Consider the following 1,153,433-nt stretch of genomic DNA (forward strand, 5'->3'; position numbering starts at 1 on the left):
TTTGCCAGGCACTCTAGACATGGTATCATTACAGAGAGAACCACAAAAATGCTTTAGATTCTTTGGAAAACTGAAGAGGAGAAAAAAACCTCAAGAGATCCAAGAAGGGGGGAAAAAGAGATCAAGAAAGAATAGGAGGTTTGTTATCCATCCTGTTCTTGGAAACTGAACCAATGGGGATAAGACAACAAGAGCGCATATTTACAAAGCACAATAAAAGGCCTCTGTGCAGCCATGTCTGTGCAGAGCAGATGAGCACTGGAGTTCTGGGAAGAATTACATAAGGCGTCTTGTGTACACGTGCCCGTGAACACAGAAACCCTCATTTGCACACATACCCACAGTGCATGCCCAGATGATGCCCCTCTTCACATAAAAAAACCTCTCAGTCTCAGTCAAGAAATTCCACAAACACTTCAGATGTAGCACATGAGAAGGCCTGCTTCCTATAGTGCCAAACCGCCCGAGTCATAAGCAGCGTAAGAGCAGGACTGTGAGCAACTTTTCTCAGAAACAAGGCTATTTAGCCTGGCTTCAGCTCAAGAAAACTAAGAGTAATTATACATAGACATTTATGTGGATGTTGTGGACTTGACAGACTGGAAGAAAGGCAGCTTACATGCCCATCTATTCAAGAGTACTGTAAAATATAGAATCTGCTAGCAAGATGCTTTCAGATGGGTTTGTTGTTTGTGCCCGTAGCAGCTTGCCATGTGTCCCATCTGCAGTTCACACAGCTTCCAAAATCTCAGTGCAGGTTTTGTGTCCAAGTATTAACTAGACTGCAGCTTCTCTGAGAGCTAAATTTCAACAGTTAGAGCTATCTAGACACCCCAAAGCTCTTGCACTCTCATGCTCTCTCATATTCCTTCTGTCCAGCCTTTAATTGTTCTGTTGTGCTGACTACCTAGCACAATAATTCCTTCATCTCAACCTTTAACCTTGCCTCTGGTATATGAACATTGTCTGGATATGCCATTCCAAAGGTGCCCTGTTACACATCCATTTTCTTCTTCCTTTCTTGTACGAGCTTCCACATCTTTAACTGCCTTCTTGACAGATGCAATGATCTGTCCTAAAACAGTTCTTGGTTTTCCTTACAGCTTTTACAAAATTACCCTCTTCTCCCCCCCCCCAATTTTTCAGAAATAGATAATCAGTGATGTGTGATGAGATGACGCTAAAGAATCTTGATTCTTCCCTCTCTCTGTGTGACCCATAAGTTTTCTACTCTGTCCTCTTGTCTTTAGATGTCTTTAGCAACAGAACTCCTCTGCCATATTGCATTCAGCTCCAGCTCCTATCTCTGCAAACATCTACAGAGGGACAAAGACCGAGTCTCCGTCCACACCAAACTCCTTCCACATGCATAACACCCGTCCATGTTGCAGAAGCTAATGAGAAAGACGTGAGCTGTTTCTGTTGGCACCCCCAAGATCACTGACATCTGTGCTGCCTAATGATATCTGAGTCTCAGCTCCCTCCGACTATCAGCATTTCCCAGTATGATACCCTGTTCATCCAAGAGTTAATAGGTTTGTGTACTCATTAGTTAGGCTTAGAGTTAGACATTTGTTTACATTGCCAGTTGGCTACCCCCTCTTATCTGTATAATACCACTGTACAGTCTTCCAGGCCCTACAAGTGCTTCTGTGTTGTAGCCCTTGGCCCCTTTCACAGCCTAGAAATGTACCTCTAGTCCAGAAGTGTGAAGGTGTTTTTAAAGTGCCTCGTCTGAGCAACCAGGGCTGATTGTAACAGGCCAGCATCAGATTCTTGGAAAATAAGAATGAACTTTTAAAGCACCGCCAGACCATAGTTGGAGATTTGAGTTAAAGTGTTTAGCTTTTGGATATAAATGGGGATCTTTGTCTTACAGTGAGAGTTTTCCATAAGAACTGCAAATTTTCACCTCAGTGTCTTAGCAACCTCCCAAAGCGTAGCCTAACCAGTAAAAACACCATTCACAGAGGAAATCGGTAACCTAACCAGGTAGAACTCACCTGGCCAGTTGTAGGTATCTAAACCAAAATCTGTTTTCTTCATCATCAGTAGAGGACAATATGCACTTATAGGGTGCAAAATATGTGGCATTCATTAGCATGAGACAAATTTTGTCTTGCAATAATCTATTTCTCTTAGAGACCCACAGGAAGAATGACAAAATGACCAACTCAGACTAGAAGGAGGAGGAAAACAAGATGCTGGTGTGGCACAGGAGAGTGCTGGGAAGTAGAGTGTGACACTTGCTATAAAGGAGTTGCAAGGCCCTCCACATACTTAGCTATTATACAGGCAATGAGTAACTGTCCTGGATACTTTCCCAGGCTCTTGCTGTGGGTGGTCTTGCCCCACAGCGTGGATGGCAGATCACAGAGTCCCCCAGCCCAGCTGTGCCGGGAGCATGGGGCCACAGGGCAGGAGGAAACGCCCAGTGCAGCACTATGAAAGGGTGCTGGATTGCATCCTCCTTGCCTGGGTGCTGGGGCAGGAGCCATCAGAGCTGACATCCCCTCCACTGAGGGCAATTCACACAGATCCTTACTTTGTATATGAAGCAAAAAAAACAGACTCCCTGTGCTGCAAACTGCTTCAGGCACTTTCTGTCTTTCGTTGTTACCTTCTCTGAAGGATATTCTAAGATAAGGAAGAGAAGTATCACTAGCCAGACCATTTCTGCACACTGAGTGCAGTGTGGACCTGACACACAGATGCCCAGGTCCCGTACACTTACTGACAGCTAGCTGCAGCCAACACAAACCCCACGTGCTATTTGGACTTTGTTTTTTAACACACAGCCTGGAGAGAGGATTTCAGTCACTTGCCTGGAGCTTGACTTTAAGGAGCAGCTGCAGGAAAAATGAAGCGACTGTACCATAAAAAATCAGCCAAAGCCAACAGCACAAAACCAAACCACAGGATATGGGTACTGCACTTGAGAATGCTAAACCAGGGGAATCAACTCATTGAAAAATCAAACAGCAATATACCTTTAAAAATAGTAGCTTTTACTTTGATCACTTCACTAATATACATCACAGGTGCTTCCACCAATTGATTTCTCTGCTATATGTCCTGAACTCCAACAGGTCAAGCAGAGTGGGTAGCATTTGGCCAGTCAGGAATGATTAACCAGGTGACTTCAGCTGCAAGGGCTGACATCTGACAGTAGGAAAAACAGATGTGGAAGAAAGAGCCTAGTGTTCTCAATCTAAAATACTGGCTCTGTTCTTCCTGGGGCGAGCAGTTAAAAAAATCAGAAGCAAAAGTACACATGCTGAAGCTAATTTCACGGCTGAGAAGGGTCAGATAGCAGGACCTCAATCCTAGGCAAAGGTCTTCCCCTGGAGATTTTTGATAGGCAGAGGTTTGTCATTCTGTTTCCAGCTCCACTGGCTTCCTTTCTCCATCAATTTCCCTGACACCGTAAGTGTCAGAGGACTGTGCTCATTGTCTGAGTGCACCAAAGGACTACAAGGCTGGTGGTGAAGCAAGCAGCTGCAAACATACAAATTCCTTCCTTGAAGGAATACGGGATAGAGATCAGGATAAAATTTTGACTTTCTGAAAGCAAGTAGCCCTATGTTCCTTAATCCAGCTGCCCAGCTCAGAGCCTTGCAAAAAATGCCACAGATTTTTTTTATTTTCTATTACACTGGTAATTAGGATTTGACAACTGGAGCCATTTCTCTGCAATAAAACATTTGTCAACAGGCCATAATGGGTGTTCTTTGTCTCTAAGTGATTAAGATTTAGACAGTATTGGCTTCAAAATGAAAATAGATGTGGCAACTTCACCAATTTCATGTAGACACTCACTGCAGAGAATTTTTAAGTGTGCTTTCAGATTACAACTGAAATCAGGTTTTAGTGTTACATACGTGTTCTGGGACTAGCTGAATATCAGTATTTTCAGTAAACAAGGGAATTAGTCTCCACATTACAGGAAGTACCATTCAGTATTCATTCCCATGCTGTAAATCTTACCCAACCAGGAAAGAGAAATTATTTCAAGTTATGCAAACAGCAGGTTAACATTAACAGTCAGATATTAAACTTGCTCAGATCTAACAGGTTTAATGAATGTTTACTAGTATTTTCTTAGTTAAACCTACTTCTTACTTATTTTCATTGTATTCCCTACCATGTTTGATTCTTGCTCCTGGTGAATCTACTTGGTCATTCATACCTCTGCCATCCTGTACTTGTTGTTTTGCACTTGACTACAACTAGGACAAAAAAATCTGAAGTTTTTCAAAACAGCAAGGATAAGATATTGAAAAACAACAGTGTGCATGAACTCTAATTCTGAGACTGGTTCAAGCCACTAGATCATTTATTACCTGAAAGTGGGAACAAAAATACTTCTCTTCCTCACATATTCCTTGATTCAAAGAGCACTAGGAATTGTAGCATCAGATGTACTTCTAAAGCGTATTCTAACCTGTGGTGGAGTTTTATATTAGACAAAAAAACTGACAAGATGAATGGTATATTTTATACAGAAGAAGAACGTAAATCATATTGTTTTTATTTAAAGGTCACACTGCTTCTCTTTCACCTTCAAAAGTGAAGGCTTTTTTATTTTTGCATGCTTAGTCCTCAATATAAATGGAGAATATATAACACATCAACATTTTTTGAGACTGATGACTGGAACATGGACTCAGCATCTTGGCCAGTGTTTAGCAGGACGTGAGCTTTTCATACAATGTGGTACATAAAGGACCTAGTTTTGTATTTGAGTGTATAAGCTAGGGGAAGTGATGCAGAAGTGGGGAAGCAGTATTAACAGGTTTTTATACTGCTAGAGAGATTTACAAATTCTATTCAGCTTTGGTACACAAAAAACAAAAGATGGTGAAAGTAGAGAAAGGAACACTCAAGAGCTAATGTTCTGCATAACAGTGATGGTGAGAGTCATCTCATCTAATTTCAGCCACCAAAGAGCTAGGTACCTAGTTCAAAATAGAAGTGCAATCCATGGAGGCAGATAGGTGTCTCCAGAGAATGATTCATCCCACTCTAAGAGAGGTGTCTAAAACAAGTTGGATGAGTCTTCTGAATGAGTCATCTTTCTTCATTGACTGCCGGAGGACTGTAGGAAACTACCTTAGGCTAGATGTTTCTCATGTTTAGGTAGCAGAAGATACATCTCATCCTGAGTGACTACACTTTCCTCCCATGCATTTAATTTAACCAAAAAGAGTCTGTAGTTGATTTGATTATACATAGCACCTTGAGGAGATAGGAGGGTTTGGAAAAATCTTAATGAAGGGCACAGTGGGTTCTCCCTCGTGTGAAAGCCCAGACTAAGGGATGTGCTGTAACTCTACAGCAAAATCTGAAGGTGGTACAGGATACATCAGCATAATCACAAACCCCAGATTATGGAGATAAGATCAAGAAGTCTGAAGTAGTCCATCCCAGCTTTTAGCTCAGTCTCATGTCTAGTCGTATTCTGTGTATAAGATGATACTCCTCAGAGCAATGGATAGAGGCAAAGCATAAAATAAATGAGGGGACAATTTTTCGAAAGAAAAATCCATATATCTCTAATGAAACTTAATTTTGGGTGGTTTCCTGGACACAAAAATAGGTGTTTGCAGCTCTGTGATGGTTATTTTAAAATACCCTTGTTTTATTGCACAATTCTAGTCCTATGTCTTAGGAGGAAAGGAGACTCACCTGGACTTACGGGTGGTTTTAGATTAGCTTGTCTGGTCTGAACGTCAACGCCAACTGGTGCCTTTAAGGATAACCAGTCACTGCTGAAGCAAGTTAATTGTATGAGGGCAGCTAATCATTATTCACAAATAATTTTGGGGTTGTAAATCCACAGATGTCATGTCCCTCAGTGAAAGTGTATTTTTAGCTGTGGAGCACATTGGCCCTTCCTGTCTCTGTTTGCTCTGAAATTAACATTAATCAACTTTTGGCTCTATGCATGCAGTATCACCCCAACCAGGTAATTACAGCAAATTTCTAGAATAAAGACCAAAAAAAAAAAAAAAAAAAAGCCAGGTTTAGAACTCCTTGCTTTCAACCTTCAGTGTTTGGTCACTCATTTCTTTTGGTATTGTGTCTAGTACTCATTAGTCACATTGAAAGTGAAGGATGTGTGTGCCTGGAAATGTGTCATTTTCCCTAGCACATCAATCACTTAATACAAGCCATTAGCTCTCCCTACGCACCTGGCCTGTCATAAAAATAATAAAACATAGGCTGCATATAAAATGCTCTGTGAGGCAGGAAAATCATCCCAGAACTCTTCCATGGACTGACAACTTTTGCAGTAGCAACCTTTCCATTACGTTGTTGAGAATGGATATGGTTAGGTGCTATATTACAGGCAAGTCTCATGGAGAAAAGCAATAATATTTCAAATTATTACTACATAGAAACCACCAAAATAGTTACAAACAGATGCAAACAAACTTACATATCTTGTTGTGTTCTCCAAGTTTAGAGAAGGAGATGAAGCCTCAGTGGTAGAAGACTTAGTTTAGCCAAAAGATGCCACATGCTGTGACTCTGAAGATCTCAGTGGAGCTACAAAATGTGGCTGGTAAGTTTGATATAAATTAAAAATGTTTATTTTAGCAAAACCGACAAACAGCACTACACTCACCCCATCCCCCCACCCACCCCCCGCAAAAAACCCAAGCCCAGAAAAAACCCAACAAAAAAGAAATTTGTTGCATCTTCATGGAAAATCTCACTTCCCCTCCCAGACAACTACTTCAGGTGAAGGAGGCTGTTGGGCCATTTTTCATTATATGTGCTGCAGTTTTTGGGTTTTCCCCATTTTTAATCAGTGACTACAGTGCAAATTGATGTTCAGCAAAGTTTCCAGCTCTGGTTCCTCTGCAGCACGTATTTGCAGGAGTTAATACCTGGAACAGTGTTGCTCTTTCTGACATTTATAGGAAGTGCATTTCCTATTCCAGAAAGGAGTTCTTGACCACTGATGGGTGATAGCTTTGGCTCAGCCCAAATGTGAGCAGGAGGACAGCATACACAGCAAAGCCTGCTGTTCCTCCAGAATTTCTAACATAGTATTAACATGTCTACCTCACCTCCCTGACTATTGCACCATTCCTGGACTCCACAGGCTGTTCAGCAAGCTTTTCCTCCACTCTGACATATGTCTAATGGCACAGGTCAAGAACCTGAGCACTGCAGGCCAGTTTTGATAATAATTACTTCCGTATCTCTGCCATTGGGCTAATAGCTGCTGTTCCTTATATTCAATTTTATGTCTCAGAAGTCCTCCTGTGGCCCACACGTTATATCCCAAAAGGCTCCCCCATTTTCAGGATAAACAGAGGCAGCACAACCTCCTTTTTTGAGAATAAAACTTGATTTTATTGTGTTTAGCTGCAAGAAGCTCTCCATCAGGTGTTCTCAGAGTCACACCTCTATCAGGCTGCTCACTGCCACCACCACAGCCAAGTGTGCCAGAGGCACTGAGCCTTGCAGGCAAATGGCCAGTCAGCTCCAACAAAGCAGAAATTCCCCTCCAGGTCTCTGTCTTTAAACCATTGACCATCCCTGATGGACTTTGTTCCTCAGACCTTCTGCCACATCCCTTCCTCACACGGATTTGTGACAACTCTGGGTGCCACGCAGTAAATTTTTGTCGTGGCAAATCAGCATGTCAGAAGACAAAGAAGTTCATAGCCTCACCCACTCAGTGGGATGCGTGACTCAGATAGTGATAACTGGTGAATCATCTAATAGTCACCCGGAGTGCTTTTTGCATGAGCACTTGCAGGGAAAACCTTCTGATAGTAGATAGGTGGTTCTTCACTTTCTGTGTCAGTACTGAAAGTCAGCTAATGACACCACCCGGCACAGAAGGAAGGGGGAGGTTGACTGCTCAGTTTTCAGCTTTGTTACTCAACTGAGACAGCAGTCATTGCAGAAGTTCTCAAATTATTACTTCTCTGAAGAATGACATTTTTGACATGATCTTTTATCTCAGATTTATTAATAATTGCCTCCATACTATTTGAAAATTCATCTGGTAGGGGACAATGTAGATTCTTGACCAGATTAGTAATGTCACACAATATGATACATGCATAATGCCCATAACACTAAGCTAAAAGAATATAAATTTATGAGTATTAAGACAATTGACCATTATACCAAACACAGGTAGGAAAAATAAGTGAATATGAAAGCTATTTCTAAAAATTATTAAAATTTAGGACTTTTTTCTTCACTTTCTTCATCACTCAAGAACACAACAAGTATCTTGTGATCAAAACTGACTTGTCCTTCTCTTAGGAGCACCAGCCATTTGATTTTTAACAGTCATTTTTTGTTTGGGGCCCAGAGAAAACATAACAAAATTTTTAAATAATTCATCCTATCTGGAAGCATATTTGCATGGTTCTTCTATTAAACTGTTCTTACAGATCTGCAAAGCAAATATCTTTCTTTGCCATGTCTTCCTTCAACATGGAGCTGCCAGGTTCCTTAATCCCACATGTTTAGCTCTGCCATATCCTTTCCACTTACACAATGATCTTTTGAGAATGGCTAACCAGCCGTTTTCAGTATTATCTGGAATAGAACACCTGTTTGAGATTTCCTAAAGTGATGGGAATATCTATCCTCAAACACACTGTTTTGCCTCATCTTTCCTGGATAAACTTCAGTTCATCTTCATCTAAATAACTCATTGCTGATGATCCCTTACCTTGCCTGCACCTCATTACAATGTATGTCATTCATTCCAGATCTAAATTTATCCCTCCTGCTCACAGACATCATATTATCTGACTGCAAACTACTGAAATCAGAAATGCTGAGTCCTAAGTCTGAGGTTATGGAAAATTTAGTACATGTTAAGAATAATCCCGTATAATTAAAGCTTTCTCTGTTATTTTTGTCATGTTCCTCATTTAAAGTGTCAGCTAAACATTTCAGAGGTCAGTGTCAAAAACTATTAGATTTTGGCAGTTTCTGAAAGCAGGATGGGCCACAAATTGTCCCACTAAGTAAATCATACTGGATGGCTCACAGTAATGAGATACCAAGCTTGTTTCTAGGTCACTCACCTCAAATACACTCTGGTTGCCAGTTCCTGAAATTCATTGTAGTCCAATTGTGCTCTATGTGCATTCAAAGGTAAGCAATTTGGTCACCTTACTCTGTGACCAGGGTTTGAATGATCATGTAAGTGGAAACTCAGCGTCATTTCTATAAGAGATAAAGATATTTTGACAGAGGTCAAAGTTTTTAGAAACTCTGTAGGGTAGACGGTGATTGCACAGAGACTGAACAGTATTGCAATAGATGGCCTATTGATACTTTCACTTATGGTCTGTTATTCCTTTCTTTTGTGGACCTGGACTGAAAGAGAAATTATCATAACCTTAGTCTCGTTTCCCCAATCTTTTGTCCTTCCTGTCTTTTTCTGTTGGGCAAACTATCGCTGGGTTTGCACAAACTCCAAGTAGTTGCCTGAGATGAGCTTTGGGCCCATGCCTTAACAAGTGTAGTAAGGCAGATCTGTAATTTTTCTACTGGCATAAAAGCATTTGAACAGACAAAACTGCACATGCTGGGAAGCGAAACTTTGCAAATGCAAGTACAATTTAATTAAAGCTGTAAAGGGGCCTGAAGGAGAAAAATAATATATTATTAGCAGCTTGACTCTGTAGCTGGCCTTAGGTCTGTACGACAAGCCAGCTGCACTTTTGGTGTGAAAAGGAAGCTGGCCAGTGGCCCTTACCCAGCTCAGCTACAGTCTTCCAAAACACACCCTTTCTCATGCCTCACATCCTTGTGGCACATCTAGCATTATAAAAGCTTCCAGTAATACTGTGCCTCTGGCCTATATAAAATGAAAGAAATTCAAGTCTAAACTTGCTTGCTCTTCTTTCGGAGGTAACGAACAGTGCTGTGCTAATAGAAATTCTGCTATACAACCACAAGGAGAAAGCCTACCATTTCTGAGCAACAAGCATTGTTTTCCCTTTAGCTGTATAATTATTCTTTTTTCTGATCATTACCAGGCACAGAATCTACCAGCTACTTTCATTGGTGTACCATGATGACAAGCTTTTTTCTTTACCATGGATGTTCAAAAGACCGTAAGAACATTTTGGACCCTGTTGCCAAGTTAAAGACATAAGATGGAGCCTAACTACTCTCTACTGACACTGTTGGAAAGTTTTGGGATGTTAAACAAGTTGCTTAATGGCAGAAGTGACAGCTGATGAGAATCTACTCAATCTTTTCTGTATTCCCTGAATCAAGTGAATAGCACAGTTTAGACCTAGCACTTAAACACCGCCCCCCAAAATTTGCAACAATGATTGGAAAGAAAGTTGGAACTGCAATGGTCATCAAAGAACAGCTCCAGCTTTTCTTCTTCTTGGCATCTGCTCCAAACTCATCTACCTCCATGCTTTTCTCTGAGTACTCTTAATGTAATTTAAGAATATTATGGAAGAGAATTATATTTACAATTGCCTAACTTGAAAGTTGGGCAATTATCTATTTTTTTTTCCTCACTGATCATCTGGAATGAAAGAACATGGGGAGGATTTCAAAAGGAAGTAGCCTTTTAGAAAAGAGTGAGTGGAAAGGAATCAGTCTGCTTTATTGAAGACTAGAAACAGAACAGGAAAGGGCAAAATAAGCCTTTTATAAGATGTGTAGGTTCCATGTGTACTTGTATAAATTAAGCCACTTATACATTCATGGGTCCTTCATACACATTCCATAAAGGACATTCTCCTAAGTGAAGATTTCTGAAGAACTAGACAGCCACAGAAGTTCACACCTCAGATCACAAATCTGTGGGATGGAAAGCACGGCTACCAGGTGGCATTTCCAGCTCCAAAGGCAGAGGGTAAAGACCATAAGGATCAGGGTAACCTTGTGTCTCCTTAGCCACTAAGGGGGACCACACAATGCTTGCTAATTAATATTTTATTCAGACAGAAATGTAGGATTAGGGAACTGCTTCTGTGCCCACCAGGCAGTAGTGACAAGACCAGACTGTTCCCAGATGAAAAGAAGGGAATTGAAGAGAGGTGAGCCATGCGGTGCCACTTGGTCTGGCCAGAGAACAGGCCCTAGTCCCATGGAATTTGTTAGCACAGGCATAGCCAAAGATTTCAGGCAGTCTCCTTGTGGAGTTGTGGGTCCCTCTTACCCCTCTGATGCCTTTTCTTCCACTCTGTGGTACCTTGCTCATTGTAACTATTTTAAGTCAGATAATACAGGCTGTTTCTAGATGAAGGACCATGTATTGAGTTTTTGCACAGGTGTAGCTCTGCGGGGCTCCCTCTCATGTATTTCTGCCCTTTCGGAGTCTCTTTCGCTGTGAGTCACAACAGTAGTAGTCAACTGATCTGTTAAACTAAAGTTCAGTTTACACACATTCAGGAAAAAACTGAGGTCTGTAAACAGTGTTTGTGGGATGGAGCACAAAAATTAATACACCCAGATGTATGGAGCAAAATTTTCATCAGCACATCTCAGTTTGTGACATTGCTTGGACTCTGATCATTAATATGATTCTGCACTGGTTAGCCCCCAAAACTAAGTGTAATTTCTCAAAAACAGCAAGTGAAGTATACACCAGTGTGTGTTATATGGATCTAGTTAAAATGCCAGTGGCTGGACTGTGCATTGTGAGCATCAGTCAGTTTATGTAAGCTCACTCCTGAGATCTCTAAAGAGAGTACTGATGAAATACAAAGGCTAAGAAGTTTAAGAGTTACAAGGGGAAAGAAATGCTGAGAAAATAATAGAAAAATCACAAATATCATGGAAAAGGGAGGGAAACAAGAGAAGAGTGATGCAGAGCAAAAAACTCCTTTGTTTCTAAATGAGTGCAAATTTTCCCACCAAATAGCTTCCTGTTTACTTGTTGCTATGAGGTTCAGTTAATGGGAAATACAATAAATGTCAGTCCACTAGATGATGGAGAATAGGTTTCGCCAAACAAGTTTCAGGTCATTAGAAACACAGAAAAATAGGTATAGAAGGAAATTCAGAGTTCATATCCTCATTGAAGCATTGTTTGGTTGGTGAAGGTAAAATAGAGTAGACCATAATCTGTTTGACTTAGCACAACACACTCTTTAAAGAGCAGCACTGCACAACAGCTGGCTCTAACTTTAAAGCTGGCCTTGTTTTGAGTGCGGGTTAGATTAGATGATCTCCAGAGATCTCTTCCAAGCTAAATTATTCTATGGTAATACGAACAAAGTGGCGATAAATGGATAAAGGATTAGTGGAGGGAAAATCTGAAGCAATCTTGAATGGAGATGAATGCTGGTCATTGAATAAATGTTCCTATACAGGTGGATGACAGATAAAATGTTCTGCAGCATTCTGACAATAATCTAAGGTCTAATACAGAACTGCTCCTGGCAAAATTTGTAGATGACATTGATGGGAGAGCTACAAAAATTATTCAAGGACTGGAGAAAGTGCCTTACAGTATGAGTCTCAGCAAGATCTACTTGTTTAGCTTCTCTACAAGTAGACTGAGAGGTGATTTTATTGGTGTGTAAGCACATTCACAAGAAGATAATACCAGATAGAGGACTTGTAAACAGAGAAAGGCAGAATGAGAACAAGGGGCTGCAAACTGAAACCAGGCCGATCATACCTATGAGACACAACTTACCTTCTACAGTTCTTCCTTTTTTTGCAGGAAAGATAGAGGCAAAAAAAGATATAACAAATAGCAAAGGCAATGATTGCTTCTCTCTTCTGCATGATAATAATAGAAGATAACAGGTTCAAAAAAGAGATGGGTAAACTGTAATGGCCCATGACTTTTCACCAAGACTACTGGCCCTGCAAATGAATTTACATTTACCCCTATGCTCTGCTTTTTGCTTATTTCTGGTCTTTAATTTAAGAGCTGTTTGTTTCCATCAAACAGCTTACTTGTCAAGTCCTTCATCATGCTGGGACTGAACTCCCAAGAGTGGACATGGTCTTGTTACTGAACAAGAGGGTGAGTGCTACTTAGAGCACAAAACAGTGATGTTGGAGGCCCTCGCTTCGCCTTTGCTTTCCTTTGTGACTTTGGATAGGTCGGTTGGGTGTAAATTCTCAGAGGTACTCAGGTGGCTTAATGACCTCTGAAACCAAGGATTGTTTTAATGGAAACTGGGTGTCTCTCTAGATTTAAAGATTTGGGTTTGAAATTTCTCTGTAGAGCAGCATAGCTCCACTTCAGACTTGCCAAGGAAGCAGCATTGCAATACTATTTTAGTATCTCCAGTAAGCAGAGTATCTATAACATGCTTTGTTTGTTGTGTTGGTCACTTGATCATACTAAGGAACCAATATATATGCCCTACATGATTAAAATCATAATCTGCCTCTCACAATTTCCTCTATCTGAATTTTTTTTAATGAAATAATAATATAAAAACTCTCTCAAAGTAAAACGGCAGCATTTAATTAGGACTGTAATATTGTCCTGGCACTGCTTACAGGGTGTCACCGGTTGTTCAGGTCAAAAGTCATGGAAACATCAACATATGAACCATAGTTTTATCTCCATTGTTTTGAATCTCAAATAATCTCTATTTTTTCACCGTAGTGTGGATTGGCGGGCTTGATAATGTTCTTTCAACATCAAGCATCAGATGGGATAATTTTCATACCAGAGCCAGATTTTTAAAACCAGCTTTATTCCAAACTAAAGGGAAATATCAGTGAGATACTTGTGTTGGAGAGTCAGAGCACTGTTGTCAGGTGTACCTGGTGCCTGACTTCCGTGTCAGGTATACAGCATCACTGACATCCCTGTGGTTCAGCTGGGAAAAAACCCCACTCCTTCAAATATGTTTAAAAACACATTGTGAAATTTGGTAGAATTCAATGTCTTATATGTTTTGCCTTGACAACATTTCAGCAAGGATTTAACCTACTTTGCTCATATGTTTTTTAATCAATATGGATCAGAAATCCACTCAAACAGCACTAAAATAATTAAATATGTGGCAAGTTAGCAAAAATGCTAGAGTTTGTTGTTTGGGGTTATTTTGTAGCTCAGTATGCCTCTGTTATGTATTTTAAACAGCTATCTTAAACACATGTTGAATTTGATCATACATATATATATATATATATATATATATATATATATGTGATACCTGAATTACAAATCGTTGACATAACAATCAAGTGGGGGGGGGGGGGAGTCACAGTATTCATGAGTGGTAAAACCAGCAATGACTCATAAAAATGATCCTAGACAAGTATAAAGATACAGGGAAGTAGATGCAAATTTCAAAATCTCTTCTTGTGCTAGCAACCTGTTACTTCTCCAAGTATTCTGAGTGGTTTCAGCATGAGTCAGAGCTTGTCAAACTAATCATTCACACACAAAGGCAGCTTCCTACACCAGCTGCCACAGTATATTGTACTGGCTTAAAACTCTTGCATTACAAGTCCTTTCAGGACAAATGAGTCCTGAGAGGACTCAGTGTAGGCCTGTAATGTAAGCCAAAGAAGATTTGGGTCATGAGGTGCTGCATACAGCGTGTAAGACATCAGGTGCATTTCTCCAGCTTGCCTTAGACTGCTTTGTATTTCCTCCCACTGGCCTGTAAAAGCTGTCTGAGTCTTGGGTTTGGACTCTGTACAAGGGTTTCCACATTCCCATCTTGCAAGCTCCACTACCAAAATGTAATCCTGCTGTTTGGGACTGATAAGCAGTGCAACTCATGGCTGAGCTGACTTTCTGCAGATGCTGAAAATGCTCCTTCTAGGAGACATTATCACTCCTCGCACAGACCAAGTCTGCAGACATCCATGCTCAAGGAATTTTGGGAATGCAGTACCAGAACAGCTGCACTTGGCCAGGCAAAGAGTGAATTTGGCAAACATCTTCTGAAAATAGCTAGTAGTGGACATTAGGAAAAAGAGTAAACAAACAACTTCAAAATAGAAAGCCTCTCCACATCATTCTGTATATAGAATTTCTCAGCCAAAGATTGCATCTGGATCATCTCTTAAGTGTTGAAATGAGATTGAAGAAATACATAATCCAAATAGGAAAATAGTCTGCTGATACCTTTCCTCTTGTGTTTTATCTGCTCACACAGTTTTGAATGTCATATATTGCACAGCCTTTTCATCCTCACAACAAAGAAAGATGCAATGATCTCTAACACAACTCCAGGATGAAACAGATTCAGCTTTCCCAGACCACCCATTCATTTACCTTAACAAAAGCCTGTACACATGTTCTTCTAAGAAAAGAATCATACTGTGTTACTGTTTGAAGATGCTGAGTTTGACCATCTCAGTTCTTACAGAATTTCTATCAGTTTCTCTGGAACTTGGTTATGTCATTGACATATAAGAGTGAGATCTTTTAAATCAAGGTATATATTGATATTGATTATATATAATTTTTTCCTGAATTCAGCACGAGAATAGATATATTTTCTTTAGCGTTTTTGTCATCATTATTTCTCTTCTGATGAAGTGGATTGTCTCATTCAAGAAGCAGGCTCACCCTCCTTCCATGCACTCGACCAATTCATTCATGCAACTCTGTGTCCTCTGATATTTCCTGAATTGTGAGGGTTATTTAAGGTTCTCTTCAGTGTCACAGAGTATTCACAAGTCAGGTTTGCCCTGAGGGTTTCCTTTCAGACATGGTTACCAAATATGTTCATGGTCTAGCACTTCTGTAGGATTTCCTACAGGCCTTGCTGCAAAGCCAGATATAACTTCCTGGAAATAGTAACTTGAATAATGTTTGTTGTTGCATTGCAAATTCGTGTATTCTACACTTTTCATTTCTTCTGTATTTCCAAACCTCCTTCAAGTTTCCCTTTCCTAAAATGGTGACTTCTATTAATTTTCCAACAGGCACCTCTATGTAAAGATGAGGGGAGCATTCTAGTAAAGGAGTTAAAGTTTAATCCAGGTGATGATGCCCATATTCCAAGAAAGGAAATCAACTTTTGGGAGAGGTTTAGATGCCTAAACTGGTGAATACTTTCCTCTGCAACATATAAGGAAAAGGCTGCAGGGAAAAAAAAAGAAAAATTATCAATTAGCAGAGCAAGTTCTCAGCAGACAGAGTGTAGGGAAAGGACAGGAACTGCCACGTCTTGCGATGGGCTAAGCCAGCAGAAAAATTAAAACAGTGCAAAAACCAAAGAAGTCAGCTGGTCCTCGGTATAGGAGAAGGCAGCCCAGATGTCACTATAGAACTACGTGAGTCTCTTCCATTGCTATCAGGAAGACCAGCGCTACTGTAGATTGGGCAATTAGAATTAAAGCAAAAGTGGACTAGGAGGAGCATTGCTTTCTGCAAAAAGTGTAGGAAACATCGTAAGGGAAAACATATTCTTGCATTTGCTGCAGGGAAAGAATAACTGGTTTCTAAATGGAGAGAATCTGGCTATGCGTACATTGAAAATGTCACTTGGGAATAAAGTCCCTAACCATCAAAAAAGTAAGACTGCAGAACATCTCCTCTTTCAAAATACTAGGGTAAAGAAACTCACTATTTTTAAGACAAAGGTGGAAGGAGTCATATCTTTGGTATGACTGATTAGGCCATTGAACAAAACAGGCTAGAAAATTCCTTTAAATTTTATACTGTGAAATAAAAGCAAAAGTGAGGGACAAATACATCCAAAGCCTCAGTGGAGACGCACACCATAGCTCATTCATAACTTTCAAAAGCAGCAATTTGCAGCATCTCCAGCGCAGACTATGTACTCAGAAGAGCGTACACTCACGTTGCAGAGCTTAATCCAAAAATTATTTCCTCTTTACTTGAAGAGGAAATTGCTCTGATTGCTATTGTAACTCTAGCTCTCCAGGCACCAGTATGTGCCAATACTTACCTTCCCAATGCTTCTGGTGTGATACAACTCAGTCAACCATTTCCTACTTTTGGTTTCACCAACCCCAAACAGCAGTTCAGCAGCGTCTGTGAACTTGTTCACATTGCACTGTGGCAGCTTTAGTGCCCAGCTGAGCTTGTACTGTGCTTAGCTCTATGTCATAAATTTTATATGGCAGCTGCTATGGAATTGCATCAGGTGGGAACAGAAGAACTGAAATGTGTGTATAACATACTTTGCAGAAAAGGCCTCCATCAAAGACTTGAATTAATCATTGAATATTATTACTTGCTTGAAAAAAAATCCACCAGACTTGATATACTGCAAACTCCAGGATTTCATCATAAATTCAAATATATTTCTAGCTCTGCAGTCAACAACACAGGCTGTACAGAATCCTAAGTTGCTTAATAGAAAAATCAGAGACAGGCATCACAATTTGCATTGCATTAGTTCCACCTCAAGGAAAAAAACAGGAGGAAAGTAATGAAATGGAACAACTCTCATATTAAGCAGATAGCTATTAAAGCTAGAAGAGGAGTAGAAAATAAGCTGAGAGAAATAAAATCTAGTCATTCAACAGCTTAATAACCGAGCAGATTAATGTTATTGAAATGGTGGTGATTTTTGGTCATGGAGATGAAGATGGCAAAAGGCTTTTAATTTTTTTTTTTTTTAATTCCAGCATTATGTTAACAAATTAAAATTATGTGTTGATATAGCCTTACCATGGAGCTGTTTGGTTTGAACACTGCCACCTCCGTGGTCCCAGGAGGGGACCATGCTTCTCCACTTCCAAAGACAGCTGTGTGTCCCTCTGCTTGGTTCTACACAACCTCTGGACTCCCCATAATCTTCAGTGAAAGACTGAAATAAAGTAGGGTAACATGACATGAAATAAATTAACATAACATGCAGAGTCAGATCATGGATAGAAGTGGCCCCATATCCTGTCTCTTAAGATACCTTTAAAGATACTTTTTAATGCAGTGCATAAATGAAGCGTGTAGTGTTATTCCTACCACACAATGACCTGTTGTAAGTGTTCTGCTCAGCTAAGAAGGAATCTTATAGATTGTATTGGACGTTTTTGGCAAGATTTTGGTAGCGGGGGGGAGGAGGAAGGCAGTGCTGCAGGGGCGACCCCTATGGGAGGAGGTAAAAGGCTGCCCTGTGCCAGCCCCAGTCAGCCCTAGCTGACCCCACAACAGTCACCCGAAGGGACTGAAGCCCCTGGAGGACTCGTGCCACAGCAGGAACTCCATGAGCAGGCTGTAGCCCATGGAGGACCCACACCAGAACACAGGAAAAGAGTAAGAAGGAAGGAAGAACAGAAGAAAAGAGTAAGGAACAAGGAGTGGCACAAAGAAACCACTACACCCTGACCCTAATGTCCTGTGCTGCCTGTTGCTTGCCAAAGGGACTGACTGTTGTCTGTGGTGATATCAACAGAAAATTCTAGGAAGGGGAGTGGGAAGGTGCTTTCCTTAAGTGTTTGAATGTTTGTCATCTTTGTTTTTCAATACCTGAATCAGAGTCTTTATTTAGATCCATGAGTTTTCTTGCTTTTCTTCCTATTTTCTTCCCCCTATCCTGCTTGGGGAGACTGAGGGAGCAGCTGGGTGGATATTTAGCTGCCAGCCAGGGTCACCCACCACACATTCAACAGCAGTAAGTTTTAGTGAGGAAACACATTATTTCAAAAATCAAAGTGTTATTTTATTGATTATTCTAAAGCAGTTGAGTCTTTTGTCTTTTCTGCTCTTTCAGAGTTTTGTTTCAAGTGCCAGTGTTGTGCTGGGTCCCAGTTTTATCATAGAGGAGTCTGGCATTTGTGGCCTGAATACCATTGTCTTGATAACAGATCTCTGCAACATAACCAGTGTCTGAAGTTAAGTACAATAATAGATTATATGATGAAGTAAAAATTGCTGTGATGGCTGGATGAGTTTCTAAAGCAAATTTATTGGATGGGCCATATCCACATAAGGACTGAGTGGCATAACTCCACTGGTAACTTCCAATTTACGTGCCAGTGGGAGCACAGTTCACAATCCCTGTACTCTCAGGCTCACCATACAGAGCCCTGCTATTACAATAAAACTTATCACGTTGACCTCCAAGGCTAAGGTGAAGCACACCTTTAGATATAACATCACTAGTAATGAAAGGTAGATGGGAAAAAAGGGCATTTTTTCTGTTCTGAGTAGATTGTGCATGTGCTCACCCAGCTCCGTGATGATCTCTGATAAAGAATATTTCATTTTGGTAAAGTTAAAAATGTTTGGTCATCACCCCGGGGGCTGAATCCTTCGATCTTTCTAGCTCTGAACCAAAGTCATGGGACTAAAAGTGACTTACTGGACAAGATTCTCAGCTGCTGGAAATTGGCACAGATCCACTGAAATTAAATGGATCTATGCCAATTTATACCATCTGGAGGCCCAGCCCTGCATGAATAAATGTTAAACAAGCTGTTTTTAAACTAGGAAAATAATTTCACTTCTAACTTGCCTTCCAACACATCCTTAATAAATTGTCTAAACAAATTACATGATAGTTAAAAGGAAAATACCTGCCCAAGGAAAACGTACTGTTTCTGTCCTTTCAAAGGTTTTGAGGACTTCATTCTTGTAGAAGAATGATCTTAATTTCTTTTGGCAGGCCATTTTGAATATCCTCAGAAAATTCACAAGTTCAGGAATGCATCGTCCTTTCCTTCATTGGGAAGGCAACTAATCAACCTAGGTCTGACATAGCTTAACCTGGAATGAATACCAAGAGCGTGTGGGTTACAGTGACTCCTTGGGCCCCGTTTCACTGAACTCATCATTCAGATGCATATCATTGTCACACCCCACAAGCAAATGTGCTAGGACATGCTCCTTCATGGGTAACATTAAGTTATCTCAAGGGAACTAGAGGGAACAGAAGACTATAAAAGGAGATAAATCACAAGGGTACACAAATATACAGTATAGTCACACCGTTTCACTCTCTCCAGGGAAAGCATCTAGGTTTAAGTTGCTTACCAGTGGAATATTACAGATGTTGTAAATGTAAATTTTCTCCAGTTCCAGTGACAAAGAAATAGTGGAAAAAAGGTATCCTTCACTGTTCTGGTTTGGCCCTTCACGAAGATAAAAATGAAGTAGAAGCTGTGAAGTACACAAAATATAGATAGGCTTATTCAAAGGATATGTCCTCCATCATGAATGCTGACTGAAAATTATCTATGTTCTGAAGAACAGAAGGAGAAAAAAAATCCTGAGGCTACCAGTCTCAACCAAATATAATTTTAGATAATCACAGAATCACAGAAACATTCTGAAAATTGTCAGAAGGAGAAACCAAGATGATGACTAGTTGACTAATCTGTTTCAAACCTTGTCATTTGTCATATCAGGTAACTAACTAGTCATGAGTAATATTTTATCCTAGCAGCTGACTTACTCCTTTTATTATATGGTAATGCCAGGACTCAGCACAGCTTACAACAAAATATTTCTGAATACTTTGAAGGGTTTTCTCTACTGAATGTCAGTACCAAAGGCAAAGGACCACTAACCACACTAAGACACTGGTCTGGCAAACTGTCTAGGATGTCCAGAAACAGAGCAGCCTGACACTTGTCCTTTGAAGTGAACAGAAACAGGTTTGTTTGGGGTTTTTTTTTAATTAATACTTGGAAATGTGGAAAAATATGCAATGGGTTCTGCAGTGTGGTGAATTATTAATACTATTCTTATTTACGCTTACAGAGACTGTTTTCTTGGTATTGTTATATAATAAATGACAAACCTTATGAGTGATATGACCTTGAGTGATAACCAAATGGTGATAACCCTGGGCAACACTATAAAATGTGCTTACAACTTGACCTTGCCATCCCATGATAAGTGAACAGAGCTGTGGGTAGCACAGGTAAAAACTAGGAACCTAGTAAGGGCACTCACTTCCCTGAATTTGCCTTCTTTGCAGAAATGTAAAGAAATGTAGAGAAATCAAGTAATGTAATCATATTTGCAAAAACCTCTGAATACAGTGAAATCAGAAATGTCAAAATCTACATCTTGCTGACTCTTGTGGTCATTTCAGAATAATATTAATGTTTAAAGCAATGTCAAAATAGAGGACAGTATTTGTTTTCAAATGTCTGACATACACTTCCCTCCATTTCTTCCAAGTTCCATTGTTGAGTGGAAACAGCACAGATTTCCAGTGATGTAAAAGCAACTCACAGCTTCAGGCACAGCTGCACAACCAAAGACAACCAAATTACTGGGACTTAACTGCAGTATCACCTGCTAGATAAACAGAAGCAATGCTGTCATTGTCCAAGTTTTGCATCTTTTCTGTGGTTTTATGAAATCAAATGGAGGCACTAAATATTTACTGGTCTTCTCAAAGAAGTGCTTAAATTTTCCCAGTTCCAAAATGCAGACAGTACTAAACCAGATTCCTTTTAAAATGCTCTGAAACATAAAAAACTATATCAAGGTTCGTGACTAATGACTTGCAATGAATTAGCCTCTCCCTCCTCACTAACTAGTGTTTAGTACAGGACATAGGATGAGGTCGAAACATTTGAAGGTTTAAAGGGAACAGATTCATAGAGATATCACTTAAATGCCATTTCCTCAGTGCTACGAAGTGATAAAGACATGATGAACATGGTGCATACCAAGGTGGATGTTTTATGACTGTTCATTCAGATGTTTAAAAATAACCCAGCATTATTGCAAAATCCATGTGCCATTTTTTATACCAGCAAGCTGCAGAACTATTTGTTTCAGCAAACACCACCCGAGGGAACTTTCAGTGAAGAGATGAAAAATGTTATAGGCTTGTTTTTTTTTTTTTATCTTTGCCTAATTGTGTCTCCATTTTACACTACGCTCTTTATTCTCTGCCCTTTTGACATAGCCAGCTGCCTTTTGGAGCTCTGTGAAGAAGCAGGCTGGCTTCACGCTGTAACAGGCACCAGCTCCCAAAGCCTGGTCTATTGATGAGTCACATTGCTGCTGTGTGCCCACAAGCACATCGCACAAGTTCCTACGCCGCTTCCTTTCAAACTGCTGGGGAGCAGAGGGGAAAAGCGTGTGTGGAGCATAAACTACAAAAACAACCTTGGTAGTAAAACCTCCTGCCCTGTCATAGAGCACAATAACCAGTGACACAGTGGAACGTCTGCTTCAGTCAGTGCAGGTTCATCCTGTTATCCTTTGGGCAGCCAGGGGAAGTGACGTCAGGCACACACAGCTCTTGTTTGAAGGCAGGGAAATGCACCAAGACATTTCAACTCAGGCAGGAAGTCTCTTTGTTAAAGACTGGGTTGTGCTCACGTCAGGCCTTGATCCACCCCTTTCCCTGGCTGGCCATCCCCAGCTCAGCCTGGGCCAGGGCTACCACCCTCAGCTCAGAGAATGCACTGCCTTTGGAGAGGCTCAGTGCCACCACGGCCAGGCTTGCTCTGAAGAACACAGCCAAGCTGTCAGGAAGAAATTTTCTCACACAGCCCCTGCTCTGCAAGCTCTTCTTTAAGAAGAAACTCTCCTGAGCTGACAAAGGCTTAGTCGAGAACATGCGTGCAGATCAGCGTCCCTATTACCACACTTCAAAGCTGCAGCTACCCAAAGCACCAAGCCTGAAAACCAAAAACTGCCCTACTGCCACACTCTCCTGAACCCACATACACCCTGAGAATTTCCATTTTCTCTATCATTTGGCAGTATCCAAATATCAAAACAGCATTATAAAATGGTCACTTACTGGACATTCCCTTTCAGACTGTCATTGTGTGGGGAAACACATGCTGGAGCACTCTTGGCGTTCACCAAATTTTCCTCTGTGTGCTTAATGAGGTTTTCTCTCTCCTGTTTTCAAATGCCACTCCACCATTCTTCCAAGGGTCATTTCATCCCCAATACATGTAAATCCTCACTGATACCCACAGCCCCATAGCTGTTCAGGCAAGGCATGGAACAACCTCTCAGGAGACCAAGCCCTCTTCTGCTCTTTTGGGTGTTCCAATTTGTCTCTAAATAGTACTGAACCTTCTGCCCTTTTCAGAGCACGTGTCTTTGCTCACCTAAAACAGAGCTGAACTTTATAGCTTAGGTTAGGACAATGTGAACTCCTAGTGACTAGTCATGGCACTCCCTATACCTGCTCTGGACAGCCTGCTTCAGCTAAGCCCTCTGTGAAATCTCAGTTATAGATGCCACTAGTGAGAAAATACACTTCATATAATCCATCTCTCTGGACTGCTTGAAAACAGGCAACCTGGCAAACACTAGTTTAAGGGATGTCAGCCTGCTGGCCAAAATTAGATTTTAATGAAGTGTCCCTTTTCACCATGAGATCAGTAGAGGGTCCAAGGTATTTCTGGGGGCCTAAAAGTGGTTTCTTCTCTTACTACACACTCCAAATGGTAAAAGCCTAAAGTACCTTCATTCTCCTCACCCTTTAACATTGATGCCAGCAGCTAGGTACTTATCTGAGCTACAGTGAGGGGTCAAACTACAACCTTGAGCTAAGAGCAGCAAGGGCTCTTGAAAGCACAGGGTTGTTTTTGGTGCAAAATTCAAAGACTGGTCAAAATCCCAATAGGAGAAATTTACCTTTAAAATTTCTACCCAGCAAGAAACTGCAAGATGTAAGTCAGGAGATAAGTAACATCTTGAAAGCCTCAGGTTCCTCTCTGAGGCACCAGAACAGGTGAGGCATAAAGTGTCCCTGGTGGAATGCATGACAGGGATGGTCCTGGAGCAGCCCCACATTGGACTCGGCAAAACCCTCGCCACCAAAAGGCGTGGAAATGCCTACACATCTTTTGGTCTGATAACTCTAGGGAAGCAGTGGTAGGTACTTCACTGTGCTCACAAGGAGTGTGCAGAGTAGTGACATGAATTTCCCCTGGGGTCAGAGCAGGTAAACTGAAGACCTGTAACCCATCCAAAGAGGAGGTCATGGTGACATCAGCTAGTACATAACTACATCAGTGCTTTCCAGTTTGCTGTTTCTTGGAATGAAAGCATCCTGCAAAATACCCACTGCGCTCTCTGTGCTTGGTCCACCAGCAGCCCTGTTCATTGAACTATAGAATAAAGTTGTTGTGGCATTTAAAAGAGGCTTTTTCCTCCCATATAACCCAAAAGCTGGAGTTTAAAATTCCTATTGTATGAACATTAATATGAAAAGAATGCTGTCTCCTATTATGGAATTGTGTTATAAAACTGGAATGCTGTCCCCGCCCCGCCTGGCTCACAATCGTCTGGACTTTGCCAAAAATCATCCTGTACTACAGAACGTGTGTCTCACGATGGGAACTGCCTCCTGACTCACAAAGACAAGAGGCCTCAAATGTGTAAAGCTGGCAGAGGGGTTTTTTTAATCTGTCCATAACAATCAGGCGACGTGCTTAATTGCTCTGAATTCTGATCTCTCCTCTGTGTGCAGCCTCCCGACCAGCAAGCTGCAGCTGTGTGCCTCTGCTTGTGAACTGCACCCATTGTCCCTCCCAGGAGACTGAGAAGAGGTCCAGCTAATACGCCTTTGTCTGCCCTTCTTGGTGCTCTTGGCTTGTAAGCAGTGACCTAAAAACATTATGTCCAAAGTTCAGAGCTTTGGAAAGCTGTCAGGAGCCTTCCTCTTCAGTGCTTTGAGCTTTAGCAGTGCACCTTGAAAAGGCAGTGTGTGTGAAGGGACTTTCAAGCATTCTTTGCATGCAGCAGGGCTTGTTTCTAAAATCCCTCTTTTAGAGCAGCAACTGCAAAACAAAATTTCCAAGGCCAAATTCTGACTGCAGAAGTGCCCATGTTTGGAACTGAGTTCCTCTGGACATTGTCTGCTGGTAACCCACTGGAGCTTGTTTACTGAATTAGGGATTGATTTCGTCTAGCCACATTCTAAAAAATCTAGATGTATCATTTATTATATGTCTGTGCATGTCTTTGCTTTAACAACTTGTTTCTTGCTTCAGATTTTTCTTTCCCCACTATTTCAAACACCAAAGTTATCAAGTCAGCTCAGGAGCAGCCTCTTGGGAGGGCTTTTTCTTCTCCTGCCCACAGGGCTACATCACATACCTCATAACCCCAGACAAGAACTGGTAAATTTGCCGGGGTATTTTTGAGGGAGTTTGTTCAATTACACAGAGCACATTCTAAGCCATACAGCCAAGTCCTCCTCCGCACAGGGATGATGTAAGCACATCCAGGAAACTTGGGATGCCAAAAATCTCAAACTGGAGGAAATATTTGCAGGTCGACATGGCTGCAAATTGGGCAGAATTTAGGACCCTGGGGAATGTTCCACTCACAGCTTCAACCCAAGCCTAGAGAAGACCAACACAAACAAAGACAGCACTGGTCAGGTCCCAGAGCAGTCTCACTGGGATGGGCTGAAAAGCAGCTTTTCAGACCGGCGCTGAAGAAAGAAACATTTTTACCAGCTTATGTGTCAGGAGGGTGCACAAGGAAAACCCAAAAGGTTAAGAAGATGAAAATTGCTAGGATTTTGCACTGACAAAGCTGGATAAAGTATTTGAATAGAGGAACACTGGATGTAAATAAAAATAGGATTGTACTACTCTGACAGCACTGGGACGTGTGCCAGTGGCAGATACCGAGGCAATAGATGGTCAGGAAATATGACACATGGACCCACTTGATTACTTGATAGATGCTTTTTAAAGCCTCTTGTCTGCCTTCATTCAAAGTTATTTCCTATGTGGTTCCCAAAACAAAGGAATCTCTGGCAAAGATAAACAAGACCGATCTGCCTTCCTCTGCAGGCTAAAGCAAAGATCAGAAAATACAGCCCAAGCAGAGAAAATTAAAACACAGAAGAGGAAATGCCAATCATTTTCCTGACTAATAAATGCTAGGAGGAGAAATCCAAGGTTCACAGAAGGACCCGTGTCTCTATGGAGTCTGTATATTTCTTCTCTCTGCAAATCTCTGAACTCCAAAACACTGACAGTTCAGTTTTGCCAATTATGCAACTTTTTAATGCTTCTGTTGCTTTTACGACATGTGTCAGCTGACCATGCAATCAAACCAAATAAGACTACAATAATAAAATAACCCGCATTAACTAATTATCTTAATAACAACTCTGCTAAGAGTGAGACATCTGATAGGAGAGATAAAAGCAATAATAAAAGGGCACTGTCAACTGCATGAACAGACTTGCGCTGCTTCCCAGCATGATGCTCCGAGGGTATTAACCCTTGGACTTCTGGGTGAGAAGTCTTGGGAGGCACCAAAGGGTGAGGTTTTCTTGAGACTTTTAAGGAATTCAAACCACAGGGATTAAAACTAGGGAAAAATTTGAGGGTGGAAATGAGATAGGAAAGACATGCTAACAGAGCTATTTCCTCTGTTGTCTGTGAGCTGCCTTCTGCAGCAGTATGTAAACAGGCACGTGGGCTGCTGGGAATGAGCCATACCAGAAAATAAACACAAGATGTATGGAGCAGGCTACGTAGTGAAATCAGACTTAATACACATAAGGCATGAAGGATCACCCAACAAAATCTTCCCCATCCTTCATCAGACCCCGCTGATCTCAGGACACAGGAATACTACTGTCCCCACAGCTTGCAAGAGCACCAGCCTCCCAGTTCTGGGGGAAAAGCACACAGATATAACACCAAGCACCATGTCCTTCAGACCCAGAATGTGAGCTGAATCAAGACAGAGACAGTGTCTCATTTCCTCCTGGAAATCCTTCAGAAGTCTTCCAAGACTATCCCCAAGGGTGAGACTAAGTTTGTGCTACGCACACAGCCAGCACAATCTGTTCCACGCTTTGGAGCCTGAAATCATCCCTCAGTGACTGAAAACTGACCTGATTGATGAAAAAAACCGAGTTGTGCTTGTCAGGATGACAAATAGAGAATCTTGAACATCTCTGATTTTTCTTCCAGAAGATCTGATCCAAAAGTTTGCTTCTGCACTGAAAGCTAAAATAATAACACATCCAGGCAAAGTCTGCTTTCTATAGCCACTCTTCCTCATGGTGGTATCTGTGATGCTCTACTGGCCTGAAACCATCAGAAGGTCCACTGAGACAAAAAGCTCTGTTAGTCATTTTAATTAATCTCAGGATGATCTACAGAATGAAACAGATCCAAAGACACCACAACAGATCTTAGAGAGGATTCACAACACCAACTTAGAGGATCCTGCTTAGTTGCCTTCACTGAGCATTCCCCTCTATACTCAACCCAAAGACATGAAGTCTCCAAAGGTCATGCAAGAGCACCTCATGGGTGGGTTGTTGTCTTTCTTCAATGACTGCTGAGGGAGCTTATGGCAACAGTTACAAAGGCTAACATTAGCCTGGGAAGGCTAGTGTCCACAAGTTTTCCTTGTAGTCAATGAAGGGTGAGAGGCAGCTTTGGCAGGAATTTCATAGTACCTTACAGCTCTGCACAGCTACTGCTCAGAGTCATCCTTCTCCCCAGACTCTTCAAACAGGGGGGTGAGGGAAAGTGACATCCCTGGATCAAATACACTCTTCATGTATGGCAGGCTGAGCTCTCTACATCTGCCATGTTAGTCTCTGGGAATACCTCTGGCCCCAAACCTGGCCCACTGTGGGCCGTGCTAGGGATGGCCAGTTTAGATGACATCAGCAGGAACAGCTGCCGTGTGTGGCTCTGTGTACACTAGTTTCCTCCAGATGGGTAAGTAACAGATTGTGTATCCTGTGTCATGTTGCTACACAGCCCAGTGCAATGCAGCATCTAGGTGTTCAAATTACATCTTTGTTTCTCCAGCTCCTGCCTCTCCCCAGCTGCCCTGTTGGCTCACACTGGTACATGTGGTCAGTGTGTGCTGTATGTCAGAGGCAGACTCACTGCCATGGGTGGGCAGAGGGGAGGAAGGTAAAGGGCCTGCATGGCACGGCACTGCCACTGTCACTGTGACTGCACCCAGCCCAAACCACCCCCATTTCCCACCTGGTTTTGGCATGTTTCTCCGGAAACAATACCCAGGATCTCCTCTTAGTCAAGACCATTTTCAGGTAACAGGTGGGGTAGTGGTTAGAGAGACCTGAGTCACCCTTTGTAGTCATCACATATCTGAATGCTGTAGATACAAGCCTTCAAGTGAAATTAGATTTGAATCCAACTGAGGTCTACCCAAGAGTTAGACAGGACTTTTGTAAAATCACCTGCACCGTCCCTTCACCCCAACCCACGTTCTGGGGCTTTCCCACCACCAGAAACATGAGTGCACCACGCTTGTGAAACTCCTGAATAGGCAAGAGGCTTCCTTCTCTTCCTACAGAGCAATCTTCATTATGGTAAACGAAACAGGCTGGAGGAGCATTGATCTGCCTGCTCAGGACTTTCACAAGTGCACTCAGCCCCAGGGCACAGCCCAGCAGTCCTTGGGACATTTCAGGGGCTGGCAGAGCTGCAAGGTCAGGTGTAGCCATGGCCACAGTGCAGGGGCTGCAAGGAGACTCCTTCCCAGGTCATGCAGAGCTAGCACTGACACCAGCCAAGATGTCATCCAGTAGCCATAAGGCTGTCTCTACTCTCCTGGACACATCCATGCCCACCAGGCCATCAGATAGAATGAAAATACCACGTTTCCGCCTCCAATGGCTAAGCAAATGCGGACTTTCATCCCACAGAACCTCAGTTTAAATTAGGAGAGAGCAAAAGTTAGCTGGGGTCTTGTCCTTAAGAGCACCTACGTGGAAGTGGATATGTGAAGGGGAAAAGGACATCTGAAAGACAGTGTGAATTGAGTGGGTGAGAGGACTGGGAGTTTGCTTGCCCAATCTGTATTTCTCAATCTTTTCTAGGTTCAGCTGTCACTTCCACCTGAGGGTTATTTACCATGTTCAGAAAGCACTAGGAAATGGAGGTGTCTAGTACAGAAAAAATGGCAAACACTAAGCAATGGAGTTCCAGAAATTCCTGTCTCACTCCAAACTCTCTATTTCAAGACACTTTGGGGATAGTCTGTGACCAAAGACTGTAAAAATATGTATGTGCATAGAAGTTATCTTACAGCCTTAGCCATGTGGTCATTCCCTCTCCTCTCCAAACAGACTTCTCATCTTTAACGGGGTACAGCAAAGACTTCACCCCTTGGTGACTGCGCAAAAATAGGTCAGGCAACACAGATCACCTTCTTCCCAGAAGGGCATCCCCCCAAAACTTGCCCCACTCACATGAGGTATGATTAGCTGGTGGAGCAGACCCAACACCATCTTCTTCAAGCTCCTTGCAGTATTCTGCAAGCTGGCATTGGGAAAGAGGACATCCTGGGTCTCAGAGGCTACACCTGTGTTGGAAAGCTGACCTGGGACAGTTTAAAGGCTCCCCTGCTCCCTAGTACAGTTTGCTTGCTTGCCAGCTAGCATTTTCTCAGGCAGTGCCTGGGCATGATTCAGGCACAGAATAGGCACCCTTCCTGACAGGGAACATGGGTGAGACCACCCAGCTTCTGGCAGCAAAGAAGTTTAGCCATATACACAGACACATGCAAGCCATGTGGTACCACTTACCCTCTGAGTCTGAGTGGATCTGGCCTAATAGCCAAGAGATTCATCTCATGGAGAGGCAAATGCTGCTGACCCAGGCTGCACACAGATTCTGGCAGCCATGCATTGGTGAGAAATAGCCCTCATATCTACATTTTCTTTCACAGACATCAGGTGTCAAAATATCTTTTTAAGAATACAACATCTCATGGATATTTCTCTTCCACTATGCCAGCTTCTTCCAGCCACCATCCCTCCAGGGAAGGGATAACATCCCAGTTATGACAACAACCCCAGACTACATGCAGCATTGAACAAGGAAAGTATTTGCACTGTTGACAGTTGTCTTTTCATGTTGTTTAATAGTTGGAAATGGAAAGCAGACATATGAACAACCAGAATGTCTTTGGCAAACTAGCCTTGCTTCCTAGGCTGGCAGCTAAAGGTCCTTCTTCTGTATCAACCAGTGATGTGATGGGCAGCCTTTAAACCAGTCACATGTCTCCTTTCATAGAAGCATACAATCTCTTGAGTTGGAAGGGACACACAAGGAGTCAAACTCTGGCCCTGCACAACCCCAAGAATCACACCACTTGCCTCAGTGTTGTGCAAACTTTATCTTTCTTCTCTTCTAAGACCTGAAGTCAACAGGAGATTTTTACACTCTAGTGACTAATTTGGAGTGTGTTGGACTGCACCACAAATCATTCAGCACAGGGGCAAGCACACCTTTTTTCTAGAGCCTTTCACAGAAAAGGTCAGTCATGGAGAGAGTAAATATGGTAAGTACAACTTATTCCCACCAGAATCAGATTTATACATACCTAGTAATTAGCCTTAATTATACAAAATGCAACTGATAGACTAGGATAAAGGAGTCACTTATAACACTACTTGTGGCAAAAACAATGGCATAAAAGTAGAAATCTGCCCCCCACCCGCCACAGATTATGCATGGACCTTCTCAACATGCATTCTGGCAATCCAGGTCCTTCCAATTAAATTACATCAGGGAGTCATTACAAATAGTGTGGGTCCTTTTTCATTGCTGCTTCTGACTAACTGATGTAATGCTGAAGTGTTTCTCGCCATAATCCCAGCCTACATATCCTAACCACTGAGTCAGTATTTGACTGAATCTCTCAAATCAAAACAGTTTTGTAGCAAATACTGCATGTGGTTTTCATCCCGTGGGTTCACCAACTTCAGATAATTATTACTTATATTACTCTCCCTACATGGGTCAGTGAGTGTGTGCTGGCCTTGGGCAGGGTCGTTGCATTGCACAGGGAACAAAGATGCCTTGCATTCCAAATAATGTATGTTACAGCAGCTTCTCATGCAAAGGGTAACAGAGGGACAGCAGGACTTTCAGAGACAGTTTGAGCCACCGTCCACTCCCACCATCACTGTGTTTGTCAGAAGTCCGAAATACAGGATTGCTCCAGGAAGGCAGCCTGAAGGACAGAGGAATTTCTTGCCTTAATTCTGTGATGTATAAAACAAACTGCTTAGAGAATAAGTCATATGGGGAGTGGCTGAAAGAACCTGCATTGTTTAGGCTGGAGAAAAGGAAGTTCAGGGGAGACCTTATGGCTCTCAACTGCCTGAAAGGAGGTTGTAGCAAGGTGGGGGTTAGCCTCTTCTCCAAGGCAACAAGCAACAGGACAAGAAGAAATGGACATAAGCTGCACCAGGAGAGGTTCAGGTTGGACATCAGGAGGAATTTCTCCATGGAATGGGTGGACAAGGATTGGAACAGGCTGCCCAAGGAAGTGTGGAGTCACCATCCCAGGAAGTGTTCAAGAAATGACTGGACATGGCACTTAGTGCTATGATTTAGTTGACACGGTGATGTTCAGTGGATGATTCTTTGCTGTTGGACTGCAGCACACGCTACTCAGCACATCTCTGCTACCTTATGCACGGCAGGTCTGAAGTTAACTTTCTCTCTGAAAGATGATCCTCCTACACCAGGGACTGTACCTTTGGTATGAAGAACCATGATCAGCTGGTTCAGACCACTGATCAGATCTCTGGTGCAGACCACTGTGGAAACTCAGGCTACATCCACCAAGCATTTCTTCAAGGCTGGACCTGTACCAACTACCAGGGAGCCAGCAAGGGCAGCTGGAAGATCTGCAATAACTGTTTGAACCAGGTATTCCTCCTGAAGCATCACGGGTACATTCAGAAGAGGGTGATTGAGGTTTCTGGCCAAGAGGATTCAGAGGTAAGAGGGCAGGCAAGATTCAAACTGATCAGAGCAGGCAGATGTTTACAGCCAAGCCCACATGGTCAAGCAGTTCCACAAAACCCAAAGGTCCTCGTCCAAGCCTGCTCTGAGGACCAGCCCCACACAGTGCTCATGGGAGGTGGGGAACCAAAGCATGTCCACTCCACATGTGGATCCATGCTTTGCCATGCAGTCAGCCTGCAGGGGTCAAACACAGACTCATGGCCCACATGACCATTTTCATGATGGCCTCATATCCTCTGTGGCAAAGCAGAGTTCAGTTTATCCCAGCACAGAGAGGAATGCTACACAATTAAACCACGAAGGCAGACAAGTTGTGGCCAACCCAATGCCAGCTGTGCAGGCAGAAAACACAAGGACAATACCTTTAAATACATCTAAGCCTGCCCTCAGGCCCTGTACCCCACAAAGTGGTAGATAGGTGTGAAAGGTGGGCTGCAAGGATGCCCAGGACCTCATGGGGCGTGGGAGGCAGGGACAAAATCTGGGGCGTGCAGATGACTAGTGTCAAGTGTGTGCCCTGGGTTAAACAGGTTTCAGCTCTTCCTCAAGTCAATGGGTGTGACCCCAGCTCTCATCAGAACCCACAGATGCCCCAGGCAGCACAGCCCAGAGAGGATGACAATGAATGTGAGTAATTCTTGAAATTTGTGGGAAGACTATTCAGACGTCTGACTTCCTGCTTCTGCATGTACAGAGGAGATGTTTTTGTCTAAAGGAGTGGTAACAGTTTACACTGAGATAAAGCCTCATACACCAGGGCAGAGGAGCACAGAGCCCAGGAGAAGGGGAAGAGGGGGAAAACACAGCAAACTCTGCAAGGGAGCAGCGCTGACCCCGTGAGAAGAGGGAAGTAACCTATGTCTGGGAAAGAGTTCATACATAGGAATTCCCCTTGGACCGAAGGGGAACCAGCCACTGAAGTGAGACTCTGAGTCAGAGCTCTTTTCCCAAGGTGCTGCTGGCCAAGACAATCACTGGGTTACCTCTGTCTCAAGGGCAGATTGCATGATTTAAGTCCTGCCTAAAAGCCTTTTAATAAAGGTTAATATGGATGGGAATGTCAGCTTTATAAAACAGTTCATCATTTAAACATCATCAGAAGATTTTGATGGAGTTTGAAAGACTGCAGTGAAGGAAAACATTTTGCTTTGAATGCAGCCAAAGGATGAAATAGGATTTCTCTCTGCAGAAGCTATTTGGCCTGTTCTCCAGGGCACCATAGGTAAGAAGAGAGAGAACACCCGAGGTTAACGACAGTAATGCTTCTTACAATATGAGCATGCAGAATCTCTTCCCAGCAACTGGAGCCCCTTTAATATGAAATGCATCATTAGAGCGATAGGACTCTGATGATGGACGACACTGAGAGGTCTCCAGAGTAACCCTGATGGGAGCTGGTCCTCAGGGAACGCACCACATTAATTTACAAGCCTGTCACGATTGCTCTGGGTTTATTTTTAACTAAAATAACCTGGCCTTCAGCAATCTATTCCAGGGATACCCTGACTTTGCAGAACGTGCAGAGCAAGAGTTGCAGCATATGCTTATGTTTTCATCAGACAAAGGCTTCAAGTTAGGGATACTGAATATTAAAGTAATAGCTGGTTTTTTCCATCTCTGCTCTATTTTTAGCAATTAGTGACCATCAATAAATCTGGATCACATATAACACGGTCATTAGCATGGTACTGAACCACAGAGTGCATAAGGAGGTAGAGAAAGATGATCTGGTCCAACACCCTCAGCCCAGTACAGGATCTTGTGTATATATAGCAGCCCTTCCAAGCAGATTTCTCTCTAACTGAAGAACATATTAATTCAACAGGGGTGGACACCCAGGAGTATTTCACTTCTGCCTTACAGAATTTCCTCTTGCCTACAGCAGGAGGTACTCTCCAGCCTGCAAACCACTCATGGCAGCCCAGCCACCAGAACCCGGGAGAGCTACCACATTGTGACAATGAAGAAATTCATACAGTTGTAGTGCAAGTAGCATGACAACTGGACAGCTAGGGTACAAATGCAAGCTAGGGGAGAAACCAGGAAAAACAAACAACTGCTTCTCAGTTCATGGCATAGGGCAAACACCGAAAACAGTAAACACTTGTTGATTTAAAGGCCCCGCTGATTTCAAAGTGACCAGCTGGTAGCAAGTGTTGATATTTGGGCCATTTAAGCAATCTTCAGATGATGACACAAACATCAATTCCCTTGAGGACCTACTGGCAATTTTCCAGTATTGTAAGGAATCACTTACTCAGACAAGAGATACTGCAAGTGACAACCAGAGGAAAGTCTTTGCAGAGTACAGTCAGATTGCAAAAGGGATAGATCTATGACAAGGATGATGGGACACAAGAAATGCCAGTTCACCATGTTCACACACACTGTGGCACTCATGAGAGGAAAGAAAGCCTGAGAAGGCCAAGGCTGTATGCAAGAACTTCTACCTATGACTTACACCCAGAGCTAAACAATCAGTGACTGCATTATTTTACAGATAACTGGACTGCCACAACTGGCCATCAGGTCCCTGGAAGAGGAAGTCCAATGCCATTTAGAGCAGGGCCCACTGCAAAATAGAGCCACCTTGAGACAAAACACACCTTGAAGCAAATTTGCAGATGACATCAAGTTGGGTCAGAGTGTCAGTCTGCTGGAGGGCAGGAAGGCTCTGCAAAGGGATCTGGACAGGTCAGATTCATGGGTCAAGACCAAAGGCATGAGGTTCAACAAGACCAAGTGCTGTGTTCTACACTTTGGCCACAACAACCCCACACACTGCTACAGGCTGGGGGAGGAGTGGCTGGAAAGCTGCCTGATGGACAAGGACCTGGGAATGCTGGTCGACAGCAGCTGAACATGAGCCAGAGTGTGCCCAAGTGGCCAAGAAGGCTGATGGCATCCTGGCCTGTATCAGCAATAGTGTGGCCAGCAGGACCAGGGCAGTGATTGTGCAACTGTACTCGTCACTGGAAAGGCTGTACCTTGAATCCTGGGTTCAGTTTTGTGCCCCTTACTACAAGAAGGACATGGAGGTGCTGGAGCAAGTCCAGAGAAGGGCAACAGAGCTGGGGAAGGGTCTGGAGCACATTTCCTGTGACGAGTGGCTGAGGGACCCAGGGGTGTTCAGCCTGAAGGTGGGTCAGGGGAGACCTTGTTGCCCTTTACAGCTAGCAGAAAGAAGGGTGTAGCCAGGTAGCAGTCAGTCTCTTCTCCCAGGCAACCAGCGATAGGACAAGGGGACACAGTCTTAAGCTGCACCACTGGAGGTTTAGGTTGGATATTAGGAATAATTTCTTCACTGAGAGGATTAGGTATTGGAATGGGCTACCAAGGAAAGTGGCCGAGTCACCATCCCTGAAGGTGTTTAAGGAAAGACTGGAAGTGCAACTTAGTGCCATGGTCTTGTTGACATGGTGGAGCTCAATCAAAGCTTGGACTCCATGTTCTCAGAGGTCTTTTCCAACCTGATTGATTCTGTGTGAAAGCTTGGTTAGGAGAAGTTCGGAAGGACAGCTGTCTAGTTTGCTTTCAGCAAAACCTCTACAGGGTAGTTTGGAGTCACCACAGTGTAGATTGCCTCAGTCACTAACATGAAATTACCTTCTTTCCATGCTCCTGGCCTCATGGTGCAACCCTTGCTCTTCATCAATTGCTATGAGTCAGACTGTGAACTCCAGAGGCTCCATGATCCTGCAGAACAGGGGGCACCCAGGAGTTTGCCAGCAGTACTATAAAGAATAAACAGGCACTTGTAGTCTACTCGGCTGGGATGCTTGGGTTGGATTTGTCTCACCTGCTTAACACATCAGCACCAAAGACACCTAAATATGAGGCAATGACCTAAAATCACTTTATGCAGGGAAATAGATATTTTTTTAGCAAGCAAGTCATCTGGGTGACTTCGGACATCTTTGTGAGGATATGATAAATTGAATCCAAGAGCTGTTATTTCTCTTTGTGGACAGCAGCAGAGAAGGCAGTGGTACTTATGGGGATAGAAGAGGAGGAGCACTACCTATCCATCTCCCGGTGCTGGACAGAGAGGGTGAGGAAGGCAGCCACTCTGTAAAACCTCTTTGGTCACCCCAGTGTGAATGAGCAGGATCTGTGAAGCTGTAGCAAAATTTGTGGGCAGTATTTCTTCATGTCTACAAATACAGCTCTCATTAGATCGGTAAAGCAGCTGGATATTTTTGGATCCATGAGCTACCAAGGTTACATGTACTGAAGGCGTTTCATATACAGGTGGGTGTGAAATAGATAGAGACTGCAAGAAAATCTCTGTGTCTATAGGTGATTTTTAATTTGTGGTGATAAAAACTGTGAAAACAGGTGTTATCTAAGCTAAATCTTTTTAGCAGATGGTAAGAAAAAGGAATGCATGAGAGTAAAATAAAAGGCAGCTATTTGACAAACATACACACAAGGACCTTAAGGAAGGAAAATGTTCTTGCTTCTGCCCTGTGAATGAAGAAATAGGCTTTGATAACCACATAAATGAAAAACATGTGTCACTGGATTGAGTTTGTGGACCTGAATAGAGAAAAAACCCAAAACCACAAATAAAACAGATGCTCTCATCATGACTGGTTTCTGATTCAAAGACAGTTCCCCAGCAGCGTATAACTCACAGAAAGTGAAGCTAAGAAGAAGTCCAAGTTTCCATGAAGCAACAGGGAATACGGCATTGTGCAACAGCTTTTCCAAACTGAATGTACATTTAGGCATTGCCCGATCAAATGATAGCCAACAATGTAAGCAATGAAAAACTGATTGAATCTTGCTGTAAGACAACTCAAATGACGCTATTAAATATCTTAATCTTGGAGCTGACAGAATTGTGGCATGGCATTCTGTCAGTAGAAGCTATAATGAGGCAGTGGTATTACACACACACACTACCTCTTTGAACTTCTAACACAAAACTGGAGGCTGGAGGAATGGCATGTGGCATCATCACCCAATATTTTTCAGGCATAGGAATTTTCTCACACATCCAACTGTAGGTTAGGAAACTGTCTTATTAATTATAGCAGATGGAGAAGCACTTCTCCTCATACTCCAAACATTTTCAATGAGTATTTTCAACAACACAGGACAATCTTCATGATTGGGATTGACCTGGTGATTTTATGAAAAAGCAGAGCAGCCCAAACCCCACAAAAATGATTGAAAGTCCATGCAGAAGACTGGAGAGCAACAAGCCAGCTGCTCTCCATTAGAAGTTATCCTCACAGACATCAGGGCGGACTGATTCTCCTCCCATTTTCATGAACAAGTCTGAAGAGGATTTTCATTAAAGTAAATGAGAATAGACTGAGTGAAAATAATTAACATGAAATTATGTAACGTATTCTCAGAAGAAGGGCTGATGCATTTTGGGAAAGTATGAACTACTGTATCACAAGTTACTGGAATGCAGGTGGAGATACATGGAAGTGCACAGCATCTATGTAAAATCACACTAAGATGATCTGATAGTCCTTTGACTATCTATATGTATAGATATATAGATATATATATCCTTTGACAATCTGTATTAATTGTTTCAGGAGAGTAGAGCAAAATGGTCTATTAAAAGATCAGCTGCTCCATGAGCACACTGACTCTCTCAAGAAGCCAGACCAAAACCAGATGAGTAGCACATAGCCTGACAGGAGGGTGTGTGCTGTGTACTCTCATGGGAGGCAGCTCTGCTGGCCCCCAGATCCCAGGGCTCCTGGGAGCAGACCTGTCTTTTGTAATTCCCATTATACCATCACTTACCTGATGCCAAGCCTCTTAACATTGTCTTGATCCATTTAAAATATGCCTTACAAAAACTGTGTTTGAAGAAAATTGTTTAAAAACAATCCATACAGGACAGACAAATAATGTTGGATTTCAGGCAGTTTTCTCTGCAAATAGGAGTTTAAATTCCTTTTGGTAATAACCTCTTTTGACTTGCCCACGTGTAGACAGTAATTATTACTGCTTTTTACAGTTAGGGTATTTTAATCCCAACACATCTCATTCCCTCTCCCACATAGACAGTCTTTGAAGCAACAATAACAAGTACCAGCTTCCCTAGGCCAGTTTGCAAATTTGCCTCAAGGCTAAAACAGTCAGAGCAGGCTTAGTAGGTCAGAATTGGATTTCCCAAATATGAACTATTCCAGAAGAAAAGTATTTTGCTTATTGTTAACTTATTAATCATTAGAGAAAAAGAGAAGTATTGGGAGGGTAAATTTCACCCCCCTACCTCTCCCCACCCTGTGTGAATTATGTATGGAAAATAACTGCACAAAATGCCCTGGCTCTACTGAAGTCAACAGTTTTGCCACTGGCTTCCAGCAGAGCCACATTTTCACCCACTGTCTCCAGAGTGACATCTCACGTGTCACCATTTACTAGTAGCAGCAGAGAGTTCACCACCAGGCCTGCCATTACCATATAAAACATAAAGGAAAACTGAGGTATCTCTGTGGGATCTGGCAGCCCCACAGAACTCATCTAGATTTGTTTGTTTTTAATTACCGTTACAGTCAAGGGCACCAAAAGCTCTGTGGAGTCTGGGAACAAACTGTTTCAGCTGCCCTCAGACACACATTATCCCAGCACAGCTCTGGAAGCAGCATGGTAGCGGTACCTAGCCAGAGGAGCTGCAGAGGGACCAGAGACAGGGGACTTCAGCCAGGGGGACCTCATCCATTTCCTACCTACCAGAGGGGAGACTGGCACCTCAGTTTCTTCACATATCCCTGGGCACTCTCTTAGGACCCACACAGGGATTGATGTATCTCCCTGAAGATCCAGCGTTGCATGTTGTGGCCTCTTTCTAAGTTCAGGCTGAGCGCTATTGCTGTCTGCCCCTAGACAGATGTGAGAGCTGTGACTCACCTTGGGCACAGCAGGCTCAGGGAATATGAGCCTTTGGATAAGCTGAAGGAAAGACAGACAGAACAGGCAAGCAGCGTGATCACTGGCAAATTTGTTAAAGACTAGTCCACAATGGGGACAACTTTGTCATCACACCTGGAGATGTAGCCATTCAGTCCCTTGCTGCCTGACCCAAGTTAAAGCCCTCATTCACATTCAGCTGAAGCATTTTGCTCCTCCATCTTCTAATGCAGTCAGTCCTTCGTGACGAAAAGCACCCCCAGCAGATGTATTGCCATGAAAATTTTGCTCTGATGAACTGGAAGGAAAGACAGTTTCACAGAAAGAAGATCTCTGAGCAGCCTGATTCACAATTACTCTTCACATTCACAGCCTCTCTATGCTAATTAGGAGTGACACCTTTAATTACCAGTATTGAAACCCTCGAGAGCCAACAGATCACAGCCTAAATCCATGATATTGTCAACCCAGAAGGCAGCTCAGCAGTTGGGTTTGGGAGGGTTTTTTTGAGTCAGTGGCTTGTTTCCCTATGACAGCTTGAGAAAAGGTTTATTTGTGTAATGTCTACAAACCTAAAATAACAGGGACTATTTAAATTGAGGTAGAGGGCAATTTAAGGCCCAACTAAAACTCCTCTGCTGAAATCACTAATGGTACGAGAAATGTGTATTTCCAACACATAATTAGGAAGAGACAAATAGAGGGTGTGGAGTCTTACTATGGAATGTTAATTACAAGCAGATCCTGAATCCCCGGGTTGAGTTCCAGCCAGCTGAGGACACATATTGAAATGTACTTAGTGATATACTCATTTCTACTTAATTACTTGTGAAACAAAGTGCTCACAGCCAAAGGATATTTCTTTAGGATGCAGAGGATAGCTCTGAGAAGGATTGATAAATGTAAAAGATACACAAAGCAATATCAGTCCACCTACTTGCCAATGAAAGGAATTTCACAACAACATTTTTTGTAGTGCTCTGTGTTGCCTATTTTAATGTCCAAACTGATAAGATTTCCACCATTTCCCTTGGAAGATTAGGTACGTTTCGTGGCCAGGATTTTTTCTCCCTGTAATAATCAACCTGCTTTGTCTTCTCTTTTTTAGAGTTCAACTGTGTTTTTCCGAAAAATAAAACTTACCATAATAATTTCTCTCTCTCCTCACTAACTGCACCCAAGGGATCATCTGAAAAGGGTGTCTAAAAAGACATTTTGGTTGAATTAAACTCACTTTTTTCCAGGGATGGGTGCTGGAGGAGGAACCAAGCAGAGCAAAATACCTGAGTGGGAAGAAGAAGGTTCCCTAAAGTCTGTTGCATTCCATGTAGCTCCTCCTGAGAAGCAATGTGTACTGGCTGAGAATGCTCCCTTTCACTTGTGACCATCCAGGTGAGGAGAAGCCTCTCTCATGGCAAGCAGATTTGCATTGCTGCCTGTTTGTCACTGGGTGATAAAAGACACACAGATGTCACACGTGTCTGTTGGTAAGTGACTGCTTGGCTTTGGGGTAAATGCAAGATCAGACATCACCAGGGAAAAAGCAAAATGACAAAAACCACTGAAAAATAAGAAAGGGAGAGAAAGTAGAAAAAGTGTAGTGTAGATAAAAACTGTTCCCAGTTCTTTCTCTAAATCTGCCACCTCTTTATTCTCTAAAACCCTTAAACGAGAGGATACTCACCCTGCTGTCTGAGTCATATGCCTCAATCATCTCTGAAGTAAGTACCAAAGAAACAACAGAAGACGTCTAAACAAAACCAGGGAGAACACTGGTTTCCTTGACCACTAAGGCAAATCCAAAATCCCACTGTCAAGTCTTTTGTTGACAGAAAAGGAGCATCTGCACTGGAAGTGGTGAATCTGGGGCAGCACACAAAAATGGAACTGGGATCTGAATGCTGGGACTGAATCTCAATCCAGATAGATACTACAAACTGAATAAATGAGAAAAAGAAGATGTGAAAAACCATTCAGACCTCACCCACAAAGGGACTAGCTATTCTTCTTCACTGGAACAGCCCCTTGGTTGTAGGTGAGTTTTTCAGCGCTGTCCTTGTCTTTTACTTCCACAGTATTTTCTATGTTGTGCCCAGTCTGGGTTTATCTCTCCCAGCAGTCAAGACCTTTCAGACCACCTTTGCATCTCTGTTGTTCCACACCCTAGACATGTGGGACAATGGAGGCCCAAAGAGGAATCACAGGGATGAAATGGAGACAGGAGAGAGGGCATAAAAAGAGGTGCAAGACAGATCCACCCTCATTGCAGTGGGTTATGAAAAGATCTGAAAGGATAATGGAAAAAACAAGTACAGGCAAGCTTAGCAGAAAATCTGGAGAGATTGATTTAGTCCTCTTCCCTTTGAAGAGGCCTGCATAAAGTTAACAGTAGTTTAGAAACCAGGAGGGATCTGTCTTCTTGATCTGGAGAAGTGGGCCCATAGGAAAGAATATCATGTGGTTTAACAAGAACAAGTGCAAAGTGCTGCACCTGGGTCAGGATAACATCCGGTATCAACACAGGCTGTGGATGAACAGATCCAGAGCAGTCCTGCTGGGAAGAACTTGGGGGTGCTGGTGGGTGAGAGGCTGGACATGACCCAGCCATGGGCACTCACAGCCCAGAAAGCCAAACGTGTCCTGGGCTGCATCCAAAGCAGCGTGGGCAGCAGGGCCAGGGAGGGGATTCTGCCCCTCTGCTCTGCTCTGCTCTGGTGAGACCCCACCTGCAGTGCTGCATCCAGCTCTGGGGTCCTCAGCACAGGAAGGACAGGGACCTGTTGGAGTGAGTCCATAGGAGGATCACTGGGATTATTAGAGTTCTGGAACATCTCTCCTATGAGGAAAGAGTAGAGAATTGAGATTCTTTACCCTGGAGAAGAGAAGGCTTTGCAGTGACCTAATTGTGGCCTCCCTGAAGGTAGCCTACAAGAAAGATGGAGAGAGACTTTTTACAACAGCATATAGTGACAGGACAAGGGACAATGTTTTAGACAGAGAGTAGGTTTAGGTGAGTTATTAGAAAGAAACTCTTTACTGTGTGGGTGTGAAGCACTGGAACAGGTTGTATTTACCTACATGACATGGAGGAACAGCTGAAGAGCAGGGAACACAACAATGGACTGTCTGTCAGGTGAAAATATGGAAGCATTGGACATCTTTTCAATACTTAAAAGGGGCTTATAAGAAAGATGGGGACAAAGCTTTTAGCAGGACATGTTGCTATAGAACAATGGGTAATGGTTTTAAAATAAAAGAGGGTGGATTCAGACTAGATATAAAAAAGAAATTTTTTATAATGAGGATTGTGAAACACTGGAACATGTTTCCCAGAGAGGCTGTAGATACCCCATCCCTGGAATAATTCAAGGTCAGGATGGATGGGGTTCTGAGGTACCTCATTTGACTGAAGATGTCCTGCTCATTGCAGGGAAGGTTGGATTAGATGACCTTTAGAGGTCCCCTCCAACCTGAACTAATCTATGATTCTTTGATATTTCAGGGTTTTTTTCACTTGCTGGCATCTGAGACACAAGTATTTCCTTCAGAGTTTCCTATCCTCCTGCCTCATATCAGAGCACCTCCAGCAGATCCCCTCTGAGGAAGACCAACCAAGAAACTGTTGCTCCAGGAAAGGGGATTTTTCAGGCCTAACAAAAATTTGCACAGAAGACATCTACATTCCCAACGAAAAACTGAAGGTTTCAAAAACAGAAAAACTGCAACCCCAAAAGTGCCAAAACCTAAGCGTCCTTGGTCCAAACCCAGAACTTCTTTACCAAAAAACACTGTAAATGTTGCTTTTTTGTCATAACTCATAAAACTAAATTACCTTACTTCCATTTGTTCTCTTTAAACAAATAATCTTCTGCACAAATCAGTTCTAAGCAGCACTTCCATTACTCACAGAAATTGCAACATCTTCTGGCAAGTCGTTCAGGGTAACACAAAGTGGTCTAAACACACTGAAGGGGTGACATCGAGAAAAGGAAATGTTGCACACTCTTCAGTGTTTTAACGTTTGTCCTTGACCTTTTAACAAAACAGTAAAGGAAGGAAGCAGAAAGCACAGATTGCTATTAGTGTTGTTTTCACACTAAAGCAAATTTTCCCAAGTTTGTGACCAGCACTGACAATAAACTTGTCTAAGGAAGGTTGGGTTTTGCTGTAGCACAGCTACAGACTCAGCAAAAACAAGTTTGCTGTTCTTCCTGCTTCCTCCTATCACACCAGATGTGTCTCTCCACAGTACCTAGACTCAAACATATACTCCAGCTACATCCTAGCACTCTACTGGGGCAAGAGTGGAGTGTGCAGAAAGCCTCTTCTGCCTTCCCACACTTTGGTTTCCAAGGAGAGAGGGGGCACTTCGATGTTATTTGGGCCCCAAATCCCCAAGTAAGCTGCAGCAGGCATGAAAGGTACATTTCTAGAAAAGGGTATCTAAAGCCACCTGCCCAAGAGCACAGACTGTGGGAACCCAGCAGTGACTCATACCCCTTATTTGCATCCTCCCTCACGATTTCTCTCTTGCTTTCTTTGTCTGTTTCAGAATGACTCAAGCAACAGCACTTGCTCGTCAAAGACAAAGCATTTCCTGGTCAAGCTGTAGGGTATGACCTGGTCTCAGCACTTGCTTGGGAACGCACTTGTGACAATAATGCTTATACCAAAAGAACAGTGTTTTGCTCCTAAAATTCAGAAATGCCAGATTTATCTTTGCTTAAGCAACTTTAATCCTTTCCTTTCTGATTCAACTCTCTGATGCATGGAACCAGGTTTGCCCTTGCCTATGCAGCAGATGACAGATAACTTCATCTTGTAGGAGAGAAGACATGCCAGGGAGCTCAAATGAGACACAAGAATGACAGGTGAAAGCTACCACAGAGGAGAAAGTTTATACCTATACCACTAAATTTGTGCGGGACATCTATGCCTCCTGCCAGGCCAAGGGGCACAGTCTGGCTCACACAGAGGCTGCTAACAGCCACTGCCCCCTAAACAGCCTGCCTGTGACCATCCCACCAAGTGCTTGGCCATGAGCTTCTCCTGGGCCCTACCTGGTGCCCCACTGTCCCTAAGATAAAACTTTTAATTCTAGACAAGCCAAGGGTTGTCCTGAATCCCACCATGCACCCAGAGTGGTGCTTCTATAGCGCAGACCTGGTGGATGAAGGATATTGCATGCCCAGAGGGGAGGAAGGTTCTGCAGGTGCTGAAGGCATGGTGTTGGCTGGGATGGATAGTATGGGAGGCAGGGGGGAATCTTACCCAACACTGGTTCACTTGTGGGTCTGGCTGGGAGCAGTCCTAGGGAGAGCTGTCCTCAGATTGTTCTCTGCAGTGTGGGAGGCCAGGCCGGATCCTTGGTTTGTTTCCTGGCCCTCTTTTATTTAGGGATGCAGGAGCACCCTCACAGGGACTGTATGCCACCTCAAAGGTCACTAAACAGCATGATCCAGAAGCAAAGGGAACCCTATAAACAGTAATAATCTTCCCAACACCCAAAGATAAGAACCCCTGAGATCTGAAGCGCTGAGATTTTCTCAAGCCAGGATTTGGTTTACTTTTCCCTCTCTCAGTAGTTTGTAAGTAACTTAATTTATAAACAGGTATAAACCTAAGTAGCTTTTGTTCTACACCAGGCTCATCAGACCCCTGCTTAGTCTTAGACTAATGTTCTTCATTTCCCATTTTTCCTTTTTGATAGGCTTCTGTCTTTCAGCAGGCAGAAAGAGTCTTCAGTCTGTCCTACTCACAAAGACTTTATTCAACCAAGAACCTTTCTCTGAGTACAGTTCTTGTGACAGCACCCTGTTGTCACTGAACACAGGCTGTAGCAAAGGTGTGAAGCCATTTACCACTTATTAACAGATCCCAGGAGAAGTGATTTTCCTGTTTGCATAAAATGTGTGTATTGCCCTCTGACTCCTTCTGTTGCATCAGAGCTGTCACAGAAATGTGGAGCAAACTATGTGTTGTAAGGTTCATGGTCCAGCCACGTAATGACACAAATGACATTCCCATGCAGGCTCATCCCCTTCAGAATGCAAAACTGAAAATAGCAATCTGGTTTAAATCTCAAAAACCAAAAGTGCTACAGACCTAATGAGAGATCTTAAAATCTAATTTTCAGCACCACAAGCAGTGTTTCCTACCTAATGTATATAAGCAGTTTAAATGGAGCTGGGAGTTGCTTAGAGGTTATTCAACAAAGGAGTATTTACAAAGGTATCTTTACTTAGCCTACACCACTTAGGAACACTTTCAGTTGAGTAAAACTACCTTTTGTTTTGGACAGAAGTGTAGCATTAAGTTAATTAAAAGCACCACCCATTCCAGCTGACTTTACAAATTTGGCATATCCAGCATGTGTGACAAACGAGTGTTTTCCAATGTGACCCAGCACTTACGTCACATTCCAAACTGGCCCTCATTGAAGAGGGCTGCAAGTATTTTTTCTGCTTTTGTGATACTCTGCAGCCTGATTATTCTACTGATAAAACTAATGTTCTACCAGCCAGTAATATTAATAAAACACCTTTAGATTGAATGAAAATTCTTCCTACTGAGCTAACAAGATGTCTGTGTCATACATGATCCCAGGTAAGTTCCAGCATTGCCTCTTTGCCAGTATCTGGCTATACTCTAAATTTATGATTTATTAAGAGCAGGGAATGAAAAGTGTTCTCATGGGACCCACACATTGCCTGACTGGGCTGGATTTCTGGGTAATCCTGAAGCACAGCTAAGAAACAAGGAAAACTGCAAATCCTTATGGGAATCCCTCCAAAGCTGCCACAGGTGTCTGCAGAGGTACCTGCTCTGTGAAATGTGGGGGATAGACAGAAGTCAGGGTAGACACCAGCTAGAAAGAGTAAGTCAGAAAGTGGAAATAGTCAGATTCCCCATTCTCTAGAGGGCCTGGTCTGGTGCAGCACATAGCTGCTCCATGTGCTCTCTTGTCGAGGAAAGCCCTTCTCAGCCACTTCACAAGGATCCTCATACACAGGCTTTCCTTGAAGCTCAGCTGACCTGCATTTCTAAGGGAGGGTTACTTTGCATGTCAGATGACAATGAATATTATTTTCGTTTTTTTCTTGAAGCTGTGAACTCCCGTTTTCCTGACCCCCACAGCTGTCTCAGTCCTGAGTCTGGGATTAAACTGCCTTGCTGCTCCTAGGCCAGTCTGATTTATTCCAGTAGGTTTGCACCTATCTTGCACATGGGAGGGTAGACTGGTGACTGTAGCATTTGCCTGGCAACAGGAACTCCTTTTCTGTAGCTAAAACAACTCACAGGAAGGAAAAATGCCATGTCTGTACACCAGGCTTGCCAACAGCTGTTTCACTACTGCTTTCTGCACAGTCAAACCAAGGGCCATGGGACGCTGCTCTGTACCTGAGGCTGAGAGCACATTTACAGATCACTTGGAGCAGCTGCTCAGCCAGAAGAAGTTCTTTCCTACTACACAATAAAGACATATTTTTAGCAGCAACAAAAATAGATTTCAACAAGTGTCTTGAAAACAGATACAATTTCACATTCCTCTTTGATACAGGGATAAAAAGTACTGGGCTTGCACACCTCTGAGTGTGGAGACCCTAAATGCTCTGATCATGTCTGACAACGGACGGTTGCACAAAAAACATACAAAATAAACATCATGCAAAAATACAATTAATTGAGAGAGCCCTTTTTGACACAGGAACTTTCCACACCATAACAGCACTGCAAACCAGTCTGTGCATGGAGGCCATTTATGCTAGGGGTACATTCATAGAATCAGAGAACAGCTTGAGTTGGAGGGGACCTTTAAAGTCATCTAGTCCATCCCCTATCAAACCAGATGTACCTGTAAAGGGACTTGTGGCCTCTGGAATTGAACATGTTTGCGGATAGATCATTCACCTCTCCGCTTCCTTTTGAGCCATCAGAGGCCAGGCACATTCAGATCACACTGCAAAGTCCATCTCCCCTTTTGCTGGGTGCTAAGGGAGGATCCAGACATAAAGGCTGCTATGTGAGAGACCAGCACGGCCAATCTGTTGTTATCTGCAGGGCTTGTGTTAGTCAGAGATGATGGCAGTGTGGAAAGGAGGTCATCTATCACAGCCCCAAGCTGAAAACCAAGGGAACTGCATCAAAGTTGGGAGTAGTATGGAAGACTGAAGACTGAAATCATACTATTTGAGGGCAGACTCTGCCAGTGTCTCATAGTCTTCTCTTGATCCTTGAGCTAGCTCTTTGAAACCCACATGGGAAGGCATTACCCTAGACATCCCTGCAGTGATAAAAGGAGATGCAGCTGCAGTTTTAAGAGCAGTGGGTTTGGGATTACAATTAGCCAGAGTTTAAACAGTGGCTGCAAAGAAGCAGGATGAGCTTGAAGATGGTGCAAGGCAGAGCAGACATCCCAGGACTAACTGCCATCAAATCTGCACTGGAACTGGGGCAGTGTAAACACACCAGTACCAAAGAGAAAGAGCCCTGCCAAGAGACCCATGAGCCTAGAGTCATGCTGGGAGGACACACAGGGTCACTCAGTGTTCAGGGGAGGATTTCCACGCCATGTTTTCCATGGCTGTCCCATGGAGGAATTAGGAAAATGGGGATGATGAGAGAGATGTGGCATTTACAGTCGGCACAGCCGTCAGGCAGAGGGGCAGGGAAACTTGCTCTTCAGAACACTTCTCATGTATGGGAGCTGCAGGCTGAAGAAACCCCCCTGTCCATTTGACAAGGAGTTACCTGCCTGCAACAAAGCCCATAGAGACTTTTCATAAAATGCGGAGCTTTTACTAGCATGTGGTAGCATCCAGAGCACATCTGGGAGGTGAGGAGCTGAGACATGTACAACATAGAGAGGAGCTGATGAGGAGGGCAGGGGCCAGCACCTGAGCCCTCCCTCTGCCTTGAGCCATGTGAGAAAGGTGTCTGAATTAGTGCTGAACTACTGCTCTGGTACTAGGGGCAGTGTGAGACTTAGATGTTTTTTTCAAGACTTTGTATGGGCACTAGTTAACTGCTAGAACAGCCAAAACATAAACCTGGACAATCCAACTCACTTAAACTTATTTTACCACTAAATAAAGAGTCCCTCTTTACTGTCTCTGCTCGGCTGCTGTATAACATTGCACAGAACACTGCTCCAACTTTTGTGGCATTTCTCAATGGGAGGAACTTGCTACTTACATATTCTCCTTCCTCTGTCTGGTCTCCTGATGAAATGTACTGGCAGGTGTGAAAGGTTTCCACTCTTACCTGAAAGAGTGACTTCTAAGGACTGAGGTTTTGTATCACAACCCAAGTGTGATTTCTAGGCTATATTGCCACACTCTTATGAAACAGGCAAAGCTTTCAAGATTTCCTCACACAGGTAACAAATATGCTAAACAGATGGTGGAAATGCAGGTTCACAGTGCTGCTGGGTAGATTTTATTCTGGTCAAAACATCTTTACAGGGCCAGTAAAAACAGAGGGAACCAGAGGTAAACATTGCATGGAAACGTATCTCCCCAACAGACAAAGGAGACCTTCCTGAAGCAGAACCTCTCTGTGACTTCCTTGGCTTGCAAGCACAGACACATCTACTTTATATCTGTGCACACACGCACAAAGACGTGCACATGCAGAGATATATTTATACACATTCATACGCACACAGATGACTATATATACACACATGAATGCGTGTGTATGTATGACGGACTGCACTTGTGTCTCTGCATATATAATTTAGTATGTTCTGCTGTATTTTTGACATTTGTTATGACATCTATAATTTGTGGTCTGAGAAGGCTGGGCCATGAAATGTGGTGAGCCAAACTGGTTTGCATGTCTTCACTGAAAAACAGACGGTTGGTTTAAAAGACATTTCCCCCCAAAAAAATGTAATTTTTAAAATCAGAATAAAAACCCCAACTATTCTTTTTCAGTTTCTGAGTTTTCACATTGCAAGGGGAAAACATGCTCCCTTGCACACTCTCTTCATCTTTCTTGTTTTACAAGCACTGGCCAAAGGCAGAAAAAGAAGCAAAAGCTAAGAAGTAGACATAGGGTTTGGTCTTGGCTATTTAATTTCTTCACTTTCTTCTTTTATATTACTAAATGAAAAATAAGAGGTGATATTTTGGGAGTTACAGAAAGCTGGCCTGCCAGTTTGTTTTCTTACCATCAGAATGATATCATGTTTTCCTAAATAAAAATAATTGATGAAAAATTTCCAACAAAAGAAAAAGTCACTCAGTTTTTTTCCATGAAATGTGTGTTTACTGAGAAGCATTGCTGTGAACACTCTCTGCTCTGGCTACTAGGGAGGATGTCACAAGAAGACCTTGGATGAGTGGGACAAATCCGGGTGTCCAGCATTCACAGAGGCCTCTAAGGGACATGCAGCCGAGGAAAGTGGTCATTGTGCCTTTTCCCATCATCTGCTCAGGTCCTCATGCCCTATATGAGCACCTTCTAAAGGAGAAAAATGGAGAACTGATGAACACTGGTCAGATCAAGTCCAGCCTTTGGGAAGAAAAAAACACAAACCTCTGTAGATCCTGGAGGATGGGAGGGCGAAGTCTTATCATTTGTACATGCTGAAAAGCAGTGAGGTTTGTGGTCATTCTGTGCTGAGTTCCACATTCTTTGGGGTACCCTTGAGAATAGCCAGACTCCTTCACAAAGATGATCTCTGCCACAACAAACAATGGTACCATCCCCAGAAAGCACTCATCATGATTCAGGGAAGTGAAGAATTACTAAGAAATTACATGATCCTTTAGCAGTCCGAACACCAGTCCTTTGGCCAAGGTGACTACACCTGCCTGGTAGCGTAGAAGGCCAGTGAAGGAGCAGGTGACAGATCAGCAGTGCAGAGGGAGGTGTGTGTCCCACTCCCATGCCACTGGTAGCATTCAGCACTGGTCCTTTTAACCTCAGAACTGCTCAACCATCATTGAGCAGGAGGTAGAAACAAAATACACCGACAAAACTTGGATGAGACAGAACCCCCTGTGCCATCAGGTATAGTAGAATACAAATAAACCTTTAAGAGGAAAAAGCCCCAGCTATCCAAGAAAATAAATGTTAGCAATGTATGAGTTCCCTCCTTCATCAAGAAGAGAATTTTTTTTTTTCAAACTGTGTATTTGAAAGCAGAGGTAGACAAGCTCATCTTATCTAAGACCCCTTCATCTAGATACCAAACATTGCCTTTGTAACTTAATATTTGTGTATCAACAACATGTTAAACATCAAGGCACTGCTGTGTTAGCCATAATAAAATAGTTATTTATCCACCAAAACCACAAACCCTAGATTAATAACTTGAGAAGTAAAGCCAGAATGCTGGGATAGTATGTGGGAGAGCAGAAAATACACAGGAATAGTAAGTGCACCAAAACTTTGAATTAATCTTTCAAATAAATTTCTTCCCCCAAATAAAGTTTTTGAAGGATAAAAACATTTTATTAATTAAAATTGATTTATAAAGTCCTTTATTCTGTTTTGCTTAGATACAAAAGTTTTTCTCTTTGAAAGAAAAAGTTCTGTAGGAGAAGAGAGTCATATTCATATCCTCTTGTTTCAATACCTAATGCATCTTCTGTTCCCGTTTTCACATCTAGGAAATTAAAGTACAAGAGCCCAGAGAGAAAATGACATTCACAGAAAAGGATACCCTTGAATTCCTGGTCAAAAGAAGAAGACATACTAATTAATGAATAGACTTTTTACCACCCTCTGAATCTCCAGGAGGAATAAAAATATACCCCAAATTAGAGCTGAGATATCGAGTAATCAGCTACCTTTGTTCAGACACAAGGGCAGATGAAAGTAAAATATCAGAATCCTTTCAAGTGAGGAAAAACACAACTCTTTCCCCTAGGGGGGAAAATCAAATTGTTATGTTTTTGTTTTTAATTTGGCTCCTTCGATGAGCAAATTTATTTATGTGTAGATTATCACTGTTCCTACAGACATTTCAGCCCACGCTCTTCGGAGCCCACGCTGTTCGTACGGGGGCTTGGCTCACAGTTGCTTTGCCATGGGACCTCTGCCAGCCACTGAGGCTCAGAGTGGATAACTCTTCCTCCTTCTGTCCCACCAGGACAATACCATCACAGCACACACCCTTCCTTGTGCCATCCGCCTCGCGGTGCATCACGGCTCCCAGGGCAGAGGTGCGTGTTCCCAACTCTCACGGGCACCATCAGGCAGCCAAGGCTGCACAACAAACTCTTTGAAATGTTCCCACACAGATGGGCTGGATCCTGAGACCAGTGTGATCCCTGGGAGCCGGTGGATTCCAGGATGCCAGGTGGCTTTAGGTGGGTCACAGAAGCAATGACCCACCAGAGCCACTGAAAATGCAACACCTGGTGCAGATATCTCTCAGAGATGGATTTAAAAGCTGATTTATTGTGGGTTCTGGAGAGTTGTAGGTTCCTTCTCTCTTTCCATAAATCTCTTATCCTACAGGACTTATCCAAGAAAATACTTCCTACCTAAAACTGGGATTTTGCAGCTCTGAAAGGAATCTGAGACTTTTGCTCCTGAGGACTGTGTCGTGACAGACTCCATAATGGAAAAGTAATGACTTTGGAACCGGCTTCTTTGGAAAAAAAAAAAAAAAAAATTAAATTAAATCTGGGCCCTTATCCAGGTAGAGATCTTAGCCTGGCATTCCATCTACATTCTTTCTGTTATTAAAATAATTTAGGAAACCAGGAAGCCTGCTCTACATTCAATCATGTTAGCCCACGCTGTGTCAATTTGAATTCTGCCTGTGGTGATAACAGTTGAAAATCTGATGGGCCAGATACTGAACTGACAAAAATCGGCATTGCTCCATCACAATCAGTGGGGTTTTGCCAATTTACCCTTGTTAAAGATCTGGACCTCTACTTCTAGGCAGGCATTTTTCCAGACAGAAAAAGTCTCCTACCTCTTTGGCAAAGGAAAAAATAAGGGAACAGTTTAGCAATACTTTGGAGAGTGACATGACCATGATAATGCAACTTGAAAATTAAGCCCTTGGCTTATTTTCAGCATGCTTGAAGTTAACTAGAACCACGTCCAGGTTCTTCAAATGTGGTCAACAGGTAATATCTGGTACCATTTTTCAGCATAGATGCTACCAGATTCCAAGCTGAAGATTATTATTTTCCCATTTTAGTTCATTAGGATGACTTAACAACTCTGTTAAAAAATTCCTCTGATGAAGAAAATGACATTTGCATGTGTAAGAAGACACATAAAAATATTTTATGTTCCATCCAACTGCTTTTTCAAGTCTAAAAATATTTCTGAAGTTCATCTTTGCTGTAGAAAGTCCATAAGCCTGTGGAAATTATGCTTTTGGTATTTGACTGTCAGCTGATCAGGGCAGCTTAGCCTGATTCTGTGCACCATCCTGCCATAGCTCATGTGACGAGAGAACAGGGACAGGCAGTCCCTTCCCTCCCCACGTTATCCTTCTGTGCCTGAGAAATGTTGCTCCTGATCTTCCTCAAGGTGACTCTGTGACTCTGCAACACGGTCCTACAATAGTCACTACTTGGAGAACTAGTTAAAAATGTTAGAAAACTGCAGTGTGGGTCACACTGCTTTGACCTAGAGGAAGAACCTGAAAAGCCTTCGTGGTTACACCTCCCCTCATCCTGTTGCCACCTGCCATTGCAGAAATGAAAGGGAAAAAGAGTGGGGGAAAAGGGACTTTGAACTTCAGAGAGAGTTATTTTCATCTGAAACATGACAGGTACTTTTTACTTGGGAAAAGAGAAAGAAAAATATATTTCCTACAAGACTAGTTTTATCAAAAGATTTGAGTTGGTTATGGCTGTTACACGGGAGCAGAGACTCAACAGTGATCACAGATGTCTAAATGCATCTTTGAAACTATCCTGAAGGTCTTGGATTCTATTTGCAAAGAAAAGGGCCCAGGATTCATTTGTGGCTCCAAAAGCAAATGACAGAGAAGATCTTGCTTTTATCAAGCTAAACACCCTTCCCCAAGGGCTTCATGCATAGCAGTCTCTGCTGTCCCATGAGTCATACTCTGGAATTTGTGGGGACCCCATTTGTGAGAGCCAGCCAAACCCATGACAGGGAAAATGCCCACAGTTCAGCTGTATGGACAGTCACCAGACCATGCTAAATCCTGTGCCTTCAGCCTGTAGCACAGGCCTGCCAGGCCTGGCATCAGGAGCCTGCTCAGTTTGCAGGTATGTCTGTGCACTTACGTATCGACTTTGCAAGCAACAGGCCTGGCCAACACCTGTGGGTGCTGCCACAGCCAATAACAACACTGAGTGTGCACCAAAAGGGGTATTCAGATTGTTGTGTCCAACCATCTCCCTAACAGGCGGGACAACATTACTTAAGGCAAGCCAAATCTTCTGAGCTTTTGAACATCATGAATAATATGTGGATAGGAAATCCTCCAACAGTTTCCCAGAAAGGCTAAATTTGAGCCAGTCACAACAGGACTCAAACAGAGATACGGATGAGTAGAGAAAAGGCATTGAAAATTGAATAATAGCACTCCGTTTCTTTAATTGGCCTTCATTTCCATATCCTCAGAGTACTAGCATGGCTTCAGCAATGCAAAGGCTTCAGTTCTGCCTGCTGGGGAACTTCCCTTGGGAAGGATCACCTCCAGTGACAGCTCCCATACCAACCCCTCTGCAGAGAGCAGGGCTGCAAGGAAGGCAGTGCAGCAGGACCACCCACCAGCCCCAGCTAATGGCATAAGGCTTGCTCTGAGTTAACAGCTGACAGAGATGTAAGCAGCAAACCAGCTGATCAATTTATTCAAGTAAGCTGGAGAATATCCAGCAAACCTTGCTTTTTCATGGAACAGAATGGAGCTTTACACCTGTCTTTTTCTTATCCATCCTATCTTCAGCTTCTGCAGTGAACTGCAGAGCCTGCTCTGACAATTCAGATCTGAACTGAGATAATAATGTGTAGTGGGTTAGTCTTCATGCTTTGGCAGAGACCATAAATCCTTTAGTTTCTTTACTTGCTTTGAGGGACTTTCTGTTTTGTTTAGTTTTCAGAGCAGATAGAATCCCACTGATGGCATTTAAATGCATCCATCACAATGAACTCTAAGATGCAGGAAATAACATTTTCTTGTACTTAAGCATCTCAGGAGACTGCAATGAACATATTAAAATTTTAATCACAAACTCCTTGCATTTAAATCACAAAGGATTCACTGTGCTAGAGAATTTCACAATATGAAACTCCTTTATAAATTTGTGGCAGATAGCAATTTTCTGTCTGGGAAATGTAAATCAGTTATTAATGAGCCAAATTGCTAACATCAAAACTGGTATCTATATGCAGGAAAGAGAAAAAAATCTTTCATAGGCTTATAAAGTTCTACATGTACTATCTGGAACAATTTTAATCCCTGTTTCCTGTACTGAGAGACATCAAACTGCATCTCATTCTACAACAATATATCTGCCTGATCCATGCATGGTGTCGTAGGGCTTTGGAAGTGATGATGTGAAAATTAATAGCTGAAAAACTATTCTGAAAGACATATACATTTCAGACTTTATAACAAGAGACTAGTTTTTGGTTCAGGTGAATGTAGTTCTTGTACAGGCTTAAAACAAGGCAAGAAGACAGTGAGGTTCAAAGCAAGTAGCAAGGCAAAGTCTACAGCATCCTCTAGAACCATGCAGGCTCCTCAACAGCTACAAGCACAGACCAGAACTCAAGACCTACCCCAGCAATCCTGCCTTGACCTGAGCCTGTGTTCTGAATTTCAGACCTGTCCTTGAATATACTGTTGAACAAAACAAAAATATTGGGTTTTAGCAGTTTCCATATGTTAGGATCCTAGCTGAGCTCAAGCACATTGCTACAAGTACTTGAAATTTAATTATTTTGCTATTTTTTAAAGTGCATTTAAAAATCCATTGCCATTGTCAAAGGGTGCAAAAGGTGGTAAGTAATACAAAGTGGATTCTGGGGATGAATTTGCTATGTAGCTAGAAACTGAGTACTGAGATTTTAAATCCCAGCTCAAAATTGGAATTAATTCTGAATCCTTGCAACTCTTTGCTAATGCCTTCATAGAAAACTACATAGTTTGCATCACTATGAGATTACCCAATTCCTTCACTTGCACAATTGTTCCAATAATCAAGAGTGGACTTAGTCTCTGCAGGTGCAAGAGCATCTCCAAATAACACAAATAGTTCAATAACCGAAATGGACCTTATTGTATGAGTAGCAGTTTACAGGCTACCGGTTCTTCTGCTTGCTGATTTTTTCAGCAGAGCTTAAGAGATTTGGATGGAATTGCCACAAAGATTTAAATTTAAATGTAGGGCAGAGGCAGATAAACTGATTAATTAACTGATCAATTCCATAAGGAGCTTAAAGCCTATCTTGTAATTTACAAAGGAAGGCGTGGGATGCAGTGCTGTCTTCACAAGGGTATCTCCCCGTGTTGGAGTGTGTCCCATGAATAAAACAGTTTCATTTCTCTCCTAGCACTGACACAGCTTCAGAGGCATGCGGGTGGAGAATTTGCCTCCTGCAGCACCATGTGTCCTCCATGCTCCAGTTTGCCTTAAACCAGATGGAAAGACAAAGATTTGTTGTTTGAGGCTCGCAAAGGGCAGCTTCAAACCACGGCTCCTTCCAGTTGTCAGGGTGCTGGAGCGTGAACTCCAGCCAGGATACGTTCCGTGCAGCTGTCTCACTTGCATACAAGCTGTGGTGTGTATTTGCAAGTCAGTCGGGACCACTTTCAGACCATCTCCTCTAGGTGCCTGCCTGCGTTACCATAACAACTAGTAAGAGAGTGATGGGCAATTCGGGCTCCCCACGCTCCATGGTTGCCAGACTCTATTCCTTATATAGGCAGTGGAAAGGAGTAGGCATCTAAGTTAGGCACCTAAAATCAACAGGCTGACTACACCCCACACACACCCACCCCCAGCCAGCTGCTAGATTCCTGGCTGGTCCCTGCAAGCAAGAGGGACCCACGACACCCTCACCACTCCTGAACTCACTTCCTCGTTTGACTTCCTCTTCCAGTGTGTCAATCGAAGTGACAATACGACATCTGGGAAATGCTCCAAATCTATCCATTTTTAAAGTGAAGTGCTCAGTGGCAGTGAAACAGCCAGAGCTTTTTGCTCATCATAGTATTAGAAACGTTCGGATTTCTTTGCAGTTGGGTAGAGAATGGTAAATTCTACCATTGCACCCAAAAGGTTTTTACATGCATTTCCAAATCTTTCATCCTGCAAGTGTATTCCACAGATACAGAATCAGACAGACATCCTTTAAGCTTCAGAATAAAGAACAAATATTTAAGAAAAAAACACAAACACCAACAAAAAACCCCAAACTTGCTGTAAGTATAAGACCTTGAGACAGCTGCTTGTCCTGAAAGTTGAGAAGAACATTCTCTGCAACTATTTGTGCAAATTCCAGGTCAGTTCACATTTTTTGGAAAGATGTCAAGCCTCTTCTCATCTTCAGTATCTCTTCCATTTTTACTGGTTTTTCTCTTGCACATATGTAAGTCCCCATCAGGCTTTAGCAGTGTCACTAATACCTGTCCGGAGGTATCTTCCTCTTTCATCCCCTCTGCAGGTGAAATAAGTGGAGTATCTCACATTGGTAATCTGTGATTTTTTTTGTTGGGCTTGGAGGTTTCTGTCTTGTTCTTGTTTGGTTGTTCTTGCACAGGCGCTTTTACAAGCTGTTTATTTTTTTTAATAGACACAGTGCCGTGTATTTATGATAGGGATGTCCAAAGAAATGACCTAGCAAAGAATTGGACCATACACTTGGAGCAGAAGGTGGTGTGATTCATGACTTGCCTTAATTCCTGGAGGAATTCATTCCAGATGTTCAGATAAAAAGCTGAAGCTTTTTTCAATGACCAGGAATTACATTATTCCAGCAGAGTGAAATCTGTGACAAGGGTGACCACTCAGGAACTTCAGCAATTCAAACAACCTTCAAGAACATCCAGAAAGGGCGAGTTTATGCACTTCATTCACACTGACTTCTGTTGGGATTCAATCCTCTCTTCTCCCTTGATCCATCTAAAAGCTTGGTACCTTGGCTGAGCTCTTTCATCTGCCCTTAGAGAGAGGCAGATTTCTTCAGGGAACAAAGAGTTGCCTTACTCCAGATGCCTGGTTGTTAGGCAGCTAAAGAGAGGAACAATAAATCTCATGCTTGGAGTCAGTGGGCAGTAGGCACTCTGTAGGAGTCAATGATCTCAGTACTCTTGGGCCTCAGCAGGAGATTTTGAGTTTGATTTGATGATCCATGCAATGATAATATGGAGAATGTGAAGAGGGGGTCTGACGGGCTCTGCACAGCCTGTGCTGCTGCAGAGGCTCTGTTCTGTAAAGGGCTAGAGGCCTCCATTCCCAGGCCCTCTGAATTACCACAGTCTATCCAAGGCATGGTGAAAGCATGGATAACTGAACTAAGTTTATTCTTAAGAGTAGGATCTGGACTCTGGAGCCACCTGAAGCTCATGGGGAGTGTTTTTCATAGAATCATAGAATAGTTTGAGTTGCGAACAACCTTTAAAGGTAATCTAGTCCAACTCCCCCTGCAATGAGCAGAGACAACTTTAACTAGATCAGGTTGCTTAAAAGCCTGAACTGGAATGTTTCCAGGGATGAAGCATCCACCACCTCTTTGGGCAGCCTGTTCCAGTGTTTCTGCAGTTATCCACTGATGCTGCTTTGAGTAGACAGGAATTCAAGAGATTTCTTTAGCTACAGGAATATAGTCTCTCTGCTCACCAATCCTCCTGTCTGCTCAAACTCATCTTCAGCCAACTTGTGGCTGTGCCCTTCCAAGACACAAGGTTACCAGGGCAACAGGAAATGCACTTGTATCAATCCCCTGCTGCTCGCACCTGGATTAAAGTTAATGTAGCCACTCACACTCTGAATATTAAAAAAAGGTAAGAAAAGGAATGGTTCTCGTGGGAGTCCGCCAAAAAAGGTCTAGTGATAGAGATATAATTTCCATCACGGCAGCATTCTCTTTACTCAAGGATACCCAGATACTCTGATTGTTTTAAACTGTGTGAGCTAAACCAATCATTTCAAATTATATTTTCAAGGTCATTTGTTGAACATCTGTGGGACATTTTTTAATATTGGTTATGTTCAAGAATTGCAGAATAAATGGAAGGGTAATTTGAAGACTGAGAAAAGAAAGTTTTCAATTTTCTGTGAATGTGTCAGTCACACTTACCCACTTTCTCAGTGTGCAGGGGTCACTTTGGCACACCTGGACTGAAATCAGTGACATCCGTGGCATGAGTCAATATTCTCTGAAAAGAACGGTGGCTGCCAGCTCAGGCTCTTTGATGTTACCGTTTGGTTTTTGTCTTGCTGAAATGCCATTCCCTTTGATATTTGAGGCAGATACGCAAATAAATTAAAGGAAGAGCTTATTTACGCTGAGTGCATGAAAATGGCACTTGTGCATTCAAATGGATGTGGAAACTGCATTTACACGAGCATTTTATCTGCAACAGACAGGGCTCCATGACTAGATGCCTGCCATGACACAGGAACGAGCAGCTAAGGCAAGAGTTGTATTTATCTATTCTAATGTGTAATTCCAAAATATGACCTTTCCCTTCAGTTATTATTTATGTAATTGCACAGCCAAATTTAGTCGGTGCATTTGAAAGCATAATTAATTGCAATGCACTTGGTAATGTTCCATTCTGCACCACCTGTAAGTGAAACTGCTGTAATACAAAATTGATTTTTGGAAGGGTTTTCATCACACTGTGTGGACTGAAAATAATTCGTGATCCAGGAGGGCAGTTACTTTTATCCTCCTAATTGGATATGCTGGCAGTTCTTATGCCCTTGTGGTCAGATGTTAGCCTCATTTGCACAGTTCCAACCAGTGGAATTACCTCACTTGGGTGGTCATGTGTGTTTTTAAGAATATAATTCACACTTTTCAGTTTTGCAGCTGTTGAACCGGTTTGTGTGAGACATGACTTTGCTCTGAAAGGATCAGAATCTCTATTGTCTCAGTACAGCACTGAAAGACTACCTATGGCATAGGCTTAGGGGTGGTTCTCACAAGCCTTTGCAGCTACTGTCAAGCCTTCAAAAGCATTCTGGTCTGGAGGTGCCTTCTCCACTGATTTTCACCATTTGTTAATGCTTGGAAGAAAGTGTTTACAGAAAGACAGTGTGACAGTTTCCCAATACTTTGGTTTTGGCAGCAGAATCAGCTTAAGAAACTCTTCTTTCTCCTTTCTCCTGCCTTTGCTATGCAGGTCACTGACCTCTCGGTTGTGCCAACACAACTATTTGTAAAGCAGTGTGACGCCCTGGATAAATTACATAATTCAGGTTAAAATGCCTTCTTTTCTTTTTCCCAGCTTTTGGCTTTTAGGGATGAAAATGGCCAAAGGGGAGGAAAGCTTTCGTGAAAGAAGGAGTGGCTATAGAGGGAACTGTCTACAGAGATTGCCACTAAAACCCTCAATATTGTGAAGCTCCTATTCTGAATCTCTCTTGTTGGTGTTTGGGGTTTTGTGATGGTTTTGGGTTTTTTTCTAAAGCATGCTAAGTAGAAAGAGGAAGCTGGCAAAACCTAAAAACATGAGACTCATGTATTTTTATCTGCCTCAAGTGCAGATTAGTTGTTGGAATACTAAAATGCCCTTTGTGAAAAATTCTCAGACATGTTTGGGGCTTTTCTTAATTCATGGGATACCCTCAGCCAGTAGTTTCCCCACCCATGTTTAGAGAATTGCTGCTGTGGCAGTTCAAACACTGAGCACACGGATCCACAGAATGAGCCTTTGGTGCACACCACATGGATGAAGCCTCTGAGAGCAGAAGCAGGACTGCAAAGGAGGAGGAGGACAGGGCAAGGATTGGGACAGAGGGAAAGAACACCAAAAAAGCTTCATCTCAAAAGACAAGGACCACTGGGCTGCTGGGACCTGTCAGGGCATGAACCTCCTCACAACTGGAGGTCCTGGAAAGGAGTGCAACCTTGGGATGGCCGGGATGGTTGGCAGATGACTCTGAAGGTGATGAGATCCAGGAGCTTCACGTGCTATAGGGCTTACTGCTAGAAGACTGATAAACCTGAGATTTTTCACTGCTTTTGTGAACTTCTTTTGAATGAACAGGGTTACGCTGGTTATCTGAAATAGCCAAGAGGCAAGATAACCAGGAGGGAAAAAGAAGAAGAATTAGAAGAATATGGAAGAAATATGTGACTGAGGAAGTTAACACAGTTTCAATTTGCTAGAAAATAGCTTTCAGTGTGGACAGCTTAAGAAAAATGGGAAGCAAGATCAGCACCTCTTATAAAATAGTAGTACTTATTTTCAAGTACTCACACTAAGATTGTTTTACATCATATTTCACTGGAATAAAACTGGACAAGTCCAAGAAACATATCTGAGAAGATTTTCCTCAAGGCCTACCAGATCTTACATGGAAAGTGTCTATAAATCCCAAAAAGAAAGCAGTGTTGATTGCAAAAAGGAAGGAGAAAGAAGTTTCAACAACTCAGAACAAGAATATGCTGGTATTTGGTTTTTGGGTTTTCAACAGCAGTTAAAAATTTTTCAGAAGTTGAGAGACTCAATTTTTTCTTTTCTTTTTTTTTTTTTTCCCACAGGGGAAATGAAATCTCTTTTCCAAACTGATTCTAATACTGGTGATTTTAATGTCATTTACAAGCTGAGCTCTCTGTGCATGAGCTATCTCTATCAATGTAATAAGAACATAACGAAAACCCAGACAGATATTCAGGTGAGCTAGTTCCAGCAAAGCACATTAACAGTGGTGGTGGTTGTAGCAGTGGAAACAGCCAAGTTTCCTAGGTTGTCTCAGCACTAACATCCATTCAGAAATCATAAAAATTTTATTAATTAATCCTAAGTATAAAAGGTTCTTTAAATTCCAGATTGTTTGGGTGATAGAGACAATAAATTTTCAAAATGTAATAATCCATTTTAGAGAACAATCTCTTTGACAGATTTTGACTCACTTGCTTTGAAATGCAATAAAATAGATTAAAATAAAAAGTGTTAATAAAAACACTAGCTGGGGGATTAAGGACAGATGGCTTACAAATCAAGGAAATAGTAATCTTCTTCCAGTAACTAGTTTAGACAGAATCGAGGTTATCAAGAACAAGAGTGAGGTGAGCCATTTGCATACTATCTAAGCTATCCTCTTCTTCTGCTTGAATTGCAATCACTAAAAGGGCATAGATTTTTGGAAAATATCATGTTGTCTGTAACATCCCAGCAAATATTTTCCATAAACAGATGTCAGCCTGCTCTCTGTGGGTAGGGATGTAAGAATTCAGCATGGGCAAGTTGCAGAGAATGACTGGTTTTCAGAGACATAACATGGCTTTTCCTCTCCCTGACCCGGATGATAACAATTCTAGTGTTCTTCAGGGGGTAGGACTGAAACCAATTTCTTAGAGCCAGCACCAGGGCTTGCAGACTTCACCAGCTGCCAAGCTTTCACCTGCAGTTTGGCAGGCATCACACAAGTACATGCACCACAACAATGCATTTGCTTGTAAAATAGTCTCATATAAAACATTACGTGAAATAGTGCTTCTGAAAACCAGATAAAAGGTGTTTTGAAAGCCAAAGCAAGTTTGCAAGTCTCTGTTTGCAAATATTTTCTTTGGTATACATCCAGCTCTACTGGGAGAGATCAGTTTCACTTTAATGCTAGCACCCTTAAAGTTAAGTAGCTAGTTTCAGCATGCAATTGAAGAAAACTTTCTGCAGATGATGGAGAGAAATAGACACTGTGAGAGAGTAGCTCGTTCTGGCTCTATTAGACACCCTTTAGGGGATGATGAACTGCCCCCTGGAGATACACATATCTCCTGATTGCGAAGGAAGTACAGATGGTTAGTTTGGAGAAGACACTGATGAGTCACATTACTGTTGTTAATGACTTATCTTTTTGCCAACTGACACACCTTAGACAGGACTTCCTGGAAGAAATCAGAGACTGTGGTCCCTTTTCTTGGGGCCAGCCATCATTCTCTTCCATTTGCACTCACACTCATGGGCTAGGTGGGCCCAGTTTAATTGACTTACAAGGCACAGCTTGAGAAAGGTTCAGCTGCGGCAACCACCTGCTGACAGGAATGATTATTACATAGGCCACAGCTAAGAGTGGTCCCACGACTGCCTTCTGCACACCTACAACAGCCATTTTCACAACAGGGCTGAGACAATCCAATATCCACCTGCTGGAAGGACAGCTACCAAGATGATGGAGCAAAACTATAGGAGTGGCAGATTGTAGCAAGGGTTATGATTGTAGCAAGACTGTGTTTCTTCCACAAAGAAGAAGCACAGATTGGGAGGTTCAAGGAGGAAGGCTTTATCAACTAGGCAGGGCATGCAGTGCTGGAACAGGTTATTGAGACAAGTTTTGGGGTCTGCATCTCAGACAGACTTCAAGACTTGACTGAAGAAAGCCACAACCAAGCTAACAAAGCACCAGTGACAGTCCTGCTTTAAGCAGGCAGCTGGACTGGATGAGATGAAGAGGTCCCTTCCAACCGCATTTCTGTGGGAGGCTGAAAGTGTCTCAGAAAAATTCTCCACTTGAGAGTGCTGTGTATGCTCCCTTCCTGTTCTCTCCTTCTTCTGTGCTCCACATACGTCAAGCAGCAGCTCCCAGAGGTCGTACAGGAAAGATTATTTCCTCGGTATGCCTTCCTCTTCCTCATACTCTTTCTTATGACCTCAGCAGAGCTGCACACATTTGCCTACAGAAATAATGTGACCTTTTGACAATAGAGTCATCCAGCAATTTGTTCTCGTTTGAAGCTATTTTCCCCAATTACCTCTTAGGTTTTTCCTCAGCCTCTTTGCCACCAATGGAAAGATTTGTTGTGCCTGGAATGAGAAGGTTTGGTTACCGTTCACCACAGTGTAGTGCCCAGTTCAACAACATGTACCAGAAACTTGGTTTCAGCCAGGAATTCTTCTCTTCAACAGAACTTCCCAAACATTTCTTGAGGGTTTTTAAAGCAGAAATGGTAGAGAAAGGTAAGCTTATTAAAAATTATGCACTGCATCATGGAAAAGCAAGTAAGCTGGGCTGAAGCAATAGTGATGGCATACGTAAACACATTACCAGTTATGAAGTTCGTAATTCAGTTCATATAGATATGAGTTGTGTACATTTATAAGTACATATGCATACATCTCCAATTGTAGGGAGATATGTGTTTACATGGTGATATATACATATATAAAAATTAAACACAAATAATTGTGCAGATTAATTGGTTTCTAAGTATATGCTTTGTGGTTACGGAGGAAAAAGGCAGATACTACATAATAATGCAACACATAGTGAGCCACTTAATTTTGACTGCCTCACCTGCTCTTTCTACAATAATTGCCTTACAGCATTAGTACTAAAATTTAATGCAGACAGTTTCATATCACTGATATTTGGTACAAATATAGAGCAAAATGACTACCTGCAAGATTTTTTTTTTTCCATTTCAGTGTCTCACTGTACCACAGAAGTCAGGCAATACACGATATCCAGTAATCCACTATGCACAAGCTGCAAATTGGCACTAGGATGAATTCTTAGAACTTATGACTGAGATCAGACAACAGTGAAAGATGCAAATTATTTACTTTACAGTCCATTTCCCTCCTAGAAATTCCCAAAATACAATGGACATTCTTTAAATGAATTACGAGTCTATTTTAATCAGAAGCAACTTCTCACAAACCAGAAATGCCTTTAAGAATGGAAGACACTTTTCCAGGTAACAGATCTAGTGACTTTAAAACCATAATCTTATTATATACATGTAAAGTTTTGATGGATATTTTGAGCTAACATTTTTACTAGCCATAAACTATTATTCCCTGCCAGACTGAGATAGCTAGCCTGAGGGGAAAAAGTATTTCACTCTTAGAAAGCAAGGCACATAAAAAAAAATAGTGGGGAAATGCTATTTTTAAACAGACTCTGAACATTTTTCTAATAGGTTTTGTGTAAAATATGAAATATGTTGCAGATACTGAGCACATGGTGTGTCAGAAAGCTTGGATCGGTGTTCTTTTGGGATGTCTTGCACAATTTGCTCTTGTTTTTTTTTCCAGTACTGATCACCAAGGTTTCCCAGAAAAGCAAAATACCTCTGTTAAAAAAATGATAGGGGATTTTACTGTTAAGTTTTCCTTTTTTCCTACAGCAAACATTAATGGAGTAAGTGGTCATAATGGATGGTCAATTCCACTGAGTGTCATTCACCAGAAAACCCAGAGCACACAGTATCACAGAATCACAAAATAAGCTAAGCTGGAAGGGACCCTCACACCAGGTGTTGTTGCTAACACCTTTTCTGGTTTTTAGCTGTAGGCCTTCCTTGCACTTGACCTGGCACCAAGGACCTGCCCGCTGTCAGAAGTCACTGTCCCGCCCCACTAGGCATGAAGTGCAGATATCAGAACATCCAGCACTACGTGGGTTGGGATCCCTTCCTAGCCCTCCCTCACCTCCCTTAACACATAACGTGGGTATTGGAGTGTTGCTGCATAGTTGCACCATTCTTCATGTTCAGCTTGTAGTGTCCTTCCCTGAAAGGAGACAGGGAGAAGGTGATCCACCAGCCCCAGTGCAGCCCTGTGCCACTGGTCACTGTCCCTCTGTAGCAGCCCTAGGTCTGTGGAAACCTCTTATGCTCTTTCAGCATAGGCTAATCAGAAGCACCAAAATCCACATTTTGGTCTCCAGTGCTTTGTCTTCTCACTACACTGCACCCTTCTACAGCATTTTTATGAGAATAAAACAGCACATGGCTTCACCAGCCTTTGAAGACAGAAGAAGGATGAAACCGGTACACGACGTATCACACATCTTCTAGGACCTAGATGCTAAGGTTCCTCCCCCTCTATGCTACCTGCAGAGATAAAGGGTAGCCTGTGAGAGACCATGCTGGGGCCTCATCAGGAACAGCTGTGTGCTGTTCTCAAGATTGTCACTACTTTGCCTGGTTAAGACATACCCTGGAGTGAGTTTGCTGTGGCACAAAAATGACTCAGGACAGAAACAGACACAAAAACCACCCACCTTCAAAGTCAGAGCCCTAACTAATTTAGAAAACAACTCCAGAGTCCTGTCGTCATCAGCTGCTTATAATTAAGCTGCATTTTCAAAACATTGCCTTTCCCACCCACAGAATGTCCTGAAACACACAAGCCATCACATGAAGAGCATGAAGGAAGAGAGAGGAATTGGATGGTCAGTTGTCTCTTAAGAAATCCATGGTACAGAAAATGGAAAAAAACCCTCCAGAAATATCAACTAGGGCTGGATTATGATCCACAGGCATCCCAAAATCAAATACTTTGTTGACTACTGTTAATTGTGGGAGGGATTTTCCTACACAGAAGTATGATATGAAAAGGAAACGCTTCCAGGGGAGAGGACCTTCCCTTATTTGAGAGCGTGCGAGTTTCTGCAGGCCAGTGACTTTGATGATATTCATTGGTGAAAACAGTTGTAAGACAGCAGTGTTTTAGGAACCTTTCAGGAGACAGTTTGATCCCCTACAGTGTCTGAGCTTCCTCAACAGTGTTTTGATGCTTTAGCTGAACATCAGTGCTCTGTGCAAAAAGTGAAACACACAACCCAGGCCTTAGCTTTACTAGAGGCACCAACGAGACTGAAAGGAGGAATATGTAATCAGCTGGCTGGTTACTGACGTTGCCTCTTTATGCATAATCTCCACCCACTTCTTCACTTCATCGGCATGGAACAATGCCCTATTGTATTAGTTAAAAACAGGCAGCTCCTCCAAGACAGACATCTCTCTCTTGAAGCACAGGCATCTGCAGTTCTGTCTACAAGCACAGGCAGTTGGTCAAGTTTCCATCTTATCCCATTCCAGTTTCCTTCAGCGCATTTGGCAACAGATCAGCAAGTGAATCCAAACAGTGGTATTTAAAGCTCTCAGAACCTCTCTTGTTTCCTAATCTTCTAGATAATTAAATTCTGTGCACATATTCGGTATTAACATTGAAACAGATATTTCCCCCTTCTTGTGCGTTTTTTAAACAGGTGTTCCAATATCCTGAAGAAAGCTGAACTATAAGCCTCAAGTATGTGTATATTATGATATACTCGAAACAGATTAGAAACAAAATGTTTTCCGTGTAGCAGCTTCTGCTTGTCACAGAGGCAAAGGCACTTGTATGAAAATCTTGTTACAGCACCCACCATCTTTTTCCACCCTAATGCCACAGTACCCCAAGGCAAGGCATGTCTTTTACCACTTGCAGGGAAGTGCTGGGGCCTCTGTCCTCCACCATACCTTGCAAACCAGGCAGGCTGGCAGAGCCTCTGCCAGCCAGCTGCGACAAAGGATGTGTCCCATTAGGACCTGCAGCCAAAAGGTGCCTACCGGAGTGTCGCAGCCCACTGCCATGGGCTGCTAAGGGTCTTCTGTACCACAACACACAGTGTGCCAGGCATGCCATGGCAGCATCAAAGCTCAGGACACAGGTTTCTGGCTTTGCTCATCCTCTTTCAGGTGTCATTTGACCATTTTGCAGAAGTTTAGTCATTGTCCCAAATGGTTTTAGGCTGGGTTTGGCTCCTAATTAATGTCTGTCATCTAAGAAGTGAATTTGCTGGGTCAGAGTATGAACAGTGTTGCTCCTGTCTGCTCCAGAGAAGACGACCCCGAGAGATCTTCCAAACCCCTCAGACACTAGCATAGCAACTTCTCCGCCCTTCCTTGCATAAATATAATCCAAGCCAGATGTTGGTTGAGGATCCTGCCAGGGGTAGGGACTGTGGGAACACCTTATTCTTTGGACTTAATGAATAAAACAAGACCAGAGATGACTGCAGAGTATAAAATATTGAGTTTAGCCTTGGGTAATACGACAGGGTGTCCTGGGTTTCCAACAAAGTACTTAGATAACCTAAATAACCTAATCTCCTTATGCAGTAAGTATTGGGAATTTGTTAGAGGCAAGAGCATACAACAAAGAGAAAAAAATCACCTTGCATCTTACATCACAGCCAGAGGAATTTTTGCACAAATTGCACCAATATTCTTATACCTTGTTGTGCAGATGACTCAGAGACATACCTTACAAAATAGAACCTTTTTTCTCTCTTTCAACTGATCATTATAGAGGCGGGCCATACTGGATTTTCATAGGTGGATTACCTTGCTTAGGGACTAACAAGGCTGGGGGTACTTGGAGGCAGCAGCACAGGTCTGAAACCAGAGCAGCTGCCTTCACTCTGGGGGTCCCTGTGTGAGTGCCACAGTTATGTCCCCAGCCTCCATTTCCTTTACAAACACTCACTGCATCTTGAAACAGGCAGACTTGATCAGTTCTGTCAGATTTCAGGCTTTGCTTTTTTGAGGTTAATTTCTCCTTTTCCCACTGAATCACAGAACCATAGAATATTCTGAATTATAAGAGACCCACAAGGATCATTGAGTCCATCTCCTGGCCCTGCACAGGACACCCCAAGAGTCACACCATGTGCCTGACAGAATTGTCCAAACACTTCTTGAACCCTGTCAGACTTGGTGCTGTGACCACTTCCCTGGGGAGCTTGTTCCAGTGCCCAGCCACCCTCTGGGTGAAGAACCTTTTTCTAGTATCCAACCTAAACCTCCCCTGACACAGCCTCAGGCCATTCCCTCGGGTCCTGTCACTGGTCACCACAGAGAAGAGATCAGTGCCTGCCCCTCCTCTTCCCCTCACAGACTGCAATGAGGTCTCCCCTCAGTCTCCTTTTCTCCAGGCTGAACAGACCAAGTGACCTCAGCCACTCCTTGTGTGGCTTCTCCTCAAGGCCTGTCACCATTTTGTAGCCCGCAAGCGAGACGCGTGGTAGGCAGAGCAGCACCCTGGGCAGGGTGTGCTCTGCAGCAACCTGCCAGCTGCCTAGCAGAGACATGAGGGCAGCAAACTGCTGATAACCAGGTGCCACTGGGGAAGGTACAGGGAGCCTGGCGATCACCCATCAGGTGTTTATTAGACAGGTACTATTCTGGCCAAGTGGAGGAAGATTATATTCAAGCTCAAGACAAGCTTATCCAAGCATGACAAGCTGCATATAGTTCAATGCAAAAATTTGCAGGAAGAAATTTCAATCACAGAATAGCTTCCAAGTAAAAATTGCTTCTTTTCTTATTTTTGTAGCTTTTCTTCTCACAGGCATTCGGCTGTTGGCCTCCTCTAGAACTAGCCACTGTTAGCTTCATTCTGGATCATGAAACTGTGAGGGAAATCATTTAAATGTACCTGTAATTAGGAAAACAACCAGAATCATCTCTAGCAGAAAATCTGCAGGCTTACCCAAGAGCTGTATTCTGTCCAGGATTGTGATTTACCTGTACCCATAATTTCCCAGGGAAGACTTCTAAAGAGCATGTCAGAAGAACATGATGCTCTTTGGCCTAAAATGTAGTGTCCAAACTTTCTCCACATACTTTCTGGCAACAGGTAGCCCTCTCTGGTAAACCTTTTTATGCCCCAACATACAGCCTGCCTTTTCTTCCTTTCCAAGTGCCAAGACTCCAGATGAACTCCCAGCACGTAAGCCAAGAAGACACTGCCACATTCATGGGGGACAAAGAGACTTCACTGGCCCTCCACTTTAGCAACACTTCCAGAGAAAGGGACAAGACCAAGTTACAGCATTCCAGGTGCTGGTGAGGAGACCACAGCCTGACTACAGCCGCTGGAAAGCCAGATGAGTGTCTTCTCCCCTTCTGAGAAGAAGCCAGAGCTCAAGAACATGAAAATTTCTGGGCCTGGTCATGCCCATCGTGTTCCATGTACTGAAGCAAGGTACCATCAGCGACCATTTTGGTCATTTGGGGAGGTTTAGGTTAGATAAAAGCAAAAATTTTTTAACTGAAAGGGTGGCCAGGCATTGGAATAGGCTGCCCAAGGAAGTGACAGAATCACCATCTTGGAAGTGTTCAAAAGGTGCGTAGATGTGGCATTTAGTGCTACGCTTTACTGGTGAACACAGCAGTGCTGTGTTAAAGGTTGGACCTGATGATCTTAGAGGTCTTTTCCAACCTTAATAACTCCATGATTTGCAAAGCAAAGCCCAGCCTTGATCACAACCACGAGCATTGTCCGTCTGTCCCCTGTCATTGGAATAGCTGGTCTGCTCCAGACAGGTAAAGGAAATGGCAGAGGCATTGGCAGATACAGAGGGTGCCCTCTTGTTGAGCTTCAAACTGTGCTTCAGGTAAGATCCAAACTAAATTTTTTATATTTTGCTCTTTTCCTGGTGGAGAGCAAGGTAAGACCTGCATTTTCTAGGTCTAGTTTCAAAGCAGCAATCTAGTATCCTTTGTGGGACCTATCCTGAACTAAATCCTTCCACATGTTTGATCCCCAAGTGCCACTCTAAGTCTTGATAAAATCTAAAATTTGATGACATGACCATGCTCCTGCTCTCATCCAAATTAGGTATGGAACTTGCTGGAATGTCTTGTGCCATCTGGTCCTGTAAACACAGCACCAGCACTGGCCATCTTCATTTGCATGGACACAACCACTAGAAGGAGGGACTTGTGTTGTGATACAAAGGTAGCAGCTTCTACCCCAGCCCAGAGAAGTATCTGGTGATTCCCCAACACCTCCAGGAAAAGGGTGGGGAACTGGGCTTGTACAAGTTCAAGACTTTCAGGTGTATCACAGTGTGGGAATCCTTTTTTTCATGGCACTAGGTGAGTCAGCTCCCTTTTGCAAGCTTATCAGGTTAAATCACTATTTTCCTGCATCTCAGCAGGGTTTGCTCAATATGAAAACAGACTACACAGGGCATTAGCTCGCTGTCCTGGACCTGCTCCAACAAAATACAGAATTGCCAGCATGTGAGAAAAATTCCCACCAGGAACATTGCTCTTTGAGAATACTCTATATTGAGTGTTGGTCTCTCGAGGTTTTTATAGTGAATGTATTTGAATTCAATAACAAGTTGTTGGCAGTGCATTTTTGCGAAGATCAGACCCTTTGAGAAAACATTTCAGGATACATTGAATTTTACAACTCATTCTGCAGCTTCCATGAGGGAACATTTCTTGGTCCATCCTTACTAACTCAAAACTCAGAAGCAAGTTTTCTCTTGGGCACGTTTGCACAAAAATAGAAGAAGCACTGAATTTTCCACATAATATTAGAGACTGAAATCTGTGAGCAGAGGCCCAAGTTCAAGTCACCTCCAGTGTGTTATCAGTTAAATTTGCAGCTTTGGCCAATGGCACATGCAAAGTCATCTGACTGAATTCTATTTCATAGTGAGTTAAGGTTAGATAATAAAAACATGGTGTATTTGTCAAAGGCTGAAAGTGCACTCATGGAGCTTCAATGGTTTGCACTAACTTGTTATGGCACTGTTGAATGGTTTTGCATCTGAGCCTTGAGATTTCTTTGTGATTTTCAAATCTTTCAGCTGCTTGCAATGTAACAATTCACATGCCACAAAAAGAGAAAACCAATTAGACATTTAACCAATAAAGAGGCCCATATGGGCCCATATACTCATCAGTGCATTGGAATCCATGCTGTTTTACAGAGTAACGAAAATTATTTAACATTTCAGCACTTTGTATTTGAAGTTTCAATGCATTATTGTTGATTGCATTAACCAAGGAAAACTGTTTTGGTTAATAATTGCATTTTCTGGTTGTAGATCCACTGGGAGTCCTTTGCAGTCCCTGACCAGGAAGTGACACCCTGCTGTACCAGAACTGCTCCAAGCGACACACAACACTCCGTGTGGCTGCAGATGAGCAGTCGTGTTTCCACCCTGATGGCAGCAGGGCTGTCTCCAGCCTCATGCACAGCCCTGCTCCCAGCAACCAGACAGGAACCCCAAGTCCCATGCCTCACCTCAACCTTTGCAACACAGCCTGTATATTAGGACATGTTTCGTTCTTCAGTCTGCTTTTGCACTGAGGTATGGTCACACCCACAAGCACTGATCTGCTCCTGGTTGTGTGACCACATTGCCATTAAGGTTTTCTCCTCCCAGGCCGCAGCACTGGGCCAGCTGAAGTAGGGATGTGGGCAGTCTTAACAGCATAGGGACCATCTGAGGAGGGAAACATGTACACTGGCAGCATTGGCAGCTACTGTGTGGTGAGCTAGCCCTGCCCAACTCTACCCTCACAGCCAGTCAGGGACAATGCACCTTGGCCCATGGGGTCTCACTGACATCAGATCTTGGGCTCATCTGTGCATCTTTCATCTCTCACACACATTTTTTCCCCTCCAACTTCCAAAACAAATGAGGACAAATGTGCCCTGGGCAGCAAGTTTCTGGGAGCTTTCTTCCCTATTTAGATGGTGGAAAGCATGCAAGTTTTGGCACCTTGCCCCATTTTCCCCAAAACAGCCAGACCACTTGTCTCTTATTGCCTTTCTTTTTCCCCCCAAGGCACTTCAAAATAAATAAAGACAGGTGCCAGAGTCTATTTCCTCTTGCTTCTTAATCTTTTTGCATTTATCATAACACAGACCAGTGCTTTATTACATGGGTTGCCTATTTCCTCACATAGGCATCCCATATCTGAATCTCAGACTCTCTGCCTAGAAAAACAACTCCAGGGCAAAAGCAGAAAAGGCTTCCCTTCGCTACTTCAAATTCATTGAAAAACACCAATAGCTTCACTTGTCTCAAAGGGACCAGATTAATTTAATATTTCCTATTATAAAAGGCCTTTGTTCAAGGGGTTCTCCCTCCTGCTAGCCCTGAGCCAGTAAAACCTAAACTGGCCCAAGTACTCTCTAAAGCAGCCTAAATAAAGGTCTTTGGGCAACTAGGAGCAGAAAGAGCCCAGAAAAGGCCATCGTCTCCCCTTCAAGTGGAAGACTCAGGCTGAAGATCCTTTCAAAACACATGGGAGTCTCCCAAAGACCGAGGTTCACTTCCCAAAAATATACAGCTGTTCTTCAGGCTGGCTCTGCACAGCAGAAGGTGTGCCTTATTCTGGGCTATTCTTGTTCTAGCTTCTGTTGCTATTGCACTGGTCAGAAGAGCATCTCCCAGACCCTGTCATTCATTGCTTGACCATTCAACAAGGCCACCTGAACCTGCTGGTGTCTGCTGGTGATGGCACTCTTTTGCAGGTATCCCAGCACTGTGCAAGGAGTGCAGCCTCATCTGTGGCCGCTGCCACTGCCTTGGCAAATCAGGAGTCCCATGAACCCCACAGGGATGTTCTTGCCCTGGAATTCCCCTGCCCTTTCTCAGGCTACTTCCACTTCATTATCTGCAAGTAGTCTCTCTGGTTCTTTCCATGCTGGAGAGAGAGATTTTCCATGGAAGAGAGAGAGATTTCCCCACATTTCAATCTGCTTGATCCAAGACCACACCTAGGGGCATCTTACTAGGACATGTGATGAAAGTATTTCCAAGAAAGGAGGTATGTCCAGGCAGAGATAGTAGCTCTGCTGTGTTGTGACTACCAGCATCAGAATTTTACGTGTGATATAGAAAAACTCACACTGTTATGTAAGGGATTAATCCTGCCTCTTCAATGGCCTCTTCTATTTCTTTCACAGAATCATAGAATCGTTTGGGGTTAAGTAATTCCAAACCCCTGCCATGGGCAGAGACACAGTTTCCACCTTAACAGGTTGCTCAAAACCTTTGCACTGAAGGCCTTCAGTACAAAACACTTGTGGACCATCAATTCACTGGACCATTTGTCTGATGAGCTTCAGCCTCTCCACTAGCACAACTTGCTGTTTCAAGGCTGAGAGCTTGATTCATTTGCCTAAGCACAGGTGAATATGCCATTTCCAGCTGCCAACAGTATCTGAGGCATTGGTACAGGGACAACCTTTACTGTAGCCTACTGAAGAGACAGCCAGAGGCCATACCAAGGACCCAAGCATGTCTCAGATGGCACGAGATGTTTGGGTTTAGGCAACTGAATTAGGTCCACAGCATGTACACAGCACACTTCTTGCCTTGGGCAAAAGTGCCAGCCTTGTACTCAATCAACTACAACCTCAGTTCAGTAAACCAAACCAGAGATGTCCACATGGTTGGGAAGGAGCATTTTGGGGTGTCAAAGCCATGGCAGTGTGGCAGAAAGAGCTGCATGCCCCAAAGCCTTCATTTGAGGGGACACAGCCTGAAATCTTGTCATGCATGGAGCACCAAAAACTACGGGACAAGGTGCTGGGCCTGGAGCTGTAGGCTGATGCAGCAGCCTCCACTTTGAGTCCTCTCAGTAGTAAGTTTGCTTCAATGGTTGATGCCATTTTAGAATGTTGCCTTATATTTATTTCTTTTTTATCTGTGCAATGAGTTAAAAAATTCCATATGCCTGTTTTTATATTTCTTGGGCTTCATCCCCACACACACACCATACACACACGGTTTCCAGTTGACTAAGGAATGCGAAGCATTTGTCTGTGGCTCAGCACAGACACTGGTATACAAATGCATACATCCAGTGTGGGTGTATGAGAGATATAGATGCCATATGGAAATCACATCTGACACATACAGCTTGGGACAAATGGGAGAAAAATCTGTGCCACTCACGTGCACCATGGAAAGAACTTTTTCTGAAAATTGTTGTTTGCTTTGGCTTTATAACTCTCTGATACACCAAAGCACAGATGCCAGCTTGTTATCAGAAAGGATTCGGAGGCAGAGATGGGACTTGACGGTGGCACAGACGGAGAATTGGTCACCCTCAGCTTCCTCCCCTCACCCAGATTTGCAAACAGGCTGGACCCAGCCTAAGGAGGCAGCTGCGCTACGCCCACCCACCGACTGGCAGCTCCACATCGGCATTCCCATGACTGCCAGGAAAGAGCTGGCTGCCATCCTGCCTCCCAGAGCTCCCTCCCTTCAGGGGACAATAAACATTTCACCTTCTAAAAACTGGATTGCCCGATACTTTATACAGCCAAATGATAGCTGATAGGCAAAGAGAAATCAAGCACAGCAAGGAGTTTAAGGTGGGTTGAGAAAAAGATAAGTTAGAAATAGGATTTAATTATACAGATGTTATGATGATTAGGGTCATCCAAGTAGGTAGATGGATTTGCAAATCCAGGAAGTTTTGCTCCAGTGACAACAATTTCTTCCCCCTCCATCTTGCCTCCTAGACAGCACAGCCCTCAGAGCACCTAGAGGGAGACGACCTTAGAAGTCCCTGTGCTCCTCCTAATGATAAGAGGGGTTGTACCAGCACTGATGCAACTTGTTTGGATGCTCAGGGCAGGCTCAGCCCCCAGCAGCACTCAGGCAGTCTGAAGGGAGGCTGCTTTTCCAGGGGTGGGGAGTGGGGAGGAGGAGAGATGTTATTTATGGAGGGGGCTGGCACCGATCCACCGATCCAGAGGTTTGCAAGTAGAAGTTTCTATCACCCACTCTCTATGCAAAGAGACTTGTACCACCATCAGTGGCAGTCTGGCTGAACAAAGGCCCAAGGGCTGGGCTGGTGGAGGGAACATGTTCTGTAGTGTGAAATGAATGTGGAGTTGAAAAAGTTGGTTTTGGGTGGAGCTGGGGTGGTCACGCTTCCAGCGGCTGTGGGTGATGCAGGCAGAGCCCTTCCCTCAAGCCCCACAAAACCAAAACTGCAACACCGGGAGCTGAACTGGGAAAAGTCATTTGTTTAACCCTTAAAATGCAGCTTCTAACTGGCTGCAGTTGCTCATAATCATCTCAGCTGAAGTGAATAATGACAAAATGTCCCAGTTTTTTATCTCCCCAGGACCAAACCTGTTTTCAGTACTTACAAAGTGCTTTGGGGGATTGTGGTGTCAGGTGTTGGCATTTCCCATACAAACATTTACCTCAGCAACCATTACTCTCAGTCAACCCAATACAACCTGAAATCCTAACACGAACACAGTCCTAGAGAGGAGACTAGTTCACATCCATCCAACAGTGGTGGAGGAGAAGGAGGAAAAGGTCAGAAGACAGAGGCAGGCCAGGTTACTAAAACAGAAGGGAACTGAAAGAGTCTCACAAAACAAGGGCCAAGGAACGTGCCTGCTCTCCTCCTTCAAGCAACTGCACAGCAAGGTACTGACTGTAAAAACAAATACAGCATTACAATGCAGAGGCAGGAAAAACCAAATCCCAATCACACAGAGGCAGAGAAGAAAAAAATTAATCAAGTAATGCCAAACCTAATAATAACATAGTCCTCACCATTAGCCTCCCCAAAAGAGAGGAAAGGAAAACAAAGGCGCTGACATATTAAACACAGGAATTAATGGAAAATATCAAGCAAATGTAAGAATAACAAGGAGTGCAAGACTGCACACTGGCCTCCATTTCCCTTTCCTCCATTATGCACACAGAGACAGAAAGGGAAAGCAAGCACCATTCCCAGCCATGGTAACCCTGAAGTTTGCAGTTAAGAAAATTATTTGTAAGCCAATTGAACTAATATAGCTGAATTTTCTTCTGAATGCTCTTGACTTGGTAGAGTCATTCTACTGAATTAGGTAGGAAGTCAATGTGATTGTACTTGAATCCTGCTCTGAACTCTTGCAGAGAAGGACCTGCACTGCTGGAGCTCAGGAGCTCTCAGGAAAAAGCCTGAAGTGGAGCGTGTTCGTCCCTGAATGGCATCCTCCAGCCAGGCATGGGGACAGCCTTCTGCAAAGCCAGAATATGTTTCATTCCACCCAGCAGAGTGCCCAGGCTCAGGGCAACATTTTGCCATGTCTTTGGCACCAGTCCTGACTGAGAGATGGAATTCATTTCACCCAGCTGTGAATCTCTACAGGGGAGACATTTCCAGATGAAATTGTCACCCGAGAGATGCTCTTGGCATACAACGCAGAGAAACAAGCCTTTATAAGGTGAGATTCACCTCACCTTAAACAAGGTGTCTAAAATAAATCAGGTGAATCAGTCCCAACAAGTTCCAATTGCCCTCCACTGCCTATTAAGGGACCATAGGTGTCTAGTTCAGGTGAAGGTATATAGCTGTACGAGACTAATTCCATCTCTAGTTTATTTCCTATGCACATATTCAGGGAATGTATTTATTTATATTTAATTATATTTTCTTGCATAAGAGCTAGAGAACGGGAGTAAGCACATTCTCCTCAAGCAATGTGAACCACAACCCATGTTTGCTTTCCCTTCTAGCTCCCAAGCCTCTTTCTGTGATATTTTTTCCAACCTCAGCCACCCCACAACCCCATCATCCTTTTAGTCATGCAGTGATTCCTCCTAAATGGTCATTTTCCTCTTCAGTCCCTTCCCACTGGCTGTCCAGCCCACCCAGCCCAAGTTTCCCCAACCAGACCTCTCACTCAGCAATTCCAAAGCTTGTCTTTGTTCCCCTTTGCAAGAGCATTGAGACTACAAGAGAAGTCCTATCCCAATGTCTGTGTTTGGACATGGACATGATAGAGGAGACAGTGGTCAGGCTGGGGGAAAACCCCTGTTCACTCAGTCACTTCCCTCAGTTGCTCCTGCCATGCAGGAAGGAGCAAAGCTTTTATGGATGTAAGTCACAAAGCCAGTTATTTATAAAGGAATGAGAGTTTTGAAAGGACTGGCAGATTTCCACACCGATACCAAGGTACATCCCTGATGCAAGACCACCATCCTGCCAAATTTTGAATCAGTGTCACAGTGTGGGGGACACAAAAATTCTCAGAGAAAAGGCCAACAGAGCTTTTTAATACTAATATTTATTTCCCCGCTGTTCCTCTTGGAAATGGATGAGTCTGGCTGGGTTTTTTTTTCCCTTTCTCACATTCCTCCACATCAATGTAAAACACTTGACAAAGGTGAGGAAATTCTGACATGGTTATGAAGCCTGTCTCCAGCAACTTCTGTAACAGTGGGGCTGTTCCCACTGGCTGTTCCCAACTAATAAAACACAGCATAGCATCATTTACTCACAAACTTCATTCAGCTCTTAAGCTCATATGACTGCTTCTAAAACTTTCCATGCCTGCTTTCCAATAGAAAAATTCTGCTCTCACAAAGAGATGGACTTTATAGACAACCATGCCAAATCTTACATAAACAAGGTAAAAAATTTACCCACACTGGATCTTCATCTGGTTTATTCCTGGCCCTGATTGAGTAGATGTGAGTAAGCTGAAACACTGAGTCTCTACAATCCATACCTTAAGGAAGTTCAGCTCAGTACTCACACACAGTGGTTTGTAACATGCCTTTCTCAAAGAAACCACAGCAATGTTCCTAAAACTTGTTCAGAGTACAAGGATGGCATGTAGAAAAAGGCTTTGAAAAGCTGGGGGGATATCCTCATATACTTCTATGTTCTTCTTGTATGTGAGCATGTGAATGGGCTCCCTGTGTTCTGGTCCTCCACTATGGTCCAGATTCTGTTCACTTCCTATGCCTATAACCCTACACTCAGTGTCACATCAGCTATTTTTCTCACACAGAATCATTAAGCCAGTCATTAAGTTTCTCCAAAGCAAGCTCATCCCTATCTGCATACTTCTCTGTGTCCAACCTATACCAGAAGCTGGGGATTCAGCTTTCCCCACACAATTTTCTCACTCTCCCCACCACGGATCTCACCGTGAATTTCCTTGCTTCTCTTTCAACCAAACCTTTCCCCACCATGGATGTGGAAAGCAGATGGTTTCCTTCCATTATACAACAGTCTTACAAACATCTGAAGGCCATTATCATAGTCCCTAATTCCCAACCCACTTTCCTTTCCATTAAATCAGGCCTCTCTTTCAGATTTTCTTCATAGCACAGGATTTCCCGATCATTGACCACTGGCATGGATCTCTTCTGAACTACCTTCCACAGGTTTACTCTTGCCATGAAGCCCAATTCCCACAACCAGATATGTCATAGCTGAGGATCCACAAACAGTGGGCAGGATGGACAACTGATGGTGTGTGTCAGGCAAGACTTCTCCATGCACATAGAATCATAGAATGGCTTGGGATGGAAGGGATCTTAAGGATCATCTAGTTCTAACTCCCCTGCCACAGGGACACCTTCCACTACACCAGGTTGCTCAGAGCTCCATCTTACCTGGCCTTGAACACCTTCTGGGATGAGGCACCCACAACTCTTCTGGACAATTTGTTCTGGTGACTCACCACCCTCACAGTAAAGAATTTCTTCCTAATATCTAATGTAAACCTACCCTCTTTCAGTTTGAACCCATTCCCCTTGTTGTGTCACTACGTGCCCTTATAAATCATCTCTCCAGCCTTTCTTACAGGCTCCCTTCAGGTACTGGAAGGCCACAGATGGGTCACAGAGCATAGTTCATAGCAGGGGCCTTGCCATGAAATTTGTGTTGTTACCATGGTCCTTACAGCTCTGTCAAGGCTGTATGGCAGAAATAGTTAGAATATTTACTGAGGCACTAAAATTAGCCTGCCCAGGTGGAAAAAGAAACAAGACATGCCATTCAGGAGGGGATGAATAGGATAGGCAGAGTGCACCCTGGAACAATGTTGGAAAGAGCTGACAAAGAGGCCCAAGGGTAGGACTTTTGATTAAATAGTTGGAGGACATTACTTTTGGCATGTAGAATGAGTGCCCAGCAGACAGGACACCCCCTAGACCTCTCCTGGGAGCTGGTAATCCCCACCCAATGGCACCAGTCAGGCTCCTGCATCAGTACCACAAACCATAGAAGGGCACCTTGCCAAGTGTTTTTTTCAGGGTATCCATACACTTGGCATGGCTACACTCACCAGTTTTCAGCAGGCTTCGAGCCTTTCCTCGCATCTTCCTCTCAAACCACAGAGCCTGGAATATCTCTACTTCTGCTTATATAATACTCCCAAATTGGCTTTCACATTCTCTGTGAACTGCACACAAAACCTTTGCCTTAAAGTAAAACACCCTTCTGAAACAACAAGGAACCAGAACAGGCACTGGGGTTACAGGACTGGATTCCCACTGCTCAGCGAAGGGCAGCCCCATGCCACATCATCCCCTGTGTGCAGGCCTTGGAGAGGTGTGTGAGACGAAGCAGCTTTTCCCAAAACACCTGCTGGTCCCCAAAACTCCCCCGCCTCAACCTCAGCATGCATATAAATTGTTGCAACTATGTCGGAAGACCAGGAATGCATCACAGAAACCCTTCCCCTGTAACCATAGCTGGATTTAACGCTTGCAAGTGTAAAGCACTTATGTTTGTGCAACAGCGTTTCCGTACACTGTGTTCCACCTGGACCACGGGAAGAGGAGCTCACCGTGACCCCGTCACAGCATCATATTTAGGCACGATCACACTCTGCTGCCATGAAGGAGGTGAGGGAGGGAGCGGGGAGCTGAAAACTCTCATTTAGTGCCAGCTGAAGCAGTAAGTGTAAGTGACAAAATTCAGGTTTCCACCCACTTTCTTCTAAATTTGACATTTTGCAGCTATCATTTTCCACAAATCTGAGGAAAACGTACTTTTAGGAATAGCAGCATGACTCCAGTCCATAAAACTCTTAGAATTCAAGTCACTTTACTGATAAATGTGCCAAACAGCAATGCATGCAGTTAAGAGAGGACATCAGTAAGAGTACCGTAGAGGTCAGTGCAACAGGACTGCAGGAGGGACCACACGGCGACTGCCAGGTTGTCAACAAAAATACTCAGATGCACCTCAAAGTCTTTGTTCGAGGGTGAATTGGTTATCATTACAAAAAATATGTGATAAACTCCATTTCAGTAAGGGATATATATACCTCTATTTAATCTCCCCTTAAGCAGAGAGAAAGAATGCTTTTATTAGCTTGACTGTCTCTTTAGTGTAGCTACTACCTGGCACATGGCAAAGCAAATAGAGAAGAGACCAAGCAGCAAACAAGGCTGAGAACTTACCTGCCATTTGTCAATTTTGTAACACTCATGGAGGGTTTTTGAATAGATAAAATGCAGTGGCAGAAAGGCAGGGAGTTAATGAAACTAATGAAAAAGCTGCACAGATGGAGTGACCTGCAGTCAGGTGTTGTGTGGGGTTTGAGGCCAAGACATGCTCCACAGCCCTGGGGTCCTGGAAGAGCTATGAGGAGGTGTCCCGCAGTCTCCCACAGAACTGTGAAACAGCTTGGTGCTCCATGGAAGGAAACAGGGCCTAGGGACTGACCGTACAGCAGATCATTTAAGCTGGGGTAGAGGGATAAAGACAACATTTCACTGTTCCAGTTAATCACTCTGTGCAAAGGGCATCAGCCTAATCATAAGAAAAAGGGAAGAAACCATCTCAAAATGTTCAACAACCTGGCGACTGAAGGAACATTCAGATCTCATAAGAAACCAAAGGAAGGTGTATCTAAATCTACTAGATGAAGAGTTGCATATTGCTTCCCCATCATTTTGTGTAACTTTCAAGGGAAAGTTTTCCATCACATCTGTTCCGCTAATTTAAGTTAAATTTAAAGAATATTGGAGTCAACTCAAAACTACATTTCTCAATTATATATATTTTTTTTTTTCACAAAAAAAATAATGCAAACAAGAAGGCGAAGGGAGAGGAAATGTGCAATCCCAACCTGCAGCTGCTGGAAACAGATGGAGCTGAAGATGACTTCAAGGAGCAGAATCAGACCCTTCTGCTCTTGGGGAGCTCAGCAAAGTAGAGGCATTGTGGTAGTGTTCTACAATTGTTGCTTCACGTGGCAGCAAGAGCTCATGGTCCCCCTGCTCTGCTGCAGCCCCAGCTGAAAAGGTGGGTGATACGGGACACATCTGCCAGGGCTCCATCAATGCTACCACAACTAACGATTGAGTGAAACACTTGCCATCCTTGCCAGAAGCAATTTTGGAAAGGTGTAGTTTGGAGTTTTGTCCTCCACTTGGCATTTATCCTGCCTCAAATGCAGTAAGATGTTTTTTAAATGTAAATATGTTTCCTCAGTTGAAAAAAAAAAAATAGAGGTTTTTACAAGCTTGAAGATGTTGCCAAACAAAGCCTTATAAAGATCACAAGATTTGTGTAGAATCTGCTCTTTGACTGCCCTATGCTGTGGCCCCAATATATCTGGGGCCTCCAGATGCTCTGAAAATAAAATAATATACTTAAAATAGCAATATGTTTCAATAAAGCTACCAGTGTTACTAATTATATTGCTATTCTATCAATACTCCAACTAAATATCAGTACCATTAATTATGAAAGTAAAGTAATAATAAGCCCAACTTAAATAAAACTGGGGATTCCTGAAATCTCTTGCATTTTAAGCAGTTTGCTGAACAAATTAATGTTAGTCTGTGAAGAAGCAGCTCATTTGCTAACAAGTCATCAGAAAGGCTGACAAAAGTCAGTACACCGAGCATTATTATATTTGTAATCATTCCAAAGGACAGTATCTGGATAAATATCTTTAAGCCTATCCTTGTAGTACCTGTTTACTGAAAAACAGATCGAAACTGTCTCCTTCAGTAGCTAAAAGTAGGTGCTTTCTAGGGTTTAAAAATCGTAGTATTGACATAGACAGTCCGAATGTGAGTTAAAGTCAACACTGAGAGGGGCCCAAAGCAAAACCTCGGACCTAAATAACTCCAGTTTTAAGGAAGTTGTAAGTCTGATTCATATAGATGCTTCACATAAGAGGGAGGTGCTCTCTGAGCTTCCTTTGTCCTGAGGACTTCCACAGTCCTGCCAATAGTGATATGCAGGTTGCACCTATATATCAGGGAACTCTCCCCATCGCCTACACAAGGATGGTTCCTGGCTTGCTTTTGGCTCTCAGCCACCAGCGCTCAGGGCTGGCTCAAGAGCTGTCTGTGTCTGTGTTGCGCCTCGCATGGCAGGCACCTGTGTGTGTCCCCTGTGTCCCCCACCCGTCTGTCACTGCAGAAATGAGCTCCATGATGTGAAGAGCTGCTCAGACCTTCCCATCACTTGCAGCCCCAATGCTCACTTCAGCCTCCATCAGTCTTTTGTTTCTGTTGTTGTTGCTTCTTTGGAGGAGTGTGGGAGAAGTCAACACTCATGTATGAAAACAGAACTCACTTTATGTTACATCAGTAGCCTATTGACATGGAACAGCACAGTAAGCTTTCTTGCTGATAAATAAAAATGATTAGTTTAACTGACGGTTGTATATTCATCATTCTTGATACCTGGCAAACATTCTGGTTGTCAAGCAGGTAATATCTGACACATCTGCCCCGATGTTTGTCTCCCAGGCTACATTAACTCAAGCACCTCATTCTTGTCTTCATTCTTTGTGCACCCCCTCAAAAGGTCTGATGGATAGTACAGCTATATTTTCATATTTGTAATGTATTTTTTTTAATTCCGACAGTACTAGTCTAAGAGTGGATTTCTGAAAACTTATAAAATCTGCAGCTTACACTTAGTACCATTGTTAATTCCAACCATTTGCTACCTGCTAATATGATAAACACGCGCTTAGGGTTATATTCAGACTACCTAAAATAGCCTTAATGCTCCAGCTTTGGAGCCAAAGTTCAGGGAGACAGGAGCAGTTTGGCTTGGCTCCCCACAGAGCCTTTGGAGACAAATGGTCACAGTGTCCACATTAGGCACTTTATAAGTACTGGTTAGAAAACACAGCCCCTATATCTCTGTTGGCTGGACAAAAAGCCAGCTTTGTAGCCCTGCAGAGCCAGTGGCTTTTTCAGCTCCCCATTCCCTTGAATTTACGATTTGTAACTGGCATGTAAGCACAACTCTAAGTTGAGGCTCTCTAAAAGGCTTAAAGAGTCCCATTCAGAGGGAGTAGAATTTTAGCTAAGTTCGTATCTAGAATTATTAAAGCCTGTCAGGCACTAATAAAACCTTTTCAGAGCAATTTAGAGAACTTACTCAAGGTACTAAGTGCCATCTTGCTATGTTATTGGCGTAGATTCAGAAGCCAAACAGTTCTTATGTGATCATGACAATTTCTGATTAATTAAACTATGTTCTTTACATCCAAAGATGTCATTTTTTTTTGTCACTTTTACATGAAATCTGACTCTAGTCCCAGCTTTCAGCTTTCACAATCAACAAGTAAAAAATGGTGTTTCTTGACTCTTCCACCAAGATTTAATGAACTTCCTTTTGGAACTGTTAGAAACAAGAGCAGCAACTGAAATATCAACCTTATAATAAGATTGGTTTACACACTCATTACTTTAGCAAAAACTGGAAGGAACACATGCAAAAATAAAGAAGATTTTCTCTGCTGGGTCTCACTTGCAACTAGATCTCAGATTCCCAAAATTGATGCAATGCCATACACTTTGTGGTGGAATCATTATTTTTCTCAATTCTCCCCTCAAAATTGCCACAAGGTTATAACATTGCCCCAACCTAAACATGGAAAACAAGACAGAGGAGAACACTGGCACTTTTGGGTGATGAGTGGACAACCAGTTGCACCAGTTCACAAGCAGCAAGGCTGCAGGGTAGACAGGAATAGACAAGGTTGTAGAGCCTAGAGGAGATAGATGGTCCCCACTGCTCCCCACAGAGGGGAGGCTTTGGGTAGCAGTGCAGGAGGAAGAGCACCATAATTGGCTGAGCTTTTTCATTTCATGAGTAGCAACTCTCATGTTATGTGATGCTTCACTGACCACACAGCCCCTGCCTCTGACATGGGTGATTTCTGCAAGTAGAAAATATGCAGATATGCACCCCTGTGGCTGAGCTCATGTCAGGCAGCTGCTCTGCACAAACCCCATGCTAGACCAGGACCCTGGGCCCTTGCTTACAGCTTGCCCACATGGGTTCAGATCTCAAAGAAGCCAGGGAGTCTGAGTAGCATTGGAACCCATGTGTGGTGGGAAATCTTGCCCCCTCAAGCAAAGGGATGGATGGATTTTTCTTTAACTCACTTATTGTTTTCTCGCTGTAAAAAGTCCTGCCATTTCCTTTCCAAGGTTCTACCAAAAGTTCCCATGTCTTGATAACTGGACAGGATCAAGAGACAGTAATTGAAATGTGTAGAAAAATAAGAAGGACAACTGGGAATGAGAGAATTACAAAAAAGCCTGAGACTGGAGAAAGAGATGAGGAAAGTCCCTCACATCCCATGATTGACTGTGAGATAGACAGCTGAGGGAAAGGGAATGGACAACCTGACAAAGGGCCATGTTGTACATGAGAACTGGGCAGATTCATCCTGTGCAAAACTTTGACATGAGACAAGCTGCCCCAGAAGGAGTTTGGCCCATGGAGCTAATCTGGAGAGATGACCAGGAGCACGAGTGAAGATGGGGAATAGCAAAAGGGAAGAACCCCTCAGCAAAGAGAAACGGATGACAAAATCAAAGTGATGCAGTGCCAAGTGGGAATCATAGAATGGTTTGGGTTGGAAGGGACCTTAAAAACAATTTAGTTCCAACCCCTCTGCCATGAACAGGGATATCTTCCACTAAACCAGGTTAGTTACAGTCAACTAGGGAATTTGCATTGGGAGGTCATTAGAGCACCTGCTGAATGAGGAAGAGGGAATTTAACACAGGAGAGCTTACAATGAGGAAAGGAAGTTGGCTGGTCATGGAGAAAAAGATTGGAACAAGCAGCCAGATTTGGCACAGGATGAGGCAGAAGGATGTGTTTATCCTGTACACTGAAGTAAGCAGTGCTTCTGAGCCCTTCATCAGACAGTTGAAGACTGTGCCAGGAAATAGACATAGAAAATTATTATTAAAGTAAAAATCCAAAAGGAGCCTTCACACTTGGCCTAATTTGGAAGAGCTGAATTTTGCAGCCTTGGAGTTCTTGTAACATGCTTGGTGCACGTATATGTTTGTACTTAGAGCACCGGAGGGGTTCAGTCTATTCCATGCTAGAAGCCAAGAGTGCAAAACCAGGGCTTTCCTTCTTTGTGATTTACGGCTTCTGACTCTTCAGCTGGAAAAGTTCATTGGACTGTCTTGTTTGTGCTCCACATTACAGTACCTAATCTCACATCTGATCAGTTGTCAGACAAGGTTCATCAGAGCTGTCTCATCTCCATTACCTGCCCCCCATCCCAGTTTTTCAAGCTTACTAATCCACCAGTCTCTTGTTTCTGTGGGAGGAGACCTTGCATCACCTCTAAAGGACTGGCTTATTTTTACCTACATTGAATTTCATTGTGGTGTGTTTTCTACATATTTTAAACATTGATATATCTCTTACTTATTGTTTTTCTTTACCCAGTGGGACTCAGATAATCAGTTTGATTTCCTTGGGACATTTCACCGTCATTCATGAGTCACCATTCAGCAGAGTCCTTAGCAGGCCACTCCTTGGGGGTGCAGCTCTGGGAGGCCACCAGATAGCAAGGTGTTACTGAAGTGGCAGGAGAACAGACCTGAGAGGAGTAGCAGTACTGAGAGGAGAGCAACAGTACGTACAGCCCCAGCTTTCAGTCCTGCTTCACAAGCAACACCAAGCTTCTTGTACAGCAAGAAGTGGTGTGCAGACACATCCCAGCCTGAGCAGAGCACTTTCCCTAGGGCTCCAGGAAATTCCACATATATTAGGGGTAGACAAGAAGGCTCATTGTTAACATCAAAACGTTCATGGCATAACAACCTTTTCCTCTCTCTTGCCTGATCTGGTGGAAGCCCTCTTCTTACCCTTCTTCAAAACCCACCTCCCCAAGACAAGACCCCCAGCCCATATGTAATAGGATTTCTGATTCCCCTGTTTCCCAAACCCCATACAGCTTCACACACAACCTCAGTGCCTAAATTTCTTCTTCCCAGCTCTTCCTACAATTACTTCATAGATGAAGCACTCACTGCTGACCTCTTTCACAGCCCCTTTTCCTTACTTTCTGAGCCCATCCCTCTCCATATCTTCATCTGAAAACATTGACTCCAACATTTTCTAAATTCTTCACCAATGTGCTTCAGAGATGGCCATAGAACAGATATCAGAGCCAAACTCGCCCTGTTACACAAGACCAAGTTACCATGTGTGAGTTGGTCCTTGCTCAGCTGTAACAGCTCCTTTGCTCACCCACATCATTGCTGCACAAGAATTTCTTCTCTATCACTATCTTCGTGTTCCTTAAGTCCATGCAGTCCTAAGAGACTAGGCAGGAGTAGCTGATATCTCCCAGCCACCTCAAAACTAAGACATATGGAGAGAATTGCTGATGAATTTTGAGAGGTATTATGTGACAGGTGCTTTTGGCTCTGGTTATCTGAAATGAGGGGGAAGAGGTGGAAAGGGTCTCAGATGGAGAGTTTTCTGGTGGAGGTTTAAATATGCCTAGCCATGAATCATTCTTGTCTATGCTGACCACAGAGCATCACATCTGTTGTTTTTATGGTCAAGAAAAATAAAAAAAGAAAATGACTAATACATCCTTATATAGACAAGCCACTTGAGTCAAGCCTAAAGCAGAGTCTGCTAATTGGACAAAACCATGGCTCATGATAGCATTTTAACATTTCTCCAGCTTACTGTTTGTCTTTTGGTTAGTTACTGAAGGGTGTTAACCTAGAAGTGGTCACCATGAGGGTTTGAAGTTAAGTAACACCCCATTAAGCAGTACGTGGCAAATTTACTTCACACCTGGCTTGTCAGTGGTAGCATTTCACACTCCAAAGGCTGCCAGCCAAGCCAAACAGCAGCACAGGCATCCATGCAGTGACTGGCAGTTTTATGGCCAGGAAAGCAGGCAGCATTGTTCCATCTCTTGAAAAAAGCATAGGGGGTTTCAGGCACAGACTGTGGAGCAACCACATCCGTATCTACAGCTCAGATAGGTCTTCTCTGTCAGCACCCCTTGTACAGAAATATGTACACATGTGCTCCATCGTGGGCAAAGCTACCCACTGCATGTGACAAGAACAACATCCTCATACACTGTCTGAAGTTCAGCACACAGAGTCATATCCCAGCAGGGATAAAAACACATAATAAAAGCACACAAAACACTGGAGCTGTGGAAATAGATCAAGTATTGGCTTGTAGAACTCAACCTCACCTTCCTTTGCTGTCACTAAGTTAGAGCCTATGAGGTTTCAATCGTGCTCTGGGTAATATTTCTGTGCACTCCAGAGCAATCTTCATGGTTGGGTCTGTAGCTTTCGGTCCTCTTTGCCCTTATTCCCTACTGATACACTTAACAGATTACACCACTGTGGCCTCAAATCTCCTCTGCCACCGTTAGACCAGTGAACATACAGTAAAGGGAAAAAATATTTCTGTATTCCTGTAGTTCCCCAGTCTCAGTTCCCAAACTTCTTATGAAATTATGCCAGCTGCTTTACATAGGTGCTATTCATATTTTTATTTATGTATGAAAATGTATTTAACCTACAGGGTGGGGTTTGCTTCTTGTCCACCAAACAGTGCCATCTTCAAACATGCAAATTTGATCTGTTTGCAGCATCTAAAATAGAAGCATTGCGCTAACAGTAATTAGATCAGAGTTTAAAAGGATCAGATCCTCATTAAGGCTTTTCCTCAAAGATTTTACAAGGTTAGAGCTTGAATCTAATCTTCAGTGTCAGCTGAAAGGGAAGCCAGGGGGGTTGATAGAGGGGAAAAACAACCGTAGCTGGCATTGGTTGCTGTCAGTGAAAAGAAACAAGGGGTTAGTGCTGCAAATAGTTAAATCCATAAGATCTTTGAGGGACAGCCACATCCTGGAGGCTCTCTTAAGAATCCCTGCTTTCAACAAGACTTTGGTGTATTGTAAAGAAAAAAGCTGAAGTGCTGAGTGCCCTGATTTTCCCACCCTTCCTCTCCCTCCAAAGCAGATGTCACTGCAGGCAGCCACATTGAGTATGTGGAACATCTTTGGAGAAAAAATTAAAAATGAGAGTGCTGAACTAGCCAGATTTCCTCTGGCCTGCCATAATTCAGTCTTCATGGAGCTTCATCTTCTCTTTTTTTTCCTCTCTGTTTAATCTTGGTTGTTTCCTCCCTTCTTCCTGCCATACTGGTGCTCCTTCTTCCACACCCCGCTTCTAAATAGCACAAATGAGTCACAATAAAAACCTGGTGAGTTTGAAATGGTTTTATCATCCATGTTTTATAGAGAGAAAAGTGAGGGACAGAAATATTAGGTACCTGACCGAATCTGTTCTAAGAACTGTGTGTGTCAGGGTACAGGCCCAAGCTACAAAACCATCTTTCCTGTCTCTATCCATTCATTCACACACAATACTTGCACAATGTGTTTCTTGTTTACTGTCCTTGCAACCAGCTTTCTTTTCTTGCTTCCTGCTGAAATCTTCAGTTTCATTACTCCCCTGCTCCTTAATGTTTTTATTTACTTCTTGATCTTTTGCTACTGTCCTCACTTCCATAGGTCTCTATTTGTGGCCCAAAACATCCCCTTAGCAGGGTTCAGTAGATTGTATCAAAGCTTTCCACACCCCAGGAAAGCTTTACATGTAAAAAGTATGAAGGGCAGCGAAAAACTTAATAGACAACGGCAGATTTATTTCAAACATAGGGATGGGTTTAAGATACAACTGATTCTTAGGACCTGGGGTTTAATATGGAAGACGAGACGGAAGAAATAATCCAATTGACCTAAGTCTTAAATGTGGCCCAGGTCTAATTGTAAATTAAAAGTAATAATTATGCATAACCTGTAAAAGAGTTTGATTTAATTTTAACGGCCTTTGCAAATTGCATTACTAGATCATTTGTTTACAAGAGCAACAGACTAAAAAAATCTATTACCTCTTATCCTTCTTATCATATTGATTACAACAAGTTGTATAGGATATAAAACTGAGTGGAAATACATCCACACATTTGACAATGATGAACTTCAAATTTCTGTCGTATAAAAAGAATACATTTCCTCTTTTAAAACCCAAGATCCTTCTGGTCTAAATCTTACAGTTTTAAGAATTGTATTTGATGAATGATGTCAAAATGCTGGTACACAAATGAACACATTATAAAGATTCATGAGACAAACTGCAGTCTATAGCCAGAGGATGCTGATCTACTATGAAGCCAGGATCAGAGCACTGTGCTCATGAGCTACTATGTGTGATATTACCCATTGTCTTATCTCTTGACACTCCTCAAATAAGAAGGAAGAATCTAAAATATTTTTTCAGTGTTGCAACAGTGCTTCTACTGCATTGCATTTCACTTCCGTTTATTAAGATGGATTACCCACTTCATGCTAAACCCTGACATCTTTTTAGTCACTAATTAGCTAAATTCCCATCAGACCTGCTGCTACACAGTTCTGAGATTTGTGTAGTCAGTTAGGCCTAGCCTAATCAGAGTGGTTTCATTGTACAATTAGACCTCAGAGGTATAAAAGTAAATCAAAAGGATAAGAAAGAAAAAACAGAGTGTTACCTCATATTGATTTCAGTGAGCCAATGGGAGCTCTGAATAAAGACTGGGTAAGAGCCAAGGAAAGAACCTGAGATATAAGCACAATACAGATGACACTGTCACTTTATAGAAATGCTATTCCAGTAAATAAAAAGAGGGTCACCAACACTTTGGAGAAATATTTTAAGTGCCTCCAACTTGAAGAGAAGCAACAAATAAAAAGATTAAGTATTCTGTACAGAAGACCAAGGATGTAAGTTGTCAAAGCAAAATAACCACAGTGAAGAATTCTCTTGTTCAGTGGTCCTCATAATGGAGAAGGAGGGACTATCAAGACTTCACCCCTCACCCCTTTTACCCTCTCTCTAACAGCTCTCTGAGGAGCAATCACAGAATCACAGAATATCATGAGCTGGAAGGCACCCACAAGGATTATTGAAGTCCATCTCCTGGCCCCGCACAGGACCATCCCCAAGAGTCACACCCTGTGCCTGAGAGCAGTGTCCAAACACTTCCTGAACTCTGTCAGGATGGTGCTGTGACTTCCCTGGGGAGCCTGTTCCAGTGCTTGACAACTTGACAACTCTCTGGGTGAAGAACCTTTTCCTAATATCAAACCTAAACCTCCCCTGACACAACTTTAGGCCATTCCTGAAGGTCCTGTCACTGGTCACCACAGAGAAGAGATCAATGCCTGCCCCTCCTCTTCACCCCATGAGGAAGTTGCAGACTGCAACGAGGTCTCCCCTCAGTCTCCTTTTCTCCAGGCTGAACAGACCAAGTGACCTCAGCCACACCTCATACAGCTTTCACTCAAGGACCTTCACCATTTTGGTTGCCCTCCTTTGGACACTCTCTAGTAGCTTCATATCTTTCTTATATCTTGGTGCACAAAACTGCACTCAAGGTGAGGCTGCCCCAGTGCAGAGCAGAGCAGGACAATCCCCTCCTGTCTTGGTTTGAAAGACAGGTGTCTGCCAAGGAAGGCAGGAACCTCCCTTGAAATGGAAAATGCAACCCCCTTCCCTCCAAATTATTATAATTTTGAAATTAAGGGACTTTCAGGCAAAGATGTGGGAAATAGGAATAACAGTTCTTTACTATTATATATCTATGTGTGTATAACAAGGCAAACAAACAGCAATAACTATGGCAGTAACAGCAAACAATCACAAACCCAGTCCCAGCCTTCTCTGCTGCAGGCCCTTTCCCCTCAGGTGCAGTTCCGCTTGCAGCCGGCAGGGGCGCTGGCGGCTCCCGGTGAGCAGGGCAGGTGCGATGGTTCCCCCGCGGCTGCAGGGGGCGCTCCGGAGCGAGCTCGGGGAGCGCGCGGCACTGGTGGCCTGGGATCCTGGGAAGGGATGGGACAAAGGCTTCACAAACCGCTGGGCAGCCGATCCCAGTGTCCGGCCGGACCCTCGGGAACAGCAGACTGGAATGGCAGGGACGAGCACAAATCCTGGGTGGCAAATGAGATGTATCGAACTCCGGAGCTGCAGCGGGAACCCTTGGAGGTCTGGGCAGGCAGGGCATGCAGGGCTACAGAGTAGCGAAGGCCCGAAGCAACAGCAGGGGCAGGGCGGCCGCAGCCCTGCTCCCAGTGGGCAGGGAAAGGCGGGCTTGGGAATCCCGGGGTTTCTCCCTGAGGCACCTGAGCAGATGGTGAACAGGAGCCTCTTTCAGTAAGGTGGGGTGTTAGGGCCCTGGTGCAACAGCCGCTCCAGCGAGCAGGCTCCACTCACGATAGAAGGAAGGCAGCCGAAAGCAGAAGCCTGAAGCGCTGACAAATTCCCTCCACAACAATGGGAGCCCTCCTCTCCCTCCAAATGCCAAGAACACCAGCCAGCCAGGGGATGTACCCAACCTCCCTTTTTCCCAGTTCAAATCTCGCGGAATCCCCTGCCCTGCACAAGAAAACCTCAGGTGAAAGAGTGGGCCACAAGCAGCCAGGAGCAGGGCATCGGCATGGCAGGCTGCTCTGAGCACACGGCCCGGAGAGCCCTGCGGAGGGAGAAGCGGTGGTTTCCACAGCGACACGAGAAGCCGTGCAGCGCAGCGCCGAGCCGAAACAGGGCCGCTCTCAAAGCAGCGTGGAGTTTGCGGAGCAGAACCGCTCACAGGGCACGGAGCCAGCAGCGATGGCAACGTGGGGCCGCACAGAGCCCAGACACGCGCCGGAGCAGCGCCGCTCGGAGAGTGCAGAGCAGCCGCAACGCGGGGGCCTGGCCAAGACGTCGGAGTCGGCGAGGCGGCGGCCACACGGGACCAGCAGCCACGACAAACACGCAAGCACATGATAGGAGCAGTTGTAGCCACGAAAGTCACAGGAACTGTGAAATGGTACAATGTCAAAAACAACTATTGGTTTATAACACGAGATGATACAGGGGAAGATCTATTCATCCATAAAACTGCCATTAAAAGGAATAACCCTAAAAATCACCTGCAAAGTGTAGGAGATGGAGAAGTTGTACAATTTGATATAGTGCAAGGAAAGAAGGGTTTACAAGCAGCAAATGTTACTGCGCCTGGGGGTATTCCAGTCAAAGGCAGCCATTATGCACAAAATTATAAACAATATCCATCCCAGCAACTTCCCTACCCACAGCCTACTTTCCCCTTTTACCCTATACCCGATATGAACCCTTTCCTAAGTTTACCCTATCCCCAGTTTATTCCTAATCCGTTTTTCACCCCATGGCTTCCCTATACAATTCCATTTCCCTACAATTCCTCTCCGATGCCAAGGGGGAGATGAAAAGGGGGAGGGAAGAAATTAAACCCTCTCCTGCCTCAGTTTCCCCACAAAACATGCCCGGAGAGTTCTGTCTCCCTTCTGTCAGCCCTAAGATGTTCCACAGAATCTGTTTAGACATTTAAAAACTCAGGAGGGTGGCTTGTTTTGTCTTGAAACTGTTCTTGTTATGTTTATCCAGTTGTTTTCATTCTCCTTTTATTAAAATAAAACGGGTGAGATGTTGGGGTCCCTTCCCCCTGCCATGGAGCCCTGGGAGAGGGGCCGTGGGGGGGGGAGACACGGGGTTTCCCTGCCCCTGCTCAGCTTCATTCCCCCATTGGTTGGTTTGGGTTCCCTGATAACGCCAAGGACCCTCGGGTCCCGTGACTGCGGAGTTCCTGAGCTGAGCCCCGGCCATGCAGCTGGAGAAATAAACATCTCTGAAACATCTACCACGAATCTGTCCATATATACTTCGTTTCCACGGGACTCCTGGTTTGAAATATGCTTGTCGCAGTAATCCCCGCTGCGACAAACTGGTGGAGGAATGCGAGCAAGATACCAATCCCTGAGGAAAATTCGTGAGTAAAATAACCACTCTAGACCTCTCTCTTCTCATCTTGGTTTGGATATTCTCTCTGGACTATGGAAGAATCGTGGGAAATGGGGCTCTCTGAGCCACAGAAAGAAATGTACCTAGAAGTTAAAGGAATCCTTGAACAACAAAACAAAAAAGTAATGGAACCGGGAGATCTAGAACTTTTTTTCAACTGGCTTTTCAAAAATTTCTCCTATATTTCTCGAGACTTACTTTTTGATATTGAACCTCCTGGATCTTGTCAGGGGTGTTTTTGGGACAAGATCTTGTGGGAGATGAAAGAGCAAACAGAACATGTATTAGTGATTGAACCCTTGCGTGGATCCATGGTAGTCAGTGGAGCTATTCAAGAGCATTTATATGGTCCTATTAAAGAAAGGATGGCCATAGTCCCGCAGCCGAGGCCGCGCGGCCGCCATCCCTGTGGCACATGCCGGTGGAGGTGCCTGCACTGGATGCGCCCGGCCCCCTCGGGAGTGCGTGCCTTATCGCGGACCCCATCCCTGTCTTGGGGTCCCCGGCCACGCGACCGTGAGTGAGGGGAATGAAGCTGAGCAGGGGCAGGGAAACCCCGTGTCTCCCCCCCAGGGCGCCTCTCCCAGGGCTCCATGGCAAGGGGAAGGGACCCCAACAAAAGAGAGTAGCCAGTTGGAACCCTCCCTCTGTGGCCAGGTCTTTTGTTTTTCTTAAGCATCCAGTAATTTGTCCCCCTGGCAACATATATGGGAAAAATTAAGAGAAAAAGAAAATAGGAGAACTCCTAAAACCCCAACACCTCCCTTGCCCAGCTGGCGATGCTGTGCCTGATGCACCCCAGGACAGGGTTGGCCCTACTGGCTGCCAGGGCACTGCTGACTCATGTTCAACTTGCCATCAACCAGCACCTCCAGGTCCCTTTCCACAGCACTGCTCTCCAGCCCCTCATTCCCCAGTCTGTCCATACATCCAGGGCTGCCCCATCCCAGGTGCAGAATACAGCACTTTTCCTTGTTAAACTTGATATGATTGGTGATTGCCCAGCCCTCTAATTTGTCAGGGTTTCTCTGCAGGGCCTTTCTGTCTTTGAGGGAGTCAGCAGCTCCTCCCAGTTTATTGCCATTGGGATTAGCTGAGCCTTGGGGAGCCAGAGGCAAGCACAGTGTGGATGCTGCACCCAGACCTACAAGTCCAGTCTCCCACCTTTCTGTGGGATCTGGGGCCAGGCCCACATAAGGATCTACCAGGATCACTGCAGCAGGAGAAGGCAGTGTGTATGACACTACTGATTGCTGCACTCAGAGAAAGGTAGAAAGTTTGGAGGAGGGGTTAGTGAGGCAGAGTAGAGGTTATGTCTCTGGGAACATGGGATCTGGAGGTGGGTAAGAGAAAGGAAGACAAATTATTGAAATGGAAATTGTTATCCAATTAAACTATTACTGAATTTAAATAAATTCAGGTTTGTTTCTTTTTTATAATTGAAAGCTATGGAGAGGTAAAAAGAAAACCTGACTGAGAATTGCTGTACTGCTTTACAGATGTGCCATTATACCTGCTGAGTGGAACCAAAAGGAATAGGACCATCACCTTATTCAAGATAAAAAATTCACCTGCTAAGTGAAACAGATGTCCTGTTCACACAGGCCAGCAAGGGCTCTGGGCCCAGATCCAACACATAACAGAAATAATAATGTCTTTTTGCTTCTTCTTCTTATTTCACTTTTAAATTATGAACAAAAGTTTATACCTTTAGTTTGTTCATTAATCTGGCCCCTTCAAATTAGGCCTTTCAGATTTAAAAAATCTGATATTTATACCCAAAAAAAGAAAGCAGTGATATGAAAAAGAATAAAGAATCTGTGCAGTGAGACATTATAATCTCAGAAATGCTAAAGGAGAGATTTTTTTTCCCTGCTAATGAAACCATGCCCCTATCTGAACTACAAGCAGGTACTTTGTTCAAATCCTTTCTGCTTGTCAAAAAAAAAAAAAAAATCCAATAGCAGTAAGGATGAGAGAGGTAGAGAAATCTCATAGTCCAATATCTGCTTTCTAAAACAAGCAATGGCTCATCTGGACTTCTATCTGACTCGTAAGGAATGTCTTAGCTCAGGCTGTGGTTGCAAGTGAGCAGACACTGTAGCCAACATAAATATATCATCCAGTCGGAATGAGAAAGAAACCTTTCTGCATGTCAAAAACTATTTAGTAACTGAACAGAAACATACAGGTATCATGGACTACCTTGCATTAACCATGGAGATCCCCTCAGTGAGCATGTGAACATATTTGAAAGGAGTCAGATTTTGCCTTTCTCTCCTCATGAAGTTTTGCCACCTTCCTCCCCCAGCCACAGACATTGAATTTCATCCCTATTCCGGTTTGCTTGGGTGCAGCCACCCTGTCACCCATACATCTCTTCAGCATTCTGTGGCCTTCACACAAAACAAGCAACAGCAGCAACTACATAAAATTAAAAAATGAAGAAAATCTCCTCCTGAGCTGTGAAGACACATGTATTACACACATAGCACAAACTGTGGTGTTTACTAAATGTCTGTCCTTCACTTTGTCTTGTCTTTACATTATTTACACCCATATGTCCCAAACCTGATGCCAGATTACTTCAAATGCCACATAAACAGTCTCTGCTCTATTGTTTCAAGATCACACTTTGGTGCCCTTTAGTTGTCAGAACCTGCTGGGATGCCATATAATGTTTTCTTTCTTTCACGTATTTTGAATAAGGGGCTCCTATATAGGAAGGTGTGAAATAAATTTCTGTCTCCATCATGCTGTATCTTAAATCATGGGTCTAAGCCTCTGGAACACAAAGTGCTCTATATCTGTAAGGTCTGGGTAAGAGGTGAAGGGCAGGTACCCCTGTGTAACTTAGATATACTTCAACAGACTATCTCAAAACACATTCTCCAATGAATACCTCTCCCTTAAGCACTATAAATGAAATCTCTAGACAGTAATTAGGCTTTCTCTTGTTGGTTTTTTTGGTTGCTTTTTCTGGAATGAGGATCCTCCACATTCACACCTAACTTCCTAGGTCTGTATCTTTGTAGATGTCTCTCTAATGATTCAGATTTTTTTTTAATAAAGCATCATATATAAAGAGTGCATTTTATTCTACTTGTTCTTTTAATGTTACACAAACAAACTATTGTTTGCAATTCCCTGGTTGTAATTTCTTGTTGATTGATTAATTGTTCAGCTATAAGCTCAGTGATCAAAATATTTAGAAGGTTTTCAGGAGGTCATCTAGTAGTGCCCAAAGGCAGAATTGACTATACATCAACTGTTCTTGGCAGCTGCTTGTCTAACCGGTTCTTAAAAACCTCCAGTGATGGAGATTTCATCATTTCCCTAGGCAACCTGTGCCAGAGCATAACTATCCTTATCATTAGAAAGTTTTTCTTCCCAGAAAGTAGGATCATCTACTGGAAGACATATCAGTCACTGAGAAATGCTTTGAGATAACTCTGTGCTGTCATCCAAATCCACCAGGTGCTTACTCAGGCTTAACATTTGGTAAGGAATATGCCATCCTTGAAAGATACAGAAATGTTTTTGAGCCACTCCCAAGACAACAACTGATAGCAACAGATTCGATTAGCCATTGGCTCCTTAGTGGCAATAAACATCTCAGTGGCTGCTCCTGGGTATCTTCCACACAATGAATAAGAAAGAAATGGGAACGACACTTCTCCAAAATACTTAATTCTTGAAGAATAGACATTAAGAGGGGAAAAATTGCCTGGATCAAATACTGAAAGCACCCAGCCTGTAATGAGATCCAGATGGCATTGTGAAACAGATCAGATTAGGCTGGATTAGGCCAAATATATATTCCAAGTTGTTTTGCCAATGAGCAAAAAGAAGAAGCTTCCAAGAGGGCCTACTGACTTTGCAATTTAAACTGGCACTCCCTGCAACATAATCAAACCACTTTAGCAACAGGCAGACTCGTGGATGTGTGCTTATTTCATGCATGGCTGTTCTAAAGCAAAAAAAAAAAAAAAAAAAAAGAGAGCAGTTGTTTAATGACACAAGAGAAAGGGCATTTTCAATGGTGTTCTGGCTAGCAGCTCTTATTTGCTCTCTACATTTCAAGAAGGAAAATGGAGTCCAGGAGAAACCAATCCATTTCGGCTAGTCCAATTTTCAGTGCCTGAGATTCTTGACTTTAAAAAGAAAGCGACAGAGATTAATCTTATTTCTTCATTAAATTTTTTAAGAAAAATATTGAAGCTGTTCTCCTGTTCCATTGAAAAGGCTTTCCATGGAAACCAGATAATGAGAGTTAAAAACTAAAAAGAAATGGAAAAAAAGCCAAGCAGAATCTCCAAGTCTCAATCACAAACCCTCCATTAAAATTTTATTCTATTCAGATCCTATCATTCACTTGGTCCCCATCCAAATGATGGCTGAGCCACCTCCTTTTTTACTTCCATTATCTGGCAAGAATATCTGCAAGCTTTGTGCTTGTGTGGAGGCTCAAACACGTGCAGAGGCTATGATGTAGAAGAAAATCCTACAACCCCTAGAATGAACCAGATGGCACATGAAACACTGCAGATGTGAGAGCAGATGAACACTGGAGTGGTTTTCAGTGGTCCCACTCTGGACTTCCAGGGGGCTTGTACATGAATTCACCCCCTCTGGCTCAGGCACATAATTGAAGTGCCTCTTCACCCTTGGTCACCTCATTAGTCAGTGGAAGGCGACAAATGTTTCCAGCCCACTCAGGCCCTGTGTTGCTCTCAGAGATCTCACTCTTCCACCATTGTCGATGGCAGAAATTTGAAGCATTCAGGTTCCTGTATTAGATGCTTCCTTTAAGTGGCAAAAATTAGATAAGAATGTCATCAGAGTTTACAGTTCAGTGGAATGCCAATGGGGCATCTTATCCAGGCAACTTCACGCCTTGTGCAATATGTGCAGGCATCTGAGGGACATGTGAACCTATGAAAGAGCAGGGAGGCCTGTAAGTTTTTCTAAGAAATAACCTCTGAGAAAATTTAGAGCTTGACTCCAGAGTGCAGAAAGGGCTTTTCATCCCTTTGAGATGCTCCATGACATGGACAACATGGCAGTCCTGTCTCCTTGAGACTCAGTTGGAAAAAGGCAGTGCAAGAAACCCGAGTACTCCCCGTGGACACTAGAACCACATAGCAAGCCCTCCTCCAGTCTGAGGGCATTTCAGACCACTTCACCTACAAGACAGCTGTAATCACAAAGGCATGGAGCATCCAGAGGAACTTTGGATGATTTTGGTCATAAAGTCCCCATTTCGGCAGGCCAAGGGATCAGTTCATTTCTGTAGCTGTGATTAGAATACGTCAACAGCGTAGGTCCTAGTGCAAAACTGAATATACCAAGCTGAAGGTCTGCTTTCTGGGTCTCTCTGTGTTTGTGCACATAGGCATGTCTGCATGTGACTTTCCCTGTGGATTCCTCACCAAGAACCAAGGGCCTAAAAAGCTGAAATCAAGATTGTCCAAAAATAATGCATCCGAGGTTTTAAATCAAACATCTCATTTTCTGGCAGTAGGAACTTAGTATATTGTTAGGGTTTGCACATTGCAGACACGATCATTAAAAAAGGCTTAGGGTTTTCTGCAGCCCAGACTCCCTGTAAGACCCCTTCATTTTGCAGCACTGAGGCTGTGTCCTGGAGAGGCTGTGGCAGCATCCCCTAATCCTTTAAATTCAACCCTTCCGGACTACCAACAACAAGCAGGGCTGGTTATGGTTCAGCCTGTGGTTTTTCAGTTGCATATTAGGCTACCCCTTGTTCACTGTGCCCAGCCTGATGCTGGTATTTTCGGCTGCAGCATCCCTGGTGTTTACCTCACAGAAGGGCTGCCAGAAGGGCAGCGCTCCTCCTGCCCTGGAGCACTGTGGCCTGGGAGGAAGCAGGAGATCCACTTGCTCCTGCAGCCCTGAAGGACCTGCCCCTGCCTGGCTGGGGAGCAAGCACCTGACTGAGCCAAAGGGCTTTCCACACTCAGGACCCCTAGGTCTGGGATCACCTTACCTGTCATCTCCATCCTTTATCCCACAACAGTCACCTCTCTGAAGCATAAAAAGGAGCAGAAACTAGATGTGAATGTAGGGAAAGCAGGGTGTCCTCACCTCTCCACAGATAGATTTGCCAAAACTATTAAGTCTGTAAAAAAAAAATATAAGAATTCTTTAATCCTAGTTTGGGCATGACTAGTAATTAAGTGTTTTATTACCTATCTGTACAGTGTCATGAGATTCAGTTTCTCAGTGAAGAACTAGAAATTATGCTTTGACAGAGATATTTAAATTTTATTGATTGAAAAATCTAGCTAAATATAACATAACTAATACATAAGCCTAGAGCTACCAACTGGTCTGTTTTCCATGCAACAGAAAAAATTGCCCTGGTACTAATGGCTGTGAAAAGAAGAAAAATAAATCACTCAAGTCATCTCTCTTTTCCCTTTCCACCATGAGGTCATGAAGAGCCATGCATTATCCTAATATGGGCTAGTTAATAACTCAGTTTAGAAAGAATAAGTATGCACACTTTCATGTTGTGCCATGATTACTTGCTAATGATAAAAATAAATCTGATCAGGCAGGAACTTTGGAGGGTTCAGAGTGGCCGAAAAAAGTCGTAATTTCCCAAAAGGGTATGTTGAACAACTAACATTAAGTTATTTTCCTAAGTTCTTGGTGAAAACTAGCCCAGCTGCTGGTCTGACACTTTGAGGTAGGTCAGAGCTCTATGGTCCCTTATGAATTAAGATATATCCAAATTATAAAATGTACATCCAAAGGGAAGCCCGACAAGTGGGAATTCAAAGATTCATTTATGGGTCTGGTAACTCTCAGCCTCCAGATTCCTCTCCTGCAGATACAAAATCTGTACAAATCAAAAATCCACTTCAGTATTCCATCCTCCCTTTGCTTCTCAATGAACACAGGTCAGATAAGCTTGTTCCATGTCAGACTGCTTTGCTGTTTGATGTAAGGGGCTTATTTTGGTACCCGTGAATCAGGGATTCATATTAAGCATTCATTACCATCACAATCTTGACTCAACCAAAACTGTAGGGGTAGTTTTTCTTTACCATTAAAATTACAAATAGAGATGGTTTTATCCTTCTGAAAAGGACTTATCAGCAATGAAATACAAAAAACCAAACCTTTGATGTGTCAGCATCTTCCACCATTCCCTGCTGTGAAGTTTGAAAGGCCAGTAGGTTCCTGACAAAATGATATTCAAGCTAAGATTGGCTTTCGGGTGCTATAAAAAGTTTTCTTCCTCAGTGATCAAACTGCTGTTGTGATTGGCTGGAATTTGTGTGTTTCCAAAATAAATGACTGACTATAGGGGATGGTCTAATGGTTGGAGGCTGGTATCCAGTCATAAAGGAGCATCCATTTTAAAATAAAATTATATACTTGTAATCGTACTTTGGCTCTTATTCACAATGGACCAAATCACAATAATTCTCAATAAGATATTCAGCCATCAACTACTGAGCCCTAAACAACTTTGGACCTCTGACTGAATTTGCCCTGAAGAATTAAGGTCACAAAATCGCTTCCGTTAAGATGGGATGTTATGAAAATGTTTCGAAATACAAGCACTGGGACATAAGGTCAGCTTTGGGGCAATCTGCCAAGCAGGTTCTGCTTCCAAAGCCTTGCTTCCCACTCACCAAGCCAGGGAGGGTCTGATTTGGTGTAGATGTCACAGTTTATGCAATATCACCCAAAAATGCACGTGTCCCACACTGACTCAGAAGAGCAGGGCTACACGGATGTGGTCTGATGAGGAACGATCATGCACAAGCTCAGGTCACTGGCTCCCCTTTCATGGCCTTTCTCCTCCTAGGCAAACAGTCCACGAGCTGGCAGCTACTCAGCATGTCATGTATGTCATGTAGCCTACAGACAGGGCAGCACAGCAGATTTGGGAGCACCCAGTCACTACTGACCCCAAAGTGCACCTGTGGATATGGGACCAACAGCCCAGACACCAGAGACCTCTTTGTGAGCTCAGGGATGCTGATGCATGTGAATCACATAATCCTCCTTCCCTCTTTCTGCGTTATTCCTTCCCTCCCCCAAACCCACTGTCCCCCTGCCTTCCCCCTGCACCCTGCTCTCACGAGACCCACATCACAAGAGGCATTTCTTAATCCTTTCTCATAGCCCCACTTCCTGCAGCTCCCAGCTATGATCTGTAATGTGTGAGTGCCAATTTTGACATTTCTGGTTTGTTATGAATTCATGCTCCTCTCTTCTTGAACTTGAGCTCAAAACTCAGCTGGTGGGAACAGCTGTCCTCTCTTTTTTCTTTTCAGTTACTTGCTGAGGGACCACCCTTCACATCTGACTCACCACCTCACAGGCAGACCCAGAAGGAGTTAACTTCCTTGTCACCCTGCTTTGAGGTTTCCTGCTTTGATACTGCAAAGAATGAGAAAGAAAAGGCGGAGGGGGGGAAGCCCCTCTTGTTGTAACACCTGGCCACGATCTGCTTGCATGAATAAAAATTACACTCCTCTTTCTCTTGAGTGATCAGGACTATTTCCCTGCAACCAGAACTAAATAAGGATCCAGCCGGGCTGAGTGGGGAAAGGCAAACTGCAGTTCAGTGTCTGACATGCAAGTTGCTATTGGCTTCAGCAGCTCTGCCTGTACACTGCAGGTGTGGCATGTACCGACCAGCCCACAGCCACAAAGTTTTGGGACTAGCCCTCGATGGCAGAGGCACTCTATATTTTATAGCACATGGCCCTGGATCTCTTCCACTGTGGTCCCTCATAACAGTATCAAACCCATAGAATCATAGAATATTTCGACTTGGAGTGGACCCATAAGGATCCAAATCCTTGATCCTCACAGGACTACCTAAAGTATGTGACTAAAAGCATTTTCCAGATGGTCCTTGAACTCTTCACAGGCTTGGTGCCATGATGACTTCCCTGGGGAGCCTGCTCCAGTGACTGAGTATTATTAATTTTCATGCATTTCTTAAATGAAAATTTCTGAAGTAATGGGGATTTGGCTCTAGCCCAAGGTATAGTGTCATGGCACTATGAGAGGGCCCATGTTGCACACTCCTGGGGCGACAAGAGGTGTGTGGGCATGGCTGAGGACACACAGCCCTCTGAGAGCACTGGGTGACTGTGCAGGGTGAAGGCACACACACTTGCTGCCCTCCTGGGGGACAACAGGAGCTGTTCCCAGAGCTCAGCTGGGACTGTGTCTTGGACTCAGCTCACTGAAAGATCTCAAAAGAGAGCCAGGGAATGAGTCAAGCTGAAGAGTCAGTCATGGCTCCAGTGCCCACGATCCTTTCGTGGCCTTTTCTGTTTAACACTACGGACATACCCTGTGTGGCCAAGGGCATGGAGTGCCATGCAGACACACAGCCTGTCTGGGAATATCCACAGTGACCTGCGTGCAAGGCTTTTGTCACTGGGAAACAGGAGCCAGCAAGGATGTAGGATCCACTTAACCCAAATGAGCTGATCCATGGCAGTTATGTATAAGTCTGTTTTCTGTCTGTAACAAATGCAAAGAGACCCTGTCTAAACCACAGTAACGGGGGGCTAAACTGTTCAGATTTCCTCCCATGTGCCAAAGGGCAGGAGCATGCACTCAGTTACTGTGCCCCAGCTGATACTCAATATATTTATTGTGCTACAATATGCTGATCATATGTCTGAGCCTCGAGAAATGATTAACATTTCTGGTTTGATTAAGTGAAGGTCCCTTTTGAAGCTGCAAATGATGCCGCTACAATCTATCAAGCAAATATGTATTTATGAATATTTAAAAATGCTAGTTATGCAAATGTGCACTTAGGGAATTTAAAAATACATGTAATTAATCTCTTTGGGGTTGCTGTGATCTGTTGAGTGAATACATATCCAAGGAGAATAAGCAAGTCAATAAGCCAACAGTGACTGTTGCAGAAGGATACTCAGTTGTATCTCTCTTCTCCACAGATGATGGTAATACACAGTGGTTCCAGAGCAGATGGTCATCTTGTTCTTCAGTCATTTCTCTACTAGGTTGCAATACCTCAGGCTGGCTGATGAAGCAATCAGTGCCACAGCCACACTTAATCAGGGTGTTAAGACTCATAACAAAATCATTGCTGCAAAAAAAGAGAGTGTGCAGCATCTTTTCTAGATTAAATGTTTGTGTTTACATCCTTCATTCCACCATTCACTTCAGACAAAGTCCTCAAAGGTACTTAATTCTTATTTTTGTAATGTCTGACCCTACAGCTCCCCACTCCCTGGTGGAATCCTCATCCCCAAGTGCATGCAATTCCCAGGGAGCATGGATTATCTAAAGAAAGAGATCCTGGAAACCAGCCAGGCTGGGATTCACTTACGCTAGCAAAGACACAAAGGAAAGAGATAGTGCTTAAAGTATATAAGGGTTGTTTTCATTATCTAATAGCTCTGCTTCCATGCTTACTCTGTATCTTGGTCCTCTTGCACCCACACTACATTTATATTTCTTCACACCAAAATCTCTTTTGTAGAATTCAACAAGATAAAACATCAACACAGTGATAGCAGGACAGGCATAGCCAAAACGCTGAATGGATCAGCAGCATGTGTCTCCTGGCCACTTAGCACTCCCACACTCTAGCTACCCAGTTGCTCTCTCATGACTTCCACTAAGCCTGTAAGTCTGCCCTTGCGGAGCAAAAAAGTGGCTCTAGGAGCCACACATGGTATCCAAGGTATACAGTGTAAAGGACCATTGGAGAAATCTGGCATCCTTGAGATCTCTTTCCATTTGCTTAGTTTGATTGAAAATAGATAAAGGATTTAAAATTTATGGGGGGCTTGGGTGGGGAAAAGAGACAGCAAAAACATACATGATGCAGAATATATTCTCATAAGACTTTTGTGTAATTTTCTCAGAAGACAGTATTTTAAAACCTACATTTGCACATAAATCTCCGTGGTTACTTACCTGGTGACTAAGTAGCAATCTAGAAATTGTTCTACCTGATTCATCTCCTCTTAAGCTTTCAGATATTCTGGGGTGGGCTTCTATCTAGAGTTACATCACTTCTTCTTCCCTTATCCATGTCAGCTGGTAATTGGCTTCATAATCTGATCAACAGGGCTTTCATATGATGTACAAGAGATTGAGGCTCAGATCCTCCTCATAACCCATTTGTACAGCATTCAAAAACCAAGATTAAGAAAGCCTCACACCATAATTCTCCACAGATAAAAGTTCACCTTGCTATCAAGGAGAATTTGAACCTAATGGAGGAAGCTTTTGACTGTCAGGGTTCCACTCTTTCTGCCTGTTGGACAAGTAGCCTTCACCAAGACATGGTCTGAGCACACACTTTAGGTTTGACTGGAGCGCATCTGCCCCAATGACTGGAGCCAGTGCAGCACTCATCCTGTGTGCATGCTCACCATTTGATTTTCTGGATTCAGTCGCCATAATTGTCAAGACACCAAGAGAACTTTGTTGAAATACCTTTGGATTCAAGGCCTCATGCATAATTGTGGTAATGGTGGGAAAGGCACACATCAAATACAGTTCTCCGACCTCCACAGCTTTCATGCCATGCCTTGCCTGCTTATTCAGTGACAGAGCTCAGGTCCTTATAGGTCTCTTCCTTGAAATAGTCTCACGTGGAAACGTGCCCTTGCCACAAAGCTTGCAGAGGATTCAGTCTGCAGCAGGCCCATATCCCTGGGGGCCACTGGCATCTACTGCTGGCCTGTCCATGAAGCCATCAGCCTGTACTGCCCACGTGCTCCAGCAAAGACACCCAAGAAACTGTACAACTATTTGGTCCTTACACTCCGACAATAACACTGAGCCCTAAATATTGCACACTGACAGCTCTGTATAAGCAGCATCGCTAATTTTTTATTTATTTCATGTATCAACTAAGACAAGCAGTCAATTTCCATCTGCAGACTTGTCAGATAAAACAGAAAGCATAAAAAATCAGTTAAATTTTCAGTGACAAAATTGAGAATGCAGTACAGGTATTTAAAAGTAATTGCTTCAAAATTACGGGAGCTGGGTCCATTCTTTCTGGAAGTGAAAAGTATATGAGAATCCTCCAAAAGGCATTGAACAGGCTACAGAGCTGGGATAGAGAGAGAGTAAGGGCAAAGTTGACTCTGTGGAGATGTCTACAGTAAATTTGGGCTGCATTGAAGCCCACAGTCCACATAGTTCTGAGTACTGTCCATCACACGTATTGTAACACAAGCACTCTGCACTTATGGCAGCCACCCTACCCAGGAACAGTGCTGGTCCCAGGGCAGGCTCAGGAAATGTAAGGGCAGCTGGGTACCAGTGCAGTGCAGCAGAGGAAAGTGGGGATGGTTACATTAACTCAGCAGTTCTTTTCCAAAAGCATGTAAGCACAGCACAGTCTTTCACAAAACTGATCATGAAATCTAGACCTAGGGCCAGGCTTGTGCAAAGAGGTGAAGCTCAGCCTTTAGGGAGCAGCATTAGCTTCACAGCTACCTTTATTAATTACATCTGAATCCATCACTACCACACTTGTGACTGCAAGAGCAGCACATGTACCTCTAAACCCTGCCTGGAAACCTGATCTGTGTGAACAGGACCAATGAACTGCAGCATAGTTCAGCAGAACTGACTAAAGCTTAGGAAATGGCAGCCTGTTTCTCATTTCAGACATCTGTGAGAAAAGGCAAAATCAGAACCACCATGTTCAGCAATGCACTGACTGATATTTTCATATGCTAAGTTTCAGTAACAAAACCACATCTCTAGTGGAAATATTGACACAAATATGAACAGTGGCACTAAATACTTTTAGAAAAGCATTTTATTTCTGAGCTTAAGACTATTTCAAGTGGCCACAACTAGTAGTTCTCTTAAGCAAATTAGGTCCAATTATCTGATGTCTAAATTAGAATCCTCTCCCTCCTCAGCTCCATTTGCAGCAATTTTTAGCACAAGAGCAATAACAGTTAAACACACTTACCTAATTATAGATAATGATCTTTATAAAGAGCTGCTGGAATATGCTAAGCATCTTAGCATAAACATACTCATTCATTCCTACAGCAAGATTATGGTAAAGCCTAGTGATCGTGGCAAACAGTACCCCTGTGGAAGCAGCCTGCTCAGTACAAGATACCATGCTAGTCAAATGACCTACCGCCTCCCTTTCTTCCATGCCATCAGCTGCAGGTGCTCATTCTGAGCTCAGAGAGGAGATCTCAGCCCGTCCCTCACATCAGCAGTTTTGTGGAAAGCATCCTTTATTGCCTCTGATTTGTGACACTGTCTCTTACTGCTGCCATGAGGCAGGCCAGCTTGAAGACTCATTTTGTCCCAGACCCCACACTGCTCACACTGTTAGATAAAAATTAATGACCAAATTCTTCTGCCAGGGCAGATTAAAGTCACCATTTGTCACAAAAGGGCCAGATTTCCTCAGTATGACTGGGACAGTCAACATAATAGACCTCGAGTTCTGTCCAGACTTCCTCCTTCCCTTCCTGATATTGCATCCTAGGAGCCCAGGAGCAAATGCTGCTGGTTCCCAAGATGGCCTGTGCCACATTTTTCACCCTTCCCTGCTGACAAGACCAGTTTCATCTCACAGAGGGCAGCTACTGGAAAGACAAGCTTTCCTCCTGCCACCATGAACTCCCATTGGCATGTCTCTGACAAACACCTATGCTGCTAATAGAGAACTATTAGGAGCTGAAACCCAGCCCTTGTGTGAGCAGAAGCAGCTGCCGAGGCCCTGGGGTGATCCTTTGGCCAGTTTTGGAGGACCCAGATCCTATCATGCTCTCTGGAGCACACACACTCTTTTTATGTCTGAGGAGCAGGTCTGCAAGGTCCGGAAAAGCAGCAGACAGGGCAGCAAGAGCATTTCCTCCCTTGCTGCCAGCAAACCTGAAAAACCACAAATTGTGGGGCTGGGAGGGACTGTGAGAGCAACCTCTTCACTGATCTAGCACCCACACTTGACACAAGAGCCTCCTGTGAGAGATTGTACTATCCAAAAGGTTTCTGCCAGAGTGCTCTGTACTATCCAAAAGGTTTCTGCCGGAGTGCTCTTCCCTCTTGTAGCTTTGATAGCACTGGGCTCACTCCCCTGAGATTTTATTCCTGCTTTGTATCCCCATGAAATAACAAGAGAGGAAGCCTAGCGCAGCTCCTGGTCTGCAGTTCTGTGCTCCTGCCCATCAAATTGCCAGCAGCTGCCTTAGCACTTCAGGCAATGGGGGCAAGGCAGTGGCCTGCTGTAGCAAATTTTGCTATCCAAGTCAGAGCAGAGACAGAAATTCCTGCACAGGACATTGAGAGAAGCACCATATGGGACACTCAAAAGATGTGTTGCCATGAGATGTTAAGGGTCTGTATCTCTTGAGACTACGAATAAGCCACTTCCGTTAGAAGAAATACACAAGGGAAGCACCTTTGCAGCTGTCAGGAACAAAAGATGCAGCAGTAAGAGAAAATTAGAAAATGGCCCTATTAAGGAATCAGCTGTTTGATGTTGCTAAATTAGAAGGTCTAGTCAGAGAACAGCATGATACTGAAACAAAACTGCTTTGAGAGGCCAAACCCATGCTTGGGAAAAGCAGTAGAGATGAGCTGGTTACAAAAGAAGTGTGTCTGGTGAAGGACCTGCTTCTACGTGTGGTGTACTATCTGTGTGAACATCAGCACATCTGATGCCAGCTCCTGTAATAAGTTACTGTGCAAAACCTTTCGTAACCTAGAGGTGAGGTTGCAAGACTGCTAAGAACACCATCACAAACCTCAATACTGTGGGAAAACTCATCTCATGGCTGCTGCTTGCAGCCTACAGCCAGACCCTCACCATGTCTCCGCACTAAACAACCAAAAAATGTTATTTTAGGAAAGTCATACTAATAGTGTGCAGAGCAGATAAGTGTGTAGCTGGTGTGCCAGGTTCTGAAGACTTCCTGCCTCTTACCCAGGAAGGGCATGGTCAGCAGGTGTCATCTGAGGTGAAAAATAAAGTACAGCTCCCAATGACTTATCCCTAGTTACTGCTTTGGCTTTCAAGGTCTTTGTTAGTGAGAGAAACCGAACTGTATTTAAATGGAAATATAAATGTCTAGAGAACATATGTGATAGTAGAAAAAAGAAGTACCATATTATTTCCGACAGGCAGAGTGCAATTGCAGCTGCATGCACACAAAACCCTACTCTTTGCAGTGATAAAATGGACAGGCCTGTTTCAAACACCTGAGGATGTGTCTGCAGTGCCTTTGCATGACTGACCAGAAAGCAGAGACCCCAGGGCTGAGAGGGAGACTTTCCACCTCAGCCATCTGCGTGCCATAGAAGCTCTGTGAGAATCACCCAAGAACGACCTCAGCTGGGTGGATTTAACTGACAAGAAAACAGGCGCTTCCTGCTGGTATGAGCAACAGCGCTGACTCTTTCTGGCACAAAAATTTATTTGTCCCATTTTACATTTAAGAAACAAAGAAACAGAAAAGGGCTGATTCACCTGACCTGAAGTTGGGCCTAGGACCCATCTGAAACGGCAAAGAGCTTGCACCGTCTGTTCCTGTGATTCAAGACTTTCTGTTCAAGGGAACACACCAGCAGAATCAATATTAATAGCACCAGCCAGGAGCTATTCTCTTTCAGTACCTGAAAGTGCAGATTTTCTACCAAATGAGCTCTGATAAGTGATCTGAAATACTCTGTCAAATACAATTTTGAATAGATTGATTGTTCCATAAAATACTTCCTTTGCATAACTAGGAAATGTGAAGGGCATGTTCTCTTCTGCATACATAGGCCTCTTGCTGCATAGGTCCAGTAGGCATCAACAATCCTAGTGTTGAAAATTACTTGCCATAGACCTAATCTGGAACAATAATTCTTGCAACTTCCTTGAATAGTTCCAACTGATTCATTACAAAGCTCATTCTTGACTTTCAATTGCTAATCTTTTTTTCTCCAGATAATCCTATACTTTGCAGAAAAGATGGCGTGCCTAATTTGTGTTATTACTGCAAGAATTTATTAAAATGGAGCTTTAATAGGATCAAGGCACAGTGGGTCAGGTTCCCGCCTCCAAGGCCAGAGCTGAAGAGCACAGTAATGTCTCTTTTATTAAACAGAATCTAAACTAGCAAGATGCTTTGGCAGCATTGTGAATGGGCATGGGACACTTTCTTTCTCTTATCCTGCCTTTTTCAAAAGAAAAGCAAACACAGCATGCTCTTCTAACTAGCTGAAAGAATAAGGAAGTTGTTCCATAGTGGGACACATCAATCAAATGGGCACCATATTTCACCCAGGGACAGAGAATTTGGCTTTTTTACAACACTATCAGTGGAGAGGATTAAATCCTTTTATCTACTTCTAAGCACAGTTTTCATCTGGTTTAGACAACAGATTAAATGGACGTAAAGAAGCAGAATCCACAGTGTTCTACAGACTGATGATGATATCAAATGTGATCATTCAGAGCAAGAAGGTGTCCCTGGCTGTGTTGTACTCTCCTGTTACAATGCCCTCAGCATCCTTCAGGCCCTCCCAAGCCAAACTATCCTCCGACTGTATGGAAAACAGGGACTGAGGGGAAACATGACATCACATACGTATCAAACACACATGTATACAATGTATACATTTATCAAATACACATGCTTCAAATCTTGAGAGTTATGTAGGAAACAAGGAGCTTTCCTGCATTTGTACCCTCACACGCAAAGAATTAGGGAGCCTTTTATTAAACTAGCAGATGGCAGATTCCAAACAAATGAAAGGACATAATTCACACACAGGGTTTAGCTGTGCTACTCACGACTGACTACTGTGGATATTAAATACTTTAAAAGGTAACTGAACAATTTTACAGCTTGTGAAAACTTTTAGAGCCTGGCAAAAAGAAATGATCTATTGATAGCTATTAAGTACAAGGTGATTCTCCTCTTTATCAGCTGAGGAAGTACCTAGACAGATAACTGTTGGGAGTCAGGAAAATTTTCCCAGTAAAGTGTCGACTTGCCTTTTGTAGCCTTATCCTTAGGTATCCATTCTAAACCTGCTGGGGAGAATTACCTACCTGCTTTCAGTCTTACCCCTGCAGACACTCCTAGGGTGTTTCCCATGACGCACAACTTTCTCTCTAGTGTCACACCCTTAGTGAGCTGCTCTGACCATGCCAAGGCAGCCCACCAAGGGCTGCAACAAATCCCATACCCTCTTCTTCATCTGAAAGAGATATACATGAGAATCACAGTGTTGGGAAAGCCCTTTACAGACACCAGGGTGTTGCAGAGAGAATTTTCTTTGTGTCACAGTGGAGTACAAAGGGAAGAGAAGACTGTGCCAAATAAAGGGAAATGCTAAGGGACATTTATTACACAGCAGACCACTAACAAGCAGGATCTCAGCCCTTCCATTTCAGCAGGCAATAAATAGCAGGAATTGAGGGGAGGGGAGGGGAGGGGCGGGGCAGCCCAGCCCAGCCCAGCCCAGCCCAGCCCAGCCCAGCCCAGCCCAGCCCAGCCCAGCCCAGCCCTTGAGGGCAGTTCATGTGTGGCCATTGTTTCTCTGATTATGGCTCAAGCATGTTGAGAGACTATGTCTGTTCTAAAGTTCTCTATTTATTTCCTAATTGAAATGATCTTGATGTGTAAACCTTATGTATTACCTTACGTGCAAGATTTATTTTTGCGCTGGCTTGCAAAGTTTGTTTCCGTTAGATGTTGCTTCCCTCTGAGGTGCTGAGCTTCATCTCCTTTAATCCATTTAGGAGTTGAGCTGCAATTCACAATGAGATGGAGGTGATGGTAACCGCATAAACATCAGGAAGAGTGTGTCTTCTTTCCAGCACAAATCACTTCACTTGGCTAGGTCTCTGTCAGCCTCATTTACAGAGGTGAAAATATTTAGCCTCTTTGGAAATCTACAAACACAAAAGCATGAGATAAGTGCTAAGTGTTAGCTGAGGGATTGTAACACTTCAAAGAGACGTTGCCACCATGATGGAATTTCCTTAGCCATGAAGAAAAGACATTGCATAGAGTAGAGGAAGAAAATAGAATTCCTTCTTGTTCACTCATTGAATGCATAATTGTAAGTCTGCCTTGACCAGATGACATGAGAAGAAGAAATGCTGTTCCTAAAGTTGCTTAGAAATCAGTGTCGCTAGCACTGACTGCTCCCAACAGTTGTTTTTTAACTGGGGACAGTAAAATTACAGTCCCTGTCATGCACACCAGCAGTGACAGATAATGTAACTAAACAGCTTCTATTCTGCAAATTAAATGCAAAATTAAATGCAAGTACTCTCAAAGGGATGGGTTTATACTCATTCAATGAATAGCCACAGGCAATTGATTACCAAGTGTATACATTAGAAAAATTTCTTTTCTCTGCAAGCAGGTGGTTTCAACCTATAGAGCCTGTACTGCTACTAGAAGGTGCACATCCTAAGACCTGTGGTGTTCTGTCCATTTATGCCAATGGGAAGTCTATCCAATTATAATCAGTGTGCTTATCATTGTTGGAGGCTCTGTAAAACACACACACACACATACCACGGGTTGGAGGAAATTACAAGTGAGCCATTATAACGATTAAGTAACCGAGCAACCTCTTGATAAGTTCCAAGTAATTTAGTTTTCCCTGGAGCCACACCGTTGAGTCCATAGAGAGAGCAGTGCCAGCAAGACAGTGAGGGTCTGGCTGGGAGGGAAGCCATCCTGCAGCTCTGCTCGTGCGTGCAAACAGAGTTTCTGGGACATTCACCTCCTTACTGAGGTCTATTGAGCTCACTTTTTAAAGCTACAATTATGTTACACACTCCTGCCAAAAAAGCAGCTGACACGTGATGAAATTTTAAAGGATTCTATTTCCTCTCTGACTACAGCACCTGTCCTGCCCCACATTATTTTTCTTGACAACTTCATAGAAAGGCATTCAGTTCCCATAAATAAAGATTTGGGGAGTGAGCACCTGGATGGCAAATCCCAGGTCTGCCAACTTTCTTCTTTTAGAGCACTGATTTTCAAGAAACAGGGAACGTTCTGCTGAGACAAAGAGAGACACTGACAGACTTCTTTATATTAAAACTACTTCTTAGCCCAGTCTTGGTGATTAAGAAACAAAGTCTTAAAGGTGGATTGCAATTTAGCTAGGAGGAAGCCTGAAGGAGAGGTACATGGATATAAGCTTCTAGAAAATACTGGCTCAGAATCTGGAAGTGTCTACAGTTCCTCTGACCCAAACCCATAAAACACCAGTGCCCAAGTAGCACTACTCCATACGCACAAAAATAACTGCGTAAGACCTACACACAGACCTCTTAGACAATTTCAAATGTCTCTCACCACACAAAGAAGCACCCAAAACGTTGGAAGGAAGGAAGTGGGTATCAAAGCACAGGAGGGGCTCCCTGCTCAGTGAAATCAGGTCCTTGGAACCATCATCTCCAGTACTCAAGTGCACCTTCAGGCACCAGATACTTCTGCAACTCCGATCCTAAACAAACTTCAGTTGCTGGGGAATGACATCTTCACAAGTGTCATCCTCATCTTCATCTGCAAAATAATCAGAATCTGGTCACTCTTTTTTTGAGGGTTAGATGTCCTAAAGACCTCTTATCTTGCAGGAATATAGCACCATCCCTGTAACTTACTTCACATTATATGGAACCGTAGCAATGAGATAGCAAAACCTTCTGGTTTTAACCAGAGCCCACCAGTCAATATTACATAGGCAAACATAGTTCAGAGGCAAATGAAGTTTTAATCAAAGGTGATGAGTGTCACTGTGTCATTTTTCTAAATGGGAGAGAAGCGAACATCAAAATCCTAAACTAATGCAATTTTCCATGTTTGTTTTTCATGAAAGAAAACAAATATTTGGCTATAAAAGTAGATCTGCTCTTTCAAAAAAAATATATGAGCGGCATTTTTTGTGATATTATTCTGGCCCATCACCATCATCATTGAAGTCAAAGGTATGGGGAGACAGCAGCTGATTTCAGTAGCGCGAGGTTAAACTTGTACTGTCTGCCTTTAAAGACCCAGACCCTGCCCAGACGGTCCTCCACATGCAGAGGCTGGGCAAAATCAGGGCCCAAATAGCAGAACTTCAAGCAGGAAGGAAGTAGGTGAAGAAGAGACTGAAGTGAATTTTGATGAAAGGGGAACTATCAGTCTGTGGAGAAGCTACTAACAGAAATACTCAGGGAGCAGCCCTGGGTCTGTCTTCTTTAATGTTTTTGCAAGTGACCTTGATATGCAAAGCAAGTGTGCTGCTGGTATTTTCTCATAGCATAAAGGAGACAGGCCCCATTTTTCTAGGAGAGGCTTGCAAAGCCAGGAACTGGAGGAGCAAGGTGACAGGAGAAACTAAAACGGGATGAAATTCAAAGCTACTCAACACAAGATCATGTATTTGTGGAGTAATAGTGAGAACTGCTACCATAAGCTGAGAGCTCATTAACTAGAGATGACTGAGGAGAAGAAGCAGGGATCATTAGTTAATTACAGGATGACAAACTACCAGGTGACGCAACTATGAGAAAAAGCAAATGTGATCCTAGGATATGTCAGCCAAGATATTCCCAGAGAAGACAGGTAGTGGTTGTCATGAGATAGAGCAGTGGTGCAACAAGGAATGGTAATAACATAAAAATGGCTGTACTAGCTCAGGCCAAGACTTCTCCTAGCCCATTGCCCTTTCTTCAGCTGTGGCCAGAGTAAGAACAGGAAGAATAAGACCAGTGCATCTAAGACTTCCTTCTAATACTCTCACAGCCTTGAAACATTTTCAGCTAAGGGGATTTCCTTTGTTAATTGTCATTTGACTATTAAGCAATCCACAATGGATTTTTCTGCTAAATGATTCTCAATCTACTCATGAGCCAGTGTAAATTTCTTGAATCCACTTTGTCCTTCTGCAAGGACTTCCTTACATTTACTGCTTATCGAATAATCACTCCCTTTTTTTATGTTTTGAGCCTACTTTCAAATAATTTCATAATGTTTCCCCTAATTCTTCTGCAGGATGTAACACAGAGCAGTCAATCCCCATCAACCTTTTCCCAAATTTTATAATCTTCCTGTCATAAGTTCCCAAGACTCTTCTCTCTTTCAGGCCAAACAGGTCCCATGCATTCAGTCAGCTCATATCCCTGATCATTCCTGCTGCCCTGCTCTCAGACTAAGTAGACCATTTCTAAGCTAAGGAGAGCAGGACAGCTTTCAAGGTTGGTTAAGTCACAGGTTAAGTCATGAAGATATGTCCTCTTTCTGTTCCTATTAGTTCCTGTATTTGATGTGTATGGGTATTTTTATTTTGCTTTCTGATGGCTATAAATCTAGTGTTAATATGCCTAATCCAGTCATCCATGCCCAAGAAATATTAGCTTCACCTTGAAGAGAAACTGAAGTACAAAATCAAACGAAGATAATGAGTGACATGAAGAGTCTGTTGTATGAGTTGAGTTTAAAAGAAAAGTTATGATTCTTCTCTGTACAAAGCACTGAAAACACCAGGAAAGGAGCAGAGTTATTGAAAATGAAAGGCAGTGTTGGGACAAAGATGTAAATTCGGTTTGGATGTAAATGAGGCTTCGATATAATCAGACTGTTGATTAGAACAAAGCCTGGAGACTCTGAAACAGCCTCTCAACAGAAAAGAGGGTAAAAAATAAAATTAGTTTCAGGATGAGGCAGAGTCAGTTTGTGGAAGGTTGGTTACCTGCAGTGCTGGGAGATTCATAACACAGGAAGGCCCCACCTAGGTATGCATTTAATAACATATGAGGTGCTTCACACCAGCTCCCTCTGCGGCTGTATTTAGGCCTTCCCAAGGGTGATGCTGCTTGCTTTCCTTTTAAGACAGAGTACAATTCTTTGCATATAGACATCCAGAGATCTGCCAAAAGCATTCACAGAGAAGTAAAGGCAGAGAAAGCATGGAAGACTGTAAAGCTTGCTGCTGGTTAGCGTTGCAAGCCATTTTGAGATGAAGAATTAGCTTGAGCAGATATATGGGAGTAAGAAACCCACATTAATCCTGCTGCAGAGCAGTGTGGTGGGAGGATCAGGCTACATAATCCCTAACCATTTAAATAATTCAATACTTATTAAATAGTTAAATAATTTAAGCAATTATTTATGGATTGACTAATCCTCTCATTTATTGTTCCTTGTGTAGACAATCTTGGAGTAACCATTACTGCAAATACTGGAGCTTGTAATAGGTCGGATAACAGAAGTGTGTAACTAGGCACCACATAGACAAAAAAAAACTGGTTTGGTTTGGAATAAGGGGCTTTTTTGTTAGTTTTCAGGTGCTTTTTTTTCACTAGTCTCAGTATTTATAAAACCTCAGACTACTAGCACACTAATGAGAAAAAAAAAAAAAAGACAGAGCTGCCAGAACTCTTCAGGATCACTGCCTTATCACTGGATTTATCACTAAAACACTAGAGGATACATGCTGGAAAGCTAACTAGCCAAAGGTATTATTGTATACAGTGGCATAACACAGGCACATTTCAGAGAGGTGTAAAGCAACTTTAAGACATTTCTTTTCTCTTGGGAAGTCAGAAAACTGGGAGGATCATTTCCATATGCTCAAAGACATCCTGTCTCACAGGCAGGGAAAATAAAAGTCTTCTTTACTAAATTGCCACTAAAGGTGGCAACCCTGATTCAAAAGAGTAAGACTAGTGCAGTGAAACTCTCTTTACCTCTGCTGCCAAACAGCCACCAGGCTCTTTAATGCCAAAAGATTCAGCCTAGCGACAAGAAGGACAAAGATTAGAACAGGTAGATCTTGTTAAATAACCTTACAACATGAAAATATGAAATATGAAAAAATAATGTCGGTTTTCTATAAGGTGCATGGAAAAAATGTATGTAAAGGTTGTTCAAAATTATTTTTACTTTTGTGCATATAGGCCATGGACAAATCATCCTTTTCTCAACAAAAATATACTTTTCCTATCACAGAAGCACAAATGTGGGTCTGATAATCACTCTGTAATTTTTCTTTCAAGGCTAAAGGAGGAGTGTATCACAAAGGCAGCTGCAGAGTTGCAGAGGTAAAGATTCACACCACCCACCTATAGACACCTCCCAAATGCACATGGCATGAAGATCAGCAGAGCACAATGCAACCTCTCTAAAACACAGTCCCAGTATATTAAAATTCTTGAACTCTTGTTTGGATAAAAAAACAAACAACAACAACAACAAAAAACCCCTCACAATTTCTGTTCTATTCCCAATGGGGTTGTGTCATCTCATCATCAAGAGTAACAATAAAATCAATTCATTACGTTCCATTGAAGGCAGCCTCAGGAGAGAGATCAAAGAATAAGAGGAAATGAAAGCTGACCGACTTTATCACCTTTGGAGTCAGTCCCAAAGATCTCAAATTAATTTAGATTGGTGGGGCAGTGCATAAAAGCTGGCAAGTTCTTTTGCCAGTGCAGAGCCTCTATACAAACCAGTGAAGTGCTGCTGTCTCTGGAGCTTTTCAGTGAGCCAAACGTTTTTGTGAGCACTAAGTACTTTTTCCTTTGGCCATTTCAAGTTTATTATCATATACGGGAGGAGTAATTTCATGTTTTCCTCTTGAATTCTGCAGGGAGACATCTGTCTCTCCTGAAAGACCCAGTTGTGACATTTCTGCATGAAAACTCTTTCCCCATGGGAGGCTGCTGGCTGGTCAGCCCTTTCTGCTCCCAGCAGCAGCCCTGAGTAGCTGGCCACCCTGGAACACCATCCCAAGCAGACAATGCTGCCCACAGCAAACCTTCCTCCCTGCTCAAGAGAGCAAAGCAATTCCCCAAAGCTGCAAGTTACAGGGAATTCACCAGGGTTGCTGCAGCACAGAAACTCTCTGGAAAGGGCCTGTGACCCAAGGGGGCTGCTCGCATGGGGAGCATGGATCCCCCCCTCCACTGATTACAGTGGGCAGCACAAAACCTGACGCCAACCTCTCTCCCCTCATCCACAACGTGTCCCAGAGATTCCTCACCCTGCCACTTATTTTTGTCTCTTTCCTATGAATTTGATTTCAGATGCCTGAGAATAGCCTTCTGAGTACTAGTTTTCCCTCCAGGCTTTCCTTGCCATGCCTTATTTTATCTCATTTTCAGACCAGATCACTAATTTCTTTTCAGCCTTTGTTTTAACAACCAGGCCCTAGACAACCAGACATGAGACTGGCTCTGTGCAACTTCTGTCTTATCCCAGGCCAAATTTCACAGCATCTGTGGCACCACATGCCACAGAGAGAGAGATTCTTATAGACACCTTCCCTTCCATCACTTCCTTGGCAAATAGCTGCCTCTTGGAAACACCCAGTTAGTCAGTGGATCCCATTAGCCCTGGTGATTCAAAGTTGTGTAATCTGCAGCTGCAGACAGGCACTGCCTGTCCTTTCCACTGTGTGCAACTGTCCGGATGGCATGAAGGTATTTAGCATCTCTGACCTGATTTCTTAGCAGCCAGCAATGTGGAGCCTAAGACTACAAGGCTGCAGCATCCTCTTCAAAAAAAAGATGTGCTTGATGTCTTAACACCTTCTGCATGAGCTGTAGAATGCTTTGAACTGTGTGTTTTAGAGAGGCTTCCAGGTACCTAGCCATTGCTCACTGTGTGATCAAGCCCCACCACGGAAACCAGGGCCCTATGAAAGGACTCTCTTTTCAGCTACTCATGGAATATCCAAAAAAAAAAATTATTTAGCCTCAGTTCTACATTCAGTAGGAAATAAAACCTCATAAAAAATTGTATTTTATGGAATAGTTCCTGATCTTCCAATTTGACTTCTTAACTTAGCACCTGAGGACTCCCACAAGGGAGTCCCACAGTACAAACTTTACATATCTTACTTTATAAGCCAATTTCTAAGGCTCATGAAAGAAAGCTGCTCTAAAGAGCTAAGAAAAGGTGAATTTACTGCTGTCAGAAACCTACACTCTTCACAATCAGTTTGAAAACCAACACTTTCTTTCGCTAGCCCCTCACCATGTTGCCTCACTGGAGAGCAGCTAATATTTGTGGAGGTTCTCCTTGTCTGGTATTTAGCATGGTGGAAATACATCATGAATAAGCTTCAGCATGAACTGTGTGCTCCAAAAAGTGAAACTCTGTCCTAAGTCCATTTTTTGATCCACAGGCATTCAAACTTGTGTGCAAATAAAAAATAAAAACGTTGGGGTTTTTTTTTGACTGTCTGACAGCTGTTCCTGGACTTGAATGCGAGGAGTCATTTGTCCCAGTGTAACTCCTGATGGATAGATCCACATGATCAAAACCTTTCAAAAGCAAAGTATAGTCAGGCTGCTGGCAAGATTAGAGGACAGAAGGAAAGAGAGACAGAAGGACTTTTCAGCTGCTTTTCCTGGTGGTCAGTTCAGCTGAGTGTCAAAGTACAGCAATAGTCTAAAGCAGAGATGCTGTCACAGGCGCAGGCCAGCCTTGCCTGTAAATAAATAAAAGGCATCATTTTCCTCTGCTATGAATCTGGCACTTTGCACCAACACTAAATTGATTTAAAACCTTCCAAAGGAAAAGCCTCAATGTTTAATTTCTTTGGTTAGCCTTAGATTCTTGGCCCTACTTTTATTTTCCATAACATCCAGTTTATTTCTTTTGACATTTGTTATCCTTCAAAAACGCTATTGTAATTAGATCATGACACTCTACAACTATCTCCAAACTTAAATATTCCCTTTCATTTACGAGACTTTATGTGTAAATTTCATGAGGTTTTGAACAATGTTATCTTGAAAGTACACTGTGTTCAGAGCCAGGGTGAAAGGAAAATAAACTCATAGAAAATAAAAAGCAATTCAAACTTCTACCCCAAAACTCAAATTAAAGTCTTTTGATCCTCCAGAATAACATACTTGATTTTATTTATTTTCCCATTCTTCTTTGCTTCCTCTGTTCAGACTGGGAGGGAAATACTGAAATACTGCATGAAAAAAAACCTACTTTTTACTGTATTTTCAGCTCAGCAAGGACTGGAAAATTAATGAGAAAGCAGTGTGGCCTGAAAGTATTCTCTGTTCATTCACCTCAGGGAAGTTGTCTAAGGGCTGTTATGTAATAAATTATCTGAAATATGGATCTGTCCATTTCAAAGTGGTGTGATTCCACAGACTCGCCTAAGGTCACTCAGTGGTACTGCCAAACTTGTTGCTCCCCAAATTACTTTGAGTTCCGCCTCACATAGTCCACCATCAAATAGTTCTCTCTTCTCTTTTTTCCAGAGTGGCTGTGCCCTAAACCAGAAGACTGTTTTCTTTTCCCAGTGAAATTCATCTGCTGAGGAAACCTCTCCAAAAAGCAAGCAAACTAAATAGCAGCTGGCTTTTAAAGATGAGACTTTCATGCTCAGTCTCTGTCTCCAGGTGCACATAACAGCTTGGGAGTTTGGTTGGAACCTCTTTCTAACTGCTGGCTACCAGCCTTGAGGGCCCCTTTCCACACCAGCATCCAGAGATTCATCCATACATTTCCTCCCCATGTCTATGTATGGGCCAGAAGCAGGTGCTGGCCTTGACTTGGTAAAGCTTCATGACTGATCGCATAAACACACCTTCAAGATGCTGAGTACAAGAGCAAATGGATGCCAGGGGAGGAATCTCTGAGTTGCTCTCAAGCAAGGCCGAAGAAAGAAGAGGCAGAAAAATAAAAAAGCATGCAAGAAAAAATACTAGAACCAGCTCCAACAATGTTCACACCACCTTTGTATATTAATGGCACAAAATTTCTGTAAACCAGTGATCCCATCAAAACAGGGTAGTGTTACACAGAGATCCCAAACAGCAAGACAAGCAACTGAGTCCCAGAGGTGGTTCCTTTTACCACAGACACACTATGGGGTCCAACCACAATCACCCACAGGCCATCTGACCTACCTGATCCTGCTGCTCACAATAGCCCACTGTGCTGGATATGACTCAGATTTTATGTTCATGCTATGGTTATAGAATCTCCACCTAACCTGCTCAAACTGGCATCTAAATCACATTTGCCTTGTTGGCTTGGTTTCCTTGAAGTTTCAGACTACAGTCAGGCTCCCAACTCCCTCATCCCCATCTCAACCACTCCATCCCATAACAAGGCATCTAAAGTCAGTATTTCTAGATGCTAAAAGGACATCAAGTACGTTTCTTAACATGCTGAGGAGAGACCTTTTTTTACCATTGATATTCTCAACATTTAGGAGCCCAAACCAAGCTCCTGGGACTTTTAAAACTGCAGAGGGTTTAAGGCACTTGGCTTTAGATCAATTGCCAAAGAAATCTATTAATTTGGTGATTTGTTTTGTATTGATTGGTAGATTTCAAAGCAGATGGAAGTAACACACCTTTTTGGCACCTTTCGTAGGTGAAAAGCCTGCCTGTGAGTTTGTCCTTCCCCTTTCAAACTGACTGCCTTTAACATCCAGTCACTGGGGTGCCTTGCCCAAACCATCAGCTGTCCCCCTGAAGCTGCTTCTTCTCCCTGGTCTCTGCATTCCCCCAGTTCAACAGGCATGTTCTGGAGAGTAGCCCTGCAACAAAGAGTTAATGAAAGCCCTGGAGGGCTCACAGGATCCACATGAACACACTCAATCTCCCCACAGTGAAACACCTACAGTGTCCCAGTGCTCCATACAGTGGTCTCCAGCGGCTCTCACACAATAGCCTTGTTTTTAGACACACTCCCTAGTGCTCATGCTCATGTTTCTTAAACCTGTGGGAAATGTGGCTTCAGCCTGTACTTAATGTAAAATTTCTTAGAATATTAAAAAAAAAATCCTCAACCATGTCATCTAATAATTAAGAAAACTATTTCAGGCAATTTTGGGGTCCTTTTCTTTGAGATTCGGGTTGCCCCACAGGGCCAGTTGGCTTCAGAAATGAAGGCTCAGTTCAGGATCTTTAGGATAAAGCTGTAACTGAAATCCACAGGCATTTTTTCTCAAGGGCCAAAAGGAGTGACCACTGTAAGGCTATTCTGAAGGTCTCCCCTTTAAAACCTCCTTTTCTTAATCCAGTCTAGTCTCCAGAAGCAAACAAATGGTAATATCATTAATACCCTTTTCTGCCAAACAGGTTTGTTTCCTTCCTCTGCTGATATCCAGTACAATTCACAGCACCAATTCACCACTAGAAGGAAAGGCTGTGAATGAGCAGGAGTTCCAGAGGTTTCAGCTCGTTTCACCTTTTAGGGCACTGAGTAATCCTCAAAACATGGTTCCGCACCTCTCAGTTTGAATGCCCATCAGAGGGAATCTGATCTCCTCTTGTACTTCTCTTCTGAAACAAAACAGTTCATACTGGGAGGAAATTCATCCAGGCTTAGTTCCCCCAGTATAAAAGTTGATGACTTTTTGGGTGTTCTATGAGCAGATCAAAGGGACTGACTGTGTGCTTTGTACAATTCAACTAAGTGCAATTCAGGTTTAAAAAATGTGTGAAAACAATAGAAGTGCAAAGTTCCTGGGAATGAAACTGACCTCTTTCATCTACTGTTGAGGGAATTAAAGGGGATGCTCTTTCCAATTAACGACAGTAGTACAGTCAGTATGTCCCAGGGTTAAAATGCTCCTCCAGTTTCCGCACGTACAAGATGGAAAGAATTTCATGAGACATTATCAGAAAGAATTCACAGTGAGATAAACACTTACTTCTTCCATTTGTTTTCATTCAGGCTTGACTTGTCACTAGTAATTATGACAGAGGATGTGATAAATGTCCGTTCAACATTTGTAAGAACAATATACTTCACCTAAACATGAGAACACACAGGAAAAAAAGACTAATCATAAGCTAATTACTTCTTTCGCTAATTGTTACTGCTCTGAGTCACTGTTTCTATGAATTGCCTCACTTTTTTTTTCCTTCAGGAATGAAGCAAAGGGATATTTCAACCTTGTCATGTTTATTACCTTGAATCTTTTTCTTTTAAGGTTATTTATTTTATTTCTCCTTGACAAGAGCTTGTTGATGTTGCAAAACCTACACTTGAATTTTCCAGCTTTCCTAAATCTATTTAATGGATAAGAAGAGGTAAAATACCAAAATGCTGTGTTTTCTTTCATCCAAATGTCCCTCCTGTGGATCTACACTCTTTTCATGGAGTTGGATGGAGCTTGAATTACAATATAGACTTTTAATTTAGATGCTTTACTCCTCTTTCACCTGCTACTTTTCCAGGGGGCGGAAGAGCTCTTCTGACACAGAGATAGAACCTGTTCTGCTTTGCTTTCATACATTAGCAATGGGTGAAACATCTTGAGCAGACCACCTTCTTACCATTCCTGAAGGAAAAATAAATATGATAGTTTCAAAGTCTTGACACTTCCCACTGCCAGGAGAATAAAAATCACACCAACAACCCTGCAGAGCAGGTGCCATAGGTAGGTGGTGAGGAAAATGACACAGGCTCTGTTGGAAGACTACAATTGATGAACCAGATACATTTAGAAAAGCTGACATTTCACTGAGTTGAACATTTCCATCATGAACTGTTGTGGTTCTTTCATCAAAATGTCTGTGTAAAATAACAAAACTGAACAAATATTTTGGAGTCTTGTAATTACCAAGGGAGTTCTACAGACACAGACACTTGTGTTGCTTCTGGGTACATTCTGTAGAGCCACATGGGCTCTCAAACCCACCGTCACACTGTCCAGAAATGGATCCATGTATCATGCTGGACATTTTCAGGGGTTTGTGCTCCTATGTAGGGTTTCTACTTATTATTTCATTTTAAATGGCAAAGTCTAGATTCTTCAGGTAACTGTAACTCCTGTGGTACTGAGTGTTCTCCCATTCTCATGGCTTCCTAAAAAGTGCAGGATTCTCAGTGTTTTACAGTAGATCCTAAGCAACTGGATTTACCCCTTGATAAAAATGGGCTGTTTCTTAAGTAGGAAACTCAGGTCTGGCATTTACTTAACATTTGAGAAATATGAGAAGTATATTCCACAATTTCTGGGGAAAAGAAGAAAAAAACCCACCATCAACAAATGAGCAGGGGCAAAATAAACAAATTGCTCTTTAGAAGCTGCACAGTTACATAGCAATGTGGAGTTATTGTCAACAACCCTATCGCCTTGGAGACTGGCTGACGCTGCAGAGAAATATTAGATGGGAAATTAAGGTTAACAAAGGGTTTCCTACTGTTGTTCCTAGTAATATAAGCACTTTACACATCAGTTCTAATTCTGTTAAATTGGGAAAAAGGAAATGGGAGAAGAAAATTTAAACAGGGACCACCCATTAAAATTAGAGGTACCCCGTTCTCAATTAACTCACTTTCCCACCAGAAAATCACTGCTGCAGCCTTACTTCACCTTGGCTGACTTGTTCGGAGCCAATTTTTTGATTGCAGTTGCTTTAAAGTTCCATGATTTTGCCATTAACCCAAGTTTAGTAGCTGTTTTTCAGCATGGTCGTGCTTCTGTTCAGGTAGAAACATGACACGGCAATGCCCTCAAAGACAGGACAAATTGTTTATCTGAAAGCTGTTTCAGGCCTGATGCCGAGAGGCAACGTGCGAGCCTGACAAGCAGTGCCATTGATGCAATGCTGTCTCAGCACTGCTCACCCCCGTGCACACCAAATGTTCCAACTGAATATGAACTCCAGTCTCTTGATAACAGCTGTGTTGTGTTTTGCTTTCCAGCAAGACTCTGACGTGAATCAAGTGAAAGACAAAAATTCCCAATTCTCTTACACAGATGCATCAGCAGTAATGAAAATATTTCAAGAGGTCTAGAAATTCATTTCCAGTCAAAGACTGCCTTTTCTTTTCTGCTCTTTTCCGCAAGTACTGTAATGCTGCCATCTTGCACTGAGAAACCCTCAGGTGTTCAGAGATCATACAGCAAAATCCACATTAGTATGAGTGGTTATGGTTCTCCATGTTCCCACGTGCTTGGGAAAAACAAGTTGGTTACATTGAAGTAGAAGCAGCACAGTATGCCTGCTTAGGGCATTTTTCATCAGGACCCTGAGAAGGAGCAAACATTTCCCAGGTCAGGATCCTGTCTGAAGAGAAAAGCCTCTCACCCTTCTCATTCACATGGGGAAGAACATACCCAGCCTCAGACACTGGACTTCACTGATTACAGTTTTCCTTGTTCAGTCAGCCCCTCTCCTTCTCTACCGCCACAGAGGTGATGCTAGATGTCTTCCCACCACCTTCCTCTTTGCTAAATCCTTCGTCCACTTACACTGAATTTCTCAGCCTCCCGACACTGTTTCTCTCCCCTCTTGCCACCTTGACCTGCTGAGCTCCATATAAACCTCCCCATATTTCGAAGACAGCTTTCTCCTCCATACTACTGTGGCATCAGGAAAAAGATCATGCACAGCAGAGCTGTTCTCTCCATTCTGTTCTCACTTCCAGCAGCTGTCCATAGCAGTTCAAGACACCATCACAGGAGATGCTTTCCAGCCCACCACCGACACAGATGCTCTGCAGGGATGGAGTCTGCACACAAGGACATTGCCAGGGCTGGAAGTTGGCCAGTCAGGAAGGTGTCTTCAGGAGATTTGAATTCTAAAAAGACCTGCAAGCTTCTACCGTGCAAATTTGTGCAAAATGCATATTTCACATGACTGTAACTTGAATATACATGGAGAGATTTTCAGAGGGATGGAAAAGAGCCATTTTTTATAGAAAAGCAACAATTTCCTACAGTATTTTGAATCTCTCCTACAAAGCAGAGGGAAGAATGAAAATGAGAGCATTAAAAAAAAAAACACTAGAGTGATAATAAATTTCAATTTGTTTTTAATTTTACCTTGAACTCTTCTTTGGGGGAGGGGGGGGGGGGAGGGAAGCCATTCTGGCCTCATTTGCCTGTTACATTTACCTTATGGCAGCACACTGCATTGGAAACTTCAGCCTGCCTGGTTGAGCCTTGAGAACGTGAGTAATAATTAAAAGCATAATATTGAGCTGCCAGGTATCACATGACTTTAATGATAACCAAAGTTACCAGCCCCACCTATAATCACATCTTTGAAAGAACAGAAATGAACCAGCTGTTTCTAAACTCTTTATGCTCATGATTACTATGCCTTTATTTTTTTCCTACCTGCCACTCATCTCCAGCTCCTCCCATCCCAGCCTGAGTACAATGTGAAAAGACCAGTCACAGCCTGAGGGCTATGATTGTTTACTAGGACATGTACACGGAAGGCTTCACTACGTCTGGCTATTTAATGCTACAGCACATTGTACAGTAACATCGTAATAAACTGTGATATGCTCCATTCTTTCTGAATCAGTCAAGGGTTTCATTATCTAAATCCATGTGAGAACACAGGAAGCTGTGTTTCCCCAACTCCTGAAATATCTGCCTCAGGAAGGAAGGTATATTGTCTTTTTGATGCCCCTGTTTTGCTTGTGAGGTGGTTCTGTGTGCCTGTTTTGCAACAGCACTATAAAAGCAAACTAATTCAAATCTTCTATGGAAATGCCATGTTTGCTAGACGCAGTTTGCATCCTTTTAACTCAAGGGTGACTAGATCTTGAGCATATCTCTAAAGTTATCAAAATCTCTATGACCTGAGGAGCTCCAAAGTATGATTGCTGCAGTGTGAGCTGCAGTAGGAAATTAAAAATATGAAAATGATACCCTGCATTTCAATCACCCCATGTTTATGTTTTAAGAAAGGGAAACATACTTCCTGAAAATCTTTGGCTAAGTCCAGGACCAAAAAAAAGAAAAAAAAAAAAGCCAAAGAAGCCCTACTTTAATCTTTTCTTTTAGTGTGTGAAAAGTAATATCTGTGGCAAGGGATGATTTTTATGACCTCTGAAGGCTTGAAAGCAGAGCTGAAATAATAATGATTATCTAGACTTCAATCTTCCTAACTCTTTGGCTACACAAATCCTACTCCAGGCACCAGGATTTTGATCTAACTAATAAAAACTAAAGACACAGAGATTCAGCACAGTTAGGAAAGCAATACGAAGCAAGTGCAAGTTGCTGACATGACAAATCTCAATTCACAAGTGTAAATCATCATATTTCTGTGAAGTTAAATTTCTTGGACTTAAAAGGAGGCTAGCTTTATAAGGCTTCAAAATAGTTTTTGAAAACTATACTCCTTTTTCTACTCTCTGGTCTTCCTTCCCTACCAACAAGAGACACAGTTCAGAGAATCACTTACACATGTACAAGACACTACCGTCCCACTGCCAAGTCCCACTAGTGTCAGCTGGGAACTGCATTGGAATTTTCACCACCCTAAATTACCCCTTTGACTGTTTGGGTTTAGACCTGGGAAGAGCATCGCCAGCCAGGCAAGGGAGGGGATTGTCCCACTCTGCTCTGCACTGGGGTGGCCTCAGCTCAAGTCCTGGGGGCAGTTTTGGGTGACACAATATAAACAAGACATTAAACTATTAGACAGTGTTCAAAGGAGGGCAACAAAGATGGTGATGGGCCTTGAGAGGAAGCCGTGTGAGGAGCAGCCACGGTCACTTGATCTGCTCAGCCTGGAGAAGAGGAGACTGGGGGGATACCTCACCACAGTGTACAACTTCCTTGTGAGGGAAAGAGGAGGGGCAGGCACTGATCTCTTCACTCTGGTGACCAGTGACAGGACCCGAGGGAATGTCCTGAAGTTGTGTCAGGGGAGGTTTAGGTTGGATATTAGGAAAAGGTTCTTCACCCAGAGGGTGGTTGGGCACTGGAACAGGCTCCCCAGGGAAGTGGTCACAGCACCATCCTGACAGGGTTCAAGAGCATTTGGACAATTCTGTCAGGCACATGGTGTGACTCTTGGGGATGGTGTTGTGCAGGGCCGGCAGTTGGATTTGATGATCCTTGTGGGTCCCTTCCTACTCAGAATATTCTGCAATTCTGTGATACTATTAATTACCATGAGTGCAGGCAGAGACAAGCAAGCTTTGAGAGAGCTGTCAGCGACTCCCCTTCTGAGCATCATTTTGGTCACTAGGGAGTAGCAAGAGGGACAGAGATGTGACCAAGAAGCAGCACAAAGCAGGTAACTGTCTCCACCAAGGAGACATCTCCCATGACAAAGAGGGATGTGGTCAGAAAGAAGTCAATAATCAGGAAGAATCTTTATACAAAGAAAAGGAGCTCTGGGGATCCGGAGCCCTGTGCAGCCTGCCACGCAGACTGGCACTTATTCCTGCGGTGAGAACACAAGACATCTGTAAGCAACAGCTTAGCCTAGTGCTCACCAGTAATTCAGGAAATTTCATATTCACCACATCTACTGTTCTCATATTTACTGGTGTGGGAGAGCTGGCATGTTCTAGCAAGGCTAGTGGAAAGGGATAATGCTAGAAAAAGGTGAAAAAGGGGGTTTTCTTCTTGGGCTCATAAATAGATGTTTTTAGAAAGGCAAGATGTTACTTAAGTTTACAGGATAACTTCTCCCCCTACTACACATTAGACTGGATAAACATTTCCCAGCAACAAAATAAAGTCTAGAAATTGCCCCAGTGGGCTCTGGTAGTCCGTATCACATGTTACTCTGTCAGCTTGCAAATACAACTTGATTGTTTTTAAAATTTCACATATCCATCTTTATACATAGTCAGCATTGGTCTACTGGTATAAAATAGGGAACAAAAACCCTGAAATGTTAAATATAGTGCATTTGGTCCATACATATGATCAACTCAGAAATCCCCAACAACAACCTATGGTAAAAAAGGCAGAAGAAAAACACAAAAAGGCTGCTGAATGAGATAGAACAGTCATTCGGGACTCCTTAATATATTCTCCCATGGATATATTTGTACTTTATAATTCAGTTTCTCCACTGTCTAATTATCAACAGACAATTTAGTCTTGGGTAGACTATAATAGGTTCTGCTTCAGCTCAGCCAAGACAGAATCACAGATGGTTGGTACAAGGCTAGCAGCAATGGAGTAGAAGACTGCTGAACTATTTTCAGGGTCACTTCTTATTCTAACCTTCCTACAGTGTGTCCAAGCATAAAGTAATCTTACCTTTTATGTTCAGCACATATTCAGGTCTGAGGCAGAAGTTTTTACTTTCCTGCTTAATTCAAACATCTTTGAGATGTGAATAATTACCAGCTCATTGCTTGTGCAGGGTCCAGATATAGCCTGCCTTCCCACGATCTTTCTAATATCACTGGTTCTGTCCTTTTTTCAAGATCAGATGCTACAGACAATGCTTTCTACTGACCAACTTATCTGGTGAAAAATTAAGCATAAGAGCTTGGTTTTCACTACTTTCATTCAACCTCTTTACTTAGGAGGACCGGAGCTTGGGGAAAAATTCTCTTTAAGTGCTTTTGAAAACGACAAGTCTACACTCCACAGTTCAACCAGTGTGATACTGCTTGTGCCTGGGAATATACTGAAAGAGGGATAAACTGAATGCTAGGAGACCTCCATTATTACAGTGCATTAACACCACAGACTTTAACTTCTCTGTAATTCTTACATGCAGCTTCCTGTAATGTTATAAAGTCCCTATTGTCTTGAACAGAACAGAGTCTGGTACTTTCCTCTTTTTTATAACATACTTGACATTTATACTACCATCAAAAGCTTTGAGGTTTTCTTACAGAAGCTCTCAAAGCCTTGCTTCCTGTTCTGATCTACAGGCAGACATAAAATTTACAGCAGAGCAATATGTGCACCAGCAAGCTCTCCGTTTCAAAAGTGTTTCTGTGCTTTAGAGTTGGCTTTTTTTTCATTTTGCCTCTCCCAATGTGGAACTATTGGCTGATATTCTATTTGAAAATCAGCATCAAGGTGGTCTTAAGCTTTTCTTCGGGCGAAGGTAGACTTTCAAAGTATTACCTGCCAGACACCAACACACACTTCACAGGAGATTCTTGGAGGCCCTGTATGACCTTTCCGTTGCCTGGTTTGCTTTTTCCATCACCTCTTCACCAGAGCTAAAATCTGCTTTGGGATGTTGATGTGGCAATCAATATTCTACATTGTGAGCTGGAAGAGACCCAGACGGTGCAAGTTCTCACCCTAAACCCAAAGGTTCTCCCTGATCCCTCGATCTTTCTGCCAAACCATGGGAAGAGTCCACCTGATTCACGTACACAACACAAGTCCAACTTCAGTGGCTTCACTCCAGACTTGGAGTCCCTGGCTGGCAAGAACATCCTGCTGTGTAGGTGTTCAGGGTGACATGAGCTTTAGCTCCTGCCAGCAGAGACACGCCTGGATCCTCCCACAGAGAGCACCCAAGCTGTTCACAAACAACTATCCTGGAGAGCAAATGTTCCATTCCCTCTACAGGTTTCTCGACATTTTTGAATTTCCTATTGTTCCCAGAGAAGTAACTCCTGGATTATAGCCCTGCTTGGTGGAGCACCTTTCCCTAGAGCTAGGAATATGTTGATTGTGTGAATAATAGAAGGACCTTGGCAATAGCTTCCACCGGATAATATCCATTTCCTCCTACTAAACAACTCCATTTCCATCAAAAAATATCCTTAGAAGGATATTTTTCATTTAGATAGTTGTGCTGTCTCCAAGATCAACCAGTCAGACAGGTCTATAGGTTTATTCCTTTCTCTAAATTTTTTTTTAGCCAAATACATCCTTATAACCCAAAGGCACAACTGAAAGCCAATATCCTCAACATCATTAAATCCTTTGCAAAGGATTTAAATTCAAGACAATAAACTAATGTAGTCAGTGGGCTAACATAAGCTAGGTTAGTTTTCACTATCTAGCTTCTGGCAGAGACTCTGCCAAATTTATTTGGACTGTTTACATTGTAGATGGCCCCTTAATTACCTCTACAAAAATCTAGCAGCACATCTTGGTCCACAACCTTTTTTTACAGCAAAAAGCAATGCCTTTCAATGCCTCTGAGTGACTGCAATAATTAAGCCTGTTTTGCAGGAGTTTCTGGGCTGCAAACAGCTAAGGACACTCAACTTGTTCTAGTTCATCCGTAGGTCCTAAGACAACCATGGAGCAAACCTAGGTCCCTGGATGGTTTTTTTTCCCGCATGGACTATTTCAGAGTCATGAGGAGTGTAGCAGCAGAGTCATATATGGTGGTCTGAGGAGTATTTCAGAAAAGAAATTAGTATGCTGTGATCCTGTTAACAGTGGGAGATTGTGATCAGAGGGGTTGAAGAAGGTGGACTACTCGCAGTTCACAGAAGGGAAGATGCCACATTGCAAGTGGCAAATCTGATGTGCCAGTGAAATACAAAGGATACTTACCATGGCCGCACAGATCATTGAGATCCACAAACTGCAATTTAAGAACTGCTAACTTAGGCTTTAATAATACAGACAGTCCATATATGGCTTAAAAAAATTTGTCTCAACTTTTCATTTATATGGATCTGCAGACAAACACCAACTTTTCTCACAATCACTGCTCACATTCTAAAGCCAGATTTCCAAGCTTCCCACCCAGCATTTTTAGGTTACCAGAGGAAGAAAACCTCTAACACTACAGTGAACCTATTATAGTCTACGCTATTGCTCTTAAGCAATAAACATGTCTTTTGAGTAGGATAATCAAGACAGTCCAAATGCTTATATTTCTGATCCATTTGTACCGTAACTTCTATGTGACTCCACTCAGAATATTAGTGCTGTGCTAGGCAAGCTACTAGGCAAGTAAAGACAGACGTGCATCAGGATTTCAAAAACCCTCAGCACTCAAGGGTGAAAGAAAATTGGTAAAGAGGAAGAGCATGGACAAATTGTAATGTCAAATTAGTACCCCAGGCTAATGGATAAATAAATAAGTCAACCCCATTCTATCAGTCTAATGCTGGTCCTAGTAAAATATCAACCCAATTGACAAAAGGATGAGAACTATGTAGAATTATATATAGATAATGATAAACAACATATATTTATGGAAAATAACTTCTATGAAATAAATGGATGTCCTATCATGACAGTTTTTTTATAGCAGTGATAGGGGTGGTAGAACAGCTTAAATACATATAAAGGATTTTGATGGGCACCAACATTTGCACCGGAAAGACAGAAGATGAAGAGGTCAATAAAATGTGTGGTAAGTTTAATCAAAAAATATTGTCAAAATGTCAATGGCAATAGCCATCAAGCAACAGTCTTAAGGGACGCTCCACAGGCAGAGGATGCCCTCAGGCATCCATGGCTCTGACCCATCATGGGTCACGATTTGATAGCAAACTTGCAGTGCTGCACTTCAGCCAAAACACCAATGCAAACTTTGGATCTATGAATAGATCTGTATTAAATCCATTGGGGGAATCATAGGACTAATGCTGCTTCAGTGCACCTACTTCTGATATTGAGGGGAACACTGGAAATCAGAGAGGACCTCAAAGAATGGCCAAGGGGCTTTAAAGGTGTGCTTTATGAAGATTACAACCAATCACTCCAATTTTTTCCTCAAAAAGATAAAGAAAACTTTACCAAGGAACAGGAATTTATCCACTGTCAGAAAACACAAGGACAAGATTCACAGGCTGAAGGCAGAGGCATGTAATGCAGCACCTTCAGCAGGGGTGGTTACTTTGGACTCCCATTATAGCCCACAGACAAAAATAGGGTCTTGCAGGATGCAGTTTATCTACACCCATTTTAGATATCTAACTTTGGATGAGATTAGTCATGGCCCAAAACTGCCCATGGTTCTTTCCTTACCAGAGAGAGAATCTGGGGTGGAGGGAAACAAGCTTGAATACCTCTCATGCAGAGATCTGAAGCTGGGAGGGAGATAACCCACCCAGCCTAACTGGAGGTCAAGTTCACTTTTGACAGCACTGGGACAACGCACCAAGACTCAGAGTAGATTTCCTCCAGAAAAGGCTTCTAAATTGGGGGCAGAAGGTGCGTTGCTGTTGTCCCATGGCCTGCGTCATGCAGGTGGTCAGGCAGTGCTGCTGCAGTGCTTCCTTCTAGATTTCCATCAATAGATGCTTGGCTAAATTTCTTGCAAGGTGGCTTGAATTCTTCACATGAGCAATCCCATATATTTACACCATCAGTCTGGGTTCACTGACTACTGTCAGGTAACAATGGCTATACTACGCAGGCTTAAATGAGCACTGTACGGTGCTTGGGTACACATATGTAAATATATAACACGTGTATGATATACAAATATAGAGTTTCTACATTTATGACTGGATCTTGATCCAGAAACGAGCAAGCAGGAGATACCTGTTCACTACAGTGTACTTGGATCGAGGCTGTTGGTGTCTTTCTGACGGTTTCTTTGATGACCAGCAGATCAAGGGAGGCGATTCTACCCTGCCGCCCTGCTCTAGTGAGATCCCATCTGGACTGCTACATCCAGCTCTGGGGCCATCAACAAAAGAAGAATATGGGCCTGCTGGAGCAAGTCCAGAGGAGGGCCATGAAGATGATCAATCAGAGTGATGGAGGGAAGAACTACGAACACGAACTAATTAGCTTGAGAAGTGAGGGATATAACTACAAACAGGGGAGTTGAGTAATAATTAATAAAAAAGTTATGTAATCTGTAACCAATGAATGCTGATGCACTTGTTTAAATGTATAAATAGTGTAAAGTTTTGATGACTGGGGAGCCAATGCTTTGTGGGTTACCACCCAGCCCCCTACTTTGCACAAACTAGAATAAAAAGTGAAAATAGCTTGCCTTGGTGTGTGAGTTGGTGCCGTGCACCAGGTAACAGACACCCATGTTTGGGACAACACTTTGGGCTATTCAGCCTTGAAAAAACTCAGGAGAGATCTTATAGAAGGGCTAGAAGAAGGTTGGAGAGGGACTGCTGACAAAGGCATGCAGTGCTAGAACAAGGGAGAATGGCTTTAAACTGAAAGATGATAGGTTTGGATTAGATGTTAGGAAGAAATTCTTGTGAAGGTGGTGAGACACTGGCATGAGTTGCCCAGAGAAGTTGTGCATGCCCCATCCCTGGAAGTTTTCAAGGCCAGATTGGATGGGGCTCTGAGAAACCTGGTCTTGTGGAAGGTGTCCCTGCCCATGGCAGAGGAGTTGGAACCTGGCATCTTTAAGGTCCTTTCCAACCCAAACCATTCCATGACTTTGTGATTCTATGATTCACCAAGTAGATCCTTGCTTTAGCACAGCAGCAGTTTACATCAAGACACTTAAAGTGGTGAAGAGTCACCAGTTTGTTGACATAGTACTAAAAAAATTCGCAAAGTTAGTTGATACTCTTTACTGATCCCCAGTGAAGCAGTTGACCATTTTCCTCAACCTAGAGGGACAGGAGCAACAGCAGAAACACATCAAAAAATACCATTTCAATTGTTTTTCTCAGTAACTAGACATAAGGTCTTGCCAACAGTTCTTCTTGGTTTGTCCATGCTCCTGGCAGAAATGGAGATTTTTTAAGAAGATACATAAAAATGCTGGCCTAGCATCTCTAATGAAAACATTCACACCTGCTGCTTGTTTTTCTGCTCTTCCACCTTGGTGAGAAGCAGAGGCCAAATGAAAGGCAGGAGTTACCTGGGCCGGTTCACATCTTGTGTTGCAACTTTATGGGAGGGAACGCTTGCTCTCGCTACTGTAAATTAGGGAGAATAATTCCCTCATCTCTGTCTGGGGTGGAGTTGCCACCGAATTGCACACCTTTGCTTTCTGAAATCCAGCCAAGGGCTATTACAGTCCCATATGTGACCAAGAAGTAAACAATCAGCTTAACCTGTCCATGCTAGTTTGGGTCTGGGACTCTCACTATCCTGGCAGCCCTAGGAACAAAGATAATAGAGCAATGGGAAAAGAAATAGAAAGTGACATGGCTATTTTCAGACTATCAAGTGAAATCTGTTCTTCAGTCCAGCAGAAAACTCAGATTTGTTGGGTCACTGTTAAACCAAATAAGAACAGCTGCCTAACAAGAATCCCATCCACTGACAAATGGCCAAGCTGACACACGGAGAGAGGATAGTGTTACTAAGAAAAGTTGCTCAGAGGACATCTGGTCACTTTCTGTCGTGCCAGGTGACAAAACAAAACCAAAAAAAAACCATTGCAAGACAAGGAGTTTTTTAGGTACTTTTCTAACCCTGTGTTTGCTCTGATTCCAAAACTCCAAGTTAGCTTAAGCACCTGCTGTGTTTACCAGCCCAGTTCCTCAAAAGTATCAGGGGATGGCCAAAGGGCTCCTCCAGTTTTCCCATGCAAGGCTCTTGTACATACAGACCTCCATTTTATGGTGTGCACAGAGGTGACAGGGAAGCTCTGGCCTAAGTAAACACCCTCTGTTGCTGCCTGTTCCACAACCCTCTGTAGAAACTACATTTAGGCATTCATATGTATCTTCCTCTGAAAAACTCAAAATATTTATAAGCTGTCATTAACTTCCCTCCTAACATCTCCTGTGAAATAGGTAGGCAGCCCCACAGGTTTGGAGACATGGTATAGAAGTTCTGGAGTAATTTTTTTTTTTTTACCAGCCCGTTTCAGTTAAAAGTGAGATGGCTGGAAGCTGAGATCTTAAAACTGGAACACATTTCTGGATTTAGCAGCTTAAATTTTCCAACAAATGCAGTTTTATAGCATTAAGTCTCCAAAGCTGAACATCTCAGCCTCAAAGACATCAGGCTTAACCTATGCTTAAAGGTCCCTCAGCACCCGATAGTCTTCGCAGCTGCTGAGTTTTATTGCTAGAACCAGACAGTTCAAACTGGGGACATCAGCCAGTTTAATAAAAACACAGCAAAATATCTCAACTGTGACCTATTTCAAGTATCATGTGTTATGGGCATGCTCATGCCTTATCACAAAGCCATGAAAGCCAAAGTTTGGACAGGATGTTGGACTGGAAACAGCAGCTTGCTACACCTGGCTGTGAAGCCCTTGTCCATTACAAGGAGAAGCCCCAACTCTCTGCCAGTGAAATCCTCAGTATACCAACCACAGGCTCAAAAAATTCTAACAACACTGCACAGACCAAAACCAAAGGAAAATAATGGGAGAAGGAAAAAGTCTCAACCTTCTCCTCCAAACAGACTTTTTTCTTCAAAAGTATTACGAGGAGCTAAAGAGCATCAGTCTGTGGTACAGACAGCCTTACTTTGCACGGATCCATCCATGTCTAAAAGTAAAGGACCTCCTAGAAATCCTCCTATACTGCAAATTAGGCATATGTTGGTTTCTGCTAGTTTCTGTAGGGGCCTAAACTGAGAAGCAGAGCTACCAGAGGGTGGGAGAGTGGATAGAGAGGATATGTCAATTGTCAAGAACTCTATCAAATAAATGGGAATGTGGTGGCTAGAATCATAAATGGGGCTAGACCTCTCAGACCAGAATTGAAAAAAGAAGCACTGGGGACTTTCCATGCCAGGAGTAAGTTTAGACCCCAAGTCAGACATGCCTTACTGCATTTGTTGGAAATTTTAAGCTGCTAAATCCACAACCATGTTCCAGTTTTAAGGTTTTGTCTTCAGCATTTGTTTAGCTGCAGCCAGGTCACTCTCAAAAGAAATAGGTTGGCAACAGGATAAAAAGATGAAATTATTCCAAAGTTTCTAGTGCAGAAGCATTGTTTGTAGTTCTGTAAATCAAATGGACCTGGCTTTGCAGAGAAAAAATATTGAACTGACATGGAAGAAATAATATTTAAAGCATGATCCTTCAGGGCTTTCACAAAAGTGAAAACTTTCTTGCTTGGCCAGTGCTCTCTATCACTTGTGTTCACAGGCAGTCAATGGTGTAGGTCTCAACATCTGCCTTTTAGGCTGGATAGTAATGCCTGGGTTTCCCTGTGCCTTTCTTTGGAGGGAACTGACCTAGCACAGCTCCGTCTCTTAGCCACAGCTGCTAACTCTGTCATTTCCAAGACCTCTTTTCTGGCATGTTATGTTTTGGCTGAATCAGCTCCCTGGGCTGGTTCCTGAGCAGCTCCCCTGCATGGTCAGCAAAAGGGTCAGGACAAGTAGCCAGAGTCTCTGAGGCTCTGTAGTCACTAACATGTGGAGCCACGGACAGTATTGGGTTTGGCTGGAGCTGAAAGGTGTGTCTCAGCAGTTTGTTTTTGCAGGTGACTGCTGGTTAGCAGACAACTAACAGCCTTCTCCGAAAACTCAGCCCTTGGCTAGATGAATCCCATTTCCAGTTTCCCTAAAGAAAACCAGCCTTGACAACAGGTCTTTGAGGTGTGCATGCACCCACCATTTTCTTGAGACTGTCTACCTAGACACCACAAATTCATCTGCCCCACCCCAACCCTGTGCACAAATAGGTGATAGATTTAGAAGCTGATATAGCAAGCAAAGATGTATTCAGCAGAAACTGAGAACAGATTCGATGTCTTAGAAACAAAGCCCAGGGTATATGCCTGCTTGTAGCCCTAGGGATTCAGGAAACATTTTGTCTTTTGAACACTGCTTTTCGTTCTGAAAAACCTCCATCTCCATTGCCATCCGCCTCGTTTCGATTCCACTGGTTCCAAGCTTGCACAGACAACGTCTCTACCTGATGTCAGACTCTCGCAGTGACTGACAATGTGCTCACGTTTATGGTTCACACCTGATCAGCTACACAAATTCCATTGATGACTCCTCAAGGAGCTGTTTCCCAGCAGCCTGGTGGCCAAATACTCTCCATATGTAGTCCAGACAATTCATTTTATACAAGACCTTAAATACACTCCACAGTATTACACAGTTATTCATTTAGCTATGAATACCTCAATCAAGCTCATTGCTTTGGCTTTATCAGCTTTGGCAGAAAGACCACACACTGTCACATTGCACAAAGGGGCCGGGAAGCTGCTTTGCCTGGACGTGTGACTGAGAACATGCTCTCCCAGCAATTTTTGCTGGCTCTCTGCACTATAGAGACTCTCAGACCAGGTACCTCTTGCCCAGCCACTGGTTCAAATGACTGATAACTCTCCCTGTCTCTCTGTTGTGCACTGACCAGCAACTGAGTCTGTCCTTTGCCATTTCTTTCTCCACCTGGCCCTTACCCCTCCTCTCCCTATCTCCTTTCATTTACTTTCCTTCCTTTCTGCAACTCATGTCCTTTTGGTTTTCCTTCCCCTTAGCTTATTTCTTACTAAACCCATCAAAATCAAATATGAAAGGCTTGGATCATAACACTGATTGCCAGTATGCTATTCCATCCATTTATTTGTTTCCCCTTTTCCCAGCCTGTTTCCCTTTTCACAACAAAGACCATAGAGACTGCAAAGCAGAAATGACTTCCTGGAGAAGCTTTTTCCAACATTCAGTCAGGTGGGACCCCATTCTGCCACATACAATGCTGATAAGCAGGAGTATAAAACTCTTCATAGAGTCAAGGACCATAGGAATGTACTAAAAAACAGGTACCCAGAAGCCCAGCCCTCCTTGGTTTCCATCATCTGTCAAGGAGTATGTTTACATCTATGCTCTACAACATTTGATTTCTTTAGGATTGTGTCGTACTAAAAGCAAGTCGAGTATTTCTCCACACAAACCTAGGGACTAAGATGTGCCTTGTTCAAATGTATAGATAAAATGTGTTTCAGAGTTTTCAATAAGCTAAAAGAGCATGAAGGAATAGAGATTATATTTTTTAAATTTAAATTCACTGATCAGAGCAATATTTTTCTCTTGCCTTGAAAAAAAAAGTCAAAATATGTCATTATGTATGTTCCTATTGATATATCAGAATCCCTTCTCAAGTGAGAAATTAGCAAATAATTTTCAAATATGGTTAATGTATCTTGACCTTAAAAGAAACCACACTTAGGAATTTTTAAAACACTACTGCTGTAAAAAACATGACAGTCCCCTAGAGAACTGGATCATCTTTTCAACAGATAGAGAACACCCCTAGTAAACACAGATGCTGTCTTCCTATGGTTTCCAGTACCACTGGAGTTAGAGGTTGCTCTTGCAGCTGCTGAGCACAATTTATTATGTCTGCACCACTAAAGCCTCTAACAACCTGAACACACAGAATCAGAGATCATCCTCCCTACATCCTCCCTTTTATGAGTATTTTCCAAGTGGGTAAACCAAACCCTTAAAAAACCCCCATAAAACCAGTGCCACTGTGAGCCCCACAGGCAGCTATCAGCAGGGAGGGCTCAGGGCTCTCCGTGGGCAGCTCACGGGTGCTTGTGAAGCAGCAGCAACTTACCTAAAGCACAGCAGCCTTCGGAGCTGGGGGCAGCCATGGGTTTGGCAATGGGATAGGCAAGCCTTGGCTGGCCAGGGTTCGTGCTCTCCCCTTGCGCAGTGGGTAGGAGTCACATTCCAGCAATTAGCACAGCAGCCCCAGGAACGCAGAGCGTGCAGGGCTGACTGAGACCCTGCGCCAGCAGATCTGCCAGCTGGATTTTATCCCTTGGCTGCCAGAAACAGCTTTGTATCATCACTCAGTTAACTAATGCGCAAAAGGCAACTGTGTTGTTGGTATGCAATTACCTCTTAAATTATGGAATTACGAGGCCTTCCTCAAATTATGAGGATGCACAGTAACAGTGAATACAGGAGCTGTCATGGTCAGCTATGTTCTGGGTTCCCTTTACCCCCCCACCAAAGGTGCAAGAAGTCATAACTCCTCCACAAAGCTGCAGTAAGTGACTGAGTAAATACCAGCAGATCATTGCATATGAGGGGGAAAAAAAAATAAGAATAAATTTTAAAAAAAGTAGTTGACACACATCACCTCCTAATTAACTTTATTCGGAGGTAGTAGGCTCACATGTTTCACTTTGCATTTGCAGCCACAGAGTATCTGCGCAGCTTCTGGAGTGGGCGGCAGAGAACTTCCTGAAGTTCTCATAATGACCTCAACATATCTTAACGTTGCCAGTGGCTAATGCAGTCAAAACAGGGCTCAGGACAAACTAGGAAAATTTTAGGAGAGACATAGAAGCCTTCCGAACCAGTCATACAAAACTCTTGCTTACTACAAATTGTCAGTTACAAGCTTCTTCAGAAACAGGATTGTTTTCATCCTGTTTGGAAAGTGCTCCACACCTTGCAAACACTGCTAATCAAAGCACACAAAAGAAGAGCTGCTAAATAAGAGCCGGTGCCAATACAAACAGGAAGGAACTCTGGATGCCCAGATGCTGACATTGCACCCATGATTTGCGTGTCCCTAAACCGTTGCCAAACCTATCACCAAGGAGAAGGTGAGGGAGAAAAGACAGGGAAGAGGGAGAAAAGACAGGGAAGAGGGAATGGATCTGCTTGATAATAAAGCCTAACAGTGCTTTATAAAATGCATGGTTCTATATTATTCAATTTGAAATACATTAAAAAGTCCAGATTTCAGTCGGTTGAGGTACCAAACATTAAGTTAATTTAAACACCTTACAGTTTGCCTTAATGGAGGTTTAGGTATCTCCCTTTTCTTTTAAAAGTGGAAATTTAGAGAAAATAAACACTCAGTCTTGAAGAGGAACATACAGAGGTGACAGCTTTCTTAAAAATTCTTTTTGAATGTTTTGAGAACAGTCAGCATTGATCAGACTTCACATTTCAAAGCTTCACAGAGGAAGCAGCTTTGGACACAGATCTAAGGAAAGAAAGCTACGTTTGCAATGCATATGGTAGTCCATTAGCATTACATTTTCAACACTTGAGTGAAGTCTGTGATTTCCTGCATGTTGACTGGTGAGCTACAGCATAAATTCACCCTCACACAGTATTTATAGCTGCTGGCATTCAAGACTCAGTTGCAATGTCTACTCAGTGTCTCTTCACATGAAGTCATATAATGGGCTGGTTTGGCTCCGGGCAGGGTAAGACTTACCTTCCCTTCATCTTTAGTTCAGCATTTCTTAATCACTCACTGTCAGTTAACAAGTCTGGTGTCATTCTCTTAACATCCAAAAGAAAGAGCTCAAACTATGGATCTGGCAAGAAAATGCTGTTCTGTCCTCCACTGGAATTCCATTCTACATCATTTAGATCTTTAAACAGCAGCAAAACTGCACATTTCACACACATTTCTCTTCTGGCTGACTGGTGCTATCAGCACTGGAGAACCTCCTGACACTGCCACATGACTACTTCTAGACCAGTGCTGCTTGGCTCACTGTCCAGCACCACTGTTGAGTACATTTGAAAGGCTTTCAAATGCCCACATGGATGACTTTAACCCCTTACTGGCCAACAAAGTAAAAAAAGTAGTGCTCTAGTCATGGGTGTGGGAGAGAGGATGGATTTGAAACACACAGTCTTATCCCTGCCCTTAGAACAGCCTCCATAGAGTTGCTAGGGAAGAGCTGCTTGGGATGAACAGAGATTTTGTTTCCCCCTGCTATGTCTTCCTCTGGAAAATATCTGTGCAATTTTTTCTGCCCTAAAAGTTTAAAAATCTAACTAGATATTTTGCATTTATTACATCACAGATTATTATGTTGAGAACATAATCTCAGTTGATGCCTCCCAGTGAGAGGTATCGAGCAAGACACCCAACACAATGTCCATGACCACTGACAGAGAATTGGAAAGGGACTCGCGGATGTTTGAAACCTCCATACAGAAGGGTGTCAGGCATCTGTTTCTGGCTGTACTTATTCCCAGCACAATTAAGACTCTGAAGACGATCCTTGTAAGATCAGATCAAATCTGACCTTACAACAATATCCAGTCACTAATAGTGGCCAGCAGCAGATGCAGAGGAGAAAATAGCATAATGGATGGGCCACAGACTGAGTAGTCCCTTCCCTGGTACATGCTCCAAGCTTCCAGCAACTGGCCATTTAGAGACTTCCTGAGCTAGAGGCCGCATCCGGACCATTGTGTTTAGTAGCCACGCATGGACATATCTTCTATTAATCTGTATAATCTTTTTTTGAATCCATTTATACTTTTGGCCTCCACCACATCCCATAGCAATGAGTTCCAAATTTTAATAATGTACTGTGTGAAGAAGTACTTCCTCTTGTTTGTTTTGAACCTGCTGCCTGATCATTTCATCGGGTGTCTCCAACTGTGTCACAAGAAATACTGATTAATCACTTCCCATTCACCTTCTCCACAGCACTCAGTTTTACAAACCCCTATCACCTCATCTATACCCACCGTCACTCATCCTTTCTGCTATTTAATCTCTGCTATGGACTGTGCAAGTCCTACTATTATTTCTCCTGCAGGTTTTTTTGTCCATAGCTAATTGTGAGCTGACACTTGCAAGAAATCCTTTCAATGACTCTAAGATCCTTCTCACGCCTCATCCACAGTTCACTATGGATCCATATGTGCTAGACTCACTTTCCCCTTCTCCCAGTGCACTATTCCACATTTATCAACACTTAATCATATCTGCTGGCTTGTCAGCTAGTCATAAAATATGCTGAAAACCTCTTGCAAAGACCAGCATCATCATTTTTTTAACTTAATACGTCTGGACCTATTTGAGCAGCAGGACCCCAGCAGCTAGAGTCCAGCATATTCAATATAATTAGTCACTACTAGCCCCATCTGCCTGGCATTCTTCTCAGTCACCAGCAGGCTCTTGCCCTTCTCTACCTACCACACCAGGACCATGGAGATGGAGACAGCTGCTCAAGGAGTCTGTAGGAAAGAGTGCTCTATTTCTTATTCTATACTGAAAATAAACTTCCAGACAGATGTGCTTATACCAGAAGGATTTGGCCATAGCAGAACAAGATGTGGAAACCCTACTCAGAAAGCCCTCTTGTGAAAGCCTTACCTTGCAGACCAACAAGGGTCAGTGACAGGGTTACAGGATGCTGAGGCTGGGTGAGACAGGGCCAGCAGTGAAACAGTGAATGGTTCCAAGACAAGCCACCTTCCTAGGGACTCCCCTGTCATCTCCAGGCTATTTTCAATTCAGAAGCCCCCCAGTAGGAGAGCCACAAGCAGACAAAACTTGCCACCTCAAAGGGCTCCTGGAGTCATCCAGGAATGGATGATGGCTCCTGGGAATGAACTTTGGCTTTGGGGGTCATTTGGGTGTTAAATTGAGAGATCTGTTTAATGGGCTGAGAAAGGAGGAGGAAAAGAACTTCCTTAGCACAGCTCAGCCATCACTGTGGGGAATGAAAGAAGGACAGAGTCTTGCCTAGTCCAACTTCTCTGAGCAGGGTGAATAAAAAAACCCCAACCAAACAGGAACACTCAACTGCTGTAAGTTGGTGGGGGGAAGGAGGACAAAAGGGAGGAGCAGGAAGTGGTAACTTATTTGGACTCCTGAAATGAAACTCCAGTACTCACAGGGTTTCACAGCTCACCACTTGTTTCCACCTGGTCAAAAAAACTGAAGCAACAACTCAGGCCAGGATTTTGTCCTGTCTGTGGTTGCTACTGGACACAACTTCAAAATTCAACAAAAAGAAATCTTCTTTTATTTGCAACATTAGCCCTTTCCCCAGAGAAATCCACTCTTCTTCGTCCTTTAAAGCAACCACTTAACATGCTTCACCATCCCAGAATTTCTCATCTCTCCCCACTCTTTCCAATGCATATACACTTTCAGAATGGGCTTTTCCATGAACTCTGCTGACTTGACTGATGTTGACAGAATATTTCAGAAACAATTTAGACATTCCTGCCCAACACAGTTCCCTGGAAACCCAGCAAGGCTCTTGTGCAAGGTCTGGGCTGCTGCCTGCTCAGGTTGTGTCACTCTAGGGTACTGAGAAAGAAACACAACCATAGAATCATTTAGGTTGGAAGAGAGCTTTAAGATCATCAAGCCCAACCATTAACTCAGCACTGCCAAGTCGACCACTAAACCACGTCCCTAAGTAACTCATCTACACGGCTTTTACATACCTCCAGGGATAGTGACTCAACCACTTCCCTGGACAGCCTGTTCCAATGCTTGACAACCTTTTGGTGAAGAAATTTTTCCTAATATCCAAACTAAATCTCTCCTGGGGCAACATAAGGCCATTTCCTCTTTTTCTCTTGTTACTTAGGAGAAGAGACCAACACTCAACTCATCTTGCTTGGAAAAGCCTCTTCATTTAAGGATGGTATGAGCAACTGCAGATGAGCAGACAGGAAGGATGCAAAATGTTCCAAGTTATGAAAGAGCTCATTGTCTGATTCTTCCCTCCACAGCCCTATTATACCCACCAGTAGCTTCCTGCAATGCTCCTCCAGTTGTACTGCACGAAGCCCTCATCCCTTTTCCCATCATCTCAGTAATAAACACCCCCACAAGAAGTTTACTTGCAAAAAATATATGCAAAATTTCTGCATGCCCCAGGGTCCAACAGCAAGTAGAAGAACATAAAATAAGATGGGCGCTGTCCCTGCCTCCTCATTCTAGCTGTCATTTTGGCACGTGCCAGAACATTACCCCAAGCAAAACATAATCAGGTAATGAACAGGGATTTGCGTGCAATTGCAGCAGTGGGCATGACCACAGGCACTGATCACTGCAAGTTATTCCTTCCAAGGATCTTCACAGATCCCATCTTTGCACACCAGCTGCACAGTAAATGGCTGCAAGACCTAATGTCATTTGTAGTTTTAACTGGATTATCAACTGAGGTGACATAGTAGTTGATGCTTCTGCACAAAAACATGTTTATTACAATGATGTACAACTGACTCAGAGCACAAAGATGCTTTGAGGTTTTCCTTCTTGATCAGCAGATTCAAATCCCTTGTTGCCAGATTGGCATAAATTGCTAGCCAGTCCCTTCTCAAGAGACAAGCTTTGACTATCTCTCCTGACAGCAGTAACTAGTCATGTACCAAGTAGATGTGCATCCTTTCCAAAAAACAGCATCATGAACACCCAAATAGAGTATCTTTGGATCTTACAACCCTCTCATTCCAGAAGTCAGGCTTTTGAAAATGTCAGGAAAGATATCCTCAGCTTCCCCTGACATGCAAAAAACCCTTCCAAAATGTACACTGAAGAAAAAAGGGCAAACCTAAAATAAAGATGGAACTGCAAAGTACAAGCAGAAATTATATTTTAGCTATCTTTAAATATTTCTATTTTTACATGCAATTAGTTCTTTCATGTTCTTTACGTCTACCTCTGCTCACTTTAAGATCAAACTGGATTTTTTTTGCCAGCAATTCATTTAGAGCCTGCTCTCTGCCACCCCTCTCCCTCCCCACCTGCAGGCAAGCAGGGATCTGGGCCTCATAAGACAACTGTGGCGTGGGTGTTATTGGCTGTCTGCTTTGGCAGCCTCCCATCCTTTCTTCCAGCTCTGTTTTGAAACACAATCTAAATTTTAAAAAAAATTAAAAAAAAAAAAAAAATTAGACATTCCTGCTCTCCCTGCTCACATCAGCAGCGCTCCCATTGCCACAGCCTAAAGCATGGCTGCAAAAGGAGCAGTACCAGGCAGGCTGGCAAATGTTCAGCAAGGAAAAAACTTACTCTGAGAAAAGGTACAGACTTCAGGAGGGGCAGAGGCAAAAAACAGAGGAAAGAGGGCCAAGAGGGCTTGGACCCACTCTCTCCCACATTTAATAGCACTAGGTTCTAACAAGTAATTTGGACTAAAAGTCTAATTCTTTCCTGCGGTTTGATGGATGTTAACATCCCCCTTTTTTTTTATTATTCTTTAATAATGTATTACATAACATTCTGATACACTAATTACCATCTCATGTCATAGCAATTTTATTAAGAGCTTATACTTACAAATACCCATTCTGAAATGATTTCATGACTTTTTGTCATTTTCTCTGAACTACGCTTGTTGAAGCACTGGCAACATGGTCTGATGCTGCTTCGTGCAGCTTCCAGTAACAACACATCTCTACACAAAGATGTCTCGTGAGCCCTGGGAGTCAGGCACGGATTCTTCTTGCGTTTAGTCTCAAAGACTTGTAAACAAGTTACTTTTAGCACACTAGGTTGTGATTAAACACTGGTAACACAGCCCTATTAGGTTCCTGTACCTGCTACAGTTCCAAATCCAGAAGCAATGCCAAGAGAGAAAAATTCCTTTATACCAAGTAATCGAAAATTTGTTAACTATTCTGCAGTTAGTGTTTGCTCATTAATATGTTATCATCTCGCCAGGCAAGACTTGGTACCATGAGGTATTTTTCTGTATAAAATTGCTAATGCCATCAGGATTGTCCAAACGGGATCATCACCATTAAAAAGGTTACACGGTGAGGAAAGTGATTACAACAACATCTCAGTAGAAGGATTACTAATCACAAGTAGAATCCTGGTACAAATCTCATTCTCTGTATACAAGAAAGGACACAAAACCTTTTTAACATAATTTATATACATTTATGGCTTTATACAACAAACTGTCAGGGATTGTTCTCATGTGTCTGTAGAAGTACATCAGGCACTTTTTCTGAAAATATCCACGTATGAATTTTAATTTTGCAATGTGACTAAGTCAGAGCAGTGAAGCGTTGAAGAGCTGTCACACCACTCGCAAATAGAACTAGCAGTATGTACATGCCAATCTCTCAGATATTGCTGGTTTGTGGAACACCTTCAAAAAAGAGGCCAGTTTTCATGTCGAATAATTTGCTTTTTTTGCTTGCATAAACCATGCTGCATCTTACATTACGATTACCAAAATAATAATAATAACAATAATAATAATAATAATGAGAATACCTTATTTAAAATCAGTCATAAATTAAGAATCCTAGCAATTTCATAATGAAAATAGGAATTTCAAATCAGTAAAAAAATAAAAAAATACTAACATACATCCAGTGGTTTAACAAGTGCAAATTTTATACTGTTTTATAATTGGTCCAATTTTAACTTCTCAGGGATGCTCTGTTGACTTAAGCCAATAATAAGCAATATCATTTTTGCTTATAAGTATAGGCAAACTGTCAGTTTATCAAAGCAGAGCTTTCCAATTAATGCATCTACTACCTAAACATATATCATATAGCTATATTATGGAAACAATACATCTTTATATTTAAAATATCTGAACAGCTCTATAATACAATAAACTTTTAATAACAGTACAAACCAGAGAAAAGTCAAAAACAAGGCTGCATAGGTAAGTTCATCTGCACAATTCACAAACCAATCATTTACAACAATTCTGACAAACTAAGTTACTCCAAAAACTTGGTACTTTTACTGAAAAAGGATTTATAACTAGAGGTCACATAATGCTTGTTTTCAAGGCAGACAACATGCTCCTTCACCAACTTCACAGTATTCCAGAATTAAAATTGCAAAACATTAGAATGGCACCACAAAAAAACCCCGAACACAAAAAAAAACCCAAACAACTGAAAAAAACCCCAAAAAACCTCAAAACTAAAAAAAACCCCAAACCCCAAAAAATGCCAAATTGACCATGCAGCCCAAATCTCTGATTACTTACAACCGTTTTCTCGTAATAATTAAAAGGGCTTTTTACAGACTGTAGTAATTAAGGAAAGGCTACATTTATGTTATTCATAGTTATAAAAGGAAATGAATAAAATATCTGTTTACAGGAAGTTATACAGTAGCAGTAAATAATAAACAGGAGGTATATTGTTAAATATAGCATGTTCAGCTGCATCCCCATCGAGTGTAACATTGATTACTGCTTTCTTTGCATGCAGAGGTGGATTTTATGACTACTTCGGCCTATGTGTATCAGTGCCTACTTGGGAGCAAACATTTTTGCACATGCAGCAGACAGAATGATCTTCAGAAACCCCTATATGAGCCCTCCACTTGCTCCACTGCCAGGATTTACTATCACGTTTCAGAGACTATGTATTTGATGGTGAAGATGCTACTAGATATATTTGCCTGTAAAAGCAGGTGGCTCCATTGAGGCTTTGGCACTTAAGAACATTTGATTTTGCTCAGAACAAGTTCAAAGACCAATTTCATGCTGGGGAAGATCCTGCATCACATCCGCCTCTGGAACTGCCTGACAACCACAATAGCATATCTAAAAAAGTAGGACCAGCAGTAATTAGTAGTGATTTAAGCCCAACAGGGAGCTAAATGCTAGCACATCAATAAATACATTGCAGAGCCTTAGGAAAGTCATAACAGGATCATTAAATATATGGCTTGTTACTAAACTTCATTTACTTGGCAAATCCCGTTTCCTTCTCCACCACACGCCATCACTACAGGGAAGATGAGTTTCAATTAAGACATTTTGCAGTTGTGAGCTGTTTAGACAAAAGAAAAATCAGTGTAAAAATATTTGTTTCCCCCCTTCCTCACAACAGCCAGCTCTAGCAAAAAAGCTGTTAATTCTGTCAGTGCATAAAAAAGCTCCAAGAATTTCTGTAACACAAATGTTGTGTAGCAACCAGTGAAAAGACAGGTGAGGCCTGTTATTCACACATCCATGAAAACTGCATCATGCAATTACAAAAAAATCAGAAATCATTTATTCCAAGAGCCACTCCTGAAAATGCTCAGGTCGCTGTCAGTATGCCTACTCCAAAAAGAGCAGGTTTTTCCACAGAAACAAGATCTCTGTTATTAATGCTCTCCCCTACCCTAAACCTCATGCATTTGTATAACTTCACCACTTACTTTATCTTTCTTTTGGAAAAAAAAAGTAATATTTTGTCCTGCAATAAGGTCAAAGTTTTAGTCTCCCACTCAAAAGTAGCATTTTTGCCTCTTCGAATCTACTGCTTTACAACAGAAACACTGATGAACCCTAAAACTAGTGCTAATTAAGACAAATGACAATTTTATCATTAATTTTACTACAATTACAAATTTTCCGCAAAAGGTCCTGCTCCTGAGTGCACAAACATTATGAGACCTCCATGAAATAAATATAAATGTGAAGCATTGTACAAGCATCTTAACAATGAATACTTAACACTTCGTGGTAGTCAAAGTTAAAATGATAATAGAAGCAGATGACATTTCTAAAAATGCATATATAAAATTGATTAAATATTTCTAAACATAAAGTTGTCTATATTTATACATCACACAACAAAAAAAGGGACAGAAATGTTTTGTATTCAAGATCCTTATTAAGCTTTTCCTTTATTAGCACTTCCAAGTGCTAGGGAAATTTATAAAAACATGTACTTAATCCAGTTAAAATACTGTACAAAATGAGGAGGTTATGAATGCTGCCAGATCTCAGATTTATTCTTTTTTAAAGTTGCCTATGTAACAAAAGTAGATTTTAATTATAAGAAAAATAGCTTGGAAAGTATTCCAAAAATTATCTTAAGCCCAACAACAAAGTGATTAATTTGACAATGAAATCCAGATATATTCTTGCATAAATTTACACGAATACAGGTAACTTATCAAATGGCATTTAACCTACTGTTTGCTTTGAATAGTCAGTGAGTTTCGTAGGATCATATTTAACAGGCTATTCTATTCTCATATGAAATGTGTGGCAATTTTGAGTAAAATAATGCAGTTCATACTGCTGCAAGGCAAGTCCACAGTTATCTCAATTCATCAAAACACAGGTAACATCAACAAAGGTTAAACTTACTTAGGGCATGAGATCATCACAGTATTCTTACAAAAGTTTATAAACTTTTCTTGGACCAAAACAGATAGTCTTAAAAAACAATTCTTCTTCTAGAGATCATACTGTACAAAACTGAAAGCACAACATGATGTAAGTAAGAGTCTTTGCTGTGATTATATGGTGTAGTGAATTTGGCACTTCAGAGTAATGAAATTTCCAATGGCACAGTTCTTATCTACAGCAGCACATAACCTGCAAACCTTGGGCAAACATCCTGTACAGGAAAATACTCTCTGCTGCCAACTCTGACAAAAGGAAGAAAAAAGAAAAGAAAAAAAAAAAAAAGACCCCAAAAAAAGTTAGTGCATGTGCACAGCTTTGTCAAGAAAATGAAAAAGAAAGGTGAAGGACATCTTTGTACTGCTTTTCTCAGCTCCTGCTGTCAGACAAGTCTGGAGAATTTAACCATAGCCTAGGAAGAAAGAAAAAACAACAAAAAGAACAAATTAACATTCACAACAGATGAATAAATCTATTAAAATATGCTCAAGCTAGCTTTAAGATACCTTAAATGGGGAAAAAAAATGTATTCATTACTGGCTAGTAACCAGCAAGTTTTTTGTTTAAAACATCAATGACAAAACATTAGTGCTCCACATGAAGTAAGAGAAGCCGATACTTGACAGTCCTAATGCACCAGTGCAAACCTGATTCTCAAACTAACAAAGGACTGGAAAGTGACTGACTGTTACTGAGGGAGTTCACATGCCAACACAGAATAACTCCCAGATTTTAAGCATCTTGACATTTCTTTCTTTTCCCTTTAGTTGTTTTGCAGATTTATTATAAAAAGCACAGCTTACCTCCTACTACATCCTAGCCTGACACCCAACTGTGTGTGGTTGTCTTTACGCTGTGCTGAAAACTTTGGTTAGGCAATACACTGTCAAAGTTAAAATCTAACGTTTCTCCATCCATAAGGTCATTACGGATAATCGACTCCATGTCACAGTCCAACCGTTCAATTAACATGTCATCTAAGTCACTGGGAAGCTTCTCCTGGTGGAGGGAAACAATGCCCACCCTCCCGTAGCCATTGCAACTGTTAACAGGGGCGTACGGATTCATGGCATTCATCTGCATTGGGTGACTCATAGGCACTTGTAGCGAAGTCTTCACTGTTGACAGGCGATTTAGCCCTGATGTGTGTGACATGGTGTTCACTGTGTGTGACAAGGCACGGCCATTGACTGCAGGTGCTGGCTGGTTATGTCCCTGGTGAGGGCGGGCATTAGGGTTCATCATTTTGTTGTGGGGTGGCTGGCTGCCGTAATTCGGCATCACCGAGTTGGCGACCATCAGCACACTTTGGCCCAGCGCCCTGCCGCCAGCCTGGGAAACACCAGTGTCCACTGATGCCAAGATATCGTTGTGTGGCGGAGAATCAGAAGTCAGTAACTCCTTCAGAAGTCCCGCAGGACAGTTATATTGGCTCATCGATCCATAGCTTGATTTACTGTCTTGGAGAGTCTGCATAGGAATCTGGGACAAAGAGTTCATGCTAGCTTGAGCATAAGTGAATTTCCTGTAGTCAGGATTTGGTGAACCTATACTTGTGGTCGAGGATGCAAATGAGTAACCTGGTGTTTGCTGCATCAGGGTGGCAGATGAAGACTGGGTTGACACAGTCATTGATGTATTAGGTGACAAGAGATTGAGATTATCCAAAAGATTTTCCATGTTCTCAGAATTACTCATCTCTGAAAGGCTGGGTAGAGTAGAAGTCATTTTGGTGGCTGATGATGGGTATACCATGGAGTGCACATCCCCATCTCCAAGATCATCTTGCTCTGGCAAAATAGGAGAAAGTCTTCCACTAATTGTGCTAGCATTAGAGCTTGTTCTAGGTCGAAATGTACTCCAGTTATCAAAGTCATCATTACTGTGAGAGCTGGGACTTGCAGGCCACTTTGAGAACTGTGATCCCGGGCTGTCACCACTTCCCTCTTGACCAGACTGAAGGGCTGCTTTTTTCTTGGCAGCTCTGCCTCTGCTTTTGGCAAACTTGCTATTGTTATCCATGGATGCTGCTCGCCTCCTAGGAGATTTGCCACTCTTCCCCCCTTCAGGATTGAGCATCCACCAGGAACTCTTCCCCGTTCCCTCGTTCTGCACTCTGATGAACTTGCTGTGCAGAGACAGGTTGTGACGGATTGAGTTCTGAAAAACAGAATAGCATGTAAGAAATGGAGAAGACATGCATCTTTTATGGCATACCTAATACCTGTTTCTGTAAGCATACTCTCATTTTGTTAGAAAACACAGAGGAATCATTAAATAAGAGAACATGCCAGCCTGGAAACATCTTTTATCAGCTCGCTGCCCTGAACTGGCTAACACAAGCTTGAAAAGAGTCTCCAGGCCAATTTGTCTGTCACCTGCCTCGATCACATCTGACATTATAAAAAGTTAAATAAAACTGCAGAGACTGTTCTGAAATAAAAATTCCACATAAAGGAGACAAAATAAGTCAGAAGATCAAGAAGATGCCTGAAGACCTCATTATCAGTTTCACTCTAATGAGCGAACCTGACTGTATTTACGGATTTTTTTTATTATTATTTTATGCAAAGTTCAGGAATGGTAGATGCTGTTCTATGGTCTTCAAAGGATTCTCATCCTGCACATCCCAAAACCCTACAGACATGCGACACACAAACTGTCACTATTGCCACTGAGCATTAGTGAGGTTTATATCACTTGTGTTATATGAGAAAATACATACAGAAAACCAGTTGAGGATTAAGTTCTAATTTTTATAAATAAACACAAAAATTGCCTAAGAAATCATGGAAGACAAAGGAATGTAAACAGCATAGACAAAATTGTAATGAAACCCTCGGTGTTAAAATCATCTTTCTTTCTCTTTCAAAATCAACATTTTAATATGCAAAATTGACTCTTCAGGTACCTGAGGGCACCAGATTCCTTGTGCCAAGACTGATCAGAGGTACTGGAGCTTTTTTTTTTAATTCCTCAGCCATGAGTAATGTTTCATGTTTTGTTCTTAAATACAGACAAAGAATAAAAAAAAATTTAAAATGGAAGACCACAGGCTGACCTGTTAATAAGAGACTAATCTTTGCATTACCAAGCTGTAGATAAACCTATTTTTCTTCATATAATTTTCTGCTGAGCACATGTAAAAAACATTGTATCAACAGAAAAGTTTTCCTGTATCTTGACACAATTGCTAACAAAAGGCCACATGTTCAAACAGCGCTGCAACAGGCAGCCATGGATGTTAATAGAAGGGTGAGACAGTACCACGGTCTATGCTGGGATTCCAATTCATGCAGAACAAGGAGGAGGGAACCACAAAAACAACACATGAAATAAATGTGTAAGCCAGAAATTAAACCTCGGTGGCAGAGAAATCAGTAATTCACTACCTGCCTTCCATTCACAGTAATTTTTAGCAACTTGTCTGAAGAAACTTCTGGGGGAGCCAAAATTAAAAGATTGTTCCTAGAAAGCACTAGAGTAAGGCTGATCTTCACCCAAATGCCAGCAGACCAGTTATTTCAAAACACTAAATGGCAGCCTGACCTACAAAAGCATTGTTCTTTATTTCCTGTCTTCCTATCTTTTAACTCCCATCTATCTTCTCTCAAGTTTTTAACCTGACACCCAACACCCACTACAGCACCAAACCATGAGGATGGTACAGTTCATGGAGCATGCTTTGTGAGGTAAAACAGAGGATGATGGACACAGTCACTGCTCTGGTCTCTGGCTGCTCTTGCTGAATTTCCCAGCCCAGAGTGCTGCCTGTGACAGCAGCAGCTTCAAAAATGTCCTTCTCCACCTTCACTTCTCTACATCTGCTTTCTAAAACGCACGTCTTTCCCCATTCCCTATACATCTGACAGACAGAAGAAAAGGAGCAAAGATCGTAAGTAGGCATGCCAGGCGCAAGCAGTCATCTCATGGCTTAAACCAGAGACAACGGGCTCAAATTCCCTGCAAGAGCCATGATACATTTTGGACCATGGAAAGTCCAAAAGACAAAGCAGCATTGGCCACCTGCAGAGCTCAATACAAATGGCTACTCTGGGATATAAGAGGAGACCTTCAAGAAGGTGAGGGCAGCAAGAGGTGTTACAGTCCTGCAACACCTTACAGGAGCTACTGACTTGAGACTATGCCCCCAGAACGGCAGCTGCACCCCGAACAGGGGCACAAGACACTCCCTAACACCAGAAGATGGCAGAGCATGGCCTCAAGGCACTGGCTGTGCAACCAGCACAGCAATGAGTCAAACCATGAGCCTAAACTCAGAAGCCTTTCCAACCTCTCCTCCAAAGAACCATCTTTACAAGTTATCCCAGTTAAACAAACACCATCAACAATTCCTCATCCCTGGCAGTTTTCAAGGCCAAGCTGGATGGGGCTTGGAGCCACCTGGTCTAGTGGAACGCGTCCCTGCCCACGGCAGGAAGGATTGGAACTAGATGATCTTTAAGGTGTCTTTCAACCCAAAGAATTCTATGATTCTGTGTTGACTCTGTGATTTGAGTATTTCCTTACTCAATTTCAAAAGGAAGCCATTCTCCTAGAAACTGTAAAGCAGGACTGTATCTCTTCACTTTTGATTTCCTACTATCAAAATACCATCTTTGATCTAGCAACAGGGTGCTAAGGAAGGCCTTGGAATTTTATTTGCACCAGGTGCAGCTAACATATAGGGAGGGTAAGCCTGGAAATCCATCTTTGGACTTGCCCACAGCCCCAGGGGCTGGCTGAGAAGCCTCGTGAGGCCAGCCTGGCGCAGCCTGTTGTTTTCACTCAAGGGCCACAGCCGAATCTGTGGCTGACACAAGTCCAGCTCTAGAAATGTCGCAAGAAAGTTGCTCTGCATGGCTGTTGATTAAAAGACCTCCTGCGCCAGTTCGTTTTTTTACTGTATTTTGTAAACATACTCAGTTGGCTCAGGATCACTGTTTACTATCAAAATAGGCATATCAAACATACAAAACATCGGTCAGGGAAAACACCATGATGAGGCTCAGCTCCCTCTTCTCTGCCACACAAGCGTTAAATATTTAAGAATCACTGCTATTCCTTAGTCATCAAAAATGTTATAATCTGGTATTATTGTACCGAGGACATTTGAGGTCGCTCTTTGAGTAACAGAGCTGTCTCCTAACTCTGCCAGCAATGAAAAAAAATTTTCCTAACAGGAAAAGGTTTGCGGCCCAGAGCTTGTTACATAAATTCCTGTTTTTCACGCAGCCAGCAGGACATTAAAGAAGCTATGATTTACTAACTTGGAAAAAGTGTTGAAGAGGTAAATCTTGTGAAAATATGCACTGCTGTTAATGATGTTGTGTCTACAAATCCTTGCCAGATGCAAACATGACCTGATAAAAAAGTATAGTTTCAGCAGTGGATCTTGGCAGCCAGAGGAATGGCGCAGCTGTCCGTGGCTGGGGCACGCAGCGGCACCACCAGCCCCAGCACGCTGCAGAGATGCCTTCAGCCACAGGTTTCACCTGGACTTCGAAGCAAAGCCTCCCAAAACCTGGCCTGAATGACTCCAAAAGCAAGCATCTGCATTTTGAGGCAGGTCTTCACGCAGTGGCAGTTCATGACAGATCGCACTGCGCGTAACTGCACTGGAATTTTATCAAAATCTGGGTCAGGATGGCAGCAGGGCTGCTGCCACCTGCGGAGTGCTTCCTGGGATTGAGTTTTTGCCTCTGAGATAAGTAAACTTACTTCGGCATTCAGACCACGAACTGTGGATATGCTAGTTGCTACTTTCTGATTTAAGACTCAAAATATGCAAAACCAGTATCAGCTACGTGCAATGTGAAGAGCACATCCCGGCTAATAAAATTCATGAAGCCAAGAAAATTATTCCTTTGAATCTACATATTTATATCATTCAGCTGTATTTCTAAGATCTCCAACAGCTCCACTGATACCCAATACTGCATTTAAACCCAAGATATAAATAGCAAAACACACAACTTAAGTTCAACTTGACTAATTGCTGAAAAAAATTATATCCCTATCCCAATTGAAGTTGAGGTATTTAATTATTTTTTTAGTAAAATGGTGTTTTACTGAACAATTGAAGACACAGTTGCTCTGTTCAACTTGACAAAATTGTACTTACTGAAGTGAGACCAGGGACACTGGCTGTCTTTCTTCTAGCCCAGCCCTTGGAGCACCAAAAGCAGAGAGAAGCAGAGCTCTTTAATCCAACTGCAAACCTCTCCAAGAAGGACCTAACTGTGGATCTGTGATTGTCTGGGGAGCTGCAAGACCCCAAATTTGTAAAAGCACCTAGAAGTACTCATGGTCTCTCCTGCCTTAATACATCCATGGGCACAGGCAGCATTTATGCAGCCACAGTGCCATGACAGCCACCAAAAGGGAGAGTGAGGAATGGATGTGACAGTCAATGCACTTTACAAAAACACGTGTATTTGCTATCAAGGTGCATATGCTGACAGGATTGCAATAAAGCATGCCACGGCATCTCAGGGAGATTCACAAGTAACTAGTAACACAGGTAGGAAGGAGTTGGCCTCTGGAAGCAGATACAGTTGTAACAAACTGGGTGGCCACAGGAGCAACAATGCTGCCCTAACACACAGGTCAAGGACTGCCATTAAAATTTACAATCTAATGACTGCCCACTAAGTTTCCATTCAGACATCCCAGGAGTCCACTGCTTTCTACACCTCATCCAAGGGGATGCTCTACACAAGTTGCCGGCTTGTTCTACCATCAGCTGAAATGACTGCAAATACAGATTGAGGCACAATACATTGACTGAAGTTCTCAGATTTCTTCAAACAGTATCTGAAACAGATTTGGAAGTTGGAAAGAAACTTTGAGGGAATACAATACTCAAGACTGCTTTTGCAGAAGAGGGGAAGCTTCTTATTTATTAATTTTATCTGATAGTTGGGAGGACACTGCAACAGGAACATGCTCAGGAAAAGAAAGTCAGGGTTGAGGACTGGTAGGAGAAAAGATCATACAGCTAACATCACTGCTGTTGGGAGATGTCTGCTGTGATCAGTGGTGGCTGGCACATGAGCCAGCTGTGGTAGCATGTCCTGTTACTGACAGCTAACAGCAGCATTCTGAACCAGCACAATCTCCTTGTGGCAACAACACCAAAGCAAAAGTTTTGCAGCAGAGAAGTGAAGACCCCAGGATTTCCATATGCTCTTAGAGAAGACATTCGACCTGTCTCTCCAGGTCTTTGTATAGGGACTCTACAGCAGGTCCAGATGTTCATATCATGCTCCTCTTGGAGCCTCAGTGGCAAGCACCACTCTAAAAAGAAGTCATTAACACTCCTAGGAAAGTGTGCAGAGGCCAGGACGTTCTCCAGCACATTTGCTCACGGCTCATTCAGCATTAACAGCCGGACAGCAGCAGCAGGGGCTATCCAGGGCAAGTGGCACCATCTGGCATCTATCCAAGGCTAAGTTAGATCATGCCTGGCAAAACAGGCAGGTTTGCCTGCAACAGCTACACCGCCTGCACCCGTTTTGCTGTGGTTTCCAACCATGCTGCCAAGTTTGCATGGGCTAGATCAAGAGGCCGAGGAGGAAAGAAAACATTGTTAACTCCAGACCTACCAGAATTTCCTTTGGTACAACAGTCTGGTGTAAGGCAATCCTGTTTGCCTTACCTAATAACTATGAAATACAAAAAATTCAGATGCGAATGCTGCACCTGGAGCTTGGATTTGCGTCAGAGCTAGAGCTGGACAGTCATAAGCATTTGGTCTACAGACAGCACACATTTCTCTCTCAAGAAGATTCCTGACACTACGATATTCACCAACACAACCACACATCAGGCTGCAGTGTCAGAGGCCTCAAACACTAATGAAACAGCTAATTTCGCCACCCAGTTGTGGTATTTTTTTATTACAGCTCAGAAACCTTCTCTGTTGTCCAATAAGAGTATGGACAAAAATCATGTCACTTAGCCTCACGTCAGAGTCATATTTAGAAGATGCTGGAAATTTGCCACCTGCAGCTGCATGAAGGTGGAAGGGCAGGATTTCCTCCCAAACAGGTCATGCTTTTTTGGGTCCTTTGTTCCTGGGGAGGTGCTTTTTTTTTACTTCATTTTTTCTCCTTTACTGTTAAACAGTTAAGTAGTATCAGCTGGAAAAAGTGAAGAAATACTTCTCTCTTCCTAGAGGGACTTTGCACTGTTTCTCTGTGCTTTCCATTACACGGGGTGGCACAGTGAGAGTCTTCTCCAGACCACCACCCATGAAACACCACCTCCAAACACGGAGGAGACACTTCCATAAACTGTTCCATGTGGCAAGATTTCAGCAATACATCCCTTTTTCCATGCATGAATGTACAAGAACAGGATGGACTGCATGTTATTGCTATATGGTTGCTATACACGTCTCCTGAACACAGAGGGGCTTCCTGTGGCCTTATATCAGTGGCATTAATCTAAGTCCTGTACATTCTGCTTTCAGGTTCACAGATTTATACTATCCTGTGCTTCCTTCTCATAGCTGTCAAATGCTAAAAAATTTTGAACACTGAAGGTGCTTGGCCATCCTCCAGGTTGCATCCTGCACACACCTGGATACTGTTCCACATATGATGACCCCAACCAAAACTTTTAACCACTCTTAGGTTTTCTATACCTCCAAGAGCAAGACCACAAGGCCACAGAGGGCCACAGCCAGGTTAACTATCACCTTTATCAGTGCCAATACTGTGTTTTATAACAACATTTATTTCTATGAGCACAATACAGGCATGATTTATATAGATATATATAGACATTTGCTAGGATTTCAAAGCCGAAGAAACTATGTGACACTGGCTAGGAAAAACAAAGAGACAAAAATGTACATGAAAAACATGAGACTTTTAAATGAAGTTTGTTGAATGGATCTTCGTCCCTCTGGTAAAATCATCTGGGAAACCAAGACAGCCAGCAGGTTCGTCTAAAATCTATCCATTTTACCACAATGTTTTCAAAAAAAAAAAAAGGCAAATAGCCATCAGGATAAATGATAGCTTCATTTATCAACTTCATTTATCACAATGTTAAAAGTTGTGAAGTGTAGAAAATAAGGCAAGAAACAAATATCAGATCAAAAAATTCAGAGATAGCTGGGATAGCTATTTTTGGTGATCCAGACAAATTCTAATACTGCTTTACAAAACTGATGCTGCAAGCTTTCTATTCCAACAGATGGAAAACAAGTGTTTGACAAATATAAGGGTTCCATATTTGTAAATAAACATTTCTGTTTTCCACAAATATGAAACATATATATGCATATGCACATATACAGCTCATGATGAACAAGCATTTCCCAAGTTCACCAGGGACACACAGGAGGCCAACAGAGAGGCCTCACTGAAGAGGAATGTTTCAAAGTCAGGATGCCCTTAAAACTAGGGCTTCTTCTCTGCTCTCCTTAAGCACTCTCAGACCTCTGGCCTTCACAAGAAGCCTGTGCAATCACATCAGTAACGCAAAACCAGCAAAGCAGGAGGACTCGTGAAAATCTGAGTAACCTAACTGCAGACCCAGCTGCTATCACAGAAGAGCTGGTAAAGGTTGCAATTAATAAAACAGCAGAGGCCAGGGAAATAATCAGTCTTTCAAACCAGTCCCATAAAATATTGCACGTACAAAAGCCTACGTATTTTGTTCACTGAAGGCGAGGGAACACCTGCATTATGCCACTGCCAGACCGAATGAATGACAGTGCAGCCGAGGTGAGCACCACGTACCACTGCTACGGTGTGCTCATCAAAGGGATGAAAAGCACTGGAATCACCTGTAGTGCAGCAAGCCCTGAGGAAAGCTGCTGTGATTTGTGGCGGGCAGGCAGCCCTTTCACAATTATTCACTGTGGGCTCTAATGCAGTGACCAGGAACGCAACCCTGCAGGGACACAGGCACCACACAGCCATAACAATCTGAGGAAAAGCTGTCCTCAAATGCAGAGCAAGAGCAGGTTATTGCAAGGAAAACATGAATCACAATTATAGGCAAAGTTTATTAAACTGAAAAAGCCCCAAAATTTGGAGTAATAAAGTAGCAGTTCATCCATACAATGCCAGAATGACTAATAGCTCAAAATTTCATTCTGCAGCTATAGTAAAGAGAGACTAAGGGGTGTTTATTTTTTTTTCAGCCAGTGGGAATAATTACGATCAGTAGGACAAAAAATGTTAATCACTCGTTTCCTGTTTAACAGACCGCCTGCTTCACCTCTGCCACTCTCCACTGGTACACCCAATTCATCACAGACTACAGCACTTTATAGAAAGCTTTCCCCCCCAGCTTTGTTTCTTCCTAAAACTAAGCTGCCTTTTATTGACATTTGTTAGCGCTAATGAAGAGGTACAAATGTGCATACATGCTAAATACATCAATGCTAATTAGACCAGCAGATCATCTTAAAAGGAACACTGGAAATATATTCTTACCAATTAGAAGCAATAAGGTCAGAAGTAGGCCAAGTGTTTAAGTGCAAATTGCAGAGGTGAAACACACTGTAGTCTGAAAATAGGGTTGATTTTTTGCATTGGCCTTTGAGTCCACACAAAAAACTTCCAGAAAACTTCCAAAATCAAAAATCCCAGATATGATTACTGAAAAAGCTTTAACTGGTTAAGTGAAACAACTGTAAAGATCCCTGCCTGAGAACCACATAAATTTTGCAGACTAAAATCCCTGCATAATGACCAAAGCAGACCTTTGCCACTTGTCTAGGTAAAGGCGCAAGCAAACGTAGACCTATATGTTTGGTTTCAGCTGGATACTTTACTAGGAAGCCACAGATCTTCATTTTCATGAATTAAGACTACTTGCTTCCACAAAACCACCAATAACTTAAAGGGTTGGAATGATCATCAGCACCTGATGGATGTGCAGCCCACAACAGTTGAAAATGAGTTAAAACTGAGGCAGGTAAAGCAAAGCAGGATGTACTGGAGACAGGGGCTAAGTCCATGACACTTGCCCCATCCACTGTGCTGCCCATGGGCTGGCCATGCCTGGAGAAGCTCGAGGGCTGTCTGTATTTCTTACCTTGGGAAGCAACATACCAAAGGGGATGTACAGATCCAACAGCATAAAAAGTTGTGTTGACTGAGCCTTTGCATAGAATATAAAAAAAAAAAAAAATTAAATACATCTCCTTATTACACTTGTATTAGCATAGCAGAGGCAGTCTTTCCATTTAGCAAGGAAGGACTGAAGAACTCACATTCTGTGGTCATGCATGTCACTGAATACCAGTTTTTCAGAAACAAAGAGTCAATGAAAGCAGCAAGCTTCCTTCACAGCAGGGTTAGCTGTGCCCCACAGGAAATCCCTGACTTGAGGAAACTGCAAGTCTTGTGAAAAGAAGGGTAAAACCTTTTATTTACAAGCTGCAGGATCTCTTAGGCTACATCTCAATATGCATTTGATCTTTATTTTGACTATAGCAAGTTTAAGGATATACTAGCAAAATTTTAGCACAGTCCCCAAAACTACAAAAAGAAAACTAAAACAAGAGTTAAGTGGATTTTTTTTTTGGTTTAGGGCATCTTTAGAAACTATTTAGTGCATCTAGTGGTTAAGATGCTGAATGTTTCATATTTGTAAGGGGACAGTGTCAGCTTAAAAGTAACAACCACCCTATGGATTTCACCTAGTGTTGTAAATATCTAATGTTGATGTGGTAAACAAGAGAAACTGAGGAAAGAAGAAAGGGACATTTCTCTTTCCCTTAGTTTCTTTTGCATCTGAGTACAGTCCAGTACACACAGTCACTGTTTTACTATTTATGTTTCCTCTATCCAATTTACCCTTATCTGTCTCATACATAAAAAGAAAATAAAATACAATTTTCCTGTTAACAAAGCAGTAGCAGAAAAGAATTGTTTTCTTACATTTTTAATAAAAAATAGCTTAAATGGGATCATACTTAAGTTCTCTTTAAACTCCTGCATATCTAAAAATATGTAAAGGTATTGCTTTATACAGTCAATATTTGTTAATTTTTCTTTGTGTTCTGTTTTTATACTCCAAATTCACAAGAAGCAATTATATATTTTCAATTATCCCTCTTTGTACATCCCAAAGAGGCACCACATAAACTAGGTATTATGTTTCTCTCCAGCTTCTTAAACACAGTTTGCCTTGGTACTTACTCTCCTCCACCACAGAAGCAGGTCAGACCACCAGCACACTCTCTTCAGGAGAGCTCTTTCCAATTCAGGTTTGCTCCCACAGCCTAGCAGATTTTGTGTAACACAATTTACTACTCCAAAGCCAGCAAAAAACCCTCATCCAAATTTCAATATAGCCTTTGGCTATATTCGAGTGTGCACTGCCCCTCCCCAACTGCCAGTTGCAGTCACCTTCTTTCAAAAGGTGAGGTTTATACTTAAAAGGGATTTTAGTTGATTTTCTTGGGACTCAGAGAACTCCTGATGAGTGGTTGCACTGTTCATGCCAGCATCTTCCTCTCAGAGTCTGTATTCTGTGATGTTCTTCAGGCTGCAGTTCCAGAAACGTTGGCACTCATCACTGGTTTTTATGACATCTGTTCAATATTATAAAGCCAGAGTAGTCCAATCTTGCAAAACATGTAGCACCAACTCTGAACAGTTACCCCCAGACACGCTCACAATTTTCAGTAGGCTATGGGAGGCAGAGTACCATTTCTCAGAGCAAGATGGGCACCCAGAGGAGGGAAATCTAAAGGGCAATTTCTTCCCTCACACCATTTTGGAAGCATTCCTAGTCCCTCACTACTGTAGGCTGTGCTCTGTACTTAACAGACCCTTATTAAATCAAAGAACTATTTACAATCTACATACTGGCAAGTCCACATTCCCATAGAATGTCATCTGGCAACAGTGACTTAAACCATCAGCTCTGTATTTATTTGCTTTCCTCCTTCACAAACAAGAAAAGTAAAAAGGACAAGAAAAAGCCATGTTTTTAATGACAAGAATTAACAGAGTAAAGCCCAAGAGCTCTGATGCACCAGCACTCATTGCAATACCCAAACATAGGGGTCTTTTTATGCAGTAAAATATTACAATGAGGTCAATGAAAAGAAAAATTAGCAGCACCATTGTGGCTTGAGATCTTTTACATACATACCTGCTGCTAGAGGTGCAGGACCACACTGGGCACAAAATAACACAGCTTCCAGAGTGGGACACCAGTGCAAAAATGAGCTTTGCTAGACATTTTGGGTGCTAGATTTCTCCTGCCAACTAGGTCTAATTAATCACCCCTCATTACTATTTCTTTCCATTTGATATACACAAGGAAACTGGCCTTACCATGGCTGCTCAGAGATCAGACTTCATTCATTCTCCCACTGCCCTGGGCACAAGCTGGCTTTTATCAGGTGGAACAGGAGGTGTCCCAGGAAGGACATCATATCACTCTTATCAGTTCAGAAAAGAAAACACTGTTTTTGAAAAGCCTCCGCTCCTCTGTGCTAATTCCTTAACCCCAAAAAGCTCTTATCAGCTTCCAGATTAGGCTCCCTCCTCCTGGAGGTCACAGTCTTCACATGGTGCAAACCTCACCATCATCACCCCAATCCCCCTCAAGGAGAAGCCCATGTGTAACTGGGCAGCCCGAGCCTGCCAGCCTCAACATTCAGATTTAAGGACTGCAATAGTCAGATTCCCAATCACGAAGCCTGCCACAGGCCTCCCATCCCTCCCACGCTTTTGCCCAAAGATGAGGAAGGATCTTCCCTCAGCTTTCCCTAGATATGCATTAAAGCACATTAAGGCAAAAGCACAGCTGACACTGGGAGATAAAATGCCCTAAATCAAGCCAAAGGGGTGCAACAAGGAAGTCCCTCTACAGGGATTTGCTCAGTATTTGTCTCCTGACAGCTTTTGCTTCTTTCAAGTACTGCAGTTTAGTTCTTCCTCCTGCAGACAGTGAGAGACAGAAGCAACACAGCCCCCTGTGCAGGTCCAAAGATGTGCAAACTCTTTAACTGAGCTGGTCAGAATGGGGCACCCGTTTCAAAAAAATAAACAAAAAAATAAAATGTACAGGATATTAATTTACGTCAGATTAAAAATAGCAGTAGGAGCTGTCATTTGCAACAGCTATCAAGACACAGGAAGTTACTTATTCTGTGGGTCACATAAAGCCCTCTTTAAAACAGGGATGAAACAGAAAAAAGAAAGCATGTTTACTGAAGCATGTTTTCCAATATTATTTATCTAACCAATTTTGTTTATGAAATTTTATAATAATTTGTCATTGCTACATATTTGGGTTTATGTCCACAGATCTGTTAAACTGCTGGGAACTGCAGGAGACACTGAAGCCTTCACAGTTAGTGCTCAATTTTTTGGATTATTTTCAGTTTTGAAGATATTGCAGGGAATTTTCCCACATTTTCGTTTGGTTTTAAAAAGAAATTATAGTCTTCCCCCGGAAATTCAGGTGTTTTCAAGTATTTTGTTTGTTGATTATTCATGTAATCATAAATTACGCAGCGTATTTGGCAGGCCATGCCTTTCTCTGTTAAAACATTTTTTTTTTACTTTTTCAGTTATTGTTTAGATCCTGGTCATAACATGCTCCAGGTTGTTTTGAACAGCAAAGAGGAAATAAGCAATATTTTAACTTATATCACACTGTAACAACATTAAATGCCTACGCAGCAATATGCTGCCTATTCAGTATTTTCCACTTTCTTCCTGTCCGCTGCTGGCTTACACCAGCAAGATAATTCACAATTTTACAGTTTTGCAACCTGTAAAACACAGACTTACAAGCATGCTCAGAACAAAACACAAAAAGGAGCAAGAAATAGGACGTCAAAAAAAAAAAAAAAAGAAAAAAGAGAAAGAGGGGCCAAATATAAAGTAAACATATTTGCTGAAGGCTGGTTTTGAAATCATAGGTAAGCCAACAAAGCTCTTCTGAAGTCGGCTCACATGCACCCAGGCATTGCAGGTGACACAGTTGGATGAGGCAGAGCCCCAGCAAGGTACTGTTTGCCTACATTCACCCTGACACCACAGCAGAGAGTTAGGAAAGAGACTTTGAACTACGTGCCATCACTGCTGCTCAGCAGGATCACAGTCTGCAGTGGATGTGATTACTAAACCCATCATGACCCCTAAGAAAATGCCCTCTGGATTAGAAAAAAGAGAGCAATCATTCCAAACATCACACAATTCATACAAAACGTCCCTGTGACAAAGTAGAAATTACAGAACTACATTTCAAAAGTTTCTCAAAGCTTTTTTTTCTATAGGTTTAACTTAAACATTGTATTTCAAGCATTCAATTATCATGGAGAAGGATTTCCACCTCTCCTCTGTTAGTGAAGTCTTAGGAATTCCTCATTTACCTAGGAAGGAGAGGGAGATGAAGAAAAGAACATTTCTTCCAAGACTGGCTTTGTAAAAAAGGTACTTGCAATTTTAAGGAAGTTAAATAGCTCTTAGACAGTCTTTTTAATGAAATTCTCAAGGCAACAGAGATGTTTAGGACCTACCATGGCTGCTTTGCCAGTTTCCTCAAATAACGGAAACTGGCAAAGCAGCCATGGGCTCAATCCTCCTTTTTCCTCCTCTGTCAATTATTCAAGGACCCCACATTCGCTCATCCACTGCTGTCTACTTCCTTCAATGCCAAGCATTTCTGGGGCATCTGATAAGGAAGTGCAGAGTTATCTTGCTCAAAGTTTTCGTAACAACAGCAACCATCCCACACACACACACGCGCACACACATATATATATTTAACACGTTTGACTGATTTTCCAAGGCGAGTAGTAGCTGAGTAATTTCGACAAGGAAAAAATACAATTCTCTGTGTTCCACATCTCTTTTTAAAAATTAAGTAATATTTTAAACTGAAAAGATTGGGGGTTTTTTCTAATTCTTACCTATTTCTGTCTACTTTTGTGTTAAATTTTTCAAGTGAGAACATTCAAGACTGAGTGTAATCAACCAAAATATTAAGATACATATTCACCTCTAAGGAGAACTGGAGAGAAGCCTGTGATTTGTACAAATCCCCTGGCAGTGATTTCTGTGCAGTGTGGTTGGCTAACAAACACCACAGAAATGCCGTTTAAAGGCCTTTTTACCTTAAGAAAGAACTTGCCAGAGAGCAGCAGTGACAAGGCACTTGCTTCCTGTCACAGCTAAAGGCACACCACAACTTTTGCATCAGCTTGCTTGACTTCTCTACACTGCCTTAGAGGCTGCCTGCTTCTCAAACAGCCCAGACCATGTGGATTTCCAATTTTTTTAATCAAGTCTATTGACAAGCTCACATCCTTTCTGCTGTAGCTGTTCGCAGTTTGTAGCCCACATGTTCCTCAGGGCTCCAAAATACTTTTAAAATCCTTCAGAAGGCAGCCAGGGGAGGTAGTGGCAGTCAAATGTCCTCTGTCTGTTTGCACTGGCTTTCCTGTAATCCGGGCTTAAACACACGTGCACCACAGGAAGAAACTAGACAATTTTAAGTTGCTGACTCTAGAAAAAGAGCAAGAACCATCTACAATTAAACCTGGCCCCCACACTTTGTCAAAAGGCTGACTTAAAGAATAAGGCCAGAGAAGATTAACTCAAGTACGATGCCAAAGTACACTCAAACAGCAATAGCTTCTTGACAAACACTGAGGGGTTCTAAAAACCACAACATTTAAGAGGAGGATTCATAACCCTGCAGTCTGTGCCTGAAGGAAAGCTCTCCCAACCCAGGTTCTGGCACCTGGTAAACGCCAGCAAATAGTTCTGGCTGTAGTGATGCAGCACAACTCACTGAGCCCATAACCAGAAATGCAGACAATCCAGGTGACAGCGGAGTAAAAAAATCCTCCACGAGACACGCTGTCCAAAGCAGAAGGTGGCATTGCCATTCTTCCATGCACTATGGGACCAGCCAGTTTTCCTTTCATCTGACAGCAGTCAGGGAGAGATGCAGTAGCAAAGAAGTGCACAGTTCATCCATCAGCAATGTTAGCAAGGTACAGGGAATGAGATGGATGCTTTGGCTGCCTCCTCTCACTCCTGCTATGAGGAGCAAAAGGCTCTTGGAATTATTCCTATGAAAAATCTATCAGCTCCTCACACTGAGGGACCAAACAAGAACAGATCACAGGTCAAGAAGCTCTACCAGTTTGTGGCTGTCCTCCCAAGAGAGTGAAAAGACATGATGGGAATAGCCCCAACTAACACTGTTAACAGAGCTTTAAAGACCGTGGCTTGTATTCTACAGCAATTTTATCACAACTGCTTGATAAGCCACTGTAGATGCCAGTCACTTAGAGGGAAAGAGTATTGGCTGCCAAACCAGGAAATGCTTCCCTGAACACTCTGGGCTGTCCAGGTCCTCTGAGGCAGGCAGTCATAGGCTTATGGGGTGGTAGAAACACCTGCTTCTGGTAGGGAGTCTGCCAGTCAAGCTGTTTCTGCTCCAGATGAAATGAAGAACTTGCAACCTCAGCAGCAGCTTGAAAATAGGAAAGCTGCAGCTTCAAACAGACAACCAGAGAGCACCCCATGAGAGCTTCAGCCGAACACAGTCCCAATTCCCAAGCACCACCCCCTAAGAAACTTGGCCAATGCAACGACAGTTTCCCCATACAGAAGACACTGCTCCACACCTCAGCTGCCATCCCCTCAATCTGCCCGCTACTGGACTCAAGCCCATCACTGACCAAAATTTTCCTCCTCTTTCTCCTCCTGCCCATACCAAATTTAGCTTATTTCTACTGGAATGAAGACATCCCCAACATCAAGATTGAACATTGGCACTTTCCTCAGTGAAAGAATAAATTCCCCCACACCAAAATGCTGCCAGTAAACAGGTTTCAATGACTCAATATACAGACAAAACTTACCGACTCAAGTCAACAGAAACCTAACATTTATTTCTCTGTGTTCAAAACACATTCTTCTATTGATGGCATTAAAATACTAAAATTAATGCTGCTAGTTAGAAAAGGCTCCAGGGAGGCATCACTGCAGTCTTTCAGTACCTAAAGGGAGCTTTTAAAAAAGGTGGAGAGTGACATTTTACGCAAGCAGATAGTGGTAAAACAAGGGGAACAGTTTTAAACTAAGAGGAGAAATTTAGATTAGATGTCAGGAAGAAATTCTTTACCCAGAGGGTGGTTAGGCTCTAGAACAGGTTGCTCAGGAAAATTGTGGATGCCCCATCCCTGAAGCATTCAAGGCCAGACTGGATGGTGCCCTGGGCAACCTGATCTAGTGGGTAGCATCCATGCTGAGGGCAGGGGTGGTTGGGACTAGAGGAGTACTAAGGTCCTTTCCAACCCTTCTATGATTCTACCATATGAAGATTTGCTCTGCTTCGGTGCAATTTTTCCTTTGCCTACATTATGCTTAAATCTCGTTGTTCCCTTTTTTTTTCTTTTCCTGAAGATTAGTTTATTATTCATTCTACAAGCCCCAAGGTAAGAGAAAAGGCAGTAAAAGCAATATAAAGAGTACCTGTGAAGATTAAAGACCATCATGACAATGGCAAGTCACACACACAGAGGCTGACACCCTCACTGATGTTTTGGTTTCCCTCCCAGATGCAGCTCTCCACAATGAGTTGGGACACAAAACCTGTGACACACAGTAAGCTGCCCTCCCGTATCTACAGCACCATTGGAAACAGGCACTCCCACCAGCCTGGTGCCTGCTTGAGGGTGGAAAGCTGGAAGGAGAAGAGGAGGGAGATGAAGAGGTGCCTGGCACCTTTGTTATACGTTCGGAAAACACCGTTTTCTCTTGGGCACAGAAGGAAGCAAACAGCAAGCGGCATCACTCAGCCATGGCAGCACGCACGCACATGCACACGCATTTCCTCCGGCTTCACAAAAACAATGCAGTGTGGGGAGCCTGGCTCTTATATGAAGCACACACCGGCTATATATAAAATAAGGAAAGCAGCTGCTTCAAAAGCTCAGTCACGGTTTTATCAACAGGGCTTTAATTAGTACCCATCTGCTTCCTGTTTTACACTACAGAACCAACTTTCACCTGTTTCAGCAAAACACCCCTTTCCCCAAATGGAAGTGTGCACACACACACACGAACACACACGAGAAGTTCACAAACACCTTCTGCTTAAGTAATTAACATCTGAAATCCTTGTTCTGAGTGTGTGGGCTACATAATTGCTTTTAAAAAAAAAAAATTAGGCCTTGCCAGAGCTATCAGATTTTACAGCCAACACCTTTAAATCACACACCTTATACGTTTCACCATTTATTTTAACTCATTGGCACTTTGGGACCCAAAGGACACTGAAGCCCTGTTGTACTGGCACTGCACTACAGAGAGGCTGCCCAGAGGGCTCGCAGTGGAAGTGTGGGCTTTTCCTGAGGTCCGTCACACACATGAAAGGATTTAAATAAACAATGGCAAGGCTGATAGTTTGAATCCATTCTTAACTCACCCCATTGTTTGAAGAAAAGAAACAACACGTAGAAGAAAAATATTACTGAGGGAGGAAATAGCTTCACCTTTGAATTTCCTGACATTTTTCCTCCCACGCTTTTCCCCTTCACACGTCAATTATTTATTTATTTTGCAGGGAGAAGACAAGTGAAAGTTAAGTACACCAGCACAGCTACGTGCTGTCAGACCTGCCCACCTCTCCTGCACAAAGGAGCTAGCACTGCTTGAAAGTTTGCCAGGAGCGAGGTATCCAGAGATCAAAACAAGAGGAAGCAGAGCACTAGGAGAATGAATTCCTTGCCAATGAGTGAGCAAGGAGCACCACTTGCGTGCTCCTAGGTCCAGATATAGGAATGGGAAGAGGGGCAAGTGCCGAAAGGAGCAGTATTCATAAGGCCTCTACGCGAATTTTTTGGGTATGCAAAGCCTTCTCAAACTCAAAGTTGCTCATCCCAGAAAAGCAGCTTTTAGCTGATGCTAAAGGTGTGCTTTTCTTAGCGCACCTTTAGCATCAGCCACCACCTACAATGCTTATTTTGCCAAAATAAACCTGGCAACCACACGACTCATGCTCCAGTTTTGGAGTGGGACGAGATCATTCTCTCTTTACGGTTAGAAACCTCATCTGCAACAGCTGTCTCAGATGCACAAAGCTGACCTAACTCAAATTAGAGTTTTCTTCCACAGCATCTTGGAGCTGCTTCCTGAGTGTTTGGCTCTGTCTGTCTTCAGGGTTCATGAGATTCACCAAAGACTGAAAAGTAAGAAAAAAAGTCATTCCAGTAAGCAGAATTACAGCCGTTACCCCTTTGATGTAGCTATTCACGGTGGTAGCATGAGCAACCAGCCTACAGCATCCTCCTGTGCCCCTACATGATCACCCAAGGGGAGACCACAGTGCTGGCAACACCAGAAGGGGCAACATTTACAACAAACACTTGATTGTAAGACTCAGTATTCATGGGAGCCTACAATAAAGATGGAGAAAGATGATTTACAAGGCTATGTAGTGACAGGACAAAGGGGAACAACTTCAAACTCAATAAAAAGATATTAGGAAGAAAATCTTTACTGTGAACGTGGTGGGGCACTGGAACATGTTGCCCAGAGAAGTTGTGGATACCTCATCCATGGCAGTGTTCAAGGCCAGGTTGGATGGGGCTCTGAGCAACCTGATGTAGTGGAAGGTGTCCCTGACCACAGCAGGGGCTTTGGAAATAGATGATCTTTATGGTCCCTTCCAACCCAAACCATTCTAAGATTCTGAATGGGTACCCTAGGAAAGGTATATGTAGTATACATATATGCCATTTGTTACTGAAACAGCACACCAAAGTACCATCTATCTCTGTATACATGAAGAGATTTGTGCAGCATCACACAAATCTGATGAACAATAAAAATTGCCATTCAAAAGTAAAGATCAAACCTTGGTTTTAAATCTCCAACTTCTAAAAGTTCTCAGCAACTCTTCTGCTACCTCACTGCTCAAGCAAAGGCAGGATTTTGTACACACACTAAGGGAGGTACTAGCGAAGGGAATGAGCTCTGTTGCTAGAGGAAAAGAAGTCAAATGAAAACACACAGGCTTCCAAGCACAATGAGTGCTCTGAGCATGTAAAATAGGTGAGAAGGAATGGAGCAAAATGAGCACCAAATGTGAGAACTCCAAATACTTCTCAGAAAAGTAAAGGCAGCTCACTTCTAACTCAATTGCTTCAAGGACAGAAAAAATAGATGCACTGATCTCTTGGGTTGTATTTTGTTTTGTTGTTTAATTTACAGACTTTATTAATTGATAAACCTGAATAATCAATTTTTTCCATAAAAAATGAAAAGAATTCTTAACCTTGTGTTTTCACTCAGAAGATTACACCACCACTTAGATATTTTTCCATGATATCTCAAGCAACATATTACAAAACTTCATCCAGGACTGAAACAACAGATTGTCTCAAGAGCAAATGACAAAATATTTGTACCAGAAATCCTGGCAATGTTGCATGCAGATGGGTTTTCTGAAAAATGGGGTTCCAAGAATAAGTCACCCATGGTTCCAAAAATAAGAGTTAAATTCAAACAAAAACTGGTTGTTCACTTTGCAGGGTACTGCAGGCCCTTCCCAGGGTCCCACCCTTGCCACACACAAGACACTCGCTAACCACAAGCCTCTGAAGTCTGAGCTTCAGCTAAACACACGAGGCTGGGGAAATGCAACCAAGGCCAACGTCCTGGCTGCATAACCCAGAAACGGCATGCTATGGGGAGGTGGTCAGCCATCCCACTACCAATGGACTCACACCTGAGATTCAAGGCAGCCCCAAAATCCATGCCCACCATCTGCAGGGGTCTGAGCTGCGGCAGGAGGGGGATCATTCTATCATGCAGGGCCAGGAACATCTTTGCCTGCAGCTGGAATACGGGCATGCTGGTCAGGTCTCTCAGCCTGCCCAGGCACAGCTCAGATGGTCTCCAAAACACTCTCCCTCCCCGAAGCAGCGGGGCAGGCACCGTGTGCATGGAGCACAGAGACGCGTCACGCTTCGGCGGGGGGCACCAGAGCATGACTGCACCACAGCAGAAACAGATGTCTGAGACTACTCTCATAAACAGGGATGGAGAAACTTAAAACCCGCACATTATTGCTCCACCTCCCCTTTTATACGGGGAATCAAAAGCAAAGTTCATTGGAGGGTAGTGACCTTCCTTTAAGTGATTCCTGGGCATTGGGACACAGTGCTTCCACACTGCTTTTTTTTGGTTTTGAGAACCTTACTCAGCCAGACAACCACGTTTACTCTATTTTTTTGTTGTTTTTATGGTCAATACCTACTGACCTGATACAGAATTCCAGGATATTCTGCAATAGGAGGAAGAAAACAGATCCCTGATTTAAAAGACATATTTGGTCAATATATTTCTGATCCCTGGGATCTAGGGCCTTCAACAAACTTTTCACCATTAGCTTGTCCTCCTTAGCAATGGCCAACTTCATACAGGTAAGTACTGTTCATAAAGGCTATGCAAAGCTAGTGGTGTTTGGCAGGAGACAGGCACACATGAACAGTTCTAGCCTGAGACAAAAAAGCTAATAAAATTTTTTTTTAATTTGGAACCCATCCAAGACCAAACTTTTCCGTTAAGATGACTAAACAACTGGCTTGAACTGATTTGCATAAAAGACTTAAAAAATGTAATATGGATATGGGGGAAGGAGAAGTGAAACAAGAATGGGATAATGACACTTTATGATAACAGAGAGCATTACAGTCTGGTGCACATAAGAAAACAGTGTCCTCCCTTTCCTTTCTTCCTCTCCGCATTTCTCCCTGTATATGAAGTCAACAAAACTTTTTCTAAGCATAGAAATCAGGGCTTAAACTTAAAGCTCAGTCGTACACAACAGTCCAAGGAAATATGATAAGAGGAATAGAAAACCAACTCAGCACCTCATCAGCAGATACAGTACACATCTATATTTTTGGTTATAGTAATTAAAAAGCCACACACTGAAGTTTGTTCATTCTTTAACATAGCATAAATTTCCAATTTACAATCTTGAGTTTTCCAGAAAAATCCAAGCTGTTTGTGTTACCAGAGCAGCCATGCAGAGTATACACAATTCTCAACATATAATTAGTTCAAATGGCAATTACACCAAAACTTACTTTCTGAACCCCAAAAAGCCAACAAGTCATCAAGCTGATGACTTTAGAAATTCAACCACTTTCCAGCATTTAACTGGCTCTCCATCATGTTCATCTTCGACCAAATACATTTAATTGTGTTGGACAGTCGTGTCATTTTTGTTGCTTCAACACATTTAAGACATTTTTAAGCCACAGTGCAAATGTATCTTTAAAAAAAGACACACACAAGAAAGCCTGCATTAATGCTCATCCAATAGAAATTTGTTTTGAGCAGGTCAAATCACGGGGCATCTGGGCATTGCAATAAGAATAAAAAACTAACAAGAACAAATACAGTTATTAGAAATTCCAGCCTTTTAAAAATACTAGGTATATTAAAACTAGAATTTCAGAGCCATCAGTGTAACAGTAATCTCAGGGATGAAACACTATTAATCCTCAATTCAGTTATTCCATAATGGAGAGCACCCTTAAAAACAGGGCTCAGATATTCAAAGCCAGCATTTAACTGTCGCTGTGTCCCAACGACTGCTAACATATCCCAAAGTTTGATTTACCACTAGTAAAACTCTTAAGCACAGTTGTGATGAGAGATCTTTCTGTATCCAGTTATAAAGATATTCTTATTTTTACATGGATTCATTTAACTTCAGTGTCATTTACTTCTGTAGTATCTCAGTTGTGGCAGGAAGATGCTTCTGCTTTAGGCCACAGACAGATGGAGAAGAAGGAAGAAAGAAAAATTAATTTTCTCTATTAATGCAAGAAGACCTTTCATTTTTTTCTATATAGTGATGTTACCTATATTACACCTCTCAAAAGGGGGGAAAAAAGCATGTTCTAGAAACTTTGTAACAGGAATCACTGCACTCACAGCCACCAAATTTTGCCAGCTGATGGTTGCTTTAGATTACAAACACAACCACAGACAAGACAGGGTAACACCAGTGGTGCCCAGATTAGGCTGGTCATGTCACCAAAGCCAACAGGACCACACCAACCCACCAGCAACTACATCACTTCTCCCTGCCTCCAACCCAGCCACCAGCAGCTTCTTGCCACCACAAGCACAAGGATGATTTGGGCAGTGTATTCCCCAAAAGCCAGGGATGGAGTACACTGGAGTAGAGACACAGAGAGTTATGCCAAAATTTGCAGCAACCAAACTTGCTCCAGTTTATTTTCTGTGGGCTTCATCTGCATGATCTTTCTTGATAACCCTGCCTAAACTGATGCAGAGCACCTTTGCAAAAAACAAATCATCCCACAACTGTTACCCCCCACACAAACCAAGCCCAGGCTATGTAAGAGTTCAGGTCTCTTCATCTAACAAAGGTCAGCTTACAAGACTGCATAAGATTTTTCTGCTATCTCCTTTTATATGTTTTCACTTTAGTACTTAAACCTGATTGCACCCTTTGGACCACGGGGCTCCCTGTACAAGGGAGCTGTTCATCCAAGTCCACCTACAGAACAAATCAGATCTCAACATCATAGATCCACCATAATTTTCTTGTGTTGTGGATTATCCTGTCAATTCAGGGACTTCATCCCATTCTAGCAGGCCTTCTGCAGAGGAGGAAAACCAGCAGCCTCTCAGTCAAGATGCTACAATCTGACATAGAAGAATACAGGAACAGACAACCAGTGATATGGGGGCAGTATAATGTTGAACCAATGAGGGAACGTGCATCTGCGGGGCGTAGCTTGAGCACACAAGCAGCCCACCCTGTCACCAAAGTCTTTAAAACACTACAAAGAGCTGAAATAGGCTTTTGAATGAGGAAAATTAAGCAGTTTTGTGGAAGGTTTCTCTCCAACAAGAGACCACGAAATAGGTTTTGTACAGGTGCATCAAGTAGGCAATGGAGACAGATATTGCAGGCACACTAGAGGCTGGTGGGAACATCACAGGAGTGAGTATAGGTGGAAGGGAAAACAACAACAGGTTTAATGAGGCCCTGAAATGAGTATGAGACATTCACATCAGATGTGACAGAGAGGGGAGGGTGGAGGAGGTGGTTAGGAAGGATGCAGCATGGCCCAGTTAGGAACATGGGGTGTTGACTCTGCAACCACACTGTGAATGGATACAAGCATGGCACTTTTCTCATGGCTAGAGGCAGAGTTCAAACACAAAGAAGCTTCTGACTTCTCAACAATGATCTCCAATTTGTTTGAAATGTGCTTCAGATCCTTTAGCAAAATAGAAAGCAGTCATCTGCTTTCGTAACCTGCCTCACCAGGTCTCTGGCACTATCTCCACTTTTCCCTAGGGGATCACCATTTCTGTGTTTTGACAAAAGAAACACCTTTACTGTCATGGTGGTCAAGCAGTGGCAAAAGTTGCTCAGAGAGGCTGTGGAGTCTCTACCCTTGGAGATATTCAGAACCCAGCTGGATCTGGTCCTGAGCACAGCCTCAGCAGATCCAGCTGTGGGCAAGGGGCTGAACCCGACAATCTCCCAGAGGTACTTTCCTGCCTCCATTACCCTTTAATTCTGTGGTGTCTCCCTCAGCCTGTCTCCACTGCTGGTCATCTTATATAGCCTGGAGGCCCTACACGGCCATGGGAGGGATGGCCATTTACCCTGTTTTAAACATCACTTTGATCCACACTGCCTTTCTGCTCTTTTGACAACTTGGCCCACAGCAATGCCAAAGGAACTGCACTGTATTTTATGAAAAGCATAAAATATTTTCAAATATTTAAACAGAAGATTACAGGGGGCCTCATGTTCCCAAACTACCTTGGACACTGACTCATCACTGTCAGAGCTTTCCAAAACCATGTCAGTGCTGCTCCAATGTACTCTATCCACCCCTTGAAACAGAGCTGGCCCAACACAACTTTGGTTTACACCGCTCTGGAGCAGGTTTTGGTGAGACAGTGGAATTTCCCTGCAGAATAGAGTCATCAAACAATGACTTCTCCCTAGAACAGATGGGTTAAGGAGATATTACTGTTTCTCTACTTTGGAAAACAATGTTCAGATGCAGTCACTGCAAGCTGTAGTTCAGCTACTGTATGTTTAAATCACCCTTAACAGGCCCAGAGCATCCCCAGAGCATGCATCTGAGGAGGTCTGCTCAAAACAGCAGGAAGCCTCTCCTCACTCCCTCTGTACCCTCAGGGACATCCATCAGCCATAAGGCTACTCTGAAAGGATCTGTGGTGTCCGACTCTTCCAGCTTCAACGTGCAAGGACACTGTTGGGAGGCATCTGGAGGCAGGATAACAATGTTCATGGTACTCTGGAGCTGTGGGACAGCTTTATGGTCAGGCTCTCAGGCTGGCAAAAGAAAGGCTGCAGAGAAAGGAATACACAGGTCAAAAAGATAATTAAGTCACTGGCAAAGCAACTAGTGCTTTGAGTAAGGGAAGGTTACTTAAAACTGTATCAAAGATTGAAAGTACTAATGTTCTTGATGTCTCTACTTTTAAACTTTTATTGGCCTGTGAAATTCTCTCTCCTGAAGAAATTACACAGGCACAACAAACAGAATTAGTACAAAGTAATACCCATCAATAAAGACAGCTAAGCAGTTTCCTTGAAATTAATTTGCATTAAGCATTCTGAAAGCATTTCTGTTTCTGAAGAAAATGTTCAGTATAAATTCTAATTCATTTTCAGCTCATTACCTCCTGATGCATTCAAACGCCATCGACAAATAAAGACAAGAGAAGAAATATCATCTCCCTCTTCTCTCATTCCTCATTATGGAAGTTTGGTACAAAGTCTGCCCTTACAGAAAAAAAAAAAAAGGAGAGGAGAAGAAAAAAGGAAGGGCAATCAAACACCACAAGCTGTAGCAGTCCCCCAGAAGATAATACAATTCTTAATGAAAAGGAGGCAAACAGCTGTCCTAGTAGACAGCTTTCACAGTGGACTAATTTACTAATTTATTTTTAAAACAAGAGCATAGGAGAGAAAAAAAATTCAACAGTGAAATGCATCTATATATCATTTTGATGACCTGCAACTAAGACTGTGCAGTATTGCTACAGATTTCTGAAAGAAAATTCCAAGCACGTACACAAAAATCAGACTATTTTGATTTTTTGCCAAACAGGCTACCTTCCAAGAATAAAAGTGTGGGAAAAAATGTTAGTACAGTGACAGAACAACATCCTTACTTCTCACTCCTAAAAAAGAGACAATCTGAAGATAAAATGAAAAGGTTGACAACTACTTGGTGGATCTTAAAGCTCAAGTTGTCCAAGAACCAAGGTGCAATAATAAGTGATGTCATCTGGAGAAAGGGGATGAAAAGATGAAAAAGAGTGCCTACGAAAGCACCAGGATCTTCCTGAGTGTTTAGCAACAGCAAACACTAGAGGTAATCAAATTTATTGGTAAAGGCATTTTTCTGTTAATTACTCAGAAAGAAAAAGTACTGATAAACTTTAAACCATTGTTTCATTGCCAAGCATTTATTTTTTCTTGTGGGGAGGGTCTGACAAATTTACTTCTCCCATATTTCCTTTTTCCCATGGACAATGCAGAGACATCTTTAATATGCAAACTATGTAGGTTTCACCAACCTACAATAAACGTTTTTAAGTGTAATCAAATTAACATGGTCTCAAGCATATCAAGTCCATAAATTTTGAATCTGCTATAAAGCAAGAGGCACTTAATGCAAGTTTCTGTTTGTAAGGAACCGGGCAGTGCTCGATGGTGTAAACACGGCCACCTGTCTCTCTCTAGAGCCTTCACGTACTGCGCAAGAGCCAGTGTGAACATTTGTTCGCCTAAAATGCTCGGCATATGGTTGAACTGACAATTTAATAATATCTTGATAAGGATGCTGCCAGATTTTTGGCGGGAGATAAGCATGTTTTATCATTAAATATTTGTACTGCAGTAGCACCCAGAGACCTTGAGCAGAAAGGGCCTCACTGTGCCAGGAGCAGAGGGTAGCCGAGTCAGTGACCCACAGAGCTGACAACCCTGGACAATCGGGCTACAAAAAAAGACTGAGCAGAGTATGTACCACATGTACTACACTGGAAACAAGTCTTCCTCCTAAATTCACCTACACCTATTTCTTAAGGCTTCTCCTACAAGTCACAATTGATCCACAGACAAATTGGGAGGATCTACTCTGCACCAACTTCCCACCACACTGAGAAACCACAGTGACATTCATGGAGGAGAGGATTTGTTCATCTCTGAAAACCAGGATTTTGAGGCAAAATCCAAGTGTGCATTAGTTTTCTGGATATAACAGCTAAAGGCTCCATTAACAGCACCACATGTTGAAGCTCCCCACACAGCTTCCTTTGAAGAGCTGCATGTAAACACTGCTCTCCCATTGCAGATCATTCCATCTGCAAAATTTATAGCTTACTCTTACCTGTGATCCAGCAAAAATCCCTCTTCTTACCTACAATTCCATGAATGCTTTTTTTGTTGTTTTCAGAATATCTTCTATCCTTAACAAACAAACCAAAAGCAAATAGACGAAACGGATTATGCATGAAATCAGGTCTTGGGATACCTTCATCCACACTGCTAAAGCCGAGATAATTTACATAAACATTACCAGAAGTTTCCCCAGGCTACACATTAAATGTAGTGGCAACCCTGTAAAAACAGAAAACAATCCCCTGTATGCCGCAGCTGTCTAAGTCTTATCCTTCAACCAGTATTTCCTACTCAGTTACTTCCTATTAAAAATGGGCTTTATTAAACCATGTGCTGGGAGAATCAAAATAACTATGACCCGTAGTACAGAGAAAATGAGAGAAACAGACGTTTCTATTTAAAAAGAAACTGTATATATGGAAGCTAAGCAGTAAGACTACAACAATGGAAGACTTCATTACAAGTAGAAATGTCTCACGTCTGATTCACCTAAATCTTTGGACAATGGCACAACACTTTTGCTCCAGCTTGAAAACCACAGCATGAAAATAACTGCTGCAGAAATAGGATTTGAGCACATAGGTGCATCTTCCTTTGCAGCAGCACCATTATTTGGGAATTGGCCATTTTACATGGTTCTGGTTTTTTAAACATAGACACATCATACACAAATTAGCAACAGAAACACTATTTTTTAAATATTTACATTTATAGGTGTGTACTATATATATATATGTATTTCCTTATATATGTGTGTGTATATATAATCCTTAGATGTTAAAATGAGGCAGTCTTACACTGCACAACAGCTGGTAACACCTCCTTTTCCATAGCTCCACTCCCAAAGGAATAAGCAGAGGCAGGTTCACATAACATACTTTCATCCAATGCTCATACCAACACACAAATTCTTGAATATTTTTGCCTAGTATGTGTTTTCAATTGCTTTTTGTGTATCACATTTGCCCTGACTTCATATTTAACCAGAGGTTTAACTTAAATAACCCCTAGTATTTTAATGTGCCTTTAAAAGCCCCGTTCAGAGCTGACAGTGAACTCTGTCCTTACTGCTATTTGCAGACATGTCTGCACATGCAAGTTAGCCTCACTCTGTCTTCTTCTAGGACTTGGGGTAGTATGCAAAACACATCATTTCTAAGGTGGCTTGTAATGGTTTTAGTGAAAGTTATTCTAAAAGACCAGAGACCCTTACTGCATTTTTTGAGGTAGTCAACAGGATTCACACTTTTATTTAATAACTTTTTTTTTCTGCCTCTTAGCAAGAAATATGACCAAAAGCTTCAACAGCACCAAGTACCTTCTTGATGAAGATTCTCAGCTTGCAAAACTTAGTAAGTATTTTATGCACACAGATAACAGTAATGCAACATCATATTTTAGGAGCCTGATGTGACAGCAATAGCATTATTTCTTATTAATTTGATTTAACATGACCAATTTAAAAAATAAAAATGTAGTATTTATGAGTATATATGCAGAAATTGAAAATTCAGTGTCCCAGTTAGCCATCTACTTTAAGTCACAGGTACATGCTTTCAACAAAATAAATTCAAAGCCCTTGCTTGAACATGAAGGTGTTTCACTAGATGGATGTATGCCTTCATCTAATTAGAGCAGATCCCAGGCAGAGAAAAGACTGGAGTACAAGGATCTTAGGCCTAATTTCCCAAAGGCCAGTTTTATATTCTGAAATTCACTTTTAAAACATCATTTGACTGCGGTCAGGTAATGAACAGAGCCTGCAGGCAGTGCTAAATGCATTCATATTAATTGGTTTTAATCCTGACAGTAGGCCTGATAGGTCAAATATCCCCTGTTCTTCCAGCTACACCTCATGGATCCCCTGCCATGGGGTACTGCCTGCCTCCTCCCTGTACATCCTCCTTCCCCAGCAGGGGAGAAAGCCAGGCACAGCTTTCCGCGGACAGACAGCAATACCAAGAGGGGAGAAATCCTTTTACAACTGGAGCTCCTTCCCACTCCTTCCTCCCTGCCTTCACTCATTGTGCTGTAAAACAAACTGGAAGGGAGATGTCAGGATAACAATCACAGGAAGAGAGTTTGTGGCAGCCTGGCCGCAGAGTTATGGTGCCCCGAGATGGGAGGGCAAAGGTTCATGCAGGAAACGATGCCGAGACCAGGACCCTGCCCGGGCTGGCAACAGACCTCTCAGGGCTACAAGGTTTGGGAGGAGGAAATGTATTTTGCTCTTTACCATTTTAAAGAGACACTGCACAGTACAGGCTGCAGGATGCTTGTATTTACAGAAGATCTCAAGGATTTGCACTTAGGAAAGCCCACAGTGAGTGGCTCTGCACTGCAGCACAGCTCACAGCATGCTCCGCAGCACTGGAGCATCATGCAAGGAATTCAAGCATCTCTCTCACTTGACTCAGGAAAAATTTCAGCACCTCCTCCCAGAGAAGAAGGACTTCTCTGGCTCCCAAGATGTCTTCTAATAGTGGCAACAAGTTAGTCCGTTACAGAAAAGCATCTGCCAAACCAAAACACAGACTTGTGGCTTCCAAGGGACTTGGGTGCATTTGAGAGCTGCTGCAGCTTCCAACACCATTAAACACTGACTACAACAGAAATCACACACTAAGGAACTAGAAAGTGTCTTTGAAAAATAAATAAGTTTGTTTTAGATGATTCAGAGTACTCTGTGCTCTAAGTTAAAAAACTCCCTGTGAAAGGATTTCAGATTACTCTAAACCAAGTTATACTCCCTTCTTTCTAGTGACTCCCCCCTCACCTTCTGCTGGAGGAGAAACAACAACATCACATGCTGTGCTGCAGGTCTGGGACAGGATAGATGTTCATAAACACTTGGTCATGTGTCTATCCTGTTTTCCATGTTTGTAACTTCATGCCATTTATTTATATGTTTTGAAATTCCAATATAAACATAAGTTTAAGATCCCCTAAAAGCTGCCCTTTCCGGCAATAGCAGAGTTTCTAATTTGTTTACCTAGATATATATACTGAATAAAAATACAACTTTCACTTGTGTTTCTCTACCCCATTTCAGTCAAAATTCCCATTTGGGCATTCACAGCAGAAAGACTGGGCTTTGGCTGTGCATATTCTCATACTTCTGGTAACAGCTTCCCTTATATTTCACAGCCCCACCAGTGTGTTACTGCAGCCAGTGACTCCAAAGCTGTTTTTTGAACTCGGCCTCCCCACATAAATGCCTCTTTTAGAAGCTCTAGCCTGGCACCAATTTCATGCTGATGCATGTGATAGAGGCCAAAGTCTCAAAGCTATAAAACCCGGCAAGTTCAATCACCCACGGGAGCATGAGGCACAGCATTCTGCCCACACACTGCTGTAGAAAAAAGCATACCCAGACGTCCTGATCCGATTAGCAATTCTGGCATCAAATCCTCACCCAGACAAAATACGTGTGACTGATACTTGCCTAGGACCAGCTCAAGGTTTCTCAACAGCGTAGGCAAAACTGAATCTGGTGGCATTACCAGGTTTGTAAGTGGGAAGCTGAGAACAGTCCCAAAAAGGTGCTTTCCACTCCCTGCAGCATGACCTCCTCCATCCTTCTACCTCACACACACTCCCACTGCAGCATGCCCATCCTCTATCTTCTCAAACCCAGACTCAACTAACCAGATCCATCCAAGCCTCATTCCTTCTACAAAAGCTCAATCCTCCACCTTGTTGAGCCGCGATCCTGAATCGTGGTCAGGCAAATTTCAGGCTGCTGCAGAAGGGAAGGAAGCACCAGGCAGGGGGTTTCTTCACCTTGGGGAAAGGAGGCTATGGAATGGGGCAAAACGACATGGACTGAGGCTCGGGCTTTCTTCTTTTCCCACAGTCCTACAAGGCTAGAATGATGACTGATGCTGCTGAAGAGAGCTCCCCTCCCACAAAAATGTGGACTGCTCCTCCCAGTGCAGCAGAGGGCTGTGTGAAGGGGAATTAAAATAAGCCATCTGGGCACCACATCAGTCGTCTCAGCCTCTGGTCCAAGCAGCACTGGCTGCCGTCACCCTGCCAGCTTCACACACACCATAACATTCCCCGGCACCCTCATGTGATCATGCACAAGGGCTGGAGTTCAAGGATGCAGGAAGGTGTTTTCACCCCAGCTCTGCAGAAACCATCATTAGAAGGTCCATTCCCAGTATGTGTAAAGAAAAAGCCACTAGATGCCATGCAGAACCTCTTTCTGGGAGCAGCTATTTTGTAACAGAGGAAAGGTAAAAGGAATACTGTAACAAGGAAGAATAAACCATTCTAAAATTTTAAAAAACAAAAAGGATGGGACCTAGTTGTACAAAGCAATGGAGAGCAAGAAAAGCTCTGTGTGCAGGTAACGCACTTCAAAAAAAGGATTCTTTCCATCTCCCAGAAAGGAAGAAGACTCAAAACCACACCTAATTACTTCCTACAATGCAACAGCTTAAAAATTCTTTGCTGCCTTCTCTGACTTTTCACGGTTAGTACCTTGGGAAGCAGGGGTTTCTTGGCCAGATACGTAGTGGTAGGTTCACAAAGGAGGCAATGACTCAAAGAAATGAGATGAGTGGAGACCAAAAGGCAGTAAGGATCACACCATGGTTTCTGACATGCTAGGGAATGGGTTTTCTCTGCAGTGTGAGTTTACTATAATCTTTTAAATGAAATAGCATGCTTCCTAAAAAGACCCTTGCTATTAAATATTTGGGATAACTACCACAAATAGGCTCTAATACTTCTCACAGAAGTTTTTTAGCGTCTATGTATGTAGAGCAAATTTAGAAGTCGTCCAGTTATAAGTACTTGCTCTTCAAATATTGCTCGTGAAAAATTCAAATTTTTACTAGTGCATGTTCTCAAGTTTTCTTCAGAAATTTAGAATAAAATATACACATATATCCAGTTAGACTTTTTCAACAAAAACTCTTATCATAAAGCAAATGACAAGGGAGACACACATACTTGGGCTTAATACAAATCCAGCTTGATAAAGTGATGAAAATACGGGGTTAGTAGGATTTAATTCATTCTTAGCCTTAAACCAGTTTTTGATATTAAGTGTGAAGCTAATAATACTAAGTAACTGTAGTAGAAAGATGCTTGGCATGTGTAGAGTTAACCATCTGTACATTCCTGGTTTATGATTACTAAGATGCTCATTATTCAGCATTGTGCATCTAAGGGGACATGTAACCACTATATGTTTCTTTACTAACCTGGAGGTAAGTACCTAGACTTTAGTCCTGCAACTCTCATTTTTATTTCATCACTTTTTCTCCCATGTGCAGTAACATCTTTTCTATTTCATAAATAATTATTTGCCTGAGTCTTTTTAAGTTTAAAGGAAAGTATGAAGCAGAAAACTCTCTCAGCTGGAGACCTGGCTTGCCTAGAAAAAGGCCTCTGTTAACTAACACCTAATGCAGTGCTACCGCCAGACCAAGCAACAACAGCACAGAAAATACAAAGTATTTTGTCAACACAAAAATCTCACTAAAAAAAGCCACCTTGTAACTCCCAATGAACAGCTACTTGTACTTTCTCTGTTGATAGACATACAAAGGTAATTCCTTACTTTAAATTATCAGGCAGCTCTTCCTACTTACACAGTCACATGACCCCAATGAAAGCACGGATTGACTACAATCCTATCTCCAAACCTGCTACCTGTCTCTCCACAGGAGCTCCAGGGCCATTCACATGTTAAGCCTGTTCTGGGAGGAGCTCTCTGGTTCTGCAAACAACATAGTCAAAGTCTGTTCAAAACCTGTGCCTTCCAGTTTTCCCTTGAACACAAGTTCAGGCCAGATTGAAACGAAAAACAAAAACAAAACAAAAACCAGTATTAAAGGAACATGGTCTATATGATAAATAAGGGGTTTATAATGCAAATTCTCCCTTACATTGTCTTACAACTTCTGTACTCTGCACAACATCTTTACATACTGTTACTTTTCAGATTAGATATGTTGGTATTTTAGCCTAGAATCTTGTATTTCCTCTGCATCTTGGAAGACCTGTGCAGACCCATGAGAGCTGACAAGCCTACAGGAAACCAGGTAAAATTTTGGAACCTTGGATGATTTAAGGAGGACCACACTGGTTGAGTACTTTACGTTTTTCTACATGCAAATATGCAAAGATTTATGAAGATGCAGCTTAATATATACACAGCAAGTCATGAAGCCTGGCATTAACATTTACTTATCAAGAAAACTGCATGTTCACCATCAGAGTTTTTTCCCAGAAGGTCTATGCCTTCAGCCCTCATACATTCTTTACACACACTGGAGCTTCAGCACAGCTGGTGAAATTCCTGAGCTCCTACAATGAACTGCTTGTAAACCCGATTTTGCCATTTCCAAGGAGCCTGAGGCCATCAGACTCTCGATTCTAAGTTTTAAACTGTGTGCTTTCTTACACCCTGATTGTGACAACACATGAAGTAACACATACTCCCTAAACATGATTTAAAAACAAAACACCAAGCAAAATTTGCTATGCAAACAGTTTTTGGAAGCAGTTTTTGCGATCCCTTGCTCAAATCACTCTGCACAGCTAAATGGGCAACCCGCATTGGTAAAGAAACCAATTATTCCGACTCTCCAAGTATCAGATTTTGAATAGATGTGATATTGCAAGACAGAAATGCTGCAACACCAGTGCACTTTCTGAGCAACCAGGGAGGGAAGAGACAAAAGAGTCATATATGCGTTGAACAGAGGAGTAGGTTTCAAGAAGACAATGATGAGTAGTCCCCTCATCAAGAAGAGGTGGGAATACGCATCGAAAGGGCAGTTCAAGAGTGGATCATGCAAAGCCTAACTTCTTTGGGAGAACAAATGGCAAAAAGTTAGCTCTTATATGTATAGTAAGAGTCATGGAATCTTGACTTAGTATTTGTACTCAAACATGTACTTGGTATCTGGCAACAAAAAGATTATACATATTATACAAAAGATTAACTCAACAGCAAACCTTATCATAAGCTTAACTCTGAGGTTAACTTCTCCATCTTCCTCACAAAAAACCCATTCAACTCTTGTGCACCCCACAGAAAATCGAGACAAGAGGCCAAGATCTTCAGCCATTCTGCCTGCGGTTTGTCTCTTGCAAGTAACTTTTACATATGTTAAATGTGGAAGGGCGTATCTGAATCACACTCCATTTGTCATTCACTGACAAAACTCAAGTCAACACAAGGGTCTATCAGTTAGCAGCTCAGGGAACATGTAGCCACATTTCAGATTAAACCAAATCACCAGCATAAACCAACCTATATAATCACCAGTGACCTCCGCTCTCAGGAGCACAAGACCTCAAGTCTCTGCTGTTAGAGGAAAGAGCAATGAAATACTGGCAGAGCTCCTGGGTGTGGAAGGAGCTGCAGTACTCCCCTGCAAGCAGGACTGGTCCCTCTCACTGAGCAAGCCAGCCTTCCTCCCAGCATGGGGAGAGGAGGCTGTCTGAACACCAATACCCAGAGCAGAGCACTGGCTACGCTCTTATTTTTGAAGACTGTCAAAGTAGACATGATTTTCTGACCTACCTTCCTACTTCTCTGATTTACTCTGTGGGTTTGAGCAGACTAGAGACATCCAGCCACCAGTTGCCTACTGTGCTGCTTATCAAAGAGCAAGAGACCACCTACTGTGCTTAAATAGCTACATGGGAGGAGTCTTAGCTCATCTGCTAAAGAGGATCTCAGTATTCCCTCCCCAGTCATCTTTCAACACCTAGCTATCACATGGCTCTAAACTTCACAGATGCCCTCATTCATCAGTAAATGCAATAAATAGGCTCTTACTGAAAAAGTAGAGTACAAGATGATGTCACACATGTCACAGTAAAAGGAGCATTTTAGGAGCTGGCTTGGCCAATCAAACACCCAAATTCTGGTTATTTTTATTCCCAGGACATACACAAGCATCGAAGATGATGGGATAGATGCCTTTATGAATGCAAAGAACGAAAGCCAGGACTTATCATCCAAAAATGCACCCAAGCATTTCTCAGGCTATGCACAAGTGCAAGGTCAAAGCCACTCACCCAATGGCAAAACAGTTACCTCTGAGGTGCGGTGAAGCAGCGACTTCGCTTCAACACCACAGGATTGTTTACAAGAAGGGAAATGAAGCTCAACTTCTCCAGCTGAAGCTGTAGAGGAATTCAAGGCAGCCAGAAAGTAATTATTCAGCTGGAGTTTGGCCAGGACACTGGAGTTAGCACTGCTGTTCTCAAAGACTGTGTCAGGGGACTGTGCAGTGACCACCAGCACCGTCTGTTATCATCAACGCTGCTTCCCGCAGAACCCAGGCTCTCCTTGGAAATCTTCCATTTCTGGATTGAGCAAGCCCAGCCCCAGTCAGTTTGGGAACAACATAGGACAAGGAGGAAGGGTGAGAAGTATAACTATTAGTGTTACTTTCAAGAGCAGTAAATTTTACATGGATTAAAGGGATGAAATCTTTATATATAGCAAAAAGGATAATTATAATGAAGGCATCTGTCTAGCTGGCACCACCTACAGCCAAGACCTGCAAGCAGTAATTGTACAATAGCAACGTGATGTTTAGTGTGAGGTTTAGGACATTCTGCCAGAAAACCTAAAGTATCCAGGTTGTAAAACAGTGTAATAAGTAGGTAATCCCCAGCCTGGCGTCCAAGTTACTGCCCTAACCTGTTCCTTATGATTATAAAATGTCTCGGTGTCAGCAGGTTCACTGTGAGTCAGAGCTGAAATAATAAATGGCTTATTCTCCATCCTGATGGAGGAAATACATCACGGCTCATTGTGGCTCACTTACTGAGGCTTTTTTTTTAAACAGGAAAATGTAAAAATAACCAACTCATTCTGCCTTATTGCACTTATTTTTGATTAACAAAGCCCTTATTACAATCAAATTAGAAAAGAAAAAACAGCATGTTTTCAACATGGCCTACAAAAACAATACCTTAGGAAAAAATACAGAAGAAAAAATACTGCACAAACAGCTGAAGAACACAAAATTTGTGACAAATAGTCTCTCTGCCAAAGTGATTCCAACACTTGGCTCCTGTAAACAACAAGTTGCCTGAGCTGAGGTAAAGGTCTAGGCTCTAACCTTGAGGCACTTTCGCTCCCAAAAAGCTGTCTTTAGTCAGGTCCCAGTGTTCACAACACGCTGACAACTCAAGTGGCGTGTTTGCACACTCAAGACCTCTAGCTGTGAACTCCAGAGGAAAGATGCCATCTCTTGCTTCGCACATTGTTGGCAAGCAAACAGTGCCCTACTTCTGTCAGGTCTGCCCCAACACTACACACAAACCACACAAAACGTCCCCTTGAAAGCTGTTAAGAGACCCATGAGACACTAGCAACTCAAAAAAACTCATCCTTTACTTAGCACAGAAATATATAACAGCAGGAGTATTGTAAGCAAGGTGCAATCAGGCCTTTAAGCTTTTTGCAAACTGGATGGACAGTAACAAGTGGAAGAAAATAAGCATCTTATTTTACAGACTTAGACAAAAAGTACCGATATACTAAGACAATTATTTCAAGCTCAAATTTGGAGCACATGTATTTTTATACACACAAGAGTGGCCTACATATGTAGAATACTTAAAACAACAGAATAATATATAAAAACCAGAAAAATAAAGGAAAATCTATAAGCAAACTATTAAATTTTTAAGTAACACCCATTCTCAAAAAATAAATAAAAGTACCTAAAATAGTAGAAAATACAAATAGAGAGTATTTGCAGAAATTATTAAGGAAAAAAAAAATGGGAGTGAATATCACAAACACAGCCCTCATTGTTTTCAGAGAAATATCTGTCCAAAAGGATTGCAAGTTCTATGACTCTGCATATTTGAAAGACACAGTAATTGACATTAGACTCACAAAGAATACAAAATTCTTTGAATTAAAATAACATGCTCTAAGAAAATAAAATTTCTCCAACATTTTATTGTAGGGGGAAAAAAAATCCTCCCATCTTTCTGCTTTATATGTAGAACAACGAATTATAAATTAATAATTTAGACTGGAGTAGGAAAAACAAATGTTAATTCCCAGAGTACTACTGCTAATGAACTGGTAATCAATAACTAAGTTATTTATGACCAATACTATACCAAAATTGCAGATTAAAGCATAAAATTACTTTTAGAGTGGTGTCTCTTGAATGAAATTTTTTTAAATGTACAGTTTTAACGTACAAATGAACTATTTTCACTTCTTGCATATCCTTTCTGCAGCTTCTTATGCACGCTTTGGTAGCTCAATTTTATTATGACCTTTAAAACACCAACATCCTGTGGGTAGCAGTGGCCAGGGCACAGAGCTACAACTGCAGCAGGACAGGCATTTTCATCCTAGGCACGTTTTGCCACACCAGAGTTTGCCTGTGAGACACTGCAGTGCTGGTTTCCACCCCATGCTGTTTTCTAGCTGAAAACCCCGCATAATTTGAGTTCTGTTCTGGTGCTATCCATCAGCCCTAATTCTTGGCAGCTACTTAAAAGGGCTAATGATCTTGCAATGGAGTCATGGGACTTTGACTCATGGTCCCAGATTCAGCTCCAGGTTCCACCACCAGTCCCCACACTGCTCCAGGCCTGTGCTCCTCCTCAGCTGCCCCACCACCACCAGCAGGGACACTGAAACCCCTCTCCTCCTGGGCCTGTCCCTAGGCTTCACACCATTCTGTGATGGTTTCTGACACATTCAAGGTGTCCCCCTTGCAATTGCTCCTCTCCATTGCCATTCAACAGAAATGCATGCCAAAATAAGTAAAAATATTGGCATGTGAACCTATGCAAGCACAACAAACCATGTCATGGTCTCCTGCAGATCAACCCACACCATCACCCCCCACAACATGTAACCCACAGCTTCCCATGGGTATAACCTCAATCCCACAATCTGTACCCCATCCCCAACTTCGCTACTTTCACTCCTTTATCTTTAGCAGCCCCCAAATACTGCAAGCCCCAACTGAAAGGCCCCCAAACTCCACAGCATCCTTCAGCCCCTCCTAAACAACGTTCCTTGGGGCATCCGCCAGGTCCATAAAAGAGCTTGGACTGGCCAGCAAGCTGCTACCCACCAGGAAGTAAACAGGCAAACCCAAGCACGGTTACTTAACTCTTGAACCAAACCTTTTCTTTTTTATGATGTTTTATGACATCCATAATAATGAATACTCCAGTGATGAGCACAGAAGCTGGATTCGTTACTGCCTTGTGACTCATTAAGGGTTTTTTCTAAACTGAGCAAAGTTTCCATATTTTTTGGGCCACATCTCACATCAGAGCTACACTTCAAGGAAGTGTTACAAATCAAAACAACTTCGATGACAACACTACAGAGAAGAACAAAATGCTCAGCAATTGGAATGGTAAGAAACTGGGGTTTATAAATATCCCCCAGATACATTTAGAATTTTTAATCCCTTTCACACTTTGGACTTCAACCCTTAAAAATGCAGGAAGAACGGTTCATTTTAAGCTTCTGGACTTTTTAAATTTTATTTCCATTTTGGCTTGTGATGTGAACAGATATGTTCAGTGACATTACACAGCGCTGTTTCTGAAAGCAAAAGTCTGCTCTTTTCTATCCTGTACCAGTAAGAGAAAAAAAATCCTTCCTTCTGACCCGAAGATCACAGAAAAGAATATATTTATCTAAAGACAAGATTTGCAGACAGTTGTCATACCTTGTACTGAACAACAAAGTTGGAAAAAGCACACAAGCTTTGAATTACACAAGCTTTTCCTTTAACTCTTTTTATTAATTTTCTAAATGGGTATATTTACTTCCTGAAATACAACTCATAGCAAGTTATCTTTCTTATTAATCGCAGCTTCTTTTTGACATGCATTTAATTCTGTATCTTTTTCTTTTATTCTTTTTTATTCTTTAACATTTACAATGTTAATGAAGAGTTCATGCTTCCAGGCAATGATTGTTTTTTTGAACTGATAGGAAATCCTATAAGGTCTTACGGTTGCAGATCTTCTCCATAACAAACCCTTCCATTACGTTGCAGATTACATACCTTTAAGATATTCCTTTTCTTTGTGACACATATTGTCTTCTCTTTAGAAAGTAAAACTTTCCTAACTAAGCCTCAATGACAGAAAGCAGGATTTTACAGAGGAAAAAAAACAGAAAAACGTAACAACTCATGGCACTCGTGATTTAACTCATTTCAAAGTCTTTCTCATTTCCTCTCTTGCCTTTTCTTACAAACACCACAATCAGAACACATTTGTTTGCTTTGATTTTCAAAACTCTACTACTCCCAAACACGAGAAAATGTCTCTGCAACCCTCTGAGGTTACCAGCACGTTACAGTTTTTGTTCCTGTATCAAGACCATCCAGCCTTTGCAGACTTTCTAGAAAGCACAGAACTACTTGCAGTTCGGATATGCCCTACATCCGTCCTGGAAGGAGGCAGGCCCAAGACTGATGGATGTCATGGCCATCTCTGGCTCAAAGAACGTAACTCATCATATGCAACTGGGACACATCATACTGCTGTGTACCCCTGGTCTTGCTTTCAAAAGGGAAAAGGGTGACAAACCTCTTGGACCGCATATGCATGGAAGTTACGCCATTTATCTGGAAAAAAAAAAACACCTCTGCTGTGTGTGAATTGTGTGGTTGTGCTCAGTATTTAGGAGACCAGAGTTAAGGCTTCCGTGCTGGCAAGCAGGGAGTTAGGTGTGGGTTAAACCCCATGTATGGCTGTCACCTTTCTACCTCCTTGGAGGAGCATACTGTTACTATCCTAAGTGAAACCTGGGATTTCTCTACAGACTAGAAGATACTTGCTTTTTTAATCCTTCTTACAGAACCTTCTTTCCAGTCCTTTAGTGGCCACTGTGGTATGAGCAAGAAGATACTCAGATCTTGGTTTCCAAATCAGTTTGCCAAACTATAGCCTGTACAGAGAAAAACCCAGAGGTTCCTAAACTCTCAGTGTCTGGACAACATGTCAAATTGGGCCAGTCCCCTCTGGAGTCAAAACGCAAAATCTGCACGTGAGCTGGAAACAACATGGTCCAAGATACCATCTTAGTCCCATGCACTTGGGACTACAGGCCTGAATCTGATGACATTATTTTGTCAACACTTGAAGTTGTCCCTTGGCCTCTTCCCTAAGCTAATGGTGTCTCAAAATTTGAGTCTAAAAAGACCTCTATGTATGGAAGGTCACAAGGGCTGCCTCCTTTCTCAGGAATTACTCTGCCTGATGAAGTTCGTCCTTGTGAACACTTAGAACAGGAACCTATTCCCCTCCACCAACTACCAATCCCACACAGACCAGCCTTCTAAGCTAAAAGCAAGACTACATAACCCTCTTCACACCCAGCTATCTTCTTTCCCTTCTACAGCTACCCAAGGGCTTTCCTTGCAACACCAACAGGTACTTCGAATCACAAAAGTCAACAAACGGATAGGAAGCACTACACTTGACTAAAGGTTCCTTCCTAACTGGAAGGAACCTGCAGGAAGCCTCACACATTGTTCAGAAAGGGACTGTGGTGTCCACACCAACTAATCAGTTGGGGAAGCTTTGCTGCTGCAGAGGAACCTCAGAACCTTACTGTACTCTCCCACAACTGGTTCACATCAGCAGTTACACACGTGACCCCCAGGCTGCCAGTACGAGATGAAGTCAAACCTTAAACAGTAAGCAAAATCTATTTTTCTTATTGGTGTTGCCTATGTGAACATTAACACATGGTTTACACGGCAGAGAGGGAATATTCAGTAGACATATGCTTTATTCCTCACATAATAAAATTTAGTGTAGGTGGTAGTCTAGCAGATCAGCAGCACTACCAATAAACTTGGTCAGAAGTTTCTGACTATAAAAGCATTCCAGCCTCTGGGATTTTTCCTTAAATTTGGAAAGAAGTTTAATAGTTCTGTATAATTCAGTCCACGTTAAAGACATTTCTAGGAAAAGGCACATATCCCACAGCAAAGCTCATTTAACAGTCACTTACTAGGAACAAACTTAAAGCCTTTATTGGCAATTTCAATTTCTGCTGTGCATGATTCATTTATCCCTGGGATAGGCCTGAGCAAGGGATTCTCCCAGCAGAAGACAGACTAATCAAATTATTTCAAGTCAGTCAGGTATTCAAGGCCCCGATGGCAAAATCGCTTGTAATAGCAGATCTCCCAATGTTAAAGGAAAAAATATCTTCACGGGCTAAACACTGGCTTAATCAGAGCCAAGAGACAAAGCTCCTACAGTCAGAAACACATAAATGTTACCACTGTCTCATTCTCACTCCTAACCTTTCACACTGCACTAGGAAGTGGTTTTTATACATATACATAAAGGTCTTTTCCAGCCTGAACAATTCTGTGTTTCTATGACACGCACCCTCATTTCAGACACACACCAGACAGAACACGAAATTACCCTCACACACAAGGCAGCACTGCTACATTGCATGCCAGTGGCTGGCACGGAGAGGACAGATTTTTGCAAGATGCTGAAAGATCCCAGGACTGAGCAACAAACCTGAAAAAGCTTGAGGCTCTCCACCCCTCGTTCTGGGCGCATTGTATTTCGTGCGTCCATCATGTGCTGGTACTTTTACACATCATGCCTAGCTAAAGACGCCTAACCTGGTAAGCGATTTTTGGTGTCAGTTACTTCTTACCTCTGTCTCACCCTGTATGATAACTTGATAATTAAGAGGTTTGGTGCACTTTCACTCCAGCCTGGTTACTGAAGGACAGGCTGCAGCATCAGTTTTTTTGCTGAGCACCTGCACTGCACGGCACGGTAGCTAGTTGGCAATGGAAAGTACAGGAAATACCAGCTCTTGCCCCAGGAGTAGGCAGGAAACAGGGGTAAAAGATAAGCAATGATAGCAATAACTGTGCAGGTTTTTCTTTTCCTCTGCTCCTACCAACCTCTCTAAACTCCAACAGCTTTCATCCCTCTCACTTAGGAAAGCCATTCAGGCTTCTGCCTCCCCTGGTGTCCCTTCTCTACACCTGCCAATGATGTTCTTGCTCTCATCATCTTTGGAAATGGAAGTATTTCTTCTTGGCCATATAGTTTTTGATGTTGACAGCTTTTATTTCACACAGGAAGAACCTCCTGCACACCTGAAAGCTTGCCAGTCTTTCCCCCATGGCACCCTTAGCTCTAAGAGAAGGCACTGCCTCCTCTAAGAGCATCATGATGCCACTGCCACCATTGCTATTTCCTATGTTCTCAAATCCAGTGCAGAGGGCAGTCACGTGCTCCTGTTTAGACATCCCCTAATACAAGGCTGCTATTTATCAATAACTGCCTTGAGGCACAGAGCAAAGCCCAAGCTAATAGAAATCTGCTGGGATTATCTCCTGATTCACATCATGCTGCTGTTTCACATCAGCAACAGCAATGGCCAGGGAAAACTGAAGGGGAATTGAAGATGCAGCAGAGAGCATACAAAGAGTAAAGAGGAAAAAAAGGGGATGATGCAGGTATTTGAAGAGTTGGGGAATAAAGATGGAGGAAAGGCAAGAGAAATAGAGGCCCAACTTTTTTCTTTATCTTTGACTTTTTTATTTTAAACTTGAATCCAAGGCATTAAAGAATGACTTAAAATACACACAGGCAAACAGATATTCACTATGTTTTGCTCAGTAAATAACTAACCATTGGAACCCATGGCTGCAGGATAACTGCTGGAAGAATGACTTGAAGTGATTAAAAAAGGATTAAATGGGTTTTATAAGCAACGGTATCTGTTGTTAAACATGCTAAAATAAAATTACAAGAGTTAATAATCTGTTTGCTTCAGGGCATAAACTAATCCTCATCTAAGGGTAGCAGAGATCTGCTTGCATGTCAGCTCGATATTCGGTGCAACAACTCCTCTCCATTGGCAAGCAGTCCTTGCTTTTGATTCCTGGCATTTAAAAATTGTCCCTCTCGCCTGAAAAAGAGAGCATGCTATTGCTCAAGCCTTCAACTGACCTCACATAATTAAGTGGAGTTTACCAGATGTATCAATCCCTTGAGGAGCAGGGGTGAAACTCATGAATAGAGAAGAAAACAGTTTAATTGCTCCACATTTCAGTATTCTGCTCTCAATTTCTTTAAATACAGTTGTCAGGGCACTAAAACCAAGCACATGAGTTGAAACAGTTGGAAAAAGCTTAAAGACATGAACAAAGCACACAATCTATTAGTACTTTTCAGTGCAAATGGTTCATCAGCCAAATTATTTTATGAAAAAATAAGATCTTTGGGACAGCAGCAAGGGAAGATTTTTTAATGTATTAGAACAGAAGAATTTACTCTGCCTGGTTATAGTTAAAGCATTATCTAATATCACAGCCTGGTTCTCAAAGATGACATAGGGTTGACATACAAACTCCTCAAGATTATGATTCTAGCCCTCTCCAAACCCAAACCCATGAAACTTAATAACAGATTGGCTAGTCTCCCAAATAATTGCCTCTGGACAAAACACAACATGGAATGCGACACATCCAATGTGGTTATGAACTTTCAGTTCCAAGCACCAGTTTGCACTTTCTCTCAGGTAGGATGGCTGCATGCTGGGGACACTCCTCCCCTGGCTCAGGAGAACATGAGCCCCACAGAACTTATTCCACAAGCAAACTTTCCTTCCAAACTCCCAGGCTAAACCCACAAGTTCTACTGCTTTACTAATTTTTTTTATTATTATCTTTTGTTTTTAGCAGGGTGCAAATTCTAGCTGGCTCAATTTGGAAACCCAAATGCTCAACATTTGAACTGTATTTTCAAAAAAGGACTTTGCAATGGTCCTCATTAACTCACTAGCAACTCAGATCAAGCATGTCTAGAGTGCTTCTGCAAAGTTTGGCACTGACCACCCAACAGATCAGTATCAGTGCTGGAACCCCCTGTTAAACTCATAGCCAAAGCAAGAAATATAAAGTGCCTGGTAGGAAAAAAAACAAAAACAAAAACACACACCCAAAAAAAATCCAAACAAGCAAAAAAAAGCACAACAACAACAAAAAAACACCTTTGAAACTTAAATTGGTTTTAGAGAGAATGCAAACATACTGTTTCAAACTACTGTATGTATATCTTCTCTCTCCTCCCCTACTGCTGAAACAGCAAAGCATGCATGGCAGATGGCATGATTCATCTGAAAATTACTCTAGCAGCACTCTATTAGCCTCTAAGGAGTAAACTAGGATAAAAATATTCTGAATGTTAACTAAAAGTAGGCAGTTGTCATGAGGAGTCGTCAGGTCAGTCTACTTGCTTAGTTTGCAGAATTTTCCTTTCAATCAGCAACAAGCACTACACATGAAGATAACATCACTTACTGGTTCTACCTAGCAGGAATTATTGCAGAAGCAAGGGAAGCAACTGGGGCACAAGAAGGATTGTTTTCCCACACATAAGTAAAAATGTATTAGCCACAGTCAGGCCAAGAGTGACAGGACATCATGTTAACAGCCTCAGCCATTTCAGGTGAGATAGGAGAGATTCGGTTTCTAGAGACTGCACATCTTAGCTAGGAGAACAACTTTCCACATGCCCAGTAGCTGAATGCAAATCTGCTCAGTGGAAAACACAGAAGACGGGACCTCAGGAAGTCTGTCCTTGCCCCAAGGTATCAGTAATTATGCCCATCAGCCGACATGGCACACAGAGTAACTTGCCAGGGAAGTGACAAAACAAATGGCTGCATCACATTCAGCGTTAGGGCAGCCTTACTAAGCAGCCTGCCTCAAAAATGCAATAAAAGCACCATGCCATGAGTCCCCCTGCTTCACACAAAAGACAAGAGTCAGCAGTGCTGCATGTCTTCTTCCAGAGAAATTAAAAACTATAGGAAGCAAGGAATTGGGTTCCCAGATGCAAGGAATGCTGAGCACTTGTTCAACGACCTATTGGAGTAGCACAGGATGCCTCCAACTGAAATGCCATCACTCATTTGAAAAAAAGGAAAAAAACCACACTCTTAGGTGGTTCAGATTATGCTGACAGTAAAAAACACTACAGTGCAGCACACTGCCCCAGGACTGAGTAGTCTTGATCGCCTGGGCTCTGGGCCCCAAGCTAAAAAACTCTTTCCCAAATAAACAGTCCACAAGAACTGATTTATTTTTCTGCTCCATCAACAATAATCCTCAGTCAACAGAAGCTGAGTATTTGGTGTGCTTTAATATGCAAGTTAACCAGGTGAAGCCAGTAATGCAGTTGCCCTCATCTTTGGGGAGAAGGTGGTGAAACTGTGCTTAATGTCATCTCTTCAAAAAGGCGTTTTCTACACATGTATATGCTACCACGTCAGCCTCGTTGCATAACCAGGTTGTGCAATCATTGCACATTCATTTACATCTTCTGTTCCAGAGCTCCAGAAGTGGGAAAGAGGGATCACTGTCAAGGGAAAACGTGGATTTTGCAGGAGTGGTCTCCTTGGCCACAGGAGGATGGTCTGAAGAGAGGTCGAAGGCAGCGGGGAGGGCACCAGGACTCCTTCCCTAATGCCTCTATTGCTCACCCAGAGCAGACATTTGGAACAGAGTTTTAGTTAGAAACCTCAAAGCAAAGAATGACTTCATAGCATCAGGGGATGACTAGCGTTGGCTTGGGCTGCAAGCAGAGAAGATTATGGTTTCTCCTCTTAATGCTTATGACTATGTCATTGCCACAGAACTGTAAAGAAGAAATAGGCAAGAGCACAGTATCAGGTTTTCATAGACTGTACAAACTGGATTATTCAAGAGTGACTCAAGTTTCCTAACAAGCATGGAGAAGCCTGCATTAAGATAGCATCTCTTGATTTTTCCCAAAATCAATTGCAACAGGCTGCACTTTAAAATACTGCTCTGAACTCCCATCCTCATTTGTATTTCAAGGCCGCATTTAGTGGATTTATCACACCTGTGCATAAGGAGGACACAAAACACAAACAGTACCAGGGACCAGACCCTAGATCAGCATTAAAACCCCACCAGCCAGAATATACATTCACATAATGCCAGGAGAGATGCTCAGCTCTCACCACAAAGGTAGACCCTCAGCCATAAAAACCTGACACCATAGTTTTACTCAGAGGCTGCACATACTCATCAAGGAAAAAGGAGAAAAAAGCAATAAAATTAATCCCCCAAACTAAGTGAAAAGAGAAAGCTCCTGGTTCAGCCATCTCCATCTATCTCTGAGGTTTCCAAGCATCTAAAACACTGAAGTGGCTTCCAGCTCTGCCTTAACACCATCCCAGTGATGGCAGGACCAAGATACCATAACAACTACAAAAAAGTAAAGCTGCTCTAAGTTAAACATTCAGCCACACTCTGGGTTTTCACATCCAAAAAAAAAAAAAGTAAATAAATTGGGGTTTTTTTGGTATATCTTCCTCCACTATATATTTCTAGATATTAATCAAAATCTAAATATATCTGGATAGATAGAAATGTGTAGTGCATTTTTAATTATGTTTAATTTATGTAACACAATTTGATCAGATCACACATGAGGCTGCATCCTCGTCCTGAATTTCAAATAGCTTCTGGTTAGAGCTGCAGACACATCAGCTCAGCTCAAAGAAGCAGGGCAAGCATAGGAGCAGCTGCAAATATATGAGCCTGACCTGGCTCTGACAATTTAACCTTCCTTAAGACCACATCGTTTTAAAAAATTAGTAGTAATAATAATCAATCTAAAAATAATGAGTAGTAATAATAATGAATTCAATCAATAAACATTATTTACCTTAAAACAACACTTCGTAGAATCATAAAATGGTTTGGGATGGAAGGGACCTTAAAAATAATCATGTTCCAACCCTACCACCACAGGCAGGAACACTTTCCACTAGACCAGGCTGCTCAAAGTCCCTGGCCTTGAATACTCCCAGGGACAGGACATCCACAACTTCTCTGGGCAAACTGTGCCAGTGCTTCACCACCCTAACAGTAAAAAATTTCTTCCTAATATCTAATCTAAATCTACTCTCTTTCAGTTTAAATCTTGCATGTTAGCACAAGCATTGCTGTCCTCACCTAAACCTCCAGAGACATTGAAAGATCTTACTGAGGAGCAAAGGCAGCAGCATGGAATCCTCTGGAGTGGGAAAGGGATGTACCTTAACTGATCTAAGTAGTGAGAAATCTATTCAGTGAATCACTACAAACTTCTCTGGTAACTGCAAAGAGGAAATATAATTACTTTCCCTGACCTCCTCTTCACACCTGAGCAGTAAGCAGAAAAGTACCCACAAACAGGCCTGGGAGACAGAAGCGTTTCAGCAGGACGCAACTGGTGGGCTCTGCTCCTGGCGAGGCAGCTGCCAGGTCACGGCTCAAACACTCCCTGAAATCTGCACAGCAGCACCCTGCCAGCACTGGGGCAGAAGCCAGGCTCCAAGCTTCCCCATGCAGCCTTGTGCTCATACCTCTCTACACCTTCCAAAGCTGGCACCCGTGAGGACGGCGGCCAGGGGCACTTGGGAGCAGCCCTCAGCCCCACAGTGCTCAGACACTGGAGCCTCGTAGGGCAGTCCTGCAGGGGAACGGTGTGAAGGGGCAAGGAAAGAAGAGAAGATCTAACCAAACACTTACGAATTACACCTGCTAATTGCGGCTTCCCAGGCGTACACAACAACAGCACATAGAATCCCTCTTGCCTCAGAGCACCACCATGATGCCTTAAGAGAGCCAGGTTTTCTGGGAGAAGAGGTTGGGGGGTGGCAAATAATTACATTGAACTTGAAGGTTCAGATTTAAAGAGAATATTTTTGGAAAGAGAAATCAACACGTTTAACAGTGAGCAGGAGCACAGCGTACATAATCCTTTCACATCGTGACAGCGTAGAACTGCGGAGGACTGCTATGAAGCATGTCTGAATAACAGCATCTTCATTTTTTGAATATCTAATTAGGAGTTTCTATATATTGCAAAGCATTGCTATAAGATATAATTTAGTTGGCAAACACTAAAGATCTCAGTCTGTAAGTATGCTTTAGGCAATCAAAATTCAAATCTGGATATATACCCAAGATATGTATGGTACCGGTAGTTTTTTTTTTTTAAATTCTAACAATTACAATCAAATTAACAGATTAACTCATATCAGTTTTAAGCAAATGCAAGCTACAGGCAAATGAGCCTACACCACCACCACAACAGTATATTTTTGGATTGTTAGTATCCTTACTCCCATTAGCGACTTCACATATATTTAACACATATTAAAGGGCAGTAAAAATCTAAGGCGGCTACGGATGCCAGAACTTAGCACCGACTTAAAACTCACATATGCCAAAAAACCACTTGCAACTGTGCTAATTCCCACTGTGGGAACTGAAAGGCAGATTCGTGTAACACAATGGGCAACAAATCCATTCCTTTAATTTCAGTCGCCAAATTTTAATTAATTTTCATCCAGGCAAACACCAAGCATTTCTGCTGATCTTGCAGGATGTAAGCTCATTTGCACAATAAATGCGGTTTAACAAGTCACCACATTTATAGCAAGTTGCTTCAGTCTTATCTAACTGCACAGTTTGAAAAGTCACAGTGATGGGTAAGTGAAACCCCACCCACGTCCCAGTTTCAGGAGTTAAGCACAAGAAAACTGAAGGAGTTGCCACCTTGCCACGGCAAGTGAGACCGCCAACAGTATATTGACAGAGTCCCCATTCTGAATTATGTGTACACCCCTTATGCAGGAAGGGAAAAAAGCACGCACTTCACACTTCTGAGTTTCTCCTACAAAATTAATGGCCATACTCCAACGCCCCAGAGCTCCCCTTTAAAAAAAAAAAAAAAAAAAAAAAAAAAAAAAGCAAAAGCAACGACCCTCCTTTGCTGTATAAATTCCAATAGGTCACATATAGACTAAAGGGCCCAATGTCCTGCCTATGCTGGGGGGCACAAAGCAGAGACCATCAGCAGGGGGTTCTGCCAGCAGAATCGGCAAGTGGGGCTGCCCAGGAGCTGCTGCCCATCCACACAGGGCCAGCTCCAGCGTGGAAATTTACAACCACCTCCAGGTGAGCAGGAGTGGTATAGGGCTCTCCCAGATACATCACTTTTGCTCACTTGTCACCCTCTTCTGCAGCATCAACAGAGGAATGAGAGCGGCACCAATACTGCTTGGCTACGGAAGTTGCAGGTCAGCCTCACCAGCAAGCAGCTGCCTCTGCATCTCCTGCCTCATACACTTTCAACTTTCCCCAGAACCACAGTTTCCACGGACAGCACAAAGGCTGCTCACACGTATCACTCCGACATGTATATACACCGCTCATTTCATTAAAAAAAGGTTTTAATTTCCTCATTTCCATGCATGATAAAAACCTCATTCTGGTAGCAACTGAGTTAAAGGAGGGGCATCTGTAACATTTTCTAAGAGAGACACCAGCATGCAAGAAGCAGAGTGCAGCCCACTTCATCATTTCACATCCTGGTGCAGAAGCAGCAAGGAGGCCTGGCACTAAGTGGCCTCTGAGAAAGATACCAAAAAATAATTAAGATGCTAATAAAATAAGAATTCTTGCATATTACAGAGCACAGCTAGAAGATATCACTTAGCCAGCAAATATTATGGTTAAAGGCACCTCTGCTTGCAAGCACTTTTCTAGTAATCAGTCCAAATTTAAATCTGAATATGTACTATTTCAGAGACTATGACCCCAGTACAGTCTCTCAAGTATGCATGTGCCAGGCCCCAGAATCTACACCCTGTAGACCTATGTAGCAACAGCCTTGACAAAACTAACAAGGAGTCCCACATGCTCACACCAACATAAGCCTACATTGCACACACCAGTAAAGCACTTGGAGAAACACGGGCTACTTAGGAATGCAATCACAGCCATCCCTGGCATGCTGTCTTAAAGCAGCAACAGGACTGAATGCACTTCCAGCTGCATGGATTCCTAGCATCCCCATAAACTGGGTTTCTAAGACTAGAGTAAGAGAAGACTTGTACCTTTAACTAACTCTACAGTAAGACATATTTTCAGACAGAACTGTAACATCATTGATACTGTGCAGTGATGCAAGATGCCTTTAACAACGCAGTAAGTTGTCCAAGCAAACCGAGTGCTGCCCTCCACTCCTCCAGCAATTCCTAATCTCTGTCTGATGCAGCAGCTGTAAGAGTCCCAGGAGGTTTTGAGTGACTGTATTTTTAAAGCTAGAGCCACTTCTGGTCCCATGTACCACAAAACAAAGCATTGCTAAGCCTTCACCATTCATTACAAAAGTGCTTCAAAACTCATCACATGTGCCTCCTTAGGTATCATTTTAAGCAATCTAGTAAAGACCGGTACCCACTACTGAAACCCAGAACGAGCATGAGGCTTAATGAAGTTCTTAGAAAATAAAAATCAATCCAGTAAAAGTATCTTAGTTCTTATTCCTTCTCCGTTAGGAAAGGAGACCAACCAAGAAACCTCATGCTGCTGCACTGCTCACTTCAGACATCTGCATATCACAAACTACAGCGCAGGAATGATGCACCTTTGTTTGATGAACACACATGATTAATGTTTACTGAGTAGATTTAGAAATAATACTTAAATGTGAATAGCACTTATCGTCACAGATCAATTCAATTCATGCTGAAGCTCTCTATGGAACAGCAGAGATGCTGTTCTTCAAAATGTGACTCTTTCCAGTGCACTTAATTTCTTAAGTGCAACCTATATCACCCAGAGCAGTGTTTCCCCAATACTTAAGACCCATTTTAGCAACCAGAATGACAAACAAAATGCTACAAAATTCATTAAAATATTAGTATGCACTACCATATGCTTAAATATGACTAGCTGCAGCCAGCATCAGTGATTTGAAGTTCCTTCCTCACAAGAGCTGACAATTAAGTAAATATATCCATCTTTTACATATTTCTGAAAGAGGAAAACAATAAACTATTCATCAGGTTATCTTTACTATGTCTTACTTTATTATTCATTACTCAAGGTTATTAAAAACATTTCCATTAGAAATCCTTGTTTCATATATGAACTTTTTCCCAAAACAGAAGGGGTTGAGGGTTGAATCTCTCTAGCCACAGCCCTACATATTTCACAAATGTGTGGCTGCAAAATCTGCATTTTTATTCCAGAAGCCAAGCACTTATTCTACAAAATGATTCTCCAGTTGGGTAAACAGAGACACACGTATTTAGGCAGCATCATGCTTTGGAAATCGAAAAGATCTCAGCAGACAACTCAATACTACATAATTTCTGGAGCCTTATTGAAAAACCCAAACCACCAAAAGTATTTCCTATATTATTGTTGACCATTGTATTAAAAAGAAAAAAGGAAAAAGAGAAAAAGAAAACAATCTTACATACCTTATCCAAACATCTTTATCTCCTTGCACCATACTGCTTCCCCTTTCCATCACAGGCAGCAAAAAGCTCCAGTTCCCCAAACGACCAACTTCACCAACAACTTGTAAAACCATGTGATATGAAAATAATGATAATAAGGAGGCAGCTGAGCGTGCCATAAAAAATACGGCAGCAGAGAGCAGTTAGCTCGTCTTTGTAGTGAAGTTCTTTAAAGTCAGGCACTTCGGGAAAATTTAGTTCATTATGTCAGTATACAAAGCCACTCACACATTTTGTTTTGTTGTTTAGTCTTACCTATAATCTGTTGGGGTCCCTCCCCTGCCATGGAGCCCTGGGAGAGGGGCCCTGAGGGCACAGACACCGGGTTTCCCTGCCCCTGCTCAGCCTCGTTCCCATTGGTTGGTTTGTGTTCCCTGCGCGGGCAGAAGGACCCTTGGTCCCGTGACTGGAACAGTTCCTCGGCAGAGCTCCGGCCATGAGGCTGGAGAAATAAACATCTCTGAAACAGCTATCAAGACTCTGTCTGTCCGTATATATTTCCTTTCCACGGGACTCCTGGTTTGATATATGCGTGTTGCAGTATCCCCACTGCAACATAATGGTGGAGAATTGTGAGTAGAACGATCCCCGATCCCTAAGCGACTGATTTGTGTGAGTAAACCCTGGAAACTTTGGATTCCTCTTCTTGGTTTTGCTTTGTTATTCCATATCTAAACTATGGAGGAACCGTGGGAAGACTGTTGCCTCTCAGAGCCGCATATGGACATTTATCTTAAAATGATTCTTGAACAACGATTTGTAAATTTTAGCTTGATTCAAGCTCAAAAAGAACTGAAACACTTCCTGGCATGGTTGTTTAAGAACTTTTTCTATGTTTCTTGGGATTTAATTCTTACCAAGGGCTTTTGGAAAACCGTTTGGACACAGTTAATACTGGAGTCAAAATATATGCCGATGGAAGAATATTTTCGTGAATATTATTTAATTACCGAGACTGTTGAGCAATGTCAGCTGTGTCCTGGCAAAGGGAAGCCTGGCGCAGGGACCATGCGGCCCAGGCCACGTGCACCGAGCGCTCTGCGAGCAGCAGCGAGGCAGTTCCCGCGTGCGGGCGGAGCCACGCGAGCCGCAGTGTCGGTGGTGGAGCGAGGCGCAGCGGGACCCGGCGGTGCCCACCCGGCCCCGCGCAGCGCGTGGTGGAGCGAGCCCCGGGAACGCCCGACCGAGAGGGGCGGCGCGCGGGCGGCGGCTGGCGGCGATGGCGGTGGAGCGGAGCCGCACCCAGCCGAGACGCACGCTGGAGCAGGGCGCGGGGGGGTCGTCGCTCAGGGGCGCAGCCAAGATGTGGGTGCAGCGCCCGGCAGCGGCAGCAAAGCTGCGACCAGAGGAGGCGACGCACAGAGAACTGAGCGGCGCAGCCCGGCCCGGCCCGCGCAGCCCCGAACGCGACCCCGGGAAGAGCGCGCAGGCACCAGCAGCTCCGACAATTCCAACACGGGAGCGACTGAAGGAGAGAGCAAAGACGCAGCGAGACAGAAAACAGCAGCCACTCGGAAAAAGGAAAAGATCATAGTAGCTAAGATCTTAGGGATAGTAAAATGGTATAATGTTAAGCAAAATTACGGTTTTATAACAAGGTGTGACAACCAGCAAGACATATTCGTGCATAGAACTGCTATTAAAAAGAATAACCCTGAAAAATGCATCCCAAGCTTGGGAGATGGAGAGGTGGTGGAATTCAAAATTATACAAGGTAGAAAAGGGTTACAAGCATCACAGGTCACTGGGCCTGATGGTGTTCCTGTAAAAGGCAGTATATATGCAAAAAATCATAGTCATGTTAGACAATATCTCCACTGTAAGCCCCCCCTACAGTCTCCCTTTCCTAATCCCACCTTTCCCTTTTACTCTATGTCCTATTACACCCAGTGTATTCCCAATCCGTTTTTTCATCCATGGTTTCCCTCACAAAACCATGCTTTTGCCAATTGTTTCCCCAAAAATCCCTTTCCAATGCCGAGTGGGGGATGAAAAGGGGGAGGGAAGAAGTTAAACCCTCTCCTGCCTCAGTTTCCCCACAAAGCATGCCCGGAGAGTCCTGTCTCCCTTCTGTCAGCCCTAAGATGTTCCACAGAATCTGTTTGGACATTTAAAGACTCAGGAGGGTGGCTTGTTTTGTTTTGAAACTGTTCTTGTTATGTTTATCCAGTTGTTTTCATTCTCCTTTTATTAAAATAAAACGGGTGAGATGTTGGGGTCTCCTCCCCCTGCCGTGTAGCCCTGGGAGAGGGGCCCTGAGGGGAGGCACAGGGTTTCCCTGCCCCTGCTCAGCCTCGTTCCCATTGGTTGGTTTGTGTTCCCTGCGCGGGCAGAAGGACCCTTGGTCCCATGACTGGAACAGTTCCTCGGCAGAGCCCCGGCCATGCGGCTGGAGAAATAAACATCTCTCTGAAACAGCTATCAAGAACCTGTCTGTCCGTATATATTTCCTTTCCACAGGACTCCTGGTTTGATATACGCATGTTGCAGTATCCCCACTGCAACAATAATCATGCGAGTAGCTGAACAGATACCACAGCAAATAGAAAATGGGCAAAGAAAATTAAGATAAAATTAAAACATAATTCAAGGCCCTGATGGGAAGCTCAAAACCACTGACGCAGCTTCGCCATGAGTTATTCAGGCACAGGTGAGGAGAGCACCTTGCACCTGCAAAGATTAAGCTGAACTTTCACACCTGAAACTAAGCAAAATGCAAGGTGACTCACAGACAACGCAGACTGCTACAAGATGCATTTTGGTGGCAGTGAGCAGGTATGCAAGACACTAAATAGTTTTCTCACAACAGAGTGGGTTGAAGCCAGGTGTCACGGCAGAGCAGACTCTACTGCAGCTCTTGAGGCTATCTGCCACATGTAAAAAGGTATGACTGTATAGCATTTACCCTGACAGAATCCACAGACAGAAAGCCAAACACACACACTTCTACCTGCATATGCATGTGTGTGTGCTGTATGAAAGTGTAACATAATGCATGATGCTGGGGGTCCACAAATCACCTGGGGAAGCATCTTAAGGGACAGAGGTAAATGCCCACAGGTATGTAACCAGTACTGAGGGAATACACACTCTGAGTTAAAGGCGATCTTCAATTGAGATCTTTCCATCTAAAAAAAAAGTTAAAAAAACGCATAATAGAAACCTCACAAAGATGATCTTTAAGACCCCTTCCAATCCAAACTGTTTCATGATTCTGTGATTCTATATACTCATTCCGCTTTAAATAAATAATTTAAATTTCCACAACTTAAACTGTTCGCTGATCTAGATTCAAAAGCTTTAAACAACTTCTGTGAAGATTATTCTTGATTTTTCAGTCCTTCTAATATTTTTTACTACCTGTGATTTTCAAACCAAATACAACAGAATCAGAACAACCCAGAATTTCATTTCAGGCATGGAGACCGATTCATTACAAAATAGTGCTGACCACAGAGAACTCCTATGATAAGGCCACCCAAAGCACCTGTCCTATGCCTGTTTTGTCCTCAGGCTTTCAGGCTTACATCCATTCATCCTTCTCCAGCTAGATATCTATTCTCATTCCTTCTACAATGGTAGCAAGTAAATTTAGGTGAACAAGCTTCCTTGGGACTAGAAGTCCAGGAGGTATATGTGCCCATGGGACCTTAACACTTGCCACTAAGAAAAATCAACAACACATCCACCTCCAGATGAGTAACACCAAAACTCCATGTCTCCTGTTCAAGAAAGTTACAGGGTTTTATTTGAACCCATTTTCAAAAGCAGACTGAAAGGATGAGACCATTCAAGGAAGCTTAACTGTGACAGCTCCTTTACAATAAATCTGAACACTTGCCATAATGCAAAGACATCATGAAATATGCACATCACAGAGATGTTTTCTATTTTATATATGATGATTAGCCAAAAAGCAATCATATTTGTGTCAAAAAATTGTTATCTACAGCTGCGGTGGAGTTCTTGTCTCTTCTGTCTTAAGCTTTGTGTCTTCCACTATCACAGGTAAGGAAAAATGTTGCTTTTACTTGACTGCTATACTACGAGAGAAGTTTCATTCTTCCCTGCAACCTTCACAACAATTTGTTATCTCTGAAGCAGATCTTGTTCTTGCTTCGACTTTCTCTGAGCAACACCGGTCACTATCAGCACTCATTCACAACCAACAATGCAGCAAGTCTGGCAGAGCACATCCCAAGGGCTTCTTTCAAGGCAGCCACCCCATGGGGGGTCATGGGGACTTTGCTCCCTTAGAGTTCAACACAGGATTTGTTCATAAAGCAGAGTTTGTGACAAGAAAGTCTGGAATAAACTACTATGTATGTATAACTGAGAACAATTTTATCTACTTAAATAATTTTATGTTACTGATAATTTAATGTTAATACCTTTGGCTTATACCCTTATTTTACAAGCCATTTTTATTTTACTGTTTTTATTCAGAAGAGCTTGCATGCCGTTTTGAGCTCCTAACAGATAATGCTGACACCTCTGAACTTTCTTCAGTGAAAAATGAAAAAGCAGCTCGACATCACATATTAAATCAGGGCAGTACATATTCACAAGCATTAGAGCAGTTAGCCCTCAACTTCTGGCTGAGAAACACAGCCTTGCCACTATGCAGAAAGTGCACGTTCTTTTTCAGTTCTTGTGTGTTTCATACACTTTGTGAAGAATCTGAAAGGTGCTTTATTGCACTTGTAAACCCCAACAAGACCAAGTGTCTCGAAGTTTTACTTAAGGGGAAAAAAAATTACCCCCCGTTTCTCAGCCTGCGTCAGCAGTGCTGAATGTACTCCCAAGCCCTAAGCCAGTGCCAGGCTCTGAGGCGAACCCACACTGCCTCTGTCAGCAGAAAAGTCGGTCGCTAATCTGTGCTCATCTCTGGAGCGATGTTCCTCCTCTGCGGGGCCCTCGGCTGACTCAGGCTTCGCTCCCAGCCCTACGCCTGCACCTACAGCAGGTCCCCAGACCACGGGCAAACCAACAGCTCCCAATCTGGAAAAAAATAAAAGTAATCTTACTCAAGCTGAGCCGCGGAGAATCGGTGATAAACAAGGCAAACGGGCTGCACGCCTCAGCCGGGTCAGCTACAGGGTTGACACCCAGTGGCTGCTGGTAACTAAACTTGAAAGTGTGCTTAAGAAACTCTGCTCTTCCTTGGCTCAAGCCAAGGTAAAACCTGCAAGCCTGCTACTTCCAGAGCAGCGCGGCAGTTATGCAGCCAAAGGGACGGGGGCAACACGTGCCTGATGCACAACACAGTGACTGTTTAATTATGGAAGGAGAGTACATGTGTATTCACCCACCGGCAGTGGCAGGGGATGCACTGCACTCTACCAGAGAGTACTGCAGCCAAAAAATACACCAGTAGCGGTTCTTCCTGTCACAGCAGAGGTATGTGGGCATAGGATGTGCTCAATCTGTTAGAGGGAGGTGTGCGAGACTTCTTCCTTGCTGAAGCACCACAGGACGAGCAGTAATAAAATAGGAAGCACCTAGTAAGTTACACAGTTTTCTTATTTCAGCGTTTCTTATTTGCTCGCTTGAATTTGGGAGCCCTTTAATTTTATTTTGGTTTGTTTGGATTTTAGTTCCCTTCTACTCATTCTGAAAAGGCACTTAAGGAGACTAAAATACCACTGGAAAAAAACCCAGCATTTTCAAGTGACAAGTTACCTTATTTAAAAGTTGTCAGCTATCAGTCACTTACTTCACTCCTATTGAAATTTTTCATGACAGATGGCTTCAGACAATTATCCTTTAAATTTTTTAGTCCAACACATCAATAGAAACTTACAAACTACTTCTAAAAGCCCTAAAAGCTTTCAGCTGAAAATGCGTTACAGATTAATCTGCATTTCCTTAGCAGGATATTGCCTACCTCTAGGAAAACAGAAATTTACAAAAATCCGATGTAACAAACATTCTAAAAATACATAAATACAGGATTTAGGTTTACACTTAAAAAAAAAAAAGAAAAAGACAGATAATACAAATACTAGAAAGCGAAGCAAATACTTTGACTGGCCCTAACTAGAACTAAGTCCCGAACACACCACAGCGCGCCGATGCCGCGCTAGGTGCGCGCACCTCACACATTTATTGCCATCATTTAATCCCTCACAGGGCGGAGGAGGCTCTGCCTGCACGCTGATGGCACAAGTTCTTTCTGACAATGCTCTCACGCAACAGTGTCACGAAACCCGGCGGAGCCTTCGCCGCGCACGGGGACACGGGTGGGTGACACTTTCTGGACAAAGGCCTCGGAGAGAGAGAATTTATTCGCAGCAGCGCTAAGCCTTTATCACCCACGGGGATGCAAAGCTGGAGGGTACCATGGGCCTGGCGCTGCCACCCCGGCCACACAGCCCCAAGCGCAGCTTCGCCTGGCTCGCCCCGCAGCTGTCTGGGAGGCAGCCGTGCCCGCGGGTCCCCCGGGACCAAGCGAGCGGATGCCCCGGGCGCTGGGGTGGCAGCGCCGCAGCCGATCCCACCGCGGGGCTCCGGGCAGCACCGGCTGCGGCTGCCGCAGGCGTGGGGCTGAGCACAAATCCCGGCCGCCAACAGGTTGCTCCCACCGCTCCGGTGAGACGGCAGGGACTGCGCTGCGGGAGGCAGGGAACGAGGGAGCTCCGTCCCACAACGTAACACGAGAAAGACGCTCCCGCAACTCAAGTTTAACAAAGCCATCAGGACAAATACTGCGGCTTACTCATTAAACACACCGTATTTCTGCAACCCTTGTTCTGCCTCCGCTCTTTCCCCACCCCTGTTTGCCTCTGTCCCCGCTCCGCCGCCCGACGGCAAAGCCCCGCCGCGCCGGGGCGGACGGCGGCACGGACCACCCCCGTTCCCAGCCCAGGTCCGGGCAGCGCCGGGGCCGCGTCGGAGCTCCCGCGGCACTCCCGCGGCACTCCCAGCACACGGGTGCTAACCCCGGGGCCCGCCGGACGGCCCGTAGGAGCAAGAGGCCGCGGCGCTCCCGCCGGCTTTGCCCAGGGACGGCGCCGTGACACCGCGTGAACTTTTGCTTTCGGCGGGGCAGGGCTGGGGGGGCGGAGAGCGGGGGGGCGGCCCCGGTTCCTCCAGCGCCCCACCGGCGGGAGGGCTAGAACGCTTTTCTGCCTCAGAGGTTCTCCCTTTGGAAAGGTGAAAAAAAGTAGAAATGTGAGGTTAAACTGCAAGCGCGGAGCCGGAGCACTGCAGGCTGCGCGGCGGGCATCATGCAGCCGGGGAGGGTGGCGTGGCCAGCCGCCTGCAGCGCCGCGGCTCCTGCCCGGGGGCGGCGGAGCCTCCCGGGACCCCGCTCCGACGGGGCGTCCCCGACCACCCGCCTCTTACCTTCCAGCCGGCTGAGCTGTTGCTGTCGCCCTTATCCTTGAAGTAGGGGACGCTCTTGACCATCCACTCGTAGATCTGGGAGAGGGTGAGCCGCTTCTCGGGGGAGCTCTCGATGGCCTTGGTGATGAGGTCCGCGTAGGACAGGTTGCCCCACGCGTTGCGCCGCGACGAGCTGCTCTTGCGGGGCTGCCCGGCCACGGGGCCCGGTGACAGACCGGCCACAGGCGGCGGCACCGGCGGCACCGGCGGCGGTCCCGGCGGGTGGAGGCGGCAGCCGGCCTCGGGCGCCGGGAAGTCCCCGCAGCGGCAGGCGGCAGCCTCCGGGGGGGCGGCGGCGGGGGGCAGCGGCGCGAAGTCCTCGCTCTCCTCTAGCAGGCTGAGGTTGCTGATGAAGTCGGCGCTCAGCGCTCCCGAGGCAGCGGCCCCGGCCCCGGCCGCGGCTCCGGCCGCCCCATCGGGCTGCCCGCCGCACGACGGCGCCGGGCTGGAGGTGGCCGAGCTGGGGGGGTTGAACTCCGGCCGCGGCAGAGGCCAGGTGCAGGAGCGGGGCCGCGGCAGCGGCTCGAAGTCGGGGTCGATGTCCACCAGCTGCGGTGCTTCGGCCATGGCGGGGCCGGGGCGGGAGCGCGGCGGCGGCGGCGGCGGCGGCGGCGGCGGCAGCAGTGGGGCGGCTTGGGCTCAGCGCCGCCGCCCCATGCAGGCTCCGGGCGCGGATCGGCGCGGCCCCGACGGCGCGACCACTACCTCTCCTGGCCCCGCTGCCCTAAACCTCCGGCCTGACCTCCCGGCCCCGCCGCCCTAAACCCTGCCCCTGCCCGGCTCCTGGATCCCTGCCCTCCGCGCGGCAACTGCAACAGCAGCCACCCGGCCGCCCGGCGCGCACCGACTGGAGCGACCGCCCCGCGCGGGCCCGCCTCCAGCCTCCCTCCTCCTCCTCCTCCTCCTCCTCCTCCTCCTCCTCCCGGTGGGGAGGGACGGCCCGCGCCGCGCCAATGGCAGCGCCGCGCCGCCGCCCGCCTCCCGCCGCGGGGCCGGTTTGGCAGGGGGGTGCCGGTGCCCCCGTGCTGCTTCTGGGTGGTTTTTGTTTCCCGGCGGCGCAGCGGGGAGAGAAGCGGCGAGCGGGCAGCCGGCGGTGCCCGCCGCGGCCGCGGCTGCCCAAAGGCAGTAAGTGCTCTCACGGCCATCCGCGGGGGGATGGCCACGGAAAATGCCCCCGCGAGGGTTTCTGCCTCAGTCGCTACCGGCGGGGTCCTGCCGCCCGCATCGACGGACCCGGTGCGTGTCGCCGCCGGGGATGAGCGGGGACCTGGGAGCATCCCTCGGCTGCAGCGGGGCGGCTGGGGGAGTGCGCGGGAGCGGGGGGCGTCTCCCCGTTCCCACCAGCATCCCGGCATCGCTGGCTCCGTGAGGAGCGCTGCTGCCGCCCGGCTGCCCGGCCCGCAGGGCCCTGGCAGCCCCGCACATCGGACCGGGGGCTGCGACAGCTGCCCTTCCTCGCTCCCCCCCTCCCTCCCTCCCTCCTTCCCTGGCCGGCTCCTCGCCAAAAAGTGTCTGCACCTCCCGAAGTGATAAATCTCCCCTTCGGCTGAGCGTGTTTTTATTCCGTGAGCTGGTTTTATTCCGTGAGCCGGCACGAAGCACGGGATAATTTCATTTTAAGTCAACTATTGGACATACTTTATATTTTTCCCGGCAAACCCCAGGGCTGCTCAATTCATTAAGGCTTGTATTCCTCCCTTCCAAAGAGACAGCAGTTACAGGACACATCGCCTCTGCCTCCCCTGCCCATCAATACACAAAGATACATATAGATAAATGTTTGACTTAACACAGAAGTGTTATTCCGTTTAAACTTAAAAAGAAGACATTTGCTTAAGCAAGGGAAATCATCCCAAGGATGAGACACATTTCAACACCTTGTTCAAACTGGCAAACCCTGCATTTTAGAAAATCTGTTTTGTTTTCACCAGGAGGAGAGCTTTTTAAAAACATGCTTCAGACATGGCTTCGTAAGTCACAAAATTCACAACCAGCCATGGCATTTGACATTGCCTATCAAAGAGCCACCAGAGCTGGGTAACTGTCAAAGCTGAGCCAGAAAACCTGTTACTGTTACCCTTCCGTCCTCTCTGCAACAATGTTGTTTAAATGCAGTTCGTTGTTCCTATAAAAGTATTTTGTGAAAATGAGTAACATTAATGAAGGCAAGAGAGTACAAGACTGGATTTAGGCCATGGCATGTAATTTGGTGTCAGATCATACATCTAGATACTCATGCTGACTATTATGAAAACACTTTTTAAGACAGGCGGTGACACCTAACTGTATAGTTTGTGCAAAATATGCATAAGTGCATAGTAACTGATCACATTTTAAAGCACCGGTTTTGTCATGTTTATTTTACCAAATGCCAAAGGTGAATATACTTTATTAAAGGTTGGCTGCTCATCAGATTTCAGAGTTGCTTTGCCTTTAAGTCATTTCTGTGTTTTGTAAATCCTTTAAGGGATTCAACCCACAAATTTGTATTGTTTAGCCCATGGATCTTAGAAAATACCTTTTTTAATCGGGTTTTTTTTCAGTTAAAAAGAAAAAAAAAGAAAAGAAAAGAAAGCAAAGTAGTCCCAGTTCAACCTAATAACTTGCATGCCACGTTTCAGCTTGGAACAGCTTTATGTGGCAGTGTTACACAACTCGGCTGCAGTAGTTGCCCTACAATAAGGGAGAGCACCCTGCCTTGGAGAAGCAGAGGTTATATAATGGTGAGAAGCAGCCAGGGACGCGCAGCGAATGGATGTGTTTAAATGGGAGCCAAAACAAAAGAAGTGCTCGAGAACACAGAAACATTTTCTTTCCTTGGTGTCTGAGAAAAAAAAAAAAAAGAGAGATCTAAGAGACAGACTGGCACCCATTCTGCTAAAGGAAGTGGATTTATTACCCAGGCTTTCTTCTAAGGAGTTTTTTTAAATCTTGCAGTCCTTGCTCTTCTATTTTGTCAGAAGTAGAAATGCTATTCCCTGAACTCTATTGGTATACACAGATGTTGAAAAAAAAAGCTTTCTTTGTCAGATGCCAACTGTGAAAACGGGGAAGAAAGCTACTGTTGGGGGATTTTAGGAAGCCCTGGTGCATTTGTAGTTCAGTCCAGGTCATTCTGCAGGATAGAGGTTGTATTCCCCTTTCTAGGCCCTACTAGACATTGCTGTCGCTCCCCTCACCTTCTTGGCAGGGCTCTGCCACCTTTGTGCCCCATGTCACTAACGTTCTTGCAGCTCAAAAGTTAGCAGTGAATACAGAGAGTGCAGACAGCAGTTTGCAATGAGTTGTGAGGGACATGGAGGTGGAGAGGATAAAACCAGAAGCTTCCAAATGCTGCATTTGCTCAGCAAGTGGGCCCCCGTGACTCACAACGCAACAGGCAGAGCTGAGCTGCAGGGATTTTGACTATTGCATGCCAACAGCTGGGACCACGTCTGCTAAGGGTTGGAGGAAGGATAAAGGCTAGTGAGACAATGCTGTGCACTTTCCTGGGATGAGTAATCTTGGTAGTTCGCTCTGACTTTGGCAGAACCACCCAGGTAAGTGAGTTCTTCTGTAGGGCCCCAGTCCACACATACGCACTCTGCCACTTTTCTTTTTAGAATTTCTTCTCTCCATCAAATACTTAGATTGAATCAACAGATTTTAGAGTCAAAGCAACACATGCCATGCACAATAAAAGTGTCTAACCCTGTCTGCACTGCTGTCCTAGTGCACTCCAACACTGCTGACCACCCTTAGGCGATGCCACGTGAACAAATCCACCCATTCAGCTGCTGAGGGGAGCTCCCTGCTCCTAAAACAGCCCAGCACAGTGATGTTTCAGTACAAGAAATTTTACTGCATCTACAAAATCGACGGCATTAGGTTTATCTCATCTCCCACAATGCTGAAATGCTGATGGATGCACCACAATTCATTTTCTACTCCCGCCCTCCTCCTCCTACACTCCACCTTTTCATTTCTCTACTCCTACTCCTGCTCCCATTTTCTACTCCTCTACAATACAATATCTCCTATCAACCTTAGCATCAACTTGTATTTTTTTTTCAAATTTAAGACCTGAAGATTGCCTATTATCATCACTGAAATAAAGCAGAGCCTTCTATTCATATTCTGGGTTTGAAGCAGCCAAAATAAAGGATCTGTGCTGTCTTTTTACTACTGTCTGTATAATTCACGTTCCGAGGTTTTGATCAAATTCAGCAGGAGATTACATGAAGTTGAAAGCACTCGCACTCTATGTACTGCTCTTTTTTTCTACACATATGTGCGTGGTGAGAGAGTACAAATGTTTTAACAGCATAAAAAGCAGCAATGAAATACCAAGTTGTGTCTGGTATCATCTTATTTTCTGAGGAAGTATAAGGAAGTTCAGCACCCTCAGTTTCCTCCCCTGTCCCTCAGAGGGGACATGATTTGCAGTGCGTGTTTCTGAGCAGCCCAAGTTACCGGAAAGCTGGCATGGCACCTCACTCACATCCCCTCCCAGCCCAGGGCAGCTGAGGGCTGCGCCTCACAGAAGGGTTTGGACACGTCCTGGCTGAACAAGGCATTTACACTGCCCTGACAAGCGAGTTTAAAGGGTCTGATGCTCTCCCAACCATCTGAGGCTTCTTACAGAGCCACTGGAGAAAGGCAGACCTTCTTGCACGGCATTTCAGAGCAGGAGCTTCACTGCTGTGAGTGACTTCCTGGGGCTGCACATCTCTCCCCACCAATAGCACAAACCACAGATGGAATTTAAAGATCTGCCAATCCCTCACCACAACATGGTGAGCCCACTCCCTTTCCACTTGCCCTTTGCCTCCCGCCTCTGACAGGAGCACCCACAGGCAGGTCAGGGTCTGTCTGACCCAGGGAGAGATGGGTGTCACATTTAGGGTCACTCCATGGTCAGTGGAGAGAAACATGTTCTCCCTGTGGGTGATTCACCACCCCTGATGGTGGAGCTGATCAGACTTTGAGATGCCAGGCTCTTACTCCAGGTTGTTCACGCTTTCAGCTAGATGACTTTAGGCCAGCAAATCCCATTCATCCCACTTTACAGTACATGGAAAATACATGGTCTCTGACCCCTCTGCCATTGCATCAACAGTGAGGAAAAGGCTGTGCACACAAAGGCTTTCAGGGTGACAGGGCACTGCGGAGAGATGGCAAAACAAAGGCAAAATGACTCATCTTGCTTTGCAGGGGGGAAAGCTGCCCACTGTGAATTCACATAATGTGCAGAGGACTTCACAGAGGATGAATAGGCAGGGACCAACTTTTGTCCAGGTCCTTAAAATAAAAAACCTCATGTCATCACAGAGTTGTCAGGGTACTTACTGGTGAGGGGTCTGAAGTTGTCTTGGTTTAGGCCCATCTTCTTCTACACACGGGGAAAAATCCTGAATGCTCCCATAGAGGCAGCAAGGCACTTCTGGTTTCACATCCACATGGCTGGAACTGAGGCCACGTGCTGACTGCACTGGCTGCCCACCTCACTGGACATATTTCAGCGTTGAGAACTGACAGATCTTCACATGATGTGGTGCAACTCCAGTCTCCAGAAAGCCTTCAGGCAGCTCACCCCTTCTTCTCAGAGGAGATGAGGAACTGTGGTTGGTGATGGCAGAGCTGCCCAAACAGCCAAACCTTAATCTCCCCATGGACTGCTGCAGGGAGCTGGGCTGGTGTGGCCGGGGTTCACACAGCTGCTGCTGCATCCCCCTCCTCCTCCTCCTTCTTCTCCTCACCCTCCTTCTCCTCCTCCTCCTCTTCCTCTTCTTCACCACCAGCAGTTGACAGTGAGTCTTCAGACCAGACAGCAACAACCCGCAGCCAGCTCCTTCCTCCTCCCCCAGTTTCTCTGTAGCAGCTTTGGTGGCAGAGAGCGGCCAGAGGGCTTGCCAAGAGGAAGGGTGAGAAGGAGTTGTCAAGTGGGACAAAAGTGGGGTTGTGCTTCCCAGGCTAGGAGATGAGGCTGCAGGGTGTTGGGCTACCAAGATCTTGGGGCAGACCTAATGGCTGCTGACGTTGGACCACCCTGGCTTAAAAGAAGTGCTGCTATAATTATTTATTTACATGAATTTTTAAAATAATTTTTTTTCCTAAAAATAGACACCAAAAATATGTACTATGTGTTTTTGAGCCATTTCCTTTGATGTTGTTTATACCTCATTTGTTCTCAATATCTGCAAAAATGTAAACAATTGAGATTTGAGGGCAAGGTTTCATGGAACCATTTCTAAGCGGCAATTTTATAAGGAATCAGAACTTAAATTCTGTCATGCTAGCTCTTATGCCAGAATTGCTTGCATGTTTTTCCAATCAAAGAGAAGAAATAACAAGAAAACTTTACTGGTTGGTGCAATTAAAGCAGCTCAAATTTCTACTAAACATGATTCTTAACATTTGGACAAAAGCATATTCACTGAATGAGCTCAAATGAGGCATAAGTTACTGGGAACCAGAGTCTGCTGTCACAGTTTGTAAACAGAAGCTAAACAGAAGAAAATATTTCACACAAGCTCTTCTCTCAACTCACAATCCAGGCTCAAGACCTCCCATTTAAACATACATCCTCTGGCACCTACATACACACACCCATAAGGGAAAGACTGAAGTACAGCATGACCAAGGAATGATCTGTAGCAGGATCAATACAATAAATACCAAAGGTAGTGTCTGCATAGCGGTACGTCTTCCTAATGTGTCATGTGCAATCACTGGCTGTGATGTAAAAACAGAAGGCAAGAGTTTATCAGGTTTCAGATTCAGCTGAATCACCCGGCCCACCCCTATGCAAAGGCCAATGTGCCTGGAAGTAAACACAGTTCAAGTGTGTTTTCCAAGGTGTTGAGTTTCTGTTTTGTCGTAAATATGATTTATTACAATATTCTCCAACACTCTACTGCAATGTTTCAACATTTTCTGGTGCATTTCTCATACCTTGTTTTCCTCTCTATATTGCTGAAGGAAAAACTGACGGGCTCCATATGATAGCTTTTGTATATTAAATAATTTTATTGTGTTTGAGCAACAAACTAAAAACAGGACGCTTGACAGTTACAATATAATTCAGTGGTTTCTTTTCAGCCCGTAGGAAGGAAAATTCATGGCATGGTACTATGCAATGCTTGACAACTATTTCATCTTCTTTTCCTTTGTTTCCCTGAAAAACTGATAGCTACCTGTTATCAACAAGAAAAATAATTCACAGGTAGAATCAGCATGAAGGCATAATAAAGTCTTCCTTTTAAAAGCAAATATTTTTTCCATTGTTGAAGCAATTCATGCTTGAAAAGCGTATTTACTTATGGATATAACTGTATTTGCATACAATGAGGTGATTATGTACATGCTACACAAATACATACGCATGATAACATTATAAGCATTTTGTGCTAGATTTATATAGATGCAAACTTGCCTAGACAATAATAGTAAGACAGTATTTTGACACACATGCATCTGTTCCTATACTGCTGGTGACTAGCACACCCCAGAAGGCAGTGCTAGGGCAGGACACTCAGTGGGTAAGGTCTGTAGAGAACAAATACTGTCCATAGGGTAAATGCCCATAGCCCATGGACAACAACTCCAGACAGCATCACTCTTCCACCTCGCTGTAAAATGGGTATAAAAAAATGTCTACCCATTGCAACCCTGATGGTTAGCTGTGTAAGTGCTTTGAGATCTGGTGAAGGGGCATCACCCTTGCTCGTGCCTTGCCTGTGAGGGAGGAGAACATACTGATGAAACAGAAAGCAGCACGGTCCCAGTGGCAGGTTCTGCCTAGAGGCAGCGGCACGCCACGAGCCGGCCTGCAAACAGATAAGAAGAGCAACGTAGTTTCAATTTTACAATTACATATGCGAAGCCCCAAAGAGTGAACCTCAACCACCATCAGACAAGTTCCTGCCGCATGATCCGTAATGGGAAGGCACATGCTGGGCAGCAGTTTGGTGGCTTCTCTTTTTATCCCTAAAGGAGATGGGGATCTCCAATGAGATTTAGGAGGGGATTGAGACAGAGAAAGGCATGGGGGGCAAAGGACCAAAAGGTGAGGCTATTCAGATCCATCCACCCACACATTACAGAAATGCTGCTGCAGCTGCATGGAACTCAGCAGTGGCTCCCTGAGAGCCACCCACTTTCACTCTTCACTCCCATTGTGGCTATGAACCTTGCTGGCTGATGAAGCATCTTGCAACAACAAAAAAAAAAAATCCAAAACCTCAAAAAAAAGAAGACACAAGCAAATAAAAACTGACTCTAAGACAGAAACTGGACTCTCTAGTATTTCTTTGCTGGGGTGGGGATCCATTCATTGAGGCATTCACAGGGGATACTCCGTCCTCTCCAATAGGTACCAGAGTCACTGGAGAATGGGAAATATAGTGAAGAGAAAGGGTGAGAACAGAGAAAAAAAGGGAAGAAGGAAAGGGTGGAGGAGAAATAAGGAAGTCACAAAAATAAGTCACAATGAGGGAAAAACCATCAAGAAAAAAAAGGAAAAAAAAAAAAACAGAAAGGAGGAAAATGAGCATGGAACAAGGAGAGAAATGTCCATTGTATGAAGAAAGAAGATGTGTATCAGAGCACCGTGAATTGAAACTTTTGCAAAACAAAAAAACCCAACAAAACTAAAAAAATTAAAATATGCTGAAGGGCTGTAATTCCAGAGCTCCAAGGGACAATAGGCAACCTCCCCAAGGTGTCCAGGGAAGGTCTGCATGGGTGTCTCCCAGAGGGCTCACCCAGGCCACATTCACATGCCCACCACAGGGTGCACTGTGATTTAGTGGGCAAATGGATCCAGCTTCTGCCCTTGGTGCAGTCAGAAGCAATTTTGCTTTTCCAAAGTCTACACTGCAGTGAAGTTCACATGGTTGAGTGTGTGCTGGGAAGCTGGTCCTGCCTCGCTTTCTGCCGTGCATGAGCCGGTCAGCATTTCCTTTCCCTTTAATCCTGGGGCATGGCTGACGTGTCCCTGCGGCACTCACAAGCCGGGAGTAAGCACCCCCAGGCTACAATTCCCTGTGGTGTTCCAGCAAAGTCAGGCAGTGCTGCAAGAAGAGGCAAGATCTGGAGCTGACAAAGGAGCCCTTGCCCAGCGATGCTCCATCCTGGGCACGGGGCACAGCACATCGACTGAGGGGCTCAGGGACTGACAGCTCTTGATGAGGTGTTGTATCAGGCAGCCAGCTGCTCTCCCCTTGATCCACCTGAATAAATGCCAAGGCACCCTCAGCAATTCTTGCGAGCCATATACCCAGGAGGACCCAGCAGAGATGGCCACTGAATGTGGTTTCACACTTGAAGAAGAACTTAAGACTCAAAATAAAATAGACAAGGGATGAAACTGAATTTTAAAGAACTCCTTAATATATATGGGTTTGTTAAAAACTTGAGCCTTTCATGGTTCTGTCGTACAATTGCATTTTTACATTACAGGAAATTGAGTGCAGAAAAACAGGACTCCTCTTTTACTTCCCAGACCTGTCAGATGTGTTTTCCTTTCAGCTGATATATTCCTATAATTTTTTTTAAATGAAACCTTTTCTATTTTTTTACTTGCACACCTCATCTTACTCTCTGTAAAATGTCTATGGTGCAGTCACTTTGCAAACAAGCAAGAAGCACACTTTGCAAACAAGCCTCAAAAAACATTACCCTCTCTACACATCAAACTTCCTGCAAAATAAGACTTCTATAATGAAAAAGAAGAAATGTGATTCTAGATGCTGAAAGTGTTTAGGCTTTAACAGAGCCAGGCAGAGCTGCCTTCTCCATTGTTCCTGAGCAAGCCTTTCCAGCCACTCGTGATGTCAGGAGGCGCCATTCAGACAAATAACTGCAACCCACATCTCTGTGGATTTTCCTCAGCCTCCATAAATAGACACTTTCTTTGCCGCTCCATCATGTGAATCTAATGAGTGGGGGGGTTTTGACATCGGAACTAAATCAGGAATGCAAATACAGGCACCAGTCTGACCCTGTCTAGACTCTTCCTCCCCAAGCCCCTGTTAGCAGAGGGGCACCCAGGACGTGAAGCAGATCTTCAGCCTCCTCCAGAGAAACACCCAAAATCCCGCCCAGCAGTGTATAACCCATTCAAAGTTCTCCAAACCATCCGGACTCCAAGCCTGAGCCTGCTAAAAAGCAGAGAGGAGAGGAAAGGACTTACCCTCTCCAGAGCCCCAAAGCTGTGGAGAAGGAAGCTGCAGAGGTAGAAGCCCAAGGCTGGGAGATGACTTGGATTGCCACCAACAGTCCAGGTTTTTCACCCTGCAAACTGACAGATGGACAGTAACTGAGTTTTACACCTCTTCTAGAATGGTACATCATCCAGACCCCTCCAGGGCACCAACTTCAACCAATACTGAATATCTGGCAGTTTGAAGAGCTGGAGAAAGAGTGAAGAAGATGGTTTTCAGTAATCTTGTAGACGTCTCTGTGAAGGGTGGCAAGGACAAGAAAAGGAGAAGACAAGAAAGAGAGAGGACAAAGAGGGCAAAGAAGCCCAAAACAATGTCATCATGTTTCTAAAAAGCTATCAAAATCTGTCAGCTGAGCAGAGAGATTGTAAAACTCACCACTGAGTACACTGAATTTCTCTGCATCTGACTGGTTATCAAGGGTTGTAGTTTGAAGGCAGTGATGACCAAATATTTCTGACTCACCAGAACATCTCTTGGTTTTATTTGCTTTTCTGACAGGTCTTCAGGAACGTGTCTTTGTCCTCCTGCAGTTTTGTAGCATTACAGATTTGCATTTTAATCTTTCACTTCAATTCTTGTTTCTCCAGGGACAAGACAGTATTCTGTGGCCCAACATAGCCCAGAAGAAAGCCTCTGCAGAAGGAGTCACCCAGATCATTTTCATCCCCTCTTTGTCTTCAGCTTGATCCAGCTGCAGGTGAGAAAGGAGACTCAGTGGTCGCTGGTGGTGTGAAATCAGCAGCCAGAATATCTCAGTAGCCAGATGAGTGGTTTGCAAAACATGAGCTGGGGATCACCAGCACATTGGTTACACAACTCCTCGTCCCACACACCATTGTTACACCATGGGTTGTACTCCTCCTCCATGACCAGGATTTTCTTACAGTGGTCAGAAAAAACCATCTATTTGAGCAACATCTGTGAAGTCATGCAAACGGGTCTACAAAAACACCTACACCACTAGATCCTTTCTTTGATATTTTAATCAAATTCGTGTGCCAATGTCAGATGAAATCAGCACATCTCTCCCTCAGCAGGGTTACGGCCTAGCTGACAGATTGCCATGTGTGCAGCAATGTCTGAGCCAGCCAACAAGATCTGCAGCTGAGCAAGGAAGTGGGTAAGTGCCATGGAGGTAAAGACAAGGTCAAGAAAATGGCTAGAGACAGAGTGCAAAGTGCTAAGCAGAGCAGTGACAGGCATCCAGAAGGGATTTTTCACAAGCATGCTGGCATGCTGTGCTGCACAGCTTGCTCTGCTCCGTAGGTTTCAAGCAAAAGCAGACTGTGACAAATATTTTGAGAGTGCTTCATGGGAATCGAAGCTGCAAGATGTTGAATCTGCACTGGCAGAGCCAAGCAAAAAGTGGCGAGTGAACTTTTTCCTACACAGATTGCACCACAGAATAAGTTCCCTGATTTGCAGAGACTTTTTACACTTCTTGTCATAGGCAGCCCTGCTGTGAGAAAGTTTCTGGAAACCTCTTCTGCAACACCATGGTGGCATATCTTGTTTGAATCAACTGGGATGACAAATAGGTCAAAAATTTTGGATATGATTTCATATTATCGACCCACAAGAGCTGTTGAATGCTCACATTGGGCATCGTCTTGCAGCAGATGAGGAGAGCAGCCTGGCAGCTGCTACGCTCAGCACGGTAGCGGTGCCGTGTCGTTCCCTTGTGGATGATTCACAAGGGTTTGGTGGGGGAAGCAGGAAATTCGTGACGGGGATTTCTTCTAATGCAGTGAGTTTAGCTAGAAACCAAAAGAGCAACCCAGGCCATTGGAAACAATTCAGAAGTATGATTTTCCTTTTGAGAAGACAACAGCTTTTGTTAGCCGTATCACTGTGGGCACAGCAAGAATGTGGGAGGAAAGCCCTGTTTCTCAGTACAGTGCATGTGGCTTACACAAAACCTTTGCTCAGCTAAGTTGGGGGAAAATTGAGTTAATTAACTTGTTATGGCAGTAAAATGGGCCTCTGCTGCCTTCTAACAATATCTCCAGGCAAATGGGAAAGTACCTGCAATCTTCCCAGTCATAAGGTGGAAGAGCAGCTTTCAAGTACTTTTTCTGCTGTCCAAGGCTTCTGGGGAGATGAGCATTTAAGAACCTGTGTGTGGCTTTATTTAGCATTGGGCAAGATTCACCTGCTATGACTCAAGCATCTAAAATTCACTGTTTTGGTCCTTGTCAATCACCTTTAACTCCATTAGTAGTTGAGGAAGAAAAGCAGGCAGAGAAAATTCACTTACCCAAAGCCTGGCCTGAGAGACATGAGGGCTGAGTGGTCCTCTGTTTTGACATCACAGAATCATGGAATGGTCTGGGTTGGTCAGGACATTAGAGGTCATCTAGTTCCAACCCTCCTGCTGTGGGCAGGGACACCTTCCACTACACCAGGTTGCTCTAACCCCCATCCAACCTTGTCTTGAACACTTCCAGGGATGAGGCATCCACAGCTTCTCTGGACAACCTGTTCCAGTGCCTCACTACCTTCATAGTAAAGAATTTCTAAGATCCAAACCAAATCTACCCTATTTCATTTTAAAGCCATTACCTCTTTTCTTACCACCACATGCCCTTGTTCAATGTCCCTGTCCAGCTCCTCTGTAGTCCCCTTTAGGTACTGGAAGGTGCTCTAAGGTCTCCCTGAAGCCTTCTCTTCTCCAGACTGAACAACCCCAACTCTCTTAGCCTGACTTCACAGGAGAGGTGCTCCTCCTCTTATTGCCTTCATGACCGTCCTCTGGACTCACTCCAACAGATCCACATCCTACTAGTGCTGAGAACCCCAGAGCTGGATGCAGCACTCCAGGTAGGATCTCATGAGAGTGAAGTAGAGGGGCAGAATCACCTCCCTTGACCTACAATAAAAGACTAATAGTAGTATTTTATTAATACCATCGTTACTATTATTACACAGTACTATCAAACACACAGATTTATATTTAGCTATGAGTTTGCAGGATCTTCAAGGTCCCCTCCAATCCAAACCATTCTATGATTCAAAACCGTCTTTGGACCTCACTTTGATAAAAGCTACATAAATTAGTAATCTGTTAATGTTGTTCAACCTCTCTGAATTTACTTTAAAATGCCATGCCAGTGTTGCAGTCCTAATAGCAATTTAAAAATGAGTATGTTGACCTGAAAATGGGCTGGGAAAAGGAGAGAAGATTGACAGTGACTTTAAAGTCTGCATGGATTATAGTCAGCATTATCAATGGCCTTTAGAACACCAGAATATTCTTGTTTGGAAGAGCTGCGGACGGAGTAAGCTCGTACTGGCACTACAAGGGGTACGTTTCCCCCATCTCAGATTGCTCCCTTCACCCGCTAACCTGTTATTTTAACAAAGTCTTGTTTCCATCAGCCACTCTTCTGCAGGGCCCACCTCACCTACCAGCAGAGAATGCTGATTTCGTATCAGAAGTGGAGGCAGGGCAAAGAGCAATGGTGAGGCAGGGCAACGAGTAGAGATGGAACCTTGTAGCAGGAACCAGGGATTCCAGCGTGTTGAAGCACCTTGGGAATGTGAGAGGATTTTTTGTCTTTTCATGAAGGTAGGAAGAACTACTTTAAGGTAATGTGTGCAGAAAGGGGATACAAAATGAAAGTCCAGGGAGACATCAGCAGGAAGCACCAAGGATGAACTTACAGAAAACAGCATGGAAGTCTGTCAAAGGCATGGAAAGAAGCACACGCTATCAGTGTCTGGCTCACAAAAGATCTGTTTCACTTAACAGAAACAAAACCTTTTCACAAAAGTCTTCAGACCAGGGCTTCAAGTTCTTAATGAGAAGAGGAGCATGTACAACCTGCACAGTAAGAAAGAGGAATATTACACAGGACCAGGAGAGACTTTTCAGGAGACAGCTGTGACCAGTGCCACAAACATCACCTTGACTAGGAACGTGACTCTCACCATTAGAAGTGAGACACTGATTCAGAAAGCGATGCTGCACTGAGAGGCAGCATGAAAAGTCTGGAAGAGCAGACCTACATTTGCTGAACAGAGCATCTCGTGGTCAGCTGAGACTTAGAGGATCATTCCAGCAGTGAGTTCTTTGATAGAAAAGCAGAACACAGCCTTGAACGTGCAAACCGTGGAAATGGTCACAGGGACAGAGGAGCAGTGCTAGGGTCAGATGCCAGGTTTCTCCTAGGGAAGGTATATGCTGGGACAAGGGCTCATGAAGGTAAGAACAAACCTGAAGGATCTCAGGCAGCCATCAGGTAACCTGGGATGAAAGCCAGGGATAAGTTTCCTCTGCAACTTAATAAGTGCCAGCTGAGGGTAAAAATGGGGAATTCTTACAAAAACGGTGAAAAAAAATGAAGCAGAAGAGGCTCTGTGATACCCCATGAGCTGTAATTCTGGCACATGCAGAACCTTGTGCACATTTGTAGGGATGGACTGTAGGCTCCAGAAGCATTAAGTACATTAAGTGCTTGTGGAGGCACTCCCAAGTGCTTTCAGAGAGTGTTAAATCAAAGTAGATCTACTAGGGAGACATCCCAAGGACTTACAATAGGAGGAAGATGACCAGCCTCCATGGCCAGCTGACCCTTTTGCCCTGTTAAAATCTTCTGGCTTGAATCAGCTGCAGCTTGTATTGGCCTGTCAGCCCAGCACAAGTGTCCTGATACCATGAGAAATGCCTAGCCAAAAATAGGACAGAAATAGAGGGTTTTTTTCTGCCCTCACTGCTTTCTTCCTTCTCAAATGTTTGCTTAGCTATTGTGCTACAGGAGGCATGACGATCAGTCCAGACCATCATCACTTCCTTCATCAGCACCACCAGCAAGGAGAGATTTCAGGTGACTTTCGCCCAGAGCCAGAGGGGTGGTCTTGTAGTGCCTGGGGCCACTGGCTGTGTAGAGGAGCAGGGTGAAGCCACCCACAGTGCTGACCCACAGCAGAGCAATCCTCCCACACTGGGACTCAGGATGAAGCTAAAGCCACTCTTCATTAAAACACACCTCCCTAATTCCTGTCACGAAGGAGCAATTGCATCAAGAAGTGCTGCTCTGCTCTGCAGCAACACCCTTTGGGGAGATATGGTGCACCGGATCTGGGTCACCTCCTCGAGCCTTTGAGGTACATTCCTGCTGTGCTGGGATGCGGGAACATCCTAAAGCAACTGTTGGCACCTCTTCAGGGTCTCCTTCAGCAGCTGCAAACCCCACCCAAGCTGATGGTGCTCTCAGTGCCACAGACACAGCTGGATGCCCTTTATTGAAGCACAGGAGCTGCAGAAGATGACTTCAAAAGGGCATTTAGAAGCAGAACAGCCCGGGGCGGGGGGGGGGAGGGGGGCACTCCTGTGGTGCACAGCTTTCCTTACAATGCCCGTGGTCCTCACCTTCACCTCTGCCACATGGGGAGAGCCACACAAAGCTGTCTCGCTACAGGGGTGCTCACGGGCCGAGATAATCTCCCCTCCAAACAGGAAAGAGGCACACAAAGTGGGTGTAGGAGGGGGAGCGTTCCAGAACACGACAAACACTCAGCAATTACACTGCTGCTCTCCCAGGAGCCCACGCCGATGTCTGTAGGCACATCTTCTCCCTGGGTGGGAGACATTCACATCCATCTCCCAGGGAGCATGGACACGTGGGTGATGGGTCATCTGGGACTTCATTTTCTCTCTTTTGCTGGGGTGGGATGAGGATAAGACATAGGGACATTGTGAAAGGCTTCTATTGTGCAGGCCAAATTCACACCAGCGCCAGTGGGCATGGAAGATGTCCTGTTCTGGTTTTGAAGTGCTCAATTTCTCTTGTATCCCACCAACTACACCAGCCTTTCTGGGCTACTGAGGAGACGGATTAAGGATTACATTTTAGGGGCCTTCCTCAGATGCTGTCAGCATCATTTGTCAGCAACATACCAGGGGACATTCATCACCCTCTGCTCTCAGATAGTGCTGGTGACAGTGGGCTTCTGGCACAGCCACGTCTTGTCACCCCCTCTGCAGTCCCAGGAGAGCCGTCTCCACCCCCTAGCTGGGAAACATCCTCTGGGGTGTAATTGCTTGTTTTCTCCTCAAAGAGAGCAAGTGATCTCTGGAAGTTAAGCATTTCAGTGCCACGGAGTTATGGCCCTTATAATCAGCATGAAGCAAATATTGACTTGAGGAATAAGTAAAATATTGTGGACTAGAAAGAAGAATTATCCTTTGTAAGTATTTTCCGAGAAGGTTATTGAAACACTGAACAAACATAGTCCAAGAGACTTCTTAGACTTCAAAATATTTCTGCAAGGTGTGTAAAAAACCATAAACCTGGAGCTCCCTGTTCACACTGGGGGTGGGAAAATGTGGCTTCTTGACATGTGTAGCAACCATAGCCCCAGCAGTTAAGCACAGGAAGTGAAAAAGAATACCACAGACATTTTTCTTGCGAAAAGTTAGCTAGTCTGAAAATATTTTACCTGAGTAAGGGTGTGGCTAGTCTATAGGAGATAAAATCTTTTTAGGGTGTAACAATCTACAGTGTTCCTTCTTTCTCTGGGATAAAGGTCTTCAGTCCTCCCGTGAAAATATCGTCCAGGATGGGAAAGCCGTTTATCAGGACATTGGTGCAAGGGAAAACCTTCCAACATGCTGCATGAGAGGGGGGATGAGAGGCACAGCGTTGGGCTGGTACTGGGAACTGCAGTTCCATTTGCATGCAATTTCACATCCATTAACGCAACTTCGGGAGAGATTCCAGAGCTTTAATCACTCCGATTGATTGTGATTAATAATGATTTGTTGCAGTGATTTGCCGTGTATTTCCTTATAATCCAGTTTAAGTAGAAATCTGCCTTGGCCCTTTGTGGATAATTCAGATAGCCTGTAAGAATTGTTCCTGTGGGAGTAAAAGCCTGGATATTGTAACACCAATTTCCATCATAAGATGCTTTTTAAATAAATCAAAACAATTGTTTTCACTCAGGTCTTTGCACTGAACTGGCAAATACATCTTGCCCAGCTGCTGCAAACTCTGAACCCATTTTTTAGAAAGCCTACTGTGACAGTAAAATTGATACGTAAGCTTTAAAGGAATGAGTGTCGACCAGCTTGTCATACCACAACATTCATAACACCTTCAGGGAGCAGAAGAAACAGTTAAAAGGAAAGTTAGCTGACTCATTTTGTGAATAGCTGGTGTTACTCGTAGCAGCTTGGAAGTTAACAGATAAAAATGTTATCACAGCCAGCAGCAATAAAGCTCTAACGACAACAGACAGACTGATGTATGAAATAAGTCCAATTAACTGTCTTAAGCATGGGTGCAACTTGGATTTGGCATTAATATTCCAGTAGTACGCTGGAGACCGATTGACTGCTGTAGTATGCTTTAGAAGAAACGTCTTGCATTTCCACGTCTTCTGCTGGAGAATAATTTTATTTAAAGACATACAGAGACTTTAAAGTGCTGCTCCTTTAGGATAACTAGGCCAAATTTTTTGTTCAGTCACACTGGAATAACTTCAGTTTACAGTAATTCCATTGACTTCATCAGCACAATTAAGCACTGCAACAATATACTTAGTTATGCTGTGGACTCTCAATCACTGGAAACCATTAAGTCACAAATTTTTGGTTTGTTTACTCCTTTTTTTCTGAAAGAAGGAAAAAGGGGAAAAAATGCCCTAGTTGAATAATAAACCACCCAGCTTGCACTGCACATGATACCAGATTAGAGGGTTATGTTGCCTCCCTTTGACTTCATGATGCATGAATCATGGGTCTTGTTCACCTGGGAGATTCAGGAGCTCCAGGGTGGCATGGGATGGCACAGATAGCCTTACTCCCCAGCAAGCACCTTGATGCAACACAGCTATCTCTGTGTAGGACCATTTTGATGGGGAGGGACACACATTTATCCCAGAGACAAACCCTTGTCAGGGACCTTTGAACTGACCTAGCCCTGGATGTCCTGGATTCAAATCTTTATCTCCATTCCTGTGAAAAGCTGGAGGATGCACCCTGATAGTCACAGCTCATTTGTCACCACCAAAAACCCAGCATGCAAGTGTCTTCCTGTAAGTGTCTCGGCAATTAATCACCAACGTCACCTGGATTATCAGAGACCATGAGTTATTTGTTGATTTGTTCTGTTTGGCTTCTGTGCAGTAAAATCATGTGTCACTGTCTGTGCAGGTGAGCAGGTCTAGCAAATGGTTCAGAAAAGGGTAATGTCTTTCCATAGCCCAATTAAAATCAGGGACTGCTGCTAAAAAGACTGTCTGAGGGGAGCCACAGAAACTACTCAAATTAGTAGCTGCTCTATCTGACCTAATTATAAGAATCAAAGTGAGGAGAGGTGTGTTAACAGATACATTTAGGTTTTTATTGCGTTTACTTGACAGCCACCACAGTCACCTACTCCTGGGCAGGGTCACGCTGCCAGGGCAGAGGAGTGTGTTCATCCCACACCACAGTTATACCAGACCACAGCAAAGTAAGGAGAGTATGCTCCAAACAGAGCAGGTCTTGAGCCCACAGCCTGAGGTGAACGCTTGTGGAAGGCCCCAAGCCCCTCAACTTCTTCTTTTTAACTACAGAGAGAGCAAAAAAAAGTAGGGGAAACTTGCCAAAGGATTTTGACTCTTCCCATTTTGTGTCTGATTCTGAATCCTTTCACAGCAGTAACGACTCCTCCCAGCTTGGGTACACGGTGGTGACAACCTCAGGCCACAGACAGGACATAGGCATGGTGCTCTTTCAGCACCCCTGACCATTCCCACACACTGCAGAGGCAAGCCATGGCCATAACCCTGGAGCTGCTGCCACAAGTGACCTTCTCCAGCACCAGCATGTCCTGTTTGGTGCCCAGACCCATCCCATCTAGAAGGAAGGGCTGATTTTCCTTCTCCAAAAGGCTCTCACCCCACACCACACACCACACAAAAACAGGCAGGGGCTGCATTCCCTCTGCCAGGTTCTCCCTTGCCCAGCTGCCTGCCTCCTGTGCTCACCACCCTGGCACATGCCCCTGGTGCTTGTTGCCAAGAAATTGTTTTAGTGTTTGGATTTTCATTTGCCAAGCATTAACACAGTCTCACCTCCATATTTCTGTGCTGCTCCACCCTTTCATGTCTTTTTAAATGCCATGCTCAACTCTCATTTGTGTGAGGTGTGTAGGAGTGCTCACCAAAGTGAGAATGGCAAAATCATGAAAAAAATTAAAACAAACAAACAAAAAATAAACCCACGAGAATTTAGCTCTTTTTTACCAGTTTAACACCATCTTCTTTCCTGATCAATGGCTGGAGTGACCTTCTCTGTCTGGAAAGAATTGGGACAAGTGAAAAAAAAAAAATTAAATATTATAAATAACATCCAGCAACACCCCTAACAGAACCACAGGTGGGACAGATTTTTCCCTGGGTCGCCTTCCCAGTTTGCCCTGTACTGTTGCTGTATGACTCAGGAAAAGCTTTCTCTACAAGTGGGGGTGCCATACTGCAGACTGCCCACCTGGTGTGCCCGTTTCAGGTTTCAGCAGACTGCAGTGTGGTCATTGAGGGGGATCTCCGTGTCACAAGGCTCTCCTTTCTCGCTTTCCACATTCTCTTTTCTTCTCCTCCTTTCAGCTACAAGGCAGTGGAAAGTAAATATAGCTTCTCTTTCCCATTGTGTCCAGGAGAGGAGGGATTAAGGTTTTTCCTTCCCCATTTCCACCTAGTGAGAGGGGGAGAAGATCTGATTTACAGGTCTCAGGGCTTTTTCCAGGGCTGGGTGAGAGGGAAAACTGCAGCACTCACCCCTCAGGTCTGGATGATGGCCAGAGGTGATGCTGCTGGGTCTCAAGGCACTGGGTATCCTGGAGAAAAGCAAGGATGTCCCCTTTAGCCTGCTGACCAGGCAATAGCTTCAGCTTTGACCTCCTTGTCCATGCCCAAGTCTGCTCCTGTTACCAACACAGTGCTTTGGCAACTGAAGGAGATGTGGGGATGACTCCCGGAGGGGTAAAGTATCCCCCCCCTGCACTACAGGATGGTGGAAATACTTCAGTGGGGCAATAAAACAGGTGAAACCTGTCTGCTTTCTACCTTGGATTCTGATTAAACACCCATTTGGAGGATGTGCTGCAGAAAAAGAGACAAAGAACAAATTACTGCTAATGTCCATGGAGAATTGGGAATGAGCCTTGCATGGCCTCATTCAAACTCCAAATAGTACTACTGCTAAGACAGAAACCCAAGTTTATTTTAAAATTTGGGGAAATTTGGGGCACAAGGAGCTGCAGGAACTTCAGCCCTGAGCCTGTGGGAGTGCAGCTGGGCACATCATGGCTCAGGGATGAGGGGGCTGTGGGCCAAGCATCAGCCAAACCAAGCCCACCTCCCTTGCTATCTGATGCCAAACTGAAACAAGCCTCTCCAATGTGCAGGGCCTGCTCCCTCCCCTGTTATCCATCACTTTTCTGTGAAGAAAATGACCCACTGTGCAACGCAGCACAGGGCAAGGCTTTGGAAAGCCAGCCATTCCCAGCCCCCTGCTTCACAGAGGCAAAAACATCAGAGCTGGGTGTTTGAGCTACAGTTTTGGTCAGTGCTATTATCATCACGATGCAGAAAAACTGCCTGGGTGTCGGTTAGGCTCACACCAAACCCACATATTTCACGGCACACACGTACCCGGGGCTTCAGTGCAGCCTGAGAAAGCATGTCCCCTCCAGCATCTCTCCTTGTCAGATGCACGGCCACAGAGCCTCCTCCAGTAGGGACCTGACCGCAGTGGGGCCCCAGCCTGGCTTTCCAAACAAGGGTACTGGCCTTGTCTTACATGGGAATTGGGGCTGGAATCAGTAACATTAACCGGGAAGCTCCTGTGGCAGCCAGCACACAGGGTCAGGCCTCCCTGGCTTCTGTGAAGGAGGGATAACCAGCAGCACTGTGCTCCGGGCAAGCAGAAGAGGCACAGCAGGAACCTAGAGGAACAGCCAAGCTTGTTTCACCAAATCTTAAAAATTATTAGGTAGGGAAAGGAGTCTTAGCTTCATTTCTCACATTTGCAAAGACCCATCAGATTAGGGTCCTTTCTCTGTGGAGGGGGAGAATAGAAGCTGGGAAACTCAACAGTGGCTTTTAAAGCACCTGCAGAAGGCACTTACCAAGGAGCAGGAAATGTTTCAGGTCTGGAAGAGAGGGAAGCAGACAGCTGGCCACTGCAGAGCCTTGAGAAGACCCTCTTCTCCCCACTGCATCTCAGCAGGACACGTGGCAGCCCCACCAGCCACGAGGGTGTCTTGAGCGGCTTTAGGCAGCCTCCATCCCTCTCTGCCACTCCGGTGAGTAAGTCCCACGGCTTGCAGTGACAGAGGAACCAGTCTGACCACAGCCCTGAATTGAGGCAAGCAACCTTTCACGCGCCTGGCAGCTGCTCCTAATTTTGAAGCAATCGGAAACTCAGATTTACACCCTCATGACACCAGCACAATCCACGCCTGGATACTGCTGCTCAGTATCACTGCCAATCTGTTATAGCACTGCCACACTGAGGCCTGGATATCTTGTGACTGTCCTAAAACAACCTTTCTCAAAAAATAGCAATATTAAGTTGTTTTCAGGAGAGAGAGGGGGGAAAAGTAACTTCCAATAATTTCATTAGAACAGTGTTTCCCAGGGTATTAAGCTTTATGATAACAGGGCCTTTTGAGCTGGTCACACTGAGAGCAACATTGGAGAAATGTTAATTTTCAACTTAAAATTAGGCTAAGTTTGAAACATGCCTTACATTTTATGTTCCATCTTTTCCTTTTATTTTCCCACTTTTCATCTTATAACTTGTGGGGTTTTAAATCCAGCTTTACAAAATAATTTTGCATTCACTGCTACCATATCTAATATATATATAATGGAATAAGCACTGCTCTGAGAGACTGGGAGGTTTTTAGGAGCAGCTGTTGGTATGTGTCTCCAGTTCCATTCTTCCCACTGGAAAGTGCTAAGCAAATATCTCCCCACCAGACAGGCTTAGGGTGAGTTCAGACTAAAGCCTTGTCAGGTTTAAAATGTCAACTTGCTTGAGCAATCCCATTGATTTCAGGGGGTAATCACCATCCTGAGGAACAAGATCGCAGCTTTGCCCTTAAATCTCAGTGGCTGTTTTGTTCGCACTTTTTACTTTATCCAGTGTGGCTGCTGTGGTGCTGAGCAGCAGGATCCATTCTATTTAAAAATTATCTTCAAAGATAAGATTATCTCATCTTTGAAAACTGCCCAGCTTTGCAGAGCATCCTGGGCAGCCCAGGAGCCCATCCCAGCCAGGGGCAAGGGGTGGGCAGAGTCCAGCCGTTGAACAGGCAAAATCCCTTAGCCAGCAAGAAAATAAGAATAATTCTCCAGTGAAGCCAAGTGGGTCAAGTGGAGCCCCACAGGTGCAGTGGCATAGAGGGCAAGAAATCACGAGTGCCTCCTCGAGAATCTCTTGACCCCAGAAAGTCATCTCAGCTGCCCCAGGGTGAACTGAGAGGACAGGCCAAGGGGAGAGGGAGTTTGCATCCCATCTGTACCTGATCTGCACAATGCAAATGCTAGGAGTGTCTGGGATCCCCCCCAGATTTAGGTGGGCGAAGCTTGCCCACATGGAAGATGAGGCACTGCTTTCCCCACCAGCTGGCTACGAGGCAGCCTGGGAACAGGGCTGAGAACCGCACTGGTCTTGATCTCCCTCCCTGCCTCCCCACTTCCCCAGTGAAATCTGAAACGTGGCTATTTCTGCCACCGCTGACAAACACCGTCACCTTTCGCTCCCTCCCTCGCGGGTGACAGGGTGCAGCGCCCGGGACCACAATGAATCATCGCCCGGCGGCTCCCGAGCTCCGCGGTGGCAGCGGGGCCACCCACGCCAGCCCGGCGCTGTGAGGCGGGGACCGCAGCCCCAGCTGCAAGGAGGGGCGGGGGAGCTGCATTGCATTTGGCTTTTATTGGGAAAACGGGCATAAATACCAGGCACTGCAAGGGAGAAGAGAGGAGAGCTGGCTCTCAAACACCCCCACGGCTGCTGGCCATGCTGCCTCTTGCCGTGGCCGCAGCGGCTGGGAGCTGACATTCCAGGGGAACCTCAGCTGGCCCAGCAGTTCCCAGGGCAGGGCAAGTCTTTTGCCCAGAAAGACTGGGCAGCGTAGGGGCATGGAGAAGCCCAGCCTGGCTGGGGAAGCTCCCTCTCACATGCGGCCATACCCGGGCTTCAGTCACATCTCCACCCAGAACTGCCCACTGCCAGCACTTCAGAGAATCTTCTTGCATGGAAAAACTCCTCTGTTGTTGACATCCATCTGAGTTCACCTCGATGGGCATTAAAAAGTTTCTCTGACAGACAGGGACTGCTATGCAGAAGAGTTAAAAGGTCAAGGGGAACTCCCTTCGGCTGGATGTTATGTCCCAGTTTCTTTGCAGGATCACGGCTCATTGGACATTGCAAGTCCACTTTTGGTGTGTAAAGAAACCAAGTAAGCTTTGGATACCACACAACCTGCAGTTACACTTCTCCAGTACATTACTTGATCCAACCATCCTCACATCCTTCCTGCTACCCAGGATGGCCCTTCTAGTTTTTCTTCAAGCTTCCAGCTCTTCTTCGAGTAAAATATAGAGCACTTAATTGCAGGAGTGCATCTGCAGCTTGTCCCTAAGGGAATAAGGGCACCCTGAAGTGAGCAAAGCATTGCCCATTTCAGCCAAGAGCTCTGCTCCCATTTCAGGGTGACACTCACTCCTTCCTGGACGCCAGCGCTCGCCACCTCGATCTTCCACAGGCAACACACTCCAGAGCACAATCAAACCTATTGTGCAGCTCTAGAACAGTTTTTGCTTTAATCTATTGGAGGGAACAGCACAAGGATTTTTATATCTAATCCAATAAATCTACACTGACATCTTGTGGAGATCCTGAGACCAAAATGCCACAGCCACTGGGCAGGGTGGGATTTACACCTTCACCATGTCCTGCTGGGCACTACCGTAGACGCAGCTGGACTTTCCAAAGCAGCTGCAGCTGTGTCTGCAGTGAAAACCAGGCCCTGCAGCCTCAGAAGTCATTGCTCTTGGCCCACAAACATAATTTTAAGTGATCCTCACAAGCCCAACTAAACCAAGACTATTTACTCTCGAATCCTCGCTGAAAGCAATACTGTGGCCATTCTTAAGTAACTGCCATGATGCTTCAGGCTTCTCAAAGCACAAGCTTCTGATGAGGAGCTATTTTCATGCTGAAATTTTATTACCTCTGTAAGTGCTGAAAAAAATGGACTTAAATAGCACTCAAGGACTCCTTTAATGTTCCTCTTCATCTAAAAATACACAGTTCAAGCAAAAACTGCCTGCAGCTTAGGAACCTGTGCAAGATTTTCATCCATATTCACCCCATTCATTTTGGCCCCTCTGCCAAGTCCAAAGGGTTAAATTAAGCCACTGCCTACTTTCTTCCAGTGCTTGGGTAGGTGTTCAAGGAGTACAAGCTTCCTGTTAGGCACAGACCACAGTAATCCTGCAGTGAAATTGCTTAGCAGGGGTTAACACCTAGAGCTGAAATCCCAGGACAGACAATCTCTCAATCCAACCATACAATTGTTCCTCCAGCTTTTTCTTAATACCATCTAGGGACCAAATGCTCCATCTCCTCCAAGATGGCCAGAGACCCTCTGGAACCACGGTGGTAGCACCAGACAGATGGAAGATGGAGACTACTTAGACATAATAGAAGGTGGGGGAAGAGACTTCTTCACGGTGTAGCAGCCAAGACCATCATTCACAGCGCTAATCACCACCACTGTCTCCAGCAATGAACCTCTTAAATCTTCGCCTGCAACTTCCCAGTAACTCAGCCATCTCCATCAACAAGAAATCCTCCTTCTGCTACGCACACGGTGTAGTTGCCTCAGAGGAAGAACTGTCACCCCAAAGCTGCACATGAACAACGTTCCCCACAATTACGGCTCTGGGCAGTCTGCTCCATCTTCTTGCTCTTCTCAGGGCAGCATCAACCCCAGCCCCCCGCCAAAGCCAGACAACTTTCCTGTGTGGGTGTCAGGGAGGCACAGCATTAGCAGCGCATTACAAGACCTCAGCTTCCTGCATGAAGATGGGAACGGAATAGTGCAGAAAGTAACAAATGCTATTTTACCTCAGACAGACACTAATGCTGAGCCCATTAAGTTACCACGTAGCACCACCTAACCAGTTACAAGAGGGGGGAAAACTGGCCATCCTAAGAAAAGTCCAGATGACTCCAGAGTGGGAATCACTTGCTGCAGCACCGGCTCCACTGTGAACAGCAGACAGCTTTTATCCTTCGGGCTCCAAAAGAAATGGGGGGATTTTTGTGCTTGAAAGTGACTAATCTGTAAGCAATGCTTGAGAAGGTAGCAAAGCCTACTACCAAGCAGTGTACACCCCAAAAAACATCACACATTAAAGTCCTGTCACTTGGGCTCTCGTAATGTGCCTTGAGCAGTCCCAGAAGCATCCATACATATGTGCAGCCAGGTCTGATTATTCAAATCTTGTTGCCTAGTATTAACTCTCAAATCTATATTTAAGCACCTAAGTAGGAATTACTACAGCTTTCCAAAGATCCTAAGCATCAAGAGCTCTTGTTAAGAGCTTACCCAAGTACTGACCTCCTAATGAATCTGTTTAAACGGCAACATTCACCTCGCTCCCAGTGCAGTGAAATTCAGTACTTCCATGCACTCCTGAACCTCTTCCAGCAAGAGCCGAGCTTGTGAGTGTCCTGTCTTTCAAATCAAAACACAGACTACAGGCAAATACACAAGAGGAGCTATTTCTAAAATCCTGCACTGACTTCAGAGTCACTGTACCCTGTTTTAGAAAAGGCTTGAAAACAGCAGAACGCAGGCTGTGCGTTACAGTTTGGTAGAAATTTGGGAAGAATGGTATTTTTTAAGCAAAACATATCTGGGCATTGAACCAAAAATTAAAACTATCGTAGTACCAAATGGAGATATTTTGATATAATTCTCACTCTCTCCATTCCAAAGCAAGGAAGCCTCTAAAAATTCTGCAAAACTTGAATCTTGCTGTTCTTACAGTCAGAAAGTCAAAAAGTTGCTTTTCCTTTCCACAGCCCAAGTCTTTTCCTTTGCCAGAAGGGCAAACTCACGTCCTGGAGACGAGCAGAACACAGCAACAATATTCCAACTCATAGAAAAAGGCCGACTCTTCGTTTTTCATTTGCTTTCATGTAATTCTCATTTAAAATCAATTTGCATACAAGGCCAGTGTTTTATCTTCATTCTATACCAAATTCTGTATTCATCCTCCTTCCTGTTTGAGTTACAAGGAAATGTGAGAAAGAGACATGAGTGTATTTATAGTGCCAATAGTTGCTAATGCGTTTGGGGAGAACAAGGAATAACACGCAGGGCTGGAAATGCTCTGTAAATTTCAGCAGCAAGATGGTCATTCGGAATCTTGGACTACAAGTGAGTAGTTCTGGATGAAAATTTAGCAAAAGGTAACTGAAGTAAAATACACTGCAATAGTTCAGTAGATATAAATGACCATACACATTTAATTGGAATAAAGGATTATCTAGGAAAGATGAAGTTGCTTCAGCAGCATCACAGAACTAGATAGAAAATAGCAGTGGCATCATGTAATCTGCAGGCAACAACTCTCCTTGTCAGGAACGTTCAAATCCTCTTTCTAGCCCTGCAGATGCAGGAAGTAAGGTCCCAGCTCCAAGCTGAGTCATCATAAAACTGCTTGCTCTAGTGAAACAGCACTTATGGCTTATTTGACATTCAGACCCTTTTTAAAATTAAACAATACTGATGGGAAGTTAGTCAAAAGCTTCAGAATGGATGTATGGATGGCAGGAGAGACTTCAGAATCATAGAATGGTTTAGGTTAAAAGGGACCTTAGTCTATTATCTAATTCCAACCCTTCTTCCATAGGTAGGGACATTTTTCACCAGACCAGGCTGCTCCCAGCCCCATCCAATCTGGCCTTGAACACTTCCAGGGATGGAGCATCCACACCTTCTCTGGGCAACTTGTTTCAGTGCCTCACCATCCTCACAGCAAAGAATTTCTCCCTAACATCTAATGACAACCATCCCTCTGAGAGTTTAAAGCCATTATTGGTGGCACCAGTCCCAATAGCGAGCCCTAAGGAACATCACTCCCTTGCTATTTTCTGTAACTCACCAGTGTTATGCTGTGCACAAATCTCAGGAATACAACAGCCTTTAATTAAACACAAGAACCAAAAAGCATATCATTCCAATCATTCTGTCATTACCAAAAACTTTAAAATTAACCAATAAATATAGTTAGTGAAAGGAGGGGAAAAAGGATTAACACCATCCCAACACCAGTGTGGTTCAGGAATTAGCAAAATGAAAGCATTTCAAGTTTTCTAGAGTGGGAAAGATGATCCAACCTGTCAAAATACAGTCCAACTGTGAAGGGTGTAGGAAGTGGAATTTAGACCTAGGATTTTGTATTGTCCAAAGAGTAGTTTCAAATCTAAAAGACAACAGTTCTGATAAATTAAATTTTAAATGCACATTCTACAAAAGCCACGCTTTTCAGTTCCTTCTTTTGCAGTACCTACACACACATGGAAACACACGTAAGAAATGATGACCTTTCCATTTATTGTTTAAAATACAACTTTCAGGCCACATGATCACTATGCACTGACAGTATTTCCATCCATAAGTAATCATCCATTTTGACATAACAATTCTTCATTTCAAGGGTCAGCACTTTCCCAAGTCTCAAATCTCTTGAAGAAGTTCCTTCTTTTCCTCGAAATACTTCTGAAACCACTCAATATGTTCAACCTTCTGCTTAACACTTAGGTATGGGTTTTTTGAAAGCCCACAGATGACTAGTTCCATGAAGTGGCGGATAGGTCCTTCATTGGGAAAGCCTTCGAGGTGTTTCTCCAGAAAGATATGTTCATGAAATTCAGCATCATCCTCCATCCCTAACAGAAAGATGAAGGAAAAAAAGACAAAGTTGTTATCATAATACAGCAGCAAGTTTAACAAAGTAAAAAATAATATAGTTTGCAAATAATCTTAAATAAGTAACATTAATGGTTCTGCTCACATTTCTAAGAATATGTAATATTTAAATCAACTTTCTGGCTGGTAATCTTGATAAAAGCTGATGCTGGGGTGGAAGTAGGAGGAATAATTCTAACGAAAAATCAATCTTCTTGCTAAAATCCAGTTTGTTCAATACTTAAAAATTTTGATTCATCATTGGTACCACCTTTCAGATTGCAGGCACTTTCTTAGTAAATTTTCAAAGAGAACAGTGATTGCCTAAATTCTGCAGAGGATTAAAGAATACAAGCTAGTCTTGAACAAATGAGGCAACCTCATAAAGTATCAAATACTGAACAGCTAACAAACACTTAATGTCCATTCCAAGTCACACTTTTAACATTCTATTGCTATCAAATGGGCACAGATATTTGTTTTTCTGACATTTTCTGAATATGTGAGTGTATGATGATGTGAAAGTGTTGTGTATATCACCAGCTGCTTTACAGTCATAGCCATCACCAAAGATGATGCATTCAAAAGCCTCCACAGGACATGGGACAAGGGATTATTGGAGATAGGGTAAACTTTTGTTTGTTGTCCTGTGGATTTTTTTGCTGTTGTTCATACTATGATGGTAGAGATAGACTCAGAACACAAATTCCTTCACAGAGAAAAAAGGCTGCTTTTGCCATTCCTAATTTTGAGGGGAAAAAACAAAAGGCAATCTGGGATTTGTAATGAAAGATTTTTCTTCAGTTATATATACATGAAAATTTTTATTTGATCCCAAATTGCTTTCACCCTTAAATAAAAATCTGTTATTAGAGAAAAATATTGCACCACTTCCAGATGACAAAAATGAGAAGTCTATCCCATACACATGAGTATACATGTTTTTCTAAGCTGGCTAGTTATGTTTTTCTATATTACTTGATAAAATTAAATCAGGAGTATTAAAGTTGAGGTAATTAAGCCACATAAGTCCTAGGCTTCCTTCTTTATAGTAGAGTTTCTACAGTTTCAGAAGAAACAGTGCACATCTCTGGGATGGAGAAGTCACTCAGATTGTATTTGTTAAGTCTGTATTACTTTTTTCCTGCTTTAAACTTTAGGTACTGCAATATCTGAAGGAGCTGAGAAATACCTATATTTTTCGTAGAAATACATGAGTGCATCAATACCAGTTGCACACCACATTCATCTCCGTCATTCTTGAAGAAAGAATGTTTCCTTCTTCAGAAGCCCTCTCCTTGTCCCTTTATGTTGAAAGTTATGATAAAAAACACCAGGTAATGTCAGCTTCAGAAAGCGTGGGTCTGCTGTACTTGGAAAACTACGTCCACGGACAAGAAGCAGTGATGATCCTTTCACTATGCCACCCATGCTGCCTTTCCCCCACCAAGGGGAGGTAGAATCTTACTGTACCTGGATGCTACTGGTCGCTTTTTCAAACTAACAACCTTTCCAGATTTCCATACTTTCACTAGTCTCAAAAATCCAAGAGAACTAAACCAAACAAACTCACTACTGAAAGAATCTGAATAATGCTGACAGTAAAATTTGGCCTTCTGGATGCTCTTCTTCTGGGGACAGTTACAGGGTATCAGGAGATTGTGTCTAATAAATAATTTCACCAATTTTCATCTTTAACCTCAAATAAGCAACTTTGGGTTAAATAAACAATAAAAAAATAAACAATAAAAAAACTCAAAAAATGCAGGTCAGAAGGAAATATTACATTATGTATTCTGCTCTCCCTTTTGCCAAAGACTGTACATGGTTTGGGGACGAAGTGTTAAGTCCAAATATTTCAGTTAGACCACATATTTTAGTCCTCAAAAAAGTAAAGTGTGCATCACAAAAAAGGACACCACAACTGCCCAAAGCATCAGTGGCTGAAACCTCTGGTGGGAACAGATTAGATGAGATAATGACTCCCCTCACCCCTAGCAAGCCCTGACTCCTGCTGCAAGCCTGTCCCTCAGCCTCTCTTGCACTATCCTCAGAAACTTAATTTGAAAGAACATGCGTGGTAGCAGTCTAAAGTGGAGGATTTTCTTTTTCAACCTCAAAACACGAAGACACCCACTCTCAATATCCTATTTCCAATCCCCCACATACTACAAAACAGAAAGTCTAGGAAATTTCTCTCACTAAAACACTAATCCTTCCAAGACATGACCAACTTCGTCTTAAAGATGTCAATGCAAACACAGATGTGTTTGTCAATCCAAACACAGGGAGTGCTGCTGACATGTTATAAAGATGACTGAGTATTCTGATCTAGTGAAAAAATGTTCCTGTCCATGGTAGAGGGTTTGAACTAAATTATCTTTAAAGGTCCCTTTCAACACAAAGTATTCTATCCTTTTAGGATTTTTAGAATTACATCAATCATACTCTACAGTAGGTCCCTAGAACAGACCCAGAGTTTCTGAAGAAACCCTGACGCAATGGTTGTGTAACTTTAATAGCCTTCTTGGCAAGATGATCCAATATTTCTCTGCTGGGAACAGCAGTTCAGCTAAACAGCAACTAGACAGGACTTGGTGAACTTTTGCCTGCAGAAGCCATCAGAGGCAACTCAGGAATTCATTTTCTGAGACCCTTCTATCACTTGTGCAGTAACAATCTCTGGCCCACCAAAAGCATTTGCTACTCATAATGAGGTGCTAAAGCAAATTAGCACCTACAATCTGCACTGCCCTTTTTAGCTTTTTGAGAAATTACAGCATAAATGCACAGAAATAATAAATGAGGCCAATTTTTTGCCACAGCAATCATAGAGCAGCATTAAAGCTACTTAGAAGCAGGACAGGCAAGCAGAAAGAAGACGGAGTGAGAACAATGTTATGCAAGCCATACTAATGGTTTGCTAATCTGGTAAAAATTAATCAGAGGCTGGAGAGATGGAGAGGAAAAAAAAGGTAATTTTCTGCTTAACAGTGACTTCAACTGCATTGGACAAGGGAAAGGACATGCAGGTAAGAGCAAACAACAGGGCAGTAAGGTGGGGGGAGGGGGGAAGGGGGAAGACTGCTGCTGGCCACGGTAGCAAGCCAGCATGTCTAGCCACATCTTCAGATGTTCACACCAAAATAATTTCAAAAACCATGACCTCGCCCTGGTACCACAAAGCACAGCACAATGCCTCGGTGAAGCACTCTAACGAGAACACCAGAGATGCTCTGGAGCCAAGAAAAAGAGTTATAAGAGGTTGTCTTTCTTTTTTATATTTAGTTTAAAACTTTAAAAGCTTTCATAATGCTAGAAGTTGAGTATACATGCTTCCTCAACAGAAAATTTAATTGCACTTATATTTTTAAAGCCACATACTTGTGGCATAGAAGAATAATCACACATTTCTGGATACAGAACAAGGTGAAGTAACGTCCTCCTATTGAGGGAAATGGCTGCTCCAAAACTGCAAAATTAACAGCAGAAAGGGGCATCTTTCTTTTGCAAAGACACTGAAATTACAGCATGTTGATATACCCGGAGTGAGGTTCTCGAGCTTTTAACTGTGCTTTGACACACCTGACGTGGTTAACAGCCTGTGGCTGGCAGTGTGATAGGACAGCATTTACTGACTTGGTATTTCGCCCTGAGAGGTGACAGGTTTTGGAAGGCTCCACTGGAATTTTCCACATGACTAGTCTTTGTGGACAAATCAATGAAGATTCTTGTTTCAACTATATGTAAAGACTCTTTGTCCATTCCCCGCCCCATCCCAGACAGCGCGGTTCCAGCCGCACGGCTGCAACAGGGAAACCATTGCCCGCCAAAGACACTTTGTCAACTGATGGCCCCAGACAGCAGGGTTCCAGCCACATTACAACAACACAAAAATCATTGGCCACAGTGGTTTTAAGCTTGCAAAAACATGACTAGAGTATACTTGGATTACTACATGATGGAACAGATCAATCCTGGGAGCAGTGATTAAGTTCTGTGAAGAAACTGCCAAATAGGATGAGAATAAACATTAAGAAACAATGAAGCACATTATTCAATTTGCAACTCAGTATAGGACAGATTTTCAAAGACTCTCAGCTTCAGATATTAACCTGTTTTGCTTTCAGTGACTGAATCATTACAAAGCAGTTCTGTTTGATGTCTTTAAAGTCTTAAAAAAAACCCCTAAAACCCACAGCCAAGCTCTCCCTGAAGTTATGAAGTCCCCTTTCCTATACTGCACACTTTGTGTAGTTGTTCTTCACTTCCTTAACATTCACTCTCTCTCTCTGCTGGCATAACTTCACACGGAGCTTTTTTTTTTTAATGGTAATAAAAGAAAATACTGTGCACAAAGATGCCTAATTAACATAGATGCCCAGAGTGAGTGAATATTGTGACTGTTTATCCTTATGAAACAGACAGAACAAAAGGAGCAAACAACTGTTTAACACTTGGCCTGCCCAGATATGGAACTGGCAGATAGCTGGTTGGGATCTGGCTAGACACTTGGCCCAAGAGCCACACCAAAGAACAGAATCAGCATTATAAAACACGCACAGGAGTTTTAAGATTCCCCAACTTCTGCTAGGAGCTTAATTTAAAGAAATTGCAGAGTAAAAGGTATTATGTAAGAGACTTGAACAGCCTTTTGGTGTTAAACATATCAGGGGGGTAGGGTGGGAGGGAGTTGTCCCCTTTTTGGCAGCAGCCAGTCCTCAGATCAGCCAAACCACCTGCAAGACTTCACCTGAAGAGTGCCAGAATGAGTTCATCTGAAGCATCTCTGATCTAGGACAGTCGGGAAGTTATATTTGTTTAGTATCAAAAGCATGACTCATAGCTGAAACACTGGGTTAAAACAGTCAAAGGTCAAACATGCTCTAATTTTCAGAAAAGATAAATTGAGACAGATAATAAAAGCTCACAGCGCACATACCAACTTCATTGTCAATTGGGAACTCCCACAGTATTCCTTCTTTTGTCCACTGGATCATCTCCTCAAAACCATTTCGGGGAGGCTGTGCAGTTACTGCTGCAACCTCCTTTGCAAACTCCAGATCCCAAATTGTTGGTGAAGACACTAAAAAAGAAATTTTATAAAGATCTGTAAGGCACCAAAGACTTTTCACTAGCTAAAATAAAGTCCATTAACATCAATCTTTACAGAGACTAGTACTATCAGCTGTGCAAATTTTTCTACCTTAGATACCACCATCACCTTTCTCAAATGAGAATTCTCTGTTGACAAGAAAGTTCATTAAATTCTGAGGTCCTAGGGGAATATTTATTTTTAAGTCTTTCACATAAAGCAATAATTTAATTTTTCCACAATCATTCTTCAGTTTTGTCTTTTAAAAACTGTGGATACAACAAATTCTGAACTCGACTGGTGCACTGTGCTAAAGGAATCTTACTTCTACAGGAGTTTTCAGGTTCTTCACAACTACTATTCTCCTCCAGGGAAACAAATCTACAAGTGACGGCAATTCCTTCCCCAACTCTCTTAGCATCCCAGTTTTTGTCTCTCGGGCTCGAGAAATCATGATTTCCTATTCTTTTCACAAAGTCAAACAGCTCCTTTAGGGATGCACCTTTCCTAAAGTGTATATATATATTTTTTTTTAAAATCAAAGTGCACTCATATTGCAGCAGTTACTCTTCTTAAGGAGTTCCTGTCCCTCCACCCAGGAGAACTGGTCACGAGCCCAGACTGAACCGCTTCGCTGAACTGAAGGGAACAAGCTGTTACCACAGGACAGGGAGGGACCTCTGGGAGTGCCTTGGGCTGCTGTCGAGTGAGCTGGCCTCAGCTGCACTCCCCTTTGTTTTCCTGTCTCCCTCTGTTATCAACTCACCCTAAGCTCCTTGGAACACAGATCTTCATATGAATTCAGATATTACAGTCTACTTGGACTGGATCATGGCCACCTATTATCATTACTACTAATAATCACCTATTATTTTACTACTCCTGAGTTTAAGTACTTCAGGCCAATATATAATTTCATCTTTGGCTCAGTGGCTTACAACTCAACTGAATTAAAAAATAAAATCTTCCCCCCTCCTTTAAGAGAAAACACAATGAAAGGGCAAATGGTATTTTTACATACAGAAAAAAAGTGTTTTCAGGGGGTTTTTTTATGTTAAATCAGAATATACTTAGACAAATTACCCCTTAAGAGGGAAATTTCCAGAACTGTGTTACCAAGCTGACTACTTTGATTTGAGGGCTGGAGGCAGGAATAAAATACAGCTATAAGACAACATGAGAAACATACCAGAATGAAACTATTGTCCACATCCTAAAGAAACCAATAAATCCTCTAATAGAGGAAAGCAGAAACTAATTTTTCAAGCTTGCAGTAAAGGTGATAAAGATGTGAAACAGAAAATAATAGTGACATTATATGTTAATAGTTATGAAGAGTATTTTCAGGATGCCAATTTCCTTTCTAGTTAACATTCAAGTTTTCAAAATCAATGCTCAATACTTAAAACAAAACTTGCTTTTCTGTCATCTATTAGCAATATTTTAACCCATTATCTCCATTAATGTGAACCAAGACAGTGAAAACAAGTGAATCAAGGTATCAAGTATGACACTGGTATTTCCCAAGATTAACGCCCAAAAAAAATGTTTGTCATCCAGCTTAGTCAGTAAACCAAGTAATCAGCTTCCTGGTCCAGCATACCATGTAGATTTCCTCAAAGCTACCTGGAATTAAACAAGGAAGCACCACACAAAAGGCTGAAAGAAGCTTACCTCTTAACATCTAATTATAAATACAATAAAGTCCATTTGCTCTCTTACACAATTTGTACACATTCCAATTTTGTGTTCCAAAAAAAAAAAAAGTGCATCTCAGCTTTTACCTGGGGTGACTACTATGAGCCATTGTGTCTGCATTCTGCTCATGCAAGAAAGAAATCTTAAATTCTCACCATTTTACCTGAGTTTGATTCAACTCAAAATCCATTTTCTTGAACACTGCTTTTGTTAAGACAGTTAAAAACAAACACTACATCACTCATCATGATTTTTACATGTACAATGGACCAATTTTAAGGATATTGGCAGTCTTAAAAACCAGCAAACTGAATTCTATTCTAATAAACAAATTTCATAGAGGTGGCTGTATTCAGAAAGTTCACAGCTGCCTGAAAATATGCAAATAGCACTATTTGACATTTTAGTAAAAAAATTAAGTAATCAAATTAATGCAGTTTCAAGTGTAAAAAGAAAGGTAAAAAACTACTCAGCTAGAATCTGGCAAAAACTTACAGTTCAACTCTTGAAACAGAAACAAATACTCACCATTTGATAAGCTAGCAGAGAGGAGAACTATTTCTGCCGCTGGCTTTACATAAAGTTCTAAGTCACTACACTGGAATAAAGTCTGTTTTTCAAAAGGGCCTCAGAATAGCTGAGGGAAAACAGCATATTAAAGATCAATGCTAACAAGGCAGTGTCATTATTCACAAAGACACGTGAGGGAGGGAGTTCTTTACATGACTTGCCCATATTCACACACTCTTAGCCAAATCCAGCCTACTAAAGCCAAGTGTTCATGAGTGAAAGCTATCCCTGTTAGGTAGCATTATGACTGCTCCTGCAGAGCTGTGCCATTCAGTGAATATGAAGGTTGGTCACACCTGTTTTGACTTTAGTTTGGTATCTTTTATCTCACGTGAGTTTTGGCATGTATATTTGGTGGATAAGGAATTGGTTGGGTGGTCACATCCAGATGGTCCAAGGCTCTTTCCAGACCATGCACTCAATGGTCAAGAGCTCAATGTCTGGATGGAGACCAGTGACAAAGTGGTGTCACTCAGGAATCCATACTGGGACCCGTATTGTTCAGTGTTTTCATCAACACCACAGCCAGTGGGACTGAGTGCACCCTCACACATTTGCAGGTGACACCAAGCTGACCGGTAAAGCTGACACACTGAAGGACAGGATGCCGTCCAGAGGGATCCGGACAAGCTCAAAAAGTGGCCCCATGGGAACCTCATGAGGTTCAACAAGGCCAAGTGCAAGATGCTGCACCTGGGTTGGGGCAACCTCCAGCATCTACACAGGCTGGGGGATGGACTGAGAGCAGTCCTGTCAAGAAGGGTTTAGTGAGACTGGTGGATAAAAAACTGGACATGAGCCAGCAATGTGCATTCACGGCCCAGAAAGCCAACTGCAATCATAAAATGAAGCCTGGCCAACAGGTTGAGAGAGAACATTCTGCCCCTCTACTCTCATGAGACCCCACCTGCAGTGCTGCATCCAGCTCTGGGGTCCTCAGCACAGGAGGGACATGGACCTGTTGGAGCAGGTCCAGAGGAGGGCCATGAAGATGACTAGAGGGATAGAACATCCCTCCTAAGAGGAAAGGCTGAGAAAAGCTGGGGTTGTTCCTTGTGGAGAACAGAAGGCTCCAGGCTGACTTTATTCAATCTTTTCAATACTTAAGGGGAACTTGTAAGAAAGATGAAGACAGGATTTTTTGTAGGGCTCACTGCAACAGGACAAAGAGCAGTGGTTTTAAACTAGAAGAGGACAGATTCAGACTAGACAAAAGGAATAAACTTTTGCAAATGAGGGTGGCAACATATTGGAACAGGTTGCCCAGAGGGGTGGTAGATGCCCCATCCCTGGGAACATTGGGTGGGGCCCTGATGAACCTGATCTAGTGAAGAGGTACCTGATCATTGCAGGGGGGTTGGAATCAGGTGACCTTTAAAGGTCCTTTCCAACCCAAACTTTCTACAATTCTAAACATACATTAAGGACTTCACAACAGGTGAAGCAAGGAGTCATTCGTCAGTCACAGATGGGATCTTCCCAGCTCCATCTGGAACACTAAACAAAAGGCCCCACAGCAATCCAATGTGTAGTCCTGGATTTCTACTACCCGGCTTATGTGTAGCTGCCTGCAGGGCATGTTTGTTTCCTTGGGATCACAGCCTCGCATTTCCTTGCAACTTGACCAAATAAGCTGGAGCCAACATACCCATCCTCCAGGCTGGCTTTACACACACAGAAATAACACTGACCTTTGTGACAAAAAGCCAGTTATACCCTTTAAGATCATGTACAGAGTGCCCTGATCAGCACAGAAAACCTTCCATTACACTGCATGGAAGTTTCACCTGGTAAAAATAACAGCTACATCAAAGTAGTAATTTCTTTTATCAGTCTGAAAGCAGAAAGTGAACAGGTCATGTCTCCTCACAAAAATCTCTTGATATTCTGAAAATGCAGAATTTAACCTCATTGCATTCTTCATTACTGAATTTCCACTAACCTATTTTCAGTGCGTCCTCCGGCTCTGTAGAAGTCTTGGTGAATATATTAAGCCTCTTTCCTACTTTGAGACTTCTATAAACAAAAAAGAAAACCGATATTTAGTATTTCACAACACCTCACAACACTGCCAGATAGCAAATTAAAAAGCACAAAATATTTTCATGAACTAACAGATCTCTGGAGACACACACACAAAAAAAAAAAAAATAGTGACTCTCACTAAATCTTCAGGCTTTTAATCAGAGAAAGTGTTTATGACTTTATTATTCATCTGTAACAGAGCTTCTCAAAACATTTCCGTGTGAAAGAACAAGCATAAATCAAGCACTGTATTTGCAGTCAATTTTAACTGGAATATTTGGGAATCTGAACAAAGGTAAACAGTATCAAACCACAGTACTTAAGTGATTTTACAAAGTTGTGACTATCGGAAGACTTGGGTTCTTTCCCTGAAAAAAAATATTGCACAATTCAGGAACGGAAAAGGCAACAGCTAAATCAAGTAATTCCTGCTTTATGACATAAATAGCCCCTTTGGAAGATTACACGGCCACCTTCTTTGCCCTACAGCAAAGAGTCAGAGCAGATCCCTATGGTACACTTTCAATAGCATCACCCTGATGCTCTCTCTTCTGAATATAAACATATTTCACTCTGACCATCTATTTTCAATCAATTTATCATTACCATAAGCTTATTCTAAAAAAAAAAAAAAAAGAGTAATTAAAAATGCAATAGTTCAACAAGTAATCAAATTTTTATAAATTAAAACAAAAACCAATGCCTTTAGAATCAATTATGCTTTTAATCATACCAACTTCCAGGTTTCCACTGAAATTCTAACAGTTCCTACATTTTGTTATTACATATCCACTGTTACCCTGGCAAGATTTACCCTTTCTGACCTTAAAAATCTACCCTTCTGAATCTACTGGAGATTTCTAATGGTCTCAACTACTTCTGCAAACCTGCTCTTGTCATATTACTTTTTAGTGATGAAACTACCCTGGATCTATTTCAGTACAGAGCAATTTAGTTACAGAGCCTTAAAAGAATGTTGATTTAGGATTATGTTTTCCTATCTGTGTGTAACTCCCAATGACATTGGCCAAAGATACATGCATGTCTTGGAAGAACATTTATTTTAAAATGACAAGTTTAAGTTACTATAAAGCAACATCACTCATTTCATTGCAATGTACTAACTTGACTTAAACTTAGGTATTCTTCCTAACCCATTCTTTTCCTACTATCAGTTAATAAGTAAATCCATTCAATTTTCAGGTGTGCAGCAGGGAACTTAGGCCTGAAGCTGGAGACAGTTTACTCATTACAGGGATTTAAAAAACTATTTTAAGGTGCTGTTTCTGAAGTTACATACCAAGTACAGTTCCACCACACACAGAATACTGAACACCTGCTCACCCATAAACTCAGGCTTTTCCTTTGTTACCCAATTTCTGTCTTCACCATGATCTACCTAAACGCAAATGCTTCCCTCAATTTCCAGGCCCTAACCCCACAAAAGGGATTCATTTGAAAAGTAAATTAATGACAAGAGAAGTTAATCTAACTAAAAACTTCTAGAGAAACAATATATTGAGAAGGAATGCAGTGATGAGCTGCCACGGGAAAATGGAAAGACTGCAGGCAAGAAAGCACAGCTTACAGGAGTAAACCAAAAATGTAAGAGCACTCCTCAATTCACTAAAAACAGAGTGGCCACATAATGCAGCAGCAAAATAAAGGAATACCCTAAAATCACAGGTAAATTATAAAGTTAATTTCATAGACAATTATAACAACACAGATAATAAAAAAATCAATTACAGAATAAGGTGGTAATAAATAAATAAATAAATAAATAAACCAACTTTAATACCTCTTTAAAATCCCAACAGAATGGATGAAACTTTTCTAAACATGGAACTTTATCAAGTTTTCCACACGAGGAAAGCAAGCTTTCAAAGCCTCCATTTCCCAAGAAGTTAAGAAAGTGACATAAAATTGTATTATGCTTAGGCAAGAATAATTTAAACTAGTTAAGCACAATTACATTTCAGCACCAAATACTTTTAATTATCTAAAATGCAATATTAAAAAAATGCACCTTATTTAATTAGCCGGTCACCATTAAATACCTTGTTCTCACAATTTATTTCAATGCTAACAGTACTTTTCTTGAAAAATACTTAAGCAATTTCTTTAAGCTCTTAAGTATTGCAACATGAATATGTACAAGTAAACTTAAAGTATTATCCACTAGAAACTGCATGCCTTCTATTGGAAGTGAACACAGCAAAAATACCTTCTAGAGTCAATAGACTGAGCTGATGATCTTTCAGGCCTTATTCTTCGACCATCCTCATCCAACTGCAAGGAAATGCGACCGGATATCCTTGCACTCCTCTGAGCTGGGGTCTGCCTTTTAACTGTCATTTCTGAAATAACGTTGCTGAAATTAAAAACATGAAATGTAAAAACTCAACAAATTGAAAAAGCAAGGAAGTTTGTCATATGTATTAACCAGAAACTCTATTCTCAATTGGTTTCATAAGCTTCTATGAGACAGAATTATATATTCCTCACAAAATATATCCATCTTTAATCCATCAAACATTCAAGTCTGATGTTTTAAACTATTTGTTGCATTCTGTATATGAAAGTGGTGCTTTAGCCTATTTAATCTACAATGAATGCCTTCTTTTAAATTATTTAGTTTCTAACTAAAAAAAAAATCATAAAAACGTATACCAATATTCACTGAGTGTACTAGGTATGTTGTGCTCAAGCAAATGGGGAATTTCTCTGGGTACAAGAAACAGGCTGAAATACGGAGGCAAAAATCACCAGCTTTTTGGACAGGAACCAACACTGCCCAGGGACAGAGCTGTGCTGCTGCAGACCAAAAGGAATCTTGCCTTCACACATCAGCTGACATGGGCCAATCATGCCACCCTAATAAGTAGGTCACCTTTCCTGATCCACTGCAATCTGTTGCATTGCATAATCATATTACAGCATTAACAGACCACATCTTCCTTCGTAATTCTGGAGTGAAAATCATACGTGAAGAGCAAATGCTCTGATCTCTTCCAGCACCATACACAGCTCGTTCTGATCGCAAAGGGCAAACCACGGCCCCTTTCTGCCCCTGCCCGTGAGCTCCCTTCACTGGTAACTCTGCTGGCTGGCAAAGGCCAAGCTGGTAACTCTTCCTCACAGCCTTCTCTCCACCCAACCACTTCCACTCACACACAGTCATCCCAAACTGCAGCGTTCAAGTTTTAAGACATAAACATGGTCTCAAAAAATAAAAATAGGCCAAGTCAAAAATGCTGTGTTATCCATTTTATGAAAATGTGAATGAAATTCAAACTATGCTTTTGGCAGCTTAAGTCAAAAGAGATTTTACTGACAAGAAAGAAATACTTCTGGAAAATTGTAAAAGCTAATTGCCACAGAAACACAGCATGATTTCTCTTCAGTCTAAGATGTGGTTTCAAATGGCAGAACAAGAATAGCATAGCTCTTCTTGTACCTACTCTGAAATAAAGGCATCTGGAAACAAGTTTTAAATAGTTTCATTTTAATTTTAAATAAAAAGCAATCTCAGATTAGTTGCATATCTCACATTAGAAATTACTCTATGAAATGGTTACTGGCATTAGTAAGCTGGTGTTGGGCCAGAGGCTTGACACACTTATGAGGGTCAAAGGGACATAATTCCTAAGGTCAGCCACACACAGCCCAGCCCAACAGCTTGACTCAGCTGTGACCTAAAAGGCTGGTGTGTTCCCGTGCTTCGGGGCAGTCGGGATTGCTCAGAGAAGCTCTCTTCCCTGACTTACTTGCAGTTTTGCACTGTTGATGTGGAAAGACGACACTACCAAGCTATCAGAACACAGTCAATGGCATCATGTTCCTCACCAGGAAATCCTAATGTCACCCCTACCGTTGGTAGGTGTATGAATGTTTCTGGCAGCAACATTCATCACTCATTAAAAGTGCACCTGTACTAACAAAAGTAAAACTACAAAGATTTTTTAATGCCTTTTGAAATAAAAAACATCAGTTTAAGAAGTCACACTGCAACTCCAGTGTACCCATAGTGATTAGATATTACATACTACCTCATGTTCCAACATGATGTTAAAAACTGAAGTTCCTAAATATACCTGCCTTCCAGAGATGAGAAGTGGTAGGACTTTTGTAATAACCACAGACTCTCTCTCTTTCATGATTATCAGCCAATAATTATAATATTTAAAACGGAGACCCAAGGAGCTTTGGATATATTCTAGCCAAAGCTCTGAATTACTTTTCTTGTTCACCCAAAACAGGAGCTCAAATTGTAGGGCTGCAGATTTTATTTTGGTGCAGCACTGTTGTGATTTCCATCGAGTCAAACTTCAGCCCACACTGAGAAAAATAAACTCCTGTATCGTTAATATTTTCCCCTCCTAGACAGGAATGCCCTGTCCTCGTGCTTGCTACAGCAATGAGATGACTGCATACAACAGTGACCTCTGGAGGTCTTTCCACAAGCCTGGTAAAAATAATTTGTACAAAAGATCTGGACAACATACAACTCATTACATACTATAAATCACAACAGCAGTATTCAGCTTTTTGTGGTTCAGCATATGTGGCTCTACTGCTTGTGAAAGTATCTAATTTTTAAATATTGTAAATAACTGAGGAATATATATTGGCTTTTAAAATGTGACAGTATATTGAATGCAAAACCTTTCTAGAAAAAGATGCAAAGTTAAATTGCAGGTATTCTTCTACTGTCAAATAAAACTCAAAATAATCATGTATGAACAAAAGTGAATGCTTTCTAATATATTAAAAACACTTTCATGCATTTTGTGGATTGAGGTATCATGGAGCATAAATCATGCAAAATCAAGTCTGAGGGCTGCTAGGCTTTGTAAAAAACATTTTTAAACACTAGTCAGAAACCTGAAAGTACTGTATTTATCTCAAAGAACTAAAAGTCAGTACTAACTCTAAAATGTTACTATAACCAAGTTTTTTATCATGAAAATCAGCACAAATTGCTGATCTTTCTTGAAAATTCACCCACTGATAAGAGTTTCTGGTACCTAACTCTTAAGGAAGAAAACTAACACTTTTCAGCGAATGGCGGCAGGAGGAGGAGTGTATTTGCTAGGGGAAACAAGCTAGGTCACAAAGCTGCCTCAGGGAATAGAACTTGCCAATGTAAGCCAGCCATGACACTCCAAAAAGGCTGGTTCTGGTTAAGGAAAACGCATTTTTTTAACGATAGTGCTTCATCCCCAAGCACATCATAAAATATTGTAACATCATATCTTAACCCATCAAACAAAAATACAGAGGCGCTATATAGCTTTTAAATTTCTGAAGAATTTAAACTCTCTTTCAAGAGAAAAAAACCCTTTTTGCTTTGACTACGACTTCCTTAGTCACCGTCTTTCTTCCACTGCAGCCAGAGCTGGGTCAGTGCTTCAGGGAAAGTGCCATAGGTGACGAGAGAGTGAGCCTGTGATGCCAACAGGCAGACAAACCACACCTAGACAGGAGCATGTGCACCCCAAGGAAGGGAGACAGGCACATTCCAGGTTAGCCACTGCACAGATTAGCTCAGTCAGTATCTCCATGGTCCTCCAACATCTCAGGTACTCAAGTACATTCGAATTACATTTAAGTTGGCCACCCACAGCCCATGCCACTATTAAGATATTTGTGTACTCTGCCCTTCTAAAGAGCCCAGTGACAGAGAGGGAACAAGCTCCCTGGTAATTAACAGTTTAATGAACATACGCTCTATATAAACAGTCCTTATATCTGAAGAGCAGATATTTTACTTAATGAAGTTATTCAGTGAGCATTGGACACCCCAGCAGAGACACTGCAATCATCTAACTCAACCTGTCAGCAAGCATCTGTCTCTTTCTTCCTTAATTTCCACTCAGGCAGACATCACCCACAAACATCATTAGCTCTGTTTGCAGTACATTGATAATCATTCCAGCAGATCCTTTACTGATCCCTACAAGTAATAAATAGTACACATAACCTACATATAATAATAGATGGGTTAAGCTCAAATCCTTGGTTGGGACAAATTCACTTTCACAGAATAAAACTAAGATAAGCAGCTTGCAGTTCGCACTGTAAACAGACATAAAGAAAGGTTTCACATTCGTAGTTTGGTAACAACCCAATTTTCTGTTTGGTTCAGCATTTCACCTGGATTTAATGCCTCATTTTCTGAGTAGTTATTTGAATGCTAGCTGAAAAAAAAACAGAATGAAAAATCTGTCTTTAGCCATCATCCAAAAGAGCCGCACAACTGTTTGAGTTTCCAAACAAATGTTTCTCATCTGTTTGAAAGCCACACTGGAAACACAGTTAAGCCAAGAGATGAGTTTCATGCGTTGACTGGAAAGTTTTGAAAGGAAGGGTGGGGCTATAAACAGAGCTGCTCTAGCTCAGCTCTGCAGAGCTGTCATGAAAATTCACCAGTCCAGACAGAACGTCTGAAACGTCTACAAATCCATCCATTGTGTGAGAATTTTGGAAGCTTGTGGCAAAAAAACCCCAACCAAACTCAAAAAAAGAGCTGTTATTTTGCTAGCCTGTCCAAGAAAGCAATGATCCTGTCCAAGGAAGTAATTCTGTTTCTGCAAAAACATTTTAGAAAGATAATGGCAAAATTTAGAGTTCGGTATAGCCAGATCAATAATGTTACTAATATTCATTAATCCCAAGGATAAACTGTCCAAAGGTATCTTTTAGCGCCATCTTTCAAACACAGAAGGCAAGTCACCTTCAGGATGACATTGCAAAATCAGAATTTCAAACATAATTGAGAAAAACAATCAATACACAGACCGTATGTTAACAGTTCCCCCCTTCTTCTGTTTATCTGTGGTTTCTTCATGTCTTCTTAGTTGTGCAAGGAGTTCTGATTCTGTCTGTTTCTTGTTGCGTGGAAGGGAAGATGCAACCGCAGAAGCAGCCTTCACCAGCTCTGGATTTAAAGGCTTGCCTCTGTAAGAGACACAACAGACAGAGAAACAAAAAAAAAAAAAAAAAAAAAAAAAAGCCTTTAAGAGATTTAAATTGTCATTTCTGTACTGCCATCTTATATCTTAATAACTCAGAAGCTATTCAGATATTTTCCCAAATGGGGGTGGGCAGCAGGACAGGCAGGTTTGCCCCATACTGCCCTAATCATGAAACGCTAAATGACTCAGACAAGCTCTTGTTCCCCAGCCCGGGGAAATGGCAGCTCTGTGCCATTGCACAGCCCCTCAGACACAGCTTGAAGACTACTGGCAGCACAGACCTGTGGGGTGATAAACATGATGTAACACATTGTGGACAGGAGCAGCTCTAAAGACTTAATTCTTAATTTTTTTTTCCTTTTTCCTCCATTTCATTGTATTTTATCTGAACAGCATTTCCCCTGTCCCATTAAAATAACTTTCCACAGCTAATGCTACCTTTCCACAGTCTCACTGCAGAAAAAGGCAGCATGTGGTAGACAGCATGCAGCATCTTTTTCCCAGATTCTCCCCTCTGATTTACTCCAGTCTACAACTGTGCACCACACTCCCTCACAAGATTCTTTTCCACTCTTGGAAATGGCATTTGATGGTTTATTTTGTCCTAAATAATGAAAAAAAGACTGAAATAAGGATAAAGCAGGCTAAGAAAAGTGTGTCACACTGTACCGTTGGGTGTCTTCTGTAGTTCCCTGAGGCACAGAACCTTCACTGTCCGGGCCTTCCAGCTTGTTCAGGGCTTGCTTTTTCCTCTCACTGGCTTTTAATTGTTGGAGTTTCTTCCTGTAGCTCACTTCCACTTTCATATTACTAATAATGTCTAACAGCTGCTGCTTTGGTGTTTCTGCTTCATCCTCCTGTCTCTTTGATGCCCCTCCAGGTGTGCTGTCTTTGGAAGCAGCAGATTTATCTTTGTCAGTAGAAAGCACGCTGCTTGTGCTGAAAAGTTCCTGTTTGCTAGATGATATACAAAGTTAGACAACAGAAGTTACAAATAGAGTCCAAGGCTGAATTTTGTAAACCTACAAAAAAACCCAAAACAACAGTTACAACTGTCTAGGCCCAACTGAGTGCAACCTGAGTATGTTAAGTACATGTCAAACATGTACCTTTTGACTTCTAAGAAGGGCTGGGACACCATTTCCAACTCCTACTTATGGCTTCCTCATCCAAAATATGAAGTAAACAACTTTACACACCATTTATTTGTGGAGGAAATACAAGAACTTAAAACTTTTAAAGTATTTCTGCATTATGTAGCAGAGCAAGTTTAAATTTACTCGTACCTGATACTTAAATTCATTGGTACTATAGAAAACTCACCTAAACTCTTAATATGAGTCAATAAAGAGATCACTCCCAGCCATCTGAAAAAAGACTGTACACACACACTTAACTTCACATGTTTTCACACTTGTGGCACTACTACAGATCACATTCCCCCACTCTGCAACATGGATTCTGCTGCAAGGTAACCCAGCAACAAACAGAAAAGTTATTTGGGTTATAGCTCCTCTGCTCAGTTTAGCACATCATTGCAAAGAAGCTGAAACTGACAGTGCAGCTGAGGATGTGAAGCCAGGGACAGCATGAGCTGCTCAGAAGATTCTGCTACACAGACACAAGTGCATTCTCTAGACAAACTGTCATAAAATTCAAAGAACTGTTCTCTATAACATTCTAAAATGAAGTATTTAAACCTTTACATTCACAATTACTTACTTTGTTTAAAAATCACCCTCAAGTTAGAGAAATAAAGAAAAGAATTAAACATTTATTTTGACTCAAAATAAAAAAACTTCAACAGATCTTAAAACACGTCCACAAATCTGAAGGTATTGTGACATACCTCTCCTCCTCACACACATCTCTCTTTGGCTAAAAGAGGAAAATCTGCCAGCTTCAGCAGGCATTACACTTGGGTCACTCTGCACTTAATAAATTGTCAGCATTAAACCCTAAATTTCAATGCTGAGAAGCAACAGGAAAACTTAAGGATAAGCTTCAGAACCTTGTTACTGGGAAGATGGTAGGAGCCCTGCTGTCTTACACTGCACTGTTCTGCACAGGTCTTTGACAAACTCCTTTGTCGTTAATTCAGGCTGCATGCTCCTTAAAACTATGTAACCATTCAGAAATCATAGAAACATAGAATATTAAGGGGTTGGAAGGGACCTTAAAGATCACCTAGTCCTAACACTCCCTGCCATAGACAGGGACACCTCCCACTAGACTGTGTCACTCAAGGCCTTGAACACTGCCAGGGTTGGGGAATCCACAACCTCCCTGGGCAACCTCTTCCAGCATCTCACAACCCTCAAGCAAAAGCATTTCTTCCTAATACCTAACCTAAATTTCCCCTCTTTCCATTTGTACCCATTACTCCTGATGTAATTTGTACCCATATTCCTGACAAAGAGTCTCTCTCCAGCTTCCCTGTAGGCCCCCTTCAGATACTGGAAGGTTGCTGTGAGGTCTCCATGCAGCCTTCTCTTCTCCACACTGAACAGCTCCAACTTTCTCAGCCTTATCTTATCTTACAGCGTCAGAAAAGCACAGCAAGACAGAAAGCCTCAGGCACTTAAAGCCAGCAGTACATTGCATCCTTGTATTTCACCTACCATCCAGTTTGCCTTCTGCTGGGGAGCTTGGCCTCAGAGAGCAAACACAGCTACCAAAGAACCCGAGCTGCTTTGTACATGAGGCCATCACAGCATCGGTGCATGTTCAAAAAAATCGAGGAGCTTTGAAATTAAAAAAAAAAAAAAAAAAAAAAAAAAAAAAAAAGAACGCACAACCGAGCTGTCATTAAAAGCAGTTTAAAATCTTTTAGTAAAAACGAAAAAGAGCTCCCAAATACTGCTCTCAGCCCGTGCTTCGGGCAGGTACAGCAATGCCCAACAGCAGCGCCGCTCTGCTGATACAGGCTGCAAAACTACAGGTCACACATGCTCCAAGACAGGAAGGCCGGCAAGGAAAGCAGCACGAGAAACACGGCCCACGCCACTCCCCTCTACCCGACTCCGCTCCCCGGTGCCCTCTCCCCACCGGTGTCACCGCCACCCCAACCCCGGCAGGACAGGCAAGCCCCGTCCCTCTGAAGGCCGCGCCTTGGGGCACGGCCCGGCCTCACGGCAATGCCCGGCCAGCGCCGGCACCGTCGGCCAGGCGAGGAAGAGGGGAGGACGGTACCTGTGGGGCCGGCCGTGGGGCCGCACCGCCGCCGCCCCGAGCAGCCGCGCCGCGAGGCCGCCGCAGCCCCGCACGCGGCCCCACATCGCGGCACCGCCACCCGCCGCTGCGTCCCGCGCTCCCGGCGCCGCCGGCCGGGAACAGGGGCCGCGCACGGGCGTTCCGCGCAGCAGCGTTCCGCCCGGCCCCGCCCGGGAGCCGCTCGCTGGCAAACCCGTCCCGGACGCGGACTCTGTCCCTTGCAGCTTTGCCGCTCGGCGGCAGGAGCTCAGGGGTGTTAGGAGAGCACTGCCAGCGGATCGGGGGAATCCTGTTCTGCTCAACCCTGCTGAGGCCACATCTGGAGTGCTGTGTCCAGTTCTGGGCTCCTCTGTGCAAGAGAGACATTAGGGTAGGGCATGCATCCTTCTGAAAAATGGTTCCAAAATGTCCCCAGGTCTTCACTTCATTAGTGCAATCTACTCTGGAAAGGCCAGCACTGTCCCATCTCTTGCAGCTGACCGTAGCACATCAGTACACAAACCATTGTCCCTGCGTAAGGCCTTGCCTGCAAAAGCCATCGCACTTTTTCTCCATGCCCAAGCCCACGTGGTAGTGTCCTGCTTGACCCACCTCTCCAGATGGTCTGAACAACATCCACTGCAAGGTGCTGGGTGAGTTTTGATGTTTCTGCAGCTCTGGCTGCTATTCTGGGACAATACTTGCCACGAACTGACATTAGTCCTCCTGGACAATGAGGATTTCCCTATGAATTAGGAAAGGCAAACTGGCTTACAGGGAGCAAATGTTTCTCTGTGGTTGGCTGGAGATGGTATAGGGCCCAAGAGATAGCCTTGGACTGCTGGTACCCTGCAGAATGGACAGAAACACACCTTGCAAGGGAACCCTTTCCTTTCCTGCATCAGACAAGTTTCCATGGCATCTCCCTGACAGCTTTCCATCTCCCAGAGGTCACCCATCCCTCCACTACTAAAATACTCTGTTGAAGAGGAGTTGTGCCACTCTGTCACACAGAGGACCATCACATCCCAAAGTCAATCACCAGACCCCTTGAGTGCCAGGAAGAACTTCCACATTCCTGCAAAGCACTTACAAGCCAAAGTCTCTGCACACATGTCCCATTTCTGTCATGCCTAAATCCTTTGAGGGGAAGCTCAAAGTTAAGCTCCAAACAAATTGATACCTCGGCTTAGGAGAGTCTCTCAGGAGTTATGGCAGTTCTTCCATGGTCTTCCTACACACACAAAGTGTTGTTACTTCAGGGTATGCAATTCCTAAATAAATTCTTCTTTAAAACAAAAAAGCCCTCCACAACAGCGCAGTGCATGGACAAAAGGTACAGCTCGGCTGAGTAGCCACGGGTGCAGGCAGCAGAAATAGCCACGTGGTGGCGATATGCTCGTTGTAGTGCTGCATTCCAGGGCTGTAAACGCTCCCAGGCAACATTCCAGCTACTGTCACCGTCTCCATCTTTTATACAGGGGCCAGATAAGAGCAGATCGGGCCTGGTGGTCTGCCCGAGGAATGTGGCTATGAAGAAGCACCCTGAAATGCTCAAGGCCTGATGTTTCAGCTGGCAAAATGTTATGGCAGACAGCATGTGGTTTAATGGCATCTTAATCACAAGCTTCATTGCATTAGGAGTTTAGATGGCTTTCACCAACTGGATCTTCCAACAGTGCTGCAGGTCTGCTAAAAAAGAACTCAGCACACAGGTAAAAATTCTTTGCAATGAAACAGTAATTTCTAAGTATTGCAGGTTGAAATGCACAATTAACTCAAAATCACTAATTACAACAGACTCAGGTTTTGGTTTTGGTTTTTTTTTTTTCATTAAAGAAATTAAAATTCAATTTCTAAAATAATTTTTAACCTAGGCTGTTCTTCATTAACAATTGCCACACCTGGAGTACTGCATCCAGCTCTGGGGTGAGGAGAACAGGAAGGACATTGACCTGTTGGAGCAAGTCCAGAGGAGGAACACCAAGTTGATTAAAGGGCTGGAGCATCTCCCCTACAAGGAAAGGCTGAGAGAATTGGGATTGTTCAGCCTGGAAAAGAGAATGCTTCAAGATGATAACCAAAATGCAGCCTTCCAGACCCGAAGGAAACCAACAGGAGAGCAGGAGAGTGGCTTCAAAGTGAAACAGAGTAGGTTTAGATTAGTTATTAGAAAGAAATTCGTCACTGTGAGCGTGGTGAGGCACTGAAACAGGTAGCCCAAAGAAGCTGTGGATGCTCCTGGAAGTGTTCAAGGGCAGGTTGGATGAAACTCTGAGCAACTCAGTCTAATGAACAGTGTCCCTGACCATGGCAGGGGGTTTGGAACTAGATGGTCTTTAAGCTCCCCTCCAACCAGTATGTTACATAAACATTTAAGAAAATAAAATGTGAACCCTGCAGTTAATTAAAAGTGATGGGGGAAAAGGTACATTTAAGTTTATAACTTTATTTACGCTGCTTTTTCCTTGGTTTGCACTTCGAAAGTAGGAGCCATCAGTTTCATGTGGTGGAAAACACCATGGATCTAAGATGAAATATGTAGGTCTGCGTGTCTCAACCCGTGCAAACACATATACAGCTCAACAGGGATTACAGGGCATACAGTGCTTCCCAGAAACACAGCCTGCTCTGGCAGAGTATCTCAGGTATGACTGATCACTGATTATGGCTACTGCTCATTTACCTTGCCACAGACTGTACAGTGTCCTTCTGCTTTCAACCAGACATTGTTCATGATGAACCTTATCACAAGCATTTCAGGTAACTGCAAATCAAAAGGGGAAAAAAAGTTGTGTAGTTTCAGCTGAGAAAAGCAGTATTAGCCCTCGTCATAGTGGTTTAGGTCACTCTATGCCACCTCAGAGATCCGAAAAACCGGGATCATGAAAGCGACAGCTTAGCAGAGTGTCTCGGGAGTCACAGCAGTTCCTCTGTATACACAAATTGTTGTTATTTCAGGGTACGCAATTCCTAAATAAATCCTTCAAAACAAAACAAAAAAAAAACCCCGACAACAACAATAACAACAAAATCACCCAACTGTAAGAAAAATTTAAAAAAAAAACTTTTAAAAAAAGACCAAAACCACCAAGAAATTTAAAAATAATAATAAAAAATAAGTGGTTTTAATTCATAAATTCGGTTGCATCCTGTTCAGTAAGCCGAAACACAGCCCAGCCCCAGCTTAGACAGAACCCAGCGCCGCCGCCCCCCCGCCGCCTGCCCGGCCCGCGCCTTCCCCGGGGCCGCGGCGGGGCCGCGCCGCCTCCATCGCCGCCTATTTCGGGGCAGAGGCGGCTCGGGCGGGCGGCGGCTGCGGTGAGTGGGGGCTGCGGGCCGGGGGCAGCGGGCCGGGGGCAGCGGGCTCGCCCTCTGCTCGGCCGGGCGGGGCTGGTGGCGGGCCGGCCCGGAGGGTTCCCGCGGCTCGGGACCGCGCGGGCACGCCCGGGACGCGCGGCGGCCGCGGGCTCGGCGGTGCGCGGCCCCTCGGTAGCTGCGGCTGCGGGCGCGGCCGCCCGGCAGAGGCGCCGGGCCGGGGTCGGCCGGGCTCTGCCACCGCGGGCCTCCGCCGAACGCAGGCCGGGGCTTCCTGCTCCAAACGGGAGCGTGTTGGCGGGACGGGAGTCCTGAGCCTTCCTCCCTAAGGAAGGCTGGAGCTGGCGGTGTGGCCCGGGAGCGGTCTGTGCGCTCCCGCCGCCAGCACGTGTGACAGCCCGCGGTGAGCCCGGCTGCTGCTGCCGCCGGGGTGCCGGCCTGCTGTGACCTTGGGAAGCGAAGCTACGGCCTGCCCACGCGGGCTGCTGCAAGGAGCAGCGCTGCCTTCTGGGTGCGTCTCGGTCTTCGGAGAGTGCATCAGCAGAGAGAAACACCTGGGGCTGAAATAACATCTGCGGGCAGAGGACTCTGCAAGACCTGTTACACTAACTAATGCTTCTGTGTTTCCAGGTTTGACGCTTGGATTTGCTTTGGAAGTAACAGAGCAGTTGCTGCCTCGTTCTACCTACAAGCAACTTTTAATATAGTAGTATTATTGCAAACAGGAAAAAAAAAGGTATGTACTTATATAATACTAATTTAGTTTTGACTAAGACTTAAATCTTCTGAAAGTGGCACTGTGCTGATATGGATCAGACAACTAAACTTTCCTGTCTCTTAAAAGGTCCATATTTTTATAGGTATATACTTTTTTCCTTCTGCTGCCAAGTTTTCTGTGAGCGATCTGGCATGTGCTCTCTTTGGGGACTGGCACGAGTCGATAAGCACTCAGCGTGATGAAAGCAGTGTACATTTTACTGAGCACAGGCAATTGTTGCTCTCGAGTAATTCCTTTCATTCAAAGTCTGTCTCGATGATTTGGGTTTTTTTCCCCTAAATGAGGAGCAAAACTGTGGAGTGCAGGGTGAAAACTAACGAGACGTATAGGATAACAAAGTGTAATTGGGCCTTGGAGCCTCTGTTTGGAAGTAACATCTAGTGTGCTGTGCTGTCAGTAACAAAACAGTTCAAATCTGAAGCCACAATTTTGAAATTGCATGTGCTAATACCATTTATTGCAAGAACAATGTTTTATTTTATTTTACACTCGTTATGTTTATATTTATGTAACAGATTGGATGGGTAAAGTCACTGAATGACAGTATTTGACCTACCGGTGTATATTTTAATGTTCAAGAATAATAAATCTGTCTAGAGACAGGCTTTCTTAAAGCCTTGGTTGTATTCAAGTGTCTATGTTTCTTTTACAAAGGTTGTGGTTTATACAATGTGTCTTTTTATGATTCTATCAATGTAGCCTACTGGGAATTATGTTTCCCATTCATATTATGCCAAACTATATTTTGGGAGGTAACAGGCTTCAAAAGAAGCATTACAGTAGGTAGAGGAGTGAAAATTGTTCTGTTTACTATGTACTGTGCTTGAAGACAGGCTTAAAAGCCAATGAGGCACTAATTCACATGTTTATTTGTGTGGGTTTTAAGACTCATGCAGCTTTTTGACAGTACCGCCAGCGAAGTGTGTCGCTCAGCAGCATGGTTCTGAAACAGTGGGAGCTCTTTGGCTGAGTTATTTTACCCCAGATAAATAAGCTTGTTTTAACTGCTTGCCCAGTGAAAGTGTCTTGCTGCAAACTTGAGAACTGAATTAATTCGAATGTTTTATTTCAAGGTGTCACATTTGTATTTCTGCTTTCCAGCTGCCTTCCTGAGAGACGAGATGTAATGCTTAGTTATAATATTCTGGTGGGGGGGGAGACTTGCACTAGGAACATGACAGCCAGACACAATTCAAGATGTTCATGTACATTCCCTTTCTATTCCTCTTCTGAAAGCCACCTAATGTGTCTGTATCATCACAGGTAGAGTTTTCTTAGCTGCTATTCACCATGAGGAGAGGACATCCTCTGTTTTGCTTTATAGGTGAGGAGCTGAGACAGGCATGAAATATTCCAGCCTTAGACACCTGAGGGAAGATTGTGCTTTTATAACCAATATAAAAGTAATTCTCAGCACTGTTCCCTGGATGTACTCTTTGCTTTCATTTGAGAGATCCAGGGAGATAAGAAGCTGGAAAGCCCCAGTAAGCTGAAGCTAGGCAGTGATACTTCAGGAGATCTGCCCAATGCAACAAAATTGGTCAAAATACAGATATGCTAAGTCTCATCCCTGAGCACAACCATTTTCTGTCTCTAAATGGAAGAGTGGATCTGAAAGCATTCCTATGATGCTTTTGCCTGTCAGGTTATTGTAAACTGTGTATGTTTCATCTTTCTCTTCCATCAGGAGACAAGTATCTCCATACCTACCACGAAACGGGAGACTTTGCTCTGAAGTAACTGATAGACAAGTGTGAAGCATGAGGGTCAACTCTGCTGTTCAGGCTGCTATTGACCTCACAGCAGGTGCTGCAGGTAATGCTGGAGAGAAATTAACTGCACAACACTTCTGAGAGACAGTTTTAATGCTTTTGAGAAATATAAAAGCAGTTTCCAGTTGCTATAAAAAGCCTCACCTTCTGTGTTTTAAGGATAGGAGGAGAAGCAGTGACCTCAGCCAGTGTTTTAACTGTATCCCTATTGCTCCTCCTTGGTGAAACTCCTGCCACACAGCGAAGAAGACATAACACCTTACTTGGACTAATCATCTGGAAGGAGCTTTAAGTCCTCCTACTTAAACAAGTTTAAGAATCAATCAGAGTATCCATAGAGTTTTGGAAGGAAGTCAGTGTGTGAGTGATTGAGGTGCTGCTTTTGTCACAGGGACCCTCCCTAACTGAAAGGGACAAGAGGCTATCTGAACGGTTTCTGGCTCAGACAACATCCTGGTGTGAATCTCTAAAAGCTGTGAAGCTCAGTAGTAGAACTGAGGATGGATTTGCGTAACTGACTTCTGCTTCAGTCTAGTCTGTGCTATAAAATTTTGCTGGACCAGTTGGGTGGAAATGGTTGCACTGTCTCACTGACATTGCCATGTTGGTAATGTCTGTGGCTGAGGGATGTAGTTTTGAATTCTGCCAGGGAAAAGGGGTCTTTTTGACATTTCTAAGCTGACAGTGTTTATATGGAAAAGGTGCAGGATTTGTCTAATTTACTATTGCAATCAGTTTAGATAATTTTATGGATTTTTTTCCCATACAAAAACTATTACAGTCTTTATGACAGTGTTAATGCTGTGAATATGACAGTATTAATGGTGTTAAGTGCATTCAATGGTAGTTATTTGAGGTCATTTCTCAGAGTGGAGGTTAACAGTGCAGTGAGAAAGCAAGGGATAACAGCACAAGTCCAGTGGGGCAGTCTCTGCACTCCTTAGAAAATGTAATTAAGTAAGCAAACAGCTCGTTCCTCCAGCAAATGCATAACCTGGTTTTACCTTCCTCTCCAGATACAGGGTTGACTACCTGATAAGTAATGACATATTGAGGCAAGCAAATTCTGAACAAGAACAAATAAGTCATTTGGCTGTCTGTGGGTCATAGGCCTTTGCCTAGGATCTAAGCAACCTCCAATCCCTAATCCCAACCTCTAATCCCTTTTCCTCACCATTGCCATTATTAGGACTACACTTGTATGAATGTTCAAACAGATTTGACATTTTTGGGTTTCTGGTTTGTTTTCATTTTGTAGTTGGGTAGGGTTTTTTACGACTCTTTACTGCTGGCTGGAAGAATTATTTTTTTCTTAATGTTTCAGATAATAAATAGGACTCTTGGTCTTTATCTTGATGCTTACAAAGTTCATTGCTGCAGTTTACTACGCTTTTTGAGCCAACTCCAATGACAGCCTTTTTGGAACAGCCATTCTGTCAGCTCCGAATTTTTCAGCTTTACATTTCCAAGACCATTCCCAGTTTCCCTGGACATCTTCCAGCAGCCCTTATTTTATTACAGGGACCTAGCATTTGTCCTGTAGATTAATGTCTACATGACTTCCCTGCAAATAACATCGGCTGAGCCTTCCCAGCTCTGCTTTTCATTTGAAGCTTACATGGGTGTTACTGGTCTGAGCCAACTGCTTTTCTCCTTGGTTATCCTTCCAGAGCAGGCAACTCCTCATGCTTCCTTGCATGGTTTGCTCTGAAGCTTTTAATGATCCGTCTGGTTGGGAATGAGGTTTTATGGCAGCTAGATCCTGAGTTTCTCTCAAAGGCCTGAAGTACCTCTTTGCAGAGAAGCAAGAACAATGTTATACAGATGCGTTTTCAAAGCGTAAAATGGATTGCAAATAACACTAGTTAAACAAATGCTTACTCTTCTCCCCACTTAAAAGTCAAAGAATTAATCCTAATTGGACTCACACATTTGTTTCCATTTCATTTACTTTGTTATCTGCATTTACAGATAATTTAAGGTATCTGCATGTCAATTTAAGGTATGTGCTTTGGTTAAAGATCAGCTTATGTCTTAGTACAGTTCTCTCTTGCTAAAAAACAAAGCCATGAACCCTATATAAGGTACACCTATCATGTGCTTCCTGTCAGGTATCTGTTTTTAATAGATTGCTATCACTGCACACTGCTTCTTACTGAAAAACTGTAACATAGCTCTTCCTGGAAACTACAGAATTGAGTTAGATCTTGCAGAAGAACACTGCACTGTGAGCAAAATGGTTATTGATGATATTGATGGAAATATCGCACAAGTTTTCAGGGTATTGACCTTGCAGTTCAGTTTGGAAAAGATAACATGTTGAGAAACTTTGCCCTTTTGCCCTTTTTCAGCTTATACTTGACACTTTCTTCCAGTCTCTGGAAAGAAACATACTTAAGAGCCATCTGGAGTTTTGAAGTAAAGGGTTTGAGTCTTTGGTTATCAATTTATTATGTATGATCAGTTTAGCACTCTCAGCAATGTTCCTCTTGTCCTGGAGGAATCACTTGATTACTAATCTTTCAGGGTTGGGATTTTTTTATTATTGGAATGTAAAATCAGAGATGGCTTCTAAACCACTGCATTAATGGGCAAAGGAAAATGTTACTTAACTCATTGACACAAGTGACTTGATTGCAGTACAATACCTCTAATTCAGTACAAGTTTATAAAAGGGAGCTGATTCATTTAGATGCTTGCTTTTCATGAGATAAAGTAACGTTTAATGAGAATCGTGCTGTTACTGCTCCTTTGCCTGATTTTTTTTTCCCCCTTAAGGTAACTGAATTCACTAGTGACAATTGATGCCACTGTGCTAAAATCAGTGCATTTGTCTTCTCCTGCAGGGAATCAATTAATCTTTGCTTTTTGTGTGATTTTCCTAATACTGGTGCTCGAGCAGAGGTGTTGCAGTTGTGATAACTTTCAGCCACCCTGTTAACTTCCACTGCTTGCCTAGGTGGGACAGCCTGCGTGGTGACTGGCCAGCCCTTTGACACTGCAAAGGTGAAGATGCAGACATTCCCCAACATGTACAAAGGACTTGTTGACTGCTTTGTCAAAACCTATAAGCAAGTGGGGTTTCGAGGCTTCTACGAGGGAACCACACCAGCACTTGTAGCCAACATTGCAGAGAACTCCGTTCTGTTCATGTGCTATGGGTTTTGCCAACAAATTGTGAGAAGAATTGTTGGAGTAGACAGGAAAACAAAGCTCAGGTTAGTAATAAATATCTGGCTTTTATTTTAAAATAAAGAAATAAATAATCATGCGAGTGCTACTTGCCAATACTGTATTGTCAGAGTGCAAGTGATATCCCAGGCTCTCCTCTGACAGGGTACAGTGTAGTAAATTTTGGAAGATAGGCCTTCGTGTGACAATAGGGTGTCTAATGTAACAGAGCCGTCCACTAACCAGTCACTACAGCTGGCTGGTTTAGATGATCACAGCTTAACTGGAGTATTAAAGACCTGGAACATTTTTACCCGTGGGATTGAGCATTGAAACACCTGAAAGTTAGTATTCCCTTAATATCTAGGTTGTTTTGATTTTGCAGGGGAGGTAGTGGCTCTTCTTACAGGGAGGCATACTAAGGGGAAAGGGCACTTTTCTAATATTGTCTTGCATTTAAAAATGTATTTATTTAAGGTTCAAAAGCTTGCTCAGCCTACAAACCCTTTACTTTTTCCTACCCACTAAAATGTAGGAGGTAGGCCTATCAGCAATATGCTTCACTTCTTCACCTTCTTTTGTGACCATCCTGGGAGGTACACCACAAATGTGCAGAGGTCCTAGGACCATCTTCTCACATGACTGAGGCAGCATGGTCATGCTGGATGTAGGAAAGGTAGTGCAGGAAACTGTGAAACAGTACTACTCTGTCTTTGGAGCTGGATACAGAATGGGAATGTAATTTGAGTATGTAGCAATAGCAACCACCTTTAGCATCTGACCATTCTTTCCTTGGTCGGTAATGGTGCTTATTAGACCCAAGATGGCTCTTTAATGCCTTGTTGATTCAAGGTCAAATAGTGTGACTGCAGAGCTGTGCTAGGACAAAACATTAAAGAATTCAAGTCTACTTGAAAGATTCTCCCTTGGTGCTGTTTTCTTGTTCTCTTCATCTGGATCATTGTGGGGGCACCTTATGATGTACAAGAGAATTGTATTGACATGGTCTTCAGCAGGGCCCTGATGAGAACATGTGGTCTGTCCAGGACATCCCCACCCATTCTTAATGTGGAAGTGTCAAGCAGCCCTTGTAGTGTTCTGCAGGGGAGGGAAGCAGCCCTGACAAGCTGGCTAACTTCCACACATGCCAAGTAAAAAACTACAATTACCTTCATTGCCTCTGCTCTTTTAGAAACTGTCACTGTTATCTTAGCCTGAAGAGGAAAATGCATCAAGTCACAAACTGAGGTGAACCTAATCATTTTTCTTACCCATGTATAAGCAACTGCTTCCCACTTTTTCATTACTTTATAACGTTTCCGTTTTCTCAAAAGCAGCCACAATATTTTGGTTTTAAGTTACCTTTTCAGTTCATACCTTTGAATGGCTTGGAAAAAAGCTTGTCTAGCCCGATTGTGTTTAGGGATACCCTGGTCAGCATATGAAGCCGGGCAAAACAAGGACAAACTATAAAACATTTTTCAGTTAAAGGAATACATGTCACCGAGGCGTAAATCACAAAAAAAAAGAAATGAAGAGAGAAATGCTAAATTCTGTTTATCTTTTAACATATGCTTAGTCCAACCAACAGATTTCATTTCATGCTAAAGTGAAACAACAAAATGGAAAGAGAAGTGCTAAATTCCATTTGCTGCTCTGCAGGCAGTTACTGATTTCTTCCACTTTAAAAGTTCTCATTACTGCCATATCTGAATGTCATAAGCTTTGCTTTATGTCACAACTTGAGTTCTGTGAGGCTTCAAGGTGAAAAGTTGTAGCTTTAATCTCTGATACTATAGATGTATCAAACTGCTGGGCACAGGGCAAACATCTCCCATGGATGGAAAGAATTTCCGCGCTGCTGGAGTGAGATCAGTCTCAGCTGCGCTGACTCCCGGGTTCTGAAAGAATGCTCCACTTCTTTGCCATTATGCAGCTCCTGTCCAACACACCAGCGTCTGTAGGAGCCTCTTTAAAATGCATCATAAAGCAGTATGGCCCTGGAGTACCAGCCTTTTGGGTCCTGGCAGTTTAGCAACCCGGAATTTGTGGTATGTGTAAAATCACCACAAAATAAGTCCATTTTAGAACACTGAGTCACTGCAGATGACAGTGCTGTCTTGTTTGGTGGTGTGGTTTATGTTTGTGCTGTCTCTGATTCACATGGTTGCATTCATAGCAGCACATCCATACAAAGATCACAGTGATCCATTGTGCCTGCTTTCAGTTTTTTAGTATCTTCCACTGAAAGCCTTTATTAATATTGGTAAGGTGAATTTAAAAATACTGACATCTATCTATATGAGGTGAGTATTGCTCCTATTCTCTTTGAGGAAGTAATTAGTAACCAAAAGTTGCCCAGTAAAACAAGTCTATGGAAATCTTCGTAAATGCTATCAAATCCTCCCTTCTTGGCTTTTATTCTGCTGCAATCACTGAAGTATAGCAAAAAGGATAGAGGTTGCAATATATCTCTGGTGTCAAAAGGGTGTCTTTCAGTTGTATAAGAAAATGGGATGAACTAGGTTTTTCCTCCCTCTGGTTCAAGTAACTGCCCTTTGCCCTTGAGAATCTTTCCCCCAAGACTGTCAGTTTTTCCTGATGCTATTTAGAGTACAGATTCGGGAATCTGATTGCTGGTGCAGTGGCTCAACTGCACTAAAGGTCATTGCCCAAATACCTTCTGCAGTTTCTTTCTTGCAGTGATCTACAGAATGCTGCTGCAGGCTCCTTTGCCTCTGCCTTTGCCACCCTTGTTCTCTGTCCCACAGAGCTGGTGAAGTGCCGGCTACAGGCCATGCATGAAATGCAGTTGTCAGGAAAGATAATCCAGGGACACAAGTAAGTATACACCCTGTTCAGTATCTCTGAAACCCTTTCTTGTGTATTATTTCTTCAAATCCTGTATTGCCTCAGTGCCACACTTATAGTACACTGATAACCAGAGAAGATTTGTGGCTGGGAGGGTCACAGCCTGCAGACCTTCTGGGTGCTAGTAAAGCTGGATGCCAGTGAAGGGCTTGCAGCAGGATCTGGCTCTAAGTCTTACCTTAATTCAGTTGTTTGCACCATGGGTCTCACCCTTAACTGTTGCTGCAGTTGCCTGTTGTTCTGTAACTTCTCATTATCTGGCTATTAAGTATCACTAACTGGACCAACCTCTCTCAGTACAGTTTGGTCAGTAGTGAAGGGTGTTATCCAAAAGGATGGTCCCCTTGGATTTTATCGTGGCCTGTCAAGCACTTTGCTGCGGGAAGTCCCAGGCTATTTCTTCTTCTTTGGAGGGTATGAACTGAGCCGGACATTCTTTGCCTCTGGGAGATCAAAAGATGAATTAGGTATGGTGCCTTTTTTTACAGGTGGGCTTTAACATGCTGTCATGGGGAACATAAAGGGGGGCATATCTTCCCTGAAGATACACTAATGATGCACTACAGTTGTAAAATACATGCAAAATGAAGGAAACGAGGCATACTAATTATGGAGGGCTGCATTTTGTGTATACATAGTCATGAATTATTGAAGTGGCCACTTTGCAATGAAACAGGATGTATCATAAACGGAGAATGAATACAGTGAGCTAACACTACAAAACTGCTGAAATATCTGACCCCACAGTGTAACACAACTCTGAACTATTTCATTTCAGCTGCTATTCAGAGTGATTTTGAAGTATTTAGCTGCATTCTCTTGAACAGTGTGTTCAAATGTATGCTGAACTGTATGCTCACCATTAGATGTAGTTACAGTGATAGTAAGAGAACACTGAGGTTGAAAATTAGAAATGAAAAAAACATCATAATGCCAGAATAAAGATTGCCTGTCTCCTGCTGAAAGACTGAACAGTAATACTTTGTCCTGTTTGGAGTCAGGATTTCAGCTGCATGCATTCTGGACTTGTAACAAAATGTTTACAAACATCTGATCTGAAATACAAAATCAGGGTGCATCGTGAAAGAAATGACTGATCACAAAATAACTCTACTGTACCAAATAAATCTCTGTGTATGTGATTAGTAACATCATATACTGTTACTCTAAACCATTTCACAACTAACCTTGGAAAGTGATTACAAGTGTTAAAAAAGTTAATTTAGTTAATACAATCAAAATTGAATCCTGAGTTATACTTTTTTAGCATGGCCACTAATCTAAGAGGCACTCCTTATAACCTTTAAGTTTCTAGTTAAGATTTACAATTTACCTGTGGCTTGAAATTAACTTAAAGGTTAATGGGAGAACAGAAACTGCTCTTTTGTCATAAGCAAGTTCCTCTGTTCCCTTTGAATCCTGTAGATGAAATGATGTTACATATGTGCTGGTGAATCTTGTGGTGTGAATAAAAGCACATTTCTTAACTTTCAGGTCCCATTCCTTTGTTACTAAGTGGAGGTTTTGGAGGCAGCTGTCTGTGGATTGCTGTGTATCCTGTGGACTGTGTCAAATCTAGAATTCAGGTTCTTTCAATGGCTGGAAAACAGGCAGGCTTTATGGGAACATTTGTAACTGTTGTGAGAACTGAAGGTGAGTATGCAAGCAGATCAACTGAATCTACAGGGGTGCAGATTGAAATCTATACCCTCCAATACCCAAAATCACTTAAGAAACCTAGTCCAGTGATAATGCGTTAGAGACAGACAATAACTGCTCCTAGCAAACAAATACCTACTTCATGTAGTGTGGAAAGCTTGGAATCTAGAAACTGAGACCTCCTGCATCGGGGCCTGCCTCTTGTTTCAAGAAATGATTCACTTAAAGCGAACAGAAGCTTGCTATGCATTAAAAGCAGATAAAGAAATGGGCTCTATTACCCGTGACCAAACCTATACATGAAAATTGAAGGAAGTAGGTAAGTTCCATGCAGAAGTTTTCTTCACTTCTAGAAGTTAATATATGGCTGAGGATTGATTTATCAAACAGCCCTATTCAGCCTGGTAACTTGAGGCATCTACCTCAGCATCTCCTCTCTGGAAAAGGCCTGTGGTCAGGCGCTATGGAAGAGGGTCTAAGAATATACATGGCAGCAGATATGAATCCTAGCCCAATTGCTAGGTAAGATACTCATCAGAACTGGAGTCTGACTTGGGGCACAGCTCTAACATAGTCCTGCTGCCCCCATGCCAGCTGTGGTACAGCCACTGTCAAGCATATCTTAGATGACCAAGGCTTGTAATAGCTGAAATAAGCATCTAACATAAGCCCTTACATAGTTAAACTCCTGTTACAACATTAGATACTCCCAAATCAATATCCAGTACCACTGCAGTCAGCAGCTAACACCTCAGCTGAGTTCAGCTCTCTGTGTTCATGCTCCTCTGAGCAGAAGCATTGCTTCAGTACCCTTCACAGGTAAGAGCACAGTGGCTGATGCAGACAGCCACTTTAATAAATTGCTAACTGGCTCTGGTTTCATTTCCAGGTGTACTTGCCTTGTATTCTGGACTAACGCCAACTATGATCCGTGCATTCGTGGCCAATGGGGCACTGTTCCTTGCCTACGAGTACAGCCGGAAACTTATGATGAAACAAATAGATTCTTACTGATACCTTCTAGGCAATGAAGAACAAGAGATTGTTTAAGGGTCATTTAAATAAATGATGAAAAACACATAGATCACATGATGGTCTGAGCAGAACCAAATCAGTGACCTAATTTTAGGAACTCAACTCCAGTCTAAGATTTGTAATCTTTTAAAATCAGGTGATTTTATGGAGGTGTGTACATGTTGCTTGAATTGCACAAGCAGAACTATCTCCCTCTTACAGATTCTGCACTAGGTACACTGCATGTCATAAATGTGTTTCCTGATGTGTAATGGTGCTAAAAATATTTACGTTAACCTGTGGGGTTTAATGTAACATGCAACAGTAAGTTGTGATTTGTCTATGGCAAAGCACTGGTTTTAAAATGGTGCTGCATTTGTGACCTTTTGCAGTTGTTGCTGATGTCTGACTCAAAATAATCCCAGTTCTTGTCTCATCTTGCTGACTATAGATGACTTGGATATACCCCTCACCTAGGGAGACCTTTCCTTCTCCAGCTGGACCCCTGTCCTTCTCCAGCTCCCTGCTGCTCTGGGACTTGCCAAAGTCATGGCAGAGGGTATCTGATATTACATACTCTGTCCTAGTAAATGGGTTATAAGAGTAGGAAACATTCACCCCCTACCTTATATGACTTAGAGCCTGAGATAGAACTGCATTTTTGATAAAAGAAGCACAGTAACAATATTAAGGAGGCTATGCAGCATTTTATTGTTTTCTAAATCCTTTCAAGAAGTGCTGGAGTAGGCTAAGCACCACTTAACATAAGGGATACTGCTGGAAATAGTTACAATGCTGGCCCTGAGCACAGAATTGTAACTTTGTGCAGGTTCCCATTTAGGTCAGCATGGCATGAATGAGGCCACATGCTAGAAGGACAGGAAGCTGAAGAGGAACAGAAAGCCAGAACCGAGTTGTTAAAGACAACTGACACCGTGGTCTCTAGCGCAGCAGTCTTACTGGGGCTGGAGTCTTGCCACTTGCTGTGCCTCTTCAGCTGAGTGGAAAAAGCTCAGATGACTGGATAGCTTGTATCACCTTCAGGCTTGGAGGGCATGCCTGCTTGGTCATGGTCCTTGATTAAATATGCAGTTAGTCAGTATTACCCAAAATGATGCAGTGACACCTCTTTCCAGATTCCACTTTTGTTCTTCAAGTAGAATGCTCTTCATACCAGCATGCTCTGCTTTGTAAGAAGCAGGTACTGCCTTATCCTGGAATAAGTTAAAGCAGGTCTTAGAACAGCACAAAGTTGTCCTGGAGTTGTAGAGAGATGCTGCAAGTGCAGCCCACCAGTGTGGGGGCAGTGGGGGGCACAGACAGAGCCCTTTGACTCGCTGAGATCAACACAGCTACATGGAAAGTAGCAGCTTGTCACAGCAGCCACATTTGTCAGTGACAGACAACAGTCAGAGCGGGAACAACCTAATTTTGTATGTTACAGCTTCCCTTTCAGATCCCAGAAATAGGAAAAAGCTTTAGGCATAGATGAAATCACCTCAATACCTCATGCCTCTTGCAGTGGAGCCAGGGTGCACTTAAATTGGCTCATACCTTGCATTGTTGCAGCCCCTTTGATGGAAGGTGGTTGCTGCAGTTCCACAAAATCATCTTGCTCCTCCAGCCTCCAAGTGCAGAAGGAACAATTCATCTTTCAGGGAGCTTTCATACACCATGAGAAAAGGCAGTTAAAGCAGGGCATGGCTGAAGAATCTTCAGTGTCTACTGCACCAATATACCTTGATTGACGGGCACACTAGGGGCAGCAGTACTCTGCATTGCCAGTACTTTAAAAGGAATTTATACCAAATGTAAATGTAGGAGGATGAGGCTTTAAGAGTTGTTAGACTTCCCTTTCTTTTCAAAGTTGTCTAGTTAAGAGAAATAGTATATTTGTACATGTTTCTAATAGTTACAAGAAGGTGAGGACTGACTCCACCTCAGTGGAATACTTCAATCTATTTCTTAGATTTGTCTTTGCTTTCATTTTTTAAAGCTCATGGTCGCAGTTTTTAATACAAAAGTTGAAGCTTCAAGAGAAGCAGGGTATTTAAAACAACCTACAGCAAAAAGCTGGTGGCATTTGAGAGTTTACCTTCTGAAGTTGATGTAAGCAGTAATTTTTCCATTCAGAGCTGCTTAAGCTGTACACGTGTATCAGTTGTTCAGCTAAAAACTTCATAATGTTGATACAGGAATTAATGGAAATAAAGTTTCATTTGATTAATTGAGTACCTGATGATTATTTATGCCATTTAACAAGCTCATCTAGCTGAGAAACAAAGAGGTTGAATTCAGCATCACCACCTCTCTGGAATTAAAGAAAAAAAACTTTATACAATCAATGAACATATAAAGCCCTCAAAACTGAAGGGAAGGGGGCAGCTAGAATAAGGTGCTGTGAAACAACTGCTGATTTTTTTACATCTATGGAAAATGAAACCCATAGTTCAGCACTTGGCCTGTTGCTTTGTTAGTACCAAAGTCAGTTCTACTATTAAGGTTCACCTGAAATTTGAGGTTTCTAGATTACTGTGATACAGGCTATAAGGTCTTCTGTCATAAGGATGCCAGGAATCCAGCATAGGTCACCTAAATTCCACATATATAAGGGATGAGCATCCACTACCCTGTGAAGGTCAGTGCAACAGGGAGGCAGGGCCTATTGTTACCCTCTTCTGAGCAGTGGTGCCTGGATCTCGCAAGAGGAACAGTATATCCCTTGTACAGCTACTTTGTTATTCTTGCTTACACATTAGTTTTTACTTAACTGCATGTGCTTCAGCTAGAAAAAATGTGTCTTGCTGTTACAGCCTCTGCTGCTGCTGCTATCTGAGAAAACTGGCTTACTCCATAAGCAGGAAGACAGGTCACCTTAAGTGCCCTGCCAACTATAAGGAAGGGCATCAGCTCGTAGAAAGGGCATCCTAGGACAGTGATAGCCAACTGCCTGAGCTAAGCCAAAATGAACTTGGTCATCAGCCAAGTAGCTGCAATAAAAGGGCATCCTCTTTTAGCCCCTAGCCACATTCATATGGTCACTGAGGCCTTATGTGCCTGCTTGCCCTGTTGCCCTCTAGTGTCTAATGACTGTGTAAATGGGCATTTCTTTTCTCAGGCCAGAGATGTGAGGGTTCCATTAACCTTGCCAGCACCACTTAACCTTGAGGGGCAGTTGGCTCCAAAGCAACACTAAAGTTTGGGGAGTGGCATTGCAGAAGTTGAACACAAGCCAGCACACCCTTGCAGCAAAGACTAGGCTGCTAAAGCAGGCTCTGGAGCCAGCAGGTGACAGTTCTGACCCTCTGCTCATACCTCTCACATCTGTTAGAGCAGACATGAAAGACCACATCCAATTTCGTATTCCCCTGTACAAGAAAGGTGGTGACATACTGGAGCAAGCCAAGGAGAGGGCAATGAGAATAGTTTGTTCACACATTACTGAAAGCTGAAGAGTCTACATTTGCCTCATTCATGGGAGGGGATAGAGACAGGCTCTTTGCAGAGGCTTAGAGGGGCAGGACAAGATGCAACAGGTACAACTTGGAATAAGGGAAATTCCAATGAGAAAGTAAAAGCAGGCACAAGATTAAGTATTGAATGAAAAGTCCTATCTGTGGAGATACATAGAACTGAACTAGATTGATTAGCCAGCTCTATCCAGGCTTGTTTTTCACAGGAGCTTGGACTCCATACATTTAAGTAACCCAGGCTCACTCTATCCTGCACCTAGAACTGTAAACAATTGGTGTGACACTATTGGTCATTCAAGACAGGCTTCAGCCTCCACACTTGAAATACGCTGCTGATAGAAGCAACTTTCATGAGCCCATCTCCTAAATATTAGGTAAATACACAGCAATAGCAAAAGTTGAGCCCACACATGGTGTACTTCATAGTAAACCACTACCTTCAAGTAAGCACAGGGAAGGTATGTGACCTCTCTGCTTATTTGATTAACTGGAAAGCTATGTCACTCCCCTTCCACAACACAAAGACTAATGAAGCAGCAGAACCAAGAAGCTGACACCTCAGCACGTTTCTCATAAATGAAGGTACGGTCTCCATAGAAGAGCTGCACTGATAAGAATAGTTGGAAATAGAATAAGCATCCTAGAAATTTGTGCATTACAGGTCTTAGTACAGCTCAAGAGGGGCCAGTGAGCATTTGCACTATTTGCTCAAATGAGCAGGTACACAAATCAAACCCCTCATACGCAGGTATTAAGGCAGCCATGCTAACTGATCCCAGGCAGCTGGAATGCTCAGGAACTGATGAGAGCCAGACTTAAGCCTTAGGGTAAGTGGCCATCACAGCCACTTTTGGTGAGGTACAGCAGTAGAAAAGCAGCTGTGCAGTCTCCAACCTCCACAGGCAGCTCCCAGGCCAGGTGCTGCTCAAAGCCCTATATCACTGATTCCTGATGAAGAGCAGTTCAATACCAAGGCTTCTGCGCTCAAGAAGCAGTAATCCAGCACAGGGAGATTAATATTTCTCCCTCAAAACTCCCATATTCAACTGATCTGTGGAAAACCCCAATGCCAAGAGAGTCGCATCAGATTTTCCAGTCTCATGCACACTGCTGGTCTTCATCCACCATCATGTTAACGCTTGTGCCTAAAGACAGGTAATTGTCTTACATTAACTCAAACAGGAATTACCCATATGCAGAGATATCTAAGCTCCCAAGGATCCAATGATGTGACAGTCAACTGACATTAAATAACTCTTCAGAGTATTATTGCCCTGTACAACAGAACTTCATGTAACTTTATTTGAGAAGTTGTATCTACACAGAAATACATTAAGTACATCCAAATGAGACTGCTTCACTTTATACTGAAATAGCAAAACATTCTCCAGGACAGAGATTAATTTTACATGTTTCCCTTACAGATCAATAAAGTTCACCTCCACAGCAAACGTCTCACTATAGACTTTCCATGTTTTACACTTGTGAGGGTTATCCAGCTCATTCCTGGGAAGGTAGAGTCTGAAAGACAAAATTCAGTAGTATATCTTACAGTCTAAGACATGCTTTTCCTTTCAGCCAGCTGACAGATCTTCTAGCTCAGCCCTACAATATTAAATACAGCCCCAGATCTTGAATTCAAACAGACATCAGCCATACCTGCACAATACTTTGCATCTTATGTAGTCTGAGAAACAAAGTCAACCTGATGGCTTTGTTCCCACCCCCCTCCCAGAACCCCACAGTACAAGACAGAGTGAAATTAATATTACATTCAGCTCAAGGCCTCGTGATATGATGCAAGTGCCAGGAATTTAATAACCAACCTTCCTAAAGGCAAGGATTTGATTCAATACTCAACCTCATCAGGCATGTTCTCCAATTTTAATGTTTACCAAATTCATGTCTAGCTATCACCTAAAAGCACTTGCACATCAGCCATGTCTGAATTAAGAGATACAGAGACAGAAGCACTGCCTTAACAGCTGTTTCACTTCTGCTCACACCTATTCCACTCAGGTCTACCAGAAGGTCTGGGCAGAAAAGGTAGCCTAGTGGGGCATCCTCCATAGTTCTGGAGGAAGCAAAACACTTCAGCAAAACCCTCAAGATGGCAATGTTGCAGGGCTGTCGGACAGCTGGCAGACATTTCTCCTGGCACTGGCTTGGTCTAATTGTTCTGCATTGAGACTGCAAGGTGCATTGCTGGCTCAGCATATTAACAGTTTACAAACAGACTCATGGCTACCTCTTCTCAAGCTGTAACGGGATCAGTTAAGTAAAAACTGTTTTTTATCTATTCCAGTCATTGAGAACACAGTAATTATATCTCATATGCCAAGTTCACTGTTCCTCTACCTAAATCTGTCAAGCAAGGCAGACCAAAGACAGGGCTTTCTTGTTTCTGCATTTCTACATCACTCCCAAAGGAAGGTAGACAAGCCCAACTTTCACCAGGTGGAGCTTCTCTAGGAGTTCCAGTCTCAGCAAGCAAAATCACAGTAATTTCGTGAGAAGCCATAAGAGGGCCTTTCTTTGTGATCCCAAGCATCAGGACCTCTAACTGTGGTCTTAATGTTTGCCTGCTAAGACACTGAATTCCTGCCTCTCAGGCAGCCATACTACAGAGGATGGCAGGTTTGAATAGTTAGCATTACATTTTTTAATTCAAATTCATTAACAATGGTTAGAGAGCACCAAGGAAATAATCCAGTCATTTAAGTAAAGATAGAAAGCTCTGATGTTTAAAATACTTGTCACAGTGCAAGCAACTGCCTGTTCACAAGTTATAGTTGAGGGTCAAAGACCAGTATCCACATGAAAGTTAGCTGGCTGATCCCTGTCTTATCTCAGCTTTCAGTACTATGTTTATGATCTTTCAGCTCTATGCAGACACCAGAAGTTAGGATCTGAAGGCATCCCCTATGATCACTTACCTGTTATCTTCAATAAAGGAAGTGTTGAACCAGAAAAAGAATGGGCAGCCATCATAGCCTTTTGGGAGAGCCTAAACACAAATACCTTGTTTAGGGACTGTGTTACACAACAGAACTTTTTTTTTGTAGAGCAAGGGTACCCACTTTTCTTCACTAATTTGGTTTACAAAGCTACAGTGCCAGAATCAGTACACTTAAAGAGCCCAATATCACACACAAATCGCTATTTGCTCTGCAGTTACTTCAGTACCAAGTCACTCAATACAATGAGGTAAGGCCCCCATGGTTAGGAGCAGCAGGTACCCAACTAAGATGCCTTGGTTATACTGCTGTTTGAGCAGCCACATGCTTCCCCTTCTTACCTAGGCTGACGTTACACCATTCGCTGCATCCCCCACTGCACAGTGAGACACAGCAGGAGTCACTGGGGAGGAACAAATTCGCCCCCCCCGCCCAGCCAGGGAGGACCCACTGCAGTTTGCACTGCAGCCTCTCCCCATACCCAAGTGAAGGTCTTCACACTGGTATACTTACAGAATTTGATTCAAATCTGACTTTCACATCACCACTTAGAACAGGGCAGTCTTCTAAGCCAATGACTACAGAGTCACTTTCAGAATCAAAGAAGAGCTGGATAACAGAATAAAGTATTTGTCTTATTAAAGTTTCTACAGTGAGACAAGGGACCAATTCACGACAACATATAACTACTCATTCACGGTACACAAATACAACAGCAGTGCTAGAACAACAGACAACAAGTTTAGGCTGCTCAGGACAGAGTGAACTATTTGCATGTAAGCGACTCCCAGGGAAATCTTTCTTTATCTTACCACTACTTTTCCTAGGATCTGGCAAAGTTTAGCTTTTTCCTCCTCTTGAAATTTACATCATCCATTTAGTTAGAATGTGTAGAAATTGAATATTGGACATAAAACAAAGACACTTTTCACCTCTAAGTCAGTTTTCAGCTTCTGTGACTCAACTCGTGTCTTCATAGTACTCACCTTGCAGTTTTTTTGATTGGCACATACACATTGTAGTACAACTTGCTTCCTTGTTATTATCTGCACCTTCATATCACTTCCATTGCCTTTCCCGACTCCTAGGAACAAAGTGTTGCATTATACCAGAGGCACACACTTTAGCTGGAAACATAAGTAGTCATGAAAACCAAGTGTGATCCCATTCAAAAGTGCTTTCTTTCTAGAATGCCTTACTCAAGACCCTAGAGACCTTACTGAAGGTAAGTCAGTATTCAGTGGCTGAAAATTGTATTTTGAAGTAACTGAATCCCAGCAGGGGAATAGGCTAATGTAGAATCTAGTTCCATTGATCGAACAATAACAGCAGTCTGAACTCCCCTAGAACAAGCAGCTGTGAACTTCCAGCTTTTGAGCAAGATAACCAGTACATAGGTACAAAAATAGGCGTGTATCTAAAGCTCAGGAACATTAGTGGATCCAGCTCCACATGGGGAGTTAGTCTCACTTGAAAAGTGATTCCCCTTCCAAAAAAAAAGCAGGTTGTATGTGAGCCATCATTTGGTCCCACATCCAGAAAGTGACACAACGCAGAGCAACCGACTACAAAATACTCTTCATTGTGTTCTGTGTCATTTAAATTCTCAGATCCCAGTAAGTCTACATTCCTCAGCTTAGCAAGAGAAACAGCTGCCTGTAATGGGAAACCACTGCCAGATAGAGGAATGCCCAAATACAAGAGTTCTTACCATGTATAGAGTGGATTTTGAAGTTTTTTATTTTGAGTTGTCTCTGTGGTGGGAGCTGCAAGTTATACTTGTTTTTCAGGATCTCATAATACCCAACATACCTACTCTGTAATGCAAAAAAACCAGACACATTATGCAGTTTCTGTACCCAACACAGATTAATTTTAGGCAGAAGTAGGATTTAAATAGATCTTCTACACCAAGTTTTTAGCTCTTCAAAGTCCAAAGCTAAGAAGAAAGACAACTGTTCTCCCTCCCTTCCCCGGTTCAAACAATCTTCTAGACAAATTCAACATCTACATTTCTAATCAGCATTTAAATTTCATGTTTTAAGAGGAATTCTGTACTTTTTAGTTCAGCAAGAAGTGAGGAGCTTTTATATTGTAGCTTTAAGAGGCTGAATGTTTAAACATACAAGATACATTCATTTTACTGAAGGACAGCTGTACTTCTATTTTCTGCCAGCAATTATAAGTACCCCTGTCACCAGATTCACTTCCCAACTCTGCATCACACAGAACAGTAAATCAAGATGAGCAAAGTCCCAAACTGTGGCCTGAGGCAAAAACTTGTGTAGTTTTTCCCAGTGAATGCAGTCTGCAGAAGATGCATTTCTCCATCCAAGCCAAATCAGCACCAGGCCAGGCTGCAGGCTTCCATGCATCCTTGTTAAACAGTCCAGTTGCCTTACAGTGCCATGCTCCTGTGAGGGTGCCCAGACATTCTGTGGAGTCTGCATCTGTGCAGATGTTCTAGACCTGACTGGACACATCTGTCCAGGTCACCCTGCTTGAACAGTGGGGTTGGACCGAAAGCTTTCCTAATCTCAGGAATTCTGTTGTTATCCTAGATACTATACTTCAGATTTAACATTATTATGCAGAGAAAGGCATAAAGGGAAGGGGAAAGATGCAAAGCAACCATGTCAGTTGTTCATCTTCCGACTCTCACAGAAGGATTACAGACAGTTCAGGAGTTAAGCAAGTAATAGGAACCTACATCACTGAAACAAGGCAGGGAAGGTGGGGCAGCATAAGCACTCACAAGGTTAGTATTGGTTTGACTACAGTTCCTGAACCTGCTCAAGCTTACCTGTGAGGGAGTTTCAACTCCTTGAAACTTGGTACTTGTGCTTCTATCAGTTCTTCTCTCCCCAAAGTAGTCCAAACTTTCCTACACAGGAAGATAATTTCAAGGGTTAAGCTACCCATCCCACCACCATTCCCCTCCTTGAGAAGGGGATAGTAAAATAGAAGTACACTACTCAAGTCCAGTAAAGGAATGCAAGTGAAAATATGCAATAGTTGCTTTGGTACCTTCTAAAGGAGACTTTTAATTACAAGAAGAAAGTACTAATTAGGAAGTCAGATACATAAATCTGTCATCCATGAAAGAGTGAAGAAGAGCAATATGACTTTTAAGCAATTGCTTTAGAACCATCTATATTTCTCAAGTGGTCTGTGGCAGACCAAGCTGAACATTAGTTCATATCTTCATGAACCAAACTCAGAGGAAAGCAAGTGATTAAATGGATACACACTCTGCCCAGACTACCTTGAGTGTCCTGGGCCTTCTGCATCCCAAGTCTCCAGCTGATATCAGACCCAGGACACTAAAGCAGCATAAGCACCTGTCCTGGTTGGGACTTGGTCTTTCTCCCCTTCCCTAGAAGGGCTTTCTTTTGTAATGCTGGCTGTCAAGACAAGACAATTCTTGATGGCACACTACTTGGAGGGAGATTAGGCAAAAAAAAAAAAAATTGCTTAAAACCGGTGATACTATCTTTAGGAGACTTTGCTCAGAAGTCACCTACAGTTTAAGTTGTTGCTCAAGACCCTAGACCCATTATTCCTCCTAAAAGACTACTTCAAGTTGGTAACCTGTTAAATGCTATTTTCCCCACTTCTGTCAGATCAAGAATAGTCTCCTCAGAATTTACACTGCAGGAAGACTTGCATGAACTTTTTTAAAACCAGAATCTTCAGAGAATCCTTTTTCTAGTATAGAACTTTCGCAGCACATTAGTGCATTTCACCAATTCAGTAAATCCTAAAAGAACATTTTGAATACTAAACAAATCAAAAAATAAACAGGAGTTTTTACCTTTGCACTCTCAAACTGGTCACTGTCTATGAGCCAGATACAGACCATTGTTCCAGTCCTGCCTGTATTAGACATACAACACAAGTTGAATTACAGCAGTTCAAAGGTATTGGGATTATTTTTGTGAAGGTAAAGTCATCTCCTGTTATCTCATCTATTTCAAGAGTTACAAGTGACAGTCGAGTAGTCAGGTGCCTGTATTTCTGAGAAGAAGAAGTTAAAGACAAGATACTGGAGTTTGTCAATTTGCTCCTTGTCCCCATGTTTTCATTACTAGAGACACTCAGGCAGCTGGTCAGTACCTGCATACCCCATTCAGCAGGGAATAGAGTCAAGCACTCTACTAAATGAGGCTATAAACTGAAATGTCCCAATCCTGTAAGTGTCAAGAGTTGTTTCTCTGCCCCAATCAGTATCCCTGCAACCCTACTAAAAGCCATCAAGTCTGCTAGCATGAAGATGCCTACTATAGTTTCAGCTTTTAATTTAAAATTTCAGAGGTCAAGCCACCCTCCCTATACTTGTTCTTCAAGCTGGTTTTGACTGCAGGTAGTTTCAACACTCAGTTTTGAAAGACTTTAAAACAGAGCTCCACCTGGGGGCAACTCTTTAATGTTAAGTAACCACCTACTTGAAGCCAGGTACTTGCAGTAGTAACAGCAGGTGGCTAAAGATGTGGCAGATGTCTGCAAGGAAATTTGGCCTACTTGCAGTTATTTATGCATTTCAACAGCTCCCACACTACTGCTGATTGCAGCTAGCACCTGCAGGTTAGCTCCTATGTTTGACAGCCTTCACTATTCTTTCCATAAGACTTCATTGTACTCTATCACCTAATATCATGTGTATCTTGATTTAAGATCCAGCAGTACCTGGAAAATTCTAGAGGGGTAAAGTTATGCAGCAGATCATCTTGAGCGGTATCACACAACACATGCAGCACAACCAGGGGATCAGGCCCACCCAGCATGGATTTATGAAGGGCATGTCCTGCTTGATCAACATGAACTCCTTCTATGAGAGGGTGACCCACTTAGTGGATGAGGAAAAGGCTGTGGATGTTGTCTACTTGGACTTAAGTAATGCCTTCGATACCATTTCCCACAGCATTCTCCTGGAGAAACTGGCTGCTCATGGCTTGGACAGGTGCACTCTTCACTGGGTAAAAACCTGTCTGGACAGCCAGGCCCAGAGAATTGCGGTGAATGGAGTTACATCCAGCTGGCAGCTGGTCACTAGTGCTGTCCCCAGGGCACAGTACTCCAGCCAGTCCTGTTTAATATCTTTACCAACAATCTGGACAAGGGGATTGAGTGTATCCTCAGCCAGTTTGAAGAGGACACCAAGTTGGATAGGAGTGTTGATCTGCTAGGAGTGTTGGAGGGCAGGAAGGCTCTGCAGAGGGATCTGGACAGGCTGGACTGATAGGCCAAGGCCAACTGCATGAGGTTCAATAAAGTGAAGGGCTGGGACCTGCACTTGGGTCACAACAACCCCACACAGAGCTACGGGCTCAGGGAAAATTGTTTGAAAAGCAGCCCGCTGGAAAAGGACTTGAGGGTACTGTTCAACAGCAGCTGAACATAAGCCAGCAGTGTGCCCAAGTACACCAATGACATCCTGGCCTGTATCAGCAGTAGTGTGGCCAGCAGGACCAGGGCAGTGATTATCCCTCTCTGCTTGTCACTGCAGAGGCTGTACCTTGAATCCTGCATTAAGTTTTGAGCCCCTCACTGCAAGAAAGACATTGAGATGCTGGAGTGTGTCCAGAGAAGGGCAACAGAGCTGGGGAAGGGTCTGGAGCACAAGTCTTACAAGGAGCAGCTGAGTGTGTTTAGCCTAGAGAAAAGGAGGCTCAGGGGAGACCTTTTTGCTGTAAAGGTCATAGTGAGGTGGGGTTGGTCTGCTCCTTCCAGGTAACAAGCAATAGGAAGAGAAGAAATGGCTTCAGGTTGCTCCAGGGAAGATTTAGATTGGATATTAAGAAAAATTTCATCTCCAACAGGGTTATGAAACACTGGAACAGGTTGCCCTTGGAAGTGATTGAATCACCACTCCTAGAGGTAATTTAGATGTGCAGATGTGGCACTGAGAGACATAGTTTAGTAGTGGACCTGGTAGTACTGGGTTAACGGTTGGACTTGATCTTGAAAGGTCTTTCTCCAACCTAAACAATGGATAGTTTGAGCTATACTACAATGCAAAATATTCAGCATGGGTGACTGGCTACCAGAAGGCAAAGCAGCAGCCTAACACTTTGTCTTGGGGTGACTTTATGATGTTGTATCCCCTATCACTCCTCTATGCCCAGAAATTAATTTTGTGCCTTTCTGTACCTTTAAACTGAGCCTGAGAGGAGGAAGAGGAAAAAATACCCAGAGAACTTTCAAAGCAGTGTTTCAAGGACACACAGACTCCTCTGCATTCAGCTGCAGCAGCAAGCGAGAGCAGAGGGAAGCACCCTGTTTGGTTTTTTTTTTTTCCCAGCCAGTTTTCCAGCTACTTTTTTCACCGGAGGGAGATGGAGAGTTGAACTTTATTTTCCTGGGACTTCGATTTTTCCCTTCTTTTTTTCTGGACTGTTTCAACATCAGAACACCTCGCGAGAGTTCTCCACCGAGGCCCGGAGGTGGGCCCACAACCCAGCTCCAAGGAGGGGGAGAGAGAAGGACTCTGAATTTTTCCCAGGTTTCTCTCCACAGTGAGAGGTTTCATTATTTAGCATTATTATCCTTTTCCTGTGTGTTTATTAAATAAATAGTTTTTTATCTCTTTCACTTTCCTCCGAGGAAAAAATTCTTTTTTTTTTTTCCTGAATCTGGTGGGGGGAGGGCTGGTTGTAACCTGCCTTCTATCAGAGGATATTTTTCCTCCAAATTTGTCCAAACCAGCACACATTTTTAACAGTAGCAGTTTCAGTAGCCCCTATCCCCAGTTTCTCCTGGGGGACTGCTGTCCCAGCTGCCAGAACACCAGAAAGTTATTGAAGAACATTTTAAGAGACACAATGACAGCTTAGACTAAGAACCAATTTAGACTACCTAAAAATGGGGTTGTGTAATACTGAACACAGAGTACAATACTCTTGCTAGTCATCACAGTGTCTGCAGAATTTGTCAAGTTACACTGTAAGCCCATCTCATACTATGGTTTAAGGCCATACTAACATCAAAGAAGCTATAATGACACAGAATTGTGATTTGTAGCATACACAGATTACACATGAGAAATCCTACCTTTGCCTCCTTTACAGTGAATTGCTATGACATTCTTCTCATCTTGACTCATCCATTCACGGACACTGGCAGTGAATTTCAGCATGTCCCTAGGTAAGGGGATAATTAGTGGCTCAAAGCAAATGCCTACATAGAACTATTACAATGTATGTATTTCTTGACAAGACTCACTGTAGTGCTGGGACATTGTGGTCATCAATGAAGATCCTTTCCACCCTGTAGTGAAAGTACTTGGGGTCATAGCCTTTTTCACCTATAGGAAAAGATCTGAAGTTATGCCAGGAAGGGAGAAGGATTGTAACAAAGAAAGTGGCTTGTAACACACAATTGCTGGTCTGAGCATGTACTAGTGTCTAAAATACAGTAGTGTTAATAGATAGATCAAAATGAAAAAAAACTGAGGTAACTTGGCTAAAACCATGTGTGCTTAGCTTCTGGTTTCACACTTTTCACTACATTAAAATTTATCTCCAGTATTTCAATATAGTCAGCAGCTAAACATACTTACTGCAGAGGTTGTAGACTTTATAGTGGTCTGGATGTTTGGTGTCCAAAAATCTTGCAACTTCCTAAACAATAATGAGTTCAGAGTAGTTAATGCTCTGTTCCTTATTTCCACTGCCACCTCAGCCCCCCCAGCCCTCCAGGTGGGATCAGCAACTGCATTCACAAACAGCCCTCAGACAGCAGGCCTTTCCAACTCAACAGCTCAGGTTCTGGTCTAGAATAAAATTACTACTGCAGCTATCTTCCTGTCCCTATAAATGTTTCTACAATATCAGGAAGGGTAGCTCTGAAATGGACATTATGTATGCAGACCTTTTAAACAACTTTATTTAGATTAATAGATCTTATCACTATTACTAGCCTGGGACAGAACTGCCTTGATTCTTCAAAGCATTCCCAAAGAACAGGAGGATCAAAGCACTCATGTGTCCACATTATGAGATACAACCTACTAGGATTAGCTGAGACACTACAACATAAGCAGTGCACCACAGTGGAGATCATCAGTCAGTCATTCCAACCAGCAAAGGCAGCAGAACTAGGACTGACATGATCCAGGTCACATGTAAATTAGTGGGAATCTATAAAAGAAACAGGTTTCAGAAACAGTGAACTTGGTAGATAAGATTTTTACCTTTATGGGGTTCCTGTAGAAAGACTGCTTCCCAGAAGATGGAAATGACATTGCAATAATTCGATCTGTTGAGAGGACAGCAATCACAAGTAACAGCAGGAAGCCTGCCTACACATAAGGACTACATGATTGAGAAACATCCTTATGAAATGTCTTATTCCTACCCTAATTATAAGAACAATCTACCCATTCCTGGGAGGCTTTCCTCTACATTCAGCATAGCTAGAGCAAGACAAATAATGCTTCCCAAAGCATCAACCACCACCAAGTGCCAGTCTCCACAGAATCTGAAGCAAAAATACTGTAAGTCAATACTTCCCCAGCACTGGTTCCCCAGGCCTCAGATAAATTTCTATCATTACATACAGCATGTACAACTCTCCCAAGAAGGCTAATTCTGGAGAATAGTGTCAGACAGGAATCCATATTTCAAAATCCCACAGAAGAGGAATAGGCCTGGTTTGACTTCATACTTAAGTTTCCTGAGTCTAAACATTGTCCGTATTTAACAACAAGCTCTTATTAACTGAAAAACAAGTCTTAACAGGACATAACATGCTGCAAAGTGACATTTGTTTCCACAAACCAGTAATATAGGTGAGATCCAGATCAAAGCCATCTTTCATATAACGTCTTTTGTTTTCAGAGACCTGACCAGAAAAAAAAGTAAGAGTTAATCTTCCACAAGAATTCCAATGATCACTCAGTGTTGTCTGTTACTAGGAAAACTCAACCATCTAGACTCTCAAGTTAAGCTTGAGTAGCAGAGCCTCATTTCACTACACCATTATCCAAGAGCAACATTTCTTGTATTAACTTTTAGGTAGAAGCTCTGTACAGAATTTTTACCCTGAAGTATCAAAGTTTATTCTAGTGAAAAGAACACTGCAGATCTTTTGCATACTGCAGCATGAATCTGTCATTTTTATTTGGGTGTCTGGAGACTGAAGGAAAAAAGAATAAAGTTAAGGGTACCATAACCAAGACTGCTTATTCCCGAGCAATAGGACATACTTGAAGCTTAAAGTACCACTTGAATGCCTCTGATGAAAATAAGAGGCATTTACAGAAGATAGGGCTTCAACAGCTAGATTGCTTTGTTGGCACCCAAAATAAAGCATCAGACATATTAAAACTCCTACCTTCCCCCATGTGAGGGAAAAGAGTCTATGTACCACACAAGCTAGAAATTGTCAGTTGAGACACATGGTGGTGTTGCAATCACTTTACTGTGGTGACCCTCCAGGTGAAGTTGCTGCTTACTTGAGCAAAGCTGAGAACGAAAAGGCGTTCCTGAAGGTGGAGGCAAAGCTCCAGAGCCCTGTCAGGGACACTGAACAGATGTGCTGCTTGGACAATACTATCAATTGCAGACCAATAGGCCATGGTCAGCCTTGCTATTTACCATGGATGCTGCCTGGAGAAAGCATTGGAAACAGCAGTAGTAGCCAAGATATGTTAAGAGGCCAACTTACCATTCTCCTGGTCACCACTTCAAGTTGCTTCTTTTGTGAAGCCAGATGAAATATTCTTACCAAGATGACAATTCTCAGAATTCGGAGGAAAATAACCATTCTAGAGGACAGATTCACCATGAAAGAAAATGGATACAAATAAACTTAGAGGCAAAGATTAAAGCTGTTTAAAAGCTGTTTCAGAGACAGTTTAAAACTTTGTTTCATATATTAAACTAGGACTTCTCAGGCTGATTTTGGAACTACGACTGTACTTGAAGAATATCATAGGTTTGTTGTCAAGAGTTTTTTGTGAGTACATGTTCTGAACAGCTAACAGAACTAGGAAATCCCCTACTTGCTGAAACAGACTTCCACAGATACCTCTGGGTAGAAAGCAACGAATTCCATTAACATTACCCATGTTATTATCACCAAATTCTTGTTCCTTGAAGCTTATTCTCAACTATACATTTAAGTACCTGTAGCCACATTTAAGTGTATGTAGCCACCTGAAAAGTGACTGAAAAAAAGCTAGACAGGCTAAATACATCATGACTTGATTAAGAAACCTGAGAACAGATCAGTATATATATCCTGTGTTTAATCATTCAGCAACCTGAACACTTGGTTCGGTTTGAGGAACTTTGAACTACTGTTGAACTTTGAAGCGGGAAAGAAGCTTAGGTGAGTGGTTCTATTCAAACAACTGAACAGGAGCAGCTGCTTTCCCACACTCCTAGGGACAAGGGCAAACTAAAACTCATTTCATTCCTTAAGGAGGTAAGTGAGCATACATTTTAAGCAGCACATACTCTAGGTTTTGATACATGTGTGTAAAAATGCTGGTGAATACCAAGAGTAAGGGAGACAAAACTCCAGTTGAACACAGTCTGCTCTCCACTGATATGGAGCTTGAAGTCAGCAAGGTAAGGTTGTCTTGGATACCTGGAGGAAAGTTTCAGTTTTTCCCTGAGCTTCTTCAAAATTCAGTATCACCCCCCTGTTTTCAAAACAGAATTTCCTCAGAGCTAGCAGAAAATGAGATGAACCAAAACTGGGGTGAAAACTCCATAACCCCTCTTCCCACAACTCTGAGAAGCAACTCTTCAAGATAAAAGCCATTTGCATTCTGCCCTTAAGGAAGTCAACGAATTAAGCATTACCTCCCAGACTGGTATGCAGCTCTCATTGGTCAATGTCCTTTTATAGGTCAGACTTCGAGGAAGCAGTTAACTACAACCCTACACACACCCGGCTAGACCAGACTAGAAAGAGAAACCATACTCCTCCATCAGGACATATTACCTCTATGGACTGTCACTGAAATTTCACTTGTCATATATAAGCTCTCATCCATATAAAAGCTGCTCAAATTCTAATTATTCTGAGATGTATCAGATACTTTAAGACTATTGTTTGCTTCTTGAGGAAGGACTGAAGAAAGAAAAGTGATAAACCCAGTAAGGCTACTGGGAATTAGTTGGATTTCGTGGACACTACTGGTGTGTTAGGTGGGAAGACCACCGCATCTCAAGATTTGGTCAAATCTGAGGTATCATCTACTGTCAGGTAGTAATATTTTGGTCAGAACACAATTTTAGAGCCTTTAACAAGAGAGGCCTTATAGAGGGCTTCAAAAATTGAATAGATAAGACAGTAGGCCACAGCTGAGTGTCTTCTGAGAGCAGCAGTGTGAAGTCCTCTTTATGTGAGAAAAAAACCTATTCTAGATTCCCATCAACTTCAGCAAGTCAGAATACAAAAAACTTGCACACACAGATCTACAACCAGATGGGTCAATGTAGGATCAGGCCTACTACTAGCATAGCCTAGTAGAGATAAGAGTGCAGATTACCCTGTCACAGTACTCTTTTCCCCTCCCTTTATCTGGATGCTGCTACAATATGAAAGCTGCTTTAGAAAAATGTGGCCATAGAAATGGGAAGTAATTAAAAACTCAGATGAATGTTTAAGACAACCTAGAAGGAAAAAGCCTTTTATTAGTAAGGCTGAAAAAGCTATTCCTTTGACAGTTCTGTTTCTTGAAACCCAAGTTTAGCCAGCACTTTAAGAGAAAACTAGTATTTAAAGATACTTGTCCAACTCTGGATTCTTCAATAACTAAACTTTTTATTCTCTTCTGGAATAATGTTCCCCTCTTATACCCATTAGTCAGCTGAATTTGGGGGAGGGGGTGATTTTTTAATTTTTTTTTTTTTTTTTTTTTAAAAGAGCTCAACTTTTCCCTGGCTGATGCAAGAAAGTTTCTCTAAGTCAAACCTAGTGCACATAAACTCATCTTAAAGTTGTAGTTCTGTCTCCATCAGGAATGGATTCATCTCACAGGTTATCATCTGATCAAGATATAGAAATCAGAAGGAAATAGGACTTGAAGTAGCTTATGTACATAAACAGCATGTTTCCTCTCCCCAGAGCATGGCTGAAAAATCCAACATATATTACCATAAGGCTTTTGAGAAAGCAAAGCAAAGGAAACAAGACAGTTTGGCAACTCTTTCTATTTCAAGATCCATTAGACAGAGATCCTCCCTCAGTTGTCTGTTCCATTTGCTATGATAATCCAACTTTTCTTTCTGACCTTCTTCAGACCCTCCTCTTTATTATGGCTACTGCACACCTTTCCCCAAAGAGTGCTCAAGTCAGAGCATTTGATGGCCTCACTTTTAGTTACCCCTACTAGTATGTTCAGATCACCTCTGCCTTTGAGGCAGAGACAGCCTACAGCATAAACAGAGACCAAAGTTGTGTATCTATCCTTCATTAGTCTGTACCACGACACATTATCACAGTCCTATTTTTGATCTCATATGCACATATCTGGCTTAGAGGTGCCCAAGAAAATTCTTAGAAGATGATCAAAAAGAGAGCTCACACTTACCAGCTGCCATACCACTCTTACCTTGGTATCTCCTCTACTGCATCAAAGTCTAAGAAGCAGTACGTCAAATTAATTAACAGAGTGCCCACCACTATACATGCATCCAAAATATTCAGTTTGGACCGGAAATAGTTCCTGAAGCTGAAACCAAGGAGAGTTTTAGACAGATGCCAATACAGGTAGCAAAGACTGAAATATATCTTCAAAAAGAGAATCACCTATATAGGGCTACTCCTGGAGACAAGCTCTTCTGAAGCAGTTCTTAACACTGAGCACTGAAGTCTCACTAAGAAAGCAATCTTACACCTGATTTACACACAAGTTATGGCAAAGCTAATGTAGTTCCCAAGTGCTCACTTATGCTGAAAACAATTACAGATTGTTCTGTAGAAGGGTAACCACCAACACATACAGCCAAGAAAAGACATGGCTGTTATCTATGACCAGAAAATTAGCATACAGGCCATCATGTTCATAGTTTGAGCTTTAAGTTTTGCTTCCTTCCTAGCTTGAGGACTTGCCACATGGACTTAACTTTTGCCCATGTCTTACCCTTCAACAAACACCCTCAGGAGAACATCAACGAGAAAGAAGAGTGCTATTGCCAGGGCAACACCTTCAGGAACCTCTGTACCCGTCTTTCCCTCACTGACGGCCAGATCCAGAATCACAACTATAATGTCCACAATGACAAGTACAACTCCAAATACTCTGCAAAGAGAAAAATACAAATAAATTTAAGAGGCAGGAATGACTTTTGGACACCTATCAACTGAATAGCACAAGCCCTGATTTCTAAGAAAAGAGTTCCAGAAAGAGTGTGTTCTTTTACATAGATTGAAGCCTGCTTAAATAGAACCTGAAGATTTCCAATTGCATTTTTAAGTGATATGCACAGAGACCTTCATCTATGTGGAACCATATATTTACCTCAGACACAGCTGTAGTTATTAATTTATGATTTCACAGCTAGAAGCAATGCAAACCTGAATGCTTTAAGGCATACCAGTATCATTGTTGCTTTCATCTTACTCAGCTTTCCTCCCTCTCATGACTTAATATAGTCCCTTAAAAATAACTGCCTTTAATGGCTTGCCTTGTTCCAGCACCTAGACTACACACAACTGACCAACTGCTTGTTCAAAGGCTGCCAGCCAAGAATAAGCCATTAAAGAGGTTTTATCCAAGTCAATGACATTTACAGTTCTGACTTCCAGCTCTCCTTGGAGAACGTAGTCACATCTGTTTAAGACTTATTTTTCAATTCTAGTACTTTACTCAAGTTCCCTGTTCTGGGGGTGACATGGGATTCAGTACTTTTCAGACAAAGCAAGCTGGAATTACTGATGTTTAAGGAACTCTCCAAGTTCTTACACCAGAAATGAGGACTATTTTTACCTTGCCCACATCATTTCAAGCACAAGCTTTTACCTGAATCCAAATGACATCACAAAGGGGGCAATTTTTCTCCTAGCTGCACTGCAAGAGAAGAGAACTGACATCAAGACAAGTGACATTTTCCTACAGATATTAGCCACAAGAGCATAGTTATATTCTTTTAGTCACATTTCTTTGGCTTTAGTATTCTGCATAGTAGTGATTTCTCTAAGATGAGATGACTCAGTTGCATTCATGAAGTATATAGGTTAAGGGAGTACTTGAAAACAATGCTTTGATCACTTGTTAGAAGAAGTATTAATCAGCTTCCAGACACTAGAAATACAGCAGTATGTACTTATCCATAACATTATTCAGTGTCACAATTCCAGTGACGCCTGAACTCTGGCTTAGTAAGCTATAAGAAGTAGGTTTATATAATAGTTATTGGTCAAGAGGAAGACTGTAGGATAAATATCTCAATATATTTCATTCAATTTACAAGTTTACTGTATCAAACTATTTTTTTCCCAGGCCTGAAAAGAGTTGCACTTGTTAACAGCTCTCACGCCTTTGGAATAGAGGAATACAAATCCCACTTCTATTTTAAAAAGGAAACATCAGTTCGGCTTTCAGGTTGAAAATCCAAGCATCTTTTAAGAAAAAGTGTTTCTGAAGCCAAATTCTTCCAGTTTTGAGAGTAATCTTCACTCCTGGCAGGGTCACAGCTCTTGTTTCCAGTTACAGGAGATTTTGTTGCCTCTTTGGTATGCTTTAAGCCCTCTGTAACTCTTTCATGTAAGCCTCTTTACATTACACCAAGAGCTAAGGTAGAAGTTCCTGCAACAAGAACCTGCAAACACTCAAGTTCTGACAGTTTGAAAAACAGGCTGCCAGTGTTAAGCAATCCCAAGATTACTTAACTACTGTAAGCATCAAGTCTTTTCTTAGACGCTTGGAAGAAAACACCTTTTTCAAGCATATCACTAACAGCAGGACTTACCATTAGTTGTAACATACTGACAAAAAGTACTGATAGATTTATTTTGCACTATTACAAGAAGTTTTTGTCAGCTCAGTAATGCACATTGCACCCCAGTGATCCTGTCCAAAATACTTGTTTCCTCTAGGACAATTTAAGCATTGCATTTCACTTGGTTCACTTCAATAACTCAGTTTAAGGCAAGGCTAGATACCTTTGAAGTGCTGAGGCAGCATCTTGCTGGGGTTACTGAACTAACCCACGCTTTTCATTATTAGCTTCTCACTCTAAACCAAGGTACAAGGTCTAACCAGCAAACACTTGCATTCTTAAGCTGGAAGGAGATACCTGGGTTGTAGTACATACTTATCCTATGGAAGTCAAGGATGTAATACCATGTCTTGTTCTGAAGGCAGCTTAACATATAGAAGGTTTTGCTGGTATCTATGAATGTCAAGTATCTAACAAAACTCTGCAATAATCACACTAATTGTTTGTTGGTTTATGTCTTTGTCCAGTCAATCCTACAACTGTAGTAGGGATGCCAAGACTTCAGCTTCCACAGTCTATGGACAAGTACCTCTACTAGGTACACTACATAGCAAAATATGTACACACACCACTCCAATTTGGCCTGCAACATCTTAAATCAGTTGAAGGAAACATGACACATTTGATTACATAATTAGCTTAAAGCTTTTGTGAAATACATTTGTAAATTCCAACTTCTGAAATCTAGGAAAACATGTCACAGAATAACTGAGAAAACAGGCTTAGGCTTACTGTTCTTGAGCTGCAGGACTTGCCACTGACTTGACTAAGTTTGCTGTAAAAATAACCTGAGCTAAACACTCAGAAAATAACTACTTCAAGAACAGAGTAAACTACTAGCACGTTTAGACAATTTAGACTTGATGAGGGCCATGATGCTTATTGTTATGCCCAGATACTCATTCACCCCATTTTCTCACCAGCACGTGTTTTTCTGTGCTCTCACAAACTTATTCCTTCAGGAAAATTTAATCAATGCAGTTTGGACTACCCATTCTCCACAATACGACAGACTTGTGTTCCTGGGTTGGGCTTTTATCTCTAGAGGGATAAAGAGGCTTCCTCAACTTACTTGTCTTCACTATGTACTAGAAGAAATGTCAATATCAAGCATTTTACTGGGCTTATCTCTACTTCAACAAGCTACCCGCATGCCTTCTTATTTTGGCTCACTAGATTACACTTCTGCGGGTAAGCAAAGAAATTTAGTATATCATTAACTTACTTGAAACAGCTGTCTGGTCCATTATCCTCATCACGACCATCATCAATCTTTACTGTGGCCTCTTCTGCTGTTGCAGAGCTGGAAAAGGAATAATAAAACTCACACACTGATAGAGATGTCAGCTCTATACATTGCTACACATTGTTCCAAAAAAAAAAAAAGAATTCACTATAAAGCAAGCAGCAGCCTGAGCTAGAGCACAGGCCCAGTACCAGGGGAAGAAAGACGTCCCTCTCATGTGGTCACAGATGAGCCCCTTGGCTTATGCTGATCTATTTCCCATTAGCAACCCATTTCTCAAAAGTTTTCCCTTTTTTCCCCCCAAAAGAGACAGATGTGTTCAGCAGTAGGATAAAGGGCTTTGAAGCAGGGCATCCATGCGTCCGCTAAGGACTCAACAGTCTGGGTTCTAGAAGTGCCGGAAATATACATATGCAAAATGGCTTCAGAGAGTCCAAGTAACATTAAAGCTGTTACAGTGAACTTCTTGTCCAGAGAATTAATGTTTTCACCAGGAAAAGCCCTAGCACAGAGATGTTTTTGTGCAGAGCAGGATACCACACCGGAAACTGGAAGACCAGAGCAGCAGCTGAGCTAGTGCTAGAACAGCAGGTTTTTGGGGTAGTGGCTGCTTGCCATAACTTCCTTAAAATGGTCTCTTTAGATCAAAGTTTTTGTTTTTTTTCAAAGGCCACATGACAATTTCAGATAAAAAGTGTAGGATTCAAATCCAGGAGTTTTTATTTCAGTCTTCTCCACAGAAATACTGTGATGCATAATAGCACGGCCACAGTGCTTGCTCAGGCTCTGCCTCTGGCACCATTGCTTCTGGGGCAGGAACAGCTACATACACATATCCAATATTGGTGTTTCCCTGTTCTGAGGCAGCCTAGTGTGTTTGAAGCGTTAGTGTAGTAATTCTGAGGATTCAAATATTCTTCATTCTCCACAACAGACCCATGCACCAGCACTGCTTCTGCAGTCTGGGCTAATCACCTTTTAAGCAAGAAGTTTAATGATGCTTCTCCTACAGTTTCAGCAACCAGTACTGATGCTTCACCGCTTGCACTCAGTATCAGGCTCAGTAGAAGAATTATTCTGATGCAACAATTTTAGCATTCAAGCCTCATTTCCCAGCTCCAATACTTCCAGACACCACATGTGTCGTCATTTTGCTCCTAGAGCTGAAGCAAAGTTTGAGTGATGGATAGCCATTCAGGTTTGCTTCCCAGCTATTCTTACAGAATATTCACTTGGGTGTTTACACTTACTGAACAGCAGAAGTGTTTCACTTATTAAAGCACGTTGCTGCTGCAGCAATTTTGCTGCAGGTCACTTGCTTATACTTGAAGACACGTGAAGTGCACCAAATGCCACCTCCTTATCCTCTACTGTGATTAAAATATGCCACAAGAAGAATGAGAAACAGAAGTGTTTTGAGCTAGAAAGACAATCTTTAACACAAAGATAAAACAGAAGCCAAGTTTAAATACACTGTTCCCATCATGCTCCCACACAAGAATTCAGTTCTAGATAATGCTTTCCTCAGAGGGAGTTTGTTTTGTTGCTCATTCTACATCTACTTGTTGTCCAAGGCAGAACAAGCTCTCAGCTTCAAACTACTACAATTAGTCTTTGACTACTGGGGTGGAAGGAAGCCATACTAGAAGACATTGTTTCCTTCACACACACACTCCATACAGAATATAAGCTTTTCTGACTGCCCATAGCTAAAGGCAACTTCAGGCTTGAGGCTTTTAAAGTAAACAGAGGAAGAGCATCTAGCTTTACAAGAGACCTTGACACTCTCTTGTAAGTCTCTTGACAGTCTGGATGCTAAAAGAGCACACTTTAATGCCACGGGCTTATTATACCGGGGTGGAGACCCTGTACTCATTTATCACTTATTAAGTACTCACAAGAAGTCAATCAAAACAGCGTATTTTCCTCAAAGATATCCCTCCTCTCAGACAGCAGCACTGGCAGGAGAGGGGAGATAGAAAGACTCTACATAAATTTCAGACACTCCATCATTATTCCCTTTGTTATATTTGAAGCACTAAGAACCTAAAGACAGGGGACTACACACCACATATTCAACCCCAAACCCCCACACTGGTACGGTTCATTTCACTCACCCAGATGCTTCTCTCGGCTCGGTCCCTTGTTCATACCTCACAGCTGTCATTTTGCCTGTTGTTGCCCTGCTGGCCTGAAGAAAAGCACACCTAGTTAAAGTGAGACAGTACAAGAAACAGCGAATACCAGCATCCTACAGTAGCCTCACACTCAGGGTCCCAGCAGATGGACTTCTGCTTCATTTTCAACTATTTCCCCACTATGGTTGACAAAGCTCAATCTTTAACTACAACTGTCAGGGCACTCAGCACTGTGATGAAGGGTTTTTGACTACACCAAACATGCCACAGTGATAACAGCATCTTTACCTCTCAACGAAGCATTTCGCCCTGCTTCAAGCTCTGACACACAGAAGAGCCCCAGCTGGCACCTCTGGGAGAGCTGCAGGCACGGGCTGAACCGCGGGGAGCAGGTCCGGGAGCTCCCTCCCGGCACACACCGGCTTCCCGGACGGGAGGCCCGCACTTGGTCCCGCTGCATCCCCGCTGGCACAGACCCACCCGGAGCCCCCCCCACCACCTCACCTCGGCGCGGCCACCGGGCTCAAAGTCGAGCCTGGGCACCCGCCCCCAGCGCCCCGCGGACTCAGCGGAAAGTTGGGTTAAACTTCCTGAGGGCTGTATCCTGGCCCTCCCTCCCGCCTCCCGGGCGCACCGCCAGCCCCTCTCACCCGCCGAACCGAGGCGCGGAGCACGAGCGCGTCCCAGCACCCCGGGCCGCGGATAAATGTCCCGGCGGCGCCGCACGGCTGCACCTGGGCCGGGCCAGGCGGACCCGTCCGCTGCCATGGCAACGGCCCCGCCGCCCCCGCACCGCCCGCGCAGGCCGCGGCCGTGGGTGGGCGGGCAGCGGTGTTCCCCGTGCCCCCAGGGAGGGTGTTCAGGGACGACACCAAACTGGGTCGGAGTGTCGATCTGCTGGAGGGAAGGAAGGCCCTGCAGAGGGATCTGGACAGGCTGGAACGATGGGCCGAGACCCAACAGCACGAGGTTCAACAAGGCCAAATTCCAGGTCCTGCACTTGGGTCACAACCACCCCATGCAGCGCTACAGGCTGGGGGCAGCATGGCTGGAAAGCTGCCCGGCAGAAAAGGACCTGGGAGTGCTGGTCGATAGCGGCTGTACATGAGCCGGGAGGCCACGTCCCAGGTGGCCGAGAAGGCCAATGGCATCCTGGCCTGTACCAACAATAGTGTGGCCAGCAGGACCAGGGCAGTGAGTTCAGCACTAGGGAGGCCACACCTCAGGTAATGTGTCCAATTCTGGGCCTCTTAATTCAGGAGGGACATTGAGGTGCTGGCTGGAGTGTGTGAAGAGAAGGCAACAGAGCTGCTGAAGGGTCTGGAGCACAAGTCCTACAAGGTGCAGTTGAGTGAACTGGGGTTATTTAGCCTGAAGAGGAGGAGGCTCAGGGGAGACCTTATCACTCTCTACAACTACGTGAAAGGAGGGTGGAGCCGGGGGGGGCTCGGCCTCTTCTCCCAAGTAAATAGTGACAGGACAAGAAGACATAGTCTGAAACTGGGAGGTTTAGGTTGGACATTAGGAAGAATTATCTTCACAGAAGCATTAAGTAGGCATTGGAACAGACTGCCCAGGGTGGTGGTGGAATCATCATCCCCAGAGGTGTTTAAGGAAGGACTGGACAGTCTCATTGACATGGGGGTGTTCAGACATAGGTGGGCTCAATGATTGCTGAGGTCTTTTCCAGTCTAATTGGTATTGTAATTCTGTGTGGAACCACACTGCCCCCAGCCCACCAGACCCCAGCCCACCAGACCCCAGCCCACTAGCCAGGCCCGCCACCTCCTTCTGAGTCCTAGCCTCGCAGTTTTTGTAAACTTTTCTGCTGCTGTGGTTTGGTGCCTCTCAGTGCCTTTTCCATGGCATGACAGCTCTGAGGGGCTGCACTCGAGGCAGGGCCAGTGCAGGTCGGGCAGGGGCTGCAGGCCAGCCAGTCCCCATAGCCTGTGGCAGCTCTTGCCATCATCCAGGGCAGAGCATTGCAGGGAGCACTTGGGTTTTCACACGGCGTCGAGCACTTAGGTTTTTGCAGAATCAGAGCCTCCAGAATATGATGTGTTACCCTGTGCTCTGCAGACGTTTCACGCCTGTCTCATTACTTACCAACAGCCAAGTGACGAGCAGTCCCTGAGCATCCCACGGTACAACAGTGCTGCTGAAGCTGCTGAGGCCAGGGTTGCGCTGGAGAGGCTTTCTGCAGGACGGTCGTCACCAGAGGGAGCTCAAAGCGAGTTTTTAGCGTCTGCTCCCAGGGCTGCTGGGGCTTGGCAGGGGGAGATGCGGTAACTGATGGCAAGAGCCTTTCCGGATGCTCTCTGCCCAAAAGAAATAAAATCCTTAAGGTGAATGCTGAGAATAGGGAACATTTCTGAGCACCAGACTAAACAGAAAGTTTTGCCTTCAAACACGTATATATAAATACATAAATAGCTAGTACAGGCAGTGGTAGCAAGTAACAGGAACATAGAATCATAGAATATCTGGAGTTGGAAGGATCCACAAAGATCATTGAAGTCCAATTCCTGTCCCACTCCTGACACTTCAAGAATCCTGAGAGTATTGTCTACCCATTTCTTGAACTCTGTCCAGCTTGGTGCTGTGACCACTTTACTGGGGAGCCTGTTCCAGTGCCAACCACCCACTGGATGAAGAACCATTTTCCTGACATCCAACCTAGACCTCCTCAGACAGCTTCAGGCCATTCCCTCAGGTCCTGTCACTAGGCACCGCAGAGAAGAGATCAGTGCCTGCCCCTCCACTTCCCCTTGTGAGGAACCTGTAGACAGAATTGTGGTCTCCCCTCAGCCTCCTCTTCTCCAGGCTGAACAGACCAAGTGACCTCAGCCACTCCTCATATGGCTTCTCCTCCGGGACCTTCACCATCTTTGTTGCCCTCCTTTGAACACTGTCTAGTAGTTTAATGTCTTTTTTATACTGTGGCACCCAAAACTGCACATGGGACTTGAGATGAGGCCACCCCAGTGCAGAGCAGAGCGGGACAATCCCCTCCCTTGCCCAGCTGGCGATGCTGTGCCTGATGCCTCCCAGGACAGGGTTGGCCCTCCTGGCTGCCAGGGCACTGCTGACTCAGATTCACCTTGCCATCGACCAGGACCCATTCCATGTATAGACTCTGCCAACTCATCTTTGTAAAACTTCATGAGGTTGGTGTTAAGTATGTTTGGTATATTCAGATAATTATGTATTTGAGAAGCAGCTAAACAAGGACGGAAGCTAAACTTGATGATGAGAAGAAACATCCAATTAATCTTCTCTTAGTTCTAAAAAAAAACATTTACATGTGCAGGTTATTTAGAACAGGCTTGATCCTGTGGACTAGGTGGGGATCCTGTGAATTACTCTCAGCAGGAGTTTACACCTGTGGAACACCTTTACAAGGAAGGCCCACATCAGAGAAGAGTAGAAATACATTGTGTAGAAATACAAAAGTCTAGTTTCCCTTGTCCCGGGCTCTGGAAGCACCAAGGTGTGAAGGAAGTTGAGGTATTGAAGTGGATTTCTCACAGAACAACCCGTAAAAACCAGCCAAAGGAGGGGCTGGAGGTGGGAGGCTTCCAGCTGGGCACCCAGGCTGAATGCCAGGACCAGCCAGCTAAAGGTCACAGGTGCACTTTAAAAGGAAAAACAGCTCTTCCCAGTTTTCATCAAATAGAGAGATGCTGCATTGCCAGTGATACTGATTGTTGCTGACTGCTTCTCTCAATGTTGCTAATCTTACAGCATTGGTGATGCTGTAGAATATTTGCCAGCTCTCATGTGTTGTCGTGAGTTTCCTGGTGGTTGATCTATTTTCTTAAAACCCTAACTTCTGGACTCAGATGACTAAAATAAAAACACCACCATTTTTGCTAATAAAATTAAATTTCTAGCTCTCAGCTGGTGGAGAAAAGCATTGGAACAAGATCCAAGGTTCATAAAGCCAAAAGTAAAAAGGAAGCAATTTTTTTAAATTCAAGACATGCAAATACTTTTCATTATATTTTGCTGGTTAAGTCATGATACTGATATTTAATAACCTTTCAGAATCCAGTTCTGATCCTCTGACAAATTTTCATCAGTATAAAATAGCTGAATTGTCAAAAAAAAAGCAGAAAAATTGAAATATTTGGTAATTAATCCAGTTGCATACTGGCTAAAGAGCAGGATTAAGTATGCATTTCTCAGAGGGGTGATGACATACTTTGCATTCCAAAAATAATGGAGAGGGTGGTAAACAGAATCTCTTAACTTGACAGATTTTAAAATTGGTAGGTATTGCTCTTCTAGATCTGATTCTTTTAAGACAGACAAGAAAAATTGTTACATTTTTATTAAGTCTTGAGATAGCAGAAATATGAAGATAATTGGGTAAAAAATGAATTCTCTGCCAATTTAAAAAACAGGTAGATCAGATGACCTGATGGTGATAGTTTCGCAGCTTGGCTCTGCTCCCTGAGAAATGAGAGCAGATTAGACAGAGGGTTTTGAACAATAAAATATTAAAGAAGCTTAATAGTAGTAGCAATAATAATAATATTAATAATAATTGTAAATTAGCATGCAATTAGGGAAAATAACTATTAGGGAAAATAACTAATAATTGTGTCAAACATATTTCTAGAACAAGATTGCAAATTTTACTGCTAAATTAAAAGTATTTTGTTGCTTCCTTAAGCAACTGGCTTAGAAAATAATTTTGATTTAAAAGGTAGAAAAATATAAACTCAACCCAGTACACATTGATGTAAGCGCAGATCTTAATTTAATAATCTTTAAGATCTTAATCTTAATAAAGATTTAAGACTAGCACACTAGTCTTAAAATAACTAAAAGAGAAACCATCCTTAAGCAATTCTTCTCCTGAGAGGTTCTGCAGGGATTGGGTGTTGTCTTACACCGTTTAATGTTATGTTGTTTTGTTTTAAACCATGGCCTGGATAAAATCCTGAGTGATGAAGTTTGCAGCTGACACAGAGGTTGTAACCATGGTCGGAGAGAATAAGAACCACTGCTTGGCACTGGGTGAATTGTAACTTGCATCCACTGTCAATTTCAAAACAAAAGATCTCAGGATGATGTTTTTCAGCCCTTGGTACCTAAAGGACCATGCAACATCTGTTAAAAACATTACAGGTCTACTTACAGTCCCTCTAACTCCCAGCAAGGCACCTGCCACCTGCATGGCCTGTGTGTGCACATGTTGAGAAGCTGACAGGCATTTCTGGACTAACTTCTCAGGTGTTGTGAATCACAGTCATCCTGCCTGCATGGAGTGACACCATGCAGGTCAGACTTGGGACATCAGTGACTATGATGAAGTCAGGTAACACTGAGAAGTCCTGGAGCAACAGCAGGGATTAGCCAGTGACAGATGGTTGTGCCATGTAGCTCTGTGACAAAAGGAGTAAGATCCTTGGATCCACAATCAGGAAAGATTTTGGAAATATTGCCTGAGCTCTTTACATGGCTCTTAATGTGAGTGACTTAATCACGGTCAGGCAGGTCTGGATCTGGAAAAAGGTCAAGGTGGCCCAGGGGGGGTGTAAGCAGACTTACACCATCAACGTTTAGATCTAGAAAGGTATTTGTTCAGCAATTGCCTAACCTTTGAGGCAATTAAATTGATTTGGCACCTCTATGTTGGGCTACAGAGATCCCTCCAGAACCCGCAGTTCTGCTTCTGTCCTGACTACATGTCTCTGCTGCTTGTCCCTGCCTAGGGCAGATCAGGCTCCCAAATCTAGGCAGAGTAATGCAGTTCTTGGAGTCTCCTCAACATGCTCAGTGAGACCACCTCCACCACACACTGTCATACACTACCCACAGCTCTTCTCACCTCTGTGTACTTGTTCTGCATTAAACTGCCCTGAATGAAATCTCTCCAGGAGCAGAACTTGTTCCTGCCTTCCTCTCCATGCCAGCCAAGCACCCTACTCATGAGTGGTGTGCTTGTGCTGTGTTCCTCAGCCCTGCCTAGGAAAAGCTCCAAGCAGCCCCTCGCTCTGTGACCCTGCTGGGTTTCCTGCCCACACACCTGCAGCCAAAACAGATGATGGAGGTTTGGATTCCCAGCCAGGAGCAAGCACACAGTTTCTGTGTTTGGACCTAGCCTTTTGCAGGGAAAAAGGCATTTGGCAGCAGAGGGCTCTTCCCCTTCTCAGAGTAAGGCATCATGAGATTAAAAGGCTGCAGGATGAGACTTGGAAGATTCAGACTCAGGGCAAAAAAAATAATTAACAATGCAAGTAATTAAAAAGTGGAAGAACATGATAAGGTTTGTGGCTGGTTCTTCAGCATTAAATATTTTACAGCAAAATGTCTTCTTCTCAAAGGGATGTTCCAGTTCAAATGACAGTGAATCAGGTCAGGGAAGCTCCCTGATCTGAGGTAGGTAGAAGATTGTGCAGTCCACATACTCCCTCTGGTCTTGTGATTAATTCCCTTTGGTACAGCTATTCCTGACATGAGATTGCTGGGACCTGTGCTTGCCCTCAGGAACTTACAAATTAATTACATTTGTTGTGTCAACCCATACTCATAGGCTGCAGACTCATTAGTTAAACTGAATTGTGTATTTGCTCTTTGAACGTTATCAGAATATTCAGATCTGGCATGTTTCATGGTTGCCACCATTGCTTTTTCTTCGTACACAGATTTCTGTGGTTACTCCTTGCTTACAAACCACAGACTTTTCATGCGCAAATACCAGTTTCGGTTATTTCATAGGTTGAAACTATCGTGGCTGATGTCATCCTGGTCTTTTAAATTTATCTTACTTTTGATGAAACCCTTTATTGTTGGATTAAAAAACAATAAATATTTGTTTCAGATCTCATAGATTAACTTTGTTTTAAAAAACCTGGCAGCCCAGATTCCTATAGAAGATGTATACTAGTTCAAACATCAAGGGCCTGCAGGCCCGTGGTAGGTACCTGCACACCTGCAGTGCCTGCAAAGGAGCCTGGTCTGCAATCTCTCCCAGTGAGCAGGGTGTTCGTGGAAGGTGGGATGTGGTAGGAAAGTATAAAAATAATGCAAATGCATAGAGCCCCTTGTTTCACTGAAAATAATCTGATTTGCTTTGAGCTGGGTCCAGACTACCCTGTATTTTCCTAGAGCACAGGTAGGCAGTCAGACTCTTGCTGTGAAATCCTCAGGTCTCTCTAACTCCTTTGGAACCTGAAGGAGTCTGCCTCATTTCTTGCCTTTCCCCTTTAAGAACAAAGAATCAACAAGAAACTGGTCTTGGAAGAGTTTTGAGATGCCACTACTGTCTTCCAGCTGCACTGATGTTCCTTTGGGCTCTGGGGGTGTTAATATCCTGTCTTCATCCCAAGCCATTTTTTCCCCATGACTGTAGGAATATCACAACCTACCCCAGACCCGTGCTCTTCAGTCACATTTATTCACCAGTTTGCATGTGCTGGCTGTGCATTTAATTTATAGTTTTTTGTGACTACTATTTGGCACCTACATACTTTTGCTGGAAGGAAGGTGGGGAACAGCAGGATAGGAAGGTTTTTAGTTAATGAGACATTTTTTGCTGACAAGATCACTGAGTATCTTAAGAAAAGGGAATCTGATCTCCTTCCAAGTAACTAAACAGGAATTTGCATTCCAGAATATTTGTGAAGCATATGTATTCCAGGAAAAAAAATGAAACAGCATTTATTGTCACATTGCCTAGGGATTTCAACATCTGTGAGGAAACTTTGGTGATCATGCAGTGTCCACATTCTTTATGATGACTTGATTATTTTAGTTCCAAGCCAGTGGAGCATTACATGAAGACACTCTCCTGCTAGACCCACCTCATGTGAACTCAACCTCATGGCAACCCCTCTCTTGGGCTTCAGATATTCCTAAATCTTCCTCTAGCCTGGGAAATAAGTTAATCATGAAAGAGGTATGCAAGAACCATGCTCCAGCTGAGTGGTATTTTTACATGCAGACATTGCTGAGGCGAACATTGGTGGAGTCCTAGAGGCAGCGTGAGAGTGCTCCAGATGTCTTGGCTCTGAGAGACATTTTGGCATCCACTGAATGAGGGTTGGAGATTGAGTCCTGTTCCTGCAAAGCTGCAGGCACAAAGCACACGTGAGTTTCACTGGCACTGCAGTTTCACTGCTCCCTTCTCCCCTGGGACCAGCAGAACTTAATGCTCTGAGGCCTGATGCCCCCTAATCCTTCAGCCCTGCAGACAGCTGCAGGCACTGACTGTGCTACCCACATTCAAACACTGCCACCATAGCCTCAGCCCTGTCCCTGATCCCACCCGGATCAGGAGATGCTCACAGGCCAGTGGGATTTTTGGCCATCTAGACAAGAGCATAAATTGTTACATAGCATCTTGAGTGCTGTCTGGATGGGTCCAGCTGAGAAAAAGTTGCTGCTGCTGCTGAAAGCCCCAGAGGATGATGTGCAGCCTCCCTGTGCTCCAGTGCATGGTACTTGAGCACCCTGCTGCCAGCTGCAGTTCCTGGCCAAAGAGGCAGAAGAAAGGGCCAAGTACCCACTAGTGAGGAGACGAAACATTTCACTCACTTAATTTCATAGCTGTCAAAACCAGCCTAAAACTGGGGCTAGAAAACAAGTGAGAAGAAAAGCACTGCTTACATAATCCTTTGGCAGTGAAATGAGTCAGGGTTCTTGCGGGATAAGAGGAATGCAGTTTTTAAGAAATAAACAGCATTGCTGTGATTGGTAGTAGTTGGATAGTCCTGCTTTCCTGAAGAGTAGCACAGACATTTACCATGGGTTTATGTGCCTTGTCTTTTGTGCCCATGGTCTCTCCTCTGAACAAAGCTCTGTAAAATTGAACGTTCCTGCTGTTTTCTTTAAAGTAATCTGTAATTCCTTGGCCATAATGCAAAGGGAGGCACCCATCTGTTTGGTTTTGTGTTTTTTTCTCTTTTCCACAAATGTCCTTGTTTTTGTTAACTAGGAAATCTAATCATCCCGCTCACAGGAGAGTTACACAACTCCAAGCCTCCTGAGATTTCAGTCTAATAGCAAATCTTGCTTAATACTGCTGCGTTCGCTTCTTGCTTCAGATTTGCAGCTTCTTTGGCATTACAGCTGTGCTCTTCTAAAACAGATTAAACAGCAAAAGGAATGCTGATTGGAAAAGCTGTGTTATATCCACCTTGCAGGACTTACTGAAATGAGGCTGTGTTAAAACATGAGCCAAAACTCCCACAGGGAGCATTAGTCTGAGTGATTCACATAAACACTCCAAGAAGTCAGCCTTGGTTGAGCTTCCTAGTCAAGGTAGGTAATAGTACGCAAGCAGCAGAGCCCCTCTCCCCTCTCCTTTAGAGAGCACTGTTGATAGAAACCTGCTGTTGTTTATTCTCACTGGGAAGCAGCAAGATGAGTACTTGGGTAACAAGAGAAAACTTGGGGTCTGGGTAACTCTTTCACACAAGGAATTGCAGGTACCTTTACTGTGAAACTGCCTAGTGCTGTGAAACATTCTTCCTCTGTGCGTTTGATGTGGGTCATCTGGAGAGGAAAACTTCATCAACCTCTTGAAATGCAGCCAGGTTTATGATCACTTTCTTTTGCAGTTGACTTTTAAGGGAGATAATCTTTCCAGGAGGAGGTCTGAAGAAAGGCAAGTTACAGGTACGTGCATTTCATGTGTCTTGGTAAAGGTGTAGATGGAGTTGCTTTCTTTCCCTCTGCTCTGCACTGCCTGGTTTCCAGGAGCTGTCACTCAATCCCACCCTTCCTGGTAGCTTTTTGCCATCACCCACAGGCACCGTGTGGGGTCTGACTCTAACCTCATCACCAGTGCTGCAGCCACCAACGCGACTGTGGGGTGGTGTGAACAGCACCAGTGGTCCTGGGCTCACAGGGTTCCCCTGCTCTTCTCTCTGTGAGATGAAAAATGCCACAGACTGGAGCACCTACCTCCACGTCATCTTTTATGGGCAACTTCCGTGGAGAACTTCTTCCCTCGGCCTGCTTTGGTCCCTGCCTGCCCATCCTGGCAGAGAGTTCCTCTCTTGCAGCAGCTTTGGTGGTTTGGGAGCAGCTCTAGCATCAGCCGCTGGGGGGATGCTGCTAGAGCCATAGCTGAAACAAAGTACATCACTCAGAGCACAGAGCTGGGGAGCCAAGTTTCTGCAGTGCTTCCAGATGTGAAGCGGGGGAGTTGGGTTTAGCCTTTTCTTTCTGAATTTTTTTTTTTAAAGCACCATGCAAGCACACTGTGAACAATTTGTACTGTTCACTCACGTTCAGCTGCATGTTCCCAGTGGCACTCACTTAGCATATTTTTTAGCTAAGACTCTCCACTCAAAGCCACATCTGTGTGTTGGAGCAGATTGGCAGCAGACCTCTTTTCCACTGAGATCCAAGGAAAAACTATTCCATATCCACTCTGTCACACATGTGACTTGCCCTCCAAGGTAATCCCATCCTCACAAACCACTCCAAGGACTGAGGAGGGGCAATGTCTACAGACAGTTAACCAGGAGGCAAATTCCTCTTAATTCCACTTTGGGAAGTTTGAACTGAATAAACACTGTGTGATTTTGATGACAAGTCCTCAAGGAGGCATGATTGCTGAGCAACTTCCTATATGTGGACACTTGGGAGGAGGTAGAGGCTAATGGAAAGTCACACAGAGTCTTTATTTCTGCAGGGAGTCAGGAGCAGACCTAAGCCTTTATCCCTGTCAGCATGCTGCACTGGTGCTTTAGCTTCTCCTTAATATACGTCTTTCCCTGATTTTGTCCTGCCTGTAGTTTCAAGCAACCTTCTAAACAAATCCTGCAGCATTTCCTGGGGAATTAAACATAACTGTGAGGGGGTAATAAGTTGTGAGAGGAAGTAAAAAAGCCTCCATTACAGCCTGTCAATGCCTCTTTTCAGGTGATAAGAAATGAGAGTGGGGATGCACTGGTTGCTGCTGCTCCTTCTCCTGGTCAGCTTTGGCTCACCTGCACCCAGGTTTTCAGTGCGTATCTTTTAGCTATGTCTGTACACTCTCTCAAAGGTTCACCATTCCCAGTCATGCAGAGATGGATACTCCCCCACAAGAGGGATGGAGACCTGCAAGAGCAGAGCAAAAAGGCGTCTGCCTGCAGCTAAAGGAATGTTGTCCTAATAATGCAGGATTTTCATAGCTAAGGGCTGTGCAGCCGTCTGGGGGACTGAACTGACATTACTAAGAATTAAAAATAACAACAAAAACTACAACAAAAATCTCTTCTTAAAAAGTGTATTTTTATAGCCAAAATATCAGATATTCTTCATTTTTACACAAAGATGATTCTGGAACCTTGCTGGTTTGGCCTGTCTGCAGTGCAAGAGCCAAGTTTTCCCTCTCTTATCAATCTGAGCACTTTCATAGTTTGCAAGCCTTCCCCTTGAGCTCATCAAGTGGGGGTCAAGAGAAATTAGTTTTGTCCAAAGTAAATTTTTGTGTATCTGATCATATTCTGGAATGCTCTGATCAATGCCAAGGTTGTTGCAGAAACCCCTTTTCCACTGGATTCAACTCAATAGCTCATGCTTTGCAAGATTTGCATATCTTAGGAAGAGATCACCATCAAATCATGTTGATCCACATAGGCAGTTTGACATGCTAGGGTCAAGAGGAGACAGATACTCTTCTCTCTGTGTCTCTCCTTACCACCGACTGAAGTGTGGGGGTTTTATTTTCTCCATAGGATGAAGATATCTGCCTCCTAGACAACAATAAATTAAGACAAAGGTTAAAACAACTTCAAGACTTGCTTTACTTATATGAACTGCAGCTGAAGGACATCCTGGAGAACACTTACCACAGAACGAAAAGTGGACTGTTCTCAGGCAACAGGAGCGTGCAGCATGAGACGCTTTTACCCACAACCAGTGGAAATTTGATAGTGTATGACCAAGGTACAGTTTGCAGTAGTGTGCCACAATGTTTATTTCTCCCTGCAGTGTTCCACGTGTCATATTTTATTTCTGCTAAAAGTTTTAAATTTCTTAAAGTGGATTGTGTTTTAAAATACAGATACATGGGAGGAGAAGAGCTGACTGGTGGCCCTGACACCGTATGATAACCCTTGGGGCTAGAGTCACTTGTCCCAGCTGTAGCCAGCTACTGCCCAGGTACCAACTGGACACCTTCAGCTGGGCTTCTTGCCTAGGACTCTGCTGCAGAGAGGAACAGTCACCTCTCATGTTTTCCACCAGATTTCCTTTAGGCATCTGCTTTAGGAAGAGATGGGTCCTGCTATTGAAGACGCCATATTTCCTGAGTGACTTAGGGGAGCACAGAGTGCCTGGCTCAGCTGTAGGCGCTGAGACCTGTTTGGATGAGCCAAGCCTCCCTGTTTCGCAGTTCCCCCATTACTTCTGTGGCACAGTAACAGACATGCCTACTTTCTTCCTTGGTGCTACTTGAGAACATGTTCATAAATGACATTGTTGCCTGTGACCAAGATCCTTTGGGCATTACATTGAAAGTGTGAAGCACTGAGATCCTGAGGGGCTCTCTCCTGATACAGCCCTAGTAGAGCTGGAGACAGGAGCTTAGCCTATTATTTTAGAAATACTGTTCCCTGATCCTATCAGAACTACAGCTGAGGTTACCTTACCTTCCACATGGAAATAAGCTTCCCTGCAAAAGATCTTGCTGACAGAGATAATTTCAGTCTTGGGCTTTCATGATATAGCCCCAGGCTAAGCTGCAGCTGTCCTGCATCTCACCAAGGATTTGGGAATTATTCCCTCAGAGGGCACGGCTGTAAAGGCTCTCAAGCTTTAAAGCTCTTTGTCAGGCCAGCAGTTTGCAAACCAGTGTAGCTACTACCTTGCTGCACCATTTGCTTTGACTTTACAGGGCTTGCAGAGCTATGCACAGGCTGGCCAAATGTCCTTGTCCCATACAGCCTCTCAGTCACATCTTCTTTTGGTGGCATATAGCCCTTAGCTTTCCGCCCACCCCGTTTGACAAACCAATGCTGTTCTGCCCAGATTGCTCTGCAGTGTATAATCGGAAGAGCACCACAAGTGGCTTCTACCGGATCAGGCCCAGAGCAGACCGAGAGCCATTCCTGGCATTCTGTGACATGTCTGATGGTGGGGGCTGGACTGTCATTCAGCGGCGGAGTAATGGCAAGGAGAACTTCAACAGGTGGGTGCACTGCGGTTGCATCAACAGGGCTTGCAGTCAGGCCGCCAGCTCCCATCCCTGTCCTGCTGCTGGGCAAAACCCCACCCTTGAGACGCAGGATATGCAGGACTATATATTAGTGATGATAATTTAGGATTAGGACAATCTGGGGGTACCAACTGGCAGCAGGAGACCATTTTTAAAATGGATCTATAACTTCTTTTCCATGGGTTCTCTGCGTTTGAATGCATATTTTATCATTATTGAAGACTATCAAAGGCTCCAAATCAGCAGGTATCTGCTACCAGTGTACAGACTGAGACCCGTTGAACAGATCTGTTCTCATATCAGGAATTATGTTCAGTATGTTGCAACATTTATTATCGTATTCAGATAACTCAAAAAGATGCCAAACCAGAGTGTCCTTTCCCTATGCACAATCCCAGAGAGGTGACTTTGACACTGAAATTTACAGGAGGAGAGATGCTCTGGTAACACAGTTAAGATGAAATATCCCCATGAAGGTTAATTCACTATCACAGCACACACAATTTCAGGGCATATCTAATGCCTCTTAAAGTCTATGCAGTGCATTGCAAAGCTACCTCAACTGGCTATAAACCAGCTTGCCCAGAGAGTGGTAGCTATCTAGCCATGGTAGTTCAGGTGAAAGAAAAACATCCTGAAGAGGAGCATTGACTAGCATGTAGGTCAGGCAGAATGAATATCCATAATAATAACGTGAGAGAGGGAATAAACACAGGTTACTAAAACTGGAAATGATGACACACAGGAAGTATAAGTGAATATCAAAGGTAATACATAGATCATGTGAATTATTATTTGCAGAAGAACAATATCAGCTGTTTTGCTGAAGACCAATGTGACAGCTGCTGCTTTCCCTTTCCATTTAACTGGCAACCTCAGTCTGTGAGCACTGCATCTGGCAGTTTGAAGGTTTGAACCCAATATATGTGTGTGCACAGGTTTAGCAGGGGAAAAAGTCAGCTCTGAGTTGTATTTGTTTCTAAGACAGAGTGACAAATCTCAGCTCAGCTTGTGATGAGTCGGATACATTTAGAAAACAGTATATAGAGGTGAAGTTTTACTTGTTACCATACCCAAGTGTCACAAACTGTCTAATCCTCTCTCATGATGAAATTGATATTTATATCTCTCTGCAGGAAATGGGATGATTACAAACTGGGATTTGGGAAATTCCAGGGCAAGAATGATGAATACTGGCTGGGCAACGACCACATCCATGACCTGCTTGCTAGAGGTCCAAGTAATTTTTCTCCATAGATTTCTTTCTAATTTGCATTAGATAGTCATCTAACAAGACACAACTTTATGTTTAGGAGAGAACTCATTAAAGATTGACCTGATGGACTGGCAAGGGGAAAGACGTTATGCAATCTATGAAAATTTCCAGCTTGCAAATGAGCAGGTAAAAAATTGAGAGAGCAGTAATTTGCTTGCTTTTTTCTGTGAGGATGGATGCATATGCAGCATCAGACCAGTATCAGGGTTGTATCTACAGCTCTGCAAAACTTACCTGCTCTGGTTCCCTGGGCTTCCTAGTTTGTCTGACTGACAAACAGCCCTGGGAGCAGGGACATAAACCTGGGAAGTTTTCCTTACAACTGAGTGCCCACCTCAGTGGGTGACAGGATCATGTGTGCATGCCCTCTTGCTAACTCTGCTGCTGAACAAAGGGCAGTTCTCTGCCACAGGGCACAGGGATTCCCACATGTATTTGCCTTTGGCCTCATGATTAGAGTTTTCTGTGTTTCACTCACAAACTGTTTCACTCACAGTTTTCTGTGAGTGAGCAGACCCTTAGGGTTTGAACCTCTGCAACTAAATGGAACCCTCTTCTCCTGCTTCCTAAGAGAGTGTTTCAGAATGTCACATAAAAGAACAAATCCTCTCAACTTCATTTTAAAATAAAACAGTGAACTCTAATCAAAGCTTTGAAAGAGCAGTTGTAAGTTCCTATCTTGAAGAGAAGTACCTGTCACACTACAAACACAGAAAGCCCAGAGACAGACACATCCTGTATTTTCATGTTTGCTGTCTAGCTGTAGACAGTGTCCAGCTCCATACAGGTGCTGTTCTTTGCAGACTTGCCTTCCTGAATGCCACGTGTAAGTAGCCTGAATAACCAAGAATGCTGCATGGACCAGTCCTAATTCCAACTCCATCACCACTCAAGAAATGTGCACATTACGCTCAGTTTGTAATTAGAGGTTTCTTAAGAAAAGTTTGAACAGTTTCATTTTAATACCTTACTGCCATTTTTCATAAAGAAAGGAGGACACTGATGACAGGAGAAAGCCCACAACACGAAAGTGATCATCCACTTAATATCAAATATCTCTTAGACCTGTTAGCTGTGCACAATGGAACTATTAGTATTCTAAGTATTTGTACCAGGACCAGACCATAGAAATCAGATGGCTTCTAGTCTTTGGAAGAGCAAAATGCCTAAGCATTTATTCTAACTGAACAACTGATCAGTTTATGGAGGCAACTACTTGGCACAGTTTTCTGCTAAGCTGTTCTTGATCAGCTAGAAAGAGCTTTCCATCTTGCTGTAAAGTGTATAAAATGGTTGTTGAATGACAATAAACCTGAAGCCCTTCGTAGCAGCAGCAGTAATTACCAATCCCTTCTGGAAGTTTAAGTCCTGCATTGATCTACACTAGGATCATTAAAGCATGGAGACAAAAGTCACCCTTGACTTCAACAGTCATGCCTTTGACAGTGGATAAAATGTCCAGAGCTAATTTGACCTCAAAAATGGGAGGAAAGGCAGAAAGAATGGATATCAAAGACATGTTTCACATATTCTTGCAGGACAATTACAGGTTATGGTTTGGCACCTATTCTGGTAATGCTGGCGACGCTCTGTCTGGTGGGAGCAATTTTGAAGATCAGTGGTCAGCCTCTCACAGAGGGATGCAGTTCACCACATCTGATAAGGATCACGATCGATTCCTGGCAGGGAACTGTGCGTCAGAGAACAAGGGTGGCTGGTGGTTTAACAGGTATGGAAAACACCTAATTCCTCTCAGATGCATAGGGTGTGGGTGGCTGTACAGTTGAGAGGACCTGCCTGCCTTACAGCAGCTGGAGGTTGCTGTGTGCACTTGCCACCTTGCACAGCCAAACCTAAGATGTTCACACCTACAGATCCTCAAAGGAAAACAATTTGCTTCTTTGATTATAGCAAAGCAGGTATGTTGAATTTTAAGAAAATGGGTCAGAACAAATCCATAGGGGACAATAACTTGGAAGGAAAAGAGCCCAGTTAAAATTCCTGAAAGTGCTTTGCATTATTCTCCAGCAACAGAAACAACTGTGGCCATGGTAAGGTGAAGTGTGTACAAAGGACATTTCCCTAGTGTGGAGCATGTCTGAGGGCAGAGCTACCCCATAGCAATTACGATGGTATATTTGCTGATTGGGCATATGCCACACATCAATGGATAGGGACTCATGTTTAACAGCCCTGGAAATAGGGATATACCACTCTCAGATTTTCTCTGCTTTAGTGCAGGATGAGCCTCTTTGACCAAATTCTCATCACATACCAATTGAAATCAGTGGAGCTACAAAAATGTACACCAATAGTAGGATTTACCTCAATGAAAAGATGTCTGCTATTTTAGGTGTCAATATGGAGCTGCCTACACCTGAGCTAGAGCTTACCAAATGGCACTACACCCCTTTGTTCAGACCATGTAGTTACAATGTCTGTAGTTAATACACCTGAAGGAGTCAACAGGCTGAATTATCTGACCAGTGTAGGTGTCTGCTGTAGGATGACCCACGTATTCCTCTGTGTTCCACTAAATGCATTAACCATTTAATCCATCCTGCCCTCGTACCTCTAAATATGTGTTGTGTGAGAACAGTACTTCACTGCAATGATGCAGTATCTTCCCATGCTAAACATAATTCCCTTTTCCTCTTTCCTACATTGTTCCAAGGTGCCATGCTGTAAACCTCAATGGGAGATACTACAAAAGAGGGAGGTACAATGGAGCCCATGATGATGGCTTGGTTTGGTCTACATGGCACGGAATGTGGTACTCACTGAAATATTCAGCCATGAAAATCAGGGCTCCATTCTTTGTTGACAGCGAGAGTGGAGATGGTGAGAACAGTCAGGGCAGCTGAAACCTGCTGCTTTGGAAAGAGAAAAGGCACAGGCTGAAAAGAATGGTGTACATTGATAGCCAGTTCTCTGCTGCTGCCAATCACCAAACCTGTACTTGATAGCTGGAGTTGCGCCTGCTTCTGCTACCTGAAGCTAACAGCACGAGTTGTTTGAGCACAGCCAAACAACAATTTAATAGCAGACATGGATCTCAGTCACAGGATAACCAGAGATTTCTTTTTCAGCAGTTTTCAAGACTTTGTTGGAGACTGTTTATTGAAAGTTCTCTGGACTTTGAAGGATCAAGCATGTCCTTTAATCAATCATACTTTTCAAGGTCTAAACCTTTCTCATTTTGATTTTAACCATCAGTATTTCAGTTACAAGAACATCAGGATAGAAAGAACAAGGGGGTGGGGAATTGGACTTCATCTGGTGTGCCTTTGCTAGTGCTTTGTTGTGCATCAGGAGAATGTTTTTAAGCAACTTTCCCTATGGTTCCCAATTGCCACACTTCAGTTGCAGAGTGCTCCTGGAGTGTGTGAAACCAAACCTGTGGATGGACATGCTCCAAACTTGTGGATGACATGCTCCAACTGCTAATGTGTATCCAGACTAAGGCTGCGTCAAAGTAAACACCCACAATATGGACAGTGTGGGTTCCATTCCAACAGCTTCCCACTGCAGATCCACTGCTGGAGTACACCACAAGACATTAAAGCAGACAAAGACAACCCTGCCGGCCAGATTTAAAACCCAGATTAAGATTAGGCAGATTTTACTAAAATTGAGTGCAGATATTCTTAGGAGTTCCTAAAATGCAGTGACAATTCATTTGTACATTCTCCTGTATTTTACCAGATGACTTTGCGTTAGTGAAGGGGAATCAGAAAGTGGTCGAACCACAAGGCACACTGCTTTCATTGACTCACTGGGGTGAAATGAAAAAGCAACACAAATGACTGAAAGAAATGGAATACTGAAAATTTATTTTCCACAACTGTTAATAACAACAGTTAAAAATGAACAGCATTATCAGCTTGATGCAAATAGTTTAACTACCATGCTGTAGAATAAACCTGTTTCCTTTTTTTCTGATTATTAATCATTTTTTAAACTCTTATTTCTTTTCCATTTACTTGCTTTTATATCCATACATACTGTAATTTGTATACATACCGATAAAGAGTGAAATAAAACCATCTGAGTAGGACTTAGTACTTTTTATCCAGTTTTCAACAATAGGAATGTCTAAAGAAATCCAGATCAAAATCTTGGAAAGCTCATAATATGAGACATGTATTCTTTCAGTGCTGGCTCTGGTGCTTTTTCATCTGTTGTACTGGGTAGTTGAGAGGGTCTGCAAGGTAAGTTTAATTTTCATGGCTCAAGCTATCCTGGAAACAATGCAGAGGCATGCGTAAAGGTTCAGTGTAAAACTTGGTTTGGTCCCTCTGCTTTGTCAAGAGATAAACCCTTGTTCTCACTGCTTCCGACACATCCCAGTGATTGCAAGCATGAACATCCCAGTGTAATGGGCAGCACTCCAGGGAGCTGTGCTCCTGAAGCCTGTGCCCTTGGTGAGACTACACTCCTGTTCTCTTCCCAAGAGTATCCATGTGGAATGAAATTTGCACCTACATGTCTGAAATGAGGTTGCCCTTGTGAAGAAAGGGCTGCAACCAGGCAGCACTTACTATTCCCCTTCTGATCACTAGTTCTGTATTTTGATATGGTAAAATCTTAGTGCAAGGTTGTAACTGCATGTTGGGACATAAGAAATGACTTTGCACACATTATAACTGGGTGGCCACTGATGCAGCGCTGGGGGCAGAAAGGATGATCTTTGTCTAGGTGGAAGACAGAGAAATGTGAGTGAAATAAGTTCATGCCTTCTGGTAGGTGATGCTCAATCCCACTCTTCAGTAGAGAGCTAAGGAAGTAGGGTAAAAATTACAGACTGTGGAAACTACAGCACTTAGGGGACAGCACTTGTGATCTGGCAGTTCATCAAGCAGCTGGTAACCCATCTGATAATGGAGAATCAAGCTGGAGATGAAGTCAGTAGGGCTGAGTCAGACAACCAGCACCCAGTCCAGCTCCCCAGTGAGTGAGCAATGAGCGATGTGAAGCCCAGACTGTGGAGCCTGTTTCCCTGTGGGTCAGTATGGAGGGGCAGGCGTTGTAGTTGGACTGCCTTCAGCCAGCATCAGTGTTACGGTGCTTTTTCCTGTCTCTGAGAGAGAAAGGGGGGCCAAGGTATGACAAGCCGGGAGGGAAGGGGTCTGCCTGCTGTCTTTGATGTAAGATGTACCTAAGTACATCTAATGCATAAGACAGCCCAACACAGGGACAACTTTGCAGGAAGCAGCATCTGATTTAGAGCAATGTCACCCCTTCTCTGCTCTCCTGTGGCAAAGGAAACACCCTCTGGGATGCAAGGGTCACAGAGCTTTCTGCAGAAGACTGCAACTCCCACAGCAACCCCCAGGAAGCATTTCAGAACCACCTTTATCTTAATAAACAGGGTAGAATGCCGCTAGCTGAGTATTTACTGGATCTGAGAGCTACCGCCAAGCTCAAATCACTCCTGCTGAAGGTTAGGGGAATGCTTGCTGCATGTTGCTGCACTGCACATTTGATCTCCCCTTCCTCCAGGGTCTCCCATGCTGAGAGGCTGAACAAAGCTTAAACAAATCCTGTAGCCCTGCAGCTCCAGTGCTGATGGATTGCTGCTTCAGGGCAAAGGCACTTCACACCGCAGGACTTAGTACAGGCAGCGTAAGTAACCTGAGCAGCAATTGCTTCAGATGTCTGATTTCCAGCTCATTTAAGTCAATTTAAAGACTCATTACAGTTGATTGCCTTTGGATAACTCTTCAAGCATGAACATGTTCTTAAACACTTTAAACAGCTTTTCAGCTGACAGTTTATGGGAATGTATCGCTGGTACCAATGCCACACTGGGCCAAGGGCTGAACATCGGCATCTTGGCACGGCTCCCGGGAAAGAGGGGGAGCTCACATCACCCTGTGAGTCAGATCCTTCGCTCCAGCAGCAGCTGCAAAAAGTTACCAAAAAGGCCATTCAAACAGCCAGATTTGACTCTGGTGGCCAAATGCTGAGGCTTGTTCCTCCTATGCTGTCACAGCAGGTAACACTGTGTGCCTGTCAAGCTACATCAGAAACTGGCAGCTAATGCACGGCAATGCTGCTCTTCCTTTAAATTTGCTGTTCATTTTTAGGGGGAAAAAAAAGAAGTGTGGGATTGGGAAATCTCTCTCTCTGCTCAGAAAGCCAGTTTTGAGAAAGATAGCAGCCTACTTCCTGAGAACGGAGCACATGCTAATTCTGCCTTCACACCCACAAGGCAGGTTAAAGGGCATGTAGGGTTGGGCTCCTTATGGGAGAGCTGATTTAAGACTAATAGTCCACTGCCTAAACCTTTCCTCTCTCACACCAACCTCCATAGGCAGCATCTCTTTTCTTGGTTTTGCCCACTAGCATTCCCCTGGTCTTTGCAAGACGGTTATCCTAACAAATGGCAAGAAAAGTCTTAGTCATTCACAAAGGCCTGAGCTCTGCTTCTGCTGTTAACCAGGGCTCCAACCCAACTCTGAATACTTACAGCAGAATCTAATGGCAAATTTGTGATGTCTGGTTTCAAAATACAACAAAAAAGCCATCATGGCTTTTGTAGTTCACTGCAGTAAGAAGATTTTCTGTTCTCTACAGCCCCCTGAAAGGAGGTTGTAGCAAGGTGGGGGTTGGTTGGCCCCTTCTTGTGGGGTATGCCCAGCCCCTGCCCTGGAGGGATCTCTGCTGAGATAAGAGATTTCATAATCGCCCAGCAGGACTCCCTGGAAAGGCAACCACTTTGGTCACAGCGAGAAAAGACAGACCCACAATCCTTTAGGAGACCCTATGCAGATCCTCTGTAACCCATTGGCCTTCACCCATCCCCTGTATCCCTATAGAAGCTAAGCCCTCTGCTCCTGTGGGACTCAGAGGGAGTTCTTGTCCCTGGCTTTCCCCTTCGCCGGAGGGGACCCATAATAAAGCTGCCTCTGTGCGGAACCAGCCACACGAGTCTCTCGTCTCTCTCTCTGGTCTGGCTTTGGCCTGGAGGCTGCCCTGCAGAGCTGAGCTGGAATCACGAGCTGATATCACTAAAGAGCTGACAGCTTCTGCAAGGGCCCTCCTGCCAGCAGCTGAGGAAGACACCGGACCCCGGGAAGGCGATTCCTTTCGGGACCATCTCCCCAGACCGGTCATCTCTTCCTGGGTCACAGCCTCGGACCCCACCACCAGCTGTAATAACTGGAGCCCGAACAGCCTTGGACCCCGGACCTGGCCTGAGCTGCGTCTTGATCGCCAAGACAGAACCAGCCGTTCGTGTGCTGCTCCTCTGAAGATACACCTACGTTTTAGCAGGCCTTTTCAACGGGGACAGTTCGAGACCCTCGCCTCCCACCCAGGACTGAAGTCCCTGAGGATCGAACTGCCAGACCATCCCCCCAGCAGACCATTCTAGGAGCCAGCCTCATCAGAAAACGGGATTTGTAAGTTTAAATATGGGGCTCTCCTCCTCTTTCTTGCGCGCAACTTAAAGTAATTTTGGGTTTTTTCTCTTTTTTCTGCTGAGGGAGAAACTAAGATGGAACATAGGCAAGCTAAACCCAGCCTTTCCCAGTCTGAGAGAGACCTACACCCTTCTCCCAGGTAACAAATGATAGGACCAGAGGAAATGGCCTCAAGTTGTGCCAGGGGAGATTTAGATTGGATACGAGGGAAATTTTCTTCACTGAAAGAGCGGTCAGGCATTGGAACAGGCATCCCAGGGAAGTGGTGGAATCACTGTCCCTGGAAATGTTCAAAAGGTGTGTGCATGTGGCAGTTAAGGGATATGGTTTAGTGGTGAAAACAGTGGTGTTACATGAATGGCTAGACTTAATGAATTTAGAGGTCTTTCCCAATGTAAATGATTCCATAAGATTCTCTGTGAATCACCAGATGTTGTCAAGTCATTTTAATTTTTGTTCCCAGAACAGGTATTAATCAAATAATCTTGCTGTTTGCTGGTTTTGTTCATAATTTATTTTGAGCGCGCTGTAGTAGTATTATTGTCAATATATTTACATCTAAAAATTTTAATAAAGGAAAGGATGACTGTGGAAAGGATGCATAATTCAACAGTTCTCAAACTGCTTTTTACAGGTAACATGCTGTGGTAATATTTCTGGGAGGACTAAAATCTGATCATCTGTATTCTTTGCCCTCCCTGTAGCATGCCTTTTGTACTAATTTCCTGCAAATATTTGTACGTTGGTTTTTTGGTATAAATATTGACAGTAAGAAAATATCAAAGTCTTGAATGATGAAAATGCCTCCTCAATTTTAAATTCACTCAAGTATTCAGCATCAATTGTTTGCACTTTCATGCAACCAGCTAAAAAACCCTCACCATATGCGTTATTCTAGCAACAATGACAAATCAACGCTGTTCAGTGATGACTATCAGAAAAATGATGAAAACTGCCCACAGCTTGAGCTTTGTGCTTTCTAGATGGGAAATGATTCACTAATCAGGGCAGATGGCTGAGGGTGCTGGACAGTGGATACTTCAGTATCTCACTGTCTACCAGTACAAAGTCCACAAGGTAGGAAATGTCAGTGGCGCTCATCATGTATGATGCACAAAACATGACTGTTTTACACAATAAAATCTACTGGCTATTCCTGTGCCACACCTTAAATAACACGTGCTTTCTCAGGGTACTTTGTGCACCTTGTACACACAGACACAAAAAATAATTATATGAAAGCACTTTCCAGTAATTAGAAAGGAATATGTTCCCACAAGCCAGACCTGGGGCATTGTTCCCTCCTGCTGTGTGTAGAGGTAACGTGATTCCTGCTCTTTCTTCCAGAAGCCAACCGATCCTGCAGATCCTCTCCCACGCATGCCACTCCTGCAGGGCTGCAATGACTCACTCAGATCACCAGCTTCTCAATGCTCAGAGTACTTGTTTCATCTTCTTCATTTGAGCCAAAATACCCAGGGAGGTCGATCATCTGCTGCTCTGCCTCCGTTAAGCCAAAAGTAGAATTGTCATAAAAGGCAAACTCGGGGTCCAAGGGGAAGCTCTGGCACTTGTCCCTTCGGTACTGGGCAGGGCTTACACTTGGGCCTCTCTGGGAATTATTTTTGCCATTTGGGCCTGTTTCTTTCCGCCACACGCCTTTGGGGTTAGGCGAAGGGCCCCTCTTACTTCGGCTGGGTTCAGGCTTCTCAGCTGCCTTCTCCTGACCGGCAGGCTGGCGGTCAGTGATCAGGTCCAGCTTCCTCACCGGGGGACCTGCCCTGTGGTGGGGCTTTGTGCCATGGCTCTGTGGTTCACACCCCAGCACAGTGCCGTGGGGCTGATCCAGCTTTTCACAAGCTGGATTAGTGTTTCTTGATTTTGGCCGTGTCCTGTCCTCCAGACCCTGGTCCCACGTCCTGGTCCTGGAGTTGTAGAGAGGAGTCTGTCGGGGTGTGAGAGTGGACATGCTTCTCTCTCTGAAAGGCCTGGCCTTTTTAGTTTCATGGAAACTGGCTGTTCTTCTGAACTGCGAGTTTCTGTGACAGCCCCTCTCAGGCAAGTCCACTCTGTTATCCTGGTGCTTGAAATGACCTCTTCTTACCAAGGTTTGGGTAGGGCTCATTGCAGGATTGGTCTGAGAGAATGGAAAATCCAGCCTAGGGTGAGAGCCTTCCCCCAGGAACTTAGGCTGACTGGCTGGCTGGTCCAGAAATGGAGATTTGATTCGAAATTTGTTTGCTGCTCCCTCCTCTTGGTTTTCCCCACTCAGGGGAAGCATCGTGGTGGCACCAAGAACCGTGTCCGTGAGGGGATTCTGAGAGACATGGTACACCTTAGTGGTCTCTGTCAGGCCTTTCTTCTTCATCTCTTTCAGCTGTTGCTGTGCCAGGCGGTAGCTGAAAATTGGAGGGATTATTTTTTGGGCACTTGGCTGAAAGTTTTCACTTCCAGAGGCATCATCTTCTTGGGCAAATTGGAGGCTTCGCCTGTAGGTTAGGGGGATGTTAACAGGGGCATCCCCTCCTTCAGCAAAGCTCTCCCGTTGCTTGTTGCCTTGGCAAATGTTCTCCTCATCAGAATTTTTCCGGAAGCCAGGGGAATGGACGGAGTTTCGTCGGACAGCGCTGCTGCATTTCTGAGCTCTGCAGAGCTTCCTCCAGAGGGTGATGAGAACAGTGGCAAAAATGATGAACAAGCATAGGGAGATACCTGTGATGGTAACTATATTATTTGCTTTCTGGTCCTCTCCTGGCTGGACAGAAGGTGGGGTGGGAGGCTGGATAGCTGTAAGAAAGAGCACACACATCTGTCAGAGTTGCACCAGCAGCACCTTTTTGGTATGTGAGGACGGGTACTTTACTACAAAAGAAAATAAGCCATCAACAAAGTACAGGAAGTTGTCTGCCATTAAAATTTTGGAGATGACTTACTACTTGATGACTTCAAACTGGCACAAACATCTACTTACTTTAAATCAAGGCTCCCACAGACCTTTTTAATGTAATCATTATTTTTTCTCGCTCTGAGATTTCCATAAGGTATTCCGAAGTACCTGTAAAATGGGGGAGCTCTATTTGCCCTTCTTCATGAAGTAAATTCAGATTCCCTGGTGAAAAGTGACATAAAGGGGGTAAAAATAATTCAATCCAGGCTAGTACTTCAGGTATCACTTTAAAATTATTTTTAGGAGAGCTTAAGTGGGTGTGAGAATTGAAATGAGTTGGAAGACAGAGGCAGTACCAGGAGAGGCAACGTAACTTTTCTAAGCAGTCCTCTGAGGATGCTTCTACCACTGTCTGGTGCCACAGCCCCAGAGGACAAAACCTTCCCATGCCACAACAAGCTTTCAACTGAAAGTGCCACTGCTCTGATGTCCCTAGCATTCTACTACTGACACCCTTCTGTTGTGGACTGGAGATGGGACTTCAAACAGGGAAGAATACTCTGCAAACCCTTCTTCACTCAGAGGATAATTAGCCACTGGGACATGCGCCACAGGGAAATCATGATGGCCAGAATTCATGGACTGTCTGGGAGATGCTCTCAGTCATAGAGTTTAGCTTTAGCAGTCCTGGGGGAGCAGGGAGTTGGACTCATGATCCTTATGGGCCACTTCCAATTTGAGATATTCTATGATTCTAATCTTTAATGTGAACATCTCAGAGCTGTCCTACTTAACCTCTCGCTTGCCCATTCCACCACATTACAGATGGCTGAACTAATGACAGATTGGTAATTCTTTTTTTGAATGAGGTCTCAAGCATTTCAGGGGCAATCTTGAGCAGAATACAGTATGGTTGAAAGTGGACTAATTGGTCCCATAGCTAATTTTAGTATCTGTTAGCACTGCCCAACATCTTTTGATCAGACATCAGCTCCATAAGGCCATGAAAATGTTCTTGGAGGACAAGGCTGGTTAGTTGCAGTTGACAAGAGCTGGCCATGAAGTTGTGAGCTCAGATGAAACCACGAAACAACCCTGCCCTAGTCTCTTGTTTTATCCAGAACCCAAAGCCTTCCATCAGAGTGACAGACAGACAGCTGTAAGACTTGGCAGGTGCTCCTGCCTGCACCACAGTGAGTGTCCAGGAATAGGAAATGTGACTACAGAGTAACAAGAACTGGACACCACATACTTCCCATAATTCAGAAGAACACACACTCAACAGCAAGCTGGTAGTGCAGTTGTTAGGTGGGCAGGATGTACAAATCCACTGATGAACACAGGCCAGAAGGTCTCAGGCTGCTACAAAACAGACGTGCAGCGTGCTGGGTTGGGCAGGAGATCCACTTCCCTGATTCAGGGCTACCTAACAACCCCAAGTTCTCTAAAAAATCCTGCTAGTGGATTAACTTTGGTCTTTGTGTCACTCTGAGAGCTTGAAACCAGCTTAAAGAACAAGATCACTGCCTGGTGAATCTTATAGGAGGTTCTCTAAAACTTGCATTCAGTCCAACGCCCCTGTGCCAGAACCTGGAACACTGTTCTGGACACCTGTGCAGGGCGTGAACAAGCTGACCTCAAGGGAGAAGGCAGGACCAGCATTTGCTCTGTTCAGCACCACTGCAGCAAAGCAATTCATTCATTTCTCATCTTTCTCTCAGCCGTGTTCGCTTATGGATATTTTCCAAATTCTCCATTCTCTATTTTTAATGCACACTGTGCTACATTGTTTGGGGTACACAGCTAACAGCAAGGAACTGCGAGCTTCCAAACAGGACTGAGTCCCTATGGTTCGCTTCTCCCTGCACCTCACTGGCTCCTGCACTGCGTGCCGGCCTTGCTCATTCAGCCATTTGCTCCATCTGCTGGACTAATGACTGCAGAGTTATGCTGGAAACAAAACCTGTCTGCTTCTGAAAGCTGCAGACAGCCGGGGTGGGAAGGGTGAGGGCGACATTCCCAGCTTGAGATCAGCCAGTGAACGAACACCGTAAAGTCACAGTGTCAAATCACTTCTCGAGCAAGCTGAGATTCAGTGGGATGAAATCACGTAGGTGATTCTGTAAAGGAAGCTGCCCCATGTGGGAGCAGGAGGATTAGAAGCCATGTGCAAAACAGAAACGAGGTATTTCCTCCAGATGATCCCACAGCAATGGGTGCAGATGCAGGCTTCCTATGCATCTGTGCTCTCTATGTATTAACCTTCCTTATTAACCCAGAGGTCTCACTGGAATCTGGGGACTGTCCAGACCTGCTGAGTCCAACCAGGCTGCCACAGGTGTGTGCACAGTGTATGCACAGGATGGTTGGAAACCATCATACACCTTTTACAGCTGCACACCTGCACAGGAAGAGTGACCCCTCCAAGAAGCACCAGAGGCCTGTCACCTCCATGCATGTACAGCAAGGTGCACACAAAAATCATGTGTCCAGCACGTGTTCTGCACGAAGGGACCCCCCTCCAGGGAGCTCTCTGCACCAGGACTGCTCTGAGCTCCAGAGGTGGGGAGTGGAACTGGCTGTCAGGGAGACAAACCAAATGATACAGACAAACCTCTCCAGTAGACAAACAGGAGGCACGGGATAGCACAGCTCAACAGTGGCTTTGGGAAAACACTAACAACCCCACTGCGTTTTGGTGGTGGCATTACTGCCCACAGCAGCCTCAGAGAGTCTGGCACAGAGAAGACAACTAGAGCAGGGCTGGTTTAAGCTGGGGGCCAAAGCATAGGAGTTGTTCCTCTCTGCTTTCACTCACAGCTTTACAAAATAAGCAAACCCACATGGCCAGCATTTTCAAGTCATTAAAAACATTAGACTTGTTAAGACATTCCCAGTGTTTCATGAGCACTGACAACATGCAATACCTGGCTTGATGGAATATAATTGTCAGTATTTTCCCTTTACCCAAACTTTTGTTAAATGCAACCCGTTTCCTGCAGTGCTCCACAACACACTTCAGTCCTGCCTACATACTTCTGAGGCCTTCATCCTCAGACACCTTGAAGCTGGTTCAAGTCAACATTTCCATTAAAAACGTAGTCCTCCCCTTTTCTTGCTCGAGCTGCACATTCTCTACCCCTGCTGTCCTTTCCTTTTCAGTGGCACAAGCACTGCAGTAGCCATGTGCTAAACAACTCCCCACATCCCCAAATGTCCATTTTTTAGCTGCCTTCATTCCAGTTCTCCACACTGCACTTCTGCAAGCAGAAAGAAGTGCCTGCAAGCAGCCAAAGCAAGGAATGCAGCTTTGTTCACTTTGTAACAGCTTAAAATATGGTTAGCATATAATATGGTTATATTACAGTCTGAGATCCTAGGAGCCTGCACACTTCCTGGGCATCTTTCCTTCCCCATCCTGCCCCCTGTGGTGCCTGTGGGACACAAAGGCACTGGAGCTTGTAGATCAGCTTTCTGGTCTCTGTGGTCCCTTGGCATCAGCACACTCCTTTTCAGCAGGGAGTTTGCAAGAAGCAAAAGTTATGCACAGACTGAGCACCAGCACTCCACTAAACAGGGCACTTCTCATGCCCCTCAGTGATGGCTGTCAGCACCCAACTATGATGCTGGCACAGCCTCATCCAGCCTCACTGGGGGCCATGTGGCTGCTGCAACCTATCTATCATCTTACAGAAGGCTCAGGTCTCTTGTATCTGCACTCACTTGCCACCTGCAAGCAGTGGCCAGCCTGCCCTGTCACGAGCCAGCAGCAGCAGCAACTGGAGCAGGGGGAGACCTGCCCACTCAAAAACCTCACAAAATGGGAACCTCACACCGCATGTCCCAGCTGGAACCAGCACTCTTTCTTAATAGATTTTAACTTTTTAATAAGTTTCCACTGGAGTATTTGGCTTTCACTACTGAACCTGTTCTGCTAGCCCCAAGATCTCTCTTCAGGACTTCTCCATTCCCTGGCCATGCTGAAGATTTTAAACAGCTTCCATTGCACGCATGGCATTCAGAAATATTATGCATGCCCTGGAGCCCTCTCTCCAGTGTCCCACAAATAAAATGCACAGCGGGTTCTGCCCTAATCCATCAACCAGATCAATATGACTGAAAGAGAGATGGGATGTTTGCACTTTACACTTTGCTTTTGCCAGGGCAGTCACACGACCAGCGGAAGAGGACAGCAGAGCTACATACACACACACTCCTCCAGCGAGCACAGGGAAGTCTCCTTGGGCGATCCAGCGCAGCCTGGTTTTGCTGGCGAGGCGGTGAGGCACTCTCGGAAGCGCTCCCGGATGCCGTCCCCACAGGTGACACTGCACGGGCTCCAGGGCTGCCACCAGCTCCACGTTTCTACAAACACACAACCCACAGCAATGAGGAACGTGTCTGCCTCCTTACCTTTAAAGACACAGCCATTTGTCTTCTCCTTATTAAGAAAAACAGCAATAAATAACCAAACAATGCAAACGGCAAGACCAAAAGTGCAAGCAGCGTCCAGGGAGGAGCCAAAGCTTCCATTTGTTGTTTTCCTTTTTTCACCCCAGTGTCAGCCTGCAACACAGTGGTCAGTCAACTGGCAGGCAAGTTCTGCCTGGAACAACAGCAGAAGGAAATGAATCCACAGATCTTTGAAGTGAGCTGGTAATTTATATATTAATCCAATTCCTGCCTGACAAACAGGGCATTTATGGCAGGATAACTTGACTGACTTAAGTACAGTTACTGCTGATTTATATGACTGTGACAGGATGTTAAGCCTACAAGGCCTAATGAAATGGCAACATTGATTTACTCTTTATTTTCTTCTCAGCACACAAGCATGTTATTCAGTCATTCATTTGACAGCTTACAGGTCTCTATTGTTTTATTGCTTATGGTTAGGCAATTAACTCGAGATGAAATTTTGCATGTTCATTTATTTATCTAAAGTGGAGGCAGACTCAGGTTCTAACACCACATTATAATTTTTTAACGTGTAATAAAATCCCTCTTTTTCTTAGACAACATCCTCATCCAGTGATCTCCACATTCAAGCTTTACAGCAGTGAGGACCCAGAGACAGAAAGACGGGACCATTTCTGCCCACATCTGACCGCTGTGACACTGAAGCAGTGACACAACTTTAAATTCCAAACTAATGCATGAGTTCAGATGCAATCTTAAAGGATAAAACCCCTGGAGACACTCCTATGGGTCAGTTGACTTTGACAGAAAGAAGAACAATAGACTACTTAACTCCATTTCACTGCTCACAGATAAAGAACAACAACAGCTAAATATTTTTTTTTTTTAAGTATGTCAGGTTTGTTAAACATTGCTCTTTAAAATAATTTATGGTGTTGCTAGTGCAAACACAAGCCATGATTTTTAATTTTACTACTGCTGCTAGCATGGCCCGAGCCCTTAACCAAGTTATGATGTCAAAGGACTACACAGTGTTGCATGACTGAAAATGGTTTTATGATTTCATGTTTTATTGGTTGCTGTATTATTCCTAGTGTGTTATTATTTTTAAATGTCTCTAACAAGAATAAATACAGCTGTGTTTCAATAAACATGAAATTGTAACTGCTTTGGGCCTTGTCCTACAAATTTTTTGAGCATGTCAGCATTAATGTGAGCAGCTTAAGAGGACCAGTGGGGCTGCCCTCCCAGTGCAGGTCCTCACCTGCACTGCAGGATGACACCTCAGAGTTTGAGCTTACACTTGTGCTGTCAGCCATAGCTGCAGAGAGTGTGTGGGCACACTCTCACACACATTTGTGTGCCTGCATGTCCCAGGACATCTGCCTGGCCTAACGCAGAGGAGAGATGGGCATGGCAAGACACCCTGGTGCTGCTGCGGTTCTAAGCCCACACAACACCAAGTGACCTCCCCAGCTGTTTGTCACTGACTCCACCACAACACTGCAACATCCAAGATCCCAAGCTGTATTTCACTTTGTGCTCTTCTTTCACCTCTCTGCTTTCACCCCTCTGTCTCCGGAGCTGAGCCCAAAGGCAGGCTGAGCTTTCACACTCCTCCTTCAGTTTTCTCTGTTCCCAGTGAAGTGCAAAATGGAGCAAGTGTATGGTGTCAGGGCAAAAGAGAATCAGAGGAGGATGCCAAGAAGCAGGTAACTGAGGAAGTTTATTGGGGTAAGGAGTCCCACAAAGGTACAGACCATGGACAGTTTGCAAAATCACATCAGCTAGCAAGCAAAGCTGTTACTGAGGGCAGGAGGAAAAAATGTTCATGATCAATAGTCAGTCAAGGGCTCATCTACGCCTCCTCAAACAAACTTCACGGTATCATAGTATTTGGGATCTCACAACACTTTTCTTCTTATCACTATCATGAAGGACTCCAGCAGTGTCCCTCACCGCTGGTAGAGGGGTTAGTTGAGGACCTACCTCCTTGTAGACTACTTTGTGTGAGCAGCTTGGTGAGTTCCTGTCATAATTTCCAGTGTGTGAGCTAACTTGTTTTCCTCTCTTCACATTTCCTGCTCGTTTAAACTTCTGTTAATTAGAGTCAGATGCAGAGCCAGATTCAGAAAGGTTCTGGTTGCCTCCAGTGCTAACACTGGTGAGAGTGGAGGGTGCTCAACAGTCTCCACATTGATGCCTGTGGGTTTCAACATACAAGAACATTTAGGATGAGTAATTTTCTAACACTGACGTCAAACCTAAGATGTGCCCATTGCTCCAGGACACTTTTCACTGACTTGGACTTTGGCTAAAGGCATGGAGTTCCTTAGCAAAAACACTTGGCATCCATAGCTTTGGGGCTAAGAAATGTGCCTTAAGCAGCAGGAGAGCAAGAAATGCTCCAGCTCCCATGAAAGATGGGAAATTTAAACTCCTGCTCCTTGCTCTGCAATCCCCTGCAATTACCAGAATATAAAAGAAAATGAAGCACAATTTATTCTCCCCCAAGGAAACAAAATTATTAACCTCCATTTAAGACAAACAGATTGAAAGTGCCAGGGGAAAAACCAGACGGTATGCACTGCAAACTAGCTTTAATAAGCGTGAGGTTTTTTCACATACAATTGAGGAATCAATTATCAACGTGAAGACATCTAACTGATAAGTTAGTTTGAAATAGCTGACAGTTGGCAGATCTGCCAACATGAAAGATAAATGCAATTAACTGTGTTAATTATTACTCTGCATAAATTTCTCCCCTCAGATTTCTCCGTTCACAAGATTTTGTGCATGTAGTGCTGTCCATCAGCACAGTCAGCAAGGGACACTCAGAACAGTCCTTCCAGCCTGACACATGTGATAGTCCTGAGCACTTCAATCAGGCCAGTGGTATGGGACAAAATCACTAATTACTAACAGGTTCGTGCAACTATCTATGCTAGCCTAGGGGATTGCAGGATATTTTTGGAAGCTGAGATCAGTTTTTAGGTCCTGAGAATGCATTTACACACATCATATTGGTGTTTAGACAAGACCTTGGAAAACAACCTCTCACCCTTCCGTGGAAATGAAGCCTGGGTGCACTTACTAATTTGGACAATGAAAGGACAAGGAACCCTTTAAAGAAAGAAATCCTAGACTCTGCCTGGGAAAATTAATCTTTTCCCCACAAACAGGCATTGTTAAGAAATGGGGAGGGCACAGCCGAAAAAGAATTTTTTCCAGAAGCTAAGAGTCTGTAAGTGAGTCTGTAAAATCTGATTTATTCCTAATGTGTGCAGATGAAGCATTTACTGACACAGGAGAAGTGGATGGGGTACAAACCAGCCCTGGCATACCCAGATCCCCTGCATATGCCTGTTTCTAAACAAACAACCCAGATACAAATTCAGGCAACAGAGCTAATTGGTTCTCAGATTTTCCTACCAACAAGCAGATCTGATTCACACAGTCAGGAAGCAAAAATTTGACAGAAATTGTACACCCCTGCCTGACCTCTAGATGCTCTATTTACTCCTCTCCTCCCTTACTGACCACTTTTCTCTTCAGAAGGTCTTCCCATACCTTCCTCTTTCCCTTTTCAGGCAACACCTGCATTTCTTATGCCCTGCCAACAACCCGATAGCTTTTTTTCACAGCTAGCAAAAGTCAGATGAACAAAATTCATTTGTGCTGCAGGCAAGTGCAAGAGACTTCTCTGTAAATCACACCAAAGTTGAAATTGGTCTCCAGCGTGTAACTAACTGGAAAAGAAAGTTAATTAACACCAGAAATATGAAAAAAATATGCCTTTTTCTATGGTTTAGCAATACTGATTAATATTATCAGTCTTGTCCTGAATGTTTCAAGCAGGATACAGGCTAGGACATGGGACATCCTTCTAAGGAGTGCAGAAGTCTCACTGCTGGGGACACTTAAATCCCAGATGAGCAAAGCACAGGATAAAGCATGGAAAAGAATGAGCCTTTGATGCATCTGTTGCTCGGTAAGATGATCTAACAGAGTTTCCTACCTCAGACATCCCAGTAATCCAGTCAAACACTGGGGAAAAAAATGAGCTGCATGTTCCTGTGTGAAACAGTGAAGAACCCACCAAGATGAATGAAGTGACTCACATCTCACTGTTAATTTTTTTCATGGGTTCTCCAGTTAGGGTCCACAGAAAGCTGCATAAGTGCTGTCTCACAATTAATGGATGTATTCCCCACCTTTCATAGATACATTCACAGTCTCGGATAGCACAAGTTTCTTGCGACACTTACTCTGAAGCTGATGGCCTGGGCTGGAAGAGCTGCTGCCTTAGCCCACTCAGGGCCACCGGGAGCTTCCTCCTTCCTACTCCATGCAAAAGTCAGATTCCTGTTCCAAAGGCTGTACTATACTTGGCCAGGATGAGGAATAAAGAGCAGGACTGACAAAGCATCATGGAATATAACTCACGTCTAATATATGGAAAATAGATGTGGCAAAATCATCTTTTATCTCACTGTCTGTGGTTTGGATGAAGATCATTTTAATGATTTAGGAACTCTGATCTTTTACAAAACAATATCTCTGCTTCATAACAATAGAGCATATGCTAAATGAAGTAAGAACTGGCTGAGTGACAGATTGGATATGCAACTGTCAACAGAAAACCATCACTGAGTGAGAATGCATTTGAAGAGATTCCAAAGGGATTAGTGTAAAGCCCAGTGCTTCCCTAGCTGACATGAAAATAAATATAAAACCATTACTGAGAAAATATGTCACCCTGTAATGACATAAGTAGATAGTGCAGTTATATGGAGCAACATAGGGTACTTGCTAAGTTAGGATAATTCAAGCAAAATAGATCCTAAATCAGCAAAGTAAAAAATATAGGAAGAAGGAATGTAAATTGCACCTGCAGGATGGTAGACTATGTACTGAAACAGCTCAAGAGGAGTTTACAGGGCAAAAGTTATAGAAAATTGCATAATACAATCAGTGGAATGAAAGCAGAGGTAGGGGTAAGGAGAATGCTACTGCTCAAGCAGCATCAGTGAGACAGATGTCTGAACACAGCACACAAAGCTGCTACCCTGGCTGTCAAATAAAAATTAGTGTTTAAAATAACAGAAAGGGAGCCAAACAGAATCAGTAAATTAATCAAATCCTGAAGAAAATACCTTCCAATTAAGGACTCAAATCTCTTCAGTTTATTTAAAAGAACAGAGAGAAAATCTGGTAGAGGTGAGATGACCTGGATGTGCAAATGTCTTCGTGAGGCAAAGACAGTGGATAGGAAACAGCTATCAGAGAGCAGCAGAGTAAAATCCAGTCACCAGAGGATGAAGCTAGATTAGCTTTAGTTATGAAACACAAAGCTTCCCTTTTCAAAAGAATAAATAAATCAGAGCATAGTACTGAGAGAAACTACCAGAAAAGTCTGTTTTGTGGTGCCTTCAGCAGAAGACTGGATAACTTTGTGGAGGGTAAGTGGCAGTCAGATGCAAAGTCTAGCTGTGGGGCTCAACACCAGGGTAACTGAATGAAAAATGATAGCCCATGCTGCACAGGAGCCCAGACCAGAGGATTTATCACCTCTCCTTGCCTTAAACTTCAGGAAGTCCAAAGCAGAAATTAGGAGACTTGAGGAAAGGCGCCTGTTGTGCAGCACTTGCATGTTTTACACAAACAGCTATCGGGGTCTGGACGTAAGCAGGGCACCTCACAGTGCCCTGCAGCAGGTTGAGGAGGCTCAGAGGAGCATCTTCTGAAAGAGCCAGAAGGCTGAAGGCCATCACAGGCAGTGCAGGTTTGCTCTGTCTGTCGTGGCTTCAGGCTGATGTGCCCCTCCCAGAACACCCTGCTCCTTTCAAACGCTGCCTGCAGGCTTTGAAGTCTCACAGATGCAGGCACAAAGTCAGATGTGCTGCAGTCTAATTAATTTCAGGTTGACATTTTATTTACGGCTATATGGTGTGGTTTTGCTTTCATCAGCTTTGTAGATATGATACTCTCAACTTGGCAGCTATTGACTTAACTCTGCTCTTCAAAAGGCATAGCCTGATTCTTTCGAATGCAGTTGTAAGGATGGTTCTCCTGAAGAACCCAGGGAAACAGAGCAGATTGCAGGGAACCACTGTTTAACATAGATCTCATCAATTAAAAGAGTTAAATATTGGGCACAGAATCATATCTATATCTTATGCTAGTATTTATCTGTCAGGGTAATTATCTAGATCATATCAGTGTAACATACCACCCAGGTATAGATGACAAACTAGAATTCTCTCTTCCTTTTTCCTTGAGAATTATCTCCATTAAGAAAATAATATGCTTTCATTTTTAGATAGACTTTCTTATCCCAAAGGAAGAGAGGGAGTGCCAACAGAGAATGCAGATGGGAAGTTAAGATGAAGAGAACTATGCACTGGGTTTGGCATGTGTTGAAAATAGAGGTCATTTTTAGTACAGAGAGTTAATTAAATAGCTAAAAGTTTTAGAATTTGTGAAATAGCGCAAAGTAAGACCACATGATGCTAGGAACCTCATTAAGGTAGGCTGTATCTGGGACTGTGTGCTCTGGAGCATGTCCTACACTCTTGGTCTCCTCATGATCCCTCTCAGATACCTGCTCATGAAGCACAATGACCATTTTTTGGCTAGACTGCCTGCACTTTCTTTTCAAGGGAACCAAGGTGTGGAGGTGAGGAAAATGATGCATATCTTAAACCTTTCAATCCAAACTCTTTGAAGTGTGCAGTTAGAAAAGTTCATTACCTACAGACACAAGCCTTCTCCAAATGAGAACATTTACCTTTCAGGGTGTAGGCAATGCAACCTAACCCAACACAGTCCCAATTCCCTCGTGCACATATGGCCCATTCCTCTCTGTGGCTGCCTTCCACAAATGAGTGATGAGAAGGATATTTGGCTCACCTGCTTCCTCTGCCATGCAACAGAGATTTGTAGACTGTCAAAGCACGGACTGCCATTTCTAACGCTACAGCTGCATAATATATACATGGTTTTGGCTTCTGCCAGCTCATGGTCCAAAGGATTATATGGACCACAGACTGTCCCCAGTTGCCAGTTTGTATGATTCTAATCTTTCCTGTAAGAAAGGTTTGGCTATATGAATGTGAATCATGATCTGCCAGATGGCCTTATGGGTCAGAAAATGCACCCTGGTCTGTTCTAAGCAGCCAAAACAAGTCTTGAAAGGCTGCTTAAAAAAACCGCCACCTGTCCAAGTGACACAGCTGTGCCTTTCACTGTAGCCAAATCCTGACTCATCTCACCAAAGTTTGTGCATCTAACAGGTAGGGCTCTAAACTTCTACTGCAAATGGGTAGAGAAAAAGACACCTGGGTAAGGATTCAGCCCCTGTATGTTCAACACACATGAACCACCCTTCCAAGATGCCTCTTGACTAAAAAGGTAGACAACTACTTAATGTTGGGCCCCCGGCTTTTAGACATTTAGATGTAGGTATGACTAATGCTACCTTTAGAGTTTCCAGGGGGCCAGATCTACTGCAGTGGCTTCTTACCTCACTGAGAGGGAGAAGTTCCATTTTCAGCCAGACTAGACAGATACATCATTCAGAATGCCCAAAGTGGTTTTGGTTGGTACCTAGTGTTAACTTAGTGCAGCCTTAAGCTACCACAGTGGCACTTATTAACAAATGTCCTTGTGGTATTCCTCTACAAACAGTCTATCTTGTTCCTACCTGCATTTGACATTACAACTATTCTGTCTGGTGCAGCAGACCATAGGCTGGGACTGCACCCAGACTACAGGCTGGGAAGGGTGCTGATTTTGGCTAAAAGAGGAGAAACATCAGTACAAACCCATATTCCTTTGGATCATCATACACTCCTTAACTCTTGCTGGAAAATAGCTTCGGTTTGAGAAACTGAGGAGGTCAAAGCAGTATTTGTTCTTCCCCACATCAAACAAAGTGCAGTTAAATTCTGTCCTGTTGTCTCCTGGGTGAAGGGTGTTTTCATACAGCCAAGTTGTTCTTTGACTCGAATGCTTGAGAGGCTCTTTATAAACAACAATTTTTCCACTGATAGAAGTGCACGGTGGAGAGATTACGAAGACCTGAACCAAAGTTTTGCATATGGCTTCTGCTGCCACAACCAGTCTGTATCCAAATTTGTGGAGGAGATCTACAGGTCCTATGGAGGCAATGATGGAATGTGTTTCTAACGATTTCAGTAACACAGTGATGTATACTTCTTGACCAACAGGTGGGCAATCAAACTCTACCCACTGGGACCTAGACAGGGGGATTCCTTTGCTAGTTCTAATGCCCATAGTCTCATCAGAGCTTATTCTTCTGAATTCATAAAGGGCGCTGGTGAATATCACATCCAGTGAAATCACAGTCTTGTTCATGGCACACAACTGCCCATTTGTAAAAAGTCCAACCTGAAGGGAGCTCCCAAGCACCTCTGAACTCCTGTTCAAATCAATGTGAAATACAGGCCATTCCACACGGAGGGTGGACACGCTCCTTCTGCTCCACTGGGCAGCACTGCTGTTGTCACTGGGAGAGACCATTCTGAACAAGAAGTCACCAGCACTCCTGAAATGGAAACACTCAAACACCACCGTCCCGTGGGACTGATTTGCTGGAAGCTGTTTTCTTGCAATTATCTCACTGGTGCTGGCATCCAGTAAAAGGATGGACACATGCTCTGTTGTCACATTACCACCACTGTAGTACTGATATTCCACAGACACTGTGTCATTGCTGAAGGCTACATGATCTGGGTGCTCCAACAGGAGATACTCCACTTCGCCGAGAACTGAAAGGAGAAGTTTCACAACAGTATTAAGAAACAGACAAGTGATTGTTCCTATGGAAGAAAACAAATATTTTAGAACTGGATATTAGAAGTGGCTCTCAATCTTTTTCAAGTGAATCAGTTCACAAAAAAAGAACGGGTCCTAGCAATAGCAGTTAGAGCTCAACAGCTCTGTTCTGTGCAGGGATGTGATATGGAGCAGCTCAAAATCTGCCACAGTAACATGTTCAGGAAGGTAAAAACCAGAATTTTAAAGCAAATCACAAACCACCCAAAAGATTAACAGAAAACTTAATTTATCAGAATAGATTCTCAAACTTTTCAACTTCTTTCACTTACAGATTTTTAAACTCCACAGAGGCCAGCTGTTTTTCAGCTTCAGCTGTAATTTAGCAAAAAAAGGACAGTGGTTTCTTACACAGACAGATGAAAAATGTCCCCCAAGTTAAACAGAATAGGAAGTCTGCATGATGCTTTTTGAAGCCTCTTCTCTTGCTCTGTCTTATGAATCTTTCATTTTGCTCATTTGCATCACAGACACTTGAGTGAAAGAGCTGAAAATAACAGTGATGGTGACTGCAGCACTTTTCTTGTCTCAGATGTGGTGCAACATGTCTAAATGACATCATTTCATTATAAATGGCGCAGTCTTTTCAAATTCACTTCTTGCATGACCATGTTTGTGCAAGTTGCCAAATTATCCTGAGACATGCTATAACTAGTGATGATATCTAAAGCAATAAATTGGGAAAATCACATTTTCATTCTTAGCTCAGCTACCTTCTCTGTGTTGCTTGAACCTTAAGGATTTCAGACACAGGAAGGTTATCTGAAAAGCGGGAACTACATACATCTATTCCAGGTACAGAATGTGCTGTGAGACATCTTTATTTAATTGTCTGGGGAAAGTCTTCTGAATCTTGGATGGAAGGTGCCATGGAAGTGTAAAACTTCAGTTAAAGCAATCCTTTCATAAGTAGTATCAACTAACAATACTTTGACTTGTTAAATCTGTTACACATGTCTTAAGATTACCTCAAAGAAAGCTTTGCTGGAAAAACACTGCAACTGCCAAAGCAAGCACTCAGCAGTCAGGAGTAGCAGGACTCATCTCACATAGTATTAGACGCCTACTACTCTAACTCAAATTGAAGCTTAGTCACCTTGGATTCACTTTTCTCTCAGCAGGGAAAATTTTCAGGAAGAAATTAATCTGACTGGCTATAGACATTTACATCTGGGTGGGGTGCAGTGTGCACTAGAAAAAAAAGAGCCTATTACTTGCCACCAGCTATAACATGTCCTTAAAATAACCAGCTCCAACCACATACATGAAGTCTGAATAAAGGCGGCATGCACAGCCTTACACACATAAATCATGCATATACTCTACATGTATGTACTATAACTCAAGCCTTTCATTTGCATTTCCACAAGGCGCTGCTGCATTTGGCAGATGGACGGTGCTCATTACCAGAGGGTTCTTTTGTTCTCATTCTTCTATGGGTGGTCCTATGTATTATTGACTGCACACCATCCAAAACCCGTCCGGATAACACAGAATTATTCATTTCCCCCATGGACTCTTCTATTGTGCTCTTATTGTAGTGTATTAGTGCATTAGAAATATTAATGAGTTTATCCTTCTAAAATCCCTGAAAAATGAGAGGATGTTACTATTCTTGTTTAGTGTGTTAGGAATCAAGGTGCAGGTGTGAAGGTAAAAACTGTCTAGTATCAACTAATTGTGGCGCCCTGTGAAAGCCAGGACTGGATTTTAAATACAATGGTCCTTCAGACATCCAAAGCAGGATCCTGGTCATTGCAGCTGTGGTGAGCACACGTAACTGCAGCAAACCTGATCTCAACTTGGGCACCCAGAGAGTAAGAAACAGACCTTAAACACCTGTGAAAGATATGTCTCTGAACTGCCCATCAACACATTCTCCTTGCTCTTCATGTTTTGGTTCTGTCACGTGTTCCTGCCCATATTTTACAGCCCCATTTCTACCACCATCTACTTTCAGTATGTCTTGGGTACTAGCCTAACTCCATTACTATTACCACAAACTCCTGCCCCCATCTCTTTACCTTATAGCTCTTTTATCTTCTGCTGTTCCTTGGGCCTGCAATTAAGTCCAGCATTTTCCCACCTTCCTTGCTCAGTGCTAGCATGACATCAGGGAGCACAGGACAATCAACTCTTCTGTCCAAAAATGTGGGGGAATTCTTGCCCTGGGCTGGAGCATGCACAGTGTTGTATGGGGCTGGCAAGAGAGGCCAGCGGGAGTTGGGGCACACTTGACCCTTCAGAGAATCTCATCACTAATTCATCTGCAAGGATTTAGATCTGGACCAGACCTAGGCAACTCTTTATAAGGACAGCAGAAAGCATGTCCCAGGCCACTGTGAGCACTCTAACAAAGATGAAGTTACCACAGCTGTGTTAAGACTTTCCCAGTGAAATGGTTGTGAGTTGCCGGGGTTTTGTTTCTTTGATAGTGGGCAAAACGATGCATTTCCTTACATGGGAATTGGCTAGATTCAACATAGCTGAAACATTAAAGGAAAAGGAAATCAGACCAGGGCAAAAACCCAGCATGAAAAATTTCAATTTTAAGGTTTAAACTTGCAACAAAAACATTCAAGCGATAGTAATGAAAAGCATTTATGTTTGTACCTACTGCTTTATTGTCTGTACTCTCTTTCACTACTGTCTTGATCCTCTTGCACTGTTTTTTATTTGGAATGGCTGAGACAAGGAGTAACACCACTCTGTATGTGGGAGGAAGGACAGGAGAGAGGGCAGGGGACTGCTGTGTAGTTTCCATCAACCCTAAGTGCAGATCACTTAGGAAGTGAGGAAAGTGAGCATTACTGGAGGATGCTGTTACAGCACTGCACAGCTCTGGCTAGTGCACCCCAGTTCACAGCATCCTTTCCCCCAGTTTGGTAAATAAGAACTTTGCACTTTTGAACAGCCCACATAGCAGTTTTTCACAATGCCCTGAAAGACACCAGTCAGAAGGAGCCAGCTTCCACTGCAAGCTCCTTCAGCTGCCCTCCAGCCTACTACACGCCCATGACTCTGCCACGTACCAAAACGTGGTCCCAATTGTTTGGACAGCCAGTCAGGGGGCATCTTTCAATGCATCTGTATTATTTTCATTGTCATTACAATGGCCTCCCATTGAAAGAAGTCTAGCTGTGGTACCAACAACCTGCCAGAGGAGTCTTTGTAAGAATCCCCACTTAAAAAGATCAAAAGAAAAGTCCTTGTTTTCACTGAAGAGCAAGAATTACTTGAAGGTGATATTCAGATGGTTATTTATTTTTAAGTGTTTTTAAGCCAATTGGGGTTGCGCTGTTGGCTTGTCAGCCATTGGTAACACAGAGCTAAGTAGAACAAAAACATCAGTAAAACTGATAACAAATGAGAATACTGTTTAGTTGGACGTTAGGGCTTTTTTTAGAACTTCAGTAATTTTCCAGAGCATACTGTATCACTTAAAAAATAGTCTTGGCCTGAAACAGAGAACTATATGAGTGAAATAGTTATCGAACATCTACGTACATGGTAATATTCAAAGATGCGCATATGCAGAACTGTTTGGAAGCAATTTTCTCGATTATGGACTGCCCTTTAACTGGAAATAAGGCAAAAGTTGATGCACCTAAAGTTTGCAGCAGAGGTTTACCTCATTAACTGCACCTTGTAATTACTTGCTGTACCACGCTCTATAAAGTTCATGAATAATAGCTTTTACCTCTGAGTCAAACAGCTGTGAATGTCTACAGGACTGGCTCACCAAGAACCAGTGGATATTGCAATCCTTCATCTCACTCCTTGGTTCCCATGAATTTAATACTTACCTTCATTGTATTACCCACTCAGTGCAGTGTTTCTATCTGGGCTGATTAACTGTCTTATTAAAAGAAGAAAGGGCACTAAAAGCCATAGACAAGAGTCTTTACTTCTACTGGAACCAAGTTCATCTAAAAGACAGCAATTTTAGGTTCTCTACGTCTTTTAGTGATCCCTTGTTGTGGAGCACACACAGAGGAATGAGTGGCATACTTACTATTCAGTCATTACTTATAATCAGATTTTTCTCACTTATATAAGGACAGCAAACTGCATATGTTTTTGTCCATTTCTCTCTTTTCTATGACATCTTCAGCTGCTTGGTGCATGAACTACATTCCACAGCCCATTCCATATGTGGGGATTAACCACCCCTTTTCCCACGTTTTCCACATTGTACTCACTTCTGCAGTGCACAGCTTAACCCTTCAGCATGGTTTGACAACGTACTGCAGCCATCAGAACAAGGCCTGCTTTTAAACTAGGAATGTAATTTTCTAAAACATATGTATTATGTTTAGGAATTAAGAGTCCCATCTTCAGAATTTCTAATTCACTCTGCAATAAGAAATTAATTTGCAAATCTACTTCCTACTTGGTACATTCTTGGAAAGGAGAAGACACCATGCATATGATGTTCCTCAGCTTGTAGATATCTTGCAGTTTTCTGACTTGAAGTTAGGATGTCTAACTTCCCTCCTTGGCAGCTGATGGTGAGAAGGAGGAGCTTTCTCATTGTACATATCACAGTTGCAGATGGGTAAGAGCTGCTTTCAATATGTAGTGATTTGTGCATGGACTACTCAAACAAGACTGATTGTCTCTGACTACCTGCCTAACAGTCAGAGGAAAGAACACTTCTGTTGTGCTCAAATGTTCTCCAGGTGTCAGCTTAGATCCATCATATGGGGGCTCACTCAGCCATAGGAGGTCGGCTGTAGATACTTGCATCTCAGCCTACCATCCAGGTTCCTTTCCTAGTAATGGAGAGAAACAGGTAGTTTCGTGGCATAGTTCCACCCATCCTGCTATGGATACCTACAATAGGCCCATCTTCCATGATGTTCATTAAATATTACTAAATATAAGTCTTACAGGAGAGCAGAGTTCTAGTTACTACTACACAGCCAGTCCCTTGATGCCCATGGACATTTGTTCATTTATCTTGTTTATTTCTCTGAGCAAATTTACAGCAGGAAAGGGTCCTGCCACTCTGATCTAAAGGGGCAGTTTATGCAAGTTGCATTTTCCACCTAACTATTGCATAAGATCTAGACTAAATTCTGTGCCTATCAGTGGTAGCTTCTGTAGCATTCATTTCCACAGATCATCTGGAAACATCACCATCCAAAAGCACCTTGTGAATGCACATCACTCTTTTCCCTTGACAGCTCTAATACTCACCGTAGTCACAGAGCACTACTAACAATAGATTTGAAAAATCTTTCAACATCTGTTTCATTCTGACCAGTGAGATCCTGGGTCCTTTTACTCCTCATGTCCTTTTTCAGCTCCAAAGTGCCAGCACGTTTTCCAAGAACACCTAAAAGTTAAAAAATTACAGCTGTGTCAACTTTGCTTCATAAAATACAAGAAGAAAGGCATCCCATTAATAAGTTAAAAAAAAATTATTAATCAACTAAAAAGTAACATTTCTTTCCCACTTACTTAACAATTACTAACACTGTATCAATGCATCTGGATAAGCACAACTGCAATTCACTGTACAATAATTTTCTGTCCTGAAATGCAACTCCTGAGCCAGAATAACAAAGACAGGTAACAGCAATTTTATCTCTGCACTGCAGGAACTGCTGCTGTGCGTGTCTTATATTATGACCAAGGCTCACAATAGCAAAACAATGAGCATTTCATACAAAATATAACTCTGAGCTCAGCACATACTGATACTGGAGATTTATTGCTGCTACACAATTCATATAGTTTGTCAGCTTCTTTCAAGTATGAAAGCAGCTCAGTAGCAAATTACTTTTTTGGTCATTGAACTCCTCTGTTATTCAGGTCTAGTAATATACTTAAGTGATCTGATCAGATTTATAAAAGATCTATAACTGTCTTTTATGTCATTCAGACTGATCATATGGAGAAGGTGCTAACTTCCATTTTTTCCTCCATAATTTTTAAAGTTTACATTCACTACAGCCTTGTCTAAGCCAATAGAAACAGACTTCTTTTGGCAAGTTTCCCAGTTTTATGTCCATGTGGTTTAAACTAGTCTTTATGAGTCTCGTAACAATTAGATAAAATAGGTTGGAAGCACAATGATGGCAGCAAAGCCAAAGAGCTTCCTTCAGAAACATAAGTAGGAGGGAATCTAATAAGAGAAATTCTACTCAGATGCCATTTCAAAGTATAAGAATTGCTCTTCCATGTTTCACAGGAGCACCTGTAGGTCAGTGTCACTGTGCTCACCATCACACAAACATGCAAGAAAGGTCTTGATCCCTGAAGTTTACAACCTAATTTTATGACAGAAATCTGGCTCTGGAGCAGGCAGACGTTAGGAACGAGTAAAACTGTGGAGGATAATGGTAAAACATAGGAACCAAGTATGGCAAAGATCATGCATGTCTTTAGGAACCACAAAGGACGTATTTCAACAATTACACTGCTCAGCTTGTTGAAGTAAGAGACAGCAGACTTGTTACTTGAAAGCTTTTTGAACTGCTCTCTGTGCCAAGTGGCTGGAGAGAATAATTTCTAAGAAAAGACTAGCAGCACAGCCTTGCTCAGTAAAAGCCCATTACAATAATAGCTGCACATATCTGAAAGGAATAATCATCATCTGGCCCAGGAACTTGACAGGGCTCCAGAAAACATTAGATAGGGACAGTGATACCGCCACCACCCTCAATTTCACTCGATACGCTGTAAATTACAGGAAGACAAACCTAATGCCTCAGGAGACGGGCGGCTGCAAAGGGAGGGCGGTGGGGAGCCAGCCTGCCTCCAGAGAGAGCCGCTCCCTAACTCCCCCGGCTGCCGGCAGCAAGCGCAGCATCACAGCAGGAACATCGTTCCTTGCCTGTATCGTTATTGATCACTAGTCAGTTAATCGAAACAAAGAATCAAAGCAGTCCAAAGGAGGAAAAGCAGGTTTTGTTTTAAGAACAATAATTGTGATAGATGTCTTGGCCTCTAGCGTTAACTGCTCAGAGAAAACAGATGATAACGTGGCATTGCTGTAAACTGCCCTGAAATAAAGTGAGGGAAAATTGCTTTGTGGGCCACTATCGTGATTGGGCTGGATGACTTTAATGGGTTCTTTCCATTCCTAGCTTTCTTAGCTGCAGAGTCTTCAAATGGCTTTTACAAATACTTCTTTCGGAAAGTCACACACTGATAGATGAAATTCAAATAATCCTAATCTCAGTCTAATGAGCGACACACTGCAGAGAGGAAACAAAGATACACAAGGGAGAATAAACCTCAGGAAAAAAGAAAAAAGCCTGTGTAGGAGAGCACTCCTGAGGTAGTTGTCTTATATCTCAATTTGCACATCAGCCCAACCGAGGAAAAAGCAGCATGGTTTAAGAGACAGGACGCCAGCGGGAGGCACAGGGACCAGACCTGACTTCTGTTCCTATTCCTGCCACTGCCAGACATAATGTCAGCAAACTGCAGCATTAATCTGCTCCCCTCCTTTCCACCCCATCTTTCACACTCTGTATTTACAGTAAAGACTTTTCAGGACAGAGACTCTTTCTAACCAAGCCCGTGAATGGAGCCCAGCACCAGAGCCCTTGGGTGTTTTGGTAACACCAATCATTCATCACACCAAAACCTCCTTCCCTCTCACCTTCCTTCTGTGTTATCTTGGCTCGCTTGGGAAAAGATTCCGGCGTGCAGTGCGGGTAACACCCAGGCTAGAACTGGAGTATTTGAAACTGTACCAAAACTAACTTCCAGTTAGTAAGATCAGGTACCTCTGGAAGCCTAGCCCGGGGCTACTTCACCCTCTGCATGCCTCTGCAGCAACTGGATTGCAGCAGGAGCCCTCCCATCTCACACACATACAGCTACTTCAGGCTATCAGCTGCAGTACAGCCCTACCTTTGAACAAAGCCCCAATTAAAGCGCTCCATGAAGCCTCCCTGAGCTTTTGCACCTTTGCTAGCTGAATTCCAACAGCACCTCTAAATGCAAGAATTGACAGCCCATTTCTGGTGTAGTATTGCCCCCATACCCCCCTTTTCTGCACAGGTTTGTTCCTCTCCCCTCCTTCACTCTTCCTTCCTTTTGCCTCATCTCAGTTTTGGACAGGCCTTACACTGTCCTCTAAGCTCAGTTCAGAATTTTCCCCTCTACTCTCTCTGTCTTCTCTAAGCCAATTTCTTTCCAGATTTCTTCTCACTTTTAGGTCGTCTTCCAAACTCTCCATATATTTGCCCCTTGCTCAGTTATTTCTCCACTTTTCACACTCATATAAAATTTTGCTTTTTGAAGCAGACAGTACATTTAAATGGTTTCTATTCTATTCAGATCTTCTACCTCAAGTTCATTAACTTAATGAGATGAAAAATGATGGAACGGAGATGGCTATCAGACTTCAAATAATTGGCTTTTTTAATTTATTGCTCTCGTGGACAAGCATGAACTGAGGCTCTATTGTGTGAAATGTAGCAGAAGCACAGAAACATAAAAAGATGCTTTCTTCTTCCAAGAGACAGTGTAATGGGCTGATTGGAAGTGGAATACTTCCTCTCCAAAGGGATGGAATGACAAATGAGGAGAGCATAAGCCATAAAGGGCTTTGGAAGTGAAGACCAAGAAGCTTGTGTGCAACGCAAATGACATGGGAAAACTTCGAGTCCCTGCTGTGCAGCAGATTTCCTGTGCAATCTTGGTCACATCTCTTAGTTTTCCTGTGGCATAGCTCTCCTCTGGAGATAGTACCTCACTATCTGGTATGGGGGCTACAAGAATAAATCCTCACCAGCTGTGAGGTTTGCAGGTACCACAGTGTCATGAACCACATAAGAGCCAAACATGAAATCTGAAATTGTACTTACAATATTTTTTGCAAATAAGTAACAGAATAGGCTATAATACTACGAGAATCACATATATTAATCTATTCAAAAAAGGTCCCTATTTCCCTACATCATTAAAACCATGAAGTATATTGGGATCATTTTGGTTTTACAAAAAAAACCCTAAAATAAACCAAAGTAACTAAACCAACAAAAACCTCCAAGCCAACTGGATTTATAACTCCTAGTACATTTTGCAGCAGTATCCAAGGCTGCAGTGCAGACATGACATTTCATACACCAGCCACCTCTTCTGAGAGCTGTCACCTGCTGATTTAGCAGCTACCACCTTCACCAACTGCAACAGCACAGCATTCAGTGCCTACTCCCCCTTCATAAGGGGGATGAGAGGCAAATCAGCCTTGTAGTTAAGAAAGGGCCATCAGGAATTAACCAGACACTCCATGACCAAGCACTGAGTTTAATGAGAACACAAACCCATAGCACTCAAAACCTCTGTGCTCTGGAGCCTCATTCACGCAAAGGGAAGCGCCACTGAGGGATCCTGTATTTCGCCTACCCACAAGTACCCTCAGTCCTCCTCTTTGCAAATCCCCACCAAGAGCGGAGCCCTCCCCTGCCCTAGCTCCATCCTCCTTCAGTAACAGGCCTGTTCTTGCCCATCTCTCCTCTGAGCACAACCCTCCTGTCTCCTCATGCCCCCAAACTCACAGCTCCAGGCGAAGGTGGACCCAGCCATGGCACAGAACCCCCCGTGACTTAGGGCACACGTGAGAGCAAGGTGAGAGAGAAGGGCTTGGGGAAGGAGTAAGTGTGTGTGGGGCTGGTATGGTGTCAGGTTGAGGAGTGATCCTCTTGGAACCAACCTGCCCCTGCCCCAAGCACTGCCTCAGGCAGCAGCACCTACCCCAAGCACTCTGATGGACACAGCAACCAGCCAGGGTCTGGATATTTATCGGAATTTAAAGCAAAATGCTGATAGAATCAGAGAGAGAGAAAAAAATCCCTTATACCTGTTCACTAGTAAACATTTTCCAGTTGTATTTGCAACCCAAAATCTGCACAATTCTGGCTATGAGTGAGAAGCTGATGGCAAAATAGGCTACAGACAGAAAAGCCTGAAAAATCCCTAAATCCTCCCTACATTTCACAAGCAGCACTAACAGCAAAAAGAAATGTGTATCTGCAACATTTCTTCAAATTTAAGGTATTTTATCTGTATGTTGGAAAAGAGATTAATTATTTTCAACCATCATACATTAGGCAGCTATTGCAGTGTTACCACCTGCTGGGAATTTCAGAACTTCCCATATAATCTTTGACATTAAAGAGAGAACACCTCAGGTATGCATCACATTTTATCAAAATCTAATCAATGCTGACCAGCCAGAGTGGTCAGGGCCAAAAATATGTCACTTCTTGGAAGATAACTGAGTTTAGCCAGGAAAGTGTCTGTGTGATGTCTGCCACAGCAGGGGGCCGGAGCTGACATTCTCAAAGGCATATTTCATTCTTATTTACACATCCAACAATTTTACATTGTTATCAGATAATGACTTTATTAAAACTATGCATCTAAATTCACTAGGCTGAAACTGACAGCACCAGATCCTCCGTGTGCAAGAAAAAAACAATAATCAGCTGGTAAAGCCTGTTTTCATTAATATTTGGGGTCAGATCTCAAAAAATCCTGGGATTTCTCAGCTCCTTTTGATATTAACATAGCAATTCAAGAGCAAGCTGGCCAGCAACATCTGTCCTTTGAAACCAAAGGGCTTACAGAAGACTGAATATACAGATGATATTTACTTTGGAAAACGTACAGTGAAAATAAATTTATTAAGCATAGAGAGATTTGGGAAGGTGTTCAAGGAATAATAAATAAAGAATGCAAAGAATTAAATACATTAGATGAGACTTTATGGCATAAGGGAAGGAATGCAGTCATCTATTCTTTCCTTCCCCCTTCAGAGTTTTTTTAAAAAATATATATATGCTATCCACTGTTCCTGGAATTCCCCTTTTGGTGGAGTTTATAATGAAGATCACAATACGGAGAACATATATGGCATAGCTGATACAATCAGAAGTTTGTTAGAGAAGCAGGTCTGAAATACCATGAAGTATTAGTACTAAAAAGAGAATTGGGAGGCTTTCTCCTACGCTTTACCCTGGGTTTGCCGTGTACTCACACGGTTTCGTCTGGTCCAGCGACTGATATAAAGTAGAAATCACCAAACATACTAAAAAACCACTAAAATTATTCCTAGCTATCACGGACTCGGATGACGAACGCGGGCAGTCGCTCCCCGTGCCGATGCTCCCGGCACTTCGGGAGCGCTGGAGCACCGGCGCTCCGGGCGGGACGGCCCCCGTCTCCGAGGCAGAAGCGACCACAGGGAATACCTGGGCAGGGGCAAACCCGAGACCTGCCGTCACACGGGTGTTTCAAATCACCTCCGTCACGGCGATCACGGCGCGGTCCCGCGGCACCGCTCGCTCCGACCGACGGCTCTCCCCGCCCGTGCCCGCCGGCTCCGCGCCGACAGCCGCCACCCGGCCGGCTCCGAGCCCGGAGCTGCCCGGGCTCCTCACCGCCCCACTCCTCGGCATCCAGCGACCCGCCCGCGCCCCGGGACCCCCGGGCTGGGCTCCCCCTCCGCCCGGCCCGCGCTCACCTCCACGCCGCGGGCGCAGCAGCCGGCGGGTCGGGGACAGAGCGCGGTCCTTCCCGTGGAGGAGACGCCGCCGGCGCTGCCCGGGGCTGCGGGCGGGCGCTCACTGCCCGGCGGCGGCGGCGGCAGGAGGGTTAAATGGCGGCTGCGGGCGGCTGTCAGCGGGCGCGGGGCGGCGGCGGGCACCGAGCGAGGGCAGCCCGCGCCCCTGGCGGCGAGGCGCTCCCGGCCCGGCCCAGCCCGGCCCAGCCCTGCCCCGCCGAGGCCGCGCCGCCCTCACACGCCCGCCCGCCGGGCTGCGGCGGCCCTGCGGGAGAGGAGAGCCAGGAGAGACGCGCCCGAGCTGTGCGCCCCTGGGCTGGGCCGGCGGCCGGTCTCGGTGAGGGCCCTCGGGCAGCCCCGCAGCTCCCCTCCCGGTGCGTGCGGTTTGTATGGCAGCCGTATGAGCAGCGGCTGAGGTCACTTGGTGTGTTCAGCCTGGAGAAGAGGAGGCCGAGGGGAGACCTCGTTGCAGTCTACAGCTTACGATGGGAAGCGGAGGGGCAGGCACTGATCTCTGTGGTGATAGGACCCGCGGGAATGGCCTGAGGTTGTGTCAGGGGAGGTTTAGGTTGGATGTCAGGAAAAAGTTCTTCACCCAGAGGGTGGCTGGGCACTGGAACAGGCTCCCCAGGGAAGTGGTCACAGCACCAAGTCTGACAGAGTCCAAGAAGTGTTTGGACAATGCTCTCAAGCACAGGGTGTGACTCTTGGGGTGTCCTGTGCAGGGCCAGGAGATGGACTCAATGATCCTTGTGGATCCCTTCCAAGTCAGCATACTCCGTGAAAATCACTCCCCTCCCGCTGGGCATTGGTAAGGGCAACCTGCCCAGGCACGGACTGGCACGTCGGAGCCAGGCTGGTTGATGACTTGTGAAGAGAGCAGCGGGCAGGCAGGAGGCTGCTCTCCAGAGCGAGTCAGCTTGCAGCAGAGGAGACGGAGCATCAGACAGCAAAGAGCAGCACCAGCTCCTTAATGTGCCCGTCTGCAGCCAAAGGTCACGTGTATCTGGATATTTGTCATGTCCAGTGTTTATGGATAATGTTCAGGAACTGTTGTTACATGATGAAACTATCCTCGTGTGCGGCTTCTTCAAGAAAAACCCTCTCCATCCATTTTTATGCAACAAACACATTTATCTCAAACTGTGGTTAAATTTATTTGCATGACATGAAGTCTGTGATTTAAACACAGACCAATGGATACCTACATGCCCAGAAAGATGGGAAAGGATTTCAAGGAGCATTTACACTAGACAGTGTTACATGTAATGACATAAAGGCCCAAGAGGAAGGAATTGTCAACTTTTGGTGTTCAGAATTAAAGGCTAAAGCTCCCTATAGACTAAAAGGTCCCTCCAAGTTAAATTGTATCATCTATATGACCGAGAAAATACAATTTCCACACAACACTGGTATCTCTGCCCCACGTGAATGCTGAGACTGAACAGCTGCTTAGGGCTGTTGCCCACTGCAATCACTGGACTCTGATCAACCTGCTGCTAAACTCCTTTTCCGTATGCTGGCTGGGGTCTGCGGTGGTTAATGCTTCACAGGCACACTGCCATCTGGAGTACTGACAAAAACCTTCAGGAGAGCAAGATAAACCCTTGCTGAGGAACTCAGACTGTATTCTGGACAGCAAAAAGGGAACTATTCATGTGTCATCAAGATTTTCCGGGCTGTTTTTAAACATTTTGTTTTGAACAATCCAGATTCTAAGTATTGTCCTGGTTTGTTTTAATAGAAGTGTGTACAGTTGGGGTTTTTTAACTTGCCTGTCTTTTATTGTAGGTAAGATTTGTTTGATGTTTCAGAGGATACACACATGTGTGTATCCAGTCTAATAAGTGAAGGATGCATTTTTCCACCAGACACTTGTGGCTACATAATCTGTTACATGTCTTGTGGTGAGATTGGGCAACCCTTCCTTTGAATGCTGAGGAGCTTCCTGTGCCCATGTCTGGTCCTGGTCTGTGTGACTCTGGTAGCAAGAATTCAGCTTCAGGCAGGGCCACTGCAGAGGTGCTAAAGTGCAGAGGTGTGCAGTTCTGCCAGGAGCATCTTTCCCATTGATCATGTAAGGTACCAGCTGGCACAAGTGAATGCACTGTGGCACTGGGTCTGGTTTGAATGAAACAGGAAATCAATCACACACGGTAATAAAGAAAATGATACTGTAAGTAGATTCCAGATGATGGAGAAGCTCAGAGATGAAAAAGAGTGAGGTGAATGGTTCCCTGCTCTGAAATATCTGCTCAAGTCCAAGACTGAAACTCCAGTCTCGCTGCCTGTATTTAACATCTGAAAAATCTTACACTGGTGAATCTATTGCCAGGCTTTTTTCCACTAGGAGCACAATCTTTTGAAGATTTAATCACTAGGAAAAAAAGTCTCTTTCCTCTGTTGTAATGCAGAGGAGAAAGTAAAGAAATCCATGCAGCAGGAAAGAGTCTGGAACACATGGCAAGATGTTTTACTTGTATCACAGTATTTTGCACTTATTATAGTGCCTTTGATCCAATGGCCTTGCAGTATTTTATGAGTTATGAGGGATCTTTGATCTTTTGTTTCCCAATACTGATGAAAAAAGCTTTGTCTTATTTTTTTTCTGCCAGAGTAAACTGATTTGCTGGGATTATGCTCTAACTGTAAAGCCAGAAACAAAGCCAAGACAGCAGCTCAGGTCACTGCACTCCCCCTCAGTGCCTTCTTTCAGACCATATTGCCTTTGTGTCAACACTTCCAAAAGGGGACACAGTCCAAAAAATGGTGATGAGAAATCAGAAGTCACCCCTATGATTATATGGTAGAAATTGTAAAGACCCCAGATAACAGGAGGATGAGCAGAGGATAAATAGACAGGCTACTTTATTAAACCCTTTGAAGCACAGTGGATTATGTTTGCACATAATACACCTGCTGTGATGCTAAGGATGAAGATCTGTCTTTGTTAACATGCCATCCAAATTTCATCAGGAACATATTTTTCATTAAAATACTTCAACGGAGCTGGTCTCTGAGGCATCTGGCTAGCGGTGGATAAAACCTTGCCATTAACGTTGGTCTCCCAGGAGAGCGGGAAACTAATAACAGAAGGAATGGGAGAACGAGGGAGCAGACGAGTACCCATTTAGCCCACAGCCATGATGTTGAGATCTAAATTAAGTTAGACACTGAAGGATACAAAGAGAGAGTAACCTTTAATTGCTGATCTCTAGCACCAGCTGCCGGCATGATAAGCAAGCGGGGAGTGCAGACAGATCCCACCTGCGCACAGATCCCACGGAGCTGCTGGGCTGAGGCAGCCCGTGTGGCTGAAATGTTGAAGACAGGCGTGGCAGGAAGGTCAGACAGGAAAAAGATTCGTGGCCTGTAAAAATGGGATTATGTGCTTTCCAGCTGCTGGCAGTGGTGCAGAAATCACTTGCAGGTGTGGTGATGGGTGGTGTCAGAGGCTGTGGGCAGCTGCCCCTGCTTAGCCAGGCCAGAGCAGCCACCTTGACTCCAGCCAGGAGCTGAAACAGGTCTGCTTGATTTTACCCAAACCAGACTAAGGGTTCTTATATGAAGGGCACAATCAGCAGATTGGCTGTGTTGGTGGTTTTCAGTGGGCATAAGGTGGTGTGTTGGTTTCTGGCTCTGTCCCCACTGCTAGCACAGTTGGGCTGGGAAGAAAATGTCTTTTTCTTATGTTGGCATAAAAACAAGATCGTGTAGTAGCACATATTGTCTGCAGACCACCAGGTGTGAAGGCAGAATGGCTGGCTACTAAATTCCCTCTCTGCTCGGTGTTGTGGGGAGAGATGCGACATTGTATGCGATTTCTATCTGTGCAAAATATGCTAAAAGCTATCTCTTGCTGATATTAAATTGACCTCAAGCTTCCTAAGGGGAGCAGTAATAATAAGCAGGCAAGCCAGAGAAATCTGTTTGCCCTCATCCACACTGGCAAAGGAGAATTAATTGTGAAACCCCCAAAGCAGTGCTGGCTGGGATACAAGAGAGTCATCTGTTATGGATGATCAAGGTAAGGGCCAAAATGGTAATGTAAGTATTTGGTGGTTTAGGGAAAAATTCAAAAAGCTGGAAGGAGTGAGAAACTGAAACATGGCTTTTTGGAAATGATATTTCTGTATTGCTCAAGAAAATGTCTCAAAAAAAAAGAAGAGAGAAAGGCTGTACTGCAGTCTTTGTTGGAGAACTGACAAGAATATGAATAATTTAATGACCAAAGGTATTTAAATTAATAAAAATAAGTAGGAAAAAAGTGCTAGAATTGTCAGAAATTGTTCTAAATCAGAAGCAAAAGCTAGTAAAGAATGTAAAAAAAGATTAGATCTGCAGTCAGCAATGCTGAGTGACAAAGATTTGTCTAATTTTAATATAAATTTGAAACAAATGAATGGTTGCTATTCTACTGCTATGTGAAAAATTTGACTAATCAAGTAAAGTGCAAAAGAAACACTGATGTTCAATAAATATTTCTGTTCTGTTTTGGGGTGAAAAACTGACAATAAGGCCATGTTCTAGGTTGGTAATAAAATACTTCCTGTACCAATGCAAGCCTGAGAATGTAAAATAAGAGCAGCTCTAGTTAAAGAACTTAAAATCAGCAGCTCTGGATAAACTTTCATCCAACAGTTTTTAATATTATTTTCCCAATCAGTTGGTCTGGAGATGCTGTGGAGGTTTCAGACCACTGGATGAATTATCATGTGTGGGTTTTCATTGATTTGGTTGGTTTGTAAAGAGAGAGCAGCCTGGCTGATACAGAGCTGTCAACCTTACCCAGATTCCAGACACAGGGATGGAAAAGCTGATCATAAAAGTGAGAGTAGCATCACCAATGCCACTTGACAGCCATTGGTGGAAAATGTATTTTAGATAAATTTACTAGTTTGGTGAGTAAAGGGAGCAATGTTATAAAGTATAATAATACTTCACATTTCCTTAGAATATTTGGATTGGTAAAACCTGATATTTCCATGGAGGATGCTTATATAGAATAAGCACATTATGCTTTGAAAGGATTAAGTGTTGACTAATTGATCTCAAAATGTCCTTTTAATGTGTAATTTTCACGCAGGACATATTTACCTAAAGATTTAAGGATGGATTTTAGCAATTTAAATGGCTTTAGCAATTTAAAAACTTTTCAGAGACCTAAAAGAGGATGCAACATTACTGCTCAGGTTTTCAGATGACACACAGATTGGGAGAATGGTAAATTCTGAAGACAAGTCACTGTGACTGAACAACCTCTGAGTAAGCTGGGCTTTAGTCAACAATACCTGTTTTAATATAGCTCCCATAAAATGACATATCTAGGAACAAAGACCGTAGAACTACGTAGGATGCACAGCTCCCTCCTGGGGAGTCGTTACTTTACAAAGATCTGGAGATCATACTGAGTTGTTATCTAATCTTGAGCTCCCACTGTCACATCCATGAATTCGTGCTGCTGCCCACAGGTTTGGAGCAGAGAACGATGTCACCTTACTTTGACAAGTCTGAGCTATGTGGGAGTGTGAGCATGAGCACAGGTTCAAGCACATGTTTGGTAACACAGGAATGCCCTCGGTGGGCATAAAAACTGGGGCAACAAATTACCTCTGCAATTAACACTTTTACTGTACCTTTCCTTGGCCCAGTGCTGGTGTTCACAATTTACAGCAGCTATTACGTAACTACAGAAAGCCTTTGAAAGAGCAGAAAAAGGACAACAAGGTGGGCAAAAAGACTCCAAGTGATCAATGTTTAAGAAACTGTTATATTCCAAGAGACTGGGCATGACAGGAACTCATGCTTCATAAAGCACTTACTGAATATTAGGTCTAGTGGCTAGAAGACAAAGCTAAACTCATTCTGATTGTATACACCAAAGCCATTTTTTCAACAGGTAATAGTCACTGGAATAATCTGCCAAGGGCTGCAGTGGGATTTCCCAGAGGATGCAATCTCTTGTTGTCCCTAAAGGGGAGTTCTACTTCAAACACAAATTAAATAAGGGAAGTCCTACAGTTTCTGTTACCTGAGAGGTCAAGCAAGATGGTCGTATTAGTCTCTTCTGGACTTGTAACCTATACATAGATTAGAGTCCTGGTGGAAAACCAGAATTAGCCTAATATTGGACTTTCCCAAAACACTGTGGATAAAGCAATAAGAATGCAGAAAGATCAGAAATAGTCCCTTTGCAACAGTTGTGCCTAGTTTGATCTTTCTACTGAAAAGACCAAAACATTTTGATTTTCACTCCAGAATGTGTTTTAAGATCTTCCTTCTCCCTGCCAAAGCTCAGCCATACCCAATACACCCATTTCCAGAGCTGCTAACGAGTCAACATTTGATAATCACAACAAAGGCTGGGTTTGAAGTCGGTGGGAGTTTTGCCATTCTCATCTAATGGGTGGATCAAACCAGAGTATTTTTGCAATTTAAGGACACACCTCAAATTCTCTGTCCAATGCTAAGTGAAACTCAGGGGAATTATGCCATACACACACCCAACTGCTGAGCCTGGCTGAAACAACAGACGTTTCCCATATACCATGTCCAATACTGTTATATTTAGGCAACATTTAGAAAGAATTCTACCTACATGAAGTGAGTCACTCAATAGCCACAGTAAAAACGCAACAGACACAAATGTATTCTGTGCAACTGTGCTGGCTTTTTTTGCTCTTTGCAAAATTAGAGTTCTTCACACAGAATGTATCCTCCTGCAATTTTTGTTTTAGTTAAAAGAAAGTAACAACTCCTGTCTTTTAGTTTCTGGGAGTGCTCTGCATGTATGAAGCAAGTGACACAGGAGCGCCAATTTGACCACTGGCTTGAAAAATACAGTGAAACAGCATTTTGATTGGATTGTAAAGATCACCTTTACAACTTCCTGAGATAATACTGGTGATAATACAAGTACATAAAATACTTGGAATTGTATTCCAGTGCAAAAAGTCTAAATAGTCTGAGCCTTGTCATCAGAGCAGGACTAGATTCACATCAACTATTCCATCAGTACCAGCCCCTTTTACCTTGAACTTGCTGTCCATCTCTGCTGTGAGCATGGCAGGGCAGGGTTTAATGTGCTCTTTCATCAGTAGAAAACTTGAAGTCACAGCATTCAGAGTGCAGTGGCAAAGCAGGAGATGCCAGATCCTACCTGGTCTTTGGTCCGGAGCAGGGATCTGAAGCAGCGTGGTTTCTGTCAGGTCTGCCTCTCCATGAGCATGTGCTAACTAGCAGACTGTGGGGTTTTCTGAAACTTGTCTCAGTCACTCCTGGAATTTTTGTGGTTTGATGTGTGGTTTTGGTTTGGTTTTTTGGACTTCTTTTTTTTTTTTTTTTTTTTTTAATAGTACCTTAATTCTAAACCACAAACAAAAATTACTCTCAAGCCTGCTGGACAGGACAACTACCTGGGAGGACAGATACTTGGACTTCTGCTCCAATAAAGGTATTTAAATAGATCTTTAAAATACAGACAGATGTTGCCAAGAGACATGTCTAGAATATTCACTCAGCATGAATACTTGTAGCTCATTCTTTGGAGAACAAAATCATAGTTGAAGTCTTCCCAGCAGGTGACCTGGAACTACAGGGTCTTGCATTTCACATGAACGCCTGAAGGGCTGAGAGTTAGGATGAAATGGGAACTGCTAGAATAGGAGAAGGAATGTAATTGTCAGATTTGTCAATTGAGCTCAACAGAAAATACATTGGAGAAGGAGTTCCTCCCAAAGAAAATGACGATTTCTTATCAAATCCACAAATAATTTTAAACTGGCCATTCCTGCCTTTTCAGTGTGTATTTTGAAAGAACTGTGCAGTTGCAAATGAGTGCCTCCCAGGCTTCAGGAAGTAGGAGCCTCTACTGTTGGCAACAGGCTCCTACTGTCTTCCACTACTGTTCTCATGAATTCAGCGACAATACTTGCACTAATTTTAGAAGCACAGTTAGGCTCTTTGGACAAACCATGAAAGTCCTGTTAGAAGAACTGAGCATCAAAGAGTTTAGCTAATCAGTATGCACCCAGTAATGATTATGAAAGATACATTTCTGAGGACTTCCAAATGCACATCCATGTATACTTCTCAGAAGAAAAAAAAAATTTGCACTTCAGAAATATGGTCTAGATTAGATCCACGTTTCCATAGGCTGAATATAATTTTTCTGAAAACAAAGGCAAAGGAGAAACGGAAAAGATGTACAGATTCCTGAGGAGTGTTTTCCTGTCAGAGGAAAAGGCCCATGTTTTCAAATGAAAAACATAATCATCATTTAAGACTGCTCCATAAAAAGACAAGCACTATTTGTGTAGGCAGCCCCGGCAAAATGGTCATATATTGTGATACAAATATCCTAGGAATAATCAAAACAGGAAAGGTTCATATGTGCACCTTCTGCATTAAACTAGTATGATCTGTAAGAATGGCAATTCCTACATTTTCCTCTCTCCTAGAACCCTGCTTCAAGAGTCAATAGATTTCTTGCTGGCAGTACCAGAGGAAATAGGACCAGGCAATGACAGTTTAGGACAGTGTGGTGCCCTACCATGACACCACACACCTGTACACATCACTCCTTGTTCACCCAACAGCTGGCTCTCCCTGTGATTCTGGATACATGACTTCATTTCTATGTCAGCTGGGAAAACACATTTAAATGTGCCAAATGCCTTGCCAGTGCTAGCATATGTATAAAAATGCTTGGCTTGCACTCAGACTGCTTCCCTCATGAAAGCAGTGCTTGTGTGGACACCTACAGTTTGACTGTTCTGGCTGGGGTGGGTCACAGGCTACTCAGCAACAGAAGTAAGGCCTTCCAATTACATTTAATTCTGCCCTTTAAATCAAAACCATATTGTATCCTTTTAGGTACAAAATGAGACAGCAAAAATATGATGTGCTTTAACAACCTGCCCCATGGAACCACATGATTTTAATATGTAAAGATTTTAAAGCATTTAAAACATTTAAAAGGAAAAAAACTCAACAGAACAGTCTATTTAAGAAAATGTTTTAATTTTTCTTGCTTTCTAGTAGCCATTTTCTCATGTGTCTATTTAAATTCTAAACCAGCTATACAATTTACACTATAGACTTCTTCCCTGGAGGAAAAACAAAGGAAAAATCTTGGGAAAGAAAATCTTGAGAAAGTACCATTATTCTAAACAGGCTGTATTATTATTGCTTACTTAAGATAATGAAACACTGGGGGTTGGAGGAACAGAGGCTGGCAGTTTACACCTGGCATTTCCTTTCAGGTTTTGTTCTTCCTGCACACGTGCCCCCTTGTGGGGAGAGGTTTAGGCCCACAAACCACTGGCCTTCCGTGACAGGTTTTTTATTGGGCAAAAGACATAGTTGTCAGAAAACAGCTTTTTGCTTCCAAATTTCTCACTTTTCAGTCCCTCCTTAGATATGTGGTGCTCGGTGCACTTTGCATGGATGTCTCCTGTGGGTTGTGGGGAGGATGAAGGATAGCAGCAAGCTGTAAGGCTCCTGAAGAGATGGTACCAGGTGACTAACACAGTAAGAATAGTGTGGAACTGGTTCCTTCAGCCGTGTCAAAGATGTAAGTTTTAGCACCCTTGTGGAGCAGAGGAAAACTGCCCTAAAGAAAGCACTGCATGGAAGTTTGCTTGTGACAAGAGTAAGAGGACACAATTCACTGGATATAAAGGACATCCTACAGGCCACAGGCATGGTCACTGTAGGAATCTCTGCACTCAACTCCTTATTGGCAGGCTCTTAATTGATGTCTAGAAATAGTTCTGAAAATATTTTCAGGCTCATATTAAAAGCCTTTTTGTCCTTTCTTGTGAAGTTGATCTGGCCATTACAACCACAATGCAGTTACCTGTATGCTGTCCTTGCCCATACCTTGAATTAACTTTATTTATTAAAAATAGTCACTTCAAAATGCCAAAAATTTAGGTAATGTGGATCATAAACATCCACTTAACTGTTATTATCATGACAACAGATCTTCAGTTGTGTAGCAACAGTAGTGTAGCAACTCCACTGGAGTTATGAAAACCGAGGCTATTATATTGCATTCAGTGTGAACACAGGGTGAGGAATACCAAACAATGATACCTGTGATTATTAAACACAGGGTGATAGTCTTCTTCCTCCCTTCAGTATGGAAAGCATATTAATTTTCACATTTGAGAGGTAAGCAAATGAACTGTTTCCCTAAAACAGGTAATAGGCTGATGAAACAAACAAATGATCTTTTGTTAGAAGTACAAGATAAGATACAAGCACATTAAAGCACAGAGTCTGGTAAAGTGACAGGAGGCTGCTCCACTCTGCTACAGACAGGACAGAGAAAGGGCACCCAAAGTGCAACATAAATGGACAGGAAGGAAGATGGCAAGGAAAGAGAAGGGAGGAAGTCTGTGCTAACAATGCTTCTATCTGAGATACTAGTGTAAGATATGACAAAATAAACATGGTCATTTCTAGGTTCACATGACATACAGTAATCTCTCTTGCAGCAGGTTCTGTCTCAAATTACAGAACCCCAAGATCCTCCCTTAGAAAACTGTTCATCACTTCTGGGAGAAGGGGTTACTCTACACTGGTTTGTTCCTTATATCTCAGTACGCACCAAAGTCCTGTTTCTTATCGCTGTGGATACATCTGTCTGCTTTGTTGCTCCAGACATAAACAAACTGGAATTGGAGTATGCAGTAACCTGGCTTCTGGGCACTGCCCTCACAGCACTCTATGGCGATATTCTCTCCACTTTCACTGGTGTGGAGCCTTCTCTTGAAGTGAGAAACTACAGAGCACATCAAATAAAACTTGAAAAATGAGTGAGTTGTCTTGAGACAATTGACATGCTTCTGACTTTGTGATTTCTATTTCCTTTCAGTTCCATGTAAGAGGATTCAGCACTTGAAATACCTGAGAACTGTGAAAGCATTGCAATGTTCATGTCTGTTGCAGTTGACTAACAAAATAAAAATTTTAAAGTCAGTTCTTGGAAGGATTCTGCCCTCTGCTCTCTTGTTCAACTATTACATAACAAATTGTACACAAATGGTATTAGCTTTGTGTCAGAAATAAATTTGGGTAGAATCTCAAGCCTTCCACTGAATCATCTCTGCAAAGATGGCCCATCTTTTCAGCAAGAAGCAGCCTAGAGAAAGCAATAGAAGATGTCCTGTATTAGTTGAGGACAACATGGTAACTAAAGGATTAAACACCACAATTGCTACTTACCTTTCTTTGGCTAAGAGAACAGACATCCCCACCAGCTTAGCAAACTCATCAGCTGTGAGAGAACCCTTTTCAGATACCTGTCAAAGACCAAATACACAAATAAACAAACTATGGCATTAAAAGAACAACAAAGTTCTCTCAGCTACTGAATCAGGTCTAGCCTCGAGAAGTGATGAATTGGTAGCAAATCCCTTGAGAAGAAAATTAGTTTGTTTGCATTTTTAAAAAGTACAACTAATTCTGAGTATTTCCCTTTAAAAGCATCTCTTCTGTGTCCTGGGAAAACTGCCAAGTATAAAAAAGGAAGAGAGAAAAGAGTTAAATCTGTAAAAAAATCATATGGTAACCTTTCCTTTGGATTTTTTTTTAAAGATGCCTTGGAACCAAAATGAACGGAAAAATTAGAATAGCTCAGACAGCAGAATACAGTCTCCATCAGCATTTACACAGCAGAACTATCCTAAGTGATTCTGCAAACACTGAAGCCTAAATGAGGAAATAAAAGACCTGTTCAGGGCAGCTCATCAGTGTAGAAATATAAGTCATCTCAGGTAGAAGTGAAGAATTTGAGTTTTATGGCATCTAAAGTACACCCACTGCCTACAGAAAAATTCCCAAACTTTAGTACTTCACATGACATTATGGCATACTAGAGGGCTAACTAAAAGCCACCATCACATTCAGCTGACACAAAGACAGGTTCACTCTTGGGACTCAAAACTTTGGCCCTTTTGTCTCAACCATGCTCCTTAATACATACTAAAATGAAACCTTCTCACACATGTTGGACATTTGGATGTTTAAAATACTAGATAAATACGACATATGAAGTCTAGACTTATTATTGCATTGAATTTCCCAGATAAACATGTTTTATTACCCTGAAAATTACTAATTCTTCCAATTCTCCATTGCTTTAGATCCAAGCAAAGTCGTAAATCCGGATGTAGTCGCCATTTCCTGCTTCCCACATAACTGGGTGGGGAGGGGTCTATTCTGCATCATTCTCAGCAGTAGTCCTTTTACAGAAACTCAGATTAAATTAGTCCTAACATGAGATTGTCGGAAGCTAAGTGATCAAATCTGAGTAATGGATGTCAGCTATACAATCGGTGATTATTTATCTTTCCTTCCCAAACCACTACTCTCATCAAGGATGACTCTGGATTCCTTTGATGTCCATGTCATTTCCTGTCTTCACCAGCCATTCAGAACCACATCTCTGTCCTGCCTGAAATCCTATGGCTTCCTTTCGTTTCTTCTCAGAACTTAATGTATAATGTGCAGTAACATTAAAGTACAGGGTGCTTTTGGCCACAAGTCTGATCTCATCTTCCCTTTCCCGTATGGGATAGTCTTCCTCAGTTGATGCCTCTCCCTTGCATTTGTCTATGGAGTCAAAGTCTCATATTATGAAAGTAACAGAAAAAAGACACCTTGGTAATAAATCCACTATCTGTTACTTTTTGCAGTTGACCTCCTTTGTTATCCAGAAAGGTTTTTCCTTTATTTTCAAAGACATAAGCACTCTTACTAAAGGCAACAAATTCATTAGAAACCAAAAATAATCAGAAAAAAACCCTAAAATGGTCTAGGTATTTTTCTACAAATAGAAGAAAAAACCCTGAAAATATTAACGTATATTGAAAGACGTGTTTTAGAATGGAATCTTTTAAATGCTGTATACATTTCTCTTATCTAAAAGTCTTTCTGATGAGCAAAAGCTGTATGGTGACAATCATGCAAAATGCACTGAACAGTCTATCTCATGTCAAGTGAGGAGGTGTCTGTGATAGCTCTACTTTTTCTCCACTGCCCCCTCTTTGACTTTGACATTTAACTTTGGATACACTGAATCAGCCTTTTCTCAAACGTATGAAAACCAAAAAATTACATTCCACTGAGAAAGAGACAGAAAAATGCATCAAATAATGGGGTAACAGGACTGTGAAGTGTCCAGAGGCAGCAAGACCACAAAGGTTTATGATACTGAGCAATTCATACTACCTTTTTCGCCGATGAAGCTAGCTTAATTCTATAAACACTACTCTCCAACTGAGTGCTCTTCACAGCAGCAAACTTGGTACAAGATGTTACACATACACTGTACTGTTCTGTGAAATAAACCCAACCTAAACAACTACCTATATCAACATTTAAGAGGTGCTCCTACTGCCTACAAGCACATCATGTACAGTGTCTGAAGTTCACTTCTGTTAAATCAGGCGCTCAATACATGCCATGAATTTCATCCTACAGTGCAAAAGATTTGGAGGAAGGCTGAAGGTTAATAAACTTTGAAAAGAGATAGAAAAGAGAATGTAATGACTAAGATTATTGCCTGCACAGAACTTTGAAGATGAGAAGTGCTATTTAAATATTTCTCTTAGAAGATATGAAGTGGAATGTTTTGTATTTTGAAACCTCAAGAGGAAATCCCATACCTCAAGTTTTTTACCTAATGTGTTTAAATTTCCCTAGCAGGGGCAGAACACTGAAGGAAATGAAGTACACTTACTGTCTCTAAAGCAGCAGCTACCATTTCCTCTTCATTATGAGACTGGAGCTCAATCACCATCACACCACTATCAAATATCCGAAGCCTAAAATCAAAAAAGAGAGGCAAAGTAACTAAAAACCCTGTGCACATCACCTATGGTCACACTTCTAATGCAGCCACACCTATAACCACATTACAAAAGGGGAAAAAAATCTCCCAAGCCCCAAACAAGCTCAGTAAGATGAACTTAAGCTTAACATCATCTTCAAAATCTGAAGAGACAGAAAAGAGCAGGGCATATGTCTGGTCTTGGTTAAACCCTTTTCCAGTCTGAAAAAGTTGTAAGTGAAAAAAATAATGTCCTCCTAGCTAAACATTAATGTTTTAATTTAGAGTGGATGTTGGTGCAGACGCCAGCATCCTTTGAGCAAAGAATGACTTTGTTAAAAATAGCCACAGCAACAACAAAAAAATCTACTGCTAGTAAAACATTAAATCATCATGGTCTGACCTGTGAGTGCCATGCTTTACAAACAAATCTGTAAAGCTCTTACCTTAGTGGCAATTTCAGTGATTCCAGCATTTTACAAGCATTCACTAAATCTTCTGGGGACAGCAACTATTAAAATAGTGAAACATATTCATTCACAGCTTGCATTTCAGGTGTATAACATCAAACAAAGCTTTAGTAGCTGCAGCTATAAAATACACCAGGCTACATTATTGTTAATTCTTTTTCCTTTTTATTGTGCAGTCTATTTTCTTAGCTTCTGTGATCCTTTCTGTTCCCTTCCTATGTGTTCTATAATAATCTTTCTTGCCCTGTTTACAGAAAGAATTGTTGTATTTTGTAAAAAAATAAACCCAGAACATTCACCATTCTTTAGTAGTCTCTTTCCTTTAAGGTTTGTTTCCAGATAAGTATGGATTTTCCCTTTCACATGGTATAATAAAAAGCAGAATACATTATCACAACTTATAAAGGATACATAAGTATTATATGTAAGAATGAGAAAGGAAAAAAGGTAAAACCCCTCTAATTTTAATAAAAAACTGATCACATCTTGCTGTAGACAAGTAGAATGAGCAATTGCTAGGGAACATTTTTACCCTTTTTAATTTCCTTATCACTGAAGTCCTGCTATAAAATATTGACCCAAGGCAGTGTCTCACCTCTAGCCCTCGAGCACGATTCACCAGGCAGTACACTTCTGTAAGAGACATGATCCCCCCTCGCTCCTGTGTGAATAAGCACAAGACTGGTAAGAGAAACAGCATTAACCCAGGAAACACAGCATCTCTATTTGCAGGTGGCTGATTAAATAGCTAAAACAGAGGGGCTGAATGATGGGCCCTAATGGGGAAAACTAAAGAGCTAAGTTACACCTTTCACTAACAATTTTAAAATGCGAAACAGTGACACTACACTGAAGGACTGTGAATTACTTTGATTTTGAAGCAGAGAATAAATCACAGGAACAAAGAATTTCAATATATTAAATCTATCAATCAATTTACCATTTTTACTTTTCAGACAAACTCAGTTTTCCATTCTGATCACAGCAGGTAGCACATACCTTTCACAAAAATACTGTAGTATGTATGCTTTTTAGTAGCAACATAGCCTTCTAAGTTGCAACATAAATTTAACTCTTTGGTGAGAAACCTGTACTCTGTAATAGCTTAAGATAAATTAAAACACAAGATATTACTAAGGGCTGGTAATCTACTTAATAATTCTGTCCTATACTTGGAAAAAATGTATATTTTAAGCACTTTAAGATTCATTACTTGTATTTTCAGTGGGTGCAATTTCATTCTTTCTTAAAAAAAAAGAAATATTCTGCAGCAAGGGATGAATACAGGGCTGTTCAAATAGAAAAAAGACCACTTGAACAATTTTCTAAATCTCATCAACATTTTGCAAATTAGAAGTTTATGCCATTAGTCCAAAGAAAAATTCATACTTAACAAAATTTTTTATTCATAAAGACAATATATATTCCTCCCATAAACTTGAATAGGAGGCTATGCTGCTAAATCTGCTTAAAAAAGAGGCAGAGTACAACAACCAAAACACACGTACAATCAAAATTCAGCAACACACGGAAAATGCTGGTGCAAGGTGTGGTGCTTTACCTCTAAGGGTGTCTGCAGGATTCCAGCCAGTTGCTTCGCCAGCTGCATGTGGTACTGTGTACCAGATCCATACGTTTCCCTCGTAACTGGATTAGCTATACCCATACTCAGTAGATAGGACTTGAACCTAATGGTCTGAACAAGTGAACAAACAAATAAATTTAAAAGTACGTCAGCTAATAAGTGATTCTGGGTTTTAAAAATCTTTAATTTTATTACTATAATGCAGTTTCGGGGAATAAATCCTTCAGTTTGCTACCAAGAAAGTCAATTACTAGGCAAAGAGAAGGCAAGACTTAGTACCATTTATTTTTGACCAGCACAGGTAAAAAAATAGAAAAATTTATATAAAAGCAGTAAAATCATTGCTTTTAAAAATAGTTAAAGAAAAATTAACACTAAGCAAGTAAACTCTACACCAAGTATAAGGGACTAAACACAACAAAACCAACCAGCAAGGGTTTTTATTAACATTACACTATTAAACAGATAGCTTTTTGCTTTTTATAGGAACATTTTTGTAGAATTTACAACAAAATTACCTCATCCTCAGTGATGTCACCTTGTTTTTCTTTAATCTTATTAGCTATTGACTTGGATAACTCCACCATTTCCTTAGCCTATCAAGAAACACACACAGATAAGTCAACTTTCAGCTCAAGAGAGAAAATTGTGTTTAAAACTGAGAAAACAAGCGTAAGTCTACTTGAACAAGTGACACATGCCATCCATCCATACCTTCTCCATTAGTTTGCTAAGGTCCTCAAAAGCCTGAAACAAAAAGCAGACAACACAGATCAGTGTAACTACAGCATTCAGCTTCATGGATACAGGGAGATGCCTTTGTCCACCTACCTAAAGTAGGTATTCATAAGAGCTGCTACCCCTTTAGATTGGTATGTTACAATGTGAGATACCATAACTTATTTGTTGATACAACTGTTTTACAGCATGTCTTATAGTTAAAATAAACATAACAAAGAATGAAGAAGAGAATCAATCACACACTTTTCCAGCATGTGAACAGAAATTCGGTATGATTTATGATGTCCATGATAGGAAGTACAATGAGACACTGAGTCCCAGAAAAGATTAAACTGTCCAAGTTTATTATGCTCTCTGTAAGGTAGGGGAAGGTTTCTGGGTGCTGATGGTAGGTTTTGTCCCAACACTTGACCCTCACTGCAGGAGATCTGTTGTTTCTGGTCAGCTGCAAGACAGCTGTAAAGCTACAGTTGTACTCCTCCTGACAAGACAGCTTTACTTTAATCAGAGGATGTTACTTAGTTAGTAAGAAACACTCATTTCAAATCAGCAAGGAAGACGGTATGTGAGGACAAAACCTCTGGAATGCGGGGTAACATCTCTTCATTTAAGTACTCCAATAAAATGCTATGGTCTCAAATACAACAACTCTGCAACTCACAAACGGTTTTTAGGCTTAAATGAATCATGCATTAAAAATAGCTGAAGGTATACCGAAATTCCAAACTTTTAGTAATGATAAACCAGAATTAAAAAATTCATGTTAAAAAAAAGAGAGCTAGCAACTCCATTAATGCAACTATATTAAAAAGCAACCCTCTTTTCTCCCACCCTCATTAACACACATTCATTCAGCCTCCTCACTTCTCTCAAATACATGACAACATGTCCAAGTCGTCAACCTTTTTCAAACAACCTTTTCTGAGCAACTGGTGTGAGAAAAATTCCTGAACCTTTTCATCTAATGCTTGCCTGACAGCAGCATCCAAGCCCTCCAGCCACAAGTAAAGAAGGTTACAGTGTCAAATGGCCAGAGAGACATCTTGCCTGCAGCTTCCAGTCACTGCCTCTATGTCATTTCTGGCTTACTCTGACTAATCCCCCACTAGAAAGACACATTTTAGCTGTGTTTTTGCAGAAGACCCCAATAGGTCTTTACATATAGGTGCCTTAAGTAGAAGCTTATTGGTCAGAGATTCAACATACAAAGAACAAAAGGAGATGCCTCTAGAAAGAGACAGGCCTTGCTTTTCACCTCCTGATAGCACCAGTGTTTCTCCACTGACTGGACAAGTTTAGTCTCCTAACATTTGGTACCTGAGTTAGGTACCACCAAAATTAAGTGGTCCACATGGAGAAAAGAAAATATACCACTGCATAACAATAATTTACCACTAAGAAAAGAAAAGCTTCTCTTTGGAATACTTCTTCTTACTCCCTAATCTTCCAAACTGAATAATTTACAGTAGGTTTCCCAATCCCTAGTGTAAATCAAAGTCCTGCTACTCTACTTGTATATGATATCAGCAAGAAGTTTTCTAACAGGGCTTTTCCCAGCTTATTTCTAGTCTCTATACCTGCATGAAAACAACATTGATCAAAAGAACCCTTGATTTAGCTAAATAAACAGCATGCTGTGTCTAACTCCTCCTCTGCCTGACTCACCCAGGGCAGGCCTGGAAACAAAGGGGAATGTGCACACACCTAACAGGAACTTCCTCAGATAAACAAAAGGCTAAAGAGCTGGATTCTTATCAGCACTGAACAGCAGATGCAGGAAGCCTTTTCCTGGAAGCCAGGGCACCATTTTTTAAATTAAGTCATTTATAACATTTAAAGCTGGAGGAAGGCAGGATTTTACAAGTCATGGTTTTCCTCTGCTCACACAGCATGTTTAAATGGATTTCTTTTACTCTCTGACAAAGCTACTAAGGAAAAAATAAGCAGACAATGCCTTTTGTACTATATACACATGCATGTAACCACAATACCTTTTGAACTACCCACAAAACTTCATTCATTACGCTCCTCACAGACAGAAAGCAAGTAAGTTTAATGCTCCCAGTATCTGAAATAGCACATGGCCTGCAAAGGCACTATCATTTTCGTAAGTATTAGAGCAGGGAATGCCTTTTTCTCGTGGCACACTGAAGTCCATAAAGCTTTGCCCCAAGAACAAATCTGCCGCATGTAGTTTATGAGTACTTTTGTATTAATCTCTACTACCAAGACAGAATCAGACTATTTTTGAGGGTATTACTCTCAGGTATGTATGAAGAAATTAAATGTCTCTGCTGTTCATCAGTATTGATACCTGGAATTCAACTGTTGTGCTGGTTCTATGGAAAAGGATGATCTCCATCTAGCCCAGGTATTTTACAAAATACTTGTAACATCTTGTCAATGCCTGGACTGCAAATCATTTTACTGTAATTATAAGCCTAAACGTAACATTTAAAAACCTGACTATAGGATGAAAATCTAACTTCACCACAGTTATGTGCAGACACTCGGATCAGCATATTCTGCTTAATATATATTCAATTTTCAATTGAAACAAAAATTAGTTTAATAAATACACACTGTTAGTTTCAAAGAACAATATCCTTGAAAGGAATTGTTTAAATGAAGTACCTTTACATATATTGAAAAGCCAGTTAACAAAATAAATAATTGTAAACTGTACACTCTTAATCAATTCAGACTTCTCAAAAAAAACAATAAATAGTCTCAACTGTCCCTAAAAGAAAGTGTGAATGAATGTAAATAGTTCAGACAGGTGGTCGACCTTGAAATTTCCAAAGTACCTACCTCAGAAATGTTTTTGTCAGTCTCTTTTCTTTTTTCTTCTAATTTCCTTTCAATACCTACAATTCCTACAGCCCTTATTCTTCCTGCCTTAAAAAAAAAAAAAAAAAAGGAAAAAGGGAAAGAATCAAAATAGGAAATGTTAAGTTTTCTCACCTGCCTCACTGTGAAAATTAGAGGACAGGAAATACTCCTTCAAACAGCAGATATCATTCGTACAATATTTCATGCATTTCTTGACAGTAATTTTTAAGCCATTGTAAAAGAAACCAAACAAGAAATGTGAACCATGTATAAACTTGCTGTACTAGACAAATAATGATATTGATAATATACTGAAGCTATTAATATGGCTTAACATCCAGACTGAGTAATCCAGCTCATCTCAATTCTAGCCTCCCAAGACCATGTGAGCATCCATACTAGAGCTATGGAAATGCCTGAGTGTATTACTTCAAGAAATCCAGCCTGAAGAAACAGAAACATAGAAACACAATGCTAAGTGCAGTCTAATTTACCTTCCTCAGAGGTTTTACAATGGGGGTGATGGTGAAACTTTTACCAGATGCCAAATGTGTTCTAGAAAGGCTGGTACCTACGTGGCAGCAGTGTCAGGCCTCTAATCTCTGACTGCAAATCTTAGCAATGGTGTTAATGAGTTACTATGGCTTAAGTACAACAGGGAAGGCATTTTGATTAGATTCTTCATGCATTACTCCAAATGCAATTGTGCTTATAGGTCCTACATTGACCAAAAGGGACATACAGGATTTCATATTGAACAATCTTTAAATCATCCTATTTCATTCACACAATACTACATATTCATATATTCAGCACATTAATATATAGAAACAACACCTACATGTTTATCAGTTTATAATCTAAAAGTATGAAGGCAGATAAAGAAGGTATTTTAACATATGACATTCTTCCAAACAACTGTCCATTCAGAATACACATTCAAATCAAACATACATAGGTTTCAAAGAGTTAAATAAAAGTTATGCTATATATTTGACTTCCAGCCACAAAAAAAATAAACCAGAAATCACAATTAAGACAAAAAAATTTTCCAGCATCATTGGACCTCACATGCTGAATAAAAGTATATGCAAATAAATATTTTATTTGCACAATTATGTGTGTGTGTGTCTAACTGAAACAAACAAAAAAAAGAGCTCATTATTTAAACACACTCAAGAAAGAGAGGATACTTTGTTCTATCAGGTGAAAAATGAAAATGAGAAACTAATTTATGCCAGTGAAAAAACAGGCAAACTAAAGCTGAATTCCTACATGTGTCCATGATGTTGGTTAGAGAGTCACATGCTGGATGCAGTATATGGAGGTGGCAAGAAGTGGCAATAAGAGATTACACACAATAAGAAGTGTGGCAATAAGAGATCCTGCTCAGAAGCTCTGCACATACCTGTGAATCCTTGTTAACTTGCATGGCCTGACCAGTGGGTAAGCTCTCCCATCTCCTTTGTGTGATTTCTTCTGATAATCGTCTATAGAACTGCAAACATTAAAGAGTGACAACAGATGTTTCATAAACTGTGCAGAGTACCTCTGGGTAATTTTAGCATCTTGGTGGTGATGAAAAAAACTTCACCAAGCATGGAGACAAAGCATGGTAACACCTACACATCTATGGTACAGAACTCACTATATGGAAATTCTTAATGTCCAGTCTTCAAAACTATTCACATTAGATAGGACAAGCCATGTAGTCACTAAGTACTTCCATTGTGAAATGTTTCTTCAGATATTCAAAATGTCCCAAACCATGCTAAAGTTAAAAATGTTGAGGTATACTCAAAGGCATGCTTGTAAAGGAAGGGAAGTTGAACAATACAATTGCTATTGATCTGCTAATTCAACAATATAAAAACAACCACACAGATCAATTAAACTGATTTGTTTATTGCTAATAGCAGACGGTGGCACTAGTTAACGCTACGTGTATCCCACTGACCAATATCCAGAAAGAAAATCTATTCCACCCTTTTCATTGTTCAGGTTCACAGGAAAGCATTCAGAAGTCATAAAGAAAGGCTCAGGTGTAATTGATGTGCTAGGCAACCAGAAAGCACAGTAAGTTTAATTTTCAGACACAACATTAACATTAAAATAATTACGATTATGATTGAGAAAAACACATATTTATACTATGCTTAAACCTACAGTCACCATAATCTGAAAACTGCTCACAAAGAAATGAAAGTGAGCCTGATCAAGCACATGCATTTTTAAGACATTTCTAACTAATTTGAGTTGAAAATCTGATTTTCCGCAGTGTACAGGTACAGCTTTTTCCATAGTCCAAAGTTAAAGTTCTCAGTCTCATCAAACGAGGATCTTCCACTGTGAAATTTCTTTACAGAGCGCAATTTGTTTGGTTTTTAGGATAACCCTTCTTTTAAGAATATATTACATTTTTCTTAGAATGTTCAAAGCCTTTGAGATTCGGTGTAGGTTAAAAAAAATATTTATAAAGTGTATAATGAATGCAAGTTCTGAGGCAACAAAAGGTGTTCAGCAATAAAATTAGAGAGATAATTAGGAATAAGTTGTTTGATTCCTCTTCAATAGAGGGTTAGGTACAAAGAAACATCTTTTACTCTGTTAAACATTCAACAGATTTCAGAGATGCCATTTTGGAAAAGCCTGTGTTCAATTTACTAGATTTTTTAAAAAAGGAAGTATAAGATTATACTAAACGCCTTAAAATAAGGACTAGCCTTGTAATGCCTCTTGACATTTTTGGAACTCTATTTGCAGTATTTAATGAAAGTAGACAACATGGGAGGCTCATAGTGTTTGTCTTCCAAAAGGATGTATTGAAAAAGCTCCACCTCAAAAGTAAACACGGAAAGATCATAGAAAATTATCAGAAACACAGCAAGAGGAGAAAAGCATGTCCAAAGACCTGATTTGCTCGGCATCCATGGTGCAAGACTTGTCCATGGTACAAGACTTACCTCAATCTGCCCATGTTCTTTGAAAGAAAGCTTGATGTAGGAATATTTGCTGCTTTGGAATGGACCAGGTTCTTTGTTTGAAGAAGCAGGATGAAGATGAACTACTATTTTGGCACTAAGGAAAAGGTAAAGGAAAGAGAAGATATTTCTGTAACATCTAAATAAACTATTTCTGCCCCAAAGTTAACCTTTCATCAAAACCTCTTTTAACTATCTCACATAAGAGCTACAGATGATTGAATAATGCTTTACATTTATGCACCAACATTTGAATATTTTGAAGTATGTCTTGCAAAAACTACTACAGCCTCTAAAGCAGAAACATTTTACAAATTTAAAATGTACCTACCTTTAATTCTTAAGAAATAAACACAACAAATTTTAAAATTTCAAGCAATAATTTCCAAAAAACCTTTTAGTTGGGATAAAAAGTGAGTGTCATGTTGTTGTGTAGTTTGGCAGTAGTTATTGCAGGTCAAAAGCCAAAATACGCTATTTTTGACACAGGAAAACAAAAGGTTTCAATATTATGTGTAACCTATCCCACTTTTATATGTCACTTGTGGACACTGTATGTGAACTTATCCAAAACCAACATTCAAAGGCAACATGCATGGAAATAACAGTCTAAAATGACATCTACTACCAAAACAGACCTTGGGAGTGCACGATTTTAGGCAAATGAACACACTGCTATCACAATATGACTGCAAGTCCCCCATTCCCATCTCATTTTACTAATACTCTTTTCATTGGTCTTTATCTACTTCTCCAGCATTAGTGAATTAACTGATTTCTTCTGAATACCCCCAGCATATTACTGTACTGATCTGACTGTAGGCTGCTAATGCCATGATGATTTTTTTGCCTTTTCTTTTATACACCTTTTTATAGTTTTTGTATTCTTAGTGTTTTTTAGCCTACATTCTTAGACTTATTTGTTAAGTTAGGAGACTAAACATCTTAGAAGCCCCAGACCCCAAGGAGCTCTCCAGAACACATTTTGTAAACTGTGATAGGACCATCCAGGGGAAGGTTCCTTGGGGAGGGGGCTCACTTGATCCTCTCACTGGGGGATCTTTGATAGATATGCTAATTAGTAAAACCTATAATGTTATACCCAATCTATTGTGGGTGTGCATTGCAGTGTGCATTTCGGGGCATTCCACCTGGACATGGAGCACCTGAGGATCCTTAAAATAAATTTGAGGTAAAATCCCTTTTTCCCTTCTAACCGTGTTTGATTCTTGATTTTAAGACCAGGAAAAGATATCACTGCAAGCAGAGGTTAATTATGTATGTATTTCTCCAGGTAAAATTTTTTCTCTCTTTAGAAACTTAAAATCATAGAATTGTTTATGTTGGAAAAGACCTCTAAAATCATCAACACACACTTGTTTAGTGATTACATGACAGTTACTTAACAAATCACATCAATCATGACTCTCTTACACTTTTGACCTAAATTGTCCTTGTGGCTGTCAGTCTGGAAACTTAAGATTGCAAATGGAACCTACCACGAATTAATCTATAATATCAGGTACCTCACATAACATGCATGTGAAAGGATCCATCTGAAAAAGACAATGAGGATGTCCATACCTTTTTCCTATCCCAGCTGCTTGCTCTTCAATAAACACAATCTGAGACAGAGGTACAGCAATGCAGCACTCCTGGAATAAACACCACAAACACAGGTGAATTAAAGCCATATCCTGTCTATTCACTCTCTAAACCCAAGTGTTCTCTTTCCCCATTTCACAAACAGTATGGATATCTACAGGTGCTGCCTGAGGCACTCTATGTGAAATAGGATTGTAAGAACAGAAACAATGTATTACAGTGAAATATATGTAGAAAAATAGCACAAAATTGAAACTGAGTTCTAGTTAATTAAAAGACCTCAACAAACTTAAGTGTCAATGTGTCAACTTTAAAAACCTCAAGCTAGATTCATAGAAGGGACTACAAGATTTAACAAATCCTTAGATCTAAGTTCAAAACTTAAACACTAAAATTTCCACACTACTGCACCTGATCACTGTAGGTGCATGATACTCATAGGTTCTTGACATTTTTGCATTGATGTTACTTTGGGAGCTAAAAAAATACCCAAACCCACCAGTCTCTTTAAATACTGAATATCTAAAACCTAGACTATTGTCTGAGTGCAATAGGAAATTTTCCATCTATCCTACAGTGAAGGACTTAATCCAGCAATTGGTGCATCTCAACACACATTTACTGGACTGTGCTTTAAACGAAAGAGCAAGAAACAAGACTGTATCCAGTTGTTGGAGACTAACCTACCCGAGGCTAAACTCTTTATACATGCATTTGAGACAGAAATTGCTACAACAATGATACAAAGCATCTAATAAGGTGCCTGGTCTGGTTTTGGTGAACATCCTTTGAGGAACATCACTTCCCATACAACAGCCTGGTGATTGACACAGTCACACAGAATGCAGGAAACATAGGCTGCATTTCCTCTCTGAACCTCTCTCTTCCACCTGCTACTGCCTAACACCAGTTTACAATAGACACTGTTACAGGGCCCTCTAAATCCCTACTACTAAAATTGTTCCTCTTTGTATGGAATAATTAAATACCCATTAAATCTGAGAGCGGGGAAGTATACATGCAGGAGCCCCACCTCCAATAAGTAAATCTCTTACTGAAAAAACATGGGTTGCACTTCCTTTTCTAAAAACTCTTACTGCAAGCTATCTAGACTCTTCTATTACTCTAGTTGCTGAAGCCATTACAAACAATTATTGTTTGTAAAACATCCACAAAGTTCTGGACACTTTAAAAGATAGGCAATATGATACTTCTGTTAAAAAAAGGGTTTGAGAATGACAAAAAGAGTTCAACTATATATAGTATGTACACTGTCAAAGTGACTGATTAATTTCATTCCACGATAGAAAATTATGTGAACTTATTTTAAGTACAAGGACTTAGAATCACCCCTTCCTGGTGAGAGAAGTTACAGGAAGGGATACAAAAATAGAAATGTGTTAAATATGCTGTGTGTTTATTTGGATTTTTTCTTCTAATGTCTCATGCCCACATTTTGCATGATTTTATCATTTAAAATTTTGTACAAATTAGCTATGTAACAAACTTTACAGAATTCCTTTTTTTTTTTTTGGAAACACTGTTCAACTGCAGATGGCATGTAAAAAGCAGCTACAAAGCACAGCTAATGACAAGAGCCCCATTTATTATTACAGATTACTGACACAATAAAAAGGGACTCTCTAGAAATTTATTCGAGGTAAGCTAGCTAAGGTTTCTAAGTCTGATGTTAAATCACACCTGAGCTTAGACAACAACTCACCATGAAAACAAAAGGGCACCATGGTCCCCATGTTTCAGTACTGAGAGCTTGAAAATAAATCAGCTTTATTTACCCCACTAACAAAGCTAATTACATCTCCTAATCAGATGGGTAATTTTTGCCCATCTCTAAGCCATTATTTCTGCCCCTTCTGTTAATCAAGCCTGAGTTTGTCAGAATCTTTGCTGAGTTAAATTAGTTAAAATAAAATAATTTTTCTTCTTCTCCAAGGTTTTCCTCTGCTGATTTAGTGAATTCAATGACCTTGGGAGAGTACAAGAAATCACATGGCCTAGAAGCAGAGGGAGAAGTTGGGGAAAAGAGACAAATGTAATCTTTTTGTTGGAAAGGAGAGAATGGGGCTATGTTCAGTTCTACAGCTTGCTGAAGCCATAAAGCCCAATGTTACTCCAAGCATGCAAAAAGTCCAAGTGAGACGATTAGAAGCAGTAGTTGCTGAAGTACATGCTCAGCTCTCAAAAAGAGATGCTGAGGAAGAAATAAAAGGTTTAGGATTAACAGAGTTTAGTACATTATTTTATGTGATAATATGATGACTGTGCAAAAAAGCCCCATGTTAATTTATACAAAACAGCTCACGGTCTGGACAATCAAGCCCTAACTTGTGTAACAGTAACCCTACCATGGGTAACAGCCCTTCAAACATTTTGAAAAATTTGTACTAAAAATAATTCTCCTGTTTCTGCAAACAATCCCTAAAGAAAAAAACACTGCTTTGCCAAATTAAGAACAACCTTGGTGACATTACCTTCAGACTGCCCTTAGTAGCACCCTGCTTTGGAGCAAGGATGTGGTATTTGCTAGGGAACGGCCTTTGGGTGTGAGAGGTGCTTCAGCTGCCCTTGCACAAAACCAGCCCAGTGGAATACAATTTGCTTTTGAAAAGTTGTCACCTAAACGTGCTCTGTCTAAACTTTGGCTTTCAGGGCTAAATTTCTCAATTACTGTGTCCAAAACAAACATAATCCAACCTGGTCTGAGGAAGACTTCTCCTTCAATTGCATCTGTGGAGCAGTGCCCATTGTCACAGTCTATGCGTAGAGCTTAATGTGTTTGTGGTCTTTCTCTCCCACTTCCAGCCTGCATTCCTGGGCTGTGGTTGATGACACAAAGCATTCAGCAGTATTTTTTTACTTTAGTACAGTTACCACACTGCAGTTCTGACAGTGCCACTTAACCTGTGACCAGCTGTCCACAGTAGTACAGACAAATGTTCTGGCTGATCGAAGGGATGGTTCATAGCAGGAGCAGGCAGCTGGGAGGGCAAGATGTGTGCAAAACAATACTGCCACCAAACACGTCCTATTATCAAATCATGGTCTGGCCTATATGGTGGGAGCAGAAGACTGTGAAACTTGGACTTGAAACCAACAAGGAAAAAAAGGATTTCCTAGACAAGGAGCACAGGAGAGAAGTTCATATTATGATTTGCCTGACACATTCAACTTCAGTCTCAAAATCAATGCTTTTTAGTGCATGACACCAGGCTCTTTTCTCCTTTATTTCTGTGTCGTTAGAAAAGGAAAATTTATAGGATACATTCCTATCCCTTCTCATCTCTGCATGATTATTTTATTAAAGCAAGACTGAGTGAAAGAACACTACATAATCTTCTTTCTGCTGTGAGCCAAAAAGTGGACTATACTTGTACAACAAAACACACACAACGGCAGGAAAAATCCCCTGTCCGTGTGCAGGCTTTTCATTGCAAAAACTTGTTTATTATGGAATTTCCAACTGAATGACATACAGTGTCTTGGGGTGACACCGGAACATACAGGAAACAAAAGTGGGACTTACATGATTCTTCTGATCCCTCCAGATCAGTCGGTGTGTGCTCAGCAGTAAAACTCCACTATCGAATTTCAACTGGACAGGAAAAATAAAACAGATCAACAAAAAACTGAACCAGTAAGTTGCATAAATACTGGTCTTGGAAACATTACACCTTACCACAACACAGCAATCAGATTTAACAGGCCAGTATTTTGAGAACACTCCCTTTTTTTCAGAAAACAAAATACATGAAGTTTAGAAAAATAGTATAAAAGGATTAGATGGATAAACACAAACTTCCTTTTTCAAGCGTATAAACTTTTCCCCCGGAAATCCTGAGGGATCCTCCCTCCATATACTCTGCAAGATGTACAAAAGTTCTTAAACGTATTTTAAACAGAGCTATTGGCTTTGGAACCTTCATTATATTCTGACAAAGAAGGTAAAAATTATGCAAAAAAGCAAAGCAACCTAATAAAAAGATGCTGCACACAGTCTGAAATCTTCCATCCTATCACACAGGAGTATTGCTTCTATCTGTGTTGCTGTTGAAAAGCTCCTTACTTATCAGACAGCAAACAGTACCTGGAAAATCTGCATTAGCAAATTGCTTCCTATTTGTAAAATCTGAGGCATGTTTTCACAGCTTTTTGTGATGGCATGCAATTACCATGGTGTGGAAAAATGGAGAGATCAAGAGTCAGTCCGGCAGTGAAGTGAAACAATAAGCAGGATGGCTCAGAAAAGAGTAGAGAGTATGTCAGCACCCTTGATGACTAGGGCTCAAGAGCATTTTACAGCTACCAGGATGACTCAAGTGTGAATTGTGCATCATGCCCTGTACCACACCAAAGCAAGGGCTCACTCCCATACAGGAGTGACAGCCCAATCAGTGGGCAGTGCTTTGTGACAGTGACATTGCCTATACACACTCTGTGGGGGTCCCAACCCTCATCCCACATCACATACACTGTCCAAGGCCTTTCTCACAGAACCGCAGAATCAATTAAGTTGGAAAAGACCTCTGAGAGCATCGGGTCCAACCTATGACCCAACACCCCTATGCCAACCAGACCGTGGACTTGAGTGTCATGTCTAGTCTTTCCTTAAACACCTCCAGGGACGGTGACTCCACCACCTCCCTGGGCAGCCCATTCCAATGCCTAATCTCCCTTTCTGTCAAGAAATTATTCTTAATGGCCAACCTAAACTTCCCCTAGCACAGTTTAAGGCTACTTCCACTTTTCCATTCACTTGTTTCCGGGGAGAAGAGACCGACCCCGACGTGGCTCCACCCTCCTTTCAGGCAGTTGCAGAGAGCAGTAAGATCCCCCCAGAGCCTGCTCTTCTCCAGGCTAAACAATCGCAGCCCCTTCAGCTGCCCTAAGATTTGTGCTCCAGACCTTTCCCCAGCTCCGTTGCCCTTCTCTGGATCCGCTCCAGCACCTCTGTCTGTTCTGAACTGAGGGGCCCTGAACTGAACACAGGATTCGGGACGCGGCCTCACCAGTGCAGGGGTACAGTCCCTGCCCTGGTCCTGCTGGCCACACTATCTGCTATAGGCCAGGGCGCCACTGGCCTTCCTGGCCACCTGGGCACACGGCTGGGTGACGTTCAGCCGGCTGTCTACCGGCACAACCCCTCAAAGCCTGCGCCCTCATCTCCCCACAGAGACAAACCCTGCCAGACCCTGGCGCAGAACGTCCTCCCACACCCCCAATCGATGCTCCGCCTGCAGCCCAAGCCCTTCACGCCCCTCGTACCGCGCCCCTCGCCCGACACCGCCCGTACTCACCGCCATACCACCCCCCTTGCCTGGGGCCCACGGCCGCGTCCTTTACCCTCCTCCCCCACCCCGGCCGCGCCGCCAGGCCCCGCGCGGGGCCGCTCCAGCTCCCGTCACCTTCTCCTCCCCGTCGCTGAGGCGCACGCCGCGCTGCTGGACCACCAGCGTCTCTCCCAGCTCCAGCAGCCCGGTGGTCCACGAGAACCTGTCCATGGCTGCCCTTCCCGTCCCGCATCGGGCCGCGGCCGCCGGGCGCGCAGGGACCGTGCGCGGTCGGCCCGCGCCCTCTAGCGGCGGCCCGGGGAGCGGCCGCCATGTTCCCCCCCGCCGAGCGGCGGGAGCGCAGCGCCCGCCGCCATTGGCCAGTTCAAGCCCCGCGGCCGGGCCAATCGGGGCGGCGCCGGGCGATTCAAACGCTCGGTGCTCTGTGGCCATGGCGGCGCGTGTGGCTCCGCGGCTCCCGGCTAGTCGCAGGTCCGAGCCCGCCTTCCGCGGTAAGGCCGGGATACCGGGCTGGGACAGGGGTACCGGGACACTCAGGCACCGCAGGACACCGAGGGGCCGAGCCGCCCCCGCTGCGGGCCGCCTGCTCGCGCGGAGCTGAGCGTTACTGGCCGCCGTTGCAGCCTCGCGGGTCGCCACGGCGGGCGGCAGGGGAGCCGGTGGGAGAGAGGAGCTGGGTGCTCTCTCTGGCCAGTGGGAGGGGAGGGCAGGAGCTCCAGGCGAGGTCGGAGACTGGACAGGTCTTGGCAGCAGCGCTCGCTGTCGTGGTCTTACAGCTTCCGAGCGGTGCGAGAGGGCGTACGAGACTTCAAGCTCCCTTGACACGGCTGGGGCCGGTACGGACCCCGCCCCACCCTGTTCCCTACCCCAGATAGGGCTCCTGGGATGGAAGCCTTCCCTCCTGACAAATGGGACGCCCTGACGTTAAGGGCATCCCCTTGAAAGCACCAAGTGCGACGCCGACCTAGACCCGCGCTCTTTTGCTTATTTACTTTCTGACCGGTTCGGCTTCTGCAAGTTAAAGCAAGGAAGCTGCTTTGGTGGAGCTTTGCTGTTCGTGTGAGGGGCGGTGAGAACCGCTTTTTCAGCAGAAGGTGCTGGGAGGTTCTGGGATGCACGTCGAGCTCTGTCTCTTGGCCGGGGCACCGCTGCTGTACGAGCTGTGGTAGCTCCTTCACAAGCCGGTGATGGACGCTGCCTTCTGTACGCTTTTTCCAGAGAAGAGCAAGGAGCTGGGAAAGGGTCTGGAGCACAAGTCCTATAAAGAGCGGCTGAGGAAGCTGGGGGTGCTTAGCGTGGAGAAGAGGCTCAAGGGGGGACCTTATCAGTCTCTGAACTGCCTAAAAGGAGGGTGGAGCCAGGTGGGGATCGGCCTCTTCTCCCAGGCAGCCAGTGACGGGACAAGAGGACACGGTCTCTAGCTGTACCAGGGGAAGTTAGGCTGGGCATTAAGAGGAATTTCTTGACAGAAGAGGTGGTCAGGCATGGGAGTGGACTGTCCAGGGAGATGGTAGAGTCACCATCCCTGGAGGGATAGTGACAGCTGTTCTCAGAGCCTTTTCAGGATCACTTCGTGCTGTTATTAACCCTTCCAGTAGTCTAACATCTGTGACAGTGGAAGAGAAGCAAATGATTTTACCGATGGTCAGTTGGGTTCATGTGCATGATGTTTGTGATGTATGCTATACTTGCTACTGCCACAAGTGAAAAGTGTGCTTGCTGAACCAACAGTAACTATGTGAAATACTGGACAGGCATCCAGAAGATAAGAGCAAGCCGGACTTCTTCACGTCACAAAATTGTGTTTCTTTTAGCTTAATACAGCAAACCAGCCATCGTGTGTAGCTGTGAAATTACATTCAACCATCCCTTGAATTTTGCCTTTCTCAAGAAATGTGAGAACGTGTAAGATACTGAGATGTGAAAACTAAAGATTTCTTAATCCGTAGTGTCTAGATGCTTTTCCAATTGCATTTCCTTCTTGACTAAGAAAGTTCGGCATTAATATTTCAGCTAAAAAAGTAACAAGTCTGTCTTTCTTAAAATCTGCTAGAACAAAGACGACAGAAAGTCGAAGAGTATCTATCAAGAAAGAAGACTTTTTCTGGTGTGCCCATTCAAGAAAACCAGACATCGATCAGGTAGTATTTCTGCTATGGCTTTCATTCTCTTATTTTTATATTCACTAATGTTCCTTCAATTTAATCTCAGCTGGCTTCTGTAAGATCATCTGATGCAAAGATACCACTTGCTATCTAGAACGTTCATTTTCAGGCATATGCAGTAGTACCACATCTTTTATATAACACATCACAAAGAACCTGAGGGAGAATTTGGATTTGTAACCTTGTAAACAGAGATGTTTTTCTTCTGAGTTGTCAATACATTTTCATAGTTGCTAGGAGTCAATACTGGTCTTGGTGGTTTTGTAACTTTCTGGGTAGTCTGATGCCAGCTCTGGTGCCTGACTGAAGGTTTTGGAACCTGTCAGTGTGGTAGGAACTACGTGTCCTTCTTCTGACTTGCCTCAAATGGCCTGGGCTCTCATGATTGCGGTAGCTGAGCTTCAGCTTCTTGTGCTACTCCCCTTTTCCCCTCAACAGCAGCATTTAGAAACTTGACCTTCTGTACCAGATGCATCAGACTAGACAAGTTGGTACTCATTCTTAAACATGAGAAATTACACCAGCAGTAAATTCCAATCTGTTAGACAGCTCTTTATGATGTGAGAAGGGATGTTTTGCAGCCTGGGTTCTGATCAGTGGTTGCTTAACCATTTATTTTTGCTGGAGAAATAGTACAAGCTAAACAGAAATGCTTCAGTATGAGTTCATTCTGCAGATTGCCAACTGAAACATGTGAGCATCCTCTAAAAATACATTCCTTTGTTGCATGATTTAAGATGTCTTTGTTTTTTTTTTTTTTAAGCAGTAGCAGAACTAGGAGAGCGACTACCAGTAAACTGCAAGACAAATTACAGCTCTCAACGTCTCCTAAGCCAGAAATGGTAAGTTTTTGACTAATACTTATACTGATGGCACTCTGTTTCTATGGGTACAACATTCCACTTACTTAAATTTATTTATATTGTATGACTTCCAGAGCATGAGAAGTTTGCAGGTGCAGAGGTGTGGTTTGTTAAAACTTTTAGTCACTGCTTACTATATGCTTTTTGGGAAACTGTCATATTACAGTAGGAAATGGATCATATTGCTATTCAGTTTGTACCCAACAGGAGAGAGAGTTAAAGAGGATACCATTATTGCTGAAATAATGCTTAATTTTTAACAACATTTCTCAGCAATCTCAGAGGGGTTTTTGATACATTTTGAGTCTTTGGGGGAGTTATTTAAAATCTGAGTAAGGTCATCTGTCACAGTAAAAAAGTTTTCTGTTACTTGGAAGAAAGCCAAACCATTAACAAAATAAACTGTTAAGTGTTTAGAGTTTTTCAGTGGTTTGCTGGCAAAACTAATGTAATCGGAAGTAAGTGCCAATACCTAATCAGAGTTTAAGGGAATGTGTTCCCTGTATCATTTCATGTCACTTTCTTGGAATTAAGATGCAAATGGCTGTGCTGCTTAGAAATAGCAAAATAGAGATTCTTCTCCAGACCTGTCCTCAGGGAAAGGTGAGGAAAAAATAGACATAAGACCTGTGTTCATGGTAGACAGTTTTGAGTTTGGCTTTCAAAATATTTGAGACCTGGAGTTACTTGAGGAGAAAAGCAAAAAATTTAGAACTTCAAAACTGAATGTTGAGGAGAAAAATTCCAAAAGAGAGAACAAAAGTGCTTTCTTAGAAATTTCCTGAAGGGACATATTTTGTTCTGTATGAATATCTTGTGTTAAAGTTGAGTTAAGCTACGTAGTTTCCTAAAATAAGGGTCCTCACACTCAAGATCTGGTTATGTAGGCTTTGTCAAATCTAACTACTAAGCCTCAATGACAGACCAGGAAATGAGATGCAGTGTAGTTTTCCTACAGGTCAAGGGCATCTTCCTTAAAGTCTGCTCCTTCAGACTTCCGTGTGTCATTCACATGTTTTTTTCCTGCCTTTGGATATTTCACTCTTCCAAAAGCTGCTGCTTGGACAATGCTGAATTTGTTGCTGTAGAGCATCTTTTTTGGAGGAAAAGACCCCTCTTATGAGGGGTTGTGCTGAGAACATGTGGCTGAGAGTTTCAGTAAAGCCATGTAAAACTGATGTAATTATTCTCAGCTTGCAGCATCCTATATCTCAATTGTAAGATAAATTCTCCCTCTTTTGGTGACATCTCTTAGTGCCTTAATTACTATTTTACTCACTATCTTGTGTTAGTAGGCTATCCACACTAAGTGGAGGAATGGTGCTGCCTTTAAGTGATGAGGTATGCAAACAGATACTGCTTTTGACTATATACAGCCTAAAGCAACTACTTTTAAACTCTTCTAAGAAGGTAATTTGGGCAGTTAAAAGCCAGCAGTTGCTTTAGGAGTTTTATTTCTTACTTCCAAGGCAGCATTTAAGCAATTTTTACTTGATTTTTTGATGTGAATTCTGCAGTAGTAGTTGACAAATAATCTACTCAGTATTTATACGTTGCTTCTGTAGGCACCTGGCATTTACTGTTAAGCACTTTAGTTCTGTAAATCATTGGAAGCCTCTTTGGAAATAAGTAACATGCAGCATGAATGTACTTCTAACATTTCCATGGACTTGCTTTTGATTTCAGGAAAATAAAGAGAATGTTGATAAAGTGTCATGGGACCACTCAGTTGTAAGCTCAGAAACAAAAGTTACTTTAAACTCTTCTGCAATTCCACTGACAAGTTGCCTATCAGGGACAAACTGTAATCTTGAAGATCAAGATCCAAAGAATAAAGTTATTGATATAAAATCTCAGCATGTATCACTTAGCAAGGCCTTCTTGGAAATAAAAAGAATTAAAGAGAAGCATTTGATAGCAGAAAAACAAAAGGCAAGTATCAGTGCACCGAAGAAACCAGCTCTTGGCAGGTATCGTGGCAAAGTTATCCAATCCAAGATAAATTCTTTCCGAAAAGCAGTAAAAACCGAGGGGGAAAATAGTTCTTTGCCAGACAAGAAGCCTTTTCCTTCTGCCACCAAACAAGCAGCAAATTCTTTGTCCACGAAAAGCTGTAATGCAGTTCTGAAGACCATCAAAGTCACAAACAACCCAAAGTCTGTAAAATCAAATGGTGTCCTGCCATTTCAAAGCAAACCATCTGACAAAGCTGCTACTAACTTGCAGTCTGGTCTGAAGAAACAGCTGACATTTGCAGTAGGACCAAAGAAAGTAACAGTCCCAAAAGTGGTTGGTGGAAGGGGACCACAGCCATCAAAGGCTGCTTCTAGCAATCCTGATCGCAGAGTGTGGGGTGCGAAGAAATGTGCAGATTTCTGTGAAGATGCAAGACCAGAAGCTCCAACAAAATCAACTTCTGTTGCTCCTGGTACAAAATCAGGACAGAATTCTAAAATGGATGGCAACAGAAAATCTATTCTGCCAAAAGAGTCAGCAGAAGAGAGAAGGTAACTAAATTACTCTTGGAAGCTATTCAGGCCTTTTTCCCAAGAATAGCTAGACTCTCAAAAACAGAGAACTAAGTGTTTGGACTTGATGCCCAAGGACAACAGACTAAAACTTTAGACCTAAACTGAGAAATCGGGATTTAAATTGATTGCAAGAGCTTTCCAGGCTTACAATTTTTCCTGTGCAGTTGAAAAATAGATGTTGCTGGAGCTGTTTTTTAGTCTAAGTGTTGTGACAGCCTTAAGTATGACAGATAATCCTGTAAATTAATTTCACATGCATGTCACAGTTTAAAAAAAATGACTGAGGCATGATGTATATAGATGGGACCATCTTTACAGACTAAAGGAGAACACTTGTCAATGACATTTTTCAGTTTAGTGAATGCAGCGTAGACAATGGGTGGGGATATGATTCACAGTTTAAAAGTTATTTAATATTCCTCATATAGAGCTCCTTTAAGTACGTCACATTTACTAAAAATTGATGGCCTAGGGGGTGGAGTTGAAATGAAATATTAAAACTGAATTATGCTTCACATCAGTTTCAGATTTTATAAATTGTTTGATAGGATTGTTTTGGGCTGCTCTCCACTCTTTGTGTCTTAAGAGATTAGGGTAATTTGGGGGGTGTAAAGTGGACTTAGTCACCGCAACATTTGTATCTTAAGAGACTAGTTTCTAGTTTTCTGGTTTGAAGTGGGCTTGGGAGGAAAAAAAGTGACACAGATGAATAATTCAGAAGCATTTTTTTACCTTCTTTTGACAACAAGGGTTTGTAACCTAAGTCCCTTGTTCTGGAAGGGAAGAGATTAAAGTGTTTTAACCTGATAGCTACCTAAAGAAGATAGTAACGTGTAGTTTTGGAATTTCCGTGCAGATCTAAAAGGTAGCTTTATGCCTCTTGAGATTAAAAGGAGAAGACTCAGACTACCTGGAAAGTGTATCTTGGCATGATTTACCCTAATTAGCATCAGTCAATGTAAAAAAAAGATAAAACATCTGTTATTTTAGTTGATAATATTCCTAAATGCAGAGCTCGCCTGGATGAATGGAGGGCATCTAGAGGAAAAGCAATGAGACGACCTCCTATATATGCACTTCTGGGACCCCAGTCTAAAAGTGAAGAGCAAGAACTCTCTGCTGCTGATATAGAAAAGGTCAACAAGACTCTGAGTGAATGCCTGCAGTTAACAGAACAGGTACTTGGACCCCTGCCTACTGAGTTCTGATCATATAGGTCCTGACAACATGTAAATCCTATGGGCATGCTAGACCCACGTGAATCAAATAGAGGGGACTAATTGTTCCCCAAGTTAAGCAATATCATAGTTTTTGCCAACAACTGAAGAAATTAAGCTTTACTAACTTACTGAGCTACTGAATAAGTAAGTATAGGCCATAATGGTAATAATAGTAGTAGAACTACAATGTAATGAGAGTAGCTAGAAGGAATTAACCTTTAACAAGTTTGCATTTCCAGAAACTTGTCTGTACTTCTGAAAAAGTCTGTTTCAAGTAGTTCTGAAGATGCTTGTACATCTTACTACCCCTTCTACTTACAAGACTGTATAATTAATTCTAATTTTGAAAAATAGGTGAATCACAATTCTGCCACAGAAAAAACCCTTGCTTTCTAGTTCAAAAGCAACAACACTACAGCACCTCAATGTGTCAACTGCATTTAAATCTCTACTTTTGTGTTGACTTTAGGGGCATCAAGGTGAGGAAGTACGTGCCATGCTGGAAGATCTGATACAGAGCATTCCTGGGGTTAAAAAGCTTGCAAAATATTGGATCTGCTGTATGCATCTTGAACAGAGGGGCCATCTTGAAAAGCTTATTGCTGTCTATGAAGAGGCCATTTTGGCAGGAGCACTGGTGAGCAACTTTTATTAATACCTGAGATTAACAGTTAGAGAGGCATGAAAGTATGGCATGTAAAATACAACTGCTTCTGATTTTATGAAATACCTTTATAGTAGGAGGAGAGCCATATGACCTACCTGACCATTAAATAATGGATTTGGTTTGCTCTGTAACCACTGTAGATACTACTTTGAAGAAGAAAGGTTTAGGATCATCAAAATACCATATGATGTTTCTGCCTAGAATGAATTAAAGACTGAGACTTCTAGTACCGCTAGAAACCCAAAATAGAACTTAATTTTACATTTACTGATGGACTTAATTTCTGTGCTTTAATATCAGCAAGATTTCAGAGCATCAAATACAGCTTTAGCACACTGAATACTGAAAAGACAGGATTTACTTTTGTTCTGACTTAATTCTGAACAGCATTAAATAAAGGATTTGTAATATGAACATCATGTGACCTATTCCACTTTCCCTGTAACTATTATACCAATCAAATAAGCTGAGATGATAATTCATTTTGGAAATGTCTTTCTGAAACAGTACAACTTTTTTTCAGCCCAAAGAGGAATTGCGACACACACTAGTAGATACAATCAAAAATACTGAAAGTCTTTGTAACTCTGAGAATGGTAAGTTTGAGTAATCTGTTCTAGTTACATGTCTGATTTGACAGGCAACACAAACTGTTTAAACTATTTGTACTGATATTAAATTTTATTTCATGGAAAATTTTCTGTGATCATTTTATACTCAATTGTCTTTGAAAACAATCTTGGCTAAGCAAATCCTCTTCAACAGTGGATATGTTAAAATGATTTGGGATGCTCTTGTATTCAAACTTGTTACTTTAACTTTATCAAAGCTGTGTCATCCAGTTATTTCAGCCTGATAATCAAAGAGTAAATAAAAATACTCTTGTGAGCTAAAAGTCAGTGCCTCTGACACAAACCCCTTCACTACCAGAAGCGTGGTGGTTTTATGGCAGAGTGTCAGTTAAAGGTTGTAAATATTCTAATTTTGGAAGTAAAGTAGCCATAAATATTCCCCTTCAGTGTAACATAACCTGACAAGTATCTGAACCCAGAAACCGGCTGAAATACTTGTTGAGAGCTGCTGCACTTGAAAAGGAAGACAATGACTTCTCAGGATGTGTATTTAGCCTGAGCTTTCAGGTTGCAGGTTCTTGAAGGTGGCTAAAATTATTAGTAACTTAAATTGTTGTGGCTCAGACTCAATGCATACTCAACTTTTATTCTCATGTAAAGCTCTAAGATTTCAGGTATCTCTCTAAAACATTCTCTTTAGTTGTAATTAATTGCAGCTGTACTTTCTTCAATGTTTTATTTTTAGGGGCAACTGTGATAGAAGCTCATTTAAGTGAGGTAGTGGAAGTCAGCAAGGAACCAAATTCACCTGTAGAGCCTGTTCAGGAAGCCTTCAAGGATTTCTGCCCTGATGATGACCAAAAAGCAGAGAGTGATAATAAGAGGGCAGAGAAAAGCAGTGAAGTTATCAAAAAAGAAGAAATTGATTTAGACTTAAAACCAAGAGAAGAGATCTTGCCAAAAAAGAATAAAAAGCACAAGGCTAAAGAACGGGCAAAAAAGAAAGGAAAATGCGAAAGAGAACAGAATGAGGATGGGAAAAAAAATATGGCCCAAGCAGTTAATTCTCCTGAGAAGGAGAATGACACATCTTATTCAATGAGATACAATCTTCCTACCACACCATACTTGGAAAGGTAAGATTACTTCAGGTAACCATGGAAAGTCTGTAGTGTCCGGAGTAACAGTACTGTTTGTGTCCTGTTGAAACAGGGAGGCACTGCACTTATGAATACTTAGTTGAAAGCTCTCAAGAACTACATTTTTAGGATTGCTTCCTCTTCCTGTAGAAGGAAGTATTTTTAAGTAAGCTCCTCTATTTACGCAAACTGTTTTGCTTTATGAATGGTTCACTACAGAGTAACCAGACTTCTGTGGCAGAGACCAGATTTAGGATTCCCTCCCACTGCCAACATGGCAGTAGCAGTTCTACACTGAACTAAGTAAAGAGAAAGTAGGTGTCTCCATTCCTCCTCTTTTCAAATGTAGATAAGGTTTTATGTGATATAACACAGAATTAGTGAACAAGCTGTAACTGTCCTGTAAAAATTATTTTAATTGTGTGTTGAGGCAAAACCTGGGTAGTAACCTCAGTACAAACCAACTAACACTTCCTTTTTTTTTTTTTTTTTTTTTTTTTTGCCATAAGTTTTCTTCTAAGATAGCAGACTTAGGAAAGTTGTGCTCAGCTTTGACATCTGATGGAGTTGGAGTCCTGGCAGCTGTCCACTGTCCCTCATAGCCAGAAGAACAGTTTCCCCGTAATGGAATAGGAAAGAATCTTTCTTTGGAAACTCTTTTCAGGAGTTTTTCTGAGTTAAAATATTTTGCCTAAGAAAAGAGTTGTACATCTGGTTTTAACTGGATGAATGAGAAGAGGCTCATTTCCTTTGGCTATGGGAATGGGAAAGAGTTGAACAGGAATTGTGATTTGCTGTTTCTGCTAGTTGCTGCAGAAGTAGCTTGTATGATGGTGTGCCTATCTGTAATTTTTATTTTTTTTTTTTTTTTACTTTTTCCTAAGTGTGAAGATGCATTCTGAGGCAAATGACTGCAGTGCTAAAGATCTGAAAATCGTAACTCCTTTGCGATATTCTCAACGCATTCGGGAGAAGATGTGCAAGCTGCCTGAGGGTGTTAAAGATCAAGATTCGTGTGTCTCTTCACTTGAGCCGCTGGGAGACTTGGAATCAAAAGCCACTGTGTTTATCCACAAACACAGCAATGCTCTGCAAGAAACAAGTGCTGAAATAGAAGAGTAGAAGTAATGCTACTGCTACAGAGGGGTTAAAGATTTCATACTTTTTAAGGGGAGTTGAAGGGTACTTGTTTTATGCAGCTTTGAGAAAGGAGCCTATCTACAGTTTGAGTGGATGGCCTGAGCTGAAATTTGACTGCCTGAGTCACTAAATAAACTTTTAAAGTTTCTGCCTTTTCAAAATTGCAACAAATCCTGTCCTGGTTTAGTACTAGACTAAACACTGTCTTTGTTTCATTAAATTTTCAATTAAGGACTAGGTATAATGCTTCATGTTAGTAGTTGATTGTGGTATATAGCTAATATCTACTGTTTTCTTGTTGCAACTCCTATTAATTGCTTAGAGACCCTCAATCTTTTAGTTTAAGGAAACAAAGTAATGTAGGTGCATGTCTACACTGACAAGATTTAGCTTTGAAAACTGAAGCCAGCTACTATAGTGTGTGCTGAATTTGCTGTTGTATCTAGTTTTAGGGCTGCTTCAGCAAAACAGTTTAATCTCTTTAGTTACTGAGCTTTGTTCATTATCAAGTAATCCTAGATGAGGTCTGATACACTACTTACTGTCTGACATTTTTTATGTTGGTTTGTATTAGTTTGTACTATGGTATACTTATTAAACTCATCAATTTAGTTGTGTTTGTTCTTTATTTAAGGGCTCAAACTATTTATTCTGTTCTTGAAAGCGAGTTGTCCGAACACAACACTCGCACACGTCCCCTTCAGGCCCCGCTGGGTGTTTCCGTTCAGCGGAGCAGCAGCCCAGGCTCTCCCGGGGGCCGGGCCGCTGCCGCGGGGCGGGCGGGGCCAGCGCTCCCGCCCGGCCTCGGAGCCGCCGCCCTGCCCCTTCCTGCGCCTCCGCCCCGGCCGGCCGCGGGCAGCGCGGAGCGGGCGCTCGGGCTGTGCCCGGGTTTGGTGCGGGTCGCGGCCCGGCCCGCTGAGGTGAGTCCCCAGCGGGGCTTGAGGGGCTCGGGGCGGGCTTGGGCTGCTCCTCTTCAGGGTCAAGGAGCCGTAGGAACAAAAGAGCTCGTCAACCCATTAGAACACCCTGTGTGCTCAGGTATATACATAGGAGGATGTTTGAATTATGGCCAACCCACTTACTAGCACCAGCGTTTGGAATAAAGGCTAACAGCCACTGCTCGCCGAGAAATCCTTCAGGAGATGCTTTTTTAGCAGAAAACGGGATCATGTGTGAGTTTCAACTGCTATGGGAGCTCTTAGGAGGGGTGGGGCTAAGCTCAGTAGTGGAGGAGAGGCCACAACCTCGCGCTGTGCCGCGGGACTTGTAGGTTGGACATCAGGAAGATTTCTTCACAGAAGGGGTGATTAGACAGTGGAATGGGCTGCTCAGGGACGTGGTAGTCACCATCCCTGGAGGTATTCACAAAGGGAGTGGATGTGGCATTCGTTGTCATGGTCTAGTCGACGTGGTGCTCTTGGGTTGGACTCAGTGATCGCAGAGGGTTTTTCCAACCTCATTGATTCTTGTGATGTAGTCTAAATGTAGTGATTGTACAACTGGGAACATTTCAAAAGTACGTGAGGGAAGGTTTACACTGGACATTAGGAAGCACTTATTTACTGATAGGGTTGTTGAACACTAGAACAGACTCTTAGAGAGGTGGTCAATGCCCTAAACGTGTCAGTGTTCAAGAGGCATTGTTACAATGCCATTATCAAGGTAATTTAACTTTTGGTCACCCCTGAAGTGGCCATACAGTTGGACCAGTGACCATTGTAGGTCGCTTGCAACTAAAATATTCTGTATCTTCCAGTTGTTGAAGTCTTTGCATAGTAACTTTTACCAGTTTGATCCTGCTTATGCTGTTTTAGGTGAGAATTGTCACTGGAAGCTTTAAGTTTCTTGTTTCTATTACTATGCCTGTGAGTTTTCTTTAGTGTTACGAAACCACCTGCAGGAGTGCAGGTAACAAAAAAGATGTGAAGTTGTAAGTCTACTGACATTTTCGAACAGCTTTAGCATTTTAAATTTAAAAATACAGAAATAACACTATAATGTTTCAAGTTGTACTTCCTGGAGGCCTCATTTTCAGTAGAATCAAGGTAACGGTGCAGGGAAGTGTGTCATAGTAATGCTGGACAGATGTAGGTACCCACATTTATCACCCCTTCTTGTTATTTTGTTTGGATTTTTTCTCATGCAGGTTATATTAAGAGAAAATTTTTAAAAGTGTTAAGGTCATGACAAAGTTAAGAAGATAATCCTGTGAAAGAAGGCACTTGAAGAAAAGTGTTGGAACTGGTTTTATAAAGAATGGAAGGATACAACGTGTTGAAAGTACTAGGAGAGGGATCCTTTGGCAGAGCTCTGCTAGTTCATCACAAAATCAGTGACCAGAAGTATGTAATGAAGGAAATCAGGCTTCCAATGGTAAGTGTAACACAAACCTCACTCACCACTTAAAAAAAAAAAAAAAAATTAAAAACGGTAATTCTGGGTGTATTTTTGAAACACTGAACACTTTTGCTTAGAGTTTTGTGTATTAGACAGTTGTGTAGTATGGTTACTGTGTAACTACATCTTGAGCTGATGTTGTTGGTACTACCTGAAGTACGTGGTTAGATTTTGGGATTTTGGGAAGTGTAGCAGGTATGAAGATGCTTAGAATGAAACCCCTGTTCCCCCTGATGCCCTTGGCGTGATTGCCCTTGATTTCACTAAAATGCAGATTTCATCTGCAATGCCTAATGAGGAAATTAATACCATATTATTGCTGGTAATTAGTTATTTGGGTTACATTCTCTGCACTCAGCTAAGCTGAAAGTCACAAAATGGGAGGCACTGGCTTTCTGGAGGTCAAAGCTCAGCTAACACGTGGGCACTTCGCTTTATATTGAGTTCATGCAGCCTATCAGCTGTTTCAAAGTCTGTGTGTGCTGCTTTGTTATATAGTTCTGCACTTTTAAAATAGAAAAAGTTATTAATTGAAGTAGGAAAATATCTCTCAAATTAAAAAAAAAAACCCTACAAAATACCAAATGCCCAAAAAACCCAAAGAAGTATTCAGCTAGTAATAAACCACAGATTAAAAAGATGGGACTTTAAAAGTTTCTAAATGACTTAAAATAAGTGAAGAACAATTCTTAAAAATATTTTTCTGTGAAAAGTGAGGCACTTTATGTGTATATGTGAAAACTTGCTAGTGTGACATTTATAGTAAGTGTATTTATATTTTCAGTCTTCATCTGGTGTAGAGAATTCTAGGAAGGAAGCTGTTCTTTTGGCTAAAATGAAACATCCAAATGTCGTTGCCTTTAAAGAATCATTTGAAGGTAAGTATAAAAAATTAAATTTCTTCATTTGTTTGAAGCTGCGTAGTCCTCAGGGATTACTTTCTTTTTTTGTTTATAATGTGTTATAAACAAAATACATGTTTATTGTAACATAGAAGACATAGCATGTACTTTCTAGTAAAAAGTATTACGTATAGTAAAAAAACAGTACTTATCCTGCTAATGAAAATATTAATTATTCTTAAATTATCAAAAATTTAGCTGATGGCCATCTGTATATAGTGATGGAATATTGTGACAATGGAGATCTAATGCAAAAGATTAAACACCAAGGAGGAAATTTTTTCCCTGAAGACACGGTAAGAAAAGACATCGTTTTCAACCAAGGGGTAAACTGAAGCATGCTGCATAAACCAAATCAGAGATATGCAAACATCTTGATGAAACAAAGTAATTTACAGATAGGAGCATTATTTCTTTCATAGTTTCCAGCAGATCAAGACAAGAATTGGACTGAAAGGAATAAAAAAAGAAATTGCTACTTGTATCTGAAAATTGTTCAGGTAGTGTGAAAACTGGTCAGGTTTGTATGCAATTAAGTAGGAACTTTACACAACCTTCAGACAGAATTTAAAGCACAGTAAGAGTACTGCAAATGAAAAGTAAACAAACCACTCTGGTAAGATAAATAAAGCTAACCAGGAGAATAAATGTCTGCTTTTTAGGTAGCAGTTAAATGTTTAAACTATTCAGCATGTGCTAACTCCTTTTAGAAGAGAAGTCAGAGAAGCTATAAAATTAGGTAGGAGAAGATTCAAAGTGACATTTTTGTGAATAGAAGCTATTTCCTGCTACAGTTAGGAGTATCACCTGTGTTAAAATGATAGGATCAGAAACCTCAGCTAATTGAATATTTAGGCTTTCTATGCACCTTTAAGAGTTTTCCTCTGTACTTAAAAAGGACCACATTTCCTTTTAGAAACAGTATATTATTTCCATGTGAGTTTTGTTTTTGTTTGATATTTGGTGGTTTGGTTTTTTTTTCTGTTTGCTAATTTACTGTGTAACTGTAGTTAACTTGTTTATAAAATGACCATCAGGTAAAGGCCCGGGTAGTGGTTCCGCAGCTTTATTATTGCTATGTATTATTAGAGCTTTCTGGACACAACCAATCAACATTCCTTCTGCTATGTTAAAATATAATGTGTCTTGAAGAACTCAGTCTTTCATGCTGGTTGGAGGCTGGAGTTACTTTTAACTCCCAAATGTTCTGAACATGCTTTTGTTTTCCTAATTTTTTTAAAATCTATTAGTAAAGTATTCATTATGTTGAGCAGTGAGCTGTTACAACTCTTAGCTACTCTTTTTCAGATCCTTCACTGGTTTGTGCAGATGTGCCTGGCTGTGAAGCACATTCATGATAAACGTGTGCTGCACAGGGACATAAAATCCAAGGTGAACAGAGCAAGTTTTGTTGCCATTAATAAACTCTCCTGCATGCAAAAGTTAAACCCCCTCTTTCATAATTTTCCGTGACTGCTAAGTTCTGTGGGTTTTATTTAGGCCTAAGAATATCATGTAAATGAAATTGTTGAATGCATGGGATGATGTAATACTGTGGGTGTAAACATCATTGAAGTATATCTATATCCCTCATATCCACACAGCTGATAGCACCAATTGCTTGTGACAGACTGCATATAATTTAAGACATTACAGAATTATAAAAAGGTGTATGGATTATGCAGTTTGCAAATATCTTGCCTCACAGTTTTTTCTTTTCTACTCTTCCCTATCAGAAAGAGGGAAATTCAGAAGAAAGTAGGCCCTTGGTTTGAGTACAGCATAGAGATTAAGGCAATTCTAAGCTCTGATTCTTCCTCTGCTAGTGATGCTAGGGCTTTAGGCCCATAAAGCCATTCTGGTTTGGGCTTTTTTGGGGTTTTTTTTTTGGCAGAAGTATTAGGAGAAGCAAGTAAAAGGAAATACAAAGATAAAATACCAGAAGTAGTTATCTCTGTGTTTTCTGTATATCCAAACTGCAGAAGATTTGTAGGAGAATATTTAAGTATGTTAATCTTTGCTCTTGAAATGCAGAATGTCTTCCTCACTCAAAGTGGAAAAGTCAAATTGGGAGATTTTGGATCTGCACGCCTTCTTGCACAGTATGTGGACATCCCAACTGATCTCACTGGCGTCAAGTTTAATTTTACCATTGACGAACAGTACAGAGCTCATAAATCATTGCTTTTCACCTGGCATTTCTTCTCTGTTGTTTCATTAGTCCAATGTCATATGCTTGCACCTATGTGGGAACTCCTTATTACGTACCTCCAGAAATATGGGAAAGCCTGCCATACAACAACAAAAGGTACTCATGTTTTCAGTGGTCACAAATAATGCCTGACTGATGGATGGATTTTTTATTGCTGTCTCAATCTGGCTTTGTGGCTTATCCATATTTGTTTCAGAGAAGATACTGAGCTGAAGAATATTTACAAAGAGGTAATTACATTTTTTTAAGATGGTAGTGCATAAATTCCTCTTTACTTAGGTAGCTGAGAGCACAGTATCTTTAGTCCTCGAAGTTTGAAAACCAGTGTGCAGACCTCTGTTTGTTTGGGAGAGTGAATACACACATACAAACATACACACACAAGGAAGTGTGTATATATCCACAAACATAGGTACGTGTTTGCATCTTTTTGCTGGTCTTATTTTTTGGGGATGGTTGGTGGATGATGGTTGATTTTTTTAAGCTCTTCATGGCAGTCCTGATTATGTAGGGATAATGGCACAGAATGGATTACTTAGATTTATAGAGCTTAGTTATTCTGGTCCTTATGCAAGAACTGTGATTGATTTTCCAGGGGAGGTAAGAAACCTTCTACAGTTCAAGTTGTTTCCTGCTCTTCTTGCAAGAAAGGCTGCAGTTGCTTCTTGTGCAGATGGCAGTACTCACTTTTGGTGAAAAATGATGAGGGTTTTTTTCTCAGTAGGAGAACTCTTTTTGGCAGGGCCAGAATTCTAGCTCTCAGAATTAGGATTGTGTGGCTGCCATCTGATTTAAGGGCCATAGAATACAAAGGCTTTCAAGTGCAGAATAAATATTGTTGGAGCAAATTGCTTAAGAGACATCTTAGGAATAAAAAGCCACCTACAACTGTATGACAGTCATCCTTTTTTACATCAGGGTAGGGTAAAATAAGCAAGAACATTTCCACAGGAGAGGTTAAACACATAATTGTGTTGTCCTTTATGGTTACTTACATTTATTTTTAGCTTATTCAGCTCAGTTATGTACACATATTAAATCTCACACTTCTAAGCAAGATACTACATTGTAATTTTTGTCTCAAAACTTTTTACCTCTTTCTGTATCTACAGTGATATATGGTCTCTGGGGTGTATTCTGTATGAGCTGTGCACTCTAAAACACCCGGTAAGTACAGCTTTATTGCTATAAAAGTTTTGGAATTCCTTGAAACTTAATTAGCAGTTAGCTGTACTATAGAGTTGACTGAAGTGCTTGCTGCTTGCTTCCAAAAGAGGGAGGTATTGCTCCACCCTTTCCATGCCTCCTTCACTATATGTTTCTGTTTCAGCAGTTCTTGGGACCTACTGGACCCTTCTGTAGAAGACTCAATTTTCAAATTTGTTAGAAAACAATTGTTTTTTTAATTGGTTAATTTTCCTCAATATCAGTGAGGTGATCTGGGCATATTGAGTCCAGCAGCCGCCAGGCTAGTTCCAGATATCTGCAGTTGCAAGAGCATTGCATTTTACAGGATCAAGATAATCACAGGACATGGAGACAAAGACACTCAAAATCTCTGCTAATGAAAATACATTGTGTGCAAGTATAGCAAAATGTAGTAAGCAATAAACATTTTCATAGCTTGCATCAGTGATACACCTTTGCTTATTCTTCAAATCAAACAAGTCACTGTCCAAGCACTATTCTCCTGTTGGAACGGTGGGGACCTTGATGAATGGTTGTCTTTCTGTCATTTCTGGGACATTGTCTTTTACAGTGTTGTTGCTACGTTTCTTACATGTTAACTTCCTCTGGCTTCTCTATACAGACACATAGGTGAAATGAGAGCCCTTATCAGGATATGTTTGTTTTGCAGGAAAATGAGATCCTAATTGAGGGTCATTTTGTTTTAGATTTTTATAAGCAGCAGTTTCCTTTCATTGAGCTCATACTGTATCTTGAAATCAGAACCATAGAATATTCTGAGTTGGAAAGGACCCACAGGGATCATCAAAGTCCCAGCTCCTGACCCTGCAAAGGACAGGCCCAAGAATGACATATATGCCTGAGAGCATTGTTCACATCCTGTGTGTCACCAAAAGGTTCTCCACAGCTGCCAGTGCCAGCTGTGCAAGAGTGTAGAAGTTCACATTGATGTGACTGAGTGATAAGGGAGCCTGTGCATGGTGTGTGTTAGCCTAAGTAGGTCTGTGGCAAGTCTTTGATAGTGTCACGGCTCTTGGGGCAGAGCTCAGAGCTGGGATTTCAAGGAGGGGAGTATTCTTCTCTTATTAGCAGTGTTGAAAAGTTACATATCTGCTTTGATGTGATGGTCACATATGTTCTTGCATAAGCTATCAGAGGTGATACAAGAAGATGACACACTCCTTGGGTGCTTGGCACCCTGCAGCCAAGCCAGCAGGGTGTAATCCAAGAAAACTTCCTGCATGGTATCTAGAAGTTCTCAGACACTAGATTTGCAAGAGGATGTTTGTGCTCTTACAGCCTACTTTTGATGATTTTTTTAAATCAGAGTCTCCATATTTCCTAGCTTACTGTTTCACTCTTGTAGTTTGAGTCTGAGCTCAAGTATATGGGTTGATGAACTTGATTTCTATAAAAATAAAATCTGAACAATCATAAATTTATAGTAATAATTCCTATCTGCTTTTCAGTTGTACAGGTTATCTTAAATTATGTCAGCTACTTTTTACCTTCTGCTTAAACTCTGTACTCTAATATTAATTTATTTTTAATGCAGTTTCAAGCCAATAGCTGGAAACATCTCATCCTTAAGATATGCAAAGGGTCCTACGATCCACTTCCATCTCACTATTCCTATGAACTTCATTACTTAATAAAACAGATGTTTAAGAGAAATCCCCAGAATCGTCCATCAGCCAGTACTATTCTTTCAAGAGGTTGCTTAGCCAAACTTGTAAAAAATTGTTTTCCTTCTGAGGTATGGTATATTCTTTGCCTCTAGATTTAAGCAATACTATCTACATTTTAGATACTAAGTCATTTTCATTTGTAGTTTGTTAGTGTGTAACTATAAAATGTAGTGTTATGTAGGTCCTATTCTAAATGCCATACAATTCTAGACTTACCAGAAAACTCGAGTTTTTACAAGTGTTTGTTTTGAAAATTAAGGTTGAATATTAACCCGAGGCTAATAAAATTAGATATTTTTAGCTGGAACAGTGCTTTTGTATAGTGAGTCTATTTTTAACAATAATATATGCAATAATTTGAAGAAGTTTAAAATGACACAGTACTTGCATTTCTTCATACACCTTTCAGATGGCAAATGAGTTTGAGCAGGTATTAAAGGAAACCAAGAAACATGAAGGCAATGCATCAAGACCAAAGGGTAAGTCAGTAACGTTTTTGTTGATGTAAGGAATGACAAAATGAGTAGGAAATGAAAGATCTTAAATACAGCTATAAAACGTTAGTATTATCTGTCCAATCTACTTTTAATTATTTCAAAATCTTATATTATTGAACTTACATGGAAAAATTCTTGAAGGGTGTAAATTATATTCTAAGTAGAGTGCAAAGCTGCAATATGTGTATTGTAAGACTTAAGGCTTGTGCTAGAAATAAGCTTTTCATGTTTAAAATAAATAAAAGTTTTAACAATTGCATGTATTTTGAACATGACAGTTCTTTTTTTCCCAGAAAATGGTGAAGCAGGTTACATTCATTAATTTTTAGAGCGAGAATGTTGGACATTTTTCTTCTGCATAAATTTAGCTACACCAAAATTTGCGCACATTTGGAATGGAATAGTAGAGGGATTCTCTGTTGAAATTGAGCTCAACATTGTCAGAAGTGTGAAGAAGCTATCACACAATTTTTGTTGCTTGGCTCAGTGGCATTGCTGTCATACTCTGGAATACCACTTTGCTACAAATGTTTGCTAAAGGTGTTAACTCTTGAATCTGTTCGTTAATGTATCAGGTAGTGTCATGGTTGGTGGAAGTTCAAACAATAAGACAGAAAATAGAGTAAGTATGCAAATATAAATGTTTGTATTTTACTAATTTAGAATGTTCTATATTATAGAAAAGTTTTTACAGAAAATTATTGCTATGCTAAACCATAAATCGGCCTATTAGTGTTCAAATTGTAGTTTTCCTGTGTGTTTCCCACCATTCTAACTCTTTGATTCTTCCCACGTTTAGTTCTGTTCCAAAGTGGGTTTTTTTCTAACCCTGTTAAAACAAAATCCAAACAAAAAAAACCTCTCTTGTTTTTCTAAGTTTTTTTGATACTGCCAAAGTTTATCCATTTTCTTTACTTTTGAGACACGTTTAGAACTGGCTGCTTTGGAAACAGTCTAGTCTGACGTAATTGTCACCAGGTTTTAGGGCCCAGGTGAGATTTCAAGTGAGGAGAATAAAGTCACAGGTGGCCAAGATGTTCCTATGGGTACATTACAGCATAGCCTGACTCAGCCATATTCAGTATATTTTTAAAAAGCATGTTGCCCTGGGGCTTATGTTTTTTTCTTTTCATAAACCTGTCAATCTGAGAAGTTTAGTATTCAGGTGCATCTTGTTTTCCCTGGGAATGTAAATAATTTATATTGCTTTTGTTCTTAAATGTAAAAAAAAAAAAACCAAACTACTTAAAAAATCCCCCAAATTACATCAAATAACTACATATGTGCTTAGCTTCAGAAACTGAGGTTGTCTGTCATGGGCACACAGTGTGAAATACAGTGTAATAATAGGTAATGTGCAATTGCAGTTGTCTTCATGATGTTAGTGGTTTAGTTTTCAAATCTTCCAATCTTTAGGCCAGGTATTTTATAGCAAAACTAAAATAATTAATGCCATGCTAATACTACTGCTTTGTCTTTCTTGACAACAAGAACATTAATACAGTCTTTACTCTTTTAAAGCGAAGGAAAGATGAAAGTAGCAAGCATAGCCCCTTAGAAAGGAAAAATGCTGAGGGTTTGAGTGAAGGCACAAGGGAACAAAAGAAATCTTGTCAAGAAGGTAAGTTTTACAGTTTTAAGGCTGATGGACTTCCTTCTGTGTACTGGTATCTACATGTCAGTGATATGGCCATTTAAATAGGTAGCTCAAACTAGTCTCAGGTAACTCAAGACAAGAAAACCATGCCACCATCAGTTACTTCTGCAAGTACATTGATTCATAGTGCTCATCTGAGATTTTTAAAAAAAACCTTAAAAATTATCTTGTCAAAGTATTAAAAAATGACTGTTTGAAAACATTTGGAATAGAGTAAATGTATGGGGAACACTTTCCAGTTCAGATTTGTACCCATAGAATCAAACATCACTGCTAGTTAAGTGCTTCTTAGTACTGCTTTGCCTGTATGGGGCAGTCTGGACATGGAATCAAGTTAGATGCTGGTTATCATGGGGTTTTTTTGTTACAATTACAGTATCAGCTTCTGCTGTCCTCCCAGGAAGTACTGATTTGTCACACGCCCACAGGAGGCAATGGGAAAAGAGGATATCCAATACTGTACTGGATGTCCTGGAAAATGCATCCTTGCTTTCTTCCAGTTTTACACCTGAAGAGACTGAAAGTAAGATTTAATTACATGTGCTTTTAATTCAAGTAGTGTCAGTGATTCTTTACAGATTTTAAAAGCCAAAACTTTACACGGCATGTTTAAAATTATGTTAAAATAATTTTAAAATATTTCATTAATGAACACTCAAAAACTTCACTGTGCTGAAGAGAATTTCTTTGTGTTTTTGTGTGACAGGAGGATTGCAAAAAGTCGTGAAAAACACAGCTAATATTAGCAACTCTACAATTACAATCATTGCTAAGAAATTATCCTACAACCCTCCTCTTAATACACCATCTGTGGAGGTAGCAGTGAGGAATTCATTTGGTGCAGAATGCAACCTTTAGATTGGGAGCATAGAACATCTACACCTCTACTTTTGTTGTCATTTAACATACAAAATGACAACAAGGCCAGTAACAACAACTATTAATGATGTACCGCAGATGTGAGGCAGAGACTTTTCATTCTCAACAGCTTTTAATTAAAACACTTAACATGAGGTTTCTTCTGAAAAAGGCTTCAATTTTAAAATGCCCCACACTGATGCAATTGTTATTTAATGTGATTCTGGGTATGTATTCTAGGTAAATGTGAATAAATGCTGCAGAAATAAATAATCACGATACGAGTAGTCAGAAAATTCCTAAGCTGTGGTAGGAATGTTAGATGATAGTTATACACAGGGCAGGGAAAGTGGACAGAGGAATGCATGTATTTAGGTGTTCTGCTATTAAAAAGCACAGAAACAGCCTCAGGCTTCGTTTTGTGAGACTTGCAGAGCCACCACATAAGTTTGCAGGGACTCTGCCTCCTCACACCCCTCAGCCAGTTCCTGCTGGCTCCTTGGCCACAGGTGGTTCCACCGTGGCCTTCTGTAACTTTTCTTCCTTTCTATGCTGACAGTGTCAACCTCAGTTTTTTGAGAGGTCAGTGATGCTACAGATGGAGCACCTTTTCTTCCTGTGTTTCTCTCTTGAGTGTGACCCACACTGCTAATGCAATTTTATCTAAATGGCATTTATGAATGCTTTTATACCCAGGTGGTAGTGTTATAAACTACAGTGAAAATAAGCCACGGAAGCAGTGGAACAAGGAACCTCCTCAGACCCTGATGAACATGCTCAGCAATGCAGATGTCACCTTAGCATTTAAAACATACACAATTTATAAACCAGGTAAATCCCCATTTTCTGGGCAAACATTTTTGCAAACAGGTTTATTAATAAAGGCTTTTTCTTCTTTATTTTTTTCACACATAGCCCCTATGATAGTGCACTTGCATTCGTATCACAACACGCTAGATTTTGGGTTTTTTAAGTTTACCAAATGAAACATAGACTTCAAAAAACCAGGTTTGGCCTTCATGAGTGATTGTACATCTCCACTACAGCTCTTCATGATGGATTTTCATATGCAACTCAACAGCTGAATGAGGTTGTGTCAAAACACAGGTGCCTCCTGTGTCCTCCCTCCTGCTAAGCTGTGTGGTGTGTGTGTGTGTGTGTGTGTTAGGGAGGTGCAGGAAATGCACTGTAGCCCCATTAGGTAGATCCACCTTCACTAAGGCAGTGGTGCCCTGGTTTGAGGGCAGCATGGTCAGATGGCGCAGCTGAAGACGACTGCAGTCTACAGATGTGCACAGCCACAGTCACAAATACATGTTCTGCACTTCAGTTGTCTTACTACTTTATCTTCCCACTTAAAATAGGTAACAACTTATCCTGGAACCTGCTGCAAACCGGGGATGAATTAGAAAGACTCTACTGTATTTATATTATTAATAGTTTTACTTTAAAAAATAAAATATTTTGGTGACATTTTAATTTTTGTATTTTCAAAGCTTCTGAAAATATATTAAGAGGTCCACTTTCTGATGAAAGCAAAGCATCTGATGAAGTAGATGGTGAACATGAAGCTGTTGTCGTAGATTCTGAGAGACTTGAGCCTAGATCTGATGAAGATGACACGTATGTCCAAATGATGTCCTTGCATTTATGTTTTCTTTGGTTCCTCAAAGAGATTCTTGCATAATAACATTCCTCCCCGCCCCCCAAAAAAAGTATTTTTCTCAGCATTTAAATCCATCCCTCTCTTACATAATGAAATTGAAATTTAGTAGCATTTGATACCTTACAATGTATGAACAAAAATGCTGTGATTTATGGATGTTTGTATATTTTGGGGGTAGTTCTCAGACTGTGGCACCTAGAGGTGAACCACATAGGCCTGTATTGCTGCAGTTTGGCTGCAGGCTGTCAGTATCAACACATCTGCAGTCTCTTAGTATATGAATTTGGCTTTGCTTTTGATAAAACTTACTTTTGTAAATTCCAAAGAGAACATCTATTGGTTCATTAATCACAGTGGGGCAGGAAGTAAGTCTCTTGTGCTGATATTTTTAACGTAATTTATCCTAATTACAGGGTAATTTTTTTGGGGGAAAAAAGCAATTAACAATTTATAAAGTTGTATTTTGCTTTTTAAATTATCATGTTTTTGAACCTACTTTTAGGGACTTCGAGGAAGATGACCCGGACTGGGTGTTGGAACTGAAAATGGTATTGAAACAGAATGACTGAAAACTTGAATTTATGTATGATTAGTGAAGTTAGGTGTGCTGGTATCCAAGTTGTTGTTAATCATTGGTTATTCATTAAATAATTTCAGTCCAAAAAATCTGAGTGGGCATATCTTGTGTATTGCAAAACTGAGGATGGAAAATGTACAATAAACTCTTTTAGAAAAGTTTCTTTTTGAGGAAGAACACTTGCAAATAGCTAAACAAGTCCACGTATTAAATGTATTTGAAGTTGGTAATAGCTTTGCAGAAATGTTCAGTCAAATTACAACATTCTCCAAATTGCCCTCTTGTTACGTTTTGAGGAGATGGTGTAGCACTACGAGAAGTGTAATGGTGTTTTTCTGGATTTCATACGGAAATGCAGCGTTGTGGTGAGCTGATGCTGGGTGGATACCAGGTGCTGCCACCAAAGCCTCTCTGTCACTCCCCCCCTCAGCTGGGCAGGGGAGAGAAAATTTAATGAAAGACTTATGGGTCAAGATAAACACAGGGAGAGATCACTCACCAGTTACTGTCACAGGCAAAACAGACTTGACTTGAGGAAATTAATTTAATTTATTACCAACCAAATCAGAGCAGAGTAATGAGACATAAACCCAAATCTTAGAACACTTTTCTCCCACCGTCCCTTCTTCCTGGACTCAATTTCACTTCACTGGTCAAGGCCGAGCCCATCAGCGGTGGTGGTAATGCCTCTGGAATAACAGATTAAAGTAGGGGAGAGAGGGGCAGGGATGGGGACACAGGTGAGTGGATCTGTCTTGGAGCTGGCTGGCAGCCACCCCTGCAGCTCTTCTCTGCTATTGATACCCTGCCGTACAAACCAATGCATACATATGTATAACTGATGTTTGAAGGGCATATTATCGGAAACATTTAGCTATGATAAGTATTTAAGGCTTTTGTTTGCGCAGTTATTAATCCCCTGAGAACTCTTTGAGACTGAACTTTTGCCTTGATTAAATGAAAAGGGTTTTTTATATGCCACTGCGTGTGTGAAAGGAAGCAAATGTGTTCGTAAATAAGGACAAATTTTCCGACTTTGATTGGAGACACACTTGGGCTGCAGAGAGCGCTATATATAGGCAATGTCAAGTTTGGGCTCTGTTCTGGTTACTGGGTAATAAATAGGCACTTTACAAGAGAAATGTGGCAAGGGAGAGCACAAACTCTCTTGGCAGAGCTCTCCTGGGGACGCTCTCCCGGGCTATGTCGATGTAAAAAATAATATTTGAAAGAATACACAAGGAAAGCTTTAGGAAAGCTGTAGGTCTGGTGCGGAGCCAGTTCATACCGCACCTCCCCTACTGCACATAGGCTGGTACGTGAGTTTCCACCAAGGATTCAAGACCTTGAGGCAGTCGAGATTTCCTTTCGGACCGCTCCACTCCCACCACTGACCATCCAAACCTAAGTCTGTGTCCGTGGGAAGGAGGGGCGATTTCTGTGAGGGAAATGAGGCTCCCGCCGCTCCCGCAGGGCGCTGCAAACGCCACACCTCCGTCGGGGCGCGGAGCGGGGCGGCTCCTCCCACGGCCGTGTGGGCTCCGGCGGCGGCTGAGCGCACGCAGGTACCGCGTCCCCCCGGCGCCCCCGGCCGCTGCCGAGGCTCGGGCCGGCTGAACCGGGCCGGGCCGAGCAGGTCCGCAGGGCAGGGAGGCCCCGGCGAGGGCTGCCCGCCGCCGCGTCCCGTCGCCATGGGGACGCAGGGCGGCCGGGCGGCAAGGGCGGCCAGAGCGCGGCATCGCCGCCAGGGGCCCTTCCCCGCGCCCGCGGTGTGTCTGCCCCGGCCCCAGCAGCGCTTCGGCCGCCCCCGGCACTCGGGGCAGGCGCTGCTGCGCGGGAGGCGCTGGCCCCGCCGCCCGCCCCTCCCCAGCGCCCCTCTGCCGTGGCCGGCCCTTCCCGGGCGGCGGGAGGCCGTGTGTCGCCTATGGATGCGGGGCTGAGCCCTGGCGGGGCGCACCCCTCTGCTCTTGCGGACATCTGTCCCGAGTGCCGCTTCTCTCCTGGGACTGCCAGCAGGAGCTGGCTCTGACCTAGACACCGAAATCACAAACGTCCCGAGCTCGCCTTGCTGGCGCTGCCAGTGGCCCTCGGGGACTGCCGGCGATGGAGCCTGTTGCAGAGCTTCCCTGGCAGGGAACGTCTGGTATCGGAGCCAACCTCCCTTGCTAAATTTACCTCAGGACAACTAATAAGAACAGTTTTATGGTGTTTGCTGATATTTAGGTGTGCAGCTTTGCCTACGGAACCACTGCAAGTACCCAGTGAGTTCAGTGTTCCTGACAGAGGTTTTCAGACGACCCCTAATGCCCGACTTCACTTGGCCGTGGGCTCCTGCAAAATGCAGTGGCTTTTCATTTTGCTGCCAACGTTAGGTCACATCAGTATAAACTAAATCAACATGAAACAGGTGATTGTTTTTTCCATTAAAAGAACAATCCTGCAGTATTGTTCACGAAATAATGTCACATTTTACAAAATCATATCATAATCCTACACAGTACTCTGTACTTCTTTCTCATGCATTAACTTTAGGCTGCACTATGCATTTCTTTATGAGACACTCATAAACTTGCTTCTTATTAAAAGTTAAGATCTGCAATAATTTGCATACTTCCAGGACATGATATTTTTAGGAAGAATCAGCAGCAGTAACGTTATAAAAAGTAATAAAAATGACAGTCTGAAAAGGTAGTGTCTATTTCAGTAGCACCAACTCAGATGTTAAAGCACTGACTATGTGCAGTACTAATTTGGGGAACTTTTATTTTAGACGCTCTTCTAAGACGAATACATCATGGATAAATATGAAATCATTAAAAAAATTGGAGAAGGATCTTTTGGCAAAATATTCTTGGCAAAAGGAAAAATGGATAATGAGCCGTGTGTTATCAAAGAGATCAATTTAACAAAGGTAAAACAATAAAACCTGAATTACGTTTACCAGATTGTGCTGCTTGCGTTTATTGTGCTAGTTGAACTTAGCTGGGTATGAACTTGGGTTATATTTGATCTCCTTTGGGATTCCATCTCAATTATGTAGAGCTAAGCTTTCCGAAGACTATGTTCTTTGCTAATTTATTGTTTTAAAAGCATAGATGAAATATGTATTTTAAGTCTTTGCTTTTTACTGAATTTTTGTTCTTTTCAAAACTTCTTTCTGCCTACAGTGTGTGACACTAATTCAGACTTCGTAATAGTTGATTCAACTACAGTGAAAATATTCCCACTAAAATAACAAATCACAATTCTGTGATACGTTTCTCTAAGCTTTTTTATTTCCTTGTTTCCCACACCCATATTTTCAGACATGAGTAATTCACAATGGAGTCTTCCCAATTCTCATTTATGTTTATGCCAGTTCAGTTCATCTCATCTGATTTTAAATTCCCATTCTGTTGCTGTCAGCATCTGAGCTGCATGGCTAGACTCCCTTTCAAGGAGAGTAAGAGAAATATGTCTCTTTAGGAAGCTGTTGATCATGTGTGTTTTAGATTTCTGATTTAGAATGAGCTCAGTCGGGCCATGAAACTTCTCTCTTTCTCCCCATTGACTGCAGAGGCAGCCTGGGGCCACTTGCTTGGGTGTTAGAGGAATACCATGCCTGCATCTGGTTCCATAAAGGCAATTAAAAACTCTGTGATTTCAATACAAGGGTTTTAGCAGTCAATTTCAGCGAGTGCCTACATGCTTTTGACAGGTCTGTTGCTATTCTGGGCCACACTAGTGAATTTCTAATATATTAGAGAATTACAACAGAAGAATGAGTTCTAGAAAGAGCTGTATATCTTCCAGATTGAAACCTGGAAAAACTGATACATGAGTAATGACAGCTAAATGAAAAGGTGAATAGTTTCTCTCTCTGCTCGTGACCAATAAACCCCATGCATATCTAATCTTAGATCTTGATGTACAGCTAGAAGAATGGCTGCTAATGAAATATTACTGTGGATCCCACTTGTTCAAAAATCAGAAGCTGGATACAGAAAATTACTACTTTGAAATCATAAGATTTTTTTATTTGGTAGAGTGTGTTTTATTCAGTTACTGATTTTTGAATCTTTAAGGATTACATTTCAAAAATATTTCTTAAGAATGAGGGTAAGAAACTGTTTATAAATACAAGAGGACATTTTGATGGATAGATACTCAGAGAAATTAATTTTTAAGTAGTATTGAAGAAAATGTGATCATAATAAACTAAATAGAAGTTTTCCATTAATGTAACAGGGCAAAGAGTTTGCCTGAAATGTTACAAGAACAACTAACACCAGTAAAATGAAGGACCTTTTTATTCTTTTTACTTTAATCTTTTGACATCACCCCTATTAGCATTACAGAATCATCTAGATCCATATTCTTCAAATTCTTAAGGGAATTCTTTAACTTTAGAGTTTAAATTCTTTAACTTAAGTTTAAAGGTATACATTTTCTTATTTGTATAATGTCAAAATTGGGTTTGACTTCAGTAATGTTCCAATACATTTTCAAACATACACTGCAAATTTATATTTTATGTTAGATATACATCATATCTTATAATATTCCTACATTGTCTTGGTACACAGTATTTTTGTATTATTGGGAATGGGTTGCTGGTGATGTAACTGTTTTTGAAAAGAGTTAAACATATAATTGCTACCATTTAGTTTTTTAATTCTTTGTAGATGCCTGTGAAAGAAAAAGAAGCCTCTGAGAAAGAAGTCATTCTTCTGGCCAAGATGAAGCATGCAAATATTGTAACCTTCTATGCTTCTTTGCAAGGTTTACTTTTAACATTTCTGTTTTAATTGTGGTGAAAAGAGTGAAAGGCAGAAAACCTACCTTGTTAGTGTTGACCACCCTTGGCCCTGTCCCTAATGCCTTACTTAAAAGTGGGAACAGGTCTCAACTCGTAGAAATGGACACAAGGCATCAAATTCAGGCATCTACATGCATTTTTCATGTGTGTGAGTGGGTACTTTGGCAGGAATCCTAGATCCTGAGGTGTAGGTACTGTACAAGTTGAACTTTAGTCTTGATTTTTTTATAGGAGTCCAGAGTTTAATGGGAATTTTCTAGGAGTGTCAATAGAAGAGAGCTTTTGAGTATAGTAAGGAATAGGCTGATCAGATAGGACAAAAGGCTGATGAAATAGAATGATAATTTCATCTGATCTAACCTCGGGTTCCTCACATTTTGCTTATCCACATCATATACATATGACATTATATGATTATGAGACATCACATATGCATGCACACATAAATACATTCTTATGTATGCATATACATACACACAGACAAAACGGGCAAGCACAAAAAGAGGCCATTAAATGATAATGCAATCTATTAGCAAATCTGAAAATGTCTTTCAGCATCTGAAATGTAAAAACAGTATTGGCATGTCAGTTGTTCAGTTGTTCAATTGGAACAGCACAGTCATTCCAGTGATCCAATATTAATCTCACAATGCTGTGCTTAGCCTTTTTTCTTGAGGTATATTTTTGAAGTATCACTCAAGGATAAAGAATTCTTCAGGACTGAAAGAGATAGAAGGAATCCTAGTCACCATAAAAGCTGATTTCCTGTATTTATTTTTCCTGCCGACATCTGTCATAAGCAGTGCCTTATGTAATAAAAGCTATAGTTGCACCCAAATTGTTCCCTGTGACCAGGACTGTAAATTTTTTAGGGGACATGTAAATCAGATAGTCTTCTGAACCCCAAAGAGGTAAGAACTGGTTGAATTTCCGTATTAAGCAGACCCTGCTGTTTATTTTTGCTGTTTGGAATACTGACTACTTTTAACCTTTTCCCTAAGCCTTACTGCATACTTAGTTGTTGAGCAAAAAACTGAGCTTTGAAGCATTCTGCTAAGTTTCCTGTAAGAACATCTGTCAGTGGGGTCTCTTGAGGATTTCCTCATGTATTTAATATTTTGCTGAATCTTCATTTAAATATATTTTCACATCTTACTTTTGCATCAGGTTTCACTGGAAGTATCCATTTTTTCTCAGTTAGTTTTTGAAATGGAGGAGCAGGTAGAGGTAACTGCTACCTTTTGAAAGAAGGACCATATAAAATAAAAATAAGTTGTTGCTGTGTTAATGACGGAATGAAGGAATAAAGGAAAAATTATGCTTTTCCTTTCAGAAAAGAACAAGCTATATATTGTGATGGAATACTGTGATGGTGGAGATTTAATGAAGCGGATAAATATGCAGCATGGAGTGCTGTTTGATGAGGACCAGGTGAAAGACATTTTCTTAAGAGGGAAGAACATAGTATGTGAAACACGTGGTTTGAATTACCCAGTAATAACTTAACTTTTAAAGAAAACTTTGGTAATTTTAGTTGGAGTGTAGGAGGGTTTTTAAGCACTCTTTAAGATCTGACATGAATTCATTAGCAGTATGATGATTATGCTGTTTTTTATGCCCCCTTCCTCCCATTGCTCTTTGCATCATGGATGTACGTTTTCTTTGCCTTGGTAATGCACCCATTAAACCATGAAGACCTTCTTTTAATAGTGCTTTCCAGTTATGGGGGGGGATGTATTAGATACAAATTCTTAATTTGCATCATGACATAGCCTCCTCTATACTGAAGTCTGTGGTAAATCTCTCATTCATTTCATTTCGGTCAAAACTTCTCTGATGCCATTTAAATTTTTAAACCAGCACAGAGAAACAAGCCCAGATATCTGACTGCTCTTGGGCCATGTTCACATATATTTTATTTTGTAAATAGGTGAGTATGATAAGTATTGCAATTCACAGAAGTAGAATTTCCCACTATTCCTTTCTTATTCCTTTATTTTTTTACTAACTCTTAGCTTTCTGAAGGAAATTATGTAGGAATTAGTGTACTGAACTCTGGGGTTATTTAGTCATAAATAAAATCTACCTTTGCAGGTACAATGAAATTTTGCTTAGAAACAGAGTAGATAGTATCCAACCTGGTAGTGGAAATATACTCTAAGGCATAAAAATGAAAGAAAAAAAAATATTGTGACTTTTCTTTTTACTTTAGTAGTAAAAGAATAACTCCTTGGTGGAGAAGTCAGTTGAAAGTGAATTACTGGTTCAGTAATAATGAATTTTAAGATCCTATTGGGAGTCATACTAGAGGCAGAGAAAACATGAAAATAAAGAGAGGACAAACCCACAGATCATGAAAGCACAAAGGAGAGAACCAACGCACAAACCCCTTGACAACGACACAGAATAATGCATATCAAAAAAAGGCAAAAGAAATACAGACAGAAGAATGAATTATAGGAACTAAAGATATATCTGCTGATAAAAGAAAGGAAGCAAATTGCCCAATTTAACATAATAGTATTAAAATATCTTTATATTTTTAAATGTACTTCTGAGAAAGCCTCATTTGTGGCATCAGCCTTAATCAGGAAATCATCTATTTAATGTGAAGCATGGCTAAATAGAAGGTTATTACTTGAATCAAAGTCTTTCATGTGCATGAATTTTCCTAAATAGAGAAGCATATCAGCAGGTTGTAGTTTTGTTTCTGAATTTAGTCCAAAGGCCCTTATTTAAGAAGACGTGTATATTGGAAGTTAAATATATGTTTAAAAGCTGTATTGGGTCAAGGATAAAGGATAAACACATGTGCTTACTTATTATGCAAGTTCTTCATAGCTCACATCTTTCACCACATTTCAGTCCTTCATCTTTTTTCTCTTTTTTTTTTTGGTTCCTGGATCACATTCAGTGGGACTACAAATAATACAGCTGGGTGGCATGACTTCCATCACTGAGGATTAAGAAGACACTTCCCAATTCTGTCTTAGTTGCACTCCCTCACTTCTTAAAAAATGTCTATTATTCTCCCTCTCCTTTGTCATGATTCTTCAGTCCTTGTTCAAGTGCATGTCCTGGCACAGTCAGGGAAAACTTGATGGGGATAAGGGAAGTAGAGTAGGTATCTACTTCCATTTAGTTTAGTGGTAGCACAAAATGGAAAGGAGAAGTCTGTGGCATTAACTTGGAAAATACTTTTTTTACTGTTTTACGTTGTATATGTTCTATATATTTTAGATTCTGTTACTGTCTGTCCCATTGGAGTCACACAAATCCATAGGTATCTGTTTTCTTTAACTTTCATTGCAGATTCTCAGTTGGTTTGTGCAGATCTCCTTGGGCTTGAAGCATATTCATGACAAGAAGATTTTACACAGAGATGTAAAAGCACAGGTAGTGAAACTGGTACTGGAGAGGGGGTTATTTTGTCCTGTGAAAAATATGCTTAAGAAGTTCTGCCATCTTTCATTTTCACATACCATTTCTGGGTTTATTTGCAGAACGTTTTTCTTAGCAACAATGGGAAGGTAGCAAAGCTTGGGGACTTTGGCATCGCAAGACAGTTGAACAGGTAAGCGTGGTTTTAATTAGTGACCTGCACCAAACAGGACTGTTTGTGAATGTCCAGAATGCAGCCTGAACATGCAAATCGTTTGTGGATTGTGCTTACTCAAGAGGTCTGGGATACAAAGGGTCTGACACTACATTTTCTCTTTTTATCCTAAAACATGCCATCCTGCACGGAACCACAGATATATCTAGCCTAGTAACTGGACTTCTCTGAGGTATAAGACATAGGGTGGAGAAGCTACAGTCTTTGCCTGTTTTCTGTGGAACTGAGAACATAAAGAGATTCTGGAGGCACAGTTCCTGCGTATGCAGCTGTTGGTAATAATTTCTGTTACCTCATAAAAACAAAAGCGAAGAGCATTTAAAACTAAAGAGAGAGTAAAGGAACAGAGTTTGTGCAGATGTTGTGTGTCCTCCAAGACTGAGCCTACGTTAATTTTTTAAAAGGACCCAGAATGACCACCTGGGCCTGAGAGCATGGTATGGCTGGGCTTGCATCTGTGGTGTTCCCCCAAAAAGAGAGGCCTTATCTTTAATGACTTTGGGGACAAGGTTGGCCCTTTGTTGTATCCTTTGTAGTGGCCAGGTGTGCCCAAAACATTCCAGGGGGCATGATAACAACAGGAAAATGCTTAGATTTGATCTCTTTTTGTGCTTTTTTATTATCTTTGACAGAACTCAACTCTCAGCATGTAAACTACTGATGCCCAAAGAGCCTTCCTTCACAAGTGTTCTGGGGATAATTGCTGTAAGGATTGCTCCTATGCAGCAAAACAGTACATAGCAGATAAAAAGTAAACCTCAGAATTTGAATGTCCAAGACACACATTTTTAGAAGTCTGTAATAGGCTTATAGAACAATATAATTGGAGCTTGACAGTACTTTTCCTCCTGTAACTAGTGAATTAAGTTTCTGTGGTGAGTTGACACTGTCTGGACACCAGGTGTCCACAACGGCTCTGTCACTCCCCTCCTCAGCTCTACAGAGGAGAGAAAATACAACGAAAGGCTCATGGGCCAAGATGAAGACAGGGAATTCCTGTGCTTTCTGTTGAAGTGCAAGCACTCTCCACTATTAAAATAGGGGGTCATTTTACACAGAACTGGGACATACTGTAGTTTTTCATGGGGTGTTCCATTATTCAACTACTTGGAGGGCAGAAATAATGTCCCCCGTAGGCTTTTAACCTGGGGCACAGAAGTCTCTGGTTCTGTTGTTTGTGGATGTTTTCAGTGTGTAAGCCTTTCTGTTCATTTTGTTTCGTTAGTACTACAGAGTTTGCCCATACCTGTGTAGGGACCCCCTATTACCTTTCACCTGAGATATGTGAAAATCGACCATACAACAACAAAACGTAAGTCTCAGTCTTTCTTTCATATGTGTGTGAGGATGTGCAGGCATGGAACAACTCATTTTAGTAATATGGTTTAAATCAGTATTTTTGTGCAGTGCACAGGAATTTCTCATGGTCACCCTTTGTGAAGTTTTGTATTATTGTGTACAATAAGTAGGTGCATCATTGTACACAACAACTACCTTATACTATACAACAATGTCAGCAGTATTTTGACTCACAGTATCCAAAATATAGCAATCCTGACTTTGCTGTGATTAATCTACAGGCTTAACATAATTACAGTTTTTGGTTTTATAAAATTACTTATACTTTAAACTCTCTTTTAATATTTCTTGTGGGTAGCAGTGGGAAATGTAAACCAGTATTTTTCCCATTGCTTTATCTGCTTCTCCATCAGTTACTAAGTTTCTCTTGTTTCCAAGATGCAATAAACAATGCATCTTTACAGTTCCAAGTTCATGAATTTTTGATACACTCATTTATTATTTATAAGAATACACTAAAAGGAAAGCTGCTAGTTTGGCTACTTTGGAAATTTGCAGTAGCCACTTGCAGGAAGGACAAATGGGTCTGAGGCTTAACACAAAATACCAGATGAGAAGCCCTGCAAAGTCAGGAGGTGAGTGGGCCTAGACCCACTTATCTGTGTGGGGGATATGATCAACACCAAATGTTCTGGAGCCCAGAGTAGCATCTCAGCTCTGAGGTGCTATTCAGACAAGTTTACTCCCTTATTGTCTCCTCAGCTATCAGGTCAGCTTTGTCCTTCATCCTGCTAGAAATATTAAGCAGACATTCTGTATCATGTCCCTTTTCATATTACAATGATAAAACCTAATTAGATTCCATAGAAACATTGGTGCCACAACTAAAAATAAATTTCTAGTTGTCTTTTTAGTGCATCTTAAGAAAAAATAAAACTTGCACCAGTCTGTGACAGAATAATGGTAATAAATTTGGGAGCTGAGAAGAGGTACTGATTACATGGATGAAAATACTATCGATTTTTCTCTGAAAACTTTAATTACTTCTTATTCACAGAGATATTTGGTCTCTTGGCTGTGTGCTCTATGAGCTGTGCACACTAAAGCATCCTGTAAGTACTGTACAATCAGGTCATTATCTTATTCTTTGAAAATATAGTGCTCACCTTGCAAAGCCTGTAGTAGTAATAGTCAGCTACAAGAGTTATTTTCATCTTACTTATTGGTATTAAAGAATGACTGCTAGTGCCTAACTTTTCATATTGTATCTGTTTTGTACATAATGAAATGTATTATGCAGTATTCCTGTAACTTACATATGTGCATGTGTGTATACACACTTTGAACATATATTTACTCTCTAAAAAGTACTAAACTTAATCAAGACAGATGAGCAATGGAAAGAATTAAAGCCAGACTTCAAGGTTAGCCTTAGGTATATAATTTTAGTAATTTCTATTTGAAAATACCAATCTATACTTATTAAAGAACTTATAGTCCACATTTCCCCAGAAAATGGTTTGAGTCCCCAGAAGCATTTTCCTAAAGCTTTTATTTGGTTTGAAAGCACATTCATGTAAGAAAATAACTGAAACAGCATCTTCAGCAAGTTGTGTTGTCCTCAGCCTGGTCAGGTAATCCTTAGCCTGTGACTATTAGGTGGAGAAGGGAACACAGCAGAAATTAATCTTGACAACAGGAGAAAGATCGGATTCCTGGGACCAGCAGATGTTGACTTTTAGCTGAGCTTGGATGTGGGAGAAGGTAGAGCAGCACTAATAGAACAGTTGTGCTGAGCTAGGAGCAAGGGGGATACTGCTGAAGAAAACTGCTGATTTCACAAAGTAGCAAAACATGAAATATTACTTTGTATGAATATTAGGTGTTTTATTCTGTATTGCTGCCCACTGTTTCAGTGTGAGGGCAGCGACTCAATGCAGATGTAGACAGGAAATGCAAGTGAAGCTAAGGTAAATTCAATTCTACCACCTTCAAAATAGCCACATAAATAAAAGGGTGATTTTAGAAAGCACTTGCTTTTTTTTTTTTTTTTTTTTTGCCTAAGGCCCTAAAAACTATATTGATGCTGGCCTCTTAAGAGATCTGGTGAACTGAGAGGACTGAATTATCTGATTGGCATCACTTGTTAAAAAATCAGGATTGTGTCTTTGCTCCAGAGGGAGCATGGAATGCAGAGGCTGTTGGGTGAAGTGAGGTTTTGAAGGTGAACACTGTGAAGACTGTATGTATGTAGATCTCTGTTGAACAACTTTTGCAAAATACATCATGTTTCATTCTGGAAAGATTGCTTCTATGTTGCTGTCTGACAGCAGAGTGTGAATAAAACTCTTCCAGGTACAGAAGTCATCAGACCTTTTAGTTGTGCAGCTGCAACAAGGAGAACATAGCCAAAAAACACAGAGTGGTTATATTAATTTTCCACAGCATAACATTTCTGGTTAGCAAGAAAGGATTTGTGGAGGGATTCCACAGCACAGGGCTTCTCCCCCTACTCTTCTCTGTGAGACCCCACCTGGAGTGCTGCATCCAGCTCTGCAGCCCTGTTACGATCCAGTTTAAACTCAGAAAAGCAAAGCAAGCTAAGTCTCTGTGCATAAACCGAAAAGAACTTAAAAAGTTCAAAATATTCCGAGAAATGAGATTAAAACCAAACGAGGTTAGATGTTGATGCCAAAAAATTGATGTATTTTATTTAATAGTAAAAGAGGCAAAGAGAAGGGAAGAGAAAAGAAAGAAAGGAAGAAAGGAAGAAAGAAAGAAAGAAAGAGAAAGAAAGAAAGAAAGAAAGAAAGAAAGAAAAAAAAGAAGTGTGCGTGGTGGGTGAGGGGACAGGTAGAGGTGACAGGGGTTAGCTGGAAGCGTATCACCCATCCGAGGGTCCCAATGACATCTCGTTGCTCCCCTCATCTGATCTTCTGGTGGTGAGGGTCCCCCATCACCGCTGTGGCCACACCACCACACACCACTACACCACACGCCCAAGAGTACAGAATCCCATGGATTAATATACACTTCGGGCCAGGTGGGAACACCCACGTGCCTCTCTTGCAGGGGCCAGCTTGACACTGTCCCTTGTAACACTGAGGGTCTGTTGCATCATCTCTGGTGCTCTGGTGCAGGGTCTGGGGACCCCTTTGAGGGGGGTTCTTGTGATGGGCCATGTCACCCCCTCCTGCTGTGGATAAGCTTCTCCCCCCAGTGAGGACCCCTCAGCTGGGCTCCTCTGCACAGTGGAGGATGGGCAGCCACTGCACCTCTGACCAGAGGCTTTTCCCAGATACCCAAAGCCTCTCCTCCCTCCACCAGTTGGTTCGAGGGGTCTGTGTGAGCCTGGCAGCTGATAGCCCCGGGGCTGTGGTCCTCATCTTGGAGGTGTTAAGCCTGTGCTCAGTGAATGTCCCCAGCCCTGAGTTGTTACTTTATCTTATCTTCATCAGCGAGCAGTGTCAGGCCTCAGTCAGGGCCCCATCCAGGGTACAGCAGTCTTCTCTGCAGCTTTTGTAATACAGTTTTAAAAGCCCTTTAAGAAAATGTTTAAGTCATAGACTATAATACTTCAGTCTCTGACAAGCCCCCAACGTAAGAAGAATGTGGACATGTTAGAATGAGTACAGAAGAGGGACACAAAGATCATCTGAGGTCTGGAGCACCTCTCCTGTGAAGACAGGCTGAGAGAGTTGGGGTTGTTCAGCCTGGAGAAGAGAAGGTTCCAGGGAGAATTGGAGCGGTTTTCCTGTGCCTAAAGGGACCTGAAAGAGAGCTGGAGAGGGACTTTTGACAAGGGCATGGAGTGACAGGACAAAGGGAAATGACTTTAAACTGAAAGATGGCAAACTTAGATATTAGGAAGAAATTCTTTACTGTGAGAGTGGTGAGGCACTGGAATAGGTTGCCCAGAGAAGCTGTGGGTGCCCCATCCCTGGAGTGTTCAAGGCCAGGTTGGATGGGGCTTTGAGCAACCCAATCTAGGAGAAGGTGTCCCTGCGCATGGCAGGGAGGTTGGAGTGGGATGATCTTTGAAGTCCCTTCCAACCCAAACCATTCCATGATTGTGTGAACAAGTACCTATTTTCAAGTTGGGATGTCTGAACCAGCAGTACTTACTGTCCTCTTTTTATTGTTTCCCTTAATTGAGTTTCAAGGCAATAGTTTGCATGAACTGGTGCTGAAGATTTGCAGAGGACGTTTTCAACCAGTGTCTCCTAACTATTCCTACGATCTGAGAATATTAATTTCCCAGTTGTTTAAAACATCTCCGAGAGATCGACCATCCATCAATTCTATTCTAAGGAAGCCCTTCTTGCAGAAACTTGTTCTCAGGTATTTGCCCCCTGAGGTAAGTGACTGTACTGCTGCCTGCTGAGAGAAAATAAGTATGAAAGTAGTATAAACAGTTCTAGCAGATATTGTTTTTTCTGATAGGTAGCACAGGAAGAACTCAGTCACACGGTAATACGAAGAAAAAGGCCTTTGGCATTGCAGTCTGGAGCCAAGCAGATACAAGGTAATGATAAGAATATTATGTATCATTAGTTCTACAGTAACATTTGTCAGTTATGATACAACTGTTGGCTATAGCTTTCACCAACAGTCCTTGCTGCATATTTGGATAAAAAGCTTTCACCCAAAGCTAAAAGTAAATAGAGAACTGCAGCTGCAGAACCATTTACCCAGTCAGTGCACTGCTGTCCTGTTCAGGGAAGGACAGCTTTAAAACTAGCTTATTTGCTGCATTCACCTAGAAGAGCTGCCATAGGAAGGTGCTGAAACATTAATCTTAGTTCTTTAAAAAACAGAATTTGCAAAACTGAGAGGTTTTGGTCTAGTTTAGGTCTGTCACATGAAAAACTGTGTGAAAAAAAGCATAAATCTTGCAAAACATGTTCCATAGTATTTTACAAAACAATAAAAATGTATTTTACGAAATCTTATAAATTTTATTAAATCGGGAGACAATGAGCTGTGTTTGGATTTAGTGCCCATTGATAGACCAGATTATGTATGCAGTTTCTCAGAAAGCATGGATGAGACTAAATGTATGTCTGTATGAACTGTTGAACATCTAGCATCTTTCTGGCAGTGTACCCTTTTCCTAATTCTATATTCTTCATTATATTGCAATTAGTCCTCAAATTTATCTTTGGAATATCAAAACAGTTGAAACAGATCTGTAGTTAACTTAATACACTTTGGATTCCCCTCCTCCCCCCTCCACCTTCAAAAATATTCATCAGTAGTGTAGGAACCCATGATATTTTGAAAATGACTTTCAAAGAGGTTTATCTGCCTACACAACCAATGCAATTTGGACAGAAGCCTGAACAACTAAGTAACTTAAGCACTTAAAAAAAAATCTCTGGTCATTTAATCATAGTTTTAATACATTTTATCTCCCAAACATGATAATCTAACAGTCAATACTCATGAAAGATTTAAAACTCACTTAGAAACTACTTAATCCAAGAAAGGACACTGCTTTTCATTTCTGCAGCCAAGATATTTGCAAAATACTGACTGACCAAACTGGAATGGTCTGTACTTGTATTCTCCTACATGGGAAACTGATAAGGTAGATTTTTCACTTTTCAGCCTTTCTTTTCTAATTTCACAAGTACTACAACATTGCCTAATGATTTTTAGAATATGGAGGGCTGGGTTTAGAAAGGGAATGAATGCCTAAGCAGGTAGGCACCTGGAACCTATGAATCAGACCTGTTTTCTGTTCTTGGTAATAGCATGAAATCAACACTAGTTTATAGAGGTCTCCCTCTTCTTCAGTGTGCTTTACAAAACTAATCAATAAGATCCTCTTTACATGAATGTGACAAACCATGTTTTCAAAAGCTTGTAATTCTCAGAATGAAGAGCCCTAGGAGGCTGTGAAGTAGGGTGATGATGGTGAAAGGATGTAAGGAATGTTTATTAACCCAACCTGTCAGTGTTAGGTGTGGGCACCCTACTATAGTTTGCAACCACATGATCATGAATCACATAGAGTACAGAATGTAATTTTTTAATCTGTTATTGTTAAAAAGCATATAAACTTCAGAAAACAAGAGTCCAGGACCCAGTTTCTCTGGAATCTGGAATGGTAGTGCCTGTCAGGAAACAAGAAATATTTCAAAGAAATGAGTGGAAGCCTCCTTCAAGAAGACAACAACCTCAGGTACTGTGTATCCACATTCTTATATATGTATACACACACACACACACACACACACACACATATAATCATCTTCAGAATTATATATTATTACATATATATGTGTATGTGTATATACATATAATATTCAGGAAGCAAATACCTGCACTTAAAACAGATACTTTAAAAGGCTCAAGACATAAGGATGTAAATTTAGCTTAGTGCCCACACTAAGTCAGTAGAGACAGTTAAACATGCCTGAATCCTCAGAAGAAGTGTTTTGAAAGCCTAAGTGGGAAATACTGAAACTAGGCTGCTTTGGTATGGTCCTTTGTAACAAAAGGATTCAGGCATGCTTTGCATTTATGTTTGCACAAAGGCAAATAAGCTCCGCATTTGCATTTTTTGCTATAGAAGCAAATACACTGATCCTGTTACTTCAGCCCTTCTGACAGCTCGTTCATGGGCAAAATCACCAGCACTCACTGCCATTGCCTCAGATACTTGTTACTGACAGCCTTCTCCCAAATGCAAGCCCAGTTTTCCACAACCACTTTGTCTCTCACTTGTTTTCTACCTCCTCCTTTCCTCAGGCAAGGTATCAGCTGTATGCTATGTCCAGCCTCTTACTTAGCATCACTGCACACATTTATGTTTATCTTCAAGAGCATGTAGTAGTACCTTGAATGCTGGTGAACATAAGCAAAGCACATTTAGGATCTCAGAGCCCCCAGATCCGCACGCTGCAGTTATATGAGCTTAACTGCTGATAGGGAACATGGATTTCCCAGAATTGCATCCATCATGCAGTCCTACTGCCTATGACTAATACTGTTCTTGTGCATAGCACAGGATTTTGTCTTCCTCACAGTTACATTTGTGCCAATGCAAATCCAGAGATGGATTAAGTTAGAAAGATCATTTCCTTTCACTGTGCACTGCTATAATCAAAGGCAGAATTTTGCTCACAGTGTTTTGACCGACACTGGGAATGTTTCCACATTCTTTCAACATCCAAATAAAGCAAACAGTGTGCAGGGTTTCAGGGATACTTGCATAGTGCCATACTTTGAAGGTGTTGCTTCAGGATTCACAGAATCACAGAATGGTTGAGATCGGAAAGGACTTCTTGACGTCACCTTGTCCACACCTGCTCAGGCAGGGTCATCTAGATCCATTTGTGCAGGACTATGTCCAGTTGGCTATTGAGTATCTCCAAAGATGGAGACTCTAAATCCTGTTTGGGCAACCTGTGCCCCACCCTCAGGCACCCTCCCCCACAGTGAAAGAAATGTTTTCTGATGTTCAGAGGGAACCTTCTGTGTTTCAATTTGTGCCCATTGCCTCTGGTTCTGTCACTGGGTACCAGTGGAAAAGAGTCTGGCTCCATCCTCTTTGCACCCTCCCTTCAGGTAGCTATAACCATTGATAAGATCCCACCTTCAGGCTAAACAGTCTGAGCTCTTTCAGCCTTTCCTCATAGGAGTAATGCTCCAGGCCTTTCATTGGACTTTTTCGAGCTTGTAACTGCCTCTTTTGTTCTGGACAGCTCAGAATTAGACACAGCAATTCATGTGTGGCCTCACAAGTGCTGAGCAGAGCATAAAGATCACCTCCCTTGACCTGCTGGGAATGCGTTTACTAATGCAGGCCAGGATGTCATTCACCTTTTCAGTGAGGGCACATTGTTGGCTAATGGTCAGCTTGTTGTCCACCAGGCCCCCCCTTCTTCTCTGCCAAGCTGTTTCCCAGATGGATGGCTCCCAGCATATACTGGTGCAGAGTGTAGGATTTTGCACTTCTATTGGTGAACTCCACAAAGTTTCTGTTATCCCATTTCTCCAGCCCTTTGTGGTCCCTCTGGATGGCAGCACAACCCTCTGGTGTATCAGCCACTCATCCCAATTTGTGTTATCAGCAAACTTGCTGAGGGTGCACTCTGCCCTCCTCTCTCCCATGGCCTAAATCTTTAGTGAAGATGTTGAACTCTAGTTACTGGCCTTCAGCTATGCCCTGTGATCACCACACTCTGGGCCACTTTTCAAGCAATTTCACTGCCTGCTCATCCCACCCTCAATTCATCGCTTCTCTATGACGATTTTATGGCAGACAGTGTCAAAATCCTCCATGAAGGCAGTTGCCTGATAAGAAATACCCCCTTGCTCTCCTCTTGTCTATCAAGCCAGTCATTTAATTGTAGAATGTTATTGAGTTGGTCAAGCATGACTTCCTGGTGCCTACCTCATTAGTCACAGTTCTCAGTCCTCTGACATTTATTTAGATAGCCTGATTTGTTCTCCCTACTGCTTGGGGTTGCCATACTTCTGGATACCATACTGGAAAACCTACTCCAGTGAGGAACAACATAAACACTTTTTGATGTTACTTCTTCCTTGGGAACTTTACTGAAAGTTGGAAACTTTCTTCTTATACAGATATGAATTTATATTCTACTGTAATCTGGACTGTACCAAGCACATGAGCCTATTTTCAGTGTATCTAAGAAGGAAAATGGAGAGGAGTAGTTAATGTATTTACCATCTGTGAAAGCAATACTTAGGTGCATTGACATTTATGTAAGAAAGTAAGCAAAGTCAGCATTTTTCTCATGCACCATATAGTCTCCCACAACAGAGAAGTTTGTGGATGTCTGACCACATTTATATCATGCAGTGGCAGCTAGGTGATCATCTTCTCTCCATTGTTCTTAGGAGAAATGGAAACGACGTTCTCGTCACAAAGAAGAAACACGGGGATGTTTCAGCACAGGAAGGGCTTCGAGAAGTGAAGGCCCAACTCCCACATGCACATAATCAAAGAGACATGAAATGAAGCAGCACAGTGCTTCCCTGAAAGCAGCCATCAATGCCTGTACTGTGCAAAACTGTATCCCAGGTTCCCCTTGCTATCACTTGTCAAAATGAGGCTCTCCTTGAAATAATTCAGTGCTTTAGGCTCCAGAACAATGAAGTGACTCTAGGGCAATGGCACTACAGAGTACAAAGCCGCATGCTGATTCAATTGCACAACAATGTGGGCTGCTGATTAATGACAGCAGCTGATGGAACAGGGGAAAAGGAAAAGACAGTGGTGAGATCACGTAAGAAGTGAGAAGTTTGGAAGTTTCTGGGTTATATGTGAAAGGATTTGGAAAACTTACACTGACTATACTATAGACAGTCCATATTACCATGCAACTCAGACTGGGGAGAAGAACAGGTTAATTCAAACTTGTACTGATACAGATGAGTACAGGTAAAATAACATCCTTTATTATACTTTCAGCCACAGACCTCCAGATTTAATATGGCAGAAAGGCCAGAAAGCATTCGAGTACGTGGCCATTATGGTCATTACTATGACAAGCTTGACAACTTGCAGAGGAAAGCTAATGCACATTATGACCTTTCTCATATCAGCCAAAGAGTTGAAGATTACTATAAACTTAAAGGACGAGTTGCACCTCCACCTCCACCACCTGACTGGTAAACTGTTTCACTCTATTTTTTAGTGGTCTATCTTGTGTATTTTGAGCTATCAGCCCTCCTGAGTAGGTAACACTGGGCATAGCTGATTTAGTAGAATGCTTTCTCTGCTTTTTCTTCCATTTTTTTTTTTTTTTTTTACATAAGTTTGTTACACAACAACACAATTCCTGTTCCTGTTCATCCGGAAATTCCACCTGAATTAACCTGGTGCTTGACATTTCATTGTCAAAATGTCTCCCAAGTCTCAGCCCAATCTTGTACTGGGTAAATAGTAAAGCATAAGCTTTCTGTTGAATCTCTGATTATACCAAGGATAAGCCCTGTCTTTCACACCAGGATGAGAATAATAGAGAGATCAGAAGCAGTTCTGCACTGAAGGGAACAGTGAGAGACAGGCCGTGAAAGTGTTTTTTTTTTTTCATGCAGCGCTTATATTTCTGTTTCAGCTATAAAGACCCTTTCTCTACCAGTTTATTTACTTCAAAGCCTTTCTGTTACAAAGTAGAGGTACAACCTTAGGAGATTTCCTGTCCATTATGTGACCGGCCATTTTAGGTGTGGATGAACTTTGAAAATGTTGAGAAATAAATTTTAAATACAGCCTACTTCCAAAGCTTTCCTTTAAGGTTGACAGAATCTTTAATTCTCATTCAACAACAACAGTGTTTAGAATGTTTCAGTTACAGATCTTCAGATTTAGAACATCTTTCCTGATCTGAATTTCTGGTGCCTTGTGTAAGGATAGAGTCAATTCAGTTTGGCTCCCTGCTGCACAAGTGGATTCCCGAGATAGGAAATGAAAGAAATAGGAAACAGGGAGCTTACAAGTGACTGATGGTTATTTTATATCAAAAAGCAAAGTAAAAGTTTAGAAACTACACAAAGTTGGACTGATAGAATTAGGCACAGAGGAGAAAGACAATAAAAAGGTTGCTGAATATACAACCTTCATTCTGACAATTTTCACTCATTTTGAGGGTCAGGGAAATCAATTTTATTTTAATTAACGCTTTTCAATACCATTTAGGAAATAAAAGGTGGGGAAGGGCTTTGCTGTACTCTTTGAAAGGCTTAAGTAACTGATGTAATAGGAAAAGGAATGCCTGAAAAGAATGTGTTCTTATTTTACTGTTGTGCCATATTTATACATATTTTATCCATATTTATATATTCATGTAGTACAAAGAAAGCTCTCTTTGTCATATGTGGTAGAACCTGTAGAGGATTATTTGTGCAAACATAGCTGAGTCTGTGAAATAAAACTTAGAATATGTACATCACTTTCTTCTCTCAGGACTGCAGAATTTCTTCAAAGGCGTTTTGAAGCCCAGCAGTACAAGATCAAAGTGGAAAAACAGATGGTAGGTAAATACTGAACCACAAAATAAATCTGTAAAAGAAGGAGAATGAAAATCCAAAGATGAATGGATGTCTTTGAGTGGCAGTCTGTAACACTGTCAGGTAGAAGGTTTTGCTCTAGCAAATTCCCTGATCTGCTCTTCAGTGTTCATCCTGAGGTTTTATTTTCTCATACAAAACTGTAACAATGTGTAATTCTACTGTGACTTTTTCCTCCAAAAATGTACACTTGCCTTACTGCATTCTTCAGTGGAACAGGGAGAATGAATTGAGTGAGCACTGAAGGAGAGGATTCTAAATGAAAACTCATTTGCTCTGGGATTCATTTGTGCATCCACAGGGACTACGACCATCCTCTGCTGACCCATATCATGACCAAATACAGCAGCAGAAAATAAAGGAAGAGCATCTCAAAACCCATCAGCAAAACATGTCTAGAAAGAATGAAATGAAAGAACAGGTAAATGAAATTTCTTCCTTAATTGCCTAAAACTGTCTTCTTATACTACTTGACAGTAGTATTCCTGGTATAAGAATTCTTTTTCATCAGACTCTCTTTTTGATCATCGATTCTTTTCCATTCTTTCCCATCTTTTTATAGAGAAACAACATACTTTTCTAGTTTTGCTTTTGGGTGACAGAGAAAACAAACTGATACTTCTATCTTATGTGAACATATATAAATACATTTAATCTTTCTATCTTTGGTTTATTAAAAACGTATTCTACTCTACTGTTCTTTTCTAGGAGTATTTGAAACAATTGCAGAAAATTCGGGAAGAATACCACAGTGATATAAAGGAATTCAGATTTAGAGCAGGAGTACTCCAGGTAACAAAGCTCAAACATATGGGTAGTCATATTTACTTTTTTATGCTAGAATACTTTATATTATTTATTTTTTAAAATGTTCCCTAGGAGAATCAGAAAATACAAGATAAAACCTATCTTGTGAGGCAAGGGAAAGCTGAGCACCAGTCTGAAAACAAAGATATATCTGCAACAGGAGAAGAATCACTTCAGGTATCGGTACCATCTCCATCTAAATAGATCTTTCTGAGCAAGTCCCACATGGTCTTTCATTCATTCTCTGTGACAAATCTGTCAATATCAGTAGCATCCTCCTCAGTGATCCTGGATCTGACTTTTACTAAAATGAATTCATACCAATAAAATGGCTTATAGGCAGCCAGAGCCACATTAGGAGAGAATTTAGACTCCCAGTGATTTAATGGGAAAAGCATGATAATGAAAAAGAAACAATAGATTTTGGGCCTGCCTGATGTCACCTTACTTCATGGGCTCTCCATCTTTGGAGAAACTGTATAGATGTTTTAAAAAGTACAATCTATAAATTGTTGTGGTTTCTCCTGAGGCTGAAGACATGCACTGATTGCCACAGATCACTGAAGAAGCTGTATACTATTATTTACTTTGCTTTTCTCTGACAGGTTCTAACAAAGACATAATCATATGAAAAGGAGTAATTAAATATTTTTAGGTGTTTCCAGAAAATAAGATACTGCAAAACATGGCTATACTTTCACAGGCATAGGCTTCCACTAAAATCTTAATTTTAATCACTTCCAAAGTTTTCCAGAATGAAATGAGTCCGAGTCATCTTGTATGTGATCATTTAAAAAAAAAAAAAAAAGTATTATTTATATCTTGACACAGTACTGTATCTTTCAAACTTGGGTTTTTGAAAAATCAGAGGCTTGCACTTTATGCAAGAATTTCTGATTTTCTTTTGGCCAGATAAGCCAGAATTGGCAATGAACAGAATATTCTTACAGATCTATGTACAAGGAAATTCAAGGCTATATTTGCTACTTAAACAAGTCTCTTTCTTTATGAGGTATACACATACTCAGTTATAAAGAGTGTAATTCAAACTGGTTTTTTTTTCTCTCATTCCAGGACATGGAGGAAAACTTTAAACAAGTCAGACTCCAGGATAGGCAAGACCAAACAATATTAGAAAAGAAACATAACACAAAAGTATCCATCTTTACTGTTTTTTGGTTTTTTTTCCATTTTCTTATTATGTCTGTACATTTCAAATTACTGTGTTACTGTGGTAGCTCTGGAAGTGAAGTTATTTGAGAGTCATTTAAGAGTGCTGATTTTCTGTTTGTTTAAAATTTATATCAGAAGAAAATAAATGAGCTTTTCTGATAATTTGAGGAAGGTTCCCTTTAGATAGTCCCACCTAGTAGTTAATCTCTATCTACTCCTCATTATATCAAACTGCATTAGTTGTGAATGGGAACTGACGTTTATTCAAAGTCTAAGTAAAGTCAAGTCAGATTGCTAATTTTAAAATATTTTGTTATAAAACATGATTCTCTATACTGCTTTTTAAATCATAGAAGGGGATGGGAATTGAATTAGAAATGCACATAAGATACCAGGAAGGTTTCTGACCATAAGATCACTGTGAAGTGGACTAAAGGTCTTTTGTGAAATATTGCATGGAAGCAGTACAGTATTTAGTTTTAATTCTGGTTGAGAATCAGCTGCAAGAACCAACTCTGTGTTGCAACTCTGTGTATTGCAATGATTTGAATTAAATGAATATATATATATTCATATAATATATATAAATAAACCACTTGAAATCAAAAGTGGTTGCAGTAACTTAAAAATATCACTAAAGTAAAAGGATTGTATTTAAAGAAGTCTATTTTTGTCCAATGTGTTCAACTTTGATCTTGTTAAATAGAAGAAAATGGTTGTTAAATAGAAGTTATTTTCAACAGAAGAATAATTTTCAAATTTGTAGTTCCATATAATCTGTGTACTTTTAATTAAATCCTTTCATTTATTAAAAAAAATTAATAATGTGAATTTTCTTTAGGGAGGAGTAAAATTTGAAATTAATTTAGATCTATGTTTTCCTGAGGAAGACAGTATTCAAGAAGCAGAGGTATGTTTTGATTATATTCAGAGCATTTACATTAGCAATCAGAAACCATGGCAGCTCCATAATCTAAGACTTGTTTTCATTACCATCATCCTCTGCCTTTGTTACAATGAAGCTTCCTATTGAGGATTTATTGACATGTTGCATATGTCTGCCCTTCTGCAAGAGGATAACTGCTCAGAAGAAATTGGGTGATGCCTGGGTCAGTCTTTCACATGGTAAAATACGAAGGAGTGCAGATATTAAAATTTCCTAAAATGGGCTTGAGAGGAAGAACTTACCTCAAAACTGAGTTAGTCTGCAAATGCCAAATTCAATTTGTAGATTGTTTTAGTACATTTCTGTTTCTTTTCACTAGTATTGTATCACAAAGCAAGAAAAACTACAGACGTGTTTTCATTTAGTAAAATTATATTTGTGGCTAATCAACATGTAATAGCTACCTATTAAGATTTTTATTAATATATTAGAATTTTTAAAAATATTCCTAACAGCAAAAAATAATTATATTTCTAGTATATATATTTTAAATTTCTAAAGCACTATTTTGTAATTCTATTGTTTCACATCTCTGTGGAGCCCCATGCAGCCCTCTGATGCACAAATCACAATGTGGCTTCACTTTTTGTTACCCAATTTTCCTGTGCATACATGAGGTTGGCTGGCAAACAGTAAAATGGGAAGAGATTAGCTATTGTACCATATTTGTTTACTGTTCCCAGAGTAACTTACTGTTTTTTCAGGTACTAGATAAACTCAATGAGACTTTAACTTTTGTGGATGGTGAGAATCTTAAGGAGAAATTGGTGGAAGTTTATGAAAATCATACAGACAGAGCTTTGGAAGAACTGTCTGACTACCCAACAGGTATTTATTGGGGAAATGCAATGCTGAGTATTAATCCTGAAAATTACATAGGAGTTAGGTAAATTCAGTAACTCCAGGCTATAACAAGTTCATCTCATGAGCTCTTTCTTTATATCACATAATGTTATAATCACATGGAAATCTACTTTAGAAAAAAATCCAAAGAGCTTTGCCTCTTCTTTTTCTTCCCCTTAGAGTCCATACATTGTATGAAAAAAACCAGAAAACATTGGCAACCTGGAGCCCCTCAGACACTACTGGACGTTTTAGCTGGTGCTGACGTCCCATCTGCATGTCCTACTATGGCTGGAAACGAACTTGGTGGTGAGAAAGTTTTGGCTTTCAGTGAAAGCAGTGAGCACCTAAAATTCAGCCAGACTGGATTCATCCATACCTGAATGTTCACGTGATCCAGCAGGCTTTTACCTGCAGGGCTTTGTAACATCAGAGGTTACTGTACGTGTTAAGCCATAAAAAATAGTTGTCACTTTCCCCTCTAACACTGCAATCACGTTGTGTTGCTCATATATATTGAGAGTGCTGCATTTTATGTATCACTCTGTGGCCAGGGTAAAAATGCCAATCTATTCAGCTCATCAACGCCACTTTCTCAGGCTTTGAGCTGATGACACACAGAAACTAGGGCAGTGAGTGCCAGTGCTGTCCTGGAATGTGGTGGAGTTGTTTTCCCTCTGCACACAGTGGTGGTGCTACCCAGTCACAAATGCCACCTCACCCAGCTGTGGCTGTGGTGATGCTCCACTTCAGAAGAGAAAAGTCCCTACGGTTCTTACAGTACTACTGCATATATTCCCAGGCAGACAAGTATCTCCAGTGACTGGTTTCTGCAAACAAGGAGCTCTTGCAGCATTCCAGCACGCTCCGAACACCCGAGATAGACAAAAAAATAACCTGAAGAGTTTTCATAGATAGTGAAGACAAAGCAGAATATTATTAATACACCAGCTTTTGTTGATTCTGCCTTAGATGAAAGACCACAGGGCACAAAAGAAACAGGAGCTTTTTTTAAGCTCTGTCAACCCCAAGAAGCCAAGAAGTTTCAGAGCAGGGACTGCTCAATGAAGCTGCACCTGTCTATTCCAGGCTTAATGGAAGTTACTTAAGCATTAAAACCGGTGTTAAACATTTTTAGCGATGAGTAGTCCAGACTAATTTTTCCCTATCCATCAGATCAAGTACTTATAAAAAAATCAGGCATATTCCATAAAGGAAAAAAAAAACCAGATTCCAGAATTACACAAAAAGAAGAAATCAGTATAGAGACTAGAAAGTCTGAATCTGACAAAAGGCAGTGCTGAGCTACAGTCATGCTTTAGTGATCTGAGAACCTTGCTGTTCTTCAGCTGACCATGATCTGTCTGAAGACATCCCAGAAAACAGGAAGCAGTGGAAACAGACACCACCAGAGACACTCCTGAACATCTTAGCAAAAGCAGAGCTGTCTGAGTATTCCTTTATCTTTTTCGAGGAAGACATAGGTAGGATATTTTTTCCTGTAAATTCTGCATGTTTTTCTTTAGTGTAATATTTCTTCTACCATTGGCAGAGGGTGTGTGATGAGAAACAACATTTTGAAGCAGCTGGCAACCTAGAAAAACAGGGACAGAACCTCTGCTCTGTCCTGAAGCACAGAGAGGCCTCTTCAGGATGTTGTTATTTTCAATAGCAGGGAAAAGGCCAAGCCCTACTTACCGGCTATTACCTTCATATGTAATTCTTTCATTTGCTTGGGTAGACAGAGGAAAGCTACTACTGCCAGCATGTTGGCAGGTACCACAAACCTGTTGAGGTTGAAGAACCCTGTAAAAAACATTTACTCAAATACATATATGGTGACTTAAATGAGTAGTGGCTTTACAACATGGTCCATGCTGATACAGCTGACACTGCAATTGATTCAAACTCACCTACACTGCAGCACACTTTCCTACAGTAACAGACTGTTTCAGAAATTACATTTACTTTGCATCAACAGAAGTGTGGTATTTACATTGCTGTAATTTGAACAACAAACACTTCAAGCATTTATTTGCTATTCCTTTACACATACTTTTACAGTTTTCTATTATACAGCTGAAGAAACGTTTCCCTTTCTTTACAGAAGGGAGATTAACTCTGTTGCCTCCAAAAGAAAACAAGGAAGATGATTCAGAAACCTACTCTGCTGTTGCTGTTGATGAAGGTAGACTTGAGCCAAGATCAGATGATGAAGACACGTAAGTCAAGCACATCAGAAGCAAAATCCACACAACTGGACAGTTTTCATGAAATAACAGGCTGCATTGCCTAAAGTTTTTCTGTGTTCTTAAAAATTCATAAATAAAGAAAACTTACAGAATCTGCTAATTTAACTTTTAATTCTGTAATTTGTCACAGCCAATGCTGTCATTAAAAAACACAGCAGAAATATTAACATGGCTTTGCAGCTCTTTTCTCTTGCCTTTTAAATACAGGTAAACAATCTCACAGAGACAGAAGAAACAGTTCACATTAGGTGTGTCGCTTGTATATTTCTTATAAAGTGCTTTAGAAAACCCTAAGAGTCCTTGAACTGAGAAAGGTTTGTAATAAAGTTATATTTATTTAATTAATCGAATTCTCTTGTTTTACTGTGCAGGAATTTTGAAGATTCTGAAGATGAACTCAGACACGAGCTGGAGGAATCTCTGGAAAAGTTGGCAACTTCTCCAGCAGAGAGAACCATAGAGTCCCACATCTTTTCAATAAATAAAGGTCAAACAGATGAAGAAAAGATGAGTTTACCTTACAAACTTGGAAAATCTGATGATGATTTAGAAAATAATCATGGATAATTTGGTGTTGATGCACATAATGAAAAGATTTAAAATTAATAGAAAGCTGTAAGTCTTTTGTTTTAAAGGAAAAACAAATCAAGATACTTTTCAGATGTCTTGAACATTGAATAATCCTCATACAGACTGAAATGCTGTTTCATCTATTATCCTAAACTACTTGGACATACCTGACAAGTCTTGCTTGAGCAAATTTCTGATTTCTGTGTACTCTGTTTTACCATTTTTGTCTTATGTAAGAGAGTGTCCTATTTTGTGTATTTTATTTCCCTAGATAAATCAACTCCTGGTTTTAAGAATCTCTTCCAGCTTTTCATAATCATTGTGTACTGCCAGTACAGCTTTGTAATTTACAGTTTCATTTACACAGTACTCACCATACATAGTAACATCAACTACTCAGGAATTTTAGATAGTAGCAGTAAAATGGTTTATTAGTGCCATGAGAATTGTGCATTCCCCAGTTCCTAATAAAACATGTAAGTATGTAGGTTCTTCCAACCATTATTTTTCCATATAAAAATTTAATACAAGCCAAGTGAATCTTAAATAAAGAGAAAACTACAGTCTATAGTCTGATTTTAGCAGTTTTTTTGAAGAATCGCTGATGTTGGAAAAGATCATTGAATCCAGCTGTTAACCGAACACTGCCAAGTCCACCACTAAACTGTGTCCCTATGTGCCGTGTCTTTTAAAAAAACACCTCCAGGGATGGTGAGTCCATCCCTTCCCAGGGCAGTCTGTTCCAATGCTTGACAACCTTTTCTATGTCAAAATTTTTCTTAATATCCAGTATAAACCTCCCCTGGTACAACTTGAGGCCATTTTCTCCTATCACTTGTCGCCTGGGAGAAGAGGCTGACTCCCCCACCCAGTCACACCCTCCTTTCAGGCACTTGTAGAGAGGGATAAGGTCCCCCCCGAGCCTCCTTTCCTCCAGGCTAAACACCCCCAGCTCCCTCAGATGCTCCTCACAGGACTTGTGCTCCAGACCCTTCCCCAGCTCTGTTGCCCTTCTCTGGACACACTCCAGCACCTCAACATCCTTCCTGAACTGAGAAGCCCGAAACTGACCACAGGATTTGAGGTGCAGCCTCACCAGTGCCAAGTACAGGACTGTAGATTCTGGGGAAAAAAAAAATCTGGTTACAAAGGCTACAAAACGGAAGTGTTGACTTCAAAAAGTGTGACTGTGGGTAGAGAGCCATATAACAGGTGAAGACTGAAAATATTCAATAAATGAGGTTTCTGATAAATAAAAGAACTTCCTGATGTAGTTCTATTACCAAAGCACTATCACGGTTTGTGAATCCAGAGGGTTTTTAAGCGCACCATACTCTCATGTAGTTAACATAGAAGCATTTCTTTCCCAGTAAAAAAAAAGTCTCTGTTAAATAAAGCAGACAGCCTAACAGAAAGAAAAACAACCTTTTTATTGAATGGGACCAAGGGATCTTAGCTTAGTTATATTTACATGTGCCACACAGTCAAAAAAAAAATTAATTTTACCCATATTCATTTTTACTTATATACATTTATTTAAATAATGGCTCCACAGATAGCAGGAATGTGTCTTCAAAATGCTGGTCAGAAAACCTGTGCACAGAGCGCCGAGCGTTTTCTCTGATCTCCAGTCTTTTCTCAGGAGACAAAGAGAAGATATAAGCCATGGTCTCAGCGTAACTCTCCTCGTCTTCTGCCAGGAAGCCTGTGACATGTCCTTCATGAGGTACCACGATGTCCAGTTTGGGGCCTCCAGAATTGTGAGCCAGGATAACTGTGCCAGCTGCCATGCATTCAACCACTCCTGTAAGAGATACAAAAAATGCTGATATGAGGGTGCACATCATGTGCTTTGACCTTCTATAAAACACTGGAAAGTTAAACCAACAGTTAAATTCACTACAGACTGCCATTCCAAATCAGCTGGAAAAATACAGTGAAAATGGTCCTGTAAGAAACACAAATTTGAATTTTTCAGTTCTAAGGACTGAAGTCATAGTTTCTCTTAAACACATAACACTGAAATTAGAAACTGGATATAACGGGTTAATTTGTTGTTCTTGTAACATACTTGATTTTAAATGTTTGGAAGATGCCATGAAAAAAGTTGACTATGCACATTTCAATCAGGTAATACTCAGAAGTTCAGTATTTTGCACATGAACAAATCTTTATAGCTTTTGACAACTCAGCAAGACACTAGTAAAAACTGATATCTCTACATCTTTATTTTTGATGGAAGAAACTTTAATGAAATGGGAATCAGTAAGCTTTCCTCAGCCAATAGCAGGGGGATAGGAACAACATAATGTATACAGCAACTTCAATTCTCCTCCACGGTTCCAGAACAGACCTCAGTAATGCTGATTCTTCTCAGTTCTCATTTGATTTCTATAAATTCCCTCAGCTCAAACATTGCCTACTATAAATAATGCTCCAAAGTTTTGGAATATGTTTTTTTATACATAAAAACCCTGTTAGATGAAGGTGAAATCCTGCTCAAATTCAAAATCACAGTGCAATTGCACCACTTTTAAAAAAAAATTAACAAAACTGTTCTGTGGGAGAAAAAAAAAAAGACAATTTCCAGTACTTTGCAGTTGCTTCTGAGAGACAATTCAGTGTCAATTTTTTTATACCAAGTTCCTATAGACCATAAACTACTACTCCTGACACTTAACCTGAATTCTAATAAAGTCTGAAGACATTAACTGCAGTTTAATTACATTATAGCCAAGTATGGCATCCATCTGCTTGGCTACTAATTTACCCAACTGTTGTAGATTTATAGCAGATGGGCCCATCTAATCCCAACAAACTGAGCCCCATAATTAATTCTGGGTCCCAGCTCCTCTCTAGCATTCTGCTCCATGCTACACCAACTAATTTAAGGGCTTGATACATTTGCCTCAGCAGAGATACCTAATGCAATGAGATGGCCAAAGGCACCTGGGGGCATCTATATGGGGCTTACTTACACCAGACAGGATGTGTGGGAGACTCACACCCCTGAAAGAGCAGCTGGAGCCCCATGACATATACTAGACATTTCAAATGGCATTTGAGGCAGGTGAAACACACAAGCAAAATCTCTGACATGGATGTCTACACATCAACTGTCTCTAAGCTCCCTGCACAGTCAGTGAAGCCAACAGAGCACAATTTAAAGTGCTGAAACAGAAGCACCTGCAGCCTCTTGAAGCTCCAGAAGGCTAGCAAACCTAACCCAAGGACAATAAGGTGACCCATGACCTTGCAGGGCTATAGCTGGAGGTCAGCAGGACATTCTGGGCAGCACAGATGGGACTACCTCTGTGTTTAGGTGACCAGAGGATGTACAGAATTAGGAGTCTATGACTACAGCACTTCAGCCTGCACTACAGTAGCACCTAGTGATGCATCATCTGCACCACACCTGCACTGCTCCTGTAGGCTTTACGGCAGCTCCACTACCTCCAACGGGAACAGGAGCTGGAGACCTGCTTGGCAAGCAGACCTCTGTGCTGAGACACCTAGGGACAAGCAGCTGAACACTCAGGAAATGTACTGACCGATCCCAAAGTGCTCATTCCACATGGTATGCAGGCCAATGGTGGCCTCGGCCAGGTGTCTCTTCAGCTCCTCAAAGGGAATGTTTATCCTGAACACCACATCGTCACTAACTCCCAGCTCTTCACACAGGCGTTTCAGGTTATTTACACGCTCTTCATCTTGCTGGTTACGACAGCCACCAATTAAGATCAGCTTCAGTGACGGCTGCGGCCCCACTCTCTCTTTCAGCAATTTAGCAAAGGCTCTGATTTGCAAAGGATGATCTTTTTCAGGCCTGAACTGGCTGACAGAAACAATGGAATATTCACTGGTGCTCTTTTCCACTTCCAGTGGAATATCCAGGAAAGTCTGAACATCGCATGGTGGATACACAACACTAGTGCAAGCCCCAGCTCTCCAGAGGGAAAGGATGTGATTCAGTGTCCAAGAAGAATTCACCATAACCACATCACTGCAGGAACCAACCAAACCGTACATGAAAGCGAAGAAGTAGTAGTAGACAAGCTTAAATTTGCTGAAGAGAGGACTGCTTGTAATGAAGGCAGCATTGTTAAACCTGGTATCCTGATTCCTCACGACAGAGAGCATATCGGTGCTGATAGTGGGATAATGGACGTAGCATCCAACGCGACAACCTCCTAGGTATTTGAAGAGGGGAATTGTGAAGGCATAACCCATTGAGTCAATATAAATATCAGGAACACACTTCAGAAGAGCTTCCCAGCCAAGGAACACTGATCCTAAACTTTGTCCCAGCAAAGTGAAGTGAGGATAAAGAGAAGCTTCCACAAGGAAGCGTTTTTCTAGAAATACAAACTTCACAGGATGGATTAACTTAATATTGAATCTTCTGAAAGCACCTTCTACTATTTCTTCTCCAGTGGCATCTCTATCCCCAGTGTAAACAACACATGTTACATTTCTGTACCTGTAAAAATAAAGAAAAAGAATTTCAAATATTGTTCTCTTGTATTTTTCAGCAAGAAACTAAAATACAATCCACTTAAAAGTACTCAAGAAGAATGTGAGAAGAAATGTCTGGCCAAAAAATGATTTTAACTAAATTACACTTTTCCTTATACTTCAGGTTTTTTCTGATCTGCAGAAAAACATACGGCTGAGAAACTGGGGAATATTTTCATTTGAGTAAAACATAAAAGGAGCTCAGTATTATTCTACAGACTTCAGAACACCCTGCCCTACATTAGGAGAGATCTGTCTAGCATATAGCCTGAGAAAAATGAAAATTATGGCAAATCAATGGATGTACCCATTTTAAATCCACTTTAGGTATTAACTCGTTTTGCCCCCTGCACCAAGAGGCAAGTGTAAAGATGATCAGTTATCTACTGAGGAGTTATGACTGTACAAAGTTCCATACCAGTAGCGGAAAACTGAAGAGGAAGGAGGGTTTCTCTTAAGGAATGAAAGGAAAAAAGTGAGAGGTGCCACAGCAGGAAATACCAAAATCTAAAGGCATGAAGTAGAATGCAACTACATGAAACTCAAGATGTAAAATAAAATGTAAGACCAGTAGATTAATGACACCCACTTAAATATGTAAAATGCCAACATATGCATAAAGAATGGCATCAGAAGCTAAGAATGAAATATGGTGTTTGATAAACACATATGCTTACTTTTTCTGGAGCGTTCTTATGGCACACCACAGGACTCTCTCCCCTCCACCTCCTGCATTACAATACGGATGAAAAAAGGCCACCAGCAGCGGCCGCTTCCCATCTCCTCCTGCTGAGCTCAACTGTTTCTTCCTTTGTATCCAGAGCCGTATTCCCCACAGCAGTACCACCAAGCAGACGCACAAAATTCCACTTAGAAATAACGCAGGGAGTAACAATGAGCACAGCAATCTGAAACAAGCCAGAAATTTTAAAATATGTAATTGCTTTAAAGAAATACTATGTATGACATCGAGCAAGAAGTGTTTAAAGGTAGAGTTGCAGGGAGTTGAACAATTTCTTGAGTTCTTCTAATCTCAGAAATCACCAGTGTGTATGACTTTTACAACTACAGAAATGAAATCACTATGCTGCGTTATGCGAATATCTCTTTTTGCCCTGCTGCTACCTTGCAATCATTTATTATTGTTTATTCATGCCCTATATGAGTTACCTATATGAGTGTGCTCTACACACTTTGCATCCCCTTAGCAACCTGGCAACACACAACTAGCAGAGTGACTTCTAAATAGATTTTTAGAGGTTTTTTCGGTCCGATCTCCTCTTTGGCTCGCTCTACTGTGAACTGCTTTGGTGCCGAGTTACTGGGGCCAGGCATTTCCCATTCCAGCCTTCAGTTCCCATTCCCCGGAGGCATGAAGAGCTATGCCAGCTGTCCAGAGCAACTCTGTGCGGCTTCCCTGTGCAGAGAGACCCGTTTCCTCCCGTCTCTCAGTCACTGACAGGCATATTCCCTCCGCTCTCCACCGCCTCCCTGACAGCTCTCCTAATCCTGTAGCGGGAGGATTCCTGGCCCAGGAGCCTCGCAGGGAGAGCGCCTGTGCCGCAGTGCCGCTACGCTTTGGGATAAACAGCGTTTACTCGGCCGCTCCTGCTTACGAAAGGAGCGACCCACGTGTCACGACTGACACATAAGGAAGCACTTTCATTTTGGGCCGGGAGCGGCGGAAAAGCACATTAACCCACCCGAGCCCGGCGGCACAGCGCGGAGCCGGGCAGGGGCCACGCCGGGGGGCCGGAGGAGCGCGGCCGGACAGGGGCCGCCGCCCGCCCTCGCTGCCCGCCCGCCGCCAGGACGCGCCGCCCCCGCGCCCCGGTACCTGAGGAGCCCACACAGGCACAGCCCTCCCGCCACCATCTTGGGCAGCGCCGCGTAGCCTTCCCGGCGGAAAGGGCGGCTCCCGGCCGGCGGGGCGGGACCAGCCGGGCCGCGGATCCCGGCTGGCAGCGCCCCGGAGGGGCGGGAGCGGCGCCGCCTCTGCCTCCGCCTCCTCCTTCAGCTCCTTCCCGCCTCCTTCCCCGCCTCCTCCTCGCCCTCGCCCCACCCAGCAAACACGGAACCCGTACTCCCGTGAAAGGAGGCAGTGCAGTAGGTTGTGGAGAGGACTGTGCCGCTGCTGGGAAGCGTTTTTCCTAGAGATGTCAGAGGAGAGTGGACAGCAGCACAGCACTGGCACAGCTTAGTCAGACATAACCCGTGCTGCTCCTTGAATTGCCCTGCATCCTCCTCAAGTGATGTCCTCGGGTTCCGCGGGCAGGATAGAAGGGGGGATACTGTGAGGAGGCGGAGGCCTCCCGGGAACACGGGGTTTCTTCTGCATCCCACACTCCCCCAAGTTTTGCCTATGTAAATGCTGGCCCTTCTCGCTAGCCAGGAGAGGAAGGGGCTCGATATCCTGGCTTGCAGCCTTGCCGTAATCTCGTGCTTGTCAGTGAATTCCTCACTATCGAGAGGGAGCTGCCTGCGACTGTGTGCAGGTTGATGTTGTGAGGCCGAGGGCAGAGTGTCAAACACAGCCTGCGCCTGGCACGGTCTCCAAAAGGATCCCAGGAACATGATCATGGGGTCCATTTCCACTGGAGGTTATCTTTAGCTGATACACTTCTTCCCCTGCTTTATCTTGATCGGAGAGTATAGGCACAGACCAGAGGGTCAGTGTAGCAGTAAGACTGAATGGTGCTGTTTTTTTCAAAATCTTACTAATGATGTGTCAGTCCACGTCAAGACTTCATATACCTAAAATGTCTTCCTTGGAACAACTTAAGGAACTCATCCTGCTCTCCGGGGTCCTGGGAAGCGTTTAGTGAAAGTATCAGACTCTCTAGATCAGGAGAGACTTTGACAGAACAATCCAAAACATTTCTGATCTCCTGTCACATTGCTACATGTTTCTTTTCTCCCCACCACATACTCAATTTTAAAATAATAAAATGCTTTATATGCGAAGTTCGATCCAGATAACTCATTCTTCAGTCTCTTGCAGAATTGAGGCTGTCCAAAATTTGAGGGAATTTCAAACCTTGTTTCTTTAAACAGGACCTTTCCAAAAGGTAAATTGGAAGAGGTCTGTGGGAGGTCCAGCAAACATGGCCTAACATTTCATTTCTGAACCAACAGCTCTCATAAGGAGGGTGCAACAGGCATTGGTTTCTCTCCCTCAGTCTTTTGCCTCTTCCCTGACAGAGCTTAAAAGCATGTGGAATGTTTACAGAATAGATCTCTGCTGGATTTACATCTCTCAACTCAACACACCTTTCTTTTCTCAACATTTGAAGATTATTGCCTGAGTTCAGAGAGGAGGCAAGTTATTCTAGGGAACAGGAAGTCCAGACTATTTTAGATGATGAAATTTATGTTTCTCCCCACTGACTTGAAAAGGAGTCCTTAGTCACTCCCTTGGAAGGTATGAATCTTAGACCAAGTCTTTAAGAAGCTGAAGGACCACAAGTCACAGCTTAATTAAGATGAGACTTAAGTAATAATGGTGGAGAGTTCCTGGAAGCAAGAGGACTAATTAATGAGGGACACACCTACATATCTGGCTTTTGAGTTTCACTTGCTTGTTTAGGGAACAATCTGCATGATGGGGGGAGTATCAAATAGTTTTCTCAGCTCTAATAATTTATAGTTCACAGAATCACAGAATGTCTGAGCTGGGGAGGAATTGGTTGGATGGATGCAGCCAGAGAGTTGTGGTCAATGGCTCAATGTCTAGGTGCTGTAGCTGGCTTGGGGCAATCCCACACACGAGTACAGAGTGGAAGAACTCATTGAGAGAAGCCCTGCAGAGAAGGGCTTATGCAGTTCTCATGGACAAAAAGCTGGGCAGGAGCTGGCAATGTGCAATTGCAGTCCAGAAGGCCAACAGCATCCTGAGCAGCATCAAAAATAGTGTGGCCAGCAGAGCGAGGGAGGGAATTCTGCCACTCTCTCTGGTGAGACCCTACCTGGAGTTCTGCCTCCAGCTCTGGTGTCTTCAACACAGAAGAGACATGGACCTGTTGGAGCAAGTCCAGTGGAGGGCCATGAAGATGGTCAGAGAGCTGGAACATCTCTCCTATGAAGGCAGGCTAAGAGTGTTGAGTCTGAAGAAAAGAAGGCTCTAGGGAAACCTCATTGCAGCCTTCCAGCACTTAAAGAGGGCTTATAAAAAGAGGGAGGGTGGCTTTTTACATGGAGAGGTAGTGATAGGACAAGGGGCAACAGTTTAAAATTAAAAGAGGAGCGATTCAGATTACATGTTAGAGAGGAATTCTTTATGGTGAGGGTGGTGAGGTACTGCAACAGGCTACCTAGAGAAGTTCTGGATTCCTCATCCCTGGCAGTGTTCAAGGCCAGGTTGGATGGGGCCCTGAGCAACCTGATCTAGTGGGTAGCAACCTTGACCACAGTAGAAGGGTTGGAAGTAAATGATCTTTAATGTCCCTTCCAACCAAAACCTTTCTATGATTCTGTGACGTCTGGAGGTCATCTTCTCCAGCCCCCCTGCCCAAAGTGAGTACCTAGAGCAGATTGTCCAGGACTTAGCCCAGATGAGTTCTGAATACCTCCAAGGATGGACGCTGCACAACCTCCCTGTGTAACCTGTGCCGGTGCTTGGTCACCCTCACGGTGAAGAAGTGTTTCCTGATGTTCAGAGGGAACTTTGCATGTTTCAGTTTGTGCCCATTGCCTCTGGTCCTGCCACTGGACCCCAGTGAAAAGAGCCTAGCTCCTCTTTGCACCCTCCCTTCACACATTGATGAGATCCCTCTGAGCCTTTTCAAGGCCTCAACAGTCCCAGTTCCCTCAAGCTTTCCTCACAGAAGAATTGTCCCACGCTCTTAATCATCTTAGTTGTTTTATTTTTTTTTTTTTAGTTCCTCTAGTGGTAATTAAAACCAGATGTATTAATACTTCCAAAGTTCTTCTGTTATCTTTTCATTAATCACAGGCTATTCAGCTGCTGATGTGAGCAGTATGAAAACTGTGCTGCTGACAGACTTGCAGACTGCAAAGCTTACCTTTAATGTGCGAATGGCCAACACAGGCTAATTGAGTCATCGACACTTAGCAACTTACCCACCTTCATGCATATGTAGCAGAGGATATTGCATGCATGCATTTAGGGTACTGACAAGAACTTTAGCAGGACCAGTGATGAGCTCTCTGTGGTGTTCCCACTCCAGCAGTGAGAATGCAATTCATAACCTTGTCTGTAAAAATTCCACAAGGCTGACATGCCAGCAGAAGTAAACTAGGCTTGTTATGAAGTCAATTTTGTTTTCACCTTCCCAGAGATGTACCAAGTTTTTAATCTTCTGTTGCCTCTGTAAGCATTTTTTGTCCTGTTTTAATTGCTTTCCTTATTAAGCTCCTTACTCTAAAGAAAATGGGCTTTCTAAAGTGAACAATATTTAGAATAAATAGAATCCACTCACTGTGTGTTCTCCCCAAGCCTGCAAGGCATTTGAGACAGTTTTAAAGTATATTTTTGTAACTCTCATTCTTGCTGAGTACCCCTCATATGAATAACTTAGTAAGATAAAACCACTGGCAAGTATTAATAGAAAGAAACTGGATTAATATTGTGTAAGGATATTCATATGACAGTCATGTGGTCTGTTATACTTTCTTCTACAGTTAGTTACTTTCTTTCAGAAATATTCACTGTGTAGCACCAAGTCTCTTGTTCAGGGCTGCTGTCTGAGCTACCAGAATGCCTGGGACCGTTTTTAGTGGACGGAATCTCAGATCGTTCATATACACAGTAAGTTTTTTCACTTTTGTATGTGTCTTGTGATAGGCTGTTGAACATTACAGTACATTTACTCTTCATTGCATTGTAACAGGAGGCAGAAATAAAGTTGCACCAGTTCTGTGCTAAATATTTCTGAAGCAAAACCCAAGCATTGGCAATAAATTATGGCATTGATAGGAAAAACACTATAGGGTTATTTTTACTGATATCTTTTAATATTGAAGTTGCTAAATATAAGCAATTCTAGTAATTTCTTTTCCACTGTCATCTTTAATTCTGAGTTACATGTTCTAGGGCATAGGTGTTCACACCACATATCTGTGAGCAAAAGCTGCCCTGCTTTTTTTTGGCAGAAGCAATGAAGAATTAAACAACTTGGATCTACAAATAATTTTTGCAGGAGAGCCTATAAAGCACGTTTATTTATATCACCAGGCAATTTATGAAGGTTGAACCCATCTCTTTCGATTAACAGAAGATTATTTTCACACAAATTGTCTCAGTTGGGCAAGGACCACGAAGGAAAACAAACTGGTTCCTGTAGATTTTGACAGTGTTTTAAACTCCCATGGAATCTAAACATCTGCCATTTTTTAGGGTGGCTGAAGGAAATGTTTTCAAGCAACCTCAAGCACCGGCAGAAATGAGATGGCAAATGATGTACCCCTAATGATAACATCACTGAGCTTGCAAAATAACATGGGGACTCATCTTAAGTCCCAGCTTTTTCAGGTGGAAGTTTGGAATTCTTGAAGAGCTAGGGGCCATTTTGCTATCACAGACCCAAACCCTTTTTGCTTTTTATTTTCCTGTATGCGGATAGTAATATATTTGTGGCCATCTGCACCTAATTAGGACATGAAGGGGATCATGAAGGACCACCTCTTTTACAGTCATACCTTAACACCTGCTTAAATCAACTATGAAACTCCTCAGGGAGATATAAAACTTCACTGTGAATTTTTTACTGAGTGAGCTGCTTCCATTTTCAAACTTTAAAGGATTCACAAAACTTGTTCACTGCACTGACTTGTTAAACGTGCATTTTGCCACATGTGTTTGTGCCCACCTCTCTGCCTGTTTCAGGAAGCAAGGAAGAGTTCTATTCAGATGAAAATCCAAGTTGTTTCACATGGAGCCAGGACAAAGCAGGATTTGCATTCTGTGCTCGTGTCTGGCTCCTTGGCACTGATTAGGAAAGAGAAAGGAGCCAGAAACTGCCTGCAGAGCAGGACAGAAGGGAGTTGGAGGAGACTGTTTGGCTAGTCCAGGCATGAGATGTGGGTACTGTGCCTCATCACCTCCTCTGACTTATTTCTATTCCAAGGATGAAGAAAGCTTGAAAGGTTGGTGATTTTCTCATGAAGTAGATTCAATCAAAGATTCTCTTTCAGGGGTGAACCGGGGCTGCTTAAAAGTAGTTCCCTGCTGCACTACTTTTTCTTTCAATAGGCAGAGGTACCAGGAGGGAATGATAAATGAATTGAGCTTGAATTTCCATGGCTAACATCTATGCTTTCCAGGAACTGAGGGCAGTTAATAAATCTCACAAGGTTGCTCAGCAACTCTCAGGGTTGGTACCTTCTTTTATGCATTGGTTTTGACTAAATGTGTCCTTGGAAGAAACATTCTTTGCCTAGAGAACAGACTGATGTGACCTCTGGAAATGAGAGTATTACTGAGAGCTGAATAAACTCAATTTCAGAATTAGAAAGCTTTTTTGTGTTTTCCTTTTCTCACAACTTCAGGCTCCCAGGAACTGTTTCTTTAGAAGTCAGATGTCTCCAGTTTCCTCTGTGTCCTCATGCAATAAATGAATGCTGTTTTTACAGTGAGTTTGAATCATGATGAGCCAGTGTGCATGGCATAGGAAACAGCCCAAGACAATGTCTGCATTTGAAACCAGGATTTTAACTATATTTCAATCCAGGTGTTAAATATTTCAGATAAAAATACTTGTAAACAGAAAGAGGTTTACTCTGTATTGCCATTTCCCTTAGATGTTTTTCAAAGCAACTGTTTGCATGGAAGAGATTACAAAAAATTTGTAGCAGTTTCCTGTGTTGATACTTTCATCCCTGACTGTTGCTTTAGTTCTGACATTTGTACCTGAATTCTTACCAATTATTGTAGGCTGCCAGTGTTACATTATTCAATAGGGAGTTATTATCAGGTATTCCAGCAGAAAAAACCCAAAGAAACATAAAATAAAAAAAACAATGACAGCAAATATATTTTCATTTTTATTTTTTATTTCTCTTCTTCATTTCTATAAGTCTCTTCAGTGAATCAGTATGGCTCTATACAGGCAAGTTCTACTTATTTTCATGGTCACTTGAAGTATGTTTTTTTGCACTGATAGAAACTGGCAGCTCCATGCCTTTGGCTCTTGCCTGAGAGTTAATGTAAGGTTATGTGAGATAATAGATGTGGACAGGGCACTGTTATATAGTTCTTAGCCCTGGATAGCAAATAATTGACAGGACTTTTGTAGAAATGCAAGTTAGCTGAACAGCAGCTCACATACGTTACAGTTTTGATCTCTGACAACTGGAAACAGAAAAGCCTTTATTCCATGTTCTCATCAGAGGTTCCCCTCCTCACTTCTTGCCTACTGGGGCAGAGTGGGTCAGCCAGAGAGCTGGAAAATCTTCTTCCCTCTCTAAATTGAGAAGAAAAACGCACCTAAGGGCAGCACTGTATTTGGGGAGGCCCCGGCTGCTGCCCCTCATGTCCCTTCAGCCCCACCATGAGTGTGGTGATGCTGAGGTCAGAGGTGTGTGAGCAGTGCTCTGGCTTGTTTGCTCGTGGAAGGACAGTGGTCTTGTCTTGGCAGCACGTGGCACAGTCCAAAAGGGCAAGAGGTGGAAGGCAGGTGAGAAGGGCCCTCATGCCAGCCTGGCGGGGCTGTGCCCGAGCCCTGTGACACAGGGTCACCTGAGAGATTGTGCTCTCTGCAAGAGTGAGGCCACAGAGAGGGCTCTGACACCATCTTGCCTTTTTCTACCCAGTAACTGCAACCATTCCACAGGGAGAGGGAAACAAGAAGTAAAAGACCCAAACAAAAAGTGGAAACCCTTCTTCCCAGGCAGAGTTTTGCCTGGATCGCTGAGAAAGCAGACAGGACTTTGCTCAAGGCACTATGTTGGAGGAGCCCAGCTGTGGTGAGGAGTGCAGCTTTCAAGCTTATTTAGGGATTTGGGAGTTTCTGGAAACTCCTCTCTTTGTGTATGTAGGTGGTTCCTGCCAGTCTGACATAGACAGAAATAACTGTTAAGATAAACTGAATTTGGTCTTGCCTTTACATATCTAGCCTGCCCTAACAAAGGCAGTATGTTTGTATTTTAGATATGGCATCTGTAATGCAAACACAAGATACTGTTTTGTTTTTTTTTCTTGAATTCAGAGGCTGAGAAGTCGACTGGCCATAGAACCTGAAATACAAGCTTAAATGAGAGTTATCAGTTTCTGTCTTGTTTTTGGTGGTTTTTTTTTTTCTTCTTTCCTTTTTCTTTCTTTTTGCTTTTTCTTTTTTTGGTTTTTCTTTTTTTGGTACACTTTACAAGTATGATGTGATTTATGCTATTTACATAGTCTCAGGTGCCTCATCAAAGCGAAATCTTTGTTTCTGTATGTCAAATGTGAGCACAAGAGTATTTTGAAACAAGTACTGGCAAGGAACTAATAGTAAGTGTAAATCGTGTGGACTCTACTGTTGGGGACAGCTTCGAGGGTATCTACTTTATATGGAGGTCACTTAAGACATAGGCTTACATCTGTATAGGGGAAAACTTAATTGCAGATTTGGCAGGGCATCTTGGGGTCTGCTATAAGTTTGCCTGCTACAGCGTGAATGGCTGCTTACTTTGGGGAAAAAAATTTAAAAAATCAGTCCTCTCATTTACTTAAATCACAATTCAAAGACTTATCACTTCATATAATCAAAGCAAGTGTAAGAGATATTTTTAAAATGCTACAACAAATACTGAAAAGTTTACAAAATAAAAGTGGAAGTAACACTTTTACTATTTCTTATTTCTAAATGTGGATATTAAATGTCAGTTCACAAGTAATAGCTCTTTGTTTTTTCAAATTAGCCTTTTAAAATAGTTACTTTTGTAATATTACTTATTCTCAAGTTGTATTTGAAATATTGCTGTTAAAATGGGTAAAATGCAGGTCCCTTTTCTCCACATGGAATTCTAAAAAGCTTTTGCACAAACTTCACAAGACAAAACCAGCTCCGAGCAAGGGTAAATCACGGACAAGATCAGAAAATTAAGTTGGAAACACAGAAGTAAAAATACTGGTTTTGTTGTGGCGCTGCCTGACAAGTTCTGCCAGCCTTTTTAAACTACTTGGTGCATAAGCATTAGTGGAAATCTTGACTCAGATTAATTCATGCAGATTGCAATTGTTCTTTGCACTTAAACCCTGACCCAAAAGGTGTGCCTTTTTGTGAGATAATAAGATCAGCCTGGTAGTTTCCAGGCTCTTGAAAACAAATTTCTGCAGTATGAACAGATAACAGAAATTATCATAATGAAACCAACACTACTAAAAGCAGGCAAAGTACCAAGTCCACACAATTTGCGATCATATCAAAAGCTGTGGAATGAAAAGAATCAGTACACATTTTGGGGCCCTGTTACAAACAAGGTACTTCGTTCAGTTTTGCTGGTTTCGAGCAAACAAACCTTTTTTAAATATTTGGAGAAGATTGAGTCTGCTTCCTGAAAAACTGAAGCCAAAGTCTGAACTGATTTGATTTGAAATGAGGTCATCAACTCTTATGCAATTTTAATCACAGCAGGTAGGAATTTGTTTCCCTGTATTTCAGATTTCCTTTTTTCCTTATAATGTAAGAAATAATGATCATGCTTCTTCATCTGTTAAAAGCAATATCTATACCATTAATGCTATAGAAACACTTGTGTATCTGGTTGCTGACAGTTTTCTTATGACTGTGGCCAAAGAGTTCTTTCTGATTTTGTGGCTCAAAACTATGTGCCAATGTAGGTAAAGAGAGAGTTTTGTTGCTTCTTCAATACAAATGAAGTATGGCCTTTTTCTTTTGTGTTGGGTAACAAGTATGTCAGTTAGGAGAATAAAGGACACAGTTAAGTACCATGAATATGACCATGCTTCCCTTGAACTTTCAGCTGCAATTGATTGATTCATGGGGGAATGTGAGGCTTGAGTTGCTTAGTAGGACTGAAAAATGATTGTGGGGAAAGCGCAGGGATTTGTTTGAAGAAAAAGTGGATACCTTTACTAACTGCTCCTCTTTTAGCTTAAAGAGGGCCCTGACAGAGGCCTGACAGAGGTTTCACACAAGGGCTGGGTGTTTCACACATTCCCTCTCAAGCAATGTTTAAACAATTTGTTGATACCTGTGAGTTGCCAGCACTGTTGTTTGTGATATTACTATGAGTTTTGCAATACTTTACTTCCCCCCCCCAACTTCTTTTTTTTTTTTTTAACTCAATGCTCCATTTCCTGCAGTTGCCTTATATATGTTAAAACCAAATACAATCTAACTTTGCTATGACTGGGGAGCGGAGGAATTCAAACATTTTAGCCGACTGCATCCTGAAGACAAATTAGGAATAACTCAAAATATTGTCAAATATGAAATGACTTGTGGTTTAGCCTTGTATCATTGTTTGCATGCCTCATTGTATTCTTGTGATGATTGTATGACTGTGTTTTGGGATGACTGTATGATTGTATTTTGGTGGCTTAAAATGATGTCTGAAGAGGAGAGTAGGAAAATGATTAACATCCAAAGGCAAGACTGGATTTCTAGAGTGATATATTAACACCAATACATCCCTCTTTGCACTGACATGACGTGCACATATCTGAACTGATTCCTCTTGTCTGTCTGAGAGATTGCTGCCTTAAGAGTAAGGCTAACTTTTCTGATGTGTTAAGAGGAAGGAGATTTGGCACAAATTTTTGTTCCGTCTGGATCTCAGGTATCACAGGGACTTAGGACAGCTGAGTGATAGCCCATTCAGATCTAAGCATCAGAAATGCAGAGCCAATGTGGCACTGCAAGTCCAGGTGTGCTCAGTAAGAAGCACCACGGTTACAGATGCACAAACATTCACTGTAAGTCTGGTTGTGCCCAATGAACTTTCACAGCCACATCTGAAGTCTGGTGGCATTCAGTAACTCTCATGGCCAAGTACAAGGTAGTGTCATTTATGGAGCAACAGAAATGCAGATAGTTACTGGATTGCTGGTGATAAATACACCATCTGAGAAGCATGAGTGAATACACAAAATATGAATAATACAGCTGGTGACAAAGACATTAAATTGCCAGATGGCTCTATAGGGCTAAAGTACAATCACAAATACAAGCTTGATTTCTAAATTTCCCAAAGAAGCACTCAGTATAGCTAAGTGTTCAAGTCCTACTTCATAGGCATTCACAAAGGTGGAGTCTCCTTTAGCCTCCTGCCCCACTTAAGCTATATCTGTATTGTTTTCTTTGAGGGAGGGGAAAAAGGGAAATGTTAAAGTTGATGTCATTTCATGTTTAAGTGTAGTTTGAGAGACTTCGGTCATACATGTAAAGCATGTACAGGTTTTAGTCTGTTAGCATGTGCAGAGGCATGAAAAGTAATATGTATTTTTGAGTTAGTGAAGCAAAGTTCAGCTTTTGCTCACCATTTGGGTCATTCCTGGGGCTTAGTTCCCGTTAGCTGCACTGTTTTAAACAGGGCATGACCACAACACCTCCGTGCTGCTGCACCCTTTGTTTCATGCCTCTCTTCGGGTGATACACCAAGCTCCTCCAGTGTTTCTGCTCCTAAGGTATGCAGTCACTTTGTTCCTGGTGAACTATAGCAAACTCATGTGCTCCTTCTTGCTGAACTTTGTTTTTCATTTTTTCTCCCCACACAGATAAAAGAAATAAGATCCCCTAACCTCCAGATCCACATTTTTTTCCTTCAAGCATCTCATCTTCCAAGGCATTGTTAACAGTATTTAAGATGCTTTCTTTGGGCACAGAACCAGAGGGATTAAACGCAGGCCAGGATATCCTGTAAAGCCAAGGATGAATGCACCTGGGAAACAAAATTTATGTGAGAACACACTGTTCTTGTGTGTTTATCATGTAATCTGATAATGCAGGTAATATAAAGGGGAAAACACATGTTTTATCAGTTCTGAGCCTTTAAATCAAAGGGATTTAATTTTCTTGGAATGTCCTGTGTTTTCTGACATGAAAATGCAAACACCGTTGCTGGACACTAGCAGAAAGCTGTGAAGGCAGCAGGCATGTCTTCTATTTGCCATCTGAATTCCGTGCTACCAAGCCAGAGTGATTCCTCCGGGTGAACATCCTAAGCTGTGCAAAATCCTGCCTTAAACCAGAGTGGTATTGGTATCAGATGAGAAGGGCAACATTGCCTTTCCTATTTCAGCCTTAAGTAAAATGCTTACCCTCAGTTTGCAGCTAACACAATTAGCTTAGTCTCTAAAGGGGCAATTAATTGAGATAGAATGGAGAAAATATTTTGGAAACCAGTAGCAGTCTGTTGGAGTGCAGCAGCAATCACAGAGGTTAATTCCAAGCATTTGCCTTACTTCCCTGGGAGACACTGCCAGCCTTGAGGTGCCAGTATTGGATCCCTTCCTGAAGTGTCTCCTGAACCATAAGAGAGTTGTGCAGTGATTGATGTGGGGCAGGACCTCTGAGCTTTCAGTCTCATGTATTAATGTAAATAGGAATTACTTAGCTTTAAAAGATGCTTAGTGGTTTCTGCTTTGTGAATGGTGTCTCTTCTCCAAGAGCTGCTGGAGACTCTATCAGTGGCACAGGTTTCATTTGCCATCGCTCTGCTCCAGCCCACAGCTAAACTAGGTACTGAAAGTGGTTAAAATATATCTTATGTTCCTTTCATCTGAAGAACTATAGCAAACTTTTTTCTCCCAGCCAAATAATTCTTTTTAATGTGGTTAAATACCTTGAAAGGTGAATGTGTTCAAAGCACAACTTCACGTGTTTTTTCTCTATCTCCAGATCAGTATTCAGGACTCTGCTGAAGGCAAAGGACTGTGGGACACTAAGCAAGAATTTCTCTCCATTGCTGTTAGAAACAAACAGATTTTTACCTTAGGGTTGCTCAGAAGATGGTGGGGGGGGAAAAAAGGAGGGGAATAGGAGAGAAGATACTCAACATCTTGTTATTCTGTCAGTCTAAGTTGAGCTTTTCTGGTGAACCTGAAATGGGGCTTGGGATATTTTTAATAGTAAAGATACTGTCAGAGATGACTGGATCAAATATATGCTTTATTGATGGCCAGAAACTGGAATTCCAGTTCCCCAAGAAAATCTAGAATTTGAAATTGCCATTATTTGGAATTTCTGAATATCTTTGATTTGGGATGAGAGGCCTGTTTTGTTTTAGAAGGACAAATATTAGTTTTTAACTTTATATATGTATTTAGTATGTAGTAGATGTAGCTTGGTATTTAAACACATTGTGCTGAAATTTTTCATGTAAGTCAAATTATATGATTTTCAATTGCTCATTTCAAAATCAGTTAAAATCAGTAATTCCTGAAATTATTTCACCTTTAACACAATTTTCTTTTTCAGTAAAATGTTCGAACTGAAGTCAGATGTTGTTCTAACTGGTTTCACTGATAAATGCAGAATGAACACAGATACGTTACTCTTTGTAGTAATTCTCTTTAGAAGAACCATTTCTCAAAATGTTTTCAAAATAACCCCTTAAAAAAGTTTACTATTATCACTGTTTTTTTATATTACGACAATGATACAAAATAGTGGTGCAGCAGTATTTGGAGTTTCGCTTCTCTGGCAGAAGACCTTCTTTTCCCAAGAACTGAGAATCCATAGTATTGGGGAAGTTATGACAGGGAGACAAGCTAGGATACTAATGTCCTGCATGGTGGCTTTTTGGACCACTTTCTATGTGACACGGGTGTGTGGGGTGTACCTCTGCCGTTGGAAGGAAGAAGAATCTGAATTTGTCCTGTCACTGGTTTTTAGTAAAGCTAGCTGATGGTATAGAGGCACGTTTTAGAAAGTATAAATATTATACTAATTATTTTGTCAGGTGGAGTGTCTGTCATTGATCCCTCAGGTTTTTGTGACGTGACAGAGATATGCTGAGATTTTGATCCTGTGTGCTAACCTCTGCATGGGAGTAAATGTGTTACTTTTTCCTACAAGTCCAAGAGATTCTGATTAAATTTAAACCAATTATTTTAAGGCTTGCATGTGCAGTGATATCACTGCGCAGCCAGGGAGGGTGGAAATTGCTGATACATCTATTATACTTTATAAATTTTATAAATGCATGGCCCTGTTCAGCGGTGCCTTCAGAAGTGGACTGCACTGCTGTGGACTTGGGAACAGGAGATCCCACTTACTGTGTTAGCACAGTGCTGTGAATTTGCTGTGGGCAATCCCAGAGAAATATATTGGCTCAAGGCAGGCAAGTGGTGGTACCTGTTGTGTGTATGGCTGTCTGAAGTAGATGTTCCTGTTGTTGCCCAGAGAATTTAAGGAGAATGTATCTTTCTTCCTTTCTGGCACTAATTGCTCATTTAATTTTGTTTGGTTCATTGGTTTTTAGTAAAGCTTGCTGATGGTAAACAGGCACATTTTAGAAAGTATAAATGTTGTACTCACTCTTTTGTTTTCCCTCTTGAAACCAAGAATGAATGTTCTTGTGCCCTGAATGAGTGAAAGACCTTTGGTCTAGGAGCCTTATCTAATTAGGTAATTGTGGACATGTTGTCAGTGTTAGAAGGGACTTCATTTTATCCAAGAAAACCCCGGTAATTTTATAGAAGGAAACAGAACAGCGTTTTCCCTGTGTAGGAGCTGTGATTGTGCACATGGCCACAAGGAGCTAATGCCTGTCTGTGTGGGCTGGTTACGCGCTGGCTGCTGCACACAGGTCATGTTTGAGTAGCTTGTGAAAGACAGCCTTGGCTGAGCCTGCTGCAACGCCGTGTGCAGAGATCAGCAGTGCCGAACGCAGTTTGGAAAGCACGAGGGATGCCAATTGGTGGGAAACATTTAAACTGGCAGGGAGAGCAGGTAGCTGAGTGCAGCAAGCAGCCTACATAAGGATCACAGGTTCCATCTGGGATTTTGTGATGAATGCCTAATGAGCACATGGATTAGACGGACAGAACTCTTCAAGCTTCTGTAAATGTAGCTGAAAGAAGCGTGGCTTACAGGACACCAAATAACTGTTCCTGTAAAACTTTTGTTTGGTGTTGCAGTATTTAAAGTCCAGAAAAATAATGGAGAGAAAACTGGACAATAAAATGAAAAGGGAACTGTCCTACTTAGCTACTTTAAACGACAGAAACATATCCCTGGTGTCTATTCGTAAGCAGCAGGCAGCTCGTGATGTGCCTGAACTACTGATTATTGGTGAAAAGTCCAAGACAGCATCGCTGGTAAAAACAAGCAGTAACTTGCAGAAAGAAGAGGAACTTCCGCAGAGTTACTCCATGGGAATGACAGAAGTCAATACAGTTGAAAGACAGGTCAGTGAGCTGGTGTGTGGAGGGGTGTGGGGGTGTGTGTGTGCATGTGGGGAGGGAAGTGGTGTTTCTGAACTGGTGAATTTAAAACAAAGCATATTGGACATGGGTTGTATATTAAAGGAGGTTAAACCTCCTTTATCTAAATTGTCTCAATCCCCAGCATGGATGCCAGCCCCATAACAAGCAGTACAAATGCAAAGTCCTCTGGAGATCCTCTGAAAATATTCCTTGAAACGAGATGTTAATGATGACTTGTGCCATAGAACCTAATGAGCATTGTTTCAGCTCCACCTCTAATAATACAGAGTGGTGATTCTTAGGAAGGAAACATAATAGTATTTCTCCTTTTGAACTGCAATTGCTTGAGTAGTTTGACAGAAGCTCATACTAGTTTGTTCTCCGAAATAACAGAAATTGCAGAAACATTAAAAGGTCCTTATTGTAGGTAAGTAGTTTATTTATATCTACTAAGTGGGTGCTAGTGAAGTTCTTGATAAATACATCTGTGGCAACTTTTTTTTAAGTTCAGTGTTGTATATAACTGTGGTATTTTTGGAGATTAACTGCTGTGGTGAAGAGACTTAGATCAATGCTCATAGAAACAGGGTGAGGTTTATTATTTTAAAAGAGTTTTTGCTGTTTAAAATGTATGTACATTGCAGTAATGTAGTTTGGATCAGTGAATATTGTGAATATTTAAGGAAAAGAAACTCTCAGAACAAAACTCAGTTGGTTGGAGCATGGCGCTAATAATGCCAAGGTTGTAGGTTTGATTCCTGCATGAGGTATTTGCTGAAGATTTGGACTTGATCCTTGTGGGTCCCTTCTGACTCAGAATATTCTGTGATTCTGTGTTTTCATGTTCTTTGAAACTATGTATGCTTAGAATGGCTGAAATAGTGTCAAACTGGAATGAAATAACAGCCAGAAGAGACCAAATATACCTCAAGGCTTTTTTTGCCTTGAGTTACTTCTTGTATTATAAATGTTTGCTAGAAAACAATCCTGACATAAATGATTTTGTTCTACCAAAGGATCTCTTCTCTGTATTCAGTTCACTGAGGTATATATGTTGCTATGAAGAACATCACAAAGAGGTTTGCCTTGTTTTAATTCTAAATTATAAAGACATTTCATTTACAGCAAGCCTTTCCCCTTTCCCATAAACCAAATGTGGTTTATACAGTTCCCTTTAATTTAAAAGTGCCTGCTAAGGTCTCTGAGGTTTGTTGACTACAGTGTAGGTGTCATTTCAGTAAGACTGGCTGCAACTGCCTAAACCTTTTCCCATCATCTGTACTATTAGAGAAACCTGATCCCAGATGAGGAATAGCAGTCCCTTGGCAGAAGCATTAGTATAATCAACTTAGTATTTTGGAAACAGAAGCTCCATAAAGGCTGCTTGGTAGTAATATTCTCATTGAATCTTGATATTCAGGTTTAGAAGGTGTTTTTTCCCTCGTTTAAGACTCAGGAACTGTTTGAAAAATAACAAATTGTGTTATAAGTAGGTACTGAATATAGTAGCTACTGACATTTGTTAATTTTAGTTTGGGAGAAGAGGGAGAAACAACAACCAGTTAAGATCTAATACATTTAAACAATATGCTCTAATGAGATGTACTGAAAAATGTTAAGGAGGGAGAGGATTGATTTTCTGTCTACTCAGAAGTGCTGCTGTTACAGGCACAAAATTGAAGACTCGTGACCTTTGATGTTTTTGTGGCTGCTCTGCCCTCATTTTGTTGTTCACTGTCTGACTATAATAAACTGGGAAACATCTGAAGCGTTTAATTATTAGTATGTGGCTTTTCAGTGTGTGCTGCTGCTGCCTCAATCCAAAGCCATGAATCAGGCGGTTGTGAAAGAAGGAAGTAGGGAAGGTAAAACATAGATAAGATAATTCTTCGGCAGTTGTGTGCTCAAAGGTAAGAGGGCAATAACTGATTTCAACCCACAGAGGTGCAGGGAAAAGAGCAGCCCAAAACTTCTGGACATCGTGGATGAGAGGTTAAGTGAGCTCCAGCGTTTGTGGATGAGCAGGCAGGGAGAGGCAGAGGGGAGGTGCTGAGTGGGCTGGCCCCCATCTCCTCTCTGGTTGATGGCGTGGCATCACCCTGAGGAGTCTGGTGCTTGAGTTTCAGGATGTGAAAGTTGCCAGCCCTGCAGGCCAGGCAAAGGAGGGCAGGAGAGCAGTACCAGCCAAGGGGGGAGAGCCTTCTTGGACGAGCAGAGGGGGGCAGTGCTGTGCTGGATCTCGGTGTGCATGATGCTCAGGGAGTTGTGGAGTGCATCTGTCACAACCTCAGCCTTGTGCTTCAGAGGCCAAGAGTGTTATACTGGCATTTGGAGGTGGCTGCACCTCTTGCATTTCCCTTGGGAAAGGGAAATGGGTAGAAGGATGGCTTTCCTGGTGACAAGCCACCCCACAATGTGACCATGAAACACAGCAATGGAGGCAGCATGGGGACTCAGCCAGGGGTGGCTGGTGGCTGGGCCGTGAAGCCAAGGAGGGCACAAACCTTGTTGAGTTCACAGCCATGGTGTTGCATCCATTCTCAAGACATGGGTCACCATGTGTGCGTGTGTGTGTGTCTTACCCAGTGCTGTGGTTTCCTTGTCTTTGGGTTTTTTCTAAGTTCAGTTGTTTTTCTCACATTTATTATGTGTCCCTTCTGTGGGAGCTTTGGTGGGGGTCAGACGGTCAGGACGGACGGAGACGAGAGATCTCTGAAGTCAGATCTTGGAACATGCGTTTTATTGCAAAGGGCGTGGGTACAGGGGCACTGCTTAGAGCTGCCAGCTGCAGCTCGGAGCAGGCCCAGGAGAGCAAGAGAGTAAGCGAGTAAGTAAAGAGAGAGAGAGAGTGAGAGGAATGAGAGTGAAGAAGTAGTAAGAGAGTGTAGTAAGAGTGTGAGTAAGAGTGTCTGAAGTCCTGGTTACAATACAATAAATCATCTTCTGTACTGAATATTCTAATTGTCACTAACCAATCTAATACAAGATACAAATCCTATAGCATTTACATACAGCCTATAAGAGTTCTTATATTACCATAGAGTGTTACATCTTAACTTCTAAAAACTACTCTTTGGACCCCTTCTGCTGAGCTAGTAGGGTCTGCTCTGACCCTTGGACCTGCCTGCAAGCAGAGGGTATTGTTCAATCAAGAGGGGATTACCTTAAGTCGGCCATACCATTGTTTTCCAGTTGTTCAGTAACTAAGACTTGGTAATTCAAAGGTGGCTTTCATTTCGATGTCGCTTATAGTTTTCATATTCCCAAAATCTTTTGTCAGGCAATCATATTTATAAGGCTGTCCTGTTTCATCTTCCCCAACACCTTCACTGCTTGAACTCTCAGCCTTTGCATATCTGAATGGGAGTATCCAAAAGAAGGAGCCTGTTTTGGGGGACCATGGGTCAGCATGATGCTAGGCCTCTGAGGGCAGCCCTCATTGGAGTGGGTTTGCCCCACCAGCCATACAGACCATGGGAGAGGACTGCCTTTCCCAATGGACCTGTCATGAGCTCTGGATACTATGATGCCAAGAGCTGTATGCCAAGGGCTCAAGACTTGGTGCTTCCCATCCAGCAGAATCTCCCTGCCCTGCTCCACCTCCATGCTTTTGCAAACAGTTAGTCCAGCCCCAGGGCATATTCCTGTTGGATGATCTTCGTCCTGCTGGCTGGAGACAGTCAGAAAGTAGAGCATGAGCATCTGCCTCTTCCAGCTGTTCCCAAGCCCTGCTTTGCCCCACGACAGGCATGAGTGCTACAGCTCCTGTCTGGGACATCAAGGGTTGTTCTTCATGCCTTGTTTTTTGCTTTGAAATCCTCATACTGGACATGTGCTTCAGGTTCCATGCTCCTGCACATTTGCTACTCATCTTGGGTCTGGTTCAGAGCTGTGTCCTGTAGATGCAAGTGTTTTCCAGCCAGCTCTGGTGCTTTCTTTAAAGCTCTCTCCATCTACTACGGCTTCTGTGTCAATAATTTTTCAAATTTCTTCTATCTTTTTTTTTTAATTGTTCATATGAGCTTCATAACTACTTTGTGTCAAGATTCTTAGCTTTCAGACTAGAGCCTCGGTCTGCTATGTGCTTTCAGTTCCAACTTTTACTTGCAGAACAAAGGAGGAAAAGAATTGTCATCATTTCATGTGCAATTATTTACATATTCTTTACACAGATACTGTAAAAATATGCATGAGACTGGTAGAGCAAACAGACTTGGTGTACACCTGCCCTTAAATGTCACCCATTCTCCTTTGGTGTGAGAGACAAAAGAGTAACTATGGCCAGTTCTTTCAGACATTCCCTTCTGGATGTAGAGTCAGATGCATTTCCATTATTTCGTTCATATTTCTCTCTAGGCAGAAACAAGCCTGAGACTTCCAAGCACCTTCTTTGGCATTTTTGGTGGTGATTGCTTCTCTGATCCTCTTGCAGATGGTGCCTCTGAATTACTATACAGCCTCATAGATTCCATTTTATATGTGGATGTTGGCTGGTATCAGGAAACCCTTTTCTGAAACCCAGCACATGCCTGAGGAGAACTATGGTCACATTTCTGTATGCCTCATCTGCGTGTCCTTACATGAATCTGCTGTTTTCCTCTAGTCTGGTGTAGAAGCACTCTTCTTGCAAATACACACATAGATGTATTTGTGCCTCTTCTGTTTGTGGGTTTTTTTGAAGCTGTTAAAAACAATACTAAAGGCTTTGTAAATATTTTATTTGTGCCTGTGCATATTTCTTGGTTTTGGGGGAAGATTCGTCAATGTTTTGGCACTTGTGTGTTTTTGGTGGGGTTTTTTTAAAGGAAAGAAGGTTTTTTTAAAGGAAAGAAGCTTTTTAGTTTTCTTATATCCACATCCCCTCTATTTTTTCCTTGTCATTTAAAAATTTGTGTGCAAAGATTTTTCTCCTACAGAGCACAAACATCTGGTTTTGACAAGTAACAAACAAAAAATTTTTGCCAATTCTTCTGAATGTTGGGATAGCTTTTTATGCAAAACATAAAGCAGTGGCCAAGTTTTGAAGTTTCTGTGGCTTACAATGCATTAAAATAGCAGAATCAGTCCTTGCTTTTATGTTTTTCAAAAGACTGGATAATGAGAAATACCCTCTAATCTTTTTACACGATTAATTTGAATTGCTTTTATGTCATGGGGTACCTAGGAAAACTGAGACAGTGAGCATGGGGGTGGAGGGAACACCCTGGAGGACATAAGGCCTGCAATGGTTCCTGAGTTTCATCTGCAAGTGGCGGCCAGACAGGCAGTGAAGCAGAGAGCGGAGGATGCTCATCTTGCCTGCTTCACCAAAGGATGCAGAAGGCAAATGCCTTTGTCCTGTGAGCCTAAGTACACACAGGGTGAGCTTCTGTAACTGTCACACAGATTTCACTGGGTGTTTGTGATAAGAGCAGGCCACTGTGAGCAGTGTCCTTGGGGGACTGGGGACAGGGAAGAGCAGATGAGGGACAATATTCACATAACAGTTCTTGAGGCAGAATTTACAATAAGTTTGAGTTTAGGCCACATTTGAAATGCGGTGGTTGAGAGACTGTTTTCACATGGGTTTTTTCCCACACACAAGGCCAGGATATTATTTCAAATTATGGGAAGTCACAAAAACGAAGACACAAGAATGGGAGTGTCTTGGTTGTCTTTTGCAGGGAAGTCTGATTAACTGTTAATGCTTTGTTTTGAAAGGAGGAGCTTATGGCACATTTCCGTGTATGTTGGGGATTTCACTAACTTCTGGAAAGGGAAGTTCAAGGAGAGCAGTGTCCTGGGTGCTGCCAGGCCTGTGGGAGGAGAAGGCAAAAGAGGATGCTGGAACTAAAATATTCCTGTGACTCTTCTTTCCCAGCATCCCTGGAGTGCAGTCATGAGGCCAAGCAGAAAGGGAGAGAGCAGGAGGGACAGTTTGCTGTCAGGATAGTTGAGGTGCTGCATCATAATCCTGAAGAGTTGAACTTGCTCATTCCTCCTCCTGTCCTAACAATTACAGTATGGAAAAGGCTGAAAGCAAATTTCTTGTCTTAAATTTTTGCTGGTTTGGTTGTGACCCCAGACCTCATTATTCCCAAGCTGTCTAAGCGTGAAACAAAATCAAGTTAATGAATTTTGAATACTGCATCAAATGAACTGGATGCAGTCTAGTGTTACTAAGCAGCCTAAATGCTTCTCATCCATGCTGTGGTATTGAGAAAGGAGTTTTCTTGTGGGTCATAGGAGCAGGATCTGCAGTACTGACCCTGATCCAGTGGCCCCTTCTCCAGGCTCTCCCTGCAGTAATGCCCAGCATCGGACGTTTTACTGAATGCCAGAGAGCCCAAGGCTTTGCAGGCAAGAGAACAGATTTATCCTAGTGGCTTTCATCTAGATCTTTAGTATTCAAAGTTGCCCTTAACCATGGACGTGAATTTTCATGTTCTTTCCATGAAATCTGACAATCTAGAACTTGTACCTGCCCTTTTCAATCTTCCTCATCACATGGCTCCAGCAATTGGAGACGAGTCTGTGCTCTCAATACTTGTGCTTGATAAGCATTGGTGCTTTTTTTTTTTAATATTTCATTTTCAATTGAATTGAGTGCATTCAGCTGTAGAGTTCTGGTATTGCAGAGCCCACGATCTGACAGAGATAGTTTACTTCTGGCTGGCCTATTTCATTACTGGCCATCCTGAAAACCAGTGTTGGATCAAATCACTGAGTTACTGTAGCACAATTTACAGTCCTTCTTAGGTGACTCACAAGTAGGTAAATAAAATTAAACGACAGTGAAAATATCTGTTTGTAGTTCTGTGTCTTCCAAGGCCTTGGTAAGGTACAGATTTCAAGGTGTCCCGATTTTAGACAGATTAAGGGAAATGCTCTGGGAGGAACGTCCGCTCTGATAGAAGGCAGGTTTCAGCTGCCCCTCCCCCACCAGGTTCGGAAAGAAAATTCATCGGAGGAAAGTGAAAAAGGGAAAAAACCCGCTATTTATTTAACAAACACAATGTACGCAGGCAAGTGAAAGAATAATGCTAAATAATAAAACGTCTCGCTGTGGAGAGAACCTGGTAAATTTCAGAGTCCTTTCTGTGAGTGTGGCTTTCTCCTCTTCGGAGCTGGGTCGGCTTGGGCCCCTCCGGGCCGAGGTGTAAGGTCTCCTGGCTGATGTTTTGGTGTTGTTGAACGGTCTAAAAGAGAAGGAGAAGAAACCGAAGTTTCACGAAAACTCCCTGCTTTAGCTAACGAACAAAAAGCTAGCTAGAAAGTGGGAAAATATCACTCCCTTCCCTGCTGCAGAGAGCCGAGCTGAGTTGAGCAGCCGGAGCAGAAGCCAGCAAGCTTATCTCTGTTTTTGAACACAGCGCCGGAGGAATTCCACCGGCTTCCCCCCCCCCTTAAAGGTCTGCCTTAAAGCTACAGAAAAGGCACAGGACTCGTGTCTGGGCATAGAGCAGGCGATAGGGGATACACATCATAAAGTCACCCCAAGACACAAGGTAAAAGGTCTGTATATTAAATGCAGAGAGCCCAGGCCTTTGTGTGCATGCATATAGCTCTTCAAGTGTCATGCAGCTGACCCTCCCTGCACCAACTTGTTTCAGGCTTCTGGAAGAGTAATGATTCTATTTTCTTGGGCTTTTTGGTTTTCTTTGGTTTGGTTTGCACTCCTCCTGAGAAGTAGCATGTTGGCCAAACTGGACCAGTTTATGGTCTTTTGGAGAGGCAGTCAGCACACTCTCTACTGTGACCCATTGTGCCAGTGACAGTGTGCTCTGAAGAGCAGCCCAGGCTGTGTGACGGAAGTGTCCTGTGGCTGCAGAGAACTCAAGTTTTAAATTACTTAGTTGGGGTAGGAATATTGAGTCAATTCTGCTTTTATATCCCTAGTCAGTATTTTCTAAATTGACGCTCAAGAGACCTGTCAGAAGCCTGATTCATCATCATGGGCATAACTCGCTGGTAATACATTCCAAGTGTAAAATAATGTTGTAAAGGGTTAAAAGGGTTGTAACCTCATAAAGGCTTGTAAAGGGTTTTGGCCATATAGACTGACTTGAGAGCACTTCTAAAATGTGCTTGAGAGCATATGCAGACTGTTGTTGCTTTTACAGGGCTGAAGATACATGCATTAATTTTTACTTTTTCTCCTTAGGCTTTGTCCAACACTGATTCTCCTCCTGATTGTGAGCTGAAGCCTACAATGAAACATAATTTTGCTTTTGACAACATGGGCTATGAGGAGAGCTCTGAAACCATGCCCTCTCCACCTTCCCAAGAGCATAGTGTGGTAGTCAACATTGTGGGAATGACTTGCCAATCATGTGTGCAGTCGATAGAAGGCCAAATTTCCAAGGTGAAGGGCATTTTGAGAATTAAAGTCTCCCTTGAACAGAACCATGCTGTTATCAAGTATCTGCAGTCGGAAATAAGTCCTGAACAGATTTGCCAGGAAATTCTGGATATGGGCTTTGATGCCAACATAGCAGAAGATAAGTTGACAACAGCGACTGTAAATTTGCCAAGCTTGAAAGAAGCAGTAGTTAAGCTTCGGGTAGAAGGCATGACATGCCAGTCCTGTGTCACCAGCATTGAAGGAAAGATTAGGAAACTACACGGTGTAGCAAAAATCAAGGTGTCACTTGATAACCAAGAAGCAATTGTTGCTTACCATCCTTACATCATTCAGCCTGATGACCTCAAGAGACACATCAGTGACCTGGGGTATGACTGCACCATTAAAAGCAAATCAGCCCCTTTGAAGCTGGGTGCCCTTGATCTCCAGCGCTTGCAGAATGCAAACCCTAGGGAGACACCTGCAAGTCTCAAGAGTGATGGGCTGGATCCACTGGTTACCGAGGTGGGTAGCACAGCTACAGTGACTTTACAGATAGAAGGCATGCACTGCAAGTCCTGTATCAGAAACATCGAAGGAAATATATCAGATCTTCCTGGCATAAAAAGTATTAAAGTGTCTTTGGAGCATAAATGTGCTGTGGTACAGTATACCCCAGATTTCATCACCCTGTCAGCTTTGCAGCAAGCTATTGAATCCCTTCCACCTGGAAACTTTAAAGTAACCCTCCATAATGGTTCAGAAGCAGGCAAAGCAGCATCTCCCTCAGGTGCTTTCACATACGATCTCATCAGACAGCCACCGCAAGGCACGACACTTACGGCTGTTATTAAGATTGATGGCATGACCTGCAATTCTTGTGTACAGTCCATAGAAGGGGCCATATCACAGAGACAAGGAGTGCAGCATGTAGCAGTTTCTCTAGCTGGCAGTACTGGGACCATACACTATGATCCAGCTGTCACGAGTGGAGAAGAGTTAAGAGCTGCCATAGAAGACATGGGATTTGATGCCTCTGTACTGACAGGTAACTGTTTTTTCTTCTGTGGGTAGCATGCCAAGCTGGGTCATGCAACATCTGCACTGAGACTCCTTTCTGGAGAGAAACTCTTAAAGCATCACATTGACATTGCCTCTTCTGAATGTCTGGCCTGATCTGACCTTGCTTAGCAAGGGAGAGAGGTTTCAGCTGTAGAGCACCTTGTTTTGGCCCTTAATAACTGCAGCAGTGGGTGTAAGAGCTGAGTTACATTATGAAGCTAAAAGGTCTGAGGTGCGAAGTCTTTGAAATAGCTCATCCCCTTACCCCCTGAAGTAGGTTTCTTCCTATGTCTACAGGCTGCTGTAAGTAGATGTATCAAACCAAATGTTCTCATGTATATTCCAGAATAATAAAACCTACAAACTTAATGAAATGTCTTTCATTTAAAACCACTTTTTACTTAGTTAAAACCTCTTTTTAGCATCTTTAGCCTTTGAACTTTATTTCTCAGGTATTTTTACCTGCCTTACTTCACTAAACCTCGCTTTAGGCAAGGTAAGTGGCAAAATGCAGGTACTCTTTGGTGGAAACACCTGCTTTTACATGTCAGCTGCAGCAGTGTGTGCATTTTGCACATGTGCTCAATGTTTAAAAAGTTTTGATGCACAATCTCCTCTCTAGCAAATTTCTAATGTGGCGATTTTTACCTGCTTCAACTAAATATATCAGCTTTGAAAGACTGATGTGGTTTACCTGAAATTAAGCAGTTTGATCACAGAAAACCACATCCTATTCACTTCTCTCATGGTTCCAATCTCTCTGAATCTGTGGTACTACTACAAATGAGGAGGGGCCTGTATGTGGCATTTAATTATGATTTGTTTAGTTTATAATTTGTTGGTAGGAGACCTTCCAATACATCTGTGGAAGAGGGGGGAACCCCCTGTGTTTAACATGTTCAGAAGCAACTCCTGCTCCTTTACACAAACCTCTGCCCAAGGGAGGCAGTTTGGGAACACAGCTTGAGTTGTTGTGTGTCTGTTCAGTATTTGGCACAAGGGTAAAAATGTTTGCAAGAGGCCTGTTTGTGTTCAGGTCTCCTGGGTGCTTCCAATACTCATTTTGCAGTACTTGCACCATGAATACTGTGCCATAAAGACAAACCTGTTGAGAAACTTGTTGTTTTCCTTGTTGAGATGAAGTGATATGAGTTCTGCATAGATGGCAACAATGACAGAATGGATATGACTGGACTACATTCTCTGTGCTGGATAAGGACCTTTTAGATACCAATATATCTTTATCAAGTGGAGGTAGCTGTCAGCTCTAGGCATTGAAATTGCAGGGAATCATTTGCCATCTGAAAGTGGAAAACTAGTTCTGTAGAGTTAAATGGTCATGCAAGTTGTACTGGTGAATGTGTATTTTTATAAGCATAGTAACAACCTATATTACTTCCATGTGGAGACCAAGGTTATCATGTCACTGTCCAAACAACAATGAGGGTTTGTGTGGTTGATAAATATGACTTGTTTGTACTTCTGCATCATCCAATCACACTGTAAATAGTGTTTGTTCAGTGTATTGTGCATTTATTCAAGATACTGCTACTGGAGAACACAGGTGCCAGCCTGATGCCAGCAAAGCTGCCGTGAAACCTGGAGCTCCAGAGCCTCCTCACCAAGGCTGTGCCTCAGATGCTCTTCCAGACAGTCCTCACCTTGATGGGTCAAACAGGCTCAGTGGAGCCACAGAAGAAAAGTGTGTTTTACAAATCACAGGCATGACCTGTGCATCGTGTGTGTCTACCATTGAAAGAAATTTGCAGAAAGAAGATGGTAATAAATTTAAGATTCCTATAATGAGTCTATAGGGGACAATGGGATGGAAAAGGCATTCTATGAGATTAATGGAAGAGGCTGCCATACAGCATCTGGAAGTTAAATAGACTTAATGCTCTTTCTTAGTGCTAATGTAACTATGCCACTGTTCAACTGTCCTATTGCACTGGTGGACAAACTTGATGAACATACTTGCAACAATAATTTGTTGTAATGTGATAAAAAATTCAAATCAGTCTGAAGACAAGAACAGAGAAATGGTTCTCATTTAGTTTTCAGGGCCTTGTTGGTTTACAAAGCCATCCATCTCGTCCAGGGCCGTTGAGACCTCTGGCATGTTTGTGATGTGAAACTTACCCTTCAGGGCATATTTGCACAAGCAGGTACAAACAGATGTATGGCTCCACTACCAGAGTAAGCTTAGGCACAGTGGTGTTTACTAGTCTAGAAGTCTGCAGGCTGGGGCTGCCTTTCCTCTGGCCGTACAGAAGATTAACAGATGAGCCTTAGCAATGTCTGGTTTCATTTGTATCAGCATGCCTTTGGGAGGTTTTGCTTATTGATTTCTGTGTCCCCACTCTCCCAGTGATGGTCTCACTGCCTTGATTTAAAAATTAAAAAATGCATTAGGTCTTCAAAACAATTTTATTTTTTTGTCTTGTGATTTTTATGTTTTGCTTTTCAATTCTAAATGTAGATTTCTGTGGGGTTTTTATTTATTAAAATATAAGGAGGGGTGGAGAGCAGGAAAATAAAAAGGTCTAGCATCGTGCTGTGTGGCTCGTTCCAAACGACAAGAGTCTAGGGTAGATCTTGCAGCTATGGGTGTAAAGATTGCTTCCAAACATCCTTTTTGTTTCATTAGATCATAGCAAAACTCACCTCCTTCCATGTGTAAATCTTGCAATTCCTCTCATTGCTAAAGGAAAACTCAGTGTGGCTGTGTCTCTGTACAAACTTTGCTGTTGTGACTAGGGAACAACACTAGAAGGAGGCAGAGAGAAATCAGTAGGCTTATAATGTCTCTAAGTCGTTACAGTCCTTAGTGAGAGTCACTTGTAATATTTTATTTTTGTTTCCCTCAAGGGAGCTACATTATCTAATATTTTTGTTATTGCCACTGCAGGAATTGTTTCAGTGTTGGTAGCACTGATGGCAGGTAAAGCAGAGATAAAATACAAGCCAGAACTCATACAGCCTCTTGAAATAGCACAGCTGATCCAGAATCTGGGTTTTGAAGCTACTGTCATGGAAGATAATGCAGAAACAGAAGGGCAGGTGGAGCTTCTTGTAAGTCATGTGTATTTGAAATTATATGTTGGTTTTGGAAAAGTCAGGTCTGGAAGACTCATTTTCTTGCAAATACCTTTGCTTGAGCAGTTGTAGCTTCAGCAGCTCAGTTCTGGCTGGTGATGCTGTTTTTTTCATAATTGCTGAAATGACAGAATCAACTTGGCTTAGAAGAACCTATCCAAAAACACTGAAATAAGAAGTGATAGTTCTATGTACAGATTAGACTCTTCTTAGAAAGCAGAAATGAAACAGAAGGGTTTTTTTCTCTTAAGGCACTTGAGTACAGACTCTGGGTAACTGAGAATGTGTCAACAAATATGTACTGCTAATGTTAAGGGCTTTGTATAGAGGTCAAGGATCTTCGGGTAAAATCAGTAAAATTAGTAAATTGTTTATATGAAGGATGGATTCCTCAAATACTAATTTTTATTCTCTGACAAATACTTACTGCAAGACAGATAACAACAGTCTGCTGCTCTGTTAATAGATCACAAAGTGGGAACATGCCTTGTTGAAGCCACAGGAAAATTTACATAAGCGAGATGAAGTTACACATGCAGAGTTAGGCTTTGGCAATGTTGATGTAGGTGTTGATGGAACTCTATTAGTTAGACTTTTACAGTTAATAGCATGTGTGAGTGCTGCCATACAAATACATAGCTGTGACTAGATCTGCTGTCTGCACAGTTTTATAATAAAAGTGGATAGTTATGTAAAACCTTTAGGCTGAGGCCTTGTCTCAAGTACACCTACAAATATTGGGTGAATGTGGGGGATTGCTAATGACTCAAAACTGTGTTTTATTTAGATTACAGGGATGACTTGTGCTTCTTGTGTTCACAATATTGAATCCAAACTCATGAGAACAAATGGCATATTCTCTGCCTCAGTTGCACTTGCGACTAGCAAAGCTCACATCCAGTTTGATCCTGAAATTATTGGCCCTCGAGATATTATAAAAGTAATCAAGGTAGGCTTTGGAAATTTTTTGTGTATGGACAATTACATGGTGAAATTTAGAAGGAAATAAAGCAGCTGATATTTGAGAGGTTTCACTGGTTTTGTAGATGCCATAGTTATTGCCATGTTTTTACACTCTTGTGGTGAGGCTGCTGTGCTCCGCAGGAATGCATAGGCTCCCCAGCTGTTACTCTAAAAACACACATACTAGAAACTACAATAAGAACCTTTTTTCATCTGTATCTGGCAAAAGTGTCCTATATTAATTTTTTTTGCAATTTTGTATGTAGAATGACAGTCATTTCAGTGAAGTGTTGATAATTCAGAAAAAAATACTTCTTTCTCTTGACAGTGAAAAAGGCTGTAAAAGAAGTTTTGCCACCGCTCATGCCACAAGTATTACATATCTCAGTATACACTTGCATCTGTTCCCACATCTTTTTAAATCAAAACAGCTTGTGATACAGCCTGATGCTAAATGAAAAAAATCCTGGCTTACCAGTAATCACGCAGATCATATATTCTACTGTTATCATGGCCCAGATGTGGACAAAACTTCTTTCTTTTTTTTGTCCCACCAGAAGGGAAGAGATCACACTGTATGAGGTGGACGCACTGAGTAGTCAGGAGGACAGCAGAGACTGTTTGCCTGCCATGCTCTAGAATATTTACTCAGAAAAGATCTCCTAGACCACAGAACTGATGCAGAAGCAGTTATTAACATGTTAACTAGTAGACTGTTCAGGCTGGTAGAGTAGTTCTCTAAAGCATATTTTGCCACAGAAGCATTTCATGATGCAGGTATTGTTCTTGCAAGTGTGCTTTCGGTTTTTAGGGTGTTTGGGCGGGAGGCATGGTTCTAACTTCAGTAACTCACCCGAGTGTCAGCCATGCTTATATTTGCTTATATTTGTTTCTGGGATGCTTTGTCCTGCAGTTTGTTGTTCTATGGGTTTAAACTGATTTTAGACACTTTAATTTTTGATTTTAGGTGTATCTATTAAACTGATGAAGTGTTAGGGACTGGCTCACAAGGTTGTCTAGCCCAGTGGCTTATGCATTTTTACTTCCTTTGTCGTGTGTCCCATCTCTCCTAATTATTCCAGTGGAGGTGAAAGGGGCATGTATTTCCCTTTAGGAGGAGTACAGCAGAATTCCACCTGTCAGTGGAAGCTTCCTTTGCCTAAGAACTAGGACACTTACTGCATCTATACACTGTTCATGTATAGGTACCAGAAGTCCTTTGCAGTCTGAATTTTGAGTACTGACTGAAATATCCACTCATTTTGTCAGGATCTAAAAATAAATAAGGGGTTGGAATTTATTAAATATGGAACAGTGTCCTTTTCTGACATATCTTCTAAAAGTAGTGTCATTTAAGTGTGTTATAAGTAATATGGTTAGCTTCATCAAAACAAACTTATCTTTCCTTCTGTTTCAATAAAAAGGAAATTGGCTTTCATGCTTCTGTGGCTAAAAGAGCTCCAAATGCACATAACCTGGATCACAAAAAGGAAATACAGCAGTGAGTATTTCTTTTCTCCCTCACTAATGAACATATCCAGATCATATCTTGTGACTCTACTCCCCCCAGTGCCCCTCCCAGTTAATTAGATTATTCTTGTGTAAAGCATGTTTAATTTTACCGTTCATCAGTTGGTTCAAGTACTTTTATTACTTTCATTAGTTTTAGTTTTTAACTGCCAGAAGTCTATGTAGTTGAATATATAGAAGACACTGAAGCTGTTCCAAAATACTGGATCTTTGAAAATATCCCAAAGCCATGTGTTAGTACAGTGCTAATAACCCCAGCCCTGCTCTACCAGTACAGTTGGGCCTGAGTGCTGTGGGGTGTAGAAAACCCATGGATTTACAGTTTTTCCTTTTCAGGTGGAGGAAATCTTTCTTGTACAGCCTAGTGTTTGGTATTCCTGTTGTAGTCATAATGATTTATATGCAAATACCCAATGGTGGGGACCGTGGGTCTAAGGTGCTGGAACGGAATCTCATTCCTGGATTATCTATTTTGAATCTTCTCTTCTTTATCCTCTGCACTTTTGTTCAGGTATGTCCATACTACTTCCTAGTATGGGGTTTGCTTTCTATCCATCTCCCATTTATGTAATCTGATGTGATAAAGACAGGTTAATGGAAAGATTTAGTGGATTAGGCCTGCCCTCTTGTCTGTACCACCTATGCAGAACAAAGTGGCACTTTTCTGCAAGTTATCCATTCTGTATTTACTCATTGCTCTTACTTCTGCCAAAGTTGCATCAGATAGTATCCAAGTGGAGAAGGTAATATTAAAACAAAGAGATACCTGATTGTCTGCAAACTAATTGGGTAGCTGTAGGTAAATCCTTTCATTTTCTGTGCCTTGTTTCCTTTGCATTGCTGAGGAATAGGATGATATTTTCTGGTTTTGAGAACACGGAAGTGCAAATTAGAGGATGTTAATGGAGTCAGTCTCCTAGTAGACCTGAAGTTATATCAGTATCAAATTTGCATGGGTCAGCAATGCCTTCCCTTATGTACTAAATGGTTTTAGTTCTGCTATGGGCAGTGTTATGTACTCTGCAATCACTGCTGTGGTTACTGTTGTGATCTCAGTACGAGTCTGTCCATGCTTACACCAACAGTTCCTTGGTGGATGGTATTTTTACGTACAAGCTTACAAGTCACTGAGGCACAAGACGACCAATATGGATGTGCTCATTGTACTGGCCACGACGATTGCTTATCTGTATTCCTGTGTGATCCTGATAGTAGCAATCATTGAAAAGGCAGAGAAAAGCCCAGTCACTTTCTTCGACACTCCTCCGATGTTGTTTGTGTTCATTGCACTTGGCAGATGGCTGGAACACATAGCCAAGGTAACTCATCTCCGCACAAATATTGTGTATTTATGATAGGAGTAGAATAAACTCTTCAGAGGAATTTTGAGTCAGCTGTTTCTGATGTAGTCTGTAATATGAAAGGTTGTTTAGAATTCATTGTGTTAAGTACATATCAGGATTTATATATCTCAATGTATCTTAAACATTAATCTCTGTTTTTTAGGGTAAGACCTCAGAAGCTCTTGCTAAACTTATGTCTCTTCAAGCCACAGAAGCCACTGTGGTGACTCTTGGACCTGACCACTCCATTGTCAGGTATGTATTTATGAATCAAAATCCCTTCAGCCTGCCTGAGTCACAGACTAGGCTTGATCCAGTTAACCTGAAAGCTGATAGCATAAGTAACCTGCCTGTTCTACTTATGTCTTTTGCAGGGAGGAGCAAGTACCTGTTGAACTTGTTCAAAGGGGTGATGTTATAAAAGTTGTTCCTGGTGGAAAGTTCCCAGTGGATGGAAAGGTCATTGAAGGCAGTTCTATGGCAGATGAGTCTCTCATTACTGGTAACTTCCCTTATCTTACACAAAGAAGTGAAATCTTCTAGAACTCTTTGTTACAAGAAAAGACAGTAGACCCAACCCAAACACTGCTGTCTGAATAGCCTCCCACCTTAATGGATGCTGTGGCTGTGCCTTCGTGAGCTTGAGTTCAAATCCTGTATCTGCACACACCCTAAAACTGAAGGTTTTCCTCTCAGTTTGGCCACTGATGGGATGGGTACAGTCATAACAGCATTGTCATTATTCCAGCGATCTGGTTGGAGTTTCTCCTGGAATGTATTGTAGAGATGGTACCTCCTCAGAAATAAATTCTAAAGGATGATGTAGAAATATTGATGAGAAGTTTGGGTTTGTATGACAAGGCAATGGGCAAGGAGTGGGAAAGAAAGCCTCAAAATTTGATGTTTATTAGGGGTCATGGGACTTTTTACATCTTCTGAGATTTTCATTTCATTTTGTAAATATAATAAGGATTCGATGCCTTGTGCAATTCTTAAAAATAAAGGATATAAAAAAAATTACATTGGCATTGGATTACTTGTTCTAGTTATGTTCTTACTTTACTTGGGAAGAGGGACACCCTTAGATTCAGAGATCCAATTGTTCTCACTACCACTAAAAATAGAGAAAACAAAGATGTTCTAGAGCTAGTATTCTTGGAGAGGTAGCATGGGAATGGGAGCTTTTCCACAGAAAAAACTTTCTGATCTTTGAAAACTGAGGGTCATGGAGATAAAGACAGATTTCTCAAACTCCCACTGCTATGCAAATTGTTAATGGAGAAATTCCTAGACGTTCCTTTTCCAACAAGTTTGCTTCTGGCCCTTTTGAGGGATGGTGTACCAAAAAGCTAAGACCAAGGAAACAGCACTTGCTTTGAAATTAAACAGAAGAAAAGGTTTGTAAAAGTATGACACTACTTATCCATGTCTTCACCAGACAGAGATACACAGTATGTGATTTCTGGTCATTATTGCTTAGCATACTGATTTTGCTAACATAAAATGAGCTGTGTGCTAATGGATTGTGCTGTTGGGGGTATTGGCTCATTTATTACTACCTTTTCTTTCCAGGGGAACCTATGCCAGTCATTAAAAAGCCTGGGAGCACAGTGATTGCTGGTTCTATAAATGCACATGGCTCACTTCTTGTTAATGCAACTCATGTTGGTAGTGATACCACTCTGGCACAGATTGTGAAATTGGTGGAAGAAGCTCAAATGTCAAAGGTAAAAGTAATAAAGAAGAAAACCTTATTCACAGATTTGGATTGAATAATAAAAAGATTTTATGTTTTGATACTTACACACTTCAGCAAACAGTGTTTTTCCAGACTTCAAAAAAGAATCAGATAAAGGCTATTGTGTATTTTCATGAACTCTGCATATTTATGTGTTTCGACCATGAACATGCAAATAACTGTTTTTCTTTTTTTATAGGCACCCATCCAGCAACTGGCAGATAAATTTAGTGGATACTTTGTTCCATTTATCATCATCATCTCAACTGTGACATTGATAGCATGGACCACAATTGGTTTTGTAAATTTTGATATTATTAAAAAATATTTTCCTGTAAGTAGTTTTATTATTATAATTGGATTTTTGTATTAGGATGTCTTCCAATGTAATTAACATACTTTCTCCAGATAAGGTTTGATGTTATAATGACCCTGAGAGGAGCTCAGTTGGTTAGATTGTGGTCCTAATAACACCAAGGTTGTGGGTTCAATCCTTGTGTGGGCCGTTTACTTAGGAGTTGGACTTGATGATCCTTGGGGGTCCCTTCCAACTCAGAAAATTCTCTAAATTCTTCTGTAAAACATGGTATTTCTATTTAAAATCTCTCTGCAGATACAAATATATACTTGCATGTACCCCTTAGTTCTGCATGGGGTTCTTACAAATGGAAATTATCAACAGCCTTTTTGGACTAAACATGATCTACAGCTGCATTGCAAGGAGCTGAGCCATTGCTGTCATGTCTGAAATTTTTGTGAGCATTCCTGTTTCTGATGGCAGATAGTGGTTTTGGCTTGAGAAACAAGCTGAGCTTCTGTTATCTTTAGGATGTGTATTTGCTATGCTCAGCAACAGGGGGTGGGTCTGGGTGCCTGGAAACAGCATTCTCCTTTGCTAAGCTTTAAGGGAAATTCCAGCAAGTTATGTTTACATCTGGGAGCCTCAGAGCAGAGACAAGCATATGCTTGAGAAGCAAAAAATCCAGAAAATACTGCCATAAACAATTCATAACATTGACCTTTCTTTAGCATTACAGTAACAATAACAGATTGATTTCCTGTACTGGAGTTTTCCAGAAATGACTGATTGATTGTACACCTATGTTATCTGCTGTCAGCAATCTTACATATCTTTCTTTATATTTTTTCCCCTTTTCTTCCCTCTTCTTGCAGAATCAGAGCAAAAACATTTCAAAAGCTGAAATAATACTGAGGTTTGCATTTCAAACCTCGATCACTGTGCTGAGCATTGCATGCCCTTGCTCTTTAGGCCTGGCTACCCCCACAGCTGTAATGGTGGGCACAGGAGTGGCTGCACAGAATGGTATTCTCATCAAGGGTGGAAAACCCCTGGAAATGGCACATCAGGTGAATAGTTCATTCTGTACTTTCGTAGCTTACCCAGCTATTGCTACATGAAATATAATTGCCCAGGAAATCCTGCAGGTCCAAAGGAAGACAGGAAGACTGGAAACTTTTTTTTTTAATTGATTGCTGCTCGTTAAGGTAAAGAAGACAAATCTGACCTTCTTTCTTCAAAGTAGTCACAGCAAAGTGTTGAGAGCCAACAGATCCTACAAGCTCATGACTGTGAGGTTCCTAATCCTCTGCAAGGCCTCAGAGGTTTCTGACTTTTGCACTTTCTTCACCTCTTCTGCAAAAGAGCCCAATAATCTGGTGGGGTTTTTTCTTTCCTCAGAGAGCTGTTGTGAAATGCATACTGTCTCTGATCAGTAGTTTAAGATGTAGAATGTAAGAAAAAAAAAGATTTGAAGCTGTTTTAGTATATAGACAAGAAAGATAGAAGGGAGGCAGAAAAAACCTTCATAGACACAAAAATTATGAGAAGAGAAGGAAGAGGTTGAAGGAGAAGGAGGTTTGACATGTCCACAGCCGCTGAAAAGAATATGAATTGAAGCCATGCTATATTAGACATATGCAGAACATTTTAAGGGAGGAGGATGGTAACAGCAAGTTAATCAGATTGATAATTCTTATTCTTACTGGACCAATAGTTTTTCCAAGGCTCTGTGAAAAAAAAAAACCAAACCAAAAAGACTGCTAACTAATGCTAGGAGTTTTTACCTTTTGGATCCATGCAAGGCTGTGGTCAGGACTTCAAAAATTAGGTGACCTGTTGGATTCTGCAAGGTTGGTGTGTTGGAATAGCTGGATATGGAAGAAGTGCCTACTTTGATAAGTTTTTTGGGTTTTGTGTTTTTTCTCTGCTATGTTTATTTTGAGGATTAGAATTGACTTTATCTTTGGTTTCCAGTATATGTGGGGCTGTGTTTTTTGGTTCATTTCTGATTCCTCAAGACCCATTGGCCTGGCTGACAAGTGATGGCTGAGTTTGGTGACTAGCATGACATCAGTTTTGCTTAGGTTGTTGTTTCTTGAACTTTTTGCACTCTTTGCATCTTCTTTATCACGAAACCACTTCCTCAGTCATCTTTCCTCAGTGTTATTTTTAATTGTTTAGAACTGCAGTCATAAAAGCCCTCTTTGCATCACATACCTAGTGGTAAAAGTGATTAAGGTGCCCATTAAATGAATCCTGTGTGTGAATGCATGTACTGTCCTTTGTGTATGCATCTCAGTCCTACATTACACTGAGATCCTGATATGGGCACAGAATGATCTTGTAGCTTTATTAGAAATGAATAAGAAAGTATAAGGAGACCTACTATACAGGTAGTTCAACGTATATACAGGAATCCCTGCTTCTGTAGGTTTATTCTGTCTTTGTGTGGATAAAAGTCTTGACTGTATTTGTGTGCCATAAACATACAAGCATCCCTGTGCTTGCAGGGCTTAGGCAGTAACTCTGGTTTATTTCTTGCAGATCAAGACTGTGATGTTTGATAAAACTGGGACCATCACCTGTGGAGTTCCTAAAGTCATGAGGGTGCTTTTGATGGGAGACACAGCCATGCTCCCCCTGAAGAAGGTACTGGCAGTTGTTGGTACAGCAGAAGCCAGCAGCGAGCATCCTTTAGGAATGGCTGTCACTAAATACTGCAAAGAGGTACTTAGCCTTCTTATTTCATCCAAGGCCTGAAGCCATCTGTGAAAATGCAGCAATGTTGTATAAAATCATCAGGTCCCAGAGGAAAAGGCCTGCCTAAACAGTAACAGGCAGGAAAGCTGGGAGATTGCATGGTTGTGCATCTTGGTCTGGACATTACCAGAAGGTGTATTACCAGAAGTGGTTTTTTCTGCTAACACTGGAAGCAAGATCTTACTAAGTTTATCTTGATCTAATGAGAAAATAAGGAATATATGCAGGAAGAATACTTAAAATAACATAATGAAGCAAATGTGTGTAGTGACATTTCATATGTTACCTGACTGTAGTCACTTCTATTAGTCACTTGCTCATTTGAATAAATTAGGCAAAAGGCTTTAAAGCTTGAATATTAAACTGTGATATTTGTGAGTTTCACAAATGAATGAATACATTACTCAAGTCTTTGCAAATTTTACATATGCTCAGAGGTCATTTATATATTTCATGTGTTCCTCAAGCTTCAGGAAGAAGGAAAACACAAGTCATAGTGAAAATAGGAAGCCTGTGTAAATAAGCAATTTAAGTCTGCTAAGGAAAGTCATTAATTGGTTCAGGGAAAAAATAATTTTAAAAAAATGTCAAACTTACTAGATCTTTCAGTGATAAAATTTAGAAATAAAAACATAAATTTAGAAGGAAAAAGAGAATATAAGCAATGAACCAGTTGCCTTTCTTGTATTTTACATTTTCTATTTAAATTTGTTTTAGTACCCTGACACTTCTGTAGTCATCCCATGCAGCAGTTATTACTGGATCATGGGCTTCTATGAATTGTAATGCTATACTGTTGGCTGATGTTGTTACCACCTGCCTTATCATCCCTGTGTTTTAAGGTCACTAAAAGGTACATATAGTTCCAACTTCCAGAGACAACCCAGAATAACTTGTTTATAAATTAATATTTTCTCCATTCTTTTTGTAACTCATAGGATCCTGATAATGCCTTTTCTCATCTTGAAGGTACTCACTGCCTTCTCTCCCTAACTCAACAGAAAAACCCAGTTTCCCTAACATCCAGACAGATCCCTCCAGGAATTAGATACAGTTTTTCACTGTACTTTTACATATATATAAAAGGTCTGATCCACCACAGCCAATTGTCTGTGAGGTCAACTAAAGTTGCATCTTTTAGAAACTGCATGGCTTAATGTTATAATACTTCTCTTTAATTCCTAGTCTTGGCCAAGGTCATGAATCCCCAGTCTAATTGTTTCAACCTTGAACTACCAGAAAAAGCTGTTCCTTATGGTTTGCTGGTGCTAGTGCTGAGACCTGGCTGTGATCTGTTTGGCTGCCCTTTTCTAGAAGTCTTAGCCACAGCACACCCAGAGCATTCTTATTTTTAGTTCTGTGCTACTGATACTCCAGGCTAGTTTTCAATTGGTCAGTCATTATCAAGAGGAGGAATGAGGTCTCTTTTTGGCAAGAGTTATCTAATATTTGTGCCCCATGTGGGCAGGACAGACTGATGATGGCCTCTGGTTACATTTGCAGGAGCTTGGCACTGAGAGCCTGGGATACTGCACTGACTTCCAGGCAGTCCCAGGCTGTGGTATCAGCTGCAAGGTCGGAGGAGTTGAGGCCATTCTTGGCAGTGAGCTGAATGTTAACATCAGTGGGGATAGCAGTGCTCCTCTGGGAGATAACGCAGTGATCACGCTCTTGGAATCACAAGGTGAGTCTGCCCCTGCTGCCCCTGTTCCAGCTGCAATGTGAGAGAGAATGAATCAACAGCACCAACCACCTGCCAAACTATGTACAAGAAAAGGTGGATTTGGGACAGAAGGAAGCAAAGAACAGGAGGGACAAAAATGTGCCTTAACAAAAATTAAAGCTCTCTCTGCAACTCTTGATCTCTCTGCAATTCAGAAACTTAAATGAGAATTAGGTACAGTGTTGGGTACTTGAAAATTCCATACCATACATAGACAATAAGGCATACCCAGAAATACTCCTTTTGGACAGAGGAATGGTCCAGCAGATAGCAAAGTTTGCTGTTTAGCATTATCTCCCCATTTAGAGCAGTTACCTTTAACATATATTATCTTACTGCAACTTTTTATATCCTACCCTTTAGTTCCATATTAACTTGGACCTTTTGTTTCCTGTTCATATTTTTGATTAGGCCAATAGGTTTGTTTCAGACTCTCTGGAAGCCACTTTGCTATTTTGTAGTGTAGGAGAGAAAGAAAAGGTATTTAAAGCCTTCCTTAAGAAGCTCATCAGTTCTCTTCAGAAGGCTGTGCTGCTCTTGACCTTTTTGAGAAAGCTATTAGAAGAATTAAATGGAATAAGAACTTCAATCATCAGAACTGTGCCATTTGTGAACGGTGTTAATGTAGTATTTTCTCACCTGCTCATATGGTTCTTGTGAAGTTGGATTGAATTCATAATGAGGGGCACTGTTTGTTAGAACAACACTGCTTTTTTTCTTGTCAGAAATGACCTTTATATTTGAAAGTCATTAGTTGTGAGAACAAAGCAGGATGGCATTTACTAAATGTGCATACTGCACTTATTCAGAGAAACAATGCCAACTGGCAAAGGCAAACACAGGCAAACACTTCCATTAAGTCCATGACGCAGTTCTGTGTGTAAACAGGCACAGATCGAGTCTTGAAAGAGAAAAGTTTTTTGAGGCTGCCTTCAGGCAGTGACTACGCCTAATTTGTCTTCCTCAAACATCTCTGCTTGTGTACACTGCTTTTGAGATGCTAATTTTTCTTTTTGTCTGTGCACAAAGGTCCATCAGCTTCTCAGAAATACTCGGTGTTGATTGGAAATCGTGAGTGGATGCGACGCAATGGCTTGAATATTAGAAATGATGTAAATGATGCAATGACAAACCATGAAATGAAAGGACAGACTGCCATACTAGTGGCTATAGATGGTAACTGCTCTTCCTTAGAGTGTCTTAATAAATACGAGTAAATCCTGCTGTGGAATGGATGAAAACAATCTGGAGCAGTTGATCACTGGCTTAGTGTCAAGAAACCACTAATCTTTTAGTGCAGAACTGCTTTTGAACTGTGAAGTATTAAGGTGTTCTTAAAAGAAGCTTGTACCACAGAACAGTGTTTATAAGATTTTGTTGTGTAGTTTTTAATTTAAGAATTAATTTTTGAACCCCCTGCTGTCTAGGATCATTGTTCAAAAAAGCAGTGCCAATACAGTGCCATGTTCAATCCTTAGTTTACACCAGTTAAGGATCATGGACCAATCTATTGCATCACTGGTTTCAAAACTTGCAATGAATAAACATGGTGAATCATCAGATCAGTCAAGTATAATAGATTAGACTAAATGAGTTTTGCCAGTGGGGTTCTGTTCTGTGCTATGCAGAGAAAGATCCCGGACAATACCTTGATATGAGAAATGATTGCACTGGTGATAGATTGCCTGTGCACCTGTGATCTCCAAATGAGGCCTATGATTCATATATGGAACAAACATTCTTGGTGCTCCTAGAGAGCAATTTTGAAAGGCATTTGCTTGTGAAGGAAGTGTGGATGCACCTTTGAGTCAATGTACTGGAATGCAAGACTTCTCAATTAAAGTAATTAATTCTAGTAGAGATCCAACCCTGAAAGACTAGGGAACATAAAACCGGACTCTATATGCTTCCTCTTGGAGGAGTGGCTTCAATATCTGACCTGGGCACAAAAACTAACACTTTCTCTGCCCCACTATCATATTTGTCCATACCATAAAGCATAGGAGTCAGGCATGTTTAAAAGCTACTCTCCTCTTCTGCTCTTCTTCCTGATCCCTAAATATCAAAGGTGCTTATTTTTTGATCTGAAGCAGGCAAATGATGAAGAGACTGTAAGTGAGAAAACTGCAGACATGAGTGTCAATATTGCCCAGAATGTGTTATTTCACAAGCTGCTACAGTGTGATGGAGGGGGAGCCCTGTTCTCTTGCTGCCACAGCTCTCTCTGACAGAGGATGTTTTTATTTGTGCAGGTATGTTGTGTGGAATGATCGCAATAGCAGACACTGTCAAGCAGGAGGCGGCCCTTGCTGTGCACACACTGCAAAGCATGGGAATAGACGTGGTGCTGATAACAGGAGACAACAGGAAAACTGCAAAAGCCATTGCTACTCAGGTATCTGCTTCTCTGTTTCAAAAAGCTGCATGATGAGGTTCTAAACTCTGGCTTGCCCCAGTGAATTTGAAGCAGGAACTTCAGTTTCCCTGGATACATTAAATGAAGACTTGCTTTTCTTGAACTGGACTGAAAATCAGGTCAAGTCCTAGGGCATAGTAGAGGCCAGTGGCTGCATTAAGATTCCACTGAAGACATGCAGTCTGTACTTCTCCAGTGGAGTAGCTTCTTGCAGTAATTTTGGTTGATGTACTGAACTGTACTGTTCCCTTTGCTGAAAGGCAGACCTGTTTAGTTAGTGATGAGGGAGAGTTTCTTGAAGGTCCAGGTCGGTAACAGTTAGAGAAGTGTGGATTTGTCATATCTTAAAGGGCAACATTAACAATATGTATTATTGTTAAGAAGCATGGCAGTCTAAAGGAGGCTGGGTTCATATGAGATTTCCCTGATCTCAAACTATAAATGAAAAGTCAAATTGTCACTCTACCTTGCTATGTTTCCACCTTCTCAATCTTCCTTTCCCTCTTTCCCTTTGCATTGGTCTACTTCTAATCTCACCGTGTGCCACTTTGCTTTCCTCAGGTATTGCACCACACAGCTGACTCAGCCAGCACTGTGGTATGCACATTCTTCTGCGCTGTGAGGTCTGTTTTGCTTCTCCATGTGATTCTTTAATCCTCCTCCTGTTGTGTTTCACACTTTTCCTTTAGTGTTCAGTTATGGTAAAGTGCTTTCCCACCCAATTTTCTTTGTCAAGGGAAAAAAGTCTTTCAGAAACAAGCTTGAATTTGTGGTTCCAGAAACTAAGATGAATGTTTTAAACAAGCGTAGTCTGTGTCGACCTACATTTTCATTGAATTTTTGGAGCATACTTACTTTCCAATGGAAGGAAATGGACAGCAGTTCTAAAAACGTTATAAAATGTTACTTTTTAAAGGGTTAAAAGAGAGCTTCTGTCTTACATGGTGAAAAGCTGCTTCTGCCTGGTAAGGCAGCCGAACAAAGGGCATTATCCCAGCACTGTTTAATACACTCATCTATTTTTAAACTACAACACTAGATCTGTTGGTAGCAACTCCACATTAGTTGAGATGTGGATAAGTTGAAGCATTTAGCCAGCCGTCTGCTTTATTTTTATAATCTCCCTGAGACTTGCACATACTTGTTGTCTCTGTGTTTCCCCTGCTGTAACTGCTTGATCATACAGGGTTCCTGTGTTGCATTATCTGCTTGAAGTCTCTGCAAAGTGATCTGGATAGGCTGGATTGATCAGCTGAGGCCAGTTGTGTGAGGTTCAAAAAGGCAAAGTGCCAGGTCCTGCACTTGTGTCACAACAACTCCCTGCAGCACTACAGGCTGGGGGCAGAGTGGCTGAAAAGCTGCTCAGCAGAAAAGGACCTGGGGGTGCTGGTCAACAGCAGCTGAACGTGAGCCAGGGTGTGCCCAGGTGGCCAAGAAGGCTGACAGCATCCTGGCCTGTATCAGCAATAGTGTGGCCAGCAGGACCAAGGGAAGTGGTAGAGTCATCACCCCTGAAGGTATTTAAAAGACATGCAGATGTGGCACTCGGGGGCGTGGTTTAGTGGTGGACTTGTTGTTCCTGAGTTAACAGTTGGATTTCATGATTTTCCAACTTAATCTATTCTAGGATTCTTAGATTTCACTGAAACTTTTATTGGTGCATCATGCAGCATGATTAGCTGAAAGCTCCAGAAGCCATGCAGGGCATGATGCTAAGGGCAGAGTATGGTTTGCCAGCATCTCTGCAGTAGGAGGGGGCTGTAATCAGCCCCGTTCTTATGCCAAAGGCACATTGCTCTTCAGTTTTCTGTGTGTCTTGCAAGTGTTGCCTTCACCATGATCAATTTGGTTGATTCTCCTGTTTGCCCTTCACCTAGAACAGCAAAGGGCTCTTCCTTTCAACTTGAAGCATGTCACCAACTGGGTGTCTTTCTTTGTATGTAGGTTGGGATCAAAAAAGTCTTTGCAGAGGTGCTTCCTTCTCACAAGGTTGCAAAGGTCCAGGAACTCCAAAATGGAAAGAAGAAGGTTGCGATGGTTGGTGATGGAGTCAACGATTCCCCTGCACTAGCCAGGGCTGATGTTGGAATTGCAATTGGAACCGGCACCGATGTTGCCATTGAAGCTGCAGATGTTGTTCTTATCCGAGTGAGCATTACAGTTTTGACCTGTCCTCTTTTATCACTGACACTCTTCTTTTTGATTTAGTGTTCTGAAGACTGCATGTGGAAAACTTTCAGTGCTCTTCTGTCTTGCAGAATGATTTACTGGATGTAGTTGCCAGCATTCACTTATCGAAGAGAACAGTTCGAAGGATACGGATAAATCTGATTCTTGCCTTAATTTATAATATGCTTGGAATACCCATAGCAGCAGGTATGTGACTGCCAGAGCTCAGCTTGTCAAAGACAGCAGCACAGCTGATCTCTGTGGTGCCTCTTGTAGGATTGATTCCCTGCTCAAGGAACTGAGGAGAGGTTCCTAGATTACTTAAAACTTCGCAGAAGGCAAAAGAAATACTTTCTTTTTCATATTTTTTATCTTTTTGCTTGCCTCTTGGGAATAAATACTTCTAGATGAAATGAAAACCATGCTCTTACTTCATATAGCAGTACTTGGGGATTAGTTTCTGTATATTCAAACCCATCTTTAATCAGGTGTACCATCTCACTTTTGGGTGTTCCCTCTTTTATTCACCCTGAATGGCACATTTTCTCTCCTACTGCTTGTATTCCCTATGCCTCTGTCAGACATCTTTTCATGCTCCAGATTCCTACTTAAAACTTACTTAAAGTATTCCTTGTTTTGTTTATGAGTAACTTCTCCCTCCTTTTCCCATACTATTGCCTTGTCTTTCTGTTGCCTTTGCTGTGTTTCATATGTGCAGAATATCTGGAAGGGACAAATAGTCTTACCCTGTGGCTGCAGTCTTGTAGCTGTATTGGTGCAAAGGTCATCCCTTGCAATGGAAGGGACATGTTTAGTAGTAAGTGAGTAAATACATATATTGATCTAGTTGTGTTTATGGAGGTCTCAGCAAGCTGTGTTGTAGAACTGCTGATCTGTTCTATGATATGCAGGAATGGAAATGCCTGTGCTGGGATGAGCAGCTCTGGCTCATGTCCATAATTTTTTTTGCTAGGTGTGTTCATGCCTGTTGGCCTCGTGCTTCAGCCTTGGATGGGATCAGCTGCAATGGCAGCTTCTTCTGTGTCTGTCCTGCTGTCTTCCCTGCAGCTGAAATGGCAAGTTGTCTTGTGTTTATCTGCTGGGGAACTGTGGCAGTACTGAGGCTGGGACTCAAGTGAGACACTGCTTTGGGTTTCTACATCTAAAAGTACCTGAAAGTCCATTAGCTTGGGGTTGTTCTGTCTAATCCTTGGCTCCAAAAGAGACAACTGTCACTATTATGAACTTACCTGGACTAAGACAGTATGGAGTATCCTTTACTTAGCAGCTAAAAGTGTGACTGCATGTCACCTGGTCCCATGTGGTGGAGATCTAATTCAATACCAAGTAAAGTAATGATCAGGATGTTTTGCTGTGAATATCAAATGAACAATTAGTTTGAAAGATAATTCTCCATAATGTAACAGTAGATTTTAAAAGAAATATTCGTACCTGTTTGGTTTTTATTTTTGTCTATTTAAATTAGCCAGAGAGAAACAGGGAAGTGGTGTATTTATTCTTTTGCACCTTGCTACAGATAAGGCATCTTTCTTTATTCTTTAGGAAGCAAACCAATTTCTGAACTATAACAAGATTTTTCAAGTTCTATTCATTTTAATGCTACATTTTTTGGGTGCCCTTTTTGGCAGTTACAGTGGACCTGTTCTTAACAGCATAGAAAGCAAACACTTTTCAAGAGTAAGACTTTTTATGGTGTCTGAAATTGGTCCAAACCTTCACATATTTTTACTGTAGCTGGCATCTTCTGTATGTTACAGTACAGTACAGTGCAGTATAGTATAAACTAATATAGGAAATCTGTTATTACATCATGTTTCTAATCCTGCAAATGCTCAATGAGACCACAATGTAAAATTCAAATGACATACATACATGTCTGTTTGCAGAACCAGCCCTACCACTACAGGATTCTCATCCTAAAAGGTTTCTGTGTGTAGTTATCCAAAATATGAGAACTTTCTATAAAGGGATTCCTTAATTCTTCATTTCTTTTGACCTTGTGCTGATTGCATGAATGTCACACATTGTGTGTAGATATTGAGAACCCCCTAAAAAATATTTGGCTTCAGACTTATGGAAGCTGTATTACAGTAACTCTTTAGGATAATAATCTTTCTTGAAGCTTTGGATCAGGTGAATAGAACTTCAAAGAAGACAATAGTACATATATATGTGAAGAAGACCATGCACACTTGCCATTACTGGGATTTGACTTAGTATACATTGAATCAGAAAGTGATTTTTGGGTCATTGAGTCCATTCACCTGCAGTTGTCTTCTCTGAGTCTTCTCATAATTCAGCAAACTCATAATTTTTCTTAAAGAACCTCACTTTGAGAGTCCATCTCTTTTACTATTGAAATGTTTTTATGCCATGTGACGAGTACTCTTAGCCATTAACACTATGCCTGGAGTGCATGGAATCATAGAATCATCCAGGCTGGAAAAGACCTTTAAGATCACTGAGTCCAACCATTAACCTGGCACCACCAAGTTCACCACTAAACCGTGTCCCTCCCTAAACACAATAGAAGAGTGCTCAATCAGTGGTATGTGGTCTTGAATGACTGAAAACTCAGATCAGAGACATCTTGAGCAGTGTTCTGCATTTCTCCATCATCCTCCCTGATCTTTCTGTGCTTGTCTTGGCTTGAGAGAATTAGCAGGTTCAAATTCAAGTAGTAATAAAAATTATTATTTTGTAACTGATTTTTGAGACCATCACATTCTTGACACCACACATTTTAAATTAATTGTTTGTGAGCTATTAAATAAGAAACTTAATTTAAACATATGTAATTCATCTATAAATGTATTTTTTCTATATAAACATTTTCAATACATTTAGGTTATCAGTAGTTTCTGATTTGTTCTAGTGCCAGATGCTTCTACACATTGACCTCTTGTTTTTAACATCTTTTCTCTTTCTCCTCTTAGTTACAAGAAGCCAGACACAGAAAGGTATGAAGCACAAGCTCAAGGCCGCATGAAGCCACTCACTCCTTCTCAAATCAGTGTTCACATTGGAATGGACGATAGGAGGAGGGATTCTTCCAAAGCATCTCCCTGGGATCAGACTAGCCAAGTGTCCCTCTCTTCCTTGGCTTCAGACAGGCTGCCAAGAGGCAATGGTTTTATTGAGGAGGAAGGGGGCAAGTGGTCATTGCTCATAAATGGAGCAGATGAAGAACAGTACATCTGAAGCACTGGACTCTTGGTACAGAGGGAGATGTTCCTCCCCACCACTGAGGGGAAGGACTGATACTTCATCAACAGCTTCAGTGTTGTAAGTGAAGTATTTCTTCAGCTCATAAGACATTTGCAACTCAGCTCAGAGTTGGGTTGTATGGATTGTGGATTTTTTTCAGGTCACCAGTTATTTCTAGTTACGGAAATAATCTGTGGCACTATAATGAACTGGCTTGTTTGCACACAGCATTTTGTGAAATAATGTAAAATTGTAATTTTCGGAGTTTCTGAAAAAGAATTTCTTTCTCTGTGACTCTTTGCTAGGAACCAAATGTCATACTTTTCACTCTTTTAAACTTTATTACTTCAAGACTGCATGAAGCAAAAGTATTTTCAGAGCTGCCAAATATAAATTTCTGTCTAAATGAAATTAGCAATGGCATAAGGAACTCTGTAGTCGGAAGTTGAATTTTTACACAGAATTGTAACTAGACATGTCACTGTGAGAACACTTCGTGTTTAGGATTCATGGCATCTCCTGAGACGAAAAGTGCTTTGTTGTTTCACCTACTATAACTCTCTGAAAGGTCTTTTTCAAAGATTTTCACTTGCTTTGAGGTATTGCATCCTTTTGATGCACATTTCTATTGCTCTCCTAGATTTTCTCTTTTGCTCCTTATGAGGCCTTTTCCCCTTTTTCTTGCACAAGAGGTCTTCTATGAGTTATCATTATGCTTACAGATATTCCTGTCTGGGACAAACTCCTTGAAGTTACCAGGAATCTTTACATTCCTATTGAAGTCCATAAAGGCAGAACAATTCCTGGTCCCAGTTATCCAAGATACCTTGCAGGACCCAGGGAAGCTCCTAAGAGTTGGGCAGTTGTCTGTCTCTTTCCTTTGACAGAGTGAAGAATTTATGCCAGTGTGAGCAAAGGTGGTATTTACCTTGGTATGACTGAGCAGAACTAGCACTGGTGTGACTCCAGCATAGCTGCACAGAGTGAGTTTATTGCATAGCTTAACTCCAACTTGCTGGTTGCTTAAAATGGAGCTAAAAGTTTAAATTATAAAATGGCCTTAAAGGGGGCTTCTATTTGCTATCATATAAATAAATGCCAGGACTTGAACTAAGAAAATTTGTAATTTAAATTTGTATTTATGTTTTGCATTGGTTTTAGTTCCCCTCTTTACTTCGGTGAGAAATCAAAGTGCTGGACGACCCTTTTTTGCTTTAACATCTTTACCAAAGCTTGTAGTAATTTCATCCCTGTGGATGTCAGCTTCACCCCTTAATACTTTTTACAGTCAGGACAGTAGGAATCAACAGCTTTGGTGCACTGGATCCAGGCCCAGAGTGCTGTGTTGTCCAGGTGTGGGACTCTGATGTAAGCAAAGTTTTATAGTCTAATTTAGAAAGAAGAGGAAATACTGTGCTAAACAAAATTCAATAACTACTTCTTTTCATTGACTGAAATATAGAGCTGTTTCCAACACAGGTTCAAATCCTGCTTCTCCTAATGTAAAAATGAAAAACAAGTCAGAGAGGAAAAGAATTGTGCTTAAAGCATTGGACAGGTCTTCCTATTTTCTCAGCAGTGTCTTAAATTACAAACCAGTTTTAAAACTCTATGCAGGTAGAGATTGCTTTCACAGCGCACACACACTTTTCAAACATGCCATAGATGCATGTCCCTATGAGAAAGAAGGTCTGACATTTCACTATTCTGTGTTTTCTTACCAGTTCTTACAGTAAAAATATGTTGGGGGTTTTTTTGTTTGTTTTTTTCTTTTTCAAATCAAACAAATAACTGTGTGTCTTTGTTTTTCTTTTTTCTTGAAGGGTTCAGAATAAAAAGAGCATAAACAGAGGTTGTTGGATTGCAGGATACATATGTATGAGGGTTTGTGACTGCTTTGTGATCTGTTTCAGGGAAGATATTTAGGAGGGACAAAGAGACTGTGTTGTATTATGTTGAGGCAGGTGAGATTGCAGGCATGCTAAAGGGTGGAAATAGAATTCAGAATCCTCTTGGGAAATTGGACAGAACTAGCAAAGTTTGCAAACAGAGCAGAGAGGAATTAAAGGTCAATGCCGCTGGAAAAGGTCAGCTGGTTGTCTGGCATTCATTTTGTGACCCATTCTAACAACAGAGCAATGCTGCAAAATGAAGAGAAACATAGAGACGTATAAAGACTGTATCACCCATATGACATAAAATACCTCGTTGTGCTCTGGAGAGGCATCAGCTGAAATATCAGGTCTAGTTTTATATGTCATACTTGTTAGGAAAAAACAGGCAGTTCTGAGAAGAGCAATGGGATTTAACAGAAATCTAGAAAGTGTCAGAATATATGAGAATGAGAAATACAAGAAGATTGAATGAGTTTGAGTAGGTTTACCTACAGAATACCATAAGGAAGTACAGGTCTCAAGACACAAAGAGAACGATTTGTTCCTCTCATCTTTTCAGTGTCTTTTATGTTCATGGTGACTAGAACAAGAACATAATAGGCTTATTGAATCAAAGAATATTTAGATTAGTCACTAGGGAGGAACTGTATAACAGGAAAGATTGTGGAGCACTGGAAGAGATTGCAGAGGGGGGCTCTTCAGATGCACATGGCAATCAGGCACATATTTGGTGATAATGTGTTAGCCAGAGGTGAATCCTGCCTTGGGGCAGGCAGCTGCCCTACTCCAGCTCCTGAGCTCCCCAGATGGGCTTTCTCTTATTCTGTGAAAGTAATATGAACTGGAAAATTACTGGAGCAGAGGACTGACAGCACTATCCTGCTCTCAAGAGGTGCTGAAGAACCGGAAGAAAGATTGACTTATTTCATAATTTGAAATTAACTGGTAAATATGTTAAGGTTTGCTAATTATATTTGCATAATGTCTTAGACTTCAAACTGCTGTGAAACTTGCATAAATCATAGAATGGTTTGGGTTGAAAGAATCCTTAGAATTCATCTAGTCCAGCACCCCTGCCATGGGCAGGGACACCTTCCACTAGACTGGGTCGCTCAGAGCTCCATCCAACCTGGTCTTGAACACTTCCAGGGATGGGGCATCCACAACTTCTCTGGGCAACCTGTTCCACTGTCTCACCACCCTCATAGTAAATAATTTCTTCCTAATATTTAATGTAAACCTACCCTCTGTCAGTTTAAAGCCATTCCCCCTTGTCTAATCACTCCATGCCCTTGTCAGAAGTCCCTCTCCAGCTCCCTCTGTAGGCACTGGAGGGTGCTCTAAGGTCTCCTTGGAGCCTTCTCGCCTCCAGGCTGAACAGCCCCAACTCTCTCAGCCTGTCTTCATGGGAGAGGTTCTCCAACCCTCTGAGCAGCTTTATCGCCCTCCTTCTGTCGTTGTTCCAGCAGGTCCATGTCCTTCTTATGTTGAGGACCCCAGAGCTGGATGCAGCACTACAGGTGAGGTCTCACAGAGCAGAGCAGAGGGGCAGAATCTCGTCCCTCGCCCTGCTGGCCACACTGCGTTGGATGCAGCCCAGGACACAACTGGCTTCCTGAGCTGCGAGCACACATTGCTGGGTCATGTTAAACTCCTTGTCAAGCAACACCCCCAAGGCACAAATGTCTATGAGAAAGTTAGAATAGTTATACATAGTCAAGAAAAAGAAATATAGGTGATAGTCCTGACACTTGCGATCATGTGCTCTTGTTAAACTTGAGCTGTCTCACGGGAGGGGTGTATGAGGTGGAGCTCAGCATTTGCATTTCTGCATAGCCTAATTATAAACTTTTCCTTGTCTGCACTGGGCTGGCCTGCCTGCAGCCCCCAGCAGAGGGAGATGCTGGCCTGGGACTGCTGCCTGTGCTGCCCCTCCAGTTAAAGAGCTGGAGGAAGGTGCCTGAGAGGATGGACTCGTGGACTCCCTAAGCTCCGTGCCCCAGGTGCTCAGCAGTGTGCCACACTTGTCCTCTTTCCTAGGACTGGGTATTTTGATGGATTAGGCAGTGTGGAGCAACTTTTCAAATCTCAGTTTTGATCTTAGGTGTCTGCATTGTGCATGTTCTCCCAGCATGACTCAGTTGCTGCCTGTCTGACAGTAAGTGTTGATATATCTGATGATTTACAGGGGACATCCAGTCATTTTGCTCTGGGAAAAATTAATAAGTCTTTTGTTGTAACTTTTTAATTATTTTTTAATGAGCACAGAAGACATTAATGAATCAGGTCTTTGACTTTCATGTTATTTTTAGTGCAATAGCTCAGGAGTACTGTTGCCTGGGAAGTTTTTCAACTATTTTTCTTCTCATGTTATAGTTTTGCCATATAATTTTTTGGTGCCCTAAGTTCACAGGAAAGAAATTATTCCATTTCATTTCCTCCTCCTTTCCCCCTTTTTTCAAGCAAATAAGCTGTCTGATTTCTATCCAAGCTGATTACAACCTTTCTCTGCCTAAGTATTTGTTCAAGGATTGTATTTTATCTAAATGCACCTGTGTGTGAAGAAAAATAATGAGTAGGTGGTGAAATTATACAATGGTGTGCAGGGATGTGAAATCAGATAACACTGAAATGTCAGATTTAATTTCCTGTACTAAGATGCCAACAGCAAACGTGTTGGTTTTCAGTGGGAAATTGTTTGAGAGTCACAACAAAAGAAGTGGTGAAGCACAAAACATCCTGCTCACATGTGAGTCTCAGACAGACATAAGCACAGGAGGAGACAGATTAACTCCTCTCCTTGTCTCGAATTAAAAGCACCAAGGCTTTGCAGGCAAGTACAGCCCACCCACAGCCTCTCTGTGCAACGATCTGATTTTCATGATTGGTTTACCTTCATGCTTAAAAGGATGATTTCTGAAGTCTCCCCTGGTGTTGCAGGTGAAGGTGAAGGGATGTGGCAGGGGGAGGTGTGTTGTTTTCCCCCCGGGGTATTCAGCCACTCCAGGTGGAGGTGTGTCCCTGGGGCCTGTGCTGGTCAGTGCTGAGCAGTGCTGTGGTCCAGGGGCATCAGAGTGAGGTTTGGGTTGCAGGGCTATGCCACTTAGCAGCCAGCACCTCACCTCGTGGGGGACCACGAGATGTCACTGCAGGTCCAGCCCAAGCCACAGAAACCCTTTAATCTGTAAAGCATCTGAAGATCCAGTACATTCACTGCTGGTTACCAGCAAGGGGAAAAATGTAAAGGGGATAGTTTAATTCATGTCTAAAATTTTGCTCTGACAACATTATATAGCCCAGGAATAGATTTTAGGCTAGTGTGTGTTTGCCTTGAACTCTGAATTGGTACTTGGTATTATTTGATGCTTAAGTAAATCCTGAGCTGCACAGATGTGTCTGCTGAAATTGCTTTCTTCTTCCTTTGACAAGCTGAGATTCAAGAAGAAAAGCTGTGCTGAAAGAAGTCAAAGCAAGGTGCCTGCATCCTCAGGACAAACCTGCACCTTGTGGTGTGACCTTAAACTCCCCAGGGAGCGGAGGGTGCAAGACTGCTTGTTGAGTGGAGTTCTGTTTCAAGCAGACTCTTACCTTAGGGGAAGTCACAGCAACCCTGAGCTTTCCTAGAGGGCACCGCATGAGATTCTGCAACATCAAGCACTGTGAGCTGAGCCACTTGTACCCCACGAGCAGGTTGCCAGCAGGTTACATTCTGACAATGCTCATGTCCACCACACCCAGCTCACTCAGGCAGCACTGGCAAAATTTTACTTGCCAAGGCAAATCAGACCTTGCTCTGAAGCCTGCCCATGTGTTCAGCAGTGCAGGGAAGGGTGTGCAGTGCCAGGCCCTGCTCTGAGAGACTCGCCTGCATCCTCACAGAACGGGGCCTCCCTTGCAAGGGTTAATTTTATTTTAAGATACCTCTGCATTGCAGTTGCAAATCTGAGTGGCTGGGAGCAACCTGCTGAACGGGAAAGAGCTCATTAAATATGTACTGTCACTGATTTATAAGAGAGTGCAGAGACAATATAATTACAGTAATTATGTCAGAATCTTGCTGGAGAGTTGCCATTTGTGTTGGGAATTTTATCCTCTCGCTGTGGCAGGAGGATTTAAAAACCTGATACATCTGCCAATAATTTGTGCCACAACTAACTTACTCCGAAGCCTTTGTTTGATCATTCTCTTTACAGATGATGGAGCTTTTTAAGTGTATTATCATCTTAGGGATTAACAAGAGGTGGGCAAGGCTTTTGGATAGCATGCTGCTTTCTTCATGTCCATAGGGGAGGCAAATTTGGGCTGTAAAAGGGACCTGGCCAACACTACTCTGGCCAAGGCCATGTTACAGGGAGAAAGTTTGAACCAGTAGCTCAACGAGAAGCTGCTGGAAGGGTGGTTTGGGTGGAAGATGCCTGTACTCATCTGCTTCTGCTGGTGCAGGTACCCACAGGTGGGACAGGTGGGCTGAGAAAGTGTGTGTAAGGTGAGGTGTAAGCTCTTCTCTGGACTCGCTCAGAACCTCGATGTCTTTTTTGTAGTGAGGGGCACGAAACTGAACCCAGGATCTGAGATGTGGCCTCACCAGTGCTGAGTACAGGGGTACAATCACTGCCCTGGTCCTGCTGGCCACACTATTGCTGATACAGGCCAGGATGCCATCGGCCTTCTTGGCCACCTGGGCATACTCTGGCTCATGTTCAGCTGCTGTACCAGGTCCTTTTCTTCTCAGCCACTTTCCAGCTTCTCTTCCCCCAGCCTGTAGCATTGCAAGGCATTGCTGTGACCCAAATGCAGGGCTGAGAGAAACTAGGACATGAAGGTTGCTTTTATAGGGAGAGGGCACTTGGATTTTTGGGCCACTAGGGCAGTTTGCTGGAGGATCCCAGAGAGCGAAAAGCCTCAGTCATTCAGAGGAATGCCAGGGTCTGACCAGCACCCACCCCAGCCTACAGCTGGAGCCAGGAGAACCCTAAAACCTGCAAGTCCAAGGTAGGTTTCACATAGCACCTCTGCGCCAAAAGAGATGTCAGATCAGGACTCCTTTCCCCAAGGGAACCATTAACCAGTTATTAATGGTTACAGTAACAACTTCACAAGCTTAAATAGAAGAGAGGAAATCGGAATTCCGCAGGAAATTCTCCCTTCTGAACACAGTAAGCTGTAGGAAAAGGTCCTCTTGAATAAATAATGAGCAGGTTGGACAAATATAAGCAGAAAAATAGGCTTGCTCTCAAGATGTCTTTAAAGTAACAAGAAAAGCAACTTTGCTTGGAGAGTTTGGTCCAGGATCTAAGGCCAGAGAGGGCAGGACATGGAGGGGGAAAACAAGGCTGAGCCTAAAGCGGCCTCACTATCTTCCTCCTTTGAAAAGTGTTGAATTCTAAGGAAAAGCACGCGTTGATTTGATAATGCTGTCATTGCTGTTGTTAATGTTGTTAAATAACTCCCTGTGCAGTTATTAAATGTAAGCCCTGAGATAAAGTTGCTTTATAGCAATAAAACATCAAGCCACTTCAGTGAGGAAAGCTTTGGTTGCATCTTACACAAAGATGGGCTAAAGCACAGGTGAAGTGACCTGAGCAGTGTCTGACCCCAGCAGGAACAAGGATGTTTTGGATTTCAGCTGTCTCTTCATCACCATCTTGCTTTGTTCTCCTGATTGCCTGACTTGTTTGTAAAAAAAACCCAAAAACCACCAATAAAATAAAAATTGAATTAAAAAAACCTAACTTCTAGCTTCTTAGTAACAAATGAACAAAAACATAACTCGCCAGCAGACAGGTATTGGTCTCTGATTCAGAGATGTATGACTGTTTTTCCATCTTCTTCATCCTCCCCATTCTCATCAGCTCTTCCATCATTTTCAGCATCTCGTATGAGTAAGTCAGGAAAGAAATCTGTTGGAAACCCCTGTAACAAGAGACCTGAAGGGGAATGAGATGAGCAGATTTAGGGTTCTGTTACGGTGAGTGTATTTGTGCATCGTTTACCCATCTGCGCTGATGACAGCACTTCCTCTGCGTGCTCTCCTTCTGCTTACCTCTTTACTAATTAAATTACATGTTTAGGAATGGCAGTGGGTGTGATGAGGATGAGAGCACCTACACCAGCATTAACACGCTCCCTGTTGAATTTGCTGTGCTGTACACACACACATCTGGTGCTGTGAATGGCTGCAGTGTTTTTGCAATGTGCATGCACTGGCTTCAGCAAAAAAGAACTTTTAATACACAAGAACCAAAAAAGCCAGAGACAGAAATGGCTTTTTTAAAAAATTTTCTTTCATCTGGTGAGTTGTTCGGACAGATGCTGGGGCACAGAGCAAGCCACTAGAGTCCATGACTCTTGTCTACCACTCACCCTGCTATCCATTCCCTGGTAGCTCCATGTGATCAAGCAGTTCTCACAGCCTTGGTTCATTGCTGCTCTTGCAGGTGGTTGTAGTGTCAAACCCATTAGACCCTCTCATTTATTTATCCTGTGACCAGCCATGACAGTGCAACTTACAGCCCTGCATGCCCTTGTGTACCTACATCTCTTTTTCTATCTGGGCTTAAAAACTATTAGGCAGTCCTTCTTGCATGGGTTTCTTTCTATTTTGCCTTTTTCCCCATCCTATTTTCCACACTAAACAAGTTCAGACTTTTTTCAAAAACCCGTTTTTAATTTGTTTTATTAATATTTTCAGGTTCTAGTTTGGACTTTCCCACTGTATGGCAGTCTTTAATCTTAGTATTAAAATGCTAGTGCAGGATTTATGTGATACTGCTTGCAGAAGGAATGGAAAACTCCAGTGTGAAAAGTGACTGCAAAGGACTACTGAAAGATGTATCTGTCTGGTTTTGTGAAGAAAATGATACAGCTCCTAAACTGCCGGTAAAGCTTTTTCATTGCTTCAGGAATGGCCCAGCTCTTGTTTCCCTCTGGGTTCATTAGCATTTGGCTGAATCCCAGTTCCTTGTGAAAATAATTAATTGCAGAAAAGCTATCTTTTTTAGTGTTACTCAGCCCCAACTGTATTTACCACAAAAGCAATTACCACAGAGCTGGGAGATGGCTTTCCCACTCAGAAAGACTGGTTTGACTACAGGAAGAGCCAGGAATCAGAATTTCCCATGGCCTCAGAAAGCTGAGGAATGCATTTCAGCCACAAAAGCCCATGTGGACATCCTGTCTTTCTGCCCATGTCAGATCTGCTGTTCCCACCATCAGTGGTCCTGTACCAAGGATCACATGGTACCATGTTGGGAATTTGCATTTCCTGTCACTGTACGGGAATGTGCTGCTTCTCCCTGCCTCCAGAAGTTGAGAATTGGAGAGAGGTCCCCTCTTCTCCATGTCACTTCATTGTTAAGAAAGCTTTAATGTGAAAGAGCAATGAGCTAAGAGCAATTGGGTTCACAGAGTCACAGAATGGTTGAAGTTGAGAGGGACCTCCGGATGTCATCTGGGCCAATCTCCCGTGCTCAAGCAGGGCCACCTAGACCCAATCACCCAGGACCATTTCCAGACGGCTTTTGAAAACTGGCAACCTCTGTCAGTGTTTGGTGACCCCCACAGTGGCAGTTTCCTGATGTTCAGGGGGAAGTTCCCGTTTCAGTTTGTGCCCATAGCCTCTGGTCCTCACACTGGCCACCAATGGAATGAGCCTGGCTGGCTCCTCTTTGCACCCTCCCTTCAGGTATTTATACACATTGATGAGATCCCTCTGAGCCTTCTCTTCTTCTGAACAGTCACAGCTCTCTGAGCATTTCCTCACAGGAGAGATGCACCACTACCTTCATCATCTTCATGGCCCTTCGCTGGAGTCTCTCTTGTACCGGGGAGTCCAAGACTGGATCCAGCACTCCAGGAGTGGCCTCACCAGAGCTGAGCAGATAGGAAGGATCACCTCCTTCAATCTGTTGGCAACACCTCTCCTAATGCAGCCCAGGATACCATTCACTTTCTTTGTCCTAAGTGTACTTTGTTGGCTTATGATCAACTTGGTGTCCAGCAGGACCCCCAGGTGCTTTTCTGCCAAGCTGTTTCCCAGATGGATAGCCCTCAGCATGGACTGGTGCCTCAGATTGTTCTTCACCAAGTGCAGGACTTTGCACTTCCTGTTGAACTTCATGACGTACCTTCCAGCCCATTTCTCCAGCCTGTTGTGGTCTCTCTGGATGGCAGCACAACCCTCTGGCATAGCAGCCACCTCTGCCTGTTTGCCATCAGCAAACTTGCTGTGGGTGCACTCTGCCCCATCACCCAGGTTAACCCTTTGCAGAGTCAGCTCAGTGATACAGACTTGGTGGTCTCAGGTCTTTCCAGCACACTCAGAGGACTCTCTTCCAGCAGAGACACTGCTTCCTGAAAGGCTGTTGATCCTGGAGCTTAGCTATGATTTTCAGGATATTTAGTCAAACTTGGTTAAAAAAAAGAAAAGACAACACTAATTACAGCTTAATAAGAGACATCCTTTTCTCCAGCTCCTTGTAGGCTGTGGCTGATATTTAAAAGCAACAAGAGGCTGATTTTGTCTCTCACTGCTGTTTTCTTCTGGCCATTTCTGGGGAATGAGAGGGCAGCCATACCATGGATGATCTCTACCACTGATTGCAGTTTCAGTGCTGGACATGTAAAGGCCATGATGACAACCATAGCAGAGTTGCTCAGTGAGTTAAACTGGCTGGGTCCATTTCCATTACAAACATTAATTGATAAATGAGGAGGACAGAATTACTGATGACATCTAACACAAGAAATACTGTCACCAAGTAAGTTGTTCAGAACATATAATAAACCAAATGATGAGAATTTACTGGTGTCAGTGTCTGTTTCTTCCAGATTAACCCATAAATTTGGTTTGGTATTGCTGAGAGTGGGAATGCTTTTGCTGAGGCAGTAATAAACCCTAGGCTCCTGCAAGACTCTAATAAAAACTTGTCTAGCAGTGTAGCAGTGAGAAACTGCTGCATACCCAGGGTGCCCAGGAAGGCCCTGGGGCAGCTACCAGCAGGCTGCTGCCAAGAGTTTCTTGTGTTTCTTGTGTTCGCTGTCCTAGTGCAGCCCTGCTTCGTGCCAGCCCTGGGAGTGGTGTGGAAAGGTCAGAAAGGGCCCTTTGGAGCAGGAACACGGCAGTGCACAACAGGAGCATGAGGCTGCACTGATGCCCCCTTCTTCACCTGCTTTGCACTGGCTTTTCTTTTTGTGGACATGCCTTGGAGCTGGTTGTGGTGTTGGTGTCCCTTGCTGAAATCATCCTTTAGCATGGGAGGATTTTCACAGAACAGTGACCTAAAAATCATGCAGGACCTCTTTGATAGATTTGCAGGTACTAAATACTTATAATCCCTTGGAAATGGCTGGCTGACTGGCACTCAGCACAAAACCCTGCAGAATACCTTGGTTAAAGGGGAATTAAGGTTGCCTCTGGTACATTCTGTTTAGGGCTACATACTCCAAACCTCTGAAGACTTGAAAAGGGCTAGCATTTAAAACTAAATTTCTGGAAATCAGGGAATGCTGACCACTTAAAACAGGATACACTATTCATGAAAACACAGCTAGCTTCTTTTGAGGCCTCCTGAATTTTGTAGTAGAGGGGACTGGTGGCTTCATCTGTGCCCCTCAGGACTCTACAGACCTTTTTCATTTGTGTCTCTGCTCACTTCTTTTTCAGGCTGAACTCTACAGGACCTGTCCCACATTTTCTGTTCCCTGGCTGGTTGGATTGACCACTCCTGCTCTGCCCACCCATGACTCCCCCTTTTCCCTGGCTGGGGCTTTCCCCCACCTTCCTGGCCCCACTTTGCATCCTTGCAATGGGCGAGTTGCAAGGAGCCTAGTGCTGCCCTCCAACTCTCCTGTGGCTCCTTGGCCCCAGCTACCTTCAGGGCTCAGCTCAGCCCTTCCAGATTCTTGTGGAAAAATGACATTATTTCTTGAACAACTCAGCACTGATCTCATAGGAATTGTGAACCCACTAAAATCTAATATTCAGAGCTTTTCTCTTATAATGAAACTAAGGCAACTGGGTGCAGTTGTCATTGTCCTAAGGACAGTAGGTCTTCAGGGAGTCCAAGGGAGAAAACCAGCCCTATCCTAAGAACCTGTGAGTGAAATCATCCTGCAACCCCTAAGCAGCATGTCCCTGCTTGGGGACATGGTAAAATGGGCAGAGTAATGAAAAATATTTCTGCTGCCATCACAAAGTCTTTAACATGGAAAGCAAAAGGAATGTCTGTGCAGCTTCAGAATTGCTCTGGACCTGAAATAAAAGCAGAGTCACTTGGCCTTTTTTTTTTTTCCACACTGGTCATTAAATCCAGCTAGCTCAGGAAACCATCTTCATTCCTGCTGGAAAAACATGTGAAAAAATCATCAAGGCACTTTGAAATGACTACAAATGCCTACAAGAGTCTAAAAATACACAGCACTGACAATGTGGGCAGCAGCAGTTATTGTCTCTGTGCTGGAGGCTGCAAACTGATAATTTCACATGCCAGCATTAAACTGAGGAGTCTGACATCTCTACCCCCAATACAAATCATTTTAGCAATGAAGCTTTACCTGTATTTGTCACTGTTATTTGCTGCTCAGTGGGAAACTGGCACATCATGAGGAGGGTTGTGCTGGCCACAGCTGCCACCCACTTGGGTTTTCCGGGCTGTGTCCTCTCTTTCCAGCCAGCCCCTCTGCCTGCTTTATTTTGGCGTATTTTCTCTATGCCTCAAAGTGTCTAGCTGTAGGTTATACCATAATCTGCTGCTTGCCTCTGCATAGGCTGCCGTGAACCAGGAAATCCCAAGTGGAGGAGGAAGGCTTGGGGCTGAGCAGGGCTGGGTTGCTCCAGCACAGGATTCAATGTGAGGGCTGAGATCTTGAAATGGCAATTAAGATCACAAGGAGGACAACCCAGAAGGAGGATAGTACATTCCTTGTGTGCTCTCTAGGGCCAGTTAGGTGTGGGGACCTGAGACAGAGTGCCACAAGCTGCTCCTTGCCAGCCTCAAATATGCCCAGCTAAGGATTTACATGAACTCCATGGTCTTCTCCACAGCTGGGGCTGCAGATCTTTACTCACTCAGGATCAAGAAAGCCATGTTCTGGAAAGCAGGGCTCTCTGGAGGACTCCCCAGGAAAGCCATGGACCATGACTCCGGAGAGTCCTGGAGTCAGCTGTCACCCTTGGACTGGCAAAAGAAAACTTCAGGTGTTAAAAAACTGGTTCAGTCTTGTGAAAAAACTGTATTTTGAATCAGTTGTAGTAAGTGTTCTGTTTAAATGGAAGATAAGGATATACCATAACTAATGGTCCAAACAGTAGACTAAGGAGATGGAACATGATCACCTTTGATTTAACATAGGCTCACAACTGATAAATATCTGCAAGAGAGTGGGTCAAAAGTAAAAAGCATCACATTTTAATCTGTCACAGAGATACATATGCCAGGAGCCATAAGAGACAGTGGCGTGGATTAGGATGACCAGTTGTCGCCACACTTTTTGAAAGCTACTGTTTCTGGGTGTTCTTAGTGCTGTTGGCAGGCTGGTGCCACGGATGGAGTGGAGATCTGCCACAAAATAATCTTTCATCCTTAACCTCTCAGCCCCTCTTTGTGTTCTGTTCCTTAAAATGGCAACAGTTTCCTTTGCACAGCTCTTGGGAGAGCAGCGGGGTACGTGCACCAATGTCTGTGAGACCTTGGAATGGAAAATACCATGTGCCGTATCAGAATACAATGCCTGGGGACAGGGGCTAGTGGTGAAAATGGCAGTTTTAGATTAATGGTTGGACTCAATGATCTTAGAGATCTCTTCTAACCTGTGATTCTGTGTAAGTGTACCATATAAGTACCATGAAAGTGGAAAGCACCCTTCTGCTCTGCTGCTGCTGCTGCTTTCCAGCAGGCTGGAGCAGGGCTGATGGTTCCCTGTGGGGGGATCCTTGCAGATTCTGTTGTTTATGCCTTCATTAGAAGGAAGATCAGTTAACATAAATTGGTGGATGCTTCAAGCGATATCTACCCCGTTAATCAGTTCTACCTCTATCAGCCCTCAGGGTCGCATCTGCTCTCAGGGAAGTGCTGCTCCTGAGTGAACAGGGCAAAAGCTCAGGTCACAGATCATTTCTTCATCTCTCAATTGCACAGTGCTAAAGACTTTCCAGCAGGCTGCTGCTTGGCTGGCTTTTTAAATTAAACATTGCTGTTAATTGCATAGATGTAAATCTGAGTGCCACAGAGAAGAAATACATTGTGTATCTTGGTATGATGTAAAGACAATGTAGGTCACTTCATACACACATTTGGTGCCTATATGACAGGTATGAATTAAGTGGGGGATGTATAGCTTTTTCTTCAGTGGATTTGGTGCATTTGGGCTGCAGCTTGAAAGTGCAAGGGGATGTGCAGGGAGAGCTGGTTTTCTGTTGTTAAGTCAGCAGAGAGACTGTGTGCTCACAAAAGGGGCACTTGCTGAGCTCCCAGGGAGACTTTACCTTGGTTCACACTTCTTTATTCCCTCCTGCAGTACAACAGTCAAGCCGCAAATTTTGAGGAACAGGAAAGAAAATCCATACACAAACTGAAAATTTACTGTCAGGTAGAGCAGCCAAATAACAGCTTTTCAACCCAATTTCCATTTAGGTGTTCTCAGGCTAGCTTAGCAGAGCTCTGGAAAGGTAACATGCACATGAAGATGAAGAGTAATAACAGTAATTCTTCTTGAAAAGCTCCCACGCCAGAACACTCAGAAAGCTGTGCTGCAGGATAACAAAATCATGATGCTGTAACTCACGTTAAAAATGTAGAGGGTGAACAGTCGTGTTGCTATCTGCACCAAAAAAATACCATTCTTAACTAATTTTTTCATGTGTTCTTGAGAAGTCTGGTGAGGCACAGGATGCTGATGAAGGTGGTGATGGCAAGGAAGGTTTGTTGTCACAGACCCATGCTGAGGTTACCTGTTTCCACAGCCTTAAAGCTGAGATTTGGTAAATCCGTAGCTGCACAGCTCCTGCCCTTAGTCATTAACACAGCACTTCTAATAGCAGGGGCAGTGCAGGGAGGTGACAGTGTTTTGCCTGCACTGCACACACTGACTGGTTCCTGGGCACTTTTCCTCTCTATGTGTCTGTGTCTGTGTACACACACACACAGAGCAGTGCACACCCAACAATCACAAAGAAGAAGAGCACAATTTGCACCCCAGGGAAACTGGTTGCTTGCTTGGTGGTTCTGTGTCATGTATTGCAAACCTGAAGAACCAAGGTACAACCTGTGCTTATCTTTACATCTCCAGGGCTGCCACGGTGGTTTTGAAGATCCTGGGTGCAAACCTCTATTGTCTTTTATTTTGACAAAAGCCCACGTCATGAAGGGGAGGTGTACTTGTGCTCAAATTCACCACTTCCTCTGAGTGCTCCCCTTGCTTGCTTCTCATGCCTGCTGTGAACCAGCAATAGCAGAATCCCAGTTTTAATTGTGAATATGGATTTATATGGGACTTCGGATCCTCTGAGGGCCTGCACAGACTGAGTGAATCACTGGATCAGGACAAAAACCTTCCCAAACATCCCCAGATGTCATCTGGAACTCCCTCTCTTTCTGCAGATCATGCTCTTAGTTCAATCAATAAAGTATTTTAAAAAATAGAAAAGAGGGGAGAAATAGAGAGAGGAAAGGGAGAAATAGAGAAATTTGCAGCATTATAGAATTGTTTTAAAAATACAGTTTCTTCGTGGCTCTTCTCTTCTTTAACGCACATTAGATGTTAATTTCTGTAGGATTCAAGTGTGGTTATATTTTCCCATCTGGTATTTTCAGTCACAGTATTTTAATTTTTCCTTTAATTTCCGTGGAAACTCTCTGCATTGGCTTTTCAACAATTCAGTCAGATTTACTGCAAAAACAGCAGCAGAATTTCTATATATGGCTGGATGGTCTGCACACCTCCAATTTCCCATGATGCACAGAACTGCCTTACAGGTTTTTTGCATTCCTCCTACGCAATGGGTGACACATAGAGTCAATAATTACAGCTAAATATACACATATGTATACTGAATAAATTTAATTTTCTTCTGTCACTCTTACTATTCTGGTTTGTGACACATCTAGACGTGTCAGTTGACTTAAATGACTTTTTGCCATTTTGCATGTTCTGTCTCTCCCACGAGTTAGCTCCACAGCTGTGTCAGGAATGCTTTCTGATGACACTGCTGCATTTCAAAATTGTGCAGGTGAGCTCAGGAGCTATTTCTTTCTCTCATCCAAATATTTAAGCTGATTTGTCACTACTGACTCAATCTCTTTATTACTTTGTGTGGAAGTTGTCACCCCTCTGTAAGACACTTTGGGCTTTGGGATGTTCTGTGGTTTTAGAAGAACAAAGCTGCAGCCCATAATTTCCACTTTTGTTGTGGCCTGGAGCAGAAAATGTCCTGCTGTGAATTGCTTAAGCAGAAGCTTTGAAAGAAAAAACAACATTAAGTTAATGTAAATAAAATCCTAGAAGTAAAGTGATGGTGGTGCAACACCAGTGCTGGGATAAATAAGAAAAACAGCTTAGAGAGTTTACACAGAGCACTACAGGTACAGCTGCTTTTGAGGCACAGGTGGGCTTGGCAGCTTCTTTAGATCCTTCCACTCTAGGGGAGTTCTTCTGTCAATCATCTTCACTTCTTCAGACATGTACAATTCTTTTCTGGTCCCTCCAGCCAACCTGCCCCAGATCAGCAGACTTGCTGTTCCAAGAGAGGTGTGTATTTTTTCACTCTGAATGTCACATCTTAACAGCCTCCCTGTGCATGTCGCAGAGGTGATAAATGTAACTGTGCCTTTTTTTTTTTTATATGGGAGTTATTTTATTTGTTTCTCTCATTACTGTACCACTCCAGAGAGTTAGCAGAGATCTCTTTCATGACTGAAATTCATCCTCAGTCCAGAGCTGCTGGACACAGAGCAGGTGCCCTCGACCTTCCCACTTCAAAAACCCAGCCCTGGAAAGCCTCTTGCCTGTGGTCTCTCCCCAGCAATGCCACTCTGAAGCTACCAGGTGGATGGAATGTTTTTGGGGGAGCTACCAGCAGTCTAAAACCATATAGGTATATGCTTTTCTCTGAACTTCTGGCTCCTCTGTGCTGCACTGTGTAGTGCCTTAAACTTCACACCAGTTGTATTGTCACCAACAGCACCAGAGAAACACCGCTCTGCTCTGCTGTGACAGCAGTGACTAGCAGCTCTCCTAAGAGCATTTCATGTGCTTCAAGCTCTTTGCCAGAGAGAGCATACCTAATTTTAGTTTAAATGGATGTTAATTTGACATGTGGATTTGAATAACTGAGATAAATTCTTGGCTTTTTGACATTAAAATTTATTAAGTGACAAGTGCTTTTTGAGTACTGTTATTTTCTGAAAGGTTCTTTTTCTCTGTAGCACCTAATAATAAAGCTCTAACACATAAGAGTCCCAAATTCGTAAAAAGTTGCACTGAATGGTCTAATAGGTCATTTTCATCTCTGCCTTACATGGCAATTATAGAGTAATAATAACCAAGGTTGCAAAATATTCCTACCCTAGCTGAATCAGCTGGCTTTTCTTTATGGACTGGTTATTCATTGAACAATAAATATTCATGGATTTGACAGCAAAGACAGTGCATAATTTAACTTGAGCAAAATTAAACAGGACAGGCAGCCTTATCCTTCAGTAGATCACAAAGGACTGAACTTGAGTGACAGCCTTGACTGACAGACGAAGAATGCTTGACAGTTGCAGAAGTATCAGATTCTTTAACAGCAATTGTAAAGGCTTCTTACATTGTTTTGAGTCTATTCAGTGCTAAAATCCTGTATAGAAGGAGAATGAGCTACTAATGCTACCATTCCAGAGAAAAATTCAATACCTGGTACTTTTCACTGTTGTTTTTGTCCCCCATGTTCTTCTTGGATGTACAGACAGTCAAATGGAGATTTTGTCTCAAGAACAGCCTTTACAGTTCAACCTCTGAAAACATAAAACCTCTGAGTTTGGTTTCTCAAGAGGAAATAAAAGCTGCAGTTGCTGTGCCAAAGCTTGGCAGAAAGCTCTGGTTCTGTACTCACATTACATAAAATCACAGTGGTGGGGCAGTGGAAAAGGTTGCCCAGAGGGGTGGTAGCTGCCTCAACCCCAGAAATATTCAAGGTCGGTTTGGGCAGGGCTCTGACCAACCTGATCTACATGGAGATGTCCCTGGTCATTGCAGAGGGGTTGGACTAGGTGAACTTTCAAGGTTCCTTCCAGCCCAAACTATTCTATGATTCTATGAAATATTGCTAAATGTTGACCACGTGTTGCGTTACAGCTGTTGAAGATTTTCTGTCAGAGGCTCCTGTATCTGCACTGGCAATATGAGCTCAGCAGATGAACAATAATACCAGTCCCTGTGTGCATCCTCTCCTGCTCTCACACACATTATTGTGGTTTGACACTGGCATGACACCAGGCACCCACGAGAGTCACTTGCTCAGCCTCCCCTGCTCGGCAGAGGAGAGACGGAACAAAAAATTAACGAAGGCTTCATTAGTTGAGATAAGGACAGGGAGAAAAAGACTTGAAGGGCAAAACAGGCTTAACTTAAAGCTACAGAGTGAATTTATTGCTAACAGAATCAGAGGAGGATAATGAGAAGTAAAATAAGCCCTTAGAACACCTTCCACCCCCCAGCCTCTCCCTCCTTCCCACCAAGAGCGCAGGGACACAGGGCATGGGCGTTTGGTCAGTCCATCACCGAGATTTCCTTCCCCTGCTCCGGGAGAGGAGTCTTTCCCTGTGACGCTGTGGGGTCCCTCCCACGGGAGACAGTTCTCCATGAACTTCCCTGGCGTGGGTCCACTCTCAGGAGCAGCAGCCGCGCTGCCCCTGCTGCAGCGTGAGCCCCTCCCACGGGCACACAGCCCTCCCAAACCGCTGCAGAGTGGCTCTCTCTTCCACGGGGCGCAGCCCTCCAAGGACAGGCTGCTCCAGCCTGCGAGCAGGGGCCCTCCCCCTCCGCTGGGTCTCCCACTGGATCACAGCCTCCTCCAGGCATCCACCCGCTCCAGCACGGGCACCTCCGGGTGGATCTCTGCATCCCCCGTGGATCCCCACGGGCTGCAGGGGCACAGCTGCTGCACCATGCTCTGCACCACGGCCTGCAGAGGCACCTCGGCTCCAGCACCTGGAGCACCTCCTGCCCCTCCTTCTTCACCGACCTTGGTGTTGGCCGTGTTGTTTTCCCTCACATGTTCTCACCTCCTCCTCTTCTCTGATGAGAAGCAAAACTGTGTGTACTTTGTTTTGATTTTCTTCTTAAATCTGTCATCACAGAGGTACTACCAACCTCTCTCACTGCCCCAGTTTTGGCCCGCAGTATGTCCATCTTTCAGAGCCATCAGAGACTGGCTCTGCTGGACATCGTGGAAGCTTCAGGAGGTTCTCACAGGAGACACCTCTGTGGCTCCCCCGCTACCAAAAACCAGGCCGTGCCAAACCAATACACACACAAATATACACAAACTGATAAATTTATTTCTCTCTTTGAGGGACTTACTGCCAGCTTTCCCTCCGGCTTTCATCTTTTCCCCCATACTGCTGATTTCTGTCATCCTTCCAACTTCTTCCCTGCCCTCTGTTCATGTCAGCAAGGCTGATGCCAAAACTTCTCTCAGACAGACACCGGATGAGGGAGGCTCACCCAAGAGGGTAAATGTTCCCGTCATGCTCCCGAGAGCAGTGGGAAATTAAATGTTCCACCAAACCTGGTGGAACAGCACAAGTCGTCTCATTAAGACTCAAGTGTTAACTCTGACCCTTGAATATTGGCGATCTGACTGCTACCATTTATCAGTGTCTTATTTAGCTGATATATACTGTACTGAGCCAGGTGAGCTGTTCTGAGCTCCAGAAGATGATCGCAGCTGTGAAGTTCCCACCTTGTTGTGGCTTTACCCACCCACACGTCCTGTTAACAGGCCAGGAAACCAGAGGTGTACCCCATTCCTTAGGCTGCAGAACCTCAAAAGAATGAATAATGTCCTGAAAGCATGAGTGCAATGGCTTTAAAGAAAATCACACCAAAACCCCTCGTCTGATTTATACCAAGGATGACAGATGTTATTTTAGAGCTATGGTTGAAATTCAGCACTACTTAAATAAAGTATCCACTTCAGTGTGCATGGCTTTCCACGTATTTCTGAGCCTAGCAGAAAAATTCATGCTTTTTCCCTGTGGAGATATCCTCTCTCAGGACCAAAGGCCTCCACCTGGAGGGACATTTTATAATCCTTAAGGCTGTTTTATATTCCTGGAGGGCCTCTTTATCTTCTCCAGGAGAGCTGTTTTATCTGTCCACAGTTTCTTTTTCTTCCCATAGAATGCTGTCCCCCTCCAGAAGGGAGGTCTTTCTCCCAGAGGAGTTGATCTTCTTTCCAGAAATCCTTGTCCTGGGATTTCTCTAAGTCATTTCCCACCATGCTTCCCAGTGCTGCTGGTTTGGAGAGGGGTGAGGAGCTGTGCCAGGACTAGCCTTTTGCGCTGCAGTGCTCCCCTCATCCCAGATGAGCAGGTTCCCAACTGAGGGACAGACACCTCTGCCCTTTTCCCTCTGGTGCTTGAGGTACTCTCATCTCCCTGACCCTTGGCAGTCTCCTGCCCCTTCACAGACCCCAAAATATTTACAGCCTCCAAAATCACATGGAACTTGAACAATGAAGAGAAAACAAAAATCTAATTTTCCATTCACAATTCTACCTCAATTCTACAGCTAGGATTCAAGGGGCTTACTTATTTATCCTGTTTCATAAGATTTATTATGACTTTTTGCACAGTGCCTCCAGCTCCACAGAGGGAGTAGGTTGTGTTATAAATAAAAATCTACCCTTTGCAGCAATTTCAGCCTGGTTTCTTTGCAAAAAAAGACTTGCTCATGGAACCATGGCAGAGGAGCAGCAACCCAAGGCCGGGAGAGTAATTTCTTCTTCCTTCCTGCCCTTTCAGGGTTCAGCTGGAAAATTTCTTAGGAAAACAAATTTGACTCTGACATGGAGGAAGAGACCCAGGTGCCTAAACAGAAGCATCCAGTGCCATTTTTAACACTGAACCCCTCTGCAGGTGGTCTGTTAAAAGATAACACATAGAGACCTATGTCCTTTGGGAGCTGCAGGTGAAAGCTGAGGGAGATATCCCAACACATACTGGGCATGGGACACCCGGGTGTATGAGTGAGTCCCACCTCGGAGTCTGCCTCTAATTCATGTGGCTGAAGTTTCCTTTGGATCAGAGAAAATCAGGAAATAATTTTGCTTTTATGAGGCTTCCATCTCCTGAACATGCATGAAATGATACAAATAAGACTTTGAGAGCCTTTTCTCATGTGGTACAGTAAAAATATTGCCATTTGTTCTTTTACTGTGCTCCTGAGGCAGGCTTATAAAGATGTAATTAGAGTACATTTTTCAATTAAAATGTCATTATTATCTCACAGAAAATGAGTAAATGATATCATTTTGTTCCACAAGTCTGCCAACACTCTTTTGGTTGCTATCAAAATAATTTTTTGCAGACAAATTTAAGAGTGCAGAACTAATGGCTAACAAGTCTGATGCTAGCTTAAGTCTATTCTCTGACTAGAGAGAGGCCTTATGTGAACTGATGTAAAATGAATTTGAAGAAAATTATGTCTTTACTTGTTATGACTCTTGTTACTCTTCTCTGCTACCATCTCTTACCATCAAAAGAAATAAAGCCCCAAAGAATTGTGTCATGCTGCTGGAAAAAGTAGCATTTTGAAAAGTCTAGAACAGAGACACGCGACACTTAGAGAAGTGCAGTCCTAAAGGCAGCTGGGTCTCTGGTACCCACTGGTGACTGTGATCCATTGTTCACCTACAGTGACAGAATTTCACCAAGTTTGGAACCATTGGTTTAAAGTCTAAGGATGGTGGGTGGAGCTGGAAGGAGTCACTAGGCTCCTGGCAGGCTACAAGCCAAAATGAGTACTTTGCTCCATATTCATGCTGGTTGCTTGTGAAGCATCACTAGCTCCCCTACTTAGGAAAACTGTCTGGAAGACACAAGCATACAGTAAAATGTTAGACACATTCTCAGATTGTGTCGTTATGGTTGTATGACTAAATCTGGCAGCCAAGGGAAGTGCTGCTGTATATTGTGTTACTTGAACTAAAACAAACGATGGAGCTAAAGCTGAGCACGGATACAGCCAAGACCAGATGGTTTTCAAAAGAAAACCTGTGATCCTAAATCTACCTGAAAGCATGCTCTAGGAGAGTAGCCTGACTTTTAAATGGGTTGGTTCCACTAAAGTCATTGGGAAGAAGTGGTGGATGAGTGGATTAGAAAAATCAGGTCTGTCTTTAAGGTAGGTATTTTAACCTGGGTTTATGTTTCTAGTTTTTGAAATTTTGGTCATTTGAACACCTTCTCTGTGGAAATGTACAATATTTTAATTACTAATTATGTACATTTTAAATGCATTTAGTGCAGTTCAGCCTCTGATCCTGCAGGATCCTGCACTTTACTGACAGAAGTTGTCTCTATTTTTCTACTGAAATTGTCTTAAAATTTAGACAAGAGTGTTCAGTTTCTATTTGGCTGTAGAATGTTTCACTGAGTCACAGTGACCTCTTTGTGAGACCTTGAGCCAAATTCACTTCACTAACCCAGATTCTTTGATGTTAAAATCAACATCCAGTGAGTAACTGTGGACAGGCAGGAAGAATGAGATGTTTCAAGAGGACTGTAGTAGAAACCAAGATTAAAAACCATCATGACTGCTAGGAGATAACCCCTGGAAATCTGTTCCAGCTTTTTCTGTTTCAAGGTTTTTTCAAATGTCCCAGTACTTCAGTGAAAAGCAGCTTCTAGTAAAATACTTCCTTGTCTGAACTTCCAAACCCACTTTTTTTACATGGGAATAGACACAATTCTGTTCATTAAGAAAGTCTTTCTCTCTGGGACAGCCTCTCAGTCTTCTTCCCAGGTGAGATATTTTCTTCTTTGTAAATGGTAGTAGAAAAGTTTTTCCTTCTTCTCTCAGTTTGCTTCATCCCTTCCTCCAGGAGCTGTTTGATGGAAAGAATACTCTTTAGTCAAATACTTTCTGAATTTTTAGCAAAACATTGTTTTTCTAGACAAGTGGTTCTGGTGATGCAAGCACAGAAAACAGGACACTAAACACTGTGTGCAGTGGTGACATAGTGAATGAAACCTTTGGGTATAAATTTTTGACATTTGAGCACCTGCCATGAATATGTGAAGTTGCAGCAGCAGGATATAATATTTCTTTCTCTTCTGATTTTCTTCCATCCTCCTCACAAAGTAAATTCTGTTACCAAAGAAGACAAATACCCAACGTATTTCAGCTTTCAACTCCTCATCCTTTGCCATTTCAACACAAATTTCCTGGTAATATACGGAGATGAATTTCTCTCCAAAGTGCTTTCAACATCACTGCTACCAGTAACATCATTCCTGGGAAGGACTAGATGGATAAAACTTTGCTCTCTGGCACAGTAAAAAACTCCATGCTTTTCTTTTCAAGGATGAGGAGTGGGAAACTCTCAACACCTTTTCTTGTGAGGGAAGCGTAACTGGAACTTGGATATTTGGATGGATTCTGTGTATGGAGCATGTCTAGGACCCTTTTCACCTCTTGAATCCCACCACAGACCCCACTGTCTGTGTACAGAGCAGCTCTCCACTGTCCTTAATGTCAGCTGGGACATCCCAACAGCAACATTTCAGTGTTTGAAATTTGGATCTGATTCCCAGAGAGGAGCCCAGTAGCAGTGGACACGAGTGCATGTCATACCTAGATTATTAGATGCCACCCATTAGACGGCAACAGTTAAATTTGTCTTCATTTGCTGCTGTGTCAGAGAGAGCTCTGTGCAGGGAGGAGCTCTTTGGTGACACTGCCACTTCCAGCATGTACCAATGAGCAAGGACCTCAAAGTGGGTGGGTGGCTGCTCTGTCTCAGTGGTCCTTCATCCACCACTAAAACGGCAGCTGTCGCTTTCTGACCAACGTATGGAGCTGTCTGGAAAAACTTCCTCACCTGTCCCAAGGCTTTGATTTCTACCCATGTGGAGGTAGATTGTTCAAGGGAGCATCTGTGTTTCTGGAAAAGTTACTGTGCACAGGAGGGACCTTCTGTTGTTGCTCCAAGTGCTCAGGTATCTTTGGATTTGGGAAGTAGGTATTTTTAGAGAGAAAATGAGATGGCAGGAGTTACAGAATCCCAAAATATCTTCTCTGACTTTAGGCAAAACTCTGTATATGCCATATATGCCATATGTTTTGTGGAAGGAACTTCAGGCAGCTTCCAGTGGTGAATCAAGCCAAGTTTTGGTTACAAATCCATTTTTTAAGACTCAGGTTTAGCAAAAAGACCTCTTGAGTTCTCAGGTTCAGTGTCCTTCTGTCTGGAAAAACTTCCTCACCTGTCCCAAGGCTTTGATTTCTACCCATGTGGAGGTAGATTGTTCAAGGGAGCATCTGTGTTTCTGGAAAAGTTACTGTGCACAGGAGGGACCTTCTGTTGTTGCTCCAAGTGCTCAGGTATCTTTGGATTTGGGAAGTAGGTATTTTTAGAGAGAAAATGAGATGGCAGGAGTTACAGAATCCCAAAATATCTTCTCTGACTTTAGGCAAAACTCTGTATATGCCATATATGCCATATGTTTTGTGGAAGGAACTTCAGGCAGCTTCCAGTGGTGAATCAAGCCAAGTTTTGGTTACAAATCCATTTTTTAAGACTCAGGTTTAGCAAAAAGACCTCTTGAGTTCTCAGGTTCAGTGTCCTTCTTTCACAGTTGCTCCATCACTTCATCGCCTTACAAAAGCAGTAATATGATGCAGAGAGGCCTTTCCATGGCAGCCTTCTGACCCCTGCACACAACCTCTCCACACACACAGCTCCAGAAATAATGAGAAATCATCTAAACAAACCTACCCCAAACACATCAATGCCAGAAAAAAAACCCCAACAACCAAACAACAAAAACAAACCAAAAGACAAGCCCCAAAGTAAGATCTTCAGTTGGTTAATTTAATGAATTTAAAGTTAAAGCAACTGTAGATGATCTGAAGTTTCAGACCACTTTGTTTCAGATCAAATAAAGAGCTTTTGCATCTGGTAGCCCTCTCAGCCTAGTAAAAGACATTTTCTATAGGTAATGAGAAGCTTTTTCCTACCCTTGCTTCTCTGATGGTTTAGAAATCAGATTCTATTTAATGGCAAATTTATACTCACTTGATCGAAATTTTTAAAATTATTATTTTGCATAAGCAATTCTTTATCCTTGGTATATTTACATAGATTAAGTCTATGCCCTTAGCCTTTGTTTTAGTAGCCTAAGTTAGCTGAACACTGTAGATTGAGCTGAAAAATCAGATTCACCATACCACTCTTTTAAAAATTATCTGTCTTTCATTTTCTTTCTTTCTCTTTCTTTCTTTCTTTCTTTCTTTCTTTCTTTCTTTCTTTCTTTCTTTCTTTCTCTTTCTTTCTTTCTTTCTCTTTCTTTCTTTCTTTCTTTCTTTCTTTCTTTCTTTCTTTCTCTTTCTTTCTTTCTTTCTCTTTCTTTCTTTCTTTCTTTCTTTCTTTCTTTTTCTCTTTCTTTCTTTCTCTTTCTCTTTCTCTTTCTTTTCTTTCTCTCTTTCTTTCTTTCTTTCTTTTCTTTCTTTCTTTTTCTCTTTCTTTCTTTCTTTCCTTCTGCTGCTATAATTTTTAACAAAATATGCTAACATTTTTAGCAAATATAAATATTGGCATTTTCCTAATGCTAATTACATTAAAGTCATCAGTGTCAATTAAAATGACTCACCATGTTTTTATTAGTATTATTATTCATGAAATTAATCCACAGTGGTTCCACCAGCCTTGGCACTCAGGCTTCATGTTGCTTGTACAAAACAAGACAGTTATCATGCTGGAGAATTTAGCCAAAACAGAAGTTCAATAGAGGGAAAAAGTGCATCATCACCTCTATTTCACAGTTCAAAACCAAAGATCAGATAAGAAGTGCCTTCACTACTACCAAATTACCAATATGTGCTCATGCAAGGCTGAGCAGCAAAGCCTCAGGTGCATTAAGGAAAAGCTGACTATATATTATAATTCATGTGTATCTGATGTTCTTGAATAGTAGATTTGCCAGGTCAGGTAAAGCATGGGCAAGCTTTCCTGGAAATTAAGTATTAAATCTTAGGCTGTAAGTAACCTGAACTAATCAGTGAACTGAGAGAAGAGATCGCTAAAATTACCTGACCAGAGGGGACTGTCTTTGTGGAAGTCTTCCAAAGCAGTGGTTTGACTCTTAACCCCTCACAGGGGAACACAGAATGGCAAGATTAAAAAAACTAAACACCAAAAAACTAACATAATTTTTTTCTGTGAGGTCATACATACCTGTTACACAGAGGCACGATTTGAGCCAAGCAGACTCTGAAGAGAACACAGAGCAGCCCGTGGGACACAGCTGTGAGGAGAGCTCTGTGGCAGGCTCTGCTCTGGCAGCACTAATCCATTGCTCCTCATGCTACCCCTGTGAGTCTTACAGCTCGTTTCAGTCGAAGAGGACTTAGGGAAGTGCTGCCCCAAGGAGATAGTATGAAAACAAAAGCCACCTTGTGAACGGTGTTGCTGTCCGGTGTGCTCAATGCACGGGACACGGCGCTTCCCTGCTTCCCCCAAGGGCTGTGCCGGAGGCACTCGGAGCCCACCCAACGTGCAAGGGAACATGACTTAGTTTCAACATTGTCCCCACTTTTAAGTGGAGTTGGGGAATGTTAAGATTGTGGACCGGGAGCTGCAGCCCCCCAGTCAGGTCTGGGAACTTGCTTGTGCATCTACACGCCACACGAACACCTCCACACCTCCTGCTTGGACACTTGGCCTCCCGGTTCTGTCCCAGCCTGTGAGCACAGTGCCATCTGGTGAGACATGTCTGCAGCCCAGACAGCCTCGCCTCTCATTCGCAAATCCCTTTGGATGGGGAAACCTAAAACTGAGCTTAAATGCCAGCACACCTCTGAGACATAATTTCATCAGGAGAAGCAACGATATGCCTGAATTTCACCAAAAACGGCTCATTTGCACGAGTCTGCTTGCTCAGGTATCAGCCAGAGGCTGAATTTACTATAGGACCAAGGTGAGTTGGCTCCTAATCCTGCCTTCATCCACTGCGACTAGGTCTAAAATTGAGTCCTTTGGGACCTGAAGCCCAGGATATGAAGAGTCCTTGAACACACCCAAAGGGACCCCAAAACATTGGATGTGCTATGCCGTTGTATTTGTTTTGTTGTATCAGCTGCCTGGAGAACTGCTCCCACAAAGCTCTCCTTTGCAGAGGAAGAGCAAAGGGAATCCCTTTGGCTCTTGCTCAAGTAGAAACTGGCTTGGAGGGAAATGCTGCTGTTGAATAAGGTGACTTCTTCACAAAATGCTTAGGGCCTGCTCCAGATACCCTCTCTTCCAGCCATGAGATGTTCTGCACATGGCAACACATGGCTGTGAGAAGTCATGGACTTGGCTGCCACTAAAAGATCCTTCTCACAAGCATCCCATGAGCACAAACTCCCACCTTGGACCTCTCAGCTGCAGCCTGAGACCAGGCCTTGTGGGCAGGCAATGATGATCAGGAATCAGTGGGGTAATTTCTAGTTTATGGAGCTTGGAGGGGCTGCATAAAGCAATATTTTATCTTTCAAAGCAGAGATTTTAATGCATTACCTAGTTATACACATATATAGAGGGGAGGATTGTTTCTCCCTTGTGTTAGGGGCAGCACACCCCGCCTCCCACCCCCATCACAACCCTACAGAAGAAAGAAACGCAAACTTAACCAACTCTTGTCATTCCTGTCTACACAGATCACAGGGATTACTTTAGGATCCATACTGCAGATAACTAAATGAGGCTGTCAGCAATATGGGCATTTACACGCACTGCAGGTGTCCAGCCCCATATCACAGTGCAGATGGAGCCAGTGCAGGAACAAATAAATAAAGACTTCTAGACCTGTTTGAGGTGCCCTCAATCACCCACCTATCCAGGGCGAGCAGATATGAGACAAGACCTACGTCCTTCTGTGTAGGCCAGGTGGGATGCACTTAGGGAACTAGATTGGACCATCCCTCTCTGCAGACCCTAATGGGAGCTCCTGGGTAGACACCTCTATTTGACTCTCAGCTGATCCATTAGTGAGAGTGAACAAAATCCTGCTTCTCAGTTCAGCTGCACAGCAAGCAGTTTTTGTTTCTCTTCCAGAAATCACATATTCAGGTAACAGCAGTGAAGACTCCTCTCTCCTCACACGTCCATACTGAACTGAGCTCCATCCTACCTCATTTGTGGTCACTTGACTGTTCCGTGGCATTCCCGTTTTTTCTCGTTATCGTTCACCATAATCACTCTACAACAAACACACAGTTCTGTTTCCCATGAGTTAAGGCTACAAGTAGGGGTTGTGCTCCTCCCTTTTGGAAGGATTTTTCAGTTCTGTTGAGCAGATACTGTGTTAGATATGGTTTATTATCCTCCAGCTGAGGAGGACAAACACACTGAAAGGTGGCAAAAGGCGTATTTCACGAGTGAGAAAATGAAATTAAAAAAATGAAAATGCACAATGTTACCTTCTGTTGTCAACGGAACAGCATTTTTTATTATGTCTGTATGCAATGGGAATATTAACTCTGATATGCGGAAGTGCAAATTAAACTGCTGATTTGGATTATCATATTTCAGGAATAGTAACCTTACAGGCTCTTTTTTTTGTTTGTTTGTTTTTCATTCCATGTAAAACCTCTGTGAGTTATAAGCCTTTTTTAACTATATCTTATAAGTGAGAGGTTTATGTTCCTGCTGTTATATTAAAGGAGGCATTTTGCTGCTAGGAGAGTTCAGCATTTTATTCAGCTGTGGTAACTTCCCCTTATACTCTAGCATGAAGCACAATTAAGACAGAAATGTTCAGTAGCTTTATTATGCCCTTGTGTGAGGAGCTAATCTTCTTTTCCCCCACTTCATTTTTCAGGGATTCCCAAAGGGTTTTGCAAACTCTACACATTTGTCTGTCACACTCTGTAGTAGCATAAACAAAGAATACATGGACCTCAATAGGGGCTTTGGCTTTTATATTTTTAGTAATTCCACTTTCTCTTATTGCACGTTTCAAGAGTACTGGAATTTCCCAGTTAATACTCTGGGCTTGTGGGTAAATTTTGCTCACATTAATTTGGGCAATTCTTTACTTTGGTGGATAAGCAAGGGAACAGAGGACTGGAACTTTTAAAGAAACACATTTATTATTTAAAGGAAAATTTTCTTTACACAGAACAACACACAGGTTCACATCCTGAACTACCAGTGGGGACAGTCTCCGATGAATGCCATTCAATAAAAATGAAATAAAGCGCTTTTTTTTTATTTTGCTTTTTTTTTTTCTTTTTAAATTTTCCCTGTAGGAAACCAGCAAACACTCCTAAGGAAGTAATTTCATTACTAACTTTTCAAGCACTGGAGTTTTGGTTTAGCCTGGCTTTCTATGGAAACACACCATGTGCATTCGTTGCCGTGCATTCATTGCCCTGCATTCTGCTGTCTGGTTGTTCCCTCTAAAAACTTGCAAATCTATTTGCCAATTTTGATTGAATTTTATAGAGTAAGTGATGACTCAGTGATAAGTGATACAAGCAAATGAGGTGAGGACAGCTGGCCAATTACCCTGCCTTGGATGGACAATGGCTATGGAGCCAGGGAACGTCTCTTGTTACTTTCCTAGAATTATCCCCCAGCATCTAGGTTCACAGGTATCCCAAGCCACAACTGCTACTTGTGTGTCTTGTAATCTTTCCTCCAAACACAAGGCAAATCTCATCCTATTCTGCTTGTGTGATGCATATTTAAAGTAGAAAAAGAGACCCTCTGAATAACCTGACAGTGAAAGCTGCAACACGAGCAGTTACCCCTTACTAGACTTTATATTAAAGTTACATTCCCTGGAGGTTATCCAGCACACTTTGTCTTTTGCCTCTCTGTTCCTTAGCCCTCAATTACATTGTGATAAATGATTCTGAGTAAGGAAAAGTGTGAAGTAGACAGTCTGATATTTTCTCATTTTCTGCCTTACCTCCTGGGCATTGCCAAGTAAACTGCCATGGAGACCGGCACATAAACATCCCTTCCCCAAGACAGTCTTGTGGGAAGAAGCCAAGGAACTGAAACACCCACAGCAGCAGGCTTCACCTGGTGCTGTAATTTATAGTGACAGCCTCACAAAACATTTTCTCAGTGATGCACGTGAGAGGAAAGTGCCTGGTCTGATCTTGTGTGTGTCAGCAGGCTGAAGCATTTCACAGCTTCTGCTCTGCACCGAGCTCTGCACCGAGCTCTGCACCGAGCTCTGCAGCTTCCAGATCATCCCAGGGGATGGAGATGGTCACCTCCTGGCTCTCAGAGCCCAGGGGACTTTGGGCTGGGCACACAGTGACTCACTGCATTGATAGCACTTCTAGTCTCAGTATCTTCCTAAGGCTGCCTTAAAATTTTCCTTCAAAAACACTGGAATCAAGCAGTTTAATGGTACTACTAAGTGTCACTGTCAACACTGGCTGCACTTGCCATAGGAACTCTTGGTCCCTATTATTTTTTTCTATGATCTTCTTGTGATGATTAATTGTTACAATTCCCAGGATTCCCACAGGTGATCATTAAAATGCTGGTAAATTGGTATTGATGATTGGTTTCCACTGCAAAAGCAGAGTATTTCTCAGCAGATAAGTACACATTTTTGCCTTGAACAGTGAAAGAAATGTACACTGAATTTCTTTCCCATTGGCTGTTTATATTTCAATACACAAGGATAATTTATACAAGAAAATATAGCATTTGTGATTGCATCCAGCATTTATGAAAACAGTCAGACTCTTCCGATTTGAAAAGAAAAAAATATGTAGGAGATGGAGGACTATTTCCATGTTGATTTTGACTTCTGATTCATCAAGTTAGGAGAAGGCCCTGTGGCAAAAGTGCTCACCCTATATGTAGGGTGAAAATAAACTGAACATGGATACAAGCTGGAAAGGAGAGAGCATCTCTACATGGCCCTTTCCCTCTCCATGTTAACCATTAAGTACCCAGGAAAATTCATGGTGAGGTGCAACCACTTCCAAAAAGGCACCTGGTGAAAAAAACCCAAATGTGTATTATGTGGGGATGTAAAAGTGCCTCCTGGTCTGAGAGGGGGCTGTGTTTGAGGAGAGCATGCTCTCTTGTGCCTTCAGTGGCAGCATTACAGAGTCCCTTTGTTCAGCTCAGCCCAGGACCTCAGCAGTCACAAGGAGAGCAGCACACAAGCTGGAAGGCCCTGGGTTAGGATGTGTGACCGTGTGGCATCACCTCAGCAGGCACAGGCAACCCACACTTGCCTCAGAACTTCATGGATGGTGAGAAAAAGCACCCCAAAAGTGGGCAGTGATGTTGGACATGACTGAAATCCTTGCTGATATCTCATGCCAGGTGCTGTCCTAGGAATAATCTCTGCAAGAGCAGCTTTCTCTGCCGGAATAAGAAGCTTTATTTCATTGAAGGAAAGAAGAACCAGGAGCACAGAAAGCCAGGCTGTCCAGTTTGGCCACTTGGACAGTGTGTCTCAGTCTCTTCCTGCTGTGCCTCTTCCAGCACAGGTGGAGAGAACCTGAGTCTTCCAGAACTGTCTCCCTGCTCCCTTCCCTGTCTATACAGAGTGCATGGCTGCCTTGTCTAAGTGCTCCAATAAACCCCTGCTCAGTGCTAAGGATAAAGGCCACAGCCTCACTTTCTGCTTCACTGCCAAACTTCCTCCACCAAAATTTTCACCCTGCAAGGCTATGGCAGTCAGGCAGTCACACCCCCATGAAGTCAGGGCTTTTTCCAACATATTGGACCTTGCTGCAGGGAAAAGCATGGAGAGTCTAAGAACCAGCCTGTGGCTGTGTTTGTGCATGTGCTGACCCAACAGCATGCAAAGTTACCCATCAAACACCATCATTTTCCTTACCTTAGCTGACCCAGTGTGGACATTTTCTTAATGCAAAACATGTAGCAGTGGGAGTTGTGTTGGTGATGAACTATGCAAACCTGGCAGCTGAAGGCAGGATTGTTCCTTCTGAGCTGGAGCAGGCACTTTGGCAGCTCCCTGCTGATGACTAATGCAGCAGGTAACCTTTTCTTTCTTGTGGGGCCTTTCTGAACGGACTCCAAGTACAAATCAATCTTTATTAATGCTGTCAGTCCTCCTGCAGAGGTGCTCTCCCTCAAACCCACTTTTTCTTGTACAGAAACAAGGGCTTTCCAGAAGATTATCCATACCTATAATTACACCTGATATGCCAGATTGTCACCTGCTGATGGGAAGGTGACCTAGCAAGTAACCACCTAACAAATAGACCTCTGCCAGGGTGTCACAAGACATATAAACGAGCCAGCAGCTAAGGTGATATATGTGGCACTTTGCAAAGAGCTCTATCAGCTGCATTGATGGGAGGGGGGAAATTTCCTGAAGAATGAACCAAGTACTTACCACTCTCTACTGATTTCTCAATAATTTTTTTTTCTCTAAAATAAAAGACTTAGTGAAATAAATTTGTCTTTTTTTTTTTTCCTCCTGTACAGTCACAGTTGTGTGGGGTCCTTTGCTTCCCCCTGCTGTCACCCTGAAACGGCACAGGGTGGGCTGTGGCTCCAGCTAGCCGTGGGAGTGGGGGAACTAATGAGGATGGGCTCCGCCGGCAAGCGCTCCCGCATCCCACAGCTCCCACGGTGCTGCCGTCGAGAGCTGTGAGAGCGGGAGGCCAGGAGGAGAAAAAGCCACCAAGCTCCCCCCGCTCCGTGCCTCGCCGCCCACGGGCAGCGTCCCAGGGAGCCGAGCAGAGCTCTGGGGTCCCAGCGGAGAGAGCTCTCCCAGCTGGTTTCCACTGAAGGCTGGATTTTGCCATTCCTCTGCCCCATCTCCCACACGCGCAGGTGAAAGGATTTGGCACGCACAGCACTCTCAGGTAAGAGGGGTTCGCTGGGAAGTGGACAATGTGCTGGCATAAAAGCCAGTGTGGGGCTTTGTGATTTGTTAGGAGCCGGATCTGGAAGAGGACTTTGCTCTGAATATTTCAGAAAAATAAAAAGAAACCATTCCCTCTAGCAGTCCTTAGCGAAGAGCCCTTGCTCCAGAGGGGTTTGCTGGCCCATGTACACCTCCCGTGTCCCAGCAGGGACCCTCTGGCAGTCAGCAGCCATCGAGTGGGAACTGGGGTCTTAGGAAGCCCCAGCAATTCTGCCTGCTGTGTCCACCAGCGCAGAGTGGGGCACCTGCAGCTGGGAGAGAGAAGGGCTCTGTTTGAAAAGTCTGAGCACCACAGCACAAGTGTGGACGTGGCTCTCGTTTGGACTGACACATGGTGGGGCCAGCCTGCCCTGTCTTTTGGCTTTGCTGTAGGTCAGGCAAGCACCAGTCAGTGCTCACCTTCTCTTGACTCCTATTAACCTAAACATTTAGGATGAGAATTAATGACCAGAAAAATAGTATAAAGCTAAAACTAGATGAAATAACCAGGGAAACAGGGTGGAGGGTCTGTGCTATAGAGACTTATCACTGCTGCTTGTGACAAGGAACTGAGTTACAACAGGAGGCAGCAATGTGGGACACAGCTGTGTTCCGGGTGGGCAAACCTGGCTGCCAACCACCAGCAGTGAGGGCACTCACTGAGGAGTATTGGACAGCCTGGAAGAGGCACAGGGGTGCTGTGGCTCTACTGTGGCTCAGTAGCAACCTGCCGCCCTGAAAAGCAGCTGTATGGAGAGGCTCCAGCTTCCTGCAAGGGGCTCAGAGACTTGTCCCTGCTGCTTGCTGGCCCTCCTAACCCAAGGGCAGGTCCCTTTACACTGGGGAAACAAACTCAGGGAAGGACTGACGGGAGGAGGTCCAGAAGTTGGCTTTGGTCTTTACCTTTTTTTCCTAGTTGTGGCTGAGTTTTATGTTTTGCATATGACTTTCCCAACTCACTATCAAACTGGGAGCAGGCACAGTGGGGCAGGACACCTTCCTGCCTTTGTATGCCACCAGTCTTCATGCTGCACCAATTTCAGCTTCCAGTGAGTTTCAGCGACAATTTCCCTGTTTCAGCTGGGAAACAAAACTGTTCTGCAGCTGCCTGGCTGCTGAATTGCACTTTAGCACCCTCATGCATTGGCACAAAAGAAAATAATTCATCCTTAACACCCACAGCGGCTTCTGCAGAATCACCAAAGGTCTGGGGGAAAGGGGAAACACTTCTTTATCTGGCAAATATAATGACTTCTCTGAGGGATTTGTCAATCCTGAAGAAGTCCAAGCCAACGTCTGAGGAAGGACTGAGACCATTACCTGGTAGTTACGCGTGCTGTGTTCTTGTGTGAACACGCTTTGTGCGCAGCCATCATGAAATTGCTTTCTTTATCTCACCTGTTCGGACTGCACACACAGAGCTCTGACTCACGGTCACTTCTGGGCTCCGTCACTAGGTGGTGACACACTTCCAGATACCGAGTCCTCCTTCAGTTTGTCTTCTTCCTTTTAGCGTAAAAGAGCAGTAAATAAAGACAAAACGTCTGTTTCTCCCTCTGCTTATGCAAATACAGCATTCCCAGCCACAATAAATTCTGCTTAAGATAATTTGACATTCAAGTGATTTTTAATATGGCATTGGATTGATTAATGTTGTTTCTGTAAGAATTACTGCTATAAAAGTAATTTTAGTCATAAACATTTACATAAAAACTAATATTCCTGATCTCTGCATAATTTAGAACATCTTTGCCAGCAGCCATTGCCATATTCAAAATGAATGCCTGTTTTTGCACTTTCTAGGAATAAACTGGCACTGAAAGTTTTAAAGTTAATATATCATTTGGTTGCGAAAATGACCACTTTCCTTTCCTCCTTTCTATTTTCCCTGAGCATGCAACGGTGCTTATTTTTTTCCTTAAAATTCTCATCAATAGCTGTAGCCCAAAAGTACAATATTTGCTCTGCTGAAGAAGGTTTGGTGGCTGGTATGAGACACATGCACTCACCAGAGGTCTGACACTTATATGTAATTTCCATTCCAGTCCATCGTTCAGTACTGATGGAGATGTCCTCTGGGATATGAAGATGAGGGCTGGAAAAGGAGAGTTAATTTCATGAGATGTCTGATGTGTGAGGCACACTAGAAACTTGGATGTGTATGTTGGTGGCTGGCTGCTACCTTCAAGGCTTACTGACCTGGTGGGATGTCTGTGAATGCCTCGGTCCCTGACTCTTTCTTGGTCACTCACCCACAGGCAAAATCACACCTGCCTCTCTTACTGCCAGGAGATAGAATCTGCAATGCCATTGTGCAAGGAGAAAACCCCATCCCTTTCCCCATGGCAGCAGAGGGTCCTGTCTGGGCTTGGAGGCAGCCACCTCTGCTCAGCCATGACTAGTAGGGCTCGGACAGGCTTTGGAGGGAGTTATGGCCATGTACCAGCTGGTTGAACAAGTCTGTCTTTATCTTCAACACATGCCTGGGACCCTTTTGTCCCTAGAAGGCTCTGGGCCAAGCTGGACATATTATTGCACAAAAAAGCCCTAGGGTGGATTCCATGTCAACTCAGAACATGATGAGGCTAAGCTTAAAACATTGCTCTTTAACCATTAGGAAATCTAGAGGCTATTTTGAGGTACATGCAGGAATGCAGCTTCCCTTATCCTGGCCTTTTCCACACACACCTTCTTCTGTCACACAGCTGCTGGTGGTGGCACACTTGTAGTGACCCTGGCCAGAAGCTGAGTCTTGGAGCATGTGTGTGTGCGTGTGTGTGTGTGAGAGAGAGAGAGAGAGCTTTCCACACTCCCATTGATGCTGGATGCTACTTAACTGTCTGGTGCTGTCTGAGGCCCGACCTTGGATGCTTGCTCATCACTCACCCCACCTCATAAAAATTCTTCTTTGCAAGGAGCTACTTTCTAATCCAGCTGCTTTGCTGTCAAAGGCATGTGTTTCTGGGCTCCCTGTGGTTTGCAGTTTTTATTCTATATCCTTCTTCAGAATCCTTCTTGATCTTAAAACTATTTTCATCCTCTCTCCTCCTTTTCTTCTTTAATTCATTTTTACTCACTAGTTAATTCTTGCTGAGGTTTGTGTAGCGAACCCCACCTGTTTCACTCGGTTTTCTCATAACAGTTAAATACACCTTGGTCTGCCCCAACCCCAATATAGATAAAGATAGAACATTTCATAGTTTTTTCAGGAAAATGGCATTAATACTTCTCCCCCAGCCTCCCTGTGACCCCAGAGCTCGAGCATCATCACCAGCAGGCAAGCCTGGAGCTGTTGGAAGGCATACCTTCCTCTGGGTATGCCACGCTGCTAGCTGCTGGCTGCGTTTGTGCATGCTTGGAGTTTTTGAGGGTAGTGAAAGGCTGCCAGCATGTGTAAGTACTCTGAGTCAAGATACTTAGTAAGGTAAAGACACTTCTCACAGCCATATGAATTTCTCTGTCTCCACAGACACTCCCCAAAGGCTCATCACAATGGCTGCCGGCCTGGAGAAAGCCTGCCACCGGTGCATATCTAAAATTGCCAGCAATGGTAAGGCAGTTCTGGTAGCAATCACCTTATGTATTTAAGCAGCCTTGTTGCTAAGCCAGGTATATAAAGGAGTCACAATGGTGCCAAGTCCCACCCGAATCTTCCACTGAAGTTTCCTTTCCTAGACAATTTACAGTGCTGATGGAGTGTGCAATAGTAACTCTACCCGAACAGCAGTTGCCTGCTGCAGTATTTGATGTATAGCAACCAGCACAAAACTTCAAACAAATACAAACACCACCGTGTACCTAAATATGGGCTGCAAGACATAGCCTAAGCAAAATAATGTGTTTGCCTCCTCTTTGAAGTGTTACCTTACACATAGTGCAGCAGAAGCATCCACAGGGAAAATCACCTGGTAAAGAGCAGCACAGCCAACCTGGGAACAAACTCTCCTAGGAGAAATTCCTGCCAAGAAAAACTGCTGCCAGCCTGTGTGGTGGCACAGGAACGCAAGTCTGGGGATGGAATATGGTCAGGAATATCCCCCCTTTCATCCAGTGAGATTTGGGACAGGGTATTTTTCCCTCTGCTTCCCTGCTGCCTGGGACAAGGGCCACTGCAGGCAGGGGTATCCCCCATTAAAAGCCCCTTGCTGTGGGTTGGAAGCACCAGTTCTCTGTACGGAGGTTCTTTTGCATGACAGCCTGGGCTAGCTCAGGTTTTAAAGCAACTGGTTCTTCCCACCCAGGGTGGAGGACACAGAGGGCTGTAATGAGCTGACAGCTGGTTGAACAGGCTGGTTCTTGCTCTCTGAGGAGCAACACAGCAGAAAGTTGACCTGGGCTGAGGCTGTGCAAGCTCCACAGAGGCACAGGAGAAATCCACTTCAGAGGTGGGGTTTTGTAAGATCAGGGAAGTAGTGTCCTCGGCAGGAGGTTAAAATCCATGGATTCTAAAGCAGCTTACTCCCACTGACTGCATCTCCTTTTCCCTCTGAGTTGCAAGTGCATTTGCTTTCACTTCTAGGCAGTTGCAATTGCTAATTCCACTCAAACACAAGAAGTGGCAAACCCCTTGACCACTCATCATAATTGATACTTTACCCACACTAATTCCTGCACTTGCCAGTCTAGGGTGTTGCCTTGGGGTCTTCTATATCCCTGATCTTTGCTTTGCTTGAAAGGTTCTCAAAGTTCAGAATGAACTTTTATTAATGATTAAACCCCTCAAGTCCTTGCTCCCTTATAAGCTAGCAGAGAAAATCAGGCCAAAGAGACAGGAAGCTCAGTCCAGGCCTCCCTGCAGAAACTTGGCACAGGTAGAGAAGGAGAGGACATTTTCTGTCCCACTTTTTCATGCTCATCATTGCTCCAGGAGAAAGGAGGGCTGGGGAGTGATGGAAAACAAAGGGTGAAGAGCATGTGGCAGCCTCATTACATCCTGACAAGTGCCTGGGAGTGGAATTGGGACCCAGCTGGTCCCTGTGGGATCCCTCACATCCTGCAGAAAGGACATGCAGGGGCGATCTAGACCCATTGGTGAATATCGCAATTTAAAAAGTGGTATTTTCTCTGATTTTTGTTCCTAGTCGTTACAAGCAAAACGTCACCATTCCCTGGTATTAAATTACCACTGGAACTTCAATGATGACAGAGAAAAAAATTAATCCTTCTGAAATTTTTTTTGAAAGATTGGGATTAGTTCTGATCTCACCTATGCTCTTCTACAACAGAAGCACCCTGTTGGGTACCTGAAAAGTTACCCATGAGTAAGGCAACTCAGAAATACCATTCCAGAAAAGTATCTTCAAGTTTTCATCGTGCTCAAGTTCAAAATCAGCTCAGCTTTAGTTATGGATCAGCTACTGCATCGAAAATTCATTTTCTGTTCATTAAAATGCAAGACCTCATGAAGTGCAGTGATGCTTAATTTCACTTTTTCTCATCATCCTGTATATATTTTTCAAAGAGCTTTTCAGCACAAACCCACACTTGTACCTATGGTCTTCTGGTATTTAAATAACTCCCAAGAGCCAACCCACCTGTGGAGCATGCTTTCATTCTTGGTGTAGCAATTTAAGTTCAGTCTTCAATTAACTGACCAAAATAAAAAAGGCTAATCCCTGGGTCTACTGCAATGAAAACTGAATGGGTTTATATGTAATGCCTAAATATTGTTTTTTAAGTACTTCTGGAAATTATTCACAAGGGGAGAAATCCTGAATCTAGACCATGGCATAACTGTAGTTTAGTATCCAGAGGCATAATATGAAATTCAGAAAAGACCCTCTGCAATATTGCTCAGCCTCCAAAGCACCTACACCTAGGACTTAAATTTTAGGTGATGTGATGCTGATATCTGGTTTCCAAACTTCTATTTCACAGTAATTCAACCTTGCCTAAGCAAAGAGTGATGGAACACAGCAAACAGCTGGTGGCCCTGAGCTTGGATTTGGTCGGTTTTCTCACATTTCCCCTGCCTCGTATGGTGGCTTTGCACTGGAACTAGAGACCTCCATGGGAATGGCAGTTCCTTACCCTGAATCCTGCATCTTCTGAGTATCCACTTTGGTCAAGGGATTAAATCACCCCAGGGATGGGATTCCTGCCATTTACTCCCAGAGATTATTCCATCAATATATTTCCTTGCTATGGAATTTAGCCTCATGAACAGACCAGTTTTTGGTTTTGCTCAAGTTCATCTCATGTCTGTACTCTTTGGATGACTCACAGGTCTGTTTTTGAGTGCTCAAACCTTGCTGTTATTTTCTCTCATTTTGTGATGGCTGGCCAAGCTAAACGGATTTAATTCCTTTCCATCATGTTACTTCCTTCAAGTCTTTTCTGCATATTCCACCAGAGACAGTGACATTTTCCTGTGACTCGAAAGCACAGGACAGCCAGTATCCACAGCTGCCAAAACCATGGGCAGACTCATCCCTGGTCTGTAAAACACATGATCTTACTGGGGCTGGTTGCTCAGAAAGATCCATCGAGACTTTCTTTGCCACCATGACACCCTCACAGGCTGCATTCTTTCTTTTCTCCAAGTGCCTATCAGTACTGCAGGGGATGCCTGCAGATACCATGAAGGAATAAAACATGGGTGAAAACACCTGCTCCCCATCTGCACTCCAGCCTGTTACACCACCCGGGCTGCAATGCAGCACACTGTGACACTGCTTGCTAAGCTACTGCTCTACCATCTGCATCTGCCTCAGGGCATCAGCAGGCCAGAGGCCCTGCCAACTGAATTTGACCCAAATTTCCTAACACCCAGACTGCTGGGAGTTAGTCCTCTTTAGAGCAGCATTCCCACAGGGTGTCCAAAGGGCATACTGTGAGTTTACACACAGAGTTTTGCTCCTCTGCTTGTTCATGCAGATAAATCCTGGGGTAAGTGCAGAATTTGTTTGGAAGTTGGTAGCATCTCATTTAAAAGAAAAAAAATTCCTTTTTTATCCAGAACCTGACAAGCTACAGAACAAATAGCACTTGGGAGTGATGGTAATGTAACCAACACTTCTTTTATTACTCTATTATCAGAGAGCTTGTCACTCTACTAAGAAGCTTGCACTGTAGCTGTATTAGCACACTACTAAGACAAGTAGGTAGGTTGAGAGTTATATTCATAAATCACTTCTGAAAATTTTGTGAAGACTCTTACCAGAAAAGAAAGACACTTTTCTCTCTCTTCAAAGTAAATAGGGACAGCCTGAGCTGATCTGAAACTTCCAAGTGCTTGGAAAACTCGTGGCAGCAAAATAAAGTCTTGGAGGAGCCCACAGGTGAATTGGTGTCCCTCCAATACTGCCTCCAGATCCCAAGGAAATGCCAGAGGACATCAGGCTGTGTGCCCTGAGGCCAGGCACGTTAGTGGGGACAGTCAACAAGGGAGTGGCAGAGGACTGGGAGGAGGAGAGCTGCAGTGCAGGGGCTGGCTGTGGAGGATGCAAAGGCTCAGGCATCAGACAGAAGAGAGACCATGACATACAGCCAAAATGTCAACAGTGATTTCAAGTGCGTTTACTTCTGTGGGGAGACCCTGGAGAGAGGAACTCAGCTAACCAGCAGATTTATATCAGCTGACTGTACTGCTGGGCAGGAGACACAAAACCTGCACCCACTGATCTGATTTTTGTGACCACAGATTTCAAGGAATGTGCAAGATACTCAGCCACTTGTTCTCTTCTTCCTCTGTTGTGATCCCAGACATGAGCTCTTCCCTTCATCCATTTCCCGGCACGTTAGGATTCCCACAGCAGGACTTCACCAGTGCCGCAGCAGGGGCTGCCCTGCTGATACAGAGCAGTGACTTCTCCTGCCTGATGCCCTGGCACCAGCTTGACGGAGCAGATATCCTTTCGAGCCCTGTCTGGAAACACTTCCCTCACTGTGTTGTGTTTTTAGAGACTACCGGCCCTTTTTTGCTACTTGTTCCAGGAATGGGGCCAGGGGCTTCTCTGACCAGCCTGTGAGGCGATATCGCCGACATAAAAATACCACAAGCCCCACATGTGGACCTGCCTACACAGCAGCGTCCTCTCTGCTGAGCTGTGCTACCCTGCGGCAAATACCATTTTCTGGAGCAATTTGTCTTCGGACCAGAACGGGGCAGCACAGCCCAGACAAATCCAGGCAGAGAATGCGTGTATCCCAACTGAGCAGCATTTCTGTGAAACCCCCACACATTTAGGGAAAATCAGTCTTTCGTGCTGCTAGCGACACTGAGAGTGGCTGCAGAGCCCTGCCAGTCGTGTAGGCAATTGTTGAAGAGTCTCACTTTGTTAAACATGGATCTGGAAGTCTTCCCAGACTACGCATCTGCCCCTCCAATTCGAGACCTAAGAGGCTGTAGCTGAATGGGGAGATAATGAGTAAATACATTCCCAGCGACTGCCTTGGGAGCAGAATTAATGAACCATTATCTTTTTCTCTTGAGCTCTGAGTGGTCTCTACCTCCCATTTCTCCCCTCCAAAATCGGGCCATTGGGTAGATGTCAGACACAAGCAAATACGGACACCTGTGTGCCAGATGTGCAGCCTCACATGCACACGAGCCCCCTGAGCCTTTTCTAGAGCTTACTGCAGCGTCCCTCCCCGGGGTCAGGCAGAACACGCGCTGCACAATTAACAAATTACATGATGCCTCCTCCTCCTCCCGGGCTCCTGAGCACTTCCCGTGCAGCAAGGGCAGGGACAAGAGACAGCTACAAACCACAGGCAGAGGGGTGACATCGCTCCGAGGGCTGCGCTGCAATGACAGGACTCGTGGCAACACCAGGCAATGCCCGCAGGCCTGAACTGCACCCCTTTGGGCGCCAGATAAATGTGTTACCCAGTCTGTGGGCACTGTTTGCCCACAAATGATGTTGGAAGCCCAACTCGGCTATAATACCATCACTTCTTACTATGAAAGAATAGCCTAGATAACATAACAGCAAGAGGAGCTAGCACAAAATGTGACGTGTGGTGAAAAGGGAGGCTCTAGGGTGAGTTGTTCTAATGAGAGGCTGTCAGTGGTTGAAAGAGCTTAGTCAAGTGTAGGACACTATTCAAACAGAGGAAGAATTTCTGTACTGTGCAGCATTCAAGAGATAGGAGTCTGAGCAAAAACGACAGAGAGAGAGAGAGAGAGAGAGACCGGCCGACAGGGAAAGGAGGAGGGGGCTACACAAAGGAACAGAAGTGCTTTCTTCAGCTCGAAATAACCTCAGTCTCTCCCAATTCATAGAGATAACAAACATGGTACTTCTGAGAAAGATGTCTCTCAAGCGCTGAAGTGTAAGATCCTGGTCCTTTGCGGAGAAAACACGAGCAGTCTGTGGGGGATGGTGCGTTCCCATGAAAAGTGTCTGCGAGTCAGAAAGCCTGGTGGATCTGCTCTGAATTTTGATGCTGCTGCTATGTCCTCTCTCTGTTTCTCCTTCTGTAAAGTGGAGGCAATGATGCTGCCCTTTTTCTCTCAGGCAGCCTGAGGGTGATATTTTGGCAGTGCTGCAGAATTTCCCGGAGTGGCACTGTCTGCAGGGTGCTGGCTGTGTCCCTGCTCCTGCATGGCCAGGAGGACACCATGTGCCTTGCAGAGGTTGCAGTTCTCTGGCATGGGGAACTGTGTGACACAGTTTGCCCAGCGAAAGGGCAGCTCCCAAACCAACCCCAAATACTTGCTCCAAGATGTTTTTCACAAGCCTCCATGGAGACATCCTACTCCCTTTCATATCCATGCTCTTCTCAGCCCCTCTGCAATCTATGCCCACCTGCCCTTTGGCATCTTTAGGCACCCACTTGCAGCCTGAGCCATTTCTGGAGGGGCTCTGCAGGGACACTTGCCACAGAATGTCCTCATTATATTTTACTCTCATTTGGCAATGCAGCATTTCACTTTAATGTTGCCAAGGGTTCATGATCAAGCACACAGGTGACAGCTCTTGTAAGACAGGCTGCTCACACTGTTCTTGACACTCACCCTCACTCACCTCTTGACACTTGTCCTTCACCTTCCGTGAAGGTAAGCATTCATCCTCTGCAGCACCAGGCTGTGCTGGGAAAATATCTGGGCTCAGATACACCAGCAGCTCTCTAGGGAGTAAGCAAGCACCTCAGGTCCACTCACCTGCAGGGACAGTCTATGTGCATCCCTAAGAGCATCCTTCCATGCAGTTTAAGCTGATTTATCCCAAAGACAAATCCCATTCCTTGCAGCAGGGCTGCCACCTTTGTGCTCATGAGCTAAGCTGGGTCAGGGAGTTAGACCAGCCAGAAGCCATTCACATCTGTAATAAAGACAGTTTATTTAGCTATCAGTGAAAACTAAGTGGAATGGCATTAAAACTGCTATTTGCTTAGCAAACAGATATGGCTCATCAGTTGCCATGGATTAGCTGATGCAAAATTACTTGTTACTGCACAGACGCCTGGCAGTGCCTCTGAAGAGGATGCAGGATAAGGTAGCAGTGACTGACTCCTTGCCCTTGCAATAAGACAAGCTGCAAGTAGTAGCTGCAAAAGCAGTTTGTGTCTCTCACTGCACCCTGGAAGTGATAAAATGTGCTGGTCCCATCACCACAAATATTGCACTACAGATGTGATATTCCCACCCCATCAAATGCACTGCATTTCTTCCTACACAATTGTTTGAAAACAGAGCATCTGTAAAGAACTGGATGGAAATGCTGGTCTCTAAATTTAAAGTAGCCCAAATAACTCTGCCTTTCTTTTCTCCTTCACAGCATGCTTTATATTTGGGCTTCTCGCTTTCCTTGCCTTACCACTGTCCATGACTTTTATAGGTAAGTTGACTACTTAAGCAATTTGAAAACAGGAACTTCCTGGCACTGTGTGGCAGGGTAACACATCTGGTGGAAGAAAGGAGCTGTAAAATTCAGAGTTTCCAACTGTTAAACCTCTGACTTGGTACAGAATCCCAGCCCACACTCTATATGAGGGAGGAAGGAGTACTTGAATTCTGACCCTGTTTATCTCAAGAGCCCCTCCAATGTGTTTTACCTCAAAACTCAGCTTAGTCTGGGGGAGGAAGTTCAGAATCTGACACGTGAGAAGATTTCATTAATCAGGATCCCTCTGTATTAAATACACTGCAAAAAATTGTAGAAGCATAATGCTGGAAAGGAAAAAGAGATGCTGTAGGCTGCTATTTCTCCATCTTTTTGAAAGTCAGACCTGGTTTTTGGCTGATCCGTCTCTGTATAACCCCTTGAAAGCTGGATTTGTGAGTAGCATTTCAAGATCAAATATTTAAGAAAGGAAAATCCTTTGAGCTGCAGAATTTTATACATTTTTAAACTGCATAAGGCCCCTCTTTTCTTAAGCATCACCTTTCCCTTTCCATTAACATAGATTTTTATTTTTTCTTTAACATTTCATTGCTCCCTTTGGGCCTTTCAAATCCTCCATATGGGTTGTGAACCCCACTTGAGAAACATCAGTAGAGACACCAGTCCACCTCTGCTTTCAGACAGGCTTGCATGCTCACAGCATCCCTGACAGATGTCTGACTTGCCCTTGCTCAAGGAAATTCCATGGCTTCCCGAGGAGGCTATTTCAACATTTTATTGCTCTCAAAGACAAAGTATTTTTCCCCATATCCAACCTAAATCTTCCCTATGGCAAATTAAACAGATTACAGCCTGTCCTGCCCACTGTGGTCACAAAACAGATTGGTCACTGTCCTACTCAAGAGATCCTTTGAACTGTTTGAAGGCTGCTATTATAACCCTGCTCCATCTTCTCTTTTTTTTCCTCAGAGGTCTTAAAAACCTAATTCTTTCATCCTGACCTCACAGGTCACTGTTTCTGTAGCTTTTTTTTTTTTCATTTTTCCCTCCCACCTTTGGCCTCTGGCCAATGTAAGTATTTTTCCTTATAAAAAAAAGAAAGATGTAACACAGGCCTCCAGCTGAGACCTGAGGAACGAGCAGTGCAGAGTAATTAGCTCCTCTGTTTAACATGCAGGATTTCTGCAAACACACCTCAAAATGAAACATGGTCTCCCTGCACCAACCCATTTCCTCCAATTTAGTTTGTGGTGCATTGTAAGCCCAGATGGTTTTTGGCAGTGCTGCTCCCTATCAGACATATCTCATTTCTTATTTACATTGAAGTTTCCTCCCCAACATGCAGTGTTCAGCTCTATGAGTTTTCATCTCGTAGGGTTTGAATGTCTTTTTCCAGTGTATCCAGATCACTTTGAATTCAAAGTCCTCAACAGCCCTTGTCTTTGAGAAGCTGCTTATCTTGTGCCTCATTATTCATGAAAGATGGTCCAAATGAACTCTACATGCAGATGCTGTGGGCAAGATTCATCCCACTTTGACTTGGACTGTGTGTATCCACAGCCAGGCTGAGCTCCATGTGTTGTCCTTGCAGGCTGTTAAGGGAAATGGATGTTCCTGACAGTGAAAGTTCCACATCCTCTCTTTGGTGTCTGCCTTGAGATTAGGTGACTTTTAAGGCAGCTGGGACACCTGGCCCGTTGGCATGGATAGTTATCCAAACCCACATAAGTGTTCAGCTAAAGGTTGGTGCTATTCCCTTTATCTGGGGCCTTCAAAGCACCACTGATGACTATGGTGGGATTCCAATTAGGATGTCCTAATTAGGAATTAGGGGGTTCTAATAAGGGATTAAGGAGCAGTTAGGAAGTAGGGAAATGGACCAAACTGTTACATCTCAACACTTCAGCTCTTATAACTATCCATGACTTAAGATTGCTATTTATCCCTTAAGAAGATTCTAGCTTTAGCTTTTCCCCAGGCTGAAGATGCCTGAACTGTGAAATAGGGATGGGAAGGTATAATTCAAAATGTGGCACGGCTTCCATGCATATTGACATCCTGCCTCCTGGAAATGAATCCAGGGCTGGAATCTGACCACTTATAAATATAATTTCCCAGGAATATATCATAATACCTTTAAGATCAGTAGACAGTGGAAAGTATAGGGTAAGATATTAGCCTGGAGCTCTGGATATCTCCTCCATCAGATACAGAGCCCTTTTTTCCCCCACAATTTACTGAAATTAAGAGATAATGTCACTGTAATACAGTGTTGTCAGAGGATATTGGTTTCCTGCAGCTCCATATCAGCAAAGGCATTTTTAGGAAAATGAAATGTCAAGGAAAATGCTGATATTTATTATCCAAGAAAAACCCTATGATTTTCTGATAATATTCTGTTACCATGATTTCAGAAAAAAAACTTGCTGATGTGCCTCCAGTCATTTTGGCTCTTGCTTCCTGCAGAGGAAAACTGTGAGATATAATACTTGTTAAAACTCAGAGATGAGTAACAGGCAGCCCTGGTAATAATTACACGCTAACATTATACACTCTTAAAATTTGATAATGCTGTAAATTACAGTATAATTCAAGATACATGAAAAGGACTCAGCATATTTTCCAAGCTGCAGACTTGTGACATCATTTAAGCCATAGATTGTTTAGCAGCTTTTTCATTTTTACTGGCAGAGATGATCCCTTTTTTCACTTAACACTCCAAAGACATAGAGATTTATTTTAATTTTTTTTTTTTTTTGTTTCCAGGACAGTGAAGGATTGCTCTCAATAATGCATTCTTGTATGTTGTCCAGAGTACCTTTATATACAGAATTCCCCAAGGGCAGCTAAATCACATTTGAAAGCTGATGACATGGTTTTTTCAATAAACAGTCTAAATTGCCCCCTGTTCAAATTTAACCCAGTACTACTTCTTACACTCATAACTACACCAAATATTTCCTCAAATCTCTAATGCTCCTGAGAGTTGTCTGAAGCCTATTCTCCGTGCCTTTACGTAGGAACCAGTCTCGTGCTTTAGCAGTTGTTTAACACAATCTTTCCTTGTATTTCAGTCCTTCAGCCAGTCCTCTGATTTGCTGATAAGCTTTCTGATAAAATGGTGCCGAAAAGCAATTACTTTGAGATAAATTCTCTGCAGCACCTAGATCCAAGTGTAAGGCCTACAGTCAGGGCTTGACTGAGGTCTGTGCTAAGTGATGATAGCTGCAGCCATCCACAAGGAACACCTGAAAATGGCCTGGCATATTGTGTTCTCCACCTCCCATTAGAATAAAAGTCATGGACAGGGCACCAAACACCAGATCAGCCTTGCTGTACAGCAGCCCTCCTTTCCTATGGGGTGCACTTCAGCTGTTTTCAGCTGAGAAGAATAAAGCAGCTAAAAAGAGGCCAATGATGTACTGATTTTCTTTTGTCCTGGCCTCTCATCTCATGGATAATCGTGTCACAAGGACACTTGGTTGGTAGCAATCCGCTGTGGGCCATGCCAGAGAACTGCCCCAAATGGTGCCTGTAGAGATGCTCATGTCCTGTTTGCTCACAAGTGCTCTCTCCACTTGCTGGACTCTGTGTCCTGGATCACGCTGGAGTGTTGTTCTGTGGTAGCCAAAAGGTAAAATGTGCAAGTACTTCTGCTTTCCCAAGCCTCCCACCTCCTTTTTCCCTTTGGACACTGTGCAGGCTGTGTCTGATCTTGCAAAGATCTTTGGTCCATTCATTTGGACTCCTGTGCTGGTCTGTGCTGTGGTCAGGTTCAATTGCTCTTCACTCTGAACCACAGATGGCTCTGGCTTGCAGGCAGTACTACAGTAGAAGCAGAGCTTTGATCTCTCATGGTCCATATATTTCATCTCTAGCAGTGGAAGGAGAACATATCTGTTGCTTATGGGAAAGCAGAGCTAGCACTGATGCTTTCCTACTAGTTTTGGTGTTCCCAGATAAATCAAACACATGCTGTGTGAGAACTGATTGGCACATTCACTGATTTCACTGTAACAAATACCAGTGCCCATCTGTCAACTGTGGGTCCGTATTTTCTATTCACACCTTGGGGTGTATTTTTAAAGTTACTACTGTATCACCCGCTTTGACCTACTCTTTTGCTGTCGTATCTGTCTGCAGTGTTCTTCCAAAACCTACAGAGTGCCACTGTCTGTCATTCAAATCCTTCCCAAGACTGACTGATGTCATGTTATGTATATGAAAGGACTCCATAATAGATTTGTCTGGGAAAGGGAATCATAGCTCCATGAGAAAAAAAGAAAGGCATTTTTTCCTTAATTTTTTTTTATTCCCTCAAATAGAAATCTCAGTAACACATTGGAAATAGAAATTGACTAGGTTCCTAAACTGAAATATATTCCCAGTGATCCCTGGCCAGCTGCTTTTGTGGCAGGCTATTAGATGGCCAAGGACTCTGGAAGCCCTGGCAGCAGTTTTCTGATGAACATGATGTAATTTGTGACAATTTCCCTGCTGCCCACTCCTGTAAAGCTGGGAGTCTGAGCAGGTCTCAGCATTACATAGTGGCAAAATGGACAACAACTTACAGCTTTGTAATAAGAACGAAAGAGGAGAGAGTCGAAATCCGTTTAAGTGCACCTTTTTTCATTTCTATAGAGGTTGGTAATATATACTTCATATAAAAGAGTGCGCTGAACTCCACAGACCTGACACACAGGGGATTACAAAACTGCAATCACAAAACCCTGCCCCATGTCCTATGACTGAAGTTAGACCTGTAGCAAGCAAGCACAATCCAGAACCCCTGTATTATGCTATGCAAAGAGTGCAGGAGAGGTTCAGGCCATCAGCAAAGTTCTGGACCAGCTATAGCAGTGGACTCGGTGGGCAAATTGATGAGCTGAAGAGGATTACAGCTATAGAAAAGGAAAAACAAAACACCACCCAAAAACCCCCGAAACAACAAAAAACCACCAAACCAAAACCACTGGTACTTCTTTCCTAATTCCTCCTATTCAGTGTAGTTTTGAAAACGGAGGCAAGACATTCCACCTGAGATGTTTAGCACTAAGACCAGCACATTCCTTTCAGTATCCTGCAACTAGGTAACCCAAATTTTTCAGAGAAAAGTCAGAATATCTCCTTGAAAACTATTTATACAGCAAGAAGAAAACAGAAAATCCTTTCTACCCTCTGCAACTGATCAGTCAAAGTTCCATATTCTGAAATATGGGATCAATACCAATAAAATTATAGCGTAATGAGCTGTTTAAAATTTCTGAAGATGCCATTGGGTAAGAGCCTTGGGCGGGGGATTCATCCCAGCCAACTTATAGGTACCTACAGCTGGCTGTCTAGATTCCTTGTGTGGCCATGGAGAGACAGAAGCACTTTCAGGGACCAACTCACCCCACCCATTTAAAATGCCTATCTTGGGATAAATGAATTTTACAAGTGCCTATTTCCCCCTATTGACAGAGTCAATACAGAGTCTAGAAAACTAGTTCACATATGGATGCCTGCATTGCAGACATCTATATTTGGACAGATGACTTTCACTGCCACAGACCTGTATCACAAGCTTCAGTCTCTATTACCAGCAACATCCTCACACAGCCATACATTCTCTTCCCTAAAACTTATCCAGCTTTCCCTTTCTTGCAGTAGATTTGAGGGTTGCCAGGATCCCCAGCTCCATAACAACCAATGCTTTTATCCTCCAGCAACCCAAACAGCTTGGAAACTTGAGTTTTGACAGTTCCCTATCAGCTGCCTGGAATGCTAAAATGGTTCCAGGTGCTCCCACGGGTATTGGCTCCCAAGCTTCCAGGCATCTGACTCAGGAACATGCCACATTCATAGGAACTAATGAGCAGGAAAATCCTGGGGAAGCTTACCAGAATTTCTTCTTTTCATAGTTTTGATTTTCAGTGAATTTTCTACCACTGATGAAAATTTCCTGTCCAGCTCAGTCAATGGTTCATTTAACAAAGAGCTGTGGCTGAAGCTAATGACCTCTATATGTGGCTCCAAACACTAATGCCAGAAAATAGTAATGCTGGTTTTGACTTTGCTCTCTCTCTTCCTTCTCCTGCCTTTTGCTTGTTCATGGCCCTCACTCCTGTAGTGGGAGGTGCAAACCCCTTTTAATTCAGCCCCCATTTCAACAGACACCAGATACAAGTCTTGGGTGTAAGCACTACACTTCACTTACAGCATCTATAGTTTTCACTGTACAGCTTGTTGCAAAATCTGATCACTTGAGATAACATTCATTTTTGCCATTCAGGAATGAAGTTTTTGGAAGATTGCCCAGTTCAGCCACTGATTCCCTTATATCTCTTGGTGGGTGGCGTGATTGGCAGCTTAAAGGTAATGTGCCTTCTGTGTGTGAAAAATATTTTGTGTGACTTGACTTTGACTTGCTAGTTAAGACATAGTGATAGCTCCAGACAGCCACATGCACCCAGTACTGGAGAGCTAGCAGGATTGGACTGTGCTTGTTCCAGCACTAAAAGCACCCATCAGTCAAGTGAGATGCTAATGAGCTCAGCATTGTCCCACACACTGTGGTGTGACTTTCTCCTGCATCACAGCATCTGTGCTACCATCCCTACTGAGGGAAATGACTACTTAACATGAATGCTTGTGGTAAATGGGGTCCTTTTTTCCACAAGAAATCCTCCAAGCATGTAAAATCTTTCTCCATTATTTTCATACAGAGAGGACAAAAAATTATTCTCCGTGCTTTGAGAATACTACAAAACTTCTTGTGTTTGTACATAGTCCTTCACAAGTACAATTTACTCCCACTCTGACCTGGCCAGAAGTAAATGACTGCAGCAGAATCACTTCCTTCCAGAGTAAATATATCCCTGCAACACAGAAGGGCTTATTAATCTAGATGCAGCATTTTCTAACCACAACTACCTGTCTTCTAGTGGACTGTGCTCACTTGTATCTTTGCTGAGGCAGAGTCTGGCAGCTTGACAAGTAGACACACCCTCATACCTGTGATAAACCCTGGTCACGATAAAGATATAACTCTACATAACTCTAAAGGATCCCCCTGTTCTGACAGTCCCTTTGCAGATGGTGTTAACTCGCTGCTAGGGAGCATGAAGAGCCTTGCCACAACATTTCTAGCCTCTTTTCTTTGCCAGGACCAAAAGAAAGGGGAAAAAATACTCCTCTAAAGGTCTCTGCATCCACTGCACTCTTTCACAGTGGTAACCCAAGCAAACCACAGTACATCACTGGCCTATGAATCATGCCCTCCGAGGACCTTTGGTCAGTGAATAAGAAAATGGGGAAAAAAAGAAAGTCCTTAATCTTGTTACAAGGAATTTGCCATGTTGTGAGTTCTACTGGCAAGTGCTTAGTCATTCGATCACACCAGTGGACTTATCTGTATAATCAAAGGTTCATTTAATAATAGTTTAGAAAAGATTAGAACAGAACTGAAAGGAAATTTTGAGGCTAGTGGATTGAAGCTTTCATTAAAAATGTTGACTGGTTCTTAGCTATTTCTGGTTTAAAGTCAGTTTTTCTCACTAAAAATAAAATGGCAAATGGATCAGTTAATATTCATGCTGACATCAAATAATAGTTTGAATTTTACTTCAGTTGACAGCAGGACTGCTTATTTTGCAGTTTGGCAATGCATTTAGTTAGAACTTGATTAGCTTCACTCACGGGTCATCTCAGCCCTTGGTCTGTAGCCATTTTTGAGTCTCTCGCCCATCTGAACTCTGCCCTCTGTTATGTTCACTGGGCTGCACTGACTTCATCAAGCAGTGCACTCACTTGAGCTCTGAAAGTTAAAAGGTCAGAGAATGGGTGCAGGATGAAGTCTGAATGGATGCTGTCCTGTGATGGACATTATCTAATGGCAAGTCATTCTAGCCCATATCTGTGCAGTCTGTAGTCTCCTCATCTATTTCTTTACCATCTCCAGTCTTTTAAAAAGCAGTGGTGACTGTTCACCGAGGCAACTGAACCATTCTAGAGCACCCAGAGAGGCCTGTTGAATTCATGCCATGCTGCTCCATAAATGTCTATTCAGCAGCTCATAACAATGTGAGTGACTGCCAGCAATTTCTTCAATCACAGCTTGGCAAGGCAATATCCATAAGAATTAAATGCACTTTCCGTGAACTACTTAGATGCAGTTGAGATTCATAAATCTCCCTGGGAGGTTTCTCTGACTGCCTCAAACCCAATACTCATCTGCCATTTAACCCCATTCCCATTGCTGAGCTTGATGGAACGTGAGTGAGTACAGGCAGCTGCCTGCGTGCTGAGCTGAAAGCTAAATGGGCTGCAGCAGGCTTCAGGTCCAGCAACAGGTACCCCCATGCAGAAACCTCAGACCCACTGGCCAGGTAGGTTTATCCTTCCTGTGTCTCACGAGTCTGTGTAAAATAAATGTTCATTTGAGAAGGTGGTTTGAGCAAGCCTGTCAGTTTGTGTGCTCAGCTGCATGTGAGACATCAGTGGAAACACCATTTTTTTGCCTATGTTGGTGCTGGAACTTTAAACTGTGTTTCTCAAAAACTGGTAACAACATCTGGGCTAGAAAACCAGTTGGTTTTGTGAATAAATATTTAATCATTTATATATAATCAAACAGTTTAAGAGGGAAGAGTTAGAGAAAGCTCTGGATTCTCTTGCTGAGCTTTTCCTATTCAAAATGGGGCACATGGACTAAAATCTGAACCAGGCAAAACATGTACCCAAACAGGTTCTCCTTGGCCAGTGTTCTGGAGAAAGAAGAGTGTAAAATGAGGGGTGGTCTCCTTTTTCACTTCAAGCAGAAAAATGAGCCCAGAATATAACTCTGTGAAAGAGAACATGACTGAGAAGCCCAGTCAATCTACCCGTGTTCTTTGTATTGCCAAGACTAAATGAGAAATCCAAGCACCACTGATGAGTCTTTCTGCATTTGCTTGTATACCAGACCTTCCTAACCACCTGGCATCATGGTATTCCACCTATTTCTCTGCTAGTTTTGACTGAAGGCAGGAATGGAGCTATCTTGGAAAATGACACTTAATTGAAGAAAATTAGACAACAGTACACTGCAGGCATCTAAAGTAATTTCTTTAAGGTGTAAGTCATAGTCTATATGCTTCATAATTTGATATAAGCTGATTCAACTTTATAACCATGGAAAAATAGAGTTAGAAGAGACAAATCTACCCACTACAAGGCAGGAACTACACTACTTAAGTCATTTAGCAGTTACTCTAATCTGTTCTTAAAAGTCTCCAGTGTGGGAGCTGCTGCTATCTCCCTACACAATCTGTTCTCAAGCCTTTCCATCAGCAATTTTTTTCCAGAATATGGCCCCACTGGTGAATAAACTATAAGAAAAAATGCATTATTGTCCAGCAGTACCTGCCTCATTTGTGGCTCCTTAGCTTTCTCTTACACCATTTTCCCACACCAAATTTTATTTGGCCCAAAGACTGGCCGTGGCCAGAAGGTGCTCGGACTCTCTGCAGCCACTTTACTTACTCCCTTTTCTCCCCCAATGCCTCCAGGTGACTCTCCTGCTGTACGACTCAACCAAGATGAGGCAGCTGCTTTCCAAGTCTGTTGTGATTGATGACGATGATGACGACGAGTATCCCTGGAGGCAGAATGCTCACAAGTACTACATCCATCTAACCCTCAGCCTTTTCCTCTTTCTCTGGTTCATTCTTGGGAACTACTGGGTTTTTTCTGTGTATCTGCCAAATTTCATCCCCCCTTTTCATCAGCCTCAGGATTACTGTGACAAAACCCTGTACATTTTTGCTGTTGGTGTTCTCATTATTAGCCACACCGTTCTGTTTCTCCTTATCTTTTGTAGCTGCTGCATATACTGTTTTTCCAGGCAAAGATTCTCTTCTGAGGAAGACTAAATGCTACATAAAGAAATCCCCAGATGTTTGGGAAAGTGTGTACAACAAAGAACAGGCAATAATTCACCCTTGTGTACATCTTTGTTGTATGATATATATGTGTGATAGCAGTCAACTTCAAGAGGAAATTATAAAATACAGTGCTGTCTGGAAATAGCTATGCTGGAATACAGCATAGTCTACATAAAAATGCTGCTGCAGGTGCCAGGGTGTACTCCTGCTAACTTTTACATCCCTTTTTCCACTCTGGATGTTTTATCAGGAGCGAGCTCTTGCAGATGGCAAACTCCTCTAAAACCAGCTCCCCCTTAAGTTGTATATAGCACAGTACATCTTTGCCTATAAAAGTAGCCATGCTGTCCTCTTCACTGGGATCTGAACATCTGCCCATAGTCTTTCTGAGGTTTGTTATTGTCCCTGCATTATAGAGGAGGGAGCTGAGACAAAGGGTTGTATTCAGACCACTTTGCATAGTGCATGGACTCTGACAGTAACTGAGATGCTCACCAGAGAGCTATTCAGGCCACTGTCAGACTGGCCAGTAAGTAGCTATGATAGCAATACAAGCATGTATAAAAGGCAGCCTGAATATGGCCCTTGGGTCTCTTCTGAACTTGGACTAGGAAGCATCTGTATCTAACTTTGTGGCTTAACCAGACAGCATGAATACATCCGTAGATGTCCAATACATCCAAACTGAGCCAAGGCTGCTTTGCAAGTCTTTGGCAGAACAAGGAACTGAGCTACTGAGTGTCAGATCGGTGCTTCAGCCAGGGCTCAGCATTTCCCAGTCAGGGGACACACTTTTTGTATGGCAGTAATTTGTCAGTACCACACTAACACAAAGATGACTATCAAACCATTGCGATCAACCTCATAGAAAAACTGATGGTGGTACTTTGTTATTTTAAATATAAAACACAACTATAAGACATGGGCAGGGATGTGAGGATTTCAGGTGAAGGTGTTCATTACAGCAGTTCTCTTGTTATGGTGTGAGTGTACATTTGATTTGTTCACCTTGGTGCTGTACCTGTGGAAATCTGTACTTAATGGACAGATGTAACGCAAACAGCTTTTCAGTCAGCAGCAGCAGCAGCTTTAAAAGCAGCAGCATGCACAGAGACAATTTTTTTGTGACATGTAATGGAACAAGCCCAGAAGTGATCCTGGTAGATTGTTTTTTCGTGTGTTGATGAATGCAGTGTAAAAGTGCTCTTTCTGCTTTTGCATTATTATTTTGCATTTCTGTTAATGTGGTCAAAATGGAGGGGCTCCCCTCTAGATGAGCATGAGGGTGGCCCAAGGCACAGGAAAAAGATGCGTGTTTTGTGTATTTTGTCTGTTAAAACCCATGCAGCTAAATTCTGTGTTTTAGAGAAACCCAAAAGGGTTATAAAATGCCTGTGAAAGGGTGAGATATGTAAAAGAGTTCAACAATATGCCACAGCTGAACAGGATCTGCTCAACCATCCTTCCTGGGACTGAGGCTGAAAGCAGTGTAACATCTGTGGGAACCACCTGTCTTCAAACACAAACATTTATCTCACCAGCTATTGTATAGACAACTAAGCCTACATTTGGTGCACAAGGATTTTAATTCAGGCTCCAGATTTAAGAACTGTTTATTTCCAGAAAACTAATCTTAGAAAGAAGGATAGGATAAAGGTAGGACAGTATAGGATAGGATAGGATAGGATAGGGGAAAGGTAGGATAAAGGTGAAACAATCTGACGTGATGGCAGCATCAGTGTAGCATTCCCCTGCTCTGCGGCATCCATTCAGGAAAGGTCATAGCTAGGCTGCTCCTGCTCAGAAATCCATGGAATAGGTATTACTAACACTGCTGGCTGACTTAGGCCATGCACAGTTGTATGTAGGGAGATGTGACCAGTGGAAATCTTTCCTTTTATTTGTGGGCCTCAGATTGGATCTGGGAGAAATCACTGGCTCTGTTTCCCAGAGAGCTGCTCCACCACATGCTCTCCACTGCCTCTCTAATGATACCTCACTTTTCTGAAACATAACTGCTGCCAATGGTGAAATACTAGAATTCCTCTTTCCCACCCCAAACACTTCAGTAGCTCAGCCCTTGGGCTCCTGGATTTCAGGGTTCAGTTCTGAACGGATCTATAGGATTTTACATTCAGTGGAGAGCATCTTCCATTTGTTAAGAACCCAAGGTGTTTAAGAAATTGCCTTTCAGAAGGCATAATTCCATCCATCACTCAAATACAACAAAGCAGCTGTTTGTCATTACACAGGAACTTAACCCAGAAGCTTGGAACAGGCATAAAACCAGAAAATTATACTCAGTTGATAATGCAAAAGAAATTTAACAAGAAAGTAGCTCCACCCACAAGACTCCAGTATAAATTTCCCTGTTCTTGCAAAATGCTGCTAAATCATTCTTAATCACCAAGAATTAAGGGCTAATACTCCTGATTTAAGTCTGAATTGATTCCAGTGACCTCACAGCAAGTGATGATGTGCTCCTATCTGAGCACATAGGAGGTGATTTTAGCTCAGAACAGAGGAGAAGAGACATTTCTAAGTGATGTTGCCTTGTGTTTGCTATGTGCTTTCAAGAGTGTGGTTACAGTAGCTCAGCAGATGTGCAATGATTTGCCAAACTTCAGCCACACAACAGTAAACCTGAAGCCTATGCCTCATTCACAGGAGGCTAGGACTGACTGATTCTCTAGTCTGACATGGAGGATTAATTCTTCAAATTTGAGAACCCATTGACATTTTGGGAAAGTGCTGCCCAGTCACTGTGCTAGTATTCAGTACCTGGTTGGTACAAACACAAAATTATAGAGGAGGTATTAACAAGGCAAAAGACATTCGTGAAATATTTTGAAGTTATACAAAGTAAACAAAATACTTTGCTATCACCAAGAAAGAAAAATTCTGCATTGATAGTATTAACCTTTACCTTGTGTACATCAATATGCTATGGCACATGCAAGTGAGAATATCAACACCTCAAAAACTGTTGGAGCCATCCATTCTGTGCCCAGAGGGATCTAAGCATGCCTTCTTTCACTGCTAATGCCTCCTTCAGCAGATGGGACTCTTGCAGGGGTGGAGCAGGGACACCAGGTTTGGGGCATGTGATTAGATACACCAAAGTCACAGTGGCTCTTCTGACCCACCAGCAGCTGCATAGTTCCTCTCAAGTTGCCCCAGTGGCTAAATGAAGCGCTCAAACCTAAATTAAAGCAGTTTAATTGAAGGCACTTTATCTCACTTAGGGGTAAGCTAGGAACATGTGCACGGACCACAGCACCTTAACTTGCAAGCAGCAACTGTTTGAACTGCCACAAACTGATGGTGTCCCCAACATATGCTCAGTCTCTGCACAAGTAGGTGTGCCTCCTCAGCAAACAGCTGTGGGGGAATTAAGTCATTACAGCCCAAAGGTCAAGCGGCTGAAAATACAGTCTACACCTTAAAATGTTTAATTTGAATTTTGCCACCAGGCTAAAATTACAAATTGAAAATGTTCATATTTTTCCCACAGTAATATAAATGTCTTCTGAAAAATTGAACAAAATGCATGCACCTTTAAGCTAATTATTATGAACTCAGAATGTTGACTACAATGCAGGAAACCAGCTCAGTTTCAGTTAAATCATCTCCCCTTCTTGAGAAGGCAAGGTCTAGTTCCAGTATTTAAAGGAAAAAATACACATTATTTCAAAGGATTAGATAGCCTCCTCACTGCTAGTTGTGAGTACTGCAGAAATCTAATAATATGAAGAACCAAAGACAATTCAGTGTGCACACACTGACTCTACACACATACATATACGTGCGCTGACAGCAGCCATGAAATAAGTTACACTTATTACAGCTTATTGTCCATGGTGCATTTGTCCTCTCACTACTCCACCTTCTTCAGCAATGGGCATAAGATTCCAAAGCTCTAGAGAGTAGCTTTCCACAGCTATTTTAGAAGCAGCAGACAGACAAGCAATGTTTTGTTCCTTCACTCTGAATGTTGAACACAGACAGCTCCTACCTGCTGGCCCAAAGAAGAGAGAAAAAAAGAGCATCAGACATATCACAGACCTCATCTTCTCAGGACTGGAAACCGGAACGCTGTGCTGTCAGAGAAGATGATCTCTCTCACAGAGCACTTGCTCTGAGCTTTATGAGGTCCCAAGACATCAGACTTTAAAACTATAAGGTAACTGTGCAGAAAAAAAATAACCTAGAATAGCTTCTGCTTCTTTATGCCAAGAGCTGTTTCAAATGTCCCAGATCCTGAAATAGGAACAGTTGGTGTAAAAGATCCTAAATGCTTTGACTTTACAGGCAAAGGGCTACAAAGATTAAACTGGTGATAACTCATATATTTTACAACATTCTAAACTAGACCAGTTTCTGTAAGTTATCTTGAATTTAATCTCAGATAATTAATTTTCTCCAAATTCTAGTTGATAGGACTTTGCATCACAATGAGGACCCTTGCACGTTCTACATATAATACAGAAAGGATTGTTACGTCAGGACTGCAACTTGAAACTGTTACTTCTTGGCATAGGTTTCTTCAGGTTCCCGTTCACTACTGGATAGATGAAAGTCCCACAGGTATTAGCTGCAGGAGGAAACAGAAAACATTTTTAGAAAGTATAGTATTGAGGGAAAATAAAAAAGGCTGGCAAGTGCCATCTGATGTTGCACAGTACAAGGAAACTGCTGAAAAGAACAATGTCATATTGCAAGGTTTCTGAACAAATTGTATGAAATTCTGAGAAATCATGTATATGTTTGTAACACTGAATTTCTACCAAATGTCTCATTTGAATAAAAATGAGTGTAAGTGCACAAGCCTATGTGACTGCAGTCTAAAAATTAAGGTACTTTACATTTACCAGTCATGCTAATTATAATCAACCCTGCTGCAGTTTCACTGAGATGAATAGTTATATCAGAGACTGATTTCGCCCACATATTTGAATCTCAGCCATACTGACTCTTCTGTATGATTAGTAATACTCAAGCAAAGGAAGAATCCATTATTCCCTTCCCCATGCTACAGTACAGCAGCTCAAATGTGAGACATGCAAACTGTGGGCCTGTAAATCAACACACAAGAAAGCTTTCCTTTTACAAGGTCCTCTTGATGCCCAGGTGAGTTAGGTATCTGCACGTGGAAGGGAGCCTACCAAAAAGATGGAGAGTGACTTTTTACAAGAACATGTAGTGTCAGGACAACGAGGAATGGCTTCAAACTGAAAGAGAGTAGGTTTAGGCTAGAGATTATGAGAAAATTCCTTACTGTAAGGGTAGTGAGGCACTGGAACAGGTTGCCCAGAGAAGTTGTGGGTGCCCCACCCCTGGAAGTGTTAAGGGCAAGTAGCAAAGAATATTGAACAACCTGGTCTAATGAAATGTGTCCCTGCCCACACCCCAGGGGCGCTTGGACTGTATGATCTTTAAGGTCCCTCTCAGTCATATCTTATGGATTTGATTCTCAGTCCTTTGGAAAAAAAATTTAGCCTTTCAGTGCCAATATGAAATAAGTACACAGGATGCAAACAGTAGAGGAAAAAAATCCACTATGTACTCTTATTCACAAGCTACTGTAGACAACACCTTTTTAACACTGTTTACTTTTGCTCTTTGTATTGCTAATGCAGCTTTGCATTAGCCAACAGGTGAAATAAGACTTTAAGTAAACAGGTCTGATGCTTATTTGCATGGGAAGGTTTGGCTCCATAGCTTTGCATGGATAAGTTTCACGTATCTGTGTAGGTTCTGTTACATAGCACAGAGACTGCTTGAAGACACAAAACTTCAGACTATTCCTTTGGCATGTGAACAAAACAGACAGCAACCATGTAGGCAGGTGTGTTTGTTTCTCTGCTTGGAGGATACATTATATTACATAACATCAGCAATTTGGTAACAACTGGGCTGGAATAAAATGCTAATAAGCAGTAAGATTTGCAGAAGAATAAAAAAAGTCAGACAAAAGAATGGAATGTAGCAGGACTCACCTGAGTCAATAAGCCTGTGAGCATTCCTGCCCAACAGCTGGTAGGAAGAACAGTAAGATCCAGTAGAAGAGCAGTAAGAAGAAAAATAGGTAGCTGAAGAAAATGCTAGTATCGATAGCTGCGTTACTGCCACAGCCTAGCAACAAACATGTATGCATTCAAGTATGTCTTTAGGCATCATAAAGACATAAAGAGTTTTTCAGTCATGGGAATCACAGAATTATCTTTTACTGACTAAAAAATTTATTCTCTAGGATGCATATCAACTAAAATGTTTTGGTTTTATTATTTTTAAAGTATCCTAAGCCATCCTATTATTTTAAAAACAATCATAAACACTTAAGCTTACATAAGCTATTTGATATATATGACATTAACTAGGTTAGCAGAAGGTTTAGCTGCTGCTCCCAGCCAATTCTTTTCACTTTGGGAGGGCACTCAGCAGCCTCTCTCCTTGCCAGGACATGCCTGACCCTGGGAAGCCCTGCAGGCTACCAGAGCCCAGGGCCCTCAGCCGTTGATAAAGCAAACCTATACTTCTGATAAGGCACAGCACGAGATTCCTTTTACTGGCCCCTGAGCAATGAGTGATAGAGCTGATGACATACTGCCACACTTGTTCCTCAATAATATAAGGCTATTTGGTCTGGGGAAAGCCTGACTCTTCACTGGAAACAACACTGCTGATGACAGCAGTTGGCCAACTTGGTGATGACTTGGGTACACAACAAAGAAAACACCCTACTGTTCACCAAAACACAACACAGGCCAGAACTTCAACCCCTCCCTGCATTCAGGATGAGCAGCTTTTGCTTCTCTCACCCTGCTACTACCACGAGCACTTCAGACATATCCCTGAGACCTCAGAGACTTGATGTTCCCCTTCAACCACTCACCAAATCCTCTGCTTTGTCCGCACAAGAGGACAAGTATCAACCACCTCTCCCCAGGCTGCTGACAGCTCTTGATTGCTATTACACTGACTGGGGCAGTGCGAGTTTCTAAAGCAGAGTTTTCAAGTGTTCTGCATCCAGAGCTGAGGCCAGCATGGTAAAAACAGGGTTAGGAGCAGCTCCCAGAGTAGTGGCTCGTACACAGTTGCCACTTCCTTTGGAAACCTGGCCCCAATTATAGTTGCTGAGCTTTCCTGCAAACCTGGCCATAAAGCCTGTGCCTGTTCCCACTGCAATCAGTGGCGACTGAATCAGTTCTGATTGATTTAAGTCTCTGAGCAGGCACAGAGACTTAATTAGAAAATTAGTAACTGCAAGGAAAGGAGAGAATGCACAACAGCCTGCCAGATCTCTGGAAGGAAGCAAGCAAAGGAGCCAGTTGTCCTTAAGACTGAGATTTTAGCCTCTCATTAAAAAAAAAAAAAAAAAAGATAATAAAAGAGATTGGCAAAATAGCCTTGAAGCTGTTTTAAACATCTTGTATAATATATAATTGCTTTTCAGCTCTTGAGTACTCTACTTTTAGATCTGTCCCCTGGGAAGAAAATATGAAACATGCTGAAACACACAGCCCTTAACAGCAATCATCATTTTCAACTTTTCTTTGTGCTGGAAGTAATTAAAACTTTGTCTAAAACTCCTTGCTATTTGACAGGTACAAAGACAGATCAAGTCTAAGGTGTGTTTTTCATGTTAGTCCAGCTGAGTGCCAGAGAGATATTTTTCACCAGCTCTTGTGTTTTAAGAAAATTGAGATTCTCAACTCATTACTTCATGAAAAATCCTGATGTCTGGAGGCTCACAGCCACAACATTCCAGAATTTTTATGTGCTTGGAGGATTACCTGCAGTCGTGGAGGGCCTGCATAACAGGCTTGGAGGCTATTTGTACTCTGGTAAATGCATGCACCAGAATGCAAGACCACCAGTGCCAAGCCAAGCTGTGAAGTGTTAACCCTGGTGCAGCCTCATCTGCAGTGTTTGGGAATAAATTACCCTTTGAGCAAACTATTCCCCTAATGATATTTGAGCTTGTTTTGGACAGAAGTATCTGCATAATACCTACTGGGAGCCTGGGCATCAACAATTATTCGCCTAGTATGGGCATTAAGAGGATCAGGGCCTGGGAATATGCAATGGAGTATTTGCTAGCATAGATATAGGGTAAGAATTAACTTGGGTATGTTTTAACAGGGATAAACACTGAGATGTGTTTATTAGCCTGGGTGAAGCCATTTTGTTCTGTGCTCAGATGAGGGAAATACTAGGAGCTCAAGAGACTCTGGCTCTCCCACTTTCAGCTATATATGACACAAATATACCAGTTGCTGGCTGTGATAGGGGTCCGAGATGTAGGATGGCAATCCATGAGAAGAATTCTTTGTCTAAAAAAATCCCTCATGCCTAGAGCAGTGTCCTGTTGGAGTTAATTGCTAAGATACTAGCAGTCAAGAAAGAAACCAGAAGCTATAACTTTCCAAATTTCCAAAGCTCCAGAATGGGTTCTAATTCAGCTAACAAGATGCATCAACCTAGAATTCAGAACAAAAGGCAAGATATGCAGTCAGATCTTTTGAAGTGGGAAGAAATTTTGTGTGTGAGAATACTGAGATGCAGGCCCTTCATCAGCACCACCCAGCTCTTGGCAAAAGTACGTGTTGCCCTTCTCTTGCACACAACCCTTCATCACCATGATGGCTGGGCTACCAGAGAGCACTTACACAATCTCTACAGCCTCCTGCCTCTGGAACAACAGTACAAAAGCAAAACACCACAGGGGATGAAACGAGGCAACACGAACATCCAGGTGGTGTTAGGACAGTGTGCAAGTGTCCTGCTTTTGCTGTGACGGTTGGACTTGATGATCTTGGCGGTCTTTCCCAACCTTAATGATTGATTCTATGAAGCTGCTCAGACAGAGTGCTGTGACAGTTCCTTTCTGAATGCAAGCTTAACCCCTCAGTACAGAAAAAAGCAAGTGTTTCTAAGCGGAAATCTCTCAACTGAATGTGCTCAGGGATTGGTGCACTCTGGCAAGGGCATAATTTCTGGGCATTTACAAAATCTCCTTAAAATGCCATTTGTTAGAAGAGTACAGCTAATATCACAGTAGGGGTGTTGCAGTATTTGCATAATATTCTCTGAGAAAATTGTGTATGTACCAGGATGATACTGGTAGCCAACACTACATTCAGACATCTTCTGTAATCTCAACATGAGTAATATGCTGTAATTGCCCATTACTGCTTAACCCCCAAAATATTATGAGCTGGTCCCATTCTCTGCCTGCCAAAATCTATTTTTGTGTTTGACTCACAGACAGCTTCTGCCAGGCATACTCACACTGGTTAGCACCTCAGGGCTGCACCATGCAGCATCATGCTGATCACAGTCCAAATGGTTGAGCCTGTGAGGAATTCTTTGTCTCTGCATGCACCCCATTTATTTTCAGAGGTTGGCAGACTGCAGGGACAAACTTCCCAATTTATGAGAACACAGGCTGAAACTACAAACAAAACACATCAGACCCATCATCCCATTTTGCCTGTACTAAGCCATAATCTCAGTTTCTAAGAAATAAATAGGGTAAACACAGAAATGACAAGGCAATAAAGCACGATCTGGCTTACTGCATTTACATTTTTTAATAGAGTCTTTCAATTGTTTTAAGAACAAGCATTTTTAAATTTCATGCAAAGGTATAACATGTAGTTGGATGGCCTCTGCATGGAAGAAAATATCACAGTGAAAATGTGTCTCTTTGCCCTCTAAATACTCTTATTTCACACGTAATATACAGTACAAGCAGACAGGGCCGAATTCAGAAGTTGTAACTTCATGGTAGGCAGTGCCTTTTGCATGAGCCTAATACTCACACATCGTGCTGAGAAAGTGGAAGACTTTAGTACAAGGCCTTTGCCAGGGCGAAGAGATTTAGAGATTTAGAAAAGGAAGCATCAGGCTATAATACAGCATCAAAAAAGAGAGAGTATTCCCATTTCTCCCTATCTGTGCTTTTGAAATCAGGTAACTTAAGCTCTTGAAAACTTACATAGGGTTTGCAAAGGAGCTTCTCTGCATGTGGCCTTGCATACCCCATAAAATGCATGAATTTATCCAACTTGCACACTGAACTAAGTGCATAGTCCTTTTGTGTACTTAAAAGTATAATTATGCCTATGATGACAACTTCCTTATGGCTAACATGGGCTGTCCAGATGTGCAAGTCTAAGTGCTTCTCTTGGGCTTCACAGGTTCAAAGAACATACCAGAGGAACTGAAAACCTTTTGAATTTCACTCCTCTTACTGCAACAGCCACTCATGTACCCTTTTCCTTACTGGAATACTTCACTCCATCAGTAGGAGCTAGGTATTTAATGGATTTGCTATGCAAAATGATACTTCATGTGGCACATCGTTGTTTATGTTTCTGTGGGAGCATCCCTTTGGCAGCTTTCCAGGGCACAGGATGCAGCCCCAGGTCCTGTAGCACTGCTCCCTGTTCCCAAAAGACAACACCCCGTTTGCAGCGCCAGCTTAGCTGGCAACCGCATCTGTCCCGAGCTGGTGTTCTGGGAAATTCTCCATCCTTCCTCTGCCACCACCTTCGCCAGGCCCAGCCGTCTGCAGCGAGGTAGGGGCTGGTTGCAGCCGTCCTTCATGGCTAATGAAGAAGGGGAGAAAACAGAAGAGATTAAGAAGAACCAGCCCACGAACTGCTGCTAAGCAGGAAGTCGGCACCACTGCTCCCCCTCTGTCACACTCGCCGCGCTGCCTCGCGCCCTCCCTTAGCGCGGCCAGTCCACGGCGGTGACCGCGGCCGGGCCGAGCGAGGCCGCCTCTCAGCCCTTACCTAACGCGGGCACGGCCGCCTTATGTAAGGGCAGAGGCGGGGCCGGCACCGCTGCGGGGCGGCGGCGGCGGCGGCGGCAGCGCCATGTCCTGGTACCGTAACACCGTGTGGTTCGTGAAGGGGCTGCGGGAGTACACGAGGTACGGGCGGCGGCCGCCCGGGGCCCGGGAGGCGGCGTGGGACGGGCGCAGCGCCCGAGCTGAGGCGCTCCTGTCTGTGCGCGGGTTCACCCGCGGCGAGGCCGTGTCCATCTGGTGTTTTATGGACGGCTGCCCGCCCCCGCCAAGGCGGGCACATTCCCCGCGGCGAGGCCGTGTCCATCTGGTGTTTTATGGACGGCTGCCCGCCCCCGCCAAGGCGGGCAGATTCCCACCCCGCTCGGAGAGGGCTGCCCGGCCCGCCCTGGGGCTCTGGCCGGGCCGGTCCCCGAGGGTCGAGGTGAGGGCTGGGTGGCTTGGGGCGGCCAAACGCCACCGCGAGTTGTGGCTTTCATTGCAAAACGTGGGAACAGCCTGCCCAGGGAAGTGATGCAGACGCCATCCCTGGAAGTGTTCAAAAAAACATCTGGATACGACACTTGAGGACATGGGTGTACGTGGTGGTGGTGCTGAGTTCATGGTTGGACTTGATCTTAAAGGCCTTTTTCCAACCGTAATGATTCTATGATACATCGCTGATTGCAGTGTCACTGGTGTTCATGGCCCGTCCCATGGGTACAGAGAGTAAACAGGGCAATTACTGTATGCTGAGCTGTGAGAGGAAAGTGCTTTTCAACCCACACATGTGTTTATTTTGGAAGGTTTCTCTTCTAGTTTCTCACAGGTGTCTCTTGATTTGTTCAGATCTGGCTACGAGTCTGCTTCCAGGCACTTCAACCCAGCTGATGTGGAGGTGGATGTGGCTGGAAGATCCTTCCTGGTCACTGGTGCAAACAGTGGCATTGGCAAGGCCACAGCCAAGGAGATAGCGAGGAGAGGTGAGCCGGGCTGCCCTGGAGCTCCCAGGAGGCTTACAGAGAAGATGGAAGGAAGCGGGTTGGCCTTCCAGCACACACACACCCCCCTGGGATGTGGGGTCATTTTACAGGGCTCTTAGTATGGGTTAGAGATTTAAGCACAATCAGTGTGGTGAAAACTGGAATAAGGAAACCAAATTAGCAGAGAGGATCTGCAAATCGTTTTTCAAGTGCATGTTTACCAAAACTGTCTGTGTTATAGTGGCATCTAAGGATGTTGGTGACGGATCAGTGTCTGTTTAAGGCTAATTCAGTATCTGTAGCAACTGGGCTGAATTTGAACTAAGGGTTTTGCAAATGTATCATATGACGAAAGAAAACAATTGTCTTTGCAAAAATGAGATGGGAGAGCATAAAAAAAGCAATGTAGGTGCTCTTGATCTTGATGATAATACCCTGGAGTTTGTGCCCTTTGACTGATTGCGTGTAGTTGGTTTTTTTTATGTTGTTGTCTGTATGCAAGGACATGGTATGAACTGGACCTAGCTGCTGCTGAAGGATAAACTTAATCCCTTACAGAGTTGACAAAATAATTCCTGTTGTGCAAGAGTGACAGGAGTTTTGGCACGTAGAGAAAGGGAGGAGCTTGTGGCTCTTTGCTCTCTTTGTGTGCTTAGGTTTCATAACTGTTACGAAGGAAAGTGGCGACTCAGTTAAATTAAACTCGAATTTATTTTATTAAAAATAAAACTGTTAGCATCAAAGACTCTTTGGGTTAAAGATCTACATCAGTGCCAGCACGTGATTGATTTCAGGTTCCCGCTACTGCTAATGTATATAATCACTTTATGTAAGTAGTGCTTTGTCAGGTGACTGGTTTGATCACAAATGGATATCTCTACCAGGTTTTGCAAACTGGACAGCTGGCTGGATCTGTATGGGATTTGGTCACCATGTTTAGCAGAACAACTTTGGGCTCAGACTGCATGTCTGATATGTTGTATGGGCATTGCTGTTCATATGAAGTTAAATGACTTCCTGGTCCCATCCTTGAACATCTCACTTTGAAACTCAGTGTCAGCTGTTGGGGCTCAGACTTCTAGTTGAATCTCTTCAAGGGCACCACAAGAAGAAAATAAGTAATTCAGACTCAGCAGAAGAATAATCAAGCTATGTTGGCTTTACCTCCAAGCACTCAGATCTTTCTAACTAATGATGATCTTTCTGACAATTTCTGTGTTCTGAGTTCAGCTTTTCTCTGAATTGATGTCTTATGGGTATGCAGATTTGGGATTTCCTCTATGTCTTGTGAACTGCACTTCCAGCTTGATAGAGTCTTCTCCCAACTACTCTGACTATTCCCATGTGTTAAGTTCAAATAGTTTCAATCTTTACCATGTAAAATACATTTAAATTCCTTTCCTCGTGTATCTGTCATACCAAAACTTCCCCCCTGTCCTGGTGCTCAGTGGAAAAACCTCTCTTGTAGACAAAAGATTTTATTGTCAGACCCCAGACTGGGCTGTGCAGTGTGGGACTGTATCACCTCAAAGTAGACTTGGTGTTTTCCATTTGGGTTCTGGGCAGTAGAAGTGTGACCCAACAGAACTGTTTATCAGTGATTAATTATGTTTCTATTAGGGGTTAATTCCTTGAGCTTGCTAGTGGTGAACTGATAGCAATCCCTACAACACCTTTAAAAACAGGCAAAGGTAAAGAGTATAGGTATTCCTATGACTGAAATTAACACATGACTTGTAACAATCAGAGAATATGAAGCAAAAAAAAAAAAGTTTGCCTAGCTCTACTTTAGTCTTGTTTTTGAAGACATTCTTTAATATGGCTAAGTGATGAGATTGTGTTATGTATCCAGGTCTCTGAGAAGAGCCTTGCCTTGTGTATTGCTTTCATGGAAAAGTTGGTTGACTCTAGAGGTCACCTTGTCCAGCATCTCATTTGGAGCAGGACTGTTGGCAACAGTAGATCAAACCAGTCACTGCTGTGTCTTGCTGCTTGATACCTACAATGATGCAAATTATGCATCCTCTTGGGACAGCCTGGTCTATTCAGAAGAAAACTACTGAAAATTATTTTTCTTAATAGGTGACCTGAGCCTCCCAAGCTGCAATTTGAGGCTATAGTCCTTGTCATATCTCTACTGCTGAGAATTCTGATATCTGGCACTTCTATTTCCTTTTCACAGAGTGATTCTAGTCACTTGTGTTGTCCAAGCCCTTTACTGAACTTCCTAAGGCATTTATCAAAAAACTATCTATAATACAGATGCCTTAGCTTCAATTTCCAGTGTAGCTCTGGTATGTCACCCACTAAACATGATGTACAGACTTGACAGAAATGGTTTGAGCACAGTACTTAGAGTGCAGTGGCTTTTTCCATACGTGCAGCCTTGCATGATGACCCTGCCTGCCTTCACAGGAACCAGAGCCAAGCAAAAATATTCCATCTTTTTTCTGGTATCTAGTGTCTCATCTAATTAAAATGCTGATGTTTCCCCCTAATGCGGGTAGTAATTAAGTATCAAGTGCTTTTCTTGTCGCAATCCACCAGGTGGCACGGTTCATCTGGTTTGCCGAAATAAGGAACGGGCTGAAGTTGCCAAAGAGGAAATAGTGACAGAAACGGGCAATCAGGTGAGCTGGTTTTCAGTCTTTTGTTTACTCTTAGAAAGGCTGTTAATATTAAAGGCCCCAGGGGCCTTGAGATACTCGTCCAACATCTTGCTGTTGTGTTTTTAATAATATTTTCATACAGACATGGAAACATCTAGTAGTTTATAATTCAAATGGTTTGAAGTGATTTAACTTCATTAGGTGATGTATCTGTGATTAATAACATCATCAGCAGCATGCTGTTTTATTTAATGTTTGTTGTTGATTTGCTTTCTGGTGTTCTACTTACTTACTATTCCTAACTATGTGGCTGAGGCTTTTAAAAGTTAATGCATTGCAACACTTGCAACAACATTTATGAGTCTACAGCATTGGAGCTGAAGGTTTTATGTGTCTGAATAACATGCTCTTGATTTGCTAAGGTTGGCTGCTCTGTGAAGTGCTGTGTGTGGTCCTAATTCTGTGCTCTACACGCCTTTTCATCTCCTTTCCTTATATCTCTTCCTTTCCTCTGTTACACATTCTTTTTGTTTCTGTATATATCACTCTGCAGTACACGCCTGTATCTGTCACTGTTGCTTTTCCTAATTGTTCAGGAGGGTGTGCTTACGGAGAAATTCACTAGTCATTATCTTTCTATCTTGGTGCCCTGGTTTTGGCTGGGATAGAGTTAATTTTCTTCATAGCAGTTCCTCTGGTGCTATGCTTTGGATTTGTGACCAAACCCGTGTTGACAACTCACGTTTTAGTTATTGCTGAATAGTGCTCACACAGCATCAAAGCCTTTTCTCATTCTCACACCGCCCCACCAGTGAGCAGGCTGAGGTGCACAAGAAGATGGGAGGGGTCACACTGGGACAGCTGACCAAAGGGACACCCCAGACCATGTGACATTGTGCTCAGCAGTAAAGGCTGCGAGGAAGAAGGAGTAAAGCGGGACATTCACGGTTATAGTGTTTGGCTTTCCAAATTACTGTTGCATGGGATGAAATCCTGCTTTCCTGGGGATTGCTAGATGCCTGCCTGACAATGGGAACTAGTGAATTAATTCCTTGTTTTACTTTGTTTGCACACACAGTTGTGCTTCACTTATTAATGGCTTTATCTCATCCCACAAGTTGCGCTGGTTTTGTCCTTGTGATTTTCTCCCCATTCCCACTGGAAGTGGAGTGAGTAAATAGGGTTGTATGGGGCTGAACTGCCTACCATGATTAACCCACAGCTTTTGGATGGAGACCTAATCTTCATTTTAAATAATGACTTGACTCTTGTACACAGTATTTTGATTCCAGTAATGGTTTTTAATGTGGCTCAAAAATTTTGAAGACTTTTTTATGGTTAGAGATGTCATATTGACTAAATTTCTGCTCTTTGATTTCAGCTCCCTAGTGTGGCACAACCAGCATTACTCTTCAGTTCTTTAATGAAGGTGATTCAGATCAGTCCTTATGTAGAAATAAATACTTTCCAGCTGTCTATAGCTGTGTAATCCCATGGCTATAGTAAGACTGGTGATTATCTGTGTTACCTCCTTCTCTAACTGCAGTCAGACAGCCTGGGAAGAGAGGTGAGTTTGACCTCTGAAGGTTCCTTCGTGTTCTGTTTTCTGTCACCTGGTGAAAAAAACTTGAGGCAAATAATATTCTTCCTCTAAAGGCAGCATAATTACTGCATTCCCACTTTTTGGTGGGCTGCGAACCCATAGTTTCTGTAGTCATGAGAGAGTGTGAGGGCACTGCAGAACTTGTTTGTGACCCAGGGCACTCATGCAGAGAGCAGCTCTCAGTGAAGTGTTAGATGAGCTGTACAAGAGGCCCTGTGGGACACGTGACTGCACTGGGAAGAGCATTTTAATAAGGAGTCCATAAGAACATCCTTCTTTATAAGTGCTCATTCAGAAGCAATCCAGAGGGATAATAAAATGCTTTATCTTCAACTTGACAAGCTGTATCCAGACTGAACTTGCTCTTCCTGATAATTTGGATGGAGATCCTGTTATAGCATACACCAAAGATTTTTTCCATCTTCCACAGTACATGCTGGAGTTCAGTGCTGAAATGGAATTATTTGGCAGTCACCTGCCCCTAGATCTGGGAACTGGGAAGTTCTCCTAATCTGTTGAAATAGATCCAGTCACGGAGATTAGGTTTCACTTTGAAAATGGCTTTGCTACCTTCGAGGACCTTTATAGGTAACAGGCCTGAATATCCTTTTCTGGAGTCAGTGTGACAGTCTTCAGCAGATAAACGTTGATTTGGATCTTTTTCAGTCTCTGAAATCCCGTGTAATAGTGAACATCTGCCCAAAAAACTTTACCTCTTCTGTGCCAGTAGATAATGGTATTAGCTTTAAAAGCAGAAAGTTTTAAAGAGGTATCCAGCTTGAACCAGTAGAGCAGTGTTAAGTTTTTGGTCAGAAATAATTCACAGAGTGGGTATGGTTGGAAGGGACCACGGTGGGTCATCTGGTCCAATCTCCTTGATCAGGCAGAGTTATCCTAGAGCACGTTATTACAGTGAGAAAATTCTGACCCAAACTCAACTAAGGAGCTGAAATCAAATGGCTAGAGAGAAAGTCATGTGCTTTTTATCTTCAGGGAAGCAGAATTACAGGCAGGCAATAATGCCATATCATTTCTTCAGCTTCTTCACTTATCTCATTTGCTTGTATAATGATTATTTAAAGAAACAACTTGGAAAGAGAGGAGGCTCTTTAATGATTGTTTGTTGTTTTGCAAGAGAACACATCCTCTGCATAATTATTTTAAAACTGTCTTTTCCTGGCATACGTCATAAGACAATCTGTGGAGTGTCTTTGAGACTAAGTGCTATCTAGGAGAAGAGTAGGAGTTGACGTGCCTTTGTATGCTGATAAATGCCACTGTGCTTGTACTATGTAGAACACAAATCTGCAGAAAGCAGAAGAATTGTCTGTAGCAAGCAGCAAAAGGTTTTCGATGTTTTGGAGGGAGGAATTATTTCTAGCTTTAGTGGTTTAGAAAATGATAACTTTGCTCAATGTTAAGCCTTTTTTTTTAAATTCTATTGCATCCACATTGCTGGCCATAGTATTGCAAAACATTGCAAGAGTGTTGTGACATGAAGTGACTGACAAGGATGTAGGAGTTAATGCAGCAGTTAGCATGGAAGGGGGTGCAAAAGGCACCCAGCACTCTGAGACAGCTGGAGTGGGTGCAGTGATGCTCCTGAAAGCATGCTCTCCCACCCTGGCTGGAGCCACGTGGGAGTGGCACATAGGAGACCTGTCCAGACAGAGCTCCAGAGGGATAATGTGGCAGATGTTGGGTTGCAGGGAGTGACTGGTACTTTTCCCTGACCCTGGGGCAGCGGATGATGGTGGCTTCATCTGTTGAGTTCTGCTGTCCTCAGGGTGCTGAGCTGCCAGGTAAAGTGACAGCAGGAGGTGAGCAGGCTGCAGAACCATAGGGAATAGAAACAGGAGATTGGCAAGGTCTCTACAGAGAGTAGAAGAGCACATTGCATGGAAGGAGGGATGGCTGGAAGCTGCATTTGAATAAGTGGTGGATAGAGTCTCCTAAGTTGGGGAGGAATGGAAGCTTGTGAACGCTGGCAACAGAAGGCAGTTCCTTCTCTGCCTGCAGATGTGCATTTATAGGATAGGTATAGTGCCATGGTAACAGATGAGGAAGAGCAAGCTCTGTCAGGGGAGGTGTTGGAGACAGATGATCCTGAACAGTTGTTGACAGTGGGAGGAAGCTGTGGGTGATGATGGCTGAAGACTCCTTCCTGTGGGGGATGGAGACACCCATCTGCAGTCTTGGCTTGATGACTTGAGAGGTTTGTCACTTGCTGGGGACTCAGATGTAAGGTATTGCAGAGAGTCTGCTGAGGCTGGTCTGGACCTTAGACTAGTACCCCTTGTTGCCGAACCACATAGGCACCCATGACGTTGTGAGGGGTGACCTGGAATTCACCAAGAGTGTTTACAGAGAGTCAAGGGCAAGTTGTGGTCTCCTAAATCCACACAGTGAAAGGGAAGGGCTTGGGTAGGAGCTTACATGCCCTGCAGGTCAACACCTGAATGTTCAGCTGGTGTCACTTTTGCCTTTGTCACTTTGACCTTTATGTACTTCTTGTACCTTCTCTGTTAGATGAGCTGAGCAGCAATGACAAATTGGAGCAAGAGTGTCTTTGCCAACAGGTTTGCTAAGCTTAGTGAGGAGGCTTTAAAGTGGTTCATTAGTTGGTAGTGACCAAACCTGGGAGAGTCATGGGAACAGTGAGTATGTGTCATGGGGACTGCAAAATGGAGGAAGCTCTCACAGTTTTCATGAGAAAGCAGCATGTCTGGGAGCCCATTTCAGATGCCTGTTCATGAGTACACATAGCACAGGAAACACGGGAATCCATGCATGACTGCAGAGCTGTGGTCTCACTGGGATTAGAGAGAAATGGTTGGCATGACTCAAGCACTGGAGTGGATCTATACCTTTGCTCGTTGTACTGGTTTTGGCTGGAGTGGGGGTAATTTTCATCACAGTGGTTGGTATGGGACTGTGTTTTGGATTTATGCTGAATACAGGGTTGATAATACAGAGATGCTTTTGTAGTTGCTGAAGAGGGCTTATATAGAGCCAAGGCCTTTTCTACTTTTTGTACTGCCACACTGGAGAAGAAGTTGGGGTTGCATGGGAGGTTGTGAGGAGACACAGCCAGGACAGGTTGACAAACTGACCAGAGGGTTATTTCAGACCATATGACATCACGCTCAGTTTATGAAGCTGGGGGAAAGAAAAAGGAATGGGGAGATGTTTGGGGTGGTGGCTTCCCAAGTAACCATTATGTGTGATGGGGCCTTGCTCTCCAGGAGATGGCTGAACACCTGCCTGTCTGTGGGAAGCAGTCAATTAATTCCTTGTAAAAAGCCTAAAGGACCTGGTATTCCCAGGCAGTTTCCCATCCAAGTACTGACCAGGCCCAACCCTGATTAGTTTCTGAGATCAGACAAGGTTGGGTGTTCTCAGGGGGGTATGGCCATGGGCTTGGGGTTTTTTGCTTTTTTGTGTGGCTTTTGCTTTCCCTATTAATCTGTCTTTATCTCAACCCACATGTTCTCTATCTTTTACCCTTCTGATTCTCTCCCTGATCCCTTTGGTGAAATGACTCTGCCTGTGGACAAGAGGGGAGCAGTTCTCTCCTTAATTTTGACAAGGCCTTTTACGTGGTTTGCCATGATATCCTTGTAGCCAGTTTGAAGAGATGTGGTTTGAACTGGTGGGTGAAAAGGTAGATGGAAAACTCTGGAACATGTGGCTCCAAAAATAACAATCAACAGTACAAAGCTGATCTGTTAATGATTTTTAGTGGCATCCCCCAGGAGTCAATACAGGGGCAAAACCTGATGACATCTTTTTAACAGCACGCGTGACAGAATGAAGTGCAGCCTTTGCCTAGCTGGCTGGAAAGCAGATTGCAGAAAGGGACCTGGGAGTGACAAGTTGTCCCTCTGTGAGCAGTGCCCTGGGGCAGGGAAGGCCAATCATACCCCAGGCTGTATGAACATGAATCTAGCCAGCAGGCTGAAGGAAGTGCATCTTCCTCTCTATTAAGCCTTTGTGAAACCACAGCAGGAGTCCTGTGCCTGGATTTGCACTCCCCAGGAGGAGGAAGTCATCCATGTCCTGGAGTGAGTCCAACAGGGGGTGACTAGGGAGATGGGACATGTGATGTGCAAGGTGACTCTGAGAAGGCTGATTTTGCTCAGCGTTGAGAAGGCTGAGATGGGTCTGGCTGTATTCTACAGCCACATGATGGGAGTGTGTAGGGAAGGCACTGCCATGCCTCTCTTGGAGGTCTGCAGTGGGAGGACAAGAGGCAGCTGACACAGATTGGAACAGGGACAAAATTCTGAGTAGATAGTAGGAAAAATGTTTTCACCATGAGGGTGATCAAACACTGGAGGCTCAGACAGGCTGGTGAATCTCCATGTTTGCCAAACAGCCTCCAGAGGTCTCTTCCAATCTAGATTATTCTCTAATGCTGTGACTTGGAGCATTTCCATGGAAAGTTCAGCCAAAGAGAGAGCTGCTAAATTGTTTAAAGTGAAATTTTGCAAGGTTTGCAGTATTTTTCTAGTTCTCTGCTATGCGTGGTGGTCTGTCACATATATTTATCTAAATAGGACTCTCTCTTAATAACTTTGGCATTAAAAATCTGTGTCTCAGAAGCAGCTGAAGCAATGACTAAGCATGTTTTAAGGACTAGAGTTAAATTTTGCAGTTGTGCATGTTAACCTGTATTAGTTGCGTTCTGGAGACAATATTTTTTTCATACTGCTTAAATACCTTTTCACCTAGACAGGCCTAAACAGGGTCTCTCTTCACTTTCCCTGTTGATTGTGACTTAGCTTCTTTTCCTTTAGAATATCTTCTTGCATATTGTGGATGTATCTAATCCCAAGGAAATATGGAAGTTTGCTGAAAAATTCCAAAATGAACATAAATTAAATGTGTTGGTAAGTTCGTATACTTAAATCATGTGTGTCTGTCTTGGGAGTGGGTAGCCTATGAATTTATCTGACAGGTCATGTAGACCTCACAGTTTGGCCCACAATTCTCCCCTTATTTTTCTCTAGATGTTTTTTTTTCAGGAGTCTCCGTGGTTTGCTTGCTCTTGTCCTTTCTCAGTTCACACAGATGTGCTACAAAAAAAGAGAAAAGCAGTAATTTTATAGCTGCATCTTTGGAGACACCACACATTTTCTCTTTGACTTCCATTACTAATAACATTGTCCTTCTTAAAGCTAGACCTTCTGAAAGACTAAACTTTTGCAAGAAGTCCAAAGACTAAAACTTAGCCAGGGGAGAGGAAACAGTTAATCATCATGGTTGGTAAGGGGCTCAGTACAGTTTCCCCTTTATTTAGCAGTGAAAATTTGCTCGGGGGGCTGTACTACAGCTGGGGCACCTGGAGCAGTTCCTTTGGTGCTTACTAGATGAGGAATGTCTGATAAAAATGGGGAAATAAGTTTTGAGGAGTGGCAGTGAACATGGAGGAAGGTGCGTAGGGGCAGATCTTTTTTTTTTTAAGTGGGAAAGAAAAGCCTGAGCTCCTTCTGGAAGGTAAGGCAGAGAAAGAAATGTGTCAGAGACTATGCTAGCTGCACACAGCTTACAAGCATGTTTTATTGAACAAATAAAAGCTACAGTGTGTAGCTTTGTGTTGCAGTGTCAGGAAACAGCAGATTAACATGGACTGCTCATATGTGTGGATTTCCTTGTAGATATTTGTGTAGATTGTTTTTGTTTAAAGGAGCTGTTTTACAGATCAACAATGCGGGATGTATGGTGAATAGCAGAGAATTAACTGAAGATGGACTTGAAAAAAACTTTGCAACAAACACTTTGGGTGAGTATTGAAGGTTTGGTTCTGGAACATACTTATTTTGCTTACAGAAGTGTGTTTTTATAACTGGGTTTGTGAGGTATGTATTCCTGCTCAAAGAGCGATCATAGCATTGCTATGCTAGGGAAGAAGCTGGAAAGGAAAAGGAGAAATATTACAGCTGTTTGGAGTGCCATTTTTTAATTTCTCTGTTTTTTTCAATTGTTCTGATATCAGCACCTTTATTTATCATAGCAGAAGTGGGCAGTTGCAGGTTGATTCTGAAATCTGCTAGGGAACTTTGTTCCAAGCATTGCTGCTGCTGATGTTCTTTGAAATAATTGTGTTTCTGGAGTTTGGATGGAGCTTGGAGCACATTCAGATGTTTATAGAGATGTTCAAATGTTTGAGTGGGCTTGCACAGCCCTGTTTGATGTGCCAGAGGCACTGTGTAGGAAGCCTGTGCCGGGTATGGTGCCCTGGATGCTCTCAAACATGTAATGTCTAGTCAAGGGATTGAGCAGTAGTGGGCAAGTCTTGGGCACTCCATGTGAAAGGGGCATTTTCTGTGAACTGTGGCAGTGGTGTAAGAGGGACAAATGGTGGGAAACAAGTCAAGAGGGAAAGTGGAGATGTGGGAGGGCAGGAAAAATGGTGAGCAAAGTGGAAGGTTCCCCACAGAAGTCGTGGAAAAGAGGTGGGCAAACAGCCAGCCAGCAGAGAGAAGAGCTGAGACTGCTGATATCTGTAAGGCTGGAAGCTGCACCTCTTGCAAAGAGACACATGGTACTTGCATCCACCCAACAGTCCTGCTACTCTTCCCCCTCTGCCTCCCTGCAGGGTAGGTGGATTTCTCAAGAGACTGTCTTTAATGTATTCAAAAGTGACACATTAAGGAAGAACTGTGGTGCTTTGTTTCTGTATTTTCCTCCTGTTCATCAGTATCTGGAATGAGGAAGGGGAAAACCTAGTCTGTAAAGATAAGGCATTTATAGAACTAGCATAATCTGGAAACAATTGTTGGTTTTTATTCTTAGCCTTTTTCCTGTGTTGATTCCTTAAATGCTATTTATGTTTGAAAACTAACATTTTAGTATAAATGTCTTTTGCTTCACTATTACTGTACATACAGCTCATTTTTTCTGCAAGTCTGAATAGATTAAATTGACAATTAAATCAAGTATAAAGGCACAGATTCATTTGCTTCTGACTAATCTTTTGCTAACATACTTCTATTTCTCATGGCCAAAAAATTCAAAAAGAGTTTTATTTTGCCATGACATTTCCCCTGGCTGCACAAGTACAAGAACTTCTACCTTGAGGAATCTATTCACCATAAATTAGTTTAAATCCTCTTTTGGTCCTTCAGACTAAAACCCAGCAATGTGCAAAGGTACAGTTCTTCCAGGGAGAAGCAGAGTGAAACAAACACAACAATCTGAATGCAAATGCATGTTTTGGTTTAGTTTTAGACATTGAGGATATTAACTGCTGAGGAACTGTACTAGTGCATCACTTGAATTATATTTTATCTCACAAGTAGAAGCAGCAAATTCTGCTTTTCCAGCTGTAAATCAGCCTTACTAGCAGTATACAACTGCACAGAGGAAGCTGAATTATGGTTGTAGCAAACTAGGAAAATGCCTGTATTATCTTTTGTGGATATTACTTATAGATCTCCTTTATTCGTTCGTGTATCACTTGCTACATGATTGCATAAGAAGTTTAGGGAGGTAAATCATCCTCTGTTGTCTGACTTTTTCAGAGTTCAGGCAAGGACTGGGTTGTTTGCTTAGACTGCTTCTCCCTAGATAAAAATAAGGATTAGATTTTGGATCTTTTAGAACAGAGTGGGACTTGGTTGAGCTGGAAGAAGCTGGCAGTGCAACAGGAAGCTTCTGTGCTTGCAGGCCAGACACACATGAAGGACCAAGGCTACAAACCACAGGCTTTTTTCTTCAAAGTCAGGGATAGGGTAATAAATCATAACATCTGGAGTTTTAGTAGGAGAAAGTTGTGTGGAGAAATACCAGTCAGAGTAGATGCTGTGTTATTTCCCTGAGTACTAGGTACCTTTGGGTGTGTTTTACTTGGGAGAAGTTATTTCTGTTTTAGTAACTCTCTCTGGTTATAGAGAGGAAAGCCTGGCTAAATTAGATATGGCTGGTACATAAGTTGGCTATAAACTGGAATGTGGTCTGAAAGAACAAACTAAGTTCTGTTCTTTGCCCCAGTAATGCTAAAGCCTGAAGGGTGACATGGGCTCAAGGCCCTTGTTTGGAAAATGTGCAGTTGTTCCTCGCTTGACTGACAAGATAGAATAATACCAGTATCTTTTGCAGATCTTTACATGTAGGGTGTTCCTTCCATTTTTCTTTCACTATTTTTTTCCTACCCTGGCTCTTAGCTCTGTCTAGTAAAGGAATGTGTAGGTTGTAACTATCTAAGAAAGCAAGACTGAAATATAACATGCTTTAAATGCACGACACAGTTTTTGAATTCTGTACCTGATATCTGATTAACATTTATATAAGCTGTAAAGTTGCTCATTTAGGTGTCTGAAATGCTGTGGAGCTTTTAAATCTAGTCTAGGAATATTTTCCTCTCGACTGATCTCTTACTCCATTTTTGAGCATAATGGATGTCAGTGTTCAGTTCTAATTCATGATCTAACTTGTGGAACGTACTTTATATCCTGAACTTTTCTTGGGCATACATGGGACAGAAATGACTGCATAAGTCCTCTTGTATGATTATGTACAAAAATAACACTGGTTAGAATAGAAAGAAAAATTCTCTTAATGTAAAACACAGCTGACTGGCTAATTGAGGATAGCAACTGAAATAAGAGGTGCATAGTCCTCTCTGTTGCTGTCAGAATATGCAGGTGGATGAAGTTCATGAAAATGTAAAATGCAGGTTGATAGTTAATATTCAAGTTCAAACTGTAAAGTGCTTTGAGCAGGTGGTGGCAGCTGCATCTATGCTGGTGCCTGTAGCACGCTTAAAATGAGTCTGAGGCAAAAACGCTGTATGGCTTGTTGTGGTTCTGTTGTTGCTGTCAAATGAAACACCTTGCCTTTTTTCCCTGCTAGAGCCTCAAGAATTGTTGCCTGATTGCTGGAGCTCAGTGAATGTAGAGAGCAGAATAGCTGTGGAACATTTTATAATGTGGGAGCACTGGCCAGGTACAAGTCTGAAGTAGCACTTTGCTGATTGAAACACACTTTCAGTACCAAATTGAGTGACTCTCTTCGGATAATGTGGGCAGATTGCCTGCAGACCTGCCGATCCTGATGGGCAGATTTTTTTCTCTGTCTTCTAGTTTGTATGATGTTGCCCTTATATTTCTTCCTGTGGGCTGACCATGTACTCAGAGTTGTACCCAGGAGCTGGGCAGCAACAAGCAATCATTTCCTCTGATGAGACTTGCAGACTTCTGAGTCAAAACTTTTTAAATTTAATTTTATTTTACTTGTTTTAGTATAACTCCCAGCAAATACTATTAAAGGTGGTGGTATTCAGTCCTTTTGGAAAAAAACTTCAGCATTGATAAGCAAGTGGAGGCAAAAGCATCCTGTTCTTATTGAAGCACTAGACACTTAGCTGAAGCAATCCTTTTTCCTCTATTTTATCACCTGCCTCACTTTACTTCACTCAGCGTATCTTCCTGCTTAACATGGAAAAATGGCATACATGTTACTTTTTTATTGCTACTTACCAGCCAAGGGGATGCTAAAACACACTGAGAGATAAATAAGTGATGCTCTCAGTATGCATCTTTTCCTCAATCTAATGTGCTCTCATGTTTTAGTAATATATAGACATACGCTTCTACTCTCTGTGCAGAAGGGTTAGAGCCAGAGGAAATAGGATGTTTATCTGTCATAGTAACGCTATAGCCCATCTATGGCAAACTGCCTAACCTGGATAGGTGTTTGTCAATCTCTTCCCTATGTGTGACCTGTATCTAACTGGTGTTTCACAGAAGCCAGTGTAGCCTGGTGTGTTCTGAATTACTTGGAAGTCAAACAGCTTGAATATCAGCTGTCAGTTTGCCATAAGTTCAATGCCTGATCTTTGGCAAGACAACCTCATCTGTGAAAACGAGGCTGTGGTTCCAATTTTCTTTTCTAAAGAGCTTTGAGACTTATGGATGAGAGGTGGTATGTGAAAGGATAAAGCTGAATATAATTGCACATGCAGTAATGGTACTGAAGCCTAGTTCCCAGGAGGCAGAGGAACCCTTATTGAGATGAGCTTTGTCGTTTGAGGGAAATGTAAACCTTTGTTTTGTGTTTCATGTTCATTAACTCTTCCCATACGCTCTCAGTTATTGCTAGTGCAGTGGAATTGGCCCTCAGAGACAGCACACTAAAATCTTCATTCCTGATCTCTTACTGAGGAAAAGAGACTCAGGGATGTCTCTTACTGGGAACTGCATAAACTCCAGGCTTGAAAAGATAATCAGGCCAAGGAAGAATGTCACTTTGTTTGTTGGGTGGTTTTGTTTGTTTGTTTCTGTGGTTTGTTTTTACTTGGACTCAAGAAAAGCAAGCTAGTTTAACCGATTTCTACCAGATGAATGAGCCATTGAAGTCTGCACAATAAAAGGGTGGTGTTTCGTTTTTTGGGGTTTTTTTTTGTTCCCACTTTTTTCACAGTCGAAATAACACTGTTCCTAATAATACTGCAGAGCTCAGACCAATGAAAAACTTCAGTGAGTATGGTGCTGGCTGCCTGCCCTTATCTGAATGTTAACAGGGTAAAAACCTCAGCAGCAATGTGCCACTAATTGCCAGATAGAACATCAAGCAAAAAACTTTCTGGAATCCACCAAGACACTGGGGTCCACAGTAATTGTATCATCAATTAATTTGATGTTATAAGCAGGTAGTGGCTTTACAATGGTACTTCTGCTGAAATCATAATTTTCTTAAAAATTGATTTATAAAATACAGATTTTAGGATCACATTAAATCTTAAAGCAAATCAGAGTATCTGTTTGTGTACTTTTATTTTATATGATACCCTGTTGATTTTCAATCTGAAATATGTGAATCCTAAGGAGTCTTCCAGGTTCTGGCAGACTGATCTATGCCAGTTCGGAAATCTGTGTGCACAGTGTTTCTTTATATTTTCTGTTGGGCTATCCTGTGTTTTGCTCAGTTTCATGTTTTAGTACAGAACGACTTGCAATGTTCTGTGGGAAAGACCGTGTCTAATACGTGGTAGACTGCTGTCCCTTGCACTAGGACAGCTTTCATTTTGTTCATGTCGTGAGACCCACAGTGGAATAACTGTTGCAACAACGTTCAGAGCTACCTTTCCACAAGACCTAGTAATAGTGTCTTCCATGGAGTCCCCTCAGCTTCTGCATCAGGTCATGGGGAAAGGTAGCATAACTTGATTTAGCAGTTTATGAGGCAGACAGGCTGATTTTTGTAGTTTTTGGGCTTTTTTAAAATAAACAACTTACTATATGAATCAAATGTTTATCTCCGCAATGGTGCCTTATTTTCTACACTTGTGTCATTAATATTTCACTCTGTGATTTTGAAACCACTGAATTAGTGTTTATCCAGGTTGACAGAGGAGTTCACTATAGGGAGTCAAAAATTGGAGTTGTTAGTTAGAGCACAATATCAGATTACTCGACTAAATTGAGGAGATCTCAGAGCAAGTGGAGCAATTACCAAACAGGGAATGTGTAGTGATTCAATATTTTTGGTGGGTTTTGTTTTTATATTTATCAAGGAAACACGAAACTTAAATATTAATGTGATCCACACTTGGGAGGGAGTGTGCATGGACAAAGTGTGTTCTCATTAAATGCCACGTTTGTTACTTTCACTGGAATGACCGTGTTTAATGCATAGATTGGCAACCCACCCTGTCTACTTTACCATATGATACAGTTGGTTTAATGGTGTGTAATGGTGGAGTTGCTCTATATGAAACTTTTAACTACTCTCTATTATATGTGATTTCATATTATGTGAGATCACCTTCAAGATATAAAAGCTACAGAAGTTTTTCCAGAGAAAGCTAATGTTAAGAGACTGTTTATTTTAAAATAAATTGTACATCTATCCCGGGAGCCTTTTTAAGTAGAGAAAACATGGCCAGCCAGTACTGTCAAATGTCATTACACAGAACAGGGCTGTAGCTTGTCCAGTAGGTTTTGCAAGTCAACTCTTCACCTTGGCAGAGTTCAGTGAGGGCAAGATGAAATCCTTTGTATGGGTGTGACAGACTGGACTCACCTTTTTCTGCATTCCTGCTGCTTCTGAGCAAACTCCCAAATTCATCTTGCTGGACTCCTTTGTATCACAGCAAATACTTCTCTTCAAACGGAAATGTTGTATACCATTTATTTCACTGGTTTTTTCCCCCGTTACACCGGTGGGAGACAAGCTTTTGGGCCGTGTGGACAATGTACCTTCCAGTGACAGGAAATGGTAATGCACAAATCTGGCCCCTGTCACACAGTCCTAAATGAAGGAAGTACCAGCTGTATATCCAGCAGATACCCAATACTTACTGCTTTCAGTGCAAGGCACAGCACTCTTGAACTTTGCTTTTCATGTACTTTTGTGTTAAACTATTAAATAAAAAAAGAAGCCTCAAAAAATCTGTACAGTTTGAACAGTGATAATTAAGCATTAATCACATTTGGTATTGTCGCGGGTTTGGTTTGTAACCGGGCAGAAACACCAATTTAGTGTAGTGGTTTGGTCCAAAATACTCATTACTGTTTATCTGCTGTGAGATAAGAATTAGGAGAAATGCAAAGCAGGCACCAAACTTGAAAGAATATAAAGAAGTTTATTAACAGACCTAAAAGAGGGAAAAAAAAAATTATACCACCTTCAGAACTCTCCTCCTCCCCCCACCTTCCTCCCTTCTCCCACTGACAATGTAAAAAGACAACCCTTGAGATGTTCAGTCTGTTTATCACTGCCATAATAACCTTGTTCAGTCCATGTAGAAAGAGAAGTCTCTTCTTGCTCATGCTATGAAAACATTATCACAACGAGACAGCCACCCACTTCCAAATATTGTTCAGTCCATTTAGGAAGAGGAGTCTCTGCTCGCATGTGAATCCCTTCCCCCGACTTGCAGCTTTTCCCGCAACTGCTTTCGAGGGTCCACTCTTGAAGTTTTTTGGGGTACAATTTTAAGGTTGAGCCGTTCAGAAACAAAAACAGAGGCCCTTCTCCTTCCCTGGGAGCAAAGGGTCTTCATCATCTTCATCTTTAGGACTATCTCTGGGAGCATCTCTAGGGACTGAGGTTTTCTCCTTTCCCGTTTGGAGCAAAAGTCCTCATCTGGTTCATCTCTCCCTGTCCAAACTTCTCATGAAATTACAGCTGCGTCAGCATCTGCCTATCTCAGCGCAGGTGCTTTTGCTTACGAGTTGAACACTCCACCCCCCATATCTTCATGAAATTACAACAGGATACTCTGATATATCATAGCTTCACAACAGAATTTCAGCTTTAAGCATCTCCTCTCTCTCTTCCCTCAGGTTTTCAGCTCTTCACAGCAGTAAAAGGGTTACTCTCACCTCGGCCTTGCAGCTTTGCAGCTGGAATGTTGAATTTTTCTTATCGCAGTGGAGAGGGGGGAGAGCCGAGCCGCTCCGGCTGCCCACGGCAAGGCAGTGGGGGGGGGGTTCCATGGCTGGAACAGGTCCATGGCTCCAGGATGGCCGTGGCCCAGCCTGGCCTGGCCCGAGCAGGGCCTGGCCGGGCCCGCTGGCCCCCACACGGGGCCCGCAGCCACCTGTCCCAGCGCCGGAAACGAGAGAGAGCTTGGAGGGGGAGTTTGTCTATTCTTAAATGTGGATCACAGAGGTGGTCACAACTTTAAGTGGCTTAGAGAATTGTCCATATTCAAACTGGCCACTGATAGGTTCTATCAGTTCCCAGAGGAAACTGTAAGCACCCCTTAGCAAGGACATCCCTTCCGGGACTATGCTTGCTAACCTATGACAGGTATGTTTTACCTTTTTAAACTAAGCTCCATGGGAGGAAGTTTCTCCTTTAACAGACAAAAATGTTTTTGCGTCAAGTAAACGTGTTAGAATGCTCAAGTACTCGCTTTGGAAAGGCTGATATCCAGTACATTGGTATTAATAATCAAGTATTGGCAAAAGGATATACTCTTTGGATGTAGCCTTGATTTCCTTAAGTAGGGGCAGAGATGAATGTAGTTTCTTCTACCAATTCAGTCTTGGTTTTCCTTGCAAAGTTTTTTTTTTTACAAGAACAATTTCCTTCTTTTTTTTTTTATAAGGACTGTGGCAGGCAATGCCTTTATTTCCAGCTTCCCCCTTTTACTCAGAAGTTAATTTTTGTGTTAGTGCCTGCTGCAATACAGCTGTGCTGGACAAGGTACCTGCTGTGAGGTACACGGCTGTGCCAGGCCCTGCAGTGACCACACTGAGCATTCTCCCAAGCTGTTTGACACCATCAAACCACGGGCCAGCTTTCGCACTGATAAAAATGGGGACGTTTCAATTGATGATGTTGTACACGGGCCAGCTTTCGCACTGATAAAAATGGGGACATTTCAATTGATGATGATGTATTCTAACCAGCAATAAACCTTGTTAACAAAGTGTATCTGTTCTACAATTACCGATCTAAATTTCTTTTCCAGGCTGTTTTGCCTGACAGACCAGCCCAGGCAAATAAGAATGGATAATATCCAAGTATTTTTGTCAAAGGAATGAGGAGTTTGTGTTCAAACACTTATAATGGGGACAGTAGTTGGTGAAATATTTAGCAGTGGGAGAAATTAAATGCTTCAGCCTTACTGCCTGATGTGTCGTGTCTGTGTATGTTTTCAGATACTGTTGCTTACCATAGGAAGCTGTGATCAGAACTGCTCTGTTTGTGCTCTGTCTCAAAGCAAATGAGCAAGTGGTTTTGCAGGGCAAAAAGGTGGAATGCTCTGGCTTTATGGGATTTACTGAATTCTTAATAAACTTGAGGAAGAAAGGAGATGTGGGCTTTGCAGTTAGTCTGTGGTTCTAAATAAGCACATAAACTTCTGACAAGCTGCAATTGCTCTAAGCAGGATTTTTGGCATTGAACATTTATTTCTCTTTTCCAGCTGGAAGACAAAACAAAACTCGGTTGTTAATGAGGCAACATTAGTGCATTCATCTTTGCAGCTCTTTAGAATTAACAAATCAACATGAAGTCCCTTAAAAGTGTAAATTAATCTGCAGGACGGTAAAATGCAGCATCCTCAGAGCTGGTGCATTGCAGCTCTGCCTTTAGGAGATGCAGCTTATTTAACCAAGACATGATGTTACTTTGCATTTTGAAGAATCCACAGCCAAACAGCATTTAAACCAGGCTTTCAGCTTGTACTGAAGTGCTTTTTTTTTTTTTGGATTATTTTTTCCCACATCGCAGCAGTCTCCCCTGACAGTCAGCGGGAGTTCTTGTACCGATGATGTCATCGCTCAGTCTCCCCGCCACTACCAGGGGACACAGCCGGGCTCTCGTTATTCACTGGCAACTGCCTTTGCTCGCATTTTCTGCTGGAGACAGGCTGCTTTTACTCATCTGCTGTGCATTTGCTTTGTTTGATTTGCCAAGGTTTTAAATGTATTGTGTGTGTATGGACATAACCTCTGATTATATAGAGAAAGTGAAGACTGCTGTGACTGACAGGGGAACTGAACAGCTTGTTCACCAAGCATGTAACACGTTTGATTTTGGTACCATATTTATAAACATGCTGTATTAACTGGGTGATCTCATTGCCTGTGTGGAAGAGAGGTTGTAAAGACATGCTGAAGTCTTCATGCCTAGTGAAAAACATGGCCTCGGTGTCTAAAGGAAAAAAATGTGTTTATCACCGGTAGAATTGTTGAACTAGAGACATTTGTGGAGACATGAGAGGGAAGTAGATGCAGAAACACTAGATTAAATGGGGCTAGATTCATTTCAAATTAAATGGAATTTTTTAAAAATACATTTTAAGCAGAAAAAAAATCTCTGAAGAGATAAAACCAAAAAAAAAATCTCTGTGTTGCACTCGAGTGAAACATCACTAGGTGTGTCTGTGTGTCTGAATCAGATGCACTGACAGTTGAGCAGTGTTTGGAATAACAAACTTTGCTGGTCATGGTAACAGCTGTAATGGAACACATTTGTGTGGTGTGTACCAATCCTTGCTAAGCGAACCCGATTAAAGCAGGGAAGGACACGATTAAGTTTCCCCAAGTAATCTTAGCTCAGCCTTGGGCAGGCAACATTAATACTTCTTCCTGCAAGGATTCCTTATCTTCCATAATGATCATGCTGGGGATTTAACGGGTAGGTTTTGTGTGCAACACAAATCAAAAGTGTCAGTGTACTCTGAGTGATTTCATAGTGAGAAGGCAAAAACGGTCAAGTCTTAAGTGCATATGCAGTGCCCTAAGAACTGCAAGTATGAGGCACAGTTTCCTTCTCTTGTTCATGACCTGGCTTCTGTGTGTATATGCCTCACTCGGAGGGAAGCGGATTCCTGTTTCTTCACTGGTATCACCGTCCCCCACCCAAGGAATTCCATACCTGAGCCATTTTGCCTTCAGATTCGTGGCTGAAGGTAGTGAGCTGTTTTCTCTATAAGTACAAGAAACGTAAAAGTCTGTAAAATAACCTATGCCTTTTGCTAAGTATATGGCAATCTGAACCACTACAAGTTGAGTTGGCACATTGTAGATGAAGCAGCAACAAAAAATCATTGTCAAATTCAGATCAGGTTTCAGAGATAAAGGAACTTAGGGTTTTGGGTTGTTATAGAGGGTGAAGAGAAAAAAAAGCTTTTTTTAAAAGGAAAAGTTAATGTTGGTGCCTGTGTTTTAGGTACATATATCATGACAACTGCCCTGCTGCCCCTCCTGGAAAAAGCAGCTGATGCCAGAGTGGTGAGTCTGTGATGCTGTTTAAAAAGGGTGTTTTACTATTTTTACCTTCAGGTTTGTGGCAGCAGTTCTCTGACTGTGTTAGCAATGGAGGATTACTTATAATGCTGTAAGGATCTCTAGAATCCTCTTGGATTTTGCTAACAACAACCTCCTCCTCTAAGGCAAAGCTCCTGCCTGCTGCTCTCAACCCTTCACTGGAAATCAGAGTAAAACACTTCATTTGGGAACTTACTCTCTTAGTTTCCTTAGGGCAAGTTAGCTCCTGCAGCAGAGTGCAAAATACCTACAACAGGAGTATAGTCTTAAAAGAGCTTTACAGATCTTGGTGTGAAATTAGACAGCAGGTACATTTTTAAAAAGGAAATTTCCCAAGTTTTGTATGGCTTCTGACTAGCTTCTGTAAATGCTAAACATACAAACTGCAAACAGTGCTATACTGCTATTTTCTTTCTCTCCATTACTTTTCAAAAGGAGGAAGCACAAAATTCCTGAAATGAATTAACATCACTTTGAATGAAAATCAATTCTTAAAAAAACTTACGTATCTTCCACCTCATCTCCAGGTATGCTCTACTCACGAGCATAGCATAATGCAAAGAGTATGCAGGGGAATCCTGCTCCATAGGGACTTCCATCTATGGCCTGAAGACTACATTGCATGCATGAGTGCATCTGTGGGGAGTTCCTGGTTTTGCTTTTCATTCGTTTTTCTTTCATTTCATTACAGATAACTGTCTCTTCTGGGGGCATGCTAGTTCAAAAATTAAACGTATCTGACTTGCAGTCGGGAAATGGGCCATTTGATGGAACTATGGTGTATGCACAGAACAAGGTACAGTCCATGGGATTGAAAACAAAGCCCGGCTCTTCCTTGCTAGGCAGCTCATACCATCTGCTTTGCAAAAAGCCTGTTGTTCACTGTTGCTTTCTCATTGCATCCAACCCATATGGAGATGCACAGGCAATAATCTTCAGGAGTGTGATGGCATGCCCTTAGGGGTGCATACATCTTGCATGAAGGAGAGCGTGGCTAGACTTTCATTCGATATGAGAGAAGTCCCAAGGGGGAACACTGTCTTTAGCTGATGAACCCTGTCTGTCTCCTTAGTTCTTGCCCACAGTCTGCAGTAAGTAGACGTGGTCAGTAAAAGCACTGCAGCTGCTTTAAAAGTAAACTTGTGGCCAGGGTATGGATGGCAATGACTGTGGAAGTCTCTGCTGAAATTATCCAATAAATCCAGTCAGGATGAGAAGGGTATATTTCTGCTGTACATGAAATACCCTGGTATTTATGGCACATTTGATGTAGTTTATTTCCCTGGGAACTAATTTGGTGGACAGGCTGTTGAACTCGGTGCTAGTGTGGCTCTTACTGCTCTATCCTAGAGACAGCAAGTTGTCCTGACAGAACAGTGGGCAAAGGCTCACAGAAACATCCATTTCTCCGTAATGCACCCTGGCTGGGCAGACACTCCAGGTAACATCTGCCTCACACTCTGACAATATTTTTTTCTTTTCAGGATTAGTTTAAAAGCAAAGAGGAATGAAACTTCCTACTATATTTTTTCAACAGGTGCAGTAATTTCTTTTCTCTAAACTGCTGCTTGAAGTAGTTTTATATCCCCTTGGTGGCTCTATTCTGCGCAGTGTCTGCTAGCTGTGTATATCTAGAGAATAATAATGGGCAGTGAACCCTTCCAGCCCTGCACAAATGCACAGCAGAGACACATAGTTCTTTAAGGTAACCTCCAAGTTACATTTGTAGTGGGACTGTTAAACACACAGATGGAGCTTCTGCCTCTGTAAGTACCAGCATGCAGACATTGGGAATTTGTGAGGGCGTGTAGGAGAATGCACCACTGTGCAAGCCCTGTTCCTGTACTCTCCCCCTAAACGTTTACTGCTGTTGAGCAGCAGTTTGGCCATTCAGCCCTTTGTCAGAGCTGCAGCTGTTCTTCAGTGACTGTGCCTCAGCAGGTGGGCCAGCATCAGTCATGCAGTATGCATGTTGCATTCCCCAGTGTTACCAGCCCCCAGTGCCCAAGCTTAGGATGCAGAATAGCAGTTCCATCTCTAGGTGTCCTGTAGGAATGCAGTTTCCAACATTTGCTTCTGACGACAGAAACATTTACCCTGTCTACTTTATGCTTGAAAATAGCCCTTTCCAACTTAAAATCCTGGTATTTCTTTTTCTTTAAAATACATTTATTTTTGCACTTCCTTTGTGGATTTCAAACCTAATGAACCATAAAGTTATCCCACCTACAAGTTCAAAGACTCTCCAACCCCCAAAAATAAACACTTATAGTAGATGGGCCTACAGTCATCACCTATTGGACAAAATTAAATGAAAACAGAGTTTAGACAGGATGTGTGCAGTTTTTAAATACAGTGCTGAAACTGGTTTCCTAAAACTGGTGAGAAAATAGGAGCTAAATATCCCATTAAATATCTGGTTTTTGGAATTGGTGTTTCCCCTGAGTTTGTCATCTTTACAGTTCAGAATGGAATTGGCACGAGAAGCTCTTACAGATCCTGTCGTCAGTTTTGTCCCTGTAATTTGACCCAAACAAACAAGTGGTGGATCATCTGGCAGCTTAGTGCTATTCTCCCACAAACCATCCTACTCCCAGATAGGGGAAAATACTCATTTTCTTCCATAAGCTCCAGAGATACCTTCTCTCCTTCCTACACACAAAATGGCAATTTGAAGCTGTTCTGTTTTTTGGGGTTTTTTTGTATCAAAAAAGCCTTGCATGGCAGGCCACCATTCCACTGTTATCCTTTCCAGCCGTGAGGTCGTCCATGCCTGATTTCTACGAGAGGATGAGGAACTCGCTGCGCACGGAGGCCCAGGGAGCTGACACCGTCCTGTGGCTGGCAGTGTCAGCTGAAGCAACAAAGCTGCCCAGTGGCTTGTTCTTCCAGGGTAAGGAGGCAGTGTCTCTCACTGGAGATCCCTAGCCTGCCTGAGCTTAGGATCCCTGTCTGGCCTGGAAGGGGATGAAGGCTGCACCAGGCAGCTTGTTCAAAGGATAAAGCATTTCTCAAAGTCGTTTCAAGTCTAAAGGCTCGACTGAACGCTGTGCTTTTGTCCTCTGAAGTGGCTGATAGAGACTTCAAAGCATTTCTTTAGGGAGGGTTGGGGATTTTTGTAATGAAAATGGCTGCATGTGGGACTGTGCCAAGGGAAGGTGAATCACAGCAGTCAAACAGCATCTTTTATGATGCCAGGAAGTGAGCATCTTTCTCACAGAGCGCTGGGAGTTGGCTTTGCTATGACAGGTTCTTCTTCCTACTGTTCCATGCTAGCTAAAACTGCCAATTCCCCCTTTCTCTAACACTGGGCAGACACTTGAGCACAGTGGCACTTTTGGCACTGTTAGCTTAGCGGATGGAAAAGTAGGACAGAGCCTTTCTTTTCTCCCAAGCAAATGACAGGCATCTTTGTAGGAGCAGCTGGAAGCAGGGATGCCTCAGTGGTGATGCAGGTCAGTCCAGAAAGAGAAAACTCAGGGTAATTGCTTACAGAAGCTCAGTACTTCTGTTGGATGTGGCACTCAAATCCTGATCCACTGAATTTCTGTATGCAGAATGCAGGAAGCTCAGACTTTTCCACATTTGGGTTGACTTTGTCCCTTCTGTCCCACAGACAGTCACACAGGGTTGGCTGACAGATACTTAAACGGACATTTTTCATGTCAGCATGTGGTCCATGTGGAAACCCCACATCCCAGCTGGTCAGCCATCTTTGTAGAACCAGGCTTTGCCTTTCTCTTACTCCGATCACTTTCTTCTGGTCCTAAGGCTTCTGCTCAGTCATTCTTTCTGTTTCTTTCATAATTCCACCAGGCTCTTGCCTTTGGCCTTTGTCTACCCCCAGCTTTGGTAAACAGAGAACATGCCCTGGCTCTTTAGCTAAAGCTATTGACTTTTGAGAGCTTTGGTCCTGGCATGACTGCTCTTAAAGCTGCAGGAGAAGTTCTGAGTATGTGTCCTGTGCTTATCAAGTAGTGGTGAGGTAATTTATTTCTTGCTCCTGCTGCCTTTTGGAAGCCACAGCTTAACATGGGCACTCTTCAGGCCCTTTCAGTAAAGGGTTTGGGGTGCAGGAGCACTTCACCACAAACCCCACGTTTCTGGTCCTGGGCAGCCATTCCAAATCAGTCACAGTTTCCCTCCATTTTCTACATTCTCTTTTACTGTTCCTTCTGAGAACAAACCAAAGCCAGCTTTTTTTTTTTCTGAGAAAGAAATAAAGGGAAGTGAGAACATGACTAGTACTACCAGAATTCTCTGCATCTGCTAAAATATGTAAAAAATGTTTAACAGAGACCTGCTTTCCAAAGACTAGAAGCATCTTCTCTACGATGCTGAACTTGGCTTTCACACCTAGTTCCCAAACTTTAGCACAGGCTACTGCAAGCACTATGGCTAGGTGGGAAGCAGTTCATAATCAACAATGGAGAAGGGAATGTTCCTCTGCATGTTTCTCTCTCCTCAGTTTTCCATGAGCAGAAGCTATGTGGTGTGTGCAGTCAATTGAACACTTGCTGTTAAGAGAGCAAGTATCTCTGCTCTCCTGGGAAGCCCTGTGGCAGCCTGATAGGTTTTCAGGGAAATCTGCTGCCCAGGGTTGCAACAACTTGCTCTTTTTGTCTCAGCTGGCTGCTGTGGAAGTTGGGCTCACTGAACAGACTTAACAGTGCTGCACCAGTGCTCTGACTGTTGTTCCACACACCTCTGACAGCATTGTCATAAGGCTCCCGGGCTTTAGATACCATGTTTTTGGAGGGGAAAATCCCTTAGAGTGGATGGTGGTAACAGCTGTATTTACAAAGTGAGTGACAGGCATGAGATTTGGAAAACCAAGCAAAGCATCGAACTGAGCAAACTTGGATATGTGTCACTTATGGCGATTGAGCAATAAGCCCAAATTCCTTTGCATTTAGAATTTAACCATTGTTTCCAAGGATGAAAGTAAGCATTTTAAGATTGAAAATAATCCTAACTACCAAGTCCCAGCTGGGGATCTGCACAGTACTAGAAACATTATCCAGGAGGCAAGAAAAAATGTTGTTTCAAGTGCAAAAGCATCCTCTGGCTGCAGCAACAAACTCCAGCTATTGCTCTTTGCCTGCAGTTGTTGCACTAGTGACAGGCATAACCTCACAAGGAAGCCTTCCTTTTCCTATACTGTCCCTAGCTGCAAATGGGTGCTTGCTCTACAGGTCATGCTGTGCTACAGTAAAATCACTCTAGTTCCAAAATACAAGTTGAATTAGTTTAATTTTTGGTTTAGAAGATATGCTTAACTAGCCTTATTTACAGGTACCTAGCAGGTAAGTTTCCTGGCTTCAAGACCATGAGGTGTGTTTGAGCAGTATAGAACCCATCAGGAAAACCTCTTTTCTGCTAGAAGAGAGTTAGATGTACCCATAAGGGTTGGTGTTTCTTTTCTTTTCTTCCAGACAGGCAACCAGTCCCTACACACTTACCCCTGGCATACACCCACAGTCCCCCAGAGGATGAAGAGAAACTAATGCAGATGCTGGAAGAGTTCTCCCAGAAGTTTAAATCTGTTTCTCCAGGAACTTAGTGTCTCTGCTGACACAATGTCACCACAAATCTTCTAATTACACAGTAACCTGCTGTTGAGGGGAAATAGGATTCCATAGGCCTGCTAAAAATGAATTGGGTTCAGGTGTTTTCATAATGAGGTGGTAGAGTGGCACCTGTGTAATTTTTATTCTGCTGTCGAGTCTCTCCCATTGTGAATATGCAGCTGCTGCCTCAAAACACACTAAGGTTGTATCCTTTGGACTGGAAGAAAAATTGAGAGGCATTAAAATAAACCCCAAGACTTTGTAAAGCTACCTAGAAAAATTTAAAACACTTTGCATAGAGAAATGCAGAGGAGTGTACCTTCAGTAGCCTTTGTGAAGGACTTCAGGAAAGAAGTGGGAATGCTTTAAACAACTTTTAACTGCTGTATTTAACAGGTTGGTGGCTTCTTTCACTGCATGAAGGTGATTTGGCTCACACATGGTAACTGGGAATGCAGAAACTCTCACAGAGCCTGCTTAGTTTAAAGGGAATGATTCCTCACATCCTTCAGTTTCTATAAATTAGTGCTGGTATGCAGAAGTGATCTGCTTCCTCATGTTTAAACAGCAAGAATTTAGGAACACTGCCAAATGCCTTCCACATTACTTTATGGAGCCAGGGCTAAATATTATCCCATTTATGTCAAAATATCATGAAGTAGGAGGTTTCAACACAATACACCCAGATATGGCTGGATCCAGTGGAGAAATGGCTGCATGACTGTAGGCATGAAAAGAAACAACAACATGGTAAGCTGTACCTGCTTGCCATTTCTGTGAGAGATTAAAGGGAATTTCTTTATCATTATGAATGGATTAAGAGGGGAAGGGAACACTGGCAGGGCACAGGTTTTAGAGGAGAATCCACCTCCTGATGAGAGGATTTTGTCTGGATCTGTTTACTTCCAGACACAAAGGACAGGATTCATCTTACCTGATCTGTGGACATTTGAATTACTCACTGAGTTTCTCACTGTAAATTGGTAGAGGAAAAAATGGGCTTTTTCACAGCAATTTACTGGATCTAGTTTAAGAAACACCACCTACAGTGCTGCATCTTTCTAATAGTGCTGAAGACAATCAGCTCAGATTAAGATATTTTGGTGGGATTCATTCATCTTAATTATTTCAGATTTACTGCAAAGCCAAGACTATTGTTAACAAAGGTAACACCTTTTCTCCTGAACTGAGTGTGTTTATTAACCAACTGCCTCCAGATCCCGGCCTCGCTGCTGCACTGTTTCACATGTGGCTCACACCAGTGTGGTAGGACAAAGGACCTAAACACAAATATAACACAGATGTTCTTGAGCTCTGCAGTGACTGGGGGCTAAAGGCTGCTGATGGACAGAGGAGAATTCCTTATGTCTGCTTTATGTAATTTAGTTTCCTCCTGGCTGATGCTATTTCCTCATTATTCAAAGGCCTCCTATTAAATATCAGTTTGAGAAAAAACTGCTTTTTTCAGCCTATTGTCAATCTCCTTGGAAATAAAGACTTTGCTGTCAGAGGGGCCCTGAGAAAAATTTTCCTGTGATAAGCAGTGCTGAGTGAGACAAGTCAAGCTGTCACAGCTCCTCCTGAAGAGGCTGGGTCAGCATTCAAACTATTGCCTCATTTATAAACTTAACTCCTTCTTGCACTCCAGTGAAAGAAAACAACAGCAAGGCTTGTAGAGAGGTTTATTTCCTGCAAGTCTGTGGTTCCAACTGTTAAATACAGTTACCCAAAACAAGAGCATGGCTGGAAGCCTATATAGTAACTACATTTCTTATAGCAATAGCTGCAAGGCTAATAAAAATATATGCATTATTTAATATTTATGTCAATTTGCTTCTCAGCTCTGCAGTACAGAAGAAAAGTTTGATGACTGGTATTTAAATAGTTCATAAAAGTAAAAAAAGTGCACTATCTATATATATTTAACACATTTTAGTCCACATTCTGCAGTAGTGTATTTGAATAGCCTATAATTTTCATTTTGCTTTAAAATCACAGCTTTAAAATGAAGCCAAAGTTAAGAAAACTGCTTTAATCAAAGTTTGGTCACAGTGTCAAAGAGCAACATGCTATGGTTTAAGAGCACTTGTGATTTAAAAAGAATTAAACCACAGGAGAAGCAATTAGAAACAAAGTCCAGAGTCTCACACACTTTGGTATTGTGGTCCTGCTGACGCTTTATTTCAGCCCGATTCCACGACAGCAAACATGGCATGTGGCTGCAAGCCAGTGAGAGGATTTGCGTTAATGCAGTTCAGAATGACTCGTACCTTCATGTAAGGGAATACACTTACAGAATCACAGATTATGCTGAGTCAGAAGGGACCCACAAGGATCACTGAGTCCATCTCCTGGCCCTGCACAGGACACCCCAAGAGTCACACCCTGTGCCTGAGAGCATTGTCCAAACACTTCTTGAACCCTGTCAGACTTGGAGTTGTGACCACTGCCCTGGGGAGCCTGTTCCAGTGCCCAGCCACCCTCTGGGTAAAGAACCTTTTTGTAGTATCCAACCTAAACCTCCCCTGACACAACCTCAGGCCATTCCCTTGGGTCCTGTCACTGGTCACCACAGGCAAGAGATCAGTGCCTGCTCCTCCTCTTCCCCTCACAAGGAAGTTGTAACTGCAGTGAGGTCTCCCCTCAGTCTCCTTCTCCATTTTTAAAACTTAAAAGCAAAATAAAAACGGTATCCAGTCACATATGACCAGAAAATGAAGGTGGCACACGTCCTTGCTAAGCAGTGCATGCTGGAAACTTGAGAGCACACCTGGTTCATGGGAATGGAATGACAAGCATAGCAGCAGCTCTTGCCACCCTTTCCTGTCCATGCCCTGCCCAACACTTCTTGTGGCAGCTTTGAGGCTTCTATGACTCTGACCTCATTCTGATGGCTTCACATTTTTCTTCATTTTGTGAAGTCACCTAGTTGGGAAGGTTTTTTTCTCACGGATTTTGCACAGGAGTGTAGCACCACAGAGCTCATGTGGAGTCGGTCATTCCTCTACATCCTAATGGAAAGGCACAGCCCAACGTCAGTGCAGTGGGACTGACTCATTGATGCAGAGGCCACTGCAACTTCTCATCTTGGATGAAAATTTTAGGAGGTCAATGTAACAAGTATCAAACAATTTTGTAAACTGCATTTCCTCTTTTCTGGGTCATCTTTATTCTTTGTTTAAAAAAACTCCAACAAACTAAATCTACCTGCTATTGATTAAAGGTGTAAAAAATTACTTGTTGTTTGCCTTTGAATGGGGGCTTTCCCATACCTCACTATTACCTCACTATTTTGGAGTAAATTACAAATACCAACTTGGCATTTGCAGTAACACATGCTCCAGCTTCTGTGTTCCACTCACTGGGAATAAGCTGTGAGTAGGGCCACTCCTTCCTGTTAAATAAGGCTCAGGTGGGATGTTGAACATGCACTGCCTGGGCTCAAAGAAGGGAGTTCTGCTATATCCTTCATTGAGCCTGGTAAGTCAGTCCTGCAAACCTCAATGTGAATCAATTTATTTGGTGGGGGACAGTCCCAGCCATTTCAATTGTCAGTACAAGTACTAATTTGTGTTTTCGTAATGACAGAGCCTTTCTAAAAGCCATGGCACTTGGAGCAGTACTAGTTTTCATTAAGTAGGGGTGAACTTGGGGAGTGGAGAGTGAACATGGAGTTATTCTTTCAGGGAACAACCTGATGGAACAAAGGAGGAGGGCAGCTATGAAGCAGTTTAATCTGTAAGTTCCTCTGTATGTTATTTTCTCACCCTCCCTGCAAAAATAAAGCACCCCATCTCGTGACACTGGATCATACTTATCTAAAATTAGTGCTGGTCAACATCCACCCACTGTCATTTTAAACAGGCAGTTTCCACTCCAGCAGCACAAAGGTTCGCATCTTCCCTGGCTCAGCTCACAGTATTTCCCTTTTTCCTCAGGCTTCCATCTCTTGCTTTGTAGGGAGAGGTAGTTCCGGGCACATTCAGGCAGAGCCAGTGACTGATTACAGGAGATAATTTTGAAATGCAACTAAGAGGACTCAAAAACTCTGTATTCCTGCAGTCACCCAAAAAGTGCAGATCTAGACAATGAGAGAAAGAAGCCTTTGAAAAGGCACCGAGTCTGACGGGCAGCAAGTGCAACAAAACCACTTCTGGGACTAAAAGTGATCAAATCCAAGAACTTCAATTTGTGAAGTAGGTCAGTATTTATGTTCCTCTCTCTAGAGGGAGCCATCAGATAAACTTAAGGAAAAATGATGTATTCCTCTGAAGGAAGTTTGTTCTCTCTCAAAACAAAAGCTAATGTTCAGCTTTACGAAGAGACACAGTGTCAGCTTGGCCAAAGGTCTTCAGCAGGACAGGTTTCTACCCTGCTGCCAGGAGAAACAACTCAAACCTTTGCTGTACCAGCACTGCCAGTGCCATTTCACAGATAAAAATATTGTCCAAACAGAGGAAGAGTGGCAAAACCTGCACTTGTGCAAACTTCAGGGAGAGAGATCCCAGGAGCTGCCACTTTCTTAGATGGTTAAAAATCTTGAGCATCTTCTCTTTACTTTTCAGTTCAGAATCCATGATCCACAGGAAGCCTTGGAGTGATGCACAAAATTGTGCAATTCCCCCACTGCTCGGACACCATTTCCTTTGGGCTGCCCACCCATTGCCAAGGCACTCAGGGCAAGAATTTGTCCTGGCAAAGAATGTGTCTATACAATAGTTGTCAGTTTTATGACAATTCACAGAACAGGGAGGTGAATGAGTCCAGTCAAAACTCAATAAACCAAATTCCTCATTACACACATAGAGAAGGAAAAGAAATAGCCAAAAGCTGATAGAAATTAATTTAGTGGGGTTAAGATACCACAATTTATTCAGCTACATCAGAGACACTTACTTACATAATGGAACAGTACTGGGAAGTTTTACAATGAAAGTTAGAAAAGATGGTCAAATTGCTGAGCAGCATTCCTACAAAACACTGACCTGAACAAAAGCCAGTAAGATTACGTTTTTAAATAAAATCCCTCTAATCAAAAAGACAGCAAAGCCAACAAGATACTGGTCAGTATGACGAACTTAACTTACCAAGCAGAGTCAGAAGCAATGCTCAGCCTTTAGAAAGCTAAACCACAGCTAAAACTAGTGCTAATGACAAAGATGTAGCAAGTAAGTTTGGGTACTTGTTTATTTGTGAAAATTTCTTAATTACTTGGCCATGGCAACCCCACAGAATTTTCTTCAGACAGGACAAAATAGGGGTGTTAGCAATGGGTTTTTTGCATCTGAAGAAAGCCCTGACCTGTTATAAAATGCAAGTATAAAGGTGGTAAACCCTTGAATAGATTGAGTATTTAATGTCTAAAGAACCAATAACTGGAGAGAGGCAAAACTATCTTCATAAGGCCTGATAACCTCTTCTGCACCGTCTCAGTAGGGATGCGTCTCTTCCCCATCCTCTTAATGTCAAAGTGCTGATGCATTTAGTGCAGTTCTGAAAAAACTATTTGAGGTAGATAAATATTATTTGGCAATTAAACCAAAGAACAAGAAATGGAAGTCAAATCTTCATAGACTGGAACAATTATATGTTCCTTGTGACTTCTGGATCTGGACCATGGCTGCTGGCTGGCTTACAGTGCTGGGATGGGGGATGGTTTGGCTTTATACAGTTCTGATGAATATTCATTTCTGTACTGTAGGTGCTTTTTTTTTGGGGGGGGGGGTGTTTGGGTGGTTTTTTGTTTGTTTATTTTTGTTTGTATGGTGATAACATTCTTTCTAGGTGTCCCCTCTTTGCAAAGACTTTGTCAGGACTCTGATCTCTTGTTTTTATTTTGGTTTGAGTTCAATGTCCCTACTTGGCAGCAGTTTCAATTGAACTCAATCTTTCTCTTCTGAGCTGTACAATGTGTCCTGCAGCAAACAAAATTTCAGTCATGGCCAAAGACTGGTCACAAGGGAAAATCCCCAGACTGGGAAAATGCAATTCAAAGTCACATTTGATCACACAAAGTTAATCTCAAATCCCAGAACTTCAGGTTATTAGCAAACTACGGACCACTGTTTTTCTTCTGAGGAGCAAAGATTTCCTGCCAACATTCACAAGATGCAATTTTGAATAGAAAAATCTCTGTCTTCCTCAATATTACATAAGAGGTCATCACTGAAGGGACTCAGCACATCAATGCATCCTGAAAAAAGGATCAAGTTTGTTGTTACTGTTGCATACTTTTGCCACACATAGAAAAAAGTCTTCTAAGTCCTAATTGAAAACATCCCATGTGCTCAATGTGGTCTCCTGGAAAGGACACGGCCTGTAAAACCACACATTGTAGCCCTATTTCCTGTGTGCTACAAAACAGAATTTTGGTCGCTGATACACAAATCCTGTTTGAAACAGTGAGGACAGATGTAGGTAATATTTGCCAATTTGTTAGTAACTAATTTGGTAGTAGTTTAGATTTTTCCCTCTCTAAGCAATAGAGTAGACACAGACATTAAGTGGATTTTGAATCACAGAATGGCTGCAGTGGCAAAGAACCTCCAAAGGTCATCTGATCCTGCTGAAGCAGGGTCACCTAGAGCTGGTTGCCTGGGGTCATGTCCAGTTGGGTTTTGAATATCTCCAAGGATGGAGAATGCACAAACTACCTGCCTGGCCCTTCTGTGCCCAGGCTCAGTCACCCTCACAGTAAAAACTGTTTCCTGATGTTCAGAGGAAATCTCCTGTGTTTCAGTTTGTGCCCATTGCCTCTGGCCCTGTCACTGGACACCAGTGCATTCTCTGTGGACCCTTCCTTCAGGCATTTACACACACTGATGAGATCCCTCTGAGCCTTCTTTTCTCCAGGGAGAACAGTCCCAGCTCTCCCAGATATGCTCCAGTACCTTCACCATCTCAGCAGCCCTTTGCTGGACTCCCTCCAGCAGTTTCATTTCTCTCTTGTACTGGGAAGCACAGAACTGGACACAGGAAAAAAAAGTTGAATATTCCTTTTTAACAATGATTTCCTCAGCAGGCATAAGGCAATTTTTTTCCCCATACAACTGTTTTGGATCATCCTTTTTGCACATCCGTCTGTCTACCTTCTTATCAGCAACTAACCCCATTCAAAGGGAACACATCCCTCCCTTCCCAGTACTGGAGATACTCATGGCACCCTCTCAGGCAAAGTGCCATAACCACTCCTGATGTACTAAGAGCCCACGTGCTGACATTCAGGTGATGGCCTCAAGTTCAGGAGGACAGAGTAGGGAGGTCACCTGGGCTTGGATGCAAAAAGCAGCTGCAGACAAGGGTGCTCACAGCTGAGCACACCAATGGCACTGTTCTGGATTATCCTCTGCCAGACTGGCTGACTTTTAGCCCTATCACTACCCTGTTTCAACATTTAACCATGATGTTAGGTCTTCTTGTAGATGGGAGGACCATCAATGCTACATTGCAAGCAGATGCCCACATTCTTTTCCCTTCACTTAAATATTTTCAGCTTTAAAAGACTGAAGTTTGGGGCTCAGATTGCCCCACCCAGGACACAAGTGGCTCTAGCAAGCTGCTCAGGCACTGCGTATGTGACCGGCGCCTGCCCCATCACCTGCCTAAGCTCTGCAGACACTGCTCATTTAAAAGTCAAGAATAGCACCAGATGCTCTGGAGATCACTGCCTCTTCCCACAAGGAAACACCAGCTAAGGGAGAAATGACAGTCACCTTTTCTGATGTAAAGAGCAGAGGGAGGCCAGCACTGTTCGTGTGCCCCTTGTCACAGCAGGAGATATCACTAAAAGCTACTGCCCTTCAGCAGCCCCAGGGAAAGTGGGCTGGGCTTTGAGTGTGTGTGTGTGGCACTGCAGTTTGCACCAGTATCAAAACACACCCTCCTCCCATCCTCCAATAATGCAATTAATGAAAATAGCTCAAATTTGTTATTCAGTAAGTAAAATGGAAACAAAAAGGACCAGGCAACAGGGATCCCTTTTCGTATAGATCTAGTAGACAGAAGAAACTGAGATTGCTGCTCTAACAACAGAAGAGGAAGGCAGGCATTTTAACTCTCCCAGTGTCAAATCTTTCTTGTTTCATTTGGAAGGTAAAAGAATTACTGAATTAGAAACATCTATTTTCCCTTCATATCTCTACATTATGCTCTTAAGGGCATTGAAAAGGGACAAATTTCCCTTCCCCCGCAGCTTCACTTTCAGCTTACATAATTTTCTAAGCCCAGACCACTTTGTCCTGAGACTGCAAGATAAGGAGATGTTTAGCTTAAATCCAGATAATCCTGCAGGTCATTCAGTCAGAAAGAACAGCCAGGAAAATTTTGCAAAATGGTTTTGCATACCCCACATCCACACATAAGCAACATTGAAACCATGACTCCTTGGAAGACAATGGGGGAGTGGCCAAGAGTTTATTGCAGAACAGTCCAAACAAGTCATTCTCAAATTTAGCCTCCTTTGGAATCAGTTCTTCACCTGTTTGCACATTACATGCTCAGGATTAGGCGTTCGCCCAGAGGCAGATACTCAGCTTGCTGACTCCACCACTCCATCAGTGTGAGCAGTCCCAGACTCGGTGCCACTGCTGTCTCCTCAGGAACCAAGCACCTAACAGCAATTTAAATTCATTTTGGCACGCCCGTGTTTCTGTCACCATGAAATGCACTCCCTGCACAGCACAGGTCAGGTCTTTGGCCAAAAGGCCCTGAGCCCAAAAGAACATGGAACACCATAGTCTAGCAAAGCTTTGTACGTATTCTCCAGCTGCAATGAAATACTGGCAGGCCACTTGCTCATCTTGAATAGCTTTGACAGCCAAGAACACTTCAGTCATCAGAAAACATGCACAAGGTGCAATGAAAATCATTCCAAGAGGAAACAAGCATCTAGTTTCCAGGAGAGAAAGTGAGAGGACTGAGAAAACAACTTTCAAGCTGGAAACATAATAGTGCTGTGTGAACTATGTTTGAAAATATGCTTTAAAATTGCTGTCTAGAGGGGAACCAATAACAGGCTGTATGACCAGGAAACCCAATGTGGCATCATTTCAGAGAACATGACTGCAAAATGCTTCATCACAGTTTATAGAATGCTTAAAAAGAGAATTTTCCCTGAAAATACATAGCAGTCCTGTGACTTGCACACAGAAGTCCAATCACCCTTTACTGCAGCAGCTCACTGGACCAAAATTAATGCCATGGATTGAGTTAACATTTTTTTTTTTTTCCCCCCCACTCAAAAGTGAGTTGCTGCCGGGCAAACAAAGGAGAGGCTTTATTTTCTTTTGGCATTCTTACTCAAGAGAGAACACAAGGCTTCTCCAGGTAGCAATGTGTTCTGTAGTGGCAAACATCATGGCCTCCCCACTACAGAGGGAAAAATGTAAGTCCAAAACAGGGCAAGACTGAGCACCACCAGTGTGCTGTGTCACAGCAGCTACAACCACAAGGCCTGCTGAAACAGGAGATACAGGAAAGCCTTTGGTCTGGTCTGCAGTTCGATTCTCTACACCAGTTTCTTTGAAGTGCATGAGTAATACCATGCTAAAATGTAACATGGATTAATGGAATGGAGAGTTGGCTCTTCAGAGAAGGTCCCTTTGGAAAAAAGGGCTTTTTTGTTTATTCACCTTGACAATGTCATTCTAAAAAGGTAATTTTGGTCAATCCAGGTTTTTAAATACTGTTTATTTTTAAGAGAAACTGTGAAATATGACAACAGGACAATGGGCATCATTCAGCAATATCACTTTCGGGTCTATAGCGGAAATTAATAAAAACCATCAGCATTTTAAAAAATAAATATGACTAACGGAAAACAGGAAAAACAAAATTCATCTTCAACAACACAGACAGGTATAAATGCTGAAATGTTGCTGTGCAAGGTAGAGGTAGAGGTAGAGATAAACCAGACTTTTCAGATCTAGGCCAGTTTTAGATCTGCCCCCCTCCATGCACACACTCCCAAAAGTTCCTGTTGCCAATGATTTCATTTGAATCAGCCTGCCAGCCTCATCAAACTCAAACAAGTCTGTGTGCTCCTTGTAATGCTCTGAGCTGGAAAACTATTTCAGTTTTCTGTAGAAATCAGTTGCTGAGTAACCTGACCCCTGGTGCTGTGACTTGTGCAGCAAAGGAAGAGGCAGGAAGATTATACAAACCAATGAATGCTCTCAGGATGATGCCCACTAGGATAAGTAGACGGTAGAGCCCTTTTAGGAATTGCACTAGTCCATCAGCTCCTCAGTGATGCAACCAGAGACCGTGCCTGGAGTTCCTCCTCTGGAGAGAGCATGGTCCACAGAAATATCCCAAACCAACAGGTACTGGCTGCAGGGAGAGCCGATGGCCTTACACAGTCTGTTGACACTGAAAACTCACAGAGGAGGACACAACCCAAGAACCCTCTGTACAAAGCAGCAAGTATCTGGACATAGTGAAATATAAAAACTAAAAATTGCACTGCACACAGATTTTTCCAAACAAACTCAAGACAACCAAAGTCAGATCGTACAAACCATTAGTTAAAAAAATACCTTCTTGTATATTTTGAGAAGAAGTGGAAAGAGTCTTCGTGCAAATGTTCAGCCTGGATCAAGCAGAGGACATAAAGCTGTTGTAAACACATTAGCTCCTTTCTCATCTGCTGTATGCCCCCAGTGTTATCTATCTTCTGCAGTATAATTAGGGTTAGGAAATCCATTTCTTCTGTAAGTATCGCCTTTCAAGTTCCACTGATGTAACATCAAGACACTACTGGTGTCATATCCCACAGCTGTTAAATACAATAAAATATAACAACATAATGAATAATGGTAAAAGACAGTAAGATACAGTAAAAATAGAATCTTCAAATATTTTGCACCTCTTTTCTTCAGTTAAGAGGGGCTGCATGGTTAGAGGTGGATGCAACAAGTCTGAAGAAGTTTGATTTCATTTTCCAGCAGTGTCAGAGTGGTAGAGGTTGACCAAATGACATTCTGTATGTCACTAGGTTTCACCTGTATGAGCCAGGTTCATAGCTGGCCTTAAACCAAAAAAACTCCCACTCCATTACTAACTTCAGTGATCAGCACAGTCATAACACATTGTGAGGGTTTTGGTTTTTTAAGTTACTCAAGCTGTTACAACTTAGTCATTATTTTAGCTATTTCTTTTTCTAGCTACACTGAGATTTGGCATGCTGAAAATCAGTTGGTCTTCCTCAAGGGAAAGCTACAGTGAGCACTTGTCGCAGCCCCTTCAGGCAGTAACTTCATAGACCCAGACCTCCTTGCTCCTTATTGGGCTGAAATCCATCAGTGAGAAGTCTCTGGGTGGAAGAAGCCATGTATGACATCCCTGCAGCCACATGGGAGAGGGAAAGGAAATGAAATACAGGAGCTAGAGCACATTTCTTGCTCTTACCTTAATAACCTTGTCTGTCCCCGAGGTCAGCAGCCACCCCCTGGTGGCATCGAAGTGTACGTGAACAATGTTGTGCTTACTGTCATGGAAAGTAGCTGTAGGCGCCCGCCTGAAGAAAGAAATCCAAAAGTCAGCAAGAATTCTAACTGCAGGATTTTCCCCCAAAATGTTTGCTATTGAGGAAAAAAGTATTTGACTGCTGCTGTAAGCCATTAATTCAGCAACCACTCTGTAAACTGCACTGAGACCTTTCTGGCATGAAAGGAACAGGGATGGGGGGCTCTCTATCCGTCCTGGCTCCATCTCCTCCTTATCTTGCTGAGAAAGCCCAGGGACCACCATGGCAGGCTGCTCCCTCCTAGAGCCTTGCACCCACCCAGGCCCTTCCAGATACAGGAGTTTCTCCCCATTCCAGTGCAAGCTGGCTCAGTGTCCACACTTACTCCTCATCCGTTATGGACTCGTGGCAGCTGTCACAGACCCTCACTTCAAACTCAAACCCCATCAGTGGGATGGAGGAGCGCTTGGAGCTGCATTTCCCGCACACGGCTTTCCCACACTTCCGGCAGTGATGCTGTAGGAGACAACATGCAGAAAGACATCTCAGGCTACAAACCCAGACCAGGTCACTGCTCAGGTCCACTGGCTCTACCATCTCACTCCAGCAAGACACGATGCAGCTCAGCTCTGTCCCAGACACCTCATTTCTCAGGTTCCATGAGCACATGCAGCATTTTTACACCCCTTTAGTAACAGTCTGCAATCTGCAGCCCTCTCCTGATAGGCAGGAAAACACAGCAGCATGTTTCAAGCAGACCAGTAAGCCTTTCCCAGTACAGCCTGAGCAGTTATAGATGTTTATCCAATTTCATTGAAAACAGCTTTGGTTCCAGTACAATCTCCAAAAATCAGCTGTAAATTTCTTTCTGTAACATATTTGACTAACAGTGAGCAAAGTCCCACATGGCTGAAGTCATGAAAGGCCCCAATCTATTCAGCTCAAGGCCTATTCCATGCATTTGCTATTGGGATTGATTGGAAAAAAACCAGTCTGTTCCTTTCAGTCACAAAATCAAGCCTCAGAGGCGAACCCACTGTCGCACCCTGAGCACTTAGTGGAAGAACAAAGTGCAAGTTCTCAAAGCTTTAGGGGGAAAAGGTTGCCAGAATCTGTTATGAGAGAAAAGCCTAATGGCACCATGTTAACACACCAAGGGACATATACAAACCTGCCTGAGGCCTATTTTCTTACTGTCCCACATTTGCTTGAAGTTCCAGAAGAAAGGCTGGTCACATTTTTGACAGGAGTCACTATCCAGCCACTCCGGGGTCTGCAACACACACACATAAACACAAAGTGGAAGTGAGCAACAAGCAGAAAAATTTCCAATGGAGCCTAGAGGCAGGACAAAAAAGATGTGTTGTGGTGTGGCAATATGGCCAGCTAAGTTTGATTTAATATCTCCATTTTCACAAGATGCCCTTTTGACTGTTGTTGATGATGACAAGATGACATTTGTGCCCTGGGATGTCCTTTTTGGCTTAGCTTTGAAGGACATGGGAGGAACAGTTCTCACCCAAATCACGAAGAAGAATTTGATAATAAGACCACAGAAACAACCCAATTCTGGAATGAAACATATAAAAATATTTTGTTCTGTCCTGTCTGGACAGCATTTACCACCTGCTATTGCCTCTGGTGAGAGCTGGGGTCAATTAGTATTTCCAATAGCCAAGCAATTCTTATGAAGGGAAAGGAAAATTATGGGAAATGCTGATGTAGTTGGGGTTTTTCATATTCTTTCTTTCTTTAACACCCTAAGAGGAGTTCCTGCTGTCAGAGGTGCCTGTGCTACAAATCACACACAGGGATGAGAAAGATAGGATTCACCTGAACAACCCAAACCAAACCCAAACTCTTTTCCCTCATCAACCCGTGAGTTTAAATAAACACTAAATATTGTTTAATACTTTGTGAGGAAATGCTATTAGCAAACTGCAGTTGTCTTCTCAGAGCCACTGGTTTCTCACATGCTGCAAATTAAAATGGCAAGAAACACAGCCAAGATTAAGAACTAAAAACAGTAGAAAAGTCAGGCAAAGGTAAGTTAAGGGCAGATGGAGACCCTCAGCTCCCAGGATAGCTTTGACCCCCAGCAATAAAGCAACCACCTGTTTCATATTCTTCTGCCAGTTATTCTGAAGGCAGTTCATTCTGCTGGGAAAAATCCTTGTCTTTTCTACCCAAAACAGTCTTTCTTTTTAATGCCTACAGATTTACATCTCTGTGTGTAACTTTTCATCTCTTGGGCATTTGAACACTATAGACGAAGAAGACATTTTGCTTGTGACAAGTAACCACTTTGTAGTCAAACAGAAACACAGCTTATAGCATCATTTGGATGTCTTCTTACAGCTTTTTAAAAATTGAGTTGAAAATAAAGAATCAAGAGCTAAAATGGCTTAATTGACTCTAACACAATCTCAGTGATGTAGGAAAATCTGATAGCAACAAAATGAGTACTGAGCACACATCACATGGAGAAAATCCTTAAATAAGGGCAAAGATATGAAAGCCAAAATCCAAAAAAAGTAAGCTAGGACCCAAACCCAAGGTTTGATATCTCAAAGATTTGTGTTTTGTGGGTGGTTTAGCACCAAGAACATCCTATTGTGCTGCTGATAACAAGAACAAGCCCACATAGCCATAGTCTGGGAAAGCTGTGCACCATTGGCACCTGCTGCTTGGCCTTTATTTAGCTAATAATATTTCTCCTCTGTTTTTCAAACCAGCCTTCTCACAGCATTGCTGCCTATTTTGTGACAAGCCAATCTTAACCCTTACTGTAGCCTTTTGAAGGCAGCAAATAAATAAAGGTTTTCATTTCTGGATGTTCGAGTTGCAGCAAAAAGGAAACATCTCTTGGGAAGGAGGAAACCACTCTGCTTTCGTTTCACTTTAGGAGCTGGTGACATTCTTGGCCCCTGGATTAGCAGTTAAAGAGAATCAACTGAAATGCTAAATCAGTGACATTCTTGGCCCCTGGATTAGCAGTTAAAGAGAATCAACTGAAATGCTAAATCACATTAAAAGGGGAGCTCAGTTTCTGCCTATTCCTACTTCAGTAATTTTTTAAAATCAAGTTTTCCACTTAGCATTTCTCCTTCCTCAAGGGAGACACACTCAACCCATTCAGGCCACAACTCCTGAGAGCCAGCAAAGCTGGTGAAAGCCCATGCTGCCAAAAGCCTTGCTCTGACCTACCCCCTTCCAGGAAGAGGGCAGAGGTTTGCCGTGACTCATGGCACCAGGATTTGCCAGGCTGCTGAGCAGGGCTGGTGCCTGACTCAGCCAGCACAGAGCTCGCTCCCCCTCTCTGAGTCAGAAATTGCCAAGTGGGGGCTGCTCCCACAGTGCCAAAGACCGGGGGAGCGTTTTTGCAGCCGCTCACATTCGTTGGCCATGAAGCACAAAAGCAATTAGGAACTGTGGGTGAAATCTTACTGTCTGGATCAGCAAAGCCATCATTTACCCCACTTCTACGTGGTTACACCAGAGGGAAGCAAGACTGAGTAGCAAGTGAGATTGAAGCCCTTGTCAAGGGCTTCTTATCAAGGAAGAAAAATGCTAATTGTGTTTTTCCAGAGATGACCAAGAGACTTCTTGTTTTACTTTTTAAAAACCAAAATTAATTAATCAGTCCATCCATTTACATCTGAACTGATATTTCTCATGATATGCTGGAAAATACAGCAGAGCATCTCAATACCCTCCTTACAGGGTATCTTTCAGAGCAGTAATGTAAAGAGCAAGAGCCATTTAGCAGCCTATTTAATACGAATTTTCTGCCAGGCGATTTCCCCTGTACCATATTATCAAAGGCACAGCATAATTGCTGTATAACAACTGGAGCATGTCCAGAAACATTTTTAAAGCTTGGAATGATCTTGTTTAGGTTGAAAGCTGCACAATTTAGACAGGCCCCTTCTTCCCAGGACTGCTTCAGACCAAATTGATAAGAACTAAGCATCTACCTCCTGCCTCTCAACATCCATGTTCCAGACGACGATTCCTCCATCTGCACCACAGGAGATGAGCTGCCGAGTGTGGTGAGCATAGGAGAGAGACTGAACTTTATCACTGAAAAAGAAACAAGACAGTTAGCAATCAACCACCTGTGGCTACTGCACAAGTGAGCACAGAATATCCATACAGCAATACAAACCATTTATTTGCTCATATGTTTCCCTCCCCCACTCATGGCACATGGCATTTATCACATGCAATCAGTCTTTGCTGTCAGGCTGGGACCAGAATGAGAGTGTTGCTCATCTGGGCAGCATCCACAAAAGCAAAGACCTGTTCTGATAACTGGTTTTGCTGCTCCTGGGATAGGAGGTCCCAGCTGCACTGGGAAGCCTCAACAGGGTTGCAGCTTCTGAAGGCACATCTGGATGCATAAATGCAGCCCCTGGTAAGATACCTTCTCGTCAGAATGTCAGCAACAACTTTGTTTTGTAAATCTCTGCAACATCTAGAAGTGAATCACTGAGAAACTACTGAAGACTTTCTTTTGAGACTAACAAGCATAAAGAGTTTCAAAAATAATATAGGAATCACTAAATTGTTCCTAAGCCTTCTCACAGTAAGGTGGAAAGTTTAGGTGCTTCTGTTTCCTCTTTTAATGAAAATCAACATGGGAGAAACAATTCAACTTAAACCCCGAAAGATGGGCTCAGTCCTTCATAAAAGAAAGAAAGTCAGGCCTCATCTCAGGCTATTTACAACCTGGGAAACAAAGACTGTACAACATTGTTACGGAAAAAGCAAGGTTGTGAAGGCACAGTAACCGATCATACTGTGACTGGAAATCATCTACAACATTTGGTTTCCTTTGCTACCACACTGGTCTTGTCTGCCAAAAGGACTTGCATGCTAACACATTTATTTGTGCCTATGGCTGCACCTGCAGAAGGGAAGGCATTCACGGGAGAGTTTGGGACAGCACTGCCACCCTTCACAGTGCCTGCCTGCCAACACCAGAGGCACCATCAGGATTCGCAGGACACTGTGTTGTACAGTTCCAGCTGACAGCTGTCACACAGATTAAGATCCAGAGGCTAGCTTCATAATAGAACTAATTTCCACAGCAGTAAATCAAGCAGTGATGCATTAGCAGGCACCACTGGTAGGGTATGAGGGTGATCTGGGAATTTCAGCTAGAGCTCTGCAGTGCTCTGAAATCCCAGAGGCATCCCAATCACTCAGCAGAGTGCAGCATCACTCAAAAGAAATGCATGAATATGTAAGAAACTGTTAGCCCAAAACCACCACAAGATTTTTTCTCTCCAGGCCTGAGCCTGGCATGCAAGTCCCACATATATGCAGTCCCAGTACTCTGAAACCAACTTGTTGCATTGCCAAAGGTGAGGAGTCACGGCCTCTAGAGCCATTCTGATGTATAATCAGTGCCCAGCACGGGCTTACCCGCCTTCAAAGACGTCTCTGGCTATGCAAATGTACTTGCAAAGACGATGCCTCTTTGCACTGAGGAGATGTGAAGGCTCCTATGGTTAAAGGTTAAAGCACATCACTTAGAATCCAGGCTGTAGTGAAGGAGCATGGAAGAAAAAGGGATTAATTGTCCAAGCCCGATGCTCCCTCTAGGGGAAGGAAAGACCTTGACACCTAAAACCCAAGAATTTCCCTGCGGCTGTTCTCATTTGAGGAGCCTCCTCTTTCCAGCAAAGGCACAGGCTCTGGCATAACACATTCAGGACTACAGACGTTGTGCTTTCCTTCACCACCCTCTGCAGACTCTTAAAACAGCCTGTGGCCCCAGCACTGAAAAACTTACTATAAGCAAATTATTCCTGTTGTATACGGACCACAGGGTGTCACACATACAAGCTTGAGGCTTGTGAAGACTGTAACCTTTGGGCTGTTTGTTTCCAGATGTGGCTTCTGCCTTTAGCTTTTCTCCCATAAAAGCAGGAGGAACGGCTTTGAACATACTTATGTCCTTGCAGCTCGATGGCTGTTCCTTTTCTTCCTCCAATATCCCACATTATAATGGAATGATCAGAACTGCCTGAGAATAAAACTCGCTGTATTGGGTCCCAACAGAGAGCAGTGACACCACCTGCAACAGGAGCACACACAACAGTCATTTTATTACAGAAAGTGGAAGACTGGAATGTAGCTAAATATAAAGATACAACAAAAAATATGGAGTGATTAAAATGCAGATCTCTTTAGCAAAGACTATGCAACCATGTACCTTTCATTGGAAAAATAACAGTCTAGAAAAACTACTGAAGCCCCATCCTGATCTTCTGTGGGCAGAGGGCTCCACTGCTGCTTGCATGGATGAATCCACTGAGCAGTAAAGCATGGTAGAACAATGGTCACAGTGGGAGCTACACAACTTTCCATCTCCATCATTTCCGGAAGATTAAAAGAGAAGCAAGTGTGGAATGCTATGGGAACCTTCTCAGTATCCTAGCTCAAGGATTGAACTACCTTGTGCTACCTTGAGCTATTAGCATTTAGTTAGAGAGGAGGGATATGAATAAAAAATGCTGAGGAACGAGAGCATTTCTTCTGTCAGAAGGTAGCATCATATCCAGGGTTGTTCTTTTCAAAGGGTGATGATGCACAAGTCCCAGCAGTGAAACAAGCATTTAGTGCCTCCAAGTTGTGCCTATTCCACTTGGGATAAAGTGTCTACCAATACAGATCTTACCTTTAGCAGCATTCTTTCTCCCTCCCAGAACTACCACAACTTGTTCAAGTCCCACTCTGCTTTAACTAGCAGCTACTGATTGTGGCATTTTCCGCCATAGATGTGTTCTGCTCAGAGCTCTGATCACTCTTGTTTTTACCAATACAGCTTCCCTGAACTGCTGGGACAGTTTAAGGTCTATGTCCCTTCCATGCTATACACTGACACAAGTCATCCTAGTGTATCACAGGACAGTCAAATCATCATGATGCTGAGCACAGATGAAGACCCTCCTGAGCACCTTCCTGGGTCTCCTCCTGAGGCCTTACCTGTGTGTCCCTTAAATGTGGTAACAAGGCTGCAGGACTCTTGCTCTAGTTTGAGTATGGTCACTTGCCCAGAATGGTCACCAACAAACACATGCCGGGTTTCCACATCAAATCTGAAGGATAAATGCTGAGGAAAACATGTTATTTACACAAGCTTTGCATTCCTTTCATGACTCACTAATTCTTTTAACATGAGTATACTGCAATCTTGTGAATAGTGCTCCAGTCTCAAGGAGGTATTCAGAGTGTACTTTTAGGCACCTGTTCATATCAATAAGGCTCATACCTGTTCATACTAATATGCAGTATGCCTGAGTGAGGAAAAAAGAGACTATTCCCGAGGACGCAATTAATGCTTTTGTTATGAAACACCATTTAAGTAGCTCTTTGCCATGAACATACGAGTTGTCTCCTCAGGCTCTGTAACTTAAGTGTTAGAGTTGGATGGTATCCACTCCCTCCCTTCCCAAAATTACATGAAATATTTATTACTAGTTTTCTGCTTGTACTGGGTTTGTGTGGCAAGGCTTTGGTAGTGGAGGGTATATGGGGTGGCTTCTGTGAGAAGCTGCCAGAAGCTTCCCCTATGTCCAACAGAGCCAATGACAGCTGGCTCCAAAATGGACCTCCCAATAGGCTGAGCCCAGCAGTAACAGTGGCAGTGCCTCTGGGAGAGCAGAATTAATAAGGGGGTGAAAAATGCCCCAGCAACTTCACCTGGCAAAAGAGTGAGACTATGTGAGAGAAATGCAGACACCAAGGTCAGTGAAGGAGGAGTGGGAGAAGGTGCTCCAGGTGCTGGAGCTGAGATTCTCTTGCAGCCATGGTGCAGACCATGGTGAGGCAGGTTGTCCCCCTGCAGCCCTTCAAGATCCACAGTGGATCAGGTATCAACCTGCAGCCCATGGAGGAGCCCCACACTGGAGCAGGTTTGGTGGCAGGACTTGTGACCCTGTGGGTACCCATGCTAGAGCCATCTATTCCTAAAGAGCTGCATGCCATGGAAGGAACCCACACTGGACTAGGGGAAGAGTGTGAGGAGTCCTCCCTCTGAGGAAGAAGGATCAGCAGAGACAACATGCAGTGAAACAGCTGCAACCCCCAGGAGACAGAGCAAATCGGGCACAAAGTTGAGGCCACACAGGAAGAAGAAAGGAGTGGGGGGAAGATGCTTTTAAGATTTGGTTGTATTTCTCCTTACCCCATTGTGATTTCATTGGCCATTCAACCACCTACAGAAATCACCTAACTGGACAGATTCTGACCTCTTCATCCAATTTAATTCCACATTCAGAATCCATACTGGATGTTTAAGGAGTAACTGTTTTTAGTACTTTGTAAGAGCAGTGCTATTTAAGGAGTACTGATCTTAAGCACACAGGACACTGGAGAACAAAAAAACCTGAACCTGTTCCTCGTTATGCCAAATATTTTTGCAGTATTTGCCAGTGATTCTCCTTCCCACTGCTTCCACTGCCCTCCACCATCATAGTCAGATGACCCAAATTAAATTGTCCTCCAAAAATTTTAATCAGTCAAAATTGGCTGTTCTCTAGAGAGATTTAGGGAACACAGGGCAAATTCTTGCATCATGCTTTCAAAAGTATTTATCAATGAATTAAAAAGTAGGTTCAGCCTTTCTGCCATTTAGATTGGCTGAATTACCAGATAATATAAAGCAAGTCCATCTTCAAACAATAATTTTGGGTCAGTATCACTTCTCATGAACTAGCAGAACACGCATCTATACCACATACACTGCAGGGCATTAAAAAGTCTGTTTATGCTAACCCCTGTTTTCAGCCTAAGAGCTCATCCTTTTCCATTTCCTTTTCCATTTCAAGAAACCTGAATTAATTTTTTTTTTATTGTCAGGCAGGTGGGGCAGCTCTAGGTGAATAAGCCACCTGAGTGCCATTTCTGGATCATTTACTCCTTAGTTAACCCAAATTCCCAATACACAGTGAGCAGTTCCAGAGTGAAGGACAAGTGCTTATTATTTTATATTAAAGTAATTTAATTTTTACCATGCTTACACACAGGCACTCTGACCTGATCACTAACCTACTTTTGCTACCATTAATTCTCTGAAGAAAGCATGCACTGCATGTTTAAATGAAGGCCCTATCCATATTTATTACAATAGCAGACCACAATAGGTTGCAGATTGCCCATTGTGGTGCTCAAAAATGCTTAGACCTAAATATGCCACTACACATTAAGGAGACAAAGCAAGGAGAACTGACAGGTTTTTAAATTGGCTTTAAATAACAGTTTCTCTCACAAAGTACTGAATCCATACAGGGCACAAAATTTGGAGGACAACTAGACAAATAAACGAAAAAGGCTGTTTGAGTGCCAAAGAACAGAAATAAAACTGAGAGCTCAGCAAAGGATACTGCAGGCCGCAGGCGCCTGCGCTGGTGCGGTACCCCCCCAGCCGCTGGCCACTCTCTGAACAGTGCCATGTGAAGTGTTTGTCTTGTCCGGTGCTCAACACCCACTCCATCTCCAGAACAAACAGAATCATGATGACCCTGCTTTGATGAGCTGAAAGTTAAGCAGACAGACATGTAAGCACGTTGCAGAGAAGAACATGGGGGCAGACAACCATTGCAAATACCAACTGCACCCAACTCCTCCACTTGTGCTTCCCTACAGAAGCAGCTGGTGTTTAATAATGCTGTTGACATCAGCTTCCATGGAAGCTTCTAAGGTCCCTGCTCTGCATGTTCAGCGTTTGCATGAGAAAGAGTGGAAGCAAGACTTAATTCCTTCCATGCCTATTGCAGTAATTTATCTTCTACAGCAGCACAAGTCTTCCCTCCATCATTGTATTATCACTAACAAAGCTGCCACTGTGGAATGGACTTGGGGTTCCATTTAAACCTCTTTTGAGCTGTTGGTTTTGATAGCAGTGAAGATGCCTACACTGCTGCTCCTCTCACTGTGACGTTTTGGTGGATAAGGGGTGCGGTACCCCAGGAGAATGATGAGTTACAGCACAGGCACAACGCTGCACCAAAGGGAAGTTTCAGCATTAAAAGGTTACTGGAATAAAATTTAAAAAAAAAGAAAAATATCACAGCTGTGGTAGATGAATAAAACAGCTGAAGGAATAAATTTCTACTGTTACCAAAATAAAGCCATCAAAAGCTTTTCATTAAAACAAGGGAACACATGCTTGTACAGACATTTTTTTGTATGAATGACCAGTGGGCTTGGTCATGAAGTGCTGATTGAGCTGATATTCTAATAAAACAAGTGGCTGGAAAGACATACAGAACTATTCCCAGTTGTAACTTAATGGTGAATGCCACACTCCTCAATCTACCACCCTACTGCTTTATTACAGTTCTAAGACCCAGCAACATGTGTCACATAAAACAGACTGCTTTTATTTGTTTGTGTAAAAACTGACACAAAAAAAAAGATTGAATATGTTTAGAAGCTTAAACACCACCCCCAAGGTCCATCTGAAATGCAGAGAAACTCCTCAGAACAGTATGGGAAAATTGCTGTCTGCCCCATACAAATGTACAGCACAGATGAGAGCTGTGTTCAAACTCTACAAGGGGGAATTACGTGCAGGAGAGAAGAGGAGGCTTCCAAGAGCCAACACCGGCCCTGATCCACTTTTTCAGACTGAGATTCCCTGAGCAGAAAAGTCAATAGATGTACTGACACAACTTGCCATAACTGTGACTGGTAGCTAAACCAGTTTACAGTGTCAGGTGTGAACTGTGCTCAGATGCTTTCACTCTTGCCCATAGAAGAGCTCAGATTTTGGCTGTCATTTCCACACACTTTTACATTCCAGATAAAAGGACGGGGACCATCCAGGAGTCACTTGAGCTCTTTCAAGTAGATCCCATTTCCTCTCCACCCTTGCTCTCTCTTTCTGGGAAGAAATTCAGTCACCCCCTGGCTGGCTCATGCTTATCTTTACCAGTCCATTGGTCTCTCTGGGAACATCTCCACTACCTGGTGGAGTGCTGCACTTAGAGTGACACAACTGCTGCCACAAGCATCTCATGGGCTCACATACATGTCCCAGGAGCTTGTGTGAACCATCGAGGCCACAGACACACCCACGCCCTTCCACAGGACGTGTAAAGCTGGCTGAGATCAGACTGCTCAAGGCCTATCCAGGAATGTTTTCTCAGCACATGACAAATGCTGCTGCTAGTGACAGCTTCTTATGGTTTCAGCTGGTTTGAGGATAGCTGGCACGACCCAACTTTCCTAAATTGTCTTCTACCTCCTAAAACTTCTAAAAGACAGGGCTTGTAAATTTTGGTAGAAGTAGTGCCTGTGGATGCTGAGGCAGCTCTTTCTGGCAAGTAAGGAGTAGACATTAAAAAAGGGTACTTGCCAAGAGGAGGATGGGGTGTACATGACAGCTTTGCTTATCCTCTCTCCCCAAAAAGAGCTTTCAATTCAGCACTCTGCTGTCCACCTGCACATATTACCTGGTGCCACCACACACACACTGAGGCAGAAATATCTGAAACAAGTGAAAGTATACAGTGTAGATCATCTAAGTAAAGAAGCAAAGAGAAAACAAATGCAAATAGAAAGTCACCTGCCGTTAAGAGGGAATTTGACTCATGTAAGGCTTAAAGAAGCAAAATATCAGAAGATTGGAAGCTGATAGCAGAGCAAGGAAGTGGTCTGGGCCTTAGGATTAACACAGGTTCAGCATCTTGAAGCCTCAAACAAAAAGCTGGTTCTTCATCTACTGAAGATTTGATCACCATTTGTATGCAGAAAAAACGTGGAGCAAACAATTCCAAAGCTGCTCATTTGCAACAGCAGCAGGATGGAGATGGGGGGAGGGAGTGTGATTGTGGTCTCAGCACAGGAAAACTCTCAACAAGCACCCGGCAAGAGCAGATCTGTGTAAGCCAGAATGAGAAGGGAGCCATTTGTGGGGAAAGATCATGCTGTACAGAAGGGAGAGAAGCAGCAGAGAGGAGAAGGGCACAGGTCCATGTGCAGCTGGAGGACGGGAGGGAGCAGGGTGGCTGCTCTGCTCTATGGGAAAGCAGCAACGAGCACTGTGCAAAGAGCAGGCTGGAGAGAGGATGGAAAGGCTGTGCCCAGAGAAAAGAAGCTGCAGCCAGGAGGTGCACAGCAAGATGTCAGCACAGGAAATGGAGGGTCAGTCCTGTGTGTAAAGGCAAAGATCCAAGAAGCACGGCCAGTGCACGGCCACACAGTGCTGGGCAAGAAGCTGTGCTGAGGGGTCACAACAGTAAAAAGTATCAGCAAACACCAAAACAGAGGTAGAAATTGCCAGGAAGAAAAAAAAGCTTAGCATGAGCAAGAAAAGCACAAGTGAAGAGGCTGTGCTTAAGGGAAAGCAGAAGTAAGGGCATGACGTGAGCTGGCCTGAAAGCAGTGGGCCAGGTTGACACCCTTGAAAAAGGCAGGCTGCACAAAGCATGGGGCAGAAGCAGGTCTACAAATCTGGCTAGGCAGAAAAAGCATGTGTCAAATAAATAAATAAATAAATAAAACAAAACTCAAAACCAGGAGCTGTTATCTCATCCCGAGGGAGCACAGCAAGATGGTCCAGGTACAAGAAGCAGGGTGTGGAGAAGGCCATGCAGAATGGGAAGCAGCAACAGCCATATGGCTGGACTGGGCTGCAGGGGGCTGAAAGCCAAGGCTGCTGAGGGGAGGGGAGGGTTTCTTGCAGGAATGTGGGAGGAACTGCCCAGGGAGAGAGCAGAGGTTGTCTACACCATCAGCTGGTGGTAAGACTGAAGAAGAGGGGATGGTGATATGAAAATTAATTACCCAGAGTGTCCCAAATGGCACTGTCCAAATGTTGCACTACTCCTCCTTATGCAAGGGAATGAGTCAGTGCCCACAGGAGGCCAATGCCACAAGACCCACCCCAGAGTCCTGACTAATCCTGTGTCACATCCCCCATCTCTGTTTTCAGATCCCTTTCAAGAAATAAGATTCCACAACTCCAGACACAGTGTTGCAGCAAAACCTCCACAGAGCACCTCCAGCCATGTACACTGCCAATGCCAGGCTCCATACACCACCAGACCTGGCAGCACACCCCTACCAAGACCACAGCACAGCCTATCCACGTGCTGTCATTCTCTGTCCTCAGAAGATCATTTGACCAACATATTCATGGCCTTTCAAGGCACAATTAATGTTCTTTAATCACTACAGCAGCCTCAGCTATTTGTAATACCTTGTTGTGGGAAATGATCAATAGCCCACCAGTGGGCAAGAGCACTGCTGACCATTTACGAAGCTAGCACACACAAAACCAGCCAGCATGACTCAGCTAAAGCCCCTTAGTAGGCTAAATAAAATTATTTACTCCCCCTAAAATACTTTAGAAGAACATAAAGGTCTTACTTGAAAACTTTAAGCACAACCTTTTAAAAGCAAGACTTTTAACAAATGAACCGCTAGAAGGCCACCATACCCAACAAACCCACCTCTTCCTTTTAAATTATATTTTTATATTATATAATATAATTATATTATATAATTACATATATTATTATTATTATTATTATTATTATATTTTTCCTTGCCCAGGGTTTTACCAAGATCCTTATGCCAACCCCAAAACTCAGTATGGCCACTGTGAGGAAGGTGCACTGCAGGGATGAGACTGTGGAGGGAGTCCTACTGGACCATCCGAGGAAGATTCATCTCTGTTGGATTATGATATACCTACCCAAGAGACTACAATGCCCTTCCCTGCATATTCTCCCAGAAAACATGGTGAAAGCACAGCTCTTTCTTCCTTGCTGTGTCCCAGTTGGACTTCGGACCCTGTGAGGCCACCACTAAGCCCAGATCCAGTGCTCTGCTTGGAGGCAAATGTAGCAAGAGGAGCATGAAAGTGCCTAACACTGTGTGGACTGATGGAACCACAGGACCCTGTGACTGACAGCAGCTCACAGAGCACCTCACTTTTGCAATGTTTCCCCAGCACTCCAGACCTCCAGCATGGGTCCAGCCAAGCCCAGGCACCAGGCAGAGGGGGTGCTACATTCCTTCACCAACACCTGGTGTGAAGAATGGAGAATCCAGGAGGATGTCTCTTTGGAGGGGGTGGTGGGAGGCACTGTGCTGTGGAGCAGCAGGCAGCCCCAGGTCATTGGTGCCCTGAAAACAGTGGGAAATCTCTTTGGTTTTCTTTTTTTCTTTTTCCAGCCTTGCACTGTCAGAAAACTGTTCACTGCAACTGTGCAGGTGTGTGCAGTGAGACACTGGCACAAGCTGTCCAGAGAAGCTGTGGATGCCCCATTTCTGGAAGTGTTCAAGGCCAGGTTGGATGGGGCTTTGAAAACCCGGTCTAGTGGAAGGTGTCCCTGCCCAGGGCAGGGAGGTTGGAAGTTAATGATCTTCACGGCCCCTTTCAACACAATACATTCTATGATCCTATGAAAAACCTTCCCATGGTGAGACAGGTAGTCTAGGAAGAAGGTGACTAGTTAGGAGTGTGGTCAGTTGCACCACCTCTCCATTGATGTTAGTGAACACTCATTAGAATCCTTTGCTCTCTAATATTTGGGGAATCTGAGCTCTTGGGTTTCCCCCCAGGACAACCCATGGAGGTTCTCCATGGCATCTTCCTATCCTAAGGCCTCCTCTAATGTTTGCAGCACATCTGGCACATTGCAGGCCATGAGAACAGCTTTCATTTTCCTTTTTTTCTTTTCTTTTTTAATTTTATGAGAGTTTTTCCCCAGACCTTCAGTGGGCTGTCACAGTCAACTGGCTTTTCTGAAATACTGCCAAGAAATCCATTCCACTCTTCCAAAATTTTCAGCATTTTCCCTGAAGAACTCATCAAGAAAGTTGTTCTCATGCATATGTTGTTCTGCATATACAGAAGAAAAGACCTCAGCTCACCCTCTTTAGTGCCCCAATATTTAAATATGAAACTTGGCTGCATTAAACTTTGGTGACTGCAGAACAATCACAAATTTGGATACTTAACACCTGTACAGTCAGACTTCAGCAATCTTATTTAAGATTCAGATATATATATATATATTATCATCATTGGATATTTTTTATTCCATTTTTACAAGCTAAGAAAAAATGCAGGCATTCTAGCTTAATTTTACAACACACCAGACATTCATGAAACAGCTGAAGTGAAACACTCACGTTAGCCATGCTCTGCAAAAATGAAGATTCTCTTCATACCTTAAAATTTAAATGTTACAAAGTGATCTCCAGAGCCTCCATTTAGAGATTTAAATTACCCTCTCAATCTTTCAAGGTATAAAACTCAAAATATATATATAAATACATATTTTAAACTGTATGTGAGAAATCTCAAGCTAACATGTCAGAGGCTTCTGTACAGAAACATAATGCTTAGTATATAATATGATACTATATAATATCATACCACCTCTTAGTCTAACAGCAAAAAAGCCCCTATAACAATAAATTGTCACATGTATTTGTTACTTTTATAAGAATACCTGTCCAAAACAGTGTCCTTTAGAGGTCTGAAAAGGATAAATAGCTAGGTTTCTGAAAACATCACATTAGTGATGCCCAGACTCTAATTAGAAAAGGTATGGGCTAGCATTTCTTGACCTTTTCCTAGGGGAGATATTCACTGACAATCTTGTGGTTATTGGAACCGACAGTTACTGAAATATAACCAAACTAACCCCAAAAGTTTCAGCCTTAAAAGATGGGTTAGTTTCCTAAGTTGTTTCAGTAGATACACTGGATTACTGAAGACTGAAAACTAAAACTCCTATTGCCCGAATGTGGACAGATTGCTGTCTACTGTGATATTCCAAAGGAACAATTAAAAGGAGAAACAGAACATGAAACAGCTCTTTTAAAACAAAGCACATTATAGATCTATTGATAAACCAGCATTTATATTAGTTAAAAAAAAAAAAGTCTATCATTGCAAGGGAAACTTTTCCACTCACACTCCTTAAGAGAATATAAACAAAAATTAATGACAATACAAGCCAATTAACACATATCGTGGTTCTTACCCTGGTAACTTTTCACTAGTGTCATCTTGTTGTAATCTTCTGATAAAATGAATTCCTGAGGGAGGGAAAGAAAAATCAAAAGAAACATGGCTTAGAGATGTAAAGTGTTTGAGACTGTTTATATTTGAATACTTTACCTAAGTAAGCTCTCCCTTCTTCACAATCACAGCCCTATCTATACTTTTAATAACTTTGAGTACCTAAAAACCTAAATTTTTTCACTTTTTAAAGCTGCCTAAGAAACAATATTATGAGTACTTCTGAATGGAATGGATATAAGAGGAACCATTAAAAAAGAAGTCAAAAAAGCTGACAGAAATGACTAGCTGTGAGCTGAGGTGCCACAAAATGAGGAACCTGAGACCTGGCAAACACCTGCTGCTCAGGACCGCCTGGGCAGAAACCCACATGTGTGCACAGCTATGTGTGCACACGTGTACATTTGTGTATACACACGTATCCATGTGTGTGCATACACTACACCCCAACCTGAACACTCAGAAAACTCAATATAAATATGTACGAGACCCTCCCAGTTACTCAGTCCAGGCTAGGTACCAAAAATACGTGATGGGAATGGAATGCATTTCAGGTTTCTGTTAAACAGCCTCTCAGTGCTTCAGGCAAACAGAAACCCAAACTTTTCTGTGTCCAGGCAAGAGCACACCTATGGGACAGGCTCTGCTGCCTTCGTGCTGCTGTTCAATTTCCAGTATGGCTTTTGCATGACGAAATGATGAGAATGGCAGCTAAGGGTCTGCATGGCAGCCTCAGTTCCTGGAAAAATCCCAGGTGGTTAAACTGACTGACCACCCAGGTGTTCCTGCATATTGTTTTGAAGAGGAGAGTTGCTCAAAACTGGGGAATCAGAATGGCCACAAGCAAACTCCTGCAACATCTCTCTGGAGGAAACACCCAAGCAAAGGTTAGGCTCTGCGGCCGCATCACATGAATTAGCTTTCACAGAGCTGTCAGGTATCTATGTGCATACATCACATACTCAAAGAAACACAAAGTAAAAAATGAAGGAGTGTAAAAACACATCATATTAATAATTTATAGCAAACTACACAGAAACTCCCTGTGCTAATCTGCCTAGAGGACAGAAGAAGTAAAACCTAACTCATTTAACCTGAAATAGGATGGAAAACTAAAATAAACATTACAAATGCAAGATAAGCGAATTTGATAAACATACAATTGTGAAATGTTCTTGCGCACATGCCAAAAGCACTGGAGAAGACTGGACTTCAGGGGCCTACAGACTATGTTTAAGGCAAACCAATGTTTAATGCAAAAGAGCAAAAGACATTCTAACCCCCAACAAGCCAGTATTTCCCCCCAGTTTCCAAACCACAATTAAAAAAGAAGTCACCCTGCATTTTCTGCTGGGTCACTGCAGGTAATCTGCCTGGCCTTCAGCACCATAATTACCCAAACACATCATATCTTCTGCTTGTGGAGAGGTTACAGTACTCATCTGTGGAACATCTACATATCCCAGCTTCCAGAAAAACAACTGTGAGGCAGCTATGTATTCTGCTCTCTCTAGGTTTCTGTTCATAAATTTGTAATAAATATGTTCTCTTAAATTGCTCTACTTCATCTTCCTTTCCTTAATCTGCACCACCTCCCATTAGGTTTCCCTGGCAGCTAAGGACTACAGTGGGGGTGTTACTTAAACAGCAGTAAGAAATAAGTTAAGTCAGCTGGATTTCTATATCAGGGTCACCTTAACTCTACAAACCACAGAAAGTTAAAAATCTGCTATAGCTTTCCAGCTACCTAGAGGGGAACCTGTTTTCATCAACCACTGTCTGAAGAATACTAAATCACCACATGAAATGCTTTACTACAAAGCCTATTGAAGCAGGACCCTTTGCTAGAATGCTTTCTGCTGTTGTTACCCAAAGAGAAATTGCTTTAATTGCTGCAACACATGATGGGAAGATATGTCTGCCTTTCCCACCAATTTGGCTGTCCTTGTCTTTGACTGCAGTGGCACACAGATGCTGGTGACTTCAGGTGGGATGTAGAGAGAGGATTGCATTCTCACTTCTATTTGCATTTTTCTCTTAACAAATTTCATGCGGTCATTCTGTTCTGAGACCCAAAGAGTCCCACAGTTTCAGTGGAAGACTGAAAAGGCTTTTGAATCTCTCCATTATAATACAATAAATCAAACGTGCAGTTTGTAAGATGTATCCAAATATTGATTACCACTGTATGCTTTAATACAAACCACAGCTACGTACTATCAATACTCTGCTCCATCCAAAATAAAAACAAATATATTACAAGATAAACACAGTTTCAGATAACCTGGATATTGGATATAATTTTCTTCCTGAAGACTTCTTGCATATAATTTTCTTCTTTGAAAGTAGCTGATAATTTGTGATGCATTTTCTAATCTTTCTGCAGGTCTCCCCGCTCCCCTTTACACTCTCAGATGTTCTTCCATTGCACTTATTGCCCTCTCCCTCTTCAGGCCGAATGCGTTAGTTGCGTCACTAGACAGGTATGTTAGCACAGGGCACCTTGCTCAAGAAATTCATGCCCTATTGCACATACATTGTGTCATCTGCTCTACAAAAACACCGACTACATCTCTTTAACATTGTTCCAGCAGAAGCTGGCTTTTTGTCCTTGCCTACGTAGATGTTTTGCTCCTCTCAGAGCTGCTGACACTCGATTCACATTAGGCAGTTTCTTGCTCTCCTTAATGAGCTGGAAAAGCTGGCGTCACCTACACAGCTCAGTCAGTGCTTGTTAACAGAACAGAGGAAGATTTCTGAGTCCTCTCTGAGCCCTTTTGCACAGGAAGGACTGGGACATATCAGAGCACTCAAGATGACAAAACCAAACAGCCTCCTTGTAGGGATTAAAAACAACTCTTCTGGCAAGATCACTCTTTATCCTTCAGAGGTTTTGGAGCTACTTTACTACCTTTTTTATCATACTTAAAATGTTAATGCTCAGTCTTGCCTATTTCAGGTAAGCTTATTATTACAACAGTGACTTGGTACCATGAAAGTCTTCACAAGGCACAAAGGAGAATTCTTGAAGACTGTCAAAATCTAGATGTCCACTGACGTACAAAGACTTGCAACTATTTCTTTGTGTAGCACACCTCCCTCACACTGAAACACATACACCCACCTGGAACTTCTCTTGAGCAAAAGACTTCTCTAAAACCTCATCCTAGAAATAGTATCAGCATCTTGTTCAAATAATTCAGAATCCTTGGCCATGGGTCTGGGTGACATGGTCCAGGAACTAAGGAAGATCCATGCCTTCCCAGAGCTTCAGGTATATGTCAATGGCTGTATCACAAAATGGAGAACTCTCCTTAAGCAACTGAATCAATTTCTGAGTTAATAATTTTTATGTATTAGTTACGCATTACCCATTCACAGCCTAGTTCCCACCCCGCGGAATTTACAGTCTGTTCTTTGATAGATGATGCCATTTTAACAACACACTACAAATCTCCTTATAGGCTTGACTTTATCCTGTTAACACAAGTGACCGACTGCGCTCTCAGGTCTTCCAGAGAACTACAAACATGCTTCAGAAATGGAAGAGAATGAAAACTCTTAAATCTTCTGTCAGACATTACATCTATATCTGTCAGGGCGAAAAAAATGTCATAAATAATGACAGCATTTTCACTTTATTTATTATATAATTTCATTTCATTTCTTGAGGGGAAAAAATACTAAACTCCCCATAAAAGCAGAAGGGAAGGTTGTACATCAGCAGGTAGAGCCTGTCTCAGTCCCAGGAATTCAAAGTACTGTTTATGGTCAAACCTGTAGACAGCACTAAGATCAGATGAGGTGGAAGATGAATTTATCTTAGTAAGTACCATCCCCAAGGGAGAATTCTGAAGGGGTTATTCTGGGGCCCTGTTGTCCTCATGGCTCTGCTTAATGTAACAGCTTCATACAGACATAGGCATGGTCAGCAAAAAAAAGATCAATTTAATTCAACTTCAGCTACCTAAAAACTAAATCGCTCATTTCAATCTCCCCAGAAATGAAGAGAGAAATTTATGCCATTTCATAACGGTTTCTAGGAAAAGTAACATGGGCACATCCAAAGGCATCTCTCCTCTACTGGCTGCAGAACCTAATGATTAACTTTATCTAGGCAATGAGTTTTCACATGGCGAAATGAGGTGGAGACTCATCTTGGCAGTGGATGTCTCCTGTTTATTGCAAGTGGAAGACCTTTCTTCTGCTTCCTGTAGTATCTTGAGAGTCTTGCACCCAGAGCATTTTTCTCCACTTCAGAGCAAGGAATTAATGTCCAGGGTAAGGTCTTCTGGCTTCCAAAAGGGACCTCAAGCAGTCCCTAGGATGCCATCTCTTTTCAAAAAAAGGTCTGCAAAGTGTAAAAAAAGCAGATCACAAACTTTTTTTTTTACATTAGGTGCCACCACTCTTCAAGCAAGATGCTTATCCAAGATAATGGTGCTGCACAGATGTTTGTGCAGCCCTCATGTTGAGAAGTGACAAAAGGTTAAAAACAATCTCTTCCTCTCTGTAGAAGCAAAAGTTATCGCCTTGTTTCACAAAGAGAGGTGGCCATACAAGCTCACCTCAGGTGGCTTTGCTGGAACTTCTTTCTGTGCCAGGAGTGTTGCTGCCCATCCTTCTCATAATGCAGCATACACATTCCTGAGGTGCCACACTTATAACCAAAATCCAAACAACTTAAAAAAAATTCACATAGAATTAAAAAAAGGCATTTTCTTATCTCCATTTACACCTGAAAGTACTTCCTTGCACTGCAAAAAAAAAATCATGACTATCAGCTCACAGCCCTTAGCAGGAATCCTTTCTTTTTACCCGAAGTGAAGGTGCAGAATAATTTTCAGGGTTTTATTGGTTTGGTTGGTTTTTTGTTTGGGTTTTTTTTAGCCCTGCACCCAGCATACACAAGTGTGCTGGGCATTACAGAAGTGCTAATGTGGAGCAGCTGACTAATTCCCAAATATTTCAAGCTGCTCAAGCAAATTGCCTGTACTTTCCCTTTGAGGAAATTAAAATAAGGGTACTAAGGTCACCTTGCTGATTAAATTCTGTTATTTTGTGGCCAATGTGCCCTGCTTATGTATTCCTGTGCTAAACTAATCATCATAGCTGGGTCCAGGAACGAAATTTTATCCTGTCCTCTAGAGGGTGGTTGTAACTCACGTTCAAGTACTTGGGGATGTTCTCTACACCCCAGTATTGCTGGGATTTGAAAATGGGGCTCCTGTTGCTCTTCCATTCCCACTTCCACCGCTTCTTGCAGCACATTACAGTAGTGGCTTCTCTTACAAGTAAGTATTAGGTTTGCTACAGACAAAAACATGTCATCCTTTGTACAAGTTTGTGGCGTGCATTTCCCTCCACCACACAAATGCTTGCAGCTACAGAGGACTAAATCAAGTAACACAGACAAGCACTTCCCCCTTACTATATACTTGTATCCAGAAGACTGGGAAACGAAAAACCCAGCTTAGGAACAAATAGAATCTGCCTTAGAAGTGGCAATATATACCTATAAATACCCGAAGTCATATGTAGATTTATCACCTGCATATCTCATTTACCTTTTTAGCTTCAGAATGGAAAACATTTGACCCCATTTACTCTGAAGCATCCTCTGACTCTTCAAAATAAAATGCCCCCAAGACAAAGACACATCTCCCATCATGCCAGAGTATTTAAATACCTTATTTACAGTTGCCTTCACATTCCTCAAAGGCCCAATGAAAACAGTGAAAACAAAAGTGCCTAGTAGAACCGGCAAATTTCAGCTACTTCAGAGTGGGAAGGAGAGAATTTCAGAGGTGCAGAGAATTCTCTGGAATCTGTCCCATCTCGTAGATACAAAAGGAAAAATCTCCTACAGGCACACAAAAAAAATCTCTGCTACTAGCCATTAATAGCTTTATAGGTCAAAACCTTCACATCTTTAATGGAGCTTACAGGCAACAGCTAAAAGGGTCACACCCCCTTTCCCAAACACCATACTGGCTTTAGTGCAGACAGCTGCCCTTATGCCAGCCTGAAAACACTCATTCAGTTATAAGGCCCATAAGGCAGAGACAACAGCAGCAAAATTTGAAGTGAGGTAAAATGATCTTTAACTGGAAGAGGAATCTATTGATGAAGCATAGGTGAAAAATACCTCTGACACATGACTCTTCCACTCTTCCAAAGTGATACAGCTTTTTATTCATCACCCCACAAGAAAAATCCAATTAATAAGGTCATCTGCTACCCTCTGTCACAGATCTAACAGACACACTCTTCTTTTAATATCCTACTTCCTTTCCACACATCTACCTCAGATGTTAATGAACCAAATCTCTCAGCAACTTCACTGCCAATTAGAAGCAACTCCTCTGAAGGGAGAGGAAAACAAAATGTGAACTCTGAAGTGTGGAAAAGCAGATAGATATGGAGCAGAAATCCACCTTCTGCCTCTAAGAAGATGATTTTTCCTCCTCTTAATTGCTGCTTTCAGAAAACTTTGGTATCATGTAATTAACAAGTCACTTAAATTTAATAAAACAACAGCTGTTTCTCTGTGTTGTTTTTTAAGAAATATGCAAATTAAGACAGTTTGTTGACTTGCCTAATAAATACTGTAAACCCCACTCAATCTCTTTGTGGCAGCTGGAATAAAATTTTTAATCATCTAACATTTTCTACACTACAGATTCAGTTCCACTAGCATTAAAAAGTCTGTCTCCCAAACACTAGCAAAAATATTCTCAACACATCATCACACACATACTTCTCAAAAAGGAACCATTTCAACTAGAAATCTTTGGATGTACTTACTGAGATTGTACCATTGTCTAGACCTATGGACAGCCTTCTGGTTTCCGGGTTAAAAGACATGCATGAACATGGAGCTGAAAAAAATGAACATGTTGATGAAGTTAACAAAACTGCGATTCTCGTTTTCTTGAAGTTCTGGAAAGCCTAAAACTAGCTAACATGCTTTGTGATGCTGTGCAGCATTTTGAGCTTTCCAATAGACAAGAATTAAAATAAAACTGTTCTTGCAATTCATTCAACCCTATCCTATTAGGACATGGAACAATAGATATTTCTTCCTCCAGTTCCTTCATTATGTTTCTTACTAGTTATATATAAACAGACTTTTCATATAAGAGCAATAGTGCTGCTTTGATATAAGAGGCACCTGACATTTCAGTGTAAGTCAGAGATTACTTAGCTGAATAATTTAGTTTTTTTACATTTGCCTGAACTGTGCTGACAATAAAATAAAACACTACATTATGTCAGAGGCTTGCATCCTGTACCTACAGTAAGAAAATTCCCCAGTAGGAATCAACATATCAGCTAATATTAAGGACTGAGTTTAACTGCCCCCTACTCCAATTTCATCACAGGCAGCACTATGACAGTATCACATACTATGACTGAAATAAAACTTTGTATCTAAAACTACCCATTGCTTGATTACATTGACATTACTCTAATAAACATCAGGATTTATCCTTAAATTGCACACAAGACGGTCACAGTATGCTCCCTCAAGGATCTGGCAGGGTTTGTATCAAGGCTAAAACCAGATTTCCTTGCAAGAATTCAAGAGCTATGCTTGGTTTAATTGAAAAATTGTGAAATTACATTCAGAAAGCAGGAATTGTTTTTACTGCCCAACACAGCAGCATGCAGCTGGGAATCCTGCTGTCCCAACAGAAACCTTCAGGAATTATTTTTCAGGATCAATTGCCAACTGCAGCTAGGATAACAGTAAGAGTGCTTTATAAACCATATTCTTATGATAAATATAGAGTACAGTCAGATACACTTTTAGTTCAGCTTTTTCCCCCCTCTTGGTTTCTACTCTCCTTTGTGATTGGTCACACGTTTGTGTTACTAACAAGCTTGGAGTCCTCTCTTTTGCAGTACTGTAATCCAGTACATTCTCAATTTGAGTAATGTCTCACTTAGGACTAAACAGCCCATACCTTAGCAAATCTTCCTTGATAGTTTAGTTGGCAGCAAAGGTATATGAAGAAGAAGAGAAGAGTCAATATTGACTGTTTAATAAAACTTGTTCCACCTTCAGTACTGACTCCCTCCTGAAATGTTTCCTGAAGGACAAGTAACCATAAACAGAAAGCCCATCAGATCCACATCGAGGCAGGCACCTCAGTTTATTTCTTTCCTGGCAGGGTTGACTGAATTGAAGTAAAGAAAAGGCTTCTGTTCAAGGAAACTGACAGAAAGGAAACAATTAAATCAGGCCTAGTAACAGTGACAAAATTGCTCCTTCCTGTACCTTTCCCTTAGAAAAGGCAAACTGGAATCATCCCTTTCAAAGGTGGTGCATTACTATTATATTGAGACTTCTATGCCTGCAGCAGAATAAGAGCTGTAGAAACAAATGGACAGAACCTCCCCCCCAGTTCTAAGCAGAATAAACATCAAAGAATTTTAAAGGCACTTAATGCCAGAACAGGCATATTCTACACAGCAGCTTTTAAATGCTGGACACTGTGCATACATTGAAAGAGCTACCAGTATCTCTGAAGGCAATGAGCAGCTCACAGAGAAAAAGTCTCAGTTAAATTAACTATTTGAAGTATGCTTTTCCCAAACACTCCTGAAGCAAATGATGCAAGCAATTGCTTGACACAATCTGATATTGTGTCAATATCAGAAAAATACAAAAGAAGTAACTTCTGAATTCCAGACCTGTGTGTACACAATCATAGCAGTGTAAAGATACTTATTTTGCTATAATCATTTTCCCAAGGGAACTCTTCAGTAACATGTGCACTTAGAAAAATCATTATGTCAGCACTAAAACTATGTCCATACCAGCTACACTGATGTAGTCAGTGGTGCCAGTTGTAACAACACTGTAGCAGCTTACTCTGGTAAAATTAAAACAATATTCAGGTACTTAAGCACTTAGGCTCATTAAAAAGAGGGGAAGAAAAAAAAAAAAGGAAAAATAAAACAAAACAAAAACCTGAAACCTTAAGATTCTAAGATATTTAAGACCCTTTTAAAAACATATCCAGGAAAAATAACAGCACTCTGAAGGCTCTCTACTTCAGTACCTAGCTATAATTTGGATTTCAGACTGGAAAAAGATTGATCTGAACTACTATAGAGGACAAGCAGGATATTCCTGATGCATAAGTCTGGCTGCAGTCTTTGTCTTAAATACAGGGCAAATACACACTGATTTTTGCCTTTAGAAAATGAAATGTGGAGAAAAAAACCCAATTACATACTTCATGCTCTCAAGAGTGTGTTACTTTTATTAGAGGCTGAGAGAATCAGAAGAGAAATACAGACTTTGTACCTGCAGTTTCAGGGACCCCCCCCACTTTGAAGTGCCTACATGTGACACAGTTCAAGACCAAAGGAGCATGTTTTGCTTTGCAGTTTTTTTACCCTCCTGTTCAAAGCAAAGCGCTAGTTATGAAAACCATCATAACACAAGCAGTGTATTATCTGCACCAAAGACTGGATACTCCACTGCTCCCCAGTACAATAAATCCTTTACTCCATTCTACACCTGTAATAGGGGTTTTGGTTGCATTTGGGTCTTTTTGTGTCTTAGTTTTGATGGTTTTTTTAATTGGAAAAGTTTACTTGACTCTTGACCACAATTTCTTTACCTTTCATAAATTTGTGTCTGATAAGTTGTTTTTTTAATTAATTCTGTGCCCAAAGTGACAAATCTAACCATGGTCACACCTGTAATCAAGAGCACACATCTAACCAAGGTTACACATTCACAGAGGTCTGTTCTAATCAGCTGTTGAGACAACACTGGTGTGAAGGAAATGTATTAGCAAGGTTTCAGCTACAGCTCTTTCCATTTTCATGGGCTAGAGATGATGATCAAAAATGTGGCCACTGTGTTGTCCAGAATCTTCTGACCATAGAATCACCCATAAGCAGGATGTAAAACTTCCCCGATTAGGGGAAATCCTACCTCTAAACTCAGAAAAGATTTATAATCTTGACCTTTTTTCCAGATATTTAATGATTTTCACATTCAGAATGCACTGATAACCCTGTTTGGGTGCAGAACTTGACCAAAGTACATCACTGAATCAACCCAACTCCTCATCCTTCTCATTTCCCAGAGGACATAGGCTGCAAACTCAGTTATTAAGGCTACCTGATATCACATCATAAAATAGATTGGGTCACACATCACCACATTTAAAGTCACAAGTCATGTTAATGGGGTATCTATAGGTAGGACTGCCACTCACAGTTTGCTAAGCAGCACAAAGGCACCATTGTGCCTACTATGTTTTTACATAGAGAACCTCTCAGCAGTCATTGCTCTTTAAACAACAAAACCCAGTATGAACCTAAAGCAGAGCACCATCAGAATGGTGATCAACACAGAAACAGACAAAACCATCATTTCCAGTTAAGCACAGACTTGTACAGATTCTGACTCAGAGCCCTTTCTATGATTTCCAAGCTTAAAGGCATGGCTGATAATGTAATTCATTAATTACATGTAATGTCATTGCTTCAGTTGTTAATTATACCTGATCATTCTTTAAATTGTTGAATAACACAGTATAATTTTAGTATCTCATGCCTCAAAAGCTTACCAGCCTTCGAAGCGAAGGAGTACTGTCAAGTGTTCAAATTTATGAAGGAGCTTTGAAACAGACCCCCTTCAGTGGAACTGGATCTACTCCATCATTTCCACTGAAGCTGTTATTACTGGCAATAACACAGCTTTGCTAAGACCAGAGAAGAACCTAATGAGATTCAAAAATGCAAATTTATGCAAAAACACCACATGGTAAAAGAGAAGTATCAATGCCAAATAGCTAGAAAAGCCATTTCATAACAGTTTGGCTGGGGAAAGCAAACCTCTTAGGACAGGTTAAGGGAACTCAGGCCACTGCTAGTGATCATGACAGAGCTCCACATACTGCCACATCATTAGCTAGCTCACAATAACTTCTTGTGCAAAATCTTGAGCAGAAAGTACCTTTGGGGACTGACACGTTCTTATGAGCTAGTCCATCACCAAAGGAAGATGAGTGGTCCTCCTCTCTACCAAATAATTGTTTTCTTAAAGCAGGCAAACACCATGGCTGCCCTAGGGTCCTAAACTGATGTTCTTGTACTAAAACTTGCACTGATTAAATGTTTTACATATCATGGGACAGATGTCTCTTCCAAATCTACCTATCTTAGCTTAAAATAATTCTTTCTCCAGACAGTATGAATACCTCCAGGAGACCTGAAATGTGTTCCCCAATCTGGATTTAAGGTCAGCTTTACAAGATTCCCAAAGACAGGCTAACCTAGCACATCTGATTGAAGCTGACTGAAGAGCATTAGTATATGCTTGCCTTTGACGACCTACAAAGTTATATTCCTGCACTCAATACAGGGGTTACAGCAAACAGCAAGGGCTGTCATTTCTTCAACTCTCTCTTGGAAAAATGAACATTGATCTGCAGTTTCTCAAAGAATGAACACTCTCTTTGGGAGAGGAGACATAATGGAGGGATGCATCAGGGAAATTTGGTTTTCCACATTTAATTGCAGAGGTAAAATGATTCTGCTTCTAAACTGGAAGAGCTGCCCTCCCTGTCTGGTATCCTCTCTATCATATTAGCTGCCATGGAATATTAAGTTCTTACCAAATAAAACCATTTACCATTGCACTCTAATGTACTGAGCACATAGAGTAGGAAGGGCAGAGTGATTTATGCAGGAGATTTACAAAGCTTTATGGACTCCATTAGAGGCAGAATACAAGAATACATATTGAGCTCCCACATTTTAACATCTATGTTTGCATTAAATGCTCATCCCTTACTAACATGTCTGTATCCTTTTACTGCTGTAATCTCTGATGCCTCTCAGAAGCATTAGCATGTAACTTGGTAAAGCTTCACCAATACCAAGAGGATTGTTCAAGAATAACATCTGAAACAAAGATGTAAGCTTGCAAATGGTCATAAGCATGAAGCTTCATCAAAACCAGAAAAGCCATTTTGCAAATCCACAGTAGATATTGAACATCTCCTTATACTTACATGGCATTGCATGGTATATGCTGGGCCAGTACTGCCCACTGTCTCTCTTCAGCCAGACACGAACTGTTCTGTAAAAGAAAGAACCACAACATACATGTGAGGAAGAATTAAAAAAATAACCATGACTGAACAAAAGCAAAGTGGTCATGATGAATGTACTAGATGTTCTTCAAAATTAAATTATTTTGCTAAGAGGGAAAATAAACCTGTGAACTCCTACACCAGCCTGATACATCTACCTCAGTTCAACCCCTGTAAGGTGATGAGAGTAGACCACTCCTTGGTTCCATGTAGTATTCAACACCTTGGCTGAACATATCTCAACAGTATTTGGGAACAGCTATGGCTGTCCTTTGCCTTTACAAAGACTTGAACATGACTGCTCATTCAACACTTCACATGAGGATTTGGGACACCACAGGTAGCCCAGTAGAGCATTCCTGTATCAGCACTTCCAGTCTCTGCAGAAGCCTTCCCCCTGCTCTCAGGGTAAGCCTTGGCCCACCTGCTGCCTGTTGTTTCATTGTTCTGCTTCAGGAAAACCTCTAAGAAAAAGAAGGAGCTTCTGAGATTTTCAGTTGCTAATTACTGAGATTACGTCCATTTGTGCCAACAATGAGCTCCTCAGCTTCAGGACCTTTCCCTCTCCTCAGTGCATGCAGAGTGCTATCAGAAGAAGCCATGAGCATGAAGAAGCCGAACTCTCGTTCTCTGAAAAGGATGACCAAGGTGACAAGCAGCCTTGCAGGTCTCCTCTGCCCCATCAGTTTGGAGTTGTTGTCCTTGAACAGGCACTTAGCACCCCACAGTGCTCCCCACAAACTCATCAGCAGTTTCCTCTCTACTAGAAGATCTTCCCAATGTATCTCAGGATTATTTTTGCTTTCTCATGATCATATCATACTGTCAGATCCCTGTTACTCAATCCATGCCCTTCAGACACTTGAGACATTTGTTGCTTATTTCCAGAGCAGAGGATCTGGACTGATGTACCATCTGGGTCATTAAATATTTATTATGTCACCTTTCATTGCCATTTTCTTGTTTTGGTCCAGTCTGAAGCCTCTTTGTAATTGAAGTTCTCTCTTAACTTCAGTTCATCAGTTAATTTCATCAAAACATGTCTAGTAACAGTGTCAACAGTTAAAGCAGCATTAACGTCTTTCTTGTTCCTGCATAGCCCACTGTCACCTCAATTACGGCCACCTGTTACCTGCCTTATTATTCCTCTAATCCTTATGACACCCAACGTTAACTAGAAAATTCTCCATATAACACTGTATTCCACTCTTTATTGATTTACACTGGATGTTTTCTCTAGAAAACATAGTTATCCAAGACAGCACCATGTTAGCATAGCACAATAGATTTCGACCCATCACCCACTTCTATTTAGCCTTTTCCACCAAAGTTACTATGCAACAGCAGATACAGGAGGGATCTAAAAAAGCATTGTTTCTATAACTTGTGCTTGATACTACTAAGGAAAAAGAAACAAGCAAGAATGGCTCTAGTATATAAAACATGTAGTACATAAAACAGCTTATGGAAAAGACTATATGATCATTTCTACCGTTACCTCATTTTATTAAAAAAGCAGATTGCAGCCCTCTTTAGTTGGTACAAGTTCAGAGCAAAACCATAATATAATAAACATAATATAAATATAATAAATATAATAAATATAATTAATTAATTATTATAATATAATATAAATTGATCTAAGGCATTACATACACAAATATAGTCTGAATTGAGATGCCATGCATAATAAAGCAATTCCAAAACTAGGAATCTGTCCTTCAAACTAAAGGCTGCACCATCATGGCTGCCTGTATTGCATATATCCAAAATCAGGTTCCTGATTATCTTATCCTGCATTCAAACTCCTTTTGCAGCAAGTAATTCAGAGACCTTGGGTATTTGGGCACTACACAAGCTGAATCATTGTAGAAATATCTCAAGCAGACACTTTGACACAGTATGTTGCTCTAAAAACTAACACCTCACTGGGTTAACAAGTCCCAAGGCTAGAAAGCTTTCACAAATTACTGAAAACATGTAACATTCACTATAATTATCTCTTAAGTCTAGTGGCCTTTTTGTGTTGAACACAGCAGCAGCTCTGAAGCAAAGCCACCAAAAATTTTATAAGGCACAATTCAGCAGCCAATAACAATGCTGACGTATCTTTGATCATGAGAGGGACAGACAAATCCTTCTGTCATTTCTCCCCATAGCTGACCACAGCTGTTGACTAGAAGCTCCAGAAGCACATCAACCACTCTGTTTCCCAAATGGATGAGCTCTTACAAATGTGTTTGTCCTTGACAAGTGAGGTTACTGTGGGAATGAATGAGTGTGCACAAAAAAATAATGGGATGAATCACAGGGAGCTGAAATAATTCAATATGAAACTGCCCTGAGGAGGTCCACCTGTGAGAGACCTGTCTTTCTCGACCATCCCAATCTATGTATTTGAGTGCTATCAATTTCAAAATCCTCAGGCTTCAACAATGCCTCTCCTCTCCACTCTGAGGCTCTGGCAAATAATAAATCCAGTATAACATCTTACAGATAATTCAGCTTGCTAGGAAAGGACTATGTAGAAGAACAGGTCTTTCAAAAGCTGGAGGAAATAAAAAATGAATTTTATTTCCAAAAATGGCAATAATTTGGATGCTTTGGGTAGGTTTTTTTATTGTTTATTAAACTGTACCCACTGCAGAACTACTAATTAATTTAACAATTACATCAATGTTAAGACTTTCAGATGAATGATAATGAAACAAAACATATTTTCTATGTTTGTAAAAAGAAAAACAAACTGCTGGAGGTTGTGCTAAGAGTGAAACTACTTTTACTAATATATGCCTTTTCTATAGGTACACAGTATGCTCGTTTCTTAGTGTAGTCAAATATATTTTCATTCAAGGGCTAAATCATGGGACTAAATGAGAACTAAATGAGAAACAAAGCATTCTAAAAATAAAAATACTATGAAAAGATGTCATCTAACTGTAAGGTGTGCAAAAAGGAACATAACCAGCACGTCAGTTCATGTAACTCTTTAGAGAAATAACTATCTCCCCACTAAATGATTTTAAATAAAGGAAAATAAAAGATCTTGTAAACAATTTATTTTATAATTAAGGATGATTACTCTGCATGTCTTTAAAGCAAACATTTAAAATTTATATTAAGCATTATAATGGAATTCCAATATCTATGTATAAGCTCATCTAAAAGCATGAAAATTATTCCTTATGTCAGGAAACGACAATTCAGAGTTTTCTTCTCTTAAGATCACTGAAAGAGTTAAAACATTTTATTGAAAGAAAGAAAACTGACCTCAGTTCAGTAACCTTTTCTAGCTAACTTTTTCTCAAAGTAGATTTGGGCTAAAGAACAAACCACATCAACTACTCAATCTGGGAGAAGCCAAATGTTCTTGGAAGAGCATGTCCTTTTTCAGCTGCAGTTCTACACGTTTCTGTATACTTCTTTACAGAACACTACCCACTAGATGTAAAACTCAGAGCTTTTGGAGCTTCTAAAGAATACAAAGAAAAAAAACCAAGCATGAATGAAAATAAGCTTTTTTATGGATATCCAGCACAAGGACTACTTGCTGCTTGCATGGTTACTGGACTTAAACAGCACCCACCCAGGTCAGCATTCATTCTTCAGCTGCTCTAAAGTGATTCGGTCAGCATCACCATGGAAATTAGTTGTCCTTTCATTTTGTTGCCAGTGAATTGACTTGGAAAGATTTTTAGAAGCTGTCAAATCGATGGATATTCTTCTAGTCTTTTCATAACAGAGATGATTCATTTTTAAATGAGACAGGCCATACAGAAATAATTTTGCCATACAAAAGACAGGCTATGTCTTCATATATTAAGGGGATGTGAAAATTGCATATTTTAAAAGAAAAATTGCTTCTCTCTGTTATGATGAAGAGAATGTGCCTCAAGTCCAGGTGGCTGTGGATGTACCAGCAGGTCTCAAGCACACTGCCAGGCTGTGCAGGTGTGCAGGAGGTGGGCTTCACCTGAGCACCTACTACTCATGGAGGTGCCCATGTCAACAGCAGCACGTCCGCCTCAGCATGGCAGCTCTGTACATCACCATCTACAGAAACTTATTCAGGCACTGGTATCTCATTTATGATAAAAACAATTTGTTCATACAAGCTGAACTTTGTGCATCTAGGCTGCACTGTGCCCCATGAAAATCTGTACAATGCCGCCAGGTTGGATGCGAGATTCTCTATCCCTACTCTGGCCTGAGCAATCACCTCACTGCTGGAAAACTCAGTGTCACTTGGAGTGTTGGAGTTGAGTTTCTGTGAGTGACTCATAGGCAGGGCTCCTTTGTGCCTTGCATGAAATTAAGGCAAAAGACAAACACTGGTGTTGCATACAGTACAGACATATTGATGCATCAAAGCACTGGTCGAAGACGTTTGTATGTTGCAATACTGTGAAATCTGTGGTAGGGAGATTCATTACCTCAAGAACCAAGATCCCTATAACACTCCACTTCTCCAGAATATCCATAAACCCACCAGTTCTAGTTCTACAGTTTGAGTGAGGAAATTGAATATATCTGTTTCCCATAACAGATCCTTCCTCTCCTGTTCATTTTTTTTCTTTTTTCCTTTCTCACTCCTGTCTCTTAAAAAGTTTCTCTTTGCTGAGATGCACTTCTCTAATATTATCACCTTCATGCCCCAGACATACACCAGAGTATAACAGAGCAGAGGTAACCCTCAACACATACAATTTACTATATTATTTTTTAGGTATTCTTGGGCTTCAGGAAATTATTTTAAATGGCATTTTAATGTATTCCTTATTGTTTATACCTTGGACCATATACTGTGGCATTATTTTCTCTCATCTTGCTGAGTGACCAAGACCAGTAAGCATCAAACGAGATGTGAAATTATTTTTAAGTTTTTATTTTATTATTTTATCATTTTATTCTTATTTGTAGTGAGGACAGAAATTACAGAGGTATAGAAACTTTCATCTGTCACTTTCTAAAGTCATCAGGCTTATTCAGAGATCCTTTGCACGTTATATCTCCTTGGGAAAGGAGGGTATGTGAACAGTGCAAATGACATAGTTAAAAATAAACATTTCCTACTGTCCGCTGTTCTAACTACAGAACTGATTTAACACAGTTTCAGAACAATTTTGAAAAAGGAAAAACAACACACCAAACTATTCTGGAAGGCCCTTTAAAACACTCCTCCAGCTATTTATTGACAGAAGAAACAAAAAGATATTAGGATAATATTATATAAGGGTTAGTGCAATCTGTGAGGTTTCAGGCATACCTAATGGAGTATTAGCACATATTCTTACCATCAGTACACTGAAGACTTCTTTAGTGTTGAAAAGAAACTCCACCTATTCCTAAATATCCAATAACAGATACTTCAGAAGTATTCAAAAGACATGTCTCTCTAGAAACTAAACATCTGCATTTGTGACAGCAAAAGCTCTACCTGACGCCAATAAATAAATGTGACAATAGTAGCATTTGAAGACCAAGTACACCACTGACGCTTTATTGCCTTTAGCAGAGACACACTGTCATTAGAAGTAGGATAAAGAAAATTATTTAACAACTGCATTAAACTGAATTATACAATACTAAAAATCCCCCACCATCTCCAGGGACTTTTGCAGGCAAGAGATGTGAAGAGATTCTGACTTCCACCAGTTAGTGACATGGAACCCTACTGTGAATAAAGTATTTTTCATGCTTAGTGGCAGCTCATGAACCACTGCCAGTGTACTGGAACCAGTGATGAGGAGTTTCATCTCTCCAATAACTTTTGAAAGAAAGTATATGAAAGCAAAAGTCAAAACCAGAACCAGTTTCTGGGTCGGCTCGTGTTTCAGGGAAAACAAATAGAAATGCAATAGTAAATGCCAAAGCCTCAGGCAACAAGAGGACTTTATCTAACAGTCCTTATCCTATGTCCACTAAATAAAAAGCAAAAGAAAAATCAAGACAAAACCCCAGTACTTCCACACCACCCCCACCAAACCCAACACCAAAGGCCCAGGGAAGTGAATGACTGTCTCTCACTCAGACTCACCCATATTAATTCCCACAAAACCTATCACACAACTGTGATGGAGGATTCTGCATAGACCCTGAAATTTTGGGGCACATTCCAGGTGCTACCTTGTTTTCACCAGTTTTGATGAACAAATGTGTGATTTAAGCTGAACTAATTAAAGATTAACTCACTGGACCTTTTCTGAGACTGTGTACAGCTATACAGCCACAATATATGACTGATATAAAGCTATTTAGAGAGCATGCAATGGAGGTCCATAAGGATAGTGAAGGGTCTGGAGGGGAAGCCATATAAGGAGTGGCTGAGGTCCTGTTCAGCCTGGAGAAGACTGAGTGGGGACCCCAGAGCAGTCTACAGCTTCCTCTCAAGGGGAAGTGGAAGGGCAGGTACAGATGATCTCTTGTCTCAGGTGGCCAGCAATAGAACCTGAGGGAATGGCATGAAGCTGAGTGAGGGGAAGTTGGATATTAGGAAAAGGTTTTTCACTGGAACAGGCTCCCCAGGGAATTGGTCACAGCACCAAGCCTGCTGAAGTTCAAAAAGCATTTAGACAAAGCTCTCAGGCATGTGGTGTGATTCTTGGAGTAGCCTGTGCAGGTCCAGGAGTTGGACTTGATGATCCTTGTGGGTCCCTTCCAACCCAGGATACCCTATGATTCTATGATCACTGTAGATCTGGTCTAGGTTCTTTTGTATTACAAAAGAGCAGGTTCAGTTTCTAAAATAAAGTGCAAGAGCTACAAGTTCAGGAAAAGGGGAAAATGTGTGGGGAAAAGATTAGAGAGTTCTGAAGAACGGACTTTATTTCAGGGCTGTTTTAGAGAGGTTCTCTCAGCAGCGATTTCACAAAGGCATTTCTAGAGGATACAATAGCCTCACTGTAACCTTGGTCTGTAACTCACCATTGGGCTTCCTATAAAATAAAAGCCTTTTGAATAATAACTGCACTCCTTACTCTGTATCTCTCAAGCCCTGCTATGAAACCATAGGAGCAGTAAGATCTGACTTCAAGAGGAACCTGGGCCAGCTCCCAACAGCCAGCATCTTTGACATCCTGCTGTTGTATCCAAAACACTGCTGCCATTGTCACCAATCCAGCAACCCTCACGCACTAAGCTCAGAAGCACCAGAGAAACAGGATCATGGCAAGGGAGGTGAACCAAGCAAGGCTTGCACACAGTCCTGGATGTGAATAGCACAGGGAGCACACCAAAACACACATGGTGGTTGCTGGATCTGGTAGCAGCACCTCAGGCACCAGCTGTGTGGGAGGGAGGAAGGAGTCTCATGAGCACTTGAACATTCAAGTGCACTGTCAATTCCACCCAGTGATATAAAAAAACATTGCACTAAACAGAGTGCCAAACAAGCAGGCAGATGGACTGAAAGGCAGGATTTTTTCACACAAAGCTTACTAAGCAGTCAAACCACGCTTTATAAGATGCTTCCCCATTTAATTCATGCTGCTAAACTAAATGCAGATGCACATTGCATAATAGGGAAAATGTCAATGTTTTGAAAGGTTTTATGCAGCTAGAGGATTGCATAGGTTTCTCAGGGTGTTATATCCATCAGTTATACTTGGACCTCAGAGAAAGTGACACCAATTTATTTAACACAGTTTTGGTTTACATAGAAGGCTTTTTGAGTATTTCGTGGGAAGTGACTAGAAAACAAAGATTCATAGGAGACAATCTCAGGAGAAATGAATTTTTATGACTCAAAAAAAAAACCATGACAGCTTTACTACGCAGCTGTGAAACAGTTTCCACCCATTTTTCAGTTTTCTGGACAATGAGAAATGCAGTTCAGTGATTTTTCCAGTTACCTGAGTACACATGCCCAGGAGCAGTGCAAGCTCTGCTCTTCAGGCACTGGACGAAAACCGGATTCCGACCAGTTTCCACTTCAGAAACTCTGGTCAAGTAGAGACCCAAAAAATGAACCCTAAGTCACAACCACAGAGAAATACTCCGTTATGTTGAGGTTACTAGAACAAGGTTCAGAGAGCTGGGCTGCCTCAGGTCTTCAGCAGCTCCACAAAAGCAGTTGTCATCATGTGTCATAAGAAGCAGTGCAGTGACTACGTCACATTCCAGCAAAAATGCTGTAGGGAAGCTAACTTATTCTGCAAATGCAGGTAAATGCTGGGCTGGAGTTCCCAGTAAGCATCAACCTTCAGCCTTGGAAAGTATTAAACAACAAGTGCTACATCATGCTGGGACTTCTTTCCAAGCAAAGTTTCAAAATTAAATACGTCATTAAAAACTGTGCATCAGTCTTCCTTACAGATCTTTGGGGTAACAAAATGATCTCCTTCACCCATACCCCACCAAAGGATTTTTCTTCCAGAACAGATGCAGCTTTGGTGCTGCCTGTACTGATCAATTCCTGTTTGCATTCAGGAAGCATAAACACACAACCTTTTGAAGGTAATTGCATTGGTTAATTTAATTATTGCAATCCAATTACTTTCACCTCCTTCCCACATCCAAATGTTTCAGTAATGGAAGTTATTAGAAAGATCCTCATTAGATTAAAATGCAGGCCTGCTATGCAATAAGTGACTCAGTGGAACCATGCTAAAAATACCTAGTGGATCCAGAATTTGAAAGAAAGAAACCCTCCTACGACCCTATAAATTGCCCATATAGCAAAGGTGAAGAACTAGAACCCACCAGGTCACTGTCCTGCTTCCAGCTGCCTGGTAGGAACATCTGTCCAGCAGAACACAACGCTTTTTTTTTTTTCTCCAAAGCTCCAACTTAGTGATAATTAAGTTACACATGCTTCACTCTGCATAAAAATGAATGCATTGTTCAACTGATAAAAAAGTGGCTCTGTGAAGTCAAAGCTGAACATCCTCATTTTCAATATACATACTACTAGTATGGCATTTCTAATAAACTATAGTCACATATAGGGTAATTTACAGGAAAAGATTGATATTTGATCCCAAGCACTAAATTAAGTCATACCCTTAGACCTCAACTTATTTTTCATATAAATGTTTGATTAACTATCCAGTGTAACATCTAGTAAAGTATGCCTTTACTGCAGAGAAAGAAAGCCACATTTCCACACATATAGAATGATGCCCTCTCTCAGCATTTTAATTTCTGGACCTAAGTCATCTACATCACTCATTGCAGGAGACTAAATTAAATCATTAACTACTTCACTGCTTCTTGCAAGGTATTTGAAGTATTAAACAGAGTATAGCCATTCATTGAAGATATTTCAGAATCCTGGTGTAAGGAAAATAGGATCCCAGATGCAAAGAGGGAAGACCATGCACAACCTCTAAAAGCGTTATTTTGCCTTGACAGTTTATTTACCACATTCAGTCAGAAAGTACTCAACATTTAATTCATGTAACATTAAGTTGTAGGGGAAACCCTGTGTTTCGTGGATTTTGAGAAGAGCATCATATGCCAGTGCAAATAGACCCTTTTTGAAGCAAGCAGCTATTAAGGCCCAACACCCATAGATTTCCCATAAAGTCATTAACTCTCAATGCAAACACTTCTTTCTGTTACTATATAAACGATTGCTTTAATAAATTGTTTCTCTGATTTTATTCTTTGTGAAAAAAGCCCAAAACAACTGTGCTGGTTTTTGCTGGATAGTGTTAATTTTCTTCACAGCGGCTGGTATGGGACTGTGATTTGATTTGTGCTGAAAACAGTGTTGATAATATAGAGATGTTTTTGTTATTGCTGAGCAGGGCTTACACAGAGCCAAGGCCTTTTCTGCCTCTCATCCAACCCCATCAACGAGTGAGCTGGGAGTGAACAAGAAGACGGGAGGGGACACAGTTGGGACAGCTGACCCCAACTTACCAAAGGGATATTCCATATTATATGGTGGTGTGCTCAGCATGTAAAGCTGGGGAAGGAGGAAGGAAGTGGGGGATGTTTGGAGTGATGACATTTTGTCTTTCCAAGTAATAGTTACATATGATGGAGCCCTACTTTCCTGGAAACGGCTGAACACCTGCCTGCTGATGGGAAGTAGTGACTGAATTCCTTGTTTATCTTTGCTTGTGTGCCTGTCTTTTGCTTTGCCTATTAAACTGTCTTTATCTCAAGCCCTGAGATAAAGACAGGTTTTTTTTACTCTCCTGATTCCCTCCTCTATCCCACCATGAGGGGACTGAGTGTGCAGCTGTCTGGTGCCTAGTTGCTGCCTGAAGTTTAACCATGACAAAATCCCAAACCAAAATCCAACCCCCGTACCTGTACTGCATAGGTAAATTCCTTAGACAGTAAATAGGACAATCAGCTGGTCACACGCAGCTGAAGGTGCTGAAAGCTTATTGAAACACCCTCTATAAGAAGAGATAGGCTTTTGGTTTTTAAATACTGCTGAACAATTACAGCACTGTTTTTTCAGAGACAACAAACATATCTACTTGGAATGCATTTGTGTGCTCTAGGCCACACCAAAGTGCCTCTGGAAATGCTCTCCTTGAGGCATCATCAAGGACTTTCTGCAGAGGAATCGCATTTCCAGTTCCTCCAGCTGAACTTGAACAATTATTCATGAGTGATAAAATGTTCCCTCAGCTTTTCTGCTCATTGCCATTTTCCTCTCAGGGCAGCCTGACTCAGAGATATTTTCCCTGTCCTCACACAAACACAACTCCTGCAGGCTTTGCTCTTCTAGAGGAGGTAAGAAGCCTCTGACCCAGCAGGACAACTTTGGCTGGGGAGTTTCAGTACTCTGGGAAGGAAACCAGAAAGGCCAACAGAAGTAATGCCAGCAAAAAGGGACAAAGAAAGCAGGGCAAAGGTACACAAACACAACCCTGTCCTGAAAGGTTTGTACAAAAGCTGCAAAGGAACTGCAGCCCTGAAGTGCTTTACGGAAGGCTCTCAGGTTTCTTCTTATCATGCATACTGCAGAGTGTGTTGTGAGGTGCCAGCAAAGCCCAAACCTCTGACTCCGTAATTTAGAGATGATCTGGCATTTCAAGGGCTTAAATGACAGTCAGTTTGTCATCTCTGCATTCCTGTGGGGGTTGCATGGGGAGATGGAAATCAACAGAGTTGAACAGAAACCATCTTCAAACTGGTACTGTGAGACTGAATATTCCATCCTAAACTTTAGGTTTTATTACTTACAAAATTTATTTTTACAAAAATCTATCTCAAACATGCAGTGCCTCTTTATATCCAGCTACTTCTTTCATGTGGCCTAGTTGTAGCTTTTCAATTTTTCAGCATTCAACTTCATACTGTAGTAATTTCATTCTATCATGTTTACAATAGTTAATAGCAAATTTCAGTGAACATCCTCTTGCTCTCCTGTTACAAGACTAGATTTTCTGTTGTCTCTACCTTCTCCACTGGTTAGTTGCTGGGTATACTTGTATCATTTTTTACATGCCTCTTCTTTAAGGTAATCAATCTTTCCAGTCTCTTGGAAGAGCTGTTCTTGTATTTTGTTCCCCTTACCTGCTTTCCAATCCCTCTAATGAGGCAATATCCTGTCTGAACTGGCATCTTCTGTACTAAATGCAGCAATCCAGACACAGACAAACCTGTTAAATTATAAGAGCATTATCTTTCTTTTCTTTATGCATCTTCTTCCCGCATGTACCCTAGCAGCATTTATTTGCAGCAGTTGTATACGGTTTTATTCGTGCTGGCAGGATTTAGAAACTTACAGACTATGGATGAAAGAGAAAAAAATATATTTATCAATATTAGATTCTCTTTGCAATACACTGCTATCCGCTTGGTAAGTTCTCCTGCACTTCACATCTCTCCAGACCCAATCAGCTTATCTGCTAATTTGGGTTAGGCATCTAGTCCAAATCATTAGGGGAGGGAACAAAGGATTTGTCAGCCACAGCCCTCAGGGGCAATCCCAGAACCATGTGTTTCTGGCAAGAGAGGTAGAAAGAAAATTATAAAGGAGAGCAATAGGCAGAGGCTATCAAATACCAGGATAAACCTTGACCATTTGCATCAAACTTTCTCCTTGTGAAGACAGGACAGGAAAGCCATGTCTATTGCAGAAGCATAGGGAGGACAGAAGACCGACTCTCCTCAGGTACAAAAAAATGCATTATTTAAATATGTGAAATGGTGCAACATATTGCAGTGCAGTCCCGATAGGAGACCACTGCTTAGGTGACTGACCAAACCAATAAAGCCTGTAGCAACTTCAGTTCAATTACCTAGTTGTTGTCTCACTGGTAACTTCCTCTTTGCTATAAGGGACAGAGATTCTGGTTCATGGCAAAAGCAGCAAATATTATAAAAACCTCTTTGCTGGCACCTTATTACTACATTACTTTACTGGCATTTTTCTTTAGAGGGTTACAAGAAGAGTCCTTTGCAATTCCTGTCCAGATGCTGTCTCAGCTTGCATCCTCCAGATTTTTACTGCTGCCATTCATAGGGAAAATACCAGTATTATCTTGGAAGAAATAGATTTGAGGTTGTCAGATAAAGTAATCTCTAAAGATCTGCTTCTCTGCTTGGCAGCATCCCACATGTAAATCTTATTTCAAGCTAATAAAAAAGGTAACATCCTCAAGTTCAAAAGTATTAAGTACTTACTAGGTCATGCTACTGAACATGGTGATTACAATAGAGGTAATAAATAGAGTATTTATATATTTACAGGAATCAGGGATTCAAGAGAGAGTATTTTCAAAGCAAGGATTGTCAAAGTCATTGCTGATTTAAATAGTGGGCAACTGTACATGAACACTGGAAAAAGCTTACCAACTTTCCCCATCCTGAATAAAGATGAAGTTCCTTACCAGAGAGCTAAAGACCACCTACTTCCAACCCCCCTGCCAAGGGCAAGGACACTTTTGACTAGATCAGGCTGCTCAGGGCCCCATCCGACCTGGCCTAGAATGCTTTCAGGAATGGGGCATTTGCATCTGTGGATGTTGCCTTCCAACACAAGACTACTAGTTAGCATAGGCATGGGCAGTGCAAAGAAAGGTGCCTGAAGTAATGACTTGGCCTATTCAAGGGCCATTGTAAGCAGAGTGGTAGCAGATTGAAGCAGACCAGATCTATTGCTGACCTTGGCAGAGGACACCAGATTTTAAGTGGTAACACAAGGTAAAAGACAGCTAGAGACAACCCACTGGGCCAGTAAATCCTTGTGCTATTAGTTAAAGCATAAAATCTGCTCACAGCATCTGCTGGGGAAAAAGATGAGCTGAGGTGGGGTAAAGACAGTAAATAAGAGAAGGGTCCTTTTTGATCTTGTGGCCTTGCAGGCTCAGCACTGTCTGAAAAATAAAATCATGTTTGTAATTCTGGCTCAACTTTTTTGCAGGTCAGACAGGATTACTTCTTACACAGAGGGCAGGGAGGGGAGGAATAGCTTTCCTTACAGACAGTTAAATTACCATGCAAAGACAGGACGTGTCCAGTTACCTCAAGCCATGAGATACATGTCCCACAGACTAAAACCCACTCTGTTGCTTTCACAATCCATGTGTGTTCTGCTGTGCTAAGCAGTTCCTCCTCCCACTCTCCTGTCCTGGTATCTGAAACATGCTGAAAACATCCAGGTGGAATGACCTGACAGTCTACTAAGAATCTTCCACATGTCATACCTAATAGAAGTAAATTGTGTCTTTTTGTCAGGTACACACGGTGAACTTTGGAGGGATGTATGCAGTTTGTGAGCAGTTATCAAGAAATGTAAATTATTAAGAGCCTGCAGTAGGTTAAGCAGTTTACTTAATTGAGAGATATCCCAACTACTGAGCATCAGAGGGAGGCAGTGCACGTGAAGGGCATTATTTAGAATCAATTTTTATTCCAGTTGGAGGGGAGGAGGCAGAAAATATTAGACAGAGTTGTTCTGTGGACAGGATCTGACCCTGAAAACAGATCAGATGGACAGTTTGCTCTAAATAACACCAATAAACAGGAACAGCAAGTTTACAAGAAAGACTGAGAACAGCTACAACCTCAAACACTGTAGTGAAAAAATGGGTTGCTTTGGAAGTACACACATTTTCATCATCTGCACTGCTCAGTGTAAATAAATACAAGCTAACAAAGGCTGTTGGAAATGCACAACCATATCATTTCACAAATGCATCCTTTCCCCCTAGCACCGTACCTTTAAAATACTCACTTCACACTCTTAAGTCTGAAAGGTCAAGGCTTGTCTTTGCTTTTCCTACTCACTTTTTCTTTTTTTCAGAGTATTTAATGGTTTTGTTTGATCAATTTTTGGAACGAAAATATTTCTGTAGAAGGAAGCAAAGGTTCATGGTATGGCAGCTGCATGCTAATTAAAAAGCCACTGAATGCTGAGGATCTATGTCGTACCTTTCCTAGTGGTCAACCATTAATTCTATTTAGGACATAGGAACCACAGAAGACAGTCCAGTAGCCTACTTCCAAGCCACGCACTTAAAAGCTTAGAGACATCTTTCTGTACTCCCAACAGTTCTCCCAGTCATCCCACACTGTCTCTTCCTCTGGCACCCTTTATTTTTACACACATTTCAACCACACTATTTCTCTCCCCAGAGTTTTGGCTCCAGCATCTGGTTCAACAAGCGCTGACAGCGATTTACAAGTCCTGCTAGACTTAGCCTTTTAAAATTACTCATGCTATTGGCAAGAATATAAGCTTGAGATATGTATGTGTTTGTGGGAAAGGTGCATCCCTTTGCATCCCTGTACTTCTGTTTTCAGGAACACCCTTTAACCAGCAGGTACCAGGCTACCAAGGTCACCTCTCCTTGTCAGTAGAAAGCCTTCAGCATTTTCACCCTCCACAAGCAACTGCAGAGGTAGCCCACGCTCCTCCTCAAGCAGCTGATGCTCCCTTCCTCACCAAGCCAGCTTTGAAACACCAAGGCAAAGGCAAATATTGCCATTCTCCCCAACCACTGCAAATGAAAGAAACTCCACCCATTTGATTTTCATTTCTCTACTGCTTGTATCTTCCCATCCCACTCCCTCATGCCTAGGAGGCATTACACATTCACTGTCTCTCAATTACTCATAACAATTCAATGCATTTTAATAATATTTCAACAGGTTTAAAAAATCCTAGTAATAAACTGGGAATTATTGTGGACTGCTGCTGGACCACAGAAGGATAGAGTGGGTACTTCAGGTTTTTAAAAGGCAACACCTTGCAGATAAAACCAGCTAAACACAGTAAAGACTTTTTCACATCACCAATGCACAAGGTGATTTTTACCAATTTCTGGTGTCAGTGATTTTCCTGATCCAAGCTGCCTCATTTCACTTTCATATAAGGTGACTTGGATATTGATATTTAACAGTATTAGCAAGGATGTGCAGCTGCTCCAAGTTCATGCAGGAAGGAGACAGCCTGCCTTTTTTGAATTCCAAATTGATAAGAGGAGGGTCACTGAGAGAATTAACAAGCAGAAAGGTGAGGAAATGAGAGACTGAGTTGAGAGGAGTTAGAACACAAATGGGAAGAACAAGCAGTAGGGAACAGGATATAAAGTACAAATGATACAAAGCCTGCAGTAAGGATGGCAATGAATGTCTGGTTCAGTAACGCTCAGACAAGGAAACTGAAAGAACACAGTGTTTTGGTAATAACAGGTCTATCCAAATGGAAGTAACAGGCTGAAGACAAACCATTAAGCCCCAAGACTCTCCCACCACTCCCATTACAGTGGTATCAGGGCAGCTTTGTGCATGTGCATTGTCCCTCACCAGAAGGAAGGGGAGAAGTCTAGCTCCACATTTTGCATTTACGAAGCAGCCTGGTGACAGACAGGGCAATGAAAACCTTACAGCTGCACTCAACAGCTACCCTCCAAATTTGTAAATTGGAAAGTATTTCCCACATTAAGGCTTCTCCCCAAAGTGCAGTTGCACTTACCTTGATACCTCACAATTACAAAGTTCTTGCTCTGTTACTTGGGACACTAAATCCTTTAGGCTCTGTTTTCTTTTAACAGACAGGAACTGGGTTTGGCATTTAAGACAAACAAAGGTTCATTATCTACTGCTGTGAAATAAGCATAGAGAAAAATATGTTTGAAAAAGGAAGTTATGACCATTGCAGGCTATCTGAATTCAATGTCAAGTGATCTTTTCCCAACTGCATACTGCAAAATTTGTACATATTTTAAGGAAGAGAAAAAGCTCCACTTCTGTTGTCTTCCTCTTTGGTGTTTATGGAAAGTTTCAAGTCTCAGCTCTGGCTCTTAAATTCCTACTCTCTTTTCTTCCCCAACTTGAGTCAAGTTATTACTGGGTCTCAAGAATGAAATATTTTTTCGTCAAAAGCAGCTTAGTTTTTGAATAAACAAACACACAGAATCAAACTTGGTCCTGTTTAGGAAATATTTACAAAAATGACTACTAGTCAAAGATAAAAAACATTTGTTTGAGATGCTTCTAAATCAGTCCTGGACATACAGAGAAAGCAGCACCACAATCCAGCTGCACAAGAGAACTTAAGGACAGTGGTACCAAACACCAGCAGGTCTAAGGTAAGAACACAGGACTAGGAGTTCTGCTTCCACTGATGCCTTTTCCTAGTCTTAAAATCAAGAGTCAAACACGGTTAGAAGGGAAAAAGGGATTTGACCTTGATATTTATTTTAAGGATCCTTAGGTGCACATGTCCAGGTCAAATGCACCAAAATGCACCCCGCAATTCCCCCAAAAGATCTGGTATAACATTATAGGTTTTACTAATTAGCATATCTATCAAAAATTCCCCAATGAGAGGCTTGAATGAGCTCCCCTCCCCACGGAGCCTTCCCCTGGATGGTTCTATCTTAGTGTACAGAATGTGTTCTGGAGAGGACCTTGGGGTCTGGGGCACACTGATCCCTACCTACGAAGCTTCTAAAATGTTGAGTCTCTCAGCTTGACAAACAAGTCCAAGAATGTAGGCAAAAAGCACTAAGAATACAGAAGTTGTAAAAAAGGTATAACAGGGGTGTAAAAGAAAAGGCAAAAAATCTTCATGGCGTCACCACTATAGAGGTAGTTACTGAAAAATGGAACTCTCATGAAACACCACAGTGCAAGCCACTCCACACTATACAAGCTAATCAAAAATGTAGCAGCTACATTTTTTCATAGCATCAAGACTGGATATGCACTGACTGAACAAGAACTGAGCTTCTCTGCAAGGCAGGATGGATAATCACACATTCATCCCATTCTTTCTCTCTACAATGAAACCTTTCCATTTCAACTTTCAGCTTTAGCAGATGATTTCTCCTTATTTTTTCAGACAATATGTAACCATATCATCTTGCCAAATAGCAACACCAGTGTCACCCTGATCTGATTTCAGAAAAGAAAATCAATTTAGTTTCATAGGAAGGAGGGAGCTAAGTTAGACATCTTGTTCTGTTTATTTTTGTTACTTCTGCATAATTGATAGCTACTTGTTATTTAATTTTATTTGGCTCAAAATATGCTTCTCTCTCTTAGTCTACGGTTAAAATTGTTGTTTCTACAAGATCTTATGCAATGGAGGCCAAGCAGAATTTCTATTTGTGTCCAAAGTAAGACAGTGCAATCTTGTGGTACAGCAAAAGCAGCAGATTTTGTAGAAAAATACTATAAAGATTGCTGTACAACTCTTACATCCCGGGTATTCCAGGCATACATGATTTAAAGGAAATTTTGTTGCTTTCTTGATCCTCTGATGCTTTGAAAAGGCAATCAATCTTATAACAACTCAGGGCTGGGCCAAAATACTCTGACACCTTTTCCTCAGTATCAGAGGACCTGTACCAGAGGATAATTTCAGATCAACCATCCTGAGAACAGCTAAAGTAATATTAAAAACGAAACAAGAAACTTTTCATAGGAAACACAAAAGGCTCCTACAACAAGACACTCCACACAAGAAACAAACTAGAATATATAAATTACCTCACAATCCAAGAGGGAACAACAACATACTGTAGAAGACAAGGCAAGTCCAACAATCCTTGCCACTGGAAAGCCTGGCTCCAAGACACAAAACCCAGCTTAGCAACCTGGGCCAAGCTCAGGAACAGGAGGAGAACACAACTGCCACAGGGCAGCACCATGCCAAAGAGTCTCAGAACAATGATGCTACATCCAACACATTTTCTGACTCCATCGCTGCCCCATCCCAGTTACTGTGGCAGTGACAGCTAAGGGATATCTATCACCCTTGTGCAGCTGTACATGCACTCCTCCAGCAACGCAAATACCACCTGCCCTTTTGAAATGCTCAGCTGGTCCCACACATGAGGCCAGCAGCAAAACTCTCAAGTGACACTGGAGCAGGATGAAACCAGCCATGACAATTTTGGTGTTTGTTTGCATGTTGAAACAAAAGGAAATTACTATTTCTTCCTGACAGAAGACACATCACTGTCCCCGAAACAATGGGTAAAGTAGCAGAAAAAAGAGAAAGACTGAAATACTGTGTGAATCATCCACCAGATACTCAAATGGAAACATCTCGTACAAAAACTGTAAGATTATGGAAGAGACTCTCTCCACAAGACTTTGCCCAAACAACACCTGTTACATTATCAGTGGCAGGTAAACTGAACAAGGCAGAAAGACCTATTTGACAGTTATAGAACAAGCATCTCTAGCTATAAAGTACTTTCTATTGAAAATGTGCTTTGAAGACTAATTTAATTACTGTACCTGAAGTTTCCTTGCTTTTCTTAGGTAGAGGAGCTCACAACCTGTTGAGGCCACTCACTTCCCCTTCATAGTTCTTTGTGGCATCACCAGTTTTACTAGGAAACGGAAGTTTCTTATTTTCTGTCCTCCTTGAAGTTTTAATACAACCTACAAAACCTATTAGTTTTCTATAATCATTTGGCAGCAACACCAAATGTATGGGCAGAAAACTGCTTGGGGTAAGGTCTGTGACAACTGTATGTCCAGCTTATTTCAAGTATTTTAGGAATGGAAAGGAGCACGAATGTAATTTTTATGACTGAAGGTCTTTTCAAAGATGAAATATTTCAGTAAAACTTCACAGTAGTTTGTGACTGGACTTCCTTGACCTTCTTCAAGCTATGCTCTTGATTCGGATGAAGAATTCTCTCTTCAGCTGTCTGTGTTTCAGATGCAGATGACTGGTGACTGACTTGTATTTCAAAACTGGTCATTACTACAGCTTAGCACTGTTCTATGACTTTAAAAATACAGGACCAAAGCTCTCACATGGCCTGAAACAGTGAAGGGACTGTCACACTTATTAGAACAAACCTGGGTGCTTTTACTGGCAGGCACAGTGCAGCTGCAATGACACCAAGCCCACTGGAAGGATGCCACCCCAGGATGGTGTAAGCAGAGAAGGAGCTGGCATATAAGGAAGCATTCATGTCCCATCTCCCACACCTACAGAACATGCAATGCTCTGCTCAAACTGGCCAAAGATACATCCCTGGGTGTCAGAAATGAAGGCTCATGGAGAAAACATATCTTGACAGCTATTGAGGAATGCCAGAAGATGTATTCACATCAGTTACAGGTCCAGTGTTTGGGCCTCCTGTGGTGCAGGAAGCGAACAAAGAGGTCTGACTAGAGAATTTGGCCACAGAGGCAATGAATGCAACTTCAGTGCTCCAGCTGGGTTCCAGCCCTGGCTGCAGCCCTGCGGGTCATTGGCCAATGTCACACACAGGAATTTGGCAGGCACACGAACTTCTGCTCAGTGCAGGGGCCCTGGGAGATCTGTCCTCCTCTAGACGTCTGGTTGAAGTTATCTTAAGAATCTCAAACTATTTTGGTCTCAAATTCAGGGTTATTAAACTTACTGTTACAGATCTCCAACCAACAGAAGTGCTTAGAGGCGTAACAGTTTCAAGGGCTGTGTCTTGTTTAATCCAGTGGCTTAGTTGGTTTGGGGGTTTTTTTTAAATCTCAGAACCAATGTCCTGTAGGCAATCTGATACCCCACCAGGAGGAACGGCCACATGACCTGGGTGCTTCGGAGATGTGAAACACACCTACCTTAATAAGTGACACAGGCCTGGGACCAGCCTCCGGCAGTGAGGCCACCTGGCATAGAAGCCAGCAGCTGCATCCAAGCTATGTACTGGGAACAGTCCCTGGTAGAAGCCGACTCCCAAACCCTGTATGGGGACTGCCTGTACAAACTGGCTCATGGCAAGAACAGTGCCTGATACCAACAACCAGACACCACAGCCAGCCAGATCCCCGTGCTTGAAATATACTCTCACACTATTTAATTTATTAGAAATGCAGTCCCCATAGCAACTGGCCATGGGTTCAGCTGCCCATATCTCCCAGCTGATTCATGGAGCCATTAAAAAAAGGCTTGATAGTATTGATCCCTGTATACACCAACCATCTTATGCAATACTGGGCTTGTCTAAAAGAACAGGAAAGTGAGAACAAGGGGTTGGCTGTTCACCCTGACAAGAGGTCTTCTTTCTTGTTACACTGTACACAACAATAATATCTCAAGGTGGTCTATATTTTCCCACTTTCCCTCCCTCATTTTTATTAGCCTGAGGTCGGTGTAATGGCATTGGTCAATAACTGAATAAAAACCATTTTTTGGCTTAGAGTTATCATACACAGCAATAAAGGGAAATGAAACTCAAAGCAAAAAGATGACCATTGCCAGGATAATGCTTCAGAATACCACAATAACCAGCTTGCAAGCTAGGACCTTGCCTTCAAACACAGGCAGTACCATTTATTTCTGGAAAAATACCATTGAATCTGAGGTGTCAACACATGCACATGCACCACTTTTTGAAACCACTGTTGGCACTTTTTAATCCACGTGCTAAACATGAACACAGATCACTAAACAATTACCCATGTCATTGCTTTTCCTATCTCCAGAATTTTTGTCAAAGTGGTTATTTATCTACTTCTCCCATATCATTTTGTATACAAAACACTTGCCTACACATTTAATAGTTCAGGTTTTGTGCTTAACAACTGAATAACAGTTACGCTTGTTTCTAAAAGAATTTGACTCTTAAAAATGTCTGTTTGTGTCAAAAAGGGCATGTGAACATAAGTTCAGTTTTAGAGCACAGGAAAGACCACAGGAGACTGACTGAGGCAGACCAAGCTGTGGGTGAGGTTTATCCATGCTTCCTGCTGGTGACCTCAATATTAGCAGTCCTTGGGCCTTCTATTCAGGTGTGTTCACTCCTCATGAAAGCCAGACAACAATGTTCATGCCTGCTTCCTCGAAGACGAGGTTTTAGGTCATCAGGTTTTTAGAGAACGAATATAAGCTGTGATCAAAAGGATGCTGTGGATGAAACCAGTTGGGGACGACAACTTTTTGGCTTGGTTTCCTGGTCACACAAATTTATAAAGGAAATCCTCACCAAGCTTCTCTCTCATCTACTAAAGAATGAAGGAAGGAGGGAAAGTAGGAGTAAAAGCATCTGAAATCACAGAAGAGCTTTCAGAATTCAGATGAAAGTCATGCATTTTTCAGCCACTAGAGCATGTAATTATTTTTTTAAACAATCAGTACATTCATAGCTCCCTTTCCCTACTGCTTTCTCCAGCATAATAATATGGGTTAGCAACAGTATTTGTGGAAAAGCTTACTGCTGGAAACTGAAGGGCTGTGACCAACAGCATTTACAGCATTTCTTGTTTAACAAAAAAACCCCATCTCTTACTTTTAATCCTCCACTCCAAAATCAACACTTGCTACTGTGGGATTTCTTCCCTTCCCCCTAGTCTTGTGCTCCCCAACTGTATCAGGAATCATAAAGAGCATGCAAAGGGGAAGATGAAATGGCAAACAACAGAGATCCCAAATGTTCCCCCCAGAGAAAAGCCTGCAGCTGGGCAGCCTGTAGAAATCCTGCCTGCAGCAAGGCTGAGAGGTCTCTGCAACAGCCCATCCAACAGGGCTGTTCATCTGCTGGCGCTTCACAGCTCAGACTGCCATGGTACTCCAAGCACCATAGCAGGCTCTCCGAAATTTTATGTGTTTTGGCCTTTTAGCTACAAATAAACTTGGCAGCAACAGGGATCAGAGTGTGAAGCTGGATGTTCAGTGTTTGTATGGGTCTGAGCTGATGCCCCTGCTGGAAATCTGGCAGGATCATTTAGCAGTTGATATTTTCAAAGCATGATGATGGATTCATTTATTCCCACTCATTTACTGGCACTTGCAGAAGGTACCAAGAAGAGATTAGTTTATAAAGTCTGATTCATTTCCTGAAGGGAATAGACTGAACTCTTTGGAAATGGATTAGTGCCTATATATTGTGTAACCAACCCCTGTATGTAACATACTGTGCCAAATGCAGTGGTCCACCACCCATTACAGCTGACACTCTTAAACGAGCTGCTTTCCCCTCTTGCTCCTGCCTGAGGAAATCCAGCATACATCCATTCTTTGCATTAGCTGGCACTGGCAGTTGTCTCAAAAAATTAAGATGTAACAGAACTTGGAAAACTTGAGGTAGCACCAGACAGGCTTTTGCTCATCAGACAGCACTAAAAGTCTCAGCCGCTAGGGCAGCCCACAGAGCAGCCCAGGCAAGGCTTTGGTAGACCCAAAGAGCTCTTTTTGGGCTTAATTTTAGTTGTTCTGACTGAATGGGACATAGGACTCAGTGGAACAGAATAAAACACATCACTTGACTGCCACAAAAAATATTAACTTCTTAATTCCAGTAATTACATATCATCAGTCCAGGTCTAGGGGACAATAAAGCCAAAGGTGTCAATTTTGATTTGACAGATACATTATCTTTTCACCCTCTCTCCTCAGCACAATTAATGTTGAGACTGCTTTTGTCCTCTTTTTCCCGTGTTAGTACTACTACACTGCCCTACTTAGATCTCTAGTTTTTATCAGTATTTGTTTCTGCCTATGCTAAAGTAAATTGTTCCCATGGCATAATAAAAGCACAGAGAACATTTATGTCTAGAAGACAAACACAGGACTATTCAGCAAAGACCCTTTCACCTCCCATTAAGCTCCTGGCCAGGAGAAAGCAGACTATGCTGAGGATCTGCCTGATCAAAGAGTCCTGTGCCACAGGAGTCTGAATCAATAGGACCAACAGGACAAGAACGGACACAAGGGCTGTATGCCTGATGTTGGAGAACAGCACAGGCATGACCCTTCCTGCTGGACTTCCAGTAGCTACAGAAGGGCAGTGATCCTTTGACAACTGCTTATTGTTGGTGGAGCTGCTGAAAAAGCCAGTGGAGCCAAGGCATGATTCCTAAATCCAGACAAGACACACATAGAGGACCTCTACTGCCATCAGAATGCTGCAGCTGTCTTTAGCCAACCCTGCATGCAGCAAAAGCTAGGCTGGACCACAGACTATGCCCTTGCCATCAAAGCTGAAAGCATCTCCTTGGAAATCCTGCTTTCTTTCTATCTGATGGAATGCACATGGTGCTGCAAAACATGAAGCCTTTGAAATGTCCATTTGAACCACTCATTGGATGACTCCACAGCCCACATTTGCTCTAGCAAAACACAGATCTGAGAGGAAGGGCAGAGTTTCTCTGTATTGGATGGGAAAAAAAGAACGGACTATGGGAATGAGAAGATAGAGCTTAATAACAGTTAGGATCAAGAAGAAAATATATAAAGTAAGGATAATTCAGCACATAAGCAAAATGAGTGCAAACTAGTTACAAGGAAAATGCAGGCCATCATTTCCAGTTTCACAGCACAGATTCCTAAAGTTTATGTATGTTGGAAATTGGGCAAAATACTTTATGAGGACCTATCTCTTAAAAGGGATTGCATTACAAGTTTTTTTGAGATAAGTGCGATTCTTTAATTGAAAAGGCAATCCCTTCTGTATCTCTGTGTACTAAACTGGCCTAGAAACATACATATAGAGAAATACCTTACAGAAAAGTGAGTTCATCACTTGACCTTGCAGTGCCAGCTGGCACCTGTAAGAAAAGAAACCCCACTGTAAGTGTTCTTGGAAAAGCATCCAAATCGGAGGAGACATCTATAAGATAAGCTTTGCTGTATTGCCACAGAAAGCCTAAACGGTGACAAGAAAAGCAACAGAACAGACTAATTTTCAGTGCTCTCCTACTTCCTCTTATCCTTGCATCACAATAAACCTACTGGACTTCTTTTTTTAGTCCCTATTTATATGGGGTTTTTTTAATTTCAAGCTACAGATAAGTTAACAGTGTGGAAGACAAAGACTGTTGGTACTTAGATATCTAAATCTTGAAACCATTGCACCAGGATACGTACCACTGCTCTTTACCAACACCAAAAGCCTCTGATCTCCCATCTTCTAGCATGCATTAGCTTGCATAAATGTAATTATGTTTTCACTATAACTTACTGTATTTTAAGCTAAAGCAAAAGCTTTAGCACCAACTCATGACTAGCCCTTATCATAGCTTTAAAGGAGAAAAAAAGAAAAACCTGTTTACTTTAAGGCCTCAAAGTATTCCACAAAGCAGATGCACCTCCTGCTTAAGAATACAATTAAGCCTTTATTTGCTATTATAAGTGAATTTGAAGCCAAAGGTAAATTTACTACATTTGCACTCACTGCTGGAGGTGCAAAATCTCATTATTTGTCACATTCTAAACACAGGCATGGATCTTCTCTCCATATCCCTCCAAGACAAAGAACTGTACTTGTTCTATCACCTGAATTCAGAAAATTCAACCTGTGGCAAAATAGGCCACTTCACATTAGGACAGCCTTTTCTCAGATTTCACTCCACAGGACTCAACGCCTAAGGAAACCATGATTACAGACCTGTAAAGGTCAAAAGCATTGCTTTCTGGGGCTGATCGATCACTACTGTTATTGCAAAAACCTGCTAAGTACATTGATCTTTCACCTCACAGTAGGAGGGAATGGTACAGGACTTGGAGAATAAAAGACAACATTAGACAAAATTTTGCAGTAAACTTGGCAGCAGAACAGCCGTGCTTTTCTACCCAGAACTGTGCTTTGGCATCGCCTTTGATTCAGTGCTCAAAACCTTAAGAGTTCCCTGAAAAACTTAATTTAAGTGGTGAATACACATGGTGTGACAAGCAAAGCCCATATGTTCAAAGTCTGGCCAAGGTTAGTTACACAATGCTATTTCCTGCAGCCTGACTAAGAGAAAAATTAAAACACCATGGTTTTTAGCCCAGCCTACACAACTGTTCTCCCTCTCATGAGGATGAAGCCAGTACTGTCCATCTAAAAAAATCCATTTTGTCCATCTAAAATTTTGGCACAGTCTAATTTGTAAAATTCATTAGTTGTTTTCTGATAGACAAATATCCATTTTGGCCATTATTTATGTGCAGTTTCAAGCCATCAGGCATGCAGACTGACATATGAAGACCCCCAAGAGATGCATATGGCTTTGTGATTATGTAAAGGTCCCTCCCTGGAGGGTTGCCTGGTAAACTTGCCCTCCCCTGCTTCTCCTTTCACGAAACTGTCCCTTTCCTTCTCCAGGCTTGCTCCAGCCACTCGCCCAAACTGCTTGCAGGGGTACTTGCCATTCCTGTATGGATGTCTGTTTTATAGTTTTCCCATTTACATAATTTCTTTACCTCACAAAAGTAAAAAAAAAGAAGTTTTGTTGTCTCTTTCCTAAAATGCCCCATGCAGGACAAGGCTCTGCTGAACAGGATGTGTCCCGCTGTGTGTGGCTATTCTCAGAACTCCATGGCTGCTGCTCCTATTCCGTCCCATGGTGCCCCATCCCACCCTGCCACAACCAGCAGTGCATGGCTGTATCCATCACTCCTCACACTGCATGCAGAAGGGAAACAGCTGTGTTTTTTCTTGCTTCTGGCCTTGCATTAGGGACTACTGCAATTCTTATCAAATCCCTGGGCAAATACATGCCGATACCAGAAGTTTTGTACAAACCCACTCATATTTGGCCAGTGTGTGATGAAGGAACAAGGGCAAAGCAGTGTTTTTATGCGAATAGTCTTTCAGTGTCTGAGAGGTTACAGTGCACACAACACAGTGATGCACGGAAGACACTTGTGCAAAAGCCAGTTGCTCTCCTCAGGGCATTGCTCATCATTTAAGAAGCTTTTAGAGCTCCTGACCACAGAAGCACCAACGCAGTGCCTGCATTTTGCCCTCCCGCTCTCTCCTTTCCATTTGATCTCTGAGCTGCCAAGTACTTTCTGACTTCTCTCTGGGCTGTTACAAACACCATTTTACAAAAACTCGTGCCACTTTCGAGCAATTCTCTTCCATGTAGTACCACACAGCTAAAAGATGTTGCTAGGAAACCTGTGCACAGATCACGGTTGGCAGACACCATGCAGGCACCAGAGCAGCTGGAGAGAGAGAAAGAAAAGTCTGTCTCAGTAAACAAAATGCTATAAAGTAGCTCAAACAAGCTACTGACATATTTCTATTGTGTTACAATGGTCACATGCTATTTGAGACCTTCAGTTTGCTAAGTGACCCACAATGAAAGGTCAGCCTTGCTTAAATAGCTCAGTAGCTTCAAAACTGTTGCAATTCCTTTAGTTTTAGGTATTGCAGTGATTTCATGTTGCAGCATCACTGCCTCCTCTAGACATCTTTATCTTGAGGAGGAAAACCAACAAGTTTCCTTCAACAGCACATTTTTAGTTATATGCCATCTCTGTACTGCATGTACTCCATAACCGGCACTTGTTTTTCTTTCAGAGTCCACAGGCCACACACAGAGGTGGCATTGTGCAGTCCCCTCTTGGCGAGAAGCACTGCTCAGCTGCAGAACTGGAGAGACTGCAGGGGAAGGTCACCAAGCCTGACAGACATGAGACACACTGATGAGAGATCCAGTCTCTGTGTAAGCAGATGCCAGGGAAATTAAGATGGGGCCAGGGAAGACAAGAAGAGAAATGAGAACTGGTTAGTATGGGAAGCAGATGCATCATCCCAAAACCTGCTGCAACTCAAGAACACTGTTCAGCAACAGGCAGAGAAAAAGGCTACCAGGGGGCAAACAGAAGGTATATTAAGTAGCTCTTCTTATTCCAGCTAAAGCTTGTAAGTTAAGATATATTCACTCACATCTTTTACAGAAAGAATAATCTCTAAAACAGAGAGGGGAGTAAAAACCATTGCACCTCTAACTCAGAAGGCTCAAGCACCTAAGGTTCCACTCTATTCTGCTGCCCAACTGTGCTGCTGAAGTTGGGTCTGTACAAGCTGTGGTCCAAGTCAGGTCAGAGCACATTTCTGCAGCTCTTGTCTTGCAGTTAAGACATGAACCTAATGCAACTGCAGGAGTTCCACCAATCTGTGCATTGACCTACATGAGCTAGTAGTTTCAGGATAGCTCAAATCAGAGGGATGAGACTAAATGTTTGTGCTTTAAATCTTTAGCTGACACAGAGGGGGAGAGCATCTTAAGGCAAGGGATACACAAGCTCAGACAAACTTCAACAAGTGGTGGCACAAAGCGGCACAGAGGGTTAAAAAAGCACAACATTGGAAGGTCTCCCACAAGTTACTAAGTGGAGTTTATCTCTCCCAACAAGCACCCAGCAAGACATTTTACATGCTAGTCTCAGATTTTGGCATCTCAACAGGATACATGTTAGTCAAATCAGGAACAGTTACTGTTCAACATCTGCAACATGTCTGATTCCAAGAGCTTTTGGACCTCCTATCTTCTCTCTCAAGCCTCTAGCCAGCATCCGCTTCTTCCTCACAAACAGCCAGCACTAACCTCCACCCTGACATTTATTCCAAACACACAGTCATCAAATTACGACATATCCAAAAAATTGAGTTAAAAAAAAATAGCAACCAAATTGCATCTACAGCACTAGGTCTCTTCAATTCCTATCAACAATTTTATTGGTGACTGATGTTTTTATCAAAATTTAAAGAACCTCCAGGCAGGGACAAGTCTTTTTACACCTGTGAAGAGCATCCACACCTTCTGCACTGCTTGAGCTACTGCTCATGCTGCAATCACCTGGATGTGAAACCTCCAGGCTTAGACTGATAAATATACACAAACAGCATCCAAATCAGTTCTCACAGCACCTTCACTTCTGCTGCTAACCAACAGCCACATGCAAGGCAGAGAAGACACTGGTGATGTAACCCTGTGCTTAGACAAGAATTACAGACCTGTACTGCAACCACATTGCTGGGCAAAGCAATCACTTTCTACCACTCCACCACAGGAGAAAGGAAACTCAGAGAGTTTACCAAGGGTCTGTGGTTCCTTGCACCCTGCCTGAACACAGCACTGTGTGAAGAAACCCACTGTTCCATTAGAGCTTTTTCACACACATGAACTATAATGCTACATGCTTAATGTTCTGGATCTGGACAGGAAAACCACAAGGAGAACAAGATTGCTTTTTATGTACTTAAGGGTGGAAAGATCACAGTTCTCTATGTTAGAGGTCATGTCAGCACAAACCCAAAGACAACTCCCACATTTCTTGTCACATATGCATATTCCCACTCCTAGTTCACTGTTAGTTTAGCAAAGAGATTTTCATTTACACAAGATGGACATTAAGTTTTCATGCCCCCTAAAAATCTTGCTAGTTAGCATACCCAGAATACAAGCCTTGGACAACAGCTGAAGTGCATATCTGTATTTAAAATCCTTGAACTGTAAACCAAACCTAGCAATACAAGCTCTGCAGAGTTTTCTCTATGTGAGATGAAGACACTAATAAGATAAGCAGTCTGGGCTCACTGTTTGTACAGTGATCCATAGGAAGAAGCTGAGACATCTGAGTTCAAAAAGAACTTAAGATAATACAAGGTAATGGAGAAGACAAAGGTCTCTACTCCTTTAATAAAAAAAAATTAAATAGAAATTTGAAAGCTGTGGGATAAAGGGATAAGTATTTTCCTCCTAAGTCTTGTGACCTTCTAAGAGACTAGAATGCCCATTTTTTAAAAAGAAAAGATTTTGACAATTTTCCGTTGACTGTGAAAATTTTTACTTCTTGTGAATACTTCCAGGAGGACAGTTCTTGACTGGAATACCTACATTTCCAAGGTCCGTAGCATGGAAGTGAGCACAGAACTCCCACCCACAAGAGGCCATAGACCAGAGGTCACAATTACCAGGAGAGCTGCTTACACCAGCCTCTGTGAAAGTTTTCCTCACTTACAATCCAGCTGGTGGTAAAAAGAGGGCTATTGGCAAAGTGCAGGTTTACCACGATGACACCCAGCCCCCTCCTGCCAGTCTCACACGGTAACACATGATCAGCACATCGAAGGCCCAGCTGAATGAGCACTCACATCGCTGGCAGGCTCTTGAGAAACACACAAGTGTGCCAGCACTGAGCAGAACTGCTTGCACTGAAAGCTGGGTGAGTCAGCGCACTTGTCCCACCATATCCCATGCTCAGGTAAGATTAATGACACTGAATCTTCTCCGGAGCACAGAGTTAGATATGTCTGAACTTGACATGCCAGTGACCTACTTTTCAGACATGCCCAACACCCACGTCTCCCTCCAAAGGCAACAAAAGACAAGGATGTTCAGCAATTTTGAAATGGCAGCACATGCTTTTAATACTGAGGAAGCTGATGACAACTTAGGGTCAGCTGTGCATATTAGGAAAATCCCACTTCAGCTTCACATGAGCATACAATGCTATGGATCACTCAAGACTCTCCATGTTTGGCTATATATGTCTGTTGATTTCACATGTTTGCTGGCGGGGAAGAGCATGGATGAAACCTAGTAACCTCTTAGGGTCATCCTGCATTAGATTTATACATTCCTGGATAACAAATGTTGCCACTACCTTAACTCTCACCTGTCTAAACAGGTGCATCCCTTTCCTTAGAAAAAAACCACAAAATATCTTATCCCTCCCATGCACACCAGCTGTACTGTAGAGATACAGGCACAGTCTGTTTTGCCCAGATAAAGAATCAGAAAACCCGCTAGGATTAGGGCACAATGAACATCACTCAATTAACATGAGTGACCAGGATTCAGAAGAGAAAAATCTGTGTGCATCATCTGTACAAGTGACACACACTAAAAAAGGTACATAAAGTCTTCAGAATCTAGTTAAATACGTAACCCTCCCCCCACCCCCCACCCAAGATTCCTTCTTTCCCCTCCTCTGTCTTTCTTTATGAGGAATAACCACACTCTCTATTATTACATAGTTTTCATTTTATTTCTTAATAAATATGCATGTATGTGCTACAAACATGATTCAGGGCTATATAATGCATGACTATGTCTGCAAGCTATAGCTAAAACCACTTTTGTGTCTTTTAAAACCAGATAACACCATTCGTACCATACTAAATTGAGACCAGTGACCAAGCTAGCTCCTGTTTTTAAAGATTTAGGTGTACAGGGCCACATCATACAGCAAAGAAAACCTCTAAAGTGGTACCTAGCTGTTGCGTTTGCTAAGACTACCAGCAACTTCAATAATGATGTGTTCAGCCATTCACCCACAAAACAATTCCTCCTTCACCTACAGAAGATGTCCCAGCCTGAAGCAAGTGCTGGAGGTGGCAAGTCATTCCAGCTGAAGTTCTCTACAGAAGCTTCAGAACATTTTCCTCATATGAGCAGTGCATATTGCAAGCTGGGAAACATGAACAAAACTCACTTACTTGCTAACAAGTAAAGGGACAGATAACATCTCCATAACCATCCCTAACAGTTTCCAGGAAGCTCTAAAAGCCCTCCACATTCCAAGGCCATTAAACAACCATGTCAACACTAACACGAGAGGGCAGGTCCAAACAGGAAAAGGTGCCATAAGGATCTGCACAAGCCTAATCATAATACACAGGTATTGAAAGTCTGGCAAATTATGCTTTCACCCCAGGTATCCTAAAACCTGCAAGTTAGACTCCCAACCTGCTATTCCTTCCAAGTCAGTTTTAGACTCTTAACCTTTTAACTACAATAAAAATGCTAATGCAAGCACAAAATGAAAGAAAGAGCCATCAAGCAACATCTTCATGCTTAGAGAAGTAAAAGGCAGGATCATAGCTTGTAGCATGTCAAGGACGCTGCAAACAAGCCCCGCAAGCAGGCACATTACCTGGTTAATTCCTTTAAAGAGAAAATAGCCTGGGAACCTCCAGACTTTCCTAGTGTGAAACTCCTGGCTTCTTCTTCACTGCTTGTTTCTTGAAGCTGACATCTCAGTTACTAGTGAAAACAAAGATGTCTTATCAATCCCTTTCTCTACGCAGAAATATCAACCTGGAGCATCAACTTGCTATCAAAAACTAAAGCTACAGGGTTTTTTTCTAAGGTGAGGGAAGATGCAGAGATTGAGAGAGACATCTATATGAGAGGAAATAAATTTCAGGAATACCTTCTTACAGGGAAAAAGAATGGGCTGAGTAAGCCTAACAAGCTACTGTGAACCAAAACAAGCTCAAGCTTTATTCAACACCTCATCAAATACATAAAAAATGTAAAGACGATAAAATTGTGAGCACATAGCAATGTAAAACTCTGCTTAAAGTTCCTTTGACAGAGTACTTGTTCCAAGTAGCTCAGCTCCTCTTGCTACCAGGCATATGAGAGTTCACTTGGAGACCTCAGCCTGGGTGAACTTAAATGATCTTAAATCTGTACATATTTGACAGCAGAAAACTAAGTTACACAAAGGACAAAGATGAAAGAAAATACAGTCAGTTTTTCAGAAAGCTTGCAGAGACATAAAAACAGACACTCAATAGAACAGCAGGTATCCATGAGAAACAGTCCACCCAAATACTCTCGAGCATCAAAACATATTGACACACTGGTCAACATGTGTCTTTCGATCTTAGGACACAGGTTACACCATACACCTGAGCTGCAAAGAAACCCTGCCTAGAATAACTATTTATGGACTGCAAGAAAAATAAGCACTTATTTTAAAATAAAAGATCTTCAAGTTAGAATTTTGAAGCTCCAGCTGCAGGGCTGAATTAAGTTTGAGCTCTTTCAAAAGAGACAGAGTTGCCTCTGGGCAGCCTCAGTCACTTCGAAGCCCTGCTAAAGGGCCTGAAAGCATTCTCCTCCTTGGCAGCTTTTCAACACGGGATTTAACTCCAAGATCTTATCACTGATACATGGTATTTTTAAACAATTACTAAGAAACGTTTGGAGAGGGGAAACGGGAACCAAAACTACTGTTTCAGCCACTGCCACCACAATCTTCAGGCAAGGTCAAAGATCTCCACAGACTCCCCGGCAATCCTTGTGATGAAGAGCATCTCAGAGCCCATTGTACCTACGCTAAGAAAAGTCACCCTGCAAGTTTCAGCGGCGCCCCAAGACCAGTCACTGCCCTGACCCACACAGCAGTGGAGGAGGACGAGGAGGAGGAGGAGGAGTGGGACACTAAGCTGGAGACCCTTGCTCCAGGCTTCTTCTCCTCCAGAACGTGATGTGTCTGCCTAAAGCAATGTCCCCATGCTGGGCCACCGCCACCTTGACGCTTGCCCGAGCTCCGGGTGGTGGAATCTACAGTCCCACAGGGATGCTGGAGGTCTGCCTCCACCATCCCTCGCCGGCGGGACCCGCCACCTCCCGCCGCCGGTCGCCGGTGATGATGGCGATGGGGCACCAGCACCCAGGACACCGCGCTGCGGGCCCACCACCGCCACCATCACCGGCAGCAGTGGTGGGAGATGACAGACCACCGCCACGGCCCCGCTGAACACCCGCTGCCCGGTACCTGTCTTCGGAGACGCTGATGACCCCGTCCTCCTTGGGCACTATCGCTGCCATGTTCACCACCTCCTGCGAGCCCTCCACTTTGTTGAGCAGGAGGGGCTTGCGAGTCAGCGCCTTGGGCTGGGGCTCCGCCGCCATGGGGCCGGCGAGCACCGCCGCTGCCGCCGGAGGAGGCTACGGCCGGGGGAGGGAGGGAGGCGGCCCGCACTACCGAGGCGGAGGAGGGACTTGCCGGAGCCGGGCGCTCCCTGGGAAGCAGGAACAGGGCGGTGGCGGCGGCGGCACCGCCCCCGAGCGGGCAGGGCCGGGCCGGGCCGGGCGGGGCGGGCCGGGGCGCGTTGCTCGGAGGGGTCGGAAATGGCGGCTTCCCGCCGCCATCTCGCTGAGTGGGGTTGTGGTGCTGCGCCTTCGCAAAGGGAAACCTGCGGCCTGGCGGAGGTGTAAGCGCACCTCTCCTGCCAGGGCCGCCCTCCCACGCCGCGGGCTCGCCTCAGGGGCAGCCCGGGGAGTGTGTCCCTCTCCTGACCCGTGCCCAGTTATGGACTGTCGGCATCGTGCGGCTCCGTGCGGTCCGTCCCACGCTGCTGTGGCCGCTGGGCGAAAAAAACCCCCAAAAACAAACGAGTGAAGATTGAACTTTAAGCGGCTGCTTCCCTCTGCTTACATTTCCTTGTCTGAGTTTTTCCTGGGACTGAAGGAAAACATGGGATTGCTGCTGCTGCATTAGACAGGGACGCGGGCAGGCAGGGCTGAAGCGCGGCGCCAGCAGAAATTCTCTTCCAGGAAGTTTCTTCCTAAGAGAAACGCAGCACACTTCCAGCAACTCGTTTTCATCAAGCGGCTTCTTTTCGCTTACTTTTCCTGACAAAGTCATTGAACTCCAAAAAAGTCAGATCACTTGCCCAGAGCTCTGTGCTGAAGCCAGTGAAAAGGCAACTTCCTCCCGAGGCATATGCCAAACTTTCATAATCTGTCTCGAAATATTCTGGAAAATCATGCTCAATGTCTGAAGTGTTGTCCTACATTGCAGAAGTTGTCAGCAGATTGGAAAGCGCTATTTCAGCTGCAACTTTAAATTTACCCACCCTAAGCCAATGAGCAGCAGTTCTCCGTAGAAAAAAATCAGGTATGAAAAAATCCAAGATGAGGAGTTTTAATTTTTCTCCAGGAGTAGCACACAGCAGCGTCTGCAACATAACAAATCCTGATTGCCCACTCACACTTCTGTTGCCTATGTAGTAGATAGAGGCAACAGAGGAAAGGTAAAGTCAATTCCTTGTGACAGAAACTTGAATTTCACCATGTTTAGTAATCTCTTTTCTGCCAAACAAGCAAGCAGTGTCTGCAGGAGCACAGTGAGACATTTAAGCCTTCTCAACTAAACATGACAGGTCCGCAAGTGTACTGTAGCAGGAAAGGTCTGGTCAGCAACAGCTGGATTACAGGAAATGAATCTGCAGTCTCAAACAATTTCCCCAAGGATATGTAACTGGACTAGATAATATCTCTTACTCATAATTCTTAAAAGGGAGCTACTGCTGAAGAGTCAAAGACCCACCTTCTTACCACTATGGATGATCCTGCACTCCTAGGCTAGACCTACAGATAGAAATGCTTGTCTCACTACTTGGTGAGGTCTGAGGTATTCTTTGAAGATTGGTATACTTGATAGTTTTCAGAATATATCTAAAAATGTCTTTTAAACTGAAGTGTGGTAAAGTCTGCCAAGCTTGCAATTGTTTGCACTCAAAATCAGGCACTGTGGATCACTGACAGATAAACAGGTGTTGAGCGTATGCTGGAGATAGCAGGCTGCAGGCTTTTGGGAGACCCAGAATACATTTTCCAAAAAGGCTTTTAAAGAAGAAAGTAGTTGAGAAAATGAGAAATGTCTTGATAGGCAAAGGTGTGGGTCACAGGATTGGAAGGAGGTCCTACATATCTCCCAAATCAGCCGGGGTATCCTCAATTGCCTGTTGAAACATCACTCTCCCTTATTAATCTTCTCTCTCTTATATCCTTAGAGAGTTCCACGTCCAACTACTCCTTCAAGGTTTAAGACACTGTTTGGAGGAAAACATTGAAAGGTGGGCAGACATTTTGGACTGAAGTGAAATAAAAATATTATGAAATCAAATATATGCTTTATATAAACGGTTGATTTTGGAAATAAGCTACCCTTTGTGGAGAAATGAAGGGGAAAAAAAAAAAAAAAGACAACACAATGCAAGAGAGATTCCAGTGGCTATTCAAGATAAAATTCTTAAGGGCATTTTTTTTGAAGCTTATCTGTACTGGAGATTTCCTCTGCAAGACCAGGAAAGTATGTGAATAATAGAAATGTGTCCTGAAGTCTGGTACATCATTTTGTCAGGTGTGCAAACTTGAGGTCAATGCTCTACTCTCCCTGATGAGATGGGGAAATATGGTTGGGAAACTATTGAACACAAAAACAATTTTGCTATGACTGCAGGGAGAAAAATTAATATGTGGAAACCTGAGGAGAGGAGGAAGGGAGACAGCAAAGAAATAGAAATATTTTGAAGTGAGAATCTGGACCTTCCTCTTGCATTCTCCCCTTATAGGCTTAGAGAGTATTGTGGTGATGGAAAAGACATGGAAATTACCAACAGGACCCGAGTGTTCTCTCAGACCTACCACTGTCACACAAAACAATCAAAAACTTTTTATAAACAATTTTCCTACAATGACAGAAGTCAGGAATCATGCCTTGTGTGACAGTTCAGACAAAGTTAGAATCGCTGTAGACATCAAGTTTAATGAGAACTTACAGAAGCAAAATTAGGGTACTTTAGAAAAGTGTTTCCCCATATAACTGAAAAGAAAAATCAAGGAAATAAATCTCATAAATACTTCCTAGAATATATTTTTTCATTTTCTGTCACAGCTTTCAGGTCAGATTGCATGGATTAAAAATATTGCTAGGACTGAAAGCAGGACAACTTAGCATCTGAATCTGATGCCAAGAAAAGCAAGCTTATTCCGTTATTTTTCTGCATTAAAAATTTTTGTAGGTTTAAGAATTATAAGATGCTCCTCTAGTATTTGCTTTTTTCAGAAAATTGCAAAATAATGGCATGATGACATCATTTAAAGGTTCTACTTCTTGTCTACAAGGTACACTTGGATTATGTGAACTTTCTTGGAAGAGTGTATCCACCAGTAATACAGAATGAAAAATGCAGCTTACTTTATATCAAATTAGTATTACCTCATCTTTGGTTTTTAGCGTCATTTCTCTTACTCTGTGTTCTGGGCTGACACCTCGGTAAATGAAACATCCATCCCTCTGTTAGTTTTGGCCTTTATATTCTTGAAGCAGGCTGACTTTCCCTCTTTTGGTTGGGGTAGAGCAGAATTAGGCTGCCTGCCTGAAAGCAGCAGTTGTGGCTCACGCTATTTATGTGCAGGGTGAGGACAGAAGACCCCGGGGAAGGAGCTGTGCTGGTTTGGACTGATGCATTCACACAGAGTGGAGCCTTTTTCCATGCTTTCGTACTGCGCCAGAATCTTGAAGGACTTTCTCCAATTCCTTATCTGCAGTCTTGTTTGGAGTTTAGGAGTTGGAGCAAACAGAATTCCCCATCTTCTCTGGCAAATTGCTTTAAAAGCTGCTCTCTGGCTCCATCTTCTGTTTGGCTGGTTGGGTTTGGGATTGGCTTTTTATGTCTTTAGTTTTAGACATACAGGGGTGAGATTCTTCTAAGTTTTACAGACTAAATTTGTTTTTAAAAGTAGGTAACCACATCTTGTGTGACAGTCGAGACAAGAAGGAGAGAACCCCGACCTGCAGATGGAAAGAGTGGCCCAGAGAGGAGGGAGCTGAAGGACCCAGCTCTGCTGTCAGCCCTGTGTTTATAGATTCTCCTGTTCTGCACAGTTGTTACTTGACCAAAAAGCACAGCAGCATGTTCTGTTTTGGTGTAATTGTAGCTTTCTGCATAATTATGACCATTACATGATCTGGCAGTGTAAGTGACATCTCTCATACATTTCAGCTAAAACTGTCAAGCACTGGGGCCACTGAGTAGCCATAGGGCAATTTAATAAACAGATTGGTCTTTTTGTGGATGCTAGGAAAACCAGACCTTTTACAAAGTGCTCAACAATAGTAAGAATAATAGTAAAAGTCCCCAAAAGAGGCCTCTAATAAAGAAAAACTGGTTTATGGTGATTAATTTTTAGGCCCAAACTCTTCATGCCCTTTTGAGCCATTAAGTAATCTGATTCCAGTTGCTCTCACTCTGCAAGAAGGGAGCTAGTGTGGGAGCAAGACTGCACTTTGACTGATTCAGTGCTTAAATTTAAAACTGCTCTATTGACAGAAAGCCATATTTTGTCTTCTGAGGCCTCCTTCTTAATGACCCATGCAAAATCAAAGAACTTGTATACACAAAAGATAACCACATTAAAAAAAAAGGTAAAAATCACTTGGCAACAAGTAGAGCTGCCTCTCAATAGTCATTGAATATGGTGTTTTACTCTCTCATGCTTTTCTTCTCTGCTTGTTTGTAAACCAAATGTTTTCCAGATTTACAATATATGGGATTTACAATTTCTTCTATACCTGCACTTCTATGCAACTGCAAAAATGCATGTTTAAAATTCTGTCCTTCTCCTATTTTGTCATCAGTGACAGCCTTCATAAGATAGTTACTGAAAAGTATTTTTAATTTCATATGCTACATCATTCTTGGAAGAATGTGGGAAACAAATATAGATGAGCTCTTTATATAGGAAGGCAAACTTCATGAAGTGTCAAAATGTTCTGTGGAAAATTTGCTTGTCCATCTTGCTTAAAATATGAAACCTGTTACAAAAATGCACCCTCAAATTTAATCACTGCTCCTTATTTTGCTCCAGGTATTTATCAGTCACACAATGAATAGTATACCACCTATCATATTTCTATTAATGAGCCCTACATGCTCATTGTGACAGTTTTCTTCTATATTTTATTAGTTTTGATTTATGTGGTCATTAAGAAAATGAGGACCTATCAGAAACAGGGCTTGAATCTGCTCTGGGTCAAAGTTATAGAGAGAAAGATTAGCATTAAAAAATAAACACAGCAGTACCCCTATGTAGTGCCTTATCGAGAAAATATACACTCATTTTTAGCTGCCATGCAAGTGCTGTTGGCTTTGTAACTGACTGAACATGTGAGAACAAAAAAAGTGATGCTGTGTCAGTGTGTGGGCTGCAAATGACAACTCCTGGCTCATACATTTTGCCCCATAAGCAGTTCTGGCATTGTATGCAGTCTTACTGCTGTTTCCTTTGTCCTCATTGATCCTGCTGTAGTATTACTCACATGTTGGGCTCCAACTTTCTGTAAAAAAACCTCTGTAATTTAATGCACTGTCTTTTTTGTAGAACTTTCTGACCACTAATTCATCTAAGCTCATTATTCTCATCTAAGCTCATTATTCTCATATTTTTCTAGGCCTCAGAACTTAAGACCTTCTTCTTCCCTAAATCTTCCCTCTGTGATACTGAAGAATCATAAAATATCATCAGCAAACACAAATTTGTATCTGGAAAATGCATTAACATCACCTATGTAACCTGCATGAAAGGTAAATGAATTTGTGTTATGTAATGCATGAACTATATAAAAGCTTTGAAGTATTGCCTTTTCTTTCATCTAGAGTGTGCAATTAAGAACATATCCAGGGAATATCAAGGAACAAATTATTACAATAACTTTTGTACATTTGGCTTGTTTTTTTTTTTTCTTCACATGTATTACACATGGGCCTACAGTAGATGTTGTTAGATTGACAAAATGCTTTCAACCATCTGAAACCTCACAAATTCAAGAAGGCCAAGTGCAAGGTCCTGCACCTGGGTCAGTGTATTACCAATACAAGCCAGGGGATGACTGGACTGAGAGCAGCCCTGCAGAGGAGGTCTTGGGAATACTGGTGGATGAAAACTTGGATATGACTCAGAAATGTGCACTCACAGCCCAGAAAACCAGTCACACCCCGGGCTACAAGAGCAGTGTGGCCAGCAGTTTCAGGGAGGTGATTCTGCCCCTCTACTCTGCCCTTGTGAGACCCCACCTGGAGTCCTGCATCCAGCTTTGCCATCCCTAGCAGAGGAAGGACATGGACCTCTTAAAGCTGGTCCAGAGGATAACCACAAAAATGGTCAGAGGGCTTGAACACCTCTCCTATGAGGAAAGGCAGAGAGAGTTGGGGGTTATTCAACCTGGAGAAGAGTAGGTGCCAGGGAAACCTTATTGCAGTCTTTCAATATATAAAGGGAGCCTGTAAGAAAGACAGAGAAACTTTTTACCAAGAGTTGTGGTGACAGAACAAGTGGAAAGGGTTTTGAAATGAAGGAAGGTAGGTTTAGATTAGGCATATGAAGACATTTTTTACAAGGAAGGTGGTGAGACACTAACACATTGTTCAGAGAAGTTGGGGATGCTCCATCCCTGAAAGTGTTGAAGGTCAGGTTGGATGGGGCTCTGAGCAATCTAGTGTAGTGGAAGGTGTCCCTGCCCATGGCAGGGGGGTTGGAACTCAATGATCCTTAAGGTCCCTTCAAATCCAAACCATTCTGTGATGATCTGAGTGCACAAAGAGAAAAATCAAACAAGAAAACTACTATTAAAATATAAACAACTATTAAAAATATAAAAATGTTTATTGCTTGTTAATATTGAAAGAGCCTTTGATGAAGGAATGAAGGAATATTTGAAAATACAAAAAGTCTGATACAACTTTTGCCCAAAAGATCTTAGCAGTGCAACTGCTAACAAAGCTCTGGCATCATTTTAATACGCACTTTTCAATAGAAAGTTTTTGGAGCTGGGCAGTTTTCTTGTAGTCAAGCCATTTTTACCCCTTACTGCAATTACATAGAAAGCTCCATATTGTACAAACGAAGCATCTGAGTCCTTAATAGGTGGAACCCTTGCTCACCCTTGCCGGTTTTTGTCAACTCAAACCTGTGACAAAGGATTGCTTGAAAAGCTTGTGGTTCCTGAAGCAGGGCAGCTGAACTCATCCCTCCTGTAGAAAATGATTTCTGCAAAGAAGTCCCAAGAAGCAGCTTGAGAGCAAAATTGCAGAAGTTTCAGTGTATACAGGGACTTATGACTCACTGCCACAGGACCGTTTGGAGTTAAAAAAGAATCCCAGATTGTCTAATCAAACTTTTGAATGTCTTACTCTGTGCGAATGTTATGTACCACCTTCTCTTTAGCAGGCAAGTCACCATTTCTGATCATCACTGTAGTAAGAGGTTCTTCAGCCTGTGGCCACATATATACACCCCATTAATGCCACATTTAGATGGGCATTATCACAGATGGTGTTATAGAGCATTTGGTTCTGATTACCTCAAGGCCACTCCTGATAATTTTTATTCCAGATAGATTGCAGCCAGAATGTCTGATTGCTTTGAACATCTTGCACAGTAGTAGGCCCATATGTTTATTGTCACAACCTACAGAGCACCCTTTGATTTTGAAGAGAGAACCATATCTGAGTCACGTTTAGCTGCTTTAGGAAGACTTCCTTTGGGACAAGAGTGGGTGTGAAAGCACTGGCCCACTGTAGGACATCCACCAAATGTGAAAATTCATGAAAGCGGGAGAAATAATACTCTTTATTGTAAAATAGGAAGTGCTCTAGAGACAAGAGGCCACATGTTTGGAGGGCAAAACCAATTATTCAGTCATGTCCTCATCTGTAACTCAGTGACCTCCTTGTATAAAAATATAATCTGACAAGATAGTAGAAATACCCCTGTGAAGACTGAGGAACTGACGAGTGTACAGCTTGTACCTCTGAAAGTGCACAAGGAATCTCCAAACAGGAAAACAAAGCAAACCTGTGAGTCAGTCCATCTGGGAGAGAGGAGGAAAAAAATTACATTCCCAGTAGTTTTCACCAGCCCCCAAAATTCAAGCTAACTAGCCCCAGAATAGCATCTGTATTGTATGCTTAATATGAGCACAGGACAATTTTCACACAAAGGCTCTAAACCAGGTATCAGTATAAAAAGGCACCTTTAGGTGCTCAAAAGACTCCATAGGAGGCCAAGCGATGCTCTTGAAACCAAAAGAACTTGTCTGGCATGCTAGATCAGCTCCAGTAACAAGACAGGACTAGGGCAATAGTTATTTGCCATTGAACCATGACAGGAAACACTAAGAATTGGCCATGTCTCCCAAAGTGTTCAAGTGAGAAGACACTGGAGAAGGGGATAGGTAGTAATTAAGAACATGTAAAGACCCTCAAATTGTATTGAATGAGTGTTGGAAACAGGTTTCTCCATCTGAAGAAAACCAAAAGTAGATATGCATGCATACTTAAACACATGAAACAAACAAACTAACTAAATCCTCAATCTCCCTCCCCGCAAAAAAAAAACCCCAAACAACCCACCCCTCCATCCCCCCACCTAACAGAAAAAGAAACCTTTTGCCAAAGCTAGAGAGGCCAAGACCAAAATTGTAGCAAGAAATTCAGGTACCTGCTCCAGCTCTGCTAGCTCATAAAACAAACCAGAGATTGTTCTTCGGGTTCTGAGGCAAAACAGTGTGTCCTAGCTTGCATTGCAGAACAACATTTTCTTCTTCACCCAAAAGTGATGATGTAAAATTGCTTTTGAGGAAATGGCTCCTGCTCCATGCTGTCCTCCAAGCCATATCCACATACCATCTGAGAGGTTGCCAGGAGTTTCATGCCAAAATTGCCAAGTAATCTGCCTATACCTCAATTGTAAGAGCTCTGCATAGAATGCCAGAGCATTGGCTTCTGAACCTTACCGGTGTAGATCCAGCTGATGAACATTTCTCCAGTGTTTGGGTACCTTCCTATCCAGCAGTTTGGCCACAATGACCCTTCCTCTGCAGAAGCAGGTACCAATGAGACATCTAGCAAACTTCCTGGCTTTCAGGAGCTATGTGGTGAGAGTTCCAGGCAGCTGCTGGGACCTTGACTGCTAGAGGAGCACTTGTATGCAGGCAGCCTAATTTCTCTCCTTCACAGTGGCACACATTGAAGTACAAGCCATCCTCTCAAGCACTTCACTGTGCAGATTTATGTTCTGGGAACTTCAGCACCTGGCTTGCAGAATATCTCCACAGGGATGTCTGACTGGACCTGTATCAATCCGCATTCAATTCCTTGACTCTCTCCTCTGGCAGATGAGTGCCAGATGTTAGAGACTCTCTTACCTCCTCTTTAATACAATCCTGCCTGACAATTTTCCTCTCACAAGTGCCGATAACTGAACAGAAAAAAAAAAAAAAACCAGAAGAGAAACTAGGACAACTTTCCTATGCAGGGATGGGCTAGAGCTTGATCTGAATAGGGGGGGGGGGGGGGGAGGAAAGAGGGAATGGTTGTGCAGCTGCAGCATGATTTCATACTGAGAACACATCACTCCAGTGCCTTCAAATCCTCTTCAAATGTAAGACTACATTTGCTATATGTGTAAAAGTGACAGTCAAAGAGGCTTTGCTACCATAGACCATTTTTAGGCATCTACCCTTTCCCCAATTTGAAGACATGCAGTGTGAGTTCTGACTTGTGTTTATGGGAGTAATCTTCCTCTGAAACTGTATTTTGATTAATTTCAGGGGTTTTCATTCATGTCCTTTGGTTTGGGCCAAGGAAAAATATGGAGCTATGTGCATGTGTGCATGGTATGTACACATACATGAACGAAGATTCAGAAGAAAATGAGGGAAAAATACCACTTCTGACTAGGCATAACAATTCTGAAAAGAAAATTTATACAGATTTTATGCTTTTGTTTTATAATAAGAGGTAACATGCTGCTCAAGTGCTTACTTGTAGCAGAATAGATTAAAAATTCTTGGACCATCAGTAGCAAGAAATCACAGGGCTGTACTTACAGAGGTCATTAACTGTCCAGACATCTGTTGGGTAACAAATTCTGCCAAACATAGATCATGAAGCGGTTCTTGAATTATGCAGAGGACAATTTCACAATCCAGAAAACAGAGAATTCAAGCAGAGAAAGAGCTGTGTAAGACCTTCTTATTGCCAGTTGGGAAGGAATTCACTACAGTGTCAGAATTACAGGAAAGTGTGATGCTAGTGGCAGTGGTCTGCTGCACTGCTACCAGTGCAATAAGGAACAGATTTAGATGATGGTCACAGTTATATACTCCACTAAGTAATTGACATTATAGTGAAATTGGCTGTATTAATTAGAGGGACACTGTAACAAAAGTAAAAACTCCAAATGTCTCAGTGAAAACTTCTGTAAAGCATGTTAACACAGAAACAATAGATTTCAGTATAATAAAAAGGAATTAGGAAATAATGAGCAGATGCAGAAATGGAAAAATTGGTGCTAAGGTATAAACAGTCTGGAGAATTCTAAACAATGTATAAATTAAAGCATAATAGACTCTAATTCCCCTTGAAAAAAAGAATACTGTCCCATTTCCCATAAATTAACTGTAGTAGCCAGTTGGTAAAGGATCACAAATGAGTCCAATTATGCCACACTGGACTATAATTGGGTTAAAGGGCTGTCATTTACCTCTGAAATGAGAGCTCAAATGGTATCTGTCAACCTTTGGAATCAGGAGTTACTCTGGCATCAGGAGTTACTAATTAGCTGCTGCAGAAGTCCAGCACACAGCACAACCAATCATTGAAAACACAAAGAGTGAAAGCACTTGTCAGAGCAAATTAGTAGTTTTGGCTTTTTTTTTCCTCAGCCAGCTGAGGAGAGCCATATCTAAGTAGATAAGCCATATCTAAGTAGAAATGTCAAGAAAAACATATTGTAACTTCTTCTGAAAGAGGAGATAAAAAGGACATGAAATGGAAGACATGAAGAAAAATAAGAATTGATCAAGGAAAATAAAATTTTAAAAAACCAACCTGCAATACCCTGAGACGTAATGGAATGCATATAATAGTTAAAAGCCTGGTTTTTGCATTGTTAAGTTTCATCATCCTTTGAGACCCCAGTTATATAAATCACTGCTATCTTTATTCACAACTCACACAAACCAGCAAACAGAAATGCATGTATCGGTGTCAAGTTCCTAGGAAAACAGACTAACAGAAAATAGAAATACCTTAAAAGAGGAAAAGGCCAGGAGAAACTCAGAGAAAATGTTACACTCATCACACGACTGGTGTACACACACACTCTGCTAAACCTGGAGAAGCATACACTTACTGTCAATGTGAATTATGGGATGGGCTTTCTTGGACTTTTTATTTTGGCCCCATGTTTGGAAAATAACCATAAATGGTAGGTTGTCTTAAAAATGGCTTACCAACAGGAAAATATTAGAACTGATTCTGAAACATTTAAGGCTTTCCGATTGCAACATCATGAAATTGAAAGCCATCTCCAGCAACAAAGGAACTCATCACTGACAAAAATAGCACTGCTTGGTGAAGTCTTGTTATGAAAAAAGGTTACACTTCTAATTCAGGTTTTGCTGTAAGCTGGTCTCAAGTCAATTTTAAAATTTTCCTAATGAGAAATTTTTTTGTAGTCTTTAAGTCAGTAAGAATTATCCTTTTGTGTTTTCCAAAGCTGTGTTTTAAGTGTCCTTCCTTCTCATTTGAAATATTTAGAAAACAAGACACTATTTTTCTGCAAATTGGTGCAAGAGAGATTTTCCCCCTGTGGCACCCATTTAAGTTTTCTATGACAAATAGGCCTTACATCAGAGCTTCAATGGGTGTGTAAAAATAGAAAAGAAAAAAATCCTCTCACTTCATTTTAATTGCATCTTTTGAATAACATGCTCAGCAAACAGTCCCAAACACCTTGATACAGGTCCTTGAAGGCATGGAATACAGATGACAGATTCCTTCTCTGGATGAGAGGCTTTATCAGGTTAATTGTATTCTGGAAGACCTAAGTCTGTGCTTTATAGATGGCTTTTGTAGAGATTTCCGATTAGCTACTAGTTGAGATTTAAGTTTTCATTAACTGCTAAGTGGAAAAAGATCAACTAGTCCATATTCCATTCAACATCAGTCATCAGCCAGCTGCTTTGTGTAGCAACTGAGTGCATCTTTATTTTAGAGTGTATTTTGATTTTGGGCAAAAGATGACAATGCATAATAATCACACTCAGAGTAAAAGTTGGACAATAAACCTCTACAGTGTGGCAATATTTTAAAGAAAGAACTCCCAGCTCTCAAATATCACATGCAGGTGTGATACCTCAGCGGGAAGCAGCTTAGGGATGGATGAATAATTCTGTCTGTTTACCAAGACTATGCACATTACATATGCCATTAAAAAAACCCAAACAAAACAAACCACAAACAAACCCCCCCCCACCTCATTCTTTTGCCTCCCTGGGAGGTGCTTGTAGGCTACCTTTTAGCTGTAAGTGCTTTATAATCCAAGCTGACTATAGCTGAAATTGGTGTCCCTTAGCTGCTTGATTAGTTAGATAAATTCTGCACGCTTGCATCTGGGATCCATGGTAATGGAGTTACGTTGCTATGCTATGAAATGTGCGGGAGGGTCCAGCACTTCAGGAAGGATATGATTTCCAGGGCTAATGAAACTTGGTAGTGAAGGCAAGAAGGAATGCTTGGAGGAATGAACAAAAGCAATCACTGGAACAGTGACAGGGGATTGCTCAGGTCCGTGGGTACAGGCAAGGCATCCATGCCCCAGGGAGCTTCCCTGGGAGGTCCATAACAACCACCCCAAAGATCATTTAAAAGTGGTGTTGTGGAGGAAGAGTATCATAGTTCTGTTCCTGTCATAGGAAAGCCTGCATGGCAACCCCGAAAACCAGGCAGATTGCTACAAATGATCTTTTTCAAACTTTCAATGGCCCTAACTATTACCTCTGGCCATTCTGGCAAGAGATGATTTTTTCCTCCCCTGAAATAACAAGCAAAAGTCTCCTCAAACCTGTTGTTTTAGTGAATGCAGAAGACTCCTCCTGTGTTCATGACCTGGGGGACTGCTGGTAAACTGAGAAGTCTGTTCTGATATTTTCTTGGGCATTCTGGTGGTATCAGTAATCAAATGGGCTGCTGCTGCCACCAGCATCTCAAGGATGGAAAATGAGGAGAGAGAAGGGAGGAAGGGAGGAAGGGAGGGAGGAAGGAAGGAAGAGAGGGAGGGAGGAAGGGAGGAAGGAAGGAAGGAATTCGGAAGGAATTCGGAAGGAATTCGGAAGGAAGGAAGGAAGGAAGGAAGGAAGGAATTTGGAAGGAAGGAAGGAATTCGGAATTCGGAATTCGGAATTCGGAAGGAAGGAAGGAAGGCCTTATTGTGTGCTAGAGGGTGTTTTCCGTTCCCTTTGGATCTTGATGCACCAGCTTAGACACTCAGGACATGGAATAAATTTAAAGGCCCAGAGATGAGACAGGTTTTTGTTCTTGACCAGAACCCTAACTTAAGTGAAAGGAGCAATATAACACATCAGAAAGGATAAATAAGAACTGTATGTAAATCTATTTGAATTCTTGTGTGTACTACCTTATCACAACTGCAATTTTGAAAAGTTTAAGTAGCTTTTTCCATGTTATATTTAATATTCCCCCACAGTACCAAATAGGAGAGGTCTTGCTCTATTAAACAATGTTAAATACACATGAAGACAGGGCATAGTTTAGAAGACCTTTCAATCTATGACCAGTAAGAGTAAAGGAAAAGCATGTATCACAGTTTACTTAATGACAAAATCCTCCTTATCTTCTATTCAGGTGCCTTGCAACCTCCCCATCATTAAGTGACTGAACTCTGCTGTCACAGCCAGAGGACCTTGAAGAGATCAGGTTTTTTCCTCTGAAAATAATCTCACTGTGCACTTCCATCATAACTTGATTTGGAAGTACCTAAGTACTTCACAAATACTCATGAATTCAGTCTCCCAGTACCCACATTCAGGCTGCACAGTTAGAAAACAAGCTATATCAAACTCCTGTTGTACCCATTTCCTTGCATTTCTACATTAACTGTTCTTTCCCTGGATGGTACACTGCTGTTCACTGCGGTTCCAACTCCCAAGCCAGGAAACAGCAAGGGATTTGGATGACTGGAGGGGTGGTGGGGAATACAAAAATCCCTAGGAAACTTCAAAGGCTATCCTCTGGGTTTCCCAATGGATGGACAATGAAAAAGAGGGTGTCTTTGAAGATGGGCCAAGAGAAGCCAGAATGCCACTTCTTTTAGAGGTCATTGTTCTGCAGAGGGATGTAGTTTTGCTGTGTTCTGGTGCTAGGGAACCCAAAGTACATGCTTCTAAAAGATGCTAGTTTCAAAGGAAGGCAGCTGCCTCTGCAAATCTTGGAAAAATAGGCACCCTCATTCGTGTCCTAGAATATACATTAAAAAAGTTTTCTGTTTACCTAGGCTACCTGAATTATAAGATTTAATCAGTTTCTCTTTGGCAAGAATTTTGGGAAGAGGAAAAAAAAATAGGCTCCAACCCCACTGCATTGAAACTAGTTAAAAAACCCATCAGGACAAGAACAAAACCCCCCAACAATATAAGCTGCCATGTATGCAAGACAAGTTAAAAAAACTATTTATAGAAAAAAGCAAGTGAGTTGAATACACAGAACTTGGCTAAAGGAAGACTAAAAGAAAGAGGACACAAGTATTAAAAGATAAATTGAAACCCAGAATGCTGTATAAAGAAATATATTTTAATGATATAAGAATAAAATTAGGAAATGGAAAACATAACTGTTAAATAGGCGGGGAAACAATAATGATAATCTAAAAGGCTACAGAATTGTACTTTAAAGGAAGCTCTGAAAAATTTCCCTGTGTCATTAGGACCTGGACTGACTAAGACCTGGAAATTTTCTTTGTGAAAACAATTCAATATTGAGGAGAAAGACAATTACGAAAAAAAGTTATTCTGTCAATTTTAGTTCTCAGACCTGCTTGAAGGTCATTAACACAGCATCTTCCATTTAAGCCTGCAGTTTAGGACAAAATAAGGCCAACAACAGAAATTTCACAAACATCAACTTGGAGAAGAAGCTTTTTAAGGAAAACACAGTAACAGCAAATGATAGAAAAATGCTCTTCAGCTTTTTTCATATGATGGGGTTTTCTTAGGTATATTTTCATACTTTTGTTTGATTTTTGGTTTACTGACTTAGCATTCAAATGTAAAGTAAATCTGCATTTTCAATACTACCTTATTTGTCCCCAAATGGACAACACCTATTCTATGAAGATGAGAAAACAAATATTCTTAGACATACATATATATTCATGCTTCCTCATGGATGTACAAGAAATACAAACCTGTATGGAAGTAGGTGGAATCTTTGGACAGCAAGAGTATTCCTCCAGCCAGAAGCTTGCTGAAATAATTCGTCTTGACTCAGGAGAAAAGGTACAACTGGCTCATTTGGACTGTGCATGGGGTGTCACTTTGCCCACCATACAAAAAAAAGCAAAAGAAAGATGCATCTGTTTTCAGTGACAGCCTCACTCTCTCTCCCTGCTCAGCCGTGTCAGCTCTGTCAGTAATGAGCATAACCACTAATATCACTGGGGTTTGTTCCTTTGCAGCCAATCTCCCACACAGATTTATAAATGTGACTCTGATGGCAGTACCAGCCATTATGACTGTCACATCAAGAGGCTGATGCACACTTAAGGCTTGGGTTGATTACCTGTCTTTGAAAGAATCTTTCTCAATATTAATCAAATTGGCCTGCTCCCAGCAGTAAAGTACCAATGCCTACCACAGACAACACACACCCAGCCACGATTCTGCCCTATAGCAGATCTAATACAGATCTAATAGAAGATGCACAGGAGCAGGAAGGACTGAATGCTCCAAATGGCCTCCAAGATAACAGCAAATAGCAAGTGCATACAGAAAAGTACAGTAAATTAGTTTCATTGCATAAATCCCATTGGAACTGTGTACAAGTTTTGTCTGTGGGATGCTTCCATCAGTGTTACCAGGGCTGAGGGAACTAGGGGTAGGGTGGGGCCAGCTGCTTCAGTCTCACCTTCCTCCTGCATTTGCAAGAAAGTTACAGCATGCATACAGCTTGCAACTTTCAAAGTTGATTCAGAATTCATGCTGGTTTATAACTGATTCTATCGCCATGAATTTACATAATTTTTTCCCTGATCTCTCTTCATTTACTGGCAACAAAACATAAACATTCCAAATGACCTTCCAGGATTTATACAAAGTCTTCATGGCCCAGGCTGCCTTTCATCATGACATTTTCTTGGTATAGCAAGGACTCTAAAATGCCTCTTTTCCAGCACTTTGGAGAAGGAACCATTCCAGAAGTTTCCCATTTTTCAGATGTTCCCCAAGAAGATGCATGATGTTTTACACACAAAAGTGATTCTGGTTTTATTAGAATGGTCAATGGAATATCAGCAACATACAAATAGGAGAGAATATGGCATGTCTGAAGAATGTACCTATCTCAGAAATTTAAAAGGAAGCCAATTAAAGGCCATCATCATACACTCAGTCAACATTACTCCCAAATGACGTTACTAATCCCAAGGTGTGATTTGCTACAGCAGCACTGCAGCCTACAACTTGAATCTCACTTTAGGGAGACAATTACTGCTCTTCCAGCAGCCAGTCTTGCTGACCTTAGGAGCTGCAGAAGATACCTGTAACTTTCTGCGGGGACCTGAGGGGAAGAAAGGTGTCCCAAAATACCTCAGTGGAGAGAAAATGACTGTGAATCAAGCCCCTCAGACAGTCCAAATGATTTACTGTGTAACAGGGACTGGCATGCAGCTGGATTCCAGGGTAACCCAGCAACGTGGCCTCTGTGGCCCCTGCTGGTTTTCTCCCTCTGACAGGAGGGATTCAGATTATACAGTAGAACCTGTACCAGAACAGCCTTGCTGCAGGTCATGAGACCCAGCACCATTGTTAGAGCTTTAATACTGAACTGCTGGAAAGATACAAGTAGCTGAAGAGCCACTGAGTGCACTCACACCACCAGCAGCACGATCCACAGTGAGAAATAATCACAGTAAAAGATGTTACTTCCAAAGTTGCTGTACTTCAGTCTGCACCAACTCCAAAGATTCCTTCCCAGCTCTCACAGGGTCCTTATGATTGGAGATACTTTAATGGCCTTGAATGGTAAACTGGGCTGAAAGGAAGTGCCCTTGATTTCACCCCAAAGCCTGAGAAAGGATGGCACAGGTCACAGGTGCAGCACCAACAGGAAAACCAAAATAAGCTCCTCGAAGGCATAAGAATGCATACCAATTTGCAATGGAGATGCGATTCTATCCCTCCCTCTTCCTAGAAATGCTAATTTTCCATTAGTCTGAAAAAAAAATTATAATAAAAAAGCCCAAACAAGCTCTTGCCTAACAAGACAGAAATCTTGCCTGGAACACCAAGATGAATCAAGCCAGAACACTGCTAATTTTATCTTGGGAGAAGGAAGGAGCACAGTGGCTTCAAACCTTCTAGAGCAGTAGCTGTGGGAGCACATCAGCTGGATCGGGAAAAAAACCCAAAAAACAGTCAGATAGGAAGCAGAGCATTCTCCTGAACAGATTATGCTAAGAAATGGCTCTGGAGTTACTGCTCCAAGGCTATGAGCAGAAACAGCAGACTGAATTGCTGGGAAAAAATTACCCCAAACCTTAACAAATCGCCAAAAAACTGACAACAGAGATCTTCGTCGTTAATTGGTTGGGAACACTCCATAATTACATGATTTATAAGAAGTAAATCTGGAGCGCCTTAGCGTGGATGAAAGAAACCTTGGTGTTAATCACTGCCCGTATGGAGGGAAAAAGGTCACAGCTAAGGCTAGCCAGTATTTTTTTTCCTAAGGATCGAGTGAAAGGCCAGACCATGTCTGTAGGAATTCATCATCAAAATGGTACCGGACTGTTTTCTCCATCCTAAACCCAGTGGATACGACAGGCGACCCCTGTGCTGCCTGCCAGGAGCCGAAGTTCCCTTGAAGAGCGATCCCCCCGCTCCCTCGGCACCGCGGCCGGCGGGGCTCCCTGGACGCCCCCCGGGCCTGAGCGGCTACGCTGGCATCTGGCCGCAGCACAGGCCACCCAGAGCCCCATAAGCACTCACTCCCTTCCTCCCGGCGAGGGGGCAGGACCCGCTGCGGGGGCAGGTGGGGACCTTCCCGCAGCCTCAAGGAGAGCGGCAGCACCCGGAGACGGGGCGGGGGGTAGCGCCCGCCCTCTTCCCTCCCTCCTCCCTCCCTCCTCCCTTCCCACCCCCGTGACTCACCCGCCGCTCCCGGCGGCGACAAACCGCCAGCGCCGGAGTCACCGCCCCGGCCCGACCCGACCCGGCCCGGCCCGGCCCGCCCGGCGCTCCCCAGGGGCCACCCTGCCGCCCTCCCCGCGCGGGCGGGTCGGGCAGGGCGCTGCCCCCGAGGGACGCGTCACCCCGCAGCTCTCGAAATAGCTCAGCGAGAGGGGCGGCGGCGACAGATCCCTCTCCCCGTCCGTCCCTCCCGTCCCGCCCGCGCTGCCCCTCCACATCCCTGGCTCCTGGAGCGCGTCCACGGAGCGCATCCCTGCGAGGGCCGGCGCTCCCCGCCCTGCCCCGTGTCCCCCGGCCGGCCGCCCCCCCGCCCGCGGCTGCGCCGGCGCGCCCCCGCCCCCGCCGCCCCGCCCCGCCGATTTGAATATGCTAATGAGGGGTTCCGGGGTCCTATGGCGGAGCCGGGAGACCATCACGTGGGATGGGGACGTGTCCTTGAGGGGTGGGCCCGACCTACCCAGGCTGCCTTAAAAGCGGGCGGCGAGCGAGGAAGCGCCTCAGTCAGAGCGAGAAAGTGCCGGGGCGGCGGGGCCGCGGCTGCTCCGCCTGAAACTTCTGAGTAACATCAACAGGGGGAGGGGCGGGCGGCGGTGGAGGAGGAGGAGGAAGGTGGTGGTGGGGGGAAGGTTAGCCAGCAGCGCAGCCCTATCCGCCTCTCCCTCATAAACCAGCCTGTGTTGGGCTGAGCAGGCCCCTCACACAAAGGAGGGCAGGGCAGGCAGGGCTGCCCCCCCCTTCCCCCCGCCTCGGCAGAGGGGCAGCGGGGAGGCGCCCTTCCCCGTGCACAGCACTCACAGCCACTTACTCCTCTCCCGTCCCCCGTCTTCTCTCTCTCCCCTCCTTCCCCTCACCTCCCCCCCACGGTTCTCCCTTCAGCCCCCCGCCCGCTGTCCATGTAGCCGCCCGGCCGCCGGCCCCTCCGCACTATGCCCATCTTGCTCTTCCTGATAGACACGTCCGCCTCCATGAACCAGCGCACCCATCTGGGCACCACCTATCTGGACATAGCCAAAGGCGCTGTAGAGACTTTCATGAAGGTACCGGGCTCTGCCTTGCGAGAGGAGGCGAGAGAGAGCGAGCGAGAGTGACTGCGCGGGGAGGGGGCGGCAGGGAGCGGGGGGCTGCCTGGGCCGGGGGCGCGGGGCGAGGGCGGGCGGGAGAGAGCGAGAGAGTGCGTGTATGTGCGGGGAGGGAGGGAGGGGAGGGCCGGGCCGAGCCGGGGGGCTCCGGCGGCGGCGCCGCCTCTCGGCTCACCCTTTGCTTTGTCCCCCGCGCCGCAGCTCCGAGCCCGGGACCCGGCCAGCAGGGGAGACAGGTACATGCTGGTCACCTTCGAGGAGCCTCCCTACGCTATCAAGGTAACCCCCGCTCACCCCCCCCTCCTCCCCGGCCTCCTTCCGGCCCGTCCGCCCCCCGCCCGCCTCGCCCCGGCTGCCGGCGGTCCGGGGGAGCGCGGCACACTCGGGCTCCGGCGGCGGCGGCGCTGACATCAACATGGCCGACGCTTTTCCCCTGTGCGGTGTGTGCGAGCAGCAATGAACTGTGGGGGATATTTATTCAAGTTGGGAGAAGTGACAGCAACTCCAAGGAGAGTTCGGCTTGGCAGGGGCGAGCCAGGGGAAGGACCGACTTCAACCCGGAGAGCCCCGGACTCGGAAGGGGACGGCACTTCCCTGGCCCCGTCGTGGCGGGGGCGGGACGCACCGCGCGGGGGAAGGGGGCGGTGGGTCCACATGACACAGGACGGTGAACCTGTTGGAGGTCGCTTCACAAGCGCAGTTGGCTTCCATCTGGGAGGGTGATGTAAATAGTTCTGAGGTTTGGGCACCGGTGTCCTCAAAGAAATTTGTCCTGGGGGACAAAGCAAAAATGCTCGTTTGATAAATGGGGAGTTCTATGGTTTAAGAGAAGTGCATCATTTCAGGCTCTTTGGAGCAACATCAAATACTACTAACTTCTGAGGTGTTTTGTTAGCATTTCTAGTGAGCTGCATGCAGCAGGGAAGGCTCTTTGTAGCCTAACAGGAAAGCAAAACTCGTATCTGCAGAATAAATCTTCTCATGTTTCTCTTTGCAGGCTGGCTGGAAGGAAAATCATGCAACGTTTATGAATGAACTGAAAAACCTTCAAGCTGAAGGACTTACGACTCTTGGCCAGTCCCTAAGGACAGCTTTTGATTTATTAAACTTAAATAGATTAGTAACTGGCATAGACAACTATGGGCAGGTAGGTTGACTATTACTAGGTGGAAAAATCTTAAGACACAAACTTCCCAGAGACGGCAATTAGCTAGTTGTCCAAAAGTGGCATCTTCACGGAATATTCAATATGGGGCCTTCTTCAAAAGTAAGCAGAGCTCAGCTAGCTTGAAGAAATTCAGTCAGTGACTATAGTTTTGTACCCAACTTACTTTTTTTGTTTTCATTTCAGTCATTCCTCAGTTTTTAAGCTGTGATGTAGCCTCCAAGTTGACCTTCTCAGTTCAATTTTTTTATTTTTGTCAAGTCTATGTTCAGTACCTTAGCTGGCAAGCCTGATAGGGTTATGAAAACTTTGCTTTCTCTATACAGTGCTGAACAATTTGGGAGATGAGCCATTTTTCTAACAACACTGCATATCCAAAAGTACTGGAAGGAGCACAACTTTTTCAAAACACTTTCTTTCCAGTGAGTTTACTGCAACATTTCTCTGCATAAGTGTATTTTTATAAACCTGCCTCTTATATCAGAACCTTGAGAAACTGTGCTTTTTTAATCTCTATTGCAACTATCCCTTTAAAACAGGACTTTTTTGGTGTGGGCCAGCCTTCTCATGCTCCTTAGTATGAGCTGCTAAAATATAGAAGTTGTAGGTTAAATGTGTGCATTAGGACTCAGTTCTTTCTGGTGCTGGATCAAAGCCTGGATTTGTTTTACTTGAAGGATGGTACTAGTGTTGGTCAAAGTATATAATGTACTTTTCATGTGGGACATACTAACTTGAATCTCCCCTTTTTGTTTGTTATTCTCATGTAATGCTTTGTCCACTATCTGAGGATTAGTACTTAGTACCACTCTGGTATTTAACATGGGAATATGGTTGTGAACATAAGTCCCTGTTCCTCCCCCCAACTCTTTCCAGTCTGAGTTTGTGATAACATGCCCTATTTGTTTGTGAAGGAAGTTTCATGCTGCATTGTATGGCTTTGCCATGAGATGATCGAGTGAGCCTAAACATTTTTAAAATGCCTGTTTAGTGATGAAACTTAAAAAAAGTGCTAGTTCACACATGGGGTTTTTTTTCTATTACCATCTGCTGTCCTCATACATCTGTGTATAAGTCTCCCATTTTTCTGGTGTTTTACAGGAGCTGTATGAATCTTTCTTGAACACTTAAACCCTGTAGGCACATACACAAACTATTTGCTCTTTCCCATTGCTACTGATAATTATTCTAATTAAACCCATGTCAAATAATTTGCTCTAGGTGAACCAGCTGTGCTCAACTACTCAAGTGGGCAGTTGAGTTGTCATGACTATTTTGACTCACTAGTAGTGTTCATTACTGCAATAGCTGCTCTTTTGTCTGTGAAGCAATGACTTTGTCTGATCCGTTTTGGTTGTAAGTCTCTGGGCTTGAACCCATCCTCATTTATGCAGTTTTTGCTCCATCCCACATGTGGAGCTGGCTGTTGAAGAGGTATTTGCATGGGCAGTCAGGTGACTAAACAGAAATTCTAGCCCTTTTTAGCATCTGCAAAAATACATGGATGTATTGCAAGTGGTAGGTCATCTGCTGCTGAAGTCAAAGATTCCCATTTTGTCTATTTTTAAAAATAATTTTTAATTTTTAAATTAATTTTTAAAAATAAATTTTAAAAATAAATTCCACAACACTTAACTGACCCTTCAGCATTTGCAGGATGAGATCTGGGGCACCTAATTGTCCTCAACTTCACACTGGTCTTTAAAACCATGTCTTGTTATCCTCATCTTCCTGTTGTTCTTGTCTACCACCTAAAATATACTCCAGACAAACAGATATTTAACTGTACATGGCATGAGAAACTTAAAAAATCAGGAAAATGAAAGTGGTCAGAATGCTCAGTTGCATTTGAAATAGTTTTCACTCAGAACATAAATTGCTGATTAACTTTTTTCTAAAGCAACTGCGAATATTAAGACCATAAATTGGTAGTTAACTGAAATTTAAGGGGCAGATACTTGAAGACTGAGTATGTCAGAGTAAGAGAAGATAATTTTACAAAAAAGCAACCATCTTAGGTGTGGTATTATGTAATAAAATCCAAACTGTTATTAATCTTCTTTTGTGGGAAATTTCTCTGGCTAAAAATCTTTTGACTGTTGTGCTTGTATTTTGATGTATTGACAAGCTTCTAAGATACTTGCTAAGATCCACTTGTTACACAAAAATTACTTGTAAAACAGATTTTGCTCACACATGCAAATGACAAGACATGATACAAGCCTGATGGGATTGTCTGGTTGTGTCTCCACCAGCGTGATATCCTGTGCCCCTGCTGAGTATGAGCTGTTTGGTTAAATGGCAGAGTAACTCACTATACTTGATTTCTTTCAAAGTTAACCAGAGTTCTCCATCAGCTGACCTTCTGAACAAGAATGATGGCTGAATGGTCATTCTGGAGTTGGGGAAAATCTCCAACAAAATCTCGTATTTTATTGCAACTTTAATGTTTGGATTTTTCTTATGAGTGTTTATCATATTACTCTTTAAGCAAATAAGTACTGACTTAGTTACTCGTAAAGATTGAGTTACCGTGAGATCAGCTGGCCCCAGGATCTCACATTTAGATCATAAAGGACACTGTCAACATACTTAGATTGTCAAGGGCCTGGAAGATTTCTTCATAAGCTATTTCTGATGTAAATGCTATGGTACGGCTTTGTAAATGCTGTGTCTTACTGAGAGGTTGCTAGATCCAATTGTTTTGAAGGCTTTTGCCAAGAAAAAATGTTTTTGGAAAGTACACGTTTTAAGGTGGCATTTTAAGCAGCACTTTTAGATTGATAAATTCGGTAGTATGCTGCTTGAATCCAATAATAGTTTTTTTCCCCCCTTAGTATGCTTTTTGTGATGATTATGATAGCAGAAGAATAAACCTTCAAATAAGGTGTCAGCTTTTAGCATTCACTAAAAATAGTGATCCTTTTCACCTTCTGCATTTTTATGGAGAGCTTAGGAAAAAATACAAGATTTGGATGTCTCCAGGAACAAAGCAGTTTAAATGCACCAAGTTCAGTAAGGGCTTACTGTCACATCACACAAAATGGTGTACTTCATTAGCCCAGTTTACACTTAGATAATTGACTTTTTATTTTCTCCAGTTCAGCTTCTCCATTGTTTGAGGTAGTCAGAAATACCAAGCCTTTTACTGGCAGGTGTTTTGTCTTCTTGAAATACACTCTTAGGTCTTGTAACTGTGGCTTGTTCAGCAGGATGTGAGTAGTCACAATTTAACCAAATAGTTTAGAGTGTAGCAAGTGTGCAGCTTGTTGTAGTTGATACAGGGGTTAAAAACTGATAGATGTGTTTCTGTGGAAACAGAAAACATTGAAAATGTAGCTGCTGTTACAACAGAGTAAAAATGTAAACTAATGGTTGAAATGAACCATCAACCTCAGTTATTTGAAGTTTGTAGTGAGGTTTCTAAGATTAAGCACTGAATCTGAGATAGGTAAAATAACTATCAGTGGTGTTTTGATAGTCACATACAAAGGACCAACGTAGCACCACCAAAACTGGAATCTGATGGATGCTTGAAATTGCTAAAACTCGGATTTATTGATACCCCATGTGTTCCACGTTGCTTGTTATTTGTGTAATGATGGTCTCTTACTGTTTTTTCAGCACTATTGCATAGAATAACGTTTGAGAGGATAAAATACACTTAACTGAGTGGATTTCAAAGTGGTTGAGTTGATAAAGTATTTTTACAAATTTTTTCAGGGTGAAATTGCTTTAATCCTGCATATAGAAACAGCACTTTTCAATATTATAAGCTTTTTATGAGTTTTTTTAAACTTGCTGGAATATCTTGCACATATTTTTCTGCACCATAATTATTACTGCTATGGTAAAACTGGCTTAGAGATGAGTTTGACTTTTAAACAAATCTGATGTAACAAAAGCACCCTAACTTTGTTGTTTTGAAACAGAAAAGTCAACTATAATTTGTCTAATACGAGCGCACTTAGAATAGGTATTTTTCATTCACAATGATAAGGTGCTGCCTGGATTTAGATTAGTACAAGAAGCATTGTTTGGGTGACTTACCAGGCTGTGTGCAGTCTTGCCGAAAGCCTTTTATTCTGTATTGTTTCACATATGAACAGAAGCATAACTAAGAAATTTCAAGGAAAACTAAAATTCAAATTGAATTCAACTGATAAAGAATATGTTGGGAACTTAAAAATACGCTCAGAGCTGGAATGACCGATTTCTGACCTGGAAGTTGGAGGGTATCCTGCATATGATGGCATTGTTTTTAAATAACTTTTTTCTGAGTGCTTTTTCATGCTGTGTGTGACCATCAAACAATACAATTTTAGGTTAACTGCCAATTTATAGGTCTCTCTGAATATATGTTTAGACCCATTTATAGCTACAGTAGCAGAATTGCTGATGTGTTCCCACAGTAAAACTTGGCATTGGTCTGTAGAGTTCAATGTGCTTTGCCATAATGGCATAAATACTCTGGTATTCCAAATACAAGTAAATAGCATACCTAGGAGATAGTGTCTAATCATACTTGATAGGCACAAGACAGCTTTAAGTCACACATTCTAGGCTGACTACTTGCTTATATGCTTGTCTATGTTCTCCTGAGCTTATAAAAACCACAACGATCACAGATGTGAAGTACTGTTCCCTGACATGGACTACAGTATGCTTTTGCAGTGATATGTTCTGTTTTCTTTAAATCGTTGAGCAGTTTTATTTTCCCAAGAGGCTTTTGAGGATTGTTACTGGATTTTTTTGCTCTCAAAAGTCAAAATCCTTTGAGTATGGCTTTTGTCTTGGCATTGTGAGATCATAACACACTGCACTGAAATGGCCTGTGCTGCATGTGCCTCCAAATTTGGACCAAAGTTTAGGTTAGCATTTCCTGCTTTGTCATGCTGGCACAGCTGCACATGCAGTTTGCTTCTCATGTTGGTAGAGGCAGAGGTTTGTACTTCTAGAGTAGCTCTCCTGGTCTATTTTTTTTTTTTTTTTTTTTTTTTTTTGCCCCCCTTCCCCAAGAAAACCAAATGGGAGAACTTCAGACAGCAGTAAACAACATTACAATTGTAAGCATAATAAAGGCAGAAATATGAGAGGCTTTCTCACAGTCTCCTGTTTTCTGTGAAATAGCAATGGATTTAATATAAACCTATATGCCTGCTAATGTCAAAGATCTGTATGTGAAGTGCTGGTAAAAATGAATCATTCCCATCTGCTGTGTGGTGAAATTAAGCATACTGGTTTGAATTTATACCTTTTAGGCCATAACCTTTAAATGTGCCATCTTTTGAAACTTTTAGTTAGTTTTGTTTTAGAATACCCTCTAGTGAGAGCTACAGCAGGCACTGTTGAAGTGGTTTTTTACATTATGAGGTGGAACTGCTTGCCCTTCAGCCCTCCCAGCACAACAAAGTTCAGCAAAAGTCTTAAATGTTTTAAAAATCACTTGTCTAGTTCCATTCCAGTGTATTTTTAAAGAATTTGAAACAACCTTACATGAAGCACTTTATTTTTTCCAATGAAAACAATCTCAGTAGTCTGTTCCAGTAGCAGAGAAAAGATACTTCATCATGTTCTGAGCTTGCTTTGACCACTTTGAATCTTGAAGTGCTCAGTATTTAAACAAATCTGATTTGGAAGGGGCAGTGCCATAACATGTTCATTCATAAATTGTCTGAATACACTGCATTTTGTCAAGCTACACTGAAGAAATACAGAATGTCATTGGACTCATAGGGCACTGATATTGTTTTCTGATGCTCAGTATACAGAATGAGTGAAAAGTGGCCATCACTTGCAATGATTCTGCCCTCCCAGCTTTGAATCCCAACCTGATTGTATGCATCTGTATGTAAGGTGTAATCAGCCTAGATCCCTGCTCTGGAACTTGTGGCCTCTTGTGTGTTCATAGTTGTGCCAACCTTGCTTCAGGTTGTGTGACTCCATATAGTAAAATAAATCAGTGATTGGTCAGTGAGATTAATAAACTGGCCTGTGACCTGTAGTGGTTCAAAATTGGTTTAAAACAGCTAACTGTTTTATCCTGCTGTTGTGATAAACTCCAGGAGGGAATTGTGGGGGAGTCTTGGGGAAATTACTCTGAGGAATTGCTCTGTGTTCATAGGTCAATCAGCTGATTTTAGTCAGCTTGTCAGTACTCTGGATTATTAACCCCCTAAAATGTGAGGAGATTTTTGTATACAGGCCTGTCTTTTCTTCTTGATGTTGTGTTTTTTGGTTGGGTTTTTTTCCTCTACTTAGTGTGCTGGAAACTGTAGGACGTTACCCTTGTCCAGCATGTGGAGAACAGAGGCCTGGCTTAGAACTGTGAATTGCACTGACTGAGCCAGAATCAGCTATGTAAAGTCCTTGCTGCGAAGCAGAAAGGCTGCTGTAATTAGGGACTTGATCCAGGGCTTGGCAAGGTCAGTTATTTTTGGAATAAAGCATTCAGAAATTTGAGGAAATATAGCCAAAATAATCTTAAACTCAGTCTTTGGACCTCACTTTAAAGTTATGTTTGGTATGGATTGTTACTTTATTTTTCTTAGAAAAAGTTTATAAAGGCTCAAATACAACCTGTTTTTAGCAGCTTGCATGTACTATTGTTCATGCAAATAACTTGGACAACTCCTGTAACTTACTGGCTGATTATACAATTTCAGATTATTCCAATAGTGATTCATTTATTAATCTGCAAGTAACTAATAAGGTGCGTCTTTTTCTATAACTTAAAATTTCCATTAGCTTAAAAACAAGATACAAGTTGCAATCACAGTTGGTTTTGCTGCTTAGGTAGTTAATTTAATTTAAGAAAAAGATTCTTCCCTTTCTGGGATTATAATATATCTCTCACATCAGTACTTAAATGTTTCAAATGTTAGTGGCCTTTTGCTATTCATTTCGATGCAGTTTGTCACTGTTTAGTTACTTGCTGAGTTTTATTATATATAAAATCTCTGTTCTGTGCATGTTTTGCTTTTTTTTTTTAAACTGTCACATAATTGTGAAAGATTGAAGGACTGAATTGTTTTTGAAACTTACCAAGGACCTCACCTAAACTGGAGCACTTACAAGTTAATCAAGAAGTTATCACTTATATAATATGATATTTAAAACTCAATTAAATTTGTTCTTAAGTGAAAGAAACAGGACAAGCCTATATACCAACCTGTGGTTTTTGAAACTGTGACTTACTAATGTTGGGACCTCTCTGATTTAGGCATATGAAGACATGAAAGTATCTTGAGGTTTTAAGTTTGATGTCTTAGTAAATCTGCTATGTATTCATCATTCCTTTAAACTGCTTCCTTGACACATGCCTTCTGTTGTCACATGTGTACTACTCAATATGGAGATTTTGTATTCCAAAATGAACCATTCTTGCATTGAAACTCATTTTCAGGCTGCTTTGAGTTGCCTTTTTTGTTTTCTTGCTGTTAGTTTTGGTTTTGTTCTTGGCACAAACTTTTTGAGAGAATTCCAAAATGACTGAAGTTGCGCAATTAAATAGTCTTTAAGCAGTACATTCAGTGCCAGACTTGGAAACCCAGAATGTGTAAAGTTATGAGCATCTATAAAAATGATACTAAGCACAGTGAATTTTCTTGTGGTATGTTTCAGGATGGATGTGCAATGAAATCACTGCCTATAGAACACAAACTTGCAAGCTTTAGCAAAGCAAGCAGCTGATACGCTTAGATATATCTGTGACTTTGTTTTTGAAAATGGGTTTGATGTCTCTTGTGCAATTCAGATAGCTGTTTTGTCTCTAGCATTTCTAATTATAGAAGTGATATCTAACTGGATCTTTGATTTTTGCTGTACAGGTTTGACTGGACACAGCTAGTTTATATGTTTGGAGGTTCAGTAGTTAATTGAAGTTGTAAATGGCTCTTTTAAAAAAGATTTTTGGGGATAATACTTAGGTCCAAAATACCAAGGAACAAATTACTTGCTTCCATCCTATTTATTTTCCTCAATACCTTAAATTTCCTTTTCTTAAATGGAACTTACGTAGCTCGTGTTATGGACATAATGGTTGTTTCAAGAATTCTCCCTTAGTTCTGTAACTGATGCGCTGAGGAGTTTGATCTCTGGCTCAGCTTTAGGAAAAGTCTGCTGTTACAATTGTGTTCTGCTTTGAAAGCCTTATGCTAAATGTATTTTGTTTAATTTCTTTTTTTATTTAAGTCTACAACTTAATTTGTTCCAGAAAGCTTCATACCACCAAACCAATGTGTGTACAAATACTGTGTGTGCAAAAATTATTTCATCTATTGCTAATCTGTAGTGCCAGTAAGGAATGAAGCAAAAACCATGTAACTGCCTTGTAATCCTACATAGGTGTTCCAAATAAGAAGTTGTGCCTAGCCCGTGTCTTAGGCATTGTAGTAACTCTTAGGTATTTGTTATGTAGCTAACTAAAGAATTGTCTGGAATATGGGAAATTAATTTGCCTACAATAACCTTGCTGTAGTCTATAGAGGAGGACAGCTGAATTTAGGTTTTGTAATCCTGCCTCATGGAGGAAAGATATTTTTTGGTAGCCATCCTTACTGTAAAATCATTGCCATTATGTTGACTTTCAGAGTGTGAATGAGTGCAGGAGAAATCATTACTGCTTGAACAGCATTTTCCATTTTATGGGGAGGGGGAAAGATGGTGAGTTAATGGAAGCATGGATTCTGACCTTGATAAATTCTAGTGGGCCTTCTTAAAACTCTGTTTTTAAGGTCTTCTCCAAAAGACAACATAATTTGAGATAGAATACTGGAGGGGGGAGAGAGAGAAGTTAACTTCAAAAGCAAAGGGAATGTGTCTGTAATACAGTTTAATGTTTGTGGCTGAGCCTCCCAAAGATGGGCAGTCTCCAGCAAAAAAAGGGAGTAGTGGAATGATAGTATGTGCTTCCATGGTGTCTAGAAACCATGAATCAACTGTTGGATTAAACGTGCTTTAAGAGATTAGAGTTCACTGATGGATTACTTCTTATTTGTACTTATACAAGTACATCTAGAGTATTTAGATATATAGTTTTAAAAAGGAGGTATTAACCTGTTCCTGTGTGTTTTCAGGTAGTATGCAACAAAACATGCCTCAGGTTTATCTTGTCACTCAAATCACCTCATATGAGGATAGATTTTATTAACTTTTGCCCCCTCTGCTGGCTGGTGTTCCAATTGCAAAGTAAAGTACAAGTTTACTTAGGTGAGGTACTCTCTGATAGGCTGGTTTGGCCAAATACCGGTTTATAAATGTTGCTTTTATGCAGCTGAAACTACAGCAAAATCCATGGGAGTTGTAATTTGGGAGGATCACTGGTGGTGTTGAGAGTTGGTGTTTTCATAGTACAGTTACTGTCATGGGCTCAGTCAAGACTCATTAAGCATTTGTTAAACTTGTTTCTTTCCCTCATCCCTTGGTTGAAGAGATGTGATGGTTTTACTCACTCTGTTATATATACAGAGGAACTAGATCTTTATAGTTCTTGGGGCCACACTTTGGGCTTCTAAAATGTGCTATTATCATCTGCATTTCTGATAGCAGTTGTTTTCCCCTTAAGACATAGGGTTCTCTTCTTTTGGTTGTAGTAAGGGGATCTCTCAAATTATCTTTAGCAGGTGATTAATTTACCTGTGTTCTTTCTGAAACCTGTCTGTGGGTGAGGTAGTATTCCCAACTGCCTAGTGTGAAGGAAAGACAGAGCACAAGTCCTCCTGGGTACTGGAGGGAGAGCTAAAAGATTATAGTATTATGACACAGGATGCTTGTCCATACTGCAGGTGTGTGTGAACTAGCTCTAATAGTAAGAATCATCCTGCTGTCCTGCAGCCCTTTCAGAAAAACACAGGGCATTTTTCTTGGAGATTAGTGTAATTTCTGGAATGGGGCTTTCATTAGGTTGTTTCATAAGATTTCTCTTTGTGACTGATGTTATCTTTGTCATTAATCAGGCATCAAAGGAGATTTCTGGTTTTTATTAAAATTTCTTTTATGGCTTGAAATCTTGACATATTTCAGAACACATCCTGTCTGAAACTCAAACTGGTTGGTGTAGTTCTCACTGAACTTTCTTCTGTGACTTCTGAAAGTGATCTTGAAATACATCTGCTGTACAAATATCTGATCTTCTCCTATTAAGACAGAATTGCTACCACTGCAAAACTGTATTACGTATTGGATAACCAACAGCATCAAGGGAACATATTGAAATCTTTATGGACAGCAAGACAGACGAGTTAGCAACTTTCCTTGTCTGTGAAGTCCATCTTGTCAAATCTTAAGCCTGTACAGAATTCCAGTATGTTCTTCAGCTCTTGCTTATTCAGGCCAAAACCAGGAGTTTCTCTGACACTGAGGTGCTTCCACTTCAAGGAATCAATTTCACTTCTAAAACAGCTATAGTAAATAAATACAATTTCAAAGTTATTTTTATCATGCAGGTTCAGTCACTTAGATAACACTGTGATGGAGTTTAGAGGTGCTGTATTTTTCAGTCTGGCCACGGAATTATGGTGCTCTTGTGGCATATCCTGTGAGAAGTCAGATTTATCAAAGCACATGTTGTAGTAGAATTGGGCTACCCTTCTTGCTCTCCCCCACCCTCAGCATATTCTTCATTGTGTTCTGATAGATCAAAGTTTCATGGTGTGTTTGTGCTAAATATTAATTAGATGATATGCAGAGTAGCTTCATCTGGGAAAACTTCCATTTAAAGACAGTTTGCTTCTTATCAAGTAATAGGAAAGAATTTACTAATCTACCAAAGTTGAAAGCATGTTAATTCCCTAGTCCTATAGTGCATTACATGTATGTGCAGGATCATGGTGTGTGTCTACATTCATTTGAAAATTCTTAAAGGCAAAGTAATTTTTGTAAAGTTTAATTACTAGGTATAAATTGACTAAAATACTGTTGTGATGCCAGTGTATTCAGCTGTGTTTGTGACTTGGGAAACAATTGTGTGAAAGCATGATACAGTTGGTTCTGTAGCACTTGCCAACTATATTGATTAGTTCTGTGGGGGTAATAGAAAATAGTCAAAGCTGCTGAAAATGTGAGTGGGAGAAGTAAGTTGAACAGCATGCTGTAGTTCTTATGTAACTGATGATCAGAACAGTTGTTAAATACCTCTGTGTACTTGACTGATTGTGTTCTGCCTTGAGCAATGAAGGGGAAAGTCTCTAATAAATGTTAATGTCTTAGACATTTCCTGATTTTACTAAAGCGTAACTGAAGTTTCTAAGAAACAGAAAGTGAAAACCATGATGGATTTGGACCGTCTGTTTTAGTTCGAAATTCAAGCTCAGTATTTCAGTATTTTTTAAAAGCTGTTTATCAGTTTAAAAATAGCTTTAAAGCTAATAATTTTTGTCATTCTTTTAGATTTCATTTTAAGCTGTTGTTTTTGGACAATGGTTGCTCACAGATTCTCACAAGCATTTGTGAGACTCTTGACCTAAATTATAAAAAACAAAGATTGAATTCAAAAATTGATATTGCAGTTTTGTATTTCCTGGTCAGATGTCTAAATTTACTGACAGTTAGGGCTGATACTTCTGAAAATGAAAAGGCTCTGCTGTGATAATGGGAGATAGATGTGCAATACAGCTTGCCAAGTTTTATGATTTACTGAAATGAAAGTGTACCTTTTAGACACTTGTCGTGATCTCAAAATGCTTTTTTTCCAGTTCCTCGTGATATGTTCTGTTAAAAAATATGCACTTCAGTTCATGTCTATTTTCAGCTTCCAGCCTTTCTTGGGCATGAAGTTTCTGTACTACTAAATACTTTTGTAGTAGTTGCTTGTTGTGTCATTTATAGTCTCTGATTTGATGTGTTTTGGTCACATTTCTACCTCATCTATTTCTTCAGTTTTTCAACACTTCTGACTCTGAAATTAATATTTAAATGTGTTCTTTGAGATAACAGTAGTATTAAATTAATCTTTTCTTCCTGCATGTGTAATATTGTATACTTGCATATGTAAAGATCACAATAGCTCTTGAACTGCTTTACCTGTACACTTGGAAGAAGGAGAAAAGTCATGCGTGTATTAATTAGCCATGCTGAAACTTGATGCTAAGCTTGCTTGCTAGTGGAAATGAGCTCTTAGTTGTGAGAGCCTTAACCAGGCAATAATGTGTCTTGATAATTTGATACACTCCTGACTTGATGTGAGGCTCCCTCGGAGAGCACAAGCTGAGCACACAAGCTGGGATGGCATGGGATGCCTCTTACTGTAACCTGTTGTGAGTGGTGTGTAGCTTAGTGGTGCTCTGTATTTATGTGTTATTTGAGCACAGAGCTGCTTCAGCTGGAGACTAAGGAAAAGGCAACCAACACAACTGAGTTGCTTTGTGTTTTGGAACAGTCATGAAGCTGTCAAATTGTTCCAATGGAAGTGTTGTGTAACAAGTTAGTTTAAGGCTTTGAATCTCTTGCTTGTTCGTTTTTAGCCAAGCAAGCTTTCCCTGGTATTGATGCTGAGTTTTAAGTAACTTTGTTTCCAAAAGAAGTCTGTGTGGTTTTTTTTTTTTTTCCCCTTGGTGCATATCTGTCCTTGAAAAGGCAGATTGTAGGTGAATGAAAAAATCTTCCTTGGACCTTGTTACAGGGTGGTCAGCCATTAAAACCTTAGGTGCTTCTTCCTTTTTTTGCCTCTGCTACAAACTTTCAGAAGGAAAAGAAGTGTGTTGAAAAGATTTTGCTTCTGAAATAAATAAAACCTCATGCTGGTTAGCTAGTTATTGGAGTAAGTTGTAAGCAGGCTTATTATTATTTATACCTTGTTATCCTGAGATGCTTTCCAGTGCATTGCAGTGTACCTGTAAGTTGCCAAAGAGCTGGTAGTGTGCTCTGTCACTCATTGTTTCTCTGCATATCCAAAATAATTGGGCTGGACTGAATTAATTACCTATGCATTTACAGTCAATGGTGTTGCTATGTATTTAGGAGAATATCATATTTCTAAGATGTGTAAATATGAAGTGGATTTTTTTAAAGTGTATTTCTAGGGGAAGATAAATAGAAAGTAGTTTGATTACTGTGGAATTAGGTTATTTAGATTGAAATAAAATTCTCAACTGATGTTGACAAAACTGCTGCAGTTTAGTTAAAAGAATTGGTAAGTCTTCTGGAATTTAATTTTGTCACATCTCACTGTTCAGAGCTTACATAAATAAGCGGGGGTTTTCTTAGAGGAATACTTGACTTAATACTGGTTTTGAATGCCTTTGTATAACTAAGGTGAGGAGCAGGGTCAGAAGAGTCAGTGGTGGTCATTAAAAATTAATGACATGGAAATTTTTAGTCAAAACCAGTAAATCTCAGTACTAGGCATTTTTACTGGAATTCTTCCTTGATACATTTTAATTATGTTTCTGAACACAAGTTGATTCTTAGTACATCAGTGACTGTCCTTTGTATAGGTAAAATGCTTGTGATACTATAAAAAGTAGACTGAGGATGAAGACATTTCTCCCTCAGACATGTTTTGTAGGGAGCTCAAGCTCAGCAACTCTTGTTTCCTTCCTTATAATTTCATAATCATTCTGAGACCAAACTGTTTAAGGCTTAAACTTCAGATGGGTAAAATTGAGACAAAGTATAGTTAAGGAATAAAAAAAAGTTTTTCAAGATAATGAGTATATCCAGGTAAAAGGTGTTGCCAGAGATGAAAATTTTAATACTCAAATTGCATCAGAATATTAACTTAGAGCATTGCTTATGACATTCTAAAACTAAAATTTTATTTTTATCAGCTGTCAATTCCTTTCTACAATAATTTCTTAGCAATAGGGTTCAAGTATTTTTATGGTCAGTATTCATGAGAATATCTATTTACAAGCCCTGCTTTCTGTATTATTTCAGTGCAATGTAATTAGCTTTCAGCTGATGTTTTGCAGTTATGGTAAAACTATTAGTTGGCAGAAAAACATACTGTAGCTGTTAAGAATGAAATAAGGCTAAATATTCTTAGGAAATTAGTTTAATTAAAATTGAGTGTTTTGAGAGTCCTTAAATCTTTTGAGTAATTGTTTAAATTAAAATACAAAGTAGCTTGGCTTTTATGGGAGAGATTGATCTTTGTTTTAATGAGTTTTGCTTATTTTTTGTAGTAATAGTATGTAATAGATTGCTATTTGAAAAGAATTTTAAACATTTTTTCACTAAGGTTTGAGAATATATTGACCACTATAAATGTGGTATTGCCACAGTAATCAAACTGGATACCCTTCACCAAATATATTTCAGATTAAGTAATAGTTCTGTTTGAAGCACAAAACCAGTAGATGATCTTTTATATTGAATGGGTTCTAAAAATGGGTTTAAAAGATCTTCTAAAACCTATTAATTCTCTCCCCATATTTTTAGAGTAAATCATAAGCATTCATGAGATAGTTTATCTTTATAAGCAGAATTAGACTCTGGGTTTAGTTACATTTTTCTTAGTTTCCTGAAGAAGAAAAAAAGGCCTTGAGATTAGCAAGAGAAGGAAAATAGGACCTACTAAAAAAAAAAAAAAATCTTTTATTTTGGTGACTTTTATTCAGTCCTTTATTAACCCTAGGTAGAGTTAAATATGGTACTTGAGCTTGGAGTTGACATGTCCATGGAATTCTTTGGAATTCTGTTTCAGGAGGCAGAGAAAGCTCCTGGAATACTGGCAGTAGATAAAGGAAATACCAATAACTGACCTCAAGTTTTTGCTACAGCTAGGCTAGGTGCATGTCTTGGTGGGATCCTAGAATATCTTACCTTGTATATGTTTTTGTCGTAAATGATACATATGGAAAGCTTATTTTTCCGGTATTTGTTTCTGAAGTAGATTTTGCATGTATGTTGAAGCACTTTGATCAGAATGGAACTACTGCTATTTATATCAGTCTTAATACACAGAGTGTTAATTTTTAACCCAGGGGTCATGATCACAAGATACTATGCAAATACTTTACTTGGAGACACAGTAATTAAATCACACAAAACCTTGGAATAGGGGGAATTGGAAGTATCTTTTGAGGAGATGGTTGTTTCTCTAAACAGCTGCTAGTTAGTCAGACTACTTCAGCAAGCATTATTCTTGAAGTCCTGTTAACCATTGTTGCTGTGTTTCTGTATGCATTCATTGAATACAGACATGCTAAATGTCTAGCTTTCCATGTTCTGACTGTAAAAAGGCTCAGAAACCCATTGTGCTGTACTATGTAGTACATGAGAACAAATACCTCAAGCTTTGTTGTTTTGTTGGTGGATATCAGTGGCTATTTAATGACTGAACAGAGTTTGTTACATCATTTTAAGTAAAACTACTTTTTTTCCCTTAGGGACGAAACCCTTTTTTTCTGGAGCCAGCAATAATTATAACAGTTACTGATGGAAGTAAATTAACTACTACCAGTGGGATACAGGAAGAGGTAAGATCTAACCTCTGGTTACAGTGATGTGTACTAAACATTATTTAAACATTGATATTGTTTACAGTACGAGTGTATTCCTCAGAATAATGCTCATCAATAGCTTAAACTTGCTTGTGTTTTGAAGTAATTTTATGCAATAGCATTACAGAAAAACAAATAACTTTTTCCTTACCTCATGCAACAGAAACCTGTGGTACAACTGTTGATCTGTTTAGTAGAATGAGTTTGTTATTTCTGTCTAGGGAATTCATGGCTTTTCAAATGTTAGCAGAAGGAATTGATTTCTGTAAAGTACGTATGTCTTCAATTGGTTTTGATATAAGTTCTTTATGTACAGACCCAAGTTAAAGTAGTGATTTCCCAAAGGATGTGGCCACTAGGGAGTATGTGAAACATGTACTACTCTCACACTGAGTTCTTAAAAAGATTATAATCAAGTCAGTAGTCCTTATAATTCAAGATAAGAACTGAAGAAATATATTCCAAATTGAATCGGTAGAGCAGTTTAAAATTGAGATCTGAATATACTGGAGTACCCACTCAGACATCTGGCTAACTTAGAGGTATAGCAAATGCTGAGGCACTGAACTATTTTAACTCACTGGCCGTTTTGAATTCTTTCCTTAAAAAGATGAAAGTGGTCACAAGGGATAGGATTGGTCTGGCCAGCTCAGTGCCCATAGTAAAAAAAAAAAAAAAAAACCAACCAAAACAAACTACAGCAAATGCCTAAGCTCATTCCCTTTTCAGGGAAAAGGTTAATATCCAAAACTCCATTTTAAAACGTAAGGGGAGAATGTAGACTTGTGCCTGTGCTGCACCACATTTGACTGTACAGATTAACTTGTACTTTGCTGTTCATTAGTGACTCAGATTTCTCCTAATAATGTATTATATTGCATTCTTACAGCACTTACAGAATTTGTCTGTATGAAAAGTGGTATTTGAGTAGTTTTTGTAATATATCTGACTTAAAGGAAGAGAATTGCATAATTCTGTGTGGACTCCCAACAAGCATAGCTAGTAACTGAAAGGGAATTCCTGGATCACAGTAACAAGTAGGTTATCTGTATGAAACCTCACTTCCATCATACTTTTTTTTACCCAATAAGCTATTTTCAGATTAATCTGGTGATTGAATGGGTGCAGTACAAAATACTGAGTAGACTAGAGTAGTGTGACGCTTTTTGAGTCTTTTGCAGCATACATGCAACATCTGTTAGCAGCAGAATACTATTTTGGGTAATCTCTTAGCTGTGTAAGTCCTTCCTTGAGGAGAATAATCTCTGTTGTCAGATGACGAGTAAAATCTGACACTGACATACTGGAGTGAAGGACACCAAGGTGCTCAGAGGGTGAAGCAAATAACTTCTGGGTAGAGGCTGAGAACTGGGTTTGTTCAGTCTTCAGAAGAGAGGACTGGGGAGTCCTTTACCACCCTTTGCAACAGCTTAATGGGGCAGGGAGCCTGTCTTTTCCTGGAGGTACCCAGGGCTGAGATGAGAGGCAACAGCTGCAAGTTCTCCAATGGGAAATTCTGATTGGATATCAAGAAAATCTTTAACTGTGTGGGTGATCAAACACTGGGCATGTTGTCCAGTGGTTGTGGAGATGGGAAAAGCTGCATTGGACAAGGTCCTGAGCAGTCAAAAGCATCTGGACTGTATAACTTATGTCATGTGTCCCTTCTAGTGTATGCAGTGCTATGATTCTATGTTACATTTCCTTTCATCTTCATTATTCAAAATGATTTAGGTAAGTTAAGCTCTTTCTCTAACAAGAGTCAGGTCTTTTTTATAGCCAGCCAGGGTTTTTTTGTTCCTTTTCCTTTTAATGTGGGTACAACTTTTTCATGTTAGTCTTTGCAAGAAGACATTTTCCTAGAGTCAGGCAACCATTTGGTCATATATTCACATCTTTAAACTGTTGTAACTTAGGTTGAGAAAAAGAGCTTTCTGGTGACTGCATTAATCTACTAAATTTAGACTTGGCTCATGAGCAGTCCTGACTGATAAGTGTGTGCTACACCCAGAGTTTGTGTTGTGATCATGTCAAATTGAGCCCCATGTTACAATTTTGTGATTATTAAATTACATTCTAGAAATGCAGAATTTGCTCTAATAATAGTGAATTAATGTGGGGGTTTTTTGTTATAAATAAGCCAATGTAAAGGTGTTCCATTCCTCCAGAAGGCGGAGTAACCACTTTTCTTCCTGCAAGACAAAATGCAAATTTGTTTGTATGCTTTTTCATATGTATGTACTGGGTATGTTTCACACCCAGCAAAGAATGCGAATTTTTTTTCCCCCCCTTTTTTTTGCCTTAGGTGTATTGGTAGGAACATTCTTAACACTATCAAAGAGGAACAAAGCATTTGAAGGGCACTAATGTCTTTCAGGGATGATTTTTTGCTGTTGTCAGTGTGTGTCCTATTGATCAGAAATTTTCTTTGTCTCCATTGAGTGTCCTTTGCAGTTACCTCTCAAGTTGGACATGCAGAAATGAACTAGAATTAGTACAGGAACACCACCCTGGAGATACAGAGGTTCATTGCTCCTCTTTGGTTACTAACAAAGCTTTTTCAGTCACTTTCAAATGTCCTGTTCTTTGGGTTTGACTTTGGGGAGGCTTTTCAGAGTTGGTGTTGGAAGTGATCGTATCCCACTGGCTATCACAACGTTTTTACGTCCTAGCATCGACTGAGGCAGTATATTTTTAGTTCTTTTAAGACATATGTACAAGAGAACCAACAATGTTGGGCTTTGGTGTTTTGTTGGGGTTTTTTTGGAAAGCCTGTGAAGCCAGCATGGAACCTGGAGGCAAGTTTTCTCAAAGCTTTGTCATTCAGATGAACATTTGCATTCTTACAAATGCAATCAGTTTATCACTATGCGAACACTGTCATTTGCCCTAGTGTGAAGCAGTCAAGCTTAAACCCTGTTCCAGAGCTCTTGCTGAATTCTTCAGATGTCCTGTTCCTTTGTGGATTTTAAAATGTTTGTTGCACATAGAGCCTTACCCTTCAGTGAGTGCTTCCTTGTCTCTCACGGGTGTGGTTACTCAGACTGAAGACAGAAATTATATTGTCTATGCAATTTTCTCCACCTGCACAAGTCAGTAACATTTTTGGTTCTGTCCCTTCTGGCACTGCTTTTTAATGCACCAGTGCCAATGAACAGAAAATTACCAGCATCAGTTCTATGTGTTCTGCGTGGCCTGTTGACCAGACCCTTCCCTGGATTCACTAGTTCCAGTCAGAACTTGAGGAGGGGATGGGCTCATACTATTGGCAAACCATCATTAATTAGTAGGTCTCATGTTATGGATTCCTTACGGAGTGGCTTTTGCTTCTGGCCTGATCCTCCAAATTCAGTCTTAGCCCTTTCTTCATCTTTTGTTAAGCAAATGTTTAAATGCTTGAAGGGATTTCTTATTCCTCTTTATATTATGAAATAACATACTTTTCCAGTTTTACAACTGCTGAGCTATGTTCCCTTGTCCTCCCTCTACATACCCTCTAAGTAGCATTTAACTTGTCTGCAAGACTGAAATGGGGTTATTAGCATATTGATATGTTCTGATGATTATACAAGCAAAAAGCATAAGCAATGCTGCTTGGTTTCTGTTTGTTGCTGTTCTTCGGATCTTCCAGTTATGAGAGACTCTAACAGGAGGAATCTGTGATTTTCATGAGACTTCATCCCGCAGCTGTTTGGCATTGGCACATTGATCCTTCCCAGAGCTGATCACCTTGTATTGCAGTTGTAACAACTGTGACAAGTGTCAAGGTTCTGCTTACTTTGAAGAATAATCAGGAGCTCTAAATGCTCCATTATGTTTTTTATTATAGTTCCTCCAGTTAAAAATTTTGATTTCTAAACAAATTCTGCAAGAAATGTGTAAATAGCATTATATTATTATATTATTGCATATTATTAAGAAATATGCAAATATCATTAAATGTATGTTCCCATTCTTTCTCATCCTTATTATTCCTGGTAGCAGGAGTTTTTGGGTTCACAGCACTTGACACTGAGCTCCAGAGCTCTTGATGTGTAACTATATCAGCTCAGTGAGTACTTGGTCATGGTTAATGCTGGCTTTGGAATGGCCAAGTACATCATGACATTGACATGGTGTGTCAGTTGACCTTGATGTCTTTGGGATCTCCTTGAGTTATCTTCCATGGAAGAACAATTTGTGCTTATGTGTTATAACTGCATAGGATTGGATGGAAAAAGATGTGAAAACAATGTTTTTGATAACTAAGTAGAGTTTATCACTGTCAAGAGCTGATGTTCTCAGCTGGGCTTGAATAGTTACCTGTCCTTAGTCCTGTAAGGACGAAAGTCTGCATTTGCTTGGAATGTGGGATGTTTGTCCTTTTTCTGGGTACCAGAAGAGCATGCAAGGAAGGTTACTTGCAGATAGATTTCTTTTTTCTAAGATTTTTCTTTTTTATGGTACAAAAAGAGAAGTTGACTGTAGGCATATTTTTTAGTGCCTAGTCTTCTAACAACCTTTTATGAGATTTCCTGAGATGGAGCTGCCTGCTATTACTTGGGTACTAAAGCTTAAGCAATGCTATTGCTGCCCCTTCTAATGGATGAGCCCATATGTGCAGCCATTGCCAGAAGATCATTACTGTCTTTCTCACACTGCCCTGCTGGTGCAGAGTGCTCTAATGCTTATCTAATTTTTTTCATCCTATGGTCTCTAGGATCCCTTTTTTTTTTCTCTTCAGAATTTTAGACTGTGCTGCTTCTTATGATTGCATTAATGTAGGTAGAAACAAGGACTGAGAATAAACAAACCTGCTCACCAATAGCCTTGTACTGAAGAGATCTTCTAGAACATTCTTATCTTCCACCCCCTCTTAGTTCTGGAATATTTTAGTTGTCTTAAAGGCAGGAAGAGTGGCATAAGGCACACACTGATATCTCATTGTAGCATTGTGGCATTTGGGAATGGTAGGGCTTCTGTGTGCTCCTACAAACGAGTGATGAGACAAAACAGCTGGTTTCTAGTACTAAGCTGGGAGGACACTTGTCTTTCTACAGTCATATGTTGAAGACCATAGCTGATAAATAACCTTCCCTTAATTGGTTCAGTCTACCTTTATCTTTCATACTGGTTGTTGAGAAAGAGGAAAATGTGTGCATGCCTTCTTATTAAAATATGCGTGGGGAAAGAAATGAAATGCAAGATGTAAAATTCTAGGCTCATCTTAGTTTCTGCTAGGTATGCAGTTGCTATGGTAATACAATACCAGTTAAAAAAAAGTAACTGGAGGTGACAAGACCACATTGCTAATATTGGTGAATGAGGTGGTTTGAATCTATAACTTTGCCAGTATAAGTGTAAAAGGATATTAAACTTAACTGGAATTAAATTGTGGGAAGGTGAGGACATTTGATTTGATGATGATTGCTTTGCATTTTGTCCATACAGTTTGAAAACATTTCTGATAGCAATATGTATGTAATGCAACGGCCAGCTTCTGATTACTCTTTGGTTTTGCAGTTCTCTCCATAAATCCAGCTGAGCCAAAGAAATGTTTTGGAGCTTGAGGTAAACTGAACTCGGGATAGTCTTGGTGCAGGATCCAGTGGGATACTTTATATATAAAAATATATATAGTAAAAACCAAGTATATGTGCTGCCCGAAGAAAAATAATGCTGTTACATAGGTGTGTTTTGCAGATCAAATATACTCTTTGGAGATAGTATATCTTCAGTTAGATCTAAGTAGGCAAGCTTGAATGGCATTCCTTAATAGCCCCAAGTGAAGATGGTGGAGTGCTTGCAATTAAGTCTCCTTATAGTCAGGATTCCGGGCTGTTTACTAAGAATGTGGCTATTCTTTTAACTTCTTTTGACTGAGTTTCCATTGTCAGGCAGTCTTTGTGGCTCTTTGTGTAGAGGAGAAAGACATGCATGTCAATCAGTACTAAACTAGCTGAGTTCCCTTTGACCAATTTCGTGTAAAACATGAAACATCTGGGGAAATAGTTCAGTTCTTACTTGTACTACTCTGTGCTTGCATAAGCAAAAAGGAATTCAGGAGGAATCATCGGGTGTGCTGAAAAGTCCAAAATATTCTGATACTTGGCCACATGTTATGAGTAGGCTTGTTGTGCTTGTTCATAGCTTTGAGATTGTATCAATAAATTGATTGCTTTTCAAACATTAAGGCATGTATTTTTCCCAGTATGAGATGCTGTAATTATGTAAATAGAAATAGCTGAGGTATCTGGTTTTGGAAATCAGGTTTTAATACTTTCGATACTTTTAATACTTTATCTCTTCGAAATAAGCAAACAAAAGACCTTTTTTAACAGCTTTCTGTAAATTCTCTAACACTATGAACTAGAAATGAAGGCAATATGTAATGAGCACTTACGTGGATTTGCATCAAGTTTTGGAACAGACTAGTACTTTCTTGCTAGGATTGAGCTGGGCTTGAGAATTTGAATGCTGCATGAGAGAAAATGTTTGAAGATGTGTTGAGTTTGCTTCAGCATGTGGGCTTAACCCCCTTGTATTTGGTGTGGTAATGGAACTGTTTGCACCACTTGAGTCATTGCTTTGGGGATTTTTTTTCCCCCCCTTTTGTTGCTGCAGTGCTCCAGGTGAAATGAGAATTTTGCTTGTGCTGACAATGGTATCATCAGCCAGGGATGTATAAAATTTTCTGAAACTTGCAATTACTTGTTGCAAAGCTGTCTGCTCAGGGCTTCTGTAGCTGAATGTCTGGATAAGCTTTCTTTTTACCACTAGTCTGTGTGAAGTATCTGCATGCAAAAAGCATCTAGGATCTTGTGAATGCCTTCTGCTGTCCTTTAGAAGCTTTTCTCATTGGGGTTAACTAGGTGTAAAACTGCTGCTATCCCAGGACTTCTAGGTGTGTTCTGTTAGTGTGTTGGGCTATTGCTGTTAGTGGTTAATAAATGTCCTGACCATTGCTGTATCTCTACTGTGGCATGTTTGAAGCCTGACACTTGAATCTCTACTGTCTTTTCTGTGAATTAAAGTAAAAAGAGATGCTTCCATGTGTTTGGTATCTTCAATATTCTGAATTAAAACTTTTGAGTAGTTCTTCCCAGAGGCAATACAACAGCACATGGCAAGCAATTCTTCCTTGTATGTGTAGCTGTGGCTACTGTTAACACCTTCTTTTCACTTAAAGCACAGGCATGAGTTAATTCTGGGATATACCCAAATTATCTAAAATCTTTCTGATTCTGTAACATAACTGCTGCATTAGTTCACTTGAAGCTGTTATTTGGAGTAGGTAATCCTGCCTGATATACACTTAATTTTTTTAGCAGCTATACCCAAGCTATATTTCTTCCATGAGAGTCTTGGATTAACATTGCTTTTTTGTTCAGTGGTGCTTATCTTGAAGAATTGAGGAAAAGTACTAAGCTAAGAGTGGGCCTGTTCTGCAGAAAACTGAACAAAAGAACACAACAGTGAAGCTGTTTTTATTGCTGAAATTCTAAAGAAAATACTGATTCTGAGTTTGGATCAGTTTTTAAAAGTGGTTATCACTTGATTTGAGGTTCTCAACATGCATTATGTTGCTCTGAAATGGCCAAGTCTTGATTAAATGATGGATGTCTTGGTGGTAATGTACAGTACCTGAATGAATTATTAAATGTGCGTGGAGAGAGAAGTGTGCTTATATAGAGTGAATTGCCACTGCTATGTAACCTGAATTTTTGTTTCTTTTAAAAGCTGTGTATTCACTGATTTAAATTCCTTTCCAGCTCCATTTACCTCTCAATTCCCCTTTACCTGGAAGTGAGTTGACTAAGGAGCCCTTTCGATGGGATCAGAGGTTATTTGCTTTGGTTCTTCGTTTGCCTGGTATTACAGCCCCAGAATCAGAGCAGATGACAGGCGTACCTGTGGATGACTCTGCAATCACGCCTATGTGTGAAGTCACAGGAGGTGAGTGCCCTTGTTTCCTTTGACAAGTCATTACTTTCCAAAGTGCAAATTAATTCAGTTTAGTTCAATTAATTGTGTGATTCCATGTCATGGGATAAGGATTTCTAAGTTCTTCCAGTACTTGTAAAAAATCTTGAGACTGATATAATGCAGCTAAAGACACTTACAGCATTAAAGCTACAGACAATTTAAATGTAGCCTATCTTGGAAGAGTGAATCTACTTTCTTCAGAAGTTTTTTGTGAGAGAACTTACTTTTTTTTTTTACTACACCTTGGCGTTGCAATTAGAAATTGTAATAGAGTCTGTTCTGCAGTACAGTTTTGGTAAATTCCTGTCACACTCTGGTCTAAAGAAGCCAGAAGTGAAGGAAATGGGTTGTTTCAGGTTTTTTCCCTCCAGAGCATGCAGAATGCCTTTCAGAATGCATAATAATTCTGCAGAATTGATACTTGTCTCAGTTATAGATCATATTGTTAATATCTTAGAACATATTCCAGATCAAACTCAGGCACTGAGTTTATTACGTTTTAAAAATGTGCTTATTCTTCTGGTGCATCAGAGGGGACCTGATAGAGAGGAAACAAAGGGCTTTGAAAAGTATTCCAAAAGGATTTGATTCCACTGCTTTCTGGCTGTATGTAGGCTGTTCTGGCAAGTTCTTTGACTGAAATTTGTGGGCAGTTTAAGTGTTGATGTCTGTCACCAGGGGGAGCCCATTATCCATGAATGCAACCAAGAATTTGAGTTAGTCATTAAGGGTCGAAAATACAAACATTTCCAATGAGGCGTTTGTCAGTGCTTTACTAGGCTGCCTTGCTGCTTAAAGAGGGAGTGTTCAGGAGAAGCATTAAATCAGTGATCCATACATAAATCAATGTGTATGGTGGTTGAACAGTTTTAAATGATCCAAGTTAACGTAAGGGCAGAAGCACTGAAGAGCTTTAACCCTGACTGTTTTGTTCCAGGTCGATCATATTGTGTGTGCTCTCCAAGAATGCTGAATCAATGTCTTGAGTCATTGGTGCAAAAAGTACAAAGTGGAGTGGTAATAAATTTTGAAAAAGCTGGACCAGATCCCTCACCAATTGATGGTACTTGAAATTTTTTACACTGTATACCAAATAATAGGGATGACTGTCAATATAACTCAGTGAACTTAATGTAGTAGTTGTCAAGTCAAAAGGGTAACTATTGCAATTTGAAAGACTTTACTACCAAAAGGACCTGCTAATTCTGAAACTTTGTAGTATTTCAAAATACTGGCTGTAGCTGCTAGACACCTCTGCATTTGGTCATACCACTCAGGTGGCCTTAAATGCATTTGTTCATGTCAAGCATAGTTAAAGGGGTTTATAAGTTTTAAGCAGTTTTCAACCAGCTAGAAATGAAAATAACATGATCTGGAAAGACTTGGTCTTACCCTTTTTTCTTCAATGTAGTAGAGTGGCTGTGTTAAGAGTCAAAATAGCAAATACATGTGTGGCATTAATTTCTCATTCTAAATGGCTTAGCTAGGTCCCTCTCTAGGATGTTACTGAGAAATTTGTGGGATTTTTAAAAAATTTTACTTCACTGCAATAAAAAGTCCAGCAGTATTAGTCGTGTATATCACTTTTTTAATGCTTGGATTTGAAGGTTATCTGTTAATGACAATGGAGGAAAAAGAAACTGATTATTATGAAGGGCTCCAGAAAACTGGCTTTCTGGGCTCTCATCCTGCAAACATTTAATGCTTATTTGGCTTCTCAGTCTGTGTTTTTGCAGAAATGCTTACTGTCAACTATCTGCTATTCTTAGAAATAATATTAACTGCAGGAAGGGCTTCCCTGGGATTATAGTTCCTTAAGTCTTCACGGAAGTTATTTAATCCTCTTCTTGAGTTTTAACATTATTTTGACTCAAAGCCTTTTTCTTCTGTAGATGGGCAGGTGGAGATATCCAGACCCTTTGGACCCCAACCCTGGCACAGCTGTCACAAACTTATCTATGTCAGACCAAACCCTAAAACTGGGGTTCCTATAGGTCATTGGCCTGTTCCTGAATCCTTTTGGCCAGATCAAAATTCTCCAACACTGGTATGTACTGAAGATAAAGTAAAGGGTTTCTGCATGAAGGAATACTCCAGGATTTCCTATTCACAGATTTTTTTAAAGTCTTGAAATATGTATTGCTTTGTAGCAACTGTGGGAGCAGTGTGATCCAAGGAGTCACACATGCAAACCTGTGTTGCAGTTATCCCTATAAATTACTGATGAGCAAATAATATGGGATTTGCTTTTCAGTAACTTCGAGGCATTAAGAAACTGCCTGTAACAGATTTTTGACCCAGTACATGTGATTGAGTGTTTGTTTGAACCCTGTTAAATATCAAATGGTGGCACTTGGTAAAAGTCTATCAGATTCTATTGCCTCATAGAGGGTATTAATAAAAGATAGTATGATCTTGACCATTTGAATCCTTGTGGTAGTTCTGCTTTCATTCGAGCAAGTGAATATAATTTCATCTGCTGTTGTGCAGTGTAGCTACGCCTTCAATTTATCCAAACTGAGAAAACCTCAGCTTTCTAATTACTGCCCACAGAATTAATTTATTTGTTCTTTTTCACAAAAGAATGTATGCCACTGCTGTTTGGTCTGACATCTAATCATTAGTATAGTATAATGCATTTTTGTTTCTGCTAATATTTTAAATAATTAAAGTAGAAATCCTGCAGTAGTGTAATGGTTATCTAGATTTCATTATGATTTTTATTGAATTTTTGTGGCTTTTTTCATATGAAACAGATGTGCTGACTAACTCACTGAACTTCTAGTAAATTTTATCTCTTGGTTAAAAACAGATGAAGTCCTTTGAAATACAGGTTGTTGAGGAGTGATGCAAGTATGAAATTTTAGTCATATTTACAGGTTTGATATTTTTTGGCATCTGTGGCCACATTCATTAAAGGATGTGGATGTCCTTCTGAACTACAAGCAAGCTAGCATATATGAATAAAAGTGAATTTTCTGTAGTCATTAAAAAGAGATGTTATTGTATACTGGATATTTAAAGGTTTTTTCGTAGAAAAGCTGGTCATGTAGAGTCAGTACAGTTTGCTACTCCAGATCTTAATCAAGATTGGTAAAATAGATCTTACTAAGTGAAGAGTTGTTGAATTAAATCTTCTAAAAGCCTGAAGTTGACTTACTCAAATGGCAAAAAGAAGAGATTTTTTTCTCTTGTAGTGTGTATAGCTCTCATAACTATAAAGCACTGTCATGTACAGCTAAATTCTTGTTGGTATCAATTGAAATTTTGCATTGAACCTTCCTCATGCAGTGTTGGGGAGCTAAGTTTGCTGATGGTGTTTCAGGACCTGTATTTCAGTACTGTTAAAACATAGCATATGTTGCAATCAGTGTGTGTGTATGTATGTAGCATATCTTGTCTGCTTAAGAGTTCATAGTTAAATACTTGACTTTTCCTCCCTGTTACCTGATCCACAGTGGAGTTGTCTTAAACAGTTCTGTCCTAAGAACTTAAGTCTGCTGTGGCTAATGACACCATCAAGGCTTTCTTAAATGTATGAAAGTCTGTTGGCAGATCAACATGTAAATGGCTGCTTCAACTGCTCAGAGGTAAAAATAGTCCTTTTATCCAGCAAAGGATTATTGGACTTCTCAAGTCTGAGTAGTCAATTTCTTTTGCAGCCTTTTTATTCCTGGTATAACTTTGCTGGCTTGGTCAAAAACTCCACCACAGCTATTTATTAGTCATATTCTTTGAAGAGAATTGCTCTTCCTCCACTTGGTTGGGCCTCCTATTTGGTGTGCAGTTGGACAGCACACCTTCCTCAGGGTGGAGACACTCAAGGCAAGATCAGTGCTCTTGACAGATAACTTGTTTGGGTGGCTTGTCCTAAAGTGAAGAGCTTAGAGCTTACACATAAAAGAATTGCTTTCAAGGTGAAGTGGTAAGACAGTCCAAGGAACCTTGTGTTTCTCTACTTCATCTTGTGTATTTGTTAGTTACCTTTTTGTAAGGAGAGCAAATGGAAGAAGGCTTCCCAATTAAGCTCTCCCTCAGATCCTAGTGGCCTTGAGGGGAGGCTCAGGGTAAGTATAAGAGCTTGCATTCCTCCCTTCGGTGGAAAGTGTACAGCTCCAATTTTCATCACACTAATAATTGGCTTTCCCTTCTGGCAAAAGAAATTTCAAGTTGTTAACTTTCAGTTGAAACTTGAGACACAAAGGCCTTTTTCCTATGATTAATGAAAAGATTAAAAAATCCAAACACTGAAATCCCTTGAATTGAAATAACTTTTTTCTCAGGCCTAGTTAAAATGTGAGTTTTTAAAGTTTGGGGTTTTTCTGAATTCATGCTGCTTTTGATCTTTATAACTGCTGAATTTGTAACTGTTGAATTTGCCAAGAAGGAAAAGTGCCTGGGGAAGTCAGCAAATGCAAAAGTACAGCACCTCTTTCTGTCGGGAATGAAAATGGACATGTCCCAGAGAAGCATTGAAGGTGTTTTTTGTCCCCACTAGAACTTACTTCCATTTGCACAGCTTTTGTGTAAATGCAAGAAGTCTTAGTTGCATATTGCTCTAGACTTACTATGTAAAGTAATAGGCATTTATTTAGAAAACAAGATTCCTTCAGAATAAAACAAGTGCTAACATCATGCATTGCTTAGGACTCATTAACAATAAATGAATCCTGTATTGAATAGTTTCCTTAAATACATATGTTTTCCAAGAAGCTGTATTACTTTAGTTGTCATAGCACAAATGCCTTTGAATTGTTGTGCGGCTGTATTAACAGTGGAATACTTTGTTTAGCCACCTCGCACATCTCATCCTGTGGTGAAATTTTCCTGTACTGATTGTGAACCGATGGTCATTGACAAACTGCCTTTTGATAAATATGAATTAGAACCTTCACCACTGACCCAGTTTATCCTGGAAAGAAAATCCCCTCAGACCTGCTGGCAGGCAAGTAGAGTGCATGCTGAATTGAAGTTTTTTATGGAATGCTGTTTTTCATATATCTTATTCTATAATCAAAATAGGATGTACAACTTCAGAACACAATACTTGGCATGTGAATCCACTGTAATGTGTTTTATTGCAGGTGTATGTGAGCAATAGTGCAAAATACAGTGAACTTGGTCATCCTTTTGGTTACTTGAAAGCTAGTACAGCGCTGAATTGTGTGAATTTATTTGTGATGCCTTACAATTACCCGGTCCTGCTTCCACTGCTAGGTAAATAACACTTCATACAAATTTTCTTCTGTGGTACATAATTGAAACATTGATGTCATCTAAATAGATTACTGCAATTAATACCAATATTAATACCTGGAGAATGGTAGCATCAGTGATTTGTTCCACTTGTCTCCAGTTGTCTGGCCTTCATGACTCAGACTCAGTGTGTGAGATGATTTACTCGATCATCATTTTCAGATACATTTTGGTCTCACTTTAATTGTTTTAAGAGCCATTTTTCCTAATCTGTTACCTCAATACCAATTCAATTAGATGATTTATCAGGTTCCATTTTTGGCTGCAGAGTTAATCTTGTGTGTGTATGTTTGGTTTAGTTGTATATATGTTGAATTGTAGATGCTAATTTAATCATTGAGAAACTCGTGTTTCTTCAAGAGTTTATTTTATAGAATCTTCTTTTTTAGAAAAAAGGATGTAATGCTGTCTAGACATGCCTTTCATTTTGTCACTTTGCTTTTTTATAACCTTTAGATGACTTGTTTAAAGTGCACAAAGCAAAGCCTACATTGAAATGGCGTCAGTCGTTTGAAAGCTATTTGAAGACAATGCCTCCTTATTATCTTGGGGTAAGATGACTGTGTTAAAATTTCTGGTTTCTAGTTGTCTTTCCACTGGGGATGTAGTCTCTATTTCAAGTAGAATATATATTAATTTGAGAGAATAGTTCAACTTCATACATAATGATAGTGTTTTCACTGGAGTCCTGTGGAAGGCTTGAGACCTGAATGTTATGAAATTTTCTTAATTTCATGATACACTGGGACTTGTTTATAAATGCTATTTTTGTTAACTGGTTCTGTATGAATGGAACTATTTTAAACCAACAGAAAATGCTGCCCTGAGAGTATTTTTTTTTCTTTTCAAACTTTCAGAACCTCAGGTTCTATTTGAAATGGGTACAGTTAGTTGAAGTATGTATAAAGTTAAATATGACCATGCAATATATTCCATGTTTCAGCCTTTGAAGAAAGCTGTGAGAATGATGGGAGCACCAAACCTTATAGCTGACAATGTGGAATATGGACTTAGTTACAGTGTCATTTCATATCTCAAAAAGTTGAGTCAGCAGGTAATGTTGAAGCAAAAGAGCAGTAAAAACTTACTCTGATAGAAGGATAATCTTTAAATACTCAAGTTCAGTGGCTTTGAAGGAAAAAAGAGCAGAAAGATCAAGTTTATACTTTCCCATAATCAATTAGCAAAAAATAATTTTGTTTTTTGAATTGAAGGAAAATATAACATTTAAATACAGACTGTATAAGCTGAACTATAGAGACAGATACAGAAGTACAAATTGAGAGTTTTTTCTATTTAAGGAGCATATTCACTTGTGCAGAGAGTAACATACTTTTATCCAAAAAAACCCATGTTGTCTTTAAAGATGTTTTAGCATTTTTTCAGAAAATAGGGATTTGTGCTTGATGCATCAGAATCAAAGTGTTCTTTCTTTGGCTTGTGACATGAAGTGGAAAGTGTTTAGTAAATGAGATAACTGACATAATTGAGAATCTCAGATAAGGCTATAGATATAGACGTGACAAGTGACCATTTGAACTTGTTGACCGTGTTCAGAATAGCGCCTGAATCTTTGACTAGGCTCAAGCATTTCTGCCCTGCTACCTCCAGTTTTGAACTGTGCATGTTAAGCTTTCTGTTCAAGATTAAAAAAATGTAGGCTTGAAACTTCAAAAAACAGTAGTGCCAAGGACTTGTAACTTAGCAAATGAGTTTTTATGGACCAGCTTTTTCTTAAAACATTAATATAAATTATTATTTGAGGAAGCAAATATCTTTGTCTAGAGCATATCCTGTTAAATCATAATCGTATTGCTCAGTATTCTGTGAGCTGATGTCTCAACCTAGACATCTTGGACTCCTCTAAGATGTAGTGACATGCACTGCAAATTGTACTTACAGGTTTTCTAACTTCTGAAAGGCTCTGCCAGTAAAGAGTCAGCATTCTCAATACATATTCAAATTTTTGAGTAGTCTATAAATTTATGTGAAATTGCAAAACCAAAACTGGCAGTTGTGTTACTAAATTCCTTTTGGCTCTTTTCACTGTATTCTACCAAAAAGCTGGCATTTATGAACATGGTTAATTTGGGTACAAATCTAGCATAATATTGGGGGTTAGGTCTGTCTGGTCAGCCAGTTGGCTATTATCATATATTTCACATTTATTAATGTTATGACTATTTGTATTGAGCTTTAAAAAAGTTGACACCATTGAGTGACTGGTCACAACTACAGTTGTGGGAGAATCAGTCTTGTGAGAGTTTGACTGTTCTCTACAGTAACAGCTGAACATTATGCAAGTACAGATAGATCTGCAGAGAGTTACTAGTCAAATTATGGCATTTTATGAAAATAAAAGCATTGCATGCATATTGGTGCTTAGATACTGTAACGGGCAGCAGAGGAGAAATATGCAGAAGACCTAGGCAGAAAACTGTTCACTATATTTAAAACTGTAGTAGGCATTAAGTAGTTATGTATTAAGCACTCCTTAAGCGCTCAGCCTGGTTATGGTCATCATAGTGTGTTAGGACATTGTTGAATCTTGTAGGTAGGAATTTAAAATGAATAAGTCTGACTAATCCTTTTAAGAGCATATTGTCAATTTTATTTATTTATTTATTTCAAATTAAGGCCAAAATAGAGTCCGATAGAGTCATTGGCTCTGTAGGCAAAAAGGTAGCGCAAGAGACTGGAATTAAGGTCAGAAGCAGATCACACAACCTGTCTATGGCACATAGGAACGATTTTCAACATCTGCTACAGGGGATTACTGGGGAAATTCCTCATAGACCTCTAGACCTCAATATGAAGGAGTATGCTGGGTTCCAAATAGCTTTGCTGAATAAGGTAAGCACCACTGTGTGTAATGTTGTTATTTTCAATATACTTCCATTGAAATGCTAGGTATTGTTTCTTACTTGGCATTAATTGGAATTTCATTTTACTGGAACCATAGGATTTGAAACCTCAGACATTTAGAAATGCTTATGACATACCCAGAAGAAATCTTTTGGATCAGTTAACACGAATGAGATCTAATTTACTGAAGAGTACTCGCAAGTTCCTCAAAGGACAAGATGAAGGTTAGATAACAGTTTATATTTTGTCGGCCTGTGATATGATCATTGCTAAAATATAACAAATAATGTAGTTCTTTAAAATTTGGTGGATGCCTGATACTGCCATTCAACTGAATGATTTTTTTTTTTTAGATGCTTTTTCCTTATCTTATTGGAGGAAAAAATGGTGAGGATAGAGAAGATTGCTAATTCACTGCTCTCTCCTTAACTCCACATGAGGAGACTTGGGCTTTTACACAAGATTCCTTGTTCACTGTTTTTCCTAACTTTCATGGATGTATCTGACAAAAGAACAATCACAGGGCAGTTCTGAACATTATGATCTCTCTCAGTAGAAGTGGACTGTGAGCAGTAGAAAAGTAAGCTAGCTCCCTGGGTGCTGCCACTGTGATTGTTTTGCCTGTTGAGCCAACAGCAAATGGTTCAGTAGTCTGCTAATTTATTCCTTTACCTTTTTTCCCATGTCTTCTGGCACTGCTTTGTGGCATCTAATTGAAGATGTTGAAATAAGAGTGAGAAGGGCAATGCAAGTGAAAGCTTGTGTTACATTAGTGCTGTGAATACTTAGGTCAGATTAGCATCTGTACATTTCACATTACATTATTGCTTTGTCAGAGTAGTTGTTCTTCAGGGAGGAGGACTAACTCATGTTAGGGGTTTTTTTCTGCAGTTTCTTCTAGTGTATATTTTTCTGGATCAAAGGCTTGGCAACTCTAAAACTAGAATAAGTTTAAAATCAGCTCCTATGGGTTTTTAAGAATTTGTTAATTTACAGTGGTCAAAAGTTACCCTTGCTCTGGGAAAATATTAGTCCTGACAATTAAGTTTTGGGTGGCTAAAATTAGGCGGAGTTATGTCAAAGCTGTGTGCAGCATGGCATTACTACTTTTTTTTTTGTAGTAATGTTTTAGTTCTGATTTGTTCCTAGTGTGTTTTTTCATCCATTGCTCTGTTGTAAATTTGGGACACATTGGAAAACTAACATTCATGCATGACAACTATTGCTTATTTCCTGTCATAATGGTAAATCCACAAGACATGTACTGATTCATTTAAGCAAGTCTCCTGAAGTCAAAAGTGTTATGAATACCAATTTAGGCAAGAAAAATGGTGAGCTTTGCACAGCTGTTTTGTTAACGCATATGATAAAAGTCTGAACACTGCAGATATGAAATGGATATAGACTAAATTCTCATAATGTGAGCAGTCCTGGTTATTAATTAACTCCTCTGTTACGATAGATCAAGTTCACAGTGTACCTATAGCACAAATGGGAAACTACCAGGAGTATCTAAAACAAATACCTTCTCCACTCCGAGAACTTGATCCTGATCAACCACGAAGGCTTCATACATTTGGCAATCCATTCAAATTGGACAAAAAGGTGACTTCTGTAAAGCTTTTCTAAAAATGTGTTGTGTGTGCACTACTGCCTACATTGTTCTTTGAGTAGTCTATTGGAGAAACCCTTTCAAATACTTGTAAAAATAATGGTTATAAGAAAGTGTCTCAGCTGTTCTTCTATCAGTAGTATCCTATGGAGGGCAGTCTTTATTGGAAAAGCAGTATTATGTCTCTAAATTGTATTATAAATTAAATACTTGTCTCTAGTATAGCTAATACCTAATTGCCTTTACCTTTAGCTAATACCTAAAAATCCTTTGCCAATCTTCCATCATAAAAAGCTTCCCATAACTTTGAGAATCTTGACTGTCCCTTTTATCCAAATCTGTCTTAGAATTGACCAAACTGTCAATATCATTTAGAGCTCTTGTATTAAATATGAGTCCCTTTGCAATTACTGAAAAGGAAGTTTGATGGCCCCATTCAGTTAACTTACTTGGCAGACTGTTGGATGAGGGCCTTAAGCACATTTATCTGGTCTTGGTTACAATTCAGAATTCCAAACATAATGGCATGTTATATGTAACTCTTATACATGCTAAACATTATCATAATGCAGAGCATTAATTGTAACTTACATTACATGGTGTGAAGCTTAAGAATTCTTCCTGTTAAATTAATTACAGGGAATGATGATAGATGAAGCAGACGAATTTGTATCGGGACCTCAAAATAAACATAAAAGACCTGGAGAACCAAATATGCAAGGGATTCCGAAAAGGCGGCGTTGTATGTCCCCCCTGCTCAGAGGGCGACCACAAACTCCTCTGGTTGTGAATAACCACATTGGAGGAAAAGGGCCACCCACACCAATTGCACAAGCACAGCCTGACCTTGTTAAACCCATTGCTATTCACAAAAGTAAGTGAATCTTCAAAATCTTTAAAGTTTATTTTTTAGTTTATGTGAAAAAACTTTTTTTGTGTAAAAAATACTGCTGGCTTATTTGTCAAATATGGCAATTTTTTCCCTCCTCCTTGAAAATGAAGTATTTAAGTGTGCATCTGGGGTTATTTACTGAGTTCATAGTCCTTCAGATGGAAATTTTCCATATAAATTCCAAGTATAAACGATGTATTTCCTCTCTCCTGAGCAGACAGCGTAGACAGTGAGAAGGGTGTTCTTCCTTTGCCTGGAAATCCACATGCTCTAGAAGTATCACAGCATGAAGTTAATTTGAATTTTGCTCTAGTGCAGTGAAATCACTTCTCTGGGTGTGAAGCTGAGGGGCTGTATAACTCTTGCTCACTGTTTAGTACTAAAGTAAACTTGGTCAGTTTGATTTAAAGGGGGAAAGACACCATGTCACAAAATCACACTTTAGAGGTATTTTTTCTTTTGTTGGTAGTCCATATAGTAACTTCATTTTTCATAGAATATACCTGTGATTTTTTTTTAAAAGTCATTAATTGCCAGGAGATAGTGATGGGCTCAGTGTTACAATCCACAAACAAGTTTTCTTTTGCCTGCCATGTACAGTAGACTGTTTTAAGAGTCTAATACTGATCTGACTCATTGACTTGTATCAGATGATAAAGAATTTGAACCTGGCAAGTGTAATCTCTATTTTTTCAGCATCAGAAACAAATAACGAAGCTGGAGTTGATGATGTCATTGAGAATCACGTTACAGACCCCCTTTCATCAGATGTTTTTCCAAATACTGTGGATTCAGAGTTTTCACTGTCCTCTTCACCATTCAATTCATTGGATCGACCGACAACTCATACAGAGGATGTAGGCCACGAACATTTAGGGAATAATTTGAATGTTGATGGGTTTTTGGAGAATCACGAGGAATCAGGTAGTAAAGAGCAAAGTACTGAAGAGAACATGACAATGTCTTCACCTAGCAAAGGGAAAAAACCAGTGCATTGCAGAAGTTCCAGAGAGATTAATATAGAGCTAAGAGCACAAATTATGAAAGAGATCCGAAAACCAGGAAGGAGTAAGTATGCCAAATTTGTTTCAGAAAACTGGCATTGGAATTAAACAAAGAATTCATGTTAGATCACTATTTTAGAAATGTACTGGACCATGAGACTGAAGCAAAATGAATTTAAAGCTGAAAAGATTTGTTTTGAAACATCTGCTAAGAACATCACTGTAGGAGTGATTAAAACATTTCTATACCTATCAGTGTTCATGAAAGTAATGTTTTTTATATCTGTACTAGAATTAACTTGCTGGGTGCTAGTAATATCCTAAGCTGCAATATCCTGTGTTTTTTTAATGTTCTCATTAAATAAGATGTTATTGCTACAGTTGATAGGAGGTACAAGTTTACAAAAACTGAATGAAGTCAGTTGCATTTCACTCAAAGCTATTATAACAGATATCTGTATAGGCATCTTTTAAATAACTGATGGTTTTTTTCTCTTGACCTTTAAGAATATGAAAGAATCTTCTTTTTACTGAAGCATGTACAAGGAAGCTTACAAACCCGACTGATATTTTTACAGAATGTTATTAAAGAAGCTTCAAGGTAGGTAACAGAATTGTATTATTCTTACAAAACTGCACCATGTAGTGCCACGTATAACTGCTGGACAATCACGCAGTTGTTTGAAAACAATGCTTTGTACTACAAGTAAATAATTCCCTATGAAAGAGCAGAAATGCATAAGCTTCTTGAGGTGTTGTTTGTAAAAGCTTACCTTTTTCCCTCAGATTTTGGCTTAAAGATGTTAGTAACTGTAACTGCCAAGTCCCTGTAAATGTGATGGACAATGGTATAGAAAGAGAAGGTTATTTTAAAAAAATCATTCCAATTAAAAAGTCCATGTGTGAGTGTACTGTTAATTTGAAAATGTATTGGAGCTGCTGATTACTGGGAATTAGGCTTTCAGAAACAGCATCTGCTCAAAATCTTGTCTTAAAAATAGTTTTTAAATTCAGGTATGCTCATAAAGATATGTCTCTACTCTTCAGCATACTTCATTCAGAGATAGTGTAGTCCTGTCTGAGAGTTTGGAAACGGAGGTAGCTTTTCACTGGAGAAGAGTGAGTTGATAAGGATTTAAACCCTGTGGTTTTGATCCTGGTAGAAATTGTTCTTTACAGTATCTGTAGACTGTCCATACTTAGCTTTCTACATGCTTACTGAGAGGTAAAAAAGCAGAAATGTATTAGAACCAGTAGTGTTTGAGTTGCAGGGAACTAGTAATTCCAGGATCTTGCATGGGTTGTAAATATAGCCAGAACTTTGAGGCTTACTTCAGAAACCTCAAAGAATAGTTGCTTCTTATTCTCTAATCTGTTTTGTAGTAGTCAGCTCTTTTCCTGTGGCATTAGGCAAATTTCATTATTAAAAAACCAAGTAATTTTAGGAGAAAACCATGCTGAGAGTTTAAGGTATGCTGGATGTTGGACATTCATACAGATCCTCTAGCTTTCTATTGCCAGCTTGGTGGGGCATGTAAATTTATATAGATCATGCTCTTCCTATAGCCACAATTGCTTTATTGTGCTTTTGCTTGTTACATTGCCTGTAAGAATTGTTCTATAGCCTGTGGATTATATACTTCCTCATTCACATACAAAACCATACTGTTGCTCTTGGAGTTTGTGGCAGCCCTTAGTGGGGCTGGAGTTTTTGTGCCTGTAAAATTAGGCTTTTAAGAGCACCTGTAACTCTCATTCCTCTTGCATAATCTCTTTATTCCAGCTATCTTTAGCTGACATTTCTACAAAATTTGGCAGTGGTTGAGTGTTGGTCTTGGATGCATCAGAATTAAATCCCATCTCCTACCATAACTAATAGTTTTCTGTACCTACTGGTGGAAAAAGCTGGCAACTCTATTTGTTGACTGTTGCTAAACTTCAGTTTTTATTGGTTTGAGTATAGGAACAGCTTAATCTTTATCCTTTTCTTCTCTCCTTTGTTAGATTTTTATAGTGTTAATATTTTATCCACCTGGGTAACACTGCCTACAAACACTATGCAGTTCTCTGCCTCTTTCCTTATCCAGGCAAGCTATCACATTTAATCCAGGCTCCCTGCTCCCTGCAGGAAACATCTCTAGGCCCTCCAGAGTTGTCAACATAGTTTTGTTTTGGTAACTGGTAGCTGACTTTGCAATGCCATGGATTGCAGTTCAAACTTGGAACGCTTTCTTTCCCTGCTGCAAGGAGTGCCATCTCTGAACATGGACTTAGGAAAGCTCTTGATCATTTCAGCAACGAAGTTAATGTTTATAAAGAGTTTCCATTTAAATCTGGGGGTTAATCCACTATAGTTGTAAGAGGAGAGGAAGATTTCTGAAAGATCCACAGCTTTCAGCTTCCTTTGGAAGCTGCCTGGCCTGTAGTTTCTCTTTCAATAGCAGAAAAGCTATCATTTTTGAGAGACAATGAGGAAAAATGGAGGGGAAGCAGTACTTTGAAGTGTGGTGTGTCTGTGGGATACTGTGAACCGGGATATGGGTGTGTAAGGGGCCAGAGCATGGGTATTCAATGACAGAGTGGTTGGGAATGGGACCTTGTTTTCCCAATAGTCAAGCTGGGGTTGTGGGGAGGCTTGTGATCTGGAAGTTAGGGCAGGTACTATGTCTCTAAGTCAAAGACATGGACCAGGATGCTTGACTGGAACTAGAGGCTTCTGCTGGGGTTTAGTGAAGTCATAGGACTGAACTTGATATGTAGTTCAAAATATTTTCATTGCTGCCTATCTTTGAGCACATGTATGGCTACCAAAGCATAGGTCAGAAGGTGCAGAAATGTTGCAAGGGGGAGGGGTTAGCTGGAAATAGCAGGGAGTTGTACTTCCTAAAGTGGGGGGGTAAGCAGAGGTGACATAATGGCCTACTGATCAAATCTATACAATTGATACAGAATAGAACTGCTGAGACTCCAGAGGTATGGAGTATGTATTTTCCTTTAATTTCTGTATTTTCCTTTAATTTCTTTCTTGAAGTTTCAGTTTGTATTGTTTGTCAGGAAATCTGCTTTGCACTGTGTAATGGCTGTTCCTTCACCAGTACGAACTTTGTTAACTTTGGTGAATGCGTCACGAAGGCATGCAAATAATCCCTAAAAGCTGTTTTCCAGCTTCAGGATTGTAGTTCTTTTGATGTATATTTTATTTCTGTACTTCAGAACTTTAGTTCTGGAAGCAACAAACTCTTAATTCTCTTTTTCCTGGATTTCTGAGGGCTGAGTGAAGTTCTGCAATGTGCTATAATAAACTGTAGTAAACATAGTTTTGTATTCAGTAGGTGGAAAGGCAAGTTAGTGGTTTACCAGAATGCTAGGAGACAGTGTATATATACATATGATGTATGTGTAGCCTCATCATGCACTGTTCCTGTAGTAATAACTGAAGTTTCCAGAGTTCAGTAAAAGTTTTGTCAATGATGTTTCATGTATTACTCTGTGCATCCATTATAATGCTTTGTTTTAAACCCAGGTTTAAAAAACGAATGCTGATAGAACAGCTCGAGAGTTTTCTGGAAGAAATCCATCGCAGATCCAATCAGGTCAACCATATCAACAGCAGCTAAGAAACTGCACACAAGAGAGAGCTACAGCAGGGCACTGCTGTTCTAACTTGCATTCATTTTTGACATGCACTCTTATCTCAAGTTCCTGTACCTGAAAGAATGAGAAGCTGCTCAATAAAATGATGAGAAGTATCCATCATCTTTTTTTTTTCTTCGCTTCTGTTATTTTTGTAATGTGAAAAATACTACGAGAACATTTTTATTTAACTAAATTGAGAACTTCTTGCTTGTCATGGACATAAGTGTCACTTTCCCTCAGGTTCTATTTTTCTTAATCTAACCTTCAAAACTATCACCTCTTAAGGTTGAACTTTGCCAAAAAGTTGCTTTGTAATTTTCAAAAAAAAAAAAAGCACATACATTAAACAAGGTAATGTTTTGTATATACAGTTATTTTGGATATATTATTGTAAGTTGTATAAATGTATTTTGAAAAATATTTAAGAAAAGCACTTTTGTTATTCCATCAATAAAATCTCTATTTTAATCTTTGTGTAGGTTTGAGTACAGTTTTTATTGGAATGATTTGTTTTGCCTTCCCTTTCCAGTGCTTCTGTGTTCTGGTATCAATGTTAGAGAATGAAGAGTGGTTTTGTATCACTGGATATTCTGCTCTTAATCAGAGAATGAGTGAAAGAAAGCTAATGCTGAATTGCAGCTGTAGTAGGGTATCTTGTGTACTTTGCACTTTTGGTGACCAGCATAACAAAGTGATGTTCTGTATGCACATCTGCAGCCATGACAAAACCTGCAGTTTTATTGAGGGATTCAGCGCAGTAAAGCAGGGGTCAGCAGCCTTTGAGGAAAGCTGTACAGAGGTTTTCTGTGTCAGAAGATTTTACATGTTTACAAGTGCAGGAACAGCCAGAGGGTGCTGCTGCCTGGACACAAAATATCACTGACTGCTTTACTGGCCATGTCTTTCAGCTGTGCTGGATGGTCTGACTATCTGGAAGGATTTGTTTGATTCAGTGGGAGTTGAATAAAACAGTCCTATTTGATGCTTTTCATAGGAGTCAGTGGTTTGCAGTTGTCACCCAAAATCTTTGTGGGCTTGGGTTTCTGATGCTTGTGTCATGAGTTGCTGAACACTTGCCATTTCCCAACTTTTGTCAGGATGCTGAACAAACTCCCCCATTTTTCTTGATGCCATTAGTTGCATTCAGTGTTCTTCAGGAATGTCCGTGCTATGTTATGTACAATTCAAAGGTAGTAAAGGTAGTACTGCTACCCTTTTTGGCGATAATATTAGTTTGGTTGTTGAGTGGGCATTCCTGCTTCTTACTTTGTCTGGAACAGGCTGCCCTGGGAACTGGTGGAATTGCCATCCCTGGAAGTGTTCAAAAAATGTGTGGATGCAGTGTTTAGAGACTTGGTTTAGTGGTGGACTTGGCAGTGCTGGACTAATGGTTGGACTTGATGATCTGAGAGGTATTTTCCAGCCTTAATGACTATGATTCTGTGTCAGTTTTGAAACAGCCTTTCAACTTCATTTTCTTTTCACAGCATTTTGCTGCTTGCTTGTTACCTTGCTATATCAGCTGGATTATAACTGTCTGAAGTCAGATTGAATTTCAATTTTGTTCTTAAGCTTTTGACTTCAGGACAGGGAAATAAAATCATGTTTGAAAAATAACATATTACAAGGCTTTCTTGTGGGTTGCTTTCATTCAGATGACCTACATACTCAGCAACAGTCAAGCTAACTTTAGCCATGATGAAATTGAAGAGAAGCTGTTGGCTCATATTGTTGAACATTTAGGAGGCTAAACCCGTTCCATTTTTTTGCAAATGTTTATTTGGATACTGTCTTTGCTGTAGTTGTGGTGCTGATGATTCCTAGACAGCTGTAACTTTCCACAGTGTCTACAATGGAATAAGGTAGTGGAGGGCTTAGCGCTTGCTTTTTCTTAGAAAAGTGAGATGCTTAAAACTGTGTTTTAATAAATACATACAATGTAGCCTTTAATTTCATTGGAGGAAAGCTCATTATAAGAGGAACAGAAGTCAGAGTATGTGTTTAATGCTTATTATGAAGGATTTGTAACTCTTCCTATAAAGAGTACTGAACCTGTAAATGAAAACAACATTAACATTATTTCATTTTGGGGCCACATTTTCAAAGTGTAGTATGGTTTAAATACATAAGTTAGGCATGGAATTAGCAGATCATAGAATCATTGCTTATGTGGAAAAACTGACTGCAATTGCATGCTTGTCTTAAAATAACTTAAACATTTCTGTGTTAAAAAACACCTTTGCTAATAATTGGTAGCCCAAACCAGAAACCTGACACAATCTGAAACTTAGCACTGAGCAAAACAGAACCTCAGTTCATTGCTTTGTGTTTATATTTTAGTTACAGAAGAGAATGAAATGACTGCCTCAGATTCATTGGATGTGTGTTTGGTTGTTTGTGTTGCTGTTACCTTGCCTGCCCTCCAAAGGGAATGTGCTCAAACCTGAATTTCAGATTAAAAAACTCTAAACTTTTTCAATTATTTTGAGCAGGACTATGCTATTTTAAGTCTTAGAAAAGATATTTCTGCTATTACTAGAAAATTCATGCAATGAACGCTTTTGGTCTGCATAAAGATTCATTATGAACTTTACAGGCATAGAAGTTTTAAGCACTTTTAGACAGGTGGATGAAAAATAGATCTTGTTCACCCTTTCAAGTTTTCCATACCTCAATAACTTGAGTCACTTAAGTCTGAGCAAACAAAATGATTGAATGTTTTCACTTTTTCCATTAAAAAGCTTGAATTACAGAAATATAGTTGATTTTGGGTTGATTTGAAGGTACATATTTTATGCTTCACATAAAAATCCTATTTTACAATCTGATTTCCTTCCTCTTTATATAAATTATATGTGTATATATATAGTAAACTGACCATTTTATTCACCAAAATAAGTTTGTTCTTAATCCTGAAGAGTCTGTGGCTCAGGTTTCATAGGTGAGATTATTAATGCCTTTTTATTTTAAAATTCTGCATTTGCCAAGTAAAATACTTTTATTCATTGACTGGTAATGATTGCCAAAGCATATTTAAAACAAAGGCCCCACCAAGCTAGTAATTTTCTCTTTAGGTGCTTGCACTGTGGTAAAAATCTAAGATACAGGTTTTTAGAGCAAAATGTTACATATACAGGTATTCACTGACTAAGAGAACAGTGTGTGTTGCTTGGAAGCCGATAAGGAAAATGATTCCTGTCTTTGTGCTAGGCCCCAGTGTTTTACTGAAGCCTATAAATGTCTATATGTTCCCTGAAAATCTAAATGGCTGTGACCCCAGTTATGAGAGAAATTTGGTGGTTTGAACGATTTTTAGGAAAATACTTCAGATGCAAAATTACTGCATTGTTAAGGATGGTAAGAGTTCTTGGAGAGCCTGATGCTTCAGAGTAGCAAGTACCTGCTAAATGGTGCATAATGCAGTTCTTTATTACTGCCAACAAGCTGTGGGGTGTTTTCTTTTGGCAGAGATTCTGCAGTAACTTAATGTGAGTGGACATCTGAAATGAGACATATGATCTGCTACTGAAGCTAAAGGAGCACTGTGATGCTTCACTCTAAGACATGCTCTGCAGTTCTGTTGGGGATTTTTGTGTGGCTTTTGTTTGGGGGCTAGGGAAGGCCATTTGGAAGAAAAGAGTTAACAGTTGCAAAGAAACATGCATATTTTGGCAGAAGTCTGTTTGCTATCAGTATAGGCACAAATAAGTTTCCTTTATAGGGAAATTTCTATTTTAACTACTTCAGATGTTAATCCAGCTGATCCAGCCCATTTGTAATTTGAATTGCCTGTGGAGATCAGTTCCTGATGCTGGAATGTTCAGCATCTCTGAGATCTTTCTATTGCCTATAATTTTGATAGAAATTTTTTGAGCACATACTGCTCGTCCAAAGAAGAGGCTAATCTGGCTTCCTTGACTTCTATGACTGTTACACGTTCTTTTTAAGGAAATTATGCTTTAAAACCCCAAACCCCACTGTTTCCATGGCTGTTGAAGTTTCCTGGACTAAAGAACAGCATGCTGTTTGTATTGATTTCAGTGCTACTTGTGAGGGATTATCTTCCTGAAAGGAAGAGCATGCATACCTGTATTAGCTTGTCTCAGGAAAAACATGAAAGGTCGGTCTGCTTTGAAAATAGGTGTTCGAGATCTTTTTAGTAAGACCATTGCTGTAATGCAACAAAGAAAAAACTCGTTCAAATGCATCTGTTTTCTTTCTGTCTTCTGTACAGTGCCCTCAAGGTCTGATGGTTAGTACCTTGACTATTGAGTTGCTTGCTTTAAGACTGAAAACAACAACTTTATCCAACAGTGAAGTTAGTCTGGCAGAATTAACAAGTCAAGAGTTGTGAGACTACATGCCAGTGATTTGTGCATATTTCAATGCTGAATGGAGTCTGCCTGGAGTTGGATATCAAAAGTAATTTTTGTTGTCATTACATCCCTAACTGCTGAAGTCATACCATGCTATTGCCTCACCTGTTAGCCAATTCCTAGCTATGCTGTTCTGGTGGAAAAGATAAGCAAGGCACAAAGGTAGTTCCTTATCCAAATGGGAGACAAGCAGCAGAGAAATACCTATGTCATCCTGGAATTTCTCTTGTCAGAGCTCTCAAAAAACCCTAAGTATCCTCAACTCAGTTTATGACTGTCTTTCCTCTCTCTGGTTGTGGGTTAATTATTAGACTAAATAAAGAGTTTTTAAGAATTATGATGGTTCAGCTATTATTAAAGTACATCTTGTTTAAATGAATTCTTCTTTGTAGCTATACAGTGTTAAGAATACATTGTCAAACACCCCCCCTCCCCCCCCCCCCCAACGAAATCCACCAGATCTGGATTATTTTTTGAACAGTTAAAACAATGAAATTAGCTTGAATATTCAAGTGAGACAGTAAAACTAGTTTGAGAGGCACTATTTTAGTGCTTGTAAAAAAAAAATATATGCCTAGTTTCAAGTCGTCATGTCATCTGGACTAGATCCAGAACTTTTAAAGTAAACAACAAATGTAATTATGCTTTTAAAAATCTGCTTGTTAACTTGGTCCGACTGCAGTTAAGGGATGCTTTGGCATTGGTTTCAAGGGGCTAAAGATCTATTCCCCTTAGTCTTTGGTACATAATTGAAGTCACCTAAAAGCTTTTATTTTGTATGAGGCTTTCCACAAAGTGATTAAAAATATTAAAATTGTTACAAAAGTTAAAACTGTACAGCTCTGCAGAAAGGTTGACTTAGTTATGTTAGATGTTCTCTGTACACCTACATACGTACATGTGTGTCTTATTCGGAGTTGTTTCTAGAGGAATACTGAATACATCAGTTCAGGTGTGCTCAGGTTCTTTTTGGCATTGCAGCTGTGGGATGTTGGAGTGAGGGGACGTGCAACAGGTTGGGCACCACAGTGAGATGCACTGCTGTGCTCCCTACATGCCTCTTGAATTCCTTCCTGGGAGCAAGGAGAAGTGGTAGAGTGTCCTGGTCCCCAGCCAAGGACCACCAGCATTTGTGATGTGAAGTACATCTATCATTGGTGCAGTGCCAGATTTTCTCTGGACTAGCAAAGTTGGTTTTTCATTTGAGCCATTACACCTTAGTTGGACATAAAAAATTAAAAGTTCTTATGAATAATTAGAAAGGTAAAATGGAAGTATGTTAAATACAAAAGTTTGTTAGGCATACATATAAATGCTACAGTGGTTGGTTCTTTTGTTTTAAATAAAAGACTAGTAGTTGGTTTTGTAGTGATAAACTCCAGAAGTGAGAAGTTTGAATATTTGTTTTACCTGTAGCTCCCGATGCCTTTGTACCATCTTCTGTTACTTCAATCTCTGCTTTGTGAATAGCTTCTGAAATATAAAGGCTATCTTGCTCTGCAAAACGCCAAAAATTAATAAGTTATTTTCTGCATTTCATTGTGAGCATATTTTTTAAAAATAATCAGAATGCTTTTACCTTTTTGTCCCCTGCAGAATCTAAGGATCATATAACTATTAGGTATTTCAGCCATCTTTGACCATTTTCCTACTATGTGCATAACAGTGGATTAGATGCTGAATGGGAGTTACTAGTTTGAGAGGTCTCCAGGTTGTGGTGGAAGGCAAGGTTACATGGTGAGAATAGAAACTTTGATTAACAGTGTGAGGACAATCAGAGAACCGAAGAACCCTTGGAAAGGAAATTGTAGAAAAACTGCTCTTCAGGAAGAAACCATGGAACTGTGACATAAAATGAATCTTGGAAAAGAATTAATTTCAGAAAGATAGTGAGGAGAGTGTTGCAAGTCTGCTTCTCTCCAGCTGAGTGCAGAGGGCAGAAAATGGGAAGGTTGAGAGTTTTTTCTTTCTTGTCTGAACTCAAGGTTCAAGTCCAACGTGTAAGTGAAATCAAAGGAATGCTAAAAGAGCATTTTATCTACTTGCCTTAATTTTGTCCCGTCAGAAAAACTGGGATGGAAGCAAGCAGGACAAAACTACAGAGAGGCAGAATTTAAAAAAGTAGATAAATCTTACACATTTTTGAGAAAAAAAAAATAGATGCTTTCAGGTATAAAAAAGCTATTCCAGGTCTGAAATGAAGTAACACATTTGTTTGCTAAACGTGATCTGAGAGTAAATATTCTGAAGATTATGCTTCTGCTTCATATAGAAGAGGAAATGAAAACTTACCTTTTTTTTTTTTCAACTGTATCTATTGGTTAAGATACATTTTCCTTGTAAACTCTGCCTTACAGAACTCTTAGGCTACCTAGAACTCTACTCCTATGACACAGAAGAATAGAACTGAGAAGGGTCTCAGCATATCCTTTGTTCCATAACCCTGCCAGGGCAGGATCAAATACTTCTACAAGCTTTATCCTGTATGCCAAAAGCCACGGAGTTGTGAACATAGGAAGGAAGCTGCTAAATGTTATTGTTTATGGAATTAATTTCCCAGAAGTATTTATCTTATTTAAATAGATATTAACTTTATAAAATACATCCTTGTGTAGTTTATCAGTATATTAACATTTGTTTGCAATAAGCAAAGCAACAGTGGCCAGTAACAAATTATTTTAATGTGCTTCTATGTGCAGTCTGAGATCTATATTGCAACAGAACGTTGCTATGTTCACTTTTAAAAGCAGCATAAAAAACTCCATGAATAATGCGCTTTCTGAGGTTCATCCCAGGAAAGCAACTTTTCTTTAAAAGCAGGTTTGTCTGAATTGGAGCGATTTCATTTATTCACTCACATGCGCAAGAATGTGAGCTGCTTGCTGGGCAGCTACCACTCCAAGTCTTTACTGTGAGCAGAAATTACTAAGTTGATATATTTTGTTGCTGGAAGGAGTCAAAAGAAAAAGAATAGATAATTTGGGTTCTTTTTTTTGTGTTTAATATTAAATGGGGACAAATTTTCCAAGGAGCAGAAGAATTTCAGTGTACCAAACCCAAGAATTTAATCATAAGAGCAGTATTTTAGCAAAGGGAAAGCATAACTTTGTATACTGATTACTGGATTAGCAAGACAATATAGCCTGGGCATAAACCAGTATTCTTTGCAGTGGCAGGAGTTGGAATATAGACTTGTTGGACCAGCATCCCTCACTGTTAAATAACTATTTAAAAACACAAATAGGAATGCAAGTTTTACTAAAGCATCCTAAATTTCTGAATAAATAGGCATTTTTCCAGGCCTATGCTGTGTTGACAGTTTTAATCTTAAAGAGAAGAAAAAAGTAAGTTCAAGACCAAAATCAAACCTTTTTCAGGTTCCACTTTCCTGCAGAACAGCTCAAAATACAATTGCAGTTGAGCGTGAATTGTGCTTTAGAGTTTCACAGATAACGAAGTACAATCACTTCAGAAGACCCAGGTCTAACAAATCATTCAAATGTAAGAGTTTACAACTATTGTGTCAAGGATCATTTTGTATTCAGTCAAGCCTCTTACCTGAAATGCCTTTAAAATTAGCAGTGATAGGATCAAATGCATCTCTAATTCCCAAGGCAGAAAAAGCTGTCTTTAGGTCAAAAAGGCTTCGGATACTGAACCTGAAATTAATATGATAGACTTTATTTAAATGCAGGATTTGTAGAGTTTTGTAGAATTAAAAGGTGTTAACAGACACAATTTATTTCAAGCCTTTGCATTTCATCCATCTCTTCCTGTTTGAGCCCAGTGCATTGTCTGATTAAGTGTACTTGCAGAAAAGCAGCTCACCTACCCCTGAAGACATTAACAGAAGGAATCCCTCTGTTGCAATCAGATTGCTATTAAGTCTTCTTGACGTGTGAATTCTGCATTTTCCCAAAGTGTTCTCTTTCTAATGTTTTTTTTTGCTGTAGCAAATGGCCCTTGGAAACATTTCCCTAAAATTAGCTTAAAGAAAACAAATACTAATGTACAAACTGTTTTTCAGTCCTTTGTTAATGTGATGAATGCATTGTAGGAGAGGTGTAATGAAGCCCTTCCTTGCTGATCTGTATAGTAGATACAGCCACACAAGGCCTTCTGCACCTCATTCCTCCTACAATGCAATGTCATAGGAGTAGATGGAAAATATCTCCAGCATAGGTGTTTGCTAAAACAACTGACTAAAGTGGAAAATGGATGACTGAAACCTGCTTTGTGCATGGAAAGGTGGTTATGGCTGCTGGAGGGAGGCCAAGCTCTTTGTCCAGTGCTTTTTTAGTATTCTGAAAAGTTTAAAAAGATAGAAATAGCATGTATTTACAAGGTTATATATTTATTCTTCCTTAAGCTAAGAGAAAAATGAGTGTGGGAAAGGCCCACCAGCATTTCTCTGTTTTAGATCCTTAAAGGATTTATACCCCAAACAAATTGTAAGTAAAAGCTGTAGGATCAACAGAAATACTTAGGTTTTTTTAAAACAGTACAGGGTATAACTAGAAAGTCTTGTCATTCCTGGCTCACCTCTTTGTGGTTTAAGAAAGGGTTAGAGCATCTCTGATCATGTGATGAATAATGAAACCAAAAGCATGTAATTTGATTTTGCTCACACGCTGCTCATGTCAGCACTGTTGCATGGAATTCTGACAGCTGAAGTAGTGAATCCGTTCTGCTAACCTTGCTTACCTAGGCAGAAAAATGTCCATCTTTGTTCTCTTCAAGCTGTTGGCCCAGAGGGTTATGGTTTTGGCAGAAAGGTGAGACTCAATCTGGGACAAAGGTGTTCTTTTGTGGCTGGGAAGCACTAGGAACATGCTGAGTTTCTCCCCCAGGTAGGGTAACTCGACCACGCTGAAAGCCTCCAGAGCTGCAGTCTGGAACTGACCTTTGGGTGGGCAAAGAGAGATTTTATTTCATCATTCAAGTGGGAAAAAAAACCCCTGAACCCACAGTCCTTGCTGTGGTCAGCAGACAGTTCAGAACAGCTGTGGTGGGGTGGAAGGAGTGGTCTCCAGTGCCAGGGCTCCTGTAGCCAGCTCAGGTTGCTGTTAACTCACAGCAGTCTCATCTGAACAGAGCTGAGTGTGTCAGAGACAGATATCTTGGCAGAGCAGTTCTAATGCCACTCATGGTACCTGAAGCACCACCTCAACAGAGCTTGGATATTTTATTACTTTTTCATATAACAGCTGTCAACCTTGCTCAGAGTTTGGGGACAAAAACCCCAAAACTACCAAGGCAATGACAGCAACTGTGATGACTCTTCCCACAATGTATGTTCTTTGAATAAACTTAAAATTTTATAATATTTTTCAGTAAAGTTTTACTACAGTAGACAGGAATTACAAAAATAGAAAGCAGAGTGTCCTACTTAATTAATTGAAACCTACTTTGGCTCATGTTTCCATCTTTACTACCTTTAAAAATCAATTTTAACCTTGTTTCAAGAAACAAATAGTTCTATTACACAAGAGCTAGCATATGCTTATTTAAACATGAACTATTTATTTCTTTTTTATTTAAGCACCAAATTTATAACTTTTGAAAATCCAGGTGCAGAGACCTCTCACAATCAGATGAAGGTTGCAAAAAGTAGTCTCAAAAGTAAAAGTTGGAGAGCTTCCAAACTTGCATTTAGTTTTACAGCAATTTGTAACAGCCATTTAAAAGTACCATTTCCATCCCACGTTCCAAAGAGCAGTTAATCCAGGCATTTCTAATGGTCTCTGTTATACAGTAGAACAGATTCAGCTGTCACAATTTTGCTTCCTTATTTTTCCATCTGAGAATCCAATAGGTAGCATTTCAGGAACACTCAGCAATAGCTAGTGGGCCAGGAGTTAAATGCAACTTAACTACAAGGCGCAGATGAAAGCCTTACTGCCTTTACTGCAGGCCATCCAAAATATTAAATCTACTTCTCCTTCACCCAGGTGTAGCAATTGTATCTTCAAGGGTAGATGCTCACACTCTCTGAGTCGGGGGTTGTAAATAACTGTATATAGACAGCTTGTGTTCATAATATCTGAATATTTGGCAGTAAATGCGTAGCTCCAGGTTGTCTCAAATATTTAGTGTACAGTGTTTGTAAGTTTTGTAGATATGGACTAGATAGGATTCATTATGTGTTGATTGTTCTGCTAGATTAAATTTTGGACTCTTAGATGAGCCCTCCTGCCTTGCAACATGGAGAGAGAATTGCTCTGTTAAAACCAACTCCCAGCATGTGGATCATTTGCTGGAAAAAGATGTTCTGGTTTCTAATGGACAAGCAAGGAAGATTTATATTTGCAGTGCACTGGACATGAGTGGTTTAATTTGTAGGCATGCTGATATTTTGAAGTCAGCACATTCTGCACAAAGGTTATACAGTCCTTCTTTATCAATTAGAAAGAAAGCCAAAGACTTTAGATAATTATTGAGTCAGAACATTTAGTGTTCCTTGCTTGAACTGATTTTGAGCATCCCATAAGGATTACACATATGCTAAATTAGAATTCAGACGTTCTTAACAAATTGCTTGGAAAAATGAATATGTAAAATAGTTGTGGTGTTTAAGAAGTGTGTGTGAACAGTAATGTTGACATTTTCTTAGAGCAGTCTTACTTGTCCCCAGGCTGGTTTGTTCTGCATGGCAATTTTAAAAGGATAAACAATGTTGTAAATGGTGCAATTGATAACAGGCCACATCTTATCTTTCTCACTCTGTGTTTTGGATCCTGGTGGGAGACAGCTGCTAGCATTTAATAATGAAGGAAAGTTATCTCAGTCCTCTGTTTAGTTGTACTGAACCAGTCTTTTGCATTAATTTTAAAGTGATTTGTTAGAAATGTTTCTGGATTTTTTAGAGACAGAGATTGAATTGGCCCAATCAAATCTGACAATCAGCAAATTTTAAATAATCCCTCTATTTCGGCTTTCCTCAAAAGTCTCTCCAGCTGCAGAGAGCTCACACATTTCAGGCAGGAGGAAAGGTGATCCAAATATTTTTCTAATTTTCCTCTTCTGTGCAAAAATTTAGTGCTTTAGCTACCTACTTAAGGATGATAGGATGGAGTCTATGTTTAGGCAAGTGGTCAGAAGAGCACAACAAATGATTTCACATCAAGTTTGCAAGGACTCTGGGGCAAATATATGGTCAGACAATGCAGCTCAGCTGTGGAATTCCTGGTCACTGACTTTACCTGAGCTCTCTACTTGCATAAGCACTGGTAGCCCCCTGCCTTCTCTCATTTAATAATCTGGGGCCTGAATGATCACCACCCCAAGAATATGAGAAGAACTTGGATGTGGAATTGCAAATGAGTCAGCAAAGGTTTTTAATAGCCTGAGGTCTCAGTTGTTTCCTGTGACTAGAAAACAGGAGTACATTTGTAAGAGAAAGAAGGCAATCTGGGAAACTTTAGGTCTGTCTTTGAGAAGTTTTAGGGCTTACTCTGGAGAAAAGAATGATCAGGTTGCAGAGGGAAATAGAAAGTGGGATCAATTGAAATATCACATAGACTAGCAAAAAAAACTATAAACTTTTTTGGCTTAATAACTACTTTGATAGAAAGGCATAGATCCAGCCATCTAGTTTTAACTAAAACATTAAACACGGTTTCACTGTGCCACTATTTACAGGTAGAAGTGGTGGCACTTAGAACAAGAAAAGCAAGGCAGCAAGCAGCCACTTGAAGGGAGAACCACAATGAGCAAAGGTAAAAGAGGGGCTCCCAGGTTGAAAAGGGTCACTAGTAGCTTTCCTAAGTGTTGTCAACACTCAAGACTTCTATGAAAGACAAACAGTGAGACTGCCATGAAGATTGGAGTGGTGGACGTCAAGTGGTGATTCAAAAACACACAAAAAAAGTTATATACCTCTGGAGATTTCCCTCCCCTTGATTTACCTAGGAAAAAAGTGCCAAAAGGAAAAAGGTCCAGGTGGGGCCAACCTTGAGTAACTGCCCCGAGCTGGTTCTGCAATACACTATGCAAGGTATTTTTAGCAAGTCATAGAAATGGTGAAAACATTTTATCAAGCATGTGTATGCCCTCATTAGAAGTTTTGTGTACATTTCTGGTCATTTATTTTCTAGAAAGACTAATTTAAATTGGAAAAGTGCAAAAAAGAACTAGTAGAGAATTTGGAGCATTTGGTTTTTGAATAGTTTAGAAGAGCCTGGCATCTTCATCTTAGCTAACAGGAAATTGAGAGAAAGCTTGGTGACTTGCAATTAATTTGGGAGTAAATATCAAAACTGAAGAGAAATTATTTAACTTAAAGGATAAAGCAGGCATGATGTTAAGATACAAATTTGTCTTGAAAAAATTTAGATTTGGAAATGGAAAGATTTTTACCCAAGTGCAGTTCTGAAATTTAGAGCAGGAGGGAAAGGAGCTTTTTATGTTTTGGAAGAGATTGTATAGCTAACTGGCATAACTCCTGGTGGCAGAAAATTAAGCCTGCAACGAGTCCTTCTGTCAGCAACCCACATACACCAAGCCTTTTCAATGTAGCCTACACTGTATTCATATATTACACAAATAAAAGTTTTACCTATATTTATACTGTTTTAAGCCCGTGCTAAGATCATCCACTGATTTAGTACAAGTGACATAAGAATTTCTCCCCTTTTTCTTGCAGAATTTGTCCCTGAAGATCTGCAGTTTTTCCCTATAGCCTTGGAGACAGGCTGTGACCAGTGCTACAGGTCTGCCGTGCTGGTGCTCCTGGTTATACTCTGCTCCCTCTGGTGCTCACACATTCAAGGGACAGTGATTAGGCTGTGGGGCCAGGAAATTTCTTATTCATCCAACAAATCAAATTGGTAGGGGCTTAATATCGTTCTAGTCTTAATTGCCCCTCTGTCATGGGGTCAAATGTGCTTCCTGCAGTACCCCCTTCCTAGCCAGCTTTATTTAACCAGCTCCATGCTATTGTAAAGGACTTTGTATAGTGCAGTACTTTCAGTCTCTCATCTCTCTTTCTCCTGGCACATTACATTGGTGCCGTTTGATATTTTCCTACAGCTTGCAAGTTTGTTATGGAGTACTGGGAGGTGTTGGTCTGTGAGGGATGGGACAAGGACAGTAGCTATTTTAGGAACCATTTTGAACCCAGGATCTGTTTCATGATTGCCCGGGATTATGAGGAGACAATTTGGTCACCTGGATGGTCTCTTCATTTGATGGGACTTCTTCTGTGACTTCTTCAAGTTGGGAAAATAACGCATCTTAGTGTGGTATCTGTGGAAATTAAATAAATCTGTTCCATGTTGTACAGTCGATCAAATATGGATCAAGGACAGTTACCATAGTTAACTTCAGCTGTGTGGTGCATGGTAGGCACTTTCAGGGTCAAGCCTTCTGCTGTGGTAAAAGGCAACATCTGGGTATCCATAAAGGAAAACTTCTTTTGCCATATGCTTCTGAAGTATAGGGTGCTCACCAGGGTGATCTGGCTGAGTGAGGACCCAGCGCTCTCCAATGTCATCCCATGCACATTCCCATCTGCATGGAAAAGAGAAAGGGAGGGGGACACAGGCAGTCCTACGTGCCCAGGCCTAAAGGCCAGGCCCATGTGACTAAGTAAAGCAATAAATACGGTCCAAGGGGAATTTGACTGTTCCTCATTAAAACTGAGAACACTACAAAGGATTGCCTTTTTAAAATAATCAGAACAAGGCCAAGTGGTTTTCCAGCTTGACACTGCTCATGGATTCAGACCTATTCCAGCTCTTTCTTCACTTCACAAATGAGTGTTAAGAATTAGGTTTCCTGGCTTTCAGCCTTAGTTTGGACAACACGGATTGTGGCAAAAAACTGTATGCTTGGTTAAATGGAATTTCTCCCATTACTCTTATTTTACATTTCATTCATGTGCAACCATTTTTGTGGGTCCCTATGTTACCTGCAGGGTCAGTGGTGATCCATTCCTGTATGTGGGTTGTGTTGGAGTCAGTGAGGTTGGTTTGCAGCAGGCTGCTGTTGGCCCAGCGTGCAGTGCGCTCAGCGAAGTCGGGCAAGAGCTGCACACCCACGTCCACGAAGAGGGAGCATCCCAGCTGGACCACTGTGCCTTGGATGGAGTCAGCCACTGCTTCATCCACCGTGTGCAGGAAATCCTGCACGCTTCGATCTGCCAGGCAAGAGAGAGAAACTGCAATAGCTGTGCTGAGGCTAAGGATAGCAGAGATCGCCCCACAGCTCTGCAGCTCTCAGTTCCAGTGCTGACACTGGTGTCCTCTGATTGTTCAAGCCCTGTAACAACTGGAGCACCCTTGACTTTATGGGGTATTACTGTCAAGCGCTGCTGCCAAAGGTGGTGATGCACTGGGCCTTGGCAGCCTCTCTTCATGTGTCTGTAGAAATCACTGCAGTGCAGATGTGTCAAGTAGCTGATCTCACACCAGGCTCACAGCTCTGTGCAGACACAGTTCTTAACAGTGCACAGGTATTTATTCTTTCTTGAGCACTCTCTAAATTCCCGTCAGTGAGGTCTAGTGCCTCTGTCCATGGCTGACTGAGCTGCCAATGCCACAACACCTCTATCTCCTTCTCCTGATGTTATCCACCTATCCCAGGAAAGGCATTTCCCTGATGGCTCCTCTGCCACCCTTGGCCCTTAGATGTTGTTTGATTTCTTGAAGAATGGTGACCCAAACTGGCCCAGGATTGCTGATGAGCCCTGGCAATCCTGAACCGAGCTGAGAGGTTGCTTCATGTCTTACAAGTGACTCTTTTATTTATACAGCCCACAAGAGCGGGCTTTTGTTTTTTGAGTACAATTATATTTTCCATTCAATATTATTATTTTTTTTAATTCTTAAGATTCCTCAGATCCTTTCCTAAAACCTCTACTCTTTGATTCACGGTTCCCCAACTCAAATGACTGGTTATTCCTTCTAAATGTAGAATTTTGCACTTGTCCTTACTGAATTGTATCCTATTCAGTTCACACATTAACCTGATTTTCCAGGATCCTATTAAATACCATTCTGGTCTTCCAAAATTCATGTAGCAGTTACAAGCTTGATGTCATTCCAAAATTCAATAATCTATTCTCTAGTTTGCTGTCTACTAATGAAAAGAATTGGATGGTGCCCTGGTCTCCTGTTTCTGGAAAGCTCATTGTAGTTCAGCAGTGGTGGCTTCTGTGATGGATGTAGGGTTGAGGTGTGGGCCCAGAAGGAACCCAAGTCCTGCAAACTTAGAGAATCTCATGTTTTTAAAATAAAAAAATTTCCCATGGACTCTCTTGAAGGGTAATTTAGCAGCCATTATTCTGCTCATTGCAGTGATTTCTGATGGAATGGCTCATGCCAAAGTGACTTCCTGAGACCTGGGCCTCTCACCCTGTCGGAACAATGTTTATGGACTCTGTGTCAAATATTCTCAAAATTCCTGTGTTTGTGGTTCAGCCCCTTTCACGTCTCTCTTGTTGTGTTTTGGAGGAGTCCTTCTTACATCTGCGTAATAAAAGTCTTGTTGAGATTGCTACTTGCCTTTAAAGCATTTTCAACAGGTTCCTCCTTCTATAGCTAAGTTTTCATGAGGACTGGGGAATGTCTGGAGCACTGCTTTTCTTCAGCAAGACATGTCTGTGGGACCACCAGGACCTTTCTGATTTCCGCACCTGGTGCCCCGGTTTCTGTGTGAAACCTCAGTAGCTCACTGCTATATATGAATTGCTGGCCTCTTTCTCAAAGGGAGGGTCAGTATGGTGACCCTTGCTTCTCTACTTGGCTCAGGTGCTCCTCTGCCTCAGCTGGAAGCCCTGGAGTGCCCTGGGCAGCTCACAGGTGTCTGTTGCCCCATGCTCACAGCTGAGCTCACCATTATGGGCTGGTTGGCAATCTCTGTTTTAAGAGTGGCAATGGGAGTGACCATTCAGTTTCTCTTGTCACCTGTGGGCGTAGGCAGAGATGGAGGGTGGTCAGACAGGACTGTCACCTGGGACAGGGGGGTTTTGGGGCTGAAAATCAGGGAAGTCAATGCCACCTGGACCAACCTGTCCCAGGTTGATCAAGTCAAGAGGCTCAAGTCAAGGGCAGGATTGCCATGAGCTCCCAGCTGCCAGACAGGTCATCAGGAGACTTTCACTGCATTGGTTCATATTCTTCATGGGGTAAATGAGAGTTTCAGTTTATCAATTTCCACCACCTGAGAATCCAGTGTGTGTTTTCTGACCTAATAGTGCTGCTTTAATAAGCTGCAGGAAGACTCATCACCTTTTGGAAGTTTGATATTAAAATTTAGTTTTGTTCCTCTTCAAGGGATAAAATATGGAACTCTTTGAATGGTTGTCTAGAAAAGTGGCGTGGTCTGAGGTGTAAAGTATTATTCTTGTGTGTTTTGCACTAGTATGGGAGCACTTGGCGAGCTCTCTGGAAGATGTGAGAAGTCAAAGATGGCAAATTTGAAGCAGATGTGAATGTGAGGAGTGGTATCCCAAGCTTGTAAATTCACCAAAGTGCTTAGCTCACCAAAGTCCCAAATTCTTACCTGGACAACAGCTCAAAATTTCTCTAAAATACTCTATTGTTAATTAAATAAAACAGCAAGAAGAAAGAATTATAAAGCATGTAATTTTGCCTGGGCTGCCTACAGATACATCCCATTATACATTGTTATACTGTTTTTGTTAGTACTAGAATAAAGGTGAACAAATTTTCCAAACATTGAAAGAAGATTACAAGTGCAAGTAAGAGCAGATTCTCTGTGAACAGTGAATGAGCCATCAATCTTTTCATTGTTTTCAGCCTGCTAAGGTTTTAACCATATCCTTTTTAGGGCAGACCAACAGAAACATTAATGCAAACATCTATTGGAAGAAAGAAAACTTATGACATATGCCTACGTATACAATTTGGGTTTATTCATCTTATAGGAAATTTCATCTAAGTATTTAATGTATTTATTTGATTTAGACTATTTGAGGAAGGAAGTGGTTTCCTTCCCCATTACTGGAAATACACTGTTATAACCAATAACAATAGATCCCATACTACTTTATTATCACATTCATGCATTAATATTACTGAAAGCCAAAGCTCATGTGGTTTGTGCCACAGACAGCTAAAATGGAGAAAATTGTCTTCTTGCCATGATGTGCCACATGAGAAGAGAGCATAAAAGTGCTAGCAGGTCATTAACAAGCCCTGCACTTCTCTTTGTTATATTTTCTGTGGAGATCTGTGCTTGAATTTCACTGTGAAATGTTACTCTGTAAGGTCCTTTCATAACAACTGAACCCCTAATGACCAGAAGTGTCAAGCAAGGTATAATCCTTGCATGAATTAATGTTGTTTACGAACTGAATTTGTAGAAATAGGAGTCCAATAGGCAAGACTTCATTTTATCAGCTGCTCACAATTTAGATGCACTGTCCTTGTGTCAGTACATGCAGCTGTATCTGTATGGATCAGCCAGAGTTAGCTCTTACTGCTGTGGTGGTGTTGAATATCAATGCTGTACAGAACTGTGTGGTGGCTGAGGCAGGTTACACCACAGGACGATGAAATTACTGTGGGTTTCAGTCTTCATACCCTGAACGTAAATTTTGTGCTGAGAAACAGCAGTGTTATCTCTATACGTAAGTATTGAATGTAAGCTGCAAATTCTGAGGATGAGGCAGTCATCTGCTTTTCATAAACATTCTGCCCATAATGTAAAATAGTTTTTGACATGTGATTCGAGATGGTAGGATAATCCAGAGTTAAAATGAAAACAGCATCCTTAAATTCAACTGACTTAATGCTGGCTTTAAAGACATCTGTCTTTCCCATATCCCTTCCAAATTCCCAGTGAGTTTTATATTTTAGCCTGCTTTCAGAGAAAGATGCAATTGCACTATCCATCTGTCAATGTAAATATCTGTCTACCAGTCTCCTTCTGATAACTTTTCATCTTTTTGGCCAGTTGTAATAACATTAGAAAAGTCTTAAAGACAATTCAGCTTCTACAGGTTTCATAAAATTCATTAGTGGGATAGGAGAGAAAACGACTGTTCTTTGCCTGGCACCTCTTTTCAGAACACACGAAGGAGACCAGGACACAGTGGACACGATGGACTTCTGGGAAACCTGGAGCAATTCTGCTATTCATGGAAGTAGCTTTTCTAGATGTAGCTGTATTTTGTGTCATAAGAGAGTAAGTACTGATTCAGAAAAAAAGAGGAATAATAACCTGTGTATCAACTACCCCCTTGAGTTTCCTTTGTCCATCTGATACCTGGCTATCAAAGATGGAGAAAACTACATCTTGCAGTGAGACAGAAAGTAGAAGTTTAGTATGATGTGTACAATTCCTGTCACCTTAGTAAAGCTGTGAATTTGTTGCAAAATGCAAAACAATAAGTATTTTTTTAAGTACATTACCATGAATGCTGTATCCTAGGGCATCTTGCAGCTCCATAAAGGTATTTCCTTGAGCTCCAAACTGCAGCAGCTCCAAAGAAACAGCCACGCTTGCTGGGGAGACTACCAGATTGGTTCTGTTCTCTGCTTCAGACACGTGCTGGTAGAGACTGATGGCAAATTCAGTCTTCAGCTCTTTCAGCTCATCATAGGAGATGCAGTTCCCTTTGGTTAAGCAGCAAGCAGACAGGATAAATGCAGAGAATAAAATCGGCAACATGAAGATGAGCTGGGAACAGTCTCCACCAGTTAATACCTGCAATTAATGACACAGATGTATTTAGAAAAGCAATAGTCTGAGCTGGCAGAGGAACTCTCCATCAGTGTTGAGATATCACTTGCAGTAGTAATGATCACTGTCAAAGTACTTGTCCAGGTCTACTCAGTATCTATTGTCATTAAAAAAAAAAAGAAAGAAAATAAATATGTATGGTCATGCTGATGACTCGTTGACTGAAAAGAATTGGATTTTCCAGAATGCTGTGGTTTATAAGATGGTTTGCCATTACAGAGCATGGAGACACACAGCCCCTTGGTTAAAAACTAGCTACCTGCACACATGATAGGACACCTCAGTGCAGTCTCCATGCTGCTGAGCACCCACAGCTTTCTGTCCCTAGCAGAAAGGGGGTCACACTCAGCACTCCGAGAAGGAAGGCCACCCCTTGTGAGGTACAGAAATCTAATTGGAGTCTCCAAGCTGGGCTTTAGATCCAAGTTTACAAAAGGCTGGCTTCAAATTCCCCCCTCTGCCCCCCACCGATATTCCTTCCATGAAATTTACCCCAGCGAAAGAAAAGGTTGTATTTGCAAAAGGCTCCAGTGCTTGCAGCACAAAATCACGGCATCGGATTTTTATGGGAAATCAAGCATTGGTCAACGTTATATTAAGAGACACTTAGATTCATATTTAAAGGAATAATGCTAAAATGACAGAATAGTTTTCCTTACAGACTTTCACCTTTTGAAGATTGTATGCAAGTGTATTTTAAAAATTACTGCACCTTCTTTCACCTCAGGATTTCCTACAAATCTTTCTCCATGCCCTTTGCTCTAGAGAGCACCTCTAATGCTTTGTATTTACTCACAGTTAGCTCTGTTAAATTGTCTTGCCTTTCTGTTTCCTTCTGGGTGCCTGAATGGAAGCTGCCTATGAGCGTCTTGTCTCCTTCTTTAATAGGTAGTGGAGCAAAGACTAAGTCATGAGACTGCATTTAAAGGGATAGTCAGTGATCAGAGTCTCTGTCGGCGATGTCTGTACCACTCTGTCCAAATTCCTGTAGGCTACAAGCTCTATGGAGAGCCAGGCAAAGCAGCATGCCACTGACCAGCAAATCCAAGGCAAGGAACAAAAAGGTACACATGGAGATAGGGTCAGCAACTTCCTTGCAAGCCCTGCTCGAGACTCATGAGACTTGTGACCTGCTGGTACCGAGCAAGGCATCTCCTATCTCTCTTCCCACCCCCCTCCTCCTTTTATATGAATTCCATTGATTCCTCTGCCACAAAGGGGAAGAGAAAGGGCTCTCTGTGTACCAGGCACACAGCTACTTTTTACCCCCACTTTGAAACCTTATTCAGAAATCCCATGCAATTAAAATGTCTTTATTTCCTTTTTTTTTAATTAATGCCATCCAAAATAGCAAGGTTTTCTCTCACTCTTTAGTTTCCAGAAGGAAAGAAACCAAGTGCTGTGCTTGAAGGAGAGTGAATGAGGAAGGAGCTGCTTTGAATGGACCAGAAGCAGAAGAGCTGTGGTTGTGACTGCTTTAAAAGCAGCTGCAGCTGTTCATGGCTTTCTTCATGTGATGGGATCAAATTCTGCCCATCATATTCACAGGTTCAGCCTCACAGCTTCACAATGCCACCTAACGCAAGGAGGATTGGGCTTAAAAATTGGTGTAAAACTGCAGCTTATTGATTTTCCCAGAGTTTGATGTTATGTATACACTTGGCTATTTCACAACATACATTCTTGTTTCAAGTGGGAAAGAAGACATTGGGGAAAAGGTCATTACAATCAAGCAATAGTTTAGGTGCTACTGTTTTACTCTTAGCAGGGAAGGAACAGCCACACAATGGAATTAGGGCCCGAGTGAGAATGAAGCCATGGGCCTCTTCTTGTGCTGTTTGTCTCTTCCTGCTGTTTGGAGAATATGCCAGAATAGATGCAGATATTGGGGTCTGTTTCAGCATCTTGAGATTTAGACCTCATTCCTGCCAGGACTGACGAAGCGCAAGAGCTTGGTCAGTCACAGTCTGGTACAACAGGCAGAGACGTAGTTTTGACACAGATTTCAATGGCAGTGTTTTCATGCTGAAAATGGCATTTGGGCTTAGGGGTTTGGCTGAATGAGGACCTCTCTGCTGAAGTTATCACTAAAAGTTTCCACTGGAGTGGAGATGTATTCAGAGGGAACGGAACAGAGCCCACCAAGTGATTTCTCGAAGGGCTCAGAGCTGTCAACAGATAAATTAACTCTGGTCGCTGGTGAGGACTGTACAGCTGGATTTAATGTGGTGCTCCCGGAGGCTCTGGACCTGAAAAGACAGTTCCCCTGTGTCCTGCTTGATACTCTCCTGTGGATTTATTAAGATTTAAAAGAAAGATGGGAAGTCCCTGAAGGTTTTAGGCATTACTGTCAAAAAATAACATTCAATTCCCACTTTGCAAAAATGTTGTTATTCAGATTTGGGATATGTATTTACGGAAGACATAATTGAAAATTAGACCTAGTAAAAATGTTGTGGAAGACAGTGTAGTTTCAGCGGGAAAGGGAAAAAAGTGTTCTGGGTGTTGTCTCATAGCAAAGGAGACTTAGAGTGTTTGTTTCAAATCTTCTCTCTCTGCAAATGTTTTAGGAAAGGAAAGCTGTGGAGGAATCTTAGCAGCCAAAACAATGTTTGCAGACAAGCAGAAAGGACTTACGAAAACTAAAACTGGATCAACACTGTTCAAAGCATGGGAAATAAGAAATGCGCTTCACATATAATGAATAGAAAATAAATCCACTGGTGAATGATGATAAAGATAGGAGGCAGTGAAGTAAGAAAGAAGTAAGAATCAGTGAAACTAGCTGTGGCTAAAAAATAAGTGTAGAATCCTGGGGGAAGGTTATGAACATTTATCACAGTCAAGGTCAGAACCAAAATTCTCATGCCTATTCAGTTTAGCAGCCTAAGTTTAAAGTTTTTACATGTCAGACTGGGATCCACAGTTGAGAACTGGGTGCCCAAGAAGCCAGTGCCACATCAGGGTGAGTCTGAAAACTGAGGTTGCTAAGTGAGTCCAGGAAGCCAGGACCTGAGCTGTCCAAGTGAGGGTAGTTGGGGGGGCTGCAAATCAAATAGGCCAATTACAGAAATTCCATGTCAGAAATAGAGGGGTGTTGGACCTACTGAAGTGTTAGAGTTGGGCTGCTGTGAAAAAAAGGAGTTTCCGTCTCCTTTAAGGAGATTTTTTTTAGAGCCTTCATACCTGCCTGTGTCCTAGTTTAGGCATCACAGCCTTCTTTGAGTCTTAATCTGGCTCTGCATCACAAGGTACTGAGGAAAGTACTGATAAACTTCCTGGCAATCATTTTGTTTTTAAGATGCTGAAAATGCATTTTAAAAGGCTTGCAATTGGCTGGTCGCCAAGATAACACTTCAAAGTCAGGAAGGGGCAGAGGTAGCATCTGTATTTTGAGAAGTGCTTCTTCACATTGAGATAACTTAGACTGGCTGTGAGGGAAGTGAGGAAAGACACAAACCGAGGATGTCTGGAGAAAACACAGCACAGGAGTGCGTGGGTAGCATTCTGGAGTGCTGCGTCTCTGTGGAGCTCCTCTGAGCTTCTACAGGAGCAGCTCTGAGAGCTTCACAGGGAGCCCAACCTCTCTGTTCCATCACTGAGCAGAGAAAATCACCACTCTTTGAGAAGGAAGGCAGCAAAGAGCTTCCTGATGTGTGAACACCTCCCCAAACAGGGAGCCAAGCTGGTGGAAAGCACTGGAAAGAAGCCATAAGTGGTGACTGCTTTCCGTGATGGATTAGATCATGTCTGTGCCTGCTGTGTGCCAGTGCTGTTACTGCACAGCCCCTCAGTGCCCCCCTGTGTGACCATGGTGGTGGGCAAGGGGACAGAGTGCTGAAGCATTCCCCGCTGCTCAGCACTGACAGGTGCCATCACAGGTGGCTCTGCAACGTCTGGTGTGAAAAATGTGCAGAAGTGGAAAAGAAAAATGAGGGGAAAATAAACAGAGACAGCTGTCCTCCAGAATTTCATCTTCAAGGTCTTCATGGGCCAGATTCTGCTCTGAGGTATAGGAGTGTTGTTGGGGAAGATGAAATAGGAAAGCCTTATAAATATGATTGCCTGACAAAAGATTTTGGGAATATGAAAACTACAGGCAACATCGAAATGAAAGCCACTTTTGAAATACCAAGTCTTAGTTACTGAACAACTGGAAAACAATGGTATGGCTGACTGAAGGTAATCCCCTCTTGATGGAACAATACCCTCTGCTTGCAAGCAGGTCCAAGGGTCAGAGCAGACCCTACTAGCTCAGCAGAAGGGGTCCAAAGAGTAGTTTTTAGAAGTTAAGATGTAACACTCTATGGTAATATAAGAACTCTTATAGGCTGTATGTAAATGCTATAGGATTTGTATCTTGTATTAGATTGGTTAGTGACAATTAGAATATTCAGTACAGAAGATGATTTATTGTATTGTAACCAGGACTTCAGACATTCCTTACTACTTCTTCCATTCTATTCTCTTGCTCTTACTTCCACTCTCGCTCTTACACTCTCTCTCTCTCTCTCTCTCACCCGTTTACTCCCTTGCTCTCTTGGGCCTGCTCAGAGCTGAGTCTGGCAGCTCTGAGCAGTGCCCCTATACCCACGCCCTTTGCAATAAACCGACTGTGTCCCAAGATCAGACTATAGAGATCTCTCGGCTCCATCCGTCTCCGTCCCACCCGTAACCTACAGAGTGTAAGTGCATGCTCTCAAGGCATCAAAACCATCGACACAAACTTTGGTCCTTGAGCAAATGAAGAGCTGCTGGGGGACTATGGACTGGAAAACTTCTCTGGGGGACAGGGTGCTCCACGACTGTGGAAAGCAGACTCAGGGTCGAGCCTCCGTGGTGGTGGCAATAGTGAGGAAGGTCAGGAACTTTTAGCCCTGGAAGCAGCCAGAAGTCACAGGGCTGAAGTGAGAAACCAGAGGGAAAGGCACAGCCTGCACAGGTACTATGTGCAAAGAAAGATCTCTTTGGAAATCTTACCCCACAACCATTTTTTTCTCACAGGAGACTGGAGTTTTCTCTGATTTTTCAGTGTTCTAAGAAAACGGAGCCCTAGTTTGGTGTGCTGCTGAGAGGAAAGGGAGAGCTTCTCTGCTTTGGTTCTGGCCAGTTGGTACTTCTGCTGCATGCACTTTACACAGTGACCTGGAGCAGAATTTGGCCCAGGGAAAGGCTGGAAGAGAAAAAGATGAGAGAACCAGTAGGAAGCAGGTTTTCCTCTTCAGAATCCTCCTGTTTGCTTTTCTATGTCAGGTCAGTCTCCTGCAGTCTTCCTTCCACTCTAGCACAACCCTGTTATCAGCAGGGCTACTGTACATTTACCCCTTCACAAAAGAGAACAGAATTTAACCTTCTATCTGCATCTGACTTTTGTGTGCTAGCTCTCTTTAACACATAGAATAACCCTGGGGAAATTAAATTGGATCCAAACCAGCTTCCTTCCTGCTTACATCTCTCCTCCAGGAATGAGCCTGTGCTACAAGACTCCAGCACATTTGCTCAGTCAGGAAGGTGGTTCTGCTGAATCTCAGGATAAGAAAAATTGGCATCATCATTTCATACAGAGCTTATTCTGCGGGGAGGCAGATGGCTGTGGAGCCACAAAACACCCAGCTGAGCAAATTCAAGTGAATTTTTTTACTGGTATACACATGCCATGTAAAAACCAACACTGCCTCTGCCTTCCACCGGGGTGTGAAGACAAAATCTGACTCTTCAAAGGGTGACCACTTTAGAGGCTTGCTCCCAAAGAAGAAATGCATATGCTCAGCACAGTGTCGTGGTTTGAGCAGATGAGCTTGGTGCCAACCTGGACCTGCTGGCCCATGCAGAATCCTACAATGGAGCTCCATTCTGCTGGAGCCCCCAGACCGCTTCCCTCACACCTTCCTGGCCAGCTCCAGGTGGAAAGAAGCGCTGCTAGCAGCAATGAAGGCTTTTTGGCAGCTCAGCAGCAGGAAGTAGTCTCCCTGCCCATGGCTGCAGGCTGGGTAGCAGAGGAGCAGTGGCACAGGCTGGCTGTGACCAAACGGTGCAGCATTTGGTTCCCAGTCCTCTTCAGTCCTGTGGATCTAAAACACTAATATAACACTTCGGTGGGTTCGTTTTCCTCTATCTCTAATACTCCAAGTGGAATAACAGAGCAGTGGTTCTACAGTGCCACTGGGAATCAGTGTTTCCCGCCCTGAGAGATGCCCCAAGGGCACCCTTGGAGGATGGGTTGGCAATGGAGGACTGTGTGGGATCCAGGCTTGGGCCAGGCTCTGCCATGGGGGCTTTTGAGTTGTGTCCGGGAATAAACGAGACCTGGACTTTTCCCAGGGGCAGTTTTGAAGACAGCTAGTGATAGCAACCAAAAACTGAGCCAGGCAGTAAGTTAATAAGTGGTGTGAGAAATTGGTGCTGGGGGTTAAGTTCAAGTTTGCAGGGTAGGTGTTTCCCACATGTTATGCGATGTCTTCTGCAGTGGGAAGAATGGTGCTTTCCTCTGGTGTGAAGCAAAGCAAAGCAAACAGGAGTTCCACTTCCACTGGATGAGCTTAATGTCATAACACTGATGAAGTGACAGGTGTTTCCACATGCAGGAGTGTAGGCTGAATAAGAGCCCAAACCAAGTAGTTTTCTAAGTGACAGTGACTGTTCTCACATATTTTTAATGGACAAAATTCAAAAGGGCTGAGAAACTACAAGAATAAGATAATTTCTTTTTTTTTCAGGTTGATGAAATTTATTTCAATTAAAAAAAAACAAAAGAAAGAAAAGAGGAAGAAAAGCTGATTGAGGAAAGACTAAAGATTTTGCACATCCTTGTTGTAATGCAACAGTTGTCCTATGCATGTCTCATAGGGAAGACAGCTTAAGGAACATCAGGAAAATGATGCATGAGGCTCAAAGAGATAATCTCACTGTGTACATATTTTCTGCAGTGTTATATGAAGATCTTAGCAGTAAAGCCTCTTCCCTGTGGACTCCGAATGTATGATAAGAGCTGACCTATGAGGGCTGCTGTCACAGATCAGCTGCTTAGCTGATTGCTGTGGCTCAGAGGTGCTGCATCAGCACACTCAGAGTTGACTTGCCAGTCTGTGAAATCACCCCTGCCCCCAAATGTCACCCTTTTGGTATCTGTGGATTTAAAATGCTTCTGAGACAGAGTCAGTGCCCTGCATGGGGCCTGGTGGAGACTCAGGCTCAGACCAGACACGCCACTGAGCCAAAGCAGGAGTGGGGAGTAGCGCTGCGGAAGCGTATTTTCTTCCCAGACAACTCCATGAACTGACAAATTAAATGCATTTGCTGTTGACATGGAATACAAAGTAAGTTAAAAGCTGATACCCCCAAATGCTTGTCTAACTGTCTATCACAGTCTCTTACAGTGCCAAGTGAATGATGCCAAGTAAATGACATAGGAAGAGGTCCTCATATGAGCACATTGCCAGCTGAAGTTTCTGCTGCTGATCTGACTGAAATGACAGGGAACCAAACAAAAGATGAAAACATAAAGATGTTTATGAAGCTGCAATGCTGACTTCCTATAAGAAGTCCAGTTTTCTAAAAGAGGGGTTTGGTTGACTAGGCAAGACAGTTGAGATCAAATGGGAACTTACAGAGTGAATAACACGGAAGAACATGGTTTTACTTAGGCCACCCCAGCTTGTGACGTGCCCCTGAACTGGGCAGAGAAGCACGGCTGTGTTTGTACATGTTGCACATATTTTCTCCTGCATGCACTTCACTGCACGCAAGTTCACCCAAACTAAGCACACCCTCCTGCCCAGGCAGCCCCAGTCTTGCATTACCAGCCTGTGTGGTGAAATGGCCCCGCTCCACCATGACAGGTGGGGGAGAAAGGGTGGGTGGGTGTTTCCATGTCCCTCTGCTAGCAGGGCAAAACAAAAAACCTTTATTCTTTGGGAGCTGATCTGCTCTCACAGCTTACTCCCCACTTCAGGTTATAATCCCTTTTGGTGACATCACAGGTACTGCTGAGGCCGCCAAGGTGATGTCACAATGAGAAGCTTATGACTGTAAATGGGGAGTAAGTCACAAGAACAGACGACCTCAAAATAAGCTCATATCCTGTTATTACATAAGTGTCCCTAATAATTATATGAATGTGCCAATAACAAAAAATACGAAAGAAAAAAGGCCCAATGGTCTGTCAGGACATGTGAAGGTGTGTGTAAATTTGACATTTCTCACAGACCTGGAGATCCTTTATTACTATGTCTTGCCTTTAAAACTCTTTCTACTATCAGATCAGTTTTTTAAATCAACCTCAGGATCCTTCCTTATTAAAAGAGAAAAGCACAAATGTTCTCCATATTTTGACATGTCCTATAACCACACACACACCTAGGCATAGCAAAGCATCTCAACCAAATACAAATCTACATTTTAGTGTCACTAATGTGTTAAGTAAATTGATCATATAAGAACATGGAAATGTGTCTTTCCTGTGAAGCCCTCTGGGCTCCATGGGAAGTACCATAGATGGGTGTATATATGAAACTATCTAATTATTACTTGCTGTATTCTTATGATAAATAGGAACTAATAAAATTGAAAACTACGTACAACTGTATAACAGAAAACTTTATTGCAGCTATAAAAATGATACTTTATATGCTGAACTAAATTCTTTGAAGTTGGAAATAATATTCAGAATCTCTAGGGCACTTTTTTGTAGATGTCTTGTCTCCACTGTTGTACAGGTTTATTATTTTCCATGGTCAAGTGTTTATTAGATTTTCTCCCGGAAAATTTTTAATGGATTCTTTTGCTTTGATAGGATAAGAAGCACGTTTAAATGGCTCTAGGGGTAAATTATTTCACATCAACACTTTCAAACACAAAGTCTGGATCTTCAGTAGGTTTTTACATTATGCAAGTAGACATTTAAGGTACTTAATACTTTCTAACCTCTAGTGCCCTTTTTACACAGAGACAGGCAGTCAGCAGGGATTAATCTGATCCTAATTAACCACAAACTCTTCTGATATTTGGTCAGTGCACAGTAGCGTGCTGCCAGGTACACAGAGGTAAACTGATCTGGATTATCTGCCGGTGTATGTGCTTCACAGAGGGAGGTCTGTGCTCCCCGTTGCTGGTGAGCTGCAGGCAGATACAGCTTCAAACATGCAGTGGGGAGACTTCTGTGCAAAGCTGCAGCTGCAAGAAAAGGGGAAAGCACTAATTAGAAGGCCTCTTCTCAATGGCTTTCTATCAAGATTCCATTCTCAGAGAAGCCTTTTCTTGGTGTGGCACCCCCCAGACCAGATCCCTGCTCTCCGCCCTCTCCTGATGCAGGTGTCAGAAGCTCCAGATGAAGTTTATTAGAGAAGAGCTCTCCTTGAGCCATGAGGTGCATAAAGGACCCCCTTGCTTTCTAAACTCCTCCTCAGAGAGGAATCTGGGTGCAGATGTATCCAATTTTTGCCCCAGACTTTATGTTTAAAGGATTATATATGTGAAATTGAATCTTTGTGTGACTTTGGACCACAGGATTAAGAAAGGAAAATGAAATATATTTATATGAATAAAACAAATTATTTATTTTATTGATGGTTATAATTATAATGATTAGACTAAAAGACCTTAATCAGAATGATTTTCTACACAGTACAGATAGTTATAACTACTAGTGTAGTGCACTATTTATGGAAGCAATATTGAAACAGCAATATTAAAGCTAGCAAAACAATCATTAAGCAGAGATTGATGTTACTCACCCATACCAACAACTGTGGGCAAATCTCTTCTGCTCAGCCTTGAAGATTAACCTTGAGGGGAGTCCCCAGACAAGGGACTCCTAGAAGGGGCATATTAGAAGTGCCTGCCATTAAAAAGTGGGATTTCGGTCCCATGGGAACAGTTGCACCCTCTGAGTTGCTGGTGTTGGGAGGTGATGATGCTCCACTCTGCCAGGGTTGATCCATACTCTCCTAAGGCAACAGAGAAAACTGGGGACATGAGGTGGCAGGGAAACCTTGCTGCAGAGCCAAAAGAATTCCTACCCAGTGTTAGTGCTGGGGGCTAACAGCTCTGGCTCTCGATCTCTCTAACAGTGGCATGGCCAGTCCAGCACTTGAACACGGATCCAAGACACTAAAATAAATTTTTTCTGGAAGGACAAAACAGGACTTGCTGTCTGCAGGCTCTTCACAGACCCTCAGCTCTACGAGACCACGGCTTTTGAAATGTCACAAATGATTTGTGATGGTCACCTGGGCCTTAAGCATCAGATCAAGGCAGGCTGACAGGATCACCCCGATGGTTCAGGAAACAACTTTAAAAGTGAATTTTTTATTCTGTATTGTTACAAATATCCATACAGATGGAAAAAAGGAGGAAACAGCAGAACAAAAATCAGGGGAGAAGAATGTCCCAAAAATGGGATCCTGAAGTTAACTTGCTGATCTTGAAGTAACTAACACAAGACAAATTCACAAAGTAACTACATAGAATTTCTTTAGATAAAGTGGTGACCAGGGCACCTGGAGTCCTCTGAGCACATTGGGATTCACTGTTTGGGGTTTACCTTTGTTCAGACTGCTCCAAAGAGTGGAGCTGAAAGCCAGCTCAGGCCATGGGAGTAGGCAAGCATGTACTCACATGAGCAAGTGCTGGTTTCCAGTGTAGTTTGTTTGCTTTCCAAGTTCATTCTTCTCTTTTTCCCCTCAACTCTGAAGCACTCCTCTCTGAGCCATTGCAGTTCTTGGAGATCAAGAGAGTTGAAATAATCCCCAGAGAGGCAGTAATTTTGGGAAGCTGCCCTCTCTTGTATCAATGTGCAGGTTGCCTGATATCCAGCCATTAGCTCTTTCTGACGCAGCTGGAGACTGGCAGGAAAAGAGAGCTGACTCCAAGATGAGCTTTCAGGGCTGTAATGCAGAGCCAGTTCCTACAGAAAAAAGCACTGCCTTCTCCTCCTTTAATCAGAAGTATGCTGGAATAGGCATCTAATAAAATAACATAGTTTTGTTTACATTTCTCTGTAGTAAGTGGGACTATATTAGAGCTATGCTTGGTGACACAAGGTTATTCTCAATTTTTCCTTGGGAAGACTGGGACACCACATGGTTGAGGGTCTTGTGTGAAGCCACACAGAAGGCATGTGCCATTTACTACAGGATGGCTGCTGATCTTTCATCTGGAGCTGTTCTCTGTGCACGTTTGTCCTGAGATGCCTTCCAAAGCTGGGACCCCTCGGCACTGTTGTATTCCCAGCCCCTGAGGCTGTGTGTTTGGAAACAGTAAATCTGTTTTCTGGAATAAAACAAAATTAAACTGTTAAACTATCTTGTTTCATCAGACACATTACTAGTAATAGAAAAGAAAAAGTGTTAAAAAGCTAAATGCTCTGGTGAAGGTCGCTTCTTCAAGGGCATGACAACGCACTGATTCTGCCTGAGATGTGGCACAGCACATATGATCTCTGCATGACTGTTGTAATTAAATGTAAAACATTTATTTCTCAATGCTTTTATTTTCCCATGCTTAATGTCTATTTGTTGCTGCTTGGTCTCATAACAACTCTATTAATTAGGAAAAAGTGTCAAGGGACCAGATAATGAATGAATGAATCCTGAATTATGAAGTTTTTCTTTTTCAATGTTTCCTTTCTTTTAGAAATAGAACAGCTACAGCTTTCTTTAAGTGCTCTTGTCAAATATGGGGACATTTAATGTTGCAGTTCCTTGGAAAATAATACTCTTCAGCATTTCAAGAAGAGAAAAAATATTCATAGATTGTTTGAGGGAAAAAAGAAACCGCTAGCAGTTGTCACAGTGTCAAAATTAATTATTTTGGATTGATCCATTTGCCTTGATCTTTATGACCCTCAAGAATTTCAAATACTTCTCAGTCAATCATTTAAATTCCTCAGCTAAACCCCATACCTCATTAAATAAAGAAATAAGGGGGGGTCTTGATATGCTTTTCTTTAGGCCTGTCACTGCACAGTCTGAAAATACAGATCATGGCATCTTAAAGTATTCTCAGGAGTTTTCAAATAGCACAAAAATGTTTCTCTGTACAGTTCATCACATTCTCATCAGTGACACTTTCTTGCTGGAACCTCTTAGGGCTAACTTTAAGTATCACCTTCAGTGGTGGAAAGAGACCCTGAGACACTAAATTTACTGGTGACCATGCTAATGTCACCAAAGGATTGCTTGGTGAAAGGCAAAGGGAAGAAAAGGAAGGATACACTTAGAAGACATACATGGAAAGATTTAAGATGTGTGTGAACTTTTTTGGGTGCATACTGACTTCTTAAAGATATTGAAGTCTAATGGAAATATTGCAGAATGGAAAGAGGACTCAAAATATCAGGCTATGGGAGAGTGTGCAGTATATATAGTGCACAGACACTGTAATTTTTCAATGCCCAAACTATGCAAACAGATGCATTTCATAGGCATCATCTACTTGATCCCATCATATGTCCCCATGGATACATGAAAGTCGACTCTTGCCCTGATCTGTGTTTTCCCATGGTAGATCATTTCTCCTCTGAGAATTCAGCCTCCTTTAGCTCCTGCTTCTTTAAGATGGCATAGCTGGTTAGTTTTCCATTTTCAGTTTTTCACCTTTCATCTGCTTTTCCCATTCTCTCATGATGTGACAAGCAATACAAACCAGTATCTGGACTTTGAATACTGCCACAGAGGAAGCTGAAATCAGAAGCAAATCAGAGCCATTTATAGATCAAACCTGAAAAGTATTTTGCTGCAATTTGTGTTTTGTGCACTGTGATAACTTAAAGGGGAAAGGCATCAAACACCCAGGCTGTAAAAAGGCTCAGAGTGCTGGCATTTAAACTTAGTCCCCAGAGAGAGCCCAGACCTCTCAAGTTTCTCTCCTCGTAGCGGGTTAAGACCTCAGGCAGCATGGTGGCCCTTGCCCAGATCTGATGAGTTTCCCCTGCCAATAGCCCTGGTTCCCCGAGACAGCAGGGCAGCACTAACTCCTCTGGCGTGTGTCACATCATGCACTTCCATGTGGGCCACAGGGATGTCCCTGCCACATGCATGTATAGTTTGTGTGGAGATGTGCTACACCAAAGCTAAAAAATTTGCCAATTTGCTTTCTTGTCATCCTACTCACCTCTCAGGCAGCACTTCCCAAGCTCTGGGATAAAAGTGTCCCCTTGGTGAACATCAGGGGAGACACTTTGCACTACCACAGCAATTCCCAACCTCAGCCAGAGCAGCTGATGCCCTTCAGCAGGACCTGCACTACCTGTGGTTTTTGTCCTGTGTAAAATCCAGATTGCATGTGGCATCTCCAGTGAAGCTTCCCAGAAAAACAATGACTATTTCAGTGGAAAGCTGTTGCTCAATCCCTGAGACTGCTGTTCCCCAGAGCCTAGTTCTGAAAACCAGCAATAAGAAATACAATTGAGTGTTACTCCTATTACCTTTGGGAGAATTCTCTTAAGTAATTTAATTTAATTTGATATAATTTATATTAATTTTTTCTAGGTAAATTTTTTTCATGTACCCAGAATCTTAATTCCTGTATCACAGATTGCAGTCCCCTGTCTGTACTTCTCATCCATCCATATCTTGTCCTCTTTTCTTTTTTTTTTATGCCAGTCCTCACATGATTACACATCATTTTCAGAAGATTTCACACTTCTGAAAGTCCATATGGTTGTCAAAATCTTTTCTGATGCCACTTGTTTATGGCTTCAAAATAATCAACATAGATTCACACGTCCTGGGTTTTTTTCCCCCGTTCCTTCCCCCATTCTCTTTTGTACACAACTCCAATAAGATTAATTCACTTTTTCTCCAAATGATGCTGCCAAAGTTAACACATCAGTGGAGAAGGCTTGGAGCAAAAATCTGTTCCATCTTGCTATGCTCTTCATTCATGTCAGGCTGCAAGCTAGCTGTCATTCCAGAGAGCAGCCAGTTTTTCTTTGGGCCATCTACCAAAAATGGCATCATCAGAAAATGTCCTGGTGACCTGGTATGTCTAAGAGACAACAAGCCTCCATTGCAGAGAACAGAGCACACCAGTAGTTGCATCCCTGTGGTGTCACTGAGTGATGCTGAAAGCAGAGTTTTGTCCCCTACAGTCTGCTAGAGACAAGGTAAGTACCAAATCCAATGGATTTAGTAAGGAGATGCTAAAGAGAGGAGAGGGCAGGAAAAGAGAAGAGCCCTGGGTCCTGTCCTGCTTCATTTCTGGACATGGAGCTGCAAGTGCAGTCTCAGGCTTGAGACCTGTCCAAAGCAGTGAGACGAGGCCTGTATAGGAAGCTGGTGGGGCTGGCAGAGTGGGAGCATCTCCAGCCTCATGTCAAACAAGGAGATAGTGCCATACTGAGTGGGATTTTTATGGGCCTGGAGTTTTGTGATGGAGTGGGATGAGCTGAAGGGGAAGAGAAATAAAAGAAAGGGGAAGATAAAGGGAAGGAAGGAAGGAAGGAAGGAAGGAAGGAAGGAAGGAGCGAGCATCTGTGGGGACAGGCAGCATGAATCCAAAAGAACTCCTCTGCAATGAAAGCGGTTGGAAAAGCAAACCAGCCCATCAGCTCAGAGCAAAGATTATCCTGGAAACCTGGAAAACACTGCACTTGGGCCCTGCTGGCAACCTGACAGCTTCAGGATCTTATCCCCCAGGGCTGATGGCTTCCCTCCACATTCCCTATCTCATCCTAATTCCTCAAGAGCGGGCTATTGCACAGCCCCACATGCCTGAAGCTGGTACACCATCTGGGGCTAGAAAACAGGAGGAGGGTCACAGATGGTTCCCATCTTTCTGCTCCTCTCCTGCCCTCTGGCTTGTCCCAGCACCACCCTGACCTCACGGCCAGCTCTCCTACCCAGGTAGGTGGCAGTGGCAGACCTGGCAGTGGTTGTTTCTGTTGCTGCCTCAGACAGCCCCGAAAGTCCTTTCTTCAAAACTTCTGCAGAGTCTTTACACAAGTGGCAGGATGGCAAAGAGCATCCTCACCCATCCTGTGGGAAAACCACAGGGCCATCAGCTCTTGAAAGAAAGCAAGGCAGCAAAGTGTCAGGGAGAGAAACTTGAAGAGCAGAGGCTGCATTTCTGTGGCTTTACATGGAACAATAGGGGAACACTGGCATCTAGCCAAATTCCATAAGCAGAGGCACAGAGTAATTAGCTGAAGCTTTGCTTTCTTGTGACAAAAAAAACCCCTCCAAAAGTAGGAAAAAGTGGGACACAACCATATCATGGTAAGCTATGTGAAAAAAAACCCCTTACTCCTAATCACAGCCCAGCTTAAATAAAAATATGTCTATGCAACAGTACACGTGAGCTGCAAAAAATGGCTGTTAATTCATAGAAGCAGGAAGAATTATAAAATTGGTCTTATGTGTTGCATTCTTAAAGAGCAATGGGCAGCCCTGTCCCCAGGTACATTACACCTAAGGAGCAGGAGCTCTCCAGTAGCACTGCTAACCTCACAAGAAGCATTATCTTGGCAGGAGTTGGGTCATACTTAGCAGATTATCTTCGTACCAGGAGGGCTAAAATTTTCATCAAAGTAAACAGAGGAATTCGTGACAGGCAGCCGGCTTACCGTGCCGTGCTCGGGGGGCTCGTTCTCAGCGGATGCTCGGCTCCATCCCAAGAGCAGCCCCGTGGGCTGCGGCTGCTTCCTCGCCCTTGGCTCCGGCGCAGGGAAAGGACACGGCAGAGCCCTTCGAGTCACGGAGTCACTGGGTTATCCTGTTCCCCAGCTTCGCGGTGGAAGGGAGGGAGGAGAAGCAGAGCAGGGGGGCGGGAGAGCAGCACGGACACTGCCAGCAGCTTAGGCTGAAATACAGGGCACGGAGGCTGCGAGGGCAGCAGGGCACTGAGCCAGAGCCGGAGGGTCCCCCCCGTGCCCCGTGGGTGTCACCGCCTGGGCTGGCAGCTCCGTGCGCTGCCATTCGTGTGCGCGGGGACCACGAGATGGCACTAGCAACTTGTGCAGGCTGGTGGCTTCCCGACGTGGCACACAAAGCCAGCACGCTGCATCGCTGTGATCCCCTCACACGGCACAGGCACTCCGCAGTCACGCAGCTGGGAACGGGGTAGTTCTCCTACCGACCGGTCAGCTTTGGCTAAATCCATTTTCCATCGCCATTTCAGTATGTGCCATTAAGTCGGCAGTTTTCACTTATGACAGGCAGATTGGATTAATGGCCTCCGCCTACCAAGCTATTTTCCATTTTATGCCCCATATATTCAGGAGGAAAGTGATTAAAAGGGACAACTGATTCAGACGTCAGCCATGCTTTAACGCAGGAGGCTGAGCCACAGCAGGGGCAGGATGCACCTGCACAGCTGTGAAGCCCTCTAAGACTCCCTTTCTGCAGCCAAGTTGAAGCAACACTGCCTATCTGTAAATTGCTAAAAAATGAGCAGCAGTTTGAATACTGTTCTCGATCTCCAAGGCCAGCCCAACACTGTTTGGGTTGTACCCACACCCTTCAGAGATGCCCCACAGGTCACTAGACACACCACAGAGCAGCTGGCCTGGCTTCCCTCCTGCGCTGCTGCAGGATCTGTATGGGTCTTGAACACAACCAGCCCGCGGTGCCCGGGGTTGTTATCTGAACTCAAGTGAGGACTGCACTGCAGCCCAACTGAGAGGTGTTTTTTTACAGCATGAACCTGAGAGGCTGGGTTTCATGCTGTGGGACATCCAAGGAAACATGGGAGGACAGGAAGATGCAAAGTCTGGTGGGAGAGTGTCGGAGACAGAGGGGCTGAAGCTTGATGTAGCCTCTTCCGTAATGGTAACAGTCCTAGGGGTGAAGGGCACCACCAGGAAGTGTCTTGGTGAAAGCCGCTTGAAGTGGTCCAAAACAGAGACAACAAGCAATCAAACAATCCAGTGTCTGAACCTGCTCCCTGTCCTACTTCCATTTACCACTGAAGATACATTCTGCCACAGGATTTATGCCTTGGAAGGCTGCAAGACTTTCCAAAACAAGCACTTGTATTCCTCCCCAGTTATCTCACAACCCGTTGGTTCCTGAGCTCAGGAGGACACAATCCTTCCCAGCTACTGAGGCAACATTGCCCAGAAGTCTGCATTGACTTCTGGAACAGAAAGTGCTCAGTGAAACTATCTGGGTGAAGGCTGCAAATAAATGCGTCTATCTTCTCATGCAGGGAATGAATTCAGTGCTGCTTATTGCCCTGAGCTGCTGTGGAAACCCGAGGAATAAAGAGAGATTCAACAAGAAATCTGACAAATTGAGGGAGGATAAATCCATTGGTAGCACAATGTAGCAGTTGGTCACACAGTGATCTGAGCAGTTTTTGGCTCAGGCTGTCTGGACTCTGTGTAAATTTAGCAATTTGCACTATGCTGAATCCTGGAAGCTGGGAAAGAATGCCACAGGGAGGATTGCTCTGTACTCAAATGACACTTGGGCTCAGATGAGAGACAAGTCATTATCCAAACAGAGGTAAGTTTGAGGATTTTTTTGGGGAGACTCAACATGGTTTTATAAAAGGAAATCACACCTCATAAACCTGTTTGGGGCTTCAGAAGGCATCAACAAATAAGTGTACAGCTAAGAACAGTTTTCCAAAGCCCTTCATCAAAGCCTTTACAGGAAACCCTACTGTAATGGTTTAAGAGGTAAGGTTATGTGAATAAAGGGCTGATTAAAAGGTGGTAAACAGAAGGTAGAAATAAATAGCCAGTTCTGACACTGGAAGGAGGTTGGCAGTGGAGTCATGCAGGGATTTGTACTCAAGCTTACATTGCTCAGCATGACTTAAATCTGGAAAAAGGGGGGCTTCGTGAGATGGGAGTTTGTTGAGGTTATTAAGCATCCAAGATAGTAAAAATGATGAATAACTGGGGAAGCTGAAGAAAAGTCTCCCAATAGACAGCAACTGGGCAATAAAAAGGCAGATAAAATTCAATGTGGCTAATTTTAAAATTAATTACATATGAAAAATATCTAATTTTACATACATGATAGTAGGGTCTCAGCTGAGCTTTTCTGCTTAGGAATTGGACCTTAAGGCTATGTAGATATCTATGAAAAGGGTAGCTCAGTGCTCGGCTTCAGCCAAAGCAGCAACTTCCATTACTAGGAGAGAAACAGAGAATAAAATGCAAAACACATTCAGGCTGTTATGTACATTCATACAGTGCATCTAAATCTCTAAAACTATGCATATTTATGGACCCTCTAGCTCAAAAAGCACACAAAAGAAAGGTAACAAGAACGAACAAAAGCATGGAATGGTTTTCCTATGAAGAATGAGTAACTGGATTAAGACTTCTCAGCTTGATAGGACAAACAATATTCTGATTTCTGCAGTAGTTAACACATGCACAGTTTGAAACTGCTTCCTAAGCCCTTTGTGAGGTGGGACTGTCTTCCCAACACCTGGGTAGCTCCATTCTGGTGGGCAGATGGGATGGCCAGTGCCAAAGCTCAGGCTGTTGAACCTGAAAATCACTCTTGGAAGACCTCAGCACTCTCAGGATGTAAACCCAGATGATTTAGAGGTCTGATGGGGCAGTTGGGTCCAGAGCTGTCATGGCTGGATACAGGCTCTTTAGTGAAGGGTGGAACATGGTGATGAAGTTTGTGCTCTAAGCAACTGAGTGGCACGAATTCATGCATGTTTGTGAGGGAACAGAGGGTGAGAAACTCAAGAGCTCATGAGTCAGGAGAAGCTAACAAAAGGGATATTGTTGTGGGCATCTCCTACAACCCAATCAATCAAGAAGGGAAGACAGATAGAACCTTCTTTAAACAACTTGGGAGTTATTCAAGACAGACTAGAAAAACTCCCGTCTTCCACAACTGGAAAACTCTGCCAATTGGAAAACCCTCTGTCTTCAGTCACAAGACAGTCACTCACAAGATGTCAGGCCTGCCATGTGTCTGTATGCAGCAGCAAAGTTTTGAGGGGAAAATTACTAATCACACTAGAAGACTGAGTCAGGGATGCAGAAAGCTGGACACACCAAGTCCATGGGGCTGGATGGGCTACCACTGACAGTGCAACAGAAACTGGCCAATGTGATGGCCATGACTGATACACTGAAGGCCAGGGCTGCCACTCAGAGACCTCCACTGGCTGGAGAAAGGTGCCAGGGAGAATCCCACCAAGTTCAATACAAGCAAATGTGAGTCTTGCACGTGGCACAGACTAACCTGGTATGACGGCACAGGGGAATGCACCTCCTGGCTAGGGAGCAGCTCTGAAGAAAGAGACCTTGGGGTCCCAAGAACAGCAAGCTGAACATGATTTAGCATCCTTGCAGTGATAAGGCCAAGTGGTATAAACAAGGGAGCTGCCGTCAGGTTGACAGAAATTATTTTTCCTGCCTACTGAGCACTCGTCATCCACATCCACAAATCTGTGCAGTTTTGGGATTGTCAGTACAAGAGCGATATTGACAAGCCTGAGAGGGATCAGATGATCAGGGAATGAGAGTGTATGATGTGGAAGGCCCTGGCTGTAGGAGCAACTGCAGTGTTCCAGCACCTAAAGTGGGATTACAGAGAAGACAGAGCTGGGATTTCTCACAGGTGCTCAGTGAAACAAGAGGGAAAGATCACAGTTTTGGACATGGGAAATTCTGACTGCAGATTAGGGAGCAATTCTTCACCATTACAGTGGGTAAGCACTGGCAAACATTGCCCAGAGACACTGTGAAATTGCTACCTTTAGATACTTTCAAATCTGACCAGACAAGGTCCTGAACAACTTGATTTAACTCCAAAGCTTGAAGCTTGAGCAGCTTTGTGCCTGCTTTCAGCAGATGCTTTGGACTAAACAACCTCCAGAGGCCTCTTCCAACTCCTGATGTTTCTACAGCTCTAAAAGTGCCATAAAATATATATATTAACCCCACAGTGTTAAACCATAAAACCATAAAAATCAAACAAAGCCAAACCTACACAGCTTTGCATATACAATGTAATGCTGACATGCAGACGTGTCCCATGGGGGCATAAAGAAATGCATAATAGGTACCACCACCCACTGATGAAAATAAGAGGAGAGGATGATTATGAAAACCAATGTACATCAAACAAACCAAGATGGGATTTACGCATGCAAGATTACCAATATGTGTCACATATTTTCTCATTCCGCTTTACTAGAGAAAATTATTTACACCACCACAGTGAGAATCTGAAGACCCAGCCTGCAGAGGCAAAACTGAGCCCAACATAAAAATATTTTTGCTGTGATTATTTTGCAATTATCCCACCAACACACACTGGAAAAAGCTGTAGAGTTTGTGGAACTGCAGTCATTTTGGAAGCCTAGTTAAAGTACTCTGTAAGTCTGCAATACTTCATAAATGAATACGCAGAGGGTTAAGTACAACTGACTTTTCATCTCTATTTTATTTCATGGAAGCAGTGCATTCTGGGGTGAGAAGGAGAGAGAGTTCAGGAAAAACCTGCAGTTCTCAAAATACATTGTTCATAATTTAACCAAAACAATAAGTAAATGCCATGGAACTTGTGCATATTCAACTCTCTGAAAAGATAAGCCCCTTCTTAAATAATGGGAAGAGAATTAATGAAGCCTACCTTAGTGAAACACACTTCATAATCTGGCTTTCTTTTTACAGACAAGAAGTTTTCTGTACACCATCACCTCTGTTTTTCCTGACAGTAGGATACTCAGTATTTTACAAGATTTGGTTACAAGCACCATCAATGTAAACAATCAAAACTTCAATCTCTAGTTACGTATCAGTAAATAGAACAGAAATACTTGGGAGACAGAATCAGTGGGGACAGTACAAATTCAGAGTCTGTGGACACTCATTTGGTTCTCTTCCCATTAGGATTAATGTGGCAAAATCTGGAGCTGTTTGTGGAGCTGCTGGTTAATAACACACCTGAACCTCATGATTGACGCTTGAGCTGTCCTGTGCCTCCCTGTGGATCTCCATTACCAGTGCTTCCTGCAGCATCAGGTGACAGCCCCCAGATGTGATGGACTCCTTCTAGAAGCATGCCTTAGGTGGAAAGATGGTTCAGAGCCTCCTCTTCATTAAAAACCCCAATCAGCTTTTGTCAGGAGTTTCACTGTTGGCATGATGCCAGGATGAGACAGCTACATCAGCTCAAACAAGTTTTTTATTTCATGTTCAGATCAAATGTTATCTGTATCACTAAAATATTGTGAAAATACCGTGATTATGGACAGAAAATAAGGAAGCATAAATTTAAACCTGTGGATGCTGACTGTCCTAGGCATCACTGTTGTGTGATGAAATGCAAAAAACAGATGGAAAAAGGGGTAGTCTGACTTCACAGTGCTTTATATATACTTTGGCAGGGTATAAACAGTAACATGGGAGGACAACTTTAGATAAATCAGGTTCACGTGTTCCGGGGGGGGATTTGATCTAAAGGTCATGACAGTCAGAGGAAAGACTGCATGGGATCTGAAGGAGCATAGAGCAGGTAAACACATGCCCACCATGACAAATCCTTCATTAGTGCTATTTTTGGTCCCAGAAAGAGAACAGTTTACCCAAAACTGCAGTAAGCCTAAACAGTTTTAGAGGGCAGGAAAAGGCTGAGAATCTTCTGTGCTCTTTACCTTGAATAGATTTTCCAATTTATTCATTGTGTTTAGCACAAAAGACAAAGTCTACCCCTGATAAATACTATGACAGCATCTCACAGAGAGGAGACTTGGACTTCAGTTTGATGCCTTTTTTCCTGTGTGGAGAAAACAATAGCAAAAGGAAAAAGCCTTGACTATCCCTCTGGCCTCTTCTGGACTTGGGCTGAAGGCTCCTCCCCTATAAACCTGTACTCATTTTCCCCTGGACTTTCTTCCAGAATAGTTTGTAAAAACCATGCACTTACCTAAATGGGCCAGGGGAGCTGTTCCACTTTTTGTAACTATTATTTACAGTATGTGTGTGCTTTTTCACCTTTTTTTTTCCCCTCCAAAGCAGCAGTTCTTTTGATTAAAATTACCTGGTAATACAGCAAATATTTTTCTCCAAAAATGAGTTTTTATTCCATACACCACAATGCCATCATGGTAGGTCTTCAGCATCTACACCTGTATATAGCTTACATTCAGCATTATACATACACCTTTTAACATGGTCATTTCCCCAGTGGCTTGACCAGAGTTGTAATCAGTGACACTTGTCAGCCAAAAATTTTAGAACATGCATTATAAAATCTGTTTATATGACTCCTGGTGAAGGTACTTAGCTGTCATATTAGCAGCTTTTCACTTACTTTTTTTAAAACACCAAATGAATTAGAGCAAAACAGGTTACCAAGAATGCATATTTTAAAAACACCTTCTGAAAGCCAGTAACATTTGACTTGTTTTCCCTTTGGATAGAGGTATTCAAGAAGAAATATGTTTTACCCAGAAAGAAGTATGTTTGCACTGGAAATATGAAGAATAAATTTCTGCATTAATTATTTCTAACAGAAAAATAACAACCCTTTAAAAAACAGGGAGCTGTCTTTTATTTGAATCTTATGGTGTAGCGATACATAAAAATGCTGGGTTATCTTTCTTGGTTTGTATTCCAAAAAGGTAAGCTGTATTGCCTGAGTTAGAAACAGCAAACGTGGTTTACTTGGGTTATCACTGTCTGAACAAGTGGTTCAGACAACAGTCCAGATGGCTCCCTCTAGCTGGAAGGGATGGGCTTTCTGGGTGGGGGGGCTGAAAATGTTCTCTAAGGTTTCCCTTTTGGCACTTTCTGCATCCTGGTCTGTCAAAGTAAAAGATACAGAGGAACTTCCTCTTCCCTGGGGAAGGAGTAAAACTTCTTCCAAAGAAGTTTCTATAAATACATTGGCAGCAAAAAGAGGGCTAAAGAGTCTCCATTCTCTGCTGGATGCAGAGGGCAGCACAGTGTCAAGGGGCGAGGAAAAGGCTGAGGTACTTAATGCCTTTTTTGCCTCAGTTTTTAACACCAAAACCAGTTGCCCCCAGGATACCCAGCAATGACAGCTGGAAGCTAGAGATGGGGAGCTGAGTGAAATCACTATAATCCATGAGGAAAGGGTTAATGACCTTCGGTCCCAATTAGACACAGCCTATGTGCCCTGATGTGATGCACCTGAGAGTATTGAGGGAGCTGGCAAAAGATCTTGCCAAACTGGTTTCAACTCTTTTCCAGCAGTTCTCGTTTACCGGAGAAGTCCTGGTTGACTGTAAATTAGCAAATGTAATGCCCATCTACAAGAAGGGTTGGAAGGACAATCCAGGGAACTACAAGGCCTCTCAGCCTGACCTCGGTACTGGGGAAAGTCATGGAGCAGATCATCCTGAGTGTCATCATGTGGCATGTGCAGGACAACCAAGGGCTCAGGCCCAGCCAGTGATGCCATGAAGATTTTTTGCCTTTTCTTTTATATCCCTGTTATACCTTTTTTACAACTTCTGTATTCCTAGTGCTTTTTGCCTACATTCTTGGACTTGTTTGTCAAGCTGAGAGACTAAACATTGTAGAAGCTCTGTAGGTAGGGATCAGTGTGCCCCAGACCCCAAGGTCCTCTCCAGAACACATTCTGTAAACCAAGATAGAACCGTGCAGGGGAAGGCTCCGTGGGGAGGGGGGCTCATTCAAGCCTCTCATTGGGGAATTTTTGATAGATATGCTAATTAGTAAAACCTATAATGTTATACCAGATCTTTTGGGGGAATTGCGGGATGCATTTTGGTGCATTTGACCTGGACGTGCGCACCTAAGGATCCTTAAAATAAATATCAAGGTAAAATCCCTTTTCCCCTTCTAACCGTGTTTGACTCTTGATTTTAAGACCAGGATAAGGCATCACCAGCATGAGTTTATGAAAAGCAGGTCCTGCTTGACCAACCTGATCTCCTTTTATGACAATGTGATCCACTTAGTAGATGAGGGAAAATCTGGGGATGTTGTCTATCCAGACTTCAGGAGAGCATTTGAAACTGTCTCCTGCATCACTGTCCTGGAGAAACTGGCTGCTCATGGCTTGGATGGGTGGACTCTTCACTGAATAAAACTGGCTGGATGGCCAGGCCCAGAGAGTGTTGGTAAATAGAAATAAATCCAGCTGGTTGCTGGTGACTACTGGTGTTCCCCAGGGCTCAGTACTGGTGCCAGTTCTGTTTCACATCTTCATTGATGATTTGGATGAGCAGATTGAGTGCATCCTCAGTAAGCTCACAGATGACACCAAGCTAGGTGGGAGTGTTGATCTGCTGGAAGGCAGGAAGGCCCTGGATTGATAGGCTGAGAACAGTCTTGTGGGGTCAAGTAAGGTGTACCAAGTGCTGGGTCCTTCACTTGGGTCAAAACAATCCCATGCATTGCTACAGGCTGGGGGAAGAGTGGCTGGAAAAGGATCTGGAGGGGCTGTTCCACAGCCAGCTGAACACGATCCAGCAATGTGCCCAGGTGGCCAAGAAGGCCAATGGCATCCTGGTTTGTATCAGCAGCAGTGTGGCCAGCAGGACCAGGGCAGTGATTGACCCCTGTACTTGGCACTGGTGATAGCTGCACCTTGAGTCCTGTGTCTGGTTCCAGGCCCCACAATTCAGGAAGGACAATGAGGTGCTGGAGCATGTCCAGAGAAGGGCAACAGAGCTGGTGAAGGGTTTGGAGCAAATGTCTGATAAGGAACAGCTGAGGGAACTGGGATTGTTTAGTTTGGAGCAAAGGAGGCTCAAGGGTTACCTCACTGATCTCTACAACTACCAGAAAGGAGGCTGCAGTGAAGAGGGGGGTCGGTCTCTTCTGACATGTCTTGAGTGGTAGGACGAGAGGAAACAGCCTTAACTTGCACCAGGGGAGGGTCAGATTAGATATTAGAAAAAAATTACTCACTGAAAGGGTGGTCAGACCTTAGAATAAATTGTCCAGTGAGGTGGTGGGGTCAGTCTCTGGAAGTGTTCAAGAGGTGTCTGGATGTGGCACTTGGGGATATGGTTTAGGGGTGATTATGGTAGTGCTAGGTTGACACCTGGACTCAGATGATCAGACCTCTTCCAACCTTGACGATTGTGTGATTCTGCCCCACCTCACCACTGCCAGCTCTCAAAGGTTGGAAGGAAAGTGTTTCCTCACAAGAAACTTCTTGCCAGACCCTACTGGAGCTGTGCTGCTGGGCCCTGCTGTGCTTAGAGCTGCCTTTAGAACCTGTGAAAAGGAAGTAAGACCCTTTTCTTCTCCCATCTTTCTTAAAGGAATTTCTCAGAGAAGTTAAAGCAGTTTGGTGTCACAAATTCTTCATTTTCTGCCAAATTAAAATGGAATATTATGTGCCTCTTCCAGCATTTCCTTCACCACCAGTCCAAGGGCTGGTCAGAAAACCAACTTGTGCACTGCTGTGCAAAAGCCTCTGTGCTGATCATATCCTCCAGTACAAAGGTACAGGGTGCAATCTCAGACTGCTTTACTGTCCCCCATTTGAGAATGCCAGTCTCAGAGGGTGCTGAGTATTTTCTTCAAATACTTAACACACTCTTCTGCATCACCTTCTCCTCAAAAAGGAACCTTCTGTAAGCTCAAGGTGGACCCACTGCTGTCATTCACAAGTAGAACATGTTTGCTCTGGAAGGTCTAAGATAGAGAAACCTCAGATGTAAAATTCTTCTTCATTAACTGGTGAAGCTGGGCAAACACTATCATCCAGAGAATATGAAGCTGCTCTCAGCGCCTGTTTGTGCTGCTTGGAGGGAGATGCTGAGATGAAAGAGCTGGAAGACCATTCTGAAAGAGAAGGCAGTGAACCATCAACCGACTCAAGGGTATTGCACATGGCTGATACAGGCCTTCCACTGGTGGCTGCCTGTTTAGCCCTACTGACAGTTTGTTTCTGTGATGGAAGAGAGTCTTCCAACTCACTGCAAAATCCATTAAGGGCAGAGTATGCAGACACCACAGACAGGTCTGAGAAGGACAGCTTCATCCCTGTGTCCACATCAGTCTCTTGGGCACCCTCCAAGTCATCAATGTTCAGCTTGGGGCTGCATTTCCATGTTTTTAACCTGGTTGCAGGTGACCCAGTATTTAAAAACTGAAATGGTTCACTGAAATGAAATGTCTCTGATGCTGAAGAGGAGTTCACTGTGGGCAAGCAGAACAGAGACTTGCTTCGTTGAAATGACCAAGAAATGCTGGAGGCACTCCTGGATCTGCGTGTGAAGTCTCCTTGATCACTGTGTCTCAAGTCCTGCTGGGAGAAACCAAGATAATGACCAAGGCCATTTGTGTGATGTACCTTTTTTTTACCCATTTCTTGCGGCTGTTCAGAGACAGATCGGTGGCTCTGAGGAAGAAAGGCTGGCAGAGTGGTGAAGTGGGAATCTGTTGACATAGATGGATACGGTTGCTTCTTCTGCTTTGCAGACTTCCTACACCAACTGTGTGCTTGCTGCAGCGGGGAGAGGGAGAAAAGAAGATCACATTAATACAGAATTGGCAGTTTTACAACCCTAAGTCTCCATTGCTGAGTTGTTACTGCAAATAATTACGAAGCAGACTTCAGTCAGTATGCCTGCAGCAAATGTTTCACTGCAATAACAAAGACAAACCACCCTGCCAAAATCCCAAATATTTACATAAGGAGCCTTGAAGACAACAAGAATAAATGGTAGAGAAGCCTTGCCTTGTGGGCTGAATTACACTAGCTTGAATTTCTCACTTCCTATTGACTTGTTGAGATTCATTCATATTCTGTCTTCCAACATTACTACCTTAGTGGATAGCTTAAGAACAAAAATAAAGAAATAGAAGAAATATATAATTATAATTTCTCATTTCTTCCTTACTTTTTTTTGTTTTGTCCTCTTTTGAAACATCAGAAAGCCTTCAGCAAGCAAGCTCATTCTGTCTTCTCAATGGGAATTTACTACTTCTTTCAACTCTTTCACACTTTCCTTCTTACCTAGTTAGCTCTATTAACTATCTCACAGTGACACTACAGACGCACATTCAATTTGCTTGTAGACACCTAGACTGAAGACCTAAACTGATGATTATGATCCAAATCTGGACCTGAATCTCAGTCCTAGGGCAGGATTCAGTTGCCTACCCATCAGATACTCAAGTATTTGAACAGGGAAAGCAGCTGCGACAAATGGTGAGCCAACATCCTTCTCAAGAAGGAGCTGGAGCCAGGTGGCTTTCCTATGGAATTAGACACTGATGGCTGGGTAACCAAAACTGTGCTTGAGAAATCGTAAAGTTTTTCACCTTCCCACTTATTTCAGTGAGGCTTTTAGAAATTCCCCTTTCAAAAAGTTTAATTAAAAGTCTTCTTACAGGAGTTTCTCACATAATACAAAGCGCTTGATCTCTGCCCCAAAAGGGACAGGAACTAATGGGGAAAAGTGCAAGACCATAGTCTTGAGAATAAACAATTATCTCAGCTATGGGACTTGTCAGTTAGAAACAAGAGAGGAGAAAGAACTGGATATCCTGATCTCTTTCTGCTATTAAAGCAACAAGGCTGTGACAACATGGTACTGGGCAGTCTAAAGTGAGTTATAAAAGCACTGTGGACAACTCTGCTACAGCCTCATCCAGAATGCTGCACATGATTCCAATCACACCTATGTGAAAAAGAATAATTGTGAAGTGAAAAAGATGGAGCCACAGGAAAAAAAAAAAATAAGATGAACTATCTATTAAAAAAACTCAACCACAAACTAATAAAAGGTTTCTAATAACAACAGAAGAAGAGTCTTCTGGGGCAAGTAATGGATAAAGACAGAGCTTGTTCATTTTACCAAAGAGATTATATGACATGACAGAAAGAGCTGAGACTTGGCAACCAAGGAGGTTCTTTGTATCCAGTCTCATACATTGATGCTTCTAACATCTTGCTAGTGCACATCACATTGTCTTAGTGACCCAGATCTGTCATAGCCATCTTCTGGTTTTTATTGAAGTGATTTTATGGGCAAAAAAAGGATTTTCACATCTGTAAAAAATGCTTTGCTCATCCATGATCTCTTACTAGAGATTATAGGACAGCCAAACCATAGAAGTTCATTTAGATGCTGTAGATGAGTAAATATACATATGTATACTATATATATATAATGAGGTGTGGTAATTCACAACCTATTTCTGTGTAATATAGTAAGCTGTTTCCCTTAATGTCATAAAGAATTATATGAATGAAGAAACTGAGGACAAAAGAGTCAAATGTAATGAGTCAGCTGTCAACAAATCAATATTGCCAGAAATCACACTGGACCTCTACACATAACTTTATTTTATTAGTGCAATATGTGAGCCAGTTTGTTTAAAAATTACTCTGCAAGATAAAAGGCTTGTCCATGAAGAAAATACCAGCTGTTCCTTAACAAAAGACTTTTTTGGATAATGCAGATAAAAGAATTTGACATGCTGAAAGTCCACAAACAGGTCACTGCACTCTTTTGATGTTTTTGACCAAGAAAACACTCCTCATTATATTTTGTCAGCATTAACCAAAGGTACAATATTTTTTCTCAGCAGTAGCTCTGAGATACACTACATGAACTCAACCACCATGCTCAGTGAATCAACCAAAGCACCTTCAGAACATTTCTACTTCTCAGAAAGAAAACAAAGGATTGCCTCACCATATCTTATTTTTATGCTATACTTGTGTTTTTGGAGATTTAAGTTGACAATCTGGCAGATCAAGCATCCACAGAAACCAAGGATCCAAGCAAGTGCGGTCTCCCTGTTTGTGAAAAGGATGGGACCACTGGTAGCAACTTGGACAAAACTGCAGCTGAAAACATAAGGCTTTTGGGAATAGATCTGTCCTTGCACTGCAGAGAGTTCTGGGGCCAGTACAAAAGCCTTGCCTTTACCTCGTGCAGGCCGTACCACCTGTCTACCACACCTTTGTCAGGCAGAGCCCAAAGACATCGTGAATAGGATTTAGCTGTCCAGTTAATACAGCCAGTGGGGTCTGGAGAACAATTCAACTTTCCCTGAAAAAATTCTTGTGTCTGGTTGGTTAGCTGAATAGCTTTCTGTGTCCTTGGGCTGTACTGAGTAGACACCCATCAACTACAGTCAGAACACAGACTGTAGCTGACAATCTACTTTAGGTATGACATTACTTTTAGGGTTTTGCTATTTTAAACTTTTTTTTCCTAGTTCTTTTAATGTTCCTGCAGACAGACAGAGGCATTTCATTTTATACAAGGTATTTGCTGTTAATCTTGCTCCTGGGTCAAAGCTCCTGGTCAAGTCCAGTTGGCCTGGCAGGAGGTAACGGTGGATGGTGAGGAGAAGGGAGCAAGCACAGCCTGCCCCCAGAATGCCTGCCTGCAGGGCAGGTCAAGTGACATCTCTAATACAGCTTATTTCTGAACAGCTCTGTTTATAGGAGGAACTGCTCACTTTGATAATTTTTTTTTAGATGAGCTAAGATTTAGAAGACCTATTTTCCAATGCTGCTCTTCATTATATGGGCAGAAATGGGGAATAATGGGGAGATATTATTTTAATACTTTCATCTTAAAGCAATGTAACCGACGACTTTCCTGGCTGTGAGAACACCAGACAGTACAAGCAGCAGTAGTGTACTACAGGTAGAACACTGTACTACGGGGACCATGTCAGAAGCTCCATCCCATGAAATACTAGTGAATAAAGATTACAGGCTAATCCTGCATTGTAGAGAACTGGATTATGTGGACTAATAAGACTTTTCTATATCTGCATTCTCTAACTTGCCAGAGATCACAGAGAGGATTCAATTATTTAGCCAGGATTAAAAGTCAGGCAAAACTAGCTCCTAGTTCCAGCCAAGGCCATTGACTGTGCTCTCCTGTGCCACCCTGGCACAGCACACCAAGTGCTGCACGCAGCCTGTACGCTCATGTGACCGCTCCTCTTCACTTTTCTGAGGAGGCTTCTCTGCCTCCTTAATCCTGCCATTGCCTTTAAAAACAGTTGCATCTTTTCTGAATTCTTTTCTCCAAGTCCTCATCATCAGCCTTCTCAGAGCTTGCTAACGCTCTCGGCATTGCCTGTTGCCTCCCTGCTGCCTGGCAGAGCCCTGCCTGGTACAGCCATGCTGCCTGTTATAGGCACAAGCACCAGAGAGATGCCAGAGAGGGCGTCAGTCATCTGAGAGGACAAAAACACGATCCAAAGTGACACGTTGATTTTGATCCAAACTCCAAACGCAGGGAGGTAGATTTGTCAGACCTTGCCACAAAGATGCACAGCAAACTCGGCCACTGACTGAACAGATTAGCTCTCTCACAGAACACATTTTTTCATCTGGCGCTAATCTGCTGCTCATTTATAATCTCTGCACAAATCTTTGTGAAGCCTGGAGGGATTTAGAGTCTTTGTGTTTTACAATGGGCTGCAGAAGAATTTCATGATGAATATCCGGGAATGCCATAAACAACTTGGGGCAAACCTTTCAGAAGTGCACTTTCAATTTGGGCTGTTGAGACCAAACAGAAAAAATCCATGAGTGCTGCTGCAGTCTATTTTAAGTTATATGCTTTTTAAGAAAGCAGATAGAGATCTCCTTAAGCATTATCTGCATTAAGAACTGCCAGCAAGGCTTTGCTGAGGTCAGGACCCAGCCAGCACAGCAATGACATCACCATCTCGAGCCCAGATTTTGCCTGCCTTGCTCAACAGGAGTGGGATGGTGTTTGTTTAATTGTATTAAAACCAGAGGAATTGATCCAGGAAAAAAAAAATCAACACAAGAAAAAGTCGCAGTGATTAGTCCTCAGTAGCATCATAATAACTCTTACTTGAAAGGCAAAATGTAGTCAGAAGCACAGCATACCAAAAAGGCAAAATGCACACATTTGATTTAAAATGGAATCTCTTTGAAAAAAGTGGCTTGTAGTGTGTTTACAAAACTAGAAAATTTGAGTGCTTTGTAGCAAAAAACCTATTTATTCTCAAGAATTTTTGCTGGGTGTAAAGAGTCACAGGAGATCCTAGAATGCCATGGAACTTAACTGGACTAACAGAAAAAATAAAGTACCTTAGGTTGAAGAAAAACAAGTTAAAAATCTCTCATATGAGTTAGTGACTGATTCTCTGTGCTCCCCCAAAACCCAGCCATTAGCATTAAGAACAACCAAACACCTATGTCACAAAAAGGAAAGGAAGAATAGACTAAAATACTTTGAAAAAAAGGAGACTAGTATTAGATTTACAGATTAATTATATCAGCTTAAGGTACCTCCCTTGACTGAGCTGATTTTTGCTCCAAAAGTGTGTCCTTTCCACCAATTTCATAGGAAATTAATATAATTTTTGTAAAGGTGCCCTGTACGCATCCGTGCTTGTTGTAAGATATAGAATGGTTTAGATTGGAAGAGGCTTTAAAGATTGTATAGCTCCAAACCCCTGCCATGGGCTGGGACACCTTCTACTAGACCAGGCTGCTCAAAGCCCAATCCAGCCTGGCCTTGCACACTTCCAGGGATGGGACATTCACAATTTCTCTGGGCAACCTGAGCCAGTGGATGCTTTTATTTCCTTTCTTCCTCTTTGTACTCAATTCTGCTCTATCTGCACTATTAATTCAGCAAGCTTAAAGGTTTTTCTTACCTCCGTTTTCCTTCCTGCAGACGAAAGAGTTTTCCACAAAAGTACCCTTTCTTTGCCTGTTTTTGTCCTTTTGCCTTCTCTGACTCTGCTTCAGTTGCCTTTCTTTCTCTTTTCCACTTGTATCTAACTGTAGGTACTCCAGTCTGTGGGAGTGGGACTGCATTTTCTTTCCTTTATCTCCCAGAGTCTGTTCTTTGTGATGCTTTGAGTAACAGGGGTGAGATGATTTCACTGCATTTAAGACTACAGGTGTACATTGTATCACCCAGTCTGACCTTTGTTAAACATTTTACAAATCATTTAAGCCATTTCTTTACAGAGCATGTTGACACTTTGGGCAGACTAAAGCATTTTCGTTTTCAGGATACTAAATAACTCTATGCTTCCATCAGGGACATGACAGAGGTGCCACAAAGTCCAGGCCCCATACCTAAAATGATGGCAGATTGACTAAGGCTTCTAGAATATTTACACACTTGATCAAGGTCATATGAATGCTAGACAGCCATCAAGCATTGATGGCCAACTGGAAAACAGGGGAAGGAGAAGCAACACTGCCTTGTGGTGGACAGGAAAGGCAGAGCTAGGTGAAGTCTGGAATGGTTTGGTGGGTCAGCTGAAGTACGTGCAACCATGACCACACCGATCCATGTCCTAAAGCTCTCAATGGAAAAACAACTAGACCCTGAGACTCCAAGATTTGCCTCTCCTTGGCCAAGATAAATTTGAGGGCAAACCATTCTTCATGCTGCACAGGAGAGTAAAATGTTTCTTTTAGTCTCAGCTGGGGCTGGGGAAGAAAAGCTTTCTCCAATCCTCATATCTTGTATTTATTTTGACCTCATCAGCTCAGTAACATCCACCCATGCCCATATATCTAAGACAAGGTATTTTCTGCATTGTCTAAGTCCTCTTGTGGCAGCTCCTTGCTTCAGCTGTGCCACTACCTCTGCTCCTAAAACACGATACCACTTCTCAACTCAAGATTACAGTTGCCCTGTACAGATAAGAACATTGGCCGATTAATTCAGCAAATCAGCTAAAAAAAGAATCCCTCTACCTCCTCATAAGCTGTGATCTGCTAACATTTACAGTGTTATTTCAAGGATGCCTTATAAAGCAACACTAGGCAGAAAACAGCCACCTCATAAACTGCACAGAACCTCTCTGGCATGTAAAACAGCAGCAGGTCCTATGCTTAAGTGCTGAGTCTCTACCTAGGCAAGATACTAATTTTACTGCTGTCCATCCTCCTCCTGGGTATGTCTGCATGTTCCATCTCAGGCAGAGTGGCTAGGAAATCCTGCCAAAATATTATTTTACTTTTCCTACCCAATCCAGAGATGTTCTCATAATTTAAAGAAGCCATCTGTGCACTTTGTACTCTCTGCTCACTATCCTTGCTTCAAAAACGTGCATGGCCAAGCCAGTCCAATCAGTAATTAACCTTTCCTGCTTCCCACATTGCACTGCCAGGAGTGCAAGTTCATTAGCACTTCATCTGTCTCTGTGTGGATTACGCCCAGAGGCAGCCAAGAATCTGGACAAGACCTACAAATCCGGCAGTATATTCAGTATATCAGTACATGGTAAATTCTTAGCTACATTATTTACATATTCTTCCCACTGCTCTCGTAAGCGCTCCCCAGAGCTCCTGCTTCCGGGCTTAGCTCTGGTGAAGCACTGTGGGTGTCTTCCCACAGGATGCAATCATGTTCCTAAGCCTTGCTCCTGCTCCAGTGAACCCTTTGCCTCAGCTGTTACATAGCTGCACCCTCGGACCAATTTGCCAACGTGTAAAAGCTACTGTGACAAAATAATTCTGAAGGGCTTGCCTGCAAATGAAGGAATAGTTTCTTGGCATTAAACAGATTTATCTTATCCATGAATAACTTTGTTTTCTCTTGAACTGACTTTATCTAAGCCCTTTGATAATTGCATTTGCAAAATGGATTAAGAACATGGATCAATCTGTCTGGCAAGTATCCAAGTCCCTGTCAAGAAAAGCAAGAGGTCACATCTCGTTAGCCTAAACATGGAAGAATACTCAAACCTCAAGCTCTGCCTGCAATTTAATAGGGATATCAATCTACCATTTTTGGTACAAGTATAATTTTTAAAAGGTGCAATATCTGTATAAAGTAAACAAAAACATTCTGATGATTAGTAAGTACCAACTGATATGATATGCAGGCTGAAAAATACTGAGAGGTCATTGTTTAAGCTTATATAACTGGAAAGACATGAAAGTTACTGTCAATGCTGTGGCATGGATAATACTGCTAATAGCAATTCTCTGTGAGAAGTCAAAATGTAGTCCTGTTACTTTCAGGGGTTAGATACTATAATTGTTTTGAAATTAGAATGAATGAAAAGAATACGAGGAGTCTGTGGATCACCAAATCTGGTGTTTCCTATAACCCATGCTCTATCATCTCCTCTCCCTAAGTGACCATCCTGCCTTTAATTAAGGTATTAACCTGCTTGCACCTGCTGGGTGGCTGTTCTGTAATTAGCTATCAATATGTACTAAAATCTATTTATTGGTAAGTTCTTGTTCCTGTGTCAGAACAGTCATTTAGTGAAACAGCCTTCTCCTGTTCCTGCTGTTTACCTTGTGGTCTGTCTTCCAGTCAGAGCCCCCTTCAGACTTACTTTGGTTGGGCTCAGGTGACCCTACTCTACCAGCTTCCCATTGTAAGACAGTCTCTTCATTCCTCTGCACAGGGTGAGAGCCCTCCCCTGTCCTTGCACCTTTCTGAGGTCACCCTTCTGGAGTCCAGAGCTGAAGACAGGTGAGGCCCTTGGGACCCTGTGCAATGGCACAAACACTTCCCATGCTTCCTACAGAATAGTAACTCTGACACACCAGAGATGGCAATTTTTTTTTCATCGTCATGTTGCACTGGTGGCTGCAGGTATCTGAGTAACAAGGTATCTTCCCTGTGATTGAGCTGTACAGCTCCACTTCTGATTGTATAGACTTGCTTAAAACCCATATACCAGGACCTAGTTTTATGACTTTACAATGGCGTAAGTTAGTTCCAAAGTTTCTGTTTCCCTCCACTTTGCACATACTAAACTTCTTTTGCTTCACCACATTTCCAAAGTGATGAATTCCGTTTCTGCAACTTCATTCTCATTTGCCATTTTGTCCTCCTGTTCAGAATCATCGTCCTCACAGAAAACAGAAATGAAGATCAATTGTACTTGCAGGCCATACTTAGGCAGTTTCTGCTCTTCTCTTTTTGTACATATGGCTAAAATCTTATTCTGATTTCCTTTGCTCAGCAAGTCTCACTTTACCTCTGTACTGCCTAGCACTTGTTACTTCTGAAAATTTGCTGGGTTTAAACCAGAAGCCCTATTTAAAAGCCCTATTTTTTGTTTTTACCCTTCCCTTCAATTTACTTGAAAACGGTGTAAGGTCCTATAAACCAAAGTTATACCGCATAGCAGAAACCTTCTGAGAAAGAACAGGGAAAAGAGGACATAAGTGACAGTGGTTGCTGTGTATAAGTTTGGTGATGACTCCCGTCAGCTTCATTTTGTAACTTATCTCAGGCTAACACAGAAATTATTGAAGCGCAATCTGTAACCCTGACAAATTGGTGTCTTGCCAGATGGGCAAGGAAGCTGCCCTTCTCAGCTCTTTACATGTGTTATTTAGCTCTCGCATGTGATTTCTCTGAGGGTGGCATCTGCAAAGCAACATCAAAAGGTTCCATTACCTCCTGGATGTGACTCACCAGAGCACAGATGTCCTGTGTGCCTGGATTTTCAGTCTGAGGAACTACAAACCCAGGGGCACTGTGCTACAGAGGGTTGTACACACCCCTCTGCATGCTGGGAAGTCTGTACAGTGGAAGGATGGCACCCACAATGCTTCTTCCACAGCAACAAGGTCAGACAACTGGACAAGCCACATGAATGAAATCCACTCCAAAAGAAAACCCTTTGAATTCTGAACAATAGCCTCGTAAAGGTGAGGGACTGTGTTCCTTGATTTGAATGTAAGCAGCAATAAACAACTCTGCAGTGCAAAAATGCACATTAACCTGGCTCTGGATTGCCACAGATACCCCTATGCAGGGCAGGCAGCTATTAAGAGCTTGCTGCTTATCCTTTAATCTCCCTTGGATGTGGTGTGGTGGAGCAGAGCATGCTGATATATTGCCCAGATATGGTGCCTACAGATGTCCTAACAAACAAACTCTCAGCATTCGGATATGAGCACTTGAGATTAGTTCAAAAAGAGAGTCTGTGGGAATGTCTCTCAGTCTGCTCTTCAGGGCACATTTCTTTTCCTTCATCACCTCTCTCTTCATCCTGATAATCACTGTGCAAAAGAGAGATGCAGTTTGTCACCCAGTGATGCTAGAAAATAATGAGTACCATCAGGAGTTTAGCTTGTCTTCCATGAAAGCCTCATAACTGAGGGCTATTTTAAAACTCCCTGTCAGTTCTGTGCCCATACTTCTTATAAAACTACACTCACCAGCCATGATTTCTCCACTTGGGCTCATAATTCCTTCTGTCCTCATTTTTTTAAACAGCTATCTCATCTCATCTCATCTCACATCACTCTTAGCATAAACTGAGGTTGAACTGATATCTGCATAACACTGCTTTTGTGATCAGTTACATAACACAGCAAGGGGTTTCAAGTTCTTTCTTCAGCTATATTGTCCTGTCCCTTTCTCCAAGGATAGAACAAAAAAACCAACCAACCAACCAACAAAAAAAAAGGCAACTGTCAATGCAGGTTAAGCTTTCCTGAACAAAACCAAGAAATGTGCTTCCATTTCCCTGTGTACTGAGCTTACCTGCAAAAGGATCCTATTTCCATCGTGGTCTTCTGTCTGCCACCTGCCTTCGCTGATGGGGCTGCAAGGGTTGGGCAAGAGAGGCACAAGCTGCCCCACATCTTTTACTCTGAACTCCAGCACGGCTGACTCTGTCCTCACTGGCACCTGGCCCTTTGGGAGTTTTTTTAAAGAAAACTGAATGTCTATTTCCATGTTAGAATAGACAGGAAAAACACAGAAGTCTGCTTTTTTCTGACACATTGGTCTTTTCAATATTAACTCATACAATTTCAAGATGTCCACAAAATTTTCATTCCTACAGTATATGGTGAAGCGGATCATTTCCTTCCCGTAGTGCACTGGGCGAATGGCCCAGAGAGGAGTCTCTGGAGCCAAAGTGTAGAAGTCTTGGCTGCATGGCATGTAAGGGAGGAATTTCCCATGCATTAGCTCTGTGTGGTGGTAATGCCATGGTGGCCGCTGAAAAGTTTCATGGAGCTGCAAGATCGGTTCTTCTCCATACTCCTCCTGCAGGAACAGAATGACAGCAAGGGCTGGCTGAGAAACACCAGCCTTCACCGGCTTCCTGCGCTTCCTGGGCGCTCGTCTTTCTGAGACCCGAAACAGCTGCAGGTCTGGATGGATCCAGGCTAGAAGCTTATCGATGGCCTGCTGAAGTGTCTTGGATTCACCTGGGTCTGTGATAATATGTACACTAACAAGGAATGGGTCTTGTATGCCTTCCACAGAAAGTTCACCTGAAATATTAAAAAAAGTCCTTTAAGATTTGCAACCAAGTTGACAACACTTAGGTGATCCTTAAAGGAGAAACAGTCCACTCAGCCACAGTGGGCTTTTTTGTTTTCCATCTCTCTGAAGCTCCCTTGTAGTAAACAAACAAAAAGAAAGTACAGCGATATCGCATCCAGGAAAATAATCAGAAGCCAGAGAAAAGTTTCATCAAGCATGCCGTAAGAGCTGCTGTTTCTCTGAGATAGCATCCAAAAGATGCTACTTGACGAGCATTTCTGTGTAAGAAAGAGCTGTTCCATACAGTTGAGAGGTAGGAAAAACAAAAATACTGACCAACAGTGGGGTTATAAGGGACATTAATGATGTGCAGAATGATAAGGGTGGAGAGTCTTCATCCCACCTTGTTTCCATTTTTGCCAGTTGGCTCAGGGCATGGAAATCACACCACTGAACTCCACTCTATCACCCTGACACTGGAGTTTTACACACAGTTAAGTGTTTTGTATCCTGGAGGCAACTGTTCTAATAAGTAAGGCAATGTTTGTAGGGAAAGGAAATATCTTTTATTAGACCAACTGATACAGCAGGTAAAAAAAAAAGCAGACAAGCCTCCAGGCACACAGGTCCTTCTTTAGGAAAATATATTACTTGTCCCTACAAATCCTGCACTGGTTGTATCTTCAGACTATCAAGACTGTAATACTACTGCTTCAAGGTTTTCTTAAGATTAAGGAAGACTTTTAAAGGGAGGAGGCGCAAAAAAATTACACTTACTCAGGGGGAAAAAAGAAACCTTTACTTAGCCTTGGCAATGTTCACAGGGGCTCTATCTGTGTCCCTGAAACTTCTCTGATAGCCCAGCAGAGCAATGGCTGGTTGGAGGTCTGGGGAGAAATTGTTACTTCTGTTCTGCTGGAGTTACATGCCAATAAAGAGGCACGGTGATCCCAGACAGTTTAATAAATTAATCATGTAACCTTGATATTTTTGCTGAAATGGTTCCCCTTGTGCGGTATTCTGAAACCACCTCCATGTCTGAGACCCTGAACTTGGGCACAAAGCCTAAATGTGAGAAGCCTTAGAAAGGCTTCCCAAGCTTTTCATTGTGCAGATCACATTTAATAAGGGGATTGTCTCAAAGGCTATTTCCCCTCCTATTAGCAATCAGTACAAACCTCTCCCTTCTCCCTCCTGGCATTGGAACAACATTCTTGTGATACTTCACCAATTGCTTTAATGGAAAAGCAGCTTTATACGAGTAGTGTGTTTTAGTTGTCTTTCAATATAGAATAACTGCAAGACCCAGAGAAAATTTAGATGCAGCTGCATAGCTCTGCAGACAGAGATGACTGGTAAACATAACATCGGCCTCAATTTAGAAGCTGCAGAAAGACACGGTATGCAGAGCAAATAGCAAGAGTGCATCTTGCCTAGGGGAGATAAAGAAAAATCAAGTAAGTAATCAAAAATACAATTACAGCAGAGTTCTTGTATCTCTGCATGAAATGGGTGATGTGGAGTGACTTTGTCAGATGGCTAATGGAAGGAAAAAAAATTGAAGCAAAAAGAAAAACAGTGCCTCGTGGCAAGAGGCATTGCTGTGGCAATCATTACTGGCAGGTAATTCTTTGAGATACCCCCTGCGGGTAGTCACAGTGTGGGAGAAAGAAAAAGGGGTGTGGGGGGAGGTCCTCTCATGGTCCTCTACATTGGACAGCAGAACAGGAAAGAAAACAAATTGCAGAGGACAGTGACCTAATAAAACCTGAAAGAAAGTAATCACCATAACTACACAGTCATTCTTTTTCTAAGACTGGAATAGAAGATGTTCAGCTTTTTTCTCTCTCTGATTCCTTTGTTACACAAATACTATCAAAGCCTGCAACAAGTGACAGGCTTGATATTTATGCATATAAATGACTGCAGCTCTGAAAGAAGCCTGGGCACAACAATGTGAAGCAGAGAGCCATCGTTGCTGTCGGCTTCTTGCTCTGCATTAAAAAAAGAAAAATCCCCGAGCACGGCTTTTTTACCCTCTTGTTGCTCAGCATGGTGCATGGACACTCAACAGCTAAAGCATTTTTCAGAAGTGGAGCCTTGTGGGAGCCAGTGGCAGCATTAGTATTCTGCAGCCATCGCTGCCTGTGCCCATCAGCACCAGATGCTCGCAGAACCAGCCTCAGAGGCAGAGCACAAAGCCATCCTAGGAGCCAGAGTTATACAGAGCAGAGCAAATTATCTCTTCTTTTTGAGCTAGCAGCAACTGAGTGTAACAGATCAGTACAGAAAGAGCTTCAGTTCTATTTTATGTTAGCAAAGATGCTTTTACTGCACCACTTTTACATATTTTGTTATGTGGCTTCTGTGCTTCTAAAATGGCAGCCCTTTCTGTCTGGGGAAGAAAAAGAGAAACTTAAGCAGAAGTATGAGGCAAGGAGAAACTTTCCCTGAAATGACAATAAGTGGCAAATTGTTTCTATGTTGGTAACAAGTCTTTTTCCTTCATCTGACAAAGAAGGAGGGGAAACAACACCATTTCTCATGACACAGAACAATTTGCCCCAGGGGAAATTGTTACAGAAGCAAATGAAAGCTCTGCATATGTATTAGCCTTCCTGTGTTACTAGTTAATCCCACAGAAAATATCAAAATGCTGAGGCATCTATTTGAAAATAAGCTTCACAGTTCTCACAGCTATTACATTTTTTCTCTTCCTATGACAGAAGAGGATTAGGTCTCTTTGAGTTGGCAAAGCACTAACTTTGCTAAGAGGTAATTACTACCAGGACTGAAAGAGTATTTTACAATTCTAAACTTTTTACTCCTCTGCTAGGTAGTATTAACCACCCATGAGAGGTTAAAGCAGCCAGCCCAAATGCTGCGGAGCTGCTACACTTGACCTCTTAAAGCCGGGAGTGGAAGGTGGCCCTGATATTTTAGGATTGTATGGGTCCTTCTCTACATACTATTTTTATTTTGTTGCTGATGCAGTATTGCTGAGCAGAGATAAAAGAAAGTCCTGCAAAGCAGAATGGCAGTCCAGCCCTGTAGTTCTTCCTGCCCTCCTTTCCCTGCCCAGAAACCAGGACATTTTCATCAGCAAAACAATATGAAAGAAAGCAGTGGGTCCTGTCAAGTCTGCCTGTGCCAGCTACCTCATTTTGGTATGACTTCTCTGAAACTGAAGCTGCCTGGGCCTGGGGACAGACAGGACAGATACCTACCTGTCTATCCCAGTTGTCCACATCCCCTGCTGTGTGCATGGAGAGATGCAGCCACCTCTGAAAAACCTGTGGAGGATGATCTTGCCTTCCTCATTCTTTTCCTCCACTCTCACTCTGTAGGGAACAGCAGCACCTGCACAGGACAACCCTCTTGGCATCCAGAGCTGCCTGGCTGGATGGCTATGAGCTGGTGAAACGTGTAGAGGAGATCTGATGAGGAGCAGCTGATGGAGCTGGTGTTGTTCAGCCTAGAGAAAAGGAGGCTCATGGGAAACCTTATTACTCTCTACAGCTGCCTGAATGAGGGTGTAGCCAGGTGGGGGTCAGTCCCTCCAAAACGGCCTCAAGTTGATCCAGTGGAGGCTTAGACTGGATAGTAGGAACAATCTTTTCACCAAAAGGGTTGTCAAGCTTTGTAACAGGCTGCCCATGGAAGTGGTGGAGTTCCCATCCCAGGAGGTAATTAAAGGACATGTAGATGCGGCACACGGGGACAAGGTTTAGTGGTGGACTTGACAGTGCTGGGTTAATGGCTGGACTCGATGATCTTAAGAGGGCTTTTCCAACCTAAATGACTTCATGATTCTCTGATCTAGTGACACAAATATCCATGGGTGAAGTGAGAAGCAACGGGTTAAGTGGCTGGGGGGGCAGCCACCACCCCTGAGAGGTGCCAAAAGGACTCAGGTATCTGGTAACACCATTCTTGCTGCCTGGGAAGGCAGGGCTCTGGCCCAAGGCAGCTTCCTCTTTTACACCGTGACATACCCAGGCTGCATTCTCTCTGGAGGTGCCTTGAGCAAAGACCTATTCCTTCTCATGGCAGTGTTCCAACCACTTTTTTATTTCAGGAGGTCACCACCTTCAGCAGTCTTGATGAGATCTGATTTTTCAGGCTTCTCCAGTGGACTAAACTCATCCCATAATAAAGCTTAGGAAGGATATACATACCTGTCTCCCTGAAATGTCTCTCCTAAGCCTGTGTTGGTGAAACAAACCTAAAGACCTCTCAGACTTACCAGGAGATACTTAATGAAGAGTTACCTACAGAGTTAAGTAAACCTGGTAAGTATTGTAAGATAGGATTGAATTTGTAACAAAGTGAGATTTTAGGCAGACTGGTTTCTGGTTCCAGTTTGTGCATGTGAAAGAGCATTTCCAAACTGTGGCAGATATTTTCAATTTTCTAGCCACATACATTTGCAATCTTCTATCCAGGAAACTCAGAGGAAATATCAAACCAAAAATACTTGACAATACTTTTTTTTTTTTTTCTGACCAGCAATATTTCATTAAGAATCTGAACACTGGAACACTGGAATCTGAACACTGGAACACCAATTTCCATTTTTACCGCTGCAGCATGCTGCTTCATGGGAACCAACACCTGAACCTGTCTTATGCCATACAGACCAGATTCCTCTATTGCTACATTAGGCAGTAAGACTTCAAATTTCATTTGACCAAATTGCATGATGCAGTACCAGAGATGTAAATTGGGCAATGGGAGAGGTTCAGAGTGAATTTGCCAAGCCTCTGAACTGCAACTCCCATCAAGCAGTACTTCATTATCAAGAAATGACTGCTATTAGGAAGTAATGAAATAATTCAAAACCAAATGCTACAAAGCAGCATATTTTTTCACTGTTAATCAATCAAAATATTTCAACTGTGGGAATGTAAAATAATCCCAAACACTGTATAAATAATGTAAAAAAAAAAAAGGCACTATAATATTTCCAACCAAAATTTCCCAGGATTTCTGTTGCACAGAAAGTATGAGTATTTCCCTACTTCAATCACACTGCAAAACACAATGAAATGTCAAAACAACAGCATTGCTCAGTGAACGAGACCTTCAGATTTTATCTGAGTCCAAGGCCAGAGTGATCCTTTCAGGTGTACTAATTGAAAGGCTCATGGGCCGACATAAAATCAGAGGCTATTTTCATAAACAAGGAGCATCACTTTATGGGCAGCTGCAACAGAAGCAGTAACTGGAGACCTCTGGCAGCAGAACCCACCGGGTCGGTCATGCTTTGATGAATTATGCAGCATCAATAATCTTTTGAACAAGCAGGATGTGACAGATTCACCAGCTCCTCCATTCTCTTTCCCTGCTGTTTAATAGCATCTGACAAATGCAGGGCTGCTGGATAATGTGCTTCTCAGCCTGCCCTGCTTTGCACACCACCTTGAACTCAGAAACGATGCTCAGAAACAAGAAGAAAGGGGATATTCTGCACAGCACAGTGCCAAGAGGAGAAACCTCTTTCATGCTCCCCTCAGAGCAGCATTTTCTTGAGGAGCTGCAGTTGAATGTTCTACAATGCTCACTCCTCCATCCATGCTAAGAAAGTACAGACAATGCACAGAAGACCAGCATACAGACAAGCACAGCAAAATGGTCAATCTGCTCCTCCAGTCGCTGTAGAATAACAACAACAAAAAAAACCTGAGCAAAAATAAAGCTCAAAATTAAGCCCATCATCTGTCTGATGGAGATAAAAAGCCTCCTCTGGTACATTAATATGAACAGTCTTAGGAGGAGTCATTGCTCTTAGTGTACAGCACTGCAGCCAATCCTGAGGGAACCAATCTTGTCAACAACTGACACTTAATGCCCACAGAGGCCCTGCATGATCAAGCAAAGGCAATGGCAGATCTAAACGTGGTACCTTTGCTTCTGCAAATGCTCTGGTCTTCTCCATGAGCTCTTTATTTTGGCTGCCTGGTGTTCTCCTCCCTCAAAATACGCTGCTCGAACATTACATTACGCGGCTAAAAATAATCCAAATTTCAATTAAAAAACCCAATGACCTTATCATCTACTTAACCTCTGGAGAGCACTGAAGTCTTCAATACTCTCTTCAACCACAGATAAAGCCACTAATTTGCTGAAAAGCAAGAACCCCGGAATGCTGGTGTACTCATGCACCTTTATGGATATTCTTCTGGATGTAAACTGCTATAACTTCCCCTCTTCCCTCCCACACAGATCACCACAATTTGAGAGCTGTCTTGGTGTTTAAATCTGCACATGTATACATGCTGCAAAACAGATTCACATGATTTGGCATCTCCAGGCTGCCTTTACTGTTACAGCTGTCTCCTCTCAAAAGCTACAATCTACCTCCTTTTGCCCATGTGGGGCCTAGGTGGCTTCATCACACAGATATTAACTCCCACAGGAGACCCAAAACCAAGCAGAGAAACAGCAAGGTAATTTTATTTTGATATCCTCAGAAGCATTCCTGATCTGGGGCAAACAGCTGGCGATTGCCATTCTGTGCCTTTCACAAGAAGAAACAGCAATCCCTGAGTGGGGAACTGGAGCACGACAATGAGCTGCTGCTCGCAGAGAGTGCCACAGTGAGTTTGGTGGTGTTGGCACCCATGGGCCACCAGGGCAAGATGTGGGACCTCATGTAAACAGCCCATATTGATGCTAAATTCAGCCCAGTGGAGAAATACAGGGAAGGTGCGTTAATTATAAATGCCCAAGTATTACACTGATCTGTTTTATTGCTATTTTATATTGTACATAGAATTTAAAAAAAAAAGGTTGCCTTGCTTTTTAGGAGGGGGAGGGGAAGGAAGAGGGCCTGACATGCAAACAGAGAAAGCAGTATTCAGAATGGCTGCAGATTTGCTCTTCAGAAGAATTAAGTTCTGCGAAGATATACATCCTTCCCAATCATACAATCTTCCTACAGAAAGATAAGGATCGTAGTTCTTGGCAAGAACCCAGACACTGATATTTGGTATAAATACCAGATTCTGTAGAGAGTTGCAATGTGTAATTCAGTTACAAGTTGTGTGTATAATTCAATTACTAGGTAAATAAATTACTACACAATAAAACTCCCATCAGCAACCACTAGTAAATCAAAAGCTGTAAAAACTGCATCCAACACCATACTTTCTGAAGTCCTCTGATTATAGGCATTGTGTTTTCTTAAAATTCAACTCCTGTGAAAAGCTGAGATTCTCAAAAACATGGTTTTTATAAAAGGGCAGAAAGAACATTGCCTTAAGGAAAAAAAACCAACCAAGAAATGCTGCACACTTGAGCAGCTAACAAAATCAGTCCAACAATAAGCTGAATGCCGCACACAATGTACTCTAGTTAACTGAAAGTGTGATTTTATGACGGGCTTAAGACAACTTAAGTCTTTACTGCTGGCACTCTTCCCTCTACTATTCTCAGCTAAGTGTTTCCAGTGCTTCCCATGTGTCAGGTCTAGATGCAAGTTGAAAGAGCTTGCTGAACATACTGAAAAGAAGCTCTCAGACTTCAGGAATAATAAGGACTGTGTCTTCTGGTGGCAGTCAGAATACTAGTTTGGCTAAAAATGTTATTTTTCAGACAGGCCTCTTTTAATCAGTCTGTGCTGTTGCACAAATCCTCCTGGTATCACAAAGATGTGGCAGGGAAAGCCAGCCAGAGAGGAGGCAGAAGTCACACCAAAATATCTACACTCAAGACACAACCAAAGACATTATGGGATCAAACCCTGAGGCATGGCCGAGCATTGCCATGTTTGTGTCTCTGTAGACAATGAACAATATCAGCATTACAGCAAAGGACCCATTTGGACTTGGCAGTAGTGGAAAATTAGTCTGAATCTCATAATCCTTTCAGCTGACAGCAGCCTGTGGCTCAAAAGATCTACCCCTACCAGCTGATGGAAAGGGGAAGCAGGAACAGAAAGCATGCTTTGCTGTCCGTGCTCCATCCTGGTCCCCTACGATGGCAGCCAGGAGTCACCTAGTAAAAACTTCATGAACGTTTTATAAACTATAGATACAATTTTTTTCCTAAACTACTAACCAACAAATGTTGTACCAACAAAAACAAGGCAGGCAGAGGACATCTGCTGCTCTAGAATGTGGCACGCACTATTACCAAATGCCCCAGTTTCCACTGAGCGTGCATAAAAAAATGGTATTTATTTATTTTTAAAAGTTCCGATTAAAGAAAGTACCCCACGATAATGTACTATGGCCATGAGGAAACTAACTGTTGGCACTGGCAACATTTAGTAGAAACTGCCTTAACAGCTTCAGCCTTCACAAGTGTTTTGTTATTTGACTCGGTGACTCAGATGGCTTTTCCTGTTCTACCCCAACTAGTGCCTCTGAGTCAAGAGTTGCCATGGGACAGATTTATTTTTTTAGCTTCCCTCTTTGGGCTTTAACAATTCAGACAGACATAGCAACAATCTACAGATCATTCTCATCACTGTACCAGCTGAACTTACAGGGCCAAGATCTTTCCTGCAACCCATTTCTCAGGGTTAAAACACCCACTAAATGGCTGCCTAGCTCCTTGTGGTTTTCTGGGACAGCAGTAGTAACACTTCCACAGGGGGAGATTTAACCCACATCACCAAATAATCCAATTTAACTTTCTCTGACATATTTCCTGTAAGTTTTTACTAGAACTACATGGCACTCGATAGCTCAGTGTCTAGCAAAGATTTCCTATGCTTCTGAAATATGCTTGGATTATTAAAAATGAGGATGTATTTTGTTACATGGTTTTGGTTATGACTATGTGGGCTTAAAAAAAAGGAGCTAGAAAAACATTTACATTGTCATCCATACACATTACTCTTTCTTAATAACTAGTCCAGTTTTCATCCGCTGTATCTGTATGACAAGAAAAAAAACCCTGGATATGGTCAGAAAAGAGTATAGAAAACAACTACAAACAAGGTTTGGTAACTCTGGTCCAGTAACTGTTGAGGGTACACCTGCTCACCCTCAATACAGAGATCCCAAGCTAGTACTAAGCCAGTAGAAAGTAATTTAGCCATGGGACACACAGCTTGGTGCATGCTAAATGATCCCAAAGAGTGAAACACTGAATCTTACAAAAAACAGAGATACACATGCTACTCCAAGCCAGACAAATTTGAACAGGAACTTCAGTCTTTACAAGGTCAATGCCACTTGGAAAGCAAAAATCAAATCTAGGTTTGATTTCAAGTTACACATCCTTTTGTGCATGTCCTTACACATGACTGTGCCTCATCTCTAGAGCTGCTTTCCAATCTCAACTCCCTGTGGATCAGTACTGTACTTTTCTATTCTGTATGCAAGCATTTGGTCCTTCATCACGGTGGAATCTGACAACAAGCAGCTACAGAAACCTTTTGCACAGCCAAAGGCTTCTAGGTGGCACACAACAGTGACATTTTCCTTCTTCACTCTGCCACAGTAGGAAGTAGCATTGCATTTTATCCCTGGCATCCTAACATGAGCCAGGCAAGATATGTAGAAGATGTATTATATTTTCCACAGCTTTATTTTCCACAGGAGCTGACACTTCAGATTTCTTACTCTATAAAACACCTGAATTTGCAACACTGACAGATGCTGCAGGCTAAGACTCTACATGATTTGGGTCCAATTTCCTCTTGCATTTTTCCTCATACTTTAATTAGTCTGCTTTTTATAATAACACCTTCTGGAAATGCAGTATGATGCTAGCAAGCCTGCTGTAGATTGTTTTTATAATTGTATTTAATACAGCTCATTGCCAGCCATTGTAAAAGCATCTCTGTTCTCTATGGAAATAAGAAACAATATACTACAGTGTATCTTCGTATAGCAATAAAAGAATATAATTATATCCTCACACTCATTAAATTATGTTGTTTGGAGAAACAGAAGATACCCAGTCCAGCAGTGCCTGGGTCAGAATCAGTCAGAACTAACCTAAAGTAGGCAACTGTATTATGAAATTCAAGCTTTTTGTGACAGATGTTTCAAAGCCAAAATCAGACCCACTCCCCTTCCTGCAGCTGGTTAGTTTTCATTGCCTTTAACAGTTCATTGAAGACAGATTTTGAAATGACACAAGTAACAGGAAGTCATTTCCCCATGTGCTTTTGTTACAAGGCATCTTGTGATGGGTTGGCCCTGGCTGGACACCAGGTGCCCACCAAAGCCACTCTGTTGCTCCCCTCCTCAGCTGGGCAGGGGAGAGAAAATTTAATGAAAGGTTCACGAGTTAAAGACAGGGAGAGATCAGTCACCAATTACTGTCATGAGAAAAACAGACTTGATTTTGGGAAATTAGTTGAATTTATTATCAGTTAGAATCAAAGTAGGATAATGAGAAGTAAAACAAATCTTAAAAACACCTTCCCCTCACCTGTCCCTCCTTTCTGGGCTTATGTTTACTCCCAATACTCCAACTCCTTCCCTGCAGTGGCATAGGGATGGGAAATGGGGGTTGCAATCAGTTCATCACATTGTTTCTGCTGCTTCCTCCTCAGGGAGAGGAGTCCTTCCCGGGCTCCAGGGGGGGTCCCTCCCATGGGAGAGAGTCCTCCACGAACTTCTCCAACAGGAGTCCTTCCCACAGGCTGCAGTTCTTCACAAACTGCTCCAGTGTGGGTTCCTTTTCTGGGGTGCAGGCTTTCAGGAATGGGCTCCAGCGTGAGCCCCCCATGGGGTCACAAGTCCTGCCAGCAAACCTGCTCCAGAGTGGGCTCCTCTCTTCAAGGGTCTGCAGGTTCTGGCAGGAGCCTGCTCCAGTGTGGACTTCCCACAAGGTCACAAGCCTGGGGAGCTGATGCAGATGACGCTGACTAAATGTTGACCAAACATTAACTAAATCCCCAAACAAAGATCTGAATTTATACCAGCATAGGAACAGAATATCAAACAGAAAATTTATTAAAAAGAAACATCTGCAGTAACCCACATATTTTGTATCTGCCAAAACAAACTTTCTTGTGTTCAATTTCTAGAACCAGAAAGTGGGTGAAATTCCATGGGCTAGGAACATGGGTATGTGCAACATGGAAATAAAACTTTAATATCCCAGCTCTCAGGTTTACCACAAAAGAATACGAACACCCTACAAGGACTCGATTGTTTCCTAGCTGCTAAAGGAAAGGCAGAGGAGCAGGGGAAGGTGAATTACCAGCTTTCCAACTGCAAAGCAGGTGAGTGACAAGCCCTTTACCTCACTGAGAAGCACAACATGAACTACTGCATGCTACAGGGTCCTACAATTTCAAATGCTCTAAACTCTTCCACGAACTTGCATCTTATCCCATAGGACCATTTTTATGTTTCATTTACCAACTTAGCTGGACCAGTACAAATGTGTATCCAAGTAGTTACCATTTTACCAAGCTAAAAATGGTTAAGGGAAAAAAAAAAAAATCATTCACTTCCACAGTTATTTCTAAGACAACCTAGTTATACTGGCTCCGGGGCAAACTATGTACGGAACATTTCAAATCACAGAATCACTAAGGTTGGAAAATACCCCTAAGGTCATCTAATCCAACTGTTAACCCAGCACTGCCCTGTTCACCACTAAACCACACCCTCAAGTACCACATCCACACAGTTCCAGGGATGATGACCCCACCACTCACCACCACTCCACTGGGCAGCCTGTTCCAATACCTGACCACACTTTCAGTGAAGAAATTTTTCCTAATATCTAATATAAACTTCCCCTGGTGCAATTTAAGGCCAGTTCCTCTCATCCTTTGTGAATTTTACAAATGACAAAAGTCTTGTTTCAATACATCCATTTCTGGTTTGGGTCTTTCTGAAGAGCCATTATCATCAATGCAAAGATTAAGCAGAGGAGGCAATAAGCAGCCCCCATCAGAACTCCTCCTCCCTAGTTGAAAATCATCCCTGAAACACATAGCTCAAAGCAATCTGAAGATAATTAAAATTATGATGTACAGAGACTGTTGCTTATTGTGCCAACCAACACTAATTAATTACTTCTTTGTGATTCCAACTGTCTGGATCCATATGCCACTTATGGTCTTTATATTTTGGCATTATGTACCTTGGGTAAAGGTCTCCTCTGTCGGCATTAAGTGCCTAGCACAATTCTCTCTCATATAGAATTAGGGATCCCTAATGGTAATTAAAAACCATAATTGAAAAGGTAATTGAAAATATGAGGAAAAAGAAGGTTAATACACTTCCTAAATTAATGAAGAGTACACCAACAGGCAAAACATCCCAACAAGACAAAGCACTCTTCCTCCTAAAGAACAAAGGAAGAAGTAACTACACACACCAGCATTCAGGTTAAAAAACAAAACAAAACAAAACATTTCTCTTCACTGAAATCACACTGCTGAACCTTTGAAAGCTGTAATACCTCCAAATGCATCATCCAGCAGACAGGTTTGCATGACCCATTTACTCAATTCAGTAAGACAAGACAAAGTGGCACACAGTCACCCTGACAACAGCCAGAGCCCGCACGGCAGACACCTGCTGCATTTTCTTGCAGAAACACACACACTCTGCAAACTTTGGTACTCTTTCCCACATTACTTGCTGTACAAAACCAGAAACATTAGATGAATGGTGCCAGTAAAAAGCATTTCTGGTTATCTGAACCTGGGACACAAGGGCAAAGAGGAAAAGAAGTGAGAGGCTGCCCAAAACCCAAGGTCCAACCAATCCAGCAGGCAGGGCTTTGAACTGCTGAAGCAGTACACTGACCACAACAGCTGCTGCCATGTGCTCTGGGAAAAAAAGTACTAGAAATAAACACATGCACAGAATGAGCCTGCCACTGCCATTTAACAGCCAGTGAGGTTTTACTCCCGATTTGAGGGCTCTGGAATTCCTGTACAACTTTGCGTTGGGGCAAAGTCCTGCAGTTTGCTCGGTTGCTGCAAGAGAAGAAGCTGTAGCTGATTCACCTGCTAAGTCTTTTTTAACCTTTTCTTGGCGTGTCTGTGCAAAACCGTTGGCCAGTGGAGTTCATCCAGAAAGTGAAAAGATCATTCATTTGTTAAACACTGAAATCGGAGCCTCACTGGTACCACCAAATAGGACCCCTGTAAAACAAATTAGCCTGTAATCCTTCTGATTTAGATAAACTCCATTAGAACAGGAGCTTCAGGTGAAGCAGCTGCAGGTAATGGAGATTCTTTCCTTCTTAATTTACAACAGCTTATTTTGTGTTACACTAGGGCCTAACAGCATCATTACCTACACTGCTTTCTGTACCGTGAAAGATACCACTTATTGAATCTTTTCCCCAAAGAAATTAAAAGGTCCAGATCAATCTGTCTTTTCCAATAACCTTTTTTTTCAAATGCATTATGTACCCACTGACTACCACCCTCTGACACAAAAGTATTTCTATTTTATCAAAACTCTTTTATGTAACTGTTTCTGTTACTATTGCACTGTCTGACCAAACCAGCCACACAAACCTCTCAAAAGGCAAAGTTAAATACTGCTACTTGTGAAGCTGTATCACTATAATTTGCCTTGGAAGCAGAAAAGAGAAAGAAGGAGACTGTTCTGTCTCCTGAACTTGTGTGTCTTTGCTGGAATGATAATACCTCCTTGTACTGACAAATTATTGGTGTTGAAACCCAACTGCAGTTGCCACATACACGGGACAGCAGTGGCCAGCAAGACACTGAGGAGACCACAGTTAACATGACACACTGTAGCTGCCACGTAACAAAAGATTCATTCCCCGTAGAAACCCTCATGTAATAAAAACCAAGACTTACAAATGTAATTTGTTACCTTTATTTGTAACATGTGCAGCAGTCATGCAAAGTTTTTAAGGGATTGAAACCAAATTTTAAAAGGAGAAATACTCTACTTGCACCCTGTCTTTTGAACTATTCTGCCTCCTTTAAGCAAGTAAGTATGAGTCACCATCCAAAAAGTGGAGGAAGTTGGCAGCATATTCCCCAAGCCATCATCCAAAATTGTGAGCTGAGAAGGCGGTGTGCCACACAGCTGGTGTAACCAGGCAAATCCAATATGCTTTCACTATCACAGAGAAGCTGATTGCCTGGGTTTTGCCTCCCAATCATCTCAAAAATTATGCCTGACAGTGAGAATCCAGAAATGTATTTAAACAACGGAATTTAGGAAAAACCTGCACTAAAGTCTCTCTTTCTCAGACACACACACACACACTGAGCAGATGGAGGAAAGACAGCAAGTTCCTTGCTAGTCACATCAGCTCACGAGTCAGACATTACGAATGCTGTCTCATCCAGCTCCTGTTGAAATCAATAAAAGCCCTTCAGTGAAGACCATGGGAGACGGAAAATAACCCTCTCCACACTTCAGCCAGAATGTGTGAATGAGAAAAACTGACAGCTTTCTTCCCCTCTGATTTTCATGGTGCTTAAAGATCCAGATTATAAAACACAACTTGTCATCTAGGAATTTTTGATGTGCTTGCTTGGCATAAATAAAGCTCATGTCAATGTGTGAATGAGGGAGACAGACATCACTTTGCACTTGGACAAGGAGAGATACTAGCAATCATGCATGAATAAGCATTATTGCATTTCAAAGTGCTGCAGATGCAGTGTGTTCTACAAATAAGCAAGTGGTTGGAGTGACGAAGTGTTCCATGTTGCTTAAAAAAATCATCATTTTGCATTGCTGAAAAATAAAGAAAAAAATAATCCAAACATAGGAATCTGTCTGTCGTCAGTTGGATAACCTAAAAATCAACTGGCATTGTAAATATCTAGAATGACTGTGGCACTTACTAGAGCATCTACCATCTCTGAGATAAAAAAAACTTCACCAGAGTTGCTCTGAAGGGCTTTGTTGGCATCAGCTTACAATAAACATTCAATTATTCCTGTACTCCCCAGCTCTAATGACATTCATCACTGCAAACTCCTTTGGCCTGAGGGTCCATTCACACTGGCCCACATAGTGTCTACAGATTTTGTTCTAATTTTGCCTTGCATCCTTGTGAGCGCCAATATTTAGGACTTTACACATGGTTGGTATTTTGGTCATATATATTCAAACAGTTAAATTTTCTATACTGTTTCTAGACATAGATCCAAGAAGAGAAGGAATGGGGGCTTTACTGTGTCAAAGCGAACGCTGTCAATAACACCAGGTTGATGTTAATAAATATTAGCAAGCTGAAAAAAAGAAAATATAAGAATCCATTAAAAAAAAAAATCTCAAAGTTATACTCACTGCTGGTAGAGGACATGCGGCTGTACTCAGACCTGTAAGACAAAGATTTTAATTAGAATGTATTAAATCTAAAAGAGATAATGAAAAAATTACCAAAACTGACACACACTGTTTATTGAAATAGTTTAATGCCCATTTAGCACTATTTTTGTGCTACGAGAATAACTGGAACAGGTTTTGAACACTGCTTCAGAAACACTGGCATCTCACATGAATTTTGAAAATATGTAAGTATAATGAGTAAAGCAACTATGGTTTTATCTAGGAGTTATTCATGCTGCCTAACTCTAGGTGTGAAAACTAAAGCTCAGAAGGCTCTCCATAAGGAAGAAACAATCTGCTTCAGACACAGGTTAGAAGTCTACTAGACTTCAACTCAGCTCCTCTCCTTCCTCGCTTTATGTCCTCTAAATGCAGCTCTGCAGATTTTTTTGGAGTTCTTTTTAAGAGAACTCTATTTGAAGATCAGAATTTTTATAGTTCTATGGTCAAAACTGGCAGTGAAGGAAAAGAAAAAAGAATGCCAAGATGTAAACATTTAGATGACAAAGCTTTTTGCTTTAGTAGACCATTTTCCTCTTGAAGACATCTCAATAAAACTGTACAGACATTGGTTCTAGTTCAGTGCATACTGGATTATCTGTGAGAAAGTCAGAGCAGTTAAGTATTTTGAGCAACAGTGTAATTAATTTTTCAGCTGCATACAACCCCAAACTCCTGAAAACCCCATTCTGAGCTGATTAAAACATAGCCCATTTATGTCCTGAAGACTCAGAAATAATAAGGTAAAAAAAATATGCCATCGCATAATATTTAAGGAAAAAAAAAATCATTTCCATTGCTGAGGCCCTACCTATGATGTTTGAATGTTTGGGTTTGGAGTTCATAGTCACACAGCCTCCTCTACCCTCACACTTGCTGGGTCCCCAAAACAGACCTCATGCACCAGAGCACCCTGCCACCATAAACATATGGCACGTGTGCCCTGCAGTGCCCTGAACACAACAGTTCAAAGTGTTCAGGGAGCCCTGACACAGCTCTTGGATTCAAACCTAAATGCTTGTTTTATATAATAGCTGCAGCAAGTTTGCAACATTGCTTTAAATTAAAGGAACCACATGAGCCTTGACTCCTGAGAGATGTGTGTGGAAGTAGATACCATCTAAGCATGTTCTCAGGATACCCTCATACTCCAGGCTCTCAAGCATCCCAGGGAATAAAGGACATCAACCCCACTTATCTATAGTACCTGCTTTTGATTTTAATATGGACATATCTCTGCAGAAGAAACAAAGCAATTACAGTTGTCCCCACATTTCACAGCCCTGTGCTTTGCACTCACTACTCTGCAGCTCAGATGCTAAAACTACTGGTTTAGGTGAGAAGACCATGAGGAACTACCCCAAACTCTTCTTGCCAATCCCACTGGACCAGTGAAAGATGACACAACCTGAATTTTTCACAAAACTCATGAAAAAAGATCCAACAATGCCATCAAGTGCCATGAGGTTTTCTTTGTTTTTGGAAAATATCTGGGCAATGCTCGGGGAAGAGTTGCTGATGGGGGCTTGCAGCTCTCCCTTGCTTGCTCTCTTTTGCTAACCCTGTACCTCCAGCCATTTTAATAAGGCCAAGGAGCAAGGAAACATCTTTATCCCACTGGCAGAGACCACAGGATTAGGTCATTAGCAGCTGCTCTCAGTCACCCGATACAGAGCTGCTCCACAGCACTTCCTCCATGAATCAAGTGCTACCCCTCAACCAAACTCCCCCAGGACCCTTAGGTAGCTGGGAAGGGCAGCGGCAGCAATGACACTGTTCTCCCGAATGTGGGCTCACTGCCCCGTGTGCAGCACCAATTTACACACCAAGACGAGGTATTCCCATTTCTTTCATCTAGTTTGTGCAAAGCAGGGAGCTGGTGTGGCCCACAACAGGCTGGTTCCCCAATCTTGACACCACTCATATATTTTAGCAAGCAAAGAAGTCAGGGTTCATTGGCTACCAGTCATACAGCTCTCTTATTGATCAATATTCTGCCTTTGACTGGCTACATGATTCTCTCACTTCCCATGCCAATGATCAGTTTGTCTCTTGAGTCAGTGGGTTTCTTTAGTCAGTGGGCTGTGAGCTGATGGTCATGATCTCCCCCGACAAAATTGCTTTCTACCCAGTTAGAGCCAACTTCAGCACAGTTGATGAAATTAGCTGGCTTTGCTAGTTTCTTCCTTATCTTGTCAGTTCTGCCAAATGTCCTTGTGGCCTGTGAATTCTTCGTTCTTTGCGCCCACTATCAGCAGCACATCCCTCTCCCCAAGCTTTGCTAACCTCCCCCTAGGTCTGAGACCACTGAAGCATGTCAAGCCCTAAAATTTAACCAGGCAATTCTACTGACTGATAAATTCTAATTTATCTTTCTAACACCTTGACATCATCACCAGCAGAGAAGGAGACCTTCTTGTTCCTACTGCTGTACACATCACCGGTCTGGCTCTGGGCAGGGACCAAGGGGAAGTGATGCCAGCAGCTGGCTAAGGTGCTATGCAGGCCATAAAACCACATAGTATTTTCAGCAGCAAGTCACATCAGTGTCACTTGGCACCATGTATATTTGAAAGGGTGTGAAAACGGTGTAACATGTCACTCTTCATAAGGCTAGAGGCAAGCAATATACATCCAGCTGCCTCCAAGCACCCCAAGCAAGGATTCATTTAGTCTGCACTTCTGTTTGAAAACAGCCTGGGGCTGTCCTTCAATGTATCTGTGTTCAGCAGTTGGCAGCTAATTCAAAATGAATCTGCACTGCTTGTATTTTGGATGGAAGCGAGACAACATTTTGCCTTTTGCTTACTGCAAGTTGGAACAGCATTCTATTACTTCACACTGTTATTTTATTATCCCAAAGTGCCACAGGCACATTATAGGACATGGAGAATTAATGAGTCCTGAACTGAGGGAGTAGCAGTCTATGTACATGCAGGACTTGAAAAATAAAACAAGAGGAAAAATAAAAAGATGGGGAATGAGAAAGGAGGAGACAAAAGTGTGCTTGGAGACTAATTGCACAGACACATTTTAATAGGCTTTAAAATTGTATTGCAGGAGATCTTTTGTAGTTGTAATATGCTTCAAGCTAATATTTAGTTCATGTTTGTTGCATAACTGACATCCACATAATTAAAAAAAAAGGGTAATTAAGCTCAAAGGCTTATGTCAACCTCAGATACCGAAATGAGGGCTGTACCCTCCCTAAGCTCCCTCTATTGTCAATAAAAAGAGAGGTCTGAAGTATCTCTCCCTAGCTGTTGTGTAGACAAGAAGCCTACAGAAACCACACTTCTAACGTGGAACCCTAGACCACGTGTATAAAACCAAATGGGACGAATACGAGTCTCTCTGTGTGCTCTCAGGGACAACTTGAATCACCTTTTGTCCTCCTTCCAGCTCCTTTCTTTGTCTTGAATCTCATCCTTGAGAACAAAAACCCAGTGCTAGTAAAATCGTTCATATTCTCAAAATATTAGAAGAAACCATTCAGATTCCAAGCAAGCATTGGTAAGTGGCTTATAAATTAATTTTCTTTTTCTTACGGTCAGCTATTTAGGACACTAAATTCTGAAGTTAGTATAACTCTTAAGCTTTTTAGACTAGCACACACAACATACCCTTTGACAAAATCATGCATTAGAAGAACCAAGAACTGAAATAAACATCTCTTGGGGCATATAGGCTCTCTGGACATCAGGTAACTGTGGTCCTTTCTGTTCTTTTGATTCCTATTTTAAACATTCTGAGTATTGGCTTCTATCATTTCCCTTGGAAGAGGATTTTCTCAGTAGGATAACTCAAGAGTAAAACACTCATGTGCTTTAATGGTGACACCTGGGACCACACTGGGGCTCAGAGGTTCCAGGCCTATTACATGGTCTTGCAGCAAGCCATTTCCTCTGACAGATGTTAGATTGTAGATAAAAGGAATAAAACATCCACTAGAGAAAGTGAACAAATAGAAGACTGTTCCCTTTATAGGCACATAATGCGAAAAAAAATTATCAAAAAGTGTATTGAAACAGTGTGAGGTACTGAAAAGGAAGGCTTATAGCTCAGTCAAAAGACACATCAGTCTGCAAAGAATGTGTGCTCAATGGGCAGCATAAAAGCAAAGAGGAGCTGTGAAGATGTCAAGAGACATTAAAATAGGAATGTAGAAGCTTGTGATAAAGATGGGACCTCAGTTCCCACTGAAGGACCAGACTTGTGCATTATCAGAGATGGTAAGAGCATCAGGAGCACAAAAGATACTGAACAATCCTCTGAGATCTGTGTGCACCACCCACTGCTGATTAGTGATACGGAGCCTCAATATATCCGAGATGGAAGTATTCCACTGAACACCAGTAAGCAACTGCTAGTGCAACTTGCACTTGCTGAGTGTGGTACATAAAAACTCTCTAAGCCTGTTTCTTTAGGTAAGAACACGGCTATTTCCCAGCTCTGGCTCACACAAGCAATGCAGCTACTCCAGCACCACAGTGTGCTTGGGTTCCTTGGGCACACTGATCAGCTGTGGCACAGCACCACGTTAACATAGCTACAGCACCAACAGCTACAGCCATAAACAAACACTCCCAAGGGAACTGCCTGGGACTGAGGCCAAGTGCTATGAAACAGTCTGCACCTGTACCAGTAAAACCTCTCACCTTCCAACCCATACTGGCAAGTGGTCTGCTGGGAATGATCCCTGAACCATGGCAACGTGCCAAAACAAGTCTCTGGCTCATGGTAAAACATACCCAGGAAAGACATGGGAGAGAGCTAGATGGCCCCATTCAAACTGATGCCATCAACCATTTTAAGTATTCAACAATATGGGCAACTCTGTCCTGTGCTCAGGGGCACCCCTATGTGCTGTTTAATGCACTGGCATTGCTGGAACCAAGGTCTCTGAGCTGTGCAGCATCTCCAGAGGCAGCCTGCTGCGTAAAACAAACACATCTCAAGTAATTCTAACATAATACTACACCCCAATATGCTCATGGTCTCCATTGACAGGGCTCCTTAATCCCACCCCTCAAAATGAAGTAGGGGAAAGTTTACAATCTCTTCTGCTCTCTGCATCCTTGGCTTGCCTAGGACAGATGGAATGCCACCTGCTGGATTCACGTTGCCCACGCCTTCTCTATCTAGAGTTGTGGCCCATTTTAACTGTTTCATATTAAGAACTGTATTCAACAGCTTCTTTGCCTTCCCTCCCTCAGAAAATGCTCCACAGGGCACACGGGAATATTTTATAGCAGTTAAAGCCCCATGCATGAATGAGAAGATTTGGCTTTATAGCTCTGCCTTGGGTTTCTTCTCACCAAATTCCTGCAGGTCAGATTACAGTCTCCTTCCCTAATACCAGCCCAAATCTGTTACCCTCATTGTAGTTCTACTAGTGCAATCAAGATGACTGAAATGGAATTACTCAGAGCAACTTGTATCTAAACTCCTTGCTCTGGATTTCTAGTAGAGTGACAAAGTCAGATGAGGGATTTCCATTATGCAGCTCTAACCACTACCCTCAGGAGCTTATTACCTACAGCAGTGTTTGAGACCCCACATGAGAGACACCATCCTTGTATAAAGATGAAAGTCGTTTGTCATCTTCCAGAAAGCACCTGATGAGGCAGGACTGCCCTGTGCTTTAGTGAGCACACCTGGCTGCACAGCCTGCTCACCACTCCCTCACAGAGCACTCCCAGAGGGACATACCAGGTGGCATGTATCTACCCATCCAAGGCCAGGGCCTAACTTATCCCCCGAGATCCCAGTTCTCTTAATTAACAACACAAGAAGCCTAAGTCATACCAAACATCAAACCTTCACACAGTCACACTTAGATGAGGTGAACCTCGCTGTGTGCTGGGACCTAAACATTACGGGTATCAGCACAGAGCTCATGGCCTCCAGAATGTGATCTAAAGTCTGTTTCAACCTTGCCTTCTGTGCCTCGCTCCAGCGCCTGGCACTCGCAGGTCTGCCTGCCCCGAGATTCAACCAAACAGCTTCACTTCACTGGGTAAATCTGGTTAGAAATGGTACCTCAACCCCAATTTGTGACAAATAGCTCAACTTTACATTATTCGAATGTCAAATCAGAGATGACTTGAATACCGTGACATATCTGGACTGATGGGTCTATATATGAAGTGAAAGCATCAGCAAAAAACCCACAACAAAACAACCCCCAAAACCCCAAACCGAAACAAAAGAAACCCCAAGGTAAAAATAAGCCTTATGATAGCTTTCAACATCAGTGGTTCATGTTCCCGAGAGTTTCTCATAGATGGATGAAACATGTGAGAGTTTGACAGAGACTGACACATCATTTTGAAGGACCACCATACAAAGTTGTAAGTGTTGAATCCTTTAAAGCCAGAAACATGAGATACGAAAGCAACCTCACCCCAATAAACCATTCAACTATCCATTTGATATTTTAAGTGACCCATTCTGACTGAGGACACACATAGATTACAGTATTCCTTATATTTTACCTCTAAGTGGGGTACAACTTTATATATATATATATATATATATATTTATATTTATAGGCTGCCTTGTCTTCTATTAACAAGTATATTTTCTACTTAGAACTTCACACCTTTCACAGAAAGGCTTTTTTGGTCTGTTTAAGAGAGAAGTTAACAGAAGCTCAAATAATTTGTGATTTGGCCAGAATCACACATGCAGCTAGGGAGAGCCATAAGGAAAACCAACAAACAAGCATAGCACAGTCAAAAAATAACATAATCTCTGCAAAATTAATGTGAGGAATGAGAGACAGGAGAAAATGTAAAGGAGGGAACAAGCACTGTGAAAATTAACTGTAACCAAACAGCAATGGACTTTGCTAAATATAACAAATAGCTGCTGCATGGTACAGTGTCATAAACTTCAAACATCTCATTTCTCTCTTTTGCAGTGGATTTCTCTAGATCTTGTTTCTTTGCTGTTACCTACTACCAAAAAACCAGTAAAACCTTCCTTCCTAAAATTCATCAAATACTCAAGAATTAACTGCTGTTTAATTCAGTTTGCATCATCAATATTTACATTCTAAACTTACTATACAAAAAACCTCCCCACCCGGTACTTCAGCAATGTCTGCCCACTTTCTCTAAAAAGATTAAAAATTTATTTGAAATACAAGTGGATAAATTGCAAATTCAAGTAAATTAAAAGTCATAACTTCTCAAAACTTCAAATGACTTTAAAGTGAGGAAAAAACCTATGTGTTTAGGCAAACTTTGAGACAATCAGTAAGCTAATGATTAAAGTGTGCACCTTTTAAGACGTGGGCTCTTACAGCTGTTGAAGTGAAAAAGTAAACTTCTGCTAGGAACTGTCATGTATTTGAAATCTTCATTAATGCCAGCTATCTCATTGAAATGTTATGCTCAGTTAACGCCTGCATGCTTGATAAACAAGAGAGAGCATTCCTTGAGAATGACTCTAATAACATGACCGAATAAAAGTTCAGGAATAAAAAATTAAGGACTTTACAACTGAGAAACTACCTGTTTTTCCACATTCACTTGGGATATCGGTCCTGGATGCAGTGAATTAATCTGATGCTTTGTCCTTGATACCAGTGGTAGCCAATCTGTCTCATTGCCTCAAAATTAGTCATGCCTAACAACTTCCAAAATTGTCTTAGTTTGTCATTTTTGCTCTGCTATTCAAAGACAGTAAAATAACAGCATTTGCATGGCTTGTAAAATGAAGAAAACTTTAAAATTTATATTCCTAATTAATTTTAAGTAACTTAATATTGGTTTTCCTGCTTTTTTTTCTTTACCATTTAACTACAGTTCTGTAAACTTCTACATTTCTCCTCCCTTCAATATCTTTCTTCCACTTGTTTTTCCTCTCTGTTTACTTTCTAATAAAAGGCCAAAGAAAGACTATTTTATTCTTCCTAAAATTACAGGTTTTAAAGTACAAATCAACTACTAAAACTATTACCAGGGAAAGCTCTGTGTCTCATACTTCTGGGCTAAAAATTTTCAGTAGCACATGAAATCAGGTTTTTATACTAACAACTCCCAAAATATGTTTCCTGAGAAGATACAACTTGTATAGGCAAAGTCTCTCAGATCAAGGATGGTCAAACTATTTCAAATCTCATTAATAAACAGCCAATATAAACTAATTGGCTTATATGTTCTACACCCTTTATTTAGGTTCTTGACAACACCAGCTCAATCCATTCTTATTGGATTCAGGAACTCCAAATATGCTATTTTTCTTCAGCAAACTCTTTGCCAACCCTATTTACCAAGGCAAATGCAGTAAGAGGAACATATTTTCCAAAGGATTAGGAAAATGAAGGCTTTGAATTGTAATTGATCTTGCCTTTAGCACAGAGTTTTGCCTGCTTTTGTAGCTGGCAGCCACAACAAAACCTTAAGGAACATATGCCCTGTGGAGTACTTGATGTGTTCAATTTGTTAGCTGCTCTAAGCAGCTTCAGCAGCTCAGGCTCTGTGTAAGAGCTCACACATCATTACGTACAATCATTGAGATGACAAGGGCGTGCAGCGCCTGGATTTACTACAGTCACTATCCACTATTGTTCCCTGAGTGACAGAAAGGGACCACTCCATGCAAAACTGTTACTGAATTACTCTGACAGTTGTTCCTCCTTATTCTTTCAGAGGATGAGGGCTGAAGCTCAAAATAGTTAATTAATTTTTTCTTTTTTTTTTTTTTTTCCATTGAGTAATTGGAGGAGAAGGAATACAGTTCAATTTAGCAATAGCTGTGATGGGACTGAGACAAAGCAAACAGTGGATCTTCTGGTAACAGGGAAAAGCAAGTGCTGGGAACAGGTGTTTTGGTGAGAAAGCTGAAATGTAAACATTGTGAAAGAGACATACGCAACATGTTTATCAGAATTAAATAGCTGCTAAACAAAACTTTAAATAATAATTGAAATGCAGAGACCCATTGCTTTTCAAAATAAACTTCAGTGCAAAGCACTGCAGTTATTAATTGCCATATGTCATTGTTCAAATTCCTCAGATGGACTCTTCCACCAACCTATACTTTCCATTGCCACTCATGGGACAGAGATGCTTCATAAAATCATCAGCTTTAGCACCTCATCAACACCAGACACAAGCAGCTGTCACGCTGGTCACTGAGGTCTAAAGGCTAATGTCACCAGCTGGGTAAAATCTTTCCAAGTGCCCGTCCCAAGGAAACCCAGGTCTTTCCATTCCAGATAAACACAGCAAATTAAGAGTGACTTGACCAATCAAGGGGTTTTTGAGCTTTGAACCAGTCATGAGTTCACTGATTACTTTGTCTTCCCGTTACTCACATTCCCTAATGGGGACTAACCTATATCTAGAAAAGAGGCCTGGATTTTTTCCTTTGAACTTACGTCATATAAAATATTTTAAAGCTTTCACTGTTGGGGGGATAGGAAAAGTCCTTAACCTCTCAGACTACAGAAAAGATAAAAAATTGTATGAATTACTAGCTGGATGTATGAAAAAGATTACCACATGCCATTTTCACCTTTTAGGTTTTTATTTTGTAATACTGCTACTTGAGTTGTGGTGTTGTGCACCTGACACCACTGTGCAAAGAATTAGCTTTACAATTGTGCAAGTGTCAGACTAGAGGCCAAAGGAGATTCACCAGGCAAGGAGCTTGGAGAGAAACAGCTGGAGGAGCAAGGAGGGAGGAGAAGGAAGTCTCAGGAAAGAACAGCCTTAACAGGAGCATGTAACCTCCTTTTGCCCTTCCAGCGCCAGAGAAGGAGCAAAGGCTCACTGCCATTCCTGACAAGATGCCATGGCAGCAGCATGTAGGACGGGCTGGAAAGCACTTCCCTTTTTCTCCCGCAGAGATGGGCTGAAGGTGTGAGCTGAATGGGAAATCCCATGGATCATCCTTGCAGCTTCATTAGCTTAGGAGAAACCAATCATACAGCTAACAAACACAGCACACCTCTGGCAGTAGGGTCATGAAGTCAGGGGAAAAAAAAAGTTTTTCTCCTTGACTCTGATATAACACTATCAGCAAAGTTTATTGCAGTTCACAGGCTAGCACGATGAATATCATGACAACAGCAACCCAATTTCAGGGTGCCTACAAATCTAACTTGCTTTTGTAGATGGCTCTTAATGGTCCTTCTGAGGAGTCAACTCTCTCTGCCTGATGCTGCCTGGGTGTCACTGCCAGAAGGCGAGGACAGTCCTGCTGGACATGCTTCCGGACTATCCTCGGCCGTACTATCCCTGAGATACGGGGCTGGCGCGGCACCAAGCCCTGACCAGCGCACCTACAGCCCGCGGAGCTGAGCGCGGCCCGCACCGCCGAGCCATCACAACGTGCTTTGGAGCTCAAACTTAAAGCCCACAACCACGATCTCTCCGCGTCTTCCTCCCGTGTGTAGCAGAGGACGGTGGGGACCTTTCCGCTGCTTCACAGAAGGGGATCGCGAACTCCACGGGACAGCCGGAGCAGGGTGGTGCCTCCCGCCTCCCCGGGGGTCACCCCGGACCGAGCCCCAGGACGGCAGGAGGGAAGGCAAGGCAAGGAGACCCGGCGCCGAGCGGGACGCTTGCCGGGACGCCGGCCCCCTCTGTAGGGGAGAGGCTCTGCCCGGGACACGAACCCGCCGCCCCAGCGCAGCCCCAGCCCCAGCGCAGCCCGGACGCGCTCGGCGGCGGCCGCCGGCAACAAGTGCAGCCCGGCGGGAGCTGCGCCGCGCCCCAGCCCGGGAGCCGCCCGCCACTCACCCGCCCGTCTCCGCTCCCGAGTCCACGCACTCGTCCTCGCCGCCGGGCTGCTTCTCCATGGCGGCGGCGGGGACGCTCCGCGCCCGCTCTGCCCCCGCTGGGAGCGGTGCTGCCGCCTCTGCCGCCCGCCGTGTGCGACAGCGAAGGCAGCGAGAGCGGGAGCAGCGCCCGCTCCGCCGGCCCGGCCCGGCCCCCGCCCCGCGCCGGGGGAGGCACCGCCCGCCTCGCCCGCTCCCGCCCGGCCCGCCGGGAAAACCTGCCAGCCGCGCCGGGACACCGTGTGCCAGGGCTGCTGCCTCGGGAACGGCTTCAGCGCCTTCACCGTGGCACTTCGGTGTTTCCAGGGCTAAAGGTGCAGCGCCCCGTGTCCAGTGGAAGTTAAGAGAGACTGTTGGATGTATGGACGTCCTCACAATCCATCTGGTCTTGGAGCATCCGCTGTTAAAGCCTTTTATTTGAAGTCTTTCACTGTGCTGAGCTTTCTCTAGGCTCCCGCAGTACTGCCTGGCACTTGTTCGTTACATCGAATACAATAATTTTAAAATTACACACAGAAACGGGCAAGGGGTGGTTTTCCAACGCGATGAGAATTTCTGTAATGATGTAAAGGGAGCATTAGAGGCTTTTTGAATGCTGCCTGTGAGGAAATCCTGATGTAGGAAAGCTGAGTGGCAGTGTCTATACCGAGAGCGTGAAGGGAAAAGTTGTGAGTGCGCTCCTGTGTCATGTCATGCATGTTTACTTACTTTATATTTGGATGTGAACACCTCTCTCGTTCTCCATCATCTACAGAAATACAAATATCCACCCATGTAGGTGTGAACCAAGATCTCGCTCAACCGAAGAAAAAGGGAAAAAAAAAAAAAAAAAGAAAAGAAGTCTTCCCTTAATCTACTCAGTCATTCAATCTGGGGCAGATTTTACAGGAGGAGAGGGCAGAACTGAGTTGTAATCTTGGCTCTCCAGCCTGGGAGACCAGCTTTTTGTCTCTTCACAAAATTGGGATGGGGTGCTCTGTGTTCCCCAAAATGTAGATATTGTGGGACAATTAAATCTACTCTATAACTGGAGTAGATTTAATTCCTTTAATATTTTGTGGAAAATGCTTGGAGTTGGAATTTTCTCTTCAAAAATCTCTAACAACCACCAAATTTCTATCAGCTGCAGGAAATGGCCACTTGCAGAAAGTGATCAGAAGTAAAAAAAGAGGTTTTTTAATAAAAAAAATATTTTCTTATACCTTTTATTATGTATGTCTTACAAGAAAGAAGAACAATAGTGAAAATGTTGACATTTAAGACATAAAATTGACCAGAATATAAAAACATACCACACAAAACAACCTTCTGTTGGTGTAAGAAATGCTAAACTGGTTTAGATTGCCACCAGTACTTTTATATCCATCTCTACATTGCATGGCACTGTTGTCCCTCATTTCAAGCCTTCCAGTGGTCTCTGAAGTTGTATATGGTAGCACAAATTAATAGTGACACCTAGCATTGTTTGACAGGCTGGGTATAGTTCATGCTACTGTTGCATCCAATAGTGCATGGTCCCGGTTCTCTAAATTAATCTGGATTGGGTAGGACCTCTGTGAAATCAAAGGAAAGGAGAACATCTTGGGAAGAGCTGTGAAGGTGGTGTTGCCATGTTGTAGGAACAAGCAGTCGGTGCCAAACCCCAAAATTCTTATTACGTAACTGGTGAATTCCTGTTGCTCCACCTTGGAGAGATGACACTGAATTCATTTGCTGTCCTGTGGCCTTTCAGCATCACAGAAGGTCAACCCACTGTGTGTCTTCAGAGATCTCTGGAGGAAACTTTCAGCTTCTACTATTCATCAAGAATTAAGGAAAAAAAAATCATAGTATAGGAAAGATGGTATTTGATCTATTTTGATTATCTGGTAAGGTTTGCATACATGTCATTTTGAAAGCAGATAAATGATTTCTCATTTTATGTGGAGGATTTCACATTAACATTCCCATAAATATAAGGATTTAAGTATGGAATAAGCCCCCTTAATAACCTCTCTTCCATCCTCCCCCCAGCAAGTTGTTAAAAGCTAGTTTGGACAAAATGCTGTAAATGGGGCTCATATAGAACAGTCCTGTACAGGCACCTACATAGTAATTCAGAACATATGGAAACAACCTTGTCTATTCTTTGTGACTGGTAAACTGCCATCCAAAACAATTTACTCACAAAATTAAATTCATACCGTTTCTTTTAGGACTGGGACTAAAATGCTGTGCTTGTCTGGTTCCCAGCTTGCTAAAATTTGAATCCCCACATTCAGGTAGGAGGTGTGAATATTTTCAGATACAGCATGTCTTTAAGAGATTCCCTCGAGGCTAGAGAGAGGCAAAGTTGAGACAACAATTCTTGATTCTGAACTTGGGCCTCTGTTTTGGGTAAACAACATCTCCATCACTGCAATGGCCACGGACGACCCTGAGCCCTGCAAAAGTGGTATCAGTAGTCTCTGTTGCCAGGATTGGACAGACCTGCTTGTGTCTCTGATTCTTAGTCTACACACATGCATTTATTTAGCTAGTGCAACTGCGCTTAAAAGCAGGTCACTTTTATTTGCTTTTAAGAGTGGCTTCAAAGCGAAATAAACTGACTCTAGCCACTGTTGAACTGATTTAAGATGTAACCAAACCTCCTTAAATATTTATAAATAGGTTTAGTTAAATTGATACATTTCTGTATATAAAATTTTAGGTGGTCAGCTAATAGATCTTTTCCATTTCTGACTTTTATTATTCTAGTTAGTTTTGTTTAAACACTGGCATATGAGGGGATCTGGAATAGATTTTATGCTGCATTTAAGATTAATTTATTCCATCTGTCTCAGGGAAGGAAAAAAGAAACATTCAAAGGAAATATATAATTAAGATAGTAAGTAAAGCTACCGCAAACTGTAGGTTCTCTTATTTATATATTTGCCCCATTTAACTCTGTTTTATTCTGGTCTTTCACGTAATTATGGTGAAAAGGAGACTTCTCTGCATTAAATTCCAAGCATTTAAAAGATTTTAATGAATGAGGTGTTAACTCCTGGCCCTTACTTAGGTTTTCTCTGTTACCTGTACTTCACATTAGGTCCTCTCTATTTCTTGAAAAAAAGAAGTTTTAATTACTTTATTATACTTTTGAGACTGTGATATCAGTTTAAAGACAAAGATAATAGTGAAAATATTTCTAAGTTAAATTCCCTCAAATTTCAAGCCCTTGATTTAATAGCAGTGATTGCAAGAACTCAGACACAAAAGTGTCAGGAGACTTTGGATCTTCAAAGATGCCAAAAAAGTAAAGCAGTCTGTTGTCAAAACCAAACGCTGAGGATGTGAAATGAATGTCAGTTCTGCAGGAAGATGCCTTGCTCCAACTTGCCTAGATCCAGATCTAAAATAGGACCTAAGGTACCTAAAGAGGATGAAAAGCCAATTTTTATGACTGTGTTCAAATCTGTTATCATGATAAGTTCCTATGCAGTGGCTAATTAGGTGTCTACCTTTCAAAGGAAAATTCCAATGTTTCTGGTGCTGTGTGTGCAAATTGCCCAAGGTTAAATATTTTAGCTTGTATCAGCAAAGTTAAGCACCTCCTAACTGCAACTTCCATCTGGTATAATTTCTGTCCTCACAGAAGCAAATGCAGGCAGCAGAACCTCCTCCTCCTTCATCACACAGTAGTCTTAGTAACTGAGAGCACGGTGCAGGAGAGCGATAGCTGCCACCTCCAGCTGAGGAAAGGCAGATTGGAACGCTGAAAGATGAACCACAAAGGATCATACCTGGACGAAAACAGAAGGGGAGGCAAAAGCATCCATTTCCATGATGAATCCACACTTGGATTCAAATTTCAATATCTTTTCTGCTCCCTGAGTTCTGTCTGCTGGAGTATCATCTTTCCTGAACCAGCCGTGAGGATGGAATATGAGCAAAAGAGTGTAGTAGGGTAGGGAGAGAGGAGAGAAATGCGTCCCTTTTCATGTGACTGAAATTCTGGTGATAGGGGTCTTCTGTTGGGGGGAAAAGCACTCAATTCTTTTCGTGCAGCATTTGGGATCTCTCCCCTTTCTGTGTAATTCCAAAACAAAAGGGGACAGATGCCACTGCAGTTCCTTCTGGCATTACGCTATAGAGAGTCCTCTTAGCTTTTGAGAGACTGACCAAGAACCTGGCTTAGCAGAGGAATCAGTACCATAGACAAAGAAATAACAAAGATGCTAAAGGATGGGATTTTTCATTCCCAAATAAAACTTTTCAAATTGTGCTCTGTCCACCCTCTGCTACCTGACTCTGGAGGCAGAATCTCACCCTCTAATAAGGGGTTCTGGATTCCATTCCTGGCACTTTACACACTACTCTAGGTATTGCAGTGATGAACTTCTCAGTTTACAGAATCTGGCATTTATAGAAAAGTTTTTCTCCTTTAATGGTCCCTGTGGAAATTAGCCCTCTGCAGGTCAAGGCTTTGTTAACATTCACTGCTGGACTTAAAGCACTGGGTTGTGGTTTAGAAAAAAATGAGACAATTGCAGTTTTGGAAGGAGGAGGAGAATTATGGCTTGGCATGTGGTTCACTCTTCATGCTAGGTCAGCCCTAAAAGGCTGACTTTTAGACTGGTAAATGTTGCCAAAATACTTGTGGCAGTTTCTCACATAGACTGTTGGGTTGTTTGGATTTTAAAGGTTATGATAAGGTCAGTTTCATTTGTGGTGGGTCTCAAGCCAGACACCCAACCTCCTAAAATTCTACAATTTTGAGGTAAAATACAACTATGCAATAAAAAGCTGTTTCTTCAAAGCACCGAGGCGAGGGTTTCAGTGAAGTGTAGGGGGGCTTGGTTCCCAGGTCCCACTCTTTTAAGTTTTCAAATGAAACTGTAGCACACACACTCCTACCCAAGCTCATGGTACAGTACAACAAATATTCATTTTATAAGCAAATTGCTCTTTTTAACTCGAATTCTAGTACATTCATGTTTTTATGGAAAATTCTAGCACTCAGTAACAACTGCTATAAAAACTTGACTATTTGGAGTCTTTTTCAGTATCATCCTGAAGCCCAGAACTCTATGGGAGTACAAGGGGAAGCAGAGCTGCACCCCATCAGTGTGCAGGCTTCTGGTTGGAGGCTTGACCAAGCTGCATGACGGAAAGCCCTTGCCAGGGGAAGTAAAGTCAAAGTGACTTTGTGTTATGGACATTAGGAATTAATCTTGCTCTCATTCCAGCGGATGTAGTCAGTGGTTTGCTGCATGTAAGTGCCAGGATCAACACTCAGCTTTGGATGTTAGGGCAGTGGCTCTGTGCCAGGCAGTGCTGAATCAATCGCCCCTACTGACATCGTAGATAAAGCGTGAGAGGTGAGCCTTTGCTCCAAACTTTGACCCAGCCCTTACTGGTGTGAAGGAACCTAGAAGGGCTTAGCACCAGTTTGGGCAGCCCTGGAGGTGGAAAGCCTGGTGAACAAGGGCTATGTGCCACAGCTGTGTGAAGGCATGTGGAGATCATGCAGTTGAGTTCCCCTTTCAGCTGGTAGTGTTACACTGCACCTCTTCTTTGGTGCTCTGCAAGAAGAGAGTACGCCAGCACAATCCAAGGCCATCTCCACCTTCTCTGGGATTAGAGAGGTGCTTTCAAGTTATCAATGGGTGGGTAGGCACCTACAAACTTGCACATTTCCAGGCACTCTTAGCCCACCTGGCCAGAGACTACTCTGATCTGTGCTGGCTGACAGAGTATGGAGTTGTCTTCTGTGGACTTGCTGAGGTAGGGAGGCAGTGCTTGAGCTAGAGTATGAAGTCTGGTGATGCTCAAGTGTTTGCCTTGTTTCTCTGTTGATGGAAGTGTTAAGAGTGTACTGGCACACATCCACTAAAGCACAGTGGAAATGTTTCAGTTGACACATTTAAAGAAGTGCTAGCCAGCATCATGGGGTGCCACATGTGTGAAAAGTATACCAGGAAAGCAGACAATGGACTTGCTGTCACTTTTATGAGGTCAGTGAGACAGTTCTGGCTTCTGGTGAGCATCCTGAACCCTTCACATATACTCAGTGAATGATTATTATATTCAGAAAAGCACTCCTATATTGGAAACCATGGCAACTCCTATTAAATGAAGTTTTTTTCATGAAATAATGTACTTTACAAGGCAGAGAAAACATTTATTTTCAAGGACCTGTCCTGTACCCATTGGTGTTCAAAGAGGAAAGATTAAGCCCCTATGGTAGCAGCAGTAAATATTACAGCAGCTTTTACATGTAGACTCTTCTGAAAGCGAAAATGATCTTCAGGTTTTTTATCCTTTGCAGCTGGTCATGACAGTAAAAAATTTTACTCTGGAAAGCAGCTACATTTAAAACACTGTTGGATCTCCAAGTGAGATTTTATTTCTTAATTGTTCTACCACATTTTTAAAAAATAAGTTTTGAATTACCTGTGATACAATTTTTTTATCGTAAGATTGGCAGTCAGATGGTTCTATTAGGTTTAAATGTTTTTACTAAAACTTTTCATCCAGTAGCTGTGAATTTTAGCAACTGACTTATCAAAGCAACATCAGGAATGCCTGTTTTATGCATAATCTAAAGAGTGGTAAACACAGTGAAGTAGATCAGAGAAATAAAATGTAAGCAATTTTTGCTAGAAAATATTTGATTCTGTTTCCGCTTCCGAGATCTGTAAGCAGGAGTAGCTTTACTGGTGTAGAGGGAGATGTTAAAGTCCCACTTGCTCTGGCTGGTGTAGGAGCTCCTGTGTCCAGTGGCTTTCCCCAGCCTTCCTTTCCCCTCCCTTATTAGACTGAGGCTATGACTGCTGTATCCCTTCTCTCATGTCGAGAGCAGCCTTGAATATGTGATCTCTGTACCTGTGCTGAGAATATTAGAAGGCAATGATTGCTAATGAATCGTGAGACATGAGTGTTTTGTTTCAGGAGCATCACTGCTGATGATCAGCATGGGGAGAGGCAAGTGTGAGAGAGAAATCGTGCTTGATATAAACCTGTGCTTGTGGATGTCCCATCCCTGAAATATTCAGGGCTGGGTTGGATGGGGCTTCGAGCAGCCTGGTGCAGTGGAAGTTGTCCCTGCCCATAGTAGAGGGGTTGGAACTAAATGATCTTTAAGGTCCTTTCCAACCCAAAGGATTCAATGTTTTTGTGATGCTGATTCTATGATTCTACCAAAACCTGGCAAGGAATGAAAGCAGAGTCTTGTACAGGAACCACAGGAATAAAATCACTGGGACTTAATAGAAACACTCTGCCCCAAAATGTGGGCCAGGCAGTTTTTTAATATCTTATCAGAGCCGGTAAATCATTGAAAGAATGTAAAATTTCCCAATTTTCTGGTTCATCCATTTGTACCATCCATTTGGGTGGTCTTTTCTGAGAGTTTATGGATCGTATCAAAGGTCTCAACTAAACCTGCAAGCTGCATCATCCAGTGACCCACAGGGCCAGGAGGTCTCATTCTTTTGCTAGCAGCAGAGCTACTCAGCAGCTAACACTCAGCTAAAGGGAGGATGCACATCTGCTTTTCTCTCCTGTCCCTGAGTGTGCATGTGCACCTCCTTGTCTCCACACTGCTTGGAGAATTTCAGGGAGCTGAGGAGGATCTGACTGAAAACCAACCTAGCAAAAGAAAGAAATGGTTCATCCTCAGACAAATTACTTTCCTGGACAGACTCAACTTCTGCTTGCACCGAGTCCAGTAGCAAGATAACAGAGAGGGACAGAATAGCATGGTTGGCAGTGGATGGCTCCTCCAAGGCAGAGGACAGGACCCCAGCAGCCCAGATTCAATTTCACTTCAGCTGCTGTTCTCAAACTGCACTGAAAGATTTGCAAAATTGTGACGGGGCCAAATAAAAGTATAAAGGGCAGAAACTTGGCCCAAAAATCCATTAGCCAGAAAGGATTATTAGGAAAGAAATTTGGATGCTATTTCTGTGGTCTGCAAGTTTTAACTGAAAATTACATAAGTTTTTTTGGCTTGCATAAATCAACTTTTAAAAATATCTTTGATGTTTAAGAAGCTCAGACATGTAATAGCTGGCTCTGGCATTTTGCAAGAAGTTCATAAAAAAGCTTAAGACCATTAGTATTGGTTGTAAACTCATTCTGTAGCCTGAGAGCCATCTGCTTATCTCCACAGTTTATTGCCTTCCATCTACCTTAGTGTTTTGGGTGGCTGCCCATCACTGAAGCACGAGTGCCTTTCCTTCAAACTGCTCTGCAATCTTCTTTTATTAGAGACTATTAGAATAGTTGTACTAGGTCATACCCAAGATCCATCTAGCCCAGCATCTATTACATTCAGTAGCCAGAAGCAGACGTTTAAGAAAAGCATAAGGACAGGACAAAATTCTAATGATATTTCCCTGATTAGTCTCAGGATGCAACTTTGATATGTCAGAAGGCCAGGGATCATACAAGTGTACAAAGTGGATCAGAACTTATCCCACTTCTTATTGTGCCAACAGTTTGGCTATGAGAAATGTGGCTGATTTTGTGATTACTACACATTCTAGCAGCGTTCTAGGAGAATCACATAGCTAGTAGTGAGGAAAAAAATCTTAACGGAACAAGAAAGCTGTCTTGGTAGCAGTTCCACCCTGATTTCACTCCCTGTGGAATTCTGCACTGTATAGGTGGTGAAGCATCTAATGGTTGTTATCCTCAGCTACGATATGCCTCAGTCAGGGGTTTTGATGTAACAAAGTTTGTTGGTGAATCTGCCAGGACTTCCACACTAGCTGCCAGGAGCTGTCCCCCAGTGATTTTTAGGCATCATCCTGTACACAGATCACTGTAGAAGACACATCAGAGGCAACATCTAACTATCAAAGCTGCCAATTGCACCTCTCAGCTCCAAGCTGTTTGATGCACAAATCAAAGTGAAAAGAAACCCATCTGTATTTAAACATTCTGTCTTTCAGGAAGAAGAAGGTCCTGTTCATGACAGGAAGATTGAAATGCATCCTCTCTCCATCATGCTACAGGATTCGGCCTGGCTCTGCACAGCCCTACTAGTCCCACTGGCCCTCTGCCTTGTTTCCCTTGGGCCACAGCTGCAATAACAGTATCATTCTGGCTCCTCTGTTGTGGCAGAGGGAGGAGGAGGGCTAAACTCTCATTTCTCTGCTCACCCGTTATTTTACTGGTTGCTATAAAATTTCACATGGCCGGTCTGCCGGGTGTCCAGGGGCAGTGTGACCCAGGCTGGGAGGGGTGTGCTGACACGGAAAGCCCCATAACCCATAGGAAGCCTCCATAGCCCAGGAGTATGCAAGCTGCTTTCAAGCTTTTAAAACACACCAACTCTCAAACATGAAAGGGAAAGGTCTGACTGTAATTGTGCCCGCTGCTATACCTACTATAACAGATGTCCTGTGAAAGCAGTCACTGCCAGAGTATTACAGGTAAAATCTTTACAGGTGAACTTAGAAATAATGATGCAAATAAAAGCATTTACTTTACTAGCCGGTATCAGGTTTTGCAATGCAGATGGATGTGAAATAGAAAAGTTTCTTTCTAAACTCACTCCTTTTCTCTGCTGATTGCTGGATTTTCCCCGAGACTGGGGCCCATGAAGCTCACTGGCAAATAGATCCTTTCAGAGAGCCCAGATGGGCAGTAAAGGGATGACTTGAGAAAAGGTTTCCAAAAGCTATTCTCAAGGCACCTAATATGTAGCAGCTAAAAGAAGGACAATAACATGTGCAAGCTACTCTTAATCCAAATCCCAGTAATGGAGTTACACGATAGGCTGCTGCCTCTTGCCTCTTAATTTATGAAGGATCAAGTGGTATTAGAGCCAGTCTGCTATGCATCATAAAGTGCTCATCACAGCATGTCAGCATGTAAAAAAATGCCACTCCACGGAGAATAGGGAATAAATTCATCATCTCTCTTTAACTTGATATTCAAGGAAGCTGATCAGCAGGTACCTGTCTGAGGAATGTTGTTTATGCTCAAAGAAATGGTGTGTGACTTACATGAAATGGTCTAGATATGGATTCTGGACAAAACAGAGTTTCATTAAACCAGTGGAGCAGTTATATTCATTGTGTGAAAATGCATCATTCATCTTAACTCTAAGGCAACACTATTCATTACTTTTATCTCTTCAGAGCACGGTACTGCCATGCACTGTGAACAGCATTCTGTGTTTGCAGGACTGATCTCATAAATAGTTCTTTTCCAGATATTTTCCATGATAATGCCATAGATGTAAAGAACACAACAAGTCTTAAGTTTTTTATAAGAATAAAAAGGTCTAAAAACTTATAAATATTTTATTCCAAGTCTGCCAAAGGAAAAAGTTAAATAGATAATTTTAAGCACTTGCCTTTGCTTAAAGGATGTGAAAATAAGTTTTACAAGTTATCTCAGCTTGTCCAGAAGTTGCTCCCATAAATATTCTTCAGAAACTCTGTTCATGGAGTAGTGACAAAGATGCCAAGTTTACTCATCTGGGATTTATCAAATAAAATCTCATCCTACATTTAGACAATCACTTTCAGTCTCATCCATTTAAAGTTAGGTGTCTACATCTGTGCTTAGGTTCCCACATAAAACTGACTGGATTTTCAGTGCTTACTGTCCACAGACAATGCAGATGCTCAGTAGTCTTCAAAATCTGCAACTCTTTTATTGCTCTTTATATTAGTTCCATTAGAGCCATTAGTTCAAATGTTGGTTGCAGAGGATAAGGAAGCTCTTGAGCATGTGAGAAAGGGTTAGAGTGGTTGATAAAAAAGCAGAGAATGCTCTTATACCATCCAAGGTTACACCATTCCTCTATCTTCCTCCAGTTTTCATATAAATTGCCATCTTCTGTCCTTTATTTTGACTCATGGCCCTAAGGAGATTACTTTTTTTACAAGTATCTTTTTTTTTGGACTGCCACACCTCGACCTCCTTTATCTCATCTTCAGTGTCTCTACCCTATTTGTTCATCTTCCTCAAAACTCCACTGCTTTTCTTGGTGCTCTCAGGAAGGCACAGCAGAAATAGATCTTACTATGAGTTCCAGCATCTGCATATTGTCCTCATAAAGTCAGCCGAAGTTTGGAGAATATTTAGTGTAAGGTAGTGCTGGAGCAGAGGACAAGCTGTACTTCTATAAACAAAGGCTATGTCACCTTCTTCTTCCATTCTCCCTCTACACAAGTCTGTGCTGAGCACGAGAGAGATGGGGGTTTTGTCCAAAGAACTTAATAATGCTAACTTCTAGGTAAAAATGTCAGACGCATGAGTCACCAGCCCAGAGGAAAGCACAAGACAAAAGAGTAGTCTCCATTTGGGGAATCTTTAAAGGAAATTACTTGTCTGAAAGAAGATTTGAAAGAGAAGAAAAGTTGTCTATCTGTGAAAGCAGGGAGCTGTCCTCTGAGTGAAGATGTGCGTGCAGCTCTATTTTGTATTCACGGTAAACAGTGACCTTACTGAACAGGTATTGGACAGAATGATTTTTGCTTAATATTAGACACTCTTCTGAGCACTAATTGAAGGAGCTAAGCTGACCTGGACATCTGCCTGCCTCAGTTAATGGAGAAAGACAGGCACCTTCAAGGTGATTCACATTGCACGGTGTCTCTCTTCATAATTAAGAAAGAGGCCTACATGTGGGTGGTAGGGAAACTGTGTCCAGGCTTATGATAGTATTCTCCACAGATACTTCAGAATTCCATATTCTTGAAGGACCCTTATAATACTATCTATAAACTGCAGTGAGTGGAACTGCCTCAGCACACTGCCTACTTCTGCTAGATAAACATTTCTTGTGGGATAAGATCATTTATCTGAGGAAGAAAAGTTTCATTTAGTAACTATTATAGTTACTGTGGTTGCAGTATCATGAGATCACCCACATGAAGAAAATGTTTATTGGATTGTTTGAGTGATTGCTTCCTTTCCCGTGTTTTTGGCAAAGCTTTTGGGCAGTGGAAGAAGTAAATGGACCAAAAAAGTCTTATTCACCTCCCCACCCACATTGTCAGCCATGATTATATCAGCCATGATATAATAACACTTGTTTAAACATTCTGCAAGTTAGGAAGAATTTTAAGGGGTGATAATAGTGGAAGCTTATAGTGTAGCTTGTGACTAATTTTGCAATGGTTGTGGAAAGTGTAGTAGATGGCTCAGGGAACCAAGCATGGGCTCTGGAATATTTCACCAACCAACAAAAAATAGCAGTGGTTTGCTGTCCAATAACTCTATAGTGGTTTATCTGATGTAGTTTCTCTTCTACTATGAGTGACCAAAGAACCGTATCAATCCACCTTGTAGGGGAGGCAAAAGGCTGGACATAGGGAAGCCAACCTTCCCACAGAGCAAGTGCCTGGTTAAAGTTTGATCTTGCTGGGGCAGTAAGAGAGTTGATGGCTTTGTTGAAGGGGTAGGTAAAACTTATGCGGTACTAAGATATGAAAAGCTGTAAGAATGTTGTGTTTGTTGTTTTGTGTATGCTAGTGAAATCTAAACCACTATGAATCCTGCTGCTAATCTTAAACCTTTATTTGGAAATAAAGCTCAGCTTTCAACAACATCCTCAGTAGTAGAATATTTATTTAGTCTATAACAAGAGACACTGCTATTTGCTTTTCTCACTATTTGTACAGATCTGGTTATAAGAGGAAACCTTTCCATGATATCCATCGTACTGTTATTTGAACTAATTTTAGAACTGCTCCTCAGTTACAACTTGGCTTTCTTTTCTTTTTCCATTCAATTAAGAAATGTCTGAAGTCCAGCCCTCACTCCTCTGCATCGCAGATTGGCAAAAATCCCTTGCACAGAAAGGAGCTCCCCTGATTCTGAGTGCCTTGCCCAGGGAACAAGGGATGGGGTATCACTGTGGCTGTTGCAGCTGGACCCTTGGCTATGGGCTGCCTGTCTGCTGTGCTGAACAGCACTGGAGATGTGGTGCTGGAGGACTGGCTGTGTGTCGGGAGATCTCCCTCTCTCCCGTGTAGCAGAGGTTCTTGGAGAAGATTCATGGGCAAGTGGCCCATCTGATGAAGTTTAGACACCCAGGATGTGTCATGTATCCCTCTGGACTTCCTTCAAAGTCAGGGGGGAGAAATAGGTCTTCTGAGTCATCTGCAAAGGAATTTGTTCTCTTCCAAGTACTAGGCAGCATGCTTCTGGCAAGTAGGTGGTATCTTAAACTACTAATATTCACCCCTTAGAGTTAGTGAAACCAATATCCCATGAATGTGCCTCCAAGCTGGATTTTGTGCCCTGAATCAGAAAATCCAGATAATTCAAGTCTAGATGACAATGACCAAACACGCAGTTTGCTGGAATGCTGCATTGTATGTGTACATGTACATCATGCAATTACATGAGCTTTTATTGATCTTCAGGGGTCAACTGACCAGTTCTGGCAGGGTGGCTGGGGACATGGAAAGCAGCTGCAAAGAAGGCAGATGTTGTGTGACGGGGTGCTTCTTTGACACGGGCTGTTTATCTGAATTTTGGTTTACAACAAAATCTGTAGAAGTCACATGCCTCAGATCTCCTGGTGGCATTCAAGTTCCAGCAGCTCAAGAGTATTCTGTAAGAATATATCTCTTTAAGTGAGAGACCTCTTTTTCTGCTGCTTTGGAGTTACATTTGGGCAAGAGAAGAAGAGGGCTACTTGTGGAGAATTAGAAATCCACTCTAGCTTTTGTCAGTGAGATCCTAAGCCTGTGTACTAAAAAGCTATCTAGTGCTTCCTTTCCCACTTTACTATTAGATGTCCTTGATGTGACCTTCACTCCTGTGGTACTGACAGAAGTCCTTGTCTAACACCTTTCAATCCATGTCCGTGGAAGGAAGATGTTTGAAGGTATGTCTGTCTGAGGGAATGGAGCACAGTTCTGAGATTCCACAGCTGGTGGGGACACTCCCAAGCCATGTGGACTTAGCAGTTCAGGTCCCAAATCATGCTGACTGAAGTCATGCAACAGTGCATCTGAAACAAGGTTTGTGAAACAGGATGCAGTGCCATGTGAACACAGACTGCTTTGAGACCTGAGCCATATAATATCCACCTACCTTCCTTCCACCTTCACAGCACTTCTGTGAAGAAAATTAACTCTCTTCCAGCTGAAACCAGGACAGGTTTACATTAAGGGGTTATCTCTAGTCATCTCTAGCTCCTTTAAGGCTCTGTTTGAAATTTTTTTCATGCTTAAATAGCAGGGAACATCCCTAACAGACTGGATAATCTGGCCTTCAGTGCCAGCGAAAAAGCAGAGTCTGACCCTTGCATGAGTGGTCACACGGTGATCATTCACCTCACTACTGAGAATGAGAACGTCCCCCCTAATCTGCTCTGTGTTTTCCAGTCCCTCCTAGTCACCTCCTTTTCTACATTACACAAGCACACTATCATGACTGAGAGTAATTTTTTTTTTCCTTGTGGAAAAGAGAAAAATCTAGAACCAGTCTATAAATAGCTGAAATCTGACTGCACTCATGAAAATAGGCTTCGTGTGTAAATTATACACACACACCTCAGGCTCTTTCTCAGTAACACTTAGTGATAATTCCCATATAATCCACAGGCAAGTCCTCATGACAAAGGGTATTGTTCAAGGTGGAAATTGCCTGTATCTACACCTCTGTAGAAGAGAAACCTTTATGGGAGGAGCGCACAGGTATCTGTGACATTAAACTTAACATCTTTGATCTTGGTCCCAAACTTGCATGATGAATGAGATAAGCCATAATATAGCCAGAAAAGTGGTTGAGGATGACAATTAGCCAGTCAGTCCAATACTGAGTTTGTTATAGCTGAATTAAAACACAACTTGGAAGCAGGTGGATAGAAACTAAGGAAAAAACTTCACAAAAATGGAGGTGAGGAGCTAGAAGAAAATGGGGGAGAAAACTCCCATACTTGGGAAGCTGCTGCTAGAAGTTTAACAAGGTAGAGACTTTTCTAGGGGTGTGAAAATCGTTTGAGATGAGTTCTCGCTCACATAGAGGCCTCAGTGTGATCCCTCCTAATGTTCTCATGTTATTGCCTACTAAGGAAAGACTCAGACGTGAGGAGCACAGCATTTCCTGTCTTTCATTAGACCAAATTGTTTATTTGGTTTTTGGTTTTTTTTTCTGAAAAGTTCACTGTCCATGCCCAGAAAAACCTGCTGAAATTTCTAGGAAGTGTGAGCACTTTGTAGGACAGCTGCCTACGGGCAGGAGAATACAAGGAGAGCCTGCCAGTTTTTATTTCTAGAAAGATCCTTCTAGCTACTGTTGTCATTGCTGTTCTCCTCTCTTTGACAGCAAGGGCAAATACGACCATGGCTCTGACTCCTGGGCACAGAGCAGTCTGCCTGCATCCCCACACTCCAGTGGCTTCATGCCATTAACCTAATTGTATCAGACATTGGAACCAGTGAAGCCTTTAGCTTATATCCCTGGCTGGTAAAACGACATTAAACTTTGTAAAACTCAGCAATCCAAAAAAGTTTTCTGCAGGCATTTTCATTAGTAATTAGATTAAGGAGCAGATTGTGAATCTACTGAATTTAGTGCATGTCTAGGCAGCAGTTGGCTTATAAATAGATGAAAAAAATTAAGCAATTCAGCCCATTAAATGAATGTTCACATGACTGTGTTATAACTACAGATTAAAATAAAACTGAAATAAATTATGAATTAAAGTTATAGTCATCAGACTGGCATTCCCACCTCTTCATATATAACAGCTTCCACTCTGTCTGTGTGGATTTTCCACTTGCAAAATCTCAGGCATCTGGAAATCACAGAAAGATGAAAATCATTAGTACGACAAAAAGGTGCTGTTTGTAGAAGCTCACTACATATTTATTATTTACAGTTTTCCATTCAATAAACACAATTCCTGCCACAAAAGGCAGTGATGAAATAGTGACATCATCCATCAATCAGTACTGATACTGTTGCAAATGAGCCTTTTGCTTTTTCCTGCAAATGGCTTTCACGGTAAATGACACTTCCTATAGAGATGCTGGCAATCTGAAGGGTATTTAGTTTCAGAAATTAATTCAGAGTGTTTTCTGACAGTGCACCTACTCATGATTCCTATCAGTTGGTGCTTTGTGATTTCTTTTTTTTTTTTTTCCATTCAGCTATAACTTCTTTCTTTTCTTGTTACCATATAAAATATGTATACAAGCTGGATATCATTAGTTCAGACCGTTGTCCTGTAGTGCTCAAGTTGAGGCAAGTTTAACCAGAAGCTTCAGTTGGTGCAGAACCATGCTGTAACCCATGTTATATGCTCCACATATGAATGAATGGGAACACATATGCAAAGACACCATGCCAAAGTCCAAGATTTTTCATCCATTTCAGTTACAATAATCTCCAATGTTATCTGTGGTTACATGAAATGAACAATTTCCCAGGAAAAGCAATGTTTTTGGAGTGTTTTAGATATACTACCTGTAAACTTTAAGTAGTTTATCCCACTGAGAGAGCAACTATATGGCGTGGACTAGCTCATACACGTAAGGTATTCTTGTAATAAGCAACAGTATTGCGTATTAAAATGCAATTGCTTCACAGAGATGGTACTTCTCCCCCCTTCTGCCCCAATCCACAAAAAAGATAACCAATAAAACCAAGCAGGACTATAAAAAAGATTGACTTAAATGAACAGAATGGATTAATGACATCTAGAGTAATGACAGCACAATTCTAATCCCAAGCAGAGCTCTAGAGAAAAGAGCTGCCACCCAAGAGAAAAGAGCTGCTTGTGAGGCCCATGAGAGTGTTGGTTCTGCTCTCTGTGTTACACACAATTCATTTACAAATGGAAATATGAAATTCCTGGGTATTTTATAATGAAAATAAATCCGTAGGTTTTTTCTCCCTAACCTGTAGTGATCTCTGCTACTGCGTACCAAATGCTTGACTCCAGTGAATGGGAGCAAATCCCTTGAGTTAGCTTATCTATACCAGCTCAGGGCCTAGCCTTGAAGAGCTGTGCCTGGGCAGTTGGATGGAACAGGCCCATGTCCCCATGCAATCATGCCCAGCTTGTGATTGTCCACACTGGCTATGTGCTTTTTGGCAGTTTTGGCTTGTATCATCTAGAGCTCCACTAAACAGCACACTTTGCAATTTGAGCAAGAGCACAGTCTTTCCAGCTGGCATAAAAGGCAAATCTAGATATTCTGGGGGAAAAAAGAAAATTTATTTAGGTAGATGTAATGCATGCTCTGTCTGTTGCCCTCAGAGCTGGGGGCCTGACCTTTCCCCATGTGATGTTCCTGCACAGATGTAGCCTCACATGCCACGGGTGGCCATGCATAACATCTGACCTAAACTGTTCCGAGTTTAGCACCGCTTCAGAAACCACAGCTGCGATACTGTGCGTGGGAACTGTCAGAGATATACAGCAAGATTACATCAGATACCTGCACTTTTATTAGAAAAATAATTGAAGAGCAAGAAACATGGATCTTTCTAATGGCTTATGAAAGTAAGGACTAATGATGCATGAGCATGAGAAAGTCTTCCCACAGTCTTCTGACTCTCTAAGCAAATTTCTATAAACTGTGTTTTGTGTTGCTTTGTCTAAGTATTGAAATGAATTTGCTGTCTCCTAAAGCAATGGAGTTCTCAGCTTCTGACTTGGCATTAGTGAGCAGGAATATCTCCCATTGATCTCATTGATGCTGGCTAAGAGCCAACATGAGTTTTCTGCAAAAGCAAATTCTGAGTTCATAATTGTGATTATGCAGCAGTTCATGTCCCATTACTGAGAGCTACTTCCTCAGCCAGAGAATGTTCCCATGAGAGCCATGTGTCCAAAGCACCTTGAATCCCTAACATAAAAACTCACATTTCACTGCTCAGAAATAAGATTAAAAAAAATATTCATTCGTAAGAAACACTTGGTGAGTAATTTCTTATAGCAACAATTGAAAACTCACTCTTCATTAATGCGGTGCTTGCAGCCAGAAATGTTGTGGGAAAATTGGAATATATAGCTCCTGTTTATGTTATGTCCTGGGACCTCGGGGCTGCCCTGGAGACCTCAGTGTAAGCCCAGCTATAAACCACCAAGGATCACCTCCTGTGCTGAGACTGGAGGGAAGCAGTGATTTCGTTCTCTTCCCTTTGTTTACCCACGGCCAATCCTATCTGGCTTTTTATCACCTGTACAGATACAACTGTAGTAATCTCGACAGTTTTGTCTAAGAATACCACCACACCTGGGAGGTCTATACAGTTTTATATATTCCGTGTACCAGCCAATGAGCTACAGAAATGTCTGAGCCCAGCGAATATCGTTATTTCAATAGCGACTTAGTGCAGGTAAAAAACCAGGCTACTAAGAAGCTCGTGCGTGCAATTGTATGGTCCGGAGCCTAACGCGGTAGCTCTGGAGGTCAAGGCTTCCATCTAGTGGTGAAACTAAAAGGTGCAAAAGGAGCAGATCACGGGAATGAGCATGGCTGAGGTCCTTGTGAGCATCCTCCTTCTTGTTCCAAACCATGGCTGACTGAGGAGAAGAGAATGACAATAAAAAAGCCAGGCAACCCCAGCATCTTTGAAGTTTGGGACGAACAGTTTAATTCACGCAAGAAGGGAACACGGTTCTCTGCCGTCTTTTACTGAAAGCCAGGCAGGACATTCTGTTCTGGCAGTAGTAGAGGTACTGCATGAGCTGTGAGCCAACCCACAGGCTCAGGCATGGCAGAAAGCAAAGCCTGGTCTCTGCACAGTGACCTGGATTTTCAGATTTCCTTTTTCAGAAAAAAAAAGTGTCTGTCATGTAGAGTGGAGAGAACAACATAATCACTTCTGCAAGGCTATGCCAGTGAAATGGAACAAATAGAGCTCTTCTTGGAAAATATAATGACATTAAAGGCTCCACAACAGCAGTGAACTTTGCAAAGAAAGAGGTCTGTGACCTTGTGAAGATTGGTTTTGTGAGATTAACCTACCTATTTCCCCCCCGAAACCACTCCAATTTCCCCCCAAAAACCCACCCAGCCACAACAGAACAATTTTTTATATCCACAGGCACACATCCTAGCAAGCTGTGAAGAACTCTAAGTGCATATTTCATAAGCACATCAATAGCCATAACCATATTCACTATGCAAAAAATGAAGAACAGTGACACTTGAGTGATAAAAGATAGTGTTCTGCATACTGCTGAAGTCAATAAGGTGAACTGAAGTGAATTAAATTGAAATATCAGCTCAGTTTCTGCTGCCTCATGTTTTCAGACAACTGGATTTCTTTTTATGCAGGGAGAATTATAGATGGTAGATTGCAGTTCATTTCCACTGCAGCAAATTCTTCTGGATGTTCCTGTTGTATCTGCTTAGCCCCAGTGAATGTGTTGAAGATCCTCCGTGAAGTCCTTGCTGAGTGTGTTTTGACTCTGAGATGCAGTTGTAACATGCAGTGACCTTTGGTTGCTGCCAGCTCTGGCCCGTATTTGATCTGTAACTTTGGCCTGTGCATTTCTGTAACTACCACAGTTTCCTGGAGATGCTTTTTCTGAATAATGGTTTCAGAAAAAAATCACAAGAGGAATGCTGGCTGCCTCAGTCCTTGCCATTCTGACTGTCCCTTTCATTTTGCGCTGATGCTCAGATTACAGGCCTGTAAGACTCAGCTGTTCCAGTTCACCAGAGTTCACATAAATATTTCCTTCTGTTTCAGTTAACCTAGTTTCATTCCCTCCTGCCTGACCTGGAGGTCTCAGAGAAAAATGTAGTTAGCACCTCTGTGTTTTGGCCACCTTGGGTCAAAGGCACGTGTTCTGCCACATTTCAGGGCACAGGCATAAAAAATCTCCATGTTCTTTTGAACACAGACTAAGCTGACTTGCAAGCTTTGTGAATTTAATGTGTAGCTTAGCCTGGAAATTCTCATTTGGCTTTGCAGATTACTGCAAACACCTTGTCAAGCTGCAAACTCATTTCACCATACATGCCCCTCTGTGCCTATATCTCAGTGTTTTTTCTGGCCTGTCTGAAACCTCACCCATGTACCTTTGCTAAGACTTTCCAGGTTGTTTTAAGAATATGAGTAGATAACAGTTTAATTATTTTTGTCTTACTTTCCTCAGTATTATTGATGAGCCGTCTCAAATGTGAACCCACTGCAAACAAAGTCTATACCAGGGACACGTCAAGTGTCCACTTCTGCAAGTTGCCAAAGGGCTTTTTGAATCTAGATACCCAAGAAGCAGTTACTCTGTGCCCAACCAGCTGGCAGTGGGCCTCTCTGCAGCTTCTGTGCAGCCACTGCTTTAGTATGATATTTTTCTGGTCATATTTAGATCCCACATTGTAGGTCAGCTACTATGGAAGATGGTGTTAATTGATTGAAAATTCCTCAGAGGATCTAAATTAACTCTCTTTGCCCCTGCCAATAGTCACACCTGTGTGCATGATTTGACTGTTCACAGTGAGGATAGGGTAAATGCTTTTTGAAGTCTAGCTTGAAAGTGGTAGGCAAGGCTGTGTAGCCACCTCTTCTTGTCTTTCCCCAATCCTTTGAATGTGTCTTACTCAATGTAGACTGGCAGGGCTGTGTTACAAGAGCAGTGGAAGGTTGGGTAGGTGGGAAGTGAGTAGAGGCAGAAGATCAATGATCCAAGGAGAAAGAATTGATGTTTACCAGCAACCACATTTTATGTTAAAGCTGGCAAATGAGAAAGAACAACATGGAATCTGATTTCTCCTGGTTCTTTACTGACCACTCAGAGAGAGGTGACAAAAACTGCTCCTACCAAACCTGCTTAATAATTATCCTGCCTATTTTGGGTTGCTTCTCTTCAGGGAGCTACATATTATCAGTAAAACCTTTTCCATTCTCACAGTGCATGGAGTGATGTCAGCAGTTGTTGGAGCAGATGGCTGGTGATGTACACTCACGGGAGTGATGGTGCTGTAGGATTCAGTTCTTGTAGGGTGTCATTGCAGGTGTAGCTGCTACCTGGTGAAAGGGCCCTGGCTGGCTCCTTGTATTCCTTAGCATGACCAAAGTTGCTTCACTTGGGAAGTGCTTCTGCAGGTGCTGAAGGAGATGCACTAGGAGATGTATTGAAGAAACTTATAGCAAAGATAATAGCCCCATTTTATTAATTATGTTGTGGCAGCAGGGGCAGGGACAGGGCAGGACCCCTGTGCTCCAGGCTATATACAGATATATTTTTCTGCAGAGACATTGTGATGTCAGCAGAAAAAAAGTTAACATGCAAAACCCCCACTATTGGTAAGTGCTCAAGATGTATTTCTTCTGTTGTCCTGTCTTTTCATCCTCCCTAGTGCTCAAATGATACTCACTTGTACTGAGCCTCTCTTTGTCAGATATACCAGCCAAACTGCTCCTTCTTTGCTTCTCCACTTAAATTATCTTTGCCCTGTTTCACTAGGTTAGCAGAGCAGGAAGGAGATAAGAATGGAAAGTAGAAATCCAAGAGGGCCTATGAAAAAGTCTGTAGGTGTTGTGGGTATGCCTTCCCTGGGAGTGACTGATAGAGTCTGGCAGCCCCGTGACTTACCAAAAGATACACTGTCCCCTTTCATAAATCCTCCTATGGACATCCTTTGTGGGAAGGATAATAGTGTATTAGAATTTAACTGGAATGAGAAAGTGATGATCCAGTTAAAGATCAAGACAGATAGGTCATTTAAATGTGTGCTTTCTATAAGCCAGTTTGAAGAACTGCTGCTTACAACCTCCGTTCCTCATTGTGTTATCATGAAGGAATCTTGGTTATTTATCGCATTCGCCTGCCAAAGACTTTATCAATGAGTGATGGATGTGACAGGCAACAAGCTGGACATCACTATAATTCTTCAGCCATCTTGGGAACAAAGGACTCAAGAGGCGAGACAATATCTAATTCAACAAAGACTAACAAAGCTCTGAAAGGTCCTAACAGAGTTTCCACTAAAAGGACATGAATTATTCCAAGGAAACAAACAAGGCCAACTGGTTGTTCCCTTGACCCCGTGTGACAGAAGACAAGACAAAGTTCCCTTGTCAAGCTTGTCACAGAGATGGAGTTTTTAATGATAGCAGGGTTGTTTGAGGAAACAAAAGGAAGATGGAGGCTAGATCCAGCAGGGGATAAGTGTGGTAACCTCTCACCCTCTGAAAAGACTGCCAAATAACAGCTGTAGACATAGGTCTGAAGCAGCGTGTGTTTCACTAGTGTTCATCTTATTGCTTTGTCAGACAATGCACACAAAACTTTTCCCAGCAGTGATGATGATGATGATGATAATAATTTTTTTTAAGTATTGACATCTCATTGGTGTAATCATTTCCCATGCATGTCACTGCGCATGAATTGGCATTTCTTTATTTCCTCATGCTTGGTAGCAGTGCAGTCACTGCTTTTGTTGGTCACAGGCTGTGCTTGTGCTGAAACAAAACCTGTTCAATGGATGAAATTTTTCATGTGGTGAAAATTTATGGAGAGCATACGCGTTCTAAGTCAAATAGTAATATGTGGATTAAAATTTAGGTTACATGGAAAGATGATGTTCCAGCTTTACAAAAAAATATATTTGTCTTCTGATAGGAGAGTCAATGTTCTGACTCGGCTGGTTTGTCAGGTCAATGTTGTCTGACACGGCTCAAGCATGTACACTTAACAATCAAGACAGACACGTGGGCAACGTAGAGAGATTTCACTGCATTTTCATCTGAATCAGCTCAAATGAAAATCTGTATCTTCATTCTTGAGGCACTGATTTCTCCCATTTAATGCCTCAAAGAAGCAGTCACAGATGTTTGAAATGCATGGTATCAGAATTGATCTCTTTTCCCATACTTTGAGAACTTCCCAAAAGAGAAAGAATATCAAGCAGTTCCTGATTGCAGTTTTTGGAAGGCACAACAGACTGTTACCTCTGTGGGCTGAAAGAGGAAAAATAACCATTCTTGAGGATTCTTCTTTGCTTTATAACAAGGTCAGTTCTTCTTCCATCTTCCCTCTTAGGCAGTGAAAGGTGGGAACCTGTAGTATTACACCTCTAATAGTGGATGTTTCTTGCCACCCTCCAAAAACACTGACAATCAGCACCTAATTTTGGATTTGGGAATGCACCACTGACTCATGTTTTCAAGTATGTGTGATCTTTGAAACACTAAGGGTCATAACAACCACCATATGCAGGTAGGGATGCTAATATTTTTAGAACTGAGCTGTGGTCTCAGCATTCGTTCATTTGTTTTCTTTCTCTTAAATATTTAAGAGATTTTGTGCATGTGTGTGTGTGTGTGTGTCTTTGCAGGATTTCAAGGGAATGTATTAAATAGTCAGGGGCTAGGGAGCAAAGTGTTGGTACTTGCTGTGATAAATTGTTTGCTCTGTTTTCCTCTCTGTTGGACTCTCTCAATTAGCTCTGTCCAAACAATCTACTTTTTATGTGGCTATATAGACATGGCAGAGTTCAACGGAGACTGACAACTGTGCTCTGATTTTTGAACTCTCTGAAATAACTCAAGTCTCAATAACTTTGCAAATAATAACTAATAACTCACATATTTTATGCATGGATTTTTTTTCTTTAAAAACAAAGGAAGTGTTTTCGTTTTTATTTTTAAAATAAAATAAAATGTATTATCCTAACTGATCTGATACAACAGGCTGAGAAAACTTTATGATAGAAAAAGAATATGTTGTCATCTACGGGTTGTCAAAGGTTTTCTTGTTTGAAGTCAGAACTTTGTTTCAAGGATGATTTGACATTCCTTTGTATCAGTCATGATGAAATGTAACTATCAAGTGGATAGATTTGTATGCATGTTGTCATGTTATTTGAGAGATAAAAATGAATTTTGACAAATAACTTATTGATAAAAATACTTAAGTATATTTATCTATAAATTTGATTTTATGGGGTTTTGTTCAACTGTGTAGTTAATTGAGTCAAACAAAGCACATATACTGGATTTTCTAACTTGATTTTCCTATCCAGTTATGATGGATCAGGAACTGACAGAATGCCAGGGCTAGATAAAAAAATCAGTTTTGGGAGTTCTTGGGTGTTGTTAAATGGAATTTAGATCACACTCATGTAGCTACAAAGAAAACAGACTTATTGAGAGCAGTAATAGGAAAAAAAGTGACTTTAAACAAAAAACACTGAGTAAATGAAGCCAGATTCAAGTAGCCAAATGAACAAGCAAGGCGTGAGCATTGCCTTGTCAAAGTCAGTAATCTTAGATGCCATTAAATATTTAGTGTGGTCTATTTGATCTGCTTCTCACAAGACCTTTCTTTGAGAGGTCTTTATTTATGATTTAATAGCTGTCCATGAATTTGGAACTTTGAATTAAGAGAATTAAATTTTCTTCTTCAGCCATATTTGGCATTTGATGAGTGTCTGTGCCGAAGGAAATAATTCTTGAATAAGACCCTCACTTTTAATTACCAGCTGTCTTAGATAACAGTAGCATATTCAGTCCACAGCAGTAACTTTGGGGAAGAGACTTGTGATCTGTGGTGGTGGCTGAATTATAATTGTCCTGTTATTTACTTAAAAAGGGACACTTACAGGTACGTGGGGAACAGAGTTTGACTTTAAATAAATGATGAACTACTCCAGAAACATGTTTCAATGCAAATGCCTTCTAGGAAAACATCTTAAAAAGACATTTCTAAGGGCATTTCTCTTCTTAAAAAACAAAGTAGAGTATATCCATTATTTCATCCTTTAAATTTTAAATCCATGGAGCTATTTAAATTACGGTAGATTCTCTGAAGAAAACAAATTAATATTAATTTTTACAATAGGAGAGAAAGATTGTCTCACTGCCCATAACCAAAGCATGGAATAAAATATTCATGTCTGAAATAATTGTAAATGACCCTTTATGATTTCAAATGAAATTCTATTATATAATGCAGTTACTGTATTGTTTCATGCATTTATTAATACTTCCTTATTTTAACAACACCATGAACAATGGGAATGACACATATGTTGGCACAGAATGAATGTGACCCAGCAAGCTTTTAAAAAAATTGGGAATGAATATGTTTGAAATTGAGAACTTGCTTTAGAGCCTGAAAGCTTTTCTTTTAAATTAGTGAGATGTCAGCATATGTTTTCAGTATTTAGTTGAAGCAGGGCAGGAAAAGCTATGGCCCATATGAAATGTTTTCCAAATCCCAGTGCATATCATCAGATTTACTCTTCACAAATGTACCTTTTCCTGTGGTTTCATCAACAGAATCCTGGGGTTGTGATTTTGGTTGATTGGTTGGTTCTGGTTTTTCTTTACCCTGTAGCTATTTATAAGCCCAGGTGAGCTTATAAATCAATCTGCTATTGAAAGGCAATGTCTGATACTGCAAGCAGTTTCTCAGTGGAGTTCCCAATGACCTTATTGATTCAAGCCTTCATCAATATTTTCTTGATTTTCCACTGATTTTCTTGATTTACAGGTTTTCTGACTCAGAGGTCACTTAGAGTGCGTCTCTGAGGCTCACTGGTATTGGATCATGTCTATAAACAAAGACCAGTATCCCACACAACAAATCTAAGGAAATTTTCATTAGGGTTATTCTGGAAAGATCTCATTTTCTTGACTTAGTAAACAAGTTGCCTGGAATGGCTATGACAGATATTTACCTCACCCACTCAGCACAGTACATTAAAACCCCCCTACAGCCTTTTGCTCTGAAAATGAAATCAATATGTAGATGGAATTATTATTATCATTATTATTCTGTGTTAGTATTGATGACCCAAAACTTTATCCATCTCAGACCGGTAATTCTGGGGCGAAAGCTCGTATTTTTTTCATAGTTCTAGTGATCTATGCTAGCATAAAGTCAGCTTTATCTATTACCTAGCTGGGGGATTGAGTAGACCTTTGGAGAGAATCGATAATGGAATACCTCCATACAAGTACTAGATACCAAGCAGCTGAATGCATTTCAGAACAATTTCTAGGCTGCTTTCAGCTGCCATGGGAATTGCTAGTATTAGAAGGCAGAAAAAGTGGCAAAAACTAGTTTGCCTCAATTCTTAGTTGTTATAAGGACATTTCAACTTTAGCTATAAATAAAAAGAACAAAGTGCACATTTTAAGATAGTTGTGGTGTATGTTTAGCATCCAGTTTATCAGAGCTCCTAAAGCAATAGGCACAATTTTACATTACGACCTAACTTTCCTGTTGAGATCCTACAGATCTTAGGATGCTTAAGCCTTCAATTAGCACTTCCAGAGGCTTCAGAAGAAATTTTCTCAGTGGTGTTTGCAGGGTGATATCAATTTGACTTCAAAATAATTGTTTTTCTCAAGCAGTCAATGCTTGGGCAGGGTCACTTACGAAAACTCTTTTGAACATGGCAAATCTGGGCATCTCTGCTTGCTTTTAGATAGTTGTTGATTGCCTCAGGTCACTATGTGCTTGTCTCTGAAGCATACATCATATTGTCACATAGTCACAAATACTAGCCATGCTTGAATATGCCAGTAATAGTCAAGGTTCTCAGTACTTTCAGCCAAAAATCAGTCATCAAACATGCTGCATTAAATGTTCTTGCATCCATCTAAGAGAAGAACTAATGTGTAAAGATACAAATTCTTAGGTTTCTGTCTGCAATATTTTACCAGAGGAGTACTTTGGAAGAGTGTTTTATTTTACAGCATCCCTTACACAGGGCATCTTTGTATTGAGTGTAACAGAGCCTGACACCTGAATCCACTGTGTTCCTGGCAGCGCTGTGGTGTCAGGTAGCTGTAGCGATCTCCTGGTTACTGCCGGGTGAAACCCAGAGCGACTTCTTTCAGCTGCTGAACTCCTCTCGACAGAAACTATTCTTGCCCACCCAGACTTTCGTCCCTGTGGAGGCTGATCCCAGCAAGCTCTTCCCGAGCAGCATCCCGCGACGGGAGCGGATCAGCACCACGGCCAGCGCCCCGCGCCCCCCGGCCGCCCGCACTCGGCGCCCAGGGGAACCCACGAGCACGCAGGAATCGTGGGAGAGGGAATTCCTGCCTCCATGTTGATGCTTTTTATGGGGAGCAGACGCCAAACAAAAGATCAAAGCATGATATTTGACCTCCTTAACTGTATTTTAAACCGAGGAAAGGACAAAGCTCTTTCACTGACACTAATGGAATAGAAAAGACATTTCTGCATTGCCATCATGCTCCTCACAGTGTGCTAGGCTGAAAACAATTAGTGCAGCCATAGGCTTCTTTTTTCTCCTCATTACAGCAGTGGCAGAATTTTTGTCTGCTAAGGGCAAAGGTAACAGCTGCTGATTACCAGATCTAGTGTTAAATTAAGGAGCTGAAAGAGGAAAATCATAAAGGGGAGGAAGTGACACATTATGTTCAAAAAGATCCATTCTATCTTTCACCCCAACTCCCAGCGAAGAAACGTGACAGATGACATCCCTTACTGTGATGGCTCAGGTTCTGCAGTGAGACTGATCCGCAGCACTTCTATGTACGTCCTTGCAGGTGAGCAGGAAAAAGTTAGCGAACCACTAAAAAAATGCAGAAGTACAAGCAGCATTGACTCTTGCTTTCAGCCAAAAGAGGAAGACAGAGACTGGATGTACTCTAAGACTCAAGACTGCTTGAAGTACCTACAGGATCTGCTAGCCTTGAGGAAAAAATATCTTGACAACATCAATAACTTGAAATCCATGCATATGGCTGCAGATTCTCCAGCGTCCACAAAATCATCCAAAACTGGAAAAAAGTCATTTCTTCCACTTCCTTCCAAAGAGTCTTCTAAGGTAATTTCCAAGAATTTTTGCCATGTGCTTAGTCTTAAGAAACAACATCATTGAAGCTGTATGACCTATACTGATTTTCTGCTTTACTGGTTTCAGCCAGCTGTCATTTTACTGTTGCATCCTTTGAAATGTTGTTAAATACCTTATGATTCTTTCTAAGTAGTGTAAAATTAAGAATGAATGACTGGTCATGGAAAGAAATGTATATGCCTATGCTTGGTGGGGGTAAGGTTGTGAGAGAGAAAATAGGAAAAAGAAAAATTATGAGAGTATGGAAAACATGTTATGAAAGAGCAAGCCCTGACAGATTACTTAAGTACCTTGGAGTCCTTCGCTATGATTATTTATAGCTGTTAATGACTGACAAGTGCAGTAATCCCTGGATTTCCTGGCAGTGTTTTTATTGACAAAATCACTTACTCAAAATAATTATAAATTCACTGAAACAAATGGGATTTTTTTTCCAAGTAGACAGTTATCTTGCCAATGCTACATTTAGCATCAGTGCAAGCTCTACTGGTAGGTAGGCTGTGAGGCATGAGGAAATCTTAAGGGTTCCTTTCTCTGTTCATTAATAAGTTGGTGGGTCATTTCTAGACACTGTAATTCTTCACCCTTTGCTCTAATGATACTACAAAAATAAAACTGGAATATCATCTTTGGTGCAGATTATTTACATGTATCCTAGAAATAAAAGCTTTTTAGGTTTGTACGTCACTAGACAGTTCAGTGGTTACTTTGACTCTAGACTTGATTCGGTGAGGGCAAAGCAAAGGACTGCAGCAAGTGGGATGATCTGTTTAGGTAACACGACCACAAAGAAGACTTCGACAGCAGATTCACAGGTTATCCAGTGCAGTCCTTAAACTGGGTAATAATGTGATGGTGGGAAGAAGGGATGTACGGCTGAACTTACTGATTAGGTCAGGTTGACTTTAAAAAATGTTGCTGCCATATTTAGATGTTCTGTCACAGCAGAATATCAGAACGGTTTGTGAACTTCTGAGATTTGCTGCTGAAAACACTGCTTAAGAAAAATACCAAAAGCTTAACTTGTTTTTTGGCAAACAATTGGATTTCCCACAGGCTGAGGCTAAGAGTGCTGTCATCTGACTATGGCCAGCTAGCTCCTATGTATGAACAGTCCTGGTACTGACTGCCATGTTCACTCCGTGAGCCATCCCTTTGGAAACAGACAGGAACATGAGCAGGATATGTCATCCATATGAATCATTCTCGCCAACACAAATGGCAGTCACAGCTGCAAACCTCTGGCTTTGTAAAAATTAGGGAAAGGTCAAGAAGACTTTTACAAGATTCAGACTTTTCTTCTTACGATACATTTTATGTTCACAGATTGCAAGGTTTGTGTTATCACCAGGCTTGAATGGTTTTGTCCCAAGCTACCTGCTCTTGTTAAATTACCTGTCAGTGGAAATTCACTTCTTTCTCTAACCTGCTGCATGATTCATGGGAAGGTAATTTGTCCAGACAAACCTGTCCTCATGGGAGGTTTAATCCAAAGATCCCTGGGTCCTGGACTACAGACTGACCATGGATTCAAAATGTACCACTTGTGTCTAGTGGAAGAAGAGAATAGAGAGGTGGGTAAGATGCTGAGAGCACATAGGCATTTCTTTAAAATGCCTTTTAACCAATAAGGGCTTAGTCATAATAACAGTCACTATTTCCAGTAGATGTGTGGTAGCAGCTATCTTTTAGCACTTCTGAGGATGTCAATCAACCCATAATGTCAGGAGGGGAATCAGCTAGTTCATCTCTCTGCCTCCACAGAACAGGGAACGGGCTGGTCCTTCAGAGGTGTGACATATCCTTTGCTCTCATGTTTGAAACCCAGGGTAGCAATTTTCTGACTTGGTATTGCAGCCTGACAAAACACCTGACTTGGACTGGCAAGGAAAATATATGTCCCTTCATTAGGTAGAGCCTGGCAGGAATTATTCATCCCATATGTACCTTCAGGATCACTAACCAAGGTATTATGACTGCTTCAGCAGTTATAGATAGGCATTGCTTTTTTATCAAGACAGGCTTCTAATTTTAAACTGTGTGGCTTTCCTGTGGGAATTATCACAGTGTTGAATGACTCATATTTTAGTGCACACCATCCTTTTTCATTTCAAAAAGGCTTCAGCAATTTAGATCTGGATTAATTTCACCTAACCTCGGCATTTTAATAAGATGCTTAAATTAGTAACAAAGTTACCCCACAATTCCTTTTCAGCTGAGAGAAAGAGCTGTCTGCAGAGGAGGGTTCAGCCTACTTAAGGCCTGACTCATCTCCTGAAGGTACTGGAGCCCAGCATTAATTACAGCAGGAACCCTGCATGACTACATTGCTCTTGTGTGCCTCATTAGGAGCCTAGTGCTAGGCAGAATAAATTTGGCTGCAAAACCCAGCTGTCACTTAGTGACCCAATTGAGTGGCCTGGTACATGGATTCTGAGGGATTTTGTAACACCTGGCTAGTAGTGCCTGAGTGGAAGATACTTGGTGTTGAACATGTAACAGGATGGATATCTGTTAGACTGCTGTCCTGCTTTCTTTGATTTCTACACTGTGGAGTAGCCTGGACCTGTGTTTCTTTTCTGACAGCCTGAAGTACAGCATCAAATACATCTTTCTTATAGAGTTTGCTCATTAAGAAATCATTGTGCCCAACCCTTGGATAACTTTTTTCTCTTTTATCTGATCAACAGGCATCCATGGAAAGAAAAGGCCCACAGTCCAGTTCAGATGTAAGAGAAGCAATAGCTTTCTTTGACTCAGTCATTGCAGACCTGGACTCAGAGAGGTGGCGGAGAGTTCCTGACATGGATCTGCCAAACGTGGATGTTGATTTTGATGGTGCGGTATAAACCAGCTACATACGATGTTTTTTGGTGTGCAGAGGGTAGAGGGAGGAACAGCATTGTGAGATCATGCTTGTTTAATTAATGGACACAATTGTCCTCTAGTTTTGCCTCCCAAATCTAGGACTGTGAAATTACAGTAATACACCACTTGTTCCCCGTTGACTGGGTGCAACTATTTTATGTGTGGCCATTACATGGCAAAGGTAGCATGTGTAGTATTGAAATAGTGCTTGCCTTCTGCTGAGGGCTGAACTCCACCCTTGCATCTCTACTTCAGGCTGTCTTTGGAGAAGTATAAAAAGTATAAATGTATTTTTTCTTCTTTTTTTTTTTTGAGAAATGTCTGGATGATTCCATTCCAACTATCAAAAGAGAAATCATTTAGTGATTGGCTAAATAACTGGAAGTTTCCATCAGAAAGGATGGGATTGCCCAAAGAAATGAAGATGTGCCTATCTAAGGTCATCATCTCTCCTGTATAACCAGTGGAGGGATACAGATATTTCTCAGCTTTGCTTCAAGCTAAGGTGTATATCTGAAGCAGGTTGTTTTAGCTGTTCCCAAGGAGCATGTCTGAAGGGACTAGCTCTCAACTACATATTTATGCTGCAGGTGTTAAAATTCTAGATAGGATGAATCCCATCCCCAGTGACATCCTGCAGAGAAACCAGGTTTGTTTCTTGACCTTACCTCCAGGAAGGACCCAGCAAACACTCTGTGCAGATAAAAATGTCTCTGATGAACTGTTAATCCCAGATTATCTTCTGTCTTTCAGTTGCTACCAGTACAAGTGAACACAGTTTGCATTCAAACTGGATCCTTCGTGCTCCTCGGAGATACTCACACGATACTGCCCAAGCAGCTAAGGCTGCAAACCAATCTCAAAGAAACAGCCAGCGGAGAACCACTGGCTCTAGGAAGAGGTTGGAAAGGCATCCCATGTACTTGCCCAAAGCTGTGGAAGGGGCATACAGCACTTTAAAATTTAAGCCTAAAACACGCAAGAAAGAATGTTGAAAGAAGAATATTTGCTCTTCACTAGAACATACGAAATAGGGCATGTAAGACCTGCACTTTTATTTTTTTTTTAACACTGATCCATCACTTACACTCTAGAAGTGACCTGTGCAGTCACCGAAGGTTCTTCATGGGGGACGTATTTTAAGCCATGACTATTCCAATGTTAGACTTGTACGAGGGTTTAACTCATCAGGTTTTCTGTGCCTAACAATACTGCTTCGTCATTCAGCTTGGGGGGAACTCCAGCTTGACAAGCCTTTTTTTTCAGTGCTGTTATGGAAAGCAATGATTCAGAGAGTGCCTGGTGCAGTAATTTTTCTTCTGACTCCAGTACTGCAAAGCAGTTCAAGGAATTCAGTGAATATGTTGGAGCTTTTGCAGCAGTGTTTCCAATGTCAGAGCAGTGAAGCAAAAATTTCTCCTTCTGTTGCCTGTGCAAATTTGTACGTGCCATCATTGACTCTATGTTCTGAGAGTATACAGCAGCACTGAGATACACTCAGTGTGTGGTACAAGCAGAAAAGAGCTACAGTGAAGGAATCAGCGTTAGAAACTCATGTTTGGAGGAATAGTGTGCTCCAGTATGTTTTGTACTCTGCTTGGAAATGGCTCTCTTGTTGGATACATCAAAGGATTCACTGCATGCAAAAATGTATGCAACTTTTTTCATATGGTTACACCATGTGCTAATTTTCATCTATTTTAACACCCAGCTGATGAATCTAGACATCCCAGTGTACACTAGAAAAGCTTAATGTCATGGAGAACATTTTATGAATAAATTGGAGCAAAGGTTGTTCTCAGGGGCAGAAGACAACTTGCAGACAAAGCCACCACACCACCTTTGGATAATACCCAATATTTGGAATTCTGCTACTTCATCATTAAAGACAATATATTAGGACAAATGCAGTCTGGAAGTGTTCCTCTTCATCTTAGAGGTGATATGTATTCCATGTGATACTTGGAATTAATAAGACCCATGCTCTTCCTGTTTTACTCAGCTCATACTTTGTCTTAAGTATTTGCTAAAATGTTTGGGATCAAGCTTTTGCTTTCTCTGATTTTTTTTTCATCTGGCATTGTTCACTTGGCACTGGACTATGACAGATGGACCATGGCAGCACTGGTATGACCAGCTGGTCATTTGCTAGTGTTTTCTTGTTTCTATGATCAGTAGGTTTTGTGTCCACAGGCTTGTATGAATTTCCTAAGGCACTGGATCAATATAGCCCATCTGATATACCAAAACGTCCATAAACTTGCGCCCCCACCCAGAACATTTGGCACGTGGCAATTCTTGCTGGTTTGTGTTCCCAGTCTTTGAGACTGAGTTATTCAAACAGCGCTTCTGCCATGGGTTGCAAGTATCTCTCTGAACTTAATGATCTGGGCCACTTTCTGTCATAAGATAGGAAAGTGCCAAAAAAAATATGTTCCTCCATTTAGAGCTGGCATCTCCTGTTTGGTTAAAGCATTTTGATTCTTTTCTAGGGATGTTTGTGATGGGGAGGGAAGAATTGTTTCTGTAGCACTTTAATTCTAGAGGTGCTTTTGCTGCTCTTGGCCTACGTTGCATCCTCTTGAAAATGACTGGTTTAAACAACATAATTGATACGTATTCAAGAAGAGTTTAAATAAGGTCTAGGTTTTGTCTCCCTGCTGTTGGTTCTTCTCACAATAGTCTGTAGTCTTTATATTGTGTTGCTCCCTTTGTACCTTCCCAGTCCTGTACTGACTGCCCTGGGCTGAATGCCTTTAAAATTGTTCTGCCTCTGAATGTGATCATTGAATGCCACAACGCCAGGTGGGATAACCAGAGCACAGCATGTTCCAAACACACCCCTAGGTTCTGGCATGCCTCAAGGCTGCAGTTCTGCGTATGTGTGAGAGAAGGGGGGCAGTGCTCAAAACAGTACATTTTTGGCAACTGTGTCACCCAGAAACTCCTCTCCAAACAGAATTTCATACTGAACTTGCCTAGGAACATTTTTACTGGGTGTGTGGGCATCTTTTTGCTACTAGAACCTGCAACATGGATGGGTGCTGACAGAAAATCTCACCATCTTGTTTGAGGTACTAGAGCAGAATTAGGCATGTGCATAATTAAAATACTGATGAAAAGAAAGAAGAAAAGGATTCCAATGTTTTTCTGCCCTGGGCTGTGTTTCATGTTCATAGTGCCAAGGTTTTATGCATTGGAGTAACCGATCTCTTTGCTATTGTTTTAAGAATGCATTTTGATGTGCAGAACCAGACTGCTTCAGCATGTGTGACCTTCCCTGTGACCTCTTCTCTGTCCTTGTACAACAGAGACATCTCTGCTCATCTGGCTGTGACAGAGGGTGGGGGTCCCCCTGCTGTCCAGTATACAAGCTTCAGTGTGAAATTGGGTTTGCTTTTATGAATAAGGGACAAAGGGGGGAAAATCAGATTCATAATTTCGATTTGGAGTCTGTGATTAATTTTTTCCCCTTTTCTTAAAGGTCACTTCAAGCCAGTCATCATCTTAGGAAATTCTAATTAAGCAAGTAAAATAAACCAGTTTTTCTCTGAGAACATGTTCTGTCATCTGTCCCATAAATGCAGGCACCTTCCTTCTAACGTATTAGCCCATGTATGCTCTCCACTGAACATGGCTCAGCTCCAACAGAGCTATGGAGAACAGTCCCTGCATCTTAGGGTACTCTGGGGAGGTGGGAGCTGAGGGTTCAAGGGTCTTGTGCTACCTGTGCTAGAGCAGGCAGTTAAGCAGAAAGGGAGCAGGAGAGAGGAAAGGGGAGTATCTCCATCCCCAGTGTCAGCTGCCTCCTCAGAGAAGGATTTAGTGTGGATGGCAGCACCCTCTGTATTAGCCCAAGACAGAACCCTGCCCCTGCCTAACACTGGCTCACCATAGGCAGCTTTCCACACAGTTTCCAGGAGAAGCTGGTTGCCCTACAAATGTGCTCCCCATATGCTCTGAATCATTCCCTCGTGGCTTTGTAAGCAGAGATCTCTGCATGGACACTGAAGGGATTCTCTCTGCCATGGGAACGTCCTCTAAACGACCTTGCTGCAACATGTAGTTATTTTCAGGCATTGCAACCTAGAAATTAAGCACCTACTAGAGGTGTTCTGACAAATCCAATCATACTGAAGAGTTGTTCATGACCGGCAGAGCTGGGTATGACCTAGATCTTTTGCAGAGATTGTTAGTGAGCTCTTTCAGCCATGCCCCCAGGCCATGGTAATGAAGTGCATCAACCAGGAGCTGTATCGATCAAAGCCGATGTGTGTGAGTGTTCCCTGCAGCACTGATCCCCAAAAGCTCTTTCCCAGAGTGCATTGAAATAATAGCCAGGAGCTTTAGAAAAGGATCCCTTATTTTGTTGTTTCAAATCAAGCTCAGCTGAAGTATTAGGGTATGTCAAGTCTCTCTAGCTTGTGTCATTGCTGAGTACTAGCTCTGAAGGGCTCCTGGCTACAAATTTCTGTGACACCACAGACCCAGCTGTCTTTGAGAAACTGAAGACACAGTGTACAAGAATTCAGCAACAGAAGAGAGGTGAAGACTGTTGAAGGAATCATGTCCTGGATGATTCAAAATCATTTTGTCCTTTTGTGTTGAGCAACTCAGTGTAATCGCAATGCATGTAAGCGAGGTGAAGTTATGAGGGTCTTCAGCAGAAACAGAAGAAATACAGGCAGCTAATGGAAAGTTGGCAGCTGGACAAGATGTATGCTCTGGTTTGAATCTTGCAGTGCCATAAAGTTACAATGAAGGCAGAAGGTGTCAGCATCGCCTTGAGTAAAGCAGGAAGTCCTCCAAGGTAATGCATAGAAAAATACATGGTTATCTGCTGCTCCAGCTTTGAGGGGGTGTATTAAAAATATTAGATTCACACCTAGTGGGTGTCTTGGAAATTTTCACGGCTGTAGGGTCAGTTTGTTGTTCTGCTTGGGTAAATTTGAGAGAGTGCCTGCTGTGATTTCATGGTGGAGCAGGTCCACAAGGAGATGAAAGCGGCACGAAGCTGACCTGTCACAGCAGGCTGTGTTTAGGAAGCTTTTGCCACCTTTTTGGCCTGTAGCTCTGAATTATGCCCATGGTAAAGAGAAACCAAGCTGCATAAAGTCAGCGGAATGACTCTTTACATATTGTGAGTTTAACAGGTAGAAAAACATGTTCTGGAAGAATTTTGAGGGCAAGTCATAACAAACAAGCCCAGCTGCTTCAGACCAGACTGAGAAGCAGAAGCTAAAGCCTGTTATTTGATTAGCATCAATTTAGTGCATGGTGACAAGTTTTCTGCTAACAGACTTTCCATATTAAAATATTGTCCATCTTTTATAAGGCAAGACCAGGCATCACCACCCGAATGACTCAGTGATTACGATACCCTGACTCCTCACAGAAGATGAGGTAACTTATTAGTGAAAATATAAAAAGAATTGATGGAATTAAAAGTGATGTATTCCACCCTTTTATTAAAGTGAGATTGAGAAGAGAGCAAGACTTTACCAAGAAGCTTATGAGCACTTACAGGGAGACTGCTTGTGACACCAAAGTAAAATGTGTGACTGAGCAAAAAACTTCCACTATTAAGTGCTGGAGACTGTCACTGACAGCATCAGCTCTTGAAGATTTCTGGAAAGGTAGCTCAAACTGTGCCTTGGCCACACGGTGGCAGTTCATTCCCAGCTATTCTGCAGCGCTCCTATTTCTGTGAGCAAGAGAACTGAGAATGAAAGTAAAAGGGAAGTTTTTTCCTACTTCATCAAGAAACAGTCAGTGTGTATCTGTTATTCACTTCTGGGCTCCTTATTTCCCAGGCAGTTGTTTGGCAGTTTCCAATCAACATTAGTTCTTTAAATTAGTTTACTTTTCCAGGGAGATGATTTCCTTAGGATATAAATAGCCATGACATCATAGGGGACACAGAGACCTCAGTAAATCATGTCTGAGATGGTGACCACTTGCCTTTGACTGTGTCTGGAAACAAATGGACAAAGTAACGTCATCACCAGGAATAATACACTCTAAGGTACAGAAAATACAAAGATGAATTGAAAATAATAAGCAGAGGAATTTAAGATTCAGAAGTTCAGTCTTGAGATAGGTCTGAGCTAAGGATTCTGGCCTGATTCTGGAGTTTCTTCCAAGGCCCAGGAGAATCAATATATGAGGTTTTCAGCTTCTTGGGGCCTGTAATGATGTTATTCCAGAATTTGCTAATCCAGGCAGTTTGGTTAGTCAAAAACGAACCTGCTCCTGCTCCTGCATCAGCTGCTGCTGTGTCTTCCAGGTGTATGTTTATATTTAGGGCATGCAAGCTAAACTTCTAGAATTTTTTTGCTCTGTTTTATGCCAAAATACTAATTTACAGGGAAAAAAAAGGAAGATGTCTTTGCACTGCTTATGACTACAAGTCAGCAATGGCGGATTTAGATGGCTCTGTGGTCTCAAAATGTTCTTGCTGATAAGTTTCCCTGCATTAGAAAGGCCCATCAGCGCCAGCCCTGCTCACATGCAGGCTCTCAGTCTGTGCTTGGTTGTGGCTTGATGTGACACTGTGTCCTTTTTAACTGACAAACACTGTCCCATCATCTTCAGGTATTTGCGTGTGGAACAGCAACGGGAAAAGGGGCTTGATCAAGAGCAAACATGCTGTTCCTAAGTTAGAGCTAGCTTTAGTATTACTTCACTGAGAGAACTGATTCATAGCATTCTTACCCTTCAATAGCTTCACTTTTCAGTTTCCAATATGCAGAATTAATTTTGCCACCCTCACATCAGGGATACAGATCATTGCTGCGCCAGGAAAGCAAGGAGTTTGGTGGAAGGACTCTGGTGCAAGCAGAGCTGACCTGTAATTACAGTTGAATAAACCCAAGTGGGTACACTTGGGGCAAGATTTGCAGTCTTAGTGGGATTTTCAAAAGGCACGTAACTAGCATCAGTGGGAGTAAAGTGACTCTGACAAATGCACTGGTGCCTGACTGCTTCTGGAAAAGCTGGTCTGGAGCCAAGCTTGAGCAAACACAGCTCCACTTCTAGGAATTAAATTAGACTCACGAGAAGTCCAGAATTAGCCCAGTCTGTCTGCCTCTAAGCCTACTAACTTTAAGCCCTCAAGTTGTGTAATTCTGAGAGAAAGAGGTGTGTCCCACACCTCCGTCAGATTTCTGCAGCCCTTGCTGTTCTCTTCCTGCAGGGCTGTGGTTGTTACTGATCTTCCCACTTAATTTGCACCCCAAGAATTCATTGACAATGTTCCTCAAAGTTCAGTTACTCACAAAATCAGAATTTCTGTGAATGCTGTGTGAATTTGAGAAATGCTGTTGCTCTTATATTCACACAGGTATGTCCAAGGGGTCTTACAAGAGGCATTCAAAACTGACGTACTATTGAAAAAAAAAAGAGATGAAGAAGAAAGGAAACTCACATCTTCTGTGCCAGAACAGCAACAAGCAGGAGCAACTTGGTTGCTGCAAAGAGGAGAGAGCAGAAGCTGCAAGCAGAAAGTGTAACCCTGGTGAGCTTCTTCTAGAATCACTGTTTAACATGAAAATATGCAGTGAGAGAATAAAAATCTAACAGCAAGCTTTGAATGTCAGATAAAAATGCCAATTGTTGTATGGTTTTCCAAAAAAACACAGTTGCCTTCCACTCAAATTTGGTATGATACCCATTAATTTCCTCTTTTTATTTTGTCAAGAGTTTGGCTATATAGGTTCTAAAAGGAATCAAATTGCCCAGAGATTATTTTCTTGTACATGTCTTTAGTCACACTCTTGCTTCAAAATTTACTTTTCTCTTTATGGAAACTTGAATTTTTGATGTGAAGAATTTAGGACTGGGTGTCAAAATGAGCAGAACTATTAAAAAAACAAGTGTGCACAAAAATGAGGGCACTGTTGTTTTTTTAGGGGCTAGCCATCGCACTTTAACTAGCATTTCATGAGCTCTGCTTCTCCCTTTTTATTCCTTGAGGTACAATATGTTAGTGTTTTCCCTTCCTTTAGTATGGATTTATCAATTCATGTCTGAAATCTCATTATAGAGACCTTTGGCAAAGAGAACTGCAAAAAACTAATGTGTTTTATCCTCCAGAAGAGAAGTACTGGTCCAAATGAGAATTTTTGTAATGGGGTCAAAAGGGGTTAAAATCTGATTACTTGGTGAGAAGAATTATCAATAGAATTGGTGCCCCAACAGCTCTGAAATTCACAATTATAATTAATTCTGAGCAGCTTGTGCCAAAATTCCATGCTGAGTCATATCCCCATAGAAGTTGAGTGACTTGTGCTCCGTGTAAATCAGGAAAGAACTCGGAAGAGGCAAAGACATCTCCCATCAGTGGTGACAGATTCATTTGCCCATGAGATTAATAATGCCTTTACCTATTGCCAGGTTTACCTTGCCTCTCTGGGATTTCGTGTGCCGAGTGTCATAAAACAGACTTGTTCCTTTGGACAGCCTGCGTCAGGAGGCAGCAAACAGCTGACAGAGACCCACTTGGCTCGGTGCTGACCCTCCACCCTCTCCTGGGTGGAGGAAAGCTGTGAGCCAATGCCACACCAAATGTCAACAATCCCTTGAGGGAGATGGCCTTGACTGGAAGAACTTCCTGAGCCAGGGAAGGGGACTCTGTGTGACTCGCCCTGTGCTGTGGCATGGGCTGGGAAATACTCTACTGGGAAACTCATGTGACTCTCCTCTCCACAGCCCTGGTTCATCGACAGGAAGGATGATTTCATTAATAGACCACAGAAAGTACATTTTGAGCTCAAAAAAATACTCAACGAGTTCATAGCATGTCATTAACTGAGTTCATAACTTTTGGGGCATGTTGTTATTCAGCAGAAATCCTAAATAACAGGCCCATGGCAATGGACAGCTTAACAGCAATGATACTTAGGTAAAAATGAGTAGTTAGGTTTCTCACTAGTAATTTTTGAAACAAGAGTTTCTAGGTGGTTGGCACAGCACACAGCTCTGTTCCTCAGGAAGGAATTTCCATCCCAATCTGCATTTCTTGACTTAATTATTAATATGAAGACTAAACACAGACAGATGGCAAAATAAACTCTGTTAGGTTGGTGTGAATCTGAAGTTCCTTCCACCAGCATAACTGGGTGCAGATATTGAGCCAAAATATATAGAAAGCTCTTGATGTGAGTCTGAGATGTCACAGTTTGTACAAAAAAGACCTGAGAGTCAAGTTCTTGGCCTCTGGGGCCCATATATCAAACCAGAGTGGATGGTGACATTTGTAGAGATTTTCTGGCTCTTTTCAGCATGCACACACATGCTTAAGTTGGGCCTCACACTCATTTTTTTCTGGATCTGGCAGCTTGCTTTCTATGCTGAGCTGATAGTAGTTTTGTCTTTCAGATGTTTACTTGTGTTGTGCCTGCAAGCTCGCCAGAAACACTCAGGCTGTTCTGCCTGTGCTCTGATTTTTTGCTCTCAGCCTCTGAAATGGTTTTGCACTCAGTGTGTTTTATTTCTCCTACTCCCACCACACCCCCATAACTACATTTCTCTGGTAGTGCCTTATTGCATCAACATCAGAACAGAAAGAAAAATTTAATGACAGGTGTAACCAAAATACAAGAGCATGCAGAGAAATGGACTGACTGATATAAGAATTTTCTATTGCATATAAAAAATGCAGACTTGCAAACTCTCCTTGACAGGTCACATGGGCTCCTCTTCAATCTGTATAACTCTGTCTGGAATGGCTCTTACCAGCTAAGGACTTAGGCATCCAGTACAAGCCATGGCTCAGCTCCCTGTGCAGTCACCAGAGGCTGATAGTCATTCATGCAGGATATTAATCTCAGGGGTGGGATGGGTAGCATGAGTCACCTTCTCAAAATACCTTTCTCTCACAATCCATAAAGGGCTCTAGGCAATTAGCTCTGACTACATGCATGACTTCTAGCAATCCAAAGGTAGGTGAAATGAATCGCAAATCTTTTCTTTGCAACATGTGTGATATCTCAGAGCAGTTCAGCCTGACTGCTGCCCAGAGCTGCTCAAATCCAGAGCTCTTGATCGTAGGTGGAAAGGAGTCATATATTTAAGCACACTGTAGGTAGCATAAATATACCTCTGTCTCTCCCTCTGCAGCTTTCATGCTGCTTTGTTGATGCTTACAGGGCCATCAGGAAAGAATTGAAAATTAAATCAATGTCAGTAGATGCACTGGGAAGGTGTTTGACTTTACTGCTGGCTGCTTTATGCCGTTGGTATTGAAGATCTAGAAAGCAATCATGACAGGACTTATCCCTCTCAGGAGTTTTACTAGGAAGATAGAGTGACATTTATTTATATATTTTTATTTATTTAATTATTTATTTAATTATTTATTTAAGGCTGGGAATCCAAACCCTACTTTTGGCACCTTGGTGTTAACCACTCCTCTGAACTCATGCTACTTCTCTTTCCTTCTCAGCCTTTCCCTGCTCCCACTGGGCCAGAGACTTTCTTATTCAGGTTTCTGTAGCATCTGACACACCAGGACCAAGGTCTTGTCTGTGCCCTCTGGAAGCTGCTCAGATGCAGAAGATGCAGAGGGACACAGGCTACACACATGCTCTGAGGAATGATTGAAAATTCTGTGTAGTTTTTTATCTATGGCATTGATTGATCTTTATCAACAGGCGAGGAGAAGAGAGCTCTGCACTGAGTTGAAAATACACAGGATAAAAGAGATAAGACTCTCTAAAGAGACAAGGTTAAAGGACTACATTTTCTTTCCTCATATGGCTATTTTTTCCACTTGTGTTTCTGTTTGAAGAATCATACCTTCTGGACAAAGGATGGAGGAACCCTTGCATGCCCACTCTGCTCCCCTCAGCCTACCACTCCAAAGACCTCTTGACAGGGATTGATTCAATTTCTTTATTTTCCTTGGAAATTGCTTTTACAAAATCAAGAAGTTTAAAGAGTGCTGGGCCCTACTTTCTGGCTCCCCTGTATTCAGCCCTATCACTGGCAGGAACATTTTCAGGGGGAACTAGATTGGATGATTTTGCCTGTATCTTACCTGAATCATTGTGCCCTGTATTCTTCAGAACCCAGGAAGGAGTCAAAAATATCTTCATGACTTGTGCTCTGTATGATGATGTTACTGATTCAAGTAACACATTTGAGTAAGTAAAGATATTTTGCTCCTTCTCTATGGCTTGGAGAGCACATGTATCCCAGTGTCTCCTGGCAGACCCTGCTGTCATACTGAGATGTTGAGTTGTTAGGAAGTTCACGCTTCTTTATGTCAGTGCCCACACCTAAATTAGAAGTCTAAGCTCCAGGATGGTGGAGATCTCGTCAATGAATCAAGTGGAGTCCGTGGTTATTCAGCTGACCAGATGTATACAGCTCCTCCAGGAATGGAGTAACTCTACAGACCCTGTCCACTCATTCAGGAGGAGCTCAGTTTCAGGTGCCTTTAAGCCTGTCCTAGAGGCTGTCCCTACAGAGTGATGGAGACAGGGACACAACCACTCAGCACATGGACAGCACAGCACCTCTGCGTGAGGAGGTGACCCTTGTTCCCTGAATTCACACTTGCACAAGACCAACAGCCTTCCCTGTGTCTCTCTGTAGACAACCAAAGCTCATGAGACAGAAGTAGCACTTCTGTGGGGCTTGCCCCAAACTAGCCTTGATTTTCATTAACAATGTCTCAAAATATAAATAGAACTCTCCATGAAGCAAGCAGAACAAAGGGGATGCCCCGTTCCAGTACATTAGTTTATTTTCCTGATCTTTGCTCAAGACTTACCTCCTAAGTCAAACAGGTAGCATGCTGATTCCACTAGAAGCTGGTATGTCCAAGCTATTCTTGGTGTCTATAGGTCTTTGGAAGTTCTTCTCTGAAATGAATACACTACCTTTTCATTTGGAAAGGAGGACAGACAGAGAAATGCTTCTTCACTGTTCCTTTGCCAGGGGAGGCCTTTGTGATGTTATGCCAGGAAAGTGCTGGTCTCACTTGTACTGCACCTGGCCAGGGATGCCCTGACAGTCTTGCTTTGAGGACAACTGAGAAGAGGACACTTGTTTAGGAAGAGTAGTAACATGCAGGAATCCATAACGGAAAATACTTCAGTTTTTCAGCTCCAGGCCCCTCCTACTCCTCCCCAGAATTTAATGGTTACTTCTCTTAGTCCTAAGACTTTCACTTGATTATATCCAAATAGTGGTGGTTATTCAGCTGGTATATGCAGTGACAGACGCTCTGTAAATACCATAGGCAGAAAATAATTTCAGTAACATTTAAAGAGTCAGATGAACATAGTATTTTTTCGTTTATAATTTTTAGTTAGGTGTGTGAGACACAATTTGCTTTCCCAGATTTTATGAATAGAATCATAAAATTGCCTGGTGTTTCCATTTCAGAAAGACACACATCATCTTGAACACATCCCCACCCCACCCCACCCCCCACCCCCTACCCTGCCCCAGCACACACACACAGAAGCTTCACAATTTGAAGTTTTTACTCTGGATGAAATTATGATCCAGATGTTGAATTTGGTTCTTCTGGTGTAAATCTGGAATAATTGTGCCTTGACTAATATTCTTTGAGTTTTACAAATCTATAGGAATATAAATCATTATTAAATCTTGCTATAGATGTTACCTTATGTGGCATATTTTATACTTAATTTTCCTCTTGATGTGCTAGGCAAGAGGTAAAATGTAGGTTGAACCAGAGGGAGAAGAGAAAACACGTTTAATCAATAAACTTGCGTGGGATTTGACACAGAATAATTTACTTTAATCATTAGGACATAATATGAAGCTATGACTGCTTTTAAATGAAGCCATCTAAGAGTCTGTTGCCAGAGTTCTTCAACAGCGAGTGCCAGTGCAAATTTTTAATCAAGAAGAGTGCAAAGAGGGAGAGAAGCATGTAGTATTTCTTGTGCTTCAGAAGCTTAACAGCCCAAAGAGGAAAATAGGAATAGACACAAATTTAGCAAATGGAGGCTTTCATAAAGGTAATGATTCAATGATTTACAGAAATGAGGAAAATTGCTTACAATTTTCTATTCCAGTTTGGCATTTTTTTCATCTACCAGAAATATTTCAGCGATAACACACATTATAGCCTTGAAGCCTAAAGAGGGATGGGCATGAATGAATTGGATTGTCTTTTATCTTGCCATTCACACATGGCAATTGTCTGTGAGCTAAATCAAGTCAAGTGACTGTATTTTATACAGGTGTAAACGACTGACGGCTACTTATCAAGTGTGATTCAGCTGTCATATTTTGGATGTCTATTTTCAGATGAGATGAATTGCACTGCTGAAATGCTTGTTTCTTCTTATTGGCTATAAAGGGAGCCTGGGGTGACCAGCTCAGATAATGGGAAAACATAACAAAAATGTGCAAGAGAGTATTTGAGAATAAGTGTATGAGCATGTAATGAAAGAATGCATCATCACCCTTTTGCAGACTGAAGCAAAATGGATCTTGCATATACCACTGCCATCTCATGTTTAGTAAGTGCTTATCTTTCAGCCTTCATGTTATCTAAGTGCATCATGTTAAAACAGTCTACTAAGATGATTCATGTCATACACAGGAACATGTGCACACTCACATATGCTCTTCTCTATGCTGTTCCCAAGACAGCACAAGCTGAAGCTTCACAGCAGACAAAGGTCTGTTCAACATTGTCATGAAATTGAGAAAAGAAATCCTACTGGGATATCATGCAGAGTGTGTGAAATTAAGGCAAGGTGAGAGAACATCCTCTTTATCTCCTGTACAAGGATCAAAATGAGTTATGGGTCTCAGCAGTACAGACACTTTCCTATGAGGGAGACAGCCTGCTGAATATAAATATTGCAAGCAGTGAGTCACCAAAGGTGATGTCATTGATTTATGCAAGGATTGCAGAGTTTGGATTTGGTGGGAGAAGTTTTTTTGTCTAAATGCAGCCAGACCATGATATGCAGTGAGTTTATTTTCTTCTGGTTGTCGCAGACTTTTTGTTTAGCTTATGTTTGTGGTGTGTTGGGTTATCTTCTCAGGAAAAATAAGTATTCTGGATCCCCCTTTGCTTCTTTCAATTATTTTGTGCACATGTCTCCTGAAAGGCAGTTGGTTTTTTAGCAGTTATATAATTGCTGTGATTGCTTATACAACTAGAGAAGGAGACAAGAATGGTCCCATTAGCTTTCCAGAGAAGTGTCTGAAGTGAAAAAATGCAACACATCTTTGATAGCTGTTGTCAGACGGGGAATTGATGTCTGGAATGAGGATGAAGAGGAAGAAACTGTTTATTCTTTGTCAGAATGGTAATTCCTTAAATTTTAGATATGCACTGTCAATGGCTGTCTACTACCACCACTAGTGCTTATATGCACAGGGACATACATGTACACTGGCTAAAGGAAAGATCCCAGTTTCAAGGACCATTGACCTAGAACGTGCAGGGATTTATGTACAATATGTATACATTCCCAGACGTGCTACAGTTCAGCGTTTTTGGGGGACTGTCTTTGGCTTCTTTTTCTTCTTTTTGAACTCCTCCACTGGTCAGCCACAGAACTTCAGTAGGCTGTGGCAGCCAAAATGCTGCCTTTTCTACCAAACCACATGAACTGCAACTATTGCTTTTCTGTGTTCATGAAGAAAGAGTCATCTCACGAGTCACTGGAGGGAGGCAGTCTCCAGTGTTATATAAAGAAGTTCTGTATAGCAATAAAAACCCCATATTTGTGTTACTATGTTCAGGATCTTTTTCTGTCATCATTTCCACAAAACTTGTTTTCTGGACTTACTACAACCTCCAGAAACCACTGTTTTCTAGTTTCCCATAAAAATCATCCCATGAAAAAAATTGACAAGTTTTTACAAAACAGTTTTGTTAAGATATTCTGTTTCGTGGAAAATAAAAATATGTTTCTATTAATCAGCTGAGACTCCGGTACAAGTTTATTACAGATAAAGAAGGTTTCCGAAGCTACAAAGAACAGAAGGACATTCAACACCTTCAGCAAGGCTTTTTTTTTTTTTTAGCTCCATTTATGCCTCTCGAAATCCTCTCCATGGTCTTCGTGTCCCTATTTTGTCTTATTATGTTCTTTTACAGAGAACTTTTAACTTATTTTTAATCCCATTATTCAGAGAAGCTTGGGGCTAAAGATTAGAGATTCTGCTGTGCATTTGCTTCCCAGTCTGTGTTTGATGGAGCAGCAGGCCAGTATATTTATAGGTTAACATGGAACTAAACCTTTATTTCAGAGACAGAAGTCTATGGGCTGGCTCCTTACCTGCACAAATTGCCCCAGCCTTCTGTAAAATTAATGCACTCTTTCTTACCGGGTGTTGGAAATCAAAGAACACCACATTGTCAATTTGCTGCTTGCATTAATGTACCTGGGAAATGAAAATCAGCTTAGACAGCATTCCTAAAATGAGATGTGTTTCAGGGCTGGGAGACTGGGGCTCTGTCACCTTCATCATTAGTGTTTCCCAAGGGAAGGGGCTGAGTCTGATAGAAGTCTGGTGTCTGTGGAGACACAAATCTGTTAAAGATTGAAGCACAGAAATTAAGGGTTTGGCTGGCCAAGGACCCCTCTACAGTCAGTAGGGAGAGGAAGATCTTCCAGAACATCCTCCTCAGAGGTTCAGAGTTCAGAGCTTTTCAAGCCTGTCTTTATCCCTTGATTACAGAGGGAACTTAGAGGGACCATTCCTTTTATTGTGTGATGAAGTCCTTACATTAAGTGGCTTAAGGTGGCATGAACAGTACTGATATAAACATTGGTCTCCTGAGACCTTTCCTCAGGACAACAGCAGCAGCAGGCCCTTCCAAAGTGGGGATGAGAAACAGGGTTGCAGGTCATTCAGTCTTCCCTTCCCTTCCCTTCCCTTCCCTTCCCTTCCCTTCCCTTCCCTTCCCTTCCCTTCCCTTCCCTTCCCTTCCCTTCCCTTCCCTTCCCTTCCCTTCCCTTCCCTTCCCTTCCCTTCCCTTCCCTTCCCTTCCCTTCCCTTCCCTTCCCTTCCCTTCCCTTCCCTTCCCTTCCCTCCCCTCCCCTCCCCTCCCCTCCCCTCCCCTCCCCTCCCCTCCCCTCCCCTCCCCTCCCCTCCCCTCCCCTCCTCTCCTCCATATTTTGCTGTCATCCATCTACCAATTGCCTTCCCCATTTTCAGCAGGAAAAATGTATTGTCAACTTTTTTTCTCAAAGCAAAGGGAAAAAAATTAGTCTCACACAGGGAGAAACACTGTCCATGCTGAAGCTCAGAAGTATCTTTTTGCTTGTGTGGTTGTGGAAGAAATCAGAGAGAGGAGAAGATTAAAAAAATCCCACGACTAAACAAAAAAACCTCAAATCTAACAAACAAAAAGATTGAGCAACTGAAGAATTTGTGAATATATGTTTTATATAAACTCAAATGTTATGCAAAATATCAGCTTTTCTGGAGACTTTTTGTTAGCACCATCCATTCCCAAGCACCTGAGATCCTAAATGTAATTTTCTGACATGATGTGGGGTTTTTTGTTGTTTCATTACATGGTCATGGCAGCTCCCAGTGAAAACTTTAGTTCTGACGTCAGTGGGAACAAAGAGAAGTTGCCAATGAACACATTAAAAAATCTTTTCATTAATGCATCATTACAAATGAAGTTAGCTCCACCTTTGTTCTTCTTTTGGAACATCCTGGCCATGTCTCCATGAAAATGACAGGTGTTGATTAAAATGCCTGGAAAACCTTCCAGGTGTCTTTGATTGTCCTCCATGAAACAAGTCCTGCATTTATTGTGTCATAGGGCGGGAACTGAAGATAAAGTGTTGCAGCAAGGATAGGATTTGTTTCCTAGAAAGCCTTTTGGGTATACAGAGCTCTTCCTGGATGTGTAGATATGGTCTTCTTCTGTTCTGTGGCCAGGTGCATCAGCCAGATTGATAAGGAAGTTGATTGTCTACTTCTAGGACATGGAAAAAAAGAGAGAGTATAGTGTCTCCAATGAATGAGGTATAGCTCTCTCTGTGGAGGAGTGTGATGAGCTGAAGACACAGCTGTGCCTCAGCCTGTGCAGGAGGCTTTCCTCAGTTATTTATACTAGCTTGTTACTGCAACTTTCCTTCCAAGGAATCTTGGGATAAGTATAAAATAATAATATTAAGCATAGCTAGACTGTGTTGTTTCTATCACACACTAATCCATGGGTTGGAAAGGTGTAAAGGAGCAAAAAAAGTGTGCGCTAATATGTCATTGACCCATGCTTTTATTTAAAGGATAACCTGGGATAATCTGGGTGGAGTCCATGCAATGTATGATGCACTTGTGCTCCCTCAAGATTTGCAGTTTGGTGTAACTAGAGGAGCTGAAGGTGAAACTGCCTGACACTGCACCTCATGATGCGGCAAAAAAAAATCTTCTTGTGATGAACCAGTGGCACCCGGCAGAGATAGAGCTTTCAAACCATCTGGAGAGGAAAAATAGAAGAGGTCCAAGAATTTGGAGGCCGAAAAGACAGAGAACATGCTGTACGCCATTACACATTAGGTTAAGGAAGCTGAAGGAATCAGCTTAAGGAAGGGGAAAAGGTGGATGCAGGTATTGGAGGTTCCTTCCTTGTCCTCTCTTTATGGTTCTCCTAATATATCTGGTCTTAAACTTTGCAGCTCCCTCTGTAACAGCGCATGTACCAGAGCAGTTCCAAGGTATTCTTTTTCTCCACACGATGAATTACAACACCCAGAGCATACAAGCATCATCAGGGACACTTGCAGCTGTGATGATGGGGAACAGATGGCTGCACATGAAGAACAGGCCTTGCCTGGGAACTCCTGCTAGGAGAGTTGCGTTGTAAATTCACGCCTGATACCACTGATACAAAGCTTTTTAAAAGAGAACCCTGTTACGAAGTAGAGGTTGAAGTAGATAATTCGTAGCAGGAAGGGAGGGCATTTCCGGCATAGGAATTGCTTGATCTTCAACCTGGAATATGCCAACTCAGCAAAGTCCCATACAAGACCTGCTAAGCAAGCCCTTTTTAGCCACTCCAGCTAGAGGTGTCTGACTGCTTCTTGCTTAGCGCATAGTAATTTAGTGCCCACTTGTTGCGGGTTGGGTTTGTAACTGGGCAGAAACACCAATTTAGTGTAGTGGTTTGGTCTAAAATACTCATTACTGTTTATCTTCTGTGAGATAAGAATTAGGAGAAATGCAAAGCAGGCACCAAACTTGAAAGAATATAAAGAAGTTTATTAACAGACCTAAAAGAGGGAAAAAAAAAAATTATACCACCTTAAGAACTCTCCTCCTCCCCCCACCTTCCTCCCTTCTCCCACTGACAATGTAAAAAGACAACCCTTGAGATGTTCAGTCTGTTTACCACTTCCATAATAACCTTGTTCAGTCCATTTAGAAAGAGACATCTCTTCTTGCTCATGCTATGAAAACATTATCACAACGAGACAGCTGCCCACTTCCAAATATTGTTCAGTCCATTTAGGAAGAGGAGTCTCTGCTCGCATGTGAATCCCTTCCCCGGACTTGCAGCTTTTCCCGCAACTGCTTTCGAGGGTCCACTCTTGAAGTTTTTTGGGGTACAATTTTAAGGTTGAGCTGTTCAGAAACAAAAACAGAGGCCCTTCTCCTTCCCTGGGAGCAAAGGGTCTTCCTCATCTTCATCGTTAGGACTATCTCTGGGAGCATCTCTAGGAACTGAGGTTTTCTCCTTTCCCATTTGGAGCAAAAGTCCTCATCTGGTCCATCTCTAGGGACTGAGGTTTCTCCTTTCCCATTTGGAGCAAAAGTCCTCATCTGGTCCATCGCTAGGGACTGAGGTTTTCTCCTTTCCCGTTTGGAGCAAAAGTCCTCATCTGGTCCATCTCTCCCTGTCCAAACTTCTCATGAAATTACAGCTGCGTCAGCATCTGCCTATCTCAGCGCAGGTGCTTTTGCTTACGAGTTGAACACTCCACCCCCCATATCTTCATGAAATTACAACGGGATACTCTGATATATCATAGCTTCACAACAGAATTTCAGCTTTAAGCATCTCCTCTCTCTCTTCCCTCAGGTTTTCAGCTCTTCACAGCAATAAAAGGGTTAATCTCACCTCAGCCTTGCAGCTTTGCAGCTGGAATGTTGAATTTTTCTTATCGAAGTGGAGAGGGGGGAGAGCCGAGCCGCTCCGGCTGCCCACGGCAAGGCAGTGGGGGGGGTTCCATGGCTGGAACAGGTCCATGGCTCCAGGATGGCCATGGCCCAGCCTGGCCTGGCCCAAGCAGGGCCTGGCCGGGCCCGCTGGCCCCCACACGGGGCCCGCAGCCACCTGTCCCAGCGCTGGAAACGAGAGAGAGCTTGGGGGGGGAGTTTGCCTATTCTTAAATGTGGATCACAGAGGTGATCACAACTTTAAGTGGCTTAGAGAATTGTCCATATTCAAACTGGCCAGCTGATAGGTTCTATCAGTTCCCAGAGGAAACTGTAAGCACCCCTTAGCAAGGACATCCCTTCCGGGACTATGCTTGCTAACCTATGACACCACTGTGCATGTGTTTATTTGTGTTAGAATTCCGAGCTTCAGTGTGTCTGCATAAAATGGGGAGGGTGGATGTGGAGTTAATGCTGCAAATTTATGCCTCTAGAATAAGGTCCCCTGTGTGGCTCTGGGCACTTGCACTTCTTCAGGCAGCTCCAGTCTATAAACAGATGCAAAATAGATTTGACCCAAATTCTGTCCAACATGGCTGAGGGTATTAGAATACTCAGGCTGGGATGTCAAACTTTGAAGGGAGATGTCCATACTTCAATCAGTATAATTCAGCTACCAAACAGGGAAAGATAGGAATTTTTCCTATCCTTACAGTAAGCTTTTCTTCAGCTATCCAACCAATTAATAGAGTTTTGGCAAGTTACAGAAATCTGTTGTCAGAGTCTATTACTGACTTAGTCAAATAAGAATAGAAGCCTTTATGGAGAAATGTACATCTAAGAGCTGACTTCTTCCTCATGAGAATTTGATTCCTGCACAGTACTCTTCAGTGATTTATGACAATCACAAACATCTATTCTGTCTGGGAGCCCTTATAAACAGTGGCTATGATGAATTCAATGTATTCCAAGTTTGATTGATTTGGCAACGTCCATCGAATTTACAAAGTAAATGTTTCCATTATTGTTTTCTTTGGTGGGTGACCCTTTTTTGTGTGTATTTTGTTTGTTTGGGTTGGGTTTATGACAAGCTTTCTTCTGTCTAACCCAACACAACCTGATGTCATCACAGAAAGTGAAACCGGCTGAAAATGTGGGGTGTACAGAGTTCCTTCAGAACTTCAAATATCAGTTCTTGTAAATACTCTTTCGCTCCTTTCAGTTCTTTGAGATATGAGTTTAGAGATCTCTTGAATGTCCCTTTCACTCATCTATGTAAAAAAAACCAAAACAAATCCAGCTAACTAAAACCTTGGGAAAGTTTTGAAATTATATTTTAAAAATCGCTTGTCCATGTTAAGGATAACTACTTATCCTTTCAATGGCTGATACTCATGCTTTCAATGACAATGGAAGCATTTAGCACATCCTAAGACTGGGACATTGTCAGAGTCCATCTCTCCCCTATGGGAGCTTTACCATTAAATTCAATGGGTCATACGGATTGGGCACTGCTTGACTGTAGATTCCTGCTATTCAGATGAAACAGTAGGAGATGATGGTTGGAGTCCCCAACAGTCCCCAACATCAGCCATGCACGAAGAGCAGCCAATCTTGTATTTGGCATGGGAATTGCCTCCAAGAGATCATGAACCCCATGGCAGAGGAGCCCAGTCAGGGAGGTATGACTGGATTCTTGCTCCTAAACAGATGCTAGATACCAGCAGATATTCAAGCAGGACTTCAAGTTCCAGTGAATGTCAACATACTTGTACTTCAGGTTGATATTCATGTGTAATGCCATGCTGAATTCAGGCTGTGATACTCTAATTTTGCAGCAGGAACACCTTCGCAGTCCAGAATCCAATAATGCACTAAAACATGCTATTAACCATAGCCAAGTAGACAGTTCACTGACAATTTAGGGAAACAAGTACTAAGAAACAAACTCTGTCTTTATTGCTATTTGTGCTCAGGGGTAACCAGAAAGTCATTTAGTAACTCATGCACAGATGCAAAATAATTGATGTAATGATTTATTTTGCATGTGCTTTTTGCTTGCAAGAGCTGCTTATACAAGGACACATTAAATTGCTCATTGAAAATAGGCAATTTTACAACTCTTCATTAGCCAGCTACAAAAGCAAAACATTAATTGTATAAACACAGAAGGCTGACTTTAGCATGTTGGGTTGTGAGGGAGAGAGAATAGTCCAGTGGAGACATGTTCAAAGTGATGTTTTTCATGGGTGCACTGGGGCTGTAATCCCTTCTTCCCTTCTACCAGGATGGCCAGAATTGCTGTCCCCAGTGTGACAGTCACAAGATGCTAGGAAAACAACTAAGGTGCTACAGTCTCAATCATCTTCTCCTTACAAACACTGCCCTCTCTGTCATTAGCCCAAGGCTATAGCTTTGTCTCTCCAAGGAAGTGCACAGGTTCCTACAGAGGAGTAAGTTGTTACTTAGGCCCTAGAATGCCAAGTGGGGACCAGCCTGTTCAAGTTTCTGCAGGGCACGGCTGTCTACTTTAGGACTACTAAATATTCCAGGTAGCGACAATGAGAAGCTGATAGGATATTTCCTTTTTGATTCTTTACAGCTGATCAGAGTTGGGATCTGCTCTGGACCAGTTCTGGCTGGGGCTGGTGATGAGAAAATGCCACAGCACTGCTTGTTAGGAGACACTGTCAACAGAGCTTACTGGAGAAAAAGTCATAGTCTTCCAGGAGCATCCACCTCAGCTCAGCAGGTTTTAGGTACAGAAAAAGAAGTGCAGATGGAGCAAACCTACCTGAGTATCTTCTTCCCTGTCACTTTTGGCTAGAGCAATCATACAGCAAGGGTAATTTTGGAATTATCTATAGCAGGCTACTTTGGAGATTTCATTTTGGGGATGTCCCTAAGGTCAGTCAAATCAACATGAGTCAGTGGAAAAAGGTAGGTGATTCAGGGGATAATCCAGCAAGTCTAAGAGAGACATCAAGGGAAGTTGTAAGTGGAGGTGTGAACACTGCCACCCACACACACATACCATGTGAAGAGAATTATTTTCACATTACTTAATATTTCCACCCACCACCTAAAATCCAGGTGCTTAAATGGAGGAGTAAGATTCTCCTAACCCTCACCTTGTAAAAATCCTAGCAATTGCTTTACTCACACAAGAACAGATTGTTGGCAGACAGATCCAGACCTCTCAGCAGTAGCGTGCTTCCCTGCCTGGACAGGTTTCCCTGGGCTCAAGGCCTCTCAGAATAACAGGGTGTACTGAGTGAGGTAATAACTTGGAAAGGGTGTAACATCCACTGGCTTCCGTGTTTGGACTTTTTTGCTGGCAGGCTCCTCTCTTTCTGCTCAGCTTTCTACCTGGAGAAATTTGAGCAACACCGGATCTAGAGATTCCTTGAGTATCTTAGACTTGTCCTCTCTAGAGCTGCTTGGAAGGAGTTCTGCAAGATTGGTGCAATACAGCAGTGCTAAATGCAGGACAAATGAGTTGGAACCAGACTTTCTGTGGATGTCCAACAAACGGAAAGCACAGAATAGAGTGGTAAAGAAGGCAAAATATATACAGAATGCAGAGGAGTTTTTTGGGCACATAAACATGAGTTCTCAGCAGTTACCTAAAGATTTTGTGGAATAATTGAGGCAACTCCCTTGAAAACAACAGCTTTGGATTTACACTTACCCATACCTGCAGAAGAAAAAGGAACCTATTTCCTAGTAGTCTTATTCTGGTTTCCTATTTTATATTCTCAGGGTCTCCAGCAGGAACGTGTTGTCTTTGATTTATGATTCGCACATTTTTTATTGGTCATGGTCTTTCAGAATAATTCACAGCTAAAGCAATTTTTGGGGCATCCAAAAGAGGAATGCTTAAAAATAAAATTTCCATGACCTGCATTGATTTAGTACCTGGCACAAATCCTAACCAACCCCAAACTCAGCAATAAATAACTTACAAGAACAGTTTTCTTACTGTGGCATTACTTCGTCCCCTAGTGAACAAATAAAGAGTCTTACTCTACATTCCACACCTAAGCAAAATTTCTGTTGATGTTAGTGGGACTTTTTCCCTCAGGAGCCTAAAGTCTGATCTGCAGTTGTCATAGTGGTGACACTGAATTGAAGATGCTCCACTCTGCTCCCTGTGTAAACCGGAAGTTCTCATCTGGCTCTTAAATCCCAGTCACACTCGGCATCACTTCAAATCATGCAACCCAGAACGATTCTGGGTTTATCTGCAGGAGAGACAGTGCCCAGTTTGTGAGATAAAGTCATTTACTCGTTGTTGTAGAAAGGAGGAAAAAAATGCTCTTGTAATGCACTTTCAGAATTGAGCATCATGAAGTCTTCTTGACTTGCTTTGGGCATTACTGACACATGCTCTTGCATGAACAGACAGAAATACTGATGAAATAAAGTCATGAAATGCTGCTTGCTGTGCTTGACATATAACACCTTCACATATTTCACACCATCAATAACTACTGTAAAGTGCAATAACAAACAGGAAAATAAGTGTGCAAATGAAGACTTAAATGTCTAGAGCAGATCCCTTTCTGAGAAGCCTTGCAAAGCTCCCTTCTGCTCAAAAAAATTGCTAGCAACAAATAATTTTTACTAGCACTGCAGAGCTAATGGAGCTGTAGGAGAGAACTCTGGATTCCTTTCTGATTCATGCTTCACAGTGGAATTGTTAAATTCCAGTTGGAGGATTTTTTTTTTTTTCTGGTGATGATGTATGAGCCAGAAAAGAGCAGAGGCCAAATGGTTGCAGAGCTGGCATTCATGATAGAGATTTCCTGGTAGAAACTGAAAAAATCAGACCAGAATCCACAAATATGGACCCTCACACTTTCTTTTTTACCGGCTCATTTTTTCCTGGTTTATGTGTGAAATTTGGATACTTACACGAAATATGAATTACAGAAGGCTTTGCTGAGCCCCAATCCTGCAACATGACATGCCTGGGCAGAGTGCTACATGTACAGGGAGGAAGGCAGAAGAACTCCATGTGGTTTAGCTGTCTACCCATGTGCTGTGCATTAGAAACTACTTATTGAGGGGTTATTGAATTCTACTTACTGAATTCTGCTTGAATTCTTTTGTACAGCTCTTTAGTATCTTGAAATCCTGTCTTCCATCCAGCTTTTTGGTGTCCTCTCTCAAAGTAACTGAGTTTTTTGGTATCTCTTCCAGTGCAGGTAGATCCTTATCAGAAGTAACAAACAGTGGTGTATTGGCTCCTTTGAGGGTTGGGGCTGACACTACCAGGTGCTTTTATGCCATGCTGTATAAAAGATCATAGTACATAGGAAGATATTTGCACCCAGAACCAACTACAGCACAAACTGACCTAGAACAATAAACTATTGCCTTGGGTACCACTGCCCTGGCCATCAAAATGTACACAGCAGTAATGATGGTGCTCTGTCATTTCAGTTAATTTCCTTTCAATAATTTTTCGTTCCCATGCTGGTATAGACTTCCTTATCCTAACTTCCACATTTTCTCTTGTGCAGACATCTGCCAAATGGCAAACGTTAAAATAGATAGAAGAAGAGAAACTAAAGAGGAAGTGAAAGGGAACAGGGCTTTTCAGGGAAGTATCTGCATGCAACTGAGAATGAAATCAAAGCCTCCCTGCAGCCAGGCTGAACGGAAAGGTTCATACAGGAGGCCTGCTGGCCCAATATAAAGCAGCTAAAACAATATTGCTCTGGATTCTGGGAAAAGGTAGCAAGCTCAATTTATTTTGAAGTGTCAAGCAATTCAGCCATTCTCCATTTAAGGCCCAAAGAAAATCTCTCCAGAAATTCAATTTATATTCCAGTGCCCAGTTATACCTTCTTTTCCCCTTTCCTGTTGGCTGTCAGTGAACACACTGGATGATATGAAAATGAGATAGCAGGATGTCTTTTGAAAGTAGGTATAGAGGAAAATTAATGCAGCAGACATAGAATTAGATCTATGCCTCACCATGCTGTGGAAACCATACAAGAAAAAAGGGGGAAACACTGCCCTGGCCCAAAACCAATAGTGACCAAGCACCTTGAATTGGAGGACACAACACAAAACCTGTGTGAATAGGATATGAAATTACATAAGTGCTAAAGTTTCTTTGCTGCAGTTACTTCAATATTTTTTGAGTGTCAGTGGAAGGGGAGAGGAGAGCCAGAAAGCACTCAGAGGCAGGAATAGGGGAATATGTCTTGAAACAATCTGGGTAAACCAGTAGAAAGACATGTAGAAGGACAAAGAAGCAGGCAAAGAGCTTGGCAGTGGGTCAGGAGCACAAATAGAAATTTTCTGCAGGGTATAGGGGAGGGAAGTTTAAGGGATAATTAAGATTTAGAAACATGACTCAAATGGCTGCTTTTGAGTCCTTTTCCAGCCCCAGGACATGGAATATGGACTGCCCCTCACCTTCACAGGCAGCAGCCTATGCTTACACAGACAGGTGTGTCTCACTGGGCCATGTACACCCTACTTTCTGCCAGTGGAAGCCAGACAAAATCTGTCTGTGACTAACACATCTCTGCCCCTGAGAGGAGGGGATTTCACCGCATCACGTGCTTAGTGATTTGTCTTTGAAATACCCATGGGTGAGGCATTGACTCCTCCCCTGCCATAAATGAAACAAATGTCAGCAATGTAAAATGAAGTGTCCCGTGAACCTTGGTCCAGATCCAAACACTTGGCCTGTTTGTTGGCTCATACATCACTGCATGTAGGGATGGGACCTCACCTTAGAGTGAAATTCTGATGGAGCAGGAGCACTCATGGCAGAAAGCAAGTCAGCAGGATCCCACTTCACATCTAGAGAGATGAAAACCTATTGTTTCTGGCAAAGACAGTGTTTTGAACCTCAGGACTGTGAAAACAGTAACATATTTATGAATTCCTCCTCAATGCATGCAGCCACCAGACTTTAGCCAGCACATGTGAGGAACGCATATCCTATACAAGCATTGAGCATGCTGGGGATGTTGCTGGTGTTGAAGAGGACAGCACTCACTCCCCACCTTTTGTGTCCATGTTATCTACGGGAATAACAACATGAAATTGGCAGAACATGATCAGAACAAAGGTTTGTCTAGGTCAGCATTCTAGAAGGAGGCAGTAGAAAATCCTTAGGGAAGATCTTTAAGAATGGGAAATGCAGAGACTCAGGCTCTGGTTGGCATCCTGTCCTGGCTTCCAGCAATCAGCAACTTAAAGGCTTTCTAGGCCTGGGGTTGTGTCCAGACCACCAAGTTTAACAGCCACCACAGACTTACCCTCTCTGAATCTGTCTAATCCCTTTTTGGATACATTACTCCATAGCTATGTGATAGCTGCACACACAAACTCAACTTGGCAACTACACATGCCTTTGTGTGTATGTGAGGATCCAAGCAAGCCTGTACTCATTAAATGAAAAGAAAACGTGAGAAAATTTGGCCCTTAAAAACCTTTCTTCCCTCCTGCTTTGGAGTCTGTGTCTTCCTGGCTTCAGGGCACTGTGTTTTGTCACCCCTGCTTTCTTCCTCCCCTAAGCCCTTCAGGAGGCAGGTGGTGCCAGAAGCCTGGACAGGGAAGTGGTCACTGTTACAGAGCACTCTGATGACGAGCAGCTGCTTACCACAGGCGGCACTGCAAGCAGGGAGTTTGTCAGAGGCTTGTTTTAAAATGGTCCTGATACTTTATTTCACACAAGGGGAGGTGGGCTGAGGATGATGAGATGAGCCTAGTAAAGCCAGGTCATACCTCATCTGGATGCTACAGCAAATAGCTCCCTGAGGGCCAAATTCTTTTTCTACGGCATTTATGCGCTCCACTCCTCCTGATTAACCTGGGAGAGAGGGAACTAAGCCCCCTTAAAATCTGTCCCTTTGGCTTTGCTACTGGAGTCCCCACATCCTTAACGACTTACCTCATCTTGAGAGACTGGAGAAGAGATGGAAACTGTGGGGTTTTTTGCCGACCTGGGTTTGTACCTGGGCCTTGTCTGTTTCTAGGGCAGAGATTCCTGATCACCAATGCCAGTGGAAAGCTCTGCTCCAGGTTGGCAAGCTTGCACAGCAGCAGCGGGATTTGGCAGATGGATTTATGTTAGTGCTGAACCCAACCATAGTTAAAGGGCATCACTACTAAGTTCCCATCACAGAAAGCCATGCTAAACACCAGATTTCCAATTTTGTACCATGTGGGACCCACAGGTGGAAGCAGCTTTATAATCTGATTTGGCCTTTTTCACGCTGAACACTGTGCATAAAATACATTAAATACAGTACTAATCTGGTCTGATCGCTGCAGAGTTCACACCGTTACAGGTTGATGATGGGTGACCATGAGGGCGATTTACATTGCGTAGAACAAGGCATCATCTGCCTCTCCATTAGCCATTTGCCTCGCAGCAGCCTCACGTCAAAGTCACAAGTCACCTTCATCACTGAGTTTTCAAGAGTGTTATTGAAGACTTTGGAGTCTCCTGGAGACATTGTAAAATTGCTACTGGCTACATGGGGAATCGAAGGTAGAACAGTCAGACAGCTCAAAAGAAAAACAATGGCTCTAAGGATGTGGACACCTTGTGCTTCTACAACATGGCTCCCTCAGCTCCGGTCTGCTGGGTGATGGCCACAAAAAAAAAAAAATTTCTAGGGCTTTGCACTCCACTTCTTCATTCTGATATGGTCCTTCAAACCACCTCACATGCATTTGCTGTGCCTGGTTATGGTCCACCTCCACCTGTCTTCCTCCATCTTCCATAAGGAAGTTTCTAGCACAATTTTGCTTTGAGGTTTTTGGGTTTGCTGCTTTTGCTATGTGACCTGTAGTATTGGTGATATTGCAGATGACGAAATCAAAAGCAAAGTAGCAGCTCTGTCAGACAGAGCTGAGTGCAATGCATCAGCCATGCCATGGAGAATGAGCAAATCCCACAGGACAGCACATGCATAGAATCATCACAGAGTCAATGAATGGTATGGTTGGAAGGAATCTTAAAGATCATTAAGTTCCAACTGCCCTGCCACAGGCAGGGACACCTTCCACTAGACCAGGTTGCCCAGAGTCCCATCCAGCCTAGCCTTGAACACTTCCAGGGATGAGGCACCCGCAGCTTCTCTGGGAAACCCGTGACAGCACCTCATCGTCCTCACAGTAAACAATTTCTTCCTAATATTTAACCTAAACAAAACTCCTTTCAGTTTAAAGCCATTCCCCCTTTTCCTATCACTATATATCCTCGCAACAAATCATCCTCCAGTTTCCTTGTAAGCCCTCTTCAGGTACTGGAAGGATGCCAGAAGGTCTTCTCTTCTCCAGGCTGAACAGCCCCAGCTCCCTCCACCTGCCTTCATAGGAGAGGTGCTCCAGCCCTCTGATCATCTTCGTGGCCCTTCTCTGAACTTGCTCCAGAAGGTCCATGTCCTTCTTATGTTGGGGGTCCCAGAGCTGGGCGCAGAGCTCAAGAAAGTGTCTCATCAGTCTTACCAGAGTTTTCTCCTGGGGTGGCAGACATGCTAGATCTGTTCACACTGAGGACTGCTTGGAGATTTTCCTGGCACTTTTTTAACACTTCTTTTTGTTCTCACTTTTTGTCTGCCAGCAACTAAAGCCAGTTGGCTTAATGGAGAATGAAAAAAAAAAGGAACAATGAAGAGTGGCTTTCCAATTAGCAATGGCAACAGACATTCTAGGATTAGTGTTTTGTCATAATACATGGAAAATAAGGAACAATAAATTGAAGAAAGCCTGATATTCGGCACTTTAATGAAAAAAGATGATGAGTTTTCAGTCCAGACTTTAGGAATGCCAATACTGTGCAATAAAGGTAAACAGAAGTGTTCAGTGCTTTTGCTCTCATGTCCCAAAATGAAAAAAAGATGAAGTTTTATTACCTATATTTTAAAAATCAAATAGTCTACAGCCTTTCTCTTTGGCTGCTAACATAAAGCTCAACATGAACTATAATGTCATGACACAGTGACTGCCCTTTAAAAGAGGAAAGGGCCCCCAAATTTCAGTTTGCTAATATGACATTCACTGAGAGATTATTTTAATAAAAAACATACAGCAAGAGGGCAGGTGTCTTCAAGCTGGATCTGGAGCCATAATCCAAGTCCTTTGTGTGAAACAGGAAGTTCAGAGTAACAATGACCATGGACTTTGGCTCGCCATCCTTAACTTCATTCACAAGTGAAGCAGAGCACAAAGTTAAGCATGATGAGCCAGAGGTCCGGTAGTAGGTGACCCATGTAATACCTTGGCTAAGAAACTGAGATTGTGTCGTCCTATAAAGTCTGGAACAAGAAGCACCTAGGAGTCATTACTTACAGCTATATCAGATCTTCTACCTGAATTCTTTGAGACCAGGAATGCCTCTTGTCAGCAGACTTAAATTCTCTATAAAGCACTATGTCTTTCACTCAGAAAAACTATGAGGGATCTGTAAAAAGGGAAGAGAAAAGCTGGAAGTCTTGAATCTACAGAATTGCGTACAGCTATGATTACGGGCCCTGACAGCTGCATCTCACGGTGAAGGGTTCTATCACTCCTTGATGTCTGCACTGACCCATGTGAATATTTTGCCAATGACTTCTTACTTTCCTGCTGCAGGCATTTCCAAGGTCAGACTCTATAAACAGCTCATGGTAGCTTGGTTGCTCCTTGAAGCAATTTAGATCCTGCATTGTAGGAGCTCCAGATAAGTGACAGAAGGAAAATCCTGATGCCATCTCATCTCTTCACACTTCTGGGGGATGCAGAGATGAGTTTAGAGAGGAATGGGGTAATTGTGGTACAGCTTATGGGCTCTGATGGGGTTGGAGAAACAAGAGACCTGTCAATAGCATTATAGTGGACCAGAGAAATTCCCATGTTATGGACCAGCTCAGTGGGACAGGCAAGGAGGGGACCAGGTGTGGTTGGATGGCCACAGCCATATGGTGAATAAGCAGCCAGCAACAGGAAGGAAGAAATGGACTCTCAGGAAGGAGATGTTCACCTCTAGCAGCCCAAGCTTGTGCCATTCTATATATGTGTTAAATGAAGCAGAAACATTTTTGTCTTCTGGCATCTGGAGTTGACTCCAATGCCTCTGAAGGATATTCCAAAGAAGTTTTTCAAGCTCTACCACTATATATGAAAAAAAGAGCTTGGCCTCCTATTCTTGGAGAAATGTTGTCTCTATGACACAAGGGGAAAAGATGAGGATGTCGTAGTCACTAAATCATTAAATTATTCCTAAAGGGAAGAACTTTCACCCCAAGAGTTGAAGAGGGATATTAGTTGTGAACTTTAGGAGTATTTTAGCTTCTTGGATACTCCATTTCTATTTCCTGTTCACTGTCCTATCAGAGGGTGCCACTATAAACAGAGAATAGGTGAAAAAGCGTTTGGATTATTTACGTTAATTACAAGAGTTGGTGGCTAAGCTGCATTTTCTTGCAATGTTAGATCACCTGTGATCATGAGCATGAAGCCTCTCCCATAGGACACCCAAGTACCTTCTCCAGTTATCAAAGACAGCATGCCAGAAAGCCAGGCAGCAGAGCAAAGGCCACAGCCCTAAACTGCAGGAGGACTCATTTGGGAGCAAGGAGTCTGCTGCCAAGGCACCCCTCTGCTGTTTTGTGACCACCAGGTGATGAGCAAGCTGCTGACAAAGGAGGCCAGTCCTTTGAAAGAGGGGCCAGAGAGTACAGCAGAGTGGAACTGCAGATGTATGACTGGAGGGCAACAGGGAGCCCTGAGGGGGAAGCCAGATGTGGGACTTCCCTGCTCAGTCAATGAGAGATGCTGTGTGTGCACCCAGCGCATACACTTTTGGCATTTCTGTGATACAAACCAGGCCGTGGGAGGAAGCAAGGGACTACAAACCTTCTGAGCAGAAAGGAGTTGCTTGAGTCCTTTGAGATGTTCTTTCCTCAGGAGAGCTGAATGACCTCCTTCCTATCTCCCTCCTCCATCTTATGGACTGTATCTGATCTTAGCAACACTGGTAATGAGTGTGCCTAAATTAAGGCCACTGAGAATTACTGATTTTCCACTTGGGTAGGAGACTATCCATTAAACTGAAACAGAAAAAAAAAAAAAAATTCCCAATATTCAGCAGAATGAAACAATTAATTCTGTCTGACTGAAGAATTTGAAGTGACCCCGAACAAATACTTTACTTCCAATGCCTTGGGCTTTAAAAAAGTCAGAGAGGAAAAGACAGACAGCCAAAGAGGGAGGCTAGATATCCTATCCAAAGCTATCAAGACAAATGCTGTCATTCTCCTCACTTTGTGGCTTAAGGACTTCAGCAGTGATGGAGGTGGGGGAGGGGGGGGGGTCTTGCCTGGGATGTGTACAAATGGGCTTCAAATCTTTGATCTGCCCAGTTCAGGCTAATGAACTTACACTGACATCTTATGAGAAGATGAGAGGATGGACACATGCTCTGGGTGTTGATATTTTTCCACTTTCTAAAAGGTAAATGTGTGATGAGGAGGACTTGAGACTGGAGTTGAAGGAAGTGAGATCCAACTGCAGACAGCAAACACCCATCTTCTTTTGCCTGACATTGAGGATGACTAAAAACCATAAATGAGTTAGGACAACTTTGACCAGGATTCTGGGGAGAACATCCTGATGGTGGGAAGATTCATCTTGGGAGTCCCTGCGCAGAACCATGCAGGAGGCAGAAGGGGTGTTTGAACCTCTCTCCTCTGTAGTAGGTAGACAGGGAAAGTTCCAAAAACAGCCCCTCTTTGCAAAAGGGGCCCAAATCCCCCTGAGAAACCAAGTTCAGCAGATGGAAACAGTTTGTACCAGAAATGTCAGCACAGAGGATAAATAATGCTGGTGGCCACTCTCTGCTGTCTTTTGGCAAATCAAAGGCATGCCCAACTCCTCATCTCAGAACACATTCCTTTTATCAGCATTGTCACAGGTACAAAATGCAGGACAAGCACAACATGAGAATTTATGTGTGATGGCACATTTGTTACCTAGACCCACTGGCTGCTAACTGTGTAATTTACTTGGGCTGCTTGTTCTGCCATCAGTAGAAATGCGAACATATTTCCAATTTTTTACAGGCCTTCTTATATTTTGCTTCTATGGAAAATACATTTTTCTGTCATTTTGTACCCGGAAGTTTTCCTCCTACACATCATGCAGACAAATAAACAACCCCACAATCCAGCCAGGGAGGTTGGCAGGCTTGATACTGTGCTATGTCTAACTGAGCCAGTCTTTTACATATGTTATATATTCACCTTTTCTCTGGCATCTGCATTGCACTTGGGAAAATACTCGCACGCAAAGGGATGGGCTCTGGGGAATGGAGAAACATTATCTAGCACGGGAATACTCAATTAATTTTCAGCAAGCAGCTTTTATAATACATAACATACACTTAACATAATACACTTTGGTCTTGTGCCACAGATTCTAAATGATTAGGCTGTATCAATTTACTCTTGAAACACTGATTAAAATCTTAAAACTTTCATAGCAAATGATGCATGAACCAGAATCTGAAATGTGATGATTGAAATATTGCAATGTCACAGATTCATCACACAGTCTTTCCAAATCCACTCTCAGTTTCAGCTGGCCCCTTAAATGTTCTACTCACACGTCCTAGTGATCAGCTTTTTTCTCCTGCTCTGTCTCACCCTCCCCAACCCTCTGCCTCTTGGAAAGATAATAGCCAGGCCTTAATTGAAGCAAACAGGTCATTAAAACAGTAATTTTGTAGACATCCGCAATGACAGACATTCATTCACTGCCAAGGACAAGTAAAGAGTCGAGGACTGGATATTTCACACACATTAATTCTACCATAGACCAAATCAAAGTGAAACATCCTCCTCACTTCTTACTGTGAGAAATTTCCATTGGGAACAGAATTTAAACAAAGAAAAATGAAAAATAGCTATTCAACTCTTGCCCTGTGAATGGTGCCCTAGCCTTGAAGGAGGTCTTAACAAATGGTGTCACAACTTCTCCAAAGAGAAGGAAGATTCTCATCTCCTGTTTTTTGGTGCACAGTCACAACTCATCATTTGTTGCAGATAAGAGAGGTCAAATCACCCCGATTATTTTTACAACCTCTCTGTAGGACAACCCTCATCACAGTGTCACTAAAATGCACTTAGTTCTCACTGGAATCCAGAAACTCCAAGCAAAATTGCCTGCCGCGTGAAGCACATTGTCCAAAGATGATGTCTCTCCTAGGAACCATTGTACCAGAGCTTTTGTGAAATGATACTTTAGCAGCAAGCCAACACTGTAAATCTTGTATCGGGTCTCGAATGCCTGTAAAGATAAGTGCACTTGGACTTCTTCAAACTGTCAGCTACAGGTCTCTTCCTTCACTGTCAAACTGTGGTGTCTCTGGGGAGAAGCCATGTGTGATTCAGATAGTCTGATGGTGAGGATGTCCTGACCTGCTCTGGCAAAGGACAGCACTCATCACCCTGAGGGGAGACATCTGAGCCTGGACTCATCCCATTTCACTTCAGGCCAAGTTGAGAGTCCTATTACACTAGGACTTTTTCCCACAGTTTGTAGAGAGAGGCACCACCGGACTCCTTGTCAACACTCAAATGAAGACATGTTTTTGTCCCCAATGACCCTGGAGGAAACTGCTCCTAACTAAGTGTTCAGTTAAATGCCCAAAATGAGATGAGGTGGCCTGGACCAGGCAGCAACCTGGTGTAGCTGTCTCCACATGAACTGCCAATGTGCTCCAGTGCCAAGTCCAGTCTTGGCAGGCTAGGACCAGGCCATGACTGGCATCACACTAGCATCTGAGGACACTAGGAACTGGGGCCTTGGGGAGATGACCTCTGCTCCAAATATTTTAGGGACCATCTGAAGCAGGGAGAAGTCCAAGGAAGGAGCACATCATCATTTTAAGGTGCAGAGTAGACGCCTGGCTAGACCCAGTGGCTGTCCCCCGAGGGCTCCCCTCCTCTCAACTGGCAGTGCTTTCCACTGTGCTTTTGGCATGCTTGAACCTGTGTCCGGGAGCTTTCCTGGTCCACCACACACCACCATTAGTGGACAACTTCTGTGTTCTTTTCAGAGCTTTTACTCTGCTCCAGCTCAAACTGTAAGCATGCAAGGAGGAAAAAAAGCCCAACTGAATGAGATCATTTTTCTCTTCTCATCTCAGACATTCAGCCTGCTAGCCAGGGTTACTGGAATAAAGCAGAGAAGCTCTTTTTCCATAGCAAGCCATCTGGTTGACATAGACTCACACTGATGCTAATCTGTTGGTTTCTTTCTTTTTATTTTTTTTTTTTTTTCCTGAGGAACACTTCATCTGCAGCTGTAAATTCAGACCTGCTCCCTCTGTGTGCAGAGCATTCATTTTGCACACATATTTATTACCACATTATGCCCCATTGTAGGTGTCAGGAAATCATTGTTATCCTTGGTGTGTCTACGTTGTTCTAATGTCAGGGATGTACTTTCAAATGGAAATTAAGCAATTATGTTTCACATGGGGAAACCTGACAGACGCGTAGATTTTTACACCACTGGCAATGTTGCTGTCACAAAAGCAGACATTGTTCTCAGTGGACTGTCAAAGAAATATAATGTATTTCAAGAGCACAGTGGGAGAGGGAGGGGAGCAAGAAGGGGGAATGTGGGGTAATTAAGTGTGTGATTTGAGTTCATAGATCACGGAGCTGTTTAACTTCAAAATGCAGAAGCGACTTGACAATGAGGCTACTTAACTCATCCTTGAAAAGGAGTCTTCCAGTAGCCATTTAAAACACAAATAAATGCTTTCAACACTATCTTCAACTCCTGGATAAAACAGGATGCTACTGCATGTTTACTATTTGTACCGCTTATTTAAGAATTGGTCTAATTAGCTACCAAGACAAGCACTGTAGGAGCAAAGAGCCATGCTGGTTCCCAGTTTATTGAATATCAGCCCCCTAGCCGAGTTGACCAGGTGGTGTCCTTGGGACAGGGAGCTGGGCAATCCTTCACCTGGCGAGGAACGTATGCTGCAGGTTGGTGCCATACATCCTCTAGGGATGGGAACCTTCCCCTCTCCCCCCGTGGCTCTATCATTGTAATGCGGCACACAGGGCCCATCTGGAGCCTCGTGCAGCACCACCCGCCTTCCCTCCTCCTCCTCCCACCTTCCCCCAGCTATTTTCGGTTTGTTGCAGGCTTTATTCAGCAGCTTTTTGTGTAACTCTCCTCTGCCCTTGGTCATTAGCTTCATACTACTCCCTCGGGTTTAATAGACCAACAGCAGTCCAAAGCCAGAAGCCAGTGAGCTCAGGCAAAGGGCTGTACTCGTGCCCAGTTAAAAGCAATAGAAATCTGGGGCCCAAGGAAGAGACTATCTTAAAAAATGAAGTATTTTAAAAATATTTCAATCAAATCCTCACATTTTAGAAAAAGGTCTGTTAAGAAGCACAGCAGTGTACATCCAAAACCAAGCCTTCAGTTAAATGGATTTCTAGAAAAGATCAAAAAAGCACTTAGGACTCTTCAAGGAGAATTTATTTGTTTCATGGATATTTTAGATGGGCAAATCCTGTAGCCCTGAATAAAACAAAATTATTACAATTGAGATTGAGAGGAATAACTAAAGATCAAGACTTCTGTAAGCCAAGAGCTGCATGAAGATGGCTGAGAAAATGGCTGTTGCCTCAAGGAGTTCATATTAAGATGCAAGGCACCACAAAACCACTGAGATGGGGGAAAAGTAGAAATTTCTATTCTTCCTCCCCTCCATGAGACAAAAAAGATATGTATATCATCGCAGGTCTCAGTGGAGTTTTGGAGCAAGAGAAGAACTGAACCCCCAGTTTTCAGATGCCAGTCTGGGCTCCTCCTCTGGCCATTCAGGTCATCTTTACCTATGCAAGAGGGGAATAAAGCCCACAGCTGTTTGTTTGGGTCCAGCTGGCTGCAGATATCCTGGGCCTGCTGCTCCTAGAGATGCAGGGCAGAAACACTTGTGGGCACCTGGACACTTCTGCTGAACATGAGACCCTGCCCCATCTCCACAGCCCAAGGAGGCTCAGTGGGCAACTGTGCCTACTGCCACCCATAGCTCTCAAGCTGGGAAGCAGTGTTGATATCATCTGCTTTCAGATGTGAACCCTTCTTTTCCTGTCTTCTGCCTCCTCCTGCCTACTCACCAACCCCAGTCACAGGCTTTAGTTTTAATTATTTTCCTGCTCTTGTTCATTAAGACACACCATTCCTCATTCTTCTTCCTGTCTCATTTATTTCTTTCTCTGTCGCCTGCAGAAGATAAACCATATGAGACCTGGAAGTGCTCCTTGAGAGATTGAAGATCACTGGACAAACAAGTGCTGCTCTAACACCAGTAGATTAATACTACATAGCTTCATCAACAAGAGGGAAAACCAGTGTCCCACAGATCAGGTGGGAAAAATGAACCAACAGACACAAATGATAGTGTTCCCTGTAGGTGCAGATTGAGAATCAGTATCAGCATCAGCTGGGCTTCTGTCAAGCAAGGCTGGGATGGAGGGACACAGGACCTTTTTTGGCCCTCTGCAAATACGTATTTTACAACAACTTGGCAAAATGTCCAAAATGTTTCCTAGGAATACTTGCATCTGATAGAGTGCTAAAGGAGGTAAACAAGTTAGTGACAGTGTCAGGACAGTGGGCCACAAGCAATCCATGAAGCGCTGCCAAATCCAGGTGTAAAGAGCACAGGCCATGCCAGGAAGCAATGAATGTGAGAAAAAGGTGTGGTGTGGGCCCAGCATACTACTGATGGACCACCCTCACCATCCACAATACTGTGGCCAGCAGGGAGAATGTGATTCTTGGATATCAAACTGCAAAATCCTGAGTAGGATCCAGATTTTGAATGAAAATCTCCAATCTATTCAACTTTGCCCCAAAAAGCTGAAAAGTGACAACTTGGGATACAGAGGGTGGTTATGTTCTCCACCTCACGAACAAGGAAGAAAGCAAGCCCATCTCTTCCTCAGAAGAGCTCCATACATCCAAAAGGCTGCTACACATAGACAACAATCACTCTCTTCATCTTCCCTGCTTTGTTCCTGAGCTTGTATCAATCCGTCACAATTCTCCACTTGGGCAAACTCTCCCCTTTGTCAGATGGGTCCCACCTATTCCTATCGGGTCTCAGTCTGCAGAGTGGGTTCCATAACTGTCAATGTTGGCAGGTTGATTCCTGTTGGCACCAGATGTGCAGCCAGGTGTTTATCCATTGAAGCTCTGTTCCTTCCCAAGCCCTTCCCTTCACTCATGGAGACCAGATATTGTGAGCATAATGGCTTAGGTTCTGCCAACCTAAAAACAAACTGTTTATACACACTGTTAGTTTAAGCTCAATGTTTCCAAACCCCAGGGCAGAAGTCAGATACACAACTCCCTTTCTGCCCAATAGGATTTGTGTGGTTACACTTTGGCAGAGTTGAAAATACTCACACACACATAGAACAGAACACATGGACACAAGTATGAGGACATCTGAGAATGTCACAGTTTGTAGTTATTCTGTAAGTCCACTGGGACAGATACCTCATCTCTCAGTGGCTTCAAAGCCAAGTAGGACTCATTTGTACACTTTAAAAATAAATACTCTTCTATGAAGAACTGCTGAAAAAAGCCTTGGCAAACTGCACCAAGAATCTTTCTGATCCTTGTAAGTGCTACTGGCAAACTCATTTCTATGGTGGTTTTCTCTTAAAAAGGTCCAGTAACATTTTCTTCTTGTCATGGAGTAGCATGTCCATTCTAATGAGTTACTGCTTTTTAGTAGTTGTCTGCTACCTAGTGGTTTGCACATACCACTGGCACAAGTAAAGAAGAACATTTAAAGCACAACTTCCAGACAAAATGAGAGCACAGAAAAGCGCTGGCCCTCTTTGCTTCCCTGTGCTATCTAAGCTCTCTCTTCTTTCTCCCTGCCCTTCCTACCTCTACTCCTTTATTTCTAATCTTACCAGAGTGACAGAATTGTTGGGGTTGGAAGTGCCCTCTGGAGATCATCTAGTCCAACTTCCCTGCCCAGGCAGGGTCACCTGGAGAAGGTTACACAGCATGCATCCAGGTGGGTTTTGAATATCTCCAGAGAGGGAGACTCCATGACTTTCCTGGGCAGCCTTTGAGCCTTTTTTTTTCAAGCATATCTTCCTGCAAAAAAAACCCCAACAACAAAAACCTCTGATCTCTGTAGATCATTTGGCCCATGCTGCTTGTCACTAACCAATAATTCTGGAACGGAAACGTTCAAGTCAGGCATGTGCACACAGGGACAACTTGCTTTGGAAATAACAACCACAGCAAATAATCCTGTTATTCATGAAAGTATGGAGTTGGTTTTTGCATGGTTGAATGTTTAGATTTTGTAGGTTTAATTAATTAAGATAATTAAAAATAATCATTTAAGTGGTTAAACAGGGTTGATAATTGTTGTTGATCCTTGTTATTCCCTGTTAAAATTGTTTATGTCCCCTAGTTACATGTTTGATGGCGATCACTGTTCACATCCTTTTTGATTACCAAGTTTAGTGGTTATGTTGAAAATTAGTAATGAAGTCGTGTTGGTTGGGTCACTCCTTGTATTAAATCATTTATTGATTACAGTGTTTAACAGTAAAATTAATAGTCCTTTGTAAGTGTCTCCCCCCCCAGAGACTTCAAACCATCCCCACAGGCAGAACCCCCAGAGCTATCCCTGAGGGACTGCAACTTGACTCCATGACAGCCATGCATAGCAAGGGGAAGCCTTTCCCGCCACAGAAGGAGACGACACCGCCCCTTCCAGCTGTCCCCTAGCAGCAGCGAGCCATTGGAGGAAAGACAGTACATCAGAAATCCCCTCACCAATCATCTGAAGCCTTGGAGGCGGGACTGTGGGTGGACTGTGGGCATATCTGGGAGGGCACAGAGGATATAAAAACCCTGACACCGACTAGCCGCTGGAGAAAGCTGATACTCGAACATTCGGTCCTGAATCTCTATCTAGAGACTTTATTAAAGAATTCTGGCCTCAGACTAGCTGAGGCCAACCCAGCATTGCTGGCTCACTGAATTGAGGCATATAGCCTGTTCAGCTTAAAGGCTGTTCAATACCTGCGCCTGGACTTTTTACCTTTTATTTTAACCTTTTCTTCTCCATAATAAACTACTTGTTCTTGGACTACCACACACCAAGAGTTGTTTTTTATAACAATCCTCCCTGAAGGTCTCCTTTCTGCCAAAGCTGCACTCTCTAACCAATGGGCTGGGAAAAAGGTACATACCACTCTTGCTGCAATTCTTTGGTGGCACAGCCATTACAGATTTAACTGAATTATAGAACAGCCCATGATGGAAGGGACTTCAAAACACTGTCAAGTCCAAACTTTTATGGAAAAAGAGCCTAAGTGGGATCATCTAGCACCCTGTCAAACTGCCATCTTGAAAACCTCCAGTGATGGAGTCTCTACCACAACCATGAAAGGTTGTGTCGGTAAATGATTGTTCCAATATAAACAATTTCTTTCTATGTCAAGACAAGCACTCCCAGTGGAACTTACACTTTTTGCCCCTTGTTTTATCCATGCAACACCTCAGGAAGAAAGCCACGATTCTCTTGGTGGAATGTGTCCCTGCAGCACCACTAACTTGATGCAAGTGGTACTCACTAATTAGGAGCCCTAAAGGCACTGGTGGCATCCAGATATTTTGAAATAGGACTGTTCCAGTTTGGCCAAATTTAGAAATATATCCTCTGAGAGAAGGCACAACCACTCCTCCCCCCACCAGGTTCGGGAAAAAATAAAACTTTTTTGTCACCCCAAGACAAGGACAAAGGGCGTGGTCCAGTGGTTGCACCACCAAGAGACAATGTGATGGGACAGGATGCTGGGGGGAGGGAATTGAAGCCAGGAGAAGGGTGAAACACATGTAAGGAGTTGCGGACACCACGCTAGCCACCCGGCGTCATCTGCCGCTGCCTGGAGATGATGTAAGCTCTGCACAGGGCACGGCACTTGGGGATCTACCTCATATGGAAGAAACAGCAGGATTGAGCTCAGTGCTGCTACATCTGCATCTGGAGCAAAGGTGCAGCAGCAAATTAACAGTAGACCGATCTCTGTATCCAGCGTGCCCACTCAGGTGGCACCAGATGCCTGGCGAGGCTGTAGCGTGACTGATGCAATAGAGAAATCCAGCAGAAACTAACCCACCAGCCGAGTTCCAGCTCATCATGTGCAATAAGATGGGCTGGGTGCAAATAGGCTGAATTTCTGATTAGAACCAATTCAGCACTGTAGGTCTGGCAGACTACATAACCACCTGCAGAACCCAGATTTTGGAATAATACGTTTTATTGAAGAAACGGGAAGGCTGCAATACATGCACTAACTATCCCTACTGGGGATAAGTCCACTAACTACATGTTAACTACCTATCTATTGGGGAGCGTTAAGTGCACTATCTACCTATTAAATACTTAAACATGGACTACTCCTTTTATATACAGAGCCTGTCTTCAGGCGTGAGCCCCCAGCAGCTCATCTCTGTCTCTTAGCACTGGCCTTCACGGCTGTAAGAAGCAGTTGTTTGAGCTGATGTCGCAGCCTAATATACTCCTGCACCACCTCTCTGTAGGCGTCTGGATCACACGTCAGGTGCTGGAACAGGTTGGGCGGTTCAACCCTTTGCAGCTCTGGCGGCAAACTGATCTCCCCGGGAAGCCTCTGGTTGCCTATGACAAAGTGGTCAAGGCGTTTCTTGTCCAGGGAGCAGCGCAGGGAGTCCACAATGTCCACCAAGCGCTTCATGAAATCCCTCCTGCTCCACTGTGACAGGGGTCTGGTGTTCAGGAGGTGCATGACGACTGTCTTCAAGGCGTAGGCAGAAAAGCCTTTGCCCATTGCAATGCCGGTGAGCAACTGCAGGCATTTGCAGTGCCAGCTGTCCTGCGGCGCCCGCCTGGCCACGTGCCTGAAGAAGTTGGCCTCAGCCATGGCGTAGGTCTCGTGCCAGGTTGTGCTCGGCATGAAGTGGACTTCCGTGGGCTGACTGCTGACATAGATGTCCGAGTCGCCTTGCCGCACCCCAAACAGCACCTCTACCACCAAGCTTTCCTTGCCCTTGCTCAGCTGCATCTTGCAGGAGCGGCTGGAGGGCAGCAACATTAAATTAAGCCTGTGGGAGGACTGAGGCAAAAGCAACCAGTCTGCTCTCACCAATCGGTACAGCCAGCGGGCAGTTTTCTCCACATCCAGGTAGGGTCCAGTGCAGAGGGTGTCTAGGAGGCTGGGCTCCTGCTTCCTGCTCAGCTCCTCCTTGGAGTGGTGGAGGAAGCACAGCATGGCGTTGTCGCCCAGCTGCTCCCTCACACAGGTGCACTCCAGGTCCACGCGGACACGGAAGTTCTTCCCTGGCATTTTTACTCCAGTGTCCGGTTCCAGGTGGAAGGCGTGCCCCGGGGGTGCACTCAGGGGTACAAGCACGTGGTACAACGCACCTTCTGCGCAGGGCCTCCAGCCTTCAAAGGCATTGCCCACCCCGATGGCTTGTTGCAGAACTGGGTAGAAGTGATTGGACGAGCCATATCCAAAGGCACGTGTGAAGTTGTCCATCAGGAGAGTTACCGTGGCACAACCTCTGTCCAGGTCCACGAGAGGCCATTGCATGTGCTCCTGCACAAGCCTTTCAAGCTTGCCTGCAAAATCCCACTCTTTGTCTTCATTTGTGTCAGATTTCTCTCCTTCGTTGCCAGCAGCATTGTTCTTCTGCACATCCGTGTTGGCATTCACTTCTTCCTCATTTGTGCCCTTACTGAATTTTTTTCCACCATGTCTGGCCTCCTTGTCTTCTTCATTTGTGTCAACATTGCCGCCTTCTTCCTCATTTCTGGCCTCAGTGTTGTCTTTGATGACATTCTCGTCATCCTTTACTTTTCCAGTATCTCCATCCTCATTGCCTTCTTTTTCCTCATTTCCAGCATTGTCTTTTTCATTTGAGACAGCATTGCTGCTTTCTGCCTCCTTTCCGGCCTCCTTGGTGTCTTCCTCCACGTTGACATCATCACCTCCTTCTCCAGCTTTTGCCTCCTCAGTGCCTTCTTCTGCTTCATTTTCAACATTGTCTCTCTCATTTGTGACAGCATTGCTGTCTTCTTCCTCATTTCCGTCATGCTTCTTATCTTCCTCCACATTCACATCATCATTTCCTTTTCCAGCTTTTGCATCCTCGCTACCTTCTATTCCTTCGCTTCCAACATTGTCTCTTCCAGTTGTGCCAGCATTGCTGCCACCTTCTCCGCTGTCATCAGCATTGTTGTCTTTCTCCACATTTGCCAAGGTGATTTCTCCTTCTTTCTTTGCCAGAGCATTGTTTTCTTTATCATTTGCCCTCTTGTCCACATTGCTGCTGGACTTCGTCTCCTGGCCACTGCTCTCTGGCTCACAGCACCTTTTCCGGGGGACAAAGCACAGCACCAAGAGCAGGGCCAGGACTGCAGCAACGGCCCAGAATGGCCATTCCTGCAAGGCAGCCCAGAGCATGGCTCTCCAGGGGCCACCACTCTGCTCCAGGGTTGCCTGCTCCAGCTCCTGCAGCTCCTGCAGCAGCCGAATCCTCTGCAGCTCCTCGTACTTGGCACGCAACTCCATGAGCAGGCGTGTGTCCTCATCCAGTCCATCCCTGACCATCTGCGGGTATTGGAGAAGGCTGTGCACAAGCAACACCAGGAACATGAAGGCTGCCATGGCTTCCAGGGGGAGCAGAGAGAGAGGAGGAGGGGAGCTACTGGCGTGGAGGTGGGGATGGGAGCCTCAGGGATGTGGGGACGGGAAGAGAGAGAGCCAGGCAGCTGGCAGGCACTAAGGCACCAAGGCCCAGCTGCAGCCACAGCCACAGCAGCAGCAGCAGCTGCGCTGTGCTGTGTCCAAGGAGCTCCTGCAAGGGGCTGGGCCCTGAATGCAGGACGGGAAGCACTCTCTCGGATGCCCGAGTTTGTGCTCCGGCTCTCGTCCAGCACAGATTCTGGCTTGCGTGAGCACTCGACGCTCGCCCAGGCTGGACTGGGGCAGCGCTGCCTGCTGGTGTTGTTTCTATGCACCTCCCATTGTGACATGCCTTGTGATGACACAGACACCAGAGACACCACAGCCAGGCCAGCCCCGCCCTTTGTTCCCACCCCAGCTCAGCCCCTCAGAATGGCCCCGGGCAGCCAAAGCCCTGACACCCACAAAATGCAGACCCACGGCTCTGGAATGGGCCCCCAGGGCTTTCTTTTACCAAACAGGACAAAGCCCCCGCAAACCCTTGTCAAATATACAACTGCATGATGAGATCCAGGGCTACTTTGCTCCTGGACATCCCCTGCAAGGAGATGGGATTGGTTCCCTTAGTGCTGAGCCCTATGCTTGTGGGAGTGTTCTTGGGGCCTTTGCTACAAGGCTCCAAGTTTGATACAAGTCTCAAGGAGGACACAGACAACGGCAAAGAGACATCTCTTCCACCTCTTTTGGGAAACTGTCTCCGCAGCACCACTAACTTGATGCAAGTGGTACTCACTAATTAGGAGCCCTAAAGGCACTGGTGGCACCCAGATATTTTGAAATAGGACAAAGGGCGTGGTCCAGTGGTTGCACCACCAAGAGACGATGTGATGGGACAGGATGCTGGGGGGAGGGAATTGAAGCCAGGAGAAGGGCGAAACACATGTAAGGAGTTGCGGACACCACGCAAGCCGCCCGGCGTCATCTGCCGCTGCCTGGAGATGATGTAAGCTCTGCACACGGCACGGCACTTGGGGATCTACCTCATATGGAAGAAACAGCAGGATTGAGCTCAGTGCTGCTGCATCTGCATCTGGAGCAAAGGTGCAGCAGCAAATCCCACTGCAGATAACAGCTGCCCGATCTCTGTATCCAGCGTGCCCACTCAGGTGGCACCAGATGCCTGCCGATGCCTGGCGAGGCCGTAGCGTGACTGATGCAATAGAGAAATTCAGCAGAAATTACACATAGTCTTTTTCATTTGCACCAGCATTGCTGCCCCTTCTTCGTGTCCAGCTCCATTGTGGTCTTCTTCCACATTCACCTCATCAGTTCCTTTTCCACTATTTTCCTCCTCACTGCCTTCTTTTCCTTCATTTTTAACATCAACTTTTTTATGTGAGCCAGCATCGCTGCCGCCTTCTTCATTCCCATCCTCACTGTTGTGTCTCTAACCGTTCTGCTGCGCTTCTCCAGCGTAGGATTGACTACAAGACAAGAAAGTATGTCAGGCTGGGGTTTTTTTTTCACTTTCACCCCTACTGAGTCAAGTCAAGTTTTGGATGAACCTGCAGCAATGCCAGCTTGCACCAGGAATTCAAGAGGAAGTGGTAATGATTCTATTCACAACCAGGGCTGCAGAGAGGTTTGATTTTGGTTGTCTTCATGAATGTGGATTCCTGTTCTCATACAGTTTGCTCGGTTAGCCTGAAGTCAAGGGGATATGGGGCTATAACAAATTAGCACCTTCTGAAAAAGAATCAAGCTCTCAGACTGAAGAGAGACAGGGTGAACAAAACAATGACCATAACCCTAAATCAGAACCCAAATTTTAAAGCAGAAGTTTTCACCTTTCTATTACTTTCCCCTTTTAAAAACTGATGAGCCTCACTGGGGCAGTGTTATACCTGACACAGTATTGCTTGCTTTGCAACTATCTCAGGGTATGCAATGCATTTTAAAAGGGAGCTTTGGAAAAATTAGCGCAATTTGCAGTGCCTAAAAAGACAGACCCTAAAAGATGACAGTTGTGCAGAGAGGGGGTACTAGAGAGCTCAGCTGGAGACACCTGGGCTATAGAAGATCTTTAAGAAAGTAAAGCAATGTGCTCTTTTCCTTAGTCTTTGCAATGCCGCGCGAGATGACTTCATTGAACTAAGAAGTGTAAATGCTACTTCATATTTAAGTAGACACTGCCCTATTGCTTTGTCGTTTGCACTTCTCTTTCTTTGGGTAAGCGCTGGTGAGTGATGGGTATATGAAATGGTACAAACCTTACTTCTTTTCTTGTTTGGTTTTCATTAATACCAATAAACCAACTTGACAGCCAAATAAAATACCCACCACCTTTGCTTTGCCCCTTGTTGTCTTGATTTTATAAATGAAATGGCTGTAACTCTCCTAACAGCCTTGAAGCCTCGTGTCAGCACTTAGAGTATCAGGGTGATACCAGGATAATGTTTTGGCAGAGGAACAGCTTTCCCGCTGTGTTTGATTAACTGTCTGCCATAAAAACCATGGAAAATAATTGTTTATCAGTTCTCTGTAAGTCTGTTACAGAGCACCTATGTATCACATATGTGATGGCGAAGAGTGTGAAATATGTAAAAAGTTACAGAAGTATCACATCATTTTCTTCACCCTCACTCTCCTCATCCCACCATTGCTCAGGGATTCACCACCACATTCACGAAAATGAAAATATCCAGAGTACGTAGGCCAACAACTGAATGTACACAGAGATGGGTTCTCTTTAGAACATCTGTACAGTAAGGTCCTCAGGGATTAGCCTAATTGCATCACTGAATCTGTCTTAATGAACTTTTAGATTCATATTTATATCAGGATTCATTATTTCCTTCAGCTCAGTCCAAGAATTACTGACTACCCTGTGGAGGGTAACAGCATCAGTAGCTGGACTGCACCACATTTTTCTTTGCATTTCTCTGTGATGCTAGTGAAGAAATAATCAACAAATTACTCCAAAGGAATTTATTTCTTTCTTGTACATGAATTAAAAATAAAATCTTACAAAAATATGGAACCACATACTGAAATATATCATCTTAATTCATACATCAAGCATTTTTTAATGTAAGCTAGAAAAATAGAAATTTCGTTTTGGACCCATATAATATTCTTGCAGTATTCCTAACAATTATGTTAAAATAAATACTTTTTTCCTTAAAAAGGGAAAGTACACATTGCTAACCAGACTAACAAAAATAATTCAGTGCAAATTCCTGAAATAGGCATTCAGATTACATTTTCTTTCACATATGATTTCTAAATAGTTAACAGTTCAGGTTTTTCATATTTGGAAACAGTTGAACAGAATCAGTTGAAAAGAAAGTTGAATAGGCTATTGCCTCTTGCCTTAGAATTTAGTTTTCAGAAAGGTCATGATAAAGTCTTCTTCGAGCTTTTCTTTACTCAAAGTTAGGCAAAATTTGCCAGAGTTGATGTAAAATATTTGTTTACTTTTTACCTAGGATGCTTCAAATACATTCAAGCTTTACCGAACATTTTGGTCATTTGCTGTAGGCGTCTGTGAACAGGGGTGACAGTTGGAATTCACAGAAGTAAACATTCATTCTGTTCAAAATCCTATCAATTATTAATTTTAAAAAGTTTTCTAGCAAAGAGTTAGATATTATTAGTAGTTTGATATACAGGTATTTAAGTTAAGAACATCAGACTGCATCTGACAGAAATCACTTCAGGATCTCATTAACATCCACTTACTGCATGTTTTATGTAGACTCAGGCTGACATTTTGGTTGAAGTTCACTCCACAGAAAGTGTCACTTACATTAATAAAAAAAGGATAATTAAATCTTTTTTTTTTTTTAACCTGAAGGATTACATAGGTTTTGGTTTAGTTCTTAACACAAAATGTACATGTTATTTTATACGTTTGTTAAGGTTTCAATTCCCTAGAATAAAAGAAGTAAAATAAAAAATACAGCTTCTCCATCTGCCCTTCTGAACACACAACCTACCCAATGCTTTAGTACTTAAGAGTCAGACTGTCCACACAATCCAGGCTAGGTGACACCTTCTGTATAACAGGTCAGCATTGGACAAAATCATGTAAATGAAACTCAGTGAAATTATTTAAAAAAATGCAAATGTCCTAAAAAGAGTTAACATAGGGTGTTTTTTCATTTTGGCTGATTTTATGTCTTAACATTGGACTCCTAGTCCAAAAAGGCCACTTTTCTGAATTTGGATAGATTTTGAAAAAGAAAGAAGAAAATTACATACAACATATTTTCTATACAAACATATTTTGCTATACACATTCTAAAACGTAATTACGGTCACTAAAAGCGTATATTCTATTAAAAAAATGTGTACCAAAAAAAAAATTCCTAGAAAATCAAGTATTTAAGACTTGCTCAAGGACGTAGTTGGTCTGACCTTGCAAAATACTTAGGCAGGTGCTTAATTTTAAGCATGTGAGTCATAGTGCCAAGAGAGATTTTATGGTGAACACTAATGCACAAATATTAGACTGGCTCTTCCACTTCAAGATAAGCATGGACGTAAGTGCTTTGCTGGATATGGATCAGGATGCTCAGCACCTAACAGGACTTCAGGCGCCGATCCAGCAAAGCACTTACCCACACGAACAACACGGCTGACTTTAGGATCCCTGCTCATGTGCTTAACATTAGGCATGCTCGTAAGTGCTTTCCTGGAAGGACCCGATAGACCAATCGAGTGTAAGCTATAAAATTTGAAGCAGTGTATGTTTAACACACCGCGTATTTAACAATGCTAATCTGCTGAGATTTGCTTTTTCTTGGAACAAGGCATGTCCAATGTCAAACATTTATTTTTCAGAAAGTGTGTAAAAAAAGCCTTCAAAAGCAGCTTTGTGATTATGGCAAGTTAAAATAATATTAGTGAGTCTCCTTATGCTCCTTTCATTTCTTCTTTGCATGTCTTTTCTCAGGCATCTACAAAGGAAAGAGAAAACCCTAGTCAAAAACATTTCTTTATTCAAATAACCATCCATGCATTTAATTTTGCTCCAATAAACATCACGTCAGATGCAACTGAACACCTGAAAACAAGCACACTGAATCCTTCCAGATTTCAGATCTGAATGCAAGTTCTGCCAGCTATGCCACCTTTTCCACTGAAAATATTCAAATCACCAACTGTCACTTCTACAAATAGAACTAGGTTTTATTACTTAAGACTGAAAATTATGCTCCAGTTTGACCCTTACATGTCCCCAAGTCAGTGCTTGTATTTTCATGTTTTCCATGAACACTGATGTCAATCCATTTGTTATGCAAATCTAAAAAAGTGAAAATGTAAGAGTTGTTTAACCCCAAATAAACAACTATGAAAGCATCACATCTCATCAGATATTTACATGAACATGTAGAGAAGTCATGCTAACCCAGAAAAAGAAATAAAGTAAGACCACATTTCTATAATACTGCTGGCATATTGCTCCATATTATGCTAACCAAGGAAGAAATAGCAAAGCAGCACTTCGTAATGACCTACTGCTACTGCTGGCCAGGCAGAGTAACTATATTTAAATCCTTATTGTGGTAGGAAATATTGTTTTATGCACTTGGCACCATATGCTCTTCATAACTTCTCACAGCTACATGTCGAGGAAGTTTCAAAGTTACTAAATGTATTTCATGCTTTCCTAAAGGGAGAAGAGTTTTTGTTTTCACGTGAAAGCTCTAATGGTTTTTGGAAATGGCGTATTTTTTTTGTCACGCACAAATTCCTGCTCAACCAAAAACACAGTCACTAATAAAATTACTATTGTGGTAAGTTACGACATAGCTGACAGCTGAAGTAGAGATGTGGCACTAAAGCACAATGCATCCTTGCACAGAGGAAGAACTCTAGACTTAGTCCTTGAGCACAGCAGCAGATGTGAAAGTCATGTATAGAGCAAGAAAAAACCTGGTAGCCCAGCTCAGAAGTCAGCACAAAGGACTCTCATCTCTACCAGATTTGTTCTGTCTGTCCCAAATTCTGAACAGAATAACTGGGACTTTTTTGTAGAAGGTTCTTGAACAGTTCAGTCAATGGAAAGGTGCATTTGCAAAATGTATTTCACTAAACTTTTGAACTGTTAAAACCCAAACCCCTAAAACTAGCATATTTAAATATCCAGAAGAGCTTCTACCATGTATCTGTTCTGCTTCATAGTTCCTATTTCTAACATAATTCTCTCCCATTCTTGGTTTTCCAACAAACACCCATTCCATGCTTGTCTGTTTTCTCAGCATCTTCAAGTGCTCAGAGCTGGCTTTTCATTAACAGATACAGAACTCCTTTTTTCTATCAAAACACTCCCTCTAACTTGTTGCTTACTGCACAGAGCTTCTCCATTAACATGACAGAATGTGCCTGTTCTTTTTCCTTTTTTTCCCGTAGCATTATCCTGCATTTTTGACAAGTGTTTTTCAAAAGTTGCCATTACTTCTACATCCCTTCTATTCACATGAGTTTGGGAGGTTGAATGTTTTCCAATATTTAACCCTTCCAGTTCATAACCAGAATTGCTCATTCTGGGCTCACCAAACACTACTTATTATCAGAGATAATAATTCTATCAATTTCCAAGTATTTTACTCTATCTGGAATCCCAATCATGCTGACTCTCTGGATTTACAAACTGCATCTGACACTTTGTAAAAACTACCAGTTTGAAAAGCATACAAAGCCCAACAACAACTACAAAAATGCACAGAACACATGGCAAGGCTTCTCTTTCATTTCTGGTTGGAAGAGAGTGCCACAGAGCTTTTTAACCTAACAGACATCACTGTAATCCAAGGGTTGTAAATGGCAGCAAGTAAGTCTGAAGTGCAAAAATGACATAGTAACAACTCAAACAGGGGGATTTCCTAATTTTTCTGAAACTCACATTATCAAGGGATACAAGCAGATTCTCTACTGAGCTGAAGTAGCAAAGAATGACGTGTTTTAAGTCTTCCAAAAACACACATTGTAGTTGATCCATAGTAATGACTCAGTACAACTGGTGATGACACCGAGTATTGTGCAGAACTGGCTAGATATGTACAAATGATCCCAGTGACTCCATCTCTTTTTCAGTTCTGTGATTCAGGGAAGCTGCAACATCAGCAATCCCTCTAAATACACAGGAATACTCTAATGATGAAAGAACACAGGAAAGAGTGGGTAGTGCATTTTAAGTAACAGTCCTACCTTGTGCAAAACTTTATAAAACTAAACCTTATCTGATAAGACACTCATACTTAAGCTTTTGAAGCCAACTCCGAACAGGCTTCTTAAAAAATCCCCCGCCCATTTTTGCCTTTAAATCAAATTTTCCCGATTATTTTCATAAGGACCTCTTGACCTTGGAACTAAACATAAAAATGCCCCTCTATTGCTGTGTGCTAAGAGATTTATCACAAAAGCCAAGGAGATGCCGTAACTCTTTAAGGATTAAAATTTATTAATAGGAAAATACCAAAACCGCTTAAAAATGTGCTGAAACCCAACCTAACTCTTGAAGCATACAGTAAACACAGCAAGCACAAGTTTGTTACACAAAGCACTTTATTGCATTACATGTACGTTGACATTCACTGCCACTGGTTTCCAGCATATTGAAAACAACACAAATCCCAATACAGACTGTATCTTTGCCTCGATAAAATGCCGCCAATGACAACGCTTACATCAGCACTTAATACTTGGGTCAAAATAAAAATGCAATGATGCCATCCTACTCTGGTGTAATACTGGGTAAAAAACTTCAGAAAGTCTAAAAAATAATGTTCCTTATCAATTAAAAAAAAAAAATCACCAAAGGTGGGCACATTTTCAGCCCAGAATAAAGTGTAATGGAGAAAACTCTGGTCAGCTTGACTAGGCTTGCTCTAGAAGGAGCAGCAGCACAGTATGGTACCCCGCTAAGCCTTACTTCTCAGCTCACCACACCATGTTATTGCAGCTGGGCCATCTTCCCAGTCCAGGATGGAATATCTGATATCATGGTGCTGCCTTGTCCCACTAAGGCTCAACAGCTCTGTGCCCTGCCAGCTCACAGACCTCTCCATCACACTCCACACCATGTACCCAGACGTGCCCTGCATACACTATACTAACAAAAAACTCCAGGAGGCATCTTTAGCTTAACATAAAAATAACCACTGTATAAAATTCTTCCAAGAACAAGTTTTTATTTTGATGTTTTAGGTTTGGAGCTGAAGAAAGCAGAAATGGATTTCATTCCACTCTTATCAACTTTGGCCAGAGCCTTCTGTGCTGCAGACATCTTGGTGTTTGCCTGTGAGTGAAATGATAAACAGAAACAGTTAAACAGCATCTCCATAGGGGGGAAACAGATGCTACAACCTCCTAAATACAGAAGTCAAGCACTAAGTTGAATTGAGTTTTTAGTATACAGCCATAAAGATAATGCTATGCAGGCTTTGAATTGTAGGACAAAATCGTTAAAGAACAAATTTGAGATTATTCAAACTGAAGAATACTTGTTGTGAATTACTTCACCTTAGACAAAGACAGAAAACCAACTACAAAGACATGGACGTGAAACATCTTTCCTTTCTGCACAATGAGGTATCCCAAATCAAACGTTTACTTTGGGATAATCCCTGAGTGTACATTAAGAGGAATAATGCATACAACAGAGCAGATGCATTCTGTACCCTCCGACTCAATCTCATGATTATGCTGTCAGCAGGCTGAATTACAGACTTGCATTACAGATGATGAATAATTCACACTGATTTACTATCAAAGACTCTATGCACAGTGAAATCAAGGGAAAAGAGATGGAAGAACAAGGAATGAAGAAGGTAACTAACATTTGCAAAGCACTTTTGAGGCCACTGGGACAACTTCCCAGACTCCTACACCTAAAACACATTTTATGAACCACATTTTATAGAGCCGACCTCTTTTCTTTCTTGTATTTTAAAGTGTTACATTTTAAATCTCTAGCTGGTTTCCCTATTAAGAAGACTTTGCATTGACCTTTCTTTATGATAATCCTCAGTCTGCAGGACTTCACAATAACAGTACTTGGGATCAGCTAGATGGTAATGGATAGGATGGAGATAGACAACAACAGTATGATTGTCTGTGTTACTCTACAAACAAAACCACTGCCAAAGGATTTTAAAAAGAGTAGTATACTGTACAGAGTCCAAGGGCTATCTTTTCTTTCCCATATTCTCTCATCAATGTGCTTCATTATTTCAGAAGTAAATCATATTTAATGTTAAAATGAATTATCTCTCTTCAGTTTATTTCTATCCTTATGCTAAGTTCAAAAGCTATAGTATATAATGTGGAGTGGGGGAAACATGCATATTTTAAACTATTTATCACCTTCACTTAGGGGGCAATCCTCTTACTTCAAAACTAGAATGTGCACTGAGTACAAAAAAATCTGGGGTTTTGTGGGGAGGAAGGAATGCATCTGTCACCAGCTGCTTCTCTTTGCAAAGGGATAACGAGTAGTCAGCATTAGACTGAAGGTCACAAGACCAGCACAGCGGGCCTTTTCGGTTCCCCACGGATTGGAGGAAGATTCATTTTCTTTCAATGTTCAGAGAAATAAGCCAGTACAAGCCTCACAGCTTTGGCACACACAGAGAGGATCTATTTCTTTTCACATCTCTGTTGCTCTCCCAGGAATAGTACAGTGGCAGGCACTGCTGGACTCAGATTTGGACTGGCCTCCAAACATGCGTTGGAGCTGGCAATCAGTAAGTTCTGTGTTGATTTAACTTCATTAAGTTGACATAAGTAAGTGCACAAGCAATATTTCTAGGTAAAAATAAAGCATGTCCTAGCATCCCTTGGAATTTAAGTAAATGCTGCCATCCTCGTTTCTTTTTCAAGTAACTGAAATTTAACAGTTGCTATCACTAAGCCATAGGATTTCTCATTTAAAGATCTCAAAGAGCTTTACAAACATTAGCTGAGCACCTTAACACGTGTGTCTGAGTCTGCGAGGCTCACTGGAATGTTCACTGGTCAAATATAGCCCAGCAGAAATAGCACAAAACAGTTAAGAATAGGAAATTAAAATTGTCAAAGTCATATTAAATCTGAATGAAAAGTTCAAAGAGATATAACTACAGACGTCAGACAATTTTGTATTTAGTTTTGTGATGTGTTTTGAAGGGGAAAGTTAAGCACTCTGTGCTAATAGTTGCTATTAATCTACGCTTTCGCAAAACGTGTATGAATGCAAGACTTGCTTACCTTTTTGGTTTTCAGATTGTCACTGTTAAATTTAGTATAGTCTTCTTCTGGTTCCACAGGGACATCTGACCATTTCCTTTTCTGAAATGTTAGAGTGAGGAAGTTGCTCTGTCAACCACTTTTATGATGTACACACATGGAAGTTCAAAGCTTTGGCTTTAAAACGTAACCATAGCACCAAAACAGGACTGGCAGTCAACTGAAGAATCAGCAGCAAGAGTGGAAGATTTCTGTCTGCAGTCGTCTTCTTTACATGTGAATATTTACCATCTTTACCGCATTCAGAAGAGACCATTCAGTGTCATGGGAAGCATTTTCTTCCCAGCCTTCTGAAGAATGACTGTTAGAAATCAGCCATGATTGGGACTTTGGTATCAGTCTATTTAGAGAACTTTCTGGAGCAGCTGTTGGAAGTTAGTGCCTAACAGTCAAGGAGCTGTGGTGCTCATGATCTCATGGACCTGCGCAGCAACTCCAGTGTTGTAGCTATCTGCCAACACAAGTGGATCATCATCCACTCTGTTGTCTGTTTGTTCACAGCCTTTAGAATTAATTAGCTTCTACAAGCTGGCAACAGTGAAACACTGCCATAGCTCCACTGACTTGATTCATCACTTGAATCCAACAGTATATTAAGAAGTTTGATTCTGCATGTGCTGTGTGCCTTCTAACTTCAGAAATAATACAAGTGAACAGTTCTCGGCACTTCATATGATCAGGCCGTAAAAATGAATATTTCTTTCCATAAACTGTGAGCATGTGTTTAGTTTAAAGGTGAAAACTTTCTGGTATGTTTCCAAAAGTGAAAAAAAAAGTATGTAGTATTTTACAACACTGTATTTTTATTATTATTATATATCTGATATTACTACCCTGTCCTTAATATCCTGTGAAATCTAGACTGTGGCCTTCCCAGCTTTTGTGCCAAGGAGAGTGATTTTGCAAGCAACTTGGATGGTACCACACATTTTAAGATCCTGTTTTATTCATTTTGTTTATGGTGCTTGTGATATCTCTCTCTCTCCCGCTCCCTCTCTCTCTTTGGCACACAAGCCAGGTCTGCAGCTTAGATTTCTCAGCTCTTGGAACCACATCCAACTGCAGCCTTTTCTTTTGATTTCAATGGAATCTGGATCAGCCTCTTTAGGAGGCTGTTTACTGTGCTGTGATTACATTTTCAAATGACAATCTAATGAAAAATTACTTTTCTTCTCTTTTTGGAGTCTGATAAACAAGTTTTTAAAACTTACAACAAAAATGTTTGCATTTCAGCAAAACATTTGCTGTTTAGTTGTAGCAAAGCCTACATACTCTTTGTAAATGTCTCTCATCATCTGCCAATGGCCGGACTCCCTGTGCTGACAAACCGGACAGTGCGATGATTACAACACAAGATCAATGGCTTACAATTAATACAAAGAACATGCAATTTTGATTTAATCATCAAGTCACAAAGTCCAGGCCATACCCAGTTTGCTCTTGTTCAAGAAAAGAATGTGTAGTTGTTTTTCTGCTAATCACTGAAGTTTCTACATCTCTCCTCCCTTCAGAGTTTAACATAATTTCCAAACATGCAATTACTTTTCCGAAATAGGAAATACATGCCAGAACCTTCTTATTTGCAATAACCATATATTATGTCTGTTAATACACCTTGCCCTCATGAAGAGAAATGTCAACACAAGTGATTAAAAATGGCCTGAAGGAGACTAGAAGTTTCCGTGTTTAAGCCTACCTTGCTCCTCTGAGATTGTGAAATAAAGGAATGTTTTAATCTCTGAAGTTGCAAAGACTTAAATACAGAAACATCATACACACCCTGGTCAGTGCTCTAGAAATTAATCAGATCCTCAGCAAGATCTCACTGCCCAACAACTGAACAGTTCTAGGCCTCATTTCCTCTGTAACCAAACTGCTGAAATAAAACTGTTTTTAAAAATAGATTCTCAGAACTATCCCAACTGTATAAAAGCTATTCGTACACAATATGGAATGTACATCACATGCAGTTTAATACAGTTGTTTTAACATGGCTATATAGCTAATGACTATCAGTTGGCTCCTGATGTGTGCTTAATATTTCTTACAATGCATAAAGATAATTCTTAACTGAATCAAAGGGCCAAGTAACTCTGCAGCCAGAACAACTGTCCAGCCACATGGAAATAACATATCTGTGGATATTCATTGGAGAACAAATGCTATTAATAACAGTAGGGCTCAATTATTCCTCTATGTGCTAGCTGACATGCTGCTAAACAGAACAGTCAGTGAATCAGCCAGAAAGGAGGTTATTTTAGACTTTGTTTCGGTAAGTAGCAGGGACATTGCAGGAAAGGCCAGTGTGGTACGTAATCTCCTTTCAGTAGACATACGGTGCCTCAGTTTAATTTAAATGGAAAGGATAATCGAAAGACGGGTTATTGGTTCTAGGGGGGCAAACTTTGCAAACCACATGCCTTACTTGTCTAAGGCAAAGCAAAGGGACTTGATGTGTGAGGAAGATGCTTGGAAGGTAAAAGACAGAAGAAGTGATTTTGGATCCTTTACTTCAAACAGGGTGAAAAATCTTGGAGGAAAAGCTTCTCAGACTAAGCACTATAAATGCGGCTCCTGGCTTACACAGATGCACGCATATTCCACCACCCACCCCCATCCCCCAAAAAATCCAACTGACACTATGTGTAAGCAGAATTCTGCAATGGATGGGGAAAAAAAAAGACTGGGGGAAAAATAGATATTTAAAAAAAAGATCAGTTTAGGAGTCAGGTAATACTGGGATTAAGTAAGAGCTGCCAAAAAGTCAAGCTGAGTTAAGACCTTGGAAAGGAAATTAAAACAAACAGTACAAGGTTGTTTAGCCACAGAGGCAAAAAGGGAATTTAAAAAAGAGAAAGTGAAGCTGCTATACTGTAAGGATTGGATAGATATTAAAGTTAACCTATGTGTGGACCCAAAATGGATGAACTCCTTTGCCTCCGTAAATCATTTTCAATAAAAATGAAGAAGTTAAGCACAGGGGCAGAAGAGAGGACAAAAATCACTCTATTCAAGATAGAAGTAAAACTCAATATGCTGACCCAGCTGGAAGACCTCATCAGAAATCACAAGATGAGAGGCAGAACCTGGCATATGTTCTATCAGGCAGGGACCATATTAGTGCAGAATAGCCAAGGACCCATCTCTAATGTAAGAAGGAAGAAAAAGTCATAGTAGGACTCAGGAGAACAGGGTGGGAAAAAAAGTGAAAGAAGGAAGAATAATTAAAGAGTAAATGAAACACAGAATCATAGCGTGATTCGGGTTCAAAGGGACCTTAAAGATCATGTAGTTCCAACCCTCCTGCCATGGGCAGGAATATCTTCCACTAGACCAGGTGGCTCAGAGCCCCATCCATTCACCCGGCCTTGAATGCTCCCAGCGATGGGAAGTTCACAACATCTCTGGTCAACCTGTTCAGTGCCTCACCACCCTCACATCTAATTTAAACCTACCCTCTCTTTCAGCTTAAGGCCATTGTCCCTTGTCCTGTCACTACATGCCCTCGTAAAAAGCTTCTCGCCAGCTCTCCTGTAGCCCCCTTTAGATACCGGTCTTCCTGGAGCCTTCTCCAGGCTGAACAATCCCAACTCTCTCAGCCTGTCTCAGCCTGAAAACTAAACACAGGTAATGCCCACTAACTTCTCTTTATTTTCTCAAATATAACACATTTTCTGGTGACAGAATGTGAAGGACTGCCAGAGGACTTGACATGGTGCCACTTAAGCAGCTGAAATTACAGAAAACAAATACTGCATAAGTATTTTAAGGTAGGTGAGAAACTGGGAAAAAGGGAAACAAAGGCAAATAATGCAGAAAGGGATTGGATCAGATGGAGTTTACTAGTTAATTGCTAATTGAAGATAATAATAGAATGCTAACATTTGCTGAATGTACACCACTGAGTAGCATTATGAATACCTAAACACTTTTTAACACTGTGAAAAAAAGCCAGGGAACCTTCAAGACTGGAAATATTAAAACCAGATTAAACGTAAAGAAGAAGTAAAAGGTCATGTACACAGCAACTGACTGCATGAATTTCTTGTAAATCTGAGAGCTGATCAACTAAAAACTGCAGTGGGAAAAAAAAAACCCCAACTGTGTGTCTTAACTATTCACAGCATGACAGAGAGCTATCTGGTACATCACACATCAAGAGAGGCAATTGGGATTCTAGTCTGTAATGGGACAAAGTATTTCCAGTTAAGACAAGAAGGGAAGAATGCCATCATATTGTATGAGTAAAGGTTTTATCAGAAATAATTACACACTTTTCTGGTCACCTGCTTTGAAACAATTGAATTCAACTTGGAATAGGTGTAAAGAAATGTTTCTAGAATGAGGGAATGGAGAACCCATCTTACTCAACCAAGTTGGCTTCTCAAAATGAAAACGCAAAGCATATATGTTTTCCCTTTACACATTGAAAGAACTAATGTTAGGGAGAAAAGAGAAAAGAGCCATTTCAATTTGAAAAAACAATGATAAAGTTAGCACAAAAGGGCAGGGGAATAAATTGGCCATGAATAAATTCAAGGTAGAATTTACAGAAAGGTTTCTGAGCATCAGAGGAATGAGGTTATAAAACACTCTTCCAGGAGAAGTAATGGAAATAAAAAAATCCTAATGAGACTTACAGTGAAGAATGGTCAGTGTATGAGAGATTATCCAACATGGTTGTCTGGGAATCCATGACCCAGGAGGTCCCTTTCAGGGTCCTCATAAATTATATATGAAAGAAAACCTATGAGGTCATATTGTCCCATCAACCTCAATAAAACTAAATAAGCAAAACATGTATGAAAAGACTGTTGACCAAACCCATAAAATATGCCTCTCTCTTGCCCTCCCCTTTTTTGAAAAGGAAAACCAACCAAAATATTCCTTATTAAAAAATATGAGTTACCTGCTAAATTTCTTGTGTTGTTTTAGACTGGCTTTTCACAAGGCCACCTTACTTATTGTACCCAGTGCTTGGTCTGGTCCAATTTCAATAATAATTCAGAAAAATTAACTTACAACACAATGTATCTATCAATATCTTAATGTTCTCCTACCTTCAGTGGTGGCTCTGGTGCTGGGCTTCTAAGTTCTGTGAGGCTGCAGAACAAAAGATTTTAAATTATAAATTAAGACAGATTAATTGCATGGTTATCAGCTGTTCACATGTGGCAAGCACTCGCAAAAAAATGCAGCTCATGGACTCTCTATTTCTGATTTATGAATCTGTTCAGCTATGGGGCTTCAACTTTTCCAAAGGCCACTATAACAGAAGCCTTTGAACAGAACTGAACTGATAAGGAGGTGCAGAGTCCCAGTGATGCTCCAAGCCAAGTCTGCTGCTGGCAGGGAACACCAGGATGAGGATGTTGGCTTACCTTCCAGATTTAAATATAAACTAACACAGGTTAGATAAGTAAAGTCAAACCCAAGCAGCACTGAGTGAGTAGGGGAAAAGAAAGAGGACTGGGGATGAGGACTCTACTCCTGGCTCTGCTGTTTGTGCTTGACAATTCTGGACAAACTAGTTTTTCGGATTTTCTTCCCACTTGCTTTAAAAGAGGATATATCACTCAGGGTTTCATCATGCAACAGTGATAACAGACATATCTGACTTTAATATTACATCTCCCCCAGCTCACAGTCCTTAACACCATAGGAAAACCAGAAAGACATAATCTACATTTGAAAAAATCACATTTGAAGTGTCGCAAATATAATCTCATTGCGTCATTCACTGCAACCTTGATGAACAAATCTCAGTATTCAACAGAAATGACTGAATGGACATTAATGCATGACATGTATAGCTATAAGCTAGCTGGAACAATACTTACCCCAAGTATTTTAACAACTCCTTACTCAGATCTTCAGGAATATACTCTGATATTAACCCATGGGCATACCGTACATAGTCTTCAGGAAGAGGTCAGGGAGCGGGAAGAAGAAAAAGAACGTTCATGTTACATAGTCATGTTGCTTTAGCCATGTTGCATGTGCTACCATGAAGCATAAGGTTGAATCAATAGTAACAGACTTCTAATGGATACACTGTGATGCTTCTCTGTGTTGAGTAGTTTATGTTATATGACACTTGTAGGTTTATTTAAAAAGTGAAGACTTACTACACTCACTTTGTCAGCACATGTTATTAATATCTGCTGCATGTACTTTACAAAAGCTGTTCACTTTCTGAGAGTACTAGATATCATGTATTTTTCCAAAGAAATTAAATTTTAAAAACCTGCAAAAGTAAAAAGCTGACTCAACAGAACATGCAATCATTAATTTTAAAGCATCTGGATCTCACAATTATTTGGCAAGGGATTCAGTACTAAAGAACATTTTCTGGCTTCAACTGAAAACAATTAGATGAGACAATGAGTCTATTTCAAAGTCTTGTACTTAATTTTCAGTACTTTATAGAAAATGCCAAGGCCTATCTAAACATCACTGGCAAGACAGGATAATTATCTGTGGAAATATGAACTACTAGAAGCTGTTTTCAGTACAGGGCACTCCTGCTATAAATGTTTTTCTGAGAGACTGAGGAAAAAAAGTGACCCTTTTATAACATGAAGTCCTAAACCAGATCTTTTCCGGTCACGTTCTACACAAGCACTTACTGATCGTGGGCTGGACTTTTTAAACTTGCTCTTGTTGAGGCTGCCAGGGAGTAACTGCACCCATGCACAGGAAGCATTTGCTAGACAGACATTAAGTTAAAATCTCACCTCTGAATTCCAACTCCAATAGGCCAGTTTATCTGCTCATATACCTACAAACACTTAAAGAGAGTTCAGAAGCAAATGGTATACCAACCTTAAGTTGGCAAAGAACTATTTCTTTAGTGCCAGAGATAAATTTCTCCCTTTTTTTCTCCATTTTCTTTTTTTAACCTAAAAAGCTCAATGCGAACTGGCATTGAAGAAGAAAGCATTAAAAACCTGACAGCAGCATATGCATTTCAACTATATTGATAATAAATTCTTGCTATCACCTATCTGCACTTCTCCTTCTTTCATGGCCTAAATTCATCATGGATTTGCACCCTCTAAGCCCACTTTAGGCTCAGGAGAGAACAAGAAATAATTGCAACCCAAGACAATTTCACCTCAGTACTTAGTATGTCCAATTTATTGCTTAAGAAAAATATTCCCATAATTTCACTCTTTTCATTGTGACACTGAATGGTGAGTCTAAGTCAACTGCTATTATTTCATACTAAATACAAAATCCATTCCTTTTGCATTTCTGACTCGAAGCAATCTTCACTGACTTCATTTACGAATTTGAAAATACCACTATTTGCCTCCTAGGGAGTCTGTGTTCTCACCCTAGCCTAGCTTTGTTATTAACCTTTTGTCAAACATCAGGCATACTTGCACACCTCCCTTCTTTGTCTTCTGAATGAAATATTCAAGTCTCATATGATAAACCTCCCCAACTTCCGTATTTGCTCTCATTATATCCTGCCCTAATTTTGCCCTACAACATTTGTAGATGCTAACTACATATACCCACCTATTTTTAAGGTACTGAAATTTCATAATAACCCCTATGAAAGCAATTCTCTACAGAAATAAATTACACTGTCACAGCAATGAAAGGATCAGACAAGAAAATGAGCCTTATTAGAAGTAAGTGTTGAGTAATGTCCATATGACTTCCTGTCATTCACCCTGCCACATACAGTGGGACTACCTCCAAAACTCACCTGCTTTCAACCACAGTATTCCCAATTTCAATGTTGCTCTCTTATATATGAAAACCCAAGGTTTTTAAAAAGACTATTATTACCATGTCACTATAAATAAAGAGAAAGATGGAGAAAAACCACTACAGATGAAACATTTAATTACAAATTTCATAGAAAAAGTATTTAAGCACAGTCAGGATGGTTGCTGCCAGGACACTTTCCCCTTTTTTAAAAAAACGGGTTGGGAAAAAGATTAAAAGCTACTGTGAAGTTAAAGTCACAAGTTTTGCAACTTTGTCTCTTTTTAAAAACCGTATATTACATCTCTTTCTATAAAACTATTTGCCTCTTAAATCTCATTTATGTTGTTTCCTTTGATATCAGTACTTGGTAGCTCATTTTCCACTTTGTCAGCAAGCTGCTTTGTTTCTCCTTAATTTTCAACAGCATGAAGACTTCTGAATGTCTTTGGAACAAGAAACAATTTGCTTTGGTTCATCTCGCTCTAAACTTTTCTTAATTTTCATTAACATTTGAAGATTTTATTCCGAGTCCATTTTCAGGTTTCTCTACAAAATTTCGTACCAGTAACATTCAGGACATTGCCCTCCTCAGCAAAATGGTGAACAGAAGCAAACAGGATCACACCAGACTTTTTGGTAACAGCATTGTTACAATTTAGTATACATATTACTAAAATTTTGCTCTTAACAATTACAGATTTGTGTATTCTATGCATTTGTTGCCTAAAGTAATGTTTGGACCAGGAGCTTTTTCTCTGTGATTATGACTTCCTAAGATCCCTTCACCATTTTGAAGAATTCTATGAATGCTAATATGCTAATATTCCATGAATCCCAGTAAAAATAATAATAACAAGACGCACATTCTAATACAGAGAGACTTACTGGGTGGGAACTTATAAATATGTGTCCTATTATTTAAGACAGTCTCAGTTCAGCAAAGCACTTCAGCATATATTTCACTGAGAAAAACATTTTCTCCTTGAACTGTGGAGAAGTTAAGAGAACCCCAGCTGAGACCTACTGTTAATTACAATGTCATCTGATGAAGATACCAAAGAATATGGAAAAGCCAAAGCACACAGTCACAACTTACATGGAATTTTCTGTACAAGGAATAAATTTACTGCAAAGGCCAATTTCAGTATAGTTTAGTTTCTAATCATGTGTTTTATCTCAACTTATGTGACTTCACAAAAATGGAATTCATTACCATGTTTAGTTTTCTTACCTTCCTGAGTGTCTGTGATCTGTTTACTGTTGATAAATGTACTTGCAAGCACCCTTTCACCTACTGATATACTGTTGCTTTTAAGTGCTTTCACTGTTTGATTAACCTACAGAAAACCAAAGAATGAAATGTCTGTATCAGTATTGTTATGCACATGCTAATGCAGTGACAAAGCTCTTGTAATTTTGTTTCAAGCATATAAAACACTCAAGTTATGGACTGTGGTGAAATTTAATATACATTTGTAATGACTAGCATATGAGCTCAAAACACTTAAACAAACTAGCATGTCTTTGAACATGTTGCCTTGGAAACACAGAACCACTTTTGCAGCACCCTAAGATGAGCTGAGCTACTCAGATCCAACAATCATGATTATACAGGTGAGAAATACACCTGCTCAGAGAACGCCTGAGCTCAGGAAGATGGCAAAGGCAGTCCTGGTGGAAATCAAAGATAAAGGACTTTAAAGGGCACTGCTGTGCTGGATCCGACAGAGAGAGAACTGTCAGAAGCAGGTATTTTCAACAACACAAACAGGTACCTGTTCACATGTATATATTCAGGTAATCATTGCAAAATAGGTATTTCCCATCCCTCATCACTGTGGAAAGTAGACCAGATTTTGTGCTTGTATTGATTAATTTAAATGACAAGGCCTTCTCATCATGTGATGCATACCATCTTTTTCTACAGAGTGCCATCATATTAAGGGCACATGTGCATGAGTAAAATGAAATTCACCTTCTTTATACCAAAACAAAGACCCCATCAAGCTTAGCTTTAACACTAGTTTACTTCTGGCATACTGTACAGACCTCTTGAACAGCATGATTGGATCAGGATAATAGCAACCAAACTAGGACCATTCTGAGTGAACTCTGCCAAACCTTCAGGAAACACATTTGTAGCACAAAACCAAGGCAGTTCCGTCCAGCTTCAAAGCATGGCAGAATTTAAAAGCTCTAACAATCAAAACTCTCCTCTAGCCCATCTAGGAAAGGGACAAAAGCAAAAGGCAAGCCCCTCACCTTATGCAAAGCCTACAGCAATAAGCTGACAGCTTCCTCTTCCTACCCACATCCCTTTCATGGCCAGTCCCATCAAAAAGAGAAATGCAACAAGCTTTTAATATCTCTAACACCTTATCACATTCCCAAGCGCAGCAACTTTACTGTGATGTCTGTCCTTCTTGGACAGGACATGTACCTTGAACCTTCGCACATGGCTGAAATGCAAATATGGACAAGCTAATAAGCATTTCCATTTTAAACATATAGCAATTTTTAAAGCAAAAGAGAAACACAATACCTTTTTCTTTAACCACTTCAGTGTCTTCTCTTGGCTGTATTTGTGGAATTTCTGACTGCCAATCTCTGAGAAAAAACAAGCAAGGGGAAAAAGTCGTGTCTAGTTTGGATTCCATTTTCAATATATTTAAAATCTTTTAACTTGTAGATACAATATAAAAGTTAATTTGCGTTTTGTACATGCTTGATATCAGGGCAGTAAGTCTCAAAAATACTGGAAACAAAAAAATAAACAGACTGAGCTGATATGAACAGGTCTGAACAATTTGACAGTTCTTTAATGAGGACCTAATCCAGCAAAGCACGTATTTTATTTATGTGTAATCTTGGGCTGCCTGAATTCACTAAGACTCTTCTGAAACCCTTGTACTTTCACTTCACCTTCACTGTCCTGTGTCACCAGACTGGTGATTTTAACTACATAGTTCACAACACAAAATGTTGGTTCCACAATTTTCTTTTTTTTTTTTCTTTTAACAACATATTATCTTAAATCTCTGTGTGCTGAATCCCAGCACCTAGTAAGGGGCCAAGACGGGGAGTTGGTTACTGAAGCTAAACTATCCACCTCTTCAATAAACTCTTTCCCTATCAGTTCTTCTCTCTCATGTCAGAGTGACTAAAGCAGAATTTTTACTTCTATCCACCTTTTACATAATTCAATGTAATGTTAAAAGAAAATACGGAATTCAAATAGCAAAACACACTCCTTGTGGGAGGAAGTACATGATTCACTCATGATTTATGGAGCAACACAAATTAACTCAATGATGTAAGAATTTCAGAGAGTGCTTCCCCTGCGATAACGAGGGTATCATGAACACTTGCTATTCACAGGTGATCAGCTATCTGGAGATACGTGGGTTCAAAACACTCAGGCAAAAGAGAGAAAATTACAAAGGCTCGGGGAAATTTCAGTATAAAAATTCAGTATTAACTCGCAGAAAGCTACATTTGGGAGATGGAATGAGATGCCTAATAAGATTTCACAGGAGATTTTGGAGCGTGCTGCTTCAGTCTTTTTCTTTAACAGGTATTTCAGTAAGTTTTAATCTCCTCTATACCATTACCATGAATACCTACATCTGTTTCATGTCATTTACTGATACAGTGTCATATTCCAACAGTCATTTCATGGATTTTCCTTCTCCCTGGCAAACAACAACATATTATTTATGATTCCTTCAGCATTTCCTTCTTTGGAGTTTATCTTGGCTCCTTCAAATTGCACACAAATAGTGAACTATTATGTGCTCTTTCTGTATGCATGGCAGGGGGTATGGAGAGGTTGAGGAAAGCTATCTGCAAGATAAAAGTTTAAATCTGTCTCAACAGTTGGACAACAGCAAAATACAAAAATTCGTCAGAGCAAAAATGAAAAATACACTAATACACATTTTGCTTTATGATGAGTTGCAGGTAAAGTAATTAGCTGTGGCTTTGTTGGCTGCAGCCCTCAGGACTTAGAAGTCTTTAAATGGCTCTGAAAATGAAAGAAAAGAAGCAGAAAATGGAGAAACGGTCTGGATACTTGAACCTGCTTCTCAACGGGCTAACACAGTTTGGGTTCAAGTACAGTGAGTACAATTCATGGATTCCTCTCTTATCTAAGAAAGTTCGAGGAAGAGACATCCTCCGGGCACCATTCCCCAACCCATGCTGAAAAGTAATTCTGGCCTGGATTCCCAGGCAGACTCCCCCACAACAGCATGATTCAGAGTGACTCAGTTAGGGAAAGGAAACATAGAACTGTGAAGCCGTTTTCATTAAAACATGTGAAAAATAATTACACTGAACTCTTCAGAGATCACTTTGTTTGAAAATATTTTGTGTGCTTGACAGTTTTGACTATTAAACTCTAGAAACTGACAATATTTGAGACCTCTGAAGAATTAAACTGAGTTAAGAAAGTCACAAACTGCTGACAAAAGGATTCAATATTGGAACGTGGATTTAACATGTGATGCACATTTGATATTGGTGAGAGTTAGTGACTACGTTTGATAATATGAGTATATATTGGAAAGCCTTTTGTTCCCTAATGTGTCTGGTGCCTATAAAACTGGTCTGAGACATCTGGAAAGATTGGGTTTGAGAAATACAGATGGAATATAAGTGGTTCTACAATTAAATAATATGTTCAGTGATCGGGTAATCGCTATGTAGACTTGGAAGTTTCCCTGATGTATTGTTGAGCAAACTGCCTAAAGCACATTTTAAAATCTATTTCCTCAGTGTTTTCCATAACTCTGAAACTTATATGGCCCCTTTTTTTCCTTCCTTCTGGGAATACAAGCTTGGCAATATTATTTAGTTATTCTAATCAGGTAAGTTTTCTTGGCTCTTCATGTTAATCACATCAGACAAGATCACAGTGCAGCTTTTGCCTTGCAAAATGAAACAAAGAGTAACACTCTAGAACTGGAATGCATAACCCTTTCTTAAACCATCTCTACTGTACTTTCAATCCAATGTCAAAATTTATTAGCAAACAACCTGCCTCACCCAGACTTAGTGAGCTGCAATGCACCCTTTCCACAACTACTAAAGCAAGTAATTCAGAATTTAATTCAGCTAAATGAATTTTCAGTGCCCTTCAAGAATGAGGCCAGGGAAGGTGGATTTTCTGCTAATTCAGTAAGTGTAAACTGTGAGTGCTCTGGGGTAAGAATTTGTTGGACAGATGTTAAATGTCTTAAGACTGAATGAAGAGTGAAATAATTATGTTGTTAGGTTCTGTCAAGCAGAACAGAACTGCAGAAGCTTTAACACAACTGATACTTCTTGCCCTAATGCTCTACTCCTTAAACGAAAAAGGCTACAAAGTGGACAACAGGTCTTAAGAGCGAGAAAAGAGTGAGTACCTTAAGTCATAATGCTGGTATTTTTTACAGGCAATAAAAGACATGAGAATATGAAACACATAGAAGTGGATTAAACAGAAAGGTGATGTGTGCATGACAGGCAAGCAAGTGCCAATGGTTTTGTTGCATAACACTACTCTTGGTGTTCTAAAAAAAGAAAGAAATCCTAAGAACAACCCTCACTGTTACTTTGAACCCAATCCAAACCTGAACAAGAAAAAAGTAGCATGTACATGCAGGTACATGCCTGGGAAAATCCAAGAATATCACATAAAGCTGATGTGCGTGTGTGTGTACAGCTTTTATGACAAAAGCATTGTTCACCTCACATTTCAAAACAAAACCCAGTAAGTGAACACAACTTCCTTAACAGCTAATATAACCTGTTGGCAAAATGACACAAACTTAGAGGTGTACTTAATACATTACTGAAAGTGAAAAAAAAAACAAGCAGTAAAGCATCTTCACTACTGTCTAACAGAATACAGTTTATGGGAGGATGCTCCAACAGGTAACAACAGCAAACACAGTATCAGAATGGATACAGAAGTTAGACAAAGACACAAGCTATTGTCCATAGCAAATACTTTTTTCTAAAGTTTTGTTTCGGGAACATAGATACTGCCCAAAGGCTGAACTGTTGTTTGGAGGAAGTGCCCCTTCAAAAAAATAAACCTAAGTTCCTGTGCAGACTTAGGTTTGACAGCCAAAAGGATGTGGCACCATTTTTCACCTTCTCAGAAGGGTGACCAACCTGGCCTCCATTATGACAATGTGATCCACTTAGTGTATGAGGGAAAGACTGTGGATGTTGTCTATCTGGACTTCTGAAAAGCATCTGACACTGTCTCCCACAGCAGTGTCCTACAGAAACTGGCTGCTCATGGCTTGGACAGGTGCACTCCTCACTGGGTAAAAACCTGTCTGAATGGCCAGGCCCAGAGAGGGGGGATGAAAGCAGTTACATTCAGTTGGCAGCTGGTCACTAGTGGTGACCCCAGGGCCAATTCTTTATCTAGTATCTTTACCAATGATCTGTATGGGGGGGATTGAGTGCACCCTTGGTCAGTTCACAGATGACAGCAAATTGGGCAGGAGTGTTGATCTGCTGCAGGGTAGGAAGGCTCTGCAGAGGGATCTGGACAGCTTGGATTGATGGGCTGAGACCAACGGCATGAGGTTCAACAAGGCCAAATTCCAGGTCCTGCACTTGGGTCAACAAACCTCTGCAGAACTATAGGCTGGGGACAGAATGGCTGGAAAGCTGCTCAGTAGAAAAGGACCTGGGGATGCTGGTTGATGAGGCAGAGTGTGCCCAGATGGCCGAGAAGGCCAATGGCATCCTGGCCTGTACCAGCAATAGAGTGGCCAGCAGGACCAGGGCAGTGATTGTGCCCCTGTACTTGGCACTGGTGAGGCCACACCTCGAATCCTGTGTCCAGTTCTGGACCCCTCACCACAAGAAGGACATTGAGGTGCTGGAGCAAGTCCAGAGAAGGGCAGTGGAGCTGGTGAAGGGTCTAGAGCACAAGTCTGATGAGGAGCAGGTGAAGGAGCTGGGGGTGTTTACTCTCAGTGAGGCTCAGGGGGGGGACCATATTACTCTCCACACCTACCAGAAAGGAGGTTGCAGTGAAGTGAGGGTCGGTCTCTTCTGACAAGTCTCAAGTGAAAGGACAAAAGGAAACGGCCTGAAGTTGCACCAGGGGCTGTTCACATTAAATATTAGAAAAATTTGTTCCACTGAAAGGGTGGTCAGGCCTTGGAATAAAGTGACCAGGTCAATGGTGGAATCAAAGTCTCTGGAAGCGTTCAAGAGGAGTCTGGATGTGGCACTTGGAAATATGGTTTAGGAGTGATTATGGCAGTGCTAGGTTGACACTTGGACTAGATCATCTTGAAGGCTTCTTCTAACCTTGATGATTCTGTGATTCTGTACACAGAAGTTTAATATATCTTCTCTCACCCTGGCTACTTATCCAGTGTTAGACAAGTTGCAGGGCACAGCAATTGCCTGAAAGCTTAAAAATACTTTTTAATGGAAATACTTATCACTTCATGAGAAGGAAAAAGGGGTTTTGCATTTCAGATGCACCTGTCTTTAAAGAAGCCTTCTCCAAGGTCAGAACTCACACAAAGAAAAAGGTTGTTTGGTCCAAATGATACCAAATGTCACTAAATGTTTTCTATAGGTTCTTTCAGAAATCCAGCAGGAACAGTAGTATTACTCCACAATTACGTGCTTATGGAAGCACATAATTCCAACTACCCCACTCCCAAACAGAATTTGACAACAGCCTTGCTACCTAAATTTTCTTCTCTCTTGTTAGTGAGCATTTTCAATGGAAACATGTCCTCCTCTGAAGTTCAAATGCAGCTTCCCTACCTTATTGCATATGCACCATATCAAGTCCGAAATAGTTAAAAACTTGTGCAGCTAAATCAACTTTCAGCTTCCATCCCACACAAATACCTTAATGTTCTATACAGCTAGGAGGAGGTCTGGTCTTTTACTTAGCAGACTTTTTATTCTTCCATCGCCTTTCCTTAGCCACTTCCCAATTATCTGTAGATCATTTAAATATTTCTTCATATATATATATAAATGACAAGGGCCAGCTTGCTTCATGAAAGAAAATTCTTAATGTAGGTAGCTTTCAATCTACCCTTTAACTTTAACCTCAACTCCTTGGAGGAGCTCTAGTGCATAAGAATCAGACAGCTTACTGGTTTTGCACTTGATGGTGCAAAAGATTCCTGTACCTTCTCCTGTAGATCTCCATGTGCATGCAGGGAAATCTCCATTCCCTATCAAGCAGTTAGCAAGCCTAAGCAGAATGCTATTTAAAGGACCAAAAATAAAAACTGAGGTCTTGCACCCTTTCAAACCTGCAAAAATTATGTCATGCTCCTTTTCCCTTCCCTAGAAAGCACATTTTGTCCCCATATAAAATGCAAGCCCCCACACCAAAGGGAATTCTGAGCAAAGGTTGAGGAAACTATGTATAGAATTGATAGCTTGCTAACTTTTTCCATTTGAGTTTTCTCTCTCATATCCTTATGCATCCCAATCAACTTTTGTATTTTAAAACAATTAAGTCTTTAAGCTTAAACCCACCCTAAATTATGCAAAACCAGAAAACTTGTGTTCTCCTTTCTCAGCAGCATATGCACTCTTCTCCAGCTTTTTACTACTTATTGTTTCAATGCTTTGGAAGAAAAGGGTGAAAAAAAGTAAAATGGACCACTTCTTCCATGCCAGACTATCCTACACTAAATAAAGAATGTAGAGACGTAAAATTCTGATCCAAGTCAAAGAGAGTTCACAACATATACAGTAATGTCAAGAAGCCAGCTCTGATCAGTTTATCATTTGTATGACACCTAGCAACAAGACTGCATGAGTTTTGCAGAGTTGCAGCAGATAATTTGAGGTCCACACATTTCTATTCACAAGACTGTGATGACAAGCTTTAAACCTAAGCTTCTGTTTTTAAAGTACAGCTGTGTCCAGCACTTTGGTTGTTTAGTAAAACAAAAAACAATATTTAAATCTTTCTTGTAATGAGGTGACACTAACAAATGGAGTATTTTTTTTTTCTGCCCTCCCCCCCGCCCCTTTTTTTCACCTTTTTCTTCTGTTACGTGCTGTATGTACTGTTTAACATCTGCACACTTCAGCAGCAATGGGCAGTTAGGGTATTCCGAGTCTAGCACAACTTGATCAAGTGGCTGGAACTTTCCTTGCTGCTGAAAATACATCAAAGGGATTACAAAAGCATTACTAAAATGTTAAGACACATATATACACACTACACATATATATATAAATATATATGCATGCAATGGCCATGATTTTAAAATAAAGGATTTAAAGAACATCGTATTTTGAATGGTAACACATGACACATTGCGAAACTGATTACAAAGCAAGCTATAAATATTTATTTCAGACCAGTAAATACCTGCAAAATGCTGAACTCTTCAAACACTGCACTTAAAAGGCCAAATTTAGAACAACATGGGGAGAAACTAATGTGAAGTACAGCAGGATTTTTTGGAAGATGACATAAGACACAGTAGTCAGTGTGTGCCAAGAGTGTTTTAGACCAAAACCTGTTGGATTAAACCCAGTGTCATAGCTTCCATTCAAATTTTGCTTTTCCGTCGACAAAGATAAATCTCAAAGGAGCAGGGCAGCTTCTGGAACACAGTGTTAACCTTTCACCTCTGCAAAGTCAATTCCAGTTTCGCCAGAGTAGGGATATAAAGTGATTTTGGCACAACTTAAATAGCTCCACACATGACAGAACCATCTAACAAATTTTGCCATTGCCAAACAATGCATAATCATTCAGCATGGTTTGGCACAACTGGCAACCTTCCCTTTGGAAAGATCCCTTAGCGCATCAGTACAAAGACTCTGTGAGCTTCTCATGCTTAAGAGAGTGCGTGGTCTCTGGAGCCAAGGCTGAAATCATTATATTGGTCTGCATGAAAAAGCCCACTTGGGGTATACTGCTTTCATTATTAATTAATTCTCTTGCTAGACAGTCAGAGGCTTAATAAAAGCAACCATCTATTGTTAAAAATCACAATAAAAACAAGAAAAAAATCCCAAATACACAAAAAGCAAAACCAGAAAGTATTTAGAGTGTTTTTTCTCCTTAAAAAGGAAAAGGCACAATAACAGTGGCAAAAAGAAGTTAGGAGACACAAAAATAAAACTGCAATAAGCTCTTTCTTATAGATAACTTATCCTGCTTGTGTCCCAAAGCAAGGCAGCTGCATTTACATCATGCATGGGCACAGAGCCTAAGCCAAGCAAGGTGCTGTATAGGAGATGGCTCTGCTCAGAGACATACTAAGCAATCCTGCATCACACTATCAAAATCAAAGGACAGTGCAAAGGATGATCCTAAGATATCCAGTGATATCCATTAGTTCAAGCTAGAAGTGATTGTGCTGCATTCAAGCGAACCTTACAACAAGACTTCCCTTTACTTAGAATACACTAACTTAAGCAAGGTGCTGCAGGAACGCATTTGCCCTTTTTTAGGACCCAGAACACCACTGTGCATTTTTCTGGCATCATGCCTCACCTAGAAACTGGAAAACAATGTACTGAAAAAGTGAAGGGCAGCACAGGACTCTTCCTATGCACAGAAACAGCAGCAGGAGTTGTCCTTTACTCAGGCACCCCTCCACATAAAGAGAGGAGATTTACTGCTTCCCTAATTTAAGTTTGATATAAAGCTTTCAAAGGTATGATGAATTCAAACAGCGCCCAGGGAACAAGCTGAACTACTCCTTGTGGAATGACCTCTTCTGGTGGACCATCCTGACCATAGAAACATAGAATACATCTATATCACACCCTATATCTTAAACCATTAAAAATGATTACAGAACAATAAGTTACTATTACAAAGGTGTAGGAAGACTTTATATCTTCACCATAGAAATTGTTCTCCTGCATTCTCCACTTGCAATCTAAAGTAGAAAATAGCAAGCAACCTTGTAGAAATTCTTTTAGAGCAAAAACCCTTAGGCTGCATAAAGTGAAACTATTGTCTCCACAAGACAAAACAAATAAAAAAAAAAAATCAACATCTCCATTTCATTTTGTGCCCTTTTTTCACATGCTGTTTATAAAAATAAATCAGTAAATTTGCCTATGACTTTTGACATATTTCAGAAATTTAAGTGAGGTTTTGCTACACCCACCATAAAGCAATGAAGCCATTTATTAATTACCCAACTTTTGGATACTCGATCATCCCATTGCTCTTCTATGAGCACCTCTACAAATACTGTTTCTAAAAAGGCAATGTTTCCTTTTAAGTTCAAACTGCCACAGAAATGTTCCTCTTTCCCGCTCCATAGCATCCAAATTTTTCTTTTTCCCTTTTTCCCAAAATAACCAGTCTACTGATGTCTCAGAAAGGGCACTAGTTTGTTTTGATCTGATGACATGTCAGCATTTTAAATTCAATAGTTCTGGGACAGGCTCTCACAAAAAGACAAAAGAGATTCTCTTATTCTCTTGAAAAAGGAGGTGATTAGTGCTTGTTGAGATTGAAAGCTGACTCTTGTAACATAATTTAGCGACGAAAAAACTTGATGCAAATAAAAATACTTCTAGGTATTAAGATAACTCTGCTTTAAATGCAAATCAAATTTCCATTATTATGGAAGCCACTCTTTGTAAAATTAACATAACTTCTCCAGAACTGAAGTCAGAAATAATGTTTTCTCCTGAGAATTAGAGAGAAAAAAAGTAAAGCAGGCTTACCTCCTTGTCTGCCTTTATGAGGTAGTAAAGTATCAGAAATAAGGGGTCCATTGGTGTAACAAACAGCAGGCGCCCATCTAGGTGACAGAAATACAAAAATAAGCTTACACAATATACTGACTTTTTTGAGGGTTTAGGATGCTTTTTAGGAGTGTGAAGAGCCCATTATTTTTTTTTTTTAGGAAGTATCCCATATTTTAATAAAACAAACAGGAAAAGTGTATCTGTAATTTTACATTAAAAATACAGAGATAACTCAATTCTCTACCCTGCCAAACCAAAGCAAAAGCTCCACTTCAGGACTTCTGGCTTCATGTACTCTGAGTTTTCCCTTTTTTCTGGACTGTATTAAAACCAGCAAAATTGGAGCTGCCCTCTATTGGCAGATTTGGGGGCAACAGAGATTTGGTTTGGGATACCGGAGAGATTCAGCAATACTCCACCTCCAACACTGGGCAAGGCAACGCTGTGCTGGTGGAAGAGACCGGCAGGACAAGAAAGAATTTCAAGAGCTAGTTACCTTAGAGCTGCCTCTCATCAGTAAAGGCAGCATCTGATGCAGTCTCCTAATGGAACACCCAGATGAGAAAATATGGCTCAGTGTGTTGCATTCAAGGTTACACACAAAGAAAGAACGTGGTCTCCCATTGAAACAGACACCTCTGCCCATCTGGAGTTCATTGCAGGACAATGGCTTAGTCAGGCTTTTTGTATAATTGCAGATAATTGGAAACAATGTAACATCAAGGAAATTCACTAATGAGACCAAATAATTGATGACAATTTGACAGTAATTAGCAAACCAAAAGCAAATAAATGTAATCTTTTTGTTTCAAGTCACATGACTAAGATCATTAGAGAAAAGGAAATGCTATTATGATGGCCCTAAAACTAACAAAAGATCATGTTGGAAGAATGTGGTTTGGGCAAAGCTGATATCCAACCTAACGTGTATTACTAACATGATGCTCCATGTGAGGCAAAGCAAGCATCAAAACTACTTACAAACATGAAAGCTTTGATATTGAAACCGGAAGGAAAAAACACCCACTGCCACTTTCTCAAAGCTTCTACTCAACTGCTTTCCACTGAACCTCCAGGAAGAGTTATTTTCCTTTGTTCTAAAGATTCAGACTCACTAGAGGTGTATAAAGACCTCTGCCCTTCTCTGCAGATAACCAGGTAATTTGTTTTAACTGCAAACACACAGCATTTTGTGCTGTTCTTCTGACCGTTTCAGAGATACAGCAGCCATAACATTCAGGAAACATTTTCCCACTGTATTTTAAAAAAAAACCTGAGGGCATGATTCCTTAAGGCAATCCAAGTTCCTGTTTTCCAAGGGCCAAAATAAAGGTTAGAAAGGGAGAGAGAGAATACAATGTGGACATGACTGGGAGAAGGGAGCAGACCCAGTCTGTTGGCTCATCCCCAAGACGGAACAAGGAAAAGCTCAGAGACACACTGCTTGCATTGCTTTATGTGCCTGCAGAGGATGTTTAAAAGTTAGCACACACTTTGGGACATTACCATTAAAGAAGGCATATGTCTGGAAGGGCTGCTTTTATTTATTACTATAAATGGACTTTTCTCTAATGAAAAGGAATAAAATAAATATACCTTAATCTCCCGAATTAATACTTATGGACATGCTGGTCTGTGGACATGGTGGCAGAGAAACACTGCTACAATAACATCCTTACTGAAAAGGCATTGTGAAAGCTGTCACAAGCAGTTACACAAGTTTCCTCCTCATTTTCAGAACAGCGAGCAGGATCACAGAATGTCCAAGATGGTACAGACCAGCTCACTTCAGAGAGAACACTGAAATGGCAGCTTCAGACAGCAGGCCTCTCCTGAGAGGCCAGCACTCAGGCTGGGGACTAAAGACATAATTAAAAGAATGCAAGACCATACATTCCAGTGCTTGGAGCTCTAACACACCACTTTGCTCAGCTAGCTAAGGCGTTCTAGCCCTTTTTTTTCTTTCCCATAGGATAATACTTATTAACTTACACAGAGGACTTGCTGGTGTGATTGACAAGGAAAGCTAAGTATTTTATGGCACTTCAGTTTAAATACAATTGAATTACTTACCCCTCCTTTCCCCTTCAAAAAATGACAAATGAACATCTGCCTAATTGAGGCTGCCAAAGGCAACCTTTTAAAGAGAATTGACAAAGCCCCAAGCCCTGGTTAAATCCATATGGCAAATGAGTCTATCAGAAGGTGGGGATATGATGCAGCATGCCTCAAACAACAAGGAAAAACACCTGTAAATTTACTAGAAGAGAGAGGGAAGGTCTGTGTACAAACATTAGTTAAAGATGGGGGAAAGATTCATTATCCAACTCACCTTGTTGAACAGTCTGACCTATAAACCAGGACCGATGTTCCTCGTGAAAAGCTTTTACTTCAAACAGCTGCTGTGCACCACTGCTGAATAAGTAAAGGGTTGCTTCCCCTGTTGAAAAGAAATCTGGTTTGTGTTTGTAAGCTTTCACAAAAATCAAAAGAATACCCAATATGTTTGAAGAATGTGCCTTATATACATACAGACACACAAACATACACACTTTCTACATAAACTCACTACAAAGAGAGCTCAGACAAAAAACACTATTATATACAGATGTTCATTTACCAGCTCTATAAACGAAACTGAATTTGAATCAATAAATAAGATGTGTGAATAGTTCATCTTACAACACAAAGCCTTTGATCCAAACCCAAATCAAAATCACTCAAGAAATCAGCTTTTTTTCTGTAGTGAAGGGGGAAGGTGGAAAACAAGAGAATTCCCTCTCCTTCCATCACATTTGTCTTGAAGATCAGACTCTGGGTTAGGGGAACAAAAGTTTCAAACCTTTCATGGACAATTTGAAATACTTTTTCTTTGTGCACCAAAATGGATTGTGATGACTCAGTATGGGTAGATGCATAAAGTAAACAAGGAAGCTAGAAGAAGTTGGTTTGAAGTGCCCATCTGAACCTTAAAAGTTTGGAAAGGAAAAGACAAGGTTTATTTTAGGTCACCCCATAGCACAGCTCTACCATTTCACATTAGTTTTGGGTTACAATGAAAGGGTGACAAACACATTGCAAACAGGACTGGCATTTTCCATATCTAAAATGGGAAGTTGCCACATCTACAGAAGGGGCCACTGAAATGTGGTCTGCTGAGTCTGTTGGCTGGTCTGCTTCTGTCTTGGTTATCAATCTATCTTCAAGAAACAAGAGCAACTACAGCACGGCTGTCCTGCTCAAAACACATAAATTGCAAAGCTGCACTGGCTTGCAGATCATGGGCTGGCTCAGAGAAGTCTCAGTGTAAGCCCTGAAAGCTGACATCAGCACTGCTCTTCTCAGTCTGCAGACACCCCCAGGTGTGGAGGGAGGTCAGCTAAAATGGGCAGACACATGAATTCCCAAAAATCACTGATAATGCATTTTTTCCCCCTTTATCCAAAAGGCTGGCCAGATGTTTAACCTCACTTAAGGATATAATTTCAGTTCTCTGATAATTTTTCTTTTGGGTAGGGGAGGAAAGGAGCAACGAGTAGTCGTAAGGGGGAACAGAGGTTTCAATCATTACCATGTGCACCCTCAACAAGGGTCTACACCACAGTTTGATCAGCACCACATCAAACTACTCACAGAAGTGCTGACTGAACAACTTAAGACTCCTACAAGTGAGTGTGCTAGCCAAATCCAGTGGTGAGCTACAAAATCTTAGGAAAGGGACCCTTCTTATTACCTAAGTACAGCTTCTCAATTTATGTCATTATGCTAAAAGGACAGTCACCACAGTACTGTTAGACAGAAATTCCAGGGGATGGAGAGAGAACTTGGGCAGCTTTGCTCACAACTTCTCCAACGTTTCTTGTGGTACTTCTGAATTGCAGTCTGATTCTACTTTATAGTCTTTGTAAGGGATAGAAATTTGTCCTTTTTACCTGTCTATATAAAGGACGAAGCATGTTTTTATTTAATAACGTGGTTAGCATGAATTCTATAGTGCTCTGAGCCCTTCAGTGCCTATCTATACAATATCTGGCATCAACAATTCATCTGTTAGACCCAAAGGTAAGGAAAATACATTAATAGTGTGGTCTCAGTTCTTCCATTTTCAGACTTCGTATTTGTAATAGGCAACATAACTGAAAGTTTATGCAGGCCTATAAATAAGGTCCTGTAAATGCTAAAGGAACACACCCAGGCAATCATTGCACTTTAGGTTTTCCCCAGAAAACTTTCCCAAGATCTCTGATTCTACAAGGTAAACAGATCTCTTTTCACACAGAGGAAAAACAAATTAACATCTGTGCTTTTAAAAACATAACAAACTACAAAGTCAATATGCTACAGCAAGAAATAATAACACAGGTAGAAAATAGATGTGGCTTTATATTCCCACTGTAAATCTGAGCAATCAAGAAATAAATAACAGGATGAAGAAGTGATTTTACCTTCTGTATTATTATTTTGGACAATTTTCCTCTTTCAAGAACAAGTACGGTTCCTATATTGTCACACTAAAATGTATCTGAAGACTTCAGTTACACATATATATGTAAATACATAGAAATACAAGCAGTCAATTTCAGACCAACACCATAAAACTTAAATCTACAGAAAATAAACGAGCTTAAGCAAAGATAAAAAACCAGCATGAAACATCTTGCAAGCACAAACATTTTTCAAACAGAATGTTAACCCTAACAAAGGCTTACTGCAAGTTTCTGTTGCAGTATCTTATACTCCAATTATTAATTGATCATAGAATAAAAATCCTTGGCAAAAAGAACAATCTGACTAGAAGAAAGTAACCACGGGATGGTGGTGTCATTTTATTGCCTGCATTTGCTGGTCTTTCCAATGTATTTTGAATTCAAAGTGCCTCGTCCTCTATTAAGGAGAAAAGAGACACCATGATCTGGGCCAGGAAAAGAAAATTAAGACTTAAAAATGAGAAGACCCAAAAAGCTCGGTAAGTACAACTGAATCACTTCTTCTAACTCTATTTATTTTAAAGCATAAAATGAATGCTAAGAAGACTAAATTTGGATTAAAAAAAAAAAGCCTGGACTCAACACCCAACACTGTAAGCTCCCCAAAACTAATGCACTTAAAAACAGAACTTAAATTACACCCCTTTTTTTGTGCTGCCAATATTCCTGATGAATAAACAGTTCGACCAATTAAAATTATAAAAGAAATCCTAAATGTTTGCACAGCATTAACTATCTGGCATAAAGAGCAGTATCTTTGGCACTTAAAACTTGTATCTATCATCATTATTTCAGCTTTGCGAAATATGAATCTTTTGGTGGTGGAGAGTATCAACCAGAATTTTAACAGGCTCACGTCACAATTCCAGAACTTGCCTGTGCTTGGATTGCGCAGTTTTGTAAACAAGGGTTCGCTGTCAGGTGTCTTAGGGGGGTCAATAGCAGCCTCTGTAAGGGGAGAGGAAAAAGTTATGAACTATTAAGTTGTGAAGTATTTCACATCTGCTTCTCCAAGACATTCAGAATTAATTGGATTGACACTTTTTGAAAACACACACACACATCTGCCTAAAAGTTATATGCCTCAACCCAATTCATCCTACCTGATCAAGGCACTTAAATTATGATTCCAGACTTCCTGGCACTCTCTGTCTGTCACAGGAAAGATATGCACCTGGGGATGATTTAGATTTTGAAAACCACTTCCCCGTAGAGAGCCTTCAGGCAAGAGAGCTCCTAAATTTGACATCCCAGTTAAGTAAGATGAACTGATATGCTGCCCTGATTAGTCACAAAGACAATGAGAATGCTTTGGTTAGTTAGGCCAAGCACAATCTGGACATTAAAAAAGTGCAATCGGTAAAATAAACTTGGGAAGAAACTGTGATCCTTTAAAGCTTTCAGGAAGTCAGATTATGCAGGAATTAGCTTATTCTAGTTGTTACATCTGTGAAAAACATGCACACTTATTTATCTGTTATGTACAAACTTGAAAAATAAAGACTGCATTTAATTCCCCCCACAAGTAAAAGATGCTGAGAGAATACAGCACCTCTGGCTTAAGCCCCTTACAGTTATTCTCTTTTCTGTATCTTTGAACAAACAGAAGACAAAAAGCAGAGCCACAAAAGTATAATTTTTTCTGTGAAACTGAAAAAAGAAGGAAACAGCTACCACAAGGACGCTGACTCAAGTACAAAAAAACACATCTATAAGTACTTAATTATATTCTATCCAAGTCCTCTTTGTAGGGAACGTCTAACTTATATTTATGAAAACAACTTCCCACATCTCAGTAAAGAGCACCATGACAGCATCATCCTTCTTAGCCTGCACACTGCCAGTTCAGTCCCAATTCCTTTCATACAGGCATTCATCAGAGCAAGGAAAATTACTAAAACATTTCACATATATAACCAGTATCCAGACCCCAGAGAATGGACTGACAGGGATCAGGCTGATGTTTGCGTTATAGTGCTGCCGAGGAAAGCAGACAGGAGCAATAGCAGCAGACCGCATGACTATTCAAAGGAACACAAGTGCCACACTGTCCTTCCCCTTTCAGTAGCATCCAGCAGGTTTGTGAAGAGGGAGCTGGCAGAGCTCTTTGGCAAACAGGGAAGTAGGAACAACCGAAAGTAGCTGTCCTCCACCCTGGCTGAAAGCCCCAACATACCTGAAAAGGACAAGTGGACTTCTCACACTTGGCTGCTCATTGACACCTCAGGGGCAAAAAAAAAAAAAAACCCCAAATAACTCTCAACCGTCATATTCACTCCTTGTTATTCAGTTGTGTCACTAACAGAAGTTGCCCAGATAAAGACATATGCAGGACACAAAAACCAAATGTATTTAGTGATAAAAGTGCTGGAGAGTAATAGTTCTCAGAGTGGTTCAGAGGATTTAGAGTAATTTTCTTCCCTTCAAAATTTAAATGAGTCTTCAGGTGGCTTGAAAAACTGCTTCAAAAAGTTTCAGTAAAAGTTGAGGGCTTTTAATGGAAAAAGTCCGTATTTGCTAACCAGACTTGCTTCACATGCTGATACATAAACACACGGTTGTCAAGCTACATTTGCCCTGGCAAAGGCGACCTTCCAATTTCTAGAGCTGTGTATATTTCAATTCTTGACCACAGTTTAACATTAGTGTATTTTTTGTTACTTTTTAAAACACTGAAGTGATTAATGACAGTGAAAGAAACATGCTGCATGTGTTTACTTTGATGTGTTTCACATGAACATGTTAAAATATACACAGTAAATGCGAGTTTCAAAATTTAAAACAAAAAGCAAAACAAAAAAAAAACCCAAAGGAACTTTCAGCGCTCACTTGCTCTGCTTTCTTCATGCATAGATTGATGAACACTGGGAATGAGTCCAGCTGAGCCTGAAGTTGCATCTTGTGAACAATTAAGTCGACAATCCTTCCTAATTTGCTGTTTTTAATGACATTCGCATCTTTACTAGGTTGAGATGTTCTCTTCCTGAACACTGAATTCATCCATCTCTGCTAAGCCTGGGAGACTCCTACAGGTAGGGAGCACTCAGTGTAACAAACCCAAGGATACATTGTCCCTTCTATTCCTCACCAATCCTCTACCTTCCCAACCCAGATAACCGCCCTCCATCATCCAGGTCTGCCCCATGCTATCCCCCAGGCTCAGCACCCTCTGCTCTGCCCCTCTGGCCCTGCCAGCTCTTCCCCATGTGAAGAGCACTGCCCATGGAGTTCTTTGGTGCTTCTCAGGCTCCAAGGCGGTCACCACTGCATGAGGACAGCAGGGATCAAACCCTAACAAACAGTCTGAGTTGCAGGCTTCTGTCCCAGTATCTCAAGCCGATGGGATCAGAGTTTATGTCACACTCTCCACACAGCTGCCATGGAAAACAGTTTGCCTGAAGGGACATGCACACACACAAGAAGAAGGGAAGGGCTGGGCAAAGGCAAAAATGGTTGCTTTGAGTTTCTTTAACATTCAATTTCCTCAAAATGTAGGCAACATTCCACTCCATTTCCAGGGGCATCTGAAGAATATTTTTGTTATAGATTGGCTTTACTATATGTCAAGTTGGCAGACAAAAAAAAGAGGCAGCTGGGAGAATGCCTGCTTGGAAAACTGGATGCAATATTAACATGGCCTTAAGGGCAAAGAAGGCCCTATTTATCTGAATTTAAATACTTCATGGCTAGGAAAATGCTGAGCAAGGGATTTTTGATGTTAGGTGTCCAAACCTAACTTACTTGTGCTCTGGACTTTATCCAGGAAAGGTAACTGGATTTCTTTAATGCCATTACATTTATCAGGCCTTGTATTTCAGCAAGGATCTCTCACAGCTAAGTAAACACAGACTTCTTTAAAAGCAGTACTGTAGCCATTTTCTAGCAAAACTGAGAGTTAAACTAGGTTGGGAATTTTTTTTCAATTTTAAAATTCACATCCAGATAAGAAATCACCTTACAGAAAACAAACAAAAAAGTAACATTACAGGAAGTGCTGTTTTGTAAAATTCTAAAGGAAAACATCAGATGACTGCCACTATGGTTATTTTAACAGTTCCCATAGCTCAGCCCTGAGAAACTTGCTCATCTACAAGAATACTTAGGGAGAGAGGCAAGACCTTTCTGAAGAGTACACTCTCTACCAACAGTGACCCACAGTCAGGTCACCTTACTAATGTGTCATTACAGCATGATTTTCTCCTAGGACAACAGACTACAATGATATACAAAACTGATAGAAGGGTACAGAGGGGCTAAATTAATCCTGTCTCAAGGAGGCCAGCAAGCAAGCCACTCTTTAAACTGCCTGGGAAGACAGAAGGCAGACACTTCCAGGAGGCAGCTGAACCCACCTAAAGCTTAATTCCACCTATTACCATCCCCTGCAAGTATATGGCTCTGTCTCCTTGCTTACAGACACCTCTGGCACTGCAGTGCTATCCGGATGCAGCACCACCACAGCTACACCAGCGGAGGGAGTCCCGAGTTAAACACAGTCCAGGACAATTCCAACACTGGGCCAGTAACTATGTCCCCTTTGCTCAAGTTACTGTCTACTGTTTGTGCACTGTTAACCAGATCACACAAAGTCCACCTAAAAATGTACACGATGTATCCAGCAGTTTGGAGTCTACAGACACATCCTCAGAATCCTGAAGCTGAGCAAAAGAGACTAGGGAAGCTTAAATGAAGCTTTCCACTACAGAAAAGGAGAAAAGATTATTGTATTTCATGGAGGTCAGACATACAACCAGGCAAATTCTGTAAGATACATAAACAGAACAAATTGAAAATGAACCAGCTGTCAAAGGATTTCTGGCAATAATTTCTTCCACAATGGATAGATATGAGGCACTAATGAATTTGGTCACTGAAAGAAAAAGTGTTACCTGGTACAGGAACATAAATACATTGAAAAACAACGTAAAACTCCCACTAAGATCTGTGAAACTGTTATGGATGATGCAAAGTCTGTTCACCTTCTTTTTTTAAAAAAAATGCTTATAGAATACTATATATAACAGACTAATATCAAGTTATATGGAATTCCCATGCAAAAAGCTGCCAGCCAAGCAAGCAAAAAGGCTGTAAATATCTGTCAATTGCGTAAGAGGAAAAAACCCTCTGAGAGCACAAATTTCCCAACCACCACCACCCTGCAAAGAAAAAGGACTATTTAAGTCTGGAAATATAAAGTTAAGATTTCATTTAAAAACAGATATTAAACCATACGTCACCTACACAAGTCTTTTCCATTCCCTTCTTAACTTCTAACTGTGCACGAAAGGTGTGTCAGATGGAGACATTATGATGGAGCCCATTAAATAGACATTTTATGGAAGACTTTAAACTATGTAGCCTAAGGATATAGATAGGTTAGATCTAATAAACATTTTGTTTGTGTTCTTTTTAGAATCTCAACCCTGAAGAAAATGGCTTCAATTCAGTGCCCATGTCCTTTGTCGTGCAGTATGCCCTGAAAAAAGCCCAGTGAAAATTAATTAATAAATCCAGTACTTTGTATCACCCAAATTTTTTATAATTTTTGTATGTTACAAGGTAATTAACTGTAAGCATAATACATGAATTCAGGTATGCACAGACTGAGGATACAGTTTCATAAATGGCTTCAAAGGATCAAAGACCACAGGCTGATACAGATCTGGGTTCCTACAACAGGCCATAGAAAAGTGCAGTCCTGGGGTCCCCAACTCTGCTCCCTTTTTGTTTTGCATCTCTGCTGCTTTTTTCCACCAAAACTAGCAAGCTCACGTCCCCACAGCAAATCAGCTCAGTTCACTGATCCAGCTGAGAAATAACCAGCCACAATGAAGAAGTAGTTTTCAATCCTATCAGTAAGCTCAATGGAACAAGAGACAGAACCCACGGCAGGAGCAGATGGTATAGAATATATCCTACTCCGTATGTGACACAGGTGTCTTTGACCAGTGTAAACTAATTAGAGAACCAAATCATACGTGAATTTACAGAGTTGAGAAAGCAGGAGATGAGCCACAGGACTACATTGCTGCTTCCCTGGCTCACGATACTCAGGGAAGCATTGAACAGTACCTCTGCAAATAGCCGGTATTTTGCAGGTGCTTACGTAGAGGGTAGGGGCTTGTACTTGCCCACACTTGATTTTTGGAAATATCTTAATTGTTATTCAGTTATGTAAACCTGATGTTACCTCACCACCTTACTCTTTCTTTGACTGTACATAGCACTCACTTCAGTAAGGGGACTTTTTGCATGCCTATTGTAAGACATAGAATGATTATCAGTTTGGTTATCATGGCATTTATTATTTGGGGCCGTAAGGAAATAATGTTCAATGTGACATAATATAGAACATTCTACAGTAAAAGATAGTATCTAAAAATGGCACTGTTTTCTATCTTAACCACTGCTTCACAAAGAAATGCTACTAGACAGTTTGAATGGTCTTTTGCTCCAGGACACAGCTATGCAATACAGCTAAATTTTAAGACTTATGCCTGAAAGCATCTTTTGGCTTCCCCTTACGCTGGCACAGTTCACTTCTTATGTCAAAAAAAGAAACAAAAACATGTTCGTGGACTCACTAGCAATGGACAGTACTAATTTATCCATTACTGAAGTCTAGATGCTTGGCAGAATGTGTACAGTTTCAGCTGAATAAAGGGGAGGTCAGTCTTGAGAAGTTCAAGAAGTGGTTATCACTCGAAAGGATAAAAACTACAGACTTCCCTTCTCAATATTTATAGGGTCACCACTGGTGCAGCTGTATTACTGGCTGAATCAGCCCTATTCCCATGTGCAGAGAGGCCTAAGTTGGCATAAGCTGGTCTCTTCCAAGCCAGATGGCAGAAAGCAGAAGTGGGAGATGGTGTTACACATTAAAACATCTCTTTTCAGTTATTTTATTTGCTATGCTTCCTTCTGGCTCCTAAGCTTGCCAGTTTTATCTGCTTTATTCACAGCAGAGCTCAGTATGCCTTTTAGGAGATGACATGTAAGAAATAGTGCAAATTACCTGCAGGCAAAAGGCTTTGTTCAGGAGATGCAAATGCCAGTTTAGGGGGAGGTTTAGTAAAATATGCCCACAGAATGCTAACTTCTAAACTAAGCATATCCACATTCAGCTTATTAAAAAGGTATATCAATATGTGCACATATTTTATATAGGCTTTCTGATGTTTTGACTCAGCTGTTAAAACCAATACATATTTGTTTACCATAAACATTATTTCCAAGTTCTTTACCTAAATTATTCTGGAAAGTATTAATGTTCAAGTGTTCTGCCCAATTTTGACAATCATTACAATTTTTGATCCAAGTACCCTAACATCCCAGCAGTGTGATCTACTTCGTAGCAGATAAACTGAATTGTTTTTTAAACACTAAATGAAAGCATGTATCAAAGAGCAAGGATGGAAAAAAAAAATTAATGCAAAACCTACCTACTTCTGTTTTTAAAGCAAACTACTTTCATGAATTAAGTATTCCACAGCTTCTTTTGCTATGATGCTTTCTCTCACTATGACCCAAAATTTTCAAGTCAAATACTTCCTCGGTTACTGCATGGAGACAAAAGTTTCTTAGTCTCAATTGAAAGGATGGAGGATCAATTTAATATGTGCTGATGCCCCATGGTTTGGCATCACAGTCCATTTATTTCTGTCTCCATTTGACTTTCGGCATATATGAGATTTGTTCAAACAATTTGCCAAGTCTAATGTGAAACTGCTCCTTTTATTTTTGAATAAGTAATTCCTAAAAATAATAGGATTGTTAAATTTCCCTCCCCTGTTGCAACCCTTTCAGTTCTATTCATATGGCAGTTCCCATAAAACAATAAAAGAGCTAATCAATTTACTGTTGAAGAAAACAGCAGACTGAAAAAATGTGCTCAGTTAAACTTGTCTAGCTCAGAAAAATAAATGTTGAAAATAATTTTCAGCATGCAGCTAACCCCTACTTATTTTCCTAATACAGACAAAGACAGAATATATTAAATATATCAGTCTTAACTCTAGGTGTAGAGTGGAACACCACACTTAGAAAACTGCCTTCAGTTCCTGACCTCTTTGCTAAAACCAGTGAAGGATATAAATAGTGCCAGTTCTGACGTAACACCTATCCCTGAGGAATACTGAAAAAGAGACTGTCCTTCACACCAATCCTGTTAAGCAGCTAGTGTGATTCTGGTTAAGACTGGTTCGAAGCCATTATGTAAGAATGTTTATTTGTTATACAGAGCCCAGATCAGATCTATGTCATACACAGTGACTTTACCACAGTATTCGAGAGTTTTCCAAAGCCCTGACCTTAGATTTAGATAGCCCTAAAATTAGATGGGGTCTCAGCCGTATTTCTCAGTCTAGAAAATAACTTCTAGCTCTTATGATTTTCAGAGAACACATAAAAAATGGTAGCTCCATGGGCCCAGCTCAAAAGGCAAGTAGAAATTTCCTATATTCACACAAAAAAGTAGCAGGATTTTTTTTTTTTAAAGTACATGGATACTCAGTAAATACAGACAGAATCTGCTCTACTAAAGCACATCATTAGGAACTTTGTAGCCATGAGAGAGCCACGGTTTAATCACCAGGAGCTACTACTTTTCTCTTGTACCTGTTCAGTAGCTAGACCAACAACAGAAAGCCTGTACAGGAATTTCTACATTCTCAAGCAGAATTTGGATACATGGGTAATGTAACAGCCTTGATTACCCAAGTACCACTAGAAATGCAGAAAAGCACTATCTGGAAACTCAGCCGTCCACCGATGAAGCCCGTGTGGGTCCTTCAGGACTCGTTAGCACTTTGGTGTCTCTGTATCATGATTCCTCCAGAACTCCAGATTCGGGAGGTCTTCTTAACCATCGACGTCAACTACTCTGCACAAAGCAAGCTCGGATCCAGATTTCCAGCCAAGCTAATAAAATCTCCTGGAACATGGAGCACAGCACAGAAACACCCAAGTGGGTCTACGCAGAGCCAGCTTGGTCCATCAGGACTTATTAGTTCAGACACTGCCTGAAAGCAGCTGCACAGCAAAGCTGGTTCTGGAAACAGCAGAGATGTGTTAACATGGCACAGCACTTGAACTAATAAACTGCTAGTTCTGAGCCGAGCCTGCCTCAGGCTAAATGTGGTGCCTGTATATCCACTGCACAGTTAATCTGCAACTGCAGAAACAGCCTGAAGAGTTGACTCTATTCCAAGCCCAGCATGCACAGCTCTACCACTACCAACATGCCCAAGTTTTCTTTCCTTTCACCTTCCTCCACAAGACCAATCCCTCCCTCTACCCTCTTCCTGTTTCTTCATTGTTTTCTCTCCTGGCCATTCACATCCATTTCTCAGTCTTTCACTACACATTCCCAATAAGGCCGCACAACGTAGATCAGCAGCTTCCAGCCTCTCTGGAGTGATTAACATGGTTAACCACTCTCTTCTCACCCAACCTTCTCAACCAGACCAGCACTTCCTAACTCCTCTCACACCACTTCTGGCTTTCCTCTTTGTTCTTCCCTTGGTGGTTCAATCCCTAACCAAGGAACCATCATGCTTTGTATAAAAACAAAACAAAAATATGATTTTATTTGCATGTCGAATTGTCCTGCCTTCATGGAAAAAAAGCAAGTATCAGCAGAAACGCTATCACAAGACATCTCAGCAGGCCAAGGGCAAGCTACCACTTCTAATGGTAAAATTTGCTATCTCACCTAGAAGTTGCTTAGCAGTCAGCTCAGATATGACTGTCTGAGACTCTCCTTTTCCGTTCCTACTTGGACTTCCCTTTGTGCGATTCTCCCATGCCAAACAGCCCAAGTCTCTTGGTGTGGCAGAAGGGTTGGCGAAGGCAAGGACTGTCACCAGCCTGCTGATAACAACAGTGGACAAGGAAAGAATGCCATAGGAAAGATTGAAGGCAGGCAAATACTGACTGAAATGGAGCATGGGAAGACTGGCCTGCTGATGGAATATCAGCTCTGTCTCTCAGCTCAGTCAACTCTGCTTCCCCTCCCCACCTTCACCCACCTCTACAAACCATGCAAATTAACTGCTGAGCATATGGTTTGTACCTATGTCTGTGATTTGTAGGCATGAGAGGGTCACTAATTATCAAATTTTTACAGTACTGGAAACATGACAGAATTAATCACTTGCTACAGAAAGTGACAGTCTGTCCCTCTAAAAACAGTTCACAGCATTGGTAAAAAAACCCCACTCTGACTGCATTATTCCTCTAGCCAGAATCATGACTTCAGCAGAGAACATGGGCAGCTCTACCTGACAGAAGAGATTCCTTGTTTCTGAGCTGTTTCCAGAACACTGAAACCAATATAAAAACTACTAAATCAGAAATAGAACTGAAATTTATCTCCTCAGTCATCACACATGCTCTGAATGGCAGAGCAGCAATTTATTGTCCATGCAATATAACAGCAAATAGGTGTGTACCGAAAAAAAAAAAAGTAGTAATTTCATAACCTTCAATACTAAAGCAGACAGCATACTCTGCTCACTTTCTATGGCAATTACGAAATGAAATCTGCGTGCTTTCTAGCTGCCGTGTTTGGTATCACTCTGATGTTGTCAGTCACTGAAAGCCAAGTAAGAAAGGATCTCACCTTTGCTTTACAAGTATTTTTCACAGCTAAGTGTTTCTACATGTCACATCAGCAGTAAAACCACAGTCAAACGGATTCTCAGCACACAGTAACTAAGGAATCAGAGCAACACATGCACCATCACTCAGACCTCCAGCTGTATCTTTGCCTTGTTCTAGGAAGCTACAGTAGAACTTCTAAGTCTGAATGACTGACAAATCCTGACACTTAAGATGGCAAGCTTCAGTTCCCATTGTTTTACTTCTATACTCCTTACAGACCTCATTCTTTTTTAGACTAAGATATCTAGTCTTCTTGCAGAACTAGTCACAATCAAAGCAAGATAAATGACATACATCCAAGTGGAGATGCTACTAGGTTGGGCAGGATGGTGTATGTTATGAACCTTTCAAGGTGTTCTGGGAGACAGGCTACCCAGGTGACTAGTTCAAACTAACTTAAGCACTTGAAACCAAGACCTTAGAAAACGCCTTTACTTCAAGAAAAGTCTTGGAGCTTCTTGCTTAGAATGAAACCACACCTTGCCTCTTCTTCTTGCTATGCACAGGATAATGGCCACAGATACAAGAACATAAACAGGCTGCATACAACCAGAAGGTGCTGGTAGACTCAGTAACAAATGGCATTCAACTCACATCCAGAAACAGATCCTGTACTTATTTGCACCAGTTGTTTTTATGTATGTATGTAGCACAATGCCATACAGGTATGATGAAGATACAGATTGTCATATGAGTAGAATTTTACCATCAAAGGGCATTTTTGTTCTAAATCCAACTGCAGCCATCTTTATTCCTGAAAGTAATCAGGTCTTCCTACTACACATTCTGCTAAACAGTGAATGAAAAATTTCTGAGATTCATTCAACAAAGCAGTTAAGAAATACAAAAGTCTGAAAAGTGATAACATTAACCTAAACTCTTTTCTGAAAATGCTAAAACCAAACTAAAATCATTAAATGTTTCATTTCAGCAGTCTCATTCATATGGCTGGCTAGTCTCATCAGCTGTGGAGTTCTGAATTTATCAGCCACAGACTTTTTTTAAAATCACCATGTGCTTTGAAGTTCAACTAAGGCTTAATAAACTTTCTTACAGGTCTGGAGTACTATATAAATTTTGTCAGAGCTGTGCTGGCATAATTGGTAATACAAACTGTCTGGCTTCATGAAAGTTACAAGCTCTGGCTCCAATCCTGCAAACACTTACTGAAGAATTTAACTTACTGCACAGAACTGACTACTCATGCATAAGCTAAGCATATTTGTAAATATTTGCACAGTATGGACATCTGTTGGCATAACCAGTCATCTGATACAAGATTCAGCTTTAAATCCTAGTCTGCATAGAGTCAGTATTAAAAAAGGAATTCCTCACTTTATTAATTCCTTTCTTAGGCACCAAGCATGTCACATACCAAAGGGTGGAACCAAAAACAAGAGGAAGAGAGGAATCAGTGAAATCATGACAACTGGTTCTGTTTCTCATATAACTAGAGAAGCCTGGTTTCTTATGGGTGTATGTCTCAAGACTGAGCTCCTGCCTTCAACCTTTGCTGAACGAAGCTCTTGCTATACCTTTCCTTCAGTGATGCCATTTACAGCATTTCTCACATCATCACAGGCAAAGCTCATAAAATTACTCCAAAGAACTCCTCCTTTTTATCACGTTTGGTTATTAACACTTTTAAGTTATGGGTGGGGCTAAGAAATAGCCACAGTACAAAGCCAGCCCACAGATAATCATGGAAGTCGCATTTCCTTAAAAAGCAAACTAGAAAAGGCAATTATGTCTCCTTCCTCTTAGTGTCTTGGCATTTGAGCACATCCTGTTCCACTCATCCTCTTTAACAGAAAAGCATTTTGTGATCTCCTTGTTTAAACCTGATATATGGCAGAAATACATGTAAGGGAGCAAAGGCATCCTCGCATTGATTCAGGGCTGAGTGGGAGAGACCAAGCCTCCACTACACAGAGCTTAAGGCCTTGGTGGTTATTGCACCTGAATATGGCAGGTGGATACCTGCAGAGCTGCCATGTGGAGCTCTGCTGCTTCAGAATAAAGACAAGATCTCACTCTGGCTTAGGGCTGAAGCTAGTTTGACAGCCGTGGCTGAGGGCACTAAACCGTTTCCTTCAAAAAATGCAGGAATGGACTGAGGGGATGGAGGCAAGACAGGCCGCCAGCTCCAGGGAGGGGACAGCGAGACCCATCAGGGACATCGGTGGCAAGAGCACGTGGCAAAACCTTAACAACACGTACAAATCAAACGCACTGATCCAGCGAGGGAAACCGGGTCTCTGGAGGGGAAGGGCGGGTACCCTGCGGGGCCTCGTGCAGAGGCCGTGTCTCAAATCGGCCTTACCACACCCGGGCGGGGACCGGCCGCACGCAGCAGCCCCGGCACCTGCCCCAGCTCCCGGGGAAGAGCGCCCGCCTCCGGCCCGAGCCGGCCAGCGGGGCGGGAGAGCTCGGCGCTGCGGCAGAGCCGCCCCTCCGCGGAGCGGACCCGCCGGGTTACCTGGGGCAATGAGCACCCACTGCGCGGGGTGCGCGCCCGCGGGACGCCGCTCCGCGCCCTGCCCGCTCCGTGCGCCCCGCATGCTCCGTGCGCCCGCCAGCCCGCCGCTCCCGCCGCCGCCGCAACATGGCGGGCGGGGCGGGCCGCGCCGGGAAGGGGCCGGGCGGCAGCGGGGCGAGGGGACGGCTCCGGCTGCGCCACCGCTCCGCCTCTTCCCCTTCCCGACACACGCAGGGAGTGGGTGGTACGGCCGTGGAGGGCGGGGCCGCCGGCGGCAAAGCTTCTGCTCTCCTGCCGGCCCGCGGGATTCGGGTGTGTGTGATGTCCCGCCCGAAAGGCGAAGGGAGCACCCAGGGCTCGTAAACGCTCGTGGTCCAAAGGAGCGATAGAAGTCACAGGGTCCGCGAACAGTCAGAAGGTTTCATTAGTGAATTGCTCGCTTGGCGTGGAAATTGTTTTGTTAGTCCCTGACCTGTTATGTAAGCACATGGCTTAGTGGGTTTTGGATATAGGGGTAGGGTGAAAGGGAAGAGAGAAAGGAAAAGATGAGTTAAAGAGGGGGAGAGAGAAAGAGAGAGAGAAAGAAAGAGGAAAAGAGAGGGGAGAAGAGATGGCCAGACCTGATTCCGGCATTGATCCCGCTCATGGTCCTGTGGGCTGCTGCCCAGGCTTGGGAAGGGTACCTTTTTATGGATAGGTTTTCTCCACCCTGAAGACAGGTTTCTCACTTCCCATGTAAATTAGTTACCAAACGCAGTCCGATCTTTCAGACCTTTCTGGAAATGGGTTGGAGGGCTTTGGGGGCCTTGGGTGGTCTTGACGTCTCTCTGCAGTCCGTGCCCACTCCCTGGCTCCATCATTCCCGTGCTTGCACTGTACTCTGTTACGCTCATCTTTAGGAACTAGAACAAGGGTGTTTGTCCAGGAAAAGTGCTGCCCTACCTTCGCATGGCCCCCATCTCCAGCCACACCTTGTTCTTTCTCACGACTTGTCAGTACTGTAGTAGTTCTTTCTCACAGTGTGACAGGGCTTGACACAAAGGGCACAAACTGAAATAAATTCCATTTAAATATAAGAAGTGTCTTTAGTGGAGCAGGTTGTCCTGAACAGCCATGCCATCTCTATCAGTGGCGGTATTAAAATCCAGACTGGGTGTTCCTCTGAGCAGCTGCTGTAGCTGGCCCAGCCCTGAGCAGGGGGCTGGACTAGACCCTCTCCAGAGGTGCCTGCCAGCCTTAGCCATTCAATGGAACCTCAATCCTACAAGGCTGGTTGTGGGCAGAGCCACAGTTCTCTCACAGCAGTCATCCTACCCAGTGTACAACATGATCCTGCTAAATAGGTTCTTTGCCTCCAGATCGCACTGAGGAGCCATAGCCGCAACACAAAATGCATATTTCATGCATGTGTATATATACGTACATAAACTTGGCTTTACCCACATAAGACTGGAGGGATGGCCACCTTCCCAGAGATTTAGGAATAAATATTATGTTATCAAAAGTATTAAAGTATACATATCAATTGTAAATCTCAGAGATATGAAACAAATATTAAAAACATACTAACATCTATTCCCCAAAACAGAGCAGAATTAACCAAGGCCAGCATATGCAAAACAGCTGAGCTGATGTAAGGCTGAAAAAAATAATTTCCTGAAGTTTGAGCATATACCTTCATCACTGAGATTACATTAATCTAAATTTGTTTTATTTTAATTTTTCTGACTTTTTTTCCACTGATTGAAGTAAGGCAAGGTTTAAGTGCCAAAGACCGCATTGCACCATGTGTTTTGAAGTCCCCAGAGAAATCACTTGCTCTTAGAGTGATTGCAATTTGCTGTGGCGTATGCCTGGATTGCAACACTCACTGATGGGTCTTGTAAAACTCTCCTCACTACTTGTGTTAGCAAAGAGAGAAAGATGCTTGCCAGTTCCACTGTAATCTGTACAATACCACAGGATGAGCAGAACAGAGCTGATTGCTGTGTTTGAAACCTTCCTAGAAGGAAAGACTTCCATGCGGAAAAAGGGTTCTCCATAAAATTTGGCTTCTAGTCCTGAAAACAACAGCGATTTTAGCATGTTGTATACCACTGAGCTTAACAAAGCTCTGGAAAAGACAGGAATCCAAGTCTGCAAGCCTCCAGATGCAGTGTGTGTCAGGATCAAGTCTAGAAGCATAAACTGCAGTTGTTCCAGAGCTCCTATTTCCTCCCTGAATGTAGTGGGTGATGGAAATACTGTAGCAAACATTGCTGAATGTTTACAAAAGTGACTTATTAAGCTCACATTTTTCAAAGTACCAATCCATCCTTATTTAGGCATCTGGTAAGTAAGCTAATTTTCAGAGGTGCTGAGTACTCCTACCATTAATTGAGCTGAATGAACATTTCAGCTGTTCATTTCTTTTGATTTATGAGCATCTCCCACAATCTCTAGATGTATATTGGCCTTGGGATCTATAATGTCTTTTTCCAGGAACTTTCAGATAGAAATGTTTTTCTCAGATACTTTGAAATGGCCTAAACAGAAATTCTCAAATAGGCCTGGACAAGGCTCTAGAATGACATCAGTTTTGGAATAAAAATAATGCAGTAATTTATACATGTTAAATATTTAAAACTTTCTGTTGTTACTCCTGCACACTTGATATAAACTGTTCCCCTTTATAAACAGAGGATATACTATATCATTATAAGCAAAAGATAAACTAATTAGGGATTTCTGTCAGGAGCTAATGATACTAAAATCTTATTTGCTTAAGAATTAAATACCTTACCTTCAGGCTTGCCAACATTTTTAAACTGTAGTGGTGTCTCCCTGAAAGAAAATGCTGAAGTTTAAAACACTAGACTGATCTGAACTGATGTGGTGGTATCATTTTAAATACTCAGATCTTAATTTCATGCACATGGGTATTCTCATTTGGGTCCATATGACTCATTAAGTCCAGAAAGTTAAATGCATCCAATATGGGACTGCATCCAATCTGAGGACAATTGTTTTCCACATTTCAGAGCCATTTGATTTGCATTCAGACTTCACCTGCATGCTGTCTGTTCATTCATTTCTCCTAGGGCTCCTTCTTATAATCCAAATATCTGTGCAAATACAAGCATCCCTTTTTGCCAAACAAAAATTACTTACTTTTGCTGCCAAAGAAATGCTACTTCTGTCCACCTTCAGCTGCAGAATTTACCTCTTCCTCCTCCCCACACTAGTTTTAAGTGAAGGCACTTTTAAACTTTGCTCGGAGCTAGAAACAAAAGAATGTATAGAAAGAAGAGTGATTCATTTTTAAGTCAAGGTTGACATTTAAAAGACAAAAATATTTCCACATGATTATGTTTCATTGTACACTGTTTCAACAAATATGGGCCATGTTTATCTATATTATGCTTCAGTGGTTCAAACATTTACATGCATAGCTTTAAATCCATTGCTCTGCACATTTAAGGGTCACCTATATATATGGATGCAAGGGTTACCTTTAATCCCAGTAAAAGGCCTAGTGATACATATAACTTTAGCTGATGTACCAAGATAATTATGATTCATTTTAAGTTATCTAGTATAAAATACTGCTTTAAGTTCATCACGGGCCAAATTATTGCTTTGTTTGGTTTTATTCAAAACAAAGCATGTGCGGCATTGAAACAAATTGAAAATATGGAGGCCAAACACAGAGGTGGCATTGACCTGAAAGAACACATACCGGCATTGCAAACCAATAAAACATCATTTGAATTTCTAACTGAAATTTCAGTTCAATCTGTCAAGCTGAAAAATAGTTATTTTAAATAGTTATTCATAACAGCATTCGTCTAAGCAAGTACTTCTCTTATTGAAAATAGTCCATTTTAAGGAAAATAACAGTATTCATTTAAAAGCACTCAAGCAATGGTGAAAAATATTCTAACCAGCTCTGAGCAGAAATCACTTTGTCCTTTGCAGTAAACAAGGTTATAGCCCAGTCTCCTAAAGAAGTAGGGCTTAGGGGAACATATTGTGTATTTGTATGCATGTCTGAGTCCTCCATCAGTAAGTGGTCACTGACTTCAGACACATTTGATGCAGCTCCATATTTTATCAGAGCACACACCTAGGCTGAGGAAAGAAACATCCTTCAGGTGACATTGATCTCCCCCTAAAACAGACACCCATCTCTGGACAGCCCTTCAGCTCTCTAAAATTCATGGCATTTGTTGACTGCAGGCTCAATTTGGTTGCAGAGTGGGAACACCTGGCCACCCGATTCTGGTCCACTAGGGCACTGCCTCTCATAGGTCTTTTGTCATAATCTCTAGTTACATGTACATGTGTCACATACTTTAGGGTACCTTAGATTACATTAGCGACCCTTCTAGGGAAGAAGAGGGTTGTGAGATAAAGAAATACAAATTCTACATGGCTTAGTAATGGGTTTTTTGATGTTCAAATGCCATAAGGCAGTGGAATATAAGTATCACAGCCAAGATTTCTCCCGTGTAATTATTCTTTCTTGTTGTCATGCCTTCAGCTGCAATAGGGTTCATTTTCTTCTGAGTAGCTGGTACAGTGATGTGTTTTGAAGTTGGTATGAGAATATATGTTAATGTTGACAACACACTGATGTTTTAGTTGTTGCTAAATAGTGCTTACTCTGAATCAGGGACTTTTCAGTTTCTCATGCTCTGCCAGCCAGCAGGTGCACAAGAACCTGGGGGGAAACGTGGTCGGGACAGCTGACTCAAACTGGCCAAAGGGAAATTCCATACAGCAGAACATCATGGCCAGGATTTAAACTGTGGAGAGCTGGCCAGAAGAGGCTGATCACTGCTTGGGGACTGACTGGGCATCAGTCAGCATGTGGTGAGCAAATGTATTGAGCACTGCTTGCTTTTTGGGGGTTTATTTCTCTCCCTTTCCTTTTTCATTACGATTATTGTTTTTATTATAATTATATAACTTTATTATATAATTTTATGTAATTTATAAATATAGAATGTATATATTATATTATATAATTTTATTATAATTAATATTAGTATTATTAATATATTTTCTTTTGTTTGAATTGTTAAACTGTTCCTACCTCAGCCCATGAGGCTGAAGATTTTCCGATCCTCCTCCTGACCGGGGAGGGTGGGAGCGAGTGAGCAGCTGCAATGGTGCTCAGCTGCCAGCTGGGGTTAAACCACAACACGTGGAGGTGTGAATATTCCTGAAGGCTTCCCAGCTTTGAATAATAGCATTTGTAAAATGGCTAACATATGCATGGATTATGTGATGTCTAACAAGAACTTGAGCTTGTGCCATAGTTCAAAGGAAATTTCAATCACCTACAGAACTCAAATTCATTAGAAAATTATCTTCACTGGTGAATTTGGAACTACTGTTTTGTTGTTATTCTAAAACCCAAATAATAGCAGGGGTTATCTGCCTATGCCTGTCTGTGGTTATGCATAGAAATCCCTCCATGGGGCCAGAAGTGTGGGCTGCTTAGTGGTTGTGTGAGAACCGAACTTTGCCTACAGGTGAAAGCAGGGTGAGCTGTAAGCAGAAGGCACAGGCATGAGTGAGTTTAGAAAGAACAGGAAGGTCTATAGCAGTTTGAGACACCTGAGTTTTAAGTCCAAGAAGCTAATTTAACGCAGAATACAAACACTGCCCTCACAGATGAAGAAACATTAAAAACAAATTGTTGGTTCTTCCACTGTTGGAGTGGCCAAGTCCCACAGAACACAGATGGCTTTGCCTGCCTCTTCCATTATTCCTGGTTGTGACTTCTTTACTGTAACTGTGAGTGATATCAGGAGAAGTAAAATAAACAGGGTTAGAGCATGGCCTCAAACACCATCCAGAAACCATCTGTATTGTCTAGTTGGTAGCAACTCCAGGCTTAGTCCTGTGCCAACTAGTAAACTTCCCAGACACTGCACTAGCACAATGCCAGGGACAAGACGACTTTGCCCCAGTAAGTAATATAAGCAGTGTGATTTGAGTTTCCATGGTAAGATTTTGGTACCGGGAGGGGCTACAGGGGTGGCTTTTGTGAGAATCTGCCAGAAGCTTCCCCCATGTCCGAGAGATCCAATGCCAGCCGGCTCCAGGACAGACCCTCCACTGGCCAAGGCTGAGCCCTGCAGTGACAGTGGTAGTGCTTCTGCAATAATAGAGTTAAGAAGGAGCAAAAACCTGCACCATTGCAGCCAGAGAGAGGAGTGAGACTGTGTGAGAGGAACAGCCCTGCAGACACCAAGGCCAGTGGAGAAGGAGGGGCAGGAGGTGCTCCAGGCACCAGAGCAGATTCCCCTACAGCCCCTGGTGCAGCCCATGGAGAGGCAGCTGTGCCCCTGCAGCCCATGGGGATCCATGGGGGAGTAGAGAGCCACCTGCAGCCTGTGAAGGACCCCACCCAGAGCAGGTGGATGTGCCCAAAGGAGGCTGTCACCCCACAGGAAGCCTGTGCTGGAGCAGGCTCCTGGCAGGACCTGTGGCTCCATGGAGACTCACACTGGAGCAGCCTGTTCCTGAAGGACTGCACCTCATGAAAAGGACCCACACAGGAGCAACTCATGAAGAACTGCAGCCTGTGGGAAGGATTCACGTTGGAGAAGTTTGTGAAGGACTGTTTCCTGTTGGAGGGACACTACACTGGAGCAGGGAAAGAGTGAATCATCCTGCTGAGGATGTGTGATGACAATGTGTGATGAACTGACCGCAGCCCCCCTTCACCATCCCCCTTCGCTGCTGGCAGGGAAGAGGTAGAGAAATTGTGAGAGAAGTTGAGCCCTGCCTGGAAGAAGGGAGGGTGAGGGAAGGGTGTTTTAAGAATTGGGTTTATTTCTCGTTTATTTCTCATTACCCTGCTCTGTTTTGATTTGTGATAAATTAATTTCCCCAAGTTGAGTCTGTTTTGCCCATGACAGTAATTGTAGAGTGATCTTTCCCTGCCCTCATCTCTATCCACAAGCCTTTCCTTATATTTTCTTTCCCCTGCCCAGCTGAGGAGGCGAGTGACAAAGTGGCTTTGGTGGACAGCTGGCACCCAGCCAGGGTCAACTCACCACACAGGGCCAACCTGTTTTGTGAAAAAAGTACAGCATCAGCATCATGCTTCTTCCCTTGGGTCCGTGGAAGGCACTCTGGGTTGATTTATTTACTGGTTTAAACACAGCCATGCTTCAGTATGGCTCATAATGTGCCTAGTGAGAATTTTTGCCAAATAGGACTCTACTGCAAGCAGGCATGACAGGTCAGTAGTCAAATAGATCTTGCAAGGCTCACCCATTTCTAGGACTTGTGAGTGAAGATTTCATAGAAATGGCCAGTTAATGCACTGTCAGCTTGACATTTCTGGAAGTGCAAAACTTACTGCATATGAAGAAAACTTACTGTACATCTGCATCTGTAATGTGTGAAATAGACTGTGTAACAGCTGCAGATGAGTGCAGGTACTGATGCATGCACTGTGTCCATTTGCCCAGAACTGCCAGCCCAGGCAAAGTGATTGCCATGGCTCCAAATGGACAGCCAGGCATGCAGGAATCCTTGACCATGTTCTTCTTTTTCTGACTGTAGAAATTTCAAGGAAGAAAAAGGGCTCTTTTCTGTGGAAATATGAAGATATATCTAAGAATTTAAGATTTTCAGTTGTTTCTGAATTAATGGTTTCAGCTCCTATACCATACAAAACTTTTCACTTCAGAACAGTTTTTCATTTATCTTTTGAAAGTCTCCTGAATTCATGTGCAAAATGAATCTTACTGGTAATTAGGTATTTGGTGAATTCTTAGCTTGCTGCATGTGTTAATCATATTGAAACTAGCTATACTCTAATGTTGCTTTTAATTCAGACTGAAAATCAGTATTCTCAGTTGAATTATGTATTGGCTTATGAAGTGTTGTGTCTTCACTACTGCAAGTAAGTCTTATTTTGTGAGCTCTGCAAAAAGATTATATTGTTAATATACATAAAATTTGATTTCAGCCAAGTATGTTCTCAAGGGGAATTCCAGGAGGCAAAGGGTCCTTGTTACTTGGAACATCATTAACAGTATTTTGTGACCTTCAAGGCAGATAATTAGAAGAATAAGTTGTTAAGGTTTATGTACCATCCATAGCGTTATTGAAACAAAGGACCTGTGTGAGATTCTTTTTCAAAGATTCTGCACAGATCAAGAATTGTTGTCTTTGACATAACCCTTATCAAGAACATCATACCAGAAATGAAGAACTGGCAGTAAAACATCCCCTGTACTGGATTTGGGAAGTAACCAAACTGATTACAAAGAAAGATTGTAAATTGATTTAAAATGTGAAAGGGTTGTATTAAACCTAAAGACTGCTGTACTTGTTCCATATCTTTAGAAGTGACTGGCTGAAGACTGACTTGTCCATAGTCTGAAACAGACCTTTTATCATCTGTCTGCTGGATGGAACAATACAGGCATGTTTCATTTATTTAGGATATGGCCAGGGGCCAAAGAAAGATTAAAAATGTAAGCAAGAGTCAGTGCAATGGTTGTTCCTGTAAGAGTTAGGCATTTGGATTGCAATATCAGCAAATCCGCCCACAAAAGATATATTCCTACAACAGAGGATTTTCATTTATGTCCTGGAAAAGCTATTGGTATGGTAAGGACAGGCTTACCCATTACTCCAGCAGCTGAGTTTGGAATGCATTTGGCATTTACGAGAGTAAACAAAAGCAATTGACCTACTTGAATAAGTTGTTTTGTGAGCAGCAGAACTAATGAATGCAAACAAATTCTAAAAGGAACAAATTGTTCCTTATGGAATTCTGTCTTTGTTCTTCAGCCTCCCTCATCATAACCCCAGCTCCCCTGCCCAGGTCCTCTGCACTTTTTGAGCCAGCTGAGACTCATCACATGCTGCAGCTTACTCAGGGCTGGGGTGTGCTGTTGGCCCCCTGGCCCTGCCATAACTGAGCTCACTGTGTCTCTGTCTCACTGAGGGCAAGTTGTCTGAGGACCTCTGTCCTCCAGAGAAACTTCATTGTTTTGTAGATGCTTGAGAGGGGTTCAAGCCTGCCTGAGGGACCTAACTTGAGCTTAAATTCAAGAAAGCCAGCCTTGTTTCAGTGTTTCTGCCCTACCAAAAGCAACAATAGATCATCACTTCTTGTCTGAGACCAGGCATCTAATTTTTGCAGACAAGGTCTGCCTTCAGAGAGATCCAAAGGTATTCAACTGTCTACACTGACTGTAGAGGGAAACCTTCCTTTAGGAGAGCTTATTCTTCAGTTTCCTGAAATGTTTGGTCAAGGTAAAAACCTAAGGTAAGACTCCAGTTTGAGCCTTATTTTTTCTATTTTGATTGAAACTGTCCCTGGAGGTCAGCAGAGGCGGACAGACAGATTGCCACATTGTGGGAATTATGGGAAACTATACTAAAAGTAATAACAATTAGGAAGCACGTGTATTTAATTGTAATGGTTTATCTGCTTGAATATTGCTCTAGATAATGTAGAAAAATACTGCAAAAATAGAATAAATTTTCATTTAGTTTCATTAGAACTTTTTCTTTTTTAATAGTTGAATATAAGTCCAAATCTTGTGTCTATCTGAAACAATTTAATTCAAAAATGTAGAAGAGTTCAGTCCAAGATTTCATTTCAGGTAAGGGAACTGATCCTGCTACATACATTGTTAGTGAGTTGAACAGAAGACTAAAACTTCTTGAATGCAAACTTCTGTAGAAAAGCCATTCACCAGTTGAACTCAGCTTTTCTAATATACCCGTGTCTTCTGAAAGTACCCAGACCAGTGGCTGATGTGATTCCTTAATCTTTCTCCAAAATACATTTTTAATTTTTCCTTGACACTCAGGTGGATCAGAGCTCTACTATTTTATGATTTAATTCTCTTCAGCTCTTTTGGAACATGCACAAAAGAACTGGAGAACTGCTGGTTCAAAGGGATAGTAACAGAGCTGGAAATAAGTCAGTTTGAATAAAAGAAGAAATCAGCTGAGCCTGTAGTCAAAAAATCTGACTGATTTCAAGCTGAAATCTTTGGCACATTTGGATAACAAAGAACACACTATAAAATGAAGGTTTGTGCCTTCTTGTCCTCTTAGGATGAAGCCAGAGCGAGGAGATACTCTGATGGCCATTCCACTGTGCTAGCTCAACCACAAATGTGACTGGGAAGTGGATGAGGTCTCACAGGAAGCCTGTTTTGAGCTCAATTTCACAACAGAAGAAGTGAGCTGTTTAGGAGTAAGAATACCTAATTTTCTTCAGTGAGTGTCTGAAGACTCTGCTATAAGACTTTGACATTCACAGTATGGAATGCCTGTCTATTTGTCCGCCCATGCTCACTTTATTTTTTTTTTAATTAAGTGCTGGTTTGGCCAAGGTATGCATTCATGAAAAGTGCTAATAAATCTCTGATCACCTGGGCTGGCTTTGTTTCACAGACAGCACTCACAGGAGTGCTGAGTCTTCTTCTGTGAGCAGTGACATTGGCACAAGGAAGAGCAGTTCTCCTTGCCACCAAAAACCAACCTGTCTTCAGAAGGCAAGCGGGTGAGTTCCTTCACTTGCAGCGAGGCTTTGCTTCTTCTCTTCTCCACCATGCAAGTACTCTCTAAGCCTTCTATGGTCTGGCTCTAGACCCAACTGCAGTCACATTTTTCTTCACAGAGTTGAAATAAAATTTTACAAGTCAGTTTTGCTTAAGCAGCAGAATGCTTGGGGGACCATCCTGGACTCAAGGAGAGGTATTTCCACTGAGGTATTAAAACTACTGAAGTATTAAACTATTATCTGAATATTTCTGAAAAAGAAGAAGCCTAAGAAATATGTAAAAATCCACTTGCTTTATTTGTGCAATATATAATTTGTGAATTACATAAAACACATCTAGGACAGTATCAGTCCTTGGGGAGGATATCTTAGTTCTGCCTCACAGGACTTCCACATTTAACTTAGGAGTAGAGTGGTAAACCAAAGCTAACACTTTTTTTTTTTTTACTTTTTTTTTTTTCTTTTTTTTTTTTTGTAAACTAAGACTTCTATGCTCAAGTCCTAAGTGGTTTAATGTGGAAATTCTGAGGGACAAAAAGCAGAAAAGGGAAAGAGCAATTGTAAATAAACCCACAAGAAATAAGGAGGATTTTGGCAAAGGAGGATAAAAAGAGAAAGAAACAGAGAAGTGAAATACGTCTAGTGAGAGAGAAAGAAGGAGTAACTGCAGGGAACACCAGACATTTCCTACCCATGGGACCATGTCAGTGGCTCAGACAGAAGCAGCTGTACTCAGCAGAGACCCAGATTTGTCTGAGACCCTGGGGCTGTCTTGACAGAAACTAAACCCAACTTTCAAATGCCAAGCAAAACAGGGTTAGAGATGAAGAAAGCTTTTTACCTTAAATGAAAAGCTTTGCCTTAAATAAAAACTTTCAGAGTTCTCCCTTCTCCTCTACTGCATGAAAAATAGAAAACTTTAGCAATCAATGGCTGTTGGGCTCTGTTGTCAAGGTCTTGGTTATAATGCAGCTTGGACAGTCACGGTGGATGAGGCCAACGGGGGATTCAAATGGAATGACCTTCTTTTGTTGCATTTTAGTTTTCAGTTTTTATTTTAAAAAAGCTCTTTAGCTTAGGTCTCTACCTAGGTTTTTTTTGTAACCGAGATATAAAACAGTTTGGCTCCATCTTAACTGGCCAGCCAAACTGTGTTACAAGGTCAGGCCATAAACAAATTTAACAACTGTTGTTAATTAAATAGTTATTGTAGTATAGATGGGGTCAAACAAAGGGTATGTGTGGGAGGGGAGGGAAAGAGAGGGCCTAAGTGGCAAAAGGTGGGGGAATCTTGGCTCCTGACTCAGAAGGCGTGAACAAGCAAGAACTCTGTGGAAAAGACCTCTGGGACATAACAATAACAGTTAGCGTTTCAAATTTTGGTGCAAATATTAAGAAATTAATAGCAAAAAACCCCAACCCATGTTCTCTCATTTACACTTTCCTATTATGTGAAACCATCTTGGTAAGACTTGGCTTTTCTCCAGCAGAAATCCTGTATCTGCCTCTATCAGTGGTATCACTTCAATGACATATTAATGCCTCCCAATGCCAGGATGTTGTCCAAGTTCCAGCTGTTTGAAAGAGTTGTTACAGAATGGGAATTCCAGTTGGAGATTTATAGAACAGCAACAGGAAAAAAAAAAAAAAGGGTTACATTTAATTTTAATACTCAGAAATGTGCTTTCCTTGTCATGAAAGTGGAACCCTGCCTGCATGTCTGCAGCCTGCCTTGCATACTGATTTTGTGTGTGCCTAGCTAAAACCAGTCCCTGTGATATGATTTGATTTTGACTGTACAGAAGAAGGTAGGAGGAGCAAAATTTATGCTTCAGGTCTGTAAGGCATTTTAAAGTTAATCGGGTCCTTTGGGTCTGATATAATTTGTGTAAGATTGCTGTTGATGATTAGAATAGCTATTTAAGGTTTTTGTTAATAGTCTGTTACATGGACCCGGTGGAAAGATTCCAATAGCAGTCTGTTAGTTTTTCCCTGTCACATTCAGGTTACAGACCCTTCACAGATGTTGTAAATAGACATCAATACTAAAAGGGAATATTACACAAATTAAAATCATAAGTGTGCTCGAAACTGCCAACATAGACATTTTGTTAAAAACATCTGTCACATAAAAGCAAACATTTAAGGCCATTATATTTATAACAATTGTTTTCATTTTTAATATGTACTACATATTTTTCTTTTCTTCTGTTATTATTGATTTGAATATTTTTTCTTAGACTTTAATACTTATTTTTTCCAACATTACTTATGTTCTTGACCATATAAACAATAATGTGGACTTTTAATGAAAAGAAATAAATCTCAGTGTTTGGAAATCTAGTGGATACTTGCACAATGAATGAGTCAACTGAGAATCCAACACCATGTTCTCCAAAAAAAAAAAAATATATAGTTATCAAATGTTACAAACAAAAGTATTAAGCTGGATCTCTGTTCAATTACATCCAGTTATTTAATTCTGTTCTGAAATAATTTCTTAGGTGAAAAGGATAAATGACACATAAATGTCCTCTTCTGGGCCTTTTTGTTGCATTACTGCTGATGCAGCTGTTCCAATTGTACAAGTACTCACCAAAACACTGTGCAACAGAGCCCCCCAAAGTTGGACAGCCTTGAGGTGCTTTCTGACTAACACACCTACTGCACCGGTGTTATCCACCCTTCCTTCCCCCTTTCCACTGCTGCCTGCAGTTTCTGTGTGAATCTGTGAAATCTCTTAGCCCAAGCTGCTCTAGGCTCGTCTCACCAGTGCTTTTTCTACTACAAAATAAAAGAGAGAAACCATCAGTGCCCCCATTTAGCCTGCTTACAACTCCTCTCTCCCTCATGTTTTCTTTGGGGGGAACTATTTTGAGCTAAGGCAGAAAAGGAGCTAACAGTGAAGAAGTGGGGACAACTGCACCTCATGCTCAAGCTCAGCCTTATCTCCTTCCATTTGTAGCAGCACACCTTCACACTTCCTAACAGCTTAAATTTGTCAGAAGATTATATAAATACAATGAATTGTCACAATCAGGAGGAATTTCCTGCTCACGGAACAATAGTCTTGGTCTGGTTAAAATCAATACCTGCTATTTTTTTGATTGCCTGTGTTCTGAAAACCACTTAAATACATGATCAGCTTTAAGGTAATATTTAGCTTTTCCTTAAGCTGGTGATATATTTCTCAATGTAAGGCCTCCATATAATTAGATGCAGTTGAAGAAGGACAGCTGCAGTCTCTAGAAGCATTGTTATTTGTGTGGCACAGAGGGTATGCTGGACCTTTACAAATGTAGAGACAGAGCCCATGGCCAGGGTAGTAGTTGTTGAACCAATTCAGACTCAAAAAAAAGTTACGAAAAATGTAAATACTGACTTCAGGTTCCAATCAAGAATGGAACAGATCTCTTGAAGAGATTATGAAGATGCTCTGTTGTGTAGGACTGAGTAAGCCGGGCCCATAGCATCATAGAAATGTCAGTTGGAAGAGATGCCTAGAGATTTCCTGGTTATCCAATGTAACCTCCCTCTGGAAGCGCGATTACCACCAGTGCTAGAGTAGCCCTTAGTCTGAAAGAACTGTGGGGTTTTTTTTTTTTCATTGCTGTGCATCATAGGGTATCATTGCCCTTTGAAAGTGTCAGGTACAGCTTCTTCAGAATTATCCCGCATGTCAGGATCAGGCCCAGGTCACTCAATAAAGACACGATATGTTGAAAAGTGCAATTATTATGATCACAATAAAGCCAAAACCAGGAGTCACTGGGCTTCACTGAGTTGGTGAAACACAGTCAAGAGTCAGATAGTAAAGGGTATCTTTGCAGCATCCTGCTGCTGCTGCTGCTGCAGCGTTCTGGTTTGCTCTAAGTCCGATCTGAACTCTCTGTCACGTCTGCCAGCCTGTATAGATGCCTCTTTATGGAATCTCAACTAGACACCTATATTTAGGAACTCCATTGACAGTAGCAAATAGATTTCAGCTGACTGCAACAGGAGCTTACACAACATGCTCTCAGATAAATACCTGCATATAGACACCTGTAGGATCCAGGTCCTACCTGCAGTTGAGAAGTAGGAGGCTTCTGGAAGAAAAGTTTTGAGCCCTGTTTTGAAGAACAGTATGTTCATCACCCATCTTTATTGTGGAGGTGCATATCCCATGTCCCTAAATTTCCAAATGAAATATTGAGGAGGCCATGCTGTATAAGTGTATGCAGTAAACCAGCCTCACTTCTTTCACATATTCTACAGGGTTTCTATGCTGTCTAGCTAACACTTGACTGTATAATCATTGTAATTTTTAAAATTTGAGTATTTAGTAATAAGTATTTAATAGTATCTGTTCGATTGTATTATATTATTTTTCATTTAACAGAAGATCCCGGAGAGAAACAATAAGAAAAGATAGTGAACATGCATAAAAAGAATGAGCTATTACAGTTTCACCCTCAAAAAATGACATGATGTATTTTTAGGGGTTTTCAGTGGGAAAATGGAAACACAATGGGTCAGAAATAAAATGTTGCTGTCAGAATAACTGCTTTTATGAACTGCAAACCAGAACCACCACACATTCGGGCACTGTGTAGGTAAGAACCATCAGCATCGAGGCACTAAATGGACAAATTCCTGTAAAGCACACAGCTCCTAGGTATGTGACCTGCATGGGAAAAATACACAATTCCTGAAATATGTCAGTTCCTCTGTTTTCTGCTTGTCTTAATTTTTCTGTGTGTCTTACTTCAAGATGACTAATTTGCTGTGTTCAACATTAGTTTCGGCAATCATTTCTCAGCATGTGTGTGTGCCTTGTCCCTTTATTTCCACATTTTGCTCTGTGGACACAGTTACTGCCATTTGCAACATCAGTTCTGGTAGTATTGTCTATCTCTGTTCTTTATGAGCTTAAAAGTGCATGAAGTCAGGCATTTATCTTACATGTCTTTCTAATTTATTGTCAAATTATGCTGTCCTCTAGACCATACCAGGTATGTCAGTAGAGATTTCAGAGAACAGATTTAGAGTGCTTGTACTTCCAAAATATTTAGTTAGAGCTAAAAGAAAGAAGTTTTTTGGGGGTTTGTTGTTGTTGGTTGGTTAGTTGGTTGTTTTTTTTTTTCCTGGGCAAATGAATGGGAAGGTTTGGCAGGAAACAAAATGTAAGAATCAAACTTCTAGGTTATTTTTTTCAGAAAGAATGAAACAATAGAGTCTGTGTTGAGATGTAGGTGAGGGCCACTGTAACCTGTGCAGGGGTCTGGGGGAGATTTCTCCCCTAAGTGATTTAATTGTAATGCAGCTTTGCTTTGCTACTAGACTGTGCTGGGACAGAAGTAAGCTACCATGGGGGAAAAACAGCATGCAAATATTAGCTGCAAATCCACTGACATCATCTCTCAGTAACTCCACGTGCCCTTTTGTCTTGCAGAAAAGTGGTCCTTTGAAATCTCTTGCCTGTCAGCCAAAACCAGGTTGAAAAGTAACAGTCCCCTGGTACCAGAGGGGAAAGGCTGTGCTGGCCAGCAGACTGGCAAAACATAGCTGCTAACTCTGCTCTGACAGGTTGGGAAAACACAATCTCTGGGGCTTGTTCTAGGTCCTTCCAGACCTCAGTAGGAATGCTCATTGCCTTTTCTGGTGCTGGCTGAGATCAGCTATGCATAGATTTTCCCAGTACTCGGTTCAGATCCTATTTCAGACACTCCCTGGCAAACACAATATTGTAAATGCTTTGTAGCACTCTGCCTTTGTGCCTGAGTGTTGTGTCTGTGGCTGATCTCTTCCTTCGAGCATACAGCTGCACAGGAACCTGTATTTATCCTCATATTCATTCTGCTTTCAACTGTGTTCAGGTCTTACAAGTGTCTTCTATTTGTTATTTTTCTGTTGAAGCCTTTGTTTGCCTAAGTCTTTGATCTCACATATCCAAACATAAATATTCTCTCTAACACTGTACTCAGATGGCCAGAGGAAGGAACAGTCTTTGCAAATATGCATTGTGTCAGTATCTCAAAAATCAGGCAAAGTCACATTCATAAAGCCAAGCATTATCCTCTATTTATAAGACAGTAAAGAGCAGGGAAGCTTCTTATCACTGCACAGGAGGGGGGAGGTTCCAGAGAGGATCAGTCCTGTGCTGGTAAGGTATTGTGGTGACATGGTGGGGATGAACAGATCCGTGGGAGGGCAAGAAAGTCATGAAACCCTTTTCTGTTCCAGTCTCTTCCCCAGCAGAAGGCTGAAGTCCCTTACAGTCCCCATACTGTGGCTTTGGGGTGGCAGTGATTAAGACCAGTCGGGTGTGGCTGGGGAGTGCTGTGTCTTCCAGGTACACTTCATGGTTGCTACGAGGGAGGCTCTTAGAGCCAGCTAGTTCTTTGGTCTCCCCAACAGGACAGCTGCCACGTGGAGTGGGAAGGGGCAGATTTTGCTATTGCGACTTACTTTTGTGCAGTAAATTCGAATAAGAGACAGAGATGCGTCTTGCTTCAAAATACCTGGACACTCTGGGAGTCCTGTAAATGCTATGACTAAGCTGTCATTTCATAGGGGAGAATCAGAGGATGGGCTATTTTGGCATCATGACTTCTGCTGTGGCATATTTATGCTTTCCAGTAGAGGTCTCTTACAAAGATGACCTCCCAGTTTCTTTGGAATAAACAGAATGAATGTGACTAAAAGCCACCCCCACAAAATGTTACCGGATATGATAATAAATTAAATGAATTTTTAAAATTAAATGTATATGTTTTTTCATGCCCAGAAGCATTAACTGAGATCTGTTTTGTTAAGGGTCTCTTTAAAACGGATCAAATTCTAGACCCAGTTCCTCCTCTGGCATGAATTTCCCTAGATGCCTATGCAAGCACATCTGCTTCCATAAATTGTGGATCTGCCCCTGGCAATTTAAAGTGTAAGTTTTAATTTTGGAACAATTAGACTATCTATCTTCTCTGGAGAGAGCCTAAGTCACTGGGGTTTACATGTTTTCAACACCTAGAAACTCTTTACCCATACACTGGTAAAAGAGGAGGGGGCTCAGTGACTGGTCAGAAAGCAGTGTTTGTAATAAGTCAATTCTAGTAATTGCTCTTTAGTTTTAAAAAACCACTAAAATTTGGTTGGCAATGACAGTGCCAAAGAGTGTTAAAGAAAAGGACTCTGGTAGCCTTCAAGACATAGCTGTGGAGTGCATTTGCAAGCCTGCAAGCCTCTCTCCAAGGAGGATAAAGAATCATATAGTCATAGGATGGTTCAGTTGGAAATGATCACCTAGTTCCAGCTCCCCTGCCATGGGCAAGTACACCTTCCACTAGACCAGGTTGCTCAAAGCTCAATCCAGCCTGACCTTGAACACTTCCAGGGATGGAGCATCCACAACTTCTCTGGGCAACCTGTGCCAGTGCCTCACCACCCTCATAGTAAAGACTTCCTTCCTAATATCTAATCTAAACCTACCCTGTTTCAGTTTAAGGCCATTCTCCCTTGTCCTAGCACTACATGCCCTTGTAAAAAGTCCTTTTTCAGGTCTCCTGAGCCCCCTTTTAAGTACTGGAAGGCAGGTATAAGGTCTCCCCAGAGATTTCTCCAGACTGAATATTCCCACCTTTCTCAGCCTGACCTTGTAAGAGACGTGCTCCAACCCTCTGATCATCTTTGCCACCCTCCTGTCACCCTTTCCGACAGGTCCACGTTCTTCCTGCATTGGGGCCATTCTCTCACACAGTGCCTTCCCGATCCATGGCCCAGCATGCATGCCATACTGGGCAGTACCAGTGCACCAGCCATGAGGAAACCAGTTATAATGAGAAGACGAGCTGTGTTTTCTTTGGCAGTGTACAAATTGCCTAAGTATGGTTGCTACAGAAGCAGCTGTCAGCTACCTCATGAGTTTGCCATGCAAAGTGGGTAAGAAGCTCAATCTTTATTTTGTGTCAGTGTCCTGAATAAACCGTCCACCATTGCATATGGGATCCATAGGGAAGTAGGTTCTATGGTGCCTCACCTCCTTTAGAGCATAATTTAATCTCTCTTCTGCCCTTATTCACATGCTGCCATTCAGGCTTTTCCTGAGTACCTCATCAATGGAGAGTAAGTGCAGCACAGGATTTGGTCCTTTCACTTCAATTTTTACGGTTTGTTCTTATATAAACACATTTAAAGGAGTTTTACAAAAGCTGCATAATTCAAGATAGCTTTTGGCATGACGAAAAGAAGTGAAAAGAGAGGAGAAAAGATCCTTTCACTCTGATTTCAAAATGAAGGGGTAAAAAGTGTCCCAGACATCTGAGATGGGAAGGTCCAGAAAAGGCTTCTTAGCAACCCCTATCTACATAAACAGTGAGACAAATGAGCCAGTATGAAATACTGTGAAAAGTCACAGTTGCCCCAGACTGTACTTTTCAGGATCTCAGAGGCTGAAAAAACCCCACCACTTTTTCAACATAGAGCTTGTTGGGAATTTTTTACTTGGGCTGACCTTCCAGACAAGAAACAGTACTCTGCAAAAACCTATACTGGAAGGCACAGCTTTTGTTAAAAAAAAAAAAAAAAAAAAAAAAAAAAAAAAAAAAAAAAAAAAAGACAGGTTTTGTTTGGAAAAGTCTAATTAAATATTTCATTTGAGGTTATTTATTTAGTCACTTAAAAGTTATTCAAAATCACTTGAAAAAATATAAGTACAAGGCACTGTAACAAAACATTAAAGAGTGCACATTGTTGCTTAAATGTAACCATACAGCGGTGACTGAGATGTGTTGCTGTACCTCTCCTGCTTTCCAGCTGCTGCCCTAGACAGGTGCAGGTGGCTGGTCTGCCATAGCCCTGTGCCTCATCTGTCAACCCTTTGGGGATGTCTTCGGACCCTTTACAGCACCCACTCTCCTCAGAGGCTGCAGCTGACCCAGACCATTTCTTCCTTGCCACCCTTTTTCAGGCCCAAAACTGAAACTCGTTCACTGATGCATGTTCTGTGGAAGCCAAAGATGAAGTCGCAGAAATCTGACATCCATCTGGTCGCTCTGTCTGGTCCCCACTCACCTGCTGAGCAAACTGCTAGGTCTGGTTTGGGAGCCCTGTTTAACTGGTTCTAGCTCTGCCATGAGTATGACCTACAGAATTAGCTTTACATGTATTTCACACAGTCTGGGTGGAAAATTCAGAGCAAAAGCAGACAGATACCTGGACAGAGTCCCACATCTTTGGGAGGGGTCAGGGAGAAGATTTCTGCAAGTTTTTTCTACTTGTGAAGAGATAGAATATGTATTGTATCCAGTGCATGTGTTTCTTTTACAAATGTTCTTACATTAAGTAACTATAACCATCCATAATATAAACTCTAAATAACCCACCATATGGTATGCATCTATAGGTAAGCAAAATCAGAAATGGTTCAAATGAAGTCTGCCAGAACCAAAAGTTTCCTTTTTTTTTTTCCCTCCCCCTGCCCCCCCTTTTTGGCCTGTAATGGAAAATAGAAAATTATACCCCTGGACTTTTTGCATCTTCCAATTAACTTTCAGCATGACCATGGGGCATTCAGGTGAGTGAAGATACAGAGGATTCATTGTAAAATGTTCAATAGTGTATTACAATTTCAAAAGTGCATGAACGAAGATCTACACAGGAAAATTAACCACTTCCTCCAACTATTCAAAAAAACTATAGCATCTTGCCTATATGAACAGGACCAAAACATGCATATGTGTTTTACAATCCTGTTAACACATCTAATAGAATCTGATTCCATTTAGGCACATTGCCTTAGTAGAATCATAGAACAAAAAGGAGACATTGTGTTTTGTCTAAATTTCCACTCTGAGGAACTCAGTGCTCTTTGGTCAGGGACATACCTTAGCAGTGGCAATTTAGTTGAATTATGATTTTTAAATGCTTACCTGTCCAAACCATATTGCATTAAATTAACAGAGCAGCAAAAATAAAATTAAATCTGGGTTAATTTTCATATTATAGTGTGGGATGTTAATTTATAATTACATTAAAAAGCAAATCATCTACAGCAAACACCAAGTTGTCAGTAATTGAGGAGGGTTTTTTCCTGTTGCAAGGACTATTTTATGAGGGACTTTCAGGGTCAGATATAGCTCTGATCTGGGAGGCGGCCTGCAGTGGAGCTACACAAAGGCTCCCATGTTATGCTGCTCCTCTGGCTGGTGATAATGTTAACAGCACAGCCGTATCATCCTCACCTTCCCTTGTAAGCCCATCCCTGACTCCTGCCATCAGTTTGACAGTTGTGTTTTGGGTTTTTTTTTTTCCTTTTTTCTTTTCTATTCACTTTCTTCAATTTGTCTATAGAAATTGCACATTTGATTGTCACACATCTGATTGAAAAATACAATGTGAAAACAGGTAATGCTGTATTTGTGGAAGGGCTGGCATGCACTTCCATGGATCTAAGCCCAATCCTGCAAACTGCAGGCTCTTACCTGAGATGCAAAGCCATACTGAACTTAACAGCAGCTCATGACAATGTTTGCAAAATAAGAACATGCACTGCACAGGGCCCTCTTTCTAGAGAAATCAGTTTTGTATTTATAGCCTTTGTAACAGCCTCCATTTTTACCTTTGGAAGAAAAACAAAAACAAAACCCAAAGTTCAGTATTTTAAGCAAATCTCTAAGGAAACTCTCAACTAAATTATGCAAACCATCGAGTTTATGGCTATGGCTGTTAAACTCAGTTGCTGTCTAATTGTATTAGTGCTTCAGCTTTAGGAAAGGGACTGAGCCATAATATAATTGGATTAAAAATATAGTGTGCCCCATGTAGAGACCCTGGTCCTCTCCAAGACTAGATGATAGAGGGATTTGGATGGAAGTGAACGGGCTGTCATCACTTCTTCCTATACTGAAAAGCTAACTGCACGTATAAAATTTTTCTTCCAGACTGACCCTATTTTTGCCTCACCACTTCATAATGGCTTCTTCCAGCTGTTTGTAAAAGGTACAGCCTTCCTTCTTCCCTCATTAGGCAATGGTGAGGCATGGGAGTTTAGGGACTGTCTTTTCTGAAGCTTCAGCAGCATGGGCTGGTTGACCTCCATACCCTATATGTAGTTACCAGCACGGCCCCAGCTGTAGGGTCTGTGATATGTTCCTGGCAGCAACATCCACCACTACTCCAAGAAAAACTAGGGTTCATTTGAAAAGCACCTTAAGCTAAAGGGAAGTCAGGGCATAATCTGAAAGTTGGAACAGATATAATCTCCAGTTTCTATTAATCTGGACCCTGTCAAAAGGTCTAACTAGATTAAGAGTGTCCATTTAGCAGGCAGCAACTGGCTTTAGTCTACACTGCATGGGGCAAGCCTTCTCCCAAGCCATGCCACCTTGGCTCAGGATTTCCTGCAGGCTTCATGTTGTAGATCTTACCCTCAGGTGTCAGCATTATTCTGTGCAACCTTTTCAGCTGAACTTTGCCAAAAAAGTGTAGGCCAAGCCTGCAAGGCCACCAGTGATGTTTTTACAGCAAGACTGTGAGGCTGACATTTCATGCCCTGGACTGTGACATAAAAGTATATGGGGGAGTTTGACAATGAAAAGTCTGCTGGAATAGCATTAAGGAGTGGTATAAGATGGAGAGAAGCAAAGCTTGCACAGGCTTGACTAAAACCTGTGATTGGGCACTATCTTGGACAGAGCTATTTGGGGTCCAAAATAAAGCCAGGGAGAAAATAAACCAGTATTTAATAGAGTGGGTAAATAAAGGATCCAGTACTGGAACTCATTCCTGGTTCTCTGTTCCTTAGCACCCCACAAATACTCGGAAGTGGCATTGCATAGCTGTGTCTGCTGCCTGCAATTAATATCTGCAGGCAAGGACAGTCTGCCTGTAAGTTACACTGGGCCAGATGCTCCACATCACTGCTGGATTTAAGTTGTGCTGCTTGTACACAGGCATGAAGAGAGTTTATCCTACCCACTGAGTGCCCTGTGCTGCCCTCCCAGCTCAGAGAGGTTCTCCAGCAGCAGGAGCAGGGGTGGAGGGACACAGCAATTCAGCATTTAACTCAGCTGAAACTGTGATTGCAAATAGAGGCAGGTAGTTATCCACCGGGGTCCCACTGGACCATATTCCCCAAGGGCAGAAGTTCAGGCTTGCATCCACCTTCTTGCTTCTGGACTGCCTGTGGCAAGTCCAGACCCCCCTTTCTGGCATGAGGGCTTGGCAGCAGGTGTGACACAATCCTCACATACTCACCTGACCAGCTGTTGGTGGGTTGATGATGAGGACAGCACTAAGGTCAGAGGGATGGGCTTGACAGAATTCAGGAACCTGATGTGTACATCCTGAGCTATAATAACCCTTGAACCCATTTCTGTGGGTTGAAGCAACTGAGCATTTGTGCACTCACTGCCAATGGCTTCGCTTTTCTACTGTCTTCCATTTCTTTCACATATGACTTCCTGAAAGGACTGAATAAAATGAACTGTATTACAGTTTCATGAAATAACTTTGGTTTATGTTAGTACACACCTCAGGATTGCCAGCATAAGTCCCATTTCTGGGTATTTTTAGGCTGGAGTGGACAAGGCTCTGAAAAATACACATGTGAAACCATCAGAGTTAGCAGAAGAGATGTCTTCCTGTGAAAAATAGTGACACTGAGTGCTATCAAAACCAGCTTAAAACCCCTCTCAAAAGATCCTTGATTTAATCTCAATGGCTTAGAGAAACCTTTCCCATTTAAATGTTCTCTAATTCTGTAAATGAGCAGTATTATTCATCTTAGGTCTGACAGATAAAAAAAAATGTGCATATGAATTTAATCCCTCGGTTTATAACCTTAGAACTCAGGCAGGAGAGTCACAAATCCATGTAGACATCTGAGTGCTGACTTTTGCATTCGGATTTCTGATTTAGTTGAAAAATATATAAAAAACTTCTGTAGCCAAACAGCTCCCTATTGGCTACACATCTGTACAGGCTCAAGAGCATTGTATATTTCTGCAAAGATCTGGAATAAATTGTGCTCAATGGATTGGCCCCTTGCATGCTTGTTCCAAACAGGAGACTCGGATGAACTCATGTATCATGGGAGCATCAATGGCAAAACAATACCTCTTTGGTCAAATCTAGTGGGGGCTGCCATCATAAATGTGGAAGATGGGTAGACGCAGAAATAAATAATTTTGGGGAGATGGAAATGTACTGCATTAGTGACTGCAAGCTACATTCAGCTTCTCAGGCATTAGTTTTACATTTGAAAACTCCACAATGACTCTGAGGAAAAGTACTTTCTGTGGTTGGGATTCATCTACTTAAACTCAGCCACCAAGGAAAAAGGTACCTACTCTGAGCCACCCATCTATAAACATCCTTTATAGGGAGTTCTGTGACAGTTTGACAACGCAATATGTCCCCATGTGAGATTGCCTCTTTTTCCATTGAAAAAGGGAAAATATACATGACTCCATTTAGAGTGGTACACTAAACTTTTATCCAGCTAAAATCAGGAATCTACTGATGAATGTGTACTCAGTTGGCCCCTTACCCAGCCCACATGCATAAGTGGCAAGTGTACGATACTGACAGCAGATTTATTAATGTTTTTGTTTACGTAACTTCATCCACACCCCACTCTGAAGTCCTGATTCAGCCCCTTTTGTTATATAAACAATGTCTTATCCATTTTATTCACCTGACCTGACCTTGTTTCTTTAACAGTAGGATATTTGTATGCCATTCTTTTCCTGTGAACATAAACAGCTCTCTGTTTGCAGTCACTAACTCTTAACCAAGAGGCAGCCTCTTGTTCAGCTGCTCAGCTGAGCATTCACCCATAGAAACTGCTCACATGTTGTTGTGCAGATGTCAAGCATGAAAGTTTAGTTTTCTTTCATGACTGGGATTTTTCGAGAGCAGGTAAAAACTGTGCACAGATTTATGATTTCTGCTGTTCACCCAGCCTAATTTTTGGCTCTGCTTCAACCTCTTTCTCTTCCTGTTTTCCCAAGAACATTTCCCCTTTGAAAGCCAGCTTCATTATTGCAAAATTCCAAATTTTTCAGAGACTCCCTCCCGCCTTTTTACCCAGCTCATATCCTCACTAGGAGACTTACAGGTCTGTCCCTACTAAGCCAGTCTCCTTTCCAGGCCCCTCTGGTCAGAGTCAGTTCCTCCTCCACCATCTGATATCCTGTGTTCAGCACAAGCTCAAGTCTCTCAGGTCTTTTAAGCTCAGTTTCCTCCCTCTGAACTCTTTGCTGAATTTAGGTGACCCATAATGTTTCCCAGAAGGTCCAATTATGAGTCACTTGCTCTTAACATGTGAAACATCCTTCAGCACATCTGCAAAGTGAACTGTGGCTAACACAGGTGAGACTGAGCCTGTAGCAACTCCCTTCCATGCCAAATAATGTGTATTTAGACTTCCAGAAAAATGTGAACCATTCTCATGGCCCCTCTTCTAAAGACACAGAACTATATTTATGTGTGGTTTTTAAGAAATAAATACCTACTCCCACTATTACTGGCTAATATTAGTATTTCTACTCTTAGGTTAGTTGTGGTGACAGTCTGATGAACACTGTAAATTGGCAAAAGTATTGCTAAGGAAAGAAATCTCTGATATTCCATCACTTGTTCATGCCTCACAGCGTTCTTCCCTATGCTAGCACAGCAGCCTCCATATCTGCAAAATTAGCTTTTCTGGGGAGGGAATCCATCTGAAGTGTTTTTGCTGGGTAGGTTTAAACCTAGATCAGCTTCTCACTCCAGTTCTTTGCACAACTACAGCGGAGGAGGTGATGCACAAGCAGGAATGCGAGGTCAGATTGGGAGAAGGTAAGGCTGTGTCTTTCAGCATCAATGCCCCTTTATACTGACTTTCAGTGACCATTGAATTGCAGCTTCCATTAATATACCTGATGTTGCACATAAGGAAAATTACAGCTCTTTCAGAGACACAGAAAATTTTAAAAAATAATAACCTTCTATGGTGGAAACTGTTCTGAGAACAAAACAGTCACTTCAGGTAATTGCATTTTCTTCAATTCCTGTCAGATTTTACACCCTAGATTTTATGTGGAGCTCTTAATGGTTTCAAAATTTAAAAAAAAAAAAAAGTTTCTGTGACTTATGAACCTTCAGTTAGTAATTTTAAAAAATGTATACAGCATATGAAACAGTTAATGCAGAATGATAAAGTTGTACTTCACTCATCCAGGAACAATAACAATCCTTTCTTTACTCCAACATCAACATGTTTACCACTGGGCTGGAGGGAAGACAACACCCCTAGGTATACTCGAAAGTTATTTTCACTTGCAGGAATTTTCATTACTTTTACCCTCACAAATACAGTACAGATGTGGATATTAGGAGAAAGCATCTGAAAAGCCGTAAAACTGCTACTCATTTTATCATGTACTTATAGTGTCTGTATGATTACACTGTATTTAGCTACAGCAGTGCATTAGTCAGCTGTGCTCAGCACTGACACATCACAGATGAACCACTCTGTGAGCTGCTCCTGTGGTGCTCTAAAGCTGATAAAACTCAGCAGCTGTTATTTTCACTGGCTTATGCAGCACATAGTGGGTGTTCTGGTCACTTTATAAATATCACCTTTACACTTCCAAATGCTTATAAGCACATTTGTTTCTAACAGAGTATCTCCACTTAGGTGCAATGTGTATTTAGTTGATGTTATATAAAAAGGTCAGCTCTGAGGGCAAAATGTCTCCCCAGAATGACACATATGAGACTGAAAATAGTTTTGTGTTTGTATCCTAGAAACATACACCTAAGTCTGGTCAAGTGTTCCCCACAGGAAGAGCCACAGTGGTGGAAGAGGCTGCAGCACCCAGCTGCTGTGCGTGGCCCTTGGCTGCAGAGTCCAGACCCCAGAGCTGAGCCAGCAGAGCCAGCCATGTGGGCTGTCTGCACCACACCAGTGCTAAGCCACCCACGCTAATTCAGTTGTTCATAGTTTTGTGAGTGTACTGGGCTGACTCCATGCTTTCAGGAGAAGGGACAATCCCAGCTGGCCCTCTGTGGGGACACTAACCTGTAGCGGGAGAATGGGAAGAAGCTGGAGAGGAACATTAGGAAAAAGAGGTCTGCAAAATGCTGTCTGCCGAGGAGAAGTATTGACTATTGACTTGTCCCTTTCAGTACAAGACAGATCTGCTATAAGGGCGCCAGGTTAAAAACAAACATAAGGAAGTGATTCCTCAAGTAGCCAGTGGGCATGACTTTGTTGCCAAAAGACATTGTGTCTGCACAGGTTGAAAGGGACAGTGGACAAACACTTGGAAAGGGATCTACTATGGGTTACTAAACAGAAGAAATTGTCACAGGCACAAAAAAATGCCTGTAGTTGAGAAAGGTCAGAGACTGTGGAAACACTTCACAGCTTACTTGCCTCTTCTCGTTCATCAACAAGCATCCCAATGCAGACACTGTTTTTCTTTTTCCCTGGGAGAGACCACAAATGTGGACCCCTATTGCCACAATTCTGGGAGATGAGTTGCCTGTTTTGGGGACAGCCACAAGATGAGTGCTACCAAAATGCTAGGGATGAGCCTCATTCAGGGAAAACACTGAGGGTATCCCCTGTTACTCTGGGAGTTGGAATGTGGGCTTGAGTTACTCAGATCTAAACCATCACAGCTGTCAACATCCAGCCAAAGCAATGGACAAGTAAATGGCAGAAATTATGTCTGTGCTCAAAACCATGTTCCTGAAAACCTCCACTTGTTTTTCCATAAGCATTTTACTGGGTCTCTGAAATTCTCTGGAACATCTGTAATTGTTCAGCACCTGGCTTATGCCTAAGCTCTGTTAATATCCACTGGGCAGGTACTTCTCTGGACAAATACCTAGAGGCTTATCTCCATGAGCAGTTGCACAGCAGCAAAGCAATCCCCAGCACCTCCACGCTGGGCAGCAGTTTCCACCCTCCTTTGTATAATAACAGGGAAGCGAAAGGGAAAGGGAAAGGGAAAGAATTAGGACAACCTAATCAAGTTCAAATTAGAACAGCAGAATTCTGGGAAGACATGTAGCACATTTCCTGGAAACATAGTCTGTCCTGAGCATAAGTACTCCCTAAGGTCCTGCTCCCCAGGGGCCATGCCACCAGCACTGTAATGTGCAAAGATCAAAAGCAGCAACCAAGAGCAGTGCAGAACCCAAATTTCTGATAAATACTACTATCACCAGCTGAGGACAAAGGCTTACTGACTCACAGCCACTTGAGCTTCTTTGAAATTAGTATCAGGTTGGACTGGGCTTTGGAGCCAACTGCTACAAAATCTCAGCCTCCCCTTCCCTCCTCGCAGTCCAGACACTCAAGGGCAGGGAGAGCATCCCAAATCCACACCACCAAACGCTCCAGCATTATGTCTGCAAGGCCTCATAGTCCCGATACCTTCAGTGTGTGCCAACTCAAACAAGAAACAGTGAGCACGGCGCAGGTGGGGGAAATGTGCTCCTCCCCATGCGCCAATGGAAAAGGAGTGGCACACAGCACCAGCCCGGCAGCCCCTCCTTGTCCAAGAGGCACAGAGCAGGGAGGGCAGACTGCTGCAGGTGCAGGAAAGACACGGAGTTTGAGTCTCCCTGCAGATTTCCTATGTTCCTTCCAAAGTCACAGTATTTTAATTGATATTTCTTATGAGAATTCAACAGGTGCAACATAAATCCCATGGATTGTGCTGAATCCCACAAAATCTTGACTTTCATTTTGGAAGGGCGAGGGGGGAAGAGGACTTTTCTTGCTCTTTGGGTTTTCAGCCTTGAGCGACATGAGACAGAAAAAATGCTGTATTTGCTCAAAGTGCTGCCAGATTAAAATAAGCAGCTATTCATCTTATTTTTCTGAAAGGATGGTTAAGTCATTGAGAAAAACTCATTGAGTATAGAAATACTTTCAGTTACAGCACAAGTACACGGGACAAACCTGGCTCTTCCCTTTATGTCCTGGAGTAGGAGGCAAAAGCTCCTACATCCATTTCTGCCGCTTCAGGCATGCTTGGCAATGCAGATGGGACAGCAGCAGTGCCAGGAAGAGAACCTCTGGGCTTGTGGATACCCACTGGAACCATGCTAAAACCAGTTAACTAACCCGTTCTCCCAAGGTTTTCATTGTGAGGTGAGAGGTGCTAGTGGCAACAAAGGTAGTTGTCACAACATATGATTTCTTTAGCATTAAGTCATGATGTATCTCGTCATGGTTTACTCTCTACTTGACCAATGGCTGAGTATCTGCAGGACTCCACATGGCACATAGATAAACAAAGAGCAAATAGGGAGGCAGATGCTGGAAATAAAGACACACTTCCACTTCTCATTTTTGCAATTGGCCTTGTATAGTATTTCTTTAAGAAAATTCCTGATACGGGTTTGTTAGATGGTTTGAACATTTTTAAGTTTCTGTATTAAAAAAAGTATTATAAAAATGTTCATCCAGCCCAAAACTTCAGACCACCTAGGAAGACCATACTTCTAGCACTTAGAAAGTGATCAAGCTGATGAACTGCAAATCTGCATGTTTTTCTCCCCACTCCTGTACCCATTCTCTACTATCTAGCACATTTGCAGTTTGGTTTGAGTGCCTGACATGGGAAAGGACTGAAAGTCCTCAGTAGGAAGGAACAGATATCTATCTGCTGACAGATCTTTATCAACTGATAGATGAGGTTTACCTCTTTAGGAAAACAACTATTTTCTTCTAACATCAACACTAATGCTCAGCACCACAACAACAGCAACAGTAAAACTGCTGGCAGTAGTAATAAAATGCTAACATTGATAATAATAACGACAAGCTTTACTGAGAACATACTGAAGACCCTTAAATCTTATCATACTGAATTCATTTAGTACAATCAAACATGATTTTAAAGCAGAAATAAAAAACTAGGCAGAAAGGAAAATCTCTCATTTCCTTTCATTATATGTAGCAGAGAGGAAGAAATGGTGCTTTTTCATTCACCCCCCCAAAAAAAATCTGAGATTTTTCACTAGAATAAAAAGTTGAAATATCAAAAATTTTTGTAAATGAAAATCTAAAGCAATACAAAACAAAAAATATGGATCAACACAAGAAAAACATTTATCTTACTCCTTCTTGGTGTCTTTTGTCTATACCTTGACTTAAAAGCAATCTAAAAAACTAGCACTAAAATAAAATAAAGCTTTCCAATATATGCTTGGGTGTTTAAATGCATTATTCTGACTTTCTGTGCATTTTTCCTGATTTTTAAACCAAAAAAAAAAAAAAAGAAAATGGCTGTTCTCCAGCATATAGTGCATGTTCATGAATGCAGAATTTTTGACAACAAGACAACTGCTTAATTCTAAGTCAGCTTTGCCCTCCTCTAAAAGCCTGATTAACTCCAATACCTGAAATTTTCACTGTGCAGGTCCTAAAACAGGCCACCATGGGAATTAACATCATTATTCTCATTTGCCACAGCAGAAGACTGAAGGACTTGCCCCAGGACAAGCAACAGACCATGGAGTTGAAATGAGAACTTCCTCCTGCTAGTTGCAGCTCAGTGCTCTTTTGTCTTACCTGTGTAACCAAAAAATGGTCTCTGAACTGATCGCTTGTAATCTAGCCCTGATTTTGGAAGAAACAGTGACAATAAAGCCCTTCTCTAATGAGCAGGAGAAAGACCAGCACTTCTCCAGTGGGAATTATTGTGAGCAATTCTGCTGAGCAAGTGAAGCAATGTAGTGGAGGGGTCTAAAGAGATTGGGACCTGGCTAGCCCCTCTTAATTTCCCCCTAACAAAGCAGATTTATCTAAATTTATAAAAAATTTAGCTGAGAGAAGTTAACCCAAAATTTAAGTAGGAAGCATATGGAAAGCTTAAATAAAAGTATTTTTGAGGAAAAATAATGGGCAGAACTACAGCAGAAACAGTTGCTATATGGATAAGGCAAAATATTTGACAAGGAAAACGTGTCTGAGAAGAAAGCACAAGGGTAGAGCTATTATAGCTCAGAGGCCTTTTCCCTCAGACTTCTTATTTTATAACATATTTCTAAAACACAACACCCACAACTGTTTTTCTTCATCTATCAAAGCATAAAATTGCCAGTCCTTTGACCTAACTTAAATGAAGGAAGTAGCAATGTTAGGTTTAATTAAAAACAGCAAATATTTGTACAGCTGTCCCTGGTTTCACAGCACAGAAATAGGTTTAGCATCAAATCTTACAGTTTTAAGTCCTCTGGGAACTATATACAAAAACATATAGGATCCTTCTGGCTGACTTGCTAAAGCCAAAAATACGTTTTTTTGAGTTATTTCAGGTGGGGCTCATTCAGCCTTCCCGTTTCCAACCCACTGTTTTCCTACTTCAGACTTGGGGTTTTTTTTTTTCCATGCTCCAAACGGGGTACTCTCAGCTTGACAGGCTTGGATGCATTTGATGGGGTTGTGAATAATAATAATAATAGTAATAAAAGTGAGGGTAGTCTGAGAAGTTTTGACTTATCAGCAGCCTTTTGGATGGAAACCCTGATGGCCAGACCATCTGGGCATTTCCAGGGATCTCTGCCTCTCCATGTGGGTGTCACTGGGAGGCACCTGGCATGGGATGCAGCAGTATCAACAAGATCCATCCCCAAAACTGGGAGGGGTCTGGAACGAAGGGGTTTGCTCCTGGTCCTTGCTCTTGTTTTAAATTACACATTCAAATACACTGTAAAATCCTTCTGCACTGAGCTTTATAATGCAGGCTCTGGAGGGCTCACTCCACATGCACCTCACCGCCTTGACTGGGCCAGCCATGGCAAGCCCACTCCCAGCAGGGACCACGGGAGGATTTACACCACCTTGTGCAAGAGGCTTGGCAACCCCAAGCTTTGGACTCACCTGCCTGTTCCTCCCAGGGACCCACAGCTTTCAGCCTTCCAGGGGGTGCTGGAGAAGCAGGTGGGGCAGGTGGCTACCCACCACAGGGCCAGAGATAAGAGGGAAGAAGGAGAGAAAGGGCCAAACTGGGTTTAAAAAGCCTCACCCAGTTCTGGAGTAGGAAGAGAGGTGGGAACGCTGATGGCTGGTTCAGGTGCTCTGCTTTGTCTATCAGGCACCAGGCAGGGACTCTCCTCATCCTGTGGGCTGCTGCAGCCCTTCAACTCCCCCACCACCCCCACAGCACCCAAACCTCCAGCAGCAGCAGGTCTGGCCCAGCTCGGCACAGACCAGAAGAGGAGGGGGAGGTGTCCAAGCATGGTGGAGCTCAGGGGCTGGAAGGAGAGAGAAAAGCTCTGGGGAAAAGCCCCAAGGAAGGAGAAGAGAGTAGAGACCTACCTCTCAACCCTGGTGAGCCCAGGTCAGGTGAGCTGGCCCAGCCAAGGCTGGAGAGATGTGAGACACTTCAAGAGAGGGCTCTGTGCAGCAAGATGTCCCTACTAGTAGCAGCAACTTCTCATCTTCCACATGTAGAACATCTCCTGTTGCCTTGTCTACAGCATCATCCTCTTCCTCTTCACCCAACCCTAAGTAAGAGAGACACAAGAAGTACACTGATCTTGGGTTTCTGACAAAATGGCAGTGGACTGCACCCATAATTGCATACACTGGGTCTTGCCACGTGAACTGGAAGAGTTTCAATTACAGTAATTTTCAGTTAAGTAATGCAAGTCTAAAGCCTGCAAAACAGAAAGCTACTTGACAGTTAAGTGCAGCTGTATCACAGGAGTTCAGGGGATAAAAAAGGTTTTTTGGCAGAATGAAGGCTTACTGACATGCTCAGTAGCCTGGAAAGATTATTTAGAGCTTTCTCAGAAGCCAGTTTCATATGTCTGAATTTCTAGAAATACACATGAAGTCTTAAACTGTGAAGTTTAAGATGCCTATTCATGTTCTTCTGAGCTCCAGTCCTCAAGGAGCCAAAAAGCAACACATGATGCAGAGATGTAACCTGCAAGTAGAATATGACTGACCTCACAGACCAGAGTTCACAGTTGTTCAAAACTGACACACTATATATCCAGCGTCAGAGGCCAAATGAACATATACTTGGAAAAATCCTCAATTTTCCAGAAAATACAACTGTTATGCATATTAGCCCAGGAAGCAGTCTAAGAAAAAGCCTAGGTATGGGCTTGCAATTCATAGGTTTAGTTGTTAGAGTCCAATATCTCTCCAATGTCTTCTCCCCAGTCAGTTTACTTTGGCATTCCAAAAGGTTTTTACCTTATTATGTCTTGGGTATACCATGTAGAACAAGATGGCAGTTCTTATCCAATTTTTAGTACCAAAGGTGCATGCCACAGAAACACCATCAGTAGAAGACAACAATTGCTGGGCCAGGTGAGCTAAAACTAAAATCTGCTCTTTTGCTTCTATGCCAGCCTTCCCAGTACAGACCAGTACAACGTGGGAAACTGGGGCAAACTGAAGCAGCAAAGACGTTACTACTTTAAAGTCTCATCTGGTGGATAAATACTTGTGAATGAAGTTTTGCTTTTTTTTTTTCTCAGTATCTGGGTGATGAACTTGACATATTGCAGGATGCTGTTTTCATGTGTACTGAGTACAGCTTTGTGATTGTTCATAATTTGTTAAAAATTAAATCCAAGCTATCTCAAATCAAGATACGACTCACTCATAAGCTCAAGTCACCAAGAATAAGAAGCAACCTTTAAACATTTAGATCTAAATATTTTCAGTCTCCAGGAAGAGCCACCCAAGATCCCACTAGAAATAAATACATGCTGAGGTGGAAGGGATGATACTGGAAACTAAAAGGAGTGTGTTAAAAAATCAAATTAAATAGTTAGACATTATTCTTAAAAATGAGAGAATAGTAACGGATTGGAATCCTGCAATACCAATTTTCCAGTAAAACTTCTTTGTTGCTCATAATTTAAAATAAACAAGGCTAATGACATTTGGGTTTTGCTAGCTTGATGAAATACAGCCATCTCAATGAAGGTTTTATTTTCTTTCTCTTCTTTCCCAGAAAAGCTTTAATATCTACTTGTATGAAAGCATGTATTTAGATACCACTGGGAATACAGTTTACTTTGGGTTCTGATTTTCATATTCTACTTGAAGCTAAGTTAGGTCCTATTTTTGCTGAAAACCCATCATCATGAACCGTTGAGCTCTGAGACTTTCCATCCCAATCCTTCTTCAGTGAGGGTATTCTACAAGAGGTTTCCTCAAACGCTGTGTCACAGGTAACTAACACCTTTAATTGCAAGTAGTTTCACTGCTGCAGATTTGAATTTGAGGTAAATTGGATTCCAAAGGATCCATTTATATTAGAACCTGTTTGTAAATTCCAGTGAACAAGCCCTTAAAGGTAAGCTCTAAGCTGATGAATTGGCCAAAGTCCCTTCAAAACGGCAGCCCTCGATAACATGTTCCTCCACTCATTGTTTTTGAAGGAAAGCTCCAGGTTTTTGTCTCAGAGACACTCACTCATGCTCATAGTACTACTCATAGTAGTACTACTCATAGTAGTCAGTATTTGATATTTCTCATTTATTGCTACAGTTCCATCTCTTTCAGTTCCTTCTTGGGAACCCTGATTTTCCTGTTAGCCCTTTGCTTTGAGGTTGTTCCTTGTTTTCCCTTAATTATTTGATTTATCAGCTGAACTGGTTCAAAAAAATCACTCTATAAAATAGTCCCAAAACAGACAGACATAGGCTTGAAGAAAATATAGAATCAAGGAATGGGAAGAACACACTGAAAATAGCTCATCCTCTGTAGGTCCTGGGAACATCACTGTGTGCTGCACTCCGGTGCACATGAGACAGTGCTAGCTCTCAACCCTTAAAAGGCAGGTGGTCATTTCTGATGAAAAGTGACACCCTCGCAAGAATTCGGAGCAAACCCTTTGCTATCGACAGCAAGCGTGTTGTTATCGAATTTGCAGTACGACTGTAGAGATGGCTTAGCCAAAGGGAAGATGGGAGATGGGGAAGGGCAAGGGGCCTCTTCCCCCCATCCTGGGACCCAGGTGACCCCTTCACCCCGCTGCCTACCCAGCTGATTACTGGCATTGCACCCACAATCAAACTCCTCGTGCCTTCTGCCTCCACAAAGGCGCCCTGTATTAATGTCCACGCTGTCTCTCTCCTGTAATTACACACTGCCAAGGTGAACAGAACAGACTCTTTTAAAAATAGATTCTGTATTTTAAGCAGCAATATGAGTGCTTTTGAAAAGGAAAAATACAAGGCATAAAAGCTTCCCAAAATAGCAGCGTGCGGCTTGCCCTGGCTGTGCTCAGGTGCAGCTATGCATTACTCCAGCTTTTTGATAACATCCTGTCTCTTGTGCTGAAGTTACCAAGGGGTTGTGAGGGCGGTACTAAATCAGAAATGTGTAGTGGATAGGACTGGTCCAATCTCAACGGCAGCCAGAAGGGAATGGAATATAAATCATGCTAAGTTAAAATAGCCATCCCAATTGCAAAACAGTCATGGTATTTTCTTTAAGGGGGAAAAGAAAACAGTGTCCTTAAAAGGTGCCAGATTGGCAGGGAGGGAAAATAAAAAAACTTCTGACTGTGCAAGTTTCTCCTGCCCCTATGCTATGGTGCCTCTGCTCTGCCAAGCGCAGAGGAAGGTCAGGGCAGAAGGCTCGGCACTCCTAGACAAAAGGAGCAGCATCAGAAGGCTCACATATCCACCTGTAGCTCCCTTGCCCTGGATCTCCCATCCTGGTGAAACAGTGCAGTTGCTGTGAAATCAGCCCTTAATTTGTACTGAAAGTGAGTCACACCACCAAGACTCAAGAGATGGCAGAGGCAGCTCTGTCAGGCTCCTTGCAGGCAGACGGGGGGCAGTGCATTGCCTCTGCTAGGTCTGCCCACAGTGGTGCCAGACACAGGCTTTGTTTTCCTGCTATAGAGAGACCCATCCCTAGGGAACAAAACAGAAACCACAAGTTCACTGAAGGCCAAACAACAGCATGTCATCAATTGCTGGCTTTGGCCACAGGTGAACTGAAGATCTGGAGATGCCCTGCTCCTCCGGAGAGGATCAGTGGGGGCTGGTGCTGCCAGGCAGCTTTGCCAGCTGCTCAGCACAGCATAAGCCCAGGGCTTTCACCCAGGGGATTTGCCCATTTTGGGTGAGGAATATGGAATGCATGGCAGTTGCTAGATGACATTTCTAATGGTAGTTAATAAGCTGGTTTTCTGGTTCCTGATTTCCTGCCACAAATCAGAGATTGGTTCTCAGACCAAACGAACTCATTCTTCTTTATGCAGGAGATCTGATGACTGATTCATAAATAATGGCTTCGGGTCGGCGGAAATGAGATAAATTGCTTTCATTAAAATTCACATAAAACAGCAGCATAGTCCCTGTTTGCCACCAGATTGAACAAATGTGCCAACATGCACGTTTTTCATTTTGCAGCCACTGATATTATGAAGTTGTTCCTGGACCTAATAGTTTTGAATGTTCATTTTTTAAAGTAATTAATATAAAGAGTGATGCTGGAAAAAATTGCCTCACCCTCCATAAAGTTATTTGCAAGCTGTAGGCATCAATACTCGTTTGTGTGGCTATTTTTTTTTAATACTGAGAAATGCACAGTTTGAACTTTTTCAAGTGAGGAAATGCTTCCAACATCTTTCTGGAAGCTCAGAGGAAATACGCTTAGGTGATTCCATTTTATTAATATAATAGTGCTGCACTCTGCATGAATCTGTACCTGCTGTGTTAGAAAAAGGCTTTGCAGTTACAAACTGCAGAACTAACTACATGAGGGGCTTGGGGGATTTATTTTTTCCACAGCAACAGAAACTTTACAAGAAATTATTAAAAACTCCACCATTCTCAGAGGTGTATGTCTCAGGAGATATCTTCAAAATGCAATGTTTTTAGAAAACAGACAGTGAGAGACAACTACAGGCTTGAAGTGGGGCTTATCTGTCCCATGGATGTTTCCCAAAGACTGAGCTGCTCAAACCATGTTTCCCTTTAAGACCATCAGAGAGAAAGAGGCACTCCAGATTCAGTCCATCCTATAGCAGCCATCTAAGCTGGGTCAGATAAACCATTCCTATTGCTCCCCACTGACCCCATGCAGAGCCTTTGGGAAAAAGTTTCAGCTTAGAGTTTCACGTACCCAAATTATGCCACAGGAATCACTTTCTAAAATGGACATTTTATTCCTCCAGAAGTTGAGCTATGCTGAGAATTCATACTGGAATAATATAAAATAGGTCAGTGGGGGTGGTAGTGCTGAATTACCAGAAATGGACATTAGGAGCTCTGGCACTCCAGCCATGACTCCCAGATTTTGGCCCGCCAATCATGGAGCGCCTCCAGCACCTGGACCAAGGCACCACCACTGCCACTCTGCCTTCAGTGGAAATTTTGTCTACCAGAACGCATGGAGACTAAGAAAAAATGTTGAGGGTTGGCAGCAGGCCTGGGTCTAAAATCTGAGTGTGTGGAAGAAAAAGGCAGCTGTCTGTAACAGCCAGCTGTAGGAATCTGTTTGATGGGTCAGGTTGGCATCTCTGAGTAAAACAAAAGATGGAAGAAAGCCGTTTGTATCTTCTCCAAGGAAGCCTTTATAAAAGTGGCTTCTTCATAAATGCAGAGCAAGTTGGTAGATAATATCAATTTTATGTTAAGGTTCAAAAATAAAAGCTGGGCCATCAGAAACATCGTGAAACTTCAGCCTACCACTGAGTGACAACTGCATGAAACAGACCCAGAGCAGTGGAAAATTTTAAGCCATAAATCAGCCTCGAAACTAGTAGGCCATATTGTTTTTATTCTGGGGGAGGTTATTTATTAACTCATCTGTCTAAACATATGGATCTTGACAAATGAAAGCTGCAGGGAGGATCTGCTCCTGTCCTGCAGTTGAAAACAATTAAAATTAAATTACTGCAAATATTCCTGTTACCCTCTCTTAAATGGCAAAGTACCACAGGAGCTGTTGCTCTCTATCAGTTCAGCTCACAAGGGGCCTATTTCCTGAAGCTAAAATGGAAAGAATTTTTAGTCTGAAACTTTTTTTTCAGTTAGTTACTGCTCACTTTTACTGAAAGGAGATAAATAAGTTAAGTTTTTGTTCTCTGTCATGTATCCTAACACTCCCATGTGCTGGACACCTGCAAAAGCTAGCAAAGCCAGCTTGTTTTCTTAGTGCAATTTATTTGACCTTTTAATATATTTGAGTAAGGATTTTATATCTAAGGCAACTTTACAGAACAGATTTGAAAGGTGACCTTCAAAGGAAACATCAAAATCTTTCTGAAAAAGGAAGCTTTGGAAATATATGTGAAAAAGGCTGCTTTTCAGCTAAGCTCCTGACTCAGGACTCCCTGGCTTTTTGGCACAGGGACATACAGAGCAGTGAGTTCACCTTGCCTACAGCAGACCTACAAGGGCTATCATACAATACCAAAGGGCCCAAGAAAGGTTTTGGATGACCAGTTCCAGAGTTTCCCTAACAAATGTCTTCTGTCTGCTGGCTGAGGCAGTCACTCAGCACTGGTTTTGATATTAACCTGCATTTTAATCCTTCACTGCAAATCGTTTTTGCTTTTATAAAGCTGGGATTGTCTAGGTCAAATGGAGCTCTTTTAGGGAGGGATAGGAGCAGACAGAGGCAAAGGGGAATGTTTTCTTTTAGTCATTGCATAAATGTGCACTCCCTTACAGTACTCACAAACCTGTGCTGGCCCAGGTCAGTGGCAGGCAAAAGGCTGCCCCTGCCATAGGCAAGGTCCTACAGCCAGCAGCACAATACATCCTTAGGGAAAAACTGGCTCCACTTGGCTTTTATTTTCAGCAGACAAGGGGTTCCATGAGCTTCAACATACAGTGTTAGTTTGACTGCATTAAGGAATGTGTTTGTCCCATGCAGAGCATTTCCCCATCACAGGGAGATATTGGAGCAGCACTTTCCATGCTGCAGGCCATGCCACCTCTGGGGGATGAGGAAGCCTTCAGAATTTGTTATGGTGTGCAATGGCAGAGCTGTCGAGTTCACCTGCTTCACTGGTGATCTCATTCACATCACAGATGAGGCACACTGCATGGAAGTGATGCTTCAGCAAGGGCTGCTGTCATAAAGTCCCTTCAGGAGCCACTGGGAGCTCTCCAGAGACCTCTGGATATAAAATTTCCCTGAGGTCCTATCCTTGCCTGACAGGGTAGAGGGAGTTAAATTGTTTGAGGACAGATGCAAAAGGTCTGTCTGGCAGAAATAAAATTTTTTAAAAATTAATTGTTGAGGCCTGGGAAAGTAGGTGCCCTTTAATACTGAGCAGGTGCAATTGCTATCTAGGGCTTCTTGCCAAGAAAGCTTGCAGTGGTATTTATTGGTTACACACATTTATCTCAAACCTGAAGATCTTTCACACTAAATCAGAGAACATTCATAATTAGGAAATTTCTGCTTAGAAAATCATGCCTAGAATGCTTGTGGAGCAGTATTTTTCCATCACTTCTTTCTGTTGTTCTTTCAGAATAGCATTGAGTTAGGAACATCTGTAGTCATATGGCTTTACAAAGAGAGGGACAACAATTTGAGAAAGACTTACATGAAGCTCACCAGTGTTTGAAGACCATCATTGAGAAACTCATTTGTTCATTGGAAATTTTTCCCTGCTCTGAGACAAATCCTGCAAAATCCCCTGGCAATGTGAAAGAGCAGGCTGCTTGCCCAAGGAATGAGCAAAGCTTACGAGCTGTAACAGTCCTATAAAAATAACAGATATCTTGAAAGGTGAATCCTGCAGATTTCACTGTAGCGAGAGCTCCTGCTGACTTTACATCAGTGAAGATTTCCCAGAGGAAATGGTGCTCCTGCAAAGTAGTGAATAGCCTTCTCATATCAAATTCATACTGAAATCATATTATTAGGAGCTGGGAATGTCTCCATAAGTTGGTCTAGAGGAGCAAGAATTCATTCTTAAATAATAAGGTCTCAAAATGAAATGTGGAGGCTGAGAAGACAACCATCAGAAATCTCTCTGTTTTCATCAGAGCTCAGGAAAATGTGTTTGCAAGTAATTATTATGGAGTGAACACTTGAGAGAGAGAAGATAGAGTGCTTAAGTTTGGACTCTTTCATGAGAAGGTATACAGCCTGATAATGTTGCAAATAAAGACTACTAGATCTTTACTGAATTTTACCATAATAAGCCAATTAACCAGTGGAAAGGTGTAAGTGCAGTATCTTCTGTTGAGAAAAGGAGAAAAAAAAAAAAAAAGAAGAAAAATTTGTGGGTCCAGTGGGATCAATCACTTTAAAGCAATAAAAGGTCTTGGTAGATGATCCAGTGGAGGTGAATGGAAAGCAAAGCAAAAGAGGCATTAACACGGTGAAGTGAAGGTATTTATAATCCGAGGTGAAACATTTGTGAAGATTGCTTTGCAGAGCTTTCTCAGCCCCATGACTGTGCAGCAGACAGCATAAAACTCTGCTCTTCTACTGCCAAATCAGGATGGTTTATGAAGTCACTTACTTCTGTCAAACAGCTGCAGCTGTAATGCTGAGAAGAGGCATTCCCCCACCCCTTTTTGCAATAAGATTTAATGTCTGTGTGATTGCTAAGCAGGAATAATGTCTTGTTAAACCTTTTTTTTTTTTTCCTAAGGAATAAATTAAGCTCCTTTTAACTGTGACTTGGGTAGTAGGTGAGGGAATTTTGTAGACTATGAGATAGAAAAGTATCTCTTTCCATTGGCCAGAGGAGTAAATTTCCACATGTGACTTTTAATTTTTTTATTTTTTAAAATTTGTTAACGTGTGATCAGGATCATCATCAGCTGAATACTTTCCGAATGTGGTTCCATACTCTGATAGATTTGCCATATTTTATGTTCACACTTTAAATGTTACACTGGTGTCATTCTCACAACTACAATTAAGGCTACCTCAAAAAACTTACTCACTGGTTCTTGGTGTGAATGCAGACAGCTGCCCTGGGTTGAAATTTTGCATGGGATGTCCTACCTTAGGAATTATTTGAAAATAGGGAAAAATGCCATGAAGGTCCAGCCAGCACTAGATACCTGCTTTCTTTTTTTCTTTTAAGCATGACTCCATCCCTCCAGGGAAGAGGGAAAAGAGCTCTGTTGGGAGCACAACATAGTGGTGTTTGCTGAATGTTGTGATCTCCAGGGCAACGCTGAGCATAACAGCAGGCAGCAAATAAACAGAGGGAATGCACACAAAGGTGTTATACACATTCCTACACAGGTCCTAGTGAGTGTGCACCTACTGTTGTTGGCGCAACTCTTCGCAGAGAAGGGACAGAAAGTTGAAGAAGTCCTAGGGAATGAGTCTTTTGGCTATTTTTCTAAGGTTATCCTCTCAGAGGAGAGACACGTGGGCAGCAGAGAGGCCGGGGGAGGAAACCTGTCAGAAGGCAGCTGCAGCTGCAGCCCTGAGATTGCCCTGCTTTGCAGAGCACAAAGTGGTGCCACTATCCCCTCACACTTTGGTGTGACAGCCACCCACCGGAGCCCAGACCTGTTACCTGACTGCAAGGGGCTCTTTTGTTATTTCCCACCATTTAGACTTTTTATAGTTGTTTCGATTAGTTGATTCAAACTGCTCTCATACACAAAAACACCCTATTACAGGGCCAGAGTTCCAGTTTCTTCAGCAATGCATTAGCCTCAAGCACAAATGGTTTTTTCTCCAGTTTCATTAAAAAGTCATTTAAAAGAAAGACCTCCCCAAAGAATCTCTATACTCCTCACTTGTTGGGAGCTCAGTGTGCTGAAATCCTGGTATGAAGATCAATAGCAAGAACCCATCGACATCACCAGGACCAGCATCCGATCTATGCTGTTCAGGTCAAATCTCACCTCATCACTGCTGCTAACAGGGTTGGCATTGAAAAGAAACAAACAAACAAACCAACCGCTGGCGGATTTGAACTCTGTCAGGTCACATGCATGTGTACAGAAAATTAATGACCAAATTGCAGAGAAGTATTTGGCAGATAATTTTCTCCTCAAGCTAATTAGAAACCAGCAAGTCCAGCCACAGTTCCACCAAACTGGACAGGTTCCCTTCTGGATGGCTCAAGGCTTGCAGAGATTCCTAGCTGAAGAAATACGAGGCCCAGAGACCTGGGGGAAATGTAGGTCTTCTGAATATCACTCTTCATGTTTTTTTACAAGAACTAGTGTTTATGCTGAAAATTTCCAGAACTCTTTCTTTCCCAAACATTCCCACTTAAAATGAATGTTTTGATTCATGGTCATTTAAAAAGAAAATATTGTTAAATTCTTTGAAATTCTGGCTAGAAATTCAAGAATCCCTTGGGAGACTTCATCTTGCATCAGAGTATACAGCACAGGTTTTCAATTCCTCTCCTTGTCCTCAAGATGACGGTGCAATGGAATGGGAGGGCAATGGGTTCTCAGGCCCTGAGTCTGCAAACACTTTGGGTACGGTTTCATGACTCAAAGTGCTCACAATACTGTGGTTTAATAAGTTACCACCCATCAGCTGAGCTGTGGAAACTGCTTGTGCACATACAATTAGCTCACCCTAATTGCAACTTGTGCAACTCACCCCCTTTCAGGAGATCTGTGCAGCTGCACATTTTTCTCAAGTTACTCCTTGGCATGTTTGCTGCTCAAGGTCCCGTTTCATCATGCCTTAATTGAGATGAAGTGTGCTAGAAGATGCGAGCATCCGACGTGCCCCTGAGGTGCGGATTCACAGCTCTCCCAGCCTCGTGGCCTCGGCAGGCTGGCAGTCCCCCACCAGGGTGAGCAACCCTCGAGCCAGGGTGTGAGCTACTCTCTGCAGTGCGTTGTGTTTGCCATGCAGCCAGTGAAAATCAGAGCAGCAGAGAGAACAACCTATATTCTGCCTCCCTGCCTTTGACATGTGCAAAGGAACCTGCAGCCCAGAAGCAGCTGCCCTCTCTCAGTGGTGACTGTCACCAGCTCAAGTGCCACACACAGTGCTACCACACCTGAAAAAGCTCAGTTTTTAATGATAGGATATTCCACTTCGGGTTCAGAAAGAGAACAAACACTGCTTGCACCTCTGTGATTTCATATACCCACCCCAACATCCTGCACTGAAGCATCTTTGATTCGGAGCTCTCTGTATGCATCTTTCTGTTGTGCTTTCCAAATAACACCACCCAATTTAGCACAACTGCTGTGCATATGATCCACAAAATCAGCCTGTTTGCTTGGGTTATGTATTTACATCTCTTGCTACCAAGCATTTGATGAAACAGCTTCCTCCTCCTTACCAGTCCTTTTGGGCTTGGATGACTCAAATCCTTACTCATGTGAGCAGTCCTTGCTTGAACATACACTCTGTTGTTTCAGCTGGCTCTTCCTACAGTAGCATCTAAAAGATCAGGATGTTTCCCACCAGCATGCAAGGTTTCAAACACAAGATATGCTTGCTACAGCAGGGAACTAGTGAATAAAAACTGAACCAGCAAGGAAACCCTGCGCACGAATGTATCAACAATTCTATCTGATAAAAGTATTCTCCTATTGTATTCTGCACATGAGGCTCAGGTTAACAAATCGGGCAAAGTAGCCCAGCAAAATAAAAAACTTATGTAGCAATGCAACAAAAATCTACACATACACTCTTTTCATGGCATGTATAGAACTACTTGAATTTTGTTTTCAAAATCTAAGATGAAATTTGAAAATCGAAAAAATAAATTAGAAAAAAAGTTAATGATTTTTCCTTAGGTATTTTTTCTAAATAAATCTCATGCTAACTACTCTACATTTTATTTTAGCTGCTTGGAACAGTTTGAGATTTAGATCAGAAAAGAAGTCTGGAACACTTTTTTCCAGAAGGTGATGGTTTTGCTCTGACCAGTCCTACCATTTAGGTAACGTTTCCACATCCCTGTAGCACATTTTATCTGTCGTTTACCTTTGAGCAGCACACCTGCATTCATGCATCCCTGCTCCGAGATTGCTTTAGCCTTTCAAATTCCTGACCAGCTCCAAAGAAGCACAGCTGCTTGTTTGTCAAACATTAGAGTGTATTTCCTTCACAGCCAACTTAAAATACTCAGTGCCAGGCTAAATGTGCAATATCTGTCGGACCACCACAGCTAGAAATTGAGTATTTTTAACAATTTTAAGATGAATATCCCATGGCTTAGGAGTGACCATCACTTTGAACCTCTCCAGACAATTCAGAGGTTGCTTCATTTGTGTTTAGTTATGTGCAAACGGGCACATGCTAAGAAAATGTCACGCAAAGCATCTAAAACTTCCCTAGAAAAACTGATTTTACAATTGCCACCACGGAATGCTCCGGTTTCTTTCTTAGTTGTGTTTGTGGTCATTACAGAAGGTCAGTGTGCAGTGAGCGCTGTTATGGCAGTGGCATCAAACACACAAAGTAAAGAAATAGTTGTCAGAGTTTGATTTTTTGCCAGTCCATCAATACGCTCCCTTTTGCCCAGGCACAATGTGAAAGTTTTTCATTCCAGACTCTGTCCGAAAGCTCCTGCCCCAGTGTGTACACAGGACTGAGAGCGTTCCCCGAACTAGCATCCATCCCTGTGATCTCCAGTGCCGCGCGTAGCTCCGTGTTTGCCGCCCGCGGTGCCGCACGGCCGCTCTGCGGCGGAGGAGTTGCGGCACACAGAGGTGGCACTGAGGGAAGCTGCCCTCGGTGGGCCCAGCCACAGGGCACCCCAGCTGCCACAGCCCCTCGTCATCCCTGCCACGGGCAAGACGAGGCCAGGCCTGGGCTCAGCCTCCGGATGGGAACGGACAACCCCGGACGGCTTGAGACAGGATTACTCGGGCGTTTACCAACTTTTCACGTTGCTGCCCAGCTCTGCACGTGGTGGTGCGTTACTTCAATGCCTGGTGTAACTTTGTTTCCCCAGAAGAAAACCCGCAGGAACTGGTGAGGAATCCCGGCCACCGTCCTCCAGGAGCCCCGCGGGTGCCTCTGGCGCCGGGCTGCGGAGACAGGCGCAGCCCCCGGGGTGACGGACTGGGGCTGCATCGATGTCTATCAGTCCTCCCCATCGCGGCTCCGCTCCGGAGCGGCACCGGAGCGCCGCGTCCCAACTCGTCCCTGAGTCTCCCGAGTTCCCAGAGCGCTGCGGGCGGGGCGCGGGGGCTGCGCGGAGCCACCCTGCCCGCGGCCGCCCAGAGGGTGGCGCTGGCGAGTCGCCACCGAGCGCGGCGGGGCTGCGCGGGAGCGGAACGGGAACGGGAGGGGGAACGGGAGCGGGAACGGGAATGGGAGCGGGAACGGGAGCGGGAACGGGAACGGGAACGGGAACGGGAACGGGAGCGGGAGCGGGAACGGGAACGGGAGCGGGAACGGGAACGGGAACGGGAACGGGAGCGGGAGCCGGGTCTGGCCCGGCGGCCCCGCCGTGGGTGGCCAGAGGCTGCGGAGAGGGTGAGAAACTGGGCGCGGAGCGGGCGCGGGGAGGGAGGAACGAAAAGGTGGGAGGAATTAAAAGTGGAAAAAGTGATGCTGCCGTGGGGGCTGCGGAGGGCTGGGCCGCGGGGGCATGGGATGGGGCGGGGGAGGAGAGGAGGGGAAGGGAAAGAGGAGGCAGGGAAAGGAGGATAAGAAGGGAAAATAAATAAATAAACAAAAGGAAGAAACTTCTCTGCGCGTTTTCCTCCCCAGCTTTTTCAGAAGGTCAAAATAATTAAGTTAACTATCGCTATTTTTTATCGCTATTAAATTTCCACCCACTTCCACGCTATCTGCAGGGATTGAAAGAGCAGGAATTCAAACGCCACGGGAAGGCTGTTTTCAAATACAACGTTTGCTGCACTCCCCAAAGCGCTGGAAATCTACAGCTGTGGCAAGGCATAGACTTCTTCTTTTGAATCACACGGTTACTTTGGTGATACCACAAGTGCAACTCTGCCTTCACTAGTGGTAACATGTACCAGTATAGCACCTACCTCTCCCGAGGAGTCAAAAATTACAGCAGAGGAGAGGAGCCTTACAGCTGGTGCAAAGCTAGACTTACCTGTCGGACTGTCCCACTTACACTGTGCCATGATGTCCAACAGGTACATTTTGTGTTCAGAGTCACACTAATAGGCTCAATACTTGCCAGCAGCATGAGACTACACAAAATAGAGTATCATTGGGCATTCCTCATTTTAATGGCAGTTCTGGAAATGCTGAAAGCTTTCTGCATAAAACCAGATGAGGGAAAGATGCTTAGTGCTACAATAATAGTCTTTAACCCAACTTTACTAGCTTGGGTTTTGGTTTTTTTTTTTCAGGAAATCATGTTTTCCAGCTTTTGCTTTCCTGTGCATTGTCCCTTGGAAGACTGTTAATATTGCAGTGTCTGAGCCCTGAGTTTTGTTTGGCCCCTGCCATTGCACACCAGTGAGGGTGGCTGCAGTACTGCCAGGAGACACAGCAACATCCACCTGCACGTGAAGGAAAACTACAGTAGACTCTTTCCAAAAGAATCTGCTAATCATTTTTGTGTTACCTTTTCAAATAACTGCTAGTGATTCAGGCTTGACATGGCTCCCATAATCTTCACACATAATTAAGCAATTTATACCTTTTATCTGTGGGTAGACACTGCTGTCAACACTCAGGCCTGTTCTGGAAATTGCTGAATTGCTTTCTTTGGGAAAAAGAACTAACAAACAACAACTACCTCTTGCTTTCTGTAACCTTTGATTAAATAAACTTAAATAACAAGACTGTACTGTAGGGAAATTTGCTTGTGTGGGCCATTGCTTTTGAAGCTGATGTGACAGCTTGTTGCACGACTCTGTACGCATTCTTCCATTTCACTGTGACAAATGCAAGAGATGAGTGGAACTAGAAGTTCTTCATTTTTGTTACTCTAAATTGGTAAAACACAGCGCTGTTGGCTCTGATGTTACACTGACATCAGTGTTTCACACCTCAGCAGTCTTAAAGGGGCCATAGTGTCTTCAGGATGGGCTGAGGAGCCCCAGAGTGGACTCCATACAAACCCAGAGTCTTGCTGGCACCCCTCTTACTGCAGCATCAATGTTAGAGGGAGCAGGGAGAAGTCTTGCTGCCTCCACAGGTTACCATTTGCCTGTGTTAACAGGATATTCTGAGTAATACATGTGTTGTCTTCAGTTTTCTGAACTTTTTTTGCATGGACAGGGTTGTCCCAAATATATGTATCATCAAGGAGCCCTGCAAGGGCCCCAGGACATCTGGACTCTGAGAGAGAAATAGGAAACTTGTGCTGGGGGTGAAACAGGCTGCAGTGTCAAACCAGACATTTAAAAGAGATCCAGACTCTGCAACACATGGACATAAATTAAACTGGGAAAAAAAAATAATGTTAGACTCATGGAATCCTCAGTTAGAGGTGAAAAACACTCTTTGTTCTTCTCTTCCCCACAGTGAAATAGGATGATTTCTTTCATAACTGCACTGTCCAAACCACTTTTTAGGTTCATGGCTTATTTCCATTACTTTAGCAAAGGTGTGTGTCATTCTGCATGTAATATTTGAAATAGGGGGGACTTGGTAGCACATTCCAGGTTAGCTAGTCCATAACCACACAGAATACTATCATGAAAGAACAACTCCTCAGTCTCATGCAAAGGGAGGAGAAATTGAATACAGTTAAGAAAATACAGATGTAACCCAGTTATTGGGAGGATTTTTCCAGTTGTTGGATGTTGCAGATGGTGGAGGAGTCCCTCCAGAAAATATTGGTTCACTCTTCATCCTGGCACATGCTGAACTCATCTGCACAAAGCTAAAGGAGACACTAGAATTAAGGAATCAAACCGTTTTTCATAGAAAATTCATAGACCATTTTTAGGTATTTCTCGCCCTTTTTTTTTTTCTTTTTTTTTTTTCTTTTTAAATGAGAAAAGCAGTTATGTTAAAAACATCATGGGGAGTAATTCTGAACTGGCAGAGAGATGGGATAGATGATTGAATAGATTCTTTCCATCTCCGCATTTTGTGATCTATGAACTCACCTTTGGGAAACTTTTCTCATTTCAGATGGAGTTTCACTCCCCCAGGGTTGTCTGAAGAAGGTGAGATATTTAACCTAAGCAGCATTAACACTACCACTGTGTTTTGGCTTTAAAAGCTAGCAAGATGTCTCAGCCCAAAGAAGCCATCACAGCGTGACTCTTCTCTTGTTTGCTTTCTTCCTGGAGGTCTCTCCACAATACTTTCTGCTGGTGCTTCACACTGTAAGCCAGAGGTACTGACAGCTGGACGTGCTGCAGAGCACATCCATCCTGAGATGTGCTGCACCAAGTCCCCTGTGGCTTCCTTTTGCATCCCGGCTTGTTCCTCACAGGGAGAAAGATCACATGAGGGACACCAATGAAATATGGTGTCCAGCGCAATTTTTAACAAAAACTCATCTTTCTTCCCTGCAGGGGCTGGTCCCCTTGCCAAGGACTGTCGAGGTATGTGTAAGCCCTGAGAAGTCCTGCAGCTCTGTGCTGCTTCCAACACCAGGTTGGTGCTTAGTGAGCATGGCAGTGTCCTCAGCCAGTAATCCCATTTAATGGGGCTCATTATAATGCACAGGAACTGGGTGACAAGAATTCAAGTAATTCTTTTTAACTGAGGAATCTGCAGAGAAGTTCACATGGGATCTAATGACTCACAATACAGTGTTTCTTCAGAGAGCTAACAGCAAATTAGAGGAGAGCCTTCAAAAATGAAATGTGTGGAGGAGAGGACTGGAGTCACCAAAAGCAGTCCAAAGCACTTGATCAAGCACCTGGGAAGAGTGAGAATAGTTTGTAGGAGTGGCAGTCTGTGCACATGTGGTGATGTATTGCCAGGCTTGCAAAAGGATCAGGGACATCTCCAGCTGTAGAGCAACTGATTTTCCTGGCTTCATTCGCATGCAAACTATCTCTGTCACAGTACCCAAGCGTTGCTTCACCTAGGTTGCTTTCTTCTGGGTGGTTGATTTTACTCCAAGAAACTGCGTTTATAGCCAAAAGCCTGGGATCGGGAGTAATGTTTAATTTAGTTTACAGTCCAGGGGATGTAAGGAGGAAGTAGTGTGAGTATCAGTTCAGGAAAAAAACCAATACCCTGGAAAAAGAGACATAAGAGGACATTCACCCATTTCAGCTAGAACATGGTGCTAAGAGGACAGCGTCAGACTGATCTCCAGTGGTCTACAGGTTTTCTTTATATTCTTATTAAACTTTCCAAATTAGAGACAGTGCAAACTTATGTAAATAACAGTATGTAATACATAACTATTTTTGGTGTAAAAATGACTCCTGTGGCCAAGAAACAATTAATATTTGAAAAAGAAAAACCTCAGAAAAGTCTCATTGCATTTATATTTCTTTTCAGACTTGAGCTTTGTGGCTTGGAGAATGGATACACTGGCCTTTTGCTGGTGTGCTCTTCAGCTCTTGCCACAGGCATCTGAGTGCAAGGGAGCTCAGTTGTCCTCCCCAGACCCCGACACATGCAGACTCTTGTGATCAGGAGCCTATGCTGGTCTTGCCACAGATTTCCTGTGCGGTCTTGGATAGGAAGGTGTCTGTGTGCCTCAGTTTTTCCATCTGTAAAATAACAGCGATGTTACATTGCTTCACCAGTGCAGCTAAATTTCTGCTTTAAAAGCACTCTGTGACCTTTGGGTGAATGGTGGTAATGAGCTGTTTGCCTTATTTATAAGTATCATTTGCTGTGATATAAATATTTTTTTGTATTGTTCATACTGTGTTTATTTTGTGCAAGTGAATACAGTCCCAATGAAAGCAGGAGACCGAGTATTTTGCTTTCCCATGTAACTCAACCAGCATTCCCAAATTCTGATCTCTAACACCTCTGCTATTGCAGTCCTGGGCCTCTCTTGAGCAGAAACTGCTGATCGTGCCAAATTCTCTGGTGTTTTGTAATGTGGGCTAACATGTGCCGAGGTGTGGATGAGACCAGTAGACTCATTTTCACTTAGGGCCTGCGGCAGCACTGAAGCTGGAGAGAACAGAAGTGAAAGGTCAGTGTTTCTCTTCCCTGAACCACACAACTCCTGTTTTAAGGCAAATAAAAATATCATGTGACTCTTATGGTTTTTTAAATTTTTTTTGACAGCTGTAGTGCCTTTCTTCCAACTTTACACCAAGAGGACATTTAGATGTTATTACTTTTGTATATTTGCATTGTTCCTTACTTGGAAGGTTTGTTTGAAATAAAAATAACTGTAGACCTACTACTTCTCTAATTTTTCTAATTTTGTGTGTCTCAGTTTATGTGTAGAGTGTTAGCCAATATTTAGCTGGCTTTCTGGAATAAAGTTGGTGAATATGACCATGCACTTTGAGAAAATAAGGTCTGAATAGACATGGACAAACAATTAAGTTACCGCAACCTAAGGAGTGTCTCTAGAGAATAATTGAAGTGAGCACTTAGCTTGGGTGAGCTGGGATCATGTGCACAATAAATTACTATGGCTTGGAAGATGACGAATAAATTGTTAAATCACAATAAATTGAAAATTTACCATGTCCATGTCCTTCAGGACATGGCAGTATCCCCTTTCCACTTCCAAAGGATGGTTTCAGCTGCTTTTCTGGGCTTCCTCTGGAGTCAATCAGAGAGGCACACACAAGCAAAGAGATGACCCCACTTATTTTGTGCATTCTGTTTTGGAATGGTAGAAATCAAACACTTTGATGGCTGAAGTTGGTCAGATGAATCTTACATAAAATACATAAAATAGTATTATTATCAGAACCCTTTCTTTTCTTGAAGGGGTGTAGCCATTGAATGATAGAATCCCAGAATGCTTTGGGTTGGAAGGGAAAAAGAAAAAAAATAGTTTTGTGTTTTCCACTGGGACTTCTGCTACAGGTACTCACATTACCATGAGAAATATGAAGCTGCAGAAGAAAGAAAACTAGCTGTTGTGAAACTTTGAATTTATTTAACTGAAATCAGGAGTGCAAGCTAAGCGTTGTATCAGAAACTAACCTACTACATTATAGTCTGCCTGCCACTGCTCTTATTCTTGGTGGCTAGGGTTTTTCATGGAAACAGAAATACAGAAGTTATTGTTATCCTGGGCATAACAGCTCACCCTACAATAGTTGCATTTTGATTGAAATGAGTTTTTGACCTGGCAGAGTTTATAATGAGCCAAATTTGAGCAGTTACAGTCCCAGGTCCCTTGAGCACCTTACAGGGAGAGAGCAGAAGAACTTGATGGTGACCAAGCAGCTGGCCAGGAAAGCCCTGCTGGTGGAGTCCTCTGCACTTGCTCTTCATCAAACCTCAACAAAAGTTTACAGAGAACAAGCAAATGGAGGGGTTTTCAGCCACTGGGAGCTGGCAGAAGGGGGTTTAACCCCTCGCGTGCCGACACAAGCCCAGAGGTCAACGCTGAAACCCCTCTGGAAGGCAGCACTCGGTGCCCAACACACAATGAAAAAGGGGTACAGCTCCTCACCCAAAAGGGGCTGTATCCTTCTGTCACTGTTAAGCAGGAGCGAAGGCGAAGTAAAGAGAGGGGACTCTCCGTATGTGTTCCATGTGAAATCACAGGGACGAAGAGGCCAATTGCTGGGAGCGTCCAGAGACCTTAAACTGAGTACAGAATAGGTGGGGAAAGGGATCTCAGCTAATGGGATAGAGACAAGAAGGTGGGATTGACAGGAAGGGAACCAATGGGAACAACACATAGGAGGGACTCAGGGAAGGATCCAATGGGGCATCGAGGAACAAGGAACTTTCTAGAACTAATACATATTAAAGAAGGAAAATGAATATACATAACTGCATACATAAAACAGAGAGACAAAATATTAACCAACCAGGGGAAAACATGCAAAAGACAGAATAAGGGACTCATGGGTTCTCACCACGGCTGAAAGTTACATGCTAAACTTGGATTTCTAACCAGCACAGCAGGTTGTCTGAGTTCTCGTCAGGAGAAAGAGTAGTTGTAGCTGCCTGTGCCGCTACAAGCAAACAGTCCCTTCCCTACTCAACATAGTCTATTTGCATGTGATAAAGAATTAGGTGGATTCATTTTCTGCTGTAATTGAGGAAGAAAAGGATATCAGGATATACTGTCTGCTGTATGTGTGATATTCATAATGGCATAATTGGAAAAGGGGCTCCATGTTTCTCCTCCTTTCTGGAAATAAGTTGCTGTAAAAGTATAACCAAAGGCAATAAAAGTGTCAGTTGGGAAAAAAGAAAGAAAGAAAGAAAACGGAAGTTCTTTAGTAAAGACAGTAAAGCAAACAAGCAGGCATGGATTTATCAGTGTGAGAGGAAGAAAAGGAAAGAACAGGAATAAAATAGAGGGGAGAACACAGAAAGAAAATATGGCACTTGTCTGCTAGGAGAAGGATTCTTTTTCCAGAGATTAAGGGAATCACTTTGTCTCCTACCATTTTTTTTCTTAAGAAAAATGAAGTGGCAAAACCAACAGAACTTCTCCAGAAGCAGGCTTAGTGGAAACTGAGGTGAAATCTCTGTGGGCTGCAATGGAAGTGTCCATTGGTGAGGAGGAGGAGGAAGAGTCAGCAATCCAGCATGCTGGAAGGGGAGGCAAGCCTGACAGATGGCACTGTGACAGGCATGGCCATGAGGAAAAGCCCGGAACAAGAAGTCATGAAAGGAGCTCAGATCCACTGACCTCTGTGATCAGGCCGTGTATCAGAAGCTAAAGTGAGTCCACTAACAAAACCTCATTACATGTTTGCTAAAATTTTGCTGAAGGCATTTTAAAATTCAGCTAATGAAAAAGCTACATGCTCTTTTTCAGACTTGCCCAGGAGGAAGTTTCTCTGTCCCAGAGCTCTCTTCAGAGATACTGGGGGTAGCTCAAAGTATCACTACAGAACTGTCATCTATGGGGTGCTTCGATTTTTTTGTCCACTTTGATAGGTTTGTGTGAAATTCAGTGTGGTGCTCTCACTGAAAGTACCCTTTCTTTATTGTTTCCCTACAAGAACTGCTACTTGTGTACCATGTCAGTGAGGGAACATGACAGTTCTCAACTACAACTACAAATCACTTATTAGACATGAACAGTAGTTTGGGTTAAATTTACTTGGAACAAGTTATTTACGAAAATGTTTATCATCAATACAAAAAGAAGGCTGGATAATTCTAATACACATGAACACCTTAATTATTTCAAAGCTTCTAACATACATTTAAATTTGTTATCTCTTCTGGTTTATATCCTCATTTTGGTTGACACACCTATATGTAATATTTAAATCTTCTATCAGTACAGTTTCTCATATTTTATGTTATTTTTATTCTATTCTTCAAAATTACCTTTAATAAACCCCCAAATTTTGGTACCACTGAAATTATCAAAAATATGTTTATGAGCTCTATCTCTTTAAGAACAAATATAAAATCAAACTGGATTTTTTTTTACTGTGAGCCATTTTCAACTTCTAAATGAACAAGGAACAGTTTGAAGAAATTTTTGAAGTATTGTCAGAAATATCTTCTTACTTAAAACAAATCCATATCACATCAGCCTTAAACTTTACAAAAATATTCTCCTTTGCCAAGAGACCACATGTGAAGCTTCAGGTGGGAAAAAATTAGGCTTACAGAAGAAGAAGAAAAAAATATTGGGTCTTCCAATAAAAATCAACATGGAACTGCTACTGTAGTTCCATTATAAAGACTCATAAAAACATTTCCAGTTGCTCTCTAGTAGGTCTCATTTCCATAAGCAAATCCCTCTTTATTTCTTCCACAGTTTCTTATAGGTCTTTAAGGAGCTATGAAAAGTCTGTTGCCAACAGGGAATTTCTTGCAGAAATAAAGTGTCTTAGGAAACATTTTTTTATAGATCTGGAAACATATTAATGATTAAAGGCCTGATCCTTCAGAGCTGAGTGTTTGCACTTTCCATTGGCTTCTGTGTGAATTACAGATGCTGGGCATCTTTTCATATCAGATATAATATCTACATACCTCAAGCGTTAGATGATTGTACCAGGCTTGTCAGAAACCTTAGTGCTTTGCCTTCTGAACCACACAACACAACAGAGGTTCTCATATTGAAACCCAAGAGTTTCAAATTCAGGATTCAGGTCCTTGAGATCATGGGACAGACTTAAAATTTGTGAGCTTTTTCAGTTTTTATGTGAATCATAATTTTGAAATTTTTTTTAAGTATGTTTCTTGCCTTTTAGGTTTTCCCTGCAGAAATCCAGGCTGGAAATGCACTTTTCTTGAGAATAGAATGGTTTACCTGCTATCACCTGTCTCCTGCAGCTGGGGCTAAAGAAAGATGACAAACATTTAGAGTTGCACTACAGGCCTCAATGTGGCTAACTCATTGTCCCTCTTGCAGGTCTGGTGATGTGCTCCTGCCTGTCTGTCCCGGCACAGCCCTGTCCTTTCTCAACACTTAGCTGGGGACACAGAATCAGAGCAGAAAAAAAAAATCTGTGGGAGGCAGAGCTGCAGCTGCTGGAGGAGCTTATTTTATCTGTCAGCAACTGTACATGAACCCTCTCTACTGCAGGATAAAATCTGACAGAGAGGCGTAAGTCCTGACAGAGAAAGTTTTATGTACATTAAAGTCCCCATCAACCTGTCAATGCATAAATGGCCATGTGCAATGTAAGTGATGATTAAAAGTGATCCAAAAGAAAGCATTTAAAAACCAAATGAACCAATCCACTACACCAGATCTACACTGAAGCTTCTTGATAACTTAAACTGTTTTTAAGTCAGAGATCAGCAACAGAAGGCCTGACTGCCAAAAGGCATTTTAGACATTCAGCAGATTTCCTATTAAAATGTAAGATAAGAAACCATCAAAATATAAGTGAAAAAGACCCCAGTCAGCTGTATAAAATTTCTTAAGGAATCAAGGAAAGTGTGTCCCATTTGTGGGACTGCTCCAGGGCCTTCTCCCTCTCCTTCAGCTTTTGGGTTTTTGTGTTTATGGCAAAACCAGTTTGGAGTTGGAATGGCTGCATTCAGCCTACAGTCCAATAGCAGCTCCTCTTGGAAAGATATTTATTATTCCTGCTGCCTTTAATTGCCTGGTTAATCTGTGTAACCAAGGACTGTAATCCATGTAATCCCATGGCCCTTTCACTTGTCCTTTATTGACCAGACAGGTATTTGTTATGCTGCTGCTTGTGTTCTTCCCTCCACACAGCCTGTCAGCTCTTCACACATGAGGATTTCCCACCACACTCAGTGTTTGTACAGAGCTGGCACAACGGGCCTGAAGCTTCCAAGGGCTACCAGCTAAAACAAACAAATACCCCTGAAGCCACCCTAGTAATTTGCTGAGGTTTATTTGCCTGTTTATACCATTGAAGCTGGCAAAGGCCAAGGGGATGAGAAGAAAAATGATACTTTGCTTAAAAAAAGAAAGAAAAAGAATATAGAAGACAAAAGTGTTGTAAGGAGCCAAGCTCCATCCTTTTCATAGTGCTCTCTGACCTCAGGGTAGTCACCTTCTGGGAAGGTACCAGAAAAAACCTCTAATTTTTCAAAGATGAAAAATCAACTTTATGTATTTGGTAAGACAATGGCAATTAAGTCAGTCATATTTCCTTAGAACCTTTCCATCAATATAAGACACTGATTTAACACTCAGATAATATTGCAGTTGTGGGTCAAAAATGTAATTCTTCATTCTCCTGCATTTGCATACCACTGAGGTTAACAGATGTACCTACTCCAGTGATATGTCCATATGATGTCTGTTCTAGGCCTACACACAGAATAAATGACTGAGGATATTTGTCAAGCTGCCCCTGGGAGTGGCCTCATATTTTTTGGATAAGCTTCAGATAAAAGTCTAAACATCTGGATACTTATAAAAATCATCAAGAGCTCCTGGATGTCAAGTCTTTTCTCTCATTCATTTGGACTGAAATTGTCAGTGGGCACGGAAGTGTTGTAATGTGAGGAGTAATCAGCCAGTGGACAGAAATAGGAATCAGATGTCTTTCAAATAAAACTCGCCTCTCCACCAGCAATCCTCCAGCGAATCTCCCACACCTGTGGATGAGGGTTACACTGCTGTAACTGCCATTCAGAACTCTTTTAATGCTGGATGTATTTTTTAAAAGACAGCTCTTGCAGCTTATAAAGCAAGGTTTTGGCTTTGGCTAATGAAAAGCATTAGTGTACTGTGGGAGGTTCAGGGAGAGAAAGATTATAATTAAATCTCTCCACTCCTCTCCCGTCTCTAAGGGCTTGGATAAGAAACAGTTCTGCTGGGCAGCTGAATTTTAGCTAAATAAGATAGCTGGGGGAGGGAGCCTTCTTGGTGGTTTCATATATGCTTGCACATGTGGTAGGGCCAGGGAACATTTCTGATGAAAATAAAATTGTTCTGGGCTCAATCCAGCTGAAAATAGCGGCAGCCTGCCGGGTCCTGCAACTTTCATAAGGTCGCAGATCCTGGCTCCTAGCAGGAAGCTTGGCCCAGCCACCGTAGAAGGCCAGCAAGCAAAACAATAGTTTTGTGCCTGAAAATTGCACATCAAATTGGGAGAGGCAGGAGGACGTGTGCCAACGTGCTCCCTCTCTCCCAACGCTGCCGAGGTTGGGCTCCTTCTTGTACCTTCAATCCCCCTTGCCCCACACCCTATGAGCACAGCCAAGAAGTTACGTAGGAGCCCAAAGCTGGGGGCAGTGGCTCCTCTGCTCACAAAGAAGGGCTGCTGGGCCTTGGTGTCTCGTAGGCTGTTGGTGATGACCAGAAATGGTCTGCTGTAGGATGAACATAGTTCTCCTCTCATCCTCCTGTGTGTTCCTTTTACTGTCAGCCTCTCCTGAGTTTGATTTGGCCTTGAAGAGCAAATTGTTGTTGAAATGATTTACGATTTACGTTAATTTATATAGCACCCTTTAAGTACATCACAAGCGGGTCTTTATAAGAAGTAAGTTTGAAACAATGTAGTTGCAACATGCCAAAACAATACAGCTATTGAAAGCAGAAGACTAAAAGACACCAAACAGCGTTTTAAAACTTCTGAAGGAATTTGATTTAAACCCTTTTTTGGAGTATAGGGGGATGTTGAATTCCATGGCTTTGGATTGCCAGGAGATGTGTTTAATACACTCTTAGGATGAGAATGGAGACTGACCCTATGTTGGGCAAAAAAAATAAGCTCATAAGCTTGGTCAGATATTAGAGACATAGGCAACAAAAATGCTTTGAACTTAATGCTATAGAAGTAATTCCTGCAGCTGTTTGGACCAGACTCAGCTCTGCATCATCTCAGTATTTGCATCTCATCACCCTAAAATCACTGGTGGTCCAGAACTTCTCGCATCATGACAAGATGCCCTCTTCCAGGACCAGAAATAGGGGCAACATGAGTGGGGTCAGTTCACCTTTCTGACATACAATCGAACACAGCTACAAAATTTTGCTCTTAAGTTTCTTTTAAAGCAGAAAAAGACAAGTTTCTACCAAAACACAACTGTGATCCAGGCAACTCTGTACCTTCCTCAGGATTATACTGCTCTGGAGGAATGGAAAGGCCCACAGCCACACTGATTTCCACCCATAGAAAGTTGGTTTTTTTCCAAAGAGGTGGGTTTTTTTTTCAAAAACACTCCTTACAAGGAATGTTCACAAGCACAGAAAACATGGAATATAATGAAAAATAATGTTGAAGTAAAACCAGGCTGTTAGTGCCTCTTATCTCTTTAATCACTGATTAAGCCCTTGCACCCACAGCCATTTCATGTAATTTAAACCAGCAGTAATTAGTCCCCATCCAAACGAATACTTAGAAACATACATCAACCCAGCGTGAGGACTTACACCCTGAGATGCTACACACACTTGCACACTGAACTGAAGCCTGCATTTTCCCTTTCATGTAGGGGAACAGCTCTTTTTCCTGTGACCATGGAGTTAACCTGAAATTTTGCCTGCCACTTTTTTTTTTTCTGCTCTAGCAAAGCTTACTCAAATATTTCAGCTGTGGTTGGAGAGCAGGCCTGATTCTGTACTTGGGAAGCGACCAAAAATTTTGCTCTTGATTGCAGTGTATTCAGGACTAGGCCTTATCAAGCAGCAGAAATCTAGTAAGTATGTGTGTGACCTGTGTTTTCAGAGTTTCTCAGCATCTTGGACTACCAGATCAGTTTCTCTTTAGAAGCATAGATTTGAAGAGAATGTAAATACCATTTATATATGCACATGCATATACACACTCACTCCATGCATGCACATACATATAATGATAGTACTATTTTACCAGAGCTGTGCAAACCTGTTTCCTGATCAAAATACAAGCCAATGTTACTTTAATGGTGGAAATCTTTGCTTTTCACTGCAGTTGTCTTTGTTAGATTAAATGAAGACAACACTTTTGTCAGAAATATACATAGACATATAGTCCAAATGACACAGAGCCCTGTTAAGCACAGAGCGATATTTTACTTTCAGTTATACCAATGTCACTGCTGCTCAAGTTGAAAGCACCCCTCTGATCTTACACCAAGAAGATGTGCTTCTTCTGAACAAAATACATAAAAGACCTCTCAGACTTGTGCTCCTCAGTGGGATTTATATCTCTTTAAGTGGGCCTGTTTGAGTTGAAGATGTGTGTACATTCATTATGGGAGCTTTTCTTCTTCCCCTAAGTGCAACATATGGACACAGACATAATTGCATTACATATGAAAACATAATAAACTGTTTTGCTTGCAAACATGCAATAGAACACTAACATAATTTTATGGGAGAATATTTGTGCATAATCTGATTCTTACATTATAACATGTTTCAAATATAGTATAATGCTCTCTCACTTTGAAGTGATAGTCTGCATAGAAAGATGACTCACGTGATAAGAGCCCTTTGCTCTTACAAATTCACTCTAAAAACAGGCTGGAGCTCTCAGAAGAAATGCACTGAATGAGTTTAGACCAGGGGCTCACTGGTCTGGATAGCACTCCATTGGCTCTTGGTAGCATCGCTTGAGAAAGACCCAGGACCGAGGCCCCAGCAGTCCATAACTCCCTGGAAGAGCCATCTTCCCTTAAGGCCACATTGCAACTTGGCCCATAATGGATAGAAGCTATGTACAATGTGTTCCACTTGTATAAATGGCGCCTCCACACCAGATCTTTGATGTGCTCTCAAAGGAAGTGATAATTAATTTTGAATAAACACTGTGGGAAGGCGCATCTCCCTCCATGTCCCATTCAGCTGCTGGTTTTTGCTGAAGTGCCAGTCTTCATGCATCGCACTGGGAAGCAGTATGTTATCTCCAGATAGTCCTGCGAGGGCTCTGAGAGGGCTCTGCCTTGGGCCAGGGCAGCTGGCAGTATTTCAGACCACATAAAAGCTGCCACATGATGGAGTCAGGACCATTTGCAAAAAGCTGTGAGTGCCGTGCATCAGGACAAGGGTGCACTATGAGCAGGGGGGACAACATGACAAGGGAGGGAGGCAGCGAGACAGCAGGGACACCATGTGCCTGGTGCAAGTCTGAGGTAGAAGGGACACATCTGCACACAGAATGGAAGTCAATAAAGTCACAATGTCTCAGGAAGCCTCTTGGAATAGGCATGGTAGTCCTTGTTGTATGTGTGTCTAAAAATGCATGTTCACAGCATTAGTGACAGACTTCCACAGACAAGCAAAAGGGGTTGCTTCTTCCATCTTAAAAATAATTTCCTTATTGTAATGATGGTACACAATGACACTGTTCTCTCAGTATTTAGGTACTGAATTCCCCTTTTTTGGAAGGGACTTAAACTTGAGTGACCTGTGGACCCACCATCTATGTACTGAGCCCTCTTTGTTATTTGTGCTTTTTGGAGAGATTATGTTCTCATGATTTATATAAAGAGTCTGCCGTCTTAGAGGGGATTTCATATGACCCCATGATCCCATTATTTAAGTACTAAGATCCTTCTTGTTAGAGGCTACTTTAACCACCATTTACACACTCAGCTCCACAGAATAGGGCTTTCCCCACCAGTGTCAATAAAGTTAGCTTTTGTTCAAGTGCTCTTCCTCTGCAATTAAATCACACTTCAATGGCAACAATCCTATTTTTTTATAGCATGGTCTCAGTCTGGCTGCATCCACCCATGCCAGTGGCACATAAGCAAAATCCAAACCCAAGAGTGGATGTTGACTGTGGGTTGTGCAGCCCTGACTGTGGCTGTTAGTCCCGTCAGTCAGCACAAGAGTGCCAGGACTGAGCATGGAATGGTGATGGCATGCTAAATGACTGTGATGAACTCTTTAAATAATACATGCTCAGGAAAACCCCCAAATCATTGCCACAGCAAATTCACATGATGAAAAGAACTAACTTTGAAACTACTACATCCTTGCCTTTTTATCTCAAGCATTTCACATTTGTGAACCATGTGTTTTGTGTGCAGTTATGCTAGTGTTATATGATTAAAAGCTTTGGTTTAGCATGTTCAGGTAAAGAATGCTTAATAGAATTTTACAGAGAATAAATACTAGGACAGTTTTAATTATAAGTGGAGACAGGCTCTTGCAAATCTCAGAGATCAGAAAGAAAAGCCAGGAAAAACATGGTAAGGAATAATGCTTTTTAGAAGACAAGTACTGCATGGACCAGAGCATTTCAATTCCACAAACAAGAGACAGAAGGAGAAAGATAACTAGGTATAAAGGAACTACAGTGATAATATATAAGATGTGGCAGGAAAAAGATGTTGCAGACATGATTATGGCAATGTGGAAAAGTAATACAGAAAGTAAAGGCACAGGGAAATAAATAGGTCTTTCCATTGTAGAACTGTATAGGTGGATCATGAAAGAAAAAGAGGCCTATGAGGAATTCCTACAGGAATTTCATTGTTCAGAGATGGCAAAAATTCTTTTAAAGATGTAGCCAGTGATGTTTGAAATAAATCATTCCATGAGACACTCCACAAACAGTGGAAGGAGCTAGGTGCTGCTCACACGAGTATTACAGAGCAATGTATCTACGAGGCTATTAAAAATCACCTGTTCCAGAGGAAGATATATCTGAGGTAACCTTTGGTGTATTGGTCTTATATTTAGGAGATGCTTAATAGATTTTAGTGTATCAGGATAATTTCAGATAACTGAGATGTTGACTTTGTGCCAGGATTCATGGAGGCAAACAGGTAACTATAAACAAAAGTAATGAGAGGTTCTCTCATCAGACAGAAATTTCAAGAAAAAAGATAGAGTAAACAAAGTGAAAATCATCAATAAAGGAAGCAGAATAGAAGTCTTTTGTAGTCAGTTTGCAAGTCTATTCTTTAAATTGTTCTAGGTTGATGACTTAATAAAACCCCACAATAGATTGAAGAAATTACTTTATTTAACCCCCATAGAAATATTTTATTTGGTATTCAAGTATAAGATGTTGTTAAAATAAAGCTGAAGCAAATTTTGAAATTGAGCATTTCAGACTAAAAAATTCAAAAACTTAGTTTTTAAAATGTCAACCCAATACTTTTCAGCTATTTTTTAGGTTCTCCTTGTACCCATGCATATATGAAAACACATGTTTTCAGCTGTAATAATTTCAGAAATGTAGCATTATTTCAGAAAATGCATCAGTCTGTTTCAATTTTCATTTTTCGGGGGAAAAAGGAAGTTTTAAAGAAACTTTTACACTTAACTGTAACAAGGAAATAATAGATGAGAAAATATGGCCAATCAATATGGTTGGAAATACAGATATAATTTTACACTTGTACGTAACTGCAGGAACACAGATGTTGGAACTTTATGTACAATTCTGGTCATCCCATATTTATAAAAAGATGTTGAAAAACCTGAAGAAGATGTAAAAAAATGAGCCAGGAGAAATATTCCAGTGCTAGGAAAAAACATTCTGCACAATGCAAGACCTAAAAATCTGATCAAAAAGAGGACAAATAAGTAACTTGAATGTGCCACACGTTCCTTCATCACAAGATATTCTGGGACTAAGGTGAAGAAAAGTACAACTAAAGAAAATGTTTTGGAAAGCTGAAGTATTTATTGGCCCAAAAATCTTCACTTGAAGACTAGATGTCTACATGGAAGACAGTGATTCAGAGAAACTCCAGGTAGAAAACGTGATAAGGAACTAACTTAATTTAAAACAAACAAACAAACAAACACACAAAAAACCCCCCAAAACCAAACAAGTCTAAACAAAATCATGGCCTATTTTATCCTGGGAAATCAATCCTGATGATCTAATAGCCTTTCTGAGCACATCTCTGTGACTTGCTGACTCTTGTTTCTATGGATAACACTTTGTGGAGCAGACCCAAGTCTTCTTGCACATCCAATTTACCTTTTTTTGACAGAGCACTGAGAGGAGAGATAATTGTGCAGCTATTGCCAAAGCTAACAAGCTTACATGAGACAAAGTCCTGCTTCCAGAGAGATTTAAGCTGAAGTGATGTATATCTTCATGGAAACAGAAAAAGTCATAAACACTCTGGAGCTCATTCTGCCTTTGGTTCCTTGCTACTCTTGCATGGTATAAAATAATAGTTGAATTCAGGGCTTCTGTTGCTCTCCATATGCACATCTGTGCCTTCTCATTTCTAATGCTTCATGGTATTGAAGAGAGAGAAGTTCTGTAACACTCTTGTCCCCCTTCTATAATAAGGCCATTATCCCTAAGACCTCATTTAAATCTAAATCTCTCAATTGATTCCTAGCGGTTTCAGTCAGTGTCTTTGAAATGTGCCCACAGTGGTTTGCTGTACCGTCCCAGCCCAACTTGAGTTACTGTCTTCACAGAGGCCAGAGCCTTCAAAAGGTTTTATTTCCTACCCCTGTGCTTCCTAACTTGGAGTCTTGAGCTCCATTTATACAAACTGACAGTGCAGAAAAGGATTTGGGGATTATGTCTAAAATGATTTGGAATTTGACCCTCCTAAGTCCTTATCTGTTAGAGGGCTGCATTTTTCCTTTTCCTAAGAAAACAGATCAATCCCATTTCTTTTTGGAAGTCCAAATATCCTGGAAAGCTAATTGCAAAATAATACTGCCCATACAGACACCTGTGCATAGTGCTCCCTCCTGACTGTTGGCTGACATGAAAATGCAGATAATGAACACCATTAAAATCAATAGGAAAACTTGCCGTGAGAGAGTAAAGTTTGCAGGACCCAATCCTCTGCAGTGTTTCTTTGTTCACAGAGATATTTTGTGCTTCACTAAGTAAAAAAGTCATCATATTTCAAAGTGAAATTTTGCAGGCCATTGATCTAGAATGTGAGCTAGTTCCTTTGGGTATTTTGGAAAATCAGAAACAATGTATTTATTTAATTTAGAAAAATTACTTCCGTCCAAGGCTGTTTCTCAAGGAACATTCATGACAGCCTAAAACTTGCAAGCTCTCTACATATACATGCCAGGCATAGCATAAAGATAACTAGCTCAATACTTTGTGAAATCTTGCTGAACAAGAATTGCATATTAGATTGTAACAGATCTTAAAAGAGCTTCCAATGTCCTGGAAAAATAATCATAGTTTTAAAAGGCTAGTAAATCTTTGCATGGTAGTTAGCAAATGTTTCAATAAACTGTGAAGGTTCCTTCTAACAATTTTCATACCTAATCACTGAATGATTAACCACGTTGCTTTTTCTAAAGTTTACATTAAAATAATAAGAAATAGACTTTCCAAACAGTAAAACATTGTGGTTCTTATGCCAATAGGAAAAGCCAAGGGCATTAAAAATTAAAGATGACATCTCCATTCTAGATTTTGACCCCAGCTAAGTAATTTTCATGCTTCTGGAGTCTCTTGGTCCCCTGAGCAAAATGGACAAAACCATTCTCCCCAAAGTACACCTGACCTAAATTCTTTCAGATTACAAACTTAGAGAGCAGAAACCCAGGTCAGCTTGGTTATTGAATTTTTTTGTGTTGTCACATAAGGCATGGTACACTTTGCAGAAATAACTACTGAAATAAATAAGTGAATTATGAGCAAAATAATAGTCTGAAAAGAAAAATAGTCTGCTTGTGTTACTGCCTTGATTGTGTTACTGCCTGGCTTAAAGGAGTTTAAAATTTCTGTCCTGTGGTTCATTATTTTCTCCTTTATGTTTTTTAAGTATATCCCAAACTTGAAATTTAATATAGGTTGGGGGGTTTTGTCTAAAAAAAGGTCAATCTTTTGTAATAAAAGCGTCTGAATGTTGGGGGGGGAAGGAGGGTGGGGGGGAAGTGGTATTTGTTTGGGGTTTTTTTTGTCCCAAAAACCATAAAGATAGAACATGCAGAAGATACTCAGGTGAAAACAAAATTTTGCTGCCAGTCAGACAGCTCACTTCTACTTCCCTGGAAACATAAGATTAAAGGTTCATTTTGCCCTGAACCAGGCATCCTGTACCAAACATCAAAGAGCAAACAAACAGGTATTCTTCACCAGAATACTGCCTAGGAGTCATGGCTCAGAAACTTTCTGTGCTGGGGTTGGTGTCTTTGTATGTAGTAGCACATGTAAGATTTGTCCCCCAAACTTTTCTTGTTGTCTTGTGTGAAGGACATCCTCAGCTTAAACACACGTGAAAGAGCTTCCTTTTGCTTGCTCTCAGCCTGACATCTGCTAGATGTTCTTGTCCTGTGTGAAAGTGAAAGAGAGGGTTTTATTCACCTTCCCACCTCTGTCATTCAGCATTTCAATTCAAAACTCTGAGGTCATCATGGTGTGGACCAGAACAGGATAATTTATGGACAGCTCAATAAAGGTAAAATTAAATGTTATATTTACAATTAAGTGCCAAACTTTCAATGAGATTCTTGTGAAACATTTCCATTTTGTAAAATCAGGGCAACCTTTTCTGACAAAAAAAACCTGTCTTCTGGAAAATTTTCAGGCTTCTCTGAGTGTTATGCTACATTTTTGGCTCAAGAAGCTCAGTAAGGGCTCTTTATTTTTATTTTAATACAAGGTGTCAAAATTAATTATCAGAAATTTCAGTGACATAAAGGAAAATATTTGGGCCAGGGCATTCATTGTTATAAAGACTATTACCAGAATTTTCACGCTGCAGCCATAACCACATATTCATGTAGACTAACTAAATAAAATACAGATTTCAAGCAGGAGTAGAATTTTTGGCTAATACACAAGGCAATATCTTTTGTGAAGTTTGACTTTTATCAATTCATGTTGTTCAGCCTTGACTACAGACACTTTGGACACTTAACAGTCTGCTCCTTTAAAGAAGTTGACTGAGAAATGAGGGAGGCCAGAGGCCTGCCGGAGATTTTGCCATCCCTCTTACGGAGCAGTCTCAAGAAAGAAATGACAAAAAGGCAATTTTGTGTTTGGTATCTGTATCCTGCTTAAGCCCTACTTCAGCTGCCTAGAGCCTCCAGAAGACTCTTGGTTGCTCAGACATATTTTTCCCTTCATAAATCTATGCTGACTTCTCCCAGTCACCGACTTGTCCTTAATATGTTTGGAAATGGTTTTGTTTTATCACGTTCCTAATGATTGGGTTGAGGCTGACTGGCTTATAGTTCCCTGGATCCTCCTTCATGTCTTGAAGGATAAAAGTGAAATTTGCTTTCCTCCAGTCCTAAGGAGTCTCCTGTGATACCCATGAATTTTTCAAGACCATCAGGAGTGGCCTCACAATGACAACCACAGTTCCTCCTAATTCATGGTGGAGCTTGCCAGGTCCCATGGGCATGGGTACATTTGGTTTGTTTAAACATTCCCTAACCTGGTCCTTCTCCACCAAGGGAAGTTCTACCTTGCTCCCACCTTTTCCACCAGTTTCAGGGACCTGGGATTCCTGAAGGTGTATCTTATCAGTAAAGACAAGGAGGAGAGATTTGAGTACCTCGGTCTTTTTCCATGTCCTTTGTCACCAGGTCTCCTGCCCTATTTGGCAGTGGGCCCACATTTTCCCTGGTCTTCCTTTTGCTGCTGATAGGTAGTACCTGTGGAAGCTTTTCCTCATTACCCTTCAGGTAGGCTCTGGCTTTCACAACCCTGGTGCTGCGTGCTTAGGCAGTCTTAGGCAGTATCACCGTGTTCCTTCTAAGTCCTCCCTCTGCTTCTACTTCTTTAATTGAAGTTTAAAACTTCAAGATTCTTTTAAAAAATATCAGAAAACATTCTAGAGAGGGAAGAATGAGCCTGACAAACTTATGGTAACTCACAGTGCTGAAGAGGCACATGGGCCACATTTCCTGAGTGTTGATGGTTCCTGTCATGTACCATGTTGTCCAGATGAGGAGTGACAAAGATATAAGAAACCAAGGCCTGATTTAGCCCAGAAATATCATTCAAAGATGTCTCTGTATGCAGGCTTGGAGACTGCAAAGGCTCCAAGGCTGCACTAAAACAATGGCCTGAGCTGAATGAATACATGTGTGATATGTCAAACACAAGATCACAGAACCTTGGAATATTTTCGAGCGATATGGGCTGGGAAATATGGAATATTCCTGAAAGGTTTGGCATTAAAAGTGACACCCATTATTGTGACTTTTGCTCATGAATATGGCAAGAATTGTTCATAGCACATATTGTTAGGCATGTAAGCTATTTAGCAGGAAAATTGAACTTTTTGTTTTTCTTCTTGGAAGAAGGAAATTCTACATGGGAATACTGAATATTTGTTTGTTCTCCTTGAAGATTCTGGATAAAGAAATGATATAAAGAGGATAAATTGGGAAATTTTTTTCACTTAATTATTAAAAAAAAAAAGTCCTTATTCCAGTGGATTCCAGGATAAATATTTTTCAGAAATATTCAGAGGGAGAGACAGTGTGCTTATCACACACTGAAATAGTTGATGATTTCTTGAAGCAGAAACCTTGGAGGGTGTAGACACTGCTTAAATCTCTTTCTGAGGGTTTAGGACCAGGGCTTGAGCCAAGTGTCTGAACCCCCAACTAAGCAGCTGCACCAAGAGGTGCTTCTGCAGGAGCTGTCCCCTTTCTCTTTGGAGGGAAGCTTGGTCTGGAGCTTCTGAACAGGAGTTTGTCTGGAAAGATCTAGTGATCTAGTTGTAATAAAGATTTTCTTGTTTCAGCAAATAGTCATTTTCCAATTTAAAACATGTGCTGTGGACTAAATTTCCTGCCTTGCTCCAAGGCTGGGTGTCTTCAGAGTCTGGAGATGTTCAGGAAGATGGAGAATGCTTCACACAAGGGGCAGAGGGCCCATCATCTCACATGACTACACAGCAAACACAGGAGAGGAAACAACAGGAATGAGCCCATGCCAGGGCTTTTTTGTAGTCATCCAGAACTGACCTGAGTTTGTTGTTGAATGCAGCAGTTTGTTTTGGGGAAGACAGTTAGTCTCTTCAAGTTATTGTCCTGTCCTGAAGGCTTGTGAAACTAAGGACAGGAATATGGAAGCCTGGTGAAACTTCTCCAGAAAAATGGTTATCTATCCAAAGGATTAAGTGAAAGTTGGCTTTTCTACAAAAGTCCAGGTCTGGACATGTGCATGCTGCTGGAATAGAAAATTCCTGTTTTGCAATTACATCCAGAAAGAGAAATGTTTTCCATTTGCTGCCTCTCCTCCCACTTGCCCAGTGTTGGATAAGGGTGTTACTCAGTTCAGCCTGAGAGATGGGGGGTTGGGGGAGTTTCATGGACAAAAAGAAAGAGACAGGAGTATGAGGAGAAAGGGGGAAAGAGGGAGAGGAGGAGGTGAGAGTCCTGGCACAAATATATATGCATTCGAACTGTTGCAAAACTAGACCTTGTAAGAATATAAAGCTTGTGCAATGGAAATGCAGGTTCTGGTATGATTATTTGATTATTTCTGCAGCCTGTGAAGCTAGGAGGTTAAAACAGGGAGATGATAAGCAGCAAATGCGGAGGCTGTCCAGGCACTGGTACACCCACACACACCGGGTAGCTGGCCTGGGCCCATGGCTGAGCCAGAACCCTCGCCAACTTTCCTTTTATTTTTCCCTCCTTGCAAGAAAAAGCATGAGGTTAAGCTGACCGGAGAAAGCAAAGGCCAAGTACAGACTGTCATTGTCAGGCTGTGTAACACAGTCCACTTTTGTTGTTTACTTGCAGCAGAGGGTGAAAGGAACTGCTCTAAGTTATGTTCGGTGATGAGGAGCCAGGAGAAGGACTGTCGTGGGAGGATGCTCTGCTGTCTTCCTGAACTTTCACTTTTGATTTTCAGCTGGAAACACGATTCTATTTTGTTATTTTCTTTTAGTGCCTGGACCCGAGGTGAGATCCTCAGCTGAGATAAATCAACTCTCCTTCCCTGTGGCCAAGGGATGTAGGAGGATGCACAGTGGTTTTGGATACAACCCGCCTTGTTTAGAGACTGGAGAGCTTCTTTTCCTGGTAAAACTGATACCACCATATTCATGTGCTCAATCATGAAGTACGTGAACATTTTTCAAAAGCACAACTTCCCAATGACCCAGAGTGCCTTTAAATAAAGAAGTGCTATTGGACTTTGGCAGTGTGAAAGGAGCAGTTGAAATCCCTGTCTTGCCCAGCTGTTAAACCTGTGTTTGATTTCTGAAAAACCTATAGAGAAAAAGGGTTAAAGGAGACCATACAAGAAGTAGAAGAAATAAATTGAATGCACATGTGCAATCATTATTCATACTAACGTTCCTTGTATTACTTCATAACACAGCTGTATACACAAAAAAACCAGTCCAGTTTGGTTTCCTCCTATTTGAATCTTATTAATTTCTGTTTAATGGAACACAAATGTTTGTGCTCTTCATTTTTACGAATGCAGCCTCGTGCTGTATTTGTTAAGCATTAGCTAGCACGGTTGTGACCATCTAATATGAATGTCTCTGGGCCTTTCATGGCTCCTGACAGGACATCTTTTGAGCATGACTGTTGCCATGGGGACGGGTGCAATGCCTATTTGGAAGGAAAATTGGGAGCAATGCTCATTACGTCAAAAACTACATCGGGGAGGGAGGGAAGGAGAATGTTTGCTTCTTGTGCTGACACTTAGCTGCTTGTTTTACCCGCCACCCACACACTTCCATCAAACAATATCTCTTTCAAACGCAGAAGTCAAAGTTTGCATCTCCTATCGTTCCAGCTGGAACAGGCAAGGGCTGTGTGAAATGAATATCATCGTGCTCAGGGCCAGGGCACTGCCTGGCTGGCTCTATCTGTCACTTCATAACACAGCAACACTGAGCCCTCTCAGTTTTCCCCTCCTCCCGCCCTTGGCCAAACGCTTTGCAGAGCTCCCTGGGGCACGGTGGGGACACCAGGGTGGTGTGGGGAGAAGGCAGCTGAGGAAGTGTAACCAGTTTACTCAAAACCATTGGATTTATTGTGGGTTTACTCTGGTGAGAGAGGGATCAGTGTGTCTGTATCATAATTTCCATAGATAGGGAAGGTGGCAATAAGCAATACAAAGACCTTCGTATCCTCCCCATCCTCCTAGGACACTGTGAGAAGTCAAGGGAAAAAAAATCCTCATTTTGTACAAAAAGAGTCCAGAGCTTGCTCTTTCCATGTATTCCTTAAGTCTGCACATTTCTTCCATTAGAAATTAGCCATCACTATATTTTTCACTGACTCGTTCTGTTGACTTAGACTTTCAAAGAAACCCTAAAGCCACACTGAGAAAACCCCCAAACCCCACAAAAACTGGATAGCAGCCAAACAGTTGAAGGGAGAGATGAGGCAGACTCGCCACAAGGCCCAGGTTTGAACAGAGGGTGTTTGCAAAGTGCTCAAATGTCTGACTTTGGGTATTGGTGTAATATAAAAAAATCTTCTTGGTGAAATACAGGTGGTGGCTGCAACACCTTGCTGATACCTGTGATGGCCACACTGAATTGTTAGGGTGAGATGGATGCTTAGTCCCTGAGATACCTGCATCCTGAAGGATTTGCCTTAATGTCCTGCTTTGCTTTCTGTGTTTTACAGGGACCGGATATTCATGGCAGCACCCAGGGAGCTGCATTTCCTCTGCCCTCAGGATCACACAGGTGATCCAGAACCTGTTTATTCCATGTGCCAGACTTCTTGGAAGTATAACAATTTCCCTAGCATCTGGCTGAATACAAATTATCTCCTGTATGGAACAGGAGCAGGATGGTGGAGCTGGCCTCTACTTTGTGTGGCAGTGAGAGTGCGTGTGTGTGTGTGTGTGTGTGTGTGTGTTTGTGTGAGGCTTTGGGGTTTTTTTGTGCTGTCAGAGCACTTCTCCATTCTCTTCACTGTAAGATTGCAAACATGAAACGTGATGCAGAGAACGAGGCAGCTTTGACACACTTGCAAGTTTCCTGGCTATCATCAGCCTGTGGGAGTTCTCAATGGGGACTCTGCACCAGAGAGGCTCCTTGACCAACTCCCCAATTGCAGGCAGCAATTAATTTCTAAGGTTCTATTTACATTAAAAAAAAGCCCAAAACAACCAAACCTCAATTCTCTCCTCCTAGAAATAAATATCATTATGTACAGCTGTAACAATTCTCCCTTCTTCCCCCTCCCTGTTCACTCATGCATTGATAGCTGCCTTTAAACTGGAACTTTCTCTACTCCTGCACAGTCTGCTACCACTCGAACATCATCTTGCAACAGCAGCAGCAACAGATGTTATCTTGTCTGGGGAGAGAGGTTTACAGGTCTGAATGCCAGAGTTGCAGAGGGATCTCATGCATTTCCCATGGAGTCACAACCCCCAGGAGTCATAAAGCTGATTTTGTGTGGGGATGACAGTTGGAGTCTCAGGTAGTGCCTGGACCTTGGTACTCTCCTCTCTCCCCTCCGTATCTTTTTGTGGCATTCACTAAAGCGAGGAGGCCATGTCTGAAAGGAGCAGGAGACTGCCTCTCCCTCATCTTCCCCACCATTTGATGACCACTTTTGGAAGGCTTATTTAGCCCCATTAGAGGACTCTTTCTCTTCATTACGGTGACATGTATGAAAGTCCAACTTCCCTTAGCTTTCTTGCACAGCCAGGTGCTACTCTCCAGATTAAGAAATGACAAATTTTTCTGGTAGATAATTTTGTCTAAATACCGATGTGTTTTACATGGGTTCATTGTCTGCTATATCAAAATCTGCAATGAATTCAATATTTATTCTTGTAAAATATCTATATAAATGCATTTTTTCTCTCTAAACCAGTTTTCCTTTCAGTAGATACAGCTAAAAAGAATATAACACATGAAAAACTAGCATTGCAGCAAGTTTCAGAGTTAACCTGTGGTATGTGTTTGCCTATGGCAAACAAGAGGCAATTGAATTAATTTAGCCATCCCTGCCTAGTCACATCTTCCATCACCATAATTTATCTGGCTATCTGATCATTTTGTTTTGTTCAAGCTATAGGCCCAATTCTTTCTCCAGATATATGCATGCAGTGACATGCACATGTCTCTTAGGTTTAGTGGGAACTATGAGTATGTCTCTGAAGGAAGAGCTCTAGATCAAAAGTCTATATGTTTTCACAAAACTTGTATGAAAACTACTCTGCAGAAGAGCATTCTGTAATAGACCAGTGTGAATTTATTCTCAGTCTTGCTTTTTGTACTGTCTGAAGGTGTAATTTTCATAAAAATCTAAACTTAGTTGTAAAAACCTAGATTTTCATAATATCTGATATAAGTTACTAGTTTATCACTTTTACAATGAAAATAATATTTTCAGAGCTTTCAGAATTTTTTTATTCAGTTTTGAAGGAATTTAATGTTGAAGTTTGAATTTTTTTATTTTTGCACTATCTCCTGGCATTTATGCCAGCATCAAAATCAAAGCAGGAGACACTTTGAAATAAGAAAGAAGATAAAAATTTAAACTTGCTGAATGACACTTGCCTCTCATGCCTCTCTGATTTTTAAATATAATTTAAATAAGAGAGCACTTCAGAGAAGTAATTGCATGCTAACATTAATTACATGTTGTATAATTCTGTAAATAAGTAGAATAAAAATTAAAGCCACATTACATTAACTAAAAGAAAATAAATTTTAAATAAAGAAATTTTGAAATGAACTTTTTCAAATCATTAGACATTTCCAGTTTCCACTTCACAGAAAATTTCAGCTGTATTTAATGATGTTCTTAGTCTCTGACTGTCGTCTCAATAGTTGCTAAAAATCTCAGAGCAGGAAAATATATGTCATTTCAAAAGACTACTATTACAATTCATTCTGCTCTCTTACAGTGACTTTATTAAGCAGGGAATAAACACTGGCCTAAGTGTTTACTAGGAAGAAACTCTGCTTTCCAAACACTTGAAGTAACTGCTTTTTGTTCTATGGCAACCAGGTTTTGAAATGAAGATGTTTCATTCTTCCATGGTACAAACCTCCCACACACATTTGCTTTCTCCTGCTTGTAGTGGATCACAGAACTGCACTTTGCAGGCAGGGACCCAAAATCAGCCCCAGGACAAATAGCCCCTGATACCCAGGCTGGCCTACAGCGGTCTTTAGACATGTGCCTGCTTTTCTGCCCAGGGTCCAGCTTCCGTGGAGCTGCTCTGCTTAGGAATAATTTCATTTAACAGAGGAGATGAGTGAACAACTCTCTGGGCCTTCACTGGAAAATGAAAACTATGTCCCCTGCAAAAAACTCTCCTTAGACTTTATATGGTCTTTAATGGTGCTGTGCCATGAGCTGCTCACTCAAGCATCCTCTCTCCTCAGCTGTATTGTATTTTACATATTCATAGGGTGTTCTAAGTGCAGCATTTCCCTTGGCACTCTGAGGACAAGGATATCTCCACAGCCTTACCATAGTACTCTGAGGACAAATTTCTCCCATCTATTGAAAACAGCACTATTTCTACCATTAGAATAAAAAAAAAATATTTGTAGGGAGTTGGATATTCTTTTTCTTTGCAGAAAGTCAGGGAATTCTTCCATATTTGAATCTGCTTAGCAATACTATAATCGTTCAGAGAAACAGCTTCCCTTGAGCCAACAGTATCAAGAAAGCAAACAGGCTTAGTTTGTTCCAGTCCATGTCCATCTTTCCTTCCAAACTCAGTGAGCAGCTGTCATGGCCAGGCAGAGGGATGGAAAATCCCACCGTGGGTCTTGATCTCTCAAGAAGAAAAACGTAATTTAGGGAAAGGTAAGAGAGATTCAGATCCAAGAAATACTAGAAGATGAGAAATGTTTGCTTTCCAAGAGTTTCTTGGTCTTGCTGAAGGCAGCATCCCCATAAAAATCTAGTCAGCTGAAAGGCTTGCTATGTAAGTGCAGGGGTTACCTTTAGATTTCCTCTCCTTGCTCATGCAGGAATAGCCTGCATTACAAAGAACATGAATGTCTGGTACAGCTCAAGTGCATTTGTGCCAGAACTCCTACAATGTACTCCTGCTGTCATGGCCCCTTGCTTTGTCATGCTCATTAAAATAAAACCACTGGCTAGTGATTACGACACACACACACACACACAAAAAAAAAAAAAAAAAAAAAGCAGTTGTGGTTTGATATGTTTTCTGGGCCTGCATCACAGATACATGTATAAGACCATTGTTCTTGCTGGGAAGATTGCCATCAGAAACCAAGAACTAAGGTTGCATCCAGACAACACAGCAGAGGTTGTCCAGTGTTACAGTGCAGATACTGCAACACGCATATCAATCAACAAGGCCCATGGAAAGAAGTAGATATGGACGGATTCTTGGTAGATGTTTCAGAGATGTTTATTTCTCCATCCGCATGGCCGGGGCTCTGCCGAGGAACTGCTCAATCACGGGACCCGAGGGTCCCTGCCCGCGCAGGGGAACACAAACCAACCAATGGGGCACAAGGCTGACCAGGGGCAGGGAAACCCCGTGTCCCCCCCTGGGGCCCCTCTCCCAGGACCACATGGTGGGGGGGAGGGCCCCAACATTTCACCCGTTTATTTTTAACAAAAAGACATTTAAAACTTAACATTGAAAATAACTGGATAAACATAACAAGAACAGTTTCAAAACAAAACAAGCCACCCTCCTGAGTCTTTAAATGTCCAAACAGATTCTGTGGAACATCTTAAGGCTGACAGAAGGGAGACAGGACTCTCTGGGCATGCTTTGTGGAGAAACTGAGGCAGGAGAGGGTTTAACTTCTTCCCTCCCCCTTTTCATCCCCCACTCAGCATCGGAGAGGAATTGTAGGGAAAGGAAATTGTATAGGGAAGCCATGGGGTGAAAAACAGATTAGGAATAAACTGGGGGTAATAGGATATAGGATAAAAGGGAAAGGTGGGATTAGGAAAGGGAGACTGTAGGGGGGGCTTATAATGGAGATATTGTCTAACATGACTACAATTTTTAGCATATATACTGCCTTTTACAGAAACACCATCAGGCCCAGTGACCTCTGCTGCTTGTAACCCTTTTCTACTTTGCACAATTTTGAACTCTACCACTTCCCCATCTCCTAAACTTAGGATGTATTTTTCAGGGTTATTCTTTTTAATAGCAGTTCTATGAACGAATATGTCTTCTTGGTTGTCACATCTTGTTATAAAACCATAATTTTGTTTAACATTATACCATTTTACTATTCCTAAAACCTTAGCTACAGTGATTTTTTTCCTTCTTCCGAGTGGCTGCTGTTTTCTGTCTTGCTGTGTTCCTGGTTTCACTTTCATTTTCGCTCACTCCCGTGTTGGAGCCGTGGGGGCTGCTCGTGCCTGTGCGCTCTTCCCGGGGTCGCATTCAGGGCCGCACAGGCCGGGCCGCGCCGCGCCGCTCAGCTCTCTGCGCGCTGTCTCCTCTGCTCTCAGCTGCGCTGCCACTGCCTGGGGCTGCGCCCACATCTCAGCCAGGCCCCTGAGCAGTGGCCCCCCCCGTGCCGTGCTCCAGTGGGCGTTTCGGCTGGGCGCGGCTCCGCTCTACCGCCACCAGCCACTGCCCGTGCGCTGCCCCTCTCGGTCGGGCGTTCACGGGACTCGCTCCACCACGCGCTGTGCGGGGCCAGGCGGGCACTGCTGGGTCGCCCCGCTCCCACCACACCTCGCTCTGCTGCCGACACTGCAGCTCGTGTGGCTCTGCCCACGCGCGGGAATTGCCTTGCTGCTGTTCAGAGAGGGCTCGGTCCACGTGGCCTGGGTTGCACGGTCCCTGAGCCAGAACACAGCTGACATTGTTCAACAGTCTCAGTAATTAAATAATATTCACAAAAATATTCTTCCATCGGCATATATTTTGACTCAGAAATTAACTGTGTCCAAACAGTCTTCCAAAAGTCTTTGGTAAGAATAAAATCCCAAGAAACATAGAAAAAGTTCTTGAACAACCATGCCAGGAAGTGTTTCAGTTCTTTTTGAGCTTGAATTAAGCTAAAATTTACAAATCATTGTTCAAGAATCTTTTCAAGTTTAAGATAAATGTCCATATGTGGCTCTGAGAGCCAAGAGTCTTTCCACGGTTCCTCCATAGTTTAGAGAGAATATCCAAATCAAGGCGAGAAGAGAGAGATCTAGAGTGGTTTTTACTCACGAATTTTCTGTCCTTAGGGATCAGTGTCTTGCCAGCATTTCTCTACCATTTGTTACAGTGCAGATACTTCAACACGTGTTATCAGACAACAAGGCCCGTGGAAAAGAAATATATATGGACAGATTCTTGATAGATGTTTCAGAGATGTTTATTTCTCCAGCCGCATGGCCAGGATCTGCCGAGGAACTGAGGCAATCACGGGACCCGAGGGTCCTTGCCTGCGCAGGGGAACACAAACCAACCAATGGGGAACGAGGCTGACCAGGAGCTAGGGAAACCCCGTGCCTCGCCCCCGGGGCCCCTCTCCCACGACTACATGGCAGGGGGGAGGGCCCCAACAGTCCAGCTAACCACAAGATACCATTCTCCAGATATCCTTGAGGAAAGAACTAGGAGAAGATGTGTCTGGAGACAATACATCTGTGAAGTTTCCTTTTCCTGAGTCAAATAACTGAATCACTTAAGCAGGATGATGGTCTCAACATGCCCTTGCAATAGTCTCTCCCTGGACTGATGATGTTCCCTTCTCCTTCTGCAGTTGTCTCTTCCAACACCAGCACTATTAAGTGTAATTAGCTTCCTTTTCCATAACGGAAGCCTAGATTTATGCAACTTTGTGTATTCTGCTACTTCAGTCTGTTTTCTGGCCCACATGCCTTTTATACCAAAGTTGGCATTCTCAGTTAAAGCTGTTCAATCCCTTAACGCATTGCAAGCCTAAGGCTTGTGTCCCAATTACCTGCTACTGAGGTAATGCAGTGTAAATCAGCTCCTCTGTCCCATCGAGGAAATGGAAGTTCAAAATCAAATGAGAATAACAATGTTATCATATTTCTTATCATTCCCTTTTTCCTTTTGCACTAGCCAGGTCCTTGCTTTTTTAAACTGCTCTCTTCTCTCCCCCTCCTCCTTTCCACATGTCCTTCATGAATCCAAAGCCCTCTCTCTTGCCCAAGGTGAGGTTCCCATGTATTTTCCTGCAGTCATATAGGGATTCAATTTGTTCCTCTTTGACTAACACCCAAATTCAGGCCCTAAATGCTGAAACCACTCAAAACAACAGAAGACAATTCCTGCTTCATGTTTCCTTAGGGCTACATCCTGGGCTTTGCAACCCCAATACTCCAGCAAACCTCACACTACATCTTCACAGGGTTTCACAGGGTTCATACTTCTTAACAAGGACCATCTGTGTTGCTTCACTCAACATACACACCCTTCCTAGGTTTTCTTCCATCCTCTCTATTGTGACTGAATGTTTCAGGATTTCTCCATAAATAAAGTGGCATGGGATTTCTATCTTCCTGACAAGGAAGGAAGAAAATAAATGAATTTTTATACAATTTCTCCTCCAAAAAGTGATGCTATGTTTTAGGGAAAACTATGAGGATAGAAAGAATAGTTTACTCCTCACCTTAGCCCCACAGGATGAATTCCCTTTGCATTTGTTCTAGTCAGGCACATACATAATTCTTGTACTTATCATTGATTTTGCATCCCTGCTCATGCTCCTCAATCCATGTGGCCCAAAAACCCCCACAAAAGATACAGATACTGGCAGCAGCCTCAAGTTTGATTCCCTTCATGTTCTATAATAAGCAAGTACTTTGCATGGGAAAACATTTCTGTATCAAGCTCTTATTTCTCCATTCTTTGAAGAGGAATGTTCTATGGTTACTGAAGAAGCTTGAGCCATATGGTCCCACCTACATGTTCTTCCTTCCTGTTTTCACAGTATATTTTGCGCTATTTAGCCACTTTTTTTTGTTTTGCTGTTGATGTACCCACAGTGATCCAAAAACAACTCGTTTCTTGCCGTTCAACTGTAGAATTGTGACACCAGCCATTCTGTGCCTGTATGTGATTGAGTATAATAGAGGGATGGTCATTTTGCCATAAATTGTTCCTTCCAGTTACATCCTCTGTCTGATCTCCCATTATTAGTAGGGTTAACAGTGTTCTTGTAACAACAGCCAGAGGCTTTGGCCTCTAGCTACATGAAGCATTGAAATACATTTTTTCCTTTTCTTTTTCACAACCTATTAAGGTCACAGCAAGATCTGCTTTACTTTCTCATCTGGTTTCCCCTTTATTAAATGCAAATATGCTTTTATGTTGCTAAGTGGGAATGTTGTTAAGTGGAAAAGACAAGTCTGTAAAATTAAAAGAGTGCCAAATACCCTGTGCAGAATTAATTTGCCTGTCTCTGCCCCCATCTGCCAGTGCCCACAATAACTCAATGCTTTTTTCCATCATAGTCAGAGAAGGCAGAAACTAAGAAAAAAGGCACAAAGAAATGACAGGAAAATAGGAAAATGGAATTTTAAAAAATCACAAATGGGGAAAAATAATAGAAGTCATCATCAACAACTAGACAAAAAACTCAGTGAGCTACAACTCTGTTATCCAACTGAGGGTCATGTTCTGAAATGTCTATGGAACATCCTGAAAATTTCCTGAGCTATTAGAAACTTAAACTATTTAGTCTTCAGGCCTTATTAAAGAAAAGATTAATCACAGCAGAATGTTTTATATTATACCTGCTGTGCAAGGATCACTCCACAATTTATAAGGTCCAATGTCATGGCACCTCTGAAGCAAACATTATTCCTATTGTATGGAAGAATGCATTTAGATGTGCAGAAAGTCAGGCTACTTTTAAATAACCTTTATACTGTAAGTTATACCATAATTATAAGTGGAAATACATTTAATTAAAATATATAAAGCATTTTCTATAGTTTCCCATGTTAGACCTCAATTTCTCTAAATTTCTGTTCTTTTATTTTGTTTTTTATGTGTTATAAATTAAAAAACATGTAAAAAGTGTCACAGAATCTGTGAATCTGTCACTTACTCCACAACATACAAATTCACCATCTTCAGCTACACATTAAGGAGGTTGACTGTGAAGTTATCTCTTATTTGTTTCCTTATCTAAGGAGATCATCTACTGGGTTCTAGGTTTAGGGAAAAAAACCAATCAATCAACCAACCAATCAACCAGACAAAAAACCTGACCAACAACAAAACTTCATTCCTTTTGCTTTTTAAAGGATAAAGTCTTTAAGATTTATACATCATTAAGATGAGATACAGTGACCATCACACTTTTGCAAGACTATTTCCAAAGTGAAACATATTGTACTGGCATGACTATGATTAAGAAATTAATCAAACCTTGGTCAGAAAAGTAATAGAGGATTCCTTGGCCCTGTTGGGTAATTTTTTTTTTTTTTTTTAATATAAGCAAAAACTCGGTTAAACTGGTCCACTTAAATGATGGGTTCAGTCCTGAAAATACTTGTTGGAAAATCCAGTTTTTCACATCTGAGCAGCCTCCACCAAGTCTAGAGGAAATATTCCCATGTGTAAAATTTACTCAGATTTGTAGCACCAGGACTTAAATTAGGAAACAGTGCTGCAGGCCTGCTTGGGGGAACAAAATAGAACAGCTGCACCTAATATGTGTCATTATTATTACTGGTTTAATCTGTCCCCTGTGTAAATAAAATCATACTAAAATGGCATTTGCCTAAACTGAACTTGAGAAACAATTAACAAATATAGTTCCAAAGCATAACAGAGGCTGGAGGATCCTGTGCCACTGATGATACACATGGCTGTCTGCATGTGGAGATGTGCAGAGCCAGGAGCAGGGGGTGTCCACCTGATGTCTCCTCCTGCATCCCTGACTACGCAGTGAGGCAAGCTCTTGTGCAAGGATGGGCTTTTTTGATGTTGGACTCCTTCTCCCTGTGTGTTCACTCAAAGCCCAGGAGTCTGGCACTGAGCACACGTGGCTTCTTTTAGATGTCTTTCTCCCTAAGCACATAGGATTTAAGGATATTTCCAGGCGATCTGTGTGGATCAGTGGTCACTCAGATCATGGTCTGCATGGAACAGGAGGGAATGAGGGAAAATTGCAGTGTACAGACTGAGTGCAGGAAAAGACAGGCTGTAAAAAAAACATTGAGAGCTATTCCCCAGGAGGCTGCTGAATGAGTGAAGCCTACTCAGGGGCTGCTTTGACTTGCGCTCAGTCCAGCAGAGGTTTTATATGAGCACTTACCACAGAAGCTTCAGCAACCCACACCAATCCAGAGAGACCCCTGAAGATTCAGGGAACCAAAGGTACTCACAGCTGAGCATGTGGGCTCTCAAACATCCTGAAAAGGGGAAGCTCTTAGCCAAAGAATAAATTGGACGTGTGAGCTTGTCAGCATATTCTGTATAGCATCACTTCATTGTGACTCTCACACCATTTAGAAGGTTGCAAAGAAGTATCACTGCATGTGGAGAAAGTCTTCTCTGTGCAGCTGGGCTACCAGGAATGCATTCAGGTCTTGTTGGATATAGTCTATTCACTGGTACTTGGGTTTTGGGAAAAAAAGAGAAAATTAGTCCATGCCAAGTTGGAGATGCAGAGGCAGGAATTCAGAACTCAGAAAGGATCTTCAACAGCAGAATTTCCATTGGAAAGGAGGAAACATGAAATAAGTATCAAAAGACACTATAATCTTTTATTTCCCCATACAACCAATCAGGTCTTCATTAAATTGTTAATAACAATTTCTCAGGAACCACATGTAATTAAGGACACTTTTAAAAAGCAGAGATGAAAGTACAACATGTTGCTTGTATTGAGAAATCCTCTCAGCAAGACAGAAAGGAGCAAATACAAATTAATTCTGGAATAGTTAGAAGTATTGTGGTGGCAGGTGTGAGCCCCTCTTCTCTGCCCCAGCCCTGTCCAGTGCAGTGTTGTACACTTGGGGCTGCACAATCCTCTCTGTCCAGAACTCTGCCTGACCATGTGGAGCATCAGGTTCTTCTGGGGCAGCATCAGTTGTAAGAGATAGGTGTCATTTCCAGCCTTGCTTTTCTTGGACTTTGCACAGGGGTGAGTTGGGGAATGGGGAGTGTTCTGAGGGGTTATGAGAAGGAAATCATCCTGGGCATTTCTGGCTAAACTGAGCGGCATGCTGCCCACAACTGCGGGGGTGTTGACAATCCAGATAGCCCCATCTCATCCCATGTTCTCCAAAACACTTGTGAAAAGATTCAGGTGGGTCTTGAAGAACACAAGAATATGGCACTGGCCATCTGGAGAGCTCTGGATTTTACCCAGAACCTTGGCTTGGACAGCTTTGGTGGTGTAAGGATATCTGCATGGTGGTGTACCATGGTGGAATGTCTACATTCATGATGTAAAAACATCCAGAGAGCTGGTGATAGGATGTCCAGTGCAGTGTCTGGGATGGTCAGCAAAGATTGGATTCATCTTTTCTGTCATCTCTGCTGCTGAGGCTGTTTGTAAGCACAGCAGCTTTGCTCTACAGGTGCTGCCAGAGATGTAGAGAGCCTGGGCAAAGGGCTGCTCCCTCTTCCAGCTGCCTTGCTGGATGCCTTTCTGCTGAATTGAACCAAGCAGGGCCCTTGGACAACTGCTCGGAGTTCTCACCTATTAAGCCAGCTCTGTCTTTATTTTCTTCTTCTGTGCACACCAGGACTATGAAAGACCAGCTCCTACAACCTTGTTTTGTACCAGTAGACCTTGTGATCATATTCAGCCAGCCTTCTACAGACTGTCAGTTGGTGTTATGCAATTCAGTTATTTCATCAGCCACTTTGGTGGGAATGAGGGTCATTTCAACCCTCATTAATTTGGGCTGCTGGGGCATGGCTACCTTTCTAGACAAGGGAGGGCTGCAGCAATGATGGCCAATATTTCTAGGAAGTTTTCATGTAACTGTAATGTAAGCACAGGTTGATTATTCTTTCCAACTTGTTTAATTTATGCATGATATTCACTTCTGTCATCTTTATGGCACAGAGCTTTAAGTCTGTGACTATGAATAGTGTTACACATTGTAGATTTGTTTTGTTTTCCAGAACGACTGGAACTACTTGATGTGTATTTTTATGCAGTTCTCATAGATGCAGATAGGTCTGTGTTGCTCTTCTACGTCTATGCTAGCCAGTGTACTCCACCAGCATTTCAACTGCTGCTAGTCAATAACACTACAGTAGAAGGAAAACCTTGATGATCTTCCTAAGTACTGTGCCAGGTGAATGGCAAACACAAGAAGTGTCTTGACTAGATAGAGGATCTTCACACCTTTTGACAGATGCACTACATACACAGAAAATACAGTGGTGTTTTTCCAGCCATGAGAGTCTCACCCTCTGCATAAACATCAAAGGGAACATAACCGGAATATTCAGCTAGATGAAGAGTGTGAATTCATCACAGATTCCTCCTCAGCATCTGCCTAGATTTAAAATAAGCAGATCCAGAGAGATTACTGCGTCAGAAGCAGGGAGAATCCTGCCAAAGGTGAATTGCCTCTTTCCTGAATTCTGCCAAGAAGTGGGTAAGGCAACTCTACATAACTTCTATGATGCTTCTGCTTGGCCTTTCAGCTAGTCTTAGACTGGGATGACATGGAAAGGCTGATAACTCCCTCACTGGTGACACTATAAGGCATTGGCAGAATGGTACTGACTTTGCTATAGCTGTTCCTCCTTTGTGTACAATTGATGGAAGTGAGCACTCCTAGCACTCAAATCTGGTGCCTGCAGGGCATCTGTTTTTCACTCATGTAAAATCTATATATAACTGTCAGCTGTCATTAACTCTTAGTTATGGTATACGTACAAGTAAAACAAGCTATATTGTAAATAGCATATTTGTGATGCACAGCACTTTTTCAGTACTTTTCAGGAGAAAGTCAGGGCCTGGCTGAAGGTTTAAAGTCAGAGCATGAACAGACCAACCTGAGCTGGGACTGTCAGAAAGGGAAGAATGTTAAAAGGACCAAGCAAATTTTCCTACTCTAGAAAAGCAGAGCGTCTCACAAAACAACACTGGGAAAAGCCTCGAGGCCATACTGTATTCACCTGGCTTGCAAGGAAAGTCCCTGAGTAGCGCTGCCTGTCATTTATTTATATGAGTCTTGACATATTAGTAATGCTATGTAGAGGTGACAGTTCACAATTCTGCATGGGGAAGACAGATGTGCAGAAGTTTTTACAGCTGTTTAACAAGTGCGGTGTGGAGAAGGAGATGTATTGCTCAGGAAGAGCTCTTCAACACAGCTGAGACCTGGGCACAGCCTTCCTACATGCAGGTTTCATCCTCTTGAAAACCTGTGGCTTTTTTTTCACCCCGTCATTATCCCTAGGGGTCCTTGCCTGCAGTTAAAGAGCTGAGCCTTCTGTTTCGTTGTCAGAAATAGGTTATTTTGCTCTGTCCTAATTTCAGCCAAGGATGTGAGGGGACAGAGCCTGGAGCTGTGTGATTGTGTCTAGGTTGTTATTCTGTACCACCCAAATCCTTGTTGGGGTAGAAGTAAGGGATTCTCACCCCTCCTTCCTATGCAGATGCACAGGAGAATGTTTGGTACCCCAAGGTGTTTACACTGAGATTGTGGAAGTCTCATGTGGCAGCAGCACACCCCTCCCTTCCCTTCCCTTCCCTTCCCTTCCCTTCCCTTCCCTTCCCTTCCCTTCCCTTCCCTTCCCTTCCCTTCCCTTCCCTTCCCTTCCCTCCTTGGGGAGCTGTTTCTATTTTGACCCCTAAGGAGATATACTAAATGAAAGCAACTTTAATTTCTACTACAGGCGGAAAGCATCAATTCCAGTAAGCAGTCCTCAGACATGGACCAATACAGAACTAATGAAGAAATTAACAGCAGTGAAGCCTGCTATTAAATTGAGTTTTGACTGCCTCAAGAACTTAAAAACTAGGAGGTCACTGCCTCAAAAGAAACTGGATGAAAACACAAGCTATTTTGTTTTGTAGCACGATTCAGGCTGCTTTATGGAAAGTCAGAGTGTAGTTTCCAGGTCCTGTGTTCACCTGCAACTCTTTTCTTTTGAAATGCAAGCCTCCATGTAATGACATGACCATATAAACTGAGGCATCATTTTAAAAAAAGAGTCATTTCCATAAAAACTCAAAAGCTGACCACATTGTGACCCTGATGAGCAAAGCAAGTTTTCTAAAAGAGAAAAAACATTTGGGTCACTAAGGCTTCTTTTTGCTGGGTTTCATTATTGCCAAGGTAGGCATGCAGAACAATATATCAACCCATCTGAAAAAATAAACAAGAAGCTATGGGAAAAAAATGTATGTTATCTTTTTTTAAAGCTTTCTCACCACTTAGCTCTAGATATCACCAATATAGTAGTAGAAAAAAGCCCTTCTCCTGATAAATAGCATTAGTGATGATTACTGAAAGGAAAGTGGGAACAAAGAAATCTACTAGGGTTCTTTTATTATATATTTACAGACCTTCTATTTTTTGAAAGCAAAGTATTTTTTATTTCTAGTGCCAAGAAATAAAGACACTTCAAATGGAAAATACCTGAGTTTTTTCATGTAAACATATACAGGGCTTTGAGCTTTGGAACTTCTGAGAAACAGTCCTGGTTTACAAATACAGTGAGTTGGAGTAAGTAGCTGTGCAGTGAGTAGCATCATTATGTCATAAAGGAAACTCCTCACATAAAAAAATTAAGGACATACAGAAGTGTTTATAGGGTCAGGACTTCAGAGCAAGTGATGAGTGCAATGGAAATCCCTAAACCAAAGAGACAGGGTCCACATCTTTGATCCGTGAATTACACAGCCCTTTGCATACAGTGACTAATGACCATGCAACAGCCTTGTGTAACAACCATCACAAATATTTTGATAGTCCTTATTTTACAAGCGGTAAAGATCTGGTGGAAAAGGCAGCAATTGTTCTGATTTATGACTGGCTCAGAGATGTGAAGCGGCTGTGTCTGCTCCAAGGTAAGGAAAGGGCTTTGAAACAAAACATAAACCACGGTGACTTCCGTCAGTCTTTGCTTCTCGATTAGCTGGCTGGCGGTGCTCCAGCCTCCAGTGACACTATCTAAGTGTTAGCTAGCTAGCCAAGGCTGTTGTTTGGGTACTCCTTGTAGGGGATGAACAGACATGCACCAACCTTCCCGCTGGTCTGGAATACCTAAGCTTGGGATGAGAGACAGCCTTACAAGTGTATCTCTCTCTGCACTGATTATAAATGGGTGAGTGACTCAGAAAGGACACTAATGTCAGGTTTTTGCGTGCTAGCTCAAAGAGAGCCCGGAGGTCGAGCCACAACCCGACTGCACTGTGGCAGGCACAGACACACAGAAGCGCAGCCAGACGAGGGTGCGCTCCTCACCCGAGGGGGCCGTCCCTAAACAGGGTGTGAAGGCACACAGGCAGAGGCAAAGAAGGGAGAGAGAGGGGACTCTCCGTGTAATTTCTACGCAGAAGGGTTATTGAGGGAGACAATGGGAGGAGGAGATGGGAGAGCCGAGGATCTGACAAGGGTCCAGGGATTTTATAGTGGGGATAGGAAAGGCGGGGATAAGAGATACAGCAAATGGGATACTTGGCAGGAGGCAGGGTTGAGTGCAAGGGAACCAATGGAAATAACACAAAGGAGGTATTTAGGGAAGGAACAAATGGGGCATCGAGGAACAAAGAACTTTCTAGAACTAATGCATATTAAACTTGGGAAATGGATATACACAACCTCATACATAAAGCAATGAGGGAAAAACATTAACTAATCAGGGGAAAACATGCAAACAGCAGAACAAAGGAATCATGGGTTCTCACCATGACTGCAAAGTTACATGCTAAACTTGGGTTGCTGACCGCCACAGCTGGCTGTCTGAGTTCTTCTCAGGAGATGAAGTGGCTAGAGCTACCTACACTGCCACACACTAAATCTAAGGGCACCTCAAACTAAGCCAAAGCAGTTTCCATTCTTACTAAGCAGGTTTTGACTTTGGATGCTCCACAGTTGACAGAAGCCATGGAGCCCTTCAGAGCCTTTAGAGACATCTCCAGATCAATGGGGCACAAGGAGCTCAAAGCTGCTGCCCAAAGGCACCCTGCGTCTTTAAGTGTTCTGTTTTCAGGAGCATCTAGAGCTTGAGCACAACCTCTTTTAATGTCGGTTGTATGTCAAAAATGCAGTCTGATCTTGGACATCTGGCAAGTATATGTATATGCTTAATTGAGAGAATAAACATTCCTCAAAGATTCAGAGTCCTGAGATTGCAACCTTGACTTTAACCTTTTGACTTTCTTCACATCCTAGTAAATGCAATCTATCACGCATACCACATTAGAGTCTACCCCGAGAAAACTGGAACAGATCACAGTTCTATGAAGCTGAAAAAAAAATATTTGTGATAGGATTTAGAAATGTAAGATTACATCGTAATCCTCTCTTCAAAAAGAAAAATGAAAAGAAAAGCTGAGGAAAAAAAAGAAGCAAATTATTCCTGCTGTGGCATATGAAAGCTAGAAGAATTTAATTTTCTGGTCTGTTTGTCCTAGCATGCTTCTCTAGGCTTGTCATCAGTTCCACTGGAACACAGGGAATGTAAAAGATATTTTAATACAAATTACTGAATTTGATTCATTCCATTCTCCTTATAAAATTGTCTGCTGTAAAATTATGTCTAATATGAAACAGTTATAATTTGCTTACTACTCACTGTATTAATACCTATTAAAACTGACCACAGTAGCATGCACCCAGTTGTTGCAACATGCAAAAACCCACAAGATTTATTTCAATGTGTCTGGGGAGTGCCAAAGCATGAAAATATATTGAAATTTAAAAGGTCTAATGTAACTATTATATAGATCCTTGAGAAAACTGCCAGTCAACTCAGAATAGTACAGTCAGCTATTTCAAAGTATTACAGACCTCTTATAAATCCATTTTTGTAATGTTTCCTACATGAGTTACACCTATCACTGGATTTTTTGACCTTGATTTCAAGACTTGCAGTGTCCGTAGACCTTTTTAAGCCCTGGAAGTTTCACAACATGAAACAACTCCGGAAAACACATCTAGAAGGAGCGCTAAAGTCACCTTGCAGAAGGCCCTTATGAACAGTGTGCTTATCATCAGTATTAATTAAAGCCTGGAATCTGACCCCAGAGTTACAGACTATCCCAGTGCTGGCTACAGATCAGCCCATCTAGCAAAACAAACCCTTTAAGCAATACCATGTGGAAGACCAATGGTCTCCAGTAGGATTGGCCTTTGGTGATGAGATCAGTGGGGAGGCAAACATGACTAACAGTATTTCAGTGCTTTGATACTCTGGTGATAGGCTCTATAAAAAACCTCAGACACTTTATACTAACCTACACTTACCAGGCATGGCAAAGTGCCAGCTCAGCCCTTTCTCTTGATGGACAGAAGCAATGCTGAGCATGGTTTTTCTTTCCACAAAATAGCAAGTGGCAGACAGAGGTTCATGACAGGGAGGTGATAAAGTGACATGAGCATTTTCCTCCTGCAGGCGTCACAGCATCTTCTCATAGGAGGATGAAAATGGCAACCACAAAGTGAGCAAACCAGCCAATAAAGATTATTGCAGGCCTGCTAGCGTGCAGAGTGCTAAAAATTTGTAAACTTCAATCCTTCCTTCATCTAACATGTAGATCAAACTACCTCTTACTGCTTCCAGCTGTGGGAGGCTGAACATGTGCAGCAGGCAACCTGCAGCTGCATGTAAAGGGAAGAAGGCACCCAGATGGTATGTGCACAGATGGAGCAAGCCTGTGCTGACAGCACTGCCCCTCATCCAGCATCAGATGACACATAGGAGCTGCTGGGGAGAGAGGGAGCTGTGTGGGGACACTACAGTGCCTCCATGCTGTGTGGGGTTCATTTAGGCCATATTTTGATGAATTTGGAGGTATCCTGACCATGGTCTGGCCCTCTGTGCTGGGGGCCCTATGGAGCACTTGCTCAGGGGAGCTGTGGTGAGGCATGCGGGGCGGATGAGGCTTAGTCAGAAGAAACCATGTAAATCTCAGCAGTGGCTAATTTGTGGCTTCATCCACAAATCATATAGGCAGACAAGGGCAACCTACTTCCACTGCAAGGTTGTAAACACATGTATGTTTCCTAATGCCCCTGCTCCTCCTGAACCCAGAACACATTTACTAGCCTGCCTGGAAAGTCTCCTGTGCACCTAGTGTCTCCTAAAAAAGGGCTGGTTTAAGAACGTGACCCCAGAACACCACAGAATCGTCCATTTGCACTGGAGGAAGCATCTGTAGACACCCAGCTCTGGCTCTGTAAAGGAGGTTCACCCTGCTCTTCTCTAGGACTTTCCCCCTCAGCTCTCTTAGGTACGTCTCAGCTTTCTGGCCTTTGAAGATCCCACTCTTTGCTCAGCAGATGTAGGGCCTGATGGAGTGAAGGGGACCCTAAACATGAGAAAATGCAACACCCAGGACCTTCTGCCAGCACTGCAGCCCAAAATACCTTGCCTGTGGGAGCACATAATGATGGCTTTCCTTGCTGGACTCGTTGGCAGTGTGCTATGTTAAAGTGATAGAGCAGAGTAGAGGACTGATGAGAATAGAAAATGCAGGAATACAGGGAATGACAATAAGAGCATGAGATAGGAGAAATTCTGCCATCAACACTGGTAAATTGTGTCCGTTGTTGTCATATAGAATGAGGACAGCGGGCAAAGGATGGTCTTCACTTCCCTTACACTGTGCAGATCTTCAGAGTAGGGCGACCACACACAAACTGTTTGAAGGGAATGGTCAGTATTCCATGCTAACTCCCAAAATGAGGAGCGTTTGGGATATTGGTGTTTGGGCTGCACTGGAAATCTGCCAGGAAGAGCAGTGACACATTAACAATATACACAACTGAGTCTCAGTGCCCAGATATGTTCCCGGGCATTGTTCAGTTTGTTGCCATGTGCTTTCCCTTTGAGATCTGGTCACCGTGTGGATTAGTTGACATTTGTACCACTGCAATGTGCTAAATGCTACATTTGAAAATACAGTCTTCTGAATATTGTTGCAGGAGGCAAAACAAAAGGAGCAGTAACTTCCTAAACTATGAGTGCATCAAACACAAAAACACTCACATAGTCTCTGGAAGTAAGACATCGTCATTTTTTCACATACAGAACCAGAGAAATCACACTGATTAAGTGAGCATTAAAAGAAGTATTTAATTACCTGGCAAACCTAACAGTGGATAGAAACGTCTTCCCTTTGAGTGACATTTTTGATACATTCTCATAGCAAGGACATAAATACTCCCTGACAGCACTGTGAAAAAAAAAACCCTGAAAGGGGAAGAGAACATAACCTGTAGTGAGATAGAAATTGCCATTCAGATCAGTCAAATGCCTTCTGCAATCTTGTATCCTGCCTGACTGCTGTTAGCACAGGCGCTTTGAAGAAAGGTGTGAACACAATGTACCACTATGCAATGACTTGCCCGTGGAACAATTTCTGCTTAACTTTAAGACTTGCATTATGTCCCAGAGCATGACAGTTTATCACAGCTTGTGTGATTCCTACATTTTTATCCTAGCTTGTGTAAGAGTAGATGGGATGATTCATACACATCATTTGGTGCTGCTTTTAGCATTTGTGGAGGAAATGCTGTTTCTTCTTACTACTTTGACTGATTTTTACCACTGGAGTTACCATGGGGCTAGCGACAAAAGAGGCAGAGGCAGGTGCTCTGGCTTCAGTTTATAACACAACTAGATTTGGGTAATTTCTTCCAGACTTAAAAAAATCAGGAGCTCCAAAGGGAACTACATGGTATTAGCAAGGCCAGCCTTGTTTTTTAAATATATAACTTTCAGGTTGAGCCAGACTTTATTTCTGTTTGTGTTATGGCATGACACCTTGTGATTTTGATTTAAGTGGGGGAGCAGGTGAGGGCTTTGGTGACTTTCCACCGGCTGGAGACTTCCTATCAGGAAGCCAAATTCACCTGCTGGCTTCAGCTGTGAGCCTCCAGGCACCTCCAGGCTGTTACTTACTGACTTTGAGGCCTTTCTTGCCCCATGGGTGGGTTAACTAATGACATTCCTCTGTTACTGCCACCTCCTCTTACCCAGAGAGCCACACAGCTCTCAGGGCCCATTGATGTGGTCCCATCAATCCATCATCATGTAATGTGGTGTGGGCCCTGACACCTCCTCCCACCCCTCATGCCAGCTTCCTCACTGGAATTGCAGACCTTGTTTCCATTTGCAAGCTGGATCTCTGAGGAAGGAAGAAATGCTTTATGAGTCACCACCCTCAAGAGCTTTACACTTTGAGATGTAAATGTTGGAGGATATTGTTCAGAGGTCTCTCAGTTTGCTCTAAAAGCCTGCAAAATCTAGTGTAGAAACCAAAATCATGAATTTCTCTATTTGGCAATATGGAAATGATTATTGCAAAATGATGATACCTGCAGAACTTTCCATGTAATTTTCACAGTTAGGAAACAGCAAACACAAAGCCCCTCAGCTCTAAGCTGACTCAAGAAATGAGTTTCTACTTACCATTGTATGCTTTGTTTTGTTGGTGCCAGTAAACTCTAAGCAAGTTGTCTACAATATCAAATACTTACATAAGTGTAAGTGACATGTTTTTACAAAGGATTCCAGCATATTGGCTACCTCAGAAGGGGAAATAAGTGGAAAAGATCACGAGAATGTAGTTCATAAATGGCTTGTAGCAAAGGGAAAGTCCATCTCCTAATGTACTGTGGAACTATTTGGTAAAAAATATGCTCTTGAGTTCCATTTCATCTACAGATTAGGAGCACTAAAGATGCCACAAGAGAGGCCAAGAGCATTAGCAAACTAGCACAAGTACTCCACCCTTGGAAGATCTGTAGATACAATACTCCAAACCCCTCTGACAGCCCTCCAAAACCACTACAGGAAAGGTAGGTTTTAATAACTGCTACTAACATCCTAGAAAAGAAGAAAGAATAAACTGGAATTTCTTCTGGGTGATTGCTGGTGTCTAAGACCATCTCAACAATTCCTTCTGTGACTGGAGTTGGAAAGAATCGTGAAGAGGAGGGCTAAGAAATGAGGAAAACAAAGCCAATTGCAAACACTGAATTTAATTCCCAAAAATTGGGAGTTTAAACAAAACAGTAGTTGTTTGTCTTTTGATCTGGACTTGGAGATATCACTTGGTTGACATGTTGGACAATTCTACTTCAGCTAAGAATGTCCATTCCCTTTTCTTTTTGGGAATTGTTAGCCACTGAGAATTTGAATGCCAAGGAAAATGCTAAATATTATGTCTATGACTGATGAGAAGAAGTGGAGGAGGGAAATGTCTCTGATTAATCAGCCTCATGAAAACTTTCTTGCTCCGTTTTACCCTCCCCGTTCTGCTTGAGAAAGCAGCTGTTGAGGATGCCAAATAGGTAAGATTAGAAGAGTTCCATATGACCTCTTTCAGTGATGGATGTTTATGGTGGAGGTTTATGGGACTATATCAAAGACTGGCTCAGGGAGCATCTTGGTGAAAGACACACACATGTTTTTGGGATGCTTGCTATGGTCAGACTGAATTAAAGCCAGGTCTCTGACCTTTCTGCACAGAGGTTCTAGTGTTGAAGCCAGCAGTATTTCTGCTAGTTTATCAAGAATCAAAAAGGGAGTGCTCAGATCAGTCTCAGCTAGACAGACTCACAGAAGCGCTGGAGGCCAGCCTGCCCTAAGATAAGAGGGGCCAGTACTGAGGGAGAAGCCCATTGGTGCAGATAATGCTGTCATGGCATCGCCCTTCATCATCAGTTGTGGTAAAAAGGGACTACTGGGGACAGTGGCAAGTTGGCAGAGTCCTTACACGGCTTCGTGCACAGCACATGCTGCAGAGAGATGAATGCTAAATCAACTTCTCAACAAACATGGCATTCAAGCTTTCAACAAAGGGCCTTAAAGTCCCCTTTGACTTAGCATGGCCAGAGATTTTACTGCTGCCTCTGCCAGATAAGACTTAATTTTTGATGGAATTTTGATTTTCAAAATGGCTCGGTCTTTATCATAGATAGAACCATAGAAATTTTTGGATTTGAAGGGACCTTTAAAGGTCATCTAATCCAACCCACCTGCAATGACCAGGGGAACCTTCAACTAGGTGATGTTGCTCAGAGCCCCATCGAGCCTGGCTTTGAATGTCTACATCCACTGCCTCTCTGGGCAGCCTGTTCCAGTGTTTCATCATCCTCATTGTGGAAAAAAAAAAAAAAAAAAAAAAAAAATCTTGCTTGTATCTAGCCCAAATCTAACTTTTCTTGTCTCTGTGAGATACCCTGCCGGCAAACTCTGTCACTGAAGCGTCTGCAAAGTGTGCATTTGGGTGAAACAAATTAAGCATTTTAGGTAAGTCAAGACACTTAGAAAACATGCTGGAAGTATCCATCCAGGCCTAATGAGAAGAAAATTGACATTCTCTCTTTCTTTTTAAACTCCCTCCTTTTCTTTTATGAAACAAAGAAACTTCAGAAGAAGCAGAGAATGAGCCCTACTGACATTAACAGGAATTGCATACTGGAGGCAGATACAGGAGTGCACCTCCTGTATGTGAATGGGAAGTGTCACTGCCTGTCCTGATATTCGCCAGAGTACGACAGCTAAAGGCCTTCCCACGCATCAGGAATCTTGGCATAATGTAAAATTTTCAGAGTCACAAAATTGCAGCAAATTGCACATTACTCTTTGTGAGAAGGTACCTACCCAGAGGTGACTAATGGTGATCTATGTGCCGTAGTGACTTTTTCTGGCTTAGGTTTTCCAGTGGTGCTTCAGAAGTTCAGCTCTCTTTCTTTCCAGCCCTTCACTGTGGCTGGGCACAGAAGCTGCACCACCAGCCATTGAGGCAGCCAGGTGTGATACCTGGATTCACACTGCTTGGTTCTGTGTTTAAAGGCCTCTCTTCACAACCATGACAGGGCACAAAATACCAATGACAGACAGGAAAGTCAAATAACCTGATCAGAAAAGAACAGCATCCTGACCCAGCCCTTCCTAGGGCTGTTGCAGGAGAGCATCACCCCAATAGACATGGAGTAAGGCCCACGGAGATGAGACAGCAGTAGTGGGTCTCTGGAGCACCAGGCAGGCTGAGGAGGTTTATTGTCTGTGGGGGAATGAGATGCTGGGGAAGGGCATTTTGGGATTGCATGGGACTTAGTACTGGACATTTAAGGTGGGGAAAGACATTTAAGGTGGGGAAAGACAGATACTGATGGTGTCTGAGGAGGAACAAGCATGTGACAAGACAGTGATAGTAAAGCTATAAAAGAGGCCAGTCGTGCAAACAGGCAGCTGGTCAGTGCACTTGTCTGACCATGCCCCACACCTCAGCAGTACAATGTGTCCCATCTCCTGATTAAATTACATTCCAGCTCTTCTCCTGGGAGAGGGATCCTGTTCACAGATCTGTGGATGTGTGGGGTCAGAGTGCAGAAGCTGAGCAGGAGCAGGGACATGTGACAGGAGAGCCTGAAGAGTGTGTATGTTGGTGCATATGTCAGTGGTTTTCGCAATTAAATACCAAGCCAGACTAGCTGGCAAATAGGATAAGACACTTTGGAGCCAGATACTGAGGTGCTTGTCGTGGTTTTGGGCCATTTTCTGGAAAGACGCAAGGGTCTGTGAGTCATTAGCTGAAGGGACCAAGGGATATAGGGGATGACTGAGAGATTTGTTTGTGTGCGTGCATGTACATCTGAACAGGTGGGCTTGTACCTAAGGGACCTGGAGTGGGGCCACAGCCACAGGGCTTTGTAAGCCCAGGTGCCAGTGCTTGCAGATACTGGGGTCCAGGGGCAGCTGTTAGGCAGGCTGACAATCCAGCCCCATGGACGGAGGGACCCACATTATATATATGGATATATTTCCTGCTCCTAGAACTTCCTAGAACTGCCAGAGAGCTGGATAGGATTAGCCTATTTGAGCCACCTGTGTATGTGTGTTTCTGCCTGTGCTGATCTGCATGGCCAGCAAGGTGCGTATGTGCATCTTGTGGAAGTGTGGATGAGCTCCTGTGGTGGCTGTGTGCTCAGCCCCTCCGTGGGACAGACCTGGGGACACAGAGATGTAGCCGCCCTGTCTCAATCAGGCTGCTGTGTTTGGCAGCCCCTACAATGGATTACTTTACAGAGGCAAGGCTTGACTTCATTTAATGTCCATTCATCAGTTTTGCCGAGAGTATATGGAATAAAGTACTAGCAAAAAAGGGCATTTGGGCTGATTGGGCTTTCCTGAAAACAAAAGGTGTGTCTGGACGGTAGAGCTAGGTTTAAGATCCCAGATCAGTTCTCTCTTAGTCTTCCTGGTGTAGCTTGGACTTGAGTGTACTTTAAACACCCAGAAATTTACCCAAGCCTCCTGGCCTCTTGGCCTCCTCTGTCAGACACCTGACACAGAGAGGATCACTCAGCATGCAGCATTGCTTTTATTTCTCTTCAGGTCATAGATTTTAAGGACAGGACTCTCCAAGAACGTTCTTAAAATCTGCACTGAGGTTGCCCATGGTCCTAAAAACCTGCAGCCCATTGAGGTCTGGCCTCATCTGCAGTCACATCTCTGCATGACAGATAATGAGAGGGAAGGAAGGGCCACTGACAGAAACCTGTGAAAGAAGAGCCTGAGATGAGAAAGCCACCTCACTTGCCTTCATGCAAGATAGGCTCTGCCCCAAGAGCTCTTTAAGCCTGCTTCCCCACTTGAATCTGCAAAAGAAATTAGATAAAATAACCCAACAATAGGGCTCTGGGTGATTCAAGCCACAATACGATGTCACAAAAGAAAAAAGCTTTTGTTTGTGTTTGGCTGGTATCTATGAATCACAGAGGCCACAAAGATTTTCACCAACCTTTGCACCATCTTTGGTGGTTTGCAAATGTTCCCCATTGCTGCTTAGTTTAAAGTTTGAGCTGCTTTAGCAAAGACACACTGGAAGCAGCAGTTCTGATGGCCTTTCTCTGAATTGGCTTTTACCTTACAAAGCTCTTCTTGCTTTCTAAAGCTTTGATTTTTTTTTTTTATTTTTTTTGTTTTAGGGTTGAGCAAAAATGGGTATAATAGTGCTGTTGGGAATTAGTGATACTGCCAACTTGCTCAGTTGTATTTTCATGGCCAGATACAATGGCTTGAAAGGAAACAAAGGAAAAACACCGTAAGATTTCCTTCTCCACCCCATTTTCCCAAAAGGACCAATCTAATCTCTGCAATAAAGAGTATCTCTTCCAGTCCAAGGAAATATTTGAATGTGATGTGCTAAAGAAGAAATTGAAGACCGTGAATTACCGCTCGTCTCCCACTGTGCGGTTTGCTGATTTTATCATTAGATTACTGCCCTGTGGTTTGTTTAAACGGCCAAGCTGTTACACTCACCCTAAATGACTACACTCTTCTGAATGAAACATGTCCTTGATTCAGAAATCATTTATTTCACGAGGAGTGGGGCCTCCTCTGTCAGACAGCTGATGCAGAGTGGATCACTCAGCATGCAGCATTGCTTTTATTTCTCTGCAGGTCATAGATTTTAAGGACAGGACTCACCAAGGACCCTCAAGCCAAGTTTCTTTTTCCACAGACCACAGGACTTACTGAGATCAGTTCATGCTTCAGATCCAAAGACAATGGTTGGAATAAAACAGATTTTTCTGGAAAAACTTCCAGTATAAACATTTTTTTATCCATTGTGAGTTGTTCTGATGATGAAATACTTTCTTACAGTAAATCACTTTTAATTAAAAATGTGTTTCCAACCCCAGCCACTGGATCTTGTTTTGTATCTTTGTCCGCCAGACTGAAACAGTCTCTCCAGTTGTCTGTTAACATACAGGTTGCTCTTGGTTGTAATCAGACCACCTGCTGGTTTGCTGGTCCCTTTAGACCTCTCCCAGGTACTTTTTTCAGTCTAGCATATTTTTATTCTTTCTTTGTGAAGAGTCTCAAGCACATCAACACCAGTGTAAGATCCCTAACTCCCACCTGCTTCCTTTCTCCCATGATTCTCTCTCCCACAATTCACAGAAACAGATACATAAAAGAAACATCTTTAGATGATGAACATACCCGTGCAGAAGAGTATTTTGAGACCAGAAGTTGACCTTTTTTTGGTGCATCTGGCACATTCCCCATTGATTCTGCATCACCCTTGCTGCCTGATAAAAATTGCAGTATGCAGTTATGCAGTACCAACTCCACTTCCCAGGATCCCCATCAGGCTGACAGGTCTACAAATTATCTGGGTCATGCCATTTATCGTGCTAACTTTCTCCCAGGCATCTGGAACTTCCCCAGTGTGCTAAGATTTATTTGCTTTGGCTTTGGCTTTGGTCTTTTTTTTTAGACTGCTGGATACAGGTTACTCGGATCCTTGCCTTTGTTATCTGCTGTTTAACCTCCTTTTACTTACAACCAGAACAAAATCTATGTGATCACTGCTGGTTGACATGAATAAATGATTAGGGTTTGGGTTTTTTTCCCTGGACATAGAACAAAAATGTAACAGAATAAGCTTCATTTTTACATATTTTCCTGTTGGCAGTTTTACTATTTTCATCTGGTAATGGAGGCATGTCATTTTTAGTGTTCTTTATGTTCTGGAAATACTAAAATAAAATCCCCAAAATACAAGAAAATCTTCCTCAACAGGCAACTTTCCTCAACTCTGCTTGTCATGGTTCTCCTTGTGACCTGTTTTCTCATTTATCAATTTTCTCCAAAACCTACCTCCTAATTTATGTGTATTGACATTAGGAGCTTTTTGCATTTTCTCTTGGGGTCCAAGTACACATATGCTTAAGAAGTTTTACTTCCCTTCTGCAGCAGGCCATTTAATGAATGCAGATTCTTCTGCTGGGTGGGGCTTTTTTGGGCATCTCCTTAAGTATTTTCCAATGATTCTCAATCATCATTCAGATTTTTCTGTTAATAAAGTCTTTCTCCCAGTTGAATTTCTCCCATCATTGTTGTTAGCTAAAATGATTTTTTTTTTCTTTAAAGCATAATTAATATTCTTTATTGGCTTGGACTTCACTCTGTTTGGAGATAACAATAAATATAATCCCTCTGTCATCAGTTACACCCAAGCCATTGCTAATTGTTCATTTTTTATTTAGTCTCTCTGCTGTAGTAAAGACAAGATCTAATGTAGGAGATTTCCTGGTTGAATATAGCACTGAAACTGTTGTCTGTAACATTTGCAATGATAGCCTCTCTTTTATTTGGTACAGAAAATTTGGGCTTTCTCAGAAATTCAAGCTGCACAAAAGACAAAAACCCTGGCAACAAAACAGGTCAAGAAAACAGCCCAGTTTCTTTGCACAGCTGGCTATATTCTGAGGAAACATCCAGCCGGTCTCTCTGGAAACCAGTCCTGCAATATTTTACAGACTCTAATAGAAGCAGCACCTTCAGCAGCTCGTGACATATCACCATCACGCAGTACCTTCCTTCAGCAGGGATTCAGAAGATGCACTGTCTCCTTGTTTGCACAAAGGGATCTCCTCTGATGCCAAAACCAAAACACTCTGGCTGCAGGGACATCACAAAGCTTCTGGGTAAAAGGGAGGTTTAATGCACAGTGCACCCAGTTTGCCCTTTATTGTTATCTATATAACAAAAAGGATTAAAAAGGAAGATGCACTTGAGAAAAAGTTTGCAAATGCAACACCTAAAAAAAATGTCCCCTGTGTTTCTTTATCTGCACAACATAGAGAGATGAGGTAAATACAATTGTTTCATATAAATGTAGGAAGAGCAAGTCCTGAAGCTCACTTTGTTTCAAAAGGATTCACTGTTAGCTTTCTCTGGTCCACCAACATTGCATGGCATTCTCTCAGTTCCATTTTAGAGTTACTCAGTGCTGCAAAAATTGGTACGATTTTGTGCCTCAAATTTTCCAATATTCTTAGTGCTGTGGTGGGGAGTGATACATGATCTAAAAGATTATCCTAATATAAATCTGCATGTGATAGGGAGGAAATATTATTTTGAAAGACTTAGATGAAGAGCTGAGCTTTCAAAGTGCCATTTCTCACACCTACTTTTAGTACACTACCAGCATCTGCAGTGCTCACCTATTCCACAAAGCATAAAAAAAGTACCAAACAGATCTTGCATGATGATTTCATTTTTTAAAACAACAGCATTTTAAAACATCAATCTGATTTCTGCAAACAAAGACATGTGTACACTTAAACAGAGTACCAGATAGTTTTCTAATTTTGAATTTATCTTGCAGCATGCTCGATGTCTACAAGACCTTTTCCTCCTTGGAGGTCTTTTTCAGACAATCCAGGAGAATTCAGATTTTGTTGTAAGAGGATTTTCCCTTTCAACTATTTAATCTTTCTTTCTTTTTCTTTCTTTCTTTCTTTCTTTCTTTCTTTCTTTCTTTCTTTCTTTCTTTCTGTGTGCTGGCACTTGCAGGAGCAGCCTGTGTTTGCACTGTAGGCCACCAGTTGCTGATTCAACAAGGCAGGAGCACAAACACTCAGGCTCACTCACACACACACATGCACACACAGAGCCCCACAGGAAAGTGATTGATGACCAGTTTTCATGTCAGAACTGTGATATTTCTGGCTGAACAGCTTTTTTTTTTTTTTTTTTTGTACAAGAGCCACAGCATAAAGATAAGAGGCAGAGCACTTAAGACATGTTTACAAAGATTAAACCACTGACTTGGCTTTAGTTAAAGTAAATTCTCCTGCTTCCCACTGTGCAATGTAGGTTTACAAAGGGAGGACTGGCAAAGGTTGCTTCATCCTCTTTTCTGGCACTGTCTGTTGGCTCCAAAACAAATGCACAACTTAAACCACATAAAAGGGCAGCAAGGTATTAGCACTTTTGAGGAGTTCAGCATCTGACATATTCCTAATCTGCCTGGGTAGGTTTTTGATCTGAACTGCTGCACTGACTTTATAATGACAGGGCAATTTAACAAGCCCAAAATTCAAGATTCTCTCTGCAGCCGAGGAGGTACCAAGCGCAGCACTCAGTCTCTCTCTGCTGCTGTTGTCACTACCTGCTCCCTGGCTCTCCCCTGGGGCCAGGAGGTGCAGGGAATCCCAAACTCCCCCTGTATTATAGCTCAAAATGCTCTCATTTTCCCCAAGGTTGAGACCACAATAGATCAACCTGAGGAAGGATTTTAGGAGGTTATAAAAAGGTAAAATTGCACAACTGCAAACCTCCAGCGTGGAAGACAAGGTTTCACTGAAGGGAAGGTGCTGTCTGCTCAGACAGTCCCTGAAAGCAGAGGGCAGCAGAACAACCATGGCACAGCAGGGAGGAGGAGGAGGAACTGTAGGAAATAATAGGGGATGGCAGAAACACGAATCTCAAAAGAACAGATTAAAAAAACTAGGCAAGGCTCACAGAAAAATTTATTTAAAGATCTTGAGTACATCTAGAAGTTTGTATTACGTTATTTGCATTAGTGTTAGTGTGACACACTGTTATGCTCCACCTGCAGAAAGGGATTGTCTTGGCTATGGCAGGAGAACAAGAAAGGACAAATGTCATGTCTACCTCCAAACAAATTATGTGCCTGAGAGATTATTTACCTCAGAATTCACTATTGAAGCAAATAATTATTTAATAATAGTAAATATGAGCATGGAGAAAGGAAAGGAATTGAACAACAGACTTTTGCTTTAGTTTTTGTCCCTGGTGAGGAAAACAGTCATTGAAGTCAGCTTTGGTGAGGTGTAGTCCAGAGGAAGACATGGTGGGGCAGGAAGTCTGTACTAAAAGAATATTGTGTTACCAGTCAAAGTGGAAGGACATATGGGATAGGTGCAGCACAGACTCTCCCAGGTTTAGTCATATTCAATATTTTTTATTCATGCCCCAGACGATGGAACAGAGAGGATGTACAGATGGCAGCCAGCAGGGAAGGACTGTCAGGAGTTTGGAAGACAGGATTAGAATTCAAAATGATCTTGGAAAACCAGTATTTTTAAGGTCTAACAGGAAAACATGCTGCTCTGGAAACAAGCTTGCAGATTCTTCCTCACACAGGCACTGGCTGTATCCTGCAGGATGGAACAGCTTCCTGGCCAGCAGCTCTGCAGAAAACCCTCTAGAGGCTGTAGAAGATCACAAGATGAAGAGCTATTTTGTGTTCTTGCTGAAGAGGGTAGCCCCACACTAGCAATGTATAAGCAGAATTACACCCTGTGAGACACATAACCAATTTTCATCCTTGAAAAGTGACTGTATCTGTGTGCAGTCTGGTAAACTGCTCTCCAAGAAAGATGTGATTCAGCTGTACTGAGTTGAAAGAGCAGCAAAAGGTCTAATTAAAGGTGTAGAGACACAGTGCAGCAGAAAATTTAGAGATGCTTGAGTAGAGAGGACTTTCTGCCATGACGCACAGCGCAACAAGAGACAGACGTAGACTAAAGGGAGGCAGACTGAAGTTAGAGATCAGGAAGCACTTTCCTAATGCTAAAGGGAGATCATATGGGAACAACTGAACCATGGCATGTCCACCAGGGTTGGCTTTTGAAATGCTTCCTGGGGTATCTGAGATGTAGCTGAGCCTGGCTGACTGTGGAGAGATGGTCCTACAAGCCTATAAATGAGATCAAATGGCTACATCCCAGCCTGTTTCCTCAGGGTACACTCAAACCACAGTTTCTAGATCACGAAATTGCCTCTCAGCACTTACCCCAGGGCAGGAGAACACTTCAGCGGAAGGACCCAAAAGACAATCATGTCTTAAAGTCTCTCATGATCTACCATATCCTTCATCATACTAGCTTCTGAGACCCATCCTTTAACACCCAGCTTCCCATTTTTGGGATATACGGAGCTGAGGTCAGTGCTAGAGAGTCTGAGGATCTGCACAGGGACACTGCAAGCCTGGGAGGCATATTTAATGGTCTGCTGGGTCCAGCTACTGCCATAATCACTGGGCTAAGTTCATTTCATTAGGAATAGAGGGAAATACGTCTTACTTGGCAGAAAAACCCACATGTACTCCAAATCGACGAGTCAGAACCAGAATAAAAAGAAGATGATTACTAAAATCTCTTGGGTAACCCCATACATTGTGGCCTCTACTACAGTACATATACCAAGCAAACAGTCCCTGGGAACCCCTATTCTTTAGAGACAAATAAATTTTGAGTCAAAAGAAATTAAAAGCAGGCATAGGTTACAAATCTAGCAACAATCTCCAAAGAAACAAACCAAAGAGAAATCTGTAATTTTTGAAGGCATTCTCCCTCTATTTCAAAGTAAAACAATGTTTTAACATCATTTTTCAGCCAACACTGTTAGCGTATACTGGCAACAATAAACATTTATGTCACTCAAAAAAAATAATCCACATTAAAAGAAATTGCAGACAATCAGTGGGTTAGAGTCTTGGGGGCTTTAAAATGCAAGGCATGGAACCCGTTTATCAAAATTCATAAAAGAGTAAGTGTGCTGTAAGACTTTTCAGGGGAGGTACAATACATTCTGCTCACACTCAAGAGTGCGAGTGTGGCACAGCCAGCTGGGTTTTTAAATGCCTACCATTGTGGTTTGCTCCATCCATCAGTCAGTCAGCTCCCAGATAAAGTTTCTTGCAGCATTCATTTCTGGGCCTTAATGCTCTTAAGAACCAATGAACTGTTGATTATGGGGGTGCCTCAGACTGTCAGAGGGTTTCTTTTACCCTCATTACATGGCTTAGATGTTAGTGGGAAATAAGCAGATAGAACAAACAGAGGAAACATCTAAAGACCATGAAAGGGCGTATTTTCAACACAGACTCCTACACAGCCCTTTTGCAGAACTTGCAGGCATGGCTATTTGCATTTGGCAAGTGGTGAATGAACAGAGAGATGACATTCTACACAGGCATTTGCAGTTACTTCTTTGTTGTACACAAAGAGGTTGCACAACCATGCAATTTTCCACACACAAAATGGATGCAACTGTAAATTTTTCAGGTGCACTTTAAAATGCTGTTAAAAACCTCCATATGACTCTTTCAACATGGAATTCACTGTTCTCACTTCCACTTCTTCCTTACCTCACATCTTTAGCCAGAAACATTAAAAATACACAGAGCTCATAGAGAACCAGCAGTCTCAGCTCTCAATCTCCATGTTTTTCTGTGTTTGAATAAAATGTTTAATGTTACTTGAGCTGGCGAGAAAGGTGGGGGTTGTGTGTGTCTTAGTAGAAATTAATGTTTTGGTTGGCTGGACAAGCTCAGGAAATTTCTGTAGTGAACATGATGAGAGAGGATGTTTGGTGAGATGTTTTCCAACAGCTGGTACAGGTGAAGGATTAGGGGGAAAAAAATGCTTAAGAGCCTTATCCCTAAATTTTCTGCTTTGTACCCTTCTTAGATATACAATCAATTTTAAAGTCTCATACAAATCTCCCTGAAATCCAAGGGTCTCTTTCCACTGGCTCAATAAGACTTGAAATAAATGCTCCAAATGCTGTGTTGGTTATTAAATACATTTTGACATTCCTTCCTGCCCTCTTAAACACAGCTATTTTGGGAAGAAGCAGCAGATACTGGCCTCTCTATGCAGCCTGAACTCAGAGAAACCACCCAGGTGACTCTGCCCGTGGCCAGGACTCAATGATCTGTCAGAGTTCCAACATGTTAGGTGATGGGGTGACTTGTCCCACTGCTTCCCCCTTTCTGAATGGATGAGGGGTGGGGAAAGAAAGGCCGTAGAGGGCACAGAACTTCAAACTGCCTGATGGCAAAGGAGATTTAGAGAGGGGAACAGGCTTGGATGTGGTGTGTGGTATGATATGTGCCTTGTGAGACATGGAGGGTACGGATGGTCCTTAGCTGGTGCCTTTGCCTAAGGCTCTTTGCTAAAGAGCGCATGATGCAGAGAAAGAGCAGGATCAGCCTCTAAAATTCAACATAATTTGTATACAGAGAGTTTCCAGCAACTGTCTTCACCCCATTCACTCAGCAATACAGCTCTGCTACACCATAAGTGCATTCATACAGAGTATTTGGTATTTATAATATATAGATACTTCTGCAAAGTGAACATTTACTGACTCCAGGATTGCTTTTGTTAAGTTCATTATGAAGGTCAGAATTATTACAAATATACACAAATTGAAACAGTATTTTGGCATGGCTCTGACATTTGAACAAAGTTAATAAAAACAATGATATATAGTATTCGGGTATCATTTAGTCTTAGGAATCCACAGTGAGCACAAAGACCAAAATAAACTCTTGCGACGCATGTTTATTCACATATTAAGATTCCCTGAGACTGTTCTACATTACTGACTTTCATATGCTTGGAAAATAAGAAGGCTTTTTCATATTCATGCTCAGTGAGTGAAAACACATCACTCAGGAGACCATCTGCTTCTCTCTGGAGTGTGCATCTTGACCTTAACACATTGGGCTGCATGCAGACTCTGAGGGGAAAAGATGTATTTGGATGCTTCAGCACAATCTTAAGAGCATAGATAATTCAGTCAGCATTCAGAGGATTCAATGTTAGTTCAGCTGCTACAGCAGCCAAAATTATGGGAGATGATTCAAGCTTTCATCTATCTGCTGTGGTACGAGTATTCTGCCACAACCTATTTGCCATTTTATCCCAATTCATTTACACAAGGCTGTACCTGGGTTCCCAGGAAACAGATTACAATTTTGCCACTGACTTCCTTGTGATTACGATTTAGCCTGTGGCAAGGAAAAGAAAAATAAAATTAAAAAGAAAAAATTAAAAAGAGAAAGAAAGGAAAAAAAGAAAAGAATAAAAATAGAGGCAGCAAGTCCATCTGGAGAGTGGCAAGCTGCCCACCACCTCGGTGCCCACAGTCAGCACAGCCAGAACAAAGGCAGGAGAGGGGAGAGCTGTGGTTTGGATATGCATTGCTTTCATCCTCCTGAAGGCTCCCCAGGCTCTTGGAGGGATGCAGCACGTCCTTGGACAGCCACTCTGGAGGGAGCTGCTTTCTCTTCCATCAGTACAAATGGAGAGCTGGAAGAGGCAGCCCTGCAACTTCTATGCTCTCAGCTCCAAGTGGCTGCAGGATTAAGATGAAGGTTTGGCTAGGTTGGGGTGGAGGAAGGATTCACCTTTAGCACATCTTGCACCTTGGATAGTCAAGGCGTTTTGGTTGGTGGGACTGTGCAAGGAGGGGGAGCTCAAATGCTTTTAATGTTTTCAAAAGCCATATTACTTCCCAGGTTTGAGTCCTAGAAGGGCTTTTGAAACAGGTTCCTGACAGATGGCTCTCTGCTGAGAGCATGCCCTCTTCTTCCTGAGTTAAGACAATTGCAAAAGAGCATTTTAAGAAGAACTGGATGCAACAGGAAGAAGAAAGTTGTCATGCCGGAGTGCTCCCATGGAGATTTAAGGGTATAGAAACCACAATGTACAACACAAGCCCTGATAACCTGCAGCAAATTAATTCCTAACTCAGAGCTCACAAGCTGAAGCTGAGCCAAAGCAGGGTTTTCCTAGATGAGGTGGCTCCAGCACAGGTACCTACATTGTAGACAGCTCAGGTAATAGCAGCAGGAGGAGAAGTGGTAGCATGATCTGCAGAACCCTCCAGGAACTTGAAGTATTCAGGTAGCAGTTCCCTGCTACCACACCTGCGCTGTCTGGTTACCTAAATCTGGGTAAAATTTACTTGAGCAGCTTGCACTTCGTCAGGGCAAAATTACTGCTCACGGCTGCTGTGTCAGCATTGCTTCAGGTCTAGGCTGTCATTAGACTGTCTCAGGACAAAGACACAATTCATCTGCCTTGAAATCACTTCTTTGAGGTCACAGCAGCTTGATGTGAGCTGTGCACGCAGTGCAATGCAGAAGTAGAAGGGCTTTATGGGCAAAAGAACACAGATGAGAAAACTGGTCATTTTATCCTGACTCAGGATGAGGGTCCAATCTAGTCCCAGGACAAAAATTAGATGAATGCAGCTACCAGTGTCAGTGAGAAAACTGCTTGTAGCAACTACCTGCTTATACTAAGGGAAGAAGAAAGTTAGAGGTAGTAAATCCACCAGGCGGTGGGCTTTGTTCCTTGTATACATGCTCAAATGACCCTTGATTCTTGCCCATGGTGTCATGAAAAGTCCCACAGTCCCACAGGTACTGAGGAGTGTGATCAAATCCCATACATGCATGAAATGACCACACTTTCCAAGTGGCACAAGGAAAGTGATAGCAGGAAAAGGCACCCCTCTCCTAGTCTCAAAAAGGAAGTCATAGATGCAGAGGGTGGATGTCTTCTTGTATGAGCATTCACAATGGCACATGGGGATCTAGAGGAGAGGTAACTTCAGAAAGAGAGCCTTAAAGATATAGATTGAGGACACAAAAATATCTCGCCATCTATGAGAAGCCTGAAGGGACTAAAGCCTTACCTGGTAATAGGGTGAAAGATGGCTTTCTCCTGCTAAGAAAACAAAGGCAAAAGATGAGCTGCAATGACAACACACAGCCTTTGGAAAATAAAAACTATAGATTGAAATATCAACCAACCAAAAAGACTGAGACTTTAGAAAACTCCTGTGTGAATGAGATGGAAGAGGCCAGTGTCCCAGTGGGAGACCACTGGAAATATTGTCACATAAGCTGCAAGGCAGTAAAGCAACACTTGGAAGAAAAGGGATGGTTTGATAAAGTCCCTGAAAAGTCTTGGAAAACAACACATGGCAAGGGTCACATGCTGCTAGGCTGACAAGATGATATTTGTGGGGTGAAGGAGACAGGGCGGGAGATGGTCCTCAAAGCATCTGACCAAGGGGGAGGCATGGATGGTGTCAGCCACAAGGAGCTTGGACATGTGGGAAAAAAAGGAGTTCTTCCACATTTCAAGGCACCTCTTTGACATGGAAAGAGGCTTTGGCTTTCTGAAATACCAGTACACAGCCTGCCACCCCCATGCTCATAGCCCAAGGCCTGAGGTGCTGCAGGAGGAGCCTGTGCAGGTGCTCAGCTACAAGCACAGTAGCAGCTGTAGCAGGATGGAGAACCTTGCTGTCACCCCCCTCAAAGGGACAGTGTCAAAGGAGAAAGATTGATGACAACTTTCCAGCCCACAGAGAAGTTCTGAGCCAATTCCCAAAGCCGTCCCAGTGGTAATCAGAATAAGGTCTCAGGAAGGGTCCAGAGCAAGGTTTTAATAATGTCCTGCCATATTATTAAAAACAGGGTGGGTAAATTCAGTCAAAGACTTTGTGAACTAGTTCTGTTGATTGGGTGGCTTGAATCGATTCCAGGGGAATGGCAGGTCTTTTGCCTGATTGTGCACAGGAGAGACTGAGAAGAGTCAGAATAGGCTGGAATATCTCCTTTCCCAGTGCAGTGTGCAGAGGCAGAGCTTGTCCATCCAGAGACACTCTTTACTGAGCAAACAGTGGCAGAGTATCCACATTAAATCAGAGGGACAAATCTTGGCAGGGTTGGTCTGCTCTCTCTCTGAAGTTATGTGGGCAAATTAAGGCTTTCAGCGCTTAACTTGGGAACAGAACAGAGAATAAATATCCAGGGCCCACAAGGGTGTAGCCATGGGATAGAACTGACCCAAATCTTCTTGTTATTTTTGTAGCTATTGTTTTTCTATTAGTTCCTATTACAGCATGTGAAAGGTCTGTTCTTGACCCAACAGTAAAACTGGCCTCTTTTGAAAACCGAGTCCCCCCTGACTGTCAGGATTGGAAAGCTGTTGTATGGGTTAAAATTTGTGTTTTGACATTACAATTTTGGCAAATTTTAGAGATGGAATGAACCAGAGCTGGCAGCTCTGATGTGGGAAGGAGAGAGGGGAAAGAGTTAAAAAGGTTGCAGAAGTGTAGATATGAAACTGAGGAAAGTTAAATATCACAAATCACTTTTGATAAAATGCAGAAAGTATTCTTGCTTGGTTTCTGGTTTCATTTCCCATTTGAAGTTGAGCTGAACTACTAAATTGTTATTGCAGGAGGTACGTCAGAGTGTGCAAAGGAATGCAAAAAAGAAATACCCTTCAGATTATAAATACTGGAATCATCAGTCATTAGCCATAGTGAGGTCTTCTCACTGCCTAGTGTGCAAATTAATTCAGAATAGATTTTGAACTTGAAAAGCAGGGTGTGCTCTATTCTAAAATGCGACACAGAAACATTAAAGAAAGAGACAAGTTAAAATGATCTGCAGACAGCTCCCTGTGGCCAGACCAATAGGAACATTCAGCATAGAATTAGCTTAAAATTAGCCCTAGTTTTCATTCAGAGCTGGTACAGCTCAGAGTCATTAGCCACCACACTCTGTGTCAGCTGCTGCAGGACCTGCTGAAACCCAGATCAGGCATTTCAGCATTCTGGCCTGCCAAGCTTCTTTCTACAGAACAGGGAAGTTTTGCAAGAAGTCTTTGCAAAATGTTGTAATAATGAAAACTTTAAAAATACACAGCTGTTTTGCAAAACCCTTGTAACAAAGACTCCTTTGAGATCAGCTCCACACAGGCTTCATAGTAGATGCGCTACCATCAGTGCTCTCAACAGAGATATTATGCAGGCTAACGTTTCCTCCATGCCTCTCTCACCCCACAGGTCCCCTGCCTGGACCTTGTTCCTTTCAGACGATGCTGCCTGTTCAAATCCCTGCTTCAGTCCCTTTATTCAGGTGCCAGAAACTGCTTGCAGGGGTTAGGCACATTTGTCCCTTGGGGTGACCTCCTCATAGGGCTATTTGTCCTTCCTTGATGCTGCTGTGGCTTAAACAGGACAAGCTGGTGCGTCATTTCGGCTGAAATTTAGCTGCAGATGAACTGGGTAATACTGAGGAAAAGACGTCCATGAGACCTACAGACACCTGAGCAACCGAGCCCCCACTGTGTTGATTCAGCCTTCCTCCATATGCACCAACATGTTTGCATGCTGTGAGCACTGTACGGGGTGCTGCTGTTCCTGAAACCTACTTATTGGTGGTTAGCATCAAGCTGGATTCCCAGATCATTGTTACTGACAAGTGTTTAGTGGAATCCATTTTCCAACATGAGTAGTTTATTGGGATTTGAATAGTTGAAGGGAATTCATTGTTGTAAATAAGGTAGTGCCTGACTAGGAAATCTATTTATGGTGCTTTTATTACCACAGAGAACATGGGGATTCAGCTTTTCGGTGTTACAAGTATTTCCCTGAAATAATACTGATCATTAGAAGAAATAACTCCTAGATTCTCAAATGCTGCTATCTGTACATAAGCTACATTTCCAGTAAACTTTAATGAAAAAAGAAAGCTGGCCAAGGCAGTACACAATGGCTTTCACTCTCCTGCAGAAGCCAGGAGGAATTTCCCGTCAGTTTGAGCAGGACCTGGCTCCTCACAGCCTATGCTGCTGTATCTCTTTGCCTTAGAATCAAAGATGGGTGAGGTCGGAATCCCAAACCTATCAGGAAGGAGTAGATGGGGAGGAACCAGCCTGTCCCAGACATCCACAAGATGAAACTCTTGTGTTTGTCTTCTGTGGCTCTTCTTCAGGGTCCTGAACACAAACAGGGTAAGAAAAAGGTGCGGTTATACTCAGTGGAATTAAAGCCCTGTCTGGCTTAGTATCCGTGGTCAGATGCACTCCTCAGGAGAGAGAACAGAGGAAGCATGTACCATGCTCCCTCAAAATGCCCTGCCAGACTCAGCATTCTACATCTCAGGGACTCCTGGTGGCCCCCAGCCAGGAGACCAGAAGACATTGTCTCACCAAGCATTGTGGTGGGTGCTGCCTTGAGGACCTGTTGGACCAGGCTTTCAGGGGGGTACACACTCTGTGTGACACTGAGTCATCAGTGCTAACATTTCACTCATGGCTCCTGTTTTTTGCATAGACAAAAGACTGGAAGAGGCTCAGCTTCATCTGATCCACCCCACTGCTGCAGCAGTAAGGAGTATATGACCCCTGACAGATGTTATTCTCACCTGCTCTTGAGGCGAGCAGAGGGGAGAGCCACAGCCTCCCTAAGCAGTCTGTGTTTCATCACTCTCAAAGTTGGGGATTTGCTTTGTAACATGGAACCCGAATATTCCTTGCTGCAAATTAAGCTAAATTCCTGTTGACCTTTTCCTGACAGCTACAGGGGACCATTTTAATCACTGGCCTCTTTGTTGCAGTCTTGCATTCTGGAAAATGTTTCACATCCCCCTTAGTCTCTTCTCCTCCAGAAAAACAAATCCCATTCTCCCAACCTTTCTTTGTAGGTTATGTTTTTTTAAATATCTTCTTGCTGTCTTTTGGGTTCCCATAAGGGTGTTTGCTTGTTAAAATAGAAGCTTAATTTTACAAAGGTTGCTATGTTACTTGGCACAGCAGAAAATAATAACAAAGGCTACACTGCCACTAGGAAATCCAAGACAAGATCACAGAGAGGAGGGATAGGGTGGATCTCAAGAGATCATCCAGTCTGTTTCCTTGCACTAGGGCAAGTTCAAGTGAAACAAGAAAATCCCTTAAGATTTGTCAGGTCAATGATGACAACTTTCAGTGATGGCACATCTCCAGTTTCCTGGCAGTCTACCCCGTGGATTTTACCGTCCTTGTATGAATCTGTTGAATGTTGTTACAACAGTGACGATTAAACTTCTTAAAGATTTTTAAATCACATATGACTATTGACCTCCAAAGCAGAAAACAGTCTCAGGGAACAGAGGTATAAAAAGGGATACATTTACTGACTGTGAAGATGAAAGTTTTTGTATTTTAATTTTTTCCCTATTCCTGAAATTGACTGTTAATTTCTTTTACCTTTAAAGCATTCAACTACAGAAAATGCATAAAATAAAGATGAGATAGGTAACATATTTAAGGACCTGGCCTAGAAATCCTGATACATAGCTTGCACTTGGCACTTTCTTGGCAGAATTTCGGCCACAGAATAATTTTTCATGCTAGAGGTGGCAAAATGACAGAGTTCCCTGGCCAAGGCCAAACTAATTCTGCTTATCCGTTGGTTTTATTGGTTCAAGGCTGATCTCACCCAAAACCAGGTGAAAAAAAATAAGCTCCTATTCCTATCAATGCCCTACCATAGATTCATTGGCAGAATGTCAGCTGTACTGAAGGTTTCCTTGGGTCTGAAGACCATGGTGGGTTTCTGAAGGCTGCAAGTCAGAAGACTTCTTGAAGGTTCCAATAGGAGCTGTCTGGAAGTTTCATATAGGCTCAGAATGTTCCCTTGAAGACGTGATTTTATACTACTGCTCTCTTTTCAAGAAACAACCCTGTTCACGTAAGGGGACCCTCCATCCCAGACAGGGTCCTGTCTAAACCACTACTCCATGCCCTGTATTTATGGCAGGGTCCCAGGCCAGCAGGTGCCACCTGTCCCAACGTGGTCAGAGTGGAAGAGTTATCGTACCAGCATTGGCACTGGAAGGCCTTGTGTAAGCCCTGAAAGCAGCAATGCAGACCATGCATGTACGGCTGCTCTGGCTCTTGCTCAACTATTTTGTTGTTACCACTGCTCATAAACAGAAATGTTTCACTCCACAGGATTTCCTTTCATGAATCCTGATGTCATCTCTCTCCCTTGCACACAGGCAGAAGTTTCTACCGGGACAATCAGTGTGGGAGAATAGAAAAAGAGGAGTGATGTGCTTTTGCTTTAACCAAATGGGTCTTTCAAAAGCTGAAGTTAATGAAGATCCACTTAACAACCTTTCATATAGCTCCGGTAAACAAAATATTTCCAACTGGAACTTAAAAAGCTGAACATAATATTATGAAGAGGGAATAACAGCTTCCCCTTGTCAACTGGCTACTAACAAAAGAAAAATATGAGGAGTGAATACTTAAAAAAAAAGACCAACAGTGCTGTAATATAATTAAAACCATTAAAAATGCTGTACTCTGGTTTTGCTCCCTGAAGCACTATGTTATTTTTCTTTTAAAGCTGTCACCACATTTTGATACCATAAGGAATAAACTAAATCAAGACAAACCTCCATTTCAAAGTTGAAGGATTTGCTAGAAATAGTAACTTAAACTTCAGTCACTAGCAGATGATGGTCAATCAACTGCAGCCATCAACATCTCTCTTTTTATTTGTTGACAGTAGGTATTCCTCAGGTACATAAGCAGCACTGAAGTGAAAGGACAAATGCAAAGACAAGCTCAAGAGAAAGCACCCACAGAAAGCCTGCAATTTTAGAAGCTCAGAAAGGACCCCATTCAGCAAAGCACTGAACTAGAATGATCTGTATTATATGTGTAACTTAAGAGTATGCAAAATTGAGATTTTTTCATTTGGCAGTCCTTCAGACAGAGGTAAGACAACCTTCTTGTCCCTTGCTATCACCTTCCAAAGTTTTCCCGATGCCAATGGAGATGATGTAATTCTGACACATGAGCAGAGATTCCACTTGCCAGCAAACTGCATGGGGCCACTCTTCTGCTAGAGACATAAAAGTATGAAACAAGGGGTTGCAGGACCGAGCCACCTCATGCATTTACCTCTTTTAGTTTTCTTCTTGAGGAAAAATGCAGTCCACTGTCATTGGGAATGGGACTAGAGGGCAATGCACAGAGCAAAGAATGTTCACAAAAATTATTGCAATTAATGTACAATAATAAATTTTTAAGCAATAAACCATGAAGAAAAAAAGGGGAAATGTATTAATTACATTCCTGGCTAGTCAAGCAAATTTGTCAGTTATCATTTTTGAACCTTGTGAAAAAACAGATTATTTAGGTAAGTCAGTCAACCTCTACACCACCAGCTTCTAAAAACTCAAAAAGCAAATCGAGAAAGATGAGTATAGACTAATATCAGATTTCTCACTGAATTTGTGGCACTACACAGTAACCCAGACAAGTAATACTGGACACCCCAGTTGTTATCTTCCCAAGGGTGAACAAACTGTTACTTGCACCACTCTGCAGGGCCTCAAGGCATTGCAAAGCTGGAAACTGGATGCATCAGATCCCGCACAACCTCTTTTTATGATCTGAAGATGCAGACTTCTCCTTTCTCATCCTATACTGTCAGGAAAAAGAAGACGCAAAGAAATACAAGAAATATGCTGTGAACAACTCTTTCAGTGATAGGGGACAGAGGCCGCAGTACTGAGATGGCTGTGCAGTCACAATATATTCAGTGTATGCTTAGGAGATAGAAGAATAGTTGCAAAAAGAATCTTCTCAGTGTGGCCAATTGTACTAGTTTGAAAACAAACCAGTGGGAGGCACCAAGTCAGAAACACAATTTAATAGGGAAATTAAAAAAAAAAAAAAAGGCAGAAAACACTGGGTTAAACTAACAGAGTCAGGATACAACCTGACACCCTGTTAGTCAGGGTGGTGGTGGCAGTCCGATAAAATGGTGGCTGCAGTCCTCCTGAAGCGGTGGATGTGGTTCTGTTGAAGCAGTGGTGCTGTAGAAAGGGTCTGCTCTTCCTCAGAAGGTTCAGTGGTGGCTGTGTAGCTTCTGTCCTCTGGGAAGCCAGTGGAAAGGGTGTTTGTGGTGATCGGAATCTCAGATTATATCCAGGATGGGATGCTTGGTTCCTCCCTCTAGGTGGAGCATCTCACAGTGGGATGATGAGTCATGAGGCCAGGCGCTGATGGGCTCATTAACAGGAGATAGTCCGGAGGGAGTTATCTCTGAGTCATGCGGCAGGACAATGATGGGCCATTAACAGAGAGATAGTCCGGGGGCAGGAGGCAAGGAAACACTGCCCCACCTGGTTTCAACAGCTCATGAGGATGGTAATAGATACACTGCAACCCAGGACACCAATTACCATAAATTGGCTACGTTTCAGTAAACTGTGCTGCAGAGTTGTGTTTTGCAGAGAAGCTTTATAGAGCTGCTGGTAGAGTAGTAGAATAACAAAACAGAAATGAATGTTGTTGTTCAGGTGGAATATAGCTCATAAAATGTTGTCTTCACAATTTCTTTACCCAATAAGTCAAAACCAAATCGTTTACCACAAGCCCTTGGTATACTGTGCCCTAATTTTACTCAGTTTGTTCCAGAAAATCATTGGTAGAAGAGAAGCATTGTTGATCCAAGCTTCCAAGCTGACAATATGAAGACAAGTTTCTAACTAATACAAATGATCCCTGGCACCAGCCTAGCAGTCTAACACAACACACACTCTCAGTTGGAGATTCACAAACCTGCCCACTGAATCCTCAGAGGCCACATTTGTTCTCTGCTATGACATGTTGAACCTTTTAGCTGCATTCAAGTGCATGCACATAAGATCTGCAGAAGAAAACATCTTCTTTTGCTTTTTTTGTTTCCTACCACCCTGTTTTCAGTGACATCTGGACCTTTCAGATGAGGACAAGAATATTCCATCAGTAGGAGAAGATCCCTTGCCTTGACATCACCAATTTAAACAGGAAAAGGCCCAGAAAAGGCACCCAGCAGGATTTGAGATCGAATCCTGAAAATTGGCTTCTCTAGCCCAGTGCTGGAGAGGAACTTCAGCCACTACTTCTTCCACAGGAATCAAACTCCAAACAGTGGTAAGAAAGACAGGCCCAAGGGTTTGTCTCAGGGGAATAAGGTACTAAAAAGAGTTTGTGGTAAAATAGTCTAGCAGAGCACTTTGTGTCTCTTCTGACCACAGATGAAATGATGGGGCCAGATGTGTCTCATGGGCCACCGACTAGAAAAAACTGGTTGTGAACCTTTCTTGGATCAACATGAAAGAAGCTTAAGGTTACAGAGTACCAAAGCTGCCAACAGATGAGACTCTTTGATGTTTTTAATGAACAAAAAAATGGACAGAAACATTTTTAATTTTGCATTAGCATTTTGTGTTGTGTGGGTTTTTTTCCAATTGACTCTGTGATTGTTGATATTAATTAAAGTGAATGGTAGATTATCTTCTAAAGGCTATAATTTAAACCAGTAGTGGAATATAGACTAGAGTGTAACATTCTTCAGCTCAAACCACAAGGTATGCAAGCTGGGAATGAACTCTATTTCTTTCCTGTTGAAGGACAGATTAAATATTTTTTATTAATTCTAATGCTAGCAAAGAAAGTAAGATCCCCATTTTTCCTTCAATTTCTCTCTTCACTTAATTGATGTATTCTACCAAGCTGTCAAGCTGCTTTTAAAACCCATTCTTTTTCATAGAAATATTATCCTCTTTTTATTAGTTTGAGTTGATAAATGAATCAAGAGCCTTTGAGGTATTGTGTACTGTCAACGGAATACATCTTTCAGATGCATCCACTGCAACAGAGCTGAAAAAATACATATCATGAAACACTTAATAAAAAAGATACACAGATTTGTCTTTTACAAGATCATGGGACTTGAGTCTATCTCCAGGGAGGAGTTCCAACATGAGAAAGAAAATACATAGTTCAAAAGCCCATGTTTTCAATTTGCAGCCACATGGTTTAAATTATCCATGTATTTATTAAGGGCGCTAAATGGGCAGCTTGACTTAGGGGAAAGGGTCATTCAAGTTGAGAATAGTCATGTTTAATCCCTCAGCTAGCTGCAGGTTAAATTTACTTTAAGATGCTGAATATTCTTTACATAGTGTGTGTTAAAATACCACATGAGACACAGCTGGAGGGTTTTTGCCATTTATTTTTGGTTTATTTGGGTTTTGAGGTTTTTTTTTTTCTTTTATATAGCTGCATTGTGAACAACAATAGAAAATTGTTAAACACCTAGTGTGGAAGCACAGCATTGTCCTATGTGCTGTACAAAACCTATCATATTTCTACCCCTTGTATTTCAGTTTTACACGAGCGTGCTGTGTTTTGTGGTCAACTCATGATTTTCCTGGTACACAGTGTTGTACATGTTCATGCAATCGGAACCACAAAAAAAGAGTAGTGTAAGACGTCTTTTCCACTTTGTGCTGAGGCCTTGAGATAGTACGGTTTTGGATATTGCATGTACTTGCCTGTGAACTTGCTTGTTCAGCATTTCAGGAAGGAAAAAATGAAAATTAACCAAAATCCAAAAAGGAGAAATTAGAGCTAACAAAAGCGCATTTCCAAATGGACAGGCAATATGAATTTTAAAGATTTTCCCTAAGACAACAATTAAGATGAAAATAAGTAGCTATTGATTATCAAGGCAGTTTATCCTAACATTATTATCCTTTTATATTGCCAGTTTGCCTACAGACATGCCCTGGTGGGAATTTAAAATACATTTCTTGTTCTATCTATCTGTTAATTCACCCACATAATCGCCTGGATTTTGTTCATGAGATGCAAATGGATGGTTGCCAACATCCAAAAGCCCCACTGTTTTTGACACAGACCTGAGATTGTTGCTTTTATTCTTCAGTTGGGCTGAAGCTGAAAGCTGTGGCCTAGGTACTCACATCCAGCTTCAGTGTCTGAATGTTTTCAAGGAGAAAAAAAAAAACAATAACCAGAACACATAGGATTTCTGAGAAAAGTCATGTCTAAAGTCACTTTTAAATTCAAATAAATATTGGTGGGAAAACTGCTTTCCCTATTCTCCTAGCACTCATAATTTAATTATAGTAGCCGCCAGGCATCTTTAACTTTTGTGACCAGAAGATCACTCTGGGTCTCAGTGACCTTGGCTGTTGTAACAGGGTAATATTTTCACAAGGATGAAAACTTCTTGAATACATTTCTCCAATGTACTGGTGTTTACAGGCATTTCTCAGCAGATCTGACCTGAAGTGCAAACACAATTCTTTTGTTTCACCTAGAGGTTTATTGACAAACTCCAGAAAAATCGTGTTCCTCTTCCATTTGCAGAATCCCACTCTCTGTGAGAAGACAAAGCTGCTGGTGTTCTTCCTTTGAGTCCTCCATCATCAGTGTGAGTCTGAACCAAAGGTCTGAACCAAGGATCCTTTGAAAACCATCCAGTGGCCACACATCTAAACATGAAGAGAAAAAAGAAGGCAGTGAAAAAGAGCAAGAGAGAAAACAGGTAAGAACTCAATCCTCTGGGTTTTTCTTCCAGACATTTCAGTGTAATGTTTCATGTAATATTGCTCCTAAAGTTCATTGCAAACATTTGTCAACAAAGTTCAATGAAAAAACCCAGGCAGGTGGGAATTAGTGTTTTAAAAATGCCATTCTTTCACTAACACTTTAAGCAATAGTTGTGAAATGCAGGAATTAAATCATCAGCTCAAGAAAGATGCAATCACCAAAATTTCTGCATTCTTTTGTTGGTGAATAATCTTCTACACTCACGCAATGTCACTTTTGCTGGGTTCTTCTGAAAACATCTCAATCTGTTTTATCAAACTAAAGAAATCTCATGTATTAAGACCTTCAGCTTATGACCTATGGCTCATTTTTCCACTTTGGATCATGCAAATGGAAATCCTTACCTTTATCACAGAATCAGAGGATCATAGGATGGTTTGGATTGGAAGGGACCTTAAAGATCATCTAGTACCAACCCCTTTCCCATAAGCAAGGACACCTTTTGCTAGACCAGTTTGCTCAGGGCCTTGAACACTTACAGGAATGGGGCATCCACCACTTACTCAGGCAACCTGTTCCAGTGCCTCACCACCTTCATAGAGAAGAATTTCCTCCTGATATCCAATCTAAACCTACTCTTCTTCAGTTTAAAGGCATTCCCTAGTACTGATCCCTGTGGAACGCCACTTGTCACTGATCTCTGCTTGGATGTCAAGATGCTGACTGCAATTCTTTGAATACGACCAACCAGTCAACTCCTTATCCACTGGGTGGTCCATCCATTAAATCTATGTCTCTCCAATTTAGAGACAAGGATGTCATGCAGGAAAGTGTCTATTTCTTTGTATAAGTTCAAGTAGATGACATCAGTTTCTCTTCCTTTATCCAATTCTATCAGGGCTTTAGTTTTCCTAACATGATCTCTGCCTGCTCAGACAATTTATCTGTATTCCCCCCAGGCTACATATCCTTCCTTTCACTCCCTGTAGGCTTTCTTTTTGTGTATGAATTTGTCCAGGAGCTCCTTGTTCATCCACACAGACCTCCGGGTGTTTTTGTCTGATTTGTTCTTTGTTGGGATGCATAACTCCTGACCTTGGAGGAGGTGATCCTTGAATATCAACCAGATTTCTTAGGTCCCAATTCCCTCCAGGGGATGATTCCATGATAATCTTCAAGTAGTTCCCTAAAGATGCCAAAGTCTGCTCTCCCAAAGTCCAGAGTAGTGATGCTGTGCACTCTCCTTGCTGCCTTAATGCTCTTGAACTCCACCATTTCATGGTCACTGCACCCAAGGCTGCCCTTTAATGTCGCACTCCCCATCAGCCCCTTTTGTTGGTAAGAACAAGGATTCTTGTTGGTAAGAACAAGCATAGCACCTCTCCATGTTGTCTCTTCTATCACTCGGAAAAGAAGCTATTATCAATGCATTCCAGAAACCTCCTGGATTGCTTATGGCCTGATGTGTTGTCCCTCCAACAGTTATTGGGGTGGTTGAAGTCCCCCACAAAGACCAGGACTTGTAAAAGTGAGGCTGCTCCTATCTGTCTCTAGAGGGACTCATCCACTCAGTTTTCCCGGTCAGGTGGCCTATAGGAGACCCCTACTGCAATGTGACCTCTGCCTTCCTTTTCATCCTGGCCCATAAGCTCTGAGTTGGCTCTTCATCCATCCCCAGGCAGAGCTCCATGGTCTCCAGCTGGTCATTGACATGGAGGGCAACACACCCTCCTTGTCTCCCCTGACTGTACTTTAAATCATATTGATCTGAGTTGTCCATAAAATTTTCAAGGAAGCTTAAGAAGGCATTCTGAACACGTTCATCTCATTCAGAGAAATTATGTACAGCTTACTTTTCCAAATGCCATATTTTGGCTAAGTTAGCTTTATATTTTAGCTTTTCTCTGCTGGAAACTATTATGCTAGTCCTTGAGAAATTGTGGCAGTATAATATAGTAAGCATACGAGATACAGGCCTTAGGAAAAAAGATAAGGTCTTGCATTCTTGCATGGTTAAGGTTATTTTCTTGAACACAAGGATAAAAAGCCCAAAATACTGGATATCTAAGAGACAAGGAATAGGTCTTCTTAGAAAATGTTTCACCTAATTTTTTCAGAGCCCTGAGTTTGAACAGATCATATACTGACACAAATATTCTCTTAATATCTGGGCTCTTATGAAATGGAGAGATGACTCCAAATCAGTTTAGCCTTTGTATCTAAATCAAAGGCAGATTGATCAACCAAACCCAGAAGGTTTTGACTATCTGAAGAGGTTGCAATGTGCTTAATGGGCCTCAGACACTTTGTACCTAAACCACAAACTCAGTCTGGTTCAGTTCCATAATGTATGAAAAACTTCACTGCAGAAGGTTTCATTAGCTAATATAATCTGATGCATAACAAGGACAGGCTTGACCTGCTGGGTTTTACCCTATATGCTAAAGATTTCTGCCCACAGTCCTGTTTTTCCTGAGAAGAGAGACAATTATTTGTTATTTTAAATCAAAGGGAGTGTTTTTACTCAAATGGTGTCCCAACACATACATCTTGTTCAAAAAGTTTATCTGACTGCTATGACTCAAAAACCACCATATAAACTACTATCAAGTAACCCAGAAGTCCAGAAAAACTTCAGTGCTCTGGGTTAGTATGCTGGGTAGCTTTATGAATCTGAAGTTGAAACGAGGAAATTTCAGTAAGAGCAAGATCTGGTGTGCTAACAGTACACTTAATGACATCCAACTACTCAGAAAGCCTCAAGCACTTTTGTCAGGACATAAATGTTTGCCTCCTCAAACCAGAAGACCTGTCACCGTGCTCAGAGCTTGACTTTAAATTCCTTGAGTCACATCTCATGAAGATTCCACGATGCCTGAATTTTCTCCCGTGCTCCTAGGTAATTATGACCCCATATTTAGTGTGCCACTTAAAAGCCAGTCATTAGTTTAACATATATGTTGTGTTACTAATTCAAGTATGTAAGTGCCCCAAATGCCATATAAACTTGTATTTAAGGTCAGCTAGGTTACCTTGACTTCCCTGCCCAAGCCTAGAAATGAAGACAAAGTGGCCCCATCACAGTAGTGTAAAAGTATAGACCCTCTGGGTAGTAAGGAAAGCAACCAACACCTCCAAGACTATAACTAATATTTTTAATATGAATCTTTTATTCTTCTTACTTTTTCTTCAGATGGTTTGTGGGGAATTGACAGCATCTCATACTGCCATGCTGGATTGCAGCATTTTTTAGCAAAATAGGTAAATATGCAAGGTGTCAAAGTTCAGCATTTTGAGGGCTATACAGTCTAGTTCCTGCAATGGTCATGAGAACAGGGGGTGAGCAGGAGGAATGAAAGAGGAATCCCAAGTACAGATGTACTGAGCGCAGACCCACTGCAACCAAGAACAGATTGTTCATTGATGGGCTGAGGCCAATTGGATGAGGTTCAACAAGGCCAAGTGCTGGGTCCTGCACTTGGGTCACAACAACCCCTGCAGCTCTACAGGCTGGGGGAAGAGTGGCTGGAAAACTGACCAGCAGAAAACGACCTGGGAGTGCTGATTGACAGAAGCTGAACATGAGCCAGAGTGTGCCCAGGTGGCTGAGAAGGCCAATGGCATCCTGGCCTGTATCAGCAATAGTGTGGCCAGCAGGACCAGGGCCGTGATTGTCCCTCTATGCTCATCACTGGTGAGGCCACACCTTGAATCCTGTGTCCAGTTCTGGGCCCCTCAATTCAGGAAGAACTTTGAGGTGCTGGCTGGAGCATGGCCAGAGAAGGGCAATGGAGCTGTGGAAGAGTCTGGAACATATTTCCTATGAGGAGCAGCTGAGGGAGCTGGGAGTATTCAGCCTGGAGAAAAGGAGGCTCAGGGGGGACCTTATTGCTCTCTACAGCTGCCTGAAAGGAGGGTAGAGCCAGGTCACGGTCAGTCTCTCCTCCCAAGTAAACAGTGATGGGACAAGAGGAAAAGGCCTTAAACTGCACAAGTGAAGGTTTAGGTTGGATATTGGGAAAAAAATTCCCCTAAAGGGTTGTCAAACATTGGCACAGGCTCCTCCGAGAAGGGATAGAGTCACCATCCCTGGAGGTATTGAAAAGATACGTAGATGAGGCACTTGGGGACAAGGTTTAGTGGTGGACTTAGCGGTGTTATGTTAATGGTCATACTTGATGATCTTAAAGGTCTTTTCCAACCTAAACGATTCTTTGTTTCTATGGTTTATTTTTCTGCCAACAGCAACATTAGGGATGGATTTGCCGATTTTAAGAGACTCCAAGAAGCAGCGTGTTCGCTGTCTCAGCCAATATTTTAGTCCTGTGTTTGATTACCTTCACTACAGAGAGAACATAGTAAGTATGCTAGAGGGATATTACAGATTTAAGAAATCACAGTTAATAGCATTGCTCCTCTGCTATATTAGATCTTATTTTAAAATTAATTCTTCATTCAGTTTGTATCTCTCTGTAGATTTCTGTAGGTTTAAAAAACAGAACCATCATTTTAACCATTGACTTGAAATAATTTAGATTGCTGAAGGTCATCAAGCCCAGCTGGCTCAAAACAGGTCCAGCTGAGTTAAGCTTTCGCAGTACAGTCAGGCTTTGAACACCTCCAGGAACAAAGACATCAAAACCTCTCAGGACAACCTGTGCCAATATTTTGCCACCTTTCTGAGGAAAATTTTTCCTGATATCCATCAGAACTTCATTCATTGCAATTTCTGTCTGCTGCCTATTATTCTGTCAATGTGCACCTGTGTGAGCCATATAAACCTGTCTACTTTATCTCCTCCCATTAGCTAATGAGCAGCAGGACCAACAGCACATCTTACCTAATTGGCTGGTGGATCTGCAGTGTCAGGAAATAGTTCTTGCCAGTCTTTAGAAACTTGTCGGATTGCCTGTGCCCTGCCATGTTGCCCATTCAGGTGGTTAAAGTCACCCACGAGAGCCAGGGGTTGCAATCAACTCCTTTCATGTCTCTGCTGACTTCTCACAGACCAGTAAAACAAAGCCAGAAAAGTGGAGTGAAACTGAAATCACAGCTGATGGGCCTTATAAACAGTGACCGATTTTTTCAAGTTGGAACATTTTACCCACAGCATTTTGGTGAACATTTATTGCTCTCTAGTCCTTTTATTCATGTACAAAATGACAGCAACTGTGTAGCAAAACTTCAAAAGTCACTCATTCTCACAGTTATGCTAGAAATTAATCATCATCATCATCACCTCCACAGGTAAAAAATTTACATGTCCGTGGCATAAGCTAAGTGTTGAACATTAGCAAATTGCTCATATCTCTCTTGGTTACAGCTAATAACATTCCTAACCCAAAAGCCAGCATTTCAGATGGGCACAGACAAAATATTTATCCACTTTCTCCCTTTTTTTTTTCGGCATTCAGGATTTTATCATGGGTATCAACAGGCAGAAAACTATGTTGGCTTTTTACAAACTCAAAAAAACAGCTTATCTTTTTTAACTACATTGGGATCAGACCTGTTTTCTGTTCTTTATATATTTTTTAATGTTTCATTCTTTCTTTATTTTACTAGGGAAGTTTTTTTGCTGGTGGTGTTCTACATAACCCTTTTTTTTTTGTTGATGAAATCATGGGCTTTGGAAAAACTAGCATAATATTCTTGAACAATTCCTGATTTTTCTCAGTGCCTTTCCACTTAAAATGCGTATGCTCAGTCAGTTATGCCAGCAGATGCTTTAAGCTTTGAAAAGCTGTCTGTATAAAAGTTCCAAATGGTCAGATTTTTGCTCAATGCCCTATTTCATTTGTATAAAATAAATCTAAATTGACTGTGATCTCTGGTTCCTCAGCAACTGCACTTTTTTGGTTTTTAACTAACACTTTCTCATTCTACAGACTTAAGTCCACTATCAGGTTACTTTGTACTGGATACAGGATTTCCCGTTTTGCAAAGAAAACATTATTATTATTTATAGAAACACTAAGGAAATTTGTTATTGTCTGCGAGACATCAGCACCAAATGGCTCTCTGGTTGAAGGCATCCATGATAAGTTTCTTGCTTGCCTTTTGACTGTTGTTATTTCCCACATCCCCTATAGATTATTAACTGATGCTTAAAGAACAGCCACTTTTATCTCCTGGAAATTGTTCCTGAGCTATAAAAGACCCTGACCTGTAACCTATCTTTTGCTTTAAATAACTGTGAAAACTGAGTTTTCAGGTTTAAACAACCTTAAAGATATATCTAGAGGGTATGAAGAACTGGAGTAGAGACATTGGCACATTAGTAGAGACCCTTGGACACAGCACAACACCTACCTCTTTAACAGGATGAGGCCCAGAGGCAACTTATGTCAGTAACCTGGACACTGCACAGGAGACAGTAAGAGTAAACTCTGTGACCTTGTTAGTTTGGGCCCAGACAAACATGGCTACATTGCATCTGTGCACTTCCCTTCCTCCCCTAGCACACTTTCAGCCAGCTCAGGTGTCTCTGTACCCACCATCATCCAACTTTCCTGTCACTAAGAGATCCAGGTTTAATGAGAAAGAGTAAGCTCAGGTATCTCTGAATCTGTCACTGTGATCAAGATCAAGATCTTCCCTCAGTCTTCTGTTTTTCTCCTTCCATTCTTCATCTGAACCCTTGGCTTTCTTGAGCAGAAGCAGGGAATGGCCAAAGACTGGATCAGGAATGAGAAAAGCTGACAGCACTGGTTGCCTCATCTTCCTTTTATCCATCAAGTATAGGCACTGTTTTAAATTACACAAAAATAGCCTGTAAAACTCTCATCAATCTCATTTGCTCAAATTCAGCTTTTCCACATGAATCACTTACTGTGACACAAGTAAACATTGCCACATGTTTCGGGTGCAATGGTGCTCTTACATAATTCATTCAGCCTAAGGTGCACTGGTTTGCATGAAGTCTTACTCCCTCTTCTCCCTCTTAAAAAAATCACATGAAAAGGAGCCATACAACCACCTTTTCATTTAAGAGTCAAAGACAGGAATATTGAGGGAGCAGTTGTTTGCCAGCTGCCCAGCCAAGGAAAGGGAAGTGTCACATTTCAGCCTTCCTGCACTCATCCTTCCTTTCCCTTTCTGCCCATAAAGACACCTGAACTAGCTCTAGCCATTCCTGATCAAATATTGGAAACAAGGCAGCTTCATTAGCACAGTGTGCCACAAAATCTAACTTCACCTGCCTCTAAGCAGACATATGGCTATACTTCTTGCTAGCCCAAACCAGCTTGCTGTCTGCATCCAAAATCTTTCTTTTTTTTTTCCCCACCCATTGTAACGTTTTGTTGTAAGAGAGGGCAGCATCCAACAGTTGTTCAAGAAAACCTACTTCCCACTTCTACACTTAGTGAGTTACGCTAAAAAATCATGGACAGGTTTTAACAATCTGTTCCTTGTGCTGTGCCATTTAGATGCACTTCATACAATTTTTTTGCTTTCAAAATAGGTTCCAGAGTAGAAAGAACTTCATAAGCAGGAGGCTGAATTTCAAACCCACAAGCATTCAGTCCTGGGGTATGAATCGGACTCCATCCCCGCAAAAAAAAAAAAGAAGCATCAAAACACTCCCTGTTGCTACCAGCTTTCTGGATTCATCCAGTGTTTCACAATTGCAAAGCTGGTATTCAAGTCCCAGCTTAGAATGAAGACACTGAACAAAAACCTCAGCTTTCATTCCTGCAGGAGAAGTTTCCATCCCTCTTGTTTTCAGAGCAAAGTTTGAAAACATGACCTGACTGGGCTCAAGCAAGTTGCTGGGAAGGGAGAAGGAGCTGACTCATGATTTTTGCTACCCCGGGATTGCAGTGCTGGGACATTACCCAGAAGGGAGCAGAATTTGTGACTTCGGAGCCTCATTGATTATTACAACTGTGCTGTTACTCTGGAAGATGGCACTCTTTGCTAGAATGGAGGCCAAGGTAAAATGTTTTGGTTTTGAGGAGAGGTGTCAGCCAGGTGACCTCTCCTCATAAACAAACTTACCTTGGAGAAGGCTGTGTTCAGTGTAATACAAACAGAAGATCTCCGGTGCCCTGTTCCTCCTGGTAAATGACAATAAGCAATATACCACCACCACATTTGCCCACATGTCAGCACCTTCTGAGGGATGCCCAGCTTCTACCCATCACATTCAGTGGTGTTCCCTTCCTAAGGCAAGAATGTTGGCTGTGCTTACCTCAGTGTCACCATTTCTTACAAACTTCCTCCTTCAAGGGCCCCTAGTGAAATAAACCAATGGCCCTGCCTGTTTGCGTTGGCTATCTTTACACAGAATTCAGCCTCTTGACAAAGCTCATATTAAAAAAAACAACCAAACAACTGCTCTAGTTTTATAAGAACTTCCTAATTAAAAAGCATAAAAGCACTAATACTATGATGATAAAGGGACAATTGCATAGGTGTGATGGCATGAGGCACTGATGTATAATGGTATATCAACTGACCCACTCTAGCCTCATAGCTGGCTAGGAGAAAGAGAAGGGAAAATTGTGTCAGCTTTGTTTCAGATTATGATGAAAAGGAAAAGGAAAAGGGGAAAAGGAAAAGGGGAAAAGGAAAGGAAAAGGAAAAGGGGAAAAGGAAAAGGGGAAAAGGAAAAGGGGAAAAGGAAAAGGGGAAAAGGAAAGGAAAAGGAAAGGAAAAGGAAAAGGGGAAAAGGAAAGGAAAAGGAAAGGAAAAGGAAAGGAAAGGGAAAGGAAAGGGAAAGGAAAGGGAAAAGGGGAAAAGGAAAGGAAAAGGAAAAGGGGAAAAGGAAAGGAAAAGGAAAAGGGGAAAAGGAAAGGAAAAGGAAAAGGGGAAAAGGAAAGGAAAAGGAAAAGGGGAAAAGGAAAGGGAAAGGAAAAGGGGAAAAGGAAAGGGAAAGGAAAAGGGGAAAAGGAAAAGGGGAAAAGGAAAGGGAAAGGAAAAGGGGAAAAGGAAAGGGAAAGGGAAAGGGAAAGGGAAAGGGAAAGGGAAAGGGAAAGGGAAAGGGAAAGGGAAAGGGAAAGGGAAAGGGAAAGGGAAAGGGAAAGGGAAAGGGAAAGGGAAAGGGAAAGGAAAGGAAAGGAAAGGAAAGGAAAGGAAAGGAAAGGAAAGGAAAGGAAAGGAAAGGAAAGGAAAGGAAAGGAAAGGAAAGGAAAGGAAAGGAAAGGAAAGGAAAGGAAAGGAAAGGAAAGGAAAGGAAAGGAAAGGAAAGGAAAGGAAAGGAAAGGAAAGGAAAGGAAAGGAAAGGAAAGGAAAGGAAAGGAAAGGAAAGGAAAGGAAAGGAAAGGAAAGGAAAGGAAAGGAAAGGAAAGGAAAGGAAAGGAAAGGAAAGGAAAGGAAAGGAAAGGAAAGGAAAGGAAAGGAAAGGAAAGGAAAGGAAAGGAAAGGAAAGGAAAGGAAAGGAAAGGAAAGGAAAGGAAAGGAAAGGAAAGGAAAGGAAAGGAAAGGAAAGGAAAGGAAAGGAAAGGAAAAAGAAAAGAAAAGAAAAGAAAAGAAAAGAAAAGAAAAGAAAAGAAAAGAAAAGAAAAGAAAAGAAAAGAAAAGAAAAGGAGAAAAGTTGTGAACAAAAGAAGTGCGATTTCTAGTACAATTTATTGCTGAAGCTGCCAAAGCTGATAAGAATTTCATTGTCCATATGAACACATGCAAAATTAGGCCAATGGAGGACACCTCTAGAAATGCCAAGCATCAAGTATATTCTGTCTGTTTACATTCTAAAACCAGCAGTAACATAATCTTGGATTAAAAAAAGCCTTGGCTAGCTAGAAAAAAATACGAAACTTGGATTTAAACTGTGTATTCTGTAATTGCAAGAGGAAGACATTGACAGGAATGGGTGAACAGCAAGAGGTGCTGCAAGAGGACTACGTGAGAGCTGACCATTCTGCTAGAGTTCCAGCTGAACAAATCATGAGGGTCTACACTGCTCCTTCAGAGCACTCGGTACCCTGAGTACTGGCTACATGCTGGATGCTGAGCAGTAATTTGCTAAGGGATTGAGACTTGTTTCAACAAGCAGAGGTGCTGTACCTGCCCAGGATCTGGATTTCTCTTCACAAATTCCATACAGCTAAGCAGCTATCTGGAAATCTGCTTAGGATGAGAAACTGAAGAAGTGAGGAAGGGCAGGAAGGAGAGAAGTAATGTGTGCATGTGTGTATGTGTGTGTGAGTGTTGAGATTTCTTTTACCAGATTGCATTATTTTTCTGGCATTTCATTTCTCACTGCTGTCCTGACCTTTGGGTGTGGTGGGTTCTGAGTTTTGCCCTGTGTGCCTTTAGAAACAATATTCTCTGGGCAAAATTGCTTTTCCATTTCATTGCAGCATTGTGGTTATGTATTTATTTCATAAGGAAAGGGGGTTATTTGGCAATTTAGGTTCATCTTGTGGGTGTGGTCCCTGATGATAGTTTTCTTCTGGATTAAGTCTTAGTGAACTGTTATTTCCCTGGTAGTACACCAGTGAGCAGCACACCACTCTCCAGACAGGATTTCATTTTATTTCCCATTTTGTGAAATCACCTATTTCATCTGGGTCACCAGCTACACTTTGCTGTGACAGTCCTGGGCTCTTCTCAGGACAGGTGGCTTGGCTACCACCATCACTTTACCTGAAGCACAGAGCCTTGCACAGGCATATTTTCCCATCACTGTCACCCTTGCAGTATCCCAGTGCTCTGTCCAAAACTAGCCAAGGTATCTCTTTGCATTGCATTTGACTGTGGAGCACGAACCTACCTACCCTGAAGAATCTCTTGTAGCTCTGGAGTGAGAACACAGGAAGAAGGAAGGGACACAGAAGCTGGCAATTGAAAGCCGTAGCAGATGCCATGTAATTCTTTTATGCCTCATGATCACTCAAGGAGCAAAGAGCACTTCTGTTCCATCACAGAAGCAATCAAGAGAAGGAGTGTATTCACACCTTCCATGGCAGGTGTTTATGTTGCGAAGGGGGCCTCCCTCTTTACGCTGTGTATTCTCTCTCTTTCCAGAGTACAAATAAGTGCTTGAGCATGATTTCCCTAGATGACTATGGATATGGAGCTAAGGAGAATAGCCTCTTAATTCCAGGTATGTCAGGTATTTGTCTGACATGCAGTGATGTGAGTGTATCTTTAGACCTGTTCAGCCATTTCAGGGTATGAATCTCTTTGCTATCCAAAATCATACTTTCCTCAAGAAAGCACTAGGCAAGCACCCCAAGGTTTGCACTGGTGTCTGTTCAATATGTCCTGAATATATCATGGGAAATGCAATTCCTAGCCTGTGGATCAGGTCACACCTTGATGAACCTACTACTTAGACCCAAACATCTGGAAAATCAACCTGTTTCCCATCAAACTGAGGGCGAGGGGGGGGGGGAGGAGGGCGGGGGTGGTCACTGGCCAAACACCAGGCAGACATCCCTCCTGCAGCAGGGCCTGTGCCTCCAGCACCAGGAGTGTGACCTAAGGCAAAGCTTTGCCTCCAGCTGCAAAGGGAACTGCAACTGTAGCAGAGCCATTACTACAGAGACAGTAAAATCGCACATATCACACCGCGGTATTACAGGCACAAATTAAGTCTGGTCTGAGGCCCTTTAAAAAAATCAAAAAGGTCCGCTAGGTTTAATTTAGAATCTCCCTCCGTGCAAGTACAGAGCAGATTGACAAAACAGACTTTTTAAATCACCTATGAAACTTCAACAAATGACAGGATACCAAAAAGACTCTTTTGTATTAAAGTGTTAATTATTAAAACATGACCAAACGGTTAGTTCAATTTACAGCATCGTCATTAGAAGGAAGGCTGGAAACAATGTGCACATTAAAAGGCTATGTTATATGTTCTGTTACTTGGAGAGTCTCTGAAGTGAGAAAAGACAAGTTACGGAGCCAAAAAATTCTCCACTGGAATGATGTTAGATCTTTTTTTCTCTCAGTACAATCTCATTTATCTGAAATGCTACAGGAAGCAAAAAATTATTCAACCAACAAGAGATTCAAATCACCAAAAGAAGTCCTGGGGAAGCAATTCAGCCAAACATTTGAATGGAATGGACAGTTTGGATGAAAATGTTCAGTCGCTCAAGCTAAATGGCAGTTCATTTTCCTTCATCGTTAGCTTGTGGCCGAATCACTTGTTCTTGCAGTTTCCCATTCTGTGACCATTCGATGATTTATAAAGCAATTTACAGAAGGTTTCCAAAACATTCAAGAACAAATGGATATGTACGTAGCTGTAGCTTTCAACATTCCCCCTCGAAGTGTCTGTTTTTCTGTCCTGCCCAAAAGACAAGGAAGGGTGTCAGGCTGAAAAAGCCACTTTGCTGACTTAGAGAGTTCACTGCACAGTCAGACAAAGGAGAAGGATACCAAGGTTGCAACACAGTGAATTATTTAGAAGCACCTAAACACCAAACTGAGATTTGGGTTCATTTGGCAGCAGCATAAATCTATCAAATGGAGACAATTGGATGAGTATTTCTCTATTGACTTGAGCTAAACAAGTACAGTATGTTTTTTTAAAAAATAACAAGCCATACACAAAATACTGAAACAAGTTCAGTAACAATTTCCATAATTATCTATTATTCATCACACCAAAAATTGAAACACACCCAAATCCCCCTCCCCCCAAAAGCCCAAATCACATCAGCTCTTCTGAACTCTTTTGAGATTTCTGTCATTTACCCTCATCTGGGGGTCTGTCCTGGAATCTACATGGATTTCACAATTTTTTTTCCCAGACATTTTTTTTCACTCAGACCTATTATGTACTATAACAAAACAGACTTTGAAGCTGTGTAGAAGTGTTTAGGTCATTGATAGCAAACTGGTGTGAAGCGAGAACAGAGCCAGATCCCGTGACTTGCTGTAGGGTTTTTATCCTTCACTCTCATTTTTTATTTAATTTACAACCTCCAATTCTGTTCATCTTGCTCCATTCCCAAGTTCTAAGTAATAACTCTATTTCCTTAGCTCTTTTCCCATAAATAATTCTCCTGAAATAGCATGAGGAGAACCTACTTTGCTAGCTCAGTCCCCCTCAGAGAAGGCCAGGAGATCAATTACTCCCATTGAAACACCATGGGAAAAGGAGAATTTCAGAACAGGATTTCACACAACAGTTTATAACAACAGTGTGGGAGAAGGAAAAGCAATGAACAACTTTACTGTATGCTCCTATGTAGCAAAGAGTTAAAAAGTACCCAGACATCACTGGAAACTACTCTTCTCAGTGCTTATTTCCAATTGACTTTTCTCCACGTCCAAGTGTTTATTATCTCAGTGATAGCTACTGTAGCAATATACAGACAACACTGTTCCATAACTGTTCCCTTTAAGTTAGCATACAATAAAATCAGTCAGCTGTGCCACTGATTCACTGCTGCACTGTACAGTGACACAATACAGGGAAAGGACTTAAATGACTTAAAATTAATACTGGTTCAATGGAAAAGATCTCTAAAAAACCTGTTTATTAAATGTAGTAACTGCATTTACTAAACATATTTCACACTTGATGTAATTTTACACTGCTTTTGAATAAAGTGGTTATTTCATTAGCAATAAAAATGCCCCCATTGTAATTTTTGTAGCTAATGTTTGTAGACTATTTCTGATGCTGTGCAAGTCTGTGAATGCAAATAGCATTATTTCAACTTAATGTATTGTTGAATTAGGACAAGCAAAGGGTACAGTAGCAGTAGCTTTGAATAAAAAATATACCTTTGAGAGTGGGGGAGGTAATAACCTGTATTTATCCATATGGAATCTAAATGAACCTTCTTTTTTCTTCCTCTCTTCAGAATAATGTCAACTCCAATTATAAGAGCAGAAGTGAGTGACCTGGCAGCAGAAGGCATGTTTGAACATGTCCTCAATGATAAGCAGTTTCTTAATTTCTCTAAAGGTTCCCCGCCTAGATTCAGTCCAGTCAGTTTTAAAAATAAAGATAAATATGTTTCAAGCCCTGCACTTTTTAATCTCTCATCCAGCTTTAGGGCACTTTACTGGCCTTTTCCATTTTAAGGAAGCTTTTCTTTCCTCCAGAAACAGGGGGATCTGGGCAAACAATAATGCTCTGTATTTGGATGCAGTGAACAGGCAATCATCAGAGATGTTAAAGGCTCAGTTTAAACACACCAGCAAACAAGCTAAATAGGAAGCACAGAAGAAAAATTTTCTTTGCTCTTTCAGTTATGTTTCTTGGCATATTAATATTAATTAAAAACAAACAAACAAATAAACAACAAATCCCAGCAACAAAACTGTTCATTTTAAACTCCCCAAATTGCCAGCACAGGGACAAATTTTCCACTGATGTAGCACAGCATAACTCAATCACAGAATTTTGCCTATTTACACTGACCGAAGATCTGTCATACAATCTTCTAATACATGAAGTTATCCTAGTTCTTAACCAATGAGCAGGGTGCTATACTGATTTAGTAACATCCTTCCTTTCTTAAGAACTTGCCCTCTTAATGCTGATTAGTGTCAGTTCCATCAATTTACCTTTGGGTTTACAGCCAACGCAAAAATATGAAGGCCAGACCAAGCAGATGGAGACAAACAGCAGTTATTTGTAACAAGAAAGCTTGATCTGTCTCAAGTGTAAAGGTTTTTTTGCCTCCTGCAATGACATCTCCTGGCTTCCTGAGAAAACACTAATTGTCGAAGACAAAACTGTCTTTTAACACAGCAGATCTTGAGCAAGCAAAGAAAGTCCAAGGGGAAAGCAAGGAGGTCAAGAAAAAATTATTCTGTAGGAAAGATTGAAGGTCTGGTGCTGTTTAGTCTAGAGAAGACATGACTAGTGGGGACAGTATGGCACAAAAAACCCCACCCTTTCGTGCCATGCTGAATATAGTGGAAAATGTAAAGCTGGAATATGCTTCAGCTGGTACAAAAAGCTTTCCAGCCACAGGACAGGACTGGCTGGAGACATCTGCCTGCCACAGTCTAAGCGTGAGACAAGCAGTCTTCGCCCAGGAGCGAGAGCGGCCAGGTCAGCGCAGTCCTTTGCAACTCCATGGAAAGGCATACAGTGGCCGGGGAGAGAGAGAGCACTCGGTCTGAGTCAGAACAACACATCTTTCAGAGGATTAAGAGATGATGTAGGAAGTTGAGACTGCAAGTTGTCGACAATGAATACCAGACGGCCGATGAGGAGCTGCCAGCTCATCAAGGACCTGACTCAGCAAACGGCTCTGCTTTCTGCGACTGCCGCGCCAAGGGTTTGCTGCTCCCACACTACAGTGCATGCCTTAAAAGCCAGAACAATCTGTCTTCTTTTCTTTTTTTTTAACTGAGGGAAATCCTAAGCCAGGGTCTCCTAAACTGGGAGGGCAGAAGATAAGTGGCGAGGGAGCTGAAGAACAGAATCTTGACTCCAGGTGCTTTATGCCCACCTGTAGACACACAACAGTTCTACAGGCATCTATGATCTGTAAAACAGCTGCTTGCTAGTCATCCCCCCACCCCAGCTACTGTGGAAACCCTCCTGTGGCAACCACAGTGCCTGTGCTCCTCTTCTGCTCCACCTGCCTGGTGCTGGGCAGAGGATCCCTCCCTGCAGCCAGAGTGGGCAGCAGCAGTCCTTTGCCACCCACCTGCACACAGGAAGAGGGAAAGCCACCCAGTGCACAGACAGGGGGGAAAGAGAAGCAGGAGAGGGCTTTAATAGATGGTAGATTACAACAGATGGAAGAAAATGGGGATAAAGTGAGCAAAAAAACTTGCTGAGTGGCACCATAAGAAGACAGCCAAAGGATCAACTGTTGGTGGCAGTTTGCATCTCCCATGAATGGCAAATGAGCATCCCATTTGCCTCCCTGCTTCCTGCCAGCAATACCCAGGCTCTCAGACAGTCTTTTGTTTGCACTGTCCACCAGGACACTGGCTGGTCCCATGGTCAATATGAAGCTCTGGAAATGGGTTTGCATTACTGCCTCTATTGTAGAAACAGCTGAAAAATGTGGATTTTCCATGTTACACGTGAATTCTGATGCTAATAAAATTTCTCCTCAGAGCTCGAGTGACAAGACTGCTGCAGATCATTGTTCAAAAGGAAACAAATTTAAAAGATCTAGCTTATTTATTCCAGAACAATTAATTGGGCTGTTCCCTGAGGTTTGGTGTCCAAGGCACCCAGCAGAGCTGCTGTAGCACCCAAGGTATCAGCACAGCCAACAGCCTGCTGTTAGCTCCCACAGAATGGATCTGATTCTTGATGGAAACCTGCCTGTATACACAGGGACACCTGTAGGTCTCCTCAAGACCCCTGCAATAAAATGCTTTTTCACCCACTCCAGATGTTTAATCAGAAAGTTTATTGGTGCATTATTCACAGTCTCACCTGTGATATTTGGTCTACTTTTATTATCTGTTTGGTTTTAAATTGTTCATTATAAACTTTAATGCCCCAGAGATATATTTTCAATCAGTGTACTACTAAAGATAAACTATTAACATGTTCCTCTTAAGAAGCAATAATAGGGTTAAGTATTTGCATGGCTCATTTATTAGAAAAATGTGTGCAAGTAACTCAAGGAGGTTTCAGTGAGTTACTCTTTATGAGTTAGATTCAATCAAGATTTCTCCTGGCTTCAAGGCTGCAGTAATTGTCCAAGGCAGATCAGCTGCCCAAGCCTTGGAGCCCAGCCTGCACCAGGCTGATGTGGCTTCTCATGGCAGCTGAGCATGCACAGGGTCTGTGGCCCTTCTCAGCCACCACGCAGCCAAACCCAGCAGGTCTCCAAGACTCAAGAAGAGACCCCCAGGACCCCAGCTGGCCTCTTTGCCACTGCAGTGGTGTGCTATCCCAAAGGAATCCTCAGACAGGCCAGGTCAAGTGTCAGGGAGTGCCAAAGGTGGATTGAAAGACCCCAGCTCCTCAAGAGCACCAAATTTGTCTGAGCTAAAGGTGATGTGGGAAGTTGTCTCACTGAATGCACCCCTGGATCTTCCACATGGGAAGGAGTCCTGCTCAGCAAGCCCTGCCATTGACCTAGATGCAAACACTAGAAAGTGGACTTCTCTCTCTCTCTCTCCCCACCCCAACGGATTTTTCTTATCTCTAAACAAGATTTATTTGACCTGAAATAATAATTTTTATTAGCCTAGATGTATTCATTCTCATTTTCAAACTGAAATCTTCTTAAATTGGTGTTTAGAAGATGTTTTCAGTTAGAGACTGACTCGTTTTATTTATTTCTTTTATTAGGACTAAGCAGGCCAAAACCAAGATGTTCTATTTTGGATTAAATAAACCATTTCAGGTTGACTACCCCCTCTCATATACTTGAAGTATGAAAAAGAAATAGGCTTTGTTGAAACAAAGATAAATGTATAAAACTCCTTCTGGCCCATTTTTCACACAGCTGCAGTGAAAACCTCTCCTACTTGGATTAACTCTTCCCACTTCTTCACGCAGCCTGCTCTATTCCAAGCACTCAAACAGAAGATGTAAAAAACATCTTCAAGTAAATAAGAGCTACCTGCCAGCTGCAAAACAACACACTGGAAAGCAGAAACAAATCTCTTTTTAATCTGAAACAGAAATTGTAAGCACTGAAATTTCAGCATGTGGCTCCACCCTTAAAACTGCCTGTGTTGGCTCTGTTTTTGGTAAACCGAGCCACAAACAGAGAGCTAAAGCCTTTGGCAAACCATATCCCTATGGAGCAAATGCAGTGTGAATGACATGGGGGACCATGCCCCTGGTAGATTATATTGGGGTGGCTTTATTGAAGTCAAAGATGACTCCGCTGGAACAGCAACAGCCAAGACCCAGCGTCCTGAGGTCTCTGAACCTTGGAGTAAATATTTAGTGTCCATTCTTCAAAAACTTTGCTCATTTTAAAATGAGATAGCCTCTAACAGTCTTTATTCAGAGGTAACTACCAAGGCTCTGCCTTCATTGGATGAGTGATTTTCAGGTCCTCAACATGTGTTTTTCACATGCTGGGGAGAATAAATAAGGTTAAATAAATAAGGTTAAAAAGCAATTCTGTTCCCTTAGCAGACATCAGAGAAATTGCAGCTTACAGCACAGACATCTCAAACAAGACAGGTTTCCAGGGGCTATCTTCAGTGCTGTTTGTACACAGAATATGGACCACAGTGACCGCATTGGTCTAACAGTTACGGCAATAAAGTCCTTAGCCCCTGGGACCCAGTTTGCATCCTTTTGTTTTGTTTTGGTTTTGTTTTACTCCATTTCTTAGGGTCCAGCACCAGAGCCTAGAAGCTCACTTATTTTATAAGCGGTCACTCTCTATTGCATCCAGACGTCTCTAAGGTATTTTCCCTTCCTAAATCTGTTGCTTTTATCAAATCAGCCTTGTTCCAGGTTATGCCCTTTGGCAAGCAGTCTGTTCTGTGTCCTGTCTCCCTTGCTCCTTCACACAGAACCTGGCTGTTGATGGGGAGTTGAGAATCACAGCTCACAGGCTAGAGGGTTTTCAGCTTTTTCAGAAGAGAAGGAACAAATGCCTCATGAATGTCCTCTCCTCCTCTTACTCCTCCAGGACAAGAGGCTCCTGGCAGGAGCTCTCCCTGCCCGGTTAATGGGGCACTGTGGGCGCAGGGCTCCCACACTGTTGGGGAGGACTTTGCCCTTTCCAGGACAGTCTGTTCCCACCACAGCAGCCTGTCTCTGACTGCAGTACCATTCAGATTGGTGTTGCTGAGCCAAAGGCTAACTCTGCAACTTTTCCCATTATGCAAAGCCAGGATGGGCTTGCATCGTGAACACTCTGTACAGTCCTGGATGTTCTTCCACCCACACAACTTAAAAAAGATACAGTGCAAACTGGAGTAGGGTCAGAGGAAAGCAGCAAAGAAGGGTCAGAGGTACAGAGTTTTTTACATACAAGGAACAGCTGAATGCCCCAGAATGCTTCAACCTGGAAAAGAGAAGACCTGGAAGTAGAGGAAAGGGTTTAATGTGGTCAAAAATCAAGCAATTGTGAGAAGCCTGGAAAGCTTAAGTAGAAAATGCCCATTCACTGCCTTTTCCAGCACACACTGTGGAGCTCGCAGCTGGTAGTTGGATCAAATCCAATGAAAGAGGGTGGTTTTGCACAGGGCGCACCTTAACTATGGAATGCCAAGACCCTACAGGGGCTCAAGGGGAGATTGGACAAGAAAAAAATCCACTGAGGGTGGTTCAGTGCACTACAGAACTTCCAGCTCAGCCCCTGGTTTTGAATGGTTGGATGCTGGGAAACCTTCTGTGGAAGTGGCATGTACACTTGGACCCTCATAATAGGCATTCAGACCCTGTTGACCTCTGCCAAAAACTTGTTACCAGACTAGACAGACCTTTAGTCTGCCCCAGCATGATTTGCTACCACACATTCCCCACGCAGAATCATGCTGTTCCTTTTTTCCCCAAGGACTGCAAGTTTATTTCACTGGTATGACATGTAAACACTGATGCACAAAGTCCTTCCTCTCTTCCCCAGGCTATGGCACACCACATCCAGTCTTACAGCCACTCCACTCTGCTGGGGATCAAGACACATTTTTGTGCTACCTTTTGCTCTTCTGTCTGCTCTCTGAAGGACAAAGCCTCCCAGCCCCTCTGCCATGTCCTAATGCTGTTTTGCCCTGGCCCAGTGTGCTCAGAGCTGACTGAAGACTTGTCAACTTCAGAGGAACTTCTCAGGAAATAGGGGGTAAAGAGGGTGGGAGGCTGAGGATGGCCCCAGAGAGAAGGGACTTCTGCACCACTGCCTCTAAGGACTGGCCGACATAAGCAGCCGTAATAATTTTCTGGAAGGAAGACATAAGCAGCTGTAATAATTTTCTGGACATTCAGCAGTTTTTACTTTGGCTGTTAAAGGCAGCTTGGGTTAGGGATACCATAGTGGTACCTGCACCAGCTCTGGAGGCATCACCAGAGCCTTCACAATGGGCTCAGGCAGACAAGTCCTTGCTGGGCCACCCTGGTCCAGGCAGAGTAGGACAATCGCAGTCTAGTTGGGGAAAAACATTAATATAAGCTGAACTGACAAATTTCCTTTTGGGTCAGCCCAAAACACTACATTTGACCCAGTGTGAAATATTTCTTTTACTTTTGGAAACAAAAGTATTTTCCCTGTGTTCCAATTCAGTAAAAAGTCTTGTTTTGAAAGTGTTCATGGCACAAGTGTGTTTCGAAAAAAAAATATTTTCTTCTTTTGCATTTAAAGGGGTTTTTCTGACTTCAGCACATTTGACATAATTATTAGCTTTCCCCAACCCTCCCCACCAAAAAGAAATGTCACTAAGCTGACCTCACCACGGGATCTCTGGCAAAAAGACTTCAACATGGTGCCATAGCAGTTTTTCACAACACAAATAATAATGCCCACAATTAAGTAGCCCAGTGTTGGGGACGGATCTGATCATAGACTGTTGAAGCCTAACTCATTCAAACCAGAGAGGAAGCAGCAGCACAACCAGTGGTGTACGGGCAGCACCACAGCACTGAATACAGAAAACACCCAGTTATGTCTTGACACAGTTCACTCCTAGGTGCCAGTGCTCCAGGGAAGTTAATGGTAATTTTAGCCTTGTGTACAAAATCAGGTGGGAAACAAGGGCTTAGTGGAGGCAGAAAACACTGTCCTATCCTCCACAGCTCCTCTGCTCCTTGTACATGAGCACTTTGGCCTCTTCCTCATGTTTTAGGAAGATTCCGGTTTTCACCTATGCGTGTTCACAAGATATGCACTGGTTTCACTAAATTACCCTCGAAAGTCTATTTCATTCAATTAAATTTGTTTAACAAAGTTAACTTTTTTCAGACCAGTAGTATGTTCTTCAGTTTTAAAGTGTGTCCAAAGGCTCTGATTGTCTGTCAACATGAGTTACTAAGAAATCCCAAGAAACTTTGGAAAAAGCTGAGTCTACATTTGAAAAGAACATGCTAAGCAGCTTGCCAAATATCATGCCTAGCCTCAGAGAGGTGTCTTAAGAGTGTGCAATGTGTGACTGTAGGATCACAAGATAGTACCACAGGTATCCTAAAGCCCTGAGTCCTACAGCACTCCCAGAGGTCCTATAAAAATCTGTTTCCTATTCCCATGAAAAGAACCCATTGTAGCCCCTTGTCTAGAGTCATGACATTTCTATCCTCCCCAGAGACTGAGCTTTAATATTTCTTGTTTTCACAAAACTGTTCACCATAGTAGCCCACTCTGTAAGTGCACCTAATAATGGTCAGTTAATTCACCATTTCTGCTGGTCTCATTAATCTCCCTCTCCCCTTTCACAGATAAACCACATTTGATGGCTGTGTTAAACAACAAGAAGCATGCCAAAGACTATCGCATACTTCAGGAGGGTAATGTCCTACCAGATTTATCTGGGAGCTTAAATCCCATTTTGAAAATGTTCTCTTGGTAACTGAACTACTGAATGCAATTTTCATTATCATTTATTTCAGAAGGGGAAAAGAAATGAAAGGTTATTAGTTTTTTGTTATTTGTCAATATGTCAATATTTCAATTTCAAATCCTCATCATAGGACTTTCCTCAGGTGCAACCTCATGTGTTCTTAAAGAATTTGACCTGCAAATGTGTCTCTCAGTTTCCTGTTCCCAGATATAACCACTCCAAGCAGAGACCTCAGCTCAGCTTGGCAGGGGCCATGCTAAATCCACCTCCCAATCCTATCTGCCACTTGTGTTATCCCAGCAAAGAGGCAATGGCATCCTGCCATTGAATGCTGTCAGTGCCTGTGTTCCCACATGGCCAGGGTCTGCACTGATGGCAAGCAGCACACAGCATTTAGTGCTCACCAAACCCTTGCTGTGTCTACCCAGCACACCCATATGCTGCAGAAACACCACTTTCCACTTCTTTGTTTATTTTTTAAAGCTGAGTCTTTGATCTTCTAGGTAGTAATAATTTTCCAGCCATCAAACAGGCATAAGGAGTGCGGTATGTGCCTGCCACAGCCCGAAACCACAACTGAGAGCTCTGAATACCCTCTATCGTTAGCCCCAACAGGACACCAAAGCCAGGCTCAGATGCTGAGCCCTCGCTGTCTCAGCTAAACTTATGTATTTTGCTGTTAACTATTTTTGAAAAAAGATGGGAGGGTGTGGCAGAAGCCAGACGTGGGGATCACTTGAATCTGCCTGCATCTTTCACTTAAAGCAAGCCCACCTAAAATATAGAATGGCTTTTTACCTTGAAAGTAGAGATTTATTGGGGGATCCTATAATAGATAGGAAGGGGAAATCCACAGCCAGAAGGCAAAATTGCTGACAGATTTTCTCAGAACACAAACTATGACTAAAATTATGCATTTCTCCCAAACACCTCCCTTCCTTTTTTCAAATAATCTTTTAGTGGGTTTATTTCTTTTTAATTGCAACAGAATGTAAAATCTCTAATTAGGAAGCACAGAGAAGGAAATGCTGAAAAATGTCAGCATAGGAGAATCTATTACCAAAGTTAAATTAAAGATTACTTTGGATCCATAATCAATGGTGTGTCTCTAGCCTCTACCATCCTGATAGCAGGCTATCTGCTCCTGCCTCCCTCAGATAAGTCCATCCCAGAGTGGCAGGTGTATCTCTTCACAGGTTTGTTTTCAGCCATGGTCAGTTCTCTTTTTTGAGGGACTGTTTACATTTCCTTTAAAAATATTTCTCTAAGTATCATAAGGTTATACTGTTCCTTGGCATTTTAGCAGTCTTCACGAGCTCTGATCTCTTGCATGCTTTCACTGAACTGCTATTTTTTTCCACACCTAAAGATTTCAAACCCACCTATCACACACATCAAACATGACTAAATAAGTGTGTGATGTCTGGAATACAGTCTGATGAGAATTTTTGGTGTAGAGATGACTGTAAGGCAGAAAAAAAAATAAGGAATTGAACTTTTATTAATCAGGTGTTTTTCTGCAGCATTGCAGCATGAAATGGTGTCAATTTTTTGCCATGTTTTGGAAGGCTGCCAGCTGCCCATGCTGTGCGCAGGAGAGCCAGAGCCTCCAGCAGGATACTGCTGTGGCTACCCTGGCAAACCACCTGCAATTCACCACCTGTGATACACCATGGTCCCTGAAATGAGACAGAAATCAGGTGGGTTTGTACTTTTATACTCACAGAGATTGCACAGACAGTTGCATCTCCTGTAAAACACGCTAGGAATCATGGCCAGCATTTATAGCTACAGCCTCTGTCATTTTCAAACTGGAATAACCTATGCCTACTGCAGACCAGAGTGATCGCTGCAGACGAGAGTGATCACTGCAGACCAGAATGATCACTGCAGACCAGGGTCTGAGCTCATTACCCTGCAGTGAATATAACATAATTGAGTCACTCACAGCTGGTACTTCGGACTTGCACCAGTGTCACTGTGATCAAGCTCTGCTTCTCTGCCTGTTTCAAAAAGAATATTTAGAAAAATATGCCAAAAGTATCTTTTCCCCAGTACAGGCACAGGCTAAGAGCATGTCCTTGGTATTAGAGACCTCTCATGATGTGGTCACACTCATTTCAAATATTACCATCACCTCTGCAAAATTCGTACTGTCCTGCAGCATTGGGTGCTCCAGGGGGCACAGTGGGACCAAGCTCTGCAATGAACACAATGTCACTGCCTGCAGAGTATTTTGGGTCACTGCTTAGCCCAGTTGTTGACCAAGCCTGCACACAAGGATCCTGGCAAGGCTGGAGAGAGAGGCAGAGCCCACACAACATATACTTGCCTAGTTTCATGCAGGAAATGGCCCCTTCTATCTGAATCAATGCTCCACGTAGGCTGGTTGCCTGCCAACACTGGGCTCAGGGATTTGATGCCTGAGGAGAAAAGTGACACTTTCTTCATTGCCTTAGAAGTACAGATGGAGCATAGGGCACAGGTAGCCTGACTTGATTAGATTCTACACTTGTTTCTGAGACCGAGAATCAGAATTAGAACCACCTCAGCTGATTGGCAGTGGAGACTCAGACCTGCCACCACAGCACATTGTGGGCATCAGCTTTTGTCCATCAGGACCTTGCAAATTGCAGCAAATCACCTTTACCTTGCATCCCCTGCTCCTGAGCTTGGGACTGACGGAAGATTTCTTCATGTGTTCACTGCTTGAAGGTGCTACTGAGTAGGATCAGATGGGAGTTAGAGGAAGCAAAATAAAAGTGGGTAAGTTTGCATTCACATAGTGTCTGGAGAACTAATTAGTCTTGGTTTTGGTGAACACACTTGAGGGTAATGATACTAATCAGCCAAGCTGACCTGCCATTTTCCTGGAGACCTTCAGTGCGTTAAAGGAAAAAACACTACCTTATGATTTTGACACCCACAAAACTCCGTGCATGCTTTCTACACACCACTGTTATTGGTTGTTTGTGGAGGAATTCAAAAGTGTCTCTGTCTTTCTGAAGTTCCTCTAACAGTCGTGGTCCTGCATCCCCACAATGCTTTCCCTGTGGGATGCTGGCAGCCATCATCATCTGGAATTAGCCTGGGCAGTTTGCCATAATTAGGGCCCTAGTTAGTGCTGTTGTGGGAGCAGGAGTCCTCAGGAGGCACAGTGCCTCTTAGGGTGCAGTCCCAGGGCAGAATAGGTGACACGAGCTGGTGCAGGAGGCTGAGATCATCAGAATATCAGACAACTTGAACACCATGAAGATGAGAATAATGCAGTAACACCAAGCAGGATCTCCCTCAATGACGGAGCAATAAAAACTTCTGCTATAAAGTGGAAGTTCCTCAGTATTGAACACCAAGGAGGACAGAAGTCTGAGTGTGCTGCTGAGCCCCAGCATAAAGATGCTGCAAAGATGCAAGGGAGCCTTGTGCCATTGAGGCACACCAAAAGAGCCATAAAGGTCTGCAAGGCTGAAGTGCCCTAAAGACCTAGTGCCCCGTGACTAGAGCAACCCTTGAGAGCAATCTGTCATAGCAGTGTCAGGCAACCAGGAGGAAATCAGGCAGATCAGCAACAGGATGCCTAGTTGGTAAAATTAAAGTAGAAGCAAGCAGAACATTTTAAAGCAAGTGAATAAATACTGTAAATACCAAAAGTGAAAGGTTTACAGGCCTGAGGGCAGCGAGGACACTGTCATAATGAAATAGAAACAGAAATAGGTGGAGCAGCCAGATAGAGTGCCTGTCTAATGCTTTCACAACACAGCACCATAAAAGGTCTTAAAGTAAGGCTGGTCAAAATTTTCCATCCAAGCTCTTCTCTACTGAACAGTAAAAAGAGTACTTTTTTATGATTGCTCTTTTTTTTTTTTTTTTTTTTTTTTTTTTACCCACAACAGCTGCTTTCCATGAAAATTTTCAACATTTTGTGGAAAGGCCAAAAAACACCCAACCCTCTGTTTATGGCAACTAAACATTTTAAGACAAAAAAAATTTTAACGTTTTTGGTGAGAATTAAAGAATGGCCCATAGTTTTGAGACATGACTAATCCCTTTCTTGCCAAACACTGAATACTTCTTGGTTTTCCACTAAAAAGGTCTAGATTTTTCTCTGGGTAAGGGGGGCACTTTCCAAACCAGCAGCACTTTAAATATCCAAATAAAAAATTCAAACTCAGTTTCAGCTTTAAGGGATGGCCAGTGCTGAGATCTTTGTAAAGAAGGAGTACTGGAAGCTGGTCAAAGAGCAAAACCAAGCAGAAAAACAGAGTGATTCTGGAAAGGATGCAAAGAGAAATGGAAAAAAACAGGAAAACCTGTGGTGGGTTGATACTGGCTGGCTGCCAGGTGTCCACCAAAGCTGTCCTATTGCTCCCATCCTCAGCTGGGCAAGGGAGAGGAAATGCAACAGAAGGTTCCTAAATTAAGGATGGGGGGAGGTCATCAATTACCATCACAGGAAAACCAGACTCTACTTTGGGAAAATTAACTGAATTTTTTACCAATCAGAAGAGGGTAATGAAGAAATAGAAAAAAATCTTAAAACACTTTCCTATCATCCTCCCTTGTTCCTGAGCTCAGCTTTGCTCCCGAATTCTGTACCTGCTTCCATCCAGCAGCACGGGGGGTTGAGGAATGGGGACTGTGGTCAGTTCATCACAATTTGTCTCTGCTGTTCCTTGCTCCTCCGGGGAAGGACTCCTCACCCTCTGGCCCTGCTACAGCAGGGCAGTGGGTCCCTACCACAGGAGACAGTCCTTCATGAACTTCTCCAAGATGAGTCCTTCCCACAGACTGCACTTCATACACTGCTCCAGTGTGGGTCCCTTCCACAGGGTGCAATCCTTCAGGAAACAGACCGCTCCAGCATGGGTCCCCATGGGGTCACAAGTCCTGCCAGGAGCCTGCTCCAGCATGGGCTTCCCACAGGTTGACAGCCTCCTTAGGGCATCCCACTGCTCTGGCATAGGGTTCTCCACAGGCTGCAGGTGGATCTCTGCTCTCCCATGGATCCCCATGGGCTGCAGGGGCACAGCTGCCTCACCATGGTCTGCACCAGGGGCTGCAGGGGAATCTGCTCTGGTGCCTGGAGCACCTCCTGCCCCTCCTTCTCCACTGGCCTTGGTGTCTGCAGAACTGCTTCTCCCACACATTCTTACTCCTCTCTCCCACTGCAATTCGTCTTGCACAGTAACCATTCCCCTTGTGAACTCTGTTATCCCAGAGAATCCACTGTCCCTGCTGGGCTCAGCTTTGGCCAGTGGCCAGCAGTGGGTCCATCTTGGAGCTATGTGGCACAGGCTCCATCGGACATGGAGAAACTTGTGGTGGCTTCCAAGAGAAGCCACCCCTGTAGTCCCCTTGCTACCCAAATCTTGACATGCTAACCCAATACAACCATCAAAAAAGAAAATAATTTAAGCTATTAGGTTGGGAGGCACAGTGAGAGAATTGGAGCTCAAATTGGTGGTTTTGTCATAGGAAGTGTCAAATGGTTTGGTTTTGGATGGCTGAGAAGCAGTTTGCAACTGAGCATCTAAAGGCCTGGAGACCAAGTAGTTACAGTCTTGAATACTTGGCCACTCAGTGGCCCTGTCTGCCTCAGTATCTTTGGTTACTTTATAATGATAGAGAAATGCGGGGCACATTTTTTTAATCTGCCTTTGCCAGGGCAGGCATTGTCAGGCCAGAAGGGTTTCTCTAGCCTAGTGAAATATCATCCAGTAAAATAAATATATTATTGAAAGAAGTTAAATCAAAATCAAAAATACTAACATTTGCTGCAGGAATCTTATATGGTGCCGTGTATTAAAAATAGTTATTTAAGGAAACTTCTGTTGGACTGGAGCCAACTCTTGTGGTTTTAGTAATAAAATATTTCATCTCATTTCACCTCTAACTTTTGATCTTGCGGCAGGTATCACCAGAAGATGGCAGGGTAAGCCAAGGCAGCTGTAAATGTCATCATGCATTAGTATAGGACCTGGAGTTAATTTAAACCTGTTTATTTGTGTGATCCACTTGCTTTTGTATCACCTAGCAGCTTACTTTACAAATGCAACTGTAGCCTGGGGTAGACTTTTCTCATGAAATTTCAGGTTAAAACATGTTACTGCAAATGATTCCCAGCAGCTGAAGTGATAACAGAGGCCAAGTAGCAAAAACTTCTGGAGGAGACAAAAAACACTCTCTATGGGTCCCCTATAACCTCTGAAAGCTTCACCAAGCCTGAAGGGAGCTAAAATGTAACATATCTCTCAAAAGGATGCAATCTTCCTTGAAAGCTGAGGAAGATACTGATGGAGCTGATGGTCTGGTATCTATGATAGAGCAGAAAAGGTAGTAAGAAAAACACTCCTGGAATGAAAAAGACAAAAGTGTTGGAGCTCTGTCCAGCCATGTTAGACAGGAGGAAGAGAGGGAATTATCCCCCTGCAAAAGGAGCAAGCAGGTCACACAAGGAATTAAGGTGAATTAATCAGATATTAAGTAAAAATTGTCAAAGCCTGCTTAAAAATCAAATACTTTGGTCCTGCATCCTGGTGGTAAAGTGGCACAACATGAACCCAAGGAAGGAGCAATGTGTTGGGCACCCTCAGCTCAGCAATGTGGATATCAAGTAATTGGTGTCAGAAGCAAGGGCACTCCTGTCAGACAGGGGCACAGTGCTATCACATTGTATCACAAGGGGTGGTCTGCAAGCAGACGCTGTTCTGGTGCTACAAAGGTTCTGTCTCTGGCAGTGACCTGGTCGTAGGGACATCAGCAGCAACATGTGTCCACCTGGACTGGGGAAAACATGGTGGGTGAGGAAGGGAGGAAGGGAGGGAGGGAGGGAGGAAGGGAGGAAGGAAGGAAGGAAGGAATTCGGAAGGAAGGAATTCGGAAGGAATTCGGAAGGAATTCGGAAGGAATTCGGAAGGAAGGAAGGAAGGAAGGAAGGAAGGAAGGAAGGAAGGAAGGAAGGAAGGAAGGAAGGAAGGAAGGAAGGAAGGAAGGAAACTGTGAAAAGAATATTTAAAAGCAAGTGAAAATGACCAGTCTCCTCATCCCAGACAGTATAGGAATGGCAACAAAGGACTCGCAGAAGAGGAAGAGGCTGTTTCCTTGAGCAAGGATAAAAGGTTGTCTAAGAAATGAAAAGTCTAATCTTCAGTCTCTTCTTCCTTCAAAATTTTACCAAATGGACACATGCTGAAGGATATGGTTTTTGTGAGGGTGGAAGTTCCAGGTAAGCATGGGGCAAGCATCATGCTCACATTGCATTTCTCTTTGGACTCAGTGGAGATGTGAACTATTTGTTTGGCCTGTAACAAGCCAAAGAGAGTCGCAGCCAGCAGTGGTAGAAGAAGACGATTAAGAACAAGTAGACACAAAGGGAGAAGAGGAAAGCATGAGTGGGACATGTGGCTCAGTCCAGGGTAAGTGGCAAAGCTATGCAATTCCTGAATTTCCTCTGGGACCAATCCCAGTTAATTTACTTTAAAGAAGCTCTTTTCATTTCAGAGTAGTTACTTTGGGTTCCCATCCTTGTTCATAAAGTATTATGGCCTTTTCATTAAGAATGTGCACAAATTTCACTCTGTAGTGACATTCATGTCAGGCTGGAGTGCTGGCAGCAGGTTAACTTCAACCTCACAAAATAAACATTGCTTATTTTCAGTCCTACTGTAGGGTGAAAAAAACATATAGTCCCTTCCATTGGTTTGCTGCTTAAATAAAACTAAAAGACATTAATGTAAACTGTGAAATACAAAATCTTTAAGTTAATTAATTCTCCTTCACTAACTTGAATTTTTAGGCATTTTTCCTTAGAGCAGGATAAATTTAAAAACCTACTTCTGAACTCATTAAGGCCAGTATAAATAAGGAGTAACAGCTCATGCTAATGGAAATACACTTGTGTATAAATTAGCAAAACCAGATTCAGTTTCACTGTTTTGTGTTATACTACATCTAGTTTCACTTCGTCCTCACACTTACATTTCAAGAGGTGTTGCTGTGCCTTGCACACTTGCACAATAAGTAAGACTATTAAATAAACAGGCACACAACAAAAATACCAAGTTTCAGAATATTCAGGAAATCATCATTTCCTGGAGGTGAATAAACATTTTAGAAAAAACTCACCCAGCAGGAAATGGAGCTATCTGAAGTGGCCAGTAGGTTCAGGGGATGTGGAAAGGGATTTGTTCAGAGGCGTTAAATAAACAGAGTAAAATGCCTTGGGAAATAGTTCCCTTTATTTGCTTTCTTGGCTAACAATGTTCATTTTACATTCAGCCTTCAGTGCAAGAGACACAAACAGGCCCCATGCAAGCTTACCAAGCTGAGTGTAAACTGATACACAGCCTTCCTGGTTCTGCAGGCATACTGAGTTGATAGCTAAGGGAGATCCCACTGCTCTGCTCTACTCCTGAGTACCATAACTGTGCATATTAAATATTAAGCAAGTTAAATATTATCAAAATAACATTTCACTGCTCTCAAACGTAACAGGTCTGCTTATCCCTTGGCCAGCTGACCTCCAAGTCACAGGAAACAATACAAGCATATATTGATAGAAAAGCTTGTGGCATATCAAAACGTACTAACCAGGAGATGACATCAAACCTTAAGTCTAAACCTCAGTGACACAAAAGGGAAGAATGCAAATCATGACTTTCATACTTAGATCTTTACAGTCTTCTGTCTCAATACATCTGTGAAGCTGACACAGAATTTCATGAACACGGTACTGGAATATCGCAGAACACAAGGACCTTGCTGCATTTTTCAGCTCTAGCCATGCCTCAGGAAAACAGGTTTTTCAGTCCAGACCCTTGAGCCACAGTCAGATGGTGAGCACAGACTACATAGTTTCCTTGTTTTTTCTCCCACTGTTCTCTCTCCTTGCCTTAAATTCTGGTGAGTTTTAATTCCCCACCACGACACTGTGGAGACAAATGGATTGTCTTGAACTCTCTCAGTGGTCTTGACTCGGACACCAAGAGCAAGTTTTTCTAAGTTTTCTACATGGGTGTCACTGCTATACCCCAGTAAAATCAATAGGTTGAATGTAATTAAGACAGTTAACAGGTATAAGGACATCAGACTGGGGAGAAAAAATGTGTTCACAACTTTATGTGTCGAAACAGTTTAGTAAATTTATCCTTATTTTCCATATGCCTCAGATGCTGATGTGTAACATTGAGGCTGTAACCCCTTTATGCCTTTATGTGGAGGACATGAGGACTTGTGGTACAAGAGCTGTGTTTTCCTGCCCAGCTACACAATGCTTGGTACCATGGGTCCTCAACATTACTTGTTAATAAAATATTGACAGCAGTGATGCCATCTGGACCTGCATTTCATTGCCGCTCTGAAGTCCAAGAGAGCAGCCTTTTCAAGGGATATGCTCCATTACTGGAGCTGTCATTCATGGAGCTTCTGGAGAAAAGATGAAAATGTGGACATGAGGAGAAAAACAGGAGGGTCCTGAGAAATTAAGAGGAAGGGCAGAGAAAATGGAAGAGACAGTGGAGAAATACAGTGAAGGAACAACTAATGCATGAAGAAAAAATGGGGGAAGAAATTACAGCCAAAGAAGCCAGAAAACCTATACTAGGGACTTTGAAAAGAAGCAGAAGTAAGATCTGGATGGGTGAGAAAAGATGGACCAAGAGAGCGAGGCAGAAAAGTTCCAGCAAGTCTGATAGCAGAGTTCTGATGAGGCTTCACACATTTCAAAATAGAAATATGGGCCCCTCCCCAGCAAAACTGGGCTTCCACTGCCAGCAAAATTGTTTCCACAGCTGAGACTGCAGTGCCAGCGAATGTCTGCAATCAGCCCATCCAGGTGCTCTGTGATACAGGCTGCACCAGACTCAACCCATCAAAGCTATGGGAATAAATATGAGGTCCAGGAATTGGGCCCCTGCTTGGCTGCTGCTGTGCAGAAACGAGAACATAAGTAGCCAAAAAAAGACACATTTAAGGTATAACTCAACAAAAATAAGAAACAGATATTTTGATAGCAGCCATGCTAACAAATCAAGTTCATGGTATAAGAACCAGCTGTCCTGCAGGAGGGACAAGGACTCTGGATGTTGCTTTAAGAGTCTGATATGCCAATTTGCAGACATTCCATCTATTTCAATTTTTAAACTGGATTTACACTGGCAAACTATCCCATCTGAGCTTTTAATCAATATTGTATGAACTACATGGCCTGCAGAGATTCAAAGCCTCATCAGTTTTCAGTCTCTTGCATACCAGTGAACACCAGTATGACTTCTCTTGTGGGCCTTTGGTCTCAGCAGGTGAGCGCACCAGTGTCAGTGGCCTCTACATAATCACCACCGCCGAGGTGCAGCACTGTTTCATGTTGTCTCAGGGGATCCAAAGGCAGGGCACTTAGTACTGCTTGTTCCACAAGTAGATGTACTCACTTTGTGGGGGATTGTTAATCCAATCAGTTCCAATAGGGGCATGACAATTCAGTCTGATGGAAAAGACAGAGATACTATGACCCAGATCTGTTTTTTCAAGCATAGCTCCAACACGTTGAGTGCATTATATAGCAAGGGGTAGGTGAGATTTTCTATGACCAAAATAGTAACCCAAATCCCAGTGAATACCTCCTCATGGACCTGTACCAGCAAACAATAAAATTAGGCTGGAAGGTGCCCTCTGGGGCACCATGTCCAACTCACTGCTGTTGCAAGCAACCACATCATAGAGTCTCCTCATAACCATTAACTCACCTTTGTTTACTAGGGTGTCAGGTGTTATCTATCTAACTATGTCAAATATTCATCTTTTTATCACTGCAACACAGAAGGTTTTGTGAAAGAATCCAGTTCTTGGACCGGAGAGGGAACAACATGGCTGCTCACGCGTCAGCTTCTCTTGGCCACTGTCTGGTCTTTGTTTGCACAGGACTTGAATGTTCACAACATATATTTAAACTCACAATCAAATCCTGGTATGATTCAAATTTATGGGAGTGTTCTACACTAGCGAAACTGAACCAAAGCCTTGCTCTGCTGGATGAAGATCATTTTAAAGATAACCACCCACTTTCCTGGGAGGCTTTCTGCAATCAACAGCTGAATGACTCTGAATGAATGTAACTGGGCTCACATATGGTGCTCAGCATGTGACTGGCAAGATCCCTGTCCTTGTGTTACACGGGATATGGAAAAGCTACCACATCAGGAGATGGTGTTTTCCCCAGCACCCCACAGCGCTCCATGTTATGCTTAGGCTGTCCTCCCTCTGCTAGCCCCTTGCCTGGCCTGGGCTCCACTTCAGCTGTGAGAGAAGAGACCTGGGAAACTTTTCACCATTGCTCTGTCTCGAATTCTCCTTCATTGCAAACTCTCCCTGAAAAATACTCTCCTGCAGTTACATCAGCACTGTGACAACACCGAAAGTTTGCAGTGGCACCCAGAGGGAGTCAATTTAAGCAAACTGTTGGGCAGTTTTAGAGGAGCACCAAGAAGGACTGAGTCTTTAGCAACTTCATTTTGTATTTTCTCAGCCCATTCCCTAAAACTTCTGAAGCAAGGAGCCATGGATCCAAATTGGTTCTGTTGGCTGCCTAACGTGCTTGAGGATGGTGCAAATCAAACACAGGTAACCAAATCCCCTTTGCCTGCTTTCAAATCTGCCCAAACAGAGCATGCAGAGTCAGGCAAGGCACCAACTTGACACTGATTTTGCAGCCCTCATGATTTCAGTCTCCCTTAGACTGCACTCACAGCCCCCCAGTGCTGACAGCAGCCCCCTTCTCTGCATGAGGCAGAGAAAAAGAGGATGGTCTACTGATCCCATCCAAAGCAGGAGGCTAGCAATCTCCCTCTTTGAAAGGCCAAATCACAGGCAACACAAAAGGGAGCAACTTGGCTCCTGGGGAAGCTCAAATCCACTGTAAAGGAGAGAAAGGAATAAATAAAAATTTACCATGAACTTCCAAATGAATGATATGCTTCCTGGGAAGAAGACAGTATATTTCTTTTGGTAAATCATTAGTCACAAAACAAATTTCAGGTTGGCTGATCATTCTCTGAAGTTTGAACAAATTCAGTAAACTGGTTTTGATGAAACAAATGAAGATGGGGGGTGCATTTAAATATATCAGAAACAGTTTGTTTAGACACTTTCTGAACATAAGCCCTTCACATTTCGAAACATTTAACTTTCTGGGTACTTAGAATCAAGGTCATGCAAATAAAATTGGTGGTAGTAAACTTTCCATCCAATAACATGAAATTAATACCCTCAGCTAAGAAATGGAAGATGTAGGTTGGATTTCCTGTGACTCAAGGAGCTGCATCCTCATTCCAGGAAACTCCACTGGCCATAAGTCACTGCTGGTGTGTTTCTGCTCTCCTGGATCCTTGTGGATGGTGCTGCAGTCTGCAAGTTAAGTGTCCTTTCTGATTAGAAGGACTGGCTTGAACTAAAGCCTCCTACCCCTTCAGAGGACAGTAGTCATCTAGCCAGTTGTTGGTCCCTCTCAGTTTTTCCTGGTGCTCTGCCAGTACCCCACATGTGAGGCTCAGGATGCTCCAAGGAGGAGAGCACTGACAGGAGGTGAGGATGACCAATGCAAAGGAGGGAGTTCTAGCCAAGAGCACGACTGGCAGAGCTGCCTGCAGCAGCACATCCTACACTCCCTTGCACATGGGCAGAGGAGTAAACAGGGGTTCCTTTCAAGTCAAAGAGATGTGCAAGCTGCTGCCAACTTTATGAATTTAGCATCTAATTTTCTTGGATTTTACCTTAGAACTCCAAGCAACAAACTTAAAGTGACTTTTTACCCCAAAATTTTGGGGGTTTTTTAACCTCTTTTCACTTGAGCAAATTAAAGATCCTGGTGCTGGGAGAGTAGAATATGATCTGCATTTCAGTTATTTATTTCAATTACTTTGCAGAGCAGCAACAAACTTATAACTTGGTTATTTACCCAATCCCTCCTTGCTGCCCTCATTTGACCTATTCCCATTTTATTTAGATGTTTGGATAAAACAGACTGGTTTTTTCCAAATTATCCCAAGAGCAGTTGTCTTTTTACTTCAGATAAGGCACCAAGGAGGCCTAATTGCTCACCCTATCCCTGGAAAAAAATTTAAAACTTAACCTTACTAACATATTGCTTCCAAATTAATTTCATACATCACTGTCTGCATTTCTAGTAGATAGAGTGGAAAGTAAAGAATCCATTTGTTTGGCATAAAAAGATTAAAAACCTGACATAATTTTTCAACTTCATGTTTTTTAACATGCTTCATTGTACAGCTGAGGGAGAAATCAGCTGAATTTCCCTCATGCCTGACCATATGATCAGGAGGCAGCTACCACGGATACAGTTCTGTGAAGGAACTCTTTTGAAGTCAGAAGTCAAAAAGACTTTCAGGGGTTTAAATGCCTTTTTAATGTGGTCTCTTTTCTGTGTGGAGTGCAGTCCACACTTAAAGGGCTTTCTATGTGCCTGTGAGAAATGCCTTTCTTGAAACTCATTTTTCATCTCTGCTCTACAAAATCTGTGCAGAAGCTGAGACCACTCAGTAGCCTCACATGCTTCAGTGTGTGCTCATCTTAACCATGGTTCTGTGAGATCCCAAAACCAACAGAAGTTTAGTCTGGATCCGATAACGCAGGTCACAGTCTAAAGGCTGAATGCAAATTACAAAGGTAACAAAAAACTTCTTTTTCTTCTTATTCTCTTTAAAGTCAAGGACATCTGCTTTGCAGTCAACTGATTTTACTTTTCACAGGGCAACCTCATTGTATTTTAATTTGTGGGCCATCACTCAGTGAGGTTGTTACATGTCCCAGGCAGACATCAAGCTTGTGGAGGTCAGGTAGGACCAGGTCTTTGTGTCCCTTCAAACGCAGACTGCAATCTTCAGGGGCAGGACAGGCATCATTATACTCCAAAAAGTGCCTTCTCAGGGAAATATTAGTAGGCATTGCCTCAAAAAGGGTAAAGGGGTTCCTAACATGGTAGAGTTTCCTACCTTCTCTGGTCATGACACGTCTGGTAGGAGCTGCCTCAGGCACACAGTGGTTTTGGGTAAAGCTTGGTCTTTTCTCCTGTGGCACGACAGCTGGGAGATGGCTGTCTTGTGCCAAAACACAGCCTGCAATGTGCTGGGCACCATCGGTGAGGCACATCATGGTTATGGAAATCAGGTGGCCGTATGCCCTTCCTTTGAGCTTTGAGCAACAGCGGAAAGAGTGGGTCTGGAATCGCTTACTTCTCCCCTTCCTCACTGACTTTCCTTCCCAGTGTAACCATTCAGGCTGCTGTGCACCCCCAGACTACAGGGGGGAAAAAAAAGAAAAAAAGGGGAAAAAAAATCCAAACCGTTTCTTGAACATATTTCAGTTTTCATAGTCTTGTCACCCAGTCTGAGTGCAACAGTCAAAGTAATTATGCAACCTTTTAAAATATCACAGTGACATATGAGGTAATGCCACTTTCTACTCAGGCTCCGTTGGGAGCTGCTAGGCTGAGTCCTGCAGTCAGCAGTGTTTTTGGAGCACACCTTCATTTTCACAGGGAAACAGGAGTTCCCAGAGCCCAGACAGGATGTCATGGCACAGAAGCACCCCTCTGATGTGAAAGTCCCCTTCATTTCTGAGTGATTGTTTGACAAAAGGAGGAGCTGCTGTAATTCTGATTTGGGAAGATAAAATGTTTGTTATCTGAATAGGTCATGGATCAAACTGGCTGAGATCAGCTGTGAGAGTGTGTTCAGCCATTGAGAAACATGGAATTGAGCTAGAGCTGTAACATTCTTATAGCCTGCTTGCTAACCCCTCTCCACAGGTTTTGCCTAAAGTCACCTAGAGTCTCTGAGAAAGCAGACAACATGTTTTCTTTTACTAGACCAGTTAGTTGTTATTTTAGCATTTCTTTCATAATGAGCACACAGAACAAGCAAAGCCTGACTAATCCCACAACCTTTTCTTCTACTCCATGCAACACAGCAAACCCATCACATCCCCCTGGACTGTAGAGGAATGAGAAACTGCCCATTCCACCCCACCCCACCCCACCCCACACCACCCCACCCCCTCACAGTGGGTGGGAGCCCATCACCCTCATAATTTCTGTCTTTCTCACTGGATATTTCTTCAAATGTGGCCTAGACTTGAAGCTTACATGAAGTGCTGAGGAGTAGTCATGCTTGGGGCATGGATCATCAGACCTAGCAGGAATGTTTGGTCCTTCCTCTACACAGTCTGCTTCAGTGAACAAGGTCTTTGTCCTGTGCAAAGGTGCCAGACGTGTTTAGGCTCTCATAAACAACTCCAAAACTCAGCCTGTGCCTACACCTGAGCATAGGTTTGCACGCAGACAGAGAAGTCTGGATCAGGAAAAGGAAAGACTCATGATTAATAGACGACACTGACGTGTCTGGGGACATTGAAGAGCTGTGCCCCATGAAGTCCCTGTTCCCCCAGAGAAACAGAATATTTTTAGGTTGGAGAGGACAGACTTGATTATTTACATGATATGTGATTCCTCTGTCCAAATGTCTCCATGGAGAAGAGATGTCTTTAGGGAAGACTGCCTCTTTGGGTCTGCAGTAAGAGAAAAAAGTATTTCTTAAAAAAAGTGACAAAGAGGATCCAGGCAACTAAAGATAATCACTCTTTCCTTGCTTCTTGGAAAAATTAAGGAGCAAGTCTTTATGCAGGTCATTTCACTGCAAGTGAAGGCAAAGACAGCAACTGTGAACCCAGCATAGATTAACAAATGAACTCATCAATAACCTGGACAGGGGAACATAATGAGCCCTCAGAGGGTCTTTTGGTGACACCAAACTGGGAGGAGTGGCTGATACACTGGATGTCACCCAAGGACTCAGACAAACTGGAGAAATGGGTCAGAAGGAGCTTCATGTAATGCTACAAAGACAAATGCAAAGTCCTGCACCTGGGTAGGATCTAGCCACCCTGCTCCGCACAGACTGGGGTCAGCCAGCTGGGGCACTGCTTTGTGGATATGGATCTTGCTGATCCCAACTGTGGGAATGAGGGCTAAATACATATTGAGCTGTATGAGCAGAAGTGCAGGCAGCATTCTGAGGAAAGTGGTTATTGCTCTCTTCTCAGGACCTGTGAAGATACATCTGGAATAGTGTGTCCCTATTTGGGCCCTGATCAAAAGTAAGGAAAAATTTTTACAGTGATGGTGGTTGAGCACTGGCACAAGTTGCCCACAGAAATCGTGACATCTCCATCCCTAGAGGTACTCAAAATGCAACTGGACAAGGCTGAGCAACCTGATCTAACTTCAAAGCTAGCCCAGCTTTCAGCTGAAGGCCGGACTACAAGACCGCCAGAGATTCAGCCTGAATTTTTCCACAATTCTATGATTTATGATAGCTCTCAGCAAATCCTGTGCCATTATGTTGTTGAAAAAATGGTCTATACTTTTACAAGGGGAATGTTTCAAGCAGTATCAGCACTTCCTATTAAAATTTTGGCAAATGCATATGTCAATATTTTTTTAAATGTATTTGAACATTGTTGCTTTCATTATTTTCCCTAATTGCAGGAAGAAAACAGTTTATTAGTAAACATGAATTTTCTAAAATTTTATAATAAAAATTCTGGCAAAACTCTCTGGAAATACATTGTAAAAATAAGCAGAAAAAGTATCAATTTCAGATCATAAGGAGTGGAAAGATCTTCAGAATGTCAAAAATAGTGAAATAATTTAACTAGCTCTGTAATTTCTATAATGCAATAAACATATGCATTACCTGCTGGGTAAAAACCATGAAGACATTTTCCATTTGAATTAAGCGAAGTCAATCCCATAATTTCCATTCTTTGGTGCTCATTTTCCTTAAATTATCTCCTGAAAGAGTTTCTTGGCAAATATGTTCCCTGGAACAATTCACTTTAAATAAATGTTGCACACATTGCAGAAAAAGCAAATTTCACTTTCATAATTGCCCCACATTCTCACTACAAACTGTAGCATGTGAACAGTAACACTGCACATAACCTTTATGCAAGTCTGGACACATGAGTTTCCAGTAGCAAATATTTATGATTATTTTCTCACAAACATCCAGGCAGATGAAGCTGGCCCTTCCTTCTTTGTTTATGCTTAGTTGTGCCTTCAACACAATGACAGCAATTCCTTCTTCTGATGTTCCTATTGGCGCTGCCAAGAAAAGTAACCCCTTTGTATATCAAAAAGCATTGGTTTTATGGGAGCACCTGGGAATCTAACAGCCTATCTATCTGAGAAACAAAGAGAGCTCTGAAATATCAGAGGAGGCACAGTCTGCACCCTTTCCACCTGTATTATTTTGTGGGCTTGCACAAAGTGTTGCTAAGACCTCAAGCAACCTAATATAACTCTAAATTGTCCTGATCCTAATGAACCTTGTAAACTGATTTAGTTCATGTGATTGCATCATCTCAACATAATATGATGATGGATTTTCCTCTACAGAGCTCCAGACCTTGGACTGAAATAACGACCAAGATATGGCTGAATGCTCATGCAGCACATGGTTAGAAAATCTCATTCTGGAGTAAACTCTGACCAACATGGATCTGAGAGCAGAGGCATATCCTTAAGACGGAGTTAATAAGGAACAGATCCACATCAGTTTCACCAAAATCATTGCTTATCAGGCTGGCCACTACTGTGTCACTGCTCTTTCATTTTCTCTTTGATTGTCCACATCTAAATCTTACCTCTTCTCTTGCAGTAAAAGATTGTTCTTTATTATTCTATGTACCAAAATATTTCCAGTTATGAATATTAATAAACATGTCAGTAACTCTGTAATGTCAACACCAAGTAATTCTCTTAGTAGACAATAATATAAGGAAAAGAATGGAAATCCTTTCCACTGAACTTATTTAATTCAAATGAAAACACATACATAGAAGACACAGAATTTATGACAAAATACACGCAAACCAAAACTGGGCTTAGATCTTCATGCAGTAAAAATGGCACTACTGCTGTCATGTTTCTTCTTCATTCTGAATATCGGTATTTTTTATTTTCTTCGCTTTAAAATATCATATTTGTATTATTACCCATCTTTTCTCCCTAATTCAGTGTAATTTTTTTTTCCAAATGTTTACAGCACATACCAGGCTACATTAATGAAATTTGGACCTTCCCTGGATTATTAACAAAGCCAGTAAATAAGATACGTTTTAGAAACAATCTTTGCAACACCTAAAGGCATTCCAAACTCCTCAGTTTTGTGGACATTTACCCAGATTTCATGTTATGTGAAATGTTTTTTAAAAATTTGATTTAATATTTCGGGTAAAACTTTATTAGGCTAAGAGAAATGGTTCTGAAGTATAAATGCTGTTCTTCAGCTTGCTTTAATAAGTATGATGAAGTCAATATGGTTATGTTTCCTTTCTCCAGCTGAGACTCTGACCTTCAGCATAACATTTACCTCATTTTCTTCATCCACTAATTAGTCTAGGCTATAAAAATGGTTTGTCTGGCAACATTTAGTCTGCACAAAACAGTGCAGGTTATTGATCATAATTTTATTGTCTTCTAGATGTTCAAAGACTATTTTCCTTATCAGATGTTGAGTTTCGGATTAAAGTACTTTAAAAATGGTAATTGCTAAAAATACTCTCTTTTTTGAGGATTACTTGTGTCCTTCGCTTCTCATTCCAGTCATTCCTCAGTGCTTTCAGGTTTTTTGAAAGTAACTGCCCATGGTCTGGTAAGTCCTTTAGCTTACTAAGACCTAGTTCACATTTTTTAACCTGTTTGTCTTAACCATATGATGGAATTCTGCAAAATTAGCAACACTTTAACTGTTTTAGAGAAGCCCTTTATAAAGGTATTAATTGCCTCAGTCTCTAATTGCCACTAATTGTGCGTCTGTTCACAATTCAGAGTGGATTTTTTTCCTAGGCTTTTTATCTTGCACTCTTTAAAAGTTAAGGGTGAGGATTTCATTTATCTTGTTGATGTAGAAGAGAACCATTTCTCCTCAGAAAGAAGGGAAAAAAAAAAAAAAGGAGAGAAAGGCATTTTCTTTAACCTCAATGACTAATTCACAGGACACACACAAGTTCACCCAGTTTACACTTATTCCACACCAATACCAATAAAAATCACTTACTGAATAGAAGAGTTTCTGAGTAGACTTGGCTAGGTTTCCTTGCCCTTCACCCCTGCTGTATATTTTATTACCTGTCCCATTGTGATTTGAAGTCACAATCACTGGAACAATCTCTTGTTGAGGCTACATGTGCTCTTCTCAGTTACAATCTTAATTCTCTTCCACTCATTGGAGAATCACAGAACGATTGAAGTTGGAAGGGACCTTTGGAGCTCATCTGGTCCGACCCACCTGGTAAAGAAGGGCCACCTACAGCAGGCTGCCCAGGACCATGTCCAGTCAGCTTCTCACTGCCTCCAAGGAGGGACAATCCACAACCTCCCTGCACAACCTGTGCCAGTGATTGGTCACCGTCACAGTAAACAAACATGTTTTCGGATGTTCAGAGAGAACCTCCTTTTTTTTAGTTTGGTCCCATAGCCTCTGGGGCTGTCTCTAGGCACCACTAGAAAGAGCCTGGCTGCATCCTCTTTACCCTCCAAGTATACACACTGATGAGGTCTCCTCTGAGCTTTCTCTTTTCTCTTCTCTCCTCTTCTCTCCTCTCCTCTCCTCTCCTCTCCTCTCCTCTCCTCACAGGAGAGATGCTCTCATCTCTTAAACATTTTTGTGGCCCTTTTTTGGAGTGTCTCCAGTAAGTCCATGTCTCTTTTGTTCTGAGGAGCCCAGATCTGAACCCAGTACTACAGGTGACTTTGCCCATTCACATCAAAGAGGCCATGGACAAATTTTTCGGTTTTTCATCAAATTTTGCAGAAACTAATCATCTGTGCACTCCTACAATGAGTAAGTCTGTCCTTGTAATGAATCAGAGAAGCTTTTGGTTGCCAGCTTCCCCATTATTCTCAAATCAGCACTGAGCAACACAACAAACCCCATTAGAGTGTATGGAAAAACTCTGTGCTGGTTTCTGCTGGTGGAAGTTTGACCAGGACCCCTCTGGGCTGTACTGCACCTGGTTAGCTTGAACAAAAATTATTTGTTACAGTTTCTTAGATGGATTAGAAACAATTTTTCAGTTCATGTAGGAGGATATTTAGATGAGTTTCTAAAGCAATGTTTTCCTCTACTATCCAAGGAAAAGGTGACCGCTACACTCATGTTTACCAGACTTAAATTACTCATCTCTCCTAAATCCACTAAGAAATAATACACTTTTTTATGATTTTGCCAAACAGCAAGAATGTAAGCTTTCCTATGCTACTCCATCAATTACTTCACGGCTATAGTGGAAAAGTTACTGCATTCAGGGGCCAAAGGGTGATTTACTCAGCACAGTTAGTACACTTAACTGAATCTTTGGCTTATTTAGCAGAATGACAGGCATCTGCTAACACAGAGGCAACAATTTTTGAAAAACTGTCTGTGAAGAAATGACTCACGTTTTGGGAAGCTCTCAAAAAGTCATATTTAAAGTGAGGGCACTACAATTTGAAGAATGTAGCCAGCGTAATCTAACAGCATCAGTACTTCAGTAGCAGTTTTGGGAAGTATCGGGTTTTCTGATCACTTTGGAGATGTGGAAAGTGAATCTTTAGTGATTGCACAGATATAACCTCAATTACCTCAGCTATAATCTCAGATAGTTTCTACAAATGCCACCATTGCTTCATTCCAGAGAGGTGACCATCAGGCAGACCCTCCACACTCTCTTAGCTGGAATTCAATCACTTTTTTTTTTCTCTCTCTCTCCCCTCTACCATCCAAACTCTTCTTCCAAGAGTTTCCACTGGATGGCTATCTTGAAGTAAATTTAGTAATCCCTTACAGATTACAGCAAAGCACTACTGGTTGTGCTAAATAGGCTGGGCCATACAGAAACTAGCAGTAATTCTCTACTTCTGGGCTTCCCCACCCTGAATGCTTTGAACTATGAAAATGGCTTTTCACTGGAAAAAAAAAAGCTCCCCAATAAGAGGTTCAGTGGAGGGAGTAAAATGTTCCTGTTCAGACCTGGAATAAAGGACTGTAGGCCAGACTGGATGGGGCTTTGGGAGACCTGGTCTAGCGGAAGTTGTCCCTGCCCATTGCAGTGGGGTTGGAACTTTAGTAGGTGATCTTTAGTGTCCCTTCCAACCCAAACCATTTTATGACTCTCTGACCATACAGCATGGCGAAGGTGTCAGAATGAAGATTCACTTAGGTACATGTTCTTACCATGCTGGTACTTTTCCTTTAATTGACTGATTGCACAATCTCACTTCAAATAATATCAGAAAAAACAAATAGTCAAAATAAGATTCATGCACTTATACTGTAATTTAAGGATTCTGCTCTTTGAAAACCTAACTTTGTGTATACAGGCATCAGGTTAATGCAGAGGTATCCTAAACTGGCACCAGCCTCATTAACAATGCTGCTATAATTGTCTACTGGCACATTGGATTACTGCCATGTGCTGAAATAGCCTTAAATAACCAATCAATGAACTACCAGGACACTGCCATACATGCGTCAAAACAAAGATTATAGGCTTCAGATTCCTTCCCCCATGGACATGTGTTATTGGTTCAATTCCTACAGCATTCTCCAGGCGGTGCCGATCAGAAACTGAAATAAGGGGCTGCGTGGCTACAAGCAGGAACCTTGAGCAATATGACAAAACTTGTTTCACAGGCATGACTGACCCATGGAACTGCATACATTCTCAAAATATAATAAACACAAAGATGAAAGAAGAGATTATAAACTGCAATATTTTTCTCATTAGCTCAGTAAGAAAGCTGCTGATGAGAACTGACCTCAAAAGATGCATGAACAATGAGGAATGAAAACCAGCATTTAAATACTGTGTAGGAAAAATATAAAAATCAAGTAGTCTCAAGACATAGATCATTAATAGTGAAATCAAGGAAAATTTTCACGTAGATTTTCTCCAAGATGGCAGCAGCTCTTAGGAGCTGATCCAAAGCCTACTGAATTCAATGGAAAGATTTAACTTCAATGGACTTGGGATCATTTTCACTTTTGGCTGAGAGAGTTGCATTACTCCAAGTTGAAAGAAAAAAACTTGGCAAACGATAACTGAGACTACATCTCATTTAGGGTCAAAAGACCTTAACTGCTAGACCAATTCTTTCCTGATATGATTCCATCATATCCATAGGATTTGCAGAGTCAGTTTTGTGGTGACTAATGATGCCATTTGTGACTTTCAATGAGTTCAGTTTGTAGGCCAGGGTAGGATTTGATCCAGTGGATGCGACTGAACTGTAAAGTTTAGTTAATTTAAACACAATAGCCCTATTGGTTTAAATAACTGCAGAAGTTTTTCTTAACACATTAAATGGCTGTATTTTATGACTATAACCTCACAGCTATGAAATACAGCTCTCCAATGATATAACTGTTCTATATAATTTTCTTCCCAACAGCTGCTGGTGGGAATTTCACTGTTTCTGAAATAAATACGATATGCATACATACCATACATGGAGGGAAAGGGAGAGCAATAGGAAATACAACGAGCTGACTCAAGATATGTTATTTATTTGCACACATTATTAATGATCTCATAGCTCAGAAGTGGTGGAGGGAACCTGAGCCACTTGTGAATTATGAAAGGTCATCAATAACTCATAGCAATATATGACACATCCATTCAGGTCATCCAGACTTACTCCATGCTTGGATCTGTTTATCTAACACCAGTTTTAGTTTAGTCTGTACTGTGTGTTGATTTCATAGTACATTATATAGCAATGAGACCTCTTGGCAACACTCCCATGTAAGATGACTAAGTTTGAAGTATAAGAGAACCTGAAACAAATTTTCAGAGTGTCAGTTGGTTGAACTGAACCACACATATCTACTTCCAATGACATGTTATGAGCATTAAGTAAAATAACTTAGATATAAATATATCAAATTGGTTGTGTGCACGTGCATCTGTACAAAGACTCTCACATTTCATACAGTTGAAACTCAAAACTTTTCCTCATGCTTGTTTCTCTCCCTAAAAAACTGAAATAGCAAACATGCAACAGAGATTACTTTGATAGTAATAGCAAAAGACACTCAAATACTACAGAGATGAGCAGAGTAGAAGAATGAAATTAATTACAATCCACTTTTTTACTGTCTTAAAAGAAAGCTAAAAGGCGCATTTTATTCCCAGTCACATATCTGAAACTCAACAATTAGGTATAATCCATATAGAGACAAGGGTATAATTTACTTTGCTATTCTTAAAAACTGTGCAGGCCACAGTTACACATGTTTTAATTATAGCTACTTTGTGACAGCTCTCAGACAATAAACCATATTTGAAAATGCTATTCTGAAAAACCACATTATTTTCAATGGGTTTTGTACAAGGAATCTTAATAAACTGATTAGCAAATATTAAACTCCTCTGCTAGTTCCTCTTGGTGATACTCACTATATCAAACTGACCAAGCAGTGCCCATTATTGACTGCCAAAAGTTCATGGCAGTACCCAGGGGCAGAGGTCATTTCTTCCAGCCCCAAGCACCCCTGTGGTTACCACTTCTTGAGCTAATGCGAGCTCAGTGTGGGAAATACATGGCATGTGGCACACCATGGGGAGCTGTGGTGAACACACGTTCTAGGCAGTGCTGCATACTTATAAGGTGCCTAATGCTAGCACCATCATCACTGCTCACACGTGCAAATTCTCAGTACAGACCAGTATCCAACAGTTATATGGCAAGACAGGATGCATTTTAGCAACCTACAGATGTGCTTTTTGGGATGGCTGCAAACATTCAGGCCTTTGGACAAGCACCCCACCTGGCTCTATATGAGCCCAAATGCTACATAAACTATTTTGTAGTGTTCTTGCATCAACTTGGCGTGAAAAAAAAAAGTCTCCAGACCAAAATCCTCTGAGGATTTCTCACATCACACATGCTGTTTGAGGCAGACACTGAAGTCATTTATCTGCACAGTTGTTCTCCAGTCTGACAAAAAACCCAAGCCAAAGGGTCTTTGATATCAAAGAAAAATTAATTCCATGCACACAATTCTTGGTCTTTTCAACTACTTTAATCAAACTCTCATGGTAAGTCATTTCACATTTTATACATGAAATAGAACATTTTGTTTATAAACCAGAACACTGCACAAACATCGTTTTTGTCAGGGCAGGAGAACAGCTCTCAGGCAAATGACAACACAAAGCAACCCTTTCTACAGGCTGCTGGGCACTCCACACCACAAGAGAAAGTGAGGGTTACCTGTTTACAGCTAGAAGATGGAAGAAAGCTTGGTCCTACCTTTTGCTATCAAAATTTTCCCTCAACTTAGTGGCAAATGTGCCTATCTAAAAGTGACAGGACACCCTGAAATTAGTTTTAATTCTTTCTCCCTCACTTACCCTTTTAGAAAGTTTCTTGCTTTTTTCCCTCCTATCACCTCAAAATTGGATTTAAACAACTGTTATCAACTTTTGTCAAACTGATTTTTTTGGTTGGTTGGTTGGGGATTTGTTTTTCAAACAAGACAGGCAACTTTCTCAAAGTTAAAATAAAAGTATTGGTTGTAACATGACCACCGAGTGAGTGGTGAAGCATAGTGGAAGACCTCCATCACAAATTCCCAGAGCTGCAACCCACAAAGCTCAGAACTGGACAATTTTATAACTGAAAGGACCACCAGATTTAAAGCCGGAAACAGGTGGTTAGGATGGCTGAGGTTCTGCCAGGAAGTGTTTCCATACCTGACATGTTTCAGAAAGTAAGTGCAGTGTAAAAAAGGCCATATCTGCTCTTTCAACATGTTGCCTACTGGTCCTAAGTATTAAAGCCAGCTCAGAAAGCCAGGCTACACTGAATTTGCCTCCTAACCCATGAGAAGACGATCTCCTGGGACCATGGGGAGATTATTTACAGAGCTCTATAGAAGCTCGTATATCAGCTACCAGCATTGCTCCTGCCCTGGGGATAAATGGAGGCCTGAAGTCTACAGTGCTTCCCACAAGGCTACAACTCTTCAGATCCAGATGTATAAACTTCAAGTAAAAGAAATAAAAGCAAAGAGCCTATTGTTTTACAGTTAGCACTTCTTCCAGTTATTGAATGAGCACAGCAGATCTAATCCTACAAACCTGATTCTGACATCACCACATTAAATAAACTGAGATGTATAAATATATACATCTCAATATATTGCTCTATCTCTGTCAATTTAAATCAAATCACTGCTGATTTTTCCTCCTATTAGATCAGAATTAGGCAAATGAACTGTTCAATGCGACTGCAAAAGTCAGGTGCTTTGAGTGCAGTGTTGATGGCTCCTATGCACATACTTAAACACAGCAAAACAGAATACGCCAGAGCCTGACTAACACAAATCTGGCATGAGACCAGGATCTAAGCCTTGTTTTTCTCATTCATACATCACCACCACATTTTTCAAGTGCCACTGTCATTAAGTTAAGATACAGAGCAATCCATCATTTAGAACCATTAAGTAAACATTTTGGGTCAAAAATATGACCTTTCATATAACTTGGTCTGAAAAGAAGAGCACTTTCCCAATGTGGCAAAGGGAATTAAGCAGAAGAATTCATCACACTAGCAACAAGTAAATCTAAGTGCTTCATCACTAATTAATTATGATTTCTACAGGATTTATGCTTCATGGTTGACTGCACCTTCAAACAAATCACAACAATGAACTCATCCTTGTATTGCCTACAGCCCCACTAAAATAACCTCAGTTCCCTCCTTTCTCCTCACTGCAGGGCTCCTCAGTCCCCTACCACAACATCCTTATGCCCTTTCTACTCTTTCTTCTCCTATTTATATCTTTTATCAACTTTGTCTAGCTTGCTGGTGGGCCAAGAGATGTCAAGACCTTTGTAGGGACCAGGACTACATGAATGCAGTTTGACTGGCCAGGACACCCCATGTTGGTTGCTTGACCAGCCAGTCAGGAATCAAACACTTTTCCACAGCACAGTCCACAAAAGTGCTTCAGATGCCCTGTGATGAATTCTGCCACACTTCTCTTTTGGAAGGAGAAGACAGGACATGGTGAAGGTCAGATAACTATAGATCCTTATGCTCTTTCACCATACATCTCACAGACCTTTTGCAGAAACTTTGTATACATCTGTTAAAACTTGATGAAATCGGCTTGTGAATTGAAACAATAACAGTGAGGAAAAGAACTGACATACCCACCCACAGCGTGACTACGTCCATAATCTCCTTACCCTAAGAACTACCACTGATACTACACAAGCACATAAAAAGGTGACACTTTAGTAGAAGGCTCACACAATTTAAAATGCTTCCTGTTGTGCAATTTTCATGTAACTGCTCAAAACAGTAAAGTAATGCACAGCTCAAGCTGATAGAAAAAATCTGGGAGTTGCAGAGGTAGGTTAGAATTACTCCCCTTTGCTGACTAAATCACCTTGGCCGATGGAAGGACACTTACTTTAGCTGCTCTTCACGTGTCAAATCTAAAAGTAAAAATTACCAGGGCTAAGAATTACCTAGGTTTTTTTGAAGCTTCTTGCAGTGTTTAGAGGAAGAAAAATATGTATTCAACTCACAGATGCACAATCTTCTGTTAACAATAAAGTTTCTGTGCTTTTGCAAGTCCTGATGTCAATAATTACCCTTCAGCTCCAGAACAGCTCTTCTGTGCTCAGGCTTTTGCTTCTATCCTGAACAATTGCTTCTTCTGCATTCAAGCCATAGGCACTGCAACTATTCCCAGCTACTTTGAATTCTAGTCAATATTTTTGATGTCCAATGTTTCCTCCATTTAATTTATTTAGGCATTTGTAACAGATGAGTGAACAACAACAGCTGGTAAAGACAACAGCAGAAAGGCACACCAGCTGAATAAGTTCATTCACAACCCCACTTAAAAATCAGTCTGTTCTGGTTATCACCTTCCTCTACTTCGGTTTCAGCATGATTTTTAGCAACCACGCTTCTCACAAAGTCCTAGACTCAGCAAATAATGCTTAAAAGTTAAACCACTCAAAATGGAAGTAACAATGTTCTAAAATAGTCTACTGCCTCCATCCTTTAGACAGCTGCTACTGAAATAAGGATGGTGTGGAAGCGGAGAGGAAAATGGAACAGGCAATTATTTTTCATATGTAAATCAGTAAGATTCTCTAGAAAGATTGTGTTAGTTAGAAAATAAGCATTCCAAAGCAGTACAGCATTTTTTTCCTGTTCATGGTACTTCATGATCATGAAGGTTTGGAAATACCAATTCTTTTCATCCCAGCAGGAGCTAAGGGTGTTAGTCAACATGCCAGGATGCTTTATTACCACTGGGAGCTCAGGTCAGTCCATCTGTACCATTACGTGAAGATGGAGAGTTGTCCTCTGGTAATTAATACATTTCCACCTCTGTCTAATTAAAGAGATCTAGTGCATTCATTCTCATTAAAAAAGAAATGTAGAGCTTTGCAATTTCTCCAGTTTGGGGCTGTAAAAGAACTTCAAACACCAGAATAATTTTCTAAAAGTAATGAGTTCCCTCGTTCTAGTTGGTGCTGCAGCCCTGGTAATAAAGCATCTCTGCTAAAAACTGCTGTCTGCAGACTGATTCATTCTGGTGGCATGAGAGAGAGATTCAGACTGGGAGTGCTCTGCAGGGAATCTGTGACAGTCTTTCATCAGCTGCATATTCTTGACTTATAAAAACAAAAGTAAAGGCATATTGTGAAGATCATGGGAGCCTCATTGTTGGGCTGCAGAGTGTTTTAGCTGAAGATTTCAGACTCGGATACAACAGCGTACTTGAGAAAAGGGAGCCATATAAACTTAAAATCAAGTGTGAGATTTCTGTCTCCATTGCTGTCTGGACAAATCAACAAAATCTCAATTATTCTCCCTCGAGGCATCTTGTGGATTTTGCTTGTCTCTTAACAGACCCACTCTACTCCTTTGAAGTGGCAAGAGGAGACAGTGGCTTGCCTCTCTGGGGTAATATGCATAATGAACTACCTCCTTTCTTGGCATATCTGCAGGATACTTGCACCAGATTCTAATCCAGATCATACCAGTGTAAATCTTGAATAATTTAGACAGAAATCATTACAGCTGAGGAGAAGAAGTACCCAACAGGCTCCAACCAGAGACTGGCCTAAGCAAAGTCTGTAAAACTACCGTAACGACACCTCAGAGAAATGTCTTCATAAGGCAGTGCCAGGGCACTAAGATCCTAATTTACATGCCCTTTCTTGGCTTTCCAAATTAGTCAGAATTAGGGAAGAGACAGAAGCTTGGGCAACATCCCACCTTCCCTTTGCTTTGTGCCTTTTGACACTGCTGGGCCTCCTGGGAGGAGCAGTTGTTCTGCTCCTCCGAGTGTGGGAACCACAGGCATTTCTGGCGCTTGCATGCAGAACTTTCAATATACTCTCCCCTCTACTCACACCCACGTTAAGCATAAAAGACAGTGTTTTCCATCAACACTTATCAAATGCCAGTACTCTGAGAATAAAAACTAAGGGAAGAAGGGGAATTCAGCTAAGAAAATGAAACCACTGCTGTCAACCCATTGAAAACTCTTCTAAAAGCTTTTTTCTTCCATATTCCCTACCAGAGTGCCAAACAAATAGTAATTAAAATATATATTATGCTCAAAGGCACAGATTATTCTTCCCACTGGGTTTCTTGAGTGGTTCTCCTGTCTTCTTGCATCAGTGTTTCAAACTGTGAGCTTTCTGAGACATGACTTTCATTATCTCTGGGTCATTAGCAGCTCATAACTCAATGTCAGATAATACTGATAAAGAGAGACAAAGGGCAGACCCTTTTCAAATTGTGGAGCCAAATGTATTGCACTGCATTGTGTAAAGTCAAAACTGTATGCATTAGTTACCAGGCACTGACAATGCTGGACACTTGTCTGGCTAAGAAAATTGGATGGCATGGCACATTGCCTTCAGCAGTGGGATTCACACAGCTGCTCAAAGGCATACACTGACATCCCCTGTTGAGTCAAAGACGGGTCTTCAGGGATCTTGGTCACTGGAACAGAACCCAAGACCCAGGTTAGTTCAGCTAGAGAAGAGTTGTAACTTCAGAAAAATAATCTAAAAATACTCCTGAAAACCCCAAACCTTGCATTCTACTGTGATCAATAGGAACCACGAGCCACAGCAATGTGTTTGGACTCCCACATAACCTTGGGATTTCTGCACCAAATGCAGAAGGTGCCTCCAGCTACACAGCACTTGCAGTGGGCTCCATGGGATCTGCCAAAGTCACCCTGGAAAGCAGGCCTAGGATGACTCTTAATAATCTCAGTATTTTATAGGGAAACTAAATTTTTAAGAGCATCCTAGTGACTAGCATTCGCTTGGGAAGCAGAAGACCAGCCCTGGGGTGCACTGCACCAGATGAACACCCTGACCCTGAGCAGCTTGAGTCATCTCCCATCTTGGTTTTCATTCTAGCCATATGAATCCCACATTATATGCAACACCATAACACCACTTCAGTAGGAAAGGTTGGATGAACCCTCCCACACAATCTTATTTTCACGGGTATGACTCAAGGTACTCCCCAGTTCAGTAGTGAATGTGGGTTTGAATGCCCTCAGGCTGATGAGGGTGGTGTACCCAGCTTACCTACTCCTTAGTCGTAGCACCTAACTCACAACCTAATATGTAAAGGCATTGAAGTTTTCCTGTTGGGGCTTTTTTAACTGAGGAAAGGACTGCTGATGGTGAGCATGTTCCTGTCTCATGTTCTCTGTGCAGGTGATGCCATGAAGATTTTTTTGCCTTTTCTTTTATACCCCTGTTATACCTTTTTTACAACTTCTGTATTCTTAGTGCTTTTTGCCTACATTCTTGGACTTGTTTGTCAAGCTGAGAGACTCAACATTTTAGAAGCTTTGTAGGTAGGGATCAGTGTGCCCCAGACCCCAAGGTCCTCTCCAGAACACATGCTGTAAACCAAGATAGAACCATGCAGGGGAAGGCTCCTTGGGGAGGTGGGCTCATTCAAGCCTCTCATTGGGGAATTTTTGATAGATATGCTAATTAGTAAAACCTATAATGTTATACCAGATCTTCTGGGGGAATTGCGGGGTGCATTTTGGTGCATTTGACCTGGACGTGTGCACCTAAGGATCCTTAAAATAAATACCAAGGTAAAATCCCTTTTTCCCTTCTAACCATGTTTGACTCTTGATTTTAAGACAAAGAAAAGGCATCACAGGGAGCATGACTCTGCAACCACACCCTTCAGGTAACCATGAAAAATACTTGTCCGATAGCTGGGAACATGGTGCGGCCCAAAGACTCTTGGTTCTGTCAGCTTCCAGAGGCTCCCTGGGACCGAATTGGAGATGGCCAGATGAGGAACCTGCTGAGAAAGTGAGTTTGGAAAATCACAGATTTAATTCACCTGAAACTTACTGAGGTGGTGGTAATCTTACTATAAATCTGGCATCATCTGGTTTTCTTGCACTCAGCTGAAATATCCTCTTCCAGGGCACTGCCACTCATCAACAAACCTCACCAGCTGCCTGAGGTAGGGCTCCAGAGCTCAGCCTTCACCATGGCTCACTTGCAGCTTTCTGGAAGCAACTGAACAAATGACACCAGGGTGTGGATACTCTCTAGGACAGCTGGTCTCCTAAGAAGCTGAGTTATTAAGCTGCACTGAGAGCAGTATATGGGTTTTTTTGCTAAAAGATCGTCAAATAAAATAGCTTTTTCCACATGACTTTCAGAACCTTGTTTTGTCAGCAGAACGAAAAAAAAAAGGTCAATATTGCTAATTAGGGATTCTTTTTTATAATTTTTATGTCAATAATTTTTCTTTGCAACTTTTTATTTCTTTTTCTGCAAATAGCTATTGTGCTTCAAAGCCTTCTCAGTTAAATAAACTAAAAAGCAACTTCAGTTGTGGTCCCAGACAGACACTGCTGAGCCATGTTTAATTAGTCTGGATTTTGTTGCTAAATATATTTTTAAAACAAATTCAACATCTTTGCAAGGATGCTAGGGAGAAAGGATGAAAATGCAGTATTATACAACCTGTTGAAATTCTCTGTTACTCTAATGTAACATGTCACTGTGCTAAAATTCCCCTCTCCCACTCCATACACACCTGAACACATTAAGAGGGAAAATGGTTTTAAAAGTTGGAGAAACTCCTGATCAAGTTTAGAAATAGTGGAATGAGTCTGCCATTTTTAACATGTAAAATTATACAGACATTTCAACTTAGGTATAAACCCTATGCTTGAGGCACAAAGGTAGGTGGCAATTCTACCAGTACTTGGTGAAATATTAACAACGCAAATTTGGCTCCCTGATTTCAGAAGAGCGAGGAAAGTGGATTGGTTCTCTGATGGACTCACGTGACAAGGCTGAGATATTTATCTGCCCCACAGCTCAATAGGCTGTGGGTACTGCAAAGCACCAAGTGCCAAAGGGGGAGGAGGCTGAATATGGAAACTCTGAGACTCCAGAGTTCATAGGATCAGAGGAAGCTTTGTGTGCATAGGGTGACATGAACATGGCTTTGGATGTCAGGCCTATATAATCAAGATGGCAGGAAAGTGATTTGAAACAACAGTGCCTCCATTGAGAAAAGGCACCTTGGACACTTTGGAAACAGAAAATCTAAAAAAACCCAGTTTGAAACCATGCGCTTCCTTTTTCATGATAAGGGTCTGCTGCCACCTCCAGCTCAGTTTTCACCATTGCTAAGTGTCTCCTGCCTTCAATCTGGTGAAGTAAACACCATGATCATGATCCCAAATGGCTCCACCTGCCCTATGGTACTGAGTGACCTGAAGGTCTGAAGCTGAGGCAGCCAGGATCCCCCACCACCCCTCTGGAGCAATATTCACCCTGCCAGGCTGCAGAAATCCCAGCGTTGCTCACTGGGAGGCACTTAATCTCCAGCCAGGGTTTACAGGGCCGTCTCTACCTGCAGTGCAGGCAGCTCCCAGGTTCCTCATCTGTTCCTGAAGTTACCAGGTCAGGCTGGAAAGGCTTTAAGACTATATGACCCTTCCCAGAAGAGTCACGATAACATCAGGGCAGGAGCTGTGTGCTGACAGCCCAAGCACAGACTGCACGTCCTTAACTGAAATCACCAGTGAAGACATCATGTAACCACACCTTTCCCCTAACAAACCTTCCCTGTGGCCACAAGGAGATTACAAAGGGTGAACAAACTATTACACATTTCAGTACTATTTACAAACAGCTGTGTCTCAGATATTATACAACTGCAGGTGAAAGAAAGAGTTTTAGTTATTTCTGCATTGCAGAAGTAACACTATTAGGAATGAAAAAAGCTCTGCTCTGAAGATTTTTGCAGCTGAATGGTCAGACCATGTTTTATGATTATGAATAACAGGGAGGAGCAGTTCTTTCTTCTTTCCATTTGTATCACCCGCAGTGGTGCCTCTGTGAAAACACAAGACAGTTATGGAAGACAGGGGCTGCAAAGCAGGACTGCCATGGGATGGTTTAAAAGCAGAGAGGGAGATGGACAGTTAATCCTTATAACGATGTTCTAAGTGACTAAACAGAGCCTGGGATTATAGCACAGAAAGGGAAAGCACATTCAGGAAGGTCACTGTTTCATTTAACTAATTTGAGGTCAGGGCAAGTTAGGCAGATGGAAAAAAGAAATGGAAAATGTTCATTAAATGGTTTTATTAACTATGACAGGATCTTGTGCTGAGGGTGGGAAGAGAAGAACTTTATTCTTTTTATTAGCATTTTCAAACAGTCCCACCTTCAGATGAACATGGTAAGGGAGTATTCCTTCAAGCAAGGGATAGTGAGGAAGACCTTAAAGCAGGTTTCTGGAGCATTCATAGCTTCTTCCTTCATGGTTTTCTACATCCATAAAAGAAATAGTAACGAGCACTGAAGTCTATACTGGTGAATACAGTAGTAAATTAAATGTGCTGAGTTCTAGTCCCTGTCCCTGAGGGTAGCAAGCTTCGAACAGCCCCCATCTGTATGACTAATTTCACTTACTCTCCAAAAATGGGTGGCCATTATCAAGCCATTCATTTGAGCTTCTCCTCCCCTGCACTAATTCTGGACCCACTGGCCAGACACAGAAAGTGACAGCTGACCTAGGCCAAACCCATGCTAAGGACTCTGCTCACAGTTCAGCGCTATGGGCAATCACTTTCCCAAAGCCAAAGGGGCTGGAAATATGGAGCCACATTCAGCAGCTGCAAGCAGGCAGGACCTCACTTCCAAGACAAATTACCTCACAGGCAAACTTAATTTAGCTTAATCCTCTTCTCTTTTGCCTATGCTTAAGGTGGAGCAGCTAGAAGTCTTTCATCACCCTGGTCATTTTATGCCAGTGGAAACTTCTGGTATAAAGGTCCTAATCAGTTATGTAAATGGCTCTTCTGGACCTGAACTTCTAGTGAAGACTAGTTGGTCTTTTGGGAGCACAGAACTGACTAGCCTTTGATGCGCTCCTGCTCAGGAGGGGCATCCAGAGGAAATGGGGCAGGGACCCAGTCAGCAGGTTTGCAAGTGTGAGAATCACAAAATTTTAAAAAAGTTCTCTCATTAACAGGAGACAAAAGGGTGACAGCTGTCACCACACCCCTGCCATTACATTAGCAGTGTTCTAGTCCCAGTTTTGGGAAAGGGACCCTGTCCCAGCCCCCAGTCCATGGAGAGGGGGCCCAACAAAGCCTGTTTATTCATCTGTTAAGTTACTGATCTTCCATATTTCATCAAGCAGAGCACCTACGAAAGGAGACGGGAGCTTTGCCTGAGAGGATTCTGCAGGATTTTGGCCTTTCATTTTAATGGTTAAGCAGCTCTGAGTCTCGACCTTCAGCAGGACTGAGGAGATCTGTGCAGATGGGAGAAAGCTCTTTCTTTTCTTGTGGTAAAATTAATAAGAAAAAAAAGATCATACATCATAAAACGTGACAATTCCCAGAGTGGTTCTTTTGGGGCTCCTTCTACCAAAGAGCTGTAGCACTGCCAGGCAAAAGGAGAAATGGTCTTAATCACCCAGACCCTAGGAAAACACTGTATCTTTTTTCTGAATCAAGTTTAAACAGAAGTTATGCAGGAAGGACCAAGTCAAAAAACACTTTTTCCAGATGTCAGAAAGATTGAAACGCACATGAGGGAAAAAAAGAGTGTTACGAACTTTTAGCTTGATATATCTTGTAGGTGAAAGAACTAATGCTGTAAAGAAAATGTTTGTCTAGTGCCGCTGAGTCTGCTCTAGAGTATAACACTGGTCAAACAGCACTTTCACCAAATGTTTCTTAGCCACTCTACTGTTTGAAGAGCAGAAAGTAGAGGGAGGAGGAGAAAAGAAAAATCAAAATGTGAACACTAAGTCCTATTTACTGAGATAAAGATTGAAGAAATAGATATGGATATAGAAAATGCTCTTGAAATATGTTCCTTGTTATAAATAAACCATGTTGCCAGCACTTAAATAAAAAAAAAAAATAAATAAAATCCCTGTTGAGAGTCACAGGGGAGCAATACCATTGCCGGAATATCTGCTGATGCAGCTGAACTATGCTTAAGACATCTGCTGAGATGAAACTACTTTGTGGCTGGAGGTATTAGGAAAAAGAGAGTTACTTCAACAAAAAAATAGCCAGTGTGTGAAAACAAAACCACAGCAAACTCTAACAGATCACACACTTCTACAGCTGTGGCACCACCATACAGTAGTTATTCCATCAATCTGTCTGCCTTGGAATTGAAGCAGAAGATTGTAAAACAGGCTGATAAATGAAGAAACCTCCCCCACAGCACCACTTTCTGTTGAAACCTCAGATCCTGAGCAGACTCGCAAAATATTACAAGAAAGCGAGGATCAAAAATAAGTGGGATTTGCAGCCAATTTATTCAAAATGAGCGCCTTGTTCACTTGGCTGCCAAAGCTCTGAGTTCAGCCCCCGCGAGGTCTGCCTGACACTCCCTGCTGCTGTCATTAGTCCCCGAACCGAAGGCAGCAGCGCAGTGCCCAGCACACGCCCTGGGTGGAGCCGCTGCAGGCTGACAGAGAAGCAGGGAGCGGGCAGTCAGCAGACGTGCATTATTCATGTGACATGCACCACTTGACCAAGAGTGAGTTTTAAAACAATTTCCTTAACTTGGAGTGGCTCTCACTTCACTTTGCGAGTGGTTTGATGCTGGCTTTGCTGCAGTTCATCCTTTAGTGGCTGCAGCTACACCAGATCATCTGCTTGACCAGAAGACACATAAGCACTTCATTTTAATTGAACTGCTTTAAAAGTCAGCTTCAACAAAACACAAGTTGTTTCTGCACACAAACCATACCTTGCCTTTTGAAGGCTGCAGCCTTCCATTTAGTTTTTTGTAATGAGTACAATTCTCTGCACTTCTGTAAGGAAAGTAGGAATTATTTTTATCACTGTTAGTATGAACTCCTTACTCCTACTTTTTTAAACACTCCATAATGATTACTAACCATCAGTCGGGTCCTCAGGCAATAAGGGCCAGACTGGCAGACCTAATGCACATTTACATTAGAGATGTAATCCAGGAATACTGAAGAACAGGTACCCCTCCTATGTCCAAACTCTCACTTGAAATAGCAGAGGGTTACTGCTTCTCTCCCTTCTCCCCCCATTCCCTTCTCTCCGATTTCTGCTCCTCCTATATAAAATTGTCACAACTGTTATATGCATTTGTTGTCTCAGGTGTCACTCAAAAAGCATCTTCACCCTGTCTTGCTCTTTTCTTCTGATGCTCCTCCATCAGCATTTTAAAAAATATTTCCCAGCCACCATACTTAGAGTTCCCATGTTCCCCTTTCCTGCCAGCCTAATGATAGAAGTTTCCTCAGTTCTTGGGTTGTCATGGGTTTAAAACATGAATCAACAGGGGGTGGGGGGAGGGGACAATCAAAAACCCAGTTTCTCAAACAGTCCTAGATGGTACCTTTTTAGCTGTACATAAAGGTCGGGCCCAGACATCTGATGCATTGACCAGCCAAGAAAGTGCCATGACTTCCCAGAAGGAGGATTTTACAGGTAATTCACCACCCAGTGGCAGCTTTTTTTTTTTTTTTTGGATGAAACAGCACATGAAACTTTAACTCCCTGCTCAAGCATTTAGTGAATCAACAGCTCAGAAAATGCTTGAAGTCCCCTGTTCACATGGAAAGCAGTGGTAACCTCTCTGATTTACCTTTGGTCCCTTAAGTAATAACTCAGTAACTGAGGTAACTTTATTAATACCTACTTGACAGACAAAAAAGGTAATGACAGTCTTGTCATGACAAGTCTCATTGTGGCTGTTGCTTTCAGCTCCTCTTTACTGGAAAACCTGACTCATTTGCTACTTTTGTAATACACAGTAATGCAGAGTTGGGGGATTCTGTGATGGAAGAGCTATTTGGATTCTGTGTTGGAAGAGCTATTTGCAATTCAGTTGTAATCAACACGGTTCATACAGGATTGCAGGATTTTGTGTATATATATCTATCTATATATCTATATATATATATATATATGTCTGTGTGTCTGTGTGTCTGTGTTTGTACACACTCTCTCCTGAATCTAAGGTGGTCTTGTGTGGTTGCTTTTGCAAAACAAAATAGTAAGGACAAAAATAAGCTTCTTATGGGTACTTAAAAGTACCTCCACAAGCAAAATAAGCTAAGAAAGTATAGGCTGTTTTTATCTTCCCTTGATATGAACTTAAGAAACCTATAGGCCATATAGGCCTATTTGATCACAGAAAAAGTGTACAAAAAGGCATCTCTCTGCAGTCAGACAAAACACAAATATTAGCCATCCCAAAATTACTGAAGGAAGAGGAGGTGTTTGGTATTAAGTATACCTTTTTGATCACAAATAGAGAATAGGTGACAACATGATACAGGTGGTCTGTATCATATTTTGAAAAACACTTAATAAAAATGCTTCAAACTCTCCCATTGTGATAAGTGATTCACGAACATTCTTGTGGCCATTTCAGTGGGGCCAGTTCAGTGGGACTCATTGTTCAGCATATCTGTATTGGTTGCTCACATGTGTTCTAGTTCCATGTATAGTCCTTTTGAGCATCAAATGCCAATACCAAATGCAGAAGGTTTTGAAAATTGGGTTGTACTTACAGCCTCTGCAGGAGTGCATTCACATCAAGAATAACTTATGACCTAATATGTCTGTTCCAAAATAAATTTCTTCAGAGGAAACAAGTGATGTCCAACATGGAACATTATAAAATAGAGTTCTCCTCTTTCCTGAGAATCACTTTGGAGCAGTCATGCAGGGAATATGTACCATGTTCATTGTGAGTAGACCACATGCTCATCTCTCACATTAGAGAACATCCTGTCCCAATGGTGTATTCCAAAGGCCTAAAGAGAAGAGAAGAGAAGGGTTTTTATACAACTTACTGTTGCAAACTGGAAAAATAAAACCAGCATAACACAAACAAACAAACAATACAGAGATGTGAAGTATTTCCATGAATACATACACGCTGGTCTTTTCCACCCAAATAAATCTTCATGCTACCATAACTATTCAACTGATTTTACTTCAAAAGATATGGGCAGATCTGCAAACATTTTCCCCCACATTTTTGTGGTTTTCACCCTTTCAACCCATTTTCTGCTATGGAATTAATTTACAAACAATGTTTGTTGTTCTCCAAATGACTGTATGTGAAGGATACCCTGTGCAATGAGGCATTTCATACCATTAGGGCCACCCAGTCTGCCCCTGGAGACACGTCCTTCTGAAAACTGCATTAACGTTTCCATTTTTACATAGTATTTGAAGTTGAGAATTTTCTCTTAAATGCTTGGCATAACCTTTTCATTACTCCATAGTATACTTCTCACACAAAATAACAGGCAAAGAGGAGAAGAGGATCTGAACATATTTTTTATGGTGTTTATGTCACAGAACATCTGGTATTACCTTTGATTTTAAAATCCTTCTAGCATGTTAGAATTTGTGAAATTATTTTGATCAAAAAGCATTTAGTCCATATATCTTGATGTGTATCATAGTAGCTCACTAGGTCCTGAGAACTAAATGATACCATTTTTTTGACAGAGGAAAAATTTTTCCGAGGCCTTGTGGGTGGGGTCTAGCATCAGGTACCTAGAACAGGAGGTTAAACCACAAAACATGAAAAACTTAAGCCATGACACTCTTCCACTATACTAGGCATGTTAGCACATATGTTTGTTCACAGAAGCATTGTTTCAGATTAGGATAGATGTAGCTGATAGACACAGCTCCACACTATTCCTGGTACCTCTGTAACAAAATTTAAGGCAAAGCATTAGGCTTCACAAAACCAGCATGCAGTATTTGGGTACAAGTAGCCCTATACCCTACAGGCATAAGTATCCTGAACAGTCCAAAAAGAAGTGGTGATGCAAGTGCTGGGTGTGTTGCTTGTAACCAGCATTGCTGCAAGAGAGCTACTCCAAACAGAAGTCCACACACAGTCTTTGCAAAGTTCTTCTTACGGGTTTTTCAGTGCTGCAGCCAGCTGGTCCTTTGTCCTCCTCCTCCTCCTCTTCCTCCCCAGGCTTGGTGTGTGGGGCCCAGGTTTTGGAGGTGTGTGGAGGCCATGCACAAGCAGGGGCAGCTGCTGGCATCACGGCCCTGGCCCACCACGGGGCAGGTACCAGGGCAGAGATGCTGGCAGAAGCTCCTGCCCTGAATGCCCGTGGCAAGCTGGGGTGCACCTGGCCCCCAGCACTACAAACAAAGCAGAAAATCAAGAATCTTTGTCTGTGGCTGAATGTTATTTGAGCCCGTGAGCTTCACATTTTCTAGCTTTTCTGCATGACCACAACAGCTAAAACGCAATTTCCTTTTTAATTTGTTAACCAAAGGCAGACACCTGTCTTCTAAAACTTGGATTTGAATTCCCCTTGTGCCCAGCTAGTCTCTCCCTTCTCCTCTCCTCTTTCTCCTCTCCCACAACACTCCAATGCTCAAATTTTGGAAGATTTATGCTTGAGCTGCTGGAGCTGGCAGCATTAGATTAGTAGCAGAAGGTGGTATTCAAGTAAGGGCCAAAGCAACACAGAATTGCAGAGCTGGATACAAGAGCAAATGGAAAAGAAACACCTACCATAAGGTACTTTGCATCAGAGCTGGCTGCAAATTTTTCACCAAAGCAAATTTTTAGTGAAAATTATTCTTCTTGGTTTTCTGCATGTGAGGTGTCCACTTTTGCATTTGGCCTTAAAATAAATGTAGACTACCAAACAAAAGATATTACAAGAAGTATATATTCCAGTTTTCAGCCAAATTGTGCTTGACAAAAATCTGTCAATTCCCAGGGGAGAAAAGAACCTTTTTTCACACAGTCCTATTTTATAAGCCTACAGTATACAATACCTATTGTTTTCTGTGTTGTTAAACCTCTTACCATGGTTCAATATTGCAGCTGGCTGCCATGCTTGTGTTTGTAAACTGAATATCTGTGGGGTAGATTACTTCATCATTTATGAGTATCAATTCCCCATTTGGAAAGGGAACATACCACATTTTGTCTGTTCAGCTGATAAGCATAGCAGCTACTGTCTCTTACTGTGCTTGGGTACAGTGCCACTTAAAATGGGCCTTCAGTTTCAATGCACTAATGTTGTGCTAATGTCATGCAAACAATACAGAGTAATAGCCTTATTAAATTAATATCTTCTGATCAGCTCCAAGTGGGCAAAGAAACACATGCTCAGGTTATTTTTTTTCCCCAGAGAAAGGCCTCATGAAGCAAATCTCCCTGGTTCTCTGACAGTAGATGATGTCTATAAATCTTTGCATGTCCATGCTGTTTGCTGAGCAAACAATGAGGACAGGGGTATCCTCTAGGATTATTTGTGCACTGGTGATAGAAATCACATTGATATGAGGCTAACTCATTCTTTCCTGTTCCTCAAACAGCTCCCCAGATTATTCTCTGTCTCTTTTTTTTTCTCCTTTCTCAAAAGGATTTTATTTCTGCACTGTCAGTAGAAATGCCCATTACGTAGTGGTGCTATTTCATGGCAGCTGCTTTAAACATGCTTGCCATCAGCAGATCTGATCTCAAGTTCAGCATGGAGAGGAGCTGTGTTTGCAGGACTGTCATCTCTGTGGGCTCTTCCCAGAACAAACCAGTCTGAATTTACTGACCACACCCAGAAGAGAGGGTCTGGCAGGAGAGGTCCAGCGAGGCCTCAGCAGTGCTTTCATATCCCATGCCCATCACAGGGAATGTTACTTGTGTGCAGTAGAGTTGGAGTTCCTTCCCAGGTGGGCCTTCATAGGATGACAGAATCCTGAATTGTCAACGCTGCCACTGTACAGCACCAACAGTGTCTCCAGCCACTTGTGTCCCGCTGGACAAGTCCATCATCTACACAGCATTGTAGATTGCCTCCTGGCAGGGAGGTGTAATCCGGCACAGCATCGCTGTCAGAAAAGGGGAAAAGCTCCAGGAATAAAGATGAGAAACAAACTGAGGATGATGCAGTCTGCTTGCTTTATTCTAGTCTCTGCTTTCAGGTCCTGATACGGCTCTTCTGCTGGCTTCCCTCAGAACCAGAGCCCTCACACAATAAGTAATGCAGACCGAGTTCCAGAGGTGTGCAGAAACAGTATGATTTAGGACTCAGCTCTAAACAGAAACTGCAGCAGTTTGGTGCAGGCAAGCAAAGGATGTCACAGGCATACAGAACTCACTGCCTTCCCTGTGTATCTCAAGTCTACAGATCTGTAGCACTTGGCTTTGGTTGCCTCTCTGAACTTTGCCTAAAGCACGTAACACTCATGAATCTGCAAAATTGGACTGAAAGTCTCCAGAGAAGAGGATTACCCAGGAGAATTTTAGTATTTCCTGCTTCCAGTTGGGCTGGAACCAACACAAAAACAGCTGTAACAGTATTTGGCTCTGACATGCCTGGTCCCAGCCAAAAGGCAGAAAATTTAGAGGTATGTAAAGATGAAAAAAAAAAAGATGGGAGATTGGGGTGAGGAACAGAGTTGAGCTTTTGAGAAACTGAAGGGGAAAAAAGATTAACTTCCGTCAGTTTTTATTTGTTTCTGAAGGATTTTGCTAACCTGCAAGGCTAGGTCCTCTCTTCTGAATAACACCTGGACTTTTGTAAAAAAGAACAATCCCTAAAGGCTAGATTTTGGGCCTTTGGCACTGTTTTATACCTCCCAGAACAGAATAAAACTGCCAAGTCAGACTGGGATCTAGCCCAGAGTTTGTATTAACTAAATTATTTATTTAGCTGATAATTACAGGCTTCCTGGGCCTGAGTCTCTTTACACAAGTACTCTGTGGAGACCTCTACTGAATTCAGAGGAAAGCATAATCTTCTCACTGTTCTTCAGCAGATCTGGCAATAGTTAGAAGGACTGCAGCAACCCTGCACTAATACAGATCCATGCACAAATGTAGCACTTCAGAGAGAAACCACCTATCAAGATAAACAGTGGGAACTTGCTTTGTGCACACATCTGGAAATGAAGGCTTTAGATGTAGCACTTGCAGACTTTTGCTGCTTGTGACCTCCCCCACCAGCACAACAAACTGCACTTTGTCAAGGGGGAAGCTGGATTTGTACATCTATGTGGCACGAACACAGTCTCTCTGACTGCTGGCTGCATTGTTCTGCTGCATGCAAAACAGAAAACAGACCCTTGTAAAAGCAAGCAACAACTTCAATAGCAATCACAAGGCATCACAAGAATGTACCTACTTATAGCAAGGTTGGCATGCAGATTGCCTGGGAAGCCCTGTGGTTCTGAAGGTGCACAGCGAGGTGCCTCACCAGCCTCTCTGGGTCTCAAAACAACTCATCCCAGCTGGCACCGCCCCATAGCGTCTGCGTGGATCAGCATGGTCGTGCCTGAGGGCTGCTGCTCTATGGCCACGTTGCCACTGGCTTCTTCTTCTCACTCTGATCCCACTCGAAATTTATATTCTTAGACCCAATCTACATATATTCTGTATTCTTGCCTTTACTCTAGAGCTGGATAATCTGGTGTAGACCAGCTGCTAAAAGCTCTTGTGCTCTCATAACCTGCCGTATTAAATACCCTGAGCTGGTAAGGGTAGTTCACACCAGGGGATGAAGGAGCATCTTGATTGAAGCTATATGTGTCTGCAAAGAGTGTAAGTGCAGCACCAAGGCTGCTGGGTAATTTGCTTGTCCAGCTGGGAGAGAAGGTGGGCAAGGAGAACAGCTCTGGCCAATGTCACTGGCAACCCCAGGCACCAGCTCCATGTTCAGCCTGGAGCAAGTGGGCAGTGTGCGGGATCTCAGCAAAGGTCTTACTCCTGGGTCTTCCCTTCCCACAGCCCTCTGACGGATGGGACAGCTGATAGTTCTTGACTCTTTGTATATTTTGGTATGAAGCTCAGAAATTTGGCCATCCCGCTCTGGTGAGTCAGCCCACATGCATCTTGATAACTGGGGATGTTCATCAACTCCTGAAGAGAGGGAATAATCTAATTAGGTTCTCACTAGTCATAAATTTGGAATTGTAACAGAAAATTTAAAAAACTAAGTGTTTCCAACTGGGTTTCATAACCCTGGAAGATAACTCCATAAATGTTTGGGTAATGGTCGTCTAATTAGATATAGATTCACCTGAACCCATTCCATTGTGGGAAAAATAACTTAGAAAAATTGGCCTTGAGTGATAGCTTGCTTTAGTTTTAAAGCAGTCACCAAATGAAAACCCTTTTAATACATACTCAATCCCAGTTTTCATTCAACAAAAAAGGGGCAAGCACTTTGAATACCAAGGGCCAAATTAAAATGAACCTGCATATAAAAAGAAGATAAAAGTAAAAGCCTTTGGTTTAACTTACAAATAAAAGCATAAATGCCCTTGGTTTAACCCTTCTGTAGCCTCTTACTCACAATATCATTTACACTGTCACCCAAATGCTTGAAGAGGAAAGCTTTCCCCCAGTATCGTGACCTCCTCTTTGTTTACTGTGGTCTTGCACCCCAGATTCATGGATATAACTCCTACTGCACATGCTACCAGACCACCCCATTTGTAGCTTTGCTACATTTTTGTCAAAGAAAAAGCTTTGGGCAAAAGCTTTTGCTTCAGTTGTCTCTTTTTACTGGCATCTTAACTTTGACATCTTTCACCACCTGGGGCTTAAGAAGCTTCTTGTAATTGAGAAAGGGCAAGTCCAGCACTTATTTTCCGTGGTCCTGTGCCATGCAGGTCCCACTTGGTTATCAATGGCAGTGTTATGAAAGTTCAGCAAAGCTAAACACTCGTTAACTACTTACAGGATTTTTTGGCTCAGCAAGTAAATCCTTCAACAGTTCTGCTTGCTTATTCTCATTAGACAGCATAACTTTGAGGCTAGACAAGAGGGGTTTTCACAATCTATGCCTTTGCAAGCAGAAAATCCTGAGTGTTTAGGGTGCAATTCTTGCAGAGCTGAGATGACACAGCCTCTTTATGCACAACTGTGAATGTAAAGGATCGTAAGGACTGCAGCAAAACAGATACTAAAAAATAATCTCACCCTCCCACACTCTCTGGGTCTAGGAAAGCGGGATGGTTGTTGTCACTTCTTTTTCTTGGGAAACGCCTACCTGCTTCTCCTTCAGAACACTGGGGTATCAGGGATACAGAACTAGATCTACTGATGCCCAGGGTTAAGGGGAAATTGAGACAGCACCATACCATGATCCCTTTGACCCAAATTAATCTCACTTGAACTCCAGTTTAGTCCCTGTGCACCTTTAGACCAAAACACTTCTGGGGTCCAGTGAGAGCTAGGAACACCTTGATTTAGACACCGCGATGGAATTTAGGTTAAATGAGTGCTACCGCGGGGATTACTGTAACATGCATATATCAAACCAGGAGTCCCGTGGAAAGGAAATATATATTGACAGATTCTTGGTAGATGTTTCAGAGATGTTTATTTCTCCAGCCGCATGGCCGGGATCTGCCAAGGAACTGTTGCAGTCACGGGACCCGAGGGTCCTTCTGCCCGCGCAGGGAACACAAACCAACCAATGGGGAACGAGGCTGAGCAGGGGCAGGGAAACCCTGTGCCTCCCCTCAGGGCCCCTCTCCCAGGGCTACATGGCAGGGGGAGGAGACCCCAACATCTCACCCGTTTTATTTTAATAAAAGGAGAATGAAAACAACTGGATAAACATAACAAGAACAGTTTCAAGACAAAACAAGCCACCCTCCTGAGTCTTTAAATGTCCAAACAGATTCTGTGGAACATCTTAGGGCTGACAGAAGGGAGACAGAACTGTCCGGGCATGCTTTGTGGGGAAACTGAGGCAGGAGAGGGTTTAATTTCTTCCCTCCCCTTTTTCATCCCCCCCTCGGCATCGGAGAGGAATTGTAGGGAAAGGGAATTGTATAGGGAAGCCATGGGGTGAAAAACAGATTAGGAATAAACTGGGGATGGGGTAAACTTAGGAAAGGGTTCATATTGGGTATAGGGTAAAAGGGGAAAGTAGGCTGTGGGTAGGGAAGTTGCTGGGATGGATATTGTTTATAATTTTGTGCATAACGGCTGCCTTTGACTGGAATACCTCCAGGCCCAGTAACATTTGCTGCTTGTAAACCCTTCTTTCCTTGCACTATATCAAATTGTACAACTTCCCCATCTCCTACACTTTGCAGGTAATGGAGTTCTATGGATGAATAAATCTTCCCCTGTATCATCTCGTGTTATAAATCCATAGTTGTTTTTTACATTGTACCATTTCACAGTTCCTGTGACTTTCGTGGCTACAACTCCTCCTATCCCGTGCTTGCGTGTTGGTCGTGGCTGCTGGTCCCACGTGGCTGCCGCCTCGCCGACTCCGACGTCTTGGCCAGGCCCCCGCGTTGGGGCTGCTCCTCGCTCTCCGAGCGGCGCTGCTCCGGCGCGTGTCCGGGCTCTGCGCGGCCCCGCGTTGCCATCGCCACCGGCCCCGTGCCCTGTGAGTGGTTTCACTCGGCCAACTCCACGCTGCTTTGAGAGCGGCCCTGTTTCAGCTCGGCGCTGCGCTGCGCGGCTTCTCGTGTCGCTGTGGAAACCGCCGCTTCTCCCTCCGCAGGGCTCTCCGAGCCATGTGCTCAGAGCGGCCTGCCACGCCGATGCCCAGTTGCTGGCTGCTCGTGGCCCGCGGCACCTGCGGCATTGCTCCCTCACTCGCGGTCGCATGGCCGGGGACCCCAAAGACAGGGATGGGGTCTGCAATAAGGCGCGCGCTCCCGAGGGGGCCGGGCGCATCCAGCACAGGCACCTCTGCCAGCACGGCTGCAGTCACGCGCTCCTGAGATGGCAGCCGCGCAGTCTCGGCCACGGGATTAGTATGATCCTCTGCTTTAGGGATAATGGGACCATACAAATGTTCCTCAAGAGCTTCACTGATTACAAGGGATGCACGGAGAGCTTCTATCGCTAGTCCATGTTCTGTTTGATCCCTTACCTTATCCCAGATCTCGTCCCAAAAACATCCATGACTAGTTCCAGGAGGTTCAATATCAAAAAGTAAGTCTCGAGAAATATAGAAGAAACTTTTGAAAAGCCAGTTAAAAAAAATGTTCTAGATCTCCTGGTTCCAATACTTTTTTGTTTTGTTGTTCAAGGATTCCTTTAACTTCTAGATACATTTTTTTCTGTAGCTCAGAGAGACACATTTCCCACGATTCTTCCATAGTCCAGAGAGAATATCCAAACCAAGATAAGAAGAGAGAGATCTAGAGTGGTTTTTACTCACGAATTTTCTGTCCTTAGGGATCCGTGTCTTGCCCGCATTCCTCCACCATTTGCTACCGCGGGGATTACTGTAACATGCATATATCAAACCAGGAGTCCCGTGGAAAGGAAATATATATGGACAGATTCTTGGTAGATGTTTCAGAGATGTTTATTTCTCCAGCCGCATGGCCGGGATCTGCCAAGGAACTGAGGCAATCATGGGACCCGAGGGTCCTTGCCCACACAGGGGAACACCAACCAACCGAACCAATGGGGAACGAGGCTGAGCAGGGGCAGGGAAACCCTGTGCCTCCCCTCAGGGCCCCTCTCCCAGGGCTACATGGCAGGGGGAGGAGACCCCAACAAATGAGGATTCTTTTGGTGATGAAGTTTAGAAATTAAATCCTTATCTGGATGAGGCAAATTGGCATTGACTATAAATGTGCATCAGTACTCTTGCTTCCCTTTCAGTGAGAAGAGTCGTTCGGCCTGCGCAATAGATTTTCAAATTGCCAAGGACAAGCAGAGAGCTTCCACAAACCTCAGTAGCAACTATAGTGTTTCCTTGGCGTAGTGAAAGCTGTGGTTATGCCTTCTTCATTCTCCCAGCCTTCCCTCTATGCAGAATTTCTACAGTCTGGATCTTCTTCATCCTTTTCAATAGCAAATAGCCCTATCTTCAGTTTCATACCCACTTCAAACTCACCCTTTATATCGTCTACATTTCTTTCTTCTGTTTGGATCCACATGACAAATACCAGCTCTTTTACTGACTGCTTTTTCCTTCTAAAAATTATAGCAAAAAATGTAAGTAAGTGTCTGTCATGATTTCCCCCCAGCCAGCAGCCAAGCTCCACGCAGCCACTCACTCATTCCCCCACCAGCAGGACGTGGGGAGAGAATCAGAAGGGTAAAAGCTGGAGAACTCATGGGTTGGGATAAAGATAGTTCAATAGGGAAAGCAAGAGCCATGTACACAAGCAAAACAAGGAATTAATTGACTGCTTCCCATGGGCAGGCAGGTGTTCAGTCATCTCCAGGAGAGCAGGACCCCATCACATAACAGTGACTTGGGAAGATAAATGCCATCACGTCAAATGTTCCCCCCTTCCTCCTTCTTCCCCCTCTTCATATACTGAATATGATTTCACATGGTCTGGAATATCCCTTTGGTCAGTTTGGATCATCTGTCCCAGCTGTGTCGCCTCACAACCTCTCATGCACCCCTGACTTCCTCACCAGTGTCTCAGAATGAACAGCAGAAAAGGCCTTGGCTATATGTAATCCTTGCTCAGCAATAACAAAAACATTTCTGTATTATCAACCCTGTGTTCAGCACAAATCCAAAACACATACCAGCCACTATGAAGACAATTAATTCTACCCTAGCCAAAACCAGCACAGTATCAAAAACTATAAAAAAGATATGTCATTAACCAAAATGTAACATACTCATTTTAGGCCAGTTTCTTAGGAAAGACAGAGTAAAAATTTGCTTCAGTATTTTCATAATTTCTGCTTTATAACAGAAGCGACTGATTTATTTCAATAAAATTTGACAGGTGTAGAGAAATCTTAAAATACTAAGTTCCAACAACTTTGAAATGTTATCTAGTGCAGCTGAAGATACAATTTCAGCCACTGGGAAATCAGAGCTAAAGAGAGGAGAAAGACCCTAAACAGCCCTTCTACCTATGGAAAAGCTGCATTAAGAGCTGACCATCTCTCAGGCCATATGCTATTTTAATAATACTTCCCTAGGTTTCCATTCCCTACCTTTAAGCCATGTGTCTCATTTGTTGGGGTTTTGGGGTTTTTTTCCCTTGTGTTGGGGGAAAGCACTGGTTTCACTTGTCGAATGCTTTTATTTTCCCTTTCGTAAGCCAAATATCTGGTCATATCAATAGTCTTGTGGGGAGTTTGTCATGCATCATGCTGCACAAAATCACAAACTTGGCCTTAATTTTTAGGCCATTCACATACTGATCTATTGTTTCGGCATATCTGCAGGAGTCTGATATCTGGTAATAAATAAAAAGAGATATCCAAATGTCACATATTTCTTGGAGCTGAAATAGTCCTGGAACTGATCCATTAGTAGAGTTAACTTTGCATTATCCTTTTACATTACAGAGCTGAGGCTAGTATCAATACATCATGCCCAGTCACGTGAGGGAAAGCAGATGCTTGTCATTTCTTTCCTCACCATCTTGCTGGTACATAAATACTGTTCAAGCATTTGTCTCCCTCTCTCCCATGCTAGGATAAGATCTCTGTAAAAAAAAAAACAAGGTTTGTCAGGGTGCCATGTGTCTGCTATTTTCCCCATCAGTCCAAAGCAATAACAATCCAGCTGCGCTGGGGTCAGAGACACTGTGTGCAGGAACAAAGGCAAGGTATGAACTAACATGTTGTATGTGATTGCTCTAGTCAGGAGCTGAACTAAGAGACTGAGGTCCTTGACATAAATCCAAGCACCATGTAAACTGTTCCAATCTGGTTAATCTGGTATCTTGCAACCATCATGTATATCAGAATAATGTGTGCCTATGCTAGAAAACCAGATCATGCAAGAAAAAAAGACCCTTGAGAGTGAGGGCTGCTAACACACTGCTAAATATTCGGTGCAGGCAGACACCGTCATGTTCAGCATTGTGGCAGCTGGTCAGCCCATGGGCTTAACCACAACCAGCTGATGTGATGTTAAACATTACAGTCCCTGTCTGTGTTCAATGTTTAACAGCATGTTTAGCATTGTCTTAGTTACCAGGATTCCTCGGGGTTGTGTTTTATCATGATGAAATTTTCCAGTGTGGAAGAGCTCCAAAAGGCTAGTGTTTTACAACCACTGGAACATAAGACAGAATATAAAGTGTCAAAGAGGAATAGATGGGTTTAGCCAGTACGCTTGCCTTGTGGCTATTAAAGAGATCTTCCTCCCACACATAATATTGCCACAGGTGCAATCCTGAGCAAAAAGGTCCTTTGTTTAGGAAGGAGGAACTGATAGCAGGCATTTTTCCTAGCTGGGTCGTCCATTCTGGAGAAGCCTCCACCCTCTCTATATGAAAAACCTCAAACTCATTGACTTGAGGGCATCCTGGCAAGATCCACCTGTTCTCTTAGTTTTTATTGGAGATGACAGGTTGAGTGAATCAAGATTGCAAGTTGAGAAAGCCTTTTGCTTTGGCACAGGAACTGTTGCAGTAGGGCAAATTAAGATACTTGGATTTTTATCCATAGCTCTGTGCATATTTAAAATAATTACACAAGTGTGTGGAGTCATCATGATAGGTGCTTTTTAAATGAAAGTGGAGAAATGGGAAAAGATAGCACATTATGTCATCATATAGCTCCTGGAGTCTGAGTTCCCCACTGAGGCCCTTCCCAGATATTTAAGGAACAGAACTATTCAGACCCAAAATCAACTTTGGAGAAGTTTGGACCTAGGTTGACAAGCAAGTTCTGGATCTGCCTCTTTTATCTATTAGGAAATAAAGTCTCATTCTTTGATCAAAACCTTCCTGAACTTTGAGAAATGATGAGTGTGTTTCAAAAATGGACCTTTGCCTCCTTCGGTTTTTGTCCCCTGGACAGATGGATTCTAACGTGATTAGTCCTCAGGTTCCTGGCACAACTGCAATGCATCGGGTTGCAATGGATCCTTAGATCCTTAACAAAGGCTCCTTAAGGAACTTTGAAGTTCTCCTTTCAAATATGGCAAAAATTGTGCAACTCTGCAAAAGTAAACCTCCAAACAATACATCTAAGTGCCCTCTTTTGTTTAAGAAACAAAGGAAAATAATGGAGAAGAATCCACTTCCCTGAAACATTAAAGTTAACTAAAACAGGCAAAATCAGGGAACATAAAAGTAAGGCACCTCTCACTAGTGGCGTGTCATCCCACAAAGCTGATTGGAATTTTAGAGAAAACAAGTTATCTTAGACACACATCTTATAAAAAAATCACTGAAAAATGTTAATTGGAAAAATATTTTCTGCCCTTACCTTTGCAACCATACTGGCTATGCATGACAGGAAAAACCAAAACAAATTTGTATTGACACTGACATTCTCTGGCTTTTGAGCGAAACAGGACGAATGATACATGGTGGCTTGATCCAAAGCCAATGAATGACCATGGAATGTTGCCCGTTCACTGCATCAGATGTAAGATCAGGCCACACTATTTTAATGCAGTCCCAAGCAAAATGTAAATAAATTATTACATTAATCTCTTCCCTATCTCTGTAAATTGATCGTGTAAGGTCCAGGAACCAATATTTACATCTTTTATTTAAACTGGTTTTTCTCATTGCTATGTTTTTGGTTGCTTCTTTAGGATAAGATAACTTTTCATGTACCTCTGCACATTCCAAAAATCTCTTTCTTTGGGCAGCTGTTTTTAAAAACCCTGACTGTTGGACAGTCGTCTGATGCGGATACAGCAAATTGATTTTTTCCATTTTGGTCCTTTTCATCAAGTCAGCTGCCAGATAAGACTTACCACAACACTTTTGTCACTTGTACGTCTACGTCAGTATGGCTTCAAATTCTGGAAACCCAAGACATGAAGACAGACTCTTGTGAACAGCAATGATCTTTCATGCTTTTCAGTGGGGAAAAAAAGTCAGACAGAAGCCAGATGAGAGTCCCAGCCACCCTCAAGAATAGATCCTGCAAGGGGAGAAAAGGACTCTGTAGGAAAAGTTCTGGTTTTCTTTTGTTTTCTTTAATTAGCATCCCAGACAATTATGAGAAGTCAATGTCTGGTTGAGCAGCTGAGATATTATCAAGGCTTCTATCACAGCAGCATCACGTATACTGTGGTGTCCATAAAAGGTACCACCTTCGGGACAGTTTCAGTAAGCAAAAGGGTTAGAAGCTATGTAAGGTAAACAAGGCGGTTGGTTTGTTGTTTTTATTCCTGGTGTACCCACACTTGCAGCTGCCAAAAAACAGGCAAGCTTTTGCCTCCAAAAATAAAAAGTGATTATACTCTGTCTAACCAGCTCTACCCTTAACTGCACCACTGCCTATCACAAAGAGAAGGACAGATATGTATTTTGTGGTATTGTTTTTGGAAACTTTCCATTCAGGAGTTTGCAAGAATAACGTGGGTGTGTTGCTGGTGTGGAGCTGAAGCTTCATGAGTGTTAACTTGTGGTCCTGTAGAGCACCCCACTGATATCTTTGCATCTTTCTATGAGCACTGGCACCGATTTTTTTATTCACCAGAATATCACAAACTCTCTCTAAAGGCCTGATTCAGTACCACTGACATCTGTAGGAGCCTCTGCACAGACTCCAACAGCAGTTATGATCAAGTCCTTTGAGGAATGATGATCTTTCCCTAGGAGATCGCCTTCAATCAGCAGAGCAAGGGTGTGTGCAATTGTCTGTCTCTACATTCAGCTATGTTTACCTGGCCTCAGACCAGTCCCTGTGATTCTTCTTCCACATCTGCTTTGCCCAGACTTTTTTTGCATCATTAACAAAGACAAACTTTGGTCCAACTTTCAGGCTTCTGTGCAAATTTGAGTAGGGGTCATATCATAAGCCTCATGACAGGAAGAGCAGGACCATCAGTAAGGCTGGTTTGTTGAGGTATTATTTCTGGTTGAAGACTGAAATTCTAGCCTGTCTTCATTACACATGCATGTGAACAGATCTGAGCCCCATCCAAGTGCGTCTCACACCTAGTTCTCAAATGGTGAATGAATGGCCTCTTACACCGGATTTAATTTTCATATAATTTTGTCACTGCTACTGGCTTACTGCCTGACCTTGCCTAGTCACTCTTTCTCTTCATGCCTAAGTTTCTCTCCCCATCCTTCTACATCTTACCACTTGAGCTCTTCAGTGTCAGGGGCCAGGACTTGGGTTTCACAGGGTCCCTAATGTGCTTACAGTGTTCAGCCCTGACCATTATTTGGAAATCATGGCACCATCACAACACAAAGAGTACCAGCACAATATGGGTGATTACAGGCTTTAATCCCAGAGCAAGAGAAGAGGCCCTGGATGTGTGCTTTCCTTGCACTAGCATCTGAATTCTCAGTGTCCCTATGAGATCTGCAGAATGATGGAGGAACAAAAGGATCCTGAGTGGTTCCCTCTCTGCCCCTCTTGGTTCCCACCCACCTCTCCCACCAGACCAGGCAGATGTGAATGGCCACCTGGTGACGTGCAAGATGCATAAGAGAAGGGGGTTGGATCTCAGCTTTGTGTTTCTCTGCATTTCAGTTCCCTGCTAGCAATATGGCACTAACAACGCATAGGCTTCCTAGCTAGTCTGTTATTTGGAGCATCAATTATTTAGAGATTACATATGTTTCTAATACCTTTGGGCTGTTACCCAAAAAGACTGCACAAATTTCTGAGTTTGAGTCAAGTATAGAATTTATGTGACTAGCAGAGTATACTCAACAATGTTCATGGAGATAGCAAAATAAACCCATGCCAGCAACCCAAAGAACGGTCACAATTCTAACCCCAGGATAAACTGCGAGTTTCACATATTCTTTGTGAGTAAATCTTTCCAATAACGTTTCTCCAAATAGTGAAAAATTGTCCCTCTTTTCCAGGAAAAAACTTCCCCTGTTAACAAAATTGTGAAAAATAATCAGAACAGCCAAGTAAAAATTATGGAAACAAAATTAAAAAATGACTGAAGCTACCCCCAAGCCACAGGTACAGCTGCTTTCTCCAACTGATACCAGTTCTCTAGAGAGTGGCATGTTTCATAAATGAAACACTTCTTTCGTGTAAATATGTTAATTGTCTTTTGACAGGCCAGAACTATCTTCCCACATCTGGACTGCCCGAAGCCATGGCAAGGACACCACATTTTTTCAAAGTCTCACCTACTGTCACGCTTTTTAGGCATAGTATTACTTTTTCACTTTATTTTAAAGGTCTCAATTAGCAGAACAGGGCAGCAAAATATTACCCAATTATCACAGACAAGCAGTTCTGCCTTGCAAAGCCTTTTCCACACTCAGAATTGCACTGGTTTAATTAAAGGTGTGTTTTAATATCAAATTAGTTAAGCCAGTGCAAACACTGGAGTATATTTAAAGTTGGGTTGTACTAATTTAGATTAATGTGATCAGGAAATGATTTATACTAAATTGATACAGAGTAGATTTAAATCAGTCTGAGTGACGACATCTTGTACCAGTTAAACGAAATAATTTTAGAGTCAATTTTATATGGATCATATCCCACTGTGGTGCCAAGGAGCATGAGCTGAAAGGATGAATGAAAAAAACAGATAAAGGAACCTGATTCATCACTGTGATACTTCGGTATAAGTCTGTTGTAGAGTTGTAGTTGACCATAGTAGTAAAACTCAGAATGCAGAATAGTTTGATAGTGCCTCCTCTAAGCATTTTGTAAGGTTTCCAATCCGAAAACAGGACAAGCTATTTTGGACATTTGGGTTGGGGTTTTTTTTAACAGACCTGGCAGTAGTTCTCAGAATAATTTCCTGAGTTGCATACTCATTTTTCATTTTTTTTATTTACACTTTCTGAAAACTTCTATCATCTCAGGCCTAAAGAAAACAATAATATTAAACCTTACTTGACTCCTTTTAAGAATTCTTGCTTTCTAAGCAAGGTTGACAGTCTTCCCTTTCTTACACAAATGAGGTAAGCTCATTTTTATAAATTGTGTATTTCCATCCAAGATCTGCTCTTTTCATTCTGCATAGGAAAGAAAGAAAGGGGGGTCTGGGGATATTGCATTTTCAAATATAATTTCCCCAAATTAAATCCTACAGAAGCTTAAGGTCTGAGAGAGGTTTCTTGTGGTGCTTTTACATTGTAAATACTGAGGGTTTAGATTACTTACATAAGTTTTAGTCACCAAAAGCACTGGCTTTAACAAGAAAAAAAAAAAAAAAGAGAGAGAGAACTCTGAAACAGCTATAGCACTGTATATGAGTCACTTGGACCATGGCAGAGATGTGAATGCTGAGGTAGGAGTACCACTGCTCTGCGAGCTTACCGAGGTGCCTTGTGCCTCCAGGCAAAAAGTGAACAATGTCTGCTGGGCTCACAATGAAGAGCGTGCTGCTGAAAACCAGGCAAGGCACATCAGTGGTTTCTTGAAATGGGTCACCAGAGAGCCCGTGGGTGAAATAGCCTGTCCAGCACTGTGGGCAAACAGGAACTGGTGCTGCGGAGTTGGGTGTGCATGTTGGAGGGTCTGTCCTGGTGACATGTGCTGAGAGGGAAGAACAAGACATTCTCCAGACAAGCTTGGGCCAGTGGAGATGGGCAGAAAGATGAACATAATATTGATAAATTAGGGCTTTTGGAGGTCTCTCTGCAAATCAGCACAGATGGCTCTGTCACCCACACCCTAGCAAAAATTGTCATTTATCTCTGGAGGCAGCAAGCACGTTGCCATGAATTACAGAAGTTTAAGAGGCTCACACTTGCAATTGGGAGCTGGTAATTATTTACCAAGAAATGCAGTCGTTACTGTCAGGTGATGGTTACATTCCCCCACTTTACCCATTCAGTAACTTTTTGAAGATTCTGTGTGAAATCTTTGTGGGGGGTGGAATGAGGAGCACTGGCTTCCCTCCATCACTGCTACCAAAAAGGGTGTGTATTTTGGCAGTGGTTTTGCTTGGAATATTCAATTCAGATTAATGTAATTTCAACATCTACTATCACGAGTGTGTGGTGGTGCCACTAAACATACACATTTCCCAACTATGAAGTGCAGGCCGTGTCATTCAGCACAGGAGTGAAGTGATTCTTATCTGTCTCCTATGTGTGTACCTTTCAGATTAACTCCACCAAAATCAATGGCATTACAAGGGTTTAAAAGCAGCAGCAGTGGGAACAGGCCCAAGAGAGGCAGTAGGTTATCAGGCCATTTGAGGTTGGGAATTGTGATCATTTGATCATTAATAATTGTGTTAAATAAAGATGTAGCACCATATTCTGGTTGCAATCATCCAACCCAGCGCCTTCTCCACTCCCTCAAATGTGGGGGCAGATGGGAGGTGGCAGGAGGAGAATGTCCTTGCCTGGGGCAAACAAAGCCAAACCTCTCTCCAATCACCAATCTCCCTACTCAAGAGGGCTATTTTGTCTGGAGGTGTGTGTAAAGCAAGCCCATGTTGTAAGGTCTTAGGATGGAGGCCATCCTGGGACTCTGATGTAGCTGTTCCTTCTTTTTTATCTAATTCATAGCAAACACATATGTCAATCTCCACAGTATTAACTGAGCATTTCCTACTCTTATGAATCTAATACATTCTTTAGAAAAAGCCCTTGGGTTGCAGACAATGAATGAACACCTTCTGCTATTTTTCTTCTGTCCCTTGTATGTTCACTGTGTGTATCGTAAATTCAGTCTACTGCTGAGACTCTCTTGGTTTCCCCTTATATCATCCAAATAATTTTGTAGAGATAGATGTCTTCTCCATTCTCGCTGCCTGGTTGGTTGTTTGCTTGCTCATTTGCATGTTGCTAACCTTTCAAACTTCATCTCTTTATAAAAGCATTTTTGGTCTTGGGCAGAGGAACGTCCTGAAAAGAGTATTCATGCCAAGAAAAAGAGACTAATTTTACTTTGTTGAATCATGTGATCTCTCAGAAAAAATGACAAGCCTCATCCTGCAAGAAACTGCAGATAGACAGACCACATAGGGAATTGCTCCTACACAGGTACAGCTTACTACAGCCTGGTCAGCCCAATAGTGCCATTTTCCTTTGATCTTGGCCAACTCAGTGAAAATCCTTGCTCTTTGTTTTAGTGTCAGCCTTTGCTCTTGAGCAGCCCCATTCAGCCAGACCCTGCCCTGAGAGATATGTAAATATTCAGTTAACAGTGATAATGACTTCCTCAGGGTTTGAGTCTTACTTGAGTTACTTTTAATTGCCTACACTACAACTTTGCTTTCCCAAAACCTGGCAGTGCCTTCATGAGACTACGAAAAAGCAGAGCTAGGCAGACAGCCCAGGAGATGGGCACTTGTGACTGCACAGGGTACCATTTTTTGTATGGATGCTGTTATACATGTGAATAGATTACTCTGTCATTCCTGTCATTTTTTAATTCCTCCATCTGCATGGATCCTTTCAGGCACAATATTTAATATCCAGGTGGTTTTGTTTGTGCTTTCACTGTAATAAAATGTTATGGGAGAGCAGGGAAATATCTGCCACTGCCCCTAAAAATGTTGATTGTTTTCAGTCTATATTTCTTGAAGAAATAGCCTGGTATATGCACAGTGTGTCAGAAGGCAAATGAACATGTGTCAGGGAGAAGAATTAGCACTTAAAACCCATAAAATAAGTAATTTATTAACAAAAACACAATGTGAAATACTTAAAAAAAAAAAGTTTTGTCTTCTTTTGCATTTTTAAAACATAAGAAAATCTCTCTTTTCTCTTCATGAAATATCCCTAGTTTGCCATAAAGAGAAATTTCACTGTCAAAAAAATACCTGAAAAAAGTTCACAGTAGATAGGAAAATTGAGGAAGAAAAAAGCCTTTGTCCTGCTCATTACTTTGTCATATTGACAAAACTTTGTGATATTACCTGTGCAGCTACCCTTTTGATTTTCTCACAGGGACTTTTCCATGCCAATGCCTGGTTCAGTGCTGTACCAGTGAAGCAGAGCATCTTCAGCTCCTGGGGCTCTGAGCACCTCTTCTGTGCTTGGGCACTCCCTCACCCCAATGCTGGGTTGTCATCTGGAGCAAAAGCCTGGTCTGTGCATCCCAGAGCTTCTTGGGAAGTGGGAATGTGCTTCTGTGTATACAGAGATTGCTAAATCTAATGGTGAGTTACTCTGCAGTCTTTCTGACCAGCTGTAGCTTGCTATTTGTATGACTCTGTTATTCCTGGCTCATGCTTTATTTTAGGGGCATTAACCTGCCTGTGTGCTTCTGCCGGTGCCTTACTGGTAATGTTCTGTGCTATGCCAAGCTCAAGACTCCTCAGTAAAAGACTCTTTGTGAGTCTTCATTTTAAACCTTTTTTTGTTTGTTTTTTAATGTCTCCTTCTCTTTCCTGCCCTCTCCCATACCATCTCTCTTTCTCTTTTTCACCCTCTTGGCTTTTACTCTCTGTTTTTTGTTTCTCTGTCAGAGAGGGCATCCTTACCAGGAGCTGGGTAAGGACATGTCACCTGTTAGCTCTGCACTGCCAAAACCCGTCAGTGGTTTGCTGAGAGAGCCTGTGACCAGCTCCCCATCCACAGAAACAACCCAGACAGCAGTTTCTCCCTTAACTGTGAACCAGGGCTCCAACAGAAAGCCTCAATTTGTCCAGGTCCCTGTGGGCTGGAAAGGGAATGAGTAACTAGGCAAACCTCCTCAAAACACCATCACCAGCAGTAGCAACAGGTAGGATCTAATTCTCAGGTTGAAACAGGGCAGAGCAGGAGATACAAATCCTGATGTAAGCCAGATGCTTCAGGATGCTCCCTCCATCCCTCCCACCACCAAAGCTATAATCAACCTGACTTCTTCCTCATTAAAGCTAGGAAGTGGGAAGAGAGGAGCAGAGAGGAGGGGAGAGAAGGGGAGATTGTCAAGAAGGAAAGCAAGCAAGGAATTAATAAAGAAAAACACAAGGTAAAGAAATAAACACATAAAGAAAATGTGTGTTACTCTTAGTTTATTTACTGTCCTTTTTTTCTCTCTTGTAAAGTTCAGTCACAGTTCAGTCACACTGACATGATCAACATTTTCCCTGGTTTTCCAGGCCTTCACTGGAATTTTTTCACTCCTCAGATCATTCAGCACCTTTTTAAAATATTCTAATTCAAATCATTTTTCTCCAAATTACAAATTACCTTTTAGAGCATTTCTCCACAAGTGTAACCTTGTGTGGTTGAACATGATAAAAATATTATGTGGAAATACGGCCCTGGGTAAGATACAGAGAACCATATCAAACTAGCAGTGCTTTCAGTTAAACATTTGATGCTAAAGGTACCTGGCAGCCTCAAGGCATTTGGTGTTGGATAGTTGTTCACCAGGAAAAAAACGTCAGGGGGCAATAGGTCAGTGTCAGGAGGAGTTAGGCCTGTCATGCTGTTGACCTTTTATGAACCTGGACACTGTTATTTCTCCTTTCTGTGACTTTTTGTCATTTGTCTGTTTCCCTCAGCAGGAGTCCTGAAAGCAGGGACATGCATGTTGCATGTTTACACACTGCCTAAAATGTGCCTGCCTGGATTAAAGACTATATCATTGTCTGATTAATAACACCATATCATTGCATCACTGTATTGCAAATCAATTTGCAAACACAAATTGGCCTTCTTAGTGTAATTTGGGGGTAGAAGGAGGTGTATGGGGGTTGAAGCGAATGCACAGTCACCAAGTTCTGCATACTCCTGGCTGGCCAAGGAAAGCTTATAGAAAATAACACACGTGGTGGGGCTGCACATAGGATTTTTCACCCACAACCTTCCTGCTGCTCTTGCTTGGGCTGTGACTGAGCATGTTTGGAGGCAATGATCCCCCCTCTCCCTGATGTCTGGGAAAGTTTCCCACTACCAGGCAATTTCCTTCTGCCACGATCATAATCGCCTTCTTTCTTACCCCTCTTCTCTTTTTCATTGCCACTTCTTCATGGAAGACCTTTTTTTTGGGGAATTCTGCTTTCCAAGTTACCAAGCCCTACATTTCACAATCTAAATAGTTTATGTGCAAAAGCACATCATGCTGTCAGTCTCCTAACAGGTGTCTCTGCTTCACATCTATTTATTAATGGGAGAATTCAGGGCATGAAACTTTTGTTTAACCCCAAAATTGATAACCAGCATGTATTAGTTGCAGCTAGCAAGCAGCAGGCTTCTGCTTGATGCTCAAAAGCTCATTTTGGGCCATTCACACGCACACACAGACACACAATTTTCCTCTCTCTGTTAGCATTCACAGTTTAAACTGTTAATCATCTGCAACATCCACAGTTCCTTGTTATCCACTGTGGGATTATCTGTCCAGGAAAAAGGCCTGAGCTGTGAAGATTTTCACTTAGCTGGAGCATGTGTGACACCTCCTCTCCCAGCAGGCTCACTGGATTTCTGCTCAGGCCGCTCTTCCCAAACCCTTTGGTAGGGCTTCTGTACTCTACTGTGCCTGAAGGAAATATGTAGAACTAAGGAACTAACATAACTACAAGTGAAATTGGGATGAACTCGGCCAGCCGGGGCTCTCATGGGCTGCTATTCATCCAGAAAACAAGAAAATGAGCAGCCAGAGGGAGGGTAAGTGGGATTTTCTGAAATTAATGAAAGAGATGAAATTTCCTATTTGTTTTTTTAAGTTTTTTTAAGCTAAAGGAATAGGCTCTGACCTGGTGGAAATGCCATGACTCAGGAAAAATTGGCAAGACACTGACATGCTTCACATTTCTGACCCATTTGGGCATTCCCATCAGTGTCATCATCACAGAGCCAGTCATCCAACTAGGGAAGGAAAACCATACCATGTGGCTTACTGTTAGTAGCATTTTTCAAACATTTTCAAGAGAAATAACAACGTGCTTGGAGAGTTTTCAGGGCGAAATATACCAACAAAATTATTCAGTAAGAATAATTCTTACAGTACTATTTACTGCCACGCATTAGGATCAAGAAGCAGAAAAGGACATGTGGGAGAGAGAGCAAGAGAGAAAGAAAAGCAGGCAAATCTCCTCCCACACACTCAAAAAATGCATCATTTCTGGATTGCTTCAAACTGAAAAGAACCCAATAATTATGATTTCACATTTCCAAGTGAACTAAGCCCAGTCCCACACAAATAGCCTCACTGTAGTAATATGCTGCTAGCCACTCATCCTAACCCTGAACACACTCTCCAGAACTGATCCAGCAGATTACTAGCGCTAATTCTGGTTGTGGCTAGCCTTCATGTGTTTAGTTTTCATTAACCCTGTATCACTCAGGTCTTCATTAAACCTATTATTCTTTTTATCTTCCGATGTGCTCATCCTGACATGTCTTGAATGGTCAAAACCCAGACTGTATGCTCACAAAATGGGAGAAGGTTCAGGGGTACCAGCTAAGAGTCTGATTTGTGTTGGCTCATGAAAGGATAACATCTGACAGATTTTAATTAATGTAAACCTGAGCCTGCTATAGTTTTGCCAGGAACAAAGCTGCTGAGTGGCCTTCCTGTGAGTAAGAGTTGGCTCCTGGGATAGATGGTCCAAGTGCCTGCAATGCAGGCAGACCTGAGCTCTGTTCTCAAAGAGAAATGAAGCAAGATCCAACTTGTATTAAATTTTCAAGAGTTGTAAGACCTTCCCCTAGGGAGCACCTCGTGTGTACATTGGTTTAAGTTAACAGAGCTCAGAAATGCACAAGGCCAGAGCAAGACTCAGGCTGACTCCCTGAAGCCAGCTCTGCACCCACCCTTTCAGTGGATGGACACAGAGGGGCATTCAGCTTGGAAGATGGTAAAGAGCTTTTAGTTCAGTGACCCTGTCTACGCAAAAGGCTGTTGCAGCAAAACTCTCTTGTAAGAAAACTTGTTCCAAACCAAAGTCCATGTAGCAATGAGAAAACTTCATGAAGACCAGGTCCTGAACCCATGCTTAGGTCAATGCATGCAAGCAAATCTTTCGATGTCAGAGGACTTGCTCCCAGGAGTTACTCTCCTCATGTGCACAGGCCATTGGGCACAAGGCATTTGTCTTGCAGCAGAACAATGAGTTCAACCCCACAACAGGAGCAATTCTGGTTTGTATACATTATCTTTTATTTTTGAAGCAATATATCAGCTTTTTCAGTGTCTCCTTGAAAAAGGAGATTCCTGTTTGACAGAGCACAGCAACAAAAGGGAACATAGAGATTTTTATGGCTTTTGTCATCTTTTAATATTATTTTATGAACTGTGGTTATAGCAGTTTCAAACCATAGCCATTGCTTGCTGCTTTATTTCTACTTATCAGATGCGAAGCCAAAACTAAAAGAAAAGCTAACATGTTTGACATGCTTCATCCTGTGCAAGAGAACAGCCTATAACAGTTTGGAAGAAAACACTGAATTAAAAAAATAAGGAAAGAAAGAAAAGGAAAGGAAAGCTCTTGTTTTTATAGAATTATTATTTGAAAGCCGTGGTATATGACTCTGAAGCTGAGTGGTGTAGCTGTACATTGCACAGACTAGTGTACGCTTCTGACGTGCTAAACACTGATATCTCCTTATAATGATGTGTTAATGTAAAGGGAGTGATTTTGCAAAATTTTATGCCTTATTAAGGAAATGATTCAAGCCCAGGAAATGTGCGGGTTAAGTACTTGCTTTCATAAACATGGGTTATGGTGGAAAAAAGATTTTAGATATTATGTGGAAAAATGCAGTAAAAAGCGCTGAATTAGCCCATTCCATTACACTGAATTGTTCAGCAATTATGGTCATCCTCCAGCCTAGAAAATTAAAGTATATGATGAAAACCCAATCTAAAGATATCCACTGCTGTGCTACTGAAAACACAGATCTCATGCTTTAGAGTCACTTTAGGCTTCAATGACCAACCAAAGTTATCTGAGGAATAAATTTAAACTAGCTATAGTCCCAGCCTGGGAGTGCCCTCTGCTCTTTCCTTTCACTTCTCACACCACTCATACAAATAGGAATTGCAGCAGATTTTCAGGGGCTCAGATGTGTTCTTCGTAAGCAGAAGATCTTGTACAAAATGCTCAGTTGCAAAGCAAGAGCAGTCCTCTTCATTCCAGAAGGCAGGATCAGGCCACCAGGCAGTGTGATGGGGATGGCCCATCTTGCTGCAGAAGGAAGAATGGAAGAAATAATTTCCAAATATTCATTTGAACTTGAAAGCCACTTTGTATTTCACCTCTTTCGCTAGGCCATCGTGTTCCGTCCCCACAGCCGTGTCGGTGCTGGGGCTATATAAGTCACGGCAAGCTCTTCATGCACATGCTTGAGCAGGGTCTGCAAGCCCCTTCCAGGCTGAATCTCTACCTGACACTGATCTTCTCAGTGCTGTTTATGATCTAGTGTTTACTAGAGGCATTCACACCTAGTGCATATTAACTTAGCAGATCTTTCAGCTCCAAAAGCCGCTCACTGACCCTTCTTTCTTGCTTTCTCTCGGCTGCCTCTCCCCAAAGTTTAGAAGGAGTAACTTCAGCCAGATTCTTTTTTCCTAAATTTAAAAATAATAACGTGTCTCTTTGCTATAAAATGTCTGTCTCCTCCACTCCCAGCCTCCTGGGGTTGCCGTGGGCATGGTCTGTAAATTAAGTGGAGGCACTCAGCCCTCAGCTCAGCTCTAGTCAAACATTAGCTACAATGTTTACCCTTGTGTAATCTTCAGTTTTGCATTAATTTAATACTGCTCAGCACTTTTTAACACACTCAGCAAATCCGTGGCACGTAGTGTTTCGTGTCTGTATCTCCCCCACCAAACCAGGTTTTGATTTTTAACCAAACTCATCAAAGTAAACTCCTCGCAATACTCTCCCTCTACTTTGATCTTTACATAATAAAAAAAGATATGTTGCTTTCTGTGGTAATTCAGCTGTACTCTGAGGGGTTTTCCCCCCTTAACTTCAAAGACAGCAAATAGGAAATTGTTTTCATTTTTCTTTCACATTTCACAAACAACAAGTTCTAGTTGGTTTTGAGCAGCAGAAGGTAGTAAGCATCTCCCAATTAATAATTCCCAGGTAATATCATGGCATCTTGGAAGCATGGATGTCAAGAAATTCAGTTCATAACACAAGCAAATAAAATTCTCTTGGAAGGTCTGGCTAAAGGACAATCAGAAACAGAATGGGCACACATCATTGTTTTTAATCAGTCTTCTCTCTTTGAACCTTCTTCTGAGCAAAATAAAACAAACTCAAATCTTGGAGTGCATAGTTAGAAAGCCACTCACCTCCTGGCTTCAAAACTGCAAAATCCCACTGCGCTGGAAAAATCAGCAGCTAATGCCACACAACCTGGAGATCTCATCCCAGTCTTGTTACAGGTAATCCCATAGCGAAGAGGGAAGGGATTTTGTTAAAGCAAAGACTGAAGTAAAGTCAACATTAGACCTGGGGCTTTTTGGCTGATCCAGTAAATAAAAATCCAGCATTTCATACCCACCAAGGACACTTGTGTGACTCCCACCACACAGCAGTGTGGGCAATCAGGCTCTTGCATCAGCATTTGAATTGCACGATCTTTTCTGGACTGGTGAGGTACATCAGTACATGCATCATCCCACCTACACCTATATTAGTAACTCTGCAAGGATCAATAGCTGTGTGTTGAAAAGATTTCTAGCTCTTTGTGCTTTCATCATGTGGGGGCTCAGGCAGGGCCTGGAGAAGAGCAGGAGGAGCTGGAAGCAGTGGGGACCATTTTCACCCACATCACAATGCCCTGGTGAGAAGCTCTGGCAGCAGAAAGGGCACTTAGGCTGTGGTTAGAGGCACAAAGTCCAAGAAAAAGAGCTGCTTGAGCTCCATCACTTCCCCTTGCAGCTGATTTTTCATCAAATCTCCCTAGCTGTGCTGCTCCCACCCCAAGGACTTGACATGTCTGAGCGTGGCCCTCAGGGAGGGGGGAGTTGCACTCAGTCTCCGGCATGCTAAATTTAGCACAAATAGCAAAAATCTCAGAGCAAACAAGGGAAAACACAGAGCTTGCTGTTCCTGGTACATGAGACAATTCCCTTCAGCTTATTGACACACATCACTTCCTTTCTTCTCCCGTTTAGGGAAGTGTACAATTATGCGTGCAGCCGGGAGCTGGGAGCACCAAGCCAGTTCTGCTGGACAGTACCTGCTGGCTGAGCACTCCCCAGGGACCCCCTTGATCTGCTCACGCCTGTCTGAGGCCCTGCTCAAGTCAAACAGATTAAGGAAAAGTCAGTGAGAATGTAGGCACGCCTGGCTCCAACAAGCCATTTGCACCAATTCACAAAGGGAAAACTTTGGAAGTGTTTCCAAAAATACAGGCCAGTCGTGTGAGTTAAGCCTGCAAGGGAGCCTAACGTGCAGATTTTCCCCATAATCAGGGTTTACCTCAACTCTGTTTACTCTGTAAACTCTGGTTTCTCAACAGAAACAGCTCATCACGCTACACCCTGGCTTGACAGACATGCAGAAGGCTTTTGTAGAGACCTAGAAGTAGAACAACCCAGCTGTTTCTTTAATGAAAACCGATGTTAGCAAACTATCTCATCATTTATCCCAAGAATTTTGGGGGGAAAAAGAAAGATATTAATAATAATTACATGCAATGGGAAGCTGCCAGATTGATGGCACTGAAAAGGAAGGGAGTATCTCAGGCCATGGGCAATTTCCAGTGTGAACAGTAGCAGCATAGCTGTCCCCACAGCCTCTGGTGAGGGAGCAGAGGAAGAAACCCAGGCTTTATCCTGGAAACAAGTGAATTATTCAGAGCAAGACATTTGCCAGTGCGCTTTCGCTCTTCTATTTTTTTACTTTTGATTTGAGGAGTGAATTTTTGCAGGTCACTTATGATTTTAGAGATTTATTTCTCAGAATTGTTGAATAACTCTTGGCCCACACCACATCCACAGGCTGTTCACACTGAGGTTGCACATGCTGAACAGAGTGAGGGAGGTTAGTTCTGGGTGCAGGTTGGGGCTGGAGGCCACCAAAAGCAGGGGAAAGAACTGGACCACTTCCACCCCAGGGCTCAGACCAAAGTTAAGAGTGATGCTACGTGTCCCTCAGCTGATGAGAGAAGGCAAGAGCTCAGTGTCTGCGCAATGCAAGCAGAGTTTGTGGTTCCTTTGCGCATCAATCCGTGTCAGTCCATTCATGCAGTGACATCACATTGGCTGTGCTGCATCCCCACAGCTCCCAATGGAGGTACAGAATGTACATGCAGATGTAGCCACCAGGCTCATTATTTTTCTGTCCCTATCACTTTTGTAATCAAGTGTCAGGACTGAATACCTGTATTCATTTCTTCAGCATTCACTTGGCTACTGAGGTGAGTTTCCACTGAAGAGGGGCATGAATAGCATCAGCACAAATTCAGTTCTCAAAAAAAGTCCTTCAAATATTTATAAGAAAATAAATGCACACTATTTTGTCTTGTTTATTGTTCTACAGAATTGACCCACCAAAAGAGTCTGGAGGAGAGACAGTGATTTTCCGGCAGCAGGATGGCTAATAAATCAAGGGCAACACAACCTGGATCAAATTCAAACCACTGTAGGCTCTTCCCTGTATTACTGCCAAACCCTGAGCCACCCAGTCCTTCTCTGTCTCACCCCCCAAATATATGTTTAGATTCCAAACACAAAGCTTAATTGTTTATTAAGGAAGTGGTTAGGATGGGGAAATAATGCTGCTGTGGAGGAAAGAGCAGGAGAGTTTTACAAGATGCAGTAGAATTTATCATCATCTCCTCCAGATCAACTCCCTCACTCCTTTGTTCTTTCTTTGCTTTTGCTTTAATTCTTATTGAAATAGAAGTCACTTCTCTGGCTGTGGACAGGATGCTATGCAAAACCCACACAGGATGACTGCATTGTATTGATATAATGAAGAAAGATCAGCTTTCCTTGTATTCGTAGCCCTGTGAGACCTCTGATTAAATGTGGCCTTGTTTAACCCCTGTTTTATTCTCCCAGTGCAGCTGGTGTAATTACAAACCAAACATATTTTGCACCCTGTTGTAGTGAATTGATATATCTCCTGTTAAACAGAATAAAGTCATGCATGGAAAGTGAAGTGAATTTTTTCCTCTGAGGGTGTAAGACCGTGAGCTGGTACCTAACTACCTATTCCATGTAATGATACCCATGAAAACAACACAAAAGTCTGTAGTCACATATTTTGGTTGTTCATATCTTAGCAGCATATTTATGTGACCAAAGCAATCTCTCCATCATGTCCTGTGGAGCTGTACCTTGGACAGGCTCACACTAATAAATTACTGAGGGTAGAATCAGAAAATTCTCAATAATGGAGCAAGGCACAAAAAACCCTGGCTTGTTCCTAAATCTGCAGTGCTCACATCATGTATATCTTTATTCAGTGATGCAGGATGACTCACAAAATGTTAGCTCAAGATATATTTTAAACTCCTGAGCTAGCACTGTCCTGAGAAGAAAATTCTAATTTTGCTTCCTGTGGGCACACTTTTGAGAGCAGATTACAAATCTGAGTAGTGAAAATTGCTCTCTCTTTTTTTCCACACAGGCAGTTTTGGAAGATCAGGACTTTTCACTGTAAAAACAGCAAATTGCCCACACAAACAATTTACATGCACACCCAAAACCACACACCCCAAATCCCATGCTCCTGTTCTCCACCCTTGCAGTGTGTTGCTCTCTTTTCTTCTCTCGTTGGTCAAAGCTGGGCTTTGTGAGATTGTCCCTAGCTTTGCTACAACAAATCTCGATTTTTCTACTAAGGCAGAAAACATTCACTCTCTAAAACCAGCAGAGCCTTTTCCATTTCTGCCTGGATGCAGTCAGGATCACACATGCATTCTGGGTGTTTCGACTGGAAATCTGCACTGAGGCCATTTTGAATGTCTAGCTTTGAATGTCAGGCATGAAACAAGTCTGGGGAAATCTGGTCCCGTTGTGGGACACAAGGCAGCACTAAACAAATTAGAGCTTCCAAAGGGAGTTGCACAGCTGCCTTCCCATGCTGGCCCATCCAGGCTGTCTAGCAGGCTCTGCCTCTGCCAGTGCAACTGCTCTTCTCCTGGGAATCCCTTCCCTCCTTTTAGATCCAGCTCAAGGTGCTCACCTCGATCCCACCTTCAATCCCAGGTCCTCATCTCCTGTTTACTTGGCACATCTTGTTTGTGTCTTTTGGAGCATATCAAGTACTTTTCTCAAAAAATTAATCCACGTATGATTTTGGGAATTGCTGGCTTCAAGGACTGCTCCCTATGGAGAGCACACAGGCAAGAGGACATCTGCTGTAGTTTCCTACAGTACTGCTGTGCTACCTGCCAGTAGTCTTTCAGAATCAGTATCACAGAAGAGTTGAGGTTGGAAAGTACTTTGAGAGATCATCTGATCTGTACTGCTCTGGTCTCTTGACCATCTCTGTGGTCCTTCACTGGACTCTCTCCACTATGTTCCTGTCTCTCTTTTACTGAGGACCCCAGAACTGGACACAGTTCACTTCATAAGAAAGCCATACTTTCAGTGAAAAGCAGCAACAAAAGACAAATGTCAGACAATTAATTCAGTTCGCATCTATTGGCTGGATGAATATGGCTGACATGCACAAAACAAATGTCTCCTTGGAGGGAGTGAAAGTACATCTTCTCTTTTAACCAACATTACATCAAAGGTAATGGTAAAATGAGTTTGCTTTCTGACAAGAGAATGTTACCAGGTCATGGACTTCATTTCCAGAGATCTGTATATTCCTCAGCATTTGTCTGTAGTTTTCAAAATTTGTCAGAAGCAGTGGATTTGACAGATTCCAGGGGAGGTCAGTCTCCAGCAGGCAAATGCATTTGCGCATTTGAACTTGTTATCTGCCTTTTTGGCATCCCTTATGCACGAAGATTTACTCTCTGGTCACTCCACATTAATGAAAATGGGACCATAAGTCTGCCTAGGAGCCAGTGTAATAAACACTCCCCATGTCTGAGGTTAGCTGTCTGTACAGCTTGACTGATAGAATGGACCCTGTGAGATTTTTCAGGTCAGTCAGGCCCCAGACAAGTTTCAGGGACCTTGAAGAGGCCACGACAGACACACAGCATGAAAAATTTAGGCATGGCATTTGTCCCATGCCAACTAGCACTTTCTCACTCAATTTCCAGGCATGTTTCAAGGGCTAACATGAGGAAGGGGCTGTTCAGGTGGGAAATTTGGACAGGTGCCTCTTCTGGGCAGATGGAAGAGTCCAGTATGTAAGTGGGCCACTCTACAGTGGTAAATGGCCTAAAGGACGTTTCATTTACCAAAATAGACACACAGCAAGATGAGCCAGAGCAGGGTTTTCAGTAGTTCCCATCCCTAGGGATTTTAGTCCACATTGCAAAACCCCTGTGAGAGACAACACGTCTCTGACTCCCCAGAAGACCTGTGGCACCAGCAAGGAAGAATGCATCTGCCCCAGGGACAGGCAGAGAAGGCACAGCATGCAGTACACCAGAGCCACCAAGTGCTGCTTCTCCATTACCACAGGCATGAATGCAATAGTTCACCTCCAGCCCACCCCATTCCTCTTTAACATAACACATTTGTAATGGAGGGTGGATATTACAGGAGTCTTAGCCATGCTATGTCAGCCTAGATCTACCCTGTCAGCAGCCCTGGGCACATTCCCAGGCAGGAGGAAAAACACCAACAGCTTTTTAGAAAGATGTTTCGGCCTAACTTGGGCCCCAGATCACCTTCTGAGATCTTTCTCCACTGAGTCCTGAGGAGTCTCAGATGGCTACCACCATATCTCAAGTATGGTATAAACCTTAGAGATAAATCTAAGGCAACATTTCTGAGTGATATCAACTAGGAAAGGGCTCTCCTCTCCTGCAAATCCAGACCATGCACTCCCCACAACTTTCAGACCAGTTGTACAAACAGTGCATGGCATCCTTTCCACCTTACATCCTACAAAGGGTCTGAGCAGAACAAACAACCCCCTCTGAAATCTGGCTCTAGCAGGGGGTTAGATGACCACATCTCACCTTTTGTGTTGGAAACTCAACACGTGCTTGTTGGGAGACATCTGGGCAATGCCTGATCTGGCTGCTTCTTGAAGCGGGGGTTTCAAAATCTGCCCACACTGGCCCTCTTCTGCTTCCATTTAGTAGCACAAAGGTTTTTAAATCCATCATCTTTTTTCAGTAATTAGTGCATAATGGTATTCAAGCAGTATATCATAATTAGCTTCTCCCTTGACACCCTTCTTTGCCATATGCAGATTCAGAACATCTTTAAATTCTTCTAAAAGGCATTAATCTTTACAGTCAGGCATTTTGGCTTCTTTTTATCCCCTATCCCCACCCCAACAGAAACTGTCTTCTCATGAGTCAGTTAGGCAAACCTACAGAGTGTTGCCTGAATGTAAACCTGAAATCCAGTAGCATTTCAAAACAGACCTGCCACTGTAGTTGGTGCAAATGTTTTCCCCTATTTGAGCCAGTTTCTGTAGTACATGATGTTATGAGCCCAGGTGGTACTGTCTGCACAGCTTACCCCTGAGTAACTTAGTCTGATCTCTGCTCATGGGTGACTTTTTTTTCTTCTTAAATGTGTTTGTTTGGGAGATGGAAAGAATGCTCTGGGTTTTGAAGAGGCTTTATGGTTTATTCGAACCAAACTCCAGATGTTTTGTGCGGCCGTCACACCCATCAGTACTGGAGTCTGGTGTTGCCCTGGGAAGAGGAGGGTTAATTTGCCTCAGTCCAGCCACTAGGCATAAGGGAAGAAAGAAGAAGGGAAACAGTGATTCCAGGGGACTGTTCCTATTTACGCTGTACATTAAAAGATAAGCTTTCCCAAAACACACCATTCTCCTGCTGCTGAGCTTGGGGCGGTTTTGGGGGGGGTCAGATTAAACAGGGTTGGACCCTGGCTCTGCCTCTCTTCGCTGGATGTTCATTATGTGCATAATGTTCCTTGCTCTTGAAATTTATTTCAAGGTCAGAGAAACTTACCTTCTGTGTATATTGGGTTGAGGCATGTTTTGTTAGGAAAATTTATAAAATGGCTTGTTTTAACAGTTGTTACTGTAGATTGATTGGGTAATATTTACTCGTGCTATAATTATCTTATTTCATAGCAGTGAATGTAAGGAGGCAGCTAGGCATGCTGAAACCAGAATAACAGAAATCAGGAGATTTGCAGCAGGAGGCAAGGTGTTGTACTGTATATACTGTTGTGCCTTGTTATTTATATCAAGCTAAACTTGTTTTTCCAGCTATTTGTGCAAATGACCAGCTACCCAATAAATTACATCATTTCCAGCACTGAATGGCACCATGACATGTTAACTAGGAATTTAAGCACCAGAAAATAATCTTGACTGACTTGAAAGAGCAGCTATAAAAGCCCAATGAAAGCTAATTTTCTGAGGTAGGATGGGGAGGGGGATAGGTAGGAAACAGGCAGGAGGAGGAAAGAAGAGAGCAGGGTCAGGAGAGAGACAAAGAGAAAGTCTCATTCTCAACCAAATTCACATACACAAGTTTTAAAATTCTAAGTCTATAAGTATATTCCCTGTAAATATTCATTTCTAGGTTGATCAGTCTCTCCTTCCTTGGCTGAGCCAGCTCTGAGCCCTTCTCATGTTTTCAGGTGTAGACAAACATCTGACTCGAGGTGAACTGCAAAGAGCTGGTGCAAAACTAAATATGTGTAACTATATGTGGCAAATGCCACCAAATAGAACTGTAAAAGCAGAGATGCATTCCCCACTTTTGTTTTAAACCTTTTGTATACAGGAGCAGGCCAGTGTGGAAAAAAACAAGAATTCAAGAATTATCTTTCTTTGGGTTTTTTTTCAGCTAGGCAGTTACAAACTACTTATACTTTTCATGCAAGCAAAAAACCTCACAAAGATACCATGGTCTGAGACAGCAAGACAAGGAATAACTGACACTTGCCACCAGCAGGCACTTGGGCAAGGCTGACCATGTCACCAGGCACATTGGCTCCCCAGGACATCCAGCCCAGGTGGGGCTGGGTCCTGCTGGGCCTTCCTGCAGCCCACTTGCCCCGGGTTGCTTCATCTAGGGCTCACCCTGACATGCACTGGGGCAGTGAGAAGGATCCCTGAGCCCTGCAGGACAAGAGGGAGCCTCTTCTGCTGTGGTGGCATCCCTGTAGGTGGTCCTAAGGCAACAGCCTGGGAACAAATTGATGAGAAGGATCTGTGGGCGAAGGAAAACTCTATCCTCTCATCCCACAGCAGTCCCAGGACCATTTCCCAAAGCCTGTCACCAGGGTTTGCTCCCCAAACTAAGGCTCACTTCAAACCAAAGCTGGTGTAAGTTTTGGTTAATTTTAGCCTAGGAAGTGAGAATCCCAAAGTTGTGCTGCCTGCTTTCCTGCCTGTCTTTGAGCCTCCCCTTCCTCTCAGTACACACACCCTAATAAATTTCAATTCCAGTTTCAACTAACATGAAGTGAGGGATATAGAAGAGAGACTTGAATTTGTGATCCCAGTAAGAGAAGGGAGCTCCAAACTCAGCTGTTATCCTTGGCAGTGACTGTCCTGGCAGCCAGCACAGCCTTTCTGGCTGGCAACTGAGCACACAGACAGGCTACAAATGTGAGATCAGCTCTCTGCTGGATAGGAGCTGGGGTAAGCCAGGGCTATCATGACAGGGTCAAGGCATTTGTAGTCAAAGGATGTGAGTTTGTATGAGACAAACCACTACTGACTGAAAAACCCAGGGAGTATAAAATGGCACAAAAGGAATTATTCATGGTAGTTCAGTCTCCTTTTTACTTTTTTGCATAATCACTTACAAGAACAGGTATTGGCAGTGCAATACCTCTGGGGATCCCTGGACACCTGTCGTGGCTGGAAACAGGGTCTGCACCTCCTTCACAGATTGTACAAATGAGCACCTTGCCTTTGGTCTTCCCCAGTTTCTCATCCAGGTATGTAAGAAAAGAGCAGCTGGATCTTCACACCATGCTGAAATACAGGATGTCTGGGAGAGTCTGAAGGCTCTGAGGATCCAAGCTCAGAGCAGCTGGTGTCCCAAAAACAACAGTATCTCTGCACCTCTCATTGTCTTTCCTCTGAAATCCACAGGTTCACATGCCATAACATCCTGGTGTGAGTAGATTTACAAGTTTCCTCTGTCCTTCTGTCTCTCAAGACAGCAGGGTGCTCAGAGAAACCAGTGCCACACACGCTTTCATGTCAGCCCTGCCACTTACCACACATGCTGCCACCTCTGCAGGCAAGGACGGTGACCACGCTGCACCGGGTCCTGCTTTCGGCTCCTTTTCTCCAGGGTCAGTAGGTCTCCCCCAGTGTAAGTGAGAGCACAAAAGCTGGCCCTTTGTCAGTGGATTTTGGGGCTCGTTAATGGGATTAAGCCAGCTCCACCCAGTGCTGGTTGCTACAAAGGGTTTTTCTCCTGTCTCAATGACGTGTTACATCTTAACGTGTGTGGTCATATCTGCAGTCGATTTGTGCAGCTCTTTGTTCTTTGCACATGTTTTTATTGCCTGGGGGGCATGCAGCAACCAGCCAGCAAGCTTTTGTGGTGCCTAGTTCATTCGACTGTTTACTCAGTTAATGCATTGCAGCCAAAATAAGAATCTGCAATATCAATTCATTGAAAGTAAAGCTGAACGACAATTGCAGAGCACTTTCAGATTGGCTGGACAGAAAGGATGCAACACTGCCAGCAGTATAGCTGAGGTACCTCTCATTTGACTTTGGCAACCTATTTGCTTGCCAGCTGTATGTTTAGCACCCTCCTTGGTAAAAACACGAGAAGCAGCACCTTCAAAGGGCAGTTCATCCCCTCTCTCTTAGACATCTACTGAGGCTGAGATAAATCATCATGCAGAGGTTCCTCTGTCACTCTCCTTTCCCATCCAGGATGGAGGGAGCTTCACACAAGTGATTTTTCATTGGCCAGTGCCAGAGTTAGGGCATCATCCCAGGTATCATATTGCACAGGACTGTTCAGAACTCAGAAACCTCGGAGTTCTTCTCAGATAAGCCCCCAAACCACTGTTGGAGGGTACACATATTTGATCAATAATGACCTGAGGTGCATGTGGACACTGTGTTAGAAGTAGTGTGGAAGTGAAGTGCTCTCTTGCCTGCTAGCCATGGGTATATGCTGTTCCCTGGTCACAGACCATTTATCATAAGACCACGAATCAGCATGACCTGACAAAGGTACTGGCCACCCAGCAGGGCATCAAGTGTCTCCCAACACTGGCACACAGCATTATTCTAGTCCAAGGAGCTTTCACCAACATTTCCTGGTAAATAGTACACAACAACCCAATTTGAGTTAGCGCATCCAAATTTGGGAGAATATTCAGGGAGGCGTCAGCAAGAAAAAAAGGAATCTGGAGCATTTGGAACACTTTATATTGGAGGAATAATTGAAGTTTTCAAAACATTAGTAGAAATATATTTTTAATAGAAATTTATTTTTTTTTAAATCTTCCTAATATAATCAGTCATAAAATTCAGGAGGAATATTTAAATCTTACCACTGTTTTGAAGAGAACTAAAAATTCCTCTGCCTGACAAAAACAATTCATTTTTGTGCTAGCAGTGGGAAAAGTTCATTCCTCTATTTTAGTTTTTAGTTTTGAACTCCTTTGTGTTCTGACCACTCTTTCTTCTGTTTTCCTCTTCTTTTTAATTTCTCTCCAATTTTTCAAATTGAAAAAATTGGAAGATATTAATTTAAAAAGTTGTGGGTTTCATTTTCTTCTTTCCTACCTTTTTTAATCATATTTTCCTTTTCTCCAGGACTGAAAGAAAAAAATATTGTCAAAGGATCATGAAATACTATCTGTAATTCAAAATATCAGACATTATTTTGGGGGGGTTTTATAGCAGATAACAATGCTTTGCCTGTGCCTGCCCCATTCGGGGAGAGCTACAAGGTGAGCTCCAGGTTTCAGTGGTGTCCTATCTGAAGAGAGGCCTTCTCAGCAGTCCAGAACAGAGGGTACTGGTTGTGTGAAAGCAGCTCAGCACCTCAGTGCGACCCAAAAGCCAGTGGGTGACTGAGCAGGGAGTGTTGGGGACAACCTGGTGTGGGGCAGTGCTGCCTCTGCATCCTCTCTGTTGGGAGTGCCCAGGTTTGGTTGGCTTGGCCATGCCCTGCTGCTGGGGCTGGAGCCCAAGAGCTGGTGTTTCCACCCAAAACTCTGACACGTGTGCTCTCCTGTAGTGGCAGCCACTCCAAAAAGCACCCTCAGACCATACAGGTTAAGACATAATAATCAAACTGGAAACTCTCTGGCGCTCCTTTTCTGCACACTCAGTCCTCGATACCAGATTAGATACTAGATTCAATTCCAAAGCCTCTGAGAAAACATAATGACTCCTCCCAGTGCTCCCTCCCCTCAGCAAACCTATGGCTTGAAAACCTATAAATGTGCTATTTCAGCTGTTTTAAGCAGCTTATCATGGTTTTCTGAAAGTCTGGACTCAAGACTCTGGATCCCCTTCATAATAACATTTAATGCTACCATTATGTAATTGAATCCATTTTGTCTGTGTGGTGGGAATATTATTAAACTGTAATTCATTTCACCATCTGATGCGCTTGGACTTTTAGGTCCAAGTCTAGAATGACACAAGCTTTGGAAAAAGAGGGGAAAGGAAAGGGAAAAGGAAAGGGAAAGGGAAGTCTAACTATCCAGCACCTTCCATTACCAGCCTGAATTTTTTCCATGAAGAAGAACTATCAGTTCTTTTATCACCCCTGTTCTTATATTTCTTATTTTTTACCATGTGTGCACAAAGCTTATAGGGCTCCTATTCATTTTTCAGAGCTTCATCCTTTCCTGATATGGGGAGATTCTTCATTATCCTGATTTGCTGAGTCTTAACTTTTTTGCCAGAGAATTTTTGGAAATGCAATCATGTCAGGGATGGTACTTTTTTACATCTGTTGCCCCCTCCGTATTAAGTGCTTGGCTTGTGGCCAGCCATCTTACAAGTAGCCATATTATTATTGAAACCACATGCTCATTAGTGAGGCTGGCACTGGCTCAACAACCACTGTCCGAGGCTAATATTATATTCCATTATATCCCAGACAACAGGACAGTGTAGCGTACAGTTTGTTCTGGAGAACAAACAGCCTCAGTTAAAAAAATCCGAATCTTAAACTGTCAGAAATGCAATCCATTTTCTGCCTCTTTGTATGTGGGCTCTGGTAGTTCAGGGAGAGATGTGTTTTGAAAGAAAATACTGTACCACTAACTTCTCTTCTTGATTTTTAATTTCAAGGTTGCAGGGAAAGCAGGAGTTCCTGGGCCCTTCTCTATTGGATTTAATCACTTTATCCCTTGGGAGGCAAGCAAGCGTATTTCACTTAATACACAGGAATGACTCATGATCATTGCTTTGAATTAGAAATGTCCTCTGGGATTTCTGGGAATGGTGTTTTCTTGATTGTGGGAGGGGAAAGAGAGTAAGAGGGAGAAACACAGACAGAATCAGACCGGTTCAGACCAACTTTTCCAAGAAATGCATTTCAAAGTGAGTAAGATACCACTTTTTGTCATACATCCAAGTCATTTGCCTTCCCCAACATAATTACTAGCACTTCTCTATAGATACCATTTTCTCAGAGTAAACCAAGGATTTATGTGAACTACATGTTGCACTGAACCCCTTGCTTGTTTATCCAAGATAACCATATAAAACAACACTCAATAACATCAGAAACCTCACAGGCTGGAAAATGGACTGGGATGTTTTCAGTGTTTCTTTTCCTGCTGGAAATAGCTGCAGATGAAGGTCAGTTCCTGTTTCTCGTGCTGAAGCAGGTATTACACCAATGGCTGTGTGCTTAAAGTCTCAGGTGCAATATAATATTTCTCAAAGACTTCTGGACTGACTTAAGTTCAGTGATTTCTCACAGCGGTAACCTTATTCCATTAAACTGCTTTCATGTTGGTAACCGGGACTTGCAGAAATACACACGGTTGAGTCCAACAGTTTTTAGGGTCTCTACAGAAAACCAAGACCATCCCACCCCCACCCCCACCCCCTCCACCCCCCAAAAGAACAGGGAGTGAAAGCACTTTCAGGGGAGGAAAACACTTTCCTTGGTTTTAAGGGTACCCATTCTTGCATGAAAGTACTGTGTCCCTTTCCCAGAAGCAGGGATAAAGTTGCATTTATCATAACTCTGAAGAGAAATAAAGGCTTATAAAACAAAAGGCCACTATAAATTCCTGCAGTTTAGAGTTTTATAGAGGCAAGACAAATTTCCAAATACAGACTACAAGAAGATAGAAAATAAGCTCCTTTCCTTTGAGGAGGGGAAGGGTTAACCCTGACAAATGACATACTAAATTTAGAGTCATTTTTGCATGTGGTTGCATGTCTAGTTGGAATGAGTCTGCCAAAACTCATTTTACTTATGACCCTTTACAGCTAGCAGAGAAAGAGGTCCATTGTTTTCTTTGTATTAGCGAGATTAAAAACACAGTCCCCCCAACTGAAAAGGCAAGCACTGGAAGCACTGAGGCAAAAAGAAGCATTTTTAATTCTCAATAAACCACATACAAACACACATCTATGTGTGTGCATCCAACACATGCAAGCATGTGTACTTCCTAGAGGGCTGGATCTCGTTCTGTACGCAGCTACATGCCATGTGGGTGAAAACAAAATGAGACAAAGAGGCATATGTCTCTTGCTGGCCACCCTTGATTCAAATACTGCAGCAGAGTCTTCCCCTCATGGCCCTCAGGAGGTGCCTTGTACAGAGAATCTGTTACTGCATCTCAACCAGATGTGACTGGGGAGGGATGCAGATGTGCCACCACCCTTCTGGCACAAGTAGCAGGCAGCAAAGCAAATGTGTTGGGGACAGCTTCTCTTGCTCTCTGGAGCAGCAGCACACTGTACACACTGAGACACGTTCTACGGGTGCAGCCAGACTCAGCTAAGAGGCTTCCACCCACCTCATCTTTAGCAAGCACCTGCTGAGGATGGGGTAGGTTGGATGTATATGTCTATGTCTGACCTAGATAGCAGAGGGCTCATTTGGCATAGGGACAGAGGGGAGAAACAGATGCTTTTGGACACATTTCATCTTAATCTAACCCAGAACTAGGTCTCCGTGGGCTCTTGGGAGAGCTCGATGACTAACACTGGTGTGAATGCCTCTACTCGTGACATCAGCAGCTAGCCAGGATGAATCTTGCCCTGGATATTTCACTGATCTTCATACTTTGACACAAGTAGTCTTTGCCACCTGCCTGCTCCTGATGAGAAGCTGACTTTTACCCTCCCAAATCTTGTTCTAGCTGGAAAAACTCCTGGAGCAGCTCCCCCAGGGTACAACCAGCTAGGAAAGGAGTTGGTCTTTCATGAAAAACAGCAGAACAGCTACACAGATTTTCTGTGGGGAGCACAGTGGCTGAGCAGCAGGACCATAATAATTGTCTTTACCTACACAGCTCTTCAGTTCTCTGCCAATGGTAGAAAACTCACGTCTCCTTCCTCACAGGTTCAGAACATTTTTATTCTGGTTGCAAGAGGTACACAGTTAGATAAAGTACTTGGTTTTCCTTTGAGCTGTTGAGAACACTCAGTGACATTGGATGTGTCTTTCCCAGAGATTTAATCCTCTTGTACATATAATGCTGTCATAGAAACAAGGTAAAGCTCATAGAAAGAAACATCTTGCATCACGCCAGCTGAAATGGATGGGGAAAAAACAGATGAGGTGCAGGAACTGTTCACTACTTCAGAAAGGGAGACAGCAAACTTCAGAACTAAATCCGGAATGTGAACAATTGCTCTGAATTTGGCTATTTTAATCAGTGAGGTGGTTTGAGAGAGAAGATGGTTTCTACCAGTTGCGCAAAACATTATGCTACTGAGAAGGCAGATCCCTTCGAGACAGGCACTCAAAGACAGGGAAGTAATTATCACCAATACAACACCAAAGGGTTAGTTGGAAGGAACTGGAAAATTACAATGTGCACAAACCGACTTCTCAAGCACTTTAGGCAGAATTTAGTCACCCATGTCCAAATGTGTGATCCACAAAGGATTTGCTTAGTCCTTTAGATGTCTCAGAGTCTGTAAGCGCTTAAGTTTGCACAGGAAAGCTTAGTTTGGCGTCAACATTTCTGCTACAAAGCATGCCCAATGGAACCATGATACTGGCTGAGCCAAATACTTTTTCTCCATCTCTGCCAAAGACTGTGAGATTCATTACTTGTGCCTCAGTTCAAGGAGGCTGGATCCAGTAAATATATTCAAAGCACACCTACAGTTTCCTGATAATCATGAAAGTTTGTGATGCTTTCATTAGGGCTGGTGATGAGTCTTATATGTAACAGCTTAGCAGTTGCGCTGTGATTTCCTTAAAGGAAGAGGTAAGTTCCCTTTGGGTGGTCAGATTCCATATCACCCACTTCCATGAAGATGTCTTAGCCACCCATCTGTAGACTGCATCAATTGCTTGTTTCCCTGGGAGGCGGGTGGAGCAGCTCCCACATCTCCTGATGAAGATAAGCCTCCTGTGCCAACAGAAAAAAGGAGAATTCATGAGGCCAGAGAAAGGACAGGACAGGTTCTGCAGTCTTCTGCTCTGGACACTTTCCCCAAAAATGGAGACTCCTGAACTCTAGCTCTTGAAAGATGTAGGTTCAGCTCAGCCAAACCAGCAGGACTGCTCAGTGTACACAGCTGCAGAGTTGCAGGACCCTAAGAGCTTTTTTGGCTCAAATTTCGGCACCTGGTGACAGTTTAAATCATACATTAGGCATCCACATCCTTCTTCGGATTTTGGCCTAGGAGTCTATAGTTATTTATCCATGTCAGGGGCATCTATGGACCAAGAGGTCTTGGGAGCTGTGGATATTCCCACTGACAAGGACCTACCACACAGTTAGATCCTGTCCCTGATGTCTCATTACTCTGTATTTCCCTTATGCCAAACCCAACAATCCAACAAAGGCTAGCAGTTGCCAATGGTTTCAAAAGGTGCTGATGGCCACAATCCTCAAAGCACTGGCACAGAGAAGAGGCCACCAACACTTCTCCCTCATCTCCATCCTCCTGAGACACTTTCCTTTCCTTTCAGATGGTTGCTAGGGCGTGAACAGGGACACCAAATAGTTTCCAAATACATAGAAACTAGATTCAGAAAACAAAAGAAAGGTTTTACCTGACTCCCACCAAGTCTAGAATAGCTTAGGGGTTTTTTCTATTTATTTATTCATAGTCGAGATCCCACGGGTGTTTCCCCTACAGATAAATTTCAGCCTCTTTCATGTCTTCTATCTTCCTGATCTCAGTGATATCCCAGAATAATGACTTTCATAAGGTAAATACCTGTTGTGCAATTGTTTATAAATTTTAATTTGCTGTCTCGGTTTCACTGTGATCCCCTGGGATTTTTTTGTGTGTGTGTAAGGAAAAATGGTAAGGAAGAGCATCTGATTTATCTTCTCAGGTCTATTAACTAGCTTGGATACAGCTACCATATACTTTTTCATTTCCTTTCCAAATGATCCCAACTTTTTCATTCTCTATTCATATGGAAGTCATTCCATGCCTCCAATCTTTTTTTATTGTCCACCTCCCTATCTAGTTTTACTGTATTCTCTCCAGAGCAGGGAGACCAGTGGAGAGCTTGCCATTCCAGACAGCTGGAGGAGCACCATTTATGCCATGACACAGTGGGATCTGGCAGTCTCAAACTGTGAATTCCATTTTGTATTTGAGCCTCCATTTTGAACAACATGTTGAATGTGTTTAACCCTGAGCCAAAATGTGGAAACATGCTCCACTACTGACAAGGCTGTCAAGGAAAGGTATTAGACACTACCCGAGAAAGCCATTTCGTAGAAGTCTGGACTCAACCACTGCAATTGGCTTTGAACTGTTGGCCTAAACCCAAAGGAAAAATAGATTTTAAACAGAAGGTGCTGGCATGCCTGGTGGATCTGCAGCTTCACAGTCTCTGCACATGGTAAGAGGAAAGACATTTTGCTTAGCTGGAGATACTGGTCTCAGCAGACCTAGCTGCCTACTGCCACATGATGAGCTACTGGTAGGAAAAAAACCTCCTCTTCTGACTGATGGACAGATTCTTAAAAAAGTGAGGTTGTGTGGAGAGAAAGGTGGAGTGTCGAGACATTTGTCATGAGGGAAGTTTTACAGTGACTTAAAAAAAAAGAGGAATGGGAAAATACCACATAGCAAAGAAGAATCGCCAGACTAGCTACAAATCACAAGGGAAGTGGAGTTTCTGTGATTTAAGCACAAATTTGATCTGGTGCGGGTCTAGTGGATACCGCTTTGTATGGTGGAATCCCTTATATTTTACATTGTAGCTTTTACTCCTGCCAACTTTTTCTCTATTGTTTTGATTTGTAGCTGTTGTGCAATTCTTTCAATCACTGCTGCACACAATCTGTCTTTGTAATAACCAAGGCTCTTCCAGTCTGTCACAGCATTACATCTTGCTTTTCCAACATGCTCCATGTGGCAGGACAGGGGCTGGCCCTGCTCCTATGATGTTTCCATCCAGCCACACACTGCCCTTTCACACTACATTGTATAGAAAGTGCTGTCCCACCATATGTGTCAGCATTCTACATCCCAAGGCTTGGCTGGTACTTGCAGTCTCCACTTCTTGCCAACCCATCCCATATCCCCAGGGCATTGAAGGTGCCTGTGCAGCTTCACACCTGCAGAGCGCAGCAGAAACAGCTCTGCTACTGTCAGCAGAACATCCAGGTAGGCACAGTTTGTAAATGGGAAAGGCCTCTACCTGAGAAAGTGGAGTCTGCCACCCACTAAAGGCCTGCTGAAATTCTGGACAGAGCTCTTGAAGCTCTGGGTGGAGTGTCACACTGTGCTGGGGAAGGAGATGGGGTGTAAGCACTGTCATCTGCATACCTAAGAACCACCTCCGATTAATCGCATCAGGAAAACATCCTCATGCCCCTCTAAATTTTTCTGTACTTAATCCCAAGCCTTTTATTCATCTTGTTGCCCTCTCACATGATGAAGATGATCCTCTGAATACTCCATGATGTTCCAGACATGCAAGACCCACCTTACCTCCATCTTTGCCTTGTCCTGCAGCATCATCTGCAACCTCAATAGTCAACCAAGTGCATGACAAAGAACAACAAAATTGTTCAGCTAGAAACTTACGGAAGCATAGGGGAAGGGGTCACCTCAAGGCTTCATAAAAGCTGAATCAAACACAGAAGTGAAAGAGCAAGTGCTCTGGACACTAGGAAAGGCAAAGACTTTGAGGCTTGGATAGACGAGCAGTAGGAAAAGCAGGAAATGTTTTTCCAAATAGCAGAGATAAAGGGGAAGAGCAGAGGGAATGGTAATGGATGTATTATTCCCTGTAGTGGGAAGCTGTTCTTGGATCTTGAGATTGGTTTGTTACATGGTCTGCACACATGACAAATAAATATTTCTTTTCCCCTCACCACAAGTTATTTTCTTTCTTTGTGGTGAAGCTGAATAATTGTTTCTAAAACACCCATACTAATGAATGACTTTGACTGGCCAGGGGCTTTTTCACTATTTATAACTAAGCTAGCAAATTGATCAGTAAGTCCTCCCTATTACACACTAAGAACTGGAGACTCTATTCAAATAACTGAATTTACCAAATTAAAGCAATGAAGAACAACAATAAAAAGTAAGGGTAATGAAACACAATGTGCACTTACTTGGACAGTTCTCATTGGACTATAATTATTGAATATGCCATTGTACAGTTTAGAGAAGAAGTAAAGCCTCCATTATGCAAGTCAAAATTACTGCAGTTTTTCTGTCACTAGGTACTCGATGACACACAGAGTGAAGCTAACTTTTCTGCTGTCCTGCCTTGTGCCAGGCAGTGTAAAGGAGAAAGGATCCTGAATCCTCTAGTATGGTTTACCTTACATATGAGGGCTGGGAAAGTCCAGGATAAAAGTTCCTGTCTCTGAAGGAAATGCCAGGACAGAAAATGAGGTGATGCTCTTTCTGGTCATGCCATTAATGGGATCATCTTCATGAACAGACAAAAATCACTGGACTACAAGTGTAAAAACAGTGGGGAGAGGAGGGGGGGTGGTGAAATGAATTGGTGATCAACAGTCACCTCAGGTGCACTCCAAAATTCAGACCCGTGAAATGCCATTGAGCCTTTGGATAGCTCTAGGGGCAGCTTAGAGCTGTTCTTTTCCAGAAGTACTTGTTTGTCCAGGCATATTGGATAAATCCATCTTGTCACAGATGTGGGTCGAAGAAGCAGCAATTGTAAGTGTACCACTGCCTCCTTTGTGTCCAAGCTTAGTGGGAAGAATATTTATCACATTTATAAGAAAGAGGGTTCAGGGTCCTTTTCTAAATTAATCCAAGTCTCCTTGGAAGGAATTCAGACACTTGATCTGTGACCTGACCAGGAGGCAATGAGATTGATTCTCCTAATCCTTACAATCCAGCTAATATATCCTGGCTACAGGGAGATGTGGGGATAGTGCAGAAAGCAAAATTGCTGGGTTTTCTTCTTGTATATGTCACATGCTTTGGGTAAGAGGTGGAATAGGGAATAACACTCTCTTTTTCAAATTATTCACTTGCTTTTTTCTCAAGAAAGGATTTGAGGGCTAGTCCCAAACCAGTAAGTCAAATTCCAATCTCTCACATCATCACAAGAGAGGCAGCAGGCATTTCTCCTCCATTTACAGTCTGATTTGCTAACCTGGAGACTGCAGGGCTCGTCACGTCCACAGGCTCAGCTTGGCAGAAGAAATAAGCCCTGTGCCCTCAGTATGGCAACCTTCACTGCAAGAGACTCCAATCTGCTCCATCAGAGCATGAACTTGCACCAGGGTTTCTCACATCCCTAATAACTAGAGAGCTAGGGGGTGTCTCTTCTTTCTCCCTGATTCTCCAAGATACTACCTCTTCTTTGTTCTGGCCAGCAGAGAGTTAATTTTTGCAGTAGCCAGGATGGGGCATGGCCGGGACCCAGAGGTTATTCTATACCACCTCATTTCGTTGCTGGGGGTGAGGGGAAGGGTCTCTTCTGGGCAGAAAAGGTCCTTTCCAGTAGAGTGGCAGAGGGAGGAGTAGGGTAACACTGGTTCCGAGGAATCACATGCGAATCACTTGCCCATCTCATACAGCTTGATATTAGCAATGTTGCTGTTACTGTTCACTTTCTTATCACTGTTTCTAGTAAATTGTTCTTAGCTCGTGATTTTCACCTCTTGTGCCTCCAATTCTCCTCTCCAGCCTGATGCAGAGGAAGAGAGGGGAGTGAGCGAGTGAGCAGCACATGGTTTGGAGAATCTCTGTGGGAGCACTAAATTTGGGAGTGCCATTCCTAAACAATGACTTATCTGTATCCCAAAACAGGGAAGCTGGAGAGGACCAGTGTCCACAAAATGTTGTGGAGAAAGGCAATGGGTGCCTGCCCTGGCTATTCTTCAACTGCTACATGATGACCGAATTTGTCCTGGCTCTCTGTTACATTAAAGCTACCTTATAAGCTTAGCAATGTAAAGAGCTTCAAAGCATAATTTATAAGGTACCTGAAGGTGTTTACTTACACTGCCTTTGGTGTAAATGGGAATCAGACTTGTAGGCTCTGTAGGTTGTACGGGCTTGTGCAAGGAAACACACTTGGTTTGAAGGAACTACTACTAGCCAAGGAATCACAAGCAATAATTTTCCTTTGGTAGAAGTGAAATAGCTCACACTCATTAGACCAGACAATCCTCATCAGGGGGCAAGGGCTGTAACCAGCTTGTCTGTAGTAGAGATTTCTAATGTGTGCAGTTTCCAGTTGCTAATGAAAACCCATACAGAGTTGCCAGACAACATTTATGAGCCCACACAATGAAAAAATATTAATTCTATGAAGAAAAAATTTGGCACGTATTTTTCAATTAAACCTGATGAGGAGGGTGAAGGGAAAGTGTCCTTCTTCCCTACGGTCTCTATCACCTACAAGTTGGGACCTGTTTGATACAGGAACTCTTTCCTTCAAGAGTTACCTAGCGATCTAGTAAAGACAATAACAGGATTAAAGGTAGCATTTGAGATTTGAGATGAATAGGTTATTTTATATTTTGAAAGCTAAGCAACATAGCTTTACCATGTACAGAACAGACCAGAACTTGGCTGCAGTCAGTGCCTTGAGGAATAGACTCCTGGCAATCCTATTCAATAGTGCAAGAAACACCCAACCATCCCGACTGAGAATGTTTTTTCCAAAATGTATGGTAGGGGGTGGACAAAGCTTTTCCAAACCCACCTTTACCCTGAAGAATCCTTCCATTTTGCTCTGTTCACTGAATCACACATTTGAAAAAAACTCCAAACCTCCTATTGACTCATTTAGAAACTGTCAGAAAAGCTTGGGGTGTTCCTGTTTAATCAAACGATTAAGAAATAAGCTCTGTTGTCATTTTAAGTTCTGGCAGATGCAGTAAACATATTTGGGTCCAAACCACATTATATTATGTGTGCACCCTACTTTAGATCAAATACACTAGTGTTTCCATAATGTGTTTTACACATGAAGCGATGATAACACAACCTTTTCGCATGTACTATAAAGAGCCTGCAGATGAATACATGCACAGAAGCCAGAAAACACCTACATCTATGCTTAAGAAGAGGTTTATCATTCTCTCACATCAGCTGTAGAACTACAATGAAATTAATTAGGAGCAGAAAAATGCCCAAGCTGCAACATAAGCTTGTAACTTCTGCATGAAGTCCTGAAAACATTCATTCAGTATGGACAGAAATTTGGCCTGACCCACATTTGCAAATCCTCTTGCTTTCATTTTCTGTGAATACTTGAACATGATACTTCTGCAGCAAGATATGGTCACCCAAAATCACCTAAAATTAATAATGCAGAATATTTGTGCAAAGTCAAAGCTGGGACTTTTAATGGAGAGAAATTGCATTGGAAAAAAAGATTCAGAATGTTAAATGCAGTCGTTTAGGGATCATTCTTTGCATGCAGCCAAAAGAGCTTGAATTTCAAGTATCAATATGCTCATGACCAACTGATTGCAAACAAGCTACAGACCAAGAATTATTCATAGAGATTATCTGATGAATCACTCCAAATAAATTTCAATAATGAGTAAATGAATGAAAATTATGGTCAGATGATGGAAACTTTGTGAACAGAAGAGAGGAGGTGAAATTTATTGAGTTTCTTATTAGGAATTATTTTCCCAGATTTGCCTGCTACCATACAGTCACAGAAAAGCTGTAGGAAGCATCTGTGGAGCAGATGAAAAAGTGGGTGCAGGAGTTCTTGTCCTGTTCTCCTGCCACAAAGCCCATTCAGTCAAGATAGCTATGGTAGAAATACAGCTGCTTTCGTACTGCCAGTGCAGAGCAATATACAGCATGAAGGAAACTATATTTTTCACTTTCACTAATTTTTTTTTTCATTTGCCTGTGGAAGAACACAAACCATTTTAAAAATACCCAATTCTCTGAGCACCACCTTTTAAAATGTCTTTCAAGCTTGTTACTACAGAATAATTCAGCTGATTCAGCAGAGTCCTGGCATTTTTAAAGTGGCATAAACAAGATCAAAATTTGGTTATTAGTGGAATTCAAGCAATTTCTACCCAAGTAATTGCTACCCAAGAAAAGAATTGGATCTTGTTCTGAATGTATAGGAAACCCAGCTACTTTTGATTGAGTGACTAATAGGGAATATATACACTTTCTCTGGACTTCAATTCCAGTTCTTCAAAAGACTCAGCATTTCTCATGTTTACTTTCACTACATGGTACCTCTTTCCTGCATCTAAGATTCTTGGCTCTGTACAAGTATCTATGCATAAGGAAGGGAGATTGTATCACTGTTGATAATAAAACTGCAATGCAAAAATACAGCAAGCACTTTGGTTTATGAGTGCAAATAAAACATTTCACTTCAACACACTGAGGACAGATTTATTTTCACTTGCTTCTTTATGAAATGGCTCCCTACACCACCGCATACATTTGCACATACGTGCAGGCAGAATAGAAAAGAAATCGTGCTGGTTCTTGGTTGCCCCCAGAACTGCCAGAGTTAATGTATGGTCCAAGAAGAGTTTTCCAATGGAATTTTAACCTTTTCTTCCAACAGAGATTCATGGATTTGATTCCTGTCATCACTGAAGCCAACAACAAAACTATTGTTTATTTCTGTGGGAAAAGGATCAGGTGCCTTATTTGCAATTTCGGCTTTTTTTCAGAATCTTGTATTTTTTTATTAAAAGGAAATAAATCCCTATCTGCATTTAATCACACAACTAGCATGAAAATGAACTCAATGAATAAAAATGTCAGGAGTGGGAAACGATAGGGTTCTCTCTTAGCCAAGTTTTTTGTCTAAAATTAGCCTGCCTTTCTGGATTTACTGCTATTATTAAGTGAATGTCCTTTTCACAATAAAGCAGTGCTTCTTGGATTTAGACAGTGTTGTGAAGAATATGATAAAGTGCTCTGTGATGTATGACTTTGATTGACTCAGGGGACCTTACTGTTTCGATGCTGTGGTCTGTTCTTTGTTTGCTACATGAAGACTTTCTGTTCAGTTAATACTCAGTTCAGGACTAGAAGTTGGAGAAGGATGTGTGTAAAGATGTAGAGTACCTTGTTTCTGCCATACTAACATGATGAATTATAGTGTATTAAGAAAGTGTTGACACATGTGGGAATAGACTCTTGATATGCTTGCCAGTAATTAAGGCACATTGTATGTAAAGTCACTAAAAAAGTTGGAGGCTTATTCTTTGTTATAGGGATGTTTTGCCAAGTGCTGTTATTCATAGTCTTGATGGAAAATACTTGTATCTTCAAAATTGTTGTGGTTCACACAATAATGAAGGCAACAGAAAGAGATTCATTACTATGAATTTTTTTAATGTTTCCAATAGCTGGATAGGTAATCCTTTTCCTGCCAGAGAGGAAAAAGTGTTCTAATACCAGTGCCTCACTGATAAATTACCTGAGCATTACCAAAGCAGTCACAGGGCTTGAGGAGCTGCTCCTCAAGTGAAAGGGATTCAGCATCCTCTGCACAAACACCCCGAGCCTGCCCCTCACCTGCTCTTGCGCCTCCTCGCAGTCATGGCCAGGGCCAGAACTTCCCTGCATTTTGTTCCTGAGAGCATGCCAAGGGTAGCCTTCATGCCTGGAGGAAGGAGCAGATGAGTACCTTACAGGGAGCTGCATCTGCACTCCCTGGTTCCCCTGTGGACCACAGGGGCTCAATAACAGTCCTGGAGTGTGGCCCTCAGGCCCTCTGCAAGATGCCACCTCCTAGCCCTGGTCTATTTCCACGGACCCCATGCAGCTCTGGGGCCCTAATTTCCTCCAAGATTTATACTGCTGAGATAAGCATATTAGTCCATCAGACACCTTGTGCAGGGCACAGATCTAGCTGCCCACATGATGTGTTGTATCATGCTGCTACCCCATGCTCATTCTGGAGAAATTTGCCCGCTTCTCTATGTTCCAGCTGGATGAACCTGTCCCTTTTCTACAACTTAAGCATTACTGCTGCTGGCACGAGGCTCTCATGTGCCCTAAGGTATGTTTAAACCTCTCTTTGGCTTTGGCTTTCACTGGTGAAAGGTGAGTGCCTCTCCATCATTTTGAGGGGCAGGGTTTGGCATGGAATTAGCACAGTACCAGTTTCCTTAGGTTTCCCCAGGGAGCCTGTTGAGTTCATTGTAATGCAGCCCGGGCCTATCCTCTCTTTCTTGCTTTATGATATTTTGTTTCCTTCCCTTCTGAATAAATTTCTTGAAGACTGAAAAGCAATCATGAGACATTTCAGCCAACTCCCTGCTAAATCCTAAGATATGCCCTATGTAGATAGTTTTTTAATGTGTAATGCATACATTTAGCAGAAAGATTTTACTGAGGGAGTTGGCAATTAGTGTTTGGTAAATGCTGAAAAATTTGGTCTGCAGAGAGAATTTAGTACTTGATTCAAAATTACAATACACCACTGAAGGACAGACATTAGAGAGACTGAACAGAGCTCGTAGGCTGACAGCTACTCAAGCATTTAGTATGAATAAATGCGTATCTCTCAATGTGAAATTTCTCAGCAAGACTGTGTGCAAGTGTGGCTGCTGAATACATATCACCATGCTTAACAAGTCAAACAGCACCTATATCAGTTCCAAAAAGCTCATGGAAATACGCCACAGTGAGTGTTGCAGGGCTGAGCTGCATGCGCCCATGTCGGCACAGTTCGACTCCCTGAAAAATGTGACACTCTGTGATTCAAAACCATCCTTGGATGTTGAGGGTAACACCATTCATTTATGAAACAAGTGACAGGTTCACAGACAGCACGACTAAGCATCAAAGCTCTCAGAAGACAAAAGGAACTGGAAATTATTTCAAGGGCACTTCTTAGTTTTTCTTTCTTTTCCACCTTCTGGTACACTCTTCAATATCAGAATTTTCCTCAGATTTCCCTACAGTACTGTGCTTAAACGTGAATTCCAGTGCCTTTTGATTTATCCAAAATATTTAGTTCAATGAATTGTATTGTTTACACTGCCAAGTTCTTTTAGATCTTTCCATTGGCCATCATAGCCTCCACAGAGTATACCAGCCAAATATATAAACTCTACATATGTTTCTACTAGAGTAACTGGACTCGCAATTAAGTCCAATTAGTTTTTGCTCTCAAGAATTTAATCACATCCATCATAGCATACTCAGTAAATCAGAGCTTTTCTTTCCTACCTCGTTAGAGATTTACTTTAACATTCAGCTCCTGGGACTGTATGAACCTTTCAGCTCTTTAAGGAAATGATAAAGAGAAAAGGATGGAGAACAAAATAAAATCCCAAATGGTGTAACTGAGGTAGGTGGGGAACAATACCACTGCTTCTCACAGTACCAGATCCAAGGGGCATCCATTAAACCATGAAGCAAATGAAGATGTAGTTTTACATGCAAAGTCCCGTAACTGATTGCAAAAGAGGTTTGTGGAAGGCAAAGGTATAAAAGTGGTCAAAAAGGGATTACCCGGATTAGTGGAGAATAGGCCATTAGTGGCTATAAAAATGATGGCTTAGCTGCAACCTGAGACAGACTGTGGGAAGGGTGGTGGGGGGAAGCATCCGTACAGCCTGCCCTGCTCTCTTCTCTTCCAACTCAGCTGTTCAAAAACCTGTTAGGTTATGGCAACTTCTGGTCAGACTCAACCAGACTGGAAGCCCCAACTTTCCTGTATTTTCATTATGAACGTGTTTTTTGGGTAGCTCATTGCACAAAGATCCTAAACTTCTTTTTTTCTTTTTTTAATTAAAAAAATGAAACATGATCTAGACTGTTATGCTGTGGAAAGGCTGAAGATGTGCTCTCATCTACAGCACTGGAGTCCTTTTTGATCCTGTTTAACAGGACATAGATGACATTTAAAAGGTTCCAAATGCTGCAATGAAAATGGTTCCAAGAATTAATAGTATGGGAGGGAATTTCTACAGGAGAGATAAGTAAAAAAAGAATAAACAGGACCATTTATTTTACAATGGACAAAGGAAAACATATGGTAGAGATATGTAAAAAGTGCAGTGTGTGTAGGGGTCCAAAAATATGTTTCTATCCATACTCTTCCAGACTAAAAAAAATGCACTCAATATGAAGCAAAATGCAACAAGTGAAAGAAGACAGATTTGTTTGCAATTCCTAAATACCTTCTAAAGATTACTGCTACCACACATCTTTGAAATAAATATATCCATGGCACACAGATTTAACTGTTTTCTTAGGGAAGAACTTTTTCTGCTCTGTTTGCTCTTAAAGAGTTCCAGCCCTGTTTCCACTCGATTAAAAAAAGTAGTGTCATTGACATTTTTCATTTTTCAAATTGAATTTCAAAATGTATTTTCAAGCCAAATTTTTTTAACAGTCAGAATGAAAGTTAAGGAAGAATCTTATTTCCTGTCAGCTGGCATTCGTTTTCATATGTTTTTTGTCTGGTATTGGGCTGTTTCACTTTTTATGGGAAAACAGATTTTTCTCAAAATTGGCTAAACACAAAAACAACCATACTGTTGCAATGTAACTTGCAAAAAATAATTCTGAATTTTATTTTCACAAAAATTAAAATAAAAAAAAAAGAGGATGATACATGAGGGAGATTTTCATGACAGCCAGTTCATCTCTTGGAAATACACTTCAAAGTAAACGCTTTGAATTTACTTTAGTTTGGAAGTTTCAAAAAGAGATTTAGAGGCAAAACGAACAGTAGGAGCATGCACATTCAGAAGTGCTGATGCAGAAGGGAAGAACTGCAAATGGATATGGCTCTGTTTATCAGCCATTCTTTAATGACTGGTTAATGTGATCCCAGAGAATAAGCAGGTATAAGCAGACTTAGCACAGAATACTGAGTTAAGAGAAACCTTCATAGAAGTGTTGCAGCTGCTGTCAGTGTTTCTGGGATACTAGTGTAGTTGGGCTATTAGTAAAATACAGCTTAGTGGTTCCTACATTTCTAGCAGGTATTTATGTCTAGTTTGGGGTTTAATCTAGTAAATCTTATTCTACTGAAAAAACACTGTCCAACCAACAAAAAAGTGCTGGTGGATCATCTTGTGGTGCTCACACTTGGACTTTATTGGGTCAAAACTTCAATTGAAGGTGGCAAAAGTTCTGCCTGAGTAAACTCCAAGTGAGGACTTCCAGGTCTGTCCCAATGGGACTTCTCTCAGGAGTGAGGGTTGAATTGTTATACCACAAAATACCAGCTGTAGTTACGTTAACCAGGATAAAGTTTCAAGGGATATCCAATCTCCATGCCTCAATGTAAAGCTAATCACCAGCTGGGCTACAGAACAAATTTCCCCTCTGGTATAATATCACACAATTATATACATTATGAGGGTTTAAAATCTGGCATTGGCTGTGCTATTGTTGGAACTAGGATAACCACTCCAGTTCCAACAAGAGGCCATTCATCTGCACTAATTTGTAGGTTAGAGTAGGTTTTAAAATAGGAAGTCTTTTCTTATGCAAATAGGGACCTGGTAAGAAACCAGGGGCTTGCAGGCAGTGATCTGGAGCATCACCAGATCACAGAGGATGAGCGCCAACATACTCACGCACCAGGGCAACCTTTAAAACCAGGTTTTCATGGCACCATAAAGTAATGAAAGCCTTAAGGCTGGGTCTCTACACGGGGATGAGTTTAACTTAGATTTTGTATCCAGCTTTTAAAATATTGCTAACAACCCTCCAGTCCAGAGAACTGGGAAGAAGGAATAAAACCAGAGAAATTAATCCTAATAAATTGTTCTCCTGAACAACTGTTTTCCCTTTCATTGCTTTCCCTGGATTCATACACAACTGTATTTGAAGTATTCAGCAAATTGTGCAAACAACGGGCACTTTCGCTTTTGATCCATGACTGTGGGTTGTTTCAGGGCTGTGCATTGGATATGTAAGACACATGGCCTTGGTTTGTTTTCTACAAGCTGACTGTAGCCCAAGGCTACTCTGGAGAAAAAGAGTTTCCTCTCTGCCTTATTTCTTAAAGCTATATCTCTTCTTGAAATCAGAGAGTTTCTCTCCTCATTGACCAGGGAGCTGGCTCCTTCCACTCCTTTCAATTCTGAATTTTCCAGTGGGGGAGTCATTCCCCCGTACGAATCTTACATAAAATGTCTGCTGTATATGAGCTTCCTGCATTCAGTCATGTCACGCACAATCCCTTGAACCCTTTGGCTACCTGGGGGTGACCACTTTCCTACATCACTGGTAGCCTTTGGGAACACCCTGCAAGACTGATATGAAGGGGCAGGATAGAATCAGAGGCATAGAATCTTTTATGTTGGTAAAGACCTCTAAGTCCATCAGGTCCAACCATTAACACAGCACTGCCAAGTCCACCACTAAACCATGTCCCGAAGTGCCGCAACCACATGATTATGAACACAAACTCCCATTCTTCCAGCCTGAGCCTTTAACATCACATGTCTTCTGTACATGCAGCTAAGCTCAATAGGGGTTTCCTCAGTAAATACTAATGCATGGGTTTTCCATTGTTTCTTGACAGGTGAATCCAGGTCTCAGAGAAACCAGGACAAGTGGAAGATATTTAACACCTCGTAGTCCCCTAGATAATTACCCCAAAACAGGCTTCCATCTGGCACTTCCCACACAGACTCCACACTGGTAGCCTCCAAAAACATCCTCTGCTGACAAATACCAGCATGGGGTACCTTGAACTCTGCTTTCTTTGCACCTGGTGTCTCAAAGCAGCCTCTGAACTGAAATCACCCTATGGTTTTGCAGCTGTGCTAGTCAGCCTACGGTCTCACATGCTATAAGCTGGCATTGCAAGCCTGGGTGTGAGCACAGTTATCATCTCTTGTTGAAGAGACAGGTGAGAAGCAGAGCCCACTGGACCTCAGGCACAGACACAGTGATCTGCAGCTCCTGGTTTAATAAATATTTCCTCATGGACCCGCCCCTTTCGTTGGATAGCTGAAAGTAAAAGCTCAGCTTTGTGTCATCTGAGTGTAAACCATTAACACCAATATAATGTAATAATTTTAAAGTTGTCAACAGCCTAGATTTGTCATGGCAGATTTTGATATTTCATGCAGGTAGGTAGGAAGATGGTGTCAAACATGCTTGCAAGAAGAGCAGACTAAACTTCAGATGCAATTTCATATGCTCCCCTTGGCTGTGATTTGCAGGGGAGTATCACTCTGTGGGACTGCAACACACTAGTCACACTTCCAGGTGCAGATATTTCTGCTCTTAAACACTGGGAACTCTTTCTGTTCTTTCTTCTTCTACCTACTTAAGAAAAGCAACCAACCTTCCAGAGTAAAATTTAAATGCAATGGAAAACACTTTGATAGGTGAAAAGAATAATGTAATGCCTTTAGTTGCCAAGTATCAAAGCACCAAATATGTATTCCCAGCTTATATGACTAAGGTTATAAACACATCAGATGTTACAAACACAATTCCCATAAGTGTAAGACAATAATCAGAGTAGACAAAAAAGACAAGGCCTTTGGCAGTGATGCAGAATAGGGCTGTTTTGTCATTAGGTGGAAAATGGTGTATTAGTGGGTACATTGGATAACATTCAGTTCTAATTCAATACTTTGTATTCCCAAACTCGGCAGGGTGTTTTCAGACAGCAGCTACAATGGTTCACACATTCTTACACAACTCTTCCAACGCTCCTGCAAATGTCCAAGTTCAGCACAGCACAACACGCCAGAAAATGGATCTTCTAGAAAGACAGTGTAGCACATAATAAACGCAGGAAGAAATGAGGAGTCCCCAGAGCAACTCAGTGGAGAGCGCCCTTACAGTGAGGATATTTTACAGGAGGCCCATTTTTATTTGCTTTCATTATTTAATATATTTATCTGTGATCCAGTATAAAAAATCTGCATCCATTCCTTGCAAAGTGTTCAGATGACACAAAAATCACAGAGTGGTATATAATGAGAAAAGCAGATCTGTTCTACATGGAATCTAATTTGTATGGTAACTTGATTTCTTTAGGAAAAAAACTCCCAAACATATTTTAATGTAGAGTTAAATATAACTCTGAGTATCCCAGACAGTTTGTATACTGAAGAACTGGACTATACTTTAGAAAGAGAGATTTAGAAAAGGATTTAGAGGTCACAGCTGATAACCAGCCGAGCCACACAAGAGTTCCTCATTCAATGCAAAAAAGAAACAAAAAGAGAAAATGGGATTTTGGTATTTGCAAGCAGGGGACTATAAAACACAAAGATGGAAAGGCAGATGCTCATTGTTCCTTGGAATATTAATAGTGAGAGGAGAGCAGCTCCAGCTTCAATGTTCGCATTTTAAAAAATACTATTGACAAACAGGAAAGAGTTCAAGAAAGAAATGCAAATATACTTGCAACTGGAAAAAGCTGTTTGTGAGATCCTAAAAATAGTAAATCTCAATTAATTTAATTTATCCAGTAGGAGGACAGACGGTGATTTATCTGTGGTTTATAATAGAGCTGGCTGGGTATTCTCTCTCAACAATAGAAAATGAAATTTCCACAAAAATTTCTATAAAGAAAAATTAATGTTAATTTTCCTTCAGGACAAGCAAAATTAAATGGTTCACTGTAAGCCCCTCTGCTTCTCATTTTTTTCTGTTGAAGGAAATTTTAAACTTCACCTTCTTGTGAACACATTTATCTGTTCTATAGGTACCTGTTTTCTCCTACAGGCCAGCCACAGAGTAATTTGTCACTTAATTCAGAGTTGTATATAACATTACAGGAGCTGTAGTCCAGCCAAGAAGCCTCTGCCTAAGTTGAATAAAGATAGTGTTTATTCAGGCTGTAATTCCCAGGAGCAATGCAGCATTATGGGAAAATACTTGATTTTAATATTGAACTGACACAAAAGAAAGCCCTGGTCAATCAATTTAGTACATTCAAACAACAAGGGTCCTACATTAAAGAAAATGGTAATTTTGTTTAGATTGATTGATTTGTTTGTATGTTTCCATTCTGGGTTTTCTTTATGTTAATAAGGCTTTTCTCTGTGTGTCATTTGGAGAGAAAACAAATGTTGACAAGTCGCATCTGCCCACTGTGTGAAAATTCCAAATTTTGTTCGGTTTTAGTTTGCAAGTAGCTGTATTGTATTTCCTATAGTGGGGGGATCTCTGAATTAGTAGACAGAGACACGACATCCAGTAGGTGGAATCTGACACTATTTAATCTGAACAAAATAAATGCCAAGGTTTTAACAAGGGAGGGAATTAAACACTGCAACAATTTATCTAGGAATGGGATAGACTCTCTTCCATGTGTGGTATTTAAAGATGGGCTATCTTCCTATCTGTTCTAGCTGGTGAATCAATTCCACAGACTTTGTTGTAGCAGATAATAACAACAATCCCTCCAGCCATAACATCTAAAAGTGCAGGAAGCAGGATTGCAGGGAGAGAAACTGCTAGAAACCCTCAGTATTCAGGGCCAGAGAAGAGGGATGGTTATGTTACACCACTGGATCACCTCTCCTTGTCCACCCATAATACTGCTTCAGTGTAATTAAATATTTCATAGAATTACCTTGTAATTGGTATATGGCTTGAAGTCTGACTTAAGTTTAACATTGGAACTGGTACTGTGCCTTGCACCCAAGGAGCCTTTCCTTTGCTTTCTCACTTTTCTGATACTCTGTTTGGAAACAAATAAATAATCTTGCAAATGGCCTATTCTGGTTCCCAGACCAAAGGAGGACAATTAAAGCCTTATGAAAATGTTTTAAAATTATAGTTTTAATTAGCATAGAAGTATTAAATGAGAACGCTGTATGGCCACTTAGTAAAAATGGTAGTGAAAATAATGCGGACAGAATCTCTCACCTCCCACAATGTCACTCTGTCAGTTGACTCCTGTTTTCTGGAGGATGTTGACAAAATGGGCAGAGGTGAAAGCAATAAAAAGAGTGGGATATTCTAAGCTCAATTTAATCCATCCAGAGAACAGGAAAACCTCTTTCAGTAACAAAATAAGCCTTCTTAAGGTGAGTAATAGCAGACTGCATCGACTGACAACAGTCTGCTGAACACAAAGGAAGTGTGACTTTTCCTTTTTCTTTGCCATGGCTCAATAGCTTTGTTTCAGCTTGTCAGTCCGTTTGTTTACAAGAAAAACCTCTTGTGCAAAGAGTACCTTTCCTTGTGCAACATATTCCTATGTGCCCACCGAAATTACTCTGCACCACTGTGCTACCTGATAGCCTTTCACACGACAAAGTGTTGGGGTTACGTGTCCAGCAGTGCAGCAGGGGCTAGTTAAGGTTTACAGCACTCAAGCAGGGACCAGCCTTACCGTAAGTTTTCCCTCCACTATTGCCAAATGACAAAACATTAAAAACTCAGCAGCACGCAGCACCATTAAACTGACTGATGGCAAGAAGTCATCAGAAAACACGGTTCTGTAAATCTTTCCCTGCACACATAAAAACTGGTCTCAGATTTCCCTGCCCCCTCCATGCACACACATACACATTCATTTCATAATTTCCCAGGAAGCCTAAACAAATTGCACTGCATTTGAAGCACTACCTCACAAAACAAAGCCCTCAACATCTTATTATTCAAACACTTGAGCAACATTCATTATGAATTCTCACAACTAATTTCTCCCTTTCTGAAGCACTGTAGGAAAATAACAGTCTCCCACTTTAAAGACATGGAAACAAAGGGAAAAAAGAGGTTGATGTCACCAGGGTTTTGGAGACTGAGCTTGTGTGAGATGCAACTAGAGGCGAGGGCTCACATATCTGGGAAAAACTCTCCCAAACATCCATGGGAGATCTTCACCCACAGCTGAGGAAACAATGAAAACTCAAAATTTCCCGGGTTTAGTCGCACTCTGTGCTCAGCCCCAGCTGCTCTAAAATTAGACCTGTTTTACAGACTTGGCTTCAGGTGCCTCAGGAAGCAGAGGCAGCACATGCCAGTCCTCCAAATTTATTATTATTAATAATAATGGGGAGGTGCTCCCAGGCTGGGGGCAGCCCCATGTGCCAGCAAAGGCATGGTAGACGGTCTCCATGCAGACACATTTGCCATCTGCAATGACTGAATGGAGGAGCAAGGGTCGAGCAGTGCAAATGTTGTTATGATTAGCCCTCACAGGGGATTTTTTTCATACAAGCTGTCCATTTGTTTGGCAAATCTGAAGTGGCCAGCAGAAATGTATCACCGTCAATGATGCTCCTGTTGGAAAGATTTTTCAGGCCCACTGTGGTGTGTTTAGGAGGAGAGGTCCCTCCTGGACAAATCATAAACTACTCCAGGTTGCACAGGAAGGTAGAAGATAAGGCCCATTTTCCTGCGTGACCTGACAGCCAGTTTAACGTGAGGCAGAGTTTTGGTTAGTGCAAGCGGTTCTCAATTGAGCTTGCACCCCTAACAAGTCGAAAGAAAGAGATTTGTGTATGAGCCATCGGGTCAGCTTTTGCTCATGCTCCTGCCCCAGGGTGGGCACTGGCAAGACTCATGAAAAGCTGGTTGGTCTCTGCTCACAGCACTGCCTACACTGCCAGGGCATCCCCTATACTGCCCAGGGCATAGACATACCCCACAGGGATGCAAGGAGGGGGCAGGCGCCTATAAGTGCTCTAGGACTCCCTCTCCTGCTCTTGCCTCTCTTGAGATTTGGCCTTGTCATCTATCATTAGCATTTCCTCCTCGTCCCTGTGATGCCTGGTAGGGCCTGTGCAGCTCTGGTAGAAAAGGAGGACTCAAAGGATCCCCACACCCCCTGCTGCTAGGGGAAAACAGCAGCACATTTTGAATCACATTAAGTGCGGGAGCTCCACGAAAACCAACATTTCTCCAAGGAACAGCCCCACTTACACATTTTCTCCCTAGAGAAAGTTGCCTCCACATTGCTTTTAATGACTTCAGTAACCAACACATATAGCTCTTCCCCATGAAACTGACTGTCATCAAACTAAGAATTTAACTTTTTCTGTACTGCTATTAAGAACACATAATATTTATGGTCCTGACTGTGAAAAATGGGAGCTTTCCTAAGGTTCAGGAAAGAAGGACCAGTTTATCCTCTGGTCCCCAGAAGCAGCAGACAAAATCCCCCAGTTCCCAGTTCCTTGCTTTAGAAACATTGGCTCAACTGCTAACCCAGAGCCCAGGCATTGAAAATAAAAAAATCCCTTCAAGCATTCAGTAAACAATGTCTGTCCCCAAAATAGCTTTCTAGTTTTCTTGTAATGTACTTCCATGCATCAGCTTATGTGACCTTGAACTGGTATCATTTCTCCCTTGGGAATTTCCCCTAGTATTTGTTGCTGCAGCTCTTGAAATATGAAGAATGAAGTGCTGGACTCTTACACTCCTTTGTTTCCTCCTTTCATTTATTTTGGGCTTGATGGGGAAAACATATGACTGGATATGTCATTACAGGCAGACAATCTGATAATCACTAGCTGATAGGACAGCAACTCCAAAAACTCTGTCTGTAGCCAGTTGATTCTCTTCCTATAACCTCATGAAACTGCAGGGGTCAGGGATAAAGATACTGATACCTTTTTCCTTTTCAAAAATGCTTTAGCCTATGTCCACCATGCTCAAGACTTTTGAAAGAACTATTTTGGAGCATTTCACATTCCTCTTCTCCTTATTTACAAAGACTACCTAAAACCTCTTTACAGAGATTTCTGTACTAGTTTGTTTCTGTGGATTTGGGACATACATTCTGGTGGTCCTTATGGGTCTTAAACAGATGCTGCCTTTCACAAAGCAGTTGTACATCTTCTCAAGGTGCAAAGAGGGGGTCCCAGAAGTCCCACTACCACTTCTCCTGCAGGAAAGGCAAGGTCAGCTATCGGCCACATCCTCTTTGTGCAAGGGGGCCGTGCTTCTTGGCAGAGGATGTGCTCTGTGGCACTGAGTCACCAGAGTGAATGGGCGTGGAGGAGGTAGAGGAGCTGGTCTTCCCATGCACTTCCTTACCATCATCTCTTTCAAGGCCTTCTGTTGCTGTCCTAGTTCCTTTTTTGCTTTTTACTCGTGCAATGAACTATAAAGTAGCTATAGAACCATAGAGGAGACAAAGGGCCTAAAACAGCCACTCTCCTGTGACGGTAGATGACAAAAACAGACAAAAACCCACCAAGAGATGCAGCACCTGAGCACTGGGGAGGCAGAAACTCTGCCAGACCAGCCTCAGCCGCCCCCTGCCTGGGTTTCCAGCACTCTGCAGCAGTGCTGCAGGGAGGGCAGGCGGGGGCTGCACGGCAGCTCTCTGATGAAAGCACCTGCGACTTCTATGAAAGCCGACACTCACGGCCTGCGGTGTCCCTGCCACTCCGGATCCCAAGGCCCTGGTTTACTGCAGGAGCTGTGAAGGACAGCCTCGGGCTTCACAGCAGGAAAAAATACAAGGGATCAAGTATACAGAGGCACCTCATAAAGTACCCCTTCAAACCACATGCGGATTTACAAGAGGGAAGTGAGTGGCCCTCGGGGGGCTTTTACTTGCCTATTAGCACTGGCCAGTGCAGGGTGCACGCCCAGACCCTGGGATGGAACTGTCTACACAGCCCCATGACTTCTTTCAAGTGCAGACAGGCAGCTGCCTACACACCTCTGGGCTCCAGCAGGGCTTGATGGGGCACGGCTGCTGCACCAGGTCAGGCAACAGCATCCTCCAATTTCTTTTCCACCAACTTCCTTAACACTTCTGTCCTCCGCTGGGGAGACACAGAATCAACCTGAGGAGAGGCTTGGGACAGCACACTGACAGCCACGGATGTCATCTGCTCTCAAGCTCCACAGGTAAATGTGGGACTGGAACAGGCACGTCCCTGTCAAGCAAAACGCTTAAAGCCTGGAAACAAGTAAAGGCTAAAGGCATAGAAAGAAGAAGAAAAAAATAAGACAAGAAAAGAAGGAAGAGCAGAGTGGAATAAAAGAGGTATGGAAAAGTGCACGGCTGGAGGGGTGGAGCTCCTTTGCAGAGAGAGGGCAAGAAAAGCGGTCCCTCTGGATCATAGTTCATTGCACTGGAAGAAGAAACGTAAAGGAAGGAGAAACATAAAGGAAGGGGGAAAAATGAGAGATGGGGAGAGGTACAGGAGAAGAAGGGATCTGACAAAGGGAAGAAAAAGATAACATCAGAGCAAACAAATTCAGGACAAAGGAGGAAAACTATGTACTGGAGGAGCTGAGTAGGAGAGCAGAGCAGGAGGAAATAAGCATCTAAATGAAGAGAGATTAATGCAGAACGCTCCCAAAGGAAATGAACTGGGCACTCCGAAACACTGTCAGACATAAATAAATCAGACAGGCATATTTGGACACTTTGAAAAATGAGAGGAAAAATACAGGATGATATATTATAGCAGGAAAAATAGTGGGGTGGCAAGAGAAAAGAAGGAAAAACTCCTAAAACAGAGAAAAAGAGGGAGTGAGCCAGATAATGCAAGCAGTCCAAACATATTTACATGCACACTTTGAGGTGTTTGCTCTAATGAGCAGTTAGGACAGCAAAGAAAGTAGAGAGTAATGCAGTCACATCATTTATATGGGCAAGTGGGGATTTTGCAAGCTGGAAGATATATGCACGCAATAATTGTGGGTGAAAGTTGGGAGGCCAGTAATTACAGCAGTAAATCATAATCCTTTTAATATATTATCAGTTTGATACTCGACCAATAAATGAATATGCATAAGGGGTTTGTGCTTTAGAAGTGGCAGGAAACTTGACTACAAAAACAAAGGGAATGGAGAAGCTCAGCTCTCCCTTTCTTCTGAGTGAGAAAGTGTAATGAAATCCACTCTCTCTCCCCCATCTCTGTCATGACCATCATTACTAGACTTGGCTGGGAGTTTCACAGTGCAGTTATTTTCTAATGGGAATGCACTTACTACAAAACTGAAATTTTCCACAAGAAGATTTTGATTTTGCTGTAGAGAAAAATCCTATGAGAAAAATTTGAACCAAGTGTTTCATTTTGGGTCACTTCAACCTCAGCCAAAATTTAAAAAAAAAAATCTATATGAAAGTTTTTATTACACTACTATTAGTGGAACCTGGACATTTTCAGTTGGGAATAAAACATCTTTAAGATTTAACAAACCAGTTTACTCAAAATTTTGTTACAATCATTGTATCTGTAGCTTTGTAGTGGGAAATACTCTGTGTGCACATGCATGTGCATATGCATCCTCCATATGCCGACATACGAACAATCAAGTCAATAAAATTGAGGGAAATAAAGAGAATAAACAAACATACAGTGTTTATCCTAATTTTGAGCTGATTGCAAATGAAAGCCATTGTGTAAGCACTCAACTAGGCCATCTGTGTATTTCTTTTTTTCTGAAGGGATTTGGTGATCCTCTGGCAGGAAGGGAGAAGGGAAAGTTGTTAATCAGAAATTTAGAGCCCATATGTAATAAGAAACACCAATCTATGTTCTGAAATTGTGAAGGGTAGGAAATCTACCATAACCTTTACTAAGGAGTTCCAGTGATTAATTGTCTTTTTGTTTAAAAATACATTGCTTTCTTCTTGACTGTGGTTGCCCAGTTTCATCTTCCAGTGGTTGGACTTTATCACATCCTTTGTCTGCCAGAGTGAAAGAGTGAACTGTGACCAAATTTCTATTCCCTATGTACATATTTATAGATTGTGATCAAGTCACCTCTTAATCTTCTCTTTGCCAGAGAAGATTAAGATTAAACAGAACAAGCTCCTCAGGCCTATCACAGTAAGACATATTTTCCAGACCTTTCATTATTCACATGGCTTTCCTCTCTGAACTCTCTCCAATTCATCCAGCACCTTTCTCCAATTGGGGAAATCGGCACTAAGAACATCCCACCATGGTGCCAAAGGCAGATGTAGCCTTCTGCTTCCTATTTAGCAGCCTCAGGACCAGCTCTTTGGAGGACAGACTTTTCCAGCAACTGCTACTTGACTCACACACTAACACCTCAGTCCCACCTTCTTTGTAGATTTAATGGCAAGATCCACCAAACACGTGCGTATAGTGCAGGAGAGAGGTTTAGGGGTGAGTTGTGGTGTCCTCCTCCTAACCCCACTTATTGTATCTGGGTACAGGTCACCCACTTGGATTTGATTTGGGGGAACTGAATCCCTGCCAGTGTAAAACAGTCAGGAAGCTGCTTCCCACACGCATCCCAGCCACTGCCGCAGGCATTAGGATCTGAATGAGCAACTGATGATTAGTCTGGGGAACTGAACTAAGTCTGACTCGACATCAAACACTGCACCACATGTAGAGACCCCAGTGTGAGATGCTTTAATCTGCTACTCCACTCTTATTCAGCCAAATCATTTGCTAATGTAGATATGGTTAGTGATGTCCAGAACCTGACTGAAATCCTACTAAAAAAAAAAAACCAAAACAAACCATTTGGTTGAATTCAGCTTCTTAAGTAATCATGTCTATCCATGTCTGTATTTCACTCTTTTTCCCTCCGGTGTTGCTTTTTAGGAACAATTATATGTAAACTCCACGAAAAACATCTTGAATGGCAGAAGACCTGCCATCACTTGTTTGAGGACTGCATTCAAAACATCAAGCAAATTATAAATTTCCACTGGCAATTGCATTTTCCAACCAATCAGTGTGCCAGCATTTAACGCACTTTCAGTGTGACATGTCGACTTCATACCTGTATAACTAATATTTGTAATTAAGGATATATTTGTTTTCTTAATCAAGTTTACATCATGTGACAAGCTCGATGCCACATAGAATTCAAAGTACATTACATCAAATACTATTAGCTCTATTTACCACAATAATCCTTATTTAAAAATATATCAAGTTAGCTGCATAAACATTTATAAAAAGTGGGGGTTTTTTAATTGTAATCTCTTTCACAGAGTTAGTAGCAGTCTGAAAACAACTTTAATTTCTCTAAGACCAGTTAAAGTCGAATGGAAATGCACATGATTGGTGTTCTCATCCTATATGTGTCATACAAATAAGACTATATCTTTCCAGTTCTCTCAAACTTTCCTAGTGTTCAATGTCTTCTAGAAAACCGTTATTTATAGTCAAAGGAGTTTTTTGACTTGTTCTTTTCAAACTTGTGGATAGAAGTTTTTCAAGCCTTGCATTTAACATACCTAGTTTAGTAGCTGCTGTTAAAATATATTCTTGAATTATTCTTGTAATGGAAAATACATCATCACTACTGCGGGATTGTATATTTTCAACTGGCTTTTTCCAACCAACACAGAAAGCTATTCTCATCTTCTCTGTGTTAGTATAAATAATTCTACCATTTCTATCCACTGAGAGAAACATCACTGATAGGTTTTCTTCCCTTACGTACATCAAAAACTTCCTGTCCTTAACTTGTATGATCTTTAACTCTGTTGGGTAAACACCTCTACTTACACTTTTCTTGCTTCCCTTGCAAATTTATCACCATTCCTATCTTCTGATTTAAATTAATTTTTGCTGTGTAACTCTTTCTTTCAAGTGTTACATGTGGGGTTTTGTATAGTATAACAGCTTTCACTTAAGCTTTCACTTAAGCTATGTTGTTTTGGTTTATAACAACTATGGCTTTTTAGTAAAATGTTTTTAAACAGTTTACAATTATCCTTCACATTTTTCTGTTTAAATTCTCCCAGTAGATCTGACTTATAATTGTTTTCAGCTTTACAAAACTGGCCTTTTTAAAGAACCAAGAATTGATACTACTGGTTCATATTTTACTGGTTTTGCACACAAATATAATCAAGGCACGATCTTCTGCACATAAGCAGACATTTACTTCAGTTCTGTAATCAATTTCTCTCTGTATGTCATATTACTTCAGGTTTTTGCTGAAGAAATAAAATCTCTGCTCAGTCATAAGGGGAGGATGGACTCAAGGCTCTGATACACATTTGGCAGAGAAGTTTGGACCCCTGTGGTCTTGGGTGGGCATCCTAATCCCTGAATAATGACCCTTTGAACCCACTCTCCTAGCAAATCTAGCCTTTGTTTTAGGATTTTATTCTGCCTTTAAAAATGGAGTTTTAAATGCTGCTAGATTGTTGTTAATTTTTGTGGTCAAAGTTGCATATTCATTTTCTTTTTATACACACTTAGAATGATAAAAATATTCAGACTGCCTCAATGAGATGTTTTATTTAAGTAAAAAAAAAAAAAAAAGAAACAAACATACTTGTTTAATCATTGCTATCCACTTAATATTCTACTTGTGCATATTATCTTACCCAACTTTGGTATCGTTGCATGAAATATACCCCCAGTTACCCAAAACTGATGGGTCATGAATGACTGAACTTGTTGGCATCATGTCCTTAGACAGCTTCATTCTTTACTTGTGTGGGAGTCTGATTTTCTACTAAGCAAAAGCATATATTGTTCCCTCTTTTAAACTTCTTCTTCCTTATGACTTTAATATCCTCCTGGCTATTCAAACCAACCCCTCCATCAATAAATTGTTTACCTTTCTAGTGAGTAAGTTATATCCAAACTTTACCTGCTTCTCTTCTCAGGGAAGGTAGACAAACATCCTCAAAGCCATCCTTCTATCTCCAAATACAGTCAGCCTGCAGCACCCATACTGTGCTTTGTAACACATCTATGTGTTACATCCCAGCCACTCTCTTCAGGTTGCCTCCCTCTGCTTTAGGGACCCAAGTGTATGTCCCAGAAGGCCACCTAACAAATTCAGGGCTGTCATCACAGAGTCTTTTTCTTTGAATTCAGGGTAATGAAACTTAACAAGACCAGTAGTTTAAGACCTCCTCAGTTTCTCCAAGTCCCTTGAGGTCTGTAATTGCTTCTGCTACCCAGTGGTATCCTCTGCTGAACCTCCAGCCTACAATTCATACAAAGGCCCTCTTTCCTAGATGGTCTTCAACACGGCTACATTCACTTCTGACAGTGATTCTCAGAGATTCTATTACACATGCCTGCCTAAATAGCCAGTCATTACTTTCAGATGGATAACTTGCACTCATCATCTGTGTTTTTGTCATTTCTGGCTTAGTCCTGCAGCACATCTTTCACATGGGGCTACATTGCCATTTAATTGGAAGCAGGTTGTGGTACACAAGGCAATCACACACCTGGGATGCGCATCTCTGCTCTGGGACACAGGCCGGCTACTTTTAAGTGGCCTGACTGATTTGAATAGGATGGTTTGGGCACAGGAAGCCCAAAGTCTCCAGGGAAGATTCTTCCTAAGACAAATACTTGGTCATGTATCTTGCAGAGATGCAGGCATTAGAAACTTTGAGACTGGATTATGTTCCCTTCAATATAATAAAGAAGGTATAGCCAGCAAGATACTCACAAAAAAATCTTCCAGGGCTTCATAAATTCCTTCCTGTAGTCTGACACCACCTGTATTTATTGACTTTTAGACATGCTACAAGACCCGTGTGTTGGAACAGCTCTTTGAGGAGCCTTAAGAGGACTGGTTGATGAATGGGGCTCCAGTGTTTATTTACTTCAGTTTGGTAGAAGCAGTAAGTCAATTATATTGCATTTTGATTTTGCAGTTCTAAATTGGCAGAGTGCTTACAGCCTATGTAGGAACATATTTTGTTTATTTTAAATATCTGAAAAAAAAAATTGAATAAATAAAATGATGCAGTTGGTGTAAGATTTATGATGTCCTGAATTTTCCATGATTTTAAGTGGTTGGGTTTGTACATGACGTGTTACTGAAGTATGCAGCCCAATACCAGTCTTGTCTGGCTTTTGAAACAAAAGGTCTTTTGTTGTGGTGAATCACAGAGAAAAGTCCTGTTTTCATGATGACACTTACAAGCAAGAATTCCCATAAAGTCCCATAACCCTTTCTGGAGAGGAAAGGTTAGGATTCCTACAGTAGATATGCTGCTATCTGACAGAGTCAGAAAGCCCAACAATGAAAAAAAAATTGTTGAAAAACTTCACTTTTTGCCATCATTTTCCACATAATGTATCCAATATGCATCATTCAGCAATGAACAGACAGAACCATAAAGTCTCTCAACACCATTCATCCAGTTACGTGCCCCATTAATTTTCCAATCAAATTAACTAACAACAAACTTCTAAGTTGCCTTCTAAGACAAGCTCAGAACTGAAAATTCTCTTTGTCCTGGTAATGTTGAGAGTAGATTTATGAAAAATACTTAATAAAACAAACTGACTAGGTAGTAGAATACATCCTTCATGGATGTTGTACAGTCCTGTGAATGTTAACATCTTCAAAGCAGATACTCACTTTAGCCAACTCCTTGCTTAAGTGTTCCGATAAAATTTATCCTGAAGTCACTGAAAGCCTTTCCACTGGCTTCAGTGGACATTGGAGTAGCTTCTAAAAACTTATCAAGGCTCAACAGATGAGTTTTAGAGGCTTTTCTGACTCTTAGGACAAGCTTTCCTTAAAATAAATTCTGATGTCAGGAAGGCTTCCTAACACATTACCACAGGGCCATGAAATGTTTGGCTAATCACAAATCCTTCCACACCAAACAGAAACTTTCTAATACACTGGATAGCTACAGTTAGGTCTGGGAAACTCTTACTTAAAGCACTTTAAGGTAAATATGGAAATTAAGAGATTAGAAAAGCAATGTGTTGGGTGAGTTATTAACCAAGGTAATCCAGGCCCCCTTACCCATGTGCCACCATATGCTCTACGTTCTTCCTTAAGCTTATCCTAATGTGTTTTCCTTAAGGCTCTTTTCCACTTCCTTAGTTCATGCAATAAAGCAACATTAGCTCGTCTCAGTGTTAACAGATGTTGTGAGGAATTATTTTAAAGTCACTTGTATCCTGTATCTCTCCATATCTTTCAGCTTGATTGCAGCAAATTTTAAGAGGTTTTGCCCAGGAAAAAAAACCCCAAACTATAGGGATTTACACCACACCCTCACTATCATTAAATAAACCTAGCATGAAGCTAAATCAATGCAGTCCAAGTATTTTTATACATTTTAGAAGTCTTTTCACATACTCAGTTCTCCCTTGAACTGGCAGAGATCCAGTTTGGGACACAGTTCATACACTTTATACTGTTCATGTACAGCTCTGATTTGGAAAATCAGAGTGGTGGAACCTCAGAGCAGAGAAATATGATTGCACTCACCACTCCCTGCTTTACAGACATATAACAAATCTGAAGTTTCAGGAGCAGAGCAAGAAGCTCTAGTGGATGCTTATTTATATTTATTTATTATTATTATTATTATTATTATTATTACTCACTGCCTTTCCATGGTATTCCTGTCCAAATACAGCTTCCTAGAAGAAAAAATTGCAGTAGTTAAGTACTTAGATCAGTAGAGAAAACAAGGAACACATAACGGGGAAATTTTGGAAGTGTGCTTCCCAGTAAATTCAATTGAGCACCCAAAAGTTTGGCTATCTACGTGCAGTTAACAAGACAACAGCAACACTAAGGAGCTTTCTTGGTGAGCATGGACCCAACGTTCAGTGAAGTAGGTGGGAAAAAAACTCACATGTACTTCAGTGGGCTGCTGTTTGAACCTCACCTCTTTCAGATCTGGGAACATTATATTTAAAGTTTTTAATGCCACTAAAAAAACCCAAACAAAGAAACATCTGAAATGGGACTGAGTGCAGACCATACTTTCCTCTGATTTAGGCTCCCCACAATTCCACCAATATAAACAGCAGGACTAGAGCACATTCATGTTAGGGCAGAATTTGGCCCACTGATGTCAGCCATTTGAATACACATACAATATGCTGTAAAAGCAAGTATTTATGAAGACTGGACTGTGAATGTGAAGAGACAGGGCTGAATCATATTCTCATCATGAATGAGTGATGACACCCTTTTATCCAAACAAAAGAACTAATGTCTACTGGAAGGATAGCCTGGGGCAGGATTACTTTAGGAGAACAAAGGCACTTGGTTTGTTGGAGCATATGCAGTAAGAGTGCCGACAGATCAAGCAAAAAACACAGTTTAGCTAAAGAAGGACATTTAGATCTGCCCTGTGGATGGGACCAGGGGTCTGGCATTTACAGATTACACATTGGTTAATGAAATAGAAACTGGTGACAAAAGTTTGATAACAATAATTAGAGAGGGGAAAAGGGATAACAAAATGTGCAGTTCTCTCATGTGGTGACTGAGGTAGAAACATGGTCCACGCTCAACTTAAAGGCCCACAAGATGCGCAGGGAAGCAATATCAGGTCTGATGGATGAGAGCAGAAAAGTATTTCAATTTGCATTATGATGCCTTCAGTGGCACTTCACCTGCAGAAAGATACATTGGAAAAGAGCAGACATCAGAGCAGCCTTTAGCTCTGAAGGAAATTACTCCAAAAAATCAAATTGTGATTTATATGTGAGCAACCAAGTAGTCAGGATATTTCTGGAGAAACTCGTTCCCTCAGGTGAAAGGCAGTGGCCTACACCCTCTAGGCTTCATTGCTGTTCCTCCTGGTCTGCCCTGTCACTCTGCTTTGGCTCCAGCAGCCCTGTGAGAGGACCAGTAGGAGCAGAGCAGAAAGCTCTCCTGGACAAGGGCTTCATCCATAAATACCACACCACTCGGAGGAAATTTCAGTGGCCACCTCCACACCCATATGGGAGCACCAGCAATTCCAGACTGTACATCCTGGCCCCAAGGCCCACCTCCACCTTGCTAAGGACAGTTTTCTGAAGACACAGGCAAGAGCTACATACTGTTAGGTCAATATATGGCATTTCTTTTGACAGAAGATTGCATGGTATCCTGCAATGCTGACCATCGTGGCAGGCTGTTGGGTTTGCAAGCCACCCTCAGCCATTTCGAGCCTGGCTGCATGGCTGTGCACTTGCTCCTCACGAGCACTTGCTTGGGGGATGAGGGCCCCCGAACCCATGCCCCAGGAATTCAGCATTTGTATGATTTATATGTGCATTTTATACCACGTATGGGATACATATATGTAATGTAGCCATGGCCCTGCCCTCCCCAGATGACAACATCACAGCACAAACATCACGGCATCACTGATGCCAAAACACAAACACCATAAAACAATCATCGCGCTATTGGGGCTATAAACATCACAACATCAACCCAGGCCCTAACAGGCTTAATTCATTCCTTTAGGCAACACTGCAGGAAAAAATGACAAAAAAAAAAGAAAAAAAAAGGGGAGAGAGAAAAAAAAAGGCAGGGTGGTGGGTGGGTGGCACATGCAGGTGGGGACTGTGGGCACCCAAACATCCCTTTCCCCATTGGGTCCCCAAGGGGTATCTGCACTTTATTAAAACTGGCTCTTCTCATCCCTGATTCATGCATCTCAAATCAGGATAAAATCCTGTAACCACATTAGTCAATCCAGACAGATTCGTCCATTACTTAATGCATTACTCAGATTTCAGTAACAGAAGGTATGTGATCTAGAGTCAAGTTCTGTTATGCTTGGATGAAAATAAAAACACTAAAAAAAGTGCGTGGTAACTGCACCTGTGAGACAAGATTCACTGATTTGGGGAATGATGGCTAAAAGTTTTCTAGCAAGTAATTTTAAAAATACATGTTTTCATTTACGTTAACAGCTTTGTTCTGATGATCATGTCAAAGGCCTAATTGACTAGCAACAAACTACCTCTGTCAACAGAAAGCAAAGGGACCTTTTCCTCATAACTATTTCAGCAACTAGGTTTGGTCCTGTCCAGTTTTTCCTACAGTAGCAGGATAGCATAGAGGATCTGTGGCTGTTCATTAGGAAACCAAAACAGACAGGGAAAAAGACAAAGTTAAGGCAAGAAAATCATGCCCACTATTTCATGGTCCAATTTGGAGAGAGAGAAAAAAAAAAATCTATATCTGAGTGTTTCAATCTCAACTCAGATTTATCTATCAGAGCTTGTGTGGGCAGGAGCATAAGTTGCTTTTTTGCCAAGAAACATTTCCCAAAGGTTTCACGTGATTTGAAAACAAAGAAAATAAATTTTAAAAGGTAACAAGCCTCCACTGCTCCTCACCCACTCTTGGTTTGACACCCAGTTTGGGCTTTAGTGAATCCGTTGAGTCATCATCCACAGTCCTCAGCAGCATGATTGGTGGCTGCTCCCTGTGGCCACTTTGGCTGGACGTACCCCTGCCAGAAGATACAGAGCTGTTTGCCACTTTGCTGTTGCAGCTTAGGAAGCCTCCTTGGTCCCTCATGCCTCCTTGGTCTCTCATGCCAGAACCAGATACATGAGGACAGGTGTTGTTTTTCCAATGTTGCCATGCTGGTTCCTGCCCCGGCTTCCTACCCTCTCCTCTCCAATCCAACAGGGCAGCAGCTCTGAGGCACTCTGTGAGGGTAGAGGGAATGAGATGCTTTTGGGGACTGGGTAAGGATCTTAGGGGACTCATGCAGGGCAGGAGGAACTTCCCTAATCCTAAGCACCTTGGCCCACCTGTGCGATGCTGCTCTTCCAGGAGGATGTTAGGAGAAAATCAGATAAAAGCTAAATCAGAGCTAGAAGTCCCCTGAGTCCCACCAGTATTAACATGCCCTGAGATCCCTACATCCTACCACCCCCTACACCCAGCTTGGTACCTCCTCTGCTAACCCTGCCTGATCTAGTCTGCTCTGGCGCGCTTGTGGGCACCAAATGTCTTGCTTACTCCAGGCTCAAGACAGCTCTTGCGGTTGGTCCACACTGTTCATGTTCAATATAGAGCAAATCAAAGCACACATGGGATTAAATAAGAGAACACTGATAACAAGAAGTGACCTTAAGGTCATCATTATGGTTATACCAAATAAAGACCCCCCAAATATAGCAAAAGCCAGGAAATCTGCTGGAGCTCAGCTCCATCTTTCACCCTCTCTCTTATCCTATCACTCTCTCCTGAGCATCGGGCAGAGGAATTCAGCACAACCACACCCTGTGGTCCTGGCTTCTGACCTCTTCCTGGTACTGCCCACGGGTAGGGAACTTCCATAAATCCTGCATGCAGCTCACTGAAATTTCCTGTTGGGGTGACACATGCCACTCAGAGCCAGTAACAGGGACCCCTTGAGACTGATTGTAAACGTCAATGTAGAAATACCCGGAGAGTGTTTGGGAGGAAAGCCAGGAGGTGAGTTTGTGGGACTTCATATCTGCAGTCTTGTCGATGTGTGTGTTGAAATCTCCCAGGATGACAAGTCAGGGTATTTCATCACCATTGTCAACAAGGTATCAGTGAACTCCTTTATGAACCCTTTAGTCTGTAGAGGTCTGTAAATGAGCATAAAACTCTGTGTTAGCTTTGGCTCGGGTTTCTATTGTCAGATGAATGAATTCAAACCTTACTCTCAGCCTTCATAAGAGCTGCCAAATCCCACCCAGAGGAACTATCTGGGGCAGCAAACTGCTTTATCAAACCTCTGTGCCCCTGCTCTTAGCTGAACTATTTGCCAAGTGCTGTGCATGATCTCCTTGCTTTGCAGAAAAAATCATGCACGTCCAGGAAGGTTCACAAACAGCACAGATCCTTTCTAATCCTGTTCATCGAGTGACAGGAGACTTCCCACCCTGAGGGATACTATATTCACTCATCAAGGGCTATCAAACACTCCCATGACTGTAATCAAAGTGCATGGTTTGGGGCTTCAGCAGCTCACCTGCAGGAACCTGGAAGTGTGGGATTTTTTTCCCCAGTGTGCATCTGGTTGTGTGTTTTTGACTGGTTAGTTTCTTCCTTACCTTGCTCTGAAGTCTTGCCACAGATGAAGACTCAGTGCTCAGGTGGGTAGCACAGAAAACTCTCTCTTTTTTTTTTTTTTTCTTTCTTTCTTTCTTTCTTTCTTTCTTTCTTTCTTTCTTTCTTTCTTTCTTTCTTTCTTTCTTTCTTTCTTTCTTTCTTTCTTTCTTTCTTTCTTTTCTTCCTTCCTTCCTTCCTTCCTTCCTTCCTTCCTTCCTTCCTTCCTTCCTTTTCTTTCTTTCTTCCTTTGGGGTGTGTCTTTTTCACATCTCCTGAGATAGCAGAAGTACACTAAACCTTTTAAAGCCTTTTAACTTCTACAACTCCATTGTCATCTAGGAGAAGCCATTGCTCCCTGTAGTTCTGGCAGACATCCTGTAAGAAGGATTCAGACTATTTGAGGGCAATTATCTGAGATTCATGCCACCCTTATTTGCATCTTCCCTAGATCTGCTCAAGGATTGTTTGTGTCCTACCCAGGCAAGTATGTGGAGCCCTAGATAATGAATCCAACAGTAAGAATGTGAGTGGCAGCAGTATCCACAGCTCCTGATAAACAGACAACCAGGGCCACCCTTGGCTAAACAAGCAGACAGTGACCTTGCTGCTAAGCGAAGAACAGCACCCCTTTTCTTGCTCATAATGCATGGGCAATATGTAAAAATAGCCGCTAGTCAGCAGCACCGTGTTGCTCACATGTGTGGGCAACATGAGAACAAGTTTACTTCCAAGTCCCCTTTCTCCTATTAGTTCCTCATATTTGATTTTATGTGGGTTATCCAAGGATGAAGGTTATCTGAGGACTTATTTTCAGCAACAGATATTTTTAAAGGGCTGGAGGTTATCTGAGGTTTAGCTTGAAAATAACAGTACTTTGGAGAGTTTGCAGCCCTGCCTAGTATCATTTAGTTGAAGATATGCCCACATGCACAACTAGTCAATTCACTCTGGTAATTTAACAGCGTTGTTGAATTCTTCACTGATGCAATTGTTTCATTTGCCAGCTTTTATAAATAACGCTTTCTAAAAATCTCTGTTTACCCAGGACATCCTGGCTAACAATGTTTTGGCACAGAGTACTCGTTCCTTCGTCATTTTGTAGCAAGATCTCAGCAAAGCAACACACACAGACATGAAGGTGTCAGCCCCTACAAACTCCAGTTCAAAACACAGAGTAAAATCTTCCCCAATAGCACTCATTATCAAACCATACTAAACCCATTCTTCAACTTTAACCTTACCCTCCCAAAAGATTCAAATTAACAGTCTCAGGTTTTCTCTTCAAGGCACCCAGTGGTCATAGACTAAGGTGTCATCTAAAGTTCATATTAAGCTGTAGGAAGAAAGGTGTTTAACATGTGCACTCTTGGCATATTAAAACTACCCACAACAGGGGAAAAGCCTGTCTGGGCACAGTGATTTCTTATAGGCAGATCCTGAAATGTGCAACAGACTCACCAAAAAACTAAGGGGCCGGATAAATTTCATTACAAGCAAATACTCTATAAGACAGTACACACTTGTTTAGCTTATTTTTCTTACTAAAAACCCAAAGAAATCTCGACGAAAGAAAACAGAAGCTGAAAAGACTGTGGTGCCATCTGACAGACTGTCCTATTCTCCATGTCCCTGAGGAGAGGAGGAGAGAGCTGCAGGGATCAGAGTTAGTCACCTTGCCCAATGCCAGCTGGATGGGCCTGGGAAGTCCTGGTGATGAGACCAAGTTTGCCCCAGGCAGGTTTCACACCACTGTGTGCTGGTACATCTCAGGCCATGAAATGAGCTGGAAGAAACTTCTCCTGCAATACTTCAGGCAACTTCTAAAACTATAAAAACAGCCACAAACTGGACCTTGTGTCCCATTACCTGCACATAAGCAAACATCGGCAACTTGTCCTTTCCATCGAAACCCACGTTTCTGCCTTTGTTTTAGTTGAGCTGCTGAAGAGAGGACACCAATGTGGTTAGAAACAGCATATTGAGAGGTCGAGAATTCAATCTGTTCTAGAGAGGCCTACCGCTAGTTTTCTTGGCAGGGCTCACAGGGGCTGCCGTCAGCCAGTCCCCAGGAAGCATTCTCGCTGTGGAGCAAGGGTGGTGCGAGTGGCCAACATTCAGGCTTGGCTGCCGAACCAGAGGAAGGTTTTCAAAATGTCAGCTTGGATCAACCTAAATCATTTTTCCGAGGCACAGAGGGATGGAGGGGGAACTGAAAAGTGTCCTTTATTCTGTTTCACATCTCACAGTTTCATTTTCAGTTACTGGAATGAAATATAGAGGGAACAAAAGGCCGGGCAGGTCCTATACCTTCCCTATCCCACAGCCCAGCTTTTGAGGAGTCCAGGATATGAGTAATCCAAATTCACTTATTTTTCCCCATCCGCACTTCTCCCATTCACTTCACAAGACAAGAGTGTCTCAGAAACCTTCCTCATGGCTTTCTGGCCATGACCCACCAGTCAAAGCCAGCTGGTCCCCAGCTTAGACCAAAGATTCTCTTTCCAGGGTATTCCATGAGGAATATACTCATTGGGGCTGGCAATGTGGGTTCGGAGGCACTCAGACACTGCTGCAAGTGATATGTGGCTGCCTCATACATTCTGTGCATGCTCTATTTACCTCGTGATTGCATGAGGGTGTTAAGACATCACGACGAATTTCAGAGTGCCCCCTTGCACAAACAACTCCAAGCACAGGGATTCATGATTCACTCAAGATGACTGCAATCACATGAATGGAGTGTCTTGTTTCATCTTGCTTTTTTTAAAACTTCAGCTGGAGGGAGACAGTCCATCCCAAAGCCCCAGGCTTTGGCCCACTGCTTCACACGTCTGAAATCTGATGACTGTGTTTGGTACAAGGCTGGCTGCAACCTGCAAAGACCATGAGAATTTAAGCCTTGCTGTAGTCCAGTTCCACAGGATACTAAGCAGCAGCATCTAATCAGAAATAGCCTGTTGGGGTTGCTGTGTATGATGCTGGGATTGTGCAAACACTTGCATTAGTCTCCAAAGGAGAAATACAAATGGACTCAGAAGAAAAATACATTTCTAAGAGCAAAGCATCCTGCTGAAGGCACCAGTATAGGGAAGGGCAACATAAAGTGCAAAAAGAAGACTTCAACATGTGCTGTGAGGGAATTGTTCAGCATCAAGAGAATGCCGAGAAACAGACAGATTTCCCTTCAGAAAAGATGCCATGGTGCTGTGTTCAGTGTTCAACATCCCCATGCCCTGGGCAGCAACCAGAAATCCTTAATATTAATGCCAGTAAAGGCACAGAAATTGCTTTCCTAAGTTACAAAACCAGCCTGGGCTCCAGGGGATTCCCTGTCCCTCCGAGCACTTTGTGCCCATCTGTGTTGCAGATAGCAATCATTATCTCATCCAAGAGAAAATGAGCAGTGTTTGCAAAGAAAAGGCAGAAGAACAGCAGCCTTTGCCAAACCAAAGAGGGCCCACCAATAAGATGGTTATTTTTCAATAAGAGCCTATTTTTACTAAAATGTGGTAAAATGTGTGTCATTGTGAACAGCCACACAAACACTTTCAAATATTGGCATCCATGTGACATATGACCTTTGGTCCTACGGCGATTTTGTTCAAAAGAAAAATA

The 1,153,433-nt window shown here is 42.2% G+C and overlaps 21 protein-coding genes and 8 long non-coding RNA genes across 62 annotated transcripts; 14 read left to right on the top strand and 15 right to left on the bottom strand.

The window, feature by feature from the left end:
• The first annotated feature begins 39,787 nt into the window (after nt 1–39,787).
• On the top strand, nt 39,788–42,406 carry LOC116436446. The gene is made up of 2 exons (XR_004237017.1): nt 39,788–40,561; nt 42,029–42,406. It is a non-coding gene; the product is annotated as an uncharacterized LOC116436446 (long non-coding RNA).
• A 101,266-nt stretch (nt 42,407–143,672) lies between these two features.
• FOXO1 (forkhead box O1) lies at nt 143,673–208,612 on the bottom strand. The gene is made up of 3 exons (XM_032099660.1): nt 207,726–208,612; nt 148,342–149,698; nt 143,673–147,950 (listed from the first exon to the last, which is right to left on the bottom strand). The coding sequence occupies exons 1-2, from the start codon at nt 208,329–208,331 to the stop codon at nt 148,355–148,357; spliced, it is 1,950 nt and encodes a 649-aa protein (XP_031955551.1). The 5' UTR covers nt 208,332–208,612; the 3' UTR covers nt 143,673–147,950; nt 148,342–148,354.
• An 18,844-nt stretch (nt 208,613–227,456) lies between these two features.
• On the bottom strand, nt 227,457–229,255 carry LOC116436685. Its single transcript, XR_004237047.1, has 3 exons — nt 229,090–229,255; nt 227,738–227,796; nt 227,457–227,654 (listed from the first exon to the last, which is right to left on the bottom strand). It is a non-coding gene; the product is annotated as an uncharacterized LOC116436685 (long non-coding RNA).
• A 5,918-nt stretch (nt 229,256–235,173) lies between these two features.
• MRPS31 (mitochondrial ribosomal protein S31) lies at nt 235,174–255,903 on the bottom strand. The gene is given in 8 exon segments (XM_032099902.1): nt 235,174–235,937; nt 240,899–241,042; nt 245,262–245,335; nt 247,572–247,718; nt 252,149–252,307; nt 252,994–253,281; nt 255,517–255,668; nt 255,670–255,903. Coding segments are annotated over 8 exon segments (1,410 nt in total). The 3' UTR covers nt 235,174–235,725.
• Nucleotides 255,904–258,749: 2,846 nt separating this feature from the next.
• On the top strand, nt 258,750–272,330 carry SLC25A15 (solute carrier family 25 member 15). Of its 2 annotated transcripts, none has more exons than XM_032099666.1 (8): nt 258,750–258,837; nt 259,465–259,570; nt 261,300–261,427; nt 264,344–264,602; nt 267,259–267,396; nt 267,724–267,893; nt 268,921–269,079; nt 269,975–272,330. In XM_032099666.1, exons 3-8 carry the CDS (start codon nt 261,373–261,375, stop codon nt 270,097–270,099), a joined length of 906 nt encoding a protein of 301 aa, XP_031955557.1. In that variant the 5' UTR covers nt 258,750–258,837; nt 259,465–259,570; nt 261,300–261,372; the 3' UTR covers nt 270,100–272,330. The 2 variants fall into 2 exon arrangements, with proteins under 2 accessions (XP_031955557.1, XP_031955558.1); XM_032099667.1 differs by lacking the exon at nt 258,750–258,837 and adding an exon at nt 259,068–259,345.
• LOC116439726 (phosphatidylinositol 3,4,5-trisphosphate 3-phosphatase TPTE2-like) lies at nt 270,792–295,602 on the bottom strand. Of its 3 annotated transcripts, XM_032099661.1 has the most exons (20): nt 295,521–295,602; nt 294,850–294,923; nt 292,712–292,789; nt 290,508–290,555; nt 289,629–289,787; nt 289,098–289,217; nt 286,196–286,295; nt 285,307–285,370; nt 284,721–284,785; nt 284,088–284,148; nt 283,751–283,832; nt 283,580–283,668; nt 280,344–280,405; nt 279,333–279,413; nt 278,241–278,346; nt 277,516–277,613; nt 277,043–277,138; nt 276,509–276,579; nt 271,654–275,093; nt 270,792–271,313 (listed from the first exon to the last, which is right to left on the bottom strand). In XM_032099661.1, exons 2-19 carry the CDS (start codon nt 294,897–294,899, stop codon nt 274,991–274,993), a joined length of 1,533 nt encoding a protein of 510 aa, XP_031955552.1. In that variant the 5' UTR covers nt 294,900–294,923; nt 295,521–295,602; the 3' UTR covers nt 270,792–271,313; nt 271,654–274,990. The 3 variants fall into 3 exon arrangements, with proteins under 3 accessions (XP_031955552.1, XP_031955553.1, XP_031955554.1); XM_032099662.1 differs by lacking the exons at nt 270,792–271,313; nt 295,521–295,602 and adding an exon at nt 295,159–295,299 and having other exon boundaries at nt 274,837–275,093; XM_032099663.1 differs by lacking the exons at nt 270,792–271,313; nt 295,521–295,602 and having other exon boundaries at nt 274,837–275,093; nt 290,508–290,550; nt 294,850–294,929.
• An 8,291-nt stretch (nt 295,603–303,893) lies between these two features.
• Nucleotides 303,894–313,372, top strand: LOC116439727 (fibrinogen-like protein 1). 2 transcript variants are annotated; one of them, XM_032099664.1, is made up of 9 exons: nt 303,894–304,143; nt 304,443–304,500; nt 305,755–305,839; nt 306,555–306,765; nt 307,849–308,008; nt 309,172–309,269; nt 309,349–309,437; nt 310,850–311,040; nt 311,986–313,372. In XM_032099664.1, the coding sequence occupies exons 3-9, from the start codon at nt 305,765–305,767 to the stop codon at nt 312,173–312,175; spliced, it is 1,014 nt and encodes a 337-aa protein (XP_031955555.1). In that variant the 5' UTR covers nt 303,894–304,143; nt 304,443–304,500; nt 305,755–305,764; the 3' UTR covers nt 312,176–313,372. The 2 variants fall into 2 exon arrangements, with proteins under 2 accessions (XP_031955555.1, XP_031955556.1); XM_032099665.1 differs by lacking the exon at nt 303,894–304,143 and adding an exon at nt 304,167–304,310.
• A 3,797-nt stretch (nt 313,373–317,169) lies between these two features.
• Nucleotides 317,170–344,534, bottom strand: THSD1 (thrombospondin type 1 domain containing 1). Of its 3 annotated transcripts, none has more exons than XM_032099668.1 (5): nt 344,395–344,534; nt 338,106–338,244; nt 331,871–332,836; nt 323,832–323,990; nt 317,170–319,525 (listed from the first exon to the last, which is right to left on the bottom strand). In XM_032099668.1, exons 2-5 carry the CDS (start codon nt 338,161–338,163, stop codon nt 318,150–318,152), a joined length of 2,559 nt encoding a protein of 852 aa, XP_031955559.1. In that variant the 5' UTR covers nt 338,164–338,244; nt 344,395–344,534; the 3' UTR covers nt 317,170–318,149. The 3 variants fall into 3 exon arrangements, with proteins under 3 accessions (XP_031955559.1, XP_031955560.1, XP_031955561.1); XM_032099669.1 differs by lacking the exon at nt 344,395–344,534 and adding an exon at nt 344,174–344,271 and having other exon boundaries at nt 318,150–319,525; XM_032099670.1 differs by lacking the exon at nt 344,395–344,534 and adding an exon at nt 344,123–344,139 and having other exon boundaries at nt 318,150–319,525.
• Nucleotides 344,535–351,761: 7,227 nt separating this feature from the next.
• VPS36 (vacuolar protein sorting 36 homolog) lies at nt 351,762–374,070 on the bottom strand. The gene is made up of 14 exons (XM_032099672.1): nt 373,911–374,070; nt 372,032–372,100; nt 368,467–368,537; nt 366,865–366,979; nt 365,310–365,399; nt 363,881–363,967; nt 361,043–361,075; nt 360,847–360,924; nt 360,305–360,439; nt 359,339–359,404; nt 358,720–358,784; nt 358,184–358,268; nt 355,666–355,742; nt 351,762–355,582 (listed from the first exon to the last, which is right to left on the bottom strand). Exons 1-14 carry the CDS (start codon nt 374,004–374,006, stop codon nt 355,489–355,491), a joined length of 1,161 nt encoding a protein of 386 aa, XP_031955563.1. The 5' UTR covers nt 374,007–374,070; the 3' UTR covers nt 351,762–355,488.
• Nucleotides 374,071–374,179: 109 nt separating this feature from the next.
• CKAP2 (cytoskeleton associated protein 2) lies at nt 374,180–384,704 on the top strand. Of its 2 annotated transcripts, none has more exons than XM_032099673.1 (9): nt 374,180–374,287; nt 375,850–375,937; nt 376,725–376,803; nt 378,511–379,331; nt 380,368–380,533; nt 381,045–381,212; nt 381,766–381,838; nt 382,560–382,950; nt 383,838–384,704. In XM_032099673.1, the coding sequence occupies exons 1-9, from the start codon at nt 374,227–374,229 to the stop codon at nt 384,073–384,075; spliced, it is 2,085 nt and encodes a 694-aa protein (XP_031955564.1). In that variant the 5' UTR covers nt 374,180–374,226; the 3' UTR covers nt 384,076–384,704. The 2 variants fall into 2 exon arrangements, with proteins under 2 accessions (XP_031955564.1, XP_031955565.1); XM_032099674.1 differs by having other exon boundaries at nt 376,728–376,803.
• A 210-nt stretch (nt 384,705–384,914) lies between these two features.
• NEK3 (NIMA related kinase 3) lies at nt 384,915–397,898 on the top strand. Of its 6 annotated transcripts, none has more exons than XM_032099675.1 (16): nt 384,915–385,013; nt 386,240–386,466; nt 387,275–387,368; nt 387,591–387,688; nt 388,701–388,784; nt 389,427–389,494; nt 389,614–389,700; nt 390,717–390,771; nt 392,348–392,548; nt 392,890–392,959; nt 393,553–393,599; nt 394,499–394,598; nt 395,011–395,157; nt 396,189–396,323; nt 396,989–397,115; nt 397,661–397,898. In XM_032099675.1, exons 2-16 carry the CDS (start codon nt 386,350–386,352, stop codon nt 397,725–397,727), a joined length of 1,497 nt encoding a protein of 498 aa, XP_031955566.1. In that variant the 5' UTR covers nt 384,915–385,013; nt 386,240–386,349; the 3' UTR covers nt 397,728–397,898. The 6 variants fall into 6 exon arrangements, with proteins under 6 accessions (XP_031955566.1, XP_031955568.1, XP_031955569.1 ...); XM_032099677.1 differs by having other exon boundaries at nt 395,035–395,157; XM_032099678.1 differs by lacking the exon at nt 395,011–395,157.
• A 1,185-nt stretch (nt 397,899–399,083) lies between these two features.
• Nucleotides 399,084–425,664, top strand: NEK5 (NIMA related kinase 5). 3 transcript variants are annotated; one of them, XM_032099682.1, is made up of 23 exons: nt 399,084–399,300; nt 400,506–400,646; nt 402,400–402,496; nt 403,867–403,964; nt 405,846–405,929; nt 406,037–406,107; nt 407,375–407,461; nt 408,506–408,560; nt 411,605–411,805; nt 411,892–411,973; nt 413,505–413,635; nt 416,897–417,096; nt 418,394–418,460; nt 418,799–418,918; nt 419,206–419,289; nt 419,377–419,481; nt 420,379–420,459; nt 421,319–421,387; nt 422,128–422,251; nt 422,447–422,575; nt 423,616–423,750; nt 424,374–424,488; nt 424,890–425,664. In XM_032099682.1, exons 2-23 carry the CDS (start codon nt 400,530–400,532, stop codon nt 425,083–425,085), a joined length of 2,448 nt encoding a protein of 815 aa, XP_031955573.1. In that variant the 5' UTR covers nt 399,084–399,300; nt 400,506–400,529; the 3' UTR covers nt 425,086–425,664. The 3 variants fall into 3 exon arrangements, with proteins under 3 accessions (XP_031955573.1, XP_031955575.1, XP_031955574.1); XM_032099683.1 differs by lacking the exon at nt 399,084–399,300 and adding an exon at nt 399,376–400,142; XM_032099684.1 differs by lacking the exons at nt 399,084–399,300; nt 422,447–422,575 and having other exon boundaries at nt 399,375–400,646.
• Nucleotides 425,665–426,494: 830 nt separating this feature from the next.
• ALG11 (ALG11 alpha-1,2-mannosyltransferase) lies at nt 426,495–431,548 on the bottom strand. 2 transcript variants are annotated; one of them, XM_032099686.1, is made up of 4 exons: nt 431,441–431,548; nt 430,281–430,511; nt 428,640–429,568; nt 426,495–426,892 (listed from the first exon to the last, which is right to left on the bottom strand). In XM_032099686.1, exons 1-4 carry the CDS (start codon nt 431,476–431,478, stop codon nt 426,621–426,623), a joined length of 1,470 nt encoding a protein of 489 aa, XP_031955577.1. In that variant the 5' UTR covers nt 431,479–431,548; the 3' UTR covers nt 426,495–426,620. The 2 variants fall into 2 exon arrangements, with proteins under 2 accessions (XP_031955577.1, XP_031955576.1); XM_032099685.1 differs by lacking the exon at nt 431,441–431,548 and adding an exon at nt 431,220–431,310.
• Nucleotides 431,549–435,258: 3,710 nt separating this feature from the next.
• ATP7B (ATPase copper transporting beta) lies at nt 435,259–478,448 on the top strand. 5 transcript variants are annotated; one of them, XM_032099689.1, is made up of 21 exons: nt 435,259–435,370; nt 454,077–455,304; nt 456,840–457,097; nt 458,227–458,390; nt 459,202–459,363; nt 460,802–460,878; nt 461,244–461,418; nt 461,993–462,226; nt 462,414–462,505; nt 462,625–462,752; nt 463,823–463,977; nt 464,188–464,322; nt 465,162–465,356; nt 466,834–467,016; nt 468,553–468,733; nt 469,802–469,948; nt 471,025–471,167; nt 473,133–473,336; nt 473,447–473,564; nt 474,331–474,433; nt 476,315–478,448. In XM_032099689.1, exons 1-21 carry the CDS (start codon nt 435,320–435,322, stop codon nt 476,577–476,579), a joined length of 4,398 nt encoding a protein of 1,465 aa, XP_031955580.1. In that variant the 5' UTR covers nt 435,259–435,319; the 3' UTR covers nt 476,580–478,448. The 5 variants fall into 5 exon arrangements, with proteins under 5 accessions (XP_031955580.1, XP_031955582.1, XP_031955578.1 ...); XM_032099687.1 differs by lacking the exon at nt 435,259–435,370 and adding an exon at nt 445,396–445,915; XM_032099688.1 differs by lacking the exon at nt 435,259–435,370 and adding an exon at nt 445,397–445,915 and having other exon boundaries at nt 456,861–457,097.
• A 1,561-nt stretch (nt 478,449–480,009) lies between these two features.
• Nucleotides 480,010–487,279, top strand: LOC116439738. The gene is made up of 2 exons (XR_004238254.1): nt 480,010–484,448; nt 485,172–487,279. It is a non-coding gene; the product is annotated as an uncharacterized LOC116439738 (long non-coding RNA).
• A 9,013-nt stretch (nt 487,280–496,292) lies between these two features.
• Nucleotides 496,293–534,378, bottom strand: LOC116439741. Its single transcript, XR_004238255.1, has 4 exons — nt 534,297–534,378; nt 511,596–511,681; nt 510,985–511,092; nt 496,293–499,568 (listed from the first exon to the last, which is right to left on the bottom strand). It is a non-coding gene; the product is annotated as an uncharacterized LOC116439741 (long non-coding RNA).
• Nucleotides 509,172–535,105, top strand: TMEM272 (transmembrane protein 272). 4 transcript variants are annotated; one of them, XM_032099692.1, is made up of 5 exons: nt 509,186–509,545; nt 513,056–513,136; nt 520,311–520,370; nt 526,651–526,733; nt 529,907–535,105. In XM_032099692.1, exons 2-5 carry the CDS (start codon nt 513,079–513,081, stop codon nt 530,267–530,269), a joined length of 564 nt encoding a protein of 187 aa, XP_031955583.1. In that variant the 5' UTR covers nt 509,186–509,545; nt 513,056–513,078; the 3' UTR covers nt 530,270–535,105. The 4 variants fall into 4 exon arrangements, with proteins under 4 accessions (XP_031955585.1, XP_031955583.1, XP_031955584.1 ...); XM_032099693.1 differs by lacking the exon at nt 513,056–513,136 and having other exon boundaries at nt 509,193–509,545; XM_032099694.1 differs by lacking the exons at nt 513,056–513,136; nt 526,651–526,733 and having other exon boundaries at nt 509,172–509,545.
• Nucleotides 535,106–539,929: 4,824 nt separating this feature from the next.
• Nucleotides 539,930–570,672, top strand: DHRS12 (dehydrogenase/reductase 12). Of its 6 annotated transcripts, none has more exons than XM_032099703.1 (10): nt 540,307–540,867; nt 541,929–542,062; nt 544,610–544,692; nt 551,074–551,166; nt 551,978–552,059; nt 562,910–562,971; nt 563,699–563,803; nt 564,358–564,448; nt 565,763–565,900; nt 568,443–570,672. In XM_032099703.1, exons 1-10 carry the CDS (start codon nt 540,611–540,613, stop codon nt 568,568–568,570), a joined length of 1,173 nt encoding a protein of 390 aa, XP_031955594.1. In that variant the 5' UTR covers nt 540,307–540,610; the 3' UTR covers nt 568,571–570,672. The 6 variants fall into 6 exon arrangements, with proteins under 6 accessions (XP_031955599.1, XP_031955597.1, XP_031955600.1 ...); XM_032099704.1 differs by lacking the exon at nt 540,307–540,867 and adding an exon at nt 540,985–541,226; XM_032099708.1 differs by lacking the exons at nt 564,358–564,448; nt 568,443–570,672 and adding an exon at nt 564,492–564,544 and having other exon boundaries at nt 539,930–540,867; nt 565,763–565,847.
• A 2,745-nt stretch (nt 570,673–573,417) lies between these two features.
• WDFY2 (WD repeat and FYVE domain containing 2) lies at nt 573,418–659,059 on the bottom strand. Of its 2 annotated transcripts, none has more exons than XM_032099702.1 (12): nt 656,158–659,059; nt 608,146–608,213; nt 602,906–602,979; nt 596,061–596,115; nt 589,437–589,587; nt 587,038–587,150; nt 586,000–586,126; nt 584,019–584,124; nt 581,213–581,314; nt 580,427–580,557; nt 579,984–580,092; nt 573,418–579,351 (listed from the first exon to the last, which is right to left on the bottom strand). In XM_032099702.1, exons 1-12 carry the CDS (start codon nt 656,274–656,276, stop codon nt 579,322–579,324), a joined length of 1,185 nt encoding a protein of 394 aa, XP_031955593.1. In that variant the 5' UTR covers nt 656,277–659,059; the 3' UTR covers nt 573,418–579,321. The 2 variants fall into 2 exon arrangements, with proteins under 2 accessions (XP_031955593.1, XP_031955592.1); XM_032099701.1 differs by lacking the exon at nt 656,158–659,059 and adding an exon at nt 640,877–641,099.
• A 591-nt stretch (nt 659,060–659,650) lies between these two features.
• Nucleotides 659,651–700,549, top strand: INTS6 (integrator complex subunit 6). Of its 2 annotated transcripts, XM_032099696.1 has the most exons (19): nt 659,651–659,717; nt 660,035–660,195; nt 660,439–660,516; nt 661,235–661,384; nt 676,732–676,821; nt 684,597–684,780; nt 685,748–685,873; nt 686,703–686,857; nt 689,603–689,755; nt 689,895–690,027; nt 690,523–690,617; nt 691,010–691,120; nt 692,704–692,919; nt 693,029–693,155; nt 694,394–694,536; nt 695,183–695,417; nt 696,132–696,503; nt 696,947–697,040; nt 699,963–700,439. In XM_032099696.1, exons 2-19 carry the CDS (start codon nt 660,085–660,087, stop codon nt 700,054–700,056), a joined length of 2,667 nt encoding a protein of 888 aa, XP_031955587.1. In that variant the 5' UTR covers nt 659,651–659,717; nt 660,035–660,084; the 3' UTR covers nt 700,057–700,439. The 2 variants fall into 2 exon arrangements, with proteins under 2 accessions (XP_031955587.1, XP_031955588.1); XM_032099697.1 differs by lacking the exons at nt 659,651–659,717; nt 692,704–692,919 and having other exon boundaries at nt 659,765–660,195; nt 699,963–700,549.
• Nucleotides 700,550–701,434: 885 nt separating this feature from the next.
• On the bottom strand, nt 701,435–720,256 carry SERPINE3 (serpin family E member 3). Of its 2 annotated transcripts, XM_032099700.1 has the most exons (9): nt 719,957–720,255; nt 718,830–719,124; nt 714,362–714,589; nt 713,764–713,961; nt 709,156–709,354; nt 708,010–708,110; nt 705,862–705,948; nt 704,163–704,246; nt 701,435–702,127 (listed from the first exon to the last, which is right to left on the bottom strand). In XM_032099700.1, exons 1-9 carry the CDS (start codon nt 720,080–720,082, stop codon nt 702,087–702,089), a joined length of 1,359 nt encoding a protein of 452 aa, XP_031955591.1. In that variant the 5' UTR covers nt 720,083–720,255; the 3' UTR covers nt 701,435–702,086. The 2 variants fall into 2 exon arrangements, with proteins under 2 accessions (XP_031955591.1, XP_031955590.1); XM_032099699.1 differs by lacking the exon at nt 701,435–702,127 and having other exon boundaries at nt 704,083–704,246; nt 719,957–720,256.
• Nucleotides 720,257–727,734: 7,478 nt separating this feature from the next.
• LOC116439747 lies at nt 727,735–738,616 on the bottom strand. Its single transcript, XR_004238256.1, has 3 exons — nt 734,723–738,616; nt 728,892–730,428; nt 727,735–728,331 (listed from the first exon to the last, which is right to left on the bottom strand). It is a non-coding gene; the product is annotated as an uncharacterized LOC116439747 (long non-coding RNA).
• A 4,395-nt stretch (nt 738,617–743,011) lies between these two features.
• On the bottom strand, nt 743,012–782,459 carry FAM124A (family with sequence similarity 124 member A). The gene is made up of 4 exons (XM_032099710.1): nt 782,282–782,459; nt 771,483–771,514; nt 755,533–756,272; nt 743,012–745,538 (listed from the first exon to the last, which is right to left on the bottom strand). Exons 1-4 carry the CDS (start codon nt 782,338–782,340, stop codon nt 744,741–744,743), a joined length of 1,629 nt encoding a protein of 542 aa, XP_031955601.1. The 5' UTR covers nt 782,341–782,459; the 3' UTR covers nt 743,012–744,740.
• Nucleotides 782,460–809,627: 27,168 nt separating this feature from the next.
• Nucleotides 809,628–813,978, top strand: C2H13orf42 (chromosome 2 C13orf42 homolog). Its single transcript, XM_032093585.1, has 3 exons — nt 809,628–810,041; nt 812,762–812,909; nt 813,693–813,978. The coding sequence occupies exons 1-3, from the start codon at nt 809,628–809,630 to the stop codon at nt 813,932–813,934; spliced, it is 804 nt and encodes a 267-aa protein (XP_031949476.1). The 3' UTR covers nt 813,935–813,978.
• A 39,510-nt stretch (nt 813,979–853,488) lies between these two features.
• LOC116436458 lies at nt 853,489–856,157 on the bottom strand. Its single transcript, XM_032093598.1, has one exon. It carries the CDS (start codon nt 855,803–855,805, stop codon nt 853,601–853,603), a length of 2,205 nt encoding a protein of 734 aa, XP_031949489.1. The 5' UTR covers nt 855,806–856,157; the 3' UTR covers nt 853,489–853,600.
• A 2,639-nt stretch (nt 856,158–858,796) lies between these two features.
• RNASEH2B (ribonuclease H2 subunit B) lies at nt 858,797–903,299 on the bottom strand. 3 transcript variants are annotated; one of them, XM_032099712.1, is made up of 11 exons: nt 903,194–903,299; nt 890,929–891,000; nt 887,898–888,005; nt 885,542–885,618; nt 882,876–882,993; nt 876,384–876,448; nt 875,073–875,178; nt 871,957–872,035; nt 871,177–871,219; nt 866,078–866,158; nt 863,378–864,128 (listed from the first exon to the last, which is right to left on the bottom strand). In XM_032099712.1, the coding sequence occupies exons 1-11, from the start codon at nt 903,273–903,275 to the stop codon at nt 864,021–864,023; spliced, it is 939 nt and encodes a 312-aa protein (XP_031955603.1). In that variant the 5' UTR covers nt 903,276–903,299; the 3' UTR covers nt 863,378–864,020. The 3 variants fall into 3 exon arrangements, with proteins under 3 accessions (XP_031955604.1, XP_031955603.1, XP_031955602.1); XM_032099711.1 differs by having other exon boundaries at nt 882,876–882,996; XM_032099713.1 differs by lacking the exons at nt 863,378–864,128; nt 866,078–866,158 and adding an exon at nt 858,797–860,784 and having other exon boundaries at nt 882,876–882,996.
• An 8,388-nt stretch (nt 903,300–911,687) lies between these two features.
• Nucleotides 911,688–916,069, top strand: LOC116439749. Its single transcript, XR_004238257.1, has 2 exons — nt 911,688–912,479; nt 913,280–916,069. It is a non-coding gene; the product is annotated as an uncharacterized LOC116439749 (long non-coding RNA).
• Nucleotides 916,070–948,005: 31,936 nt separating this feature from the next.
• Nucleotides 948,006–952,882, top strand: LOC116439750. Its single transcript, XR_004238258.1, has 2 exons — nt 948,006–948,096; nt 948,420–952,882. It is a non-coding gene; the product is annotated as an uncharacterized LOC116439750 (long non-coding RNA).
• A 146,787-nt stretch (nt 952,883–1,099,669) lies between these two features.
• LOC116436467 lies at nt 1,099,670–1,102,156 on the bottom strand. Of its 2 annotated transcripts, XR_004237020.1 has the most exons (3): nt 1,102,051–1,102,156; nt 1,101,839–1,101,975; nt 1,099,670–1,100,720 (listed from the first exon to the last, which is right to left on the bottom strand). It is a non-coding gene; the product is annotated as an uncharacterized LOC116436467 (long non-coding RNA). The 2 variants fall into 2 exon arrangements; XR_004237019.1 differs by lacking the exon at nt 1,102,051–1,102,156 and having other exon boundaries at nt 1,101,839–1,102,044.
• Nucleotides 1,102,157–1,153,433: the final 51,277 nt, after the last annotated feature.

This window comes from Corvus moneduloides, chromosome 2, assembly GCF_009650955.1.
Source record: "Corvus moneduloides isolate bCorMon1 chromosome 2, bCorMon1.pri, whole genome shotgun sequence".
Lineage (NCBI taxonomy): Eukaryota > Metazoa > Chordata > Aves > Passeriformes > Corvidae > Corvus > Corvus moneduloides.

Bases quoted from the DNA above. Each gene is read 5' to 3' on its own strand.
- LOC116439726 (XM_032099661.1), bottom strand. From the start codon at position 294,899: ATGACAGCTGTGAGGTATGAACAAGGGACCGAGCCGAGAGAAGCATCT. The intron at 284,149-284,720 runs GTAAAAATCTTA...ATTATTGTTTAG, and splicing joins TCTACAGGAACCCCATAAAG to GAAGTTGCAAGATTTTTGGA. The intron at 279,414-280,343 runs GTAAAAACTCCT...CTTCCTGTGTAG, and splicing joins ACCAGTTTGAGAGTGCAAAG to GAAAGTTTGGACTACTTTGG.
- FAM124A (XM_032099710.1), bottom strand. From the start codon at position 782,340: ATGGAGAAGCAGCCCGGCGGCGAGGACGAGTGCGTGGACTCGGGAGCG. The intron at 771,515-782,281 runs GTGAGTGGCGGG...TTTGTCTTACAG, and splicing joins TCGGGAGCGGAGACGGGCGG to GTCTGAGTACAGCCGCATGT. The intron at 745,539-755,532 runs GTAAGCTCAGTA...TCCCCGCTGCAG, and splicing joins GAAATAGGATCCTTTTGCAG to CAAGCACACAGTTGGTGTAG.
- NEK5 (XM_032099682.1), top strand. From the start codon at position 400,530: ATGGATAAATATGAAATCATTAAAAAAATTGGAGAAGGATCTTTTGGC. The intron at 406,108-407,374 runs GTAAGCGTGGTT...TTGTTTCGTTAG, and splicing joins ATCGCAAGACAGTTGAACAG to TACTACAGAGTTTGCCCATA. The intron at 411,806-411,891 runs GTAAGTGACTGT...TTTTTCTGATAG, and splicing joins TCAGGTATTTGCCCCCTGAG to GTAGCACAGGAAGAACTCAG.
- CKAP2 (XM_032099673.1), top strand. From the start codon at position 374,227: ATGGCGGCGCGTGTGGCTCCGCGGCTCCCGGCTAGTCGCAGGTCCGAG. The intron at 379,332-380,367 runs GTAACTAAATTA...TCCTAAATGCAG, and splicing joins GAGTCAGCAGAAGAGAGAAG to AGCTCGCCTGGATGAATGGA. The intron at 380,534-381,044 runs GTACTTGGACCC...TGTTGACTTTAG, and splicing joins GCCTGCAGTTAACAGAACAG to GGGCATCAAGGTGAGGAAGT.
- FOXO1 (XM_032099660.1), bottom strand. From the start codon at position 208,331: ATGGCCGAAGCACCGCAGCTGGTGGACATCGACCCCGACTTCGAGCCG. The intron at 149,699-207,725 runs GTAAGAGGCGGG...TCTGTTTTTCAG, and splicing joins ACAGCTCAGCCGGCTGGAAG to AACTCAATCCGTCACAACCT.
- C2H13orf42 (XM_032093585.1), top strand. From the start codon at position 809,628: ATGTTCAAAAAGATCCATTCTATCTTTCACCCCAACTCCCAGCGAAGA. The intron at 810,042-812,761 runs GTAATTTCCAAG...TCTGATCAACAG, and splicing joins CTTCCAAAGAGTCTTCTAAG to GCATCCATGGAAAGAAAAGG. The intron at 812,910-813,692 runs GTGCGGTATAAA...TCTGTCTTTCAG, and splicing joins CGTGGATGTTGATTTTGATG to TTGCTACCAGTACAAGTGAA.
- TMEM272 (XM_032099692.1), top strand. From the start codon at position 513,079: ATGGCTGCCGGCCTGGAGAAAGCCTGCCACCGGTGCATATCTAAAATT. The intron at 513,137-520,310 runs GTAAGGCAGTTC...TCTCCTTCACAG, and splicing joins ATCTAAAATTGCCAGCAATG to CATGCTTTATATTTGGGCTT. The intron at 526,734-529,906 runs GTAATGTGCCTT...CAATGCCTCCAG, and splicing joins GCGTGATTGGCAGCTTAAAG to GTGACTCTCCTGCTGTACGA.
- VPS36 (XM_032099672.1), bottom strand. From the start codon at position 374,006: ATGGACAGGTTCTCGTGGACCACCGGGCTGCTGGAGCTGGGAGAGACG. The intron at 360,925-361,042 runs GTATGGATGGAT...GTTTCTTGATAG, and splicing joins TTAGCAAACTAATGGAGAAG to GCTAAGGAAATGGTGGAGTT. The intron at 355,583-355,665 runs GTAAGTAGCAAT...TGCTTTCTCTAG, and splicing joins GTTCTCTTAGCCAAAGAAAG to GCTGCTTCTTGCTGAAAAGA.
- LOC116436458 (XM_032093598.1), bottom strand. From the start codon at position 855,805: ATGGCAGCCTTCATGTTCCTGGTGTTGCTTGTGCACAGCCTTCTCCAA.
- SERPINE3 (XM_032099699.1), bottom strand. From the start codon at position 720,082: ATGCAGTCTCATGACTTAGTCTTTGCTCCACTACCTATTAAAGAAGGA. The intron at 709,355-713,763 runs GTAACTGTCCTT...GCCCACCCAAAG, and splicing joins CACAGCTGAAGTTAACTATG to GTCAGTTCCAGACTGCAGCT. The intron at 705,949-708,009 runs GTAAGAGGCTTG...GGCGTTTTGCAG, and splicing joins TAATTTTAAAGGCATTTCAG to AGCAAGATAGCCTTTATATT.
- DHRS12 (XM_032099703.1), top strand. From the start codon at position 540,611: ATGGATTTGCTATGCAAAATGATACTTCATGTGGCACATCGTTGTTTA. The intron at 551,167-551,977 runs GTAAGTTCGTAT...GCTGTTTTACAG, and splicing joins AACATAAATTAAATGTGTTG to ATCAACAATGCGGGATGTAT. The intron at 552,060-562,909 runs GTGAGTATTGAA...CCTGTGTTTTAG, and splicing joins CTTTGCAACAAACACTTTGG to GTACATATATCATGACAACT.
- ALG11 (XM_032099685.1), bottom strand. From the start codon at position 431,269: ATGAAAGTGCTTCCTTATGTGTCAGTCGTGACACGTGGGTCGCTCCTT. The intron at 430,512-431,219 runs GTAAGCAGGAGC...GGCTTGTTTCAG, and splicing joins ACACGTGGGTCGCTCCTTTC to ATTGCTGTGCTCATTGTTAC. The intron at 429,569-430,280 runs GTAAGCATATGT...TTATTTTTACAG, and splicing joins ATAAGAACGCTCCAGAAAAA to GTACAGAAATGTAACATGTG.
- LOC116439727 (XM_032099664.1), top strand. From the start codon at position 305,765: ATGAGAGTGGGGATGCACTGGTTGCTGCTGCTCCTTCTCCTGGTCAGC. The intron at 306,766-307,848 runs GTACAGTTTGCA...TGTTCTGCCCAG, and splicing joins TTTGATAGTGTATGACCAAG to ATTGCTCTGCAGTGTATAAT. The intron at 309,438-310,849 runs GTAAAAAATTGA...ATATTCTTGCAG, and splicing joins TCCAGCTTGCAAATGAGCAG to GACAATTACAGGTTATGGTT.
- NEK3 (XM_032099675.1), top strand. From the start codon at position 386,350: ATGGAAGGATACAACGTGTTGAAAGTACTAGGAGAGGGATCCTTTGGC. The intron at 389,701-390,716 runs GTACTCATGTTT...CTGTATCTACAG, and splicing joins CTGCCATACAACAACAAAAG to TGATATATGGTCTCTGGGGT. The intron at 394,599-395,010 runs GTAAGTTTTACA...TTACAATTACAG, and splicing joins AAAGAAATCTTGTCAAGAAG to TATCAGCTTCTGCTGTCCTC.
- THSD1 (XM_032099668.1), bottom strand. From the start codon at position 338,163: ATGAAACAGATGTTGAAAGATTTTTCAAATCTATTGTTAGTAGTGCTC. The intron at 332,837-338,105 runs GTGAGTATTAGA...TTCTCCTTTCAG, and splicing joins AGTAGTGCTCTGTGACTACG to TTCTCGGCGAAGTGGAGTAT. The intron at 323,991-331,870 runs GTTTGTACTGAT...GTGTGTTTGTAG, and splicing joins GATGATCCAAAGGAATATGG to AAACGTGGAGCTGGTGGCAG.
- INTS6 (XM_032099696.1), top strand. From the start codon at position 660,085: ATGCCCATCTTGCTCTTCCTGATAGACACGTCCGCCTCCATGAACCAG. The intron at 684,781-685,747 runs GTGAGTGCCCTT...GTTTTGTTCCAG, and splicing joins TATGTGTGAAGTCACAGGAG to GTCGATCATATTGTGTGTGC. The intron at 689,756-689,894 runs GCAAGTAGAGTG...GTTTTATTGCAG, and splicing joins CCCCTCAGACCTGCTGGCAG to GTGTATGTGAGCAATAGTGC.
- ATP7B (XM_032099687.1), top strand. From the start codon at position 445,667: ATGGAGAGAAAACTGGACAATAAAATGAAAAGGGAACTGTCCTACTTA. The intron at 458,391-459,201 runs GTAAGTCATGTG...TGTTTTATTTAG, and splicing joins AAGGGCAGGTGGAGCTTCTT to ATTACAGGGATGACTTGTGC. The intron at 469,949-471,024 runs GTAACTGCTCTT...TTATTTGTGCAG, and splicing joins CATACTAGTGGCTATAGATG to GTATGTTGTGTGGAATGATC.
- RNASEH2B (XM_032099711.1), bottom strand. From the start codon at position 903,275: ATGCGGGGCGCACGGAGCGGGCAGGGCGCGGAGCGGCGTCCCGCGGGC. The intron at 891,001-903,193 runs GTAACCCGGCGG...CTCCCCTTACAG, and splicing joins GTGGGTGCTCATTGCCCCAG to AGGCTGCTATTGACCCCCCT. The intron at 866,159-871,176 runs GTAGGAGAACAT...CTAACATTTCAG, and splicing joins CACCAGAGCCACCACTGAAG to AAAAGGAAATGGTCAGATGT.
- WDFY2 (XM_032099701.1), bottom strand. From the start codon at position 641,013: ATGGCGGCGGAGCCCCAGCCCAAGGCGCTGACTCGCAAGCCCCTCCTG. The intron at 596,116-602,905 runs GTAAGTACATCC...TCCCTCCCTCAG, and splicing joins TAGACAATGGTACAATCTCA to GAATTCATTTTATCAGAAGA. The intron at 580,558-581,212 runs GTTTGTATATGT...TGTCTCCTACAG, and splicing joins AGAAAATAGGCCTCAGGCAG to CATCACTGCCGGAAGTGTGG.
- SLC25A15 (XM_032099666.1), top strand. From the start codon at position 261,373: ATGAGGGTCAACTCTGCTGTTCAGGCTGCTATTGACCTCACAGCAGGT. The intron at 267,397-267,723 runs GTAAGTATACAC...AACCTCTCTCAG, and splicing joins AAGATAATCCAGGGACACAA to TACAGTTTGGTCAGTAGTGA. The intron at 269,080-269,974 runs GTGAGTATGCAA...TTTCATTTCCAG, and splicing joins AACTGTTGTGAGAACTGAAG to GTGTACTTGCCTTGTATTCT.